The sequence below is a fragment of the Ambystoma mexicanum genome, chromosome 8 (assembly GCF_040938575.1).
Source record: "Ambystoma mexicanum isolate Mex_15411 chromosome 8, UKY_AmexF1_1, whole genome shotgun sequence".
In the NCBI taxonomy this organism is placed as follows: Eukaryota; Metazoa; Chordata; class Amphibia; order Caudata; family Ambystomatidae; genus Ambystoma; species Ambystoma mexicanum.
Genome location: NC_090929.1, coordinates 636974271 through 638014040, shown reverse-complemented (window position 1 = coordinate 638014040; position 1039770 = coordinate 636974271). Strand labels below are relative to the sequence as shown.

The 1039770-nt window shown below is 46.5% G+C and overlaps 1 protein-coding gene across 1 annotated transcript; it reads left to right on the top strand.

The window, feature by feature from the left end:
• Positions 1-270147: 270147 nt before the first annotated feature.
• On the top strand, positions 270148-988079 carry NOL9 (nucleolar protein 9). Its single transcript, XM_069610369.1, has 12 exons — positions 270148-270505; positions 392641-392860; positions 451614-451744; positions 473685-473823; positions 587564-587657; positions 591531-591628; positions 651613-651774; positions 664409-664703; positions 776100-776211; positions 831931-832108; positions 872830-872963; positions 987721-988079. The coding sequence occupies exons 1-12, from the start codon at positions 270206-270208 to the stop codon at positions 987844-987846; spliced, it is 1989 nt and encodes a 662-aa protein (XP_069466470.1). The 5' UTR covers positions 270148-270205; the 3' UTR covers positions 987847-988079.
• Positions 988080-1039770: the final 51691 nt, after the last annotated feature.

The window sequence follows — 1039770 nt, the reverse complement described above, 5'->3', positions numbered from 1 at the left end:
CCCTACCCGCAGAGAGCCATCTGGTCATGCAATGCTTTCTAATAGGCCGCGAAGGGCCTTTGGCCCACACTGGCAAGTGCCCACAGCAAGGGGTGGCAGCACCCTACCCAGCCGTCCTCTGGCCTGGGCTGCCCTGAAGCTCTAGGGGAAGGGGCCTTTAGAGCTTTTCCCTATGGGCAGGGACGGGAACCCTTCTGGGGCTCTGTGGGACCGCCGCTGGGCTTGGAGATGGACAACCCACATGCCAAGCAGATGCAGGGGGCATCACCCGCAGCTGCCCAGAAGCTCTGGCTGGGCAGACTTGGAGCTTTCCCCTCCACCTTAGAGCTTTTCCCTCTGGGCAGGGACTGGGGCTCCCCAGGACCGCCGCTGGGACAGATGACCCACGTGGGAGACGGGCACCCAAGGCCGGGCCCACTGGAGCGCTAGAGGGTGCCCCCTTAGAGCTTTTCCCTTTGGGAAGGGATGAGGACCCCACCGGGGCTCCCTGCAACCATAGCAAGACTTTGGGACGGTGGACACACGTGGGAGACTGGCTCCCACAGCCCCACAAACAAAGAATTTACCTAACTGAAAGGAGGTGGGACTTTTATCCGTCCAGCATGAGACAGTCTGCCAAAACAGGACCATCCCGCAGAATGTGGAACAGTTGGCCACCCTATCTGCAAGTCCTGCCATCTGGTAGTTGGCCATAGGAATGAATGCAAGGACCAGGTGGCCAGGCTGCTCTGGAAGTCTGGATGGGTGTCAATTAGAAATGTTTCTCCAGTTGGGTCTATAAGGAGCCTGGGCTCTTTTGCCAACAGGTCCCCCTCTGTCACTCTTGGTACACAGATTACAAGAAAGTGTAGTCTCCTTCCTCCAGATTACTATAGACTGGGTGTGACGGACCTTTCTCTGCTCGGTTCTCGCTGCCTAACCCGGGCTCAATGGCGAAACCACAACCCTGGTTGGTGGCTGTGCCTCACACAATGCCCCAGCAGAGACTGGCCTGCTGGAGGCAGACTATCTTGAAGGACTCTGTCTCCTGGTTGGTTCTCTGGTCACACATGCTGTTAATACTTTCTCACAGGTCAGATCCCAGCTTCTCTCAGACGCGCATTGGTTGTTTCACTTTTGAAAAAGCCTTCTTTAGACCTGCTTGTCCTGGCTAATTATCGTCCTGTTTTGCTTCTTCAATTTCTTATGAAGCTCTTTGAAGCTTAGTCTGCCCTCTCCTGAATTCCTTTCTTGAGTAATCAGTCTTCTTCTTCCACGCTTCGCAATCCGGTTTTCAGCCAGAACGTGGCACAACGGGGGTGCTGGTCTCCAATGTGGACAATGTCGCTCGGCTGCACGACTCGGGCAGCGTTGGTGCTTTATTGTTACTTGATTTATCTGCCTCCTTTTATGCCATTGACCATGCTGTCTTGCTCGTCTGGGCTGGCCTTTCTGTTGCCGTTCTTTCCTGGTTTTCTTTGTTTCTCTCTTACCTAACAGTCAATTTCTCTTCCCACTTTTCACTCTGTGCCCACTGCTTTAACGTGGAGTCCCTCAGGGTTCCTCCAGCTTCCAGGTTTTGTTTGACATGTACATGTAACCTCTTACCAAGCTTATCTGCTCTCACAGCTTCCAATGTTACTCTTAACAGATGACACCACAGATTCTGGTCTATTTAGATCTCTCGCTCTCGTCTAGACAGCGACCAGAGTTAGGGCCTGGCTCAAAGCTGTGGATGCATGGATGTGTGGCTTGCTCAAGTTGAATGGGGGAAAAAATGGAGGTGTTGGTGGTGGGCCCTCCTTCCTCTACTGCCTTCTTCCTTGGGCCCTTTTCCTTCTCCTGTTCTGCTAGAGAAGGATTTGGGGGAAAGATATCACTGTCTGTGGAATCTGAGATAAGTGCTAAGGGGCTATCCTCAACTGAAAACCCTTAGTAAGGTTGTTTTCTCCTTTTTCAGTTACATGCCCCTGTGGTGTCCTCGGTTGTTATGTCCTCCATGGACCACTGCAACGCCCTATTTCTGGCACAACCTGTCTCCCTCTTATGGCACCTTCAAGTCCTGCAGAACTCTGCAGCCAGAGTAGCTGCTTCCACACCTAGCTGTGCTCACATTACTCCAATTTTATTAGTTTCTTCAAACAATACAAACCAAACATGCAGTCTTTATGTCAACAGTCTAATTATACATTGTTAAATTCTGATCACTGCTCCCCCTATCCCACCCCCCATTCCGAGCCTATTACTTCCCACATCCTATTCCTGCATCTTGTGGTAGGGTCGCCCCTTCCATGGGTTCTGCCGGGTCCTTTATTGATCCAAACAACTCTGTTATTAATAATTTCCAGGCCATCAGGGTGTCTGTCTCCCCCCCCCCCCCCCCAGCGCTGTTCGCTTCTTGCCCAACCATGGTTTCTGCATCCGTTCATTTCTGCAAGTCCTTCCACCACACTTCTACTCGCGGTCTGTGGCATGTCTTCCACCCCATAGCAATTCTCGTCTTTGCAAGCACATATGCCAGATCTTTCAGTTTACTCACATGCCTACGTTTCTGCGATCTAGGGAACCCCCACAACAAACAGGCTCACACTGTGTCCACCATAATCTTGACCCCTTTCTCCGCTAGCTTTTGTGCCACTTTGCTCCAGAAGCGTTCAATAACTGGGCATGACCAGAACATATGCACCATACCTGCCTTCTCATCACATTTAGGGCATGCTTGTTGTCCTGCATTTTCAAACCTAGATATCCTCTGGGGTGTCATAAACGCCCTCTGCGTAATATACAGTTGTGTCTGCTTAAATCCCGCATTCCTCGACACTTTCTTATGGTACCCCTGAACTCGTTCCCACATCCCGTCCTCCATTGGGGCTCCTACTTCTCCTTCCCAGTCTTGTCTCAATTGTGTTACCTCCTTCCCAACCATAGACATCATCATCATCTCATATATTCTAGATCTCATGTCCCCCCTCCGTTATATCGTATATCATATCTATAGTAGCATCTGGTTCTTCCCCCAGTACAGCTTCGGGCCATGTTTTCTTAATTCTCTGCACCATTCTGTGATACGTAATATACTGGCCTGTGTGTAACACAGTTTCCTCACCCAGCACCTGAAAATCTATGATCGATCCCTCTCGCCAGATATCTCCCATTGTTGATAGCCCAACCGGTTCCCAGTGATTCCTGATTATCATCCTCAGCTGGTTGTCTCCCCCTGTCAGTGAAACTAGTGGAACCTGCAGGGAACATGGGGATGGATTCTCCATCATCTGGCACACCCTGCGCCACATCTTCCATCCAAGTACCATCATCTTGGGACGCCCTTCCATTTCTGTCTTGGGCAACCACATAATCTCTTTCAAGTAGAATGGGGCACAATCTTGTCCAAACAACCTAGATTCGGAGGTCAGTTCATCTGAGAGACATTTGGCAACATACTGCAGTTGGCTCGCTACATAGTAGACCTCATAATTAGGCAGTTTTATCCCCCCTTTCTCATAAAAGTTCTGTAACTTCCATAGTGCCACTCTGTTGCGCGTGCCGTGTCACAGGAAATCCCTGCACATACTGTTCAGTTTAATAAAGAACTTCTTGGGTATCAGGTGTGGTATATTTCCAAAATAGTGCAGGAGCCTAGGTAGGACCAGCATCTTTAGCATTGCCCCACGTCCCATCATTGCTAAGGGCAACTTCACCCAAAATCTCATGCAATTTTCGATTTGTTTTAATGGCTACTACTGTGTTGTGCCTATGTTCCTCTTCCACTGTGTGATATACATCTATCCCTAAATAACGAAATGTACTAACCGCCCATGGTATTTGTAACACCGGTAACTGTTCCATTGGAATCCCCTTATATCCTCCTAACGGCAACATGCTAGATTTCTGAGGGTCAACCGCTATACCAGACAACCCCGCATATCTCTCCATCACTTTTAAAATCTATTGGAGATTTTCATCCGGGTGCCGCAAGTACAGCAGCATGTCATCCGCATATCGTTCCCCTCCCACAGCAATGCCTATGATGTCATATTGCTGTCTCAAGTAGATTGCTAGGGGTTCCAGGGCCAATATATAAAGCATCAGAGACCACGGGCATCCTTGTCTGGTGTCTCTGCATAGCTGCCATCTTTCCGATATCACTGCTCCACACTGGCTAGCGGTTCACTATATAGCATTTTCGCCCACTGTATATATCCAGGCCTCATCCCGTAACTCGCCAGGGCCTCCAGCAGCCATGGCCACTTGACCGAGTCGAAGGCCTTTATTGCATCCAACGACACGATTGCCATTTCACCCTTGGTCTCTCTCCCAAACTCAATAACTCGTTGGAGTCGTCTGTGGTTATTGGATATATTCCTATTCGGTACATAGCCCGTCTGATCAGGGTGTATCAATTTCCCAATAACCCTCTTCGTTCTATTCGCCAAAACAGCCCTAAGTATCTTGCTGTCTTGATTCAACATCGACAAGGGTCTATAGGAACCGCAGCTATGCCCAGGATTGTTAGGTTTGGGAAGCGGTATTATAATCGCTTCTCTGAGTGACTCTGGCAATCTTCCCAACTCAAATGCTTCATTCAGCATTTCTAACAGTGGGAGAAGCACCTTTTCTTTATACACTTTATAAAATTTACTCGGGAGTCCATCAGTTCCCAGGGTCTTACTAGTGGGCAACTGTCTCACCACCTCTTCTAGCTCCTCCAAAGTGATCAGTGCATCCAACTCCTCTCTTTCCTCCGCACTTATCTTGGGCAGTCCTATATCCTCCAGTGTTAATATTATCGTTGTGCGACTATTCTCCCCCTCATCTCCTTATAGTAGCCTATAATAGTTTGCAAACTCCTGATTAACTCCCTCTTGGATGTCAGCTACACTACCATCTTCCCTTGTTATTGTCCTGATCGTGGGCCTGAGGGTTTCGCTCTTATATAGCCACGCCAAGAGCCTTCCTGGTTTTATCCCCTCCCACATGCTGTCTCTCTGTATATTTTTTATAGTTGAGGTTACACAGTCTTTCCCAGTGACCCGTGCATTTCTGCTGCAGCCTGAGTATCAATTCCATTCCTTCCTTAGTATTACTTCCATCCCTCAGTGCCTTTTCCAGTTCCCCTTCTGTCTCCCGTAGGTCAGCCAGGATTCCCCTTTGCAGACCTTTAGATTTAGCTATGGCTACCCCTCTCATGACAACCTTAAAAGCTTCCCATACTATACCTGGGGTCTCTCAGTGCCTCCGCTCGGAGGCGCCATGTCGGAATCCTTGCTCTCGGGGGGCGGTATTGCCATCCGAGGATCAGAGGTGAGTGGTCCGAAAGGACCCTTGCTTTATATTCTGCTTGTGTAATCTCTATTATTGCCTCGTATGTAACTGCTGCGGGGCGGAATAATGCTAGTATTGTCTTTCCTGGCGGTGTCTCATCCTCCACACATCTCCCAAGCCAAAGTCATCCAGCAATGTCTGCAGCGCTGTAGCAGCTGGGGCGGGTCTGTCCACCTTCCCGTCTGATCTATCCACCCTAGAGTTTAATACACAGTTAAAATCCCCTCCCCAAATCACTGCGCTCCCCATACACATGCTTAAATTGGTACACAATGTTCTGAAGTATGCCGCGCTCCCTGTTTTCCACCAATCCCCTCAGTATGACCATCCTCCCATCCATCTCGACTATCTCCTGCAACCGCTGAAACAGAACATACGGCGCCACCCAGATAAGCACTCCCCTGGCATAGGCAGAGTATGACGAGCCCACCACTACTCCTTTCCATTTCTTAGCAATCGGCTCCGTCTTATCCCGTGTCAGGTGGGTCTCCTGCAACAGTGCAATGTCTATCTTTTGCCTGTGCAGGTACAACATGACCTTGTTCCTCTTTAAATAGCTGTTAAGCCCTCTGACATTCCAGGTAATTATTTTAAGGTCCCCCATGATCTATTAGAGTTCCATCCGGCCCCCGACCAGTGCAATCTAGATCCAGGTTCCATCTCAATCTATATAGGCTCGTTTCCCAATTTAAACTCCCCTTAACTAAAAACACACCAAAACCCCCAATCTCCTTCCCTCTCACCTCCCTTCCCATCCCCAACTTCCCCCCTCCCAACTGTTGCCCAGCTCCATCCCTGGATCTCAGGCACCCCCGCATATAGCACTTTCTGGCAATAGCCTGTACTCGCAGCTCGGTAGGGTGAGGTCGCCCCAGTGGCTATCCTACTACTACTACTCGGGGGGCAGGGTGCCTTCGTCCTGCCACTCCTATCCACTTCAATTCAACCGCGCATTACTACTCAATTTACTTATGTACTCAACATTCTATATTCCAGTCCAGTAAGTTCAACAAAATCAAGGATACCATAGCCTAGTTCCAGCATTATCCGTCCGTACCCCTCTATCATTAACTTTATCATAGTCTCCACTGGGATATCTGTGTCATTGCAATATGCTTATAATATCCCAATCACTTATCGTGCTCCTCATGAGCCTGCTCCGCATCTCGCTCCTGGCAGCCCTGTAGGTCCAGCCATGTTGCTGCTTCTTTTGGGGTGTCAAAGAAGAACATCATGCTTTTGTGTAACACTTTCAATTTCACGGGGTACAGGAGCATATATTTGATTCCGGCCATGCGTAGCCTCCTCTTGACTGCCACATAGCTGTACCGTTGCCTCTGGACTAACATTGTGTAGTCAGGATACACCGTGATGGTGGTTGAAGCGCTCTCAATTGTTCCCCCTTTACGAAAGTACTCCAAAATCTTCTTGCGATCCTTGTAGTTCAGTATCTTCGCAATTATTGCGCGGGGAAGGGCCCCAGGCTTCGGTTTCCTCATGAGGGCTCTATGTGCTTGCTCCACTGTAAATCCTTGCGAAAGTTTGTCGGCCCCTATTTCTTGCAGGATCATGTTCTCCACATAGTCTGTAGGGTCCTGGCCTTCTTCCCCCTCCGGCAGGCCGACCACGCGGATGTTATTCCTTCTCGCTCTCCCTTCGGCTTCCTCCGCACGGTTCTCCAAATTAGCCACCTGCTGCTTTATTATGTGAACCTCCTTTGCATTATTGGTGCTGGTGTCTGTGTTGGTTTTCACTGCACTCTCCAGACTGCTCGTTCTATCTGCCAGCGCGCTGACATCTTGTCGCAATAGGGTGACTTCTATGCCCACTGTATCTATTTTACCCTCCAAGGAAGTTCGCAGGTCTGCCATTGCTATCCCCCATGAGTCTCTCAGCTCCGCTATAGCCGATAGTATCGAGTGGTTTTCAGTCGCCAAGGTACTCTCCGCGGATGCAGTCGCACCACTATGTGTCTGCGCCGCAGGAGATTGCTGTGTACAAAATAATGCCTTAAGGGCAGCCTTAAACATCCCGAGACGCTCTCATATCTCCTCCGTCAGATCGGACTTAGGCTGGCTCCCGGTAAAACAGAGAATTGCCCTGAAAACCCTAGCTTTGGCTCACAAATGTCTGAGCAACAACGCCCCACCTTACCTGTCCGCTCGCTTCTCACGCCACACCTCCACTCGACCTACCAGAGCAGCCCAAACTCACAGCCTCATCGTGCCTAGATGCAAACTCCAAAAAGCTGGTGGGGTGAGCTTCCCCGTCCTGGCCTCCAAACTCTGGAACACCTTGCCCACACCTATCGGAATTGAACCATCATTCCACTCCTTCAAGAACAATGCTAAAACATGGCTGCTCTCCCAAGACTCATGAGACCTTGACACAGTCCAGACTCCATGTAGGGTACAGGACTGAATATACATTTTCTCTCTGCTCTGTCCCTGTATTATACGCTGTTAATGGTACCCTACGGTACATGTATATATGCTGTATATTTTTGTAACTTCTGTAACTACTGCTTTTTGTAACATGTTTAAGAGTATGCGCCCGGTTGCCCCTGGGCCTGGTTTTTTGCGCTTTATATATAAAATAAAATCAAATCAAATCTTGCAAATGTTTCCATTGTGGATTGCTTGCTTTTGCCCTTGGCTCCTCTCGCCGCCATCTTGCGATCTTAGTTATGTGTCTTAGGTTATTTCGTCCGTGGTATGGTTATTCTGCTTCTCTGTCTTGCTGCGACACCCGTGAGTCACTTCAGGTCTGAGGCCGTTGTCTTTGAAAAGTCCCTATATATGTGCGTGTGCGTTAAGCTATTTCTTCGGATGGATTATGTCCTCCCACGTTTCCAATTGTCCTTACTGCCTCTTGCAGACTTCCTCTGACCTCCAGCAGGACCATCTGTCTCTTGGGCTCATTACACTCTGCGCGCTACTGCCTGCATTCGCTGAGGTCACTCCAGTGTCATCACTGACTTGGCACAGCCCTGTGTACCACACTTTCCAGTAGCAATGCCCAACATCTAGCTCATCCACTTCTTCAGGGCCATTTGCTTATCCTTAGCGCCTTAGGGGTCATGCGGCGCCTAACTCTGTGTGCCCCTATAGTCAATGAAGCGTCAGCACCAGCCCAGTAACTTAATCCTATATCCTCCTGTGGGCATTGCTACACGGTGCCCACTCTCGCAATTATTTACTGCCAGCTTCCATGGCAAACAGCTGTAAACCAGCCCCAGCTTTCATTTGTGCTTGGATCGTGTCAGCTCCCACTCTCTGCTCGACTCCTGCACCATCGCAGGCCCCCATCTGCCCTGAGGCTGTCCCGAACACACAGTTCTATTATACAGATCTGCTACATATGTAGCCACAAGTTCCCGCTGCGCGGTTGCAGACTCCGCTACAATGTTTAGCCCGGTGGTTATATTTGTGTTATTGGACTCCGGCTCATCTGGTGTCCCGACTCCACCTCCGCTCATGCATTCCCAGCGGGGATGCGTCCAGCCAGCCGCTCCATATAATTTCTGCCTCACGGCACACAGCTTTGTCAATGCCGCACAGCAGATCCTTTCCGTTGATGCGCTCGGAAAGCCGGCTATTGTATCCAGTTCGCCTCTCACTCCTCCTCTCTCGGGCTTCCAGTGACCTGCAGCGTTACACAGCAATGTGCTTGGTGAAGAAACGCTGCCTCGCACATATGCTCCAGCAGCCGCACTGCCAGAAGCCAGTCCTTCGCTTAGTCACCACGGCCCAGCTCGGTCGTTTCGATGATCGGGGTTACGACCCCTTTGTTGTCCGCCATTTTGTGTACGTTCGTGCCCACGGAGCCATGAACTCGGAGTACTATATCTACGGCGCACTTCACCCGATAAGCTTGATTCTTGCAGTTGTAGGGTTTATCTTCCAACGCATATACTGGCATTTATAGAGCGTTTAGGCTATTTTGTACGCAGTTCTTCGGATCATCATCGGATCGGCAGGAGCAGCTTCACCAGGGCACGTCCTACTCCATGGCTAGTTAGCCACGCCCCACTCACATTACTCCAGTTGTGCACCATCTTCATTGGATACCCATGACCAAGCGCATTCAGGTCAAGGCCTAATGTCTACTTCATCATGCCTTTTATGGAACTGGGGCAAAATATCTACAGGACAAATTCTGTCTGTACATTCCTGCTCGGACACTCTGCTTAGCGATTTAATGTCTTGTTTCTGTCCCCCGATTCAAGGCTACTCGTATTGGGCACTGATCCTTTCCAGTTGCCACGTCCCACCTTTGGAATTCTATTCCCTGTGCTTGACATGCCATTTAGAACAATCTCTGATACTAAAAATGTATCTTTTCTAGCTCTTTCCATCCTCATTCCGATAGTTAGCGCTAAAATGCCTTTGGGTATACGCTGCAGTTTACAAGTATTGGCAACATAACCAAACGCATGAAAGATATACAATTAAACCTTGTGAGCCTCTGTTCACAGGCTCAGACAGAGGGAATAGGTTGTCAGGAATTGCTGGGTTGAATAGAGGGAAGCAACCAGACTTTGCAAATGCCTTTTACCCATACCTGAGCAAGACCCTTGTGACAGACTCTAGTCTTTCAGGTTGAGGAGCCTAATGGAGAAATGGGAGGTCTATGACCTTTATAGCTTGGAGGAACAGGCAAACCATATAAATTGACGAGCAATCTGACATTGAAGGCGTTCTGCACCATCTGGCAGGTCAGCACTGCGTGTTGATCTGCACTGACAATACAACAACTGTTTTATGTCAGCATGAGGTCTGCAACTCTCTGCCATGTTCTCCCAATAGCATCCCACATGGCGAAAGAGGAGAATGTATGGGCGGATGTTATGAGTTGAAAGTCATACGTCCCCCATTGACGGGAACATCATGTGAAAACATTACAGCCAATCTTGTGAGTTTGGGGTATGCTGACTCGGAAGAAAAAAGTGTACTCTATGCATCTTGGAAGGGGGAGAGGGGAACTCTCACGGGGATGCCTTTCTCCTCACTTGAGATGGCCGGACTCTTTCCACCAGTCTCTCTAGTGTCCTGCACAAATTGAAGCATGCAAGCAACTACCATCTAATTCTGATTTCATCGAACTGGCTCAAGAGATTGCGGTATTCCAACCAGAAAGTGCTGAATTCGGAAGCCCTGTGGAGCTTACTATTGAGATTGGATCTTCTCAAACAGTAAAGGGGGGGTCTTGTACCCAAGCACAAATCTTTCCTTGATGGCCTGGTCCCGGAGGACTATGGTAACGTGGAATGAGCATTCTGACCAAAAGCAGGCATGGTTTTGGTTATAAACATTAGTATTGGATAAAAGTATGCACAATCTATCTTGCCCCTAACTAGAGGTGGTTCCCTACCTCAACAAAACTAAAACCTGTGCCTGAAAATCTGTTGTGTCAAAAAGAAAGTATTCCATCCTAGTCAAAACTCCTAAACTACCCCTGTCCCTACAAAACAAACAACTAAGCTAATCAAAGAGTTCTTATCACAACCCAGGAGAGTACAAGTCTCATAATGTGTATGTCTCATAGACCGGTGTATGCAAGATGTCAAAAAATGGATGGCTTGCAACCAGTTACAGCTCAATGCAGCCAAAACAGAGGTAATCCTGTTCAGATCAGAGAACAAAAACAGAGAGGAAGGAACCCACAGAACTCCACAGATCTTAGGTGAAAACATCCCGTTCTCTAGGAATGTAAAAAATCTTGGTTGCATCTGGCAAGAAAACTTGGCCAGTGAAGCACAAGTTGGGGCAAAAATAAAAGCAGTATATTACGCCCTGCGCTTGCTTAGGAACGTAATTCCTTTTTTAACACCCCAAGATCAGCCAGTGGTGGTGGGAGCCTTGGTAAATGCCAATCTTGACTATTGTAACAGTCTCATGACAGGGATCCCTATGAAACAAATGTCAAGACTACAAAAGGCCCATTCTGACTACAAAGGCCCAGTGAGGTTAACTGCCCACCTGGGCAAAAGAGATCACGTTTCTACATCTCGGAAAGCATTCCACTGGCTGATGGTGGAGGACCGTATTAAATTCAAGGTGGCGTGTCTGGTTTATAAATGTTACCACAAACTCGCACCCAGATACCTGAACACGAGAATTCACCAGTATTACCCTACCAGAGACCTCCGTTCAGGAGACAAACTCCTGCTATGTGTCCCTCGGACAAAATACACCTCTAAAGGAGACAGGAGGTTCTCCGTGTTTAGTCCCAAGCTGTGGTATCAGCTGCCTTTTGGCATTCGTTCATGCACTACACTGGCAACGTTCAGAAAGGAATTAAAAACATTCCTATTCAAATGAACTTAAGTAACCATGGTGACCCTAAGCCTCCACAGCTAAACATATAACATATAGTTAACATCTGCGCCCGAATGCAATTGCTTGCTTGGTGCGCGTAAGAAATGAATCAAAATCAATGTTCTGTGTTCACAAAATTCCACACTTGTAGCAAAACTTGGAGAATGGCTCCCTTCTATCTGTCCAGTTTACGCGGATTCCTCTGAAGTATACTTCAGCATTAAATCCTTCATCTACATGTTTAATTCCTTCCAATGCTTTGGTGTTCTCTTTACTCGAACACTGTCTTTCATGAGGCACAGGCTCCTCGAGTCTTTCTCAACCACTCAATACCACAGTCTTATGGAACTGACCAGGGAATTGCTTCACAAAATGGTTTACTACTTTTGTCTCTGTTTCCAGTTCATAAATTGCCCTGCGCCCCTCCTGGACATATACCTTCTCTCAGGGAATTCTTCACTGGTTTTGCCAGGGGTCGTGGGTTTGATCGTCTACTTTCTTCTTCCACTCCCCTTCGGCTGACTAAACTTTGCAGCCTGTCGCTCTCTTCCTCTGACCGCTCAACTTTGTGGTCTACCACTCACTTGTATTGCTCTTCTTCGCACGCTTGACTTTGTGGTCTGTTTTGACTAGTGATCAGGGCAGAGGTTTTCAGACCAACAGTCCACCCATTAAAGGTCTCGTAGCCACCACAGTTTCATGTACTTCCCACGTGACTCTGCCATAGGCTAGTTGTAATGTTCACAGTGTTGTTCTTGGATCATATGATCCACCCACTACAGGTAACGCCACCACTGCACTGACCTTCGACTTCAGGTTTGCTGGCTCTCCACTGATGGATGAGACGGTTCCCTTGCGTCCCTTGCTCAGCTATGTAACAAGCTGAAGGCCTTCAATGCGGGCACTGCGCTCCATGCTGTGCCCTTCCCACATGCAGTGTAGCGACGGAAAGAAACACACATAAAGAAGGGAGCATGCCGTAGCACAATTGGCTGTTACTCGGAGAGGATTGTTTTCATTGGACCGGAGATTACAGACATTTGTCCCTGTGAACAAGGTGACAAATACCAAGGGCAGGAAAATAGTGAAGCAAAAGAAACACAGCAGGCACTGGGTTATTCCTAGGTTATTAAATGGAAAGAAAGATTACAGAAGTATATGTTCGCAGTATATGGTCCTAATTATTCAAGAAAAAAGAAAGGGGCACTGTTTCATTGTTGAGGTTGGGCTGGACAACAATTTCTTAAAACTACCTGAATGCATCAAGATGGGCAAACGACTCAGTTTGATATATGCATAGCCAAGATGGACAAGCATTATGAAGTGAATGGGAATAACATTTTGGCTGGTTATCAATTTGCCATCAGACAACAGAAATACTGTGAGACCATTGAGGAGTTTGTTACAGCACTGAAAGGGTTGGCTATAAAGTGTTTTGAAATTATCAGAAGGAGTACATTCGGGACAAGTTGATGAGCAAGAGGTCACCGCGTCGAATGGGAACTAGCCTACTCACAATAAAGCATCTATTTCGCATGAGAGAAACGGCCCTCCAACCTGGACAAGCCAAAAGGTCCTCTCGTCTAATGGGAACTAGCCTACTCACACTGAAGCATCTATTTTCCATTAGAGAAACAACCCTCCAACCTGGACAAGCACAAAGGTCCTCCCGTCTAATAGGAGCTAGCCTATCCCAATGAAGCATCTATTTCCCATTAGAGAAACAGCCCTCCAACCTGGAGAAACAGAAAGGTCCTCTTGTCTAACGGGAACTAACCTACTCACAATCTATTTCCCATTAGAGAAACGGCCCTCCAACCTGGAGAAGCAGAAAGGTCCTCTTGTTTAGTTTAGTTTATTCATTTGTATTGCGCACCAGACTCGAGGGTAAGAGTGCGCAGGAGCAACAGGTTATTCACAGCTTAGTTACATGTTACAACAGTGCAATACAGTGATTACAATGGTTACAGCAGTTACGATAAGGCAAGCAAGCATTTGCAGATTTACAAGTATACATATTTACATTTACATGGTAACGGTGAAAGGTTGTGTGATCTTAACGGTCATTGTTCTTTATTCAGTGTATGTAGTTGCGTCTAAAGTGTGTGTAGGTTTGGGGTGAGCTTAGAGCAGGTGGTAGGGAGTTCCAGTGTAGGGCTGCTTTCACCCGGAAGCTGTTGCCACCCATTTTGGTTTGTTTGAACCTGGGAACTGTAAGTAGATTGGCGTTGGAGGTTCTGGTAGGTCTCGCGGAAGTGTGTTTATTTATTCTATCAATTAAGTAGAGGGGGCAGCGTTATTGAGGCATTTGTGTGTTAGTGAGGCTACTTTGAGCAAAACTTTGTCTGTAGTGTTGAGCCAGTTATGGGCTCTCCTAATGTTAGATATGTGATCTCTCTTGGAGATGTTAAGCGCTGCTCTGAGAGCGTTATTTTGTTGCGTCTGAATTTTGTTAGTAACCTGTTTGCTGGCTCCTACGTAGAGGGCGTTACAATAGTCCAGTTTAGATAATACAAGGGCTCTGGCTAATGTAATGCAGCTCTGGGTGGATAAGAAGGGTTTGGCTGCTCTTATAAGCTTACATGTGTAGGCCGTGGAGGATGCCATGGAGCTAACCTGTTTGTGGAAGGAGAGGGAAGAGTCAATATATATTTCTAAGGTTTTCACTTCCTTAGCTACTTTGATCGGGTTCCCGTCTATAATGAAGCTGGTGTAGTTGTGGTCCAATTTGGTTAGGTTTGTGGTGGACCCAAGTATCATGAGTTCAGTCGTGTCATCATTCAGGCATAGACAGTGGGATGCCATCCATGCCTGGATGATGATGTACACCTTGTTCACCAAGGCCAAATCATGGTTATAATCCCCCGTCAACGGGATGAGGATCTGGGTATCATCGGCATAATTAGTGTAGGTGATACCCAGACCATCTAGATCATCAAACAAGGGCTTTGTGAACACGTTGTACAATGTAGGGGAGACGCATGAACCCTGTGGGACTCCGCATGTAATGGGGATGGGGTCGGCGGCAGCTGTGGTGGAAAAGACATGCATGGATCTGTTGCTGAGGAATGACTCGATCCAGCTGATGGCTTCTTGGGAAAAATGGGCAGCTGAGTTAAGGTGATTGCATAAGATTTTATGATCAAATAGTTCAAAAGCCATGGGGAGGTCAAGGAGAAGCAATAAAGCAGTTTTCCCATTGTCTCTGAGGGTGTCAATTTGAGCCTTCAGGTCGATAGGGCTGTTTCAGTCCCGTGTTGGGGTCTGAAGCCTGATTGCCGAATACCGAGGAGATGGTTTATTTCAAGGAATTTTTGGATTTGTTGGTAGTCTTATCTAATATCTTGAGCAGGAAGGGGACGGTGGTAATGGGTCTGTAATTAGTGGGAATGGAGGGGTCAAGAGAGGGCTTTTTGAGAAGGGGGAGGACCCAGGACTCTTGAGGTTACCATTGTCTAATGGGAACTAGCCTATTCACAATAAAGCATCTATTTCCCATTAGAGAAAGGTCCACTCGTCTAAAGGAATTAGCCTACTCACACTGAAGCATCTATTTCCCATTAGAGAAACAGCCCTCCAACCTGGAGAGGCAGAAAGGTCCTCTCGTCTAATGGCAACTAGCCTACTCACAATGAAGCATCCATTTCCCATTAGAGAAACGGCCCGCAAACCTGAAGAAGCAGAAAGGTCCTCTCCTCTAATGGGAAGTAGCCTATTCACAATGAAGCATCTATTTCCCATTAGAGAAACGACCCTCCAACCTGGAGAAGCAGAAAGGTCCTCTTGTCTAATGGGAATTAGCCTTCTCAGTGAGAGTAATCTAAAACCCATTATTATGCAGGACCTGACCACTTGGGGAGCAAAAAGGGCCCTTTCTCTAATGGGAACTAGCCTTCTCAGTGAGAGTGATCTAAAACCCATTATTATGCAGGACTTGACCACTAGGGGCAAAAGGGCAATTTCTCTAATGGGAACTAGTGTTCGCAGTGAGAGTAATCAAAACCCATTATTATGCAGGACCTGACCACTAGGGCCCTTTCTCTAATGAGAACTAGCCTTTTCAGTGAGAATAATCTAAAACCCTTTGTTTTTCAGGTCCTTGACCAGTAGGGGAAAAAAGGGCAATTTCACTAATGGGAACTAGCCTACTCCCACTAAAGCAGCTATTTCCCATCTGAGAAATGGTTTCTCAGATGGGAACTAGTATCAACCATAAATAATGTAAGAGAGAAAGGCGTACAGAGGTCCGGCGGTGTCTCCAGTCCAAGGTATTACCCAGCCCCTCCCTTTTTGAGGTACACACAAGATCGCATACAGCTCCATTCCAAAGGCACACAGATCCTCGACGGAAACACAGACATGGTCCACTGAGACATAGCTCCCGCCAGAGAAGCCTGCAAAATAATACAGAAGAATAAACATTGCATAATACGTTTAAAAAAGAAAAGAAATATATCGGTTTTTCAAATGTGACATAACGTAACAGAAACTCAGCAAAAGAAACATCTTCCTGCTTATCCGACCCCTCCTTTGCCCCAGCCCTTCTATGCCCCCCCTCACAGTACACAGGTATATCCGAAATTCGATGAGTCAAAATATGGCCATTAGCTGTATTTTATGCAGACAATATTGCTCCTTATAGTCTCCATGTAGAAAGTCTAAAATCGACACCCACTCTGCCAAGAACTTTGTTTGCTCCCGTTGAATCGCATATATGACCCATTCCAAAAGTTCCAAAGTTTGTGGAACTATTCCTTGATGTGCAGGGGTTCTTTAGATTTCAATTTCTGAGCCACCACAAGCAATCCCGCCATCTGGATAATGTAATTTCTGATCCTTGTGAATCTGCTTAGAATCCCATGCTGTGCATCTAGTCCGACATCTAGTGGTAATCGCAGAATATTGCATCGAGAATCGAAAGGGGACGTAGACATGGGTGTGCTTGTAACACTATGCCTAACATAACATGTAGTGTACCCAAAATCCCTCACGTGTCAAAGTCCCTCAGATTGTTTTTTTCCGCCCAGCTAGCTGGTCACCTTATGCAGAGCTCATACATTCCAAAGTTATACCTTCATTATCCACGACTGTTGGTCGTTTCGTCTTCCCTTTCATCATCGACGACTACTTCTGGACCCTACACCGAAGACTCCTGTGGATTCCGGCGACTGGTACTCCGGTCGACGCTGTCGACCTCGGCCCTCCGGCCAGGCCTATACAGTAGGGAGAGTGAGGCCCAGGGGTTTGATTCTTTTTAGAATGCATTTCCTTTTCCCCCGTCTTTTCCTTTCTGATCTTGCTGTCGCCCTTCACCCCAACTATGGAGAGGACACCATTTAAGTTTTGCCCGTCCTCAATGGCAAATACCCGTGGAAGGACACTCACTGAAAGTGTAACAAGTGTCTGCCTCGTGATCACAACGAGCGATCCTGCAAGTCTTGTCAACTTTTTCGTCCGAAGATGCTAAAAGATTGGTGGAAAAAGCGGTGAGCGGCCTATGCCATGTAGGAGGAGCCCTATGATCAGGAAGCCAATCCTTTTGAGGAAACACCAGACCAGTGCCCAGACTGGGGTCAGGAACAGCCAGTAGAGGAGGCACCATGGCTTTTCCCCAATACATCTCCATATACAGATGCCCTTTGTCTAGACCCTCCCTCCTCGCCTCCTCAGAGCCAGCCTCACCCATTGACAATCAAATGGCCTTCAACCCAATCCTAAAGAAGGCTGCAGATCATTTTCAAATTGTCATACAATAGGCAGTGCAGGACACAGACTTCGTGGAAGACATCCTAAAGAAAGAAAAACACAAGTTAGGCGATCCCACTGCTTAACTCTATCAAGCGGTGCCTCGCACCCTCCTTGTTGCCCCCATATCTTACAATAGCGGTCAACCCTCGAGTAGAAAAGCTTTTCCGCCCCTCCCCGTCCAACCCGCTGTATTTCCGGGGCCATACAACTCCTGACTCCCTGGTAGGCACTACTACAAGGAAGAGAGCTGGAGTGCCGTTGTCTACCGCCGAGGCACCACCAGACAAGGACTCTAAAAAGCTGTACACGCTCGGAAAGTGCATCACTACGTCAGCGGCATATTCCACTAGAATTGCCAATAAAACTAGACTGCTGGCAGGTTATAGTGACGGTTAACTGTCTCAACAAGCACACAAACAAAAGCTTTTTTGGGAGCAAATCTGGGAGAGGACATAAGTATCAATGGACATACAAAAAAGCCCCAAATAGCTGCCTTTCGATGTTGCAACAACTGGGGTGACAGTGTGACAGAGTGAGGTGTCATCTTTATAAACATATATCAAAAGATGAGGAGGGTCGGGTGTATACAAAAATATGAAATTTATTCAGAAAACATAATAAAACTCAGACCACCTGGTCATGAGAAATAGCACAAAAGAACTAATAAAAGATCAAGAATACATTGAATGTGTGATCATGACTTCAGCCTACCATAGTAGTTTCAGAGAGGATGAATAGCTTCTCTATATATACTTGGCCATGACACGAAATAGAGGTGATGTTAGTAACCTGTGGGTGACTTATTTTCATGCATTTGTTTGAACTTCATATATGCATCAGCCCCCACAAAAACAAAAAGTGTCGACAGTCTAGATCTGTTTCCAGCCTTGTAGTTTAAACACAAACACTACCTTATTGTCACTAGTACAACAAATAAGCAGTGGTACAAGGCTTTCTTCAGACACACAGGGCCTCCTTAGAGTAGAGTGGTATTGTATCTTGATACACATTTACTGCATACACGATTCTAAAAAACAAATATACATAGTATATTATATACTATTATTCTAACCGACCAAGCAATATTATGCTACAAGTGACTTTTAAAACGCACTCTGTAGGTTCACAAGTTCATCCAGCATCACTATATTTAGATGCACATCGCTTCTATTTTTAGTTAGCATTTCTAGTAATTTGAGAACTCTATTTCTCTAATTCATCGTTTCTTTGTTTACTTCCTAAACCATAGTTTCAGCATTGCTTAATTTCACTTCTAGGTATAGAATCTAGTGTATTCTAGATTCCATTGATTGATTTCTTTACTTAATGAACACTCGTTTTCTTGGGGTAAAACATTTTATTTTGTTTTTCTGAAAGGCTTCTGTATTAAATGTAAAAATATGTTATGTTATGTTATTTTGCATTTGTATAGCGCCTTATGTATCATTGGTATGATCTCAAAGCGCTGGTAGGTTGAACGCCCTCTGGAACCGCAGTTCAAGTCAGTTGAGAGAGAGAGTCGTAAAGTGCGTGGGCGCACAAGGTATGTGTGCAGCTGGTGTGGTTGTTGCATGATAGCTGCTTCTTAGCGGTAGGTGTGGTGCTGAGGAGATCAGTTGAATGTGTTCAGTCTGGAGGGTGGACATCCAGACTGAGTTCTGGCTGCGTTAGGCCTGAGGAGACGCCTAAGCTAGCCGGTATGTGCTAGCTAGCTGTGTTTTATTAGGATGATGGGTAGTTTGATGGGTCATTATTAGGAAAGATTTCATAATTGTAGGTAATTTTCCTTCCATGTGGCAACCCCCAAACTTTTTGCTGTTGTTTTTCACTCTGATCTAGACTTTGCCAGAGAAGCGCAGCCTTCCTCCGCACTCCTCTGGGCTTTCGCTCCATTCGTCCGGGGAAACTGAAATGCCTTAAGACAGTCAGTACCGGGAGACTTCGTTTCCCTTAGTCCTTTCCTCATGTTGCAGCTTTTGAGCAACATGAAACAAGAGTGCACCGTAATTTACATTACCGTGCTCTTCGGTCTCTAGTCGTTCTAATGGCCCTAGAAACTCTCGCTGGACTTATCATGAAATGTGCAAGTGTGTCACGGACGGTACTGGTGGCAGCTATCGTTTCTTTGTGTTTTCAACCCCTTTTTGCCATGTTAACCGCGCTTCCCGCGTTTGGCCCAAATGGGTGGCCTGGCCTCCAAAATGGCCATGCCACGAGGTTCTTTGTCCTGTCCGGTGACCGTCTTGCCCCTTCACCTTCCCCAGGTCGAGCCGACCCAGGACAGTCCTTATTTGGTCATGCACTTTCCCGCGAAACACAGCACTTTCGCGGGCTTCTGCATGCCTTGTGTGTGCCTCCAGGATGTGGGCTGGGATGTCTGGTCCCAATACACATCATGGGTGCCAGAGAGTCTAGAGTGTCTTGAATGCCTGGGACCACCATGGTCCGTGATAGGTCCACGTATGGTGTGAGTGTTTTGTGAGCAGATCTCCCATTGGGTCCTCTCCATTTTGGCGCGAAGGGAACTCTGGATAAGAGGAGGCTGGAAACACCACTACCATGTCGATCTCCTGAGTTTTCACGAATGAAGGATAAGGAGCCAAGTATCCTGCAACTAAGAAGCTGAGTCGAGGAACCGCTGGTGACCCGCTGAAGGTTTGGCACCCTGCACTGCTGTTGTCCTGTGAGACCCCTCTGCCTCTGATCGAACGAGAAGGCCTGTACTCGCGCTTCGACCTTTTAGAATAGTGGGAACAACTTTTCTCGGCACCTTCACCAAATCCTGTACGTAAGCCTTTGGAAGCGTCCCTGGGCCATCCAGTGGACTGACCAGCCTACACAGGAACCTTGCTCTGTCACCGCCGTCTGGCTTACTGCTAACCCCGTGTCCTCGGCACTCTCACACGATTCGTACACTTGGCATTCCCAGGTCTGAAGTGAGACGTGTGCTTTGGGACCGGAATACATGCGGTTGCCGAGTTGCCCTGCTGTGGTAACAAACCTGTGCGTGTTCGCTGCATGTGGGACACCCTCGACCCTGACTCCTGCTGTCGCGGAATCTACACAGCATCGAGACATCCTGCTGATCGCATCTGAACCTGCCAGTACCGAAACGGAACCGGAGAAGCCTGGGTCTGCCTGCATCGGGGACCGGTGAGTAGTCAATACCCTAACCGGTCGCCCTCCTGCAGGAGCCTGTGGCTCTCCACCGCTGTCTTAAAACAGCAACCCTTTTCCGCACTCGTGCCCTGCTTCTGCCCACAAGTGGAGGCCGCGCTTGAGTAGTGGGGAACTGTTCATCATTGTTTTGTTCACCTCTCTGAACTGCCTGATCTCCCTGAAGAGACTCTCCTTTGCCGGTTGGCACCTGCGTGTGCAGGTACTTTTGAGCACAAGGCTCCACTCTTCGTAGGGCACGGACTTCCTTCTAGTTAGGTGGTCTCTGATGTCGAACTGGGTCTAACGATTACTTGCACTGCCTGTTTTCCTCCCCATCTAGGTGGTCTGCATATTTCGTGCTTCTAACTCTTTAGACCCCTTGGTCTTGTATATATATTGTATTGCTTGTGATGTGTTGGTTTACTTGAGTTTTATCGTGATTCTTTACTATGGTCGATGTTACAAAGGCCTTGTAACAAATGTGTCTATATTTTTAATATAACACCTGTCTGGAGTAATTTGTAAGCGTCCTTGCTTTGTGTGCTCATTGCGGGCTTTCAGTCACCCTCACCCCTCTTGAGACCTAGTCTTGACCGCCGCCATCGCTACCCTGATAGGTCTGGCTTGTCCAGAGGTTACCCTGTTCAAAGAAACGAGGCTGGCCTTCTGAACCTCTGCCCCTCCAGGACAGAGTTCAGAAATCCATCTTAACAGTCATGTTAGTATGAGAACAGCTTTACCGAATGTGTCATAGTACTGCTGTGTTCTAGTTGAATGGTGGTGTATAGGAGAGAGTAAGCGTAGTAGTGTGATATTGTGGTAATCAGTAAAGTGCATGCGACCAGGCACACTCAGTGATGTTGGGAATACCTTCTAAATTCAACTTTTAACACAGCGACGCTATTAGGGCACATTCAATGATGTTGGGAATACCATCTTAATTCAACTCTAATACAGTGACGCTATTAGGGCATACTTCTAAGTTCAACTTTAACACAGTGACGCTATTGGGGCACACTCATGATGTTGGGAATACCGTCTAGATTCAACATTAGCACAGTGATGCTATTAGGGCACGCTTTCTAAGTTCAGCTTTAACACAGTGACGCTATTAGGGCGCACTTTCTAAGTTCAACTTTAACCCAGTGACGCTAATGGGGCACACTTTGTAGATTCAACATTAACACAGTGACGCTATTAGGGCGCACTTTCAGGATTCAACATTAACACAGTGACGCTATTAGGCACACTTTCTAAGTTCAGCTTTAACACAGTGACGCTATTAGGGCACACTTAATGATGTTGGGAAAACCTTCTAGACTCAACTTTCACACAGTGACGCTATTGGGCATACTCAATGATGTTGGGAATACCGTCTAGATTCAATATTAGCACAATGACGCTATTAGGGCACGCTTTCTAAGTTCAGATTTAACACAGTGTCGCTATAAAGTGCACACTTTCTAAGTTCAACTTTATCACAGTGACGTTATTAGGGCACACTTTCTAAGTTCAACTTTAACACAGTGACGCTATTCGGGCACACTTTCTAAGTTCAACGTTATCACAGTGATGCTATTACGGCACACTCAACGATGTTGGGAATACCCCCTAAATTCAACATTAACACAGTGACGCTATTACGGCACACTTTCTAGATTCAATTTTAACACAGTGACGCTATTAGGGCATACTTACTAGATTGAACTTTAACACAGTGACGCTATTAGGGCACACTTTCTAGATTCAACTTTAACACTGACGCTATTAGGGCACACTTTCTAGATTCAACTTTAACACTGACGCTATTAGGGCACACTTAATGATGTTGGGAAAACCTTCTAGACTCAACTTTCACACAGTGACGCTATTGGGCATACTCAATGATGTTGGGAATACCGTCTAGATTCAATATTAGCACAATGACGCTATTAGGGCACGCTTTCTAAGTTCAGATTTAACACAGTGTCGCTATAAAGTGCACACTTTCTAAGTTCAACTTTATCACAGTGACGTTATTAGGGCACACTTTCTAAGTTCAACTTTAACGCAGTGACGCTATTAGGGCACACTTTCTAGATTCAACTTTAACACAGTGATGCTATTAAGGCACACTCAATGATGTTGGGAATACCCTCTAAATTCAACATTAACACAGTGACGCTATTAGGGCACACTTTCTAAGTTCAACTTTAACACAATGACGCTATTAGGGCACATGCTATTTATCACAATTGTGTCTAAAATGTGGGACATGCAATCATTCACAATTCCAACTAAGAGTGGGACATGCTATCATTCACAATGCACCTACGTGAGGGATATGCTACCAGTCATAATTCTATGTAGGAGAGGCACATGCTAACATTCTCAATTCCAACTGGGAGTGGGACATGCTATCATTCACAGTGCACCTACGTGAGGGATATGCTACCAGTCATAATTCTATCTAGGAGAGGCACATGCTATCATTCACAGTTCCACCTAGGTGTTGCACATGCTAACATTGTTACACCCGTCTCAATGTGAGGCTGGCTAATTTTCACTATTGTCTCTGGGAGTGGCACTAGTTAGTAATGCAAGTATGTTAGAATGTTATGCAGGACAACATTTACAGTCCAGCCTTGAATTAGGTTGGTGCTCGGATCTCTCTAGGTGTGCATGGTGTAATTCTTTGGCAGTTTACGTTGTGGGAAGGTAAGGTAGCGTGGCAGGGGCTTTCTGGAGTAGAGTAATTGCTCTACACCCCACCCAAGCCACACTTACAGTTTTGTTGGTGTCTGTTCGCTGCTGGCTTCACTGACTTCCCCTGCTGACACCTGGTGGAGCCGCTACTGTAGGAGCCGCCCTTTGCCTTAGGCCCTTAGCCGAAGGGGCTGCCAGGCAGAGGGCTGCCTTAGGTGGGTGGTTTTGACGCTTAGGCCCGCCAATCACGGCACGGTGGGTGGGGAGAGAGGCGGGAGGGACAGGGAACCAGGAAGGCAAGCAGTGGGGAGAGGAGGGCAACAGGGAGCTACACAGGGCCTGGGGGCATACATTTACTTTAAGGATGGGGTCTGGTGGGACGGAGTTACAGCACACTCACCTCGGATCTCCACAGAAATGCGGGGGCAGGGGCCTGCATGAGTCGCTAGACTCTAGTAACAATGGAAACAGGCCAATCACGGCACGGTGGGCATGGAGTAAGGTGGGAGGGACAGGGAACCAGGAAGGCAAGCAGTGGGGAGAGGAGGGCAACACGGAGCTACACAGGGCCTGGGGGAAATAAATTTACTTTAAGGATGGGTTCGGGTGGGACGGAGTTACTGCACACTCACCTTGGATCTCCACAGAAATGAGGGGGCGGGGCCTGCACGAGTCACTATAGTCTAGTAACAATGTAAACAGGCCAATCAAGGCACGGTGGGCGGGTAGGGAGGTGGGAGGGACAGGGAACCAGGAAGGCAAGCGGTGGGGAGAGGAGGGGTACAAGCGGTGGGGAGAGGAGGGGAACAGCGAGCTACACAGGGCCTGGGGGCATACATTTACTTTAAGGATGGGGTCGGGTGGGACGGAGTTACAGCACACTCACCTCGGATCTCCACAGAAATGAGGGGGCAGGGGCCTGCACGAGTCGCTAGACTCTAGTAACAATGGAAAGAGGCCAATCACGGCGCGGTGGGCATGGAGTGAGGCCGAAGGGACAGGGAACCAGGAAGGCAAACAGTGGGGAGAGGAGGACAACACAGAGCTACACAGGGCCTGGGGGCATACATTTACTTTAAGGATGGGTTCGGTTGGGGCAGAGTTACTACACACTCACCTCGGATCTCCACAGAAATGAGGGGGCGGGGGCCTGCGCGAGTCGCTAGAGTCTAGTAACAATGTAAACAGGCCAATCACGGCACGGTGGGCGGGGAGGGAGGTGGGAGGGACAGGGAACCAGGAAGGCAAGCGGTGGGGAGAGGAGGGGAACAGGGAGCTACACAGGGCCTGGGGGCATACATTTACTTTAAGGATGGGGTTGGGTGGGACAGATTTACTGCATACTCACCTTGGATCTCCACAGAAATGAGGGGGCAGGGACCTGCACAAGTCGCTAGACTCTAGTAACAATGGAAACAGGACAATCACGGCACGGTGGGCGGGGAGGGACAGGGAACCAGGAGGGCAAGCAGTGGGGAGAGGAGGGCAACAGGGAGCTACACAGGGCCTGGGGCATACATTTACTTTAAGGATGGGGTCGGGTGGGACGGAGTTACTGCACACTCACCTCGGATCTCCACAGAAAATGTCATAGTACCAAATGTATATGCAGTGTGGTTGCATCTTTTAGCTGACTGCGTTTCCAAGTGGTTCAACAAGGATACAGGGATCCAGCAGAGTACTTGAGGTATCATCTTACTATGTCAATGAAGTATAGTCAGGGGACCTATATAAACAAAGAACATAATGTGATTTCAGTCCTTGTTATTGATTCCTACAATTATTACGCTAAATCTGTGTTGGAAGGCAAGCCTGCCTGTCTATCGTGTCTCAGACACTATCAGATGTGTGGAACGGAGCGGACCATGTGTATGATCCTCAGAAATTCGTTTCCATATGTCGTGCTGTGTAAATGCACCAAAAACAAACAAAGAGAACCCTTAAATGACAATTATTATGCCATGTAATTAAATCGGGTGTGGCAAGGGGAAGTGGGATTGGGACATGAACCCAGCTTACTTTGTCTAACTTGTCTGCTGCTCGTTCGCCGGTCGCATCCGTAGTAATTCTACGCGGCTTGGATGATGTGATTATGTGATATCTCACAAAGAATGTGCGTGAGCACAAGAGCATCATATATTGAGCGCAATCCGCCATATTGGATCGGGATGTAGTGTATGAGGAGCCATACCGCGGCTATGTGCACAAAGTGTACAGCCCAAATTGAAGAAAGTGAAAGTCATTGGACACAAATACAATGCGGGGGGCAGATAGAACCCGCGATTTATTGCGTGCATGATAGGTTCTTGAGGCATACACAATTTTGTTTTAGCCAGCCATTACTGTTGTCAAAGTTATTTCCTTGAGATCAGTGTAGGGTCAGCACGGGGGTGAGAAACACAGTGCTGGTCCTGGAGGGAGATGTGACTGGCTGAGAATCTATTCTGTGTGTTTCTCAAAGGGGGGTTAGGGGTACCCCATGATTTGTCATCTGCGCAGAAAGAGATTCCACTCAAGCCATGGTTGACCGAGTCTAGATTATAGATCCATTTTTGCTCTAATTAACCTTCACCACCCCCGCAGTAGAACCCACTCTCACCACAGATGCATCTCTCACGGGGTGGGGAGCTCACCTCCTTCATCACACAGCGCACAGCATTTGGTCCCCAGCAGTACCATCCAACCACATAAACCGGTTGCAATTGTTAGCCGTGTTCAAAGCCCTGAAGGCTTTCCAGACACACCTACCGGGGAAGACCATACTAGTCCTCACGGACAGCACCACAACCATGTATTAACTGAACAATCAAGGGGGCACGCACTCTCCAGGGCTATCCAAACTATCTCAAAACATATGGAACTCAATCTTTTAGCGAACGTGCTCAGCAGAGACTTCCCACTACCCAGGGCTGTCAGAAGATGAGGTGAGGCCCGGAGCAAAACATTTGGTGAGGCGCCCTTACAATTTTTTTGCACTCAGCCAGCGGTGGCACCTCTGCAAACAGGAGACTTGAGAAATCAACCTTTGAGTTTGTGTGCAGGATCCCAAATATGGTTTATTAATACAATGCCAAATCAACTACAGCAAAGTTAGATTCCTCTACTGAAGAAAGGTTTATGCCGGATTAACTATTGTATCATATGCACCTCCAACTCTCTGAGAGTCAGTCACTTTTCCAAGCAAAGAGTTGAGGGCAGATCTCTTTCTTCGGCTGGGACCTCCCTCTGAAAACATCCTCCCTGCCTCCCTGAAACTTGAGCAGAACCATCTCCGGTTTTGGAAGCAACTCAAGACCTGTCTCTTTGCTTCTGCCTTCTCTCTTTCTCTCCCTTGCTGATCACCTTGCTGATCCATGCACTGGTCAACTGGTGAAGCTCTGAATTCGGGCCCAGGGCCCCGCCGGTCCTGTTGCAATCCTGTACTGCCTCTTGGCTCCCCTGCACTTGTGGTCTGTATCTGTAACCCTACAGTCCCTCTCTTGCACTTATTCTCCACCCATTGGCTGCACATATGAGTACCCACACTTGCCACCTGTTGGCTGCACTCTTGTTTCTCCTTTGTCCCTGCACTTCTGCATCCTACCCCACCCTCGGCACTTCTCCCCTCCTTCCTTCCCTGCTCTTGCACGATCTGAATGACACAATGCCTAGTAAGATCTGTGTTTTGTCTTTTCTTTCCCCCTCCTTGCCTTGTCGCGCCTAGAAACACTTGTGTACAGGCACGTTATAAATGCTATATCATATCATTAAGGAGCACACTGCCCCTATGTGTGCATTAAAACACACATCATACACAGTGACAAATGATGTACAGTGGAGGCTGGTACATTTCTGAACTCAAGAAGCTTAAACGGTTGTGCCAATTAGGCAGGATCAACAGAGCACAGTGAGGGAGCCCAAACCAAACAAGGGTTGCTTGAGGGGGGGTTCTCACTCCCAAGAAAATGTTTGAAACATTGGGTTAAATTATGCATCTTACAGCACTTTCTTTGCAAAATTGGGTAGAAATCCATACAGTTTGCAATTAGTTTTGTATAAAAGCACATGGAAAATCCCAATAGTTGCAAATCACAAACCGTGCACAGGAAAGAAAATTTCAATATATTTCATGCCGCCTTTCCACGCAAGATATGCTAGTATAAAAATATATTCATGCTGGTTGTTCTCATGTATGTCCATGCAGGCTGCATCAATATATGCCATTGTTACCACGTACGGACTCCCAGCCAGTAAAAATGCCATGCCACATGAAAGTATATCCAGGCTGACTGTGTACCATAAGTGTTATTACTGGCTAGATTGGCCTACATTCAATGCGGGCCAATTTAGCCAAGTAGTATGTTAACTTTAACCTTGATGCATAGTCCTGTGCATCAAGGGTAATGCAAAAAGAGCATTGGCAATACTAACAGTTTTGGCATTCGTGTAGGCATGGGAAAGGCCCTTCTGTATTGGTATTAGCTGGCCATTAATAGTGCCGGTGCAAAATGGTTTGAGTACCTGAGCAGCTAATAGCAGTGCCTGGCAAATGCCTAATACTTATACGCAAGCCAAAACGGCTGGCTTTGCCAATGCTTGTTTTTAACAGGACTTCAGCGAAAGACAGGCACGGTGTTTTTAAATCGAGCGGCCAAAGGCAGACCTTATTAATACATTTTTATTACATCAGTTCCTTGTTTACAACTCCAATGAAGTCATGAACTCTCAAAAGACTCCTTTGAGAAAACACTTGCAGGCACATTGAGGGCAAAGTTTGATGGCAAGGCGTATTTAAAGCTAGCTCAAAGAGTTCCAGTGAGGAGGTGTTTTGGGTGAGGAGGGCAGGAACTGGGTGAGAATTGCCATAGGGATTAGCATGGCCATGAGATGTCAATGGATGGGCAAATAACTAAACAACATCTACAAGTCCCTCCTCATATTGCATTTCTTCCTATCTGTACTCAATGCTATCATTGGGACGGATCTTTCCAAAGCCAGTATCTGGCAAATGATTACTCACCAGATTGGAAATACAGCTCCACAATCTGGGAAATCTGTGCACTATATGTTTATTTTAGAATGCTCTGGTGTCTTCGTGCTTTAAAGTATGTTGGGCAGGGATTTAAACCATGGCTGCTAGGTTCCAAAGTGAGACACTTCCCCACAAGACCACTTGAGGGTCTGAGCGAGAGCCCTGTGAAATCCCTTGTCAATGTTGCACTGTACTGAAAATATTGATGTGCATTTTTTAAGTTTAAAGGGGGTGCAGACTTTGAACTTTGCTGACGATAAATCCTCTGAGTGGAGGAGGCAAATGTTGATGGGGTGACTAAAATACCTGCCCTACACCCTCCTAATCCTCCCGTCGCTGGGTCCGGCCTCTTTCACGTCGGTAGGAGGGATGCCCCATAAAAAAAAGTCTATTTCCACCACTGTCTGTTTGCTAAAGCAATATTGGCACACCTAATAACCCAAACAAAAAGAATGCCATGCAGTAGCGCAACACCATTGAGCAGATCAGGCTCTAGCCCCTTCCTGAAATGTTGGGCTTTGTTGACTCGACCTGGCTCCATTGGCGGCGCCAGCCCCTGGCCACTTTGAGGCAGAAGGCCTTTTTCGATGTGTCGCCAGCCCGTAGCACTCATTACGGAGCAGCATCAGCATCAAACATGAAGAGCATAAAAACCTATCCATGCGATATCAACAGGCTCACTTTGATAAAGCCAGTCTTAACTTCTGGTCACAGCTTTTAGATGGCCCACCTCTCCAGAGATTTGCGTAGCACTATGAAAGTAAAAAGCCTCTGAATTGGGGTGAAAGGTATGACGAGTGGCCAAAGGGAAGGTGAAATAGCCTTTCAGCTTCCAAGCTGGGCTCAGGGGATTCAGAGGGAAATGGGAGCAGGGCTGGCTAAAGATATGTCAGGGCTGGTGGGGTCTCATTTCTTTTTGATGTTTGGGGCACCCATTACTGATTGGAACAATGGTCCAAGGCACCTGTGGAGTGCTTAAATCAATAATGAAGTCAAAATAATGCAGCAAGGAGGTTCAAAGCTGTAGATTATAAGTAGGTTTCTGTGTCATAAGACTGCCAACATGGGGGAAGCTACTTGGGGGCCCATTTCAACTGTGAAAGGTGAAAGGCCCAGATGCCATCCCTCAGGGGGAAGACCGAAAGTGCAATGGGTTTATTGGCCCCACTCACTATCCGCTTTCAAAATTGTCATCCAGCCCCTGCCGGGTTGACCGACAGAGCCGTGGCCAGACAGAACAGGACACAAATGTTAAACAGTGCCTGGGCTTCACTGTTAACAAAAGCCCTGCAATTACTAACATAAAACATTTTACTGTTAGCACCTGCATTCATATGCATACATTTTTAGGTAATTGAAATCGTGATGTGGGGTTAGCACTTGCATGCCAGGGGAGTGATTAGAAGGGAAGTGGTGATATGAGACATCTCATTCTCACAGCAGTCCTTAAGTGTGACGTTTCAGAAATTAAGGCAAGAGGTAGCTGCTTGTAACATTGAAGCTTCACCAGAAAAGTCTCATTCGAATATGAAAAGATCTTAGATGCCCCCACACAAGAAGGTTTTGCCCCTCGCTCACAGCCTCTGATGTTAGTGCCTCTCCCAACATTTGAAGTGTTAGTCAGCACCCCTCATCCCCCCACCTCACCCTGCCATTTTAGCCTAGGTGCACCTCTGATGCCATTAAACCACCCCCAGTGCTGGTCATTGGGCCAGCTCTCGCCGGATCCGAGATCCGGCACCAGATGTGTTGCCGGATCTCGGGATCCGGCCAGAGTCAGCCGCCCCAAATCCTTGCTCTGTGCTGGGGAGAAGGGGGGAAAAAAGTGCCCGCGAGCAAACTGTAACTTCCTCTGGTGACCCCATGTTAGAGGTCACAAGAGGAAGTTACAGTGCTCAGCCACAACCCGGTTTATGTATTTATTTATGCAATGTTTGTCGGATACATGGACCCGGATTATTTATTTATGCAAAGTTTGTCGGGTACCTGTATCCGACAAACATTGCATAAATAAATAAATATACAGGTATCCGACAAACATTACATACATAAATACCCCTATTAAAACAATCACACACGATGCAGCCACCCAACTGCTTTCAGAGGGGAGCTGCAGGAGTTGTGCTGGGTGGGGTTCAAGTAAAAGAAAACGTTGCTTATGGCGAACAGAAATCATCCTGTTTGAATAGTACCCAAGGGAGAGTTTTTTTTAATAAAATGGGAAGAAATTTGTGCATATTAAAGAATATTTACTCAGCAACACTGGTCAAAACTAATATCTGCATAGTGAAGTTACTCATCACCAGTGACATGGAAGTGGTTTAAAGTGGAATTGATATATAGTTTGGAAAAGAAGCAGCATGAAAGAAATTGGGCCGTTTTAAACTATTATTTTTGACATTTCCTCTGATCAGAGGTCAACTGCCACCTCTGCCCCCTTAACCTCGCCTCCTTGGGCACCGCCCCCCCAAACGCTGCTCCCACCCCGGCCCTTGTGGGATCCCCCAACAATTTTTTCCATTTCCACCACTGCCCACCCCTTAATGAAGTGGCTCCCAGGGCGGCTAAATTTAGGGGTGGGGCTGAACACACATTCACATAAAACACTTTAACCCATGCATTCATCCACCAGTTACACAACTCCATACATGCATGAATGCATACATAAAACCAAACACAGCATTGACCCAAACACCAACATGCACTCATACATACATATACATATTAATTTGATTTAAATACACATAGATACACATTTAATTTAAAATAAAAAACACTTACCTTACCTCCATGCACCCTTCAAATGCATCCACGCAGCCGACACGTAGACATGCTGCCTCACTGGAGAGATCTCCTCTCCTATCAGTCAGCGTGTTCACACTAAGCAACGTGAACACACTGACTGACAGGAGAGGAGTCCTCTCTTGTCATTCAGCATGTCTACGTTGTTAGCTGAATAACGGGAGGCAGCAGAGCTCACTTCTGAGCCCTGCTGTCTCCCATTATTTTGCTGTTTGTTGCAGAGCCAAACGGCTTTGTAACAAACAGCAAAATCATTGCAGTGGCACAGAGCAGACAGCACAGTCCCCCGTGTGAATAAAGTACACGGGAGACTGTGCTGCCTTCTCCTTAAGAGAGGGGTCTGCGAGGCCCCCTGCACGCGCGAGACCCAGGGCAGTTTGCCCCCCTGCACTCCCCTTGTGACGGCCCTGCCACTACCCACAGAGTACGAATGGTGATTACACAAAGACATTGGGGGTCATTACGAGGTTGGAGGTAATGGAAAAACCATGCTGGTAAAGGATTGCCGGCACTGCATACCGCTGCGGGCTATTCCGACCCAAGAACCCGGTATTAGAGGCGCTGCTAATAACGTTGCCGCTAATAGCAGTATGGGGGCGGGCACGCGGGCCTTCAGGCTGGCAATACCAGGAGGCCGCAAACAGGAGGACATCACAAGTCAGGCGTACATGCAAATACCAGCATCATGAAGGCGCTAATACGGGATACCGGCATCATGAACTACCCGTAAACTGCTGTGTGCGGTGTTCCCAACTGCCACAGGTGCACACAATCAGCACAGGTGGAGGCAATGGAGTCTGGGCCAGCACAAAAGGAGCACACCCACACACCACACCTCTTCCCACACCAAAATGATAACACTAGTACTAGCAATACTGGGGCTGGAGGTCATGCTTGCATTGCTACACCAGCAACAACAACAGGCACCACAGAGGAGACGCAGGAGGAGAAGGACGGTGAGACAGGCCCAGCAAGTCCCACCCGTGCAGGCAGAGGCACCACGTAGGCAGCCACCAATCCCTTGCATCAGAGCCAGTCCATACAACCTAACCCCTGAGCAGATCCACACCCTGTACCGGCTGGACCGGGACACCGTCACCACCATAGTGGACATGATAAACGTAGACAGCGTCAGTCTGATTGAAATCCGTACTGCCATCCCCCCTGTACTGAAGCTAGTGTCTGTGCACCACTTCCTGGCTACAGGTACCTACCAGCACACAGTGTGCCAGCTGCATGGCCAATCACAACCTCTCCTTCCATGCATGCTGACCCAAGTGCTGAATGCCCTCCTGAAGCACGCACACAACCACGTATCCCTACCACGGAGTGGCCAGGAGCTCGCTGACACTAAAGCTGGCTTACATACAGGCGGCAGGCATGGCCAATTGTATCGGTGCCCTCTACTGCCCCCATGCTGAATTGGTGGTCCCACATGCCATAGAGGTTGTGTACCGAAATCGTAAGCAATACCACTCCATCAATGTGCAGATGGTATGTGACTCCAGCAAGATCACCACACATTGTTGTGCCCGATATCCCGGATCCACACATGATGCCAGGGTGCTGCGGAACTCCTTTCTACCCCGCTACATGGAGCGACATGCTGGATGACGTGCCTGGCTGCTCGGTAAGTCGCCTGACAGGCCCATGGCAGTGCAGTTGGGGGGGATGAATACTCCACCTGGGTGTGATTGGGGGGTGAGTGGAGACAGAACATACAGCATAACACTGTGGCCCTACATTTACCTACCTGAACGAGACCCAACAATGCCTTCCATTACACCAATGTTTCACACCAATGACGATACGCCATACGTAGAAGCAGGCCACATCCCTCAACGCGTCCACTGCACATCAACTGAGTATACCCTCTGCAACACAATCCAGCAACATGCAGTGAGTATGCCTAACGCACATGAATGCAGCAAAGCACAATACAGGACATCTGCAAGAGCATGCAAGTGAACACCCGGCAACATCTGGACAACGCAATCCACACCTGCAGACCATTGTCTGGCACACATTGCGACAAATGTACCTGTGTGCATACATCCAGGGACATGTGCATGTGAACACCAAATAGCTGCAGCCATGACAGTGATTACTACAGGTGTAATGCCAGAAATTGAGTCAAACATACCTCATTGTGCTCCCATGCAGGTGATGGTGGCTATCCCTTGAATCCGTGGCTCCTCGCCCCTGTTCGGATCCCGCAGACCAGGCACGAAGAGAGTACAATCGGGTTCATATCCGTACCCGTGTTGTGATCAAGCAGACCTTTGGCCTGTTGAAGGCACGTTTCCGCTGCCTCAGCAGGTCTGGTGGAGCACTCCTTTACGGGCCTGAGAAGGTGGATAAGATCACCATGGTCTGTGCTATACTGCTCAACATGTGCATCCGGTGGAACTTACCCCTGCCACCTGACATTGACCAGCAACCACCGGGTGAAGATGGGGATAAGAGTAGTACTTCAGCCATGTGGCAATGCCCATGAGGGGCGTGCTGTGCGCCAATCAGTGATGGACATTCACGTTTGATGCACTGTGATGAAGAGGGTGCATCAATTCCCACTCGCTTTGTACTGGGATCGGGGGACTCTGGGCAGTGTACACTGTTTGGCATTACATTCTGACACACTCAATAAGCAATGTCCAGTCATGTTATTTGTTTCCAAATGAGATGTAATTATCAATGAAACTATTTACGTAGATGAACAGCCCACCCACGATGCAACTGAGTCTACCCACCCACCTCCGTCTCCTCTCAACACCCTCCACCACTCATCCCTCTAACCCCCTCCCCTCACACCCCTGAAACACCCCCATCCCTCAACTCCCCCACACACTCACGTCCCGGCACACATTATGAGTTCTAACAGCCTCCATCCCGCATGTCTGTCCGGCTACAGTCGGCCCCTTTTGCATGGAAGCTGTGGCTCCCCTGGCCGGCGCATGGTTCGTAGCGACCTACACACTGCGCTTGTCTGAGCTGAGCTTACAGGGGTACTGTTCGTGGATGGCGGGGGTGTGACTCGGCAGGTGCTGCAGGGCATTGTGCAATGGTGGCAGCCAAATGTGTGAGTGCCTGGGTGACTGATTCCATGCCCTGGCGCACCCACCTGGCAACGCGGTTCACAGCACGGGTGAGTGCCTGTGTGCTGTCACTGTGGGCCTGGCGTGTGGCGTCCCCTACTGTGATGAATTGTCGCAACATCTCGTCTATGGACTGCTGACGCTCCTCCATGCGGGTGATGCAGGCTTCCAGGTCACGTATGTCATTGACTGCTGGTGGTCGCATGGGAGCTGGGGTTGGACTGATTTGAGGGCTGAATACGGGTCCAGCCATCTCCTCACTGGAGCTACCACCACACGACCCATGACCTAGGGAGTGCTGTGGTGTGTGCCCCATGGATGGTGTTCCCTCAGTGTCCTTCGACATGCATAGCCCTGCCGTGTCAGCCTCATCCTGTTGGACATCATCCTCTGCACTATTTGTTGCGGATTGGGCCACCTCCCCTGGGTCACTAGTGCCGGTGACTGAGGAGCCTCACCATTGCTGGCCGTTGGTGTACCCTCCTCATCCACATGAGCTGGCTGCAGTGGGGCAGGGGTTGTTTGGTCTGTGGGCTTGGGGGCCGGTGTGCCTTGTGGCAGGTGTGCAGTGATGGCACCCAATTTCCCAGGCCGGTGCACATTCCGATGTGTCAGGGGTGGATGCTCATCAGGTCCTGTGGCCTGTGACCCCTGTTTACCGGACTGCTGTGGCATGGGGGTGCTGGTTTTCATCCGGCCGGCCCTTGACGTGGAGGGCCTGGTGCCATCATCTTCCCCTCTGATTCTGCCTGGTGCTGTTGGCTTTGTTTCTGTGGTAGGCCTGTCATCGCTGTCTGATACTGTGCCTGTGTGGGATGGAGAGGCAGGGCATGAGGCATGGGTGTAGGGACATCCAACATATATTAATGTAAGTAAATTGTAGGTCCTGTGCATTGCTGTCTGCATGTTGGAAGGGCAGACATGGTGCTTACAGGTGTTGTGTGTGTGGTGCAGTGTCTGTGCGTCCTTCTAGCACATCCATGTTGTGCATGCAGTTTGCTTGGTGGATTACGGGTGTGGCGTGGATTGCGTGCGGTGTACATGCATCAGTGTGTGGGTGCCATGTGATGTGTCTCTAGGGCTCTGAGATACACTAGGTGGTGGAGATGTCTGCACCATGCAGTGGGATGTGACACTGGTGCTGCATGTGTGTGGCTGCATGCTGATGTTACTTGAGTTTAGAATTGGACACTGGTGTTTTTTGTCAGTGGGGTTGGTTGCGTGTGTCTGTGACAAGGGTGTGGCATCTCTGTTGGGCAGTCATTAGGTGGGTGGTGATGGGCAAGGTACTTGCTGTCATCAACTTGCCATTTGGACTCAGCCATTGGATTTGGGTTGGTTGTGTGTGTTCACTTTTGTGTAGTGCCAACGCTCGCTCACCTTCATCAGCCGATGATGTTACTCCTGTCTCAGCACGCCTCACCCCTTCAATGGCCTCCATGTGTATCAGGGAGCAGCACGTTTCCTCCCACTGTGCTAGCTTGATGGGCGTGGATGGTTCACTTCCTGTTGCCTGGGCCTGCTGACGGTTGGTAGTCAGTATGTTGCGGACACGCAGCCGCAGGTCGTCCCACCTTTTCCGGCATTCCTTTGTATTGTATTGTATGTGGTTGTCCCCACTGCGGACACCTTCTGGGCCACCTCATCCCACATCTGTTTCTTGTTGATTTGTGTCGCACGGCGCTGGTCTGTGCTGAACACCACATCTGCATGCTGGGCCACGGTGTCAGCCAGCATGTTCAGCTCCTCGTTGCAGAAACGTTGTTTGCGCAGACGAGGTGTGCCTTTGAGGGTGGACAGTGTCATTTTCTGGCAGGTTGGGATCTCGGTTTTGGATAATAGTGGTGCCCGTTAATAGCGGTGTCCGCTAATGCCGTATCCATTGATGCCGCTAAGGGGCATTTTTGGGACTTTAGCGGCATGCCAGTACTGCCGTTACCGGCATGCCGCTAAGCTCGTGCACGCAAACTCGTAATAGTCCACTATTAGCGGGCTCTTTCCTACACGGACACGGTATTTGCTCCATGCCGGTAAGGACGGTTACTTACCTCCAACCTCGTAATGATCCCCATTGTCTCCAACATCTTTGCAGACTGGGACTTTCCAGAGATTGACCTGTTCGCAACTCTAGAGAAAGCTCAATGCCCAGATTACGCCTCCAGGTACCAGCAGAAACGCTCAAAGGGGAACTGACTCTGGATAACATGGTCAGGGAAATTTGTCTACGCTTTTCCCCCGACTCCCTTACTGAATAAGATGCACCAGGAACCAGTCACTATGATTCTGGTGGACTGATGTGGGCCCGTCAACCCTGGTTTTCCCCTCTGATGGCAATGTCAGTCTCCCCTGCGAGGGAGCTGCCATGTCCGTACAACATGCTGTCTCAAGACAACGAGGGGACTCTACATCCATGCCCGCAAACTCTCAACTTTGCAGCCTGGCTCCTGAAGTCGTAGAGTTGGGACACCTCCACCTTTCTCAAAGATGCATGGACATACTTAAAGAAGCACAGAAACACCAGACACTGCTACTCCAGCAAATGGAAACGCTTTGTGGTTTGGTACAGTGCTAAGAGCATCAACCCTATTGAGTGCTCACCAACACATATTGTCCTGTTTCTAACTCACTTGCTAGATTCAGGCTTGGTTTTCAATTCCTTAAAAGTCCACTTAGCTCCACTTTCTGCTTACACCACCTCTCATTAAAGGGTTTTGTGGTGGAAAATTCCAGTCGTCGAGGCTTTCATGGAGGGGGTTAAAAGTCTTCACCCCCCAATCCTAAACCCAGCTCCCGGATGGGACCTAAATGTGGTATTAACTAGACTAATGGGACCTCCGTTTGAACCTATGCATAAGGTGAGCCTTAAGGGCTCTGACTTACAAGACTGCCTTCCTGGTGGCAGTCACTTCAATAAGAAGAGTTAGCAAGCTGCAGGCTCTATCAGTCCTAGACCCATTTGTGACGATTCACAAAGATAAGGTGGTCCTGCGCACTCACCCACGATTTGCGCCAAAATGTATTTAAAGGTTCCATGTCAACCAATCAATAGAACTACCCACCTTTTTCTAGAACCCCACTAACGTGGCGGAAAGAGGTCTCTGCATGCTCGATTTGAGGAGAGCAGTCATCTACTATCTGGAAAAGACAAGACCACTCAGGAAAACAAACCCGTTTTCGTTTCATTGACATCTGGTAGAGAAGGGGATCCTGTCTCTAAATCGGCGATTTCAAAGTGGATTGTAAACTGCATCACACTGTTTTACACTCTTGCCAAGAGAGATCTGCCCTTCAAGCCTAGAGCACACTCTACTCAGGGCACTGGGGCTTCCATAGCATTCATTGCAAATGTTCCTCTTAAGTCCATTTGTAAAGCCCAAACCTGGAGTTCTGTACACACCTTTATAAAACACTACTGCCTGGATACTCACTCTAGGTCTGATTCTCAGGTGGGACACGCAGTACTAAGACATCTCTTTGCTACTGTTCCTTCACACATCCCACCACCATCTCTGGATACTGCTCGCTAGTCTATGCACAGCATGTGATTCTAAGCAGATTCGCAAGCATCAGAAGACATGCATTACTTACCGTAATAGCATTTCTGATGATTGTATCTGCTTAGATTCACATGCACCCACCCTTCCTTCCTTCCCTCTTGGAGTAGAAGGAACATAGACATCTTACTACTTTCTCTCTCTGAACTCACTCATGATAGTCATAGGCTCCCTCACGGCAGAAAAAAGACAACCAGAGGAACCTCGACGCGTGAGGGATTCTGGGTACACTATACGTCACGTTAGGGATAGTGTTACAAACATGCCCATGTCAACGTCCCCTTTCGATCCTCGAAAGACAAAATGCAATACTCTGCAATTACCACTAGATGCCGGACTATATGCACAGCATGTGAATCTAAGCAAGAAAGGCTGTTACAGTAAGTAATGCATGTCATGATTTCCTTCCGTGTTTCGGGCATTGTCTGTTGTCCTGACTAGCCATGGCCAGAATGCATTGGTGTCACACCGCGCGTTCGCTCGCGGGCGCCACTTACCTGTCCTAGGGTCCCGGGTCCACGGCCGCAGCGGTCTCCTCCTTCTTGGAGGCTGTACCCGCGGTGGCGTCTTTCCCCACGCCGACCCGCGGTCCGGATAGGCTCCGTGGACGCCGCCATCTTGCGAGGATCTGCGCATGCGCGGATCGTCAGTATCCGGCGTCCCGCGCATGCGCAGTGTCGGAACATGCGTTCCAAGCCTCGCTTTGATGCCGGGCTTTAAAAGAGCACCGCATGCACAGGGACAACGCGTCTCAACACGGTTGTTACTGTGTATGCGCTGCTGGAGCCCTGGCGTCCGTGCCTCAGCCTCCCCAGTTCCTTGCTCTGCCTTATCCTGCCTTGTCCAGCCTCTCCTCCTTGTCCTCTCCCTGCTCCATAGTCCTCCTACCCCTTGCTTCCCAGTTCGACTTGGTCCTTGCCTGCCTCCTGGTTAAGGGTAAGGGGAGGTCCTGTCTGGGTTCCTGGATTGCTTCCCTTCTGCTAGGATAGTAGGATTCCCCTGTCTGTTCTGCTTGTCCTTGCAGACCTTCCTCCTTTACCTGTCTTGTGCCCTGCCGGTACCTTTGCCTTGCTGCCTTCTTGGATGTTCCGGAGTTCAGCTTCCACTATTATCGGTGTCTTCATCAAGCCTTCTCTGCCAGTGGAAACACTGTCCCGACGTCACATAAATACTGAGAAGTGCCACCCGTGGCGTTGGGAGTTGGTTCAGTGCCATCCTGTCATATATCGTCAGGAGGGTATTGGGCTAATTTCTCGTGCTATCCATTCATCGGCAATAGATACTCCGACAGACTGGCAACCTCAACTCCACGGTCTCCAGGAAGAAAAGGTAACCAGCGATCTCGTGAAGACTCGTTTAACAATTCCCTGACAGGTTGCTTTGATTTTAAAATAAAGGTAGCGTGTATATTCACTTCTTTCTAGAACGGCTGTTATTTAGGGCACAACCACTAGTTGTGTAACCAGTCCCCTTTCCCCCCACAATCTCTCCAACAGGAGTGCGGAATGCTCTGAGTCATCTTACATAATAAGTTTGATGCATAGTACTAAAGTAAGTACAAGGGGTACATAGCGTGATGCATATGTGTGCTTTGCTTTTGCAGACTCTTTTCATACCTTCAACATTAAAACAAGCATTAGTGTCTGGAATGTTTTCTTTACAGCGAAAAGCATTTCTTTGTGGAATATGAAGCTGCATGGATGGTTATTTATAGTGCTTTAAATGGAAAAAAAAAGAAATGCAGGTACTCCCCAGTTTAGGTTTAAGTGGGCAAGGTCTCAGCCCAGGAATAGTCCAAAACATTTTCTCATCCTTGGGCCTTAACAGGCCTATGCCTACTCACATCACGTCTATTAATCTCTCTGTATATTGGTGTAGTTCTCCATTTGAGTCGCTTTCTACATGGCCTCACTCTTTTGGTCTCCTTCTTCATGTCTCTGTTTATTTGTCCCCTTTGTCGCCTTTCTAGTTGTCTGTATCAACTCTTTTCCCCTGCCCTGGCATATCACCAGTTTACACAACACCAGACCGCTGAAAAAACCTGACCCAGAAGGTGTTGGATGCAAATCATAGGCTCCAAAGGCAAACACTAGGAAAACAAGCAATTGCAGTTCCAACAATTCATACATTTGAACAGACACAAAGAAGGACATAACAGGCAGAATCTCGTCCCTGGAGATGGTCGCTTGGACCGAAATGCGCTGGGCTATTTGTAAAGAGCTTGAGTCTTTGAAATAAAACGTTCTTTTATGGATATCACACATTGATTACACAGTGTAGTTTTGCACAAATGAATACAGTAATGTTTGTTGATGTTTATGTATGAAATCTTGAAAAAAATATGTGAATAGAATTTTTGAAACATATGTGAGTTATTCACCATAGGTCCATACAAATTCCTGCGTCATTTTACCCTAGGAACCATTCTTATTGTATCTTTATACCTCACAATGCAAGCGAGGGGATTATGGCTAAAGGACCACATAACTTATTCATAACTTAATAATTAGAAACAAGCGGTGCCCACTCATCAAGCCTACTATGGTTTTTCTCACAAACACAACAGCAGGATGTTTTTCTTTTACCGTATACACTGGGAATCAGCTTGTTTGTACATTAAGCAAACTATTAGCACCTTCTCAAACACCAAAAATGGCCTACCGGGGTCAACCATACATGCTTAAACAGTCTTGCAACTTCTGTTTAGGAAGAGATGTGGGGCATTAACTCGCCCAAACGTGCATGGAATGTATGTGTTTAAAAATCTGCAAATCTTTTAATGATTCATTGCCAGAGGGAATATTAAGAACATGATGCATAGAAAGAATCAAAGGGAGGACAAACGTTTTATTGTGTGGCCTTTCCAAACGTCAGCTGTTCAAAATGAACCCAGAATTATACAGTAGAGAAAGCAAACCATAGATCTATTGGTACAATGTCCTTTCATCGACAGTTGTTATTTCGATGGGTTTTTTAACGAGTAGTTTTTAACGAAAATAAATGAAATATATAGGGGTTCGGGAAAGTGTATGTAAGGGATGGGGGGACCAGGAATAGTTAAACAATACGGTATGGGTCTTGGGGGGTAAGGGGGGTTGAGAGGGGGAGAACCCCCCAAAAAATAAAAATCAATTTCGATGACTTCTTTCGTAAAAAAAACCATTGAAACAATGACCGTCGATGAAATGACATAGAACCGATCTATTTGTTTTGTGTTTTTGTATAATGGCAGGAAAAGAATACACTGGGTCGTTTTTCCACAGGCTATATGTGGAGAATGTGTTAAACTGGGCTGCAGCTGTGCTATTTGCAGGTTTTGTGACACAGATTATCTGTTAAGCGCAACCGGAAGTACAGGAAAGTACTGTTTGCTGGGAGGAGACGCCGTTGGAGGCGTGCCCTGCATTTGCCTATAGTTGCCGCATGGGAACTTTGTTGAAAACTACGCCTGGAGGACGTCTTTACGTGGTACACACTGTGCCTGACTGAGAGGTGACTCTTTATGAATCTATGGTTGCGGGCGTAGCTAATTTTCGCCTAAGTTACATCGCTTTGAAAGGAGTGCGCTTCACGCACGTTAAAGCCCTTTTCTAGATGTCTTTACTTTGCTGACGCTGACGCTTTCTCTAGACGTCTTTATTTTGCTGACGCTTAAAACTCTGTCGTCATGCTTTTGCTAATTTCTGGTTGTGTAGATTAACTTAGCTAAAGGATTACTCAACTGCTGATTTGAACTATACTTACTAGTCCATCACTGATTTCTACCATTTCTTCTCTTTAGGGTGTGACCATAGTAAGCAGACCCTCCCCCTTTTGTGACGCGAGCCGCGCCTTTAAGATCCGGGGTCCCAGCGCACCCGCGTGCGCACCCGGAAGTACAGGAAAGTACTGTTTGCTGTTCGCGGTGCGTGCGTGGGTGTGTGGCGGTTCCCCCCGCTTCTTTTAGGGGGCTACTCGGCTCGTTAGTGCTTGCGCGCTTATACTTTACCTATTCATGAAAGTTGGGCGTAATACCTTCCATCTCACATGATTCACTGTAAAAAGCTTGGTGAGTTGTGTAGCAAAGGGTTTACACACTTAAATATTGTCTGCTTATTGGATTGCTCTATACATATCCAATGGATTCCACGCTTAGAAACGGGAAAAAGAGGAAGGAGTGTACCTCAAAAATGCCTGCCTCGTGTGAAACCCCAAAAAATGCAAATTAAAAAAAAAAACGATGAGATTATTCCCATTCCCTCGTTGAATGGAAAGACATCTTTTTTGTCAATGTCTAATCATTCGGACACAGTGAATGACAGTGGTGACACTAAACCAACACTTGAAATCCGGCAGGGAATTTTGGACATTAATGAAGTGTGCTCCTTAAAGGCAGCGAATGAAAACATCACTCTTGATCCATTTGCCGTAGATGAACACACAGAAGAAGTCCAAAAAATCATTGATGACATCCATGAGAATAAATACTTGCCTATTGCTGACATCTCTATGTTGGCACCCGTGATTATGCACGACCTAGATAAAAGAGTCAAGCTCTCGTTCGGCCCATCCACACCGGTATCCACTTATGGACCATGGAGAGAGCATGTACACTTTCACAAATCTTGTGAGTTCCCTGATAGATTAACGAGCCCGGAAAGGGGACATAATGCCAAATCTGGGACTCAAACTCCCGTAACTAGCTCTCCAGTAAAAGACACAGCTGTCACTAACAAGACAAAGAAAACAACATTGGAACAGAAACCTTTCAATACATCTGTACCAATACTTAACTTCTCGAATGTACCTGAGGTACCTTTATCCCAAGACATACCTATTGAGGAAGTATTCGAGCAAAAATTCAGTGACCTACCTATCTTTACGAGAGTTTTAAACTTGCTTGATCGTGGCTATGAATATTCACATCTCTTGCTTCAAGAGATGAAAAAAGAGCTTGCTTCTAATAAAGCTCAACTCTCAAAAATTGAAGGATATATATTATCACAAGAATCCTGTCATATATATCATTCAGAATGTCACATTAGAGCAGCCTCAATGGTTAAAAATGAGCTTTGTCACCCCACCCAAGTTGAGGAAAAAAAGAATGTTGCCTCACAAACTACAGAAGACCAGTTTCTGTCAAATGGTATTCCGGCAACTTTTGCTCAAATACTGCAGTGTAAGGATAAATGTCGAGATCAATCCCAAAAACCCAGTTGTGTATCTAATGATAACATCAACAATCTTGAAATTGCGAAACTTCAGCACGACAGACTCTGTCAAATTGAAGCAATGCTATTTCAAGGAAACACAACCGAGAACTTAGAGAAAACACCTTCGGAAAATGGAGAGGCTGTAGCGAATGTAAGCTCGCCCTACAGTATTTCAGACAGCCCCTCGACTCTGGTAAAACTACTTGAAAATGAAAAGCAAATTGAGACAACGCATGAACACATTAATGCTCAAGAAAAAATGTATTTTGTATCCCGCCGTGCAAAAAGAAATCACTTGAAAGCATTGAAGAGAAGACAAAAAAATCATGGGCATTCTGCGGGCTCCGAGAAAAAAATATGTGAGCTAGCTTTTGATCTTGCAAAAGATAAAGCCCCAAAACTGTCATCTTCCAAAATAATAACATCTGTAGAGTTGACTGAGCAGAATCTAAACTTTAATGAATTAAATGATGAAAGTAAGACTGCTCTCCAAATTAAACCTACTAAGGGGCGTGATTTGAGCTCACCAGTAATGTCTAACTCTGAGGGCACCACAACGATGGCTTTGAAACGGCCCATACAAATGAGTGGAATGGGGGACATTCTTTCGTTTAAGGAGGTGGGGTTGCAACCAATTATTGAAAACATGGTTCAATCTCAGGTAACAGCTTTCTTCAAGGACATGTCCTCGAAGAAATCCGATAGCTTGGTACGTAACATCATAAGTAAATGTAACAATGAAGGTTTAAAAAGATCTGACTCAATGGAGAATGCTGAAGACTCTAAGCGAACGTGCGCAATTGTATCTGACGTATTAGAAAACCTCAATCGAACAGCTGAAACAAATACTAAAAGTGGAGGAAACGCACAGGAACCAAACGCAATGCAGATGCACAACACGCAAGAGTCGCATGACAAACAAATCCAAAAGATTGCTCAAACACAACCAAAACCTGTTCCATGTGTGCCAACTCTTGAATATCTGAATCAGCCACGGCAGAAATCTAGTAATGAGAACATTGTCTTGGAACCAGGTTCCCCTTTGATAGGGCAGCAACAGGTGGTCTGTGGTATTTCTAATACTGGGGAGTGTGAAATCAAAGTGCAAGAGGAGTTAAATGAAGATCAAATCTCTCAGTTTATTTTGCAATTTCATAGTATCCCTGGTGAAATGCAAAATATTACTGGCTGGAGAAGCTATCCTAAGATCAATGGCATGGTACTGATCAATCGTTCTTTTCTCATGAACTTTCTATTTAAAATTCCAACTTTACGAAGCTTAGTAACAAATGATATAGAGTGGATTCGTTTACCTGCATTGAATAATAACAGAATGCTATCCAATATGATATCGCCTATTATTGCTAAACTAATCTGGGAGCATCGTAGTGATCTTTTGTTTCTTGGGTTAGAAATGGTAGGATTTGATAATATAAAAACTGCAATGGAATTTATGGAATTCCAACACTCACCATCGACAGTGATCTCTGATTTTAATGTTGCCAACCAAGGACTAACAAATTCTCAAAATGTCATGATGAATCACCTCGCTGCTCTCACAAATGCCCTTAATGGGCTCAAATGGTTAGAGCCTCTGGTCAAAACAGTGGTCAGTAAAACGCCTTTAATTAACACATCATAAAATGATGATTTAGTTATTCTGTCATGGAACTGTTGTGGCATGAATAACTTTTTAAAATGGAGGGTGAATCCTCACATTCTACAAATCCCGAATATATTGCTTATACAGGAAACTATGGCACTTAAAAAGATAGAAATTGAGGGTTTCTCTGTCTTCAGTCATCACGCAAAGAAAGGCGTGGAAGGAAGACCCTGCGGAGGCCTAATAATCTTGATTGACACTACCTTAAAATGTATCATCAAGAACGTATATAGCACTGATTTATTCATTATATGTGATGTTTGTTTTGATGTGAAGGCACATGGTCATCTGCTTCTGATTTCACTCTATTGGAATCCAATGCAATATAACATAGAAGAATCATGTGAACTTTTAGCAGAGACTCTCACTGAAGCTCTTTCCAAAGCGCCTCTTGCGGAAATATTTATTGGAGGCGACTTTAATGCAACATGTGCTTCTAACTATAATACTGGGAACATTGACTCCCCTTATTATCAGGCCTCACGCAGTAAAGGGGAGAAGTGGATAAACTTTTTTAAAGCATGGAACATATTCCTACTGTCAGTGTCCCCTGTCCATCAGAATTGCACATAGGAAAGAGGTAACAAGCAGTCATGGATAGATCATATGTTTGCATCCAACGAGTTGTCGGGCCGACTTCTCTCGGTTGACTCCTCTGGTATTGTGTTTGGTGATCATGCATCCATATCATCATCGATACCCCATTATTTTACACGCTCTCCATGGTCTCCTCAATTGGCGCTAATTCAATGCAATAGACTAATGCTCTCTATTAACTGGTCTGTTAAAACTTGTAGGAGGTTAACGGCCCTGGTAAACAGAGACCTATGGAAACCCAATAACAAGAATAGCATTGATAACGCAGCTATAATAAATTGGAACTGAAGGATGATTGCTGAACATGTAGCAATGTTGTCCAAATCTAGTGTCACGAAACACACGATGGAGGAAGAAGGTAGAACCTTTTGTGCTGTCATTGCCGCATTAAAAAAAACGAAAATCTTGGATCTACATAAGATTACGAAATCTAGGCTTAGCATGTCTCAAAGTGACTATCGTCTCCAAAAGCAAAAAATAGTTGTGCAGTATAAACACGCACTTAAAGAGGCACGCACATTAAAAAAGATTCAACAAAATCAAAGAATTGTGAATCTATTATGTAATAATAAAAATAAGGAAATCTGGAAAACGATAAGATCTCTCGATAAAGAGGATTCACGTGAATTTGAATCATGCATTGACAGCACAACATGGTTCTCATTCTTTTCTCAAAAATTTGCAATACCCGAAGAATTCAAGGCGTATGAACATCCTCCTGACTCTCAATCCATTCCTGATTCCTGCCCATGGGACAGAAACGATATATGCACGGCAATTCATAGACTAAAAAGTTCCAAATGCCCAGGGCCGGACGGCCTGCCACCCTGTTTAATCAAAGAGACCCCTTATTTTGGTCGGCCATGTTTCTCTCTATTTATCAGGAGATATTTCGCTCGAAGAAGATCCCAGACTCATGGCTTACATCTATTATAATACCTATTCACAAAAAAGGCAACATTTCGGACCCTAACAACTTTAGACCAATTGCAATTATTGATGTGGCAGCTAAAATCTTTGCCTCACTTATTCTTCGAGAGTTAGAAAGTTTTGCAACTAGAAACAACTCTCTGAGTGCATCTCAAGTGGGCTTCCGTAAAGGGATGGGTACTCCACTCAATGCAAGCCTTCTATCCCATATTATCGCACACGCGACATCCCCCGATAATACACCTATATTTGTAGCATCTTTAGATTTAAAAGCTGCATTTGATTCGGTAATTAGGGGGAAGCTATGGGACAAACTTCAAAGAGCGAAGATCCCTCACTATCTCATCATATTGACGCAAATGTTACATCATCAAACAAACTTTAAAGTGAGAATTAATAAGATGGGTACCCTTACGAAAGCAATAACTTCATGGATAGGGGTGAAACAAGGCTGCAACCTTGCAGCAATTTTGTTTAACTTTTATCTTGCAGAGATCAACGAGATTTGGGAGGAGGGAAAATCTTTTCCGAATCGCATTGGTTCACTCTCCCTATCGTGGATCGCATATGCAGATGATATCTTACTCTTTGACCGCACTCAGGCTGGGTTGCAACAAAAGCTCACAAGCTTTATGTGCTATTGTAAAAATAACAATCTATGCGTGAACCCACAAAAATCTAACATAATAATTCTTGCGAACAAAAAAAAGGTACGACAATTTACATGGAGAGTGGACGATACGCCAATTATGATAGCTATGGAATTGCCTTATCTGGGTCTTATCATAACAAAAAACATGTCGCTTAAAAGAATAAAAGAAATTCTTACCATTAAAGCAAACACCTTAAAATGTCAAATGAAAGTGTTGTACTATAAGATCTGCAAATTTTCGTTAATACCCCTTTTGGAGTTCTACACTAAAAAAGTTGAGGCTATATTGCTGTATGGGGTAGAGCTTTATCTTTGTGACTTGAGCCCCCTATTAGACCAATTACAAATGTGGAAATATACTCTTAGTCTACCGGCATCCATGCCTAATGCGATTCTCAGACACAAATTGGGTCTGAATGCTCTATCGGCCAAATACAATTGGAGATTACTGACAAACTTTGCTAAAATCTCATATCCTCCGAGAAACTCACTCTATGAAGAGTTACACACTATGATGATCAACAACAATCCACCCTCCATAGTACATTTGAAAAAACCTATGATGGGGATCATGGATGACATTGAGTGCCCATGCAAGGCTCTAGAGCTTTTTCAAGATAAAATCAAAAAGAAAGTTCTTGAATTGGACTGGGTCAATACCTGCACGAAGATTTCTGCCTACTCTTCTTTTCGAGAGTATTATAAATTTGTGCACAAACAAGAACCATGTATGGTATATCTAACCTTATGTCCCTGCCCTGGGATAAGTCAGACTTTCATGAGGTTTAGATTTGATTTGATAAACACAAAGGTTAGACAAAAGCACTGGTTTAATCAAAGCATGGATGATACATCGCTAACATGTCGCTTTTGTATGCAAACAGTAGAGTCGCTTAAACACTTGTTTTTGTACTGTATTTACTTTGAGATTACGCGTTGCAAAATGTTGTAAGCTTTTGTAGATGCAAATACGATTGAGGGCCGGGAGTGGATTTGGAAAAAATGCATGTGGGGTTCATCGAATACTCCCATAATCAAAACTACAAGACTCGTAAAGTTTATAGAGCATGAATTGATACATTTGGGCTAATCTTATACCTTCTAGATTGAAAGGTAAGGGTATTGAAATCTGTACATACATGAGTGTGAATAACTGTACCTTAGCTTCTAAGTGATCTATTTGAGGAACGCTCATTATTTGGCAGGACCTTTTGGTCATGTTGTACTGTTACTATTATCGTTCTCTTTTAAATCTGTTTGTTTTTATGCTAAAGTCGAAATTTGTAAAGGTCTTGATATACTTCTTTTGTTTAAACTGGGCTGCAGCTGTGCTATTTGCAGCTTTTGTGACACAGATTATCTGTTAAGTGGGGCCAGATTGCCATCAAGTAGGAGGAGGTGACAAAGGAGCATGGCAAGAAGTCTGAGCACGGGGCCCCCTATTCTTATAGAGGGAAGCAATCCTGTAATGCCCTGGGTTGTGTTGACTTAGTAACATACAACTTGCCATCCTAGTAATGTTTACAAGATGGGCATGAAGCCTTCGACTGTCTGCAGGGTGGGGCTGCAAGGAGGCAGGAGTTTGTATTTTGTATTTTATTGATTTATAAAGCACCTTACGTAATACAGACGGTCGGAGTGTGGGGATGGTGAGTTAGCCCAGATTCCCCCAGTGAAGGTGCACTAAATAGTGTATGAAATGCATTCATTATCCTTGTGACGTATGCTTGAGTTCCGGTACTCTCCTTTAGCTTGGAGAAGTCCCACTACTCAGTGTTGAGGTTGTCTGCCCTGAGAAGGGGATAAGACAGGCCCATTTAAAGCACTGGTTATTTAAGATTGTTTGGTATGAGGGCACACATGATGTTCGCTGAGAGGGAAAGGATTGAATGAGCATGGAAGCTTTACTGCCAGTCTTTCCCTAGTCTTTGCAATGTATAATGGGAATTGTGAGACGCTAACGGTGTCCAACACAGTTTCAGTATTGGGACAGTGACAATACTCATGAGCATTGGGTGGCTTTTACGTCATACAGTAATACGGAGTAGCGAGCGAGGGGCGGTCTGTGCACCAAACTCACTGTTTGGCTGCTTGGAAGTCTGTTTACTGTTTTTCTCACTTGGAGGAGGAGCTGATACACAAAAACCCCAGCTACCGCGGAGCGGCACGGAGTGGCGAGCGAGTGGCAGTCAGTGCTGGCTGTGTGGGCTTGGGCAGATTTGGCCCGTGTCTCCTCCTCCCCGCATGACCAACCTCTCTTGACCCGTGAGCAAGCCGTTGTTTTCATCAAGCAGACCGGGTGAGTGTTATTACAGTTCTTTACCACTTGTGATGAGCGTCTGACATTGATTATCAACAGCAGCGCTTTAAACTAGGTTGTGCTTAAAATAGAAGGAGCGTTCCCCCCCATGTATGGTCTGAGGAGTGGAAAATTGACTATGCCTCCGACCAAGAAATGTGCACATCTGTCGGAAGAGGAGATCTTGCTATGGCCAATGTACCGTTGCCTCCCTCCACCCAGGAGTGCGCATGTACAATGCCTACGGGTTTCTGGCGGCAGATTCAAGACATGTCTTGGTGTCAGAGGACGAGCGAGAACGGAGGGATACAAATTTGAATCCCCAAGGATTGATCACTGCATTTTTTTAAAAACCAAAGGCACTTTAAACAACCTTAGTATATCCTAAACTAAGCACGCCTGCACTAACACCAAAACTCTTACTCTAGAGTTAGATTTGCAGTGCCATCCATCTCAATTGGAAGTAATGAACGCTCTGCCCGATTTGGGTAAAAGGTATGTACCAGACTTTCACTCCTCTCTCTCTCTTCAATGAGCTCCCCATCACTGTGTGTGATCAGTGATAAGTCAAAATGAACAATTGCCCCCGTGGGCAGCCTCTTTGGTGGAAATTAACCAGGTGCTATGTGTCCTGCTCTCTCTCTTTGAGAGCCCAAAACTTGAAACGGAATTTAATGCAATTCTCTTGGAATCGCTCCTGTTTAAGAGTAAAAGCAGTGGCTGCGAACTCTCAAGTGGTTAATAACCACCGAACAGGTTATCATGTCTGTTCTTGCGAGAGAGGGGCGCCCGCTACCTTTGTAAAACTATTTGTTAAGGAACCAGGGATTGGTAACCCTAGGTCTCCTGGGGGCAACCAGACGTGGTCTCCCTCTCACTGTGCTTAGAGAGGCATCAGCTTCACCTCACTGATGATCCCCAACAAGGGTGAAACACGTGTATGGGGTTGCTGGTGGTACTCTCGTTCAGATTGGAATTGCCATTGTATTTCGGTGCTGGACTGCCCCTGGGCGGGACAAAGACTGATATGCAAATGGATATTTCCCATCTGTGAAAGGCACAGTGAGTAAAAGCAGTGGCTGCGAACTCTCAAGTGGTTAATAACCACCGAACAGGTTATCATGTCTGTTCTTGCGAGAGAGGGGCGCCCGCTACCTTTGTAAAACTATTTGTTAAGGAACCTGGGATTGGTAACCCTAGGTCTCCTGGGGGCAACCAGACGTGGTCTCCCTCTCACTGTGCTTAGAGAGGCATCAGCTTCACCTCACTGATGATCCCCAACAAGGGTGAAACACGTGTATGGGGTTGCTGGTGGTACTCTCGTTCAGATTGGAATTGCCATTGTATTTCGGTGCTGGACTGCCCCTGGGCGGGACAAAGACTGATATGCAAATGGATATTTCCCATCTGTGAAAGGCACAGTGAGTAAAAGCAGTGGCTGCGAACTCTCAAGTGGTTAATAACCACCGAACAGGTTATCATGTCTGTTCTTGCGAGAGAGGGGCGCCCGCTACCTTTGTAAAACTATTTGTTAAGGAACCTGGGATTGGTAACCCTAGGTCTCCTGGGGGCAACCAGACGTGGTCTCCCTCTCACTGTGCTTAGAGAGGCATCAGCTTCACCTCACTGATGATCCCCAACAAGGGTGAAACACGTGTATGGGGTTGCTGGTGGTACTCTCGTTCAGATTGGAATTGCCATTGTATTTCGGTGCTGGACTGCCCCTGGGCGGGACAAAGACTGATATGCAAATGGATATTTCCCATCTGTGAAAGGCACAGTGAGTAAAAGCAGTGGCTGCGAACTCTCAAGTGGTTAATAACCACCGAACAGGTTATCATGTCTGTTCTTGCGAGAGAGGGGCGCCCGCTACCTTTGTAAAACTATTTGTTAAGGAACCTGGGATTGGTAACCCTAGGTCTCCTGGGGGCAACCAGACGTGGTCTCCCTCTCACTGTGCTTAGAGAGGCATCAGCTTCACCTCACTGATGATCCCCAACAAGGGTGAAACACGTGTATGGGGTTGCTGGTGGTACTCTCGTTCAGATTGGAATTGCCATTGTATTTCGGTGCTGGACTGCCCCTGGGCAGGACAAAGACTGATATGCAAATGGATATTTCCCATCTGTGAAAGGCACAGTGAGTAAAAGCAGTGGCTGCGAACTCTCAAGTGGTTAATAACCACCGAACAGGTTATCATGTCTGTTCTTGCGAGAGAGGGGCGCCCGCTACCTTTGTAAAACTATTTGTTAAGGAACCTGGGATTGGTAACCCTAGGTCTCCTGGGGGCAACCAGACGTGGTCTCCCTCTCACTGTGCTTAGAGAGGCATCAGCTTCACCTCACTGATGATCCCCAACAAGGGTGAAACACGTGTATGGGGTTGCTGGTGGTACTCTCGTTCAGATTGGAATTGCCATTGTATTTCGGTGCTGGACTGCCCCTGGGCGGGACAAAGACTGATATGCAAATGGATATTTCCCATCTGTGAAAGGCACAGTGAGTAAAAGCAGTGGCTGCGAACTCTCAAGTGGTTAATAACCACCGAACAGGTTATCATGTCTGTTCTTGCGAGAGAGGGGCGCCCGCTACCTTTGTAAAACTATTTGTTAAGGAACCTGGGATTGGTAACCCTAGGTCTCCTGGGGGCAACCAGACGTGGTCTCCCTCTCACTGTGCTTAGAGAGGCATCAGCTTCACCTCACTGATGATCCCCAACAAGGGTGAAACACGTGTATGGGGTTGCTGGTGGTACTCTCGTTCAGATTGGAATTGCCATTGTATTTCGGTGCTGGACTGCCCCTGGGCGGGACAAAGACTGATATGCAAATGGATATTTCCCATCTGTGAAAGGCACAGTGAGTAAAAGCAGTGGCTGCGAACTCTCAAGTGGTTAATAACCACCGAACAGGTTATCATGTCTGTTCTTGCGAGAGAGGGGCGCCCGCTACCTTTGTAAAACTACTCGCTCCTGTTTAAATTTGACAACATAAAACTGCATGCTACAGCGAAGGAGATTTTGTTCCCTCGTGGCCTGAACGATACTAATAAACATCTTAAAGGACCAGAGGGTGCCGATGAGAACCATGAACCTATTGTGATAAATGGACCTGACTTCAGAGGAACTGAACTGATCTCTCAGGGGGGGAAGGCGATAAACCAGAACTCGGTCCAGTCGCATATTGAGGCCAGACTAGCAGTGTGATCCCGATAGTATTCCTATCAATAAGACTATGAAATCGTGAGAAGAAAAGAAGTTGTCTTGTTTGCCGGCACAATTGCTTGGCGACTGCCAGAAAGAAGTAGGCCATACAACAGGAGGAAGTGACTCTCAAGACCTCATTGTGCCCTCAGACTCACTTTTGGGACCTAGGCCTCAAAAATGAAATCTAAAAAGCGGGTGCCAGTAAATCTGAATTCTCAGGCCCCTCGATTTGTTTTGCAGTCCCTGTTCCCGCAGCTGAACATAGGCAAGGAACTGGAGCTGCCTAAACTTGGTGCCCAATCTCCTTCTGTCCCCCCAGCCTGACGGTGTAACTGCCTTTGTTCCACCAGTTCCCAGGGAACCCTCAACTAGAGTGGGGGAACCAGTCCAAGCTGCTACCCATTAGCGGGTCTTGTCAGCTAATCCTGTGATTTCCCAGGGTGCGCAGCCCCCCTAAGCCTTAAATCTGGGGAGGGCAAGGGAGGCACCTGCGGGGTGTCTCTGAGCTAGAAGTACTCAACAGCATGGGCATGTGAGTGAAAGTTGGGGAAGCAACGGGTGGAGGGGGGGGTGAGCGTGGCATGACTGGGGTGGGCTTACCTAGCCATTACAGAGACACTGGACTAAAAACAATGAGACCATTTACAGATGTGAATAAGGGCACAGGCATCCTATTTGAAAGTGTAATCCCTGAGAATATGGCTATCAGCTTAAATACCTCTAATGTCTTACGTTTGCTTTCTGAGTTTGCTAACTTGAAAGGGATTTCAACATCTGACATCAAGAGTTCACTTCCCAGTGAGACAGCGCATTGACCGCTCTGTGGTCTACTTCAACTAGAAGTCGATTGCAGAGCTGGTCTTGCACGAGAGATGAGCTATCAGAATTTTTGGCTTTGATGTGAATGAGCTTGCGGGTGATTGTTTAGCTGAGAGTACTTTCAAATCCATTGGGCCTGATGAGCAATTAAAAATGAATATCAATGTCCTGAGGCGCTACTGAGGTCCTTGCGGAATAAGAACTCACATGCATTTTGGCTACCTATGAACTCACTAGACTTCTGTCAGGCGGAAAAACAGATAAATGCAGTCTCGGAGAATGACTGGTTCCTTCACATCGCTGCACTGTATGCACCGCCCAATGGAGTTTCTCCTTGCTTCCCTCCTATCATTGGGGATAAATGAACCTTGCAGCCTTCGACCCCTACATCATTTTGGATATAATAAACAAGCATACTCAATCGAGGGCCCCCGGTCCTAACAAGCTATCAAAGTACCTCTTTAAAGCAGAACCAACTGTCTGCACAGAGGTATTGAGCACCCTGTTTAAAATGCTGGTGAGCCTAGATCAACTTCTTGGTCTAAGGCCCTTATAGTCCCTATATTTAAGAGGTGTGAGAACAAACCCACTGAATAATCAACCTATCGCTCTCCTAGATGCGGACAGCAAGGTGTTTGTGTCCATCTTGCCCTCCCATCTGGAGGAGTGGCCTGTGGCCGCTGGAAGATTGACAACGTGGCAGACTGGCTTTTGCAGAGGTCTTGGCACATCATAATCCAGCATCTTGCTTAGGATGGCAAATACAAGACAGTGTACAATGCATCCATAGATCTAACCGTGGCATTTGATGCAGTGGATCGCCAACTTTTGTGGAATAAGCTCAAGAGGTGGGGGATCCCAGGGGTTCTCTTAAGACTTTTGGTGGGCCTTCATGAGAACTCAGAGATCCAGGTACGGCTGAACGGGGGCTCTCTCGGAGCATTCCGACGGTAGGGGTTTTAGGCAGGGTTGCGTTCCGGCACCCTGCTTTTTTAACCTCTATCTGTCGGGTGTGGGTGACTATTTAGCCCAGCGGTATTGGTCAGCCCTGTGATAGACCAGCTTAGGCCATATTGGTTATCCCATGCTGATGACCTCTTCCTTTTTGATTGTACAAAGAATGGGAATGCAGCGCTTACTGTCAGAATTTGAGGTCTATATGGGGAAACACTCCCTCAGGATGAATACATCTAAAACAAATATATGCTGCTCTAAGAACAGAAGGAACACCAATCCCAAATGGCAAATTGGGAAGGAGCCTATAATGAATGTCAACTTGCTGGTCTATCTGGGGTTTCGCATTCAAGCAACATTGAGTCGAACTGAGCTGACAGATTGGGTGAAAGATCGCACCATGTTACTTACAAACCAACTTGTTAGAGCTGATGGGCATTACAGGAAATATACTTTGAAATCAGCACTCAAATATTATGAAGGGAAGCTGGTCCCCAAAATTCTGTACAGCATGGATATCTATCTGTTAGCCCTTATTGATCTCTTGCCCCATCTAGAAGCCCTGGTTTGGCGTCAGGTTTTGAGGGTGCACTGTGCAGTCCCAATGGATGCAATCGGCTACGACCTGGGTATAACATTTTAAGGCCCCTGCCAATTGGAAATGTTTGTTATTGGTTAATCCTATGCCCTATGGCGGGCTACCTGTTTCTGGATCTGAAAGCCATACTTGACGAAAAAAAAGAGTACGTGGGTGAATGACATCTACGAGCATGTTTGTATCATTCTAAAAAATTTGAACTGTTCCCTAATTGAACTGTTTGACAACCGTGATAGTGAAAAAATGCCTGTATCGGTTGGACTGGATCTCAACCATGGAAAAAATGCATTCATTCCCCACACTTGAACACTTGAGATTTGACCATAAGAAACTGGGATGCTTAGCTCCCTTTTTGGCTTTATATCCTGTCAAATGGGTGCAAAGGTCATTCCTAAGATTCCAGTGGAACTTGATCCCCACCAAGCAAATTATTGCCAGAAGGTTTCAGTTAGGGGATGTCTGATGGGTTGTCGTTTCTGTGAGAATGCGACTGTCTGTGAAACCCTGAAGCATATTTATTGTATGCCCAGGGGTCTCTGAGTTGAGATCAACTTATTTACGGAAATGTTTGCGAAATGGGGACGCTGTGATCACGGAGGCCTCCTGGGCTACCTGTTTATCTAGCCACTCGACTTCAATTGTAATTGCCGTTATTACATTTTTAAAAGCATTAAGGATAGAGGAGTGTTTCCCTAATTCTTGAGGCTACATGATGCCCCCCCTTATATGTTGTTATTTTTTCTTTGTTTTAATACGTTAATGCTGCCTGATGCGTAATGATGAATTGATGCTTCACTGCCATTTGTTCTTTTTAGCATATGTTGTTTATTATACATTTTTTGGATCAGATTTCGCTTGATTTCTGACAGGTTTTCTTTTAATTGTGTACAATATATTGTTTCTTTTTATTATGAAGTGTTTTATTTTCTCTTATTATATAGTTTTCTTGCTTTTGTTAAAGGTTGAATTTGTTTATCCGATAAACAATACAAAAAAAGTTATAACATCTGTAGGTGCATGAGGGGACAAGGCAGCTCAAATAAAATAATTCAGAGAGCTTGGATGGAAGGCTGTCACCTTGATCCCTCATTACAAAGAGAACAAGGCACAGTGCTTGTAGGGCAACGTGGTCTTGTATTGCACCCTTCTGCAAATAATATTAACCTGGCTCTTTTTGTAGCTCGGTAACAAAGCGGCTGGGGTCTGTGTTGTAATGGGGAAAAGCTCCTTGTGGTGTCTTAGCAGCAAGAGCAGACCCAGAGTTTGGAGGATAGTTGTGGATGCTTTGGGGTGGAGTGGGGTGTTGATAGGGAAAACGTAGGGTAGGAATATGCTTAAAGTGTGTTAGACCTTGTGGACCGTCTGTGGTGTAAAAACTGGAATATATAGCAGTGAGGAGTTAGTGAGGAAGGAGTAGTAGTTGGGAGAAGGAATGGGTCAGTGAGTTCTTCAGGTGGGTTAGTGGCACGTTTGCTTTGTTTCAGCAGAGTAGACTCATTCTTTGAAGTGTTCAGTTAAATTCGCAGTGTTAGTGCTTATAAACTTTGTGAAATGAGATGCATCAAAGACAGTCATTCCCATTGGATGAATTCATCTACCTTGGTTGTGTATCCTGTTTGCCTAACTGAACCATGTTTTGAGTTGTTTCCTGAATGTCTGGTGGTTAGCTTCTGCATGAAGATGTTTGTGTAGAGAATTCCACAGATTGGTGGCCAGCATGGAGAAAGAGGATCCTTGTTTTTTTCTTTTGAAGTCGCGAACAAGGCATAGGGCTGCGATACTCAATCTGAGAGACCTGGGGGGTCATTACGACCTCGGCGTTAAGGGGTTAACGGCGCCGTAAAAAGGCTGCGGCACCGTTAACCCCTTAACGCCTTACTACGAGGTCCCTTTGCGGCTCCCGACCTGAACGGCTGGTCTGGACCAGCCGTTAAAGTAGGGACCCACAAAGGGACCTTGATGGCAATTACGGTACCGCAATTTGCGGTACCGTAATTGCCGCCTTCTCCATTCCCATTGAGCCCTATGGGGCAAAAATGGGAATGGGGAAGGGCCATGGAGAAAGGGGGAATTACCGCCCCGCCAACCTTGGAATGGGGTGGTAATTCCCCCTTTCTCCATGGCGGACTCCGGCATGGACCATGGTGCTAATAGCACCATGGTTTAGCGCCGGAGTCCTAATGAGGGCCTTGGTGTGTAATGTTGAAAAGCCATCGTGAAACAAGCTGGGCCTGTTCCATGGTAAGTGTGGTGTGCATTACCAAGGGTTTTGAAATGTATCATATTTTTGACAGGGAGGCAATGCAGCATGAGACATGCAGGGGTGATGTATTTTAACCTTTTCATTATACGGTCGCTCAGGTGTGGTTAGAATAGTTTGTGCCAGGTTTTTGCCAGTAGCAGAACAATTATGTAAGCAATGTGTAGCATGCCAGCACCATAATGTTAGCAGGTGCGCAGATGTCAGCCAACGAGCATATAATGTGCCAACGAGCATATAATGTACCTTGGGCACTGCTTTGCTCGAGTGCAGTCTGATTTCATATAGATACCGAAGGTGCCAGAATGGGAGTACGCCTGTGTAATGTTCTCAAATTGGGTGGAAGCATACCCCACCTGCCCTGCAGACATCTGAAGAGGTTAAAGTTGTGATCAAAGCTTTTATTCCATGTCTCGAAGTGTCAGTCAGCAATGGTATTGATTGTGGAATGCACTTCATTAAGAAAGTAATTAAAGAACTCTGCAAACTGCTGAATATTCAACAAAAGCTCAATTTTTCCTATCGTCCAGTCAGTTAGATAGTGGAAATGCAAAACGGGGTCTTGAAAAATAAAATCTCACAATCTGTTCTAGAACTGGTTTGAAGTGGCAAGGTTCCCTGCCGCTCACTTTAAGGGGCACAGCGAGCGAGCAAGAAAACTATCTGGAGCACATATGAGATTCTCACTGGCAGATCGATGTGTTTACCAGAGTCACCCATGTCCCCACTTAGTAGGGGACATGTTAGATGATGCAGTATTGCCAGAACCCTGTCAGAGTGTTTGGGCGTATTTCTTCGCAGATTTAACAGGCACTACCAAAAGAACCTGAAACTCTATGGCAGCCATTCAAACTAGGAAGCTGCGCCATTGACAGAGCCATTATCTGACGATCCTGGTGAATGGAATGATTCTTTTGTTTGTTTATAACCGCTGTGAGAAACCAAAGGGTGTCTCGCCTGCTAGTCCCAGGGCATCTCTCTTTCAGGTGGCCAGGGCACGGCCATCACCTTTGCATCCAGACCCTGCGGGTGGAGCAGTGCGGGAGGATCACCTGGGTGAGGAGTCTTCAGGGAGTGGGGATGAAGCACATGATGGCGAGACACAGTATTCATCCCTTTCCCATACCCATGATACCTCCTATTTCATAGGATTCTCCATTTTCCCAACTCCCCCCCCCTTTCTACACAAACACTGGGCCGAGTGAGAGGGTAACTGAGAGTAACAATACTAACTCTTATGCAGCGCATTGGCCATGTCTCGCAAAGTCAGGCACTTGACTCTAAGTGCATACACCTGATACTAATTAGCTCTCCTCACACGGATAAAAGGCAGAACATAGAGACATACTTTGAGCAAGGTGGAACACGAATAAGAGCAGAACTTCCGGGGAGAAGGCGAACCTACTGGAGCAGAGCAACAGACCGAGGGATGAGATCCACGGGTGGAGAAACCCAGGAGTTCCCTGCAGGAGGTTGTTGCCTCCAAAAAGCTGTGAAAGACACGTGGAGAAGGCCCAATCCCAAACCATAAGGCTGCATTGTGTCTCAAGGATGCCAGCTATCCTCCCAGGTGAACTGCAGAGTTGGGGAGGCGAGGCCAAGCCTGTGATACTAACCTTGATTCATAAACTGGAAGACAAGAAAGAAACTCGCACAGCTGGTGAGTTTCCAACCGACATGATGGACCAATGTGTGCTTAAGAAAGACTCAAGTGGCAATTTGATATTGCACAATTGAAGGCTGCACGCATGTGGATGAGATGCGAAGAAAGGCAGACCTGCGAATAAACCTTGCAGTAACGATAGCTGTAAAGTTAGCGATAAAGGGAATAAACTGTAAAAGCGATGTGATTGAAATTAACCCAGAGAAAAGGGGAAAGTAAAAAGCTGAACGTTGAACTTTGGTGCATAATACAGTGAACTACCCAGACCAGGAAGAACTAGGGCAAATAACAGGATTGTGAGTTGAAAGTTGGAAAGTCAGAGTGGTCCTGCGGAGGTCTGTAGAAAAAAGTTACGCACATTTGAAAGTCTTGGACATCAGGAACCGGTTCGAGCCTGACTGAGGGAGACCGAAGGTGTAATAAGGGAAGGGAACCCCCTAACGGAGTAAAGGAGGTGAATTAAGCTTGGGGAAGGGAGCCCCTGCAAGAGTTTTATTGTCAAATGTCCGAGCCAGACCGAGGGAGACCAACGTCAAATTTTTGGTGAACCTTTGCTTTAAGTGTTCTAAGCCCGTCTGTGGGGGACCAACGTGTACTTTTGCTTTAAGAGGTCTGAGTCAGACAGAAGTGGACCAATGTGAACGTTTTGTCGAACTGTGTTTTAGAACCAGGAATGAGAGACTTTAACATGGAAGGCCAGGCGGGACTAGATCCACATTTTGAACTGCTTATTGTGTTAAGAGCCTGAGCCAGAGTGTGTCATCTTGCCTACAGGGACCGCCTTACTCCTCCAATGTGGGGAGGAGAGCTGACTCAGCCACATTTATTCTTTATATTTGAACACTGACTTTCCTTTGCATACCTATTCTCCTTTTCACATTTCTTGTACAAGATATAGGGCATGCATTAGGTTTTTGTTAGTATAGGCAATTTTGATTTGACGCACTCAACTAGGACGGTTTTATTTATTATTTGATGGTTAAGACTACTCCCTATCTATAGGGCAAATTAGGAGTTGTCCAACCCCATTGAAATGTTAATAAAGGTTTTACAAATTGTACCTTTTGTGTCAGTGTCATACTTGTGATACCATTCCACCCTTACACCGGTCAGATAAACAATAATGGGAACCTTGGTGACTATGAATGAAGAGCAAACAGTAGGGAAGATAGAGATCCTTGCAGGCTAATCACAGAGCAAGTTAGAAAGTGGAGTTTGGAATTACTGCATATGGCAGAATCTATCCTGGTGCTAGTGCATGTAGGTTTGGTCCGCTAACAACAAGTTGCTGAACTCTTCCGAATTGGGAAATATAGAAGCTTTAGTTAAGGCAATGCCAGGATTGGATTGGGGCAAGACAAATGTGGCTCCAAAAGTTGAAAAGGTTTCTCCTAAAATTAGTGTTTCAAATATTAAACAAATGTGGTGACTGAAGCCAATGCAGAAAACTCATTTGAATTCATATTGTTGAAATAATTTCTATTTTCAGGAACAAGGAAAGTTTAGCAAAAGGGTGATCAAGTAGATGATCAATGGCATAGCGAAATCACGATGCAGAAGCAGATGGGGAGGCTTTCTTGCAGGATGGGTTGTTTTATTACTTACAGGTAATCACAGGCCTCAAAATTCGCACTCGCTACTAGCCATTGGCGAGTGATAATTGACTTTAGATCAGTACGAATTGGTGTGCTGTGTGAATATATCAAACTGAGGGGGCAAGTGACTTTGTATGGTTGGCTAGTAGCTTGCAACTTGAAATTTCCACCCATGAAATAATGGATCAGGCAGAAACTGTAGTAGCCCCTGGTGTATGTGTACAGGAGGGCGGAGCGACCTCTGACGGGCCCATGGGATCAGAGCTCACCCTCAAGTACTTTTAAGACGAGATAGCTGCACCTTAAGGAGGATGGGGTGCAGGATTCTCTTACTCCAACACCAATCAATAAGCACAACTCAGTAGTTTGGCAAAGGGAAGTCTGTTTAATGACAAGTACAAAAAACGGGGAAACAAATGGAAATAAACAGTGATGCGATCGCCTGTCTCGCTTCAACTTCCAATTTCTTCATTCAGACAGCAATAGTTATAGTCAGGCCTAGTATGATAGTCGCTTGTTTTGTTCCTTGCCTCCCTTTCTGCACCCCTCTCCCTCACCTTTTGTTTTTCTCCGGCTCTACCAGAAATGTCGTCAGGCCTAGTACGGTAGTCGCCTGTCTGTTTCCATTTCCTTCCCACTCTCCCCCTCCCTTCCTTATCTATGTCTTAGCTCTTGCACTATCTGAAATGTCGTCAGGCCGAGTACGATAGTTAATTTCACATCCGTACTGTTCATGGCCTGTAAGAATGTCATTGTATTTTCCCTTGTTCCCTCCCTTGCCTTGAAGCACATTGTGTATAGGCGCTATATAAATAAACTATCATATCATATCATACATCACATACCTTGGCGAGTATGTTCCTGGTACCTCAAAATGGGGGGCTGGGGTGCAGGCCGTATCTGGGACCTCTTCTACACTCCTCCCTCTGGTCGGTTCATCGACCACTTCTACTTCCTCCTTTGGATTCGTCTTGCTTGGTTCTTCTGTATCTTGTTCATCATCTTCTGGGTTTGTACATGATAGTGTGAACGTGTGTTTCTTTGGAGTCCATATTTTTATCACTTCTTTCAGACTTCCTGCTGTTTTTACATGTTCGTCTTTGTTCCAGGTCATTAACTGGCATTGTCCATTTGGGCTGCAATAGATCCATTTTCCTTCATACTTTCTTCGCTTCCCGGGATAAACAAACTTTGTTCCTTCTGGCGCAAATTCGCTGGCCTTCACAAATTCTCTTATTTCTTCATCAGTCAGGTGTTTCGGCTTCCATCCTGGTTTGACATTGATCATGATCTTCATCCCTATGGCTTTCTTTTCAGTTTTCTGGCATTGTGTGATGATTATCTTGATAACACAAAATCCTAGTAGTATCATTAATAGCAGGGCTCCCAGAAACTTGAATATGTCCGCCAACCATTGTGGGACCCATGAGAATAGAGTTCCGAACCAGCTGTCATCGTCAACTTCGTCAGTTTCATCGATCATCTGGTTCTGTAGGTTTGTCAGCATACTTATGGCTTCTGTTAAGGTTCCATTTTCTTCATCATGCGAAGGTATGAATGTGCAACATGATTCTCTGATTTTTGCGCAAACACCTCCATCCATCGCAGTGATCATGTCAAGTACATATCTGTTCTGGAAGGTCATCAATCGGATTGCTCTTAGTTCTTCCTTAATCGCATTGAATCCTTTTATGGTTGTGTTGATGGTCTGCAATAACTCCCATCTGGTTGTCAACAACCATTTCGTATTTACTCCAACTTGGATTCTTGTCGTTAAGATTGTTGTGAATACTGATGAGGTGAGGCTGTACAGCCTGTGTTCATATGGGATTGCATGGAATGCTTCTTCTGATTTTGCAGAAAAGTAATTTTCTCTCTTCATTCGGGATACCAGCTTCACTGATCTCCTTTTCATCAGGTGAGCATCTGCTTTCGGAAAACTGTCAATATTCAGGTCACTTTTAGGGATCACTAGTGCAGGAACGTGGACGTTCACTATTGTGCATATGCCTCCCCAGTCTCTTGGCAGTCTGATGTATGCTTTGGATCCACACGCCCAATAATGATCCATAATTACTGCGGTTCCGTGCGTCATTCCTGGGGCCTCGAAGATTTGTCCGCAGTTCTGATTCTCTCCCATCTTCCTTGTGCATTATTCCTGAAGCACAATTTTGGGCTTTCCAGTGGCACTATCTGCAAGGGTCCTCCTCTGTCTTCGACCAAGGTTAGTAACTTTACCAACTTCGGCCATAGAGGTTTGCACAGTCTTTGTGAGTTTTCTATTGCTTCTTTGCAGGCTCCAAGGACCATCCAAGCTCGGCAGATCACCACTCCTTCTTCCCATTCATTTGGGGAAACCACTGTCCCCCAAATCTGCATTTGGCCTCTGTTCTTCCAAATTTGAGCCTCTTCTGGAGTCTTTCCTTGGACGTTCAGCCTCAGGTTTATCTTCCACCTTGTTCCTGATCCTTTAACTTCAGGCTTTTCATACCTGATCACGTGATTCTTGGTATGCGCTCTGTTTCTTGTTTTGATGTCCTGGACTTAGCCGTCTTCATCTGGGTAATTCGTTTCAGTTGCCCATATCAATGAGGCGTCCCTCCCCATAAACTGTCCTCTGGTGTTGCAGATTGCCACGTGTGACATACAGTGTGCTGTTGGAACATCAATTTCTACAGCCACAAAGATCTTGGATTTTCCCATGCTGTACGGTAGAAGTGCACAGACGAAGCAATCTCCTTCTGATTTTCTTCTTCCGACCTCTTTCATGTGTTGGTACCAAATGTTGTTTCCTAGATGTGCTGTGCTGTCCAGGTAATTGTTTAGTTCATTGTTATCTTCATGTGGGCTTCTCTTTATTCTTAGTGTCTTTCTGTAGTTAGCTATAACTACATCCTCAAATGCGTCTGTGTGACTTTTCCTTGCTGGAGGACTCTCAGGCATTCTGGTTGGTGAAGCGGTTTTCATTATCTGCATCGATGTGATAGGAGGAGGTTTTGCAAATCTCTTCCCCTCCTCTTGTGCTGTTGTCCTGCTCCCCATAAGTGCCTTTAGCCACCACCTGTCTGCCATCAGCCCAACGTAAGGCTGCATCGTGGGCCTGGTACTTGTTCCTTGTGTTGGAACTGGTGTGCTTGTCACTACAGTCTCTGCGGTTCTATTTTTCAGTTCCTCATGTAGTTTCTTTGCTCTAGCTATGAACAGGAATAAATGATCTATCAACATTTGTGTCCTTGCAGTGAATTCTCCCGTAGCCGCTTCTGTCTTCTTGAGGGCTTTTGCTATATCTTCTTCAGTAAGCCTTTCACTTGGTGCTTTTCGGTCACCTTTACTATTTTCTGGGGCGGGTTGTTCGGTAGGCAGTCTCGTGCCTTTTGTTGTATTTGTTCGAGGTTCTGTAGCCATTGACACTTGCCCTGGTTCGTGTGCATTCTGTGTGTGTGTGCGTGTAGTGGTCAGTGCTACGTTTTCATTCATTCCGCGCTGACCCTGTCTCCAGCTTTTCTCTTCATTCGTTACCTCAAGTGTGTATGAATCACTACTAATTGCATTCAATTTTAGTTCATTTACTTTACCATCACATTTTCTTGGAACTGTAATAACTATATAGGGTATGGGTGCTTTCGTGGGACTCATGTGTACATTATCTGGTGGGTGCACTGAAATTGGAAAGCTTCGTGCACCAATGAAGAATGCAGTTCTGATTGTTAATGACAGAAAGACAATGATAATCACTATACATATACACATAATCGTGCGGTATGACAATTGGCAGCATTTCCTTCCAGGGAAGCGGGGGCGCCCCTCTGGTTGTGGGAGGACCAGGTTACTGTTTTGGGCCCCCATTCCAATCATGGCAAATGTTACAGTTCTATTCTTTTCACTTACTCCATTATTGTTTCTCAGAAAGTTTGTATCATAAAGTGTCTTGTGCTTCGCAAGTGTCCCCCCCTCTCTTGCGGGTGACGATTGTCTCTGGTTATGGGATAGAGTTCCCTTGCTAGACTATGGAAAAAGATTAAATAAACTTTTGGTGAGGCACATTCATTATGCATATTCAAAATAGGTAAGTTCCCAGTCCACCCCCCGAATTTGCTTCAGTCCTGAGGACATGCTGGAACCTGTTCAATGCGAAGAAATGGAAAAATAGCAATCAATCAAAATCAAAAAATAAAATGGTGAAGTTCTTGTCTCTGTTCCCATGACCTGTCCCTCGGCAGAAATATGAAGAGCTTTGACTGTCTCCTGGATCTGTCCCTCGGCGGAAAGATGAAGAGCTGCCTTGGCTTCCTTGATCTGTCCCTCTGCGGAAGGTTTCACTGTAATCTCCTCAGATACTCTCTTTGAAAGTTGGACAGTTCCACTTGGAGCATGATTCCATGTAGGAGCGTTCCCATATGCGCGACATTAGCTGGATCTCTGATGAAGGTGATGACGTCAACCTCGGCAGGTCTCCCCACCTTTTCTGGAAAGTCAGTGACTAGACGAAACAGGACGTTGTGCGCCAGTCGGCTGTCCTCGGGAGACAGGAACATTTGTCCTGCTTTGCTGGGTTCTGGATCACAGGCCTTTCTTTTGACGTGAACAGTCTCTACACTTTCCTGCTGCGTGGATTGCGACCAGGTAGCTGAGTTTAGCCCACAGCTGGTGCAAATGTTCAGTGTTTCTTGGATCTCTAATGAAAGTAAGGATGACGGTGGTTCTCCCGATGACTGCTGGGCACTCCTCTATGATGCGAAAGAAAAGCGTGTTTGTGAGTTCATTTACTATCGCCTGTGGTGGAAGCATTTGTGTCCTTACCACTGTATTCTGGTAACACATCGAAGGCTTCCGCGATGACAGTAAGCAGTTGCCAGATTACTTTCTTGTTGGCAGAATCTTGAATAAAGTCTGTGACACTGGTGACTCTCCCTACAAGTGACGGATATGTCTCCAGTACTAATTGGAAACAGGACAGCACATCCCTTGTGATATTTCTGCTGGGGGAGACCATACGTTCTGCGAAACAAGGTCTTAGTGTTGGCTGCTTCAGGATACTGTGTTAGCTCCTTAGGGCAAAAGTCCTCGATCTCAGTCTATTAGAGTCTTGTGTCTCAAAATACTTAAGTGTGGCTTGGTTCAAAAGTTCGTATCACCAACGTTGTTGTGGCCTTGGATGTACAATTCTCTTCACCCTGCAACTAGGCTGCACAGAGTGTCCGTTTTATGCCCTTACCCCCTTTTTGTTCTTCTTCACCCTGCAACTGGGATGCACAGAGTGTCTGTTATTGTCCTTATCCCCTTTTTTGCTCCGAGGAAATGTCCGGTTTAAGCCACAATTTTCAAAAAGAGTTCTTTTGTCTTGGCTTTGCTGCTCATGCGTCCTTCTTCCTCGTCATGGATCTTGTCTGCACGTGCTGAGGTTCTTCCCCGTTGTCTGTGGTCTCTTCGCGGTGGGGTGCAGCTAGAGGGCTTTCTCCGATATAGGGCTTAATGTCATTGAGAAAGATCCATGCTCTTCTGCCTTGCAGTTTGACAGCTGAAGGAGTGCAGTCTTCTACGATAAAAGGACCGTTGAATCTTGGCTCGTCCCACCTTTTCCTCGTGTGGTTTTTCACCAGCACGGCGTCTCCAGGAAAGATGAGTGGCATACGTAGACCTTGAACTGCGTCTGTTTCAGCATCTCTTGCTGTGTTTTGTGCTGCGCTGCACCCTTTTCGTCGTCGCTGCAGTTGGCCTGAAATTACAGTAAGGCTTGATGTCATGCAATTCAGGTATTCCTGCAGCTCGGTTCCCAAGACCTCTCGGGTTGACTGGGCATCACATCTAGCCCTGTCTCGGAGGGTGAGGGGGGTGTTCATTCTCCTTCCCGTGGCTATCTCGTGCGACGTAAGATGATGGTCGGAGCCTGGTTGTTCCGAAGAGCATACAATGCCAGTGGAAGACAGTGCAACCATCCCTTCTTTAGAGTAAGCTTCAACGTGGCTATCCTTTCCTTTAACAAGCCGTTGAGCCTCTCACAGATACCATTACCTTCCGGATGATACGCCGACGAGAACTTGTGCTTTATACCAAGCAGCAAGCTGACCTGCTGAAAGACTGCGCTAACAAAATGAGCCCCGTTGTCTGATCTCATCACCTCACACCCCCTGAATCTAGGGAACACTTCCCTCACCAGGAATTTGGCAGCACAGGTTAAGTCTGGGTGTGTACAGGGACCTGCGTCTATCCATCTAGAGAATGGACACACCACTACAATTAAGTACCTGTACCCGTTACACAGTTGATTCATGTCGACATAGTCGATATGTAAGTGCGAAAGGGCCCATTTGGCTGAGGGATGATTCCTCTCACTACTTTTAATGTGTGCCCAGCGGTGAATTGCTGGCAGATTATGCAGTTCACCATAAAGAATGCAACATGCTCAGCTAAATTCGGTATGAAACAGTCTTCTGCGAGTGTTGCTGCTAGATTCTCTTTTGACATGTGAAATGGGTAATGCAACTGTTCCAAAGCTATTTTTAGTAGGGCTACAGGCATTACTGGTTTACCAGTGCTGTCTTGCCGCCACAACCCGTCTGAGGGGTTTAAAGAACACCCTCGATGCCTCCATAGTCTTTTCATCCGGATGGGCCTCCCCTTGGATCTCCATCAGTTGGGTCTGCCCCATATTTCTATAGGCTTCTGGTGTGGCCCATGCTATCATCATTCGTTTATGGGTGCACACCACTTCTACTTCCATGATCGTTTCACTCTTGGATGCCATACGCTTGGCTTTCGTGTCTGCTGCATGGTTTCCACGTGACACGAAATCTGTCCCTTTGGTGTGGGCGGTGCATTTCAAGACTGCTATGCCCACTGGGAGCTGTAGTGCCTTAATCAGCCTGTCCAATAAGGCTGCGTGCTGCACTGGCGTGCCGTCCGCTCGGAGGTAGCCCCTCCTTTTCCATCGTGCTAGGCCTGCGTGCACTGTAGACGTCACATAGGCGGAGTCACTGTACACCGTTACTTCCTGGTCTGCATGATTCTCAATGGCGAGTATCAATGCCAATAATTCTGCAGCCTGTGCTGAATAATGAGATGGTATTCGTGCACTGATGAGTACTCGAAATTCTCCATTCACTATGGGTTTTACTACGGCCACGCCTGTGTATTTTTGTCCGTCTTCTTGGTCGATTCTCGAAGAACCGTCAATGAAAACAATCTCACCACCCGCCAGGGCATTTTCTTTTACCCTGGGGATTTCATCATAGAATTCTTCATAGTTTGCATAGTCATGTATCGGCTCTCCTTCAGTGACTGGCTCAGCTATGAACGTAGCTGGGTTTACTGTTAAACATAGAACTTTTTTGATCGATGGATTAGATATGATCACTGCATAGGCAGACGCTCTCTGAGATGTCAATGTGCCTTTTGGTTTTTCTAAGATGGCAAATAATGTGTGCTCAGCGTATAACGTCATGGAGCATCCCATTACAATGGTTGTCACCTTCTCTATGGCGAACGCTGCGGCAGCTAAGCTCTGTTCGCATGGGAAGTGGCCTCTCATGACTGGGTCCAGGCTCCCACTGTAGTACGCCAGGGGCTTGTATCCCAACGAGGTTCTCTGAGTGAGTACTGCCGTCATAACACTACCATCTGTGTGTGAGAATAGGTAGAATTCCTCTGCATAATTGGGAATCCCGAGAACTGGGGCCGTACAAATCGCTCTCTTGAGTTCTGTAAACCCCTTTTCCATTGCCTCAGTCCATTCATTTTTTTCCTTTGTCACCTGGGCCTTCTTTAGAGCCTGCAGCAAGGGCTTGGTATAAGTGCTGTAATCGAAAACCCATGCTCTAGCATAGTTGCACAGGCCTAAGAAGCTCTGCATTTGCTTTATCGTGAGCGGCTTAGTCGTGTTCATGATAGCGTCAGCCCTTTCTGGGGTTACCTTTTTCCCTTCATGTGAGATTAGCTGGCCTATGTACAGCACCTCTTGTTGACAGTATTGTAACTTTTCCTTGTCAACCTTATATCCTTTCTCAGCCAGTATAGTCAGTAGCTGGACAAAATCGCGTCTGCATTGCTCTTCAGTGGTGCTGCAGATTAGAATGTCATCCACATACTGCAAGACAACACTGTCTAATGCAATATTGCTTAGGTCCATCTGTAGGACTCTATTAAAGATGGACGGGGTCTCACAGGACCCCTGTGGCAACCTCGTGCTTTTCAGACGCATTTGTCTGAATGTGAATGGCGTCAGATCTTTTGAATCATGGTGCAACGGGATTGAGAAAAAAGCATTTTTCAAGTCAATCACCGTAAAATATTTCGCGACGATCGGTATGTTACACAGGATCGTAGATGGGTTAGGGACTAGAGGGAACTCGGCTTCAACAATATTGTTTAAAGCTCTTAAATCTTGGATTAAACGCCAAGACCCTCCTTTTGATTTCTTGACAGGGTAAATCACCGTATTACAGGGTGATTCTGACATCACCAGGATGCCCTGATCCATCATGGCAGAAATTGTCTTTGCGATCCCTTCCTCCGCTTCTCTGGACATGGGATATTGTCGTGCTCTTGGTAAAATTGCTCCTGGTTTCAGTTTAATTTTCACTTCTCCCACCCCCTTCAGGAGGCCTACGTCATAAGGTCCTGTAGTCCATACTGAGACAGGCACTTTGGCCATGTCGTCATCAAAGTATTCCAGACGTATCAGTGCCAACATCATTCTTTGAGGCACTTCTCTCTTCATCATTTTCACCCAAAATATGAGACTCACTTCCACCTTTGTCTCTTCTAAGTCAGGTTGTTCTTGAAATAGATCATGATCGGTGACGTCTGTCACTCGATATCCTTCTTCAATGGCGATAATCGCACAATATTGTCTGCCTTCATCATTGTACCCTTCGACCAATGCTACTTTCCCTCACACTGCTGCAGTTTGTATTGTCAAGGAAAATACTTGTCCCTCTTCTTCATGCATAGGTATTCTTGGTCTGAATAGAAACTCGTCAGGGGTTCTCATGGTCCTATCTGTAAGGCCTGGCAGTCCCGCCATAAGCACACGCATGCCATATGTGAAGACTTCTGGTTCGAAGGGTATAGCTCTCCCGGCTATGTGTCCTGAGTATGCTCTGATCATTTTGCATAACGTTGAATAATGCATTCCTGGAGTGGAGCATACTATGCCCTCCTCCGTGAACGAGATTGTCATGTTCAATTTTGTCATGAAGTCTCGACCCAAAATGTTTACTGGGGTCTGACGTGAATATAATTAGGGTACATTCATTTTGCACTCTCCTACGGAGACTGGGAGTGCGTCGGTAAAGGGAACTCGACTGTGAGCTCCTGTAAAACTCTGAGCATCTATGTCCCTGCCGGACAAGGAAAACTTGCCCTCCCGTATGTACGAGCGTGTTGCACCCGTGTCAACTAGGAAGGAATATTCTTTACACCCTATGACGACATTCACCCTTGGTTCCCTGTTAGGGTCTGGTGTCACTGATAGGATAGAGCACATCAGGGTTCCCAGTGAGCTGTCCTAGTTCATCCACTGTACACTTGTGGATTTTCTACATTCCCAGGGTTGCCTCCCCTTCTGGAGTGTGTGCCCTGAGACATTTCTGGTGGTGCCTGTTGGAATTGCCCTTGTGGCAAGTTCCCCATGCTCGGGGGTTGAACCCCCTGCTGTGCACCCTGCTGCATGCCTGGTGCTTGCTGCTGCACTGTGATTCTGTGCACCGCCCTGTTGGGAGATTGCAGGCGGATTCACCGTGCCTCCTCCCATTCCTTGGCCATTTTGCCACCCGCCTTGGCTTCTGCACGAGCGCGTCATATGCCCTGTCATACCACACAGCCAACATACTGGCGGTGGTCGGGCTATCTGTCCATTTGACATATCTGGACTGCCCATCTGCATGTTTTGAAAGCCTCCTTGATTACTCTGGAAACCTCCCTGTTTACTTTGCCATCCTCTTCCTCTAAATCCCCTTCCCCTCGGGTAAAATCCCACGTTACCGTGGTCGTTCTGCGGCGGGTTAGTCACGCGTTGCACTTTCTGTTCCGCTGGGCTGGTCAGCATGGCTCCTTCGTGAGCATACTTTGATAGTTTCTTTTGCACCAGCTTCGCTTCCTCACCCTTACGAGTTGCCTCCTTTTTTCGATTCTTTTCTTGCAACAATCTACAGTAATGCGCAATAGTCAACTGTATTTCGGCCCAAGGTTTAGCTTCTACCCCTACCAGTTTCTTGAGTTGTTTCTGCACTGGTTCTGGCAAGCCTTGGCACAATATATGGTAGAATACAGGGATAGATTTCGTCCAAGATTCATGCGTTTCGAGCACCCACGCGTCTTGGAAATTCTGGATATAAATCAACGGATCTTCTGATTCCTTCATTTTTCGAGTCATTATCGCTCCCATATCGGAAGTGTCTGGGTACAGCACTCATAGCGCTTTCCACACTGCTGCACTACAATTATTAAATGGTGCTCTGTCATGGGTAGTGTTAATTATGGTTACACCAGGGTACCCTGCCCATTCCACACATCGTCTGCTCTCTCACCAAGTATGGCGATTAGGAGGCCCTTAATTTCCCCTATAGCTAACGTGACGCCCCCTGTCATTTTTTCTAACTCGTGTATCCACTTCCCGGCTCCAGATGTCAGCATTGGAAGCTTGTTTTTCAGGTTCTCTCGATCCATGTGTGGGCATGGCATATATTGTGGTCTTACTCCCCCCTTTTCTAGCAGCGGGAATTGGAATGCGCAGTCTTCCTTCTCTTTCCCCATGGCTCTCCTGTCTATCGCCGGGGTAACATTCCCACATCGCCATCTACCTGGCAATGTCCTCAATCTGTCTACATAGGCGGGTGCTGACACCCCCCTCTGACACTGGGATGTTCCTTCGTCTCGGTCAGACTGTGCGGTAGACTCTGATGTCCTTGGTGCGGACTCGCTAGCATCTGACCATCGTACCCCTTAATCCCTTGGGAGATGCTTTTCGCGCTGTCTCCCTTCTTCATTTGCCTCGCACTCCGTCTCCTCTCTGGAGTCGGACATTGATTGTTCCCAATTTGCGCAACTCCTTGTGTCTTCGTCGTTCTTACTAATTTCTAGCCTGTCCAGGGACAGTCTCCTGCTCCCACTACTTCGAGTGACATCCTCTGTGTCATATAGCTGAGTGCTTTCCAAGTGCTCATCTTCCCTTCCCCCGTGGGCATTTGGTTCCAGCCCCATTTCATTGTATATTTTATCGATCGTTTCCCTGATGCTTCTGGTGTCGAAGTCATCTTCCACATTTGTCCCACTCGTGCCTGGTACTGAGTCATACGCAGGAAAGAATTCTTCAATGTCTTCCCATTCCACAGCAGGATTGGGTTTTTTAACTTCCTGCTTCAAATATTCGAGATCCCGTGCCCTCTGTCTACGCTTACGTTCAATATCATCATCGGCTTCCTTGCGCTTCCTCGCTTCTTCTCTAGTCTTATCTTCTTCCCTTCTCCTTTCATTTCTACGTTCATTTGCCCTTCTAACTTCCTCATCTTCTCGTCTCTTTATTCTTTTCTCACGTACTCTTTGCTCTTCTTTCAACCTTTGCAGGTTCTGTCTGTACTGGTCATAGGCTGCTATCTGCTTGCAACTGAGCTGTTTTCCTTGCTCTTCACGATATAGCTGTTCTCGCCTCAGCCTATCTTTCTTTTTTTATTCTCTTGTCCCTTATTTCCTTATCCTTTTCTTTCTCCCTTCTTTGTGTCTCATCAGACCTCTCTCTCGGTCTCACGTCATCACTTCCTTTTCCATCGAGTTTCAACAATATCGGTCCTCCCATCCATTCGTCTTTTGCGAATGCTATCTCATCAGTTCTGTCTTCACTTCCTTTCCATTCCTTTCCCTCTCTCTCTCTCTTTATCGAGAGGTGCACTAATCTGTGCCTGATCCTTCCTTTCATCATCGCGTCTCTCCTTGTCCCTCGGGACTGCGGAGGTGAGATTCTTCTCCCTATCCTTCCCTGTGTTGTCGTCACTATTGTACGTAGGCGACTCATATGCGGGTTGCTGTACCCTGTGGCTGCTTTAGGCTCTCTTAATGGGTACAGTCCCTCTGACTTACGATTTCTGGCTCAGGCGGGGCTGGTGGCACGGTAGGCGTCTCACCGCCCTCCGTGCATAATTTTAATATCCAGTCAGCAGGTGGTCCCTCCTCTTTCGGCTGTTCAAACATTTTCCAAAGTTCTAAAATAGCGAGGCGTTTCTCTAGTTTTTTATCTGTATATGTGGCATGTAGATAAATCGTCATATGTTGTAAGACGGCTTTAGATAAGGACCCATTCTGTGGCCACGGCATACACATCTTGTGGGCGGTACCCTTAACCCACTTGGTACTGCATTTCTTAAGCTTTGGTGCATGTTTAGGCAACTGCTTACATAAGTGAGCCAGTGGAGTTATATCTTCCATGCTTAAGTTATGTTTCTAACAATATTTTCATGCAATTTCAACACTCCCAACAATATGAGCGAGCACCAAATACTGCAAGCTCCAATCCAATCTTTCCCGCCAAAATTTTATAGCATCAATTTACTCAAGAACATCAATCCATGTGCAATTCCCTCTCAACTACAGAATCATCGCGTAAAACCCAAACTTTGTTTCAAACAATCAATGATACAAAGTTCTTTACATGTGACATATAACAGAACACATACGACAGACACTTGACAGACTAGACAGACACCAGCTGGACACAAATATCTCTGCCTTCTAATCAATACCCCAACATGGAGTTTAAACAAACTCCTTTTACAACGTCTTTAATCGTCGTAGTAGCCTATTTTTTCCCTATTATGTGGGACTATGAGTTCACGTTTCTTCTGACCGCTATATTAAAGCACAGGAACAAGGCGAATCCTCTCACTTTTATCTCAGGTGTCCTCCCTGGTATCCTCTCTCTTCTCTCGGGTGTCTATCCCGGTAACCTGTTTTCTCTCGGGTGTCTATCCCGGTACCTTCGATTTTCCCTCGGGTGTCTATCCTGGTACCCTCTGTTTTCTCTCAGGTTTCTATCCCGGTAACCTCTGATTTACCAATTATACCCAGGTCATTATCCCCTTATATACATACCGTCTTCTCTACTTCTGACTATTTTTTATTTTCTGCCTCCCTCCGCTACCTTTTCCCTTACTTGTTCTAATGCCTATAATACTTTTGCCAAACGATTGAATTATTTGTTTCACTCACCGATCGCATGATTCCTCTCTGGATCCTCAGGATCACCGCCTCCTTTACCGCCTTTTTTGGTCTTTCATCTGATCACTGCCCGTAGGAATGGAAGAGTTTCTGTTTTTAAAACTGGTGCCTTCAAACCCACTGCAGTTTTTTAGGACAAGTTTATACTATCATTGTCCACGGGAAGTTTCACAGTCTACTCGGCCAAAATGGCGATGGACTTGTGATATTGACGAAGACCTAGAGTTACTTTGTGTCGATGGTCAATAGGTGTCTTATCAATAATCAATGTTCAATGGTTGATGGTCAAAACCATCCTCCCCGGTACCAAGTGTACAGGAGGGCGGAGCGACCTCTGATGGGCCTATGGGATCAGAGCTCACCCTCAAGTACTTTTAAGACGAGATAGCTGCACCTTGAGGAGGATGGGGTGCAGGATTATCTTACTCCAACACCAATCAATAAGGACAACTCAGTAGGTTGGCAAAGGGAAGTCAGTTTAATGAAAAGCACAAAAAACGGGGAAACAAATGGAAATCAACAGTGATGCGATCGCGTGTCTCGCTTCAACTTCCAAATTCTTCATTCAGACAGAAATAGTTATAGTACATTCTCTTCATCACTGACGTGTTACACTCCAAAATTGTCATGCAATTCTATTGGTTGGGAAAGGTAACTTAAGTATAGGTGCTAAATCTGTATATGGTAACAGAGCATGAGGATTGGATAACTCTTATCGGGTGGGCGTCTACGCCCATCCCTCGTGATAGACGTAACTACAAGTACGACATCTCATTGGTTCTACTAGCTATAGGACCCTAGATTATTTGGTCCATTATGATTGGGTGGGTTACACCCCTAGACATAAATCTCCACTTTAATTAGCAGCATGCAGAATGGACACCCAGATGCGGTGTGCCCCAAGATTCACCCTGCCTCCCTTCAATCAGTACTTTAGGGCTATGTGTCAACTAGTTGGCTGAGGATGGCCTCAAAACTGTAGCTTCTTATCAGGAAAAGTTATGGCATCCTCAGGTTCTGGGTGACATCAGACGTTGGTACCTCTTCGCGCTTGGCTGGTCATGTGTCTGTTCACCGTGAATCTGCTTCATTTTCCTTCTTTTCGTGTATTTGATTCTTCCTTGGCCTTGCCACCTGCCTGGGGCCTCCTTATCTCGACCTTCACTGGCTGGCTGCTATGCTCTGAAGTTTCGATTCTTCGAAGTTGCCGCTCTCCTCCCTTCTTGGAGTTGACCTTGAATTCCCAGGCATGAGCTGCTTCGTGCTCAGTTTCGATTCCGCTCCTTCCTTCTGGCTTCAGCTGGAATATGAATCTCGGTCTTGTTGGCCCCTTGCAGCCTGGGCTTACTTCTGCTTTTAAAAAATGGAGTCATACTTTTATAATGTGCTTCATTGAGGTAGATACATAATTGGTGCTTGCTGTTCTATTCTTCTACTAAGCATTGCAATCAGTATCGTTTCCTTAGCTTATTGCGTTCCAAGCCTATTTACAGGCATTTGGCCAGTTGCATAATTCAATCCTGGTTACGTCTCTTTTTGATTTCAATGTCGTCTCTTTTTCAATGTTCATTACATCATTATTCGTAACATATTATCTTTGTGTGACTTCTTTTGATCCGCGTTTTGTTTGTCTGTGTGTCTGTCTGGGCCCTTGTGTTGTTCAATATTTGATTAAGGCTCCTTGGGTCTCTTCGGGACAGTTTGCAAGTAGTCTTCATTTCGTGTTAACTGCTGGTATGGCTGTCTAAGCGGGTACCATGCTGCCCAAGGTTGTCTGGTTATAGGCACTTCAACAGGTATTGCTCTTCTGATGGGCACTGGGCAGAGTCCTAGTGCAGCTCTCTGTTGGTTCATTTGTTTCTCATACGTCACATACCTTGGCGAGTATGTTCCTGGTACCTCAAAATGGGGGGCTGGGGTGCAGGCTGTATCTGGGACCTCTTCTACATATGCATACCAGTTAAGGAACTCATTGAGCAAAAGGGTATATGTTACTTGTACACACACACACACACACACACACACACACACACACACACACACACACACACACACACACACACACACACACACACACACACACACACACACACACACACACACACACACACACACACACACACACACACACACACACACACACACACACACACACACACACACACACACACACACACACACACACACACACACACACACACACACACACACACACACACACACACACACACACACACACACACACACACACACACACACACACACACACACACACACACACACACACACACACACACACACACACACACACACACACACACACACACACACACACACACACACTGGTGGACCCACAGCAAATAGTGTGGGATATATTGACCCGCTCAACGGCATTGCCCCACATCACTAAGCTGCATTTGCGCAGAAACAACCACAAAAGGGTTACGCTGGCTCCTGTGAGTGCCATGGCTCAAAACTGCGTTTTGCAGCAACTACAAAAATGGTTGCACCGTCCTGCCAAGCACACATCGGGCAGGATGGAACCAGGGGCCAGAGTAAAGGAGATTGCCAGTGGGTTCCCACATAAAAAAGGAAGAAAGTGGAAAAAGCAATGTGCTTTGCTTCAGAAGCCAAAATATCCATTGAAAAGAAACCCTTTTTCACCTTTAAAAATGCAGCTCTGACACTATTTCCATCGGTTCTTCCTCCAACCACTGTGATTAATAAGGCCCTGCCATGCATATCCCCACTGTCACTCAGCAAAACCAAGCCTTATTTCAGAATGACAGGGTATGCCATCCAAAACCTGAAAACCACCAAAAGCTGTACTGCATCAAGCACAGAAAAGCACTTAACTTTGGCTAAAAAGCATCAAAATCACTGTTTGCAAAGGAATCAGAGCTGTAAAGTACACATGTCAATTCTATGGAGACCTTTGCCTTGTCCAGACTGCCATGTAAACTGTCGTGTAAACCATATTGGAAAGATAGATGCCAAACCAAATTTAAAGGAAGAAATGCTAGCAGCTGCACCACGTGTAAAAAAATGGGCTTAAAATAAAGAAAAACAAATGCCTGTGTGTTGGAACAGTACACTGGTGAATGAAAGCCTGCCAGTCCTTGGCAATATGAAGAGTTTTTGTTGCTGGTGAGATTCTATAACCTGGGTTATGCAACAGGCTTGCTTTAATTCTGGATCTAAGATCATATGGTGACTGGAGCTGCAAGCTGAAAAACAGGTTCTGCTTGGGGGGGAAAGAGGGAGCACCTAAAGGAAGGCTCTCTCGCTCAGCCGATACTGACAACCCCCTGATTATTACAGGGTTGAACAGGCTTTTGTCTCTGCTGGCACCCAAACAATGAAGCTCCCAGGGAAGGAAGCCGGAGGTGTGAAGGGGGCAATATAACTTCTGTAACAATATAACCCTGCTCTAAAGGAAATGACAGTTGTCAGCAATGGAAGGACAGAAAAAAAAATTGACCCAGGAACAAAGAGACTGCCTTTTGTTCCCCAAGACTATTTCAGGAATAAACTTTAAAGACTTCTATCTTTGCAGCAAGACTTTGAAAAACTGAAAAAATGTTGCAGTTTAAAGGTGATTTTTCGTGCTTGCTTTAGAGACGTGGTAGAACTCACTGACACATTGGGGACAGAAAGGGCAAAGTATTGAGGATAAATCGAAAAGTATCAATGTTGCAAACATACATTTTTCATGTTTAAAATTACCAAAATGTATCAGAAGGGCGAAACAAGGCTCCACAGACTTGAGGATCGGACTGGTATGTTCTGCACATAATATGTAACCTGTGTGTATAATTTACCAAGAGATTGCAATTGTGTAAAGTAAATGTGGGAGTTTTTGGACATTGTAAAACTCAGCTCATAAAGCTGACATCACTTGGAAATACAACCATTTGAGAGCAAGGCGGAGACTAGCACCCCTGCCCAATCCAAGTAGTTTAGGGGTGTGCTTAGTTAACCCTTACCAGCCTATACTTTGATGATGTCATTTTGCACTATAAATAAGGGTCCCTGACAAGACTCTAGACACACTCTCTTCCTGATTTCCTGCGCAGCGTCTTGTTCCTGTTTCCTTCATCTTGCACTGATCCAACTACCGGGCCAAGCATTACTGACCATTCCAGTAAGGCCTCCATTTTAAAATCCCAATACTTAAAGGGGAGAAGCAGTGGTATTTTTGTGGGAAGCCTCCTGACACCAGCCTGGCTTGCGGCCTACAATTGCTGCCCAATAACTGCATCCAGAGGTACCTGTGCCATCCGGTTACCAGAACTATCCTTTGGTATCCAGTTCTTGCCCAGCTGATCCTGTCTCGCTGATTTTGTCTGGCTGTCCTTTGTTAGACCAGATCCGTGTGATGACCAGAACGCTGACTGTCCCAAAATCTTAAATTAAAGTGGACTGTGAGTATCAATAGGAACCATAGAAAACCATAGTATACCTTCCCTTGCCTTGTCCTGAGTTCCCCTCTCTAAGTCATCCTATCCTTACCCTGATAACTTGTAATACCGTCAGAATCATTCTTGCAACCCTGCCTTTGATTTCTAGTGCTCGCGCCATCTCTTTAGTAATTCTGCCTTGTGTAAATCCTAAGCTGTTAGTCCTATTTTGAGTGATCGGACTGGTTCAGCCAGAGTTCGGTGATGAGGTGCTAGGGTTGCACTCGCGAATCAACCCTGGAGCTTACTGTGTCCCTCTATGGTAGCCTAGCCTGAATGCTCTAGTGTAGAGTAAAACTGTTCTTGTCAAAACTGATTTCTTTTCCTTTTTCACCGCTCGATTTTACTCAAAACGCACCTTTCTAGATCTTGCATAACTCATTCAATTTACCAGCTAGAGACTTAATTTCACTTCCATATTGTACCTATGATCTATAGCTATCCCACAACATAAAAAACACAAATCAGTGTATTTCACCCATTTTTATTAAAACCTGTTTGAGTACATATCCGGCGGGAATTGCAATCTTTGCAAAGTTTCCAACGTGTCATTTTGATTGCAATCTGTTATAAATCTTCCACTCATTTTTCGAACTGTATGTCCATTGCTTGTGATTGTTTGTAGTTTACATTGTTGCTTTACTGAAGAATTATATTTGCTTCAAGGTTTTTCACACACATTCATTATTTAATTTTCCATTTCCGAATGCCATTTTACAACATTGTCAAGGGGTTTGAAATCTGGTTTTCCCTCTTATTTGGGCAAGGAAGGTCAGATTTCAATTCTGTTTCCTATTTGTCATTCCTGATTACCAGCTGCTTCTGTTTATCCACTCATAATTGATTATTTGTGGGTTGAGGGGAACCTTGCAGGGGGAAATTCTAACTTGAGTGCTATCTTTCCTAAAATTAAAAAGTGCTCCTATTTCCTGGTGTTTTGTAGATGTGTCAATAGAAGGTTAAACTAAGTGCATTGCTTACATTCCTATTGTTATTATCACCCCATTGGTGATTGCTGCCACATATTAAACATTGTATGATTTCTGTTAATTTTCAAATAAATAAATAAATATTACATTTTATCAACCAGCCAGGTTCATGCTACATTGTGACCCGGGGTATTTGAAAAGGGGGTGTGATATGAGTGGTGTACCATCTCAATATTGAATCTAACATAAAAAGATAAGCATTTCAGTCGTGTGCTGCATACTAGGCCGAGACCAAGGTGTGTGTCGCCTGATTGAAATCCTTAACAATAGACATTGTCAGATGGGGAAATTGCCTGCCTAGATAAACTGGACATGTCATGAGTCCTTAGAACCCTGTTCAAATGTGTACATTGACACTCCCCCAGAAAGATCTTGACTCTATTGTTCTGACCAAAAACCATGGTACAAAACGCAGAGTAGGAGTTGGGGGATTCACGTCTCCCCCTATCTGGATGATTGGCTGATCAGGGCACGTTATCCTGAACAAGCCGTGGATCATCTCAACGTTACTTGCTACACCCTTCACAGACTGGGCTTCTCCCTCAATTTCAACAAGTCCCATATGACACCTTCCCAACAGCTCAAGTACATTGGGGCTGTATTAGGCACATCCTTGGGAAAGTGCTCGCCACCCAGGGTGAGGCCTCAAGACATTCTTCAGATGGTAACCAAATTCCAGACTGCCCAGAGTTTTCTGGCCTTCTAATTTCTGAGGTTGCTCGGCCTCATGGCATGCTGCATTTTTCTGGTGCCAGAGGCATGCCTGCAAATTAGATCCCTTCAATGGGCTCTCAGAACCCAATGGTCCCAACTCTCTGGGAGGATGTCGGATCACCTTCGGATTCCGGTCAGAGTCTCACAGGATCTTCTGTGGTGGGCCTGAGAGGACAATCTTATGAAGGGAGAACACTTGGCAACCATAGCCAGAGATAACTGTAGTGAGTGATGCCTCACTTACATGGTGGGGAGCTCACACCAACGATCTGACTGTCAGCGGTCATTGGTCTCCATCGGAGTCCAAACTGCACATCAATCTTTTGGAGCTGAAAGCAATCATGCTAGCACTGAGGGCTTTTCTGCCATCTGTACGGAGAAAACATGTTCAGGACCCACATGATCCTCATTGCACTGGATTGAGCTAGGAGACTGTGGTACCCGGACCTTCTGGATATGTCCATCTGTCCTCCGATACGTCTTCCACAAAGAGAGGATCTTCTCTCGCGAGAGGAAGGTCGGGTTCTCCATTCAGAGGTCAAAACTCTCAAGCTTCACGCATGATTTCTGAAAAGTTGAGATATAAGGATTGGGACCTCCAAGATAACGTCATGGAGGTGTTGCTTTAGGCCAGGCGGCCAGTAACAAAGTCTCTGTACCGTTGCCGTTGGAATGCGTTTTGCGACTGGTGCAGAGAAAAGAATGTTAATCCTTTTCAGCGTTCGACTCCTGATGTTCTATCCTTTTTTCTTTCATTAACACATAAGGATATTCTGGTTGGAACCATTAAAGGTCACCTTCCAGCGCTCTCTATTTTTAAGTGCTCCTCGGAGGAATGCTCATATTTCAAGATACCACTGGTTACTCTGTTTCTAAAAGGGCTCACAAATGTGTTCCCGTCTTCGCTTTTTCAGGTTCTGGTTTGGGAGCTTAACTTGGTCTTGAAGTTTCTAATGTGTGCTCCATTTGAACCCTTCCACACATGTCCGCTGATGTTGTTGACCTTTAAGACTATACTATTGGGTGCTATAACTTCTGCACGTAGAGTGAGCGAGTTGCAGGCACTTTCTTCCAAGCCACCCTTCACTATATTCCACAAGGACAGGGTTGTGTTGAGGGTAAGACCCTCCTTCCTACCTAAGGAAGTTTAGGACTTTCACTTAAGTCAGAAAATTGTGCTACCAGCCTTCTATCCTCTTCCACATCCTAGTAAGGAAGAGGAAAGGCTCCATAGGTTGGACCCTAAGAGAGCATTAAGCTTTTATATTTCCAGAATGTCCAAAGTGAGAGTGGATGACCAGCTCTTTGTGGGGTATACAGGACCAAAGCTAGGCCAGGCTGTTTCTAAACAGACCTTGTCTAGGTGGGTCATCCTCACTATTTCTGAATGCTATAGATTGGCCGGCAAGGACCCTCCTGAGGGCTTGCGTGCTCATTCCACCAGAGGCAGGGCCACTTCGACAGCCTGGCAAAGGGGGTCCCGATTAAAAACCTCTGTGATGCTGCAACATGGTCATATACACATGTTTACTAAGCATTATTCCCTGGGTACTTCCCATGCTCAGGATGTTGGTTTTGGTAATGCAGTACTTTACTCTGCCCTTTAAATACAAATGTCTAAATTCTGCACCATTCTCCAATCATGAACACTGCTTTGGGAGTCTGTCAAAGATGAGGAATACGTTGGAGGACACAATCCATTCGAAGAACAAGTTACTTGCCCCTGGTAATGTTCTTTTGACTGGATGTTCCTCCAATGTATTCTTCATCGCCCTCCCAACCTACCCCTCTGTAGAATTTCCCATGCTATTACAGCTTTCGTTCCAACAAGACTGAGTACGGTCAGGCCTGCTTTATTGGCCTATCTAATACACAAGGCTGAGTACGGTCAGGCCTGCTTTATGGGCCTAGCTGATACACGAGGAGGGAAAAGCAGAACTGAGGCAACGGGCGTTGTGCATGCTACTTATAACATCCAATGACGGAGGCCTTCGAGGGACATCGACTCGACGCCATGGACACAGGGCGCCCTCTGCCAGAAGATTTCTGAAGCAGCCACCGAAGCTGGACACTACATGTCAAAGATGAGGACTACGTTGGAGGAACATCCAGTCGAAAGAACGTTACCTGGGGTAAGTAACTTGTTTGTCTTATCCAAGAAGTAAGAGAAAATGCTGAAGGAGCCTTTTATGAGCTATTACTCAAAGCACAAGCAACGCGGGAGAACATCCGGGTATGAAAAATGGGTCCTGTAAACTACTATAGTCTCTGTTGATTTACCCTTCCTGTTAACACAGGCCAAGGATTGTTGCCACATGGTAATGGCCCGATGTGGGCATCTCCACAGCGTTCAATGTCAACACTGTCATTTTCAAGTTGTTAGATCAACCTATGTTAAATTAGATTGTACGGTCCCGGAAGATTGTATGGGACCTAACTGCCTCTTTGTTTTGAACAATACACATTGTCAATATTGTTTGTTTTTATGTTCCTTGTGTGCATTTGCACTGCTATGTACAGTTTTCGTCCTGTGTAATTTGAATTGTCATCAATTTATGTATTAGACCGATTTGTGTATGATCACTAATATTCTTTTGCGTAACTTTATCAGAGTGGTATTCATTGCAAGCAGGGCTCCAGATAAGGCGAGTACTAGGCCTTTTTATGCATGGAAATCTTGTAAATACGTCAGCATTATTATTTTCCTGGGTACATTTACACACAGGTTTAGAGCAGAGGGCAGTGCAAAGGTCAGGTTACTTGACAGAAACCAGAAGGCTTCTTGTGATTTTTATCTACATGGATGTAATTGCAAGCCACCTCTGAAACAGAATGTATTTCTCTGAAGCCTTTCAAAAAAATAAACTGCACACTGATAAAGGGAATGGTTTCTTTCCATTCAGCTTCAGAAGCATTGTGTATGTTTTCCTAGAATTTTAGGATTGTATAATTAATAAGATGGAAAACTAAGTTGCAATTGAGAATTTTTCTTTTTTTTTAACAAATTATGCTTTTTTTCCAGTGAAAGCAAACCGGTATTGCACAATTGTATTTTTCAGAGTTCCGGTGCTGTGTGCATAATCATGCAGAGGCAGATCATTTTTACACTTCTAATTTAATTTACAGTCTAATTATAAAAACAGTGTGTAAAATGATGACTATGCACAGTCTAGTTTACATCCATTCAACCTTGCAGTCAATGGGGTACATTACTATAAATGGTCAGTGGCAGCAGAGTCTTTGCTCAAGGGTGAGTAATTGTCATTACACTGATCACAGGTGTTCTAGCCACTCAAATCTTCAAGACTCAAATAAAACATCCAAAACCTGATTCTCAAGCAAGTGCAAGCGCTGTTCAAAAACAAAGAAATGAAAGTTACATTGGTAATTGAAATAGAAACTCAGCAAAACCTGTCCCTGTGATAATCCAGATAGGTATTTAACTTGATGTAGTGCTTCATAAATGGTTTGTCATACATCTAGGTACTGTGATCATTATACCTCAGTCGATACTCAGTTAACCAACCTCTGAAGGATGTTAGCCAATAAGATAGCGCAGCCGGTTGAACACTCGTTGCTGCAATCTCTGTGTGATCTGTGGGTTGCGGGTTCGAATCCCGGCAAGTCCAACTCAGCCTTTCATCCTTTCTAGGTTGATCAAGGAGTACCGACTTTGGTTTGGTGGTAATTGTGATAAATATGTTCTATGTACAGTGCTTTGCCAAAAGAGCTATATAAATAACCATTTGACCACTAGATTAGATATAGAATTTAGCATGGAGTCCTTGCCTCTCTGCACTGTTGTATCATAACATTGGCATACCATTAGGTAGTAATAGCTCCAGGAAATTACGACTTTCATTAAACATCAAAAGACAATTCTGCTATCGAATCTCAAAACACACAATACAAATTCATGTATGCTTTACTATATAATTGCCTAGGTTTTTGTGATTTCAACATTTAAATATATACAGGAGAGATCAAATGGCCAGAAATAATGAAAGGTGTATTCTGTCACAATGCAGAAAGCTGCCACATAGTAATGATTTCCATACAGTTTCTTCACACATCGGCAGGATGTCGCATACATTTTACTCTCTTGCGAAGGAGAAAAGTAATCTTTACTCTCTTAAAATCACATTTACTCTCAAAGTTTAAAAATAGAGAGTAAAATACTCCCACCTCAAAATCTTATCTGGAGCACTGATTACAAGAGTCCCTGAGTCATTAGGGATTGCCAGTCCGTTTGGACGCCCTGATCAATCGTGCATATTATTACTTACTATTAGAACATTCCATTCAATGAGGTAGAATGTTCTGTTTAAAACCAAGAAAGACAAATGAGAAATGTTGAAATGTTAGGACAGAAGATTTCTGTAGCGCTCTGCCACTGCATTATCTGCAATAGAGCTGCCAGCATTCCGATGCTCAGATTGAATGTGCGACCAAACTGGCATAGAGATTCATCCAACATGCGAGCAAGGCCTGCACAATGCAATGCCTGGCATCAAGATTTGTCATTCAGGAGTCTGTGAGGAATGTATGAGGGTGATTTTGTGGTACGTGTGAAGCTGTTGAAAATGAATATGACACATGGGTAATGACATGGCTGAAGGTGCCCACTGATGTATTATTAGAAGCAGAATCTGAACGAGTATGGAGATTATCAGAAGCACAGCGCAGAGTAGGGGCGAGTCTGTGTGTTCTCAATAGGCGAGTTTTGAGTGGGTTTGGGTATCATCAAAAGGAAGCCTTAAATGAATCCGGTATTATCAAGGACGATTTTTTTTAATGAAGAGCACATGTGTGAGCGACTGCCTTGTTTAGTTCTGAATGAGTCAGTGCATTATTATAGCAAGGCTCTCAACCTATGTGTATTATTAAGACGAAAGCTTGCTTTTCAATAGAGTATGTTGAATTTTCTATAGCATATGGCAGTCCTTTTTTCATTGTTCTAAATGCTTTCAGGTAACTGAGATTCCTTGTTGTGATTTATTTTAACCCTTTATTTAAACCGCTAACCATGATGATTACTTTATAATGCTGTGAAGTTTCTCCTCAATACTCAAACTCTCTCCAAAAGGTCACACCAGAGCTCTTCTTATGATAACACCCAGATTGTTCCACTGTGATGATACTTGGATTGACACACATCTATGCTCATATTAATACACACCCTGACTCAGAGTGCTGTTGCCAATCACACCTAAAACCTCCTGGAACTCTTCCTCTGATGGTAAAAAGAAGCTGATCATTCTGGTTGAAGAGAGCTTCAGCTCAGCTGTCTGACATCAAGCTAATTATTATTTATTTAATGTGTTTTAGTATACAAAACGTTACACATTTTCATAAAACAGTTATAGAAAAAGTTACATTTACATAATTATGTACCTTAAATCAATCCTACAATCAAACCTAAAATCAAATCTAAAATCAATCCTAAAATCTATTCAATATCATCAAAATTCATCAAAATTGATACCATTGTAGCTCATTTCATTATGTTATGTTTCAATTCATTGCATGTAATTTCATTGCTCTTTATTACAAAACACAACCAAAATTACAATATCACAACCAAAATTGGGATCCATCAGGCTCTGCAAGGTTTGTAATTAAGACAACCTTAAACTGTCCCATCTAATAATCCAATTTTAACAGCGCCAGCAGCCTTTTGCCAATTTAAAAAACATGGCAGATATGGTCCCCTCTTATATATTACTGACAGAGCTAACCATCTGCAAATTCAGTTTCTCTCGCACTATTAACCAAATTCTATATAGGTCTAAATGCATGAATTTATTTTGGGGGTTACAACAACATCGCCAAAAGGAGTTTCTCTTAATTGTGTCCAAACTATGTATGTATTCTCCCAAATATCACATATATATGGGACTTAAAGAATGACACCCAGTTAAAACATGTTGGGTCTCCAGCACAATAGTATTTCTGCAAATTCTGCAGTATTGTCAAGACTTGATGGTCGTGTAGACGATGATACCTACGTCCCCAAGTACCACTCGAGCAAACAAGAAATTACTGCCCGAGCGGTCCTTGAAGCCACAGGTGGTGAACGTCGTCAGCCGGAAACCAGGAATGCCGGAAGATGCCCCCCACGACCACTGTAAGGCAAACACGGGGGTTAGATAATAAACACAAAACCCTAGACTTGAATACGTAAGAAATCTACAATGGGGCTTACCCTTAGGAGTTGGTCGGAACCCAATGTTGGTGTAGGAATGTTATCTGAGGCAGCCGGCAAGGTTGACGACAGGATGGTAGCCTGGCAATGCACTTGGGAGGATGTAATCACCACCTGACGTAGAAACCAGAACCTGTGAGCCAATCAGGTATGGGAGTCCTGAAAGGTACGTGATCCAAGAACAGAGTCTGTAACAAAAGGGCAATCCAATAGCAGTCCGGGGACAAAACCGTGGTCGAGTCCAGGAGAAAACAGTTCCAGCAAGGTACAGCAAAGGGAAATCCAAATATCAATCCGAGGGAGGAGCCGAGGTCGTAACCAGAAGGGTGTAAGTTCCAGGCAAAGGTACCGTGAGGGGAAGAACCAGATCAGAGTCCAAGATCAATCCGAGGTCAAAATAGCCAAGTAAGTAGTCTATAATCCGTAATCCGTAATGCGCCCAACAGGATCAGCTGTGAAGCGCTGGATGGCAGTCAGCGCGTCGCTTTTGAACGCTGACTAGCGATCACGTGACTGTCGTCATCCGTCACTTGATCGAACGTGCTGAGGAGGAGCTCCCAGGCGTCGGTAACGGAGACGTTGCAGAATGCCCGTGGCGCGTCTCCACGGCAACTGCCAACGCCAGAATGGGAGCCAACGCCGGGATGGGAAATGAGGCAGACACCGGCGTCGCTGACCTTGGTCAACCCCTTGCCGGCAGGCCTGCAGGTGAGAGTATGTCCTGGCACGTGTAGGGACCTGGTGTGCCATATGTGCCTGCCGTGTTTTGGTGGTGGTAGTGGGGGCTGGATTATGGGGTGTGTCCACGGGACGCGTGGATGATGGGGGCGTGACAAGTATCTCACAGCTTTCGGAACCTTAGTTGAGCTGCCCGTCACCATGAGCACTGGAAGGCGATTTAAATGAAGCAGAAGTATAAAACGTGAAAAGTTCTTAGATAGACAGATGGTCCAATACAGCTGGGGTTTCTTTTAAAGATAGAGTACCTTGGATGCAAAACCGTAGCTCCTTAATAAAGACAAATGGCAAAACAAAATTCCCCAATTCCATAGGTCACTTTTTTGACACAATGAAACCTCTACAGCCAATTTGGAGACCAGCCGAACAATTCAAAGAGTTTAACAATGCTAGACTCATCTTAAATGTCCTTCTTTATTAAAAGAGTCGAGCCCCACGTTATGCAGGAAATGTGATTCCAAACGGGTCTTTGTCTGGATGTATATTATGGCCCGTTTTTTAGAACAATAGATTCTAAGGAAAGCAGCCGAAGTTCCAGTCTGAAGAAGGTAAACACAGCAACTTTCTCCAAAATTTCCACTCGATACGATGTAACCACTTAAGGTCAATTATAGTCAGACTTTCCAGACCGTAAGTAGTGGCTGGGATGAAACTCCGTAAATATAATCGCCTGGCTCCTTCAATGGTAAATCCTACGAACTGATGAACAAAGGAGGTCAATTGGGCTGCCTTCTTTACACGGGCAAATTTACGGCACGATACCCGCCAGTGGCTCTAATTCGACTCCAAGATATTTATATTCTGCAACATACCCGATTGTTTCTCTCCTAACTGTCAGTCGTGGCTGGGCAGCTTTTTTTGCCTTAAAAAGCATCACTTTTGTTTTACTTCCGTTTATACTCAAGGAATTTACCACGGCATAGTTCCATAATACCTCACCTGCTCCACTTAGCCCAGTGAATGTAAGATCTAGTAATACTAGATGATCAGCATTGGCTAAAGCTTGACAGTGAACAGTATCAATCTTGGGGGGGGGCAGCATCCTGCTTTGGCTAGGTTATCAGGCAAATCAGCCAAGTAGAAGTTGAAGAGCAGGGGAGCCAAGACACACCCTTGTTTCAACCAACTACCAATGGGGATGGGTGCTGTCAAGGTTCCCTCACCATCCAACTTCACCCTGACTTTGTTAGTAACATGAAGGAGCTTCACGAAATGTAAGATCCTAGGTGGACAACCAAGTGTTCCAGTTCCCTCCATAATCTGGATCTGTCAACAGAATCAAACGCAGATCTAAAATCCATAAAGAGAGTTTATATCCCAGGTGAGTCCTTTTTCCATGCTCTCTCTGTGATATAGTCAATCAGACTGAGATTATGTGATGTTGTGTACCCGGGACCAAAACCACATTGGAATCTATCAAGGAAACCTGTGTTGTCCACCCATCTCTGTAATCTCTGTAGCAGGAATGTTGAAAATAGCATTCCTCTGCAATCAAGTATCGATAGTAGGCGATAACTGGCGGCTATAGCGGAGACCCCCTTTTCAGCAATGGAATCATAATGGATGTGCTCCAATATAGGGGAATCCTGCCTTCGATAGACATTTTATCAAACATCTTCAGGAATGCTGTCCAGATGTCAGACTCCTGCTTGAGGATGATATTGGCTAGACCATTGGGTCCAGCTGCCCTCGAAGATTTTTATCTGCCAATTCTATATTTTATGTCGTTTTTATCAATATCGAGGGGTGGGCAGCCTATACTGGCATGAGTTATACCAACCTGTAGAGGCCCTTCAACAGAGATTCGCTCACGTAAATGCTGTTTCCATGTTTCCTCATTAATGAGGTTTAGCACCCTCCATATTCTACTTCCCTTAGCTTTACCAAGTAGTGATCATATATTTCTAGAATTACCAGAGGATAGGGCCTTGATCATTCTTTGGCATTAGGTGCACGACCGAGACATACTCCACCCTTGCCTCCAATTCCAATAGGCGTTATTAACAACCTTCCTCATGCGCTGTCTCTCATATAACTAGATTTAAGTCTGCGCAGTTCCCATCTGCGTAGGAGCTTTCTGCCCCGGATTGCCCTATCATAGCAAACGTGATTATCTTCCGTTTGAACATTAATAATTCGGCCAGATGTGGCATATCTCCTTCGGTGTGAGCAGGACTAAGAAAACACAGACACTGATTGCTTCCAGTTGCTCCAGCCAAGGACGCCAACCTCTGCCTCCATTGCTCATGGGTAGAATGATAAAATATCTAGGGCAGAATTGGAACTTCATCTGGACGAGGTTCTCTATGGGGCAACACAGAGGCTCTGCCCACCTAGAGACCCAAGCTGCTCCTCACCGATACCGCCCAATGAGGCCGAAATATGTCTGGGGATGCTTGTGGTCTCGTGCAGAAGGGATGTGCCCTAGCAGTTTGGGCTGGACTGTCTCTTTTGGGGTGGGACCAAGCCTGATTTGCATATGGTCTGTGTGACTTGTCCCCTTCTGTAATGGCTTGGCAGGCTGAAGAACAATGGTCTGGTGGGTTAACCAGAGCAATCCCAGAGGTTAGGGCTAATTCCAAACCTTCCAGCTATCACCTATTTTGTTTTGCACGAGTCACCCGTAGTGGGGCGGGTATGCCCAGACGTGGGTACTGAGCCTGCTGGACCTGTCCAATTACTTAATTGAGGCAGCAGCTGCAGTGTGCCCCCCCTGCCCCTGCCAAAAGATGGGGGGGGGCATTTTGGCAGGCCACAAAAGTTGGGGGGGACCTGTCCTCCCTATAATTACGCCCATGTCTCAGAGCTAAATTTCTGTTGGGCAACAAGACTTTCTACTACAGTGATCTTTGCCACACCTTTCTCTGTCTTTGGATATCGAGAGCGAGGCCTTTCTCCCTTCTCCAGATATCTAGCTCCCTGTATTTCCTTGCTGTTGAGTTTAAATAGCGGGGATGGCCCCAGCGTAATTCAGTCCAATTGGCAGCAGCTGATTGAGTCTTTGTCCCGCTTAATTGTAGCGTTCTCAAGTTCTTCTTCGTCCCTGTACCTATGGCATCGGGGTGGTTTGATATTTTACAATAACACATAGTTTCGGACGTGAGCTTATGTGTATAAGGCTCAGGCACATCAACCTGTGGGTTTGGGGCTTAAAGGGGCTGTGTCTCCCAATCGGGTCATTATCCACAGGAGAAGAGTCTCCATGAGATCCTCCCAATTGTTACCACCCATAGGGGGGTTATTAGTTAGCAGCCTCACCTCCCTAGTCTAATGGAAAGGGACTCACTCCTGGGGAGAAGTGACGCCATCTGAAGATCTTAAGGATCGTCACATTTGATATAAGTGAAAGGTTCTTTCATTCTATAGTAATGTGCTAGCTCACTCGACCGGTCGCCTGTTTGTGAATTTAAAACAGACTATGGATGCTAGTAACCCTGGACCGCTGGTTAAATTTAAGATTTTTTCTGCGTCCATTTTAAAGTATAGTAAAAAATACCAGAGGTGCTTGTTATTTTCTGTCTATAAAACACACAGGGAATTTCTTTTATACACGTTACCTCCAAAAGCTGGTATTGTATCCTTTCTGTTATCCCAATATATCTATTACACACAAAAAAACACCAAAAAAGATCTATAAAAAATCTACCGACCGTAATGCACTACTAAACTATGGTAGCTACCACCCACGTGCCCTACGTGACAATTTGCCATTTGGGCAATTCTTACACTATAGGCGCACCTGCACCAAGGCCGCAGATTGCCAGCGACAATCGGGAGAGCTCAAATGTCAATTACTACGGAGAGGATATCCAAGAAAAATTGTGGAAGACACCCAAAAACGGGCAAGGAATATACCGCTTTCAACAACATGCCAAAACGATCCAGGGAGACATCATTACAGCAGTATTGAGTTATTCCCCAATCTTTAACACCCTAAAAAGAGAGATTAAGAAATTGTGGCCAATTTTGAATCCTGGCAACATGGAATTGGCTCAGCCAATATCTGCCATCAAACGGAGAAGGAACATCCGGGACAGCCTGGTTCTTGGCACTTGTAGAACCGAAGAACAACGCCAATCAAAATACCCTTTGGGACTCAACCAGCGCAGTTGGACACACTGCGTGTGGGGCATGTGTGATGTGTAAACAAACCACAAGAAGTAAATCCATCGATATAGGGTGGAAGACACCGTGGATACAGAGGCATTTGACGAACTGTAACAGTAAAGGGGTCATATATTTAATTACCTGCCCGTGCAACCTGAGGTATATTGGGATGACAACATGCCCAAGAAAAACATGATTGATCGAACACAAATCCTGCTTAAGGACAAGAAAAATGACAGCACCACTTGTTGGCCATTTTGAGTCACAACGTCACACGGGGGAGGACTTTAAATGGACTATACTTGAGAAGGTGTGTCCACCCCAGAGGGGAGGTAACTTTCATGATATTCTCCTTAAAAAAGAACAACAATGGATTTTCCGGTTGAATACAGTCAGACATGGCTTAAACGAAGAAATCCAATGGAATTCATTGGCACTAATTAAATAACTCTGAGATAGGGTTGAGTTCACAACATAAACCCTTCTCTATATGACAAAACCATCAGTGCCTGGCTCACAGTTAGTCTCCTAGTCCACTTAGGATATAATAGAGGTACAGGAGGTGGGGGGGTGTTTTGCATACCAAACACCTGGCACGGGGGTATTTGCACCATCTATATATAATCCTTATAGTAAAGAAATTTGCACGCATGAATCTGCATTTGGGCCCCTGTAGGCTCCGGGGTTAAAATGAACAATGAATGGGCTGAATAACCTGTGGCCATAAGAAGGAATGCAGGGAGGTCCAAAGACTGTAACAATAATAAAAGCATGCGGCTATCTACCTTCCCTGCCGATAGCAATATGGGGACGGATAGAGGATAAGTGCGCCCATTCCAAGATAGCACTGAACCCTAATTGGCCGTCGGGACGTCTCACGTAGCATACATTGACATACGCACAGCTCGCGCGTTTTCGATTGGAATTCGAACGCCGCGAGGACAGCGTACATCCTGTGCGAGACGCCAAGTCAATATACTGGAAAAGAGAAAAGAATCAAGTAAGCAACCAAAGATTGAGCGGAACATGGGGCCCGGATACGCTGAAACTATCCCCATTATATAGGGGTTACATTTAGAACTTATGATGGACACCCTCTCTCGACGATGCTTGATAGCTCGAACCAATGGGAGTATGTCTGATCCGGGTTGTCATTGTAGATACCGCGGGATGGAGATTTTGCATTACGAACGTGCAAAATGTGCTCATATGGGTGTGGAACACAATGAAAGCTGTAGATCAAACACCCTACATATTTGGGTAGTTGATACGTATTGGGTTCTCCTTGTATTGCAGGATCATCCCAGGTTGAACAACAACAAGAACTCTACATCAGAGATGCTTTAAATTGAGACAACCATACCATAGCCAGGTAACTAGAGGGCGCTCTAAAGGGTGGGGGCAGCCAGCTACAGTATGAATAGTCATAGACGCATTATACCAATTGGGAATAAAATGTACGATCACCTTGTGTTACAGATCAAGCATCGACACAGGTGCCCTGATCTGACCAGCAAGAACTGCCCTAAAATCTTCATGTTAGGTGTGCTTCACCATTGCACATGCAAACAGATGAACAGGTATGACCACCAGCACCTGCAATTACTGGAAATAATGTTGCATCATGAATGGTGGTGGGGTGAGGGGAAATAGCCTATTTTTTAATGTCACCTAAAGGACTTGTAGTTATAAAATATTCTTGCTAAAGATTAATCATTTTATACATGAAAAAATATTATGAGTGCCATACACTCTAGCCTACACATGAGAGAAGTCACTCTGACTTTCTCTCTGTTTGCCCCACAGAATATGCTGAATCTACGGCTCTGAGGGGCGGACAGATTGGGTCTAAGTAAGAAGTAATTGGTCCTGAGGAAGATGATACACGAAAGAAAATCATTGAAACCGGTCGACCAGAACTGTAGATGTCACCTGACCAAGAGTGACACATAGTGGACTTGTGCAAATTGGAAATTTGAACTAATGATGTGGACATTGTAATTATTTTTATGTGTAAACTATGTGCTCTCGCAAAACTTGACCTCGTGTGTACTCCAAAGAAAGAGACAACTAGTGGGAGTATAACAACATGCTGAGAGTGTTATATTTATATTCTTAAATGTTTTAGCACATCACACTTGGGCCAACCAGACACACCACACGGAGGGCAAATAAATTGTCCGAATCTGCGACGTCTAGTCCCACGTGAACTGTCTGTTTGACAAAAGTGTGCAGTCGGGGGGTACGGATTCCCGAAACTGCACATTTTTAATTGTTTTGTGTCAAAACCAAGACTGTGTTAAATGCAATCATTGCTAATATTTTGCCTGAAAATTACCTCATCGTATGTAGGAACAAGGTGAGTGCTGCCCTCATGCATCTCCTGCAATTAGTCGGTGCAACAGCGCTTTCTAGGGTGAGGAGCATCATGAAGGGTTAGGATAGCGTGTCCTGATTAAGGAGAATGTTAAGGCTTGCATTGATGGCGCAATAAAGTAATTGGCTCGAGAGAAGCTTCCTTTCCGTATTTTCTGTCTATCCCAGTGGTGCTGGAACAATTTTCTGAGTGGGGGTGCTGGCCATTTACATTGCATCTGTCACAAGTCTAGGCGGAGAGTACAGGGCAGAGGCTATCTCCCACTGTATGCAAGTAGATTAAGGGAGATTCCGGAGACAATGCTAGAATATAACAGATTAAAAGGTACATACCAAGCTGTTAGTTGAAACAGGTATTCACAGGAACTGGAGGAGCAGGCTGTAAACAAAGAGACAGAGGAAAGGCAAAGACAAGCAAGTACACTGGGCAACTTGGATTGATCAGAAATAAGGGTGTACTGGAATATGATAAGGGGTCTCCAGGGATTAAGGAAAGCCCTTGGGATAGGTACCAGCAGATTACTCTTAACAACAGTCATACAGCAACGTCATGCCTTAGGCGTGCTGAGGAAACTGTTGTACTCAGTGCAAGGGCAAAACTGAAAGACCATATACTGAGGCAGGTACGACTTCAACGGACTAGGTGAAGGCAACAGAAGTCTTCCCTTATCTGATCTGAACGGAGACCAACCCAGGGTCACACTGTAAAACCGATTCAAGTGGAGACACCACAGTGGACCAAGATGTATACAAGTAGAAAGCAGCGTTGAAAGAAATAACCAGGTACAGGACAGGATAGGATATCAGAAGTTAGAACAGGCAGGTTGCAAGGCAAGGAGCCCAGAGGAACAGGGCAGAAGGCAAAGGAGTGTGGCAAGGCTGCCAGACAGGGAAGCCCAGAGGAGAAGGGCAGAAGGCAGCGGAGTGCGGCAAAGCCGTCAGGCGGGAGCCCAGAGGAACAGGGTGGAAGGTAATGGAGTGCAGCAGAGCCGACAGGCGGGAGCCCAGAGGAGCACGGCAGAAGGCAATGGAGTGCGGCAGCGCCATCAGGTGAGAGCCCACAGGAGTAGGGCAGAAGGTACAGGTGGGAGCCCAGAGGAGCAGGGCGGAAAGCAGCGGAGTGTGGCAGAGCCGCCAGGTGGGAGCCCAGAGGAGCAGGGCGAAAGGCAGCGGAGTGTGGCAGAGCCGCAGGTGGGAGCCTAGAGGAGCAGGGCGGAAGGCAGCAGAGTGTGTCAGAGCCGCCAGGTGGGAGCCCAGAGGAGCAGGGCGGAAGGCAGCGGAGTGTGGCAGAGCCGCCAGGTGGGATCCCAGAGGAGCAGGACGGAAGGCAGCGGAGTGTGGCAGAGCCGCCAGGTGGAAGCCCAGAGGAGCAGGGCAGAAGGGAGCAGAGTGCGGCACAGCCGCCAGGTGGAAGCCCAGAGGAGCAGGGCAAAAGGCAGCAGAGTGCGGCAGAGCCGCCAGGTGGGAGCCCAGAGGAGCAGGGCAGAAGGCTGCAGCAGACTGGAGAGGGAGCTGCAAGCATCAACAGCAACAGGAATCAAAAGGCTAAAAGAGGATTTCCACGAAAGGTCAAAAACTGGTAACAGGAGCACCAGCACGAACTCCCAGTGGAAGCAGTTGACTGCCCACTGCTCTTTTCTTTTCTTTCTTTAAATTAGAGTAGGCGTGGACGGACCCACGCAGGCGCTTCCCCATCCAATTGGATGATGTGCACCTATCCACCATTCAGCATTCAACCCACATAAAACTCACAATTCCTCCCACCGCCCTGTCTGCCTCACAAAATCCAACAACACACTACTCCTCCTCCTGCCACTCACCCCGTCACCTCCCAACAAAGCCTTCCCACTCAATTCAGCCACACCCTGCGCAGACAATCGAACCCTCATCAATTCTCTCTCTACAGCATGTCTCTCACACCTAAACAAAAAATGTTCCAGTCTCAGGCACTCCACACACCGCACAATCCCTCGACTCTCGCTTCCCCACTCTAAACAGACATTCATTCAGCCCCACATGCCCTATTCTCAATCGATTCAGCATCACCTCCTCCCCCCTCCTCCATTCTAGGCTTCCCAAATCCACCTTTACTGACACTTTCTCATGAATACCAAACATCCACCTACCTTTCACCCCACTCACCCACTTCTCCTGCCACTCATCCATGACCCGCCTCACCATCACTGCCTTCGTCTCATCCACACTCAAAGGCAACCTTACATCAACTGCTTCCCTTCTCATACCCTCACCCGCCGCCAGATCCACTAACTCATTTCCCAGAATGCCGCTATGACTGGGGACCCACGCCAACTCCAGATCCATCCCCCCACGCACACACCGATCAATCTTTCTCCTGATATCCAAAATCACATCCTTCCTATCACCATCCCCTGCCACAATCGCCTGCAACCCACTCAATGAATCTGAAAATACCACTACTTTCTCAAACCTCAACTCGCATACCCTTTCAATCGCCATTGCAATCGCCACCAACTCAGCCGTACAAATTGATACATCATCCGTCAGACGCCCCACTTTATACTCCCCAGTGCTTTCTAAATAATACGCCATTCCCACTCTTTCAGACACCGGATCCTTCGAACCATCCGTGAACACCTTGCACCCTTCTTTCTCTGCCACATATGCCTGACCCAAATCTTTGATCACACCCCGCAATCCCCGCTTTTTTGACACCACACTTGTCAACTTCAAGCACACCTTAGGAATGCCCACTGCTCTGTTCAAAGTGAGCTTATAAAGGCCCTCCCAGCCAGCAGGCCTGCAGGGTGGAGCTGATTGCAGACTCTGGCAGCTGTGTTCAATTAAGCCCAGCCCTGGCTTCAGTAGTCTGCAGCAGTAGCAGCAGTGGTTTCTAATCAAGTACTCTCCAGCTCTCTGCAGCCTAGCCTGCAGTAGCTTGGAACAGGTGAATGCAATCAGGCCCTCTGCAGATCTTAGTAGCTTGCTGCAAACAAATGTATTTAGTATGCCTCCTCCAGCCCTCTGCCTTTTGGACAGCATACATGTCCCAGAATGCATCTGCTGGTTTAACCAAAAAGCCGGAATGGAACATGCAATTAGATTAGTCCAAAACTGCAGCGGTAAAACAAGGAAATAAAGGCAGAGGTGCATGTAGCAGTGCTGGGTGGCAGGTGAGCTGGATCGTGACAGCATCACACAAATAATTTGTGTGTGAACAGTCCTGGTACCTATCAAAGGAACTTGTGTCTTGGGTGGGGACTTGACCTCAATTTATTTTTGAAACTATTTGTACAAGTTATGAATTTGAAGCACATTTCTAGTGTATAGACAAAATATGGTATGTTAAGGGCTGGTCCTTTTTTTAGAACAGTTCATTGCTGAAATGGCCTCTTTAAGAGCTCCTTGTGGTTTCAGAATGTCTCATGGAAGAGTCCACCCCCATAGAGTATGCATTATGATCCATATCCATGCATGACAGTGACAGAATTGTGATTCACAGTGAATCCAGTGTGATCTTCACTATGCACACAAGAACATGGCAAACATCTGCAACCCTCCGTTATGCCTCCTAGTGTAATTGCATTGGTTGCACGCAGTATTTTCTTGTGCAGAAAATCTGGGCATAGTCCATGGCTACCTTCTATCGGCCTCCTGGACAACTCACTCGGAATCAGCCTACCTAGCCTCTTCTCTACTCTCCTCCTCTCAACTCCTCCTGTTGGGTGACCTCAACATCCACCTTGACTCTCCTGACTTGTCATAACCTATGTGACTCTCTCTCCCTTTCTATTCTACCCTCTGGCTCCACTCATACCGCGGGTCACACGTTGGATGCTCTCATCTCCACTGACATCCCACTCTCTATCCCTCTCCCTACCTCTCTCTTGGACTGACCACTCTCTTCTATCAACTCACCTGAAGCTCTTCTCTCCTCTGACAGGAACTCACCCATCACAGCCACTCGGCTTCAAGATCACCAGACCCATGAAAAAATTGACAGTGGCTGCCATTGCCTCCACCTACTCTCCTCTTCCCATTCCTGCAGCTGACTCCAACCCTGACACAGCCCTCACTGCCCTTAAAGGATAGTTCCGGGACTTTTTTTTTATTGTCCCTACAGTTCGGCCATGCGTTTTTAAGCATAAATCGGTAGATCGTAGAAAACTTTCCTATGGACCTTACCCGACTTTTCGTCCATTAACGCACTCGAAATCAGCCGCCATTTTGTGATAATCCTATCATTTCCCCCCATCGACCTGGCTCATCTGCGCTTGCGGCACTAAATCAAATCCCCGCCCCTGAAACAGACTTTATCAAAACATTCATATTCCCCGCCTCTATCCGTGACGTGACTGTGCTGCGTAGGCAAACGCGCCCAGGCGTCTTCTACGCGACTCCACACAGAACCCGGAAACCGACACAGATCAGCTCACAACACAGCGCGCCACAATTCGGAATATGAAACTGTACTTTTAAATCAAACCGCAAGATTGTACATTTGGCAAAGTACATTTATTGGACATCAAATGTTTAGAGAATATTCAGCGATTTGCATTTTTCTTTGCTCTCGATCCAAAATAGTTAGTCTTGCGGCAAGCGATGTTCGTGTGCAGTACACAGGGTGTTGGTTTACGATAAAATAAGCTCTTCGGTCGCACTGATAATCGCATGGCTGTTCCAACAACGAGGCACTAGGCCACCACAACGGTATGTATGTTGCATCTAGCCATTAGTACCGCGCAAGGGCATACTTGTACTTGGCGATCGTCCCATAAAATGGTCAGGGTGGTAACGTTGTTCACGCGGAGAAGCAACTGGCGGTTGTAAAAGCCATCCGCCGGTGTCTGGTACTCGTGACACAGACAATAATGAAGGATGTACCTGTTTTAAAAAAATAAAAAATGAAATTAGTCTCACCATCAGATCTTTATTAGAATTATTCATTTTATATATTAGGTCGGGAAATTATTTCATAGCTAGGGCAGTGCAACTGGGTATTATACGTCATTTCCAGTAACCCACCCCCTCTCCTCCGCCTTTTTCAGAGCCGCCTGAGCGCCAGTGGACCACTTCGTCACTGATATGATATAATATGGCATTTGCAACGCGCCTATACACAAGTGTTTCAAGGCGTGGCGAGGCAGGGAGGGGGGGGGAACAAGGAGAAGACAGACAACGATCCTACTAGGCCAAGTGTCATTCAGATCGCGCAAGTGCAGGGGTAGGGGGAAGGTAAAAGTGTAAGGGGAAGGGGAGGGGGGAAGTGGAGTACAAGGTAAGTAGCATGAAATAATAAATACATAGGGCCAGCTGGTGGCGAGTGCAAGGTAAGTGCAGAACAAGTGCTGGGAAGGGGGGGCTGTAGGATACTGAGACAGTCCCCCAGTGCAGGGGTTGAGAGGGAGGCAGTGCAGGTGGAGAGTGGAAGGGCCCAGGACCGAGGTCGCAGACAGTGGACCAGTTGTAGCAGGGGAGAGGGAGAGAGAAAGCAGAAGCAAAGAGGAAGGTTTTGAGGTGCTTCCGTAAAAGGAGATGGTTCTCCTCAAGATAGTGCGCGGTACAAAACAATATGCCACATAGAACGAACAAGTACAACTTAACCCGTCTTTAAAGCTACTGTATAGTAATTAAATTGCGGTATAAACTCATCTAAAGAGTTACTTACATTATATTTGCATTTTCCATTGTGTCTGTGCGTAGGGCAGCCCCGAAATACCACTCCTATGCCGACGTTATTTCTTCTAATGAACGAACATTAAATGGCTATCGTTTCTGAAATTTTATTCATTATCGTTTCTTACGTTATTGCACCACACCCCCAAAAAGAAGTCTTTCGGGATGGTCCCGGCCTGTCAAGGTCAAATAACAATAGAACCTTATACTGAGTCGTGGGCCATTCCGGCACCCGAGCAAAAAATCAAAGCAGCTGACCTTCACTTTGAATGAGCACACATTCCTAGTTAGCTACATTCAGTGTAAGGCCATCTCACAGGACTTGAAATTTACACTCCATCTTTGCATTTTGTCTGCGTGCTTTGCAGCCCCAGAGAACCATAAATACGGAGACATTCTATATTTTTTGAAAAATTATTTATATTACTGTTTGGTTTAATTTAATGCGCAAATGAACAAGGTTGGATAGACACATTGCATGTACACTGAGCAATCACTTTTATTTACACAATACATAGCTACACATATTCAATGGGCCTGCGACATGAGGAGACTCGAGAGCAAAGTCACAGGTGACACCCGGGTGGTTCGCACTACTGCACGGTGAAGGGAGGGGCAAGGGTGGAGAGACACATTGCATGTACACTGAGCAATCACTTTTATTTACACATTACATAGATACACATATTCAATGGGCCTGCAACATGAGGAGACTCGAGAGAACAGACAATCAAATTACAATCATTTAAACCGTGATGTGTATTTCTCAATGAGCTCTGCTTTAGGTGGACATGGAACAGAGGCAATGTTGGGTGGCAATGCAGTTGTCCCCTGCACAGGTTCGTTCACAACTCCATGTATGTGCCTATCTAGGACATCAACAATAAGTCTCTCAATAAACTCATATTGCATATCCTCAAACACTGGTTTGATCACCCATTGTTTACTTCTTTTAGTGAAGGCCTTATTGTAGCGAAGCGTCCCTAAAGTTCCGGTCGTCCTACTTTGTTGACGGCCAACATTATGGTTATGTGCCAAGACCGCTAGAAGAGTCCGATTTATCATGCCCTCCATGCCAAAAGGCAATCGTTTTGGCCTGTACTTTAGGCACATATTGTGGAACACCTCCAAATCTCCTGTGTGGCAGAATTCCGTGAGTCCCCTCAAATCTCTTGTTATAGTTTTATCAAATACAATCTTTTCAATGGCTTTGTGAGTGGATGATGAAGGAATCAACCACTTCTTCTTCCGTGCCTCCTCTGTGGACAAATGGCCATGTTCACAATTGTGGAAATGTTGGTTTGTGGTCCAGCGGTGAACGTTGCTACAGTGTAGCATTACTGACCGCCATTTTTCCAGTAGAATTTCCAACGACCCTTCACATGTTTTTGAGCTCCACCAAAGATGGTTGCTGATTGACTTGCACCACTGTGAAATACCTTGCATATCTTTTTTTTTACCTGCAGCCGACATTTTTTTATTGATTGTTTTTGCAAGATGCCATACGTCAAATTGGTGATTTATATTTTTGTACTCTTCTCTCATTGTCTTGGCAATTGAAACGTGTCTGTCCGTGGCTATCAGGTCGATCACCATTCCCCGCGATTGTAGTTCTTGCAATGATGCTACAAAGCCAACTTTCTCCATGGCCACTGAGGATGTACTTTGTGACACCTGCACGACCACCGAACTCACAATTTTCTTACTTTCCATGTCCTGAAAGTGGTAGGTGCAGTACTTGGCTGAAAATCCTGGGCTGTCGCACTGTCCATCACCGGCTAGCCTGAACCGTTTGCCCGCGAATGTACTTTCAATAGACATTTTTTCCATTCTCCAAGCTTCGCTAATGGCTGTAAATAGATAATCGGTTTGGTATTTGTAGAACTGAGTTTTCGCAATGAAATGGATTCCCACAAACTGAAAGAAATACTCTAACTTTTTAAAACTTGAACCACTAAAAAGTGCGGCCGCTGCACAAAGTAGATTGCCTGCTGGCAGTTGCCCCAGCATGGGTTGTGCAGACCATGAGAACGGATGATATTGTGTACAGGTGGCATGTATTTTAAGGTTAGTGCCTCGAATTGCACGAGTCACATTAATCAATGGCTCCCCACGTACTTCCCCACCAACCGAATGCCCACATTTCAACATAATAATAATATCAATCAAACAACTATCGAATACAATGAATTTGGCCTCTTTCCTTATACTGTCACTCTGCATCCCAGCTGGTTCGGCCTGTAACGTTGAGGACATGTCACTCACATTAAAGGTACAATCTCTGATATCCTCTTCCGCTATGTTCAGTGATATTGATGGTGTTTCATTGTCGTCCATTTCATTCTCTTCCATTGCAACATCTGTTCCTTCTCCGGCGATGGGAGAATAAAACAATTTCTTCAACTTTCTCGCGGTCTTAGTTTTTGCGGGTGTGGATTCTGTGAATTGATCTCCGTCTGCATCCGAACTACCAGGAGGACATTCACTATCAATGGCTGGTGGTGGTATAGCTCCGTTGTCAATCACTTCATATTCTTCCCATTGGCACGATGCATCTCCAGTCCCAAGTCCCTGCCAAAAGGTTTGACAAGCAACATCTCTCGTTCGCTTCACTGTCTGTGTAGATGTAGTTCGTACACCCACTCGCAACTAGAGGACAGATTGGAAAAGGGATGTTCAGTTTAAACACAACTTACAGTATTGAACTATTAACAGTGAAAAACAACATAATATAGTGACCAGGACACTAACCTTCTTTTGCTTTCTTTTCTTTGAAACTTTCTTGCCTCGAACTTCAACATCTGGACGCTGTTGCTGTTGCTCCGACTCGTGTGTGCATGTCTCCACTTCCTCTTGCGCTGCAACGACTATATTTTCATGATAAGCACATCCATCACGCACAGACGCTCCATCGACTCCCTGAAACATAGAACTTTCATTAGTATGTATAATAATATTGAAAACACAAAATGTACTTGGGGACCAATACCCACGTACATATCAATAGCAAAACACGAATGAACGCATTGTGTAGAACATTCAAACGACAATTATTCACGCATTGTTGATCTAGTTAGATGGAACTGTCAAGATCCATACCTCAGGCTCCGCATAGACTTCCATTGATGATATTATTGAAGATGACGCTTCAGCAACTCCCTGAAACACAGTAATTGCATTAGTATGGTTTTCTATTTTGTTAAAAAGAACATAAACTTTGTGCAGGCATCAACGGCTCATCTAAATAGACCTGCACAAATTATCAGTTGTCTAAAATAAATAATGGATATCTAAATATGATTCGATTTGCTCGATCGTAGGTAGTGTCACCACCCAGAGATCTGCATCCACTACTAGGGGTGATGTTCTTGTAGAAGAAGCTCCGTCATCTCCCTGAAACATAGTACTTGCGTTAATAAAGAAGGAAGTATAGCGGATGTAATCACGTCATATGATCTCGCTTGATCGAACTGTCAGTATCCATACCTCGAAATGCATAAGAACATCAAGGGACGCTGTAACTGCGGTGCACACTTCTGCAAGCTGTTGCGCCGACCCGTAACTGCATGCTCCCCCTTCTTCTTGGACTAATGCTCCATCGACTCCCTGAAACATAGGACTTTCATTAGTAATGAACACAATATTGAAAAAAGAAGACACATAGGAGGGCGACGACAGAAGGACATATCAATGGCTAAAAACGAAAGAAACATTGTGTGTAACAATCATGCTACAAGAATGCAAGATCTGATGATCTCCATCGATGGAACTGTCCGGAAACGTACCTCGAGCATCTGAGTGACATCAACGGTTGTCGTCAATGCGTTGGACTCCTCAGCATCTCCCTGAAAGACAGTACTTGCATTATTTTGGATAACAATAATTATAACTGAAAACAAAGACTAGAGGACGAGTACTAGGGTGTACCATTAGGTAAAATAATTACACGATAAATTAAAACTATTGATTTACATGCCTAAAACAAGTCAGTGGCAGAATAGCTAAGTAAGATTACCCGATAGGCGCTTGAAGTGGCTGATGACTGCAATAACGACACGAATGGAGAATCTTCCGCCTTCATATTGAGTGGATACATAAATGGGGAAATTATTGTTAGCTAATGCTACACACTACCGCAAGGCCGAGAGCTAAATCTGTAAACTTGACTCACCAGTGGAGGGATGTGGACGAATAGAGTGGGAATAGCGGTTGAGAGCAATTTTCGCGTCACTCGCGGTGTTTTCTTCTTTATTAGCAATGATGTGGAGTACATGTCTGAGCTAATGTGCCTGCTGCAGATGCGGTATCGATCACCCCTCTTGTCCGCAAAGACTTCTAGGACTCTACTTTCAAGCTCAGACGGTGGATATCCGCAATATCGGACCCATTCTCTTATCTGATCTATTGTCTTAGGGAAAACATGCATTATAGTACCTTCAGATTTATTATGGGTCTTCGAAGGGCAACCGCCAATGGAACAGGCAGGCATTGTGGAAAGTTCTGAAAAGATCAACAATTCTCAATGAATACCAATGTGTTAAAAAATTAAATGACACATAAAAGGTCCAATGCAAGGTTCGTTTTGGTTCTTGGAACTATACATGTTATTCACATGCGGATAAGTATTTGAATAACTTTAAAAAAATAGAAAAATAATTTGACTAAACTCAGAACATGTGACTAGTTCCTTGCATGTACTGTCTTGAACGAAAAGAAAACATGGATGCAATTTGATGACTACTAGCAAATAGATATAAATTAAAAAATTGGACGCAAAATGATTATGGTACATGGCCTTACCTTGACGAACAAACAGTTAGATGCAGGGATCAGAGTAGTTTCTTGTCGTAGAACAGGGAGCAGTTCACAGGTTGCAAACTGACGAGTTTGCTCGGAGTGGTCACGGAAGTTCACAGAGACGAAGAGCAGATAACCAGCACCTTCACGGGTTGACTAGCAAAGCGCAAAGAAGTTCTCTTTAGAAATATGAAGTGGGTTATAAAGAATTCGAAACAGGGGTGTGTTTGTGAATGAATGACATGTATATGTCGTGGCATTATGCGGTTTTCAGGGGGGCGTCCAGCGTGAGGGAGGAGGCTTGGCAGGAGACACAGGGTCTGGAGGTAGACATGGGAACAACAACCCATACTCTATAGACCACTTTGAAGTGTACATGGTCTTTGGCACCTCTTGGCCTTTATCGCTCCCTGACAGCTCCACTTGCCAGCGCAAGTACCCCGGTGCGAACTGCCTTTGATAGGGCGAGGGGTGGATTGGGGCGGTGGTCGTGCAGACAAGACACAGGAAGACTCGTGAATAGAGACACACTTATGTGGATTGAAGGTGGGCGGCCAGCGTGAGGGAGGATGCTTGGCAGGAGACACGGGGTCTGAAGGTAGACATGGGAACAACAACCCATGCTCTATAGACCACTTTGAAGTGTACATGGTCTTTGGCACCTCTTGGCCTTTATCGCTCCCTGACAGCTCCACTTGCCAGCGCAAGTACCCCGGTGCGAACTGCCTTTGATAGGGCGGGGGGTGGATTGGGGCGGTGGTCGTGCAGACAAGACACAGGAAGACTCGTGAATGGAGACACACTTATGTGGATTGAAGGTGGGCGGCCAGCGTGAGGGAGGATGCTGGCCGGAGACATGTGGTGTGACAAGACAAGGCACAGGAAGACTATTCAATGGAGACACACTAGATTCATTTAAAAAATCAAAACAACCATTGTTAAAATATATGTTGGGTTTTATTTTAGATCTTAATTTCAATTGAACATAAATAATAAACATTACACATTGTAAAGTTCCGGTTGCAGCACATCCAGGGAAAATCCGCGATATTGTCCACTGTCGCTGGGGAAATGTTGTCTAATGGCAAGTACCGCACAGGCAGGTATTACTCTCCGAACGCGGTGTCCGAGCCTCCCGTGAAGCCACCAAGTGAAGCAACGATAGGCCACCAGCCTGTACCACCTGTGAAAAAGTAAGATGCAAACTGTATTAAAATGACAAAACTTTCTTATCAATGTCGATTCAGGTAAAAAATGTCATTCTGCTTTGAAAAAAATTCTATCTAGAAAATGCACAATATGGAACCAATTTACATGCGTTCGAATGATATGTAGATGTAATTTTAAATGTGGGAGACGACCATGAAATAGTAGTGGCATCACTGACATCACAACCAGAGTATACTTACTCGTTACTCGGATTACGCGGACGAACAGTGCCGCGAAGTTCGTGCATAAGCACCATCATCATCCTCAACACGGTCCGTGAGAGGCAGGTTTCCCTGAACTCTGGCAGCTCGGTGATGCATTGCGGACTTGGCTCGCCTTCCGAAATGTAGGCCAAGCACCCGGAATTTTCACGGCAGCAGCAGTTCTCCTCCTCAGTTGGCATTAGCTCGCACCGATTGCACGTGCACCAGGTGGAGACGCCGTCCATGCGACATGGTCCAGGCTCTTCATCCGTTGACTGGTCCTCCCAACTGCCGTCCGAATCCCCATCGTTTTCGCGTGCTTGCCTTTCCAGTAGTTCCTCCTCGGTGTACTCGGGCTCGTACATATACGGCATTATTGTAGCCATTGTGTGGTAAAGAAAGTAAAATAATTTACAGAGATGGTACAGGTGTTCACAAGGCCTAGAAGCGGCGAAGGTAGCTGACCAGAGCACAGAAACGAGTCACAGAATACTCAAAGTAACACAGAGAGAGGAATGGAATCGAAAATCTGCTGCTGTGTGTTGTGAAACGGTGTGTTTATACTTATTGAGGAAAGAGGCGTCCTGCCATTTCCATGGCGACACTTCATTAGCTGAGGCGCAGCGATTGTTGACACGAAACGTGCTTTGGCGTTGGGAAATGGGCGGTACACGTCTGCTGATGTCAGGCTCAGGGACGGGGGATTTGATTTAGTGCCGCAAACGCAGGTGAGCCAGGTCGATGGGGGGAAATGATAGGATTATCACAAAATGGCGGCTGATTTCGAGTGCGTTAATGGACGAAAAGTCGGGTAAGGTCCATAGGAAAGTTTTCTACGATCTACCGATTTATGCTTAAAAACACATGGCCGAACCGTAGGGACAATAAAAAAAAAGTCCCGGAACTATCCTTTAATCTCTCTATCTCCAACACTCTTGATATTCTTGCCCCTGTCATGAGGGTCCGACTGAAGCCTCCCAAAAAGTGTAACTCTTGGTACGACTCCGACCTGGCTACCCTTAAACACAAGTGCAGGGCCGCTGAGCGAAAATGGAATTTGTCTGGGGGACCATCTGACAAACTGGCCTGCAGCCTTCTTCAAAGGCAATATCGACTCTGCATCCCTCTAAGAAAAGAGTCTTTATTCAAGCCCGCATCTCCGCGGCATCAAACAACACAGCCAAACTTTTCAAATTCTGAAAAGAACTGGCCAATCCTGCAGCGGCCTCCTCCTCTGTCACTCCTACCCAGGACATCGGCTCGTCCTGGCAGCACACTTCCCCACAAAAACCCAAGACATGCTCTCCTCCCTTCCTAACACACCACAGCACACACCAACACCTGAGCCTTCCTTGGCCCCACCTCCACTTCCACTTTCCTCTCTCTCCTGTCACACCTGATGAGGTCACCAGACAAGTCCGGTCTATGAAGGCCTCATCCAAGCAAGTTGACCCCTGCCCCTCCAAAACTATCAAGAAAAACAATGCTGTTCATATTATTAAAAGGATAAAAAATAGAGACCCCATAACGGTAGGAAGGAAATCACTACACTGGCTAAGAATAGAGGAGAGAATTACTTTCATATCTATGGCAATAGTCCACAGATGTCTATATGGCACGGCCCCCATGTATTTGAAGAAACATTTCTCTAGATACACTCCGTCGAGGTCTCTAAGATCAGAAGACCAGGGTTGGTTGAATGTGCCACGTTTTAGTTGAGTAACATGCATGGGGAAATCCTTCCAGGTACAGGCAGTGCAACGTTGAAACAAGCTGCCTCTGACCCTTCAGCTGGAAAATAAATACCAGACTTTTAAGAGTCAACTTAAAACCCATCTGTTTAAGTAGGTATTTGTCTTTCTGGAATTATGGTTAAGACTTATTATCATCAAAAATCTTCTGAATGTCTGTCTCATAGGCCGTCTTTGTTGCGTGCTTCACGCGCCCTGATGCCTGCAGGCTTTCGGCGCGATATAAGCACATAAACAAACATAAACTAGTAAAGGCAGAGACATGGTATTTGATGTCAAAAAAGAAAAGCAACCCAGAAAATGTATCCATCATTGTTTTTTTAATTTTGTATTTGTGATTTGATTTACAAAACCATTACACATGAAGTACAAAGTTAAAACATTAATTCATTATAAAAGTGTTCATCTCATGATAAAATAAACATTACAATATCATAATGACAATTAAGCTATAATGGAACCTGGGGCATATAGCCATACTTGTAGCCTTCTGGGTATCTCTCTCCTAGAATGCTGTACTTTTATAAAGTTCACAAGTGCAATCATAATGGAACTATGCCTACCCACTAATAGGCAACACCACATTATTTCCTCCTTGTTGATTTTAATACCAGATACATATTTGTCTAACCATTAATTTCTTACTGAGGTAGTCTCTAGACAGTCTAGAAAAGGATGTTTCCAAGTTTCTGTTTCTTGTTTTCAAAGCTTACAAAGTCTATCACAAGGTTGAATACCTCTGCATGGACCCATTATATCCAAAGTACATAGAATATTAAATCGGAATCTAAGACAGGCCCTCCATATCCTAAGTTGAGGCAACATGGACAAATAATGAGGTAGGGTATCTATTCTTCCGATTGTGCTTTTATAATAATCATATACCTTGCACTCCTGCAGTTTATCATCATGAGTTGCCCAATCCCATTATCTTAGTTTGTTTCATCTAGTTTACGTTGAAGATCAGCTATTCGAGGTTTTAAAATATTGAGCCCAGCACTGTCAGGCAGTCCCTTGTACATCTGTTTAGAATAGGTGCAGCAGTGTTTGCCCGGCAAACTGCATGAAAATCTCTCCTTCCTTCCACACAGATTATTGACTGGCAGCCTGGTGTATCTCAGAGTCTTACAGGTCCCAGGCACCACTGCCAGTCCTTCTGCACATGCACAGGTCCCCTACCCCTCCCTTGCCCTCGCACACTTGCACTATCTGTCTACAGCTCGCCTGATGATCGTTATGTCTGTTCTTCCTTGTCTTCACTCCTTAATGTGCACTTGAAAAAACTGCAGAATTGCCGGCAGGCCTATTTGCTGTATCTAAACTGTTATTTGCATCATATTCACTTTTTCTGCCTGTGCAGACCGTTATCGTCTCAGAAATTCAAGGGCTCTGAGCGACTGTTGTTTTTCCCCGTATTTCTTCCCTCCTTGACCACTTTGAAACACTTGCATGTGTATAGGTGCTATATAAATAAATATTACCATACCATACATTCACAAAGATGCAGCACATAATAGGTTCAAAAAGCCACTAGGACATTGACTCTTTATATTAAAGGAAAGCTATCAAGGTTTTAAGCTCTTGCTAAAAATAGCATTAACTCTCTGAGGTGAAAGATGATAGAACAACGGAGCAGTGTTAAGGAGTCAACTTTGCACGTCCATGACAGTTACTAAATGCCATAAATCATGTTAATTATGTTGGATCATTAACCAGTACATGAAATTGTACTGTGGCTTAACCTGTATACGTCCCTCTAATAGTGCTGGTCAATGCTAAATGTTGTGTTTGTGATGGGTATGTCTAGTCCCAGAGCATTTGAAACCTTGTCTGAAAAGGATCCAAGACAGTATCCAAGACAATGACTCATTCGAAAATATACTTAAACAGTTCACCTCTCACATTTGTGAAATGGTGGAACAGTTTGCCCCGCTAAAACACAAATTAGTTAGGAAAATGAATAACAATAATAAATGGTTTCATGGAGAACTGAATAAACTTAAACTAGAAAAATGTAACATGGAAAGGAAATGGATACAAAATCCCACATTAGATAATAAAGAGAGATGGAAACAAATAAACTCAGAATATAGAAAAGAGATTAGGGAAGCAAAGAGGAACTAAGAAAATCTTTGAAATCCTCAAGAGTATGGATAAACCTAAGGTTATCACTTCTCCATTTAGTCCAACGGAAGAGGACTGCCAAATAGTGCAGAAAGCCTTTCTGGCTAAAATACAGAAGGCCAGAGACAACATCATCTTATCTAGAGAGGAATCTGGAGCTGCAGTACCTCAATCCTCACTAAAATCTAGACAGTGTGAATTGCCGAACTTTAGCTTCCTACCAGTCTCGGAGGAAGAGCTGTCTTTAGTATTGGCCAAGATGAGACCCACGTCATGTGCGGAAAATATTTTGCCGGCTAAAATCATCCTGGACAATAAAGATTTATTTACGCCAAGTCTCACCAGAATTGTGAATGCATCCTTCCAGGAAGGTATTGTACCACAGTGTATTAAAGATGTAACCATCACGCCTTTAATCAAAAAGGCAGACTTAGACCCTAAAGATCCTACACATTTACGCCCCATTACAAATTCAAAATTTTATCTTAAAAATCTAGGACAAGGTAGCAACAAACCAATTCCAAAAACATGTAGAAACCCACGGGATTCTACACGAGCAACAATCTGGTTTCCGAGAGGCTCACAGCACCTAAACTGCAATGTTAGACCTGCAGACACGTATGCTGGCTATCTTGGACAAGGGAAAGGCAGGGATATTGATGTTGTTGGACCTTAGTGCAGCATTTGATTTGGTGGATCACCAACTGCTCCGAAAGGCATTGGAAAAAATAGCGGGATGCTTTCCGGCTGCCTTAGCGTGGCTGACATCCTTCCTAGCCAGAGTGCACTGGGGGAAACGTTCTCTGACGCCACCCATATCGAATTCGGGGTACCACAGGGGGTAAGTCTATCTCCCTTGCTATTCAAACTGTACATGAGATGCCTTTGCAATCTTTTGGAAAGCGTTGGCATGTTCTTTACGAACTACACTAACGATACACAGTTGGTCTTGGAACTGGAAGGCGAATATATGAGTGACAGTGCCAAAATAACTGAAATCTACGAAATCATAGGTAAGTGGATGAAACATAAGTGGATGTGCCTAAACAATACCAAGACAGAATTACTGATCTTTGGAACACATCAGGCCAGAGTTAAATTAGGTGCTGAATATAAAGCCTTTGTGATTAAGGAGGCAATCATCCCAGTTAGGACCCAGGTCAAAACGCTGGGGATGATGGTGGAAGCAATGGTGGGATCGGAGGTGCAGGTTAAGTACCTGCATAAAACTAATGCCTATTACCTGCGCCTTCTGAGAGCCATTCGGCCCTTCCCTAACGAGGAAAATACGGCAACGATTGCCAGAGACATTATTCTATAGCGACTGGACTATGGCAATGCACTGCTGTTAAGAGCCCCAAAGAAAGAAGTTGAGAAATGCCAAGTGATGAAAAACAATGCTGTTCATATTATTAAAAGGATAAAAAATAGAGACCCCATAACGGTAGGAAGGAAATCACTACACCCGCTAAGAATAGAGGAGAGAATTACTTTCATATCTATGGCAATAGTCCACAGATGTCTATATGGCACGGCCCCCATGTATTTGAAGAAACATTTCTCTAGATACACTCCGCCGAGGTCTCTAAGATCAGAAGACCAGGGTTGGTTGAATGTGCCACGTTTTAGTTGAGTAACATGCATGGGGAAATCCTTCCCGGTACAGGCAGTGCAACGTTGAAACAAGCTGCCTCTGACCCTTCAGCTGGAAAATAAATACCAGACTTTTAAGAGTCAACTTAAAACCCATCTGTTTAAGTAGGTATTTGTCTTTCTGGAATTATGGTTAAGACTTATTATCATCAAAAATCTTCTGAATGTCTGTCTCATAGGCCGTCTTTGTTGCGTGCTTCACGCGCCCTGATGCCTGCAGGCTTTCGGCGCGATATAAGCACATAAACAAACATAAACTAGTAAAGGCAGAGACATGGTATTTGATGTCAAAAAAGAAAAGCAACCCAGAAAATGTATCCATCATTGTTTTTTTAATTTTGTATTTGTGATTTGATTTACAAAACCATTACACATGAAGTACAAAGTTAAAACATTAATTCATTATAAAAGTGTTAATCTCATGATAAAATAAACATTACAATATCATAATGACAATTAAGATATAATGGAACCTGGGGCATATAGCCATACTTGTAGCCTTCTGGGTATCTCTCTCCTAGAATGCTGTACTTTTATAAAGTTCACAAGTGCAATCATAATGGAACTATGCCTACCCACTAATAGGCAACACCACATTATTTCCTCCTTGTTGATTTTAATACCAGATACATATTTGTCTAACCATTAATTTCTTACTGAGGTAGTCTCTAGACAGTCTAGAAAAGGATGTTTCCAAGTTTCTGTTTCTTGTTTTCAAAGCTTACAAAGTCTATCACAAGGTTGAATACCTCTGAATGGACCCATTATATCCAAAGTACATAGAATATTAAATCGGAATCTAAGAGAGGCCCTCCATATCCCCTAAGTTGAGGCAACATGGACAAATAATGAGGTAGGGTATCTATTCTTCCGATTGTGCTTTTATAATAATCATATACCCTGCACTCCTGCAGTTTATCATCATGAGTTGCCCAATCCCATTATCTTAGTTTGTTTCATCTAGTTTACGTTGAAGATCAGCTATTCAAGGTTTTAAAATATTGAGCCCAGCACTGTCAGGCAGTCCCTTGTACATCTGTTTAGAATAGGTGCAGCAGTGTTTGCCCGGCAAACTGCATGAAAATCTTCATGTACTGATTTTTTTGTGAGGGAGTCAGGATCTTATGAAATATCATCAGCCTCTTAAAACGGATGATGGAATCAAGTGATTGCGGACCGAACTCAATGCAAATTAGTTATCAGAAGGCATTGGGGGAGGCATAGAGTTCTCCTCCATAAATAACCCTCTTATATATCAAGAGAGGTCTCAGTCATGAATATTAAGGATTGCAAATCCATACAAGAGGGTTGGGATGATCTTCCCCTTGTAACATTTTATTGATTGTGAAGACACAATAATTATTTTAAATCCTTCGCATTTGGGCCACCAAATGTACTAGCTTAGCTTTCAACCTTTCCATAAATAAGCTTAGACTTACTTTTTGAGTATAGTAGGCAACCTCAGATAGACAATATGATTTATCTATAATATCTTGGAAGCTGCTGTTTCGGTACCATTTGCACTTAGTAATTATCCTATCAGTTTTACAGATTATCACAGATGATCTTTGGCATTAATCTTCAAACCATTGTTCTTTATATAATTCTCTAATGCTATCTAACAATCTCGAAAAAAACAACCAGAATATATGCTAAAAAAAGATTAATGAAACAGGGCACCAACATACATTGCTGTCTCTACCCTAGAGAAGTATAGATTTTCTTTGTAACATTTCTGGACATACCTGGACATATTTAGGCAAATCTGAATGGTAGTATCTGTATGAAGTAGGATCAGGATGATTAGAAGCCCTTCAGGAACACCCCAGTTGTACAAGTTGTTTCAAACTGGGTTCTATCAACCAAATCGGTCCAGCATTCTTGAGAAAAACGTACATCACTCTTAGTAAAGACACAGTATACCAAAAAGAAACAACTGCAGTATGCTGGAACGTAGCCTTTTCGACCGAGGGAGTGGTCATTTTCAGTGGACACTGACCCCGCACCTTGCCTTGGGCTATAAGTTGGGGACGAATCATTATCCCAAGTGATAATGACCCCTCCCTCTTTCTATAAGGCTAACAGCACATGATGATACTGGCAGTACATTTGTTGGAGTTTTGGTGGTGAATGGTGAAGTAAAAAACATTAGCTTAATACTAAGTAAAGTAAATAGACTAACTGTGCTACAAAATTATATTTGGTTTTATTTTGCAGTATCTGAATAACAAGCTTGTCTCCATACGTTAAGCATTTTATTTGCAAACTTGGTCAAACTCGAGTGGTTTTAACATGAGCATGCATTAAGGGCCATGTACAAGTATACGGTTTCTCTATAAGAAAGTGAAAGCATTTCCAATGTTTTAGCTTACTCTTTGGTGTCTTAAATGGGATGTTGAAGCAAAAAAGCTCCTCCCAGAGAGTATGTGTCGTGTTGAAAGATAGCGTGTCTAGAAATTATATTGTTTCCCTGACTGCTTTCAAAGTTAGAATGTTCAGAATGCTGTTAATTCCAGTTGACTGCATCCTGCCTGAACCTTCTGATTTGCTAAGAAGAGGTTAACAATGATCTATGTGTGCTAATAGAAGTAACATTTCTTAAACATTCGTACGGATGAGCCAGCGTCATGCAAATGCAGGCATGGCAGATGTTGTGAAATGTGTTTTGTGTACACCTTACAATGTTTACCCTACATGCTCAGGTGGGCTAGAGCAAGTTCATACTCCATACTTATTAACTCCTTGGTCTTTACGCTAAGACTTGCAAAAAGTGTCACTGGTGTGCTCTTAAATGTAAAACAGCTCTCCTAAAAAGGTACGGTATCTTAAATATATAGCAGCAACGCTAAGTAGTACATGTACAGCCCAGTGGAACTATAGCAGTCGTGCTGAAAAGTGCTGATTCTGTTCATTATGGAGAAAAAACAGCCACCTTGAAAAGCAGAGTATATTCTTAAGAAAAAGATCATGTCTTGCTAAAAATGATGTACTGTCTAAAATGTGTAATGGTGACTTTCTTGGTGATTCCAACTTGAGGTAGAATCCCACAAACCAAAAATGCACATAAAAGCCCATATGTTTATGTGAAGGGATGTACTCCAAATAAATCTGTTTGGAAGCCATTTATTGATTTTGCAGAGACTTATCCTGCGATAGTTGTTAGGCCTCCTCGGATGCGGCACTTTTCATTATTGTAAAGTTATTTGATTTTTGGGGTATTGAATGGATCGATTCAGATTATGGGGTAGGGGTCGGGGGTAGTTGGGACCCATTTTGTACCTTATTTGTATTACATGGAAATTTGTCACCTGGAGTCTTTGAACTGAGCCTGTTAATCATGTGTTTCTTTTGCTGTACCCACAGTATGTTAAATAACCGTTTTCTGAAGAAAAGAAAACTCATATGTTTCAGCCAACTTGGTTGAAACTTTCCAAATCTGCTTGTCGAAAAATCAGCCTTTTCCAGGTGAAAGCAAAAGCAGAATGTGATGCATTGGTTTCTGGTAGGGAGAAGAAAAACGAAGTAAGGGATATAGGGCCTCATTACGAGGTGGGCGGAATGGGTTTAACGGCGCCGGTAATGGTGCCGGTAAACCCATTCCACCCTATTACGAGGTTCCCTTGCGGGACCCGCTCTGAACGTCTGGTCAGTCCAGACGTCCTTTGCGGGTCCCGCAAGGGGACCAGGGAGCTAACAAAGGGCCCGTTATTAACGGGCCCGTTATTAGCTCCCTCCCCATTCCCATTGAGCCCTCTGGGGGCTCAAATGGGAATGGGGATGGGTTTTTTGAATGAGGAATTACCGGGTCCTCCAAGGTTGGAATGGCCCAGTAATTCCTCATTCAAGGAACCCGGACCTGGAACCCTGCATGGAGGCAGCCATGCCCTTTGTAAGGGCATGGCTGCCTCCATACTCGTAATGAGGCCCATAGAGTGGCATATCCTGCCAGCATGTGCTGTACAAGCCAACTGGTGTATTTACCACACAGCAGGGTCAGGACTGTCCATTTAAGAGAATAACTAAATTGAGTAGAAATATCCAACAATCCCTTTACAGTTATAGAAGTCCTGCAAAAAAAGTACCATACTGTTTCACATTAATATAGCAGCCCCACTGAGAGGTGTGGGCTCTAGGACATTAGATGTATACTAGTTCTGTTGAAAAGGCAAAGGTTTACATAACTCAGCCGGGATACAAACACATGACCTCCATTTCAATACATATTTCTACAGCAGCCACATTAACCCACCAAGATAGGAACCTGAATGTTAAACCTACATCGGTGCAGCAGCTGCATTAACTGACAGAGGCACATTTCACACATCGCTGGCACCACTGGCAGGCCCATAGATGTATCACTTGCCTAACTTGAAACTGGCTCTTTCCCAGCACAATTTGCAGATTAAATGCCTGTTCTTAATGCAAATTGAGAGATTTCAAAATGGGCTGGTGCTTTCCAAAACCTGATATGTTTTGGGACATATCAGTCACTTGTCTGTTACGTGGGATGGAAGGTACCAGAATAAGACTGCTATGCCAGGATGTAGAGTACAACAACACAAGTATATCACTCTGTCCACCAGTGTCCATTATACTTGCCCATGAAGAGGGAGGAGTTCAAATAGTGTTCCCATTCCATCCTTTGGAACTCTGGTGAAACTGGCAACACATGTGTGTTGGTTGTCAATACAAGTATCACCAAACCACTGGGCAGTGTAGGAAATGTCTTGATAAAGAAATAAATGTCGTCTCTACTGAGAAATGCTGACACTAGGTATGGCATTCTCTCTGATGCAAGTGCTGATAGATCCTCACAAGGCTTACCAATGATCAATACATTGCATGCCCAGACAATCTTTGCCCTCTCTGCTGAGAATACTAGGATATTTTCACACAATCAACGTTTCACTATTAAGAAAGACATAGCAGGCCCTCCTCAAACTTCCATAAATCCAAAACCTGAAGTTACTAAATGCGTTTCTGGAAAAAGTGAAAGTACAGTATGATGGTATTGCTGTGCAAAGTCGTTACTCTACTTAGTGCTCTAAATATGTATACAGGTTCAGATGGCCTATATGACAATATAGTGTGACTGCAAGACCAGCTTGTGTGACTTTTGGGAGCCATTGTGGGCCAGTTTGGTGACTTAGTTCACAGCCCAAATAGTCGTTTGGAACAATGCAATTGGCCCGATGTGCTTTAAAAGGATCCATTTGTCACATTTTCCAAAAATGCGTATACATGGACCATGTTATTTTCGTGCGCAGGACTATTTTTCTTACCGATCCAACCCTGATTCCAAATAATGTAGGTTGACTACCTTTGTTAATGGAAACGAGAACGAAATAAATTGGGAACCAAAATGTAACCCCAGTCATTTTTTACAAAACACTACTGAAGTCCCACACATTTGAATCGATAAGAACAAAAATACTATTAAATGCTCTTTGAAGTGTTAGCAACAAGTGCTGTTCTAGGAATAATCAGAAAGCTAGCAATTAGCGGGAGAATCAAGACAGTATTTGGCTACCAGTGGTTTCTGGTGGATGCAGTATTTGATGTATTTTGAACCAGTGCGTGTTCCTTATTACTAGCACTCCTAATGAGTGAATTAAATGGTAAAGTGGTTACAAATTATGTTAATCACGGTGCATGATCATTTAGAATGTATTTAGTTGTCCCTCAGTTTCAACAGGACTTTGGTGATGAGGGAATGGGAGGAAGGAATAGAGGAGTGCTGTAGGCAATATGATTGTTAGGGACTCTGGCCACCATCTTCTCTAGTTCTAGAAGGTTGTTCCCCGAAGAAGCAAATAGGTTGATCAGGGGACGGCTGTAAATGGAGATCAGGAGTCTGAGCATAAGGTCAGATTGTGGGACAATAATCTTCCCAGGGTGTGTGCCATGGGATTGTCCACCCCGCTAATGTGAGAGGCTTTCAAGGAGATTAGTTTCTTCTCTGTCTAGAGGCCTTCGGATGAAGGATAGTTTTTTCCAATGGCTGTGGGTTGGTGCCCCCACTATGCATGCTCACAAAAGCCATGGCTGATGTATTGTGTGTTCGGATAAGGACTGCTTTACCTGCAATCCGAGGGCAAATGATTTCAACCATTTCCAGTTCTCATCAGTGTGATGAAATGCAGGATTCCTTGTTTGACCGTCAACACTGGGTTCACTGGTTCCCCCACAGAGATTTACAACCCAGTGAGCCTGAATCCATGGTAATGATCATGGGATCTGAGTGGTTGAGTTTGAAACCACTTTCAAGACATCATTCTTCGAGGGATGCCGCCGATATAGATTTGCACCAAAGGTCCTTGTAATTCACTGAGCTATGTTTCCAAAATCCTTAGAGATTTGGGAGAAGGAGTGACGCTTCTGCCTGACATAGGGTGTTATAAATAAGCATGAAGTCTTATGTCCCTGCTTCCTCAGCCATTGGCAAACCATTGTTTTTGCTGTTGAATCGGCTGGAATAGTTCATGTTGTAGTAGAACCTGTCATATCTCCAGGTGTTTGGCTCACCACACAAGGTGCAGAAGGGTAGCCCCAGGAACTGGATCTTCTGAGGTGGAAAGAGATTGGATTTCTTGCAGTCCAGAAGGAGCCCACAGCTCATTAACAATATGCATGTTCTTGACACACTGTTTCCTGTGCATTTTCACATTGTTCCCTGGATCAACCAGTCATTCAGGTTTGGGTAGAGTGATATGCTCCCTGTGTAGCAAATCCCTCCTTCCTATCCCTTGCTCCCTTCCGTCTCCTTAAAATCCTCTCAACCTTCATTCCTGCTTTCTCCCCGAGGCCACGCCCCTCCTTCTTCAATACATGTTCCCTCTCTTTGTACCCCCTGGGTAGCCCGTTCGTGCAAGCAGCACCACCCCCTTCCTTTACCACGCTAGTACACCATTGTGCTTCCCCAACCCCCCACCAAAGAGCCATGTCCCCGGCATCAGAAAAACCTTCCCCTGAGGTGTTCTTTCTGCCCCACCTAACCTAACCTTTCATCTATTTCCAATTTCTATTATTTCCTGCCCTTCCAACGTCGCATCCACAAATTCACACTTATTCCATCTACCGATAGATGCACTACATCCTCTCAAAAACGAAAATCCTCCAAAGTTATTACCCTGTGCACCAGCACTTGCACCCCCGCCGCCCTAAAAACTTCCCCAACTATCTGTTAAACTTCCTCCTAGTCCTTCCCAATGCCCCTTCATTCCCGCCCCCCTCTAAAACCCTCCTCAGTGACAACCTTGTCCAAACCCCTTACCTTGCCATATCTCCTGAAACCAGCTAGGTCCCCTACTATCCTCCTCAACAATGCTACTCCTGTTACATTTACTAAGCCATTCTCCCCTGCGTGTACTATTAGTCCCGCCGGAAACCCCATGACGCTCCCCTCCTTCCGCTAACATGGGCAGCAATTAGTTCCACCTGAGCCCACTATCTCCCCCAAGAATTGGCGTAACTGCATCCCAGTTTGTGTCCCCCACAATCCTATTTCTCCCCACATTCCCTGCCCATTAACAATTTGATGGCCACAATTCCATATACGCTGCAACTCACCACTCCTCCATGCCCCCATCTGAAACAGAAAAATTGTTTTGAGTCTCTCTTCGTCACTTCCAACCCCCTCCCACCCCCTGCTCTTGCCCTAGTCACTAATCATCCCCAAATCCCAGAACTCTGCTTTTTCCCCTTGAACATTCGTTAACCCAGCGCCCCCCACCCCTTTTCCCCTTCTCATCTTTGCCCCTCCTGCTACCTTCCGATGCCGCCCGCCAACCTCCTGAAAGCATTAGTTCCCAAAACTCTGCTCTCTCGCCCAAGGCCACCAACGCCCTCATCCTAACCCCCAACACGTGTGCTGCCGACATGCCCTTGTGCTGCCAGACCACCCGTCTTTTCCCCCATACGTCTCCCCCAAGACAAACTCATCACCGGGCACAACTCCTTACTCCCCTTACAGAAGCACCCAACAGCCTTATCTTTCCTGAAACGCCGTCCCTTCGTGCATCTTTTCCCCAAATTCTAAATAAATGCACCTTCCCCAACTTAGACCTCCTTCCTCTGTTATCCTGTTCCCGCCTTCCTATTCTCACTTGACCAACCCTATAGCACCTTACATCCAATTCACCATGTTTCCCACACTGCACCAGGGGCCCTCTTGCCCCCGTCCATGAAGGCCAATCGACTTAACCTGCCCCTCTGGCCCCTTCCGTCCATTTTACCATGTTTCCCCACCTGCTCCGGGGGCCCTCATGCACCCCCATCTATGCAGCCCCATCTTCTTTCTTTCCCCCCACTGCACCAGGAGCCAACCTGCGTCCCCGTCCATGCAGTCCAATCCACATAACCTGCCCCCCAGCACCTTATGTCCATTTTACCATGTTCCCCAAATTGCGCCAGGGGCCCTCGTGCACCACCGTCCATGCAGTCAAATCTCATTGCTTCCTCACTTTACCAGGGGCCAAAGGAGCACCCCCGTCCATGCAGTCCAAACCACATAACCTGCCCCTTCACATAGCCTCTCGACACACTTATCCCCTTAATTTCCTCTCATTTTCCGCTTCTACCACATGCACCAAATCTGATATAACCCCTTTTTTGCCCCCAGTAAATACTTCAAATAACTCCAGCCAAACTTGCAATCCCTTTGACCATGCCTGCCCAGCTCATCTTGTGATGTGTGAACCGAGTTCCCGCCATAGGGCACGCCCTATCTTCTCCCCACATGCGAACCGGGGCCACTACAATACCCACAAAATTGCAATAACCACTTAACTTCTGTCATTCTCTCAGTATCATTTTGCGCCACTATCAACATGCTGCCGAGGGCTGACCTCTGCCTCCTCCCCCCACCCACCAAGAAAGGGCTGGTAAGGGACAGGTAAGCCACTCGCTGTGTGTAAAGTTAGAGCTGGCGTCGTCGGCGCCATCCATTGCAACCAGAGATCCATGTCGATCTCCCCAGACCGCCTGATCGTCCTCTGCCATCCTCGCCCTGAACTCCTCATGAAACCCCCAAAACTCGTGAATGCCTTCCTTATCACATCCATATACTTCAACAGTGCAACACACCTCTCTGGAAATTTCTCACAGTAGACGCTCGCGTAAATAATAAAAGCGGACGTCCAATTCTCAATCGTCACCGGCACCTTTGGACACAAGCCCAACTCCCTCTCCTCCCCCTTAGACCTCTCCTTCGCTCTCACTTCCCTATGTAGTAGCTTGAACACTTCCACAAATTCCCCTGCCCATATGTTATCCTTTGTTGACCCCATCAAATGCACGCCCAATGGCTTCATAACGCCCATATATGGCAACTTTTTATCCTTTCCAGTACCCTCAGCAGCCTTCTCTTTCGGGGCCTGTACCTCGGGTGCCACGGGCTAAACTTTCTTGTCCGTCTGCACCTTCGCCGAGGATACCCTCCTCTCCATCTCAACAGCTCCCGTGGCCCATAAGCCCTTCCCCCATCACCTGTACCCCACCCCTTCCCTTCTTGCCCCCACCGTGTGTCCCCCCTGCACCTGTTTCTGCCCTGCCGTTGCCCATCCACAGCCTGGCCTCCACTCCAACACTCCTCATCTCCTTCCTCAGCGGGCTCTTGCTGTGGGGACAAAACATGTCAGCAGTCTCACCCCACCAGTCTCCCCACCGACCCCTTGTACCCGAGCCCTCCCACTCTTGGCTTTCCCCTTCCCACCGTAAACCCCTTCTCCCCCTTTCCCTCCTCCTTACACCACTGTACTTCTCCCACTGTCCCACATACTCCTCTTCCCTTTCATCAACCCCCATGTAATGCCATGGCTGTTGAGAGAGAATGCTTGTGCAGGGCAGCGCCTCCTGCCTCGCCATTCCGTCAGCGTCTTCTCGGCAGTGCCGTAGGAACCCCTGCCTGGTTCACCCTTCTCGGGCGAGGGGACCTCACCTCCACCCTTTGGTCCTCCGTGCTAGGGGCTGTGCTGCACCCTCTAGTCTGTCCTCGTAAGTCTGCAGAGGGGCTGTACTTAAATCCTCTCCTGTCTCATCCTCTGGGACCGCGGGAGCCGTACTATGCCCTCCGCCCAAAATCCTACCAGGCGGGGAGGCCATTCCGCACCTCTGTCTTTCCTCACTACTCGAAGGGGCCCGCTCTCTCCTCCTCCCACCTGCACTCTTTTGCAGGTATTTTCTTCCCTTACTCATTTGTCCCACAACCCCGTCCCCGACCCTTCGTCTACCTCTCTGTCCTCCCTGAGCGCACTCCTGGGAATCTCCTTCCTGCTCCTTCTGCCCCCTTTCTCCCAAACCTCTCCTCTACCTGCTGCCGGGCTACATGCCACCATTGCAGCAAGCGCCCCACCTGCCGCCGCTCTGTGCTGCGGCCTACCCCTACCACCCCCCTTCTCCCCTGTAACCTCCCCCAACGGCCCATCAAGCTGGGCTTTGGTTGCCCTGCTAATAAGCTGCAGGGCCTCCCTCAGCTCCTGAGCATCCACCAGGCCCTTCTTCTTGGACCCGTGCCCTACCATCCTGCTAATAACACTGTCGGCCATGCGTAACCGCCCCTAGTTGTTCTTCACAATATATATGCTGGCCCCCTAGCCAAGTGCCTCACACGTGTACCGCTCTACTGTGGGGTAAGCACCAAGCTTAGTAACTAAAACCTTCTTAAATGCCCTCCCTGCCCGAAATTCCCCAACCTAGGAAATTCAATGACCCATATAACTGCGTATTCCCTATCTACCGGATTTTTTTTTAATGTATTTATTTTAATATTTTTTTCATTTATATTTGACCCTCCTCGCCGCGATGTACATTTTTTTTTTAAAAGTTTGCCCCGTGTAATTACTTAGCCCCTGCCCAAGGCGCGCAGCTGTAGCTGCTACCTGGGCACTCACTGCTCCCGGCGTGAGCTGTGCAGCAAGGGCACTGCACTGCTCTCTAGCAACGCTCAGGCGTCACCGCAGCGCTGCCCCTACCTCCACCTAGCCGCCACGTACCCTACGCGGCCACTGGCAGATCTGCAAAACCTGCTCCGAGGCCACCGCGACCCAACACGGCACCGAAAGCCAGAGGGGCTTTTACCGACATCCTACCAGACACTCTGGCCTTTTAAGGCTACAACAACTTCACACAGCGCCGGGAAGACCACGCTCTGGCCCCTGTGTTGCCCAGCAACCACCGACCGCGCGCCCCCACCACGCACAAGACGGGATCGGCAAATATGCCCCCGCCCAGGTAAGAGCTGGTACTAGACCCCTCACAGCAGCCCACCGCCACCCCGCGGTCTCGCAGGAAATCTAGCCTGTTACCCCACCAGACCTAGAGACCAAGCTCCGTGAACGCCTAAGCTCCCGCCCCGAATACGTGGCCTATGCCGCTGACACTACGCCCCGGAAGGATGGTACTTTATGTACAGGAACACTCGAACTGCTAGCTAGCTATCCAGACATCACAACCCTATGGCTCACTATACTGCACTCCCTACCTACACTGCTGTTACTGCACCAGCCCTCCCCCCCCACACACAAGGAAAGCTCAGGAGCAGGCGACCAGGACAGCTGACAAACGCTCGTCCCAACCATTGCCTGCACCCGAACCTTCCCTGCCCCCTATATAACCCCCAGGGCACTCTGCACTCAGGCCAGATCGCTGGCCTGTGCAGCGCCCAAAATAACCCGGGGGGGAAGCGCTTCGCCTTCCCCCAGGGGCCCCCCTTTACCCCAGCGCAGTTATTACACTTGTACCTCTGCTTTCATTTCGCTAGCAGTCGTTGGGGATCAGCCCTCTCACATGCAGACCGAAGGCTGGCAAAGCTTGGCTCATTGGCAGTGAAGGGCAGTGGAGTAACTGCTGAAAACGTTGGGTTGGGGCTTGAGATCTAAATAAAGGGGCCCCCGCCAAATGAGTGGGACAAGATGCTGTACCACAAAAGTTGTGGGAAGGCTGGGGCAAACACCCTTGTCTCCACGCCTAACCCCCCTCCCCCCACCCAAATTACACCCATGGTGAAGGGAGAGAAATGGCCCGCTGCAACAAAGCTAGGCCATTAATATAGTGTTTCTTGTATGAGAACGCCAGCCTGGGCGAGGAATGGAATCGAGGGGGCACAGGAGGGGAAGGTTGACCAACAAACGTATTTTCCAACCTGCTGTCACTAAAACAGTGACGACGGCAGTGCCAGGATGGCGGTCTGGTTGACTGTTCTTGACAATGGGCATTTTGTTGTGCGCATGAGCTGTTACTCTTTCTCCTATCAGTGCAAACAAGTCTTCCTGGAAAAGAACACTCGCCGTCGCTGTCCTGATACTGTGGGGAGGATGAAAGCAGCAGCCGTATTGTTTCGTCCTCGGTACACAGTAAAGAGGACGCACCCCGAATGTCACCCACTGCCCATATGTTCCCGCTCCATTTTTCTTGTTTGCTCTGGAGGGCTTTGATGTGGGACCAGATGCCGCCACGGACTGTATTTAAGCCCAGGACGCCCCGGATGAGTAAAGCCTGGCTGTCCCCACAGGTGACCAGAGGAAAAAGCCTGCTGCTGAGCTGAGATCCAATCCCATCATCCCCGAAGCAGTCATCAAGATGAAGACGGCCTTCCTATTGGTCCTGTTCTCGGGCTCCTGTAAGTACCACGCTCAAACACAGGATCAGCTCGGCAGGAAAAGTCTCTGCTCTGAGCGTGAGCGAATAGGGTGGCCAGCATTACAGCATGGTTTCCAGTACACTTTAGGCGTGGTAGCGCACCAGAAGCGCGCTGCAGTGCACACGGTCCCATATGGTGTCATTCGCCTCCTGCAATGTTAGACCTGCAGACACGTATGCTGGCTATCTTGGACAAGGGAAAGGCAGGGATATTGATGTTGTTGGACCTTAGTGCAGCATTTGATTTGGTGGATCACCAACTGCTCCGAAAGGCATTGGAAAAAATAGCGGGATGCTTTCCGGCTGCCTTAGCGTGGCTGACATCCTTCCTAGCCAGAGTGCACTGGGGGAAACGTTCTCTGACGCCACCCATATCGAATTCGGGGTACCACAGGGGGTAAGTCTATCTCCCTTGCTATTCAAACTGTACATGAGATGCCTTTGCAATCTTTTGGAAAGCGTTGGCATGTTCTTTACGAACTACACTAACGATACACAGTTGGTCTTGGAACTGGAAGGCGAATATATGAGTGACAGTGCCAAAATAACTGAAATCTACGAAATCATAGGTAAGTGGATGAAACATAAGTGGATGTGCCTAAATAATACCAAGACAGAATTACTGATCTTTGGAACACATCAGGCCAGAGTTAAATTAGGTGCTGAATATAAAGCCTTTGTGATTAAGGAGGCAATCATCCCAGTTAGGACCCAGGTCAAAACGCTGGGGATGATGGTGGAAGCAATGGTGGGATCGGAGGTGCAGGTTAAGTACCTGCATAAAACTAATGCCTACTACCTGCGCCTTCTGAGAGCCATTCGGCCCTTCCCTAACGAGGAAAATACGGCAACGATTGCCAGAGACATTATTCTATCGCGACTGGACTATGGATATGCACTGCTGTTAAGAGCCCCAAAGAAAGAAGTTGAGAAATGCCAAGTGATGAAAAACAATGCTGTTCATATTATTAAAAGGATAAAAAATAGAGACCCCATAACGGTAGGAAGGAAATCACTACACCGGCTAAGAATAGAGGAGAGAATTACTTTCATATCTATGGCAATAGTCCACAGATGTCTATATGGCACGGCCCCCATGTATTTGAAGAAACATTTCTCTAGATACACTCCGCCGAGGTCTCTAAGATCAGAAGACCAGGGTTGGTTGAATGTGCCACGTTTTAGTTGAGTAACATGCATGGGGAAATCCTTCCAGGTACAGGCAGTGCAACGTTGAAACAAGCTGCCTCTGACCCTTCAGCTGGAAAATAAATACCAGACTTTTAAGAGTCAACTTACAACCCATCTGTTTAAGTAGGTATTTGTCTTTCTGGAATTATGGTTAAGACTTATTATCATCAAAAATCTTCTGAATGTCTGTCTCATAGGCCGTCTTTGTTGCGTGCTTCACGCGCCCTGATGCCTGCAGGCTTTCGGCGCAATATAAGCACATAAACAAACATAAACTAGTAAAGGCAGAGACATGGTATTTGATGTCAAAAAAGAAAAGCAACCCAGAAAATGTATCCATCATTGTTTTTTTAATTTTGTATTTGTGATTTGATTTACAAAACCATTACACATGAAGTACAAAGTTAAAACATTAATTCATTATAAAAGTGTTCATCTCATGATAAAATAAACATTACAATATCATAATGACAATTAAGATATAATGGAACCTGGGGCATATAGCCATACTTGTAGCCTTCTGGGTATCTCTCTCCTAGAATGCTGTACTTTTATAAAGTTCACAAGTGCAATCATAATGGAACTATGCCTACCCACTAATAGGCAACACCACATTATTTCCTCCTTGTTGATTTTAATACCAGATACATATTTGTCTAACCATTAATTTCTTACTGAGGTAGTCTCTAGACAGTCTAGAAAAGGATGTTTCCAAGTTTCTGTTTCTTGTTTTCAAAGCTTACAAAGTCTATCACAAGGTTGAATACCTCTGCATGGACCCATTATATCCAAAGTACATAGAATATTAAATCGGAATCTTAGATAGGCCCTCCATATCCTAAGTTGAGGCAACATGGACAAATAATGAGGTAGGGTATCTATTCTTCCGATTGTGCTTTTATAATAATCATATACCTTGCACTCCTGCAGTTTATCATCATGAGTTGCCCAATCCCATTATCTTAGTTTGTTTCATCTAGTTTACGTTGAAGATCAGCTATTCGAGGTTTTAAAATATTGAGCCCAGCACTGTCAGGCAGTCCCTTGTACATCTGTGTTAGAATAGGTGCAGCAGTGTTTGCCCGGCAAACTGCATGAAAATCTTCATGTACTGATTTTTTTGTGAGGGAGTCAGGATCTTATGAAATATCATCAGCCTCTTAAAACGGATGATGGAATCAAGTGATTGCGGACCGAACTCAATGCAAATTAGTTATCAGAAGGCATTGGGGGAGCCATAGAGTTCTCCTCCATAAATAACCCTCTAATATATCAAGAGAGGTCTCAGTCATGAATATTAAGGATTGCAAATCCATACAAGAGGGTTGGGATGATCTTCCCCTTATAACATTTTATTGATTGTGAAGACACAATAATTATTTTAAATCCTTCGCATTTGGGCCACCAAATGTACTAGCTTAGCTTTCAACCTTTCCATAAATAAGCTTAGACTTACTTTTTGAGTATAGTAGGCAACCTCAGATAGACAATATGATTTATCTATAATATCTTGGAAGCTGCTGTTTCGGTACCATTTGCACTTAGTAATTATCCTATCAGTTTTACAGATTATCACAGATGATCTTTGGCATTAATCTTCAAACCATTGTTCTTTATATAATTCTCTAATGCTATCTAACAATCTCGAAAAAAACAACCAGAATATATGCTAAAAAAAGATTAATGAAACAGGGCACCAACATACATTGCTGTCTCTACCCTAGAGAAGTATAGATTTTCTTTGTAACATTTCTGGACATACCTGGACATATTTAGGCAAATCTGAATGGTAGTATCTGTATGAAGTAGGATCAGGATGATTAGAAGCCCGTCAGGAACACCCCAGTTGTACAAGTTTTTTCAAACTGGGTTCTATCAACCAAATCGGTCCAGCATTCTTGAGAAAAACGTACATCACTCTTAGTAAAGACACAGTATACCAAAAAGAAACAACTGCAGTATGCTGGAACGTAGCCTTTTCGACCGAGGGAGTGGTCATTTTCAGTGGAAACTGACCCCGCACCTTGCCTTGGGCTATAAGTTGGGGACGAATCATTATCCCAAGTGATAATGACCCCTCCCTCTTTCTATAAGGCTAACAGCACATGATGATACTGGCAGTACATTCGTTGGAGTTTTGGTGGTGAATGGTGAAGTAAAAAACATTAGCTTAATACTAAGTAAAGTAAATAGACTAACTGTGCTACAAAATTATATTTGGTTTTATTTTGCAGTATCTGAATAACAAGCTTGTCTCCATACGTTAAGCATTTTATTTGCAAACTTGGTCAAACTCGAGTGGTTTTAACATGAGCATGCATTAAGGGCCATGTACAAGTATACGGTTTCTCTATAAGAAAGTGAAAGCATTTCCAATGTTTTAGCTTACTCTTTGGTGTGTTAAATGGGATGTTGAAGCAAAAAAGCTCCTCCCAGAGAGTATGTGTCGTGTTGAAAGATAGCGTGTCTAGAAATTATATTGTTTCCCTGACTGCTTTCAAAGTTAGAATGTTCAGAATGCTGTCAATGCCAGTTGACTGCATCCTGCCTGAACCTTCTGATTTGCTAAGAAGAGGTTAACAATGATCTATGTGTGCTAATAGAAGTAACATTTCTTAAACATTCGTACGGATGAGCCAGCGTCATGCAAATGCAGGCATGGCAGATGTTGTGAAATGTGTGTTGTGTACACCTTACAATGTTCACCCTACATGCTCAGGTGGGCTAGAGCAAGTTCATACTCCATCCTTATTAACTCCTTGGTCTTTACGCTAAGACTTGCAAAAAGTGTCACTGGTGTGCTCTTAAATGTAAAACAGCTCTCCTAAAAAGGTATGGTATCTTAAATATATAGCAGCAACGCTAAGTAGTACATGTACAGCCTAATGGAACTATAGCAGTCGTGCTGAAAAGTGCTGATTCTGTTCATTATGGAGAAAAAACAGCCACCTTGAAAAGCAGAGTATATTCTTAAGAAAAGGATCATGTCTTGCTAAAAATGATGTACTGTCTAAAATGTGTAATGGTGACTTTCTTGGTGATTCCAACTTGAGGTAGAATCCCACAAACCAAAAATGCACATAAAAGCCCATATGTTTATGTGAAGGGATGTACTCCAAATAAATCTGTTTGGAAGCCATTTATTGATTTTGCAGAGACTTATCCTGCGATAGTTGTTAGGCCTCCTCGGATGCGGCACTTTTTTTATTATTGTAAAGTTATTTGATTTTTGGGGTATTGAATGGATCGATTCAGATTATGGGGGAGGGGTCGGGGGTAGTTGGGACCCATTTTAGCTATGCACCTTATTTGTATTACATGGAAATTTGTCACCTGGAGTCTTTGAACTGAGCCTGTCAATCATGTGTTTCTTTTGCTGTACCCACAGTATGTTAAATAACCGTTTTCTGAAGAAAAGAAAACTCATATGTTTCAGCCAACTTGGTTGAAACTTTCCAAATCTGCTTGTCGAAAAATCAGCCTTTTCCAGGTGAAAGCAAAAGCAGAATGTGATGCATTGGTTTCTGGTAGGGAGAAGAAAAAGGAAGTAAGGGATATAGGGCCTCATTACGAGGTGGGCGGAATGGGTTTAACGGCGCCGGTAATGGTGCCGGTGCCGGTAAACCCATTCCGCCCTATTACGAGGTTCCCTTGCGGGACCCGCTCTGAACGTCTGGTCAGTCCAGACGTCCTTTGCAGGTCCCGCAAGGGGACCAGGGAGCTAACAAAGGGCCTGTTATTAACGGGCCCGTTATTAGCTCCCTCCCCATTCCCATTGAGCCCTCTGGGGGCTCAAATGGGAATGGGGATGGGTTTTTTGAATGCGGAATTACCGGGTCCTCCAAGGTTGGAATGGCCCAGTAATTCCTCATTCAAGGAACCCGGACCTGGAACCCTGCATGGAGGCAGCCATGCCCTTTGTAAGGGCATGGCTGCCTCCATACTCGTAATGAGGCCCATAGAGTGGCATATCCTGCCAGCATGTACTGTACAAGCCAACTGGTGTATTTACCACACAGCAGGGTCAGGACTGTCCATTTAAGAGAATAACTAAATTGAGTAGAAATATCCAACAATCCCTTTACAGTTATAGAAGTCCTGCAAAAAAAGTACCATACTGTTTCACATTAATATAGCAGCCCAACTGAGAGGTGTGGGCTCTAGGACATTAGATGTATACTAGTTCTGTTGAAAAGGCAAAGGTTTACATAACTCAGCCGGGATACAAACACATGACCTCCATTTCAATACATATTTCTACAGCAGCCACATTAGCCCACCAAGATAGGAACCTGAATGTTAAACCTACATCGGTGCAGCAGCTGCATTAACTGACAGAGGCACATTTCACACATCGCTGGCACCACTGGCAGGCCCATAGATGTATCACTTGCCTAACTTGAAACTGGCTCTTTCCCAGCACAATTTGCAGATTAAATGCCTGTTCTTAATGCAAATTGAGAGATTTCAAAATGGGCTGGTGCTTTCCAAAACCTGATATGTTTTGGGACATATCAGTCACTTGTCTGTTACGTGGGATGGAAGGTACCAGAATAAGACTGCTATGCCAGGATGTAGAGTACAACAACACAAGTATATCACTCTGTCCACCAGTGTCCATTATACTTGCCCATGAAGAGGGAGGAGTTCAAATAGTGTTCCCATTCCATCCTTTGGAACTCTGGTGAAACTGGCAACACATGTGTGTTGGTTGTCAATACAAGTATCACCAAACCACTGGGCAGTGTAGGAAATGTCTTGATAAAGAAATAAATGTCGGCTCTACTGAGAAATGCTGACACTAGGTATGGCATTCTCTCTGATGCAAGTGCTGATAGATCCTCACAAGGCTTACCAATGATCAATACATTGCATGCCCAGCCAATCTTTGCCCTCTCTGCTGAGAATACTAGGATATTTTCACACAATCAACGTTTCACTATTAAGAAAGACATAGCAGGCCCTCCTCAAACTTCCATAAATCCAAAACCTGAAGTTACTAAATGCGTTTCTGGAAAAAGTGAAAGTACAGTATGATGGTATTGCTGTGCAAAGTCGTTACTCTACTTAGTGCTCTAAATATGTATACAGGTTCAGATGGCCTATATGACAATATAGTGCGACTGCAAGACCAGCTTGTGTGACTTTTGGGAGCCATTGTGGGCCAGTTTGGTGACTTAGTTCACAGCCCAAATAGTCGTTTGGAACAATGCAATTGGCCCGATGTGCTTTAAAAGGATCCATTTGTCACATTTTCCAAAAATGCGTATACATGGACCATGTTATTTTCGTGCGCAGGACTATTTTTCTTACCGATCCAACCCTGATTCCAAATAATGTAGGTTGACTACCTTTGTTAATGGAAACGAGAACGAAATAAATTGGGAACCAAAATGTAACCCCAGTCATTTTTTACAAAACACTACTGAAGTCCCACACATTTGAATCGATAAGAACAAAAATACTATTAAATGCTCTTTGAAGTGTTAGCAACAAGTGCTGTTCTAGGAATAATCAGAAAGCTAGCAATTAGCGGGAGAATCAAGACAGTATTTGGCTACCAGTGGTTTCTGGTGGATGCAGTATTTGATGTATTTTGAACCAGTGCGTGTTCCTTATTACTAGCACTCCTAATGAGTGAATTAAATGGTAAAGTGGTTACAAATTATGTTAATCACGGTGCATGATCATTTAGAATGTATTTAGTTGTCCCTCAGTTTCAACAGGACTTTGGTGATGAGGGAATGGGAGGAAGGAATAGAGGAGTGCTGTAGGCAATATGATTGTTAGGGACTCTGGCCACCATCTTCTCTAGTTCTAGAAGGTTGTTCCCCGAAGAAGCAAATAGGTTGATCAGGGGACGGCTGTAAATGGAGATCAGGAGTCTGAGCATAAGGTCAGATTGTGGGACAATAATCTTCCCAGGGTGTGTGCCATGGGATTGTCCACCCCGCTAATGTGAGAGGCTTTCAAGGAGATTAGTTTCTTCTCTGTCTAGAGGCCTTCGGATGAAGGATAGTTTTTTCCAATGGCTGTGGGTTGGTGCCCCCACTATGCATGCTCACAAAAGCCATGGCTGATGTATTGTGTGTTCGGATAAGGACTGCTTTACCTGCAATCCGAGGGCAAATGATTTCAACCATTTCCAGTTCTCATCAGTGTGATGAAATGCAGGATTCCTTGTTTGACCGTCAACACTGGGTTCACTGGTTCCCCCACAGAGATTTACAACCCAGTGAGCCTGAATCCATGGTAATGATCATGGGATCTGAGTGGTTGAGTTTGAAACCACTTTCAAGACATCATTCTTCGAGGGATGCCGCCGATATAGATTTGCACCAAAGGTCCTTGTAATTCACTGAGCTATGTTTCCAAAATCCTTAGAGATTTGGGAGAAGGAGTGACGCTTCTGCCTGACATAGGGTGTTATAAATAAGCATGAAGTCTTATGTCCCTGCTTCCTCAGCCATTGGCAAACCATTGTTTTTGCTGTTGAATCGGCTGGAATAGTTCATGTTGTAGTAGAACCTGTCATATCTCCAGGTGTTTGGCTCACCACACAAGGTGCAGAAGGGTAGCCCCAGGAACTGGATCTTCTGAGGTGGAAAGAGATTGGATTTCTTGCAGTCCAGAAGGAGCCCACAGCTCATTAACAATATGCATGTTCTTGACACACTGTTTCCTGTGCATTTTCACATTGTTCCCTGGATCAACCAGTCATTCAGGTTTGGGTAGAGTGATATGCTCCCTGTGTAGCAAATCCCTCCTTCCTATCCCTTGCTCCCTTCCGTCTCCTTAAAATCCTCTCAACCTTCATTCCTGCTTTCTCCCCAAGGCCACGCCCCTCCTTCTTCAATACCTGTTCCCTCTCTTTGTACCCCCTGGGTAGCCCGTTCGTGCAAGCAGCACCACCCCCTTCCTTTACCACGCTAGTACACCATTGTGCTTCCCCAACCCCCCACCAAAGAGCCATGTCCCCGGCATCAGAAAAACCTTCCCCTGAGGTGTTCTTTCTGCCCCACCTAACCTAACCTTTCATCTATTTCCAATTTCTATTATGTCCTGCCCTTCCAACGTCGCATCCACAAATTCACACTTATTCCATCTACCGATAGATGCACTACATCCTCTCAAAAACGAAAATCCTCCAAAGTTATTACCCTGTGCACCAGCACTTGCACCCCCGCCGCCCTAAAAACTTCCCCAACTATCTGTTAAACTTCCTCCTAGTCCTTCCCAATGCCCCTTCATTCCCGCCCCCCTCTAAAACCCTCCTCAGTGACAACCTTGTCCAAACCCCTTACCTTGCCATATCTCCTGAAACCAGCTAGGTCCCCTACTATCCTCCTCAACAATGCTACTCCTGTTACATTTACTAAGCCATTCTCCCCTGCGTGTACTATTAGTCCCGCCGGAAACCCCATGACGCTCCCCTCCTTCCGCTAACATGGGCAGCAATTAGTTCCACCTGAGCCCACTATCTCCCCCAAGAATTGGCGTAACTGCATCCCAGTTTGTGTCCCCCACAATCCTATTTCTCCCCACATTCCCTGCCCATTAACAATTTGATGGCCACAATTCCATATACGCTGCAACTCACCACTCCTCCATGCCCCCATCTGAAACAGAAAAATTGTTTTGAGTCTCTCTTCGTCACTTCCAACCCCCTCCCACCCCCTGCTCTTGCCCTAGTCACTAATCATCCCCAAATCCCAGAACTCTGCTTTTTCCCCTTGAACATTCGTTAACCCAGCGCCCCCCACCCCTTTTCCCCTTCTCATCTTTGCCCCTCCTGCTACCTTCCGATGCCGCCCGCCAACCTCCTGAAAGCATTAGTTCCCAAAACTCTGCTCTCTCGCCCAAGGCCACCAACGCCCTCATCCTAACCCCCAACACGTGTGCTGCCGACATGCCCTTGTGCTGCCAGACCACCCGTCTTTTCCCCCATACGTCTCCCCCAAGACAAACTCATCACCGGGCACAACTCCTTACTCCCCTTACAGAAGCACCCAACAGCCTTATCTTTCCTGAAACGCCGTCCCTTCGTGCATCTTTTCCCCAAATTCTAAATAAATGCACCTTCCCCAACTTAGACCTCCTTCCTCTGTTATCCTGTTCCCGCCTTCCTATTCTCACTTGACCAACCCTATAGCACCTTACATCCAATTCACCATGTTTCCCACACTGCACCAGGGGCCCTCTTGCCCCCGTCCATGAAGGCCAATCGACTTAACCTGCCCCTCTGGCCCCTTCCGTCCATTTTACCATGTTTCCCCACCTGCTCCAGGAGCCAACCTGCGTCCCCGTCCATGCAGTCCAATCCACATAACCTGCCCCCCAGCACCTTATGTCCATTTTACCATGTTCCCCAAATTGCGCCAGGGGCCCTCGTGCACCACCGTCCATGCAGTCAAATCTCATTGCTTCCTCACTTTACCAGGGGCCAAAGGAGCACCCCCGTCCATGCAGTCCAAACCACATAACCTGCCCCTTCACATAGCCTCTCGACACACTTATCCCCTTAATTTCCTCTCATTTTCCGCTTCTACCACATGCACCAAATCTGATATAACCCCTTTTTTGCCCCCAGTAAATACTTCAAATAACTCCAGCCAAACTTGCAATCCCTTTGACCATGCCTGCCCAGCTCATCTTGTGATGTGTGAACCGAGTTCCCGCCATAGGGCACGCCCTATCTTCTCCCCACATGCGAACCGGGGCCACTACAATACCCACAAAATTGCAATAACCACTTAACTTCTGTCATTCTCTCAGTATCATTTTGCGCCACTATCAACATGCTGCCGAGGGCTGACCTCTGCCTCCTCCCCCCACCCACCAAGAAAGGGCTGGTAAGGGACAGGTAAGCCACTCGCTGTGTGTAAAGTTAGAGCTGGCGTCGTCGGCGCCATCCATTGCAACCAGAGATCCATGTCGATCTCCCCAGACCGCCTGATCGTCCTCTGCCATCCTCGCCCTGAACTCCTCATGAAACCCCCAAAACTCGTGAATGCCTTCCTTATCACATCCATATACTTCAACAGTGCAACACACCTCTCTGGAAATTTCTCACAGTAGACGCTCGCGTAAATAATAAAAGCGGACGTCCAATTCTCAATCGTCACCGGCACCTTTGGACACAAGCCCAACTCCCTCTCCTCCCCCTTAGACCTCTCCTTCGCTCTCACTTCCCTATGTAGTAGCTTGAACACTTCCACAAATTCCCCTGCCCATATGTTATCCTTTGTTGACCCCATCAAATGCACGCCCAATGGCTTCATAACGCCCATATATGGCAACTTTTTATCCTTTCCAGTACCCTCAGCAGCCTTCTCTTTCGGGGCCTGTACCTCGGGTGCCACGGGCTAAACTTTCTTGTCCGTCTGCACCTTCGCCGAGGATACCCTCCTCTCCATCTCAACAGCTCCCGTGGCCCATAAGCCCTTCCCCCATCACCTGTACCCCACCCCTTCCCTTCTTGCCCCCACCGTGTGTCCCCCCTGCACCTGTTTCTGCCCTGCCGTTGCCCATCCGCAGCCTGGCCTCCACTCCAACACTCCTCATCTCCTTCCTCAGCGGGCTCTTGCTGCGGGGACAAAACATGTCAGCAGTCTCACCCCACCAGTCTCCCCACCGACCCCTTGTACCCGAGCCCTCCCACTCTTGGCTTTCCCCTTCCCACCGTAAACCCCTTCTCCCCCTTTCCCTCCTCCTTACACCACTGTACTTCTCCCACTGTCCCACATACTCCTCTTCCCTTTCATCAACCCCCATGTAATGCCATGGCTGTTGAGAGAGAATGCTTGTGCAGGGCAGCGCCTCCTGCCTCGCCATTCCGTCAGCGTCTTCTCGGCAGTGCCGTAGGAACCCCTGCCTGGTTCACCCTTCTCGGGCGAGGGGACCTCACCTCCACCCTTCGGTCCTCCGTGCTAGGGGCTGTGCTGCACCCTCTAGTCTGTCCTCGTAAGTCTGCAGAGGGGCTGTACTTAAATCCTCTCCTGTCTCATCCTCTGGGACCGCGGGAGCCGTACTATGCCCTCCGCCCAAAATCCTACCAGGCGGGGAGGCCATTCCACACCTCTGTCTTTCCTCACTACTCGAAGGGGCCCGCTCTCTCCTCCTCCCACCTGCACTCTTTTGCAGGTATTTTCTTCCCTTACTCATTTGTCCCACAACCCCGTCCCCGACCCTTCGTCTACCTCTCTGTCCTCCCTGAGCGCACTCCTGGGAATCTCCTTCCTGCTCCTTCTGCCCCTTCTCCCAAACCTCTCCTCTACCTGCTGCCGGGCTACATGCCACCATTGCAGCAAGCGCCCCACCTGCCGCCGCTCTGTGCTGCGGCCTACCCCTACCATCCCCCTTCTCCCCTGTAACCTCCCCCAACGGCCCATCAAGCTGGGCTTTGGTTGCCCTGCTAATAAGCTGCAGGGCCTCCCTCAGCTCCTGAGCATCCACCAGGCCCTTCTTCTTGGACCCGTGCCCTACCATCCTGCTAATAACACTGTCGGCCATGCGTAACCGCCCCTAGTTGTTCTTCACAATATATATGCTGGCCCCCTAGCCAAGTGCCTCACACGTGTACCGCTCTACTGTGGGGTAAGCACCAAGCTTAGTAACTAAAACCTTCTTAAATGCCCTCCCTGCCCGAAATTCCCCAACCTAGGAAATTCAATGACCCATATAACTGCGTATTCCCTATCTACCGGATTTTTTTTTAATGTATTTATTTTAATATTTTTTTCATTTATATTTGACCCTCCTCGCCGCGATGTACATTTTTTTTTTTAAAGTTTGCCCCGTGTAATTACTTAGCCCCTGCCCAAGGCGCGCAGCTGTAGCTGCTACCTGGGCACTCACTGCTCCCGGCGTGAGCTGTGCAGCAAGGGCACTGCACTGCTCTCTAGCAACGCTCAGGCGTCACCGCAGCGCTGCCCCTACCTCCACCTAGCCGCCACGTACCCTACGCGGCCACTGGCAGATCTGCAAAACCTGCTCCGAGGCCACCGCGACCCAACACGGCACCGAAAGCCAGAGGGGCTTTTACCGACACCCTACCAGACACTCTGGCCTTTTAAGGCTACAACAACTTCACACAGCGCCGGGAAGACCACGCTCTGGCCCCTGTGTTGCCCAGCAACCACCGACCGCGCGCCCCCACCACGCACAAGACGGGATCGGCAAATATGCCCCCGCCCAGGTAAGAGCTGGTACTAGACCCCTCACAGCAGCCCACCGCCACCCCGCGGTCTCGCAGGAAATCTAGCCTGTTACCCCACCAGACCTAGAGACCAAGCTCCGTGAACGCCTAAGCTCCCGCCCCGAATACGTGGCCTATGCCGCTGACACTACGCCCCGGAAGGATGGTACTTTATGTACAGGAACACTCGAACTGCTAGCTAGCTATCCAGACATCACAACCCTATGGCTCACTATACTGCACTCCCTACCTACACTGCTGTTACTGCACCAGCCCTCCCCCCCCCCACACACAAGGAAAGCTCAGGAGCAGGCGACCAGGACAGCTGACAAACGCTCGTCCCAACCATTGCCTGCACCCGAACCTTCCCTGCCCCCTATATAACCCCCAGGGCACTCTGCACTCAGGCCAGATCGCTGGCCTGTGCAGCGCCCAAAATAACCCGGGGGGGAAGCGCTTCGCCTTCCCCCAGGGGCCCCCCTTTACCCCAGCGCAGTTATTACACTTGTACCTCTGCTTTCATTTCGCTAGCAGTCGTTGGGGATCAGCCCTCTCACATGCAGACCGAAGGCTGGCAAAGCTTGGCTCATTGGCAGTGAAGGGCAGTGGAGTAACTGCTGAAAACGTTGGGTTGGGGCTTGAGATCTAAATAAAGGGGCCCCCGCCAAATGAGTGGGACAAGATGCTGTACCACAAAAGTTGTGGGAAGGCTGGGGCAAACACCCTTGTCTCCACGCCTAACCCCCCTCCCCCCACCCAAATTACACCCATGGTGAAGGGAGAGAAATGGCCCGCTGCAACAAAGCTAGGCCATTAATATAGTGTTTCTTGTATGAGAACGCCAGCCTGGGCGAGGAATGGAATCGAGGGGGCACAGGAGGGGAAGGTTGACCAACAAACGTATTTTCCAACCTGCTGTCACTAAAACAGTGACGACGGCAGTGCCAGGATGGCGGTCTGGTTGACTGTTCTTGACAATGGGCATTTTGTTGTGCGCATGAGCTGTTACTCTTTCCCCTATCAGTGCAAACAAGTCTTCCTGGAAAAGAACACTCGCCGTCGCTGTCCTGATACTGTGGGGAGGATGAAAGCAGCAGCCGTATTGTTTCGTCCTCGGTACACAGTAAAGAGGACGCACCCCGAATGTCACCCACTGCCCATATGTTCCCGCTCCATTTTTCTTGTTTGCTCTGGAGGGCTTTGATGTGGGACCAGATGCCGCCACGGACTGTATTTAAGCCCAGGACGCCCCGGATGAGTAAAGCCTGGCTGTCCCCACAGGTGACCAGAGGAAAAAGCCTGCTGCTGAGCTGAGATCCAATCCCATCATCCCCGAAGCAGTCATCAAGATGAAGACGGCCTTCCTATTGGTCCTGTTCTCGGGCTCCTGTAAGTACCACGCTCAAACACAGGATCAGCTCGGCGGGAAAAGTCTCTGCTCTGAGCGTGAGCGAATAGGGTGGCCAGCATTACAGCATGGTTTCCAGTACACTTTAGGCGTGGTAGCGCACCAGAAGCGCGCTGCAGTGCACACGGTCCCATATGGTGTCATTCGCTTCCTCCCATCCACTTTTTGGGTAACATTAGTCGGAGTTGCCATTTTAACACATGATACACAACACACACACAAAATCACAAAACTCTTTGTCCATTATACATGCAGGACACTATCTGTTATAGCTCTGTCCAGACACTCTGGGGCAAATTAAGCACCCTTTTACCCCTGGGTCTGGAGCGCTATATAAATAAAATAAACTAACAAACATTTGCAAACATCCTAATTTGCTTATGTGTTGACACCAACAGAGGTGACTTGCCAGAAAGGGCACTGCAAGAAGCATCATCAGTCTTTGATACTTGGAGGCTCCGTGTGAAGTGAGATTACAAGAAGTTGCCGTGAGTATCTTGAGTAGTCATTAAACCCTGGGTCATAGGATATAATGACATAATGATATACTACTATAAGCTATGAACTAAATTACTTACCTGGACTCCAGATAAGACAAACAGAGATTAAATGATTTGCCCAGGATCACACACTTTGGTTAGGGGGTGAAAACGGGATGTGGGCAATTTAAGCAGTTGAGTGCATCTCTTCCCAGGTTTGGTTGAGCTGCCTTAAGCTCCAACTATCACACAGAATTGTGATCTCTGAGCTGAAAAGGCTTTGCTCGCAGCAATTTGGTAAAGTCCTGCAAAATACAGGACAGTTGGCCAACCTATCAGCAAACTGCTAGAGGGAAGTGTCAGGTTTTAGGGCATTGCAGAAACTATTTTAAGGCTTGCATTGTTTTTGAAAAGGACGGCTTTAAGCTTTAATTGAAAAGTAGAAAATACAAAGGGCGTTGTTTAGATGAACTTCACAAGGATACGTCTTGCAGCCCTATTCTGGATTAGTTAAAGGGGGTGAAGGGAGGAAAGAGGCAGATTGAGGAAGAGGCTGTTGCTGTAGTACAGCCTAGAGAGGACCAGAGCTCTAGAGACATTGAGTTTCTTTGGGAAGGTGAGGAAGGGGAGAATGCCTCTGACGAGGTGAAGCTGAAAGTGTGCCTTCTTGGCAAGGTCCGTGATGTGAGTGGAGAAGCAGTGAGAGGAGTCAAAGATGACACCAAGGTTTTTGGCCTCACAGGATGGTGAGGGGAGAGGGCCCAAGGAGGGCAGCCAGAGTGTGGGAGGGAAACAGGGAGCAGGAGTTCCAATGAGAAAGATCTCGGTCACAACTAGCATTAAAACAGAGATCGATGGCCATGCACCACGCGTGAATAACAGTCAGCTAGTCAGGAATGAGAGAGGAAGAAGAGGCGGCTTGAAGGAGATTTGTGTGTCATCAGTATAACACTGGAAGTCAGGAAAGAAGGAGGAAATCAAGAGGGCCAGAGGGGCAAGGTAGATATTGAAGAGCCCATGTGATAGGATAGGATAGTCCTGAGGAATGCCTCAGGTAGAGAGTGAGGTGGAGGAGAGGAAAGGGCCCCGTTGCACTTGGGAATGTCGATTCGATAGGAAGGAAGTCAGCCAATAGAGTGCCAGTTCCTTTATGCTAAGGGTATCACAGAGCTGTTTAATGAGGATGGAATGATTGACTGTGTCAAAGGCAGAGGAAAGATTGAAGAGAATGAGAACGGAAGGAGAGTTGGAATCCATATGTTGGAGCAGGTCAACACAGGTGTTCAGGAGAGCAGTTTCTGTGCCGCTGGATGCTCGGAAGCCAGACTGGTGGCCATGGAGAGAGCCAACAGATTCAGTGTGGAGGATCAATTGGGCAATGACCAACGTCTTCAAGAGTTTACCAAGGAAGGGGGTTTTAGAGATGGGGCGATAGTTAGCCGGGCAGGTAGGGTCGGCAGATGACTTTTTTTTGGAGAGGGTGCACAAGGGAGTGCTTGAGGGGTAGTGGGAAGGAGCCAATGGCAAAGGAATGGTTATAGAAGTCAGCCAAGGCAGGAGCGAGAGAGGAGATATTGTCCTTGATCATTCTGGAGGAGCTGAGGAGCACCTATTTAGAGGAGACTACAGCAGACAACTTTAGAGACCTCATCCGGTGATATGGACAAGGAGATAGTGTGGGGGAGATGGAGGGGGAGAGTGGGCCCAAGGGGGGGGACTGAGAGCAGGTGGGGAAGTAGAGGGGGGTAGAGGAATGTGAGGACAGGATGTCCACAGTTTTGGTTATGAAGTGGGAGGCCTGTGCAGAACAAAGGGCCTGGGAAGGAAGAGGAGAAGTGGAGACGGCAGTAGGATTGGCGAGTTACTTACAGATTTTGAACAATTCAGCCATGTTGAGGGTGGCCCCAGAGATGCGGGCTTGGATATGGGCCCGCTTCTTGGAGCAGATGGAGAGACAGTATTGTCTTTGAGAAGGCGAAAGGCCAGTCCTCCGTAGTCCTCCGTAGTTCGCTTTTCTCTTGGGAGGGAGTTCCAGAGTTTTTACGGCTATGCAAGAGAAGGCTGATCCACCAAGTTTCTTTCTCGAGTAGACATCAAGGACATTACTTGTCCTTGATGCTTTTGGGTCAAAGGTCATCTGTGGGGGTGTGATGTAATTTCTGTTTCACTTTCCCCAGGCACAATGGTGAATTGACATCCCAGCATACTAAAGAACACTGTAAAGGGATGTGTTCATCCACTGTGCTTTGCTTATGCATAGTGAGTGCATCTGATAGAAAGGCTTACCATTCTTTCCACATTCCTAAATAAATGAAGAACACATGAAAAGGAATCAAGGAATACATATTAGCTAAGAAGTTGGCAAACTCTAGCTAAGGCGGGAATTCAACTTTTGACAAGGGAAACATAGACTGAAACAGAAGCGGGGTCCAATATGCACAGGCTGCCACTGTGTCATTCAGATTCCTGCCCATAAACCTGACACAGGAGTTCGATTGATTCATGACACTGCCAACTTCTGCCTGCAGGGCACCAGCGATGTACTATGTGAGATGGGTCATCATCCTCCATGGGGCCTTGAAGGTACCTCGTTGTGCAGGCACAAGGTGGCGACATTGATACCTGGCCATAGTAGGCCATGTTCGCATCAGGTCTGGAACCCCAGCATGTGCAGAGATCACATACAGTGTCTTCAAATTATGGGACCGCTAGAGGATGGACTGAGTGAAAATCAACTTCCATCCCTGCTTCCTGCTGTTTCTGCCTGGAGCAGAGCTGCAGGAGGCAGAGAAGGGGATGAGCCACGCCAAAGGACAGAGCAAGGGCGTGTTGTAACAAAAAAAGTTTATGTGTATCAGTGTGCCGATTCATATGTATGCGCAATCACGCAAAGCAATTGTTTTTTCTGTGTTGCTTGTGCATGTGTGCTTATATGGGGAGTTGCAGTGGGGTGTCTGGTACAAAAATTGGCGGTAAGGTCAATGGCAAATTGAGAGTTACACTGGGGTGGAATTGTGCATTAATGGGCACATGATTGCAAAACTCAGCAGTGTGGAATATGGTGGCAGAACCGGCACTGAAGACCACAAGGAGCATAAGTGGGCACAGAAAGGCACTTGGTGGCAGTGGAAAAAAGGAACTTGTGGTACTGAGGGAGTGGGATGGTGGGACAGATGGTAGGGGTTAATTGGGGGAGGGACAGGGCGGCGCTTGGGTATCTGGTCATTGCATCGAATCTATAGCATCGACAGACCAATGCATCTAAAAAATAGCATAAAAAATGCATCTAATGCATGTTTTTGGAAGGTAAAGGGTTTATTTTTATTTTAATGGGGTTTAAAGGGTAAAAAAAGAGGGGTTAGGGAGGGACATTAAAAAAGTACATTAAAAATGCATTCAATGCACTTTTTTCGATGCACTTTTTTCGATGGATTGGTTTGTCGATGCTATGGATGTCGGTGGAATGACTAGGAACTGGCGCTTGACCTTTGGTTTGCAACGTTCAATAGATCTTTTTGCATTGTGGCCAGACTAGACATTGCCCGAAATAATAGAAATAATAAACTAATGGCACCAGATTTTCCCCCACTGAAATATCGAAACAATATGTGAATAGAAATCTTTGACCCAACTGTGCATGCAAATTAAACAAGGTACTATTTGACCCACATCTTTTAGAACATGTGTATTAGTGTTATCTGCGAATGAACCTTTACACTTAAACACACAACTACAAATATAGATCAAACCTATTTTGATTGGCAATACAATGAGAACCACGGAGGGCTCTATACATCAGTGGTACAAATGTAATTTTCTTACATGAATAGTACAATACGTTAATCCATCTATGACAGGTGACAGTTTAATTGCCATTTTTAATGATTGTATTTTTTCTCTTACTGAATACCTTTATTTGTAAGTAACAGTAAATGAAAAAAAAAGGAATTCAGTACTTTGAGCAAGCCCATATCTTAAACTTAATACACTTTGTAGTTGCCATTAATCATCTGCCTGCAGTCACTACAATTGAATCCAAACATTGGCAAAGGAAACAGATAAGCATTTTCCAGGCACCGTCATAATGGTACGACCTGACAGCTGGAACATCATGGTGTGATTCTCTAGGCATATGAGTGCCTGCCACATGCCCATTTTATACCTATTGACAGGCCAGAATTGTTGACTTTGTCAAGGTTTCTTTAGACAGGTCCTTAGTGCAAGGAACATATATAAATCAAGTGGTTGAAAGCACACTTGTTTAAGACACTTGGCATTAAAGCCATAGCATTTTTGTATCTACAATTAAGCCATTATCTCTTAACTCTCAGTAGACTACTTAGAAATAACACTGACAGGCCAAAGTTTGATGCCACTCCTCTCAAAAACATCCTAGGAGGATGTGTTTTGGGCAGGGAGAGTGAAGCCGATAGTAAGAGAGAATGGCCAAGGCAGTCAATGGGTTGGTAAATAACTACCACCACACCCTCAAATTGTGTGTCCCTCCTCACATGTCCTCTCCTTCCTAATGTTACTTGAGTGAAATACTTGGCTTACGAGCACCACCTAGTAGCCAAAACTAAAAGTGTACTAAAGTAATATGACTACAAGCAAAGCTCTGTGGTTAGGTGTCCCTCTAGGCATCACTCCTCTATGCCTTGGCTGTTGCCCCTCTGTTCCCTGGCTGTTCTGATGAGTTTCTGTCCTGTGGTCCTTGGTTGCCTTGGGAGTTGCTCCTCTGATCCATCCCTTGTTTGGTCCTTGAATTCCTGGTGAGTTGCTGTCAAAAACTAACTGAAGCAAAAGGCGTCCATTTTGTGTGTGCTGTTTCTGTTTAAAGTGCACTTTGAAAGCCTCAAATTCCACCTCTTGCATGGTGTGGCAATGCAATCAAGTTTGCTATTAATTTGAGAAAGTTAGTGTGATTAAGTTTACACTGTTTGAACTAAGGACTCCAGCCTTTGCAGATAAGTCAGAGTGTGATTAAATAAGTGTACAGGATTAAAAGCATTGGCTAAACAGTGAAGTGAGGATTTGAACCCACTCTGCAAATTTGACCCCCTCCCTGCCGAGCTTTACTTGATACACATATGTACGTTTTGGATTTCAGGGTTTACAATAATAATGTCTTATGGAGTTTACTGAAAATACATTGGTGAGAACCCGACTACCCATCCCTTTTCCACCACATTACCCCCTGTCGGCACACCAAGTAATGATGTGCTTTAGGTTGTAAGAATGGAGATTTCCACCAGTTTTTGACAGAATTGCATTGAAATAAGAAGAAAAATGTGTTGGTAAAATGTTTTTTTGATCTTGTATTAAGTTCTGCCTCTGTTTTTTCATGTTTGCAAATAATTTGGTGCAAAAGGGAGGGGTAGTCGGTTCTCACCAATGTGTTTTCAGATAAGCTCTCCCTGTCTCTGTGAAAACGGCCCCCGTAAGCAAAAAAGAGGGGAGGATCTGTTCTGTATTATACTATTATAGAGTTTACTTACAAAAACCACAAATTGCATAGTAAAGCCACATGAGAAGATGTAAATCTGCATAGCAACATGTTCAGCCAAAAGAATATCATTGTGGCTTTAATTTTCACATCCTGAATGGCAACTTATGAGTCCCAGCAAGCAAGATAATGCCAACCTGAATAATCTAGTTAACCCCACTGTACTTTAAGTGATTTCAGATACTCAATAAAAGAAGTTGTGCAATTAACTCAGATAAATATCTTTGTCACAAACCTCCGGGTCGTGTTATTCATGATGTTGAAAACATTTGATTATTGACGTAAAGAAACTTTATTTTTTTGCATGTTAAGTTACTAGACATCATGGATATAAACAAATCTTTAAAAGGGTGCTTTGGTTCGCTCACTTTAACTATCATAGATTTACAAGGTAACTGATGCTTTGCAAGGTCTTTCAGCTGGAAATGTTCCCTCATACATATGAAAGGCTCTGCCCTAGTGCTCTGCTGCTGATCAAGGAAATGTGTTTAATGGTCGTTAAGGTGCTCAGGCCGCAAAGCCACTGACAGGCCCTGTATGTGTGTCTATGCCTGCTGGAAATTGGCAGTGCTTGAATGTACAGTCCGAGCCCGAGCTGATTCTATATTTGGCTCGGGAGAAAGAAAAAGCATCCAGGACGGTTTTCTTGAGCCTTTGAACTAAAGGTACGCTCTGTAAAAAGCTAACAAACTAGCGGCACAGCATACCAAAGATTTATATTTATATTATATATAGTTAGGGAGAAGAGCTTGCCTCTTCGTTGAAGTTCTCTGTATTCACCTTTTCCGCAGAGGACTTTGAAGCAGACTGTACTCCAACAGAATTCTCCAGGATGAATCAACTAAGGGGAGGGTCTCCCCCACCCTTATATAGGCAAGATGCCACTGCGGAATGGTCTATTCCAAGCCTGTTAAAGATCCAACTCCTGATGCTGTAGAAAGTGTCCTTTGCCTTGTGATGCCCTACCCAGAATGCTTTTTCTGCAGGAACTGCAGAGAGGTGCAGGATGCTTGGGTGTGCTAGCAAGATCCAAGATGGTTGGACCCTTCTGTGGACTGAAGCTCTCTCCTGGGATAATCTAACTCCATCCCCTTCCTATGTCTGCCTACATCCAATCAAATCCAGTAATTAGCACTGTGGTGAGAGGGGGCATTGTAATGACAGGACTGCCTTCAAAGCACTTATTCCTAGTTAAGCCCCTAAGGAGTGTTTCTGTTCTCTGGAGAATGTGTAAAGCCATCTCAGGGGGATAAAGGAAGGGGCTTCCTTCCACGTGTTTGTTTTGGGTGCACCCAGGCAAGACAGCTGGTAAACATCAGGGCCTGTCCTGAATGAATCATCCACCAAGTTGATGATAAAATGACATCAGTTACTTATGGTTGTATAATTGTGCAATCCCAGTAGCGACCATGTCAAATCCAGATATGTCTTATGTTCAGAGGCATTGCTAGGGGGGCTATGGTCTTTTGGTTGTAGCCCAGGATAGAAGCTCAGGGACTACAACCAAAAGGCTATAGCTAGCCCAGAATCCCACCAGTCCTGACATTAGCTTAGCCCCTGACCTTTTTCAGACCTAGCAACATCCCTGCTTATGTTTCGTTTTTATTAACTGACACCAGGTTTCATTATATTTTGAACCAAAGGTGCTTATAATTAAAAAGCCACCTCACCTCTGTCTTTTGGAACTTTGGGTTCCAGGAGCTATGTTCAGGGATCTACATGCCACATTTGAACCTGCCATATTGTCACTGCAAGACAGATTCTGGGGGATATCGTTAGACAGTCACAGCAAGGTACATCTATGCCCTATATGTTTTGTCGTGAAGCATGAAGCATTAAGAAAGTGAGGTCTGATTAGCACATCTGAAATTGAGGAAATATTACCGGCATGATTTCATTGCTGAAATCTGAAAAAAGAAACTCATGCTATGTCAACCTCGCAGATGGCATTCCAACACAGTAATTCATCCCATTAATATTTCACCTAAGGATTTTGTTTAGCGCACTACAGGCATACATTGTTGAGCACGACCTCATCATTTATTACGGGCGCGTTCAGCATTAAAATGTGCCTTAAATTGTTCTTGTTGGTTGCCTGAAATCTTTTGGAGCATGTTTTGCCAACAGAACCAGTTGTACATTATATGGCGTTTTATCCACATTTTGTACTATAAAAGGCACTGTTTCCCCTTATTATTTAAATCCATTTTGTAGGTGGAAATCACCCACAATAATCTAGAAGGTGGTTTGGGCAAACCTGCTTAGCTCTACTTGGGGGAAATGTTTGTTTACATCCCACCAGTGAAACAGATGGGAGGACTCACTGGAGATGAAGCAGGACTCGAGAGGAAAGCACAGCTAGAGGGAAATAAGCAGGTGCTGGATGGGAATGCTGCAGCTCAGAAAGAGAACCCAGAAGCGTTGCAGTGTGTATTGGAGTGATTTTGGCACTTTTTAAATGGCTTGGAGACGGCATGCAAAAAAGTCCTCCCTGGAAGTAGATGGAGTCCAGGATAGATGTGGGTCATCCATTTTCTGCGTATTTTTCTGATGTTCCAGCTCTGCTGCAACCTCCTGTATCAAAATAGTACAAGCAGGATTGAATACAATACCAACCTTCAGTATATACAGGATGCTGCTGCAGCTGCATCGCCACCAAATCCCTCTATGATCCGTGGTTGTGCGCAGGGACGGCGTCAGGGCCTTTCAACTTTCTTTTGTTTAAATGGGCCCCTGAGCTATGTGGGGCCCTCGAGCCCCACGTTGGCAGTCTTATGACACAGAAACATTATTTTAGTTCTGATATTAAACCTGTGCAGGGCACCCATTACAGACTGCCTTTGCTGGTGCCCAAAGGCATCTTACTTTTCTCTTGCACTATTCAGCAACGTTCTTATCACCTTGCCTATTTACTTCGGTATTCCTGACTTTAGCAGCCTACTGTCAAAGAGCATTTTATGAGCTCATGTTGAGCTGGGCGTAAAATAAGCAAAATGTATAAAAGCCTTGTATAAGGCTTTTATGCATTTTGTTTACGTTATGCCCCATTTTGCCAAATGTATATGGTGTAGAGGAGGAGCACATTCTAACATACTACTCTGCTGCCCCGCCCCTCTTCGCCACATAAATACTCCAGCATTCGTGCCTGCATGCATTTTCGTGTTCATGCTGGTGCACATGCTGTGGGACGGACCAACTCCATAGGAATCCATTGTAGAGGCCGCCTGCCATTCCGACATGGTAGATGGCCATTACTTCATTTGTGCGGTGGTGTGCAGAAGGGCTGTGTACAAGCATGTACGCACTCCCCATTTGAACTTCACTGTGCAAACCACGTACATTTTGCAAAGGGACCTGTTTACACAAATGAGTAAATCTAACAGGTTCCAGCCACCGAATTAAGGGGACTTTGTATATAAGGCTGTCAGTGTTTCAGCTCCGCACATTCATGTACCCATGCATACAAGCAGTCACGCACCCATCCAGGCTCTCTCAATAATTCACACAATACCCACCAGAACTCTTCACTCACGCAGATATATGCATGAGTGTATCTGCACGAGTGGATTGTTCTGGTGGATGTCCTGTGAATGATTGAGAAAGCTAAAAGGGTGTGTGACTACTTGTGTGCATGTGTATATGAATGTTTGTGTGTGGCTCGGAGGTGGCATTGGTGCAGGGCAATACGAAGGCAAGAAACATTTTCTTGCTGGCTGCATGCATTGCATGCAGTCAGTAAGCACATGATTTCTCACCTTGGTATTGCCCTGCACTAATGCCCCCCAACCCCAGCATGCACTCATATACACATGCACACAAGCAGTCTTGCACCCATACAGCCTCTATTAATCATTCACATGACACCCACCAGAACACTTCACTCCCGAAGAGATATATATATATATATATTCTCTCTCTCTCTCTCTCTCTCTCTCTCTCTCTCTCTCTCTCTCTCTCTCTCTCTCTCTCTCTCTCTCTCTCTCTCTCTCTCTCTCTCTCTCTCTCTCTCTCTCTCTCTCTCTCTCTCTCTCTCTCTCTCTCTCTCTCTCTCTCTCTCTCTCTCTCTCTCTCTCTCTCTCTCTCTCTCTCTCTCTCTCTCTCTCTCTCTCTCTCTCTCTCTCTCTCTCCCTCTCACCCCCCTGTATACCTTCTCTGATTCACTGAAATATTGAGAGAAGCTGTATGGTGGTGTAACTGCTTGTGTGCATGTATAAATGAATATGTGCATCTACTTGAATAAATGTTCTGCTGGGCTTTGTGGGAATGATTCATTCCCTCTGCGCCCAGCAGAACACTTCCCTCATGCATATACACACATTCATATAGACACATACACACAAGCCAGTCATGCACCTATATAGCCTCTCTCTCATTCATACAGAGCACACCCACCAGAAAACCTACTCACACAAATTAAGACCTGATTGCAAGCTGCATGTAAAATAAGAAAAGGGTCTCTCTCTCACGGTTTGCCATTTTTCTTATTTTACACAGAGCTCTTACATATACATACACAGCATTGACACATGTAGTCACACGCGCATGCAGCGTCTTTCAATCATTCACTCCGCACGCACCAGAACACTTACTCACAAATATGCACACATTCACAAAACCACTCACAGCATTCACACAAGCAGTCACGTACCCATACAGCCTCTCTCTCAATCATACACTACACCGAGAAGAACACTTAGACAGACTGACACATTCAGTGCCTGATTACAAGCTCCATGTAAAATAAGATGTGTCTTTCCATCACAGAATTGCACTTTTCTTATTTCAGCGCAATCAGACATGCACTCATACAGCTTCTTTCAATCAATCACTTGGCACGCATTCATAAAAACATGCACAGCATTCACACAAGCAGTCACGGCCGCTCTCTCATTTATACACGACACCCACCAGAACACTTACACAGATGCACACATTCATAAACGCATTCACAGTATTCACACAAGAAGCCACACACCCATACATCCCGACTCAATCATACACACAGCACTCACTAGAACACTTCATTCACACAAATACACTCTGTCGCTAACATATGCACACTTTAAGAATACAATATCTCTCTCACTCACAAATGTCTGGTTTCTGTGTGTGTGACACAATGAATGAGACAGCCCTGCCTGTAACTGACATGAATACAGTGCAGTGTGCTGAAAGGCTGGGCACTTGCCCAATCTACATCTTATGGGTGTCTGGGTGGAGTGAATGGCCTGAATGCTTGTGAGCCTGATTGGCTGCCTGTCTGCATGAGTGCCCCACTGTGTGATTGGCTGACGGAGCCTGGCTCAGGCAGAGTGAATGAGGGACAGATGTGTATATTTGGGGACTTCTCACTTACCAATTTGTTCAGTAGCTGAAGTAGAAGTTTAGCAAGAAGGAGCTGCCCCTTGAAGTCCAGCTGGAAGAGAAGTCTGCTGCTGCATTTCTTCAACAATCCGAAAGCTGTTGTGTCTCCCAAGGACTGATCCAGGGAGGAACTGCAGAGGAGACCTCCCCTGAGCTAAGAGGGACCATCGTGCAAAGCTACTACTCTTCATAGATGTATCCTGGAAGCCAGTCCTGTGTGCCTGCCATCAGTAGAAGAGGTCTTCGAAGTCCAGAAAAGGAATGGCAGAAATCTTAAGACACAGAAGTCCATTGGTGTCGCCCAGGGTCCGGAGGTGTGTTTTGTGACAGCTGGAAGCCGTTGCTGTCTACCGCCCAGAAGGGGGTACCCTGGCATAGTACTGCTGGACACTGTGAAAGTTCCAAACTGCCTAAGAACATTTGAAATGACATCCATGCAGTCATCACGGACCACTTTTGCCTGCCGTAGAGAGCCCAGCGTCATGGGGTGTTGGGAAGTTCTGCTGTTGTGTTTCCCACCACCAGAAGCTATTGCAGTTGTCCTGAGGGTCCACACTCAGTGAGGGTCCGAGGTCCACTCCAGTGGTTGAGTCCAGCTCGCCCGAAGCCGTCCAGACATCTGTGATGTGGCTGCAGCACAGAAGAACCGAAAGTCGTAAAACCACGATATTCCAAAACCCGACACCAAAAGTGACCTATGCACCCGCTGCAGTGTCATCAATGACATTTGTGATGTCATCTTTGGTATCCTGGGTGTTAGTCTTAGCAGTACACGGTGGTGGCGCGAGTTATGGTTGCTTAGCTTACCATAATTGGCGAATTTCTGGGGTTTTTCGGTTTTACTTGTAAACATAACGTCCCTTTAACAACATTTTTTCATTGATATATATGTATATAACAGTTTGGTGGCCGCCGCACTGTAGGTACGGTTAGGATCCAGTCCCACACGAAACCCGAAAAATGAATTGCTAATATCTTTGGACTCGAGCGGCTGATTTGGCTGACATTTTGCTAACAGATTGTTAGGATAGGACTGTGAAGGTCAGCAGGTGCCTCACTGTTATGGAATTGTAAAATGTTAGCCTGCCTCCCGCCTGGATGGGATTGCGGGTGTTGGCTGGTGCCACACTTGGTTTAGTGTCGTGAGGGTGGCGGGCAACACACTTGGAACCGTGAGTGTGGGCATGTGCCACATTTGGATGGGGTTGTGGGTACTGGCCTGCGTCGCACCTCGATTGGATGGTGGGTGTTGGCAAAGTGCCACACTTGGATGGAGCAGTGAGGGTTGGCAGGCGACACACTTGGAGTTGTGAGTGTTGGCATGTGCATTATTGGCTGGGGTTGTGGGTATTATCAGGCACCACGCTGGGAGGGAGTTGTGGTTGCTGGCCTGCATCACATGTGGACAGACTTGTGAATATCAGCAAATGCATTAAATGTATTGAGACGCCTGGTCCTCTCCCCGACTCAGCAGGACTCTCAAGTCTGGATGTGGCCTCTGTCTCTGTCCGTTATATGCTGAGGCCCACCTACTGTGGAGCCTGGACCTTTCTCCCACTATGCAGGACTCTTGTGTCTGGGAGTTGCCTCTGTCTTTGCATGCCGTAAATTGAGACATGGTTTATTGTGAAACCCAAATCTCCTAACGACTTTGAGGGGCATACAATTTAGGTGTGGCTTATGCATCTATCCATTGTATCCTGAAACAGAGCTTACTGTGGGACCAGAGCCACTCCTCAGCATGCAAGATTCCCATAATCTAGCCATTTAGCCATACTGTGAAGATTAGCTGTAATCATATAACCCACTAACCAAAAAGCTCAAACTTTCGGCATACTTAAATCACTCAAAAAACTCACACAACCACCTGTCGCACCTCAAGCCGCATGCACTTCACCACACCGCAACAACACATAAGCCGCATCAACAGCATACGAGGACTGACATCGCTCTGATACTCGCACAAAAGCTCAGCGCATGGTCTGTACTGAGATGAAGCTGCCAACAGAACAACACTCTTCTCACCCTACTAACCCACCCTGCCTTTTCATTTGCAGAGCCGCCAGAGCACCTGGGGACCAACTGTGTTGGTGACGGTGCACGGTACAAATACATTTAACATCCAATACATGCTTCTCTGAGCAAAACTACAAATCAAATGCAGACAGGAACAGATAACGGGGTATGTGCAGGAGGGGCTATGTAAGCTGTAATGATGTGATGTTTTTCAAATGTTTCATTCCATCTTTGCCTGAGGAAGAGGAGACATTCCACTAATGCTTGCAAATATGCCAAATAAATGACGTTGTTAGCCTAATTAAGTTATCAACTCGCTGTTCTCTTGTGGATCAACATTCTATTCCGCCCTTGGCTAACATGGTACAAGAGAACTCAACTCCCTCTCTCTCTACATGAATAGACACACAAAATAAAATAGGCAACTTGGTAGAGTATATATATATATATATATATATGTTCAGCTCTGTGGCACCACATAGAGGTGTGCCTATCACCAGAGTCCATTCACTCCTCCATATCAACTCAAATGGGGATGGGGATTTTCTCTTCGGCGGAAATGGTGTTACGGGGTCAGCGGAAGCCCACCAGCTACCAGCAGGTTTTACCCATTGGGCATGAGTTTTTTGAGAAAAAGGTCATGCAAAGAGAGATTGCATGATATATACAGTGCTCTGGACCCAGCCATGTTGGTTTATTAAGCACCATGTTGCACAAAACACGCTCACACCTCACAATTTACATACAAAACAAGTGCAATACCAAACTTTTAACATTAAAATAAAATAGCCAACTTGGTACAGCATATATATCTCTGTGGATCGACTGTGCTGGATGGGAATACCCCTGCATGGTGCCACGAAGATGAATATATATATATATATATATATCTTGTAGGTGGGCCGTGTACCAGGCGTCCTGCCTCGGTTTGTCTTGCTGTTTCCCCAGCCTTTTTTGCTCTGTAGAATTGTGCAGTTTTCTACTATTAAAAACTTCCTATTCTTACCGTGTGAGCACTATATATTTTAGGGTTCTCTTACCATCTGGGATTGTAGGCCCTCTTTGGGTCCACGGAGAGTGCGGTCCGTCCCTTCTCCTCTGGTTTTTTCATATATATATATATACACAACAACCAGGAAAACATTCATGGATTCCTGCAAGAGGATTTGCACTCTGCCACTCTGCACGAGATGAATGCCAGCTCATTACTCTGCCAAAATTTTAGAAAATCAGCCCAAAAGCCAGTTTAAAAAGAAAAACATAACACAGAGCGATGTGTTTCACGGCGTCCTTGCCGCTTGTTCACACAAGAAGTAAAACACACCCAGTGACACTTTAAACATCCAACAGTGAACTCTATGGTCGCAGTCTGGCATAACTCGAACATGCTAATGGTTTCTGGCGGCGGCCATTTTACAAGAGGTCATTAATACTTATACATATATCTCTAATCAGTGCCTCACCTTCTACACATTTTTATGTATATGCAATTTGTTAGTCATTTTTTAGTATACAATTTTTTCTTTGTAATCAAAGTGCGAGTACCAGTAACCACCCGATCATTTTCAAAGAAACATAATTTCATTAGCTTGTAAGTTTTATGAAATGCTACGTGCCTGTATTTCTTAGTATCTCGCCTTTTACCTCTGGACACACATGAATGAGGTGTCAATGGGAAATGCGAATGCTCGAGTTCATTATTCGACTACACTCTTCATAAATTTGAGCCGAATGCAGTAATAATATGCCCACATTTTAGGATGTTTAAAGTGCATAGTGCATAGCTTACATGGCTGCCGTTTAATTCATTCGCATTTGCCTGGATAATAGTGAAGACACAACATTTTGTTAACTAATAGGTTTTACAAAGTGCTTTGTGCATATATTTCTTAGCTGCCATAATGTGTGCCTCTACCCACACCCAGAGCAGAATCGATAAAAAACATGAAAATGCACATGTTCGTTATTGTTGTCACACGCTTCTTCAAATGCAACCAAGTACAAAAATCATATGCGCAAGTTTTAGAATATTTCAATATTTAAAGTCTATAGTGCATAGCTTGTACGGTTGCCATGTAATTATTACACATTAGCCTATATATTTACAAATGCCAACCCTCTATTTTGCATATTGTAGATCACGTGCTGATGAAATAAAAAAATCATCATGTTCAATGAAGATATTTTGTTCTACAGATTTAAAACTCTCTAAAACCAAGCCATATTCAATTTGGCTGAGAAAGAATGGGCTCACCATTATATCATCTGTCAGTCTCTATGGGACTATTAGGAAAAAAGGAGACTAAAACCACAAAATGACACCCTATACTTTCTATCATTATCGTAATTATCATAAAAACATATTCAATTGAAATTGAAAGAAGGCTTTAGAAAAAAGGGAGTGTAAAAAGTGAAAAAATCCATATAAAAGAAATAAAAAGAAAATTCTCATTGTGAGACACCATAACCTTAGGAAGACGTGCTCGTTAGTTGAAATTCATGTATAAGGTCAGAAAAGAGGAATAAAGAATGCTAGCTAACATAACAAAAATAGAGGTAAAGCAGCCAATTCAACTAAGTATTCCCCTCAATCACATTAGATTTTTACATATACTTAAATGCCTGAGAATGTGTAAAGTTCCTCATCGAGGTTGTGTCCTTCGGTTTTTTGTTTCAAAGTCTAAAACAAACCGGGTTTCCATTTGGCACAGCTCTAATTCTCTGTTGTCCCCATGAGGATGTTCCTTGATATGATACAGACCAAAGAACCTCAGACTTTCCATTTTTCCGCCGTGGACATCTCGTAAATGTACTGCATTGAGTATGAAGCGTCAACGTTTTTTATAGCCCTCATTATGTGTTGCAGGAGATCCTTGTTTTTAACTCAACTTTGTGGCCCAACACTGGATGTACATACTCAGTTGTATTCCAGACACATGTGCATGCCTTGTACTTCGTACACTTAAAAAAAGCTGTTAATGCTTTTATTCAGCCAAGTGATGTTCTTCGTGTTCTTGGTCTGGGGGGCCAAATAACTGCTAACCAATAGATCCTTTAAGAAAGCGGACTTTCTGAAAGTCAAATTCACTCTGCCTTCAAGATGGGATGCAAGGGTTTCGTCTGATAATAGAACATGCCAATGTTTATGTAGAATTTGTCGAATCAAATTACAGTGTGCACCGTATGTGAGAATTAGGCGAATTGCATTGTTGTTATCTGTTGTTTCTGCTTCACGATTGGTATTTAATAGACTTGCCCGACTCAGGCCACGTGCCTTCACATATGCTCGTTCAAGTACGGCCTTAGGGTACCTTGGTCTCACAAAGTTTTTGGCCGTATACTTGCATTCTTCGTCAAAGCAATCTAATCTTGAGCAGTTACATCGAATTCTTAAAAATTCTCCATACGGTATACTCCACTTCAATGTAATAGGGTGATTGCTACTTGCTAAAAAGGGCATGTTTGAGCTGGTAGATTTATGGTACAGCTGTGTTACAATTCCATCTTTTTCAGACCTCACCACAACATCCAAGAAGATGATTGACTTTCTACTATGTGTTTCTGTGAATTTGAGTTTCAGGGCGTTGGTATTTAAAATATATACAAAGCTCAACCAATCTTTTTAATCTCTGTTCCAAAGGATAAATAAATCATCTACAAAAAGCAGCCATAGGACCACCTGATTTGTATATTTGCTGTTACTCTCTGTCCACACTATGGTTTTTTCCCACAACCCCATGGTTAAGTTAAGTATATATATAATGTACCTATTTGGTTTGAATGTTAAAGGTTTGGTATTGTATGTGTTTGGTGTATATATCTCTATATTTTATACAAGTAAAAATGTGTGGGCTTGTTTCTGGCAGGCAAAGAAATGTTGTTCCTTATAAAATTTCACACTGTTTGACCAATCTGTACCAAATTTAGCAGAGTTGCCGGTTAGGACCCTTCGGACATTACTGGCTACATGACATGTGTACACCCCACCCTTGTCCCCGGATTTCAGCACAAGTCCAAATTTGTTTGTGGCTTGGTGAAGCATTGTTCCAAAATTGCATAGTGAACTGTTAGTTAATTGTTAGGACCCTGCGGACATTACTAGCTACATTACATTTGGACACCCCAGCCCTTTCTCGGGATTCCAGCAATACTCTAAATTTGCTTGTGGGTTTTTGGCTTTGCAAAGCATTGTTCCTTATACAATTCCACACTGTTTCAACAATCTGCACCAAAGTTTGCATAGTTACCTGTTAGAACCCTCCAAACATGACTGGCTACATTACATCTGGACACCCCACCTCTTTCCCTGGATTTCAGCACCTTCACAATTGAGATGGTTGCCTGAAATCAGTGAAACATCAATGTGGTCATCGAAGGACCGGCCCTCAACCCTAAAAAGCACGATTTCTGGGACATTTACACCCCAATGTGCCACAACTAACCGCACCAGATGCAACAGATGAGGAGAGAGCACAGTAGGTCCCATTGTGCAGCAAGACACCAACTTTCGCCTCCCCCATGTCAATTCCGGGGTATGTCAGCCAGCCACACACGCCCGTTCTCAGTGTAGTTTACTTCAGAGTGCAAGGCACATCAAGTGATAAGTGATCTGGAACAGCGATCTACACGATCATTGATTTTCAACAATTGATGAGAGTGCTGTCATCCCTGTCCACGGAACCCATTCGGAGACAGGTACTTTTTGCTAGTATATATATATATATATATATATATATATATATATATATATATATATATATATATATATATATACATATATATATATATATATACATATATATAAATTGGAGTCCAGCAACTGTGCACAGAATATTGTGTTTCTGCATGACTTTGGCAAGAGCAGTGCCCTCAATTATTCGGTCACACCGAATTGACTGGACTTTACCCCCAAGTTACTCTCTACCCTCGGCCACCAAAATTGAATAACAAGCTACTTGCACCCAGGAGAGAGGGAGGAGCAGAGCAGACACAAAACCCTCCCCGGGTAGAGAAAGATGCCTTGTGGTGCACGCAGGTTTAAACAATTTCTGGCAATGCAGGTTCTGAATCAGGGATTTTTTCCCTGCAGACCCAACGCCCCACCCAGGCCTGGGTTCTCCATGACAGACCTGTCTTCATCCAGGCTTGAACTCTTCGCTTGCAGTTCCCTTATGTCTATGCTTGTGTTTGCCTTCCTGCAGACCTATCTTTTTCTTTTTCTTCTTTTTCTTTTCTCTCCCTCTCACCCATCTCCATCAGATTCATCTCGCTCCATCTGGGTCTAAGCTCTCCCTTTGCAGACACCTATCAATAATAGCCATTTCTCCACAGATCTCTCTGTTTCTATCCATACCTTGGGCATCCTTCTTCAGACCCCTCCCAATTCACTTATGCCTGATCTCTAAATGTTAAGACTCCTCTAGTGTAACCTATCCCTGCTTAAACATCACCTCTTCCTGCCCCTCCCTCTAATCCAGTCCTAACCTCTCCAGTACCATTTTCTTTATCCAGGCGCCTATCCCACAGCAGACCTACAGTATTGAGGACGTCTACGTCTTCCTTTAGACACCCTCATCATTGATTTTGTCCTGTGTTTTTTTCTCTGAAATTCTTCCTAATACATTCATGCCAGAGTGCCCCATTGGCTGACCATTCTACACGCAGGCCTCATATCCCTATTTTGAAGCATGTATTAGCCCACACCTGTGAGGGACACTTTCTGGTTTTGGCGCACACGGTTGAGCTTTAGGACTACCGTTTGGCCAAAGAGTGGAGAAAAAGGGGAGGGTTTTTGACATGGAAACCGGCAATGCTGGTGGCATTAGCAACTGCACTGATTTTTTTTAATGAGGTGTTGTTTTTCAAAATACGTTCCAGTTAGGAGTTAAAATCTACGGAAGTTCTGTTCTCCTATGCAGTGCCCACTAAGCTTAGGCTCATGTGACCCAACGCCTCGAGGACTGTGTGCACCAAACTACAGGGAGCGCCATTTTGGGTTACTGAACAAGCCTGCTGCTTCCATTCCCTCTTGATAAGTCTGCATATTGATGAAGGCTGTGAGTCATCTACTTCAAATCTGAGATCAAGAGGTGTGCCCTGGATCCATCCCAAATTAAGAACAGGTTCATTTCAGTACGTACTGCCAGCATGAACATGTTTCACAGTGGCAATAGTGGCATACATTGGGAACACCCGGCATTAAAGTGTATTCATAAAGTGGCGATACTGGCCACAGCAAGCATGAAAATGTTCTTATAGCTGCATGTTAAAAATATTGCAGGCTTTACACAATAATGTCGGCATATGTGGGGGAGACAGGCCTCACTTTTTCTTTGGACATCGCCAGTCTGGAATGTGTTGCGAAATGGTCCTGTGTACTGTTAGTGATTTTGCGTCCACTGGCGTTCCCTTTTTTTGTATCATTCTCTTTTCTCGCATCTCCCCCCCCCCCCTCTCCTTGTACCCTTACTCTGTCTCCTCAAACCCTCCCTTTCTCCTTTGGCTTAACACTCAGCCTCGCTCCCTGACTTTCTCTGACCGGCGCTCTTTCATGCATCCCCTCTTGTACCCTCATTACAGCTTCACATGCTCTCGCTTTTATTCTCTCTCATTCTTCTTCGCTCACCTCCTACCCCCACTCTGACCCTTCCACCCTCAATCTCTCTCATTTGCAGTTCCTCTTGCTCACCCTTGGTGGCCACCTCTTAATGGCCTCCTCGCTTGCTCGCACTGCCACTCTCTCTCTCTTCTCATGTTCTCACTCACATACCTTCACACATCCTCCCTCGCAGCTTCGCAGTCTCTTCCTTTTTTAAATACTTTATTTATATTTAAAAAACTGCAAATACATATCAAGAAAACAGTAAAACTTATATACACAAACTAACCATAAACATTACATTAATATAATGAAATACATCAAATACAAGTAAACATAATTAAACCAGCCTCCCCCCCTCCCTATCCCCTAAAAAATTAAACATCTTCATGGAACTAATATTTATCTAAGAATTTACCCCAAATCTTATCATAAATCTTCACTTTCTTTGGTCTTCTGTATATTACATTTTCCATGTCTGCAAGTTTGTACATTTCTTCAAACCAGTCATCCAATTGCATTCTCTTCCTTGACACTGGAAGCCTGTAAATGTGAATTGCAATGAACAGCAGCACACTCCAAAACGGTTGACTTTGCCAATGCTTGATTCTTTTCTTTTCAGTTTGCCTTCTGGTCCACGGTCACCTTATCAACTTTTCAAAAATGATTAAAGAGGTTACCGGGAAGAACGCATTCCCTGATTACACTACCTATGGATGCTACTGTGGTATATCTGGAAGAGGACGTCCCGTGGATTCCACGGACTGGTGAGTGACCATAGAAGGGTTAGATGAGTATGCGAACAGAGCCTCTGTTACACTGATAGGGTGATTATTTTGGGCTTTAGGCCTTTTTATTTAATTTGCATATTGTCAAGATCCCTGCCGATAGGTGGCCTTTCAAATAGAAGGGTCCTCAATTGCACTGAGCAAACAAGCCTTACCTGCCACATATGCGGGCTGAGAGGGAGTTCGCCACTCAGAGCATTCTGGGAGAAATAGGGCTGAATCTTGTATTTTACAGACACAATATTCTCTTAAGACATTTGATAAAAAAATACGTGGGCCAGATTCTCAAAAAGTTCTGCAAATGAAAGGAGTAGAGAGCACGTGCTCGTTTCATTTGCGCTACTTTCAGAAATGCTCCGGCCCCCTTATTCTCAAACGTCACCTGTGCATTTCAGGAGGGGCTGGACAGTGGCGCAAAGATGCACTGTCCATTCCGCTTGCACACCAATGTATGACGGGTTTCCAGCAACCACGTGCATGCTGCAATTGCATTTCAATGAGAAAGGGCCTGTAGTAGTGACCTGCTCGAAAAAAAAAAAAAAACATGTCCATCCCTGTTTTGTGGGGGTGGGGTGGGGTCTGTAAAGGCAAGTGTGACCGCCACAGCCACACTTGAAAAAATCATGACAGGGTCAGGGATGTGCCTCATTTCTGCGCATTTAAAAGGGCAATCCTTTTGTGAATTTGGAATGCGTTTTTAAATAAATGTGCAGAAATGCTTACCTGCTATGCGAAAATATGGAAAGGAATAAAAAAACCGCATCTGAATGAGTGCCATTTAGATGGCCTTTATTTTATTTATTTTACATTTATAAAGCGCACAAAGCAGCCCTTGGGCTTCGTGGTGCTGTTCCAAGCAAAACTTACTTAGTTACGCAATACATGCTTTACTTACTTTTTTTTGTACTTTCATATGCTTTTTTTCGGCTCAAGCCATAAAAACACGAATAAAAAACACAATACAAGAAGGTAACAATTTAAAATAAGTCATCGTGTTACAGCAAGACATTTAAAAAAAACCATTACTACACAACATCCATTTCCGCCATTACACAATCCGCACATGAAGGCCATCTGATCCAAATCATTTCACGAGTTCAATTGCAATTGGCTTCGTGAAAATGATAATGGTGCAGTGCCACCCTTTAAGAATTGGGCGGCTCCTTTTTTTGGTGCAAGTAATGCATCGCTCCCCCAAATTTGTGGGCGATCCTGAGGGGGAGCTTGCAAGTTATTCCAGTGCCTCAAAGGCCATGTCTGCTACAGCACCTTAAGGCATTACTACACATGTGTGTACCTGATAGAAGCATTGGATGCACCCCAGCCAGACGTGTGCCACAAAACTGAATCTGCAACCGACACAAAAGGCCACTACAGCACCTAAGAAAATGGCAATAACAAAGTGTGTATATTGAGAAGAGTCTTCAAGCGTGAGGTAATCTTCAAGTCCTTATACTTATTTGTAATCATATGGTTACAGCAGCTCAGGCCTCTGGCCTTCTACCCCCTCCCTTCCACTTTCACCTCCTTTTCTTTGACACCCAAACACTCCAGATCTTTCCCACAGGATTCCAAGCTAGGGACAGGGTTCCACATTTTCTCCACAGACACATCAACTCTTATACACTTTAACTATTTACAGATGTAACACTTCTCCTCTCCTTCAGAAGAAGTTCGCATTTCTTACTTTGTTAACTTGGCTACTCATCTGGTCATCCTTGCCACCCATTCTTTACTCCTCTCCGTTCTCCAGTCTCACAGTATTCCCCAGATCCTCTTTGCCCATCATGGCCTTTCAGTACATAGGCATTCCCTTTCGCAAATTCCTTCCTAACTTCACTTTGATCACAGTCCCTGCCCTCATTGGCACATCCTTCACCCAGTGCAACCTGTCATATCTCTCTTTCTCCTTTCCACCCTTCTCCCTTCTCTTCATTCCCCATCATCAACATGCACACGCTTTGCCCTATTCAACCATCCAGGACATAGGGCCTCATTACGACCCAGGCAGAAAACCATGGTGCTAATAGCACCATGGTCCATGCAGGTAACTTACCGACTCCGCCATGGAGAAAGGGGGAATGACCACCCCATTACAAGGTTGGCGGGGCGGTAATTCCCCCTTCCTCCATGGCCCTTCCCCATTCCTATTTTTGCCCCATAGGGCATAATGGGAATGGGGAAGGCGGTAATTACGGTACCGCAAATTGCGGTACCATAATTAGCACCAAGGTCCCTTTGCGGGTCCGTTCCTTAACGGCTGGTAAAACCAGCCGTTAAGGTGGGAACCTGCAAAGGGACCTCGTAATCAGGCACTAAGGGATTACCGGTACGGGTACCCTTACCGGTACCGGTAATCCCTTAGCGTTAGGGTCGTAATGAGGCCCATAATCTCATAATCTCGTATTTGGCTTTCTCCTTCTCAAACACTTAAATGCAGACACTACCATGACATCGTGAGGCGCCAACGTATATTGAAATGCCCTTTCCATTAAAGCATGTATCCACTCAGCTCCCGTCACCGAAGCCAACCTCACTGCATCCATTATCGTCCTATTAAACCTTTCAGCAACAACATTCCCCTCGGGATGAAACAGTGGCGTCGTCAAATGTCAAATGCCATTTTCTTCCAAAAACTGCCCAAACTCCCTACCCACAAATTGTGGACCATTATCTGAAAGGATCTTCCTGGGAATCCCTCTTGCCAAAAAACTGCAAGAACTGGATGATCTTCCTAGCACTTATTTCCTTCAAAACACATACTTCTCACCAGTTACACAATACACCTATTAGCACCACCACATAGCTGCCTCGAGCCCCCTCGACGCCAATGGCCCTAAAATGTGCACTGCCACCACGTCCCACCCAACATCAGGAGCTTGTGGCACTTTTTCATTGGAGGAGTCCTAGTGATCAACACTTTATCACTCTAACTACAATCCTGACACTCCTACGGCATCCTCTCCTTACTTCATCCATCCCATGCATCAGTAATCCTGCCTTATCAAAGCTTTGGTTTTACCCAACCCCACATGCCCCTCATGGGCAATTTCAGATCTATGTGATTACTGCGAAATTAAAATCTAGGAACCGAAAAATGTTGAATTTGTTTTAACGCATTTTGCTGTATATGTATGTGGGAGCAGACCCCCCAATCTCCTCTTAATCCCACCATATTTCTTATTACCCAACCCCCACCCCTCACATATATATACAGCGAAAAGCGGCATTTAAAATTCAGAATTTTGGTCCTCTCAATTTTCTTGGCCAGATACAATAATGCAATTTCCACTATTTATTCCTTTACGCGTTCCAGAACAACCACTCGATGGCCTCACACCAGAAGTATTCCATCCATTCCCATTTTATTCCTCACTCTGCGATATTCCTTAAGTTCCTCAGCAATCTCACCACTCAGCCATCTCCCACACACACATTCAACAACTTTCCCATAAAATGAATCAGCACTACATCTTTCTTGCCATCCCTCCTCCTGTATCACTGCTGAATTGACAAATTGCCACTATTAAGAAGGGCCTTCACACGTGAAGAAATCTTCAAGTCTTCATTCTTATTTGTAGATTTAAGGTTACAACAGCCCAGGCCTCTGGCCTCCTCCTCCTTTTCCTTCTCCCTTTTAACTTATTTCCTTTGAAACCCAAAAACTCCAGATCTTCCCCACAGTATTCAGACTAGGAACCTTCGCACAGGGTTCCATATTCTCTCCACAGACACATCAACTATTAGCAGTCGGGCGGGGATGGCCAGCCAATCAGGCATCTAGGAACGCGGGCTTGAACCGCCAATGAAAGCCTGCATTCCATCCCTCCTGACGACCGGCTCCCCCGGCGCCATCTTCCCCCCACCACCCGTCCTGTTTTTGTTTTATTTTTTTGCCCCTTCTCAGCCCCCACTTATCTTATTTCTGCAGCGGCGGCACTTCCCTCCACCACTGCTCCTTCGTCTCCACTCCTGCAGGTCGCCATGGAAAGGGAAGAGGGGCTCTGTGCCGAGCCCCTCTTCCCTTTCCATGGAGGCTATCTTGGAAAAGTATATGCATGCGTCGCGTTGAATGAAGGAAAATATTTTTGTTTTAGCACCACGAGTTATCGCTTTGGCAACCTGGGGTGCTAATAGCCTTAATCCCTGTTCCAAGGGCTTTGCTCGTGCCGATAACTTGGCCTGCTGGGCTGTTACCCCATTCCAGCCATTCCAGATGTAATAGTATGCCCATAAAAATTGCCCCAGTTTGGTATAATATGTATAATAAAGCTCTCTTCATACTCATTAAGGAGGCAAGGCACTCTACCCCAAAGGCAATAATATGGATTAATAAAATAATAAATACAGAATTAATTAAAATGGGTTACAGGTTGGCCTGATCTGAAAAATAACAGAAAGAAGGAAAAGAGCAATAAAAATATAACAATACAAAATACAAATATGAAAATTGTGCAGAGAGTAAGGTGAACTAGTACATCCCTGTATCTCGATGGATACAGAGCCTGCAGGGAACTGAGCACTAGGTAAAGGGAAAGGCAAGATAAAATAAATATTTTAAAAGATGTTCTGAGGGTGGTCAGGGATTGCCTGATGTTGGTGGGAATGGAATTCCACAGATGAGTGGCAGCTGCAGAAAATGTTTGATAAGTGAATTCTGTTGCTTAAATATTCCAAGATGAGGCTAATGATATTATGGTGGTGATCAGATATTCAAAGGTAGTGCACATAGTATGACACTTAGTGCGTCAGTCTGCCAGATGATGTACTGCTTTAATGTGGGCCAGGAGGATAGCACAGGGGCAATGCGATTGTCTTGGAAGCAAGACAACGCAGAGCAACACAAGTTCAAATCCATGCTTAGACTGTGGTCTCTGGTATTAAAGATTCATTATTATTCCTTGGCCCTCTCCCACATACCAGCTCTCAATTCAGTATGCTAGCCTATCCCTTTCCTAATGCCATGCGTGTATTAACATTGCCCATTGGAAGCATATTTCCAGCCTCCGATTTCCATAGGGAATATTTGCCAGCAAACTTATTTTGAGCGAACCAGTGGTAGGAAAAAAAATAGAACAATGTCACTGGAAACTGAAGGCATGCACAGCTCCCTATGCATGGGACAAGGCCATATTGTTGCAATCCCTTCCATGAACACCCATGTGGGCCCCTGAAGGAATTAGTTTAAGTGCATTACTGCTTCTTTTGATGACCACTGGTCAGGCCATCTATACCTCTTCTTACTTTGATGATGCTGTTTTAGCCGGTGCATCCAGTCTGGTTAATAGTCTGTGTAATACACAAAATGCATTTTTGCAAAGGGCATAGATCCTTAGTTAAGAAAATAGTGAAGGGAACAGCTGCTTAATCAACAGTTCCTTGCCCACATGTGTCATTTCTGTGGTGGTGGCCTTTAGGTAAGGATACCAAAAACAAAAGGTGGGGAACCCCTACTTCATGGGCATCTGGGGTCAAAGTCAATATATGCAAAACAGGTATGATGCCCTATGGGAAAGAAACATCAACATATATGTTTCAAAAATAACATGATGAGGAATAGAGACTGTGTCCTTTAAAAAATCATGTTTTTCTCAGCAATACCAATTTTTGAAAGTTTTTTATGCAGGATGCATTTTTGTGCAAACAACTCTAACATAAGGTGAGACAACAATTCTTTTTCTCAGCAATATTGATTTTTAGGAAAAAGTTTGTGCAAATTGCATTTATAATTGCCTAAATTTAAAATCATACTGCAAGTCCACCATTGTGCATCTTTTTCAAAAATTGGTATTGCTGAGAAAATGAATTGTTGTCTAACCTATTGTATGTTTAGAGATATTATAGGATTAGAGATGTTTTATGAAATTATAATAGATTAAAAATGTTTTTTTTAAAGGACACAGTCTCTATTCCTCATCATGTTAGTTTTGAAACATATATTTTGATGTTTCATTCCCATAGGGCATCATACCTGTTTTGCACACTTTAGGTAAGGATAACCTCTAGTGACCAGCGGTCGTGAGCAGACATTTAGTTCCCTCTACAGACATTAGTATGGCCGATTATGCCATATGACGGACATGTTATGCTGAAATGACCATTCTGATCAAGGGATGTTTCTGTGGATTTTTCTCTTTCTTCCTGAAGGTGCTGCCGAGCTCACGACTGTTGCTATATAAAGTTAGAGTCAAGAGGATGCCGGCCGAAGACGGATGGCTATAACCACAAAGTCAACAATGGGAATGTTGTGTGTGGTAAGACTTGCTTCATTTTATTGTATCACAATGACCATAAAGGAATTGATAGTTAAAGAAGACGCATAGACAAAGACTTTAAGGGGCACAAAATGCCTTCTCATGTCAAGGAAGGATTGACTGGCCCAAGAAGTCGATACGGCAATATAGGGCAATGGGGCAAACTTCACATTATTTAAACCCACGGCCTGGTTTCCGAGACACAGGAGGCTTATGTTGCCTAATGTAAGGTACAGCAATTAGTACAGCAAAATGATGGCTGGAAGATTTTGAATGAAACATTTATTTATGTATATAGGTTGTAAAAAGCGCGGACTAGACAAACATGCGTATCTGAGTGCTGTACAAACTATCACAACAGTACAAAGTATACAATTCCATAAAATACAATTCATCAAACATTTTAAAAATAATTCTTAAAAAATTCACACATTTACAATTTTTCGTAAAAAGAGTCATGACAAAGCTAAAAAGAAGAAAGTTCCCATTAAGAACATGGCATTACAATTTAGAATATAAATTAGAATAACAAATTTCCTCTGGAAGCTACTTAGTTGAAAACGAAATTCCAAAAACGTGTTTGAACATTTTTTGGGAATTTGAAATAGTCTGCAACCAGTCTTATCTGTGGAGGAAGCAAACTCCATCTGTTCACGGTTGCGCCAGTAAAGGACCGGTTCACTGTTACAGTCCGTTTGAATCTAGGAGACTCCAACCGTACAATTTCTCTACTCCGCGGACCTCTAATCCCACCAGAGATTTCCTGCAAAATATAACAGAGTTTTGTTATAAAGTCCGTTGTGCGTAATGCATAGTAACTTGAACATAACCACTGTAATCACTTTGGGCAACCACCCAAACCATCATGCTGTGCTATTACAGAAGTGGGAAAAACACGTGAAAATCAGGATTGGTTGTGCCCAAAAGGGACAGTCCAACTCGACCTACTTCATTACATCCCTTTTCCACGATACCACTAGCAGCCCCAATTAATTAGAATATGCAAAATGAGTGGCTTCTGAAACTTCCTCGATATTGATCTGAAAATGGGGGTCTTCTGCATTGCTAGAGACAGGGGAAATGTTCCAAACGTTGATCTGCTAGCTTTGGGGTAGTTCCTACAGTTTTGCAACTTTTCACCCCAACTGGCGTGTCACACGTAACATGCAATGTTAAGGCAAGCGGCAGCTTGCAGGTACCCTGCCCTGCCAGCAGCTTACATTGTTCAAATATATGCTACGATAAATAGTGATTTGAGCATACATATTGCCTGTATCGGAGCTGCATATTTGAGTGTAATTATATAATCACTTCAGAAGACATGGTCCACTGTTGTGTATTCTTACAACAATTAAGTACACAACCTCAAGTTATATATTAGATGAAATCTTGAGTTTAATGGAAGAAGCCCCTGGGAGGCCAACCTCTTTCAGCAACATCTTCGTGTATGATTCCATCAACATTCTGGAACCATACACGAAGATGCTGTTATGGTTACAGAACCTTGTATACGTATATTTACTGTAAAACTATCCTTACATCTCCCCTCCTAAATAAATAAAACTAATTAAAAAAAAAAACTCAGAAAACTACTATCATAACATTTCTGCTATGTTGCATACATATCTCTATGAATCTTAACTTTAAAACTTTGCAGACTTATAAAGGATACGGTATCTTCATGTTACCAGAGGTGTAACATGTTAGCTGGATCCAAATACTCAGTTTTCAAATTCTCAATAATACACATAGTCTTGTTTACGGTTCCACAATCTTATCCTGTGTCTTGGTATTGTCTGAGAATTGTCATTCCTTCCTTCATGTGGTTTTCCTTGTGCTTTCTCTTCTTGTGTATTACCTTTACACGTTATACTTGTTTCATCAACATTATCCTTGGATGTCTTGTCTTGAAATGTTTCTCCATACCAGCCTTGTTCCCTTTCATTTCTCATTATCTCCCCTTCCTTTGCCAAAACTACATCATCACATGACCATTTCCTGCCATCCTCTAAAATCACAGATTTCTTTGAACATTCTTTCACTCTTTGGGGAGGACGAAATCTCGATTCTCCTTTCATTACACGTTTTGGTTCTCTCACTCTTACCCAATCACCTGTTTTAATTTGACTTTCTTGAACATGTTTTTGCTTGTCATAGTATCTTTTATACTCTTCTTGTTTTCTTTTCACTTTGTTGACAATGTCTTCCAAATTTATCTCTTTGTTTGAACTTCCGCGTCCATTTATACTTCAATGACACTAAAAGTGAACAAATGTTACATGCAGCTTCGTTTTTCGTATTATTCACCGTTATTTTTGTCCCAAAATGGCGGCACGTACAGCACGTACTAAGGTCCTTTCCTCTAGTGCATTTGACGGTTGGCCCGCTCGCGCACGTCCTTCGTATGCTTCCGCTCCCTGTGAGTCTTAAGTAAGGACTTTTCTTCTCCCTTAATCGCGCCGCTCACCTGTTTCATGAAATAGTATTTCCATTCCTTCTATTGCTACGATCGCCGCTCCTCGTAACCAGCGGCATCAATCATCAGAGCGTTTATATTCACAGCTCACATTGTGCCCAGGGCTCTCTCCATGCAGTAACTCCTCGTCGCCAATTGTTGTGTATTCTTACAACAATTAAGTACACAACCTCAAGTTATATATTAGATGAAATCTTGAGTTTAATGGAAGAAGCCCCGGGGAGGTCAACCTCTTTCAGCAACATCTTCGTGTATGATTCCATCAACATTCTGGAACCATACACGAAGATGCTGTTATGGTTACAGAACCTTGTATACGTATATTTACTGTAAAACTATCCTTACATCCACCAACATTACTGATGAAGGGGAGACCTTTTGTATTACAGCGGCAAGATTTCCCAGATCTTGTTTAAAATGGCATCGGTCTATGACAGCAGACTGGGTCACTGTGCACCTCATACCACTGCAATCACCTATGTTAGATCAAAGCAACCAGTTTAGGAAGAACTCAAGGAGAATAGGCAGAACTACTGCAGGGTCGTTCATATATGGTCTGCCAACTCTGTATGCTGATTCAGCGTTATTGGGCTGGCAGACCCACCTTAAGGTCACCTATGAACATTTGCTTGTTTAGGGTCAGGCTTTCATGCGTCTCACTGAGACATGGGGCATGGGATACGCCAGGAGGACCCTTCCTCCACCTGAGAAAGGACTATAGGGTCTACCTCTTTGGGGACGAAGGGGTGGGGACTGATGGATCAACTCTACACATTCCCATTTGCCCATTTTAGAACTAACTGTTGGATAGAAATGGCAAAGCAGATAGGAGTACTCCGCCCCTTGACCTTCTTTGCATACCTCCCAAGAGAAGTAGTGGAATTACTGTTTGCAATCCCATTAATTTTTGTGTCTTCCCTCCCAAAAGGCAGCAGATGTTTCATATTATGGCCCTTGGAGTGCAATGGATTCCAGCAAATTCTAGTCATAACAAAAAGCAAGAGTGGAGAGAGCCTGTGTAGAGAGAGGACTGTGTCACCATCCGATTCAACATTGATTGATTCCAAGTTTGGACAGGACTAAACTTATCCTTCTCAAAAAAAGGGAAGGTGAATATTTATGTCTGAATATGTTCTTGGAACCTGACAGGAGAAACATCTGGAAGTTGGGTAGGCAGTAACAAAAGAGATTTTGAGAATTTCAGTTCGAGAAGTTGAAGAAAGGAACAGGGTGTTCATCAACTCAGGCTGCTCTGTGGATGCCAGGCACTGCGTTGCATTACGAATAATGGGCCAGTCTGCTGCTCTGTCTCTGGATGTCTAATTTCCTTTCCTCTCAGAAGTTGTCAACTGTAGACACAAAACACAAAAAGTCCAGCTGCAAGGAAGAATTGCACAATGTGCCTCTTGTGAAGAATCTGAGGATATCATCACTCCTCCCCCCACCAAGTGGCCAGGGGATGGCAGCCGCTACCTGATCCTGACCCTGGGGGTGGCTATGTGAGGGAGGACCACCCTGGGGGAGGTGACTCTCAGGGAGACGCAATGACGTCCATCGAGGAATGCCCTCCTTTCATTTTCAGGGAGATTTCCTCAGTCCCTTATGCCTTAATGGTATACGGTCATACTTATACCCCACCTCTGTATAAAGCTAGGGCATTTGAACCCCAAACTCTCATAAGGGAAAACATTCTGCTGGCTGGGACGAGGAAGAGGCAGGGAGTAGTGAAGCTCACTCCCTGGGAAGTCCAGTATCCACTTCCCCCAAGTCATTCAGAAACCAATTACAAAACAATTGGTACGAAGAAGAGTGACCAAGTAATGATGATTACAAGGACGGGGCAGCGAATGTCGCAGTCTAGTGGTTGGGAATTGAGTAAGCAGACTGGGACGTTTAGATAAGGGCTGGTCGCAGCTGACAGCAGGCAGGAGAGAGGAAAGCTGCGGACACCGAATCACCTTGGACCGAAAGCCGTGGAAACCGCACCTCATGAAAACCGACACCACGGGACTGCAGCGCTGGAGGAGGTGCGCATGAGAGCCTTCCTTTGTGTCCAAGAGGTATTCTTTATTCCTCCTTGAGGCCAACTCTTCCCAGTACTAGGTATATTCACGGTGGGAGTAGTTATTGTTCCTTCACTTGTGACAAGGCGGTGGAAAGGAAGGAAGATCAGAGCCAGGACAAGGCCTCTAGCAAGAAGCCAATCAGACCTTGAGGGATGAGGTCATAATGGAGGGAGGTTACAACCTGGGAGAGACAGACAATTGGACCAAGGATAATGCTCTAGAACAAGAAAGGTTCCAAGAGTGTCATGCTGACACAGGTTTCTGGTTTCTGTCTTTTGATTTAGAGAGAAGAGTTGGAGGAGGGCCTGGGGCCTGAGGAGGAGGTGGCCTATGAGTGGGCCTATTGACGTCCGACCATAAGGAAGCAGTAGTCCAAGTTGCATCCGTTGTGCCCTATCCTGTTATAACCCGTTTGTAGAGACTTGCTAAGACATTTATCCCAAAAGAAGAAGTTAGCCCTGAAAGAGTTGTTGCTGACGACCCTAACGGCACTTGAGACCCAGCTGGAGACGTCTCTCATCCGTCTCTCTCATCAAAGGAGCTGTCGGATCCGCTCGCAGTGCTCGCATCTGTTGTAAGTCACCGAGGAGGGAGCCGGAAGCAAGGGTGAGCGTCAAGTGAATGAGAGGAAGAGTGAATGAACAGAGAGGCAAAGGACCGTGTTAAAGGTTGTCCAGGAAGCCTTCCCCATAAGGGGAGGGGCTGGGCCAAAGAGGCTGGAGTACAAGCAACACCAGTGAGGGTGTGAACTGGAGACGTCCCCTCTGGAGAATAATAGAGAAATGAACAGGGAAGCTTATAAAACAATATGAGACTTTAAGGAATCGATGGTGAATGATCCCAAGGAAAACGGTTTCCACAGAATAAAAGACAATAGAGCCCCATCTCCTGGAGAAAACTCCCGAACACTGCTAGCCTCAGCAGAATGGTTCCTGAACAGTATCTTCATCTTTTTGAGAACGAAAAGCGGATGGCATGTTTTCCCCAGAATTAAAGAAGCTGTTGTTTCTGCAAATAAAAGTCAGTAGGTCTAAGTGTTGAAGGCTGGTCTTCTCATTTGCAAGTGCCTACATTTGTTGGCAGCGGTGGAATCAAGAAACACGATGGAAGAGTTGATAAAGTCACTAACGGAGGGACAACAACTGCTGCAACAAGCCCTTCAGATACAGAGCCAGCAAGCCGAGGGTGACCGGCAAGCTTTCCAGCAAGCTATTCAAATGCAACAGGCTCAGCTGCTAGAAGCTATCGCAGTTAGAGCCCAGCCGCAAGTACCTGCGTCAGTGTTGCAGAAATACTCCCCAGGGGAAGAACCTGCCCATTTTTTTGTTAACTTTGAAAGGGTAGCCCGAAACGCTCAATGGCCAGTCGAGAGGTGGACACACTATATTGCTCCCCTTATGACGGGGGAAATGCAGAGCGCATACCATGCCACTAACCCCATAGGAGACACTACATACCCTGAGATGAAACGGGCCGTCCTAGAGAGGATGGGCCACAATGAAGAAGCCTACAGGATCAAGTTCAGAGATACCAAGCTGTTACCTGAAGAAACCCCCCGACAGTTGTTCTACAGAATCAAGGAACTTGGGGACAAGTGGTTGCAAACCACTTCTGCTACTGTGCATGAGATGGTAGAGAAGGTGGTCCTCGAGCAATTCGTGGAGGCCCTTCCTCCTCCAATGCAGAGATGGGTGCGACAACAACATAAACCCACCCTACTCGAAGCAGTGGACATTGCTTCTGCCTACCAGAAAGCGGGACAGGGGAGATTGGCCTCCTATTCTCCTCAAGTTAGGGCTGTCGGAGTCCCTAATAACATAGGCTCTAGACAGGCCAACAATCCACGCTGGCCAAACTCGATGTTCCGCAGAACAGACTGGGACCCGTCAAGAACCCGACCTAACCATGAAACTCCTGGATCAACTTTTACTTCCCGAACCCCAAGCGCCCCGCTGCAGGGCCCCCAGTGTTTTGAATGTGGAGAATGGGGGCACTTGGCGAGGTTATGTCCAAAGAAAATCAAGTCAGAGCCAATGGACATCGGAAGTTTTGAAAGAGCTGGGGGAAAGGAGGTAGATCCATGCAGTTCAACCCCAAGTCACAAGATCACCTATCCATTTATTTGTGAGGCTGAAGTGGAAGGTCGGCCAACCAGAGCCTTGTTGGACACTGGAAGTCTACAGACAGCAGTCCAACCGGAACTGGTAAGAGAGGTGAGAAGTTCAAATGAAAGTATACCCATTCGATGTGTTCACGGGGATGTTAAAATATACCCACTTAAGAAAATCAAGATAAAGTTAGCAGGTGAGCAAATGGCTGTAAAGGCCGCTGTGATGCCAACGTTGCCTGAATCGCTTTTGATTGACTCTGATGTCCCAGATCTTCCCCGCCTTATCCACAAATTAGAAAACCACTAGCTGAAAGAAGCCCTCTTTTATGACCAAGACCTAAACGCCAGAAAGCCTAAGTTGAAGAAGAGTAAGTCTACCAAGAGGCTAGAAAAAAGGGGCTGGATAGAGAAAAATATGTGTCCGGTGGCAATAGATTGCACGATTGATGAACAGGGGGACAGCTTTCGCATGGCACAAGAGCTAGACCCAATCCTGAAACATGCAAGAGCCTCAGTGGTCGACAATCCGGATGGAAGAATGCCATGCTTTGTGAAAGAGAACGGCTTATATTATCTCCTTACAGAATCTACAGAAAAAGCAACCACACGACAACTTCTGGTCCCTAGCAAATACTATCAGACTGTATTAGAAGTGGCTCATCTTCAAGTGAGAGAGGGACACCTCGGGGCGGAGAAGACCACTCAGAAGATCTTGGCGAGATTCTACTGGCCAGGGATTTATGGCCAGGTGGTCCCTTTTGCCAGCATTGTCCTGAGTGCCAAAAGAAGAACAATCCCAAAATTTTAAAGGCACCCCTCCAAACTATGCCGTTGATATTGGAACCCTTTCAACGTATAGGGATGGACATAGTCGGACCTCTGGACCCTTCAAGTCGGGGCCACAAATACTTATTAGTAATAGTAGATTATGCCACCAGGTACCCAGAGGCCTTTCCCTTGCGTTCTGCGAATACTCAACAAATATACAACGTCTTGGTTCCTTTCATGGCCAGAGTGGGGATCCCCAAAGAAATAATCACAGATCGAGGCACTAATTTTATGTCCAGTATATTAAAGCAAGTATGCAACACCCTATGTATCAAGCAAATCAGGACGGCAGTATATCATCCCGAGACGGATGGACTCGTCGAAAGATACAACCAGACAATACAGCAAATGCTGCAGAAAACCATCCTGCGGGGAGAGAGGAATTGGGACCGACTAATACCATGGATCTTGATGACGCTGAGAAATACCCCCCAATCATCTACGGGCTTCGCTCCTTTCGAGTTGCTATTTGGCAGACCAGTAAGGACTCTCCTGGATATCCTAAAGGAGAGTTAGGAGGAGCAGCCAAGTACAGAAATGTCGTTGACCGAATATGTGGCTCAGCTGAAGTCAAGAGTCGAGAAATTGCAGCAGGTGGCACAGTCACATCTACAACAGGCTCAAGTCAAACAAGAGCATTATTACAACCAAAGAACGAAGTTACGTACCTTCCAGGTGGGGGACCAAGTCCTCGTGCTACTGCCTACTACAGAAAATAAGATGCTAGCATCTTGGAAGGGTCCATACCAGATAAAAGAAGTTTTGGGCCCTGTTACTTACCGAGTCCATCAACCTGGGAATAGAATTCCCTTTCAAACATACCACATTCATCTTTTAAAGGAATGGAAGGAGCCGGTGGCCACAATAGGGGCGTTCAAGACCGAAGAGATCCCATCAAAGCAGCTACTAAGGCTAGGGGGTAACGCCGTTAAGGAAACTTCGGATATTAATACTGAGCATGACTAAATAGCTCCAGAATATCTACCCTCAGCAGAAGACCACATAGGAAAAGAAGCCCTGAATGTCAACCCAGACCTTGGCCCACCTCAAAAGAAAGAACTGTGTGACCTAATCAGTCGTTACACAGGGATTTTTTCTTCAATCCCAGGTAGAACATCATTGACATGTCACCACATACAAACATCCCCAGGTACAAAGGTGAGGCTGAGACCATATAGGATCCCGGGAAAGCCCGGCTACAAGCGGTTAATAAAGAAATAGAAGAGATGCTACGCCTGAAGGTAATAGAACCATCTCACAGTGAGTGGTGTTCACCATTAGTAATGGTCCCTAAACCAGATGGGAGCACTCGCTTCTGTATGGATTTTAGAAGGTTAAATGAAGTTTCAAAATTCGATGCATACCCTATGCCCAGAGCTGACGATCTGTTAGAGAAGCTGGGCAAAGTGGAGTACCTGTCGACAATTGACCTGACAAAGGGGTATTGGCAGATACCACTGTTCCATGCTGACAGCGAGAAAACGGCTTTTGCATCCCCGGCCGGGTTGTTCCAGTTTACTGTGTTACCCTTTGGGCTACATGGTGCCCCAGCCACATTCCAGAGGCTAATGAACTATTTGATAAAGGGCCATGAAGAATACATCGGAGCATATCTAGACGACATAGTGGTATACAGTCAAAGTTGGCCGGATCACTTAAAACATTTACAGGCGATATTCCAAACCCTAAAGGAAGCCGGCTTACATGTCAATCCCAAAAAGACCCATTTGGCCAATATATATACCAAATAACTTGGTTACTATGTCGATTGAGGAGAAATCCGTCCTCAACAAGAGAAGGTAGAGGCCATCAGTAAGATACAGTTCCCTGTAACGACTAGACAGGTCAGAGCCTTTATGGGCTTCGTAGGGTACTACAGGTGATTCATCCCACACTTCTCGACAATCGCTGCCCCCCTGACGAACCTTCTGAAAGCCAATGCACCACGTAAGAGAGAATGGAGGAACACAGAAACCAAAGAGGCGTTTGTGGCCCTTAAGAGTGCCCTATCGAATAAGGCCATTCTAAGGTGTCCGGATTTCGAGAAACCTTTTTACCTACATACAGATGCCTCTGGTTCAGGATTAGGCGCTGTACTCTTCCAGAGTAAGGGAGAAGAAGAAAGGCCTGTCTTGTTCATCAGCAGAAAGCTCTTACCTCATTAAATGAATTACGCAACCATCGAAAAAGAGTGCCTGGCAGTGAAATGGGCCGTAGAAACTCTAAAGTACTATCTATTGGGAAGAACATTTACTCTGGTTACGGACCACGCTCCCTTGGTCTGGCTGTCCAGAAATAAGGACATAAATCCCTGCGTCTTAAGATGGTTTCTCTCGCTCCAACCATACTCTTTCCACACCATTCATCGGCCGGGCTGGAAAATGGCTCAAGCTGATTATTTATCCAGATTGCGTGCCCTTCCCGATCGTAAGTGCTTAAGGGGGAGGATTTTTGACGAGGCTGTGGAAAGGAAGGAAGAGCCAGGACAAGGCCTCTAGCAAGAAGCCAATCAGACCTTGGTGGATGAGGTCATAATGGAGGGAGGTTACAACCTGGGAGAGACAGACCATTGGACCAATGATAATGCTCTAGAACAAGAAAGGTTCCAAGAGGGTCATACTGACACAGGTTTCTGGTTTCTCTCTTTTGATTTAGAGAGAAGAGTTGATTTAGAGAGAAGAGTTGGAGGAGAGCCCGGGGCCTGAGGAGGCGGTGGCCTATGAGTGGGCCTATTGACGTACGACCATAAGGAAGCAGTAGTCCAAGTTGCACCCGTTGTGCCCTATCCTGTTATAACCCATTTATAGAGACCTGCTAAGACATTTATCCCAAAAGTAGAAGTTAGCCCTGAAAGAGTTGTTGCTGACGACCCTAACGGCACTTGAGACCCAGCTGGAGACGTCTCTCATCTGTCTCTCTCATCAAAGGAGCTGTCGGATCCGCTCGCAGTGCTCGCATCTGTTGTAAGTCACCGAGGAGGGAGCCGGAAGCAAGGGTGAGCGTCAAGTGAATGAGAGGAAGAGTGAATGAACAGAGAGGCAAAGGACCGTGTTAACAGTTGCCCAGGAAGGCTTCCCCATAAGGGGAGGGGCTGGGCCAAAGAGGCTGGAGTACAAGCAACACCAGTGAGGGTGTGAACTGGAGACTTCCCCTCTGGAGAATAATATAGAAATGAACAGGGAGGCTTATAAGACAATATGAGACTTTAAGGAATCCATGGTGAATGATCCCTAGGAAAACAGTTTCCACAGAACAAAACACAATAGAGCCCCATCTCCTGGAGAAAACTCCCGAACACTGTTAGCCTCAGCAGAATGATTCCTGAACAATATCTTCATCTTTTTGAGAAAGAAAAGCGGATGGCATGTTTTCCCCCATTTTCCCCAGAATTAAAGAAGCTGTTGTTTCTGCAAATAAAAGTCAGTAGGTCTAAGTGTTGAAGGCTGGTCTTCTCATTTCCAAGTGCCTACACTGCGGACACCGAATCACCTTGGACCAAAAGCCGTGGAAACCGCACCTCACGAAAACCGACACCACGGGACTGCAGCGCTGGAGGAGGTGCACATGAGAGCCTTCCTTTGTGTCTTCACTCTTCCTCTTCTCAGTACTATTAGGTTCCAACCTATTGCCGTTCTTTATGCCTCCTTTAATCTTTCTCTTCTTAGTGGTTTCAGGTCTTGGTTGAGTAAAAGAAGAGCTCTTAAATAGCAAACAGTAGTTTCTTCAGGTTGGATTTCTTGTGACACTGGGAAAGAGGATTAGGGAGTTCCTTCACGGAACAGAAGTCCTTATCCCCAAGAGGGCTGTTTCTCCCTGTGAGGTCCCGCTTACCGCCACAACTAGGGGGAATGTTTCGAAGTGGGCTCCCCTACCTAGCCTCATAGGAAAGAGCTCCCCTCTGAAGAGAAGTGACGATATCCCGTGATTCGTCACAGGACGTCGATTTACCAAAATGCCAGGAGGTAGCGGAAGTGACATCACACACCTGATGACATCACACAGAGTGATGTCATATGACCTTTGACCTGGAACACACCGGTTTCTATTTAACACTGGTGACATCAACAGAAGTGACGTGCGGGTGTGAAAAAAAGTACATAAATGAACAATTCTTAAAATACCAAATAGGTACTAAAGCAGATACAAATATTGTAGATACAAACCATGTATGTGTGAAAAGATAAACTGAAATATACGTTTTTGTAAACAAAACCTTTGGTCCATCTTGTGGTATATGTTTCACATAAGATGAATTCTTGCAGTCACCTAGAGTTAGTTTGAATTCCCCACCCTAATGCGATATCAATAGGTAGCCCATTGGGGACTCTTGTTCTCTTATTTTTCTGTAGTCCTCTCCCAATGAGCCCCTAATAAAAATGAGGACACACCTTGCTCTGATAGTATTTTCCAAGTTGATTTCTGGGACATATCTTTGGGGCTTATTTAATCCAATCCGTAGTGTACCAAAGACTTCATCTTAAATTAATTTGTTCTGTCTCACACATCTATATATCCTTGATGTCTTGACCTAGGCCTGAAAAATGTTCCCTAACACAGAGTTTTTGTATTCCTGTTGGTAATGCTGTTTTGATGTATATTGGTTCCTTGTCTCGTGTCTGCCTGGTTTCGCAAGCAAAGAAAATACCAGGTGTGCATTTTGTGCATGCAATCAGAAACACCACACTAGTGGATACATTGGGGGAAAAGGTTTGTATTTTAAAGACAATGGTTGCTTTGTGGTATGTTGATTTTTTCAGTTGCTAGGATGTGCAGCGCATGCTTTTCATCGTTGTTTTGGCAGGACTCCCTCCCCAGTTCTGTCGTTTGATTTGTGGGTCATTTTTGACAATCATTTGTTTTAAATTGTTAGTTTGTCTGAAGGATAGTTAGGTTTCTGGGTAGACTTCTTTTCAACCTGTCATCTGCTTGGAGAATTGGTTGAAGGATGCTGAAAATCTTGCACAGGGCTTTCAGTTGTGGATGGTAGACATCAACCGGTATTAGTATATTTGTTCATTTTTATTTGGCCGATTGGTACATTTGACCGAATTTGGCCTGTACCATTCGACCTAATAAAAATGTACGAATTGGCTAATACATACCAAACGTGTGGAGCGGGGGTTGCAGGAGTTTCCCCCGCTCCCTATGATTGGTATGTATTAGCCTTGGGGGATTGCGGGGGTGTCCCCCGCTTCCTCAATACTGGAGGCGGGGGACCGAAAAAAGAAAAGAAAAAAGAAAAAGGGACCCTGCGGCGTCGGATCCGACCCACGTTAGAGGGACAGATCTGATGCCGCAGGGCTAAAGTGGACCAGGCGGCGAGCGAACCGGTAAGTAGGGAAGGTGGTTTGGGGGTGGGGAGTGTGGGTGGTGATGTTTGATCATCTGAGAATTAATCGCATGAAGGCTGTTTTTTTTCAAACAGTTTGCCGCTATCAATTCTCACATGGTCAAACACCACCAAACCCATCAAGCCCGGGGACACAGTCGCTATGTTCTTTATTTTTGTATTCCTTAAAAGGGTATTATATTGTTGATCCCTATGAGCTTTTTCAGAGCATATCTGGTTGTAGCTAATTACTTGACTAAATACAATATTTTGCTATATATGTTTCAGGTGGAAACATTCACTCGGCCTTTCCCTTCTACACACCAAACAAATGCCAACATGTTTGTTCCTTTCCTGTGCTCACATGTCCTCAGTGCTCTTCCCTATAAATAAAGCTTCCGTTTCATTCGGGCCGTTAATGCCAGAGGAAGGGAGTATTATGGTCTTGAAAACTAGCAGACAATACTGTGGAGGTAGCCTACTTAAGGTATCATTGCTGCAAGAGTCTCTTATTTTTTACTTCTTTAAAAAATAAAAACACACCTGCACTGTGAGGTTGACTAACATGGTATTCCCACCACTTCCTCTGTTGGGAGTGTATCCATTGGTTCAGTGACTCCTAGCTATGGTGACCTGGGGTGGTCTTCACAACACCTGTGGCTCTGGTCAATCTTTAGGTAAAGAAAATGGACCCCTAGATTCCTTATCATCCAAGCAACATGTAGTGCATACCGAGCACAACTCTGTCTCTCACACAGAATCTTTTATTTACCACTCTGTAGTCTAAAAGGTGAAATGGGTCCACAGCCAGGATGGAATACAAGGCCTATCCAGCATAAAAAGAAAACGCAGCTTGTGGATTTATGGACCAGGCCAATCCATACCATCAGCAATTGCTCACAGCACCTACAGTTTTTTCCCAACTGTTGCAATCAAAAACGCTGTTGCAACCTGCGCAGTACATCTCAGGGTTCAGTGCAATGCTTACTGGGGACAAACACTGCTTGGTGCCATCCGAGAGCTAGGGAAAAGGGGGATCCTGGTACAGCTCTGTTTGATGCTTCTGCCCAAAGGTTCCTCTGTCCTGTCGCACACACATACATGCACACACACACGTTCTGTCACGCAAGCACCCACACACTTAGGTTGTTACACACACACACACACACCCCCCCTGTGGTTTTGTCTTTTTATCTATCATGAGCGGTATCTAGTCAATTCATCTAAAACCATTCCATCTAATACCATTCCATCAAAATGTTTCCATCTAAAAAATGTCCATCTAATGCAGTGGTCTTCAAACTTTTTTGGCCAGGGCCCCCCTGAGCAAAATTTGGGCAGGTCGGGACCCCCCAGAAATGCCAAATGGACAGTATATATTGCGCGCCGTCACCTGCTCCCATCAAAGTCGCTGGGCTCCCTCATCCCACTCCTACCCAGTCGCTGGTCTCTCCCCACCCCATCACACACCCAGGGCTCTCCCCACTCTGCTCCCATCACTATCCCATGGTTCCCGCCCATTGTGCTCCCACCATAGTCCCTCGGTTCCCCCATCCCGTTCCCAACACAGTCTGAGGGCCAGTGGCGGCTGGTGAATCTTTTTTAAGTGGAGGGGCATTAAGGGGAGGTTTGGGGGGGTTTCCCCCTGTGAATTTTTTTTTAAATAATAGGTTAAAATGTTGCATTGTAGAGCATACTTTTAACAAAAAATGGGTAAATAGCCAAACAGTTTGCAATTGTTGCTGGGAGTCCAGGGGGCAGGCATTGATATTTTATTTCTATCGCGCTCGTACACAAGTGTTTCAGAGCGTGACAAGGCAAGGGAGGGGAACAGAGGAGAATAAAACAGCGATCTTACTAGGCCCAGTGACATTGAGAACGCGCAAGTGTGAGGGGAAAAGTGCATGGAAGGGGGGAGAAGTGGAAAGTGCGAAGCAGAGGAGAAACAGATAAATAACATTAAATAAATAATAAAGGCAACAAACAGTGGTAGTGCAGCCAGCAATTTGCAAGTGCTACGTTTAAGGCAGCAGACAGGGTAGGTCTGATAAGTGCAGGAAGAAAGATGGTTCTCCTCAAGTTTTAGAGTGGCAGGGCGCTGTTCCAGAGGGAGGCCCCAGCCGAAGACGGAGATCTACCCCCAGCTCGTTTCTTTGATAAACGACTGACCCTGAGGGAGTTGGAGGTAGAGGAGTGAAGAGCTCGAGAGGGGAGGTATTTGCGGAGGAATAGCTGAAGGTATTTTGGACCGAGGCCCCAGAAAGCCTTGTGGACAAGGCAGAGGGTTTTGAATGATAGATGTCCGGTAAAAAGATACCATCCCTGTCCCCTGGGCCCCACTGGTCCTAACACAATGAACATGATTATGTGTATATGCAAGGCGCTGCACATTCATACAGCAATCACTCTATCATTCACATGAGCATCCATCACCATACACTCACTCATAACGCATCCATACACATGTTTAAATAAAAACAATGAACATAAACGTACCTTCTGCATTGGCCTAGTGTGTGGGTGCTGCTCCAGCTGCTCTGTCCGTATGTGCGAGGAGGCGCAGGAGCTCCCCCTCGGACATACAGACATGCAGTGCCCCAGCCAGCATTTCCAATGAGCTATGCAATGCTGGCGAAGCAAAACGCCCCAGCACTTGCATGGCTCAGTGAGCATGTGCGGCTGGGGAACTAAACTGAACTGTCAAAGGGAAACAGTGTTTCCCTTTGACAGTTCAGCCAGCCCAGGAGCACTCCATTAGCTGGATAAAGCAGCTGAGGGAGTGCTCACTGTTTCACTGGGCTGGCTCCTTAGCTCCTCCATAATGGGTGAGGGGCCACTATGCAGTTAGTAATGTTGACCATTGTTGCTGAATATATCACAATTTACTTACATTTTAACACAAAGCACCCCTTTGGGTACTATTGAAACAGTGGGCTTCATAACTACTCTGGCGGTAGCTGTGCCGGTAAAACCGGCACGGCTGCCACTGGAGTTGCATCCGGGTCTGGCACCCGCGAATGGGCAATTACTAGGTCATGCCGAGTTAGGCGGACATGATAATTGCCCTTTCGAAGGTGCCGGTAGATCCCCATTCCCATTTGAGCCCCATATGGCTCAAATGGGAAGGGGGAGCTCGGATGCACCGGCACCGTTAATAACGGTGCCGGTGCATCCGACGAGCTGAGGTCAGACCTGGCGGGGGCTGTCAAGCACCCACGAGCACAACTCTTACTATGGCGGAACGGTAGCAACGGTGCCGGTAGCTTACCAGCACCGTTGTTACTGGTCCGCCATAGTAGTAATGAGGCCCAGTCTGTGACTAAAGGAATGAATATCCATTTACAACTGTGGGCCACTTTTTCATTGTTGCCTGAGACAGTTTCATGCTTCAGCCCGCCCATGTGGGCCACCCCTGCCCATTTCTTCCAATCTAAAAAAAAAAAAAAAAAAAAGAAAAAAAAATCTTTTTTCATGCTGAGCTCTCAGGGCCCCCCTGGGATGCACCCGCAGACCCCTAGGGGGTCGCGACCCACAGTTTGAATACCACTGATCTAATGCATGTTTTTGGGGGGTAAAGGGTTAATTTTTGTTCAGGTGTATTTTAAAGGGTAAAACACAGGGATTTGGGGGGGACAACCCCCGCACACAAAAAAGAAGAAAAAAGAAATGCATTCGATGGACATTTTTTAGATGGAAACATTTCGATGGAATGGCATTAGATGCAATGGTTTTAGATGAAATGACCATAAACCATCATGAGCTGCTAAATATTCCTGTATGCTATGACTCAATTTACAATGTATATCTTTTGTCAACCTACCTGCTTAGGCTACTCTCGCCTTCAACTTCGGCTCATATCCGTATCAGGAAAAATCCCAACTAGATCCTTTGCTTTTCCCTCCACGCTTTCGTTATATTGTATGACTGATCTAACCTGTAACTTGCTGCTAGGCACACCTGCATATGTATGTACCTGTACTTGTAAATTCACGTGTACTCAGATTATGCATCCTCTTTTGAGGAATTTTACTACCATCTCCCCATAAAAATTCATGTGGATGTTTGTGCTTTGCTGCAGAGGGCTCTCCAAACGAATGTGGAAGAATGGCCTGTGAATGTGACCGGTCTGCGTCGCTCTGCTTCAAGAGACACCTAAGCACCTATAACAACAAGTACAAATTCAAGTTCAACTTTACTTGCAAGGGGAGCCGGCCCGCATGCTGAATTCTCAGATGCAGCAGCAAGAGCAGCGGAACCAGCTCATCAGAATCTGATATTCTAAATGAAACATGTCGGCATGGGGTGTGGGCAGTCTCTGTCTTTATCAAGCTATTTCTTCTTTTGTAGGTCCTGCGAAAACGAGGGTGGTTCCTAGAACTCTATATCAGATTGACAATCTCTAAATAATCTCTTGTGCTATCACTCGCAAACCCAGTTCTTGCCTGGGCCCATACATTTCAAACTCACAAGCCAATTAATTTCTACTGTAGCCAGGTAATGGATCACTTCCTTATGCACATCTCCTTAGCTATCCCTTGCTCCACTGCACAGTGCACTTCTCCCTACCCATGTCATTAGCACACTCTGGCATGCACATCTCCACCTCTCTTCTCCTACCCTAAACCAGCCTACCACCCCCTTCAGAGATTCCCTCAGCCTACAAATCCAAACACCTTGCGGCCAGCTATTTCTCTGGTCTTAAACCTCATCCTCGCTTGCATATCCTCCTGCCATCACTTCTCACAGGTATAGCCTCAGCGCAATATACCTATACCGATGTTCTCCTTGTTTCCATTATTCTGCATTGTGATTTCATCTTCCAACCAAATAATCCAGGCCTTGCTGTTCTCCTTAAGCTTCATTTCAATTGATAATAAACAATTGTTTGCAATGTTGTTCCTCGTCTCTTGTTCCTGATATTGTGGGGGTGTACCACTGGCATACAGCTACTATTTAATGCAAGCAGAGGGTGTGTGTTCACATTATTTTGTAGGTGTCTCTGTATATCAGTGCATGGGACGTCTTGATAAATTATTGTTTGAGCACAAACACTCAAACCAAAGAACCAACCACTCGACAGAGCATAAGATATCATGGAAAATAGCCACTAAAGGAAGGCTCCAGAGACTGATCACATACTTAGACCCAGACGAAAGCCCTCAAGTGACTCACCCACTCGTACGTACCGGAAGGACCATACCCAGACCGGCAGACGCATTTAGATAGAATTGTGAAATTGGTATGGCCTCACTTAGATGGAGTTGTGGATATTGGCCTGCGTTGCATCTGGATGGGACTTTGAATGTTGACATGCCCGCACTTGGACAGAATTGTGATTACTGGCCTACGTCGCATCTAGATAGGACCTCGAATGCTAGCATGCCCGCACTTAAGTAAAACCTGAATGTCAACATGCCCACACTTAGATGGATTTGTGAATATTAGCCTGCGTCGCATCTAGATAGGACTCTGAATATTAGCATGCCCGCACCTATGCTAAACGTGAAGACTAGCACAGGCCACACTTAGAACTGTGGACAATTGGCCTGCGTCGCATCTAGATAGGATTAATTGAAGGATAACATGCCTGCGCCAAGATGAAACTTGAATGTTAGCAGGTGCCACACTTAGAATTGTGAACACCAGCCCGAGTAACATCAAGATTAAGTTATGAATGTTAAGCATGCCCACACCTAGACAAATTTCTAAACACTAGCCTGCGCCGCACCTAGAAAAGACTGTGAATGTTTGCATGCCCGCATGTGAACGCCAACCAGTGCCACACTTAGACAAAACTGTGAATGTTAGCATGCTAAAGGTCATGTAACCCACTAACCAATATAAGCTCAAACTCTGCATACCTATCTCACTCAAAAAACTCACACAACCATCTCTCGCACAACAAGCCGCACGCACTTCACAACACTGCAACAACACATAAGCCGAGGCAACAGCACACGCGGACTGACACCGATCCAATACCCGCACCAAAGCTCAGCACCCGTTGTACACCGAGTTGAAGCTGCCAACAGACCACACCTCTCACTATCCTACTCCCTCTTCACCCGAATAACCAATCCCCCCTTATCAATTAGAGATCCGCCAGAGCGCCTGGGGACCAATTCCGTTGGTGACGGTGCGCGGTACAAATACCTTTAACATTAGCCTTTATTTTCCAAGAATTAAGTGGGAAACTGATTGGGTGCTATGCTTGACTTCAACAGCAGTGGGGTTTCATTATTAGAGCAGAGATGCATGGATGATATTATATTGCATGGCACACAGAGTGGGCTATACAGATTGAGGAATTAAGGGCAATATCCCCCCTCCTTGCCCCAGAGCCCAATCTGCCATTCTGGTGAACCGTTCGTGACAGCTGATGAGAATACATATTTACTTGTTAAATGTGCCAAAAAAGTGAAATACCTTTTTGTGGCACTGCAAATGTATGCACATTGTGCATAATAAGAAGCTACATCCATCTGTCAAAAATGACTACAAGCATGTGACTTAAATACACATGCACGTCTGGGTCGAGTCTAGGATCTCATTATGCATGTGAAAATGTGGGAAATAGCGGTGGTAGAATGGTGGCAATTCCATTACCACCCTTCGGCAGCAGCTGACCCTATACCTATTACTTGTGGAGTCCCTCAGGGATCCTGCGTCTCTCCGACCCTCTACAATATATTCACCAAACCTCTGTTCGACGATCTGGACAATCTCGGTATCACCTACACTAACTATGCAGATGATACACAGATTCTCTTCCCACTTTCTGGGGATCACAGCAGGGATGGGGAGTTGGTGAATAGAGTGTATCTCATCATTCAGGCATGGATGGCCACTCACGGTCTTTGCCTGAATGATGATAAGACAGAGTTGATCATTCTGGGCACACAAGCTAATATTAACAAATTGGGCCCGGATTACTCAGCCTTCAGCATAGACGGAAATGCCATTAAAGTCTCGAGGGAAGTAAAAACACTTGGTTTCTATCTCGACTCTACCCTGTCCTTCACTAAACAGGTAAACTCCCTAGCCTCCACTACTGCCTACACTTGTAAATTGATCAGAGCAGGCAAGCCCTTCCTGTCCAATACTAGCTGCCTAATCCTGGCTAGAGCCTTAATTCTTTCCCGACTAGACTACTGTAATGCCCTATACAGTAGCGCCAATAAAGCCACTACCCTAAGACTTCAAATTCTACAAAATAATGCTCTCAGAGCTGCATTAGGAATAAAAAAGAGGGAGCATATCTCCTCGACTAGGCGGCAACATAAATGGCTCTCTACGGAGAATAAAATCCAGCTAAAAATGATCGCATTAACCCATAAGGCCTTAAATAATGCAGCTCCCAGCTACTTAATGGACAAAATAAAAAGAAAAACTTCTAATAGACCCATGAGAATCGCCAATTCCAATTGTTTGGCAGTACCTAGATTCAGACTCGCCAAAATTGGTGGCGCCTGCTTCCCTGTGAAAGCTGCTAACCTGTGGAACGCCCTGCCACCTAACCTAAGAGCTGACCAACCCTTCCCCCATTTCAGAAGGAACCTTATCAAACACATTATCGCCAACAACGACTTAACACCCGAACACTCACAAGTGTAGTCCGACCCAATGCACCCTGACGTGACATCAACCTTTATGCTTATTACCGCAAATCCTGTATGTTGCTAACTGTACATTCATGTAAATACGGCAAATCTTTATCTGTACATTCTTGTAATTTGTGCAATATGGTGTAATATTGTAAATTCATTTATATAACATTGTAACATTGTAAGCTTCGCATATACTTGTTGCTGCGCCCGGTAACCTAAGGGTCTGGTGCGCAATATAAATAAACAAACAAACAAACAAACAAACACTACTTTAATACCATTTTCCTGCAAAGCCAAATTACACGTAGGGAAGTAAAGTGCAAGAGATACCACCAGCACTTGGCCGGAGGTATCAACTCCGCTGTACCTCGAAATTAGCACATGTAGCCATTTCTCCAAATCCCCGATGAAGTCCTATGACCACCATGAATGAGGATTAACACTGCCATTCTGCCACTCATAACCAGGTGAATTTAGTCTGAATAAAAGTGGTGATAATGGTATCCGACCATACTCATTATGAGGCTCCAAGTTTTGCAAGTGGTACAACTCATTGGGTAGGAGCTCACGTTGTCCCATGCCAGGTGTGAAATAATCAACCAGTCTTGGCTTGTAGCATCATATACTATAGGAGTATGATACTTGTAGCCCTGCATCTATAAAATGCACAGACATGCAACATGGCACGTGCAAGTAATGGCAGGACTTGCAGGACAATATTTCAGAGCTCTGTTTAAGCTTTCATTTTTTTACTGAAATAAGAAAATGAATAAAAGTTGGGTGAAAAAAGTGGGCAGTGGTTTGTCTGCATTACTTGCTTCAGAACCTTTACACGTAGTTGTTATTTTGCGTGTAGGTTACTGTTGTATGGCTGAAGAGAAAACAATGGCCTAAGTGTGCATGCATGTATAGGATTTACAAAGCGCAAACCTAGCTGCCGTGCAGTACAATAACATACTTGCCAACATGACCCATTCCAATCTGTAGGTGCTAATCCAGTCCTGTGTTTTTCTTTGCATTCTGGGTCTTGTAGTCCGAGTTTTATAATGGGAAAAGTGGAGCTAAAAGTCCCAGAATGCAAATAAAAATCCAGGACTACATAAGCACCTATAGATTGTATGGGTCATGTTGGCAAGTATGCAATAAGTGGGGAGAATACAGAGACACATCACCAGGGACAGCTGGTGGAAGGGAGGACAAGTGATAGGGTTCAGCCTTTGGGGCCAGATTCACATAAATGTAGACTTCAGGATATAATTGTGTCAGCTGAATGCATTTGCTCAGATTCCGGCAGGGTCCTTTCTGCTTTTCTTTCTTGCACTTGTGATGACTTGAGTCAGCCTGGGCGAACCTCCATACAGCCTTGCTCGTCCCCCGAACCACAATCCTCAATATGTGTTGTTCCTGTTGGATCATGCGAAATTCGTTAGCAATTGATAATGGTGCACAACCCCATCTAAGGGTTCGGGTAGACAAGGTTTTCAGTCAGTGAAAATACTTTGTTTCGGCTTTGCACCCTTAAAGTTTGCACATAAAACAAGTTCCACCTAATGCACGTTGATCAAAAATATGTGGCTTTGTACAATGACGAAATAATCTTAGTAGTATAAAGGGCGAGTGCAGAATCCATGATATCTGGCAATAAACCAAATCATTAAAAGTACAAATTAGCAATACATTATGTGCAATGAGATTATAATACATCCAGCTAAAATCCCAAGTGCAGGCAATAACAAAAGGCTCCATGCATTAATTGTCAGGAGCCAATGAACAAATGAAAGCATGCGTCCAATCAGTCTTATTGAGGTACAGTAGAGAAGGCGAGATACATTACGCCCCTTCTGATTTCAATAGTGTTGCTCTTTTTAACCATGATCTAAACAAGGATTTGCATCCAGCAAAAACATGTACTGTGTAATGGAACCTCTGAAAGGAGAAGGTTCCATTGAGCTATAAGCCCATAGTTACAGGCCTGAGTGAAGCAAGGGCCTTAACAAAGTCCCTGCGGCATTACCTGAAGTGATAATGCCCACCCTGTTCGGGGCTTATTGCTATTAGTACCCCAGCCCGTAAGACCGGGGTACTAAGAGCAGTTTTTTTCTGTTCCGAAACGCTCCAGTGTTTTGGAACAGAAAAAAAATGTCCAAAAAATGCCTGCCGGGGAAGGGAAAACAGAGGGAAAAATGTAAACAAACAAAATGGCTGCAATGAAAAGGGATCGGGAGCGGACGCGCTGGGGACAGAAGTGTTCTCAGCAAGTCCACTCCCGAAATGGACCAAAAAGAAGGTAAGTGGGGTTGGGAGGGAGGGGATTGTTTGGATTGGGAGGTGGCAGGGGGAGGAAAACCCTTAACTCGATCCCAGGCGGGGGAAGATGGCAGCCTCCAGCCGTGTGTTGGCTCGGAGCGGGGATTACCTCATTCCAAGCCTCCTCATTTGCTGATTGGCTGCCATGCCCACCCCCCCCCCCCTTGCTTGTTGCTTGTTACAATCTCATTGTCCCTCGCCGGGTGCTAATTGTATTTATGATACCACCAGATAAAAAGATTGGCCTCGTGTACATTCGCCTATTCTGCTTGTATATCGGGCAGAAAATAAGACAAACTGCTCGTCATTTTCGATCTTATTGGTGCAGTGAAAACCCATGTTTTTTTAATTGGGCTCCCACTTATTCACCCTACGGGCAAATGGTAACATATTAAGCCTAAACTTAGTATGGTTAGTATGTAAGGTACTCAGGTCTTCTGGGTTTCATATTATCAAGCTATAATTCGTACCCTATATCGATTTTATTCTCTTAATATATGCCCAATGAAGTAATCAGGGCATTAAGGCTGCACTGTAGACTGCAATCAGTCATAACTATCTCTGTTGCATTGCTGCTGATGTTCAATTCATTTGTCCATACTTCTCGTGCCCTATTCCATAAAGGATATTACCTGTGCGCACCAAGGAAGAGAACACTCTGCCCTCTTGGCCGATAACTTCTTTGATTGCTTCTCTGTACTTTCGCAGTTCTGGGGTGAACCACAACCTGATCCAATAAAGTACGGATCTGAAGGCAATGATGTTCATCAAATAAGGTCAATGGGTTTCCTCGTTGATCAGTACTGTAGATGTGCTGTTTGGAAGACATTGGGCCTGATTCACAGAGCGTTTTCCAATGGGATTGTGGCATTATAAAATGCTTCTGTGAATCAGGCCGCTAGTCTTTATTTGAAGAAACCATTTTCAATTATGCCAAAGTTCCCACATCATTCCTGGTCCCATACTTCAGCCCCGTAGATGCCGGTCTTGCTTGCACTTAATATGCCTCTAGAGTGGGTCCCATGGCGCCATCCCCATACTCATATGCAAACTTAGTGATCACACTAGAAGACCTGGCGAGTGAGGCTACCCCTCTAATGGCATGATGGTTCCATTTGCAAGGGCTCGAGAACCTCACTCCCAGATAACCATATGAGGATGTTTGCTCTTGGGGCTCATTATCGACAAGTAGTGCACATGTTACTTTGTCCCCTCTATTTAGACATGGCCATTGCTTTAGCTTTATCTACATTAATAGCAGAGGCGTTGCTAGGGCGGGTCAGGGGGCTATAGCTCCAGGTCTTTTGGTTGTAGCCCCAGATAGAAGCTCAGGAGCTACAACCAAAAGGTAAGCTAGCCCCGAGTCTCGACAGTCCCAACATTAGTGTAGCTCCAGATCTTTTCCAGACCTAGCAACACCCCTGATTAATAGTAAGTCCCCTTTCGAGCAGAATTCTTGAAACAGTTCTACCTGTTTTTTTTAGGCAAGATGGCATCAGGGAAAGAAAAATCGCATCATCTGCAAATAATAATGTCGGGAATCTTTCCCCTGCAAGAGAAGAGGCATTTATTGATAATGCAAGCATTTCATCTATTAGCCCATTAAAGTATAATAAAAGCTTGGTGGGGGCTTGAATGCATCCTTGTCTCACTCCTTTTGCGACCCTGATAGGTGCAGTAATTTCCGCTCCCAGGCACCACCCCACAAAATACATTGTTGTCATTGAGGGGAGAGTGTGGGATCCTACGACTCCTAGGTACTTCCCACAGTGTTTTACAGGGTACAAAAAGGTTCCCTTTCCTTAGCGTGATATATTTGTCAGTTAATAAAGATGACCGAAAACACCGATCTACAGTGCTGACCCCATCTCTCTGGGATAAATGCTAGAAAACAAGAGAGGTGAAAGAACATCTGTGGGATTCATAGGCCGCAGGATAAGGTCCAGAACAGGAAGAAGGAAGTTTAACTGTTTGGCACAGAAAAGGAAAGCAAACCAGTTAGGCTAAGAGAGTGAGGTATGAGGCTGTTCCCTCCCACCTATATTCAATCTGTATCAGATGCGTGCGCAAGGCCTGCCTTACCATCTGCCGACCTCCGCTTCTGATGAGATACCATGAACACATCTTGGGACATAATTGATTTCCATCCACTCAAAATTGAGGAATTACGAATATTTACAACCAATATTCTGTTCCCTGTGTGTAGGAACGCCTCATGCTTGCATCTCACAGTGGCTAGAGAATTGCTTAAATGCCCAGGATGTGGCCATTTAAGTTCTCGGCTGGCTCAGAGTCCAAGAACATGGATGGCCACATCCTTGCGGCATTTACTATGAAACCAGCCGCCGCACTCCAACCAGAATTTCTGGTAAACTGAAGCAGATAGACCTCTGGCTTGCAGCTTCCCATAGGCTTTTGGATAAATATTTCTTCATTTCCAACCCTTGTGCTATATCTGCTGTATCCGCTTACAGTAATCTTGTTTTTGTCTTTTACATCCTCCAAGGTAAGATCTGGCATTTTTGTTCTATTTACTTACTTTGTACTTTAGATTCTGTTTTCCACATTTGCCATAAAAGAATGGTGTATCGTGGTTAGAGGATCAGTGGACTGCCTCTGTTAGTCTTTGGTCTACATAGCATGAACCTCCTACATAGAGGGTGCTCACTTGCCACCAGCTTCATTTGGGAAATGATAGAGAATCCAGGTATATTTTACATTCAACAATGGATGGACAGCAACCAGAGAAAATGCCCACAAAACAACCAGCCAAGATGGAGGCTCACCAGCAGCAAGGTGCATGTGGGATAGCAGAGAAAACACACACTTAGAAAGCACAGATACCAACCAAGACGGTCACTCGAGGCCCTCTGGAAATTACGGCCCTTACATACTTGAAGATGGCTGACTGGAAAAGTGAATATTTTACATACAGACCAGACCGAAAAAACTGTTAAACAGCAGACAAAGTACCACAAACCCTTCTTAAGAGAGTGGCTCGCTCTAACAGCAAGTCCCATGTGAGAAATTAGAGAAAAGTCAGATTATTCTTTTAAGAAGTAAAATTTGATGGAAAGTAGGTAAATAGCAGAGAAAATGGGCACAACCCGTCTACAGAGTGGGAACCTCTGTTGGCAGGAAGATGCTTGTGGGAAAACTCCTGTGCATCTTAAATTATTTTCCGGGCAGGTCCACGACACAATAATTCAAAAGAATCTTCAGTTTTTGAAATGATAAAACTATTCAACAAAATTGGACTGGCAATTATTCAAGTGACAAGCAGTGTTATCTTTCTGAAGAGTGACGGTAAAAGGTATAATGTTCAAAGAACAATAATATTAGGGTTGCAGATAGATCTCATATACTATGAGAACCCCTATGTTTTTCCAAAATAGAAGAGCTGCAATTAAAAGAATCGAAGTAGCAAGCAAATGGAGAGACATTTGTTAACAATATCAGTATTAAGGCGCGATAAAAAACAACTTTAATAAAATTGAATGACAAGGTAAAAAGTAAGTCTAATACAATCACAGCATTGCATTTGGGAATAATAGAGCCCATGAATAGTTTGGAGTTATAACGCTTTTTTTAGTTTGGGTTAATTCAATAGGTCCTGAAGAAGCACGCATTATGTACACAAGCATGGTTAATAGTCATTACGTTGTATATTGCATGACATTTAAAATTACAACTTTCAAGAAGGACATTGTGTTTTTTTTTAATGTAATTTAGGGATCAGGTCGATCTCGGATTTGAAGCTTAGTGATGGAATAATTTAATGTAACCTATTACTAACAAGATGATTAATTTGGGAATAAATTGTTCATCTCGGCATTTTGATTTTTTCTGAATCTACTGGCAAGGTTTTGTTTTGCATTTGGCAGCAGAGATACTTGTTTTTCAATTAATTAAAAGTGTGGATAGTCTGACACACCTGCTTTTCGTTAATTTTCACTTTACATCACTTTGCCTTAGTTTCTTTATCTGACAAAAGTTGTATTGCCTTAAAGTGATGCTTGTAGGTATGCATTATACCGAGACTTGCCCAAGCATGGCTTAACAGACTGAGATGTGGCACTATATATAATAATATTGACAATATATATGGTCCAGTGCATAGGCTAAAGTGCATCGTATGTCACTCATAACTACATTAATTTTAAACCATGGTTCTCTTCTCATAGAATCAGTGAACACAATGATACTACAATGCCAGAAATGCGGGTGTAGAATGGTTGGGGTGCTGGTGTGAGAGCACAAATGATCATTTTCTGTAGAATACATGAAAGGATGTGATTAAGACAGATAGATCCGGCAAATATAAGACATTACAAATAAGATTAGAATACACAGCAGTCGAACATAGTAAAGTGCCCATAACCAACTCTCCAAGCTCTCCTTTGTAATTGGGTATACTGCACAGCTTGTTGGGAATAACTCAGAACAACCCCTTCACCCAATATTATAATAGTATTGACTAAGCAATGCCCCCCACCCATGCACAGCACTGAATCATTAGAGCCCATACACGTGTTCTGTCTACCTGAGGAATCATAGTTTGTAACTTCTATCAGCACCAGGAGCACTCCATCAAATGGCAAAATGTTGTATTTTAAAGAGACACTCCTATTAACAACCAGCTATTGAAGGGCTTAAAGGGATACTCCTATTAACAACCAGCTATTGAAGGACTTAAAGGGATACGCCTATTAACAACCAGCTATTGAAGGACTTAAAGGGATACTCCTATTAACAACCAGCTATTGAAGTACTTCTAATTTTTGAAGGTGGAACTCAACCTCATCCCTTGCAGGTGGAACTCAACATTCACCTCCCTAGCCAATCAGACCAGTTCCAAACCATCTCAACTAGTGAACCTGTCAACACTCATCAGAGACCACTGTGCTAGCATCTCTCCTCCAATCTCTAGACACAACAATGCTTCCGTATCAGATGTTAACGGGTTTGCGGTTTTCCCAGACAATAGCATCCAGCATAGTCCAAAACCCACAGCAGTGGAGGTTCAATATCTAATCTCTCATGATGCAGTGCTGGGCACTGGAGCAAACAGAGTAATACTGTAGTGGAACAGCACTTTATGTGGGCTGTGTCAGAAGCAATTCACTGCTGATTCAGTAACGTTTGATATTTCGACGTGTACTAGTGTAAAGTGATGCATTTTTCCTAATTTGAAATAAAAAATGTCATACTTTGTTCCCCCAGGATGTTTTGGTCTCCTTATATTATAAGGCCAAGAACCACCTCACCTTCCCTGGTCAATGCTTTGGTGGGGTTCTAGGTTTAGTAAGGTAGAGCTTCATAATTGTGTCTCCAATACCATCACAATACAATACAATCACCCACATTACGATGCACAAAAATATCACATACCATCAGTAAATCTATCTGCATTTGGAAAATGCACAGGTATGCAGAAAATCCAATCCTACCCTATTCATGAGCACAGTTCAAAAGACTAAGCCCCTGATTCATGGAATTATTTGCGCGTAAAACACAGGTTTGCACGCCATTCTGCCCGAAAATCCCTGTTTGAGGTATGGGGATTTTCAGGCAGAATGGCGCGCAAATCTGCGTTTTACACGCATATAATTCCATGAATCAGGCTGAAAAATAGGGGGAAAGTTCTTTGGAAAATTATAACAAAAATAGCAGCTAAAAAAGGCAGGAATGGTTCAACTCACCACATATCAAACCATGCAATTGGTAGAAGTATGTTACCATCAAGAAAGAAATCCCATTTTGCTGACAACAGCACTAATGGAGATTGAGGAAGAAGTAGCTCAGAGGCAGGCCCAATAAAGAAGGGGGAACGGTCGAGTTTGAACTTGACTTACCAGTTTGGTGGTTTATCCATCATGTATAGGTTTGGCATAGCTAATCCACAACATTATGAGGACCATACATGATGACCTTGACCTCAATATCAATGTAAACAATTCCATCTCGTGGATCTGTGACATCACTTCATGCAGCCATCTTGGACCAACCCCATCTCCAGCCAAAAGCAACAAGAGGGCTCCTCTGGCAACACCAATCAGGATGAAATTGCCTCATCCCAGCAACAACAGGGACAATATCAAAGAGACCAACCACTGATGGACTAGGCGAACAGGTGACAAGAGCATGTGTCATACCTTCTGAACTTCCTTGGGGCATCCAGCAAGGGGCATCCTAGTTAAGGGCTGAACAGTGAAGGGTGATGACCAGCCCTTGACCAGCTTCTCTGCCTCTGATCCTTTGCTTTTGCCTTTCTCCCTGTTGCACCTGTGAGTATCCAATGCTTCCTAATTACTGTACTGTCTCTCCACACTGTGGTACTAACCTATAATGCATTCACTCCTGCTCCTCCTACTCACCTCTCCCTACGCTTTCTCCAATCAAGCTACAACTTCCATCTTTCCTATCCCTATTATAAAACTCACAACTCGAAACTCCCACTAGCCAATTTCTCTTCCACCTCCTCCAACAAACAAAGCTGATGCGCTAACCATACTTCCCCTACCACCTATCCACCTCGACTCTCTTCCTCTGATACTCAACTTCTCTACTCTTCCTTACCTCATCAACTGAACAGTGCACTCTGGAATGCTCAGTCTGTTTGCAACAAAACGTCCCTTATCACTGACTACTTTCACTCCAGCTCTCCTCCCCTAGACCTTCTTGCTATCACTGAAACCTGGATTCCTCCATCTGCCTGCCACTGCCACTCTTGCAACTCTACACGACTCTAAACTATCCTTTGTCCACTCTCCTTGACTGACTGGCAGAGGTGGAGGCATCGGACACCTACTCTCTTCCCACCTCAATGCCTCACAAATCTCCAATGACACGTCCTTTCCAACCTCTTTTGAAATCACTTGGTTCACATAATCTCCATATATATCCCCTATGGTCACACTGGACATTCTTTGCTGATCTTGGGCAACTCCTTGATTCTCTTTCCACTAAACATCAACTCATTCTCTTAGGTTTCTTTAACCTTCCCTCTCCAACCACTTCTCAGAAATGTGAACTTCAGTCTTTTCTTTGTGACCACACTATCTACTCTATCCATTACATACCTACCCACACAGGGGCTAACTGTTTGCATCTCTTATTCATCTCCACCTTTCTCTCAAGCACCAATACTACTGTTACACCATCCATATTTGATCACTCTTCTACCACCTTCTCCTTTCCACCCTTTGACCTTTCCTCACCACTTGCTTCACCTATTACTAAATGGAAATATAAACCTTCTGAAATTCCTCATCGCTCTCAGACCTACAGTTCTCACTCTCCTCCTTCACACCCGATTCCTCTTTCACCAACACTGCCTTCTCCAACTTCCAATCCCTACTATATGACTCATTCTCCTCACTGCTTACTTTCACCTCTAAGTCTCAGCATCCTCAACCATGGGTCACCCCATTCATATGTTCTCTCTGCCCAGACATGCGTCGGCTGCTGCTCAACTGGAGACGTACCCACTTGCATGAGGACCTGCAACTCTACCTCTCTGCCCTAAACTCTCTCAAGTCCACTATTGATAGAGCTAAACGGGCATTCTACCGAACCCTCATTGACTCACAGTCCAACCATCCTTGCCAGCTACAGGGCACCCCAAACTCACTCCTCACTCCTCCTAAGTTTATGACTATCAACTCCATTCTCACAGCTATGACCTAGCTGAATACTTTGCTGCAAACATTTCCAAAATTAGAGACTCTCTCCTTACCTTCCTCATGCTCCCTCCTATTACATTTTACACTCTGCCTACTCTACCATCATCCTCTGCCTTCACCTCCCACTTTAGTCACACTAAAACTGACAAAGTGCTATCTCTATTGATGAAGGCTAACCCCTCTTGTGCCCCATCATACCCTCTTGGTCCTCAGCTAGTTAAGCCTATTGCCCCTATAGTGGCCTCTCACCTCGCTGAACTCTTCAACCTGCCCTTCGACTCTGCTTGCTTTCCCTCTGTTTTCAAAACAGCCATGGTCATCCATCTCCTAAAAAAGAAAGGGGCTGACCTGAACCTACCAGCTAACCTTTGCCCTGTGTCTCTCCTTCCGCACTACTCTAAAGTGCTCGAAAGGATTGTGTTTAAACGTCTTACTAATTTCTTAGACATCCATAACCTTTGAGACCCACTACGGGCAGGTTTCCACTCCTGTGAATCCACAGAAACTGCTCTCATGAATGTGTCCAACTTCATCACCTCTGCTAAGCACTCAAACCTAGCCTCTATCCTAATTCTCCTTGAACTGTCTGCTGCCTTTGACACTGTCAATCACTCTGATCTCCTTAATACTCTTTCTCTTCTTGGGATTCGCGATCAAGCCCTTTCATGGATTGAATCCTGCCTGGTACCTCGCCAATTCTCTGTTTACTGGAGCAACAACACATCTGAACTCACTCATCTAATTGTTGGTGGTCCACACGGCCGTGTCTTGGGTCCGCTCCTCTTTACAATCTACACTTCTGCTCTTGGGGAACTAATCTCCTCCTTTGGGTTCTTGTACCAACTCTTTGTGGACTACACCCAAATCATGTTCTCTTTTCCTGGATTCTTCTCTGATCTCTCTATTAAAATGTCCAATTGTCTCTCTGCCATTAAATATTGGATGGCTTTGCACTTGCTGAACTCTACCAAAACAATGGTGCTCTTCTACCCTTCCAAAATCTCTCTCTCATCTCTTCCTCTGCCTGTCCAGTTACCACCTGACACTCTCCCCTACTCTTCTTCAGCTAGAAACCTCAGCGTCAACTATGACCCTTCTCACACCTTCTCTATTTTCATCTCCAAAACTGGAACAGCAACTCACCTCAACCTCCTACATATTCGGAAAATCAGGCACCTGCTTCCTTTCAACACTGTCAATCGTTTCTTAACCACTCTTGTCTTCTCTAAACTGGACTACTCTGCAGCATCTTCTTTGGTCTCTCCAACTATGCTTTCTGTCCTCTCGACGGTTCCATGTAATAATGTCCCTGCAAAAATGTCTCCTGACAAAAATGTTGCCGTTTTTTTGCAGAGACATTATTACATTGAACATGCAGGGGACACACCCGCAACACCCACATTTTTTGGCTTTTCCCGGCAACATTATGCATGGGGACATTATTACCTGATACCCTCTCGACAAGATCATTAACTTTGCTACCAGGACTCACTTCACACCCACTTCCTCATACCACCACCAAGCTGGATGGCTGATGATGCAAAATAGGGCCAGATTTAAATTTCTTCTCCTGGTTCACAAATCTATCCATGGTAAGGCACCACCTATATCCAACTCTATAAGCCTTCTTGTAATCTCTGCTCTGCCTCCTTAGCTACCCCTTGTGGCTCCTCATTCTCTCTGTGCTAGCTCTCGCTTCCGCTCTTTCTCTCTTCTTGCTCCACTTGCATGGAATTCTCTTCCCCCAGGCATACTAGAAACAGTCCGCAAGGATTTGTTCCAAACCAAATTAAAAGCCTACCCCCTCGCCTCTGAGTTACCCGCTTACCCTACTATGCCTGCTAGCTAACATTTTCCGCTCACGTCTAACCTGCCTCTGTCTGTCACCTCCTCTGCCTCCATTCTAGCACTTCACCCATCATGGTCACATCCTGAGCACAGTTGGCCATAGTGCCTACCTGCACTTAAAAATGTCCAATGATGGTTGTCCTTAATCTATGTATGTCCACGTATTTATTGGCCCCAGTGACTGTTCCATTTACTCCGCTCCACAACCTAGTAAAAATGTCCCTCAAACTCACCCCATTTTAAGAAGCTCACTACTTCCCATCAAATTTGATTTCTAATCTATTGTGCGTTCTTTTTTTATCATACGAGCATTGTTCCTCCTGTATATATAAAATAAATACCCTTTCTGGCAGGGCCCTATTTCTGTGGCACTAGCTACATCCAGATGGTTGTCTCCCTAGCCTATGGAATCACCCAGCCTGATCCTGAAGCAGCTCAATGTGGCAATCAGGTGGGGACCACATAGGCTTTCTATAGAGCAGCACACCACCAATGACAAGGGGACATTCTATGTCATATTAGGTTTCACCAATGTCATGGGGACACACAAACACACACAAGTGGGCCTCGCCACAACTAAGTCCATCGATCATATCTAACGGAAATGAAGGATACAATACACTACACACATTCAGATGGTGTGCAGCACAGACCTCTGCTTCACACATGTCTGTTCCCAGTTCTCAGACACCAAACGTGACTCCACACTAGTATGTAACAGTAGCCAGCTACAGATCATGGAGAATCAAGTCATCAGCAGTTTTTCCCATGCACTATAGCAGAGGCTGGAAATGATTCCTGAAATAGGAACACAGAGCCTCCATCACTTCCCTTTGCTCACCTTTTGGTAGACGTGGTCAAGTAATCTAGGCCAAACTCTGAGAAAGGGAGTGGGGCAGATTCATTTGAAGGATAAAGTGTTAACACATTGAGTAAAAATCTTTCCTGGCAAAATTATACATTAAATATCTTTGATCTCCCTATTCACACAGATTTGAAATGCACATGAAAAAGCAAGGCCCTTTAGTGAAAATGTCAATTTTCTTGAACCAAGCATTAAAAAGCGCCTAATGGTAGCATAGCAGTCACCAACATCACTGCGATCTTGGAGATCACCAGGGAGGAAAAATGCATATATGTGATTGGAGGTTTAGTTTTCAGAATCACAAAACACACGCTGCATAACCACGTGTGTGTGCTAGCTTAGCTTGGAAGTTAAGTCAACCGCAGGCTAATGAAAGGTTGATAAAGCTGGCCTGGGTCTTGAGCTGCTTTAACATGGGCGTCAAAAGCAGTATGCAGTCATGTTTTCCGAATGCAATGATCTTCTGTGAGGTTTTGCCTCTCATGTTCCAGTTATGTAGGACCCCTGTGAAGAATTGGAGGGAGAAGTTGCAACTATGGAGAAAGGAGCAGAGATGAGTGGAAAGTGAAAAACGGCGGGGTAGTATGTTGTGGTTGGGATCCTTCAGTTGCCAATATTTCAGTTTCCTACTCTCCATTGGTGTCTGGTTTCATCTCAGGCCTGGTCCTTGTCTGTTCGTACCAGCAGGGAGTCAGGTGAAGTGTCAGAACCACTGACATGATTTTGGCTAATGCTGACGTGTGGTGAAGAAGTTCCGGTCGCACGGGGACATGGCTTGCATGGTGATGGTCCTGGATGAGGTAAAGGTGGTTCCCAGATATTGTAGCACCCTTGGAAAGTGCAAACACCAGAGCGGTGTGGAACAGGGTAACAGAGTAGACATGAGTTGCAGAAGAGGTGATGGCACTGAACCTTGATCATTTGCTATGAAGCTATTTCTGTAAAATAAGAATTAGGGTAAGGGGGTTCAGCTCCAACAACAGGGTTGTATCCATTCTGGAATTCCTGTCGCCAACCACAAACAGTGATAATTATAATGATAATAGTTGCTACATTCAAATGTTGTGAACCTCTGGATAGGTAGGTCAGGATTATGCACTCCCTTCGGCTTCAAGACACAGGGCTTGTTGTCCTTCATTGGCCAATGTTCACCCTGGGGGCCACCTGCCAACTGAGGGAGAAGTTGGGTGCAGAAATGTGCCAACGTCCTCACTCTTATTTCCATAAGGACCACACTGGGTGAGGATGAGGCTGTGAGCATGCTTCCACATCCTGGCTGTTTTTTTTAGCTTGCTCAAGGGCAATGGCTGACAGTCTAGGTATTAGATTCATCTTTCACAGCCTGGGCGTGTGCAGGCATGCCTCATCCAGCCACTACATCTGCCCCAGCCGCTGCCCCCTCCTTCCTCACCTTAGCTGACTTCATACTTGCCTCCTAGGCCTCAACTGTGGCCTTCCTGGTTGTTAGATGCCTATAGGCTTTGTTGCTCTCAGTCCAATGTGCCTCCCAACTCTACAGGGCTCCTCCCATTCTGTGCTTTTTCGGGAAAACATCACCCAGAGGTGGGGCATTTTTCCTTGATGGTTTCCTGGTTTCTCTGGGAAAGTGTGGTAGGAACTCTAACCCCACTGATCGTTCTGAGCTGAACTTCAGCAGAGTAATCTCCTCCTCAGTGGTGACGACCTTCAGTTCATTTCCCCTTCTAAGAAGTGGCACGACTTGGGTGCTCTAAGGCACTGAGGAGAATGTGGTTGGGTGGTAAAATGGATGGAATGATGGTAATCAGCTGACTCTGTTACTCATCAGCAGGCGTGGCAGGAGAGCCAGTTCGGCACCAGGGTCAGGCTGGGGCATAAAATCGGCTCGGGCACCAATGAAAAAATGGCCCAGAATCGAAATGGCAATTCATTCCTTTTCCCACAGGCTACTTGAGTAATACCCAAGAGTGAGTTTTTTGGGCAAAGTAGGTTGCCAATAGTTTATTTTAAAGAATATTTGTTCAGTAACACTGGCCAAATATACTCGCTACCAAGTGAAGCAACTCATCAAACTGGCCCATTTTGGCCACAAAGTGGCCCATTTGGACCCAAAAGACTGTCCCACACTAGCAGGTTTGGCCGACAATTCATTTGCCCTATTGCCCTATAGGCCATCCCAAGCCTGTTTGGTTCCTTTCTCTGTGGTGCCCTCTGCTGCTCTGACCTATCTTGCTACCTACAATAGCGAACCCAGTGTCAAAGTGCCTCTGATTGCATGTTTGTATATGACAGTTACATACAATGGATTAGTGACATGTAATTTGCATATGTGATTTAGCACTCACCTTCTCCATCTAAGATTTCAGCTCACTTGATGCCTTCTCCTCCCACGGCCGCAGCTTCAGATATGATGGTAAGCGACCAGAAGTGGCAAGAGACTTCTGGCAATGTCCTGCGACCACGCTGCTGATATGTCCTTTCAGATCCTTCCACTATTCTTCATGTCAACCAGCTTGTGGGAGCCCAAAGAGATGTGCCTCCGCCAATATCCTACCGTCAACCAGGACGAGGACAACATCCTTGGAAAACGCAGTCTAGGTGTAGAGAGGTGGTCAAGGATGGTAGCTAGGCAGGAGTCGGTCACAGGCATACAGATACAGGAGCGGAGAACTGTTTGGGCCTGATTCATGGAATATTTAGCTGTGCAAGTTGACCAACAAACACTGATTCACAGAACGTTGCAAAGTGCATTCTTGCAGTGCAAAGGGATTTTGCACTGACTGTGCACTGCAAAAATACACTTTTTGTGAAACAGGGCAGAAATTGCATGAATCAGGCCCTTTGTCACAGTGAGTCCAGGCTGGAGCTGCAGTATGTGGCAGGGCAGCCAGCCCCAGTGGGGGTATCTAACCAGGACAGAATGAGTTGCAAGTAGTAAAACAGATGACACTCATGGGCAGGTGTAAAGGGAGGGAGCAGTGGGATGGCCAGCACTGCAGCACTGCTTCTACAGCACAGATGCGTCTTCCATTCAGGTGAGCAGCACTCTTGCAGTGCCGTGGCGTGTTTTCTTCTGATGTTTTAATCCACTCCAGTGCATGTGCCGGAGGCTCGCAAGAGATCCCGCTGCCGTGTTTTGTATGCACACTGAATATTTCCACAGATGCTGTGTATGCCTGTGGAGGGTATTGGGAGATGTCAGAAAAGCACAAGGGCATACCGCAGGACTGCGCTTTTCTACCGCAAGACTGCGTGTTTCTTTAGCCGCCGGCAGATCTTGCCCAGAATTGCCCAGAATGTGACTACCACCCATGTGGCGTCTTTGACATGCTCTTTACTGCGAAAAAAAAACTTTTGGTGGGATCCCCTACTTCACTGGCACTCAGGGCTAGAACAAGTTACATTAAACAGCAAGTGTGCCAAATGGAACTGGGGAAAACCGGAATAGAGACAGAAACTGCGTCGAGTGAAACATTATTTTATTTTCATTCTTATTTAATATGAAAAAATACAAAATTGATTCAATAAAACATTATTTCTCCTACATTCATTCATACATATGCCATACATACAATTCATCTTCAGTGTTCTAAAACAATTCATTTGTGAAAGCTAGAATTTTACATATAAGCCTTCTGTTCCAATTTGTTTAATTTCAAATTCCTTTTACTAATAATAATTGTCCACATTGTAAACATTATCTAGATGTGGAATCAATGTTGTATTTTTTCATATTAAATGAGAATGAAAATAAAATAATGTTTAACTAGACGCAGCTTCTGTCTCTATTACGGTTTTTCCCCCAGTTCCAGTTGGCACATTTGCGGTTTAATGTATAAATGCTCTCTACTGCGGCCATCCTGGCAAGACTAAAGTGAGAGTGAAGTATTCACAAATGTGAGCAAGGCCTCGGTCCTACAGGCATTGCCATTCGTACAACAGCCCCACTACGTCAGCCATCACGCTCACACATTGACTGATGGACGAACCCCTCTCATGCCCACCACATTCCCAAGACAATCACTGAGGGTCAAGCCTTCTATCCACTCAGACTAGTGGGCACACGCTGGGAATGGACGAAAATGAAAGGAAGGAGGAGACGAATACCAGTAGCTTCTGTATTAATGACAACAATATACACTAAGGAAAATGGAACTGCCCACGCGGGTCCCACTGCAAGGGAGCAGACGCTAACGTTAGCCTGAGTGATGGAGCACAAAAAGTGATGACAACTTGAATCAAACGGGCCAGGCCAATGTTCCGGGCAGGTAGATGGCTCTACAGAATTACCATTTGTCTACCATGTGCAGGAGGCGTTATTTTTTCTTTTTCGAGGCCTTCCTGCAAGAATCCTTCAGCATGATGGCCTAAGGCGGATAAAATCAGCAGCCAGCTGATCTCTTTGTGTGTGTGTAATGATCCGGTAGGACCCAGAAAGTCACAGCGCCTCTATCGCTGCTTTTTGTTGTCTCAGGATCCCTTTGTTGTGGGATCAGATTATGTCACTGCTTTTATTTAACCTGGCTGCCAGGGGTGTTGCTAGGTCTGGAAAAGATTGGGTCTATGCTAATGCCGGGACCGTCAGGACTAGGGGCTAGATAGCTTTTTGATTGTAACCCCCGAGTTTCTATTCAGGGCTACAACCAAAAGACCAGGGGCTATAGGCCCGTTAGTCCCCCCCTAGCAATGCCTCTGCTGGCTGAATCTATTGCTGCAGACACACACAGTCCTGCCACAGCACTCCTTAGGCGTGCATCAAGATGAACACTGCCTTTTTCCTGGCTGTGTCCTCAGGCTGCTATAAGTACCACAATCAAGTAGGTCAGCCGTGGTTGCAGGAGACAAAGAGAGGGAGGTTTCCAGTTTTGGGGCATTTCAGGCACCGTTATTACGATAACAGCGTGTGTTCCCTTGAAACTCTTATGGGATTTCCCCCTTAGAAAGGGTTACCGGCGAGTGCTTAAAACTGCCATAGGGAAGGGGCAAGGATCTTCAGCAGAAGCAGATGATTGGATCAATAAATTACAGAAATGGACCTTTCAGGAAGGGACTGGGACTTAGATTAGGTAGGGAAAGGGAAGTAACTACCCACGATTGACACAGGATTGCTGACCCTTTTTTGCCGTTTCATGGAGCTGCTCTGCCATTCTCTTGTTTGGAGCCTGCTGAATTTCTCTCCTTTTGTCTCCTACTTGTTACACTTGACTCCCCCCTGCCTCTATTCTACCGTGTTCTCTTGTCCCACATTCTTCCGACTTTGTAGCCTCCCGCATGGCTAGGGTTCACTGTTCTACAGCAAGCCCGACTCTGCATCTCCCTTGACGCACTCCTGATCAGCGGCGCTCCCACTTTGCTTCAGTGCACCACCTGGCCGTATGTGCGAGCTACGTCTACGTGCCCGCTTCTTCCCCACACCATCTACACATCTCACCTGAAGAGTCATTCACAACTTTACCTCTGGTTTAGTTTATACATTTGTACCATGCACCAGTGGCACGAGAGCATAAGGGCCACAAAAAACAAACGTATCGGCAAGACATAACTGAGGCGACCACCCAACAGTAACAACAATGCTGTCTGCTGCTACACATTTCCCACTAGATCACAGGGTTTCCTAATGGTCCTGATGGGTTGTGGAGTAGAAGAATGGGATCTAACAATTTTCCTCGTAACCAGCTTTCTGAAGACACTCTGCATCTGTTAATTCCAACAATCCAACATCTAATGGAGCACTTTTCAAAGTGTCCCGAATCTCTTCATGTAAAGATGAGAGATTTAAAGGAAGTGGATCTAAAGCCAACAGTCCAACATATAATGGAGCACTTGCCAAAGTGTCTTCAGACCCTTCATGTAAAGATGAGAGATTTAAAGGAAGTGCACCCAAAGCCAGGTCATTCTGCACTGGATTGATTAAAGCAGTTATTAGGGTTACAGTCTCACCAGCTGACCCCTTCATAGCAAAATCAGGGCACAATACACTATTGGTCGCCACAGATAAATGAACAGGCAGGGACTTCAGTGTTAGGTCAACATTGGAGAGTGGTATAGCCCCCAAATTATGAGCTTGTTCAGGTTCCATATCACAGCTACTGGCCCCAAAGCCACTTCTCAGAGTAACCATGGTACACAGATCAAGATGTTTGTTTAGTTATTTTTTTTAATACAAAGAGCGGTTCAAAAAACAGTATCAGCAGTCACCGCAGAATGCTTTAGGCAAATAGCATGGCTCAAAGGCAAAAGCCTGCAGTCATCGGGCCACCCCGAAGTCAGCCTCCAATAAAAGAGGGTTCAAAGAGTAGATCGAGAACTATGAACTCTTGGGTCAAAGGGAATTGCCACAAAGAAAGGCCAGTTAGAGCTGTACGAATTGTTACCAGTACTGCGATAAGAAAGAGCTAATAGCTGAGAATAGTAGGGCATAATACATCAATGCCGTAAGAAGAAACTTCCCTCCTACTGCACGTCCCACACCAAACAGCACAAACTCCTCCACTGCCCTTGTCTCCACCGAACTTAACGCTGCAAGGGCTGCGAGGTGGGGTTGAAGTAAACTACTTCCTGGAAGGGCGTGTCTTTCCTCCCTCAGTTCTCAATCCAGTAATCACAGTCAACACAAAAGAACAATACTGCTCGGATATGCGTGCGAGCAAAGTTCCAGTCTAGTTCCAAACTAGTGCAAAGGCGCCTGTGGAACAGCACAGAACAGCACGAACTACACATTATCTGAACATGAAAGTCTTCAAGCACCGTTTGAACAGTTCTTTGGATTCGATCTTCCTGAGATCTGGTGGGATCGAGTTCCAAGCTGTAGGAGCTGCTGCAAAAAATGTGCCTTTACTAACCATGGTCAGTTTAGTCCTGGGCACCACAAGGAGATTGTCCTTGTTAGATCTCAAGGACCTAATCTTAGTTTTTTTTCTTAGACTTTCTGAAAGGTAAAAGGGGCTCTTGCCGGAGAGGCAGTTTTAAGTGATAGACAGTCAGCAAAAAGAAATTATTGCCTCTTTCGGCAGCCAATTCATCTTTTTTCTGGCTTCGGACACATGTGCCCTTCTGTTAAGACTTACCACAGCTCTGACCACACTGTTCTGTATAATTTGCAGGCTGACATAGTCCACTGTTCTAATGCTAACCAATAGACTTCCACAGTAGTCGATTTTGGTGCCTACGATGGCTCTGGTGACCGTCGCGTAGCTCTTTTCCATCAAGAAACGGCATAACTGTGACAGACGTTTGATATAGTATGCCGAGGTAGAGATAAGGTTATTCACCTGAGCCTGCATTTTTAAAGTGTGATCTAAAATAACTCCCATGGTCTTAACTTTCTTTTGGGTCGAGATTCTGCAGCTAGCCAGCTTTATGTGTTGATATGCTGGGTCTAGCTTCCGAATTCTGCTCGAGGAACCCACTACCATTAATTCAGTCTTTCCATCATTTAGTGCCAATCCATTCTGTATCATACATGTCTGAACCACCTTTCATTAATCTTGACAACATCGTCAGTGTATGCTCCAGAGAGGGGAATTACGCATTGGGTGTCATCTGCCTCGTTAGTAAAACAAATTCCCCTCGCCTCAAGCAGATTGAATAGAGGGACAGTAAAGATGTTATACAAGGATGGCCACAATCACTGTGTTCCTCTTGCTAAGAAATCTGCATATCAGTGGCAGTTTTTCTCTGAAGCTCAGGGTCAGTGGGGCAAATAATTGGCATGGGCACCAAGGAAAAAGTGGCCCACAGGCACAAATGTTAATTTGTTCTTTTTGTGGCAAACCGTTTGAGTAGTGCCCACTAGTGAACGTTTTGGTAAAATGTGTTGCACATTTTGCATAATTAATATTTGTTGAGTAACACTGGTAAAAACAATAAAAGCTGTACAGTGAAATAACTCATCAAACTGTCCCACTTTGACCAAAAACTGACCCACACTAATAATTTGGTTCTGCATTACGGGCATTGCCTTGTTGCCCGATAGGCAGCACGCGCCTGATGAAGCTTTAGGGTTTTTCTCTACCTATACCCCTGGACTAAAGGGAACAGGGAGGGGCAGGTAGGTTTTGGTGGGGCACCACACCCGAATGATCCAACACCAGGTGAGTCCACTAAATTACTTCCCTTGATGCTGGCAGCTAATGTATATTCTTTCATTTGTCTCAACTCTTCACCTGAGCAGTGAAACTCCAAGAGGTGGCATTCACCCAGATCACGACCTGGCATGGCTGACCACCTTCCTCCTATACCTATACTCTCAACCTGGCTCTTCAATGTTTAACTGACCCTTTTGGCCCACCTGATCTCCACCTTCTCTTCTAACTTTTAGTGTTATGCAGATGACAGTCAGCTCTCTTTCAGTCTTCCCTCAGCCTCCTCTCCTGCCTCGCTCATTTCTGACTGCCTATCGGCGATTCAGGATTGGTGTGCCTCCAAGGATATCTGCCTTAATGCAGTAAGACAGAGATCCTTCACATTGGGATCCCTGCTCACGCTGCTTTCCCTCTCACACTCTGGCCACCCTCCTTGGGCCCTCTACTCATGCACTCCTTCTCTCCTCACATCAGGGACTTTGCTAAGAAGGCCCACTTCCAGCTTCTCCTCCTCAGAGGTATTCTACCTTTTCTCACTTTCCCCCAGAAGCTCACTGTCTCCAGAGCCGTAGACTACTTCAACAGCCTCTTTCTCAATCTGCTTAACTCTACTCTTCATCCCCTGCAACGGATCCAGAACAGGACTGCGAGACTTATCCTTGGCCTCAAGCCCAGGGACTTTATCTTTCCAGCCCTGAAATCTCTCCACTGGCTCTCGGTGGCTGCAAGGATCAAGTTCAAGACCCTCTGCATCATCCACAAGGCTTTCTGGGGTCAGGGCCCACACTACATCCAAATCTCTCTGCCGAAATACCTTCCATCTAGAGCCTTTCACTCTGCTACCTCCAGCTCTCTGAGGGTCAGAAGCTTCTCCAAGCAGACAGACCTCTCTCCTTTGCAAGCACCTCCCTCTGGAATGGCCTTCCTGCCCGTGTCAGACTCGAGCCAGACCACCTGCAGTTCCGGAAGCGGCTCAAGACCTTCCTTTTCTCTTCTGCCTTCTCTCTCTCTCTCTCTCTTCCTTGCTAACTTACCTGTCCGTTGCTCAGACTGGTTGCTTGGTACCCTCTGACTCTCACTGGGTTACCAGGCTCCTCCATGACCAGTCCTCCTTGCACTGCCTCCTGGTTTACCGTGCACTTAGGGGCTGTAACATTAACCCCTACATCCCTCCTGCCTCCTTGCACTTACCCAGTGCCATGCTGCACTAGTTGCACTGGCTCCACTTACTCTTAGCCAGCTGCCATGATCGAACTTTCCACCTACCCTCTCCTTTGCATGTCCCCCTGAACTTCTTGTGTTGCACTTGCACGACCTGAATGGCACATGGCCTACTAAGATCGCTTGTCTTATCCTCCCTTTGTCTTCCCTCTCTTGTCTTGTGGTGCCTCGAAACACTTGTGTACAGGCGTGTTATAAATGCCATATCATATGATATAAGAGCTTGCCGCTCCTGAAATGCATCTGTTCTGTGCCGCAGCCCCTGTGGGTCCCATTCTGGCTCGAAGACCCGCTGGGCTGTTTAGAACAAAAACAGAAGGGACAGCCATTTTAAGTCCCGGGCTGCTCTCATGCTCTGTGGCCTGAGTAAAGAGAAGGGAAACAAGCAAGCGATAGCAGCTAACCGATGTGCTACATGGGTCCCCGCTCATGCTCTAAAGTAAAATAATCACCTGCTTTGCCTGAACCGCCACAGTCTTACCTGTGCCAACATAAATAAAGAACAGGCCCTCTGGGTCACTGGTCAAGGTGGCATGCTGCCTCCGCCCTTGACCCCAGAGTCCAAGAGTACTCTGTATGATGAAGAAACTAAGTATATTAAGGGCATGTCGCTGTGAAATATGCTCCCAGGATCCACTTGGGTGAGGGATTCCTGTTATACGTGTCGGGAGAGCACGCCCACATTAATCCAGCCCATAAGAAATGTATTTATATACCAAATGAACAATGCTCTTTTTATCACAAAAGAATGTACAACAGATAAGAAAACAGATTTGATGGGAAGCAGGGAGCTTCTTACAATGGGATGAGTGTGAGGGATATTCTGATCTGGTTGTGGAGGGGAGTAAATGGAACACTCACCGAGGACAATACATAAGTGGACACACATAGATTAAGGACAACCAACAATGGACATTTTTAAGTGCAGGTAGGCGATTCAGAATGTGGCCATGATGGATAAAGTGCTAGAGTGGGTGCAGTGGAAGTGAGGGACAGAGGCACGTTGGAGGGGAGGATAAAATGGTAGCAAGCAGGCAGATAAGAGGTAGGTTAAGAGGATAACTCAGAAGTGATGAGCTAGGCTTTTAATTTGGTTTTGAACAAATCCATGTGGACTGATTCTCGGATGTCCAGGGAAGAGAATTCCATGCAAGTGGGGAAAGAAGAAAGAAAGAGCGGAAGCGAAAGTAAGCACAGGGAACGCAAGGAGCCACAAGTGTAGTCAAGAAGGCAGATCAGAGATTATTATAAGGCTTGTAGAGTTGGATATAGGAGGATAGATACAGTGGTATCTTACCATAAATAGATTTGTGAACCAGGAGAAGACATTTAAATCTGGCACTGTTTTGCATCATCAGCCATCCAGCCTGGTGACGGTACAAGGAAGTAGGTGTTAAGTAAGGGAGTTCAAAGACAGTCATGGTAGCGAAGTTAATGATCTTGTCGAGAGGAAAGAAAGCATAGCTGCGGAGACCAAAGAGGATGCTGGTACAGTAGTCCAGTTTAGAGAAGACAAGAGTGGTTAAGAGATGATTGACTTTGTTGAAAGTTTGGTGGTGCCAGATATTCCTAATATTCAGGAGGATGTGGAGAGCTGCTTACCCTGTTTTGTATATGAAAGTAGAGAAGGTGTGAGAAGGGTTATAGATGATGCTGATGTTTCTAGCTGAAGAAGAGTTGGGGAGAGTGTCAGGTGAGAACTGGATAGGAGGAGGAAGAGATGAGAGAGATCTTTTTTCAGGGAAGAAGAGCACCTGTGTTTTGGGAGAGTTTTACATCAGAGAGTGCAAAGCCATCTAATTGTCAATGGTAGAGAGACAGTTGGAAATTTTGATCGAGAGATCAGAGGAGAGTTAAGGAAAAGAAAAAGATATGGGCGTCCTCTGCGAAGAGTTGGTATGAGAACCCAAAGGAGGAGATTAGTGACCCAAGAGCAGAAGTGTGGAGTGTAAAGAGAAGCGGACCCAAGGCAGAGTCTTGTTGAACACCAACAGTTAGAGCAGAGAGTGTAGAGGTGTTGTTTTTCCAGGAGAGAAAATAATTGGTGAGGTGCAAGGAAGGATTCAATCCAGGCAAGGGCTCGATCTTGAATCCCAACAATAAAGAGAGCATTAAGGAGGTCAGAGTGTTCAACAGTGTCAAAGGCAGCAGACATGTCAAGGAGAGTTAGGATAGAGGATAGGTTGTAATGCTTAGCAGAGAAGCGATGAAGTTGGACACATTCATGAAAACAGTTTCCATGGAATGACAGGAGCAGAAACCTGCTTGTAGGGGTCTTGAAGGTTGTGGATGTCTAAGAAATGGGCAAGAAGATTGAGCACAACCCTTTTGAGCACTTTAGAGTAGTTCGGAAGGAGAGACGAGGCAAAAATTAGCTGGTAAATTCAGGTCAGATGAAATGCACAGATTACCTTTGAGAATAAGGTGACCCACACAAGCAGCACAAAGGAAATTAGTGCATTCTCTGTGCTCGTTTGATTTGTCCTACTTTTTGAGAATCTAAACCACCCTTGAAAATGTACACAAAAAAAGATACATTCATCAAAGACTCACATCCTGCAGCACGTTTAGAAGGAGCAGTGCACGCAAGCCCCTATAGCCCCCACATAGCCTTCTGTTGGGCAAACTACAGCACCATATTAAAGAAAGCAACACAGGCAGCCTCTGTACTTGAGGCTCTGCTGAAGGAGCTGTTCATACCCTTGAAGGGGCCCCTAGGGGACAATCGCATATGGAAACAAGGCACAATCACCACACACGAACTGATACGCCAGACACGAGGTTGTATTCCCAAAAGCTAGGGTTTATTGCAAAGCAAATAGTCTCAGTTGGCCAACTGGGTCCCACGCTTCGCGACGTGTGTTTCCAGACTCCGGGGGATGCAAGAGAGTGAGAATTGTACAACAGTTACATATATACAAAGCAAGCATCTTACAATCAGTGGTGACACATTCAATACCGCCCATAATGTATTTCCTTTGAATTGGGCACGATGATTGACAATTGTGACGAGTATGCACCTTGAGACATTTATTTAGCAACAGTTTGCAATTTCATGAGCCTGCAGACACAATTCTTTGTTATAAGAACACACTGCTTCTTTTCTCTGCAAGCAAGCTGCGTGCAGGGGAGAGACACATTCCAGGCCTCGCTATCTCCTAGTTTCTATTCGTGTACTGGTGGACAACTTGCTCTCCGGGGCTCTACAGGGCTTAGGAAAGTGGGGCCGCAAAGAAGAGCATAATTCAAGCCATTTAATGTTCACTTCTAACATTTCTACTGTATTAACGAGACTAGCTGCCACATTTGTACTGATTAGAATGCCTAAATGCTTACTTCCAAGGACTTGTGAGGGAGGAGAACAGGCATTTCTGTCTGGGTTGCTGCGTTATGTTTCAACAAGTCTCTCGCGGCCTTGCACTTTACATGAACAATAATGTACTAGTGGAGCAGAATAAGTTTTCAGCAAAGCAGTTTTAACAGAAAGCAAAAGGCAAACGTTAGAAAACAAAATGGCGTTTTCAGTCACTTCAAAATGGCTGCACTTCAGTGAAGCTTATGGCTATATATTTCTAATACTAAACACATGAGGCGGCTGGTCTTCGGCCAACAAAGTACATTGCCTCATGATTGAGGGGCGCCTACTTTTTCTGGACTGACACAGTTTTTGTCCCCCAGAATTGTGAGAGAAGGCAGCAGCCCTATTGCATCTGTCCTCTGTGAAGCCCTGCAGCACCAGCTGGAACTTGTTCTGCCTCAGCAAGAAGATTCACCAGTGGAAGAAAGTCTCTATGAGCAAACAACAACATCAGAGCAGCATCACACCACCAAGAAATGAGAATCATCTGAAAATTCTGCTGCAGCCTTCATTGCCAGCCTACGCCAGCATCCAGCAGGCACTTGCATTCAGAATTCAGATTCCAGGAGCAGGTGTTGCAGTCCAGATGGTATCTCCCCACCTGGCCGCAGTTGACACGCAGCATTTGCAGTGGGACATTTTACCCCATGTTAGTGTCGTGTGATTGGGACTGCTTGCGGGATGGCGGTAGTAATATAGGAGTTGGGGAACGGGGAACAGTAAAATGGTGAAGAGAGGGTATGGGAGGCTGATCCACCATAAAATAATGTAACAGTAAAATGGGACAAAACATCTTATGCAGTCAAATGTCGTGGATCCGTCCATACACGTAAGCGTGCAAATGTATTTTTTCCCCCCATTTTCTTAAAATTTTGGAGCAGCCTAAGGTTTCTTTTTTTGTTCCAATTTTACATGTTTTCAATATTATGTTTTTTTGGTAGTGTGCAGTTGCCTTATAACTACAATTGACTCTTAAGGGAGGGTTCTTTAACACATTGCAAAGTGAGTTTTACATCAAACACCAGTGGCTAGTATTGTAAAAGTGGTCCTAGTGCTGGAACTGATTCACATAGGATAGTAAGCAAGTCAACCAGCAAAGTGCTCTAAGTGCAGAGAAATATAATTCGAGTCTGATGTTGTGGGCTATATATTGAGGGCACACGGTTCTTGCATCCACTCGCATTTAAATATTTGTATTTAGAGTTGCAACTGAACGTTACTAAATATTCAAGAACTGCTTTTTTGTTTATATTCCGTCGAGGTATTTATTGCGCATTTGGTGCTAGGTGGCTGTTTAAGAACTTCATCCTATTTAAAATGTGCGTGTTTGTCAGTAATGTCGGTTATATCTTCTTCTTCTGATGAAATGGCGGATTCTGCCACTTCCCCCAACTCCTCATCTTCCTCTTTCTGCTTGATCTTTCCGTCCTTATGTCGTGGAGGCTTCTCTTTTTTTCTTGTGAAGATAAGGACGCCCTCGATAGGATGCCACCGTGCCACTAAGATAGGGGCAACGGGGGTTATCCTGCCGAGAGCGCCTCACAGGGGGAAAAAAGCCGGAAGGCACAAAAAACCCCTAGAAGTAGTATTTCAGGTGGATGATCGAAGAAGGTAAGTTCGCTGATGGAAGAGCAATTCGATAAGCAGGCACAGGTCGGGCAAGCAGAGGTTCCAAAATAGGTACAAGGGATTGAACACAGGCAGTCCGGTAAACAGGCACGGGTCTGGTAGACGGAAGTTCCAAATAGGTACAAGGGATTAAACACAGGCAGTCCGGTAAGCAGGCACGGGTCTGGTAGACGGGAGTTCCAAATAGGTACAAGGGATAGAACACACGCAGTCCGGTAGGCAGGCACAGGTCTGGCAGGAGGACCCAAATAGGGTAAAAGGGATAGGAAAGAAGGACAAACTGGAAAGGAAGGGGAAAAAGAAAAAGGGGTAAAGGAAGAGGTAAGAAGAGGCAAAAAAGAAAGGGGAAAAAGGAGAAAGGAAGGCTAGACAAGGACGAGGCAAAGCGCAAGGCAGAGAAACAAGGGTGGAACACAGCTGCGTGGAACAGCGAAACGAAAGGCAGAAAGGCAGGAATATCACCAGTAACGGGAGCGGCAGCAACACAGGAGGGAACTCGGAAACGTTGCAACGCGTATGCAACCCGGAAGTGAAGTGATTTATACCTCCGGGTCACGATCGCGTACAACGACTAGAGCGGTACGCGGAAGACGAGTGAAATGCTACGGCGGACAGAACCGCCAGCGATTCCACATCCGCCATCCCCGCCGCGGTATGACAGTATGCCCCCTCCTAGGGAGGCCTCCCCCCGGTTTACTCGGATGAGAGCGATAAAACCTGCGGACCAAAAGTGGGGCATGTACATGAGAGGCCGGTTCCCAAGAGTTTTCTGACCAGTGATACCCCTTCCACCGTATCAGGAATTCCAGCCGTCCCCGGCGGTATCGGGAGTCACAGATTTGGGCTACTTCAAATTCCTCCTGGGTCGAAGTGGCAGGCAAGGGGGTTTTCTTCTTTTTACGGGACCAAATGTCTGCATGGAATGGTTTAAGTTGTGAGGCATGAAACACCGGGTGAACCCTCTGAAGGCTCTTGGGTAGTTTTAGACGAAAAGCTACCGGATTGATGGCTTGGGTGATTTCGTATGGACCCAGAAATTTAGGGGAGAGTTTGGAAGGGTGTGCCCATCGTGGTAGGTATCTTGTGGACAACATGACCTGAGAACCCACCCCCCAATCAGGTACTGTTTTACGAAGTTTGTCGGCCTGGCCCTTGTATCTCATTTGTGCTTCGCTAAGGTTGTGTTTAGCCTGCAGGTGAACGTCTCTCAACAAGGCGAGAGTGGAATCAACTGTGGGTAAAGTGGTGGAGACATTAGAGACCGGCAGTATAGACCGGGGATGGTAGCCATAGCTGCAGAAAAAAGGGGTGAAACCGAGAGTAGTATGAAAGGAGTTATTGTAGGAGAACTCAGCCAGGGGTAGTAGAGAAACCCAGTTATCCTGTTGAAGGTTCACGTAACATCGTAGGTACTGCTCTAAGGTGGCCTTCAGACGTTCCGTCTGTCCGTTGGACTGAGGGTGGAACACGGATGTTAGAGCTCTCTCTATACCCAAACGGCTGCAGAGATTCTTCCAGAAACGAGAGGTGTATTGGCTACCTCGATCTGAGATGATCTTCTTTGGCATCCCGTGGAGACAAAAGACATCCTTGATGAATGTTTCGGCCATAGCTACTGCTGTCGGTACACCTGGTAACGGGGAGAAGTGAGCCATTTTAGTGAAGAAATCGATCACCACCATAATGCATGTGAACCCTTGAGAAGGAGGCAAGTCCACGATGAAATCGGTAGAAACAACTTCCCAAGGACCGTCGGGAACAGGATTAGGTTCCAAAAGCCCCAAAGGTCTAAGACGGGAACTCTTGCTGCGAAGGCAGGTCACGCAGGATTGTACATAACAGGCCACGTCTCATCGCATCTCCGGCCAATAAAAGTGCCTCTGCAGATAATCCAACGTGCCCTTGGTACCTCGATGACCTGCCAACTTGGAGTCGAGCCACCATTTTAACGCCAATCTCCGAAATTCTGGAGTGGGTAGATATAATTTGCCTTCCACAAAGTAGAGTCCTTCCTTGACGTCGTAGACGATGTCTTGTGGGTGTCTCTCAGATTCAAAACCCCCTTTTGAAGCTTCTTTCACTTGCCTCAAGAAAGTGGACAGTACTCCTATTCGCCTTGGCAAAGGGAACATCAGATAATGTGTCCTGTCGGATTCTGTCACATAGTCTCCTCTGCAAGACAGAGCGTCTGCGACCAAATTCTGTTGCCCTGGGATGTAGGTAATGTCGAAATCGAACTGGGCAAAGAAGTGAGCCCAACGTGCTTGCCGTGTGTTGTAGCACTCGAACTGTCGCAGGACTTGTAGATTCTTGTGATCGGTTCTGATGGAGAATGGATGTTTACCTCCTTGTAGGAGGTGACGCCACTCCAAACAGGCTGACTTCATGGCCAATAATTCGCGCTCTATGACTGAGTAGTTCCTTTGGCTGTCGTTGAGAGTCTTGGAAAAATAGGAGACTGGATGTTCCACTCCTTGATGTTCCTGCAAAAGAACTGCCCCCATAGCTGATGAAGAAGCATCTGTCTCGACAATGAAAGGCCGGTCTTGATCTGGCTGCTGAAGGATGGGGGCGGTACAGAAGGCTTCCTTGAGATTGTGGAAACTATCCTCAGCTTCGCTGGACCAGGAAAATGGATTGGAGCTTTTCTTGAGTAAAGTGGTAATAGGTACAATCCAGTGGGAAAAGTTGGATATGAATTTCCGGTAAAAGTTTGCCAGACCTCGGAATCTTTGTACATCCTTGATGGATTTAGGTGAAGGCCATTCCAAAATGGCAGATACTTTGCGGGGATCCATGGCGACACCCCGACTGGATAATATGAAACCCAGATAGGGGATGGAGGTTGCAGAAAAGACACACTTGTCTAATTTGACTGAGAGGTGGTTTTCTCTTAGTCTCTGGAAGACCTCTTTGACATGGACTACATGTTCCTCCGGAGTTCTTGAATACACCAGTATGTCATCGAGATAGACAATCGTAGTCTGACACAGCAGGTCTGAGAAAAGCCGGTCCATAAAACGTTGGAACACTGAAGGGGCATTGACGAGCCCAAAGGGCATCACTTGGTATTCGTACAACCCATAGGGGGTCCTGAAAGCTGTCTTCCATTCATCCCCTTTTTGGATCCGGAGAAGATGATAGGCATTCCTGAGATCCAATTTTGTGAAGATTGTGGCGCCATGAACAGCTTGGATGATTTCGGTGATAAGAGGCATGGGATACCTGTCCTTAATGGTCACCTTGTTTAGACCCCTGTAGTCAATACAGGGTCTCAGCTCTTGTGTGTCCTTCTTTGGGATGAACAACAGTGAAGCTCCAGCGGTGACTTTGAAGGTCTTATAAGCCCGTTGGCCAGATTGTTATCCAGATATTCCCGGAGGAAGTGTCTTTCTCTGAAAGATAAAGGGAACATCCTACAGAAAGGTACTAGTGCACCAGGAACAAGATCCAGACAGCAGTCTTCCGGTCGGTGGGGAGGAAGGTCGCTAGGCGTCTTTTCTGTCACTACCTCTGCGTATTCTTGTAGATGATGCGGAAGACAATGTATGAGTCTGGAGTCGTAAACACTGATAGTCTGTACAGTCTCAAACTTTGGTTCAGGTAGACATTCTGATCTACAAAAGGTGGACTGAAAACGGAGTACGTTCTTTGCCCAGTCAATGTGAGGATTGTGCTTTCGGAGCCAGTTTATCCCTAGTATGATAGGGAAATGGGCTGCTCAGATGATGTCAAACGAGATCTTTTCGGTATGATGCTGGATACTTAGGTGTAATTCTTCAGTGGTGTGTGTGATCATGCCGGAAATCAAAGGCTCACCATCCACTCCTTCGACCTTCTGATCCTCCTGTTTGGCCAGACGATTTATGCCCTTTTGTTTAGCCCACAAGGTATCTATGAAGTTGCCGGCTGCACCACAGTCGAGTAAAGCCTGAGTTGGGACCACGGTCCTGCCCACAGTAAGAGTGACTGACAGAACCATCAACCTAGAATCCTCTGGTATACCAGAAGATGCTATCGACAGAGTTGTGTAAGGACTAGGAATGGCCCCTCGGGAGTGCGTCCCAACACTCACCGAGGGCGCTCGTTTCCCGAACGCCTCGGAGGGACGTGAGGACAGTTCCGTAACAGATGGCTAGAGGCTCCACAAAACATACACATGTTGCCATCCCTTCGTCTCTTCTGTTCTTCCGGGGTGAGTGGTGCACGAGCAGTACCGATCTGCATCGGTTCCTCTTTGCCTTGATGTGAAGGTGGTAGAGAAGAAGGCAACTGGGCTTCTAGGGGAGGGAGACTGTAGAGTTTGTTCTTTTTTCTTTCTGACCGTCGTTCCGAGAGCCGGAAATCAATCCGAAGAGCGGCCGTGATGAGATCCGAAAAGGAGGGTGGACGGTCGATACGTGCCAGTTCGTCCTTGAGATCCTCTCTCAACCCTCGACGGAAAATGGCATATTGGGCCTGTTCCTGCCAGCCAGCTTCGGCGGCTATCTGCTCGAATGTAGTGATGTAGGAGAGAAGATCTGTGTTTCCCTGACGGATGTCTAAGAGGTCCTCAGAGGCCAGAAAGGTGCTTTCTGTGCGTAGAAACGTTTGCTGCAGCAGGGTTTTGAAATCATTATAGTTCTGTAGCACAGGATCTGGTTGGTTAACCAAAGGGGTGGCCCACGCCAGGGCATTACCCGTCATGTGGGTAATCATTAATCCTACCTTGGCATGATCTGATGTGAAGGTCTGCGGACGGAAGGAAAAATGGAGATTACAGGCATCTAAGAACTCCTTGACTCGTTTCGGCGATCCATCAAATTTGCCTGAAACCAAAGGGAGCGAAGGTAGGTCTGCAGAGGGTCGCTCCCGTTCATTCATTCTTAACTGCAATGCTGCGTTGGTTGTCTTTAAGGTTTTGGACGGCAGCTATAAGTTCCTGTACTTGCTGGGGGGTTGCCATCTCAGTTTCTTGTTGGCGTTGCAAACTGTCAGTAATGTCGGTTATATCTTCTTCTTCTGATGAAATGGCGGATTCTCCCCCTTCCCCCAACTCCTCACCTTCCTCTTTCTGCTTGATCTTTCCGTCCTTATGTCGTGGAGGCTTCTCTTTTTTCTTGTGAAGATAAGGACGCCCTCGATAGGATGCCACCGTGCCACTAAGATAGGGGCAACGGGGGTTATCCTGCCCAGAGCGCCTCACAGGGGGGAAAAAAGCCAGAAGGCACAAAAAACCCCTAGAAGTAGTATTTCAGGTGGATGATCGAAGAAGGTAAGTTCGCTGATGGAAGAGCAATCCTGTCCGGTAAACAGGCACGGGTCTGGTAGACGGAAGTTCCAAATAGGTACAAGGGATTAAACACAGGCAGTCCGGTAAGCAGGCTCGGGTCTGGTAGACGGGAGTTCCAAATAGGTACAAGGGATAGAACACAGGCAGTCCGGTAGGCAGGCACAGGTCTGGCAGGAGGATCCAAATAGGGTAAAAGGGATAGGAAAGAAGGACAAACTGGAAAGGAAGGGGAAAAAGAAAAAGGGGTAAAGGAAGATGTAAGAAGAGGCAAAAAAGAAAGGGGAAAAGGAGAAAGGAAGGCTAGACAAGGACGAGGCAAAGCGCAAGGCAGAGAAACAAGGGTGGAACACAGCTGCGTGGAACAGCGAAACGAAAGGCAGAAAGGCAGGAATATCGCCAGTAACGGGAGCGCCAGCAACACAGGAGGGAACCTGGAAACGTTGCAACGCGTATGCGACCCGGAAGTGAAGTGATTTATACCTCCGGGTCACGATCGCGTACAACGACTAGAGCGGTACGCGGAAGACGAGGAGTGAAATGCTACGGCGGACAGAACCGCCAGCGATTCCACATCCGCCATCCCCGCCACGGTATGAAAGTGTTATTCATTACATAGCTATTACCGCACAATGCGGCATTATAGATGTATTCATCATTATAAAGGTTTGCTTTGAGAGTGATTGACTGCTCAATGTAATCATGTGTATGTGTACTTGGATGGTTTTTTAATCTTTCCATTACAGCAGGAAAATTGGGGAGTACACTCCTTATTCTCATTCCCTGAGGAGGTACTACAATCCCACAGGTATGACTAGGTGGGGTCTGTTCTTCGTCGCCCAGACAATGATCCAAAAAAAGAACTCAGGCACTCATATAGAGTGCATAACGCAGCCGTCTCCTGTTAGCCCATTCACAGCCTGCTTTAGTTTAGTTTAAGGTTCATAGAAGTATGGTTATGATGGGGATAAGGGAGATTGCAAAGGCCATCACATAAATGGATGTATGTACCACTGCTGTTGAACAGGTGAGTGCCAGAACCATCACAATGTAGTCTTTACAGGAAGCCTGATGCTGCGTCTGGGCACACAGAGTTCAACCGATCTGACTGCCATCACGCTTCTCCTTTTGGAATCCATGAATAGGCGATTAATTCCTGATGTTGCAGAGCCTGATACGCCTGGTAAGGATAGCCAAGACAAAACAGCATTGTGCCTTGTGGGGCAGTGGGCAGAATGTTCTGTGCAAAATGAATGCTGGGAAAACCAGCAGCACTTCACTGTAATCACAGAGACAGAAATGGAATCCAGCCCGTGTTCAAACTCAATGGGCCTCATTACAAGGTTGGCGCTCCAGTAATAACGGTACCGGTCAGGCAATACCGGCATCCATTACCAGACCGTCGTATTAGGACCCTAGATGCCGGTACTACCGGCATCGACAGGGACCCGCTGTGGCCATGCACAACCATGCCGGCATGCGCGCGAGAGCGCGGGCGCCATGCCAGTAACACCGGCATGCCGCAAGGAAGAGGACATTACGAGTCGCATGGTCATGCCCATACCAGCATCCAGATGCCGGTAAGAAGGGCCACCATAATGCCGGCAATACTGGCATTGCGGATCACCCGTAAACAGCAAACTGCTGTGTTCCCAACTGCCACAGGTGCACACAATCAACACAGGTGGGGGCAATGGAGCCTGGCCCTGCACAAAAGGAGCACACCAACACACCACGCCCCTTCCAAGACCAAAATGATTCCACTTGCAATTGCGATACTGGAGCTGGAGGACATGCCTGCACTGCTACTCCTTGAGCAGGCAGTACAGCAGGTATTACAGAGGAGACGCAGGAGGAGAAGGAGGGTGAGACCGCCCCAGCAAATCCCACCAGTGCAGGCAGTGGTTCCCCGCAGGCAGCCACCAATCCCTCACATAAGGGCCAGTCCATTTAACTTAACCCCAGCACAGATCCACACCCTGTACCGCCTGGACAGGGACACCATCACCACCATGGATCTAATACATGAAGACTTGGTCAGCCTGATCAACATCCGCACCGCCATCCCCCCTTTGCTGAAGGTGGTGTCTGTGCTCCACTTCCTGGCCACAGGCACCTACCAGCACACAGTGGGGCAGCTGCATGGCATCTCGCAACCATGTTTCTATGGTGTCCTAAACCAAGTGCTGGATGCACTCCTAAAGCCCGCAAGGGCCCACATATCCCTTCCAGGGAGAGAACAGGAGGTGAATGACACTAAAATAGCATTTCATGCACGGGCAGGCATGCCCAATGTCATTGGTGCCCTCGACTGCACCCACGTGGAGTTGGTAGTCCTGCATGCCGTGGAGGTGGTGTACCGCAATCGGAAGCTATATCACTTCATCGATGTGCAGATGGTGTGTGACGCCAGCAAGATGATAACACATTGCTGTGCCAGATACCCAGGATCCACGCATGATGCAACGGTGCTGCGGAACTCCTCTCTACCCGGCTCTATGGAACGAGATGCTGCACGACGTGCCTGGCTGCTGGGTGAATCATCCCTCTGGGCCATGGGAGTGTATCGTGGGGTGGGGGGGACATCCATATGCAACCTGTCTGCCCACTGGGCCATGGGAGTGTATTGTGGGGGGACAGACATGCATATGCAACCTGTCTGCCCACTGGGCCATGGGAATGTCTCCAATGGGGTGTCTGGACACAGTCCATGCTGGCAAACAATGTGCCCATAATGATACAAATATGATGCATGACACAAAAAATGGAGGCCGACATATTTGGTCCGCACACCAATGTGGTAAAGTCAGACTCACAATCAGCGCACACCCCTGAATCTGTCCACTGGACATCACCTGCCCGTACCCACAGCACCACAAAGCACCATCATGCAGTAACAGAGCTGAATACACATGACTGCATCGAAGCCCCTCGCAGGTCATGCATCATGAGTGCGCAGTATGATATCCCCTCAGGGAAATCCCCTGTCACTGCCCCTACCCAACAGCAACACTGCATAACACCATGGCAACATGTGCAGATGAATACAAATGGAAAACACACGTGACAAGGATGCCACAAATTGGAACCATTAAGTACTGAGCATCACCTACATGGGTGCGAATGGTGGGGGAATAACCCACAGCACATGAGTACCAGCATGCAAGTCGATACCCTGCAACATCCTAAGAACACATCCCTACATTGGGGGAACCTATCAACATTCATATTATGCCATTGTGACTGGGGTGAAGACGTCGAGGGATACGTGCATGGCGTCAACAATTATCCATAAGCATGATAGACTATACAAGCTGCGTCACGTAGTGCATTAGTCAAATGCATCAAACATTGCCTAACATGCATTTAGTCTCATCCCCTGCCACACAACCCTCACATGTGACCTTGTCACTCCATCTGGGTAGTTGGTGATTTCAATGTAAAGCCTCCTAAATCGTGTTACATCACCCAAGACCAGAAACATGGAGTGCCAAGTTGTGTACAGGGCAGATAGTAGCGCAGATGTCAAGTCAATAGCTGCCATTCACAATATACTGCATAAGAGCATGAACGATGTACAGGCTGAGCACAAATGGAACAGAAGGAATACCCTTACACATATCTTATTGTGCTCCCATGCAGGTGATGCTGGCTATCCCCTGAAGCCTTGGCTCCTCATCCCTGTCAGGAATCCGCAGAACAGGCAGAGGACTACAATCATGCCCATACCCACACTTGTGTGGTCATAGAGCAGACATTTGGCCTGCTGAAGGCACAGTTTCGCTGCCTCAGCAGATTGGGTGGCACACTCATTTACGGTCCTGAGAAGGTGGGCAAGATCATCATGGTATGTGCCATGCTGCACAACATGTGCATCTGGCGGAACGCTCCTCTGCCACCTGACATGGAGCAGCCACCACCAGGTGAAGATGAAGATGAGGAAGGAGAAGAAGATGTTGCACATCGGCCACGCAGCGATGCACATGAGGGACGTGCTGTGCGCCAATCATTGATAAACCATACATTCTAAAGCAATGTTATGCAGAGGGTGACATGGATGTGGGACCCTGGGCACTGTGACAGGGTGAATATTGGCACTGGGTTTAGGGATGAATTTGCACTGTACACTGTCATTCAATAAATTGACACACGCTGAATAAGCAATGTCCAGTCATGGGATTTTTCTAACACAACAGGTGTATTGTGCAGATTGAATTCACAACATGTATATACCCTCCACCTTCCATGCATCGTCTCCCCCCTCCCCCAACATCCACCACACACCCCCTCCCCCCAACACCCCCACACACCCTTTCACCCCAAACCCCCGCACATCAAGTGCACAACATGTGTCCAGATGCACTGCCAGTGAATGCGTGCATGGTTCCCCTGCTACTGGCGGCCCCTCTTTGGAGGTGTGGGTTTTATATCACTGCGCTGCATGCTGCGCAGGGACCTGCGCACAGGGCTGGTCTGCGTGGCGCTGGCAGGCGTGGCAGATGACGAAGTAGATGGCTGTGGCGCGGATGCCGCTGCTCCATGGTGTTTGCCATTCTCGATAGGATCTGGGCCACGGTGGCAAAGCCCTCATGGACCCGCCTGGAATTCCTGTTAACGGACCTTATGATGGCCACAGTGTTGTCCCTCATTGCACGGCATGTTGCCTCACCATCGGCAACATATTGCTTGACGAGTCCGTGTATCTCCTGTTGCCGGCCCTCCATCCTTGACAGACGTTCATTTGCTGCTGTTGATGTGGCCAATGCAGGGCTGTCCTTTGATGTAGGCCACTCAGGATATCTGCCCTCGCCTTTAGGCTCGTGCTAAGGGGTGCCCTGTGGGGTGACCTGTGGGGTGTCCTGCGGGCTGGGCATACGTAGAACGTCCCCAGACAAGAAGCTCCCTTCATGGATGGCCTCTTCATGGCTCTCGTCCTCATCCCCACTATGTGGTGCACATGCAGCTGCCTCCCCAACAGAGCTATTGGCTGCCGACTGTGAGCCGTCAAGCTCGTTCTCCAGAGTTGTGGCCTCGTCCTGTGAGACGTGTGTCTCCTGGGCTGCAGGGGCAGGTGTTTGCTTGTCATGTGTTGGGGCGGTGCAGCTGGTTGAACACTGGTGTGTGCCTTGTGTGGCACTTGAATCAGCCTTGTGCCCCTGGATGTGGATGGACTGGTGCCATCGTCCCGACCACTGGGCGTTTTGGCTGGTGTCCTGGGCTGTGCACCAGCATGATGCCCGTCGCAATCTGCATCTGCGCCTCTGGGGGACAGAGAGAGGCAGGCCATCAGTGATGGGAATACTTGCATCATGCTTGCATTGGTGTTTGTGCAGTTTGTGCCATGTGGTTTGTTGCATGCTTGTTGTTGTGGCGGACAGGGTGCATGCAAGATTTGGGGGGGTGGTATTGGCATCCCTCAGCCGTTGACATGTTGGGCATGGTGTCTGCTGTATGGCCTACAGGTGTGTTGTGGCTTGCGTGCTGAGTGACATGTGCTGTTATTCTGTGTATCGGGTGAGTATTAGGCATAGTAGCGGCATGCAGCATGCAATTTGATGTGACAGTGGTGGGGGCCAGCATCTAGACAGGGATGTGTGAATGTGTGTATGATAAGCCATCTACTAGCTCTCATCAGATTCACATTTGTAGGACTACATTGTCATGTGGATGTCAGGTGTTTGTGGGGACTTGTGTTGCATGCAAAGGGTCATTCACCTTCATCAGCCAATGATGGGACTCCATGCTCCGTTCCGCCTACTCCTTCGATGCCCTCCATATCAATAGTGGAGCTGCACGTCTCTTCCAACCATGCCAACTTAATGGGGGAGTGTGCCCCGCCGTCTGTTGCCAGCCCCTGGCTGTGATTGGCCGACAGAATGTTCTGTACTCGCTGGCCGTCCCACTGCTTTTTTCAGTCCCTGACGGTGCGTGCACTGTCGCCAACCGCACTGATCTTTTGTGTTACCTCCTCCCATATCTGTTTCTTCCTTAGCTGTGCTGGACACCTCAGGTCAGCAAAGAAGACGACGTCGGCCTGCTCCACTAGGGTATCGCTTAACATGTTTAGCTCCTGGTCTCTGAATCTCGGTTTGCGCAGGCGAGCTGTGGCTTTCTTGGTTGCCTTCGACATCTTCTTCAAGATTTGTTTGGAATATAGGCTGTACAGGTCCTGTCTGCAGGGGATTGCAATGGATTGTGTGTTTGAAGATGGCCGCCGGAGCATTTCCCGTTCCTGCGCAATGACGTTACTTCCGGTTCCGGTAATTACAGACCCGGTATTAACGCTTATGTTATAAGCGGTACCGTTATTTAGGGGATGACGATGGAGGAGGAGGTATCAGCGCATTTCATAATGCTACTATCAGGGGGTTTGTGGGTCCTTACTGGCATGCCGGTACACCTGTTACCTGCATGCCGGTAAGCGCGTGCACGAGGACTAATAATCAGCCATAGTTTGCGGCATCAAGGCTACCCGGACACCTTCATACCGGCATGCCGGTAATGCCTGATTTGTAGCTCCAAACTCGTAATGAGGCCCAATGACTTTTAAGCATGGCATTGGCATATCCAGCCCTCTAGCCTTCCAATAACTAGGTCACAGTGAATTCACCATGTTCATGCCTTGATCGATCTTCCACCTCATACTCTCAAAATGGAGTGAAGAGCTACTTGCGTTCAGAAGCTGCAATCTCTAACATGGGTCACCACTGCTGTACTCAATGATACTATTCACATAGGTTCTCACTTTGTGTCTGTTTCATTATTAGGATAAACAAAACAGGCCTCAAAATATTTTAACAGCCCACAAGGCCTGCAGGGAAAGTTCCTTTGGTTACATCCTCAAGGTAAGAGAAATGCACTCGCCCCATGGTGGCAGGTGACAACATATTTACCAGTTCTTTCTGTAAAATGGTGAAAATCACCATAAACACACTCCATATTTTGTGCAATGCTGCCACACAAAGCTCAGCCATGCATTTTAATTATGTTTGCAGCACATTTTAAATGTTTCAACCATCCCCATACTCATCAGCAAGGACGAGTACCATACAAATAATTCTTGCCCTTCCAAAATTGTCCTTGCCACTGGAGGCGGGATGGTAGATTTGAAGTCCTGCAGTAGCTCCAGGTGCTCCTCTATCGCCTTTCAACCTGCAGGCTTTCAAATGACCAACAGTTGCAATAAGGAGAGAACAGAGCCAGAAAGCACTATCTTTTATTTATTTATTTGCATTAAAATTGAAACACCAATTTTTTTTAGCAACAACCTAAAACTATGTACAGTACAATTCTCATTACCAACTTGCTTCTTAACAGATAAACTGACTTAAGTAAGATAAGAAATGGAAAACAGAAGAAAACAAAAAGAGAAAAAAGAAGCTAAACACAAGAAAGAGCTATCTAGATTTAGAAAGGGGCCTACTGGTGCAAAGAAAGGTTTAGCACAGTTCCCAGTTGCAGGTATGCCATGTCACACTCTTTCAGCACAAAGAATGATAACATTTGCTTAGACGAAGCCATATCATGCAGACTATAGCTATGCCCCTGAAGATCTTCGCCATCCAGGTCAGGTCTAAGGGCTCCCTCTGCAAATGCCCCACCATCCATGCTTGAGAGTTCCTTCTTGCAGAACGGTCTCCATCTGAACCTGAACTGTCTCTTGCTGTAGAGCTCTCTTTCTTCATACAGACCTGAGCTCTAAATTAACAAACCCTCTGTCACTTAATCAGGCCTGAATGGTTGCTCTATAGGTTAATCTCCCTCCAAACATACCTGAACTGCACCTCTGCAGACCCAATGTCCACCCAGCCATGTGCCATTCCTGTATAGAGCACTCTCCATTCAATTCAGGCCTGAGCTCTCCCTCAGCAAACACTTCACATCTATACAGGCCTCAGTGCTCTCAGAGAAGATCCCTTATTAGCTCTAATCCAGAGCGGAGATCATCATCTGTTTTAACCCCTCACAATGAACACCTAATCTCCCCTTCTAGAGCCTTTCTTAAAGCCAGCCAGAGCTCTCCTTGCAATCCAGTTCGGAACACTGCCTTTGTATATCCCTCTACCGCCTTTGAGGCCTGGGCTTCCCTTGTGCAGACCTTTCTTTTCTGCATCCATAGGGCGGGAGCATAGCTCAGGGGCAACTTGTTTGTCTTGGAAGCAAGACAACGCATATTTTTATTTTTTTGAGCATTTGTAAGGCGCTTTATACAACAGAATTGTATTTCAAAGTGCCACCGGGCTAAATGGTAAAGGAACTTGGGAAATAATAACAGTGGCAACACAGTACTAACAGTTGTGGTCTTACTAGGCCTTGTGGCATTCGGCTGTGCAACACAGGTTCGAATCCCAGTCTTGCACTTAAACGCGTTATACGAGAACAATTATAATTATGTTATGTTACCAAATTTGTAATGCGCACGTTTGCCCTGAGGCATCTTGCCGCGAAGGAAAGGACACAGTTAGACGAACAGCTCAGGACAAAAAGACTAATGTTTTAAGGAGACATACCATTCTCCCTCTTCAGACCATTCTCCATGCAACCATGAACTCTCCTGCAGCATTCCTTTGCCCATGGACAGATTCCTGCTCTTCATCCCTTCAGGTATGACCCCATTGTATGCCTACCCATTTACACCCTGGCCTTGGTTCTTGTCCCTTTTTCCACTTTGCCGAGGACAGATATGCTCATCCTATTTGCATAGACATGCATAGTAGCCCAGCCATTAAGGGGTTAAGTCAATGTGCAAGCTCTCCAACACCCATGCCCGAGTGCTCCCTCTCTAGACCACTCGCCGCCCATTCAGGGCTGTGCTTCCCTCTGGGGTATCCTTCTCGTCTATGTTGACCATTCTCTTCTATGCAGACTAGACTCAATCCACCCAGGCCTCAGTTCGCCCTTTGTAGATTTCTCGCTGCATTATGGTATGAGTGCTACCCCTGGCGTGCGGCCCATCTGTTTCCCTCGATCCAGGGCAGAAATGTCTTTTTACAGAAATCCGCCAATACACGCATAAACTTTCTTTTTACTTAAACCTTTCTATCCAGCCAATCCTGAAATCTCCATCTACAGTCACTCTCTCCATTTAGGCATTAGCTCCCCACTGCTCTCCCTTTGTAGAACCATCTCTCTGAGCCTAGACCTGAACTAAGTCTCTGCAGAATCCTATCTCTTTCCCCATGCAGACCCGAATGTTCTCTCTGCAGAGACCTCTTTCTTTGAGTGCTGAGCTCGTCCTGTGCATGCACCTATCTCTCTATGTTGATCTGAGATTCCCATTTTACAGAGCTCTCATAAGTCAGGTATGCGTTCTCGCTTCACCAGCCCCATTTACATTCACCAGGCCTGAGCTCTTCCTGTGCATACCCCCACCTCTACACCCTGACGAGAACTTTCCATTTACAGGGCCCTCCTATACCAGTCATGAGCTCCCCTTTGACCAGCCAAAGCTCTACATTTGTATATGCCTCTCCTCTATTCAGGCTTCGGTATTCCCTCTCTTTAGACCCCTCTTTTTCCCTTTGGTTCTTCACTCTTGCCCAGCAGTCCCCTATTTGTTCAGGCCAGGTGTGTCACATTCCCAGTCCCCTTATAAACATAGCACCCTGATCTCTCTTTCTCTCAAAACCCTTCTTTCTCCATCAAGTGTTAGTTCCTCATTCTACATGCAGGCATAAATTCCCTATATTTACTCATGCATTTCCAGCCCAGTCTCCTGTTGCTTCCGTTTTCTTTTCTATTCTTGTCTTTTCTCCTTATGGCCTACAGTGATCTTTTAAACTTTGGTGTCATGATTGAAAAGGTTACTGAGAAGTTCGCTGTCCCTCATAACCTTGGCATTTGTCCATATTTGTACCAATATGCTTGCTCATTCCATGCACCCCCTTTGATACCCCACATCGGAAACACGTACAGAATGAGACATTCTTTCTTTGTTGGCATAAAAGGTTGCAGATTTATTTTCACAACATTGTTTATAACTACCAAATTCAAAACACTGCAAACCCAACTTTGTGAAAATAGTTCTGAAGGTGCGGTGACCAGCTGACTGATCCGTGTCCAAACCTTGTTTCCCCCTTTCCCAACCAAGTCCACTGTAGGCCAAAGCTCCCCCAACCATTCTTGTCTGAGCCGCGCCTGCCATTGCAGTTGTTCCTGTGCTGTGGAAGTGACGTTTTGTCAGCAGAAGCCAAGCCCTCATCGATACCTCCAGCGCCCTTGCCGCTTAGGCCACCAAGGGGCGCTGGTCGCGAGAAGAGCGAAAACCTTTCCCGCTTTTCCAAAGCTCGTTAGTAGCCTGTATCTTGCCACTGGTCGCAAAAACATCGCCTCGCCGTTCTGTGACAGCAACGGCCAGGCCTTGCAATTCCGTTGTCCTATAAGCAGGGTGGGTGGGAGGAAAAGAAAACGAACCTGGTCCTCCTTTCACAAGTGGTGTCCTTCTGCTGCGATGTCCCTGGAGGCCAAAACAAGGCAGTTTATAACCCTCCTGGGCCGTCCCTTTCTTTTGTCCGCTTTCGCAGGCATTTTTGCCAGTTTGGTGGGCTTCCCGAACTTGCCTGCACACCTCCCCCTTACTGGTCCATATTTGTACCAACACGCTGGCTCATTCCATTCGCCCCCTTTGATACCCCACCAAGAAAACAGGTGCAGAATGAAACATTCCTTCTTTGTTGGCATAAAAGGTTGCAGATTTATTTTCACAACATTGTTTATAACTACCAAATTCAAAACACTGCAATCCAAACTTTGAGGTGCGGCGACCAGCCGACTGATCCATGTCCAACCCTTGTTTCCCCCTTTCCTGACCAAGTCCACTGTAGGCCAAAGCTCCCCCAACCATTCTTGTCTGAGCCCTGCCTGCCATTGCAGGTGTTCCTGGGTTGGAGGAGTTCCGTTTTGTCAGGGGAAGCCAAGCCCTCATCAATACCTATAGCACCCTTGCCGCTTAGGCCACCAAAGGGTGCTGGTCTCGAGAAGAGCAAAAACCCTTCCCACTTTTCCACGGCTCGTTAGTCAGTATCTTGCCACTGGTCGCAAAAACACTGCCACACCAAAGGTGGGTCCACGGCCACCTTGGCTCCCCCCTTTGTTTCTCTTATAATTCCAGCAGTTTCATGCATAAATTCCTAAAGAACAGATCCATGCCTGCTGATGACAAATGCACTCCGTCCTTCACATAGTATTCCAGGGATTTTAAATTGATCAGACCGTGCCTGACCTGCGGGAAACCTCTGCCCCTGCAGAACGTAGCCATTGCCACGTTTAATTTTTTCCTTGATTTCTCCACTGCAGAATGGCTTTCTGCTCTCCTCCATTCCTGTCTCAGAATGATATCGGACCAGATGATCCACTACCCAAGCTAGTCAGGTCATTGCCGCCTAGATGGACAATCAATACGTCGGGCCTGTACTGCTTGCCCAATAATTTTTCAATGTACCCCTGCAACTGTGCCCATCTCATCCCGGGCACCCCATGCCACCAGATTCCGTACTCGCTTGTGGTCATCCTCTCTCTTTCCACCGTCCAGCTGGCCCCCGGCCCTAGTCGCAAAAGAATGCCCCACTACCCAAACGGATGGTCTCCTCCTTCGAGCTGCTGTTAATTGGAGGGAGATGAGAAGGTGGTAATTAATACTACATTTTGGCCGGCCTTATGTATCTCCTGAAACAACCCGACTTCCAACCCTCATTTCTCATGATTGCCTCAGGCCCCATGCCCAGTTCGGCCACTGAGGTAGCCGCCCCTATTCTAAAGGAGTGTGTACCAAACACTACTCCTCTAGCTGCCATCCCTTTCAAAGCCATATCCATCATGCTCCTGAACTGGAACCTGCTCAGGGCAGACCCATCCCTGTGCAAGAATAGGGGGACCCCGCCCCGCCTGTTGCCTCTCCTGTAGGTAATTCATCAGCCCTGCTAGTGGACACACTATGCCCCCCTCGGTGCTATAAAGGGCGACTGTCCTCCCCTTTCCCTTCTGATTGGTCTTGGATTTTCTTAAATACATGTACACCAGCTCCTTTGCTAATTGCACATCCTCCAACCTTAATAACCCATAGTCCTGTCCCTCTTTATTCTCAGGAACCAGCTCGTTTACTCTGAAGGCTCCAAAGAAGGCCAATGAAAAGGCTGCCATGAACAAAACCCTCTCCCCTCACTACGGCAAACAGTACGCAGGATTTCAATTAAACCGTGTAATTTCACAATATCAATGGGCCGCCTTGCGTCAGGCTTTCTCTCTGTTTACTTTGCCCAACCCTTCATTGCCATTGCGATGTAATGCTCCTTGGTAGGATCGGGTTTCCCCCCACCCCCCCAAGTTTGTAGTAATGAGCTATTGCGGCCAAATTATAAGACATCCAGGATCCGGTTTTCCCAGACTGCCATCCCCAACCGAAAAAGGCACGTACTGGTGCTTCCCTTTGCCCTTCCGTCAAAATTTCTTCTTGAAAGGACAGGAATTGCTTCCAGCACCCCCTGTACCTCCTCGCTGTTCGGGGGCCAGGGCAGTGTGGATTAGGGAGCTCAGATTACCCCAATCATACCCGACCACTGCACCTTGAATGGGGTCATCCTCTTGCTTGCCTCTGGGCAGTTCCCCTGAAATGTCTCCCGCTGCAATTGAGAGAGAGAGAGTCAGCTGCCACATACTCCTGGAATATGTCGTGCTCTTACCTCAGCGTTTAATTTGAGCAAGCTTGTGGTCAGCTCTCTCAGTACCCTCACATTGCTGGATGTCCCTTGATTAATAATTTGGACCACTGCCAGGTTATGACCACAGAACCACCCTCCTATTCGCTAATGACTTTCCCCAAAGCTTGAAAGCAGACATTATAGGAAACAGCTTCAGCAGGGTAATTCCCTCCTGATGCGGTGCTTCCGGCCAGGTCTGCCCGCACCAGTCGCTACCCAGAATGGCCCCAAATCTGTGGAAAACCTTGAGTTTCTCGCTAGTGGCTCACTGCTCCTGCCACAGTAGTACCCTATTGAAATCATCCAGGAAACCATCCCACATTTTAAGATCCTCTTTCACCTCCTCCCCCAGCCACTCGTGCTGGGAAGCGTTTTGCAGCCCTACGGTCTTGAGTGCAATGCTCCTGGTGAACACTTTCCCTGCCATGATCACCTTACCCACAAAGTTCAAATTTCCCGCCAATGATTGCAGCTTCCTCAAGGTTGCCTCAAATCTCTGATTGTTTCTTTAAGCTTCACCACTTTGTCCTTTGGCAGTCTTGGCTTCCCTTCCACTGAGTCTATCTCTATTCCCAGGAATGTAAGTCTCGTGAGTGGACCCACTGTCTTCCCATTCGCCAAAGGGACCCCCATCTCCTCCATCAATGCCCGGAACCTGTTCATGAGCACCCCACATTCATCTGTCCCTTCTTTCCCAATGAACAAGAAATCGTCGAGGAAATGCATTACCAACCCGCCCTGGGACCACTGCTTCAATGCATACTCCAGAAAGGTACTAAACTTTTCAAAATAAGCGCACGAAATAGCGCAACCCATCGGTAAGCACCTGTCCTAGAAGTAAGAGTCTTTTACTTTCAAACCCAGCAAATGGTATCTTTCCTCGTGAATTGGCAGTATCCTGAAGGCAGACTCAATGTCGGTCTTCCCCCATCAAAGTGCCTCTCCCAAGGTCCTCACTAGCTCTATAGCATCATCAAATAAGGAAAAGTTAACCCTGCAACTCTCTTCGGCTACGCCATTGTTAACAGACACACATTTGGGGAAGGAAAGGTGCTGTATGATCCAAAACTGCCCCTCCTCCCTCTTTGGTACCAAGCCCAGGGGTGACACTACAAAATTCTCCAATGGCGGGCAAGTGAATGGGCCCGCCACCCTACCAGCTTGATCTCTTTCGCAATTTTCTGCGCCACAACCTCTGGCATTCTCACTGCCGATTTTAAATTGTCAGCTTCCCTGCTCCCCACAGCCCCATTGTAATCGATCCTAAACCCCCACCTGAAACCTTCCAAAAGCAATTTAGCATCTGCGCAAAATGCATTCAAGAATGGAATCAATTTATGCAGGAGTACGGGCATGGGCATGTGAGTTTCAATTAAGCATAGCCTTCTCTTTGGGTTTATCGCCACCCCTCTGCTTCCCCTCCCCGGAACACGTGCTGTGGTTCCCTGCACCTTTGCCACCTGTGTGTTTAAATCTGCAGATTTTGCCAAAGGGGCAATACCCCTTCCTCAAGCTTCCAGCAAACTGCCTGCTCCCCCTGCTGATAACTGCCTGCTCCCCCTGCTGATATGATCTATGTGATATGACTGTGGCTGCATTTCCCGTGACGGAAATGTTTGCATCGGAAATGCACAAACAAGATGTTTGCACATTTCCCATGCAAACATGCAGGGGTTTCCCCCGCAATCTCCACTCACTATACTGTGCAATATAGTGAGCGGGGTGTTGCGGGGGACACCCCCGCAGCCCCTGTTTTTTTTTAATGTTCTTTTGGGAATGCTCAGGGGTGTCACCCGCATCCCCTGGTCACTGTAGTGAGTGGGGTGTTGCAGGGGACACACCACCCACCCCCTGCAGCCTTTTAAAAAAAATAATGTTCATACCAACCCCACCAAAACACCTAAACACATACCATGAAAAGTTCAAACTTTTGGTAGTTAGAACTTTTCGTGGTGTGTGTTTTAGGTCTTTTGGTGGGATTGGTAATTTTTATACAGACATTTCGTCCTATTACTGCTGATAACTGGGTTGACTATTCCAGGAGGAGCGCCCGAGAAAGGACCCCCTCCTCCTGTCCCCATAAGACCATCTCTCCCTTTTATAATGTGGCTTCTCACCCTGCGCCTTGTCCCCCGTCTCCCTTGCTGGCACCATTTTCTCAAACCCCAGACATCCACCTCATCCCAAGACATTGCAGGCTAAATCTGGATTTTTTGTCTAAAACCCGTCATACTTTAACCAAGCATCGCCGCCATAGGTCAGGTATGCGGTATGGATGTACTCCTCATATGCAAATAATGCCCCCCGCATGCTGTGGGAACTTTTCTCTCATGATGGATGCCAGCATCCTCAAAGCTGCCAACAATTGTGGATGTTCTCCTCTACCTTGGCCTTCTCGCTGTCCTTCTCCCTCTCCTTTTCTGACAATTTGCGTAAGACCAACACCACAGGCTCCATATCTAGCAGGGAAAAGATCTAAAAAAACTCCTTCTGCCAAATCCTCTCCTTGTCAGCCAAAGGAATGTGCCATACTAAAGAATTCTCAGCTGCCCGTACTGGAGCAAAGCCCGGCATCGCCCTTCTGTACTGTGTGGCATTACCACACACAATACCCTGCCCTTGGCTGCCTGCCGGTGCTGCTATCGCCTGCTGCAGCTGACTGCCCTCCCCAAGAGGGGCTTCCCTGGACATTGAGGTGGCTTGACTCATGATCGTGGGGTTCACAGCCTCCCCAAGCCAGCCATCCTCTGAACCTCACATTTGCTGATGCACAGCCTCAGCATTCCTCCCCACTTGGTTAAATGCATTTACATTTCGGCAAAAACATTTGACCATTTCCCCCATTTCTCCATGCATGAGAGCACTGCATAAACATAACTTTAACCTATTCCAAGGATGCAGGTCCTTCTGCTGCCACCTGCCGCCGAGCTGGCCGCATACATGGTGGGTGCACTGCTGCTACAGCTTGGAACCTCTGCAGGCAAGGCCGCCGGATGTTAACACGCCCCTGCTCTCTCCCCCTGCCTTTTGCCCCAGCTGCCTTTCCCTTTTTGGCAACCTCCGTCTGGTGCCTTATGAAACTGGCCCTCCTTCCACGAGCAACAAGGCGGTTTATAAGCCTCCTGGCCCGCCCCTTTCTTTTGTCCCCTTTCGCAAGCATTCTTGCCCAATTGGCGGGCTTCCCGCCCCTCGACCTTCCCGGGCTAGCCTGCACACCTCCCTCTTACCCAGGGGGGAGGGAGGAGAGGACGCTGCCCTGATATTTGGATACCTCCTCCATTTCCTTGTGTCAACACCTCCATTACAGTTCCTACGGATGCCATTGTGGTATTTGGGGAACCACGGAACCAGTGGATTCCATAGACTGGTGAGTGACCATAGAGAGCGGACTAGCATCTTATATTGCCAGTGTTAACAATAACTGGTTGTTCGTTTTGGTTCTCATACTTTTAATTTTTATATGGTTAAGCCAAGTGACGGCTCGTGACCTTTCTGTATGTGGGGTGCAAATACTCGCCGCCAAGTGAACACTTTTTCCCTCCTCACCAGACACGCCTCACACCAGAAACCTTTTAAATGAATGTGGCCAAATAGTGCATATCCTAGCACAATTGACATAAGAAATTGGATAAAGCGTTCTCCTATTTCTACGGAACGAAGACTCCATGAAATAGGCCAACACGTTAGACAAAGAGCTGATTTTAGTAATGGGAGGGGCACATTATTGCTTTTAAAACATTCCACCCAACGAGGGTAGAATGTTCTGTTTAGAACTAGGAGATACAAAGGAGAAATGTTAGAATGTTGAAACAACGGACTCAGCACAGTCATTATTGGCTGCAATGGAACTGCCAACTTTCCATGTTTTAATTAAGCAATAAGTCCTGAGCTGAGGGGGAGAAGGGTATTGCTGCTTAAGGTAATGCCCCAATGCCCATAGTTACAGGTCCAAGTGTCAGCTTTTTACAACTGGACAGAACAATAAATAAACAAGACAGCCGCCATGGAAAGTGAGAAGGACTACATGTAGTCCCTTCTCCCTTTCCATGGCAGCCATTTGCACAGCTGGGGGACACACTGGGAACACTGCTGTTCCCGGTGCCAGCAAGGGACAAGTAAGCACAAGGTAAATGGGGCAGAGTGGTGGTAGGGGGGAAATTTATGTAAAAGAGGGTTGGGGACGCAGGGCGCAGGGAACCACTTAGCTGAGCACCCTGCGGGGGAAGATGGCAGCCTCCATTACCGTATGGTAATGCCCTTGCTCCGAGCCTCCTCATTGACTGCCAGGACTAGGCCATATCCCGCAGGTACCAATATAGCATCAATCAATGCTATTGGGACTGGCTTTGTAGGTAATGACGTACTAGCCTAAGACATGGTAGACCTCTGGTGTGCTAAGCAATTTTTTTAAGGGATTCAGGCCCGCACATACAGCGCTAACCTGAATTCCTTTTTTTTATAAAGGAAAGCAATATGGCCAACACGCAACGTAGAAAAGGACATACGTCCCTTTTCCATGTTAATGATGGCAGTAGCATATGGCGAGGGACCAAAGCTGCATGCAGGGGATAAGGAACAAGTTACTTACCTGTAACTATTGTTCACCAGCATGGGTCCGGCATGGATGCACATGCTCATGAATATTCCCCGTCGTCAGGCTGGGAATTGTCGGTAAATGAAAAACAGTTTCACTAACTGTATTTCTCCTTTAAACCAATCACTGTCCTCTGGGTCACACTGCCCCATCCAATGACAGTCCTCTCGCTAAGCCCCTCCTCTGGCAGCCATCTTTATATTTGGTAAGCACGTAAAGTGGCAGTATGACCAAGAAGAGCCGCAGAGGGTTCGCATGTGAATCCATGCCAGACTGATGCTGGAGAGCAATAGTTACAGGTAAGTAACATGTTCCTTCTCCAGCATGGGGTCTGGCATGGATTCACATGGTCAGGAATAATGAATACATAGCAGAACAACATTACACAACCACAAGAGGTGGCAAGGCTCAACAGAAGTAAATAACTATTACCTCTGCAACAGACTCACCTCACGCAAACAGGCTGCATAGCACTGCTTGGCTGACTCTGGACTCCTCCCTGGAATCCCTGTCGACCCAGTAGAACCTCGTGAAGGCGTGTGTGGACCTCCATGAAGCAGCCCTGCAGTTGTCCAGCAGGGGCCTAATAGACAGGAATGCCGTGGTCGCAGCAATGGCTCTGGTGGAGTGAGCTCTCGGATGGCCGGGCAGTGGTCGGTTCGCCAACCAATGACTATGCATGATCAGCCTAAGAGCCACCTTGAAATGGAAGCCTTGGACAAGGCCTTCCCATGGTTCACAGGACCATAGCTCATGAACAGTTGTGATGTCGCCCGAAAATATTTTGTGCGCGTCACGTAGAACTGCAAGGCACGAGCCACGTCCAGTGAGTGCAAGGCCCTTTCAGCCAATGACAAAGGTTTCGGGACAAAAACAGGTAACACCAAAGGCTCGTTGAGGTGGAATTCTGACTGAACCCGGCATGAAATAGGGGTGCGTTCGCAGCACCATCCTCGATTTCTGGAAAGTCAGGTATGGTTGCTTGCAGGATAGGGCCTGGATCTCACCCACCCTCCTTGCAGAGGTGATGGCCACAAGGAAATCAGTTTTCCAGGAGAGGAACTTGAGGAGGGCCTAATGCAACAGCTTGAAGGGGGGCCCCATGATCCTTGTCAGGGCCACATTGAGTTCCCACACCAGGGCAGGAGCCTTCACCGGCGGGAAAGATCGAAAAAGTCCTTTGAGGAACTCCTTGATGAGTCGGTGAGACCAGAGTGAAGTTCTTCCCGAAGACCTGGTGTAGCGGGAGATAGCCACCAGATGCACCTTGATAGAAGCGCGTGGCAGACCAGCCTTGGTCAAGGAGAGCAAGTATGGGAGAACCTGTGGGGCCGTGACTCTCAGCGTGGTAATCTTTTGTGACCGGCACCACGTAGCAAAACGCTTCCATTTGTGACCGTAGCACTTCAATGTCGACGACACCCTGGCCTTGGCGAGGATCTATCTGTAGTCCGCAGGCAACGGATCTCTCTGTAGTCCGCAGGCAACTTGTATCCACCAAACTTTAGGGCTGCAAGAGCCAAGCCTTCAGGTTCAGCGGCCCTGGGTCATGATGCAAAATTGCACCTTCTTCTCTGGTGAGAAGATCCGGAACCACCGGCAGCTTGATTGGGGGCGTCGACAGAGTGAGAAGGTCCGGATACTGCCTCTGCCAGACCAGGCAGATGAGTATTATCCTGCTTTGGCAATGTCCGAGTGTGTTGATGACTCCTTGGTTGGTGTAATCTTCTGGCAAACATCTGCCATTTGGAGTTTGCCGCCATCCCAAACAGATCGATCTGGGACCTGCCCCACTTGACGAAGATGCAGGCCCCCTGGTCCTGCCGGAGTTCCCACTCGTGGCAGGAGTGCAGCTCCCGCTAGGTGAAGAGGAATGAGGAACATCTCTTGGCCGACGGCAAGTCCTGTGCTTACTTGGGAAATGCTGGGAACCAAGTGCCCCCTTGATTCCTGATGTAGAACATTGTAGTGGTGTTGGCAGTGAAGATCCTCACCACCTTGCCCTTCAATGACGGAAGGAATGACTTCAGGGCTCAGAACCCTGTTCGTAGCTCCAGGATGTTGCTATGGAGGTCCTTTTCCTCCAGCAGCCACAGCCCTCTGGCGTGTAGACATCCAATGTGGACTCCCCAGCCTTCCAGGGAAGCGTCTGTGGTGAAAATCTCCTGCTATGGGGGTTTTTGGAAACCCGTGCCCCGGGAAGTGTTGGAGTGGATGCCCCACCACCTTACCACCCGATGGAACACCTCGTCAAGCGGGATCTTGTCAGTGAAGCTTCCAGACACTTGTATCCAGCGAGCGTACAGGAACTCCTAAAGAGTTCTCATCTGTAACCTGCAGAGCCGAATGAGATAGACGCATGACAACATCATGCCGAGCAACGACTTGATGGTTTTCACTGTGGCGGCCTTCATCGACAACAGCCACTGCACCTTCCCTTGAATGGCTGCTACCCTCTACTCCGAGGGTGACCCCACACAGGACACCATATGGAGTCTGGCTCCTAGGAACAGCGCGTTCTGTGATGGTTCCAAGCAGGACTTTGGATAGTTGATGGAGAATACTAGATCCGTCAGCAGCTGGACAGTCACCTCTGTGTGTTTGACTGCCAACTCTCGCATGCAGGCCCGGATGAGCCAGTCATCGAGGTACGGGTATACATGTATACCCCGTAGACGCAGATGGGCATCACCGCTGCCAGACACTCCGTGAACACTCTGGGGGGTGACTTCAAGCCGAAAGTTAGGGCCTTGAACTGGTAGTGTTGTCCCTGCACTACGAAGCGTAGAAACTTTCGGTGTTTCCTGTCAATGGGGACATGGAAGTAGGCGTCCTGCAGGTCCAGCAGCGTCATGAAATCCCCTTTTTCCAGTTGGCCGAGCACGTGTTGAAACGTGACCATCCAGAATTTTTGGGACTTGAGGTATTTGTTCAGCCGTTGTAGGTTTAGACTGGGCCTCCAGCCCCCTGTCTTCCTGACCAAAAAGTATCTCGAATAGACTCGGGAGCCCCAGAGTCACTGGGGAACCAGCTCTATTGCCCCTTTTCACAGCATGGCCCAAAGCGCCTCCAAGAGCCGAGGGATGACCTGCTCCTGACGGGCCCCCGGAGGGAATCCATGGACACCTGTGCTGAAACTCCAGGGTATGTCCTTGAGCGAGAGCGTCCAGCACCCATCTGTCGGTGGTGCTTTTTCCACTCGCTGACAAACCTCGTCAGCCGGCTTCCCACTAGGGCGCATGGGTGGAGCCTGACATCCTGGTCGGTTCAGGCTTGCTTCGGCACCTGTGTCCTGCCCTGTGCACGACGGCGGCGCTGTCCCCCACCTACGTAGGCTTGGGAACGCCCTCTGTAGGCTTCCTGAGTCGTGGATCTGGAAGGCTGACCGTATGATGAGGAGAAACCTTTGGAAGACCTGCTGGACTTTCCTCTAGAGGAGCGAAAAGAAGAGCGGTGCTGCTGGAGGGTGCACAGGGAACGGACTGTCTCTGTATCCGCCATCCCCCTTGATGGCCTGGAGGGACTCGTCGACGACCGTCCCAAAAAAGGTTATCTCCATCAAAAGGCATGTCCAGTACCTTCGCTTGGACCTCCTCGCGGAAATGTGTGGCCTTCATCCAGCCCTGGCGACAAAGGCAGACACCATGCCCCATCTGCCGGAACCCTGTATCAGCAAAGTCCCGCGCCACTGTGATGGCATGATCCGACGCCATCTCCCCTTCCTGGAAGAGAGTGATTGCCTCCATCCTTTTGTCATCAGAGAGGAACTCCAAAATCAGACCCAGCTTGTACCACAGCTCCCTCTCATACCTGCGTAGGATTGCCAGTTTGTTGGCCGCCTTGATGGTGGTCGCTGGAGTGTAAATCACCTTCCTTCCCATGGCGTCCATCTTCTTCCCCCCGCTGTCCGGAGGGACTGAAGATGATGAGGACGGGTTAGCCAATCGTTTCCTTGCGCCCACCAAAACAAGTTAATCTGGCCATGGTTGCGACCTCAGGCACTTAGGTGCGGATTCTGGCACCCGGTACTTCTTCTCCAGCCTGTCCGGTTTGGCAGGAACTGTGCAAGGTTCTTCAAGAGGGCCAGGCACTCCTCCCACACATCGTCCAGAAGTGGCACCGCCATGATTGTCTCTCTCTTGGCCTTACTCCTCCGGTACAAGAAACCCTCCTTCCTGGTTTCTTCGGGTGCAAGCTGGAACAGCTCGGAAGCTCTGTCGATCATTGAATGAATTACCCCACCTCATCCGGTGGCGATGCCTAAGGCTGCAGATACCCACTGCCCATTACGATGATATCCTCATCACCGTCCGTCGTTTTCGTGGCCCTGTCCATCCCCGTACCTGTATCTGGGGGATAGGGAGACCGACACAGATTCGGGGATCATCGGATGATGCTTCCTCTTCTTCGCAGGCAGTTGATCAGGAGCCTGGGGGACCATTGGAAACGGGCCCTGTGGCATCCTCTTCTGGATCTCTGACACCAAGGTAGGGTGGGTCAACAGGATGTCCAGAGACACATCCCTCGGCTGAGCTGGCGTGATGGGAACCCCGCATCGCCATCCTCCTCCTCTTCCACGTCCTCGTGGACCGTGTGTAAGAACTCCAGGTCCTCATTGTCAGTGGATGAGATTTCCATGGCGTGGGCCCATGGCCTGGGAATGATCTGGTGCCTCCTTGCCACCCCCCTTTTTTCCACCTTGAGGGGCTGGAACCTGGTTCTAAGACGGTGTCCCCTTCCCCTGCGTGCCAGCAGACTTTGCCAAACTCACTGCTGCAGTTTCACACCTCGGGGGCAGGGATACCTTCTGCGCTGTGGGGGCTATCTTCCCATCCCTTTAGCCTTCTTGAGAGCAGCCACCACTAGCTCCATCTTCGATGAAGACTTATCCTGTGCTGCTTGGGCCTACTTGAGCTGCTTGGGCCTACTTGAGCAGTTTGGCCTTCTCCTCTGTCTGTGGTTTCTCAGGCTTCTCTTGCAGTTTAGCTGGGTTGGACGATTTCCTTTTGAGGAGGAGCTTGATTGCCGGCTGGCAATTGAGGAGGAGGGTGATGTTGATCGCGCCCTGTCCACCGCGGGACCCACTTCCTCGGCAACCCCGGTGGACCCAGACTTACGGTTCTTGGCCTTGTTTTGGGCTCCCACAGATGAGGCGCCCTCAAAGGACTTAGAAGACCGCTCCTCGGACCAGCCGGTCCTGGGTGAGGAATGACACTGCCCGAAGCACGGGCAGAGACCTTGGCATTCAGCCACGCCGCCAGTCTACTGTGCCTATCCTTCGTCATCTTCTTGGAGAAACCGAGGCATATCTCTCATTCTCCTTCCTTGTGGTCTGGATGCAGGCAGTAGAGGCATTGCAGGTGTTTGTCCTCAACAAACATTCCAGAGCAGGATCTTCCTTCCTTCTTCATCTCTGTCATGGTCGGAGGGCGCGAAGTAGACCCTGATGGCCTTCTGGAACCTTTGACGATCTTCACCCCCTTGCGGGGTGCTGAAATTCCCTGACAACGGATTACCGTTGTCAGCAGATGGAGAAAAGAGCACATTGGCTCTTTCAGAACAAAAATAGAATCTTTTTCTGTTGAAAACATGAAAAAACAGAGAAGCAGCTCCCAGAGCAACCTCAAGGACTCCCAACACTGAAGCGTGTGATAAAAAAATCTGAAGATGGCTGCCAGAGGAGGGGCTTAGGGAGAGCACTGTCATTGGATGGGGGCAGTGTGACCCAGAGAACAGTGATTGGTTTAAAGGAGAAATACAGTTTATAAGTGAAACTTTTTCTTTTACCGAGGATTCCCAGCTTGACGAAAGGGAATATTCATGAGCATGTGAATCCATGCTGGACCCCATGCTGGAGAAGTATGGGAATGGGGGCATGCAGGGTGAGGCCTGGGGAGAGGTAATGGAGGTGGGAAAGGGCAAAGACAAGGGGGTATGGGATGGGCCTCGGTGTTGTGGCAGAGGAAGCTAGAAAGGAACACAGGCTTATACTGGTAGCGCAAGCCCACATTCCTAGCCTCCTGATTGGCTGCCACCACTCCCTCTCGGGTGCCAATAGTAATCAAAGACATTAAAAAAAATCAAATTGCTCTTGGAACTTCCGGGAGGAAGATGTGTCCTGCAGGATGAACACAGTTTTTGGAGGCGAGAGATTTTTTACTGAGCTAATTTACTGTAAAAGCAAACACAAAGTTAGGATGAAATACACTCGAGATATTCCCTTATAGGTCAGTATTGCCAGTAAAATACAATAACACTTCAATGAAAGAAACAAAAAACGACAGAGGAGATCGGAAAATATTTGCAGTGCAATTTTTTCACTTCAGGCACACAAAAGCCCAACACCTCCGGCTGTATTGTACAAACCCCCCATCCAGCTATTGTTTTTCACAGCCCCCATAGAAAACACAGGTGTTGGAAAAAAATGGTACAGATCCAAGGGGCTGGTGGTCCTCATGAGAAGCCTTGGTCCTTGGCTCAGAAAAACAGAGGCACAACTCAATAGACATTTTTTTCACTGAGTTTCTTGCATGAATATTTCAAAGGCACTTCTGTGAGTTATCAAAATTAATCACTATTAAAGTGTCCTTAAAAGGGTGTCTTTTAGAGTTTGACAGTGTGGCTAACGGGATTACCACACCTGAATTTGTGTGGAGGAAAGTTCCTCCACACAAAACGATCACGGTATGCAGTAAGTACCGCATGCAGGTAGATGCCCTCACCATGTAGTCCTATGGGACTCCAAAATGGGCAATAACTGAATGGACACCCATAACTGTACATCTTGCCGATCCTTTATGCGATTATAGCAATATTTCGCTAAATCGAGTTCTAAACAAGCAAATACCACCAAGTTGTAAACAAGGCCCGAGTCTCAGAAAGAGAGGTCAAGGGTCATTCAAGTTGGCTGTGCTCATTTCATCAGGGCAGCAAATCATAGATTGGCTATTAGTAAACAGTCTGCCTTATGGTAACACTACAACCCGATTCTGTTTGAGTCATACCATATTCTAGGACCTATGTCTACTAAGCAGTTTCAGCACGTAAGCAGGAGCTAACAACAACCTTTTCTATATAGTGTGTACGGCTCATTGAAAGGCAGATAATGAAATAGGGCATTACCTCTACCCCAGACATAGCAGTGTTATTCCAATATAGGTACATTTGTGAACGCTGCTATCGTTAATGCCTCATTATGCGGCAATACCGCCAAACTATATTACCATTACTGCCACGCCATCTGGCAGTAAATCTATGAGATTATGAGTGCTTGACGTGTTAGTCCCCTTTAATTGAGTCCGTAGCACTCCTCTGGGGATTTGGAAGTTTTCCCGCCTGTGGTAATTCTGTCGGCAGAAAATGCTCTTTTTTGGAGGTAATGTGGAGGGAAAGTCTCCAGTACTTGGCTGGAAGATTTTCCTTTGCATTACCTCCAAAGTTGGATTTTGGTGGTGCGATAAAGTAATGTCGAAGATGGATTAATTCCGTTGCTGACACTTTACCACCTCGTTTTACTGCACCATAAAACTCATTCACACAACAACGTGCTCCAAGGTATTTTAAATACTGTTCTTGTGTTCAAAGTTTATGTTGTAGAGGCATGATGCAGTATTCATTTTCACATGTGTGAAGGCTCAATGACTGCATTAGGGTCCCATGTTCAGAAGTTCTGTTTCTGAAGCCTTCTCACAGCACATGGACCGGTCACAAGTTCTGTTGCTGAGCTCTACTGACTGCAGTATTTTCATGTATTCAGAAATGGATTTAACAAAAAAAAAAAGTAAAGTGCCCTTTTCTGAAACTGAATTGGTGATACCGGTATACGAGATAATTGGGAATGTGCAGTTGCAGAGCTGGGGGAATGGTCCCTTCCCTACGTCCAGAGTACTCCCCTAACTCCCTCTGGGCTGGAGCTGCTGGGTCAAACAAAGTGCAGCCATTTAGGGCCCGGTATATGGCATTTTTTTGCACGGTACAAAGTGTCTTTACACTGCTGGAAAATGACTTTGCACTGCCTACACAAACTATGCAAAGTGTATTTATGCTGTGAAAAGTCCGTGCATAGTCAGTACAAAGTCATTTTTGCAGTACAAAATTATTTTGCACTGACTTTGCACTGCAAAAATGTACTTTGTACAGTTCAATGCAGTACAAAGTCACTTTGAACCATGCAAAAATGTCCATGAATCGGGCCCTTACTGATAGTTAATGCAAGAGTGAGCAGAGCAACAACTGTTCCTTTAAGGGGCCACATACTGCTGTATAGAGTGTGGTGTTGCTAACATGGACCCTATCACGTGGGGAGGGCAAACCCGAACCACGTGATGAGGGCGGCAATAAACGTCAAGACCGGAAAAGACGATGTTGCAGTGATCTCCCAGTCATTCAGCGAAAAAGGAAGTGGCGAAGAACCTACAAGCTTCATTGGATACCATCGCGAAGTGGTACAGCGACTGGAGGATAGAACTCAACACCAGCAAGACAACCGCAAGACTGTTCACCAGAAAGAAGATCAAGGAGCACCCACACATCAGCCTCAACGGAGAGACCATCAAATGGCAGAGCAGCAGCCGCTACCTCGGTGTGACACTGGACAGCAAACTCAACTGGGAAAGCCACATCAAGAATACTCAGCAGAAGGCAACAGGAAAGATGGCAGCACTGTACCCACTCCTGAAGACCAAGTCCATGCCCGTCCAGACAAAGATCAATTTCTACAAGGCGATCATCAGACCAACCCTGACGTATGCCTCCACAGCATGGGTGACCTGCCATGAGCGACACCGGAAGAGTCTTCAGATAGTCCAGAACAAGGCCCTGTAGATATCGTCTGGAGCTCCAATCTTCACCAGGATAGCAGACCTTGACAGAGACCTGGACATCGAGATGTTGGACGAACATCTAGCAAAGCTGAGTAAAAACTTCTGCCAAGGACTGGATCAGATCCCGAACCCTCTAATCAGAAGACTCACTGCCACCAATGCAAACCCCTTCGACCGCTACCCGCGGCCCATCACTGCAAAGACCCTGTGAAACCAGCCCTACTGTGACAAGACCACACAGACAAAGAAGAATACAAACCCACGACTACATACTCAACCCGAGAAGATGGAGTAATGAGGCTCAAGCCTCGGTATCCAAAAATCACCACTGATGGATAAAAAATCTATCAGCAAGAAGAAGGACAAGCGCAAGTCATTCCGGCGCTGAGGACCGAAGCAGGGTGTCCGGCATAATTATTCAGCGCTGAATGTGAGAGTCCCGCAGAGGCTTTCCTATAATCCCAAACTCCCTCTCATCATCGGAGGTCGACCTGGGTACGTACACAACACTGGTGACGAGGAGCGCATTACCAAGCGTGTGCTTATTTCTTCAGTTGTCACCTCGTGAAGCGGAACAGAAAGAAGAAGGTAACGATCTATGCACACGGAGGAGGTGGCATATTACTGTAACGAGGGCAGCAGACACCCCCAACGTTCCACACAAACGTTTCCACTCGCTGGAGAGCCAGATGAAGAGGATTAAGGAACGGTAACACCAGCGAAGTAATTTTACAAACTTCCCTGCCTCGTGCCCAACACCCGACCCCAGACTGCCAGAGAGGCCCAGTTCTGCCGGCACCAACTGCTGTGGAGGGCCCATCGCGCGCTAGCCTTTTTTGATGTACAGAGAAGGATACTGCTCAGCATACCAGCCCTAGGGGTGACAGAGGTGAGGCACAACAACTTTTTCCATTTGGCATAAAAAGGGGCCCCTGTGGATAGGAAGGTGCACAAGTGTTGCTACGGGGAAAAGGGCACAGAAGGCTTGTATAACAGGGTAACAAGGACCCAGGAGCTCGACGAACATGTCAAGCCCACGTGCCAGCCTGTCAGGAGAGCGAGGCAGCAGTGCTGCGAGACAGGACAGCATATTCAGGCCCGACAGCCAGGAGACCTCGCAGACTATGCTTATGAAACCCTTTCACCCCCACACTACAGGGGTAGCACTCCGGTGGGGCACATGGATCTAGCAGTTCAAACTCCATTTAGAAGCAAGAGACATCACTGAGGGGAAAAGGCAGCGCACATTACTGTTACTGAACATCGGCACCGCTGCACTACGCCTTTTTAACACGCTCCCCCACGACGGAACTGCAAATGATTACAACGCAGCCAAAATGGCACTCACCAACAAATTCAAGCCCAAACTCAACCCTGACTACGAAAGATTTCATTTCTGCATTACCCGCCAGAGGGAGAAAGAGACACTTGATTTTCACGCCAGGTTGAGGGAGTTGGCAGTTGGATGTGAATTCCCCAACGAAGAGTTTGTGATCCGTCTACAAATCATTAATGGGATGTCACCAGAGAAGCTGCGTCGAGCAATATTGTCAGAAAAGAACGTTCCACTAGGTCGCATACTGGAAATGGGAAGACTCGGAGAACGTACAGATGACCAAGTGGCATTGATAGAAGCCTCTATGCAGCACCTACCGGCAGATGGTCCCCAGAAGGAAGAAGAGGTGCCAGCGGTATGGAGACAAGATGCATGGCAACAAGAGGAAAGACGCCCAAACAACATGAGAACTGGACGACCACAAGGGCGGAATGACGCCTGCAAATTGTGTGGTGGCCCATGGCACCGGGGCGAACCGTGTCCCGCATGGGGCGTAACATGCCTGAAGTGCAAACGGTTGAACCATTTTGCAGCCTTGTGCCGGAACCCTACAACCCCGAGAGAGCCAATCCAACAGACCTAAAGAGACTCGAACCAACACGTTTCTTCCCGCCAACAGAGAGGAAGAGGAAAAGTAAGAGCAGTTGACAGCACACAGAGGCCACCCATTAGCAGTGGAACAGAAGAATCCACCGACAAAAGTGAGTCCCCAGACAGGCGAGAAAAAGATACACGGAAGAAGGTCTACAAGAAAGAACATTCCGTACACATGATCTCCGACATAAAGCCGTACAAGACGAAGCCTGGAAAGAGAAGAAAACAAAACAAGAGGCCGTCTTGCACGATCCTATCGGACGGAAACCCCACCAAAGTGGTCAGACACGGGAGTAAAGTTAAATGTCATGACCGTCCACACATAACAAATTGGACCCGAAACCGATGCTCCAGGACAGACGAGTAAAGCTGCTCGCATATGGCAGCAGGAAGCAGTTACCACTGAGTATTTCAGTGGATTGGGTGTCTCAGCGGGAGAATGATCGAGTAACACATCGACCCGACGATAGAATCAAAAGCTGTGCGTTACCGCCGAGTCCCTTTTCATATGAGAGAAGCAGTGGAGAAAGAACTTGGAGACCTGGAAAAACTAGGGATAATCGAAAAGACGTACGGGCCCACTCCATGGGTATCACTTATGGTCGTTGCACAAAAACCAAGACAATCCAATGCCATAAGAATACACATTGATATGAGGCTACCTAATGTGGCCATTGGACGTGAGCGCCATGTCACCCCGACCATTGATGAGTTGATTGGCTCCTTACAAGAGCCAGAGTATTCAACAAGCTGGACTTGTGTTCAGGGTATCACCAGCTATGGCTTGCAAAGGAATCGAGATAAATAGCTTTTTTGTCTCACTTAGGCCTTCGTAGATATAAAAGACTAGTTTTCAGAATTTCTTTGGCCGCAGAAGTCTTCCAGAACAAAATCAGGAGAGTGCTTCACGGCCTGGCTGGAACCACCAATATAAGCAATGACATCCTCGTTTATGACACCACTACCAGCGAGCACCACGTGCGACTTGCAGCCGTTCTTCAGCGACTAGAGGAGGCCGGTCTCACCCTGAATGCAGAAAAATGCAAATTTAACAAAAGTGAGCTTAATTTCTTTGGTTGTGTATTCAACGCTGACGCGGCATAGCCAGACCCCGCCAAAGTGAGCGACATAAAAAGCACGAAGGCTCCCACATCAGCGTCCAAGGTGAGGAGTTTCATGGGCATGGCGACATACTGTGCGAGATTCATACCCAATCTGGCTATCATTGCAGCGCCATTGAGAGAGTTGACAAAGAAGGACAAACAATGGGAATGGACTGAACAGCATCAGCAGGCGTTCCAACACATAAAGGACTCGCTGACCAGCACCATTCAAATGGCGTCCTTTAACACAGAGTGAGACACAGAACTCCTAGTAGATGCCAGCCCAGTAGGGTTAGGAGCAGTTCTCACCCAGGTGGACAAAACAGCAGCATACATCCCATTGCGTTCGCCAGCCGGGCACTGCCTAAGACGGAACACAACTATGCGCACATTGAGAAGGAGGCGCTGGCGATTCTATGGACTGCCGCCACTTCCGAGTATACCTGGCGTCAGCCAGTTAGAGCGTTTACAGATCACAAGCCGCTTATTCCAATTTTCAGATGGTCGGCACCACACCCTCCAGCAAGACTTGAAAAGTGGATGCTTCAGCTACAGCTGTTCAGCATTAATGTGGAATACAGACCCGGAATAGACAGTCCAGCAGATTATCTGTCTCGATAACCACCCCCAGCCACAAGGCTCAAGGAAGTGCATGCTGCAGAGACAGAAGAGTATGTATGCCACGTGGTTGCCTGCGCTCTCCCACGAGTACTCATGCTTCACGAGATAGCGAATGAGACAAGGACGGATGCCTGTCTGCAACAGACTATTCAAGCGGTCCAATCAGGGGACTGGAAGAACTACCGGACGGCCGTAGCACAGCGCACACCGGCTGCCCAAGAAAAACTGCAAGCATTATTTGGTATCCGCCATGAGCTCACACTGTCCGAAGAAAATATCTCGCTGAAGGGGTACAGAATCATCCTACCAGAGACGCTGGAAGAAAGGGCCCTGAAGCTAGCGCACGGAGGCCACCAGGACATACTAAAGCCCCAATCGTACCTGAAAGCGAGAATGTGGATGCCGCAGATGCACCATTGAGTGATAGAACTTGTGGAATCCTGTGCTGCATGCCAATCGTCAAGAAGACTGGCGTCGCCTGAACCAATCATCAGTGCACCCAGGAGCCGAGGTGGGGGTCTGTTAGCATGGACTTTTTTACCATTGCCGGGGAGGGGTATCTCCTAGTCCTAGTCGAGGCGTTCACCCAATACCCGGAAGTTGAGCATGTCAAATCTACAAACGCAGTCAGTTATCACAGCACTTGAGAAGATATTTGCAGTACACGGTATCCCCACAAAGCTGAAAAGCGACAATGGCTCGCTATTTACCAGCCAAGAACTTAAACAGTTCCTAGACAGCCTGAGCATCAGACACCGGAGAATGAACCCGTGCTGACTCCAAGCAAATGGTGACGCAGAGCGATTTCTTGGGTCCCTGAACAAATCATTTGAATCGCACAAGAACACAACTAACCGTGGCTAGCGGCAGTATTCAGATTCTTGTGGGCACATCGGCAGACTCCGCACACATCAACCGGATTGAGTCCAGCAGCCCTAATGTTCAGATTGCCGATACAAGCAGAGCTCCCCCTACACCCAAGCTGGGTAAGTCCTGACCTGGACATACCCATCGTCGAAGAAAGGCAAGCCAGAAGAAATTAAAAGGAAAGCCACACACACCATGCTCAGCACAGGGAGGTACTGCCACGGGACACAGTGCTCCCCAAAAGAAGATGGCAATGACCTATGAGGCCCAACCCTGGACCGTACGAGACACCAACCATATCATGGTGACAGCGGGCCGAGACAGTGACCCGAAATGTGTCCCATTTTTGGAAGGTGCCGACGACGATGTGGAGAGAGACCAGAAGCAGAGGCAAGTGGCGGGACCCCTGTAACAAGTTCCGAAGCGCCAGTGAGAGCCAACAGTGACACCCCACCACTGGCAGGTCCGGTACCAACCCTGGCTCCCCATGTGGATACCGCCGGCGTAAGGTCCCCCAGAGTAGAAGGACCAGAGAGGACCCATCCGTGGTACCAGCTGAGAGAAATGCCAAAGCCGTCATCCCGACTACAGGGGTACGTGGTCCAAGGCATTTACAGCCGGAGAAGCAAGTAGTAAGAGACAATCATGATAGAGTTATGTTTGTTCATCATTCTAAGTTTGGGAGGAATGTGGTGTTGCTAACATGGGCCCTATCACGTGGCAAGGGGAAACCTGAACCACGTGATGAGGGCAGCAAAAAACGCAGAGCCGAAAAAGAGTCATTCCGGCACCGAGGCCCGAAACAGGAAGTCCTGCGTATTTATTCAGCGCTGAAAGTGTGAGGCCCACGCGGGCCTGCGTATAATCCCGACCTCATGTGTACATACAACATAGAGGTTGCATAGCAACCACGCTTTGATCCCTGCCCCTGCGCAACAATAGTTTCCTTTACTTCTGGCACTGCGTTCTGCTGCCCTACCCAGAAAGAAGACTACAACAGCAGGTGTGTTGGTAAGTTAATGAAGGGTTTGTATATGTATGTGCTTGACTGTAACGTGTATGCACAAGAGTTTGAATGCATGTAATCCAATGTGTGTTTGTGCATGTGCAAATGAGTTTGAACGCATGTTCATACATATGTGTCTATGTGAGTGTTTGTATGAGTAGGTTTGTGTGAGTGTGTGCACTTGTGACAGGCTATGTGTGTGTGTTTGCGTGTGTTCAGTTGTATGTGTGTATTTGACAGGGAGCTATCATTAAGGTTATTTACATGGACATTGCTGGCATATGCTGAGTATGTGACATAAAAGTATCTTACATCAGCAATGTGACACATTGTTGCCGCAACATATCAATAGGGATATGAAAATGGTAATGCTGCCTATTTGTGGGTGCAGCATCATAAGGACAATGATTTACAGTGGCAATGCGGGGGGGGATTTGGGGGGAGTTGGGAAGTAGTAGTAGTGTGGAGGAAGGAGTAGTAATGTGGATGTGGGAGTAGCAGCATGGAAGAGGAAGCAGCAGTGTGGGGGAGGAAGTAGTGTGGCGAGGGAGTAGTAGTGTGGAGGAGGAAGCAGTAACATCGAAGGGTGGAGGCCATAGTAGAAGAAGTGAGAGACAGAAGGAGCAGAGGAGGAAGACACAGGGATTAGGAGGAGGGGAGGTGGGTGGAGTAGGAGAGAACACAGAAGAAATAGGGTACAGAGCCAGGGAAAGGAACATCAGGGCGTGAGAGGAAGAAGACTAAATTGGGCAGAGTGTCTGAAAGGTAATTCACCGCATCATCCGGTAGCTACTAACAAAGTGGTAGTGTAGAGCTACATTAGAAAGTCCCTGAGGGAGTCTAGATGCATAAGGTGATTGCCTTTAGGTTCTCCAGATCAGTACTCGCCTAGGGATTAGACAAGAGGGGTCAATATTGGCTAGATACTAATCCGGGTTTAAGGATGCCTGGGTTAGGGTAGAAAGGCTACTTCTAGATGAGGAAGAGAAGGATGCTCCCAGGGCCATGCTGAATCAACAACTAAAAACCTTTGAACCATCTCTAGGAGTTAAGAGTATTCTTGGCTTGGAGCCATCTGTGATGGCTCTCTGTAGGAAAGGTTTTTAACTTGTACCCGCTAAAACAGCTAACCCTTTCCATTATGGCATTGGCTAATATTAAATGCTATTATCTCTATCTGTTCTTTTAAGGATTGTATTTGATTGCACCAGTTAGTTGATGATTGAAAATTGGTGCGTGTGATGCCTGTTTTTTTTTTTTAACTTACTCATGATTTTAATTAATTCCCTGATGAAATGAGTTGCTTTATCAATTATTTTGGCAAATAATGCTCTCTTTGCTTCCAGAATAGATACAGGCATGCATTGCCCAGATGTCTAGTATTAACTAGTTTCGTTTTAAGAGGAGGCACTATTTCAATATTGTCAGTTTTAGTAGAATTATCGATATTCGCCATGGCTTCTGTAGACTTGCAATTACTGCCATTATTAATACAGGTAATAAACCGTGGGTTGACAAAAGGAGCTGTTAATTTCTGTTTGTTGCTCTAGCATCAGGTAGCACTTTGCAACAGACACCAAACTGTGTGTTTGTTTTGGTGTAATCCCTGGGCCCCTTCCCCTGCCCAATCTCTCCCCTCTATCTGCAAAGCAAATATGTGTGTACAGTGAGAGGAGGGGCTGCATCTAGGCTTGAAGGGCTCATGGCACGGTCCCTCCCAACAAGGGGTTAACTATCTATACCAAAAGTAAATGTAAAATATGTGTTGTGGCCATTGTCACCGAGAGGTGCAAACAATGGCCACGAGTGTTTGGAGTCTGCTGGAGTTCTCTGCTTTGTTTTGTGGCAGATGCGTTCATAGAAGTCTGTCTTCATTCTCTATTGGACTGCAAAATCTTATAAAAACTCCACTCCTGACACGTAGCGTCGCAGAGTGTTGATGCATGGAGCCAGAGCAGGATCTGAGAGGTTCACAGCGTACCCGGCGGCAGGTATGTTTAAAAAATAAATCTTTCCTCTCTGAGTCCGCTGCCACCCCCGAGGGCCCCCCAGGAGCATCCCACGACACACTCGCCCCCTACACCCATCTCACCTTTGCTCGATCCAAGTGGCACAGATATAAATACCAGCTCTCAAGGCGACCTCATTGAAGCTTGTAAACCACCCCTCCTTCTTTGCGGAATGAAACCCCCGGCTGTCCGGCTCCCATAAACAGATTAGAGAAAGGAGGAGTTTTCCCTTCGAAGTTACCGGTCCTGCCGCTAAATAATCGTCCCCAAGCACCAAAGGTCACACCGCTAGTGAACACAGGATCGCCTTGCCAGGAAGTGTTGAGCAACAATGCCCCTATTAGGACGCTTCCTGCAAACATTCGAATGATCAAGGAACCATTAGTGGCTCCACTATTCAAAAAGAGATGCCATTCGATCTCCGATATAGGGAAACTCAAGTGGCATTTTCAAACGAAAACTGGGCATGGCGCAGAACCCCAGCCAACCCTCTCCACTGGAAAGAATTCCTCAGGAATGCTAGATTTCTCTAGTCCCGTCCTGCCCAGTCAGGAGGGTGGTAAGACCCCGGGTAAATCTTGGGGAGACCCTTCTCATGAAGATCTTTTGAGTAGTGCAATGGTTTTAAGTGCAGTTAAAATGGTACATGTTCTCTCTCTGCCAGATTCGATGAAACAAAACACGGGTAATGATGTTTCAGAGCAGTTCCAAGTTGTGGCCTCCAAACTGGATACAGAAGTAAAAACCAATAACAATCATGTATCATCAATTGAGTGGCTAGTTGAAGAGGAATTGCAGACCCTGCAGACAGTGAATTTACCAAATTGTAAAACAGATTCTAGAACAGATGCTCTCCTTCCTAAGAGTAACCCATTAAAGAACTTGAAGTTTGCACTTGGAGTCTGCATAAGCCCGGATCCGCAGGCACTGAACTGTTCAGATGATCAGGATCATGATCTTGAAGTTCGGTCCCATAAACAAAGCTTGCCAGAGGGGCCTTTTCCAGGACTATTCAGGAGCAAAGACCCTGCTATGTTAGACCAGGAGGCTATAAATGATGACGCGGTGGTCCCATGTGTTGAAGTGAGAGCCAGTCCCAAGATGAGACCCCCAGCCTAGGAGACCGAAGACTCTACTGTGCTTCACAAAAGAAATTGCAAAATTGGCATTAAGATTATCTCGGTATGTCGTCCCTAGGAAGGGGAAATGCCTAAAGGGAAACCTTCGAGAAGAACTTGAAGAGTCACTCCATATACCAGCAAATAAATCACGATTGTGGGGTCGCCAGAATTTAGACTCACTGTCCAGCCTCGTAAAAGAAAGGCTGGACTGCGATAAACCTTCCTGCCCCAGGAATACTCAAGCGCAGGAGGCCAGGTGTAGGACGGACTCCATTAATGAAGTTGAATCCTCTGCATCTGAGTCCATAGAATCCTTTGACTGGGAGCAGGAAGCCCAGATGACAAACAAAGACTCAGCCCCAGAAATTTTAAAATACAAAGCAAGTGAAAGAGGATCAAGAATCCCAACCAATCTGGGCAACTAATCTCCAAGCATTGATTCTCTCAGCAGTTACCATAACATTAGCGCCCTATCTGAAGTTATATGAGAATTTGAGCGCAAATTACAAGGATCAAACAATACTAATAGCATTGATGAACTCTAAAATGATCTTCGTGGAATCCTGCGTAGAAGCCATTCGAGAGAAGAAAGGGAGAGAAAAAGAGATGGAGGGTGTCATCTTAAAATCTTTGACTTACTGCAAGACGGGAAAACAGACAAGAGTATCTTCTTGGAGGGCGTTAAAGAAATTGCCTCTTGGTCCAAATCACAAACGCCATCACAAGAAGAGTCAAAGAAAAATTCAACAGAGGAGGCAGAGAACGACGATGAAGAAGGCATTATCACTACTGGACCCTCAGACATGGCAAGGGAAAGGGTGGGGAGGCAGGTAACTGCCGGCAATGAGCCTGCTGTTCAAGAAGCGGACCAGGACAAATACATGCCTGAAAGCCTTCACCCAAAGGCCTCCATGGTATCTGCAGTTTAAGTAGTTCAGGTCCAAGTTCACAAAAACTGTGATCATTCCAAAATATCAGCGAACTCTGAAAACGTGAAGTCTGGCGCATTATGTGAGCTGAAAACCAGCAGCCGAAATACATTTTCCATCTTTGACCAGGTCAGAAGTAATGGAACCCGGGGCCAATACCAGTATCGCAGGTAAATAACCAAACAAACCCGAAAACGTGAAAATAAATCACCACAGACACAGTCCTGCGGTTCACAAAGTTTTTTGAGTCATTTGAAGGTCCAAACTACAGAAAAACCATCCTGAGATGAGCAAGGATGTGAAAAGGCAGGCAAGCAGGGGCTGATGTGCCAAATCATGCAGGTAGAAACTCCATCTAAGGTCCAAGTAATGAATATCCAACAAGCTGATGTGGAAACTAGTGTGACGGACTTGATGAACCTATCGGTCTATAAAAACGACAAAATATCAACTCAGGAGGCATACTCGAGAATAGTTGAGGTCATATCCCGCCCAAGAGACTGAGGAACATAGCCCTTCTACACCGATGGAACAGATAATCATAATGAATCAAGTACTTTCCAAGTCAAACTATGACCACCTTATGACACTACCAAAGAAGACGGAATGGGTCCGATCAAGCGACAATCAAAGGGACCCAAGGAGAACTGACTCCAAGACTGTCAATAGAGGGGATCATAAATGGGAATGGAGATGAACACTCACATTGGAAAGAATTTTGAGAGCACCCAATGGTCTGATTCTAAATAGATCGAATATAATATCTACATCATGTACCAAAATTAAGAGTAGTCAACTCAGAGGACATCAAGATCGTCGACTTTCCGGATGAAAGAGTAAATTATAAAGTAAACTTATTCATGAGCTCTGTGGCTCTGACTGCGTTATTGCTTGATGTAAATAATGAACTGCAAGCTTTGGGATTTGACTTGAGTAGAAGCGAAAACGAAAGGACGTGTACGCCAGAGAAGACAGTCTCGACAAATATAAATTCAGAAGAACAATGGACAACCTTTTCAATGGAGAGTCATCAGATACCTGAAAAGAATCAGATCAAAATCACTGTTCGAGGAAGGGACAAGGAGACCAGTCCAACGAGCAGAACAACCCATGATCACATGAAAATCTTGCTATTGCAAGATCAGCAATCATGGAGTTGGCTTGGCAGGAGCTCTAGCTGCAAGATCTTCTGATTAGAGCCAGAAGCTCAGAAAGTTGAGAAGCCTGGAAATTGGGAGTTGAAACACTCAAGGTTACTTGCATTTGTTTAATGATTTGGCCCCGGAGATATCTAAACCTGACATAATATGCATCCAGGAATGTTGGTTAAAAGAAGCACTGATCCTTGAAGGTTATTCAGTGTATATAAATCCAACTAAAGGAGGCAAATCCGGTAGACCATCCTCCGGTCTATTAGTACTGTTAAGTAATGGATGTAATTTAACTGTTATTCGGAATGTCAATCCAAATCCGTATATACAGATTTTTCTCATGTGCATGAAGGAAAAGGCATGTAAAGAAGGTGATTGCCTGTTTCTTTTTAACCTATATCGGAATCCGGATGTCTGGGCGGGAGTAGCCTTCACAGACCTAGTGACAGACTGGATTGATCAAATATATTTGGACCATCCCAATATACGATTAGTGATTTGTGGTGACCTTAACTCAAACTGTCTTCTAGATGGACAGGGGATAGTTGGAGCAAAAACTGAAGTTAAGGGGCCAAAGAATCGTTGTGGTCGTGAATGGTTGGACGAGATGGAGTTGAGAGGTATCCATTTACTTGTGGCTTCCACCTGGACAAATGGAATGAGTAAAGCAACTTTAATTACTTCTTTGCATCAGAAAACCTTCTACCCGACATCAGCTCTCTAACCATAAAGGCGGTACCTTATAATGACCACAACCCTTTAATGTTGATGATTTCAGGTATGATCCAAAGAATCCCCCAATGATGAAATGAGTGTGTGGAATTGGAAGAAGGCCTGAATAGACTGTGCCCGCTCCCTAAAGATATTCCCACAATAACCAAAAATCTACTCACATGGCAAAACTGTGAACCAGAAGGGGTAGAATATGATCAAATCCTGTCATCATTCAGAGAATTCAAAACCATTTCATAAAACGAAGCATGTCTATGACAAGGAGGTTGCCTCGCAAAAGAAGCTCCTCAGAAAATACCTCAGACGGCTTCAGACTCTGGTGTCAGCCAATAAAAAGGAATTGGTACGGAAAAGGAGGCAAAATATAAGAATTGGTTAAAACAACAAAGCCAAGATCCTCCAAAGAGATGCAGAAACCATGTTAAAACCTCTTAATAACAACAGTAAGTCTCAATGGCAACTTTTGAATGATAGAGGAAAAACAGTTTGCTCACATTTATCAAATCCCATACCAGAAGAAGTATGGGCACAGCATTTTGGGAATCTGTTTAAAGTAAAAAAACATATTTGCCTGCCGAGATGAGCCACCAGCCCAAAAATGGATTATTGAATTTGAAAGGGAAGAAATCCTAACATTAATAAAGAAAACAAGTCAATCGTGAACACCTGTTCCGGACCGCATCTCCAACGCCACCCCGAATGCAGCCCTGGAACAATGGGCGGATTTCTGTCAAATTCTTTTCAGAAGAATAATGCAAAAAGGAAAAATCCCAAAATCGTAGAAAGCATCAATAGTGGTGCCAATATTTAAAAAAGGGGGGAGCTTGTTACCAACGAACTATAGACCGATTGCCCTACTCAATGTTTTAGAGAAAATCTTTGCAATGATTCTTCTAAAGCGTTTGAATGAATGGATTCGGGCAGCAAGGAGCTTTGATAATAGACATACATGCTGGCTTTGTAAAAGAGGTAGGTTGAAACCTAAGTCTGCTGTTAATTAGTCTCCTTAAATTGAGAGCTGTCAATAACAAAGGGAAAATCTATATGGCGTGTATAGATCTACTACAAGCTTTTGATAGCATTGATCGTAATCTACTTTGGCACAAATTAAAATTATGCACAAATGATTTATTGACAGCTATCAAAGATTTATATTCAGGGACTAATATGCAGATCAAGCTAGACCAGCAGGGGAATCTAACAAGAAAAATAGATATATCAAGTCTTAAAACAATGATATCCCCTCGCTCCTACCCTTTTCAACTTCTTTAATAAAGATCTGAAAAAGGCCCTGGAAGAAAAAACATTGCTACCTAAAATGAATGGATTTGCTGTCGACTGGTTACTATATGGGTATGACTTGGTCATTTTGGATTCAACTATGACTGGACTGCAGAGAAAACTAACCATGTTAGAGAAATATGTGGACAAAAACGGCCTGAAAATCAACGCATCTAAATCGGAAATAATGGTGTTTGGTGCAGGTTAAGGAAACAAGAAAAAAAAAGAATCCTGGTCAATAAGTTGGAAATGCTTTTGGTCATCTAATGAGGTAAAATATCTAAGAACCATGTTAAGTGCACAAAATTGAGAAAATGCCTGTATTGACTGCCTAAAGAGGAACGTTAAATACCTATCTGCCCAGGGTATGGCACTTAATCAAAGGTACGGGAAATGTTCCCTTCAATTAATTATAGCCTTCTACATCCAAAAGGTGTCTCCGCTGCTTACATATCGTGCAGAAGTCTGTCTTGGTCTCTGTTGGGAAATGTGGGATTATTTGGAAGGTTTCTTTTGGAAATGCATATTACATCTCCCAAAAGCAATCCCAGTTGTAGTCTTCTGACATGAATTGGGGCTATCGTCACTATATGTAAAAGTAGCATGGAATCCGTTATCTTTATTCAGAAAAGCGAATCTGTTAAAGTGTACGCTACAATTTGAACTGTTTAAGATCCAAAGCTCAGGCACAAATGACTGGGCATTAAATCAGTGGAGGATCCAATGTACATTAACGCTTCAGAACCTAGGGATAACAATTGAAGCCTTTTGCAAAAATCCAACACAAGTAAAAAGAATCTTATGGGCAGATGATTGGCGTGAAACGGAAGAGAAGAGAGCCATGTCCGCCACGTGTACCCTTTCTAAAATAAACTATGGTCAACTAAATGTCACTCAAGGCTATTTAACCAAATTCCTTAACAACAAACAGCAAGATTTGTTTTTAAGATTCAGACTGAACGTCCTCTACAATGGAACCTCTCTAGCGAGGAATGGAAGGGAACAAGTAAATGATAAATGCTGCCTTTGTGGTTCTGAAAAGGAAACTCTGAAGCATCTAACTCTGTTCTGCCCAAATTTGAAGGATGCAAGATCAATCTACCTCTATGACCAAATGTCTGAAAGAGTCGGTCTAGACGCTGAGAAATGGTGGGAGCTCCTGTATGGGGGGCAACAGCAAAGAATCACTTTTGCTCTGGTAAAATTCCTTGAAGTGACTTTTAAAATACTAAGGGAGAGTGGTAACCATCAGTTTTAGTTAATTGTGAGAAAAGACAGTGCATGTAATGTGGAAAGTCTTTTTCATTTCTTTTGTCCTAGATGGAAATATATGATGTTTGGAATAAAAGTGAAAAGTTTGTAATAAACTAAACATTTAAACAAATAAAAATGATGGCTGATTAGCAAGGGAAGGGGCGCATAAATATGCATGCCACATGAAACATAGCTGGGGCTGCGATTGTTTCATTCTCACTGTGTTTCTTTAGATTTATTTCGGTTAGCATTACTTTGCATGCTAGTAATTGTAGGCTTTCAATCAGAATGGGGAAAATATAGCCACAGCTGTGAAAAGGTGCCTCTAGCGTTATTGGTTGCTGTTTATGGTAAAACAGTGATTTTCTTTATTTATTTGAAGAAACAGAGTTCTCTGTTTTAAGGCAGCAGAACCCCAACTGTATTAAAGGTTTAGATGGAATTTGCCGAGATATGGAGGAGCCCACCTCTAGCGTATCGCAATACAGGAATTCAAACACTAATGGTAATTTCACATTTATGTAAACGTGGAAAACTACTAGCTGCATTGCATTCTGGTCCTTCTCCAGTTAGGATTTATAAAACTAAACCGGAATTTAAAATGAAATGTGCCATCTATGCCAGGACCTAAAAAAACATGATTTGAGAGTTCTTTTTCAGCCTATGGTTTATGAAACAGGAGCACGAATAAAGTAATTAGGTGGGAAAAGTATGCAGTAGTTTGTATGTATATATTTTGATATGTATAGGATTAATATACCTTAAACCTAGTTTCTAAGTAACAGAGCACTGTACAAAACTGGTGAATATGAATCTAAGTGATGCACCTTTCTCATGCGAACACACATACATACTCACACATAACATCCCCCACCCACACTCTCAGCACACCCCCACCCACACCCCCAACATAAACAAACCCCACTTACCTTCATCTTCACGCTGGGTTCCTGCAGAGCCAGTTCCCTTTCACTTCCGTGATCGGGAACCGGCACCACAGGGTCCTTTAATTATTTTTTTTTTTTAATGGAAGGCTGCGGGGGTGTCCCTTTGTTTTTTTTTTTCAATGCTACCACCAAAGGTTCGAACTTTTGGTGTTCGAACCTTTGCTGGTAGCATTTTTAGAACTTTTGGTCACTGTGACCAATTTATTTTTATTTTTTTTGGGTAAAATCGTCCTATACCAGTGAATACAGGGAGAGAACATGGAGGACAACAAACAAATAATAGGGTTGATCTCCTTCATCTATGTACACAATACAGGAGTTTTACAGATTTTGTGGTGAACCTGCATGCATATCTTCAAATTCTGGCAGGAGATTTTCAGCCTTTCAATACTGGGGTGATAAGGTGCAATCTATCACTAGGGTTTTTGCTAATAAATTGGGCAAAGCACCATACAATTTAATGTAATTCTCTAAGACATGGAAAATTCCAATATGTCAGAGAGCTGTACGTGCAAGCCAGGCTTGGCCCAACGGTCATGGCACAGAATAACCTGCGTGATTCCTGCAGGGAGAGACAGCGATCCTGTGAGCTGTCCTCTGTGATACTGCCTCCATCATAAATGGCAGACAGGTCACACCCATTATGAATAAGTCGCCCCTCGCTACAACCATACTCACTGCTCAAAATGTTAATATAACGATTCACAAATTGTCTGTTTGGGTTGCTATAGGATTCGTGCATGTTTCAAATCATTGCTATAACACTGAATGTTATTTTAGCCCTGTTATTCACACTTTTTTGCTTATAACTTGATCACATGGTTTCCACATGTTAATTTCTTCAATATTGCCAATTATTTTGACCGCAAAACTTTTAAGGCAAGCCAACAAAATAAGCTTTGGCTTACTGTTCCTTGGCTGAATTATGTATGCTAAACTGGCAGAGGATTTCATTTTTTCACCAAGCAGAATATGGTATATGCTGATATCTTTCTTTAAACGTAAAAAAACATTGATTTAAATACTCCTCGGATTGATTTCGCACATGCAACCCTAAAAGACACAATTAAACTATCCTTGTTGAAATCCTGGAGGCAGATACCGAAGCACCAGCCAACAAAAGGCAAAAGATGTACCATTTCATCCAGAGTGGGGAAACAATTTTTGTTCTTCCAGCGTAAAAAGAAAATGGGCATCTTTATAATATGGTGTCCAAGGTACAGTGGGAAAAAACGTTCATAGGCATTTTGCAGTAGTACTCACAAATTACAAAAATAATGTTCCCAAAGGAAATAGCCTGCGATCCTAAAATGTAGGTAAACTAAACCTGCAATGCAAATGCTGCAACAGAGGTATCCTACAAAGATGCTATTTGATGAAAAACAAATGTACTTTTACAAATGGTGCAATTGTGAAGGGCACAGTGACTCCTGTGGCTGAGTCTGCTGTAAGAGAATTTATGTCTGCTGTGTCAGGTGTGCAGTTAGGTGCAAACCCTATGACACAGAATATCTGCACTACGATTGCCTATCTCTGCAAATCTGGCTTTTTCCGACGAACATCGGGAAAACAAAAATGTGATCCCGTCCAACAGCATCTGCGTGTTATGATATGATAGTTTATTTATATAGCGCCTATACACAATGGCCCTCATTACGACCCTGGCGGATTTTTTCCGCCATCGACGGACTTTTCCGCCATGGCGTAAAGTCCGTTTACGCCATGGCGGATGGCGGACTTACCGCCCCATTCCGAGGTTGGCGGGGCGGTAAGTCCCCATTGACCCATTTACCCTTCCCCATTCCCATTTCGGCCCCATAGGGCTCAATGGGAGTGGGGAAGGCGTTAATTACGCCACCGTACATTACGGTGGCGTAATTAACACCAAGGTCCCATAGCGCCATGGATTTTTACGCCCGCAAAAAGCGGGCGTAAAAGTGACCATGGCGCTTTGGGAACTCGTAGTTGGCGGTAAGGGGTCGGCGCAGCTAACGCTGGCGTAAACCCCTTACCGCCAGGGTCGTAATGAGGGCCAATGTGTTTCAAAGCGCTTCAAGGCAAGGAAGGGAACAAGGGAAAATACAATGACATTCTTACAGGCCATGAACAGTAAGGATGTGAAATTAACTATCGTACTCGGCCTGGCAACATTTCAGATAGTGCAAGTGCTAAGGAAGGGAGGGGGAAGAGTGGGAAGGAAATGGAAACTGACAGGCGACTACCGTACTAGGCCTGACAACATTTCTGGTAGAGACTGAGAAAACAGAAGGTGAGGGAGAGAGTTGCAGAAAGGGAGGGGAGGAACAAAACAAGCGACTATCATATTAGGCCTGACAACATTTCAGATAGTGCTGTAGGTGGGGGCACAATTAAGGGGACGAGGAAGAGACAGACGAGGTTGCTATCATACTAGATCCGGGGACAATTCTGATAGAGTAAGTGCATAGTAAGTGCATAGAAGAAAGTAAGGGGAGGAAGGAGAAGATAGGAGGAGGAGAAAACAGAGTAAGCAGTGAAAAAGAGTGGAGAAGCAAGAGGGGAGAGCGAATACAATGTAAAGATGATGCCTATTGAGTTTGTCAGACTCCATGTTATTACTGCTTCAAGCTGCACACTAGAATAATGAACACGGGGTGATAGGCTTTAGATTGAAGGTCCCAATTAGTTTCCTACCTTGAGATATGTTTGACATTTTTTAGGAGACAGCTAATAATCAAAGCATAATTAAATAAATATATTTTTGAAGTTATTAATATCATGGTAAATGCATTTGTTATTCCATTTTTATATACAGAGCAAAAAAAAGCCCCCAAACAAATCTTATTACAAATTCTTATACTCGTGGACATCACCACCCCAGTAGCTCTGGCCAGTAGCTTCCAACAATTGGCAATTAACTGCAAGTAGCTCTTGACAATGTGAAGGTTGGAGACCCCTGCTCTAGAAGATGGGTTCCTTCTGAGATAGATTTAACACAAGAGAGATGCTGGTGGGAACGTTGAAAGGAATAGATGTGTGTTCTGACCAGTCCAAAGGGATGTCCATTTAACAACCTATGTCAATATTTAGAGATATTGAGTACATTGTATTACGTTTAATATGTGTAGGTTCAAGATTTAGAAACTGAAACTCAAGACCTTGTAGGGTGCTGCCTATTACAGCAGCTTGCAAATCATTTGGATCTCTAAAATCCTAATTCAAATCACAAATCACTAAAAGTGTAATATATTTAATCGGATGTAATATAGAGTCTAATACATTCTGTATGAAAGAAGAATCACAACTCAGAGGTAGATCAATAATACATATTTGCATAGCCTCTTTGCTATGTACAAGTAGTTTAGCACTTAACATTTCACAGGATGTCATTTCGATTTATGTGGTTACAAGAATCTTTAAATCATTCTTAAACATCAAAGTTGAAGCCCTCCCCCCCAGCCGTATGATCCGTTTGCTTTCAACATATTAAATACGTTGGCCATTGCTACTGAGATTGAAGCATAGGCATAATCTTTCAGCCAAGTTCCAGTGACTGCCAAAAGATCATTTATATTCTCCGAAATGAACAAAAAATGAACAAAAGTATTGTGTTGGCATGACAAGAAATGTATAGTGTGTGTAATTGTAATTGGCTATTTATAAAGCAGCGCGGACCCGGGGATCAAGCCTGTGTTGCTCTGCGTCGTCTTTCAACCCAATATTTTAAAAACTTGCTTAATGATAGAACCTTCATGAACCTCCATACAATACGTGGGACTGCCTCACTACAATTGCTTGCTCACGATTATTATGGCATTTATTGAGAACCGACCTAGCTTCGAGAAGCAATGGAGCCTTTTACAGAAGTATACAACAATACAGATACACAACAGACCAATTTACAGAGGTCTACAACAGTACAGATGTATAACGGAGCACTTTCCAGAAGTAACAACTGAACAGATATACAGCGGGGCTAGGATACATAGGGGCACAGAGGAGGGGTACAGCTGTACAAGGTGGCTGGGAGGAGAGGGGCGGACGGTGTCTAGCGAGTCAGGTGGCGCGGGTGGCGACATAATAGCATAGATGTTGAGGAAGAGAGACTCCTTGAATACGTTGGTCTTGAGTTCTTTTCTGAATTGTAGGAGCGTGGGGATGAGTCTATTGTTGACAGGGAGGCGGTTCCATAATCTTAGGGCGTAGGCAGAGACAGCTTGTTTTCTGGTCCTTTTATTTTTGTAATAGCGGATTTCAAGTCTGCATGCATCCTGGCTTCTGGTGGTGCGCGGTCTGCCGAAGATGCAGAGTTGCTCTGCAAGGTAACTTGGTGACTTGAAGGCGACTGCCTCATAGATGATGCAACAAGACTTGAAGGTAATTTGTGCATGTAGCGAGAGCCAGTGACGGTCCATGAAGGCTGGCGTAATGTGGTCGTATCTGCGTAGAACCTTAATAAGGCGAGTGCCCATGTGTAGGACGCATCTCAGGGGTACAAGGGAGGACAATGGGAGGCCTTTCGAGGACGGCGTTGCCCCCATCCAGGTGGGATAGGACCAGTGCTTGAACAGCGGATCTAAAGCTGTCTGGAGGAAGGAAAGGCTTGACTTTCTGCAAGAGGTAAAGCTGATACCAAGCTGCCTGAGGTTTCTTAGCTACATGTGTCTTGAATGAGAGGTATTTGTTGATGTGTAACCCGAGGGACTTGGTGCAGGAGGTGAGCTCAGTATGAGGCTCTCAGGGTTCATGGCTGATAGCCAAGTCTGTATGTCTGGGTGTTGTTGGTGCATCAAGTATGCACTGGATATCCAAGACTAGATCAGCGAGATGCAGGTTTTGAGCCTGTGGATGTCCTTGATGGAGTCATGTTGCGATAATTAGATGAAGATGTTAATGCCCCTCTACTCACTCATCACTGGCCTAAAGGCAGCATTGATGTGCCCTCAGAGTATTGAAAAACTGAAGAAGTGGCACATGTGTCCATAAGTGCGGGAGAATGTTTCAGAAGCAATAGAACATGCTAGAGGAATTGGCGGTGGATCCCCACACCTACACCGAATTTGACAAAGCTACTGTACAAGAATGGGTGCTGAATATTATGAGTCTGAATGTTTAGAGATTCACTACAAAAAAGTAAGTAATGTATTTCTTCATTTTCTGCTTGTGAATGTTTGATCAGTTTGCGTGTGTGTGACTTTGAAATATGTGCCATGGCCCTTTTGTGTAGAGTAAGGGGCAATCTGTGGTTGCATCAACGTTGACTTTTGGTTCAACTATATGTAGTATGTGTATGTTTAGGCGAGTATTGTATGGGAGGAGATATAGAGGAGACGGTATATCGGGGGACCCCCATTAAATCTATAACCAACATGAGTCAAACTAAAGGTTAACGAGGTAAGTGTGGTTGATGAAAAGGAGCTCATTTTTGGCAAATGTCCAATAGCTGCTTGAGATCATACCAGCTTGCAACACATTTTATTAATGAAACTAATTTTTACAGTGTTTCTGTCTGTTATAGCGTTAGTTGGTCTAAAATAAAATATTTTCAGAAGCAGATTTGTTAGTAAAGTTCACTGCAAATACAACGTTGATAAACACAGCAAATCCACTTCCATATCTGGAGCTGACATATGAGATACAGAAATGATTTGTCCTTATTTATTCATTGTTAATGTATAAGTCGCTCGCTACCAGATGTCTCACTTTTTGGCATCCCACGGGAAAAGGAGCAGACTGTTTGCAGCCCTTGGGGCATACACATCTGGTAAGTGTGAATGGATAGGGAAGGGAGAATAGCAAATACATAAGCAGATCAGTGTCCAGGGTTCATAGTCCTCTTGCTTCAGTAATGATACGAGTGCTGGGAGGAGAGCAGAGAAAAAGAGCATAGAAACAGTCATATTCGCTTTCTGGGTTCATAATATGTGCCTTCTTTGGAGATCTTAGGATGCTGTTTGCTTGAAGGCCTGAAAGTGCATGAAAGGGAGAGATAGGTGCATGTGGGTGGATGGTCATTGAGCTGGATGGATATTAGGGATTTTCAGAGGTAAGTAGCTAGCGGGATGGCTCTTCTAGTTCGAGGAGTCTTTTTTAAAAAGCCAGGTTTTGAATTGCTTCCTGAAAATGAGGTGACTGTCATTTACTACCGGCTTTTTTTTTTTTTTTACAGTAGGTGACTTTCCCAACTCTAGAAATAGATGTGGTGTGCCAGAGTTCAGCCACCTACTCTCTTCTACTTGTAGGTGGTAGGAGTGACTTTGATAATGCTAGCTGATATGAGGTTCCCGTCTGGACAGAAGTACTTACGTTTGTCATAGGAGGCACAACGGATGATGCACATGGTTTCGAAAAAGATGTGTTGCTTGACAATGAGCCAATAAAGCAGTTTAAGGGCTACTGTCAAGCATATCAATATCCTTCTGGGTGCTTTTTCTGGATGAGCTGGACGAGATGGATCCTTGTTTTGGGGCGATCCAAGTAGTAAATCTGACACTCCACAAGAGGTTTATGGGGAACGGACAACCAATGTGAGAAAAGAAGATGCAGGTAAAGGGGTTGTTGTGGGGGTAGTGGGTCTACTGCTTGACCAAAAACTGCTCACATTTATTTTGTTCGTTTTTTTACACGAATTTTAACACCAAAATGTAGATGGTTGTTTGGGGTCAGGCAATATTGGTGAGGTTGTGAAGGGACTGCATATGGTCTATTACCAATACCCCCCCCCCGTTCTGTGTCAAGCATGTTTATTCGAGGAATAGACATTTATATTGTTGTGATGGAATTGGGACAAATGAACACATTTCAAGCAAGTCTTCTTACAGAGATCCCAAGTTTGACTGGTGCAATACGGAACAGTAGGTAAAAGCAAGCAAGAGCATGCATGCGGTCCAACAACACTTAAAGGATCCAGCAACGGCTCTTACAAAGGTAATATCCATCGGTATTACGACTCGCGCTTCTTTAGACAAAGAGGAGTGTCCTGCCCAACACATACCTCACCTGCCACAAAGTCAGTTTATGCGTCCAAAGCTTGATAAATGTATTCAAAGTGGTAGATTTTGTAAATGCATAAACATAGTCGATACATTGTCGAGCATGTGGTGGTAAACTACCTAGCTATAACGGATCGGAGAAAAGTTTATTATGGTCATTTTCTGATGCATTATAAATACATAATGCCCGATAAATGATGGGCTAAACTGTCTAATGGATCCCAAATAAGTTTGGCATTGGCTACGATCATCAGATTTTTAAATTATGTGTTTTATAAGGAAAACAAATATGCTTGTCTGATCATATTAATTGTGTTTTTATACATTTTGTATAATGTTCTCTATTGGGTTTTTATTCTACGGTTGTATAAATTGTGATAGGATTATTGTGAAAGGTTTGGATTGCAAACCAAACACAAATAAAAAAATAGAAGAAATTAAATATTTGTCGTTGTAAGTAAGGTACTTTTCAAGATGGTTAGTGGCCTAATCCTGTTCTTGCAACTCCATTTATCCCAGAAAAGTGTAGAAGGCAATCACTTCAGGACTCGAATTCGGCTAAGCAGGTAACCGTCAATTTTTGGCAAAGCATGAAACAAATCCCACAGAGTTATAACGTCTGAAATAAAAAAAGAAATGCAAATAAGATCTTAAACACCTTTTTATTTTTTCCACCTGTCAATACAGTTAGATACATTTCGGAGTGTCACCTATTACATCACATTCTTGTACAGTTCTCACAGCATTTTGTACTTGAAGTTGCTGTCGCTGGACCGTCCTGTCTCTCGCGCCTAGATTTCTATCTAGCCTAGTCACAGGACTTGTTTTCCATAACCTTGCATGCCTGCATCTCACCATCATAGGTTTACGTGGTTCATACTGAAAGCATTCACCAGACTTTCACACTGTTACTTCACATCCTATATCTTCCTCACACTGTCTAAAGCACAGCCTTGCTCTGGAGGCCTGGCACTTTCTGATCAACTAGCTTTAGGGGCTTTACCACTTTTGAAAGCCAACCAACAATCGGGGTCTGCAGCCTTTTCGCTGAAGACGTTGCCTTCAACCATGGCTACCATTGTTCACTGTTCGTACTTAAGGACAATCTTAGGATCTCCTATAAACAATATGGGTGCATGTGGAAAACTGTATCCACATAACGTGTCTACCTTTACTGAGAAGATCCGGGATGCTTGAATACCTGGTGTATCTAATGTCCTACAAGGTGATAGTGCGAATGGCAAGATGGTTGTTGACACACCTCAGAAGTCAACGAAGAATAACAATAATATAGATGAAAAGACGATGAGCAGAGCAGGAAAGGAGAGCATTGGCAGCAAACCGATGACTCACTTACAGCAGCTGAGAGTACCGAAACACCTAGCATCAGCGATTTACGACTTCTTACCAAGGGCAGGAAAAGAGATGCAAAAAAATTGCTTTCAGATACTGAGATTTGAGCTACATGACACAAGATAGCACCACATTTCTAGCAACAGAAAGGTGACTTCTATGAACTGGAGCTAGAGATCCTGGCAGATAAAGATACTGAATAGGGTGTTCTGGACAATCGAAATAATGCATAAAGAAAGAATGGGGGAAAGGGATGCCTGTCGAGGATGGAATCCATGCAAAAAACCGAAAAACAATAACTGAACGGGTGAATTGAACGAATTTCGGTCGTACGAAACGGAACATTTTGAACAAGTCCCCCATTCAGTGGCATTACAATGAACAAGGGCACCGGGGGCGTGTCCCCCCACCCTTGTTCACTGTCATGTCAGCAGGGATTGCGGGGTTGTCCCCTGCACCCGTGGAAATGAAGTTTAGAAAAACAAAAGAGGACACTGCTGCGCTGGTTCCCATCCACATAGGTGAAGGGAACCACCTTCGCAATGGGATGCAGGAGATGGCAGCACACAAGGAGGTGTGCCGCCCGAGAAGGAGGTTGTCTGAAATGTCCGGGGGAGTGAAAAACGAAAGTTATTTTAGGTAAAATCATGTTCATTTTTTTCTCCTTTGGACATTTCGGATTCGAGGAATTCACTGTAATCTGCTGAGGGTTGGGTCTTTTCAACACATGATAAGGGAGTTAAGCAAGATTAGTGGTTTCGCAAGGGGGTGGCTGATTATCTGAATGAGATGCAGGGATTACACCCTGACTTTGTTAAACTCATTCTAGGAAATGACACTCTTCTGGGTGACCTGTCGAATCTGCAAAAATGCTGGCTCTTCAGGGTTGCAATAGTGGCCAATGAATTTATATTGAGGGCATGGAAAGCACCCAGGTCACCCACAAAAGGTGCAATGGGTCCAAAACCTGATCTCGGCATCGTTGATTGACAGGATAATAATCAAAAGACAAGGGAAGGGCATGCTTCCTGACTATGGTTACACGGAACAAGTAGTTCACCATATGGGCACAGATGTCTTTAAGGGAGGGCAGAAAGGGCTTATGCCAACACCCCCACATTGGATGTGCCCACATTGCTGCCTGATTCAAACGATGTCAGTGCCCATTATTTGCAAAACATGCCCGTTTTATCGGACGCTCTTAAAGCTCTGAACCTACTGCATGGATGTTGTTCACAGCTATATTCTGATCAATAAATCCTGAAATGTTTTCTGCATTCACAGTAGAGGACACAGTGGGCCTGAACTTCAAACCTTTTTTTGGTGCAACTGATGAAATGCTCTTATGGCTCTCATCAATTGAGCCAAACAAAAAGTGCACCAAAATCCACAGAGGGCTGCTGAATGTGTACATCTTTGACGCACAGGTTCAAACGCTTTTTTTCCACTCACCTTGGTCATTTGCGCATATAAAGGGACATTTTTGCACTTGTCTATGTGCCTCCTGAATCCACAAATGAGATGTGCTTTCAAAGGCGAAAACATTTAAGATTTTGCGTTGAGCCAATGCACAATAGGTTCATTTCTGAACCTTTTGTGCATTTTCTTTGAAGTGGGAGAGCAGTGGTTTTAACTGCTGCCCTCCCACTTGCATTTCTATTGAGAAATGTATTTTTATTATTTCCGCACTTAACATCGTCAATACCTTAAAGGGCGTGTCACTCTAAAATATGTTCCGAACACCCACGTGGTTAGTGGGAGCCTGTAATACATTACTGTCAGGAGCACGGTCTGACACTAACGTATTTAAGGGGGCTGGTCAGCGCATCTTTCCACTACTATTCAGCCACCTTTGAAATGTGCAAGTCAACTTCGAAAATATGTTGACCTGTGCATTTCTGAAATAAGGGCAAATGGAGAGATTTTATTTGCACTACATTTAGAGAACTTGCACCAGGTTATCCATTCACTATAGCATGCTCACCCTTCCATGGGGAATATATTGATCATGTACAATCCTGAAAGTTCAAATACATATCGATACATTTTAGTGCTATGATTTTTCAGCAGGTAGCTCAGTTTGGTAAACACCCATTACAGAAGTTTGCGTTCATATGACATCAAGTACCAAATTCCAGCAAGGTAGACTCAGCCTTTCCTGTGTTCGAGATTGATAAACTTGCATGTATATATACTTTTGTGATAATAACACCTACTGTGCTACAAAACAATGCACCTCATCACAGCGCCAACTATGAAAAGTAACATAGTATCAGTATGATGCAGTCTAGAGCTTGATTCCCCCCAGGAAGAAAGGCCCCCTCGTCTAATGGGAACTTGCCCACTCACACTGAAGCAACTATTTCCCATGAGAGTAATTGCCCTCCGACCTGGAGAGGCAAAAGGGTCCTTTTGTCTAATGGGAACTAGCCCACTCACACTGAAGCAGCTATTTCCCATTAGAGAAACGGCCCTTCGACCTGGAGAGGCAGACAGGTCCTTTCCTCTAATGGGAACTAGCCCACTCACACTGAAGCAGCTATTTCCCATTAGAGAAACGGCCCTCTGACCTGGAGAGGCAGGAAGGTCCTTTAGTCTAATGGGAAGTAGCCCACTCACACTGAAGCAGCTATTTCCTGTTAGAGAAACTGCCCTCGCAGAAAGGTCCTCTCGTCTAATAGGAACAAGCCCACTCTCACTGAAGCAGCTATTTCCCATTAGAGAAACAGCCCTTCGGCCTGGAGAAGCAGAAAGGTCCCATCGTTTAATGGGAACTAGCCCACTAACACTGAAGCAGCTATTTCCCATTAGAGAAACAGCCCTCCGTCCTGGAAAGACAGAAAGGTCCTCTCGTCTAATAGGAACAGGCCCACTCACACTGAAGCAGCTATTTCCCATTAGAGAAACAGCCCTTCGACCTGGAGAGGCAGAAAGGTCCCCTCGTCTAATGGGAACTAGCCCAATAACACTGAAGCAGCTATTTCCCATTAGAGAAACGGCCCTCCAACCTGGAAAGACAGAAAGGTCCTTTCGTCTAATGGGAACTAGCCCACTCACACTGAAGCAGCTATTTCCCATTAAAGAAACGGCCCTCCGACCTGGAGAGGCAGAACGGTCCCCTCGTCTAATGGGAACTAACCCACTCACACTGAAACAGCTATTTCCCATTAGAGAAACGGATCTCCGACCTGAGAGGAAGGGAGGTCCTCTCGTCTAATGGGAACTAGCCCACTCACACTGCAGCAGCTATTTTCCGTTACAGAAACGGCCCTCCGACCTGAGAGGAAGGAAGGTCCTCTCGTCTAATGGGAACTAGCCCACTCACACTGAAGCAGCTATTTCCCCGTTAGAGAAACGGCCCTCCGACCTGGTGAGGCGGAAAGGGCCTGTCGTCTAATGGGACCTAGCCTGCTCACACTGAAGCAGCTATTTCCCAATAGAGAAACGGCCCTCCGACCTGGAGAGGCAGAAAGCTTCTCTTGTCTAATGGGAACTAGTTCACTCACACTAAAGCAGCTATTTCCCATTAGAGAAATAGCCCTGCGACCTGGAGAGGAAGAAAGGCCCCCTCGTCTAATGGGAACTAGCCCACTTACACTGAAGCAGCTATTTCCCATTAGAGAAGTGGCCCTCCGACCTGGAGAGGCAGACCGGTCCTTTCCTCTAATGGAAACTAGCTCACTCACACTTAAGCAGCTATTTCCCATTAGAGAAACGGCCCTCCGACCTGGAGAGGCATAAAGGTCCTCTTGTCTATTGGGAACTTGCCCACTCAAACTGAAGCACCTATTTCCCATTAGGGAAACGGCCCACCGACCAGGAGAGGCAGAAAGGTCCTCTCGTCTAATGGGAACTAGCCGACTCATGTCTACTGTGAACTAGCCTTCTCAGTGTGAGTAATCTAAAACCCATTATTATGCAGGACCTGACCACTAGGAGAGCAAAAAGGGCCATTTCTCTAATGGGAAATAGCCTTCTCAGTGTGAGTAGGCTAGTTCCCATTATTATGCAGGACTTGGCCACTAGGGGAGCAAAATGGGCCAATTCTCGAATAGGAACTATACCACTCCCACTGAAGCAGCTATTACCCATCCGAGAAATGGCCCTAGCAAACAATGGTCCGTTTCTCCGATGTGAACTATTATCAACCGAAAATCACGCTGACCCAAGATGACTGCAAGGTAGTGAACGAAACGTGCTCAAAGTCCCGTGAAGAAGAAGAAGGGGGGCATTGCTACGGACCGTTTCTCGAATGGGAGCTAGACACAATCCGGCCATGCTTTGCAAAGACAACACGACACGTTGATGAAGTGCACAACCTGAGGCACGTGACTTCCCATACACGCGTGAACGTGCAACCCACGTGATGAAGAGGGGACGAAACGTTGCTAAGGGTCCGTTTCTCGGATAGGAACTAGACACTACCAGGCGCTATGTTGTACCGTAAATTCGGTGCCCGGTCCGCACAGCGCAGCCTTCCCGCCAAGGTCCGAAACCGCCAAAGGGCGGCAGTATTAAAGCGCCAGCAACAGCGAGTTACCCTTCAGTCAGCCACGGATCTGGATGAGGACCACTGGCGGGCTTTTGCAGAGGAGGATGCGGTTCGAGAGGAAGGCTGCTGTGTGGCTCACGAAGAAGAGGATTGCTCGGGAATCACAGAACCAGAGCTTCCAGGGCTGGTAGCTGTGAAGGCCGCCCCCGGAGCCTGCGTTCTTCTTATTCCACCCACACAGGTGAGTAGTCTGCGAACTTGAAGGAGGACTCCACAGCAACGGCGTGTAAGGATTAACATGCTGGCAGTAGTAGACACAAAGAAAGGACTTCGTCCATGATAACACTGGAGTGCTAATTTGACAGAGCAGAGTAAGACGTAATGGGTGCCATGTCCCAGGTGCAGGGACAGAGTGATTGCAGCATTTTATATATGTAAGATTTCAGGAAATGGGTTAAAATCATGTCTACCCATACACCTCTTTGGTGCACCATATTCATATAATTTGTTAATTTAAAATGTTGCATTTGATTATTTTTTAAGCCTCTTAAAAGCCTCGATAAGTCATTTTTTGTTACAAATTATTATCTCACAATTTTGTCAACACCTGTGTTAAATCAAAGCGTGCCAGGCTTGAAGTAATGAAAGTATCTTTATTTAAGATAAGCAGTACATGGCAGCAGGCCTCACCTTGAGAGGCAAAGCTCAACTGACTATAAAAGAATTAACCCATACAATAACACTCTAACTTACAATAACACTCTAACTTAGAATACTGTGACATCATAGTTGGAAAGAACAGGATAGGAAGCTGGTAAGTATATATCAATACAAATGGATGTGTGAAGCATCCAAGCTACATCTTAACACATCTCTTCCCTTTCGAGAACAACAAATTTAGCGTTATTCAACATAGTAATCCCTCAGCCACAGAGGTTTGCTCCTTAAATGTCCTGCATTGTTTCTATTAAACACATCACTGTATTCAGATAGAGTTCCACTCTTCCTTGAGTCATAACCCATGTCACTATCACTGCCTTCATCCTCACATTCTTCAGCCTCTCCATTGTTGTCGCATCTCACAAGTCTGGACATAGACCAGCACTCCCCTCCTTCCAGAATCACATTTCCTCTTACAGCAGTAATTCTTTTAGGTCCAAGGAACTTGCTTTCAATACACTTGGGTGACCTTCTAGGATTCTTCACATATACCATATCACCTTCCTTCCAATCAACACTCTTACACTTCTTTTCTAGGTCAAATTTGGCCTTATACTCGTCTTGGGCCTCTCTAATAAGTGTGACAATTTTGCTCCTATCAACATTAACACTCCTGTCTAGATTTAACCAACCAGGGCAGAGTTGGGTGCCTGGCTGTCTCCCTTCCAGAGACATAAATGGGGAGATCCTAGTAACGGTATGGGGTGTAGTACAGTAACCCCATATCATTTCCCTCAAAATTCTTTTCCAACTCAATCCTGCCGCCATAGCTAGTTGTAATCCTGGCTTGACAGTCCCTTCCTTTGTAAGATATTTTCACTGGGACTTCACCCATGATATCAATGGCAGATTCTGAATACCCACAAGCTTTGACGTCAGTGGGTTTGATTTTGTCTTCATTCTTCTTTAAAACATTTACCAGAGTATCCCTACTCTGGTCCACGGAGAGCATGTGTCAACTTTCATTACAATATTGTGCCTATCCACACAGAAGGTATACGTCGGTCCTTTCTCATCACCATGTATGGACAACACTTCAAAAATAAACCTTGCATTTGGTTCTTGATTGTTTGATACTTCTTGGATGTTATAGTTCCTCCTAATTTCTTCTTCATGAGTGGATTTCACTTCCATCCTGGGTTCTACAAGGTTCACTGAACTTGCTCTACAAACATTGGCAAAGTGTCCCTTTCCCTTGCATTTGAAGCAATCAGCGAATTTTGCAGGGCAAGACGGAAAGTTCATGCCATGTCTGAAACTTCCACACTTGGGGCATGAGCCCCTCGAACCCCAGTTCCCTTTTTTCACTGATGAGAAGCTTTCCTTCTTCTTTTGATCGATAGCACAGACTGACATGGCTGGAGTGATTTGTTTGTCAACTTTGAGCTCCTTCACATATTGAGATGTCTGCTCAATACTCCTTGCCAGATCAATTGCTTCCTCCAACTTCATGTCCCTCGCAAGTAGTTTTTCCTGGATTCTGGGATTATTCGTGCATCTAAGTAGCTGATCCCTAATCAGTGAGTCTGTCAGTTGTTCGAACTCGCACGTGTAACTTAAGGACCTCAAGCAGGCAATGTATGACTCAACCGACTCATTTTGTTCCTGCATCCTCTGAAAGAATTTATGTCTCTCAAAGCTGACATTCTTGCGTGGTTCAAAATGATCTTGCAATTTCTTGATGGTCAGAGCATACACATCTGTCACCAGCCTCAGGTACTTGATCGCCAGTCAAACCATCAAATATTCTGCGTCCTTCAACTCCCAAATTTTGAATCAAAAGGGCTTTTTTTCTGACGGGGGAGAATCTGTCCCCCCCCCATTGCTATTAAGTAATTTTCAAAAGTATCCTTCCACTTATCCCATCTAAGTGAAGGGCGACCAGGTTCATTTAGGAATGATTGTGGTGGAGGAATACAGGTAGCCATGGTAGGTGGGAACTAAAAGAATTTTCCAATGATGTAGAACACCAGTAGATTGTCTGGGGCGGAATTATACTGGGTAGCAGTGCTTGAGGTGAATTGTCTGCTGTTCACAATTGTTGCAACAATGTATCCTTTATTCCGCTAGATTCGACGTTCTTTTGAGCTTCCCGGACAGAAATCTGGTTGCCAGGCAACCGACGTCACAATGAAGGTTTTTTTCTTTCTGAGCCGTAGCGCGTAATTTGACGTGTCCCCAGGGAGCCAGCCTCAGCACACAGATATGAGAAGGTTATGTGACGCGAGCATGCGCGCGCGCATGCGGCCAGTAGAAGCGTTTATGGCGCACGCGGGACCACACAGTTTCTTGCTTCCCCCTTCTCTTCGCACAAAATACACAAATCACTCACTTGCCTTGTGTGGGGATCCTTTGTAAGGTGTTCTCCGCCACCTTCCGCGATTCGCCTGCTGCCGCTGCTGGGGAAGGAGACCGGACGAACACAACGCTGATTAGATCAGCTGGAGTTGCCTTCAGACGCGCACACGGGGCCCGCTTCAGTTATCCTCGTCGCCAATGTTAAATCAAAGCGTGCCAGGCTTGAAGTAATGAAAGTATCTTTATTTAAGATAAGCAGTACACGGCAGCAGGCCTCACCTTGAGAGGCAAAGCTCAACTGACTATAAATGAATTAAATACATACAATAACACTCTAACTTGGAATACTGTGACATCATAGTTGGAAAGAACAGGATAGGAAACTGGTAAGTATATATCAATACAAATGGATGTGTGAAGCATCCAAGCTACATCTTAACAACCTGTACCTAAGGTGAGCTTAGTGATTGTGATTTCCAATCAAAATTGGTACATTTAACATCCAATTTTCCCCATAAGGGCTTATTGAATCGAGTATTTCAATGATATTTATTTTGTGTTTAATTTGTACAAATGTTATTTCGACACATGTACTTTGCGCATTCTCAAGGTATTGGATATTTTCCTACTTTAGAATCTCAAAACATGAACAACAAACAGATAAACCAAGAGATCTGTTCTCGGAAACTCTAAATAAAAAACAATTCTGTCTGCGCCAAATTCGTATTCTCTGCCCCCCTTATTTTTTGTTTGTTCAGAATTCGAATTTTTCTTCTATTCAGCTATAGTTCACTACATTAATTTCACTTTCATTTCTTGTTGGGTACATTTCATACCTTCAAGTTACATTATCAAAAAGGAACAAACATTTATACAGTCACTAATTACATTTAATTCCTCATAGCACCTTCAGTTTGGTTAAACATTACAACCTTTCAAAAATGTTTAGTTACAAAAATATTAATAAAATTTCAGATCACATGCAAACTTTTACATTTATTTCATATGTTTGTCTAGTTTACACTTCACTGATTTCATTCACATAATACAATTTACAATATGAGATCTATTGTCTCACTCAGAGTTGGCAGTATACATCCGATAAAAGACAATAGGAACACTTTTTAGACCATATGTTTATCAACATTTAAAGAGGGGAATGCAAGATCTAGAATATTAATTGTCGCAATTCTGATTGATATCTTTCGGTTAGCAAATATCTCAAACCAAAGTTCTTCCTTAGATTTCATAATGGACATTTTTGGCATACGAGAAATAAGAAACAAGCGTTGAGTCATAAAGACTTTACATTCGATGATGTGTTTGAGCGTCTCCCTGTTCGTTTTTACTTTACAGCAGCGAATATATCCTAATTCATTTCTGATAATGCCTCTTCTAGCCAGAATATCACTTACAGGCCATAAATGAAGACTAAATCTTAGTATTTTTGTTCTTAGTTGCAAAGAAAGGCATTTAATGAGCTAGTCTGCCATGGTGCGTAAATTCTTATGACCAAATAGATTTCGATTAAAATCAACCAGTAATAAGCATTGTTCCTGTTGTGCCGCCAATCAGCTTGTTATAGTTTGGTGTTAGCTCTATCAGGGTTTGTTATTAAGAGATCAGTTGTAACATTTGCATCTTCCAATGCGTTTAATATATGTGATCTCCATTTCAAAGGAAAAATCTGCTTAGCGGTCAACAGATGGTTTGGCAGGATGGCTAAACTATTTAGATTAGTAAGCCCAAGTAGACATTCACACAATAGCGAGCACATTTTCCACAGAACTTGGACGTGCATCGAGAGCAACCCAAGCTCAAAACGTTATGACAAAGAAGGCGTGCTTTTGCGTACGTTTAGGACATGTTGCCAGAATTTTGATTCTAGTCTGTTCCAAAATTGTTGCGGCTTTGGGAGAGTGGATTCTGCTCCATAAGTAACAATATGAGCAACTTTTTGTTGGTAGAATTACATTAGATGTGAGCAAGTGAATTTACCATATTTCAATGAAAGAATTTTTCCTTGTGATCTCAGAGTGGTAATATTTGAGCTCATAGAGGCTTCTTGTGCTTTATCTGAAGCAGAATTACCAACCATCACTCCTAGGTATCTGTAGTCTGAAACAACCAGCTTTTGCTTTTCTATGGTCCAGTTGAATTTGTTTGAAAATTTTGATTGTGATTTCCCAAATTAAACAATTTGTGTTTTTTCCAAATTGATTTTTAGTTTATTCTTGGATACATATTGGGCCAATAGATCTAGTAATTTCTGCAGTCCACTTGGAGTCTTTGACAAGAGCACCAAATCATTGGCGTATAGTAACCAGGCTAATGCCTGATTGTCCAATTTTGGGGCATCAGCCATCACTGTCACAAAATTTCCACCAATATCAAGAATAAACAAATTAAAGAGCGTAGAGGTCAATATGCAGCCTTGCTTAAGGCAACACTTGTCTTAATTGCAGTTGAGAGATGGCCTTCCACATTCAATTTGATCTGTACTGAGGTGTTTGAATGTAAAAGAGTCTCTATTGTCACTAGAGAAGCTGGACAACCAAAATCGACTAGTTTGGATTGCAGTAGATCCCTGTCAATCTAATCAATCGCCATGCGGAAGTCAACCAATGCCGCCATATATAAAGGTTGCTTCCGCGTGGTGTAGGTCGATTTTAGGGTGTTCAGTATAGAAATGTTAATGGATGTTCCCAATCCTGCCGAAAAACCAGTTTGAAATGGGTCCCTCATATTGGCGGCTAGTGATCAGGCATTCAAATCTTGCAACGCCAAACGACTATAGATTTTTCCCGGTGCATCCAGTAATGCAATTGGCCTATAACTGGAAGGTTCTGCCAATCACCCTTCTTATAAATTGGGACAATAATCGAATGCCGCCATGATTGTGGTAGGTCTTGACTTTGCTGTATGGTCAGAAATAGAGTATAAAGGATTAAGGGCCAGATTTCCGGCTGCTTTTTAAAAAAAATGAAATTAGAGAGACCATCTGGACCTGGTGCTCTGGATGAACTCGCCTTATTAATGAGAGCGAGAACATCATCTCTATCAAAGTCGATGGCAAACCTAGAGGAAGGCATTATCGCCCTCGGAGCGACATTTATTACTTGGGTTGCATACAGAGTAGTAAAATGTTTCACCCAATTCTGTCAGTTACACCATTAACTTGGGTAGCCAATTGGGAAGGATTGGTAGTAGAGTTTATTATTTTCCGTATTTGGCTCGTGTTTTGTTCTGAATTTCTATTAGCATGGTTTCACCCGCTTTCTGAAAAACTAATGCTCTACGCCCTCCTGTCCAATTCCTATAGCTTGTCTTGAGCGCCCGAAGAGCAATTGTTCTTTGAGCTTTTGGTAACAGCTTAGTCTGTCTTTTTTGCTTTCTAAGAAGCGTTTTCCTGTTTCTAACCTCGTAGTCATAAACGTAGGTCAATTGGCGTGTGGAGCCTGTTTTTGAGTGAGCGGCATAGAGTTGCATTAGATCATAATACTTATTGTTACCAACATGATGTTGCTTGATTAGGGTTCTAAGATTTGTTTCTAGGTGATCGTGCTATTGCAACAAGGATTTCTCAGACCACCTGAGTCTGTTTAACCGATTATTCGCCTCAAACCCCCCATATACATATCCCCTTGGGGCATCCACACACACTGTGCCTATGCTCAGGTTAAATGTCAACAGGGAGTGAGCACCCAATTTTGTTGGAACTATCAGGAAATCAGTAACACGATTGAGCAAATTTAGACTCGCATAAATATAGTCTATTGTTGCGCTGTGCACTCCTCTATGTCAGGTTGGTTGCAGGGGGTAGTCAAGTGCATTAGAGCCATTCAAAATCATGAAATTCCAGGTGTTAGTAAAATCGTTCCACAATTGAACTCGTTCGTTCTTTTTCTGTTTTTTTTTTGTCATTTTTTCTGTTATTTTATTTTTTTTAATTTTTTGTGTGAAACAAATGTAAGTTAAGATCATCTGCAACAATAATGTGTACACTGCCTAACTTCATAACAATCTTTTCCATTAAACTAGTCAGCTCTCTAAAAAAGGTTGCGTTCGAAATACTCACAGGATTCCAATAAAGGTTAACACATGCCACTTACAAATGAGCCGATAGTAAGTTGTGTCAATTGCATGAAGACATTGGGGGCAATTCGTGAATTTGCTTGGATGTTAGCTGGGCTATATGTAGCCTTCAGTAGGCCAGACATTGGTCTGCCTTTAGTACCTCAAATAGCGGATTGCAAATTCAGGTCATAGTTATTCCAGGAAGGCACAGTCGTTAGCCAAGTTTCCTGAAATAAAATTACATCATAATTGCCCAATAAGCTTTTTGAGTTGTTAAGCAAGTGTTTGAACCCACGAGTATTCCATCTGAACCCACGAGTATTCCATCTGATCAGTGAGATTGTTTGTTGTCATAGTGGATCTTCTAGTTATACCTTTGGGGCACAGCAGCATTTGGCTGTCCGGGACCCCACGGAGTATCACCTTCACTTGATAGAGGAAACCTGTGTGGAGTAAGTGAACTAGCCTGGGAGTCCCTGAGAGAATGTATCGGCTTAGAGTTTGTCTCAGTGTTTGTTGTGATCAGGAAGCCAAGATCATATAGTGCCTTCTTAGCAAGCCAGATTGTATTTCGTATATTTTGGTGATTTCATCCATATGCAAGCTCTTCCTAAATTAGACTTATCGGGGAATTCAATTTGATCCAAATCACTAAAAACAATGTCTTCTAGAGCTGCTATATCTGCGAAGAGCATTAGGATGCTTTTTCTATTCATGTCATAAATTGGAAACGCATCTGCCCGGCAGGAAATTAGCAGGGAGTGTCTTGCGTCTGGTTTTTGCTTGGAATTAGAGATGGCAGAGGTCTCTGCGCATTTGCCCTCGTGCTTGTCGAGGACGGCTGTGCATTAGACACTTGGGATACGCTGTCAGCATTGGTGGTTCCCCTTCGTGGAATCTTTAGGTTCCTGCCTTCTGAATAAACAGCCCATAGTTGAGCAAGAGAATTCTTGATCTCAGATAGGTCTTCAGCTACCAATCTGAGGTTTAAAGGATGGAATGCGGGTTTGCTGCTCTGGTTCCACAAAAGTTACTTTATTAGTCGTATGACCAGAACTAGTGTTATCAAGGATTTGTGATGCGGTTAGCCTATCAGGAAGGGCTGTGCATTTAGCTTGACCATTTACTATAATAGGTAGGCGAGGAGGCTCAAACCTAATTTGTTGCATGTAAATGTCAGTTTCTTTTCTTTGTGCTAATCTATTTGCAGCCACTTCCTTTGAGACCAGCCACTCATCCCCTCCAAGTTAGCTAGGGACTTCATTGGAGGTTGTGGTAGTTGCTCATGGATCATATTTGGAGAATTGTCCTGGCTCTCTTCCACCAATCTAACCAGATCATCCAATGGAGAGTGGGTAGGTATAAAACATGGGAGGAGCCTGGAGATTAGGCCCTTTAGCTTTTTTCAGCTGGGCCAAGGTAGTATATTTTTTCATTACGGCAGTGGAGGCCAGTGTTCATCTCTTATTTGGTTTTGCCAGATTTTTAAGGAAACATTTAGTTGTAGCGTTTGTGTCATTTTTGGGTAATTTCATGTTTTTTGTTTTTTTTTAGATAGATTTTATTATCCTTTTAGCCCAAGGGCTTGTGGGCACACCAGTGCTTTTTTATTCAAGAGCGAATAGGCCACCTTAGATGTTTGATCTGCATCTTGTATCACACTCGAGTTCACCCCAATAGTTGCATCCAGTATGGGCATGCATGAATTTGCACTCTTAGTTTTGTCAGTTATTATCCCACTAACGAAAGGTAGAGCAGAGGGTGGGTTGGGAACAACTGTTTGTGGTAATATAGGCATCAGAGTTGCAGCTGCATTCTTATCAAAGGGCGTGGGTGAGATTTCGGGTGCCATAATTTGAGTTGCAGTAGCAGAAGGACCTGTAGCCTCGGAACACATAGGCATTCAATTTATTGTCCAGTGTTTCAAATAATTTAGCGAGGGACAGCAGTGCTGTGTTCCTTACTCTAGCGTGACTTGAGTTGTCCTAGTCAGCGCGGGGTTAATGGGAGAGATGGAAAGATTCATAGTGGGCCTGCGGGGCGTTGGGGCAATGTAGGAGATGGCAAGGGCAGAGATGTTGCAGCTAGAATGCTGGAACAATCCGGTGAGCCCGACAAATCTTGCACTTCTTCTCTGGCCGAGCAGCAGGAATTTGTTGAGTTTAGGTCAATAACCACCTCCTCCTGTATCGTTAGATTTTCAGTTTCAGGCACCACAACAGCAGGTGTGCCTGATTGTGCATTTGCATTTTGCAACACCATGCTGTCTGTAATTGAGATGTTACAATTTGTGCTCCGAGACCCTTCTGAGCCAGGGGTGGACTTACGATGTCATGATCCATCATATTTAGGAGTGCTTTATTTAACGGTCGATTAGTTAGTAGTAGTTGTTCTGTTGCCAAGGGAGCAGCAAGAGATGGCAGTTTCCCAAAACCATAAGTACGAATGTCCGTTTTAGTTGTTGGTATGGATTTTTGTTTTGTCGATTTCTGTCTTTCATAGGCATTCCGAGCAGCAGGCGTTGAGCAGGCGTTGAGCAGGCATTAGAAGCCGTGCCCCCTCTGACGAGATCATTCGGCAGAGGTTGCAATTCCGACATCATTTGCAGTCTTGTGAGTTACGGCAGATCTATACGCAATGTGTACAGCCCCCACTGTACATAAGCCATAAGTCAAACTGCTAGACAACGTACTAAGCTGAAAATGCAAGCAGCCTACAAAGACAGCGCACTTCAAGGAAAGCACCCTGCCCCAAGCACCGGACGTCATGGCGAAGCGGCAAAGCGGTGCTTCACTGGTGCTTCCTCAGTGCGCGCGGGAGCCCAATTATGTAGGCCAACGCTTGTAGGCATGACTTACTTCACAAAAAGGGTGTAAAAAGTTCAGTGAAGATCTGACACAACGTAGCTGCTTGCAGAGATTCAGAGTGAGCGGGCAAAGCAGTGCTTCACGGGTGCTTCCTCGGTGCGCTTCAATTTTTAATACTTATCTATAAATTCCAAACCCCCCCCCAATGTATAGTTGCAATAATAACTGGCACATAATTCCCTTCCCATATTCGATTCCACAAGGGCTCCATGAAAAAAAAACAGTTTGTATTATTACAAATGCCCCATTATTCCTGTAATTACATCACAGGTGTTAAGTTAGCCTCTGGGATGCAGGTATTTATTGCACACAATTTATATTGATACTAAATGTAACTTATATAGCAACAGTGTTGTTGTTAATGTGCAAAATGATTTTGAAATAACGCAAACTAGCATTTCCAATTTTCTTTTTTAATTTTGAGTTGTATACCTGTTATGGTGAAGTTGCACCTGTATGAGAAGTTCTCAGGTTGCAAGTGCAGGTCGTTCTAAATACATTTGCTAAAATAAAATGATGCCAGCTCACAAATGTTATGAAAAATGCGATTAGATGAGATTTTCCTCTCATAAATTACAAATTGTACAAAGTTGTCACATCCTGTGTGTCCACTAGATGTGATTGAAAATACCTGTAGAAATATTAAATGAAATGTTAATTATTGTTCTATGAGTATAATGTTGCATTGTGTCATAAAATTGTTTCCTATAAAGACAACACAGGAACTGAACAAATATTCTCTTACAACGTGTGATGGTTGGAGTGGCTAGGAGGGAACAGTAAGGCAGAGTCCATGTGCGGTTTCTGACTGAAGGCTGAAACCGCGTAGTATATTACAGGCAGAAGGAACAAGATGAGTTCACCGATATTGAAGGGTCCGACCTTCTAGTAATGTTTTGTGCACGTTGCCTCCTAATCTCTTTTCCTTGACCCAATAAGACCTGTGTGTTATCGTCTAAACATTTTGTAGCTTTACCCCTGTGTGAAGTGAAGGTATAGCACCAATCCTTTCCCGTCATCGCCTTAGATAAAAACGTTCCTGCTCTTTGGACACGGACCAGCAGTTGCAGAAGCCTCCATATCTTCTTTAAAAAGTCAAAAGAATTGTACACACATTAGAAGGCAAGGTCAGCAAAACTTTTGGGGCTGACCATCATACTGACAGTGTGAGAGGGAAGAGCAGTGCACAATCGCAGCTGGCCGGTGGGTGGCAGGTGCAGGCAATTGTTTCAGAACTTAGGACAGTCTTCTTCAGGTGCCTGGACAAGCAGGACAATACTTTCGATGTATCGGAGAGTTTAAGACACCCCAGGCACTTGCCACTTCAGTGGTTATTGTGACTCCCCTCCCGGGGACAAGTCCAAGGAGAACATGAGAAAAGGAATACATTGGGCGCCATTCTTAAGGCCTCCACTCTCCAAAGAGGGGAAAGGAGTTTATTCCAGTATCTTTGTACCCAAACCAAAGAGGCAATTTCAGACTGGTGTTGGACCTGAAGGCATTACATTGCACGCTGGTTCAGGCATTATTGCAGATTGACACTTCAGAGGATACTGCCCTTTTACCCAAAAAGGGAACTGGCTGGCAGTGATATATTTGCAGGCCACTTATTACTATATACCAATTAGACTAAGTCACTTATTTTTATTTTATTTGTATTTGGTTTGTTCAAAACCTTTACAAAAACACATCTCACATTTACATTAAAATCACATGAGTTACATACAAGATTCATAAGTACAAATCTGTTGATTTTGGTTTTTGCATTTACATGATCCATAATTCAATTCTTAAAATTCAATTTCATCAACACTCTTATTGCAGTTGTACATTCATTATGGCTAAAAAAACGAGTAAGAGCAATGATTAGTGCTTCATTTTGCTGGACTGCCCTTGGGCAGGACAAAGATTGATATGTAGTGGACATTTCTCTTCTGTGACAGGATGGTGGGCTAAAGACTCTAGTTGAGACTCTAACCCAGGATTTAGGCCGGCAGAGAGACACTCCCTGGACCCCCCTTGTTTCTGCATATTAAGTAGCTTTGGGTTTTCACCCTAACTTACTAGGGTAATCCAGACGTGGAAATCTTGCTCACTGGTCTTGGAGAGGCACAGCTCCACCTCACTGATGAGGCCCAACCAGGCCGAAACACATGTCTGGGGTTACTGTTGGTACTCTTGTTGAGAAGAGAATTGCCTGGCATTTCGGTGCTGGACTGCCCTTGGGCAGGACAAAGACTGATATGTAGTAGAGATTTTTTTCTTTCTTTTCTGTGAAAGGATGGTGAGCTAAAGACTCTGGTTGAGACTCTAACTCGGGATATAGGCCGGCGGCAGAGAGACACTCCCAGGCCCCCCCTTGTTTCTGCTTCATTTTCACCCCACATCAGACGTAACCAAAAGAATTGTCTAGAAAATTCAGATACACCTAAATTATCTATCCCAAAGATCCCAAGCCTGGTTCGAGGTAGGGACAGCTAGTTACAAGGTGTTTCAATGTTTCCAAAGAATCCGAACCATCGCACATTCAACAGCACAAATTGTCCTCTTGAATCTTTTGGTGTGGTCCAGTATTGTGTGTGCTCTCTAGTTGCAAAATGATTACATTTAAGGCTTATGTACAATGCTTGTGCGTGATTGCAGGGAAACGTGAGAGATATGGACTCAATGTTCTCTTTTGTGGGTAACGTTTGCATACTCCTTTATGAAGCTTATAGCCGCTTAACAATTTGATGGTTATAGACCAGTCATGGTTAAAAAGTTTTCTTTTCACACTACCTGGACAGTTATTAAGTTCTTCTTCCGTTGCATCTATATCGTACAATAGGGATTGCATTCTTAGCCTAAACTTCAAAATTGACTTCGGTGTGTTTTTCCTCTAACATTTTATTTAAATCCTATAAGGATTGGCTGGAGGATTTAAAATCTTATAGTAGTTGAATCGGAGTCTCCATAGCAGTCGAGATGATAGGTATACTAATTCCAACTCGTGCCTGATGATGGCATTTGGGTATGCACATGAAAACCCAAGCACTTAAAAGCCGAGGTCATCATTTTTACCCTTTTTAGATCTTGAAAATACCACGATTTTAGATTTTTTTTAGCATTGACCTGTAAGTTATTAACTTGGGCTTATTGCGTAAATAGATTTAAAAAAAGATCAGGTCGTCAACCAGTGGAGTCGCAAGGAACCCAGTTTCACAGGTGTTGTTTTTCTCCTTTTTCAGATTTGATCAAAATTGGACAAATGGAGATTAAATAATGTTGCCGCCATATTGCGCCCCTGCTTCACTCCCGTATTTGTTCTGATTGGACAAGTTAGCTCCTTCTTGATTAATACAAATTCAATACATGGCATCCAGGTGTAAAATGGAAACCAACTGTACCAAATCTGTAGGAATTCTGTATCTTAATAATTTTTGCCACAAGATTGCCCTTATGACCCGATCTAATGCAAATGTCATATCAAGAGAAGCCATAAAAATCGGTCCTTTTGAGCTGTTCTTAACCGTATCTAGCAGATGAGCCAAGATAGTCACGTTGGGTGGGGTCCCCATCCTCTTATGAAAGCCACTTGAAAACTTGATACTATACTTGATTGTTGCATAATACTCTCAAGATCTTTCAAGATAAAAATAGAAAAGATCTTTGATGTATCTGTGAGTGCTATCGGCCTGTAATTGGAAGCGTCACAAGGGTCACCTTTTTTTGAAAATTGGCACTATCAGTGCTTGTGACCAAGTGCAAGGAATATTATTACACATTTTTTGTAGTATCAAATTTAATTTTGAGAATTGAGGCCCCTAATATGGGATCTCTTTTGATGACATATGCCGGGATGCCATCTGGGCCGGCCACTCTTAATTTTATTAATTTCCCAAACGATATCCTCCTTGCTCCTAGGGCATGAGCCCTTTAAGGATTGTCCCTCGTCATTCGTTGCATTGAATGATAATGGCAATTCATGTCTGGCAGTAAAATATTACTGTCACTTACAATCTCTCATATTTGCAGTGGAGACGATTATCAGTTCAGGATTTTTCTCCTTTGGACCGTGGATGGCACCAAGGGTATTTATGAACTTGTTAGTACTCCTGGTTTCCATTCTTCACCTCGAAGGGTTCCACATTTTTACACACCAATAGAATTGGTTTGCCTGGGAAGCACTGGAGACACAAGCAACCCTTTCACAGAGAACCTGTCAGTACCTACGGGATTGGGAGTTTCTCGTAAATTGCGAGACGTCCCACTTGGATTCCCTACCAAGAACTGGCCTTTATCGGGGAAGAGTTCTGCACACCCAAGGGGAGTTTGGTTGGTACCTTCTGTTATATAGAGCTCCACGACTTCATTATTGAGCAAACCACTAGGCAGGAGATGTTGGCACCCAGGGAGTTGGGAATACAGCAGCATATGGTGGCGTGTATATTTATAGTGCTAAGAGCCAGACTTCATCTGAGGGCTCTTGGAGCTCATGTTAACGATCATAGGGCTCTATAGTCCCAGGATGTCAGGGCTCTGATTCCTGTCACTCTGAATCTGCAGGTTAATTTCCAGTGGTGGTCCAGACTGTACAATCTCAGGAAATGGGTAGGGTTGGATCAGCCATCAAACAATGACCCTTATCACAGACTCAAGATGGATTGGCGGTTGGCTCTAGCGGCGTGGGCACAATAGGAGTGGTGGGCTCTGAGCGAACCAAGGTAATAGTCTAATCTGTGAGAGTTAGCTGCAATAAGCAGAGCTGTGTGAGCATTATGTGGGGGTGTAAGAGAACCAGGCCATACAGGTGCAAACCGGCAACTCGATTGCCTTGGCCTTGGCCTTGGCCTTGGCCTATGTAAACTATTGGGACACGGGGCAGGGGACACGATCCATACTGCTCGGCTGTCGGATCAGAGAATGTGAATGTGACAGCAGATCAATTGAGTTAAGTATTTCAATGTTGCTAGGAGATTTCTCTTATCCGAGCACCTCCAGGGAGATGCCATAGGTAAGCTCCCCTAACACAGCACCAACAACCAAATTCTGCTCAAGAGTCCAGACTCCGAGCATCAGTTTGGTGGACGAAATGTCTGTAAGATGGCCTCCAGGATTATTGTACATATTCACTATCAACCCATTGATATCCTGGGTGGTCAAGAAGTTACAAGGTCAACCAGGCACAGGTCATTCTGGTGGTGCTTTTATTGGCCGAGACGCGGATGGTTCTCGGTGTCAGTTGAACCTCAGACAGAGCAGTCTGCAAGATTCTGGAGTTCGGATTCCTGCCTCCTTCTATCTGGCAGGGGAAGATTGGGGGAGGTCGGGATAATATGAAATCTGATGTCAGTTAATCGTCATGGTGGAAATTAAAGAGGGTGGGGGCTGAATACGTTTGGCCTGTCTGATCAAGTAGCAAAGATAGATCATAAACACTCTTGGCCTTTGCTAGACACTGGTAAGATTTCGAGGCATGGTATGGTAGAAATAATCCTGCAACTGTAGAGTGGTCTTCAGTCCGTTCTACACTTCATACAGAATGGTTACTTCTACCAAGGTCTGGTGGTGTCATCACTAAGCGCACCATGGAGAGGGGTGAAAGCTTTTTAAGGTGCACTGGATCGAGCATTCGAAAGGGGAGGGCTGGTAGGAGTGCTGTTCAAGAGTGTCACTGTCTACTCTGCCGGTCCACTCGGGGGGGCTCCTCCTTGGGATTTAACCATGGCCCTTCAGTCTCTGCAAGTAGCTCCCTTGGACATTTTACTAGATGACACAAATACAAAAGGAGACGAGGGGGGCAATTAAAGACACCTGGATCCAGCCCTGCGAAAAGCTACGGACAATCAAGTACTAAAGAATCCAAGGGTCACTCGCCTCTCCCTCCCTATATCCGGACGACTCAGTCCGCAGTCATATAGGTACCGAGTCAAAATAATTTCATAATCAACATATAAATATATTAGAAAAAAAGCAGATTCAATCAATACATTTTAAAACCACATAATCAATTCTAAAACACATAGTACATTATACATCTCTAAAACCTCACAAAGCTAATGCATAAAATGCAAAACTCTAAAACACCCTTCCTACGCAAATCTAAAAATCCAGTGTGCAAAAAACAAACAGTACAGTAGTTGAGAGCAAACAAAGCGGTGGTGGGCAGAATCAAGGAGTCCTTCTAATCAACGTTACCTCACTGGACCTCTAAGTTCGATTTATTGTGGAAACAAATTACACTTCACTGCCACAAGGGCTAACATTGGCAACTTAATATGTTGTTACCAGCACTGTTCTGTTTTCCAGTGCAACAAAACCCAACATGTTTCGTTCATTAATTAAGAACGAGTTAAACCATGACCACCTTCGGGGGAACCAACTGCACTTCATCACAACACACATTACACAGCATGCTGTATGAGCGCGATAGAAATAAAATATCAATCAATCATTGGTGTCGTACCTACACCTTACAGGGAATAGTAGACACTAAATACAAAAAAACGGTCTGGAGAAAAGAGTCCGAACCTATGGCAGCGAATAGAGAGAAAGCAGCAGTAAGAATCTGCAATCAAAGGGGTGCTACAATCCACCCACACCAGGCTTACTGTGTCGTCAATGTATGTCAACAGTCCTTCAACACAGTGGGGTTTGAGCGTAGACAAAGAATTTGAGGGATAATGTGAAACAAAAGTGAGAGTCGGATTGGATTGCAAGTATGCACCTTATGATCAAGGCCATCATGCTTTCCATGCATTAAACTGTGCAGGGAATAATCACAAACAATGTCCATCATCAAATATTTGTCTGTTGCTTAACCTCTGTGAACTGGAGTACAATATTGGTAGGACATCAACCGGCCCTCTCCACGTGTATAGAGCTGTTCTAGTCCGGACCCTGTTCTACCAGATCGGGCTGAAGTACAGCTGTGTGCAACATTTTCTAAATCGGTTTATAGTGTCTGTTAGAACACGAAGCGCGCATCCGATAAACTTCCTAATTCTGGAGGTGCGCAATTACCTTTTAGAGTTATGTTCTACTCATACGGGGTGCGGTGGACCAATCTCCTGTTCCTACTTGGAGCATACTTCTCAAAACAGCGGTATTCCTTTATGGTGCTAAGCCACCCGTCATGAAGTGTTTGGGTAACTGAGGCACGTGTTCTTAAACCTACAAGAACCGAGAATCGGCCATTAAAAATTGTAAAGTGACAGCCTGCCGTCCTATGCCTCATGCCAAGTATCCCGTACCTGTAACGGCACTCTTCCGGCTCTCTGTAGCCCGGCCGAGGTGTCTCGCGCTCTCGTTCTGCCGTTCTCCTGCGTCTCCAGTTCAACGCTGGTTACGATTCAAGTTCGCTGTCACGTCCGGGATATAGTGGCCATTTTACTAGATGGACATAAAGTTTCATATTTGGTAAACAACCTTTTTATTGGCCATCACAGGGTTCGAAATTGGCAGGAGCTGGGGAGCCTGGTTGGCTTGAAATCAACAGCTCCAAGGCGGTACTTTTGACTCCTGTGGCAAGTGGTGCTATATAAACTTCAAGGCATACATTCGTTTTCAAAAATTGATTAGCAGAGTTTGGTCATTTAAAAAAAATATGCATGATTAGCAAACAAACTTATTTGATTACCAATTTTGTACTGATATTTGTAATGTCACCAGGCGTTATTTGTACCAAAGATATAAAATGAGCAATAAGACAGCATTTTTGTGTACCGTTAATATAAGACATTAGTGAGGTGAGTATCTATAAAATGTAAAGGTTGGCTGCATGAATGGACACAAATAAATGGGTAGGATAAAAAGGCTGTGAAAACAGTTTCAGTTTCAGTGCAAGACTTTGTGAAACTGAGTGCAGTCAGTGTTGCACAGGTCACTGTCCCGTATATTGTATGTTTGGCTCATCATTTGCTGTTTGACCCATCAGTTTCTGTGTAAGAAGTACAGAAGTTTTGTGAATCCAAAAGTCCTTTGACATAAGTACGAGGTATGGAGTTGCGACAGGTAGAATAATTGTTAACTTCAGGTGGGCAAGATAGCCCTTGCTTGTCACTCGTTTGCAATATACTGTTAAATTGCACTTTCGGGGGCGGTCAGGGCCTCTAAAAGGTCCCCAAGCCCAAGCGCACAATTCTAGCCCTGCACCTCCCATTAAACCAGTATTAGCACTTTCAGCAGTTTTTAATGGAACAAGGATTTGCGCAATTGTTCTTCCCTTACAAAGAAATTACACTTCCCTTATAAAGAAATTACACTTAGGTACATACATTGAATCTAGGTGTTGCCCCACTGCATTTTAGCCACTGTATTATTTTAAAATGCTGATTGAATTTGATTGTGTGCACCCTGGCCACTGTTAAAGCTGCTCTCTGTGTACTCCCCAGCCTAAGCCTATCTCGCTTATCCGGTGCACCTGCAGTCCTACCGCACCTGGTCACTACTTGCTTTACCTATTGATTGCTAGCTAATTGCTACTTGACTATAATATCTTATACATAACTGATTTCTGTGTACAACCTAGCTACCTATGCAGTATCTAGTACCCTCCTGCCCTCTGATTGCCACACACCCAACCACCAACTAGGTTGGCCTCCTCACGTGACTTCCATACCCCACCTATTGCGAACAAAATGTTCCTACCAGGTATCTTCTCAATATTGCTGAGAGTTATTCTCCACCTTATTAATCTTTCATACTTCCCTAGGCCTACATAGGCACCCCCCCCCCCCCCCCACTGGGCCCTACGTCACAACCATGCTGCTCCACTCCTCCCTACCATGTAGTCTCCCTGCGAGAAATGCCAGATTATGGGCCAGACTACCCAAACGTTACGAGCCTCGAGCCAGGGATACCACCCAATCCAAACTGACTACCGCTCCCCTATCATTAGCACTTGCGCCAACCTCACCTTGGAAAGACCTAATTCTAGCCCACTCAATACTATGACCAAATACAAAATTCATAACACAGCCACCATCCCTATCTCCATTAAAACCACCGCCCCACTCATAAAAGGCGCCCTCATTAATGCACGCTCTATAGTAGCCCATGCTGCAGATATAGCGGACCTCATTCTAGCAGAAGACCTAGATTTCTTAGCCATAACCGAGTCCTGGCTCCATGCAGCCGCAGGTCCAGCCCTCTCGTTAGCCATCCCCGTCGACTACATCATCCTCCGAGCGGACAGAACAGAATCTAGAGGTGGTGGCCTGGCCTTAATTGCCAAAACACATCTCAACATTAGACTCAACTGCTCCAACCACCTCGCATCATGCAAAACTCACAGTTAAGCTTCCTACGGCCAACTCCCAAACAATATCCATTCACCTACTTTACAGACCTCCAGGACCCTTGGGATCCTTCGAGGAAGACCTCAGCACCATCCTCGCTAATAACCTAAAAAATACCTCCCAGAGCCTCCTCCTAGGGGACTTCAACCTATGCCTTAAAGACCCCAAAGATCACCAGGCTACCCTCATTAACAATACTCTGTCTGAATTAGGCTTTACCCAAAGAGTATCTGGCCCCACCCACAATAAAGGGAGAACCCTTGACTGGGTAGCAGATTATAACTGCGCAGCCTCCATCACCGATAACGCCCCTCAACCATGGTCTGACCACCATCTCCTCTCCTTTACCCTCGCAGCTTCGAGCCCCATCACCAACAATGTGTTAGCCTCAGGCATCCCTACGAGAAGTAAGAAAAATAACACAGTAGAGAAATTGATCTCCCTCATCCTCCCGACGCTAAACCAACTCCCGGCTACCTCCAACCCATATGACCTTATAGAAGGCTATAACAAAATTTTGCGCACAGCCTTAGACTCTATTGCACCGTTAAAACTAAGAAAATGTAAACCAAACAAACACCTCAACCATTGGTTTTTTAGTGACCTTAAAGTTCTTAGATTAGAAAAACGCACAAAGGAACAAGCCTGGAGACAATCTCCCACAGACTATAACAAGATGATGCTCAATAAAACAACATCCAATTACAAAAAAAAAATCATAGCTGCCAAACAAGAGTCCTACAACCAGAGAATAGCGCAGTCCAACTCCAGCACCAAAGAACTATTTACGATCATTAAAGAGCTAGAAACACCTGTGCTAACTCCAGACACCTGTGTGAAGGACAAACAATGGTGCACTAGTGTCCAAAATGCCCTAACCAATAAAATCACTGGCCTACAAACTAAAATTAAAAACAAGAAAGAATCCATAACTAAACCAACCAACCTCATTAATTCCCCCCGCTCACCACACCCCAACACCCTCAACCCAATGCCACTCGCTTCAGCTTCTCCAAAGTCTCCACTCTCGAAGTGGAAAAAATCATTCTCAGCCTAAAACCATCTGTCAGGGCGACCTTTGCCCCTCACAAATCATTAAAAATGCGGCAAGAGACCTCTCACCATTCATTATCAGACTCATTAACGCCTCCTTCTCCTCGGGTACAGTCCCTAGTAACCTCAAAGAGTCATGGGTCCCCCCCCTTTCTCAAAAAACCCTCTCTTGACCCCTCCATTCCCACCAACCACAGACCCATTACCACCGTCCCATTCCTGCTCAAGATACTAGATAAGACAGCTTACCAACAAATACAAAAATATCTTGAAATAAACCATCTCCTGGGTATTCGGCAATCGGGCTTCAGACAGCAACACGGAACAGAAACGGCCCTTATCGACCTGAAGGCTCAAATTGCCACCTTGAGAGACGATGGGAAAACTGCTTTACTGCTTCTCCTAGACCTTTCTGCGGCATTCGATTTAGTTGATCACAAAATCTTATGCAACCACTTGGACTCAGCTGCCCACTTCTCCCAAGAAGCTATTGGCTGGATCGAGTCATTCCTCAGCAACGGATCCATGCGCGTCTTCTCCACCACAGCTGCTGCCGACCCTATCCCTATCCCCATCACATGTGGAGTCCCTCAGGGCTCATGCGTCTCCCCTAAACTGTACAACGTATTCACAAAGCCCGTGTTTGATGACCTCGATGGTTTGGGTATCACCTACACTAATTACGCTGATGATACCCAGATCCTCATCCCGTTGAGGGGAGATTACAACCATGATTTGGCCTTGGTGAACAAGGTGTACCTAATCATCCAGGCATGGATGGCTTCTCAGTCTATGGCTGACAAGACTGAACTCGTCATCCTGGACGCTACCTCTAACCTCACCAAATTGGACTTCAGCTACACCAACCCATTTAAGGTAACCAAGGAAGTGAAAACCTTAGGAATTTACATTGACTCCTCCCTCTCCTTCCACAAACAGGTTAGCTCCATGGCATCCTCCACGGCCTACACATGTAAGCTTATTAGAGCAGCCAAACCTTTTTCTATCCACCCAGAGTTGCATCACATAAGCCAGAGCCCTTGTATTATCAAAACTGGATTACTGAAATGCCCTCTACGTAGGAGCCAGCAAATGGGTTACTAACAAAATACAGGCGCTACAAAACAACGCTCTCAGAGCAGCGCTTAGCATCCTCAAGAGAGAACACATTTCTAACATTAGGAGATCCCACAATTGGCTCAACACTACAGATAAAATCCTGCTCAAAGTGGCCTCGCTAACGCACACATGCCTCAACGACGCTGCCCCCGCTACTTAGTCGACAGAATAAGTAAAGACACCTCTAACAGACCTACTAGAACTTCCAATGCAAATCTGCTCACAGTTCCTAGGTTCAAACGTACAAAAATGGGCAACAACAGCTTCCAGGTGAAAGCAGCCCAACATTGGAACTCCTTGCCACCCTCTCTAAGTACACCCCAAACCTACACACACTTTAGACGCAACTATATCCATTGGTTAAAGACCAATGACCGCTAAAGTGACTATTCAACCCACCTCACTGCTGCAAATTATGTAAATATGTATATTTGCAAACTACTGCCTTTATCGTGACTGTTTCAACCATTGTACCTACTGTAATTATTGTACTGCACTGTAACCTGTAACCAAGCTGTGAATAACCTTGTTGCTCCTGCAACGTCATACCCTCAGGTCTGGTGTGCATTACAAATGAATAAACGAAACTAAACTAAACATTTAAGTCTGCAATTGGAAAGATTTATTTCCAGGACTGGGATGTGAGCCAGGAGGCGTGTAGCTGAGTGATCGGGAGGTGGAGAGGGGGAGGTGTGGTACTCCAGTGGAGGCTTGTCCAGAGGCACAATGGGCGGCGGGCATGAAATACCGGCCGCCACTTGCTGATTCTGCTTGCTTTCCCAGCTTCTCCCGCAGGTGGTGACATATAATGCAATCATAATAGTAGAGCAAAGTGAGCTCTGCAAGCTAATTACAGTGCCTGGTATTGCAGTAGATCTGGTGCTGTACAGACTGTTCACTACTCTGCATAAGCATCTAGTTGGCTTTGTATATTTATTAGGTAAGACTAAGCAGGGTGGATGGCGTAGCAGGCACAGAACTGGGCAAACTAGGTGGAATATTGTAGTTTGCGACTATCGCACTTTCAGGGTAGCTGGTATAAAGCAACAGGGTGATAAGATGGAATGTTAAGGAGTTTGGGATCCATGGGTGGAGTAACCGTTGCAGAAATGTATGCACTCAGCAGGTTACGGAACTAGGTTTTCCATAAAAAGCATTTGGCCCTGTGATCATGTAGATTTTCAAAAGTGTTCACTCATCAATATGATGCACCTTACCCAACAAAATGAAATATAATTGACAGTATGAGATTTACATACACAAACCTAAACTTTACCAAAAAAACAGAGCCGATGCAATCTTTAACAGTAGGAATACTGTAATTAGGCATTATGTATCGGCTTACATTTTTAGCAATGGAATTATAATTTTTTTAGAATGCGCGGACCCGGGATTCAAACACGTGCTGCTCTGCGTAGTCTTGTTTCCAAGACGAGCGCATTGCCTCTGAGCTATACTACCTATTTGCAGGACTGTCTTTTTTTTATTTTTTTAAGTTAAGTTCGATACATGCATGCCAAACAGGATTAGCTTAATAAACGTATCATCCCGATTGCTTCTGGTTTGCAATTAGAAAAAAGAGCTTTTCGGTCCTAGCACTCCCATGCATGCCTTTGGCACTTAGAGTGGATGTGATTTGTGATTATAGTGCTGTACTATCTCTCTGTTAGCCCCTTTGAACTTGCACTGAGCAGAAAAAAGAGGGTGGAGAGAGCCCTGAGAGGACTTCAGGGTGAGCTTATATAGCTATCTGTGCTACACAAGGGTCCATTTTATTTAGCAAACAAGAATTGTGTAGCAAATTGCTATGTGACACTGCTTATTTTTTGCCTTGAAACCTAGCTACACAATATGAACTGTGTAGATTTGGGAATGTGTATAAAGGAGAATACAGAGTGCACCTAATTGACATTTAAAGCATAATGGATAATAGACAAAAAGTTAGTTTGCTTCTTAGTACACAGCAAATCTAACTTTGCCTATGTACGCGCTCCTGGATCGCCAGAGGTAGATCTTGCGTAACCTTTTTATCCAGGAGCTACTTTTTGCACTTGCCCCAGAAACCTAATTTCGACCCTTGCATTGCATCATCTATGCTCCTGGGGGAAAGATGGGTGTTGTTATGTAGACCATCATATCAACAAGTTAATTTGAATGCCTTTTTGAGGTGTGACCCGGGGTCCTCGCTCCTCTTCCTGCTTTTCAAGGTAGTTTCAAAATTCCATAAATCACAAGACCTTGTTCTTCAATCTTTATGCAGGCGCCATCATCCATGGAGGAGGAAGTGGACTGGCATTGTCTGTTCTTCTTGTGATGGAATATTTGACAAGAACAGAGGATGTTAGAATGACGGTTGACATATTGGTGATGTTTGGGGGTTGTAGGAGCAGACGAGAAGGCATAGTGCTTTCTGGTGGATCCAATTTGTCTGTGATGCAATAGGTTTCCCGCTTCCTTAAACGATCCAGGACCGATCGACCAGGAGTATGGCTATGTCTTGTTAGGCAAACGAGCAGGGATGTTTTTGTAGGATATATGAAGTGAGCCACCATGGCATATCCAAATACTTTAATTAGACACTACAAACTGAATGTGGATGGTCCGGCAGTCTATTTGTTTGGCACAAGTGTTCTGTTGTCTGCGATTGTTGTGAAGGGATGTACAGAAGCATGCATTGGTTTGTGTGGTTTCTCATAGGCCTCTTTCAGTCCTGAAAGAGTGAAGGGTGTTGCATTGCTCCTCATCCCAGAGCTGGACAGCAGTTTGTTATGCCATTAGTGCCCTAAAAAAAAAACTCTGTCTCCCTCAGGAGGGTTTTAGCACATAGCCCTTGTGATGAATCAACAGTATTCGCCCCCCTCCAGCCTCCCCCACCCAAAGTGGAGCCTCCCCCTTTGAGGCTAGGGAGGTGAGCCCGCTCCGCAAGACCCTCCCTAGGGTCTGGTTAAGTGGAACTTCACTGGGAGAGGCTCTCCCTTGGGGGACAAGGACTCCCGTTGCCGCGAGGAATGGCATATATGGCATTGTCAGATGTAAAGAACATTGCAAGCTGCAGGGACTTGGCTGAAGGCAAAACTAAAATATCTCAGTGTTTACAAAAAGGAGGATTTGTCTCTTTAAAGGGAGATATACATTTACCTGAGATGAGGAGGCTGGTGAGAGAGAGTATGCGAAGTAGAGGCGAAGCACGAACAGAGAGAGAAGAGCATAAGCGGGGGAAGTCCCCTGAAGAGGTGACGTCAGGAGGAGTCGGAGACCAGGAGAGCCATGGATCCCGTGACTTTTGTGGTAGTCCTGGGCTGCAGAGGGAAATTCAAGAAGCTCAGTGTTTCCGAGGAGAGAGCAATGAACAAGATGGTAAGCCTGATCCCCATCGTGGCTTAACTATGAGGACTTTGTGGTGGGCAGTCCGCCTGTCGAACAGCACCAAAACCACCAAGTGACCCGTAGTCCGACAGAGGAAGAGAACCGAGTGACCCGTAGGTCGACGCAGTCGCATAGAGGAAAAGAACTGAGTGAGAGATACCGATGCCAGAGAAGAATACGAGCAGTGGAGTAGAGGCAAAGAACCCGAGCGAGCAGTGAGCCCGAAAACGTTCCCCTGCAAACCCAGAGATAACTGAGAGAACGGGAGGCCGCCGGGGCATCTCTATGTAAGAGGAGAAACTTGTTTGAAAATAACGTTGGTAAAGTGGAACTGTGTGACCATAACCACGAGAATAACGAATAAGCCCAAGAGGAGGGTATCCAGGAAAGAATACCAAGAGAATCTCGTCACTGTGAAAGTGACGAGTTCCTAAATATAAAGCCTGTCAAGTTGAACTGTATTAAGGTGATCCAGAGAACTGCAAATACCCTGAAAGTTAAGGTGTTCAGAACTGGCGACAAACACCCTGGAAAGAAGGGTGGGAATCTAAATAGTAACTTCTGAAGTAGGACAGAGAAGAAGTGAGCAAACTGAGCCACAGCAGGAAAGGGGAAGGCTCGCTTTGTTACAAAGGATAGCCAACCTAAAGAGGCCAGAGCTACAGAGATCAGAAAGGCATATACACTTGGCAGAGGATTACAAAGCCTTGTAGAATAACTATCCCAAGAGGGGAGAGCAAACCCAAGTACTTTTTTTGGACCTTGTCCAGAAGGTGACAGACTATCTGAAGATCTCTTACTAACGATAACTATGAAACTGATAGACATTGCCATAAGAGAACAATCGGAAGGAAGAGACATTATCCTAGCATAATTTAAGTTAGTCAAGTAGTGGTAGGGTCAGTTAGAATGAGTTTTCGACGCAGGACATCTTAATTTCGGAATTCTGACCAGCACCTTAAGTTATTTATATACACTGTGTTAGTGAAACATTGACCTTATTGTTTGAATAAACCGCACTCAAAATGTCCTTCAAGTGTCTGCCTGTGTCAGATCTTCCAGAATTGCATGAAGGTTTTCTCAGAAGTCAATATGCTATGCTACCTCCTTCCCCAATCAACAAGCCCAACAGATTAGTATACAATCTGTGTGACCCATGGACTGGAGCAGGAGTACTACGTGACCCAACCTCCAGCCCCCCTTCGGATCTGAAGAGGATCAGGAGCTGCAGTGGAGACACAAGGAAATAATTGGAGAAGGTACAGATGGTAAGAGGATGCATGTAAACATTCTAGCAGACTTAAGTCTCCCAGCTTAGAACTCCAGTGAATGATGTAGGTCCTAGCTATATAACTAAACCTAAATACCTGACATTCTGTAGCACTTCTGGATGCACTGGTTTCTGGCCGTAATGGTATGCGACTGTCATGCGCCGGCCATGGAAGCGCTGGAGTAAGTGGAAGATGTGGCAGTAAGGCTGACTAGGAACTGAGTTGTGAGGTCTAGTCTTCCCCTAAGTTGGCTGCCGTCTCTATATTACTGATCATTTCCTGTCCCTCGGTGCGTTATATCCGTCTTTTGGGTCTTATTGCTCGCTAGTACTTCGCTCTTGTCGTAACAGCTTTCATATCTTGATTCCGCCTTTTCCTTTATTATTTTGCTCCAGTAAGTTTTTCCTTCTCCGTCACACTTGGATGGTAAGAAGACTTTTCGTATTCATTTTCTCTTTCGGTTTTACTCTGAATTATTATCCGCCACTTGGCGATTCTGTTCTATCTTTCTTCCGCCCTCAGCCGAGCGCACTTGCCTTCCCTGCCTCCTTACTTAACTGTCTAATTTTGTTTTGCTCGTAACTTGTCTACTAAGTTTTTTTACTTTACTCCGCCCTGTCTTCTCCCGGTGGCGTTCTGTTTCCGGATTACTCCTTGTGGTTCCCGGTTCCTGTTTACTTACCCATCGGTCTCTTACCCTTTGGTATTGCTCAGTCCAGTCTGGAACACTGTACTATCTCTCTGCTTGCTTACTCGGAACGGTGTTTCATTCTGTTTCCCTTTCCGCCACTCTTGTCGGCCCCCCACCTATCCCTTACCTGCATCCAGCCTTCCAGACCAGCACAAGCTTCATCTTGCTGTTACTGTACCGCTTTGGTGCACTGTTACTAAGACTTGTACTCACCAAATGCTCCTACGGTGCCGGAATTCCACGTGGCATCGCCTAATTGAGTGCTACGGGGTTCAAGAAGATTTGCCTACAGTTGCATCTACAGAAACATTTGTCATCAACCAAGACAGGGTTTTTTCTGCCATCAAGGCTTTTTCCCTGGACGCTATTGGGGCTAGCTCCAAGGGGTTCCCCGAGACCTGAGTACCCAGACAGGTCAAGGTGGCCTCCGAAGGAGCTGTACCCTACTTACATCACAAGAAAGACAAGAAGACCAAGGGATCTAAGAAAACTAGGAGAAAGAAGGATTCAGAAGTCTACAAAGGAACATTGGAAAACTCCGGTGAGGAGGGAATTGCCCAGCCCTTACAGCGACTGTTGCGGGAACAAAGCTTTCAGATAATCCTTTAAGCTTTAAACTTTAAACTTGATGTGGATTAGAGGAAAGGACCCGGCACAACTGACTTGTGATGTTGCATGTCGCTGTGAACATGGAAGAATGGAGGACCGTTACAGAGGACGCCTCCTGGCGTCCCCGAGCCCCCATGTGAAACTGTAGCATGCAGTCCGGTCTCCCACAGATGAGGCGTGCGTGCGGCATACCTGCATCAGCGCGTAGACCCTGGTTCCGCTCTGAGGAGCGGGTAAGTACTGGTCCACCGTCTGGGATCCTAAAAGCCTGCTTCCGACCCGCCACACAACCCTTCATCCTTGACTGCCTGCTGTATGAGCGCGATAGAAATAAAATATCAATCAATCATTGGTGTCGTACCTACACCTTACAGGGAATAGTAGACACTAAATACAAAAAAACGGTCTGGAGAAAAGAGTCCGAACCTATGGCAGCGAATAGAGAGAAAGCAGCAGTAAGAATCTGCAATCAAAGGGGTGCTACAATCCACCCACACCAGGCTTACTGTGTCGTCAATGTATGTCAACAGTCCTTCAACACAGTGGGGTTTGAGCGTAGACAAAGAATTTGAGGGATAATGTGAAACAAAAGTGAGAGTCGGATTGGATTGCAAGTATGCACCTTATGATCAAGGCCATCATGCTTTCCATGCATTAAACTGTGCAGGGAATAATCACAAACAATGTCCATCATCAAATATTTGTCTGTTGCTTAACCTCTGTGAACTGGAGTACAATATTGGTAGGACATCAACCGGCCCTCTCCACGTGTATAGAGCTGTTCTAGTCCGGACCCTGTTCTACCAGATCGGGCTGAAGTACAGCTGTGTGCAACATTTTCTAAATCGGTTTATAGTGTCTGTTAGAACACGAAGCGCGCATCCGATAAACTTCCTAATTCTGGAGGTGCGCAATTACCTTTTAGAGTTATGTTCTACTCATACGGGGTGCGGTGGACCAATCTCCTGTTCCTACTTGGAGCATACTTCTCAAAACAGCGGTATTCCTTTATGGTGCTAAGCCACCCGTCATGAAGTGTTTGGGTAACTGAGGCACGTGTTCTTAAACCTACAAGAACCGAGAATCGGCCATTAAAAATTGTAAAGTGACAGCCTGCCGTCCTATGCCTCATGCCAAGTATCCCCGTACCTGTAACGGCACTCTTCCGGCTCTCTGTAGCCCGGCCGAGGTGTCTCGCGCTCTCGTTCTGCCGTTCTCCTGCGTCTCCAGTTCAACGCTGGTTACGATTCAAGTTCGCTGTCACGTCCGGGATATAGTGGCCATTTTACTAGATGGACATTAAGTTTCATATTTGGTAAACAACCTTTTTATTGGCCATCACAGGGTTCGAAATTGGCAGGAGCTGGGGAGCCTGGTTGGCTTGAAATCAACAGCTCCAAGGCGGTACTTTTGACTCCTGTGGCAAGTGGTGCTATATAAACTTCAAGGCATACATTCGTTTTCAAAAATTGATTAGCAGAGTTTGGTCATTTAAAAAAAATATGCATGATTAGCAAACAAACTTATTTGATTACCAATTTTGTACTGATATTTGTAATGTCACCAGGCGTTATTTGTACCAAAGATATAAAATGAGCAATAAGACAGCATTTTTGTGTACCGTTAATATAAGACATTAGTGAGGTGAGTATCTATAAAATGTAAAGGTTGGCTGCATGAATGGACACAAATAAATGGGTAGGATAAAAAGGCTGTGAAAACAGTTTCAGTTTCAGTGCAAGACTTTGTGAAACTGAGTGCAGTCAGTGTTGCACAGGTCACTGTCCCGTATATTGTATGTTTGGCTCATCATTTGCTGTTTGACCCATCAGTTTCTGTGTAAGAAGTACAGAAGTTTTGTGAATCCAAAAGTCCTTTGACATAAGTACGAGGTATGGAGTTGCGACAGGTAGAATAATTGTTAACTTCAGGTGGGCAAGATAGCCCTTGCTTGTCACTCGTTTGCAATATACTGTTAAATTGCACTTTCGGGGGCGGTCAGGGCCTCTAAAAGGTCCCCAAGCCCAAGCGCACAATTCTAGCCCTGCACCTCCCATTAAACCAGTATTAGCACTTTCAGCAGTTTTTAATGGAACAAGGATTTGCGCAATTGTTCTTCCCTTACAAAGAAATTACACTTCCCTTATAAAGAAATTACACTTAGGTACATACATTGAATCTAGGTGTTGCCCCACTGCATTTTAGCCACTGTATTATTTTGAAATGCTGATTGAATTTGATTGTGTGCACCCTGGCCACTGTTAAAGCTGCTCTCTGTGTACTCCCTAGCCTAAGCCTATCTCGCTTATCCGGTGCACCTGCAGTCCTACCGCACCTGGTCACTACTTGCTTTACCTATTGATTGCTAGCTAATTGCTACTTGACTATAATATCTTATACATAACTGATTTCTGTGTACAACCTAGCTACCTATGCAGTATCTAGTACCCTCCTGCCCTCTGATTGCCACACACCCAACCACCAACTAGGTTGGCCTCCTCACGTGACTTCCATACCCCACCTATTGCGAACAAAATGTTCCTACCAGGTATCTTCTCAATATTGCTGAGAGTTATTCTCCACCTTATTAATCTTTCATACTTCCCTAGCTCTACCCTTAGCTAGGCCTACATAGGCACCCCCCCCCCCACTGGGCCCTACGTCACAACCATGCTGCTCCACTCCTCCCTACCATGTAGTCTCCCTGCGAGAAATGCCAGATTATGGGCCAGACTACCCAAACGTTACGAGCCTCGAGCCAGGGATACCACCCAATCCAAACTGACTACCGCTCCCCTATCATTAGCACTTGCGCCAACCTCACCTTGGAAAGACCTAATTCTAGCCCACTCAATACTATGACCAAATACAAAATTCATAACACAGCCACCATCCCTATCTCCATTAAAACCACCGCCCCACTCATAAAAGGCGCCCTCATTAATGCACGCTCTATAGTAGCCCATGCTGCAGATATAGCGGACCTCATTCTAGCAGAAGACCTAGATTTCTTAGCCATAACCGAGTCCTGGCTCCATGCAGCCGCAGGTCCAGCCCTCTCGTTAGCCATCCCCGTCGACTACATCATCCTCCGAGCGGACAGAACAGAATCTAGAGGTGGTGGCCTGGCCTTAATTGCCAAAACACATCTCAACATTAGACTCAACTGCTCCAACCACCTCGCATCATGCAACACTCACAGTTAAGCTTCCTACGGCCAACTCCCAAACAATATCCATTCACCTACTTTACAGACCTCCAGGACCCTTGGGATCCTTCGAGGAAGACCTCAGCACCATCCTCGCTAATAACCTAAAAAATACCTCCCAGAGCCTCCTCCTAGGGGACTTCAACCTATGCCTTAAAGACCCCAAAGATCACCAGGCTACCCTCATTAACAATACTCTGTCTGAATTAGGCTTTACCCAAAGAGTATCTGGCCCCACCCACAATAAAGGGAGAACCCTTGACTGGGTAGCAGATTATAACTGCGCAGCCTCCATCACCGATAACGCCCCTCAACCATGGTCTGACCACCATCTCCTCTCCTTTACCCTCGCAGCTTCGAGCCCCATCACCAACAATGTGTTAGCCTCAGGCATCCCTACGAGAAGTAAGAAAAATAACACAGTAGAAAAATTGATCTCCCTCATCCTCCCGACGCTAAACCAACTCCCGGCTACCTCCAACCCATATGACCTTATAGAAGGCTATAACAAAATTTTGCGCACAGCCTTAGACTCTATTGCACCGTTAAAACTAAGAAAATGTAAACCAAACAAACACCTCAACCATTGGTTTTTTAGTGACCTTAAAGTTCTTAGATTAGAAAAACGCACAAAGAAACAAGCCTGGAGACAATCTCCCACAGACTATAACAAGATGATGCTCAATAAAACAACATCCAATTACAAAAAAAAAATCATAGCTGCCAAACAAGAGTCCTACAACCAGAGAATAGCGCAGTCCAACTCCAGCACCAAAGAACTATTTACGATCATTAAAGAGCTAGAAACACCTGTGCTAACTCCAGACACCTGTGTGAAGGACAAACAATGGTGCACTAGTGTCCAAAATGCCCTAACCAATAAAATCACTGGCCTACAAACTAAAATTAAAAACAAGAAAGAATCCATAACTAAACCAACCAACCTCATTAATTCCCCCCGCTCACCACACCCCAACACCCTCAACCCAATGCCACTCGCTTCAGCTTCTCCAAAGTCTCCACTCTCGAAGTGGAAAAAATCATTCTCAGCCTAAAACCATCTGTCAGGGCGACCTTTGCCCCTCACAAATCATTAAAAATGCGGCAAGAGACCTCTCACCATTCATTATCAGACTCATTAACGCCTCCTTCTCCTCGGGTACAGTCCCTAGTAACCTCAAAGAGTCATGGGTCCCCCCCCTTTCTCAAAAAACCCTCTCTTGACCCCTCCATTCCCACCAACCACAGACCCATTACCACCGTCCCATTCCTGCTCAAGATACTAGATAAGACAGCTTACCAACAAATACAAAAATATCTTGAAATAAACCATCTCCTGGGTATTCGGCAATCGGGCTTCAGACAGCAACACGGAACAGAAACGGCCCTTATCGACCTGAAGGCTCAAATTGCCACCTTGAGAGACGATGGGAAAACTGCTTTACTGCTTCTCCTAGACCTTTCTGCGGCATTCGATTTAGTTGATCACAAAATCTTATGCAACCACTTGGACTCAGCTGCCCACTTCTCCCAAGAAGCTATTGGCTGGATCGAGTCATTCCTCAGCAACGGATCCATGCGCGTCTTCTCCACCACAGCTGCTGCCGACCCTATCCCTATCCCCATCACATGTGGAGTCCCCCAGGGCTCATGCGTCTCCCCTAAACTGTACAACGTATTCACAAAGCCCTTGTTTGATGACCTCGATGGTTTGGGTATCACCTACACTAATTACGCTGATGATACCCAGATCCTCATCCCGTTGAGGGGAGATTACAACCATGATTTGGCCTTGGTGAACAAGGTGTACCTAATCATCCAGGCATGGATGGCTTCTCAGTCTATGGCTGACAAGACTGAACTCGTCACCCTGGACGCTACCTCTAACCTCACCAAATTGGACTTCAACTACACCAACCCATTTAAGGTAACCAAGGAAGTGAAAACCTTAGGAATTTACATTGACTCCTCCCTCTCCTTCCACAAACAGGTTAGCTCCATGGCATCCTCCACGGCCTACACATGTAAGCTTATTAGAGCAGCCAAACCTTTTTCTATCCACCCAGAGTTGCATCACATAAGCCAGAGCCCTTGTATTATCAAAACTGGATTACTGAAATGCCCTCTACGTAGGAGCCAGCAAATGGGTTACTAACAAAATACAGGCGCTACAAAACAACGCTCTCAGAGCAGCGCTTAGCATCCTCAAGAGAGAACACATTTCTAACATTAGGAGATCCCACAATTGGCTCAACACTACAGATAAAATCCTGCTCAAAGTGGCCTCGCTAACGCACACATGCCTCAACGACGCTGCCCCCGCTACTTAGTCGACAGAATAAGTAAAGACACCTCTAACAGACCTACTAGAACTTCCAATGCAAATCTGCTCACAGTTCCTAGGTTCAAACGTACAAAAATGGGCAACAACAGCTTCCAGGTGAAAGCAGCCCAACATTGGAACTCCTTGCCACCCTCTCTAAGTACACCCCAAACCTACACACACTTTAGACGCAACTATATCCATTGGTTAAAGACCAATGACCGCTAAAGTGACTATTCAACCCACCTCACTGCTGCAAATTATGTAAATATGTATATTTGCAAACTACTGCCTTTATCGTGACTGTTTCAACCATTGTACCTACTGTAATTATTGTACTGCACTGTAACCTGTAACCAAGCTGTGAATAACCTTGTTGCTCCTGCAACGTCATACCCTCAGGTCTGGTGTGCATTACAAATGAATAAACGAAACTAAACTAAACATTTAAGTCTGCAATTGGAAAGATTTATTTCCAGGACTGGGATGTGAGCCAGGAGGCGTGTAGCTGAGTGATCGGGAGGTGGAGAGGGGGAGGTGTGGTACTCCAGTGGAGGCTTGTCCAGAGGCACAATGGGCGGCGGGCATGAAATACCGGCCGCCACTTGCTGATTCTGCTTGCTTTCCCAGCTTCTCCCGCAGGTGGTGACATATAATGCAATCATAATAGTAGAGCAAAGTGAGCTCTGCAAGCTAATTACAGTGCCTGGTATTGCAGTAGATCTGGTGCTGTACAGACTGTTCACTACTCTGCATAAGCATCTAGTTGGCTTTGTATATTTATTAGGTAAGACTAAGCAGGGTGGATGGCGTAGCAGGCACAGAACTGGGCAAACTAGGTGGAATATTGTAGTTTGCGACTATCGCACTTTCAGGGTAGCTGGTATAAAGCAACAGGGTGATAAGATGGAATGTTAAGGAGTTTGGGATCCATGGGTGGAGTAACCGTTGCAGAAATGTATGCACTCAGCAGGTTACGGAACTAGGTTTTCCATAAAAAGCATTTGGCCCTGTGATCATGTAGATTTTCAAAAGTGTTCACTCATCAATATGATGCACCTTACCCAACAAAATGAAATATAATTGACAGTATGAGATTTACATACACAAACCTAAACTTTACCAAAAAAACAGAGCCGATGCAATCTTTAACAGTAGGAATACTGTAATTAGGCATTATGTATCGGCTTACATTTTTAGCAATGGAATTATAATTTTTTTAGAATGCGCGGACCAGGGATTCAAACACGTGCTGCTCTGCGTAGTCTTGTTTCCAAGACGAGCGCATTGCCTCTGAGCTATACTACCTATTTGCAGGACTGTCTTTTTTTTATTTTTTTAAGTTAAGTTCGATACATGCATGCCAAACAGGATTAGCTTAATAAACGTATCATCCCGATTGCTTCTGGTTTGCAATTAGAAAAAAGAGCTTTTCGGTCCTAGCACTCCCATGCATGCCTTTGGCACTTAGAGTGGATGTGATTTGTGATTATAGTGCTGTACTATCTCTCTGTTAGCCCCTTTGAACTTGCACTGAGCAGAAAAAAGAGGGTGGAGAGAGCCCTGAGAGGACTTCAGGGTGAGCTTATATAGCTATCTGTGCTACACAAGGGTCCATTTTATTTAGCAAACAAGAATTGTGTAGCAAATTGCTATGTGACACTGCTTATTTTTTGCCTTGAAACCTAGCTACACAATATGAACTGTGTAGATTTGGGAATGTGTATAAAGGAGAATAAAGAGTGCACCTAATTGACATTTAAAGCATAATGGATAATAGACAAAAAGTTAGTTTGCTTCTTAGTACACAGCAAATCTAACTTTGCCTATGTACGCGCTCCTGGATCGCCAGAGGTAGATCTTGCGTAACCTTTTTATCCAGGAGCTACTTTTTGCACTTGCCCCAGAAACCTAATTTCGACCCTTGCATTGCATCATCTATGCTCCTGGGGGAAAGATGGGTGTTGTTATGAAGACCATCATATCAACAAGTTAATTTGAATGCCTTTTTGAGGTGTGACCCGGGGTCCTCGCTCCTCTTCCTGCTTTTCAAGGTAGTTTCAAAATTCCATAAATCACAAGACCTTGTTCTTCAATCTTTATGCAGGCGCCATCATCCATGGAGGAGGAAGCGGACTGGCATTGTCTGTTCTTCTTGTGATGGAATATTTGACAAGAACAGAGGATGTTAGAATGACGGTTGACATATTGGTGATGTTTGGGGGTTGTAGGAGCAGACGAGAAGGCATAGTGCTTTCTGGTGGATCCAATTTGTCTGTGATGCAATAGGTTTCCCGCTTCCTTAAACGATCCAGGACCGATCGACCAGGAGTATGGCTATGTCTTGTTAGGCAAACGAGCAGGGATGTTTTTGTAGGATATATGAAGTGAGCCACCATGGCATATCCAAATACTTTAATTAGACACTACAAACTGAATGTGGATGGTCCGGCAGTCTATTTGTTTGGCACAAGTGTTCTGTTGTCTGCGATTGTTGTGAAGGGATGTACAGAAGCATGCATTGGTTTGTGTGGTTTCTCATAGGCCTCTTTCAGTCCTGAAAGAGTGAAGGGTGTTGCATTGCTCCTCATCCCAGAGCTGGACAGCAGTTTGTTATGCCATTAGTGCCCTAAAAAAAAAACTCTGTCTCCCTCAGGAGGGTTTTAGCACATAGCCCTTGTGATGAATCAACAGTATTCGCCCCCCTCCAGCCTCCCCCACCCAAAGTGGAGCCTCCCCCTTTGAGGCTAGGGAGGTGAGCCCGCTCCGCAAGACCCTCCCTAGGGTCTGGTTAAGTGGAACTTCACTGGGAGAGGCTCTCCCTTGGGGGACAAGGACTCCCGTTGCCGCGAGGAATGGCATATATGGCATTGTCAGATGTAAAGAACATTGCAAGCTGCAGGGACTTGGCTGAAGGCAAAACTAAAATATCTCAGTGTTTACAAAAAGGAGGATTTGTCTCTTTAAAGGGAGATATACATTTACCTGAGATGAGGAGGCTGGTGAGAGAGAGTATGCGAAGTAGAGGCGAAGCACGAACAGAGAGAGAAGAGCGTAAGCGGGGGAAGTCCCCTGAAGAGGTGACGTCAGGAGGAGTCGGAGACCAGGAGAGCCATGGATCCCGTGACTTTTGTGGTAGTCCTGGGCTGCAGAGGTAAATTCAAGAAGCTCAGTGTTTCCGAGGAGAGAGCAATGAACAAGATGGTAAGCCTGATCCCCATCGTGGCTTAACTATGAGGACTTTGTGGTGGGCAGTCCGCCTGTCGAACAGCACCAAAACCACCAAGTGACCCGTAGTCCGACAGAGGAAGAGAACCGAGTGACCCGTAGGTCGACGCAGTCGCATAGAGGAAAAGAACTGAGTGAGAGATACCGATGCCAGAGAAGAATACGAGCAGTGGAGTAGAGGCAAAGAACCCGAGCGAGCAGTGAGCCCGAAAACGTTCCCCTGCAAACCCAGAGATAACTGAGAGAACGGGAGGCCGCCGGGGCATCTCTATGTAAGAGGAGAAACTTGTTTGAAAATAACGTTGGTAAAGTGGAACTGTGTGACCATAACCACGAGAATAACGAATAAGCCCAAGAGGAGGGTATCCAGGAAAGAATACCAAGAGAATCTCGTCACTGTGAAAGTGACGAGTTCCTAAATATAAAGCCTGTCAAGTTGAACTGTATTAAGGTGATCCAGAGAACTGCAAATACCCTGAAAGTTAAGGTGTTCAGAACTGGCGACAAACACCCTGGGAAGAAGGGTGGGAATCTAAATAGTAACTTCTAAAGTAGGACAGAGAAGAAGTGAGCAAACTGAGCCACAGCAGGAAAGGGGAAGGCTCACTTTGTTACAAAGGATAGCCAACCTAAAGAGGCCAGAGCTACAGAGATCAGAAAGGCATATACACTTGGCAGAGGATTACAAAGCCTTGTAGAATAACTATCCCAAGAGGGGAGAGCAAACCCAAGTACTTTTTTTGGACCTTGTCCAGAAGGTGACAGACTATCTGAAGATCTCTTACTAACGATAACTATGAAACTGATAGACATTGCCATAAGAGAACAATCGGAAGGAAGAGACATTATCCTAGCATAATTTAAGTTAGTCAAGTAGTGGTAGGGTCAGTTAGAATGAGTTTTCGACGCAGGACATCTTAATTTCGGAATTCTGACCAGCACCTTAAGTTATTTATATACACTGTGTTAGTGAAACATTGACCTTATTGTTTGAATAAACCGCACTCAAAATGTCCTTCAAGTGTCTGCCTGTGTCAGATCTTCCAGAATTGCATGAAGGTTTTCTCAGAAGTCAATATGCTATGCTACCTCCTTCCCCAATCAACAAGCCCAACAGATTAGTATACAATCTGTGTGACCCATGGACTGGAGCAGGAGTACTACGTGACCCAACCTCCAGCCCCCCTTCGGATCTGAAGAGGATCAGGAGCTGCAGTGGAGACACAAGGAAATAATTGGAGAAGGTACAGATGGTAAGAGGATGCATGTAAACATTCTAGCAGACTTAAGTCTCCCAGCTTAGAACTCCAGTGAATGATGTAGGTCCTAGCTATATAACTAAACCTAAATACCTGACATTCTGTAGCACTTCTGGATGCACTGGTTTCTGGCCGTAATGGTATGCGACTGTCATGCGCCGGCCATGGAAGCGCTGGAGTAAGTGGAAGATGTGGCAGTAAGGCTGACTAGGAACTGAGTTGTGAGGTCTAGTCTTCCCCTAAGTTGGCTGCCGTCTCTATATTACTGATCATTTCCTGTCCCTCGGTGCGTTATATCCGTCTTTTGGGTCTTATTGCTCGCTAGTACTTCGCTCTTGTCGTAACAGCTTTCATATCTTGATTCCGCCTTTTCCTTTATTATTTTGCTCCAGTAAGTTTTTCCTTCTCCGTCACACTTGGTTGGTAAGAAGACTTTTCGTATTCATTTTCTCTTTCGGTTTTACTCTGAATTATTATCCGCCACTTGGCGATTCTGTTCTATCTTTCTTCCGCCCTCAGCCGAGCGCACTTGCCTTCCCTGCCTCCTTACTTAACTGTCTAATTTTGTTTTGCTCGTAACTTGTCTACTAAGTTTTTTTACTTTACTCCGCCCTGTCTTCTCCCGGTGGCGTTCTGTTTCCGGATTACTCCTTGTGGTTCCCGGTTCCTGTTTACTTACCCATCGGTCTCTTACCCTTTGGTATTGCTCAGTCCAGTCTGGAACACTGTACTATCTCTCTGCTTGCTTACTCGGAACGGTGTTTCATTCTGTTTCCCTTTCCGCCACTCTTGTCGGCCCCCCACCTATCCCTTACCTGCATCCAGCCTTCCAGACCAGCACAAGCTTCATCTTGCTGTTACTGTACCGCTTTGGTGCACTGTTACTAAGACTTGTACTCACCAAATGCTCCTACGGTGCCGGAATTCCACGTGGCATCGCCTAATTGAGTGCTACGGGGTTCAAGAAGATTTGCCTACAGTTGCATCTACAGAAACATTTGTCATCAACCAAGACAGGGTTTTTTTCTGCCATCAAGGCTTTTTCCCTGGACGCTATTGGGGCTAGCTCCAAGGGGTTCCCCGAGACCTGAGTACCCAGACAGGTCAAGGTGGCCTCCGAAGGAGCTGTACCCTACTTACATCACAAGAAAGACAAGAAGACCAAGGGATCTAAGAAAACTAGGAGAAAGAAGGATTCAGAAGTCTACAAAGGAACATTGGAAAACTCCGGTGAGGAGGGAATTGCCCAGCCCTTACAGCGACTGTTGCGGGAACAAAGCTTTCAGATAATCCTTTAAGCTTTAAACTTTAAACTTGATGTGGATTAGAGGAAAGGACCCGGCACAACTGACTTGTGATGTTGCATGTCGCTGTGAACATGGAAGAATGGAGGACCGTTACAGAGGACGCCTCCTGGCGTCCCCGAGCCCCCATGTGAAACTGTAGCATGCAGTCCGGTCTCCCACAGATGAGGCGTGCGTGCGGCATACCTGCATCAGCGCGTAGACCCTGGTTCCGCTCTGAGGAGCGGGTAAGTACTGGTCCACCGTCTGGGATCCTAAAAGCCTGCTTCCGACCCGCCACACAACCCTTCATCCTTGACTGCCTGTTTGAGGCCTAGAAATATTTATGCTGAATCGCTGATGTTCCTTCAGAGGTAACTAAGTGACATGGAGGTAATGATTACATTACTTGCCAGTGATATATATTTTTTTTTTCTTCATTACTCCTAGTCCTACTATTCCTCTTCACAGTACTGTTGTCCCTCCGCACTCTCCTGGGGGCATTGAAGGGCCCATGATCCTAATAAAGAGATTTTTTTATTTACCACCTACGAGTCGGGCATTAAATAGTATTATCAAAGTTAGTATGGTAGTTGTATAAAATTGTTGTTTCAAATATACAGTAACCGCATGATGTAGCATATATGATAGACCTAGATTAGGCACACAAGTTTCCCATTAATAATAGATCTGACTTTAATGAAGTATAATATTGTTATGTATAGCATATCATTTGACAGTGGTAAGTCATCTACATCTGGGATGGTAACGATGTGAGCGTGCGTACTGTGAATGTGTGTTGTAGCTTAAACTATAAACCACAAAATTGGAGGGCAGAAGTCTGCCATTGATAAACTATATTGAATTGAGTGTTGTTTGATTATTCATGCACCTTGGGAGGAATTCGACCATCCGCATGGTGGGCGTGCGCTTGCTGGGCTTTTTAACATTTTTAATTAAATGGAATGATGGTAAAACAACCTAAGGAAAAAGAGTGGGGCTAATCCACACCCATTTTCTTATGCTCCCACAAACGCATAGACCCTTGTACTCTGGCGGGGACACAGCCTACAGGTGCAGTCCGCATCTGTCATATTTAGTTGGAATGTGACGGCCAGGAGTGCATACCTAACCCCCCCCCCCCCCCCCCCCCCCCCTCTGCCAGGGTCAGCCAGATTAAAGGTTCCATGCAACTGACCTGCTCTTTTGTTAGGCCTTGCAATTGACGGCAGTGATTTAACATACCAATAGGGGGTACTTCAAACAGGCCCACATCGGGCCTGGCTGCACAGGTTAACAAAGGAGACCGGAAACCCAACAACATTTCATATGTAACTGTGTCAAACTGAAGCCAGCTGCAGCCCTCTGTATACATGACAGTTAATGTCTGAGCCTGTTGTTTACAGTGGGCCAACCCGCTAGGGGGAAACCATTTATATGTACGAGAATGTGGTTTGCAGGAGCCAGAGAGGCTGGTCTCACTGCAGCTTCAAGGGAGACCTGTTGCTTTAACATGAACCACATGGAGAGGACCATTAACCAGAGAGACTCTTTAAACACAACAGACAGGAAGATTGGTGGGACTTAGGGAGCCCAGAGCTCTTTCTGTTGAAAGAAGAGTTTTGCCATTTTAGTTCTGGGACACACTGTGTTCCTGTTTTCACCCCTTTATCCTTCCTGTTGCAAAGCACTCTGGTTATGACTTCACGCATACAGGAGATTGTTGGTAGGGACCCTAGGATTGGTTTATTAAGGTAGGATCACTGTGGCCCACTAGGCTTTAAAAGAGGGCCAAGCCCCTCTTTTGGTTGATCATGTGAACACGTTGCAAGAAGTAGCAAGACCAACTCAACCTTGGACCGTGGCTGAAGATACAGCCTGCCTTACATCTTCCGCTAGTGAAGGAAGGCCAGGATATCCAAGGAGGAAGCAAGATCCCTCCCTTAAACGTCTCCCAACAGAGAGAGATAAATAACTGGGAGGACCCTCCAGCTGCTCCAGAATCGGTACCCAGCCAGCACACAGCATGCCCTGCTAGGCTCTGCAGCAAGCTTCCTGTATAGGAAGGGCCAGAAGGTCTCTGAACCTACAACCAAGGACAAGGCAGCTGCCTGCAGACCATTGCTCAGCTTTGGGCCGTCTGCCTGAAAGGACGAAACAAACCCATGGAAGAACTGAGAGAAGTGCCTCAGCGAGCATCAACTTCTGTCCGCCTTAAAGGACATTTTAGAGCCAGTCGAGTTCCTTGATCTGCAGCCGACTGCAACGCTGACTGTTGTCAAGCCGCAGTCGCTGGAAGAAACGAAGACTCCTCGTCCAGTGCTTCAGAACCGCCCATCAGCACTGAGGCAACTATTCCTGAGCCGCCATGTAGGCCAGCCTGCAGCCGTTCATCCAGCTTCGATCGCCGAACCATCTTGCCACCTGATACCCACAGCTGACTCCCGTCTTGATCTATGTCACGAGCCTGCAAAGCGCTCTGAAGCCAACTCGACCCTGTCAGACACCAGGAACATCTACAGCTAAAGTTACATTGTGGTTCTGACCCCCTGGTCCTTCCCGAGAAGGCTCCAGAGACATTTTGGGACCCATTGCTCCCTTGGTTTTAAAGTCAAGAAACCGTAACAAACTGTTGTTAATAAAGTAGATATTTTTAACACAAACTTGACTGGACACTCCTTTTATCATTGGGTAATAATGAAGATAGCCCAGCCCTATAGTCTTGATTCTATTAAAGACAAGGAGGCGAGCATTATGCGTTACCTTCTTTATTACTGCTCTTGCAGCATTTCAACTTTATACATTTTAAACTTTCAACACGTTTTGTGTTTTAGCCTCCAAAGGAGCTCGGAGAAAACAAAAAAGGAGTAGTAGAGTTTTAATGCCAAGGTAAAATGACTTCCAGGAACTAACATTCCCCATAATCCTCGGGCCTTTAGTAGTTCTGGGCTGTCCCCTCTGCCCAATCAGGCTCTGTCCTTGCCTATAAGTATGTTGCCTTGCAAGCTCAACTGCTCTTTCTTTGGCAGCAAACTCCACTTTAACTGAATGCCAACAGTCAAGTTGAACATTCCACAGTGCAGATACTCTGACACTCTGACAACGAAGAGTTATCCTCTCAGATCTTAATAGCAATCTTCCTCCCTGGTCTCACTCAGGTCGCCTTCTGCTCATCTCCTGAAACAAACAGAGATGCTATCATAAGGGCGGGTCATGCGTATACATAACTTCAACAATACAGTTTTGCAATACGACCCCTTGCGTAATCTGGTGGGGATATAATGCTCGCCTCCTTGTCTTTAATAGAATCAAGACTACCCTGCGCTATAAGCCTGGGCAATCTTCATTCTATGTCGAGATAGGAGGCGGGCATTATGCTTGTTCAAAGCTGTCAATCTATTTGCTTTCTGAGAGACCGGCTTGAAATAAAAGGTCTTAAACATTGATTCATTCGACCAATCGGCAGACTTCATGATATCTTGCAAAGGTACCCCTTCAGGAAAAGCTCTAGATGCCTCGCTGAATGCGCGCCAAACTGAGATAAGTCAATACCTGCCCATTGCATCACTTCTCTAACCCATCTCGCAATTGTGGCTGTTTCTACTGCGTGAAAAGGCTTCCTGCGCGCAATTAAAAGCTGGGTGAACCCTTTTGTCCTCACATCTGCTGTGGCTACCTCAGAGTCCTTAATACGTTGCGCACCGCACAGCTTTCTATTTCAGGAAGTAAGGGTAGGAAATAATCATTAAATCCAACTTAGTTCTGTTAGCCACGTTAAAGGCTACTCCCTCCTGAGAGCATTTTTCTGTCTATCTCTAGCGCTTTCACGTCGGAAACTCTTCTGCATGATATTAGACAAAGAAGCATGGCTAATTTCCCAGATAACTGGGATAACGAAAGATCCCTGTTTTCCGGCCAGGCTATAAATAGCTGAAACTCTACTTGCACATCCCAGAGTACTGAGTATTTGGACTCTGGAGGCTTCCGTGTTTTTACTCCCTTTAGCAGGAGTAGAACTGCCGGTTGCTCCCCTATCGGCCTCCCCTCTATTTTGTTGTGTCCCGCTGAGATTCGGATCTGTACACACCTATTGACCTGTAGGCGCACCATCTCCAAACCTCTCTGCCAAGAAGTTCAGTACGTGTACTAAAGGGGCTGAAACTAGATTAGTACTGAAACTTGTGCAGTAGATGGACCAACGCTTCCACGCAGCAGCATAGCTCCTGATGGTGGAAGGCGCCCAGGAGTCCCTAATGCAGTATGCAGCAAGTTGCGAAATGCCTGGCATCTGCCATTGTTGCCTGAAACCCTGCATGCCATCAGGGGTAGGTGCCCTCTACTAGTAGAGGGTAAAGCTGGCCGCTCGGGCCCTGAAGAATGTCGCTCCTGTGGGGAAGTACTCCTGGGAAATCCATGGAAAGTTCCATCACTACTGGAAACCACGTCTGGGACTTCCCTATCGGAACTACTAGCACCAACTCTGCCTACTCTCTGCGGATTTTCACTAGTACCCTCGTCAGCATGACAAACGGAGGGAACGCATAGTGGACTGCTCGCGTCCACTGTTGCTGGAATGCATCCGTCCCTGCTGCTGCTGGATCTATCCTCCAACTGAAGAACTTGGGAGTCTGAGTGAGCCTGGATGCGAACAGATCGGTGTCTGAGTCCCCAGGTTTCCTGAATCTGCGCGAAGACGTCTGGGAGTAGCTTCCAGTCGCTGGAGTCTACCAGATATCGAGAATTCCAATCTGCTACTATATTCTGTGCACCTGTTCAGTATTCCGCTGATACTGATATCTGCTGCTGTAGACAGTGGTGCCAAAAGTCCTTCGCTAATTTGGCTAGCATCTTGGAGGAGGTTCCTACCAGCTTCTTTATATAACGGACAGCCGAAATATTGTCCATCTTGAGGAGAACGCAGCAATTAGCTTGGTCTCTGGTAAAAGCCTGCACTGCGGAAGAACCCACCAGGAGTTCTAGACCGTTTATGTGGAGGCAAAGCTCCCCCTCAGACCATTTTCCTCCTGTTTCTAAACTTCTGCACTGCGCTCCCCAGCTGGCTCTGCTTGCGTCTAACTCTTAATCACTAGATCTGGGGTGTCCTCAAAAATTGCCCTGCCGTTCCAGGCTTCCTTGTTCTGCAACCACCATTCTAGTTCTGTGATGGCTTCCTGATCTAGGGTGACAACTGATGGTAACACAAGCTACCTCTGAGATGCCTGATCTTCAATCTCTGAAGAGCTCTGTAGTGAAGTGGTCCCAGGAATATTGCTTGGCTTGAGGCCGCGAGAAGGCCCACTATCCGAGCTAGATTGCAAAACGAAATAACTCTTTACCACTGGCACTCTCAGTTCCTTCTTTATGGCCTTAATTTTCTTTGTTGGAAATTCGAGTGAGGCCTTTCTGGTATCTATAACGAACCCTAGAAATTCTATCCTGAGAGCGGGTCGAAGGTCTGACTTCTCTGTGTTTGCGACATAACAGAGAGAGGATACTAGTTTGCATACCCATGCGGCTTGCTCTCGCAAGTCGGTGACGCTCTGCCCTAAGATGAGGATATCGCCTAGGTAAACAATGATCCTGATCCCCCTCTCTCGAATGGCTGCTGCCACTGGCCGCATTATCTTGGTTAAGGCCCATGGTGCGGACGCTAGACCGAAGGGAAGGCACGCAAACCTCTATCTCTGGGGCCCACCGGAAGCAAAGATACCTTTGATGTTCCAGTGCTATTGGGATGGTAAGGTAAGCAGCATTGAGGTCAACCGGACAAGCTAGTCTCCCGTCCTGAGTAGGTCTCGAAGAAGGTGTAGTCCCTCCATCCTGAAGTGCCGGTACGTAACCCATTTGTTCAGTCTCTTCTGATTTATTCCTGGTCTGACTTTCTCCCCCCCTGTGCACTAGGAACATGTTGCTCAGGAAACCCTGGTCCTCCTGCACTTCTCTCTATCGCTCCCTTGTCTGCCAGACTGCGTAATTCACTGAAGAGTAGTTCCAGCTCCTCCAGGGGCATAAACATCAGAGATGGTTCTTGCGCTTGCGAGGGGTTGCCTACAAATTCTAGTCGCATCCCTGAAACCGCTTTCAGCACCCATTCGTTGCTGGATAACTCTCACAATGCATGCAAAAACGAGAGCATCCTGCCACCCACTATTGGGTTAACCGCTTTTAGGTTACTCTTCGGCTGGTGTATTTTGCTTCCTGTAGACACCTCTCCCCCTACGATTCCTGGGGAAATTGGCTCTGGCCGGGAAGAAGGTATCTTGCTGACGGCTTTCCCAGTACTGCGCCCAGGGACCTTGGGGTCTTCTGTGTGCTCCAAAGCGACCAGACGCCTGACCCCTCAGCCCAGTCCCTGCGAATTCCTGCCCAGGGAATATTCTTCGGATGGAGGTCTGCGCCTTCTCTAGAGTGGAATATGTTCCGACCAATTGCATAATTTCTTTGTCGAAAGCATCTCCAAACAATCAGCCCTTTGCGCCCTCTCCCGCCTCGTACGAGGCTAGGTCACTGAGTTTGCTGTCTATCTTCAACAGCACTCCTCTTCTCCTCTGTGTTGCAAGGGCGCAATGTGCATTGCCTAACAGACAGACAGACCGCCCGCTGGGCCCAGCTGCCAAGGGCTCTAGCATCTACTGGGGTGCCTGTATCTGTGGCTCTTTTGGCCAGATCCATTATTTTTGCAAGAGCACCCGTCCGATCCAAAAGTTTATCCTGACATCCTCTGCGCGCTCGGCCACTCCTTTTCTGATGTCTTTCGATGCTTTGTTGACAAAGGTCACCATCTTTGGCTCTAGCTCCGGGGTGTCAGTTCGTTTGCCTGGCAGTTCTGGCCTAGGGCATTTCACCCTCATCTTGGACCAGACTTTTCTGTCCAATGGTGGTCTTATGTGTTGTGCCATGTACTGCGCCACTCTGGGCGATGGCATCCATTCAGTGGATCTAGGATGCCTTATTGCCTCTGGGTCAAACATGTCGACTAGACCCTCCTCATCTTCTTCCTTAGGCTGTTCGGGGACGACAGGTTTTTGGGGAGTTTCCCCTTCTTCCTCACCTTTGTCGTCCGGTGAGTAACCGGCATCCTCATCTTCCCCCCTTCATTGTTCATCCCTGGGGCAGGGGGTCGAGAGCCTGGCACTGGCACCCTCATTAGAAAGGCTTTCTTCAGCCTACTCACCGGGTCGACTGGCTCTTGGGGTCCCAGGTCTACCCAATCTGTGTGGCTAGGGGGCGTCAAAGAGGGGGTCCTCTTCCGAGCCTTTTTACAGCCCTGTTGGTCAACCCCTGACTCGGGGTGTCATGCTGAGGTTCTGTCTCCTGTGCCGAGCGCCTTTCTTTTCCTGGACTTCTCCTGCTCTGCTTTCTGCTACTAAGCTTGGCTTCTAGCTGGTCCAGCCTCTGCGTTAGGGGCAGTACTCCTTCTGAGACTGCTTGTGACAATGAGTCACCTAATACTCTTTTAAAACTGAGACAGTGAGAGGTCCTCCTCCTCCTCCTCCTCTCCTGCGGGCTCCTCCACCCATTCCTGTGAGCTCCACGCAGGGGAGGTGCTCTGAGACACTCTGGGCTCTTGATAATGTGCCATTGCTTTGCTGCTCGATCACGCCAGCTTCTGAGAGGTCTCGGCTGTTAAAAATCCCACAGAGTGTCGGGCACGCGTTCTACGCACTTATGTTCTATCCGCGCTGTCAGGATAACGTGCACTCAACTGAGGCGCGGAGCTTGCCGGGTAGTAACTCCCTTGATATGCATCCCCGCAGGGTCCTAACGTCCCGCCGGGTGACTGCATCCCCGCAGGGTCCTAACGTCCCGCCGGGTGACTGCGAGCCGTTGTGGAGCTAAGGGGTGGGTGTTGGCTGCCCAGTGGAGTAACAGATTAGATCCCCCTGTTCCGGTAGAATATGAAACGTGATCAGGGCTCTGAGAACCCTTCTCCACCTAAGATGCATCGCCAGAGGTCAATAATACACCACACACAGTGATTGCGAGAAATAAGAATGTATTCAGTGTGCCCTTTATGAGACGCGTGTTTCGGCGACAAACTCGCCTTTTTCAATCGGGGCTGAAGGAGGTGACCATAATTATGAATCAAAATTCAACTTTGACCCACATATGCAGTTGTTGGCAACTCTTGATATTGAGTCACTATACTCGAACATTCCACAGATGGAGACTTTAATGATTGTTGATAAAGTACTACAAGAATTGGAAATTCAATGCCTGTTTATTCTGCAGCTTGCAGAGCTTGCTCTGACCCGGAACCTTTTTATGCGTAAGGATGGGTTCTTTCAACAATGCTCTGGCACTGCAGTGGGGGCTACTTTTGCGCCCTCCTTGGCCTGTTACGCTCACCTGGTATCCACGGGGACGCCACCCAGCTGTGGGGACTCTGGTACCCTTCTCAGCCGCTCCCAGGTATAATCAGCGGAGAAGTTCTGCCTGGAAAACAGGTGCACAATATTCAAGACTGGGCAACTGGGGTAAGAGCCTCCCAATACCCCGTATGCCTGCAGCCCCTCCCCGGACCTTTCTTCACCTTGTTATGGGTTTTGGCCTGCTCTCCGTCCTGCCTTCTTGGCAGGGGTGCGTTGTCCTTTGTGGGCGAGTGAGATCTAGTTACTTCACTGATGCAGGCCCTTTAGAGTCTTTCAGGTAGGTCTTATTACTGTTATACTGTATGCCTTTCTTGGACTTAAATAATGTCTTTTCTCTCTCCTTAGGTGCGCAGAAGTTTGCTTTGGAACGTTGGCTGAATTGGGACTCGCCGGCAGGTGATGGTGCTTCGAGAGCACCTTGATGCGGTAAGTAGGCGCTATGCGCAGCGCTATGATGCCTTACCTTTGCTAACCTGTTGTCTTTTGTTCCCGTAGGTTGCGGTGCTCACCCGGAGCAAGAAGTGCCAAGGCGATGCTGGTCGACTCGTTAGGTAAGCTGCCGGCACAATTGTAAAATGTCTAATGTCCTGTTTCTCTCCTTTTTGCAGATCCGACAGTCCGGAAGGCTCGCTGTTCCTTGGATGCTGTTTGCAGGAGCGGAGGGCAGCTACCGGTGGAATCACAGGTAAGCTGCTGCTATTAACAATGTTCTTTTGTTTTTCAGATGCTGTTCTTCCGAGGTTCGCAGATGCAGCTGAACATGATGAGCGTCAAGTTGCAGGATTGCAAAGTAACGCGAAGCGTGCTATCCAAGTCAGGTGTGGTTTAAATAGTATCAAGAAAGTAGTCCAGGTAAAATAGTCCCTAGGCTACCACACCAAAACACTATACCGCAGAGTTTGGTTCCAAGGAGCCAAGCTATGTGGATGCCTCCATGTTGACTGGCACTGAAATAAAGTAGTTCCCAAGCACAAGTCTTCATTAAGTATGAGCCTGGCGGACTGGCCCCAAGAGGGGCTAGGCAAAGGATGCCTAAGCTTGTTGGGGGCCCGAGCCGAGACCCCTCCTGGCCCATGGACCTGCCGGGGGGGGGGGGTTTCAGGAAGTGGATCGTGACATGGCCAACTTCTATGTAGCAGATGTCGAGAGCAAGTACATTTATAGACGGGAGCATCCCTTCAGAGACCAGATCACTTTGTGGACCAGATACATAGACCATATACTGATTGTATTTACTGGTGACCACACAACCTTTTTGGAATTTATTGGATGGCTCAATTCCAGAAATAGATATCTGAAGTTTTCTCACACGCTGAGCAAGGAGGTAATTCACTTCCTCGATGTGGAAATTCGCGCTGAGAATATGAGCCTCTCTAGCACCATTTGGCGAAAACATACAGATCAGAACTTACTGCTGGAATATGAGTTTTCATCCAAAGAACCTGAAAGACAACCTGCCGTTTGGGCAATTCCGAGATACAGGAGGAACTGCTCCACACTCATGGAATATGACACACAAGCAGCAGTACTAACAAGCCATTTGAAAGAAAGGGTATAACCTAAAAAGATGATCAAACATGCCAGGGAAAGAGCACGTAATATCCATAGGGATATTAAGATACAACAGAATAAGAGATCTGAGGGACAACAACTGATAACAGCGTTCTTGAGCTATTCGGATAAGGCCAATAAAATCAAAAGAGAGATTATCAAATTATGGCCAATACTGAATGTGGGTTCTTCTAATATGCCAACACCCAGATTTTCTACCAAAAAGAAACAAAACTCGCGTGATACGTTAGTACAGTCTTAGCAACCACAGAATCTCATCGAGCGTCGGGGTATGCTGTGGGGTATGGATCCACCATCGGGACACTCGCCCTGTGGACAATGTAACATATGCCCATTTACAGCACGTACAAAAACCATAGACCTAGACCTCAGAATACCATGGAAACAGTATTCCTTCACAAATTTCAACACTACCAATGTAGTATATCTGATTAAATGTCCTTGTCAGTTTAGGTATGTTGGGATGACGAGTAGACCTATTAAGAAACTAATCCAAGAACATATGTCATGCATCAGACTTGGACGGGAGAATGCACAGATGGTAGCTCGTTTTCAACAACAGTATCATGAGCCCACTGACATACGATGGACAATAATCGAGAACGTTATTTGTCCATGGAAGGGAGGTGATATTCAATCCGTTATTCAGAAGGGAACAAAAGTGGATATTTCTTATAAATTAGGCCATACCTTGGCAAACCCTGGCGGTGCTCCAAAAAAACTACCTTTAAGCACTATGCCAGTGGTGGACATAATGAGCCCATTAGTGGGTTTGCCACTTGAGTCAACTGTGTGAGTTGGGAGCGTCTCACTGGTGAAAACATCTGACTCAATTGCCTGCGGGTCGGTCTCTCTCTCTCTCTCTCTCTCTCTCTCTCTCTCTCTCTCTCTCTCTCTCTCTCTCTCTCTCTCGAAAAGAACTCTCTCTCTCGAAAAGAACTCTCTCTCTCTCTCTCTCGAAAAGAACTCTCTCTCTCTCTCGAAAAGAACTCTCTCTCTCTCTCGAAAAGAACTCTCTCTCTCTCTCGAAAAGAACTCTCTTTATTAGAGAGTTGGGAGCAGCCCACTATTTACAGATCTTCAGAGATGCAGGTCACCCGGTTAACTGTGAGTATGTCCCCCCACCTCGCTGCATGCCTGACTTGCTTGACCTCCAGGCAGAACATTGTGGCATGCGTCGCACACGCACGTCTAACAGACTGACATGACCGGGACAGGGCAGACATAACCGTTTGGTTACAATCCTATTGCTAGATTACAGTCGGCAGGACTTGAACTAAGGCAGAGAAGACCAAGTTGAGAGTTGTAGGGCGTCACACCGCAATGTACTGAATTTATCCCCTCCTTAAGAGAAAGTCATAGGCTGAGGAGCCCGTTCAATGTTCATGGGGCTGTGCCTGTGTTGTAAAAAAAAACGACCTTCTTTGCATAGCCTGTTCGTGAGCTTTTTGCATTCTTAAAAACAACAAATATAGTTGGACAGAGCCACTTACTGTTTCCCTTCTGGTTTGTTTTGTTTTACTTTCTCTGACAACTGGCCACATGGTGAAATATGTCTCAGCAATTTTAGCTTGAGCGCAAGGGATTCATCGTGAGAAAATGCTCCGGTTAGTGATTGTTTTAATCATGCACAAATGAGGTGATTTGCCTGCAACACGAGATCTATGCAGTTTTACTAACCCGTGGTTTTCCAAGGGCAATCTGTCCAAAATATGGAACTTGTGTGTTTTTGTAACAAGTTATGATATGGCATTGATAACGCGCCTATATACAAATGTTTCAAGGCGCGACGAGGAACAAGGGAAGACAGACAACGGTCTTACTAGGCCAGGTGTCATTCAGATCATGCAAGTGCATGTGGAGGGGGTAAGGGAGAGGGGAAAGTGCAGTACTTGGGATAGTAGACTAAATAAGATAAATAAAACGGCCAGCTGGTGGCAAGTGCAAAGTGCAAGGGTAAGTGCAGACATAAGTGCTGGTAGAGGGACTGGGGGATGCAGAAAACAGTCACGAGGTTCAGGGGTTGCCAGGGAGGCAGTGCAGGTGTGCACTGGCGGGGCCTGGGCCCGAGATCAGAAAAACAAGTTGTGCGTACAGATATCGCGATTGTTCGCCTTATGACCTGTGGAATTAATTTCATTCTGCAATAGTGCCGTGAGCCTGTATTTCTGCAGGCCATGACTGTAGTCTCAACGTACACCATACAATGACGGTGCGGTAAGAAATTTTGCACACGTACATTGATACAAGGGACTAGTGAGCATATTACTCTATTTTATAAATTGATGACTGTCCTGAAGAAAGTGGCTGTAAGAAATATGTATCACTGAAACTGGTAGACAGCAAAACTGTAGTAGAGGTAGCAGAGAACCTACCGATTTACACAATTTTGATCTGATCAAATCCTGGACCAGTAGGTCAAGAAGGGTCCGGAAGTCGATCAGATAGTGTCTTTGCACCTATATTTATCTTTTAACTTTGATACTTTGGGAACAAGGCCCTCCTGTCTATCGGTTAATAAATTGAGTTGCACCATAAATACAGGCAGACTTTTCATATTTTTTAAGGATGAATGACGGACAGAAGTTGTAGAGGAGCAGAGAATGGAAAAAAAAACAAAGACTAGCAGATCTTGAGGATTGCCCATCTGTGGCTTGTAAGAAACGACTAAAAATTGTAAAAAAATATATTCTTTCTATTTCTTATTCTGTCCACTTTTAGATAGGCGGTACACCAGCACATCCTAGGATTAGCTCACTGACGGGTAGGATTATTGGGGCAATCATCCTACAAGTAGAAATTTATGTTACCTCCTCTACAAATTTGTATAAATGTGGAGCATGTTGCATTGCACTTCTATCAGGTGTGCTAGCCCTCTTTTGTGATGACACTTTACCGTCAGGGCAGGGGTACCCTGCTTACTTGCATAAAAGGCTCCCTATTGTATAAATATAACCTAACTTGCTACAATATTGATGAAGTCAACAATGAAGGATGGTTTTGTGAAAATAACGTTATTTGGCAAACACCTTTAACCCCATAACTGCTGATGGTTTTCCCTCCCAGTGCTGAGCCCTTTTTTTTTTAGAAATTTTGGTATGTCGCATTCAATCCCTTGTAACATTTTTGTTACATGATATCTCGGCCATATGTGGCTTCTTCTCTTCCCACATGTAGGCAGTCATAACACCACCAAGGAATACTAGTTTGCTGTAGGGGGTGAGAGAAAATCACAAAAAAGAGCAAATTGTGTGTGTTTTCAGAAAATGCCAATAAAATGATGTACAATGAAGCCTGTGTTTTATTTTTATTTTTTTTCCTTGTAGGAGCTAGGAACTGTTCTGAGTTCACAATTTTTCCAAGCTTTCAAGAACAGGTTGAGTGGAAACAAAAAAATATTTTCTAAGGTTACCAACCGTTTTGTTTAGAGGGACATGCGTGGACGGAATAGAAGGCGAGGATAGGAATGCTCGATGAGAACCCAGAAAGGCATACATTTCTGAAAAGTAGATACATTTCTAAGTTCAGGAAGGGGTGATTTGCGCCAGTCTGGCAACAACTATGTACCTAAAATTTCTATAATTTGGGGAAAAAATTGGAAAAGTGAGTGGAAAATGTGCTGGACATGTTTGGGCTGGTAAGTTAATGGCTTCTGTCAATATTGAGAAAAGAAATACTAAACCACTGGTACGTCAAACGCCTTGGGGAAGACTGGATTTTGCCGTCTGGACAACCCACAGATTTGGGCCTGGAGTGTTGCAGCCACCAAGGAAAACCGGGAACCCCATGCATTTCTGACACCCGTGGGCATCCAAAGAGGTCTGACATGCGCGAATCACCCTAGAATGTATTACCGACAAGGCCTGGCAAAGTCCAAAATGTAGGGCGGAAAGAACATTTTCAGACATTTTCCACCAGGAAACGGGAAACTGCCGAAATATACCGGCAACAACACATGTTCTCCCTTCCCGCAGGTGTCCTGACAAACGGTACCTCACATGTGTGGGTGCATTTACCTGGGTGCAAAAGGAAAAGGCTAAACTACTGGTACACCACAGGGCCTACGAAGAGGAAATTCTGATGGTATTTGGCGTTATGGAGCATCCAGATTTGGGCCTGGGGTGTCGCAGCCATCCAGGAAAATGGGGAACAGCATACAATTCTGAAAAGAAGACACCCGTGGGAATCCAAAGAGGTCTGACATTCGCCAATCTCCCTAGAATGTATTACCCACAAGACCTGGCAAACTCCGAAAAGTGGCAAAAAAAAAAAAACACCCACATATTTGCCACCAGGAAACAACGGAAACCCGCCGGGAACAGCACATGTCCTACCTTCCCACAGGTGTCCCGACGAAAAACGCTACCTCACGTGTCTGTGCACTGACCTGGGCAGAAACAAGTAAGTCATCCATCTGTCAAGTGATCTGGGAATATACTTATCACTGTGTATTTTGCCGGTACCTTTGCTCACTCTCCTCATATATGCAGTGCATAGTGCAACAGGACAAGATTGGTTGGATTTTGCACAAGTAAAAGGGAACTTGTGAGCAGTAAAGCCACGTCAAGGCACCAACCCTTTTACTGGCCATTTATATCCCTTTTGTGTCTGCAGTCAATAGCCAACCATTTCAGCAGTCTCACCACTATGAAATCACCAGCTCCACAACCACCACATCTGTACACTCATAGCAAGTGGACATCCGCTCACATGGCAATCTCGTTTACAGGTGATGTCTTTCACACCAAATTGATGTACTTGCATATGAACTGTGCCTGCATTCAACAGTCATGTTGCACCAACCGTAGCTGCACACGCATAGCAAGTGGAGATCTGCTCGCACGGCAATCTCGTTTCGAGGCGATGTCTTTCCCACCAGCGTCAAGTACTGGTATACCACCAACCATATCTGCAAACATACACACACTAATTTCACATCCACGAACATGCAAACCATTTCACCAGTGATGGAAAAGTGCAGTCACAGCAATCGTATCTGCATGGACAGCTCGGCCTCGCCTCACTCGCATACCAATCACATCTCAATCATTCTAAATTTCCAGTTATACAAAACATGAACTTTACTAAAAAAATAAATCATGGCAGGTTGGTAGGATTTATACAAGACATCACTACCATATAGATGGAGTCCAGTTCCCATTTTTATTTCACTTACTCCTCAAGGGGAGGGAGCCAAACTGCCCTCAAGTGGAAGGAGCCGACCAAGGCTGGGCTCACGTGGAAGCAGCTGGACTACCCTTACTTGCCAAGGCACACCTTGTGAAATAAACCAGAATGGCATTGCTTTCTAAGGCATGGCTGTAGTGGAGGGAGCTGGAGTGACTTTTCTTTGTAAAGCACACTTCAAGTGGAAGGAGCGGAATGGCATTCCTTGCCAAGGCACACCACAAGGCAGCTGAAGTAGCCTCAACAAGGTGGAGGCAGCTGCGTAGCCTTGCTTGCCAAGGCTCGCCAAAGTGAAGTGAGCCGGTATGGTGTTTCCTTCTTGTCAAAGGGACGCCTCCAGTGGAGGGAGCTGGCGTGGTGTTCCTTTCTAAGGCATGCACGAATTGAGAGCCTATAGGTGCCTTTGTAGGAATGATGGGCATTTCAGAAAATCACTTGATCTCCCAATACAGTTTCTTTGTATGATACAAACAAAAACGCAGCTGTATGCAGAGGGCTGGCATGGAAGGGCATTGGGGACAGTAAATCTGAATATCCCTTCTTCCTTGTTTTGTACACACCTTACATGTTCAGTATGGTTGTGTCGTCATGGGTGTGGCAGGAAAATAATCAGCAAAGTGTTGTCCTTCCAATCTGGATACATCCTACTTCCGGAAAGTAGGAAATTGCTACATGGAAAATGGTCAGGGAATTTGCAACGGCTTTTGTTTTCTGGAGCAGTTGCACCACATACACCATAATCATTGTACGTAGCTACATTGATAAGGTGTACTGCCAATATCTTGTACCATATGCAAGACTTCTGTGTTGCATGGTGTGGCTCAAGTAATTGGTCAGTTTTATCTACTCCTCCCATGTACCTGTTGTAGTCCAGGACATACTTGCGCTTCCTGAGCCTGCCCCCGCACAGTGCCAAGTGAAGTACTTTCATCATGAATACTACCTTAGCATGTGCACATCCCTTCTGTCACAGAATTTACTGCCAACAGCTCACCATGTCGCAATGACATACATGCTCCCTTGTCCAGCTTCTTACAAAGTTGTCTGGGATAGCCTTTGCTGTTACTGCGGATTGTACCGCATGCTACTGTGCCCACATTGTACAATTCCTTGAACAGTGGTATTCCTGCGTAGAAATGGTCCACATACAAAATGGTGACCCTTGTGGAACAATGGTGTGGCAAGATCCCACACAATCTTCTCACTTGTCCCTATATGGGCTGGGCAGCCTGGAGGGTTTATGCTTGAGCCTTTTCCAGTGTAGACTCTCATGTTATAGACAAACCCAGTGTTACTTTCACACAACATGTACACCTTGATCACATATGATGCGCTTTTTTTTTTTTTTTTTTTCTTTCCTCTCTGAATAAACAACTTGAACACTAGCCGACCTTTGAACAATATCAAAGAATCGTCAATGGATATTCTCTGGCTTGGAACATACACCTCCGGAAATCGCAGTGCAAAGCGCTTGAGTAATGGCTGAATTTTGAATAGCCTATCACAATTTGGGTCAGTTCTTGGTAATGCTGCAGAGTTGTCATTGAAATGCAGCATATGTTGCAGTGCCATAAAACCATCTCTACTTATTATTGCTGGAAAGAAAGGGCTTACTAATAAAGCTTCAGTTGACCAGTACATTGATATCGACGGCTTCCGCACTATTCCCATGAGCAGAGTGAGACCCCAACATTTTCTCAACTCCACACCCGTAGTTGGAACCCAATCGTGCGCTCTGGAATGGGGTCTGTGCCAAATCAGTGAACTTTGATAGGGTAAAGTGCCTGGTGATCAAAGACGAGCTGTTGAACCCGTAGTGCAGTAGTTTGTTTCTTCCCACCAATGTAACACTCAGGTGTGCATAAAAACAGTCTGAGCATTCAATTGGTTGAAAGATGTTTGAAGAAGGAACAGGACACGCTGGAACCCCAATGACTGTAACTTCCTTCAAGGTGCTTGAAGACTGCACAGGACAAGCTAGAACCCCACTGGCTGTCAGTAGGGTAATGTGCATAACATGCCGGACATGAAAAACGACAGTAGATTGGAACTAATCAGCCTCTGGAATGATACAAGAGCTTACGTAAGACAAGGATAAACAAAAGAACGAACTGGAAAAAGAACAAGAGGTGAGATTTCCTACTTGTATATCCGTAAGAAGAGATTAAAACGAAGAAAGCGTGATGTTGTTGATATAGATGGATCCAAAGGGAAAGTCCAAGAAGAACGCAGTCTCACACGTGCTGTGGGATTTCTTGGGTCCAACACAAAATCCTATCCCCGCTGGCACGCGTACGCCTAGGGTGAAAAAATCCTTCTTCGAGAGTAGACAATCCAAACAACAAGTCTGTGAGCGGTCCGGGTCAAAATCCAAGTAAGCAGGCAAGGTGAAACAGGAGACGTGAATCTGAGCCAAAAAGGAAGTCCGGGTCGTAGCAACAGGTCGAGGCAGAAGTACCGTGGGCAAGACGAGAGCAAATCCAATAAACGGGCAAAAGGTCCAGAAGGAGCAAGATCCAGGATAACGAAAACGCCACTGTTGTGTTCCGAGGAAAACTATCAGAAGCACCGAAACAACAAACGGGGCGGCCCTAAATTCGTGTGGCCACAACGTGAGAGTCACGTGGACGGGAAAAAGCAGAAACACGTGACTGCAGACGTACTAGCGGCCAGCGTTGCCATGGCAACCCCCAATGCCTTCGAAACAAGCCTTTAAAGGAACGGAAGCGTAAAGTGTTGTTCCTAGCTATTTTGACCCCCGAAAGTCTGTCGGGTAAGCGCGAAAGCCCACTAGGATTCCGTGTTCTGACAGTGTGCCCCCCAAGAGCTGTTCAGCATACAGATTGGTTTGCTCAAGCATATCCGAAATGAACCCGTCGTCCACAAAAAGGTTGGAAAAGTCAATAGGCTGAAAACCATCTTTATTCTATGTTCACCCCGACACTCCAGTGAAAGGTGGCACAACAGGCTGAGCCGTTGCTGAAGGAACCCAGTCTGACTCATCAGCCATGTCATGAACTGGCATGTTCCTCGCACATTCTGCATGTTCCCTTAACCTTGCAGTTAAAGTTTGTGTGGGAAGTGTCAGACGAGGTGTATGTACCCGTTGGTTCTCTTCCTCATCAGATGAGGAGCTGGAACTAGCCTCAACCGAAAACTCACTTCCCAAATCTACTCCTTGCAGAAGCAGACTCTATTTCAGATTCTGCATCTGGTTCTATGCCTTGCTCCGAGTCAGACTGCATCAGTAAGGTGAAAGCGTCCTCGTCCCACATCTTACGTGAAGCCATGATAAATGTGCCGATCTCAACATTAACTGCGCAATGAACAGAGAAAAACTAAAACGCCAAGTTAAGTTTCTTTTCAAAGTAAGGAAACTAGTCTAGTAATTGCTCTTGAATAAAATAGACCAAGGCCACACAATTACATCACATTGTCCAAAATCTGCTCACAGCATGTAGCAGCCCTCCAATTGAAAAGGAATTACTTATTTGCTAGCGCACGCGTGCAATAAAGTATAGCACACTGCTTACTTACAAGGGGTTGGACTGCAATAACGCACCTGCACCTACAACATAAGTAAGATGTCATTTTTACCTACACGTTAGACAAATACAAGTGTGGGGAACATGATGGGACCCATACTAACAAATTAAATACACCCATTGTGCAGGGAACCTTCCACTCCCCCAAGGGGTGCTGGTGGGTGGCAAATGCAGGTGAGAAACAACAGTGCAAAGTATTTCTAATTGGGTGAGGTGAATTACTACTGGACGCAGAAAGTGAAGAATGGAAAGTACATGGCTGGCCCATTCATAAACATTGCTGCCACCCTTTCCACTAAACCCGCTGCTCATTGGCATAGGGTAGAGGGGGGAAGGTCACACGCACCGACCGACTACAACAGCCAGCAAGTAGAAATAAGCTACAAAAAGTGGTGACGCTTTGGAAAGAAATAGGCAGCATTAACATATTGCATAGTGTGAGAAACCTGAAGGTGTCTCACCCGCCAGTCCTCGAGGATCTGTCATTGAGGTGGCCAGGACATGGCCATCGCTTTTGAATCCAGTTCCTGGGGGTGGACCAGTGCGGGAGGATCACCTGGATGAGGGGTCCTCGGGGGAGTGGACGCCGGATGGTGAGATGCAGTATTTCCTTACCTGTAACACCTTTTCCCCCATTCAACCAGGATACTTAGGAATCCCCTCTTTCTCAACAAGAACACTTTCTCGCGGACAGCCCACTGTGAGAGAAAACGGACTAACACCCGTGCCGTATACCTGACATGTCCCAACACAATGGTCAGGCATAGTCAGGCAATTACTGATCATTATACAAACCTGACTCCATCACACTTCCCCACACAGATAAAAGGTGGAGCTCCAAAGAACACTCTGAGCAAGGCAAAGCACACGAGGAAGCAGCAGTTCCAAGATGGCAGTTTAATACGAGGAGAAAGACGGCAAGACCAGAGAGGGTTGCAAGGAGGGAAGTGCCCTTGACCTTTTCAGAAGAAAACCATTACTTTCACGAGCCTTCGAGAATAAGAAATATAAGACCTGGAATTAAAGCTGAAGGAACCTGCGTTGTGTCGGATGTACCCGGGGCTTTCCCGCATCGATGGCCAAGGCGGGGAGGAGCATTTGCCGCTTTGGTACTGTCCTTGCCTTCTACAACAAAGCCGCGCCAGTAAAGTCTGCGCAGCCAGTGAGTCGGGGAGACTGATAGCAAACCGGTCTGTGTTAGAACCAAGGCTGTAAGCTGCAACATTGTATGGAGAAATCAAGTGTATGTGACGAGCGGCGCAAACATAATTGAACATCAAAGAAGTGACTGAACCTTTGAAGCCAAGATAGATACTGTATACAGAGTGGTCCGGCGCCACGTGGGTGCTCATTCAAAGGTCTCTGTTAGGTATCAAACTGAGAGGTGGCAAATGTAAAGAGGAATTGTGAAATCGAAGTGGTCCTGCAACGGGTCAAGCTAAACCCTCTGCACATTCAAAAGTCTTGGAGGATTCAGCTGAAATGACCGAATCCAATTTACCTACCCCACCAAAAGACCTAAAATACATACCACTAAAAGTTTTAACCTTTTGTGTGATGTATGTTTTGGTGGGGTAGGAAAGAAAAACAAAGGCTGCTTTTGTGTCCCGCCGTAATACCCCGCTCACCATACTTTATAGTATAGTGAGCAGTGGTTGTGGGGGACACCCCTGCAGCTGACACGAGGAGAAAAAAAGAAAAGAAAAGGACCATGCGGCTGTCAAGGATATCCGGGTTGGTCGAACTATCCCCTCCTTCCTCCTCACCTGAATCATCTGTAGACCTGTCCTGTAGTTCCGGCCTTCTTCCAGGACGTCTTCGGGTCTGTGCTTTATCAGTCTTCTTTGCTTCCTTCTTTTGACGTAAGTAGGGGCGAGCTCCCTGGGATGCCACACTGTCGGGTAACTAGGGAACACGGACAGCGGGGACTCCCGGGAGCCGGCCCCTGAGCAGGGAAAAAGCCCAAAAGGGCATAAAAAAACCCTGCAGCAGTTGTTCTGGTGAAAGTGTCAGTGGCAATGAGAAGTCCAGGAGAACAATCCTTCAGTGTAGAGCAGCTCAATAGGATCCAGAGGAGGGATCAGAGGAGACTCACAAGTGGGCAGAAGGATCACCAGAGAAACAGCCGTGGTAAGTGCACCTGAAATAGCCAGTAAGGCTCGCAAATAGCTCCAGGAAGTATGGAACAACTAGCGCCCAGGCGATAAGGGTGGAGAAGCATGGGCGAGGGCAGTCAGGCTGAAGGGCTGAGAGGAGAGGGAACGGAGTTAGAGAGAGACCGGTACGGAGCAGCACCGGAGAAAACGGCAAACAGCCAAAGGGAAACCAAGGGGAGACAGGCCAAGGGAAGAATCAAAGGAGAGAACACACGTAGGGGGGAAAAAACCAAGCGTTACCTTCAAGTCGGAAGAACACAGTGAAGGTGCAACGCGAGGAACGCCACAGTGAGCCGGCTGTAGTAAACGCCGGTGGCCATCTTGGATAAACGCTAGAGCGGTGCTCCAAGACGGCCGTCAGACGTGGTGGAACTGTTAATGGCGTCTCCATAAAGAAAAGAAACGCCGCCCGACTGAAGTCATGACAGCGGCGCTGGTTCGCCATCATGGAAGTCAAAGGGAACCAGCGTCGCAGGGACACCGCGCTTCTACGTGAAAGGTAAGTAGGCTGCAAGAGGTTTGTTGGGGTGTGTTTTGGGCGGGGGTGCGGTTGTGGGCAGGTTTAAAATTTGATATATTATGATGATGTGCACATAACATAAAATGTAATTGCCCCTATAGTATTAGACTAAATAGCTGGAGAATTGTCAAATAGTCCTTCTATGAAGGACGTCGGCAAGGCTAGATCATGCAGTGTATTAACGGTGTGGTTGGAATAATGAACGCTGCTTTGGCTTGGTGATTACACAGGTTGACAAAGCCCGTTTATTGGGTGGAACGCATGGCGCTTTCTAAACGGTGAGAGCCTGCTCTGGCTCTGATAAATTTATTTATGTATTAAAGATGTTTATTTTTACACCGTCCTGGTTAGTGAGCCTTCCTTACAACTTATGTGAGTCCTTTGTTTATCTACATGGTGCTCCTTGCGTGTATATTTGGTGTTATATATTGCATTAAAACCTATTTAAGCTCATTAAACTTACTAGTATTTGCTTCTCTCTGCTCTGTAACCCGCCACACTGGTGTTTTATGGCGCAACATGGAGGACGAAACAGCCACAAGGCAAGATGGTAATGAGGTGCTAGTTTGTTTGAAGAGAAACCATGGGCCAATCATTTGGAGATTGTTCTGGTTTAAGAGGTCGGATGAGCAACAGCGCAATGTGATATGTAGAGAGTGCAATAAACATGTCACAACAAGTGCTGGAAGCACTATAAATCTTTCACCATTTACAACAGTGACATAAACTACAGTACGAAGAATTTGTTAAACTTTGTGGAGGTCTTGCTGTTGCAAGCCAGACTGGAAAGCCTTCTGCCCCAAAACAAACCTCTTTACAAGCTTCATTTGCTCGGGATGTGCCCTATGAAAATAAAAGTGGCAAGATGGACCATATCTTTGCCAGCGTTCTTTGTTGCAACAATTGAACAAGCTAGCTTTGCTGAAAACAGTGGATCAAAGAAATAATTTACACAACTGTCACTACTTTACAAGCGAAGCCCTACCACAAATCTATGATGAAGTCCGACAAAAACTGTCCGATCGGCTCTCAAAAGTGACACGCCACGCACTGACAAAAGACATATGGGCGAGCAGAACGTGCGAGCCATATATGAGCTTGACTGTTCATTTTATTGAAGATTGGGAGATGAAAAGTGCATGTCTCCAAACAAGCCACTTTCCCCAAGAACACACAGGAGACCATATGGCTGAATTCCTGCAGGATGCCCTTACAAGCTAGAAACTTGAAGAAAGGGGACTGGTTGCAATAACAACCGACAACGGGGCCAACGTTGTCAAAACGGTGCAGCTGAAGTGGCAGAGGATGCAGTGCTTTGGTCACCGGCTTCATCTTGTAATTGGTGAGTATGCTGAAGGAGTCGATGGCGTAAATGTTTTAACATAAAATATATATACATCTATCTCAAACTTTTAAAATTTGAAGAGAGGGACTTGTTCCATGTTAATTTTGTCAACAATGAACTACAGCATTACATTCGTAACTAGCAGTTTTGTTTAGCAAACTATTTATTCTATGTGTTTAACATTTAACATTTTATTTTGGTCAAAATGATTTAGACTAGATTAAATAAAAAAGTGATTGCCAAATTAACACTGGACTCGTTTAAGTGATGTCAGCACGTAACAAAAACTTTAATATCTGTTAAATAAAAATGTAATCAAGTTAGATAAATACAATTTAAAAAGAAAAACATATTCTAAAGATTTCATTACATTTTGTATCACAGGACATGGCATGGATGATGACTGCATCTCCCCGGCTATTTGCCTGTGCAAGAAAATAGTGAGCAGCTTTTTGTATAGCCGGAATAAAAGGAGAGAATTGGCTGAAGCTCTGATTTCAGCTGGGTCTGCCCAATAAGTCCTGGCATGCTAGTACACCAGGCAGCTGAAATTGAGTCAAGATTCCTGCCAGTGTAGTATACCAGGTGATCTGCAAAGTTGAAAGAGATTCTACAGAGAGAATATTACAGAACCTTTTGGCTTTAACAAGAACTGTGAGTCCAGTGAAGATGCAAATAATTATTAGATAAAGGGACATCTTTGCTATTATGTTAAAGAATCCAGCGGAAGGGGACCGTCCTCTGGATTCAAGGGTCTACACCTTGGAGAAGTTCCTCTTTCGAATAGGGCTAGAAAGTGTGCTGTAGAGCAGGAAGAGCAGCGAGGGAAGATGTCGTCCTGCAGGACCCAGGATATTCAAACCTGTGCTGCCTGAAGCATTGAGAGACAGTCTGTCTCTGAGGATAAAGCTGAAAGGAACCATGTGAGCCGGAGCAAACCCAACCCGCTGCAGAAGCAGGATGAATCCAGCAGTGGCATGGTCTCTCTGGGGTGGACCGTGTGGTCCAAAAAAACCGCGCTGAGCCTGCCGCCGCAACTGCTTTGTGGAGCCACACTCACCGAAGAGGAGGAAAGCGGGAATACGTGGTGAAATCGTACAGAACCAACAGCGACCTGAGACCCCAGGAACAACCGGTAGTGCTCCACAGTGAAGATACAGGTAACAAGAGTTGCAGGAAAGCCGGGTGGGGTCCATGGAGCCTTCCTCATCCCAGTGGTGAAATTCAAGGATGCAAGAGTCAAAGTCAAAGGGGTAGTCTTCGGGATTACAGAAGTAGCCTGCAAGTAAAGCGTGCATCAGGAGTGAACTCCCTCGTCACATTGGGAAACCCAACACTTGTGAAAGATATCAAAAGGACGAAGAACTGTCTGGGAGTAATCTCCCCAATAATCAAGATATAAAAAGTCCTGACAAAGTGCCAAGAATAAGAAGTGTTGATAAAGTCTTAACTCTGTTGTACGAAAATCCGATCGCGGAACCGTCTCAAACTCTCCCACATAGACCCAGAGAAGGGAGTCATTCACCTGGTCTAGGTATATTTGGTAAATCAGATCTTAGTGCAAGAGACTGGATGGTTTCATCAGGAGAAGGGAGCCATTCTCCTGGTGGCTTTGATAAGCAGTTCATTAAATACTTTTACGTTTATTTCTTGGTGGTAGGGATAGAGTAGTTGGTTTGGACAGAGGACGGTATGTTTTTTATTTTTTACTTTCATCCTGACAAGCACCCGAGTTATTCTATGTTGAGGTATGGAAAACACCTCAAGAAATATGGAGAGTGGAGGTTTTATTCTTTATTTGAATAAGTCTATAGCCAAAATGTAAACTCCTTGTCTGCCTCTTTACTCCATCTCGCCACAATCCCACGCATTTCTACTCCATTGCGAGAAAAGATGTTTCTGAAAATCTAAGAGCCCATTCCACCAGGGGAGTGGGAACAACTTCGGGTCTCCAAAGAGGTGTTCCAGTGCAGGACATTTGCAATGCCACAACTTCACTCCACACTGTCTCAAAGCATTATTGCTTGGGCACTCTGTCGGGCCAGGACGCTTGATTTGGAAGAGCGGTTCTGCACAATATGAATCTATAATCGGAACATGATAATAAAATCCACTTCTCCCATCTCCATCTACAAAACTGCTATTGGATTCATTGTAAGATGAAGAATCTGTGGGAGGGCACACTCCATTAGAAGAACAACTTACTTAACTCTGGTAATGTTTTTTCTACTGGATGTTTCTCCCCTGATTCTTCATTGCCCTCCCAGGCTATCCCTCGTCTATGGGTGAATTCTTTTAATATTCTCGTTCAAAACCCATGCAGGTTATATAATGCTGAAGTGCTCTGTGCAGAAATAGGGGAGGGGGAACAAAGAGCTGAGGCAACGAATGCAGTGCCTGCTATTTATACTATCATCAACGTCACATCAACGTCCTGTCCAGAGACGGGAACGGTAACCATTGAGGTACATCGACTTGATGCAGCACAGCGCCCTCTGCTGTTGAACTTTTTCCCAAACTGCAAAGCAGGATATGGATATATCGAAGACAAGGAATCTGTGGGAATAACATCCAGTAGAAGGAACATTACCAGGGGTAAGTAATTTGTTCTTGACTCAATGCTTCCCTCCTTCTTCACTTTCTTCTGCTTAATTCTTCATCTGTAGACCATTTACTCTTTTTACTGTAGCATCTGTACAACACTCAACACTGTAAACCTCAATAAAATACAAATTAAATACCTACTTGGATTACCACTACAGGGTTATGTTTTGCTTATGTTCTACTTCAGGTTGTGACAAATCTAGGGTGTTCGCTCCTTCTCCCCATGGGGGAGCCACCCCTTTGAGGCTAGAGCGGTGAGCCTGCTCTGCAAGAGCCTCCCTAGTGGTATGAGCAAGTGTGGCCTTACTGGGAATGGCTCCCCCTTAGGGGACAACGGGCCTCATTACAAGTTTGCCGGTCTGGTAACAATGGAACCAGTAAGCTTGCCAGTACCGTTGTTACCGGACCGGCAAACTACGAGTTCGCGGTATAACCTGGTGGGCAGAACGGCACCCGCGAGCAGACCATGTCGGATGCAGCGGCACCATTCACGAATGATCCGGCCTCCCCATTCCCATTGAGCCCCATGCGGCACAAATGGGAATGGGGAGCAATTATTACCGGCACCCGGCAATGGACAATTACCGGGTCCGGGGGGGCTGGAATGCCCCGGTAATTGTCCATTGCCTTGTGCCGGTAAATTCATGACTCCGGCGGCAGCCATGCTGGTATTTACCGGCATGGCTACCGCCAGAGTCAGAATGAGGCCCAATGACTCATTCCCACAAGGAACTCTCTAGACCATCCACCCACTGTATCTGCATACATGGGACTGACTTCCATAAAGAATATCTCTTTAAGAAGATATCTGTATAGAACTGAGTGGATCACAAGAGGAGAGAGAGTACTTGTGCAGGGGAAGCCCCCTGACTTAATCACGCCTTGGAGAGGCAGACAAACGGTATGCCGCAGAATCCACCACCGTTCTAAAAGCGAAGAACGCCAGCTCAAGACACCGGAGGTCTGGCGAAGCAGACAAGCCGCTGTGCGGACAGGGAGAGAAAACCTGTCCAACGTGGTGGCGTGACCACGACCATCACGTGGTGGGCCAGATGCCCGTCTAACAACACAAAGACCATTGCAGTAGGGAGCGCTGACCGCTGCCGACAGACGCGTGGAACGGAATGGAGAAACCAGACTGGGAAGCGAGAACACGAAGTAAGTTACCTGAGCAGGTGCAGAGCCCTGTGATATCATCCGGGACAAACTAAGGTACAGAGATTTATGGGATAAATGGGAGGCCGCCGGGGCAATCTATTGTAATGAGAGAAACGCATGAAAGGCCGGAGGCCAACATTCAAACAATAAACATGAAGATGATATGTGAGGAACAACTAAATCGCTTGACAAACAAGGCTGAGTGGGAAACAGAGGAATGTTGGAAAATAATACCCTGAGGTAGAGGGAAAAGAGCCACAGGAGGTTGGTTTTGAAGAGTGGGGAAGACGCTCCATATACATGTATAATAAGAATTATGATTTGAAGCTGCCAAGTGATTTAAATAACAAGAGAAATAAACCAGTAGCGAAAACCCAGGGAGTGGGGGGTGGATTCTAAACACCTAAGAAAGGTTGGAACTTGAGAAACCTGAAAGCAAAGTAAAGACTCTGGGACAGTATCTTCAGGAGAATTGTTAGAAGCATAACACTAACAAGAGTAAAAGACTGATGAACAGTTGAGCTACAAGAGCTCATAAAGGAAACTCCAAGTGTCAGAGAAGATGAGCATAAGCAGCATACTTCTAAAACAGACATTTTGTTTATTGACAATATAAGGAGCCAAGATAAAAACCCTGAGAGGAAGCCAAATCCAGCAAGGCATAAAGGGAAACGACCAGGAGATGAGCGACATTCTTGGCCGACAGTTGTTTGTGTTGGTGGCAGGGTCAGATACAGTGAGGTTAGGACTGAGGACATTTACTTTGGACTTCCTGATGAGACAAGCAACTTTTAGTTACTTTATTAAGGCAGCAAAACCCCTCTCTCAATCGGGTGTGATGGTCCTTTTGCTTTATAATTTAATTAAAAGGAAGTCCACATGTCCAGAGTGGGTCAGACTCATTCTTCCGACCCGTCACAATATGTAAATGTGACCATTACTTTTTTATTTTATTTTGCAAGAGCCCTTGCACTGGGTGGAGAGTCCGGTTTTAGTTGTAGTCTTGAAGATGTGAACGAGGTTGTGATCCCTGTGAGCCTCACTAAGGACCTTGCTTCCGCTGACCGTTTATATTACCTATAAAAAAAAAAAAGTATTTAACTTTTGCCCAGAATTACCATATTACATTTCTTAAATTGTGTTGGATTGCTCCAGGTTACAGTAGCGTATATGTTCAGGCGTTGTCTATACATACATTATAGCACTTCGTCATCACTGTGTTCCCTTTCACTCTTATTGAGCAGGTATTGCCTGAATCCTCCCCAGATGTCTTTTGGGCGATTTGTTAGGGGTAATAAGCTAGAATAGACTTCTTCATTATCATTCGCCCAAGTCATATCACTCACCCACTCTTCAATTGAGGTGGGTTTCCTGCTCTTCCAGCTTAACAGTATAGCACGCTTAGCCAGTAACAGGCCTAAATTGAGGAGTCTGCGCCGAACAGGGTTAATTTTACATACAAAGCCCAACAAGCATGACCCCTGCTCCCACTCTATAGGTTGGTCTACCATCTCCTCCAGTGCTTCACACACATTGGCCCAGTAATCGGTGAGCGCCCCACAGGACCACAACAGATGTAGTATGCCTGCCTCATCGTTCCCACATCTAGGGCACTTCCTGTCTGCTGTGACATCCATTTTCTTAAGGCAGGCAGGGGTGAGGTGTACTCTGTTCACTATCTGCAAGTGGATTAGGCGGTACTTGGAGGTGCAGGAGATGTGCTTTGTTAGTCTGCATAATAGTATCCAGTGCGTGTCCGTGAGAGTAATCCCAAGGTCCCTTTCCCACTCCCCTTTAATATCTGGCGCTTGTACCTTTCTAGCTGACAATGCAAGTTTGTACAGTAACAAGGCTGTCTTCTTTGTTGTGCTGGGAGAGTGTGTGTACCTCAGACTCTGGTGTGAGGGTGGCTCACAGGGAAACCCAGCCCACGTTGTCGCTAATGCAGAACGCAGTCTAAGATACTGTAATTTCTGTAATGGAGTGTCGCCGATAGATACCTTTTTTATATCCTCACAGTTAATAAATTGGCTATCGCGGAATAGGTCTCTGAAGTGATGTATGCCCATGTCCTGCCAGTGTATGGCTAGATCTGAATCCTGTGACGGGGGCAGGTATGGCACACCCCAAACAGGCAAATCCAGATTATACATTGTGGTATCTCTAGGGTGACAAACTAGTCTGATCCATGCCCGCTGTGTGACCAGGACAGGGTCCATTTGGTTATTGCTCCGTGACTTCCGCCCAGCTAGCTCGTGTAGGAGGTATGCCGAATCTCTCCCCTGTGTCTCCAGTGCCATATGGGACGCGCCAGTTCCACCCTTTTCCCAGTACACCGCATAAAAAGCCTGCACAGCCAGGAAGTACAGTTCGAAGTCAGGAGCCGCCAGCCCCCCCTGCTCATATGGCATTGTTAGACGCCTACAACTTGCTCGCGCCTGTCCTTTCCATACAAACGTGGAGCATGCCCCTTCTTTTCTCGAGCGGAAGGCTCTTCCCGGCCACAATGGTACTGTGCTGAACAGATTAAACAGTGTAGAGAGTATAATCATTTTAACTAACGCTAGGCGGCCCATGAGAGAGATAGGGAGATGGTTTCAGCGGTCGATCTTGCTGCAAAGTGCATCCGCCAGGTCGTCCTAATTGAGGGAGCGCACCAGTTGAGCTGTGCGCGCTATTTCAACACCTAGGTATTTTACCTGTTGAGGTGCCCATTTAAGTCTGCACAAATCGTTAGGTTCATCGGTCCTGTCCGTCAGCGGGAATATCTCAGATTTGTTAATGTTCAATCTGAGACACGAATATTCCCCGAATTCTCGTACCACTGCCAGTACTCTCTGCAGGTATATCTCCGGCGCCCTCACATACAGCATGATATCGTCTGCGTAGAGAGTTATCAACTCTTCCACTCTCCTAGTTATAGTTATCGCTGCCCGGGCGTTCTGCGCTCTTAGGAGGTCAGCCAGTGTTCCATCACCAATACGAATAGCAATGGGGATAGTGGGCATCCCTGCATTGTACCCCTCCGCTACTTCTAGGACTGAAGATAGCATCCCATTAATACTCACCCTCGCATACAGCTGTGTAAAGAATGCAAACCCATTTCATGAAGTTTGGGCCGAATCCATAGTTGTGCAGCACTCTAAATATGAAGGGCGAGTACACGGTGTCAAATGCTTTTTGCATATCTAAGGCAATTGCAGCTCCTATAGTGTCTTTCGGGATTTTTGCTAATATATTGTAGCACCTCTGTATGTTAGATGCCGTAGATCTGCCCTGCACAAATCCCGCCTGGTCCTCATGCACCATATACAGCATTAGTGGGTTCAGCCGGGTTGCCAGTATCTTTGCGAATATCTTGCATCGGTATTGATGAGGGACAAAAGGCGATATGATCCATAATCCTCCGGCGGCTTCCCGGGCTTCAGTAGTAAGGTAATGACCACTGCACACGTTGTGTCCGGCAGCTTTCCGGTTTCCAGCGCTTTGGTCCACATTAAGAGGAGATGGGGGGGATGGGGGGCGCGCAATACATCCATAAACTCCCTATAAAACTCTGCACCCAGCCGTCCAAGCCTGGAGCTTTCCGCCTCGGAAGATTCTTTATAGATTCTTTTATCTCGTGCAGTGTTATTGGTGTATTTAGGACGTCTCGAGCTTCCCCGGACAGGAGCATTGTGGGTATTTTATCCAGGTAACCACCAATTTCATTGTCTGTGGCCACGCTTTGAGGGAGTATAATTTTGCGTAAGTCATAAAACACCCTGCTGATCTCCTCTTGCTTCGTGACCACCACCCCATCACTCTTGGCAACGCACAGTATGTTCGTGTTTCTCCTCTCGCTATGTACCATATGTGCCAAGAGCTTACCCGGCCTTTCCTGTTCCCTGTACCTACATGCAGCTGATGGCCTGTAAAAATAGCGCAGCTCCCTGTCAGCCGCCTTTCGGAATTTTGTATAGATGTTTTAATGTCAGCGCTAATCTGTGCTGTCGGGTTTGTGGCATATTCCGACTGCAGACTGGCCAGTGATTCTTCCCTCCTCCTGAGTTGACTGCGTATGTCTCGGAGTACTCCTAGTTCTGTGGACATGGCGATACCCCGAATGTAGACCTTGAACACTTGCCATAGGACCGTCTGTTGGGTTACCGATCCCTCGTTGTTCTCGAAGAACTCAGTGACACGTTGTGACAGGCTGGTTCTAAATACAGGGTCAAGCAGTGCTGCTGCTTTGAACCACCAAGGCGCTTACTGTGGGGCGCCCTCTGGGATATCTATCAGCATGGACACAGGTGAGTGATGAGATAGTGTTCTGGGCAGTATCTTGGTTTCCGTCACCCAACCCAAAACCCTTTGAGACACCAGCCAGATATCTATCCTGGAGTGCATCAAGGCATAAATTAGTTTTAAAAAATTGATTAGCAGATTTTGCTAATACATTTTTTTTTTTTTTTTTATTTATTAGCAAATGAACTAATTTGATTAGCAATTTTGTACTAATACTGAATGTCAACAGAATTAGATGTACCCCAAGTAGAATTAGCAAGAATGCAGAAATGATTTCTATGTACCTCTGAAGTATAAGTGTGAGAGTAGTGAGTGTGCATGTTGAGAGGGCTAAGTGTGAGAGCTAGGATTTAAGAGTGAGAACTATCGTGTGAGAACGAGAGCTTTGGTGCAAGAGTCAAGTATGGTGCAAGAGACGAGTTTGGGCAAGGCTTCAAAAGAGCCAGGGTTAAAGAGTGTGAGAAATGGTGTTGGAGAGAGCCAGGGTGCAAGAGAAGGGGTGTGTGGGAAGGTGGTAGAGACAGAGTACATGTGTTTGTTGACTGAGTGCATGTGAGAAAGCAGGGTGCTAGAAAGGGTGCCTGCATGTGGAGTGCTGGGAGGGTGAAAATGAGCCCAGGGAAGGTGAAATGTTGAAAATAAGGGTCAGTTAAAAGATGCGAAATGTGCAGGGCAGGAGAAAGAGGATGTGAAAGATGGGTGCCTGCATGAGTTACCAGCGCGAGGGTGGGAGGCCAAAAGAGAGAGAGGGCATGTGTTGGAGTTAATGTGTGTTTACATGCCATTTGGGGAAGGGGGGGGACAAACAAAAGAAATGAAGAACAGGGGTCTGGTGAGGTTATGGGAGAGTTTGCAGGGAGACTTGAGGGGAGAGGGAGGAAAGACCCTGGAATCTCAGGAATTTTGATGGGGAAAGCTTTCACTGATTGTGTGTTTTTTTTTTTTTTATGCTTGCAGTACTGCGCTGCCACGGACTCCCTGCCCGAGTGTGGTTTTATCTCTGCAGCAATGACTGTAACGCTTCTAGCAGATTGGCACAAAGAATGCAGGTGAAGCAAAATAACGCGCGTTAATTGTGCTTCACCTTTCATTCCTTTTTGCTGACTTTCAATGCTAACGTGCGTTTCTTTTGCTTTCGTTCTTATTTGACCAGGTTAGGGTGGACTCAGCCCCATTGAACCACAGCCATCAGGTTTGCAGGCTGGACAACTTTCGACTGCACTACATAACCTGATGAAAAACAACTAAGGTGAAATGTCCACGTTCGGTACTGCAAATTTCAGGGAAAACCTTTGTATTGGTTCTTGGAGTTTACATGTGCACATTTTTAACGTGTTGATTTTATGGAAGGCAAATGCCTTTTGTCCTATGCAATTTGGGTGGTTGTGAAAATGCAATTTAATGAAATATGCATATTTCAATTTGAACTGAGTGTTAGAGAGCAGCCGCTCTCTAACACACAGCACCCACCGTAATAATTCAGCCTGCTTCTCGTAGAAGAGGCCTTCTAAGAGCAGCAGGCGGCGTTATTACGGCGGGTGCTGGGTGTTAGAAAGCATCTGCTCTCTAACACCCAGCACCTGCAGTAATAACGCAGCCTGCTCGTAGAAGGCAGCAGGCTGCGTTATTACGGCGGCGGATGCTGGTGTTGTGTCCGACAATAATATTTCTCCCGCCCGTTCGGGTGGGAGAAATATTATTCTCAGTCACTTGCTAACACCAGCACCTGCAGTAATAACGCAGTCTGCTGATCACAGAAGGTCTAATGCCTTTTGCGATCAGCAGACTGCGTTATTACTGCAGGTGCTGGTAGCAAGTGACTGAGAAATATTATCGTCAGACACTAACACCAGCACGGCATCCAACACATTTGCATGAAAAGTGCCCGGTTCCCCAACCCAAACCTCCCCTGGCACTGACTCCCTCGACCTCCTTAACTCCAGAAAGTTGAGCCAGAGTGTGAGAGGGGGGCTGAGATCCTCCTCTCACGAGAGACGTCACGTAATGGCGCCGCATCCGTGCTGGGCTAACATACCATTGATACAATGTTGTTAGCCCAGCCCAGGTGCTTCTGCCTTGCCTGCAGTGCACGCTGTGCACAGAGGCAGGACAACTTTGAAGGCACAATCTTTTTTTTTTTTTTTTTTTTTGCTGTGGAAATCGTATCGCGTTTGTGCAACATGATCATTAAAATACACAGCAAAACATCATTATTATATCGCAAATTGCGATGCGATACCGCTTATTTTATGCCTTGTGCATGTCATGGACCAATGAGTAATAGGTGTTAGTCCCTTTGAGTCCCGTGTAATGAGCGCCAGGCATCTTTCAACCCCAGGTCCGCACTATGTGTATGAATTGTGCCTGCAGCTCCAGTCAGGGATTTGAGCATGATCGATGTTTTGTGGAGGTCTACGTCTAATATGGTGTTAAAGTCCCCTCCACATATGACTTGAGCTGTTGGGTACTTGGCACATTTCCGAAAGACCTCTGCATAATACTCGGGGTCATCTATGTTGGGACCGTATACATTAATCAATAGTACTTCAATGCTGCCTAGTTTCCCATGCACAACCACGTATCTACCGCAGGGGTCACTCTGTCGTGTATTGGGTAAACGGTAATGATCTATGGATCATGATCATGACTCCCCAGTCCTTTGTAGAGTAGGAGGTGTAGAAACGGTGCTCTCCCTACCCAGGGGCGAACTTGTGTGCCTGGTGGTCTAGTATGTGTTTCTTGCAGAATTAATATCTTGGCGCTTTATCTGTTTACATATGCCCTTACTTTCCTCATTTTCACAGGCATACCAAGGCTCCTCACGTTCCAACTAAGTAACTTTATCCCCGCCTACCCCGTGTCAGCCATCATCTCTCATACGTGCTTGTATCACCTTCACACTCCTGTGTATTCTACCAGCATTGTAGTAACCTGTTGCAGTCAATCTGTGCATTTTTGTAACTTTTTCTCCCCAACGTCCCTCATCTGCCCCCTCCCCAACCCTCATAGTTTCCCAAAACTTCAACTATGGATGACCATGTGCCCCTTCCCCCTCCTATTTTTAACATGTGCACTCGCATTGGCATAGCTCTCAACCATTTGTGTTGCAAAGGCGGGTGAAACCACCCGATTTTGTTTTTGGCGGGTGAGACGCCCATTGGAATGCATGGGCGTGCAGGAGGCTTGGCGGGTGAGTCAGCCCTTTAAAAGGCGGGTGACACCCGCCAAAAGTGTGTGAGTTGAGAGCTATGCATTGGGGGCAACCACTGCAGTGGCGGCCAGGGTCCCGATGCATTGCATTAATGCCTTGTCTGGTCTGAGCTTCCTTACATCAAACAGTAACGTTGCCAACACACATAATGAATTACTGCGGTCATTTGGGGGCTTGCAGCCTGTCCCAGGCCCCCATATCTGCTGGCGGCACTGCTTGCTAATCGCTTTGTGTATCTGTAGGCCTAGGCCAAGTCTCTAGTTCAACATAGAGCAGGCAATGCCGCATTCTTCAATAGGAACTCTCAAAGTGTTCTGGGGGGGTCACAAGGTCATAGCTGACCCTTGCCCGATGCGTTCTGCCACCAATTGGGCACATTTGCAGGAGCAACACTTCCCACATGCCGTACAGTGACCCAGGGCTGCGTCCCTCCCCCTGTTATTGTTGTGTGCTGCGGGGCAGCTTCTGGGATCGGCGCCGCCTTCTCACGCTCACATTTGCTGACCTCATTATAGTGGTGGTGGCCTGTTTACGCAGCGGGTGTTGCATCCTCTCCCACGTCGTGGCTTACCCCACAGTTAGTCTTCTTCTACTTCAGGTGGCTGCTTGTCGGGTAGGGGGATGTTAGCTTCAACAAAGGTAACGGCTTCTTCTGGAAACGTGAAGAAGTATGTTTTATTTTTGTATTGCATGCGTAGCCTGGCCGGATATAGCATCGTGTAGGGTATCTTGCGTTCTCTCAGCAGTTTCTTCACTCCTGTGAACGTTCACCTTTCCTGCTGAACTGCCAGGGTGTAGTCGGGGGGGGGGGGGGGGGAAATACGGATCACGCTGGACCCCATCTTTAGTTCTTGCTTATCTCCACACACACGGGCCGGCGAGCCCTGGGCTGCAGACAGTCAATGCAGTCCTTCACGGGGTGTTGTAATCCATGATTGGGAGATGATCACGGCAAGGATTACTGCATCTGTTCCAAGGAGTTTCGTGCCATAAAGCGGAGCTTCCAGGCTAAGCAGCCATCTTGCTTGGCTGCGCCACAGTGCCCCCCCAATAAATTACTAGCAGCATCAAATTAATAACATTTTTAAAAATATCTAGTGGGGAGAGTGTACTCCCAGACCCACAGGCTATCATTACCCATAGTGCAGATTGCCTGGCAGCCCCCCCCCCCCTTAATCAGTTTAGCTAAGCTCGATAATGGCCAGTACAGGTCACTATGATTGGGCTTATGCTACCTTTACAAAATTCCAGAGCATCAGCAGTTGTGCCAATCCCCGGGCCCCTCAAAGTATCAGACTCTCAACGGTCTCAATCACAAATGAACATAAAATGAATGACTGTCTCTTCACCCAACCCACATAAAGAGCAGACGGGGAGGGTGGGGGACCCACTTTGCCCCCACAATTGTGTAAAAGTGGCTATATGTGATGTCCGAACCTAAAATTGACATAAAGCGATCTTGACTAGGGTGGTATTAAATAATTAAGGTAACTTTCCGGACCAAACTCTAGTTTGCACCCAGGATGGTCAGCCCCAACTTCAACTTGTTGACCTCTCCAATCATTTTCGTTCTGGTCAGAAAGATGACTGCCTTCTTAATTTTATTTAAGACTTTATCACCACTGTGTGGTTCTTCCCACAAGCTAGATTCATTCAAAATGTACAGTTTTGTAAAGAAATGTTCCACCAAAGGAATGCTTTTCACCCCCCCCCCCCCCCCCCCCCCTCTAGGTCCAAAAGATGCTTCAATGCATTTCTCCAGCCTCTTTGTACTCTAAAGCCTAACCCAGTATAATATCGTGATGAGGGAAGCTTACTCACCTACTGGAGGTACATCAAGTTCTAAGTGTAATTTGGCATTGGGTGTGCCTCGGGGAAGCTGTAAAAGTTCATTCAAACATTTTGTTCTTCCCTACTTAAACTTGTTTTCTTGTCATAACCACAAAGCTCTGCTCCATGAAGGGAAGAGGAATAGCTTGTTTGCAAAAGAGTTCAATAGCTGAGAGCATGTCTCCCATGCCTATTGAAAAAAGATCTTGCGGCCCCACCCTACTTTCCCAAGTGGCGCAGACCTTTTGAACTTGTGCAGTCAGTGTCCGTTTTCACTGAATCTCGTTTCTAAATAATCCCAAAATGGGACTTGTTCCAAAATACGCCCTGCCACTGTGATATTCAATGTGCAATATTTTGCAAATTGGGGTTTGAAGACTATGACCTTCTTCTTGTCAATATTCAGACTTAGGTCAAGGTGTCCCCATTCCATTTCTTCAAGAAAACAGCCAGTGAGGTGTTTAGTCGCTGGGGAGGGGGAAGGGGAGAGGATTATGGACAAGTCATCTGCATAGAAGAGTGCTGGATATCTGTCAAGGCCCATCCTTGGACAATCCATACAGTCTTGCATTAAAGAGATTTCCCCTTTCTCATATATATATATATATATATATATATATATATATATATATATATATACACAAGGCTGCAGCCTTATCTCACCCCCCTAACTACATCAAAAGGGGCAGATCGCTCCCCAGCCAACCTATAGCATACCACAACTTTATTATTGTGGTAGATCTCCTGCATAGTTGACATTAAATGGTGGGGGGATTAATGTTAGACTGCATAGATGCATCTTCATGATAAATGCACACAGTACAGGACATGCATGTCGGGTTCCTTTGGATAAATACTTGATCTAAAAGAAATGTACTCGCCCCAAGGTGATGGATGACAAAGTTACCAATGCTTTCTGTAAAATGATGCATGTTGCCCTAAGCTCATTTCATATTTGGCACAATGCTGCTACCCAGTGGCCAGCCATGCACAGTGAAACCTTTATTTGCCATTTACTGCAAAAAAAGTTTGTTTGCATTAAATGTAAAAAGAAATCCCCATATTCGACAGCAAGGGTGAGTAGAATGCAAATCGTACTAGGCCTTCTTAAAATCTCCTCGACTATGCTGGTGGGCAAGTAGATTCAGAGAGCCCTGCAATGCAAGCTTGCATTCACTGAAATACACATAATGTGTTACAAATAATACTTCGAAATTGTAAATGCATTTTCATTCTTATTAATGATAAGATCCTAAAATGCATAAGATCCTAAAATGCTAGGAAAATAAATATGCATGCATAATGCTCCTCTCCATGATCATCTACAGACGCACAATTCTGTAGAGTTTGAACAGAAGGAAACCAATCCTTACCTTAATGTGTGCTGTTTCTTTCTGACGGGCTCTGTACACACAGTTTGGAGAGCAAATTTCTGTTTCTAGACCACTCCTCCATGGCCTCCAATTTCATCCATGCAGATCAAAATCAAGATTGTTTTTTGTTTCTGTCAAGTTACCTGCCTTTTGCACTCCCCTCTCAAATGTTGCGTATATGAGACACATGGAAAGCTAAAAGGTGTTGTATTTACGTGTAAAAATAACTGGTACGACATGTATCTGGATGCCTCGTTCTAGCCCATTCTGGACTGGCTTGCATATTGGATTTCAAGTTGCCCCTTGCCGCAGTGCACAAGTGGTGGTCTGATGAAGCAACGCATAGTTTCTCTGCAGATCTACGCTAAGCAACCATTGGTGTCACCACTTGGACTCCAGAGTGGGATGGGGTGTGCTATTGGAAACGGGGGTGGGAGGGGGAAGAATCCTCGGCGTGTACCTTTTTTATGTACTCTCCTCGCGTCTGTCTGATTCTTGGTTCCTCTACAAAATGTGGCCCTGTACTCAAGTCAGTAGGGAGTATGATCATAAAGTGTTTTTCATTGTCACTATGTTTATCAAGTTTTATATGTTGACTGTCTTACTCCCCTATTGGTAGGCTGCTGACAGTTTAACTTTAATGGCTTTATAATTAGTATCTCATCTATTTCACTGGGACGAGTTTCTCCTGCTCCATAATGATGCCCCGGCGGTCTCCCGTTCTCCCCGCTGCCTCCTTTATCTGCAGGTGAACGCTATTGGGCTCGGTGCTCGCTCAGGTTCTTTTCCTCTGCTTTGGATCTCGTACTTCTCCTTGTTGTCAGTGTTCCGCACTGGGTCCTCTCTTTTGTTGCGACTGAGTCTGGATGCTGGTCGCAGGGCGTCTCATGGACTCCCCCACTGGGTGGTTTCGGTGCTGTTCGGACGCACGGGCCACCACAAAGTCATTGTGGTCATCCCACCACCGGGTATAAGGATTCCTTTCTTTGTTCGAAAACGCCAGGCCTCCACTGTTTCCCTCTGATGCTCAGCACTGCTCTGAAAGTCGCAACTCTGCAGCTCTCCTCTGCGCCGCTTACTCCAGGCGTCGGCTCGTCAAGGGGCTTCCCCTGCTTATGCTCTTATCTCTGTTTCGCTTCTCCTGGGCGTGCTCTCCCTTTCCAGCATCCTTGTCTCAGCTAAACTTGCATCTCTCCTTAAAGAGACAGACCCTCCTCCTGTGCATAATGGGATATTTTAGTTTTGTCTTCTGCCAAGTCCCTGGGTCTTATCATGTTCTTCATATCTGATAGTACCGTATATGCCACTATAGTGGATGGTCTAGGTAGTCCCTCACAGGAACGGGGGTCCTTGTCACCTAAGGGGGGGAGGGGGAGAGAGTATCTCTCAGTGAGGACCCACTTACCCAGATGCCTAGTGAGGGTCTTACTGAGCTGGCTCACCTCCATAGCCTCAAAGGGGGAGCTCCTCCTTGGGGAGAAGGGGTGAATGCCCTTGATTGTCACACTATCCAATGCAATACCTCCAGCAAGCACTTGAGTCTTGTGTGGATATGTATGATAATTTCAATGGGGCCATGTGGGTTCTGTGTAAGATGTTATAGCTAGTCTCCCTATATTGCAGGCATGTTGAGACCTTTACCACCTTTTCCAGGTCACTTCCCACTATTCTACCTGTACCCTTCTGTGTAAGACAGACTCCCATGTAATCTTGTATTTCCAATGTGAGGTGCCTGCTGCATCTTCTCAGATCTTATAAACAGTAGTGATTAATGCATGGAAGGGTTCCAGCATTCGTGTCGCTGCCTGTCTTAATGAAAGTATTGAAGTCTCTCCTAACATAATCCAAAACATATTTTTTACAATCTTGGAATGATTTTATTTTATCGCCTCTAAATAGGTCACTAATACAACAGCCTCTATTGTATCTATTTTTATTTGCATACATACATACAGAGAAACAAGCTCTTTTGGTCACAAAGGTGCATAGAGGAGGCAGTGAGCCTCTTATAATGGGGAGAGTTCAAGTGGCATGATGACTGGTTTTGAGAAGGGGTATATTGGACAGATACCGGGAACAATAGTGTGCACAACTTGGGACAATTACGTGTCAGCGGTTAGGCAGTCTAGCCAGCTAAGCATGATCTGTAACGTCCAAGTGCTTGTGAGGGCAGGTGGAAGTAGTAAGGCTGGAGAGGTGAGTCAAGAGGATAGCTCAGAAGCGAGGAGGTGGGCTTTCAATTGACTTTTGACCTTAATCTCTGAAATGTGTCGGGCTCACTTGTCAGGGTCAATTCGGAATTGTTGTCCATAGGTGTGAGGGTGACTGGAATGTTGTTAAATTCCGCTTTAGAGTGACTTTTGTACCAGGTCTGTAGGATTGATTTAGTAACTGTTAATGTGCTGTGCCACTCTCCAAAGTGTATCCCCTGCTACTTCAGTGCCCACAGCCCACCATTGTTTCCCTGAATCTATTTTGCGCCATTCCCTGAGAATTCTAAACCATGCAGCTTTGAACTGTTTTAGAAGATTGTGGAGCCAATCACCGTCTTGCTTAGTCGGGGCCAGCATTGCCTTTTTTGCAATTCTTGTCCTTTTGCCCTGCCAAAGAAAGGATAGCAGATCCCTCTGTAAGGTCTTCAGGTCTTGTGTAGGCGTGTGCATGGTTATTGCCTGAGATGGGTGTTTAAGGCATGATAATGTTGTCATTTTGATAGTGTTAATCCTAACCATCCATGATGTGGACAATTTATTCCATGTGGTGATCTCCTCTTTTATCGAGGTAAAAACTCTGGTAATTGGCTGTCATGATTCCTGCCCCTCATGTCCCCAGCCCTCCAAGATGTCAGGCTGGAGCTAGGCCACAATCGCCTACATGGCCCTCAAGGGCCTCTCTTCCCTCCAAAGACCCACTTGGAGTCAGACTTGGCGGTTGTGGCACCAGACTCACTCACTCACTCCCATAGGATAACTTTGGGGATTGGATTTGTAGTGCATTGATGGGGACAAGATGGATGCCCCCACATATTTCGGTTCCCAGAACTGCATGTGCAGTCTAGTCTTTTGGGTGTGGTTCAGCCCAGAGACACCTGAGATACCCAGAGACTATTTAAGCCACGCCCAGGCTGAGAAACATGCTTTGCGTTTTCTGCACCTGCAGTGTGACACTCGCCATGTTCGGATCGGTCTCCAGTAGGCCTGCATCTTTCTTCTGCGCTCAGCTCCTGCAAGAACAAGAACACCGTTGGGGACCTTACCTTGCAGCACTTCTGCCCATCATTCATCGCTCCTTCTGTTCTGCGGGCATCTTCGGCGGTGTCATTCCCATCCCGGCACGCCGCTTCCTGAGGAAAAGGGAAAAGAACAGAAAAGGCATTAGTAAGCATTCAGCAAATCTTCGCTTATTTTTAAAGACTGTACGAGCTTCAAACGCTTACCTGAATCCCAGCCGCTCTGGGGGAACCCTGTCTCCAGAACTTCTCATCCATCTGCAAGAGGGAAAAGACCCTCCAGGTTAGCGTGGAAACATCTAGAGGCGCCGCATACCGCTCTTACTCGCCACATTTCTTCTTCATAACCGGCATCCACGCTGAAAATATCGTGGCACCTAAAAGACACAGAAAAAGAACTCAGTTCAATACAAATACGTAAGGGTCACACCGTGCATTCCGCTCTCGCTCACCTTCAGCGCTACTCATCTCAGCAGCACGTCGCCATCCCTGGAAGCCGGCCATCATCTAAGGAAGGAAAGGAACGAAGTTAGAGAACTGTTCAAAAGACTCATTATACTTACATGTCGGACTCTTGCCCGTGAAGTAACTAGGCAGCAACGAGCCCGCATCATTCAGCGCGCCGCTGCGCTGAAAGCAGGACGGAGAGCACACTTTCCAAGAAAACAAGGTGAGCTGTGGATCAAAGGGAAGGGTTGGACCCCGGGGAAGAAGAGGTTCAAGCACACAGGGACAATAGGGAGTTAAACTCTACCAATCCTGTGTTTCAGGCCCAGTCTCCAGGTGAGTAGACTCCAGGGAAGGGTTCAAGGTCGTAAGAGGTCAGGACAGGCTGAGTGACATCCCTGTGGATACCAGGTGAGAGTTACATTGGCTCGGTATGCCTCCGAGGTTTTTGGGGTGATGTTTATCCCTAGCGATCTAATTAGTTTCACAGCCCAGTGAAAGCGTGCAACCATCTTCGCAGCTCATTCTCCCTAGGTTTTGGGGGGAAATGGGAGGATCTCTGGTTTCACTGTGTTCATTTTAAATCCTTCCAATGTTTCATACTTTCGCAGGTTAGCCAATTGGGGACCGAAAGAGATTTGAGAGAGTGAGTAAAACATAATCTGCAAACCTTGCAATTGTATGCTTCTCTTTGCCAAACTGTATCCCTTGAATGGATCTTTCAGCTCTAATCTGCTCGCAAACTGCTCCATTGGGATAGTAGAAACCAGGGTCGATATTGTGCAGTCCTCTCTGGTCACTCTTTGCATCATCAACTCGTTTTTCAGGAACCAGTTTATCCTTCGAGGAGCAGTGAGCATGCACAGCCTCTATCCACTTCCTGAAGATTTCACTCATCCCCATGGCCCTTCACCTCTCGTCGAGCAAACCTCAGTCTATCATATCAAACACTTTCTCTGCCTCCAGAAAAAGGATGGATGGGGGTACCTGCTGAATATGTGCACCTTAATCCATAGATGCTATATGTCAGGGGTCAGCAATGCGAGGCGGGCAACTGTTTGAAGATTGTTCAAAACATGCCATTTTATCGAAGAATAAATGAAGTAAAATACCTCGCTGTCCCTACTCTTCTGCAGATTTTCCTGCCTAACCAAAGCTAAAGGGAAATGCTCTAACACAGGATGTCTGGCCCTCGCGCTAAACAACAAATAGGCAAAGAAAATATATGGCAATTCAAATAACATCAACAACATTCAGTTTCTTGATAACCTCTCAATACCCTGTGTGGATTCCCTTCCCCAGGTTTCAACGTGAATTCTGCTCCAATGTTCAATCAAGGAAAGAAATAAGGAAATCCGTGTATGTAAGATAGTCTCAAATCAGCTCTTGATGCTTCAATGTCAAAATAAAGTTTTGTTAACCAAAGTTCCAACAATAGCAAATCTTTTCTCCTTGGTGAAATATGGACTTTCCACTTCCTTAGAACAGCACCAATGGTAATCCCAGTCACAATGCGTTGTCACCATCTCTAGTAATCCAAGAAATGCAACGTCTACCACTGTCATTTAAGCATAGTTCTTGGTTAACAGTGTGTCATTAGTTACAGGATTAGGATTCACAATAGGTATATTTGTCAGGATGGCTTCACCGTGCTGCTGCTTCTACTTCAATAACTTCACTTTTACTCAGGTTTCCTTTGCCTTATGGTACGCCACTTCGTTTAGGCTACTGAAATGTTGCATCTACTGACAGATATACCACCACAGCATCAGTAATTTGGACTACTGCCACAGCTTCAGTAATTTGGACTACGACCACAGCTTCAGTAATTTGTGATTCAAGACCCGTATTGACAAGATTCACTTTAAAGTAACACCTTCAAGTAGGCAAGGCACTCTTCCTCTGAATATCTTCCTTCAAAAGGGACAGCCTCTTTGCCTTTTCTTGTCTGTTTGCCAGAATAACATCTTAGGTTTGCCTTTTTATAACCCACTTCTCTCTTTATTTCACAGCCTTTGGCAATATAGGTTGTGTCAACTTCAAATAATCTTTACAAGTGGCACGTTTCCCTTCCCCAACTTTGCCTTCACCTCTCTGCCAACTATTCGCATACGTAATTACCCAGGCGCCTTGGTGGCACTCAGTAATGCTTGCACACTTGTATGTAAGGCAAGGTTGAACTGTTATTGGGTTCACAGTATGTTTGCTTTTTGGCTCTGAGAAAGACTCCTTCCAATCTTAGTATGGGGAGACTCTTGGCTTGGGCAATGCTTGCTCTTATCTTCACTTGTAGATACAATGTTTAACTGCTTAACCTCTTTTATAAGAAATAAATACCTGCATGAAATATAGGATAGAGTACAGTCTTCCTTTGGAAATCACAATTAGGCACACACAACCACTTTATGTAGTTTTCGTTTTGAAAGATTAAAGGTTTAACAATGGCCTTTACGTTTACCCTTCATAAAGGGAGACCCGCAACTACTACTTTATAAGATTTACATTCTTTTAAGGGGTCAACTATGGTCTTTCGCAGCGTTTGCTCTTCACCTGAGTAAATGGGAATAATCCGATGCACGCGAGTGCTACTTTTCCATTGTTTCCTTTATTAAAGCTTCAACAAACAACTTCCGCTTGCTTCTGACTATACGCGAGTGAATAGGAAACTGGATACTGTTGCAGGTAGTGCTCTTGCAAGGAATCAGAACTCCAGGTTTCACTCAATGGCTTCTGTGAACCTTGTTCTGCGGGTTGCACAAGTTACACAAATTTTTCCACAACTTATACTGTGCCTGGCTTCACAGGGACCCCCACCCTTCAGCGCTGAAGGTGTCTCCGGTCCTGCCACTTGTTTAAGGAGCCCCTCTCGCTCCTGCAGCCCACGGCTTGACAACTTCTCTGCGCCTCGGTCTTCGACACGTTCCCTGCACCGCAACCACGGCAATCGGGGTCATATGGGGAAAGACAGCCTTCCTGCACATATTCCACTGCACAACCTCTGCACTTCCAAGTCTGGGGGAAACGGGGGTCCTTCTCACAACAAGCATGTGTAATCTGCCGTACCCATCTTCCTGCGTCCCTCTGGTTCTCCCAATTCTGCTTGGCTTGCCAGCTCCATGCCTTCTTCTTTCTACTTCTGCTACTACAGCATGCACTCCAGTCTCAGTTCCAGCTCCTCCTCCTTGCCTGCACCTGAGTAGCCTTTTTATGCCTCAAAGGTTCCTTCAGGTGTGGGCTGTTAGGTTTAATTGCCTAACTACTGCTAGAACATACCTCTTCAGCCCTCTTCCTCGTCCCAGTACTTATGTAATTATGGGACTTGCAGTCCACAACAACAAAGTTAGTTCTTTTAAATAGCTTTTGATTTTTAAGGGTAGATTTAGTGCCCTTAAAGTTATTCAAAGATAAATCATTTGAATTTGTAGTTACAGAGGAAGACAGTCTATTTAAGGCAATACTTCTAGATTCCTTTCCATTATACCTTTGGGAGTAAGGAGGGTGTTTATCGTGAAATACTTTGAAGGGTTTGTGGGTAAGGCTTGTTCAGGTTTTAGAGTACTTGCGCCCAGAGCCACAGACTTTGTGTGGTTCAGATAGATTATAATGTCAATAAGCCATTACCTGCTTTGGAAATTTAGAAAGATTTTCTCTTTTTAAAAGGACACATATCGTCTCTCATCACACGGGATCTCCTCACCGCCCTGGGCCTTGTCTCCTCCCATAGTCCTGCAGTATACCACCCTCAAGCTACACATCAGGAAGTGTCTGCCTTTCCCTGTCCACTTGGGAGGTGACTTTAGGCAGGGGATCAGTGAGGGATCCGTAGGATTCATCACATATGCCCTTCTTACATTGTCAAAGGTCTGCCTTTGTTGGATAAATCTCTCCTGGTCTGGATAGATATGGGATCGTAGGAGGTTCTCCAATTTCAATGCCAGTACCTTGGCTAATATTTTGTAATCCAGATTAAGCAGGGCAATGCATCTGTCTGAGCTGCACTTTGCCAGATCAGGGCGGAAAAATCCCAGAGAAACTCCTTAGATGTAGGAAGCTTGGGTGCACAGGCGATGAGTGTCGATGCATTCAGGAATGGCATGACAGGCAGCCCAGTAAATATGTTCCGGACAAAGGGGGACGGCTTCCTATGAGAAGCAAATGGCTGCGAGTGGAAAATGGGGTAATATGCGCGGCAGGAGGAAGCCCCAGTGGTAGTTGCGCTGACACAGCACAAGATGAATGAAGCAGATCAGCAGGCAATCGGCACAAATGGGGAGCAGTAAGGCAGTCCAGCAAGCAGAGCGAAAATGAGCAGCAGGTGAAAAGCAGCAGGCTAGGTCTGAAGATGACCAGAGGCTGCAGGGATGTCCAGCAAGCAGAACGGCAAACACAAGAAAGGAGGCAAGAGCAGAAAAGCAGCAGCGTAACTAGGGAAGAAGGCAAAGCAGCAAGGTAGAATGCGAGCACAGGAGAGGAAGAATACAGAGGTGCTTCTTGCCCAGAGGGAAAGCAAGTGGGTTGCAACGCACCGCCCTAGCATTCCGGAGCCAAATTGACTAGGTGGCGGCCATCTTGCAAAAGACTAGCGTGGAACACACTTTCACGGGAAGAACGTGGCGGCGCATCAATGGCGTCTTGTTCTACTCCTCCAAACAAGCCAGAACGACGTAGCAGTGACACTTTCCCTAGAAACACAAGCCATGTGTTATTTATGTAGCGCTTTCACCAAAGCACTTTACATGGAACATATTTACATACAATATCACCCAACTGTTGGTACTCCTTTATTGATCTCGGAAGGATGAAAGGCAAAGTTGACCTTGCAGGGATTTGAAACTGCGACCTGCAGATCACACACAGATTACGGTTGAGTGCTTGCTGCTGTATCTCACCGGCTGGATGGGTACTCAACAGTTTGCCAGGTATTGCATCATATGATGCGTCACACATGGTCTAAAAAATACACCAACTCTCAAAAAAATTACAAAGTTCTTTTGATCAACTTGGGCATCTACCTAAGGGCTGTGCGTCTCTTTCGTCTTCGCGTGGGTGTTCCCTACCCTAGCCCAGACTTCCCAAATTCTCAAGCTGGTCATTGGAGTTCGGTAACACCTACTATATAGGGTCTGTCTGGCTAATGTTGAGGCCCTTAAGGGAATAGCCTTATGTATTGGACTCCCTTCTTGTTCTTCTAGATGGATCCTAGACTAGGCTCCCACAATAACTGTCTTTCAACATGGAATTTGCACCTTCCAAGCATCCAGGTCTCACTTGTTCTTATCCTTTTTAAGGCTCTTGTATTCCTGCCTTCCTTTCCTTTTCTTCTACTCTCATTCTCTATACTACACCCCTCCTTCTCTCAAACTCGCCCTATCAATCTGTCACCTTCCTCGCTCACTCAATCCCCTACTCTCCCGCCAAGTCTGACTCACTCAACTTACCCACCACACACACATCCAATTGCCACTTTCTCTTACTAACAAATACCTCGCCTTCAACTTTTTCTCTGCTAGTTGCTTCCACGCTCCGCTTCACTGTCCTTCGACCTCCTGGTCTCTTGGTTTCCTCCTACCTGCCCCTTGATCTCACCTGAACAACCCATACCCTCCCGTCCTGTGTATTCCCTCTTGTCCCATTTTATCCACCCTCCACTTCCATTGGTCCTAGGACCTACCTCATTTCCTGAGCCAATCTCTATGTTGCTCTGCCCTGGGGCCCTGGTTACACAGGTTTGAAGCCATAAAGCACCCCAAGGCCCTGTCCCCCTTTCTGAAGGCTGGTCTGTCGGTGTTGGGCAATGAATGTCATTGTCAGTTTCTAGTTTGCCGTGAGGGAGCATCTTGATAGCCGGTCCGAAGCTAAGAATATTCCGCCAACTCTATGCTCGCTGCTGCATCTCTCGCCTGTGCACAGCATGTTCCATCATCCACTGCAAGGACGTCTGGGCTTGGAAGTTGTGCGATATGAGCGAACATTGGCCAGCATACTCTACGGTAGGTATGGAATGATTAAAAAGTTCTACTTCATTTTCAATAACACATTTGGGGGGAATTAAGATTGGGGGCCCTTGCAACTTCCTCACTAGCCAGTGGGAAAGGATTGCATCTGGCAAACGCCATAGTAGACCTCCTGCTCCAGGTTGAGTGGCTTCTCCATTTCCCCCTTTGACAATGTCTGGTCCCTGACCATGTCACATATGGTACTAAGATCTTACTCAATATTTCACCCAAGGGCACCCATTCCCCATTACTGCCTGAAGACAAAGCATCATTGCGTCAAGCATTGAAAACCACCTGTGTCTTAATGCAGAGAAAACGGAGGTCCTGTGTTTTTGGTGCAGCAGGCCCCATTTCCTTAGCTTTCAAGTGGTCAGCCCATTGGTGTAACTGTATTTAGCCCCCACACCTCTCCCCGGACCTAGAAGCTAAGAATTTGGGTATACTCTTTGACAGTCCACTCTCGTAAACCCCCCAAAATCAGTATGGTAGCACAGAAACCCATGTCTTCTTTTTCTTTTCTTTTTGAATTTCTTTATTCATTTTCAGTTCACGTTTGTGGGTAACCTCCCGAATGTATACACATATCACACAAAGTACACATGTACACATGAGTAGCTATCAAGAGGATTGCCTACCTCAACTGCGTTATCCGTTTCTGTTGTACGTATCATGCACTGCAATAAGCAGCATCATATCCATAAATCATGACAACAAATAAGGTGGATGGGGGAAATGGTAACAAAGGGAAGCAACCCCCCCCCCCCCACAAAAGAGAGAGAACCATAATGTTTATGCCCAGCCCTACTCTAATCAACCCATTAGCAAGGTTACACTGTGTGGGGGAAGCAGGAGGTCCCAGAGCCAGTTTTCCTGGTAGTCTGGGTGTTGGGATGGAAGTCTGGGGAGGGGGGCAGTCAATGTCCATCAACGCAGTCTGTAACATAACTGATATATGGGCTTTGTGGTGCTACATTTACGGTTATCCCTCATGGTGGTTTCTCATTGTTTGCTTTCATCAGTTTTACCAACACACCTTCCCATTGGAGAAGCATGTCTTGTGTAGCGTGCGCGTGCTTATGTGTATCTTACTTAAGTACGCTCAGTTACGCTCTGACCCATCGTTGCCGGTCTTACACCCGTAATCTAGTAACTGGCGGTATTTTGGACTTCCATGCCATGGCTATTTTCCTAATTGCTAGGATGTTCGCTAGGTTTATGAGTTTATGCTTCCAAGGAGTCTAACCAGACTGTCTCCCGCCGCCAGACGTGCTGGTGTCACACCCGCCCTTCTTGGTATGAACTGTGTGCTTTCCCAAAAAGGTCTGATTATCAGACATTCCCAAAACATGTGCAGTAGGTCTGCATTTTGCAACCCACATTTGGGGCAGTAATGCAACGAGGCAGGATACATCTGTGACCATCAACTGGGCAGTTTGGTATGTTCTGTGTAGTAAGCTATATAGGATCTTTCTAAATCCCTAATTGCGGGACACCATGCAAGTGGGCCATGCAGCTGCACGTCGTACCATTGTGTGTCATCCATTTCTATCCCCAAGTCTCTTTCACACACATGCCTGATCTTTAGTGGTTCTTGTGTGTGTCTGTAATGTGGCATCATAAATACATGTTATCACATAACGGGTCCCCCTTGACCCTCTTCTTCTAGAGAATCGTTCGTATCGAGTCCTAGGCTAGCTCCTGTGGGATATCATTCCATGTACACATAGCAGCGCCTCTCAAAGTCACATATGTCAAAAACAAACCCAACGGCATGTCCTAACTCTCTTGTAGGTCTGTGAAGGATCGGATATGTCTGTCCAGGAACATGTCGCCCCACAAAGTTAACCCCTGTGCCTCCCAAATCGCAAAAAAAAACGTTTCTAATTACATCCCACTAAGAAAATATTACCTTACCTAGTGATGCTACAAAAATGGTGAACATCCAAGCCTTGTTACTGATTAGTCTGGATTATCGCTACTACTTAAATGGCCCTTCGTAAACATTGTAACAACTGCAGGTTGTAATGAATAAGCAGCTAGAATGGTCTTTGTATTGAAACTTTGGGACTCGATAACACCAGGCTAAAGGGCACTATGCCGGGTACCCATGGAACAGAGAATCTACCTCAAGACGCATTTTATTTTCCATAAAGCCCTTTTAAACATCTAACCAGCATACTTGAAACCCGATGAAGAGTTACCAACGTAAAAGAAAGTGAAGAACTGCCAGTCTTATCCCCACCCCAAACTTCAGAATTGACAATCACCTGCTGTGCAACATTGCAGTATTGTGGGAACAGTTTATCGGTGACATTGGGGCAGAACCTAGACACAATGTTCAAGACTTACCAAGGAGTCTATATTCAAATAGTCTTTTGAGACTTTGTTGTAACCACTGTCATAACATGGACATATACCAACAATTAGACCAAGCCAAGTATGGTTCTAAGATTCTTTATTTCTTCTCTTTCTGAGATTTTTACAGTGAATCCACTTTCAACACACTCTAACCTAATCCCATTTCCCTGTAGTTGACTTAAGTTGGCTTGCCTGCTTTCCACACAAGCTCTTCAAATAGTAACAATTGTTTGTCGAACTGTTAATTATCTTCAGTGTCCTTCTTAAAATTGACAGGATAGCTTGTCCTTCTATGCTCTATTAGAAACTAACAGAAATCAGGGCTTTTTAGTATGCACCTAGAATCACAATGTTAATGTTCAGTAAAAAACAAAATTCATATTGCAGAGCTCTTATGACGTTCCTAAGATTTGGGTCGTGCCCATCACTCATTATCTTCAAGGATCCCTCCCGGACAGTCCTCCATTTGCTCTGCTAGTGTTGGAGGAATACAACCACCCCTCATCCCCTTAAATATTTTGCCATGAGTTGCAGGTAAAAGTGGAGCTTCCCTTCCAGTTTACGGCTGAACCACATCGGGTTGCCCTTTCCAGTTTCCAGAGACTGCTTAAAAGGTCTTTATCGTCCCCTCTTCCTTGGGTCCTGCTCTTTTTCCTCTTCACCTCCTCTTTCCATCCCCACTGTTCCTGTTCCCCAATTGATGGCGCACCACTTGCTTACTCCATCTCCTGCCTTAGGCGTAAATTTGTCTCATTGCGGTCTCTCCCCTACCCCATTCTTTGTACGGGGCGTGCCCTCTATGGTACTTCCTGCTCTGGCTAGTTGGCATATTCTGGTGCTCCGTTTTCACTAACTTCTGTAGTCGTCCTATCCACTCCTGATGGTGTCTCTTCTCTCCATCTTGAACCCAGCCTCCCCTGCTCCCTCCTATGCCCCCAAACTCCTTGCAGACCCTCCTAAAGAGCCTGCTTGCACCAAATTCTTGCTGCAAACACCTCCTAATGCCCCCACCTCCCCTTCTTGTGACTCTTTACCTGGGACTGATTTGGGTAGAAGAGTCTGCACCTGTGTATCCACATGGTTGCTGTCGGGTAACTGGTTATGGTGCAATTGCTTTTTCCTCTCAGTTGTTGTAAATGTCCCTCTGAGATTTGAGGAAGACTGGACCGCAGCTATGAAAAGCTGGTCCGCATGTTTGGATTCTTTGTGTGAGTTATTGCATGCATGCTAGCCACAGCGGACTTCAGTGTACGTGCCTCAGTGTTATAACTTTGAGGATTTGGATCTGTAAAATGCTGGGCCTGCCTTAGGGAGGGTGTGTGCTGTTCTGATCCCTTCCTTTATTTGCGTCGTGTTTATGAGGCTCTAGTTGGCGTTTCAGAAATCTCAGTCTGTGTGTGTGTGTGTGTGTGTGTGTGTGTGTGTGTGTGTGTGTGTGTGTGTGTGTGTGTGTGTGTGTGTGTGTGTGTGTGTGTGTGTGTGTGTGTGTGTGTGTGTGTGTGTGTGTGTGTGTGTGTGTGTGTGTGTGTGTGTGTGTGTGTGTGTGTGTGTGTGTGTGTGTGTGTGTGTGTGTGTGTGTGTGTGTGTGTGTGTGTGTGTGTGTGTGTGTGTGTGTGTGTGTGTGTGTGTGTGTGTGTGTGTGTGTGTGTGTCTTCATTTGGAGTATTAAATGAATAGTGCTCTCAAAAATGTTGTTGTCCCAACCATTCAGGCAAGTGGTTTTAAGCATACGTTGATCGATTGTAAAAACATTTCCTATGCACCATACCTTAGTTTTCCTCACTTTTACACATGCAAAATCAAGCAGCAGGGCGCGGCCATCTTGTGCTAATCTTATCCGTTGCCGCATCGCCCTAAGGTGAACTGTCCTCGCGGCACTGAATCGTATCCTCCGCCCCTGAAGCTGACATCACTATTGCTAGCGATATTCCCCACCTATTTTCATGACATTAGTGTGTAGCATAGCCAAACGCGCCCAGTCATCACCTACGTCTTAACGTTAGTTAATGCAGAACCCGGAATATCCACACATCTCCTCTCGCAGCACAGCGCGTCCAAAATTGGAATAGAAAACACTATTTTTAAAGGAAACACAAATACTCTGCAATTTATAATGTGCTTTTATTTCACAACAAACGCTCAGAACATCCACCAATTTCCATTTTTAACCACATTTTTAATTTCATTATGTTACGACATCAAATCTTTCTCATGAGTCACACAATGTTCCTTTCAGTTGAAGAAGCGCATTGGACGCACCTTGAATCGCAAGGCTTCGGCATCGGCTTCTTGCTAGACCACTGTAAACGATGTCAGGTTTCTCCTTGTCTCTGGTACTGCCAAAGGGCATATAGGTCCCGGGCGATCGTCCCACAAAAGTGTAATTGTGATCCAGCCATTTAGGTTTATCTGCCCATGCCTTTTGAAGAAGCCATCACTTGGTATCTGGAAACAATGACATTCGCTGAAAGGGAGGATGTAGCTGTGTAGCAAACAGAGCAGAAATATATTTCAGTAGGTGTTCTTTATTCAAATGTATCCATTTACCCTTTAATTCTGCACTGGGTGAAACCTAATAATGAACACAAACCAGAAACAATGGAAACGCAGAGAAAACATTGTGGAAAGTTGGATTCTAAGATGTGCTGTGGAGTATGTTTAGCTCGCCATCGGATGGTGAACCGGAAGCTAACAGAAGAATTCCAACAACACATGGACGGCATTATAACGGAATATTAGCAACGAAATTGGCGTTGGTAGAACCTGGGGGAACCCATACGTGGACTCCATGCATTTCGATACTGGACTGCCCTTTTGCCCGGGACAAAGACAAATGCATATATGTTTTTGTGTGTCATCACAATATGCCCCAACTTCAGTAAAACTTAAATTATATTTGTTTTTTTCATTCTCTTGGCGTAACGCAGAGTGGCCGCTCAGATCAAGGTTTTTCATGAAATGAAAATAAATGTTACTTTGTCCGGTTTTAAAATGGTGAACCTTACCGGTTTTGTGGGTATTACACACTTCCCATCCTTCCATCCATAGCGAATCCTCCCTTTCTTCCAAGGACGAACAACAATTGAGCCTTCTTAGGAGTGCCTATGCTAAGTTTCCTTTTGGTGAAGGAAAGCCACAAATCAAAAATGTACTGTACAGGATGCCTCGGTGTCAACAGCCCACAAGCAACATCAAAAGCAGTGACTGACCTTCACTCTATGGGAGCGATTAGCCCTGCCATTGTGGCATTCAAAATATGTTCGAAAAATAAACAAATTGTTTGCTGGCATCCACCAATGCCACGCTATCGTGAATTATTTGTTTGCTCATCTATATTGATAGTGATATAGTTATTTTAGGGCAACAGTTCCTGTTTTTGCAGAGGAATGGGCTCTAAATGTTGGAGGAGAGGCGGTATATCCGCCCCCCCCTGCACCATTCCGGTACAGGGTAAATGACGTATAAGCTAAGCTAAGGTAGGAGACATCTCCACCACTCCTGTACCTATTTGCATCACCCATATTTCATGTAAGTGTATTATCGCTGTGCTAATGTGTATACTTTGACCTCCATTTTGAGTCCTTCTAAACTTCATCTTTTTTAAGGCCCTCTGCCCCTCTGGTGAAATGTTCTCTCCTTCTACCAGCACCGCGCACAGCCAGCCCCCACCACCTCTGTCAACTCAGCGCTTCTCCTGTTCTCACTGAAATGCAGCTATCTATTTTTTGCAAGCTGCGAGTATCGAGCACTGACAAAATATAGGTCAGAATGCACCTATTTCACACCAACTGCCCCTTTCATGCAGTGTTTTGCTTACAGTCATTAGTTCTTGCATGCCAAGTTTGTTATTTAGCTTGGGTCTCATTCTCTAGTGAGACATGTATTTATTCTGTCTATTTGGACACGTGCATGCTAAGGCAACTGAAGACCCAGCAGTTGCTTTCATGCTGATATCCATCTGACCCTCCCATGCTCTGATAAGTGAAGGGCCCACAAGAGCTTGCCGAAAGCGGGAAAGGGGGAAAACGGAGTTACACTGTATGGCATTCTCCAACTGGCACTTCTTGCAAAAAAAATGGACAAAGAGGATACATTTGAAAAGACAATTTTGACACTTGGTACTTCTTAAAACTTTAATTAGCTTTGAAATTCAAGTCAAATGGATTTCCATTGGTCATGTACAATGTACAAACATTGTGGAACATACACACCACTGCTAATCATTTAAACCGGGAAGTCAACTGTTCAGCGAGTTCCGCTTTTGGTGGACAGGGCTCGTTTGCAATGTTTTGTGGCAATGTATGTGTCCTAGGAGCAAAATCGGGATCGATTCCGTGAGTATGCATGGCCAACACTGTCAAAGTGTGATCTTTCACAAAATCGAATTCCATTTCCTGGTATATCGGCTTGACAATCCATGTTATCCATTTTTTGCTTCATTTTTAAAAGGCCATTCTGTAACGAAGCATTCCAAAGTTTCCTGCAGTTCTCTATTGTTCTCTGCCTAGATTCTCGTTCTGCGCTAATACGTCTAGTAATGTTCGATATTGAATATCATCTATGCCGAAATGCAACCTCTTGGGCCTGTACTTTAGGCACATATTGTGAAACCCTGCCAAATCTCCAGTGTGACACAACTCTGTGAGTCCTTTCAGGTCTCTTGAAAGAGTTTTATCAAACGCTATCTTCTCAAGAGCTTTGTGTGGAGGTGAAGATGGAACCAACCACTTCTTCTTGCGTTCCTGTTCCTCCGATAAAGGACCATCTGCACATTGGTGAAATAGTTGGTTTTCTGTCCATGAGTGGACGTTGGAACAGTGGTGCATCAATGAGTGCCATTTTTCAAGTAGAATTTCCACAGACCCATCACACGTTTTAGAGCACCACCAAAGATGGTTGCTGAAAGACTGGGACCACTGTAAATCTGTTCAGAACCCCCTTTTTTTTTTTTGCCTGCTGCTGTGATTTCTTTTATTGATTGAATTGGCAACGTGCCATAAATCAAATTGATGGCGAAGGTTTGGAAACTGCTCTCGCATGGTCTTGGCTATTGAAACATGTCGGTCAGTGGCTATGTCGATTTGCATTCCCCTCGATTGAAGATCTTCGAGGGATTTTATGAAACCAAGTTTCTCTATGGCCACTGAGGATTTACATTGGGTCACCTGCACGACCTCTGAACTCACCATTTTTTTAGTTTCCATGTCCTGAAAGTGGTATGTGCAGTATTTTGCTGAAAATCCGGGGCTGTCACACTGTCCATCGCCAGCTAGCGTGAGTTGCCAGAGAATGTCCTTTCAATTGACATTTGTTACATTTTCCAGGCTTGACTAACAGCGGGTAATAAACATTCTCCTGATATTTGTAGTACTGCGTTTTAGAAAGGAACTGAAGTCCCACAAATTGACAAAAACTAGACAACTTACTAAAAGTCGAACCACTGAAAAGTAGAGCTGCTGAACACAGTAGATTTCCAGCTGGCACTTTGCCCAGCATAAGTTGAGCGGACCATGAAAATGTATCATGGAGATGGGCACATGTGGATTGGATTTTCAGGTTATTGCCTTGTAATAAACTTGACTTGTAATTGTCACATTCTGCAATGGCTCCCTGCATATTTTCCCCCTCACTGGATGGACACATTTCAGCATCAGTATAATCTCCACCAGGCAGCTGTTTGTGGTGCTTGGCCGAGAGTCATGACACTGACGACTGTTCCAAATGCCAGTCGCTGACTTCTAAGGCCTTGTGGGAGGGTAAGGGGAAGCTACAGGCAAATAGAGGTTCTAAACCCAGTAAGTCTCGTAAACCTTCGAAGTGGATGTCCATCTACGATTCGAGGGGCGACTCTCCGCGTCAGAAGGAGTCCCGGGGATATCGGTCCCGGAGTGGTTCCCGCCATTCATCCTCGTCTCGGCATTTCAGGAAGCGCTGTCACCGGTCGCCTACCCCGTCCTCCTCTTAGGATGGCACCACAAGGAAAGTGGCTTGTCCTCCGAAGTCCTTCAGGGAGCAGATTCTGGTGATTTTCGAATCCCAGGGCACAGTTCCGTCCTCGTCTTCGCAAGAAGCCGGCAAGGAACGGTCTCGATCCATGGCTCGTGCGCCTTCAGGCTCGGGTCCTCGCGCGATTCTCATCTGGAACCTTCGAGGTCCCGTTCAGACAAGGCTCAGGGTGATCGCCAGAGACGTGCTTCTAGATCCCGTTCCTCGTCGCCGGCGAGACCGCAGAAGTCTGGTAAGGGCTCAAGGTCGGCGTCTACTGCGTCAGCGCTGTGTCCATCAGATATGGATGTCGAAGCTTTGCCTTCACACTAGCGCTCTGAGCCGTTGTCGATGCCAAAGCAGTCGGCACCCTCGACGCCTTCGGGGTCTTTTGGCTGGAGTTTGCTGATGGAGGTCCCTGGTACGGTGGATCCTCTGAGGAAGGCTACTTCCAAGTCTGTGAGGCCTATTAAGGACTCCATACCCTCTTCTGTCCCGACGCAGGAGTTTTTCCTCCCTCTGGATGACATCTATGAGGAAGATTTAGAATTTGAGCCTGATGTGGCTCCTATCTTTTCCGGGGACTGTCAGTTAGGAGAGTTACTGCAATCTCTTCATGATGCCACTGGCTTGGACACTTCTCCTGAGGTGGAGTTTGGCAGGCCTGAGCCTGGGGCTCATGCTGAGTCATCCTACAGGAGGCTGATGGCTAAGGTCACTGAGTATCTTGATTGGTCCAGTCCTCCAGAAGCTTTTGTTCAGGATGACTTAACAGATATTTTGGATCATGGATCGTCCTCTGACCCAGTGTTACCTTTTCATTTGACCTTGCAGAAAAGGGTGGTGGCTGCTTGCAGACACCGGAAACTCTTCCGGCAGTAAACAAATTGTTAACTAAAAACTACCGCCCTTCTGGTAGCGACCCCAGCTACCTTTCATCTCCCCCCCCCACTCCCGAGAGTTTGGTGGTTCAGGCGGCTACGGCCACCTCGAGGCAGGCGGTGTACCCTACCATCCCACCTGATAGGCACGACAAACGCTTCGATGGTTGGGCACGCAAGGGTTTTCTGCGGGGAGTATGGCGCTGAAGTCAGCCAACTCCACTTGTGCCTTAGCAAGATTTTCACACACTTTGTGGAATTGTTTCTCTAGCGGCTGAGCATATTCCCGAATGGATGGGTTCCTTGCTCTCGTGCAGGATGGCAAGGATGCCATGTGTGAATCCCTTCAGTCGGTTTTTTGGACACGGCTGACAGTGTTAGCTGGTCCATGGCTGCGAGCACCGTTCTATGCAGTTTTGCGTGGTTGCGGAAGTCTGGTTTTGCTCCGGATGTGCAAGCCCGTCTTTTGAACATGCCCTTTGATGGAGCGCATTTGTTTGGCAGCAAGGCTGACGAGAGCATTAAGAGATTGCAGACTTCAAAAGCTGCGGCGAAATCTTTGAGCACAGCTGTGCGTCAACCTCTGCCTTTTCGTCCTAGGGGACCGTAGTGGAGGGGAGTTTCTTTTCGTTACTACTACTCCTTTGGTGGAACGAGAGGAGCCGCCAGTCAAAGGGGTCAGCGTAAAAGTACCTGTGGTAGTTGGGGAAATAGGGGTGCCAAAGCCGCTCAGGCAGCTGCCTCTTTGCCTTCAGACGCTGCCGCAGCCGCTCCAAAACAGTCATGAGGCCATGTTCCATTGTTCGCCGGTTGGGGGCAGACTGTCACCGCATCTCAAAGAATGGCGAGCTATTACTAGCCCACCGCTACTGCCTTCCCTTCCTAAAGCAGCCTCACGACAATCCACCAGGGAATCGCTTTGAAGCTTCCAGATCCGCACTTGTGCAGGAAATCTTGACCCTGCTGGAGAAAGGCGCTATAGAACTGGTGCCTGTAGCGGAGAGGAACAAGGGATGGTATTCCCCATATTTTTTCATTCGATAGAAAGACAGGGGATTGAGACCCATCTTGGACTTGCGTTGGTTGAACAAACTTCTCCGGAAGGACAAGGTCAAGATGGTCACTCTTTCTCAGGTCCTTCAGGCCCTTCGACTTCAGGATTGGTTGGTGTCTCTGGACCTACAGTATGCTTACTTTCATGTGCTGATTCATCCTGGGCACAGAAATTACCTGAGGTTTACGGCTGGCGACTCGCACTTTCAGTTTCGGGTCCTGCCATTCGGATTGACCTCCGCCCGAGGGTCTTCACCAAGCTGATGGTGGTGGTGGCAGCGTATCTCAGACGAGGCAGGGATTCACGTCTACCCCTACCTGGGCGACTGGCTGATCCGTGCGCGTTCTCCCGAGCAAGCGATGGATAATCTCGGTCTCACCTGCTGCTCCCTCCACAAGCTGGGCTTCTTCCTCAATTTCAAGAAGTCGCATCTGACACCTTCCCAACAACTCTAGTACATCAGTGCTGTGTTGGCCACATCCTTGGGGAAGTGCTCGCCTCCCAAGGTGAGGGCTCATCACATTGTGCAGATGGTGGACAAGTTTCAAGATGCCCAGAGTCTCCCGGCTTTCGATTTCTTAAGGTTGCTCGGCCTCATGGCATCCTGCATTTTTCTGGTGCCAGACTGAGGATGAGATCCCTGCAATGGGTTTTGCGACTGGTGCAGAGGACAAAATGTTGATCCTTTTCAGTGTTCCATTCCCATGGTTCTATCTTTCTTGCTTTCCTTGGCCCACAGGGGCCTTCAATTAGGTACCATTAAAGGTTACCTGGCGGCGCTATCTATCTTCAAGCGCTCGTCTCAAGAATGTTCTTATTTTAAGATTCCTTTTGATTTTCCAATTTCTTAAAGGGCTCACTAATGTGTTCCCGCCGTCCCTGTTCCAGGTGCCGGCTTGGGATCTGAATTTGGTCTTGAAATTCCTGATTGGTGCTCCATTTGAACCTTTGCGCTCTTGGCCTTTGAGACTGTTGTCTTTCAAGACGGTGTTCTTGGTTGCGGTTACATATGCTTGCAGAGTGAGTGAATTGCAGGCACTTTCATCTAAGTCGCCCTTTACTGTGTTCCACAATGATAGGGTTGTACTGAAGGTACGTCCTTCCTTTCTACCTAAGGTAGTATCTGAATTTCATTTAAGCCAGAAGGTGGTTCTTCCGTCTTTCTATCCTCCTCCTCATACTGGTAAGGAAGAGGATTGGCTCCATAGGTTGGACACTAAGAGAGCTCTGAGCTTTTATATTTCTAGGATGTCCAGGGTCGGAGTGGACGATCAACACTTTTGGGGTATGCTGGACACCGATTGGATTATCCCCACCATCACTGAATGTTACCGATTTGGCAGGCAAAGACCCTCCTGAAGGGTTGCAAGCTCATTCCACTAGGGGCGTGGCTACTTCCACAACCCTGCAGTGGGGAGTTCCTATTAGGAATATTTGTGACTCAGTCACATGGGCTTCTATCCACACCTTTGTCAAACATTACTCCCTGGATACGCTCCATGGTCAAGATAGGGCCTTTGGTAAGGCGGTTCTTTATTCTGCCTTCTGATTGGGTATTCTAAATACTTTTACCTCCTCCATTTTCTGGTACTGCTTTGGGAGTCTGTCAAAGATGTGGAATATGTTGGCAGACACAATCCAATCGAAGAACAAGTTACACAACTGTTAACGTTCTTTCGACTAGATTTTCCTCCAACATATTCCACATCGCCCTCCCAGCCTGCCCCTATGGAGAATTTCCTATGCTATTGCAGCTTACGTTCCCTCAAGGCTATGCGCAGTCAAGCAGGCATTGGATATGTGCAGGTCACAAGTTATGGAGGAAAAAACATAAACTGAGGCTACGGGCGCCGTGCGTTCTATTTATAACATCCGGTGACGTTGCCCTCGACGGAGGCATTCGAGGGACATCGACCCAATGCCATTGATGCAGGACGCCCTCGGCCGAAAAGGTTTCTGAAGTACACAGCTGTGGACATTACACGTCAAAGACGTGGAATACGTTGGAGGAACATCCTGTCGAAAGAACGTTACCAGTTAAGTAACTTGTTCTTCTGGGCCTCTAGGAAATGGGTTGTAAAAAATGTTTCAATGTATAGCACACATACAGCAGATGGCACTTAAAATACAGAAACATTTCATGAACAAAACACTAGGGGTGTCATGGTATTAGTTTTATGACGGTACGATAACCTTCCTGCCAAATGACGGTATATCATGGTTATCACGGTATAGCAGGTGGAGTTAATCAATCTTAATTTTTTCTAAAAGGTCGCAAATTGTCAGATTTATCATCACAAACAAAACCAGGCACCCAGGGCCAGAATTTGGCTTTTCAAGATACTTTGTACTGAAATGCCACCCCTTGCTTCCACCAAACACACATGTGGAGAGGAGGAGGTGTGGGGGGAGCCCTGCTGCGACTGGCAAAGCAAACTGAATAGCTTTTCTTAAGTGGTCATTTTTGGCTTTTAGCTCCCCTACGGGCTACTGGTGAAGATGAACATGTTGCCATCTTTATAACCTGCATGCCACAGATCAACGGAGACTGATGGTAGTATAAGCTTGTGCGCATACACACACACACACACGCACGCTCTCTTTACGTTACAGCCTTTAGTTTACTTGCGGGCCAAAAGGTGTTCATGTAATCACGGACATGTTACCCTTTGGTATGGCAGCAGGGAATACCCACAGAGATGAGTGAATTTCGCAGTGTGACTTATTATATGTAAATTCAATTATAGAACCAGGGAAATCCCCCATTGTCATATGTTTAGCAAACATTAGCCATTATAAATCTATAAACCCCAAAGCCACCAACCCAAAGTAAACCCTTTCCCTTCTTGGCACTGTATTTATTCTTCTTATTGCTAACATATTGATTTTGTGTCAGGCACGTGTGGTTTATGGAATGACATTAAAAACTGCTCCAACTAAAACTACTTGGCAGATGGCACATCCAACAGTGCAAGACCAAGACTGTGCAGCACTTGCTTACTGCAGCCTTTCCAAATCAGATTGTAAAGCACACTTAACGGTATAAACGGTATACCGGTATAAACAATGTGACGGTTATTATTGTTCAATTGAGTGGTTCACGGTATCTTTAACGGTATACCGTTATACCGTTACATCCCTACAGAACACCAGACCAAAACACTTATAGACAACAACATGGTTTGTAACTTAGCCTTGTTTTCTTGATTTTCTGTGAAACCGTGGTCGTCTCTGTAACGATCGCACCAGCAAACTTGTCCACAACCTCTGATCCATGTGCCTCGTCTTCTAATTCCATACCTTGTATACATTCCTTGAATAGGATATTCATTAAAAAAAAAGAAATGGCAAACGTATTAGAAATCAAAATCTTTCATGGCCCACAACGCTTACATACATACCCTCGTCAACGGTGCACGTTGTTTAGCCAAAATATACATTTCGAATTTCACCTGATTGACGGCAAGTGTACTCGATTAGAGTTCACCGTGCAAAACATACTGATTGTAATGCTGCCCTCAAACATTTTGCAATTTATTCTGCATTAGGGTAGAAATTGTAATGTTAGAACTGATATGATAAAAGTTTGAAACACTGCACGTTTATATGAAGGGAACGGTCAGTACGCATACCTCATACTCTGGACCAGCTCCAAAGGATGATGTAATTTTAGTCGAAGTACTAGCATCCCCCTGTAACACAGTACTTGTTTTAGTATGAATGAAAACAGCAAAATGGAACAGACAATAGAATGCAGAAAATGGTACATATAAAGAGAATCCAAAAGAATAACATAGTGTAAACAACCAACAGGATACATAAACTATTTCATAATAGTTTTTTAAATTCCAAGCATAATAAATTCTGGTAATTGAAAAGTGAAATCAAATTACCTGATCGGCACTCGAAATTGTTGTTGACTCCGGAAAAGAAATGGAAGCAGAATCTTGCTCCTTCATTATCAGTGCATTGTCACGGAGTGGTAAAAGGGAAAATTAGATTTGCATTAGATATGTGGGAAGATGCAACTCTCGATAATATGAACTTCTGCAAGTCTGTATGGCTCACATTGGTATACTGGACGTGTCGGTGGTGTCGTCACTTGCGAGGGTCTGTGCTTCCATCAGTATGCTCTCCTAAAACAATGGACATGTCAAGCAACCGATTACGAAAAGATTATGCTTCAATTGAAGGGCACTATGGCATTGTTTTCTATGGTCATATTTCCTTTCTATGATGCTCCATAAATCAGGGACAGATGTGTAGTAAAATGTGGTATAGTTAAAAAGTAATACAATCTGGTAAATATGCAAACTTCAGTAAGACACATTTACACCAAAAGCACCAATCTGTTCATGTAGTTGCCTGTTCAGTACCGCATCGCCTACAGCTAATTCATCATCCGGGACTCACCTGAGGCAGAGTGTGCATCAATAGAGTTGGAATTGCATTTGGAAGCAATTTACGATATGTTCTGAGTCAATGCTTTTTTTTGTGTACTGCGATTGGTTGTAGATATCCGGGGCAAAGTGCAGGCTGCAGATGCGGAATCGATTGGCCCTGAAGTCTCCCAAGACATCCTGGGCTCTACTTTCAAGCTCTCCAGTGGAAATCCACAATATCAAACCCATTCCCTTATTGAATCTTCCTCAGGAATGTATTCATTATTATGCCCTAGCTTTGTCATGGCTTTTAGAATGGTAACCAAAAACCATACAAGCAGGCATTCTTGAAAAATCTGTGTAAAAAAAGTACACATAGTTAGAATTTTCTTTTTACATGAATGCGTGACAAAGATGGAATTATATCAAAGTTTTCTATGCAATTTTTGTTTTGGTCACAGAAGCAAAACCTGTGTAGCGTAGTTGAATATACACTGGGATAACTCTCATACAGAATTGATTGATGCGACGTAAATTGTAACGTGTTACACGTCCGTTGAATTTACTTTCATGCATCAGAAGGAAACATGCTTATAGACATGGTCCGAGAAGGATGCAATTCTATCACAATTGACACTAATGAAATTTGCTATATATCAAGATCAGAAAATGTTAAACAGTAGGCAATGGTAAAGTCAATGAGATGAATGAAAATTACACTACTGGGTACATTCGTTCGAAATAGATAGACATTTTGAAATCAGAGAGAGATGATTAGGTGACCTGCCCTTACCTTGACTAACAAACAATTAGATTCAGCAAGAAGGGTAGTTAGTAGCAGGAGAACAGGTTGCGCGATCAAGAGTTGACTTCGAGTGCTCAGAGATGTTCACAGGTAGCACAATTACGAGTTGACTTGCAGTGCTCACAGATGTTCTCGGGATAAATATCAAGGGGTTTATAAAGAATTAGAAAAGTGGGTGCGAAGGTGATTGAGTGACATGTTTCTGGCGTGGTCTGCTTCAGGGGAGCCTGCCTGGAGACACTGGGTCTGGCTAGGCCATGTGACCAATGGCCCCTGTGCGGAAGATACCTTTGAAGTGTGCAGTGTTTGAAACCTTGGCCATTCCCATCCTGACAGCCCCCTTGTGAGGGCACGGCCAAAGGGATGCGAACTGCCATTGATACTGCAGCGGGGATGGAGGTGGAAAAGGCGTGCAGAAAAGGGCCCTGAAAACTGCTGAATGGAGACACAACTATGTGGATTGCAGGGGGGCGGTCTGAATCAAGGGAGCCAGGAGACACTGGGTCTAGCTAGGCCATGTGACCAATGGCCCCTGTGTGGAAGATACCGAAGTGTACACAGTATTTGGCACCTTAGCCAGTCCCACCCTGCCAGGACAAGTGAGCGTGTCCTTGATTCACTGAAAAATACAACTATTCATAAAAATTGATTTGTTTTTTATTTTGTTGCTGATGTTGATGGCACAAATGTACTACTTATTGTATACTTTGGGTTGCAGTACAGTGTGGGAAAATCCCCTGTACTTACCATTGTTACTGGGGAATTTGGCTCAAATGGCACCAACAACGCAGGCGGGTATTAATCGTCGAACGTGGTATCCAAGCCTCCCATGAAGCCGCTGTCATGATGCCTACTCCCGGGAAGCCAGTTCAGGGCCAGCGTCCCCGAAAGCAGACATCATGTCCCCAGGGAGGGAGCCAGCAACCCCTTATAGGGGCTCTTTGGACTTTGTCCTGGCGCCTTTGGCGCCAGGCTCATAGAAGGCATCAGTCCTGGCACCATAGGCGCCAGGCTCATTATGGGAGTGCTTGGATGGACTTACCTGATGCAGACCATGCTGCCGGATCCAGACCTCCTTGAGGTCTGAAAGGGACTATTTTACCTATGGGACTATTTTACTACTCGGGCGTGGCTGAGGAAGAATACTTACCTGGAACTACTTTGGGGGCTATTTAAACAACGCCCAGACAGCAGTAAGCGCTTCGCGTTGTTCTGCATCTAGCAGCTGGACGCTCACCGTGTCTGCTCCTGCATCCTGGCTCCAGCCACGCCCGCCTGCAACCTGGAACACCTGAAAAGGAAGGAAAGGAGAGAAAGGTGAATAATTGAACTTTACCTACATACATCCGGAGTCTGGAACCATCACTCCGATGATCCTGAGAAAAGACATTATTTTTAGAAGCGCATCGCATCGCTCGCTGCAGCGCCGCGTTCCACTCACCTTCACGAGGCGCCCTCGGGCTCTTCAGCCACCATTGGCACCATCCATCGCCTTTCAGCGCCTAAGGATAAAAAGAGACAAGGAACAGATTGAGGAAGGCCTGATTCTTCCACCTTAAGACTTACCTGATTTTTGTTGGGACAATCTTTCCACACCTCGGGTCGGCGCCGCTTCTTTGGCACTGCCGTACCCCGGCCCCTAAGGGGAAAAAGAGACAAAACAAAGGTGAGCGAAGGAACAGATCAAGGAAGGCCTGATTCTTCCACCTTAAGACTTACCTGATTATTGTTGGGACAATCTTTCCTCACCTCGGGTCGGCGCCGCTTCTTTGGCACTTCCGTACCCCGGCCCCTAAGGGGAAAAAGACAAACGCATTAGTGGGTGAAAGCAAGATCACTAAGGGAATCGTCCATCAAAAAGACTCACCAGAGTTACCTTCGGCGAATCCATTCCTCTACGTGGATTCTTCATCCTACATCTGAAATAGAGAAAAGGACAACGGACAATTAAGGCTTGAACTTTTGCAACTGAATACTTACGGCCTCATATCGGAAAAGTCAAGCGGAGTTGAATACTCACCAAACCCGAGATCCAGTGAAGTAACTGGAAATCAACGCGCCCCTGCATCGGAAGCAGGATGGAGAGCTCGTCCTTTCAGACTCTAAGGTGAGACTCTACGGGGAATCGCGGAGGGGGTTCGAGGAGTGTGAGGGGGGAAGGGGGGAATCCGACACATTATCCAGCAGACAGTTAATCCCCTTTTCCATCTACAGAAGGATTCTTCTATGGGCCAGACAGGCGAGGTTTGGGGGTCCGGTCCAGTCCGTCTTCCGAGTCCTGCGCATCACCTTAGAAGAGGTCATAGCAGTCCAGAACAGATCGGCGCCTCCGTGGGAATCGGGTGAGCGTTACAGCCACCATGTGAACTAACGATAGGCCGCCAGCCGTTACCACCTGTGGAAGAGAAACATACAACTGTATTTACATGAAACTGATAAGTTTACAGACTTTAGTTGAAAATGCAATCTTGTATCCTATGGCATAGTTGCCAGTACAAATGGTACTTCATGGATCAATCAATTTGGGCTTTAAAGTGTAGACACATTACAAAAGTGAAAACCCATGCATTCAATAACGTTTGGGGCACAGAGAAATATTGTTTCTTGGTTGTACGTGAAAGACACATAAAATGACCCCTATGATTTCCCCAAATCGCGATAGCTGTATTGAATTGCCAGACTAGATTCATTTGGCAGTGATAGATCAAAGTTATGACAATATAGGAGACAAACATGAAATGTTAGTGGCCTAAGTGACATCCCATCTAGAGTACACTTACTCATTACTTAGATTGCGAGAGCGAACTGTTGCACGAAGTTCGTGCATAAGCACCATCATAATCCTGAACACAGACTTTGTGAGGCAGGCTGCACTGAAGTCATGCAGATCGGTAACGCATAGCGGCGGTGGCTCTTCTTCCGATATGTCGGACATGCATCCAGAGTTTTCTCTGCAGCAGTAGTTCTCCTCGGTTGGCATGACCTCACACCGATTGCAGGTACACCAGGTGGAAATGTCTTCCATGCGACTAGGCTCAGGCTCATGATCCGGTGATTTGTCCTCCCAACTGTCGTCCGCTGCCCCATCGTTTCTGCATCTTTCTCTTTCAACTAATTCCTCCTCGGAATACTCCGGCTCTTACTGGTAGGGCTGTATTGTTGCCATTATATGTCCAAATTAAAATCAATAGTAATGCTAGTACTAGTATCTGTTTGCATGGGCTACGAGCAACTAAGATAGCTGAACAGAGCAGAAACGAGTCACAGGATACACAAAAAAAGAAAGTGAAACGATTGAAAAAGCAACTCTGATGTCTGATGAGAAGCGGTCTGGTTATCCTTTGAGGAAAAGGGCGTCCTTCCATTTCCATGGAGACATGTCATTAGCTGGCGCACCGAGAACGTTGACACGAGACGTGTGTTCGCTTTGTGAAATACGCCGTACACGTCTAGTGAGGTCAGCTGCAGGGGTAGGGGATATGATTTAGTGCCGCAAGGGCAGTTCACCTTAGGGCGATGCAGCAACAGATAAGATTAGCACAAGATGGCCGCGCCCTGCTGCTTGATTTTGCATGTGTAAAAGTGAGGAAAACTAGGGTAAGGTGCATAGGAAATGTTTTTACAATCGATCAACGTATGCTTAAAACCACATACCCGAACGCTTGGGACAATAACATTTTAAGCACACTATTCCTTTAAGGGCTCTCCAAGTAACCATTCGGCAAGACCGTCACCAGAGTGACTCCTCAACGCTTCCACACAGAATGGTGGTGTAAATCCTTTTTGTATTTCCGTGATCACAACAATGAACAATTAAACCGAATGGAGCATAACTTTACACTTTCTACATGGGCCCATTAAGATAGCAGAGATTCTTGATAACTTGCACCCTCTTTATAGTGAAACGTGGATTCCCTTTCTGCAGCTCTGTCCCAGAAATGCAAATCCCATTGCTCATTATGGGCATTGGATGTCACTTTTATGCCACGGGGCGACCCTGTATGATCGGATCGGTAACAGGAACCCACTGGTGAGAAAGTAAAGGAAGGAATAATTGAGTTTTATGGCCAACAATAAAGCCGGCACGCAGCTGCTGCTTTCGCAGATTACAGTTGGCAGGAAAAACCGTGGTACGCACTTAATTACTTCCGGATATGTTTAAATAGGACATAAGTGGCGATTCGGACTGCAGTCTCCTGTAACCCTCTGGTGCCCCCAGTCCGGTGTCTCTGAATTTACCACTCCAGACTAGATAGCAGCATGAGCCTGCCGCTCTTGTGTCTTCTCACCTCTCTTAGTTTGTTGCTGCCTTCTCTCGCCACACCTCTCGCATGAAGAATGGTTCCGGCATCCCAGTACTGTTACTAGGCAAGCAGCTGGAGGGACTACGTTGAGGGGGCAGTTTTTTGACGACTGGGACCTCCGTTTGGAGTGCAAGGAGAAGAATCTAGGCAACGGAGGGTTTTCCAAGGCCACACTGTTTGTAAGCCCATTTGCTCAGCCACCAACTGTCCACTCCCTTTTTCCTCAAACTCTTCCCGTCATGCAGCTTGTAATGTCACATTAGCAACAGTGTCGGGACACTGGTTTGAGCCCTTTTCCCCCACAACATTGAAATGAACAATTTTCAAACTGTCCAAACTTTGAAATTTTTCCCATTTAAATTCAGTAATCTGATCTCGTAATTCTAGAAGAATACATGCACTAAGCTAATCGGCCTCCTTTCTCCTAATCCTTTTAGCACTTTTGTATAACCTGGTGCAGTGTGTATTTAACCAGAAGAAAATAAGTGGGCACCACTGGGTAAATTTGTGTCTAGAATAGGCATCAATGTGAATCTTCAAGCTTAGACAAAAATAGTAAATGGTCAATAAAAATGCTCAGGAGCTGGCTGTCATGAGTCTGGAGACACCCTGACTCGAAAACAAGTAAAGAAGTAGACTAGATAAAAACCCAGTCACACAGCCGCTCTCTGTTTACACCCAACAAGGGTCATAAGTTTCAAAATGGGTTGGTTCAGTCAGTTCCAGTACACTTCTTCAATTCTATCATTTGTATGCAAGTTGAAATAAATGCAGAGTCTTGATTAGGATAATGTTTTTATCAAAGGAATGTCCCAAAAAATCTGAAAAAGATCACCAATACATTCTTAGTGAGGACGTAGCTGACGCATCTCAAAATATGAATAGACTTATAATGCCAATGCATTTCGGAGTAAATAACTCCTTCGGGGCAAGTTTTTGCTAATGTGGGTAAATAATAACACAAAACATAAGTTATGGCATCATAGTAGATTAACATCCGGTAAGTAACATGAAATAATCAACAAAAGCGTAGTCATTAAATAAATCCATACATGGAAATGCATACAAAAGTGAAGAAATAGTAATAATTACATACCAAAAAAGGGAAGGATGCCGATCAAGGTGAAATATGAATAGGTGGAGAAAAAGAAATAAATGATCAGTGAAAGTGTGATATCGCATGTTACGTTCACTACAAGTACTAACAGTTGTAAAAGATTACCTTGCAGTGTGTATTTAAACCATAGCTGTGACAGACAGTCTGCACATAGGCGCAATACAACAAAAATGTCCTGACAGGAAAACCAGAAAGGATTGGTGTAGCGAGATAAATCACTAGAGTTCATTAACCTGTATCTCGCCTAAATTTTTCAGGGAGCATATTTGTCTATTCTGTATATATTAAGACGGAACAAGTCATACTTTATCCTTAGATTTTTCACTTTCAATACTTTTATTCAAATTTATATACAAGTGAAAACGTTTTCACATGTTTTTTAGACACAAAGAACAAAAGTATATATTGAAAGTTGATTCCAGGCTAAACCTGGAAGGAGTACTGTTGGTACTTCAAACAAACACAAAACAAACCTGTGAGTAAATGCAATTCCAAAAAACAGTTGGAGCAATTAAAGCTTAGAGATTATAGACATTGCAATTTGTTTTGTCTCTATCTAACTAGACAACTTAAGTGTCTTGCTTTTCCTGTTGTCACGTGAATTCAATTAAACAGTTCAGAGGTCTACATTAGCGCAGCCCCTATGATGTGTGAATTAATCAAACGCGTGGAGCTGTACATTTCGGCGCTCTGGTGTGGATATCGGGACCAAAACTGAACATGATTGGTGACCCCCGAGGAGAAGGGGAAAACAAAAGGGAAAATCAGGCCGCAATCAAACCTGCATCTTTTGTATTGCCCCACTGGGGAGGGCTAAAGTCCCATGCATTTAAAGTAATGGTTCGGTCAGAAATATTGTTGTCCCTATGGTTCGGCCATGTGCTTTTAATCTTAATTCGATCAATCGTATAAACATTTCATATGCACCTTACCTGAGTTTTCGTCTCATGAACACAAGCAATATCGGGCAGCAGGGCGCGGCCATCTTGTGATAATCTTATCACTTGCCGCATCGCCCTGGGTGACCTGCGTTTGCGGCACTGAATCATATCCCCCGCCCCTGAGCCTGACATCACCAAATCATTTATATTCTGCGCCTCTCTCTGTGACGTTGCTGGGCAGCGTGGCCAAACACGCCCAGTCATCACCTATGCGACTAGACACGGGACACGGAAAACAACACACATCATCTCACAGCGCGGCCCGTCACAATTAGGAATATGAAACTGTACTTCTAAGTGGAAACAACAAGACTGTACAATTGGTAAAGTACATTTATTTCACATTAAATGTTTCAATAACAATCGGCGTGTGACCGAATCAATTAAAATAGAACTTTTTTTCTTTGCCGGTATCGCATACGGACAGATTGGACCTTGTCTGTCGTCCCAAAATACGGTCAAGTAGATCCAGCGATTGACATGTAGCTGCAGCTGGGGGTTGAAGAAGCCATCGGTCGGGGTCTGGAATAGATGACAATCGCAGAACGGCACGATGTAACTGTTTGCAAAAGATAAAAATCAAAGTGTCTCAGTAGCCGATCGTTATTACAATTATTCATTTCCTTTATAAGCGCAGAGGTGACACCATGTGAACCGAGAGAATACAACGTGGAATATCGAAGTACTCTATTTGCTTCCGCGGATAGTGCGAATGAGAATGTTGAGCTCTAAACGTAATGCGTAAACTGGGGCAATAATTCGAGGTGCAAAAACAATGTAATGATTTATTAGAGTTGAGCCAGGGAGAAACGAGTGGTGGTCTACATGCGTCTTGATGCTGGCCTGCCCCTGTTGCCTGGTAGATAGAAGTACTAGCACTTCATTGCAATATGCCAAACAGAACGAACAAGTACATTGTCACCCATCAGTAACGGTCAGCTATTCTTATTTCGATTAGATCTGGTATGAAATCGTCTAAAGAGAAACTTACATTATATTCGCAATTTCCATTCTCTAGGCATAATGCAGACCGTGATGCAGAATCCTCCGTTCGTGTTAATGTTTTCTCATAAACTGAACTTGCATGTAACTAGGTGCAGTCAAAAAACAATAGAACCTTATACTGTGCGAGGGACGCATGGGGCCCTCACTGCTCCCAAGCCGAAATTCAAAGCTGGTGACCTTCACTCAAAATGAACGCACATTCTTACTTTGCAACATCCCGTGTCAACGCATCCATGACCAAATGAATTTTGAAACACGGGCTCAGGAAATATGGGGCCGCTCGTTGTTTGTGGCGCTGCTCAGCTGTAGGTGAAATTTGCCAATGGGGCACCACTGCTTAGTTCATGGCCTCCTACCCCATGGCATGTTTTCGCAGTCGGTACTTCTTGCGTGCCTAGAATGTTTTGTGGCCTATGTCTAATCCCTTTTGTAGGTCCAGCAGTTATTCAGCTTTTTGAGAAACTTTATTGCAAGTCAACTGCCAAAACCCAAATATTCTCACACACTGTTACCCATTGTTCATTAACACGAAAAATGAAGGTCCCACAGTATCTCAACTAAACTGTGAAATGTGAAAGCAATTGTATTAATTGTAATATATTTTCAAGATAAAGGACTGAGAGGATAGATTTCAAAAGACAAAATGCATACTTTATTTATACAGATTATAGAAACATTTTTTTGCAAAAATAAACAGACGGTAATCATTTCTACCGGGATTTGAACGATTTAACAAGCTCTGCTTTGGGTGGACATGGTATGCTGGCAATGTTTTGTGGCAATGTATGTGTGCTCTGAACAGATTTGTGCGCGATTCCATGACTATGCATCTCGATGACATTAACATTGAGATCTTTCACAAAATCGAATTCCATTTGATCATATACTGGCTTGACCACCCATTTTTTGCTTCTTTTTGTAAAGGCCATATTGTAGCGAAGCATCCCTGTTTCCTGCAGTCCTAGATTGTTCCCGGCCCACATACTCGTTATTGGCTAATACCGCTAGTAAAGTCCTACATTTCATCCCCTGGATGCCAAAATGCAATCTCTTTGGCCTGTACTTTAGGCACATATTGTGGAACACCTCCAAATCTCCTGTGTGTCAGAATTCTGTGTGTCCCTTGATAGAGTTTTATCAAACACAATCTTCTCAAGGGCTTTGTTTGTAAGTGAAGATGGTATCAACCACTTCTTCTTCCGTGCCTGCTCTGGGGACAAAGGGCCATGTTCAAATTGGTGGAAATGTTGGTTTTCTGTCCAGTGGTGAACGTTGGAACAGTGGTGCATCAGTGAGCGCCATTTTTCCAGTAGAATATCCACAGACCCATCACATGTTTTGGAGCTCCACCAAAGGTGGTTGCTGAAAGACTGGGACCATTGCGAAATACTTTCAAAAACTTTTTTTTTCCCCTGCAGCCGAGATTTTTTAATTAATTGATTTGGCAACATGCCATACATCAAATTGATGTAATATTTGGATACTGCGCTCTCATTGTCTTGGCTATTGAAACGTGTCTGTCTGTGGCTATGAGGTTGATTTGCATTCCCCTCGATTGTAGATCTTCTATTGATTTTATAAAACAAAGTTTCTCCATGGCCACCGAGGTTTTACAACGGGACACTACCGAACTCACAATTTTCTTACTTTCCATGTCCTGAAGATGGTAGGTGCAGTACTTAGCAGAAAATCCGGGGCTGTCGCACTGTCCATCGCCGGCTAGCCTGAACCGTTTGTCGGGGAATGCACTTTGAATAGCCAATTGTTCAATTTTCCAAGCTTCACTAATGGCAGGGAATAGATAATCACGTTGGTATTTGTAGTATTGCGTTTTAGAAATGAAATGTAGTCCCACAAACTGAAAGAAACTCGATAACTTTGTGAAACTAGAGCCACTGGAAAAGTAAAGCTGCTGCACTTAGTAGATTGCAAGCTGGCAGTTTCCCCAGCATCGGTTGAGCGGACCATGAAAATGCTTTGTGACTTTTCACAGGTGGCATGTATTTTCAGGTTACTGCCTTGTTAGAAGAGTCACGCTCACCAATGGCTTTCCACATACTTCCCCTCCCACTGAATGCACACAGTTCAGCATCTTTATAATCTCCATCAAGCTGCTGTCAAATACTATGTATTTGGCCTCTTTATTATACTGTCATCTGGCAACACTGTTTCGGACTGAACCGTTGTGTACCTATCAACCAAACCGGACATACTATAGTCGATATCTTTGTCTGTTTCAGCGGTCAATAGTGTTGATGCTTCAGTTTGTTATTTCAACATCTGTTACTTGACAATGGATAGGAGAACATCAATGTGGACTGTTTTTTGGGGGGCATTTTTTTGGCAGGTGTCGATTGTGTCAAGTGGTCATCGAGTAATGTAAAACTATCTTCTATAAATTCAATTGCGTCTTCCTCTGGCGGAGCGGGCGCAATTTAGCAATGGTCCAAGAACACTTTGCTGGAATCGCCGGTCTTATTAAATTTCATTTTTTGGCCATTGGACATATGCATCTCGAGTGTGAACACGACGCGCCTCAATGAATAGTTCCTCCATGGTGAAAAGTTTGGCAAGCAGCATCTGTAATTTGTATCACTGCCTGTGTCTGCATAGTCCGTACTCGATTGGGCAACTACAGGACAGATAGGAAAAGGGATGTTCAGTCTAAATCCAACATACAGTGTTGTACAATTGACATAAAAAGAGCATATAATGAAGGCCTTAGCACAAAACTTTTGCCAACAATAGAAAGTGTTTATAACTAACCTTATTTTTATTTCTTTTCTTTGAAACCTTCTTTACTCTAACATCAAAACTGGCGGACCGACTCTGATACACGTTCCTCCGGTTCAATATACGGATCTTGTATACAACCCTACAAAAAATAGTATCCATTTAAAATAAGTCATTGGCATTACACATCTAATTAAACCGACTTTCTTTTATTCGATGGTACTGTCAATGCGCATACCTCTGGATCCGGAGCAACTTTATGGTCTGTTTCCAGAACAACCACAACGGATAATGTAATTGTATCGGACGTTGCAGCATCCCCCTGAAACACGGTACTTGCATTAGTAAGGTCGAAAAGATTGGAAATGGGAAAAAGACGACAAAGGTACATATCAACAGTAAAGTGATAAAACATTGTGCAATGCAATGATACGTTGCGAAAATATGATCAGATTATCTCGTCCTATTGAGCTATGAAGACCCATAGCTCTGACACCGGATCTACTACGAGGGGTGTTCGGATTGTAGTGGACGCTTCAGCATCTCCCTGAAACACAGTACTTTCATTAGTGAGGTCGAAAAGATTGGAAACGGGACACACAATTTGGAAAGACAACAAAGGTACTTAACAGTAAAGTGGTAAAGAAACATTGTGTAATGCAATGATACGTTGCAAAACTATGATCACATTATCTAGAATTCCGTACATAAAACCAGTTTGGAACAGAATAGCTAGGTAAGATAACCTGATACATGCTCGAAGTGGTTGATGACTCCAGGCAACACGTGGATGTTGAATCTTGTTCCTTCGTATTCGGTGGATAGTAATGGAGTGGTAAAGGGAAAGTATTATTCGATTTAGAAATTCAAACATTACAAAATGGCATGTAAGGAGACTGAATACTAGAAAATGACACCTATTGAAACGCATAATATAGCATAGTTATCCGTCCCCATAAATCATTTTTCTATGTGGGTTCTACAAAATGTGGACTGATGTTTAGCAAAAAGTCATTATTTCAGCAGCTATTCAGTCACATAAATATGGAAAGTACTATCTAAATCCTGCAGCGTGACTCACCTGTGGTGGCATTTTCACGAGTTATGTCGGAATAGCGTTTGGGAGCAATTTCCGAGTTGCTCTCAGTTGATTCCTCTTTGTGTACAAGGATGTGTCGTACATATCCGGTGAGAAGTGCAGGCTGCAGATGCGGTATTGATGACCCCTCTTGTCCTCCAAGACTTGGTTGACTCTACTTTCAAGGTCTTCCAGTGAATATCCGCAACGTCTGACCCATTGTCTTATTCGATCAACACTCTTGGGGAATACATGCATTGTAATGCCTTTGGATTTGTCATGGGTCTTCGAAAAGGGCAACCGAAAATAGAACATGCAGGCATTGTTGTAAATTCTGCAAAATAAAGGTCAACATTATTAGAAAATTATTTTGCATAAGCATGTGAGAAAGAATTAATTGGACCATACATTGTTCGATGCACGCTTTCTTTTGGGCACCACAGCAAAACCAGCGCAGCGTGTGCGCCTGTATAATAGGATAAATTTCACAAACGATTCATTGATGTGTTGAAAATCAGAACATGTTACTCGTCCCTTGAATGTTTTATAATGCACGAAAATGAAACCTGCTTATACTATAGGCACGGTCCGCGAAGGATGCAATGCGATTCCAATTGACAATGATAAAAATTGATATACCGATAACATAACAAAAGACACTCCAGTCAATAGCAATGATACAAATTAACATAGCACTACGGAGTTAGATAGTTCGGAATAGATACATTTTCAAATGAAGGAGATATGATTAGAATACATGTCCTTACCTTGACCAACAAACAGTTGGATTCAGCAAGCAGAGTAATTAGAGGCAGGAGAACAGGGAGATGTTCACAGGTAGCACAATGACGAGTTCATTCGATGCTGTCACAGAGTAGCACGTTCACGAGTTGACTTGCAGTGCTCAAGGATGTTCTCATGGTAAATATCTAGTGGCTTATAAAGAATAACAAAAAGGGGTGTGTTTGTGAATGAATGACGTGTATATGTCGTGGCATTATGTACATTGCAGGGGCGTGGCCTGCTTCAGGGGAGGCCTGCCTGGAGACACTGGGTCTGAGGAGGCCATGTGAGCAATGGACCCTGGGCGTGGGATACCTTTTGAAGTGTACATGCTGTTTGGTACCTTGGCCGTTTGCGCCCCTGAGAGCCCCCCATGGCAGCGGACATCCACTGGCGCGAACCGCCTTTGATAGTGGGGGTTGGGATGGATGGGCCGGGAGGCGTGCAGACAAGGCACCGGAACACTGCTGAATTGAGACACACTTGATTCACTTAAAAACTGAAAGAACCATAGATAAAAAATATGTTGTTTTATTTGGTTTCTTATTTTGATGGCACACAAATACTACATATTGTAAAGGTCTGGTTGCAACTCGGCGAGGGGAAAATACCCTGAACTGACCACTGTCACTGCGGAATGTTTGTCTAATGGCGCCAACGACACAGGTGGGTATTACTCGTCGAACGCGGTGTCCAAGCCTCCCATGAAGACACCATGTGTACAAACGATGGGCCACCAGCCGGTACCACCTATGAAAGAAAAAGATACAATCTGTTTTTAAATGACTTGGATAAGTGTATTAAACCTTAGTTGTCAATGACAATTCTTGTATACATTGGCATTTTTGCCAGGACAAATGCTAACTAGACACTGCACAATATTGAACGACTTTTATGAGACTATTACTAGAGAATTGCAAGATTAAACTGATATGACAATGATATCTTGAAGTTACGAGAATATAGGGGACAACCGTGAAATAGTAGTGACCTAACTGACATCACAACCACACTACACTTACTCGTTGCTTGGATTACGAGGGCAAACTGTTGCGTGAAGTTCGCGCATAAGCACCATCAAAATCCTCAACACGGACCGTGTGAGACAGACTGCCGTGAAGTCTGGCAGCTCGGTAATGCATTGCGGCTGTGGATCGCATTGCGATATGTAGGACAAGCATCCAGAGTTTTCTCAGCAGCAGCAGCAGTTCTCCACCTCGGTTGGCATTAGCGCACACCGATTGCAGGTACACCAGGTGGAAACACTGTCCATGCGACTAGGCCCTGGCTCTTCATCTGTTGAAACGTCCGCCCAACTGTTGTCCAAATCCCCATAGTCTATAGTCCTTGCTCTTTCCAGTAATTCCTCTTCGGAATACTCGGGCTCGTACAGGTAGGGCATTATTGTTGCCATTGTGTGGTAAAGAAACGAAAATAAATTATAGCGATGGTACTGGTATCTGTTCACACGGGCTACAAGCAACGAAGGTAGCTGACCGGAGCACAGAAACGAGTCACAGAATACTCCAAGAAATACAGCGAGAGGAATGGAAAAGAAAATCTGCTGTTGTGTGTTGTGAAACGCTATAGTCGAGGAAAGAGGCTTCCTGCCGTTTCCATGGCGACACGTCAGTAGCTGAGGCGCAGAGATTGTTGACACGAGACGTGCTTTGGCGTTGTGAAATGGACGGTACGCGTCTAGTGATGTCAGGATCGGGGGCGAGGGATATGATTTAGTGCCGCAAACGCAGGTCACTCAGGGCGATGCGGAAAGTGATAAGATTATCACAAAATGGCCGCGTCCTGCTGCCTGATTTTGCTTGTGTTCAAGAGACGAAAAATAGGGCAAGGTGCATAGGAAATGTTTGTACGATCGATCGAATTATGGTTAAAACCACATGGCCGACCCATAGGGACAATAATATTTTCTGACCAAACCATTCCTTTAAGTGTGTTCACAAGAGTGCAAATCGGAGATAGTGACCTCATGTTCCCATCACCCATTATTTAAAAGTAGTGAGTTTAAAAGCAAACATAAGCATTCTCTGGGGGTACAGAAAGAGGCCAATACAGGTATTGTGCTTACCCAGGAGGGAAGCAGTCCTCATTTGGGTATCTCAGACTCTGGGAGAGTCTCTAACGTGGAGGCATACTGTAGCATCAAGTCATCCTTTCATCACGAGACTCTGCGCGAGCCTCTCGTGATGAAAGGGTGAATGGAATGCAATGACGGCATGCGGAACGGAGCTTCAAACAGAAGCGTCCGTTACTGCCTCAGCTGGTGGGGCCTGTCCGCATACACTAACCTGCCGACAATAAATATATCATTAATCATACCCAGCTGTCTCCTTGCTTACCTCGACCACTTCACATACTTGGGGGCTGGTTGTGGCAGCAGGGCGGCTTCTACAAGCTGGATAATCATGAAAAATGGGAAGAACTAATAAAAGTAAGCTCAATGGCGCATTGATAGTAAAAGTATGGGACTATACCAGCTAGGTCCCTCTTACCTACCTTTGTGCAGTATGTAGCGGTTGAAGGTGGGGAGGGTGGTTTGTACCCTTGTACCAGATGGTTATTTGTGTCTGGTAGCTGTCACTAACGGGATGGCTGTAGTCGCATGGAAGCCTGCCCCCTACGTGGGTCAAAGATCTGCAAAGACAGGTAGATAAAGCTAAGAGTGGTTCTGGGGGTAGCTGAGCATGGAATGGATGCATTTCCAAATTGGTGCAGCTGCGTGTATCCGCTCTGTTACTAACCCAAGTGGATGTATACGATGCGTTCTTCCTCGCCGGTCTGCGTCCTGTGAGGTGGTGTTTGTAGCTCTGGCTGGGTCGCTATTGCAACCACACAGTGAATCTCGAGGGAGAAATCTTGCTGTATCTAAGGCGAACCTGCCCTTGATGGTGGCGGTTGGCTGTGCTATGAGAGGAGTGCTGTCAGTGACCGGTACTGCACTTGGTGGAAAAGCACTTAAATATCTGAATACTGTGCGTGCTGAGGAAGTTTAAAGGAGAAGAGCAGATTCTTTTCCTGCGGTACCTCTTCATGGAAAGTAATGTCAGGTGCTGATGCCGTGCATGATGCAGGCTAACATTTAAGGTGGTATAAGTTGAACCTGCGAATAAAGAATGTTAAATTATGGGAACTGGGTGGCTCACAGTGGTCAGGTGGCAATGAGCTAGAATGATACCGGACACTCTATGCTGAACCTGTCGGCACTGAATGAGTAGACAACAGGGTAATGAGCCGACTAGTTCATAAATAGCGGTACCTCTTCATTAAGACCCTTTTCCACTGTGTTGAGGCGATGTATCCAACATGCATCTTTATTAAGTAAACTCCTTTGTGCGTTAAGTGAATTGCGTACTGCATCTATGATCCACCATTTAAGGTCATCGGGCGAATGTTGATATTCCAAGAAATGAGACTAGTGGTGCCGTATGGTTTCTGCACCTGATTCTCGACCTGTGCTCATTAATCCTAACATGGGCTGCCCTTGTCGTCTGACAAAGATATTGCAGGCCGCACGGGCATTCCTTGCAATATATCACGTTGGACGTTTTACAGTTTCACATGAATCTTAATTCCCATGTTTTGATCTCAATCTGGAATGAAAGCATTTTGGTGGTATACACAGGCTTTGCATGTGGAAAATGCCCCTTGAGTGGGTGTGGATCCCAATTAAATGTGTTGGATCTAGTCTGTTTGGATCTAGAGTGGACAAGTTTGTCCTTTAAGTTTTTCGAGCGCTTTAAAGCAAACAATGGTAATGATATATTAGGATACATGTAGTAATCATTGGCCAATACTTGAACATTTTCTTGATCTGAAATGAATTGGGGTTGTAAATTGTAACGCAGATGAGTCTATCCTGTGTATTTCTCTCCTTGGGTTCTAGCAGAGCATCTCTAGGTGTAAACCTTGCTCTCTTGTGCATTGGAGACCAATTTTTTAGGTTAACCCCTCACTTTTAGATCGGTGCTCAAGGCATTGGCATTTTGATAATTGTCGAGGTACAATTTCGCCTCAAACCGTAGAAATTGACTATATGATAGATTTTCTTTAAAAGACCTAGGATGAAAGCTTGACTAGTGCAACGTGGTGTTTCGGTCGGTCTTTTTCTTGTATAATGTACAGGTCAAGTGGCCCAATTCTACTTTAATAGCCAGATCCAGGAAGTGTATACACTGTTTGTCAAATTCCATGGTAAATTGTATCGTAGGGTCAAATCCATTCATACATTCCAAGAAGTCTGAAAGGGATTCTTGGTTCCCTTTCCATATAAAGATAATATCGTCTATGTACCTGTACTAACTGGTAATCTGTAGTCTATATCGATTGTTATCTGTAAGGATGAACTCTTTTTCAAAGGCTGCCATGAATAGTGTAGCCATGCTTGGTCCGAAAGCCGCACACATCACTGTCCCGTGAATTTGAAGTTAATATTGGTTGGAAAGCTGGAGGAAGCTTTTTCTCAGGGCAATACTCGTAAGTTCAATAATGAATTCCGCCGGAACCCTTTGTTGTACCGCACTGTGGTTCAAAAACCCTTGTACATTCTCAATAGCTTCATCTTGCGGTATATTAGTATCTGCACATAGGTTGCTCTCCTGCTTGTAGGAGTTGCATGCAGGCACACTGAAGGTTGATGTTGACCACATGTTTGCATGGGGTTACCATCTCACGCAAGGTCCTGGCTCTTTTATGTAGGACCATTAAGGGCCAATAGCATTTTTGATCCTGCATGTTTATGTATGGGTTTTAGAAGGTGTAAATCTAGCTGGTAAGCATTGAAGCCGTGTACATGGGGTTGGGAGGAGCAGTGGGCGATGAGTATTATGTCTGAGTGGAGCACGACTGACTGTGGCCTGTGATGGGACCCAAGTGTGGGTGGCCGGGGGATCCCAACCATACCACCCCTTGTAGTGGTGTGCAATCTTTTCAAAAATGTACTTGTCCAAGGCACAAAATGCTCAAGAAATCTACTTGCCCTGTAAGTAAATCTCCTTGTTACACTTTGCTGTGTCACATTTTGTAAAGCTAAAAAACAAGCCCCATGATGTGGCTGCTTGTCGCCCAACCTTCTTTAGGGTTACACAGTCCCTGCTCTTCCGATGAAAAATGAACAAATATTCACACTAGTCATGAATTTCTAGTGGGAACTGGAGAGAGATCCTCATTTAAACGAGAGATAGTTCAGTGCGTGTATGTGAATGGGTCTTGAGTGATCAGGAACGGAAAATTCAGGGCATCCCAGTGTCACTTGGGGTAGTAAATGGTATGTACCAGCCTGTGATCGAAGTCAATCAAAAATGGCATCTAAAAGGTTCCCCAGAAAAAGCATTTAAGCAGTAGAGCAACCAAAACGTGGTTGCAAAATACTTGCTTCTAACAGTGGCAGTAGGAGGCATGCCGAAAAGCCCGCAACTTCAAGTGCAGGTGCTAACAATCCATGGCTCTGAGCTCCAAAGAAAGTGTGCCCAATGAGAACAGGCGATGTCCTCCCAATGCCACATTGCTCATTCACCAACTTAAGCCCAGTTAGGGTGTTATTTGGTCTAGTAAATGTAACACACGATATGTTACCCTATAATTATCACAAGTTGTCAGAAACGGAGTTACTAGGTGTGCACTCGTACCTTTCAACTGCACATGCATATGCTAAATGTGTGCACTTTCATACCACAACGCTACAAGACTTGAATCACAGTTACCCACCAACTTCCATTATACTACTATCCAGAACCATCCCATTATTGATTCATCTGTCTGCATGATGCTTCTTCCTTACAAACAGCAAGCACTGTAGCACTTTCATCATATATTTTTTTTCCCCAACATGGCGGGTTTTTAATAACTAAACACTTTGAGAGCTCACTTACATCACAATTGGTCACATCATGACTTCCTTACAGGTTCTATACTTACAAAGCCACACGAGAAAAAACTGCATGAACAGTTCACATTCAATCGTTTTAGGTACAAAATGCGTGCACACAGACCTTGACTCATAAGCAGAAATTAAACCTGGCTTAGTCCAAGCCTTAAACTGGCCTCCTGATTGAGCACGGATAGACAAACCAAGTGAAGGCTTCCAGCCACTTGCTAATGTGGCGCACTAATTTTGTTGCAATGTGCTTGGTTGCTCAAATGTGGCTGGAATGTCCTCGGTGGACAGAAGTAGGAAGCTGTACCCCCATTGGGATAATGGTGTGTGTGTATACGCACGCAGACATACACTGGCCACTGCCTCAGTAAAATCTAACAGTTGGGTTACCACAGGCAGTTTTGCTAAACCGTGACTGCAGGAAATACCTTGTTTTATGAGCAATGTTAAAATGAATGTAATGTTAAACAGACTGTCAGTGACCAGTGTAAACAATTGATCCTTTCTCACTTTTTGAACAACACTGCCGCTTAGTGGCTTACTGGCCAATAAACATGCACTGATTCAAGAGCCTACTTGTGGACAAAACACAAGTTGTTATTCCCTGACAACAAACCACTTGTCTCAGATGTCGGGTGGTGTGATAACCACACCCCTGTCTGGTCCCATCAACCACTGGTCGCTGCCCCGCCCCCTTTCCTTTGACCACCCTGCTAGATGTCTCAAGAAGAAACCCAAAGGACCATGTCACACCACCATCCATTGCATATACCTTTTGGGACCTTTTTTTCTTATTCAAGCCAGATCTGTCTCAAATTAATTATGACTATTCTGGTTCACTGTGCTCTTATACATAATCAGTCACAATGGAAGTGCTGAACTGAAACCGAGATAGCTTGTTGTAACCGCGTTCAGCTGACCTAAATGTGTGGGTTACGTATGTAATGAGGCTCTGACAGTCACTGAGTATTCAGCCGAACTGTTAAGTGGCAGACTTGGTGTATTTCCATACAGCTGTGCAGAAATAGGTTCGAGAAACTGGTATAGTATCCCCGTCCCAACATTGCGGCCCTATGAGCACAGAAACCTCAGGGCATTTACACAATGAGCCTTCTACAGAAGTCAGTATGAAACATTTAGTCAGGTACGTTACCAATGAGCCCTTGAACAGAATGTGCTCTGATCTTGGGTCTGGCTTTAAAGCACCATTCAAGACCTGTATAATTCCGGTAGGCCTACCCGCATGTCACAAATTACTGTCATTAGCAGACCTTTCCATTACATGCAATTAAGACCTGACCGTGCTGGTTCTCTGGCGTCTAAGCACACCTTCATGGCGCTCTGAGGGGCATGCAGTTCGACATAACTATGCCTCAGACAGCAGCTTGCATGACCTTATGGGCACTCGTGTGCATGACAACCAATAATCTCTTGTTCCACACCACCTCCTTAAACATGACTATGGTTACTGGATAACAGCCACAGTAATGGCTTAAGTTTTGCTCTGTCCGGGGTATGTCTGTGGTGCCCCAAAAAAAAACAGCTGGCTTCAACACCTTCAAGACTGGCCCATGTGATTTTGTTTTGTTAAAATCGTTTAAATTATTTTTTATTATTTATTTATTGGTTTTGTTGTCCGTTTTCCACTACCATGTGACTCGGTGGCAGCAAGGAAGGGTGGAGCCATCATATGCCCTCCACCTCCCATTGGGCTCACTGGCTCAGGGTTACACCCGCCCCCCCATGTGCCTCTTTGGGCACTCCATTGCATGGGACTTAATTACAGTACATAAATAAAATATATAGAATCCCAATATATGAACGGGGATTCATAGAATCTGAGATGCAGCATGTTGAATCAGTGTCGCATGTGATCCATCAGGGAATACAATTCTTGTTGTGCATTACCATTGGTCTTCAGTGTATTCACGTTAAATAGCCTTGTGTTGCATGCTACCACTGCCACTTTTTTTTTATCTACTGGCTTTAACTACACAAAATGTAAAGACCAATAGGGCTGAGGCACCCTTAGACCCTGGCAAATCGCACACTTGGGGAGTTATTCTGCCACAGTCTTACCAGGCCTTCAGAGATCTACTTCTTTGTCCAAGGGTCATCTTCTTGGTAAGAGTTTGGTAATGTGGTTACACTAGTTAAAACAAGGAAAGGGGTCCGCGTTTACTGCTGGCTTTCTCACTTGACCGGAGTGGCTGAAGTTGGGAAAATAACTTGATTTCCTCTCAATAATCGCTTTTCAAATCTGAGCATTTACATGGATATGGCACTTGAACGTTCGGTGTTTGTGAGTTGACTAGACGATTGATTATCGTAAAATAAACCTTCAAGTAAAATGGTATACTTCCAGTGATTAGTGCCCCACGCCCTCCTACCCCCCTCGATTCTCCTCCCCGCACCAAATTCCCTCAGTGGTAAACGTAAATAAACAATTTTTCCCACAACCATCTGCAGTTGCCTCCCAAACGTCCTTACTTTGCTGATCAGTTTACCGCCATGTAAATGGAAAAGGGGCTCTGCTTGGAACCAGATTGTTGTCCATTGTGTCCATCTTATTTGTAGCTTATGGTAAAAGTTCCGCAACTACCCTCCAATAACGTGGCCCTTGCCACCATGTGCTAGTGGCGGTTACATCCTCAGGTGGCGGGCTGTAGCAGTGCTCACAGCCTTTAGCCCTCCGTAATGGCCCTTGTTACTCTCTGCCTATTAGTAGGGCTGTTGGGCAGTTACTGGCCGCTGGAACAGCCGCCACCCCGATTGAACACAATTTTAATGGAGACAGATCTGCATCATATGCTCCATATTATTCATTTGGTTAGTATAGACTACTTTAATTTGTCGCATTCAAGCGTCAAAATGTCTACTTGCCAGTAACCATTGGCGATTGTGACTGACTATTTGGTGAGGAAGACATGGTGTGCTTTCTGCAGGTGCCTACCAAAGGGATCCAGTGACTTCCAACTTTAAATGTTTACACCTGCATGATTCATAATGTTTTATTTTAAATGAACTAGGTGACTGTATTCTGATGGTTCTGAATTTTCCATTTCACAATGGCTGTGATGTGCTCACTCGTTTTTGTAGCTTTTTATATCATTTTCCAAAGCCAGTGGTTTATTGAAAACACTGCTGTGTGTTCGTGTTTCACAGGTAGCTAGCCACACAAAACCCAAACAAGTCCCCTCCTTTTTGTGCTTAGTGAACCTATTGCCCCTAAGCCCACGTAATATATTTCAGCAGCCTGGCCTGTAGTGGTGTAAAAGGCACACCTGGCAGCTACAAAAAACTACAAACCTGCATCGTGCTACCTGCTCTGAAAAATTGGCCTTTTAGTGTGTGTGTGTGTGTGTGTGTATATTTTTTTTTCTTGAAGTTTCAGTTTTTTTATTTTTAATCTTTACGTGTTTTTAAAAAACCGATAGATAACATTTTTCTTTAGAAAAAGAGTAATATAAACACTCCTCGAACAACGAGATGCATACGATCTGTAAATGTACATTGTTACCTTCAGTCCAATGTGAATTGAAAGACTGTAAACCACATACATTTTACATTTCTTTTAGAAATTGACCTTCACAGGAAAGTGTCACATGACCTGTTTGTATGGCAGCGTGCAGGTGTTTGGATTTGCAGTCCACGATGGCCAGCCGTCCTACCGTCTGTACTCTGCTCACACCCACAATGCCTTGACAATCGAAGCACAACCGCACAGAAAGTCTGAAAAATCCAAAAAGGAGACCAGAAAAGAGGCGAGAGCAATGCTCCGGGAATATCTTCCACTTGGTAAGCACACATATGTATGTTATTTACCAGCATTTTGGACTCTTGGTAGAATTTGCATATACATGATGTTGGTATAGCAAGGATTTCATATGATGTTTTGCATATTTGGTTTAACCCTGACCTCCTATCATAATGCTCTTGGGAGTTACCACAGAATAATCTTCAACCTGCCGAGGTGTCTGCAGTCCTTGGCAGTCTCAACGAGAATTTGCCTTAGTTTCCAGGAAGTCTTTCATCGCTGTCTTTTGCTGTGGCAGGATCCACTTAATCCTCACTTGGATCGCAGAGCGGTCCGCCGAGCTGTCTGCAGTCCCTGGCAGCCGATGGAGTCTGGCTAACTGACCGGCGCTGCCGTCGTCGTGGAACCAGAGACTGATATGAATTCTAGAAAGAACTATGCCCCGGGCGCCGAAAAAGATCTGCGTCGCCTGAGAAGCCACAGCACGTTACTAGAGAAGAAATCACCCATTCGGTGAGGTAAGACTCAGGCCGTCTCTGGCCGCAACATGGGCAACACAGGACATTTTCCCTTGTTTACGGCTGCCAACGTGTGAGACTATGGAGAGCTATTCTGAATCTGACTCTGAGTCGGGTGACGTATTCCAGGAGTCGGATTCAACCCCTGAAAAAGAAGGCCGCGAAAGTGGACTAGCCCAAGGGCGAACTGGAATTTTCAGGGAGCAGCATGGACATGGCTACCCCTCGGTCCCCTTATGGGGCCCTGTCGGCGGTGGTAGTTGCGCCCAAACTGCTCATCCAGGTGACTCTCGCCCCAGCCCCCCCCTCATTCCCACCGCAGTAGCCAAACCGCCGCACTGGCGATTGGTGCTCTGGCCGAGACCAGCGTAGGATGCTCGCGGCCAGTGCCTGCTTCGATGGCGGGGGAGGACATGGGTCGCAGGGGTTTGAGCGGCTCGTTGAAAGCTCCCGTCATTGGACAGAAAGTCCTTGTACACGGCGCTCAGGAGTATCAAGACCGGAATCCTGTGGAGGGCCCCAGATGTGAACAGACTCCCCAGCCCTGTCAATCCCCGAGCCAAGCTCAGCGGGATCCAACAGCTATACCAGGCAGTGCTGCTGTGAGCGCCTTGGGGCCCTCCCGATCCACGCAGAGTATAGAGGCCCTTGTCGACGCAGGAATCAGTAGGAAACAACCAAAACTACCAAAAGGAATTTGGTAAGTTGCCCAAATCATCCATCCCAGCCTTCGAAATCGGGCCGGGATTTGGGCACACACAGCGATAGTCCATCAAGGAACGCCTCAGGCAAGGGCATTTCGAACTCAACTACCCCAGGGAAAGCCCCAGACTTGTCTATTTCAAATGGCAGGAAAACGACTGCTCCTGTGGAAAAAAAACAAAAAACACCTATACAAAAAGAGGGAAAGGGGGCGGTCGCCCTGTGACATCCACTGAAAAGGGAGAAGTTCCAGTAAATGTTCTCAACGCACCAAAAGCCCTGAGCAAAAGTCAGGCTAAGCCTAATAAACGAAACGTGGAAGAAATCGCTCCCTAAACCACTGATTTCTAACGCCCTAAAAGCCTTCTTCAGGAAGCAGTATAAGCCTAAACTAGATGCATCTCTGGAATTGACTGACGCTGAAATACTGGAGGCAATACAAGAAACGCCCCCAGTAAATAAATCGCGGAAGATGTGGTGGGCATGTGGTGGATACAGCGGCCAATTGGATCGATGCGGCCACCCTGGATGTCCGCTGGAAGTTAGTTATTGAGAATTCTATACTTTCATGGTTACGACTAACCTTGCTATCGTGGTTGACACTATTGTATTATAAGAGTTTTTCCTTGATATGATCAAGACTCATTCAGAGATTGAAAAGAGGCTGACCATTCTACATAGGTTAAGGCTGGTCCTTCTAAAAAATTAGTGTCTGGACTCCAGGTGATCTCGTGGTGACGTGGTGTTCCCATTGGTGCGATGTTGTGAACCACCCTTGTTGGGTACTCCCATTACAAAACCACAGAATACGAAATGTGGACTCTGTTGGTGTATTCTACAAAAATCCTTCTTTTCTATGTACAATCCATCTGACTCCGCTGGACCATAGTGCCCCTGAAGAATTTCTGTCTACTGGATGATATACAGAAAGAAATATGTCGGGTTGGGGATGTTTTGTTATTTGTTAGCAAAATTAAAAATCAAATCCACCCGAGCCAAGAAAGTCCATAATAACATGGAATAGGCTCTTCGGTGTCATATTAATGGTTCGTACTACAAAGTGATTAGATGCGGTATAATGGTGTTTTATATTTGAGATTTTACTGAGGATAATTTGTTTTACCATAGTACGGATTGCGGTTGATTTTTTGAATGATGAGTGTATGTATGTGGTATGGTTGTAGTGTGGTTGGATGTGATTTATGGATGAGAGTAGTGTATCAGATCAGTCCATTGATGAATTGGAGGGACTGTTCCACATGAAATATTGTTGATACTAATGTTGATGTATGTTCTTATTAAAATATGACTTTTTCTAGTGATTTATTTAATAAATGTTAATAAACTACAAATATTTAATTGATTGAGCGTCTTTTGGGTTGAATTTAATTGTTTCACCTCATAAGAATTGTTATACAACAGACGCATGTACCTTTTGGTTGCTGTATGTACTCAGAATTTAGTATGAGTTTGTAGGTTTTGTAACTACACCAACAGTGGCCACCGGAACACTTTATTACTCTGACCTTTTTATGTCAATTTTGCGCTCGTTTTCCCCTGGCCAGGTCACAGTAATTGGATATTCCTGGTATCCCCTGTTACTCTAGTTTTTAGCCGACCAGACCTCGCCAACTCCCTCCCAAAATGTAACACTAAAAAGTACGCTACCCAACCATCAAACCTTGAAACATACAGCTGTGCCAAGTACTGCAATAAGAAACATACAACCACCGAAAGAGCCTACATCTCCACACACTCCAAGCACAGCCTTCCCACAGAACTACCGGAAGCCTGCCCTCCCTCTTACAAAAAATGTAGAAATGCTGGACCTGTCACCAACCCGCCCGGTTCTGTCAACTGACGGCCATCTCATCATCTTTAATCTGCATCCCGCTGGCCCCAACTTGCAGGAACATGGAGCGGAAGCATGGCCGGTTCCAATCGGTAATACTGGCGAAAGTCAGGGGACTGCCACGGTTATGCCATGTTTGGACGAAAACTCTCTTCCATGAACGTTGGGTAGAGAAGCCAGTCATCAGGAGGAAACTCCAATGTGCTAGTCATTACCAACTCACCACTGTACTGCAGCGAGATGCACACCGCCGAGAAACAGAAGGCTGAGTGAAATACCAGCGACAACCCAAAAGGACTCGCCCACAAAAAAACCTGACCTTCTGACTATTATGTCAGCAGTGACAATTGCCTTGGCCCCATTTGGAAAGCTATATGAGGCATTAAATGACTCTTTGAAAGATAACACCACGCTCATAGCTATGATGCACTCAAAGGTAATCTGCGTGGAAGGATACATAACGGCTTTGGAGCAAAAAAGCTCAGAACAACAAATTCTTTGGGAATCAAGATTCGTGGCACTTAAGGAACAACTAAATTCTCAAAAAGGTGTTAATTCATCTGACACAAACAAAATAGAGAGAAACACAAACATCCTCAGACAACTTCCATTTGGAGATGGCTCTTTCTGTGATAGTCAAATATCAAAGTGGCACAAACCACAAGCTCGCAACCTACAGTGCATACCCCACAAACAAAAACAAACCGTGAAGTGGTGGCAAACAACAAACGCAAAGTGACATTACACCTAGCAGCAAATGGCCTCGCGATTCAATCGAAAGTAGGGCAGCCGATTTGCCCTGCTGTTTGACAAAGTCTCGATCTAAGGTCCCCAGTAACTCTACTATCCATCGGGACACCCACCAGTTGCCCTGTGTGGTGGTGGACCATTCTAAATCTCCAATAACAGTTGAAGATTTTATGGCGGACAATTCGTTGATGGATACCACCCAATATCTGGACCCTGTAGAGGGGCCTTTGGGCCCTTCAGAGGCTGTCTCGTCAGCAGACCAAATACCAGAAAGTATCGAGATCTCTGCATCAACTCCGGACTCAGTGCTGACCTCTTTAGATGGGCAGCCCTCCACAGATAAGAAACTCATGAATCCGCAAGTAAGGGTTCCAATAGACAAGGAAACCGACCCGTTGCCTCCATGCCAAGCAAGCAAAAGTCGTGAACTTCGCCCAAGAACGAACACGTCACCAGATTCTCCTGATGGGACGAAAGAAAGATATGATGCCCAGGTTGATAGCCATCAATTGCATGCCTGCAAGCAAACTGGGGCTACACAAACTTTCAAACTGGAACAACTATCGAGTAAAGACAGATACATGGTTCTAAACAGGAAAATGGTACTCAAACTGCTTGGCAAAGTTTCGATCACTGAACGCAGAAGACTTTACTCTGATCGAGCCTTACCATAGAGATCAGAAAGCCAAAGCGTACCTACACATAAAGGCCTCTTCAGTGCGAGATGTGACTCAGGAAGTCTACACCGAACTTGAACATATGGGCCTGCGGAATTATCGGCTATAAACATAGAGAATCGAGGACCCGCAAGAGGTAATGAAACAGCAGCTATAAAGCACTGATATACATCAAGAACAGAAGAGCTGTACAAACATAAGAGATGGAACACTAAGCCGAGATCTCCGGAAGATCCACGACATCGAACAAACAGGTTGCAATCCGACAGATCGGAAACCTACCGTGATTACCGGCACCACCGGAACGATAAACGAGGAAGGGAAAGACAGAAATCTGAAAGGGACAACGAACATCCGAAAATTGTAAGTGGCCAACCTAACAGGCCAATGTCAACTCACGCTGTGGCGAACAAAATAAAATGCAATGCATCATGTACCCAGGACGTATTTCCAAACGATCCACCGAAAAAAATCTAACGACGAAAGGCCACACAGCGGTCTTTGGAAGTGGCTTCAATCACTCGTTAACAACCAAGCCAAGAGATTGCAACGACATCCTATAGACAGACCTCCGCACGACCAACGACAACAAGAATACGTCCCATTACCAGCCAAAACTCTGAACATGGGGTCGTGGAACACTAGAGGCCACTCGCACCTGACAAAACCAGAGAGCCAAGACCTGGGGGTTTTCGGCATCTTGTGCCTCCAAGAGACCTGGCTGGTTGAGAAGCCGATTCCCGACGGTTTCTCCATTGAGACCTCCCCTGCTGTTCAAGGTGCGCTAGGCCGCCCGTCTTCTGGTCTTTTCTATTGGCGTTCCGTTTTGGCACTGGGATTACCATCACAAAAAAACGTGTGGAATCCTATGGTCTATTGGCGGTCCTATCATGGCAACACCTTGAAATGGGCTCAAAATCTTGGACTACAACGCAGCTGGCTATCATCAACCTCTATTGGAACCCGTAAAGAACCACATATGAAAACTTTTGCGCTTCTGTGGTGGACGTTATTGACAAAATCTACGTGGAGTATGAGACAACTCGTATAATCATTTGCAGCGATTTAAACGCCAAATGTACCAACTCGAGTGAAAACGCAAATAAACAAATGAACAGCACCTTACAGGGTGAGGCTTGGTTGAATTTAATGAATTCACAGAACTTTCATAATGTGGCATGGATACAAGACGATCAGTCCTATTTTCCTACTTGGAAAAGTGCCAATTCAAAGGCAACCTTGGATTATATATTCGTCGCCCACACCCTGCTCCCCCCCCCCCCCCTCATCTCGACCTTTGAAGTAATAAGGACCAAGGAAAGCGACCACAGCTTGCTGTCCTTGCTCTGGGCCTCCAGTTATCCCCAACAACAAAAAAAACTCTATAAGAAGAACCTTGATGTGAATAAACAGCAGACACGTCTCCGTCTGACGGCATCAGAAATAACAGACCTAACAGAGAAATACAAAACCCACGTGGCTGGAAAAATGATCTCGGAAGTGACAGCCATATTAAATTACGTGCCCCTTCTACTGACTTAGAAGGGAGGACTGGTTTAAAAAAAAAACACAACAAACACAAATATAATAAGACCTTGGTTGACAAACGGAGGAATCTGAGGAAAATTAAAAGACTGGTCAAAGTTAATAACATCGAGGAAAATCGGACCGCTCTCTATGTAGAGGCGAAGAAGTACAAATTGTGGCTGAAAAACCATAAGTTAATACTTTACCAGAATGACGCTGAGGAAATGCTAAAGACCTTAGCAAGAAATCACGAGATTTCTGAGCACTAATAAAAAAAAAAAAAACAGATCTTCAAACCAACGCCTACTTATCAAACTCATTGTCCGAAGCGACTTGGGTGAGTCATTTTACAAACCTGTTTGAACGCCCCTCAACTCGGTCCCAGACATCAGAGTCACCATCGGAGGCCCTGTGGGTCGACTTAACAGATGAGGATATTAAAAGATCATTACTGAAATCATCAAGAGCTCCAGGCACTGATGGCCTGACCAATATCGACTTAAAACACCCTGAGGAGTGGACGGTCCTCATTAGCGAGATTTTCGGCCAGTGTGCGAAAGCAAAGGAAATACTGAGATCTTGGTCCCATGCGGTGGTGGTCCCGATCTTTAAAAAGGGCAACAGAGAAGATCCTGCAAGCTATCGCCCAATTGCTCTTTTAGACATCATTGGAAAGATCTTTGCGACCCTACGGCTTACCAAATTTCAGAAATGGGCTAGAGCTTCGCCCAGTAACGACCCATTACAAACGGGCTTCCAGAAAAGCGTCGGGACATAGGTGAATATTCTCCTATTAAACATTATCAAAAGTATCATCAGAACTGGTGCCCCAAAAGTGTTCTTAGCGTTCGTCGACTTGACACAGACTAAAACTCTGGTCAAAGCTGAAAGAGTGGAACTGTCCTCCTTCGATCTTGGAACCCGTAATTGCTTTACACACGAACACCAAATTACGAGTGTGTTTGAGCCAGCAAGGCCTCTTGTCTGAAGAAATTCCATCAGAACGTGGAGTAAAACAGGGATGTCCTTTAGCTCCTGCCCTGCTTATTGCCTTTTTGGGAGACTATAAAGAGACAGAAAGCAAGATCCGATCATTTCCACCATAAATAGGCAAATGTGCTGTCTCCCACATCGTCTACGCCGGCGACTTGATACCGCTGGATCAAACCCAGATTGGCCTCCAGCGACATCTGAACAACCTCGCACAATATATAGAGGAAAACAATCTACAAATAAACAAGTCGAAAACAAAAATCCTTATTCTGGAAAGACACCCGAAGAAGAAAAACGAAAACCCTTACTGGTCCTTAGATAACATTAAAATCGAAATAGTTACCGACTTTAAATACCTGAGGGTCGTAATTGATAGCTCCACAAAAGAAGCTAAAATGCAGCAGGCCCTGTGGGACAAAACCAGAAACCCAACAGCACAAACCAGAATCATTGACAAAAAAATATGGAAAGTTCTCATTACTGCCAGCAATTTAATTTTACAAGTCGAAAGTGGTCCCATCCTTAGTGTACGGGATGGATGCGACCCTTAACATACCTGTTTCGCTATGGCCAAAACTGGAAGGTCACCTGTGGAAAGCGGTTCTTGGTTTACCGAAATCTACCTAGATTACAGCAATCGGGCGTGAACTTGGTCTACTTTCTCTGGCGGCTACAGTCGAACCAAGTAGCATTCAGCTCTTCAGGAAAACTCTCCTGCCTGAGAGCCTCCCAGTATACCAGATGATCGCAGAGGAAATCAAAAGCACCCACTGTGCCTCGCTAAACTCATGGGTGGCAGCCCTAAAAAGTAAGCTGAATGGCATAGCCTGCACCGAAGAAGATTCCAAAACCCGCAAAGAGTGAGAGTCAAAATGGAAAATCTAGACTGGATCAAAACAAACGAAGGTGCAACTTCCAAAAAACTGTTAAAACACTAACCGATGACATCTAACAAACAAAGTCCCCCTGGCATATTGCGCCAAATTTCCAGATAAATCTTTGAGAAAGACATTTATGAGAGCTTGTTTAAACCTTCTGCCAACACACAATTTTGGCTATTAGATCAACCTCCAGCTCAAACAATTGCAGACTATGCGAAGACCAAAACCAACTTAAAACTACCTGCTGATGACCTGTCTGGAAATGAGACAGAGAACAGTCTGACATCGCTCCTCGAGGATTCAAAACTCCTCGAAGAAGTCTGGTGGACCCGCCTGATTTCTGGGGAAAAAACTAGATGGACTATAGCCATGGTAAAGATCTTGGAAGGCGCCATGGAAAAGATTAAAGACCGCAGTAAAAGGGTGGAAGACGCCCCCTGACCTGAACCTTTCAGGTACTCCTTGCCTTCTCTAGGAAATAAAATAATGCTATTCATAACTTTAAGGACGTTTTTTGTTTTAATTTAATTGTCAAGCTACTTCAGGAAGAGCTACATTAATACTTCTATGTGTGCCCCTGCCTCCCCTCAAACTTGCAGGATGTTGGCCAAAACAAGGATGGAATCAGAGTTTTTTCCAATGCAAAAATCCCTTTCTGTCAAAAGCAAATTAAGGGCGCATGTGTGGAACGCAGAGCCTGGTCCTGCACCACAAGACCCCTCCCGTCAGTAATTTTCTCCTCATGAACTAGATAATGTATTTGCATCGCCGCTTCTTGCTCGGATCGTTGCATTGTTTTGTTTTTGCTTTGCAGCTTCACATTTTGGATTTGGTTTTGCATACCACAATTTATGCCTTGTCTCCAAGTCCTGCACATGGCAGGATCCCACCGGCGAACCATGTCCATTCTGCTTAGGCTGTACACAGATCCCACATGGGGTCTGGCCAAGCACTGGGACGACTTACCATACTATCATTGCAAAGCGGCCCCCACATTGGAAAGCACACTGCTAGAGATCCTGTCTGCAGTCTTTCAGTGACTTTATTAAGTTGAAGAAAACCTCCTTTTTCAGCAGTACCATGACCTTTGGCATTTTCCCGTTCCTCACCGCCCCGAGGCAGGATCCGTTGGGTCCATTGATGACTGACAAACACCATATCTGGGGCAACCCTGTGAATCTCCCTTTCGAATGGATTGTGTCCTCCCACGTATTCCTTATCTTTAATAAATTCCCTTCCAGCTTGCTGGCCTCGGAAAATGTTTTTGGGGTAGAGGGTGCTGCGCGTCGACGTCCCTCGAGTTGGTGTCCCTCGAAGGCCTCTGTATCGGTGCCGACGTCACCATAGGTATAAATAGTCTGTTGTTCAGTTCTGTTTTTCCGCACTTCATGAGCCTCGGAGACCCAACACTCTGTTCTACACTATTCTTCGAAAAGTTAGAAAGAGGTAAGGCTGTTAAAACTTCTACCCCTTCAAAATTATCCTCGGCTGAGTCGAGACATTCGTCTCCTCACCGTCAAAAGATACATTCCCGAGCAAGATCTTGAAGCGGTTCCCATCACTCTTTGAGATTGAGACACTCTAAGAAGAGGCGTCATAGATCTCCCTCTTCCTCAAATTCCCCTGAAAGGGTTACCTGCCCCACAAAACGCAGCTCTCTGGCTAAGTGGGAAGAATTACGTAAAAAGATGCTTGGGGTCTTGGAGAAAGTGGCCATGACCCCTTCGGAGATGCCTAGAGGTGATACCCTCGGTGAAAGACACAAAAACGCCACGAGTCGTTGAACCCGGCGAGTAAAAATCCTCGAGAGCTTCATGAACCGTCAAGTAAAGGCAAAACATCATCGGATAAAACTGCGTAATCGACGCCATCGTCGAAGGTACCTTTGACGCACAAAAATGTTTCATCGATACCGTCGACCCCAATGAAGGATACGTCCTTGAGGCCTCAAACCTAAACTATGTCACGGGCGCCAGAGGTGTCGAAGGTTCCGACCAAGGCGTCGAGAGTGGCGTCGACAACTTCAATGACACCGAGTAGGATTCCGGTCCTCTCGAGTGCATCAAGGCCCTTTTTGACCTTTTCGACACCTTTTACGGGTTTGTCGAGACCTACGTCTACAACCACAACGTTTTCACAAGCAGTAACCCCAATTTGGGTCCTTCCCTGGAAATGCGTTTTACCCCTTATCCAAGATCAGAGCTTTATCCTCTTATACATGAGGAAGGGGAGGACTCTGACAATGAGAGACCTTTTGGGTTACAAAGAACAGTACCCATTCCAGAGGAACTCGTTTCAGAAGAAAATAGATTGAAAGATCTACAAGAGTTTTTACAAGATGCCAGTGGCATAGATACCTCTCCAGAGGCAGAATTTTCTAGACCAGAACCTGGAGAACATGCAGAAATACCTTACAGGGCCCTTATGGCTAGAATTATGCAATTTATGGGGTGGACTACACCTGCACCCTCTTTCCAGCAAGATGATCTTACTGATATCTTAGACAAAGGGCCTCGAGAGGACCCTATCGTCCCTTTTCATGCTGCATTGCAGAGGAAAATATCCGCAAATTGGGAGACACCTGAAGTTATGCCTGTAGTAAATAAAAAAACTCTGCTAAATACAGAGTGTCCGCTTCAGACCCTGAATATCTTAGCAAGCGCCCAACTCCAGAGAGTTTAGTAGTGCAGGCAGCGACATCGTCAAGCAGTAAGTCGGCATACTCCACTGTATCACAAGGCAAAGATGACAAAAAATTTGATGCTATGTCAAAAAAAGTCTTTTCGGCATGCAGTATGGCGAATAAATGCCTCAACGCCACTTGCACGCTAGAGAGATTCAGCCACACCCTTTGGGAGTGTGCTTCATCAGTGGCTGACTGTCTCCCAGAAGGGGAGGAACGAGAAGCATTCTTGAACATCAAGGATGGGAAGGATGCGATGTGCGAGTCCCTCCAAACAGGCATCAACTCTGCTGACAGCATCAGCAGAGTCATGTCGGCGAGTACCACAATCCGCAGATTTGCGTGGTTTCGGAAGTCTGGTTTTGCTCCTGATGTGCAAGCCAGACTTCTGAATATGCCCTTTGACGGCTCTTCTCTATTTGGCAAAAAGGATGATGACAGCCTGGAGAAATTGCAGACATCAAAAGTAGCAGTGAAATCACTTGGGGGTGCAATCCGGCAAACTCCAAATCGCCCCACAGGTACATCCTGGAGAGGAGGAGGGGGGGGGGGAGTCCTTTCGTTTTTACTCTGCCTTCGGAAATGGCAGAGGACAGCCAGCTCAAAGGGGCCAGAGACGATTCACCTGTGGTGGACGGGTCAAAGGTACCAAACCCCCATCAGCAGGTGCTACTTTACCCTCGGCATCTGCGTCAGCCGTTTCTAAACCCCTCTGAGGTCTCCCCTCACAAAACACCAGTAGGAGGCAGGTTAACTCAACGTCTGACAGAATGGCAGGCTATTACATCCGATGCTTGGGCATTGGAGACAATTGCCCAAGGTTACTACCTGCCTTTCCTACAAACTCCTCAGAACCATCCACCAGGGAACAACTCTTTGAAGTTTCCAGACCCGCTCCTTATGCAGGAGATTTTAGACCTGCTAGAGAAAGGTGCCATAGAACCGGTACCTGTAGCGGAGAGGAACAAGGGTTGGTATTCCCTCTACTTTCTAATACCAAAGAAGGACGGAGGATTGAGACCAATCTTGGACATGCGAGAATTGAACAAATTCCTCAGGAAAGACATGTTCAAGATGGTAACCCTTTCTCAGATCCTTCAGGCCCTCCAGCTTCAGGACTGGTTGGTATCTCTAGACCTTCAGGATGCTTACTTCCATGTGCCAATTCATCTCAAGCATAGGAAGTACCTGAGGTTCGCAATTGGCAACTCTCATTATCAATTTCGAGTTCTGCCATTTGGGCTGACCTCCGCCCAAGGGTCTTTACCAAGCTAATGGCGGTTGTGGCTGCAACTCTAAGGAGGGAAGGGATTCAAGTCTACCCCTACCTGGACAACTGGTTGATCACAGCAGTGTCTCCAGGACAAGCTCAGTTTCATCTATATTATGTTTGCCATTTCCTCCACAAGCTGGGTTTCTCCCTCAACTTAAAGAAGTCACAGATGATACCGTCACAGAGACTCCAGTTCATTGGAGCAGTCCTGGACACATCCCTGGGAAAAGCCTCATCACCAGAGGGAGGGCTCAAGATATTCTACAGATGGTCACCAAGTTTCAAAATGCTCAACGTCTACCAGCCTTCGACTTTTTGAGGTTGCTCGGCCTCATGGCATCCTGAATTTTCCTAGTGCCAGAGGCTCGCCTGAGGATGAGATCTCTCCAGTGGGCGTTAAGGACCCAGTGGTCACAATTCTCAGGAAAGATGTCGGATCTCCTACTAATCCCAGACAGAGTAGCTCGAGACCTTCAGTGGTGGGCCTGTCGGGAGAACATCTTGAAAGGAGAACAGTTTTGGCAACCATGGCCGGAAATAACCGTAGTCACGGATGCCTCGCTCACGGGGTGGGGAGCCCATGCCAACGACTTGACCATCAGCGTTCGTTGGTCTCCATCGGAGTCCAGACTACACATCAACCTATTAGAGCTGAGAGCGATCAGACTAGCGTTGAAGGCTTTCCTGCCATCAGTGCAGGGAAAGAATGTCCTGATAATGACGGACAACACAGTGGCCATGCACTACCTCAACAAGGGGGCATAGGGTTACTGCTACTGTGCAGAAAGGCAATGCAGCTCTGGTTTTGGGCAATTCAAGAAGGAATCTCTCTATCGGCAGTTCGTCTAGCCGGAGAGAATAACCTGACAGCGGACACTCTGAGCAGGCAGAACACAGTATCCCACGAGTGGGAACTAGCTCAGGAAGTCCTACAAGAGATCTTCGCCATTTGGGGAACCCCTCAAGTGGATCTGTTCGCCACAAATATCAACCGGAAGTGCGATCAGTATTGGTCAAGGGAATTTCCCCCGATAGCTCTATGGGACGCGTCCGTAGTGGATTGGGAGTTTCCACTTCTGTACGCGTTTCCTCCAGTCCCCGTCAATCCTCAAATGATCAGGAGGTTGAAAAGATTCCGGAAACCCATGATCCTAATTGCCCCGGATTGGCCCAGGAGAAGGTGGTACCCGGATCTGCTAGACATGTCCATCTGTCCTCCGATTCGTCTTCTGCAAAGAGAGGATCCTCTCTTTCAGAAGGGAGGTCGGGTTCTCCCTCCGGATATCGGGACCCTCAACCTTCACGCCTGGTTTCTGAAAGGCTGCGATACAAGGATTGGATGATGTAATGGAGGTGTTGCTTTCAGCCAGAAGGCCAGCAACAAAATCTTTTATACCGCTGTCGTTCGAACAAATTTTGCAACTGGTGTAGAGAAAAGAATATAGAACCCTTTTCATGTAGTACACTGATGGTGTTATCTTTTTTGCTATATTTGGCAAATTCAGGTCTTCAAGTTGGCACAATCAAGGGCTACCTCGCAGCGCTGTCAATCTTCAAGCGCACTGCAGAGGAGCCTTCATACTTCAAATTGCCCTTAGTGATTCAATTGCTGAAAGGTTTAACTAATGTTCCCCCCTCCCCACCCCCAACTCCTTTTCAAGTTCCAATGTGGGACCTAGACCTAGTTTTGAAATTTCTAATGGGTACTCCAATCGAACCCCTTCATTCCTGTTCATTAAAGTTTCTCACTCTTAAAACATTTTTCTAGTGGCTTTAACTTCGGTCAGAAGAGTGAGCGAATTACAAGCTTTATCTTGCAAACCTCCACATAATATCTTTCACAAAGAAAAGGTTGTTCTACAAGTGAAGCCGAATTTTCTCCCAAAGGTGGTCTCAGAATTCTGTATCACACAAAAGATAACCTTACCCTCGTTCTATCCTCCTCCCCATCTGGGCAAAGAGGAAGGAAGAGAGATTGCACAGGCTGGATCCAAGGCGTGCCTTGAGTTTTTATATTAGCAGACTTGCGAGGATTAGGCAAGCAGACTAATTGTTTGTGGGGTATGCAGGGCACAAATTAGGTTTCCCTATTAAAAAACAAACCATTTCAAGATAGATTATATTAACCATTATAGAGTGCTATAAATTAGTAGGAAAAGAGCCCCCTCAACATCTCGGGGCTCATTCAACCAGGGGTATCGCAACATCTCAGGGCTCATTCAACCAGGGGTATCGCAGCCTCTTCAGCTCTCCAAAGAGGAGTTCCAATTAAGGACATATGTGCGGCTGCCACATGGTTGTCCGCACACACTTTCACTAAATTCTACAGCCTTGATTCCTCCTCTAGCCAGGGGACGGAATTTGGAAAAGCTGTGTTGCACTCTGTGCATCTTTGAAGGGAAACATTTAATTTTACTCCCGCCTCCTCTATATGCTACTGCTATGGGAGTCTATCAAAGATGAGGAATACGTTGGAGGACACAATCCATTCGAAGAACAAGTTACTTACCAACTGTAATGTTCTTTCGACTGGATGTTCCTCACACGTATTCCTCATCACTCCTCCCATCCTTCCCCGCAGTAAAACTTCCCTTGTAGTTGCAGCCTATGCTCCTTCAAGATTATTAACCATTTCATGCAAAGCAAAAAGCACTTCAAAATGGAACTGAGCAACGAACGCTGCGTGAGACTATTTATACCTATGGTGACGTCAGCTCTGATACGGAGGCCTTCGAGGACGTCGACACGCAGCGCCGTCTACTGTGAAAAATGTTTCCAAGGCCAGCAAGCTGGAAGTGGATTTATCAAAGATGAGGAATATGTGGGAGGAACTTCCAGTCGAAAGGACGTTACAGTTGGTAAGTAACTTGTTCATCTGGCTAATACCATTAACCACACAAAGGGCCTCACTTGACATATACTAAGGTGGCACTGTTGTAATGGGCCTGTAGTTAGTAGGTACATTTTGGTCTAAAGTGGGTTTTTGTAGAAGGGAAGGACCCACGCGTCTTTCAAATTGTTGGGGACTATGCTTGATTCGAATGAGGCGTTAATTAGAGTTGTGATAAAGGGGGCAAGGTGCTTTGCTGCGTCCTTGGTGATGGGTGCCAGGCAAATGTCTCCCTGGCATCTTGACGGTTTCAACTTTGAGATTATGTCCTCAACCTCTTTGATGGAGAGGGGTGTGAAGTTGAATGTGTCATGAATGTTCGGCTGTTTACTTGGTGGCGGGGGTTGGGCTGTGTCTGGGAGGAGACTGCGTTTTTTAGACTCTATTTTAGTTTGCAACATCGATATTTTGACGAGTAAGACCTTCTGAATGGTAGTGCACCATGTGGTGTCTTTAATACAGGTGTCAGGTAAAGGAGAGGGGGATTCTAGCACTCTTAGAATGATCAAAGCTAAATCTAGTACGAAAGAGCTCTTCAACATTCTATCATTGAAGGTGTTTTTTTGTTGTTTGGAGAATAGCTTCTTTATAGTTATTGGATGCTATAGTGAATTTGTTCTTGTTAGTGGCTGAAGGAGAGATTCTGCATGTCTCTTGATCTTGCGTAAGGTTTTTAATTTGGGGGTAAACCACGAGTTTAGATGCGCACAGGGTTTAGCTTTGCGCGTTTTGAGTGGTGCTATGGTGTTGATAGCATTGAGCAGGGTACGGTTATATAGGTCTACTAGGGCAGTAGAGTCCGAGTTTGTAGGCATGAAGTCAATGATCGGCTGTAGTAGAGGAAGTCATTTCTCCACAGTTCTGTTTCGATTTGTTTCTCTTACATGTTGGTGGAGCAATGGGTGTTTGTTGGTCCATCGGGTTGGCTTTTTTGATAGTGAATGTGATAAGGTCGTGGTCTGTCCATGCGCAAGGTGTGTTGGAAAGGATTTTAGTATCACAGTTTAGGTAGGCCAGCCAATCTAAGGTTCTTGCAATGATGTGAAGCCTAATTTTGAGATTGCGTTGGCAAGGGTCCTGAAAGCCTAGATTAAAGTCACCTAGTAATAGGATCTGAGAGCTAGTTCTGGTGTTTTTGGAGAGGAGGAGAGTAATGTTGTCTTCAAAGTTGGAGATAGGGCCAGGAGGTCTATATATGAGGTGAATGGTGAGCGTTTGAGAAGCTGAGATGGCCAGCTTGATCGATGATAGTTCCCCTGAAGGGAGTGTTATGTTAGGTAAAGGCCTTATGTTTAGAGTGGTTTTGGTGATAACTGCTACACTCCCACCTTTTGCTAATCCTCTGTCCTATCGGTTTATGGAATATCCATTTGGGGTGCAAGAGCAAGGGAGGGCCCTGATGCCACATGGAGCCAGGTCTCTGTTAAGGCCAGAAAGTCCAAGTCGTTAGATGTTATGCCATCCGCTACATCTAGAGCGTGGGCCGATATGGATCTAGCATTTATGAGAGCACCCTTAATCACAGAGTCAGGGTTCTGTGACTTCATTTCCATGTGGGACGCCAGCAGGGGTGTGGAGTCACTGGGCATAGGTACATTGTTGTTAGAACTGCTAGGGACATTGAATGCTTTGGTAGTAGTAGAGTGGCGTTTAGCCGTAATGTTATGCTTGTGGTTGAATGATATATGTCCAAGCTGTAGTCTTGAGCCTAGTCTTAAGTTCCTAGTCTTAGTTGGGCAAGGTTGATTAGGTGTAGGTCTTGTAGCAAAGCGATTGATCCATTCTGCGGGTGTGCGAGGATAAGGGTTGCAGAATGTTGGTGAGATGGGCCTGCTAGGTGTTACTAGGTGACAGGCTGGTAAGAATAGTGATGGGGGAATGTTGTCAGATATTGGTAATGTAAGGGACATGCTGTGTGTGCAGGACGAAAGATGGGAGGTCAGTGCAGATTGGTAGGGAGTCCTTACTTGTATCATGGATGAGGACAATAAACGCAGGTAGAATTATGAGGCACAAGAGGATTACAGGAGGCATAAACATGGCTCAGTAGTATGCAATAATTGACTAAGGCGAGTCCTATAAGTGCCTATGTATATCACAGCGTGGATTGAGCATGATGGGGTCACATAAGCTGGGAATAACAGGGTGAGATCATATGGGCACTTGTATTGAGTGTAGGCTAGCCCGTAGTCAGTGTGACTCAATATTCGTACAGATTGGGCAGGATGCAACATTTAGAGGTGGTAAAGAAATGGGCAAAAGTAAATCACTCATAATTGGTACCAAGAATGGGCAGATGCAAAATTCGATGATAGCACACAAGTGGGTAGGAGGCAGTGAGCAACATTGTCAAATGATAGGTGGACTACCACTTGCAATGTTATTGGTAGTTGGTTCAACAATAAGGTATGCAATGAGATGCTGGGGTTGCTCAACAGTCTAGGTGCAAGACAATGGAGTATGCAGTGAAAGACCCGTTTTAGTACAATAGGCAGGAAGCAACACAATAAAGGTGTACCTATATGCTAAGTGGAGCACCATATGCCCGATGCAGCACAGTTGGGTGCAAAATACCAGGGGGGGGGGGGTTGACATGAGATGCTAGGTGCAGCAGCGTTGATAGAATGCAATACAATAGTATATACAGTGAGGTGCATGGCATAACACTGTTGGCTGGATGCTATACGTTGATATTGAGACGTGATAGTTCAGAAACTATGACAGGTAGATATGGTTGCTACAACAATACAATTCAGGCAGAGCACACAATGGACAGGGCGAGTAGTCAAAGTGGATAAGTATAGCTATGGTGGGTAAAAACGAATACTGCAGTAATACAGCACATTCAGGTGTGGGTGCGTTGGTGCTGAGAAGAGTTTAGGCGGTTAAGATCGTTGTTTGACAGTAAAGCAGTGCGAAGAGACATATCCGCATATGAATATACATGGTCTTACCTCAAACAGTGTAATGTAACAGAATGGCTGTGTGTCTGCGGAAAACGGCTGATTGCATGTTAGGGCAGACAATCCACTTTGTTAGACGGCATTGCAGCAAGCATCGCTTTAGACCCAAATAATCCTACTAACTACTGGCCCATTACAACAGTGTCATTTCTCTTAAAAATCTTGGACAGAGTAGCCCATATGCAGATCCAGAACCTTTTAGAAAATCATAAACTCCTGGGCCTTAGGCAATCAGGTTTCCGACCAAAACACTGCACGAAAACGACCCTGATTGACTTCAAGACTCAAATGCACAACCTAAAAGACAATGGAAAACTTGCCCTCTTAATCCTATTAGACCTCTCGGCTGCATTTGACTTGGTTAACCACAAAGTCTTATGTAACCTTAAAAGCAAATGCCTGGATTCAATCCTTTCTAAACAATAGATGCATGAGGGTCTTTGCACCTTCGGCCTCCGCCGATCCAGCTCCATCACATGCGGAGTCCATCAGTGGTCCTGTGTATCACCAACACCATATAACGTGTTTACAAAACCTCTCTTTGATGACCTTGACCATTTGGGTATCCTCTACATGAATTATGCAGATGACACCCAAATACTCATCCCTATTACTGGGGATTACATTAAAGACACCAAAGTCCTAAACGATATCTACCTCATCATACAAGCGTGGATGGCTAAACGTGGACTTTGCTTCAATGACAACAAGACAAAGCTACTCCTTTTAGGCGCCCAATCCAGACTTAACAAACTCGACGAACAATACTTATCTTTCAACATTGACGGCAATAACATAATGGTATCTGAGGATGTCAAAACGCTAGATATTTAGCTAGACTCTTCACTTACCATGACCAGACAAATCAACGCAATGGCCTCCTCTACTACCTACACCTGTAAGTTAATCAATGCATCCAAACCATTTCTATCTACCTCTAACTGCACTTCCATAGCCAGAGCCTTAGTTCTCTCCAAAATTGACTACTGTAATGCACTGTACCTAGGTACAAGCCAACGCAACCTTAACAAGTTGCAAGTAATCCAAAACAATGCCCTTAGATCAGCTTTGAACCTCCCTAGGTCTCAACAACTCTAGGACATAAAACGTAACACCCAGTCGCTCTGTCAACCAAAGGATAGAGTACAAAACTCGATCACTTACACATAAGTGGCTTGCCAACCTTGCCCCTGGCTATCTGGCTGACAACTTCACCCAAAACACTTAAACACGTCCCATCAGATCTGCCCAAGCTCACTGCTTAAAGATCCCCAGGTTTAAGCTCCAGAAAGCGGGGGGCAGCAGCTTCCCCGTACTGGCCACCAAATTGTGGAACACCCTACCACTTACATTAAAAACAGAACCTTCCTTCTCCAGCATGGGGTCTGGCATGGATTCACATGCTCATGGACATTCTCAGTCGTCAGGCAAGGAATCCTCGATAAAGAAAAAATCAGTTTCAGTTTTGTTTCTGAACTGTCTTTCTCCTAATAACCAATCACTGATTTTTGGGTGATACTGCCCCCAGCCAATGACTGCCCTCTACCTAAGCCCCCCCTCAGGCAGCCATCTTCAGATTTTTACTGCACGTTCAAGTGTTGGGAGTCCTTATGCTTAGGTCTCGAGCTTTTACTGCGTATTGCATTTTTTTCTAAGAGTTTACTCTTATTTTTTCAGTCAAATCGAGCCTCAAGCTCCACCGATTCATCTTCCGATTAACGGGGACCCGTTTCGGAAATCTCTATGCCCCTCAAGGGTGAACTTTCGTTGAATTTCACTTCTTGGAGGATTCTGGAAGATCTGTGAGGCCCACCCCGCATCGACATGGCCGAAGACAAAGGAGACTTGACGCCTGTTGTGTCCAAGCTATTTAGGATCTGGCCAGGATGTGGACTACAGAACGTCTTCAAGGAGGATGAGCACTCCCGGTGCCTCTACTGCCTGCACTCCGACAAGTCGCACGTGGAGGAGGCCTGTGCGTTCTGCAAGGACATGTCCGTTTGTACCATGAAGGACCGTTGCAAGCGACTTGCTGACTGGCTGAAGACGAAGAGCGCGGTGGCAGGTGAGCCCCAGCAACTTACTTTGCCCAAGAAGAATTCTGACTGGCCTTCGAGGGTGCTCCAGTGACAGGGGCCCAACATAAGGCAAAGCACTGCGAGTCCGCGGGCACCGGGAGCGTAGTTGGTACGGGCTCCACGGCTGCCAGGCTGGGCGCAGCTTTGCCGACAGCCAACCACGGGCCAACGCTCCGGCTCGATGATGAGGAAGTCGGAAAACCTGGGTAAGCTTCGGGAGAAGCCCCGGTCGACCTGACGGAGAAAGCCAAGGGGGAGCGAGGCAGTGACCCTCCCCCCCAAGGTGAAGGCCTGAGACGCGCCCAAGGTCGTCGAGGCCCAGATTCACCTGGCTAAGACTTCGATTGAGGGAGTGGCAGCGTCCCTGGCGAAGCCCGCTGATGCGGCCCCAGTGGAGACTACCTCCAAGTCAAGAGTTTCCCTGCCATCCTGGAGGGAATCGTTTTTTTCCAGCCCATCGAAAAGACCCCCGTGAATCCCCTAGCCGAGAAGAAGGGGGGGGGGCATGATAGTCTTACTGGACTTGGATATCTCCTCCGAGGACGAGCTGTCTGGTCTCAAGTCAGTCCTCGAGGTTCGTTGAGGTCCGGTCCTACGGGAAGGACCCCGACGAGGCGGATGTGGAGAGCGACGGGGGAGCCGACGAGGAGCGGCAGATCGACTAGGAACCGGAGGACACCACGCGTATGCCGACGCTCCCATCACAGCCGCTGCTGTCACCGACGAACAGGTCGGAGGACATCTTACTTGCCCTGTACATCCTGTGCTCGGAAATAAGAAATAGGATGCTTTTTCCTCCTGTGGACGATCCAGCGGCACCTGGACCGTCAGGAAGCCCTCCATCTAAGCGGAGGCGGGTCCATCTGCCCTCACCCTTTCATCCTTCACCTCCATCCCCTCCGCCGAGGGACGAGACGGAGACGGCGGGGACGAACAATGACGGCGACGACGGAACAGATCTCCTGTCGCCCCCAGTGGAAGACCATCTCCACTGACCGTTGGGTGCTGGATGCCCTGGCCCACGGGCACACCCTGGAGTTCCAAAGGAAGTGTCCCTGTTTTCCACCTGTGGCCAGGAAAGAAAATCACATTGCACAACTACTTCTAGAGGTACGAGCAATGCTGAGAAAGGGTGCTATAGAGCTCATCCCCAAGAGGCTCCGGGTTCCGAGTATACTCGCGGCACTTCCTCATTCGATGGAAGACCGGCGGTTGGCAGCCCATTTTAGATCGCTGCCGCCTCACCAAATCCATAAGTTCCAGATGGTGACCCTTCACCACGTACTGGGACAGCTGGAGGAGGGAGACTTCCTGCTGTCGTTGGACTTGGAGGATGCCTACTTCACATCCCCATACACAAGGGGCACCGAAAGTTCCTGTGCTTTGTGATCCACGGGAGGCACTACCAATTCAAGGCCCTCCCCTTTGGGCTGAAGCCGGCCCCAAGGGTCTTCACCAAGTGCCTGGCACTGTTGGCGGTGCGGCTGCGCCTGCAGGGGATCCACGTCTGCCTCTACCTGGATGATTGGCTCATCCGAGCGAAGTCAAGGGAACTCGCCGTCGATCACACAGCAAGGACCGTTCCGCCTGCTCACGGAACTGGGGTTCTCGATAAACTATGGGAAGTCCTGCTTGGAGCCATCGCAGGACACTCCGTTTCTAGGAGCCAGACTCAACACAGTGGCGTGCCTAGCTGCACCGTCGGAGAAAGGGATAAAAGCCATCCTGGGCAAGGTACAACGGCTGTTGACCATGGAAGTGGCCCGGGTGAGGTCCATCAAGTCCCTGCTCGGCATGATGTCGTCGTGCATCTACCTCGTTCAGCTGTGGATGCGGCCGCTGCAGGAGTTCCTCGATGCCCGTTGGATGCAAGTGGTGGGAAGTTTCGAGGACACGATCGTCCTCAACGAGACATTCCGTTGAGCGATCCGGTGGTGGGGTGTCCGCGCGCATCATGCGGCGGGCACAGACTTCCAAACCCCAGCGCACTAGGAGACGGTGATGACGGACGCCTCCCTGGAGGCATGGGGCGCACATACAGGGCATCTCCACGCAAGAGGCCTCTGTCTCCCAGAGGAGAGGTCTTTACACATCAACGTCCTGGAGCTCCGAACCGTGTTTTGGGCCCTTAAGTCATTCCTCCCGTCCTTCAAGGGCAAGGTGGTGCGGGTCTCCACCGACAACACCACCACAATGTTTTACATTCGGAAGCAGGGGGGCACCAGATCCCCAGCTCTCTCAAAGGAAGCGCAGAATCTGTGGTACTGGGCTGTCATCCAGAGGATGTTTCTGGTGCCTTTCCATCTGGTAGGAGTAAAGTACACCATCGTTGACTCACTCAGCAGGGAGCTGCGCTCTTGCCACGAATGGGAACTTCGGCACGATCAGGTGGATGTACTGTTTTGACGATGGGGCAATCCCCAGATCGATCTGTTTGCGACGGCGACGAACACCAAGTGCCGGCGGTTCGCCAGCAGGTTTCCCCAGCTGGTCACTCCTTTCTCAGATCCTCCAGGCCCTTCAGTTCCAGGACTGGTTGGTATCTCTGGACCTTCAGGACGCTTATTTACATGTGCCTATCCATCTCAAACACAGGAAATACCTGAGGTTCGCAATTGGCAACTCTCACTAACAATTTCGAGTGCTGCCATTTGGGCTGACCTCCGCCCAGAGGGTCTTCACCAAGTTAATGTCGGTAGTGGCTGCAAGTCTAAGGAGGGAAGGCATTCACGTCTACCCCTACCTGGACGATTGGTTGATCAGGGCTGTTTCTTCGGAACAAGCTCAGATCCAGCTAAATCACGTGTGCCACTCCCTTCACAGACTGGGCTTCTCCCTCAATTTAAAGAAGTCACAAATGATACCATCGGAGAGACTCCAGTTCATAGGAGCGATCCTGGACACTTCCCTGGGAAAAGCCTCGCCACCAGAGGTGAGGGCTCAAGATATTCTACAGATGGTTACCAAGTTCCAACATGCCCAACGTCTCCCAGCCTTCGACTTTTTGAGGTTGCTAGGCCTCATGGCATCCTGCATTTTCCTAGTGCCAGAGGCTCGCCTGAGAATGAGATCCCTCCAGTGGGCACTGAGGACTCAGTGGTCACAATTCTCAGGGAGAATGACAGATCTTCTTCAGGTTCCCGGCAGGGTGGCTCGAGACCTTCAGTGGTGGGCCTGTCAGGAGAACATTCTGAAAGGAGAACAGTTTTGGCAACACTGGCCGGAGATAACAGTAGTCACGGATGCCTCACTCACTGGGTGGGGAGCCCACGCCAACGACTTGACCATCAGCGGTTGTTGGTCTCCATCGGAGTCCAGACTACATATCAACCTGTTAGAGCTGAGAGCCATCAGACTTGCGCTGAAGGCGTTCCTGCCAGCTGTACAAGGGAAGAACGTCCTGATAATGACAGACAACACGGTGGCCATGCATTACCTCAACAAAAGAGGAGGCGTAGGATCACTACCCCTGTGCAGAGAGGCGATGCAGCTCTGGTTTTGGGCAATCCAAGAAGGAATCTCTCTATCGGCAGTTCACCTTGCCGGAGAGAAGAACTTGACAGCGGACGCTCTGAGCAGGCAGCACAGTCTCCCACGAGTGGGAGCTAGCTCAGGAAGTCCTTCAAGAGATCTTCGCCCTTTGGGGAACCCCTCAGGTAGATCTGTTCGCCACCAGCATAAACAGGAAATGCGACCTGTTCTGCTCAAGGGAATTTCCCCCGAGAGGAGCTCTGGGAGACGCGTTCATAGTGGACTGGGAGTTTCCGCTTCTGTACGCGTTCCCACCGGTCCCTGTCATTCCTCAAATGATCAGGAGGTTGAGAAGATTCCGGAGAACCATGATCCTAATTGCCCCGGATTGGGCCAGGAGAACGTGGTACCCGGACCTTCTAGACTTGTCCATGTGCCCTCCAATTCGACTTCCACTCAGAGAACCTACTCTCACAGAAGGGAGGTCAGGTTCTCCATCCAGACATCAAAACCCTCAACCTTCACGCTTGGCTTCTGAAAGGCTGAGGTACAAGGATTGGGACCTCCCTGATGATGTTATGGAGGTGTTGCTTTCGGCAAGGAGGCCAGCAACAAAGTCTTTATACCGCTGCCGTTGGAACAGATTCTGCAGCTGGTGTAGAGAACAGAATATCGACCCTTTTTCATGTGGTACACCAATAGTTTTGTCCTTCCTACTATATTTGGCAAATTCAGGCCTTCAAGTTGGCACCATTAAGGGCCATCTCGCAGCGCTATCCATCTTTAAGCGTACCGCGGAAGAACCATCCTTTTTCAAATTACCCTTGGTAATACAGTTTCTAAAGGGGTTAACCAATGTTTATCCCCCAAGACCATTCCAAGTTCCCCTATGGGATTTAAACTTAGTACTAACTTTCCTGATGGGCACACCTTTCGAACCTCTCCATTCTTGTTCGTTAAGATTCCTTACCCTTAAAACTATTTTATTAATAGCACTTACATCTGCTAGAAGGGTGAGCGAATTACAAGCTCTTTCTTGTAAACCCCCTCACACAATATTTCACAAAGACAAAGTTGTCCTGCAAGTGAAGCCTAATTTCCTCCCAAAGGTGGTTTCTGAATTCCATATCACTCAGAAGATTACTCTACCATCTTTCTATCCTCCTCCTCACCCGGGGAAAGAGGAAGAGAGGTTACACAGGCTAGACCCTAGGAGGGCTTTAAGTTTTTACATCAGTAGACTAGCCAGGATAAGACAGGCAGACCAGCTGTTTGTAGGTTACGCAGGTCACAAGCTGGGGTTACCAATAACTAAGCAGACCATTTCCAGATGGATCATTCTAGCCATTCTGGAATGTTATAAACTGGCAGGGAAAGAGCCCCCTCAAAACCTTAGGGCTCATTCGACCAGAGGTATTGCAGCTTCATCGGCCCTCAAAAGAGGCGTGCCGGTTAAAGACATCTGTGCGGCCGCTACATGGTCGTCTGTCCATACCTTTACACGTTTTTACAATTTGGATTCCTCCTCCAGTCAAGAGACTAGGTTTGGAAGGGCTGTACTGCATTCTATTCATCAATAGAAGACAGCGTGAAGTCAGTACTCCCTCCTCCGATAATAGAATACTGCTATGGGAGCCTATCTAAGATGAGGAATACGTCGGAGGACACAATCCCTTCGAAGAACAAGTTACTTCTTACCTTGTAACGTTCTTTCGACGGGATGTTCCTCCGACGTATTCTTCATCGACCCTCCCATCCATCCCCGCAGTTCTACTTCCCTTGTTGTTGCAGCTTACGCTCCTTCAGGGTGATTAGTTTAGTCCAGAAAGTATTATTGTGGGCTACAAAACGGAACTGAGCAACGGACGCTGCGCGCGGCCTTTATAGGCAGGATGACGTCGATACGGCGGCTGTCGAGGGACATCGACTCGGAGGACGTCGACGCGCAGCGCCCTCTAGAGAGAAAACATTTTCCGAGGCCAGCAGAGCTGGAAGGAGATATCTAAGATGAGGAATACGTCGGAGGAACATCCCGTCGAAAGAACGTTACAAGGTAAGAAGTAACTTGTTCTTCTGCTTGTTCCCGCCGGTGAAGGCCCCGGCCCTGGCGTGGGAGCTCAACGTGGTGCTGACTAGGCTCATGGGTCCTCCGATTGAGCCTCTGCATTCAGCACCTCTGAAATTCCTGTTGTGGAATGACAGCGTTTCTGGTGGCCATCACGTCCGCACGAGGAGTGGGAGAGATCCAGGCCCTCTCCTGTAAGCCCCTGTACTTGACTTTCACGCAACGAGGGTCATGCTGAGGACACATCCCTACTTCATGCCCAAGGTGCCGTCGGATTTCCATCTCAACAAGCCCTTGGTGTTACCTGTTTTCTTCCCGTCGCCTTTGTCGCCGGCTGAGAGAACTTTGCACTCGCTGGATGTGGCTAGAGCGCTAAAGTTCTTCATGGATCGCACAAAGAGTTTTCGGAGGACGTCCCAGCTGTTTGTGAATTTTGGACCTGTGAACCAAGGGAAGGCCCTCTCCAAGGTTTCCGTCTCCAGGTGGCTCTCTGGCTGCATCACGCACTCATTGGTTGGCAAACTGACCATTGCCTGGCTGTCCGAGAGCCCATTCGACCAGGGGGATCGCTGCTACTACGGCGTTCCTGTCTGGTGTGCCCCTGCTGGACACCTGCAGGGCGGCTACGTGAAGGTTGACGCACACCTTCACGAAATTCTACTGCGTCAACCGGGATTCCAGGGAGGAGTCCAGAGTCGGCCAAGCAGTGCTGCACAACCTGTTCGCTTGAAGTTGAGCCTGGTGAGGAGGTAAGAGAAGCTTAATGTTGAGTTGTTGAAATGCTTAATGTTGAGCCTTGCCACCTCCCGTGGTTGTGCATGTTGTACTGCTATGTATTCTTTTATTCATGAGCATGTGAACCCATGCCAGACCCATGCTGGAGAACAGTTAGAGTTAAGTAACTTGTTCCTTCCACCTATTCAGAAAAAACTCTAAAACATGGCTTCTCTCGCCTGAAGTTTAATTTTCCTGTGACTACACTCGTACGTCATCCGTTACCTCTGCACTTGTCTCTACCCGTAATAATCTGTCTTGAACAAATGCACCATCTGCACCTTTAAGTATTGCAACTTTTGTCATATGTACCTATAAAATGTGCTTGCGCAATAACCTGAATGCAACTAATGTACCGTATGTAACTGTAATTATTGCAGTGTCTTTCATATGTACCTGTAAAAATGTACCCATGTAACTGCAAATATTGCGTCTTGTATCATATCTACCTCTAAGAAACGCGGCCAGATGCCCCAGGGCTCGGTGCGCTATATAAATAAATAAATACACAGTGGGGGACTTGGTCTCGCTGTGATCTCCTTTACGACGCGGTAATACCAGAAAGGCTTTCTGGGGCTTTGTGCCTAGGAGCGGGATTTGCCCAAACGTTCCCTGTGAAGTACAGTCTTCCTTAAGTAACAGTTCTAGTCTTTGAACAATACTATTTTTCACCAACCTCAAGGGTTTCGTGCAGCCAGAGTGCAACATGGCATCCAAATCTGGTGCAACACTGAAGAGTTGCAAGTAGAAGGATTTGAATCCTTCACAATCACTCGCTTTTCTCAGATGCTTAGTACATGTATGTCGGGGTCCCAGATCCTTCGCTGATGGTCAGTGGGTATTGTTGCAACTGCAACAAGAAGTTCTTCTCTGATGCTTAGTTCACTTGTGTCATGGTCCTAGACCATTCTCTGCTGGTCCGTGGCCTTATTGCTGCCACAAGGAAGTGCTCCTTGGATGCCTGATCACTTTCCCCAATAGTTTGACTGTTTACTGGGCAGGTGGAAAGCCGCTCAAGCCTCACTCCTCCACCCCCTTGTCCCCTCCTGTTACCTTCTTTGGTAGTTAGGTACGCCACCGGGACTTCCTTGGACGGGGATGCGTCTCTCAGGCTCTTCAGGCTTCTCTACTCTGCTTCTGCAGCACTGCAGTGGTTCCATGCTCTACTGGTTCTACTGGTTCCTGCTTCATGTTTGGGTCCACTCCTGCTCTACCCATGGACAACTCCCTTAGCGATTAGCTGGCGTCCTCCGCTCTTCAGCATACCCGGTCCGCCGACAGGATTTGAAACTGACGCTCTGGATGGTTTACACACTTGCCTCTCCCAGCTCGGCTTGACTAAGTCTTCAGTTCTTCTCTTCTTATAGTATGTTGCCAGTCGTGCCATGGCAGATTGTCAAAGTCCTTTGTTGTGCTAGATGGATTGATCTTCATGCATCCTCTGGGACACCACGTACCAGTACTAGCACACAGCTTCATGTATCCGGTGCACTTCTTTGTCCAGGTACTTTGTTGTGGCTGTTTTCCCCTTCACTACAGAAATACATGGGTCTACTCTCAAGGAAGCTGTTTGGCTTGCCTGGGGGGAGGGTTAGGGGAGGTTGGGGTTTTATGTTGGCCAACAGCCTGTACCTTAGGTGATTGTCCTTATCCCCAGAGGGGGAGTTCCTCCCCATGAGATCTTCCTTCCTTAAACCACCCCCAGGGGGACTCTAGGGTAGCGGCCACACCTCCCTAGTCTCAAGAGAAAAGGCTCTCCCTTGGGGAGAATTGACGATACCTGGCGAATCGTTACATAGTGCAATCAAAGATAAGGGACTCCAGGGGTTTAACACTTTGCATGATTATCTATGAATGGAATGAATTTGGTTAATATCTGTTTTTGCTAACCTATAATTTATGATCAGACTCACTACTGATGCTTATCGCATGATATCGCAATAGACAATAGTGTGTCCTGACTACACTATGGCCTGTGTGATTCTATGTCTGTATGAGCCAAGGATTCTGTTTCAAATAGTGCTTAATTCTACAAAAGCAATATGTATTTAAATTTGACCAAAATGCATTCTGTTTGCAGTTGCGCCTCTCAATAAAATGGCCTTTTCGGAAATCTAACTTCACACTCCATATAAATGGGAGATACTGGGCATTTTATCAAACACTACACCTGGGTCTTTTATGAAATTAACATTCCCCTTGATTGCCAGCCCCTCTTATTCCCATAATTTTACCATGGATAATATAGACACAACCTGTAGTTATTTCAGGGCTTTACTTACTTTTGAAAAGGGGTTTTTAATTTCTAGAGATTCAGAAGGGACCCAGTCAGTCCGGAATTACTCTATCAGCAAGATCTCTTCAGCCGGCTGTATGGAAACCAATTTCCAACCAGGGCTGTTATTCCCTTTTTTAATTGCTTCAGTCACCAGTTTTCATGGTGATCAGTCATCCAGCTGGGTTTAGTTCTCTTCCCCTTGGCAACCTCTCTCCAGTTGTATCCAGAAAATCTTCAGTGATCATCACCTCATGTTAATTAATCCCTTAATTCTGTTTGCATGCTAATATATATCTTTGACTCCTCCCTAGCCTTGTGACTGGGTGTGGCTTTCACCAGTCTCATGACTGCAAAGGGAGGAGTAAATTCACTCCTAATGTAAAATGGCAATTTTGTATATGCTGCTTAACTCTGGATGTGAACATGTGCGATTTAATACAATCAATAGCATCAGAGTCTGTAGATCATTGTGCACAATTACATACACAAAAGGTTTGCAACTGGTCACATGTTGATAGGACTATGCTTCCAAAAGATATTTTTTCTAAGGATTGCATTTTTTGGATTTAAAATGATGCAACACTTTTTCTCCAGTTTCGAAAGTGAAGAAATGCTGACTTTCGGCCTGCAAAGGACACTGTTGATAGATATACAATACATGTCGAAACACGTTTTCTTTAATTTGTTCATCAATAAGCTGTTTTTTGGGACTTCAGCTAATGGATTTTATGAGAGGCCTAGGGTTTGATATATGACAAGTCTCTTTGAAGTTTATCCATAAACCAGCCATATGGCAAGGTTTCTCGAGCCTGCTTTCAGAACCAGTTTGGACATGAGAGATCCCAATATTCTTCGTGGCCTCTGACTTGTGATGTATATTCTTAAGCTTGAGTTAGGCCTTGGAAAGGTTAATTTTCTGACCGTTTCCTGTTACCCCAAGCTACATATGTTCGGGCGTGTTTATTTCGAGTTTTAAATCCATCACAGCATTATTCAAAGTGAAGTGAATAACCTGGCCAAAGGCACTACTACTTTAAATGAGACTTCGGTTCTACCCTATATTTCACATTATTTTGGTTGAAATTAAACTTCATGCAAAATACAATCATTTAAAACAAATGACAGGTTTTGAAATACACAAGTGGATTTTCCTTTTATACTGGCGATCAAGGAACATAGCACTTGTGATGAAATCCTCAATTGTTCCTTGAGGTTTTAAAGCTCTGAATATGTGGCCTTAGGCTTGCTAGATTCTCTGGCATGTGGCAAGCACGCTTACGTTTTTGCCTGCATTTTTTGTGCATGCCCCTCCACCCCGAAGCAGTAGTTGAAGAAACTTGCAATTTACATTTGTGTCTTTAATGTGTAAATTTGGGCTTTTCTGCACTTTAATGTAGAGAATTACCATGTAATCAGTTAACAGCAGGTCTTCAGCACTGATAAGCCAGTCTCTTTATTCAATTAAAAAGTCCTTGGAAATGGTTGCAGTCTGAAATTCACCTTTACACTGCTAAGAAATGTTTTTAAGTGCGCGCACATTTATTTACACCTCGCTTTTTCCTGAGGCATCCTTAGCGATGTGCAATCCACAGGAGGTATAATTTGTGATTGGTGCCTCTCTTTCAGATAGACTTTTCCCCAGTTCACTTTTAGGAAACTATCTGTGCTGCCTTTTTCCGACTGGTCCAAGTTCCTTAAAGAAATAATAATTTGCTTATTCACGTGAGACAGTTGCTGAGGGTGGTGCTGTAGTTTCAGTTGTTCATTTTGCCTATGATTCGTGTGTTTATCTGCTTGGTTCAAACATTTGAGTCCATATGATTTTATGTTCTTCATCAAAGGAGTTCCATAAATGTTTACAAGGAGAAGAGGCTTGATTTTCTGTGGCACTCCACTGGTAATTGTTTGTGGGTTTGAATTGCAGGTGGGGGAGCCAGGTGATTTCTGTTCTGTTAGGAACAATCTCATTCATTGCAGAGTTGTGTTATGGAGTCTGATTGTCTTCAAACATTTTAATTAGTCTACTGTGATTATCCATGACAAAGGCCACTAAGATGTTTGAGTATGTGTACTGTGGTGATGCAGGTAATGCCAAATGGAAACTAGGACAGATTTGTGCTTGTCATAGCAATAAAACTTACTTGTGAGCAATCTAGTAAGTTATTCGACTCCAATAATTGGCTGTATAGTCTGATGATTCTTCCCCAGAATACCTGTTCTGGGACCCTTCTCATGTGGCCAGGGAAAGGCAGACCCTTCCTGATCAGGACCCTGGGGGTGGTGTACTGCGAGAGGATCACATGGGGGCAGGAGGGTAACAGACTAGGATGACTAGGAAAACCCCCTGTTTAACTTTCTCTGTAATCATACACTTTTGATGGCTGTTTGCCAAACAACAGAAGTTAAAAGAACTAACTTTGTTGTTGGGGGACTATGAATCCCATGAACCCACGAGTACAGGGACGAAGAAGAAGACTGAAGAGGCATGCAGTAGCAGTAGTCGGGCAATTAAGCCTAACAGCCCACACCTGAAGGAATCTGGGAGGCATAAAAGGGCCCCTGGTGCAGGCAATTAGGAGGAGAAGGTCTGCTCCCCCAGACTTCTGAAGAGCAGAGGCTGCACAGCAGAAGACGTACAGGAAAGCTGTTTATCCTCTTGTGAGCCTGATTGCTGTGGTTGCCATGCAGAGAACGTGTCTGAGACCGAGGCGAGGAGCTGTTGTCAAGCCGTGGGTCTCTGGAACGAGAGGGGCTCCTTAAATGTGTGGCTGGACCGGAGACTCCTTCAGAGAAGAAGGGTGTGGGTCTCTGTGAAGCCAGAAGCAGTAGAAGTTGTGGCAGATGTTGTAGAAGTTGTGCATCCCACAGAACAAGGATTGCAGAAGCCGGTGAGTGAAACCTGGCATTCAGATTCCTTGCGTGAGCACCAACGGCAACAGTATCCAGTTTCCTATTCACTCGCGTATATTTAGAAGCGAGCTGAAGTTGTTTGTCAAAGCTTTAATAAGCAAACAATTGAAAATTAGCACAAAGTGTATTGGGTAATTCCTTTACACTTGAGTGAAGAACAAACGCTGCTAAAACCCATTGTTACACCCTTAAAGACGGAAACTATAACAAGAAGTGGTTGTGTGCCCCTCATTAAGAAGAGTAAACGTTGCATAGGCCATTGCTGAATACCTGATGTTAAGACCATTGTTAAAACCTTTAGCCCTTGAAAACTACATCAAAAAATGGTCATGTATGCCTAATTGTGATTTCTAAAGGAAGTCTGAACACTAGCCTTTACTTTCACGTGGGCATACTTTTGTATAAAAGTCATTAAGCAGTTAAAGAGTGTTCCTACAATTGAAGAGAAGAGCAAGCATTGCCTAACTGAACAGTCTTCGCCAAACTAAGAGTGAAACAACCTTTCTTAGAACCCAAAAGCAATCTAAGTATTATTGTGAACCCAAAGCTCAACCTGAAGCCAAGAGTGGCACCAAGGCTTTTGGGTGATTGTTTTGGCTAACAGTTGGCAGAAAGCTGAAGGCAAATTTGGGGTAGGGAAAACTGGCTGCTTGTAAAGATTATTTTGAAGTTGATACAACCTATATTGCCAAAGACTGTGAAAAGAAGAGGGGGAAGTGGTTCATAAAGGCACATCTAGGTTGTTACTGTGGCAGACAGACTATTGGGCTAAAGAGGCTGCCCCTTTTGAAGAGAGATATTCAGAGTAAGATTTCCTTGCCTACTCCAAGGTATTGAAGTACTTGAAAGTGAATCTTGTCAGAATTGTCTTGAAGTCTCAATTTACTGAAGCTGTGGTAGTAGTCCAAAGTACTGACGTGCTGGTGGTATATCTGGTAGTCGGTAGATGCAACATTGCAGTAGCCTAACAGAAGTGGAGTACTGTGAGGCAAAGGAGACTGTTCTCATGGTAAACCTATGTAGAAGTATAGTTGTGGAAGTAGCAGCACAGTGAAATCAACCTGACCAATATACCTATTGTGAAGCTTAATTCTGTTACTAAAGACATTCTAACTGTAAACCAAGAACTGTGTTTCACTGACTGATGGAAATTAGATTTCTTGTGAACTGTGGCAAGTCTTTGTAGATTGCTGGAAGTGGTAACAAAGCATTGTGGCTGGGATTACCATTGATGCTATTCGGAGGAAGTGAAAGTCCATCTTTCACCAAGGAGAAAAGATTTGTTATTGTTGGAACTTTGGTTAACAAAACTTAACTTGGACATTGAAACATCGAGGACTGATTTGAGACAGTTTAACTGACAAGGATTTCTTTATTTCTCTTTTTGGTCGAACATTGAATTCCCTTTGAATCCTGGGGAAGGGGATCCATCCAGGTTACTGAGAGATTATCAAGAATTTGTGAATGTTGTTCATGATATTTGAATTGCCATATATTTTCTTTCTGTATTGTTTACTGTGAGGGCCAGACATCCTGTGTTAGTGTTTCCCCCTTAACTTGGATTAGGCAGGGACATTCTCAGCAGAGTAGGGATAGTGAGGCATTTATTTGTTCTATAATAAAGATTGCTTGTTTTGAACAATCCTCAAACAGTTGTTTGCCTCGTATTGCTGACCCCTCACAATAGTTACTTCTCTGGACATTTTGGCTATAAAGTTATGTTTGAGATGGGACGAAAGTTGAACGAGGTTCTTCTGGGTATCCATCAGTGTCTTTTAGAAGTGTTTGATTTACGCAGTCTTGAAAGCTGTTGAGCAATCCCATATCGAGTAAGCGGTTCATTCAATGCGGAAGTTGAAAGATGGTGTTTCCTTATTAACGATCTCTGCTGTCTGGTTCGTATATTGGTTTAAAACTGTTAATTGCGTATGCTGAATGTCATTGCCTGGTGCCTGATGGTTTCTGGCAAATCTGTTCCTTATTGCAGCGTTGATAGCTTGCCATAGGTTTAGTACTTTGCTTCTAAAGTGGTTGGTTTATCATCCTAGTTTTTGGGTAGTGGAAGGTACTTTGCTGCAGGAATCCGGGTTTCTTGTCTTATTAATGATTTGGTAAACTTCATTCTTTGGATGAGGTGCCTTTTTATGTTTGAAATTGTAGCGTTTCTTTGCTTTAAGGATTGCTGCATTTTAATAGCGTATCGGTCTTTGGTAGGCAGTCTTGTGGGTTGTAGTGTTTTCCTCCATGCTTTTTCAATTGCTGGGGTGGGGTGTAAAAGGTCGAAGTTCTGGTTCCTTGGTGTAGGCTTGGTTTCTCTGTTTACAGTTTTCCAAGCTTCTCCTGATGGTGGTCGTTTCTCCTTTTGAGTCGTGAGTTGATGCATTGGCGTGCTGATTTGATCGTTCCATATTACCCAAATAGGTGGAGGTTGTTCATGAGCCTTCCACACAGAAGATTGCATCAAGTGTGACCTTGTGTGTCGCACATTAGACCGTTTGTTTGAGATGAAAGCTGGCCATGTAGGAGCTCAAGAGTTTGGGTGCTGATTCTCTTTGGCCCTCAAACCACATGTGGAAGTCTCCAGGGACTGGGTAGAGTTTGTTTCCTTGTTAAACAGCTTCAGTAGTTTGTTTGGGTTGTTATGTTTGATTCTAGCAAGAATGTAGTGGTTGGGTTGTGTTTATGAAAGTAGTGTATAGGTTGAGAGGTCTTCTTAAAGTCAAATGGTGTTTGACATCTGTGTTGATAAGTGTGCCAGGGTTCTGACGTTGGTGTTCTAAAATATTTTTCTTGAGTTGGTTGTGGGATTAGGCAGGGTGGGGAGGGCGGTGTCCCCACGGTTCGGACTCTAGTGTTCATCTCTCCGTTTTACTGAATTGTTTTCATCTCTGTTTTACTGAATTGTTTCTTGTGGTGTAATTTGTGAAGGGAAAGGGGCATATCAGTAGGCGGAGAGGTAATGTGAAACAAAGTGGGTTTTCGATCTGGCTTGTAGACCTACTCCCCATGGGCGTGTGGGTCATTGTTGATCGGTGTGTATATTCAAGCCAGTGGGTGGACAGTTGGCTGGTCTTTGTAGTATTGGTGGTGCGCCTGTAGGTTAGTTCCCTTCTGCCGCTGCTGTATTGCCTTGCGTGTCCCATCGTCCATGTGCAGGGTCTTATGCTTAGGACTGAGCAATTTGAAGCTGCTGACAATAGTTTACTATTACAATTATGACCCAATTCTGGCATGCCTGGCTAAACAGCATGCCTCTATTCTGAGAGACTTTGTTAATGCCTTCGTCAATGCTTCCATGACCAAAATAAGTGTACTGTTGCAACTTAAATTCTACTTAACTACCCTACTCAAAAAACATCACTGGACCACACCGTGCTTTCTAACTTCCGTCCGATTTCGGGTCTGGTATGGTGTTCTAGGATTCTTGAGAGAATGGTGACGATGCAACTTCAGAATTTCTTAGATCATACAATTCTAGACACCTACCCATCTGGGCTCAGGCTAGGTCGTGGCACTGAAACTTCCCTTGTGACTGTCTAGGATGATATTTTAAGGCTGCTGACGAAGGGGATATAAGCATGCTAGTCCTGCTTGATCTATCAGCAGAGTTGGACATAGTCGACTTAGACATGCTTACTTCCAGACTGTCTAAGGTGGCTTGGGTATCCGAGGAATCCTTGATGCGGTGTTCCTTTTTATCAGACAGGACCCAACAAGTTAAAATGGGAACCTATTACTCCAACTCCCGACCTGTGCTCTGCAGCGTTCCACAGGAGGTCTTCCCTCTCCCCATTATTGTTTAACATTTATATCCGACCACTGTTTTTAACCTTTTTTCTGAGTTCAGTTTTAGTTATCACTCTTACGCCGACGACACGCAAATTTGATATGCTTAAGAATTCACTGATCGCGTGTAAGTTTGCGCTCAAAAAATAAAAAGCTAGATGCTTGAGAACAGGCTGCAATTTAAGAACCCATGCCTGACTACTCTGGGGAAAATATAAAAAAAAATCGGTCCAAGAATATAAGTATGCTATAATTGAGTCCAAAAAAGAATGTTTATAATGCTCATATTGATAACGCCAAATCTAGTTCCAAAGAACTATTTAAAATTCTTAAAGATTTCGAAAATCACACCTCTTCATTTGCGCCCATCTCCAAGGATTCCATTTGGTGCCAACTAATTCACGAATAAAATGGCAGGACATTGTCAAGCCATTGCAAATGAACTGGCCAACCTTGACAAAAAAGATGGCACTAATACAAATTACCAGAACAACGTTCTTCCCCGTTAATTCGCCGAAATTCGAATTTCATGCATGCACCGAACAAGAGGTGAAGGAGATTATCATCAATATGAAATCAACCTCCTGTCTCGGGGACGTCTGCCCACCAGATTTGTTAAGACTTCATGAACATTCTGTTACCATGGATCACGAAAATGATCAACCTCTCCTTCTCGTCCGGCTTAGTCCCTACTGTTTTAAAGGAAGCATGGATTACGCCACTCTTGGAAAAAGGATACCCTTGACCCTTCCATTCTCAAAAAATACAGACCCATTATTATTGGACTTCTCAGCGGCATTCGATATTATTGTTAGACGATCCTCTGCACACCAGTTCGCTACACATCAGAACACTGCTCACATATCTCCACCATCCCCTCCCACGGTTCCAGGCTCAGGTGATTCGGTTAACCCAAAGAACCGGAAACCCCGTACCAGCTTTGGTGTACGGGCTCGATTGCAGCCCTTTCTGCATTGGCAATTGCCTTGGAGAGCGTATGGCAGAAGGGGCGGTGTTACGTCACCACATCGGTCACGTGATCCAGAGTCACGTGTCCTTGTTGGACGTCACATGATCCAGAGACGTCACATGACTCCCAGACACACAGTATAAAGGTCTGAGAGACAGAACACTCATTGCTTCTCAGCTGGCTTCAGACCCTGTTTGGCGTTACTACTTGCTCCTTGCTATCTTGATCACGGAACTCTACCTCGGACTCCCTCGGACACCCCTTTTGTACCTTTGCTTGGAACTGTTGACCTGTTGCCGGATTTTGGACTTCACCTCGACTTGCCTTTGGATCATCCCTGGTTACCTTGCTGAACTTCTACGCCCTTTCCCTTCTTGGGATTCAAGTCAAGCCCTCTCTCCGACAGGTGGCTAGCCCTTCATCCACGCTAACCTGCGGTTCTACCATTCCAGGGACCGCCGCATCAACTGAGTCTCGAACCTCTCTACTAGGTTACCTGGGTTACCCTTACACCAGATAGGTAAGACATTTTAGGTCCTTTTGTTTATCTGACTGTGTTGTGATTGCCTGGTACTTAACCCCGTTCCTTCTCGACAGCAGCATCGGTGTTCCAGAGGCTCCGTGGATCTGGGAAGACATCTCCCACCTGTGGCCTCAAAGGTCGCACAGCGGGTTTCTATTAAGTTCCCCTGTGCGTCACTTGGGGACAGAGGACTCATCGGTCTACACGACACTCAAGTCAGAACAATTATAGACCATAATCTTCTAAACAGTAGATTACTTACTGTCGCAAATTGCTCCAAAGATGCAGTAAAGTGGATTGCATCATTTTTGGGTCCCAGAACTTCTAAAGTGGCAGTCGAGGGAGCCCACGCTAGACCCCCTTCAAGCACATGTGGCATTCCGCAGGGTTCTTGCCTATCCCCTCTGCTCTTTAATATTTATATTTGACCTTCTCGAGGATCTAGGCATTCAATTTGCAAATTATGCTGACGATACACAGATCCTCTTTGAACTCTCTGGTAACTACCAGGAGGACGTGGAAGCCATGAATAACATCTATACTAAAATGCAAGCCTGGATGGCACTTAACTCACTGGCTCTTAACAACTCCAAAACAGAGCTGCTCATTTTTGTCTCCAGCCCCCGATTGAAGAATCTTCCCCAACAGTTTGAATCCTTTTGAGGTCGCAGGCAATATCATTCCTGTGAGCAAATCAGTAAAAACATTGGGAGTGATGTTGGATGCTGACCTCTCCATGAAAAAACAGGGTTCTCAGATCTGTGCGTCATGTGGACAGGTAATTAAACTTTTACATCAGATTAGGCCATATCTTTCACTGACGAATAGATCTCTAGTTGCATCCTCATTAATAACCACAATTGGATTATTGTAATAGTTCATTGATGGGGATATCCCAAGGGAACTTGAAGCGACTACAAATGCAGAATGAAGCCGTCGGGGTGGTGTTCGTCCTGGGCAGACGGGACTACATCACAGCTTGCAGGAAGAAACTTCACTGGCTTCAAGTGAAACAAAGGATCAGGCATAAAACACTTTCTCTCGCCTATAAATGTCAAAATGCTATTGCGCCTTATTATTTTATCAATAGATTGAAGAGGAAGTACTTCTGTAGAGTGTTACGTTCCTCTGACACTCTTTTGCTTAACCAGCCGAGATCCCGTTTAAAAAAGCTTTGGCAACTGCAGTTTTGAATTCAATATACCATTGAATGTAATGCCTTGCTGCTGAATATCAAAACATCTCAAACGCTTTCTCTCCTCAAACATGTGAAGACCTTACTCTTTAATCTTCCCGGATAGTACTTTAATTCAAATTCACTGCCGTGTTCCTCTTCCCTTGCATGCTGTGCACTGAGGGGTATCGGGTAATAATTTCGGCAGCAAAAATATCGTCGTACATATGGTCGTCGGGAACGGCCATAGGCGATATTTTTGGTGGCGAAAATTTTAGGTGCGGGATTGCGGGGGTGTCCCCCGCACATAAAAAAATGATGCAGGGGTGTCCCCCGCAGGGTCCATGTGTTATTTTCGCCGCAAAAATATGGCAATATTTTTGCATCGCAATATTTTTGCGGCGAAAATATCACATGGAACCCTCTGAGGCCTACGGGCGTGTAGTGTTTTACAAGAAAGAAAATAAATATAACCCCCACCCCCAAGACAGAGGTTATTGTGTTTGGCCCCAAAAAATAAGTTGACTGACTTTCTGTCCGGCACTTGTTCCAACTACCTTCTCTGCCAAAGTAAAACATTTAGACTGTATCTGGCATGCAAACCTAAGCTGTAAACCTACATGTCAGTGAAGTAGTTAAATCAATGTACTACCAACTCAAACTTTCAAATCTGTTCTGCCCTTATTGCAGTTATACCATCCAACTGTTGTCGGAACATTGGTAAACTCTAGATTGGACTATTGTAATGCCCTTTTGGTGGTGTGATGAATCCTGTGTAGTCATCACTAATGCCCCAGCAATGATATCCTCCCATGTGGACAGGGGATGGCAGCCACTACCTGAGCTTGACTTTGAGGTTTGTAGTATGAGGGAGGGTCACATGGGAGGAAACAGCTGTCGAAAAGAGGTGATAACTCATCAGATGAGACGCTGGATCTTCCTACTGAAGATCTTATAATATCCAAGCTCTTTTTTTTTTTATTTTTTTTTTTTACTTTGTTTATTAACGCTTGGCAACAACACAGCACTTTGCAACCATGCAATCAGCACATAGCTACACGTGTGGTACAATTCAATTAGAGTTAGACCATATCATCTGTCGAAACATTCTCTTGATGGCTTGTCACCCCATAAATCCTCCTTATTGTAGAGCCCAGAAAACCCTTTCTGTAAATCGCTCTAGACGAAATCCCCTTCATAACTCCAACAAAGGCAACACTCATTTAAGATCTCCTGTTTCTGATGTTTTTCTAAGTAAGACTCCTAAACAACATTATTTGTTGAAATCCCATAAACTCCATGGACTTCAACTCCCATAAAGCCTCAACTACTGAGACGAGGAAGTGGAGGAAGGAGTTGAGGCAGATTGAAAGAAACCCAAAACTGAATGTGCAGACTAGTTGTTTGGTTGAATCACTAACATGCTGGAGATTTAAAAATGGCATCCATAGTCGAAATTAAGACAGAATGGGAGAGGACTGTGCCGGAAGAAGTCATGAGAAAGGCCTGTCCTTGCGGCAGCTTGCAAACACGAGTCACATGCCGGCGTGGTGACAAGGAAGGAGAGGCGCAACAGGCACCTTTGGAGGACCGTTGAGTACCAAGAGCAGCAGGGGAGCTCCTGGAGGTATGGCCATGCCGGAAAGCAACTTTCTCCAGTCCAGGCCAACGCAAGAAGCTGGCGTGAGAGCGCAGAACTGAAAGGAACGCTGGAAAAATGTCTGCAGTGTGCAGGAGGCCTTCCCAGAGAGGAACCTTCATCGCAGAGACACGCCACTGGTCTGGAATGTTGCAAAGTACAGGAGGGCCTACCTAGATTCATTGGGGACCCCGGGGCGCACTGTCAGGCGTGTAGACAAGTGATGAATTAAGAACATTTGAATACCGACCAGATAAAGTGCAAAGTCAAAACTTGAACAAGTCCCTATGTCTGAGATGTCAATGTGGGGAAAGTTGGAACAAGTATTACCTTAAGCAAGCAAATAGAAACATGGCAAAATAATACAAGTGCTGTATACTTGAAGGGCAGGGAAATTGAAGTCATGGTGAAAGAAGTACATAAAGCAGTTGCCATTTGTGGGGGAAGATACCTTGCAGAGAAGTACACATGAAGATCTACAGGACCCCAGAGAAGGATACCTAGTAGGGGAATATACCAGGCAATCCACCAGAATCATAGAAGGAAATAAGAAATTGGCGCAAGATACCTGGCAGGGGAGTATACCCGGAGATCTAAGCAATCCATCAAGAAAGCCCTGGCAACCAAATATACCAGGCATTTTTTAAATCGAATACAACCTTTAAAACTGTGGGAAGATACCTGGCAGGAGAGTATAATGGGGGATCTGAAGAACCCACCAAAGGATTCCTGGCCGTGGGGTATACCAGGAGATCCACTCAAGTTGTAAAAGGTAATGTACCCATTGTGAAAAATACCTGGCATAGCAGTATACCAGGGAGTCTAATAAAAACACATCAAGGAGGTCTTGGTGGGTAGATGCACTAGGCATTTGAAATTGTGAAGTTGAAAATATTTTTTTGTGATAAAATACCTGACTGGGGAGTATACCAGGAAATTTGAAGAGTTCACAAGGAGATTTCTGATGAAGAAACGCATCAGATAATCCGCCAAGTACAAGTGAAGTTAAATAATACCTTGTATGGAATTTCTCATCTGAATAAGAATTCTTATAACACCAGTACAAAGAAACTAAAGAAGAGCTGCATGCTGTAAGACCCTTTTGTGAACCCAGTACAGAGAAACCAAGAAAGATTTGAATGTTATAGAGTACATCGGTTGCACAAGAACTTCCTGAAGCGACTGTAATGATCCACAGAGAGAGTTGTTTGAAAGAGACACCTTTGCCATCCTACCTAAAAATCCAGGGGAAGGGAACCGCCCTCTTGATCCATTGAAAAAAGATTTTTCTGTTGAATTTACTTTTTTTGGCAACCATAAATAAGAGTAATTTCCTTGCACACTAGTGTGAGGGCCAGATTAGCATGTCTTGGACACAAGGACAGTTTATAAATGTAGTTTATAAATGTAATGACTCGGCACAGATTGATTTTTAGTTTCCTAGGCAGGAAAGCTCGCCTTAGGATGGGGATAGAGAAGCATTCATCCAACCCATTTCTATTTAATAAACATGTCTGATAATGAGAAAATTAAAACTTAGTGTCTGCCTCTCATTTTTGACCCCTCACAAAGTCCTGGCAGGAGAGTATACCAGGCAAAGTCAAGAGTGTATAATACGTTACAGAAGCAGAGTATCTGGTGGAAGACCCATGCCCTTCAGATTGTGAAGTGCTACAAGAATGAAGAAAGTAAAAGGAGAATTCCTAGGAAGTCGCTTGCCCTTAGGATTATACATTATTTGAAACGTGAAGAGAAGCCTGGTGAAAGGAGGTCTTTCCCAGAGACCTGGCAATGTGCCAAGAGGAGGGAGCTAACCTCTTGGTGTTCCTAAGAACTTGGTTATTCTTTTTTTTAACTTTTCAGATTGATAAAGGAAACCAGGGGAAGGGAGCGATTCCCTGGAACTGTGAATATTAACCACTTGGAAGGTTTTCATTGGATTTACATCTCTTTGTTGTCGTATCAAGAGACAATACCCTTTGCAAGTTAGAGTTCGTTTTTAGACTGTGAGGGCCAGACTAGGATTTTGGACACGGACACATTTTTACTTTGGACATCTTGACAAAGGACAGACCCCTTTAGTTTTTGATTGAGGTAGGGAATACCTCCTAGATTGGGGCTAGTGAGGCATTTTCCAACCCCTTATTTTGAAAAGTATATGGCCAAAATGTTGAGTCTTCGGTGTCCGCTTCTCAATCCTGGGTCCAGTTAGCGATGGTTCCTTGCGCGCGCTTAAGCAACGGTCTTCTGCTGGAGCAGTGCTCCTTTTTTGATAATGCCGCACTGGCTCACGGAATTCATGGGTGGGGCTGTTATGCTTTGGCCTCCCTCAACCCCACTTGATCTCTTCTCTCTGGCTGGGCTTGCCGGGTTGGCACACCTGACATCCTTTTTCTCGTCTGGGCCCGTCAACAGTGTCAGGCCGACATCTCACTACGGCACCGCAGACCACAACAAATGGAGGTAAGAAGGGGCTGGGTGGGGGTCCGCCTGCACATATTATGGCACATGCAGGGGTGTTGGGCTCCCTCCTTCCCCGCTCCCCTGACGAGACCTTGCCCCCGCTCCCCTGACAAGGCCGGATAAGAGACCCTGTCACAGAGCCCAATCATAATGGTGACAAAGGCACAGATAAGAGACGCCTCCTTTGCCTTTTGTAGTAACGTGGGCTGATGGCAGGTTATATACCTAAGAGGGGTATGAATGTCCAATCATGGTTCTATACAAATATATATACTTCAATTAAACAGACCAATATGTAATCGAAACTGTATTGGACCACACTCACAAATACCAGAAATTCGGTATGTAATGATGCAAGCCCTCTGGATACTCGGCATGGAGGAAAAGGCAATGAGGCCACCAGGACCAGTTCTGCATTCGATCAGGGGTCAGCAGGGAAGATGCTGGTGGTTTCAAGGTGTGATTTGGGATGTGGCGGTTTGACGGATTCCTCAGCAGCGACCTTGTTAGAGCTGTGGCAATCTATACACTTAGCAGGTGCGATACATCAGTGAACTGGTTCGAGGAGCAGAAACAGTAGTACAGAGAGGTTGTGAGGTGCCAAAGGCAGTACCGTAGGTTCTGTTGGTTCTAATGTGATAGATTATGGTTTAACATGGTACAATGCAGGAAACCAGCCTATTCTGTCACATTTATTGGGTCGCTTGCTTTTCGTTCTGCCTCTCCCAACCCGGGGGAGTCTGGCTAACACCCGCAGGAGTCCTTCAACTCCAATGAGGTCCTGGTTACCAGTGTAGGTTGCAGAGAAGCAGGTCCAGAAGCAGTTCATCCACAATGTGCCCTTGGCCTGGGTAGTGCGCAGAGCTTGCCTCTGCCTTGGAACACTCCTTCACCTCACAGGCTGCGACTTTGCAAGGCATAACATAAGCATTGTTGCACAGCAATTTCCTATGCAATTCTCTAGGTTTGCTAATCAAATACACACTTGTGTAGCAAAGCTATCTATTTAAGTTACCCTGTTCAATGAAAGCACAGCCCGCTCTGCAATCATCTCTTGCACCCGAGGCTCTCTTCACCCTCTTCTCTGTTCACTGCAAGTGTAAAGGGGTTAATGGAGAGAGAGAGTGCAGCAGTAATAATAATATCCACTTTTAAGTACCAAAGGCCTGTGTGGTAGTGCTAGACAAGAATTTCTTTTTAAAGTAATTGCAAACCAGAAGTAATTGGGATGATACTTGTATGAACCTATATCCTGTCTGGCAAAGACCAGTATGTATTATCTTCTTTTAAAAAAAAAAAACAATTAAAGTCAGTAATGCAATTCCATTCCTAATAAATTAAGTAATTGATACTGTGAAACACGCATCATCTCCATGCTTTACAGTAAAGTTAGGTTAGTGTATCTAAATCTCAGTGTCATTTTGTTGGGGAAGATGAATCATGTTAACGAGTGAACACTTTTGAAAATGTACATGATCACAAATGCCTTTGATGGCTCACCTAGTTCTATAACTTGCTGGGTGCATACATCTGTGCAACTGGTGTTCAGCCCATGAGCTGAACCCCTGCTGTTTCTTTATACAAGCTACCCTGAAAGCGAGATGGCTGCAGACTACAATATTCCTCCTAGTTGGCTCAGTTCTCTGCCTGCTACGCCACCCACTCTGCTTAGTCTTGTACTTTCTTTCCTCTTAGATAATGAATACAGAAAGCTAACGAGATGTTTATGCAAAGTAATGATCAATAGTTTCACCCAGTCTGTACATCAACAGCTCTACTGCACTACCATACACTGTTGTTAGCCTCCCAAGCTCGCTTTGCTCTATAATTATGATTACATTATATACTAGCACATTCAGGAGAGAGCTGGATGAACTGTTTTCAGGAGCCTTTTTATCATATCTATTTATTTGTGTCCATTCATGCAGCTAACCTTTTACATTTTACAGATACTCATTCAGGGCTCGCAAAGTCTTTTCGCCCACTTGAATAGTCAAGTCGATTTTATGATGGGTGAGTTCCATTTGCAGGGGATGTTTGAAACCTTTATTTGACATTTACTGCACCTTATTTAACATTTACTTTGTTTGCAGTAAATGTCAAACGTTTCACCGTGTACGGCTGGCCTCTGTGTGGCAGCAGTGTGCCAAACATAAAGTGGGTTTGTGGTAACATGCACCATTTTACAGGAGCGTGTTTACATTTGTTGTCGTCCGTTGCCATGGGTCATTGAGTGCATGTCTCTTAGGTCGAGTAGGTGAACTAAATTACTTGACCTGCAGGTCTAGCGGAATGTTAAAGAATTTGCAAGGCCTGACTCCTCTCACTGTCTTACTTCAGCAGCACACATGAATGCTGTATTGCTGCTTATTTTATGTCTTGGGTATAAATAATTTCTGGTGACACTAAAAATATTAGTACAACATTTCTAATCAAATGTGTTTTTTTTGCTAATCAAGAACGTTTTAATTAGCAAACTCTGCTGATCAATTTTTGAAAATTAATTTATGCCTTGCTTTAGAAAGATCAACTCTCCCAAACTATACCCAAATTAATTCTTCTTGCAGTCCAGAACTGAATCAAAAAATAGTGGGGAGGCCACATGGAATTGGTTACATTGTAAGCCTGCTTCAAGGGGTCCATTATTAAGATAAAATTGAATGGTGCTAATAACGCGGTATAGCTGTGACAAGAATTAAATGACCAGACAAACCCAACCTCATTGGTTCACAAATATTTATTGTTGGAGGGGAAGTGTCCATCAGGAAGGTACTTGTTCAAACGTTTTCTGCTAAATCAGTGCTGTGTCCCTCTCTTTGTTTCCAGGGGAAAACAAACCCTGGAGTTGTGGTGTTCAGGGATCTCCAAACCCATCTACCTATAGTCACCTGCCCAATCTGTCCCCCTGCCTATAGTTTTCGATGTGCCCCCTCGATGCGGTAGAGCGGAGTTTCTCATTCTCGATGAAAGTCTAGCTCTACCCGCGTATCACGGCTTCTGTGGTACGCTGGTTCCTTAGCATTGGCCAGAGCTGTGTGTATGGTTTAACTGCCTTCCTAGTAGTTGGGTCTCCGGGATCTAGGTCTCTGTCCCCCTTGTTCGTGTCGAAGCCTCTACACGCCTTGGCATATAAACCGGTCCCCCCCAGAACCTTCCTACTCCATTTCTCTCAGCTCGTTGTACTGTTATTTAAGTTCCTACTTATTCTCATCACCCCTTCTCATTCTCTTCACCACTCTTTACTTAATCCAGCCACTTCGGGGTATCCCCCTGCCTCCTTCTCTGCAACCACTTTACTAATCTCCATCCTCCTTTCCAAACTCTTAGCTAATATTTGTAGGCTTCTCCACCACTGACCTAACGCCTCTTGATATCTCCAGGTTCCTCATGCACACAAACCTCCTACACACTAGCGCCAATATCCTCCCAACCTCCTGATCACTGCCAGCTGTGAAGGCATCATGAAGTAAGACACAGACCACTGGCTTAAAGTTCAAACAAAAGATGTTTATTAACTTAAATGTCAGGATGGTAGAAGACCTAACTTGCCCTATACTAAGGTGTAATTTCCCTACCTCAACGAAACTAAGGACTGTCTGAGTCAAAGAGTTTAACTTAAAGTCTGTGTCCAAAGCCTGTTTTTGCCCTCGCATCGAAAGCTAACCAATGTGTAGCGATGTTACTTTCAAAATAAAGTGTTCAACATAAAGTTCTGAGCTTCTTCTATCTTTCGTTCAAGAAAGTTCCACACAATGTATCAAGATGACCTTTCTCACGTTCAAGGTAAAACAGTTCCAAATATTTCTTGGGGTTCCCTTCCCCAAGCTCCAAGCAACACAGTTAACAAAGCAAAGGGGTCTTGAGGCTCTGTACTCAAGACACTGCACTTAAGTCTCAGGGTTCCCTTCCTCAAGACTTTAACTCCACCAAATTTGTTTCAGTCTTTTCAAAAGTGTAACTGTACTTGAGGTCAACCTGACACTCCTTCTGGTTGGCTTCACCAGTTCACTCACGGCTTATTCTCGATTTGTTTCACAAAGTCTTTGAGTTGTCCTTATTCAGGGCTCACTGGTCTAGGTGCAGTTATCAGACCACATAGTCCACTGTTCCACCCATCACTGGTTGCGCAATCAGGATCCTTTCATTCTTAATTCTTAGGTCACACAGGTTCTTCAGGTCCTCCCCGTGTACCAAGTCAATTAATTTCACTTTGTTGGCCTCTTGGCTTTATGTGCAAGTGTACACTTGGCTTATCCTCATCAACCCCTTGATTCTGCCATCATGTGTGTCACGGTATCACTACATAATATCCACAACAAAAATATTGCTGTAGATGTGGCCGTTTGGTTCGCCATAGGTGATATTTTTGTTGGGGATATTATGTGGGAGTGGGGGTTGCGGGGGTGGCCCCCGCACATAATAAAATGATGCAGAGGTTGTGGGGTGTCCCCCGCAGGGTCCATGTGTGAATTTTGCCGCAAAAATATGGCGATAGCTTTGTGGCGGAATTAACACATGGAACAGTGTGTCACACCTCTTGCTAGTCTGTGACCTTGCCGCATTGTATTCACTCATAAAAGTTCACCTTTGTGGTGTTTTACTCACATCCCACCTTCTGTTGCACTTATGCCCTTTTCCGTAGTTTTTTTTCACATGGGCACTTTGTCCTTCAGGATTTGCTTTGCCATTAAAGTTTAGTGCATTCAATATATTTAACTTTAAGGTTTCGTTCAGTTCAGTATTCAATATATTATATGTTTAATTTGACCTTTTCGTTCAGTTCAGTGTTTAAAATTTAGTCATTAGGCTTCATTCTATGTTTTCATACAGTTCAATAATTACAATACACTTGTTAAGCATAACAAGTGTATTGCTTAACTAAGTTTTCATGTAGCTCGATATTTGTGATGCATTTGTTATATGTAGTTTCAAGTTTCTATTTGTTTCCTTATTCAAAAGGCATTTGTTGAACTTGATTTCACAGACCGTTACTCATTCCTGGTCTATTAGGAGCGCCCCAGTGTCCAAGGGTTCTTCCCGATACTCACCAGCTGATTGCAGCTCCCTCCGACGGCCCCCGCAGCTTCTTCTCTGCTTGTGAGGCCAGTAGCCTTCTGATGTGAGCCCCGATTGCCTGACGGCCATTCTTCTCTGCACGCCGGCAATTGGAGTGGCTTCTCTCCAAATGCGGACGGCGTCCTCTCTCTCCTGGAATCGTCTGCTGCTCAAGCTCCATGCTGGAGGCTCCCACACCTATGACCACAATACAGCCCACTTGTCTTGGGCCCCACAAGTTCCGTGGGTCTCTGCCAGTGACCTGGCTCCTACTCCAGTGCCACCACAGCTGCCTCCACACAAAAAGAGGTGCTCTGCTGGTCTCCTTCACGCAGCCTCCCTGCTGCTCTTCTATCTGGTTCTCTGACCCTCATTTTATACACCTGAAATCAGTTAACAGGTTGCAAGTGTATGTCTTTACTTAGGTTTGCCTGACCATGCCTGACTCTCTGCAGGCATCTTCTTTGTCCCAGTACCAAAGTGGTAAAAGGAAGTTGTAGTGTGTATTACTGTCTACTCTTCCTTGTCACAGTGCTTTTAAATGTCAAATGTGGGGAAACGAGAGGACAGGTCTTGAAGTAACTTATAAAGGTTGGGGAAGGGTTAGGATGGTCACTAATAGGGAAAGGGAGATACCATGGTTCACATTTGGGTACCCCACTCCCAATCTCTGAGGACCCTCCACCCAGGTGATCCTAACTCGCTTCTCCACCCCCAGGGTTGGGATCCAAGAGAGATGCCCTTTCCCTGGCCACCTGAGAAGAGGATCAAGGGGGTTTAGGAGTGAGAATACCCTCAGGTTTCTCGCACCCTAAATTGTGGGCTTTTATCGGATGTTGCGCCGCCATCTATCGTGAAAGGGGATTCTGGTATGCTACCTGGGATGGGCTTTTGGTCTCTCCCCATGGGCAGGACTTGCAGCCCAGATTGGGAACTTGGATTGGCTTGCCCCTCCCCATAAGCTGTGCTCTTTGCATTTCACAGGCTGACACTGCCTTCCAGCCTCTTTGTGCGGTAAGGGAACTTGGTTGGGTGTCTCTCTACAGGCAGCTGGTGGTAAGGAATGGTTGGTGGGCCTCACCACTAAGGATGGCTTCCAGTTCTGATGAGGCAACTTGGGTCTGGCTAGTCCATCCTCTTCAGTGGTCCTCTCCGGTTGTTATTCTCTGTCCCTGCCAGATAGGTGCACTCCCTTAGCAGGAGTACGAATTTGAAATTGCAATCTACTAGCCAGGCATAAAGTCACTTGCTACCGCAGTTCGCCACATGCACACAACTCGCCATCTTGTACTTGCAAGTACTAGCCAAAGGCTATTGGAAAATACAGATTTCTGATGCTTGCCTTTAGCCTATCTGTTCCAAACTGAGAGTGGAAGGCTTGTGTGATCAATGGATTAATTCAGTCCATCTCTCTATTACCCCCCCACCCCCCTCTTTGAATCTATATTGGATTCATGCTTCAGACGCTGCTGGTTCTGAGGGACTGCCATTACTCCATAGCCTGTGATGGCTCTGTGACTGTCCCCTGCACTAAGACTAGGTTTACTTGGGGCTGACCGATTGATCCTCCCTATACCAACCCTGGCCCACCATCTGCTTGCTTGTGGAGGCACTCTGCTGTTTGTGCCCCCCACTGGAGGACCTCAGCGCGAGGCAGGGGACTTCATCACACTCCCTTTCTCATCGTGCCAAACTGTCTTCAGCACATTGTCACACTTGCCTTTGCCCCTGTCTTGCTTCAGGCTCTATTGTTAAAAGTTTGGGAGAGAAGCGTAATGCCCCATGTTAATGGAGTTCTTCAGAACCTACTTTGGTTTACACTAAAGTCTAAGCAAAATCTCAATGATAGAGTGGGAAAGTATAAGGCTTAAACTCTGAGGAGGTGGGCTTGGTGCAAAGTTCAGTTGACACTCAGACTGGTAAGTAACAGAGGTTCACTAAGGTGTGCAAAAAATACTCTATCAACATGTTTTGTTGAAAGAGTAAACAAAGTCAAGTAAAACACACTTCTAAAGGTAAGTAAACAATTAACATATAAACACTCACAATAGGGCGATTATTAGGATCCACCCTCCTAATTTTAGGTTAGCAAAGTAAAATGGCCATTCCATGCGAAGTAATGCTGTTAGGAGTTAAAGTTGGGGGGCGAAGAGAGTATATTGGGGGGAGAAAAGTTTTAGGTTTAGAATACAATATACCATTTCATATAAGGCAACTCCATCCTCAATGGCTAGGTTAAGTCTTAGCACTAGGGTGGGACTTTAAGCGCCATTAATCTCGAATCGTTTCCAGTCACTCGCTCCCTTCATGGTTCGATTGACCCACATGGCTAGATTGAACTGACAAAGATGGATGACCCCTTTTTGTCTATCATGAAGTTGGAAGACCCGCTCAGAGGCGACTGACGGGGGGAAAAAGCTGGAGACACCTATTTTATTTTTTTTATTATCGGCAAGCACCAGAACAAAGACTGTTGAACACATGCTCTGAGCAGTCCCCTCCTCAGAGTGGCGAGCAGGACAGTGACCAGGTTAGAGTCCCACAACAAAAGTGCTGGTGGAGTTTCCAGCCCTAAAGCCAGAGGGTGATCCGGCAGCAACAGTGTTTCTTCGCTGGATGCTGAAGATCCTGCTGTTACCCAGCAATGCTCCAAAGTCTGGGAGAAGGATGGAAGTGCAGGACCCAAGACTGGTTTAGCCTTTAAGTCTACTGCACAGAGGCACACGTGTGCGTTTCTTAATTTAGTAGAAGAAAGGTTCAAATGTTGCTGGTGATTGGCTTAGTTAATACAGGTTGCAACTGCAGTCCTCCAGTGTCCTATCCCCATTCAGGCTGGTAAGGGAAGCCTAGCCCTGCTGAAAGGGCCTCCAACATTCAAACCGGTAGAGGCTGTACAATCATGGACATCCAGCTCTTCCACATCTGTTCAGCAACAAGACCCTTGCCAGGATGTGTAGCCAGTTCAGGCACACAAAGCACTGACTGGGAGTCCTGTACAGGACTTCCACGAAAGGGCATGATCATGTATGGCCATTTCCTATCCCCTTATCCCAGCAAGATTAATTCCAGGGATACCACTCGCTGCAGAAAAGGTATTCCTCCAATAGGTCAATAAACTAGATTGGCACAGTAAACGCTATGTTTATTGAAGGGAAGTTCATGACTCACCAACAAATGCAAGACCGTTGTGCAAACTCGGCCTTAGATTTATTTATAAACCTTACGACTCAGACATACACTCCAGTCACTACTCCATACATTCCCGACACAACCACCCACATGGAGTGATCCAATCACAGGGAGAAGGTAAGCTAGTATCCACTATTTATAGAAGCCTCTTGTCGGACATAGCTGGCCAGCCAACAACCCCAAAGACGAGATGGGAAAAATCATTGGGGGTCGGGATGCCAGATGAGGAATGGTCTTACATCCTGAAGCAAACACAGAAAGTATCCCTAAACTCTTGATATAAGCTGATACACTTTAACTTCATACATCAGGTATACCACACACCGGCGAGACTGCACAAACAACATTCAACCATAAAAGCAGCAAGTGAACGGTGCGGCACAACCCCAGCAGACTTCCTACACTTTGCATGGGATTGCCCGACAATCACTTTTTGAAAGAAGAAATGGAAAGGACCTCTTCAATAATCAAGCACCTCGATCGAGACCCTAAAGTGGCGATGCTAGGATACACTAAGAACGTACATATATCAGTGAGGAGATTGACCGGCCTGCTGCTGGTATTGGCACGACAGAGAGTGGCCGTGACCTGGGGGAGGGGCCGCCCTCCCACCCTGCAAACCTGGCTACAAGACGTGACATACTGCTAGGACATGGAATCAAACTTCATCAAGACCTTGCCTTTACACGCGAGACCCCTGGATATATGGGCCCCCTATATCAACCACTTATTAACCACATCTATACCTGCTAAAATGTTAGCAAAAATCTTACTACTTTGGTGACTGCATTGTTCAGTCTTGTTATACCAACACCTGAATGCTGTAAATCCTTGTACTTAACTGGTGGGGTGAGGGAGAGGCGTGCACCACATGGCGCATTGTTGAAGCATGTAATGTTTTGATTAAAACCACTAAAATTAAGATTTTTTAAAAACAATGTATGGGCATTTCCAACCCGAGAGGGCAGTAACACTACAAAGGGGATGGCACAAAAAGGGCTAAATTATGATAAGCTGCCTTTTTTGAGACTATGGTACTCAAAAAGGCACAATGGGTGGTGCACTGGAAAAAGAGTAAACATCGGTTCACTGACCACATCCTGATCAGTGCAGATCACCAAAATAACTATAATGTTACTGTTAGGAAACCACGGACCCCACATGTTGTGACTTCTTTAGAAGCTTTATTTTCAAGCTATATACAAAAGGACCCTCAGCACAGCCCCAACCAGAGCTGCTGCTCTCCAACTGCGGCCCTGTGGAACCTCCAACCAAAGTAAACCGTAATAAACATTCTTAACACACATTCCCAATGGAGTGTCACCCACCCAACACTCCATTCTCCATCATCGCACTCCATCCAGCAAGCAACACCATAACACATCTCCCTCTGTTTACAGTCTCCTTACTGACGCATCACCTCTCTTCACAACCGCAATCCTATTTTTATTCCATACCTGACTTCCACTTACACAAACTGCACCCTTCAGCACAGCCACCACCTTGACGGGATCAGAATACAATGGTTCTCCCATGCTCCGAATCACACCCTTCTTTATTCTAACGAGATCTCCACACTGCATCCTCAATTCCTTTTTACATCTTCTCATGTTCTCTCTCTCATGACCCACTCCTTCCTTTTTCTTCGATCTCTCATCACATCATACACAAGGTAATCTCTGTACCGGTGTCGTTGAAACAAGTTCAGTAACTGGTGCAGAGATAAGAATGTGGACCCTTTTCAGTGTAATATTCCCAAAATATTGTCTTTTCTGCTACACATAGCCAACCTGGGGCTCCAGGTTGGCACGATGGCGCTCCTCAGAGGAAGAATCTTATTTAAAAATACCCTTGATTATACAATTCTTAAAAGGTCTTAATAATGTGTTTCCTCCAATACCTTTTCAAGTACCTGTGTGGGACTTAAACTTAGTATTAAAGTTCCTCACATGCATCCCGTTTGGGCCTTTACATTCTTGTCTGTTAAGGCTCCTTACTTTAAAAACCATTCTTCTCGTGGCAATTACATCAGCCCGCAGGATGAGGTAGTTGCAGACACTTTCTAGCAGACCTCCTCACACCGTCTTTTACAAAGATACGGTTGTTCTTAGGGTAAAACCCTATTTTTTTTGCCAAAAATTGTCTCAGATTTTCACCGGTCACAAAAAATAACACTCCCTGTTTTTACCCTCTCCCTCACACAAGTGAGGAGGAGGAAGGGCTACACAGATTAGACGCTAGGAGGGCTCTTAGTTTCTATATTTCAAGACTGGCAAAATTACGTCAGTGTGATCAACTCTTTGTGGGATAAACTGGCCTTAAATTGGGGCTGGCAGTGACTAAGCAAACATTGTCCAGATGGATAATTTTGGCTATAACTCAATGTTATAGATTGGCTGGGAAAGATCCTCCAGATGGGCTGAGAGCACATTCAACCAGAGGCATGGCGACTTCAACAGCACTTCAAAGTATGTTCCAGTGCAAGATATTTGCCCAGCAGCTACCTGGTCATCCATGCACACATTTATAAAACACTATGCCCTAGATTTGACTTCTTCACAGGGAGGTCTCTTTGCTAAATCAGTACTTCATTCTGTACATGATTGAGATCTCTGTACTCCCTCCTCCAATATAAAACTGCTTTGGGAGTCTATCTAAGGTGAGGAATACGTGGGAGGACACAATCCATTTGAAGAACAAGTTACTTGCCAACTGTAACATTGTTTTGATTGTATGTTACTTCCACGTATTCCTCATCGACCCTCCCAGCATACCCCACAGTACAGTTTACGTGGTTTACACTCAAAGTTCCTTTAAAGCTTGGGTCAAAAGAGGCATGCCATTATCTACAATCCAATGGCTACGTACAATATACGAAAAAACAGAACTGAGGCAAACGGGCACGGCTCGAGGCATTTATATAGCGGATGACGTCGGCACTCGACGAATGCCGCCGAGGGACATTGACGCCGCAGCCTCGAGCAGAGTGTTACGCTCACCTGGTATCCACAGGGACGCCACCAAGCCAGTTGGTCGTTGGTGCCCTTCCCAATGATTCCCTGGTGTGGTCTCGGTGTCGATTGGATTCCGCCTGGAAATTAAGGCTATATTAAGACTGGACGACCAAGGTAAGTTTTCCCCCCACCTCCCTTGTGTTTCCAGCCACTCCATGTTCTCTTCTCACCTGGTTGTCGGAATCGGTGGGCTCTCCGTCCTGCTCTCTGGGCAGGGGCACGTTGTCTTTTGTGAGCGCGGGCGGTCCAGTTAATTCACTGACTGCTACCCTTGTAGTGTCTTTCAGGTAGGTCTTATTGCGATTGATGGCGTGGTAATTCTGGCATGCCTTTTCTCTGTTTTAAATGTCTTTTTTTATCTCCCTAGGAGCGCGGAGTGTCCGCTTGGCGAACTGGATATGCTGGTTCTCACCGGGAGATGATGCTGCGCTATAGCGCTATGATGCAGTAAGGAGACGCTTTGCGTAGCGCAGCGATGTCTTGTCCTCACTGACCTGTGCTTTTCTCTTTTCGTAGGTCGCAGTGGGTTCCCAGCACAGATGGAGTTCTGGAGCTATGCCGGCCGAAAAGCAACCAACCAGGTAAGTCTTTAAGCACTTTGTGGTTGTAATTTCTCCACTACCTCCTTTTAATGATGTCTTTCTCCTTTTCTCAGGTCCTTCGATCCTTCGATCCGGGCGGTGAACTCCACCAACAGAGCTGCTCAGGAGCTGTGAGCAGTGAAGGATGATGAATGCAGGTAAGATTCTGCTGCTAACGATATTCTTGGTTTTTCTGCAGGTCCGGAATTCACCAGGCTCGTGAGAAAGCTGAACACGGTAGAAGCAAAGTAACGCGAAGCGTGTTGTCTTGTTCGGGTGTGGTTTAAATAGCCACTGTAAAGTAGTCCCTAGCCTACCACACCAAAAAAACTAGACCGCAAAGCTATGTGGATGCCTCCATGTTGGCTGAAAGCCTAAATAAAGTAGTTCCTCAAGCAGATGTCTTTCCTTACTGATGAGCCTGGCGCCAAGAGGGCCTGAGAAGTGATGCCAGGCCTTATTAGTGATCCGAGCCCTGATTCCACCTGGCCAATGGGCTTGCCAGTGGGGGGGATCAGGGCTGAGGGTTGCGACACATAGCGTCCTCTGGTGGAGAGAAAATTCTTTCTGAAGCAGCAAAGCCGAAGTTAAGGATATATCTAAGATGAGGAATACGTGGGAGGAACATCCAATCGAAAGAACGTTAGTTGGAAGTAACTTGTTCTTTATTGAACCCTTATCCAACACTCTTTGTGTAATTAGTTGTAAGGAATTGGCAATAGGTTTTTCTTTGTATAGGCCCTTTTATTTTGACACAACGCCACAAGGACTGCCTTATTTTCTTTTGATGGTCGACTCTTGCTCCCATCTTATATTTAGGTTTAGGTTGGGCGTTTTTCCACCCTGCATTTACAGTTTAATAAACGCCCTTGAAGTGTGATCACTTGTGTCTGTCTTTACTGTTGCCACCATGAGTTCCACAGTTCTCAAATTCATATTGTGCTTCTGATATGGATCTTTTTGCAGACACGTACAATAGCATACACTACACACTTAGTTTTGAAATTCTTGAGTAGTTTAGTGTCCACATTATACTCATTTGTTGCAAGAAATATTTTTGCCATTGTTCGTTGCATAGTGCACAAACTGCATTTTCCAAAGCTTGTAAAACCTTTTGTTTGTTGTTTTTGATCTAACCACATTTTCACTCTCCTAGCTTTATTCTGCATTGAGCTGGAACCGAATCACGTAGTGTGGGTGCTTTTCTATGGGGAATGGTAGGTCGCCTATCTATGTAATCCTTCAAATCATCACCTATCATATCAAGCAACAGAATATGCAAATGTTTCCATAATATTTCATGTAGTACTAGTGTTACAGCCTGTGTACACTGGCCAAAGTAAGTGAGTTAATCGGGATGAATGGTCCGGCTTATTCCTACTTTGGGCATCATTTCTTCCCATTTCCTTTGAAAAGATGAACTTGTTTTTCTAAGCAGCTTGGACTTGGCTCGAGTCCATATTTCAGAAATTTCACATTGAAAAGGATTTGTCTGCTGTGCCAGGCCTGCTCCTACAGTGTGATCAGGGTGGGAGCACCAGAAGACTGAAATGCTGTACATGCCCAGTGTTCATGCCAACCTCAATCAATTACAGATTTCAAAATGGTTAATAATAAATAATTTAGCATTTATTTAGCGCTACGAACCCTCAGGTATCTAAGCGCTGCTTATTACCCACGGTGTGTGGTGCTCGTTTATCGACATCGGAAGGATGAAAGGCTGAGTTTGGCCCTGCCGGGATTCGAACCTGCGTTAGCAGGCTCTTCACAGATGCAAAGTGAGCGCTCTACTTGCTGTGCTACCGGACCGGCTAAAATATCATTGCAATTATTTCATAGCTTTTGATTCGGGACACTATCTTTAAACTTTAAAACAAATGTCCTGTCTTGAGCATCAAACTAGGTGTGCCCAATACTTTACTTAGTCCCTTTATTCTACCTCAAGTATTTACTTTTGGAAACCTATTTACTACATTCCTGAGGCAACCGCTCCCTCTAGTGGTGACAACAGGCGAAGACTGCATTAGACAAACATACAGGACAAACCTATTTCTGGCTTTTTATTCTATTGTTTGATGGTACTTTCACTTGTCTAAAGTTATGAACTTTAACCGGGCCAACATTTGATTTTTATTATCTTTTGTATTCTCATTATTTTTTTGAACCAGTAGTTGTTTTATATTAAGCTTCCTGGCTGTATTCCATGCTTTTGTGGTTGCAATGTTCTAATCGCCTCTATTAACAATCGGTTTTTAATGAATTGGCATTCCACTTCAAGGTTATTTGTGTCACTACAAGATCTGCGAAATTCCCCTTTCGGAATACTATTTTCATTTGTAATGCTTTCTATGACAACTGTGATGAATCTGATGATGTCATCACCCCTTACCTGAGATAGCCTCTCCTAATGTGGCCAGCCGGTACCTGAGCCTCACCTTGGGGGCAGCTATTCGAGGGAGGACCACATGGGGAGAGGACCCTCGGGGAGCGGGGCAGGGGATGACATGACATCAGGTGAGACATGGATTCCCCCTTTTCCTTTTAGGGATGCCCCATCTATTTGCTGTGCCCTAATGGCATACTGCCATCACCCCCCTTGACAACTCTACTGTCAGTACTTCTCAATAGCAGATGGTGACTAAAGTAACAAAAACTGAGAGGAGGAAGAGGCAAGGAGCAAGGATGATTATTCCTAATGAGAACCAAAGCCGAGCAGTCTAGTAGCTTGAGGAATCCGATTGGCTCAACACAGTTTAAAACCATGCCGGGAAGAGAAGTATGGGGTTCCTCATCTTCTTACCCAGCTGTGGTGAGAAAGGCCAAACAGAGAGACCATGAGTACGGCACCAGCGCAGGAGACACAGCGGCAAGGTGGAACAAGAAGGCAGTCCGATGAGCGACATGCCCAGTGAAGCTCCGTGGGGGCTGCAGCGAGGTGAAAGGAAGCAAGCAGTGCTTCCTAGCAGCCAAGGGAGCCGAAACGCCGACCGAGGACCGGATGCCTTCTGGAGGTGCCTGCAGCATCAGCGGAAAACATGGGGGATGGAGTAGCACCTGATGCAGAGGCAGGGATGCCCAGAGAGCATGAGAAAACAGCCGGTGAGCCAAGGGAAAGGGTTGGATCACCAAAGCACTGTCGGACATGGCATCAGAAGCCCTAGACAGTGGGGCTGAGGTCAGGGACCCACAGTACGAATTTGGGGAAGACAGAGAAGGGAAGCCAAAGAGGCATTGTATGCTAAACCAATGGCAGGTGAGTATACCAGAAAAGGCCAAGTCTGTAAAGCCAGCTGCATAAACCAAGTCCTGGCAGGAGAGTATACCTAGTGTTCTGTAAATCTGGGACCCACACTCAAATTGCATCAAGGAACTATATGTAAAAACCTGGCAGGGGAGTATACAAGGTGTTTTGTGAATCGGAGAATCCCAACGAAGATTCATGTCGTTAGGATTGTCGGATTATAGCACGTCTTTTCCCCTGGAATAAAAGTGCAATACCAAGAGGAGGGGAGTTATACTCTTGAGCTACAAAGAGCTTGATTATTCTTTTGCACTTTTTGTTTTGGTGGAGAGAAATCTGGGGAGAGTCGTTCCCTGGAACTTTGAACATTATTTGTTTGAAACGTTTGTTGGATTCATACCTTTTTGTTGAACTTGAACATTTGCACACTTTTCAAGCTAGAAACATTACCCTTAGCACCTAGAGTGAGTTTTAGAGTGTGAGGGATAGGATAAGATTTTGGACACATGACATTCTTGTTTTGGACATCTTGACACAGGACAGACCCTTTGTTTCTGATTGAGGTAAGGAAACACCTTCTAGATTAGGGACAGTGGGGCATTTTCCAAACCCTTTATTATTTAATAAGTCTATAACCAAATAAATGAGTCATCTGTGTCTGCGTCTTATTACTGGCTTCTCACACAACATCTAGCTTGTATTATTGCTTTAGTGGGTTTTGCTTTCCTAAAAGATTTAGTTTCCAGGTTTGATTTTTCACACCTATATTTAATTCCAAGAAATCAAGTCTAAACATCACGTTATACATACTTATTTATTCTTTGTTTTCTAATGAAGGCTAAGTGGACAGGATTTGCAAAATGGGTGAGCCACTATAAAAACATTTTGTTACTAAAGAATAAATAACATTACTTAATGTCTTCATTCTTATTATTGATTTTTACCAAAGCTGCAGGAATTTGCATTTAACATGGTTGGCATTTTTTTTTTTAAATGTGAATCACTGCACAATGTATAGATGATCATCATATTATGTTGGTGAGCTAATGCACAGACCAAGGAACCCAACTTCGGAGGTCTGCTCATAAAAGCCTTTTTGTTGAACCATGATAAAATAAGATTTTTGTTCTTTGAAATAATATATTTCAGTGGTAGGTTGCAAACATTCAAGGTGCAAGCTACTAGCCAGCCATAGAAAAGTAACTTGCCACCTCAATTCTATACATACACACAGCACACAATGTCTTACTTGCCAAAAGGCTTAATTTGGCACCCTGAGGTCGATTGACTTTTAAGTAAAGGTGTAAATGAACGTGTTGCACTAACGAGAATATTGATGAGCCTTGATAAAGTTCTGAGTGCCGAAGCATGTTTTGGTAACAAGCAAATACAGACTGGAAAATACTGTCCTACTAGTCTTTAAAATTGCATTGGCATGTCTTATGTAACCGTTCTTTTGACTAAATATATATGTATATTTGAAATAACATTTCCCAAAAGATTTTTGTTCGATGTGGGCAGAGTTTATTGATTGAAATGTACAGATCTGAGATATTGGCACAAATCTACTTTCAGCAACAATCATTGAATGTTGTAATGCTATCATCATAATGTGATTATGCTAATATGTCCCCTGTCTCACTAATAACGCAAAAGTGCTAGTTAGAAATGGCCTTGAATAGGGGTGGGTTTACAAATTATTTGCTAACGATAGCAGCATAAGTAATTTGCAATCCTGTTTGTAAACCTACATTCTTGCATTGCTCAAAAGTTTTACCTTGTTTTGGCAACTTTGGTACTTTGATTAAGAGTTAAAGCATTGACTGAGTAGAATACTGGTATTTTATTTTAATTGTTACTCTGTTACCTTTCAGCTGGCAGGCGCACCCTGATGGAACACTTTACTCCGTTATGTTCTGTTGTGCTTCTGGAAAGTCTCGAAGACAACCTCACAAATTTCATCCTTGGTCATCCAGAATACGCCAAAATCTTCACACCAAAACTGGTACTGTCATATCTGTTACATAAATATATTTTTTGACTGGTAGATCTGCATGTGCACATTTTACATCTCTGTGGTGAGGGGCAAAAAGCAATACAAATAAAACCTTTGCTCTTCTGGCCACATTTGGGGAGCGTCTCGACATTAGTTGGTTGAGTTTGTGCAATATCCCTTTTATACAGAAATGATTATGGAATCATTTGATATTTAGACAATGCAGTGGAATATATGAGTATGAAATTGTAATGTCATTTAATTCAGCATCTACCAATGGAATTGCTAGGTGCCTGTTGGGCTACTTGCGATACAAAGCAAGAATCTCAGTCTGTAAATAAGTATGTTGGCACTCCAGGACTATTGCTTATTTCAAACACTGATGCACAACATCAACCCTTTCTATAGATTAAGGGAAGGCGCTTCTCGTTTTCAGGTATACACCGGAATCGGCTGTTCAGGTGCCCTCCTAGTAGTACAACAACCCCTTGCGCTGGATATCGTAAAGGTCCTAAAGTATTTGATGCAGCGAAAATTTAAAATAAATATGCTGGCAGGCCCTCTGCTTGTGTGGGGATAGAACACCCTAATTACTTAATAACCCAAGTGAACTTTACTTGCAGTGGACTGGTCTTTGCAGCACTGATGGACTTTAAATCCCAAGCAGAGGATAACTCAAGAGGAATACTGGGCTTTTCCTGACTTTATTTGTACACCACACAGTGGCTGAAATTGGACCACCATAAGTGGTTAGAAAAGACACTCCCTGACCTCTCTTCCAGCCACTCAGCCTGCAAGAGCAGGTATACCTGAAGACTGTGCAGAAAAGCAAAGCCAGAGAAGGTTTAGACATACAAAGGACCCACTATCCTATTAAGGTGAGGAAGGTATATTTCAAATATTCCTGGAATTTCCAACTCTGACCTGCCTTCTGGAAGGCTTCAATTACCATGTGCAGGAAAATAGGTAACAAAACATACTCATGTATGTACCCCACTCTCATAATGTCACTGTGTACCATTATGTTTGCCACATGCCATGTTTAAACCTCTGACTCTAACATGTATGAGGTGACATGGTAGACTGTATTGCGCTTGTCACAGTTGGATATGCTCCTTGTCTATCCCTAAAGAATGCTCTCCTTTACCAGTTCTCGCTTCTGACATATATTCTGTTTTGGCAAAGGCAAACATGTTCTATTCTCTCGCTTTCCTCCTGAAAGGCAGCTTTAGCTGACAGAAGTGCTCTTATTACAAGGAGCATGGTGCGAAGCTTTAGGGAGTATATTCACCTTGGTAACATGCATTATGTTATGCTGCCCTCGCTGATGACATTAACGAGCATAGCAGAGTGCAGCTGGCATTAAAGGCATGTATAATGAGGGTTTGTTCTGTCAGCAATAATGTTGCATGGTGTGACCTTGCCCAGTTAGGACCACCCCCTGCCATTGAAACTCATGTATTCATGTGGGTATAAGAAAACGGCCCAGAGGAGGGAGGGGTTCACTTGCGCCAAAGTCTTGTGTTGTATGTGTCTGCTATTGCTTCACTAATAAACTGTTCATCAGTCCACCAGAATCGCAAGTGGTTATTTCTGCCCCAACAATCTGGTGCCTTAAGACATTGGATACCCGCTGCTCTGCGGCCAGACCTGGGGTCACTAGAAGTGGGCGAACCGAGCAGACACGGAAGCAAGAGCTGATCAAAATATCATGGGTTGGTGAACAGATATTTGCGTCAATGTAGTTTGATGTCATGTATTGTGTGATCTGAAACTGGTCAACCTTTCTGTACCTGGATCTGAAGTAGGGAATCTGTTTGAAGTAATTTAGGAGGGAAAGTACCATGCCTAACAGTATTGATTATTCGAAGGGATTGTGTCCTTCGACGTATTCCTTATCTTTGATAATACGTTTCCAGCTTGCTGGCCTCGGAAATTTTTTCTGTAGAGGGCGCTGCGTGTCGACGTCCGCCGATGTCCCTCGACGGCCACCGTATCGGCGCCGACGTCATCATGCCCATCATTAGCCAAGCGCTGCGTCCGTTGCTCAGTTCCGAGGCCCCACGAAGCGCGGAAAAACGGAACGTCGTTGCTCAGTTCAGTCAGGATAACTACTACATCTACTCGAATATTACCTTCTCGTTCTCGATGGCATCTTCATCGGAACCGACGACGCCGCAATCCGGCTTCAAGAAATGTCGAGACTGCGGTAAAAAAATGTCGATAACGGATCCACACAGGATCTGCTTGTGGTGCTTGGGAACCGAGCACCATTGTTCGGAGTGTGAGGACTGCATGTCCATGACGGCGAAAGCCTTGGAGGAGCGTAAGGAGGAGGCTCGAAAAAGGTAAGTCAGTCAAAACCTCCTCGAAGGTTTCTTCGGCTGAGTCGAGGCATTCGTCTCCTCGCCGTCAAACATTCCCATTCTAGATCTCGAAGTAGCTCCCACCATTCGTCGAGATCAAGACACTCAAAAAAGAGACGTCGAAGATCCCCTTCCTCGTCGTCTTCTGTGTCCCCAGAAAGGGTCTCCTGTCCCACTAAACACAGCTCTCAAGCTGAGTGGGAGGAATTCAGAAAGGCAATGTTAAGCGTCTTCGAGAACGCGGCCTCGAGCCCCTCGAAGACAGCTGAGGGTGATAGCCCGGGTGAAAAACCCAAAAAATCAAAACGCCGTGAGTCGCAGCACCCGGCGAAACATTCCACCCGAGAGCGCCACGAGCCATCGGTTAAGAAGGCACCGTCTTCGTCGTCGAATATTCGTTCGATGCACGGATCGGCGCCATCGACGCAGTTGTCGAGGGGTTCCTCGACGCATCGGTCGATCGACTCGACTCGACGCCGACATCGACGCCGATGAAAGAGAAGACTAAGGCCACTCCACAGCCAACGGTGATTCCAAGGGCCTCCAGCACGACGCCGAGACCGTCGTCGATGTCCTCGAGTAGGATCCTGATCCTCTCGAGTTCTTCGAGACCCCTCCCAGTTTTTTCAGCGCCTTCGAAGCCTGTTACATCGGCGTCGATGACATCGACGTTTTCTCGCCCAATAATGACGAGTTTCGCTCCTTCTGCCTTAGAGATGGGTTTTACACCATTTCAGAGGTCAGAGTACCCTGGACTATCTTCAATCTATGAAGAGGGGGAAGATTCTGACCAGGAAACATTTGGTTTGCAGAGGACCACACTGCCTATTTCAGAGGATTTCACCTCTGAGGAAAGAAGGCTGAAGGACCTACAGGAGTCACTACATGAGGCAAGTGGGCTGGACACTTCCCCAGAAGTGGAATTTGTTAAACCAGACCGAGGAGAACATGCCGAAACACCCTATAGAACCCTTATAGCAAGAATTATTGAATTTATGGGTTGGTCTGCGCCTTCACCTGTTTTTCAACAGGATGACCTAACAGACATATTAGACAAAGGTCCACAGGAGGACCCTGTGGTCCCCTTCCGTGCAGCCTTACAAAGGAAAATAACATCAAATTGGGAAACTCCTGAAGTTATCCCTGCAGTCAATAAAAGATTGTCAGCCAAGTATAGGGTAGCGGCTGCTGACCCTGAATACTTATCAAAACACCCGAATCCAGAGAGCCTGGTGGTTCAAGCGGCAACTTCATCTAGCAGTAGGACTGCTTACCCTACTGTCCCACAGGATAGAGATGACGAGAGGTACGATTCTATGGCGAAGAAAGTCTTCTCTGCTTGTAGTATGGCGTTGAAGTTCATCAACGCCACCTGTACGCTCGCCAGGTTCAGTCACACACTATGGGAGTGTGCTTCATCAGCAGCTGACTGCATACCCGAAGGAGAGGAAAAGGAAGCCTCCCTTAACATTATTAAAGATGGCATAGATGCCATGTACGAATCACTTCAAACTGGCATTGATTCCGCTGACAGTATCAGCAGGGCCATGGGGCAAGTACAACAATCTGCAGGCATGCGTGGTTGCGAAGTCTGGCTTTGCTCCAGATGTACAGGCCAGACTTTTGAATATGCCCTTTGACGGCTCTTCACTATTCGGGAAAAAGGCTGATGACAGTCTGGAAAAGTTGCAGACTTCTAAAGCAGCAGCAAAATCTTTAGGAGCTGCGATCCACCAAACTCCTTTTCGCCCCTCAGGAACCTCTGGGAGAGGAAAGACCTTTCGCTATTATTCTGCATTCGGGAAAGGGAGAGGACAGCCGGCTCAAAGAGGCCAAAGGAGATCCACCCGAGGTGGACGGGTCAAAAGTACTAAGGCCGCAGAAGCAGCAGTTGCCTCTTTACCCTCGGCATCAGCCGCCCCCAAACCACTCTAAGGCCTTCACACACACCTGTAGGGGGCAGGTTAACTCACCATTTGACGGAATGGCAGGCTATAACGTCAGATGCTTGGGCATTGGAGACAGTTGCCCAGGGTTACTGCCTACCCTTTCTACACATAGTCATCCACCGGGGAACAGCTCTCTAAAAGTTCCAGATCCGCTCCTCTTGCAGGAAATTATAGACCTGCTAGAGAAAGGTGCCCTAGAACCGGTACCTGTAGCGGACAGGAACAAGGGCTGGTACTCCCCCCCCCCCCCCCCCCTACTTTCTCATACCAAAGAAGGACGGAGGACTGAGACCCATCCTGGACTTAGGAGAATTGAACAAGTTCCTCAGGACAATTTCAAGATGGTAACTCTCTCAGATCCTTCAGGCCCTCCAGCTCCAGGACTGGCTGGTATCTCTGGACCTTCAGGATGCTTATTTCCATGTGCCAATCCATCTCAAACACAGGAAATACCTGAGGTTCGCAATTGGCGACTCTCTATCAATTTCGAGTTCTGCCATTTGGGCTGACCTCCGCCCCGAGGGTCTTCACCAAGCTGATGTCGGTAGTGGCGGCGAGTCTAAGGCGGGAAGGGATCCACGTCTACCCCTACCTGGACGATTGGCTGATCAGGGCTGTATCTTTGAAACAGGCCCAGGCCCAGCTAGATTATGTCTGCCACTTCCTTCACAAACTGGGCTTCTCCCTCAATTTAAAGAAGTCACAGATGATACCATCACAGAGACTCCAATTCATTGGAGCGGTCCTGGACACTTCCCTGGGAAAAGCCTCGCCACCAGAGGTGAGGGCTCAAGATATTCTACAGATGGTCACCAAATTTCAAACTGCCCAACATCTCCCAGCCTTCGACTTTTTGAGGTTGCTAGGCCTCATGGCATCCTGCATCTTCCTTGTGCCAGAGGCTCGCCTGAGAATGAGATCTCTTCAGTGGGCACTGAAGTCAGTGGTCGCAATTCTCGGGGAGAATGACAGATCTCCTCCGGATTCCGGACAAGGTAGCCCGCGACCTTCAATGGTGGGCCTATCCAGAGAACATCTTGAAAGGAGAACTGTTTTGGCAACCATGGCCGGAGGTAACAGTAGTCACAGATGCCTCACTCACAGGGGGGGGGGATGCCAACGATTTGACCATCAGCGGTCGTTAGTCTCCATCGGAGTCCAGACTACACATCAACCTTTTGGAGCTGAGAGCGATCAGACTAGCGCTAAAAGCTTTCCTGCCATCAGTACAGGGGAGAAATGTCCTGTTAATGACGGACAACATGATGGCCATGCCCTACCTCAACAAAAGAGGAGGCGTAGGATCACTGCCACTGTGCGGAGAGGCGAAGCAGCTCTGGTTTTGGGCAATCCAAGAAGGAATCTCTCTATCAGCAGTCCACCTAGCCGGAGAGAAGAACTTGACAGCGGACGCTCTGAGCAGGCAGAGCAGTCTCCCACGAGTGGGAGCTAGCCCAGGAAGTCCTTCAAGAGATCTTCGCCCTTTGGGGAACCCCTCAGGTGGATCTGTTCGCCACAAGCACCAACAGGAAGTGCGATCTGTTCTGTTCAAGGGAATTTCCCCCGAGAGGAGCTCTAGGAGACGCGTTCGCAGTGAACTGGGAGTTTACACTCCTTTACGTGTTCCCACCAGTCCGTTATTCCTCAAATGATCAGGAGGTTAAGAAGATTCCGGAAAACCATGATCCTAATTGCCCCGGATTGAGCCAGGAGAACGTGGTACCCGGACCTTCTAGATATGTCCATCTGTCCTCCAATCCGTCTTCCACTCAAGGAGAATCTTCTCTCGCAGAAGGGAGGTCAGGTTCTCCATCCAGACACCAGAACCCTCAACCTTCACGCTTGGCTTATTGAAAGGGTGAGGTACAAGGATTGGGATCTCCGATGACGTCGTGGAGGTGTTGCTTTATGCCAGAAGGCCAGCAACAAAGTCTTTATACTGCTGCCGTTGGAACAAATTTTGCAGCTGGTGTAGGGAAGAGAATATCGACCCTTTTTCATGTGGTACACCAACGGTGTTATCGTTTCTACTCTACTTGGCAAACTCGGGCCTTCAAGTTGGCACTGTAAAAGGCTATCTCACAGCGCTTTCCATCTTCAAGCGCACTGCGGAGGAACCATCGTATTTCAAACTTCCTCTAGTGGTACAATTTCTCGAGGGATTAACTAATGTTTATCCTCCAAAACCATTCCAGGTTCCCTTATGGGACTTAAATTTAGTCTTAAACTTCCTAATGGGCACCCCATTCGAACCACTTCACTCTTGTGCGCTGAGATTTCTCACGCTTAAAACTGTCCTATTGGTAGCACTAACATCTGCTAGGAGAGTGAGCGAGCTACAAGCTCTCTCCTGTAAACCCCCACATACAATCTTCCACAAGGACAAAGTTGTCCTACAGGTGAAGCCTAATTTCCTCCCAAAGGTGGTTTCTGAATTTCATATTACTCAGAAAATTACCTTACCTTCGTTATACCCTCCTCCCCATCCGGGGAAAGAGGAGGAAAGGCTGCATAGGCTGGACCCAAGGCGAGCTCTCAGCTTTTACATCAACAGAATGGCTAGGATCAGGTAAGCAGACCAACTGTTTGTAGGATACTCAGGTCACAAGTTGGGACTACCCATAACAAAACAAACCATCTCCAGGTGGATTATTTTTGCCATTCTGGAATGTTACAAACTGGCAGGGAAAGAGCCACCCCAAAATCTCAGGGCTCATTCAACCAGGGGTATCGCAGCCTCTTCGGCTCTCCAAAGAGGGGTACCGGTCCGAGAGATGTGCGGCTGCCACATGGTCGTCCGCACATACATTCACAACATTTTACAACCTGGATTCCTCCACTAGTCAAGAGACCAGATTTGGCAAGGCCGTATTACATTCGGTCCATCCCTAAAGGGATACATAACATTCTCCAGCATGGGGTCTGGCATGGATTCACATGCTCATGAATATTCCCCGTCAGGCTGGGAATCCTCGGTAAAGCAAAATCAGTATCACTTTTGTTTCTGATCTGTCTTTCGTAGTAGTAACCAATCACTGATCTCTGCATCATAGTGACCACAGCCAATGACTGCCCTCTCCCTAAGCTCCGCCTCTGGCAGCCATCTTCAGATTTTTACCGCACGTTCAAGTGTTGGGATCCTCGTGCTATTGCTCTCGAGCTTTAGTGCGTTTTTTCACGCTTTTTCATAGGACAATTTCCTCTCTTTTCGGTCAAAAGAGCCTCAAGCTCCACCGTTTCCTTATCCGATCAACAGGGACCCGTGTCGGATTCCTCTACGCCCCTCAAGGGTGAAGATTTCGTCGAGCCACGCTTTTGGAGGACTCCAGAAGTTTCTCAGGCCCATCTCGGACATGGCCCAGGAGAAGGGAAGCTCGATGCCCGGAAAGCTGTTCAGGGTCTGCCCTGGATGCCAGCTTCAGAATGTCTTTAAGGAGGACGAACACTCCCTTTGCCTCTACTGCCTGCATGAGGACGAGACGCACGTGGAGGACTACTGTGCGTTTTGCGGCAATATGTCGGAGCGGACCATGAAGGACCGCCATCTGCGTCTCGCCAACTGGCTGGAAGGGAAGAGCCCGTCAGGCGAGAAGAAGAAGAAGAAGTCCGAGCGGTCTTCTAAGACCTTTGAGGGCGCCCCGGTGACGGGGGCCCAACAGAAGGCCAAGCACCGCGAGTCCGCTGGCACCGGGAGCGCCGAACGGTCGGGCTCTACGGTTGCCAGGCAGGGCGCATCCTCCCCGGCGCCATCAACCACGAGCCAACGCTCTGGCTCCGGTAAGAGGAAGGCCGAGCACCCGGCGAAGCTCCTGGAGTGACCCTGGTCGAGCTCGAAGGCCCCATCGGAGGGGAAGCGAGGCGGTGACCCTCCCCCCAAGGAGAAGGCGGTGAGCGCACCTAAGGTGGTGAAAACCTTGATCCACCCTGCCAAGGCCTCTATCGAAACAGTCGCGGCGGCCCTGGCTCAGCCTGTGGAGGCTACACCAGTGGTGGCGACCTTGGGGCCCAGAGTCTCCCTGCCACCACGGAGGGGGGAGTCCTCTTTCATGCCCATCGACAGGACCCCCGTGAAACCTCCGACGGAGAAGAAAAGGGGGGGGGCAGGAGGTCGTTTTGGATTCGGCCTCAACCTCTGAAGAGGAGCTGATCAAAGTCTTAAGCCACAGCGTTGGCGTGGAAGAAGACCAGCCCGTCGGGAGGGATCCCGACGTCGGAGGCGACGATAACGTCGAGGGTGCCGGCGAGGCTCCTGACCGCCCGTCGGAATGCCCTCAACCAGTGCCGCAAGACAACTCGGCGGCCATTTTGTTGGCTATAAAGTCCTTATGCTCGGAGATAAGGATGAGATTGCCGTTAACACCAACGGAGGAACCGCTCCCGACGGGGGATCTGGAACCAGGCCCTTTTGGGAGCCCTCCTCCTAAGAGAAGAAGGATTCATCCTCCACCTCCTTTTCAACCATCGCGCTCTGCTCAGCCCTCCTCCCCGTCCACGACCCGTGGGGATGATACAGGGACGGCCGCGACGGGTACAGACGACGACGACCTCCCGTCGTCACCTCCTCCCCGGGCGTCCCCACCCGACGAGATTGGATCGTTTCATGCCATGATCGCCAGGGCATCCGAGCTTTTCAAGCTCTGCCCGGAAGAGAAGAAGGAAGGCTTCCTTTATCAACGGCTCGAGACCAAGAGGAAGACGGTCCTCGCTGTACCTCTACTGGACGATATCTGGGATGAGGGTCTCGCCCTCCTCAAGAACCCGTCCACAACACCTGCGAGAAGGGATCGGTACGAGAAGAAGTACCGGGTCCCAGACGCGGCCCCCTTGTGCCTTCGGGCACAGCCGACCCCGGACTCGGTCGTCTCCGCGGCGGCCAGGAAGAAAGCGGGGGGGCCTCGGCCTCTACGTCAACCTCCCCGCTGGACGGCGAGGGAAAGAAATTGGACATGATGGGACGCAGAGTTATCTCATCGGCAGCGACGACGATTAAGGCTGCCAACGCCTTGGCTATCATAGCACGCTACGACAGGGAGTTGTGGTACAAAATCGCCCCCCTGCTGGACTTCCTACCAGACGACAAGAGGGCGGAGGCCCTAGAGATCTTGCAGGAAGGAGAAGTGGCGTCGGACCAGGCCATTACGATAGCGACGGACATCGCTGACACTGGATTTCGCCAGTTAGGCAACGGCGTGTGCCTTAGACGGCGTGGATGGCTCAAGGCGACGGACTTCCGGCAGGACGTGCAGACCAGAGTCTTGGACATGCCGTTCGACGGGAACAACTTGTTAGGGAACAGCAGTGGACGATTCCCTAAAAGCCATCAAGACGGACACGGAGACGGCCTGGGCTCTTGGTGTTCTCCAGCAACGATGGCCGCCCTTTCGGAGCACCGGAGGCAAGCAGGGTGCCTCCAAAGGTTCCGGCAGCGGATATTCCACCTACCGTCAAGCGGCCCATTCGTGGTCACAGGAAGCCTACAGGGGAGGAGGCAAGGCAGGCGGACCCCGCCTTCGTCGCCAGGGAGGCGGCAAAGCCTCGTCGAAGCAGGACTGAACCGGCCGTGGGGTCGGGCCCCCACCGTAGCATCCCGGTGGGAGGCCGGCTGGCGAACTTCGTCAGCGTGTGGGAGTCCATCTCCACCGACCGTTGGGTGCTGGACGCCCTGGCCCAGGGTCACACGCTAGAGTTTCTAAAGAAGTGCCCGCGCGTCCCCCCCGTGGCCAGGAAGGAACATCACGTCCCTCAACTTCTCTTGGAGGTAAAGGCGATGCTCAAGAAAGGCGCCATCGAGCTCGTCCCAAAGAGGCTTTGGGGCTCCGGAGTTTACTCAAGATACTTCCTCGTGAAGAAGAAGACAGGAGGATGGCGTCCCATCCTGGACCTACGACGACTGAACAAATTCATCAAGTCACAGAAGTTCCGGATGGTCACCCTCCAGCATGTCCTGGGTCAGCTGGAGGAGGGGGATTTCCTGTCGTCGTTGGATTTGGAGGATCGTCACTACCAGTTCAGAGCCCTTCCCTTCGGATTGAGGTCGGCACCCAGGGTGTTCACCAAGTGCCTCGCACCGGTGGCGGCGCGGCTGCGCCTGGAGGGATCCACATCTACCCCTACCTGGACGACTGGCTCATCCGAGCAAAGACAAGGGAGCTCGCCGCGGAGCACATGGCGAGGACCGTCCAACTACTCACGGACCTGGGATTCTCCATAAACTACGCCAAGTCCCACCTGGTGCCCGCACAAGACGCACTGTTTCTGGGAGCGAAACTCGACACAGTGGCGCTTCTGGCCTCTCCTTCAGAGGAGGAGGGCCATCTTGGGCAAGGTCCATCAAATCCCTCCTCGGAATGATGTCTTTTTGCATTTATCTCATCTGCCTGTGCAGGCTTCGGATGCGCCCGTTGCAGGAGTTCCTGGATGCTCGCTGGATCCAGACGACTGGCAGCTTCGAGGACAGGATCACACTCGACGAGAGCTTCCGACGAGCGATCCGGTGGTGGGGCACCCGCGCGCATCTGACGGCGGGCATGGATTTCCAGACCCCGGGCCACCAGAAGACCGTGACCACGGATGCCTCCCTGGAAGGGTGGGGAGCGCACACCGAAAATCTGCACGCGAGAGGCCTTTGGCTTCCGACGGAGAAGTCCCTCCATATCAACGTCCTAGAGCTCCGTGCAGTGTTTTGGGCCCTCAGGTCTTTTCTTCCGTCCCTCAAGGGCAAGGTGGTGAGGATCTTCACCAACACCACCACCACCATGTTCTACATCAGGAAGCAGGGCAGTACCAGATCCCGAGCCTTGTCCAAGGAGGCGCAGGACTTGTGGCATTGGGCTGTCGCCCAAGGGATGTTTCTGGTGCCGTTTCATCTGGCAGGAATAAAAAACACCATCGCCGACTCGCTCAGCAGAGAGCTGCGCTCGTGCCACGAGTGGGAACTACGACAGGATCTAGTGGACCGCCTCTTCCGACAGTGGGACACACCCCAGATCGATCTGTTCGCGACGAACTCCAAGTGCCGGAGGTTCGCCAGCAGGTTTCCCCAGCCGAAGAGCATGGGCGATGCTTTCTCGTTCCCCTGGGAGGGCCTGTTTCTATACGCGTTCCCTCCACTGCCGTTGCTGATCCGGCTCATCAACCAGCTCAAGAGGTCATGGTGCAGGATGATCCTCGTCGCACCTGCGTGGCCGAGGCAGATATGGTTCCCGGACCTTCTGGACTTGTCAGCGTCCCCGTCAATCAAGCTGCCAGTGGACGCGGATCTTCTCTCCAGGGAAGGAGGCGCCATCCTCCATCACGACCCGAAGTCGCTGAACTTGCAGGCCTGGCTCCTGCAGCGTTAGAGTTTGGAGGTTACGACATACCGGCCGACTGCAGAGAGGTTCTTGCAAAGGCCAGGGCGTCCTCAACTCTTAAATGCCACGGACACAAATGGAAGAGGTTCTCTGTCTGGTGCCACGCACAGAAGATTAACCCTCTACGGATTACGGCTCCTCGAGTACTGCCGTACCTACTGACGCTGGCCAAGGCTGGACTGGCGCACGCTTCCATCAAGATTCATCTGGCTGCGATCTCCCGATACACCAGAACCACGGGACGGACGTCTTTATGGTCTCATCGTCTGGTGAAAGAATTCATGAAGGGACTGTTCAGATCGTTCCCGCCGGTGAAGGCTCCGGCCCCGGCGTGGGAGCTCAACGTGGTGCTGACCAAGCTCATGGGACCTCCGTTCGAGCCTCTGCACTTAGCTCCGTTGAAGTTCTTGTCGTGGAAAACAGCGTTTCTTGTGGCCATTACCTCCGCACGACGGGTGGGAGAGATCCAGGCCCTTTCCTGCAAGCCCCTGTACTTGATTTTTTACGACACGAGGGTAGTGCTCAGGACGCACCCCTCCTTCATGCCCAAGGTGCCGTCGGATTTCCACCTCAACGAACCCTTGGTGTTGCCTGTTTTCTTCCCGTCGCCTTCGTCGCCGGCTGAAAGGACTTTGCACTCGCTGGATGTGGCTAGAGCGCTGAAGTTCTACGTGGACCGCACGAAGAGTTTTCGGAAGACGTCACAACTTTTTGTGAACTTTGGACCTGTCAATCAGGGGAAGGCTCTCTCAAAGGCTTCCGTTTCCAGATGGCTCTCCGGCTGTATCATGTACTGTCATCGGTTTGCAAACCGACCGCTGCCCGGCCGCCTGAGAGCCCATTCCACCAGAGCGATCGCAGCTACCACAGCATTCCTATCTGGTGTGCCCCTGCTGGACATCTGCAGGGCTGCTACGTGGGGGTTGACGCACACCTTCACGAAATTCTACTGCGTCGACCGGGATTCCAGGGAGGAGTCCAGGGTCGGCCAAGCATTGCTGCGCAACCTATTTGCCTAAAGTGAGCCTGGTGAGGAGGTAAGAGATGTTGAGTTGTTGTATTGCTTAATGTTGAGCCTGTTGCCGCCTCCCGTGGTTGTGCATGTGTGTACTGCTATGTATTCTTTATTCATGAGCATGTGAATCCATGCCAGACCCCATGCTGGAGAAGGAACAAGTTACTTACCTGTAACTGTTGTTCTCCAGCATGGGTCTGGCATGGATTCACATGCGAACCCTCCCGCCTACCCCTCTGCGGCTCTTCACTTGGTCATACTGCCACTTCACGTGCTACCAAATCTGAAGATGGCTGCCAGAGGCGGGGCTTAGGGAGAGGGCAGTCATTGGCTGTGGTCAGTATGACGCAGAGATCAGTGATTGGTTACTACTACGAAAGACAGATCAGAAACGAAACTGATACTGATTTTTCTTTACCGAGGATTCCCAGCCTGACGGGGAATATTCATGAGCATGTGAATCCATGCCAGACCCATGCTGGAGAACAACAGTTACAGGTAAGTAACTTGTTCCTTCTCACTCCCACCTCCAATTACATGCCACTGCTATGGGAGTCTATCAAAGATAAGGAATACGTCGGAGGACACAATCCCTTCGAAGAACAAGTTACTTCTTACCTTGTAACGTTCTTTCGACAGGATGTTCCTCCGACATATTCCTTATCGCCCCTCCCATCCATACCCGCAGTGATACTTCCCTTGTGGTTGCAGCTTGCGCTCCTTCAAGGTCAATAACCAATTCAGGCATGACTTTTCTTATGCTACAAAACGGAACTGAGCCACGGACGCAGCGCGTGGCTATTGATGGGCATGATGACGTCGGCACCGATACGGTGGCCGTCGAGGGAACTCTACTCGGCGGACGTCGACGCGCAGCGCCCTCTACAGAAAAAATCTCCGAGGCCAGCAAGCTGGAAAAGTATTATCAAAGATAAGGAATACGTCGGAGGAACATCCCATCGAAAGAACGTTACAAGGTAAGAAGTAACTTGTTCTTTGGAGTAAGAAAAAGTAAGAGGTTGGCCACCGCAGTTTAAAAGCAGTGCATCCATGCTCCCTATTGACTTATGAAAACATGAAACCGCAGTGTAGGTCAGAGTAGCGTAGAACCGAGTAGGGACGAAGGTTGAATGTTTTCTGTATGAGCGTGAAGAAAACAGTTGGATGAGAAACCCGTAATTGTCTTGTCATAACCGATACCTCATTATTTAAAACCCTTAATGTGCAAAGCAAGTTGCAACTCTGCTTTATATTTCACACTTATCCTAGTACGGGCGCTATAGTGGGCTGTAATTCCACTGATTATGTATTTTATGTTTGACCCTTACTTACCCACGGCTTTGAAGAACTAAGTACTGCACTGCATTGTATGTAGAATAATCAGGGATAAAGTCTGTGAACCAGCAGATCTATGAATCTGACCCAACGCCTGCTGGTGTCTCTGAAAATTCTGTATGAGGTAGAAGATTGGGACTAAGGGGGCGATACCTGAGCCTCTGGTTAGATGCAGCAGAGTGTTAAGTTAATGAGCCGTATCCACAACACCAGCCACCGGACTCAATAGCGTAGAGATGCAGACAGGGTTAGGAACCGACCTGGATCCGAAAATAAGCCATCCCTTGTCTTGTCCCATGAGAATGGGTTCAGGTCAAGCTAGACAAGTGCACTGCTTCCTAAAGGGAGTCTAACACACTTCATGTTCACTCACTATTCTCCAAGCATGCAAGTGCCTGGAACAATGGCACGAATCAACACAGAGCGAATCACCTAAACATTTTCCCCAGAAAAGCACATTCGATCTAGACAGAATAATGAATGTATGAAAGGCATCAGAAGGGCGCATGTGTACAACAACACCAATGGGACAGCTACCTGTACCAAAGCCACTAAGAGACCGAGGAAATCTAAAACCCGGGCACTAAAAGACTCACAAAGAGCTCCAGGAGCAAGTAAAATCAATTAAAAACTGGGTACTCGAACCTGCAGGTCCCCACCCACAAAACTGGGTACAAATTATATCACATCACGTTCTCCAAGGAGAGCCCCCGTTGAAAGAAAGCCCTGAAGAAATTTTGGACACTTATAATCTGGCTATCGTGAATAGCATGCCAACCAGCATCCCAATAGCCCCGATTTCACTCTACCACAATCCACGCACATGCAGCAGATGAATGTCCTGTTCACCCCCAAAATGCATGCTAAGATTTCTATACTGTTTTTATTGACCTCGGGCACTTTCGAAGGTTTCCCGAACTCGACAATAAATACCAGCATGAGCGTATTCCCACTGAGATGACTCCCAGGAGGGGGTGACAACCTAGTCACAGTACATGCCCCACTGACTTATTTAACATGGTCCAGAGATTCCCAAAGATACGAGAAGACCCTGTCAAATTCCAGGAGGAGCTCGAAGTTACAATAGACTCCTATCACCCCACTTGTGCTGATTTAAATCAGTTGTTACCAGCAGTGCTGCCCCAGACACCTTTTGCTTTGCTTAAGGTGCATGCAAATTGGCCAATGAAAAAGCCAGCTACGTCTAGAGGTTTAAAAACATTAGCTGGCATATTGGTACAAACTATTCTAGAAATGTGCCCCCAAAAGACTGATTGGGTAAAAAAAAAAATGTTTAGCACGTTGGCAATATCTCGAATGTCTAAAACAATGTTTCGAACAACATTTTGGTATCGTGGGGAAGGATGAGGTTGGGACATCATATTGATTGAAAAACCTTTGCTATGCTAGTCTGGACACACTTGAGGAGCAGCTCGACATTAGTTACTTGATTCTCTATGCAATATCCCTTGTAAACGGAAATGATTAAGGGACCACTGCAAACATGTGGTATTTCGGCACAGCAGCAAAATCTATGACTTGAGTCTGAACTTGTAGTGTCTACAAGCTTGTTGCACCACTTAGGCTTCACAAGACTGGCTGCTCGCAATTCTTGCCATCTTGCATCCTGGCCTGGTGAGTAAGGTGGCCCCCCCTTCTCCCTCTGTCCTCTCCTCCATTCTGCTACCTTTCTGCTTCATTTCATTTCTTTTTTTATCCTTTCTCTCTCCTTTTCCAGCCGTTTGCTTGTTGTGTGACCCCCCCCACCCATGATTGACTGCTCTATCGTGTGAAACCGAAACCTCCTTTAGAGACCAGGATGCTTTTTCCATCTTGCGTCCTGACCTGGTGAGGTAGGTGACTACCCTTCTTGCTCTCTCTGCCCCTCCTCCATTCTCCTATCTTTCTGCTTCATTTCTTTCTTTTCTCTCTTCTTTTCCGGCCTCTGCCGTCCCTGTGCTTGATGTGCGACCCCCGCCGGCCCTCCATGGAAGCTGTCTCTTAACAGTGCACCCCAGGGCAGCCTTGCCCGGGCAGCCGGCTAAGGGTCGGAGGCAAAGGGCAGCTCCCCACTGAGCAGCTCCACTCAGTGTTTGCCCGTGTTTGCATGGGAAGCCTGAAGTAGACAACCTACAGCGACTGATAAGGGGGAGTGTGGTGTGGGCGAGCAGTACAGCCATTACTTTACTCCAATAAAACCCCATCACTCTTACTACCTAATATCGCATACCTACATGCACCTAGCCGAATTGGGTAACTGGTATTCATTGTACTGCCAAGGTTGAATCGCAGGGTTTTTAAAATGCACACCTAAAGTTGAATCTACGTGGTTTTTCGCAGTACTGCCAAAGTTCAATCCAAGTATTTTTCCATGTAAGGTTGTTATGGGCGATGAGCACAGTCATTGCTGTGTTCATTTAAAACCCTGCCTCTCCTTCCTAATTTGCCACCTTCATGTTACAGCAGTGTGTAGATTGACCCTGCATCCCCTGGATAGTAATGCTAGATGTATTGTGAGTTATCTGTGTATTGCTCATGTGGGACTGGGGAGTAGGATAATGCTTATTTTGGGGTTAGGAAATGTGAGAAGGAAATGTGCTGCATTTTGATGGATTGGGGGGGGGTAGGAACTGTTCTGCTTTTAGATGGATTTTGGGGGGGGGTAGGACGTGCCACATTTAGTGTTTGAGGGTAGGAAATGTCTTCCACTCGGATGGATTGCCGGGGCAGGAAATGGGTTACACCTGGATGGATTGTTGGAGGACTGTGTCCTGCTTAGATTGCTTGTGAGGGTTTGTAATTGTCACACTTGGATAGTTTGCTGGGGTAGGAAATGTGTTATACTTGCCTGTCGGAGACAAACAATTTGTTACACTTCTATGGATTGTTAGAGGAAATGTGTTACTCTTGAAGAATTGTGAAGTTTAACACATGGCTGCATTATAAGAAACCATGTCGTCTCTCCTGAAGAAACTTGGGCTCGCACCTTAATTGCTCTTAGAAGAACAGTAATGAATGTTCTGAAGGGTGTCCCGTGCACGCATTAAGTTTATCTGGGAATGACCATTTGTGCTGCACCTATAAAGTTCGCCCGCCTTTTACCCCAGATCTACGCTGGTAATCCTTCCATTACACTAAAGAGCCTAACTCAGCCTTGGTGTCCGGATATCGCAGTTAGTAGACAGCTGTTAGCAGTGTACATAGAACCAGGAAGAAATCTAGTAAGATTATAAAGGTAGCTAGCTGGTCCATGGCATCTAGAGAATCCTACTATTGTAAATCCTATGGTATCCGCCTGGTACTATGTCGTTACCATTCATCGTTCCCTCAGTGGTTTATATTTGGATATCCCAGCCCATAGAGAGCACAAGTGCTGCAGGAAGTCGCCCACTTGAGACCTTAAGACTGGATCGACACCCCCTGTCTGCAGCAGGGGCTGTTGGACCAGATTCCTGTCTATTTATGGTCAACCCATGCAAATAATACAGGGTATATGGTGAATGCTGAACCCGTTAAAATTGCACTGAATCCTGCCAAACCCTTGCCATGTGTACCTCCATATATATCCAGACAAGCTGAAGAAGGCATCCGCCCAGTGATGGAATCGATTCTCCAACAGGGCATCTTTGTGCCAACCCGCAGCTCCTGCAATTCTCTGATACTGCCTACAAAGGACTCGAAAAAGGGACACAAGCAGCAGCTTGGGTCAGAGTGGACACCCTAGACACCTCTATGTGCACTCCAACGCTTTGGAGCGACTTCTTGGATCAAGGCAAGCAATACGTTTTCTCCACACAGTACTGTTGGTTTGAAGAAATGTTAGTGGCTGGATTCAATCTTCTTCGATTCCTGAAGTGCTGCACTCTGCTGAGGGGACTTGGATGAGTCGGATTGTATCTCTGGTGGTTCACCTGGCGCTCAGCAAAAACTTGGACTGATTCGGCCTTAGCAAGATGATGCACTTTGATTGGGTCGAAGGTCTCCTGGTATTTGCCGTCTGCAGCTCTGGAACGCCTCAGCACCTCGGGAGATGGCTCAGATTGTAGTTAATCTCAGGGCTGGTTGGTCCCACCAGCCAAAGGGAAGGAGTTGTCCTCTTCAGAGTTCCTCTGATGCATAGACTACAGGGTCAGGACATCGGTGGTCACTTCACGGTGTTGCAAAGGGCCTGCAGGCGTCTCTGGTCGTCTTCTTCGGTTACTTCAGCTTCACGTGGTCGACTTGCCTTTCACCTCAGGAACCTCAGCTTTTATTCAGTTTCAGCACACACTCCTCTGCAATCTCTCTCAGCAGCTTACAGAAAGGGGCAGGTGGCTGTTTAATCGGAACAGCCAGACCCCCAGTGGGAGCTAGTTTCATTCAGGCACTCGGGAAGACAAAGAACCGGCGAGTGAAAAAACTCCTCTCCCCACTTCCTGCCTGCCCAGACATATTGGAGCCTAGGCAGGGACACCCAAGGCAACGCACACATACAGACTTGTGGCCACCAAGTTAGTACTTAGGTGACCCTATTGTGCACAACAGGGACTGTGAATACAGTCTGCGGTAACAAATAACACACTAGTTGGTAGAACGCGTTCACTGCCAGCAGGCATAACTAGAAGGTTGTCAATATGACTAAAAACTCACAGGAGCAGAGAGAAGGGGGATACTAACTATCCCCTTGGCCCTCCACATAAGGTGGTGTGTGCCATCTCTCAGTATATAACGTTTTAGGAGAGATACAATAAGAATAGTAGAACAGTATAAAGTAAGGATAAAGTAAGAATCTCATAGCAGAACCCAAAGGGTTCCCAACAACACTGCCCACAAGGAGCTGTGTGCTGCAAAAGTTATATACAGATGCCTTAAAAGCGATATGGAGGAAAGTAGACTTCATAGAAAAAGTAAGAGTTCCAAAAGGTAGAGCCCGTAAGAATGAATGGGTGGAAAAGGGCTCCACTCATTCAGGAGATAAAGAAAAAGAAAAGGGTCCAGAAGTCCAGCAAAAAGTGCTGGGGGTCTCAATAGGCGAGGGAATGAAGCATACAAATTATCCCAAAAATAAGCAAGAATCCAGCCAAAAAGTAGTTTTGCTGATGGACTGAATTCAAGTTAATGGAAGACAATTGTAAGAAGAAAAACGTCCTACCATCCAGATTCCCTAGTACACCCTCGCCACCCTGTGCCTCCACCAAATCGCTAAAGAACTGAAGCTGCCTCCTTGACCCTGGGATATCTTGCTACCTGCAAGTCATTGACATTTCTCCAAGGCCCATTTCAAGCTTCAAATGCTGTGGAAAATCATCCTGTACTTGGAGATGGCACTAGATAGTGTTGACCTATGCACTTGTGCTGTCCACTCGTAACTCCTGTACTTCTGTGTACCTAGACCTGAACAGAAACCAGACACACCAACTCCGGCTTACGCAAAGTCTCCCTGCTAGACCTATCTTGGACCTCCCTATAAAAGCTCCCACTGCACCAGTTTATAAAGCAAAAATCTGTCAAAGTACTCTGACACCCTGTTGCGTTTTTAAAGAGACTTTCAGCATCTCAAAGCCCTTGGACCCAGTACACCCAGCTAGAAACTATACGTCGTGGGACTAGCACTGCTAGACACTTCCCAAATGTAAAAGGAAGACACATGGGGGTTGGGGCGAAATAAACTCTTTTCGGTTTTCACAACAAAATACGTGGAATGACCGATCCACATACTTGATACTGTAGCCCATTTACAACAGTTTCAAGAGATTGCAAACATCCATAATTTGCCGTATTCGCAGCAAATTGGAGAACACCACTGGGCATCTCCATAGAGTATAGCGGTGAGCCATCTAGACCCCAATTCAAATCCCCTTTAGTGACACTTTTGCTCTTGTAATATCCTAGCTTAACGTGCATGGCAAAATTGTACTGCTTTCTGTACCTAGTGGGGCTCACTCATTTTTATTTCTTTTTGTTTTTGGATGCTTTGCTGTCATATGCTTTGTCTTAAATATACTTTGGTCACAAATAGGAATGTACTCTGTACTGTATCTCAATAAACTGCACTTTCCACTACTCTTTGTTCACCCATACCCCAGCCCCATTATTGTTTCCCTACACCTGATGCTTTGAAACATAGGTTGGTGGGTTATAACCTCAGTCCTAAACTGAGCAGGCTCTGTCGGAGTGCACCCTAAGGCCACAAGGAGTCCCCCAGCAGCATTTGGAGGATCCATTCTGGCACACAGTCCGACTACACACCAGTCCAAATAATGTTGTTTGGACTTGTCAAAGGAAGCACCAAAGCGCTAACTGAATTTCCAGTCTGACCAGTAGTTGGAGCCAGCTGCCAAGGGTTCTCCGTGGAGCTATCTCATCTCTCAATCAAGTCATCCATCATATGAGCACTCGATCCTCGATCGGGAAAAGAGTGGGAGATTGCATATGTCAGCCCGCTTTTTAAAATGCCAGCAAATTAATCCTCAGTATAGCAGATACTCCGGGCAAACAGTCATCCCCCATGGTTTGGGATGTGCACAGGGTTCCTGACACTGGTCCTGGCAAATTCACCTGGACTCTTTCTGTCATTGTCATATAGAGCAGAGCAGTGCTGTGCAGCATGGATCAGACAGGGAGCACCCATGACTTTGGTCCTCCTACCTTAGGATATTGAAGCCTCACGTGTCAGATTTTCATTTTGAAGAATACATAAGCCCCAGCAGGTCCCCCAGGTTCTCCTCTGTTTTCACCTGTTAAGAATAATGGGTCTTCATCATGGAAAATAAATAATTGTTTTCACTCAGTTAACCTGTTAGTATTTTACCTCGCTGTAATCAAACCACTTTTATAATATTGGGCTAGGTTATGGACTATGCCTAATTTGTTAAAATAGAGAGATGCTGTGAAAGATGTCCTTTAACAAGAGGGTGGGACAAGTACTCCCTGATTTCAAAAAACTATCGAAGAGCTTGCGCCATGCTGAGTACTGGCAAAATTAAGTCAATTGATTCAAACACTAAACCCACAATCAAGAGCATATACCAAGCGCAAGAGGAAGAGTCGTTACCATCTAAATTACAAAGTATGGCATCCATCAATCTCTACTGGAACAAATAAAGGTATGAGAAATACTTGGGTTTGTTGTATAAAAAGAAGCCTCATGTATTTTGGATTCAATTTCGGGTTGGTATCTTGCCTCTGACTGCACGTCCATCTAATTGGGACAATAGCCACAAATGCTGCTATTGTAAGTCAGTAAGAGAAAGTGAAAAACATTTTGTTTTAATCTGCCCACTTACCTTGATTTTACAAAGTTCTACTTGAAACCCTGATTTGTAGCACATTGGATTAGAAGGGTAGCACATGTACCTGAGAGCCCTGCCCTAGCAATCCATCAGATCTAACTTCTACTTGTAAATGATGTATATTGATGTATGTCCTGAATTTTTGCACTGTATCTACTGTTGACTATATGTATGCCTTATGTAACCATGTATAAATTGCTCCCTGATGCCTCCGGGCTGGACGGTGCGTGTTACAAATAAAACTAATACAAATACAAAACAAGATTGGCTCTTTTGTAGCAGAACTGATGACCGTACACTCGCCTATGTATTAGCAAAGTATTTCTAGATGTTGTCTGAGAAGGTCAATGTTTGTATGTATATCATTATGATGTCGTTCGATAGTGTTGCATGTTTGATTACAGAAGATTTTAACAGGATTGTATTTATTTAACATGAAATGATGCATAGCTTGACTAAATGTAATGTTATGTGTTGCATGAATTATGTGCAAATGTATTTATTTTTGTTTGTTGCCTTTTGTATCCATGACATACTATCGATTTGATAAATAAAAGAAGTATTATTTAATGGATGGATGGCTCTTTGCACATATTACATATGTATGTTTATTTTGCATTGCTTTGACTAAGATTTTCTTCTATATTGTGTGTTCTAACAGAATGAGAAGTCATGTTGCTTTTCCCCAGAAGAATCTGCTCTGACTTGTGCAGGAATCGGAAAACTTAATGCAGAATGTGCTTGTGTGATGTCTGAGAGCTTCACAGTGGCAACAGAAGAATTAATAAAAGCCTGTATCGGTAAGCATTAAAATGTAAATATTTGCCATTTATATTTTTCTTCTTTCTTCTGTTCACTCTAAAATCTGCCTATTCATTCAATTGCTTTGATGTAAAATGTGAAGGTTAAAATGTATTTTCCATCTCCTTGCTTTTAGATTTTAGAAACGTGTGGGGTATACGATTGCGACTTGGCAAATGTTTTAATTTAAATTGTGCTTTGCATGATATTTCAATCTCCAAACAATGCTAACGTATTCATTCTTAAGAAATCTGGATATTTTCAATAAGTGTAGGGATGCAAATCTTTCAACTGTAGTTAGGGAGATTTCACGCAAGTTCTCTGGTGAGAGCGTAAGAAGACCAACCTAAGTGCATGTGTGTGGTTTCCCTTATGCTTTTTCTGACTTGGTGGTTTCCGGCAAGCGTCGTGCTTGTGTAGTTGGAGAGGGGGTTGTTATTAAAATATAGCTGTGTATAAATAGATTTTAGATAAAGCAATGTGGATACAGAACACTTATTGGAAAATATACTTTATAAGTTGTGCACTATAATAAATATTGTCATTACAAGTAAGTATTCCGAAATAGAAAGGAGGCATTAAAAACCATAAAGTGAACTCAGAAAAGTACACAGAAGTATGCAAACATTAATTCATTATAGTTCAGTAATGTACTGTAAAGAATTCAATACGCCGTGAAAATATAAAGTTGTTAGAAAGTTTGTCCATAGACTTTAGTGGGAGGAAGTTGCTAGCCAGCTCTCGGTTATATTGAAGAAATTAAAGTCTTACCAGAGTGCTTGGGAATCTGCACAGGTGCTAATATTCTGGCTGACGATTGAGGGATGCAACCAAATTAGGTGTAGACCAGAGGTCGACAAGAAAGAGCCCTACAGGTGATTACAGGAGTCTGGTGCAGACAGTTGCTGTTGTGGTACACAGGAGAAATGTCTGGAGGAAAGGCCCTTCGGTCCTCAACGACAGCTCAAGAGTCCGAGTTGGAGCCAGTGGACCAGGCTTTTTAAAGTTGGGACTAAAAGGTCCAGGTAAAAAGATTGGATACAAAGCCTATGGCACGTAAATGACAGAGCCAGCAATGTAGGTGAGGTCACAAGACCCACAGGAGACAAACCTCATGTTGGTGGACTGAAGAACAGCAGCAGGATAGCCCAGTACCGAGCCTTCGAACAGGTAATTGGATGCTCTGTTCAGAATCATAAACTGGAGGCAGGACTAATGGAGGAGGGGTTACCTCGTAGAAGTATCTCTGCAGAAATATTTCCTGAAGAGTCTTGGAATGCTTTACCAGGAGGATAATCACAACAATGCTGAACAGTGACCAGCAGTGCAACAGTGGCTCCAACTTCTCTGTTGGTTATGTGAGGGGTCAGAAATGAAAGACAGACGCAAAGTTTTCAAAATCGGACATCTTTATTAAAAGAAAGGGGTTGGATAAAGGCCTTTCTGCCCCTATCTTAATGAGTTTCCCTTCCTAGGAAACTAAAGATCAGTTTGTCTCGTCGTCAAAATTATGCGTACTGTCTTAGTTTCCAAAACGTATCTGACCCTCACACTAGAAATTAACAATTAAAGGTGTATGGTAAATGCCTCTGATTTTTGATTTAGCAAAAAGTGTGTACAAAATAAATATGGAAATTCAACAAACAATCCTTGAACTAAGGCGGTGGTTCCCTTCCCATGGATTATTTCAGGTAGGATAGCAAAGGTGTCCTTTTTAAACGATTCCTTAGGAGCAACAGAAATCTCTTTGCCATCCCCAAGGAAGTGTTGTGTGAAAAAATGTCTTTTGAAGAATAGCAAATGTGTTACTTTTATACAGCAACTTTTTAAGGATGGCAAGTGTTTCTTCTACACAACAACTTCTTAGAATGATCTCCTGGTATACGCCTCTGCCAAGAATCCCCTTTTGGGTTTTGTAGATCCCCTGCTATACTCTCCTGCCAGTTATCTTTCTCCCAAAGGCTCACTACTTGATGTTGTGCTTCTTTCACCAAGACTACAATGTTCTCTTTCTATTTAAGTATAACCGAGTTGTACTCCTTTACTGTTTATACTTCACTGGCTGCTTGTTCCAACTTCCCCCATATTGACCTCGCATATATGGAGACTTGTACAGATTTTGCCTTTCAGCTTCTTCATTAATGTTCATCCGCTGGTCATATTTATTCCAACTTTCCCCATATTGACTTCTCTTATAGGAGGACTTCTGTAAATTCTGTCTTTCTAATTTACTTAGTCGGTATTCAAAATATGTTTTTAATTGATCATATGCCTGTCGGCATGCCCGGGGTCCCCAACACCTATGGGCACACTCGCCAGTATCTGATGGCGTTTCCGACCTGTGACACGTTGCTGCAGCAAAGTTTTTACTGTGGGAAAGTTTATCCCGCTTGGCAGACCGTCATCTTTGTCGGTAGAACTGCTGCTATTTGACAAGACAGTGTCCCCAGCAGCTTTGCTGCCGGCTCTTCAGTGGTCCCCCCACAGCATCCGCTGTGCTTCCCCTGGTCTCGCGCCTCTCCAGTAAGTAACGCTCACAAGCGGTTGCTTGGAAGCCCCTGTCTTTCTCAGCACGTTACGTTTCCATTGACTGCTTCTGCCTTCAGTTCTGCTTCCCGCTTCGCCTGCTCTGCATCTCTTTTCTACTTCTCAATTGAAGGTGTTCACCATATTTAAATGTCCTGCACAGCTGTTTCCATTGTGACAGCTAGTCCGCACTTTTAGCTTGGGGGTTCCTTCGATCCACATTAACTTGTTCTTCCTCTTCCTAGTCTCCGTAGTACTTGTGGCTTTGGTGGAGTTGGAGTCCATAGGAATTTTAGATTTTTTAAAGTTATATAGTTTTAGATCTGTGTTTAAATCAAAGATATCAGAGACCAGAGATGTTAAGGGAGTATTGTGTATCTGAGGTATAAATAGTATTCTGCTCAGATTGTTTTGTAGGAGGAGGGGTTGGATCTTAGAATGAAGGGGATTTGTAAAATGACAACAAGCCGGGGATGTGGCCGGGAGCCGACCGTGTGCCATGGCTCCTTAAGTGCTCCTGGACGGCCCCGTCGTCGGAGTAAATTCCCCTCGGACTGAGGCTCCCGCCGCGCCGATCTTAGATCCTATAGCACTATGAAATCCTGCTGCATCAATCGAGCGGGGTCGGCGGCGTTTATGAACAGCCTTCAAGCCTTGTGAGCCGTGTTTGCTCCCGCCGGACCCGTGTTAGAAATCCAAGATGGTGAGCGGGCGCCCGTAACACCTGAGGCCTCGGTGGGGAGGGGCGTTCCTCCGCTCTCATCGCCAGCACCCCGTGGGCCTGGGGGAACCCTCGCTCCCAGCCCCCGCCGGGCAACGCTGACATCTGTTCCCCATGCGGGGCACCGGGTGAAGCTCTGCAGGACCCATCAGCCGAAACTTCCACCACAGTGTTACACTTCAGGCTTCCCCGCGGGCCTCCTTGCAGAGTACGACTTCTTTACAAGCTCCTCTATGGACCAGATACAGGCTACCATGGCGTCTGTACAAACTTCGACGGACTCCGGGTCAGCTGACACATCTTGTACGTGGAAGACGTACGACAAGACATGCCCCTCTTACGACTATAAAACCACCGTCTTCCAAGGGGCTTGTTGCTGCTAATTAGCGTTACAAGCTACACGCGGTTTCGTCCGTTACTTCTTTGTGTCTTCCTACACGATTCCTCATCTGAACTCCTTGTTTTGACCTTTGCCTGACTACTGCATTGCCTCGTCTCCTCCTTTATTCCTGTCGTGCTCGTCTGGTTGCTTGACTCGGAACGTTACTGGATCCGGCTCCCTTCTGTCTCTTGCGGTACTTCATTCCAGGTTGCCGCTTCTGCACTCGGAACCAAATTGCTGTCGACTATCTGGAACTTTTCTACAGCTACTCGGGATACATGTGTGCTCAGGTACATGCTTAATTGGCTATCCCCATCTCTGCTACTATTCATCTCCACGACCTGTTTGGATATTTGTCTTCTGCTGGATTCTGGGACATTGAGTGACTTTCCTGTGAGACTGTCCTTAAGTGCATATAAACGCTTTCCTGAAACTGCACCAACCCGGCACTAGTGCGACCCTCGTGCCGTCTGGGGCTACTTCCCTATACTAACATCCCTGTTTGTTATTTTCTCCTGTCGTTGTCTTCTGTTTCCTGGATTCCTTTGCTCAATATATCCTTATTCAGGTTAGTTGTTATCAATTCTATATATAGTTGGGACTGATATTGAATTAGACCATTTCCACTCATTTTGTGTTATTCCGTGTAGATCCATCCCAGGGAAGCTCCACTCCAATACCTATCTAGGTAGTTGCCCATTTAATTCAACTGTTCTAATCACTTGCATTAACCTCAACACTGTCTAATATCTTTGTATTCCTTTGCAGCATTGGTATTGGCGGTGTGTGTTCTCCCTGCTCTTTTATTCAATTGACACCTCTGTCTGTCCCAACTGAAACAGCAGAGAGTTACATTGTGGAAAAGAGCCCCTCTTTGAGGAAGCCGGAGTCTTGTACTCAGGGGAGCTGGGATGGAAGGCTAAATATCGATTCTTGTACCACCATCATCTCCAAGGTCACGTCTCTGCATCTTCGGCCTATTTCGGAGTGGTAAGTAACAGAATTAGCAGCCAACGAAAATGTCCACGGAGGCCAGTGATGCTTTGAATCAAATCGTGCAAATGGTCACGGATCTACGTACCGACTTGACCAATGCACAAGAGGCACTGCGCCAACGTATGGACGCCATTCAGGCTTTGGTTACCACACCAGCGCCACAGATGGCCGGTTCTGGTGCTACAGCATCAGGTTCAGGGTTTCCACCTCCACAGCAGGAATCAAACCCGATCATGCTTACAACCCAGTTCCCTCTAGCTCCTCCTGAACGCTTCCTAGGCGACCCTAAACAATACCGAACATTCATTAACCAATGCAAACTGCATTTTTTGGGTCGCCCCGCTTCATTTCCAACCTATACAACTAAAGCGGCTTTTGTCTTGTCTCATTTAGGAGGCACGGCAGCCGCATGGGCTAATCCATTGTTGGAATCCAATAGTCATGTTCTCTACAATTGTGATGCCCTTCTTGCTATGATGAGTAAAGTATTTGATACTCGTTATACTACTCAAGCTACTGACCTGGAACTCTTAAAGCATCGACAAGGGAACAATTCTTTATTGGTCTATTTGGCCCGATTCAATCAGTTGGCAGCAGAAACTGACTGTCCTGAGGAAAAGAAGACAGCCGTCTTCTATCAAGGTCTCTCGGTTGAATTAAAGGACATCCTCTCCACTGTTCCTGTAGTCCCCACGGCATTCGGGGAACTGCTAGATTTAGTCCTTCAGATTGATGCCTGTAAATCCGAAAGACGTGGTGAAAAGAAACCAGCACGGTTTGAAGCCTCGTCTTCCTCACTTCCTGTGCCAGAACCTATGCAGATTGGTGTGGTTAGGGGACCACTTACCCCTGCTCAACGAGAATATCGTAGATCACACAATCTCTGCATGTACTGTGGGGCCTCTGATCACTTATTGCCTGAATGTCCCAAAAAGCCCAAAAGAAAGGCGGGAAACGCCAGATCCCGACAGTAGACAGTGTCCCTATGTCGGGAAACTCACCTTTGGACTCTACATTACAGAATCCGAGTCATTTAGTCCGCCTACCTGTTACATTTTCCTTAGATCACAGTGTTTCATTCCAGGCAACAGCCGTGATTGATTCAGGTGCAACAGGTAATTATGTTGATCAATGCTTTGCCTCTATGTCAAGAATACCACTGGTTCGCAAAACTATACCTGAAACAGTGAATGCAGTGGATGGTTCAATTCTTGTCTCAGGAATGGTAACTCACGAAAAGGTTCCACTACATATGACTACCGATGAAGGCCATACTGAAGACATATCATTCAATATCATCAAAGCACCAGCCTACAAAGTCATTCTGGGCATTCCATGGTTGAAGCTTCATAATCCTGTCATCGACTGGTCGACATCTCAGATTCAGTTCCCTTCCAATATATACAATACTCGATGTACTACATTACTCGGTATTACCAAGGATAGTCCGGTCAGGGCACTGGTTTCTCCGACTATGCATATTGGAGCTGTCTCTAAAAATGTTGTCTCTGTGATACCTTCTCAATATGCAGATTACACAGATGTTTTTGACAAAGGGATGGCGGAGACTCTACCCCCACATAGAGCCTATGATTGCCCAATAGACATAATACTGGGAGTAAAGATACCATCCGGCAGAGTATACTCCCTCACTGTCAAAGAAGATGAAGTCCTTAAAGATTACATAGACAAGGCCTTGGCCATGGGATTCATTCGTCCTTCCAAATCACCAATTTCATCACCACTTTTCTTTGTTCCTAAGAAGGAAGGGGATTTACGTCCCTGTATTGATTATCATGCTTTGAATGCAGCAACCATAAAAAACCAGTACCCTTTTTCTCTGATTTCTGTCCTCCTTGATCAATTGGGATCTTCCAAAATATTTACTAAGCTTGATCTCAGAGGAGCTTACAATCTCATCCGTATGAGAGTGGGGGAAGAATGAAAGACCGCATTCAAAACACATTACGGTCTATTTGAGTATCTTGTCATGCCCTTTGGGTAATGTAATGCCCCGGCCACCTTTCAGGCATTCAGGAACGTTTTGTTTTATGACCTTCTTGATTAATTTGTTGTTGTCTACCTGGATGACATTTTGATTTATTCACAAAACCAGGAAGACCACGAAAAACATGTCAAAACAGTACTCCAACGCCTGAGAGAACATAGATTGTTTGTAAAAGTCGAAAAGTGCATATTTCATGCCTCAGAGGTGGAATTTTTAGGATATGATCTTACTAACAATGGAGTGCGCATGAGTCAGTCCAAAATTAGTGCAATCCTGGAATCGCCTGTGCCCAATTCAGTCAAGTCTTTTCAATCATTCCTGGGATTTGCAAACTTTTATAGACGCTGCATCAATGGATTTTCTGAAATCTCTGCACCTCTTACCTCTCTGACAAGTGCCAAGGTGCCATTTGTATGGTCTTCAGAAGCTCAGAAAGCTTTTGATCAATTAAAATCAGCCTTCACTTCCGCCCCTGTCCTCAAACATCCTGATCCCGAGCTTCCTTTTTTTGTTGAAGCTGACGCTTCAGGTTATGCTCTTGGGGCGGTGTTGTCTCAAACCTGTCCTCATTCGGGAGAGATTCATCCTGTTGCCTACTTCTCTCGTAAATTGACAGCTTACGAAAGAAATTATTCCATCACAGAACGGGAACCTATAGCCATCAGAGGCGCATTCTTGGAATGGAGACATCACCTTCTGGGGGCCAAACACCTTGTAACAGCATACTCGGATCACCGCAGTCTGTTAGCCTTCAAATCTATGAAATGTCTTACAGCTAGACAGGCGTGGTGGCATTTATTCTTTTCACAATATCAATTTGTTATCACTTACCGTCCTGCTAAAGCTCAAGTTTTCGGCTGATACTCACTCTCGCTTACATGCGGATGGCCAGTCTCAACAGATCGAAGCACTTCCTCTTCTACCGAACAAAGTTGTTTGTGGTTGTTCGGTTCAGCCCTCTTTGCGTTCAGTCATCCTTGATTGGGTCTCAACCCATCCAAAAGAGATCACTGACTTCAACCTGGAAATAATTCAGGGTATGCCATTCATTCAAGGGCGCGTCTATATACCCTCAGGTCAAGCTAGAGATTTAGCGCTTCAGTGGTTTCACGATTCTTTGATTGCTGCACATCCAGGAAGTCAAAAAACTCTTGAAGCCTTACGGCGTTGGGCTTGGTGGCCTTCCATGGTTCGTGATGTAAAGGACTACATTCAGGGCCGGTCTTTGCGTCGGCATCCCAGGCGGCTGCCTGACGTCAGTCAGCCTCTAGGGGGCGCTGCACCAGCAGTCCACAGTGCTAGAATACACGTGTAACACGTTAGTTTCCTAACATTATAAAAGTTAATGTGCCTGTTCATTTTTATAATGTTAGGAAATGAACGTGTTACACGTGTATTCTACCACTGGCACTGCTGCAGGCTGTGACCTCAGCAGTTTCTAGTCCATTTGGTGCCCAGGGCGAAACAGTAGGAATGCGCCCCCCCGCACTCCATCCCATGCTCCACTCCCACCGCACCCTGCACTCCACTCCCGCCGCGCACCACTCCACCCTGCGCGACATTCCCAAACTACACTGTTAAGGAACTCCTACATTTGCAACAGTAGGCCACTTTTACACTGGTGCCCAAGACAATTTTATGCCCCAGTCCCACTTAGGCTGCAGATAATGATGACTGGGCACACCAACCAAGAGACCATGAATATGGCACAGGATGCAGTATATACAACCAACAAAGAACACAAGATGCTGAAGGGGGTTTGGAGGCAACCTAAGCCAAAAGGGCAATGGCAAGGAGACACCTGAACCCAATAAACAATCACTTTAACATTCTTTGAATGGGAATCAAGGGTTATGCTTTGATACAGTAAAGTCTTGACTGTGTAAGGATACATGGACCAGGATTATTTATTTATTCATGCAATGTTTGTCGGGTACCTGCATATTTATTTATTTATGCAATGTGTGTCGGATACAGGTATCCAACACACATTGCATAAATAAATAAATTATCCGTCTCCATGTACCCGACAAACATTGCATAAATAAATAAACCGATTCGTAGCTTAAAGAATATTTACTCAGCAACATTGGTCAAAACTATTGTCCGCATAGTGAAGTAACTCATCACCAGTGCCATGGAAGTGGTTTAAAGTGTAATTGATATATAGTTCAGAAAAGAAGCGGCATGAAAGAAATAACGCTGCTTTAAATTATTATTTTGGCCATTTTCTGGGCTTGAAGGGACGCACCATGGGCCCAAACGGTTCTCCGTTTGTACCGTGTCGGGGCCCACGGTGCGTCCCTGCAAGATACGCACACTCCCCACAGCCCACTGCACCTCCCCTCCCATCCCATCCCAATGCCAGCACAAAACCATTTAGTGACTAATGGGCCACCATTATCAGTTTCCTGCCAGCACTGTGATGGAAGGGGCTGGTCTTAGCTGCAGTGGGACCTAAAGTGTTTTTATTGGTGTGCTTATGCCCCCACCCCAAGTGGCGCAAAAGTGGTCAGAGGGAGCCTCTGACTTCTGTAATGTCACGTAGTACTTTTGTACGACGTGACATTACAGTCGGAAGGGGCAGCGCCAGCACCTGACCTGCGGAACTTTCCCCACGTCAATATGCCGCCCCACAAACTAGGGAATTCCATCCCCTCCAGAGGCTCCAGTGACCGGGGCAATTGCGTCCCCCAGGGCTATTGCCAAGAAGCAGGCCTGGCCTCGTCCCTCAGGCAGGGCAGTGCAATTGGCAAATAAATTAGCAACATTTGTTGCTTTATTACCTTCCCCCGGCCCCGGGTGGCGCCAGCGCGGCCCATGGGCACACGTGCGGTGTGCCCTCCACCAGGCTATGGGCGCGCACTGACACTGAAGTGTGGCTCGATTGGGGCTGGCTGGTGTTGTCTGCCCCGGCCATTACAGAAAAGGGGAGCGAGTGGGTCACTAAATCCTGAAGTTGTTCCCATCACAAGCACACACTACCAAGCAGCAGCAGAATCAGCAAATACAAACAGTTGCTGCATCCTGCCCTCGCTGATTGGCCTTGTTTCAGGAAATCCAGCAGTAACTACAGCCTGCCGAGGCAAGCACACTTCTTTCCTCCTGCTCCCGTTCTCGCAGGTGAGGCCTATTGCTGCATAGGTGTTTTATCTCTGGAGGCCACAAAGCTAGACACTTTTGTCAAGGCTCAAGTAGTCATGAAAAAGGAAGCGAGCACTGGTGGTGGACTCTCCTCAGGAGATCAAAAGGCCGGTTCTCAGAAGCCCTGGGCATAGTGTCACCATCAGCAGATCTTAGACAGTTGCACGTTCCAACGGGGTTGGATTGGTCGGTCCGTTGGACGGGCCAAAATCACTTCAAGGGTGAGGCCCTGGGGGCCGGTACCACGCTTGGGCCGGTTTGGGGGTTACTACGCCCCCCAAGTTCCCGCTCCCGAGCATATTGTTCGTCGTTCCCTCTTTCCTGGGCATGCACTGCTGACTTTATTTTAGTGCAAGAGTTTCATACATTTCACTGTTAGCTCAGACTTGTCTTATACTCTTCTTTATCATTGTGCTTCTTTTGTTTGGAATAGCAATCATGAGATAAACACCTACATGAATGCGCCTTGTGAATGATGGTGTGAAGGATGGATGCAGGCGCTGGACCAAAAGCTGAGCGAAGTCTGCACAGCAGCTACCTTGGGAAAGCGACTCAGCAACTACAGTAGAAACAGTCTCCTTGGACGGTTGGCCCGTCTTCCGTATAATGCAAATACCCAGACTTGTAGGATGCATGCTTCACTTTCTTTGTTCCATTGGGGACGACATGCTGTAACATCAATTCATCGCCTTTAAAATACCCTGCACAGTGCAACTTCCGATCTCCTTTAACACAAACGCTGGGAAATGGCCATGACTAGCTAACGCCACATTAATCAAAGCCAGGTCTCTAAAGAATGGTTCAAGTGTTGGGGAATCACCTGTTCACACTTTGTCGTGTGACCAACCAGTGCGCAAAAGATGTTTCAGAGCGTGGGGCACTTGATGCCACCCATTTCTGCATTTGACACACTAGCAGCTAAACACACCCTGGGGCGTCAGTTCCTTCTGCATAGTCCATTTCCCTCCCAATCTCGGGACAATGTTCTTTACCATAATGGAGAATGTGAAAAAGCGCAGGGCTGCAAGGCTGAGGGCTGGGGGGTGAGGGTGGAGGGCAAAGCGCATTACGCTTGGGGTACACTGGAGATGCTTCCCCTGATACCCGCAGTACTCCAAGTCCTTCGAAATGAAATTCGTCTATACACTGCATAATGTGCAAGGCCCGCTGTTATTCAAGCAGCACGCGACTAGTAATTTGCAAAAAGTAAACTTAACGAGTCCCAAGAAAAGGTCATCTTCCACCTTTTAAGAATTTGATTGTTTTTGTTTTTATGTTGGGATGGTAGACATCGTTTTTCTTTGCGATCTTACAGTTTCATGGTGCTGTCGGGAGCTAAAATGTGTGATCACGAAGGAAACATTTAAGAATTTTGAGAGTTCACAAGCCTGAGCGAAACAAACCCCAATACTCGAACTGCCATTTCTCTGCCGCGGTAATGCACTGCAGTGTGTTTCAATGTAAAGTCCACATTGTAATGTCATAATTTTAGAACACCACCACTCCAACATTAACATTGGGAGCTATGTTGAATTGTAAATGCATGTTAACTCTGCATATGTTTAAAGTAGACTTTACCACTCACATGGAGTAGTGATATTGTTTACGTGTGTCCCTCCTAAATATATTTAACTTCCCGTGAAATATTTGATGCAATACATATTGCATAAATGCATGTATTTTAATGCTGAGATAGACGGGCTTGTACAGCTATCGGTGGGTATGATGCTGGTTGCTTGTTCTTGGATGTTTGAGTAACACTGTTCAAGACCAGCTCATCACCTTTTAAGAGTGGCTAAATGTTTGAGGTCATACGAATGACATTAGTGTAGATCTGAAATTGTCGATTCTCTGACCTGAGTCACAGCAGCAAACTGGTCATTGTTACTAAAAATGAAGAGCAAAAGCAGACTAACATAACCAGGCCTGTTTGGGTTTGACCCTCTTATTGCTGTTTTCTGAGGTTCATGAAATTCAGCAGATGCCAGCATTGACAATTTTGTTAACTCATAGTCCCCACTCCCGCTGCTCAGCCCATGACACATGCATGAGATCACAGGTCGGGGTAGTGGAGGCGCCAACGATGCTTCCCGCCTGGGGTGCAATCTGTTGTAAGACCGGCCCTGACTACATTTTGACTTGTTCCATATGCACTCAGTGTAAAACATCTAGAGCCAAACCAGTCGGTTTGTTACAACCTCTTCCTGTCCCGTACAAACCTTGGCAGATGCTGTCAATGGATTTCATTGTGGAACTTCCTGACGTTCAGGGCCATGACACTATTTGGGTAATCGTTGATTATTTCACAAAATATGCATTGTTCATACCTTGCTCTGGTTTGCCTGCGGCTCCAGGATTGGCGAGACTGTTCTTGACTAATGTGCTTTGTTTCTTTGGATTACCCTCGGTTATTGTTTCCGATCGTGGCACACAATTTACGTCACGATTCTGGAAGGCTCTTACAGCTTCTCTGGGTATTGAGGACAGGTACTCCTCGGCTTACCATCCTCAAACGGATGGGCAGACTGAGAGAACTAACGCTACTATCGAACAGTACCTACGCTGTTTATGCCTTCAGTACCAACAGTCTTGGTTTACTTCTCTGCCTTATGCAGAATTTGCATATAACAACTCTATGCATACATCAACTGGAGTTACTCCCTTTTTTGCCCTGTATGGTGGTCATCCTAGGGCACTCCCAATTGATCCGGTATTACCGGCCATTAATCCTGCAGCAAGAGATTGTATGAGAGATCTCGATAAGATTCATCGGGATGTACGCTGTAATTTACTCCGAGCTCAAGATCGTGCCAAGAAGTATGCTGATGTGCATCGATCACCTGCTCCAGTCTATCACAGTGGCATGAAGGTGTGGTTGTCCCGTAATTTTCGAATTGCGGGCAAACGCTCGCTTCTGCCCAAATATGTGGGACCCTATGTCATTACTGATGTTATCAATCCTGTGGCGGTTAAGCTTTCTCTGCCGCGATCATGGCGCATACATCCAGTCTTTCACGTCTCCCTGATCAAGCCTTTCATACAGGGGACCCGTCTGCCTACTCGTCCTTCGCCGATCTTGGTGGATGGTGAGGAGGAATATGAGGTCTCGCGTATCCTGGACTGCAGGGTGTCTAGGGGTACGTTGTTCTACCTCGTGGATTGGAAGGGGTATGGGCCTGAGGACCGTACTTAGGAGCCGCTCTCCAATTTGCATTGTCCGGATCTTCTGAGGAGTTTCCATTCCGCCAAGGGGTTTCCGCAGTCTTTGGGGGAGGATGCTGTTACACTTCAGGCTTCCCCGCGGGCCTCCTTGCAGAGTACAACTTCTTTACAAGCTCCTCTATGGACCAGATACAGGCTACCATGGCGTCTGTACAAAATTCGACGGACTCCGGGTCAGCTGACACGTCTTGTACGTGGAAGAGGTACGACAAGGCACGCCCCTCTTACGACTATAAAACCACCGTCTTCCAAGGGCCTCGTTGCTGCTAATTAACGTTACAAGCTACACGCGGTTTCGTCCGTTACTTCTTCGTGTCTTCCTACACGATTCCTCATCTGAACTCCTGGTTTTGACCTTTGCCTGACTACTGGATTGCCTCGTCTCCTCCTTTATTCCTGTCGTGCTTGTCTGGTTGTTTGACTCGGAACGTTACTGGATCCGGGTCCCTTCTGTCTCTTGCGGCACTTCATTCCAGGTTGCCGCTTCTGCCCTCGGAACCAAATTGCTGTCGACTATCTGGAACTTTTCTACAGCTACTCGGGATACATGTGTGCTCAGGTAAATACTTAATTGGCTATCCCCATCTCTGCTACTATTTATCTCCACAACCTGTTTGGATATTTGTCTTCTGTTGGATTCTGGGACATTGAGTGACTTTCCTGTGAGACTGTCCTTAAGTGCATATAAACGCTTTCCTGAAACTGCACCAACCCGGCACTAGTGCGACCCTCGTGCCGTCCGGGGGTACTTCCCTATACTAACATCCCTGTTTGTTATTGTCTCCTGTCGTGGTCTTCTGTTTCCTGGATTCCTTTGCTCAATATATCCTTATTCAGGTTAGTTGTTATCAATTCTATATATAGTTGTGACCGATATTGAATTAGACCATTTCCACTCATTTTGTGTTATTCCTTGTAGATCCACCCCGGGGAAGCTCCACTCCAATACCTATCTAGGTAGTTGCCCATTTAATTCAACTGCTCTAATCACTTGCATTAACCTCAACACTGTCTAATATCTTTGTATTCCTTTGCAGCATTGGTATTGGCGGTGTGTGTTCTCCCCGCTCTTTTATTCAATTGACACCTCTGTCTGTCCCAACTGAAACAGCAGAGAGGTACATTGTGGAAAAGAGCCCCTCTTTGAGGAAGCCTGAGTCTTGTACTCAGGGGAGCTGGTATGGAAGGCTGAATATCGATTCTTGTACCACCATCATCTCCAAGGTCACTTCTCTGCATCTCCGGCCTATTTCGGAGTGGTGAGTAACACACAGCCCGGACGCATCGCCGACCTGCGGCGGACTCCCAGCGACAGCCAACGGGACCCGGGGTGCAGCTGTGTAGCGGGACCTGGCCCGCAGCCTTGAGCTCTCTGGGGGCGCTGGCCCTTCCCCCCCGGCTGGGAGGCAACCGCCTGACCATGGAGCGGGGGCCCCCCCGTGTGAGCTTCATCTCCGGGTAGGTGTGCCCGGTGCTGCGCCTCCCGCCTCCGCACGCAGTCGAGTCCGAGCCGGGTCTGGTTCGGGGGGCGCCCTCTCCGGGCCGGCGTGGCTCCCGCTATGGGAGGTGCCTGCCCACGAACAGCTACCATCTTTCCTTTGCCAGCCAGACTTGGAAGCAGCATCTCCACATATGCCCAATCCCTGCTCCGGAAGACTGGGATCCAGAGGCTCGGGTGGTTACCTGCAAGAGATCTTCCCGGCACTTGAGGCGCCCCTGTTACTCCTACCTCTCACCTTGACTCCAGAACTCCTGTCTGGAGCCCTCTGCGCATCTCCCCAGTGGACCCCATGGACACTGCAGGAGCCGGGGCCCATGTCGAGGGCCCCTAAACCTAAATCTATTCCAGGGAGAGTATCATTGCCTAAAGCAGCACCCTCGTGTACAAGCGCACAGCCTAACGACAGCAGCCCCCTGAAACTAGGGGCAGCAGCACCTACGCACCCTGCCCTAATCTGGAGATCCATTGGGATGCGCCTGGCATAGCTATCTTCACCTCCGGCAGGCAAATCAAAGCTCACCTAAACAATCTCCACTCGCTGCTTTGCAGCTTGGCTCTGGACCTGCTAATCCCCGTCGCCTACACCTCCAGCTGGACAGCCGGGGGGGGTCTCGACCCCCCCTTTACTCCACTTCTCCACCTCACTTGCTGAGCCTAGCCTCCCGGGTCCTCCCATCAGCGCCGCAAAGAACAGGTCGCCGGGCGGCCCACAAAACCATTATGCGCTCATTCCTATCGCCCGCACCGGTTTGAACTGACCATCAGTGAAGTGGGGCTCGTCATTCTTTCCCGGCACTGGATCTGTTCAGCAGGGCTGGGCCTGGCATCTCCGTGTGGCTTATTAGACAATACTGCAGCAGTTGCCACTCATCCGCAGAACCATGTCGAAGAGTGGAAAATCGGCAAAACAAGCAGATATAGCAGCTATGATGTCCAACTCTGGCCAGAATAAGGCGGGCAAAGCTGACCCCACCACCACAGTGATCCCCAGCACCCTCCCTTTACCGGAGCAACCGCAGGTCGAGCATTTCGCCACCAAAACAGACTTAAAAGACCTTCTAGTAGCCCTTACCAAAGAGATCTAAAAAGGCACAGAGGAGGTCACCAAAAAGATCGCATCTCTAGACAGAAGATTGGAGGAAGTGGAAAAGCGCACTGAGGAGGTGGAGAATGGCCTATGTGACAACACTTTCGAACTGGAGTGTGGCTTAAATAGAATAGCAACCCTGGAAGCCAGATGCGACACACTAGAGTCTAAGCAGGAGGACAGCGAGAACCGCTCCCGGCGCAATAATATCCGCATCCGCGGAATCCCCACTTCAATCGCCAATACAGATCTCGAGTGCTTCGTTAAAGACCTACTTGGGTTCATTATAACTCTCCCTGACAGCGCCCCGCTGGAAATCGACAGAGTCCATCGCACGGCGCCCAGGCAAGCCTCATCCTCCCCGCCAGATGTTCTCGCCCGGATTCAGTTTTTCAGGGTTAAAGAGGAAATAATGAGAGAGGCCAGGTCTTCGAAACAAATCACTTTCAGAGGCGCAAACCTTGCACTGTTCCAAGACCTTGCGAGCATAACCCTCCAGAAAAGGAGAACCTTTGTAACCTCACAGAATGGCTTCAAGAAAGGAAAATACAATAGAGATGGGGCCACCCCACATCTTTGTCCTTCGAATGGGAGGGTGTGCGCAAGCAAATCCGGAACCCCAAGGAGGCGGGCCAATTCCTGGGAATAAGATCAGCAGACGAGGACTCGGACCATGCCACCTGCTCCCAATCCCAACCCGGCTCGCCTATATCCAATCGCTGGTCCCGTGCTAGTGGGCGGCACAGGTCGCGGGGCCCCCGGAAGCAGCGTAACACGGACTGATTAGAGGCTCTCACATGTCCCCATGTTGCCTGCTAGCCAGATCGATGTCATTCTCCACTTGGCGATCCCCTTCCGATTTCCATCAGCTCCCTATCCTCCCTTCATCTTACACGGAAGGTACTGGGTTAACACCTAGCACCTAGGGGGACACCAATAGACACGCATTCTGGCGCACAGCCTCAGGTCCATGTTCTCTACACAGCCCCTGGGTTTATCACTCCACGTCCTGGGCGGTTTTTCTGTTCATTTAGTGGGATGCAACGCCAGACGACGGGGTCCACCATTAACCCCACGAATGAACTTTATGGTCTCATTCTCAGTTTTGGGGCGGGGGGCAGTTTTGAGTCAGAGAAACTGTTTATAACCGTTAACTGGGGCTTCTGGGGAGTTAGTTTTATTCATGGACATCGGTAATTGTAGCACATCATCGCGCTCACTCAGGAAGATTCCAAAGTCTTGCAGCCCTTACATAGTTCACCCGCACAACACATGCTTCGCACCCAGAATTAATAGGCCCGAGTAACGCTAGGGAGGTCCGCATCCTGACCTGGAATGTCCAAGGTCTTCACTCCCCCAGGAAGCGCAAATCGGTGGAGCACAGGCTGGCGGCTCTAAATGGGGATATAGTAATTCTCCAGGAGACTCATCTCTTGCCAGCTGACGAACACCGAATCAAATTCAAGCGCTTTAAACAGGGCTTCTTTGCCTCCAGTGGTGAGAAAAAGCGGGGGGGTGGCGGTCCTATTAAGCGACAAATTCTCTCTATCCAACCCCCAAGGTCACATTGCAGAACAACCAATCACAATTGCTGGGATCTACGGCCGAATGCAAATCAGGACAAATTCATAGCTGAGCTACTCCCCCCACTATTACCCTGTGGTAAAGGTTATCTCCTAGTCGGGGAGGGACTTTAATTTAGTCCCTGGCCCCATAAAGGACAAGTCCCTTCCCCCATCCCACCCAGACTTCTCCCGAGCCCTTGCATTTGCCAGAATACTTAGAGTCGGGCACGGTCGACATATGGAGGGTAGCCAATCCCGACACTCACGATTACACGTTCTTCTCAAACGCACACGGAGGTAATTCCCGAATTGATGTACTACTGGCCACCAGCACCTTATTCCCATGTTTTAGCAATATCGAAATCCACACAAGAATGGTGTCTGATCATGCACCCGTCTCGGCAGACCTCTCTATCTTAGATTCTGGAAACTTAATGACACCCTGCTGTTAGATCAGGCGATCAGGGGCGAGGCAGAAGACACATTGGTCAACTACTTCAAGGAAAATCAGAACCCCGAAACCCCAATTGGGCTGTTATGGGAGGCCATGAAACCAGTCATAAGAGGGGTATTTATTAGTGCAGCCTCCGAACAATTTCGAGTCTCCAAAATCCTCACGCAAGCTCTAAAGTCTAAACTATCCTCCCTAGAAAAAGACCTTAAGACCCAATACTCTAGAAAGGGGGACAGGGAGCTAAAAAAGGCAAGAAGGGTCCTGGAGATGCACTGGGCCGACCGCACGGAAGGCTCTGGCATATACAAAACAATTCCATTATCACAAAAGTAATAAGGCGAACCGGTTGCTGCTTACAAATTGCGAAAAACCCACACCAGAAACATTACTAGCCTTAAGGGGTCAGATGGGATAAGCAAATTTACCACCGCAGACATAATCGAAACCCTGTTTGACCACCATAAAGCGATCATGCAGGGACCACCCACATCCCAGGAGCTTAGAGCCCAACAGCAGCGCTATGTGGAATCTTTTCACACCCCCACGATTTCTTCCCCCCCCCCCCCCCCCCAAGAGTCCCTGGAAGCCCCAATTTCCACAGAGGAAATTCTAGAAGCAATCAAATCGCTTAAGAACACCGCCCCAGGCCCGGATGGGCTCACGCCTAAGTTTTATAAATCATTCGCCCACATCCTGACCCCACAATTAGCATTGCTATTCAACTAATTTCTATCTACTAAAAAGGTAACACATTCTATGGCCGAATCAACTACCATCTTACTGCAGAAACCGGAAAAGGATCCTGAGCAAGTGGCCTCATATAGGCCAATTGCCCTAATGAACACTGATGGGAAAATCTATTCTAAGGTTATAGTGGCTAGGCTAGCTAGGATTCTCCCCGAGCTAATCCACAAAGATCAAACGGGCTTTATCCCGGGCAGAGGGGCTCATGATAATATCAGGCGTACACTCAACATCAAGTCCGCGAACAGTATGAAAATTCCGCTCCTAGTAATCTCCCTTGACGCACGTAAGGCATTTGATCTAGTGAACTGGGACTTCATCAGGAACACTTTCACATATGGGCCTTGGTCACAACTTTATAACTTGGTTAATGGCAAGCTACGTACACCCATCAACGCAACTCCGAGTCAATGGGAGGAAATCGACGAGCATCCTTATATCCAGAGGGACCCGCCAGGGGTGCCCGGCATCTCCCTTGGTGTTTGCCCTATCGATGGAGCCGTTTGCCGCGAGAATCCGCCTCAATCCTGCCGTGAGAATCCGCCTCAATCCTAACATCAAGGGGGTCCTGGTAGGCGGGACTGAACACAAAGTGGCACTCTACGCCGATGATGTACTTCTCACCATCACCGATCCAGCCAGCTCGCTGCAACCTGGTAACTGGTTAGCACAAGCTAGGGAGCCATTTTGCTCTATTTCAGGAAGCAAACCGCTTTCATTGCAGCCACAAAGGGGTGCAACCAAATGGATAGTATATAGCTGCCACAGTCTGTCACGTTAGCTGTTTGCCGAATCTGGCCCCAACACAAAATCAGTCCTTTTCACTACCTCTTATTGGCTACCAAGGCAGTACATTTAGCAGTAAGTTAGTCTTCAGTGGGGCTTTGGGCCTCACTGTTGACAGAAATAGGTCAGTGTGACGTAATTACCACTACTCTGCAGGATGTGACCGAGTCAGCACATAGCTCCTTATGGAGAGTGGTGCTGGGAACCCTTTTGGGTTCTTCTTTGAGATTATTTTCTTTATCCTAGAGTAACTACAGTTCTGAAGGATAGAGAGATACTTTGCATCTTTCCGAAAACTTTATTTTCTAAGAGATTGGTACACCCTACCTTATGAGGAGTGCCAAGGGGATACCTAGTATCCCCCTTCTTTCTGCTTCTGTGACTTTTTATTCACATAACCTTCTATTTATGGCTGTGGCAGTGGACATGTTCTACAATTATTTGTAAGCCCTTCTGCCATTATGGGAGGGAGAGGGCGGAGTGTGTGTTTTTTGCTTTTGGCTGGAACCCTTGGGTTGTCCCCACCTAGGCTCCAGTGTATCTGGGCAGACAGGAAGTGGGGGAGGAGTTTTTCACTCCCCGGTTCTTTGTCTGCCTGAGTGCCTGAATGAAACTAGCTCCCACTGTGGGTCTGGCTGTCCTGATTAAACAGCCACCTACCCCTTTCTGTAAACTGCTGAGAGAGATTGCAGGGGAGTGTGTGCTGCAACTGAATAAAAGGTGAGGTTCCTGAGGTGAAGGGCAAGACGACCACTGGAAGCTAAAGTAACCAAAGAAGAAGGCGACCAGAGACACCTGCAGACCCTTTGCAACACTGTGAAGCGATCACTGCTGTCCTCGCCCGTTTTCTGTGCGACAGGAACTCCGAAGAGGACGACTCCTTCCCTTCGACTGTTGGGAACAACCACTCCCAAGACTAACTTTAATCTGAGCCATCTCCCGAGGTCCTGTGACTGTCCAGAGCTGCAGAACCCTAATACCAGGAGACCTCTGTCCCAATGAAGTGCATCTTCATGGCCAGGCCAAATCTGGCAAATTCTTTGCTGAGCTCCAGGTAAATCTCCAGAGAAACAATCTGACCCATTCAAGTCCCCTCAGCAGAGTCCAGGACTTCAGGAACCGAAGAAGATTGGCCAGGCAAATCATGTCCTTTTTTGGTGCTGCATATAAGGTGCCAACACCTCGGAGTGACCAGAGGTTGCTGAAATCTGTGCCAGAGGTCCTCCGTCAATGCTGCTGCTGAAAGATCCTGTCTATTGTCCTACCTTTCGTCACCAGACCAAGAAATCCAGAGGTCTGGTCGAGCGCTGATGCATCGAGGCGAGTCCAGCCATGCCATGAACATTTCTATAAACCAAAGGAAATGTAGGGAAAAAGGTATTCCTTCCCTTAATCAGAAAAGTCTCTCCAGTGCGTTGGGGTGGACATAGTTGTCCAGGGCACCCCTCTTACCTCTGACGGCAATACCGACTCTCTGTCCTCACCAAGAAGAGAGTCCACATTCAAGCTTGTGTCTCTGCGGCATCTAACAACTCGGCCAAACTCATTAAAATCTGCAAGGAGCTGGCCAACCCTGCTGCAGTCTCTACCCCTCCTGTTGCCTCCCAGGCTCTTTGCAATGCCCTTGCCTCTTACTTTATCTCAAAAACCCCGGACATCCTGTCCACCCTCTCCGTCTGTGCTTGCTGACCCTCCTTCAGCCACCCCTGCACCCTCTTTCTCGTCCTTTCCTCTTTTCTCCCCAGATGAGGTCGCTAGACAAGTCCGATCTATGAAAGCCTCGTCAAAACAGGTTCATCCCTGTTCCTCTAAAACCATCAAGGACCACATTGACACCATCAAGGACCACATTGACACCCTCGCTCTGACCCTTGCTGATTTTTGCAACCACTCCTTTCCCTCATGATCCTTCCCCTCACCTCTGAAGCACTCTCTGGTGCATCCTCTTAAGAAACCCACAGCTGATCCTTCTTGTCCGGCTAACTATCGCCCAATTTCCATTACTCCCTTTCTGGGCAAACTCCTGGAAAAGTTGGCCATCTCTCAGCTTAACCTTCATTCCAATTCTGTTGGCTGGATCCATGACCACCAGTCTGGCTTAAGAGCTGCCAGAAGCACGGAAACTGCTTTCCTGAACATCCATGAAGATCTGCTCTCCAACCTTGACTCTAACATTCCCTCTGTCCTCATCCTCCGCAATCTCTCTTCTGCCTTCGACACGGTCAACCATAGCATCCTGCTCAACTGTCTCTGTGATAACCTGGGTATCACTGATCCAGCTCTGGCCTGGCTGACCTCTTTCCTCTCTGATCGACCCTCCCAGGTCACACTTGGGTCCTTCCTATCATCTATCTTCCTCTCTACCTGTGGTGTTCCCCAGGGGTCTAACCTCTCACCCTGGCTTTTCAACCAATACCTGGCAACTCTCGCCCACCGCATTGCAATTTTCTGCTCAAATTTCCAGTGCTACGCTGACGACACTCAACTCATTTTCAGGATGCCTTCGGCTACCTCCTCTCCCTCTCTCATCTCTGATTGCCTAACTGTCATTCAAGATTTGTTTGCCGCCAATGATCTTTGTCTGAATGCCAGCAAGACTGAGATCCTCCTCATCGGCACACCTTCACCATCCTTTCCCCTCACTCTCTGGCCCGGCCTCCCTTGGCACTCCTCCTACCCCCACCTGCGAGGCTAAGAACCTCGGGCCATCTTACACTCAACAATTTCCCCGCCCATATCTCTGATGTCTCTAAAAAGTCAAACTTCCTACTGCACCGACTCAGACATACTCTGCCTTTCCTCTCCTTCCCCCAGAAGCTCATGGTCTCCCAAGCTCTAGTTCTCTCTAGGTTAGACTATTGTAACAGCCTCTTTCTAAATCTACTTGCCTCTACTCTCCGCCCTCTGCAACTAATCCAGAACATGACTGCAAGACTTGTCCTTGGCCTCAAGCCTGGGGATCGTATCTCTCCAGCTCTGAAATCCCTCCATTGGCTCCCAGTGAATGCAAGGATTAAATTCAAAACCCTCTGCGCTGTCCACAAGGCTTTCTGGGGCCTGGGTCCAAAATACCTTCAGCTATCCCTCCTGAATTACCTCCCCTCTCGAGCTCTCCGCTCCTCTAACTCCCTCAGGGTCAGTCGTTTTTCAAGGAAACAGCCTCCCTCCCACTCTAAAACTTGAGGAGGACCATCTCTGGTTCCGGAAGCACCTCAAGACCTTCCTCTTTTCTTCTGCCTTCGCTCCCCCTCTCCCCTGCTGATCTGTTCTCTCTTGGCACCGTGCACCGGGCCACTCTGTCCTTTGGGCCCAGGTACCTGCTCACCCTGCCACCCTCCTGCACTGCCTCTGGGCCACCCCTTGCACTGGGGTTTGTATCTGTACCCATACAGCCCCCCCTTTTTTCTTCCTGCACTTATCAGACCTTCCCTGTCAGCTGCCTTAAACCCAGCACTTGCCAGTTACTGGTTGCACTACCACGGTTTGTTGTCTTTATTATTTATTTATTATTTATCTGTTTCTCCTTTGCCCCGCACTCCCTACTTCTCCCCCCCTCCCATGAACTTTTCCCCCCTCCCCCCCTCCCATGCACTTGCACGTTCTCAATGTCACTGGGCCTAGTAACATCATTGTTTTGTTCTTCCCTGTTCCCCTCCCTTGCCTTGTCGCGCTCTGAAACACTTGTGTACAAGTGCGATAGTATTAAAATATCAATATCTGACCCAAGCCGCTGCTTGTGTCCCTTTTTAGCAAGTCCTTTAATAACAGGGTCTCCAACGTTGGTTGTATCCTCTTGCATCTTAGAGAGCAGAAAATATCGACAGAAGTTTTTGTTGTTCTGCTGCTTGTCAAGACTTTGAGCCCTCTCTGAATTGTCTTTAGCTAGGGTTGCGTTTTGGACTTTAAAAACCTTGCTGTGCGAAGAGACAGCCTCTATAACCTCAAGCCCTGCTAGTGTTACACTAACCAACTATTTCCTTCCTAAAAGTCATTATATCTTATGTGCTTTTGCAGAGTAAATGTACTTACTGTATTTCTCCTAAGTTTCGCGAGTGTGCGTTAGTACCAATAATATGTTAGAACTGTCAAAATCTGTAACATTTGTAAGCGCAAGCAACTACAAACTAAGCAGTAGCCTTTGAAAAGTATTCCAAAGTAATCCTAAGTGTTTTGTTTAATTATACTAGGTATCTTAAAGCATATCATGTGTAAATATAATGAATCTATATTTTAGTATACATTTATGTGTAAGTAATTCTTTGATGTGCATTACTAACTAGGTTCAGTGTACTTACGTACAGCTCACATCTTCCTCTTATGATAAGCCTGACTGCTCTGCCACTCTACCAAGGTTCCATGAGTAGTACAGACTGATAGAGTTGGTGGTCTACAAACCATGGGATCATTTTGTAAAGTCTACTTCACCGTGGACTTTGGGAAAACTCCCCTAACACAAGGCAGCTACTTGAAGTTCAATTCCCACCTTCAGACAGGAGTACTGCTTAGATGCACATACAAGAAGTGATTCACAGGTGTGCCAGGCAGTGGTAAGACAACTTTTTGCTGCTGTACCTTCTAACAACCCACCACCTACTCCAGGTACCACTCGCTAGTCTATGCAAAGCATGTTATTCTAAGCAGATCCACAAGCCTTAGAAGACAAATATCACGTACCTCTAATCGTCTTTCTGATGCTTGAATCTGCTTAGATTCACTTGTGCCCACCTTTCCTCCCCTCTTGGAGTGAAGGGACTGTGAAAAACCTGAAGGTGCTTCGCGGCTCGGTCCCCGGGGATCCCTTATTCAGGTGGCCAGGGAAGACCCATCGCTATTGGATCCCGACCCTCGGGGTGGACAAGTGAGGGAGGATCATCTGGGTAGGGGTCCTCTGGCAGTGGAGTGGGGACAACGAAAGGTGAGACATTGTATTCCCCATTTCCTGACAGTTATTCACCCCATATTCCCTCTACCTTTATGCGATACAACTCCCCTACTTTCCTAATTGGCCCAACTTCTGAGACGAGGAAGAGGAAAACAACTGACACTATGAAGATTACCACTAGTAACATGTACTGGCCTTGTCCCACTAATAAGGTCAGGCAGGGTCAGGTACTCGGTCACAATCACACACTCTTGAAACTCATGGACCGTTTTCCAAACTACAAAAAGGTGGAGCACAGAAAGACACAGAGCGCGAGGCAGGGGCCAATAAGATAGGTGAGCTGGATGGCCAGACGGAGGAGCAGCTGAGAGAGAGAGCTGCCAAGAACCATGCCAGGGACAAGGGGGCGCCGAGACGCTGACAGGCTGCGAGTTGAAGCAGGAGAAAAAGTGGCGAGGGAGCTGTGTCTTTAAGAAGGCGGGAGAGTTCAGAGAAGGGAGCCGAGGTGGCGGCTAGTTCCTTTCCTCCATGCACCAGCAAACTACTAGTTTACTCCCCTGGGCAGTGAGGTCACCCGGAGTGTCTGAGGGGCATGTCGGCAAGACCCTGACCTCGACGAGTTGAAAGCAGGACATGCGAAAGCAATGACAGCCGGTGAGGAAGGGCGAGCCCGGTTTGTGATACGCGCAATTGTGGAAAGCTACAGTGTTACACACAAGGCTGCGAGTTGAATGATAAAGACATTAAACTGAAAGCTTGAATGTATTTGGGCAGCGAGGGAGTCGATGAGAAACAAAGTAACGGAGTGGTGCCGTGTGAGAAGACGCATTGTTGAACGCTTCTTGAAAGATAACAGAATAGTGAATAATGAAAGCAGAATGTGTTGAAATCCATTGACGGGAAGGGCGCAAGGGAAAGAGGGCGTGCAGAGATTATGAAATGCTAATGTGAAAGTGAATGGATATTTATGTGAAAGGAGGAACGAAGTGGCCAGGGGCCTGTTCTGCGAAACCAAGTGTAAGAAGCACAGACATTGAGTAGTATTGTCAGAGTGGTCACGCATAGGGGCGAGAATACTGTGTGGTTGCGAAGGTCTCCGACAGGTGAACATTGTGAAAGAGAAGTACAAAGGTTGGGGAAGGGAGTTCTCCCCGAGCTTTATGAAGCGGAGCTGTTTAGCTGGAAAGGGTTTCAAGACCGGCAAGGGCAGCCTGTGAAAGTAATTCAGACAGAACTTTGTGAATATTTGTTTGACCATTGTGAAGCCGGGTGATGGAAGCCTGAAAGAATCAATTGTAGAGAACTGTGACGCATAGCATATTGAACTGACATTGAAATAGGTGAGGGAAGCCTAACAGATTTATGGGAAATCTTTGAACTGCATACTACTCGACTTGAAGGAACTTTGTAAGAACCCTGTTGAAGTGAACTTGGGGTGAAGGGAGTGGTGAGCCACTTTCATTGCCATTCTGACCTTCTTTTCATACCCTTTTTATTTTATTCATTTTCCCACACTTAGTTATTGTGAAACGTGAGGGCAAGTATAGGTTTCTGACACAGACTTTTTCCTTTGACTGTCTGACTTGGACCCTTTAGTTTTACTTTGATGGTCGAGACTACTCCCATTATAGACATGGGACGAGTTAGGAAGTCTCCAACCCCAGTCAAACTTAATAAAGGTGTTGAAACGTGTACCTTTTTGTGTTCTTACTTGTGATACAATGCCTGCCTCACAGCACATAGACAAAGTATACTTTTTTTTTACCTTCCTTTGCTCATGCATATACTTCATACTACCTCATGTCACAAACAAAACAATCTAAAGACTTCAACGCATGAAGGATCATGGGTACAGTACACGTCACACTAGGGATAGTATTACAAACACGCCCTGACGATGTTCCCTATCAATCTTTGATAACAAGTCATGCAATACTCTGCACCTACCACTACATGTCCTAGCGTGGAGGGACTCATGAAACGTTGAGGCATAGACCAGGGACCCCTTTGTTTGGCCTTCCTGCAGTTCATCATTGGCCATATTGTGAAACGTAAATTCAACAAATGGGCTCCTGTTTGGAGCCTATTCTAGCAACAGTTTTTTAACCACCATGCACACCTGGTTCACAATAAGTTAACAAAACTCAAAGTTATTAGTTTAAGGATAAATATAATTTGAGATGCGGGGGAGAAGTGCTCAGCCTTGGTATCTATGCTGGTCAAATATACATAGAACGAATGGTTTCCTAATTATACATTTTCCTCTAAATTGATAAAACTGAACCTTAGGAGGAAAAACCTGCGTGAATAATCGCATGCGGAGAGCAAACGCTTTGCTGCCAGGCCCTCCACACATCAAAGTGACTCAGAAATTCAGGATACAGCAGATCGCACGATCGGCTCTTCGCGTGTGATTATTCACGCAGGTTTTTCCTTGCGGGGCAAGAAATTGAACATCAATGGGCAGACTGATATTACAGAGACAAAATCCTCTATTAAGAGGACCTCACCGAGATCCCTACTACGTCTAGCAGTTTTCAAAAAAATAGTGCCTGTGGAAGTAATTACCCATAGCACAAATTTCACACCGTACAGCATCCCGTCCTGATGAAGGCAGTGCACAAGATGATGCATAACAGGCCCACCTAAACGGCTGAAACACCCAGGTGTAGACGCACTACCCACAACTGCAGTGTAGTGTATTGTCACTGTTGACCACCAATAGAACTATTGTCATCCACAACCCTTTTTGTTGTTGTCACTATGTCAAATTACGTTGTTGCATATTGTATTATGTGACTTATCGTGACAAACAACGAATGTGATTGAGTTTGTCTTACATACAGAAATTGATTGTTGTGCCAAAAAAGTTTGACCCTGTGTATTGTAACTATATATCCTTTAGTCTGTACGTCCGGTTTAGTCACTGGGTGATATATATTTTTGAAAAAATGTTGATTCATACTACCTTATGCATATAAAGAAACAATATTTTTTCACACATAGAAAAAGTACATTTTGGTCTTTTGATGCAGAGGGTGATAAGGTACATGAGTATTTTTGAGCAAAATTCTCTCTAGACCTATTCAATTGTGTTTCATATTGTGAACGTAAATATAGAATTTCAAATGAATTGTGTCCCCCCACGTATTCCTTATCCTAGATAATCGTATCCCAGCTGCAGTTGCTTCTGAAATAAATTTCGCCAGAGGGCGCTGTGCTCGACGCCACATAGTTTAGTTCCTCGAGGGCCGCCGTTGAGTGTCGATGTCATCCGTCGTGTAAAGGGCTCGAGCCGCGCCCGTTGGTCTCAGTTCCGTTTTTCCAAGCTTCTGCTTCGTGTTTCGAAACGGCACGTCAGTTCTTTCTTTGAAAATGTCTTCATCTTCAACTCCTACCACACCAAGACAGGTTTTAAAAAGTGTCTTAAATGCGGAAGGAAGATGTCCATTACAGATGCTCAATGCAATTGCCTTTGGTCTTAAGGAACGGCAAGGTAAACTAGCGGTGGGAAAGGCGTCTTTTAAGTCTGCAAAAAGAAGAGTCGCTCAAGGAAATCTTCCTCCTCTTCATCTAAAAAAATCAAAGAAGCGACATTACAAATCTTCTTCCTCTTCGCCTGACAGAAGGTTCATTTCATGTGCTTCTAAGCATGATTCCCCCAAAAAATGGGAGGCCTTTAGGGCTTCAATGCTAAACATTTTTTAGAAGGCGGCCCGACCCCCTCCAAGTCGCGTGAAGAGCATGCCCCTGTCCACTCCAAGAGTGACAGAGAGAAATCTAAAACTGTACACGTAAAATCCGACAGTCGAGGGCATCCTCTGAGGATGATTCTCCAGCGCCTCATGAAAAAAAGAGAAAAACCTTTGGTGCACAAATCGAGGTTAACCGAGGACAAAATGGCGTCGTCTAAGTCGGGCATTGACTCGACACATCCTTCGACGACTACGTCGAAGCCAAAGATTGCGTCGATACCTTTGACAACGGTGTCAAAGCCTCTCTCGACGACATCGAAGCCTCCCTCGATGACATCGAGGATTCCTTTGAAAATAACGAAGCCGGCGTCTATTCCATCGACGCCTTTGACGCCTTTGTCAGGCAAATCTTTAATACCGATTCCTAAAACGACATTTATGGCTAAACCTAGGTCACTGCCGCCACCTTTACCAGAAGAAATCTTCCACCCTCAGCCCAGGCAGGAATTTTTTAAATCTGTGTCTTCTATTTTTGAAGAACAATCCTCTGATGAAGAAATTACATCAGCTGGTGTTAGATTTGGGACAAGAGAAGTTCCTGAAGAATTAATAGACCCAAGTACCAAAATGGCCGACCTTTATGACTGCTTACAATCGGCCAGTGGTCTAGATACCTCACCTGAGGTCGAATTTGAAAGACAGACCCTACTGACCACGCAGACCCTGGGTATAGGAATGTCGTGGGAAGAGTTATAGACTTCATGGGGTGGAAGACAGTGTATCCGAGTTATGACCAGGATGACATGACAGATATTATTGATGAAGGACCTCAGAAGGATCCTATACTTCCTTTCCACAAAGCTCTACAAAAGAGTTATAGCAAATTGGGAAGCCACAGAATATTTACCAGCTGTAAATAAAAAATGTGTGGGGAAAATACAGACCTTCTCCTTCAGATCCAGAGTATCTGTCTAAACATCCTTCACCTGAGAGCTGCGTGATTCAAGCTGCGACTGCAAATAAGCAGTCAGCTTATCCCTCCATGCCCCCTGACAGGGACAATAATAAGATTGATGCTTGGGCGAGGAAAGTGTTCACTTCGGGCAGTATGGCCCTTAAATCTACTAATGTAACTTGTACATTAGCTAGATTTACTTACACCCCGTGGGACTGCTTGAACGCAGCGGCTGAACACATCCCGGAGGGTGAGGAACGGGATGGTTTCCTGGCGATAGTAAGAGATGGAAAGGAGGCTATGGAGGAGTGCCTCAAGTTAGGACTGGACACTGCTGATAGTGTGAGCAGGTCCATGGCGGCTAGCACGGTTTTACGCAGATTTGCTTGGCTGAGAAAATCTGGGTTTGCATCTGATGTACAGTCCAGGTTACTCAATATGCCCTTTGACGGCTTGAGGCTGTTCGGCAGCAAGGCAGACGAGAGTTTGGAGAAGCTACAAACATCAAAAGCGGCAGCAAAATCACTTAGCGCCGCTATAAAACAGCCTCCACAACACTCTTACGCAGGCTCATCTTCCTGGAAGAGTCACCCTTTTCGCTTCTATTCCTCTTTTGGAAAAGGGAGGGTTGCAGGCCAGTCAGAGAGGCCATCAAAGAAAACCCTTTTGTGGTGGGAAAGGGAAAGGTGCTAGATCAGCCACAGCAGCGGCTACTACCTCCTCAGCCACTGCAGCAGCCTCTGCAAAGCCACTTTGAGGTCTTCACCCACAAAACCTCGGTGGGAGGCAGAGTCACTCGGTATCTAGACGAATTTTGGGGCATTACGTCAGATACCTGTGCACTAGAGATAGTGACCCATGGTTACTGCCTTCCTTTTCATCAAAGACCTCAAGATCATCCACCGGGAGCCAATTCTGTAAAAATTCCAGACCCTCTCATTCTGCAGGAGATTTTAACCCTGCTAGAGAAAGGTGCAAAGGAACACGTACCTGTAGCGGAGAAGAACAAGGGTTGGTACTCCCCCTATTTTCTCTTCCCCAAAAAGGACGAAGGATTGAGACCCATCTTGGACTTAAGAAACTTGAACAAGTTCCTCAGGAAGGACAAGTTCAAGATGGTGACCCTTTCTTAAATCCTTCAGGCTCTTCAGCTTCAGGACTGGCTAGTTTCATTGGACCTTCAGGATGCTTACTTTCATGGGCCAATCCATCTCGAGCACAGAAAGTACCTGAGGTTTGCAATTGGCGGATCTCACTATCAGTTTCGAGTTCTGCCATTTGGGCCGACCTCCACCCCGAGGGTTTTCACCAAGCTGTTGGCTGTAGTGGCAGCGAATCTCAGGAGAGGAGGGATTCATGTCTACCCTTACCTGGACGATTGGCTAATCAGGGCGAGTTCACCAGAACGAGCCCAGAAACACTGGACCATGACCTGCCACTTTTTACACAGACTGGGCTTCTCCCTCAATTACAAGAAGTCACAAATGATTCCAAGCCAAAGACTCCAATTCATCGGAGCAGTCCTGGATACTACCTCAGGGAAAGCCTCGCCTCCTGAGGAGAGGGCGCACCACATTCTGCAGATGGTAACACAGTTTCAAAATGCCCAACATCTTCCGGTCTTCGATTTTCTAAGATTGCTAGGCCTCATGGCATCCTGCATTTTCTGGTGCCAGAGGCCCGACTAAGGATGAGACCCCTTTAATGGGCCCTCAGGACTCAATGGTCCCAGTTTTCTAGGGAGATGTCAGATCTTCTGCAAGTCTCGGCCAAAGTAGCTCAAAATCTTCTATGGTGGGCTTGCAAGGAAAATATCCTCAAGGGGGAACAGTTTTGGCAACCATGGCCGGAGATAACGGTAGTGACGGATGCCTCACTCACGGGTTGGGGAGCCCACACCAACGATCTGACAATCCGCGGTCGTTGGTCTCCATCAGAGTCCAAACTACACATCAACCTTTTGGAGCTGAGGGCAATCAGACTAGCACTGAAGGCCTTGCTGCCCTCTTTACAGGGAAAGAATGTCCTAATAATGATGGACAACACAGTGGCCATGTATTACCTCAACAAAAGAGGAGCCGTAGGATCACCCCCACTGTGCAGAGAAGCAATGCAGCTCTGGTTCTGGGCAATGCAAGAAGGAATCTCTCTATCAGCGATTCATCTAGCCAGAGAGAAAAATATGGCGGCTGATGCTCTGAGCAGGCAGCGCACCGTCTCCCATGAATCAGAACTAGCTCAGAAAGTCCTTCAAGAGATCTTCGCCCTTTGGGGAACCCCTCAAGTGGATCTGTTCGCGACCGGTACCAACCGAAAGTGCGAACTATACTGCTCAAGGGAATTTCCCCCGAGAGGAGCTTTAGGGGATGTGTTCGTGGTAGACTGGATATTTCCACTCCTATACGCGTTCCCTCCAGTCCCTGTGATTCCTTAAGTAATCAGGAGGTTGAGAAAGTTCAGGAAAACCATGATCCTAATTGCCCCGGATTGGGCCAGGAGAACGTGGTACCCGGACCTTCTGGACGTGTCCATCTGCCCTCCAATACGTCTTCCACAAAGAGAGGATCTCCTTTTGCAAAGGGAAGGTCACGGTCTCCATCCAGAGGTCAAAGCTCTCAGCCTTCACGCTTGGCTTCTGAGAGGCTGAGATATAAGGATTGGGATCTTCCGGACGACGTTATGGAAATTTTGCTTTAGGCTAGAAGGCCAGCAACAAAATCCTTGTATTGGTGTTGTTGGAAGAAATTCAGTATCTGGTGCAGGGATAAGAATGTGGATCCTTTTCAATGTAGCACTCCCATGGTGCTTTCCTTTCTTTTACATTTGGCCAACTCGGGGCTCCAAGTTGGTACTATTAAAGGATAATTAGCAGCGCTCTCTATCTTCAAGCGCTCCTCAGAAGTTTCATATTTTAAGATGCCTTTAGTTGTCCTATTTCTTAAAGGGTTAACAAATGCGTTCCCTCCTACACCTTTTCAGGTTCCCATTTGGGACTTAAATTTAGTTTTAAAATTTCTTATGTGTGCCCCTTTTCAGCCTTTACATTCTTGCCCTTTAAGGCTCCTAACTTTTAAAACTGTTTTACTAGTGGCTTTAACTTCAGCCCGCAGGGTGAGTGAGTTGCAGGTACTCTTGTAAGCCTCCTCGCACTATTTTCCACAAGGCTAAAGTTATTTTGAAGGTCAAACCTTTTTTCTTACCTAAAATAGTTTCATATTTCCATCTGTCACAAAAGATTACTTAACCTTCCTTCTACCCTCCTCCGCACGCTAGTAAAGAGGAGGAAAGGTTCCACAGGCTAGACCCTGAAAGGGCTCTCAGCTTCTATAGCTCTAGACTTGAAAGATTTAGACAAACTGGTCAGTTATTTGTCGGTTACACTGGACACAAATTGGGCCTAGGTGTGTCCAAACAAACCTTATCCAGATGGATAATCCTAGCAATATCTGAATGTTACAGGTTGGCTGGGAAAGGGCCTCCAGATGGATTAAGGGCTCATTCAACCAGGGGCATAGCAACTTCCACCGCTCTTCAGAGAGGGGTTCCTGTACAGGACATTTGTTCAGCGGCCACTTGGTCATCCATGCACACCTTTGTAAAACATTATTCTTTAGACTCCACTTCTCACCAAGGAGGCCTTTTTGCAAAAGCCGTCCTTCATTCAGTACATAATTTTAAAAACTTTGATACTCCCTCCTCCAAATTATTACTGCTGTGGGAGTCTATCTAAGATGAGGAATATGTGGGAGGACACAATCCAATCAAAGAACAAGTTACTTACCAACTGTAACGTTCTTTCTACTGGATGTTCCTCCCACGTATTCCTCATCGACCCTCCCAGCATACCCCTCCGTACAGTTTTTACGCTTTTTGCACTTGTACTTCCTTAAGAGCCTGACATCCTTCGATGCCTTATACAACTGATGCAACCATTAACACCGGAAAAACAGAACTGAGACCAACGGGCGCGGCTTGAGCCCTTTATACGACGGATGACGTTGACACTCGACGGCGGCCCTCGAGAGACTAAACTACGCGGCCTCGAGCACAGCGCCCTCTGGCGAACATTATTTCAGAAGCAGTTGAAGCTGGGATACGATTCTCTAAGGACAGGGATACGTGGGAGGAACATCCAGTCGAAAGAACATTACAGTTGGTAAGTAACTTGTTCATCTAAACTGCATAGCGGAATCCTAGAATCTTTGATGCCATACCTGACCCGGAGTACAGAGATGAGTCGTGGCTAAACAGCCTGCTCGGTCCAACTCTACTACCAAACCAGCAGTAATCTCAACCATAAAGGTGAAACGGGCAGATCCCGAAAGGTGTACCTTTTTCACCTCAGGTGATAGTGCAGGTCATGGTCATGTTAAATCTTCAGGAAGCAACCCTGACTAAAGTACAATGGGCCAAAATAAAAAGAAATCCAATCAAGGTACTATAAAAATAGATTAAAAGTCTAACAGTAAAATGTAGACCAACTCATTAGAAACCACTAGAAAATCACACCACTGTAAATTGAAACTGAGAATGGTGAGTTTTGTGGTAGGGTACTCTGGATAGATGAGTAGTGATATTCTGGCAATCATTTGGCAAAGAATATCACTGCTGAAGGTTATAGCTTGAAAGAAACAGATAGAAAAGGGTGGGTTAGGACACTATGGTCCCAAAAGTAAACCAGAGAGACAGAGCTCTTCATAGTACACTGTATTCTTGTCGTTGGTGCTCAATATGGGTGAGCCTGGCTATTTGGTGTCAAACAGAGTCTGGGTGCTTTCGTCACTGGGCTGGTGTCGAGTCTGCCTTCTGGTGCCCCCTGATGCTCCTTGGTGTACGATCTTATCTTTTGTGGTGACCCCCCTGCTGTACCTATAACTCCAGTTAGATTGCATGCTGCATACCCTAAGCCTCAGACTCCATCATGCAAAGTTCCGACTTGCACTCTTGCAGCTGCTCCTCATCATGTACCAGAGTCAGCTGTGACTGGCCTTAAAGGCTCACCGCAGGGCTGCATGCCCTTCTTTGTGGGTAGCTTGAAGACATCCCACTTTGTGGATCGTATTGTTCTGACCCTCCCCCTTCCTTTTGATGAACAGTTGGTAATGTGATTGGGTTGGATTTTGTGGGACATTTAAGCAAATTTTAAATACTTAACTTGTATTATTAAAGCCATTGTGTTTCTCAAGCATATTTCCACTTCAACACGTTTAACTTGTAGCTAACTTAATATAATTTGCGACTGTTACCTTTTTGTTTTAAGTGACTTGCTGTTTTTGATATACATTGCTAAAACGTCTTACCACCTTTTTTATAGATAATTCTTTCATGAGCAACATTTATATAATGAGTATATATTTTCAGTAATAATAATGGAGGGAGGGAGGGGGGTGGAGGAGAGGGAAGGGAGAGAGAGACTTAATCACTAAAGCCAGATTGCTCTATCGCATTGCCATTTAGATGGTTTGGAATTACATGGTGGAAACTTTGCACACCTCCTACATATTGGTTTTCCTGAAACATGACGCGACTTCACAAAATCTTCTTAAAAGGGAGTCTTTATAACTCTCGGTACCGGTTGCCCTTTTATAACTCACTGTTGTATTGCAGATTTTGGTCTTATTTGTAGAAGTCTACAAACTTCTACAGTTGTTTTACCTTCTTGGTGGAACAAAGGCTTGTTCCCTGCAGGTCCTCTTAAATGGCGCCCTGATTATGGTGGCAAAGTGAGATTTCACAGCAAGGCTGTTAACCCTCTAAGCGTGGAAACAAATGCATGGTCACATTTGGTCAAGACCTTTCTGGGACCCAGGTTGTTTGGAAGCTAAGAGGAGCTGTGACTAGGGCTGTTCGACTGTATGAATGGGGTGTCTCAGGAGTCACTGCAGAATTCATATCCTGTGTGTTTGCCACAAATGGTTTGAATGTGAGGACCATACCATACCAGACTAGGTGACTGCCAAATACTTGATTGGTGGTGCAGTGTACCATATTGGAAGCGCAGTACAGATCCAGACCAACAAGAGTGCTGCGATGCCAGGGGGATCTGCACCATGCTGTGTTCAATTGCTCTGAATTGTCCGGAAGTAGCTGAAGCCTAACTTACCCAAGGAAGACTAAGGCTCTTCTGAGTCATCTGCCCTGGATCTGCAACCGAAGGTGAAGTACTTCTTGATCGCAATCCAGATGTCTTTCACACTACCAAAGTGAGCCATACTGCCATGTACTTCCTTTGATCCACCAGGACCAACTTGCTTGCTTACCTTCACGACTCCTTGTTCCCCTGAAAAAGTATCTATTGGATCCTGCACATCTCCCCTTGTGCCTCCAGCACTAAATCTCTTAAATGGATGCAGTGGAAACTAACTTTGGCCTACAACTGCTCAAGACACTTGGCATCATCTTCTGGGACTCTGTGGATTCCTGTACACTTGCCTGCTGGTGAACCACTGGGCCCAGTCTACTCCAAGTGGCTACAAAGACTGCTCTCGCAGACACTGAGTTACCAGCATCGTACCTCACCATCAGTTTTATCCCTCTGCACACAGATGCCCAGTATCCTTGAGTCACCCCCTTGGTCAGACCCTGCACCTTTTCTGGTGAACCATGAATTTGACAGTGTCCTTATCCTATAACAGCAATACATTGTGCTTGCCTTTGATCCATAGGATAACATTGGGTGCAAGCTGTCTAAAACTGCAGCTTGTGCAGTCACTAGAAAATTTGACAAATTAGCATTACCATAACCACAGATATTTTCACCTGAATGTATTCTGTTGGAGAACGTCAGGTTTTTAGGTCTCTTAAAAAACAATGAATAACATTTATTTTAGACTTAAACTGGTTCCTGAACACTTGCGACTTATACGGAAGTCACTAACATAGACTTTATACCTACATTTTCAAACCTGTATTACACTGCATATTCCTTCTTCATAAAGCCTACAAAAGTAACATTTTTGCAGATATTTTTTGTGACATTCTCTCATTGTCTGTTACAGTTTACCTTTTCATGACTGCTGTGCCATGTGTGCCCTGCCCATCGCATATAAAGCGAAGCCCTACAGACATAGTTGTGGGCCAGTCTTTCTTGGCTATACATGTCATAAGCTGGAGCTAAAATCATCTTGTGTGTATCCGGCATCACCAGTAAACTGGAGCTACCTCTGCGGAATGGGTAGCTAGTGCAGGCTAAAACCTGCATCTCTAGATGCTTTTGGACTAGATTTCCCATGATCTGGGGAGCTAATGGTTGCAGAGCAATATAACATTAAATTGCACTTCCACATGACATTTATAACTGACATTGTTTACATTATGTATAGCCCATTATGCTTTAAAAGTAGTGCAGCAAAGTGCTATATAAATAACACATTATCATTAAAAGTAAAGACATGCAATATTTTTAATACCTTCGGTTTTTGCCACGCCACCCATTTATGAATTGCAATCATATGAAACATTTCCAAGACAAGGCATATAGAAAATAGTGTATTGCAAAAAAAGCTTTCCCATAATGTATGCCATTATGTAAATCTCCCTTGCAGTTGTAACTTGTAATTATAGTATTACTTTTTTAAACAAGACGTCTTTGAAACACCACCTGTTTTTACATTAATATACAATTTAGGTCTAGGAGGTAGTGTTACATAGTTAGCTTTGCATGGCATATCTTTGCCAGAGGAGTTAAAGGTAGCTCCTGAAATCTGATTGTCTAACTACCAGGCAACTAAGCTACACAAAGGAGCTAAATAACTTTCAGCCATTTTGTTCCTTGTGGAAAATCCTCCTACATCCCCCACCTGGAAGAATGGTGGTCCTATCTGTAGAATAAACTGTTTTTAGGGATAAAGGTGAAATTGTACTGAGTTGTCTCTGGCAAAGGCCCTGTGCTTCCTGCTTTTAGTTGACTGGTTTATCAACCTTTTCCCCCAAAATTAATCTTTAACTTGAGGCCTTGTCAGTGACACGATTCTAATGTGGCTCCTGAGACACCCATGGCATGTCAGGGTTGAGGTGTCAAAAAGACACCCTACCTCTGTATGGGTCTCCTTACACAGTTAGCACACACCAGATATTGAGTCATAGGCTTCCAGCATCAACCTTCGTTTTGTCTGATTGGTGTTAAATGTATCTACATTTGCAATAGTGGAGTTTAGCATGCTAAATAGGGCTTTCCTGTGTTAAAATGCAGTGTTAGTTCTCTAGCTAAACTTTGTTCCCTTTTATGTGAAAGGGAATTGATGATGCTGTGTATCGTCATGACTTCTGCCTGCCTTGAATGCCAGATGTATAAGGGTACCAAAACTAGATCTGGCCAGATACTTAACTGATGTCAGGGTTTCCTTAGCACGATTCACATCTTCAGTGTGTTAGACCTGCAGATATATCCACACTTGGTTAAAGGCAGCAACAATTAGCAGACCGATTTATTTCTTTACAGCTGTAGAGAAACAGACAGGGAAACTGCCAGAGTATCATAGTCCTGAGAATGGGGCCAGAGCTGGGATTTTTCAGTTTGTATAGGGCTTTACATGTTGAGTGCATACATTAGACAGTATGCTACATTTAGTCTTCCATTTAAACAGACCTCTCTTGACCTTGAGTACTTGGCTCAACACCACCACATTTCCATTTGCTTTGCTTTACCTTGTCACTTAGTCCCCAGCCATGGGGGATCTCTCCACTATACGTAATCGGTCACTGTCTGGTACCTAATGCCTCATGTGACATACCTTCTGGTTATTAGATGTAACAAACCTCGCCTTCATATATGGTGTATCACTTCTCTGTGTCACTGGGCATGGCTATGTTCCCATAAGGGGCTTGTGTTGCAGCCACACAGCCTTCTGGCCTTGTAAAAGTTGGACCAACCAAACTTGGGGTCCCACGTCCCGGCCATCTCCTATCTCTGATCATGGCTCTGGTGCTGTCCTATTCGGGGTGAGCTGCATGCTGATAGGAAAACATAAACTATTAACTTGTTATCCAAAGTTGCCTCCTTTTTTATGCTGGCAAACAATTTATAATTTTGTTTTTATTCTTAGTACCGTGGGTACATGTGTTAAGAAATCCTGTCCCCATCAGGACTCTTAACCAGGCTTTGCAAATTCTTTAACATCCTACTACACCTGCAGGGCAAATTCCTTAGTTTACATACTTAACCTTGGAGAAATGCACAACCCCATGGTGACGGGTGAAAAAAGATTTACCAGTGCTTTCTGTAAAATGGTGCGTGTCCCCATAAGCACACTTAATATTTGGTGCAATGCTGCAACCCGAAGGCCCAGCCATGCACAGTGAAAAAAAACGTATTTGCCATTTATTGCAAAGTTTGTTTGTAGTAAATGACAAATAAGTTTGAAACTTGCCAGCAATGTAGAGTACAATCCCAACGGTACTCTTCCTTCATAAAATCTCCTCACCAATGCGAGTTGACTAGTAGATTTTGCAATGCCTACCATAACTGAGCCTTTGTTTCTTGTTTCTACCTACAAAGAGTAATTCTAAATCTGAAAATGTAATACATTTTAATCCTGGTTAGCAAATGGTCATTATTGTAGCAATTTCCCCATTGGTATTATCATTTTGTTTATCTATTGGCGTCTATATTATCTAGAAAAATAGGCAACATTCACTTTGTGTGTACATATAGCTCTTTTTCATGACTTTTAGCAGCAGCACTAGCAAACCAAAAATGTAAAAACTGTGACGATTATGGCGACTATATATCACACACACATATTGGTTGGATTGAATAAATGCTTGAATGGCTTGGCGCAATATATTTCTTGGGGTACAGAGTTTGGACACACTATGTTTAACTTACAGGCATTCTTCTCAGCGCTGTATATCACTTGCAATTTAGCTCTTCTGCACCTGGGTTAGAAAAACTTACATTATCATATTGTTGTGGCACGAAATCCCACCAATCAAATTGGATTGTGTATCAAAGGTGTATTTGGATTTTTCAGTTCAGCAGGAAAAATAATCTATCCGTCTCAGTGTCTAGCACAAAGTTCACATCTTGCGCTAGTCCTTCAATGGGTGGATGCAGCTTTAATTCACAGTAAACCTTCTTGTCCCATTGAGCATCAGTCCTTCTTCACATTCCTAATAGATTCTTCCTCCGACAGTTATTACCTGACCATGCCTGAGCTTGATCATGTGCTGAAGCTGTGGCAGTTCTACTAGCCACTGTCTGTTCAGTTCCAGGTCCAATCCACATATCCTGCCTTGCCGTGGGGGCACTTGTGGTGTTGCTATTGGGCTTCCTGGGAATCTGATCTCCCAGATGTCTGTGGGTTATCCAGTCCCATTTGCAGCCAACCCAGAAAACAAGTAGGATTGACAAGGTAAGGGTCCATACCCCTCTGACAGCTCGTAAGCAGAAAGGGGGCCATTTTCCTATTGCACTACCAGTTTGAAAGCTTCCGCAGACTGAGCCACAGCCAAAGAGTAGACTGCACTGCAGAAGTTTCATTCAGCACGTAAGGCCAGGATTGGTGAATCTCAGATGGCTCTTGTTTGCACATTCGGGTAGTCGTGGGCCTCGGCATATGTAGTACTCCACTCGACCGGTCAACTTGCGGAGGTGACTTTAAATATGAAACTTGTTAGCACACCCCGCGTTACCCCAGGTAAGTCTACATTTACATACAGCTCTCCTATTCTCTCATCTATAGTTGTGAGCTGAGCACCCTTTTATTAATTCTTAGCCCTTTCTCTGTGACTCGGCCTATCTTCATCTTGCTCGTTCTTGTGTGCTGTCCAAGCTGTTGCCCTAATATTGATACCATCCCAGATACAACCTTCCAGATCTCCTCATTTTGCCACCAAACATGTCCTTTTACTGGGCTAAAGGAATGGACAATTTTAAAAATGGGATTCTACTTGAAAGTTCAATAACTTCAAACAGAACTGCATTGGGCCTAATGTTGCATTCACTATTGTTCACCTGTCTGAATGTGCCCCCTCTTTCAGGGATGGGGACATAACCTTTTGTTAATTTTTAACCGTATAGTATTTTATCTGTTTATCCAGCAGAACGAACTAGCATTGTCTAACCTCAGTGAAGACTGTCTCCAGGGAAAGAAAGAGAGGAAGGAAGAATCGCAGAGACACCAGAGCACTGAGAGCAGAATGGAAACTTGCTGAGAATGTAGGATCTGTCATAAAGAGGACCTCATGGTGATGCTAGAACAAACCGGCGAGCCCGCAAAACACACAAACCCTCAGACAACCAGGGAAGGAAATGGGATGAGGACCCCTTAATCTTCAAGAGACTTACTGGGAAACCGAATGAACAAGTGTCTCGGAATACGAACATGGACACGGTCCATCCATGGCTGCCATCTCCAGAAGGGGACAAGCCCGGATGGAGAAAGTGAGCAGGGTTTAGCCCCGTTTTAAAAATATTCCCTTGCATATACTCCACCAGGTGGGTAAGAGAAGATCAGGTTGGCCAGGGATAGTTTTCTAATTCCCACCGGGGGAGAAGGCAGGAAGTGTGGGATTTCCGGGTGATGTCGGAGGTGGACGACGAAGAGACCAGAAGGAAGGAGTGCCGGCTTGTGGAGGAAATTCGTTGAGCAGGTGAGATATTGGCTTAGGCATGACCGTGCTTCTGCAGTGTGAGTGTGCGTGTTTATGAGAAGAGTGAGTAGAGAAGGATAGAATATGGTGTGTATGTGAAGTAAATGATACAGGGTGAAAGGAAAGTGTCTGAGTAACAGTTGGAGGAGAAGAGTAGTGTAGTTTTGCAGAGGAGAAGTGAAGTAACATCAAAGGGTGGATGCGAGACTTGGCAGTAAAACATCTGAGGGTCGGAGGACTGGTGAGCGTAGTAAGCTTGAGGGGTGTGGTAGTAGGAGAGAAGAGGTAAGTGGTTGTGACTGAACTAGCCTGTATCCAACATATTAAGTGCAAGGTACTATCCAAACTCCCATTGGAACACTAACCCTTGGGGAGAGTATGGATTGTTAGAAAGTCCCTAAGGGAGTTGGATAACCAACACTTAGAGCCACCATTAGAAGATTAGATGGTGGGCATTGTCAACATTCGGGAGTACTAACCAGGGGTTATGGATACCTGAGTTAGGGAGGTTGGTTGTGGCAAGACAAGAGAGAGGATGACAGCCCCAAGCCCAACAAAATAAATAAAAAACCCAAAGATTTAGCGTTTTCTTTGCCATCTGTCACACTGGCTTCTTTACTGGTAGGATTAGTGTAATTAATAACTTGCTTTCGCAAAGACTCAAATACCATGACAAGACCTCTTTTCTGCTGCAGGTTTTGAAGGATGGTGAGGCTTCTTGGAAGGGGGTTTAAAGGATTTGCATGTATGTGCACTCCATTTGCATTTCAAATCTTTGCTTTGCATGCTGTAACCACAAACTCTCAAGCATGCTGAATAGTAGCACACAATGGTGTGCACTAAACTCCCTCCCTCTGGTGGGGGCCTGTTGAGTGTAGCTAATACACTATCTGCATTTTCCTGGTTAATATCCATGAACACATCCTCTGATGCACAGTAAATCGTGTATCTCAATTTACCCTATAGGTCGCTCCATAGCAAATTCACTGACGATGGGGAGCTTAATAAGAATGCATGTTGATCTGAGATTCGGCTGTCGGGTGTATGTAGTTATCGGTGATTGCCTGACTCCGTTTACCTGACATGTTCCTTGTGCTGGAACATGTCAAGTAAACTGCTCTGGTGTTAGTCAGTTGTCTTTCACAGTGTCAAAGTGTTCGTGTAGGAAAAGGAGGAGGGGTAGAGTTTCTAAATATCCTACGAGGTATGATGGGGGGAAAAGGTGTCATAAGCAAGGGGGTACCACGTCTCTCCTTTTGGCGTCCCACTTCCACGCCCTGAAGACCCCCCCACCCAGGTGATCCTCCCGCACTGGACCACCCCCAGGAACTGGATCCAATAGCGATGGCTGTGTCCTGGCCACCTGGATGACAGATCCCCGGGGACTAGCGGGTGAGACACCTTCATGTTTCTCTTAAATGTTTCTCTTGAATTTTTCTCTTTTCATTTTTCTTTAATTGCACGCCACCTTGATGTGATCTAGTTCACTCAAATTATTTCTTGCTTATTGAAAATATTGAAAAATTTGCCACTTTGATTTTAGAACAATTAGCGTTTTTTAAGAAAATTGCAGCTGTTTCAATATTGAAATGTATTTTATTTAAATTGATATTAGTGTGTTATTTCCACGAATATTGTTGGGAATTTGCTAAAACCACTGTTAAGCATTACATGAGTCAGACTGCGTGTGAAGTCAAGTTGTTACTCTGAACTACATTTCCCAGGACTGATTGTAGTCCTTCAGGCTATTTCTAATTTAACAGGCGCGACAGCGCCGGCACGACAAAGTCATGCCGGTCTGTGACGTACGTGTGTACGTGGAACGCTGGTCTGGATACCAGCAACAAAAGGTGGGCTAGCAGTTACCAGCTTGTTGATATTTGATTTAATTTATAGCATGTACTATTCTTATTCGCGAGAAGCTTTACTCTCAGTTAAGGACACTAACCGTGGTTTTATCTGCCTTTGCACCCTGAATAAAACCAGAGAGAGGAGGATTGTACGGGCAGCGTCAGCTGATGCCTTATTTACTGTGACAGCAGCCGGTAAATGCTTTAAATTGGCACATATCAATGCCCGGTCAGCTATAAAAAATGCTGTCTATGTATGATTCTATTCGAGCACACGATACTGACATTATGATGATCACCGAAACTTGGTTTACGAATACATGTCAGCCGCATTTCCATATGTTGACACCCTCTAACTATCTTATCAAATGGCTCAATAGAGAGGGAAAAAGGGGAGGTGGGGTGGCCAAAGTACCTGTACCCTGAAATGGGATATTTCACAGGTACTAGCCTGCTCTTTTCAATTCTTTTCAATTCTCACCTAATGAGTCTTATAGACTCATCCTATTTTGCAGACCGCCGGGTCCAGCCACCACGTTTTTAAATGCTTTGGACACTTATCTGGGGTGGAAGCAAGTAATCAGCCAAACATCGCTATTGTGGGAGATCTTAACATCTGGTGTAATGAGCCAGATAATGTGGACTTTTTACATCTCACCAGTCTCCTGGATTCACACAACCTTAGTCTCCTATCGAACCTATCCTCTCGTGGACAATGCTTGAATCTTATAAAATCTAGAGGATTCAATCTAAATAGCGTGGCTATTGAACAAGTTAGCTAGTCCGATCACTCTATGATCCATTTTAATTGGATGACGGTGCCTAATGTATATAGAAGCAAGACACCACCTACAATAGACATCGACGATAAAAAAAGATCTGGACTTAATTTCAGATGCTAATCAGATGTTACATATTTCAGAACAGTATGATACGTCAGAAGGCGAAGTAGATCATACGTGCCTGATGCAACAGCTACAAGCAAATTGTGATCTTTTTGCTCCAATTAAAAAAATGTTTAAAAAACTACCAGGAGAGGGGACCAATGGTTTAGTGAGACTTTAAAAAAACATCAAAGAGACTATTGGAACGCGGAAAAGAAATGGTGTCTGACCCATTCCAGTGAGGACCTTACAATAGGCAAATTAGCCCTAAAATGCTATAAAGAGATTAGACAGGCAAAGGCACAAAGTTTACAAAAACAGATTAACTTAGCGCAAAACAGACCGAAATAATTATTTAGGGTAATTGGAAATCTAGTGAATCATGATTGTATTAATATATGCTTGCATCCGAGTCTGAAAATGGCTAACAACTTTAATAATTTTTTCTTTGATAAGGTCGAACAGATTAGATTAAATATTGACAGTCAACTCACCTGTGATACCGGCCCTATTGTCCCTGCACATGAGGTCGAGATAACCCCAAATATGGAGTTACATTTTGTCCCAGTGGAAAAGGAGACTATCAAAAACTGAATTGGTGCTTTAAAACCTACCAATCTTAGTTACGATCACATATCGGCATACTTAGCAAAACAACACGCAGATGCCCTAAGCGGTCCGACCCAAAGCTTTGTAAATGCATTGTTAGCTCAGGGCTGTGTGCCACAGGATCTAAAGAAATAGTATCTTGCGCTGGATCCTCACATATTGGTTAATTATCGTCCTATTGCTGGACTAGTGTGGCCCACTAAGATTTTAGAAAAGGTTGTGACTATGCAACTCCAAAAGTATCTGGAACGAACAATATTGACACATTCCAGTTCGGCTTTAGGCCGGGACATGGGACGGAGACGGCACTGCTCAAGGTATGGGACGACATACTTGCAGATGGTAGTGACGTTTAGTATGCTTATGTTGGACCTGTCAGCAGCGTTCGACGCAATCGATTTTAATATCCTCAATTCTAGATAAGTGAAGTGGCACATGTCTTTAAAGCAGCACGGAGATGGTTTGATTCTTTCCTGAATGCCCGAAAGCAACAGGTCAAAATGGGCCCTTTTCTATCAGAAATGTTGACCATTACCTGTGGAGGTTCTCAGGGCTCCTCTTTGTCACTGGTACTTTTCAATCTTTATATGCGTTCTTTTAAAAATCTTTGCACAATTCAATCTGCAGTATCCCTCATACGCGGATGATACGCAGATCTATGTCAGCCTAAAACAACCAGCCGAGAACATCCTGAAATGTGCAGAGGCAATTTGAGTATGGATGATGGATAATAAGCTCCAACGCCACCCTAACAAGACTGAGATAATTATCTTTGGCTCTAAGAAGAATTTAGGAACCACCTTTCAGATGGTCCCATGCCCCTCGATATTTGGAAATATATCAAACTATACAGAGTCTGTCAAGAATCTAGGGTTCATTTGGCAGTCAGACTTGGGGTACAATTGGCATGTTAACCAAAATCAGTATATTTCCATCTGACAATGTTGAAACCACTTCTCCCTCTCATCCCAGAAGGGGATCGAGCAACGGTGGAGGGTTCACTTTTTAATGCGAGGCTGAGCTACTGCAATGGCCGCCTGGTAGGATGCCCTAAACACCAGTTGCAGCGCCTTGCAGTGGCACAAAATGCAGCAGTACGTGCAGTTTTTTCCCTATCATGGAAAAAGTCAGTTTCAGAATTTAGGAAGATACTTAATTGGCTTCCGGTCCATCGACAAATCCAGTTCAAGCTTTTGTGCCTGGTCTTCAAATGTGTACATGGCCTTGCACCCTCATATCTAACCGCAAAGATTCAAACCTACACCCCCAATAGACCCTTGCGGTCTATGACCCAAAATCAACTGGTGGTCCCCACCTCTAGATCTGTCCACTGGAGGATAGAAGGTTCTCTGTGGCCTGCCCTCGTGCATGGAACTGCCTACCGCCTTATCTAAGAATCCTCCTTGGCATTTAGAAAACAGCTCAAAACCTTCTTGTTGGAGTGAGATCATGCGAGGGGCTATTAGATGGTTCGTTGTACTACATGTAAGATTTGCACCTAAATGTGGCTTGCTGCTTGGTTCCCTCATGGGATTTGCGCTATATAAATTCCAAATCAAATTCTCACAGGAGAGACACAGACTCAAAAGCAACACTTTTCGAAAACCCTTATTGAAGAACTTTGTTGGGTTGGTGTAATGCCTAATTGGCCCTAACTCTTAAGAGGGTTGTTCCCCCAACTGATGTTTCTAAGGGCCGTCGATGTCGAAGTCCAAAACCAAAATCCATCTGAGTCACAACCTATGCTTGCCCTCACTCTTAGACAAAATGTGTTCTGCAGTCTTCTTAAAGAAAAATGGTGACTCAAAAATAAATGGAAATCACTATTGGTTTCAGGTGGCCTTACCATCCGGTGTATTTCTGGCTGTTTCAAAAAAAGATATTTCAACAAAAACAGGGTTGACCTTGGTACCTTCCACGTAGGGCTCTTGCAGCAAATAAAGTTCACAAAGTCTTTAGGTTGTCTGGGGTTCCCTTTCCCAAGCTTTACTCCTTCCAGAGTTCCAAACAAAAAAAGCACAGTTCTGGAAATGGGGGTTCCCTCTCCCAAGTCTAGGTCTCTCCTATAAAAGTTCAAAAATGTCTCTGCCGGCCTCTCAGGGTTCCCTTCCCCAAGCTTAGGCCCATCTGGTCTCAAACAAAAGTTCACACAGCTCCTTCAATGGGGCAGTGTCAGACTTTCGAAAACGCTGGGTTTTGCTCTAAACCTGCGCGACCACTCTGACTTCTAACCCCTCATTTCTCACTTGGTATCTTTTTCTTCTGTCTTGTTTCACTTTTCTTTTCTTTCCACTGTGCAGTGGACTCCTGCACCTTCTTTCCATTTACTGTGCTGCTTGCACACTCCCCTCGCTTTATCGTGCCCCGGCACACACTTTCCACTTTGCCATGCAGTCTTCCACCACTCTTTCCACTTAGCTGGCAGCCTTGAACCTTCTTTTCTCTCTTCTTTCTGCTTTTGGGTCGCTTGCCAGGGGAACAACCAATGGCATGGATACGCCCAGTAATTTGAAACTCGCCTCACACTGGCTCCAGGGAGACACGGCTCCCTCGCCACGCTGCAACCCTCCAGCCACAAAGGGTCAGCCCCTCAGCATCCCGTTATCCTCCGGATGTCCCAGGCTTCTTGTGCTGCAGCCTCCACGTTCCAACTAGCAACCCTAGCTTGCTCATCTTTCCTGGCAGAACCACACCTTTTATACCGTGACTGAGTGCCAACTGGATCAGGTGAATGGTTAAGGTAAATAGCCTGACCTTGCCTGACTCTATTAGTGGGACAATCCTAGTGGTGTACTGTGGTAGGCTTCTGTTTCTCACTGTCAGGTCTATGGGTAATCTTCACTGCTCTTGATAGCCTCTTCTTCATCCCAGTACATGTTGGAAATGGGGAGGGGGAGATGGAATGGGATTAGAAATATCCCATTAAAGCTGAGGGAGAGGGGTTTAATGTATAATGGGGAAAAAGGGGGAATGCCATGTCATCGCCTTTAAGCATTCTATTCCCAATCCCCCCTGACCCTCCACTCAGGTGATCCTCCCTCACTTGTCCACCCCCAGGGTCAGGATCCAAAAGCGATGGCCCTTCCCTGGCCGCAGGAGGATTCACGAGGTGTGCCTCTTGCGACTGCTCGTTCCCGGCCTCGGACACCCATGCACTCTATCTTAGTGTTAGGGGCCTGACCACCGCTGGGACTCGTGTGCGGCCTGCATTGCTCTCGGTCACAGGGCATTGAAGAATAGGTTGTGGCGGTGGAGGGAAATCTTCCACACTTCTCCCCCTCTCCACCTTAAGGACTTTGTCTCCAGGACCTCTTGTCAAGACAAGGGTAGGACCTTTGTTCAGCATGGCTCCACAGCACAGAGACTCCTTCCCTAGGGGGTCCCATGGATCGAGGTTCCTCACATTCAGGTTGTGGCAGGCCCGAGGCTTCTAAGGCTACTGGCTCCCAAGCCGAGGGGCCCAGGGTCTCTTCCGGGCAGTCCGCGGACAGACCTGAGGCCTTCCAGGCTACCAGCTCCCAAGCTGAGGGGTTCAGGGGCCCTACCAGGTTGTCCTCGGACAGATGATCAGGCTCGTCCTCTTCTACCCCAGGGGGTAAGGAATCGTTGAGTGCCACCTCCAAGAGTCGTTCCTTGGCTAGATCCAGCATGGCTAACGGCACAGGTGCAGAGGGCTCCCATCCTACCAGAGCTTGCTCCGAGGCAATCATCCAGGGCGTTTCGGCTACCGACCATCCGGCTGAGGGCTCAGCGCCTACCATAGGGCTCTCCGAAGTGGACATCTCTGCTTCGGGTGCAAGACCCAAGCTGTGTCCTCTCGTGTCTGAGGCCTCTCTTGGCTCAGGGCCTAAACGCCCTCCCGCTCAGGGATTGGCACAAAGCTTCAAAATGGCAGAGCTGCATGTGGCAGAGCCTGGCAGGCAGGTGTCCATCTTGGATCCGTCTCGGGGCCTGCCAGTGCTTTCTCCCATCAAGTGGGCTTTGCAGGACGATTCCAGCCAGCTTCCTCCTGGAAGTGGCAGTGGATCCTACAGTGCAGGGCTTTGGTCCCTGCAGGGGTACATTTACCCATCACAACCCTACAGCTACACGCATGAGGTGCATCAGAGCTTTGACCAGGAGCGGAAGCCCAGCGCCTCAGAGGGCAGGGCTCCTAGGGACCCGGCGGCTAGTGAGGACTGCTTCTTCGAATGCTTCCTTTGCCTCATCCATTGCCCCTCAGATGAAGGGGCTCCTGAAGGGCATTGTGAATGAGGTTATCACCCAGGTGGTGCCGCTTCTGCCCCCTCCCCTTGGGACTCCTCCCGTTCTTCTGGCTCTCCCGGTCCCTCCTCAGGTTCAGGCCCCACCGGTCGTGCTTACCTCTCCACCTACTCCTGTACCACCAACGCCTCCCCCTCAACAGCTGTTGGACTTCGCTGCAGCTCTGGACCTGGGGGGACCCCACTGGCATCTGTGTCCCAGGTCCCGGATTCCCCCTCGTCCTGTGAAAAAGGAGGGGGGAGGGACGACTATGAGGATGACGAGGCCCAGCCAGGACGATGAGACCTCGTCATCCGTTAAGACCTTTCATGACCGCCTCCATGGCCTGGCAGAGTTCTTGGGAGGGCGGGGGGGGGGGTCCCTGTTCCTGAGTCGGGTGTGCTCACAGGTCTTGGGAGGGAGGGGGGGAAATGCACCATGACCCAGTCTGGCTTTCTACTCTAGAAGGATGTACTGCAGGTTGCACGGAAGGTCTGGGAGAAGCCCAGGGCCAACGCCCAGATGAATAAAAAGGTTGGACAGCAGGTTTAGGCTGACAGGCGGGGAGACAATCCTCCTTGCCTCCCACCCGTAGCCCCATTCCTCTGTGGTGGCCGCAGTCTCCTTATATCCTAAACCATTGTTTTCGTCTTCCTCCATGGGAGCCACCTCAAGGTGCCTCTCCACAGAGGACAAAGTCCTTGAGTTCTTGGGAAAGCACTGTTCTATCAGGACTGCATCGGCGGCAGGCCAACGCGGATGCCCTCTTGGCTACAGCTAACCAGAAGCTGTGGCGGGAGTTCAGGGATTTTCATCCCAATCTCCCTTCAGACAAACAAGCCTCCTTCAAGGCTGGTCCAGCAGATGCCCGGGCCATTGCGCAGGACCTCATGTTGTCTTCGGTGTCCCACATCGACATAGACAGCAGAGGGCTCTGTCTTGGGGTCGAGATGAGGGGCACGGCCTGGATGCACACCCTCAACGTGACGTGCAGGAGGAGATTCTAGATTGCTCTTTGAGGGCATGGACCATTTTCATTTGTCCACCGATGACGAATTGATGAAGAAAACCTCCACTCAAACCACCAACTTACGGGGGGGGGGGGTGCGTGGCCTGAGCCCATGGAGTAGGTTGTGGCTAGTTAAAGCACCCCTCGTGATCCTGGTATTCAGTGGTGGACGCTGAATCTCGAGACACCAAAAGTACCCACACTTGTATGAAGCGATTCCCCAGCCTCGCCAAGCAACACCAGTGAAAATCTGAGCAGTTTCGCTGAGAAACCAGCCTACAAATGGAGGCCATGGGGCAGGCAAGATGGCGGCGCTGCCGCAGCTCCGCTCTGGGGAGGAGGAGGGGCTGCGGCCAATGTGGAAGCAAGCCAGACTGGTGACTGCAGAGGTGAGGCGAGCCGTCCCCGAGCTGGTGCAGGAAGACTACGCAACGAAGCGTGAAATCACTGAGTGCCGTCTCGAAGTTTTCCCGAGACGAACAGCGAAGCCCTGCCGTCCGAGACACTGAGTGAAAGACCTGCGGTGAGGCAGACATAGCAGCGGGACCGGCGTGGTTTGGGCAGAGTTCTGACGGCGCCCAACAGTACTAGATTTGGCCATGCCGTTTGTGTCCAGGCAAAAGAGGAATAAAACATCCTGCTGGGTCGCGCCTGCAAACAACTGCAGTCGAACGCAGGATTACGGTGCAAGGCACTGCAAGGAGCGGAGGCGGTGTCGCCAGCTGGGAACACGCAGAGAAAGCCCCTGCAACGTGAACATATGCCACTAACGAGAAGCCCGGAGGAGTCTAATCCGAAAGTACAGCACGAATGGCTGTAGGTCCAGACGGCGTTGTCCTTAGAGATTTGTAGATGTGGAAGGAGTGCGAGGAACAGGGTAAATTGCCTTTGGAATACTGCCTAGAACAACGGATCATGCACCGCTAAAGAACACGGTGCCCCTCCGTGGACACTGGAGACTGGACGTACCACGCCACAGCACAGCACGTAAGGAAAGGTTCCTGGAGATTGACATCTCAGCCTCCCACAACTGAGGACAAAGGTAAGCGCTACACGCTGAGGTTGGTGACACTGCTGGGTGAAGTAGACTTCACAGGCGGGGAATCTTCCCCTTGCAGACTAGCTGCATAGACACAGACCCATATGCGCCACGAGCCCGGAAGGCGCATAATTGAAGAAAGCCCACAGTTTAGCAATTAAGATACGGGGGCGTGCAGCAAAAGGGGCAGTGGTCGGCAACAGAAACATTGCAACTATAAATGCTAAAACCCATCTGCCTCTAAAACATCATGCCACTACAAAGCTGACTCAAGGGTGCATAGCAACGAGTGCACTGAAAGGGAAGTGGGGGGGAAGAGGCACAAGGGGTCACAGCAGGGAGGCAGAAGGTTGGAAGGCGCTGTGAGTAGATAGCCCTAGTAAGCAGAGGACATTGTGTGGCACAGATGGTCTGAAGGTGCAGAACCATCCAGGCATGGGAATCTAACAAGCCGGCATACAACGCTGATGGTTACACGCGGACTGGAGGAGCAGCGCCAGGGTCACTGAGCAACCGCAGCCCTGAAACTACAAGGGCTACCCTACAGGTGGTGGTAGCAGATACATTAGGGATCCAGCAGTATCCACGAACACCATGCTTCACCACAGTCTAACAAATGAGCAACGTCAGAAGGAGCAAGCCTGACACTGAGTGGTGAAGGGGTACGCCAGCAAACACAAGGGTATGTCCCCATCCAAAGGGAAGAGAAAAGGTACAATCATGGACTCCTTTAACAACGCAACCAAAGCTTGTGAATCATCACAGGGAGGTGCCGAAGCTGAGTGCAACGCAGGCATCGGAAGCTGGTGGCAAAGATGAGCAAGTGCTAGCGGCGATTGTGGCACTGCAGACATTTATCGACACAAAAATTGATGGTCAAAGTTCATATGCAACTGATGCAGCAGGATCTGTGCATATCTAGCGGAGAGATAACGATGGCGGAGACTGGCCTAAAGGAGACCAGTGCGACCACGAAAATGCTGGAGACAAGACTGAAGCAGTTAGAGAGGAGACACGCTGTCCTGGAATTGCGCTTAGAAGACACAGAGGGGCGGGCCCGGCAAAATAATGTTCGACTACTGGGAATTCCTGAGGGGCTGGTGGGCCCGAACCCTACAGAATTTGTGGAAACCTTGTTACTGCAAGAAGTGGGCGCTGCCAAACTTGGGCAAGGATTTGCTGTGTAGAGGGCCCACAAGTCCTTACAGAAACTAACTCTGCCGGGATTGCACCCTCGCCCAATAATTGCAAAGATCCTAAATTTTCGGGACAGGGAAGTCGTACTAAAATATTCACGAGAAGTAGGAGAGATACAGCGGGACAATGCTACAATAGCTATGTATCTGGACTACACGCCAGCAGTCCAAAGGGCCAGAAACTCGTTTTGCGCCAATCAAAGCCAGGCTCCGACAATTCAACATCAAATATATGAATGGTGGTCGGTCAAAAGGCTGAAAAAAAATCTAAAAAAAAAGGGCGAAAAAAAATATCGAATTTTTCAATTTTTTTTTATATATGTATTTTTTGGGTCAGGTAAGTAAAAAAAAAAAGGGTTAAAATAGAAAAAAAGGGGGACTTGGGGGGGAACCCCCCATTTAGAAAAAAAAAAACGTCATAAAAAATGCGATATTTTTTTTTCTGCCTTTTTTTCGAGATTTTTTTTTTTCGAGATTTATAAGTTCGGTATTATGACTATAAACCTATATGAATATGTACCTCTCTCAGCATAAAGTGATCTATAAGGGACGCCCTGTCTTCATTGAGACTCCAGCGGCCGCAACCATGTGGCTGGAACACAACAACCTGGACAAGGGAGAAGAAGCTCACGTGAGCGATAACCTAAATGGAGAGGATGGGGGAGGTGGGGAGGCTGGGACATTTACTGCACTGCACTGCAATTTAGACTGGGCGGTGTCTGCCTGCCTGCCTTGAGCTCATATGTCTTACCCACGCAAAAGCAAGTGAAGTGTCGGCCAATTGCAGACACAGTTCAACCCACACACAACGACCTGGATAGGTTGTGGTGGTGCGGGGGTGCCTGAGCGTTGCGCGTATGAGGCAGCTGCTGGGCTCAAGTGTTTGGTTTTGGTTGTTGTTTGGTCAGTTATATATTCTTCACGTAGCAAGGTAACTGAGTGGGAATGGTCAGCCTGGATGTCAGTTGGACGGGGGTGGTTGGGTGTGTACTGGCAGGTAAAAGGGATAGATGTGGAGAGGTAATCTGGAAAGGGGGGGGTGCAACTTTGGAACGAAGGGAAACTGCCTCAAATGACCATAGCGGCTAACATCAAGGTACTAACATGGAATATACGTGGGATGGGCACATATTTGCGCAGGAACCGAGTTAAATCCTATTTTAGCAGGAAAAAGGTGTCCATTGCACTGTTGCAGGAGACCCACCTCTAGGAGGGAGAAATGGCAAAGGTGAAGGAGTGCTGGGGGTCCAGGGGTATGGAGTGGCATACTTCAAATATTCTCGTGGGGTTTTCACGTGGATAAATCCTGCTATGCCCTTCGGGTTGCTAGGGATGGAGGCTGGATCAGACCGGAGAGATCTAATATTATGAGATCACATAGAACAAGTAGAAGTATGCATAATCAACTCCTACTTCCCCAATCATGGTATCCTGTCACACCTTAATATGCTATGCGCTAAAATAACCCCATACCAGGACTGTATTTATCTGGGGGGGAGGGGACTTCAATTGTGTTAAGGATCTTGACTTGGACAGATCTCTCCCGCCTGTAAGCAGTTCTGGATCAGCCTCCGTGGTGCTGAATGCACTGCTGCGGAACTTAGATCTAGTAGATGTGTGGAGGGAGTTGTATCCTAGTGAAAGGTGCTATTCCTATTTCTCTTCGCCCCATTCACTATACACTAGGATAGACTACATATTTGTGGGTAGGGCCAATCTGGTGGAAATGGAATCAGCACAATACTTGGGCAGATCAATCTCAGACCACTCATCGCTCCTGATGGAATGGAAGATGCTAGGCCCGAGGCCCCCTATACCAATGTGGCATATGCCCACAGACGCTTTGACTGACCAGATCTTCAGGGACGGGCTCAAAGTAAGGCTGGAAGAATATTTGGAGCGAAACATGGGTAGTGTGGAAAACTGGAGCACATGCCATGGAAAACATGGCAAAAATAGACTATTGTTACGCCCTTTATCTAGGGACTAGCCAAAAAAACATTGACAAGTTACATAAAACAATGCGATCGGGGCCGCCCTCAACATCCCTAAAAGATCTCACATTTCTGACATCAGACGCAACCTTCATTGGCTCCCTGTCGGGCAGCGTATATCGCTGAAAACCTTAGCCTTAATTTACAAGCCTCAGAATAACCTGGCACCAGCCTATCTGACCAGCCGGTTCTCACAGCATGTTGCGCACAGACTGCTGAGATCAGCCTATGTCAACACACTCTCTATACCCAGATTTAAGCTACAGTCTGCTGGGAGATCTAGCTTCCCAGTCCTTGCAGCTAAACTTTGGAACACCACCCCCTTTACACTCGGATCAGAACCCACGTTCCACTCCTTCAAAACCAAAATCTGGCTTCACAAGCTTGATGAGCCTACTTCACTCCCATTATAGGCGCTCTCCGTAGTTCACCAGCACTTCTTTCCCTGGTCTAATTCTCATGCTCCCTATTCTCTCTCTCTTTTGCAGGCTTACTTTAGCTTCTAGCACCTGTTATACATTTCTGGAGTATTTATGCGTAACCTGCTCCGCTATGTCACTAGTTATATCATTGTAAATGTTATTGTTTCTTCTTTGTAAGACTGTTCCCCTATGGGAACAGGGTATGCTTGCTTGTAACCACCTTCTTGTAACTATGTGCCCAGATGCCTCAGGGCAAGGCTGCGCGCTACAAATAAAATAAAAACAAAATACAAATACCGTGTGGGAGGTAATGATGTAGTGGTGAGAGGGGAGGTTATTGCTAGCGCAGGAGGTATCCAGAAGACACTAAGGGTGGAACTGGAAAAGGAGGAGGAAGAGATTGGGAAGATGGAAGCTAGAACACTGGGTAACTGGGAGGAGGAGTTAAACCTGGCTGAAACTAGGACTAACTGCCAGGAGGCCTGGGAGAGGTTGTCGAAATTTGATTACACAGTTAAAACTGCTAGATCGCACGTGGAGGGAGATGAGACAAGTAGGATGCTGTCGTGGCTGTGCAAAAGTGAACACCCGAGACATTTAACCACCGAATTTACAGATGATGGGGGCAGGGTACACAACACTCAGCAGAGAATTAACAATACTTTCACAGAATTCTACTCCAATCTATATAAACATGACGGATTGGTACCCCAAGAGGATATACTAGGCACTCTGGAGGAGATAGGATTGCCCAGATTAGATGATTCACAACGAGATGCGATGGAACAGACCATATCGGCTGAGGAGATAGGTGAGGCAATTAAATCGCTAGCCACCAGCAAGACTCCCGGGAGTGACAGACTCCATCCAGAGTTCTATTAGGTGTATGCATCGTTCCTGACCCCAGTACTACACAAAGTGTTTAAGGAAGACTATGACAAAGAGCTAATCCTGGTAAGCATGAGGGAAACTCTAGTGTTCCTGATCCCCCAAACCAGATTTGGAGAAATATTACCTGGCAGCTCAACTTAGTTTTGTAACTAGATGGCTCTCAGACGAGGCCAATTCGGAAACAGTGCTACTACGACAGTTAGTGGCGCCGGCACACATAAAGGAAGCACTATGGCTGCCACTGAAGTGCTTGGGTGGCACGTCTATGATTGTGACACTGCGGTGGAAAGTCTGGCACAGGGCCTTGACACTGTTGGGACTTCAACGTCCCTACTCACCTGAGATTCCAATTGCGTCAGATGTTTGTAGGGACAGACTAAACCTAGCAGTGGTGAGACACTGGGAAAGATGGGGTATCTACACGTGGAGCAATCTGTACGAGGGTGGTGTTTTCAGAGACTTTGGTACATTACATGAGAAAGAAGGGCTGCCTAAGGGGCAATTTATGTGGTACCAAAGGGTTAGGAGGACGGCGAGGGAGAGGTGGACAGAGTGGCCTGAGGAACCCGCAAAAAACCCCTTCATGACCCTAATGTATAGCCTATGTGATGGTTGGAAATCGGTGTCTACACTATACGGCCTACTGATAGACCGGCCTAGCCCCAGGAGCGCAGCACTGAAAGAATGCTGGGAGGCGGACTTGGGAGTAGCCAGAACAGAAAGTGAGGGAACAAGTGTTGCTGTATCCCGGTGTGGTGTCTCGGAACTCTCGCTTTAGACTAATTCAGCTTAATATACTATATCGCACCTACAGGATAGCCAGATTCAGCCCCACTGTACAATCATTGTGCCCCTGGTGTGGTGCAGAGGGAGGAGGGCTGATGCACATGTTCTGGGGGTGCGTGCATGTTTAAAAAAGGTTTTGGGCACGAATAGAGCAGATCTGTAGAAGGGCTGGGATTCAACGATACCAATGGACCCAAAAAAAGGCCTGCTGGGTGCGTATCCCAGAGACAGCAAGTTCAAGCACTTGGTAAAATTCATGGACATGGCATGCATATTCGCCAAAAGAGCCATGGCCTGGAAATCAACCAGGGGCCCGCAATACATGAGATGGCTAAAGGAATTTGAACGCTGGGCAGAAACAGAGTGTGGGGCGCGGTGGTAACTAGATATGAAACGAATGCGAATGAAACTTATGAAGCTTGGAAATCACTGGTTTGGGACATGTTCCACCCCTCGGATGATGAAAGCTCACATGTTATCATGACGTTATTAACATTTGATGTAAACAAAAATAGAATGTCAGCTGTACTAATTTAAAGGGAAACCCAAAGGCTGTCAACAAATGGGGCACATGACACCCATGCCACTTGCACAGACTAATGCAACGTAAGATACCAAGCGTTGCCTGATATGTGAAGAAAGTTTAAGTTTGTTGTTATGTTAATTATTTTTTAAAATCACTTAAAAGCCTGGACATGTGAAATTGGCAACAAATATTGAAACGTTTGATACATGTGTAAATGTTTATTAACAAATGCCAATAAAAGCATTTTTTTTTTCATTTGTTTTGGTTACAGAGTAACCTTTACAAAAAAGAATATTACAACCAAAGACCAGATACACGAGTCGCATAGATTCATATACAATTAAACATGCAATGATACAAGAAACAAATATACACCACTTAAAATATTAAAACAAAAACACAGAACATAAAAAAGACCATACATACATATTTATAAACCGCTAATACTCGATCCTTTGGTCCCAACATTATGGCCCGTTCATTTCCCTGAGTGAATCTAGACTATAGTCCCATCACAATCCACACTTTAGTTTAAGGTAGCAGAGAACTGCTATTTGTAGCTTAATTCTCTTTACATGTAGCATCTCCTGCCATAATGCTTTAAGATCAACACATTCGGTATTTGGAACAAACTCTGAGAAGCATTTAATGCGTTCTTGTCTTAGACTGTTACATTCAGTTAGGATATTTTCCAAAGTCTCCTCCTGATCCTCATTTCTACAGCATCTGCATCGATGTAAAGTGTCTTGATCACCTGACCTAATGTCCAATATCATTCCTATTTCTAATACATTAAACCTGAACCTCATAAATGCTTGCCTCCACTCTTTGCTCGGGAACTTCAGTAAGTATTGTTCCATGACACCCAATTTTTTGTTGGATACTAGTTGGTAATAGTTTCTTGTCCAGAACTTCAGCAACCGTAGTATTCCAGTCGCAATGCTGTAGGATGCTTTTAACCTTCATTGGATTCAGAATCGTGAGTTCCCATGAAACCCCCACTTTGCCCAGAGAATCCAAAGCCTCCTTTTCCAGTTCCTGGAGAACAATAGATACTGGATTACCCTTAACAAGCCCTATACTAATGATTCCATACAAATTGGTATCAGAGCCTACCAACAGTTTCCTATATAGTGAGATGCGTCGCCACTCGATTATACATAAGGAAAAAAAGCCCCAATTCATAACCAATGGCGGCGACTGGGACACATTTTGGTAGGCACCAAACCAAAGATCTCAGAAATCGGGCCTCATATTTGCCTATTCCCTTCCTGCACCAAAGCGCTGCAAATTCAAGCCCATAACAGAACTGAGCAGCCGTTTTATGTTTATACATGTGAAGGCATGGTAAGAGGGAACATTTCCCATATTGTCTATTTTTCGTAATTGAGCAATCAGTGGACTGACTTTCTTATCTAGGTAGTTACGGAAGTTGATCTTTTTTATTTCATCAAAAATAGGAGAACCAAGGTATCTAAAGGAGTGGCACACTGTTAATTTCACATGATCTAAAAACCACGAATACCTAATGACTTTTTCTATGACTTAAACGTAGTATGAAGGTTTTGGCTTGATTGTTTACTAATGAGTTATCCTGAGTATAGTTTCTAAGGTAAACCAATAAGCGCTGCAAACCAATAGGGGTACAATCATACAGCATAATGTCGTATGCGTAGGCAGACCAGACAACCTTAGCTCCTTCTACTTTTGGTGCTGCAAAGGATGCTCCTTCCAGGTTAGGACCAACATCAGAGATATAAAGATTAAAAACAGTAGCAGCGAAGATGCAGCCCTGTCTCAGGCCATTACCAGCCTCGATTTCCTCGGACAGGGATCCATCGATGTTCAATCGCACCCTTATTTTTGAATCTGCATGGAGATGGTAGAGAATCGAGAGCAATGGAGCGGGCGTACCCAATGCATATAATTTACCCCAAAGCGTGGTTCTATTCACTAAGTCGAACGCTGACGTAAGGTCCATTGAGGCCAACTAGATTGGTGTACTACCAACGACCTGGGCCTGTCGCTGCATGATATTTATCAAGAGCCCGCCTGGATGCCGAGCAGCGGGTAATCAATCTCTGTATGTCCGTCAGAGCAAATGGAATATTCCATTGACTCGACCCAATGTCCAGTGGCATCGTCCACTTGGCATAAGGGGGGGCAGTACAGAGTAGAAAAATTACCTGCCCATACTTCAGAAGGAATGCACACTGTTTGTCCTCTAACCTGGATTTCGTCTCCCTTGTTTATAAGTGTCCAGAAGTTTGGGGTGTTAACATAAGCAACAGCCTGCAACATATTTTCTGCATCCCTCTGATGGAGTGAGGCCCTTAAAATTCTAGCTCTAGTTTTCCATTTATTTTTAGCCTTACTTAACATACCATTAAGTAAAAGGATACCAGGCATTTTCAGTAAGAGGCAAATCTCCCTATTCCTGTCTGTCTTAAGTTGGTGCATGGCTGGGTTAAATACATGCGAGTAAGACATGCTACCTTGGATTTCTTAATCCCTGCGGGTCAGAATAACACCTTTAACATAACTCTCAAATTCAACGTGGGTATAAATCAAGTTTGTTGTCAAAACCATTGTTTTCAAAATCTTGAAAAAAAACCTTATTGACCTTTTCAATATTGTCACTATGCCTATTAATTATATTGCAGGCTTTATTTTGCTCCAGCAATAGCCTGAAAGTCCCCATAGAGAGGAATCGGGGGCTTGTATAGTGACTTTAAGCAGGCTATGATCACTGTCACCGGTAGGTATTATTCCAAATGTTAAGATTATCTTATAAAGAGACAAGCTGGCAAAAACATAATCAAATGGTAGAGCAATCGGTCCCATTTGTCCATGTTTTACAATCCTTATCGATCCCCAATGGATCATTTACGCAATACAGACCCCAATCAGAGAGGGCGTAAAACCATGTAACACCCTGCAATTTTTTACGAGAAGAACTGCACACTACAGGGTTAATGTGTGGGCCCTCATATGGCACAAGTTTCCCGGGACCCACTGTAGCATTGAAATCACCTAGGACAATACTACTAAATGTTTTACATAACTCTTGACAGTCACGAATGATAACATCTATCATTTCAATGAATACATTCAGCATAAGATCTGGACACCAATACAGATTAATAATCAGTAATTGACCCAGATAATCCGGGTGTAGAAATTGCAATAGCATAGCAATACATCCCCTATGGATTGTGAAAAGTTTAATACATTTCAATGAGAGGGAGGTTCTTATAGCAATAAGCAGGCCACCAAACGGTCTACCTTTTGGCTTTTTTCCCAGCAAGTACTTGATGTACAAAAAAGCCGTCCAACACCAACGGGGACAAGGCCCAAGTTTCGTGGAGGCAGAATATACTAGCATCACATAAAAGCTCCGCACTAGGGCAGGATAGCTGGAGTGCACGATTGCCTCTAGAATTCCATGATATTAGGCAATAAGGCAAGGCAATCTATGGTTTTTCATGAAGTGCTTGAATTTTTACCAGGGATTCTCTAAGTGACTGAGCCACCTCAAATCAGATTCTGAAGTGGAAATCTGAGAGGGCTCCCTCTCTTTACTCTTATTTTGCTGTGGGGCCATTTAAACTCATACCCTGAACAGCCGCCCCAAACCTTAAAAGGCGGTCATTACAAAGCTCTAAATCGAAACCATAGCAATGTAAAGCATCAATTTCCAACAGAACGAGTTCTAGAATAGTTTGTGAATAGAAAACCAACTTTATGCAATCAAACCTAACGGGATGAATATAATCGACCAATTTAATGTCTCCCGAGGAAATCAACGATAATCTCAGCACCTCTCTAAAGAGGGACAGAATTCGCTCACGATTTAAAGCCTCCGGGTCACCATGGGAGAACATAGAACTCATCATGACACTGGGAAATTCAGGAAATTGAAGTGGCCTCCATTCCATTCCATTACTAAATATTTTTATTTTCAGTGTCATTTGCTCGTTCCCCTTGTGGGCCCTCCTCCCACTCCTTATATTGGGCATAATTTTGACCCCTAACGAGAGAGCTTCTCACATCTTGGTACTGCACGCTGGTGGAGCGTGTTTCACCACCGTGTTTATACAGTGATGTACTCTGTTGATTTGACACTACATTTGGTCCGGTCGAGGGTCGCATAATTTCCAAGTTATGGTCAAGCCGGTCATTACTCACTCCCCCATGTTTTAATGGAATAGTGAATCCGGAAACCAGAGGGATCGTTTTATTTTCTGTCTCAGTCGTAGACAGGGGAACAATAAGGCCTCTTTCTGTCACATCAATACTGCCTGAGGGCATGATCTTTTCTGAAGCCCAGTTTGGGTGTAGCGGAAGATGTGAACCTTGTTTTCTAGAATCTTCCAAGAGATTTGTGGGGGCCTGTTGGACTAATATTTGAATGTCTTCACTTGGTATTAAAGTTACCAGTCTTATCAAGCCAGTCATTTCTCACTCCCCCATGTTTTGATGAAATGGTAAACCTGGGAACCAGAGGACTCGCTTTAGTTTCTGTCTCAATCGTAAACGGGGGAGCAATAAGGCCTCTTTCTGTCACATCAGTACTGCCAGAGGGCATGATCTTTTCTGATGCCCGGTTAAGAAATGGCAGAAAATGTGAGTCCTGCATTCTTAAATCTTCCAAGAGATTTGTTAGGGCCTGGTGGGCTATTATTTTAATGTCCTCACTTGATATTAGAGTTGCATTGGTGGATCCTCCCGTTCCCCCCCCCCCCCTCTTATTAAGGAGACGTTGGATATTCCCCCCTGAGTTGTATTAGTGGGGCAATTTGAGGATATATGAGTGGGGGAAGTTGAGTGTTTTTAATTAATCCGGTCTTCTCTTCTGTCAAGATATTGTTTGACAGAACATTGGTAACATTGGGTTTAGGTGTGAAACATTGCTTAATATTATGGTTGTCAATAGTACATTTGATTTTCATACCCCCCTTTTTTTTTGTAGAGGAATTTCTTTGGGTCTTCTGTATGTCAGCACATGTAGATATGCCCTGGTGAGGTGTTGGTGCCGTAAGGAGACCTTCCTTTATTTGTGATTCCTTTTTTTGATTTTTTTGTTTTTGTTTCTCTTCCTTGGTACCCTTATGCCTCGTGGCCTGTGTCAATGTTTTAGTGCCTTCACCATACTCGTTTTCCACATCACAAACGGGGAACACTTGAGGCAGAACGCCCAAGCCATTAAATCCTTCTTTGTTTTGTAATACTGGACCCAATTCCTTTAACTCTAGCGCCTTTTGACTTTCTTTGTCTAACTGGGAAAAGTCAAGGCCGCCTTCAGCGGATAGGCCACAGATGTCTCTTATATTAGTATTTGTGTGGGGGCCCTTGAGAGAGGATAAATTCTTACTTTTTTTGCTGGGATTATTACTTGTTTCAACACTACTGGCCGCCCTGCGTTTAAGGGCTCTGGCCCTCATCTTCTTCTCTCTTCCTGAGATGTGCGGCACAAAGACTACAGCAGATTCCAAAGAGGAGTCCTTGTCCCCATAACCTCCCTCCTCTGGAGGTAAAACACCCCCATCATCCACCCCCACAATCCATTAGCATTAGAAGATAGTTGCACCAGAGCCATTTTAGACTCCAAAAATGTTATATGATCAAAATTCTTAGAAACCATTATCTTTAGTTCATCCATACTACTGAGCAGGGCAGAAAATATACCTTCTTACCGTAGGCAAGGGCCTCAGCATAGGAATATGCACTAACCCGAATCTTCAACTCTGTTTGCGAACTTTGATCATTGGGGCAATACTGGGCCTTGTGGGAATGCTACATCTTTCGATGGGGAAGCTAAAACCCTCCAATTTGCTGATTTTCTCAGAGCTGTCCAGGACAAGAAACCTAAGTTCTTGAATGTCCATATGTGTTCTCTCATGGCCCCTATCCAATAAATTCAATATTCTAGTTAATACAGGGAATGTTGCATATGCAGTGGCAAAATCCCCTGTATTAAGACCCTCAAATGACGTGCCCATTTGTGCTGCTTCCTATTCATGAGGAGAGGAATGAAGCTGGGAAGTCGGGCCAGAGCCTTTTCTGGGAGGTATGTGCAGAACTACTCTGCCCCACCCCGACCGTATTCTCCACCCCTGCCTCTCTAACCCCAGAACACTCACTCATAGGGAGCCCTGTGCGAATTTCTTCAGGAGTGGGCATTGCACTGTTCTGAATAGTTGCTTCAAACAAATGAACATTATCATAGCCACCCCGTCTCGCCCTAGCTGGGGTGGAAGGACCCAATGACCGATGGACCCTCCTGTCCAGCTCTGCCAGAACTACTGGGGACAGTAAGGAGGTGTCCACCCCTAATTTAGGTTTAAATTCCTCTTCCATATTCTCAACCGGAAAATTACTCTGATTATCGTGTATGCTTAAAAAGTTTTTTTGAAGCGGAGTGGTAGTACCATCTGATTTTTTTTTTTGGTGAATCCCCAGACACCTCATGAAGCCAGGGGATCAATGTGAGATCTAGACTTTTATTTAAGCGTGTCGCATCCCTGTCACTAGACATCATTGGAGGGTACATGCTTTTGGTGCACAATGAGGACTTGGACAGAGAATAGATTTTTTTTTTTTCCACCGCTGGTGAGCGTGTCAATTTACCGCTACGCAGCACGCCGACCATAATCTATTGTCGATGGTCTTCATTAAACTTTCAGTACCCTGGCAGCGTTACCTAAACAGAGAACAAAAGTGGCAATGCATGATCTACTTATCGCAAATCCATAGTAAACACAAATGTCTCCTGAGCCCCACCCACCAGACCAACTCCAGGCTTTCAGCACAAAGTCCAAAATATAACCTATATAATCCACCTACAGAGATATAAGAAATTGACTCACAGCAGCCACGCAACCATACCGCCAAACAGCCCAACAGCAGTACACTTACGACTGCACTTCCGATGTGCGTAAAACCGGGTTCTTAAAGCAGAATGTTCAGTGCTGCGTGGGCGGTCACGGCAGGGAGGCGTTTCAGTAGATGTGATTTCAGCCAAATCTGTACAGAGTGAAACCAACATGAAAGAATGTTCAGGGACAAGCCGTGAATAGTCTGCCGCCACCTTCTCAAGTAAACACAAACACTGTTTGCCTAGTCCAACACAAGTTAATGAGTCCAACAGCAAAGTTACTTGTGTTTTGGAGTCCAAGTCCGTATTTCCAGCTTTCGCCCTTCGTCTTGGCGACTGGTGCCGGAATTTAGAACAAAAACCAGCTTTTTGGGAAAGCAACGTTCAAATCCAGGGAAAGGAAGGCAACAAGACAGCGAGGCAGCCCAACAGCAGTACACTTACGACTGCACTTCCGATGTGCGCATTTAAACATTTTAAAATAAAGGGAGCAGCAGAGGACGTTGCGTGTATTTTTTCTCTCCCACTCCTCTTCCCCCGCCTCTGACTCCAAGAAGCAGTGACGTTCGTTTAGGGGAACACCGCTCACCTGTGGGGGGGGGGGTCGTTTGGCTCAGTTCCAGGACACGTGGAAGTGTCTTTTCTTCAACCCATGGATCCTATCCTAGTCTCCATGGGCTTCAACCTTCCTCTTCCTCTACTATCCTCTCCTCCTCTTTTGTCAGATCGGGTCCCCGGCTCTTTTACGAGAGGTTGTTTCGCTCTTGGAGATGCAGGCGATAGAACCGGTTGCTCTTGTAGATGGGAGGGACTTCGGTTACTATTCCAAGATTTTTGCGGTACCCAAGAACAACCAGGCTGGCCTGAGGGTAGTCCTGGCCCTGTCCTTTCTAAATCTGTCTTTACTGCTGGACCGCTTCAAGATGATTACTCCCACGCACATAGCAGTCTCTGTGTGCAGGGGTCTGGATGTGTTCCCTGGAGCTCAAGGATGCATGTACCCATGTATCAACTGCATCGGAAGATTCTGCGGTTCACGATTAGTGCTGCCCTTTGGCCTAAACTCTGCCCCTTGTGTCTTCACGAAGTTGATGAATGCAGTGGCGGCCCTTTTTTGCTTGGAGGGCCATCATCTATACCTTTACCTGGATGCCTGGTTGGTGAGGGCAGGGTCTCCCAAAGGGGTGGTGCGCTCATGACAGAGATTGGCAGATATCCTTCATCAGCTGGGGTTTTCCCCTCAACGAGAGGAAGTCTGCTATGCCTGTCTGAGGAACTGGTCTTCCTAGGAGGGCGTTGGAACACTACTGTTCAGCAGTGGCACTTTCTGGCCAACTCGACCACCTCGGCATGGTGGTTCCAGCACATTCTGGGCCTTATGGCCATCCGCGTGCTGACTCTGCAGTACACCCGTTTGAAGACTGAAACACAAGTGTATAAGCGCATAAATAAATAATCAATCGAGAGGAGTGAGGTGCCTCCAGCACTACCTGGTGGACAACTGGGATCAGGCTTCTGGCCTGTTGACAGGATCCCATTGCCACTGCTCCTTTTGCCCAACTTTCGCTGGTGGCTGATGGACAGCAATGTTTCTGTGAGAGTCTCTTTTACCCACCGAAGCTTACCCTGGTGGTGACAACCGACTCCTCTTTCGGGCGGGAGGGCTATACGATTCATGTCGATGGTCCTGGACGGAAGCCCTCCTACATATCAGTCTGCTCAAGCTCATGGCACTGGGTCTGGCCCTCAAGGTGTTTTTGCCCCTAATCCGGCATAAGTCGGTTCTGGTCAGGACAGACCATTGTACTACAATGTTTTACCTGAACAAACAGGGTGGCACCCGTTCCCCCCCCCCCCCCCCCCTCCTCCTCTGCATGGAGTCTGTTTTGATCTGGGAATTGGCCCTCACAGAGGATTTATATTTCTGCAGTCCACCTGCTGGGAAACAGCAATGCAGAAGCGGATCGGCTGGGTCGCTTGGGGTTCAACACCTACGAGTGGGAGTTGCACAACGACTCCTTGTTGCCCCTGGTCCAGTGTTGGGGGTTTGCGTACCTGGGCTACTTCTCTGATCACCAGGTCAGGGGTCACTGGGGGACGCCTTCCAGATCTGCTGGCACAGCCGCAGGTGTTGTGCGTTTCAACCCACTCCTTTGCTCCAGCGGACCCTCTGCAAGTTCCGGGCTCCGTGGGCTGAACCTTCATCCTGGCTGTCCCCCACAGGCCTTCGAGACCCTGGTTTTCGGATCTGCTGCAGTTGTGCTCCAGGTTCCCGTCCATCTTCCAATCCCCAGCATGGGCTTCCTCGCGCAGCAGGGCGGAGCAGTGGAGCATCCGGGCACAGCCAAACTGGTCCTGGTGGCCTGGCTCCTGATCAGCTGAGGCTTCAGCATGCTCAATATTCAGATGATTGATTGATATTATGCGCTTATACACAAGTGTTTCAAAGCGCAGCCATGCAATGGATGGGAAGACATAGGGAAAGACAGGACAAACAATCTTACTAGACATGGTACATTCAGATTAAGAAGGCGAACAGAAAGGAAGTGCATGGGCGAAGGGGGGGCGAGTTGGGACCAAGTGCACCCTGTCCCGTCAGAACATAGGTTAAAGGCATGGTCTAGTAACAAAATGTTATTGTCCCTACAGGTCGGCCATGTTTTTTTAAGCCTAAGTGGCTCGATTTTAGAAAACTTTCCTATGGACCTTACCCGAGTTTTCGTCCATTAAACACACGCGAAAACGAGCACCAGGGAGCCGCCATTTTCTAATAATCCTATCTTTTCCCCCATCGCCCTGGCTGACCTGCTTTTGCGGCACTAAATCAATTCCCCTGCCCCTGAGCCTGTCATCAGCAGACTCGTACCGCCCATTTCCCAAAGCCAAAGCACGTCTCGTGTCAACATTCGCTGCGCTTCAGCTAATGACGTGTCGCCATGGAAATGGCAGGACGCCTCTTTCCTCAATAAGTATAAACAGACCGTTTCACAACACACAGCAGCAGATTTTCTATTCCATTCCTCTCTCTGTGTTAATTTAAGTATTCTGTGACTCGTTTCAGTGCTCTGGTCAGCTACCTTCGCCGCTTGTAGCCCATGTGAACAGATGCCAGTACCACCGCTATAAATTATTTTAGTTTGTTTAACACACAATGGCTACAATAATGCCCTACATGTACGAGCCCGAGTATACCGAGGAGGAACTACTGGAAAGGGAAGCACGCGAAAACGATGGGGATTCGGGCGGCAGTTGGCAGGACGAATCGACAGATGAAGAGCCTGGGCCTAGTCGAATGGACGGCGTCTCCACCTGGTGCACATGCAATCGGTGCAAGCTAATGCCAACTGAGGACGAGAACTGCTGCTGCCGAGAAAACTCGGGATGCCTGGCCTACATTTCGGAAGGCGAGCCACGACCGCAATGCATCACCGAGCTGCCAGACTTCAGGGCAGCCTGCCTCACACGGGCCGTGTTGAGAATAATGATGGTGCTTATGCACGAACTTCGCGCAACTGTAATCCGAGTAGCGAGTAAGTATACTCTGCTTGTCATGCCACTCCTATTTCATGTTCTTCTACTATATCCAAAATTACATCTACATATCATTGTAACGCCTGTAAGTCGTTCAATAGTGTGCATTGTCTAGATAGCATTTGTCCGTGCAGAATGCCATTAGTTACAAGAATTGTCATTGACAACAAACATTTATTAAACTTATATTGGTCATTTAAAAACAGTTTGTTTCATTCCTTTTCACAGGTGGTACAGGCTGGTGGCCTATCGTTCCTTTACATGGTGGCTCCACGGGAGGCTTGGGCACCGCGTTCGAAGAGTGATACCAGCCTGTGCCGTTCGTGCCATTAGAGAAACGTTCCCGAGTGACAGCGGTCAGTACAGGGGATTTTCTCTCGCTGTGCTGCAACCTGAACTGTACAATGTTTAAAGTCTTGTATTTTTGTGTCATCAAAATAAGATACAAAATAAAACACCACATATATTTTAACAACGGTTGTTTAGATTTTTTTTAAATGAATCAAGTGTATCTCCATTCAACGATGGACTTCAGACATCTGTGCTCCGAATGGGTGAAGGTCTGGTCGCTGTGAAGCAGGGTGGTCACTATCTATCTATCTATCTAAGCTAACATAACATATTCTCGATAATGCATGCACTAAATAACACTTGTTCAAAGTCTTTCAGTGGGTTATGTCTCTATAAAAGTCACACATATGTCTATACTAACAATTACCATTGGATTATACAGGCCTTGGGTCTTGACCACTATAATACACCGGTTGAAGTGTGGGTCTGTGCTCACAAGAATCTCTGGTATGTGGCATTTGTTATTGATAAGCAACGATATACTATCATTGATTTAAAGACGATATACTATATATTGATATAAAGGCGGTTCGCGCCGGTGGATGCGCGCTGGCATGGGGGGCTGCCAGGGGCACGAAAGGCCAAGGTGCCAAACTACATGTACACTTCAAAAGGTGTCCCACGCCAAGGGGCCATCGGTCACATGGCTTCCGCAGACCCCGTGTTTCCAGCCAGGCCTCCCCTTGAAGCAGGCCGCCCCCCCTAAGACCACGACATACATATGTCATTCATTCACAAACACACCCCTGTTTCTAATACTTTATAAACCACTTGATATGTCTTATGAGAACATCTTTGTGCTTTGCAAGTCAACTCCTGAACGTGTTACCTGACAACATACTGCTCTGCTTGCTGAATCCAACTGTTTGTTGGTCAAGGTAAGGCCATGTATCCTAGTCATATTTCGCAGATTTTTAAATTTCTATCTATTTGCGAGTTGAGTACACAATAGTGCTAGGTTCATTGGTCTCATTGCTATTGACTTGAGTTTCCATTGCTATGCTATCAGTAGATCTATTTATTTTCATCTGTGTCTATTGTCATCGAATTGCACCCTTCGGGGGTCCAGTCTATAATGTAAGCATGTTTCCTTCTCGTGCAATACAGAACATCCAAGGGATGAGTCACATGTTCAGTTTTTAGTCGCATCATTTATACATTTCTGCAACTTATGCAAATACTAAGCCGCACATAATGAACTGGTATAGTTCCTGCGACCAAAACAAACCTTGCATTGATCATTGTATGATTCATTTACTTTTGTATCAAATCTTTATTCTTGAAGATTGTATAATAATGCCGATATTTACTTTTCAGATTTATCAACAATGCCTGCCTGTTCGATTAGCAGTTGCCCTTCGAAGACCCATGCTAAATCTGAAGGCACTACAATGCATGTATTCCCGAAAACTGTTGATCGTTTAAGAGAATGGGTCAGACATTGCGGATATCCACTGGATGAGCTGGAAAGTAGAGTCCAACAAGTCTTACAGGACAAGAGGGGTGATCGATACCACATCTGCAGCCGGCACTTTTCCTTGGACATGTACACAACATCTTGGGTAACAAAGAAGAATAAACGGCGAACGACACGGAAATTGCTCAAACGCTATTCCCACTCTATTCGTCCACATTCCGCCACCGGTGAGTCAAGTGTCGGGATTTAGCTTTAGGCCTTGCGGTAGTGTGTAGGTATCCGAACTGATTAATTGATATTGTAGGTGTTCTATCCCTTGTAATAATTTTGATATTGATATGAGTGTATAGTTTTTTGAATAATGACATTTACCAATATATTCTTTTTCGATTTCATAACCCACAAACGTAATGTGTATATATATGGGAACAGGGAACTGTGCTGTATTGAGCATTTTACAAGTATTCTGTCGCCTTACATGGCTATTTTTAATATTGGCATTTCATTATCAATCATTAATTTACCTTTACAACTTCTTGACTATCCCTTGAATCTGAAGCAAGAACATTCTACATCCTTGACGTGGTCGCAGTTATCAACCACTTCTAGCGAGTATCAGGTAATCTTACTAGGCTAATCCGCTACAGACTTGTTTTATGCATGTCAAGTAATATTTTAATTTTATTGTGTAATCAGTTTACCAAATGTTTGGTTAGTGCTTTCCAATTGATATACACCTTAGTTATCGTCCACTGGTGTTTGTTTTCAGTTATAATTAGTGTTATCCATACCAATGCAAGTACTCTCTTTCAGGGAGATGCTGAAGCGTCCGCCACATCTGCAACATTTCTAGATGTTCTTCAACAGCAGGAGGTATGGATACTGACAGCTCCATCGAGCGTCATCATCAGAGCTGAAATTCTTGTTGTTTGATTGTTCTACACAATGTTTCATTTGTGGTTAGCCATTGATATGTACCTGTGCTGTCGACCCCAGGTGTGTGTTATGTTTTCACTATTGTAATCCTCACTAATGCAAGTACTATGTTTCAGGCAGTTGATGGAGCGTCAACCCCTGCACTTGATGCAGAGCCTGACATTCAACTAAATCCAGGGGAAGTGGAAGCGGGACCATGCGTATACGAATCGGCGCAACAGCTTTCGGAAGTGCGCACTACATTTGCAACATCCATAGATATTCTTCAGCAGCACGAGGTATGGATAATGACAGCTCCATCATGCGTGATCATATAACGTGATTCCATTTGCTATACTTTCTTCCCTATTAACGCAAGTGCTGTGTTTCAGGGAGACGACGAAGCTTCCACTACAATCACAACATCCAATTTAGATGATGCAGATGTAAAGGAATCTTTGAAATAAGTCGATGAAATGTGATAATATTTGGATTTTCCTTGATTCTTTTGGACAATGCATCATTTGCGGTTATCTCTTTATATGTACCTGTGCAGTCGATCCCAAGTGTGTGTTGTGTTTCCAATATTGAAAAGCATACTAATGCAAGTACTGTGTTTCAGGGAGATGCGGATGCCTCCTCTCCAATACAACCATTCATGGCAGTCCATGCAGAGCCAGAGGTATGGATACTGACAGTTCCATCGAAATAGATCATCACTGGTCGAATACTTGTCGTTTGATTGTTGCACACAATGTTTAAATCGTGTTTGGCTATTGAGATGTACCTGTGTGTTCGTCCTCACGTGTGTTTTATGCTAACAATATTTTGATACATAGTAATGAAAGTACTATGTTTCAGGGAGACGATGGAGCCTCATTCCCTGCTGTCTATGCGGATACAGAAAATATAGTCGTTGCAGCGCAAGAGGAAGGGAGGACATGCGGAAACGAATCGGAGCTACAGCGTGCAGATGTTGAAGGTCGAGTCAAAAACAGTTGCAAAGAAAAAAAAACAAAAAAAGGTTACAGTTCATAACTTTAAAAAAATGTTTGTGCTGGGGACTATTTTATGTTTTTTTCCAGTCAATTCTACTACACTCAATCTTGTGTTTAAACTGAACATCCCTTTTCCAATCTCTCCTCCAGTTACCCGTGGGTGTCAGAACTATACACACAGACAGTGAAGCGAATGAGAGATGTGGCTTGCCAGACCGTGTACACTATGGAGGAACTATTAATTGAGGCGAGGCGTGTTCAGGCTCGAGATGCTCATGTCCAATGGCCAGAACATGAATTAACTGTGTTTGGAGACTACAGCAAAGTTGCATTGGACCATAGCTACAGTGCGACCGCACCACCACAAAAAGATGTTATTGAATGTATTGAAGATAGCTCTGAAGTAGTTGCAGATCAATTTACACAATCTACACCCGCTAAAAATTTGCCACCAAAAAACCTGTCAACAATGTTGTGTTCTCCCATCAATGTTGAAGTAATAGATGTCGAAATGACAGAGAATGAACCAGCCGCAGCATCCATAGACGCATCAGAACTTGATATCAGCGATATTACTTTCCAATGTGTTGAAATCTCCACAACGTCACAGGCCGAAACAACGTTGACGCAGGATGACAGTCTAATGAAAGAGAGCAAATACATTGTATTCGACAGTTGTTTGATGGAAATTATAAGTATGCTGAAATGTGTGCATTCCATTAGAGGGAAAGTATGTGGGAAGCCATTGATTAATGTGACTCGTCAAATAAAAGGCAGTAACGTCAAAATAAATGCCGCCTGTAGATTAAATCCTAGGTTCTCATGGTCTGCACAACCGATGCTGGGGAAACTGCCAGCAGGCAATCTACTGTGTGCAGCTGCATCACTTTTTAGTGGCTCCAGTTTTAGAAAGTTAGAGGCTTTCTTTCAGTTTGTGGGACTCCATTTCATTTCTAAAGCACTGTACTACATATACCAACATGATTATCTGTTTCCGGCCATTAGTGATGCTTGGAAAATTGAACAATTGTCTCTAGCAAGTACATTCGAAGGCAAACGATTCAGGCTAACCGGCGATGGACAGTGCGACAGCCCTGGATTTTCTGCCAAGTACTGCACCTACCACTTTCAGGACATGGATAGTAAGAAAATTGTGAGTTTGGTGGTCGTGCAGGTAACACGATGTACATCCTCAGTGGCCATGGAGAAACTAGGATTTATAAAATCAGTGGAATATCTACAATCAAGGGGAATGCACATCGACCTCATAGCCACGGATAGACACGTTTCAATTGCCAAGACAATGAGAGAGCAGTTCCCACATATTAAACATCAATTTGACGTATGGCATCTTGCTAAATCAATCAATAAGAAAATCTCGGCTGCAGGGAAAATAAAAGGTTTTGAAAGTATTTTGCAGTGGTCACATTCTATCACCAACCATCTTTGGTGGAGCTCAAAAACTTGAGGGGTCAGTGGAAATACTACTTGAAAAATGGCGGTCACTGATGCACAACTGTACCAACGTTCACCGCTGGACAGCAAATGAACATTTCCACCAATGTGAACATGGCCCTTTGTCCCCAGAGGAGGCACGGAAGAAGAAGTGGTTGATTCCATCTTAACCGACACACAAAGCCATTGAGAACATTGTTTTCGACAAAACTCTATCAAGAGATTTGAGAGGACTGACAGAATTCTGTCACACAGGAGATTTGGAGGTGTTCCACAATATGTGCCTAAAGTACAGGCCAAAGCGCTTGCATTTTAGCTTTCGAGGCGTGAAACATCGCACTCTACTAGCGGTCTTGGCCCATAACAGCAATGTCGGACGTGAACAATCTAGCAGTAGGTGTAAAGTAAGGATGCCTCGCTACACTACAGTGTTTTCAAAACGAAGTAAGCAATGGGTGGTCAAACCAGTCTATGATGAAATGCAGTTCGACTTTGTGAAAGGCCTTATTGGTGCTGTTAGAGAAGCATAGATATGGAATTTTGGACGTTTCTGTGCAGAGCAGTGATCCATTGCCACCGAACATTGCGACTGTGCCTTGCCCACCCGAAGCACAGCTGATTGTGAAGTACAAATCCCGGTTTAAATAATTGCAATACGATTGTCTTTTTGTAAATAAATGTTATTGTACAGTGTACCTGTAAACCTAACCCCTACCTTCACCATCATGGGTGGCGGACAAGCTGGGTATCATCTTTGAATTCTCTCTATTCACCTCACATATGTGTATGTATATATTTTTCTCATGTCTCATCTCATGTAAATGTAAATGCTGCGCACTGTTAACGGAGGGGAGGCTTGCGTATTGCAAATAATAAAACAAACAATAAATCTCACTTTTAACTCCACTCCTGTGGTATTTTATACTTTCCCTGACCTTCCGCAAAAAATTAAATGTCTCAATTTGGGCTGCAAAGCTCGCAGATAACGGGGACAAAATTGGGGCACTTAGAACGCGCCAGCCAAGCGGGCCGTGGCATTTGGGAGAGAAGCCAGTTCACATTTGCACATTGAGGCGCACTACATAGACGGATTCTAAACTTCAAGTTCTCACAGATGCCTATACTACGTGATGTTGCAAATAAAGAATGCGAAGGACAGCGCCCAGATGAGGCCCACAAGTCGCACTGGAAGTATAAGGGTCTATTGTTTTTTGAACTTGAGACAGGGACCATGCCGAAAGAACTACATTTGAAGGGAGTGCGCAATAACGTAAGAGACGATAAGGCAGAAAATTCAGAAACTAGACCGAGTTTCATTTTAGTTCAGTATACGAAAAATTGTTGTCAAGAGCACGGTCCGTTTTACAGACTGCATTACGAAGAGACACAATGGAAATTTCAAATATAATGTAAGTAAATCTTTACACGCTTTTATACCGGAATGAAGATTTAATGAATGGATGCATGAATAAATGAATGAATGAAGAGCTTGGAAAAGCAAGTAAAACGTGTTCGTAGTGGGCACATGGGCATGCAGGTCCACTGGTCTCACCGATCTCGGTCCTTGGCCCAGCCACTTTTCCCTGCACTGCCTACCTGCACTACGGGACTGTCTCTGTACCCTTCAGCCCCTTCTCCCGGTATTTACCTTGCACTTGCCACCAGCTGGCCCTATTATTTAATTTATATTCAACTAACCATGTACAGCCCTTCCCCATGCGCGATCAGAAAGACACCTGGCCTAGTAGGATCGTTGTCTGTCTGCACTTGTTCCCCACCTGCCTCATCACGCCTAGAAACACTTGAGTATAGGCGCGTTACAAATGCCATATCATATATCTTATCATTCCTCACGCATGTAGACTAACTGTCGTTTATCATTGTGTGTTGGCCTCGATTTATTTCGTTAATTTTCGCATTGATTTTAGAGCCGAACATACGCCATTGAACTATCCTTGCAAGCAAATAGTTTCTGATCGGCTGTAATAAATAAAATAAGTAATATTAATGAAGATCGGCTGGCGAGTCTAATTATAATTTTTTGGTTTTCATAACAGATATTTGCTCCCCTTCTGCTACTGCCATCGGTTTGAGACACCAGCAGATGGCTTTTACAGTAGACACCTGCAGCTTCGTGTGAACAACTGGAGCACACTGACAATTTTATGGGACGATCGCCAGGGGCCCACATGCCCTTACGCTGTACTAGTGGCTAGAAGCAACATATCAACCTTTACGATGGACTAGTGCCTAGTTGATGGAACAGCCTTGCGGTTCACCGTGCTTCCAAAGTGCTTCTTTTAATGAAAAGCAACACCCTGTGTAACATGGCGGATACATAATAAATGGCGTTCGGAGTTCATATGGCAATTGCTGAATATTCTCTAAACATTTAATGTAAAATAAATGTACTTCACCAAATGTACCGTGTTGCTGTTTGATTTTAAAGTAAAGTTTCATATTCCGAATTGTGGCGCGCTGTGTTGTGAGATGGTCTGTGTTGGTTTCCGGGTTCTGTGTGGAGTCGCGTAGAAGACGACTGGGCGTGTTTGCCTACGCAGCACAGTAACGTCACGGAGAGAGGCGGGGAATATGAATGTTTTGATAATGTCAGGCTCATGGGCGGGGGAATTGATTTAGTGCCGCAAAAGCAGGTCAGCCAGGGCGATGGGGGAAAAGATAGGATTACCAGAAAATGGCAGCTCCCTGGTGCTTGTTTTCGCGTGCGTTTAATGGACGAAAACTCGGGTAAGGTTCATAGGAAAGTTTTCTAAAATCGAGCCACTTAGGCTTAAAAAAACATGGCCGACCCGTAGGGACAATAACATTTTTTACTAGACCATGCCTTTAAGTACAGAGAAATACCACTCTCGTGGGTTGTAACCGAAGCGCAGTAGTGCTGCAACAAGTTCAAGGCCCCGGGACAAGTGCTTGAGACTGGCAAGGAGAGCTTGAGACCTGTGAGGCTCTGAAGGTTTACCATGCTGCCAGTCAGCTAACTTAGCAGAAGTAGAGGGGAGAGAGCAGTAAAGGTGGTTAGCAGGGAAGAGGCAGAGAGAAGGAGGCGAAGAGGAAGGTCTTTAGGGATTTCAGGAACTTAAGGAGATCTGGTTCAAGACAGAGGGAGGCAGGGAGGCTGTTCCAGAGGCAGGCAACTGCAGTTGTTAGGGATCTCCCCCCAAGTCTCTGCTTGGAGAAGCGGCGCACCCGCAGAGAGTTGGAGGAAGACCAGCGGAAGGCTCAGGAAGGTTGTTATTTAGGAAGAGAACGTTGCAGAGAGAGAGTGGGGCCCAGGCCCCAGAAAGCGTTGTGGACAATACAAAGGGTCTTGAACTTAATCCTTGCAAGTCACAGGGAGCCAGTGAAGGGATTTCAGTGCCAGAGATATGTGGTCCCTGGGCTTGAGGCCGAGTCTTGCGGTTCTGTTTTGGACGAGTTGAAGAGGACGGAGGGTAGAAGAGGGAAGGTTGAGAAAGAGGCTGTTGCAGTAGTCCAGCCTAGAGAGGACCAGGGCTCTGGAGACGGTGAGCCTCTAGGGGAAGGTGAGAAAAGGTAGAATACCTCTGAAAAGGTGAAGTTGGTAGTGGGACATGACATCAGATGAGATGGAGAGTGGAGTCGAAGATGACCCCACAGATTTTTTGCCTCGTTGGTAGGCGAAGGCGCAAGGCCATGGGAGGCTGGGAAGGCAGGAGCAGGGGTCCCAATGAGGACAATCTGTCTTGTTGGCATTGAGGCAGAGGTCGTTTGCAGTGCACCATGACTGAATTGCAGACAGACAGTTGGGTATGAGTGAGGAAGAGGGTTGCCTGAAGGAGAGCTGGGCGTCGTCCGCATAACACTGAATGTTGGAGGTGAAGGTGGATATCATATGGGCCAGGGGGGCCATGTAGCCATTGAAAAAGCAGGGGGATAGGTTAGATCCCTGGGGGACACCACACGTAGAGAGAGAGTGATAGGGGAGAGCAAAGACCCTAATTCCACCTGGGATGGGCGGTCGGAGAGAAAGGAGGTTATCCATGCCATGGCCTTATCAGTGTATCACAGAAACGTGTGATCAGGGTGTTGTAGTTCACCGTATCGAAGGCAGAGGAGAGGTCTAACAGTATTTGGAAATCAACAATATTTCAGGCTTTGGGCTTTTGAGGATGTCCTGGTACTTAAACCGTGCTCATTGACCTCAAATTCAATATCGGGAGCATTCTTGATAAGCGACCTACTGCCCTCCTCATGTTGCTTGATTTATCTGCAGAATTCGACCTGGAGGATCATACCATTCTGGTGGAAAGACTTTCTAATGTCGCCAATTTTTCTTGTCCCAGGGCCAAATGGGTTGACTCCTTTCTCTGTTAAAGGACTGTCAAACCTTTCATGGATGGTTCTGTAGCCTCTCCCACTGCACCCCTTTGTGGGGTACCACAGGGTTCGTGCCTTGCACCTACCCTCTACAACATATATACCTGACCACTATTCTCCTCGGTGTCTGCTATACAAATTAAGTAGACGATACCCTAGTTCTCTTCCTACTTACTGGGGGCTACAACATAGACACCATAAAAGTCAACCAGATTTATTCCGCCATCCAGGCATGGATGGCAGCCAACTCGCTAGTCCTCAATGATATAAACGCTGAACTGCTCATTTTCTGTACTTAATAAACTCGGCTTTTGTTTTGTCGCTTTCTCAATCTCGGATTGTACCATTCCAGTGGTCTAGAAAGTTAAAACACTGTGGTTTTGCTTGGATTCTGATTTATCCATGAATACCTACACTTATTACCTTTAAATCCTCTTGCTCATACTATCTCAAGCTTCTCAGATAAATTAGGCCTTATTTGTCTGAGCAAAGCTGTGCCACTTTGGCATGTGCGATCATCTGTTCCAAGCTTGACTATTGTAATGGACTTTTTCTTGTGACCTCTCAAGCAAACACCAACAAGCTACAGGTCATTCAAAATCGAGCTTTTTGTGTTATTTGCAATCTTCCTTGACAGGAGCATGTCACCTCCTCCAGCCGTTCGCTGCACTGGCTCCCTGTTCAAGACCGTATTAAACACAAGCTTCTTTCACTTACCCATAGATCCTTACATGATTCAGCATCTGCCTACGTCACCGCTAGGGTCAAGTTTCAAGAATCCGGAATAGTCCTTTACTCTCTGGACCCCTTCCGCCTAGAGGTGGGTCATTCAAAACTCCAGCTAACAAGGCGCACATTGTTTGACATTGCAGCACCGTTTCTGTGGAAGAGCCTGTCTCACTCTATTCAGTTTGCCATCTACCCTTTCTTTTTAAAAGAATCTTAAGACGCATCTGTTTTGGTTCTCGTCTGCCTGGTTCTTTCTTGCTTGCTCGTCTGTCTGCTCTCTGATCTGTCTGCTTTTTTCCTGTTTTGTTTGTTTTTGTAGGCGCTCTTAGGCCCATGGGCTTGTAGCGCTTATTAAAAATAAGGGATTCAAATGTGTTGTGTTCTCCCATGTATTCCTCCTCTTTGAAGCATTCCGTCCATCATCGGCTGCTTCGGAAATTGTTTTTTCAGCAGAGGGCACTGTGCATCGTTGAATCTGTCCGCTCTTGAGCATGACGTCACCTACTGTATATATAGCATGCACTGCTCCTGTTGGCTCAGTTTTTTCGCTGCACAGTACGCTTCGGAAAGGCTCTTTGACTTTGTGTCAATGGTTACTTAAGATTTTAACTCCTAAAACTGGTTTCAAGAGGTGTCTGACTTATTTCCTCTCCGACCGACCCTCCCTGGTTCAACTCTGGTCCTTCCTCTCTGCTATCTTTGTCTCTACCTGTGATGTCCTCCAGGGGGTCTAACCTCTTTCCGTGGCTGTTCAACCAATACCTGGCACTCTTGGCCCACTGCATAGCTTCTCTCTGCCCCAACTTCCAGTGTACGCGGATGACACACAGCTCATCTTCAGGCTACCCTCGTCCTCCTCTACTTCCCTCATCTCAGACTGTCTGTCTGCTATCCAGGAGTGGTGTGCCGCCAATGACCTCTGCCTTAATGCCAGTAAGACTGAGATTCTCCTCATCGGCACACCCTCTCCCTCCTTTCCTGTAGCTCTCTGGCCCGGCCTCTCTTGGCCCCCTTCCTGCTCCCACCTGCAAGGCAAAAAATCTCGGGGTCATCTTCGACTCTACACTCTCCTTCTCTCCTCACATCTCTGACGTCTCTAAGAAGTCACACTACCAGCTACACCTCCTAAGAGGTATTCTTCCCTTTCTCCTCTTTCCCCCAGAAGCTCACTGTCTCTAGAGCTCTGGTTCTCTCCACGCTGGACTCTTGCAACAGCCCCTTTCTAAATCTGCCTGCTTCTACTCTCTGCCTTCTACAACTTATCCAGAACAGGACTGCGAGACTTGTCCTTAGCCTCAAGCCCAGGGATTGTATCTCTCCTGGACTGAAATCTCTGCACTGGCTCCCAGTGGCTGCGAGGATTAAGTTCAAAACCCTCTGCATCGTCCAGAAGGCCTTCTGGGGCCTGGGGCCTCAACACCTTCAACTCTTTCTCTTCCTAAATCCCTTCCCTCTCGGGCTCTTCGCTCATCTGCCTCCAACTCCCTTGGTTCCTAGTGATTGTTTCAAATGGCAAAGTTTTGAATGGCAAAGTTTCGAAACAAAATGCATCGGAACAATGCATTTTTTACATTTTTTTTAATGGTGTGGTCACCTCTCCCAGCCCCTTTTTTTTTTTTTTACCACTTAACAGACATTTAAAAAAAAAAAAAAAAAACATAAATGATTTTTTTCAATGCATTTTTTTCGAAGCTTTGGCATTCGAAACTTTATATTCAAAACAATGCCTAGATACCACTCCCTCAGGGTCAGTCGCTTCTCCAAGCAACGAGTTGGTGGTAGATCTTTCTTCGGCTGGGGCCTCCCTCTGCAACAGTCTCCCTGAAACTTGAGGAGAATCATCATAACCTTTCTCTTTGCGTGTTCTCCTTTGCTGATTCCCTGGCTGACACTGAAACTGCACTTGTTACCTGGCCACCCTCTGATCTCGGGCTCAGGTCCACTCCCCCGCCAGTCGCACTCCTGCACTGCCTTCCTTTGCAACCCCTGCACTGGTTGACTGTTTTCTGTATCCCTACGGTCCCACTTCCAGCACTTGACACGGACGTCTGCACTTACCCTTTCACTTGCCACCTGCTGGCCGTACTTTAAAAAAAAATGTTTTTAATTTTTTTTGTTTGTCTTATCCCATGTACTGCACTGTCCTCTCCCCCTTCACACCCCCACACTTCTCCTCCTTCCCCTGCCCATGCACTTGTGCGATCTGAATGACACCTGGCCTAGTAGGATTGTCTGTCTTCCCTCTGTTCACCTCCCCTTGCCTCATCGCGCCTCGAAACATGTGTATAGGCGCGTTAAAAAGGCCAGATCATATATCATATCTGCAGATTGTGTGTCGAAGATGTCCGTCACAGACCCACACCATATCTGCCTCTGGTGCCTTGAATCGAGCACAAGATTGACGACTGCGGTTCTTGTCAGTCCATGACGGGAAAGGCCTTGAAGGAGAAGAGGAAACCCACTTTGGCTAGGCCCATGTCAAAATCCCCAGGAGATCTTCAGATGAGAAAAGTTCAAGGGGTGAGTCGCCACCTCAGATGTGCGCTAAAAAAAAGCTTTCTCGATCCAGGAGTCGGTCGCACCACTCTTGATCGTCCTCTGCCTCTCGGAAGAAGGACAAGGAAAGGCGTCATCGATCAAGTTCTTCATCCGCAGACTCCTCGCTCGATCAGTCTCTTGCCCTAGTAAGTCTGCTTCCAAACCCAAATGGGAGGATTTTCGCTTCCAGATTTTAGTTATTCGAGAAGGCGGCTCCCGCCCCTTTGACCGAGCCAAAGAAAGCTGTGACCCTGTCAAGCCTTGTAAAGCCGAGAAGGTGTTGGTAAAAGTTGCTACTCGCGCACCTTTGAGCTTGGGTTCCAAACCTTCAATCGCTTGAAGGCTCAAAGCCTAAAGGTAAGTTTCCTTTGATGGGACCTGACTCAGAGGAGTCTAGGATGCAACGTCTAGTGGACTTAGAGGGATGCAAGTTGCCTTGATGCCTCTCCAATGTATTTATCTCATGCAGATGCTTCTTACAGAGCACTTAAGGGTAACTGAATAGTTGGGCTGGGGAGGCCGTCTGAAGTTTTTGAGCAGAATGACCTCACCGATATTCTGGACAAGGGCCCTCCTAAAGGCCCTATCCTTCCTTTTCACACTGATCTAAAGAGAAGGGTGATGGCTAACTGGGTGGCTCTGGATACTAAGCCTGCCCATAGTAAGGATCTCACGAGGAAATATAAAACTTTGTATTTGTCCAAACATCTGACTCCTGAAATCCTTTTAGTTCAGACTGCCACGTCCTCTATTAATGCTGCTCGTGCTTTGGCCACATTTTCATTTACACCATGGAATGTCATAGCTATGGCTAAATACCATATTCCAGAGGGGGAAGAAAGGGATGACTTTATGGACATCATTATGGATGGCAAGGAGGCAATGTGCCAGTCACTTCAGGCGGGACTGGACGCAGCTGAGTGTCAGCCGGGTGATCGCAGCCAGCACTTTCTCGCGCAGATTTGCATGGTTGCGAATGTCATGTGGCTTTTAATGTATTCCGGGGTTATCATTTTGGGATACAAATTGAATGAAAGGTTCCCATTCTGCAAGGAATTTGGACATTCCGCCCTATAAGGTGGCCGCAATCTTGCACATAGCCACCACAAACCACAATTTCATCCACCATTCTCTTATATCGGGTGCGGTCAGAGATTTCCAATTACATGCGACCACTACTCTGGCAGCTACCAAAAAATGAGTAAGCAATCTAGCTGATTTTGCTAACAGCTTGTAGTGGCCTTCTAGGTCTTCATCGCCCAATAATACACTAAAGGTTCCATCGGAGTGATCAATCCCACTGATCCTCTAAATTTGAGCCAGGATTTCCTTCCAATAAGATTGGATCAGTGTACATGACCACCATATATGAAAGTGTACCCGGGGCATGTGCGCACCTCCAGCAACGATCAGAAAGAGCAGGATCCATTTTATGGTCTCTTTCAGGGGTGAAATACCACCGGAAACAACAGTTTATAGCTACTATTTCAACTGCACACACCTGGGTGATTTACCAGCTCTAGTCAACACATTGTACCATGTGAGATCTCCAATCGGGATTTTCAAATCCTCCTCCCATTTAGCCAGGTAATCATGGGGGGGGCCCTAACAAGGCAAGCATTGAGAACCTGATACAGGGAAGAAGCCTTACGAGAGGGGGATCCCCAACAAATGGGGTTGTCACGTTTAGCCTGTTGGGACACCTTAGCACAAGATGCCCAGTGTTCACGTTGTATATAAGTGTATTTGTCAATATCCCGTTCCATGAAGACGTGTTTACATTTATCAAAATTCAGGGGTTGCTCGGATTTAAATAATTAACCCAATCGTTCCAAACCTCCCTCAATCCACCTAACAAACCTACTTGGTTGACAATCTGGGGAAAATTCGGGCATATTACATATCTGTGTGAGAAGAGAGGGGAACGTAGTTCCCGAATATTTACACGCTGCTTTATCCCAATATTCCAACAGGACCCGGGTCACAGGGAGGAGACGAGACTCTGTCTTCCGTATCCCAGGTGGCCTGCAGCACCAATTATGCTGGGGGTTCTGGATTAATGATTGTTCTGATTGTTCAATGTTTACCCAATTCTTAGGGTTCTGGATTGCACACATACTGTGCTTCGTAGAGATAACTTTCCATGTCCGGAACTCCCAGGCCACCCTTATCCTAAGCTGCCATTAATGTATGTTGAGAAACCTGCATGGATTTTTTAGCCCAAATAAAACCAAAGATGCAGGTTTGCAGGTCCTTAAGCATCTGTTTGGGAGTACAAACCAGAAGGGCTTGGAAAGTGTATAACAATCATAGTAATAGTGTAATTTTAAGGGCTGTCACCCTTCCAAGCCAGGAAATGTCGGATTGTGACCATTGAAGCAGGTCAGTTCTGACGGAAGAAAAGAGGGCAGGGATATTTTTAGTATATAATCGAGAGTGAGTAGGTGTGATCTGAACCCCTAAGTATTTTAACAAGACAGCAGTCCATTCAAATGCAATTGCCCCTTGAAGTAATTGCACTGTTGGGTTTCTCAGAGATCAAGAATTATGGATTTAGTATAGTTAAGCCAGAGACCAGATGGAATGATTCCAGTAGAGAAGCTATCTGAGGTAGGGTCATCTGCGAGCAATGCATGAAAAAGAGATGGTCATCGGCATAGAGTGTGACTTTATGCTGGTACCCCGCTAGGTCAACCCCATGTATATTATCAGCTAGCTGAACCTTGCTTGCCAGGGGCTCCAATGACAGCAAGTACAAGAGAGGACAGCGGCACACCCCTGACGGGTCTCCTAGATGGGGCTAGTGGTTCAGACAAGGTTCCATTCAATTTTATGCAAGTAGACGGGTGGACAAAATTGGCCTCTATTCTTTTAATAAGTTCAACCAAACCCCAAACTACCAAGCACTTCAAAAAGATATGCCCAATCCATACGTTCAGATGCTTTCTCTGCATCGACAGACAGTACAGCTAATTCTTGGTTATGCTGCCTTGCATACTCAATCACATTTAAAGTTCTGCGTACATTGTCAAATGCCTTATGCCCTTGTATAAAACCTGCCTGGTCCATTTGGACAATGCTCGGGAGAATGTCCGCTGAACGGGCTGGCAGAACCTTTAAGTAAATTCTAGAATTGTAGTCCCCACCCCGCCCATTCCCCTCCAAGGCCCCCGAATATGTAGTGTCGACCCCAATATGAGTTTCCCTACCTGGAAATAGGCAATATGTGGGAGAGTTTGAGCATAAAATCCATTTTGGGATTGGTTTGAGCCATTGATGGAAAACGAAGTAAGATCAGCATTCCCAAGTCGAATGTGGAGACCCAAGTACTGCCCGTGGGGGTCTTTAGTCGTCTTTATCACAGCAACATTGAGAGAATAGCAAACCAAATAGCAAGTTATGGGTGATGCAAAATATTGACGGTAAACCATTTGGAGCGAAGGCGGGGCCAATCGGCTTGCAGTAAATGTGTCTCCTACAATAGAACAATGTCTGCTTTATTTTTTTAAACAAGATTTAATTGGGTTTTAGGATCAAAACAGACCCTGGCCTGAACCAGTATTGAACATGTAAAGCTCATAACATTTTGAAAAATACGCCCCCCTCGCCCCCGCTGAACCCCTCAGGAGTATACCAAGTGAAGGGCACGTTGGGCATTTCAAACATTACAGCAGATGAGATGTATAGCATAAAACACTAAACCTAAAACATGGGGTTTCACCATCAGAATAGGTCAACCAAGTTCAGCGCCCGTAGTCTAACCGGGCATTCGTCTTTTTGCATATGTGTCAAGAAAGGAGCGCGGGTAGCCATGAATGCCGATGGGGAGTCTTTTATGTTAGCCTATAGTTTATCCATTGCCATTATATTCCAGACTTTATCAAGCCATACACTAACCGTTGATGCTTCTTGCTTCCTCCAGAAGTGGAAGACCGAGAGTGCAGCCGCCAGCAGAAGGTGGGTTGAAAGTCTGTGATCTGCCGTGGTCCAACTCTGCGGCAAGGTTTCAGAACACATAACAGAGGGCTATCTGGAAAGTCTGTGTAGAATCTCTTTGAGCCTGGAGCGCACCTCAAGCCAAAAACCCCCACAGGATATGCAAAAGTGTGCCCTTGAGACCACATCCCCTGCAACATAACCTGTAATTGTTCAGGTTAATACGATTTAGGCGGGCCTGGGTTTTCTACCACTGTCAGTATTTTATACTTAGTTTCTCGCAGGTGTGAACATAGCGAAATTCCTTTACCCCCGTAAATCCTTTCCCAATCCTCTAGGGGAAAGCCTGACCCCAGGTCTCGCTCCCATTCATTACAGTATGAGCGACTCCAAGACCCCTTGGGAGACTGGATTGACTTATAGAGTTTAGAGATTTGCTCCTTGGCGTCTGCAGGCTCCTGTAACACCTGCTTGAGTTGCCAGGTCCCTTGTTGCTAATGACCCATTGACTGGGTGGAGAGCCCAATGCCTTGCCTGCATGTATCAATCTGTTTCCTCAAGTCCTCCCTCCTCCTTGAAGTCCAAGAATGTGCAGATTTTCCCCTTGGAGAATAGATTTCCCAACTTACTCAGCCCTCTGTCCGCCCACAGTAAGAATCCCTTGTCAGCCTTCCCAGGTGTGAAGTCTTCATTATGGAGAAATGGGGTGAATGGGAAGGGGACAGTGGTAGTGCCCTCCTCCTTTCTGACACTGTCCCAGGCCTCGAGAGAAGCCTTCATACGAGGGGTCAAGTAAAGACTTTGCGTCCGTGCTCGACGAGGCAGCCAAGGTTGTGTCCACAGATGACACCCCGCTATGGTCTGTTTCATATGAACCCAGAGCTGCTTTGAATCCCTCTGCACCCAGTCGATGAGCAGGCAGATATGTGAGGCTCTATGGTAGGCCCAGAGATTGGGAAATTAGAGTGCCCCCCCGTCTCTTGCAGGATATAGCGTAGTTTTGTTAATTCTAGGATAGCCCCCACTCCATATAAAGCTTAGCAACATAGCGTCCTAGGTCCCTACCATCCCTCTAGCACTGAGAAGAGGAATTGACTGACATATGTATAGAAAGGGCGGGAAGATGTTCATCTTAATTCTCCAGCATGGGGTCTGGCATGGATTCACATGCTCATGAATATTCCCCGTCGTCAGGCCAGGAATCCTCGGTATAGAAAAAATCAGTATCAGTTTCGTTTCTGGTCTGTCTTTCTCAGTAGTAGCCAATCACTGGTCTCTGGATCATAATGCCCCCAGCCAATGACTGCCCTCTCCGTAAGCCCCACACCTGGCAGCCATCCTCAGATTTTTACCGCACGTTCAAGTGTTGGGAGTCCTCGTGCTTTTGCTGCGTTTTCGCGCTTTTTTCAGGAGATTTTCTCTTTTTTCGGTTAAAAGAGCCTCAAGCTCCACCGTTTCTACTTCTGATCAACGGGGATCCGTTTCGGAGTTTTCTACGCCCCTCAAGGGTGAAGATTTCGTCGAGTTGCGCTTTTGGAGGATTCCAGAAGTTCCGGGGCCTACCCCGGACATGGCCCAGGAGAAAGGGAGCTCGACGCCCGGGAAGCCATTCAGGACCTGCCCTGGATGCCAGCTTCAGAACGTTTTCAAGGAAGACGAGCATTCGTTATGCCTCTACTGTCTCCATGAGGACAAGATGCACAAGGAGAAGGACTGCGCGTTTTGTGGAAACATGTCGGAGCGGACCATGAAGGATCGCCACCTCCGTCTCGCCAACTGGCTGGAAGGTAAGAGCACGCCAGGCGAGAAGAAGAAGAAGTCAGAGCGGTCGTCTAAGTCCTGTAAGGGTGCTCCGGCGACGGGGGCCCAACAAAAAGCTAAGCACCGCGAGTCCGCGGGCACCGGGAGCGCCGAACGGTCGGGCTCCTTGGCTGCCAGGCAGGGCGCACCCTCCCCGGCGCCATCGACCACGAGCCAACGCTCTGGCTCGGGTAAGAGGAAGGCCGAGAACCCGGCGAAGCTTCTGGAGAGGCCCCGGTCGATCTCGAAGACTCCGGCAGAGGGGGGAGCGAGGCTCGGACCCTCCCCCGAAGGTGAAGGGCCCCAGGCGCACAGAAGGTGAAGTTGGCCGTGATTCACCCTGCTAGGACCTCGATTGAGGATGTCGCCGCGGCCCTGGCTCAGCCTGTGGAGGCTACACCAGTGGAGGCGCCCTCCGGTACCAGAGTCTCCCTGCCACCGCGGAGGGAGTCGTCTTTCAGGCCCATCGAGAAGACCCCCACAAAGTCCTCGTTGGAAAAGGTGGGGAGGGGGTGGTGGCCGTCGTGGATACGGACACAACCTCTGAAGAGGAGCTCATCCAAGTCGTGGAGGAGACCCAGCCCATCGGGAGGGATCCCGACAAGGGTGACGACGAGGGCGACGGTGACGCAGACGAGGCTCCTCAAGAGCCCTCGCTCCTGTCGTTTCTGGCGCCGCAGGACACCTCGGCGGCCATTTTGTCAACCATCCAGTCCTTATGCTCGGAGATGAGGACTAGGTTGCCCCTTCCCTCGACGGAGGAGCCTGAGCCAGACCCGACGGAGGATCAGCAGCCAGGACCTTCGGGGAGCCCACAGCTTAAGAGGAGGACGACGCACCCTAGGCCTCCTCTCCCGCCTCCGCGGCCTTCTCTGCCTTTCCCCCGGTCCACTACCCACGGGGATGATACAGGCATGGACAGGACTACGACTGGTACGGATGACGACAGAGACGACGACGGGACGTGTCCACCGTCGCCCCCTGCCCAGGCGTCCCCGCCCGACGAGATTGGGTCCTTACATGCAATGATCTCCAGGGCATCCGAGCTCTTCCAGCTCTGCCCCGAGGAAAAGGAGGGGTTCCTTTACCAGCGGCGCGAGGCTAAAAGGAAGACGGTCCTCGCCGTACCGCTTCTTGATGACATCTGGGATGAGGGGCTCGCCCTCCTCAAGAACCCTGCCACGGCTCCTGCGAAGAGGGACCGGTACGAGAAGTAGTACCGGGTCCCCGACGCTGCCCCCTTGTGCCTTAGGGCGCAACCTACCCCGGACTCGGTCGTTTCAGCGGCGGCCAAGAAGAAAGTGGGGGGGGGGCATCGGCCTCAACCTCCCCTCCGGACGGCGAGGGTAGGAAACTGGATGCGATGGGACGACGGGTCATCTCATCTGCAGCGACGACCAAGGCGGCCAACGCCCTGGCCATCGTAGCCCGCTACGACAGGGAGTTGTGGTTCAAGATCGCCCCTCTGTTGGACTTCCTTCCGGATGCCAAGAGGGCTGAGGCCCTGGAAATCTTGCAGGAAGGTGAGATTGCCTCGGACCACACCATTACGGTGGCTACGGACATCGCCGACACCGGTTTCCGTCAGTTGGGCAACGGCGTTTCCCTGAGACGACGAGGATGGGTCAGGGCGACGGATTTCCGCCAGGACGTTCAGACCAAGGTTTTGGACATGCCCTTCGATGGGAACAACCTTTTTGGCAAGGCGGTTGATGAATCCCTTCAGGCGATCAAGACAGACACGGAGACGGCCCGTGCACTGGGTGTGCTCCAACAGCAACGGCCTTCCTTTTGGAGCTCCGGAGGCAGACAGGGTGCCTCCCAGGGAGCCGGCAGCAGCTCCTCTACTTACCGTCAAGCGACAAGGTCTTCGTCGCAGGAGGCCTACAGGGGACGCGGCAAGTCAGGTGGATCCCGCCGTCATCGCCAAGGTGGTCAAGGAGGCAAAGCGGCCTCCAAGCAAGATTGAACCGTCTGTCGGGTCGGGCCCCCGCCGAAGCACCCCGGTGGGAGGCCGGCTGACGAAGTTCGTCGGCGTGTGGGAGTCCCTCTCCACTGACCGTTGGGTGCTGGACGCCCTGGCCCTGGGGCACGCCCTCGAGTTCCAGAAGAAGTGCCCCGCATTCCTCCTGTGGCCAGGAAGGAAAATCACATCCCTCAACTGCTGTTGGAAGTAAGGGCGATGCTCAGAAAAGGTGCCATCGAGCTCGTCCCGAAGAGGCTTCGGGGCTCCGGAGTTTACTCAAGATACTTCCTCGTGAGGAAGAACACAGGAGGATGGCGTCCCATCCTGGACCTGCGACGACTAAACAAATACATCAAGGCACAGAAGTTCCGGATGGTCACCCTCCAGCACGTGCTGGGACAGCTGGAGGAGGGCGATTTCCTGTCGTCGTTGGACTTGGAGGATGCTTACTTCCACATCCCTATTCTAAAGAGGCACCGAAAGTTCCTCAGGTTCGTGGTCCAAGGGCGGCACTACCAGTTCAAGGCCCTCCCGTTCGGATTAAAATCGGCGCCCAGGGTGTTCACCAAGTGCCTAGCACCGGTGGTGGCGCGGCTGCCCCTGCAGGGGATCCACGTCTACCCCTACCTGGACGACTGGCTCATACGGGCAAGGACAAGGGAGCTCGCCGTGGAACACACTGCGGAGTCCGTCCAGCTGCTCACGGACCTGGGGTTCTCCATCACCTTTCCAAAATCCCACCTGGTCCCGTCGCAAGTCGCCCTGTTTCTGGGAGCACAGCTCGACACAGTGGCGCGGCGGGCCTCACCGTCGGAGGAAAGGATAAGGACCATCCTAGGAAAGGTGCAACGTCTACTGGCCGCGGACGTTGCCAGAGTGAGGTCTATCAAGTCCCTCCTCGGAATGATGTCCTCCTGCATTTATCTGGTGCCCCATTGCAGACTTCGGATGCGGCCCTTGCAAGAATTCCTCGACGCCCACTGGATCCAGACGGGCAGCTTCGAGGACAGGATCTCGCTCGACGAAACGTTCCGTCAGGCGATACGATGGTGGGGTGTCCGCGCTCATCTGACAGCGGGAACAGGCTTCCTAGCCCCGGCCCACCAGGTGACAGTGACGACGGATGCCTCCCTGGAAGGTTGGGGAGCGCACACCGGGGGCCTCCACGCGAGAGGCCTTTGGTGCTCGGAGAAGACTCTCCACATCCACATCTTGGAGCTCCACGCGGTGTTCTGGGCCCTCAGGTCCTTCCTTCCGTCCCTCAAGGGCAAGGTGGTGAGGATCTTCCCAGTCATTACCACCACGATGTTTTACATTCGGAAGCAGGGCGGAACCAAATCCCCTGTCCAAGGAAGCCCAGGATCTGTGGCATTGGGCCATCGCACAAGGGATGTTTCTGGTACCCTTTCATCTGGCAGTGATAAAAAACACCATCGCCGACTCACTCAGCAGGGAGCTGCGCTCATGCCACAAGTGGGAACTGCGCCAGGATCAAGTGGACCGACTCTTCCGACGATGGGGCGAACCCCAGATCGATCTCTTCGTGACGGCAGCGAACTCCAAGTGCCGGAGGTTCGCCAGCAGGTTTCCCCAACCGAGGAGCATGGGCGATGCTTTCTCGTTCCCCTAGGACGGCCTGTTCCTTTATGCATTCCCGCCATTGCCGTTGCTACTCCGGCTCGTCAGCCAGCTCAAGAGGTCCCGGTGCAGGATGATCCTCGTTGCACCGGCATATCCGAGGTAGATCTGGTTCCTGGACCTTCTGGACTTGTCAGCGTCCACACCAATCAAGCTACCGACGGACGCATATTTTCTCTCCAGAGAAGGAGGCGCCATTCTTCATCACGAACCACAGAGTCGCTGAACTTGCAGGCCTAGCTCCTGCAGCACTAGAGTTTGGAGGATACGACATCCCGGCCGACTGCAGAGAGGTTCTTGCAAAGGCCAGGGCATCCTCCACTCAAGTGCTACGGACACAAATGGAAGAGGTTCTCTGTCTGGTGCCGGGCACAGAAGATTAACCCTCTGCGGATTATGGCCCCTCAAGTATTGCCGTACCTACTGTCTTTGGCCAAGGCTGGCCTATCTCACGCTTCCATCAAGGTACATCTGGCTGCCGTCTCAAGTTACACCAGAACAACAGGACGGGCGTCCTTGTGGTCTCATCGTCTGGTGAAGGAATTTATGAAAGGACTGTTCCGATCATTCCCGCCGGTGAAGGCCCCTGCCCCGGCGTGGGAGCTCAACGTGGTACTAACTAGGCTCATGGGGGCCCCATTCGAGCCTATGCATTCAGTGCCGTTGAAGTTTCTGTCGTGGAAGACAGCATTCCTCGTGGCCATCACCTCTGCACAACGAGTGGGAGAGATCCAGGCCCTGTCTTGCAAGCCTCCATACTTGACTTTTCACGACACGAGGGTGGTGCTGAGGGCGCACCCCTCCTTCATGCCTAAGGTGCAGTCGGACTTCCACCTCAACGAGCCCGGCTGAGAGGACTCTGCACTCGCTAGATGTAGCTAGAGCGCTGAAGTTCTACGTGGACCGCACAAAGAGTTTCTGGAAGATATCACAGCCGTTTGTGAACTTTGGACCTGTGAATCAAGGGAAGGCTCTCTCAAAGACTCTCCGGCTGCATCATGCACTGTCACCGGTTGGCAAACCGACCGCTGCCCGGCCGCCCGAGAGCCCATTCGACCAGAGCGATCGCTGCTACTACGGCGTTCCTGTCTGGTGTGCCCCTGCTCGACATCTGCAGGGCTGCTACGTGGAGGTCGACGTACACCTTCACGAGATTCTACTGCGTCGACCGGGATTCCAGGGAGGAGTCCAGAGTCGGCCAGGCAGTGCTGCGCAACCTGTTTGCCTAAGGTTAGCCTTGTGAGGAGGTAAGAGTTGCTTAATGTTGAGTTGTTGTATTGCTTGATATTGAGCCTTGTGCCACCTCCCGTGGTTGTGCATGTGTATACTGCTATGTATTCTTATGTTCATGAGCTTGTGAATCCATGCCAGACCCCATGCTGGAGAAGGAACAAGTTACTTACCTGTAACTGTTGTTCTCCAGCATGGATCTGGCATGGATTCACATGCGAACCCTCCCGCCTACCCCTCTGCGGCTCTTCACTTGGACATAGTGCCACTTCACGTCCTACCAAATCTGAGGATGGCTGCCAGGGGTGGGGCTTAGGGAGAGGGCAGTCATTGGCTGGGGGTATTATGACCCACAGACCAGTGATTGGTTACTACTGAGAAAGACGGATCAGAAACAAAACTGATACTGATTTTTTTCTATACCGAGGATCCCCGGCCTGACGACGGGGAATATTCATGAGCATGTGAATCCATGCCAGACCCATGCTGGAGAACAACAGTTACAGGTAAGTAACTTGTTCCTTATTATTAATTATTATTGCCATTTTCCCCAACCATGATTGACGCAGGGCACCCCAGCGATCTAGGTCTTTCCGGATCGTTTTCACCAAGGTCCGATAGTTGACACCAAATAAGTCATTAGTTTTTCTAGTTATGTTCACCACAAGGTATTAGTTTTAGCAGCCCATGTGAAGGGGAACGTCGCTGCAGGTCCTCTTTCAGCCGATGGGGAATATTTAGACCCAGGAGCTCTGACTTGGCCTTGTTTATCTTGAACGCGGACACTCCCCCATTCTAAGGGGTCTGAGAGAGTCAAGATGAATTTGTCTGCAAAGCGATTAAGCTTATGTTGTGTGCCACCAAACTTTGTTGGTTTGCACCGGCAATGCCAGCGGCTCCATAATGAGCGCGAATAAGAACGGTGGTAGGGGACCCCTTTGTCGGGTGCCTCTAGTGAGCAGGATCGGCTCAGTGGTTGCACCGTTGATCAGGAGCCTCGTAGAGGGGGACTTGTAGTTGGAGTGAATCATTTGGATCATTTTGGGTCCCAGGTTACATTTTCACTGCACTTCTCTCAAGAATCTCCACTCAACCCGGACAAACTCTTTTTCAGCATTGAGCACCAACAAAAGCGTGCAGCTTGGGTTTCTCCCTGATTTATCTATTAAGTGTATGAGTCTCCTAATATTGTCCACCATGCTTCGTCCTCTGCTAAATCCTGACTGATCTGGGCTAACAAGGTTCAGCATAAACCGCTCTAACCTGGTGGTGAGGATTTTCGTGAATATCTTGGAATCTAAATTTAGTCGGGCTGTGGGCCTATAAAATGAACAATGTTTGGGATCTTTGCCTGGCTTGGCTATTACGGCCACCTGGGCCAATAAACACAGCGGCCACAGGTTTGGCCAATATCCGACTCAAAGATCTGTAGAGTTTAGCTGTGAGGCCATCGGGGCCTGGGGCCTTATTCGGTTTCAGGGTTTTGATGGTTTGGACAGCCTCTTGCGGGTCATTGGAGCTACCCAAAGTTCCCTAGCCCCTGCCGCCAGTCTAGGCAGACCCACCCCTTCTAAGTAGGCATGCATATCCCCCTGGCTCGGGTTGATGGAGGTGTATAGTTCTGTATAGAGGGAGTGGAACAACTCTCTTTTTACTCTCGTCTCCCCACTCCTTTCCCTGGTTATCAACAATGGAATGTATAATTGCCCTGCTTGTCTGTTGCTTGAGGAGATGAGCTAACAGTGTTCCTGGGATATTCCCCTGCTGGTAGAATTTGTCGAACACGAAGAATAGTTCTTTCAGATCCTCAGGAGTCTCAAATGACTCTTGTCCACGGTCAGATTCGCAGCTGCCCCCTTGGCTCCACTTCAAAGTTGCTGCGCTCCACGGCAGCAACCATGATGGCATGGCGAGCACTCTCCCGGCTCCTCCGAGCTGCCTCCACCTAATACTTGAGCAGTCACCGGGCTCTACAAAGTGGTCGCCGCGTCCCCCGCTTCGGGGAAATTTGCGGGAGTCGCGTTTGGGAATCTTCAAGTCGCCGTTAACATTGCGGTCGGGCTGATGGTCGGAGGATGTAAGAGTAAGGCGTCCTACCTCTCTGCCTCTCTGCCATCTTGGCCACACCTCAACGATATCCGCTTTTAACTCAATCAATTTAGACAATACACTCTATTTTCTGGGGGAATTAAGCCCTTGCACATTCAACAAAATCACCTTAAGGGCCCCCATTCAAACATATGTACCACAACTCATTAACGCCACAGCCCTGACCACCCACTAAGACGAAGGCCGAACAATGCACACAAAATTAGACAATTCTGTCACATTTCAACCCCCACCGAACTAACAGGACCAACAAGCCATACGCCAACCGTAAAGAAAGAACTCCAGTGCCATACACCATCTGAAGAAAAAAGGAAACCACAAAAAAGATCATCCCATAGGGGACAAGCCACGGGTCACGAAAAAGGACTCAATCAGGGCAGGTACTCCTACTGCCCTGTTCATTTAATTTAACACCTAAATCTTAGAGCAACTATATGGACGCTGAAGAATTAAATCCACATGACGGCGATAAAATCAGTACTGAGCCAGAAGTACACTTCAGACCAGTGGAAATACGAACTTTCAAAACCCCCACTGCATTCAAGCAGGTCCTTCTGAATCTCCACTCCTCCCCAGCCTGTTCATAGAAGGCCTCCTTCGATCCAAGCGCCTGCTTCTCCTAGAGCGCACTTTCGACCAGTCCTTTTGTGTGGCATTCTGCTCAAAGCTTTCCGGAAGTTAGAGATCAGTACGAGGTATCTTTGACACCTCCCAGTGCTGCAGCACGGACACAAATTGGTGCTGGACACCTTCATAATTACCCCTAATGTGAAATGGGTACCCCCATCTATACTGCATGTCCCTCTTCAGCAGCCATTGAGTAAGCCGTCTCATATGACGGCGCTTCTGGATTGTCACCTGTGCCAGGTCCTGGAATATCTTCAATTCAACCCCTCTGAACGATATGCCGTGCTGTACCCTGGTTGTCCGAAAGATGCGTTCCTTAGTCTGGAAGAAGTGAACCCTGGGCAGCACATTTGGGAGGAGATGTTGCTGGAAGTTGGAATAGACCCTATGCGTATGGTCCAATGTTAGATCTGCTTGCACGTATTCCCCCAGTATGTTGCAAAAAAGATCCTGTACATATGCCTCCAAGACTTGATCCAAAACCTCACGGGGAATACCACGGATCCGGACTTTATTTCTCCTCTAGCAGTTCTCGCCATCCTCCAAGCGCTCATCCGTTACTGTTTTATGCATTTCCAACGCTGCCACTCTGTTCAAGCTGATCATAGGAATTGGCCTGATCACAGAAGGGCGGTCTCCAGGACTCCCAGACGGTGTTCAACCTGTTGGACATTGAGTTAGTTCCTGTAAAGAGCCTTTCAGGTCCTGAAGGGTGGACACCATTTCCTTTTGGATTGACTGAAGTAGTAGCTGGTTGGGAATTATGATCCAGCGCAGGAGTCTGCTCCATGCCTGCTGACCCAGAAGAGGCTGACTTGGAGGGTTGTAACAAGTCCTTAATAGAGGTCAATGATTTATCTTTAGATTTAGCGGTCTTCATAATCAAGTATTTTGTTCTACCGCAATCTGGACCAAAAGTAACCCAGCAGCAGCTCAGGACAGGGACTCTGAGATGTGACCGCAAGTGCAATAGTAGGACCAGCTGGGAAGCTGCGCTGCAATGTGGGAACCACTTGAAAAAAGGGTAACCACACACCACTAAGAGGGCAACCAGCCAGCTGCAGACAGTCTAACAAGCCGGGGAGGAGCAGAGTTCAATGACAGCCAGCTTCAAGAGAGAGTGGGCAAGTGGGTGCCTCAAGCCAGGGCACAATTTCAGTGCAGCCCCAGGCAGAGGGAAACGGGTCGCACAGGCTGTAACTTCCAACTAAACGTACCAACTGATCCGGTGTAGCCAGAGAGCAGTGACAGGGCAGTACAAGCCCCAACCATTGTATCAGCCTGCTAAGATGGATTATAGTTCCAGAGAAGACACGACAGAGCCCAAGAGCCCCTCCTTGTACAAATCATCAGAGCAAATGCAAAGGAGCGGTTCAGCCGCTCTACCACGCCGTACAATTACCAGAATCGCGGGAGCATGACAAATGCACGTGAGGTAGATCAACGTTGTACAGCACTCAGCTGTATGCCTGGAGCCACCCAGCCCCACCACTAATGGGTAAACCCCAGCTTCAGGAGAGGATTGATGGAGTTGCCACAGTCCATAGAGCTCCCACGAAGCCCCACGCCTCTCCCAACTCTTAATGGCGCTCCTCTACGGCGGGAAGCTGCAGTGCCTGTAAATGCTGGTCACAGGAGAGGGGTAGGGCACCCTCCGAAACCTGGAGTTGCACAGAGGTATTCCGCAGGGTAGATAATGCGGCTGAAATCCAGGTGGACCGATGTAACCGGTGCTTCACAGGCCCTCATTGAAGCATGGCCGCTATACCAGGCAGGCCCCGACCAGCGTTTGGGCCGAGCCTCTGCAGGACACAACTGAACTTGAATTCTGCCGAAAACCGGGCAAACAATCCAGGAGCGCATCCAGCAGCAGAGCCCGATGCTGTAAAGGCCAAGAACACTTCACAGCATCCACACAGTCGCTTGATTACGGCAGAGCTACAGAGCTCGTGGAATCTACAACACCATCAGCCACCAACCAGGCCACGTCCGCCTTTCTCCCTTTCTTAAGAAGACCTCCTGATTGTCCACCAGGGAGCCACTGCCTCAAGGTGCCGGATCCGCTCCTTCAGCAGGAAATCTCGATCCTGTTGGAGAGAGGCGCTATAGAGCCAGTACCTGCGGCAAAGAGGAACCAGGGTTGGTACTCCCCTTATTTTTTTTATCCCCAAGAAGGACGGAGGATTGAGAGCCATCTTGCACTTGAGACGCTTGAACAAGTACCTCAGGAAGGACAAGTTCAAGATGGTCGCTCAAGTCCAGGATTGGATAGTATCATTGGACCTTCAGGATACTTACTTTCATGTGTCTATCCATCACAAGCACAGGAAGTACCTGAGGTTCATCATTGGCAGTTTTCATTTGCAGGTTCGTGTTCTGCCATTCGGACTCCCCTCCACCCCAAGGGTTTTCACCAAGTTAATGGCGGTAGTGGCGGCAAGTGTCTGAGGGGGGATTTACATCTACCCCTACCTGGAGGATTGGCTGATCAGGGCCCGTTCCCCCCAAACAGGTCCTGGAGCATCTCCGCATCACCTGCCACTCTCTCCAGAAACTGTGCTTCCCCCTCAATTTCAAGAAGTTCCACATGGTACCTTCTCAGTAGCTTTAGTTCATTGGAGCTGTCCTGGATGCTGCCTTGGGAAAAGCCTTGTCACCCAAGGTGAGGGCTCAACACATTCGGCAGATGGTCATGAGGTTTTGAAATGCCCAATGTCTACCGGCCTTGGATTTTCTGAGGTTGCTTGGTCACATGGCATCCTGCATTTGTCTGGTGCCAGAGCCGGGTTCAGAATTGGGTCTCTTCAATGGGCCCTCGGGTACCAGTGGTCTCAGTTCTCCGGCAGAATGACAGACCTTCTTCAGGTCCCAAACAGGGATGGGCCTGTGATGGGCCTGCAAGGAGAATGTATCGAAGGGAGAACCATGGTTCGGCTACCATGGCCGGAGACAACAGTAGTTAAGGACGCTTCCCTCACAGGGGAGGGAACCCATACCAATGATCTGACAATCAGCGGTTTTTGGTATCCATTGGAGTCCAAATTACACATCAACCTTTTCGAGCTGAGGGCCATCACACGAGCACTGGTGGTCTTTCTGCTCTCTGTACGGGGAAATAATGTCCTGATAATGATGGACAGCACTGTGACCATGCATTACCTCAACAAAGGAGGAGGTGTAGGGTCACTACCACTGTGCAGAGAGACAATGCAGCTCTGTTTTTGGGAACTGCAGGAAGAAATCTATCGGCTCTTCACCTTGCCAGAGAACACAGCTGCAGATGCTCTGAGCATTCAGAGTACAGTCTCGCACGAGTGGGGGCTATCTCAGGAAGTCTTTCAAGAGAACTTCACCCATTGGCAAACCCCTCAAGTGGATCGGTTTGGAGAGGCTGCCTAGTCTTGATCCTAAGAGGACCTTGACCTTCTGCATGAACAGAATGGTGAAACTTAGACAAAATTACCAAGTGTTTGTGCAATATGCTGGTCACAAGTTGAATTTACCAAGCCAACCTTATCCTGCTGAATTATCCTTTGCATTCTGAATGCTACAATTTAGCGGGTAAGGACATTCCTGTGGGTTTTACGAGTGCACTTAGTCCTCTCTTCATACCTTCACTGAACACAACGGGCTGAATTTTGCATCAGATCAGGAGGCTAGGTTTGGCAAGGCAGTTTTGCACAGCATCAATGATGAATACATTTTCTGTTCCCACCGCCTACATCACACTGCTATGGGAGTTTATCCAAGATGAGGATTATGTGGGAGGCCACCATCCATTTGAAGAACAATTTACTTACCCCTGGTAGGGTATTTTCGATTGGATGTTCCTCCCACATATTCCTCACCGCCCATCCCATCCTGAACCAACGGGCGCAGAGTGTGATATATATATATAGCGTCTGTGATGTCATGCTCGAGTGCAGACCCTGGCTGTCGAGAGGCATCGAGTCGACAATGCACGGCGCCCTATGCTGAGAAAAATGTTTACTTAGCAGGTGACGCTGGATGGAATATATCAAAGATGAGGAATACTTGGGAGGAACATCCTATCGAAAGAACATTACCACGGGTAAGTAATTTGTTCTTCTCAACTGCCACGAATTCTGTTAGGGGATTGGTTTGCCATCCAACACACAGTTTGTCAACTGTTTCTGATGCTCGTCAGAAGTCCTTTAACAAACACGGTAGCCACAGCCTAATGGGCAGTTTCTGCCTGTTTGTTCATTGCTGAATGCTGTGTGAAAACCATCTTCATTCAAGGTAGTCTACTGAAGATTCATTCTTATTTTGATTATAATTGACCAGTCTCCTTTTCTAGGTCATATGACGGGCATTTTAATCCATCATTTCCTTCACTTGCACTAGCTCTCCCTATATTCTTGGTTTTTGTGTGGGTCACCTGGTATCGTGTTAATAGCTGACTCAGCTATGTGGGCATAATTGCCCTCCTTAACAGATTCATGTCCGCCTAAGACAGGTTATAACACTATACCACAGTTCTCGACTCATTTGTAAAATGTTCCTGTCCAAGCCCAAATGTTTGGAAAATTAAGACAAATTTCTAAGATCCTGTGGTGTCCAGGGAACATGTACTGTTACCATATTTCCTGCTGTGTGGCAACTAAAGGTGCCTGAAAATGAGAACCAGGTGAACCATACACAGCACCTACGTGGGTATGGGAAGGGCTAATAGACTAAGTATGAGCAATGGGTTTATTGCTAGGATTTCACGCTGTATGGGGCTGCTGCAACTGTATGCCTGATTCTGTTGCAATCTGAGGGTCGGCTTGCTTGGGAGCGTGTCGCTTCTGCTGAAGCTTGCCCAGCTAGCATGGCTAGAACTTGTGGCTAAAGAAGTCTGATTTCTTCTCCTTCCTCCTCCATGTCCCCCTTTCTTGCACTTAGTTCTGTAGCCTGCTCTGATACTGTGAGGACTTTGAGGGCATCTTCACTCCTTTCCCCAAAATATTTTCCCCCCAGGTGGCCAGGGAAAGGCTGTCTCTTTCGGATCTTGACCCTGGGAGGTGGATATGCGAGGGAGGATCACCTGGGAGGAGGAGACTTGGGGATTGGGGATGAGGCACTCTTGGGTGAGACACGGTATACCCCATTTCTGATGCTTGTTAATCTGCTTTGAATCACATGCTGTGCATATGGTCCGACATCCAGTGGTAACCGCAGAGTATTGCATCTTGTCTTTCGAAAGGGCACGTCGGCAAGGTGTGTCTGTAACACTATCCCTATCGTGAGGTGTAGTGTACCCAAAATCCCTCACGCGCCGAGGTCCCTCAGATTGTTTTTTTCCGTCCAGATAACTGGTCGCCCTATAGCGGAGAGTCATTGTTTTATCTTTATACCAACTTTGTCGGTTATTTCCTCTTAAGTCACTTCGACAGCGATTCAAGCAACTTTGGCGAAGACTGCGGGAAGTTTTGACGGTGGTGGATTTCAGCGCCTAAGATCCGGTGGTTGAGCCATCCACGTGGCTGGGCCCTCTGGCCGGCCTACACAGTAGGGAGAGTGGGGTCGGGGTGGCCATATCTTTCGTTCTGTCTCTCCTCTTTCCCTCTCTTTGCCCTCTAGGTCTGGTCATCTTTGTTTATACCTTTCGCCACGGAAAGGACACCATTTAGGTTCTGCCCCAAGTGTAGGGTAAGGTACCCGTGGAAAGACGAGCACAGAACGTGTAATTCTTGTCTACCCCTAGATCACGATGAGAAGCAGTGTGCGGCTTGTAAGCTTCTTCGGCCTAAGACCCTGAAGGAGCACCGTGTAAAGCTGTTGGCCGCGTATGGTATGTCGCGGGCTGAACCCTCTTCCCCCCACCGCCACACCCGCCGAAAGTGACGGGGGCACTGATGATGACCAGACATCCGTGTCAGATGTTATCGACCTTGACCCTCTGATGCTGCGTTAGGCGGTAAATCTACCGCTGACCCATTGACTCACGCCGATTCGGTGGAGATTGAGGATAGTATCGTGAGGATTACTTTGGCAGTTGGGCTGACACCTAAGACACCGTCGAAATGCATGGAGCGTGCCGCTTACAGGTCTAAAGACATGCCATGGCGCCCCAGTACTCGCGAAACCTACAAGGACAGTTGGGAGCCTCTGTCCAACACCCTTGGGGACACAGTTCGACGCCAAAGAGAGGAAGACAACGTTTTTCCATCTTTGGGCACTTCTGGTTCATCTAAGTGGACCAGGGAAAAGTTCAAAGGATGCATGGACCGTCTCGAAAGGATTGTCTCATGTTCTGAGCATCCTTCCCCTAAGAGATCTCGTGAAGACCCTCTTTTGGGGTCAGCTTCGCGTTTCTAGGAAAATCTGGACTCTCAGCCTTCGGCTTCTGTCCACCATGAAGATGTGGTCCAGATGGACACTTACCAAGACACATACGACAAGGAAGAAGACCCTTCCTTCCTTCAAGACTATCCCAGGCGGATGCCGTGGACAACTGGGAGGAAACCCAGCAATTGGAGGCGGAGCCATGGACGCCCTCCACGCGATATCAGGACATTGATGTCCTATGCCTGGATTCTCCTCCCACCACTCCGGCCCGCCAGGCCTCGCCTGTAGACTATCAAATGGCCTTCAATGCCATCTTCAGGAAAGCAGCAGAGCACTTTCAGATCACCACCCAGGAGGCGGTACCCGAACAAGATTTTGTGGAGAACCTTCTCAAAGAGAAACCACCCTCAAGCCAAGCCATTTCCCTCCTGGACTCTGTTAAAATAAGGTTGCCCCCCCCCCCCTGGTCACACCAGCTCAGACCCGGGCAGTAAATCCAAGAGTGGAAAAACAATTTCGGCCAGCTCCTACGGACCCTCAATATATTAAAGGCCACTCCACCCCGACTCCTTGATGGTCACTACCACCCCGAAACAGGCAGGGGTACCCCTTGCTACGGGGGAGGCACCTCCGGATAAGGAATCTAAAAGGTTGTATGCCTTAGGTAAGTGGGTTACCTCTGCAGCTGTATGCACCACACGCATAGCGAATAACACTAAGCTGCTTGCCAGTTATGCAGACGCACAATGGAACCTTGTACAAGAAGTCTCCAGGAGGTTCCTGAACCTGCTAGGTCCAGACTTCTCACCATCGTGGCCGAGGGCAGGCAGGTAAATCAGAATGTAATCAAAAACACTCTGGACACTGCTTAAACGGCAGGCCCTTTCCCTGTCCCTGGCCCAGGGCACACTACTCAAGCGGCACGCTTGGCTCCGCAACTCGGGGTCAAGCCTGAAACACAGGCCGCTCTTATTAACAAACCCATAAAAGAGAACAATCTCTTCGGGAAAGCGGTTCACGATGCTCTGTAGACGGCCAAGAAAGATCATGAGACTCTTAAATCCTTACAACAAATAACTCAGAAGCCTTCCCCCCCAAAGGGGATGCGGTTCTCGTTGGTCCTTTCGAGGGCAATCCCGTGCAGGCCAAAACAACTACAATACAGGAAACTGGAACTCTGGACAAACATCCGGAAGCCCCGCCAACTACCCAAATAGGGGTCAACGACGTGGCAAAGGCAGAGGCCCCAACCCTAGAGGAGCCGCAGCCTCTGGTCAGAAATGACCAACAGATCCAGGTCCCCTCCCATGTCACCGCAGTCGGGGGGCGTTTAACATCTTTCCTCGCGGCATGGGAGGGGATAACTTCAGACCAGTGGGTCATAAAGATGGTCGCCTGCGGGTACTGCGTGGAATTCGCCTGACCACTACAGTTCAGACCGCTATGTTCACGACGCCTCTCGCCGGACCATCTGCCGGTCCTGAATCAAGAGGTGGAAGCGCTTCTGGGAAAGGACGCTGTAGAAGCCGTCCCTATTCTTCAGGTAAACGAGGGTATTTATTCAGTGTACTTCCTTGTACCCAAAAAGGACCTCACCATGCGCCCTGTTCTAGACCTGCACCCAGCGAACAAATTTATAAAACCTCAAAAGTTTCGTATGGTAACGCTACAGGAAGTGATCCCACTGTTGAAACCGGGGGACCACATGGCAACATTGGACATGAAAGATGCATACTTTCATATTTCAACGTTGTCCGCGCACAGGAAATGTCTAAGGTTCATGATAGAGGACAGGCATTACCAATTCAAGGTACTCCCCTTCGGCATGGCTTCAGCGCCAATGGTGTTTACAAAGGTCCTGGCAGTAGTGGCAGCACACCTGTGCAGACTATCTGTCCCGGTTTACCCTTTCCTCGACGACTGGCCCATAACAGGGGACTCTTACGACACATGCTTTTTGAACACCCAGCAGACCGTAGACCTTCTGTTCAGTCTGGGATTTTCTATCAACGAAAAGAAATCCTGTCTAGTCCCCAGTCAAGTAAAACAATTCCTGGGGGCTCTAATCCAGACGAAGGACGGCCTTGTCTTCCCCTCCAACGAGAGGGTTCAGAAATATGCTATTTCAGATCCCTCAATATGTAGCCAGTCGGGAGGTGACGGTACGCAAGGCCATGCGGCTGCTAGGTATGATGGCGTCATGCATATACTTGGTTCCCCACGCGCACCTGCGCATGTCTCCAATGCAAGAGTGACAACAGCCAGTGGTGTCAGGCCAGCGGACAGTGGGAAGATCTGGTAGTTGTCTCGCCAGCCCTCGTTTTCTCTCTGCCATGGTGGTCGAGGGAAAACCTCTTGAAGGGGAAGTCCTTCACCACCCCGCAGTGGAAGCCACTCTCACGACAGACTCATCTCTCACAGGGTGGATGGCTCACCTGCTTCAGCAGACAGCGCATGGAGTGTGGTCCCCACATGTAGCTTCCAACCATATAAATCTGCTAGAGCTATTAGCAGTGTTCAAGGCACTGAAAGCCTTTCAGACTCAACTACAAGGGAAGACAGTTCTGGTTCTGACAGACAGCACCACAGCCATGTATTACCTAAACAAACAAGGGGGTACACACTCTCCAGGGCTATCCAAGCTGTCCCAAAACATTTGGATGTGGGCTATCAAACACAAGATGTTTCTGTTGTCCCAATATGTTCCAGGGGAACTCAGTCTTCTGGCAGACGTGCTCAGCAGAGATTTCCCACTGCCAGTAGAATATGAATGGCGTCGGCACGAAGACATGGTCTCCAACTTCTTCGCAGAATGGGACTTCCCAGAGATCGACCTGTTTGCAACTCAGGAGAACGCCCAATGCCAAGACTACGCCTGCAGGTACCCCCAGAACCGCTCCAAGGGGAACGGACTCTGGATAACATGGTCAGGGAAATTTGTTCACGCTTTTCCCCCAACTCCCCTACTCAACAAGATGGTGCACAAGATGCACCAGGAACCAGTCACCATGATATTGGTAGCCCCCATGTGGGCCCGCCAACCCTGGTACGCTCATCTAATGGAAAGTTCCCTCTCCCCACCAGTAAAGCTACCCTGCCCATACAACTTGTTGTCACAGGACATGGGGGAGACCCTACACCCATTCCCACAAACTCTGAATTTAGCAGCCTGGCTCTTGAGGTTATAGTTTGGACACCTTCAGCTCCCTCAGATATGCATGGATATTCTCAGGGAAGCTAGGAAACCTAACAGCCGCTATTGCTATTCCAGTAGATGGAAACGCTTTGTCATCTGGTGTAATACCAAGGGCGTCAATCCCATCAATTGCTCACCCACGCACATTGTGCTGTACCTAACCCATTTGTTAGACACAGGACTGGTCTTTAATTCCCTAAAGGTTCATCTTGCTGCTCTCTCAGCCTACACAACAGAAAGTGTCATGGTGGAGAATACTGGTTATTAAGGCCTTTATGGAAGGGGTTAAGAGAATCCTCCCCCCCCCCCATTTCTCACCCAGCTCCTGGATGGGATCTAAATGTGGTTTTAACCAGACTCATGGGATCTCCGTTTGAGCCAATGCATAAAGCAAGTCTGAAAGACCTTACTTGCAAGACAGCCTTCTTAGTGACTATCACTTCTATTAGAAGGGTTTGCGAATTACAGGCCCTTTCTGTTCTAGACCCTTTTGTTACAGTCCACAGGGATAAGGTAGTTCTGCACACTCATCCCAGATTTGCGCCTAAATTCATCTCGAAGTTCCATGTGAACCAATCGATCGAACTACCCCCTTTCTTACATAATCCCACTACCATGGCCGAAAGACGCCTACACACACTAGATGTGCGCAGGGCAGTCATGTTCTACCTGGAAAGAACGAAACCTCTGAGGAAAAACAAACCAATTTTTTGTTTCAGTGGCAGCTGGCAGAGAAGGTGATACTGTCTCTAAACCGGCTATCAAGGTGGGTTGCCAAATGCATCACACTGTGTTACATTCTTGCTAAGAGAGAACTGCCCTTCAAGCCTAGAGCACACTCTACTCGGGGCACTGTGGCTTCCATAGCATTCATTGCCAATGTTCCCCTAGAGTCCATTTGCAAAGCGGCAACCTGGAGTTCTGCACACACCTTTACAAAACACTATTTCCTAGACACTCATTCTAGATCTCACTCTCAGGTGGGACAAGCAGTATTAAGACATCTTTTCTCTACTGTTCCTTCTCATAACCCACCTCCAACTCCGGGTACTGCTCGCTAGTCTATGCATCTATGCACAGCAGTAACAAGCACCAGAAGACATGCATTACTCACCGTAATAGCATTTCTGATGATTGTATCCGCTTAGATTCACATGCGCCTTTCCTGCCTCCCCGCTCGGGGTGGAAGGAACATAGACGTCTTACTACTTTCTCTCTTCATGTATTCACTCACAGTAGCCTTGGGCTCCCTCATGGCAGAAAAAATACAATCGAAGGGACCTCGTTGCGTGAGGGATTTTGGGTACACTACACGTCACGATAGGGATAGTGTTACAAACACGCCTTTGCCGGCGTCCCCTTTCGGTCCCCAAAAGACCAGATGCAATACTCAGCGGTTACCACTGGATGTCGGACCACATGCACAGCATGTGAATCTAAGCAGATACAATCATCAGAAATGCTATTACGGTGAGTAATGCATGTCTTCCCTTTTTTCAGGAATCAAATGTCCCCCATGCTTTTATGGGATATTTCCAATCCCTTCCTTATTGTGTTAGAAAACCATCTGCCAATATATACCTGTATGGTACTGAAACAAGGAAGAGACCACATAGGAACTCTCATTCATCCTTTATTAACTCAGACATACACAACCACCACTCTGGTACTGAGACGAGGAAGAGGGATATGGAGTAACAAGACTGTTGTGAAATCAATGTGAATGGCCTGCACCTGAAGCCAAAGGTGCGGTATAAATGGCCCGCTCAGGTGAGGCTAATGAGATAGAGATAGTCTGTCGAAGGCTTGCAGGCGGAGAAGCTGAAGGTGAAGGCAGGGAGACGTGTGTCTGAAGTGCTGAGGTGCTGCAGAGTGGTTGCAGCGGAAGCAGATTGTGGCTGGCATTTTCGGACAGTCTCCGGTGGCAGAATCAGGCTGCTGATCTCCTGGAGTCAAGAGGACTCCCTCTCAGGTAGCCTGAGGTGTCGGAGATCCAGGAAGAGGGGCTTGCTGTCCCGGGAACAGCAGCAGCCACGAAGAACGGACCGAAGGGAAGAAGGGCACACAAAGACAGCGCACACAGTGAGTCAAGTGAGGCTGAATGACTCCGGGACACTGTGGTGCGAGCCACGTGGTGGAGGAAGGTTGGTGCGCTCGCGACAGAGCGAGCGACAGCAGAGGCAATGTGATTGCCGGTCGAGAAATATAAAACATAGATGTTTCATGACTACGATGATGTTAAGGTTGATGAACAGAGCAGATTGTGAATACCAAACTGTAGTGAAATTGGGAAGGCTGCAGAAAGGCCAGAAAAGCAGTAAACTTGAAATTGAATGAGAAGCCTGTGATCAGGGTGTAAATTCCCAGCAGGAGAGTGAACTGGAAATTTGCAGTTACAATGTTTTGATATGAATGAACTGCAATTTTTGAATATCGAACCAAAGGAAAGTAATAAGTGAATGCCACATGAGTGGAAAGCAGAGAAAAGCGTTCCCTGATACAAAGGAACTATGAATCATGGAAACTAAAGAAAGCAAGCATTTGTAATGAATATGAAGAACTTTGAATTGTACAAGTTGAGAAACAGCAAGCATTGGCAAGAGCCATAAGAAAGAGGAACTGTACAAATTGAAAGTTGAAAACCGTGGCAACGCAATGGGAAAGTTTGATAATCCAACATGTGAATGGTAGCAAAACAAGTGTTGAAAAGGACTGCAAGAATAGAAGTCCAATATCACTTTTGAGCTGAAGTAGTAAGGGTGTAACTTTGAAAGGAAGCCAATCCGGTGTGTCCGTTGCGTGACCTGTAATGGGTGGACAGTGCGGTCCGACAACTTCCCCTAGACTGAATACACCCCACTAACGAGGAGACACTTGACTCATCTATACGGTTTATAGTTGAATATCCAGAGAAGCTTGTGCATTGTGAACTTAAAGAGTTGAACTTGATGAAAAAGCAAAACACCTGAATGCTGGGAAGAATCCTAAGGAATTGTGCTGTTGTGAAAACAGTGAAAGACTTGAAAGCTTGGGCCAGGGAACCCCTTGCGATTAAAATTTAACTATTTAGAATCCTAGGGAAGGGTGAACCCCTTTCCGACCAAGAGCTGGAAGAAGCTCTGAACGTTTGTTTGAACACTTTCATTTGATGCGGACAACCCTACACAGTTTGAACAAATAGATGTGAGGGTAAGTATAGGTTTTGGACACAGAAGGACATTTACTTTGGACTTCCAGACACAGACTATTATTAGTTTTAGTTAACTATGGAAATCCCACCTTAGCATAGGGCAAGATAGGCCTTATCCCAACCTCTTTGAGATTTTAAATAAATGTTTGTAACCCAAAATTTCCTCAGTTGTCTGTCTACTTCCTGATGCCTGATGCCTTCACAATACAGAGAAGTAATTGGCATTATTGAGGTAGGAGGACCAGATCCCTTCCTTTGTTCATTCTTTAATTTCTGCACGTCACTCCCAGTTTTATCCTTTGAGCCCCTAAGACTTATCCATGACTCAACCAACCCGCTTAGAAACCTCCCCAAACCAATCTAGGAATGTTTCCCCTTGCTCTGAAGCTATTTTCCTTTTTTAATGCACCATGCTAGTCTTCAAAAATGTGGAAGGTTACTCAAATCAACGGTACCTTTCACAGGGATCTGGTTATGGCCATATCCCCCCGGCATTGAGCTCCAATTCCCTAAATACTTTTGAGTGTCCTGCCAACTATGTGTACAATATGCCAGCATGACCTTTTCTGGGAAACCACATTCCTGAATTTGTCCCTTTTCTATTCCTATGCTTTGAACATTCTGCTTTACATACATGACTAATGGGAGGTATAATGGGTACTTGAACTCACATCAAAGGAAGACTTTGGTTTAACGCGGCCCTAGATAGGAAGACTATACACCATACAAGGTAGGCACTCTATATTTGTACTCATTCCATTACCCTTGGAGCCGTCTCTCTGTTTCGATAGGCTTCCAGTAAATTCCAAAATTTGGAGCACTGCTTCTGATTCTGTCACAACCCCAACCCATGTCTGTCCCCGATGTCTTGCTCCAATCCAGTGCACCTGGTGGCTTCTGTGGCACCTGGAGACATGCCCACCCTCTTTGCGTCTCTGTGCCATCAGCCGCGAATTTGGAGATATAAGGGATTGCCTATAGAGAAACATCGCTCTACAATGTTCCAATGGGTTTCCAAGTTTGTTTTTTCTCTATACTCTTCAGTCTTTTGGGTGTGTACCGGACCCAGATTCTATGTGTTTGGGCTGTTTCAGGATTCTGATTGTTTTTTACTACCTTTAGGTGCATTTGACGTCTGCTGTGTATCCGATTTGGATTGGACTGTGTGAACTGTTTTTGGTTTCATACTTCTGTGGTTTCCACAGCTTGTATTTGGTACTGCATCTGGAACTTGTGTTCAGGACATTTGTCTTAGAACTTTTTAGGATTAAACTACTGCCCATCTCCTCCTGGATTTTGCCCACCTGCTCTTTGGGTGGACTGTGATTCGGCAGTCTCTTGAGGACTGTCTATCCCTTCCAGCCTTGAGAAGTACTACAAGTCCCCTTGTCCCTTTTGTGTTTTTGCCCTCTTGTTGTGCAGGAGGCCTAGTGCTATTATTTTCCTTTTTACCCGCGTGCCACTGGGGCGCAGTTCCTTGACCTTGTATACTCCATTTTCAGTGCCTTCCATTCTACCAGATTTCCTTTGCAGGAGGGTTGTGTGGGTGTGGGGGGCTATTCCACTGGTCATTCTAATAACATTTCCTTGCCAAACAGCCTTGTGCAACCCAGCCTATCACTCTACCAGCCAACCACTCCCTCCGGTGGCCCACATCCAGAACTACTTCTCGCTATAGTCCTACCCACGGACCCTTGTGGACCATCAATTGCCTTGGTGGTCTACAAGGGGAGAAGTACGCAGTCTGCAGGACTCGCTCTGCGGGCAGACCCATTTGGCCAGCGTAAATCGGTTCCCTCATTAGCTCCGGCTTCCACCCCTGTCCACAACTTAACTACCTTGTGACTTTAAATCCCATTTACCCATTCCATTTTTCTCCACTTCCCTCTGCCTCACGGACGTAAAGTTCTAATAACATAGCTTCATGCAGTACAAGGAGAGACACCAACTGCATGGGCGGCCCTCCCTCAAAACACTTCAGTTAGGCATCTTACCTGTCTTTTCTGCGCACAGAAGCTTTTTTTGCGAGAGGAAGCTTTCTGTAGCTATCATTACAGTCTGTGCTGGGAGTGTCAAACCAAGGACTGACTGCACCAAACTGTGAACAAATCCAAACTCTGTTCAAGGCAGCAGCAGTTAGCAGAGATGGATTAATTTTTTTACAGCTATAGAGAAACGGATTGGGAAGCCAGCAGAGAACTGAGATTATAGTCAGGGCTTTTATAGAGTTTTACACAATGAGAATCCTACATCAGACAGTAGGATAAGTTTAGTTGGTTACATTTAAACAGCAGACTTCCTAGAGGAACATCCCTTGACCATGGGTATTTTGTTAATATCCCCACAACTTCTCCTTTGTGCAACCTCTGAATGTGCCCAACCCCAACGTTACTGCGCTACATTGTGAAGTCCAGGATACTATTGATTTGATCCGCACTCATAAATCTAGTCTATCACAAGTGGGCCTAGGGGTTGATGTAAATAAAGAAGATGAGGATCCATTGATCTCAAATGTAGATGAGCCTAGGAAGTTCAGCCAGATTTCGATACCTAATCTTCCTATCGGTAACAAAGTACAACTAAGCGATATTCAGAACACCTTGAAATGGCTGGCAGACTCACTTCCCATGGTCCTACAGAAGCAATGAAACTGCTCCCTCTTGTCTTGGAACACAGAGGTTTTACTCACCTTCTTTCCCCCCAGGGCTCTCTTTCGCTCGTCGATGCACAAGATTTCTTCTTACTCCAGGAGACATGGCTTATGACACCAATACTTATAGATGGCTATACTATATCCATAGTCTAGCTAAGAAAGGTCCTAGGGGGCGCCCCTATGGCGGATTATTAACTGGAGTGCAGAACACCATTTCCAGTCTAAGGACAAGTACCAACTATGAGGATTACATCTGTGCAATCGAAGCGGTAGTAGGGATGGATGCCTCATCGGTAAAAGTACTCATTATCAATCTTTGTAACCCCCCTGGTGCTAAACATCGAGAATCGATCCAAGAAGCACTGCATGATTTAATCAGTAAATGGAGAAGGGCCACGGGCTCTAATTTTGTTATTTGTGCCGGTGATTTCAATTGTCATATTACTGGGGATGGGGGATCTGTAAATAATAATCGCTTATACCAATGCAGCAGAATGGAGGCTGTCAAAGAGAACGCTGAGGGCGAATACTGGCGATTATTTTTCAAATGCTGGGACTTAGAAATTATGAACTGTCGAACGCATAGTGATAGACCAGGAAAGAGTACCTGGCACCAGGGACTGCATCAGAGCACAATTGATTATATTTTCACCAGTGCCGAAGTTGCTTCTATGATCATTGATATGGCCATTACTCGGAGCCCCTGGAGTGATGATAACCCACTTATTTTGACTTTCGATGCTTTATCCTCTATCCCTGTGAATGTCTACACTGGTGATCTAACTGTAAATTATCCTGCTAACCGAATAATTTGGTCTGACAATAATATACTTATGATAAGATAATTTGCGATGCAAAACGAAAACTTAGGGGAGATATACAGAAACTTAGGACTACTAATTATTCACTGAATACTATTGCTCTAAATATTAGAAAATTGAAAAATAAATACCACACTTGGTTGAAACACTATAAAAAAAATCTTAAATTGGGCAATTGGTGTAAAACAGTGAGTGTACTTTGTTCACGTAACTCACGTAACATTTGGGCTATCCTAGGTGGAGCAAAGAGTAAAGGTAGATCCCCTATGCTGACCTCAATAGGTGGGCATGAATGGGTTACTTTCCTGGAAAATCGCAACAATAGCGATGTTGGATTTGTAGAGCCACCTGGCCATATCTCCCTTATACTCCCGTCTCCCCCCCCCGCACCTTCACAGTTACCACTGATGATCTACTAAGCAATATTAAGAATTTAAAAGCGTCCCGAACACCGGGCCCGAAAGGGCTTTCTAATGCAGTCATAAAGAGTAATCCTTCATTTTGGGCGAACCTAATGAAGATTCTGTTTGAAAAAGTGCCATTCTGATACCAGTTTTTAAAAAGGGTAACAGACTGGACCCTTCTAATTACCGTCTCCTATCAATGCTCGACAGCACTGGAAAATTGTTCGCCTCTTTTTTACTAAAAAATCTGCAGGCATGGGTAGAAAAAATTGTTATTTTAGACCACTTTCAGAGTGGCTTTAGACCAGGCTACTCAACGGATCATAACTTGCTAGTTATGGATTCTCTTCGGTATCAAGCACTGCTCCCCAATAATTCTCCTCTTAATGCCCTTTATGTCGATTTTAGGGCAGCTTTCGACACTGTTAATAGAGCCTTACTGTGGCACAACCTCAAAAGTTGGTCCTGCCCCCCTTCTCTTATCTATTATCTAGAACTACTCCATACAAATACCACCGTACAGTTACGCCTTGACACCATGGGTAATTTAACACCTCCAGTGATACAGCGTAGGGGTGTTAAACAGGGCTGCGTCACTGCACCCCTGCTGTACAATCTCTTCATCTCAGACAAATCTGAATATTTCCAGGGTGTATGAAATTGCCCCCCGAAAGTTGGTAAGACCCGGTGTATGATCTTGGCATACGCCGATGATGTCGTGATATTTGATCACACATTTAGTGGCCTTCAGAGGTCAGCTGTCAGGTTATGATATGATATGGCATTTGTAACGCGCCTATACACAAGTGTTTCAAGGCGCGACGAGGCAAGGGGGGGGAAACAAAGGGAGACAGAAAACGATCCTACTAGGCCAGGAGTCATTCAGATTGCGCAAGTGCAAGGGTAGAAGGGAAAGGGAGAAGGGGAAAGGGAGAGGGGAAAGTGCATTACAGGGTCAATAGCATACAGGAAATAACAAGGGCCAACTAGTGGCAGTGCGAGTAAGTGCAGATAAGTGCTGGGAAGGGGGGGCTGTCGGATACAGACAGTCCCGTAGTGCAGGGGGTGCCAGGGAGGCAGTGCAGGGGAGAGTGGCTGGGCCAAGGACCGAGAACGGCGAGTGGCCCAGTTGCAGATTCAGTGCAGTTTCAGTAACTTTAGAGGGGGAGAGAAAGCAGAGGCGAAGAGGAAGGTTTTGAGGTGCTTCCGGAACCAGAGATGGTTCTCAAGTTTCAGGGAGGCAGGAAGGCTGTTCCAGAGGGAGGCCCCTGCAGCAGAGAGAGATCTGCCACCAACTCGTTGTTTGGAGAAGCGGCTGCCACCAACTCGTTGTTTGGAGAAGCGGCTGACCCTGAGGGAGTTGGAGGCGGATGAGCGAAGAGCTTGAGAAGGAAGATATTTAGGAAGAGAGAGTTGAAAGTATTTTGACCCAAGTCCCCTGAAGGCCTTGTGGACAATGCAGAGGGTCCAGTATGGCAGTATGCGGAGGCCAATGAACTGGCCATTAACCAGAATAAAACTGAAGTACTCTTGTTTACAGCTGGTAGAGTAGCACGTCCCTCTATGTGTGTAGGTATTCTTGAAATTAAATAACACACTCATAAATACCTAGGAGTAGAGTTTGATAGTAGGGGGAATTATACACTCTGCATCCAGGCACGAAAGGTTAAAGCTGCCCAGCTTACAGCTTTGATATGTAGATTTACCCAGGAGCAGAGTGGTTATTCTATTTGGGGTGCAAGACAACTCTATGTGCAGTGCTTTATACCTATGGAAATATATGGTCTCGAATCATTGACCAACATGAAATCAGACTGGCTTCAACTACTGGAGGGGAAATTTTGGAGACGTATACTAGGCCTCCCTCAATGTTTTCCGATGACAATATTGCGACTCGAGCTGGGACTGCTATCCCTCAAATCGATAGTGCTGCGCAAGAGAACCGAGTTATACATAAAGATCAAGAATAATCCTACTAATCCCCTCTTGAAATGTGTAAATGAGGCCATGAGTAGTGGTAAGCAATCCAAAATGGAGAAATATATGTTAATGCTTAGTGAGGTAAGCGGTTGGTCCCCTAACTGGGACCAAGATAACCAGACGATGTCCCATCATCTCCAGAAGTCTGTCTCGCTTTGGGACTGGCAGGAGAATTACTGACATTTGGCTACATTAAGTAGCTATAGTTTCGTGATTTATGTCCTTTACACCTTTAAGAAGAGCCAACTGTATCTTAACCTCTGTCCTTCCCCCTGCGTTGAGACGTTTTATTCTGTTGATGCGTATTAATTGCTTGCCCACTTTAGTAAATCGACCTTGGGATAATGTGTCTCGAGACTCTTTAAGAAACTGTAGAATATGTGGAATTGTATCAAATCTTGAAACCGCTAGACATGTGTTAACTCAGTGCCCATTAATGACCCATTATTATTCTAAGCATCCCAGAATCTATGTACATAATATGGATTATATGAGATCTAACAAGTTATGGTTATATTGCATTAACACTCTTAACCCAAAGCTCCATATTGCACTTTTTAACATTTGGAACATTGCAAGAAAACAAATTAGCAGCAGTGTTTAGTAGGAGGTATAATGTCTCTTTCTGAACCGACTGACCGGTTTTAGGTCTGGCTGGCTAAACTGTGGTATTTTCTCTTATTTTATGTATTTCTATACAGGGCAATTAGCTGATTAATCTATTTTCTCTTTTTTACTCACTATTGTATTCCTGAAGTATTATATTATTGCACTAGAAAGTTTGATGACCTGATTATTTGACATCTAATTAATTGATGTGTTAAATATTAAGAAGTGTAATTAATATCTTGTATCAAGATTTGTTAAATGTGTAAAGTTTAAAAAAAATATTTTTAAACTATATCACATTACAATAAATAAATATCCCCACAACCCATAGTTGTATAGTTTCTTTTTTACCAACCATGCGACAGACCAGCCCGCAGTGGATTGTTCCAACATACATAATCAGTCTCTGCCTTCTAACTGAGGTCTTGTGCGACATTGCCTCGGGTTCTCAGGGGAACTCAAACCTTGCCGTCATATTACGTGACCCTCATCTTAGTTCCTGGGCAGATGTGTTTTTAACGGATTCAAGCCACTGCCGCACAGCCTTTGGTCTTATTCAGTTTGTTCCTGCATTATATCAGTAATCATGGCTCGGGTGCTGTCCTGTTCAGGATGAGCTGCACACGTGCTACTCGTAGGAAAACATGACATATATATCGGCACACATGTAACTGGTACTTCCGGGCTGCATCCATCGGCATCAAAAGGTTTCTGCATCTGCCGTCCTATCTGATTAACGTGCCGTGCCCTCCTTTTTTTACAGTGCTATACGTAGCAAGGCCAACAGTATTGGCAGAAACTGGCTAGGTAAGACTATTTTACATTGCATTACTTAGTATCCACAAATGTTTGCCTTGGAAATATCCTTGAGAGGTTTGAATGCTGAGACCATTGTTGATTGGGTGGCCGCCCAAAAATGTGGATGCATTTATTGGCAGTTAACGCTCTGCTTTCTATAGTCCTATTTAACCTGGGATTCTGCTACCAAACCCAGGGCGAATCCTGAAGCACGAGACGAATGCCAAGCCAAAGACGATAAGGAATCCTTGGATCTGTAACTTGCAAACAGCTGTCTTTCTGTGAAGCTCTGCCAGTGTCTGTGGATATTGGACTTCTCCAGGGTCCAGACAGAATTGATAGGTTGGTGCTCCATTCACCTTGGTTGAAAGCCTCAAAGACCCCTGTACTCGAAGTCTTGCTGCACATCGGAGCATGAAGGGTTTTGAGCACTGGTAACTTGAGGCTTCTCCTTACATAACTAAAGAACTCAACAGGATTTTTTTGGGATTCAGGCGTCGACTTATTGACTGAACTGTGACTGTGTGACACCAACTTCATCTCCCCGATACTGGAACCATACAGATAGTGAAAATCACTCTGGCACCTTACTCTTTCTACATTTCACATTCCTTTAAGTTCAGCACCTTCTCTAGTCGGCCACCTGTTTTACTGCTAATCTGCATCACCTAGTTGCTAGAGAACGGCTTGGCTACTGGTGAATGTGGATTTATGAAGTTTGCCAGCTAGCGCTGGCCTGCTCTGAACATTGGCGTAAAAAATGAAGCCCTATCTGAAAATGGTATCTATGTTTAAGATTTGTGAAACCGCAGCATCACGGCCATATCCCGTTCAGTCAATCTGAAACCGCCAGTGAGTCATCCCCATTTAATCCTATGTGAGACTGACCTCTGTTGAATGAATTTGGATTAATGGTCCCCTCATTTGCATTTGCTATTCAGTTTAGCTTCATGAGTCCATAACACTACCAGTTAGGTTACGACCTTTCCTTATTAATGTTTATTTAACTTTATCTCACATACTTGCCTTGAGAGAAAGTCGTCCTATTTTCATAAACTCTTTGTGTGGACAATCTCTTATTGAATGTTGAATGCATTTTATACAGTAGCTTCAGCACCTCCTTGCTATCCTAAGAATTGCCAGTGATTACTCTTTAAATCATGATGAGGTAAGGGTAGGGCGATTGGCATTTGAGGATATTCTCTGCCTGCATATGATGAAGCTGGGCACGTTTTGGATGGGGCATGTGATGATCAAGGTATGAGGATGGTTGTGACAAAATTACATTTTGACATACAACTGCAGAAATCCTGCACCAGCCCTCTGTTTTACAATTGTAAAGTAATTGATCGACTGTTTTACGCTTGTTTACCAGGCCAAACGACTATTACTTTGTCATTGCATTCCTGCAAATTTTATACTAAAATACTTGAAATTCCTACATACATGTTTCAAGACATTATCATCATAAGACTGTAACAATTTTGTTTAACAATATACATTTTTAATTGTAAAAGTGATGCCTAATTTTGAATAACGTTTGTGATTTTTTTTTAAAATATATTTTCTAAATGTGAAAATAATGGATCACTTTTTTTTTTTCTTCTTTCCAGAAGATGACAGTTGTCCAATAATATTAGTTAGCGGACCAAGGAATGTCGGGAAGTCGACATTTAACCGACATCTCATTAACCAGTTATTGAATCGGTGAGTGATGACTTGTATATGCATGATGCTCAACATACATGAACATGTTATCTTTGGTAATTGTAGTACCCACAACAGTGGTACGATAGTTTCCATAACATGGCAAAAAAGCAGGGCTCTTTAGGGGGCGAGCGGGAATGCTAAAAGGATTTAATTTGGTTTGAAATATTTGGGACTTTAAAACTGAATCCAGTGAATATAGTGTTTAGTCGTTTTCTTTGCATTTGGAGAAATTACTATTTTTTTAATTTTATTTTTTTACAGATGCCGTATTGACTAACACACCCTTTTTAGTGTTTTGTAAATGAAAATGTCTGAAATACAGTGGCTGCATCTTTGGTTCACTTTGGGTTTTAGTCACTCTTGGATTCTTTATTTCAAAGACACTTGGGTTCAATGACAAATAGATACGTTAAGTGCAATCCTAGTAAATTTACAGATCTGGCCTCCAGAAGGGCATAGTTCTAAGGCTTGCGGTAGCTGCATTTTTAGAACGCTGATGTTTTGATAGCTGGTCCATATAGACCTATCTGGTTCTCCGTTTGGTTTCCCTGTGATGCTTTGCCAACGTTTGATGGCAATAAAGTAGCCTGGTTGGAGTTGGAACCATAATACTCCAACTGGTTCAAGTCCCTTTTGCAGTACCTATTGTGACAGGGCTGCTTATGTCAGAGGAGAGGGGTAACCTGACCCTAACATCACATGGTGCCAGAGTCGGTGTGGGTATGGCTCCCCACCCCCACCTGCCAAGATGCCACCGCGGGACACCGGAGAGACGAGGCACAAGAATAACAACCCTGGGGAGCATCCAGCAGAAGTGGGATTGGCAGCGTTCCTGAACTGTGGTGAGAAGAGCAGCTAGGCAGTAAGCAAGGTAGGACATCAGAGACCCGCAGTGGCCCGCTGCGACGCAGAAAGAGGAAGAGAAGCGGTGCCAGCACTGACCAAGAGGTCGCTGCAAGGCACTGCAGCCTTCCCAAGAGGGACACTGCTCCAGCTTGTAGTGTCAGCTGGGGTCCACACCAAGAGAAGAGAGCCCAGCTCCAGCAGATAGTATCTGCTGAATCCTATGCATAATGGAAACCTCTACTAGCCCACCACGCATTTATAAAATAAACAAAGCCCTCCAGAAAGACCAAAATAAGAGTCCACACTAAACCACCAGGGATTCTTTTATTAAGAGGCCCTTCAGGAAGGCCAAAGCAATGGGGAACAGCAGTTTGCTATGCGCCTTTACATTGCCCATGTTAGAAATGTGGAGAAGGTAGGGAATTGGTTAAGACAGATGACCAATCCTGGGAGGTGGGGGGGTGTGCTACTTAAACAGAAGCCAGAGAGTAATCTGAGTGGGTTGTATTTGGGTGAGGACAAGAAGTGGAGGAGTATGGTCGAGAGACCAGAGGAGTCTGGAAGGCGTGTGGAGGTTGTTTAGAGAGGGGTCTATGGAGTCGTTGTGGATGAGTGTAATAACAGTAGAGTAGGAGTAGAGAGAAGGTGGTAGTAGATGTAATTAGAGGTAGTAGTAGCAGCAGTAAGTGGTGGTATTGGTAGATGGAGTAAAAGAGTAGTAGAGAGTAAGTAGCAGTAGTGGTGAATAGGAGTGGTAGTGAGAGGCGGTAGTAGAGCTGGTGTAGTGGTGAGAGAGAAGTGGTGGTAGTAATAGTAGTAGCAGCAGTGAAGTAGGAGTGATGAGGGGGAGTAGTAGGAGGGTGGGAAGAAAGGTATATCAGAGGGAGTGGTAAGGTGGTAGTTGAAGATACCAGTAGTGAGAGGAGCAGTAGGGACAGGAAGAAGTGAAAAGAATAAGGTAACATCAAAGGGTGGAAGTAGGAAGGCAGATTATCTCATTTGAGGGATAGTAGTATGGTGCAGAGGAGAACATCTTGGGACACTAGCGTAGAGAAGATGTCCAGGTGAATTTGTGTGTGTATGCTGAGTAGTTGACCGGTTAGAAGGTGGCATCATCCTTTTACTCCCTAGAAAACTAAGTGGGGAAGGTAGAGGGACAGCTAGTAGGCAGCTAGCGAGTCTGGTAGCCATTGATATAGGGAAACCATTGTTAGCACTAGTCAGCGACAGACACTGGGGGGGATAACCTGACCATAGAACCAACATGCATTACAGACGGCTGGGTTAGGGATGTGGAGGAAGACTGGAGCGAGAGGGATTACCCTAACGCCAAATTCCCCATTGGCCCTGCAAGTCCGAGATTCCATCAGTACTGAAATCTTTGTGCTTGGGGATAATGTGACGTCATCACAGTTCATTACATCAATCTTTTAATCCTATGTATTTGGTAGTAATGAGGGAAGTGGGGGTGTCATTTAATTTAGTCTCTGGGAAGTCTGTGTATGCAATGGGAGTAGTGTTTGCAAATGAATAAGTATTGAGAGAAGACCATACACTATTTTCCATATTTCACTTAGCATACAGAGAGGGCAATATGTTCTTTAATGTGTAACATGGGAGGTTAAAACATGTTGTCGATAACTACAGCACTCCGAATGTGAACAATAATGGAAAGCTCTGGTCTATGTCTTACATTAGCTACGTATTTGCCAGAGGAGGGTTGTCGACATCGAGATTTCATCAGAATAAGTGTCTTTATTTTGAAATTCAAAATATTATATCTTGAGAGCTGGCAACACCATTACTAAATATGGACAGGTCGACAAACTTCAAAGAAAATGCATATTGCTGTGATTCCTTTGATTAATAATGTCCTGGCCGTTGTATAAATCTAGCTTAGAAAACTATTAACTAGGTTTCAAGTCTTATGGAGAAAAAGGGATAATGATCCTTCAGCATTGGAACTATGGTTGTCTCTAATCCTCACACTTTTCTGAGTTGAAAATGATTATGGGCATGCAGTATGTTAAAAGTTGAAAAACAAACAATAGACTATTCCTGGTGGGTGATAGTACTCGCATTTGCAGAACATTGTTACAAAAAAAGTATTTTGAAGATCTATCAGGCGGGGGTGTATTGGCCTACTGCATTTTAAAATCCAGTCCAGTTTTCAGCATAGCTAAAAGTAATACCCAGGAATAATATTTACATACAGTGAGTTTCAGTGGTAATCTACATAGGTTGTAATGCTGCATTAATGAAGTAAATGATCTGCCATTTACGTCCCTCTTGTTGGTGGGCTTCCCTAAAGCTATTTTACATCTGTTGGAAACCGTGCATCATGCAGTGGCTAAATTAATAGAGGCTTTAATATATTAAGGGATTCTATCATCTGTATTGACAGCCCTTTACGGGTTCCTTTTGAAAGCATATTTATTCTTTTTGAAGTAGGATGCCTTATTCATATGGTGTTGGGGCAGGGAAAGCATAGTTGTCTTGCTACAAAGTTACAGATCTCGGGCAGTATGCAGACTAACTGTAGTTGTAAAATTCGAGAATGACCTCTGGCAAATACAGGAAAAATACATAAGCAAAGATTTCCCAATATTATTGAATAATTGTCCCCCTTTTCTGCGTTGGAGCCCCACAACGTTCCTGAATCACTGAATACATTGTTCAGAGAATCCTCTGGGATGTAATGCCCTCACTCGCAGCAGAACTAAGATAATGAATGTTGTTCATAGGGTGACTGTATATTATTGTTCGTCATGAATTGTCTCTGTTTTTAACTTTTTCTTTCTTTTATATTTTTAACTATTGAATTGTATGAGTAATTGATGGATTGTTTAGCTCATGTTTGGTGCCTCTGTGTTCCTTGGCAAGCCAAGTTTGCACCATACAAATCTGTTAAATGTTGTTCAGTAGCTTGACAGGCCCAGCTCAGCATTGTGTGAAGTAGATTACATGTTTCTAAGTATTTCAGACATAAAGTACAAGTTATAAAACAAAGTCTCATTTTTATAGGATTCCTTGTGTTGAATATTTGGAATGCGATGTTGGACAGACAGAGTTCACACCTCCTGGATGTGTATCATTGCTAAATATAACTGAGCCTCTTCTTGGTATGTATGTCGGAAAGAACAGTAATGAGTGTTATAAGTTTGACTATGCCCAGCTAATCTTTTCTTCCATCAATTCATAATTTTGTACTTGACAATGCAAGATTTTCTTTTGGGCAACATGTTATTTTAGAGTCATTATAATTATACACCATCAGACAACACTCTATGCAGTAGATCAGCAGTTAAGTTTAAATAAGCAATATATGTATTTCTGCATAAAAGGCAATTGGCAGCTAAAAGCAACAACCCGCAACATGAAATTAAAGTTTAAATTAACAAATGACGAAATGGCAAATCTGGTGGCAAAAAAGGACACGTGAAGTGAGAGAGTGTGGCACAGGGGAAAGATGAGGAAATACAACATGGAACAGCATTGCTAACACAATCTGTAACAATACCAGCATTATAATGTGTAATCCGCCACCAGTGCATTCACCACAAGGTACCATACATTCTGAGCGTGATATGCAGGTCTTAGGTTAGAATCCCGGCAATGCCAACTCAGCCTTTCATCCTTCCGAGGTCAATAAATGATTACCAATTTTGGTTGGGTGATATTGTATGTAAATTGCTTTGTAAAGCGCTTTGGATAAAGGCGCTATATAAATAACACACCATTATCATTATTACATGTACAGTCCATTGAAACCATGCCAGGTGGACTTGTATGCATCTAGGAGGTCTCTTTGCTGGTACAACCATGTCGCTCAGAGGGCAGCCATGTGCTAAAGCTACTTCTCCATCGGGATCCTCATAGAGCACTTTCAATGACCTAGTTACTGTTTCTTTTGCAACCGAGAGCTTTGTTGAGACACTTACCATGGACTAGGGTGGAGAGAAGCTGCATGGGGGAGACCAAGTTAGGGGTTAGAGCCTCCCTTCATGTTCACCCCGTTCAGCACTTAAATCCAAAAGGAGTGTGAATAAGGCATGGTATCAAAAGCAGACACTGACACAATGGATGCAATATTCAAAAACCCTTATTTAATTTAAGGGTCTGGAAACTGCCTCTCTTGCCCTATCTCTATAATGGGAGTAATCTCGACCAATAAAACCAACAAAATAGTCCACGTCCGTCTAGTCTAAATAAAAATGCCTATAAACAAAACCTAATCTTGCATCCTTCTTAGAATAACAAATGTGTTCAGGGAATACAAAATGAAAATAGTGTCTCAATGTGATGCTGGAAATGCATCGGAGGGACAGGGCCTCCGTATCCTTGTCCTTTACTGCTTTTTATTGTGTGTTCTGTCGTGTTTTCCGTGCAGGAGTTCATGTGGGACTCCTGGCGGTGCAGCTCTTTCTTTTGGTTTGGTGAACGGACCCGTGGGATACCCTTATGGCACCTATGGGTGGGGGGTACAACCCTGTGCCCCCAGTGTATGTTTTTGGGCACCTGTGGGTGGCCCGCAGAGCAGGGTATGGGCTGGTGGCAGCTCCATGCTGAATTTGACAGGTGCGCAGAGTATCCTCCATTTTGGGATACCCCGGCCCTGCCATTATAATCAGTTGATTCCTGATGGAAAACAAAATGGCCCCTGCGGCCTCTTGCTTTCTATTACCTATTACCTTGTTTTCCCAAAGTCCTGGGAAGCCCTGACTCTGTCCCTTCCCCCTGACTGGCTGTTGGGTGGAAGTGCCATATATGGTGTTGTTGTGAAGGCCCGGCCAGACTAGCTGGAGCCTTCCCGGTGATGTATGTTGTGGGTTCCTCCTGTGGGTGGGACCTGGGTGAATGGAGTGTGTGACCAATATGCACTTCTTGTTGTGGTTGTCTGGTTTCTGGCATGAGAGACAAAGACTGAGACAGCCCTGCCCGAAACTGGCCTGAATGCAGTGTGTAGTGTTGAATGGCTGGGTACTTGTCCCAATCCACATTCTGTGTTGTGAGAAGGATGGCCTGAATGCACTGCGTGCCTGATTGGCTGACTGACTGCATGAATGCCCTTCTGGATGATTGGCTGTTGAGTGTGACCTAGCAGTGTGGATGAGAGACCGAATACTCTATCTGGGGACCTCTCACGACTGGAAATTGGTCAGAAGCTGAAGTCCACTACGACGAGTAACTGGGGTAACTGAAGCTTGACCTTGAAGCCCTGCTGGACGAGAAGAATTGCTGTTGCTCTCCTTCACAATCTGAAAGCTGCTGTGTCTCCAAGGACTGACTCGGAGAGGACCTGGTAAGGCGCCCTCTTCCCGAGCTACGAGGGACCATCGTGCACCAGCTGATCTTTGCCAAAGCTCCCTGGTAGACAGACCTTCGACAGGCTGCCGACCCAAGACGGGGACTGCTGCGGAATCTCAAAGAGAAGCACCCGGACTGTTGTCTGCCACTGTCGACGACCGCCGTTGCCGACCAGAGTCGCCGTGCTCCCACTTGCCTAAGAACTTCATTTCACTCATGTCCTTCCTAGTCTTGGATAATCTGAAAGTTCATACACTTACATAATGTCCAATATTCTCAAATTATCTGGACACCACTGACGCACATAATCCCCTTTGAGGTAGTCCAAAACCATTTCCCAATCTTGATGAAATCGTCCAGCGTTCCCTTGTATGTTATATCATCCATTCCATTGCCATAAACCCCCACAATTTATACAACCAATCCCTTGTCATTGTCGGCTGCCTTTGCTTCCAGCATTTTGCGATTCCCAGCCATGCCATAATTATCATTAGCATGAAGGCCTTACCATGAGCTCTAGTGGGCAGACAGAACCCCGGATCAAAAAGACAACAAATCCATTCCCTTGTTGTCAACACTACATAGAGGGCATCCATTGTCCTTATCTGGGCCGCGACTTCCTCCCAGAATGGTCCTAGCCTCGGACACTCCCACCAGGTATGCCTCCAATCCCCCTTCATGCCACAGCCCCTCCAGCACTCCTCCGAAGTCGCTGGAAACATTTTGTGCAGCCTCTCTGCCATATAATGCCACTGTACCATTATCTTATAACAGGCTTCCCTAATCTGAATAGACCTCGTCAGCTTGGGGATATTCCCCCAAGTGTTCCCAATGTTCCTGAGGGATATCTATCCCCATCGTCTTTTCCCATCTGTGCATATACCCCCAAGCCGGGGCCGAATCCCCTTCCATCAGAATAGAGTATAGCTTTGACACCATCTGCCTGTTTCCTGTATGTGTGGTGATTAACTTTTTTTTGAAGGCAGTGAATTCTCTCCCTGCAGCTGATTTCACCCCTGAGCTTAATATCCAGTGCCTCAATTGGTAGTATTCCATTCTATCCTTTTCAGAGAGTCCCTTATACTGTTTTAATTCTATGAATGTGCGAATGTCCACTCCCTGCATCATGTCCCTCAACTTTGTGCACCCCACTTAACACCATTGCCTGAACGCTCCCTATGCCATCCCCGGTTGGAATTGTGAGTTCACAAAGAGTAGTGTAAAAGGGGACCGGACGCGTGGAAAGAAATCCCTTTTCAATCAGGCATCCAAGTGTTTTAGGGCCTATCTCGTCTATGTAACCATAGAACCCCCTCCAAAGAGCACCCCGCCACTGCCCTATCAACCCTTGCCCAGGGTTTCAACAGATCTCCAGTGAACCATTCTCACACTACTTTGTTGTGCGGCCTCGTAATACCTTGTAAAGTTTGGGAGTCCCACTCCTCCCTGCTTTATCTCTAGGTGCCATCAAAGTGCGCAGCGCTACTCTCTGGGGCTTATTTTGCCAAAGAAATCTTGATGCCATTTTATTCACTGCCACAAACAATAGATGCGGAACTGGAATAGGGAGAGCCTGGAAATAGTAGAGTACCCTCGGGAGTGTTACCCTCTTTACTGTGGCCACCCTACCTAGTGGGGTCCATTTCCCTAGGACAGCCTTCACCTGCTGGAGCAGCCCAGGGTAGTTTTTATCATACATCTGCAATACCGCGTTAGCCATCTTAAGTACCTGATGATAATAAAGCTTGCCACTACGAACAGTGAGTACGAGGGCAGATCCACCATCTTTGCACGCGATAGCCCCAGGTGCAGCAGTTCTGACTTCACCATATTAACCTTGAGACCCGCCACCTGCTCTATTACTGTCAATTCAGCTACCAATGCTGGTATCGATAGCTCCGGGTTTGTCAGTGTCATCAGCATGTTGTCCGCAAAGGCGGCTATCTTGTGCTCCTCTCCTCCAAAAGGGATGCCCTGTATTACTTGTTTCTGTCGGAGATTAATAAGGAATGGCTACAGGCATATGGTGTACAGGAGCGGGGACAAGGGGCATCCCTTGAGCGGTGACATGAGCACCACACACCATGAGTAATAAGCAGCGCTCAGATGCCTGAGGGTTCGTAGCGCTATATGTGTTTTATTATTATTATGATTATTCTCCCTATCCCTGCCTTGTGCCCCGGCCTATTTTTTAATACTGCGGACAGTTGTGCATTAATAGGCATGCGCATTGTGGGGCCCGTATATTTTGCTTTTACCATCTGTATAGACCTGGTTCCCATCCCCATCAGCTCCATAGCGGTAAACAAGAAGGGCCACTCCACCCTGTCGAACGCCTTTTCAGCATCCACCGAGACCGCAGTCTGTTTTGTGTTAACCTTCCCTATGAAATGTTCGACCCTCCTAATGTCCCAGGTCTGTCTCCCTATAATGAAGCCCGGCTGGCCTGTGTCAATTTCGGAAGCAGGGATGCTAGTCTTGCCGCCAAGATACCCATGTACACCTTTGCATCTGTGTTCATCAACGCGGTGGGTCGGCGAGACCCACATTTCATCAAGTCATTGCCCGGTTTCCCAAATACCACAACCTTTTGACTCTGCCATAGTCGATGATACCCCCCTTTATGTGCGATCGAGTTAAATAACGTTGCAAGCCTAGGGGTCAGTCTCGGATATACTTTTTATAAAATATCACTGGAAATCCATCCGGTCCTGCCGCTTTAGTCACTGGTAGTGCCGTAATCGCTGCCTCCACCTCCTCCGCCCCCTTATGTCCCCTTCTTACCCTTCCCGCTCCATAGGCGTCATCTTTGACATTGGTAAATCTGAGAAATACTGCCCAACCCCCAGGTGATCCGGGTGCTCCGAGGCATATAGTGTTTCATAGAATTTAGCGAAGGCCTCAGTTATGGCATTCCGATTCAGGAGCGATCGACCCATCGGGCTGCACAATTTGCAAAACCATTTTAGCCACCTCTGATACCTTCAGCTGCCGAGCCAATAACCTGTCCGCTTTTATTAGCCTGCACATAATACCTCTGTGTGATATTATAACCACCCTGTTACCAACTGGAAGATGTAAAGACAGAAAAAGCACCAACCTGGAGTAGGTACAGCAGACTTGAAGATTAGAGAATTGACCTAGTCACCCTACCCAGCCCCAATACTGGATAGCCCGTCTGGATAGGGTTTCCAGGGTAATCCTCTAGGGGAAGAAAACCCTGTTTTGCTGGTCCGGCAGATGTGAGCAGGAAGACGAGAAGAACTTCAGATTTGGGCGGTCTTGGGAGTCCTTAGGAAGGCACTGGAATGAAAATGTAAGAGTTAGCAGTGATAAGCTGGGAGCAGAATGTTCCTAAGTGCACTGCTGAGAATTTCCCTCTGAATGATGTCAGTGCTTTAGGAATGAAACTGCTTGCATGGATCTCCAGAGGGAAATGCGAGTTGACCCCAGGTTAGCAGCTAGAAGGAGAAATAGTGATAAGGATTTGAGAATACAGTAGAGGAGTGCGAGGAACCATAGAGAAATATGCGTTAAGTAAACAAGCCTACCGTGTCAGCTCAGAGCTAAGTGAAGAGTTACTGCTGCAGAAAAAAGAGAGAGAGGCAGCGAGCTCCGGAATATGCAAGATTTGCTCCTGGGTGCCGTAGAAGCGCCGGAATGTGTTCTTGTGTCTGGGGTGAAAAAGAACCGTTGGTACAGGATGTTTCTTGTGATCTACTGCTAATACGAAGGGGAAGGAGACGTACCAAGGGAGGCGTGGTCACTGTGCTGAAAACAGCCTGCCGGGACCGGGGGCTGAGAGCAGGAGTCTACTAGTGACTGTAGATAGGGGTTCACTGTGTGTCAGAAAGAAATAAAGGTGAGGAAAGGAAGACAGAATCAGGAATATCCAAATACTCATTAGAATGGGCACGAACTTACAAAGCGTAGCCACAGGAGGAAGCGGAATAGCAACGCACTGTTGCTCTGGACGTGACACCAGATAAACGCACACAGAAGCCGGGGACGGAGTCAGGACCATGGGTCCTTTGATAATGCCTACAATGCTGCCTGTTGCTTGCAGCGACATCTTGGGAGTACGGTAGTGTAGCAGTGAGATGCGGCGCCATCTGTGCCAGACCATCTGCGCCGATAGGTCATGACACTCTGCTTGGTCACCAACAGGGACCTCTCAGCCCTGTGGGTGCGCAGTAGTTTCAGTTGACTATGGACTTCCTTCAGCTTTTTGTGCAGTACCCTCATCCTATGCTTGGCTGTGGTGTGCTGATATTCCCCCAATTGGGCCTCCAATTCCTTCTCCATTGCCCCTCTGTTTCTCCCTCTGGGTCTGCAGAGCAATAAGTTCCCCCCTCATCACTACCTTAAAGGCATCCCAAAGTCCCTCCTGGTTGTCGTTGGTAGAGAAGTACCCTTCTATCTCATCTCCAATCACCACTGCCGCCACCACGTCATTCAACAGTTACCCTCGGAACGCCCAAGACCATAACCATCTAGTTGTCCCCTTATCCAGGAGCGTCAACAGCATTGGGGCGTGATCCGACTACAAGATGGACCCTAATTCTACTTTCTTTACCTCTCCCATCAACCTAGCCGTCGCTCACACGTATAGTATTCTGGACAGGGATTGATAAATATGCAAATAGCACGTATAGCCCCTTTTGTCCCACCTCCTGGTCCGCCAGACATCACATTTTCTAAACCCTCCATCAGTGCCTCCAAAGGGGTCCTAGATCACCCCCCTTCCCCCCCCCCCCGACGCTCCTATCCCTGGCAGGTTTCCACGCCAAGTTAAAATCCACCGTGAGAAGGATCTCCCCTACTGCAAAGTACTCCAGCTTTGACACCACCTCCCGCAGGAAACCATCCTGCCCCGAATTAGGTGCATACACCGTCGCCATGGTTACCTGTCTATTTTCCAGTTGCACCTGTAAGAACAAGTACCTCCCCTCGACGTCCACCTGAGTGCGTAGAATCCGGCCCTTAGGTAATCTTTGAACCCTATCGGAACCCCTGCCATCTTCCCAATCGCGTTGACCTGATAGATCTGGAAAAACGGACTCGATCGCATGACGGTTTTATCTGCCTTCTTTATATGCGTCTCCTGCAGCAAAATAACATTGGTATGCCTCCACCTTTCTACGCTTCACTGGGGAATTCTGACTCCTCACATTATGTGACAAAACTTTGAAAATGAAAAATCACTGTGGTAATTATTACCACCCTTCTAATACTCCCATGACACCATCCTAGTTTCCTTCCCACCTGCTTCCACCCCCTTAGACCCCCCCCCCCCCCCCCCCGGCCACCAACATTCCCAACAAGACGCTCCCCAATAAACCAATCCCCGGCTCAGGCCGAAGATCCTAAGATGGACTTTGGGGAACGTCTCCAAGGCTTTGGCCCAAGAAAGTACCTGAGGTCACCCTTATCGGGAAGTATCCAAACACCTCTCACTGATTCAAAAACTACCCGCCATCCTTCCGCTCTAGGCCATGGTGAACCGTATCAAATCCCTTCTTACTCGCCACCATGCCTGTCCATCACTTTTCACTATCTTTGTCCTTCTGAGAGGACCACCACCCCCCCCCCCTGCTCCTCACGCCTTCCCTCTCTCCGGCAGACCTTTTAGTCTTCCCCCTCTGCCTCTCGTCCTCCACTGCTCCTTAGTCCACTCCCACTGTCTCTGTTCTTGGTGGGACGAGGGCCTGGGTCGTCCCTCTGCGGGACCGTATTCCTCCTCCAAGTTCAGTAGTGTCCGGCCCTCTGCACTTGTGATACAATGCTACTCTCCATCCAGGCTAAAGAGTAGGCCAAACGGCAAGGTCGAGTTATATGGGATGTTTTGCAATTAGGGCCCGAGTCACCTGGCCCAAATCCCTTTGCTTTTGCAGAGTTAACCAAAGCCAGGTCCTGAACCAGCTGCACTTGTGCCCCATTCACTGTAATGTTCCATTGGCTTCTCTCGGCTCGCAAGATGTTCCCTTTCAAACCATAAGAGGTGAGAGCCACCGCACCAAGAAGTCTCTCGGCCTCGCTCCCTTCTCCTGGGCCCCACCCTGTGCAGGCAATCAATCCCAACCTCTTCAGGCTGGATATCCATCAGTAGATTCCCAAAACATTGCTGGATCGTGATCGTTAGCTCAGCATCCTGGATTGTCTCAGTCCTTTCACCGGGATGTTTGACCGGCGCAAACGGTTCTCCAGGTCCTCTGCCTGTAATTCCAGGTTATGGGAGACCCTGGCCAACTGGTCCAGCAGTTCACCATTCTTTTGTACCTCCTCCGATATTTCCGTCAATCCCTGGTCTGTCACATCCACACTCTCTTCCAATGTCTTCACTTCACCTTCGTTGATCAGGGAGCTTCTCAATTCCTCTTGTAAAGAAGTAAATTGCTCTTGGAATAGTATTAGTTATTCTCCCCTCCAAGTCATTGAGGCATTCCCACAGGTCTTCCTTACTGAGAGCCATATCTGCACTCTCTTGGGCTTCACCTTTCTCCTCGCCGTCATTTTTCTCGGACCCTGATGCATCCTCCCTCGCTGCCTCCAACAGCACTCCAGCTGTCCTCCTTGGGCCAGTGAGGGTGACTCCTTCAGGCTGGTGTGCTCTTCCCCTTAGGTCCTGGCATCTGGGTAGCACCTCTACTCCTTGCGGGCACTCCTCAACCAACGGTGCGGTGGGTTGGCAGCCCGTTCTTTACGTGGGCCACCCCACCACCTCCCGGCTTCCAAAGTTTGTCACGATCCCCGGTCACCTACTTTCCGCGGGGCTCACCGCTCCACTCCTTCCAGGGGCGCACACCGCTCCCAGGCCCTGTCGGGCCCGCTTTCCTCACAGCGGCTTCACTGGGGGCATAGCCGCTCTCCCACGCCTCTGTGTACTCCCCGAGGAGACGTCACGGGCCTCAGCTCACTTCTTTCCTCTTCTCCTCAGCTGTCCACCCACCCCAGGGTCTCCGGGCTCTACAGCTGCCCGTACTCTGTTTCCCCGCAACACCTTGGTCTCTGCATTTTCTCCTCGGCCTCTGCTCGTCCCGCTGCCGATTGCTCACGGGGAGCTCTCTCCGATCTATCCTTCACATGAATCCTGCCCCCTGCTGGTGGCCTACCTTCACCGGGGTCTTACTCCCAAGACCGCCCAGCGCCACCAAGGTCTCCACTTCGCCACCTCCAACCGGGTCCGATGTTGCCGTTGCACTCGCCTCCCCTTTGCCGGCGCCACACTCTTCTGCGCATGTGCGTGTCACATGTGTCCCATCTGGTGGGGAGGGGGCTACTCCTGGTCTCCTGAAGTGGCTCTGCAGCGCCATTCCCTTATCACCACGGTGCTATATTGCCCAGCTCTGCCTCCGTCTCATGGACCGGCACAGCCTGCTTTCTCGACCCAGAGCGGAACGCAGGACAGCACGTCTTCACTCACCAGCGGCCATCTTGGAATCCAGCTTACATTTCCCCATGTTTTTATCTCGCATATCTTTCTCACTGTCAAAGACTTTCGAGACTGCAAGGAATTTATGTAGATTTGTGCATGACCACTTCGACTTCTCTTTCAACCATCATTCAATTTTTGATTTTCTCTGGTAGCACCAATGCCTCATGGTACTTGGAGCTCTATTCTCTCTCACTTGCCTTCTTGGTCTTTCTCCACAGTTCTTATAGTTCACTTTTGCCCTCTTGGCATAATTCACAGTTCACTTTCCTTTTGCCCTCTTGGCATATTTTACAGTTCACAAATATCACTTTCCTCTTATTCAATCTTCTTTCCTTATTGCGGTTTCCTTTTCCCTCTGCTTGCAATATCTATCAAATTCCATAAATATTTCACAGAGACTTCCGAATGTGTGACTTTCTCTCGCAGGACTACTCTGCTACTTTGTATTTTTGTCTTAACAATTGTCCTCATTCGTGTTTTATGGGCATACGCGTAACCTTCAACTTAACAAATTACTTATGTCACTTTTCCTTTAACATCAACCAGACTTTTGTTTCCCTCTAACTCACCGGCTATGTTAATTGGATTTCTTTCATCTCATTTCTGCAGCTCAAGGCCATTACCAACTTCTTCTCCTCCCCATGTCCGCCGTTCACCCAGGAGGGTCGTGTGTCGCTTTCAGACAACTTGAAGGTTTCTTTCTTCTGCTTGCCCGGCTTTGCTTTTCAAACGCTCGCGGCCTCCCGAAAGCATGGAAATCTTGCCTGGCTTTCTCTTGATCTGTTCCACTGCCGATCAGCCCGTTGGCCTTTCACAGCCTGGCTCGCAACAGCCTCTGAAGAGCGCTAGCTTATTGTCCCCAGACTTTCTAGCTTCTAAAAAAAAAAGTCTAATTTTTATATTTTGAACTCAAAGTCCCACAGTGCATTACTTGTTTTGCTCCCTTTTCGCAAGCTCCCCTTGGTAGCATTCAGGCGATCTTGGGAGCAGAAGAGTTCTTTTGATGGGATGAAACTCAGGTCAGGGTCTCACCACCTGCCCCTCAGTTGCCTGGGTTTCAGTACTTCACCCAGGGGACGAGCCCTGGCTCGGACCCTGCCAGCAAATTCCAGCTATCCCTGGTTTGGCTCCCTGGAGACATGGCTCCCTCGCCACACTGGAGCCTCCCCTCTACTCACAGACTCAATATCTTGGCAGTCCGTCTTCCAGGCTTTTCAGGGTTCCCCCAGCTGCTGTTCTCTCTCCCTGGCCTCCATGCACCGTCCAGCATCCCCAGCTCGCTCAGAGTGTGCCTGTGTACTCCACCTTTTATACTTGCTGGGAAAGTTAATTGGAGTCAGGTGTGATTAGTTGCCCTTCCTGACTCTGCCTGACCCTAGTAACAGAACAACAAAGGGTTAGGTGTAAATAGACTTTCCGTTGTCTCTCAAGGTGTTCTCCAAAGGTAATCTTCATGGCTCTGTCCCCTCTTCGTCTCAGTCCTTTGGCATCTCAGTGGGGAAATAGAATTATGGGAGTTGTAGTGTTCCCTAGTGATTGTGGGTAAATTAGGTAAAATACTTTCAGGAAAAGGGGAATAATCGTGTGGCTGTAAGACACAGGGTAATGTGTTTGATTCCCTTTTCCTGATTCTACTATGCCTCCCTTTTATTGTGATAACTGTTGGAATTGGGGAGAGGGGGTAACAGGACAGGATTCATAACAGCTATGAAAGTGGAGGAAATGTCGGGTAGGGGGTGTTGGAAAAGGGGGGGATACCACGTCTCACCTTCAGGCTCCTCATTTCCAATCCCTGAGCACTCTCCACCCAGGTGACTCTCCCTCGTTTGTCAAATCCCAGGGTCTGGATCCAACAGCGATGGTCGTCCCCTGGCCACCTGACAAGAGGATCCCCAGGGAGTAAGTAGGGGAAAAGCCCTTAGGTTTTTCAGATGAGGAGAGTGTAGCACAGCAGCAGTGTGCGCGACCTCGACCCCACCCTGACCATGATTATCACATCAAGTGGGAGATTCTATTCTACCTTTAAATGTCCTGGCAGTTGATCAGTATTTAATGCAAAGTAATTCTCTGCTGAGGGAAATGCAGAGGCCAGTATAGTTTTTTTTTTTCTTTGACGTCTCGGGGATTGAGCCACCCAGATAAGTTTCCCACTTCACCTTCGAGAGCAAGTCAGGTGCATCAACTGGAGTAGTTATTAATCCTGTAGATTGCATTTTTCAATGTGCAAGGCGTGTTGGCAAAAGCCAAAAACGTTTGACAATATGTTGAAGATAGTCTGGAGAACTATCCAGGTTGTCAGACTTGTATTTATTTATTTTTTAACTTTAATTTTAGCTGACGATTACAAAACAGCAAAAACAGTATACAGAGTTCATTCACGTACATTTGGATATGTTACATTGGTAATGCATTAACATTTCTGGATACACGGATCATCGTCCGACTCCTCCTGAGTGGCATTCAGGTAACTCCTGAGGGGGCCCAAATGTCTTTCGATCTGCAGGTGGCAGATATACCCTTTACATAGTTCTCCTCACGCTCATGTACATACATTAGGTCTCTTAGCCATGCAGGCTTGTACTTATTTCAAGATCTCAAAGGGGGCAAGTCCACCTCCATTTCAGATGCATACTGAAATCTTCCTGTTCCGCTGTAGAGTTTTTGTTTTCACCTTTTTTTTTTTGTTGATGGATTCTTCTAGATGCTGGCATCCCTGTGAAGCTAATGACTATAATTCATAGAGGGCAATACAGTTTGCCTAATGTCAGAAGGCTTGGAATAGTAATGGAGAGTTTAACATTTCATAACATAGAATCAGCTAATACGAGAGATTCAAGGGGAAGGGTGTGCACAAAAGATGTCTCAAAGTCGCACCTTTAGCAGACCAGAAGGCTGCCGTTGGTACAAGAGGCGAAGACCTCCTCCCTCCCCCAAGACACATGTTCTGTAATAATTCTCTAAATCCAGAAAGTCAAATCCCACTAGATCAGTTTCCTCCTTTGAAAGACACAAGGGAATTTTGGGGGACCTCATCGGAAAGCAATGATGTGTAGGTCTTCTATATAGAGCACATTTTGAGCAGGTATAGAAGTTTAGGGAGAAGAACCATTCTAGTAGTCCCTACCTTCCCCCATAGTATTGGGTTCAACTTTGCACATCTTCATATGCGAGTTATCTTATCCACTTGTTTCCTGACATTATTTGAATCCTCAGGAATCCTTGATGGATAATCGGGAGAAGTGGGCTACAAGAGTTGTCCTATATATCTAAGATTTCTTTTGATCCTTGTGGGAGAGTGAGGAGAACTATACAGATGCTCAGCTTAACACAATGTGCTCTTCATTGGAGATGCAGTTGGCGTGATTGGTTTGTCCTTTTCAAGGGTATCAGTTTTAGAGTTTATTTGCATGATTTAAAATCTTATCGGTCGCTTAAATGTTAAGGAACAAATTGTAGAACCTCTTTAACTTGCTTCAAGGACAGATTGGAATATGCAAAAAATGTAACGATTTTAGAAATGGAATGTGAAGTACACACTGAATTAGATTGAAAGCATTTGTTCAATTATTTTTAGCTCCTGTCCCACTGAAGATAATGCACGGATAGATGTATATTGGAGAAAGTGTGCAGTTTCGGTAGTGTGAAGGCATCATGAAGCAAGACAAAGACCACAGATTCAAAGTTCAAATAGTAATAATTTATTAACTCAAATGTCAGGATGCTTGAAGGCCTAACTTGCCTTATACTAAGGTGGTAATTCCCTACCTCAAAAAACTAAGGAACGTCAGAAAGTTCTACTTAAGTCTGTCTGTGTCCAAAACCTATACTTACCCTCACAACTAATGCTAAACAATGTGTAGGGATGTCCGCAATAAAAGAAATGGTGTTCCAAATGAAGTTCTGAGCCTCTTGCAGCTCCTGGCTTGCTTTTCAGCTCCCTTTCCCCAAGTTCAAGACAGTCAACTTATACTTATTCTCAATCTTTCAATATGCAACAAAAGCAGCACCAGATAAACTTTATATCCTTCTGGTTACTTAACAGTTAAATCGAATTGCTTTCTCCTGTTTCGCTTCAGCAACCTCTTTGGCTTTCACAAATAGGGTTTCCCCGGTATACACGCAATTGTCGGACCACACAGTCCACCCATTATAGGGCACGCAACCAGGAACCCTAGGCTCTTTAGCCCACACAGGTTCTTCTGTATCTGTACTTGTGTGATGGTTCACACTCACTTGGCTTTGCCACAATGTGTGTTCACATAAAGTTCACTTTGTGGTGTTCTGGTTCCTTCACCACCTTGCTTTCATACTTGATTTCCACTCTATTTCATACAGTTCGTGCTTTGCTTTCAATATGGTGTATATGTATTTCACACAAACTTTTCATCTGGTCATAGCTTTGCCAAAATCCTTAATTTAGTTTAGTATTCAGTAACTTTGTTCTTTTACTTTGTTGCTCACGCTTTTTATTGTCCTTAATATTCCTCTTAACCTGTTTCCTTGGGTTAATTTCATCTTGTGCATACATTTTTATTCATTTGGCATCTAATTTGGTTTCCCCACAGCCCCAAGGAGTCCCTGGTTCGAGTGCTCTTCCCTTTTCACTCACCGGTCCCTGCAGTCTACTCTGGGCTGCTGTTCTCTCGGCTTCTGCTCCGCCGACACACTTTCCTCCGACTTAGAGCGCTGCTCGCTCGGCACGTTCTCTCTGTTGCCGCCAGCTCCACTTTCTCCCCGCGGACACTGCCTGTGACTTAGTTTCCCTTTTCTTTGTCCAATGAGGTTCTCACTCCTGTGGCCTTCTAGCGGACCTCTGGCCCTTGGCTCCACAGCTTCTTGGGGTCGTCCCTTCTCTCCTGCTGGACCCACCTCGGTTGCCTCCTGGGATGCATGGTTCTCACTCCAGGCCGACAACCATTGGCCTGGGCTCTTTCCTGCTGGTCATTCCTTCGTACTTGTCAGCTCCACCCTGTATACATTTGCAGCCACTTGACAGGTTGCAGGTGTGATTCCATAATGTCAATTGCCTGATCATAATTAGTGGCACGTTTGAGACATGCTTGACCTTTACAGCAGTCTGTAGGCCGCTTTCTCGTCTCAGTACTAGAGTGGTGAAATCACTTATTAGTGTTCACTAATCCTAGTCGCCTCTTCCTCGTCCCAGTACTGTAGTGGTTTGAATGATGGAAAATGAGGGGAGATGGTTGCAACAGCCCATAAAGGTAGGGGAGGGTGAAGTTGGTTCTCAAGGAAAAGGGGATACCATGTCTCCTGTGGATATCCTCTCCCCAAGGATCCTCTCACATCTCCACTCCCAGGGTCAGGATTCAAAAGTGATGGCCATTCCCTGGTCACCTGAGGAGAGGATCTAAGGGAATAGGTGTGAGGATACCCTGAGGTTTCTCACAGTAGCAAGAATATGCAGACGGTGATCCAAAAAGTGTGCAAGATTGAAAGGGAGGTCTGTCAGATGGGTTATGTTATCATGAAAGGATGTATTGTAAATCAAAACCTGTCAGGGGACACAGAGAAAATGTATTCAATGTATGTTCAGGGTTTTATGTCCATGGTCTATGCTGTATGATAATATACGAGCAGAGTGGTCAAAGCAGAGACAACCACCTTGTGGTGCAGCTTGCCTGTGCCACAACACCACACTTGGAGGTAGAGGGTGGCTATATGGAATCTCAAGCATACCCTCATCAAAAAGGGGTTAACCCTCTAACTTTTCAACAACAGAGCCTGTGACTCCAAAGCTATTTTTTTTGTGTGTGTGGGGTGGGGGGGAAGACACTTCATGCCGTCATCATATTTCAAGACTTGGTTGAACAAAACATTACTTCAGTAAGTAGAAAAATAAATATTTTAATCTTCATTTCACAAGTTGTACAAAAAATTCAATGGTAACTGTAAAATAGTAGGCTGTAGTCGGATGTAGGTTTAACAATTTTAATGTTTATTGCGGTGTTAACCTAAACAACAACTCTCCTTGTGCACATCAAACAGTATTAGTTTTCAGGAGGTTTGGTTTCCGTGAAAGGGTTAATGAAGTCCAGAGTTCAAAAGAAGCTCCACTTGGCTTCTCGCATCTTTAAAAGGGAAAATAAAGTCAACTTAATTCTTTTTTCTCCACGGACCTTAGCCTTCAGTCTGACTCACCCTCTGTTCACTGGGTTAAGAAAACAAAAAGACAAAAATCCACATGGAAGGCACAGTCCTTGATTAATGGTTGACGGCTGGCGCTTCTCCTCAGCGAGTCTGCCTCTGATAGGGATCTCCCCTGTGCCTCTCAGTGAGCCTTCTAGTACGCCCAGTCGCAATCACCTTTCCATTCCTCTCTGGTCTCCGGCTCGACTTGCAGCTGTAATCAGAAACACCTGGTGAGCTCTCTGTTGCTGCTTTTAAGCCCCTCTCTGCTCCTCCCCTCCCTTCAGTCTAGAGCCAGTTTTCCCTCCCATTCCCCACACCTGCAGGGCGTTTTCTTTCCTCATTCCACCCAGTTTCATGCACTGTTTGACCCCACCCTGTATGTCTCTGGGGCCACCCATCTACATGCGGGCTGACTGCATTGTGCCAGTGCCAGTCTCTGTTACACCTATTCCCATGTTGTATGATTGGGTTGTACCTATGCCGTTTTCCCTTTTTAATTCTGTCTCTGCCCCCTCCTTGATTTCGTTTCTCGTGGTGGTTTCTGGGACATGTAGTTTTCTTTTGATTTGCTGTGTTAACCTTTTGTTGGCTGGGTCTCATTACTAGAATAGGGTCCTCCATTGGTTCTGTTGCCTCTTTGACCACCTCACATACTCCCCCCCCCCCCCCCCCCCCAGGAACTAGGCCGTTCGGGCATGTTCAAGGCCCTGGACAAGTAATCAGCGACTAGCTGATATTTTCCGGGTTTATGTACTGTAACAAAATGATAGGGTTGAAGGGTTAAGAACCACCTAAGGACCCTATGGTTTGAGTCTTTCTGGTTGGCTAGCCATCGAAGAGGGACATGATCTGTAAAGATGGTAAACTTTCGACCTAGTAAATAATAACGAAGAGATTCAACGGCCCACTTTATTGCCAAACATTCTTTTTCTAAGGTGGAGTATGGTATCTCATGTGGGAGGAGTTTTCTACTGATGAAGGCTATTGTGCAGAGGTCTTGTTCTGATCCTTGGGATAGCACGGCACCTAGACCACATCCTGATGCATCAGCCTGTAAATAGAAGGCTTTTGAGAAATCTGGGCAGTGTAGAACCGGTTGGGTTGATATTAGTTGTATTAATTGGTGAAAAGCTTGCACAGCTTCTGGCTTGATTTGAAGTGGCCGGTTGGTTTTTAAGGCGTCTGTCAGTGGTGCCGCTATGGTAGAAAAATGCGGTATGAATCTTCTATAATATCCTACGAACCCTAGAAAGGCTCGGATCTCTTTCCGGGTTTCCGGTATTCGTAATTTTTTCAAAGCCTGTATTTTGTCAACCAATGGTGTGATTACTCCACCTCCTACAGAATATCCCAGATACTTGGTAGTTTTGGCTGCCAGCTTGGTTTTCCTGGGGTTGATATGCAGTCCTGCCTCTTGGAAGGACGTAATTACTTTGATTAGATGTTCTAAATATTCCTTCCAGGTTTTACTAAAAATCACTCTGTCATCCAAATAGGCAGCAGCGTATAGTTCATGAGGTTTCAGTACCTTATCCATTAAGGCCTGAAAAGTGGCAGGAGCCCTGTGCAACCCAAATGGTAACACCGTAAACTGAAATAGACCTTGAGGTGTTGCGAAGGCTGTTTTCTCCTGATCCGCTGGGTTGAGCGGTATCTGCCAATATCCTTTGGTTAAGTCCAAGGTACTCCAAAAGAATGCAGCTCCCAGTTTCTCTATTAGTTCATCTATCCTGGGCATAGGGTAGGCTTCATATCTGGAAATGGCATTTAGTTGCCTAAAGTCCATACAGAACCGGGTGGTACCATCTGGCTTGGGTACTAGTACCACCGGTGAACACCATGCGCTCTTGGAGGGAATGATGGTACCTAGTTTCAGCATGCTCTCTTTCTTGTGCTATCTCCCCTCTTTTTGCTTCAGGGATTCTATAGGGTCGGAGGCATATAATCTTGCCTGCCTCGGTTGGGATTGAGTGAGTAGCCATATGAGTCCTTCCAGGTAGACTCGAGAAAGTCTCTGCTACAGGGCCCAAGGTGTCAATTAACTCAATTCTTTGGGTGTCGCTTAATTGTTCCCCCAAGCCCACATCTTGTAGGTTACCAGCCGAGTGTGTGACCATTTGTTCCGGGACCGACATCTCTACTAGAGACGTACACAATATTGCTGAGTCTCCTTCTTTCCACAACTTGAGTAAATTAATGTGATAGTTCTGATGTTTGTTTTGTCGATCTGGTTGCTCTACCTCATAATTAACTGGACCCAACACCTTTGTTATACTATATGGGCCTTTCCATTGGGCGAGCATTTTGTTTGTGTGAGTGGGTAATAACACCAGCACTTTGTCTCCTATTTTAAGCGTCCTAGGTCTGCTTCCTTTATCATAATACTTCTCTTGCGTTTCTTGAGCCCGCCCCAGGTTTTCCTGAGCATAGTCTGAGTTTTCCCAGGTGATCTCTTAGTTCATTCACATATTCCGTTAGGGTGGTTTCTTCCTGTTGTTCCCAAGTGTCCTTTAGTAATCCCAAGATAGATTTTGGCTGTCTCCCAAATAATAGTTCAAATGGGGAATACCCTGTTGAGGATTGAGGTGTATCACGTAAAACCATCAATACCCATGGCAGTACTTTCTCCCACCCCAGACCAGTGCAGTGGGGCTGGTTGCTCTTTTTATCATTTGTTTGATGGTTTTGTTATCTTTCCACCAGCCCATCAGTCTGTGGATGGTACACAGAGGTCCTTAAATGGTTGATGCCAAGGGTCTTGCATACTTCTTTCATGACGCTCGACATAAAATTACGTCCTTGGTCTGTTACAATCTCCAGGGGAAGTCTCACTCTAGCGAAATAGGGTAAAAGTACATCACATACTTGTTTGGCAGACATTACTTTTAATGGAAATGCTTCTGGATATCTAGTGGCATAGTCCACTACCACTAGTATGAACAGGTATCCTCGGCTGGTAGGTTCCATTGGACCCACAATGTCTAGCCCTATTCTCTGAAATGGCTCTTTGATCAATGGCATTCTTTGTAAAGGGGCTCGTGCTGGAATATGGGGGCTTGTTTTCTGACATATTGCACACTCTTGGCAATATTTGGTTATCTCAGCGTAAACACCGGGCCAATAGAAATTTTGCAACACCCTTTTTATGGTCTTGTTCTCAGACAGATGTCCCCCTGTGGTGTGATCATGTGCCAGCTGAATCAGCCCTTTCCTGTAGGACTGGGGAACCAAAAATTGCTCCTTCTTTATGTTATCAGATCCTTGGGTTACTCGATAGATTAACCCCTGTTTCTCTTTAAAGTAGGGAGTAGTAGGTTGGACCCCGCCAGTGTCTAGAGCTTGTTCCCTGGCCCTTTTTAACGTTTCATCCAGCCCTGTTTCTGTTCGAAATGAAGGCATATGGTCCCCCACCTTCCAGTCTATGATGGAAATGTCTTTATACGCTTCCTGATTCACTCGGTTTCTCCTTTTCTGGGCCTTAGATAATTTTTCCCGACTACATGCCCTCAATAATTCAGTTTTTGAAAACGGGGATTCTCTCAACCATCTATCGAATTCAGGTAGATCTGTTCCTATTAGCACCGGAGCGGGCAAGGTAGGAATAATGGCGGCTTTGATTGGCATCTCCTGCCCCTGTATTCCCAACACAATGTCTTTAGATGGATACCCTTTTACATCCCCATGCACGCACTTTATGTCAATGGTTCTCACCTGTTCGCTATCTTGCTCGCTCACATGGGGCTGTATGGCCGTCTGTCGGCTTCCGCTGTCCATCATTGCTTGACGGGGATGTCCATCCACTGTGACCTCTATCACATAAGGCAGTCGTTTCCTTCTGTATTCCTGCGCTTGCATGGACCCGGTTTCCATTGGTTCAGTTTTTGGTTTTTTGGAACAGAAACGCGCAATATGCCCCCACTCTCCACACTCAAAACATTGGGGTGCCGGTCCTTTGTTTAAGCCAGCCCCATTAGTGGGTCGGGGTTCGGCCTTTTTCCTGGGTTCGGTTCCTGGTCCTTTATAGGTTCCGATACGTACTTGGGAAGCTTCCACACTTGGTCTCAATTGGGTGGCAGGGAAAGGTCGGGTGCTCCCTGCCTTCTGATATGCTGTTGCCACGTCTATTGCCTCGGCCAGTGATAGATGGTGATGTTGCCTCACCCACCTCTGAATTGGTCCTGGTAAGGCATCAATGAATTGTTCCATCATTACTTTATCCTTAATCTGTCCTATTGTGGCTGTGCCTGTTTGCAGCCATTTTTCCGCCAAATCTTGCACTCTGTAGAACAATTCTCTTAGACTTTCACCTGGTTTCAATCGGGTTTCTTGAAACTTGAGCCTGTAAGGTTTTCATCCATGCCGAGTCTTTCCAAAACAGTTTTTTTAATCTCGGTATATGGAGTGTCTCCGGTGGGGTTAGCCGCTTGGTATGCCCCCTGCATTACCCCTGTGAGCAAGGGAGCCAGATAGAAAGCCCATCTGTCCTGTGGCCATTGGGCTGCTCTAGCTATTCTCTCAAAATTTACGAAGAAAAAACTGGGGTCTTCTCCTACTTGGTATTTTTGTAATACCGTAGGCGGTATTACTGGATGCGTCCGGGTCGTGGCCACTGCTTCTCCCAGTATTCTTAAGGCTTCCCGTCCTTGCTCTTGGGCAGCACTTTGCACTTGTATGGCCTGTTGGAGTGCTTGTCTGTCCGCCTGCGCCTGGTGACTTTGCACTTGTAAAAGTTGCTGCAGCTGCTGTTGCCCTTCTGCGAGTGCCTTTACCACAGCTTCCATGTCTTCTGCTTGGGCGTTCTCTTGAATCCCACCGCTGCCACCACTGTAAAATAGTAGGCTGTAGTCGGATGTAGGTTTAACAATTTTAATGTTTATTGCAGCGTTAACCTAAACAACAACTCTCCTTGTGCACATCAAACAGTATTAGTTTTCAGGAGGTTTGGTTTCCGTGAAATGGTTAATGAAGTCCAGAGTTCAAAAGAAGCTCCACTTGGCTTCTCGCATCTTTAAAAGGGAAAATAAAGTCAACTTAATTATTTTTTCTCCACGGACCTTAGCCTTCAGTCTGACTCACCCTCTGTTCACTGGGTTAAGAAAACAAAAAAGACAAAAATCCACACGGAAGGCACAATCCTTGATTAATGGTTGACTGCTGGCGCTTCTCCTCAGCGAGTCCGCCTCTGATAGGGATCTCCCCTGTGCCTCTCAGTGAGCCTTCTAGTACGCCCAGTCGCAATCACCTTTCCATTCCTCTCTGGTCTCCGGCTCGACTTGCAGCTGTAATCAGAAACACCTGGTGAGCTCTCTGTTGCTGCTTTTAAGCCCCTCTCTGCTCCTCCCCTCCCTTCAGTCTAGAGCCAGTTTTCCCTCCCATTCCCCACACCTGCAGGGCGTTTTCTTTCCTCATTCCACCCAGTTTCATGCACTGTTTGACCCCACCCTGTATGTCTCTGGGGCCACCCATCTACATGCGGGCTGACTGCATTGTGCCAGTGCCAGTCTCTGTTACACCTATTCCCATGTTGTATGATTGGGTTGTACCTATGCCGTTTTCCCTTTTTAATTCTGTCTCTGCCCCCTCCTTGATTTCGTTTCTCGTGGTGGTTTCTGGGACATGTAGTTTTCTTTTGATTTGCTGTGTTAACCTTTTGTTGGCTGGATCTCATTACTAGAATAGGGTCCTCCCTTGGTTCTGTTGCCTCTTTGACCACCTCACAGTAACCATTCAAAAGTGCTTAAAAAACGAATCTGCTACTCGTTGTCTCAGTAAGCATACCGCATTCTGAGTAGTAATGTATAAAACACCTTCAATTGAGAGCGAGTTTCTTCTGTAGCTCAATCATTAAAGTGGCCTGTGCCGTGCAAATTCACAAAGGACATCCCATGTTCTTCACTCATCCACTTCTATCACATTCATACCATTCCCATTCTCAATTATTCGTGTTCATTCACAGAACAACATACATAAAACCAAAAAGGGTTAAAAAGGCCAACCTGTTTCTTTCCTAATCTTTTCTGGGTTCAATTCCATGGAAATTCATCAGGGGCAGGAAAAAGTGTGATGTTTATACAAGAAGCAGGTTTAATACCGCATTAGCTAGCCTAACCATACCATAACATTAATGGTATATTGAGGTTTTAAGGCATTCAAATCTTCCGATCCTGAAGAGATGTGGCGAAGGCTACATAAGGTGTCTTCCCCTATAAAAAAAGCAAACAAATGGACAATAAATATCCATTAGATCCAGATTAGCGATTACCGATCAGTAGTATTGAACAGTTTCAGACTACCATCGACATGACACACTCGTCATGTCACAGATTACAAGATGAATTAGATGTTTCCCATATCCCAACTATAGTTATTCGGGAGCTTGACTGTGCTGCTCCAGATTCTCTGATGCACCAACTAAGAGGTGGGGTTCTTCTAGCACCTGACCTTCAGAAATCTATTCACAAATCGCCAGGACTTAAGTCCACATGGCAAAGGCCGCCCTAGATGATTCCACATATTTTGCCACTTATAGTGCATATGTTGTGTAAGGAAGGCATGAAATCAAGAATAGACCGACACAGGTGATCACAGTTCAAGGGTGTTTATAAAACTGTATAGGTAGGGTGGACAAAACGCCTAATCTAAACCTAAATCTAAGATTGGAGCAAGCTACGATCATCAAATCAAAATAAGGCAGTCCTAGTGGGGACTTGTCAAATAAAACGGCCTATAATAAGAAAAACCTATTGCCAGTCCTTGCCCTAAAATACAAATGAGTGTGGGATAGGGCCCATAAGAAATAAAGAAGTGTTCACAAACAATATGTCAGGATGCAGTAGTTGTAGTCTCCCTTCCCCACATTTTGAGCACGGGACAAGGCAGGACTCTGGAGCACAGCACACGCTCGAGCTTTCCCAGCACGCGATGACTGTTAAATTTTCAGCTATCCGGATCATCGATACCAAGTTTCTTGCTCTGTAAATGTCTCTTGCCTTTGAGGGCTTGATGCCTTCAAAATAACACCAAAGGTTCCTTTCTGCTTGTACGTTGGGTGATGCATTTAACCCAGGGTCCCCCTATTCTGGGCACAGACACCTCAAACAGTTCCTGTCAATATCACAAATCTTAAAGTCTTTTCAAACAATTCAACAATTCAATGTGGACCACCCTCTACCGGGTTCACTCTAGTCAACACACTATTCCTTTGGGACCTTAGACTTTTCCCCTTTTCATCAGCATCCCTCCTTCGGGTTCACTCTTGCCAATTTCACATTTCCTTTAACTTTCTTATGATGAGGGATTCACTTCCCTTATTCACGATCATCTGCCGGTCAAAGACTTTCGACTGTACAGAGGATTTTACTAGACCCCTGTATTACCACTTTGACCGTCTTCTCGCCTTTCCTAAGACCTTCTGGTAATAGCTTCAACAATGGGGTAATCTCCCAGAGTTTCTCGAGTGAGCACCCACGTGGTGCCTGGCTCATCTGCATCTGGCTTTCCCCTTTTAGATCAACAGTTCTTTGCACATTCTGCAATCAGCTGTTTGCTACATTCGTTCAACACCGTTTGGTTTCTTTATCGGCCCTCCCTCGATTCACTGGCTGTGATGAACCGCTTGGCTTTCTTTGTGTCGGGAGTCAAGGTAGGTACCACGGTAGCAGGCGTCGTCCTCTGTCCTGCTTATCATCATAGGCACGCTGCGGGGTACCATTTGACATCTGCTGCAACACACTTGGGCTATTGTTCGCGGTCTTAAAAATCGTTCCACGGAGGTCTCACTGGCCTTGGTCGGCAAGGTCTCTTTTCTCCTCATCACCCTCTCGGTTCATGCCGTCTTTCTCCTCCTCTTGAACCACCTTGCGTGGATAGCTGTCTCGTTGTGCGGTTTGCCTTGATCTTCTGGTGCTCTCATGCTCCACCTTTATCCCTGTGGGGAAGGGAAGGGAAAGGCCTGTCAAGTGTGTGTGATTTAGGTCAATTGCCTGACTTTGCCTGACCCTTGTATTGGGGCAAATCAGGTAAATGGCTCTGGTGTTTGACGTCTTTTATGATGTACGAGAGTGTTGGTCGGAAAAGGGGGTAGAGTTTCAATATCCTATGGGTTAGGATGGGGAAAAGGTATTAAAAGAAGGGGATACTGCATCTCACCCATCGGTGTCCCACTTAACTCCCTGAGGACCCCCCATCCAGGTGATCCTCCCTCACTGGTCCACCCCCAGGAACTGGATCCAACAGCGATGGCAGTGTCCTGGCCACCTGGGTGAAAGATCCCCGGGGACTAGTCGGGGAGACACCGTCGGGTTTCTCACAGTTGTATAAGGTGGTTGTTTCACTCCTTGGCGCAATGTTCCTGGGAGATATTAATGGGTTGGAACGTTTGCAAAGTTATGCTGAGGTGATTTAAGTGAGGGTGGTCATGGTTGAAGAAAAAGAATTGCACTATTTAGCCTGTCTTCAGTGGAAGTAGAAGGGTTAGTGGAGAAAGGGGGGAAGTAAAAGGAGTTTCTAGTCATGCTATGGAGGACCTCCCACCTTGTAAGCGTACAATGAAAGTGGAAGCATCCCACAAACCAGCTTGTTCGTTTACTGGCAGAAAGGTGATCTGCTGTGCAAGTGGTGTAATATTTGGCCACTGTGGGAGTTTCTACAGTACCATTGGTATTTTTCAGTAAGTGTATACATCAAATAGACAATTTGAGAGGTAAGATTTGTGTGAGGGTTTTATTCAGCCCTTTGCTCCGGTTGTGAGAGAGACTCCTCTACAATTAGGAAACAGTGTTTCCCTGAAGTCCACCTGGTTCTCAGTGATGAAGTTGGGTAAGGAGTCGAGAATAACATCTTATGAGAGAGGAGGGGTGGTTAAAGGTACATTGGAACAGAGGTATGCAACCTTTGGCTCTCAATACGTTTTCGACTGGAACTCCACCATCCCCATCTAGAATAGTCAATGGTGCGGGATCATGGGAGTTTTATTCCAAAACTTACAGAGCCAAATTTTGCAGACCCCTTACTCTAATAATAATAATAATTTGGCACTTATATAGCGCTACGAACCCTTAGGTATCTGAGTGCTGCTTATTATTACCCACGGTGTGTCGTGCTCATTTATCGACCTCGGAAGGATGAAAGGCTGAGTTTGGCCCTGCCGGGATTCGAACCTGCGTCAGCAGGCTCTGCACGGATGTCAAAGCGAGCGCTCTACTCGCTGTGCCACTTGACCGGCTCTGTTATATTACGCTCATGTTTTCTTTTTCTTTTAGGCTCCGGTCTTCTGCCCGGGCTGCAACACGGGACTGAGCGCCTCTTACTCCCTCTCACTATAATTTTAATTGTGTGTTTTTTTTAATTTTATTTATTAATTTACTATTTTAGTTTACTAATTTCCTTGAAGTGCCAGACCCCTCCCCCGTGGCTCAGGGTGCCTGGCCTCAAGGCATCACGTGGCATGGTGCCAGTGGATTGCCAGACTATTTTTTTCTCACTCTTCTGAGTCAAGGGCGAGTCTGTCATTGATGCCTCCTTTGACTGCCAGCTGATTGACTAAGGTAATATCATGTGCATTTGTCATAGGCAAGGCAGCCGAAAGCGCAAGCCTGTCCTTGTCCGTCCGGGCGGGCTTACAAGGTACACTATTTTACAGTTGGCACCTCCAGAAACCAGGTTCTCTAATACCTTCACTACAGTTGACTCTGGCAGATATTGGTAACAAGCTGAACACTGTGGCGCTGAATCTTCTACTGCTCAATACTCTTTCTCTCACAGCACACTCTGCATCCATTTATGATTTGCTGGAAGACCGTTCCCCTGATCTGCTCTGTCTTAGACACTTGGCTATCGGAAGCCTCGGCTCCCACACTTATTGCCGCATTTCCCCTGGGTTATAACCTCATTCATTTAGATTGGAGGCTTCTCATCCTGGGGGACAGATCACAATTATTTTTAAATCCTTGCTAGTGTTGGTGCATATCCCCCTCTCTCACACTTTAAAAATTGATGCTCTTAGTGCGCTTTAAGTTTTCGCCTTCTTACACCATTGTAGAGGAGCAGTTGCATGCCTCTGTAGGAAATCCTGCCCCCCTACCGGCTATATGTTGGAAACTTGAGATTGTGCCATGCTTGACACCATCAGTTGTGACTATACTGCAGCAAGTGTTTGAGAGAAGATATCCTCTGAGAAAACCCGATCAAATGTATCCGTGAAGAGACGACAATCTGAGGGTGGAACTCCCTGAGGGAATATAAAAAGGAGCAGAATGAGGAGCTGGTGACATCACGAAAGACGAGCGTGACACCCTGAGAATACTGGCTGAAGAAAATGCATGGATCTTACAGAAACTGATGACGAAGTTAAGAATCGAGTAAACTTTCATATGCAAAAAGAAGTTTGCACTTGTGCAAAGCACTGCAGAAAATGCAACCGTTCAATGATTGTACAGACGCTGAAATGCAAGTAGACTAAGTGATCATAGAAGTTGGCTATATGTAGTGAATAGACCCATGAAGAGGAAAGGCAGAGAACTGTGTTGCAGCAAGAATAAGCGGATATCGTGGAAACTAATAGCAAGGCTGTTTGGCCTGGTGTCAAAGCTGAAGCAAGCCAAGGTCGGTTATCTGTTCTTGAAGGCAGTGAACGTGTGAAGCGGAGTCATCCCTTGTTAAAGTGCAAAGAAATAACACCAAGTGTGCCATGTTTTATTCATTTAAAACATTTAAATGCTGCAAAGTGGATCAAATTGTGGTCTCCTGTCACATGAACCAAGAATGGAAATAGAGTTGAGTGTGGAGTCCTAGAACAACGATAGTGAAAGCCTGTACTCCCATATATTCCCACAGACAAGGCTACTTTGCAAGGCCAAGTTCAAACATGGCAGAAGGCTTGGGTGATGAGAGATGTTGGGCTAATTGGGTGGGGAGGAAAATTCAAGTCCACCTCCTGGCACCTAGGTATGAGCTTACGTGCTGCTAAGTGAACCGAATGTTCCAGACGTGGCACGAGCATGCCAACCTATTGTAGAGGGCTGTATAATGAAGGGCCTTATAGTTTGAGAGCCAATAATTATACCATGTACTTAATAGTGTTGAAGATGCCATGTTTTTAGAGGTAGGCATAAGTTGCCCACCTGATAGTGGGCAGCCAATCACAATCCTAGTTCCTATACAATGTATACTTAGATGTTCCCCTTAAGCCTATTGCAGCCTTTGATTGGTTTTCTATCATTTACCATGCAGTATGATGTCACGTCTGACATATTTTTTGCATATAAGGATGTTTTTATGAGAGGTGAGCCGAGAGCTCGAGCAAACGTCTGTTGCAACTCCCTGTTTTAGATAATTGTTAATAAAACAGCACCTTTGCCATCTTCCTGAGTTGGTTCAATTTATTTGGTGTCAGTTATTCTGCATCCCCATCCAATGCATGCACGATACCCAAAGGGCCATATGCTCACCATGCACTATTTGTTTATCGTCCTCCCAGCCTGTGTCATGATTTTTAGGGATCCTTTTGTTGACCTAATTGCAGGCCTTTTGTGATAGTGTATTCCTGTTCTGTCCTGCTGGCCATGGATGCATGCTGGTAGAATGTTGGTGAATGTTATGATAGACTGCTCAGGAGAACGTTTGGGGAGTGTTGTGTTTGTGTGTGCTCCATGAATGCCATTTGGGGGCCTGAGCGAGCTGGCAATGTGAGGATGGCCCAATGGGTGTACTGTGTGATCTGTGTCCTGTACAATAATACAAGTAACTGGAACTTTAGATCTGTATATATGTAAATATAGCTACCCTGGAAACTACTACAGAGGCTCCCCGGCTGGTCACGAGTGAAACACTGGTGACGAGTTTAAAAGAAAAAGAAAGCCAAAGGATTACAAGTGTGGGCTGCAAGATCAGCAAATCAAGTAAGGAGAGCTGTGGGGGGGAGGGGTCAAAAGCAGCAAAGTCAGTCACCCACTGTTCCCCAAATGTTTTTGTACACCCATCCTCACGCAGCCTAGCTGTCGTGGGCTTTCTGGGTGATAGGCCCCAACAGCCATCTCTCACCCAGTATTCTTAACAAAGGATCTGGGCCCTGGAGAGGCCACCAGGGGTTGCACAGGCGATGGAAGCCTGAGTGCTGAGCTCTCGCCTAGACAGGCTGTTTAGGGACTTGAGCTCCCCCTAACTGACTACCACCCCCCCCATGAAAAAGAATCACAGGACTAGATTGCTGATGCCCCTCTGGAACAATTGGGTGAAAACCCAGAGCCCAGGCGCCTTGGCAAAGCAGAGAAACGGGCCATCAAAGGACGGGCGCAGCGACGAGGAAAAACTTCTGAGGCGACTTTGAGCCCGGCACCGCCACAAGTGTAAGTCGCGGGGGACGGCGGCCGCTGCTGAGGAGACATTGAGCCCTGCTGAATCCCCACCGAGGCAATGAGCGCCTACCCCCACCCCAACAAAGCAGAACGGTAAAACCACAGTGCAGCGTCACTGCCAGAAGTGGCGCGGGTGATGGGACGGAGGGAGCTGTAGCTGGTGACGGGCTTGGCGGCAGTGCGCCGCCCCACCCATCCCCCCCAGAGACAGTGAGGACGGTGGAGCGCCGGAGCGCATGAAGGCCCAGTGGACCCTCCCACCGATAGTAGTTTTAGGAAGCCCGGCCATGGAATAGATACACAGCCAAACTCTGTTGGCGGCAAATATATGGCGGAGTGGGGGATCCTCAAGAAGAATGGAGGGGGGCACAGAGCGGGACCGGTACACTGGGCTGGAGAGTCCCCGAACCGGAGGACAAAAGGAGACAGAGGAGCGGTATGGATGCGAGGATCAGGCCCACAGGACACCGGAGGACCTCCCCACAAGAGAGGACACACATCTGCTGCGGGACCTGGGAACAGGACCCTGCACTGCCCCGAGATAACAGAGCGGGGTGAGGAGGGCCAGAGCGCGGAGGATCTCCTCCTCCTAGAGCAGCAGATAGAGGGTCACAGCAACCAGCTCCTCCTCACGGCCCACCATAAACGGGCAGAGCGCCCAAGGGAGGGGGAGGATCCCCCTGTGGCTGAGAGGTAAGGCCCCTCGGGAGTGCAGCCATTTGAGCAAACGCACTTACAGGGGAGCCCCGGGGGAGGAGAAGTTGGGCCTGCCCCTGCCCCGCCAGAGCTATATTCTGCAGCACCCCGACTTCCCCAACAACTGGAAGGGGCCCCATCGTTCAATCCCTCTTATCAAGGGGGACACCAGTGACATTATACCAGCCCCTCCTGGATTGCACACGTGGAGACAAATGACATGCAGAAAGGTGCAGGGGCCGAAGAGGAGGCTAAGGGGAGCACCCCAGTGAAGGGTGCAGCCAGAAGCACTGGGGCTAGTGACCCTGCCCCAGGGGAGTGCGTACCCTGCGCACAGCCACAAAACAGAGTGGGTAAAACAGCCAACTTCTCCCACGGATATCACTGTGGACAGATCTTCCCCCTGGAGCACAAATAAGGAAACAAGAGTTACAGAAGGATAGATCAAGGTGAGAGGCCCCCACCCATCACCAGTGGTGTTTGTGCCTGCCGTGAACAGAGCCAGACAACGAAGCACAGCGAACAAAACGGAGTGTGAGTCGACAGCTGAATCCCAACACACCCAATGCCTGGGGGGGACTGGTATCAAAAGCAGCAACGCCAGCTACGACAAGCCAAAGCCCTGTGGACTGGCCCTGCTGGGTCCTCGAATGCAGAGCCAACCTGCGGTCGAAGGGAAGGTGAGAGGGGAGAAGACACCCAGAGAACCCCCAGAAGGATGCACATGGGCGAACTGTAAGAGCGTAAAGAACCCCTCGAGAGGGCCGCCAGACTCCCAACAACCTTACCCCCACTAGCAATTGTAAAACCCGTGGAGACGTGAAAAGGCCCAGACCCTTGAGAGAGAGCCACCCTAACGAACCCACAGGAACTTAAAGTGGAACTAACGGAGACATACCCGAGATGCAGACAGGACCCGAGACAAAGTCCGGGGCACGTGTCTACCCGAGGAGGTATCAGCAGGAAAACCCAAAGTGCCAGAACGCAGACTGGGTGAGGGCCTCCAAGGACTGACGCTGGGGCGTGTGCCCACCCTGAAGGAGCCCCCAACAAGAACCACCCATTCAGGACAGTAACAGAGGGGCAAAACACCAACTCTAACCCCCTCTCCCCCGTGGTCACACAACAGAAGCCTCCTACTGAATCCAGCAGACTGGGCCTAGGAGGGGCACGTCAGATCCACCCAGACTGAGGCCATCCCACTTACAAAGCATACACGGAGGCCCTATGAGCTTGAAGGAAGCCCTTCAAGAGTATCATTTTCACAAGGCAAGAAGCAATCAAAACAGCCCGGACCAAGAGGGAGGGATGGCCCAGTCAGAGGCCACGCTGAAGGACGCCTCAGAAATGGAAAGGGGCTTTGCCTCTGTCCTGCAAGAAATAAGGGTATGCAGTGAAAAAATTGCGGCAAAAATGTCTCCTGTACAAAAATGTGTGGCAAAAATGCTGTGGTTTGACCGGTAAAGGTGTACCCCATTATACTATTTAAGGGGAGCGGTGGTTGCGGGGGTGTCCCCCGCTCCCCTTAAATGGTATAATGGGTCCGGGGGTTGCGTGGGTGTCCCCCCGCATCCTTTACATGGATTGTGGTAGCAAAACCACAACCTTTTTGCAGCAATATTTTGTGTCCGCGGCCATTTTTGCCACAATTTTACCACATGGAACTGAAATAAGAGACATGAGGTCAGATATAGCTCAAAAACTGGAAAATAGACCAAAGGGTGGACAAAGTTGAGGACAGGTTGCTGCGGCTATAGACTAATCAATCGTCGCCCACAGCCTAGGAAGCACAAATAGACATGAGACTGAAGGCACTGGAGAAAAGAGATGAGGAGAGGGACAGGCAAATGGATGATTTTGAGAACAGAGAGGAGGAACAACCTCGGATTTTTATTTTTTGGGGGGTTCCGGAGGCGGAAGGAGAGACGGAAAGAGACAAACATAGATTGGTGGGAGAAGTGATCTGCCTCCTCTTTGCGAAAGAATCAACCACAGAACCCACAATAGACAGGGCACAGGACGGGGAGGAGGGGGGAATGCCCCCGGTCCATCTTGGTCCGCTTTCACTATTACACGGAAAAAACAAAGGTGTTAGAGGAGGCCAGGAAGGCTCGGATTATTATGTACAATAACACAAAAATATCAATCTTCCAGGACCTCTCTGCATACATGCTGGCCAAACGGAGACTGTGCCGCCCCCTGACCCAGTGCCCGATGGAAAAGGGTTTATGCTACAGGTGGGGCTATCCCTTCTCCTTGACATTTGAATACATGGGGCAGAGAACAACCCTGGTTACAGAAGAGGACATTAGAAGAGCAATCCAAGACTACGTGGACGACCTGGTTACCCAGAGAAGGCCCACAGGGATAGCGGTGGCGGGAGCGAGTGGAACAGAGAGACCGAGAGACCGGAGGAGGATCGCAGGTTCCAGGAAAATTAAGCAACTGTACACACCTCCCCTGACAAAGGATAGAGGACTGGGTAGCCCTGAAGGATGAGGGAAATTGCAGCCCGGGCCGAAGCAGGGTTCGGGATATGGAAATAACTCATGGCTACGATCCCAAAGAACAGCAATTATGAGGGGTGCATTTATGGTACAGCTCATCATGGGAGGGGGCTCGACGGGATGAGTAAACTCATTAGCAGCCCGGGTTGGCGGGCACGTTGGTGGTCCGGCCAAGTACCAGGAATGGTTGAACTAACTGGCTGGGTGCCAGGGAATGAGGGACAGTGGGAGTTAGGGTTGATAGAGTTGAGGGTAAGAAGGGGGGGCCGTTGGGGTCAAGAATAAGCTCCACCCAGGGGGGAGGGTGGGAAGGGGGACGGAGGAAGGGGGGTTAACGGTTTGTTGACTGTATCGGACAACCAGAGGTTTACTAAAGTGATACGACAGCGCTGGGATATTGAACAGAGTGGTGCTCTGAGGATGCCGAATAATGGAAAGGTAGATCACCAAAATGACTGTTTACCCTTGCTGGAGGTGGGCACCCTGAACGTCAGGGGTCTGAACACTCCCACTAAAAAGTTTTCGCAGGGTCAATCAGGACCTAAGCCTGGAAGACTCACTCCCAAGTTCGAAAGCAGGTGACCCGCCGTGCACATAGTATTCTAGGATACACAAGTCCTTTTCAAGGATCGATTATATCCTCATTGACAAATCCCTGCTCCCATATGCAACTGGTCATAGGGTGGACCAGTACCTTGGTCCGATGACGATCTGGTTAGGATCACCTTGATGGGAGGGTGGGGCCGTAATCGGAAGGGGTGTTGGAAGTGCAACGACGCCTTGCTAAAGGATGAGGTGATTGCAAAAACTGTGCTAGATAGCATTGTGGAATATTTTGATCTGAATGATAATGGGGAGGTTAGCCCACACACGCTATGGGACACATTCAAGGCGACCATACGGGGAGTCCTAAATAAATAGGAGCCCAAAGAGAAGGGGAAGCCCAGGAGAAAACCCTCCTCGAAAAAATAGCTAAACTTCAACCGGGTGGATCCCCGGATAGGCCCATTAACTCGGACTGGGTAACAGCCCTGGAGGAACATAGGCTCCAGCTGAAGGAACTCCTGTTATACAAAACGGAGAGAAGTCTCCAACTGCTTAAACAAAAATATTACGAAAAGGGGGACAGGGCAGATAGAATACTGGCATGGAAACTGAGGGAGGTCCAGAAAAATAGGATGGTGAAAGCGATAAAAACGGAGTCAGGGACACTGGGAAATGACACCGTGCATGGGGGCGGGGGGCTTTCACCAGTACTATGAAAAGCTATACACATCCAAGTATGGGGGGGGGGGGAGGACGAGCTCAAATCGAAGACTTTATAAAATCCATCCCGGTTCCGGCCCTGGCGAAGGAAGTGGCTGATGAAATGGAGGCCCCTATATCGGAAGAAGAAATAGTGAGAGTAATCAGGGGGATGAAGGGAGGAACATCACCAGGGGAGGATGGGTTTTCGTGACATTTTACAAGATGTTCCGCTCCACTTTAGCCCCTCACTTGGCGAAGGTGTTTAATGCGGTTCTCGAGGGGGAAATCCTGTCCGAAACAATTGTTGCAATTATAGTAGTTTTACCCAAAGAACGAAAAGACCCAACAAAATGCTCCTCCTATAGACCAATATCGTTGCTTAATATGGATGTCAAGATCCTGGCAAAGGTAATCGGCAATAGGATTGAGGGGTATTATGCCAACGCTGGTTCATGGGGACCAGGCGACTTTTATAGGGGGACGTCAGGGCTCGGATAACATCCAGAAAACAATAGACCTGATCCATTATGTGCAAGAATTGAACCTTGACGCGAGCTTGCTTTCGATAGATTCGGAAAAAGCTTTTGATAGGGTTGAATGGAGGTACATGACACGACTCCTCCAAAGAATGGTGTTCGGGGAACAAATTAGAAAATGGGTAGCCGCGTTGTATAGGGCCCCAACAGCAAGGGTTCAGGTGAACGGAGAGCTTTCGGCCTCATTCTCCCTCTCGCGTGGTACGAGACAGGGGTGTCCTCTCTCTCCCGCTCCCCCCCAATATATGCCCTTACAATGGAACCCCTCGCCACAGAGGTGAGGACACACCCGGGTATCAAGGGAATTATACGATGTGAAGTGGAATTCAAACGGTCACTGTTTGCAGATGATATTTTGGCATATTTGGTGGAACCCCACAACTCGCTCCCTCTGCCCCTCCTGCCCTCCTGTCCTTAATAGGTTCCTTCGGGCAATTCTCAGGGCTGCAGATCAATACATCGAAATCTATGTTACTCCCTATCCAGACATAGGACCCACTGCTGGACCCTTCAGATAGGTTCATGGGGATTAGTGGTGAGAGACTCCATTCGGTATCTGGGGATCCTCCTTACCAGGGACCTTTGGGGACTGGCCACAGCCAACTACGACCCTATAATGACTGAGATCAAGACGGACATGGGACGGTGGGGTAATATGATCCTGTCATGGTACGGACGTATGACAGCAGTCAAAATAATGAACATTTTACCAAGACTACTTTATCTCTGCACGCCCCTTCCCACGTGTGTCCCCGACCAGACCTTTAAAGATCTCCAGAAATCGTTTCAAGCATTCATCTGGCAGGGTAAGACCCTGAGGACTAGGACTATTCTCACCCTTCCAGGGAAGAAGGGGCTTTTGTCTGCTGGACTTCCGCCTTTACTTTTGCGCAGCCCAATTAAGGGTACTCTTAAAACACATGAAAGAGAGCAAGGGTACTTATTGGACCTACCTGGAGGACATGGATGCTCATCCACTTAAGGTCCGGGACCTCCTTTGGGCTCTGCAAAAGTCAATTCCAAACAGGTTATAGAATCACCCGACATTAGGGGTTCTCTGGTCGATCTGGAAGGAGGGGGCACAAACCAACCACCTGACAACATAGCCCTCCCCTTTAACCTCGCTGTGGGGTCCCACACTTAGGTTGTGAAGCAGGGGATTCAAGAATGTGCAGGCCTGGTCTGACAATGGTATGGAAAGGGCGGGTCAATTGTTCAGAGAGGGAGACTTTTTGTCATATGAGGAAATGGAAGAGGCGCTAGGCCAGGGGACGATCTCTATTTTCGAATATCTCAGGCTGAAGGGCATCCTAGATGAACAGACCTGGGGGCAGAAACTCGGGTGATCTGACGCCCTTTGAGAAAATGTTACTCTGCTAACTCAAGGAGGGGGATGGTGTCTAAAATGTACAAGATAATGAATGCCAACAATCTCAGGGAGAGGAGGGGGTTCCGTAGTTACTGGAATGGCTTGGCAGGGGAGGTCCTCTCAGATGAGGCATGGGAAAGATCTCATTTAAATCTCTCCTCGGTAGCTCTGGTTTTAGCGCCCATAGGCACCCTTCTGCGCTGTGGTTCTGTGCGGAATTGAAAGTTGCACGCCTGTAGGTTAGGCAAGCAGAGCATAAGTGGTGTCATTCGTATGCCCTGTCTGAAAAGAAAAAAGTAAGTAGCTTACCAATACTTAACATACTGCAATTCAAATGGCCAAGCAGGCGTTTTTTACAGGTAGAGTACTGTCGGCTCTAAATCGGTCTAACGAGCAGTTTGCCGTGATTACATCAATTTCATCTGCAGCTCAAATAGTGCCCAGGATGGCACCCTCTCAAATCTTGTATGCCTCGCTGGCTAATTTTGTTGACCAAAGTCACAGGTATTCGAGATCATATACAATTAAATGCCTTGACTGCAGAACTACTGGCTCTGATGAAGCTAGCAAACGGGCTCTGTGCTCCTGGTCTTGCTTCCCGGAATGCTCTACTGAAGAGATGGCTAGTGCGATTGGCCAGTTGAAATCTGGCATCCCTTCAGATTCTATTCCAGTAGTGGTGCTTCAGGAGATTCTTCTTCTTCTTCTTCTTCGTGCAGTGATCCCCTGGGTTAGAACTGCAGTAAATAGTTTGTGTGAACAAGGCAGAATCCCCCGAGAGCTTAAACAGGCTTTTGTTCTTACTCTTCAAAAAAACCTTCACTTGATCCCCTAGTTCTCGCCAGTTACAGGCCTTGCTCCTTGCTTCCTTCCTTTCTTCATGAAATGATTGGAATCTTCTGGCCTCGATCCTTTTCAGCTAGGTTTTCGTCCAGGGCAAGGTACCGAGAGGGTCCTGGTGTCGGTACTTGATGACGTTACCATGCTGGTTGATCAAGGTGGTGTAGGAGCCCTGATATTGCTTGATCTATATAAGCAGCATTCGACACGGTCGACCATGCCATCGTTCTTGCTCGTCTAGCAGCAGCTGGCATCTCGGGAACCGTCCTTGATTGGCCTCAATCAGATAGAAAGGAGGAAAACAAGTCACTCTTTTTCTCTAATTCTCACTCATTGTCTTGTGGTGTTCCCCAAGGCCCTGCCTTGTCCCCAATTATTTTCAAAATTTATGTTCAGCAGCTGGTCGCTCTCGTCCGCTCTCGCAGCTGCAGGTGCTACGCCTATGCTGACAACACCCTGATTCTGGTCACGTTTGACCAGACTGTGGTGTCTGTAAGGCTGGGCGAGTGTCTGGTGGCTATGAAGAGTTGGATGAATAGCAACTGGCTAAAGCTGAATGGGGACAAGACGGAGGGTACTCAGGAAGATGCTACCTCTCCTACCGGCTGCCCTCTCCCCTCATGTAGTGCCGTCTCTGATTACTAGCCGCATTGACTACCTTAATGCTCTCTATCTGGCCCAGCCGAAAGGCCTGGTCCAGAGGTTACAGCGTCTGCAAAATATGGCAGCAAGGATTGCCACGGGATCTCCTTATGGAGCACATATCAACCCGTTTCTCTGTTCCCATCATTTGCTGCCAGTGGCCAAAAAGATTACATTTGCATTCAAAGCCCTCTGCCTGGTACACCGGGCCTTCTATGTTCAAGGGGCAGAGTATTTGCAGGATACATTTCTGCCATAGATTCCAGGCCGTTTGTTGCAATCTAGGACAGCCAATTTTGTGGTCATCCCCAAATTTCACTGAACACGGGTTGTGGGCCGGGCTTTCTCCGTGGTGGCAGGAACTCTTTGGAATAACCTGCCAATAGCTCTTCGGAGAACCACCAATTTTGCCAGCTCCTAAATATGATCATCTTCTAAGCTGGCTCTATGGTGATGTCTTATTATCCTTCCGCCAAGATAACTTCGGGTGAACGTGCTCTATAAGAATTACTAACGTAACCTTGAATCACAGACATCCAGTGAGCGTCTGGCCATATCAGCGCTTGGCCTTGCCCCTGCCCCGTGCTTCCTGAGTAGACCATGGCCATGACCTCTGTGATTTGTGACACAAGTGTCATTTAGGACTCTTTCTGTGTTTCCAAACCATACAAAGTTACACACCAATCGTATCAAGGTAACACTGCCACCAATCCATGGAGTGAACATTGCTTACTGGCCAATGCTGCCACCCAAAGGAACAGGAGCAGGAGAACTTTATTATAGATGTTTTGAGGAACTCAAACTATGCATAAGTTCTAGCAAGAATTTGCGGCAACGTTTTGTAATGCTTTGGATTCATATTCACATGCTATTGAATATTCCCCTTTGTCAGGCTGGGAACTCTCGGTAACAGTGACGCAGTGTCCTAAATATACAAGACACTGCATCAACTTGAGTTTTCTGTTAGACTCATTTTGGGTAATTTACCCTATAGCCAATAGTCAGTACCTCATTTAGCCCCACTCCTGAAGACCACCTTCAGATTCTTTACTGCATGCTTAGATTTGGGAGTCCTACCCAAAGGTTCTCACTTTATTCAATGTTTTCTTCAAAAATCTTCTTCAAAATACAGCTTCCATTTTTACATCTTTTGAAAGCTACAGATAAGTTCTTTCCTGTGGTGAGGTTTGTAGGCATCTGCACTTAGTCGGTACTTGTCTAAAGGGAACTCCCAGGGTAAAGTCCATGCTTTCCACCCCCTCACCATGACTGATACAATTCCTAGAGAGAGAGTGCCTTTTTAAAACCTGCTATTGTTGCAGATTAAAGAACATCTATGTGGAAGACCGGCATGAGGTTTTTTATTTTTATTTTTTATATTTTTACTGCCTTTACTTGGACCACAACTTAGAGATAGATTCTTACTCCATTTGTTAGTCTAACAAAACTTTGAAGGAATAGCCATAGGAGAATGGTTGCCTGACTTGGTGGAGTCACTGTGCCCTCAGAATCTGCTACAGTGAGAAGTTGTGCTTCACTGCATCCTAGCAGGCCCCCAGAAAGTCTCCTCTTCTAAAAGAGCAAGGCCCCATGAGGAAGCTTCTTGAGGAAAAAGGGTGAGGGATGATTCCAACCAGACTCGTAAGGGTTTTGAGAAATCCCCCATAACTAATATGTATGCCCCTTCCTCCTTGCACAGACCAGCTACTTCTTTGATGAAGATCTCATCCAAGAAATCTTCGACAGTGAAGCTGTCCACGAAATCCTCAACAGTGGCTTTGTTCTGGAGCCACACAATGCTCACACCTCGATGAGCAAGTCATTAACGCCATCATCCATGAAGCCCAAACTGCTGATCGCCTCTTCGGCTGCTGCAGGATCAATGCCTCTGTGGTCCTCCCGGATGACAACCTCATCCAAGTCTTTCACTGTCCTGTTGATGACACTGTCATCGGCCATCCCATATTGCATTAACTCCTCAGGTCGTCTGGAAGACTCAAACAGCTTTGTTCGGCCTCCTCTATTAGAGCCTTCCATATTCCTCTCAGATGACACCCTGGAGCTAGACTTTGAAGGACCAGTAGTGTTTTTTTTTAAAGAGTAGTAGTAATCCGGTTTCCTTGTTGTCAGGAAGGAAGTCCAGGATGGGCCAGATCTTGAACCAGAGCTCCCAATCATATCTTGCAAAGTTAGCAACAGAGTTGAGCACCTTTTAGTGGTGGTTGCTGCTGTGGAGACCACTCGCTTACCGAATGAGTCAAACTGCCTGCCTTCCTTGTCTAGATAAATGTTCTAGGGCAATGAAGGATTAGCAGACCTTTTCTTAGCTACCACCAAGGCGACCGAGTCCAGGATAGGATCTGCCGGCAGGTCATGGCATTATTTATTGCTCTGTATTATTTTATTAAATCTATCCTTCGCTGGTGTGATAAAGGGATTCTTCATGGATATAAGCCCATCCTTCCCAAATATAGTATAACATTTGAATGGATACAATGGTTTTAAAAGACTGCTCTTTGGTAAAGCCCTCAACTGTTTTCCATAGGCGGGAGGTTAACATTTTTGCTGCCTTCGCGATAGTGGTATGGAAAGCCCCAATTTCATCCCTTGGTAGGAGTTCTTCCAGCTCACCATCGGCTGGCACCAAGTCATCGAATTCATTGGTGGATGAGGAGTGAGCAGAGGCTGTATCAGGTTGCATTTCATCCTGAGAAAGAATGATTAGTGCAGATGTGGTGGTTCCCCTGGTAGAGGCAGCACAGGGCTGTGGCATGGTTCACATATTATGTGTAGGGTCTGGTCTTGGAGGAACAATTGGAGCTCCCATCTGAAGCTCAGACACCAGAGGTTTGCAAGGAGCTTAAAATGTCCATGGACAGATAATGCGCTTCAGGGCTTATTGGAGGCTTAGAGGGACCAGGCTCTACCATTGAATGTTGTGTGGTCTTAGAGAGTATTGTAGGAGGGGGAGGGGTTGTGATGGAAGTAACAGTAAGCCTTTGTACTGCTTTGAGAAGGGTAATCCACCTCGGACCACATTGTCTCAGTAGCTGTCGATCTTAGCAACACAGGATTCCACCATAATGGCAAGGGAGCAGTCTTGCAGTGCCAAGTAGGGCTCGCAGCCGCACATTTTTGACCGGATGTACAGATGAAGGCGGTCGACGTGTTTGATGGGGAAGACCTCTTTGGAGAAAGGTTGATGACACTTTGCTAGCAATCAATGCTGACATAGAAACGGGCAGGTCTCTTGGTACTCTGAAGCAAAGGCTTCATGAGATCTGGCAGAGACTAAAACCAGTCTAACCTCTCCAGACCAACAGGGGAGCTTTGCATGCTTCAGTCGAGTTATACAAGGCCTGATCCCAATCCTGCCTAGGTGCCCACCTACTACGTGGCTCTTCCCAACCCAAAAGCGAGTCCAACAAAAAAGCTTCACTCCTGTCCAAAACCGCCTTCTTGTTATGACAAACCTACTGGGAGGGCACCTGTCCATGTTCCTACGTCAATGGAGATAAGTAACATTGGACAAAAAGGGGTGCTCCTAGTAATAGCTCACGGCCGCACCCTGGAATTGCTGCCAGTAACTTCTCCTGCTGGCAGACCAGAGAAACCTCTACATGCTCTTTAAATAGAGGTGTGCAGTCACTGATGGACGAAAACACCATAGATCGAGTTCCTCGTTCTCAGAGGAATCCAGGTGTATAAACTCGCTATTTCCTGGTCTGACCTGAGATATCTCCATGGATTCCTCTGCTCCCAATTATTCCAGATGGTTACAATACAGAAAATCCTCAGCCAGCTTTGCCTGGGATACTTCCCTAGACATGGAATATGCCTATTCTAATGTCCCCATTCACTGCCGTCATCACAACTTTCTCTGTTTCATGGTGACAGTCTGCTACTTTTAATTCAGGGTCCTTCTTTTCGGCCTCAAGCTATCCCCAAGTCTGTTTACAAATGCCTTGCTTCGGACACCCTAACACATCTCAGGAAATTGGTTATCCACATCTATACTGGTTGACTTGTTGGTCCGAGTGCCCACCATCGACCAGGGCCGGCAATGCAGGAGTCCCGGAATACTGTTGGCGCAGAAGCCCAGTTATACGTCCAGAAAAGACTCTGCAATCAAACACATGCCAACACAAAGTATTTTTTACGTAGAGTAGTTGACTATACCAGTAAGGGGATGCCTTTTTGCAAAGGGTAGAATTTTGTACACCAAGACTCTGAATTCCTATTGATGCAATGAAATGAAACTGTGGAAGAACAAAACCAAAAGCTGCTACCGAAACAGCATGAATGTCGAAATAGAAACCTCCATTTTATGTGAACATGTTAAACCAAAAAGCTCAATACTTGATGGAGCATAGGGACGCCAAAACCTGAAAATGTTCTATAACATTGCTGGTGTAGCAATAACAAATTATTCAGTTCCTAAACAAAATCTGTATTCTGCTGCCAGAAATTGTATCCTCCTTTCTCCATGAAAATGTTGTCTGCACTTACCTAGCCTACATTCATTTTGCCAGACGTTTGCGTGGTCATGCATTTTCTTCTTCTTCTTCCCTTTATTTCATATGCATCTTCACATTGTGATGTTTGCAATGGATGTGGTTAAGGTTAGCTTAAGGTTAGGGTTGGGATCAAGGGATGGCAGGGGGGGGGGAGAATATGGGGTACAAAAGAAGAGGGTACACGAGTCCTCCCCTTTTAATGACCATGTGAATTCTAGAATTGATAGACAGGAGAAGTAAAGGTATGTAGAAGTGTCAAAGTGAATGCAGGTCGAAGTAAATGCATATATCCCCAGAAACATGATGGCCTACATGACAGTGACTTATTGATCTATGAACTTTTTTAGCCATGGCAGTGAACCCCACAGACTGCAATTTGTACCATGGAGGATAATTTCAAAGCCTAGTACCTTATGCCAAATGTACAGTCCGTACAGACAATCTAAAATCCCAGGCAGTCAGGAAGATCATTAATGTTTATCCAAATGGACTACAACAATGTTTCCACTGATTGGAGTAAACCATTTTTTTAAATTTAGGACATAATTAAATCATTTGAAAAACTGCACTGAATGTAAGGACAAGACTACTTAGAAGGGTGTAATTACCATTTCTAGGCCAACCTCTGAATTTGCTACAAGTAGGACAATAAAGCAAATGTAAAGGATAGATGAGGAGACCCAGGATTCTCTTTAACCTGTCTAAAAATCTGGCAGAGCACCCCCTGAAATGGATATCTCGACTTGCTGTACCACAACACACTCCCATGGTGGCTCGAAAAGCAGTGCGTATGAAACCATGGTTCTGTGTTATATACCTGAATATTGAAGGGCGCACACAAGAGACCTATTTAATTTTTCAGCCGATTTGGTTTAGCCTTCAAATTTGAAAATATCACCATTTCGCGGGGGTTCCACTCCCTCAAGCCCTCTCAAGGCAGATTCCCCTCCCCCTCTGCCACGCTGGTTGGGATTTCTGTTTAATTGGGAGGTTGCACCCCCTGAACGCTCCATCCCTCTCCTCCATTTCCCAGCATATAAAGTCTTTCACCTTCCAAAAATACACACAATCTCAAGCACACATAATCTCAAGCACACACACATAATCGCTCCCATGCCCCCTTTAACCACACCTAGACACAAACACGTTGACGCCCATCTTCCCCCGACCCATCTCCTCAAACATTCTCACACAACAGACACGCACACACTTACTTTCCATACCCACGACTTCTGTTTTCTTGCCCGGCCGAGTCTGTAAGCCCCTGCGGACACTCGTGTAAGGTGAGGTGCGTCACAGGTCGTTTTAGAAAGATCGCTCTGAGCAGTCTGAAAGAAGTCTTTCTAAAGAAACCTTTTTTGATTTAGAAAGTTTATTTTCACCTAATACCGAGACCATGTGGATGTTTGCTTGAAAAAAACGTTTGAGAAATGGTGATTCACCATGCACATGGAGCATTTCTTTTAATATCTTCAGTCAGTGGTGTAAGGACGAAATTCTTCTTTTCCTCATTTTTGTGAGTTTGTTCCCCCTTTTGCTTGTTTTTTGTAATGTCTTAGCCATTTTCCGCAGTAATTTCCACATTTCCACACAGATCTTGCAGGGACTGCAACTCTTACCTTTGTGACCCTTTGGGGAAGCCTATGGCCTGCAAAGGTGGGCGCTACTGCCAAGGTGTCCTTGGTTTCCCTGAGTCAGTATTGTGACCAGGGCAGTTGTAAATGCATGTTATTATAGTGGCTGAATGAGTAGTAGTCATTTTGGCTAATTGTAAGCCTTTTCCTCAAAATAGATTACTCTAGTGTCCTAAAATCCAGCAGATAACTGTACTTAGTAGTCTTGGAGTCTGATTAGGTGGATACCCACCCAGCGCCGAGAGCTTAACAGTCAGAAACTCACTACCTATTTTCCGGAAAATTCCATCTCTTTCTAAAGTAGATGAACTTAACGCTGCTAATGAATTAAGAGCTGACCTAAATGTCTCCCTAAACTCTCTTGGCACCAAACTAGTCAAAACTCTTACTATACTACCTATACCCCCAGTGGATTTGTCCCTGCCCAAGTGTTTTAGCATTCTCAATCCCGACTGTTTCCTTCTCCCCAGCGTGTAGTTCCATGATTTCCGACTTCCAACTGTAGTTCCATCCCCCTTGCCCCCCATGCCGGTTGCCTTGTCACCCGGACCTTACCCTGGCAGTAGTAACTGCTCAAATTCATTGTGCTGAAATCTAGTCCTCTTCCCCCTTTTGTCCCCCCCGCCCCCACCATTCTCCTTGCATACAACATTTGTTGAATCATGACTCCTGACTAGGATCACTATTGCTGAATCTTCACTCTGAAGTCACTGAGCCTCTGTTCCTTTGTCTGCACAATTTCAGTGAGTCCTTATGACCCCAACTAGGCTCCCTGTTCCCTTACTCTGCTCCTCAGGCTGACCATTGTGACCATACCTGCTGCTTGGAAGGCCCTGTTCTGAAGACTTTTTTTTTGGAACAATTCTGTCTTAATTTATTTTACTCCTACATCCCGTCCCCTTTCCTCCATACTTATGGGACATCTCTCCGTCCTGTGGGACAGGACCAGAGCACTTTGTAAAAAGCATCCACATTTTTTTTTTCTAAATGTTGTCCTTCCTCTTTCTTGCGCGGGGCCTGGCACACGGCCGTAACCCCGCCCATCTCGGCTCCGCCCTGTGCATCGCCCATCAGTCCTTTTATCCGCTCGTTCGGGACTGGATGCACTTGCATCCGCAGAAGATTTTCTTCCCTTTTTTCCTTTATGGCTCTCGCTAGCGATCATGTACTAGTCTGTCATTCAAACTAGACTCTCCAGATTGTTCGTGGTGTCACTGACGCTTCGCGAGGGCGGATCCCCATCCTCTTTGTTTAGAGTGTTTGGGTCCGGATCACCGTTGGGACTCTTGTTTTTACTGTGATTCCCTTTCGGTCCGGGCACTTCAGCGTCGGTTGGAGCGGTGGGAGGTGGTGTTCCGACAAACTCCTCCTTCGCATTTTCAAGCGTTCATCGATGAAAAGAAGAGACGCTCAGTAAGTTCTTTACTTTTCAGAGCACCCCGGCCGGGAGCTACCTTTCTGGGTTCTTCCCAGGCTGGGAGGGGCGTTGATCGCTCTGTCACCGGGGTTTGCCCTGAGGTGCCCGTTGGGCCTAATAATTGTACCAGAGTTTTCTCTGAGGGTCTCTGTAAGGGGCCTGTGGATACCAGAGTATACTCCGAGGCCCCTCCTGTGGGGGCTGTTTGTAGACCCAGTTCTACTGAGTTGTGTGGTACCGGAGCTTGATTTATTTATTTATAGAGCGCTTTATGCCAAAGCGCTGTACATTGTAACAACAAATACAGAGAAATAACAACAATTAACATCGTGAGCAAGAATTACAGCATGAATCATTCTATAAAAACAGTGCAAAGAGCAATTAACTGAGGGCGGGGGGAGTGAAGTGAGAATTAGTGAGTTGAGGGGAACCAGGAGAAGGATAGAATACAAGTGGAGGAAAGGGTAGAGAGTGAAGGGAGAGGGGAGAGAGGAATTAAAGGGAGCGGAAAATCAGGGGGGGGAGTTGAGAAGGCAGGGAGAGCTTCATGGAGGGGAATGAAGGAGAAGGGATTTAAGGGAAGTGCGAAATGAGGTGAGGGTAGTGGAGGAGCGGATTGAGAGGGGGAGAGAGTTCCAGTGTAGAGGAGCAAGAAGATGAAAAGAGCAGAAGCGGGAGGAAGGACACGGGGAAGGGGTACAGTGAGAAGGAAGTGGTCAGCGGAGCAGAGAGCGAGAGGGGGAGTAGAAGGAGAGGAGGGAGGAGAGATGAGGAGCAAGACCATGGAGGGATTTGAAAACGAGGCAGAGAAAGTGGAATTTTAGGTGTAGGTGGAAGGGTAGCCAGCCGAGATGAGGAGATAGAATCACCAGGGTTAAGGAGACAAAGGGTACTAATAGCAGAGTGGTAAATGGATTTGAGAGGGGTAAGCTGAGAGGAGGGAAGTTCGAAGAGTAGAAAGGAGCAGTAGAAAAGACGGGAAAAGATGAGTGAGGAGATTAGGAGTTTAGTAGCGTGGAAAGTTAGGGAGGGACGGATTTTGCGAGTTGTAGAGGTGGAATCGGCAGGAGCGGGAGGTGAGTGAAATGTGTTGCGAGAAGTTGAGAGAGGAGTCAAATAGAGCGCCTAGGTTGCGAGCATGGGTGGAGATAGGAAGATCAGTGGGAGGAAAATGGATAAAAGGGGGGGGGGAGGGAGAGGGAAGAGTATTAGAGGGGAAGAAAAGGACTTCGGTTTTACCGGTGTTGAGAGAGAGAGAAAGCAGGAAGACATCCAGTTCTTAATGACTGTGAGGCAGGAGGAGAGTTTAAGATGGATGTCAGGTGTGAAGGAGGAGAATGAGAGAAAGAGTTCAGTATCATCCTCATAGAAATGATGGGAGATACCAAAGGAGGAGATAACAGGGGCAATGAGGGAGGTGTAGAGAGAGAAGAGGAAAGGGCCACGTACAGAGCCTTGAGGAACACCATAAGATAACGGGAAGGAAGAAGAGGTCTGGCCACCCCATGAAACGGCAAAGGAACGGTTGGAAAGATAAGAGGATAGCCATTTTAGAACAGGGCCTCTGAACCCGAAGGAGGAGAGGGTATGGAGCAAGAGTGGGTGATCAACAGTGTTGAAAGCAGCAGAGAGATCAAGGAGTATGAGAATGGAGGATTGCTTAGCATGACGAGCAGAGAGGAGTGAATTGAGAATAGAGATGAGAGCAGTTTCAGTGGAGTGTTTGGGACGGAAGCCAGATTGAAAAGGAGGAAGGAGAGAGGAAATAGAGACAAAGGAAGAGAGTTGGGAGTAGGCAAGGCGTTCAAGGAGTTTGGAAAGGAAAGGTAGGAGAGAGATAGGTCTGTAGTTAGCAGTGAGCAGTGGATCAGCGGAGGGTTTCTTGAGAATAGGAATTATCGTTGCATTATCGGAGCTTGCTCTGAGGCCTCTCTATCGGCTTCCCTCAAAAATAAGACCGGGGTTCGCCCTGAGGCCTCGGTGGGACTTGGTGTTACCGAACGGATGTTCAAGGCCTGCGCTTGTAAGGCTGTTACTGGACCTGGGTCCGAGGTCCCTCATACAGAGGCTAAAGTTACCAACATTTCTGAGAGGCCTGCGAAGGCCTTATCGGTGAAGGTTGTTTCTCACCGTTCCCGCTCTTGTGGCTACGCCAGATCTGTTGAGGGGGCAAAGAAGGAAAGTTCTTTTACTGGCAGTGCCGAGGTCCTTCCTGGGAAGGCTAATTTGTCGCAGAAACATTCCAGGCCACATAGTCCCGGCTCAGCCGAGGTTCCTTATGTTAAGGCTGAAGTTAGGACTCCTGATCCATCGATGGGGACCCCTGCCTCACTTCCTCACGTGCCGCAGTTCCCCTCAGGTGATGACAAAATGGCGGCCGTTCCCGCCACGACCACGGTGGCCATTTTGGGCGCTACCCCTACAACTACGCCATCGGCCTCAGGTGTAGGGTTCGGTTCTGTGGGTGAACATAGAGTTCCTTGTGCGCATCCCTTTCGGCCAGTTTATGACTGGAACACGCGGATACCCCACTTTGCACAATGTTTTGTTGCCTGTGTGGTCGGCGCCTTTGATTTTTGTGGACACATCGGGAGATGGGCCGGTTTGGCAACCTTCCCCGTTACGTCCCTGGAATTATCCTCCTCATGAGAGGCCTCCTCTGGTGCCAAAACAGTCCGCAGTGGACGCTTTTTTCGGCAAATTTCAGACGCTCATGCGTACCGACCCCATGAGGGAATATTTCAAAGGGCTTTTTAGTGAGATATGTCCATCCGTGTCTCCGGCTCCACCTGCTCCTCTTGTGGTTCCGCCGGCGCCTCTCTTGCCTACGGTGTCTTCCCCAACTCTTCCGCCTTTGCCTCCTTTGTCCCCTGTGGACAAGGCAGTGCCCGACACGGCCCAGCAGGATCCTGACCTGTTGGATGACGCGCAGGGCGATCAGGACAACGAGGACATGCCCCGCTCTATTAGATCTTTTCATGCCCGGGTACTGGACATGTGTTTTTTGGATGTTCGGGTGCCCGAGGCACCGGCTCCGCAGGAGGGCGTTCTTTCTGGGGCGTTCACCCTGTCTCCTTTGGAGCGTACCAGCCTTTTCTTGCAGAAGGACTTTGTGGCCGAGGTCCTCAGGGTCTGGGAAAAACCACAATCTGGACTTTTCGTCAATAAAATTGACGCGCGATACAGGCTGCATTCTTCGGAAGAGGTGGCCCTGTCGTCTTGTCCGCCCCCCTCCTCCACAGTGTTGGCTGCGGCTACTTTACAGTCCAGGCCTGCCATGCCAGTCCATGCCAGTCCAGGCATCCTCTTCTACGACGGCTACTCAGGTTCTGGCAAAGGAGGATAAGCTCCTTGACTCCCTTGGGAGGAAGATTTTCGCCAACTCGGTCTTGCAGCTCCGGCAGGCCAATGGCGAACTGGTGTTAGCGGGGTCTAATATGCGGATGTGGAAAGGTCTGTCGGAGTTTGAGGAGTTCATCCCGGTCGAGAAGCTGGAAGATTTCAAAGCGGGATTATCCGACGCTAGGGTCTTGGCCATCTCCTGGAGGCTGCGGCTCAGCACGTAGACACCTCGGCTCGGGGCCTTATGTTTGGGGTTCATACCTCACGACGGGCGTGGCTGCATGCCATCAAATTTTCAAAGGAAGTACAGGACAAGGTGTTGGACCTTCCGTTTGACGGTAAGGAGCTCTTCCATTCTACAAATCCTTGTTAAAACGACTTTTAAAGCCCAGAGGCCGTTATCGCAAAATTCGCCCTCCTCTGGTTTCAGGGACTTCCTAGACCGGAAATCTCGCAGAGTGGATACCCCTTCGGGGAATAACTGCCAGTAGCAACATGAGGGCATATGCCTTCCCGCCTCTGCCTCTGGTTAAACCGGACGATTTGCAAATTGAATAACTCGGTGAACTGTTCTCTTCTGCTCATAGCCCTGTGGTGGCCGGCCAGGTTTTGGTTTTCAGAACTCCAATACCCGTCGGTGTATCCGCCGATCAGGTTACCGGTGACCCCCCGATCTCCTTCACCAGGGGAACAGCAGCTGTGGCACCCCTCCCCACAATCGCTCAGCTTGGCGGCATGGTGCCTGAGTTCAAGTCTTTAGAACATCTTAACCTGTCTGCGGATAACATGTGTATTATCCAGGCAGCCAGGAAACCCTCGACTAGGTCCCAGTACAGAAGCAAATGGCTCAGGTTCTGTCATTTGTGTTTAAGCAAGCGTTTGGACCCAAGGGGGGGGCTACAATTGACACGGTACTGTTCTTTGTATCGTTCTTAGCAGAGTCGGGGGGTCCACGTTCTGTCATGCAGAACCTCTCTTTCAGCTGTTTCCGCTTACCTTTCTACGGACCAATGCTCTTACTCTCTGTGTAACCCAGTGGTTAAGAGGCTTTTTGCAGGCTTGACGCGCCTTTATCTTCCGATTCGTAGTCCGCACCCGATGTGGGATCTAAATGTAGTCCTTACGGCGTTGTGCCATAAACCTTTCGAACCAATGGCCACGGTGGACCTCAGGCACCTGTCGTGGCAGGGGTTTTTTTTTGGTCGCTGTTACTTCAGCAAGGTGTCTGAGCGAGCTCCAGGCTTTGTCGGTGGAGCATCCCTTCTTGGTCTTTCACAAGGATAAGGTGGTCCTATTGACAAATCTGGCTTTCCTGCCGAAGGTGGTATCTGAGTTCCATCTGAATCAGTCGATCTCCCTGCCGGTCTTTTTTCCGAACCCTGCTTCAGAGGCAGAAAGGGTTCTGCATTTTCTCGATGTCAGAAGGGCTCTTAAGTTCTATCTGGACAGAACATCCGAGTTTAGGAGTTCTCAACTGTTTGTGACCTTTGGTAACCCACAAGGTAAGCAGGCTTCCAAGGCGACTATTTCTCGGTGGATCGCTGCCTGCATTACAGAGTCTTTCACCGTCCAAGGGCTGAAGCCTCCTAAAGGTTGCTTTTCAGAAATATGTTCCATGGGAGACCATTGCGAGAGCGGCTACTTGGGCCTCCCCTTCTGCTTTTTGTAAGCATTATTGTCTAGACATGAGCTCAAGAGCTGATGCTCAGTTTGGTCAGGCTGTGCTGAAGAACTTGTTTCAGTAGGGGAAAATAAATGTGGATGCTTTTTACTAAGTGCTCCGGTCCCGTCCCGCAGGACGGAGAGATGTCCCATAAGTATGGAGGAAAGGGGACTATAGACTAGGAGTAAGGTGGTCACTACGGTGAGTAACCTGGTTAATTTGGTTTGCTTGTTTGGTCAACCAATACTCCCCTCTGCACGTTTGCTCCATTCCTCCATGTCTGTAGTCCCCCTTTACTGAGGTAGCCCTCCAGAACTGAATTGTGACCATACCTTCTGGTGCTGTTACTACTCACTTCTGCATTCTCAAATTCAGAAGTGTAGCGAAACTCATTTACTGGACTTTGTCTAGTGGGTCTTCTCAGCCTTCTAAACTTATTCTTTAGAGCCAAACTGCTTGCAGGGCCCCATGTGCCGACGACCTTCCGACTATAGATTAACATTAGTCAATTCATTCCTATAGTCGTAATTTTAACACTGGGACTTTGTGGTAATTTTGGTTTCTGAAGCCTGGAAGCCTCATCAAAAATCCAGGTGGACTTTTCAACATGTATCACTCTCTTTTTCAGGGTTACCTTTACTGTTCTGTAGTCAGGAACTCAAAGAAAACACACTTTAAGCCTAGTGTTGTTAATAAACCATATCCCTGTGGTGAGGGGGTTCCAGAACCTACTCTGGTGAGGGGTTCTGAGAAGCAAACTTAAAGGTGCAACAAATGTTTACTTAATTCTTCGATCAAGCTCTCAGTGGTAGGTAGCTGATCAGTGAGGCTTGGTGTGAAGTATAGTTAACAAAGCAAAGTGTTACTTTTAGATAAACACAAGAAATTATTAGACTCCACAAACTAATGGTATTTAAAATCACAAACATATTGTGACAATTCATTACATGCTGTCCCTTCTCCCCGAGGAGGGACCCCTTCCCATGAGGCCAGGGAGGTGAGGTTGCTACCCGATAGTCCCCCAGGGGGTGTGATAATGAGGAAGGATCTCATGGGGAGGGCATCAATCCCCCCCACCTCTTCCTAAGGAGAAGGACAACCATCTAAGGTGTAGCCCTTATAGGAAAACCACACCCCCACACTAGTTTTTTTGTTCCACTGCTAATCTCTTTGTAGAGACCAGGCCTATGTGTTGTTGTAAGGTAGACTACCTCAAGGTCCTGGAAAGTACTGAGACGAAGGAGATCAGGGACATGGCTAACTCAAGTACTGGGACTAGGTGGGACACAGGAGCATTGAAGAACAATGCTAAGGAGGAACTGCAGCAGAATAGACTTCCTTGGAGGCGTGGCCCCACTTACGCGATAAAGACCAAAGAAGGACTGCCTGTAGGAGAGATACAGCCAACCAGGAAGAGGGACCAGGAAGCACAACGGAGACGCGAAGAAGGGCAGGAAAGAGCCGAGAGCAGACTGCTTCTGGAGTCCAGAGGAAATGGGACCACTTTACCCGACGGCATCCAGACTGTACCAGAAGCTGGCAGACCATGACGCAAATGTAAGAAGCAGCATCCATACAGTCACTCCAAGGGCCAGGCAGAAGATCCGCAAGGCAAAGGACCCGCACTGTGGAGAAGCCAGTTCAACACTCCCAGCAGGAGAAGGACCCCAGAAGAACCAGCCACGCGTCCCAGTTGCAGACATTGTAATGGAAGTGGCATGGGGACCGGTAGGGGCTGTAGGGTGCGGGAAGCACAAACATTGTGCCGAGATTCCGAGCAAGACTGTCTTTCTCATGTCAGTACCTGGCAAGCAAGGCAGGCAAGCAAGGGGACTCTGAGAAAGGGGGAGAGAAACCGGGGTCGAGGACCCAAACACTAGAGAGCGATACGAGTCATCTACTTTGTCGCAGTACTTGGAAGGGAAGTGAGCCAAGTGGGCCAAGCCAAAGAAGAAGATAAACAAGGGTCGAGCACCCAACCCAAGAGAGTGATGCAAGTCATCTTCAGTACTTGGCAGGGAAGTGAGCCAAACCAAAGAAGGAAGAAATAAACCATGGTTGCAGACCCTCACAACACTCAGAGTTGGGTGTTGTAAGTGTGACAACTAATGAGAAGACCAGGTGAAGGTATTAATTCCCCCTGGTTGTAGGAGACTGTCATAACTACCCAGAAAAGAGAGTAATTCTCCTGGTAACATGTACCGGGAGGAAGTTCCAACAAGCCGGGGAAGGAAGTCATTCCCCCTGGGCTAATTTTAGACTGAGACCAAACGCCACGGGGAGAGAGGCATTCTCCTGGCTTATCAAGTGACGGTTATTTGGGATTTTGTTTCCTGTCGAAGGGAAAACATCCCGCCAGGCCTATTTGGAACTTTATTTGGAACTTTGTGACCTGGCGGAGGGAGTCCTTGCGCCAGGTAATTTGAGACTGAATGCCAGGAGAAGGGAGGCATTCTCCTGGCCCAACAAGGAGACATTGTGGGGAACTTTGAAAATAATCCAGCAGAAGGGAGGCATTCTCCTGGGATCAGCACACTACTTCATTTTGTATTAGTTTATAGTTTATGGGCCAGAAGTAGGGTTTTCTTGACACAGGCCTGTGGACACTGTTACTTTAACAGACATCCTGACAGTCACCTTAGATCAGGGGTCCCCAACCTTTTGTGCACAATGAGCAAAATGTGCATATCAATTGAAACGTTGAGCAACAGTCATTCTTCGGCAACAGATATTGGCGCACAGTTGGTAGAAAAATGATTGCAACACACATTGGAAATGTAATAAACTTTAGGACTGCTAATAGAACATTTTAATTTGCAGTATTTAAAAGTTATCTAGACAATGTGCAATTCTAGTAAAGAAAATATAAGGCCTTTAACTTCATTTGATATTAAGTGGCTGTCTACAGGAAATGTTGAGGACATTTTTAGACAGATGGGACCAGTCAAGTTGTTAAAAAATATAGTCAGACTAAATAAACATTCCCAGAGGCTTCAGATTCTCGGGCAAAATATCTTTACCAATGGCCAGGGGTAGGCACCACAAAAATGATGTTCGACAGCCAGAGGGGCTGTTGGCGATGCTTAAATTTGACAGAGGCATTGGAAAGAATTACTAATTCACAATAAATTGATATATTCTCTTAGAACTGTTGAACCGTTCAGAGGCCACACAGGAAAGTGTCCGTTTGTTTGAGTCTTTGGTTGAAACTATCCAGGACAGAGTTATTGGCAAATGGCGTCCCCCCAGTTCAAAAGGTCAAGGTTATCCAAAGGCATGCCTCATGGTTCGATGCAGAATGTCAAACCTAAAAATAAAATTTAACCAAGATTCAGTCGTGTGTGCATGGCTTGCCTCATTTACAGTTTCAAAAGGGCATATACAAATTTATAAACCACCAAAAAAAAGGTATTGAGAAACAAGGGGAGCTTTTTTGAATGACACCAAATTGTTTTATGTTTAATGCAATTGTCGATATAAGCATTATGCCATCTCCTTGGACAAGTAGTCCTTGGACCAACAGTCTCCCATGGTTATAGGCCAATTGTCTTACTGGACATTGTCAGTAAGATATTCTCCAAATGTTTGTTGCTCAGACTGGAGGAGTGGGCTCAGAGTAAAATCTTAGTCCTCCCAAGGAGCTTTAATAAGGGGAGGGGGTAGCACAGTAAACCACTGCTTCACTCTGAGCACCATCATGGAGAAATATGCTAAGGTTAAGGGGGGGAGATTATTTGTGGCTTTTTTCAGATTTTAAGAAAGCATTTGATTTGATAGAAACTTTTTGTGGTGTAATTTAGATTTTATTGGGGTCCCTAATGGTTTATTAAATCTTATCCAACTGTGATACCCAGACATCACAGCATCTGTCCGATATACCAGATCGAGAAATTATACATTGTTTTTCCCCACAACTAAATGTGAAGCAGGGATGTCAGTTGGCCCCAATGTATTCTTTTCAGACTTTGAATCTAGTACTTCTCTTAGAAAAGTTAATCCACCTTCTCTGAAGGGTACATTTTATTGCATGCTCCTTTATGCCAATGGCACAGCTTTTTTAGACTTAACCTGGCAGGTCTCCAACAGGGCATGTCAAACATAAATTACTATTTTGGAAACTATAGTTTGAAATTAAAATTATATTGTTCAGGGTAAAGGGTGAAACCTTGTAGCTGATTTGTAAATGAATGAAGAGATGAAGATGTCATCTGATTTTTATTTGAGCCTACTCTTCTAAAAAAGAAAACAGTGCTTGGGTCAATCATTTTAAGAAGACAGCTGAAATGGTATCATTAAGGATTAAAGGGCTTGTTAACATGTTATTTCAAGTTGGGGGTCATTCAGATTGGACAAGTGCCTTGAGGTTTATAAGGCAAAGCTCGGTTCCACTATTTATTATGGCAGCGAAATCTGTTGCGGTCTGAACTGTCATGTCCTGGAGCAGTTGCTAAATAAATTCCTGTGCCAAATAGCATGTCTCCCTCCAGGTACACATGCTAGCTCTTTATGAGCTGAATTGTGGTTGTTCAGTTTGAAGGTCTTGGCCCAGTTAAGATTTGTAACTAATTTTCTAAAAGCACATCTGGTATTTTCAGCTCATCACGTGAATTTCAACATAAGTGCGATTGCAGCCTCCCCAGGCAAAGAAAAATACTTGTGGCGTGGGGTGGTGGGTTGTAAGGCACTGTCCATTTGGGATAGGGGTAGGATATAACTAAATCTGGCACATGAAACCAACTCAAAATAGCTATTAAAGGAAGAGCTTGTCCGATGGGGAGAGAGGCCGATCTACAAAATACACATGACCTGCCCTCTTTAGCTTTATATGTACACTTTCATACACATATAAGACAGGAAAGAGAAATCTGTGAAATAAGATCCCCAGAATGCAGGAGGCTGACGTTAATGGTGTGTTTAAATATACCCACCCCTCAATAAATGAAGGCATGAAGGAGGAAGCACAAAGTGTGCCTGCAAAATGGGTGTCCTTGAAGATTTGGTTCATTTTCTGTTAATTTGTCATTGTTTCTCTGTTTTGCGTAACCATGGACATGCATGGAAGCTATGTTTTATATAAATTATATTAATGATCAGGTTTTTATATAGAGCTTGTTTGAATATGTTAAAGCTGCTTTATTATTTTGGGCTTGTTCTTAGTGAATTTGATGAAATATGATGCATGTTTTTAAAAGTTGCTAACGTAATGGAGAAAGAAGTATGATCAAATAAATATCGATTGAGTAATACTGCTCAGTGCATGGTAGGCTTTACAGATCACTTCACTGGGGCTTTGGAGGTCAATTCCTAAGAATTCATTCGGCATGTAATATGGCCATAATGATGAGCAACCCAGGCTGTTCTGGGTGGCAAGACATCACCACCTAGTACAGCCCCCAGGGGTTCCTTGTCAATATGGCCATTAGCACCCGTGTAGTTTCCTATGCCGGTGGTAATGGTGTTTAATTTTTTAAAAAAAGAAAATTTCACAGTCTGTTTTATGTTGATGACCGTCACGCCATCAACAAGGATACAGAGTAAGGAGATTATGTTGCTGCGCCGCAAGGGTACATTTCATTTTTTGTTTTTTGTTCTTTAAACACTTTTAGGGAAGGGAAGGAGGAGGGGGAAAGGGAAGGGACGCTGGCCAGCAACAATCGGGCTGCTCGGAACACAGCCTTATACTGGATAATCCAGCCCACGTTCTGAGCATCCTGATTGGCCAGTGCCCCCTTCCAGGCTACTAATGGAAAATAGTGCATTTTAAAGCACCTGGGGCCTTGCTACATTCATGAAAAAGTGGTTAGGAATAAAGGTCATATTTTTCTGAAGGATTTAGAGCCTCTTTTTCTCTGCCCAAAAGGGATTTTACAGATAAATTAGTGGCAAACATGGGTTAAAACCTTGAGCATTTGACGACCACTTCATAGAGGAATGCAGTGGTGTTAGATATGCATTTGAATTGATTATTGGCTTGTTAATTTAAACCTATTAACACTAACTTAATTGGATTTGAATATAGGGCAAAGTAATTCTGAAAAATGTGGCATGCATTTGCCTTATCTGCCCATTATACAAGTGCCCGATGGGCAGAGTATTAAATTGTAATTGTAAATGATAATCTGTCCATTGGGACACTATGGGCCTCATTACATGTTTGATGGTATCCCGCTGGTAAATCTAGCGAGATACCACTAAAGCAGAGGTCGCCAAATGGTCGATCGTGAGCTACTGGTAGCTCACCTGAGCCTCTTCAGTCGCCCGCGCTGGAGAGTCTGAAATATGAACACTATCTGAATCACAATTGTTTTCTGGTGTGATTTGCTGTGTTCAGGATCTGAACACTAGTCGTCCCGCTTGCAGGCGAGGAGCTTGCCTGCTGTGCCAAGTGGAGCTGCTTTTGAATGTGATGACAGATGCCAGTATCACATTCTGTTTCTGCGGCCGTCTGTAGTTCCACAGATGGCCTTGTGCGCCCCCACAACACGGAGATGTCCGAGGGGCTGGGGCAGGTTCAGTGTTAGTCAGCTATCCCTACTTCGATTCCATTTGTGACAATTGTTAATCAGTGTTTCTAAAGTGGAGTGACATTTTCCTCCGAAGTTTAATATTTTATTTTTAAACACAAGGTATATTTCGACGAATTGGGTCTTTGCTGAATCTGGCAAAAGTGTGCCCTTCACTCTAAACGTGTATATTCTAATTTGCAGTTAACTGCAGTAACACGTTCCTATGTTTTTCTCTCATGTATTACAATTGCGGGCCTCTAACAACCTGAACTAGCGCATGACCTGCCTAAAAAGTGTCCTACGTGCCGCAGATATTCACCTCCCAAAAATGATCATGGCGTCAGGCGGGGACACTTAAGCAACTGCTTCAGCTAATGTCGAGGGGCACTCCTTTAGCGAACGAAGCATGTTTTCAGAACGCACCCAGTCAAAGACTGCTTAGCCCTAATACTTACCACAGCCAGTATTCCCTTCAGTGCTCTTTTTGCTGATCCAATTTTCACACGTTTGAAAATACGCATTAATATTAGGGGTTCTGGGATGGCGGCTGCCTCTGCACGAATTTGGAATTGGAATACATAAGACTGGCACCATTTTTGGTGGGACTCAGATGCATCCGTGGAGAGAAAGCAAGCCACAGGGGGCGAGCTGCAGAGCAAAGAAAGAGGACTTGCCATTTGCTGCTCAGCCCTGTTTAATTAGCATTCCTTACTATTTGGCAGCTTATTTCTTTAATCAAACAAGAGTAGGCATTTTAACACTGCCCAAAACAAGTATTGCCAAATCCAGTGGTTTTCTATAAGGAACTGGTATGAATTTTGGGGCGGGGGATCCCCCATAGGATACAAAGGCTTCCTCTCTACATATGACCATTTGCAAAGCGTTTTTTGTTCTGCCATTGCCCAGCGGTCCCAATACCTCTACCTCATGATGGGGGCTGCCTTATTGATAGCCTTAATTGCACTGGAGGCCACAGCGCCCCTTTCAACATAAGAGCAAAATGTCCCCTCTGCGCCATTTTGATCATTTCTGAACTGAGTGAAAATGGTAAGAATAAAACCCCGGCAAATCCACTAACGTTTCACGTTTTCACTATGTTTTGCAAAAAGTGTTTTGAGCACCAGTAAATGTCACATTGCAGGCAGCATTACCATGGATTCCTGCTGCGTAGCGAAAATCAAAAGTTGTCACCCATGAACCCACAGTTTAATTCCCTAAAAACTGCTGTCAGCACAACAGAAGCATTTATTTGTGATTAACCAGTTTGACAAGTTTATAACATCTTTATAACCTGTGCGAAAACACAGGGGTCCACAAATAACAGAGTATGTGTGGTGTCTGACAGAAAAAACATTTCAAAGAAAACTAGTGCACGCAAGTAGCATTTTTCAGTTTGGAAATGACTTGTTTTGTTTTTTTATGGAAGTGTGAAATGCACATTTGGAAAAAATAGTGTGCCCAGCATGTAGAAAGCCTGCATAAAACGCAAAGGGGCACAACAATGACAGGATATTTGTGTGGTAGTCCAACAAATATCTGTCTTTTTATGAGACAGCTACTAATAAATATTAATGCAACAAAGAGGTTTTTGAAGTTCTTAATATAATCATGAATGCATATGTTATTCCATCTATTTATAGAGGGAAAATATCGGGCCAAAAAAATATTGGTAAAAATTCCGTAGTTTATAAACATCCCCACCCCGATATCGCCCGCTAGTAGCTCTCCACTGTTCGCCTCCACTACAAGTAGCTCTAGCTAACGGAAAGGTTGGAGACCCCTGCACTAAAGGGTAATAGTTACCGCCACTGGTAGATTACAAGTGGCGGCAAGAGTAGGTTAATCCCCCTTCTATGCAGCCCCATAGGATTCCATTGGGGGGATTGCCGGCAGTAATTTTGGTGGCAGTAATACCGGCTGTTTTTTGCCAATGGGGTGCCTGACTTACATCTAGCTCTTGACTGGAAGTAGATCAGGCCAACTAACAGTCCGGAAACGTGCCGGTAAACGTTATTATTGGCACGTTAATTCCAGACCGGCAAACTTGGAATGATCCCAATGTAATAATAATTATAGGTGACACTAAACATAATATTTCTGACAAATATAATGCATTGTGGAATCAAACACAAACCTCACTTGTACAGAAAGCAGTGCATGCAAATTATTTAATAAAGAAAAGTTGGGTATGCATGCTGCTTATTTGTCCATTATGTTTCTGCTAACTGTACAAAGCAACAGAACATCACCATTTTCTTCAGGACACAAACATGGGAACATGGTTCAATTATTTAGTTTATTAATACATTTGTCAGCTGGGCAACGTATCTGAAGATGACAGGGTTTTAACAATGACACTGCTATAATAGGTAAGGACATTTGACAGAAAAATTATTTGCATGTTGTCAAAAAAAACTTAATCTTGGATCTACAAAAATTAGCCAACTGGAACCACAGTAGGCTCGTTGGCCAACATTCTCGCACAATCCAGGACTCTGTCCTAGCTATACTGCTACTGAGGTCTCATCATTTCAGCAGCTCCTTCTAGGCCCAGCACACCATGTCCCAGAGCAACTGGCGAGCAACAATTTAGGGTGTTGTGAGAAACATATTGCTCCTGAGCTACACGTTGGGGATCACTGTCTTAGATCTTTAGTTGAGGCAGGGAAACCCCTCTTAGAAATGTGGAAAGAAAGGTTTTCTCTTGCTTTACTTGTACTAATTAAAGTCTATAGCCCCAAATATGCCACCTTTGTGTCAGTCCTTCCTGTGAACCCTTTCAATATGCACATCCAGTTTTGTAACATCAAATTGGCTTACCATTCACTTGTCTGCAAGTCTTACCGGCGCTTGGCTGCCTCTAGCCGGAACACTTAGTCTAACAAGTGGCATTGCTTCTGTATATGAGCCCCGGAGAACACACTGGATCCACCAAGTGTGGAGCCGCACCAAGAATTCCTTTATGCCCTATACTTAGCATATTCTGGCATACGACAATCTCTAAAAGTGCCTCTGTACCATCAGCATAGCGAAGACATTCATTTGCTGTTGGCTCCCATTGTCCAACAATTCCTCAAGGGCTTATTGCGTATTCATCACCCGTTGACTATGCTGGCGCCTGCTTGGGAATTGCACATGGTCATCTCAAGGCTCTTGAAAGCACATTTTGGGCCGATGCACAATGCCAACATAAAGTCTGACACATTCAAGCCTTTACAAAGGAGCTTTTTATAAAGTTTCATGCCTTAAAATCTAAGTTATGCGCCTGCGAGTCCAGAACTGGAGATTACTTGTTCTAGCAGTTGTGTAAACATTTCTCTGCATCTACCAAAGTAGCATTCAAATAAGCCCTCGCTATGAAGCAGGGAAAAGTCAGCTTGCGTGCTCACCAGTATAATGATAGTGAAATCCAAAATGGGGAAACTATCTTATATACATTTGGTCCAGCACCACAACTTCCCAGTGAGCCCAGGTGAGCCTGTTGAGTTCAAACAATCCCAGTCCCTCAGCAGCTTGACAACCTAGTTGCAGAACGGTACATGGAGTCCAACCCAGGATTCTATTGATGTGCAAGTTTAGTAGGTTTTGAAACTGGCAAAAGTGCAGGTTAGGAGCTGTTTGTTGGTGAGTAGAGCTTAGAATGGGTTGGAAACAGAATGTGCTTGGAGATGGAAAAGAAATTTCAACAGCGTGTTTCGGAGGCGTCTACGAGGTGGGAGGAACATGAGCAGGAGGTTAGAGGGGATTGAGAGGTGAGAAGGTGATTGATAGGTTAGGAAAAACAAGATGAGGAAATTAGTCAATTTCATGAAGAGACAGTGACGATATTAGCCAGTAAGAAATGGAAAGTTTGTGTGGGCAGGCTTGGCCCTAGGCAGTGGGTAGGGACAGAGACCTGGTCCGAAGAGGCTAAATCCCATAGCCTGCATTTGAGAATTACTGAGTAAAGGGACACTTGGAGAATTGTCACAGGGTGCTGGAAACCCTTAAGCCCACATTTGAAGAATCTAGGACTGAAAGATACCAAAGCTATGTATATAGGATATGGCAAACTCGTTACAACCAAGACTGGGATCCTAATAGAGGCCCCCTGAGCAGAAGTGCCCAGAATGGGTGGGTAACCCCTGTAGCTCTCCGGATGTTTTTGGACTATGACTCCTTTAATTTCTTACCATTGACTAAGCTGGCCAAGACTGATGGTTTAGTGGTTCTGAACCACAAGTCTTCAGAGGGTGATGGTCACCCGACATACAGAGAGCCCAATGGTAAGGGCTCTAACACTGTTCAAGCTTGTGCCAGGAAAAAAGTGAAGCCCCACGTTAGGCTTCTGGTGACAGACCTATTTTGTGTTTCCCTGTCCCGTGTGCACATTTAACAAAGGGAGGTTTGGAATGCAACTTTTACAGGTGGTTGGAGCCTCCGTTCCAAACTTGCCGACTGGCTAGCGATCTAGAAGCAGTGAGAAGAACAATGGGGAATGCATGGAATTCAAGCTACTTTTTACTCATGGCTAGAGCATGGAATCCACAGTTTCTGATTATCTAACGAGAATAAAATATGCTCTAATTTTAAAGGAAGAATTGTTCTGTTTAAAGATACTGCTGCCTTGGCCTGTGTTTTGATCCCTGTCACCCTTTTGACAATGTGCACACTGGTTCTAGGATGCTCACCTAAGAACCTTTCCATTCATCCGATCTCTCGCGCACCATTCTGGATCTCCCCAGGTTTACTGTTCATAGCTACTCCGTACTCTGCTTTAAAAGTAAACTCTGCCTTGATGCACTTTCCCCAAACCTGGCAATAAGCATGCAAAGGTTTCTCCCTTTACTAATTACTTAAACCATTTTTAGTGATTTTTTTTTTGTATTTAATTTTTTTGTTGTTTTTTTTTATTTTTAATGCTAGTTTATTTCCTTAAATGTGATTTTTTAAATTTCTTTTTAGGTTCTCCATTCACTCATCAGAGGGAACCACGAAGAATGGTGTATTACGGGGAAGCTTCTTGCGAGAATGATTTAGAACGATATATTGAAGCTGTGAAACATGTGTCTACTTCATATAAGAGAGAGGCACCGCTTATCATCAATACCATGGGATGGGTCAGAGGTAAGCGATGATACTTCATTTAAAGAAGATCCTCAAAGAGGGCATGGGGAAGATCTACGATTTTTGTTCTGTAGTCCATAATAGTTGCTGCTTAATATTGCAGACATGCCTTTACAAGAAACGAATTTATTTTTTCCTAACTGCAGCTTCATTGGCTGATAACACAAACATATTTTCAATAGTTTTCCTGAGTTTGTAAATTACCAACATGTAGGGATAGCTAAAAGATGTGTGTTTTTGAGGTGTACTGCTCTCTGATTGGGGTTTAGACTCGCTTGCATTACTTAATCAGCATCTTCATTTCGTAACAGATTTGTCCTTGCATTGATAGCTGTTCCTTTGGGCATACATTTGTCCTTCTGTCAAGACTTTCATGCTTGTGTTACAGTACTCTACTTGCTAGTCTTCTACATACATTGCTTGCTGAATCCTTCTGTGCTCGCCTTCATATCTGGGTTACGGTTTCCTCGTGCGTGTGTGCGTGTATGTACTAAAAGTTGGATTACTATTGATTTTTTGGCTTCTGTGCCATCAAGATTGCGCTGCGTTCTGTTTCCCACTCTGCACAATTGCAGACTTTTTCTGCTGTGTACTGTGACTGACTTTTTCTGGGAAGCATTATTTCCTCCATGATAAGCCTTTATGTTGATCACCATGCTATCCTTCCTACTGAACTGTGGGACTTTGAAAAGATGGAGACGAAGGAGGAACAAGAAGTGTTGAATGGTGAATGCAGTCATGCTACAAGAACTGGAAGCGCAGATAGTACTCCCATTAAGCACTGCAGCAGATTCAAAGTATTCCAGCTGGGGGATGCTGAATCAGCATTGGAATAACGAAAAGACACTTGTGCTGAAAGGCAGAAAGCTGACTGAAGCAGCAATACTGCAGCTTCAAAACAGCTGCCAATACAAGTAAGGGAAGAGGAATTATCCAACTTGCCAAGATCATGAGTTATGGACCAGACTGAATACCAGATTCTACTGGAGGCTAAGCGGAGATCAACGCTTGTTAAAGGCAAGACTGCTGCAGGCCTAGGTGTGAGGAACTAGGGTCATGTTATATGGAGGAGTGCAGAGGAGGAAACAAAGGGACAGATAAGGCTAACATGAAGCAGTGTAGCACTATGCTGAAAGGAGGCTATACAAAGCTCTGGGGATCTGGTATCGCAGTCCATGCTTAAAAGGGAAGGGTTTGAAGTACAGAAAACGCTAAGGGAGAGATTGAATGCATGCCGAGACAAGTATTCCTGTGAGATGAAAACAAAAGACCAGGAGCCTATACCAGGCTAAGTCTGACAAATGCTAAGTATTAGAGAGCTAATGCATGTTGAGGATCCAATTTCAGGCCAAGTCTGAATATTAAGAGTGAGCAAACCAATGTATAGGGAGAGCCAGCCCATTCTAAATCTAACATTAATGCTTTACTAAGAGATGCTTGTTGTCTATCCTATTGTCTGTTTAGGGAATTCGAAGCAGCTCCTTTATTGTGAAACAGTCCACCCTAAGACAGCAATTATTAGAAGAAAACAAAATCGGTGTTGGTTCATAATTAAAGTATAATCATGCCTAGGGGTCTTTGGAAGAGCCCGAAATGATGATTGTTTGATGTCTTATCTGACCTAAAATAGCCAGAGTCTGTCTAGTATTTTTTCTTTTTTTTGTTAGTTTTCTGTAGGTCAGCAACAGGAGACGGACAAGTAGGCATTGTAAGCAACTTCTTTTTATTATTCCAACAGAAAAGCTGAGCTGTTGTAGGTCTAAGATTCAACTCTATAAAGAAAATATCCAATAGGGGCCTTGTCAGGATGTCCACTGTCCATAAACCTGTACTACCTTAAGCTCTGTTCCTACCAGTATTAACAAAACGCAAAAATCCATCAAAAGATACTTGGGGCCTTGCAATGGAATGGTGGCTGGTTTCTGAACCCCACCCTGGTAGTATTTCTCAAAAGGGCTCCTTGCCCCCGTCGCATAATCTAAGGCTGAATGTCTTTTCAGTTGATCTTTCTATTACGGGGGGCGTGGCGATCTGGCCATGGAATAGGACGTGCTTCGTGAGGAGCTCTTGATGATCCGACTTTATTTTTGCTAAAGTTACCCGCTGAAACTGTACGAGCGCCTAGAACTTTGGGGAATCAGGCGTCGGAAGCTGCACGCTAAGTGGAGTTCGTGGGAGAAGTTCATGGTCCCAGGGAATCGTGAGATATATATGTTTTTGTTGGTACGGCTGTGTGGCCACTTCGGTGCCAAGATGGCGGCTAACAAAGGAGAGGCCTCCGAGGAGAAACGAAACTGATTCCCCGGAACTGCGGGACATGGCTGCGGACGATTGCCTGGAGGACGAGTACAACAGGGCAATATGGAAAAGTGTTCGAGATAACTCAGAGTGTGCCCGGCCCGGCGTACGCTAATGGAGCCTTGGCGATCTGACTGCAGGAGGAGATAGCATTGGATACTTGGGCGACAAGGCCTATGGAAGTTGAATGAGGAGTGTGAGGCCATAGCCCACCCGAAAGACAATTCGAAGTGCCATCTTGAATGTGAGTTAGGAGACCTGGGAGCCAGACTATTGTCGGACCAAGGACAGTGCAGCAGCTGCACCAAGACTGAGCCGTACAGGAGTGGAGGGCAGCGCCATGTCAGCGAAAGGGTTGAGAGTCAAGTCCAAGCAATCCACGATGGAGGTCTTTACGAAAACGCAGCGGACCCCCTCAACATCGGTGCAGAGCATGGTCGTGACTCCCGCGGAAGACGCCCCCGAAGGGGATAAGCACCAGATCCAGGAGGCTGTAACGGGTCTGAGTGCTAAATGGGACTTGGCAATGGCGGACTTACGCACAGCTCTGGAGAACAAGATTGATGAAGTGGGTACGAAACTCACCCTGTTACGTCAAGATGTCAGGGCTCTTGCAGAAAGAACTAGTGGTCTGGAAAGTGAGGTGAAGGTTAACACCGACGTTAGCACGAACAATGCGAAGGAGATTCATGTCTTAAAACAACAGGTTGCCAACCTGGAAAATCGTGTGGAAGAGGCGGAAGGAAGGGCGAGGAGGAACAACATACGTGTGGTCGGTCTGCCGGAGGGGGAGGAAGGCCAAGACCCCACAAACTATGTGGAAAACATGATCCTACAAGGGATTGGAGCAGGGAATCTTTCGCAAGGATTCACGGTGGAGCGGGCGCATCGCGCCCTAATGAGGAAACCCCGGCCGGGGGCCCCGCCAGACTGATCATCGCGAGGATCCTGAATTACAGGGACCGAGAAAAGATCCTCGAATATTTTCGTAAGGGAGGTACGATAGAGAGAGCATCCACCAACATCACAGCATACCCGGACTATATGATGCTGGTGCAAAGGCAGAGGTATAGTTACGTCGCCGTCAAAAGAAGGCTGAGGGCGGCGGGAGTCAAATATATGCTGCTGTATCTGGCACGATTGAAGGTGCTACATAGGAACAAAGCGCTATTTTTTGATACCCCGGAGGATGTTGTGACATGGCTGGACTTGCAGGGATGCCCGGAACAAGAAGCGGATTGTGATCGGCAGGAGCATAGCGAATGAAGATTTTGTAATACGGACATTATGAGGGTGAGTGGGAGGAGGATCCTGATTGTACAGGGAAATTGTAACTGGATGAACTTTGAGCAAAATCCGAGCCTGGTGCTCGACATGGACTGGAATATAGGGAGTGTAACTGCAATTGGTAACTGTCTAGCATCTGTATGCGTAATATTTCTTAAAACGAGCAACAGAACGTGGACGACCTACCCCGATAGATTATTAGTTTTAGCGGCCATTAGGGCGGCTTTACCCTACTGAGCCCTGAGTAGAAGCTTGTGCTAGGCATGGCTAGATGTGGGGGTGCCTGAGATCCAGGAATGGAGCTGGGCAACAGTTGGGGAGGGTGTTGTTGGGGAAGGGATGGGTGGGGAGAAGGTTGGGGGGATAGGAAGTTGTGTGTGTATGTGGTTATGGGAAGTTTAAGTTTTGTTTCGAGCCTATTTGGAGGAATCAGCGTGTTGCACTCGCGTTGCATGAATGGGCGGAATCGGCGGAAAATCGGGGGGGTGCTTATGAACGACCTATGGGAGACCTCAGGATAATAACGTGGAATGTCAGGGGCCTTAACAGTTATTTGAAAAGAAATAAAGTCATGATGTATCTGAAAAAGCAGAAAATAGATATTGCACTACTACAGGAGACGTACTTGACGCGAGAGAAGTTGGACCTGGTTAAGAGAAAGTGGAGAGGGACTGTGGTGGGCTCGCCATACTCTGCATACGCTCGGGGTGTGTTGATCTGGGTAGCACCGCATGTCCCGTTCCAATCGATACAAGAGGATGTTGAAACTGATGGAAGGATGGCTATATTGCGAGGGCTGGTGGAGAGCAGGGAGGTATGCATAGTAAACACGTATGCCCCCAACCAAAACACAGCAGCATATTTCAGAGCTCTGTGTACCAACCTTAGTATGTGTATAGGGAGCGCGGTGATCTGGGGTGGGGACTTTAATTGTGTGTTGAATCCTGTGGTGGACAGATCTGATGGTGGGGTGGGTAAACCTAGCCTGGCGGTGAGAGCGTTGCAGACACTGCTAGTTGATTTTGGCTTTACAGATGTGTGGAGGATGAAACATCCCACTGAGAGGCAATACTCGCACTATTCAGCCTCGCATTAACTGCACACTAGGCTCGATTATGTCTTTGCTACAGCAGATGTGATGTCTGAGATTACTCAAATCGAATATAAGGCTAGGGTCCTCTCAGATCACTCGCCCCTGATCCTCAGATGGCAATATTGCCCCCCACGGGCGAGGATCCCTACATGGCGCCTCCGAGCAGAGGCGCTTAAAGATCCCGTCTTTAGGGAAGATATAAGGGAAGAGATTACTAACTTCTTTGAGGAGAATACTGGGAGTGTTGATTCCGCGGGCACATTATGGGAAGCTTTTAAGGTGGTGATGCGGGGGGCGGCCATTACTAAGTCAAAGGGGTTATAGGGTGGGGTCTTGGCTGACCTACAGAGGACGGAATCTGAGCTAGAAACAGCATTGAAGAAAGGTGACGTGGACACGGAGCTGGTACAATGTGCAGGGCATTTGGAAAGACTCTGCAATCTCAATTATAGGAAATATGTTGAGAGGCAGCACGCGGGGGGAGATGAGACAGGCCGCCTTTTGGCCTGTCTATACAAAAGCGAGACCCCTAGGCCTCCGATTAGGACCATTATTAGGGAGGACGGGGATGAAGTGGCCACACAAGAGGGGGTTAACAAAGAGTTTGCAGATTATTACAGAGTGCTGTACGGGGATGATGAGACGGGTGACCAACGCAAGATAATTGAAACGTTAGAAGACATAGAGCTGCCCAAGATCAGTGAAGAGGAGAGAGGGAGGCGCTAGATGAGCCAATTACGTTAGAGGAGTTAGAGGCGGTTGTGAAGCAGTTGCCTACCAGTAAGACCCCGGGAGCAGATGGGTTCCCCAGCGAATTCTATAAAGTATTCCTATAAAGAGAGGAAGTTCTCCCCCCAATGCTGGACATGCTTAACGAAGCGTTTGAGATTGGACGGTTGCCTGAGTCGCTCAAAGAGGCGATCATAATACCGCTGCCCAAGCCCAACAAACCGGAGCATAGATGTGGCTCCTACAGACCTTTGTCGATGCTAAATCAGGACAGCAAGATTTTAACAGCTGTCCTGGCAAATCGATTGCAGAAAGTGATTGGTAGACTGATACATCCTGATCAAACGGGTTATGTCCCGAATAGGAATATAGCACACAACCATAGGCGACTTCACCGGGTGGTCGAATGGGGCAGCAGGAATGAAGGTGAGATGGCGATAGTGTCTCTAGATGCAGTTAAAGCTTTTGATTCGGTCAAGTGGTCATGGCTGTTGGCTGCCTTGGAAGGGAATGGAATGGGGCCGGGCTATATCAGGTGGGCGAAGATGTTGTATAGTGAGCCGCTTGCCAGGGTCCGAACTGGAGCGGTGATATCCGAGAGATGGCAACTTGGTAGAGGCACCAGACAAGGGTGCCCCTGGTCCCCGATGATTTACATTTTAGCCCTGGAGCCTCTGGCAATATGCCTTAGGGCACAGTATGATGCGATAGGCATTGAGGTAGGAGGGGAACGACACTTGATATCCTTGTACGCAGATGATTTGTTACTGTACTTGCAATACTCAGAAGAAAATCTCCTATACATACTTGAAGTGATGGAAAGGTATGCAGAGTTGTCGGGCATAGCTGTGAACCCCCAAAAGTCTGTCATATTCCCGCTAGGTAACTATAAGGGGACCCCTGTAGATAGACTACCGGCGCTACAAGTACCATGGGCAACTAGCTCTTTTCGTTACCTGGGCGTAGATGTATACCACACGGTGGAGGAAGAACATAGACATAATACAGAAGTAGCCGTTGAGAAAATTAGGAACAGCATGCAGTTCTAGGCAAAGCTGCCCTTGGCGATGATGGGGCGGGGGGCTATGCTCAAGATGGTAGTTCTACCCAGGATCCTGCATTACTTTAGTAATATCCCATACATGATACCCAAGACGTTTTTCAGTAAATTGAACAGCATGTGTAGGGACTTCCTGTGGCATGGTACCCAAAATAGAGTGGCGTTTTGGAAATTGCAGAACTTTTATGAAAACAGAGGTATCAGACTGCCTCATTTTGAGGTTTACTATTTGGCGGGACAGCTACAGTATGTGGCTAAGTGGCTCTCTGATGAAGTGACCCCTGAGCACAGGGTGCTTGGACAGGACTGCGCCCCGTTTTATTTGAAAGAAATGATCTGGCTGCCTGAAACCGAAATGAGGGGGCGTCCTGCGATGATGAGGTTTGGGTGGAAAATCTGGCGTAGGGCATGTCGTTTTTTGGAAGTCCCATGCCTGTGCCTCCCGCAGATACCGCTGGTTGCTTTGACAGGAGGGGATAATCAGTTGAGGGTGATTATTAGGACCTACTGGGAATCGGTGGGGCTGGTAACGCTAGGCGATGTTTGGCAAGAGGGGTCAATTAAGGAGTTTATAGAACTCAACGAAGAAGCGAGGCTACCTACGGGCCAATATGTCACGTACATTAGGTTGGTGCGGATGATTAGGAACACCTGGCCAGAGACAGTTTTGATAGAAGAACCAGATGCAGTTTTGGGAGCAATATATGATATATCCGAAGGAGGGCATGAGATCTCGAGACTGTATGAGATGGTGATGGCTAAGGTGGGGAAGGAATTGACAGATCTGAGACTGGACTGGGAGGCGGAAGTGGGGGCCCCAATGGAGGTTGGGGTGTGGGAGCGTGCCCTGGCTATCACAAAAAAGTGTCTAGAAATGCCAGATTAAAACAAATACAGCTGTATGTCACGCATAGGGCATACATGACCCCCTTGAGGATATCTAAGTTTCGAAACACTGGAAGACAAGTGTGTCCTAAATGTAACCTAGAAAACGCTGACATGGTACATATGTTCTGGTCATGCCCGATCATTGGGTGTTTTTGGGGAGAAGTAGCGCAGAAACTGGCTGATAAGGGGGTTACTCTTGTTATAGATACGGCCTGGGCCTGCTTACTGGGCGGGTTCCCTAGGAAACTCAAGCATATTGAGAAACTGAGAGATCTAGCGTATGTGCTTGCAAAACGTAGGATTGCCATGGGGTGGAAGAAATGCCACAAGCCTAAGGTGGATGTATGGTGGAAGGACTTGCAGAAATGGTCGGAAGCTGAAACGGTGGCATGGCAAGAAGCGAGTGGCCTGGCTGGAGAAGGGGAGGCGGGCACCTTGTTGGCTTGGAAATCGCTAATAGCAGAATTGTTTGGAGTAATATCAGATCCAACAGACTCCGAAGAGAACGAAACCCAGCCGCATGTACCAGACATTGAATGAGATTGACAAATAGGCTCATGGGGGGAGGGAGGGGTCGTGGGAGCAGTGATTAAGATAAAATGATGTGTAATGGAACTATTATGACTATGCTGCTTGTTTGGTTTGTATTGTTTTGTTTGCTTAAAATCAATAAAAGAAATTAAAAAAAAAATATCTTTCTATTACACAGTACTGGGCACTGTCTGGTATGTGCCTGTTCCCCCTGTGAGGGTCACTGGTACAGTGCTTTCTTGTCCTTGAGGCAGCTTTTGGGTTCCACGCCACCTTGGGTTTTGCTTCATCTTACCCCGCCTTGGGGATCTGGTTTATCGTAACCACCCCACCCCCACAATCCCCCCTCACCCTTACGGGGGCTATGCTTCTCTTACCCCGCTTTGCGGTATGGTTGCTCTCACCCCACCCTGGGGGAGGTATGGCTTCTCATACCCCGCCCTGGGGTCTGACTTCTCTTGTCCCGTCTTGGGTATGGTTTCTCTCAGCCAACCCTGGTGTATGTTTTCTCACACCCCGCCTTGCTTCCCTGGTTCACTGAGACCGTAGCGTATGTTCCGTTGTGATGCTCCTTGCGAGGACGAGAGAGTTTGACGCAAGCATCGTCTGTTCCTCAGCGTCTTCTGGATTCTCCGCTTCGGGCAGAGCTTGCGCCTTTCTCCCATGGCCTTCCTCTGGCTCTTTTGCAGCCCTCCCTCAGCCACCTGTCATCACGCGTCTTGGCATTTGCACTGGTTCTCTTGGGCCGGGGCGTTCCCAGTTCCTCCTCAAGCAGGACTTTCAGCATTCTGCCGGTTCCAACATGCTTGCGTAAGCTCTCCTTTTCCTGCCATTCCTCCCAGGAGGGAGTGCTCCATGTGTCTTTAGATTTACGGATGTCGCTCTTCGTTCTAACGCTGATTGGCTCTTCGTTCTAACGTTGATTGGCTCTTTATCCCTCTGTTAGGCTGTGGGACTTCCCACGCTCGCTCAATCCCAGCTGGTCGTGTGCACACAGACTGTCAGAAACCACACCAACCATCCTTATTGGAGGTTTCCAATTAAGACATTTGAACTCCTAGTTAGTCAACAAGGGTAATATTGGAATCTTGGGGATAGTGAGGATAACTAAAATCCCTCTCTAAGGGGGTTGGGGGCGATCTGCAGTGGGACCCTGCTTGCCCTGTCCTGTAGGAGTAGTTAAACTGAGCAAACTCACCTTGCTAGTCCCAAAGGAGGTGGCTCTACTTTGTGGGGAAGGGGGTGAATTCCCTGGATTCGTCATAAGCAACATAATCTCTTCAGAAATATTACATTCCCGTCAGTGCAAATGCATGGAACATTCATATAACCTTGATATTTACAGTACTCTAAGAAATAAAACAATGGAAATTTCCCTGATCACTTTTGGTGTGTTTTTTCACAATAGATGAGTCAGAAGGTCAGCTTTAAGTATTTTGAAAGAGAAAAACAAGCACAATCAAGATGGTTAGCAGTAGATAAAGCGACTCAACTTAATTCTACAGTTTTTAAAAGAATTAACCCTTAAAGTGTGCCACAAATCACTTTCTGTCTAAAATGAGTTCAAATAATCATCCTTCTAACCTTAAGGTTCAAACAAGTGTTTCATCTTCACTTAACCAACTGTGACTTATTTCTCTCCCTAGTATGTCTGATCAACAAATAATTAAAAGTACAATGGCCGGTTGTCGTTTTTATTATAGTGTCTCTTTGCCCAATCATGATACGTAGATCCTAGAATCTCTATCCTTAACTATCCTCAACTATTAAATCCGGATCGTAAAAATTCCTTAGATCATGATAGTCTAAAAAGGTTTTAATGAAAAGAGATTTACAGAGACCTCAGCACAATTTAGAAGTTCCCATTGAACCTCATTATGCAGGGCCAAATCCATGCTTCTGTTATGCACAACCATAAGAAGAGTGGTTTTAAACAAGTCTCATAATTAACCTGACATACTCCTGTCTCCAGACACAGAGGAGTACTTGAAGCATTTTCTGGGAGAAGCAATTCTTTTTAGAAAACGCTTTTGCCAAATTCCAATTTGAAAACTGATGTCTGACTAAAGAGCACCACGGAATGAACCTGTGCACTATAGACCTCAGTGGCCAAAACGACCTCTTTCCTTTCCCATTTTTTGACAAATGAGTATGTCCCCTGCCCTCTGAGCCAGAATATGACTACAGTGCACAACTGTTCAACCCATCTGATATTTGCTGACAGCCAATCCTCCAGATAGTCAGTAGTCCACTTGTTAGATTGGACTCCCCTTAAGGGACTTACTCCCATGACATACACTAAGAATAGCTTTTGATATTTGACACAAAGGCTTCAGTGAGGCAAACGGCGTGTATAACCTCCATCTGCTTTGTAATCCTGCACAAAGATTTTGAAATCGGGACCATGTCTGCATAAAGAATCGCTCCTATTTTGAAACCTTAATCCAATAGCTATCAAGATTTCCACCCTGTTATATTGCTGACAAACTGTTATTGCAGAGAGTCTGTGAAATTAAGCAAGGAACTGTCTAGGGTAGAATTGTAGTTTTCTTTTTGTAACAATGTATTGGAACATAATGGTGGGATACGTTCTATAATCAATTGGTCTTTGAGGCCCTGATCATTAACAACTACTCTAATCATGTCAACCCTTTGGACTATTGAGCCAACATCCTACAAGTTGAAACTACATCCTCTTTTATCATGGAGCAGTACACCATGATGTGACAAATCCAATCATTGACTCGATTTACCTGAAGAACTGGCCATTCCTTAGCTCTACACTTAAGGTTGAGCATATCCATTTAGAAAACATTAGGTGAGTGATGTCTGGCTTCACTGGCATCTTTAGAATCATAAAGTCACTGTGGCCGCCGCCCAGAGGAAGTACTAAGCTCTTTGGTGACAGAATTTGACAAATGTTGCTCCCAATATTGTCGGCTTTCTTGGAGAAGTCACCATGCCAGCACCTTTCTTTCCCCCCTCCGCTGGAACACTTCAAGCACTGCCCTGTGTTTAGCTTACTGCTGGTTTATTAACCATATGCATGTTCAGGTTTTCCACAATAGGACAACACCAGTTCACCCAGGTTTGCACCATCCATCAGCCTGGATATCTTCTGCTAGTTGGCTACACACAACTTGCAAGGAAGGGCCACTTCCTGAGGGTGTGTTTTTAAGGGCATGGTGAGAGCCACACATTTTAATATAGCTGGAGTGGGCATTTTATTTCACAATCTATTATCCTGAAGGCTCTCTCGAACATAATTATCTTGTAAAAGAAGCGCATATTTGTGACACCTTGTCACCCTCATCTACACATGTCTCCTGGGGTACAAGCTTTTGGAGCAATTGTGATAACATTAGCCACCTCTTTAAACCCTATGATGTGGTGAACTTCTACAAGGAAATACAAATGTTTGACCATTTTCCCATGTTTCAAGTGAGGATACTGCAAATGCCGCCAGATGTTCCAGTGAGCCTGTGGGTCGTTTCCCCACCAAATCTTTGCTGTGCAATTCCTTGCTCTTCAAATTGGGAGTCTCATTAAAAATCTCACCTTCGCCTATTTAGACTTGCTGCAGTCTGAAAATCATCAAGCAGGACCTTCAGCTCTGAAATGAAGGTTGGCCCTTTGTAATTGATGCCCCTGTTACGACTGACTTTTTCAGATGGGGAGAAGGGCACAATTTGATAAGGGCGTTTTACCCATATTGTATGGACGTATCTTGAATTCCTAATATCAGAAAAACTTGGTACGCACATCTGTATCTGGGTTTTCTGATGATCGGCATGTGTGCAGCACACCACCCCTTCCAAACTAACAAATGACCCCTACCAGTGACAAGTTGACAACATGCTATAAATTAAATGTGTCCGGTCCACTCCCACATGTGCATAAAGATGGCGTATGTTTAAGATGTAATATGTAATTTCTTATACGATATAGTGTTACACCGTTGTGGGATCTCGGGCATAACTGCAGAACGCAGCATAAAGTAACCATTGAGACAAACTGACAAACAGTGAAACACTAAATTCGTGCAGTGCTGGCATGCTTTGGAGGACGTTATGAGGTGAAGTGTCATGGCCAGTTCTGAGGTCCCTGGCGGTTCAACTCCATTCCTGGTAAGCAGTAAAACAGTACGTCTTTGCACTTGGCGTGATTTGGAGAGTTCCTTAGGAGACAAAGGTGCATGATAAGCCTAGTAATGTCGGAGTAAGGTTTGGCACAGGTCTACTTTTATCTAAGACTCCATGTAGCCACTATTGGAATAGTCAAATATTCAACTCCCTTCTGAATTTGCAGACTGATCAGGATTAAACAGAAGATTAAGTGACTCAGTGAGAAACACCATTTCGAAGAGATAGAGCAAGTATTTACCAAATGTGGTGGGATATCTGGTGAGGCATGGAAGCCTTTTCAGCCCTATAGGAAAAGAAACATTCTCTGGTACAGACTTCACCCTGTGTTTTAGATTACATGTGAAACTAAAATAAAATGGAAAATCATCAGAGTGTTCATCCTAGGTACTGTCCACTTACTGTTGTATGAGACTTGTGTCAGTCGCATGCTTGTTAAAGTCACATTTGGGTTATTGCTCATTGCCTTCTTGCTGCACTTGCTTTATTGTTGATTTGCTACTGTTCACAATACTTTACCATGCCCCTCCTATAAAATGTTCCCCTGTGCTCCTTTTATTCTTTGTATTTTCTAATGTTTGGATTTCTCTTTGTGGTTTATCACAGGGTTTGGATTGATGCTTTTGATTGACATCATTCGGTTGCTCTCACCAAGTCACATCATCCAAATCAGTGTGAAAGATAATGAGGACATGCCACAGCTCACACCACAGTATGTTCTCGGGTCCTGTGGGCTGCATACAAAAGGCAAAGCCCCAATAAAACATAAAGGCTTGCGCATAGGTTCCGAGGAAGAAGAGGCGATGGAGGAAGAGGTCATCGTTCATTCCATGCTGCCTACAGAGCATAAACTTCTCTGTGTTTCATCTGAGTTTAGTGCTGCAGGGGATTCAAATAATATGTAAGCCATTACACTTAATAGCCAACAGTTTTGTGAATCTGTTAATGCCGGTGCTCCACCCTTTGTACTCACAAGTTTAAGATATTAAATTACTGTATAGATATTACTTTCTAGAGTTCACAGATGGTTCACAATAAGTTGTATGAGCTTTGTTAAATGTGAACATTAATGGGATATGGTTGCTCAGAGAGGGCAATGAGATAGACCTAGATATTCTATTCATTTTGTAAACAGTGATAATAATGAAATGACAAACACCCACCTTCACAATGCTCTGCTTGAAACAGTTTGGCCCATACAATTCCGATTGTCAAATAACTACGACAATGAGGCAACATAAAGTGGTCTTGTGTAGTTCCATCCTGCCAATAACGTTGTTGGTGTGCGCGGCTCTGTAAAAAGAGGGGTTGGGTAGGGATGTTAATGGATTAGTGGTAATGAGGAACAGGAATGTGGTTGTGTTGATGAGAGCAGGTTGGAAGAACCTGTCACCTGAGTGCTGCCTATGGATTCTGCTTTTAGTGTGGGTACTCTGCAAGGTGCTGGTCACCTGGGCAGACCCAGTATAAGGTGATAGTAGATGCATCAGATTGAGATTGGGAAAAGGTGTTGATAGGGACAGCGTAGGGCATACAACTGCTTTTAGTGTGCTGGGTGATGGCTGTGGTGTAAAATTGGTTAATTTAGCAACGAGCTTTTATTGAGAGATGCGTAGGTTGAAAGGAGGAATGCGCTCCATGTTTGGCAATGTCTTAGGGGTGTTTGCAGCATTTTAGGCTTTTTTAAGCAGACACAATAACTTTGTCATGGGTTCTGTTGATTAAGCATTTGAATGTGTTTAAGCTTTTAGATTTCAGTGTATTGAAGCTGACAAGAACTGTTTGATTAGTCTTGGCCTGTTTCTTGCTGTATATCCAGTTCGTAGAGCCATGTTTTGAGTTGCTTCCTGAATGTTTGCTGGGTTGCGTCAAGGAAGAGGGGCTTGGGTAGGGAATTCCATGTTTGGCAGCTAAAAATGAGGACGGTCCTGAGTGTCGTTTCCTCTGACAAGGAGTACAACAGTTACTTGATCTGAGAGTCCTGGTAGGTGCTTAGTGCGGAAACATCCTTATTTATTATTATAATTATGCTATTTATTGAGCGCTTTACAGAGGTGTACAAAATTACAAATGCATAACAGAGTGTTTTTCAGAGGTAACAGAACAGATGTACAGCGTGGTTAGGATACAGAGGGGCACAGAGGAGAGGGGCAGGCAGCGTCTAGCGAGTCAGGTTGCACGAGGGGTGACGTGATGGCCTAGGTGTTGAGAGATTCCGGAGTCTTGTGTTCATTGGATTGAGGGGGCACTCTGGAATGTAGCCCATCTCCTGTTTAATTGTCCAACATCTGTCATAGTGCAGGAATGCCTGACTAACCTTTCTCCTGCAGCTAGTCTTGCAGAGGAGATGAGGTCATAGTTGGTCCCTCCCTGACATGGGGCCAAGTGTGCAAATGCTACCAGACCAGGACTACACCAGCACCATAAGAGCAGCCAGTCAGGCGACTTCCAAGTGGTCTGGAAAATATCCATAACCTCTACAGTCCCTCCAAGATGTTTTAGGTTTGGATTGACTCGTACAGCCTGGTACCGCCTCTCTCCACTTATAACAATGGAGAACAATTACTGTAGTCAAGACCCATCGGCTCTATTGTACCCTGTGCTTGTAGATCTAGTTCTGATTCGCCTCTAGCCCCTTAAGAGGAGACAATAGTTCAGCAATGAGTTCTAATGCATATTTGTCTAGCAAATTTGGACTGTTGCTTTTAAGGATGCACATCTGATGAGTCTTCAGCTGCAGAGTGAACTGAATCCTAAACAAATTGCTAAGCCTTTCTGAGTTATAAAGCGAGTTTGTAAGACTATTTGTCCACCCCAGCACCTGGAAATTGTTCAAAGAGTATGTAACTTGATAGAATGTTCATACCAGTGACAGTTGCTGTTATGAATAGGCTCTGTTTTTATCAACTGTGAAGGAGCTTAGACTATAACTCGGAATAACAAAACATTGTAGTCCTGTTTTTGTTTTAGCAATTAGTGAGGGTAACAATTTGCAGGAAGTGTTTCTTTGACTGACCCATTAATTGTTTAGTTAATCCACATTTCATCAAGCTACCCAAAGCCTTTATGGTTTTCATAGCACTGACCTGGGTGAATGATTTCCAAATTGGAACTTCACTTCCTATTCAGCTTGCATAAAAATTCTGAGCAAGCAGGAGTAAACCTGTTGTATGGCGATTCTCTATCCACAAGTGTCACATCTATAACGTATTGGCAAAGTATTCTAATCATGCATGGAAATGATTTGAAAAGTTAAAAAGAAAGTACCCCAGAGTGTTTATATTTGAAATAGAAAATATTCATCTAGTCCAATGTTACTGAGGGGTTGAACCTTTATACCTTCTACCAAAAATCTCCATTGGAGTTCAGTGGAAAAAATAATTTCAACTCAGAATACCTTTCCAATGACATCTCTCTTCCAACCGCTGTTACAAAATCACTCTAGTCTCCAACTCCAGGGCTCGAGGGCTGGAAACATGTTGGATTTTCCGTTTACACCTCATTAATGTCCATGATATAACTTTGCATACAATGCATCTAAATTTAAGCACATTTTTCACAGGAATATTGAAGGATATCCAGCCTCCAGTTCTGGAGTTGGACACTGAAAAACCTGAAGGTGTTTCACGACTCATTTCCCGGGGATCCCGTATACAGGTGGCCAGGGAAGGGCCATCGTTATTGGATCCCGACCCTGGGGGTGGACAAGCAAGGGAGAAAACGCTTGTGTACAGGCACGTTATAAATGCCATATATCATATCACCTGGGTAGGGGGTCCTCTGGAAGTGGGGAGAAGACACCGGAAGGTGAGACATTGTGTCCCCCATTTCCTGACAGTTATTCCCTCTACCTTCATGGGATACTACAACTCCCATAACTCCCCTCCTTTCCTTATTAGCCCAACTACTGGGATGAGGAAGAGGAAGACTGAGACTAAGAAGGTTACTTCTAGTAACATGCAGTGGCCTTGTCCCACTAATAAGATCAGGCACTCGGTCACAATCACACACACCTGAAACTCGTGGACCGCTATCCAAACTATAAAAGGTGGAGAACAGAAAGACACGAAGAGCGAGACCAGGGCCAAAAAGGAAGGCAAGCTGGATGGCGATACGGAGGAGCAGCTGAGAGAGAGCTGCCGAGAACGAGGCCAGGGAGAACGAGCTGCTGACAGGCTGCAAGTTGAGGCAGGAGAAAGCATGGCGAGGGAGCAGTGTCTCCAAGAAGCCGGAAGAGTTCAGACAAGGGAGTTGAGGGGCCGGCTAATCCATTTCCCTCATGCACCAGCAAACTGCTTGTTACCCCCCCACCCCCGTCCCCTGCCCCGGGATTGTCTGAAGGGCAGGTGGGCAAGACCCTGAGACAGGATGCACAAAAGCAATTGCATGAGTTCAAAGAAACGGGGCACCCGGTTTGTGATACGTGCAATTGTGAAAAGCTAGTGTTGCATGCAAGGCTACTCATTGAAGGATAAAGACATTGAACTGAGAGTTTGAATGTATTTAGCCAGTGAGGGAGCCGATGAGAATCAAAGTAAGGGAGCAGTGTTGTGTGAGAAGGCAGGATGTTGAACGCTTCTTGAAAGATAACAGAACAGTGAATAATGAAAGCAACATGTGTTGAAAGCCATTGAAGCTAAGGGCACGAGGGAAAGAGAGCATGCAGAGATCCCGAACAGCTAATGTGAAAGTGAACTGATATTTTTGTGAAATAAGGAACAGAGTGGCCGTGGGCCCGTTCTGAGAAACCAAGTGCAAGTGGCACAGACATTGAGAAGTCAACCCTATTGTCAAGGTGGTCACGCATATGGGTGAGAATACTGTGCGGTTGCAAATGTCTCTGTACTTCTCTTTCACAATGTTCACCTATCAGAGGATGGGGAAGGGAGTTCTCCCCGAGCTCTGTGAAGCAGAGCTGTTTAGCTGGAAAGTGTTTCAGACATGTTTTTTTCTTCCCCCAAACTTATTTTTATTGGTTTTGTGCATACAAGCTTTCAGATAGAACGTAGACAATACATTGCTTAGAGCTTGCATATAGCCGTAATGGGGAACAAAACAAGTACATGATAACACAAATAACAAAGACTTTGGGAGAGGGGAGCGGGTGGGCCGAGGAGAGGCGCAGGGAGACGGAGTCTTTCACAGTTCGCTTAGTTCGAGGGGATGAATCGATTTGGTGTGTTTGGAAGCAGTATTGATCCAGGTTGGATTCTGCTGGGGTCTGAGGCCTGGAATGTGGGGTGTTCTGTGGCTTAACATTTCAGCTCTGACGGTGTTGACACTCTACTTCACGCTCTCTGGCCGGTCTTTTCAGTCTTGGTTCCCCATCCAGCGAAGGGTTGGAGGCTGTCTCGCCACTCCTGGGAATTGTTGTGTGTAATCCAGGAAAGGAGCCCAGGTCTGGTCAAAATTGGGCTTGTTGCCAAATCTGACTGCTGTGTTTTTTTTTCCGGCGCAATTATTTCCCAGCACTTACACGACCACATTTGAGTGGCTGCGCCTTCTGGGTTTTTCCAAAGTCTGGCAATTCATATCTTTGCAGCTGTTAGAAAGTGCGAACATTGGTTCACCATACGGCCTGTTAGTGGGAATTGGCCTTCCCCCGTCGCTCCAAGTAGGACAATTCCCGGGTCCCATGGGATCGAGTCCTGTTATCAATTTGATTTGTTCTAGGACATTTTTTCAGAATTGGGTGGCTTTCGGGCATGCCCAGAAGAGGTGGAACAGCAAGGCCACGTCAGGGCATCCTCTCCAGCATTGTGGGGGGGATGGCCGGGTTACATTTGTTCAGGATCTGTGTTTGCTACCATCTGTAGCACACTTTAAATGCCCCTTCTGTATTTGTTATACACTTTGAGCTTTTGTGCGCTCGGGGCAAAATGCGGCTCCATTCATCCGGTTCGATGACTCTGCCTATATCTTTTTCTCCATATTTAGTATATAGGGCTTTTTTGGTTAGATCCGTTATGTCCAATAGCTTGTATAGAGTGGATATTTTCCCTCTCGGGGGGTTTGCAATAAGTGTTCGTTCTGGGGCTGTTAGTTCTCTGCTACCGTGCTTCCTAGCAGACTCGCTTGATAGCCAGTGTCTGAGCTGTGTGTACTGGAACCTCTCCATCTCTGGGACTTGGAATTTGGTTTTGCAAGCCTCGAAGTTCAGCGGATTTCCATTCTCAAAAAAGTCTGCCATGATCCTCAGTCCGCTGTCCCTCCATTTGGCGAAGTTGTTTGGTGTGATGCCTGGGGAGAAATCTGGGTTGTCGTCAGTGTTTCTCGTTGCTGGCAGTAGGCCTGTATCCTGGGTGCTGCAGAGATCTTTTGTGTTTGGTAGCGCTTCTATCGGGGTCTTGCACCATTCTTGTTCCAGTTTTAACCATCGGGACGGTTGCTGGTTAGCTTCCATGCGAAGGCTTGGGAGAGCTGAGCTGCAAGGCTGTACCTGGCCACGTCTGGGACCCCTAAGCTGCCCGTCGCTGAGCCCTGGAGCATAATGCACTAAGGAATTTGTGATTTCGTTCCTTCCCAGATGTATTTCAGGATGTCTCCCTGCAGTTTTTGGAGAGCTTTCTTCCGGATGGTTACTGGGAGGGCAAGGCTGAAATATAGCAGTCTTGGGGGTAAGTTCATCTTCAGAGCTGTGATTCATCCGAACCATGAGATTTCTTGCTTCTGCCAGCGTGCCAGGTCATTTCTTAACTCTGAGCAGCGGGGGGGGGAGTTTGTTTTGTATATTCTTTCTGTTTTGTTTAGTATCTGAACCCCCTGGTATCTAATCTGCGACTTTGCCGATGGAATCAGATATTTGGCTTTCAGCGCTTCCTTAAGTTTTTTTTCGGCACATTAAGGCCCATTGCTGTTGACTTTGTGATATTTACTGTGAATCCTGAGGCTTCTCTGAACTCTTCTAGTTGTTGCCATAGGACCTTCATGGATTATTTCATCTGGGATATCGTTAGTAGCATGTCGTCGGCATATAAGGCTGCTTTGTAGGATTCTCCCTTGACTTCAAGGCCGCGTATTGTCGGGTTGTGGCGAATCCTGCTGGCGAATGTCTCTATGGAGAGCGCAAATATGAGTGGGGAAAGAGGGCATCCTTGTCTAGTGCCTCTAGTTATGTTGATTTGATGTGATCTGGCCCTGTTTAGTCTGTTTCGTGGAGGGGCATTGGTAGTTTGCTAGCACCCATTTTCTACGAAATTTGGGCCGAATCCATAGTGGAGTAGAGTTTCTCTTATGTAGCCCCAGTCCAAAATGTCGAAAGCTTTGTGCGCATCCAGAGGACCAGAAGTTCCAAACCCATCCTCTTTGCCGGCTCGATTATATTTATGGTTCTTTGGATGTTGTCCTGGGTACTTTGGCCCGGGATGAAACCCGCTTGGTCCGAGTGGATTATGTCCGGGAGGAATGGGGCTAGTCTGTTCGCCAGGATTCCCCTTGCACTTTTCCCCCTCCCCCACCCCTGCACTTGCGCGATCTGAATGACACCTGGCCTAGTAGGATCGTTGTCTGTCTCCCCTTGTTCCTCCCCTCCCTGCCTCGTCGCGCCTTGAAACACCTGTGTATAGGCGCGTTACAAATACCATATCATATCATATCATATGCGAATATTTTGGCGTCATTATTTAGCAGTGCTATGGGTCTGTATGATGCGCATTGCACACAGTCTTTCCCTGGCTTCGGGATGAGGACAGTTAGCGACTCCTCCATAGAGGTGGTGGTAGAGCCCGTTGACAGGAATGAATTGAATAGGCTTGCCAGCTGGGGCGCCAGGATATAGGCGAATTTCTTATAAAATTGTGTTGTGAGCCCGTCTGGTCCCGGGGTCGTATTTTTCAGGGAACGGATTGTGTCTTCCACTGTGATTGGGCATTCTAGGACTTCCAGTAGCGGGTGCGGTGGCGCTTTTGGGACAGAAGCCAGGAATTGCGATAGGACCGGCTTAGCTGTTGGTAGCCCAGTCATGATCTCCTCGTTGTGTTGCGTCATTAGATCGAGTTTCTCTGCCTCTGTGTGGTGAAGGTTACCGTCTCTGTCAGCCAGACAATGGGTAATGTTCCTCGATTGCAGCTTCTTCATTTTGTGTACCAGGAGGCGATTTGCTTTGTTACTATTGAGGTAGTAGAATTGTTTGGTGTAAGTCAAAGCTCTGGCTGCCCAGTCCGCCATGTAGGGTATTTTGTGTAGATTTGGGGCCTAGCGGTATTTTCTTACAGCCAAAAATAAAGTAATTCAGCAATAATCACTCCTTGCATTCAGATTGGTTTTGGTATTATAATAATATAGTGGATATGCATTATTTCAGTACACAGATATATTTAGTTGGTATACATTTTGTTGGTGGTATTTTTGGTGAGCATAATTCCTTTGTTTTATTTGTGGCCCCAATATCCAGAACCCCCTTTCTCCTTACTTAGTCAGTTTGTGTGATCAATAGAGAGACCTGAGGCCTACATCTTATGGATACCACAATTTTCACATACAGTATTCACAACCCCTGTGGTATTATCACTAATTTATTTACATCACTGAAACTATTTCCAGAGGCCTCTCTTTCTGCTGACTCATATACGTCCAGCAAACTATTTAATTATGTTCCACTCAGAAATCACACACACATATATACACTGGGTGGAACCACGCACACAGCTATTTATAATTGCTCATAACATTACTTTATCTGCATAGAAACTTGGCGCTTTAAGCATCATTCCCTCTATGGCATAATATTTTTTTAGACACCAAATGAAACAGAAACAAGAATACTCTTAGGCAGACTGTGTGTTATCACAATTTCATTTTAAAATGATACATTACCATTCGTGAGACAATCCTCTCTGAAATAAAAACATGAGAAAGGCAAAATGCAAGAACACTACGAATTTCATTTCATATTTGCACAAGGGAGAGAAAAATTACATCGTTTGTTTTGCCTTCAGCTGGCAACATTAAAATGTGTCATTTAAACACAGTGAAAAGCTATCGCTACGCTGCCTGTCTAAAACAGGTCTCATGAACATGCCGCACCCTCACTTTTATACAAGATAATTACCAGCAAATTGTAGCTGTTCAGCACGCGAACTCCCCGGACTGGTTGCTTTCTTTAAATGGCTCAAGGCTTTCTTTCAAAGCACCCCAGCGAGGACATGCCGTTCTGATCTACAGTCTCTCAAGCCGGTGCTTATTGACTGGAATCTCCAGCCTAGGAAAGTCAGCAATGGACTGGGACGACACCTCTCAATCGGGAAACCCCATAGAAACTCCAACCAAGTCTTCCCCGGAGCTGTGCAAAATGTCCTCTGCCTTTCTTCCTCCCCGAGATGCACCAAGAGACCTCTGTTACAGCCCTTCATGTGACGTGCATCCAATAAAAATCTATCATGTCATACCCTCCTTCAAACAATGGCTCACTTTTCAGTAAGAAACTGTATCCACTAATTTCCTGCTTATTCGAGTTTTGTTTCTTTAGCAGGGACAGTGAAAAGCACAGAGAAAGAGAAAGGAAAAAAAAATTCTGAATGTCCGTTTAAAATGACTTTCAGCCTGCCTCATTTTGCACTTGGAGAACACATTATGATATTAAGAAGTTAGGATCATGTTAGTACTGTTAATTATATTAGTTCATTAATCCTCAAATGTGTCTCCTGCAACAGAGGCATTTCAGGTGAAAAAAAAAATTGTGGGCATTTGCATTTTGAATGTGAAAAAAAAATGGATGTGTTTTTGACTGAGTAGCCTGTCTTCATTGACATGTCCATGTTGCACTGGCAACACATAACTTGCTGTACCGCATTATAGCAATATATTAAACCCATGCAGTGGCGCTGCATTTAAAAAACACGCTAAATAATCCTACATACCCCTCCTTTTTCTGAGAATTTTGGCCATGGTCCAAGCCACAATTGGAAGAAATCCAACTTGCTCCCTTTCTTCTTTTTTAAAATGTATGCGTGTTGGGATATCTTTCACACCCCGTTGTAGCCACTAACATGAGCAACATCTTCATTTTTACTGATAAAACGATCAACCATCCTCCCATTATTAGCACCAGGACAGCTAAGCCCAATATAGAGCGTTCCCCCCCAGGTTCCCCAATTAAATCTTTCCACTTCTATTATACCCAGGTTACTAACTGTAATGTTGTTCTTTCTTAGATTCATTTTCACTACGTGTTTCTCTTTGATTCAATAAGAATTCTAGGTCTGGGTCTATTGGAAATGCATCCCTTTGAAAAAATTCAATATTTTCTACTTGGCTTTCCCAAATGTCATTCGTAACATGAAATAATGTTTCTCCAGCATGGGGTCTGGCATGGATTCACATGCTCATGAATATTCCCCGTCGTCAGGCTGGGAATCCTCGGTAAAGAAAAAATCAGTATCAGTTTCGTTTCTGATCTGTCTTTCGTAGTAATAACCAATCACTGGTCTCTGCGTCATACTGACCACAGCCAATGACTGCCCTCTACCTAAGCACCGCCTCTGGCAGCCATCTTCTGATTTTTACCGCACGTTCATGTGTTGGGATCCTCGTGCTATTGCTCTCGAGCGTTAGTGCTTTTTTTTCACGTTTTTTCTCAAAAACTTCGTTTTTTCGGTCAAAAGAGCCTCAAGCTCCACCGACTCTCCATCCGATCAACGGGGACCCGTGTCGGATTCGTCTGCGCCCCTCAAGGGTGAAGATTTCGTCGAGCTACGCTTTTGGAGGACTCCAGAAGCTTCTCAGGCCCGGACATGGCCCAGGAGAAGGGAAGCTCGACGCCCGGAAAGCTGTTCAGGATCTGCCCTGGATGCCAGCTGCAGAACGTCTTTAAGGAGGACGAACACTCCTTTTGTCTCTACTGCTTACATGAGGACAAGACGCACGTGGAGAAGGACTGTGCGTTTTGCGGCAATATGTCGGAGCGGACCATGAAGCACCGCCATCAACGTCTCGCCAACTGGCTGGAAGGGAAGAGCCCGTCAGGCGAGAAGAAGAGGAAGAAATCCGAGCGGTCTTCTAAGACCTTTGAGGACGCCCCGGCGACGGGGGTCCAACACAAGGCCAAGCACCGCGAGTCCGCTGGCACCGGGAGCGCCGAACGGTCGGGCTCTACGCGCGCCAGGCAGGGCGCACCCTCCCTGGCACCATCAACCACGAGCCAACGCTCTGGGTCGGGTAAAAGGAAAGGCGAGCACCCGGCGAAGCTCCTGGAGAGGCCCCGGTCGAGCTCGAAGGCCCCATCGGAGGGGGAGCGAGGCAGTGTCCCCCCCCTCAAGGATAAGGCGGTGAGCGCACCTAAGGTGGTGAAGGCCTTAATCCATCCGGCCAAGCCCTCTATCGATACTGTCGCGGCGGCCCTGGCTCAGCCTGTGGAGGCTACACCAGTGGTGGCGACCTCGGGGCTCAGAGTCTCCCTGCCACCTCGGAGGGAGTCCTCTTTTGTGCCCATCGATAGGACCCCCGTGAAATCCCCGGCGGGGAAGAGAAAGGGGGGGCAGGGCGTCGTCGTAGATTCGGCCTCAACCTCGGAGGAAGAGCTGATCGAGGTCTTAAGCCACGGCCTTGGCGTGGAAGAAGACCGGCCCGTCGGGATGGGTCCCGACGCAGGTGACGACGACATCGTCGAGGGTGCCGACGGGGCCCCTGATCGCCCGTCGGATTCCCCTCTGCCAGCGCCGCAAGACAACTCGGCGGCCATTTTGTTGGCTATACAGTCCTTATGCTCAGAGATAAGGACGAGACTACCGTTGCCGACGGAGGAACCTCTCCCGTCGGGGGATCCTGAACCGGGACCTTCTGGTGTTCCCCCGCCCAAGAAAAGAAGGATTCACCCTCCACCTCCTTTTCAGCCGTCGCGCCCCGTCCAGCCCTCCTCCCCGTCCACCCGAGGGGATGATACAGGGACTGACACGGCAGCGACGGGTACGGACGACGAGGTATACGACGAGGATCTACCGTCGTCACCTCCCACCAGGGCTTCTTCGCCCGACGAGATTGGATCGTTCCACTCCATGATCGCCAGGGCATCCGAGCTTTTCCAACTCTGCCCTGAGGAGAAGAAAAAGGAAGGATTCCTTTATCAACGGCGCGAGGCCAAGAGGAAGACGGTCCTCGCGGTGCCTCTACTGGACGACATTTGGGATGAGGGCCTCGCCCTCCTCAAGAACCCTTCCACGACGCCAGCTAGAAGAGACCGGTACGAGAAGAAGTACCGGGTCCCGGACGCGGCCCCCCTGTGCCTCCGGGCGCAGCCTACCCCGGACTCCGTCGTCTCCGCGGCGGCCAGGAAGAAAGCGGGGGGGGGTGCGGCCTCCACATCGACTTCCCCACCGGACGGCGAGGGAAAGAAATTGGACGCTATGGGACGCAGGGTCATCTCGTCTGCAGCGACGACGATTAAAGCGGCCAACGCCTTGGCTATCGTGGCCCGCTACGACAGGGAGCTATGGTACAAACTGGCTCCCCTGCTGGACTTCCTACCGGACGACAAGAGGGCGGATGCCCTGGAGATCCTACAGGAAGGTGAGGTGGCGTCGGACCACGCCATCACTATTGCGACAGACATCTCCGACACTGAGTTCCGCCAGTTGGGCAACGGCGTGTGCCTTAGGCGGCGTGGATGGCTCAAGGCTACGGACTTCCGTCAAGACGTACAGACCAGAGTCCTGGACATGCCGTTCGATGGGAACAACCTGTTTGGGAAAACAGTGGACGATTCCCTTCAGGCCATTAAAGCGGACACTGAGACGGCCCGGGCCCTTGGGGTTCTGCAGCAACGACGGACGCCCTTTCGGAGCAGCGGAGGCAAGGGCGCCTCCAAAGGTTCCGGCGGCGGTTTCTCCACCTACCGTCAAGCGGCCCGCTCGTCGTCTCAGGAGGCCCACAGAGGACGAGGCAAGTCTGGCGGACCCCGCCGTCGTCGCCAAGGAGGTCAAGGCGGCAAAGCCTCGTCGAAACAGGATTGAACCGGCCGTGGGGTCGGGCCCCCACCGAAGCACCCCGGTGGGAGGCCGGCTGGCGAGCTTCGTCAGCGTGTGGGAGTCCATCTCCACCGACCGTTGGGTGCTGGACGCCTTAGCCCGGGGCCACGCGCTCGAGTTTCAAAGAAGGTGCCCGCGCGTCCCCCCCCCCGTGGCCAGAAAAGAGCTTCACGTCCCTCAGCTTCTCCTGGAGGTAAAGGCGATGCTCAGGAAGGGCGCCATCGAACTCGTCCCAAAGAGGCTTCGGGGCTCCGGAGTTTACTCGAGATACTTCCTCGTGAAGAAGAAGACGGGAGGATGGCGCCCCATCCTAGACCTGCGACGTCTGAACAAGTTCATCAAGGCGCAGAAGTTCCGGATGGTCACCCTCCAGCACGTCCTGGGGCAGCTGGAGGAAGGAGACTTCCTGTCGTCGTTGGATTTGGAGGATGCCTACTTCCATATTCCCATCCTAAAGGGGCACCGAAAATTCCTCAGGTTTGTGGTCCAAGGGCGTCACTACCAGTTCAAAGCCCTCCCCTTCGGACTACGGTCGGCACCCAGGGTATTCACCAAGTGCCTTGCACCGGTGGCGGCGCAGCTGCGCCGCGAGGGGATCCACGTCTACCCCTACCTGGACGACTGGCTCATCCGAGCCAAGACGAGGGAGCTCGCCGTGGAGCACACGGCAAGGACCGTCCAACTTCTCACGGACCTGGGATTCTCCGTGAACTACGCCAAGTCCCACCTGGTACCCGCGCAAAACGCACTGTTTCTGGGAGCGAAGCTCGACAGTGTCCCTTCTGGCCTCCCCGTCGGAGGAAAGGACCAGGTCCATCCTGGGCAAGGTACAGCGGATGTTGGTTTCCGACGCGGCCAAGGTGAGGTCCATCAAGTCCCTCCTCGGAATGATGTCTTCTTGCATCTACCTCATTCCCATGTGCAGGTTCCGGATGCGCCCGTTGCAGGAGTTCCTGGACGCGCGCTGGATCCAAACGACGGGCGGCTTCGAGGAGAGGATCACACTCGAGAGTTTCCGCCGAGCGGTCCGGTGGTGGGGCATCTGACGGCGGGCATGGACTTCCAGACCCCAGACCACCAGGAGACAGTGACCACGGATGCCTCCCTGGAAGGGTGGGGAGCGCACACCGAAAACCTGCACGCGAGAGGCCTTTGGATCCCGACGGAGAAGTCCCTCCATATCAACGTCCTGGAGCTCCGTGCAGTGTTCTGGGCCCTCAGGTCCTTCCTTCCGTCCCTCAAGGGCAAGGTGGTGAGGATCTTTACCGACAACACCACCACCATGTTTTACATCAGGAAACAGGGCGGAACCAGGTCCCCAGCGCTGTCCAAGGAGGCGCAGGACCTGTGGCATTGGGCCGTCGCCCAAAGGATGTTTCTGGTGCCGTTTCATCTGGCAGGGATAAAAAACACCATCGCCGACTCACTCAGCAGGGAGCTGCGCTCGTGCCACGAGTGGGAACTACGGCAGGATCTAGTGGATCGCCTCTTCCGACGGTGGGGCACACCCCAGATCGACCTGTTCGCGACGGCGACGAACTCCAAGTGCCGGAGGTTCGCCAGCAGGTTTCCCCAGGCGAGGAGTATGGGCGATGCTTTCTCGTTCCCCTGGGAGGGCCTGTTCCTCTACGCGTTCCCTCCTTTGCCACTCCTAATCCGGCTCGTCAACCAGCTCAAGAGGTCACGGTGCAGGATGATCCTCGTCGCACCTGCGTGGCCGAGGCAGATATGGTTCCCGGACCTTCTGGACTTGTCAGCGTCCCCGCCAATCAAGCTGCCGGTGGACGCGGATCTACTCTCCAGGGAAGGAGGCGCCATCCTCCACCACGACCCGAAATCGCTGAACTTGCAGGCCTGGCTCCTGCAGCGCTAGAGTTTGGAGGATACGACATACCGGCCGACTGCAGAGAGGTTCTTGCAAAGGCCAGGGCGTCCTCGACTCTTAAATGCTACGGACACAAATGGAAGAGGTTCTCTGTCTGGTGCCACGCACAGAAGATTAACCCTCTACGGATTACGGCTCCCCAGGTACTGCCGTACCTGCTGACGCTGGCCAAAGCTGGACTGGCACACGCGTCCATCAAGATTCATCTTGCTGCGATCTCCCGATACACCAGAACCACGGGCCGGACGTCCTTGTGGTCTCATCGTCTGGTGAAAGAGTTCATGAAGGGACTGTTCAGATCGTTCCCGCCGGTGAAGGCTCCGGCCCCGGCGTGGGAGCTCAACGTGGTGCTGACCAAGCTCATGGGACCTCCGTTCGAGCCTCTGCACTCGGCCCCGTTGAAGTTTCTGTCGTGGAAAACAGCGTTTCTTGTGGCCATCACCTCCGCACGACGGGTGGGAGAGATCCAGGCCCTTTCCTGCAAGGCCCCGTACTTGACTTTTCACGACACGAGGGTAGTGCTCAGGACGCACCCCTCCTTCATGCCCAAGGTACCGTCGGACTTCCATCTGTTGCCTGTGTTCTTCCCGTCGCCTTCGTCTCCGGGTGAGAGGACTTTGCACTCGCTGGATGTGGCTAGAGCGCTGAAGTTCTACGTGGACCGCACGAAGTGTTTTCGGAAGACGTCACAACTCTTTGTGAACTTTGGACCTGTCAATCAGGGGAAGGCTCTCTCGAAGGCTTCCATTTCCAGATGGCTCTCCGGCTGTATCATGTACTGTCATCGGTTGGCAAACCGACCGCTGCCTGGCCGTCCGAGAGCCCATTCCACCAGAGCGATCGCAGCTACCACAGCGTTCCTTTCTGGTGTGCCCCTGCTGGACATATGCAGGGCTGCTACGTGGAGGTCGACGCACACCTTCACGAAATTCTACTGCGTCGACCGGGATTCCAGGGAGGAGTCCAGGGTCGGCCAAGCAGTGCTGCGCAACCTGTTCGCCTGAGGTGAGCCTGGTGAGGAGGTAAGATGCTTAATGTTGAGTTTGATGTACTGCTTAATGATGAGCCTTTGCCACCTCCCGTGGTTGTGCATGTGTGTACTGCTATGTATTCTTTATTCATGAGCATGTGAATCCATGCCAGACCCCATGCTGGAGAAGGAACAAGTTACTTACCTGTAACTGTTGTTCTCCAGCATGGGTCTGGCATGGATTCACATGCGAACCCTCCCGCCTACCCCTCTGCGGCTCTTCACTTGGTCATACTGCCACTTCTCGTGCTTCCAAATCTGAAGATGGCTGCCAGAGGCGGTGCTTAGGTAGAGGGCAGTCATTGGCTGTGGTCAGTATGACGCAGAGACCAGTGATTGGTTATTACTACGAAAGACAGATCAGAAACGAAACTGATACTGATTTTTTCTTTACCGAGGATTCCCAGCCTGACGACGGGGAATATTCATGAGCATGTGAATCCATGCCAGACCCATGCTGGAGAACAACAGTTACAGGTAAGTAACTTGTTCCTAACCCTCCAATCGACACAATTGTATCCTTTGGAACCTGTAAGTGAAAGACATTATATTTCACCTGTTTAACCACATATGTTCCATGATTTAATTGTACTACTGTCAGGTTTTTTAAACAGGTGCTGATCGACCATTTACCTTTGACCATTTTAGCCTGTGCTAATTCTTCACTCCCCATATTGCTAATGATCACTTCACATCCTTCTGATATACTTGGGTCAGATTTCAAACCACAAATAGCATCTGTAGCATCAGGAACAAATGTTTACCTGGGCACATATAATTTTGTTCTTTAAATTTGACACACGTTTCCAAGTTTGGTATCGAGTAAACTTCAGGCTCCCATGACTGAAATGCCACCACTTCTGGAGTCTTAATCTTAATAAATTTGTCCTCTTGCCAAAATCCCACATTGCGTACCCACTTGGTTTGAGAAATAAGTTCAGGAGCCACATATGGGATGCATAGTAAGAACCCAATTTCCAGCCTTTCCAAGTCCACATATAATGGCATTGCATTACCCATTTCAAATGCAGTTTTTACCTGTATCACATCAATCTTCCTCCTAGTCAACCTTTCTATCATTTGATGAATAATATCCTGTGAAACAAAGTACAATGGTATATGTACTTGATTCAATTGTGAAATTGCAGTTTGAACCTCTCTCATATAATTTGTAAATAGTCTATCAACAGGACTCATTATATTCAAAATCTCACTGTGTTCTGTCATGCTTAGTTGCCCATTGCATCACATCCGCCTGTTCATTCAATATGATCGCAGTTTCATTTATGAACCTTACTTGTTCATCCAATCCCCCTCTAATCCCATCTAATGTTTTTTGTATTATTTCTAGGTCAACACTCAGTTGTTGTGCTTTAGTACTCAGCGTCCCTACTGAAATGGCATTGGCTGTTGATATCGTGGTACCTATTATGGCTCCAACTATAGACATTACCAATGAGATCGCAAGCATCACTGCACCTCTTTTTCCTCTCCTTCTTAATGTCTGCTGAATTCACAAATGTTTTCTCCAATTGCATCAATATATCTCTTATTGACTGCTTAGCATCCTCTTTTCTTATTTCCAGCCACTCTTTAGTCTGCTCAGCTTTAATTCCAGTGTTAAAATGTTTTTCTATCAAAATATCAGGATTCAATGTTATATAAATGTTCTGGAAAATCATCCTTCTATCACTCATGATGAATCCTGGTGCTGCTTCTACCGCAATACCAGATGCTGGTCCAGGTTCAATGACAACCTGTGCTTCTGAATTTTTGAAGTTCCCTCCGATCATTGCTATGGCCATCTGCCCCCTCCTTTGACTGTTTTTGTGTTGTGCAGAGCTTTCCTATTTGCTCAGCCAACATTTTCACTTGGGCCTCGAGGCACTGGAATCTTTCCATCTCTCTAGAATCCTCTCTCTGTGGCCTAGATCGATATTGGCTGTTTTCCCCCTGATTGGATCTATTCTGATACCTCTCAGGAGAATGATTTCTATTGGGATGGTTCCTGAACTCTTGATTCATTTGCGGAGGGGAGCGGGGTGCACCCATCCTTTGGTTGTAGTCCCCTGGTGGGGAATCATTGTACTGACGTGAAGTGTAGTTCATATTCTGTCTCATGTCTTGTCTCTCAGGTTGTGGGTACTGGCCCCTATGTTGATTCCTATTATCAGCAAATCGATCCACATATCTGGGTCTATCCTGATTACCATATATCATGGTATTGGGATCAAATCTGCTTTGTGTCCCCAATGTCTGATGAGGACCATAATTTCTTTGATCCCGATTTTGTCTCTGGTTATTGTTCATACCTGACATATCGGGTCGATAGCCTGCCCAGGGCCTATCTCCTAAGTACCTGGGGCTGATGTAACTCACCCTATTACTAGGATCATGTGATTGGAACATTGGTGCAGTGTGTGATGACCTTTGTTGATTACCCCTCTGTTCAGGTGCCAAATTATTTTTACTTGGACTTTGAGCAGACTCCAGGGACATTTTGGCTGACCTGATTTCCATCACTGTTGCTGAGGGTTCTTTAGATTTAGGTCTAGTATCTCATTTTATCACTTTCTCTACACTGACAATAGAGTACCTCATATAGTTTTGTGCTTTGGTGTACAATCCATTTCAGGGACTTGTCACAGTCAAATTCACGGACCAATTGGTATATGATGTCTTTCTGCAGCCCATAGAAGTAGGCAGTTTTAAACTCATTGGAATTGGGGTCAAAAGATACATCAAAGCGAGAAAATGCTCTTTTTAAGTCTTGTAAAAACTGGCGAGGGGGATGTATTAGGCCCAGCAGTGATTGTGTAAGCGACTTTCGTTGCCTCCTGCAATGACTGAAAAGGAGAGAAATGACGCCTGATCCCTTTTTCGAACTCCGCCCATGTCATATTCTGCTGTTCATTCAATCCTCTTATAATACTGGCCGTTGGGCATCTAAAGTTAAATGAAAATATTGCCTGTACTGTTCCTTACGTATCTGGAGTGCTTTAAAAATTTCATGAACCGCTTCTAAGTGATCCTCAATGCAGCATTCCCCTCCTTTTTTAAATGGTTTGATCAGGGCTTTAATGGATTTCATTATCTTTATGGGGCTACTTGTTGCTATGCATGGAATTGCACTACTTGGTGACTCAACCCTGGTTCCAGGTGTATGGGATTTGTGGCGGCCCCCAATGGGAGTATCAAATCCCCCAAGGGCGCTGCAACCAAGTTCAGTCACTGGGGCACTAGCCCTTTGGGTAGAAATAGAATTCACCTCAACTCCATTGAATGTGGTACCCTGCCGCCCCTCCTGGGACATGGGAATGCACATTTGCTGTTCTAAGTCCTTACACTTTTTAAGGAGCCTGTTTGCTTCGTTTTGCAAATAGTTGTTTTCATCACTCATTTTATTAATTACCTCCTGCATGTCGCACATTTGCATTTGGCACTCATTAAATTCTTTATTCCTCTTGTCTCTTTCTTGGAGCATTTTAACCATTTCTTGTTCCGCATTTTGGAGGTCACTTTCTTTCTCATAATGTTCTTTTTGTAAAATCTGCACCTCTGACACAACCTCATCTTTATCTTCTCTAATGTGGTCCACCAATGCTTTTAAGTGTACCAATTCTTGTCCACTGTCCTCAAATTGTTTCTTGCTTTTGGACAATTGAACATCAAAATCTCTGCATTTTAACTGCATGTCTTTTTGGCATACATCCAATTCTGCTTAACATTTCCTGATTTTTACTTGCCCCATCTAAGTCAGCCTTTAACCTGTTAATAAGATGGGTGTCATTTTCTTGCATTCGCAGGGACCTATTCAAAATAAACCAGATTTTGGCGCATAGCCGTATCAAACAGTCTTTCTCTGCATTTTTATCGGCTGCATTTAATAACCTTAGAAGGCAGACCTGAATTATACTGCCTTCTGCAAAAATACTGTCTAGTTTTTCTTTTTGCACCTCACCCTGAATGCGGTCATGCCATTCTGAGATACAGTTTGATGACTACGTCCCATGTGCAAATAACTTTGCCTCTAAATATTGCACTAGGTATGAGAATGTGGTATCCCTTTGAGACATTCTGAAATTTGTTTTTAGTGACACACTGCTATTATGAAATGGGTTCCCTTTAATGTACAGATGGCGGTGTGAGACACACTTGCCACGCCCAGCAGGTGCTCTATGATCACTTTCCCGGCCTGCAACGCACCATAAATATGTAGGGTATTTCGTGTAGATTTGGGGCCTAGCGGTATTTTCTTACCGCCAAAAATAAAGTAATTCAGCAATAATCACTCCTTGCATTCAGATTGGGTTTGGTATTATAGTAATATAGTGGATATGCATTATTTCAGTACACAGATATATTTAGTTGGTATACATTTTGTTGGTGGTATTTTTGGTGAGCATAATTCCTTTGTTTTATTTGTGGCCCCAATATCCAGAACCCCGTTTCTCCTTACTTAGTCAGTTTTTGTGATCAATAGAGAGACCTCAGGCCTACATCTTATGGATACCACAATTTTCACATACAGTATTCACAACCCCTGTGGTATTATCACTAATTTATTTACATCACTGAAACTATTTCCAGAGGCCTCTTTCTGCTTGCTCCTATACGTCCAGCAAACTATTTCATTATGTTCCACTCAGAAATCACACACACATATATACACTGAGTGGAACCAGGCACACAGCTATTTATAATTGCTCATAACATTACTTTATCTGCATAGAAACTTGGAGCTTTAAGCATCATTCCCTCTATGGCATAATATTTTTTTAGACACCAAATTATACAGAAACAAGAATACTTTTAGGCAGACTGCGTGTTATCACAATTTCATTTTAAAATGATACATTACCATTCGTGAGACAATCCTCTCTGAAATAAAAACATGAGAAAGACAAAATGTAAGAACACTATGAATTTCATTTCATATTTGCACAAGAGAGTGAAAAATTACCTCATTTGTTTTGCCTTCAGCTGGCAACATTAAAATGTGTCATTTAAACACAGTAAAAAGCTGTTGCTACGCTGCCTGTCTAAAATAGGTCTCATGCACATACCGCACCCTCACTTTTATACAAGATAATTACCAGCAAATTGTAGCTGTTCAGCACGCGAACTCCCCGGACTGGTTGCTTTCTTTAAATGGCTCAAGGCTTTCTTTCAAAGCACCCCAGCGAGGACATGCCGTTCTGATCTACAGTCTCTCAAGCCGGTGCTTATTGACTGGAATCTCCAGCCTAGGAAAGTCAGCAATGGACTGGGACGACACCTCTCAATCGGGAAACCCCATAGAAACTCCAACCAAGTCTTCCCCGGAGCTGTGCAAAATGTCCTCTGCCTTTCTTCCTCCCCGAGATGCACCAAGAGACCTCTGTTACAGCCCTTCATGTGACGTGCATCCAATAAAAATCTATCATGTCATACCCTCCTTCAAACAATAGCTCACTTTTCAGTAAGAAACTGTATCCACTAATTTCCTGCTTATTCGAGTTTTGTTTCTTTAGCAAGGACCGTGAAAAGCACAGAGAAAGGAAAAAATAAATTCTGAATGTCCATTTAAAAAGACTTTCAGCCTGCCTCATTTTGCACTTGGAGAACACATTGTGATATTAAGAAGTTGGGATCATGTTAGTACTGTTAATTATATTAGTTCATTAATCCTCAAATGTATCTCCTGCAACAGAGGCATATCAGCTGAAAAAAAAAAAATGGTGTGCATTTGCATTTTGAATGTGAAAAATAAATTTGTGTTTTTGACTGAGTAGCCTGTCTTTATTGACATGTCCATGTTGCACTGGCAACACATAACTTGCTGTACCGCATTATAGCAATATATTAAACCCATGCAATGGTGCTGCATTAAAAAAACACACTAAATAATCCTACACCGCCAAGTGCATCTCCACTGCGGCTTTCGCTCTTTTGAGTTCCCGACCTGTTTTAGTTGGGCGCTTTTTGAAGCTGCTCTCCATTTCCACCACATTCTCCAGCCTGACTTGTTGCAACTGGTTTTGCGGTCTGAGCCTTGCTGTGGCATCCATTGCAACCCCCCCGATGACTGGTTTAATTGCTTCCCAGATGATTGCATTTGAGGTGTCTTGGGTCGTGTTCTCCTAAAAGTAATTTTTGAGCGTTTCGGCTAGTTCTGAGCTGATGGCTATGTCCGACAGGATCTGGTCTTGTATTTTCCATTGTCTTTGGAGGGGCTTCGGGAAGTCCTGCGCCCGGAGACTCATGGTGACTGGTGCATGGTCTGAAATAGCGATGTGCCCAATTTGTATGTCCTCCACACAGGGAGGTTGAAGTCGCCCCCAATTATTAGGTGTCCTTTGGAGAATGTTGCTATGACTGGTAGGAAATTGCAGAGGTAGTGGCCTTGCTCCTAATTTGGACTGTAGATTGCCATTATGGTGATGGGAAGTTCAACCATGAGGCCTTTTAGTAGCAGATATCGCCCCTGCGGGTCCCTTTTGACTGTGATCTGAGTTAGTGGTAAGTCACGGCTAAGTAGTATGGCAACCCCTCTTTTTTTTTTTTTTTGGCTTGCTGAGGTGAAGTAGAATTTCAGTTAACGTCGGAAGTTTATCCACTTTTCGTCGGCCACCCTAAGGTGTGTTTCTTGAAGGCAGACTATGCCAGTTGAGCGAGTCTGTTCTCTACTGATCTTCGCTTCCTTCGAGGCGTTTAGGCTTTGCACGTTCCAGGTCGTTATGGTGAGTACTTTATCATGGGAGCCCATCTGGCGAGAGTATAGTTGTTTGATCTGTTGTCTCTCCTGGTGATAGCTTGGCCTCGCATTGCATACTCCCTTTCCGTTGTCCCCCCCCCCTGCTCGGGTCTTCCCCCCCCCTCCTTGGGAAATCTCCCCCCCCCCCCCCCAACAAACCACGGGTTTCCCGGACCAGCCTTCAACCAACGGGGCAGTAGGCCAGACAAGATGGCTGGTGGCAACAGTGGCTCTTGTTCATCCTGTGAAACAGGAACGTTTTATGGCTCACATTTCCTAAGTTTTATAGCTGTAAGCGTTTGTATGGGAGCTCTGGCCCCCTGGCCCTTCAGGTGCTGAGTTGTGGTGTGCCATTAATGTGGCTGGAGGATTAGGGAGACTGAGGAGTCTGCAAATTTTGCCAGGTGCAGTTCACTTGTGGCGCACTCCATTCCAGGTGGATTTTAGGAGTGATGCGAGTTGGGGGCCCCTTTAGGCCTTAGATCATAGGGGGGGAGGTCTCTCTTCTCAGCGGTTATTGCTCTTCTTATTTTTGGCTGGGGGTCTGCCTAGTCTGCGACGGCCCTCTACGCGGGTCCAGGATTTTAAGGGTTCCCGTTGTGTCCCCTCCATGTTGTGTGTGGGTTTGTCGGGTTCATCTGTCTCGCCTTCCTGATTCATAAAGCACTCTGCTTCTCTGGGGCAGGGAATCTGCTGGGGCTTGCCTTCCCATATGAAGGAGAGAGCTGTGGGGGATGCTCCAAAGATATGTGATCTTCCTTTCGTGGAGCCAGTCAGTCATTGGTTTCAGGGCCTTCCTCTTTGCTAGGGTGGCTGCTGCCAGGTCTTGGTACAGGGATATTGCGGCGTCTCTGAAGTGTATGCAAGCAGAGCTCCTGGCATTGCGCGTGATCTCTTCTTTCATTTTATAGAAGTGCATCCTTACCAGGACATCCGGGGGGATACTGTGTTTTGCTTTGCTCTAGTCCGGTGCGCTCTATCGAGTTCTAACGGGGCTTAGTCTGGTAGAGTTAAAATTGAGCGGAACAGGTCGTTAACTTAGGCCCCTAGTTCCTCGTCTGGTAATGGCTGTGGGGATTCCCCACAGGTGGATGTTTTTATGCCTGGATCTATTTTCTGCGTCTTCCCGTTTGTTCTCGAGGGCGTCACACCTGGCTTCAAGCGCTGCGAGCCTGTCCACCATTTCCCCAATTTCGAAGTTTTGTTCATAAAGTGTGGTTTCTATTTCCTCCGTTCTAGTTTCGATTTCCCCCACTCTCTTGTCTAGGGTTGAGATTTTGCTTTTCAATTCTTCGGTTCCCTTTTGGTATTCCTTAGTGAAAGCAGATAGGAATTCTTGTAGATCGCCTTTGGTAATTGCCTGTGCTGTCTGTTCGGGGCTGGTTTCGAAGTATGAACCTGGGCATGCATTTTCACTATGCTCTCCTTTCTTTGATTTCTCCGCCATGGTCGTCGAGAGCAGGGTGGCAATACCCGCCTGTTTGGTTGGCTTAAGGTTTCTGGACATTATGGTGTGTCTTGGGTCTGCGGGGGGTGTGCCCCGAATTGCCAATGTCCTGTCCTTTATTTATGTGGTGCAGGACTCGGACCTTCTCGCAGTTGTTGTTCCTTCGCCTTAGGGCTCAGATTGTCTGGTGGCTGGCTGCACTCTCACTGCCTTAATATCTGATCTTGATGAGGGCACTGGGTTTCAGTGTGCCCCTGGGGGCTTTGGGCAGCTTTGGGGTGCTAGTGCACCGGGAGAGTTGTTCGTTCTGCCAGCTCCAGGGTCTCTCCCTGAGGAGCTGAGGCCTAATATTGCGGTTGGGGCCGCTTTGTTGCCTAAATACCAGGCTGGTGGCTTAGAAAGGAGGGGTTTGTGCGTAGGGGGGCCCTGTGGTCAATCAGTGCCGAGGGTGGTTGCGGGGGGCACCAGGATCCCTCCTCGGAACCCCTTCTGGTGTTGCTTGGATGGTGGCAGTCCTATGGAGACTTCCCAGGGGGGGAAGAATATCCTCGTTCCACTAGGATTGCAATGTTTGCACTGCCCACTAACTTTGAGACTCACTGGGCTGGGATGACGGGGTGCTCGTTTACAGGGGCCCAAGTTCGCTGGGCCTTTAGGTTTATCCGCTATGGCGGGGGTGAGTGTATGCACCCTGGTTGCTGTCAGTCGTGGTGTGCGCCGCTGTGAGCTAACTGGGTTGCGAGGGCCAGGGGAAGATGATCTGTCCCGACCCCCAGTGCCTGGTAGCGTGCGCTCAGCGGTGCGGCAGGTGCCGCCCTACCTTTTTGTTGCAGCTCTGGGTCCATGCTGGGGCTCGACCGGCTCCCTCTTTTCGTAGTTAGCCGAGGGCCAGGTCGTCTGCACCGCTTCCCCAGGGGGTGCCAGTTCTGGTTATGCTCTCCGTCGGTCGGGCTGTGGGTCGATTCCGGATCTCGCGGGTGCGGCAGCAGAGCCTCTCCCGGACCTTTGTGGGCAGCAGGCGTGATATAAGGAAGACAGGCTCCTGGGTTGTTGGATGGGCCTCCGGCGCACCACAGTTGAGGTTGCTTGGAGCAGTGTGCAAGCGGGACTGAGTGCTCTCTGGGGGTCACTCTTCTCGCCTTCTGCTTAGGACTGCCGCGTTCGGAATGGGGACCCTGTCGGCCATGTGTGATGGTGAGGTTCACTGCTGGTGCTGGTTCGTCTCGGAAGGGGCGGCATGGCTTTAGTAATAGTGGCCGGGGTCTCCGAGAGCACAGGCGCCAGAGTTCGATGCTGTGGGAGGCTGACCGCGTGGATGCCTCAGTTGAGGAACTACCTGCAGCTTGGTTTCAGTGTTTATCCAGCATGGGGTCTGGCATGGATTCACATGCTCATGAATATTCCCCGTCGTCAGGCTGGGAATCCTCCGTAAAGAAAAATCAGTATCAGTATCAGTTTCGTTTCTGATCTGTCTTTCGTAGTAGTGACCAATCACTGATCTCTGCGTCATACTGACCACAGCCAATGACTGCCCTCTCCCTAAGTCCCGCCTCTGGCAGCCATCTTCAGATTTTTACCGCACGTTCAAGTGTTGGGATCCTCGTGCTATTGCTCTCGAGCTTTAGTGCGTTTTTTCGCACTTTGTCATAGGAAAATTTCCTCTTTTCGGTCAAAAGAGCCTCAAGCTCCACCGTTTCCTTATCCGATCAACGGGGACCCGTGTCGGATTCCTCTACGCCCCTCAAGGGTGAAGATTTCGTCGAGCCACGCTTTTGGAGGACTCCAGAATTTTCTCAGGCCCATCTCGGACATGGCTCAGGAGAAGGGAAGCTCGACGCCCGGAAAGCTGTTCAGGGTCTGCCCTGGATGCCAGCTTCAGAATGTCTTTAAGGAGGACGAACACTCCCTTTGCCTCTACTGCCTGCAGGAGGACGAGACGCACTTGGAGGAGGACTGTGCGTTTTGCGGCAATATGTCGGAGCGGACCATGAAGGACTGCCATATGCGTCTCGCCAACTGGCTGGAAGGGAAGAGCCCGTCAGGCGAGAAGAAGAAGACCGAGCGGTCTTCTAAGACCTTTGAGGGCGCTCCGGTGACAGGGGCCCAACAGAAGGCCAAGCACCGCGAGTCCGCTGGCACCGGGAGCGCCGAACGGTCGGGCTCTACGGTTGCCAGGCAGGGCGCATCCTCCCCGGCGCCATCAACCACGAGCCAACGCTCTGGCTCGGGTAAGAGGAAGGCCGAGCACCCGGCGAAGCTCCTGGAGCGACCCCGGTCGAGCTCGAAGGCCCCATCGGAGGGGAAGCGAGGCGGTGACCCTCCCCCCAAGGAGAAGGCGGTGAGCGCACCCAAGGTGGTGAAAGCCTTGATCCACCCTGCCAAGGCCTCTTTCGAGACAGTCGCGGCGGCCCTGGCTCAGCCTGTGGAGGCTACACCAGTGGTGGCGACCTCGGGGCGCAGAGTCTCCCTGCCACCACGGAGGGAGTCCTCTTTCATGGCCATCGACAGGACCCCCGTGAAACCTCCGATGGAGAAGAAAAGGGGGGGGCAGGAGGTCGTCGTGGATTCGGCCTCAACCTCTGAAGAGGAGCTGATCGAAGTCTTAAGCCACGGCATTGGCGTGGAAGAAGACCAGCCCGTCGGGAGGGACCCCGACGTCGGAGGCGACGATAACGTCGAGGGTGCCGACGAGGCTCCTGACTGCCCGTCGGAATCCCCTCAACCAGTGTCGCAAGACAACTCGGCGGCCATTTTGTTGGCTATACAGTCCTTATGCTCGGAGATGAGGACGAGATTGCCGTTACCACCAACGGAGGAACCGATCCCGACGGGGGATCCGGAACCAGGCCCTTCTGGGAGCCCTCCTCCTAAGAGAAGGATTCATCCTCCACCTCCTTTTCAACCATCGTGCCCTGCTCAGCCCTCCTCCCCGTCCACGACCCGTGGGGATGATACGGGGACAGACACGGCCGCGACGGGTGCAGACGACGAGGACCTCCCGTCGTCACCTCCTCCCCGGGCGTCCCCGCCTGACGAGATTGGATCATTTCATGCCATGATCGCCAGGGCATCCGAGCTTTTCCAGCTCTGCCCGGAAGAGAAGAAGGAAGGAAGGCTTCCTTTATCAACGGCGCGAGACCAAGAGGAAGACGGTCCTCGCTGTACCTCTACTGGACGATATCTGGGATGAGGGTCTCGCCCTCCTCAAGAACCCGTCCACAACACCTGCGAGAAGGGATCGGTACGAGAAGTGCCGGGTCCCGGACGCGGCCCCCTTGTGCCTTCGGGCACAGCCGACCCCGGACTCGGTCGTCTCCGCGGCGGCCAGGAAGAAAGCGGGGGGGGCCTCACGTCCCTCAACTTCTCTTGGAGGTAAAGGCGATGCTCAAGAAAGGCACCATCGAGCTTGTCCCAAAGAGGCTTCGGGGCTCCGGAGTTTACTCAAGATACTTCCTCGTGAAGAAGACAGGAGGATGGCGTCCCATCCTGGACCTACGACGACTGAACAAATTCATCAAGGCACAGAAGTTCCGGATGGTCACCCTCCAGCACGTCCTGGGTCAGCTGAAGGAGGGCGATTTCCTCAGATTCGTGGTCCAATGGCGTCACTACCAGTTCAGAGCCCTTCCCTTCAGATTGAGGTCGGCACCCAGGGTGTTCACCAAGTGCCTGGACGACTGACTCATCCGAGCAAAGACAAGGGAGCTTGCTGCGGAGCACATGGCGAGGACCGTCCAATTACTCACGGACCTGGGATTCTCCATAAACTACGCCAAGTCCCACCTGGTGCCCGCACAAGACGCACTGTTTCTGGGAGCAAAACTCGACACAGTGGCGCTTCTGGCCTCTCCGTCGGAGGAGAGGATGAGGGCCATCTTGGGCAAGGTGCAGCGGTTGCTGGCTGCGGACGCGGCCAGGGTGAGGTCCATCAAATCCCTCCTCGGAATGATGTCTTCTTGCATTTATCTCATCCGCCTGTGCAGGCTTCGGATGCGCCCGTTGCAGGAGTCCCTGGACGCTCGCTGGATCCAGACGACGGGCAGCTTCGAGGACAGGATCACACTCAACGAGAGCTTCCGACGAGCGATCCGGTGGGGGGGGGCACCCATGCGCATCTGACGGCAGGCATGGATTTCCAGACCCCGGGCCACCAGAAGACAGTGACCACGGATGCCTCCCTGGAAGGGTGGGGAGCGCACACCGCAAATCTGCACGCTAGAGGCCTTTGGCTTCCGACGGAGAAGTCTCTCCATATCAACGTCCTGGAGCTCCGTGCAGTGTTTTGGGCCCTCGGGTCTTTTCTTCCGTCCCTCAAGGGCAAGGTGGTGAGGATCTTCACCGACAACACCACCACCATGTTCTACATCAGGAAGCGGGGCGGTACCAGATCCCCAGCCCTGTCCAAGGAGGCGCAGGACCTGTGGCATTGGGCCGTCGCCCAAGGGATATTTCTGGTGCCGTTTCATCTGGCAGGAATAAAAAACACCATCGCCGACTCGCTCAGCAGAGAGCTGCGCTCGTGCCACGAGTGGGAACTACGACAGGATCTAGTGGACCGCCTCTTCCTACGGTGGGGCACACCCCAGATCGATCTGTTCGCGACGTCGACGAACTCCAAGTGCCGGAGGTTCGCCAGCAGGTTTCCCCATCCGAGGAGCATGGGCGATGCTTTCTCGTTCCCCTGGGAGGGCATGTTTCTATACGCGTTCCCTCCACTGCCGTTGCTGATCCAGCTCAAGAGGTCACGGTGCAGGATGATCCTCGTCGCACCTGCGTGGCCGAGGCAGATATGGTTCCCGGACTTCTGGACTTGTCAGCGTCCCCGTCAATCAAGCTGCCAGTGGACGCGGATCTTCTCTCCAGGGAAGGAGGCGCCATCCTCTATCACGACCCAAAGTCGCTGAACTTGCAGGCCTGGCTCCTGCAGCGTTAGAGTTTGGAGGTTACGACATACCGGCCGACTGCAGAGAGGTTCTTGCAAAGGTCAGGGCGTCCTCAACTCTTAAATGCTACGGACACAAATGGAAGAGGTTCTCTGTCTGGTGCCACGCACAGAAGATTAACCCTCTACGGATTATGGCTCCTCAAGTACTGCCGTACCTACTGACGCTGGCCAAGGCTGGACTGGTGCACGCTTCCATCAAGATTCATCTTGCTGCGATCTCCCGATACACCAGAACCACGGGACGGACCTCTTTGTGGTCTCATCGTCTGGTGAAAGAATTCATGAAGGGACTGTTCAGATCGTTCCCGCCGGTGAAGGCTCCGGCCCCGGTGTGGGAGCTCAACGTGGTGCTGACCAAGCTCATGGGACCTCGGTTCCAGCCTCTGCACGCAGCTCCATTGAAGTTCTTGTCGTGGAAAACGGCGTTTCTTGTGGCCATTACCTCCGCACGACGGGTGGGAGAGATCCAGGCCCTTTCCTGCAAGCCCCCGTACTTGACTTTTCACGACACAAGGGTAGTGCTCAGGACGCACCCCTCCTTCATGCCCAAGGTGCCGTCGGATTTCCACCTCAACGAACCCTTGGTGTTGCCTGTTTTCTTCCCGTCGCCGGCTGAAAGGACTTTGCACTCGCTGGATGTGGCTAGAGCGCTGAAGTTCTACGTGGACCGCACAAAGTGTTTTCGGAAGACGTCACAACTTTTTGTGAACTTTGGACCTGTCAATCAGGGGAAGGCTCTCTCAAAGGCTTCCGTTTCCAGATGGCTTTCCGGCTGTATCATGTACTGTCATCGGTTGGCAAACCGACCGCTGCCCGGCCGTCCAAGAGCCCATTCCACCAGAGCGATTGTAGCTACCACAGCGTTCCTATCTGGTGTGCCCCTGCTGGACATCTGCAGGGCTGCTACGTGGAAGTCGACGCACACCTTCACGAAATTCTACTGCGTCGACCGGGATTCCAGGGAGGAGTCCAGGGTCGGCCAAGCAGTGCTGCGCAACCTGTTCGCCTAAGGTGAGCCTGGTGAGGAGGTAAGAGATGCTTAATGTTGAGTTGTTGTATTGCTTAATGTTGAGCCTGTTGCCACCTCCCGTGGTTGTGCATGTGTGTACTGCTATGTATTCTTTATTCATGAGCATGTGAATCCATGCCAGACCCCATGCTGGAGAAGGAACAAGTTACTTACCTGTAACTGTTGTTCTCCAGCATGGGTCTGGCATGGATTCACATGCGAACCCTCCCGCCTTCCCCTCTGCGGCTCTTCACTTGGTCATACTGCCACTTCACGTGCTACCAAATGTGAAGATGGCTGCCAGAGGCGGGGCTTAGGGAGAGGGCAGTCATTGGCTGTGGTCAGTATGACGCAGAGATCAGTGATTGGTTACTACTACGAAAGACGGATCAGAAACGAAACTGATACCGATTTTTCTTTACCGAGGATTCCCAGCCTGACGACGGGGAATATTCATGAGCATGTGAATCCATGCCAGACCCATGGTGGAGAACAACAGTTACAGGTAAGTAACTTGTTCCTTCTGACCTCTTCCCTCTCGCCATCAGAGATTCTCCAGGTGACTGTCTTTGCTGGCCGCTCCTGCCGTTGCGGTGCCTGCCATTTTGTGGGTACTTCATTTGCACCAGCCCACTCCAAGAGAAACTCGGTGCAAACCTTGGGTTCCGAGCAGCCAGGGCGGCTGAAAGTTGGTAGTTGGGTGCAGCAGGTCTTCAGCATCTCGAATCGTCGTAGATGTATGCGGGGATGCGCTTTCACTGGGGTATTTTAGTTGGACGCATGGCATCGGCCGAGAGCTGTCACAGAGCCAGACCGACCGTCATGGTGCCAAGCTACTCCCCCTTCAGCCATGTTTAAGTGTTAGAAGACAGGCAAGGGCAGCCTCTGAAAGTAACTAAGAAGGAACTTTGTGAACATTTGTTTGTTTGAATAGTAAAGCCCGGTGAGGGAAGCCTGAAATAATCCATTGAAGAGAACTGTGATGCACGTTGAACTGGTATTGAAATAGGTGAGGGAAGCCTAACAGATTTGGGGGAAATCTTTGAACTGTGCATACTATCCAATTTGAAGGAACTTTGTAAGAACACCAGTGAGCTGAACTTGGGCAAGTTGTGGTGAGCCACTTCCATTTCCATTCTGACATTCTTTTGGCACTCTTTATTTTTATACATTTTCCTACACTTAGTTATTGTGAAACGTGAGGGCAGGTATAGGTTTCTGACAGACATTTCCTATGTTTGACTGACTTGGACCATTTTATTTTACTTTTGATGGTCGAGACTACTCCCATTATAGAATTAGGGCCAGCTAGGAAGTCTCCAACCCCAGTCAAACTTAATGAAAGTGATGTACCTTTTGTCTCTGTGCCCTTACTTGTGATACCATGCCTGCTTCACAACACCCATGCTAGATATTCCTACGTCCTGACCCCTTTCCTCCATACAGATGGACTTGCAGCCCTCTGGGTGATGAGACAGTAACTTTACCTAGAAATAATAAGCCTGTCCTGGTCGGTGAGATTCTCTCCAGCATGTGCTGGTAATATTTTTTGTTTTCCTTGGAGCACTTAGCATGCAGCTTGTCCGAACTGCAGGCATGATTACTGGCAATGCGGCTTAGCCGTGATAAACCATGAATGGTTGTCATGGGTTGTATAATGCTGTGCACTCTTGACAGTATCACTCCCTTCCTCTCTCCTCTCTCACACGCACATTGCTATGCCGAGGCAGTCGGGGAGCATTTTTCTTGAAGGGCTGGAGTGTGGCTCTACCACCCCCTGTAAGCAACACTCCAGGAGCTTGCTCCCACCTACCTGCACCCCTTTACAGTCCTCCAGTTTCTCCTGCAAGAGTTCTTTCAGGTGTGGCAGATCTGCCGAGGTTCATGCACACACTCCCTTTGCTTTGCATGACCAGCGCACGACTCCTCCCGGAGTACCCACAGTTCTTTAAAGTCCCATGTAGGTGGACAATGTAGTCCGTTCAGGGAAGTCCTCATTGGACTGGGAGTCCTTGTCCCACGAGAGGGGTGTCACTCCCAGTGAGGTCCCACTTTCCCAGTCTCCTAGGAAGGGTCTTACAGAGCGGGCTCACATCCCTAGCCTCACAGGGAGTCACTCCCCACTGGGGAGAAGGGACCAATTGTCCAGATTCTCCACAGTCCCTGCCTCACTTTGATGGATTTAATGCCTGGGGTGGCCAGTTCAGGTATGGGCACTTTGGCAGAAGTCAAAATGGCCCATGACTAGATGCCAACCCAGAATGTTTGGCCCTGCAATAAAGGTTTGAGAGTAGTGACCACTGTAACCTGTGTCAGGCTTGTTGATTTCAGGCAGAGACAAACTCTGGAGGGTGTTGGGAAGCAGGCCCATCCCTGCCAATGTTTCTCCCTGCGTGTCCAAAAACGCTCTGATTTCTGCCCTTCCTGACCCACAAAGACGTTCCCCTTTGGGTGATATGCCCTCCTGTGTGCCTGAGCTTGCTACTCCGAAACATGCCCCTTCATGGCGAGGCCAGTGTCTGTGTGAAAAGGACATGGACTGGGATGAGAGGGCAGAAGTCCTGATGTGTAGAATGCAAATCCATTCTCGTTTCACCGGCTGGCTGGCAGCAATGGCCCAGCAATTGAACCCTGGGAGCAAGAATAACCCCATGAAATCAATCTCTCTCTCTCTCTCTCTCTCTTACTCACACACGCACTCTATCTATGCCTCCCTCCCACCGCAAAGCCTCCACCCCAACATCCTCCCACCACCTACCCAGAGCCCCTCCCCTCTCCTCACCCCCCATCTTGTCAAAAGTGCAGGGATCGAGCTCCATTCGGGGCATATGTCCATTTGAAGGGGTGTTTCTAGGCTTGGCTAACACATCTCCTTCCACTTCAGTGCGCTTTTTCTTTGGTCCACAGAAGGTGAGAAGAGAAGACTTTATCGGGCAAGGCAGGGAAAGTAGTGAAAAGGGATATGCTTGCGCTGTTATGTATGGAAGATGAGGAAGAGATGTGGAATATGAAGTGGAAAACAAAATTGGCTTTACAAGACACTTATAAGGGAGTTGAGGCCCTGCAAGGGAAGATACGTTTGGATAAGAGCTGGGTGGTCCTGTTGACATGTGTAAAACATAATAAATGCATGTGGTTAACTTTTACTGCTGGCATTCAGTGTTTCAGCTCCCTGCTGAGTAGCCTTGTAGCTTTCTTTGTAAGCAAGTGGCTGACAGCTGACTCCCCGTCTCGTGATAATTTTCTGGTATTGTCATTATATTTATCTCCATTATAATGTATGCCACCCCAGGGGTGGATCAGACTGCTTTCCACTGCAAGCAAAGGAGGGGGGGGCATACATTATAATGGAGATAAAGATAATGTTAATAGCCGCTCTAATAGAGATGCAGACTGGTCATGAATGCCTGACTCCAGTAATGGTCCCAGGCAAACTGTTTACTTATGTAATGCAATGCGGCCAACTGCTTGAAGTGGGCCGTATCGCCTTACAAAAGTAAACTGTCTTGGCGGGCCACATTTTGTGGGATGGAGGGACGCATTTGGCCCGCGGCCCATATGTTAGGCACCCCTGGCCTAGAGTGTCAAGCTGTCTTCCCCAGGCCGGTTGTATCAGTGGTAGTCGCCCATACAGGATGGAGGAAAGGGAACGGGACGTAGGAGTAATTAAGTGTTAGTCAACTAAGTGAATAACATACTTCTAGTCCATAGTCCCCTTTTCTCCATACGCCCCACTATCCTTCCCCTTAATAAAGAGCAGAGAGGTTGAGCAGTTTAATACAGCCGACGCGTCAAAGGGGACTGAGGTGTGGCGCCGGTGGGTTGGGTTAAGGGAGCGCATGCTTCCAAGGTCGCACCCCAGCGCTGTATAAATTCAAAGGAAAGTGTGATTTCTCTGGTGAAAAAGGTTCTGTTCCCTTCCCTAGCGAGGGGCACCCATACAGGATGGAGGAAAAGGGGACTATGGACTAAGTTAGTCACTCCAGTGAATAACACTTAATTTTCGAACCAAGAGCTGGATGAAGCTCTAAACATTTATTTGAACACTTCTCGTTTTGAGGCTGACTTCCCTATACATTGTATACAATTAGATGTGAGGGCAAGTATAGGTTTTGGACACAGACAGACATTTGCTTTGGACTTCCTGACACAGACACTCATTAGGTTTATGTAGATAGGGAAATCCCACCCTAGCATAGGGCAAGTTAGGCCTTTTTCCAACCCTCTTTTTGAGTTGCTAAGTTTATAGCCCAAACTTTATTCAGTTGTCTGTGTCTACTTCATGATACCTTCACACCAGATATACTTTCACTTCAGCTAGTTTCCCTTTAAATTCAATATCCTATCATTTTAATTATTGATTTGTCAAAGGCTCCAGGATCTCTTATGTTCGATTTCTTTAATTTCGGGTTAGAACCCTTTCTACATAGCTTTTCCCATTTGTTCTTCATAATAAATGGTGTACAGTGATCCTGATCCAACATTAATTCACAATTCACGCCATTAATTTTAAATATACTTTTTGGATCCCCTTTTTTATTGCCCCGTACTATCGTGACTACTTCTTGCTCTTCTTCCTCACCTTCCTGCACCTATTTTATTTGTATTTGTACACACAATTCCAAAATGATCTTTCATTCCACCATGGGAAGATTTTTTGTTCAAAGCAGGACAATTTTTTGAATTTGCATAATGTCCCTTTTTCCCACAGCAATGACATTTTTTAACCAAGGGTTTAATTGTCTCCCATCCAGCACATGTTCGGACTGTATTTTTCCAAGCTTCCTTTCTTTTTTCCCCTTATCCTTTCCAAATGATGTCTTTCCGCCCCTTAGGCTCAACTACCGTAACCTTTACAGGTTTCTGCAAGTCCTTATCTTTGTATTTTATTACCTTAGCAAAAATGTGAGTATTCTCCACTTTCTTGGCAATCGCAATTGTCTCCTCCAAAGGATCACCGCACATCCATACCCTCTCTTGTATGATGATGCTATTCGTATGGATTATAATCTGTTTTTCTTTTTTTTTATGGGGTCATCCTGCATTAATCCCCTGCCAAATTGCATGTCAAGGCCAACTTCATGAGGGCACTCAGTCATCCACGACTCAACCATTTCCTGCTTCCTTGAATAGAAATATCTGTTCACAGCCACATTTGTCTTTGGATAGTAGTATAAATTCAGGCGTCTCACTGCCAGTTCGTACTCATTGCACCCATCACCTTCCCCTGATCGTAAGTCATAATCCTAAATCATAAGGAAGCAAAAGTCACTTGCATCAGTCATATGATGTGTGTCTCTGTGTCAAAACTCCCCAGTACCGGTATTCCCTGAAATTCTTGATCACAGTACTTCAACCTCTCAAACCTGACATCTTTCTTGCACAATGACCTGATGTCCACAGAGCAATCTGAAAAGTTCCTGATCAACTTGGCGTAGTATTCAACTAGTCCTAAAAACAACATAACTTACTTCCTATTTTTTGGAGGTTGCAAGCAAACATTAACTTCAACCAGAATACTCTTGGGTAGTATGCCATCACCACAAAGTCTGTGTCCTAGATTGTCTATTTCATTCAGCCTAAACCTGCCCTTGCTCTTTTGCAAAGTCAGCTCTGCTCTGCACAGCTCACCCAAGACCAGAGATGGCTTCCTATCATGGTCTTCAGGTGTTTTTCCCATAACCAAAATATCATCCTGGTAAAAGTAAACTCCTTTTATCTTTCCTAATATAGCGACAGGGCGTCGCGGTACCTAAAAGAAGAGGAAAGCACCCACTGCATCGGTGTACATCTGCGCGAGGCTCACTGTGCAGACACACAGCACGTCACATTGCATTTGGTAACGCACAAGTTATGTCAATAGGCTCATGCAAGAAAGAGGAAATGGAGAAATGTAAGAAAAGGGAAGCTCACAAAGTACATCGAAAACCTCCCTTGAGACACGCAGGGTCGCGGTAGTCGCCCATGGGCCCATTCCAATGAGTATCACCCTTAGTACTATACTGTAGATAGAGCTCATAAGCTCTGAATCGCCCACTGATAACCTGTGCACATACAGAGCATTTCTCAAAATGGTGGCAGCCTGTTTCAACCTTAATATTGAGCAAGATCTGGAGGAGAGGGATTTTAAAGAGGATATGCTTGAGGAAGCAAAACCCATTGCACAATATATGCCACTCATGGAACCAGCAAAATATATTTTGAAGGCCTCCATGGAGGCAACGGCAACCACTAATCTGATCAATAGGTGCACTAAGAAATAATACAAGCCATGAACTAGCAATCCACTTCTTTGTGACCAGCTGTTACCATACTCGTTATTACCACTGCTTGCAAGCTATGTGGAACCCCAAGATCAACTGCAGAGGCACCTACCGACAAGGAAACGAGAGACAACTATATTGTTAAGAAGATGGCGACTACCACCACATTCAGTGTCATGTCGCTAACACTACTGCTTTAATGAGCAGATAAAATTGCTTCCAATGTGATGCTCTGCAGGACTTATTACAGGACATGCTAAAGGGGATTAAAGCCAAAAAGCAAACCATCATTCAAGAGGGCCGGCTTGCCTCAAATTCAAAGTGCACTAGACTGTCCAGAGATTACTGGATGCCAGAAGGTGCATAGTGCAGGGCTCAAGCGCTGTACGTGGCTTCCCGCACCAGGTTTCTGGACGGAAATACATGCCATATTAACAAGACTCTTGCTTGGGGGAACACCTGTTTGGAAAATATATGGAGGAACCCTTGGAAAAGGGCAAAAAAGAACATGACATTGAAAGCTTCAGGCAGGCTCTTTTGCTTTGCCAACATGCATGGAGGAACTGTTATTTCCAGGAGGGTGTACATGGTGCAACAGTTTTGGGTTTTACAACACCCACATCAGGATGTTCGCCTCGCCCCAAGGATTGTCGGGAGAGAAGAGGATGTGCTAGAGACTCCACAAAAGATGGAGTTGCTCCCTAAACATGATTTTTGTATCTGAGGTTTCTGCCCATGTTTCCTGGTATGGGGGAGCATAACAAACATTGCTCATGCATGGGAGGCCATAAACCTGGATCAGTATTTATACAGAAGTAAATGTGTAATGTGCGGATTTTTACAGTACCACACAACAGGCCACCAAGCAAAACAGGCAACATTTCATTACCGCCTGCTCCTCGAGTCGGAGTTGGCAACCGTAATACAACAGGGGCCCATGGAGCGAGGAAGAACCTCTGCATGAAAAGCACACCAGCATTTACTCTACTTTCTCCTAAGAAGGACTTGGCTTGCATCCAGTCTTCAATCTGCAAAATATCACCAAGTTTGTCAACGTCGAGAAATCCAGGATGACTTTTCAATCAGTAATTCCATTACTCATCAAGGGATAGTGCATGGCTGCTCTGGACAAGAGATATACATGTTCCAAAAACACTGCAAATATTTTTAGTTCAAGGTGTGGCTGTGAATTTGCACCAAAAGGGCATACCTGTCCCTACCTGGACAACTAGCTTCTATACAATGCATAGCAGTATTGGCTATACACAAGAGACCATAGCATTGCTCCATCAATTTGGCTTCTCAGTAAATGTTGCCAAATCGCGCTCTGGGGCTTTGCCAGTAAAAAAAAGTTTCTAGGTGTGGATATAAACAGGTTTAGAGGGTGTTGAGTGACTACGTCGCCCAAATAGCCACCAAATGTAGCTTAGGATCACGCAGTGAAACCTCCGAGCTGGAATATATAAGGGCTCAATGGGCATCTTCTAGATTGCGACTGCTCCAGATACCGGGGGGGGAGCATAGTGTTGTGTGCTTCCAGGAAACATGGTCCCTAGCAGAGATCGGATACAGGGATACCAGTCCTTTTTTATTGCGGCTCAGCAAGGCATAAGCGGGAGATCATTTGGGGCCCTTTTGGTTTGAGGTAGATACGAATTGGGTGGTTGAGCAGCTGCATACTAAATCTCTGGATTTGCAGCAACTAAGTATAAAAACCTCTGATAGCTCTAGAATGCTGTTATTTAATCTTTACAACAGACCCACTTTAGCTAAAGCTTTGGCCACTATTATTCTATTGCGGGAGTGTGCACTCAACTGGGAGGCTAACAATCCAGGGCCTTATCAGCTTGTTGTTATGAGGGACTTTAATGTACAGCTGGAACCCCTCTGGTCTGACCAGGAGGAAGCTTGGGGTATTCTCAGTTTAGACCCAATCTTCTTGCTAGAACACATTCCTCTACATTTGAAACTGCCTGTGTTATCAACAGTCTTGATCGGAGAGCCTGCAATGGTCGTTACAGAAAGGATCAGCCAGCTAATTTCACATATTAAGGCTCAAATGGCAGGTCAAGGATCGACTATGCGTTGATCCACGTCTGTGAATGGCCTTGTGCTAAGGAGTTCCAGGTCCTTGAAAGAGAAGATAGCAATCGGACCAGTTGTATTATCGCTAAAAATTGCTACAGACCCAAGGATATTGAAACACACTATGAAAAGTGGTATACGATCAGAGGTCATGCCCATAGTTCAGTTAAATGGAGGACTTTAGAATCAAAACGCTGTATACCCAGTATCTGAGTGATCATTGCACACATAGACCTACTAGCTACCAGGGATTGCTCAGATAGAGAAGTGATTGAGATTTTGATAAGCTAGTCCAAAGTATCCAACCGTGTGGTTAGTCCTAAACACATTGTTAAGGAGGGTGCCCTGAAGAGGGTGAAATGTTTCAATCGTGCTTCCCGTGAAGCAAAGCAAGCCCTGTCAACATACATTAAGTCGAACCAGGAGTTATATAGGGTCCATCTAAAAGAACTAAGACACAACTATACATCTATTGTGAAGAATAAGAAAAAAAGAGTTCCTAGCGTATAAATGGGGGTTGAATGCTTAATGCTATTAAGCAGGGGATTCAGCAGGCTTTTGGAAAGCAATCATAGATAAAGATCTAAATGGTGATACTGCAATATACAGCTGCTTGCCTCATGGCAGGGTCATTTTGAGGCACTCTATAGAGAATATGAAGGCAGGAAGATGTATTGTCCTACTAATGTGAAACTGTAGTTTGGGGCCCGACCCAATATCTCCAGCTTTCCTTAAAGGATGTAGAGGATGCCATTCGGTCTCAGACCGGTGGGAAAGAGGCAGGCCCGGACAGAATACCTGTGGATCTATTCAAAAGGGAACCAAGAAGATGGGGACCACTCTTACTGAGGATTTTCAATCTTCTGCTCAAAATAGATGAAGTTCCCAGGTCCTGGCAGATCACAGAAATAGTGCCTATATCTAAAAGGGGAAGGGGAAAAAAGCCTGAAAACTATCGCCCGATATCTTTGTTGGCCAGCTCTGGGAAGATCTATGCGAAAAAACACCTTTGCAACACATACAGGCCTGGATTGACTCTGGAGGTTTGAGTCATATGCAGGCGGGTTTCCAATCTGGGTTGTGCACGCACGTTGGACCAGGGATTTTGCGTGCACCTGATTGTGGAGAAATGTACAGTACTGATGAAGTCAAGGCTATACCTTTGACAGTGTCCCCAGGAGATTACTATGGCAGGTGTTGACATCCAAGAACATCCCACGTGAAGGCATCATGAAGTAGACACGGACAACTGAACTCAAAGTGTGCTCTTAATACTTTTATTAAATCAAATGGAGGGTTGGAAAAAGGCCTAACTTGCCCTATGCTTAAATCCCTACCTAAACGAAACTAAGGATAGTCTATGTCAGGATGTCCAAAGTAAATGTCTGTCAATGTCCAAAACCTATACTTGCTCTTGCATCTATTTGTATACAATGTGTAGGGATGTCAGCTTCAAAATCACAAGTGTTCAAATAACAGTTCCAAGCTTCGTCCTGCTCTTGGTTGGGAAGGATCTCCCTTCCACACAATTCAAGATATTTCACAAAGCCCCAAAGGGTGGGGGGGTTCCAGTCAAGGTTTCAAGATAGCTCACAGAGCACAGTGGGGATATCCTTCTCCAAGGCTTCAGGATCGTTCACAAAGAACAGAGGGTGTCCCTTCAACAATGCTTCAGTATAGTTCACAAAGCCCCAAGGGGCTTCCCTTCCACAAGGCTTCAGGTCTTTCAATAATTTCACAAGTTCAATTCCAGTTCACACTAGGTTTCCTTAAGATTCTTCCACAAGCTCTGTTGCTGGTATTTCAAGTGGCTTTTCCATATGTGGGTGTCCTCGTTCTAGGCGCAGTTGTTGGACCACACGGTCTACCCATTACAGGTCACACAACCGACACCTAACTTGCTTCTCCTTCACATGCACGTTGCCACTGTTTCAGCTTTACGGTGGCATTCAGTTCAGGCTCATTTCACATCCTCTTGATATTTTACCTTTACTTATTTGCCACTATTCATATGTTGCACTTTCACATACTCTTGTGGCTCTTGCCAATACTTGTTTCTCTCAAAACACACAGTTCCTTGATATTGTTCATATGGCTCTGGTCAATGCTTATTCTTTCAAAACACACAGTTCCTTGATATTCATGTGGCTCTAGCCAATGCTTGTTCTCTCAAAGTACACAGTTCCTTTACATTAATGTTTCCACCAAACTTCTTCCATTCAGATCAGTATTCAAAATGCTTACTTTCATTTGGATCGGTATTCAAAAAGTGCTTGTTTCTACTTGAAAGGTTATTTGCATTTAACTTTGCTTCAGCTTATTTTGAAATGGCTCTCGCAAGTTAACCTTGTTTCTTTCCCTGCCAGGTTGAGGCTTTTCCACTTTCTGCTATTTCTTCATGCAGGCCGCCTCCAGTATGCCCTGGCGTCCCTTTCTCACTTCACAGAACTCACCGGTCTCTTCTGGTGCCTTTGGTTTCTCTTGTGGTGGACCGTAGCAATGGCTACGCTGAAGTCTGCTTTGCTTTTGCTTCCTCTGGCTTCTGCGGTCTCCACTTCTCCTAGCATTTCGGGTAAGAGCTCCGTCAAGCCTCATTTGGCGTGCCCACAGCTGCGAACACCCCAGAGCTACTCGTCTGCTTTCAGCGTCCCTGCAGCCTGCTGCTTTCTTGCCGCGGCTCTCGGCGAGCCTCCTCGCTCCACCACACTGGCACTCGCTTTTCCCTCTGCATGGCTTCCCAGGGAGGTTTGGTCCTTTCCTGTCCACAGCCATAGCCGACGCTGTCCTCCTTCCTGCATCGTGGGTATTTAAACATCCCACCAAGCTGATTGTCTCTCTGACTACTAGACTGCACGTTGTTGGTTCTGCAGTCTTTGGTCTCTTTTTTTCTTCCTCTTCCTCTTCCTCATCCCAGTACCAAAGTGATGTGTTTATGGGTAAGTGTCAATGTGCAATTAGGGATCTGACCTACCATAGCCCACAAAGGTCTGGGGGATTGAAGTGACATTTTCAGAGGGAAAAGGGGCTCCCATGTCTCATCTAAGGGTACCTCATCTCCTCTCCCCTAGTCTCCTCCACCCCGGTAGTCCTCCCTCACACACCCCCAGGGTCAGTATCCAATAGCAACGTCCTTTCCTTGGCAACCTGGGGGGAGGATATCTTGGGGAAAGAAGTGCGGACGCGCCGATTCCTTATGACCCCTAAAATTCCTGGAACCACTCCCAATGCTTATACTGTAACAACAAAGCTGTGGTACGTTGGAGTCTAGCATGGGATGTGTCTGAGCCATTGGATGTTGCCAGAGGGGTCAGACAAGGTTGTGTTCTGGCCTCATACTTTTTTTTGTATTATATTAACTGTATTATTGAGGAACTTGTTGTCTCTCCCGAAGATGCACCTCGCCTTGGGGACGATTGGATCCCAGCGCTGTTTTATGCAGATGCCATACTCCTGTCGACAACTCCAGCAGGATTAAATGCATCTCTTCAGTGTTTTGAAAATAAATGTGAAAGTTGGGTATGGAAATGAACACTACCAACACTAAGTTATGGTATTCTGCCAGCCACAGGGGGAAAAAACTTCTCTCTGTGTCAGTATTGGAGATGGGAAATTGGTGCACAGGTCCCTTGGTAGGATTACCTCGGGATCCGGTTCTCGGGTAACATCAGCTGGAGTCCACAATTGCTCAAGGCTGTCGTTTTTCTGGAGAAATACAGTGGCTCCCTTTAAAAAAAAAAAAGAATCTTTTAGCATCGGAGTGGCCCAGTTAGACCACCATTTAAAGTCTATAGGGCACAGGCCAATGCATTGGCCTTTTTTACGGATCCTAGATCTGGGTGCTTTACCAGTAGGAACTCTTTACTGTACTACTGAAAATACAGTTTTTAAGTCTTTCCTGATGCTTCTGCAAAGCACCCACGACGTTCTTGTACTCTCTGAATGTGACATGGTCCCAATTGATGAGGAGGCAGAGTTTATATCTGTCTTCCATTGGTTGCGTATTTGGGGTTTTCCAAAGCTCTCTAAATACTGTGAAGCCATGTAATGGCATTAGATGGCGACCATCGAATTCCCTGGCAGACTCACATTTAATGGTGTTTGATTACTTTGGGCATGAGACAATATTGGGATGACCTGCAGGCAATCTTGGTAAAATTGTCCGTCAACTACTGTAACAGTGTCAATTTGCAAAATTCATGCCAGTCTCCATCTTTCGGCCCCAACTACCTGACACATAAGGGTAACTGCGGTTATGAGGGCTACCTTGACATCTTACTCCCACCCGTAAGCGCAGCTCTGTTCTTACAGTTCCGTTTAGGCTGTCTAAAAGTTCCGTAAATGTACACAGCACTGGGCGAATATGCCTGGCAGTAAATGTCCTGTGGGACTGAGGAAGAGTCTGTGATGCACTTTGTTTCTGTGTGATAGTCTGAGATGCCTGAGGATCCGGTATTTCCGGCCATTGTATACTTTGCAGGATCCGTACACTGAATGAGGCAAGTCAGCACGCTATTGTGATGCTGTTTATTTTCTTTCAAAATATATCTATCGGGCCTGGCTACGGAGGCTTTAACTGGCCAAGCCATAAGCAGCTGCTACCTTATATCGTTATTATTTTTTTACTACTGTATGACAAGTATTTTAATAGGACATTTGGCTTTGGGAATTGTCATCTTAATTAGAAATTGCAATGTATGGAATGTGCATAATAGATATGATTGTCAATATCTGCTAATTTGTGCGAAATTTGGGTGTGATATCTGTTTTAATGTATATTTAACGGGTATTCAGAAGGATGCATCCCTAGGCACACATTGTGTATGTTTATTTTAAGATATGGCAATTTAACTGCGTCCTGGACTTTTTAGGAGGAGATTGTTTATATTGTACTGTATTTTGTAAATATTTTATGTTGCCTAAAGACTCTAAGTCGAATAAAGGATTGTACAAAAAATAAACCGTGAGATTCCTATGGCCTACCCATCAAAAAAAAGGGCTCAACCAAATCAGTCAATTGTTCAATTTTCTGTTGGCAGTAAAACCTGCAGGGATAAAAGTGATGAAATTGACAGGAATTATGGTATTGCCCATTTACCTCATCCAAGACCACACATAAGACCACTCTAAGAGTAGCTCAGAACACTGAGATCACAGGCAACCAGTTGCTAGTAAGTTCTAGTTGTGTATTAAAAGGTGTTGTACACGTTCTGCAGTGGTTCAATGCAGAAAAAAAAATTGATAAGGATACGTATTCTCATGCCCCCTCAGTGTGAGTAACCATTCTGACAGATTCCTCTGTGTTGAAGTGGGGAGTATTCCCCCATTAAGTATGCCCCCACTCAAAGCACAAGGGAAATGGTTGCTTCAGGAAACTCCCTGCAGTGAGTAACTCCTGTGGTTCTCTTTTACGGCTCTAACATCAGAGGACCTTTTACAGGACAACAGATCCAAGAGTGTCGTTCACTTAGCTGTCAGTGCCTAACGGGACATTTTGCCGTTATCTGGTCATCTCCTGTCAGTGCCTTACTGGACAGTTTGCCATTATCTGGCCATCTCTGAAATATAAGGACTAAATAAACGTCCAATAGGTGTATGTACTTGGCAGTTGGAGGTTTCAGAAACTTCACCCTGTTTAGTAACCTGCCCGCCAAAACATGTTCACCTGCTGGGTATCCTCCCATATACTCGTGACCTGCTGACAGCTGATGTAAAGATAGTTTTGTCTCTATACGCCTTGCCTTGTGCGGCTATAGACTTATAAGGCAAGACCTCCAGACAATAAAAAAATTCTAAGGAAATAAGCTTGGCGCACCTCTTTGCAAGGAAAACACGATTTATTTTCTAGCCAAAAAGGAAAAAGGGTGGCAGAAGGTCCCATAGAACTAGTACAGAGTTCTGTTAGTTCAAAGCAAGTACAAGTTTTTAAGGTCAGAAATCGTCACTCATGATGTGAACAATATACAGTGTTGATCACCCACCCTCATTGGCTACAACCTATATAGTGTTAGGGAGAATTCTCTGTTATGGCTAATTTCCCAAACCTAGTGAGTCCCCCAGCAGCTTTGCTGGATTTTTGGGGTTTATTTTTTTCTCCTGCTAAGAGTAAGACTCTTTTTCTCCCACTCTTAGACATGATTTGAGATATCCTTTGACTTTGAAATGTGTTTTATGGGCTATGGGGTCTTTTACTCCATAGGGTTTCATGTGTTTTGGTAAGTGTGTTACACAGCACCCTCAGTGCAGTAACACAGGGGTGTCATAGTGACCCCCAAACATAGACTCCATACCCTGGGACTGACTACTGTCTCCCATGGCATGGAAAGTCACCATTGACTTTACGAGTCTTAAATTGTGAACAGAACCAGTACAAACCATCATATTGAGGAAGTACTGGTAGGGGTAATTAGATCACCCCTGGGTCTGTTTTTCGAGGGGGCACTGTATAGTCCCCCCTCGTCGAGTTTCTGGCTGTTGGCAGTGATTACCACGCAAAATATTCCCCCGGAATATTTCCTATGGGATTTTCCCATTCATTTTAAACGCACCACTTTTTTGGTGCAATGTTAAAGATACCGCCGGGTTATTTATTTAATATTTATTCCTCAGTTGGGTCTTTTTGCCAGGACTCGGTTTTAAAATGGCGTTGTGTTCGCCTCTGTAACTCAAACCCAAGTCGAGCCCTTTGTTCCACTTTTTGGCAGGCTTCTGCACAGAAGCCTCCAAAAGTGGTGCCACTCTGTCTGGGTCTACAGGATGTGTGGGAGGGGGGGTTTAGGCACCCTGGACTGAGTTGCCTCGGCAACTCAAGTCACACTCTTGTGTGATTGTCCCAGTGGTGAGCCGCCCGGCTCACCACTTAGTATGTTTGAGTGACAGCTAGGACTGATGAATGGGGGTTTTCTGCATAAAAGCAGGGCTTTGGGGACTGGAACTTCAGAAGTCGCCACAGGACCAAAGAATCCGAAGAGGGAGAAGCTGAGCCAACCCACAAAGACACCACCGGTGGAGCCCTGCTGAACTGTCTCACCACTTCCCAACGACAGAGAAGATCTTCATCCTGGAGAGTCTTCTTCCTCTGAACTGGTGGGGATAACCAGTTCGCCCTCTTTTCGCCTTCTTGGATCGTCCCGTGGTCGAATCGCCCGTGCCAAGCACCCCGGCGGCCGGATAGCCACGCTTCACCACTACCGCGAATAAAAGTGTAGTACCTTTTAACCGGGAAACTCAGCGGCTGGTTTCTTCCCTGGCAGTGCAATGACCTCCAGCTTTCCTCCACGTCGAGATGTTCTCTTCCCCTGGACGAAGCACCGACTCGCATCCGCTGCCAGGAACAACAGCCCCCGCTGGCGCTTTCTCACCATTTCAGGTACTATGTCCCGCCTGGTCTCCCTTGCAACAGACTGTTCAAGGTGTCCCGTAAATCCTTGACTCTCTATCCTGGGGTGACTTGGGACCTGCTAACTAATTTTTTCTGAACTGATCCAACCCTTTTTGAACTATCTGCAAAGACGTTTTAAAGTATCATTCAACTGTGTGATCTTGGACACATTCCGCCTTGCTCTCTCCAAGAGTGGGCCTGACCTATGAACTTTCTTGCTCTCACAGTAGACTCTGCCTTTCTGACTTGCTGTGGTTCTTTTTAAAGTGTTGGTATTGTGTACTTTCCTAATTCTGCATTTTTCCCTCCCTTTTTAACCAATTTATTGGAGTGCCATCTTAGGTTAAGCGCTCACCTCTGTCTGAAAATAAGTGGTGTTTTAACTAAGACTTGTTCAATAAGTAATCGGGGATGTATATATATTGATAGTGACTGTGTTTGAACTTGCTTGCCATATTAGTGTTAGTGTATTTTACAAGTGTGTTTTTAAATAAATAATTCTATACTTTTATACCCAAGCTCTGGTCAGTGTTTGCTTGTGCTACTGTATCTCTGTACCTATTTTGTATACTCTATATACTGTCTAACTCTTCTTGAGAGAAATCTGGCTGCTCAGCCACAGCTACCAGGTAAATCTGGGTGGTACAGACTGCTACCAATTGGGTTTACTGCCAACACCTGTAGTCCTAAGCCTTTTGCAGTGGTCCCTAAGGTAACTGCACAGGTTTCTGCCTAACATATGCATACTACCAGTCCCCTTTAGTCCGTTGACCGATTAGGATGTGGCCAATCTACCACTGCCCTTTAACACGTGGTTCCCCTGTTCCGTCTCCTTGGTGCCTGCTACTGGATTGGCGGGTAAGGCCTCTGACTCAGCGTCCGGACATGGTCCTGCTTCCCCCAGGGCCAGCCGGACCCACGATCCAACTACCTCAGATAAGAGGTCGAGGTCCTTTGAAGATGCCCCAACCACAGGGGTCCATAAGTAGGCAAGGTTGTTCGCCACGGATCCCACTGGGTTTGCCGCTGCAGCAGGTCCCGGCTTGGGAAGGTCAAGGTTGCCATCACCGACCACATCCACGGTGAGCCTGCTGGCGAGAGTCGCACACACAAAGAGATTCCTTCACCCCTTCGAAACTCTGCTTGCCATCGGCAGACAAGGCAACAAAGGAGAAATCCAAAGTGGGCTCTTTCTCTGCTTCCATCGGCGTCACAACCAGCCAAGACAACACCATCAACTGCGTCATCAAAGGCCACATCGGCAGCTGCTGTTGCCACCCCGTGGACGACCACTATTTCTTCAAAAGGAGGGCAGACCACGAAGGTGGTGCTCAGTCACAACGACGGCTACTTCGCGAGTGTCCTTACCGGCATGGTGTGCGGTAACTGCAACGACTTTGGCAAAGAACCCCAGGAAGGGGACATCAGCCTCCGCCTCCCTCCCCCCAGACGTTTCAGAAGAGGGGAGGGAGTAGGGATTCAATTATCCCTAGGAAGAGTACTGAACAAGCAGCTGAACCGAGTGCGCTAGGGCACGTCTATACTAGCTCCGATGAGGGTGATGACCTGCCTGAGGGCTACTATTCAGACCACAAAGGGGACCAGGGACCCCTGTTGGAAGATAGTCGCCGCTGGGTGAACCCTATCGCCTACCTCGCCAGAAGGGGTGTACCAGCCCGGAGCCTCCCCTCTCACTCCTTCCAGGAACAATTAGTTGGACATTCTGACCACGCTGCACACGCTGGTATCAGAAATTCAGCAAAGACTGCTGCCCACACCGGGCCCTGCTCCATCTGGAAGTCCTCCAAGGCAACTTCCCGCAAGTCCTTCTAGGCGCAAACACAAGTCAAAGGGCCCTGCTAGTCCAAGGCGCCAACCGACACCACCGCCTCCTCATGGATACAGCGGCTATGGTGACGGACACCGACGAGGCAAAATACTTTGTGCCAGCGGACGGTGGGCCAGCAGGGGCAGATGATCTGCACAGGACCTATCCACCGGATGAGATTGGCTCCTTCCATTCTCTGATCTCCAGGTCTTCCGAACCTTTGCCACTGGTGCCTGATGAAAAAGGAAGGATTAATTTGTCAATGTTGCGAGTCCAGGCGGAGGACCATCATGTCAGTTCCTTTGTTGGACGATATCTGGGATGAAGGCCTAGCGCTTTTGAAGAATCCGAGCACCGTCCCACCCGAGAAGGACAGGCCTGAGAAGAAATAAGAGTCCCGGATTCGGCACCCAGGTGCCCGAGGTCCCAGCCTTCACCCGACTCTCTGGTCTCAGCCGCGGACCAGGAGGGGGAAGAAGCTGAACGCAATGGGGAAGAGGACTATACGGCTGCCAGCACCATTAAGGGCGCTAATGCACTGGCCATTTTGTCACGCTACGACCGGGAGCTCTGGTATAAGCTGGGCCCTATTCTTGACTTCCTATCTGACGACAAGAAGGCAGAAGCTCTTGAGCTGTTACAGGGGGGGGGGGGGGAGGTTGCCTCGGATCACACCATCACAGTGGCGGTGGGTATCGTGGCCACTGGATTCCGTCAGATGGGAAACTGAGTGTCTCTTAGTTGGCAGGGATGGCTGGAAGCCACCAACTTCAGGCCGGATGTTCAGTCTAAGAAGTTTGACATGCCATTCGACAGAGAAAACCTGTTTGGCAAGGCGGTCGATGAGTTTTCAAATCAAGACTGACAGACTGCACTTTCGCTGGGCACCTTGCAGCAACGTTGGTTGTCCTTTAGTTCCTGAAGGGGAAAACCTGGCAGATCCTCCAAGGGCTACACTACCCCTTATCGGCAGCCTTCCGGCTCCACGGTGCAGGAGGCATACAGAGGCCGCTCGCAGGCATACAGCAGCAGAGCACCATGCCGGTGCCCCCCACCGGACAGGACCCCGGCACCTAAACCGGTCTGAACCTGCAGGGGACTTTAGCCCCAACCCGTGAATCCGGTGGGAGGCCAGCTGGCAAGGTTCGTCAGCATGTGGAATACCATCACCGCCGACAGACGTAGCAGGTCTGGATACCAGATCTGTTGCGTCCACGCCGGAGCGACGAGGGTCATCATACAGTGATACTGTCTGAGTGTGTTGATCACTCATAGCAGGATTGGGAACAGAGGAAAAGCGTATAGGAATGCATCCCCCATGCTCCTCGGCTGTGGGAACCTACTGGCAAACTTATGACACTTGGAATTCATTGCTGTCGCGAAATGTTCGATCTGGGGTTGACCCTATTCGTGGAATAGAAGATCCACCAGGTCCTGGCGAAGCTCCCACTCGTGGCAAGGCCTGGCTCCTGCAGCTCTAGAATGTGGACATTGTTTTACCTGTGGATTGTAAGGAAATCCTGGCCAAGGCCAGGGCCTCTTCAACATTGATGTGCATTAGTGGAAACGTTTCCCTGCGTGGTGCCGGGCTTGGAAGATTACCCCTCTACATGTCACAGCCCTGCAGCTCTTACAATACCTTCTTTCCTTGGCCAAGGCTGGACTGGCTCAGGCCCCTAACAAGTTGCACCTAGCTGCCATATTCCGTTATGCCAGGGCGCCGGGCAGGCCTTCACTGTGGTCGCACAGACTAATCCAGGAGTTCCTCAAAGGACTGTGCAGAACATTTCCACCGGTGAAGGCTCCTGCCCCAGTTTAGGAGTTCAATGTGGTTTTGACTAAGCTCATATGGTCTCCTTTTGAGGCGATGCATCAGGCCCCACTCATGATTCTATCATGGAAGGCGTCTTTCCTAATGGTGGTCACCTTGGCCAGGCGGGTCGGTGAGATCCAGGCCCTATCATGCAAGGAGCCATACTTATCCTTGTAATCTTCAAAGGCGGTACTGCGTACACACCCCACCTTTATGCCAAAGGTGCCATTGGCGATCCACCTCAACAAGCATTTGGTGTTGCCCATCGTCTTCCCGAATCCATTATTACCAGTGGAACGGACCTAGCATTCGCTGGATGTTGCTTGTGCCTTTTTTTACGTGGAGCTTTCGGAAGACATCTCAGCTGTTTGTCAATTCTGGACCTGTGAATCAGGGATGGACCTTGTTGAAGGCTTCTATCTCCAGGTGGCTCTCTGGCTGCATCATGCACTGTCATCGACTGGCGGAAAGGCCTCTGCCGGGCCGGCCGAGAGCCCACTCTACCAGAGCCATCGCAGCACTGACAGCGTTTCTCTCTGGTGTGCTTTTGCTCAACATCTGCAGGGCTGCTACGTGGAGGTCTACACACACCATCACAAGGTACTTATGCGTCAACAAGGATTCCAGGGAGGAGTCCCGAGTCGGCCAAGCAGTGCTACGTAACCTGTTCACTTGAGGTGAGTCTGTTCCAGGGATCAGTTTCAAACGCAACCTGAAAACCCTCCTTTTTGAATGAAGAATGACCCCTGCTTTGCCTTACGTCCCACTGGTTCTCCCTCCTGATTTACTGCTTTACACGTTTTGTATAGTATGTTAGTCTCAGGGCTCCCATGCCTCCGGGCTTTTGTTCCAGCGCTTTAGAAATAAAATAAATAAATAAATGTATTCTGTTTCTGTTGATCCTTGCCACCTCCAGTGGTTGTGTATATGTACTGCTGTGTAATTGTTATTCATGAGCATGTGAATCCATGCCAGACCCCATGCTGGAGAAGGTTTAAGTTACTTACCTGTAACTATTGTTCTTCAGCATGATTCTGGCATGGATTCATATGCGAACCCTCCTGCGTTCCCCTCTGTGGCTCTTCTTGGTTCATACTGCCACTTTATGTGCTTACCAAATCTGAAGATGGCCAAAAGGGGTGGAGCTTAGGGAGAGGACTGTAATTGGATGGGGGCACATTTCCTTTGTAGACCTTCAGCATTCCCTGATGCACCTGCCAAGGCTGCGTTTTTGCTTTCCTATTTGTCTGGCGTCGCCGCCACATGGGCCAAGCCGTTACTTGAAAATGATCATCCAGCCCTTTAGGACTTTGACCTGCTAGTGACTGAAATGTCTAAGGTTTTTGACACCAGACACAAAGCTCAATCCAGAGATTTAGAATTACTTGATCTCTCTCAGGGGAAAAGCACCCTTCTAGAATACATAACACGATTCAACCAGTTAGCGGCAGAAACATCCTGGCCCGAAAACAAAAAGGTTGTAGTATTTTACAGAGGTCTAAGCGGCTCCATTAAGGACGCTTTGGCAGTGGTGCTGTCGCTTCCGACTCGGTACTCTGATCTCGTTGACCTAACACTCCAGTTAGACGCTCGACGCACCGAGCGCAAGGCAGAAGTCAGATTCTCAGGTACACAGTTATCGGTTCCTCCTGATGTAGCCAGTGAGCCCATGCAAGCGGGTGGAATACGTAGCCCTATAACTATGACGGAACGGGAAAGGCGGAGAACCGACAACGCTTGCTTTTATTGTGGACTTAATGGACATTACATCAACAATTGTCCACGCCGCCCAAAGCAAAAGAATCCGGGTTTTCCGACTGCTCGTCCCCGAATATGGGGACCAGGACGAGTTCTCCACAGTCCCCCTCTTTTTCTCCTCCGGCATTTGGGCCTATTAGACCAGTCACAGTCCACGCCTTATTAAAGCCTACTCCTGACACAATGCACCCCGTTCAGATTATCATCGATTCCGGGGCCACTGGCTGCTTTATCGACATACAAATGGCTTATACCTTGAACCTTCCACTAGTCACCAGTCACCAAGGAGTTTCCCGAGCCTGTACAGGCTGTGGATGGGACTTCCCTTGCTTCTGGACCTATTCGACAACCGACTGCTCCCATAGAAGTAGTCATCCAGGAAACACATAGGGAAATACTTGCCTTTGACCTCATAACCACGCCTCAGTTTGGTATCATTCTTGTCATCCCTTGGTTAAAAAAAACATAACCCGCTAATCAATTGGGGTACTGGCCAGGTCTGTTTTGAATCTGAAGTATGCCAACATTTTTGTCTTATCGAGAGAGAGGAGGTAATCGATACACCTGCTGCAGCGTTGGGTGCAGTAGCACATCTGACCCTATCCGGGACTGAGGAACACCGCTCTTCCACTTCGTACATGGTTGGTGCTGTCTTTTCCAACATACCTCCAGTTGATCACGAGTTTTTGTCAGTCTTCGACAAGGGCACCGCAGAGAGTTTACCTCCACACAGACCCTACGATTGCCCCATAGATCTGGTCCCTAACGCTCAGATCCCCAAGGGCCGAATCTATTCTTTATCACCAGTAGAGGATAAAGCCTTGAAAGAATACTTGCAGGAGGCATTACGTTTGGGCCACATTCGGTCCTCCTCCTCACCTGCTGCATGCCCTATTTTCTTCGTTCCAAAAAAAGAGGGGGATCTTCGCCCTTGTGTAGACTACAGACGTTTAAACGCCATCACTATCAAGGATAGATACTCCATGCCTCTCATCTCTCCACTCTTAGATAAATTAACACACGCATCCATCTACACCAAATTAGATCTCCGGGGAGCATACAACTTGATACGTGTCCGCAAAGGAGATGAGTGGAAGACAGCGTTTTTGCACCCGACAGGGTTTATTTGAATGCCTGGTGATGCCCTTCGGTTTGTGCAATGCCCCTGCCACCTTCCAGCGATTTATGAATGAGGTTTTTGGGGACATTCTGGACAATTATGTGGCGGTCTATTTGGACGACATTCTGATCTTTTCCTCCTCTTTAGACGAACACATCCTTCACGTTCGAGAAGTCCTATCCCGTTTGCGCAAGAATGCGATATTTGCCAAGCCTGAGAAGTGCCAGTTTCATACCAAAGAAGTAGAATTTCTGGGTTTCCACATTTCACCGGGTGGATTAACTATGAATCAGTCTAAAGTACGAGCCGTTTTGGAATGGCCGGTCCCGGTAAACTTGAAGTCTTTACAGTCTTTCCTGGGCTTTACCAATTTTTATCAGCGATTTATCCCTGGTTTTTCTACTATAGTGGCACCATTAACTAAATTGACCAGTCCACGTGCTCCGTTTATTTGGACCCCCGAACATCAGACCGCTTTTGAGTCCTTGAAATCTGCGTTTACCTCAGCTCCGGTCCTACAACACCCGGATCCGGAGTTGCCATTCGTTGTCGAGGCAGACGCATCATCCTTTGCTTTGGGAGCGGTATTGTCACAACCCTGACCAACCTCTGGTCATTTACACCCTGTAGCATACCATTCACGCAAGTTTACATCTACTGAGACCCATTATACAGTTACCGAAACGGAGCTCCTGGCAATTAAAGACGCATTTCAGGTATGGAGGCACCATTTGATGGGGGCCAAACACCAAGTTACGGTTTTCACTAATCATAGGAATTTGCAAGATCTCGCATCCCTCAAATGCGTCAACAGTCGTCAGGTGCGCTGGCATTTATTCTTCACAGCCTATGACTTTGTTGTGAAACACCATTCTGGTCTGTCTCATGGTAAAGCAGACGCTCTATCCCGCTCTCCTGGAGGGGTGTCGCTTCCGGTCTTCCCAGAAACTGTGCTTGACCACGGGCATGTAGTATGCTTATGCACTCCTTCGCGTCCTCTGTTGTCAGCCATACGCACATGGGTTTCCCAACATCCACAACAGTTAGCAGAATGGGATCTCGTTTATCACGATGGTCTGCCTTTTGTTCTTACCCAATAGTGACACTCGAAATCTAGCTATGGAATGGTCTCGTGATGCTGCCATCCATGGCCAACCAGGACAACAGCGTACTCCGGATCTACTTAAACGCTGGTGCTGGTGGCCTTCGATGCGGCGCGACGTTGAGAACTACGTCAACACATGCTCAGTTTGTGCCCAGTGTAAGTCTCGTAGGGGTCGCCCCTTGGGTCTTTTACAGCCTTTGCCGATTCCCTCTAGACCCTGGCATACCCGTACAATGGATTTTGTGACTGATCTCCCTCATTCACAGGGTTATGATGCTGTGTGGGTTGTAGTAGACGCCTATACTAAGATGGCTCGCTTTATTCCTTGATCTGGTATACCCTCTGCACCTACATTGGCAACCCTGTTTTTCAAGTCCATTTTTTGTTTGTTTGGGCTCCCTACGGTCCTGGTTTCTGACAGAGGTTCACAATTCACGTTCCGTTTCTGGCGTGCGCTCACTATATTATTGATGCACGGTTTTCCTCTGCTTACCATCCGGAAACCGACGGCCAGACGGAAAGGGTAAATCGGGCCATGGAACAATACTTGCGCTGTCTTTCACTACAACATCAGAAATCATGGGTACACCTGATACTCCTCGCTGAATTCGCCCATAACTCCTTGCACTCCTCTACTGGCTTTTCCCCGTTCTACTCCCTCTATAGCCAACACCCCCGTACATTGCCCATTCCCGATTATGCATCCTCTTGTGCTCCTGCTGCCTGATCTTGTGTTCGCGACTTGGTCACGGTTCATGCCCAGACTCTTGCCCATCTGCAGGAGGCTCAGTTGTCCGTGAAAGCTTCAGCCGATAGGAAACGGGTGCTGCTCCTGTTTACCGTGTGGGGGACCGAGTTTGGCTGTCGTCCCGCTATCTACACTTGCCTGGCTGTCGCAAATTGCTTCCCAAGTTTTTTGGTCCTTTTTGGGTGTCTGGTGTCCTGAGTCCGGTGGCTTACCGCCCATCTCTTCCTTTAGCCTGGAAGGTCCATCCAGTTTTTCATACTTCCCTCCTGAAACCATGCCCTGGTCCTACGCGTCTGGTCTCTCGCCCTGCCCCTGTGTCACTGGATGACCCTGATGTTTGAGGTTGGGGGCATTCTGGGCTCTCGTCTCTTCAGGGGTCAGCTCCAGTACCTTGTGGATTGGTTGGGTTACGGTCCTGAGGAGCGCTCTTGGGTTCCTGCCCAGGATGTGCATGCCCCTCGTTTGGTGGCCAGGTTTCATCAAGATTTTCCTGCTTGCCCACGGGGTCGTGGGCCTTTGGGGGCTGAGGGGGCTCTGTTACACCATCCACTGGTCACCTTACGCACACGAATACCCGTGCAGCCACTAAGCCCTCCATCCCCTTCTAACCTCATGTCCTCACTCCCTCAAGTAGCACGGCAGCGGCTATACAACAAGAACACACGAGGGTATCCAACGCGCTATGGTCATACTCGCCTTTTGCAACGTTGGCAGCTGCATTGGCGTCTTGGAGACAGTCGACGGAGACGCCGGCCTTTTTCGTTGCTTCATCATACCCCCAGGAAGACCCGGCAGCGTTTTTGAAAACTTGGGTCATGTGACACAGAAACGTGCTACCTCATCAGTCACGTGATGGGGTCATGTGACACTCCTAGGCCCCTTCAAAACCGGAGAGGGAACGCTCATTCAGTGCTTCACAGCTGACCCAGTCAGGCACTGTTCAGCGTCTTCTTGTCTCCACATCTCGATTCTGGACTACGGACTGTTCTTCTTGGATTCCTCTGTCAAGCTCTCGGATACTGTTTTGCTCTGCTGTTTCAGGACCTTTTGAACTGTGTTTTGGATTCCTTTGTTTTACCCCTGGTTTCGATGAATTTGGCTTGTTTTTTTGACCTTGGAACTCTTAACGGACTGTTTTCGGATTACCCTCACCATACAGGTTTTGCAGTACCAAATTCTACAGCAATCTTCCAGTACTACGCCTCCCCGCTGCCGCTTGCTACATTCTGCAGCCACACGGAACACCTCCATTTTCATCTGTGCTCTTCCCGTCCCCAGACCCCACCTTGGTAAGCCCCTTGATATTTGTTACCTCGCTATTCAGTGTATTGTTTGACATTGTACTGACCCATTGCTTGCTTTACAGCGGTCGAGCGGTCACCAGTGTTCCTGGTTCCTGGCGTTCTTCTGCACTCAAAAAACCTGTGGCCTCAAGGATCGCTCAGGAAGTTATTTGTATCTTTCTGAGTGGAACTTGTGGACAGAGGCCCCATAATCTTCACGACCATCAAGTCATAACAATTGATTTGGTAAGGAGTCCACAATACGTCCAACACAGTGAGCAATCAAGGATTACACTTAGACAGGCAAATACAAAAATACTCTATTTATGGCCAAATAACACACTATGAAAAATGACTAATAACCAGTAGTGTTATCACACAATACTAAATAATAAAATACAAATATACAATCACAGGGAGCTAGTGTAAAACATTCAGTTCACCCCCACCCCCAATAACTGAAAGGGAAGCTAAGTAAATCATTATTACATCAACAATCCTGAGAAGTATCGGCCCTAACTTGCAAAGTCCTTCCCCAAGGTGTATGGGGCCTTGTGCCCAAAAGTTCAGAGTCCAATCTTGTGAAAAAGACTGTTCCCAGCTTTCAAAGGGCTTTCAGCAACATGTTTCGCCAATGCCAAACAGTCGTAACAGTTTCAAAAGTTATTCAAACTTTTCCAGGGTCGAGATGGGGGCAGGTAAGTATTGCCACAACTTACCACCCGTATTCTGGCTTTTCTCCAGACTTGGCGGGTCGTTGGAGGGTCACCTGTGGTCAGTTTCCCCATCGTTGGTTCCGCTCATAGAAGCCCAGGAGCTGTGGGTGCAAGTAGAGTTCCAGTCGGGTACGGGAGCTTGGTGCAGCCTCTTTTCGATGAATAGTGCACCAGTGCAGGACTCTTCAGGACGGTCGACCAGATGCGAGAGCGCCGGATTCAGGCACTGTCACTGCTGCATGGCGACAGCAGGGGACAACTATGCCATGGTGGAAGTCAGTCCTCTATCTCGGGTCCCGTCGATGCTAGGACGCCGATATTTACCGGGAGGGACTCTTGCAGGACAAGCTGACGACCCCTCGAGTTGTGAGCCAAAACACGGAACAACGATTTTTCTACTGCGGTAGCCCAAATTGTAGCTGTCAGTCCACTGGGATGGTCCAGGAACACTACCAGAAGAAGTTGAGAATGCTCATTCCCACCATTGAGACTGGTCAAAGCACCGATGAAGGTCTTCTAAGATCACTAGCCAGACAGGGCTCCACCGGGATGCAGCAAAATCTGGTCTCCAGGCCTTCTCCGGATCGGTCCACAGGTCTTCCGAAGTTTTCACAGCTATGCAACTACTTGGCTCCTCGCAGGATTTCTAGGGAACTGCTGTAAAACTCTACTTATGAAAAAACTTGGGTACGCACAGAAACTCAGCCCAACCATTGAAGATCTGCCCCTCACACACGCCCCATCAGCGGTCCAGTCAGGGACCACTGTTGGTAAAACTCATGCATACACTCCAGACATACAGTAACCAGTTTGTGTATTGGAACCAGCCACTCCCAACCCACTTTCTGGCTTGCAACACATGTTCTGCACTAGCCCGCAAAACGTCGAGGCTTTCCGAGGTAAGTGAATGACCTAAAAAGGAATTTCCTCACCTGGCAAGGCAGACAGAAGACCAACAAACAAAATGGCCAAAAGAACATCTTGTGGCACTGCCATGCTAGGACACAAGCAACAGTTAGTAGCCAATAGCGGTAAAGCTAAAATAAAATACAGTAAAAATTGTGAAAAAGTAACTGCTGCTACCAGCTTGTCTTTAGGCACATTTGAAAGTAACCAAATCCCCTTTGAGTGTAGTCTAGGGTCGTACAAAATAACCATTGCAGTGCTTTGGAATATGCATTGTGCAATGTTAAAAGATTACCCAAACAGGCAACAAAGTCACTCAGCACTAGTTTCCCAGTACTGACAGTGTGAAGGACTAGTCTGTTTTCCCATAACATGTCAGCAAAAAGGCCAGTGAAGTGAAGCTGAAGGCATCACTTTACTGCAAAAAGTCAGGACAAAGTGCCAAAACAAAAGCAAAAGGTATGGGGGTGGATAAAATATGGAGGAAAATGTGCTCCAAGAGAAAACTTTCCGAACATCCCCCACCTCCCCCAACCCCTCCCAACACCCTAGACTAGGTACAGGGGGACCATATCCACTCCTGGATGGGGTATCCTGTTCCAGTCTGGTATCCCAGTTGGACAGCCAATCAGCATTGCCCAGCTGCATCAAACAAAGGGTGGCTGTTGGGTGCTTTGGGCTTTATGCTGAAAGTGCCCCTCTCGAGTTCCCCCGACTGAGTAATTTAGAAGCTGTGTAACAACCAATCTTGGATCAGCTGGATGGGAGGTTTGGTTGGCGGACAATTGAGGACAGGACATACAGGTAGACCTGACATTTGTCACACCAGCCGCATCTTTATTTTTTAATATCATTTTATTTAGTTTTTAGACTTTCGCCATTAGTCCTACTGTGTCGTGTGCCTGACATTGTTTTCGGATTGGATTTTGAGTGTACTCGCCCAACTTAATTAGGGCTGTTTGCGATTGATTTAAGACAAGCTGGTCCCATGAGCAAGGGGGGGAGACGGACTAAGGTAGCCCCTTAAGCGGTCGAGCGTTCCTTGCTCAGGGACAATGAACTCATGTTAATATATTACTTTCACTGAAGATCTGAAGCTCCTAGAGTTATATTTAGAAGATTGTTGTGGTTGATGCAGCTAGCTTTAGTATCAGTATAAAATATTAGCTAATTGAATTGAGTATCTCCTGTTTAAACATTTCTTTACATATTTCTTGCTGATCCCTGTTTAGTATTGTTTTGTCATGTATTGCACCACCTAGTGATATATATTTTTAAACTAGAGCTGCTATAGTATTGCATACCTTCCACACTGTGCTCTTGCACTTGATAAATATTGTACTGTACTAAAACCATGTGGGGATGTCTAAACGGAAAGCTAATTTGCCAATTTCCCCCAGGGAAGGTCGAAAGAATTGTTTGGGCCAATTAAGGAAGTCAATGTATTGATTACTGAGATACATCTACTGCAGGACATAGACAGTGACGTCAAGAGCAAAGGGGCAAGTCTCAAAAGCACCAAGTAGAACTGTGTGGTACACTGTTGATTTGGAGTTGTTCGATATTACAATGGTGGATGGGAAAGATAGCGAATTAGAGGGTAGGCAACATGGAAGTAGCCCCCCCCATGGGGCTTGGGGTGAGGTCAAAAGTCCAAGCAAAGGACCCACTGTTGGTTTTTGAGGTGGGGAAAAAGGAAGGGGGGGGGATTATTCAATCCTGGCTAATAGGATTGGATGTAATGGGCGGTCAACGAGTGGGATGGTAGAGTTGTGCTGCAATCATGGGTGAGGGATGGAGATGGTCGAAGAGAGGGGGGCCTTTAGTTGCTAATGGGGGGCGTTGGCGAATCAGAAGAATTAGAAGGTGGAATCCCAGTGCCTAAAGAGAAGGACCTTGCAATTAATGCAAGCTTCGAAGTTTTCCCCTGATTTTACTGTGACCAATAGGTATATATCATAGGGAACCCAAGGCAAAGGCCCCTGTTTGCAAGATAAGAAGGAAGGTGGCGAAGGTCCGCAAAACAAGGGACAATAATCAAAAGGGCCAGGTGCAGGAGTGACCCATTGTATTACTTGGTGGCCCAAAGAGATTGAGTTAAGAGTCAAAAGGGCCCCAGACTGAAGGTTGTGTATGTAAACCAAAGTGGTATCATGCAAGAATGAAAAAGGTTAAGAGACTTAATAGGGAGTATGACCACTAAGATAGCCTATATGTCAGTGTAGTATCACAGAGAGGAGATTGTGGATCCCTGACTGGTTCTGGTCAGTATTCGTTTATGGAGATGGCCAGCACCAGTTCAGGGTGTCCAGCAGCCAGTTTTCCAACACTTGCTACCCCCATAGCGGACTTGGTAAGGGAACCTTGCAGGGTGGGTAACGATGTAGTGTATAGTGTTGGGGGTCCTACAGAGGGCTCAAAGCAGATCAGATACCATTGACGCGTATGCCAATGCTAGCCTCCCTTAGCCCCCCCCAACTCCCAAGGAGAATGTAAATCATCCGAACGCACCCTGTTAATCAAGCGAAATTAGGGACGATTTGGCTGCATGTATGATTGACGACCCAAGATTGGCACTAGGCAAATTTGAAAATCGGCAATCCCTAATGAGTAAATGTCATGATCCCAGCAAATTAATACAGATCCCAGTTAGAAACGCTAGGGAGGCAAGGAACTTCTTGTCAATCAGTGGGTCAGCAGTGGCTTCAAGCCTGGCGCAAAAGGCATTTGCCTCTCTCTTAGCATAGCACCCATAGGCTCATTGCACTTACATTGCCTTGCCTACACTCAATATGGCCGCCGCTAAGTCCATAGTTAAATCGCAGTGCATGCCACACCTGTTGCAGAGGGAGCTACTTAACCCCCGCCTCCGCTGAAGCGCTCGGTTTGCGTCTTCTCCGCTGATAGCGGGTAACGCTTCCAGCGATCTCCTGACAGAACCTGTCAATAGAAGAAAACGAGTTCAAAGATATTAATTTCCACAACAAATCAACAGAATACCAATAGAATTGTAAAGACTTACCGAACCAAAGTTTCTTCCATGTTTTCCTCAGTCAGCTCTTATATTCATAGTCTCCGCATCTTCTGTCAGAAGTTCTGTCGCAGCCGCAGCATTTCTTCTCTCAGCAGCCTGCGTTCGCGGTCGCAGTGCCTTCTTCCAAAAGTTTTCTTCAGCAGCCTCCGCTTCGTCCGAAGGTATTTTCATCCACATTTTCTCTGAAGACCTGCAAAAAAAAAGGTATTTAGCGAATGATGAACTTGTAAAAGGAAAGAAAGAAGTAGTAACATATGTGCTTATCTGAAGTCTCAGCAAGGCTTTTCTTCGCCTTATTCCTAACGCACTTATCTCTGAAGGCAGCTATTACTCCGTTTTCGGCAAACTGACTTAATTAAATGTTTCCTCAAAACGAGTATAGTTGCAGCCATACCGCAGCATCTACCCCTTTTTAGGAACCAAGAACCTGCAAATATTAAAGAGAATTTTAGTAAGAGATCCCTCCAACGTAGGGACAAATCAGACCCTGATGAACTGTTTATAATTACATTTTCACCCAAAGACTTACCCAAGATACCTCTAGAAGAGGTTTGGACATCATTCAGTTGAGAATCTGCTGACACCACTGCCCCCTCAGATTAAAAGTTACCTACCCAACGCGCCCCTGTAGAATACCGGATGGAGTGCTACACAAAACGTAAGCACAGGCGAGAAGGGAGGTTTTAGTCAAAGGTAGACTACATCACAGTTTCTGTTTGCGAATGGGGATTACAGTAGTTATGGTGTTATAATTGTTTCCAGAGTATGAGAGCCCATATAGCGGGTCCTGTTACTGAAAAGGCATTATGCTCCCGCAGAGACCCAAGGTAAGCATTACAGAACGCAAAGCCATACTTAAACTACTCCACCTGAGGGTAATGGAGGACACAGGAATAGATAATTTATCGAAGCTTCTGGGAGAGCTAAGGGCAGATGTTCATGCAGCTAGGTCTGAAACCAACTCTCTTAGGAGAGAGTTGGTGGTTAACAGAGAGCGCACTGAGGAATTGGTTTGCCAGGTGCTACATTCCTAAGCAGGGCAGGCACCACTTCCTGGTGGAGTTTCACAGGGTCAAATTCCTGCTTCCATCCCTCCTCTACAAGTAGTCTTACCTGGAAATATTCCTCTAGCAGCCCCAGAGAGATTTACAGGGGACCCACAGCGTTTTGCAGTATTTATTAACCAAAGTAATTTACACTTTCTATGTAGACCTGGGGTCTTTCCTTCAGATTAGGCCAAGGTGGCATTTGTGTCATCTTATTTGGGAGGACATGCTGCAGATTGGTCCATACTCTTAGTGAATAGAGATGATGCATTACTGAGGAATTATCCTGGTTTTCGGCAGGAATTAGAAAACTTTTTGCTCATCCTGCTCTCGGTCAGGCCTTGGACAACGAGTTGCTTTATTTACGCCAAGGTAACCAGGAATTGTTGACTTATATAGCCACTTTCAATCGATTAGTAGCCGTAACGAATTGGCCTGAGAAAAGAACCACATTCTTTCATCCAGGACTGAGAGGAGAACTTAAGGATATTTTAGCGCAAGTTGTGAATCCTCCTACGGGTTGTGCAGAATTCATAGACCTAACCATCCATTTGGAACATCACTTACAGAACCGGCGCTCTGATCAGGCTAAATCAGAGGTTAAATCATTTTGTTTGTTCAAGAGACTCTGGAACTCGTTCAATGACTGAAAGTCAACCTGAGCAAATGCAGTTTGCAGTTAGGGGAGTTTGAGGTCCCATCTCTAAAGAAGAAAAGACAACAGAATTTATGTCTCTCTTGTGACTCAGCGGATCATCAATTATGAAACTGTCCAGTGAAACCACCATGGAAGCCAGTGGGAGCAGTAGACAAGGGGGGGGATAGAAAGATGACAGAAAATGAACAGCAGGAAAGCTCCAACGCCCGACAAGTATAGAGGTCAACTTGTCAAGCCAAAAGGAGAAAATTCAGATCTCTCATTTTGTTGTTACGGTTATCCTAAATAGCGACCTTCAATCGTCCAAGGTGTATGCTCTGGAAGCATATGTGGACAGTTGTGCGATTGGAAACTATATGGATTACGAACTAGCAGGCAAGATGGGTATTCGTATACATCAAAGGCTGGAGTACAAAATGTCACCACGGTAGATGGAACACAATTAATGTCAGGACCAGTGACCAAGTGTACTGAAGTTTGCACCTTGCTTTGCCAGGAAGGACATCGGGAAAAGATATCTTTTGACCTAATTTGCTCTCCACAGTTTGTGATTTTAGGAATTCCATGGCTAGAGAAACACAACCCACGGATTGATTGACGAGCCAAGACCATTGTTTTCACCGAGGAATGCAGGACTTCCTGCTATGTTCAAGGCGGGACACTGAAGAGTTACCAGAGATTTCAGGCAACACACCCATTTTATGGCTGATCGGAACCCTTCCCCTGGAATATCGAGACTTTAAAGAGGTAGTCGAAGAAGAACAGGCTAACGTGCTGCCACCTCATCGACCATATGATTGCCAAATCGATTTGATCCCAGGCTCAAAAACCCCATGCAGCAGAATCTACGCCCTAACTGAGCAAGAAAATATTCATTTGAAGACCTATTTAGATAATTACCTGGCCATTGGGTTCATTCGGCCCTCTAAGTCCCCCATTGCATCGCTCTATTTTTTGTGCCCAAGAAGGAACCGGACCTTGGTACCTTCCTAGACTACTGTGCCCTCAACTGGATGACCGTCAAGACCGGTACCCCCTTCCACTCATCCCAGTACTGATGGATCAAGTTAAGGATGCCAAGATTTTTACTAAATTAGACCTTAGAGAAGCCTACCACTTAGTGAGAATCAAAGAAGGAGATGAATGGAAGACTGCCTTCCGCACACAGTATGGATTATACAAATATCAAGTCATGCCCTTTGGCTTATGTAACGCCCCAGCAGTCTTCCAGAATTTTATGAATGATTTATGTGAATTACTGAACGTCTGCACCGTAGTGTAACTGGACGAAATTGTTATATACTCAAACTCGGTCCACGAACACATAAGCCATGTTACAGAAGTCCTCCAGAAACTACAAGAACACAAGCTCTTTGTTAAGTTAGAAACATTTTCCTTTCATACGACCTCCGTGGAGTTTCTGGGATTCATATTGTCGCCTAAAGGAATCCACATGGATAACAGAAAAGTCTAAGCAGTTCTCAATTGGCCTTCTCCTACCTCAGTGGAAGGAGTCCAAAGTTTTTTAGTATTTGCAAATTTTTACAGACGTTTTATTGCAGGATTTTCACAACTGGTCCACCCGATAACTTAATTGCTATGAAAACACAAGACCTTCTCCTGGACCAAAGAAGCCGAAGAGGCCTTTGAGACATTGAAGAAACAATTTGCCACAGCTCCTGTGTTGAGACACCCACAACCTGAGTTACCGTTTCTAGTCCAAACCGATGTATCCAGTGCTGCAATGGGAGCAGTACTATCCCTGAAAGACCCTGAAACCGGACAACTGCATCAAGTGGCCTTCTGGTCCAAGAAGTTCTCAACTGCCGAATTGAACTATAGCATCACAGACAAGGAATTGCTAGAAATAAAACACACATTCAAAAAATGGAGGCACCACTTGTTAGGGGCCCAACATACAGTTACTGTTTTAACAGATCATCGAAACCTGCAATATTTGCATAGTGCCAAAGCTCAGTCATCACGACAACTCAGTTGGGCGTTATTTTTCGTAGAATACTATTTTGTCATCACTTATCGCCCAGGGGTACGTAATGGCAAGGCAGATGGCCCTGTCAAGAATTGGAGAAAGAGAAGAGATTCAAGGCACCACAAAACCTGTAAACATAATCCCCGAAAAGAAGATGCTGGGAGTCACTGGATCCCCCGAAGAAGACTTGAAGGCACAAATTCTACTTAACATAACCAATTCGGAATTAGAGGCTTGGGAATCAAGAGGACCTGAGTTTAGTTTTCAAGGTGGTCTACCTTATTTCCAGGGTCGACTTTACCTACCCCATCTGGAGTTACAAATGAATGTTATGGCAGATTACCATGGAGCCCTCTTGGAGGGTCACCCTGGGATCGCTAAAACCACGGCCAAGATCAAGAGACATTTCTGGTGGCCCACATGGCGCAGGGACATCAAAGATTATATTCAAACTCGTGGAATTTGTGCTCAGAATAAAAGTTCAAAGCAGAAACCAGCAGAATTGCTGCAACCGTTACCCATCCCACCAGCTACATGGCATACCATTTCTATGGACTTTATTACAGAGCTACCTCCTTGTCAGGGATATAACGTTATTCTAGTCGTGGTGGACTTATTTTCTAATATCGCGCATTTCATTGCCCCTAAGGGACTTCCAACTTCCTCAGTCTTAGCAAAGGTCTTCCTGGAACAAATTGTACATCTTCATGGATTTCCATCTACTGTGATCTCAGGGGGAGCCAATTTGTATCCCAATTCTGCAGAAAATGTTGTGAATTTGCCAAGATTGAAGTGCGTCTATCTACCAGTCACCGCCCACAGACGGAGGTCAAAGAGAGAGAATCAATCGGACCCTTGAACAATATCTTCGATGTCTCCTTCACCAGATAGATTGTTCTTGGGTGGATGTCTTTGGATCGCAGAGTATGCTTATAATAACTCAGAACATAGTTCCACAGGCTATATTCCCTTCTAAACTCTGAACGGTTTTCATCCTCGGACCTCCACTTTCAATCCCACAGAGTCTTTAGAGATGCCAGCAGTACAGAGTCTCCATGATAACATTACCAGAGTACAGGAAGAAGGTCTACGACATTTGTCTACAGCAAAGGAGGACCAAAAGAAATTCACAGATAGACTTCGACGAGAGTCACCAGAGTATAAACTGGGAGGCCAGGTTTGGTTGTCTTCCAAGTATATTGTCCATGTAAATTCCAACCTAGATTCCTAGGCCCATTTCCGGTGGAGACTATTGTTAATCCTGCAGCAGTAAGACTGAAGTTACCTCCTCGCATGCAAATCCACCCAGTTTTTCATGTCTCTTTAATCAAACTACTGAATCCAGGGACCAGATTACAGCCACCACCAAAACCCCAAATCATCAAAGGTGAACTAGAATTCATTGTAAAGGAAATTTTGAATGCTAAGATTGCATAGCGTTGTTTTACCTGATAGATTGGAAAGGGTTTGGTTCACAGGATAGGACTTGGGAACCTAGCTCAAACATTCATGCCCCAGTCTACTCCAAAGGTTTCATCAAAACCACCCAACTATGCCAGGACCCGGAGGGTTTATCCTTGTGAGGGGTCTTGGAGGAGGAAAAGGAAAGAAAGAAGTTACAGATGTGCTTATCTGAAGTCTCAGCAAGGCTTTTCTTCACCTTATTCTTACCACACTTATCTCTGAAGGCAGCTATTACTCCGTTTTCGGCGAACGGACGTAATTTCATCAAAACGAGTATATTTGAAGCCATACCGCAGCATCTGCCCCTTTTTAGGAACCAAGAACCTGCAAATATTAAAGAGAATTTTAGTAAGAGAGATTTCTTCAACGTAGAGACAACTCTGAACCTGATGAACTGTATATAATTATATTTTCACCCAAAGACTTACCAAAGATACCTCTAGAAGAGGTTTGGACATCATTCAGTTGCGAATCTGCTGACACCATGGCCCCCTCAGATTATAAGTTACCTACCCAATGGGCCCCTGTAGAATACAGGATGGAGAGCTCCACAAAACAGAAGCACAGGTGAGAAGGGAGGTTTTATTCAAAGGTACACTACATCACAGTTTCTGTTTGCGAATGGGGATTACAATAGTTGTGGTGTTGTAGTTGAAAAGAGAAGGGGCGTGGGTTCTAGAGTTTGAACAACTCCTGTGCTGGGCTCTATGTATAGTTTTGATGAGTTCCAATTTTTTTCCTTGCAGGGTCACAGGTTGGAAGAGTTAAACCCAATGCCTCTTATGGAAAGGTTGCAGAGAAGTCTTGGTTACCTTGCAATTAAAGTAGACTTATTTGACCCTCTTAAAAGGGTCAAATAAGTCTACTTTAATTGCAAAGTAACCAGGACTTTTCTGCAACCTTGTTATAATTGTTGTTTCCACAGAATCAGAGCCCAGATAACGGGTCCTCTTACCGAAAAGGCATTATGCTCCCGCAGAGACCTAAGGTAAGCGTTACAGTAAATCCATTTATTGGATTCGATATGCTGGGGGTTGTCTCTGTAATTAGAGATGACATTACTCGGTGCGCGCAGGGTCATATGCCCTCGGGAAAGGATGATTACATTAGAATATCCGTGAAGAAATACACCCTTGGTTGATGGCCTTTTATCTGTAGAATATAGAACTCACCCTCCTCCTGGGACCAGGATAACTCTAAGGCCAACTTGATTAATCAGGCGGTTTATGGAAATGGGTGTAATAATAGCCAGTTTGTTGGCCCTAAATTACCCAGATTAGAGGAGGATGGGTTGAAAGGCGTGGATTGACTGACCGCTGATGCTGGCCTTGCTTTCCCCCATAGTAATGCAATATGCTGACATGGAATATAGCATGTGTAGGGAAGCTCCTGGACGACACTCCTTGGAGTGATTTCATGAGGCGATTTGATTTGATATGTTTACAGGAGACCTGGGCCCTTGAAGAAATAGGAATCCAGGATTATTCACCGTTCACTATACCAGCGAAAAAGGGAGGCTTAGCGGTAGATTATTGATCTGGGTACAAACAAGCCTAAAATGAGAAATCAAGGATTTTGAGAATGGATCCTTGGCTCTTCAGTTTATAACCCGGAAGATAGCAGAAAAATACCATCCACTGATATTTAACATCTATACTAGGCCATATGGGTGCTCACCTCTTGCGACCCTGCTCTTAATGCAGGAACTAATTTGCAGGTGGGAACTGCACAACCAATCTGGTACCCATATTTTGGTAGCATGCAACTTCAACCTCCAGTTCAAACCCTTGAGGAATTGGAGGATATGTGGGAAGAGCAGGGCCAGGCGTGGGGAGATACCAGCACTGATGGCGAATTACCCCATGGCAACCTATAATCGGGCCTTTGAAACTGCCCGGATATTATACAGGCTACATTTAAGAGCTGTTAATGGCAGTGTCAGCCAAGATCAACCTGCTAAGGCTACCGTTGTTGGCCACAAGGGTTCATCCAGGATCAATTATCTTTTCATCTGAGCGGGAGACTAGGATAAATTAGTAGATTCAAAGCATTGAAAGTCCACAACCATGACCATAAACCTCTGCCTGGAGCTGTCTGGTATTAAGGCACCTGAAGCAACTAGGGTTACTCCTATTAGTGGAGATGCCGGCTGTTCGGTGAAATGGGCCAAGGTATTGGCCAACGATCTTAAACCTAGTATAATACCTCGCTATACCCTCCCACATAGGCAACCGGCAAAGTACAGATCAGACAATTTTGTATTACATTTATTGCACTAGCAAATGGTTTATATCTGGTACTAAGGCGCCCAATTGCAGAGAATAGGAAAATTGTATTGAAGAAAAATAGTTGGTACGATGAGGAATGCAGGGCCGCTAAAAATTAAATGGACCTCTGCTTGGTACGTGACATGCCGATCGACAAGCCACAGCTGCGAGTCACCAGGGCTAACTATAATCGTGTATCCAAAAACGGTTCCATGTAATTTCATCACGGGATATTTTTTCGTGGGTTTTTTTACCACAGATTTGTTTTCGAAAAAACTCTATTTTTATTTTTGGGGGTTTACACCCCAAACCCCTCAACCCCTTTAATTTCTTTTATATTCCTGTACACCCATACCCAACCTCCCAAAATTTTGATGAGTTTCCCCCCAAAAAACGCAGCGAAAAAACTTCCCACGATGAAAGGACGTCATACCCCAAAAACAAGGAAAAGTCATATTTTGACCAAAAGTGGGACAATTTGCTAGCTGCACTCAACAGAAGGGGGTTCAGCCTCTTTCTGGAAGATAGTAATTGGCGTCTAATCCCGCCAAGATAATAGATTACATGCAACATTACCCTAGAAATGTGTAGGAACCACTTTCAAAGATTGCATAGAGATCCCGTGGCACTCCCCCGCCCCCCCAAACTCCCTGTGATTAGAAAGATCACCAGCTGTAGACAACCTTGCTGCAGAAAGTGGGGGAATTTGGCCTAACGATAAATGAAGTTGGGGAAGCAATAGATGCTTTGCAAGGTAGGAAGTCCCCTAGCCCTGACAAAATCCCCATAGATCTCTATAAAGATGAAATGTGGGTTTGGGCACTGTTGCTATGTCGCCTATATAATACAGAAATGAATCTGAAGACTGTTCCAGCATCCTGGCTGGGGTCAGAAATAGTCCATATATAAAAGGGTGGTAGGGAATCCCTGAGAACTAACACCCAATCTCTTTTGGATGCGTCTGGAAAAATATTCTCCAAGGTAATTTTTAAAACATCTTCAGAGTTGGGTGGACACTGACAGCGTTATTAATCGGCTCCAAGGTGGGATCCAGCCAAGGAGACGCACTGTTAATCCGAGTTTCCACCTAAATCTAATTTGACCAAATATTTCTCAGGAAGAGTAAGATCTATGCAATATTTTTAGATTTAAAGACCACCTTTGATGATGTACCCAGGGAATTGTTATGTATTCTTCTTGGGTGGAGAAGAATTCCCAGCCATCTTTTGGAAATTATACAAAAACTCTATGCTTACAACAAGGCGGTTGTGCGCTGGGGAGCTAGAGGCGAAACAACCAGCACAATAGATGTAGAAAAGGGTGTAAGGCAGGGGTGTGTCCTGGCTCTGCTCCTTTTCTGCATCTATATAAATGAAGTCATTGAAGAGCTGGTTGATTATTGTCAGGATCCCCCAAAACTGGAAGTAGAAAAAATACCAGCCCTGTTCTTTGCTGACGATGCGGTCTTGTTAGACACCTCGCCTACGACGTTAAGGCGCACTCTAGACTGTTTTACTTATACATGTAAACAACATAGATTAGAGATTAACAAGGGAAAGACCAAGGCTATGGCCTTTAGGCTTAGAGCCTCCACAGACATGCTAGTCTAAATATAGTGATTGATGGCTGCACATTGGTGCAGGTTGCCTTTTATGATTATTTATGCACTAGATTTTCTGAAAACAGCCTATGGACAGCCCAGGTGACCAAAGCCTGTGTAGGCTTAGATAAGAATAGTGGTGCATCAGAAAGTTTGCTTCCATGGGCCGGGCTATTACCACAGGCCTTGATTTACAAAATGCCAGCCACAGCCTCTGCCCTTTATGGGGCTGAGATATGGGGCTAATGCAGGCATTGGGAGTGATTGAAAGTACATTTCTTAAGTCACATCTCTTGCTACCTATGAGCATGCCAAATGTCACATTACTTATGGAGTTTGATCTGAGATCTATGGTGGATTTAGCGAGCATTAAACCATTTTTGTTATTGGGCCAGGATTTGGGGGAACATCGGGATTAGAGAAGTATAAGGAAGCCTTCTTGCATATTATGTCATTGGACAGAGGTCGAGCATTAGCCTGGTTAAAGCATGTGAAGCAGGGGCTAGTTCAACTAAATCTCGCAACCTTGTGGGACGGACCAAAAGAGGTCACTAGCAAGAGTAAAGGGAAAATCAAAACTGCTGCAATTATGTTATCAAGGAAGAAAATGGAGAATGCTTGCTATTACCCGAGTACGAGTGTATCGTACTTGCTCAGTAAACAAGATTTTGGTTTTGAAGTTTATCTTGACAGAATTGACTCATCGTTTGAAGGAGCACTTTATATATAATTCAGATTTAATACCTTAAGGGTGGCAAAATTTACCAAGAGCTGGAATGGTTCTAGCACAGCCTTATTCCAAGATTGTGGCAAGGGTGATGAATCTATTGCACATTTTGTTTCTCTGAGAAGGGTATGCAATGTTGAGGGGCACATATCTGCTACCATTATTCAGAACGCTGCATGTCTGGCACTTTGAAGAAGCCATAGCCTATTGTAAATGACTTAAACGTTTTTCACTTTGTAGCCAAGTATATTCCCTGGGCCTGGCTGAGGAGAACTAAGGTGACTAAATCTAGCCCACGTCAAGCCAGGTGGACAAGGTGTCATTGTAGAGTCAAAGGTTTCTTTTATGGCTAATTAGCAGGTCCTTCTATTATGGATGATGTACACCCATTTTCTATCTTGTGATTCCTGTGATTTTAATGTTATCAACTGGATGTTTTATTATGCATATTTTATGATGAATGTACTTTTTATTGCTTTTATGGTTTTTACCGAATCAAGCGGAAAGTTAAGCAATATTGAGTACTTAGCCTATACTTAATGGTGAAGTCCATGCCCTGAAGACTTTGGGACCACCGGAGCCACTTTGGATTCTCTCCCTTAATGCCCATCAACCACTTTAAAGGTATAGGATCAGTATACACAGTGAAGCGAGTCCCATGGAGGTAAGACTTCAACTTCCTAAGGCTCCACACAATGGTCCTAAACTGGTAGCTGATGAAACATATAGGTAGTTCCTCACCTTGTCATTAAGCTGTGATAGTTTGGCTCCTACCCCAGTGTCATGGGTATCTGTCTACACCAGGAAGTGTCTCTCTTGAAAACAGGTGCCCTGAGAACAGGGGCTTGACTAAGGGAATCCTTCAAGCCTTGAAAGGCCTTCTCACACTCCATGTGCCATGAGACAAGCGCAGGGCTTCTGGAGGAAGTGAGGGCAGTCGGAGGGACAGCTATGTTGCCATAGTCTGTCAGAAGTCTCCTCTATTTCCAGTGAGGTTCAGGAAAGTCCTCACCTGGGCTCTGGGTTTGTGGGGGTTGCCCAGTTATGTACAAGCTGTACTTCACTGACAAGAGCTTGAGTCTTGCCTCCACATATACCAAATTCCATGCTCAAGGAAGCCAACTGGATTCTGGACATTCTGGCACTTGGTTGCCTTTATGAACAGGTGGTCCCGATGAAGGTCTAACAACACAATCTTCAAGTGTCTAACATGCTCCTCCCAAGTAGGACTGAAAACTGCTATACCATCCAGGTATGTAATGCGGGAATCGTACATCCCATTCAAAACATGGTTGAATGACCTGTTGAATGTGGCAGGTACAGTCTCCACTCCAGAAGGCATTACCCTGTGGTAAAGGTCTGTGAGTGTAGAAACTGCTGTCTCCACCTTGACATTGACTGACGGGGATATTTTTCAATACCCCACAGACAGATCAATAGTGCTAATGTACTGGTTAGTACTTAGCTTGTCTACCAATTAGTTTCCTCTTGTTAGAGGGTGAACATCTGTCATGGTGGCAGTCTCCAGCGCTCCACAGAACTCTATCATCTTTGGATCCAACGTTGTTGTGACCTCAGACCCAATGACAGTTGCAATTTGTTCTGAACCATCACAACTCCCAAACTTGGTGGGTCCACCAACTCCAGTGACTGTGTCATGCTCGCACAAAACTGAGGAGCCTGGAATCGGGGGAAACGAGGGCAAGAATTGTCTCAGCAAAGCACTCGCCTCTTGTTGTTGTGAAGTCAGTTGAGGGGACACTAGGCCACCCTCAGTGAAGCCATGAGAGGGCTACTCTGGCACAGGGCAGGGAGAGCTACAGATTGCTCCCCTTTTGTAATTGAGAGCAAGGGTTCAATTTCTTCCTTCAGGACTAAATCCTTCCTTTGTGCAGGGGAATCTCTATGGAAGCCCTTCTGGATCTACAAGGCCCACTGAACAGTTTAACTCACTAAGTTACACAATCTGGCAAGGCCCAGACCATGAACTCATTGTGAGGGATTTTGGGAATACGTTTGTTATAAGAAGGTCCGACTACCTTCTCTGGGGCTCCCTATAGGCTCCAAGAGTTCTCAAAGGACTCTCATTTCGACTACTGGGATGCAGGGGACAGTTGAGTGACCTATCACAGGTTACCTCATCTTCCTTCCACTGGGTCTGGCTATTACTGAATCATTCAGAGGAGCTACCTCTGGTGAGGATGTACAATAAAGCACCAATGACTGACTAGGCAGTCATTAATTGTGGGTTGGCATCAGGACAGATGGTTTTGTGATCAGCAGCCACCAGTTCCATCATATTGCCTGAGGATGTACAACAAGTCAAGGGACTAACCAGGTTAGACCTAGTCTCTTGTACAAATGAGTCCAATGCTGGAGTTGATGTATTTCTGTCCCGCTATTATCAGAATGCTGACGAGCAGTGAGACCCTTACTGGTGATTGCTTCTGGGACCCCCATCATGGGCCAGCAAGATTGCATGGGAGACCACACTTCAGCTATCCTGAAGTCAGGATTAACTACAATGGGAATGCCATACACCAACTGTAGGAGGAAAGGCCGCACATCGTGAGGAACCACCAACATCTGGTTTCCTCTGATGGACTCTGTGGGCTTACACACTTGTAACCTACGTTTATATTCAATTCTTTGATTCACTGGAGGTGCACCCTCCAGGCAGGCATTTCTCCACATTCCTATCAAGGATGTTTTTCTTCTTTGGCCCATACTTCTCTTTACCCAAGGTATCTCTTCCACTACAAGCAAGTTTGGTAGCTCGGGAGTCCCATGCGAGCCAGGATTCTTTGGCAGTCTCTTCTCCATTTCTGGTTCAGGGACTTGGGCAATTACCTCAACGTCATTTGCAGGTAGGACAGGGGGAATATTTTCTTTCCCTCTGCCACTTTGCTTTCTGTCTTCTCTGGCCTTATGTTTCCCTTTCAGCCTAAGCTTCCCCTTAGAAATGGCTAAGGCAGCCCGAGTCTGAGACCTAGTGATTGAAGGGCCTGGAGAGTGTCTTTTAGTACCTTAATATTGAAGACTAATCTCACCCTGGACTCTCCTAGGAATAAGTCTCTTAACATTGACAGATACCCTGACCATCCCACTACTCACAGCTGCAATGACCGCTAATTCTAGGAAGTTGAAAGAGGACCGCAGAGGATTTCTGGCATATACCTCTGAGTTTACCACAGTGGAATCTACATCAGTGTGACTGGGCCCAGTGCTCCTAACAGTAGAGGCACTTATACCTGCTACTTGGACACTATACTCAGGAAAATAATATTGGACAGATACAGGTATGGGAGCAGAAGCTCCAGAATTACTAGGTTCTACAGATTCTAGCTCTACTTCAGATCCTTCACCAGTGGGTAAGGAATCTAAAGAAAAGGACACCCCTGTAACAATCTCTTCTTCGTGAGAAAGGCCAGACTTGCAGCGTGGACCCCCAAGGTCTTACCCTTACATCTGGGATCTCCATTCTGGTGGTCACTGGCACCACAGGCTACACAAGATCCACTGGACCTTTGTATATAGGGAGGTTTAGAGTAGTCACCATCATGCTTGGGTTAGTTAGTCCCACTACACTTTCCAGAATCTTGTGAACTCCCCTTACCACACGTTTTGTGGGCCTTCTCCAGCATTGGATCTTTGATGGATTCACATGCTGTGAATATTCCCTGTCGTCAGGCTGGGAAAGCCCGGTAAGTTTAACTATGGAAAAACCTTGACTGTCCCATCAACGCCGCTGTGGGTGCTTTTGGCAGCACCAATCGGACGTCGAGTGTATGGCTCCGCCTCAGCAGCTTCCCCTTCGATTTCAACCGTCTTCCAAACAGTTGGAATTCCTCACGTTTCTCTCCTGAGAGAAAATGTATATTTCTTGAAGAAAATCTTTTTCTTCATATTTCGTCTTTCTGGTTCTTCCAACAGTAAAATACTTCATTCCCAGCTCGACCATAGAAACTTGAGGACCGAAAAAGTCTTTGTTCAGACCTGCGGCCTGAATAATGTGTATGAGGGAGACAGTCACTCAGAGTGCCTTTACTGTCTGTACCCAAACCATTCGACTGACGGATGCAACATTTGCCAAGCGTTCTCTCAGAAGACCCCGAGGGACAGAAATAGACGCCTTATCTGTTGGCTCAATGAGGGGGCCTACCCAGCGTCCGAGGTCGGCTCGTCACGGAGTGGAAGAGAAACCACTCCCTCTGACAAGAGGTCTCCGTCAAGTCAGAGATCGAAGTCCGAGGAGCCGGCGAAAAAGCAGAGGACAGGTGAGGCTAAGTTGTCTTTGGGCCATCTGTTAATGACTTCAATTCAGCACTCCCACTAAGTCAATGCCTTTGTCTGGGATGCCCAAGGGAAGCCCTTATTTATATATTTTTATGACAAGTTATAATCTGGATGATAAACCCTTTTCTCCAGCATTGGATCTTTCATGGATTCACATGCTTAGAATATTCCCCGTCGTCAGACTGGGACCCCTCGGTACACATATTTAGCCTTTTCCTATAGGAAACTTTCGACACTTTTGTGTCCTATCTTCGTCCTTTTAGGACCCGCCTACGCATGCTCCGTAGGCCGTCCCAGTATAAGAGGCCCGCCCCCGCGGTTCCCCTTCAGATTTCAACCGTCTCCAAAGTAGTGGGATCTCCTCGCGTTGTCTTACTATTTTTACAAGGTTGCGTTACTGGAATTTGAGTACAGAAAATGTCCTCCGTGTCAGGAAAAGCGCTGTTCCGCCCATGCGCGACGTGCGGCTTGAAAAAAGTTTACGAGGGGGACGGACATATGGATTGTATATATTGCCTCTACCCTCATCATTCGGCGGATAACTGCGACATATGCAAAGGGTTTTCTCAAAAAACCCTCAAGGACCGCAGTCGACGAATGGTGGCATGGCTGAATGTGGGAGCGGGGGCATACCCCCCTTCGGAGGTAGGCTCCACACAATCGGCGAAAACATCACGCCGCGCTACCTCGTCGGAACCACCGGCGAAGAAATCTCGACCGACGGAAAAAGAGTCGTCTGGAAGCCACTCAACTAGAGACTCCTCGTCAAAGAAATCATCTTCATCAAAGGAAAGGAAATCCTCCTCGGCGATCATCATAGATCGACCACGAGTCGAGAGTCGAGCAAGAGCAAGGCAAGGGTGGAAAAGGCGGGACCGCCAAAACCACCGGCTAAGTCACCGTCGTCGACGGCGGCCCAGTCATCGGCCGCCACCCTGCCACTTACGCAGGTGGCATCCACCGCCCCACCGACGACGACGTCGACGATGGCCTCGTCGACGGGGTTCTACAGGAGGCCTGGAGGCCTGAAGTTTTTGATCCAACCCCCCCCGGATACTTTCCTACAAGAACAGGCTGTGTTGCTGTCCTCGGAGGACGAGAACGAGAGAATAGCTGGCCCGGCAGACCTAGGGCTACGAGTGGCTGACAAGTCGTCAACGAGGGGATCCGTTATACCGGTATCCACCCCTCTTCTCAACCCTCAATCTGTTTTGTCGTTGGAAATTCTGTCCACGCTTCAATCGTTGTTACAGTCGTTGGACCAGAGACTACCTCAGGCAAACCTGCCGCAGTCACCCGTCGATGAACCGGGCCCGTCCCGTCAACCTACGCACGCCAATCTCAGCACTGGCACAAGAGGAAGGTGAGCTGCCAGACTCGGAGTCTGACAGGGGAGCCATGTCGGATATCTCATCATCCCCCTCCAGGGATCCGACCTGGGAGTCAGAGGTGGAGTTGGAAACCCCTAGAAGCCCAGCTCACCCGTCCCCTACGGACGACATTGCGTCATTCCATTCTATGATGGAGAAGGCTTGCAAAGAATTTGGTTTGTCCCAGGAAGAACAGAAAAAGGACTGTTTTTTGTTCGACCACATGGGTAAGAGAAGGAGGTCTGTGTTCTCGATACCAATACTAGACCATGTATGGAAGGAGGGGTTGCAGACAATGCGTCACCCGTTTTCAGAGCCGGCAGTGAAAGGACGCCTGGAAAAAAAATTTAAGGCTCCAGAGTCTACCCCCAAGTGTTTATCCTCCCAACCAACGCCAGACTTGGTGGTGTCGGCGGCAGCAGCGAGGAAGGCGAAGGCCCAGCACAAGTGCATGACTCCTCCGGAGAACGAAGCGAGACGCCAAGATGCCTTTGGCAAAAAAGTGCTATCCGTGGGGGCGACCACAGTAAAGGCCGCAAACTCTCTGGCAATTGTTGCCAGATACGATAGGGAGATGTGGCACAGGCTAGCTCTGTTGCTTGATCATCTTCCAGAGGAGCATAGGAAGGCAGCGATGTTACTCGTCCGAGAAGGTGAGGAAGCCTCAAATCACGCAATAAACATCGCGGTGGACCTCGCTGAGTCGGGCTTCAAGCAAGTCAATAATGGGGTCGTATTACGTCGACAGTCATGGCTTAAGTGTACCTACTTCAGGCCAGAAGTACAATACAAAGTTTTAGATATGCCCTTTGAGGGAGACCTTCTTTTCGGTGAGAAGGTGGACGAAGCCCTAAAGGGAATGAAAGAGGACTCGGACACGGCACGTTCATTGGGTGCCCTCCAGAGTGGCAGAAACTACAAGTCTTTTCGTCCCTTTAGAGGGGCTTCAGGTAATTCAAGATTCTCTGCATCTGGTGACAGATCCTTTGGCAGATCAGCTTACCCCTCCCAGGGATACAGACGTGCCTCCCAAACGGCAAACCGTCGCCGGAACTTCCAGACTTCCAGAAAAAGACCATCATATCCGTCGTCGTCGAGAGACCAGCAAAATAAAGATCAGCAGTGACATACAACACACCGTTCTGGGGGGGAAGAGTTTCAGCATATGTCGACGAATGGGAACGAATAACGACGGATCAATGGGTGCTGGATACTATAAGAAACGGACACTCTCTACAATTCAAACACAGCCCTCCGCAAATTCCACCTGCGTTCACCGCTCATTCCCATCTGAAGATACTGCAACAAGAGGTAACACTCATGTTAGCAAAGGGCGTGATAGAATTAGTTCCAACATCGCAGAGAGGTCAAGGAGTATACTCAAGATATTTCGTCGTAAAAAAGCCGAACGGCAAATGGCGTCCCATTTTAGACTTACGCGATCTCAACAAATCTCTGAAGAGCCTAAAATTCAAGATGCTCACTCTGCAGGAAGTGATCCGCGCAGTGCAAGAGGGGGATTTTCTAGCGTCCCTGGATTTACAGGACGCGTATTTCCATATTCCAATGTGTCGGAAACACAGGAAGTTCCTAAGATTTGTAATAGGGCGGACTCACTACCAATTCACGGTTCTTCCTTTTGGGCTCAAGACCTCCCCCAGAACGTTCACGAAATGCCTGGCTCCAGTAGCGGCCTGGCTAAGGAAGCAAGGCCACCACGTATACCCATACCTTGACGACTGGCTGGTAAGGGGATCCTCCCCCAGCGTCGACCAACACAAGTTTACAAGCCACCATGCAGCTTCTACAACAGCTGGGATTCGCCATAAACTTCGGAAAATCCTCTCTGCAGCCATCGAGATCGCTGGTATTCCTGGGGGCACAGTTCGAGACCCAGTTAAGGCTAGTGAAACCTTCCCTCGACAGAACCTCAAGACTCAGTCAACAAGCATGCCGACTACGGCGAAACGCCAAGATCTCAGTGAGAAACTATGTTTCGGTCCTGGGGGCCATGGCATCCTGCATCCATCTGTTGGAAAACTGTCGCCTATTCATGAGGCCAGTCCAGGAATTCCTTGCGGACCGATGGACACAGGCTCAAGGATCAAGACAAGATAACCATCGACGACGACAAGCTGCTTCGGACCCTTCAGTGGTGGCAGAGTTTCCACAATCTGAACAACGGCGTACCCCTACAGGAGCCGGAGTTTCAGCGAACCAAAGTCAACAGACGCGTCCCTAACCGGATGGGGAGCTCACATGGGTGCTCTCCAAACGCAGGGTCGCTGGTCTCCAACGGAGTCGCTCCTACACATAAACGTGTTAGAACTCAGAGCAGTACGATGGGCCTTGAAGGCATTCCGACCACACATCAAGGGCTCGCGAGTACGAATACTGACCGACAATACAACGGCAATGTTTTATCTGAGGAAACAAGGAGGGACGCGATCAAGAACTCTTTCCATAGAAGCCCAGAAAACATGGCATTGGGCATTAAAGCACAAGATTTCCATCGTCGCTCATCACCTTCCAGGAGTGAGGAACTCCCAAGCAGACTCCCTCAGCAGAAGCATGGCCCAAATATACGAGTGCGAAATGGACACAGTTCACCTGATGAAAGTGTTCCAAAAATGGGGTCACCCCCCTCTGGACGCCTTCGTGACCAAAGACAACAAGAAGTGCGAGCAATTCGCAAGCAGATGGCCTCAGGAGGGTTCCATGGGGGAGGCATTCTCCTTCCCATGGACGGACATGTTCCTTTATGCTTTTCCCCCGTTCCCCCTCATACGGAGGACAGTTCAGTGGATACGCAGATACAATTGCCGGGTAATCCTAGTGGTACCACACTGGCCGAGGCAACCGTGGTTCTCCGACCTGCTTCACCTATCGCTGGAACATCCCATAGCGTTTCTGAGAGTCCCGAACCTACTATCCCGGGACAAAGGCACGGTGTGGCATCACGACCCGGACAGTCTCAACCTTACAGCCTGGCTCCTGACTTTTCGGAGGTCGGTGCTTTAAACGTTGCGGAGGATTGACAAAAAATTCTGCAGGCGGCCCGAGCCCCTTCTACAAATAAATCTTACTCCTATAAGTGGCAGAGGTTCTGTGAATGGTGTCGAGGACAACAAGGCCTACAACCGTTGTTGGTGACGCCTGAACAAGTTCTACCTTACCTGCTCCTCTTGGCGGAGAGGGGGTTATCCTTCACATCGATAAAGGTGCACCTGTCGGCCATCTCAAGGTTCACGAGGAAGAGGTAGTCGTGTCCTCTATTTAGCGACAGACTTGTGAAACACTTCATGAAGGGTTTATTTCGAACTTTTCCCCCGGTAAAACGTTTCCCCCCAACTTGAAGTCTCAACACAGTGTTGGCAGGCTTAATGAAACCGCCTTTTGAGTCTATGGCCACGTCCGACAAAATTCATATAGTGGAAGTTGGCATTCTTGATTGCTATCACATCAGCTAGGAGAATCTCGGAACTGCAAGCGCTGGTCGTAGACCCGCCATACCTAAGATTCTTTAAGGACAAAGTGGTCCTGGCAACTAATCCTACGTTCGTCCCAAAAGTTCCGACAGTGTATCACAAACACTCGTCCATTGTTCTCCCTACTTTCTTCGCGACACCATCATCGACAGCAGAAAAAGATCTTCATACCCTGGACGTTAAGAGGGCTCTGAAATTTTACCTACATCGTACACAGGAACTCAGGTCTACTCGACAACTGTTCATCGCATATGGTCCGTCGACGAGAGGAAAAGCAATCTCTAAACAGGGATTGGCTCGATGGGTCTCATCGACTATTGCGTTTTGTCACTCCAAGGCCGGAAGGCCACTGCAAGGACATCCTAGAGCCCATTCTACAAGATCAATGTCCTCCTCAGCAGCTTTATGGGCAGGAATTCCGCTGACGGACATATGCCAGGCTGCGGCATGGTCAGTGCCCCACACGTTTACCTGCCACTACTGCCTTGCCAGGCAGCATGCGGACGAGGTGCAGATGGGAAGAGCTGTCCTGCGCCATCTGTTTCAGTAAGGTAAGCTCCACGCTGTGGAGAATCTGTTTCTACCTTTTGATGACAGTATACTTTATGTGGGTAAGGTTATATGAGTTAACTTATTCCTACTGTACATATGCATTGTGTAGTATGGTGAGGGTATATTACATTACATTCTCACCGCCGTCTCAAGTGTTACTGCTATACAATCTATTCTAAGCATGTGAATCCATGAAAGATCCAATGCTGGAGAAGGGAATAGTTTCTTACCTGTAACTCCATTTCTCCAGCATTGGTATCTTTCATGGATTCACATGCGCCCACCAAACCTCCCCGGAATGCAATGTATTTGATTGATAAGTTTAACCCTTCCTACTTTGGAGGGGCCGAAATCTGAAGGGGAACCGCGGGGGCGGGCCTCTTATACTGGGACGGCCTACGGAGCATGCGTAGTCGGGTCCTAAAAGGACGAAGATAGGACACAAAAGTGTCGAAAGTTTCCTATAGGAAAAGGCTATATATGTGTACCGAGGGGTCCCAGTCTGACGACGGGGAATATTCTAAGCATGTGAATCCATGAAAGATACCAATGCTGGAGAAATGGAGTTACAGGTAAGAAACTATTCCCGTATAATGCCCCTCTCTTTGAATCCCCCTGACCTCACTGAGCCAAGAAGTAGGTTTGTTTTGCAATTTAAAAGATTTATTGAAAATTAAACTATATAGGGATCTTGGGTACAGTGGACGTCACACTAGGGATAGTATTACTGGCACGCCTGTGTCGACGCCCATTTTCGAGTTTCGAAAAACAAACTGTAATACTCCGCAGCTTCCACTAGATGTCGGCCTATGCACAGCATGTGAATCTAAGCAGATACAAGCATCAGAAATACGATTACGGTGAGTAATGTATCCCATATCACTTTTATGAATAAATTAATATTTGATAGCACACTTAGGCATATGACAGTGATCAACAATGGATAATATTACAATAGTACACTTATTTAATTACTTAGGAGTTAGTATAGAAAGGGTAAGGTGGCTGAGAATACTTTTATGATTTCAAGGAAATGCAATGATGAATAAAAATGCAGCACAGAAATAAACTGATATGGTTTCAACAAGAGAGAGTCTAATCACTTTTCCCCTTGTGGCAATTCACTCCCCCCACCCCCCATGCAATATAAGGAGATGGAAGTAAAGCACACAGTTTTCAGGAATACAATCACAATACAATACGAATTTCAGTTCTCCCCCCCCTAGCAAGTTTAGAGCAACAGGGATGGGTTTAAAACACAGGCAAAAATACTTTAATGTGATTTGCAAGGGAGTGAAATATTCTAAAAATTATTTTAATTCCCTATAGGAGATTCAGGGTAGGTGATTGCTACTTATGATTGGTTCAAGTCCACACTACCAATTATTCATGAGGGATTGTTACGTTGCAAACGAATTTTAGCAGTGCAAAGCAAAAGATAGGTATTTTTGACAGGTGAATAAGTTTGAACTAGTTTCCAATTCGCGGCACTTTTTCCGAGTGCATCGAGCGCGATGACGGAAAAACTATAAGGAGTAGAAAGTCGGTTTAGGGCTTGTTGGAAAGATTCTTAGCTTTAAAATGAAAGTTAAATCTCGTTCCTAGCACACGCGGTTCCAAAGATACGGACGATTTTGTGAAGGTAGTTTTTCAGAAATGAAATAATGATTCAAAATGGCAAAATTACACTTTTACAGGTTTAAAATCGGAGAAGGGACACACGATTCTATGATGCAGTTCTGGACAGGTTAAAATGGTTTGAATCAGATTATTTTAGACTAAGATTGGTTCTGGCACAGTTCTAGCTTAGTACTCACACTATAAATTTGAAATAGGCCGTCAGGGTCTGGTCAGGTCTGCTCTCTCTGGTACTGGTTCTGCTCACAGTGATCTGGTCTGGGTCTGCTAGCAGCACTTCACAGCGGTCTAGTCTCTGGTTCTGGATACAGCTCTGCTTTCTGGGTGTTTCTGGCACAGGGTTCTAGGCCAGAATCAAACAGCTTGCCCGGCTGTTGAATGGTTTGGTTAGGTTTGCTGGATGCTGAGGCCTCTGAAAAGGATTCAGCTTTTGGACTAGGCCTCTCTGCTGCAAGTTCTGAAATCTGGAGTCTTGTTTTCTAAGTTCTGGAGATGGTCCTTCTGGATATTGTCTGGTCCGGCAAAATGCTTCGCAAGAAAATGGAAAGTGAGTGTCCTGCCTGTCCAAAGCAGTCTCTTTTTATGTGTTTTGAAAATGGGTGTGTGCGTGGGCATAACTAAACCTGCCCCTCACAACTCATCATTGGCCAAGTCCTCCTCTCTCCATTGATTGGGAGAAGGAATGGACTGTCATCAGGCATCAATTTTATGGCATAAAGAAAGAACACTCCCCTTGTCAATTTGCGCACAAATCTATTTTTGATCCAAATACATATTTATCTATGTAAAATTGTTATAACATTATATGTCCAGTTAACATATTTTCTGTAGCACCAAACCATCCGATCCCTGTCTTTGTAAGATGTCGTGTCCACTTATGACAGAATTCTGCCCTTTTCATCAAGAACACAACCTCTAAACTTTTCCAGAATTTACACAAACATGCACAAGGAATATGGGCATCAGATGATAGTGTCAGATTTTTAACATACAGACATTCGGAGTAATACCTTATTTTCCGCTACTACCCTCCAGAACATACCACAGAGTCCTAACACCTCTTAAAATGTGCACAGAAAAATCGCAAGAATAATGATATTAATTATATAATTTTGACAAGTCCGTACTATGAATTATCCATCTTTTTAAAATTATGCTCTGGCCCAGAGGGGTGTGGTTTCCCAAAGCACATGGTGGAATTTCTGGTTTGTCCACTTCCTCCAACTCAGGTTGCTCACAGAGGCACTGCTTCTCTCAGTTTCTTCCAAGAGGAAGCCATTTACGACCCCCCCTAATTTAACATTTGCCTGAGCCAGGGAAAGCTCATTGTTTCCCTGCTCCCAGGGGCTCCTCCCCTGATTCAATCAGAGAGGTGTAATCTCCTTTTGGTGGGAACAGCAGAAGGCAGCCAGGCCTGCTAATGCAGTTGCTGGGCAAGTTTCAACTCCTGTCGGGGGTAGTTGCCGGGCAGAATTCAATCTCTTCAAGCCAGGCTTCAGCCAAATGTCAATTTTGTTCCCAGTTTTTCTTCATTCAAATCAAATTTACAATTTTTACACATGCAGCTAGAACGCTGATTCTAAGTTCAAAACTATGACATTTAGCAGTTGCAACCTATGTGACACTCAAAGTAGGTCACTCATTTATTTTAAACATTTCGATTTTAGTGGCTTTAAATCCAATTTCAGTTAAGCTGCTGACATCCACAACTCAGCCAGTTTTGTTATAAACATTGTTTTGGGCTCTTCATCTTTCCAGATTTTGCATGCACACAAGACTACATTCTGCCAAATGTCTGCTGGTGTTCAGTGAGATTTTTGAATATCTTGCAATGTTTAAAATGGGCATTTTTAGCTTGCATTTCAGAGAAACAAAGGTGATTTCAAAGCGCTTTTTGAGCTAACAGGCACTGCTGTTTTTCTTTTGCCATCACGTTTCACTCATGGCGCTTCTGGCCCACCACGCTCGCACTGGTGGGTGGCAGGTTAGGCGGCCATTTTGGTGTGCGCAAAACTGCGCAGTTTTCCTGGATTCTGGCGCAAATGTGGGCTTTTCCGCCATCTTGGATTTTCTAAGCCCACAGCACCAAATGTTGTAGCCTAATAATTCACACGTGGGTCAAGACACCCGACAAGCCCCCCCCGCCCGACTGCACTTTGATATCGAGTCGAGGGGGAGTCGGGTGCAAAGAATGTTTTGATCCACGCGCTGTATGTCCGCATCATCTTCTTCCGATTCCGCAGATGGCACAGTTCGGCATCTTTTCCGATTCCGCAGATGGCACAGTTCAGCATTTTTCCTTCATCAGGGTCGATCGATCAGTTGTCCTGATGGGAGTATTGGGCGGTACCCCGGGCCCCTCAGATCTTTGCTCTCGGTCCCCGGGTCGTCGTCCTTGGTCAGTCTCCATGGTTTCATCTCTCCTAGGATGGCAAAGCAAAGCAGCAGAAACATATTCGTAGACATTTCTCCCCCACTATTGATATCGTGGGGCGGCATATACATTTTATGAATCAAGAGTCATTTGCATTCTTGTTACTATATTTTTGATATGTGGAATATTTTAGGGTTGGAACTGAATTACTCTGGAGCGGCCCCCTTTGGTATTGCAGAGGACTCCTCCAGTTGCTGCAGAGTGTGCCTGGGATGGCAACACTTTGACTGATTTATATGGACCCACTTGTCTTCCCCTTCCGCCAAACTACCTTTGGGGATGGGGATCTTGTAAGCGACTGGGGAGATCTTGTCTACAATTTCAAAAGGTCCCTTCCATGTAGGCAAACATTTTCGCTGTTTGGCCTGGTTCCTTTGGAAATTGTATAGATAGACCCGGTCTCCCACATTGTATTCTTTCCTGGTAGTTTTCAAATCGTAATGGGTCTTCATGCTATCAGCTGATCTTTCTAGATTCCGCTGAGCATAGGCAAAAGCATGTTGAAGGTGTTTCCTTAAATTCTCAACGTATTTGTGAGTTGTGGAGGCATTTATTAATGTCTGCTCTTGGGTCCTGTAGAGCAAATGCTGGGGAAGCACCATCTTGCATCCAGTCATCAGCTCAAATGGTGACATTTTAGTTGCAGATGAAGGGGTAGATCTGATGGCCATTAGGACCAGAGGTAATCTGATATCCCAACTTGCTCCAGAATCTGCCACAAACTTTTTTAAGATGCTCACAATGGTTCTGTTGTATCTCTCCACTGCACCAGAAGAGGCTGGCCGGTAAGCAGTATGTAGCTCCCTTTTAACCCCCAGTATCTTCCACATCTTTGTAATTACTTTGCTGGTAAAATAGCTACCTCTGTCTGACTCAATCCTTTGGGGTAGTCCAAAACGCGAAAAGATGTGGTTGATCATCAGTGCAGCTGCTGTTTCTGCCTTGCAGTTTGGGGCCGGGAGACATTCCACCAATTTAGTAAATAAGCATGTCACTGTCAACATGTACTTATTTCCCCTAGACGAGCAAATCACGGGGTCTATGTAGGCGACTTGCAAATCTGACCATGGCAGTGTCATCCCCCTCTTTTGGAGAGGCGCACGGTGTGTGAGGGATGTTGGCTGAAATTGTGCACACACAAGACACCCCTTCAAGTATTGGTCGAGGTCCTGCCCCATGTGTGGCCAGTATGCAACCTCTCTTAAGATCTCAAGTGTTGTGTGAAACCCCCTATGACCAGCGGTGGCCGCATCATGGGCATGACTTAACATCAGGCTTCGGAATGAGGTAGGGACCACCCACTGAACATGGCCAGCTTGGGATTTCCTTACCAACAAACCGTCTTGGATTCAGAACATTTTTGGACATTTCATCAACACTCTTAGGTCCTCTTTCCCAATGTAATCGGTATCCGTCAGGGGAAAGTTCTCAGGGTCCTCAATGTGTTGGTAAAACTTACCAATTATCGGATCCCCCTTCTGAGCCGTGATCAAATCAGCATCTGGGGTCTCCTTACTCCATTGTGCAGTTGAGAGATCATTGTGAGCATTTGTCTGGGACCTAGTGATAGCAGTGACCTGGATTTCCCCCAACAGGGACTCTGTTTCTATTAGATCCCCTTGGATGGCCCCGGTTTTGGCCAGCTGATCAGCTAAGTCATTGCCAGTTTTGTCTGGTCCCTCTACTTTGGAATTACCCTTGATCTTTTTCCAGTAGATGGTCATCCCATTCACGGTGACCAGATAATCAATGTTTTGAATTAACTTCCCATGTTTCAAGGGTTTGTTATTAGCACATAACATGCCTCTGGTTTTCCAATTAACCAGGTGCTCCACAAACCCGTTCTGTACATAATCTGTGATTATGACCAGTTCGTGGAGTTGATGTTGGACAGCAGTGAGGATGGCTTGATACACGGCCATCAATTAAGCCACCTGACTACTTCAGGGACCAATTTTGTATCCAGCAGAGGGTTCTGGGGACTCATTCACCCATGCATTCCCTACGCCGGCCACAAGTTTTTTCCCCGTTGTTGTCAACATGGTAAGAGCATTCATCCACATAGACAGTGGGCATTCCCTCACACTTGTCTTCTTCAAAGACTTTGTGTGGGGAATTAAGGTATGCCTCCATGTTGTTCTTGATTTTTAGACTTTCGTCCTCGAGACAGTTTTCTCTGGCACAATCATGCAAGTTTGCCAGATCTTGCGCAAGGGGACTCTTCTTGTTTTGGCCATATCTGACCTCCACAGGAAAGCCTTGCATTGACAGAATCCAGGAAGTAATTCGGGAATTACTCACATTTCCGGCCCTGATTCGGTCACTTTGGAGATATTGCAGAGGCTGGTGTGGAGTCTCCACTATGATGTGTTCCCCCTGGATAAACGGGCGGTAATTCTTCAATGCCCACACCGTTGCCAGGAGTGCCTTCTTATAGTCGTTGAATTTTTCCTCCACAGAGGATAAAGTTTTGCTCGCATAGGATATTACTTTATTGACCTTGTCATGCTTTTGATATAATACTGCAGTCAAACATGTATTAAAGAACCCTGTCTCCAAGAAAAACTCCTTGTTTCTGACAGGGTAAGCTAGGCAGGGTGCTTGTGAGAGGCTTCTTTTGAGCTGTCTTACTGCCTCGGATTGTTCTGGACCCCGTTCCCACTTGACCCCCCCCCCCCCCCCCCCCTTCAAGAGATGAATCAGGGGTCTGGTGATCTCTGCGTAGCCCTCAATGAACTTTCTGCTGTAATTAGTCAGTCCAAGGAGGCGCCTTAGTTCCCGCAGAGTTGTGGGGTCTTTCAGTTTCTGAAGTGCTTCCACTTTCTTTTCCTGGGGACAGAGACCCTGAGGAGTAATCTCATGCCCCAAGAAATTAACACGGGTTCTACACCACTGTGCTTTCTGAAAGGAAAGTTTTGCTCCGGCGGCCCTCAACTGTGTCAGAACATAACAGATCTCCGCTATGTGTTCCTCCACAGATGAACTTTTGATGAGGACATCATCTACATAAGCCAGATTACCCCTTGCACCCAGGTCGGGCATGGCCTTATGTAGGAAAATGTTGAATTCATTGCCGGAGTTGAGGTTTCCGAAGGGAGTCCGGGTCCATGTGTACTGCTGGCCCCCAAAAGTAAAAGCCAGTTTGTATTGGTCCTCCCTACTGACAGGCACGGTCCAGTATCCATTGGTCAGGTCTATTGCAGTGAATACCTGTGACCTCTGGATCTGGGCCAGCCCTTGGCCAATGTAGGGAAGAGGCCATCGGGAAGTATGGACCCGTTTGTTGAGCTCCCTAAGGTCGGCGCAGAGTCTCCACTGGCCGTTTGGCTTCAATATTCCCAGCACCGGATTATTGAAGGTGCTGTGTACTGGACGGATTATTCCCCGGGACTCAAAGTTCTTAATTATTTCAGTAAGGGACTCCATGGATGCGAGAGGCAAGCGATATTGCTTCACAAACACTGGAGTCATGCCAGGGTCCGTGGGAATTGTTGTGTGGATGTCGTTGCGACCACAGTCATATGAGTGTACCGCAAAGAGATCTTGGAAATCCAAGAAAACTTGTTTCAACTTTTGCTTCTGTTCCAGAGTCACACAGGCGTCAGCTAGGTTGACTCTCTCTTCCACCATCTGCCTGATGCCTGGAAATACTTCTGGTTTTGCTATCTCAGCGGCCTCCTCCAGCTGGGTGGAGAAGTCCCTGGTCAGAGTTCTGATTTGGACTGGAGGCTTCAGGTGGGAAAGGCAGCCCTCATGGACCTGGAAAATCACCTCATCCCTTCTGAAGTCACAAGTCACATCTTCCTTACCATAAGGGCAGGAAGTGTACACCAGGAAGTTCTCCCCCATGCTGGGTAAAGATCCTGTCTGGTGTTGTATTGCCATCACTGTCACTGTCAAAACAGTCCTTGGGGATTGGTCCTAACAGTTCATTTCCTAAGAGAAATGTCAGTCATCAACCGCCATTCCAGTAATGGTGCCTGCGGCTAGAGTAATACTCGTTAAGTCGCTGTTATCCACCTCTATTGGAATGGTGTCATGGTCTATGTTGACTAATGGTGTCGGGTTTGCCCCAACCCTTGCTGTTGGAGAGAAGCATTTAGATGAATATAAGCATCAGGGTTTTTCAATTTTTGTCCTCTTAACTTTCACTTCCAGGGAGAATTGTCGGGTCCTTTCTGGGATGGTGACTTCCTCTTTAACCTGAATTTCAACTGCATAAGGTAGTAATTGAGCTGACCTAAATGCTTTTTCTGGATCATCAAAGCCCATGGGATTATCCGCTAATCGGGACCAAGCTTTGAAGTTTATTAGGTCCAAACTAATGGCAAAGCTATTGAGAATGTCACTGCCTAAGTAAAAGGCGGCAGTGACATCTCGCACGACCCAACAATTATGGACTATGCTCTTGTTGCCAATGGAGATTTTGAGCATACACCTGCTTGGCAGGAGATGTTTGTAATTGTGTGTTTCCAGAACCATTTCCCATTTGTCTATCAGTTTGGATGTGGGAATGGCTGGATCTTTTGGGAGTTGGTGGAACATGACTTCGCTGATGAAGCTCTTACCATTGTTCACACACACTCGGGCGAGAACAGAGTCCTTCCCTTCATTTAACTGAACGGGGATGAACAACTGCTCTCCAATTTGCTGAATATCAGCCAGGCTCTGAGCTGATTTCACATCTTTCTGGACTATCGGAGTGGGAGTGTCTGATTGTGGATTAGTAAAGAATTTCAGAGTGTTTCCTTCCTGTGTGGAATACCACCTTAAACTGGAAGGAAGGTTGATTTTCAGAAATAGAGAGGACCCCCATCACCAGTCTGTTGTCCTACTGCTATTACTGTCAGGTCTGGAATTTGGTTGTTCTGGAAGTAAAATTCTACTTGGTCAGACTTTTGTTCAACCATGTGGCAGGTGCCGTTTAAACTAACATGGTTGACACTCTGCTTTAATTTTATTGGTCGGCTAGTCTGGGTCCAGAGGACCTTGTTTACGCAATCTATTAGGGGTGACAACCTTCTCAGGAGGTCATTCCCTAGTAAACAAGGGGTGCCCTCTGGAGTCACTACTATGACCGGGTGTTTCACCTTGTGTCGCCCAATTTTGATGTCCAAATCTGCAGTCCCCTCGACAGGAATTTACTCCCCGTCAAAGTTCTGAAGTTGTCCAGGAAGAGAGGTGAGAGGAATTCGGTAATTCTCCCCCCTTCCTGCATTTAGTTCATCAAAGGCCCTTTTGGACAGAAGGGTAGCTTGGAATCCCGTGTCCACCAGTGCCAAAATTGTACCCTGCCCCTGTACTTGTACCGGGGCATAGTGTCTTCCCTCCTTCTCCTCAAGGGCACAGATAATGCACATTTTTGGACAACTGGTGGGCTAATTTTCTGGTTTTGGACGTTGAGAGAGAAGAGATTTGGGCAGCGTTTGGCAGGGAGTTTTGGGAATCTGAAAGAAAAAGTTGGCAATTGAATATTGATGCAGTTTTGGGTTCCTCTGGTTCTGGGCCGTTCCCCCCCCTTTTTGGAGGCAGTCACCAGGATCGGTTTGAACCAGGGGTTTTCGGTATTGTTGGTTCTGGGATAGAATGATGGGCGGCGACAGCTCAATCCCCACATCTACCCAGTCTATGGATGCAGTTTTGGGTTCCCCTGGTTCTGGGCAGCCCCCCCCCCCCCCCATTTTTGGAGGCAGTCACCAGGATGGGTTTGAACCAGGGGTTTTCAGTATTGTTGGTTCTGGTATAGAATGTTGGGCGGCGACAGATCAATCCCCACCTCTACCCAGTCTGGGTTGGAATGTCGTGGGACCCATTTTTCCTTGGGAGGAGTTCCCCCATCTCTGAAGGAGAAGATCCTTTTCCTAGGATCCTCCGAGGATCCCTCTCCCTCAAATTGGAAGACCTGTACCTCCTCCACAAAATGGCTCTGTTTGGGTCCTTTGTTTCTCCTACCTCCTCTCTGCTCCTTGGGGGGCAGACTTTCAGGGGTAGGAGATTTTGTTTCCGGTTCCTGGGTTTCCAGGGGCTGTTTACAAGTGGGGAAGGAAGCTTCCTCCCAGGCTTTACACCCCCCTTCCCCTTATACCTCCTCCCTGGGAACCGGTGGGATATCCGGGTGCTGCCCCCGTCATTGTTCTGGAGCACCAGGCCCAGAGTTTGGGGCATTCTGCGCCGGCATGCTCATCTGAGGGTTCTGTTGAGCCCTCAGCATGTGACCCAGATCCCGTGCCATATTTTGGACCTGGCGCTCTAACTGCGAAACCCGCTCAGGCTGATACGGGGTTCTATTTTCTCCCCTGGGCTGATCCCGGAAGGGTAGCTATCCCTTCTCTGGTAGTACCCTGGGTTGGGAAGATTTGGGTACCCCTCCACCCTTGGCCTCCCCTCTCCCGGATTAGGTGGTCTGGGCTCAGGGAATTGGTGAAAGAAGGATGGATGATTTTGGGGCTGGAAGTTGGGTGGATACCTGGGGAGAAAGTTCTGCCCAGGGTTTGGTGAATTTCTGCCCTCCTGTGGGAAGTTCGGAGGGAAGTTCCCTGGGTTGGGTGCCTGGTTGGATCCCCCCACTTGTGCTGGAGGGGTCCACACATACCCCAGGATGGGTCGGTTTCCCTTGTAGCGGGGACTTACATAGTCAGGGGAGCGAGGGACCCCATTTGTGGGACTACCTCCTTGACTCCCTGTCTGTGACTGGCCCGAGGGCCTTCTGGGCTGAGAATTATTCGGTGCAGGCAGGTTTTTAGGCCCCCCATCTCAAAATCTAAAATGGGGGCAACCTTTACCTCTGCCACCTTGGCAGCAGCAGGGGTGCTGGTCGATTTGGGGCTTTTCTGAGCGTTATTTTTATTTTCTATGGGCTTCTGCACCTCATAGATCCGGGTTGCCTGTTCAATGACCTAGTCTAGTGACATTTTCTCATGAAAATCTCACTAGCTGGGTCATGATGTATTTGGGCAAGGCATGGAAAAATGTATTTACAAACTCTTTACTGTCCGTGCGCACCCTTCTGGTAGTCTGCGCAAAGGCACGCTTCAATTCCTGCACAAATTCTTGTGGGGCCTGATCCTCCCCACATTGCAAATTGTAGGCTGCCTTGCGGGCCTCTTGGGGATTTCTGTGAACAGAAAAATGTTTCAAGATGGCAACCCTATATGTGGACCATCTTGAATGGTTTTGGTCCTCCAGCCCCGCAAAGAAACTGGAGTATTCTGGGGAGAATGTCCATTTGACATACTGAATGCAGCTACTGCTGTCCTTCAAATGGAAAGTCTCCATCATTTGCTCATAAAGCTCCAAGTGTTCCCAAACAGAATACTTGGCGTTCTTGTGATAAGGGCTGATGACACTCCTTATTGCCTTAATCTGTTTTAAGGGGTCCTTAAGCAAGGCCCTTTTTGCCTTATTGGCCTTTTTGGTTCAGGTAACCCTGGTCCATTCATCCTCTAACTCAGAAGCACTGCTCCCAGAGGTGCCCGTCTGATCTTCCAGGTTTTCCCAGATTCTGCGAGCCTGGGAATGGCTGGCAGAATGTGGGGACCTGGTCTCCTGTGTCCTGTGATGCTCAGAGGAGTCTTCAGATCCCTCCTTGCTGCCAGGATTTGATGGGTACCCCCCCCCACTGACCTAACTGGGCAGAGGTTTTTAGGATGCCCTTAGTGGGCCTACTCTCCTGGGGTTCCCCACTAAATTGCAATGTACTTAGGTGCCCATACCCGGATGCCCGCCCATCCATTCCTGGGTGGTACTGGCCTATGAGCCCCATACTTTTGGCTGGATGGTAATTTGCCATCCCCATGGCCTTGGCCTCCTGTGCGCCATGGGGCATGGGGGTGGCAGAGTCCAAGGACTGGGAGAGATGAAGGCCTCTAGTACTAGGGCTCCTGAGGTTATGCTCAGGTGTTTCCCTTTCCCAGCGAACCTCATCTCTATCAGCCCCTGCTCTCTATTACCATGCAAGAGCCTGTGCTTTCAGTTCCTCAGTTAAGGCCTTACTAGACTAGACCAGTCTCTCCTGCATGGCTACCTGTTGCTGGAGCCTATCATTGTCTTGGCAGAGAGCCTCATTCTCTCTCTGTGCCTCCTGGTTGGTCCTGGAGTACTGGGCCAGTCTGTGCTGCAGGAGGGTTACCTCCTGAGTCCCATCCCTACTGGCCTGTTCCTTTCTTGCCAGAGCATCTTCCACCCTCCTGGTGTGCTCTAACAAGTTCTGATGCTCTTTTTGGAGGTCACCCAGTCCCTGGAGGGCCAGGTGATTTTCTTCAATTTTTCCTTTTAATTGGCAGACTTTCTGGCCTAAGGTGTCCCTTTCCTGACTAAGAGCCTGCATCTGTGCCTCCAGGTCGTCCCTCTGCCTTTGAAAGGCACCAGCTCTCTGGTGCTCCTGATCAAACTCTGCCTGGGTATCCAGGTCTTTCAGAATCAGTTTGTTGCTCTCTGCCTTCTCCCTATCTAGATGGCTTTGCAGGGTAACGACCTGCTCTGCGCATGTCCTATTCAAGTCCAGTTGTTTCTCCAGCTTTTTCTGGCTCTGCAGTAGGGCATCCAAACCTTCTTGGTACTCCTTCTGCAAGGCCAGAAATCTGGTATCCTGGTAAGACTTTTCCTTTTGCAGGATACCCATATCCTCTTTTATTTTAATGATATGCTGCCTACTATCATTTATGACTCCTGGCTCCTCTGCAGCCTCTGCTCGGAAGAGACCAGGTCAGATTGGGCCTTCTCTAATGCCATCAGTTGCCTATCTGCCAGATCTTGGCCTTCAGCACATTTGTCCTGTATGGCTCCCATATATAAATATGCCGTTACCCTGGCAATCTTGTTGTGCTCATCCTTGGCCTTAGGGGCCATATATAGTTCACTCAGGGCCACATGTAAGGGACCCTGATCTCTCCATATATCTGACCCTGTTTCAGTGATCTGGGGTGCGATTACCTGCAACCACACCGCCTGATCAAGGTAAGCCTACTCACCTCTCACAAATAACTTATGTAAGAGGTGTTCTCTCGCTATTTTGATGTCTACCAGTGTCGTCATTCTGGAAATTGATTTCCTTCCTGACTTACAGAAGTTAGTATTTTATTTTGCAAAACAGACCGTTTCCTTAGAGCGTTCCTTTAAGGGGTGTTTTTACAGCATAACAGTGTGGTGATCCAACAGGATTTATGTATCCTATCAGTTAGCACACTGTATCAAGCTGCACAAGTGATAGATCTAATCCAGAATCCCCGGCTTGAGCCCCCAATCTGTTAATGACTTCAATTCAGCACTCCCACTAAGTCAAGGCCTTTGTCTGGGATGCCCAAGGGAAGCCCTTATTTATATATTTTTATGGCAAGTTATAATCTGGATGATAAACCCTTGTATAATGCCCCTCTCTTTGAATCCCCCTGACCTCACTGAGCCAAGAAGTAGGCTTGTTTTGCAATTTAAAAGATTTATTGAAAATGAAACAATATATATATATATCACACTTTTATGAATAAATTAATATTTGATAGCACACTTTCAAGGAAATGCAATGATGAATAAAAATGCAGCACAGAAATAAACTGATATGGTTTCAACAAGAGAGAGTCTAATCACTTTTCCCCTTGTGGCAATTCACCCCCCCCCCCATGCAATATAAGGAGATGGAAGTAAAGCACACAGTTTTCAGGAATACAATCACAATACAATACGAATTTCAGTTCCCCCCCCCCCTAGCAAGTTTAGAGCAACAGGGATGGTTTTAAAATGCAGGCAAAAATACTTTAATGTGATTTGCAAGGGAGTGAAATATTCTAAAAATTATTTTAATTCCCTATAGGAGATTCAGGGTAGGTGATTGCTACTTATGATTGGTTCAAGTCCACACTACCAATTATTCATGAGGGATTGTTAGGTTGAAAACAAATTTTAGCAGTGCAAAGCAAAAGATAGGTATTTTTGACAGGTGAAGAAGTTTGAGCTAGTTTCCAATTCGCTGCACTTTTTCCGAATGCGTTGAGCGTGATTACGGAAAAACTATAAGGAGTAGAAAGTAGGTTTAGGGCTTGTTGGAAAGATTCTTAGCTTTAAAATGAAAGTTAAATCTCGTTCCTAGCACACGCAGTTCCAAAGATACGGACGCTTTTGTGAAGTTAGTTTTTCAGAAATGAAATAATGATTCAAAATGGCAAAATTACACTTTTACATGTTTAAAATCGGAGAAGGGACACACGATTCTATGATGCAGTTCTGGACAGGTTAAAATGGTTTGAATCAGATTATTTTAGACTAACATTGGTTCTGGCACAGTTCTAGTTTAGTACTCGCACTATAAATTTGAAATAGGCCGTCAGGGTCTGGTCAGGTCTGCTCTCTCTGGTACTGGTTCTGCTCACAGCGATCTGGTCTGGGTCTGCTAGCAGCACTTCACAGCGATCTAATCTCTGGTTCTGGATACAGCTCTGCTTTCTGGGTGTTTCTGGCACAGGGTTCTAGGCCAGAATCAAACAGCTTGCCCGGCTGTTGAATAGTTTGGTTAGGTTTGCTGGATGCTGAGGCCTCTGAAAAGGATTCAGCTTTTGGACTAGGCCTCTCTGCTGCAAGTTCTGAAATCTGGAATCTGATTTTCTAAGTTCTGGAGATGGTCCTTCTGGATATTGTCTGGTCTGGCAAAATGCTTCGCAAGAAAATGGAAAGTGAGTGTCCTGCCTGTCCAAAGCAGTCTCTTTTTATGTGTTTTGAAAATGAGTGTGTGCGTGGGCATAACTAAACCTGCCCCTCACAACTCATCATTGGCCAAGTCCTCCTCTCTCCCTTGATTGGGAGAAGGAATGGAGTGTCATCAGGCATCAATTTTATGGCATACAGAAAGAACACTCCCCTTGTTAATTTGCGCACAAATCTATTTTTGATCCAAATACATAAATATCTATGTACCATTTTTATAACATTATATGTCCAGTTAACATATTTTCTGTAGCACCAAACCATCCGATCCCTGTCTTTGTAAGATGTCGTGTCCACTTATGACAGAATTCTGCCCTTTTCATCAAGAACACAACCTCTAAACTTTTCCAGAATTTACACAAACATGCACAAAGAATATGGGCATCAGATGATAAAGTGTCAGATTTTTAACATACAGACATTCGGAGTAATACCTTATTTTCCGCTACTACCCTCCAGAACATACCACAGAGTCCTAACACCTCTTAAAATGTGCACAGAAAAATCGCAAGAATAATGATATTAATTATATAATTTTGACAAGTCCGTACTATGAATTATCCATCTTTTTAAAATTATGCTCTGGCCCAGAGGGGTGTGGTTTCCCAAAGCACATGGTGGAATTTCTGGTTTGTCCACTTCCTCCAACTCGGGTTGCTCACAGAGGCACTGCTTCTCCCAGTTTCTTCCAAGAGGAAGCCATTTACGACCCCCCCCTAATTTAACATTTGTGTCATGATCCCTGCTTCCAAGGGGTCAGGACTTGCCCCACGACCTTGGAAGCAGGCCCATGACTCTGATTCCAGGAACCAGCCAGTCCCTATAGGGACCCTCTGGACCTTGTCCTGGCGCCAGTGGCGCCAGGCTCATGATGGTGACTGGTCCCGGCACAGGAAGCGCCGGGCTCATATTAGATAAGAGTGCTTGGTGGACCTACCTGTAGCAGACCATGCTGCTTACTTACCAGCTAACTGGTCTCCTGATCCTTCTCTGCCTGGAACTACTTTTTCTGTCTGGGTGGAGCAGGAGCCACTCCCTGGAAGCAGAACACAGGAACACTTCTAGAAATCTGGAACTCTTTTCTTACCTGGGTGGGGCCGTGGAAGGAGACGCCTAAGCACTACAGAAGGCTATTTAAACCACACCCGATTGGTTTCACGTGCTTCGCGTTATTCTGCATCTGCAGCAGGACGCTCACCGTGTCAGCTCCAGGAAACCTCCAGCTCCAGATCCTGTGAACACGAAATAACCTGCTGGAATCCAATCTTCAGTCTTCTTCAGTCTTCTGCAGCTCCTGCAAAACAAAGGCACAGGTTAGGCTAAAGTAAAGGCAGTTAATCTACTTACCTAATCCAACGGCAGCATCCAAGGCGCCTTTCTCTGCCTTTCTCTTCCGGCATCCGACATCTGCAAAGAGAGAGAACATTGGTCAGTAATATTCAACTACAAGTTCTGCTTACCTGTGTTACGCCCGTTCCAACTCAGCTCGCGCTGCATTCCGGCACCTGCAAGGCAAGATACATCGGTTAGTAACGCTTAGTTACAAGACTGCTTACCTGTGTTATGTTCGCTTTCAATCTGTTCGCGCTGCACCTCAGCACCTGCAAAGACAAAAGAGACATTACGGAGCATTCTCCAGCGCTAGTGCAGTCTTTCTACTTACGTGCCATTAGAAGGATAATCTTCATCGTCACAGCATCTGAAAAGGGAAAGACATAGACTTTACAGACTTAAGACTTTTGAAAGAGAAGAGAACAATGCAAAAGGAACTTTAATACTTACAAGGCACGCTCGTGCATTAACGGCGTCTTCGCTCTCAGCAAATCCTCTGCTATCAAGAGGCAGAGCTCGCATCCAGTGAAGCAACTGGATCCAGCGCCCCTGCACAAGACGCAGGATGGAGAGCCCGGCATTTACCTATATAAGACATCTCACTCTTCAGCTTAAACTGTCGGTGGGAAGGGGGCCCAGTCCGGGAGCAAAACGAACCCTGCGCCTAACACTGAAGACAGTATCGTCGCCAGATCAAGACCTGCGCCTCCGGGGGAACCAGGTGAGCGTTACAATTTGCCTGAGCCAAGGAAAGCTCATTGTTCTGTTTCCCTGCTCCCAGGTGCTCCTCCCCTGATTCAATCAGAGAGGTGTAATCTCCTTTTGGTGGGAACAGCAGAAGGCAGCCAGGCCTGCTAATGCAGTTGCTGGGCAAGTTTCAACTCCTGTCGGGGGTAGTTGTCGGGCAGAATTCAATCTCTTCAAGCCAGGCTTCAGCCAAATGTCACTTTTGTTCCCAGTTTTTCTTCATTCAAATCAAACTTACAATTTTTACACATGCAGCTAGAACGCTGATTCTAAGTTCAAAACTATGACATTTAAACAGTTGCAACCTATGTGACACTCAAGTAGGTCACTCATTTATTTTAAACATTTCGATTTTAGTGGCTTTAAATCCAATTTCAGTTGAGCTGCTGACATCCACAGCTCAGCCAGTTTTGTTATAAACATTGTTTTGGGCTCTTCATCTTTCCAGATTTTGTATGCAGACAAGACTACATTCTGCCAAATGTCTGCTGGTGTTCAGTGAGATTTTTGAATATCTTGCAATGTTTAAAATAGGCATTTTTAGCTTGCATTTCAGAAAAACAAAGGTGATTTCAAAGCGCTTTTTGAGCTAACAGGCACTGCTGTTTTTCCTTTGGCACCACGTTTCACTCATGGCGTTTCTGGCCCACCACGCTCGCACTGGTGGGTGGCAGGTTAGGCGACCATTTTGGTGTGCGCAAAACTGCGCGGTTTTCCAGGATTCCGGCACAAATGGGGGCTTTTCCGCCATCTTGGATTTTCTAAGCCCACAGCACCAAATGTTGTAGCCTAATAATTCAAACGTGGGTCAAGCCACCCGACACATGATGACAAGGCCAAACACTTGTTGCCTCTTAAGAAACCACTATCTGGTGGTGAGAAATCCGACGTAGCCAAACACTCTTTTAAGAGTATGGCGTGAAAGTCACTGTCAGACAAGTCAAAAGAGAAGGGCTCGCACCTATCTTCAAAATCCACATACTTACATCGTCGACGGACATGCATAAATCAAGGCTGACTACAACATCCTCCTCAACCTCGTCGGCGAGAAAATCCTCTTCGAGCACAAAAAAAAATCACTCTTCATTGGGGTCACACACATCTTCCTCCAGACACGAGTCCTCCTCAAAACATCACTCGACGACCAAATCGTCGTCTAGACCGTCGTCAACTCCATCTACGACAGCATCGACCACATTTTTTTCACTGTCTACGGCTCCTCTGCCGTGGATGACTTCCTTGACGTCGACCACCATCTCGACGACGACCATCCAGTCGTCGGCCACCCCGTCGACAATGAAAAAATCGCTGGCTGAGAAGCCAACGTGTACATCATCTACCAGCCCGGAGATTTCAGCAATGGAAACCGATGTATTGTCTCTGAGAGGTATATTATTCTGGGCCCACGGCACAAGACCAGCCTCTCTTGGAAATGTCCCCAATTGTCTTGCCAGAAGAAATTCTGCAATACAAAATCACGTCAGATTTCGAGGACCCTTCATATGAATGCCAAACCGTGTTTGAGTCAGATCCTGAAGGAGGGTCACAGGTTCCTATTCGAGATCAAACTTCGGGGTTGGGCCTACCGCAAAGATGTCAATTACCTTCTCTGCCATCTACATCAGCAGACATAGGAGGTATGCCAACGCAATACTCGTTCATATAAACCCTCAGTCTTTTCTATCCATGCAGGTCCTGTCCACACTTCAATCTCTGCTGGGTCAGCTGGACGCCAGACTTCCTCTCCCTCAGGCTCCAACAACACAACCTTATGGAGACCCACCGGTTATACCTCGACAAAGGGTGGCATATTGCTCCTTTCAAGACCAGGGCGCATGCCCTAGAAGGCAATCTCCTCCTACACCTCCTCTGAGATTTAGTCCATGACGGAGAGAACAAGGAGAAGGTGCATTGGTTGACACTGACCTGGACACTGATCCACAAGACACGATTTCCACTGCATCCTCATCTCCAAGGAGGGCTGACACATGGGACACAGATCCAAACCAGGACACACCAGGTAGTCCGGCTCAGCCCCCCCCCCCCTCTCCCATCCCCGGGACGACATAGGAGCATTTCACTCCATGATGGCTAAAGCCTGCCAAGGGTTTGGCCTAATTCTAGAGGAAGAGAAAAATTATTGTTTTCTCTTTGATCATATGGGGAAAAGAAGGAAAGCAGTTGTTTCTATTCCTATTCTTGATCATGTGTGGCAGGAAGGCCTCCGTAACATGAAGTAATCTGGAGGGTAGGAGCTTAAAGGAACTGTGGATCGCTGCACTGATCTGTTTTCTCTCCGTCAATCAGGTTCATTTCCTGCAGCCTGTAATTGGGGTTCCTATGGGACAGAGCTCCTGAAGTCCCAGGGGTTTAGGATGTGGAAGGTTGGTTTTGGAACCCCGGTTACCGTGGCACTGGATATGGCGGTTGCCAGATGGTATGTTGATACCCTGTATTATGTCTCCATTAATTCAGGACACCGTTGCAGGCTTGAGGTTTGTCGATTTTAATGGTTTGTTGGTTTAGTTACGATATTTGCCATGGTTTGGCAGACATGATTGTGTACAGTTGCATATACACATGCTGTTTGCATGTCTAGAGTGGCAACACATGTTTCAACGCAGACAATAGCTATCCAGACGATTACTGTGAGCTCTGCAGACCGCTACACACAGCCCCACTGGGCTTCTGAAGCTAACCATCTTTATATATCCAGGACCCACCAGGCCCCTTGCTTCACGCATTGAGAAAGACCCTAGGTCGAAACACCTGTTCGCACTCTAGACATGCAAACAGCGTACACAAAGTTTTACCTACGGAAGCAGGTTGGAACGTGTTCAGACGACCTTATCCCAGGAAACACAAACCATCCGGCACAACATTCAGATCCAGTCCTTCCACCTACCAGGGATGCAGAACAAACAGGCAGATAACCTAAGCAGGGACTACTCATAGACGCATGAGTGGCAACTGCACAACATCCAGATAGCCAGAATCGTCTCAAAGTGGGGCCATCCCCCTCTGGACCTCTTTGCCATTCCCAACAACCAGCAATGCCAACAGTTCGCCAGCAGGATCCTGCATACGGACTCCTGAGGGGATGCATTGTCCTTTCCTACATGTCCCCCTCCCTTTGCTCTCATAAGGAAGACCATACAAATGATTTGCAAGGCTCATTGCTGGATCATCCTGTTAGCCCCGCTCTGGCCCAGGCAGACCTGGTTCTCCGACCTGCTTCAGTTGGCAGTGGACGATCCAATCCATCTAGGATCCCAGGCCAATCTTCTGTCCCAGAACAACGGGATGATATTTCATCACAATCAAGGCTCCCTCAAATTGGCAGAATTGTTCCTGACCACTATGAATTCGGAAATCTGAATATCCCTCAGGACTGCCGTCGCATCCTGGCAGCAGCAAGAGCCTCATTCACCAACATCTCATATGTCCGAAAGTGGAAAAGATTTTGTGCATGTTGTGCACAAAACCTAATCTGCAGCCGCTAGCGATTACACCTCATAAACTCCTTCCATATCTATTACCTTTAGCTACAGAAGGTCTGGCGGTCTCTTCCATCAAGGTGCACTTGTCGGCAATCTCCAGATTTACACGTAAAAACATCTTCTCCGCTCTACAGTGACAGGCTGATTAAGCATTTCCTGAAGGGCCTCCTTCGAACCTTTCGTCCAAAGAAAAGGGTTCCACCTGTATGGACCCTCAACCTGGTTGTGGCAGGCCTTATGAAGCCTCCATTCGAACCCATGTCAACAACCCACATCAAGTTTTTCCCTTGGAAGGTGGCTTTTTTGCTGGCCATTACATCTTCTAGATGGGTTTCAGAACTCCAAGCCTTAGGTCCTCCCTACCTTAGGTTCATGAGGGACAAGGTGGTTCTCTCCACGAACCCTCATTTCATTCTAAGGTACCATCCGAATTTCATAAAAATGCCACGATCACTCTGCCAACATTTTTTCCAAATGCCTCGTCTCCAGCAGAGAAGACACTGCACTCACTAGACGTTAAGAGGGCACTGAAATATTACAGATTGCCCAAAATAGTTTAGATCCTCTAAACAACTCTTTGTAGCCTTTGGTCCATCCAACAAAGGGAGATCCATTTAAAAACAGGGCATCTCAAGATGGGTGGCGTCTACAATATCTTTCTGCGATGCGAAGGCCAACAGGCCATTACAATCAAACCGCAGAGTGCACTCCATGAGAGCCACGGCTGCCTCAGCGACTCTCTGGCCGGGGATTCCCATCAGAGACCTTTGTCAAGCAGCAATATGGGCAGTGCCCCACACTTTCACTGGGCACTACTGCCTACACGAGCAGCATGCTGAAGATGTGCAAATGGTACGGGCAGTCCTCCAGCGACTGTTCCAGTAAGGTAAGGCCTGCAGCTTCCGGGATTGTTCCTGTTTTCTACCTTATAGATGTATGCTTTTGCTTTAATGTACATCTCTGCTTAAGGTCTTGTGTTTGCCTCGTTTACACCTCCAAGCATGTATATTGCTACAAAATCTATTCACAACATGTGAATCCATCAAAGAACCAATGCTGGAGAAGGGAGTAGTTTCTTACCTGTAACTCCATTTCTCCAGCGTTGGTATCTTTCATGGATTCACATGCACCCTCCCCCCTCAAGCAAACATCCTGTATAGGACATCCTCCATTTGGAGAGGTTAAAATCTGAGGGGAAGTTGCTGGAGCGGAGCTCTACACTAGACATCCAATTGGTGCTGCCAAAAGCACCCACAACGATGTCGATGGGACACTCAACGTGTCAACGTTTTTCCATAGAAAAATTAATAAGTTCAAGTTACCAGGGTTTCCCAGCCTGACAGCGAATATTCACAGCATGTGAATCCATGAAAGATACCAACGCTGGAGAAAGGGAGTTACAGGAACTCCCCTTCTGGGAGGTGGTTACATCAGATCCCCCACCCTCTTTCTCTTTTTGCTTCTTCCCCTCCTGCTTACCAGAATCAGGTTTGTCCTCATTGGACACTCAATGAGCCACCCATGGGTCGACAGCAATGGCTAACTTCCTAGGAGTCAGCCAAATGTTGTTTAAGCTCAGGGGAACATGAGGCAAAAATGTGCTCTAGCATGACCAAATGGACCATGCCCTCAAATGTGCTTACCTTGTTGCCCCCAACCCAGTCACTTACGTTTTTCAGGGATTCTGCCACGTAAGACACCCAAGTCATATTTTCTGTCTTATTGTTCTCCCTAAATCTCTTCAAGTATTGGGCAGGAGTCTTTCCAAACTTTAAGACGAGTGTTTGCTTCAATTTTGCGAAGTCTTTTCTTTCAGCCTTTGACATCTCCGTAACGGCACTGCAGCCAGAATGGGCTAGCCTGCTGATCAACCAAGTAATCTTATCAACATCACCCACCTCTTGTTCCTTACAAGCATACTCAAAAGTTATCCACCAATCCATCATATCATTATTCTCCTCATACCTACTGTGCAGATCTTTTGGGAGCCTAGGATGTGAAGAGGACCCAGAACCATTCCCAGATCCCCTGGAGTTATCTTGTGATGCCTCCAGCCTGGCACGCTCCAGCTGGTGATCCCTCTCCTTTTGCCTTTCAACCCCATCAAACTCCAGCCTGGCCAAGTTGTACTCAAGCTCCTTCTGCCTGAGTTTTACCATCTCCTTTTTCAGCTCCCACATCACCTCAGCCTCCGAATTGGTTAGTGACAAATTAGTGGCACCATCCTCCTCCTCGCCTCTTTCTACAGTGGGAGTGGTAGTAAGTACATTACTCCTACTGGGACTTGCCCCAGCATCATCATCACCACCACCACCACCACCACCATTCACTGGACGAGAGACAATCTTATTCCTTTCTGATGACAAATCGCAAGCTTCCGCCGACAAACGAGTCGCCGACAAACGAGTCGCCGAAAGCTTGGCGAGGATCGCTGTAGCCGACGCCCAGAAGCGTACGCCGAAGAACACGTCGAGCGCTACGCATAAGTCGAAAGACACGCCGAAAAAGCCCGAAGAAAGGCAGGGACTACCCCCTTCAGTCGGGGGGTCACCCAGCACACCTGAAGGTTTTTCGGAGGGCGACGGGACACTTTCCTCGACGCTTTGGGAGAGGTCGAGCCGTTTCCAGCTAGATGACTCTATTTTTCCTCCGCCAGACCGCTCTGGGGTACCCCATGAAACCATGGAAAGACTCCACCTCTGTATGGAGAGGATGGAAAGGTTTATGAATACCCAGACCTCTCAAACTCCCAAGAGGACTAGAGAAGGGCCTCAGGAGGACCCCAGGGCCAAAAATCCGAGGCTAGTCGATCCCCAGGTGGACACAGCCTCAGACTTCCATAACGTATACGACCTCACTGGGGAGGAAGAATACTTGGAGGAGGAGGATGATTTCATGGACGATGAAGAAGGACAGAACCAGGAGGAATGTCTGGAAGACAGGCCAGACATTATAGAAGAAGGCTTCCGAGAAGACACTGAAGAAGGACCTTCGCACCCCTGGCAATCCCCATCAGTATATTCCGACACTGATGTCCTAAACCTAAATCCTCCTGACAATTCACCGGTTAGGAACACGTCTCCAATTCACGATCAGCACACTTTCAATGCACTGTTGCGCAGAGCAGCAGCACATTTCGAACTGGACACTGGGGAGCTCTCTCCAGAATTAGACTTTGTGGAAAAAGTAATTAAAGAGAAACCCCCGGTCAGCCAAACCATTCCCCTCCTAGCTTCAGTGAAGAGAAGAATCATCCCTTCGCTGGCCACTCCCGCATTGATCAGAGGGGTCAATCCGAGAATTGAAAAACTTTTCACTCCTTCTCCCTCAGACCCGCTCTACATTAGGGGACATTCATTCCGGATTCCCTAGTAGTATCTAATACTAGAAAGAGGGCAGGGGTACCACTTTCCACCAGTGAGGCACCCCCTGACAAGGAGGGCAAAAGGCTATATGCCCTTGCAAAAAGAGTAACTTCCTCGGCTGCCTTCTCAGCAAGAATTGCGAACAACAATTCTTTGCTTGCTAGCTATGCAGACGCGCAGTGGGCCAAACTGCGCAAGGACGCCGAGGAAGCACCGGAGCCTTTACGTACACGCCTACTTTCAACTATTGGCGAAGGAACCCAGGTGAACCAGAGCATTGTAAAAAACTCTCTGGACGCGGCAGAAACAGCGGGACGTTCCCTGGTGCAGGGAATACTCCTAAAACGCCATGTATGGCTGCGCAACTCAGGGTTTAAACCGGAGACACAGGCGTCTTTAATAAATAAACCTGTGGAAGACTCTAATCTCTTCGGAAAAGCGGTGGATGAAGCTCTAGAGATGGCTAAAAAAGAGTTCGATACTATCAAGACTCTTGACCAAATCTCTAAGCCCACTACAGACGCGGCAATGGCAACAAACGCTTTTTTCGTGGCCAACGCCAACAACAACAACAAAGTCAGCATCAACAATACCCTGCCACCAATTACCAGACCAATAGTGGGCAGTACAGCCAAAGAGGCCAACGCCGGGGTAAAGGGAGAGGTCGGGGATCCACCCCCAGAGGCTCCCAAGCCCCCAACAACTCCAAGTGACGCGAAGATTCGCGTCCCCTCCCATGCAACACCGGTCGGGGGCCGGATAACATCCTTTCTTCCTGCATGGGAGGAGATAACGTCAGACCGTTGGGTACTTTCCACCGTAGCCCACGGATACTGTATCGAATTCAACAGTTACGCATCCTACAAACCCCCGAGGGGACGTCGCATGACACCGGAACATCTTGCCATCCTTCTCCAAGAAGTACAACAACTGGTGGAAAAAGGAGCCATAGAGGTCGTGCCTCTATCTCAGGTAACGGAAGGTATTTATTCAGTGTACTTCCTTGTACCCAAAAAGGATCTAACCGTGCGCCCTGTATTAGATCTGCGCCCAGCGAACAAGTTTATCAAACCCCAAAAGTTTCGTATGGTAACCTTACAGGAAGTGATCCCACTGCTTTCTCAGGGAGATTACATGACAACATTGGACATGAAAGATGCATACTTTCATATTTTAATGTTGCCAGCGCACAGAAAATACCTCAGGTTCATGATAGAGGGCAAACACTACCAGTTCAAAGTGCTACCCTTCGGCATAGCATCAGCACCAAGGGTATTCACGAAGGTGCTGGCAGTGGCAGCGGCCCACCTGCGCAGGTTGTCCATCCCAGTTTACCCTTACCTCGACGACTGGCTCATAACAGGGGATTCTTACGAAACATGCTTCTCCAATACCCAAAAGACAGTAGACCTTTTGTTCCAGTTGGGCTTCTCCATCAACGAAAAGAAGTCCAGTTTAGACCCCAGTCAAATCAAGCAATTCCTAGGGGCTCTAATTCAAACAAAGGACGGCCTCGTCTTCCCCTCCAAAGAGAGGGTCCAAAACATGCTGTTTCAAATCCCTCAATATGTGACCGGTCGAGAGGTGACGGTACGCAAAGCAATGCGCTTGCTAGGAATGATGGCGTCGTGTATTTATTTGGTACCTCACGCGCGCCTGCGCATGCGCCCAATGCAAGAGTGGCTCAACAGCCAGTGGTGTCAGGCCAGCGGACTATGGGAGGATCTAGTTGTGGTCTCGCAAGCCTTGGTTCTCTCGCTACGGTGGTGGACAAAGGAAAACATGGAAAAAGGGAAACCCTTTGCCACACCCGCGGCGGAAGCCACTCTAACCACAGACGCATCCCTCACAGGATGGGGTGCGCACCTATCCCATCAGACTGCTCACGGAGTGTGGACTCCGAACATAGCATCCAAACACATAAATCTACTGGAGCTACTAGCTGTGTTCAAGGCGCTAAGAGCCTTCCAGGAACACCTACAAGGCAAAACAGTAATGGTTCTTACAGACAGCACCACAGCCATGTACTACATCAACAAGCAAGGGGGCACCCACTCTCCAGGCCTGTCCAAGCTGGCCCAGAATATAGGGAAGTGGGCTCTCAAACAGGACATGTTCCTACTATCACTACATGTACCCGGGGAACTCAATCTGCTGGCAGACAGTCTCAGCAGAGATTTCCCCCTGCCCGAAGAGTACGAATGGCGCCTGCACGAAGACATCGTCTTCGACGTCTTCACACAATGGGGATTCCCAGAAATAGACCTGTTCGCAACCCTGGAAAACTCACAATGCCCAAGTTACGCCTCCAGGTACCCCCAGAACCAATCCAAGGGGAACGGTCTGTCGATGCAATGGTCAGGGAAATTTGTTTACGCTTTTCCCCCCGACTCCCCTTCTCAACAGAGTGGTGCACAAGATGCACCAGGAACAAGTGACCATGATACTAGTGGCCCCAATGTGGGCACGACAACCATGGTTCGCTCACTTGATGGAGATGTCTCTATCCCCCCCAGTAAAACTCCCCTGCCCGTACAACATGCTGTCTCAGGACAAGGGCAGGACTCTGCATCCATGCCCCCAGAACATGAACTTAGCAGCTTGGCTCCTGAGATCATAGAGTTCGGACATCTACAACTCCCGCAAAGATGCATGGACATCCTCAGGGAAGCCAGAAAACCGAACACTCGCCACTGCTATTCTAGCAAGTGGAAAAGATTTGTCATCTGGTGCAGGAGTAAAAGCATCAACCCTATTGACTGCTCTCCCACACATGTGGTCCTATACCTGACCCACCTATTGGATTCAGGTCTAGTGTTTAACTCCATTAAAGTCCACCTAGCTGCACTTTCTGCATACACCACTTCCCAACTCAAAGTGTCGTGGTGGAGGATCCCTGTTATAAAGGCCTTCATGGAGGGAGTAAAGAGAATACACCCCCCGATAGCTGACCCAGCTCCCGGATGGGACCTTAATGTGGTACTTACCAGACTCATGGGCTCTCCATTCGAACCCATGCACAAAGCATCTCTTAAACACCTCACGCTTAAGACTGCTTTTTTAATAGCTATCACCTCCATCAGGAGAGTAAGTGAACTTCAGGCTCTTTCTATTCTAGACCCCTTCGTTACAGTTCACAAAGATAAAGTGGTTCTACGCACTCACCCTAGGTTTGCTCCGAAATTTATTTCTAAATTCCACGTAAACCAATCTATAGAACTACCAACGTTCTTTCAAAATCCTTCCAATTTGGGAGAAAGGACTCTGCACACACTAGATGTACGCAGAGCGGTCATGTTCTACATGGAAAGAACCAGACCACTGAGGAAGACTAATCAGTTCTTCGTCTCGGTGGCAGCAGGAAGAGAAGGAGATGCGGTTTCAAAAATCCACTATTTCTACATGGATTGTTCAATGCATCACTCTCTGCTATACTCTTGCTAAGAGAGAACTGCCCTTTAGGCCAAGAGCACACTCTACTCGAGGCACGGGGGCATCCATAGCATTCATTGCAAATGTTCCCCTTGAGTCCATCTGCAAAGCGGCTACCTGGAGTTCTGTGCACACCTTTACAAAACACTACTGTCTAGATACACACTCTAGATCTGACTCCCAGGTGGGACAGGCAGTATTACGACACCTTTTCTCTACTGTTCCTTCTCATAACCCACCGCCAACTCCGGGTACTGCTCGCTAGTCTATGCACAGCATGTGATTCTAAGCAGATTAACAAACATCAGAAGAGAATGCATTACTTACCGTAAAAGCATTTCTGATGGTTGTATCTGCTTAGATTCACATGCGCCCACCCTTCCTCCCCGCTCGGATGGAAGGAACATAGACTTCCTTTATATATCTCTCTCTTTTCTGTACTCACTCACGTCTAGAAGGCTCCCTCAGGGCAGAAAAATACAAACAGAGGGACCTCGACGCGTGAGGGATTGTGGGTACAACGCACGTCACTATAGGGATAGTGTTTCAGACACGCCTTGTCGACGTCCCCTTTTCGACTACGAAAAACAAAATGCAATACTCCGCAGTGACCACTGGATGTCGGACCTATGCACAGCATGTGAATCTAAGCAGATACAACCATCAGAAATGCTTTTACGGTAAGTAATGCATTCTCATCGTGGTCAGTCGTCTATATCTGGCTCTGTTTATGCTAGGACGCCGACATTTCACAGAAGGGACTCTTGCAGGACAAGCTGACGACCCCCGAGTCAGAGCCGAAACACAGGATGACTCTTCTACTGCGTTAGCCCAAACTGGAGCTGGTCAGTCCACTGGATGGTTCAGTTTAGTTGCCAGTAGAAGTCGAGAATAGTTGTTCCCACCACTGCTACGGGTCGAAGCACGGATGAAGGTCTGATAAGGTCACTAGCCAGATAGGACTCCACCGGGACTGCAGCAAACGTTGGTCACCAGGCTTTGTTAGCACCAGTCCAAGGCTCTTCTGAAGCCTTCACGGCTATCAGGATCCTTGGCTTTTCTCAGGATCTCTGGGGAATGGCTGCAGGACTCCTTTTCTTATGGACAAACTCAGGTGAGTACAGCAACTGAGCCCAACAAATGAACTCACAAACCAGCAATGAGCCAATCAGGGACCATTGTTGGTGAAACTCATGCATACACTCAAGAGATACAGAAACCAGTTTGTGTATTGGTACCGGCGAGTTCTGGCTTGCAACACATGCCCTGCACTAGCCTGCGAAAACCAAGGATTTCCCAGGGAAGTGCATGACAAAAAACGACCTGGCAAGGCAAGAAGGTCAACAAACAAAACGACCAAAAGAACAAGCGAAAACCTCATGGCACATCCATGTTGGGACACTAGCCACAGTTAGTAGGTAAGCGCAGTAAAGCTAAAATAAAATACAGTAAAACTAGTGAAAAAGTAACTGCTGCTACCAGCTTGTCCTTAGTCACATTTAAAAGTAACCATAAGTGCAGTCTACGGTCCTACAAAAGAAATCCCATTGCACTGCATTGAAGATGCATTGTGCAATGTTGAAAAGTTACCCAAATCGGCAACAGTCACAAGACTAAGGGAAACATAGTTTCCCAGTACTGACAGTCTGAAGGACTGGTTGGTTTTCCCATAACATGTTAGCGAAACGCCAGTGAAGTGAAGTTGAAGGCTTCACTTTCCAGCAAAACGTCAGGACAAAATGCAGAAACAAAAGCAAAAAGTTTGGCGGTCCATAAAATATGGAGGAAACGTTGCTCCAAGAGGAAACTGTCCTAACACCCACCCTGTAGTTGAGGTGAAATCTATGATCTATTAGCACCCGGCTGGGGGGGGCATGGAGGGGTAGCGGGTGGCAGCCTCTCAGCCAACGAGGAGGCTTGGAATGGGGGCATTACCAGCAGTAATCCCCCCCACTCTGAGCCGCTCACAGCTGGAGGTCATCTTCCCCCGCCAGGGAACGAGGTAAGTGTGGTTCCCGCCCTCCTCCATCGCCCCCCCATCCACATAATTACCTCCCTCCCCCCTCCACTCCCACTTACCTTCTTTTCTGTCCATTTTGGGAGCTGACGCGCTGGGAACACTTCTATCCCCAGCACGTCTGCTCCCGATCTCCGACAGCCCGTCATGGAAAAAAAGAGACTAGACGTAGTCCCTTCTCCAGTTTCCATGCCGGCCATTTCTTTTGTTTACTTTTTTCAATGGCCACAACAGAAAGCGAAAACGGGCTTCGTTTTTCCTTCCCCAGCAGCCATTTCTTTTCATTTATTTTTTTTTTCTGTTCCGAAATGCTGGATCATTTCAAACAGAAAAAAATGCTTTTAGTACCCCGGTCTTATGGGCCAGGGTACTAATATCAATGAGCCCCGATCAGGGGGTGCATTTCCCCTTCAGGTAATGTCCCAGGGCCTTCGCTTGTGCCTGTATCTATGGACCCCGTGGCATTACCTGAAGTGGTAATGCCCCCCTGCTCGGGGCTTATTGCTTAATTGTCTTGCTCAACCTTCTCTGGCTAACAAGTTTTAACCAATTTGACAAATCGGTATTATTTTTTGAAGATATTTCTTTGACCCTGAGGTAAACAAAGCAAATCCAAGAAACCCTTAAAGTTATAACGCTTTGCATTTGTTTTTGACAAGGAAAAATGCACAATGTTTTTAAACCAGCACGGCCTAAGGAACTCGAGGAATGTTTATCATAAATATTTTATTTCGACATGTCCTACCACTTTACAAAATACATAATCATCCCAATTTATAATAATAAATGTATTTCTTGTATAGCAGTACACCCCCATAGTGCTCAGAGCGCTGAAATAACAGAAGACATTATTATCCCACATGGATGGATGGATGGATGGATGGATGGATGGATGGCTGAGTTGACCCTGGCGGCATTCGAATCTGCCACAGCAGGCTGCACACAGATATCCGGGGCGAGCACATAGCTCACTGTGCTATCTGATCGGCTAAAACAATTACTATTTCACACGACTTCAAATTACCATAGTTACAGTACCATAACGAGGCAATCTATGGAAGCTGTATAGGACAAACTAGAATGTACAAAATGTGAAAATAAATAACATATATCGACAACAATGAGCTTAAGGCTGTAAAGTGCATGACTACTAATAACTTTGCATTCAAGTGTAGATACATTATGGCCTCACAAGCCACGCCCTATACAAAATGTTGGCGACTGCAAAAACTACGTACTTGTTAGCCATTTTGCATAAAATTAATGCACCGTAAGCCTGTCTCGCAGAATGCTCTCCGTAGTGGTTTTAAATAGGCAGAAGGCAATTTTAATATATTTTGGGCAAAAAAAGAGTAAGTGCTCAACTGACTCTCTGTCCAAAGAACATGCAGGGCAGAGATCAAAGTTTTATCTTGACCACAAATGTTAGTTGTATGCTAGCGGTAAGGTACCATTGTATAATGTCAAGTATGATGTGTGCATGAGTGTAGGAGCGATCTCGTCTAGATCATCTTCAAAGCCAAAATTAATTTTGCAGCACAGATGAGAAACTAGCACAGTCTAAATTTTTGCAATGTGAGATAGCACATTTCAGTTCTTTGCAAGAAAAAGCTGTTGTAAGAACCTAACCTTCCTGTAAGCTGCCATATCATAAGGATTATACTGGAGGTGTGGGAGGCCAATGGCTCTTGAGTACATTGCAGCATGTGTACATCAAGGCAAATCACGACCTCTATCCTGCGACTGGTCATAGTGTAAAGCATCCCTATAATTTCCCAAGGCAGGTGAGGACGACAATCTTACCCAGTACAAAACCGTATTAAAGGAAATTACATCACTTCTTGATCTTTGGTCTAGTTCCAGTCCTAGAAGAACATTAACCATCCTTGATGGGAGATGTAACAAGTTAAAAAAATATATATTTTCTGGAGCGATTTTCGCCAAATTTCTTTTGGCTTTGGCAGAAAGCCAAGGAATAGTGCCCTTTTTTGGTTTGGTACTGTCAACTATTTTTTATAAAACTAGGCAGAGTGCTGACAGCACCAACATCTTTTATAGATCGCCCTTGGTGCATTGCAGCAGACGAGGATTTTTAGACCTGAAAATCCATCATATGTTTGCGAAAATTGATTTTGTGAGGGACAGGCCAGCCCAGAAAAAGGGGAATATATAATATACATTTATATATTTTGTGAAAAACACTAACTGGAACAGAGAGAGTGGCGTAAGGCAGCTTAAATACTGCTTTAATAACAAAACTTTTATTCTTGTGTGCCAAGTGTACCCGGTCAACTCATGGAGCCAAATGTCTTAGTAAACAGTGTTTAAGTGCTTTCACATCAACACTACGCCGATCTCTGAGTGTTCTTATGAACCTTTAAGCCAGTCTGTATTGTGTGGAGATTGTTAAACTACCATTTGAAAAATCTGATCTTCCACTCTGATTGAGGGGTGTTGCTTGGATGCTTTTCCCTAATATGGTTTTTCTTGCAACTCTGTTTCATTAGTGTCCCAAATTGTCATGGGCATGTCCTTCATGCTCTTTTTTTGTCGCGGTCACCCAGGTTCTTGCTTGTCGCCATCCCCACACTCTTCCTTGCCCATGTTCCATTCACTCCTGAAATATTCATGTATATCTTGTTTTATTATTAGTGCCCTCCTCCCCTGTTCCTTCTCTGTTCATGTAAAGGCCTGATCTCTAGTAGGAAAGGCTGCAACTGCAGCATGTTTGAGTGATATTCCACTACCAAGCCAAAAATAAGGTACCTGGAAATAAGTCTGGCTTTCTTGAAATATTATCCTGGTTTTGTTTCTAGAGTGAATATGGGTGATTTGCATTAGTTGAAGAGATGTTCACACCTTATTTGTTTCCTCAATAGGTACTCCACTTGCTAGTCTTCTTTTTTTAACATTTCTTATTAGTGGAAGGAGAAAAATGGGTGACCTGTAACAGTTGTTGCAACCTCTTGGAAATCTTCAGTATGCAGGCTACAACGTTTGCACTCTCCAAAAGCTTGTAGCGAATGTTGATTCACTCTTGGCGAGTAAGAAATGGTGTGCTGTGTACATGTGGAGAACTAGCATTCATGGCACGTGGCTACTGACTTAAATGCCTACCTAGTAGAATTGTTTACCTCTGCATACATTTGTGCCCTTTCCTGGTTCCCTAGTTCATTATGAACCCGTTTATCACCATGCCTTTCCACTTCAGAAACGGAGTCTGAATGTTGACACAAATGTGAGTTGAATGGATGTCTATTTTGCATCCATTTTTTGATTTCCTGAAGGGTGCTGGGGAATTCAGTTCTTTGACTTCGAAGCAGTGCTTCAGTCATTAATGTATGTGTTGCACGATCCTCGCTCTGTTGGTAAGCCTTGTTACAGGTCAGTATTTTATTTAGCTACCGCTTTCATGCCTCTTCTTTTTTTCAAGGTTGACTGATGACTATTGCCTGACCTTACCAAAATAAAAACTGAATATGGGTGGCATAAGATGTTGATTTAAGAGACACTATAGCTCAGTCGGTTGTCTTTCAATTCCAAAATAGTGGGATGTTAATGCTATTTTAAACTCAATATTGAATGTATCTTCGGATGCTCAATTGACATTTTTATTTCGAAATAATTCTTTCAGGCGGTGCCATAGCAATATATTACGCGATCTGTCAGTGCTGGGTTACCTTGGCAAACTACAACCTCAGGAACTTGAAAGGCCACTTCCTTTAAATGCATTGGTCCCATATCAGGTGAGAATTATCAATGAAAGATGATTGTTCACCTGCCACTCTCGTGGAAGAAATGCCTTATGTGTTTTCTCTTGTTTTATTCAGGGATTTATTTATAATTGTTTATCATTTGTCTTGTCATTATAATCTGGCTATGCGATTCAAAGCGATCCAGTGTGTTCCTCCCTGGGGGTAGGAAAGAAATTGTCTCTCATTTTAAGTGCAGTAAGTATTTGATGCTTTTTTGTGGGTTAAATTAAATTTGACTTGTGGGTGCGTTGGTGCAGTTCCACATACTTTTCCCTCTTTCAGGGTAGTTTCAGACTTACATAGACTTTCTTATTGATGCTAATTTTGTTTCGAGCCCTAGTTGGCTTTTAGTATGAACAATTTTGCATGGATTTTTGTACATTGCTATGGTTTCTTTTTTTATGCATTACGTATTTCAGTTTCAATCTTTGTTTTTATATAAGAGCATGTTTTTTGGACTAGGGTGACGTAATGCCAAGAATATGCTGCAAATTCTAGTGAAACTGCTTAAGGGGGCTCTCTCGAACTCGTTCCCATTAGCCATGTGGTGTTCTTTCAGCATTCTACCCTTCCGCTCCAGTGATTTTTTTTTTTTTTTTTTTTTTTTTTTTTTTTTTAACTGGGTTCCAAGTTAGTTTGCCTGGCTTCTTCCCAGATGGAGCCTGATTTGAGACAGCATTTTCCCAAGATGCTCAATAACAGGTGCTGCCATGTTAGATTGAGTATGGCGTCAAATAGCTAGACTTTTTACTACAAAACTCTTCACCATGCCAGGGAGAGCTTTATATTCATGGCATATAATGTGGTTTTTGTGTTTACTTGGTTTTGGAAATGCATCAGTAAGATTATGTACAATATCTTAATTAGAAATGCTTATGATCAAATACAACATGTATTGATTCTGGCATTGTATAAATATTCAGAGAAAAAGGAAACCTTACAGAAATCCTTTAGAATTCATGTTGTTCAATTTAAAATTATTAAATTCTCTATTTATTGTTGGATAATTATCACAAGTGAATGTTTCTTGGTATACGTTCTCCATAAACAAGGTTGTCGTAAGTCTTCTGAGCCTAAAAAACAAATATAGTGTGATGTTTCTGTGTCTGAATAACATGGTTGACCTATTGTAGTTTTGAGGCTGCACTTGGGTTCATATTTAGCTCAGATTGTTTCATTCAAACCACTTTTTTAAAAATGGGTTTTTACACATTCAAGACTACATTCATTCTTTTGCGATTGCTGACAAATTGGCCTGTCACTTTTTAGACATCACACATACAAGCACGGTTCAATTTCTTACATGTCCAAAAGAATTGCGCTAAATATTCAATTTCTGCTTTTGCTTAATCAAAATGTCAGTATCTGAAAACAAGATTTTAGAGATGATTCTAGGTATTTCGCTCATTGTGCATACATGGCTTTGTAGTAAATGGCTTATGGATATCGTGTTTTCAGGCACCAATTATATTTAGATGTTCCCATCTGTAAGGAAGAAAATCCTCTTTTAGCAAATGTTTTTAGTCCCTTCCATTTTTTTCTTTGCGGTATCCTGATGTTTGCCACAAGTGGAAACTTCTCCCGGTCTCTTGTGACATAACTCCTATATTTCTGGAGACCTTTGTAGACTGCTAAATTGTGGGCTATGACCAAGGTGCACATTAATATCTTGTGGACAGTGCCCCGACCAAGATAATTGTACTGTTTCTGGTTGGTTGCACTGTTCTTTACTGCACAAGTTGTAGTCACTGTGACTCTCTGGTCGGCTTCCAGAATGGATCGTCTAGTGCTGTTAAATCGGATCTATGTGATCACTGTGCTGCCGAAAATCTCAACTACATAGATGGATCACTTGTTCCCGGCACCCCCTACTCACTTTCCCCCTAACCTATTTCCCTTTCCGGCGGCACCCTTCTGTGTATGCCGCCGACTCCCCTCTATCCCTGCTGCGTCAGTTCGCACCCATTTACATGGGTTGGAGCTGGCGCCGCAGGGTCCTTTTTTTTCTACTTTGGTTTAACTTTGTTTTTTTAACTTTATTGTCCTCCACTATCCATCTAATGGAAGCGGGGAACACCCCTGCAACCTCTGACGTCCATTACATGAACAAGGGGAGCAGGGGACACCCCGCAACCCCTGCTCCCCCTATTCTGTGTAATAGGATTTGTTTTTTGTACAATGCCGTTAAATCCAGTGACCAGGCAACTGTGCTTCCGAGAAGTAGGGCTGATTGCGTAGAGACCAGGGGTAAGCATGCGTGGTCATCTTTTTAGCATGAGCTTCAGCCAGAAGCTCACAAAGGAATGTGTGCCATTACCTGGTAGCAATTAAGATTTCTCTCAAATCAGCATCACCTGTGTTTGTCTGTTAAAATGCCTGTGAAATTGTGTGTGGTGTGGCTAGGACTGGTGGGCCTCCAATTGTTTAATAGCACCAATGTTTATGATTGGTAATTAAGGTATCCGATTCTCCCTGGTTTGGCATAAACCTGACACTCTGCACTAGGAACTTAAGCATCAACAAGAGATTGACCAGAGAAGGACCACAGAAGCTCTGCATCAGCATCTTTTGCTACTCTGAAAATCTAACCGCAAAGCTCTGAACCGCTTCTGATTACAGCGAGCAATGTTCACTGCACCTTTGCTCTGAGTGGGGACCACTGGATCTGTTCAGAGACATTTCTGTGGCTCTTCATCTCCCAAGAATAGTCAGTGCAGTACATCCTCGAGTCATCTCAGCATGGTTGTTGCTTCTGCTAGAACTTTTGATCATTTACTAACCTCTGTAGCGGGAACATGCTACCAGGCTCTTGGCATTGATACCTGCAGTACTTCCTTTGAGCTTGACCCCCGACTAGGGTCACCAGTGCTCGATTTTAATTCTTCAGTCTGAGTCACTGTTCCCCTGTCTACACTGCTTCAGGGGTCCCTGTGACCTCTACTTTGAAATCGGGTCCATTCCTCCTTCTGCAGATATTGCCCATCCCCTGTCAACTGTGACCATCCTTTCTTCTGCTCCAAAGGCTCCACTCTGCAGAGTCTGTCTGAAACAACTCCAGCTGCAGTTCTTCATCTGGATCTCCCATTGGGGTCCTTTGACTCACCTGTGTTGATTAGTTCCATTTGTCTGTGGCTGTACGCCTCACATGCTGAGCTAGCCCAATCCAAATAAAACCAAGTCCTTCCCTGCTGGTGATGCCTTCCTTTACATCTGTAAGCTTGTAAGGGTGCAGAAGTAATGTTGCAAAAGTAAGAGTCTGACACAGTGGTGGCATACTTGTTGGCAAATACTTTTATTATAAAAGTAAAGAAAAGGAAAATCCTATCTTGCCCTCTTTCTATGAGGGGGTTGCCCTGCCTCAACAAAACTCTAAGGACTCAGCCAGGATGTTGTGTAAAGTAAAATGTCCACTGTCCTGTGTCCAAACCTATTTCCGTCCATTACGTTAAACTAAGGAAAACTGTGTGGCTTCTTGATCAGAGGGATACTACTCACGTTCTGGATATAGACTTATGATGCTCCATTCTTAATAAGAAAACCCAATGACTGACTCTTTAAACACAGTTTGCAGGTATCAAGGGGGCAGTCTCTTCCCTGTGTTCTTTGCTTTAATTCACAAAATGTAGGGTTAAGTCTGGTTCACTATCCTGCCTGACTTAACTGTAGACCTCCTTCTCAACAAATGTATTTGCCAATTATCAAGGGGATAAGCCCCTTCCCCTTCTTTCTCCAGCTTAAAGATTGCAGCGTCAAGTCTGGTGCTCTATCCTGACGGACTTAACTACACATCTTGGAGTTCCAAAAATGTATTTTTTCTTGTAGTGGGTACTCGACCCCTTTGTTCAGCTTCTTGCACCTCTCCTTCTCTCTACCTCCCAGATCCCCTTGGGTTGTCTCTGGGTCTCCCCGACTGGTCCTATATTTTCTTTCTCTATTGTGTGGGTCCCTGACCCCTTTATCTTCCCTCAGGCTCTCCCCAACTTGCTCTGGGAGCCAGCCCCTTTACTGTGGATTCCTTCGATCCTATGTGGGTCCTCGATACATGTGTTTTGCCTCTGTGGAGGTCGCACAACCTCATATGGGTCCCAGACCCCTTTACTGTGCTGTTTGTGGGTTCTCTCCCCTTGCTTCATTCAATGTCCAACTGAACAGACCTGTTGTACTCGCCTGCCAGGTACTGTTCAACATTGGATAATTTGTAACATTCGTTCAGCTTCTATAGTTTGTATGCTATCCCTTTCTGCTCCACAGGATATTGGTATGTGTCTTTCAATCTTATTCAGTGCCCTCTGGGTCCCACCAACCGGTCTCAGGGCTTCCCTGGGAGTGGTGCAGGACTTCTGCACTGCTTCCGCATCCTTCTCTCTGCAGCTACGCATAAACATGCTCTCTCTCGCGTCCTCGGCTGTGCGTCTCTTTGGCTTCGCTGGTCGGGTTTCCTCTCTGCCTGTCATCGGACTGGTTCCTTCTCCACGGAACCTCTGGAGACGCTAGTCCCTTCTCGGCAGCGTCTCGTTATCTTTTCCTCGGGTCTTTTGTCATGGAACCAGCATCTGGTCCCTCACTCCTCCACGGTTGACTTGACAATCTACACAGTCCTTCCTTGCTTTTTATGACCGGAGTGGATTTTGACAGACTGTACCATGTATGGTGGTTTCGCGGTGGGCTTTTGTCTCCTTGTCTGATCTTCCTGTGAGTGATGGTATGCACTCCATGTGGGTAAGCCTCTCTCTGCCTCATCACAGTGTTATCTGTGTGAATGGCATCCTCTACTCTACAGAGACACATAGAGGTGTAGGGGACCACAGGGAATTGAGTGGGATTAAAGGATAGAGGGGCCTATGGTGAAGGTGGTGAATACCGCGTTCTCCCAAGGCTATCGTCACTGGTCCCATGGAGGGTTCCCTCCCCATGAGATCCACCCGCTTAGTACCACCCCCAGAGGGACTATCGGGTAGCAGCCTCACCTCCCTAGCCTCGTGGGATGGGGCTTCCCCCATGGAAGCAGTGATAATACCCTGGGATTTGTCACCGCTCCTGCTCTGGGCTTTGGGGGGGTCAAGCTCTTGAACTGAACTGTCTCTGAACCCCTTTCTGGGATGGTGTTTGGTTGTGAACTCATTTAGCGAAGTTCAAGTTGATTGAGAAAAGGCCGGTCACTCCACGATGCCAGGCTGCCGTGTGTATGGACATCAATACTCAAAACAGCTTGGGCTCATGGAAAAGCACGAGTACTGGAGGATAAAGGTTGACACCAGGAAAAAACTCTGAAGATGACTTGCTGGTACTGCAGGTGAGAAAAACTGCTCCTGCATCTTCCGAGAAGATTATTTCTTTAGCAGCCAATGCCCATTCTCGAGGGTTGGGGTTCATGACCACTTCCAACAGACCGGGGCGGAATCGCAGCTAGGGAAACGGTCTAGGAAGGAAGAACGAAAACGGGCAGGACTTTAAGGACAAGGAAGACTAGAAGGGACGGAACGAGAACATACTAGGTTTAGGAAACCGAGAACAAAGTAGTTACTGAGGGGAAAAGCGGCAGAGAAAGCATTGCTCTGCAGGTAACTTGGAGCGTTGAGATGCTCACACTGGACAGAAACAAACTCCAGATATCTTCCTAGATTGCATGTCCTGACCACGCAATGCATGCGTACACGTAAGCCACCCTGGCGTGGGACGCTTACGCTACCTTTGAGCGTATACCTTCCAGACTCCAGGGGCAACCGTAACAGCCTGTCATGTAGCACAACTGGGATAAGAAGCTGCCAAGGCAAGGAATTCCAGATATTTATTTAGGGATCTTGTACCATTTGGGGAAAAGTAATCAAGATAGGAGATGCAAGCCAACTTAACTCTCAGGGTATCCTACTCACTGGATTCTCTTTCGGGTAAGGCTCTCTGAGTCAGTCTCACTTCTTTCTCCATACCACTCATGAGGAGGGGTGGGAGGTGCAGACTCTCACATGTTGTAGGCTTTCCAGGTTTTCCTGTACTGTGTAGAAAGAGCACCACATGAAAAAGTACAAATACCAAACCAAATGTCTTAGTCCTGGGTGTTAGTATTTCCCACATCCTTTTACTATCTCCAGCCCAGCAGAGCCTACTGGCCATTCCAGGCCATTAGGAAAAGGAAAATAGTATGTCTCTTTAAGAAGACATGTGTATCTAACCGAGACAAGTGGAAGAAGAGAGAGTATGGTTTGCAGTGGAAGCCCCCAGGCGTGATCGCAAACTTGGAGGTGCTGAGCAGAGACAACCTTCAAAGCCCACAATTTTCAAATCGGCGAGGAACAGCACAGTCAGATGCTGGGAGGCCACGAGAACTGCAACGGGGAAACCGCTGCCCAAGAAGAGTATCCAGGAGCTGGTGGTGGCATGAACTCCTCCCAGTCCTAAAGATGCAATACGAGGTACAAAGTTGTTTGATTGCCAATGTGAAAGGTTCATAAAGCAAGTAAAAAATAACCATGTAAGGAGAATAAAGAAGTACTCTAGATAATTACCTAGGGAAGAAGGGAAAGGGTCTTATGAACAAAGAGTGGATAAAACAAAGCCCAAGCACGGCTTCTGAGGAATATGATCTAAGACAGGGGTGCACATCTGGTTTTTGCAGAGGGATGAATGTACCTTTTGAAGCTGGTTACAGTGGGCCTGACTACTGTGTGGCGTGGAGCGGCGGAAGGGGAATCACACGGCATGAGCAAGGGGGCGAAGCAAGAAAAATGAAAATTAAATGGAAAAAGCATCCTGGTCATGAAGACGGGTGCCTCATAGAGTAAGTACTGTGACAAGGAAGAAACAGCCAGGCCTGTCTCTCTCCCTGTCCCTCTCTCTTACTGTCTATATTGCCCCTCTTACTCTCTTTTGCTCTGTTACTAGTTCTGTCTCTTTTTTCTGTCTTTCTATCTTCCCTTCTTCCTCTCTCTCTATATCTCTCCCTGTTACTATTTGTCGCTCTATCTTTTTCTTTCTTTCTCTACCCTCTTTCTCTCTCTCCCAGTGTTACTGTTTCCGACACGCTCTCTCTCCCCCTCTTTCTCTTTCTTTCCCTCCCATATTCGTCTCTCTCCCTATGTTGCTATCTATTTGTCTTTATTTCTCTCTCCCCTTCTCTTCTTTCTTTCTCTCCCTCTCTCCCATGTTACTATTACTGTCTCCATTTCTATCTTTCTATTTCTTCCCTTCCTCGGTCTCTCTCTCCCTCAGTTACTATTTGTCGCGCTCGCTTTCTTTATTTCTCTCCCCTCTTCCTTTCTACCAATGTTAATATTTCTGTCACTGTCTTTCTCTCTCCCCTTTCTTTTTCTACCTCCCTATGCTACCATTTGTCTTTCTTTCTCTCGCCTCTTCCGCTCTCTGTTACTATTTGTCTTTCTTCATCTCTCGCTTCCCTCTCACTCGCTTCTCCTTAACTCTCCCCATCTCTTTGTTGTCCATTTCTGTATCTTACTCCTACACTCTCTCCACTCTCACACACATTGCTATGCCGAGGGGGCCAGGGAGCATTTTGCTTTAAAGACTTAGGTGCGGCACTGCCAACCCCTGTAAGCAATAATCCAGGAGCTTGCTCCCACCTACCTCTCGGTTCCAGCCGTATTCTCTTGCAGTTGGTCTCCCATAGTTTATGCACACCCTCCCGGATTGCGCTTCTTTGCTCTGCAGGAGCAGCCCGGTTGGCTTTCCTCCAGTATCCTGCGTGGCTGGTGTGCTTTGCACGACCACCGCACGACTGCTCCTCCCGGAGTGCCCACAGTTCTTTCAAGTCCCATGTAGGTGGACAATGTAGTCATTCATTTCATAACGCTTTATTTCCACCAAAGAGTCATAAAAGCATACATACATTATAACAATTCATTTAAACAAGAAGATAACTTAACATTAGCTAGATATAAAATTCCTTAAAACATCATCAATAAAAAGTAATATCCTGGCACATTAAAAATTCATCGATACATTCTTCTGTCTTACTCTCCATGCCCACACCACATATTTACTAGTAGCATAAACTTCAAACATGTCGTTAGACTTGAGACAGATTGCCATGGCCTCATTTGTCGTCCGCCAGCCTTGAGCCAGGAACAATGGCTTTAAGTATAGTTTCCTCAGCGGCACTGTAACTGAGCTAGATGTTGGTAAGATCCCTAGACGCAACTTAATAAATAGGCATTGTTCAAATTTCGGGTTAACATAGTCATGATAACCCTCATAACCCTCTTTCACCTTTATACTACAATAACGTGACCGGACTGATGAACCCGCAACCTTAGTTATCGCGCTGGGCCTTTCCCAGAGCTGCGGTCTTTATAACAGCTTTCGAGGAGTTGGATATAACGCTTGGATTGGACCAATACTTTCCAAGACCCAGGTCACCCAGCAGTTCCTTGACATGGACATCCCACATTAAGGATGAACCCGCTGCTTGAGTAACTGTATGCTTCTCTATACTTAAGCAGGGAGCCATTCAACCACATCCGAACCCAGTAGTACACGGGATGAAGTTGGCAAATGTGCTCAGTTCTTTGCATACCTGTTTCTAGGAATAATGGTAAATTGGGCGTGAAAGGTGGAAGCACCAACATTTTCTTGAGGTACAATGTAGTCCGTTCAGGGAGGTCCTCATTGTCCCCCGAGAAAGGTGTCACTCCCAGTGAGGTCCCTCTTGCCCAGACCCCTAGGGAGGGTTTTGCAGCGCATGCTCACCTTCCTAGCCTCACAGGGAGTGACTCCCCTCCAGGAAGAAGGGACGAATTGTTCGGATTTGTCCCACCTCACTTAGAAGGGTTTAATACCGGCGGTGGCCAGTTCAGGTGTGGGCACTTTTGCAGAAGTCAAAATGGGCCGTGACCAGATGCCAATCCAGAGTTTTTGGTCCTGCAGGAAAGGTTTGAGACCAGTGACCACCATAGCGTTCATGAACCTTGTTGATTCCAGGCAGAGACAAGCCCCGTGGAGTTGGGGGGCTGGAGGGGATGTACAGGGGTGACAGGACCATCCCTGCCAACGATTCACCCTGCGGGTCCCACACGCACACATTTATTTTATTTGTTTGCTTGTTAGGCGCTTATACGGGAAATAAATTCTGTTTCAAAGCGCCCACAGGGCAGCAGGGAGGGAACATGGGATAGCAGTACAATAAGAAAAATTAAAAAGAGGGGAAGGGGCGGCCGTACCTACTATGCCTTGTCAGTATTCAGAGTATTCAGAATGTGCAAGTGCAGGAAGGAAGATGGCAGTGGGGTAGGTGCTGTGGTGTTTGTGCTCGTGGGTGAGCCACAGATGAAGTGCAAGGAATGGTAAGTGCTATGCGGCCCAGTGTTGTGTTGGGTGGAAAGTGCCAATCACCAGTGCGGAGTGTGTACTGAGGCAAGTGCTGACGGAAGACCAAGTCTCTGGGGAGATTGGGTGTGAATGATCAGAAGCCCAGAGGATGCATAAAGATCCAAGACGCCAATCACAGCAACTGTGGGATTAGCAGAGGAAGGAAGAAGGGAAGGAGGAGGAAAAGAGGAGAGGTCTTGAGGTGTTTTCGGAACTTCAGGAGGTGCTGCTCAAGACGAGGGGGAGGCTGTTCCAGAGGAAGGATCCAGCTGAGGAAAGCAAGCAGCCTCCTGCTCTCTGTTTAGCGAAACGCTTTACACACAGAGTTGGTGCCAGAGGAGCGTAGAGGTCTAGAAGGAGAGTATTTGGTAATAGAGAGTTGCAGATAGTGTGGTCCCTGGCCCCAGACAGCCTTGTGGATGATGCAGAGGGATTTGAATTTGATCCGTGCAGCAACCGGGTGCCAGTGGAGGCTTTTTAGGGCAGGAGAGATGTGGTCCCTGGGTTTAAGGCCAAGGTTAAGTCTTGCTGCTCTATTCTGGATTAGCTGAAGGGGTCGCAGAGTGGAATAAGATATATTGAGGAGGAGGCTGTTGCAATAGTCAACCCTAGAGAGAACCAGGGCTTGAGCAACATTGAGCTTCTGGGGGAAAGTGATAAATGGGAGAAGGACGAGTTTGAAGTGGGATTTCTTGGCAATGCCCTGCATGTGAGAGAGGAAAGATAAAGAGGAGTCAAAGATGACTCCAAGGTGTCTGGCTTCAGAAGGAGCAGTGGGAGAGCCCAAGGTGGGAGGCCAGAGAGAAGCGAAGGAGGGAGCAGGGGTCCCAATTGGAAGGATCTCAGTTTTGCTCGCATTGAGGCAGAGATCATTGGGAGAGCAACAAGCCTGGATGGCAGACGGGCAGTCTTGGATGAAGGAAGGTGAGAGTGAAAAACTAGAGTGACAGGGGTTACCAGGTCTATCTCTGTTCTATGGTCTAACCTGTAGAGCACCGTTATTTTTATATAAACAAAAAAGACCCTACAACGGGTCTCTGTGTGGTGAGCTCTCAAGAAGTACACAGTGTCCACATATAACAAGGAGTCAAGTAAAACAATTCAATTTACTTCACTGGACACATTAAAATATTCACTTTTTATTAAATTGTAGAAAGACATATCACAATGAATTAATCACATACATCTAAAAATCATCCATGGTGCCGACATAGAAGCACCTCTAAAACATCCAAGACACAATAAATCTGTCTTGTTCATCACACTATTCACATCCTCTCCCAGAAAACATACTTCAGATAAACCTCAATCATACATAAACAAATTCACACCACTGTTATTTCATCCAGTTATAGCAATTAACACTCAATTCTAAAACAGTATTCTAAAATACAATCTCCGTTGACTATAAGGAAAACAGGAGATCCTCACAGTAAGGCGACAAATCAATATTCAATGTATTCAAAACAATACACAACACTGTGATATAGACTGCTGCCTACTACAGCATCAAATTCCCCAACCCAACATGTTTCTTTCTATGCTTATTCTACTCTGTAGAAATTCTTCAGGGGTAAGTAGGTCCGGTGTTTTCAGGGGAGTAGACCTAGAGGTACAAATATGTGGACAGCACAAAAAGCTCACCTAAAAATAAAAACAGAAAAACTCAATTGGACTCAATGTATAATTATACCGATTGATATATGCAAACCCCGCCAAATTAATAAGCGAAGTGCAAAAAATGGGGCTATAACCACCCCACAACATCCTCTTCCACCGAGGTAATCACATGTACACGAAAGGTACAGTGAAAGGGAGACCATCTTAATTGGATCAATCCCGACAAACACCACCACCAGTGACACCATGAAACACACCTGAACACCCCCGGTTACACATGAGACTCCTGGATGCAAAGTGACTGCATGCCAGACAATCAATACGGCAGAGTAAACTGCACTCTGCACCATCAAATGTTAATTCGCACTGTCTCCAAACAAGAGGTGAGAATGAATTATGCTTCATGGTCTATGGGGGGGGGATTTATAAGTGTCGGTAAAATCGTATGGTCACCGAAAATTAGGTGAAACCAGGAGTGAGACAGGAAGTGAATGACACTGAGCACTAACAAAATCACCAAGCAACCCCAGTAATACCGTGTGAGCAAACCAATAAATCATAAACTCGCAGCCCTTTGGTGCACCAGGCTTGTAATGACAATTCGCTTCAGGCTGCAGATACTGGTATGAGACCCACTCAATCGGTCAGTCAATATGGTCAAGAAACTGATTCTTGATCACGCACTATTACCATGCCCACTCAGTCAGTATGTGATTAACAGGTAGACCAGCAGTAGAATAGAACACGCACAAAAGGGGAAAAAAAGGAAAAAGAGAAAAGACTATATCAAAGTCATCAACTCAATCATCAAACAACCATTATTGCATTCAATTAATAACCGTTCAATAACCCGCCAAACGGGGAAACGAAAAACACATTGTGGGCCATGGTCTTACTGACCTGATATACAGCACGCACCGCATCTAGCGCCCGGTGTAAATGTAGCTTCCCACCATTCAGCCATCATATGGTGAACGGCCCGAGGGTAGCGGCAGTAGCTGGTCCGTTATTCCGGTATGTAGCCAGGAAGGTGCGAGTTAGCCAGCAGGAAGACTGAAAAAGAGTTGTCATCTGCATAACTCTGGCAGTTGAGGGAGAAGGAGGCGATGAGGCGTGCTAGCTGTGCAAGGTAGATGTTACAGAGCAAGGGGGAAAGGATAGATCCCTGGGGCACACCACAGGTGGCGAAGGATGTAGGAGAGGAGAAGGTGCCCAGGATGACATGGGAAGAGTGGTCAGTTAGGGAAGAAGTCAGCCATTCCAGTGCCCGTTCCAAGATACCAAAGGTATGGTGGAGCCTTTGTATGATGATGGAATGGTTGACCGTGACAAAGGCAGAAGAGGGATCAAGTAGAATGAGGACAGCTGGATTGGAGTCCAGGGATGCAAGTAGTTCTTCACGAGTGCTCAGAAGAGCAGTTTCCATGCCTCTGGATGCTCGGAATCCAGAATGATGATCGTGGAGACCACCGACGAGTTCAATGCGCGGTTTGAGTTGGTGCAAAGGCAGCTTCTTTTGCAGTTTCCCAAGAAGGGGGTGATTGAAATAGGGCGGTAGTTGGATGGACAGGTAGGGTCTGCTGAAGGCTTTTTCAATAGTGAGCGCACAATGGAGTGCTTGAGGGAGATAGGGAAAGAGCCAGTGGCAAAATAGTGGTTGCAGAAATCAGCGAGTGTAGGGGCAATAGAGCCAATGTTGTCCTTGAAAGTTCTGGACGAGCAGAGGGGAACCTGTTTGGAAGAAGCCTTCCTAGAGCGGACAACTCTGATAACTTCTTCAGTTGTGATAGGGGTAAAGGAGGAGAATGCGGAAGGAGGTGGGGGAGTGGCCAAGGGAGGCAAGGGGGTGAGGGACAAGGCTGTTCAATATGTCCTGAGATTTGGTGGCAAAGTGTGTGGCCAGTGCATTGCAGAGGGCCTGAGAAGGAAGAGGGGAGGATGAGACTGCAGAAGGTTTGGGTCTAGGGTTGGCTAACGCACACAGTGGTGTTTTATCTCATTCCTTTTCTGTGCACTTTTTCTTTGGTCCACAGAAGGTGAGAAGAGAAGACTATCGGGCACTGTAGGGAAAGAAGTGAAAAGGGATATGCTTGCGCTGTTGTGTTATGCACGGGAGGTGAGGAAGAGAGGTGGAATATTAAGTGGAAAACAAAGTTTACTCATGTTCATGTCTGAGCTGAAGGCAGAATGCCGGCTTTTCAAGACGCTTATAAGGGAGTCAATGCCCAGCCAAGGGGCAGATGCGTTTGGATAAGAGCTGGGAGATGTTGCTGTCCTGTTGACGAATGTAAAATGAAATGAATGTATTCAGGTAACTTTTACTGTGGGCATTCAGTGTTTCAGCTACTTGCTGAGTAGCAATGAATACTTCTTTGTAAGCAAGTGGCTGGTAGCTGACTCGCCGTCTCGTGATAATTGGCGGCTATTAACCTTATCTTTATTTCCATTATAATGTATGCCCCCCAGGGGTGCCTCATGCGGCTTTCCGCTCTAAGCAGACGAGGGAATACATTATAATGGAGATAAAGGTAAGTTGAATAGACGCTCTAATAGAGGTGCAGACTTTTGTCACATATGCTTGACCCCAGCAATAGTCCCAGGCAAAATGTATACTTGAAATGCAGCCGACCGCTTGAAGTGGGCTGGGTCTCATTACTTTTTATTTTTTTATTTGTATTTGGTTCATGAAAACCTTTTGCAAAAACTTCAATTTCAGTTTAACAATCGAATAATAAAACTTTAGAAGGAGAAAAAAGCTTTTTCCGACTTACAGGCTTCTTTTTCTAGCCACTAGGCATAGCTATCCAGCGCTATGCCTAAGAAGCCAAATACAATGGTGAGCACTTTCTGGCTTATATTTTATGCAGAGATCACTTAACGTTAAAATTATATTAAAAGAACAAGTTGTGAAGGATCTATTAATGGTACAAATACAATGTAATAGTCCTTCAGACTACTGTTCCACAGTCCATAGTTTGTCTCGGGGTGCAGATTTTCCTAAGACTCATTTAACGCCTTCTTGGGCATCACAATGTCAAGTTTCTCAAGAACTTTCACCACTGCTGTTCAGGAACTTGAATGACCGGAAATTAGTCTGTTCCAGAAAAAGTCTGGGATGTGGGTATCCCCACCGGCTCCAAATCTTGAAAAGAATAAGAGTCTCACCGGCCAAGTCCCTTCACAGTCCATCAATGGGCGTTTCAACAACTGATTAGAGGGTATTTTACAGATGTCGCACAAGGCAGTTGCCTCTTCCCCTTTTCCCCTGACTGAAAGAATCTCTCCTGTATGAGCTATATTAAGCCTTATTCTGAGGACGTTCATTCTGATCCTCCAGTCTGGAAATTTCAGATGGTATTGGGCCAGAAATCCCTGTTTTTTTCTGCTTTTAAAAAACAGTTTTCTGGAGTATGAGATCGCATCTTGTCGATTGTCATTATCCAATCTGTTTCTTCCAAATGTTTTTGTGCTTATAAAGGATTGGATATGAGCGTGTCTAAATCAATTCTTGCTTTTTCCAAGTTTTTCAGAGATCTTTCTTCCAAGTTTGAAATTTTTGATTTTTTTCGCTTCCAAGTGGGCTTTGAGATCGAAGTACAGGGTATCCTTCTGAGCTGTAATTATGAGTCAAAAGAGGGAGATTCATTTCCATTCAGCTTGCACTTTGAGTGACCTTAGGCCCAGTTTGAATCTAAGGGTGAACATTGAGAGGCTCGATGGGAGGTACAATACTCTCTTCCAGACTAGCCCCTCTAGCCTTTGCCAATCTGCGTTCCAAAGACATGTTTTTGTTTCTAGCCCATACAAGTTCACTGGAACCACTTTAGCCATGTAGAATTTAATTAGTGGCATGACTGAAAATGTACAGAATTTTGATGAAATCTTTTTCATTTGGGGAACAAGATGGGAGATTTTTGATTGTACATCCTGTTCGACCTTCCCCTGCGATGGAGCCGCATAGACCTTGTAACCCAGATAGGTTAGATCTTCTATTCTTAGGATGCTCTGTCCCCCTAGCTTCCAGTCTGGGTAATTTATTTTCTTGAGTGGATGTTTGAAAACTACAATCCTTGATTTCTTTGGGTTGATAGCTAGGTCAATTTCCTTTGCGTAAGTATCCAATCTATCAAGAAGTTGCTGCAGCCCTATCGGGGTCTTATCTAGCAGGACCACGTCATCAACGTAGGCAAGCCAGTGGATCTTGCACCCATTAATTATGGGACTGGCAAGTGCTGGTGCTTCCAATTCCTCTCCCATATCAGCCAGGTAGAAGTTGAAGAATAAGGGGGCACCCAGACAGCCCTGACATATTCCTCTCAACCTTTATTAGATCTGACAGGTGTCCATCATCTAACTGGACTCTAATAGTCGTATCCTTGTGCAGTTCGACCAACATAGACAAAAGTTCTTCCGGGATACTCCATTTCTTCAGTTTTACCCATAAGCGTGTTCTGTTCACATGGTTGAATGCCTTCGAAAGGTCTACCCAGGCACCATACAACTGTTGTTCCCCTTTGACCATTGTTTTTTTGCTTAAGATGTTTAATATTAGGCCATTTACTGCTGTTTAGTGTCCACCTCGGAAACCTGTTTGATGTTTTGAGAGGATTTTTTTTTCTTTTGCCCACTTCTGTAGCTCCTCCAGTAAGATCTTCATTAAGAGTTTAGTCTCAATATCTAATAAGGCGATAGGCCGATAGTTTGTGGGTTGCAGTCGATCTCCCCCCTTAAAGAGTGGAATAATAATCGCTGACTTCCATGATGCAGGAAATTGTTGACTTTCCAAAATCTTTCCAAGCAGCCAGGATAGTATTTTGGCCCAAAGTAAAGGCTGTTTTTTTATTACTTTGTAAGTTAGGCCATTTGGCCCTGCTGCTTTAGAGTTGGAGGATTTGGTAATCAGATCTACTATAGACGGCACCCCTAACGGAAGACACAAGCGGACAGATGTATCTGCAGTATTTTCGGTTTCCCCCGGCTTCTTGAAGCTCGCTGATAAATACTCTATCCAGCTCTTTTCTGGGTGAAAATCACATAATGTCGTGTCTGGGTTCCCTTCTAGGCGGCGCATCACTGACCAGAATTCACCAGTATCATTGTTTCCCGCTAGTTTCAACATGTGCTCTCCATCTTGCTGGAGTCGCCACATCCTCCTGGCCACCGACCACTGCTTATACTTTTGTGAGAGTCTTTTGGACTCCTTTCCGTAGGCTTCTCTGCTGAGGCCTGCTCTTTTCAACTGCCTCAGTTTCTGATTGAGTGATTTTTTATTTTTTTTCTCTTGTCTGGTTGCATCATAAGTATGTCGGTGCACTTGTTTGCTTCCACTGCTACCCCCATTACTTGGTGGGCATATCTGCCAAATGTATGTCAAGAATTGGTCAGGTTTGCAAGAGCCCCGTTGAAAGTTATCTGGGATCTCTAACAGTCTTTTATTTAGAACATCCCCTTCTTTTTCATATTTACACAGGCGCAACCTGCCATTCCTCAACGAGTAGGATTCGGCCTGTTTGGCTCGTTGATCCGAGGTGATGTCTGAGAAGAGTAGTTCCAATCTAGCGTGATCACTTCCACCCTCTTGCTTTATCTTCAATGTAATATCTAATGTGAAGAGATCCGCTGTCATGAATATATAGTCTATTATCGAGGCAGAGCTCCCTCGATACCAAGTTGGGGCTGTTGGGTTGTCTCCTGGAAGACTGCCATTCACCATTTTCAGACTCCATCCTGCTAAGAATTCCACCCATATTTTTCCAGTGCCCGAGGTATTTCGAGACCCATATTTGCCTGTTTTTTTTCTCCAATGCCACACATTGAGCATTGAAGTGCCCCGCTAATATTACTCGGGCACTCCCATTACTAGTTTTGATTTTTTTCTATCAGTAAGGACAGACTGTCATGGAAGATCTGAAGGCTGCAACAGTCTGGGTTCCAGTAGATATTTACCAGGAACACCTCTAAGCAAGGTTTTGCGTTGTTTATAATTACCTTGATTGCTTGTATGCCAATCTTATTTTCAAAGATCACTGTCAAGTCTTTTATTTTGTCATTTCTGAATGCCTTCAACAGGCTGATGGTATGCCTTTAGCTTTTTGGAGAGCAGGTAAACAATAAAATGTATATCCTTAGATTGTAATTGGGTTTACCAGCCATTTGCCTTGAAAAAGGAGAATGTCTGTATTCCGAAAAAGCTGGGTTTTCATTTCCATGGGGGAGAATGTATTCAGACCTTGCGTGTTCCAGCTTACCATAGACCACCCTTTTTGCCTAAAGAGACTGACTTCCCACTCCCATTTCAGCAGCACCTGTGTCAGGATCTCTGGAAGCATTGCAAAAGCTTTGTCCTGAGAGTTACCCCCATTATTTCTCTCTTCCACTTGATTGCCCTCCAATTTACTGCTTTCCCCAGAATGACTCTTAACTTTTGAGAGCCATTTTCGTGCCTCTGGCGCTTTAGAGATTGATGGTAGTGGCTTTATGCATGACACTGTGAGTCCCTTTGTCGCCAATTCTGTTGAAGCTCCCACTATTGCTTCCCAAGCCTCTCTCGAAGTCAACCCTACTTCAGCTGTGAATGGATTATTTGGAAATCGTACAGATTCAATGTTCAGGGTGCTCAGGAGATAGAGATTTGGTATTTCCTTGAAATATGAGAGAATTACACTTCTGCATAGTGATTTGTGCTTCCTGTTTTTGTCCGAGATGCTAAGCATTATTTTGGCATCGCAAATACCTCTGTGGCCTCTTTACTCTTATTTCCCCCACACTGGTTGTTCTAGTTGGTGATTGGCCGGTATGTGTTTCATTCTCCTCCAAATTCGTTTGTTTTCGCCCTTCATTAGACTTTATATCGAGTGAGGTACATTTACCTTGGCCCAGTTTGATTTCCTCAATCACTGATGTTTTCCCCTGTAATGAGGTCAATGGTTTCAGGAAGATTGGTGCAATTTTCAGAGTCTAATTCTGAGTCTCGGACTCCTTAGCACTTTCAGAAACTTTAGTGACCGTGGCAGTACGTTTTTTCATTAGAAAAATTGGAGCAACCGGGTGGTTGAATTGCGGTGATATCACTGGGCGGCAGAGGCTACTCTTCTTGTTCTTCTCTGGAGCGATCGCATTGACCTCATCTTTCACACTGAGCTGCGTGTTCTTGGTTGCCCTTTCCCACTCTTTGCACTCTGTTTGGAGGCCGACACTTTTACTTTTGATCTCAATGTCATTCAAAGGATCTTCTTTGTGACATTTATTTTTGTTTTTCAGGGTGTTTCTTATTTTTTTTGTTGCTTTCCCCTTCTCCTTTGTACTCTTTTCTTTATGTTCCTCCTCTATCAAGGGTGAGTCTTTACTGGGCTCTTCTTCCTCTCTTGTACTTTTTATTGGTGATTTTAGTACAGCTTTCAGAAAGATGTTAGTTTCTGATTTTTTTATATTTTCCATTTTTTTGTTTCTTAGTTTTCTTTTCTTCCGACACTTGAAGGAGTGCAGCCCTGTTTCTTCTTTCTCCTTGTTTCCCTCTTCCTTTCTTTCCTTCTTCCCTTTACATGGTGAAGGTAGTTTGTTGTGCTTGATCCATATATTTTGGCTACTGATGTTGCTCCTCCAGAACGGGTTCCTCATCCAGTGCTCCATCCACGGTGTTAGCCAATTGTCTGAATTCCTCAAGGGTCGATTCTGATAACAGGGTATCATCGAAGGGATGATTTAGCTCCTCAAATGTATCTTCCCCCTCTTTTCCCCTTTGAGCTTGCCATCCATTTTTCATTTCGATTAACAGCTCGTTTAGGAGTATTTTATTTTCTTCCTCCTTTTTTTTCTTGTAATCGATGCTGTTTGGATGGCTGAAATATCTAATCTTTGTTTGGCTAATTCCAAGCGTATATCCTTCATCCACGGTACTAGACTAGCATTGATAATGCAGTTGCAGCCAACCAATGGTCAGTCCAAGCTAGCTGTTTCCTTGGTCAGTTCTAAAAGAATCCCCGCTTGTGCCTGCACTTCAGTTTTGAGTAATTCAAAATCGGAGACCAGGGAGTTTAGGACAACATTAAATGCCCGATTTTTTGGCTTAATTTGAGCATGGCATACCTTGTTTGGAAGAGCTGGTCTGCGCTTGCATTGGATCTGATGAAGAGCCCAATTCTCTGTCTTCTTCCTTAATGTCATCTTCATCAGTCTCCTTATTCATTGCCTGACACACTGAGGTGCCTTTTGGCGTTGATCGTTGATGGACTCTCTTGTGAATTTATGACTCATTGATGATCGACTGGTTCTCCATACTGGCCTCGTCCTGTTCAGACAGGATAAACGCCATATGTTAATGTTAAAGGATATTTGTACCGCGCACTATCACTACCGCAGTGGTCCCCTGGCGCTCTGGAGGCTCTGAGAATAAAAGGAAGGCGGGGTGAGTTAGTGGGGATAAGCTGGAGAAGTTCAAGAGAGCAGTGATGTGCTGTTGGCAGCCTCAACCCGGTGGTTCAGTTGGCTGGGCTTGGGGTGTTTTTCCGGTCGGTAGTCGTTGTGTGCTGTTGTGCGATTGTGTGTGTAGTTTGTTTTGTTGTTGCAGTGTATTGACGTTTGTGCGGATTATTGTGTTATATGCTTGTGGTTGTGTTTGGTTAGAGTTTGAGAGGTGTATGCAGAAGGGTGAAATTGTTAATGGATTGGTTAATTGTGCAAATGCTAACAATCACAATTCTGAGTGTGGTGTATGCTGACCTTCACGATCCCATCTAGTTCCAACGTCGGCTAATGTTCAAGATTACGTCTAGATGCTACGCTGGCTAATGTTCATGATTACGTCTAGGTGTGGCTCATGCCAACATTCACAATTCCATCTTAAGTGTGGCACGTGTCACAATTCTTTTCAGTGTGGTACATGTTAATATTCACGGTCCTATCTAGATGCGACGTCGGCAAGAGATCCTGATCGTCCACACCTTTTGGATTTTGTTTTGTGAAAGTGATCATCAATTTTCTTTCGTATTTTTTTAATGGTGACTGTGTACTCTAGTCCTTGCTTCCAGGATTGAATTATTGGATGATTCTCCGTAGCTCCTGCCCTGGCAAATGGAGTCTGTGGGGGGCTCATGTTGGTATGGATTTGCACCTGGATTTGGAATGCCTGGCCCTCTTCCACCCCTTCAATAGGATCAGCTGCACCATCTTCCTGTCTTGCCCGAGTGTCTTGCGGCTCTTTATCCTCTGGAGTCTCCTGTTGCTCAGAGTAGGACCTATCCTACTCTGGGCACCTAAGATCATCTTTTGTCAGTGTGCTTTGAAGTTTCATTTTTATTTTATCTTTCGCTTTCCCTTTTTTAAAATAATTTTTTCTTTTTAATTAATTTTCCGATTCTTATTTTGTAATATGGGTTTTACCTTTTTCTTCCTTTTTACTTCCCAGACAAGGATAACTTTGGTGTTTGCTCCTGTTTAGACACCGTCCTTGAGGCTTTTGCCTTAGGTTTTTCAACTTCGGGGGGGGGGAGGGGTTTGAGGTGGGATGTTAAAGGGGGTGTGTGTGTGTGTTTGTGTGTGTTTGTTTGTGTGTGTGTATATATGTATATGTGTATATATATATACTTCCAAAAGAACATGAGTAATTTGTTCGCATATATATGTGTGTTCACAGCGCCAGTTCACTTCAGTTTGCAGTTTTCAATCCTCAAATCTTCCAGCATGGCGCACAATATAAACAGTTAGGTGATGAATTGAAGAGTAAAGCAGAAGGCTAATGTCAGCTGCTGCACGACACAGCACACAGCCAAAAACAGCCTCAGTCCTCGCCCTTTTCTCTGTGACAGGCTTCTCCATAGATCTCATTACAAAAGTAAACAGTCTTGACAGGCCACATGTCGCGGGATGGAGGGACGCATTTGGCCCACGGTCTGTATGTTGGGCACCCCTGATCTAAGAATATCAATAGAACCAGATAATAGAAATAAGAGTGAACCTAGGGGTGGGGGAATATAAAAGGGATCCAGGCCCATGCAAAGTAGCAAAGGATGCATTGAGAGAGTGTGAAAGAATCATAAGTAAAGACAAAAGTGGTAGAGACTATCGCAAAACAAGCTGTAAGCAGCATAACCTTAAGAGAGTGTTAAGCCCAGAAGTGTTTTGCAAGAGATCATCGAGGAGGTATCCAGAGGTTACTCTGAGGGGTCAGAAATGTGAGACTGAGGCATAGATATAGTTTTCTCACAGGTCACCATTTTATTAAATGACGAGGGGTGAGACAAACGCCTATCTTTCCCTACCTACCAAACTAAGGCTAATGGAAAATGACCTAATGTCTTTTCACTAGCCAAGTTCCACTCCAGGTAGAATATACAGTTCTCTTCATTCAGTATGTCCTTCACTTGGCAAAGTAGCTATCTTAGTTCCAAAAGGGTTTCTGACTCTTAAAGACAATTGTTAGTTTCCACAATCTTCCACTTGGCAAACCAAAAAGACTCTCTCTTCGCACATCAAGTCAGAAGTCAATGTAAATGTTCTTTTCTCTGAAGACCAATCACCTTTTATAACATTGCATTTCTCCTTCATATGCAACACCTTAGTCGGGGTGGTTCATTCAAAAGAATATTCCTTAGTGAGGATGGTTATACAACTGTTCATTAAAACTAGAAGTGGAATTGCCACTTCTTTTCCACCACAACTTTTTACCACATTCAAAGTACTTCAAATTATCTTCTTCCTGGTCCACTCGCCTGCCAGGACTAACTCCAATTTTTGTTCCTTTCCTGGTTTACATGCTTCCCGGGATACAACTCCTACTACTACAACTCGTACTCTCTGTTAAGGCTTGTTCCAAACTTTCCACACTTAAATTCTCAACAGGGAAAGTTGAACCAAGAACTACTTCTTTGGTTAGTCTTTTGACTTTCAACATGACCATTAGTCATTAGTCTGGCTTTAGAGCATCCAGAGGCACAGAAACGGCTCTTCTGAACACCTGTGAAGACCTGCTCTCAAATCTTGACACTAAGACTCCCTCTGTCCTCCTTCTCCTTGATCTCTCCTCTGCCTTTGGCACGGTTAACCACAACATCCTGATCGCACGTCTTTGTGACACCCTGGGAATCACAGGTCAGGCTCTTGCGTGGTTAACCTCTTTTCTCTCCGACCGCTCATCCCAGGTGGAACTTGGATCCTGTCTCTCGACTATCACTCTCAACCTGCGGCGTTCCCCAGGGATCAGAGCTATCCCCCTGGTTCTTCAACGTCTGTATCGCTACCTTGGCACGTGTGATCGCCACTTTCACCTCTAATTTCCAGTGTTATGCGGATGACACGCAACTATCTTTCAAGCTACCCTCAGCCGTTTCCTCCTCCTCACTCATATCCATCTGTCCGCTAACCAGTCATGGTGTGCTACAAACGACCCCTGCTTCAACACCAGTAAAACTGAGATTGTTGGCATTGGGACCCCTGCTCCCGCTTTTAACTCTTTCACTCTGGCCGGCCTCCCTTGGCCCCGCACCCACCTGCGAGGTCAAAAACCTTGGTCATCTTCAACGCCACTCTCTCCTTACCCTCTCAAATTTCTGACATCTCAAAAAAGTCTGTCAGTTACACCTCCTCAGAGGCACTCTACCTTTTCTCACATTCCCCCAATGTCTCACTGTCTCCAGAGCCCTGGTTCTCTCTCGGCTGGACTACTGCAACAACTTCTTCCAGAACCTCCCTGCGCCCTCTGCAACTCATCCAGAACAGAGCCGCAAGAGTTATCCTTGGCCTCAAGCCAAGGGACTGCATCTCTCTGGCGCTGAAATCCCTTCACTGGCTCCCTGTGACTGCAAGGATCAAATTCAAGAACCTCTTCATTGTCCAAAAGGCTTTTTGGGGCCTGGGACCTACTTACCTGCAACGTTACCTACCTAAATACTGTCCCTCTCGAGCCCTCCATTCATCTACCTCCAACCTTCTGCGAGTGAGCAGGTTCTCCAAGCACAGATTTGGAGGGAAATCTTTAACCTCAGCAAGCGCCTCCCTCTGGAATTGCCTGCCAACCTCTTGAGCCTGATCTTCGTAAGTTCCGGAAACTCCTCAAGACCTTCCTCTTCTTCTCTTCCTCCTTCTCTCTCCCCCTACCCTGCTAACCTAGCTCTCTGCTCTTTCCATCTCTCCCTCCTCTTTTGTACAGCTTTTCTGACTGGCCGCCTGGTGTACCTCAGAGTCTCACAGACCCCTGCCCCCCCCCCCCATGTCCCTTGCCAGTCTTCTTTGCACTTGCCTCAGGGCCCTGCACCCCATCCCCCTCGCTGCACTTCTGAATAAATCCAAGAGAGCTTCTCTCTCTGCACTTATCCCAGCATCTACCAACTGGGTGCACTTGGACCCCCCCCCACCGCTCTCCTCCCTAGACCGTCTTGCATTTGCACAATCTGAATGCATCTCTGCCTGAAGATCGTCTGTTCTCTCTTGTCTTCACCGATTTTTGTGCACTTGAAATAACTGCAGAATCGCCGTCAGGCCTATTTGCTGTATCACAACTGTTAAATGTATCTTTTTAACTTATTCTGCCAGTGCAGCCCCTTCTCTCAGAATTTCAAGGGCTCTGAGCGACTGTTGTTTTTTCCCCCATGTTCCCACCCTCCTTGAGCGCTTTGAAACACTGCCTGTTTATAGGCGCTTTATAAATAAACATTCCCATTACCAACACAATTGGCTTACTTCTTCCATAAGTAAACTGTACAAAAAGACAATGATTCTCACTTTGGGTTGTTTGCCATAGGCAATGCAGGTTACAGTTCTCTCCCTCTAGATCCTTTCTGCAAGGAGGACTTTTCTCCTGCAGTCTTTGACTTCTTTCTCCACAACCCATTGGCTGCTGGCAATATAATTCACAACTTTCTCCCACGGGATGTCTTGTTTTCAGACTGTTGTACTCAAATTGCCTTGATGTCACTCTCGGCTTTCTTTGGCTTTGGCAATGCAGGTTGGAATGTCCCCTTTTTAGATATCCCTCTTTAGGAAAATGGTATCCCCTTTGTTTTACTATTGCCCCTCTTTGGCTTTGGCAATACAGGTTACAATATTCCCTTATTGGATATCTCCCTTTAGGCAAGTTGCATTCACTTTGTGTGATTATCACCCCTTTTTGGCTTTGGAAATTCGGGTTACAATATTATCCTATTTGACATTTCTTAATGTTGCACCCAGTTTGCTTTAATTCAAAATTTCGGTATTCAAAATGCTCACTCTTAGACAATGGTCTACGTCGGAGCGCACTGGGGTCACCTTTATCAGGCCAACTCACCGGTATATCCTGGTGTCTACTTCTGACTCGCCGGCTCTGTTTCTTCGTTCGTCAGGACTCCCTCTGCGTTTAACAGCTCCGGACACTTTCCTGCAGCTCGCGCTGCCTGTCAATGGCGCTTTCACAGCTCCCTACGCTCCCCGTTGACAACCTTACACTGGAGCGGGATACAGGACACAGATAGCTTCTCTCTCCCTCTTGTTAGACCACTTCAATACTGCTTCCCGCTGTGCATCCTCTACATCAAATAGGGATCCTGACCTCTGCCACGTTCTCTGCAGTGTTCTGCTGTTAGCACAACAGCGACTCCAACCTCTGCTTCTTCCTGCTGTTCTCTCTTAGCCCGCACCTGAAAGGCCTTTAAAAGTGTAAAGGTCCCGCTCAGGTGTGGGTCATTACAACTACTAGACCGCCAATTAGTTTGGTAACTCTGGACCCCTTTTCCTCGTCTCAGTATTAGAGCATTATGAGAGTGGAAGTCTATAATGTTATTTGTTTTAAGATCAGAATCATCAATTTTACAATAAGCCATCAAGACACTAGGATAATTGGGGCAATTGTTCAGAGGGTTCTCCCATTCCTCCTGACCCGAGTTCACTCTCATGTGATCCTGCCGCATAATACCACCCCCAGGGTCAGGATCAGGCAGCGGCTGCCTTTCCCTCGTCACAGGAGTGGGGTCCAGGTCATGGGTTTTGGGATGATCACCTCCGAATAATCACATTTCCAAAGAAGGTTGTATAAAATTCAAGTGTAAGAGAGAGGCATGTCCATACAGATTATCAGAAAAAGAAAAGCCCAGGAGAAGAAGGACTTGCTCTTGGTTGAATTTAAGGTGGTTAAACTAGTGGTATGGTTTGGTGAGTTTGGTTTGGACCAAGGACATTTTCCTTTGGAATTTTCTGATGACAGACCAGCACCCTTAGTTTCCTTAACGAGCACCCTTAGTTTCTTTAGATAGGCAGGGTGATCCCTTAAGCAATAGGGAAAGTTAGGCCTTTTCACATAATTTCATTCGAGTTCAGAATCTCCTTAATGTGTCTGACTCCTTCTGACCCTTCATATATGGTGTAAGAAGTGGGATGTCAACCGACTGATGCAAGTTGGGGACCACTGCTCTTTACCAAACTAAGCCCAAAAGCTAAAGCCCCTACTGTAGCCACTGAACAATCCATAGAAGACCTTGTAATTCCACCAAATGAAAGACGCTTTATACCCACAGGACTTGGTCTTACTTCACCCCCGGGTACATATATTAGGCTAGCCTCGAAGTCCGGATTAGCATGGAGGTATGAATTGGATGTTATGGCAGGGTTCATAGAACCTGACTTTAGGGGAGACATCCAAGTTCTACCTCACAATCAAGGGAATAATCCCTATAGAGTTAAAGAGGAGGAGAAAATAGCACAATGGATCTTGGAAAATACCTCCTTTCCTGTGCCGCAAGAGCCAGAGTTAGTAGAAACTGAGAGGGGTTTGTAGAGGTTTTGGAGAAGCAGGTAATTCCCCTACCCGACATAGCCTTTGCACAAAGGACTGACCCAGTCCTTACAGAGGCCTTTGGCAGGGTAACCACGAAGAAACTGGGCGTAATGAAGCAGCACCCTTCTTCTTTAGAAAGAAGGGAGTATTATATTGGCATGATTGACAAAAGGTGGCTTGCTGAGCACACAATCATTGTAGAATTGTCTTTGAGCTAGCACATTCCTATTTGACGGTAGCTCATCAAGGAGTGGGTAAAACCCAGAGTCGGGTAATACCCATGTTCTACTGGCCCAGAGTTTTCACTGATGTCAAGAACAACTTGTTGCCAAGTGACATTTTCCAAAATACAGCAGCCATCCCAGTCCTGAGAGTTCCCTTACAACTCTTAGCCATTATCGAGGTGCCTTGATCTAGAAAAGCAATGGACATAGTTGGTCCACTTGAAGCATGGTGGACTATGCGACCCGATATCCTGAAGCCTTGCCCCTTTGCAATAACACTAGCCAACATATATCACAACATCTTTTACATTTTTGTCTAGAGTAGGGTTTCCGAAAGAGATCTTTACGGACCAAGGCACATTCACGTACTGCCTAATTCAAGAGGGTAGAGAAACGATCACATCAAAACCCTATGAACTTCAGTCTACCATTCCCGCACAAATGGTTCGGTGGAAAGATTCAATCAGACATTAAAAAGAAGCTTATGGAAGTTGGTTGAAACGGATGGGAAAAATTGTGATGTCATGCTACTCAGGGCTTTAGTTGCAGTCCGGAAAACCCCTCAGTCATCCCATGTATAATCTTTCAAATTACTCTGTGGGAGAGAACCTCAGGATGTTTTGGACATGCTAAAAGAAACATGGGTGGAGAGAGAAGGGGCCATCTTGCCAATTTTCCCAACTACCCAGAAATTGCGAACCTATTTAGCGGCAGGGAAAGTTAGTCTTCGTTCTTATTCGAACGTCAGAAAATAAGATGGTTTCCAAGTGGTATGGACTTATGAAGTCCTCAAAATAAGGTCCCTTCGATGATCTAATATGCCAGCCTGATAGACTTGTTTTTGTCCCCCTGGTGGCATTGGGCCTTGGAGTCTCATTGCTTTTTAAGAGTGTCTTGGCCGTGCTCCGCTATAATGTTGCTGGCATAGGGGTTTTTATCATCATTTATGCAGTTATTATTCATTTTCATCTGTCAGGAGGCGATGAGTGGGAGAAATGTGTCAGGCGGTATCTCTGGTATGTGGGTCATTTTGTGCATATCCCCATCCTTCAATGGGGCATCATTTTGAGTAGTTGAAGAGTAGTCTCGTGAGGTTAGCTCCGGGGCAACATATTAGCCTTGGAAGCAAGACATAGCGCAGCAATACAGGTTTGATCCCCGGGTCCACGCTTAGAAACCTCTGGGTATTAATCACATTATAAATAACCAATTATAATTTTATAAGGGGGTCATTGTTCTGGGCTGGTATAACCATGCGTTGGCTGGGGAGAGCATCCACAACGGTCTCGCATAGGCCCTCACACATGGGTTCTAGCTGTGTTTTAGGTGTAACAGAGCCGTCTATAAAAATTAGATCCTTAGAGGGGGTCATAGACGAGTCGTCATGGCACGGTTCTAGTGCCATAACTGGATACAGTTTCAAAATCTCGGCTGACCTCTTTGCTATGGCAGGTCCCATTTCCTGCTTGTCCTGCAAGTATGGCATCATACAATAAGCCCCAAGAGTGATTGGGAAGACGGTTGCTTTAAACCGTCAGGAGAGCAGCAGTGCAATTGCTCTGATCCCAAATTGAACCAGGTAATTTCGTGGGATAGAAGATTCCCAGCCATAGGTAATATGGTTTGAGTCAACGTGTGGGTGTTGCACTAAATAAGGTGTCAATCACGATAGACTCGGCAGGCACAGAGAGCCGCGAGCCTGTAAAAATAGCGTACAAAAAGTTGCTAGATACTCACACAAACAAGTTTTATATTTAGGCATGACTGAAACCAGCTTTGCTGAGGAACTGCTAAGACCGATTAGACCATGATGCGCCGGTGCTGATGCGCCTGATCAGTAAATCAGTATTACTGTGAGGAACTCATGGTGGCAACAAGTAAGACAGAAACAAGTGATCACAGTTCAAGGGTGTTTATTAATACTGTATGTAGGTTGGAAAAACGCCTAATCTAAACCTAAATCTAAGATGGGAGCAAGCGTCGACCATCAAATGAAAATAAGGCAGTCCTAGTGGCGTTGTGTCAAATAAAAAGGGCCTTTACTAAGAAACCTATTGCCAAACATTACAACTAATACAAAAAAAGGGCGTGGGATAGTTTTCAAGAAAAGAAAGAAGTGTACTCAAATAATATGTCAGGATGCGGTAGCCTGGGTGTCCTTCCCCACGTTTTGAGCATCGGGTAAGGCAGGATCTCGGAGCACAGCACAGTCTTGGGCTTCTCCAGCATGAGACGACAGTTGCAGTGGCAGCTCTCAGGACAGTCGATGGCCAGTCTTTTGCCTTCGAGGGCATGATGTGTTCAATATAACTAAAACAAAAGTCTCTTTAACAAATTAAAGTTCTTTAGGGTAATAATGGTTCACCCCTGGATCCCCCTCTGGGCACTGACCCTTTGTGATTCTTAGCCACAGTTCCACAAAACAATTAACAAACACAAAGTTCTGTTCCCTATGTCTCTTGGGTGATGGCTTCACCCCTGGTTACCCTCTTCTGGGCGCCGACCCCTCTTTGCTTTTAGCCTCCCACCGCTGTGTTCACTCAGGCTTTTCTCGGGTGATCCTTGATCTCCCTCGTTTGGGCTTGGATCCTTCTCGACTGTTGGTCTTTTTTACCATGAACTTTGGGTGATTGCTTCACCCCCCTGGATCTCCCTCAGTTGGGCTCAGACCCTTCTCAAGTGTCAATATCTTTTAAATAGTTCATAGTGGACATCCCCCGGCCGGGTTCATGTCCGTCAACACACTGTTCCTTGGGACTTTAGACCTTCCCCCTTCTCGTCAGCATCCCTCGGGCGGGTTCACTCTTGCCTCGTGTACCGTTGCCATCTGCTGTAAGACACTTAAGCTATTGTTTGCGGTCTTGTGCTCTCTTCCACGAAGGGTCAGTGGGTCTGGCATTAAAAGGGCAAGGTTGTTTCTCTCCTCACCACCCTCTCGATTCCTGCCGTCTTGCTCCATCTCTTGAACTTCCGGACCTGGTTAGCCGTCTCATCTTGCTGACTGCTGTGCTCATCCTGTGCTCTTTTACTCCACCTTTTATCCCACTGGGGAATGGAAAGGGCCGTCGGGTGTGTGTGATTCCGGTTATTTACCTGACTTTGCCTGACGCTGGGGTTGGGACATGTCAAGTAAACTGTTTTATTACAAGTCCATTATCTTGTGTCTCAGGAAAAAGTGTTTGTGTCGGAAAAGGAAGGGGTTGGAGTGTAGGATAAAGCGGGTGGTAGAGTTTCCAGGATCCTACAGGGTCGGAAGGGAAAGAGGTGATACATGGAATTCTAACCCTAGGATTAGGGTTCGTGGTGACCTCGACAGGTAAGGTTTTTGTGAAATAAGCAGGAGGGTTTTTGAGAATTTGGAAAATGGGTTTGCGGGGTAAACGCGAATAGCTGGGATCGAGAGATGAACAAAGGTGATTGTGGGAATCGTAGTGTTTTGTTTGGGAGTGCGGAAAATAATAATCAGAGGGATGGGAAGAAGGATGGGGAGTATTCAAATGGAGACTGGTGAAACAAGGATTCTAAGAGTTATGCTTTTTGAGTGCAACTGGGTTTGGGACCTTAGAGGATTGATTACGTACGAAGGGGGTATTGTATCTGGGCAGGAGAGATATAATGGGAGGAAGGGAGGCAGATGCAATACAGCCCATGAAAGTCTCAGATATCTCGCCCGCCTCTCCTTCTCTGGCACTATACTGCATCTCACCTTGGGCATTTTCTCAAGCACATACCCGGGCTCAGGAGACAGTTCCTATCAAACGTACCTTTTTCTGTTCCTTGGTGGTTCGACTGGCTTGCGGGTTGAACCAGGTTCTGGTGTGGCTGAGCAGGTGCTGAGCTGGGTCTAGATGGTTCCAAGTAAGAGATCAGTGTGGTTAGAGTGCCGCGTTTGGCCCGTGCATTTCGTACGTCTGTCCAGTGTCAGTCCAAGGGTTGGGTCGAGACGTTGCCAACCGGTTCGGCGTGTCATGCAATGCTCCAGTGGTTGAAGACGAGGTACCCTGGTTTGAAGTGGTGACTCATTTGATCAGATACAAAGTTCGAACAGATGATTGTTTGAGTTTGTTGGCAGTGACAAGCTGGTTGTTTAAGCCAAACAGATGATGGGCTCCACTTGGTATTATGCAGCAGCGAGTTGGTTTGATGGATGCCAAACAGCAGTGTTTGAAATTCAGTGGAGTGCCAAAAGCAGGAGTTTTGGAAGTTAAGTGGCAGGTCCTGGTCCTCAGCAAAAATCAACCCCAAAGTGTCTTGTGGGTGGTTAGGGAGCAGAGCTTGCCTCTGCCTTGGAGTACTCCTTCACCTTAATGGCTGAGGGCTTTGGAAAGTTCAAACTCTCCCAAAAGAAGTTCAATTGAATTCATGTGTCCTGGATGGTCCAAAAGTGAATCAAAGGAGTAATGGGAGACTCCCTCCTTTAGCCTGCTTTAAAGGGTCCAATCACTATTCTTGTGACAATTGCCCCTTTCCTTCTGAAGTCATACCCAGAATGCCTTGTACTGCAGAAATTAGAGGGGGCAGGAAGAAGAGAAAATGGCACAGAATGTAAGTTGGAGGGACCCCTTCTCCCAACTGACCTGCGTTCCCTGGCTGTCCTAACTCCACCCCCTTGCAACTTCAGTGTCAGGAAGCCTTTTGTCATGTACCTAGTGTCCCTTCTGGACTTCCTGGTCCCTGACCCATAAGGGATTGACTACAGTGATCCTTCCAACATGGCCGCTTGAAACAATGCTGCTGGTCAGTCTCTACGCTCCACAATGTACACTCTACAAAACAGACACGCCCCGTGGCTCTGCGCGTCTCAACGCTACCGCTTGCTGTAGTTGGACGTGTGTTGCCTGAGTTCGCTCAGGTCTTTCTTCTGTTTCCTGGTTCCCGGTTCCTTGAGTTCCCTTTCATTCCTCCCATTCCTCTACCTTTCCTCCAAACTTCCTGGATTTTCTTCTGCGCTCGAGTCACGGCGTTCCGTGCCTCCGAGTGCGAGCAGCATTCCTTCCTGGTATCCGTCCTGGACTTCTGAACGTTCCCGCAAGTTGAATTGCAAACCTCACGCTGGAATCCGAGGACCAGCGCTCTGGTTTGTACAAATTCCGGACCGTGAGAAAGAAGACATCACAGAAGGTTGCAGGCAAACAACAAAAGCAGGTGAGAAAGGGAGAAACTTGTGACACCTAGCTCTTTGGTGCCAGACTCGCCTTTGTCTCTAGCTGGGAGATCCCAGGCCTGGCAAGAGGGTTTTACCTTCCATTCTAGAGAGTCAATAAAGGCAGGTATCCTGTCCAATTGTCTTTCAATGGAATGCAGATATGCACAAGCCTGGAATCCACACAGCCTGTCTGAGCTCACATGATTGACACTAGTGGGTTATGAATCAAATGTGGTTTTAGTAATTGTGACACTTCAGCCACCATAACTCAACTCCAGTTTGGCTTATGTTTATAGATGCAACTTCTACCATGATGAGCGTTCATCATAATTATGTATTTTTAGAACAGAGATGCATGTATTAAATACAGCCCCTGTGCTATGGTTACTTCACCGTCACCACAGCTGTCAGACCGGGCACCTGTGTTCTTTGAAGTGTGCTTGTGTGTGTGTCTGTGCGTGCGTGCGTGTGTTTGTGTGTGTCTGTGCGTGTGTGTCCGTCCGGCTAACAATCAATTTGGGGTAGTGTCTCTGCTGCTTGCATGTGCGGCAATGGGATGCAAATAATAAGAGCACTGATATGAATTTGCAACTCTAGGTAGTGTCTACAGCCATTTGTGCCACACCACAACTCCTGAGTTTGTACCACAGTGTTTAAATGTGGTGATATCTCTTATGGTGTTCTGAACTAATTACAGAGCCTATAAATAAAGAAGGCTTTACAAACTTGGTTTAATTTTCTCAGGAAGGCATTTAGAATAATTATGAACATTCCAAACCATAAGACCTTTTCCCTTCTTACATCACAAGCTGCACAACCTTTTCCATCTTGGAATGGGAAAGCAAATTGGGGAATCACGGAGGAAGTCTTTGTCAAATAAACATTAAGTACCTTTTCACAATAATCATATTTGGCAGATTACTTCATCCTGCTACTCAGACTGACACCTAGTTTGTGACAAATGACACTTACAGGTTTTGCTCAAGGCTCTTCTGTAAACTGCTTAGTGTATAAGCCAGATTAATCTGCCCCTGTGTACCTGACCATAGTTTACTCTTGCCCACTCACCAATAGAAGGAATTCCCACGCAAATCTGAGGGAAAGCATTGCTTTACAAACACCCCATCGCAGGAGAGATCTAAGCAAATTATTCTCTGCCACTACCATTTGTTACAGGGAAGGGTTCCCCATACCTCTGCCCCATAGAGTGTGTGGCAGAAACCACCTTTGCCTGACACTCTGGAACTGGGGCTTCGACAGATTTAGCGGCATCAACATGCCACCCTCCTGTGGAAATTGTTACAAGAGCTTTCATGTGTTTGTTCATTCCATCTGCCCCAGGCTTAAAACATAACCCCAGATAATCGAAATGCGTAACCATTTCGATGCTTCAACGCCACTTGGATGCGATTGCTTGCTCATAGTCTGGTTTCTTCCCGATACCATACATCTTGTTTTGGCAACATTGATTTAGGAGAAACATTTTTCCACTACAATACTTCCTAAATACAGCCAGCCCCCTGACAAACTCTTTGTTTCGTAACGTAGGATGGCGTCATTGATCTTTGCAGATTAATAAGGGGACGAGCGCCCCAGCCATATGAGAAACATCGGCACCAGCCTCTTTCAGATGGCCTTTGAGGTCATGTATAGACCAGGGGAAAAGTGTTGCTGCAAAGACACAACCTTGCATGCCTCTGACCTCGGAAAAGTACATTGTAAGGGAAAAATAATGTACTGCAGGATGGAATACTTCTCCAAATCTGCAAGCTCGAGCACTTCCTCCCTTTCAGGATAGTCATTAAAATCTGGCTTTTTACCTACTACCCGTGGATAGCCTTATTTTACCTACCGCCTGGGCACCTTTTGCCCATTGTTGTATCTAACAGTCCGAGCACCAAAGGTCTGCTCGCCCCTTTAATAAGGTTCACTCCATTCTATTGTCAAAAGAGAAATTATATCGTGCCTCCTAATGTAATAAATATATGTATATTGGCCTACGCCAAGCTGCTCGTAAGTCGCTTGCGAAGGAATCCGTGTTGCAAGGTCCTGACCTTAAAATCAATGTAAGCCGCCATTTTAGGTCAATCCGCCATTCTAGGTTCGCTTTGTAAAAGTCACTCTGTGAGTTAAAATGGTGGACGATGTCATTCCAAAATACAACATGGCCGTCTTGACCTCTGTATGTAGCGAATATGTAACTTGCCTGCAGGCCACTTGTTGAGGTCGTGAACTGAGACCTTGTCCTTCGTTGACCTGTGTGTAAGGGATTACTCGTGCAATGAAACTAATCCACGAGTGTACGAAGACAATGTATTCAAATACTGAACGTAGAACACTTGTTTACCTACATTGTATCAATGTTTAAGAAGACCGACATGGAAAATCCCAGAATACACAGTTGGCGTATAGGCTTGTTGATATGTGTATTAAAAGCAAACCAGTTGTATGCGGATGTGCAAGACTTGGCATGAACCCTAGATCGGTGATGTATTAGTGGAATATTACTCACAAAAAGTATAAAAAGCCAATGCATTCTAATGTACAGCGTCTCTCATTGAACACATTGAACCACGCTGGAGTTCGTTGTGTTGTACTGAGGGCCGATAGCTATCTGATCTTTGCTCTGTTTTTAGTGACTGGATTCAGTATAAAATAAAGTACTTTGTATGTTCTTTTGTAACCTGTGTTCGGTGTATTTCCTTTTGGGGTACTCGGCATCGATATTTTGATTTTGTTTTCACACTATGATCACTATCCTCTGACAGCTATTCAAAAGTACAGGCATCTGCTGCAAATTCCATGAAAACATTTACAGGTAAGAATGAAAAACCTCTGTTTCCAAGAGTCGCAACTGGACTCTACCCTGCAGGTCTTGTATGTAAAATTCCAGGTCTTGCATCCTAGCAATTGGAGCTCATCAATGGTCATCAAGGAAAACGCACACTAACCAGTCCAAATAGGTCACAACCCTACCTCTCCCCAAGGATACATATGGCTGGATTCGTCTAATCCCTTTCGCACAAACCCAAGCACACATAGCAGAACGACAAAAACATGATTGGAACATTTCTATGGCCATCTCACACAACACTGATCAGAAGTCACATGGGTTTTATTTCTGCCAATCCATTCGCCAAGCCTACAGCCGCTGGACAAGCCAACAATACCACTAGGCCATACAAGTCTGCGCTATACAAACACCTATTCACATAACTGTGGTGAAGTTTCCTGTTCATCTCCTGGAGAACAAGAGCAGAACAGTCTTTTTTGTCCATGGCAGTAAATACCTGAGACCTCAACCGGCTGCAGTTTAATGAAAAAGGACGGGTCATAGACGTAAGGGAAGTTGTAGAGTGAAGAGGCTGAAAGCATGTCAAACTGGAGACAGAGTTTCAGGAGGTAGCTCCAGAATCCATTAATTGGGGAACGGTAGACCAGGTGGTTGGTGATGGTTGTTGGAAAGACAAGAGTCTGTGTGGAGATGTGGACGGCGTTGAGCTTTTGATGCCGAATAGTTCAATGAAGCATGAAATGTCTGGAGCAGTCAAAGCTGTGCACGGGCTTGCGAACGTTCTTGAGGCGGGAACAAGCTCGGAGCGTGGGGAAGATCTGGTATAACTGACTGTGGTAGCTGTTTCACCACATTTATTCTGTAGCAATTTAAAAGGGGGCAAGCCCCCTCGTCCCTCTTTTGTTCTCCCTATCCCAACCCTCACTACCCTAAAATGTATACAAAACTATAGCATTATCACCCCTAAATGCAGCAAACGCATTCATTGAAACGGATGCCTTGAGTTGGGCAGTTACAGCGTGGGGAAACCGTGAGGGAATTCAGTTTCTGAATAGCTCTGGTACCATGGAGTGAGCAGCATAGAAGACCTTGAACATTCCCACATTGTGAGATGTCAAGAGAAGGTAGAGGACCAAAGGGAGCTTGAGGAAGTGGGACTGCTAACTAGAAGCTGGTCAGGATCGTAAAAGTGAATTAAGGGAATCCGTTAATGGAGATGCTGAAGACTTAGGAATGTTTATGGAATTTTTGGGTAAACTATTCCAAGGAGTACATTGACACTGACCAACCCATGAAGAATCAGGATATGTCCAAAAGCAACTAATAAACCATTTATTCAGTTGCACATGTCTCTTTATTAGTGTTGTAGTTCAGTCACTACAGTTGGTGCAAAGCTACTATTGAAGTCACGCTAACCAAGTTTACACCCATTAAGAATGTCAAGTGAAACAAGTGCAGGTGTGCTCACCCATTGAAGTGAGATGTGACCAGAAATCCAATCAAGTCCGGTATAAAAGCACTAGCCCAGTCAAGTGTAGTCCGAGAGGCCTATTTAAGCCAAGCCAATCCAATAGTAAAATGATAACCGCTAGGACTCTGGATAAAGAAAGGATGAATGTCAAGTGAAGCATTGTCAGAGTTGACAAGAATACGCTGTTGTCCTTTGTAGTTCAGACAACAATCCTTGTTAGATCGGGTCATGTTTCTATGAATATGAATCTCAAGGGGAACTGTTGCATTCTTTCTCTCAAGTTCAACGTTGTGCGGTGGTGCGGATAGAATGGAAAGAAGTAACACAGAGAAGCTTTTGCAATCCTTTACGAACTCTGCAGGAGACACATTAAAGACTTTGAAGTTGAAGCAGAGCATTGTTTTGGTAGTCAACGTCTGGGCATTCCAAGAGTGTAAGACAGTTAATGGAAGAGACCTAAGCCAAACTAATGTCTTTTACATTGGCTGACCTGCAACTGTCTCTCGTAATTTTGATGGCAAGACTTTGGAAAGACAGAGACTTCATTGTAAGACACCTTGCACTTAGGCATATTAATGAGACTTGTCCTGACAGAGCTTGAAGAGCAAGACAGAGTTAAAAGAACATTTGAATGCAGTACAAATCTGAGAAATCAAACATAATTTCATATTTTTCTACCATTGTAGTTTGATTATTCTTTGAAAATGTCACAAAACATAAACCCGCTAACAAATCCCCCCCGATGAAATTGCCAATATTCATTGCAGATCTCTTTGACGTCTGCTAAACTTTGTTTTCACTGTGACCTAATGATGGCACTGGCAAAAACTGTCCTTAACACAATGCACTAAACTATGAAGAGAACATTAAAGCCCACATCAGCACTAAAGCTTTGGTTGCTTGATTTGAAAAAAAAAATGCAAAGCATCAGGCACCATTGCTGGGTTTGGGGATTCAGACCAAGATCAGTGCCAGCAGCAAGAAAAAACCTGCAGAGCCCTGACTCTATTTTCCACCTAGCAAAGAAGGAAGACAACTAGAGTTTCACCCACTTCAAGACTTTTTCCACGACATACACTTGCAAGCTGAGTTGGAACTGTGCCACAATGGATCATTTTAGTCAGACTGCAGTGAGAAATAGGGTAGTTAAGGCAGAATTGCATGTTTGCAGGTTCTGCTGTCCCATTTTGAGAAACCCCTAAAGATTTCGCTTTTTTCCTCTGTTGCTTCCTAGGATTTCCGACTTCAGTAGATGTACCCCTGTCACTGCAACCCTTTCTTAGTAAATAGTCCGACCGTAGTCCATTTGGCTCCATAGACAGGGGTGCTATGTAATCAACCAATTTTGGCCCTAAGATGATTTTCACCCTGCATTGGATTTAGGGAGTAGGCTGGTGGCAGCTGCAGTTTTTTGGCTTCATCGGGGGTACTCACTGATTCACAGAATTAATAACCCTTTGTATATTATTATTGGCCGATGGGCTAGTTATGCATTTGCTCTCAGCCATTTTGTTTTGGGTCATTCTTTTGTTTGGAGAAACTATGATGAAAAGCCAAAAATGGCAGTTGTACAAACATGGGCTCACTCTGAGGCCAGCTCTTCACCCTTATAGTGTGTTGGACTAGTTTTGAACAGAGACCTAACCTAGAAGGGCCAATGCATAATATGTGGGTGGGCCTTGGTATTTGTCCGTTTTTGGACCTAACCTGTTTGGCTGGGCACCAAAACCTTTGTTTGATTGCCCTTGTATGTGATGGATGGCTTTCTTAGGCCAGCCCATGAATGTATTAGTGTATCTAGGGGGAGACCCTAACCATAGCTCAGTTCTGATGGATTTTAGGCAGGTTTACTTCCCAGACGGAGGATTTTGGCACAAAGATTCTGCTGCAATTGGGGCATGGCTTGAGAGCCATGGAGTAGGGCGTGCTTTGTGCTCGGCTCCGGCTGATCCGACATTGAATTGCAGAATTACGCTTAGAAAATGACACTTGTGCCGGGAAATTGAAAGTTTGAGCGTCAGAATGCATGGATTGTGCGTATCCTGAAGAGTGAGTCATTTGGGCTCGTGTATCAATAGATACATTGACTTTAGTTGGAGCGGCCGAGAGGATACTTTTTTGCCAAGGTGGCGGCGATCAATGGAAAAGCTGTCGCATCTTGGTAATGAGATTTATCCTTCTGGACTGAACGGAGCGTTAATAGAGGGCTGCACAGGAGAAACACTGCACGCCTGAAGAGGACCGCGTTTATGAAGTAACGCGCCCGGGCCCGAGGTACCGGAGCGGTTGGATATTGTGGCGGGGTAAACGCGATTAGCCCTGTGGGGCGGCCTGCAATCGTTAGCAGCTGTGGCTGGATCCCGAGGCTCTAGCGAAGCGGGAAGACGGGGACCGCCAGCGCCCAGCGGAAACAATGTTTCTTTTAGTCCCGAACTGACTGGGCAGTGTTTTCATAACTTTGCACTGGGAGCGTTCCTGCAGGGATACTTTGAAGATAGAGGGGCTTTATGAGCAGGCGCAGCTCCCAGCGGCTCTTGGAAGTAACCGGGCCTGTACACACATAAAATAGAAACGAAACGGCTGCAGCACGAAATAATCGGCGGACGGCCCTCAGCAGAGCTGATTGCAGCGGATCTCACCGAAGTTTGCTCTGTGATCGGCCGGGTGGCGCTGAAAACACTACGAGCAGTTGGGCTTGAAAGTTTGCATTTCATCCAGTACGAACGTGCGGTGACCTGAGGAGCGGGTCGGCAGTGACTGGGGCCGGGGCCGCAGGCCACAGATGCAGCAGTGCCCAGCTCCATAATATTGTAATATACACGTGCACGTGGTTATATAAGTGTGCCGGTAAATGCAAATGACAAGGACCGGTGTAGTGTAAATTAACGCACCCCTCAAAATGGCACATAGTAGCCACTAAGGAGAATCCAAGCACAATAAGTACACGTGATTGACATTACCGCACGGGGGCACCCAAATACATGTGCCTAAGCAACCTGGACTCAGGAGGAGGCGGCAGTGGAAGTGTGAGCTAATAAGAATCATAAGTGTAAAATAATACGTGAGAGGCTACAATCCATCCGAATGACGATTTGGTGCACCATAGCAAATGCGAGCCGGAAGACAGCTATCATAACGACCGAAGGAACAAAAGTGTCGCAACAGCTCTGAGCAGAAACTGATCGCGTGTGTGGGGTGGCGCTATGTCAGTGAAAGGATTAAGAGCCAAGACCAAACAACCCACAATGGAAGTCTTTGCAAAAACGCAGAGGACCCCCATGACATCGGCTCGGTGCACGGTCGCGACTTCTGCAGAAGAAGCCCCAGAAGGAGACAAGCATCAGATCCTGGAGGCCATAACGGAGTTGAACACGAAATGGGGCTCGGCAATGGCGGACCTACGAACCGCCCTAGAGAACAAGATTGACGCGGTAGGAACTAAGCTTTCCTTGCTACAAGACAAGACGTCAGGGCGCTGGCTGAGAGAACGAGTGGTCTGGAAAGCGCAGTGAAGACCAATACAGATGTCAGCACTAGCAATGCAAAAGAAGTCCATGTGCTAAAACAGCAGGTTGCTAATCTTGAGAATCGGGTGGAAGAAGCGGCAGGAAGGGTGCGAAGAAATAACATACGGGTGGTCGGCCTGCCGGAGGGGGAAGAAGGCCAAGACCCCACAAACTATGTGGAGAATCTGATCCTCCAGGAGATAGGAGCAGACAAGCTCTCACAGGGGTTCACGGTGGAGCGGGCGCATCGCACCTTAATGAGGAAACCACGACTTGGTGCTCCGCCGAGACCGAGGATCTTGAACTATATAAAGATAGAGAGAAGATCCTAGAATATTTTCGTAAAGGCGGAACAATAGAAAGGCCATCAACCACTATAACGGCATACCCGGACTACACGATGTTGGTGTAGAGGTACAGTTACGTGGCCGTCAAAAGAAGGCTGCATGCAGCGGGTATCAAATACATGCTCCTGTACCCGGCGAGGTTATAGGGGCTACATAAGAGCAGAGCGCTTTTCTTTGACACTCCGGAGGAGGTGGTGTCATGGTTGGACTTGCAGGGTTGCCCGGAACAAGAGGTGGCCAGTGACCGGCAGGAGCAGGACAATTGAAGAGTTGGTGTTCGGGACATAGAGGGGGTAAGTGGGAGGGTGACCCTGGTTACACTGGGGAAGCGAGACCGGATGAACATTGTGTAGCTTTTGGACCTTTGGCTCAGCATGGACTGGAATATAGTGGGTAAAATGTAAAAGGGTCCAGGAATGGAGCTGGGCAAAAGTTGGGGAGGGTGTTGTTGGGGGAGGGAGGAGGGAAGGGAGGTGGGGAGTTTGGTGTGCATATAGTTGCGGGGAATTTAAGTATAGATATGAGCCTACATAGAAGAGTCGGAAGGTTGTATTTGTTTTGCGCGGGCGGGAGGTGTTAGGAAAGATTTCGTAATTGTAGGTCATTTTCCTTCCATGTGGCAACCCCTAAACTTTTTGCTGTTATTTTTCACCTTGTTCTTGACTTTGCCAGAGAAGTGCAGCCTTCTGCCGCACTCCTCTGGGCTTTCACTCCTTTCTTACGGGGAAACTGACATGCCCTTAAGACAGTCAGTACCGGGGAACGCTGTTTCCCGTAGTTTCTTTTATCATGTTGCGGCTTTCGTGCAACATGACACAAGAGGGCACTGTAAGCTAAGTTACAGCTCTCTTGGGTCTCTAGCCTTCTACAGGCCCTAGATACTCGTTTAGGATTGTATCTGATCGGTGCAAGTGATTCAGGGACGGGAATGGTGGCAGCGATCGTTTCTTGTGTTTTGAGCTCCTTTTGGCGTTCTAAGCGCGTTTCTCGCACTTAACCCAAAATGGTGGCCTTGCTCCCAAAATGGCCAAACCACGAGGCTCCTTTGTCCTGTCCGCTGACTGTCTTGCTCCCTTCACCTTCCCCAGGTCGAGCCGACCCGGGGCCTTCCTTATTTGGGCATGTACTTTCCCGCGAAACACGGATGCTTTCGCGGGCTTCTACATGTCATGTGTGTGCCTCCAGGATGTGGGCTGGGATGTCTGGTCCCAATACACATCCTGGGTGCCAGAGAGTCTAGAGTGGTGTGAATGCCTGGGACCACCGTGGTCCGTGATTGGTCCACGAATGGTGTGAGTGTTGATGAGCGGATCTCCCATTGGGTCCCCTCCGTTTTGGCGCGAAGGGAACCGTGGATAAGAGGGGGCTGGAAACACCACTACCATGTCGATCTCCTGAGTTCTCACGAACGAAGGAATACAGGAGCCAAGTATCCTGCAACCAAGAGGCTGGACCGAGGAATCGCTGGTGACCCGCTGAAGGACTTCTCCTCTGCACTGCTGTCGCCTTGTGAAACCCTTTTCACCTTTGATCGAACCAGAAGGCCTGTACTGGTACTTCGACCCTTGGAATAGCGGGAACAGTTATTCTCGGCATCTTCACCATCTCCTGCCAGTAAGCCTTCGGAAGCGTCTCTGGGCCATCCAGTAGACTGACCATCTTACACGGGAGTCTTGCTCTGTAACCGCCGCCAGGTTGTGTAGTATTTCGAGTCCTTGTCACTCTCACACGCTTCGTACACTTGGCGTTCCCAGATCTGAAGTGAGTAGTGTACATTTGGCTCAGATACACACGGCCGCTCCGTTGCCCTGCTGTGGTAACAAACTGTGCGGGTTTCTTCGATTGGGACGTCTTTTTACTCCACACGACGACGAGGCGTTCCCTGCTCTTCTGAACCTGCCAGCTGCTGAAACTGACGCGGAGAAGCCTGGGTCTGCTTGCATCGGGGACCGGTGAGTAGCATAGCTAGGATCTGGTCGCCCTCCTGCAGGAGCCCATTGCTTTTCCCCGCTGTGTCAAACAGCACCCTTTTCCGTACTCGCGCTCTGCTTCTGCCCACTGTGGAGGCTGCGCTTGAGTCGCGGAACTTCTTCTTCTTCTTTTGTGCACTAAACTGAACTGCCTGATTTCCCTCGAAGAGCTTCTCCTTTTGCCCGTTGGCACCAGCGCGTGCAGGTACTTTTGAGCACAAGGCTCCACTCTTCGCAGGGCTCGGACTTCCATCTAGTTAGGTGCCTCTGAAGGCGAACTGGGTCTAAGCATTATTGCGCACTGCCTGTTTTCCCTCCCTTTTAGGTGGACTACACATTTCGTGCATATAACGCTTGAGACTTGTTGTATTTGTATATATATTGTGTTCATATGGTATGTGTTGGTTTACTATCATTATATTGTGATTTTCTCGCTACGGTCATTGTTTTAAAGGCCTTGAAATAAATGTGTATATATTTTTAATATAACAACTGTTTGGAGTAGTTTGTAAGTGATCTTGCTTTGTGTGCTCATTGCGGACTTTCAGTCACCCTCACCCCTCTTGAGACCTAGTCTTGACCGCCGCGATCGCTACCTTGATTGGTCTGGCTCGTCCAGAGGTTACCCTGTTCCAAGTAATTAGGTTGGCCTTCTGAACTTCTGCGCCACCAGGACAGAGTTCAGAAATCCGTCTTAACAGGAGGGACCTGTTGGAAGTAAGAAAGAGGGGCATTGACGAGTCATGGGTGATCTTAAAATAATCACGTGGCATGTGAGGGGACTAAATAGCTATTTGAAAAGGAATAAGTTCGATCAGCGAGGAACTCAAATTCTTTAACGAACAGGCTACAAGGGAAGTTCACTACTTTAGTCGCCCGCAGGCTGCCCGTAAATATGGGGAGGGAGACAGGCCCGGCAGGACACTGGCGGCATTGGCTAGGGGTGAGTGGGGCCAAGCTCAGATCTCTTGTATCAAGGACCCCCTGGGGTCGGAACGGTGGTCTGACCAACCTATTCTGGAGGTCTTCACGGACTTCTACTCAGAACTGTACACCCAACCCCCCGAGCACAGTGAGGTCCAAATGCGCAACCTCCTCGAGCAGATCCCTACGACTATTGTCTCTCCCGCAACCAGAGACCAATTGGATTCCCCCATCCGTTTGGAAGAAATAGTTGAGGCTATATCTAAATTCCCTAAAGGAAAAGCACCTGGTCCGGACGGGCTGACAGCCGAGTTTTATCAAGAGCACATGGCCATTCTGGCCCCCAAACTGCTGGAGGTTTGGAACGAGTCACTCCGGCTGGGTACCCTTCCCCCGTCGTTGCGTGAGGCTGTCATCACTGTCCTGCTTAAACCTGGTAAACCCACTAACGAGTGCGGATCATACAGGCCCCTCTCCCTAATGAACTTGGACACCAAAATCTTTGCCAAGGTGATTGCTAATCGCTTCCTCCCGGTCATGTCGTACATGGTCCATGATGATCAGTCAGGATTCGTCCCTGGGAGGTCAACATCACACAACATAAGAACGCTGCTTAATGTAATGTCACGCATTGACCAGGGGGTGAGTGCGGTTGCGGTCACACTGGATGCTCAGAAGGCGTTCGACATGGTGTCATGGACATATATTTGGTTGGTGTTGGAGAATATCGGTATAGGGCCCAACATGATAGCATACATTTGGTTACTATACACTTCCCCGGTGGCCAGAGTGCAAGTTAACTCCCAGACGTCCGGTCTGTTCCCTCTCTTCAGAGGTACTCGACAGGGTTGCCCGTTCTCCCCGATCCTATTCGCCTTGGCCATAGAGCCGATGGCCGATTATGTCAGGGAAAGACATGCGCGCAAAGGGGTGCGGCTGAAAGACTCCCCTGAAATTATCTCGCTTTATGCGGACGATGTATTGCTCTTTGTAAGAGACCCAACGGCCCATCTAGACCCAATTCTGCGTGACATCACCCGCATTGGCACGTACTCTGGGTTTACTATAAATTATACTAAGTCTGAGATTTTCCCCCTCACTAGCTCCACGATACAGCCCACCACCGAGTACCCGCTCCGCTGGTCCCCGGATGGGATCAAGTACTTGGGGGTCCAGGTGTCCCTCTCCAAAGACTCGCTACTGGCAGACAATTACCGGACTGTTGCAGAGCAGGCCGAGACCAAGGTTGCACGCTGGCGTGCTCTTCCACTGTCATTGGCCGGAAGACTTTCGCTGGTAAAAATGATTTTGCTCCCCAAGTTGCTTTATGTATTTAGTAATGTCCCCGTCTGGCCAGGAAGGAAATACTTCGTGAACCTGCACAAACTGCTCGCTCAATTCCTATGGCACTCTGGTGCTGTGCGTAAAAAGTGGTCAGATATGTCATTACCCTATGACAAAGGGGGATTCACAGCCCCGGACCTGTTGCGGTATTGGACTGCTTCACAGGCGCAGTTCGCATCCTACTGGTATCCGGGGCCTCCACCCCGTCCCCACGTTAAACTCGAGGTTCGGGCAGCAGCAAGCACCGATGTAATGTCCCTGATTCTAGACCGGCAGTATGTGCCAGACTCGCCCATTGACCCGGTCCGGACTACGGTGCAGGCTTGGGGCCAGATTTTTAAAACCTGCGACGAGCAACATCCGTACTACAAATGGCTCCCCGCCTGGAGCTTCCCCGGGCTGGAACCCACACGCGATACCACCCTGGCGCGACACTGGGAGGCCCTGGGCTACCGTGCCCTCACTGATTTCTATCCGGAGGGACAGTTCATAACACCGCAAACGTGGAGGCCGGGACACTCGGGCTCGGTTCTGGAGCTTCTGCAGTTCTACAGACTTCGTGCTGCCTTTCGAAATGCCTGGCCTGTCTTCCCCATTGAGCCCCAGGATTCCCCTGGAATTGCTTATATTGCTAACTCGGGCGGTGCCCATGGGGTAGTCTCTTCACTGTACAAGCTCCTCCTGTCCGCTTCTTCTCCCCCTCCATCCAGGGCTCATGCTGACTGGGCCTCCGAGCTGGAGCTGGATCTCACAGACCAACAGTGGGAGAAGATGTGTTCTCATACTAGCAGGGTGTCCCTAAACTTCCGCTACCGCACCATACAATATAAATTACTCAACCGGTTGTATTACACTCCAGGTAGAATCTCGAAGTTTGCTCGTTCTGATCCTCGATTGTGCCCCCGCTGCGGTGCGGAGGGTGCTGACCACCTGCACATGTTCTGGGACTGCCCGGAGCTGGTGACATTTTGGAGTAAAGTCATAGAGACACTGTCCGCAATCACTGATACTGTTGTTGATCCCGATCCAATGGGGGTTCTGTTTGGGGTGTGGCAGACTGGAGGGGCTAAGGACATTGTTGGGTTCTTGAATGTTAGCTGTGTCATTGCCAAGAAATGTGTTTTACAAAACTGGAAAAGCCCTGCTTCCCCTACATTCCAGAAATGGTTAAATCTGCTTACGTGGTCCCGAAACTGCGAGGAGGAGTTTCTGGGCATGCTCCCAGTGCGTTCTCGACCTCGAAACATATGGTCGGCTTTCAACAGTTACTTGATCAACTCAAATGACTCTTCTTCAACGGATGAATCCTCCTAGCCCCTCAGTCAGTGACTCTGTGTTTTGGCCACCTGTAATATGCTGCTCCCTTTCTGCTGTCGCCGCATCTTTGCCAATATGTTCTGTATGTGCATGTATATGTTACAAATTTGTCCATATGCCTCTGATGTGTCTGTATGTTGTTTGCCTCTGCCAGCAAAAATAAAAGTTTAAAAAAAAGAAAAGGAATAAGTTCATGCTGTACCTAAAAAGGCACAAAATAGACGTTGCGCTGTTGCAGGAGACACATCTGACAGGGGGAAAAATGGAGCTGGTAAGGAAGAAATGGAGAGGGATTGTGGTGGGTTCATCGTACTCTGCCTATGCTAGAGGAGTGCTTATCTGGGTAGCGCCGCATGTCCCGTTCCAAATGTTGCAAGAAACGGTGGAGGAAGATGGGAGGATGGTCATACTGAGGGGGCTGGTGGAGAATAGAGAGGTGAGCATTGTAAATACATATGCCCCCAATCATAACACGGCAGCATATTTCAGAACTCTGTGCACCAACCTCAGTGTGTGTAGGTAGTGCGGTGATCTGGGGCGGGGACTTTAATTGTGTGATGAACCCCAAGGTAGACAGATCGGATGGCAAGATAGATAGGCCCACCCCAGCGGCTAAAGCATTAAAGACGTTGCTAGATGATTTTGGTTTGGCAGATGTGTGGAGAACGAAATATCCCCATGGGGAGCAATACTCGCACTACTCCGCCCGGCAGCAGTTACATACAAGGCTTGATTACATCTTTGCCACACCGGATGTAACGACAGAGATCACTCAGATAGAATACAAGGCGAGGGTCCTCTCGGATCACTAGCCCTTGGTGCTCGGATGGCAATACTGCCCCCCGAGGGCGCAGCTTCTAACTTGGCGCCTCCGAGCAGAGTCGCTCAAAGACTCTGTCTTTAGGGAAGATATAAGAGAAGAGATTACTAATTACTTTGAGGTGAACACTGGTAGTGTTGACTCGGCGGGTACATTGTGGGAGGCCTTTAAGGTAGTGATACGGGGAGTTGCCATAGCTAAGTCAAAGGGCCTGCTGGGCGGGGTCTTGGCAGACCTGCAAAAAAGCAGAAGAGTAACTAGATGGTGCATTAAAAAGCTGAAGCGTAGACATGGAGTTAGTATTTAAGCAACAGCAGAAATGTGCAGAGCACTGGGAAAGGCTTTGCAACTTCAATTACAAAAAGTATATAGAGAGGCAGCATGCGGAGGGGACAAAACAGGACAGCTCTTAGCGTGGCTATATAAGAGCAATACTCCTAGACCCCCGATCAGAAAGATAACGAGGGAAGATGGTGGGGTAGTGGACACTCAAGAAGGAGTCAACAAGGAGTTTGTGGATTATTATAGGGTGCTATATGGAGATAAGGAGGGAGGAAGCCATGAAGATATAACTGCAACACTAGAAGATCTAGGACTGCCCAGGATAAGTGAAGAGGAAAAAGAAGAACTTGATGCACCAATTACTTTGGAGGAGTTAAAAGAAGTGGTGAGGCAGCTGCCCACTAGTAAAACCCCAGGGGCGGATGGGTTCCCTAGTGAATTCTATAAAGAGTATAGCGAGGAAGTGCTCCCCCCCCCAATGTTGAGATGCTTAATGAAGCGTCTGAGGTGGGGCGGTTGCCGGAGTCGCTCAGAGAAGCGATTATAATACTGCTACCCAAGCCTAACAAACCGGGACACAGCTGTGGCTCTTACAGACCTTTGTCGATGCTGAACCAGGACAGCAAGATATTGACGGCTGTCCTGGCAAACAGATTGTGAAGAGTAATTAGCAAACTAATACACCCAGACCAAACTGGCTACGTCCCAAATGGGAACATAACCCAAAACCACAGGCGACTCCACCGGGTGGTTGAATGGGGTGGTGGGATTGAAGGCGAAATGGCGGTCGTGTCTCGAGACGCGGTAAAAGCTTTCGACTCGTTCAAGTGGCCATGGCTGCTGGCGGCCCTGGGTGGGTACGGAGTGGGGCCTGGTGATGTCAGGTGGGCGAAGATGCTATACAGTGAGCCGCTAGCCAAAGTTCGAACAGGTTCTGTGATATCAGAGTGGTGGCAACTTAGTAGAGGCACCAGACAGGGGTGCCCCTGGTCCCCGATGCTTTACATTCTAGCCCTAGAGCCCCTAGCAATATACCTTAGGCAACAATATGATACAATAGGTATTGAGGTGGGGGGGGGGAACGACATTTGATATCCCTATATGCGGATGATTTGTTATTATACTTGATGTACCTGGAAGAAAATCTCCAGTATATCCTGGAAGTGATAGAGCGGTATGCGGGGCTGTCCGGAATAGCAGTGAATCCTCAGAAATCTAGCATTTTCCCACTGGGTAGCTATAAGGGAATCCCTGTGGAAAGGTTACCGGTGTTGCAGATACCATGGGCGGTTAGAAGAAGAACACAAACACACCACCGAGATGGCCATTGAGAAAATCGGGAAATGCATGAGGTTCTGGGAGAAGTTGCCCCTAGCAATGATGGGAAGAGGGGCAATGCTTAAGATGGTGGTCCTGCCTAGGCTTTTACATTATTTTAGTAATATCTCATACATGATACCTAAGAAGGTTTTTGTTCAACTGAATAGTATGTGTAGGGACTTCCTGTGGCATGGCACCCGGAACAGAGTGGCGCTATGGAAGTTACAGAACTTCTACGAAAAAGGGGGGGATTATACTGCCTAATTTTGAGGTTTATTATGTAGCGAGCCAGCTACAATATGTAGCCAAATGGCTCTCCGATGAAGCGACCCCATAATTAAGGTTGTTGGGGCATGATTGTGGCCGTTTTACTTAAAGGAAATTATCTGGCTGCCCGATTCAGAAATGATTGAACGTCCTGGGATGTTGAGGCTTGGGTGGAAAATGTGGCGTTGAGCATGCCGGATGATGGGGGACCCTTTCCCGTGCTCCCCGCAGGTACCCCTGGTTGCTTTGGCGGGGGGAGATAGGCAGCTGAGGGTGATAATCGGGACCTACTGGGAACCGGTGGGGTTGGTTACGTTAGGAGATATTTGGCAAGAGGGGACCATTAGGGATTTCAAAGGACTTGAAGCGGTGGGATTACATACGGGCCAATATGTAACATATCATAGAATGGTACAGAACATTTGGAAAACGTGGCCTGAAACAGTGCTAGCAGAAGAACCAGATGCTATTATAGGGTCTATTTATGACATATCGGAAGGTGGGCACAAGATCTCTAGATTGTATGAGATGATGATGACTAAGGTCGGAAAGGAGCTGACGCAACTGAGAGTAGATTGGGAAGCGGAAGTAGGGGCCCCGGTTGAGGATGGGATGTGGGAACGCGCACTGGGATACCACAAAAAGGTGTCGAGGAATGCTAGACTAAAGCAAATACAGTTGTATGTAACGCATAGAGCATACATGACTCCTCTGAGAATTTCGAAGTTTGAAAATGCTGAGCAACAGGCGTGTCCCAAATGGGATGAGGAAAACGCTGACATGACGCACACGTTTTGGTCATGCTCAGTAATTGAGCGTTTCTGGGGTGAAGTAGCACTAAAACTAGCAGACAAGGGGGTCACATTAATTTATAAACACAGCGTGGGCCTGCTTGCTGGGTGGGTTCCCCAGATCACGGAAACTGAAACATGTTGGGAAACTTAGCATATGTGCTTGCGAAACGAAGGATCGCTATGGGATGGAAGTCATGTCACAAGCCACGGGTGGAGGTGTGGTGGAAGGAGCTGCAGAAATGGGCGGAGGCTGAAACGATGGTATGGCAAGAGGCGAGCAGCATAAGGGGGGAGGAAGAGGCAGGTTCCCTGACGGCATGGAAATTGTTGATAGCAGAACTGTTTGGAACAATATCGGATCCAACAGACTCAGAGGGAAACAAGACCCTGCTACGTGCAGTAAATACTGCACACGAAGAACAAATGGGCTCATAAGGGGGATGGGAAGGGGGTAGCAGTGATCTTGATTAATGTGTGAATAATGGAACTGTTGTGAATTGCACTGCGTGTTTGGTTTGTTTTGTTGTTTGGTTTGAATAAAATCAATAAAAATTAAAAAAAAAAAAGATTCTGCTGCAATTTTTGGACTGTTTGGCCATACTGGCTTCTTGTGTCCTTTCCCTGTGCTATGAGTTTCATTTTTGGCTCCACTCATCCTCCACATGAGATGAGCAGTGATCCCCATAATGGTACGGTTTCTGTGCTGTTTTACCGCTGCCTTCCCGAAATCCTCCCTTAGTCATGCACCTTGTCTTTGGAAGCTTTCATCATTAAGAATGGTTGTGGGACACCACTACCCCACCTCTGTTGTTCATCTGGGCTGTCTTAGGTTGCCTCCACATTTGTTTCTTTTGTGGAAGAATGTTCGTTTGGTTAGCTGCTCCTTTTTAACTACTAAGCCATTGGAAATTGGTTGTCCAGATTCCTAAGTCTTCCTGAAACCATCTTTACTGTTTTCACTCCTGGCTGGTATGTCCCACTCCTATGAAGACAGATTGTTCTTTTTTTGGGTCGTCTCTGTCATTGACTCAGGGTTCAAGTCCTTGGGTGGCCGAGATGGGTGAGAAGATCTTTTACTCACAGGGTTGTTTCGCATTCCCGAGCTGTGTTTTTGGGAACCATCACCATAAGGCTATGGGTTGGTGGTTTATTCAAGATAATTATCCTCATGTTTTCCTATAGTCGAGGGTTTCTGCAGGCCCCCTTGAACCGTGTTTTGTCAATAACTAGCATTGGCACGAGACCTGCTGTGCTTTCGTTCTTGCTGGGGTCACTGGCTTTTGAACCTGGCACTGGAGCGCATCAAAGGGTCATGTCTGGCGGGATAGATTGCCATCTTATCTCCATTATATTGGCATTTTCGGTCCTGACCATGAGTATGAATGTATGCTTTCTTGTCTAGGGTTCCCTTTTATGTGCCTTCTCCTTGTAGTGCTTATTTTCTACTCAACAGCATCTTATTCAAAAGCTGAACTTTGCTTCTTATTCACCATCTACTTATTCACACACTTAGAATTTGGGTTTCTTATTCAACCAGCTTCTTTTTTAATTGCTAAATCACTTTAGGTCGCCTGAGTTTACAATGTTGGCTTCTTGGTCAACAGCCGTATTAACCAATTATGGGGAGAAACTGTCCTGCTTCATGCTGCTTATATTTTAGAGTTTATTTTCAAAGTATATCAATCACTCATTTTAGGACTTTTGCTTCTCATTCACCAGCAGTTTTAATCCATTGTGGGGAGAAATGGTCCTGCTTCATATATTGCATAGTTTTGTTTTCAAATACATTAATGAAATTCAATGTATACATTTTAGGCTTTTGGTGTCAAATTCAGCAGCACTTTTAACCCATTGTCGGGAGATGCAGTCCTGCTTCATGATACATACACCGGATATAGTGTTTTTTCAAATTAACGCATGAAAATCAATTAGCAGTTTTAGGGTGTTGACTTGTCATTCACCAGCAGTTTTGGCCCATCATGGGATGACGGGGTCCTACTTCTTGCTACTGGTATTGCATTTTATTTTTCTTAAAATAGCTGTCGAAAATTAAATTTGTGCCATTTGGTGCACTTCTTTTTAAAAACTACAGTTCTTTCATGGCCAGAAACCTGTTTTTCGAATAAAATGGCAGTGAAACCTACTACCAGAATTCCGATTCCAGAATTCCAATGGAGAAATATTTGATTAGGTAACTGACATTGTCTGAAAACATTTGTCTGGCTATGGAAAGAATAGTTAAATAGTTCTATGCAGAAACACACATGCCAGTGTGGCTGTCCAAACGATTTTCTTTTTTGTTTTGCATAAGTCACCCCGAGTGGGACGGGTATGCCCAGACGTGGGTCCCGAGCCTGCTGGGCCTAGAGACCCAAGCTACTGCTCAATGATGACGCCCAATGAGTCTGAAACATGTCTGGGCATGCTTGTGGTCTCGTGCATAAGGGATGTGACCTAGCAGTTTGGGCTAGACTGCCCCTTTTGGGTTGCGACGAAGCCTGATTTGCATATGGTCTTTCCCCTTCTATTGTGGCTTGGCAGGCTGAAGAACGATGGTCTAGAGGGTTGTCCAGAACAATGCCAGAGGTTGGGATTAATTCCAAAACTTCCAGCCATCACCTCTTTTTGTTTTGCAAACTATTTTCTTGTGCAGGACAATCGCTAGAAACAATGCTAAATACTTTATTTTTTCGCCAAGTAAAACAAAATATTAGAGGATGGAGACAGGGCCGGTCTTACAACAGATTGCGCCCCAGGCGGGAAGCATCGTTGGCGCCCCCACTCCCCCGACCTGTGATCTCATGCATGTGTCATGGGCTGAGCAGCGGGAGTGGGGACTATGAGTTAACAAAATTGTCAATGCTGGCATCTGCTGAATTTCATGAACCTCAGAAAACAGCAATAAGAGGGTCAAACCCGAACAGGCCTGGTTATGTTAGTCTGCTTTTGCTCTTCATTTTTAGTAACAATGACCAGTTTGCTGCTGTGACTCAGGTCAGGGAATCGACAATTTCAGATCTACACTAATGTCATTCGTATGACCTCAAACATTTAGCCACTCTTAAAAGGTGATGAGCTGGTCTTGAACAGTGTTACTCAAACATCCAAGAACAAGCAACCACCATCATACCCACCGATAGCTGTACAAGCCCGTCTATCTCAGCATTAAAATACATGCATTTATGCAATATGTATTGCATCAAATATTTCACGGGAAGTTAAATATATTTAGGAGGGACACACGTAAACAATATCACTACTCCATGTGAGTGGTAAAGTCTACTTAAAACATATGCAGAGAGTTAACATGCATGTACAATTCAACATAGCTCCCAATGTTAATGTTGGAGAGGTGGTGTTCTAAAATTATGACATTACAATGTGGACTTTACATTGAAACACACTGCAGTGCATTACCGCGGCAGAGAAATCGAGTATTGGGGTTTGTTTCGCTCATGCTTGTGAACTCTCAAAATTCTTAAATGTTTCCTTCGTGATCACTCATTTTTTAGCTCCCGACAGCACCATGAAACTGTAAGACCGCAAAGAAAAATGATGTCTACCATCCCAACATAAAAACAAAAACAATCAAATTCTTAAAAGGTGGAAGATGACCTTTTCTTGGAGACTCGTTAAGTTTACTTTTTGCAAATTACTAGTCGCGTGCTGCTTGAATAACAGCGGCCCTTGCACATTGTGCAGTATATAGACGAATTTCATTTCAAAGGACTTGGAGTACTGCGGGTATCAGGGGAAGCATCTCCAGTGTACCCCAAGCGTAATGCGCTTTGCCCTCCACCCTCACCCCCCAGCCTTGCAGCCCTGCGCTTTTTCACATTCTCCATTATGGTAAAGAACATTGTCCCGAGATTGGGAGAGAAATGGACTATGCAGAAGGAACTGCCACCCCAGGGTGTGTTTAGCTGCTGGTATATCAAATGCAGAAATGGGTGGCATCAAGTGCCCCACGCTCTGAAACGTCTTTTGCGCACTGGTTGGTCACACGACAAAGTGTGAACAGGTGATTCCCCAAAACTTGAACCATTCTTTAGAGACCTGGCTTTGATTAATGTGGCGTTAGCTAGTCATGGCCATTTCCCAGCGTTTGTGTTAAAGGAGATCGGAAGTTGCACCGTGCAGGGTATTTTAAAGGCCATGAATTGATGCTACAGCATGTCGCCCCCAATGGAACAAAGAAAGTGAAGCATGCATCCTACAAGTCTGGGTATTTGCATGCACGGAGACTGTTTCTACTGTAGTTGCTGAGTTGTTTTCCCAAGCCAGCTGCTGTGCAGACTTCGCTCAGCTTTTGGTCCAGCGCCTGCATCCATCCTTCACACCATCATTCACAAGGCGCATTCATGTAGGTGTTTATCTCATGATTGCTATTCCAAACAAAAGAAGCACAACGACAAAGAAGAGTATAAGACAAGTCTGAGCGAACAGTGAAATGTATGAAACTCTTGCACTAAAATAAAGTCAGCAGTGCATGCCCAGGAAAGAGGGAACAACGAACAATATGCTCGGGAGCGGGAACTTGGGGGGTGGGGGGGGCGTAGTAACCCCCAAACCGGCCCAACCGTGATACCGGCCCCCAGGGCCTCACCCTTGAAGTGATTTTGGCCCGACAATCCAACCCCGTTGGAACGTGCAACTGTCTAAGATCTGCTGACGGTGACACTATGCCCAGGGCTTCTGAGAACCGGCCTTTTGATCTCCTGAGGAGAGTCCACCACCAGTGCTCGCTTCTTTTTTTCATGACTACTTGAGCCTTGACAAAAGTGTCTAGCTTTGTGGCCTCCAGAGGCTGTTCTTGGATGGCCCAGTCATCTCCGCAATACCATTTTAAAATAAAACACCTATGCAGCAATAGGCCTCACCTGCGAGGACGGGAGCAGGAGGAAAGAAGTGTGCTTGCCTCGGCAGGCTGTAGTTACGCCGGATTTCCTGAAACAAGGCCAATCAGCGAGGGCAGGATGGCGCAACAGTTTGTATTTGCTGATTCTGCTGCTGCTTGGCAGTGTGTGCTTGTGATGGGAACAACTTCAGGATTTAGTGACCCACTCGCTCCTCTTTTCTGTAATGGCCGGGGCAGACAACACCAGCCAGCCCCAATCGATCCACACTTCAGTGTCGGTGCGCGCCCATATCCTGGAGAAGGGCACACCGTACGTGTGCCCATGGGCCTGGCTGGCGCTAGCAGCCAGCAGCTGTATCAAAGCATAACCCTTGATTCCCATTCAAAGAATGTTAAAGTGATTGTTTATTGGGTTCAGGTGTCTCCTTGCCATTGCCCTTTTGGCTTAGGTTGCCTCCGAACCACCTTCAGCATCTTGTGTTCTTTGTTGGTTGTATATACTGCATCCTGTGCCATATTCATGGTCTCTTCGTTGGTGTGCCCAGTCCTCATTATCTGCAGCTTAAGTGGGACTTGGGCCTAAAATTGTCTTGGGCACCAGTGTAAAAGTGGCCCACTGTTGCAAATGTAGGAGTTCCTTAACGGTGTAGTTTGGGAATGTCGCGCAGTGGGAGTGGTGCGCGGGGTACGGTGGGAGTGGAGCGCAGGGTGCGGTGGGAGTGGCGCATGGGATGGTGTGCGGGGGGGTCGCATTCCTAATGTTTCGCCCTGGGCACCAAATGGACTAGAAACTGCTGAGGTCACAGCCTGCAGCAGTGCCAGTGGTAGAATACACGTGTAACACGTTCATTTCCTAACATTATAAAAATGAACAGGCACATTCATTTTTATAATGTTAGGAAACTAACGTGTTACACGTGTATTCTAGCACTGTCCTGCCTGAGGGCCGAGGCTGCAGCAGTGCCAGTAGTAGAATACACATGTAACACGTTTGTTTCCTAACATTATAAAAATGAACAGGCACATTCATTTTTATAATGTTAGGAAACTAACGTGTTACACGTGTTTTCAGCACTGTGGACTGCTGGTGCAGCGCCCCCTAGAGGCTGACTGACGTCAGGCAGCCGCCTGGGCTGCCTGACGCAAAGTCTGGCCCTGGATGGAGACATGACCTATGCAAATATAAAAATATCCCCAAAAATGACCTTGCTTTAAAAAGTCAGGTAGCTGTTCAAATCCTTATCCATGGGAATGCAAGGTAGTAAGATTTGTTGTCATTTCATTGAAAACATTTACTCAATTCCAGCAAGTCATTCCAATGGAAAGATGAAGCAAGAGTTTGTTCACACAGAAAGAGGCCATCATTTGTGGTCTGTCTGGATTTCATGATCTCAAATGGTCAGTTACTTATTCAAATGTTTCTCCATAGGAATTCATTGATAGACCACATTATTCTAATGTTCATGCTGAAAGAAAATTCAAACCAGGAAAAATATACTTGGATAAGAGGAATTAGTTGTCTATATACAAACAATATGCTGACATCTCTGGCCCAACATGGATTTCTTATGTTAAATGTTGGTTACCTATTCAAATGTTTCACCATAAGAATGCATTGGTAGACGGTTACATCGCCATTTGAGTAGAAAGAGTTCTGGCCATAAAAGAATACTGGAATAAGAGTCTGTTTTGTAAACAGAAATTCGCCAAATGACAAAACCTGAATTTTCTTGAGCAATTTTTAAAAACAAATGTGTCATATGTGATATAAGTAGCATAAATTGTGTCCGTTTCTCCTCATGTTGGGTTACAACTGCTAGTCAGTGAGAATCCCACATCCTAAAGTGGCATACAATGAATTTTCCTAAACTATTTTGAAAAAAGCCCTATGCTATATAAGGAACATACAGAAGGCACATTTCTAACCACAAGTGGTTAGAACTGCTGTTGAATGAGAAGCCAACACCCTACACGATATGAATAGCATTAAGCAGGGCCACTTTTCCCCACAATGGGTTAAAACTACTGGTGAATGAGAAGCCAAAACCTTAAAATGACAATTCAATTTACTTGAGACATTTTGAAAATAAACTCTATGCGATATAAATAGCATGAAGCAGGACTGTGTCTCCCTACAATGGGTTAATACTGCTGTTGAACAAGAAACCAATACCCTAAACTTAGGTGACCTAAAGTGCTTTAGCCATTGAAAAAGAAGTTGGGTAAATAATAAACCAGCTCCTAAGTTTGCAAATAAGTAGCTGGTGAATGAGAAGCAAACTTCAGCTGGTGATAAATGCAGCTATGTACCATCTCCTCTGGCATTTTGTCCCCTTAGGAATCTCTACTAAATTCTATTTATTTTCATCCTATTTCTTCTAAAATATACACTAAAAATCAATCAATTACTTTGACTCATTATTTGAAAAATGTGCTTGAGGTAGAGGCACCTCCATCCTCCACCCAATGGAATGTGAGCAGGATGGCCAGGATTATTGCTCACTCCCATTGCTTGTTTACTTGCTCCTATGCACGTGAAATGTACAGTCAAACTATTTGGAAGTTAACTAGCTACAACTGATGGTTAAACTGATTGTGTATTAGTTTTAGAACTCAAGTCCTTCTGTGGTTGTGTTTTTATTTTTCAGGTGACTTTTAACGCAGTTGCCGTCAGGATCATTAACTCCGATGTTGCAGCCAGTCATACTCTGTATTCTGTTAATGCCAGTTGGGTTGGGCTTTGCAGCTTACCCGATGATGTCCGCTTCCAGAGCGACGTTCCTGTTTTTCTGTCACAGACTCCAGTATGTGATTGTTTCGGTTTTGGTGAGTGGGAGCTAATTTTCTAAACTGTCACACAAGCATTATTCAGCTGTTATTGGTGTTCAAAATAAGCAAGACTTCTTGACATATTTTGTGATGGCTAGATTTTCTTTTCCCCCATTGTGGAGGTTGGGCCGATGGGGAGTTTTTCTTTTCTTTGGTAAAATGCACCAGCCCACAGCCACTATCTTAGGATCAGCGACTGTCCAAGCCCTTAAAAGAGCATTCCTCAAGCAATAACACTGGAACAGGCAGGCAATCCCTGGTGGTAATTGCCTGGATGGGCCTTCAAATAGGTCTCTGGTGCAGTTATCGAACAGGAATGCTGCTTGTAAGGATTGTGTATAGCGGTATACAGTCTTTGGCCCGAGTTTTTCAAGAGACTGTCCAGGAAATGCCACCCAAAGGCGGGCGGGCAGCAGGGTATGCAGCAGGACTAGTTCAAGGGGCGCGAACAGACATGTGGATTGTTGGGGCAGGAGTGGCTCATAGGGACATTGAGGAGTGGGCCTGAGACCACAGGTTTGGGCTGGGGTGTGCAGGTAGGGGAGACTGGATGTGGTGTAGACAAGGGTATACCATGGGGATTCGGGATGCCGCAGATCCTGCCCGTTGAAGGATGGGACTGGATGTGGCTAGCGAGGCCAGGAGCAGGCGGGGTGGAGGTGAAGGGGCAGTCCATGGATGAGGGTTCAGGGGATGGAACACACTGATGGCAGAAAATCCCACCGTTGGAACTGCTCCAAGGCTCTTTGGAGCAGCCTCCCAACGGGCAGGCTCATCACCTATGACGGTTATTTTTATTTTATTTATTTGTGTGATTCAGTTAAAACAAACTTTACACACAGTTACACAGTCAATCAACATAGAGAATAAAGAAAAACAATATCTAACACAGATTAATTTCATAAAGTGTTAAAAGCAGTTTAAAAAAATTCATTACTGTAATTAGCAGCGTATCGTTAGGATTTGTTTAACAGAGATCACCACAAATCCTCCCAAGTTAAAAATGGACCAATAGTAAAATAAAATATAAAAATTGCTGCCCGGGGGTCTGCTAAAATTGGTCAGTCTATAATAAGGTGATTAAAAGTTTCAACCTGTAAATTACAAGTGACAATGACGTTCACTTACTGGCACTCCAGCTCGACCACCTATGACATCACTACTAAGGAGGAGATTTTAAGTTTAATGCGTAGCTAGAGGGTTCTAAGAGAAAGAGAAGCATGGCAACATAGATATTTCTGCTGAACATTCAGAGGCTTAATGTCCAGAGAGAAATGGTCGAAAACTTTGTAAGACCGAAGAATCTATTCTTAATCCAATCAGCCTCATAAAGTAGCCTTTTCACCCTAGCTGGATTACGCTCAAGCTCCTCCAAAGAAATAAGTTTGTCAGCCATGGATGACAACACTGAGTTACCCCAATTAGCAAGACTTGCACAATTACCTTGCTTAAGCAAAATATTGAGTTGAACAAACAGGGTAAACTTGGGAGGAAACGAAATGGAGCGAAGGATAAGCACTCTTCTCCATCAACCCTTGTGCACAGTGAGGTAAGACCCAAAATGTGCTTGACAGGAGCGAATGGAGTACCATGAGGAAGCTTCAAGAATCTTTTCCACAGAAAAGCCTCTTTCCTAGCCCAATCAAGGTTGAACTCCTTTACCTCAGCCCCATGAGATAATTTTGGCACAATCACCTGATTATAGAGTTTTAGGGCTGGTAACCGTGAAAAGCGACCATATTTTTTATCTATTACACTAAGTTGGGCAGCAGCTGAAATTGCGCCAAGTCTTAGTTCATCAGTTACAGGTGACAATGCTTGTTTAGACCTAATAGTGACACCCAAATATTTAAATTCGGTCACTACTTGTAATCGCGTGCCATCAAATTGGCAGCCAAAATTACGTCTCCCAGAACAGATCTTTCTGTGATTAAAAATTAGAATTTTAGATTTTGAGACATTTAGCGCAAGGCCCAAATCTAAAAAAAATGTTTGGGCCCTCAAGGGGGACTTCTGCAAACCAACTACCATGCAGTCAAACAAGACAAGGTCATCTGCATAGAGAAGATATTGGATGACCACCTGACCCAACCTTGGAGGATTGTCTCCTAGGCCCTCCAATGCAGCCTTAATGCCTAAGATATACAGATTAAAAAGGAACAGGGCCAAAACACAACCTTGACGCAGACCATGGTCAGCAGAAATCCACCTTGAATAGTCAGACCGCTTATCCAGCTTGATCTTAATCTTCAAATCCCTGTGCAAGAATTCCAACATAGAAACCAAGGCATCAGGGCAGCCCCATGACCTCAACATCCCCCATAGCTTATTGCATCCACGCAATCGAAAGCCTTGGATGTATCAAAGGAAAGGTTGATGGTCCTTTTGGTTTGAAAGGCCTGTTTTTTTAAGAGCTGAAGAATTTGTCCCTTTACAAAAGCCGGACTGATTACAGTCCAACTTGTTATCCGAGGTCGCCAATCTTTCCAGAGCATGTAGTAAAAAGCCTGAGAAAATGTTATAAGAGGCATCCAGGAGGGAAATAGCGCTATAGTTCACTGGATCAGCCCTGTCCTCCTTCTTGTATATTAAAATTACAATAGCCTCGCTATATGTATCCGGGCACAGGGACCGACCCACCACATTGTGGAAGAGCTGTAGTAAAAACGCTGCCCATAAGGGTGGTCGGACTTGAGCGTCAGATTTGGCAAGCCATCTGGCCCAGGGCATTGGAAGACTTGACCCTATTGATCGCCAACAAAATCCCCTCTAGATCAACGTCCAAGAGGGCCCAGACAACATCAGCAGAAGGAGCATTAGTCTGGATGGGTAAGCACCCTATTGTGGAGGCATCAAAGGTGTACAGACTAGTAAAGTAAGCCTCCCACTTGGGATAGAGAGGTGCTGAAGTGATGACTGCACCCTGCCCCCTTGAATAAGTCTCCAAAAATTGGTTGTTTGACAGGGAGCCAGGGCCCTGAGCATCGTTTTCGCATCTGCTTGCAAGAGCAAGGCTCGCTGCCCTTTGGCCCATTTCCTATACGAGAGCTTGAGCCTGGCTATAGTGTGTACCACATTTGTGCCTGATTTTAAGGTTTCCCTTATCACCCTTCTCAACATCCCTTCCTCTCACAAACTTCATTATTATACACATGTCTGGGAGTCACATAAACACGTTCACTTATGAGATTCAAAGCTGGAATGAGCACAGACGGTGTACTGTGAAGATAATAGGAGATAAGGCAAAGGCACAGCTCTGCAAATAACCCCCCCCCACAAAAACCTTGTTATCATTCACATTAAATCTGTATGCATATTTGGGAGTCTATACAAGTGCATGATTGTGAAGATTAATTACCAGTGCATCAGAAAGCAGGTCTGGAGAAGAGACCTTGCAGATAACACCAATGCCAGCAATGAGACGCCATTGTTCACTATCTTTGTCGGATACAACAGTAAAATAGTCTATGGCACCCCAGCATATTGTCCAGTGTGTTCTGTTTTTTAAGTTTGAAAACTGCCCAGCAGCAGTTTGTAAGGTTAAAAAAAAAAAGAAAATACAAAAGAAAAAGAACATATACCAGGGAAATGTTTAATGGACTAGTCCCTCCAGTATTTTCCATGGGCTACTATCGGCAGAGCACAGTGAGGTGGGATGGCAACTGGTGACGATTGGATGATGTTTGTTGTGGGTGGAGTGAGGTGGCGCAGAGAAGAGGTCCTGGGTAGAAACTTGGCAGGTTCCAATGAAGCAGCAGGAAATGGGAGAGTAAGAAAATGGCACAGTGGTTTTGGAGGGTAATAAAGAGCATGCAGGGGTTCAGATCGCAGTGCTGTACCATGAGGCAAGTCCTGCATTTGGATCCTTTTGGCTGAGAGGCACTGGTATGTTAAACACAGATGTTCAGTGTAAAATGGAAGGTAATAACAATACTCCTCCCGCTTTCCAGTGAGTGTGCTTGTTCCAGATTGTCCTTAAAACCTCTTAGGTTTACATTTACATAAATCTATTACAGAACATACAGAAAATCCTTTAAATAACTTTCATGCCATATTCTTTTTACCTACATTGTTGTTGATATAAATATTTACCTGGGATGTCCTGGCTGTGGGACAGCATACCATATAATTCTTTGCACACTGTAAACCAGAATCTTCTGTATGAAGTATTTAATAGAATCTCATACTTCACAGGCTGGTAACCGCCTGATTTATTTTCTTTTACCATCAACATAGAGAAAAAATGTTGCCCCATAAATCAGGCCCCTCTTTGACTGGTGTTGCTTTAACTGGAAAGTTGATACCAGAAAATATGGCTAGTGCTTCTGGAAGGACTAGGTCTATGGATGTCCCTATCCCCTTGCAGATGTAGATGATGATGCTGGGTGACTGTAAGGCAACACAAAGCTGCTTGTGCGATGTCCATGACGGCATCAACAGACTTTTTTCCAAACAGTTGTATGACATTGAAAGGCAAATACAAAATGTTTGCCTGATTTGCTGGCCCAAAGCCTGTGGGCTTGAGCCAAGATCCGCACCTCAGGATCATGCCTCTATTTATACCCCGAAATCTTGCATCTGCAAAATCAAATGCTGCCCTCATCACATTATCTGACAGCAGAATACCTTTTTGAAACTCATAATCTGCATCTGGATCTTTCTACTTTGAGAGGAAATTTAATAGGGAGTGATCCTTAACCCAAAAGTCCCCCTCGAAGCATGCTGGATTGGCTAAAATATTGGAGGCCCTTAACACCAATAAAGCTGGCTATCACTTTGCTCTCAGTGACATTGAGCTTATGAGACTCCATTTCTGGAGACACGGAGGATAAACACCCTCAACTCTCCGATTTCTGCCTCGCAGCAAGCACCATGATGGAGTCTGAGAATGTTTCCTGAAACAAACCGCTAAAGGATCTGGAGCCGTATCCTTCTTGTCTGCCCTTCTGGCGAATTGAATTAAAAACCTGCTGTCTCACCTTTCAAACTTTGGGCTTGATCTGGGCCAACACAGCAGACTTGCAAACCCTGTGTCAGTTTGCAGTGAGGATAAAATCCTCATCTTGAGGGCCTTGGACATCTAAATAAAGGTGGACAGCCTCTGTTCACAACAAGCCCTGTGTTATTGTTTGGAGACATGACCAGCGTGACAAAAATGTCTCATTTGCGGGTGGAGGGGTTCACCTTCTCCTCAGAAGACACTTCCTTGTCATCCTCCTGAATCTCCTACTCCATCTTATCCTCAGTACACTGGCAAATGTGCACATTGACCTTCTCTAAACTGGCAATGTTTCTCTTGTATGATACTGCTACACAACCAAGAAATGTAATCCATAAATACGGGGAGAGATCACATACTCCAGCATGGGGTCTGGCATGGATTCACATGCTCATGAATATTCCCCTTCATCGGGCCAGGAATCCTCTGTAAAAAGAAAAAAACAGTTTCACTTTCACTTACCAACTATCTTTCTCCTATAAACCAATCACTGAGCTCTGGGTCATACTGCCCCCAGCCAATGACTGCCCTCTCCCTAAGCCCCTCCTCTGGCAGCCATCTTCAGATTCTTACTGCACGTCCTAGTGTTGAGAGTCCGCGTGTTTCACTCTAAGCTTTTCTGCGTTTCGAGTTTTTTTGCTAGAAAAATCATATTTTTGCTCCATCGTCTCTTCATCCAACTAACTCGGATCCGTTTGTCAGCATCTTTCATCGCCCCTCAAGGGCAGAAGTGTTTTTTCTTTGAAGATTTTAGAAGGCCATCAGGCCTACACCGCACGCCAGACCATGTCAGAGGAGAAGGACAGGGGTTCCCTCTTCAGACTGTGCACCAGCTGCGGTTTGGGAATGTTTTCATGGAGGACAAGCATTCCCAGTGCCTTTATTGTCTTCAGACGACGCACAAGGAGGAGGATTGCGAGATCTGTCGTGGCTTTACCAAGCGCACCATCAAGGATCAGCACAGCAGATTGGCGGCGTGGCACAACACCAAGGCCTCTACCCCGGGTGGTTCACATGGGCATGCATCACCGAGATCCAGCCAGTCTGAGCGGGCTTCTAAGTCCTTTGAGGTTGCTCCATCTATGGGGGTCCAACACCAGGCCATGCACTGAAAGTATGTTTCCATCGGGGACACCGCGCAAGCAGGTCCTGTGACGGGCAGGGTGCGCTCTTCTTCTCCATTGGCCTCCATCTCCAGCCATCGCTCTAGTTCTTAGTTGACGAGAAAGTCAGCTACACCGGGGAAGCTGTGGGAGAAACCAGAGAAGGCCAAGCCGCAGGGTAAGGCTCCCAACCTACCCGTGAAGGCTCAGGTGATCCAAGCTAAATCATCCTCAACTATCGAGTTGGTGGTGGCCGCCCTTTCCCAGGCGAAAGGGTCTGACCTGGCCCAGGGTGGCCCGGTGTCCGCCAGAGTTGCTCTTCCTCCCAGGCAGGAGGCTTCGGCCAAGCCAGTGGAAAAAGACCCCTGAGAAGAGTATACCTTTCCCTGAGCCAGAGGCAGTCCTCACAGGATGGGCAAAGGGGGTGGGGGGCAGGGGAGGTACTCAAGGGCGCGGATATGTCGTCTTCTTCCGATGATGAGGACATGGTTTCCATCCACACGGCCAAGGAGGACGTTTGGGACGACGACGGTAATGTCGAGGAGGAAATCGGAGAAGGGGCGACAACGGCGAGGATGCCAACGATGCAGGTGCTGGGCCAAGCAAGCCTTCTCCCCCAACACATCCCAGGGATTTGTCTCCGGACATTCTTTCGACACTCCACAAGCTCGTGTCAGAGATACAGAAGAGGATGCCGATGGCAACACCGGCCCCGTTGACACCGGGCCCACCACCGCTGAAGAAAAGGAAGCGGCACCCTACGCTGCCACACCAACCGCCACATGTGCCTTCCCCCTAGGGATACGGGGACGTACACAGTGACGACCAACACTGATGACAACGGCAGCATCTCTCTCCCTCCAAGGGCTGCACACCCCTCCCACCACCCCCAGACGAGGAGGGCTTCCTTTAACAATGCTGCGAGGTGAAACGGAAGACCATCCTGCCGTGCCTCTCTTGGATGACATCTGGGATGAGGGTCTGGCACTGCTGAAAAACCTCACCTCAGCCCCAGCGAAAGGAGACCGGGTGGAGAAGAAATACCAGGTTCTCGGAGTCTGCACCCAAGTGTCTATGGTCCCAGCCATCAACGGACTAAGTGGTCTCGGCGGCTGCTCAGAAGAAGTCATCCAACCCGTCCTCCTCAGCCTCTGTTCCCCCAGACAGCGAGGGGAGAAAGTTGGACGCCGTTGGTGGAAAGGTCATCTACTCAGCGGCTACAACGGTCAAGCAGGAGTTCTGGTACAAGATGGCCCCGCTACTGGAATTCCTCCCCGAGGACAAACGGGTCGAGGCGTTGGAGATCCTACAGGAGGATGAGGTGGCATCGGACCACACCATTACCGTGGACCTGGATATTGCAGACACATCTGGGATGAGGGTCTGGCACTGCTGAAAAACCCCACCTCAGCCCCAGCGAAAGGAGACCGGGTGGAGAAGAAATACCAGGTTCTCGGAGTCTGCACCCAAGTGTCTATGGTCCCAGCCATCAACGGACTAAGTGGTCTTGGCGGCTGCTCGGAAGAAGTCATCCAACCCGTCCTCCTCAGCCTCTGTTCCCCCAGACAGCGAGGGGAGAAAGTTGGACGCCGTTGGTGGAAAGGTCATCTACTCAGCGGCTACAACGGTCAAGCAGGAGTTATGGTACAAGATGGCCCCGCTACTGGAATTCCTCCCCGAGGACAAACGGGTCGAGGCGTTGGAGATCCTACAGGAGGATGAGGTGGCATCGGACCACACCATTACCGTGGACCTGGATATTGCAGACACAGGGGTTCCACCAAATGGGGAACGGGGTTTGCCTCCGTCGTTGTGGCTGGCTGAAGGCCACCAACTTAAGCAGGACGCAGGATGTTCAGACGAGGGTCCTGGACATGCCGTTTGACTGGGACAATCTCTCAGGAAAGGCCGTTGATGATTCACTACAGGCCATCAAGACTGACACAGACGGCCCGTACCCTGGGCGCACTCCAGCAGCACCGTCCGTCCTTTTGGTTCCTCTGGATGGATGTCTGACAGATCATCAAAAGGTTTCGGCAGAGGAATGTCCTCGTACTGTCAACCCTCCCGTTCTCTCAACCCAGGAGGGCCTACAGGGGACGTTCCAAGGCTTTCAGGGGTGGCCGCCTTTGTCGCCCAGGTCCCCAAGGTGGCACGCCAGCCTCCGAGCAGGATTTAACCAGCCGAGACGTCTGGGACCCCACCCCTGTACCACGGTGGGAGGCTGGCTGGTGAACTTCGTCAGCACGTGGGAAAACAATCTCCACCCATCGATGGGTGCTGGACGCTCTCGTCCACAGGCACACTTTGGAGTTTCAGCGAAGTGTCTGCAGATACCACCGGTAGCTCGACAGGAATAACCACATCCCCCAGCTGCGGCTGGAGGTTCGGTCAATGTTAAAAAAGGAGACGATGGAGCTGGTTCCAAAGCGACTCCGGGGCTCCTGAGTTTACTCCAGATACTTCTTAGTAAGAAAGAAAACAGGGGGGAGGGGAGAGGGCTGGAGGCCCATTCTCGATCTTCGGCGACTCAACAAGTACATCAAGTCCCAAAAATTCAGGATGGTCATGTTGCAGCATGTGCTCGGCCAACTGGAGGAGGGAGACTTCCTGTCGTCGCTGGACCTGGAGGACGTGTACTTCCACATCCCACTCACAAAAAACATTGCAAGTTACTGCGCTTCGTCTTGCATAGGAATCGCTACCAGTTCAAGGCCCTCCCCTTCGGACTTAAGTCAGCGCCCAGAGTCTTTACGAAGAGTCTGGCACCATTGACGGCCCATCTGCGACTACAAGAGATACATGTGTACCCATACCTCAATGACTGGCTCATCCGTGCCAAGGGAGATCGCTGTTGATTACACGGAGGTCCTGCTTGATTCCATTGCAAGACGCTCTGTTCCTGGGGTCCAGGTTCAACACGGTCTTCTGTCTGGCGGCTCCCTCGTAGGACAGGATAGCATCCATCCTGGGCAAGGTGAGACAGCTGTTGGCACTGAAGATCGCCACGGTGAGGACCATCAAGTCGCTGCTCGGAAAGTCATTGTGCATCTACCTGATCAGAGACTGCAGGTTGCGGATGCAACCTCTTAAGGAGTTCCTGGACGCTCGCTGGGTCTAAGTGTCCGTAAACTTCACCGACAAGATTGTCCTCGACGAGCGATAAGGTGGTGGGGCGTGTGCTCCAACGTTGCTGGTGGCAAGGATTTCCAGAGCCCCCCTTACCAGGAGACGGTCACCACGGACGCTTCCATGGAGGGCTGGAGAGCTCACACCAGACATCTCCACGGCAGAGGCCTGTGGCTACCGGAGGAGAAGGATCTACACAGCAACTGTAAGAACCCGTCTACTCCTCTGTATTTGAGCACGTAGAGTAGCCGACACATTCTTCTAACCAATGTACCCCTCTGAGTGATTCTAACACACACAGGGATCTATTAATGAGAAGATGGGACACCAGACGAACACCGTAGGCTGTGAAGCAAAAAGAACACAGTCCGTATTGGAGGATAACACAAGACTGATGCAGTGTATCTCGTAGTCAAAGAGAACTGACCTGTATGATATGTTCTCAGAAGATCTAGGGATTGGTGGTGAACCTTCCGATCTCAGGCTTTCTCAAGCGTATGGTGACTCTGTAACAGAGGTACAAGTAGGCTTAGGCTAAGTACAAGATAGAATAAACATGTGGCACTGAATAATAGGCAACCAGACTTACTGTGTGTCCGTTATGGAAAAAAAACTTCTGGTCCAGATACTCTTCCAACATTGTTGCAGAATTCAGGGAAATTAACAAACTGACCCGAAGGCACGAGGACGCCTAGATCGAAGGTGGCACTCCGTCTCTGGTCCCAAATGGGCCACCGGAACCTGACGGCACGAGGACGCCTAATGTTCATAAGGCGCACTGCAGTGAGTCTCTAGTCCGTGCGCAGGGTAGCAAGGGTACATTTTGTAAGGGTTCTTGACGCGAAGCAGCAATCCAGAAGGGAAAACCAGTTCGGTAACAATCGGGCAAGTGTTCTTAACAAGAAGTGTGGCAAAGGCAATCCAAAACAGCGGTCCGGGTCATGAAGGTATCGTGAGGGTACAGACAGTGAGCCGTAGAGCAGAAGCAGTCGTAATTCAAAGCAAAAGTCGTCAAGGTAGAATCAAGTGAATGTACAAAGGGACAAGGCACGAACAATCCAGGGACAGAGCAAGGGTTTGGCAATGAAAGGCACAATGATCCAGAAAGCAAGACAACAAAGCTACTGCATTCAATCAGAAACACTGACGTAGCAAACGGGTGAAGGTTAAATGTTTGTAGTTACGTGACCCCGCCCTAGATGCACCGTGTGATGTGATGGGTGCAGTGGACGCCAGCGTTTCCCAGGCAACCTTCAACGCTCCAGTAGCCTTGATCTGCCAGTAACAATTTTCCGGTGCTGACCACATGAAAACTGTGGTAAGGAGCGCATCAGGGCGCCATGGTGAACATTTATGGAACAAAGGTAGATGCTTCTGTTCTCTGCAGTGTTTCTTGATGTGCATACACCGCGATTCTTGACAGCAACGTCCTGGAACTGCGGGCAGTATTCTGGGCCCTCAAATCTTTTCTTCTGTCCCTCAAGGGCAAAGTGGTGAGGGTCTTCACGGACAATACCACCACAATGTCCTACATCAAGAAGCAGGGGGGGCACCGGATCCCCAGTGCTCTCCAGAGAGGCGGAGGACTTGTGGCACTGGGCAGTCGCCCAGGGGATGTTTCTCATTCCGTTTCACCTGGCGGGAGTCAAAAACACTGTCGCCGACTCTCTCAGCACAGGTGGGAGCTTTGGCAGGATCAAGTGCACAACCTCTTCCTTAGGTAGGGCTGACCCCAGATCGATCCATTTGCGACAGCAGTGAACACCAAGTGCTAGAGGTTCGCCAGCAGGTTCCACTAGTCGAGGAGCAAGGGGCACGTGTTCTCCTTCCTTTGGGAACGCTGTTCCCTGTACGTGTTTTCCCGCCATTTGCCTCTGCTATAAAGAGTAATCAGTCAACTCTAACGGTGCCGGTGCAGGATGATCCTCCTCGCCCCGGTGTGGTCGAGGCAGATTTGGTACCCGGACCTACTCAGCCTGTCGACGTCCCCTCCAGTCAATCTACGAGTGGTCACGGATCTGCTCGCCAGAAAAGGAGGCGCAATCATGCACCACAACCCAGGATTGCTGAACCTGAAGGACTGGCTCCTGCAGCCTTAGAGTTCAGTGGGTATGAGCTACCGGCAGATTGCAGGGAGGTCCTTGCCAGGGCCAGAGCGTTGTTGACTCTTAAGTGCTACGTGCACAAGTGGAAGCGGTTCGGGACTTGGTGCCGGTCCCAGAGGATAACCCGTTGAAGGCCACAGTCCCTCAGATCCTTCCGTATTTGTTGTCTTTGTCTAAGGCGGGGCTAGCGCACGCCTCGATCGAAGTTCATCTGGCAGCGATCTCCCTCTACACCAGCTCTCCGGGACGGTCTTTGCTTTGGTCACACCGTCTAGTCAAGGAGTTCCTCAAAGGACTATTGATCATTCCCGCCGGTGAAGGTGCATGCCCCGGCATAGGAAATCAATGTGGTACTGACAAGGCTCATGGGGGGGCCCCTTTTGAGCCTATGTATAAAACCTCTCAAGTTCCTTTCGTGGAAGGCAGCGTTTCTCGTGGCCATCACCTCTGCCAGGGGGGTGGGAGAGATCCAGGCCCTGTCCTGCAAATGGCCTTATTTGACTTTCCACGAGACAAGGGTGGGGCTGCGACCCTGCACCCCTCCTTCATGCCTAAGGTTCCGTCGGAATTCCATCTCAACAAACCTTTAGTGTTGACTGTGTTTTTTTCCGACGCTTTTATCGCCGGCTGAAAGGACTTTGCGCTCCCTGGATGTGGCTCGAGCACTGAAGTTCTATGTGGCACGCACAAAAAGTTTCCGGAAGACGTCACAACTTTTCGTGAACTTTGGTCCTGTGAAAGCTTTGTCCAAGGCTTCCATTTCCAGGTGGCTCTCCAGCTGTATCTCTCACTGTCACCAGTTGGCAAACCTTCCGCTGCCTAGCCACCCGAGAGCCCACTCCACTAGAGCGATCGCTGCGACGGCGGCGTTCCTCTCTGGTGTGCCCCTGCTGGACATCTGCAGGGCTGCTACGTGAAGGTCTACGCACACCTTCACAAGATTCTACTGCGTTGACCGGGATTCCAGAGAGGAGTCAAGGGTCGCAACCTGCTCGCTTGAAGGTGAGCCCGGTGAGGAGATGTAATTGCTTCTGTTGAGCCTGCCACCTCATCTGGTTGTGTATGTATGTACTACAAAGTATTCTTTATTCCTGAGTATGTGAATCCATGCCAGACCCATGCCGGAGAAGGAACTGGTTGCTTACCTGTAAATGCTGTTCTCCAGCATGGGACTGGCATGGATTCACATGCAAACCCTCTCGCCTGCGCATCTGCGGCTCTTCTTGGTCATACTGCCACTGTACGTGCTACCAAATCTGAAGATGGCTGCCAGAAGAGGGGCTTAGGGAGAGGGCAGTCATTGGCTGGGGGCAATATGACCCAGAGCTCACTGATTGGTTTATAGGAGAAAGAAAGTTTGTAAGTGAAACAGTTTTTTCTTTTACCAAGGATTCCTGACCTGATGACAAGGAATATTAATGAGCATGTGAATCCATGTCAGACCCATGCTGGAGAACAAAACAACAGTTACAGGTAAGTAACTTGTTCCCTCCTCAAACGCGGTACTTGTCACTTGTCTCCCAGGTCTGGGTCTCACTGTATTTCCGGGAGGACTTCTGTGGTGTGAAATTCCTATTGCCCCACTCCCAGGACAAGTTCCTTGTTGCCAGGGGCAGCAGGATTTCATAAACCTATTGTCCCCTAGGCAAGCAGATAGTAGGTTAACTCTATACATGTTTTTTTGAACTACCAAAATGCAAGCTTTGAACTATTGTAAATCTTCAAGCATCATGTCTACGTTGTGTGTGCTGGTGACTCTGCTGCAGCACTCCAGTCATTGTGTGTTGGTTAAATTGTGGTAGGAGAATCCTAGTGCCAGAGTTGGTGGAATTACCAAAGCTTTCCACCATTCACAATTGAAATAAATCTCTATTAACTTTGAAATGCTAGTCCAACTGCATGAAAATGCTTGTTTTTTGATTCCGGAGTGTAAAGTTCTGGTCCATATATATTGTTAATATATCAGTGGAAGCAGTTTTAATACTGGGAGGAGTGGCCATAGCACTGATGAAGGGTAAACGTTGATTTGGTCTGGAGTGATAAAACCCTAGAGAAGGGGTCTAGATTTGTCACAGGTTTATGGCATTCAAATTATATAGGTGGCGACAATTACATCATTATATTTTTGTGCATGTAAATATGTTTCTGTTTAGTTAGAAAACTCATGCACCACCTCAGTTTTTCAATTATTTGCACATCTTAAGTAGTGGTAATGCTAAGACGTTGATAGATTAAAGCTAAAAATATCAAACTTAATTTCATTTTTGTGCTGACAGGCTCATTCCCTTTATAAATGTAAGTGCAGAGTACCAAATTCTCGGTTTTTGCTCCAAGGATCAAACTTTCCAATTTGAAATTAACACATTGCACCTCTTCCTCACTCATCCCAAGTGAGAATGAAACCTCCTAATATCCTCAATTGCAGACGATTGTGTAGATGTGCTAGAAATTGTGACCTGGAAATTTAAATGTTATTTTGTTAAAGAAATGTTTTTTATATTTTCCTCAGCATAGCTTAAGTACTGAATCGTGCTGCACATATATATATATATATATCCTGTGGTAGGCCTCCTTTCTTATTTTTAAGAATAACGTTATACATTTCAATAGACCAAGTTTTAGTTGCAGCTGTACCTGCTGGGTTCTATTATTTTCAAAGCATGTGCCTGTCTGGTATATTTGACAGTTATAAAATTTCAAATAAATAGCATGTTGTCTGTGTGTGTCCATGTTGGATTCCACTGCCCGCTTGGAAGCCAAGTTGGGGGTCTGTCAACCCTCCAGGTGTACAAGTCTTTCCTCCCAAGAACACTGCACCAGTGAAGCAAGAACCACACAAATGCAGAGTGATTTGATGAAAAGGCAGAAGGAATGCGACCCTATCTCTCTGAAGCTGCCACAAAGAAAGACAAAATAGGTTAAACCGTGGAAGGGCAGCAAAATAACACAATTTTCTATGTTCACTGACTTTTAGAGAAGGAGCTAAGTACTCCCACCTCAACCATGTTGCCCATATTGCCTATATGTTGGGAACCAGAGTGTGAGACACGAGAAAAACCAGTGAAAATACTGATACCAAGGAGAAACCTGGAAGCAAGGTTCCCATTGAGAAAGCCATACATCCATACAAGACTGTATGATGGCCATTTGAATGAAATCCCAGAAGAGACAGGACAGCAGAATGGAAGAGAAGAATGGTGACATCACACAAAGTCGAAACTGACGTACATAAGAGATGCAGAGACAAGAGAATGAAGATATTGTATAAGGCATCAAGAAAGTATCAAAGATAAGTGACATCTTGGGATCAAGATGAAGAAACTTATGTTACAGAACTGATGAAGATATCAAGTCATTTTACATGTGCCAACGTATACATATATATGAGTGAGTTAAAGAATGGATGTTTCCACGTGTTCTAGCAGAGTTGGGCTGATGAAGAAAGGCCTCTTTTTCCATTATGTCGCACTTAAAAAAAAAAAAATGTAATTTGACAAGAGTGAAACTCAGAAAGGCGAGGCTGAATGAACCCAGGAAACCAAGGCCGTATCAGGCTGGGATGAGCAGACATTGGATACAAATCGTGTGTAAGAACGAAGCTCCTGTTCAGAAGACCTGGACAAAAACAAGGAAGACGTCTGAGGTCTATTAGAAAATAGTATTTTAAATACACCAGAAGCTCGATTTTGTGGTCTTCAGTCACATGGAAGGATAAAGTTGGACAAACATGATGACCACCCCTACGCATGAAGGCAGAGTGTGCCTTCACTCCCCTGAATTCTTCAGAGCAAAGAACACTCCCAAGGACAAGTTCAAAGTCCTTATTGACAGCAGACCACTGAGGTGATGATAGATGATATGCTAATTAGTGGGAAGCTATGGTTAAGACTAGCTCACCAGCACCTGGATGCCCAGTCTGCGTGCTGCTAACGTAGGTGGAAAAATACTGACAGAGGTTAGAAGCCAAGGTTAGAAGCCAACTAATTGTAGGGAACCGCGCGATTAAGGGTCCTATAGTTTGTGTAACCAATGGGACGTCATGTATTTAGTGATGCTCATAGTGACCTGTTTATGGGGAGGGCTTATTTGCCCCATCTGATGTTAAGGAGCCTATCACTTTCTCTCACTTTCTCAGACTAGTATGGAACGTATACTTAGATGTTCCCTTAAACCCAATCACAATAGCCACTACGATTTTGTAGTTTGCCATGTAAGATGACATTAGTAAATACATAAGTTGACGTCATCAATAAGAAAGCTTTTTTTTAAGATGCATTGAGAGAACTTGCGCTGAGACGTCTGAAGTCCATTGTACTCCCTGTTTTAGATAATTGATATTAAAACAGTTATCCTTTTGCCAACTACCCGAGTCATTTCGATTTTTGATGTTTGAGTAATTTCTGCATCCCCATTCATCTCGAGGGTATTGCTACCTCGTCTTAAAGGGCTGGACTCCTCTGGTTCAGACTCCTTCCACAACACCCAGCTGGATAAAGGCAAGACAGTCAGAACAATGTACCCAGAGAAAGATACCTCTTACCTACTACCTCCTACAAAGTCCAGAGAAACCCACCCGACGTAGTATTGCCCTAACAAACACAATTTTGTTTGCAGGGTGCCTAACCTGCACAGCACAGGAACACTACTAAGGCATGAGGTTTTCCTGGGACTTTCTTCACTCCATTGTTCCCAAAACACAGTGGGGTTCTGTTGGCAGAAACTAGCATGTTCTCCTTTGTAGAGCTGAGCAGAAGTAAAGGTCCAAGGGTATAACGGAGGTGCTGCAACGGATGCCACAAAGTAACTCCAGATAAGTCTGCTGGGTTCAACTTGAGGTATACAAACCACAGCGAAAGAGAACAAACATGGTCCCAGATGCTGGCCAGGTAATACAAGGGTAATCCACATGCAGAGGTACAAAGAGACTAACAGGGGCAGTCTAACGGCAAGTCAAAGTCCAAAATGGCAGAAAAACAATTCACAAATGCTTCTCAGAGTTCTGTCACAGGAAACGGCGCATTAAGAAACATTTGCAGTATAAACGGGGCTAAATGCTGCAGCATTCAGGCATCATAGCTGCCATGATGGCGGCTTCATCGTTGGGACCTGAAATTACTGTGGGGCTTTTGCCTCTTCTTTTTTTTTTTTTTTTAATTTAAACCCTATGAGGTTTCTGAGGTTTGCATTGGGGCACTCAGCCTCTATCCTGACAGAACACTTTCAGGTCCAGTTCTATGCTTACCAGCCTGCTTTGTCTTATCTCTTATATCACTAAAATACTTTTTAGGCTCAACTGTTTTATCCCCTTTTGGTTTTTGTTGCCAACCTAGGAGCCTCCTCTCCCTGTTCTGTTGGCCTGGTGCCCAGGCCCTGGCACTGATCCCAGCCCTCCTCCCCTTCATGAGGATGCAGTTATTACATGCAAAATCCATGAGTTTCTTCATAGCCAATGTTTTTTCTGAAGCATTCTGGACAGTGCTTGAACAGACCTATGTAGAAGAAACTGCAGTGCAGATAGTTTCTCAAAGTGAATTGACCACAAACTCTTTCTGAAAGAACGAGAGAGGCGCTGTTGACAAAATGATTCCTCCCGTTGGATTATGCATCTTGCTTGCTGCCATGATGAAAAAGGGTGTACCTATAAAATGTGAGGCGCAAATTACTGTGTGTGCACCGGGGAGACAAAGTGCAACTATTTCCAAGGACTTTAAGTGAATCCAGAGACTAGCTTGTTAGTACTAAGGACATAGCAAGAACTGTACTGATTTTAAATGGAAACTTTCTACATGTTAAAGTGCAGAAAGACACAAATGCAAATTGTGTATTGGACTATTGCCTGTTCTGTATGTGAATACATGTAGAAAAATGCACAAGGAAGTGGAAATTGCACATGTGAAGTGTTTCCCACATTCAAAAGAATACAAAACACCTCGGAATATTTGTTGGAGCATTACAAAAATAAAGGACTAATCCTGGGATTTCGCCACAGTGCCATAGTTTGTTGCCAGAAGATGCACTTGTGGATCATAAACCAGTATAATTCGAAGTTTATTGTATTTTACCATGCAGCTTGCTTCACATTTAATAACACTATTTTGTTTAACTTGAAATGAGACGTGCAAAGTATTGAATTAGTTCACACTCTTTTAAGATGGAAAGCTGTATGTTGATCTATCTTCTCCATGGTACATGTAGCTGGAGTTGGCCTAGAGTTTACCACACTCCAGCAGCCACAGCCACATCACAAGTTACAAGGCCACTGTAAGGCCCAGAATTCTCGTGATCAAACTAGTACAAGCCCAGGCCTCATAAAACTTTGCCAGACAGTGGCTAATGGACACAGTACAAAGAGACTGATTACTAAAGTCCTGGGATCTCCTTGAAAAAGAAAACACCTCGACATGTAGTAGCATCATGAAGGAGAATGTTCTACGGATTTATGTACAGTGACCTTTATTGGTCCAAGTCCACATTTATTCGCTTATAAACTGAAAAGGAAAGTTACATGTGCTACATTTTAACCCCAAAATGTAACAATTTGAAAATGCATGTCTCCATAATGGAAATTGTATTTTGTCGGTAAAAAATATATTGTGTGACCTATATAAAACTCACCTGGTGCATAATAGAAAAAATTGTAAAAAGTTGGAAAAATAATGTGAATACACATCGCACAGGAACATTCAGTGTCTTCAATTGTGCGTTCTGATTTACAGCATATCAACTTGTTCATTGAAAGTTACACTATCAAAAAGAGATGCTTCTCCATAAGTTTAGGAATGGCATTCCCTCCCACCTTTGCAATCAAGGGAAGAGCTACATCTAGTTGCAAGATGAGGGGAAGAGCAGCAGTTTATAAAAATAAGGCGGAGTGCGTAGAGTGTGTTGGTGGTGTTGGTTACCCTGAGGAGCTGCAGCTACGAGAGTCTTTCCACCACCTTTACTGGATCGGAGGCGGAGTTCTCTACATAACATTGCACCTGACGCGGAGCTTCGCAGAGTGCGTAGTGTGTGTTGGTGGTGTTCGTGGAGTGAGGCAGGGTGAGGCGGTAGGAAGGTAAGATTACCATCGTGATCCAGAACTCTGTGTCTGCCCGCTTTAGCTGTGCCGGTCACCCCCACCCCACCCACACCTAAGGCCCTCCCTTTACCAGCGAACAATGTTTGTTAATAACACTGTGCCACAACCTTCCTTATGTGGGATCCCGCGGACGGCTGCTGCCGCCTCTTACCCGCAGACGCGTCTCCAGCACAGACACTGTAACTCTACAATCGAGCAACGGGCCGTCCAGGGCGAGCCCAGCAATCTGTCTAACGAAGGATTGCCCCCCCCCTTTCTGTCTGTCCCAACGCAACGCTCATATAATTCAAGCGGTCATTGTCAACAAGGACCAAGTGAGTCTACAATTGCAAATCCCCAAAGAACTGTGAACCTCATCTCCATAGATCACTCACACCCACCTGAGGTTGTGGCAGCTGAAGCCGTTGGAACTGGCATGATGACCCTGAGTGTGACCTCGGGATGTGGGGCGGAGTGTGGTGTTGACCAGCAGGCTGTGTGCCGGCGGGTGGAGGCTCCAGAGGACCGTGTTGGTGGTGAGTCGGTGGATTCTTGCGGGGTGGCTCAACTGGATATTGTTTGGGACTCGGCATGCTCTTCCAGTGCTCCAACTGGGGAGACTTGCAGCCAAGTGGACGTGGCCTTGACGGGGCTGCGGTGTATGCGCTCCCGATGGAGAGCACAGGTGAGTGTTAGTCTGTGTTTCCTCCCAGAGGGAGCACATTATGGGAAACCCCGGAGAGCCATTTGAAAAGACCACAAAGGAAAGGGTGGGAGGTTGTTGGGCTGGAGAGTCCCTCAATGTTGAGGTGGAACAACTGTCACGGTCCGTAAGTCCTCTGCCTGCGGACGTCAGGCAGTCTCCCAACCACGAGCTGGCTGTGCACGGCGGCACTGTGTGTGTGGTGGCTCTGTGGGTACTTCTATGAAGAAAATTAATGGAGTTAACCAGAACTGGGGGAAAAGTGACGTTTTTGAGCCAGCAGATGAATCGGCAGCTCTCAATGAGATTTCTACTGGCCTAAATCCCGCAGACAGAAAACCCGCTCTAAATGAGTGCTGTTCGCTGGACCACATTGATCAATTTTGCCCACTGAAGTAAGCAGCATCGAGTGGGATTTTTGATGAAGTGATGATCTTTGACAACAAGCGGTCCTCATTGGCAGTAGCGGACCAATTGTTGCATGACATGACTTTACTTAATGGGAAAATTCAGAACAGTCGAATGGCCAGAACTCCAAATCTCAAAAGTGACAACAATATTGAGTCTAATTTAATAAAACATGGAGAGAATATTCAAGAGATAACGTGTTCAACTCAACCCAGAGGCAGTGTGAGCTGCTTAACTGGGGCATTAAAGAGGAGACTTGTAGAAGTGAGCCCCCAAACGCATATTCTGAGTTTGCAGAAAAGACTGCTTAAAGATTGCTGGGATGCACAAAAAGGGGTGAGAGAGAGAACCTTGCTCGTTCAAACACAAAACCCCAAACTGGTGAAGTGGAAGACGAGTCATCCTCTGAAGAGAACTCGTCCGACTCCTCCTTTGTCGAAAGAGCCTTCCCAAAAATAAGGAGAGTGCTACATGACACAACGAAAACAAATCAATTCAACAATCCAACAAATGTGACAATAGAGAAACTTTGCAGAGTTGGTGCCCAAAATATTGTTAGCAATAACAGTAGCAACAGCACTATTCTCTAAAATGTATGAACAATTTAATGAGAGTTAGAGACCAAAACATGCTGTTAGCAATGTTAACCCTTTAAGTGCCATAGGTTTTTTCCCCCCAGTGCCAAGGCCTTTTTGGGTGGTTTTGGTGTGTCGCCATTCAATGCCTTGTAACCTTGTTGTTACATGAGATACCTTGGCCAAATTTGTCCCTTTTTTTTCCCCACATGTAGGCGGTCGTAACGCCACCCAGGAATCCTTGGTTGCTGTAGGGGGGTGAGAGAAAATAACGAAAAATGGCGAAAATGTTGTCTTTTCAAAAAATGCCTATAAAATGATGTACAAAGAAGCCTGTGTTTTTTTTCCTTGTAAGAGCTAGGAACAAATGGTTTGCTGTGCTCAATTCCCCAATTTCCTGTTTTTCAAGAACAGGTTGAGTGGAAACACATTTTTTTTTATGTGGTTATCAACCGTTTTGTGAGAGGTAGGTGATTTTTGCCAATTGGACATGCATGGACGGAATGGAAGAAAAGGGTAGGAAAGCCGAATTGGAGGACAGAAAGGCACACATTTCTGAAAAGTAGACAAAATTCCAAGTTTAGGAAGGGGTGATGTGCGCAGGTCGGGCAACAACTAGGTAGGGGAAAATGCCATAGTTTGGGGAAAAAACGTGAAAAAGACCGGAAAAAAAAGGTATGTGGTGGACATGGTTGCCTTGGTACGGCAATGGCTTCTATGAATTTTGAGAAAAACAATGCTCCGCTACATTCCCCCGACTCTTGTAGTTAGGAAAGAACACATTTTTTGTAGTGTTTCACAAAACAAGCAATACCACAAGTCAAACATGAGCCATGGCACACAGGAGTTTATGCTTATGGCCTCAACAGACATAATTAGCATGGGTAAATCAGGAAAACCAATGTGGTGAGGAACGGCAAGCATACTTTTTTTTGAAAGAGCACAGGCAGTCCTTTTCAAGGGTAGGTGACTTGTGCAGGTTACAAAAGTGTATGGTGCCTAAAGCAGTGACTAAATGTAGGGCACATTTGAGAAATTAAAGGGTTGTGGGACAAAGGTCACCAGCAAATGGGTCAAAACGTTATGAAAACCACACGAACACCACAAATGTCATACCTTCCCGCGTTCCCACACATGTGCCAATGCAAACAGTACCTCACATGTGTGGGTGCACCTACCTGGGCGCCAAGGGGAAAGCCTAAAACACGGGTAACCCCAAGTCTTTCAGCATAGCATCATTTCAGGAGTTCTGCTCATGCGCACACCCTACAGATTTGGGCCTAGGTTGTCCAAGCCACGAAGGAACACCGGGAACCCCATGCATTTCTGAAAAGAGGACACTCTTGGGAATGAGGTCTGACTTGCGCGAAGCGGCCCAGAATTTATTACCCACAATCCCTGACAAAGTGTGATATTTGGTGGGGAAAAACACAATTTTCACTTTGTCGGGATTCTGGGTGATAAATTCTGTCCGGCTTCGCGCAAGTCAGACCCCTGTGTATTCCCATTGGTGTCGTCCTTGTGAGCAGTGATGCCATGACAAGGCACCCACCGGATCACTGGCCATTCGTATCCCTTTCGTGTCTGCAGTCAGTTGGCATCCATTTCAGCAGTCGCACTTCTACCAAATCACTTGCATCAGAGCAAGCGTATCTACACATGAGCATATCTACACACTTATACCACGTTGACATGTGCTCACAATGCAACCGTGTCTCTAGCAATATCTTAACCATCATTTGGCAGCAATTGTATAGCAACTGTGTCTGCATTCAAACTTTATGTGCCTGCAATCATATGTGGACACTGATAGCAAGTGCATACTGGCTCACTTGGCTACCTTGCCCTACAGGTGTTATCTTCCACACCAACTTAGAGTATGCCCATAGCAAATCTGGGCAAACATTCATATGTTCAACTGTACCCACACAAAACACACACCCTGCAACATGGCAATAATTTCTGCAGTGCTGGGAAAGTGCATTCACAGAAATTACATCTGAATGTTCTTCATATCTTTACCTCACTCACACACCAATCATATCCAATTCATTCCTACAGAAGACATGTCACTTACACCACACATAACATTACTTGCAGTAAAACAATAAACAAGGCAGGATGTTTCGAAGTACGCAAGACACCGCCGTCATACAGTTGGTGTCCAAGTACCACTTTCATGACACTAAGACCTCAAGGGAGGGAGCCAAAGTGGCGTGTATCATTTTCAAAAGACAACCCTTGCGTGGAGGGAACCTGAATGGTGTTCCGGTCTTCCCCAATCTACCCCTCGAGTAGAGGGAGCGGGACTGGTGTTTCTTTGCATGCCAAACTTTAGGTGGAAGGAGCCGGATTCGGGTTCCTTTGCAATGTACACCGGAAGTGGATGGGGCTTCCCTGACGTTTTTTCTACGGTAATCCCGAACAGGAGCAAGCTGCACTAGCGTGCCTTGCCAAGACACCCCAAAGGGGAGTGACCCAGAGTGCTCTACCCTTCTTCTCCATGGCCCGCCTCAAGTAGAGTGGGTGGAGTGGCATTCCTTTACAAGGTGCGCCTGAAGTGGACGGAGCCCAAATTGCGTTACTTTGCAAGGCACACCTCGCGCAAAGGGAGCTAGACTGCCTTTTCCTTATGAGGCAGACCTGAAGTGAAAGGTACCGGGGTGATGTCTCTTTCCTAGGCAGGCCTCAAGTGGAGGGAGCAGGACTAGCATTGCTTGCCAAAGCATGCCAAAGTGGTGTCCCCATCTTCTCCAAGGCACACCTCAACTGGAGGGAGCTGGAGTGGCACTCTTTTCCAAGATGTGCCTGCTTTGGAAGGAACATGCATTGTGTTACTTTGCAAAGCACACCTCGCGCAGAGGGAGCTAGACTGCCATTTCCTTATGTGGCAGCCCTGAAGTGAAAGGTACCAGGGTGATGTCTCTTTCCCAGGCAGGCCTCAAGTAGAGGGAGCATGACTAGCATTGGCTGCCAAAGCACACCAAAGGGGAATGACCCACAATGGAGTTCCTTTCTTGTGCATGGCACGACTCGAGTGAAGGGATCTGTAATGATTACTATTTCGCAGGCACGCCTCCAATGGAAGGCGCCTGATTCGTGTTCCTATGCAAGTCACGCCTTGAGTGGAGGGATCTAGACTGATGTTTATTTTGTAGGCAGGCCTCAAGGGAAAGCTAAGGCTGTGGTGTGCCTTTGCAAGGCAGGCCTCAAGTGGAGGAAGCAGGACTAGCAATGCTCGTGAAGGCACACTAAATCAAGTCAAGTGAGTTGACCTCCTGTTGCATTTTCATTGAAGGTACACCTCCAGTGCAGGGAGCAGAAGTGCCATTCCTTTATGAGATATGCACAAATTCAGCGGCTAAGGGTCCCTTTCAAGGAATGATGGAAATTTTCGGAAATCAGTCGATCTCCCACTATTTTTCCTTTGTATGATATAAAAGGAAACAAGGCTGAAGGCAGAGGTCAGGCTGCGAAGGGCATTGGGGACAGTACACCAGAGTATCCTTCCTCTTTCCTTGTTTTATACACACCTTACATTTTCAGTAAGGTTGTGCCTTCGTGGCAGTGGAAGGAACATAATCAGCAAAGTGGCGCTCTTGCAATCTGGCCACATCTTCTACCTCTGGAAAGGAGGGAATGTGTACATGTGTACATGAACCATAGCCACAATTGCTGATTCAAAGTAAAAAAAGGAGAGGTTGTTTTGTGGAGTAGCTGCACGGTACACCACATAAGCATTGTACGTTGCCATATGCACAATGTGTGTGGCTAACTTTGTACCAGAAACGCGACTTGCGTTCAGCACGGTATGACTCAAGCACTTGGTCGTTTTTGTCTACTCCACCCATGTACTTGTTGTACTCCAGAATGCAGTTGGGCTTCCACACTTGCCGAGTCTGCCCGCGCAGAGTGCTTGCTGAAGTACTTTCATGAATAGTACTTAGCATGTACACATCCCTTTTGTCACCGAATTTCACTGCCAACAGTTCATCCCGCCGCAATGCCATACATACTCCCTTGGCCAACTTCTTACACACAAGTTGTCTGGGGAAGCCTTTGCGGTTACTGCGGATTGTACCGCATGCCAGTGTGCCCACATTCCACAATTCCTTGAACAGTGGAATTGCTGTGTAGAAATTGCCCACATACAAATGGTGACCCTTGTGGAGCCATGGCGAGAGAAGATCCCAAACTATCTTCTCACTTGTCCCTAAATGGCTGGGCAGCCCGGAGGGTTTAGGGTAGAGTCTTTACCAGTGTAGACTCTCATGCTGCAGACATATCCAGTGGTACTTTAACACAAAATGTACATTTTGATCCCATATCGTGCTCTCTTGCTTGGAATGTATTGCCTGAACAGTAGCCGACCTTTATAGAACACCAATGATTCATCGATGGATATGTTCTGGCTAGGAACATACACCTCTGCAAATCGGTGAGTGAAGTGGTCCAGAAATGGCTGGAGTTTGAAGAGCCTATCAAAGTTTGGGTCAGTTCTGGGTAATTTTGCCGAGTTGCCATTGAAGTGCAACATACGGCGCAGTGCTTGAAAGCGATTTCTGCTCAATGTAGCTGCAAAAAACGGGCAATAAAGTGGAGCTACAGTAGACCAGTATATCGAGACAGACGGCTTGTGGGAAATTCCCATGAGTAGAATGAGATCCCAAAATGTTCTCATTTCAACATTGGCTGTGGGAACCCATGCTTGTGCTCTGGACTGGGGTTTCAGAGTGGGACCCCTTGACCTCAAGAACTGTACAGTGTATAAATTGGTTTGCTGAACCACATCTGCAATGAACCCATCAACAAAAAGGTTGAAGAAATCTATAGGCTGAAACCCATCTGTATTCACTGTGCACCCTGATATACCAGTGAAAGGGGGCACAACAGGCTGAGCCATTGCTCGAGTCACCCACTGCGACTCTTCAGCCATGTCAGGAACTGCCACATTGCGTGGCCATCCTGCACGTCCCCTCCCCCTTACAGGTCCCCTGCGTGTGGGAAGTGTGCAAAAAGGTCGATGCACTCTTTCTTCGTCATCAGATGACGACGATGATGAGCTGGAGGAGGGACTTTCATCAATGGACAACTCACCTCCCAAATCACTTCCCTCCTGACCCTCAGAAGCACTATCTGTTTCAGATTGCATGTCCACCTCTGTGCCTTGCTCTGAGCCAGACTCCATCACTGCAGCTAAAGCCTCTGCACCAGAGATTGATCGACGAGAAGCCATGAGTACTGTCGCTATGGAACCCTTCACTGCCCAAAGACCAGATGAAGACTGAAACAATAAGTATGTGTGCTTCTCAAAGTATGGAACGTAGCAGAGTAAGTGGTATTCAGTGACACAAACCTACTCCACACAAGTACACCAAAAGGTCCAGACTTTGCTCACAAACTGTAGCAGCCCTCTGCAATATGACATACTCCCTGCACGCTACAATAAACAGAGTACTACTTTGCAAACATTCAAGTGAAATGCTAAGGACCAGCTGACTGCTTTCCTACAAGTGGGTAGACGGCTACAACACACCTGCACCTAAAAGAAAGAACAAAAAAGCTAAGGACGATGTCCTCTTCTGCTATACTTTACACAAATACAAGTGTGGGGACGAGGATTGCAGTCACACTACCTATTCAGAAACAGCCAACGCGCTTTGCACCATGCCCTCCTCCGTGGGATGCTGGTGGATGGGAAATGGAGGTGAGAAGCAACCATGCAACGTATTAGTGATTGGATGAGTTGAGAAGGCAGAGCCAATCAAGACGCAGACAGGGAAGATGAGAAAAGTACACGGCAGGCCCTTCCAGACAATTGCTCGCACACTTTTGACAAAAACACCTGCTCATTCACATAGGGGTGTGTGTTGAAGGGGAAAGGTCACAAGGACAAAATTAATGCAAGGGCAAGCAAATTGATTTTGGCTGATGCAAGTGGTGATTGGTAGCTAAGAAATAAGCATCACAGACATACGGAATGCATTAACATGCCATGAACACAAACAATTGCTAGGAAATGGGAGTCTCACTGCCAACATACTTACTACCATTTTTATTCACATTTCACATAATCCAGTATGTCCATCAGTTACTGCGCACCCCCACCCCCCCTTAAAATAGCGTCTGGGCAAATTCCATAATGTCTTCTATGAAGCGCTCCATGCCTGTTTTCAAAAGGTGCACCTCATCTCTGTGAAACATCACTTCACCTTTGATAAAGCCATGGTGAATGGTCCGTATTCTGTCGTTGCCTTTGTCAGTCTAGCGAACTCGCCATTCAGATTCCACACCGAGCGGTTGATGGCCCTTGCATTCCCTGGAGTTCTCCAATCCATCCTGGGAATCATCTGGGACCAGGCCACCATAGTGTTTGGAAACCTCTGTCCAATCCATTCCAGGTCCGCCATGAGCTGCCCCCTTCCCGTACCCACTTCCGTCCCACAGACGCAAAATAATTTCCTCCTAGGTGCACCACTATAAGGTCGGGGGGTGCCTCTCCTTTTGCCTAGGCATCGATGATGGCTCCTCTGAGCTGGTGAAGGCGCAGAACTAATGCACCGCAAGACCATCGCTTCCAGACACAGATGTGGGTGGTCCTCGGAAAAGTCGTGCAGCCCTTTGGACGAAAGAGTGGCCGAAAATCCACACAACCCTCATCCTCACTAGGAGATGGAAACAGGAAAACCCCCATAATTATGGCTAGACATATGGTTAACCAAATAGCATAACCATTGTGTCAACACATGACTTTTATAACAATCCCAGACACAACCTTCACCCAATCGGACATGCACCTCTCAGTAGGTCGATACGTAATTGGCACATTATTTTCAGGGGAAAGAGGTGAAGAAGGTAGTATGTCACCTTGTGCCAATAACACAGTTGTGCTGGCGCAATTGTAATCGGTGAAGGTTTCTACTCCTGTAGGCCACCAACTGCACTGAACTGTGGTAAGGTGACTTGCGCATGCTACACCACTATACTTTGGCTGGGTGACTAGTGTGCCAGAAGATATGAAGTCCACAGCAAGTGTGCTTTGTACGCTCTCTGAATATAGGTACCCAGACAGAATGTACCCCATTTACCACAAATGGATGCAACTTTAGACACTTTGATTGTGAGTGCTTCGGCCACAGCTCCAGGACCACTGGTGAACTTGGGGGCACTCGACTACCAAGGCAGAGAGGTGGCCAAGGTCATTCACATCAACCACCACCACCCTACATCTCTGCCTGCCCAGCACTATAGCTTTCCCCTCCAGGAAGGGATGGGGACCCTGCCGGGGCACCCTGCACCCACTGCTGAATTAGGGGGACAAAATATCCACCTGGGAGACGGACGCCCAAGGCCAATGACATCACCCCCCCTTCAATGTCCTGCCCCTCTCGCTACCCTGCCTTACAGCTTTTCCCCCTGCAAAAGGATGGGAACCCTGGCGGGGCTCACTGGGACCACTGCTGGAATTGGACCACAGAAATGGTGACCGTTGCAGTAAAAGGAATGCGCTATGTACCATGTGTGCATAGCATGCTCAGACAAAATGACCATCTGCATAACTACCGGAAACATTTTTGAAAGTTTGCTGCTACTTATGTCAGCCAAATTGTTCCTTCTGCAAATCGGCTACCTTCCTCAATGCAAGGCACACCCATCACTGGAACCCGAACCTCCCCACTACCCTTTCCCACCCATACCACTGACACTGCAGCCACAGTTCCTCCCACCATAGTAACCCTCCACCCCCACATTACCAAGTAATATATGTAGTAGTTACATAAGTCAGCAAAAGCTTTTCAGTAGCCGCAACTACAAAGGAAACATAAAAGAATTACATTCAGTGCTTTGCCTACCAATAACGCATCCAAACTGTCTGGCAGCTATCTGTAAATTTTTCAGTTCCTTCCACCAGACACATGACACTTCTCAGTCATCTACCACCATGGAAGGCTGGACCGCACAATGATAGGAAATTGGAATAAGACCAATGGGCGTATGGCAACCCCCCGCACAAAAAAAAACCTTGTACAGATGGCTAAGTGGCAAACTGCCCTCCCAGGGGAACAGCACTGTTCAGCTGGACTGGGGGGCATTTTATGATCTACACTGGCAAGTGTGTTCCTGGCCACCCCAATACCTCCCCAGAGCACCCACTCCCCTTCACAACACCAACACTATAGGCCCAGTTCCCACCCACCCCAATAGCAATGTGCCCTCCACGTACTGTACAATGGGGAAATAACCAAAATTCCATACGTACATAACAAGGGAGAAGCTTGAACTGCTCAAGACCTGTAAAGGGAAAAACAAAACATAAATTGTCTATCGGCCCACCCAAATACCACACCACCCATACTGCCCCCTCACACCCCCATTGCATTGGCCAGTACGTGGAGGGCACCCTGCGCCAAGATTGGCACACTAATGTGTCCCTCTGCGCCAAGGCAAGTTTGGTTAACAAAGAAAAAATTGAAAATGGCAGGCTGCACTTTAGGGGTGGGCTGAGGGGCACCCTACACCGCTGGGGAATTTTGTAATGTAAAGGGGGGTGCACCTCTCCACCCCCACCCCAATTGGAGGGGCGGCACATCTCATGTAGCCCTCCGTGGGGGCAGATAGGGGGGGGGGCTGTCCTGCACTCCTCCCTGGGCTCAGGTGTCCCTTCCTAGGAGCAGATATCTGGGCCCAGAGAGGGCTGCATGACATGGCCCCCACTCCATTGGATCACCGCCCCATCCCATTAGAAAATTCCCCGTTGCTTTGGGGTGCCTCACAGTCCCCCCTAAAATGCGTTCCACCATTTTCACTTTTTTCCTTTGGTAACCCAATTTCCCTTGGCGCAGAGGGGCACTTTGGTGTGCCAATCTGGCCCCAGGGTGCCCATACCTTACTGCCCCACCCACTGGGGGTAGGGCTGTCCCCCAATTTTTGGTGGGCCGCTCCCCCCTCACCCTAAATTGGTGGCAGGGGCACCTCATGCAGGCCTCCCTGGGCCTCCTACAAATGGCTGTGTGAGGTACACCCCCCCCAATTGGAGGTGCGGCGCATCTCATGTAGCCCTCCCTGGGGGCAGATAAGGGGGGGCTGTCCTGCACTCCTCCCTGGGCTCAGGTGTCCCTTCCTAGGAGCAGATATCTGGGCGCAGGGAGGGCTGCATGTAAAGACTGTAGGGGGGCGTCTGTACTCCTGCTCTCTATATGGTAGAGGAGAGGCACAGAGGACCCAAGCCAAGATTCTCTATTATTGGTAACGTAGTCGAGCAATCAAGGCCTAGCTTCTCAGGAGGTGATGCAGGCTCGTTCTTAAGTACAGTGAAGTCCCCAAGCCCCCACAAAGGAATGTCCACACACGGAATTACTGAAAACAGTCTTTATATAATGAATATTCAAAGTTATGTACTCTATCACAATAACTCACTTTGTACTCAGAAAATCAACAATGGTAAATATATACAGTTCTAAAGTAGTACCACAATTATCAGATATCATTAAAGTGCATCAACTATACTTTTGGTCAAATGTCACACAGATCACTTAATAAAGGCAACCAACAATAGACATAGGAGGAAAGCAGGTGGTTAGAACAATTGGCAGAATACTGTCCCCTACCACTGGACACAGTTCTGTGTGGAGATCCCCCTCCCCCAACCTGGGCAACCTGTACAATAAAGAGATATAACAAGCCCAGTCCATATATTGTTCTACAAGTCTTATTTCCTTCTATAATGTTTCTACCCCCACCCCCACAATGTACCTGGTGGAGCAGAGTTATTCGAAGAGGCGTTGATGGATCCTTCTTGAGTGACTCCCTTTAAAGCCGGAGCCACGGATCGTCGAGGGGCGTCGAAGACGGTGAACTTGGCGTCGATGAAAAGTTCGAGGGTGCCGAGACCATGGCGTCGGTCCAGGCGGTGCTCGTTGGCGACGTCCTGCGAGGATGAGGTATGTGGGTCACCTCGGCGTTGAATAGTTCAGGACCGCAAAGAGTTTCTGAAGAACTGTAGCCGAACAAGGGCGTTGAGTCGTCGAAGTCTTTGTGGTGATTCTCCTCGGCGCGTCAGCGTCCTCGACTTACTCTGGCGGGATAAAGCGGTCGACGGTGCGGACAAGGGAGTCCTTCGATTCAACAGTCTTTGGCAAAGGAGCGGGCGGCTCCGGTCGTCGGCGGCACAGCGTCGAGCGGTCCCCTCTTCTGGGCAACATGGCTTCGACGGGCCTCCAGCAGTTACAGTGATATTCCGAACCCTGGTCGACGGCAAAGGACTTCAATGGCGCTTATGTCTGGGTGCTTCACTTCGTTCTCCTCGGCGGTCCCCATCTCCAGTCGGCAGCCTTGCATGGGTCTGACTTCCGGGAAGCTTCGGAGAAGGTTGGCGGTGCTCGATGTTCCCTCGGGGCACGGGAAGAAAGCGCCTAGCCAGGGCCTCTCTCGGATCAGTCCTCGACGAACTCGACAGCTTTCGGATCGGGCCGAAATATATGCAGCAGCGGTCCTTCTTCTTACAGCTGGGCATCGAGGATAAGCAGTTCCAGTTACTCTTCAAGTGTTGACTCAGCTTCTGAACAATTTTCAGTGGTAAGAGGTCCCCAGATATACTATTCTGCCCCTCATCCACACTGCTGGGTCACACTCAGCAGCCAATCATACAGAAGGGCATTCATGCAGTCAGTCAGGCATACAGTGCATTCCGGCCATACTCCTCCCTCTCAGACACTCACAACAAGGAATGTGTATTGGGACAAGTACCCAGCCATTCAACACTACACACTGCATTCATACCAGTTTTGGGCAGGGCTGTCTCAGTCTTTGTCTCTCATACCAGAAACCAGACACCCACAACAAGAAGTGCATATTGGTCACACACTCCATTCACCCAGGTCCCACCCACAGGGTGTACCCACAACATACAGTCACTGGGAAGGCTCCAGCCAGTCTGGCCTGGAGTTCCCAACAACACCATATATGGAACTTCCACTCAACAGCCAGTCAGGGGGAAGGGACAGAGCCAGGGCTTCCCAGGACTTTGGGGAAACAAGGTAACAGGCAATAGAAAGCAAGAGGCCATCTTGTTTCGTATCAGGAATCAACTGATTCCAATGGCAGGGCCTGGGTATCCCAAAATGGAAGATACTCAGAGCACCTGTCAAATTAGGCATGGAGCTGCCACCAGCCCATACCCTGCTCTGTGGGCCACACACAGGTGCCCAAGAACATACACTAGGGGCACAGGGTTGCACCCCCACCCATGGGTGCCATAAGGGTATCCCATGGGTCTGTACACCAAACCAAAAACAGGAAGAGCTGCACTGCTAGGAGTTCCACTTGGCGCAGAGGGGCACATTGGTGTGCCAATCCGGCCCCCGGGTGCCAAAATCTTACTGTCCCACCTACAGAGAGGCCTGTCCCCCAATTTTTGGTGGCCCTCTCTCCCCTCACCCCAAATTGGTGGCGGGGGCACCTCATGCAGGTCTCCCTGAGGCTCTTGCTAACGGCTGCGTGAGGTACACCCCCCTCCATTTGGGGTGCGGGGGAGAGGGCCACCAAAAATTGTGGGACAGGCCTCCCAGTGGGTGGGGCAGTAAGGTTAGGGCACCCTGGGGCCAGATTGGCACATCAATGTGCCCCTCTGTGCCAAGGCAAGTTTGGTAAACAAAGAAAAACATTCAAAATGGCAGGCTGCCCTATAGGGGGGGCTGAGGGGCACACTAAACTGCCAGGTAATTTTCTAATGTATTGGGGGGGGTGACCCTATTCCCCCTCCCCCCCACACCAAATGCAGGATGGGGCATTTCATTGAGCCCTCCCTGGGGTTACATGCCCCTTGCTAAGAGCAGATAACTGCCCCCAGGGAGGGCTGCATGACATGACCCCAAGTCAATTTTGGGTGGGGGGGACAACGCCTTTCCATAAAAAAAACTCCCTGGTGGTCCAGTGGGAGGGGGGGCTCCTCCCAACACCAGCCATGACATTTTTTCTTTTCTTTTCTTTGCCCCATTCCCTAGGGGCAGATGTGCTCCCATCTGCCCCAGGGGAGCCCCTGAGGTGACAAATCTGCCTCCCAGGGAGGGAAACAAGGGGTCCCCCCTTTCCACTTGGGGTGGGAGGGAGATGGCCACCACCCTTTCATGGCCTAAAGAAATTCAGTGGTGGCTTATGTTCCCCAACCCACTCCCCCCTTCCCATTGCTTTTATCTTTTTTTTTTATTTTTTCTTTTGCCCCCACCCCTGGGGGCAGATGGTCACCCATCTTCCCCCAGGGGTCTCCAAACATGTGACCCCATGCTTTGGGGCCTGGTGGGGGGAGACCGCTAACCTAGTAAGCAGCCACCTCTACCCCGCTTCTAAATGGAATCCTGGTGGTCTAGTGGCCATTGCTAGCCACGGATTGAGCGCACTCAGCAGGGGGGGATCCCGCTCTCACCACAGTAAGAGCGATGCCTTTTGGTACTCATGAACCCAAACCCTCATTCTTACTTGCAAATGTCAAACCATGCTGCCAAAGATCACTCATTGGCACATCACGGCTTTTGCCGTCATCTTGCGTACTGCAAAGATCTAAGAAGACCGGAGAAAAAAATCTCAGGTAACCTTTAAGCTTGGTCTAGAACGCATTTTGAGCAGTGGTAGCCTCATTTTAAACCGTCACAATGTCCTAAGCTTACTCTGTCATGTCCCAAGTCTTAGAACCATCGTATCGGATGACTTGAAAATTGTGGAATTCATTGGAGAATCACAAAACGACAGTCATACTACACCTAAATTCAAAAATTGTATTCAACATTATGCTGGAGGCAACCTCGGCGCTTATATTGCTAGGATTTGATATATTTGAGATCGGGGAAGTCATACCAGGCTTGCCTGAGAAGAAGCCTCACAGTCTGAACTTAAGAAAGAACCAAAGTTAAAGCCCTAAAACCGGCTCAGTGCATAGTCATGACGTCACTACAATCTCCACATCGAACAAGCCTAAAACGCCAATCGAAACCATTGACTGACCGGAAAGCGAACGTATTAGCATTCCAAACGATTGGACTAACATACAGCAAATTAAAATTACGTTTGGATGTGCCACAAGCACAGGAACCGCTGATTAGGCTCCAGACAACACCGCGAGCACAGAACAAAAATGGAAGATTGTCACTGGCTGGCTGACGCACTGATGACCAAAACTCTGGAAACTACAGCATAATGCGAAGACTCTACGAGGGAGCCCACGATAAAGATTGGTTCCTGGAACACAAGAGGCTTTAAGCATCTGTTTCAAAACAGTTGGCTAGGGGACATTGACATAATGTGCCTACAGGAAACTTGGCTCATGGAGACCCCATTGTCTGACGAATTTGAGATTGCATTCAACCCAGCAATAGGGAGCTCCAAAGGCAGACCAATGGCGGGTCTTCTTACACTTGTCCGGAAATCAGCAGGCCTTTGCATCATTAAATCCACAAACACTTCTCCATACTGAGTGACTGAGATCCTTAACCAAAGCCAAGGCTCCATGTACGTCATAAATCTATACTGGCATCATGCGGCAGCTGGTCCGATATCCTTTATTGATCAGGTTTCCGCGCTAATTGATGAAATCTATGTAGAAGCAAGCAAAATCGGACTCATTATTTGCGGCGATCCAAATATCAACTGCTTCAATCCTAAGAAAACAAAACTTGATAAGCTTGCTGACGCATGGTGTTTCGAAATGGACATAAGAAACATCCACTTGTTAAATGGTAACACTAAAGGTGATATACCAGCACAGCACACTTGTAGTCGTATGGGTCAACACTCAGTTTTGGACTACTTCTTTGTATCCGGAAACATGCACACTCAAGTTGCTCAAATGCAAGTTATTGATGGATGCACAGTGACCATAACATGATAAAGAGGACTCAACATTGATGCAAAACAAAAGAACTCCTCATGGCATTGGAATGTCAGTGTGGCATCCCATTAGGTGAGGCTCCACCTTAATGACACGGAAACTTTTTCCTAAAGAAATTCTGTGATCAACGATCTGAGGTCGAATACGGATCTTTGCTAACTCAATTTACTGAGAAGAACCAAGGGCTAAAACATCGCAAATTCACATATAAACACGCTTTTGACCTTGAAATTTGTAAGCGGAAGAGAATGATGCGACAAGAGCTAAGGAAATTGCGGGCTGATGATGGTGTTGAGCATGCAAATAAAAAGAGGAACGTGAAACAAAGAGAAAAAAACTGGATCAAATCACATAAGGTGATCATGCTACAAATCGATTCAGAACTCATGATGAAAAAACTGAGCAACAAGAACTCCTGTGACTTCTGGAAAATAATCAACAACGAAAGCGCAACACAAGCGGCGCTCCACAATAACTCAGTATCTGAGGCAGACTGGATAAAACATTACAGCAAGCTTTATAGTAAAAAAGGCCATTTTGAAGAGCCTGACCTACCAACTCTGCCATGCTGGAATCTAGAATTCAAGAAATGTGACATTCTAGACATCCTAAATAAGATGAGCTCCTATAAGGCACCGGGGCCTGACGGGCTCACAGACTACACCATTAAACAAAACCCGGAAGAATGGTCTGAAATATGTTTTACACTTTTTCACAGAATCAACACAAAGTGCGAATCGCCTATGTCATGGAAAAGTGTGGCGATAGTGCCAATATTCAAAAAAGGGAATAGGGCAAACCCTCATGACTACAGGCCAATAGCACTTTTGGATGTACTTGGAAAGGTGTATGCCACAATGTTACAACAAAAACTATCAAAATGGATTTCTGAGTCCATGCACACAGATTTGCGACAGTCAGGCTTTGTGAAGGGCGTCCGGTGTGGGCTAAACTTGCCGATTCTAAATCTTATGAAAATGGAGGCCATAAGAACAGAGGGCAAAGTGTACTTGGCACTGATCGACTTCTCTCATGCTTTTGATAGCATTGATAAGGAAATCCTTTGGTCCAAAATGAAGAACTGGAACTCCCCCCGGACCTCCTGGCTGCCATAAACAAGCTACACACTTGCACCAACGTCAAGATTCGCCTAGATCAAACTGGTACCCTCTCGGCCGCAATTCTTACATTCTGCAAGGTCAAGCAGGGCTGTCCATTGGCATCCACTATCTTCAACATGTTCATATCCGACTGAAAACGTGTGCTCATTTCCACCGAAAATACATGGAAGCAACGTGAGTTGGCTGCTATATGCTGATGACCTTATTCTTTTGGTTGCCCCTCCGATCGGACTTCAACGAAAGTTGGAACCCGTAGAAACATACGTAAAAGTCAATGGTCTATATTTCAACAAAAACAAATGTGAAATTCTGGTTCTACAGAACATGAGATCTAAATCCAGAACCAAACGGGAAACAGTTTAAATGGCGACTAGGAACTGAAACTCTCAACGTTGTTACCAACACTAGATATTTGGGGATGCAGATCAGTGCTCATATTAATGACGGTCCTTGGGCTGAAAAAGCAAAAATTAAGTGCCGACAGCTAGCTTGCCAGGCCTCCATCAAAAAATATGGCAAATTTTCACTGGAACCAGTACTGAACTTTTATAATCAAAAAGCAGTTCCGGCGCTAATATTTGGAGCCCAGTGTGCTTTGGGCTGTGCACACAAACTCTGGGCAACGCTGGAAAACGTATTCTGGACAAAGGGTTCTGCAAATTCCAAAGGGCACAGCAACTGTGTGCATTCGATACGAATTAGGGCTCTTTATCTCTCAATGTACGAATTTGCTAGGACACATTAGCCCTATATCGTAAGATCATAATGCTGCACACTGCTCCTCAATTTGCAATCATGCATCAACCAAAAAACGGCAGCACAGAAGTTTTGCTATCTTTGGTCAAAACGCTGTAAAAGCATACTAAATTATCTGGAGATTGACTGTCTAACCTTACAAAACAACCCTGATGCAGTCAAAAACAAACTTTGGAGGCTTGACTGGATCACAACTGTAGAGCTAAGAGCCAGCCAAAGACTAATGAAGGATGTCCCATGTGAAGCAAGAAAGTACAATATATGTGGAAGCATTGTGGAATACTCTCCAACTCCTCATTACAGAACCACATTTCTGCGATTTCGACTAAACGCTTTCAAAACCAAGGAAAGACTGAGCACTTGGTCTAAAAATCGTAACCAGGATCTGAAATGTAGGTTCTGTAGCAAACATGAGGAAACCTCAAAACATTTGGTTTTATTTTGCACTGCCATTCGATCACAAAGGACAAAACGACCTGGTCTCTGTCATTGAAAGCCAACAAACTCTTAGTAGTGATGAATGGTGGCAACTGATGTTTAGTGGGCAAAACAAAAACTTAATTATGCCTTAATGATCTTTTTAGAGGACCTAAGAGACTTACTGTCCACAACACCTAGCGGACTTGACTGAAGATCTTACTTGGTCTAACTTTTCTTTTGGAACAAAAACTTGAATAAGGTCTCGGAATATGTTACCATTTTTTCTTTTCTTTTTCCTTTGTTTCCCTTTTCTTTTTTCTTGGAATTTGGTGAACTTCGAACTTGTGAAGTGATGGAGGAAGATTGCAATCAAAATGTCACATGAGGTTTTTTCCATTTATGTTTCGTTTTCCTTGTGTATCTTGTAGTTTCTTTTTTTAATGGTTTGTATAAACTGAACAAAAATAAAAGATAAAAATAAAGAAAATAAAAAATCACAATTCCTATTGAAGAAATGGAACAAGTAGAACGAAGCCCTTCAGAATATAAGGACATAAACCAAAAACCGGATAATTGGAGCTGGTTGGCAAGTGCTCTGATCACGAATAAATCGAGTTAATGCTCAAAGTAGCCAAGAAACGATGAGCTAAAAATTGGCTCCTGGAACACAAGAGGCTTTCTCCATCTCTTTTAAGACCAACTTATGGAAATTTTGGATTTGGATATACTCTGCCTACAAGAAAAGTGGGGTTTCTGAGCAACCAATTGTTGTGGATTATGAAATATCCATAAACCCAGCGATTAGATATCAGAAGGGCAGACCAATGTCTTGCATGCTAACTTTAGTACATAAAATGAGCGGATATCGGATCATAGACTCATGCAACAAATCAGCATACATTCAGGTATTAACAATAGACCCGGTGGAGATGGAGAAAGGTCTTGATCAGAGACCAATGTAGTTCAGTATTGGCTTCCTGGTCTAGGGTAACTAGTTGGTGAGAACCCAGTCCACCTCTGAGGTGTCTGATCTTCAGTCTTAGAAGGGCCCTGTAGTGTAATGGGCCCGAGAAGATCGCCTGAATGGAAGCTGCAAGGAGACCCACTATGCGAGCTAGATTGCAAAGCGAAATAACTTTCTTCGCTATTACTGCCGTTCTTTCCGTATTGCTCGCACTTTCTGAGCTGGTAATTCCAGCGAAGCTTTCTTGGTATCTATCACAAAGCCTAGAAACTCTATTCTCTGTGAGGGTCGAAGGTCTGACTTCTCTGAGTTTACAACAAAACCGAGGGAGGACACTAAGCCGAATACCTATGCCGCTTACTTTTGCAGTTGAGCTGCACTCTGCCCCAGAATCAGTATATCGTCTAGGTAGATTATTCTTATCCCTCTCTCGCGAATGGCCACTGCTACTGGGCGCGTAAGCTTGGTGAAGGCCCATGGGGCGGATGCTAGGCCAAAGTGAAGATATGTGAACCGCCATACCTCCGCGCCCCATCTGAAGCAGAGATATGTTCTGCTGCTATGGGAATGGTCAGATAGGTGTCTTTGAGATCCAGGCGGGCGAGCCAATCCCCTGTTCTGAGTAGACCTTGCAGAAGGTGGATACCTTCCATCTTGAAGTGTCTGTAAACGACCCATTTGTTAAAACTCTTAAGATTTATCACTGGTCTGACCCCCTCTGTGAACCAGAAACATGTTGCTGATAAAGCCTGGCCCTTCTTGGAATTGCTGCTCTATGGCACCCTGGTTTGCCAGATTGCGTAACTCGGTGGCGAGCAGTGCTTGTTCGCTCTACGCAATGTATAACGGGCAGGCTCTTGTATCTGAGAGGGGGAGCCTACAAACTGTAGGCGCATATCTGATACTGCTAGCAATACCCATGCGTTGCTGGACAAATCGCGCCATGCATGAAAAAACCAGATCGTTCTGCCCCCTACTTTGGAGACTGCTGCTATTGTACTCAGCGCCTGGTGTACTTTGCTGCTTGTATGCTCCTCTCCCCCCTCCTGTTCCTGGGGTAATGGCTTCTAGTTGGGAAGAAGTTGTCCTGCTGGCGATCCTCGCAGTATTGGGCTCTTGGTCCATGGGGTCTCCTGTGCGTGGTGAAGCGACCGGATGCTCAACCCCTTTGTTGTCCAGTCCCGGCAAAAACCAGACTGGGGAATATTCTCCTTAATGAGCTTTGCGCTTTCTCAAGGGCGGAGTATGTTCCGACAAACTGATTCATCTCCTTTGCGTAACCGTCTCCGAATAGTATGCCTTTCGCCTCTTCACCTGCTTCGTATGAGGCGAGGTCACTAAGTTTACTGTTGCTTTTCAACAGAACTCCCCTTCCTCTCTCTGAAGAGAGAGCACAGTTTGCGTTCCCTAGCAAGCATACTGCGCGCTGGGGCCAGTTCGCTAGCGCTAGAGGGTCTACGGGCATGCCCGTGTCTATTGCTCTCTCCGCTAAATCCATGATTTTTGCGAGCGGGCCAGAGAGGTCCAAGAGTTTATCCTGGCAGCCTTGCCACTCTATATCCACTCCTTTCCTGACGTCTTTGGATGATTTAGTAACAAAAGTCACCATCTTTGGGTCGAGATCCGGGTTGTCGGTTACTTTGCCCAGCAGCTCTGGTCTAGGGCACTCTGCCCTCATTTGGATCGTATTTCTCTATCCAGAGGTTTTCTTATGTGCTGGGTGATATACAGAGCAACTCTGGGTGAGGGCTCCCAGTCTGTAGTTTTTGGATGCCTTATCGCTTCCGGATCAAAGATATCTCCAAGGCCTTCCTCCACAGGAGGCTGCTCTGAAAGGTCGGGTTGTTGAGGTGTTTCCTCCTCCTCCCCGCTCTCGTCGTCCACAATGTATCGGGCATCTTCATCCCCTTGATTGTACACCCCTGTCGCCTTTTTCAAAAAAGCTTCTTTCAGCCTGCTCACTGGGACGACTGGCTCTTGGGGTCTCAAGACTACCCCTTCTGGCTGGCTCGGGGGCTTCCTAGAGTGTTTACTCTGCCAAGCTTTCTTATTGCCCTGTTGTTCATCCCCTACTTCCGGGTGTCGAGCTGAGGTCCCCTCGCCGGGACTTTTCTTGCTCAGCCTTCTGTTTGTTTAGCAAGGCTTCGAAATGATCTAACCCCTGTTTCAGAGGTAGTACCCCCTCCGATACAGCTTGTGATAAAGAGTCTCCCAGAACTCTTTTAAAGATGAGAGTGAGGTCTTGGTCATCTCCCATGGGCTCCTCCACCCATTCCTCCAAGCTCCACTCTGGGGATGTGGATCTTGACCCTCTGGGCTCATTAAAGTGTGCCATGTTATTAGTCTATTTAAGGACCTCAGCTTAGGTATTGGCCCACGAGGTGTCTTTACTACCAGGTAATATTAATAATAATACTCTCCAGCTTATTTTGACTATTATGTCTTTTCGTATTTTTTTTAACAATCCAAATGCAGAAAAAAAGCAGTTTGTTCGCGCTGCGCTGTTCGTTTACTGAAATTTGCAGAGTAAATGGACGAGCGCGCGCAGTGGCTGCTGGGGCGTGACTGCAGGCGATGTATCTCCCGCCGGGTCCTAAAGCCCGCCGGGGAAAATGCTTGTAGAGCGTCGTACGCATGTGGGACTAGGGTGGCGGGGCCGGCTGCCTGACGAGAGCGCGGTCGCTCACGGCTCCGGACCCAGCTCCTGAAGGGAAAACCCTTCACTAAGTGAATTTCGCAGGAAGATGCGGAACGCAACAACAAAGCTAAACGTTTCCAAAAATGGTAGCAAGGCCGTTGCTTCATGTAAGAATGCTGCGCTTATATAAACATGCTCTATATATTTACAAGCAGTCACTTAATGCATAGATATGTGTGCGGCTGCGCTTTTAAGCTAAATCCCTTAATAAGCTAAATCACTTCACATCGTATACATAATAACCGTGAAAGGTACTTAACTTTGGGAGCAGCAACAAAGAAAGGAGTTGGGGCCAGCAAGGGTCTCTGTTATAGGCATGGGTTAAGCCTGATTGGACAAAATGAGTCAATTTTGTCCAATCAGGCTTAACCCATGCCTATAACAGAGCTAGGACTACCTGATCCCAGAGAGTTATGGGGATTTGAAGTCCCAAAGACACTTTACCTCAAGTTTAAAAACTATATTACCCCGGTTTGTGTTTTGAGCCTCCAGGAATGCTGAGAGGAAACAAAATGTGTTACCTAGTTTTTAAAAGTAAAGTAAAATATATAGAAGTTGAATTGCTGTAAGGAGCAGTAATAAAGGGATATAGCATAATGCTCGCCTCCGTCTTGCCATGGAATGTCATATCAATCCCTGGTGGTGATCAAAATATTACTATGGGGGAAGATAAAAATGTTTGCCCATTTTTTTATAGGATAAGATCAAGGAATGTTAAACATCTTTTTTTTTTGTCTGTGCATCATTACATCAATATTTTAAAAAAATTAATGCAACCTGCTTAATCTTGTTTTAAAGGAATAGTTCGAGGGATTGACCTGGAAAAGAAGGTCTACTATATACTGACTCCAGTGCCCCCTCAAAGGTTGAGACTGGTAAACTGCCTCCTCATTGGTAGTATCACTGTTCCACACAGTATCTTCAAGAACCAGGTACAATCTTTTTACTGCGTGTGCATGGCCTTTAGGTCATTCAAGAAAATATTATAAGGTTGTGAGTGGGTTAGCAGGAGTAGAGTGACCAGATCAAAGGTTGCTGTTTGACCTTCTGCGGAAGGCAGGCCATACGTTACTGTGTTCTGTGTGTGTTTGTATGTTTTCACGTTTTTGTTACTTTTTGGGATTCATAGATGGGAGCCTGTTTGGGGTGTTATGTCACCATTGAGCGTAGGTCTTTGGCAGGCTGAGGCATGCCAACTACATGAACTTATTATAGGCGCCATGATGAGATGGTAGTAGTCATTGGAATATGTGCTGAGGTGAGAGAGTGCTTGATTTGTGTGTTGTGAAGTTGAACAATCAGGTGAGTGGATGGTAGTTTAGTTCTGTGCATGTCCATAAAGGTATATGGTTGAGACTAATGTAAGCCACAAACTAAAAATTTAAATGTCAGTAAAAAGCATTGATTGCTAACATCACAAACAGCTGCATTCTTGGGCAAGTGATTGCATCCAGGCAACACAGCAATGCATATCACACCATGATAGCACATAACCAGACACAATACATGCAGCATTAACCAAGAGTATTGTCTGTAATTGACCAGGACAGCACCCAAGATTATCTGTTATGATATGCAGAATGACTGTGTTTTCGCGTTTTCATGGCATCCTGGTCCTAATTACTGTCTCAGTGCCCAAAGCAGGTTACAGTTGTACCAGATAGAATGTTGGTTGTTGATAGAACACTAGCCAATATTCCTGCACAGAATGTTTAGGTTTGAATGTTGATGTTAGTTGGTGAAATGTTGGCTGAGATGCACGCTGGTGGGGCCTGATATGGGATTTGCTAATGACTATCAGGACTAGCCAATCACCACTGATTCACATGTTATCAGATTCCACTGGTGCATTGCACGCACACACATTGTACCAGAATAAAAGAACTAGTTCTTCTCCAAAGTTTAAACTTCAGAATACATAAAGCTGGCCTACTTTGTATCTTGGAAGAGGTTCCACAGACATTTGAGGAGGCACTAAGCGCCTCCATTCAATAAAACTCCAGTACCTCTGCCACACTTTCTATAGGCAATTCAAATTAATCCTGATAGTGATTGATAGCCATCTTTAACTCCTTCGTGATCTCAGGAATGGTATTTTTCTCCATGGCAGAGTCCCGATAATGAAGCCACATTAAGACCGGTCTGAGTGTCACACATTTGGCCCTAGATCTCTCCTGTACATTGATGAGAAAATGTATTGTGAATTCTGATCAGACTGGAATAATCCCTGACTGGAGGACACATGGCCGTGTTTGAAGGGTGTGAAATGTGACAGAATTGGGGAAGTAAAAGTCAGTCCGCATGATACTCCTTGGACTTGACACACATAAAGCATTTGACTGAGTCAATTGAAAATACCTCCTCATGGCGTGCAGTTTTGGACTGATTTTTTTAAAACCAATAATGGCTAACTTTCATTTGGTCAGAATAAAGTGAATGCGAATGGTCGCATCCCGTTTATCTTTATAGTGGTAACAGACAGGAATGTCCTCTTCCCCATTTTCTGCATCATTGGCTCAGTGGATGAGATTTGATGGGAGTATTACTGGATTTGGAAGAAGGTGGGTTTTCCCCATCACCATTTAAGAGGAATGCAAATGGTATTGGAGGGTCTGAGGGCTCGGGATGTTTTAGTTCCATTGTCGACACTTGGGAAGTGGGTTATGGAATCATAGACTGGGGTGAGCTGTGAGGCAGGTTTGAGGGTCAGGATGACATGATTATGACCCTCGTAAGCAGTCTGTGCTGTTTGGTTTTTGTCAGGAGTTCTACGCTAATAACGGTGCTAGTGAGTACTGCGAAGATGGATTTCTGAAATCAACCCTGGAGGCAATATTTTAGGAGGCCACAACCCAATCAAGGTACTGTGGAAAATTGTCAAGGCTTTGTCTCAGGAGAGTGTAAGAGTGGTCCAGGGCCTCAGTGAGTCCACACAGAATAACACACAGTAATTTAGCTTAGACAGACAATGTATAAAAATACACCTATTTATTAGGCCTTTTAGAACACACTAAGAAATGAAACTCGCAGGTAGGATTATCACTCAAAACCATATGACAAATATATACATTCACCAGTGGGTTCGCTTACAATGCATCACAGTACTAAACCAGGTAAGTAAGCAGATGCAGATAAAATAATAGAAACAATACAATCCCAATTCCCTTTTACTTAAGAAGTCCGGACCTAAGGTATATGGGACCTAGTGCCCAAGGTCACAGGTTCCAGTACAGTTTGCTCCAGGGATGATATTCTCAAAAAAGATGCAATGGGGTTGGGGTCTCATGCGGCATCCAGTCACCAACTGATGAGGAGTTAAATGGTGATCTGAGCAAGGCTGGTTTCTTAGGGCATATAAGGCAAGGGGTAGGCATGTTATTTTTGCAATCCTTTCCTTCAATAATCCTTTTACTCTCTCACAAACGCCATTCGCCTGTGCGTGATAATGCAGAAGAAAACATATGCTTACTACCTAATAGAAGAACTATTTGTTCGAATAGCTCATTTGCAAAATGCGGCCCATTGTCAGACCGCAAAACCTCACACAAATGCACCATTTTGGGAATACTTCACGCACAAGGAACTTGACATGGCGTCAGGGTGTGTGCATGGAACTGCCTCGATCCATCTAGAAAAGGACATACCACAACCAGCATATATGTGTAACCATTGCTTGTCTGCAGCATATATACATAGTCTTTTTGTTGGTGCTGAAATGGGCCTTTGGGTCGGTCTAGGAGTTGTTCTTCTCACTGTTTGTAAAGTGTGCTCTGCAGTAACTTTCTGGCAAACAATGCAATTTACAATAAACTGCCACATGCTCTAACAGATTTGGCGAAAACCACTCTTCTGGTATTGTAGCAGCTAGACTCTCTCGAGTGACATCTGCGGGGTAGTGGAGCTTCTCCAACGCTACCTTCAGTAATGCTAGAGGCTTTCCAGTGCTATCCTGTCTCCAAATTTCCTCAGTGGGGGATAAAGAACACCCCTGTCTCTTCCATAAATTCTTCTCCTCTTGTGGTGCTTGCCCTTGTATCTCAATTAACTGGTCAATAGACATGTTAAAGCCCTTCTTTACCAACATGCATCGTCCTGTCATTTGTTTAACACTTTCTATTTCAAAATTAGAATTGGTTGGGAAATAGGCAGCCTTTTTGGCTTCTAAATCTGCAGCTTCATTTTTGGAGAAAATAAATCTGTCCTTTTAGAATGCACTGCGCATTTTACGACTGCTAGAGTCAATGGGAGTGTTAGTACTTCAATAGATTTATTCAATAGGGACGCATGTTGCACTGGAGTGCCATCTGGACGGAGGAAGCACCTCTTTTTACAGCGTGACAGACCTGCATATATGGTTGAAGTCACACAGGCGGAGTCAGAGTACACGTCACTTCCTCATCTTCGCATCTCGGAAGCGCAGCGATAAACGCTTCTTATTCTGCAGCCTGTGCTGAGCAATGCAAAGCCAATCTCGCCATTGTCACTACTTAAAATTCACCCTCTCAGTTCAGCTTTACTACCGCTGATCCAGTATGCCTTTCGCGAGTGGTTTGGTCAATTTTTTAAGAATCATCAATAAAAACAACTCCCCCGCCCACCCCCCACACACTTCCTCCCGAGGGCATTTTTTCTAGCTTGGGGAATTTCATTATAGTTTTCAGTGTACGTTGTGCAATCATGTACATAATCGTCCTCCTCTACTGGTTCAGCTATGAATGTTGCTGGGTTCACTTTCTTACATCTGACAATTTTAATTGCAGGATTTGAGATTATTACCTCGTATCCTGATACTCTTTGCGTGGTCAATGCACTTTTGGGTTTCCCTAAAATCACAAATAATGCATGCTCAACAAATAATGTTACTGTACACCCCATTGTTATACTTGAAGCTTTTTCATTTGCGAATGCAGCAGCAGCTAAAGACTGCTCACAAGGATAATGCCCTTTCATAACTGGATCTAAACCATAATAAGCTAATGATTTATGTCCATGTCCTAATGTTTTCTGTGTACGAATTGCTGTCATGACTTCTCTGTTTGAATGGGAAAATAAGTAAAATTCTTTATTATAATCTGGAATTCCCAACACAGGGGCTGTACTGATCGTCTTTTTTTTAATTCTTCAAATCCTTCAGTCATTTCATCTGTCCATATTATTTTACTCTTGCCCACCTGTGCTGCTTTAAGCCCTTTTAAAAGTGGTTGAATATATGTACTGTAATTGAAAACCAAGGCCCTGCAATAATTACCTAGGCCTAATTGTTGCATTTCTCTCACTGTTTTAGATTCAGAGGTCTTCAGAATTGCTTCTGCTATTTCAGGCGTCACTTTCCTTCCCTCATGAGAAATCAACTGTCCTATATACAAGACCTCCTCCTGACAGTATTGCAGCTTCTCTTTATCCACTTTATATCCTTTATCTGAGAGGATAGTCATAAGTTAATTTAATCTTCTCTGCATCTTTCTTCTGTCTCACTGCACCAATATGTCATCCATATATTGAACTATTGCACTTTTGAGCTGAACATTGCCTAAGTCCATCTGGAGGACTCTATTAAAGATTGAAGGGGACTTGCAGTAACCCTGGGGCAAACCAATATGTTTCAGGTGGATTTTCTAAACAAAAAGGAAGTCAAATCATGTGAGTCTTCATGGAGGGGAATTGGAAAAGAACGCATACTTTAAATCTAACTGTAAGCCATTTGGCCTTACATGAGGTGTTTATTGTCGCGAGATTAAGAACTAAAGGAAACTCGGCTTCAACTATGTTGTTTAGAGGGCGAAGGTCCTGTATAAATCTCCATTACCCCTCCCACACCTGTCGATTTTCTCACCGAGTACACAGCCGTGTGACATGGAGAATCGGATGGTACCAATATTCCTTGCTTCATTAAAGTGCAAATGGTCTCGAACATACCTTCATCCGCCTCTCTGGACATGGGGTATTGCTTTGCATGTGGCAAAAGTGCTCCTGGTTTAAGCTTGATTTTAGCTGCTCCTGCTCCTTTTAATAGACCCACGTCATATGGACTTGTGGTCCTTAAAATCATTGACGCTTTCTCTAAATCTTCCTGGAAAAATAATGGTTTCTTTTTTATCAACGCCATTCTCTGGGGTATTTCTCTATTCTTTACTTTTAACAAATAAGTGAGACTTATGAAAAATACTAATTCATCATCTGAGTACTCATCCCTTCACTGAGGGCATCACTGTTCTCCATCCTCTTCCCTCATAATCTGTCCCATGAAGAACCACCCTTTCCTCTCTGACCACTGCCGCTTCTAACTCCAAGGGGATAATCTGCCCTTCATCATCCATAGAGATTTCTGGTCTGAACAAAAACTCATCGGGTATTCTTTATAGTTTACCTATCAATCTGGGTAACCACAATAACAAAACAGTCCCACCATACAAAAATAACTCTGGGTCCAAAGGGAGCCCTCGTAATTCTTTCTGGCCTGTAAAGGCTAAGATAAACTCTCACATTCATATAATGTATCCCTGGAGTGGAACACACTATTCCTTCGACAGTAAAAGATATTGTCATGTTAACTTTCATCAAGTCACGCCCTAATATGTCAACTGGTGTTTGCCTAGACTATAATAATGTGGAAGACATGTCATGTTCGCCTATAGAGATTGGTAATTCATCTGTAAAAGGAACTAAACTCATCGCCCCAGAGAATCCCTGCACATTCATTGCAATACCTGACATTGTAAATTTCCCCTCATGGACACAGGAACTAGTTGCTCCAGTGTCCACAAGAAATGAAAATAGCTTGCCTCCTATCGTCCCCTTGACTCCTCTTGGGGGTCTGGTGTCACTGATGGTGCTGAACACATCAGGTTGCTATGTGGGATGTCCTATTTTGGATATAAATTCAGCCCTGTACCTGTGAAAGAATTTCCTCCTACCACAGTCACACTCCCTAATTTGGGTGCAGGTGCTTGCTGGACTCCTATAGTCATATTCCATTGTGGCACCATAGCCTGCTGTGTCTGTGCTTGCTGAGTTTGTACCTGTTCAGCTTGCATGGGCACTTGCTGTGATTGCCCTTGTGGCGATTGCATTTGTAATGGCACTTGCTGCATTTGTGTCATTGCAGCGCATATGTCTGAACCTGCGCGTGATCTTGGGCATAGCATTCCTGTGTATCTGTATTATATTGCAGAGCATAGCCCATCCCCTACTTTAAGCTTGCCAATTTTGCTGCATGCCTCCTCTGTTTCTACATGTTCTGCCTACATGTCCTATTTGTCCGCAATTCCAGCATTGTTGCGGCTGTCCGCCATTAAATCCTCCTCTTCCCGGAGGGTTTTGAAATGCACCTCATCGTCCTCCTCTAGGCCCATTTCCTCTTCCCCGTGGCCAAATACTTTACCCACTCTGGGATACACTACGTTGTTTTGCTGCACTGATTGCATCTTCTGTGTCACCCCATCTTCATTGCTTGTCAATACCGCTCCCTCTATGGCTATTTTTGATAACATTTTCGGATTAACTTTGCCACTTCCTGCTTTCTGCTCTCTGCTTTCATCATCTTCTTTTCCTGCATCTATTGTCAATGATGCACGATTGTCAATTGTATTTCTGCCCATGGCTTTGCTTCCCTTCCCACCTGTTTCTTCATTTGCTCTTGCACTGGCTCAGGCTGTCCCTGACACAAAATGTGGTAAAATAATGCTACAATTTTATCCCACATTTCACGCATCTCAAGGCGCCATCTCTCTTGAGTATCTTGAATATAAGCAACAGGGTCTTCATCCTTCCCTATTTTCTTAGTCATAATCGCACCCATATCTGGTGTCTGGTTATTATACTCTGAGCGCCGGCCATACATCTACTCAGCAATTATTAAATGGTGCTCGTGTTTTGTGCAGTCACACCTGCATGTCCTCCTCGCTTCCGAATGTCGTCCGCTCTCTCCCCTACAATGGCTGCTAGCAAGCCTTTTATGTCACCTATAGCTAACGTCATTCCTGATGTCCTTCTCTCTAACTCATAGATCCATTTTCCGCCACTGGAAGTTCAACTTGGTAATTTACATCTTAAATTGTCTTAATCCATTTGTGGCCACGGTATATATTGTGGTCGTCCTCCCCCTTTCTCTAATAATGGGAATTGTGAAAATCCTGGCCCATAATCATACCTGCCTACACTTCTCATCTTCCTGGTGGGGCTACTCTCTCCTGTTTGTCTTTGTCCTGATAGTTCCCTCAATCTGCTTATATAAGGTAGGGATACATCGCCTGCACTGCGCAAATGTGCTTGTGGTCGATCAGTATATAGTGTCGGTTCCCTGACCATTTTACCGCTTTTTCTACACTAATTATTTTGAAAATCCACATACGCCCTCCCTTCACGTTCTTTAGTTTTCTTCCCTTTCTTAGTCTGACATTATTATGCCCTAGCTTACATGACTATTATCTTTTTCCGCATCATCAAGATCTAGTCTACTTAAAGACAGCGTTCTATGCTCATCTGTTATGAAGTCATCTGACCTACCTCCAGTTTCCCTTAAATAAGATCCTTCTACATTCTTTTGGGTTTTATGCTCTGTATTCCTCAGTTGTCTATATAAATCCCCAATACTTTTTCCTATGTCTTCTGTATCTCGCTCATCAGCCCATGTTTGCATTATTGGTATTCCTTGCAGCACCCTGCGGGGCTGTTGTAACCCTCCCTCTTCCTCAAGTTGTTCGTGTGCTTCGATCGGCACTATGCTTCTATGACACAGATACTCTATCACATCATCTTTTAGTCCTCTACTTCTGTTAATTTCTTCTTCATCTCTCCTTATCCCTCTTAATTCATCTTCCTCTCGCCTTCTTTGCAATCTTTGTTCTGTCATTCTTTGTGCTACTATCTCCTCTCTTCTCTTCTAGTGTCATTTTCTTTCCTTGCCTCATACCTTCTTTGTTCTTCGCTTGCATTCTTTTGTTCTGTTCTTTATATGCTCCCTTCTTTCTTTTCCGGCTCTTCTCTCTTCACTTTCTGGAACCCCATCAATGCTCTTATCCAACTTGAGTAATAACTGTCTTCCCATCCATTAGTTCTGTGCTATTGTTATTCCCTTAGCTTTGTCCTTTTTATACTGCTTCCTTGCTTCTTCCTCCATCTGCCTATCTTGTCTGTCGCTTCTCTCATCACGCTGTTTACTTTCATCGCGTGTTGAGATATATTTTCATTCTTTGTTTTTACTCTCTTCCACATTGTCCTCACTGGTATAAGCGGGGCGCTTGTATGTCGGATTATTCCTTTAAAGGATAACATCCATTCGAGGGGATTGGGTCCTTCGACGTATTCCATATCTATGACAGGTAATAACCACAGCTGTGCTGATTGCCTGTCATAGATATGGAATACGTCGTCGGACCCTCCCATCGAAAGAACGTTACCAGGTAAGAAAGTAACTTGTTCTTCACCTCTGTCTACACTCTTGTTTTCAGTAGGGGAAAAGGGAGCCAAAGGCCTTTTATCCTCCCCTTTATGCAGATTAAGCATCCACTCCTTGTTCGCTGGATCTTCTTTCTCGCTCTGATACATCTTCCATAGCTCTAAAACAGCCAACCTTTTCTGTAACTTCTATCCCATATATGTAGCATGCACATACGTTGTCATATGTCAAAACACTGTTTTCGACAACAAACCTTCCTGAGGACAAGGCATGAGTGTCTTATTAGTCGTGCCTCGGACCTGTTCTAAATGATATTTCCTTGTCTTGGCTGTATATTTTGGCAATGTCCTGCATAAGTGTAGAATAGGAGTGGCCCTATTGTGACAAGTCAATTTTGACTGTTTATACATGCCCGATTGTATTCTTCTCTTTATATTATCAAATATACCACACTGATCAATTTGAGCAGGCACCCTCAATTACTGCTTAATTATCTGAAAATCAAAATATTTTATCCGCAATTTTTAAAACTACACAACAATGTTCTTTTTGTTTCTTCGTTTACAATTTCTATCAATTCTTAACAACCTTGTTTTATCGTTGATATTTTAGGAATCTTATTTATTCAATTATTTATCTTTCTTTGGTTTTTACCCTCCTGATTGACATCAATCTCTTGAATAATAAATCTTAATAATCACCTTGATTTTTTACTATCGTTTTATATCTACTAGTTTGAAAACAACAAAAGCTTTATACTGACATTTATAACCGCACACGTGCACTTTTTAAATTGTTTTGCTTACGCCTTCCTTTACTCTCTGGAGTAAATGTATCTCCTCTAATTTTTACTCTATTTTGCAGCTGGGTACACACTCTTCTTGTTGGCCTTGCCTCTGGAATCCTAGCACCCCTATTTGGAGTCTTTATAGTGCGTACCCTTCCGTCCCTTTGGAGCTGGGAATAGAGGTATCTACTTCTCTTCTCGATAATCCCCAAAAATCTCATGTATGTAGGTATGTATGTATGTATGTATGTATATATCGAGGGTATTGGGTTCTCCGACGTATTCCATATCTATGACAGTAATCACCACAAATGTGCTGCTTCGGAAAATCTTCAGCGTCTGCGTCCTGCGTCGATAACATAGATACGCCGCCCTCGAGGACCTCCTCTGACGGCTGATGTCACTGGATGTTATAAGTAGGACGCACGACGCCCGTAGCCTCAGTTCTGTTTTTTCCACAAACGTGTTCGCTTCGGGAATCTCGGTGCGCCTCGACTCTTTGGAGTTTCTGTTGTTTCTCGGTTCTTCGAACCTGTTTGGTGTTTGTGAGGTATTTCTTCGGGAAGAGGTCTACCTCGTCTTCCACACCGCGTCAGGGATGTAAGAAGTGCGGGCACTGTGGGTCCAAGATGTCGGTTACAGACTTGCACAACGCCTGCCTCTGGTTACTCGGGGAGGCCCATGACACGGATGACTGTGTCGACTGCCAGTCGCTCACGTCGAAAGTCTTGCGGGAGCGCAAGAAGAAGTTACCGGTAGGTAAGGTGTCCAAGCCCCGGAAGTCGAGGTCTGCGGGGCTTTCGACGGACGACTCGAGGGGCGACTCTCTGCGTCGTCGTCGGAAGTCCAGTGGGTCTCGGTCCCAGAGTCGGTCTCGCCACTCCTCTGCCTCTTCGAGGCACTCCCGGAAGCGCTGTCATCGGTTGCCTTCCCCGTCCTCATCCGAGAACTCCGCCCGTCGGCGGGTCGCTTACCCCACCAAGCATGCGACACCGGAGGAATGGGCTTCCTTCGGGAAGAAAATGTTGGCGATTCTCGAATCGCAGGGCACTGGTCCGTCCGCACCTCCGAGTGGGGTCGGTCGTGATCAGCCGAGAGACACTGCTCGCATGCCTTCGGGCTCGGGTGGTCGTCACGATTCGCGGGAAAGGTCCCGCTCGGACAAGGGGAATCGTTCTCGGCATTCCCGGTCCAGGTCCCGGTCCTCGACGCGCTCGAGACGGTGTGAACCTGTGGTGTCTTCACGGAAGATGTCGACGCCGGTGGCGCAGAGGTCGTCGACTGACTCTTTCGGGGGCTTGCCTTCGAAGAAGCCGTCGACGCCATCTGCGTCCCGGCCGTCGAGGGACACGCTCGGGGCCCGGCCTTGAGGAATGTGTCAGCGCCGTCGATGCTGTCGACGCCGCGCTCGGCATCGACGCCGATTCACTCGACGCCTTTCGAGGTTGTGTCGACGGGGGTAGCCCGTGGCTCGGGGGAACCACCTAGAAAGGCTCTTACCAAGGTCAAGCATGGCTTTGGTTCAAGTCCTGTGCCTTCTTACCACCATCTGGAGTTCATTTCAGAGGTGGATGAGGGCTCTGATGATGGCATGGTGCCTGACACAGTGCCAGACAACATTCTCTCGGGCCATAGCCAGTTTGAGGACTTGAGGCAGTCTCTGCATGATGCTAGTGGGCTGGACACCTCTCCGGAGGTGGAGTTTTGTAGGCCTGAGCCTGACACTCATGCCGATTCTTCGTACCGGCGCCTTATGTCAAGGGTCACCGAGTACTTAGGATGGTCTGCTCCCCCGGGGGAGTTTGTTCAGGATGATCTTACGGATATCCTCGACATTGGTCCACCAACTGACCCGGTACTGCCATTTCATATGTTTCTACAGTGGAGGGTGGCGGCGGCTTGGACTGCTCCGGAGAGTCTCCCGGCAGTGGGCAAGTATTTGCCGCGAAAATACCGCCCAGCCAGTAGTGACCCCTGCTACTTGTCCAAGCACCCTGCTCCGGAGAGTTTGGTGGTGCAGGCGGCTACGGCCCCGGCAAAGCTGGCGTCGTACCCTACCATCCCTCCTGATAGGGACGACAAGCGTTTTGATGGCTGGGCGAAGAAAGTGTTTTCTGCAGGGGGGTATGGCGCTTCAGGCGGCCAACTCCATATGTGCCTGGTCACGTTTCATGCACACTCTGTGGAACTGTTTCCTTGGCGGCTGAACATATTCCCGAAGGGGACGAACGGGATGGTTTCCTTGCCATGGTTCAGGATGACAAGGATGCCATGTGTGAGGCCGTTCAGTCGGGTTTGGACATGGCAGATTGCGTCAGCGGGTCCATGGTGGCGAGCACCGTGATAAGCAGGTTTGCGTGGTTGCGGAAGTCGGGGTTTGCTCCTGATGTGCAGGCCCAGCTCCTCAACATGCCCTTTGACGGGGAACATCTTTTTGGCAGCAAGGCTGACGAGAGCCTTGAGAGGTTGCAGACCTCAAAGGCTGCAGCGAAGTCGTTGGGCGCTGCAGTTCGACAACCTCCGCCTTTTCGTCCTAGGGGACAGCAATGGAGGGGAGGTTCCTTTCGTTATTACTCATCCTTTGGTAAAGCGAGAGGAGCTGCCAGTCAAAGGGGCCACTGTAGGAGTGCCAGAGGTGGAAAACAAGGTACGCGAGGTGCCAAGGCCGCTCGGGCTGTTGCTTCTTTGCCATCAGGCAACACCGCAGCCGCTTCAGCTCAGTCATGAGGCCATGTCCCATGGGTCGCCGGTTGGGGGAAGGCTGACGCAGCATCTTGCAGAGTGGCGCGCCATTACTTCAGATGTGTGGGTTCTGGGGATCATAACACACGGCTACTGTCTTCCTTTCCGGCAGAGGCCTCAAGACAATCCACCGGGGAATCTCTCTTTGAAGAGTCCGGATCCGCTCCTTGCGCAGGAAATTCAATCCCTGCTGGAGAAAGGCGCTATAGAACTGGTGCCTGTAACGGAGAGGAACAAGGGATGGCATTCCCCTTATTTTTTGATTTCCAAGAAAGACTGGGGATTGAGACCCATCATGGACTTGCGCGGTTTGAACAAACTCCTCAGGAAGGACAAGTTCAAGATGGTTACTCTCAAGTCCTCCAGGCCCTTCAACTTCAGGACTGGTTGGTGTCTCTCGACCTCAAGGACGCTTATTTTCATGTGCCGATCCATCCAAAGCACAAGAAGTACCTGAGGTTCGCGGTTGGCGACACGCACTTTCAGTTTCGGGTCCTGCCGTTCGGATTGACCTCCGCCTCGAGGGTCTTCACCAAGCTCATGGTAGTGGTGGCAGCGCACCTCAGGAAAGGGGGGGATTCACGTCTACCCCTACCTGGACGATTGGTTGATCAGGGCGCGCTCTCCCGAGCAAGTCCTGGATCATCTGTCTGTCACCTGCCACTCCCTCTACAAGCTGGGCTTCTCCCTCAACTTAAAGAAGTCCCATTTGACACCAACTCAGAGGCTCCAGTACATCGGAGCAGTGCTCGACACGTCCCTGGGGCAGTGTTTTCCTCCCCAGGTGAGGGCTCATCACATTCAGCAGATGGTGCACAAGTTTCAACTTGCCCAGACTCGCCCAGCGTTCAAGTTCTTGAGACTGCTCAGCCTCATGGCATCCTGAATTCTTCTGGTGCCAGAGGCCAGGTTGTGGATGAGATCTTTGCAATGGGCACTCAAGCTCCAGTGGTCTGTCCTCCGGCAGGATGTTGGACCCTGTTCAGGTGTCGTCTTCGGTCGCCCAGGACCTTCTGTGGTGGGCCGACAAAGGCAATCTGATGAGGGGGGCTCCATTTTGGCTGCCCTGGCCGGAGATGACGATCATGACGGACGCATCCCTCACGGGATGGGGAGCTCATGCCAACGAGTTGACAGTCAGCGGTCGTTGGTCTCCGTCGGAGTCCAGACTCCATATCAATCTGTTGGAGCTGAGGGCCATCAGGCTAGCCCTGAAGGCTGTTCTGCCGACTGTGCGAGGAAAGAATTTCCTGATCCTAACGGACAACACAGTGGCCATGCACTACCTCAACAAAAAGTGGGGGGGGCAAGGTCACTTCCTCTGTGCAGGGAGGCGATGCAGCTCTGCTTCTGGGCAATCCAGCAGGAAGTTTCGTTCTCGGCAGTTCATCTGGCAGGAGACGAAAACGAGACGGCGGACGCTCTGAGCAGGCAGAGCGCGATCTCTCACGAGTGGGAGTTGGCTCAGGAGATTCTCCTGGAGATCTTCACCCTTTGGGGGACCCCTCAAGTGGATCTCTTCACCTCCAGTGTCAACCGGAAGTGTGAGAGGTTCTGCTCGCAGGAATTTCCTCCAAACGGAGCCTTAGGAGACGGGTTTGTGGTGGAGTGGTCATTCCCACTGCTGTACGCGTTTCCTCCAGTCCCCGTCATCCCGCAAGTACTGCGGAGGTTACGGAGGTTCGGTTCCCGGATGATCCTCATTGCTCCGGCGTGGGCCCGGAGGACGTGGTACCCGGACCTTCTCGACTTGTCCATCTGCCCTCCACGTCGTCTTCCCTACCGAGACGATCTGCTCTCACGGGAGGGGGGTCAGGTTCTCCATCCAGAGGTCAGATCCCTCAACCTTCACGCTTGGTTTCTGAAAGGTTGAGGTATAAGGATTGGGACCTCCCGGAAGACGTGATGGAGGTGTTGCTTTTGGACAGAAGGCCCGCATAAAGTCCCTGTACCGTTACCGTTGGAGAAAGTTCTGCGACTGGTGCAAGGTTAAGAATGTGGATCCTTTTGCATGTGAAATTCCCATGGTTCTGTCTTTTTTGCTTTCTTTGGCCCACAGGGGCCTTCAAGTGGGTACCATTAAAGGTTACCTGGCGGCACTGTCCATATTTAAGCGCTCGTCTGAAGAGTGTTCCTATTTTAAAATTCCTTTAATTTCTCAGTTTCTGAAAGGGCTCACTAATGTGTTCCCTCCGTCGCCTTTCCTGGTGCCCGGTTTGGATTTGAACCATTGTTCTCAAGTTTCTGATGGGTGCTCTGTTTGAGCCTTTGCATTTATGCCTTTTGAGACTGTTAACTCTTAAAACTGTATTTTTAGTTGCGGTCACTTCCGCTCGCAGAGTGAGTGAGTTACAGGCACTTTCAGTTAAGCCACCCTTCACTGTGTTTCATAAGGACAGGGTTGTCCTTAGAGTTCGTCCTTTTTTTCTTCCGAAGGTGGTGTCGGAATTTAATTTAGGCCAGAAGGTTGTTCTTCCGGCATTTTATCCTCCTCCACATCCTGGTAAGGAAGAGGAGAGGCTCCAGAGGCTTGATCCTAGATGAGCGTTAAGCTTTTATATTTCACGCATGTCCCGGGTCAGAGTGGACGATCAGCTCTTCATTGGTTACGCTGGAAAGCGTTTGGGACAGGCTGTGACGAAACAGACTTTGTCTCGCTGGATTATTTTGGCTATCTGAGTGTTACCGCTTGGCGGGTAAGGACCCACCGGTCGGCTTACGGGCCCATTCTACCAGGGGTATGGCTGCCTCTACTGCCCTGCAGAGGGGTGTTCCTATTCGTACCATCTGTGATGCAGCCACCTGGGCTTTGGTACATACTTTTGTACGTCACTATTCCCTCGATTCCATCCGGGGGCAGGATCTGGCCTTTGGCAAGGTGGTCCTTTAATCCGCAATTTGATTGGGCATGCTAAATATCTGTTTTCTAAATTCTTTTCACACCTCCTTGCATTGGTACTGCTTTGGGAGTCAGTCATAGATATGGAATACGTCGGAGGACCCAATCCCCTCGAAGAACAAGTTACTCTCTTACCTGGTAAAGTTCTTTCGATGGGATGGTCCGACGACGTATTCCATATCGCTCCCTCCCTACCTTCCCCACAACAGAATTTCCTATGCGATTGCAGCTTACGTTTCCGCAAGGCTTTGTGTGTCAGACTGGCAGAAGACTGGTGGCACACGTTCCGGGGGAAAAAAACTACAACTGAGGCTACGGGCATCGTGCGTTCTACTTATAACATCCAGTAACGTCGGAGGAGGTCCTCGAGGGCGGCGTATCGACATCGACGCAGGACGCAGACGCCGAAGATTTTTCCGAAGCAGCACAGCTGTGGTGATTACTTTCATAGATATGGAATACGTCGTCAGACCATCCCATCGAAAGAACGTTACCAGGTAAGAGCTAACTTGTTCTTCTGAGGCTTGTGGAATCTGCTTAGATCACATGCTGTGCATAGGCCGACATCTAGTGGAAGCTGCAGAGTATTAGTTTGTTTTTCGAAACTCAAATGGGCGTCAACACAGGGCGTGCCTGTAATACTATCCCTAGTTTGATATCCACTGTACCCATGATCCCTCACACGTGTAGGACCCTCAGATTGTTTTTTTCCGCCATACTTGTCGGAAGCATTGCGCAGAGTTCCCTGGCTTTAAGACTTTTTGCAAAAAAATCTATATTAATTTCCCCGTTCTTTCACTCCCATGTCGAGACATCGAAGATCGACGCCGGTCCGAAGAACAAAACTGTCGAGAGCTGCACGACGGACTTTGGGCCTCGGAAGGCCTCTGGCCTCGGCCCAGGCCTCGGAAGGCCTCTGGCCTCGGCCCTGCAAGTAGGGAGAGTGGGGGGGTAGAAACATACTCTACACTCTTTATTTTTCTACACACACTAGCCCGCTGCCATAAGGTGACATATGGAGAGTACTCCATTTAAATTTTGCCCCAAGTGCAACCGCAAGTACCCTTGGGTTGACAAACACGCCACCTGTAATCTCTGCTTGCCAAGGGACCACCCCAAAGCTAACTGCCGAGCGTGTAGGCTTTTCAAAGCAAAAACACTCAAGAACCGATCCACTAAACGTTGGGTCCACCACGCCAGGCGGCTCGAGGCCATGGAAGCGGTGGGTGCCTTCAGTGATTGCAGCGACGCCGCCCTTTCGGACGGCGATGGCACAGGGGTGTCCAAAGACACCAAAGCGCTAGTCCCTGACCTCGGAGGATTGTCCGGCAGGGCAGTTATGGGGAACACACCGGCGACACGAGCACTACCCTATCTTCTTCTACACCTAAGAACACTAAGGCCAACCGAGACTCGACATGCGTGTCGAGTTCACGGAAGAAAGAGGCACAAAGAGAGCGTTCCACTGAATCGGTGTCCTCTGGGCGTTCCAGTTCGAGATCGCCGGACGACACCCGGCAACCGTCCACAGTTGCCAAGAGTGCCTCGCTCCCTAAAGTAACGGAGGTACGTTCGTCAGAAGACGAATCCGACCTCTATCCCCAAGCCGCAGACCCAAAGTCGGCTCCGGCAGCCCGTTCGACGTCTGCCTCCGAGTCCTGACGTGCGCACTCAAAAGAGAAAGAGAGTACCCCCGAATCTCGACGCCAGGCGTCAAAAGATTCCGGAAAGGCCAAACCATCAGGGAAACGCTCTTCCACTCACGGGAAAGGGGACAAACGGCAGAAAAAGTCTACACATTCAACTTCTGCACCCCAGGTACACAAGGACAGGTCGTCAGATAAGGACACATCTAAGACCCCTGTCCGTGTCACTACACCCAGGCTCATCCCTCCCACTTCTTACGATATGGGATTAGAAGATGAACCTCAACAGGAGGTTGTCATCCCCAGACCAGAGAATGGAGGACTGAGGACATAGGGTGATGAGGAGAATGTCTTCCTTAGCTAATTTTTATGAAAAAAATCCACAGCATTTTCTTAGCTATACCCCTGACAATGCTAATCCTTCAGGATCCAAGGACCCTCAGCCTCCTAATAAGAGATCTCGGCTTGATACTCCAGCTCAGGGACTGTCTTCAGACCCTTACTATATTCAGCCTTACCAACAGTATGAGGATGACCCAGACGTACTGGTGCTGGACAACCAAACTGGGGTCGAGTTTTATGGAGATGACGAGGGCCAGGATGAGGAGTAGGAAGACGATGCAGAAGTCTACAATATGGACTCCCCGTTTAGCAAGGAACCACAGGTTACGGACTCGCCTATAGATAACCAGCCCCTTTTAAATCAGGTCTTGGCTAAAGCTGCAGAGCACTTCCAAATAGATACTCAGGAGGCACAGGAAGAGAGCGACTTTGCAGAGGAGCGAGTGGGGGACAAAAGACCCATTGCTCAAGCCATTCCTATTCTCAAATCAATCCAACGTAGAATTGATCCTTCCCTTCTCACTCCTACTCTCACCAAAGCTGTGAACCCCAGAATTGAGATGATGTTCAGGGCCACCCAGTTAGACCCTCTTTACATAAGGGGTCAACTGAAGCCCGACTCCTTGGTAATCACAAACACCAGAAAAAGAGCGGACACCTTTATCATCATCTGAGGCTCCCCCAGACAAGGAGAGCAAAAGAATTCATGGGTTAGGAAGGAAAGTAGCCTCCACTTCCGCTTACCAGGCAAGGATCGCCAACACCACCACTCTGCTGGCAGGCTATAATTGCCACCAGTGGGAGCAGGTAGCTACTCTCATTGACTCCGCACCGGAACCACTAAAGGGTCAGTTGGCCCAGATCGCGTCGGAGGGTAGAGCCGTGTCCTGTTGCATTCTGAAGACAACCTTTGACGCTGCAGATAATGCAGGCCGGCTCATAGCAGAGAGCACTGTCATTAAAAGGCACGCTTGGCTAAGACAGTCAGGGTTTAAACCCGAGACCCAGGCAACCCTTATTGATATGCCGGTGGAACCGAATGCCTTGTTAGGCAAAGCGGTAGAAGACGCGCTGAAAACTGCCAAAGACGAGTATGATACTCTAAAGTCCCTGGGACAATTGACGAATAAGCCCACTAATCAAAGGGGGAATAGTAGTTTTCGTTGCTCATGCGGCCAAAAATTCCCAGAGGGGCTCCAATTATGCACCGGGACAGGGTACATCATGGGGTGGCAACCAGCAGACTACCCAAAGTTACGCCAGAGGTAACAGGAGGGGCCGTGGTGGAGGTAGAGGCAGCCCCGGCAGAGGCGGTACGCCTCCCACAAAGCAGTTACGTTCCGCTCAGGGTCCCTTCCTACGCATCCCCAGTAGGGGAGGGCATTTCCAACTTCACCCAAGCATGGGAAGGGATCACATCGGACAGATGGGTGCTGTCCACAGTGTCCGCAGGATACTGCATCGAACTGCTAGAGCGCCCCCGCAACCACCCTCCCCGACAAAAGATAAATTCACTGGACCACCAGAAGATCCTCCTCGAACTCGTCCCGGGCAACCAGGTAAACAAGGGTATCTATTCAACTTACTTCCTTGTGCCAAAAAAAATTTGACAATGCGCCGAGTATTAGATTTACGCCCTGCAAACAAGTATATCAAGCCCCAAATATTTTGCTTGACTACTCTCCAAGAAGTAACCCCCCCCTCCTAAAAAGGGGGATTACATGGCAACATTGGACATGAAAGATGCCTATTTTCATATTTCCATGGTCCCAGCGCACAGAAGATTCTTGCGCTTCAAGGTAGACAGTCAGCACTACCATTTCAAGGTGCTGCCCTTCGGTAAAGCCTCAGCTCCAAGGGTATTCACCAAGGTACTGGCGGTAGCAGCGGCACACCTACACAGGGAGGCAATCCCAGTGTACCCTTACCTGGATGACTGGCTCATCACGGGGGAGACCCCAGTAATTTGCAGATCAAACTTCCAAAGAACGATCGACCTCCTCTTCGAATTGGGTTAATCTATCAACGAGAAAAAATCAAGCCTGGTGCCAAGCACCTCCAAGCAGTTCCTAGGAGCTGTACTAAACACTCAAGAGGGGTTGGCCTTTCCATCAGTGGAAAGGTTTCGGAATCTACTACTGCAAATTCCTCTAGATCAGCCCGGTCGCCAGATAAGGGTGCGCAAAGCGATGCGTTTGCTAGGCATGATGGCGTCATGTATTTACCTGGTCCCCCATGCGCGCCTGCGACCCATGCAAGAATGGTTGGCGAAACAGTGGTCTCAGGCAAGTGGGCAGTGGGACAATCTAGTGGTAGTTTCGCCAACACTTGTACAAAGTCTTCACTGGTGGACAAGAGAGAACCTGTCAAAGGGGAAACCCTTTTACGATCCGGAGGTACAAGTTGTAGTCACTACAGACGCGTCCCTGTCAGGGTGAGGAGCACACCACCTCCACCACACAGCTCAGGGTCTCTGGTCTCACATAGTGGCCAAGAATCATATCAATCTGCTAGAACTCCTGGCACTCTTCAGAGCGCTTTGGGTGTTCGAACCCCACCTGCTGAGCCTGTCAGTACAGATCCTAACTGACAGTACGACAGCAATGTTTTACATAAACAAACAGGGAGGGACTCCTTCGCCAAATCTGTCCAGGCTTACCCAGAAAACTTAGACATGGGCATTCAAACGGAACATTTACGTGTCATCTCAACATGTTCCAGGGGATCTCAATTCACTAGCAGCCGCTTTAAGCAGAGGTACCCTCCCAGAAGAACCCAAATGGGGTCTACTAGGAGAAGTCGTAGAAGACATCTTCTCACAGTGGGGTTTCCCCACTATAGACCTATTTGCCACAAGCGGAAACAGGCAATGCCCAGGATTCACATCCAGGTTCCCTCATCCAGACTCCAAGGGGAATGCCCTGTGGATGAACTGGTCAGGGAAGTTTGCCTACGCTTTTCCACCAACCCCTCTCATGAGGAAGGTGGTCAAGAAGATGCACAGGGAATCGATGACGCTCATCCTAGTTGCTCCCATGTGGGCGAGGCAACTGTGGTTCCCACACCGACGCAGACTAGCAGTGTGCGAACCCATCCGACTCCCGTGCTGGCACAACCTACTATTCCCAGCACCAAGGTCAAACAGTTGTTAGGCAGAAACCTGTGCAGTTCCCTTAGGGACCACTGCAAAAGATTTAGGACTACAGGTGGTTGGCAGTAAACCCAGTTGGTAGCAGTCTGTACCACCCAGATTTACCTGGTAGCTGTGGCTGAGCAGTCAGACTTCCCTCAAGAGGAGTTAGGCAGTATGCAGAGTATACACAATAGGTACAGAGGCACAGTAGTACATGCAAACACTGACCAGAGCTTTGGTGTAAAAGTATATAATTATTTATTTAAAGACACACTTGTAAATTACACTAGCACAAAAAGAGGTAAGTAAATTCAACACACAGTCACTATTATTAGATGTACATCCCTTATTCCTTATTAGACAAGTCTTAGTTAACACCACTTATTTCCAGTCAGAGGTGAACGCTTAATTAAAGATGGCACTCCAATAAGTTAAGGAAAAGGGAGGGAAAAGGCAGAAATTAGGAAAAGCATACAACACAATACTTTAGAAGCACCCAGCAAGGCAGGAAAGTCATGTCTACTTGTGAGCAAAAAGTTCAGAGGCCAGGCTCCCTCTTAGAGAGAACAGAGCACCAATGCGCCCAAGATCACACAGTTTAAAAGTCTTAAAGTCTTGCAGGGGGTTCAGAAAAGAATTAAGTCAGCTCAGAAAAGTTCAGTTAGGCAGCCTAGGGCCAACCCAAGTGGTAAGTGGAGGCTTTAAGAGTCACCCCACACAGACCGTTGCGAGGGAGGCAAGGCGGACACAGTACCTTCAAAGTGGAGAGGATCCTACAGCGGGGGCAGTTCCTGGCAGCAGGTGCAAGTCACGGCGTCGTCCAGAGGAAGAGAAGGCCTCGACGTGGAGGAAAGCTGAAGGTCGCTGCACTGCCAGGGAAGAAACCAGCCGCAGAGTTCTCCGATTAAAAGGTATGACCCTTTTATTTGCGGTGGTGGAAAAACCGTGGTATCCCGGTTGCCGGGGTGCTTGGCACAGGCAAGGCGGCCACAAGATGATCCGGGAAGGCGAAAAGACGGGCAAACTGGTTATCCCCACCAGTCAAAGGAAGAAGACTCTCCGGGCTGGAGATTTCCTCTGTCGTCGGGAAAAGTGGTGAGACGGTTCAGCAGGGCTCCACCGGTGGTGTCGTCGTTGCAGGTCGGCTCAGCTTCTCCCTCTTCGGATTCTTTAGGTCCTGTGGCGACTTCTGAAGTTCCATTCCCCAAAGCCCTGCTTTTATGCAGCAAACCCCCATTCATTCAGCCTAGCTGTCAATCAAACATGCTAAGTGGTGAGCCGGGCGGCTCACCACTTGGGCCAATCACACAAGAGTGCGACTTGAGTTGCCAAGGCAACTCAGTCCAGGGTGCCTAAACCCCCTCCCACACTCCCTGTGGTACCCAGACAGTGGCACCACTTTCGGAGGCTTCTATGGAGAAGCCCGCCAAAAAGTGGAACAAAGGGCCCGACTTGGGTTGGAGTCACAGAAGCGAACACAAACGCCATTTTGGAACTGAGTTTCGGCAAAAAATACCAACCAGTGATTTTATATTAAATTAATAAACCGGCGGTATGTTCGAGGCTATATTAAAAAGTAGTAGCCTCGAACAATGGGAAAATCCCATAGGAAAATATTCGCGGTCAAATATAAAAAGTAGTATCCACTGCCACCAGCCAAAACTCGATCAGGGGGGACGGAGACTTGCCCCCTCGAACAACAGACCCCGGGGCAATCGAATTGCCCCGACCAGTACGTCCACAATATGATGGTTTGTACTGGTTTCTGTTCATAATTTGGGACTAGTAAAGCCAATGGTGACTTTACATGCCCTGGGAGACAGTAGTCAGTCCCAGGGTATGAAGTCTGTTTGGGGGTCACTATGACACCCCTGGGTTACTGCACTGAGGGTGCTGTGTAACCCACATACCAAAAACACATGAAGCCCTATGGGGTAAAGGACCCCATAGTCCATAAAACACATTCAAAGTCAAAGGAACACCTCAAATCATGTCTAAGAGTGGGAGTAAAAGAGTCTCACTCTTAGTAGGAGAAAAAAATAAACCCCAAAAATCCAGCAAAGCTGCTGGGGGACTCACTAGGTTTGGGAAATTAGCCTTTACAGAGAATTCTCCCTAACAGTGCATCCTCAACCCAGCTCAATGAACTTAGCAGCATGGCTCCTGAAGTCAGAGTTTGGGCATCTCAACTTACCACAGAGGTGCATGGACATCCTAAAGGAATCTATGAAACCAAACACGAGGCACTGTTGTTTTGATAAATGGAAGAGATTCGTTATCTGGTGCCAGAGTAAGCAAATCAACCTGGTTGATTGCACTCCTTCCAATATTGTCACCTACATGCTCCACCTGCTGGATGCAGGGTTGGTATTTAACTCACTCAAGGTACACCTGGCAGCGCTGTCAGCCTACACCACCTCCCATAACAAGGTTTTGTGGTGGAAAGTACCAGTGGTTAAAGCTTTCATGGAAGGGGTAAAGAGACTCCACCCTCCAATTTCTAACCCACCACCAGGATGGGACCTTAATGTGGTGCTTGCTAAACTCTTGGGCTCACCGTTTGAACCCATGCATAAAGCCAGTCTCAAACACCTGACCTATAAAACTGCCTTCTTAGTAGCCATTACATCCATAAGAAGGTCAGTGAAATTCATGCTCTCTCAGTGCAGGATCCTTTCTCTACTGTTCATAAGGATAAACTTGTTCTACGAACACACCCTAGGTTCTCACCTAAATTCATTTCAAAATTCTGCGTTAACCAGTCCATTGAGCTTCCGGCCTTCTTCCAAGAACCCAAAAGCTCTGCTGAGGTGAAACTACACACTCTAGATGTGCGAAGAGCGGTCCTCTACTATGTAGACAACACCAGGCCGCTAAGGAAAACAGACCAACTGTCTCCGTAGCTACAGGCAGAGAGGGAGATTGCGTCTCTAAAGGTGCCATCTTGAAGTGGATAGTCAATTGTATCCAGCTATGTTACTCCCTTTCTGAAAGAATTCTGCCTTTTACGCCAAGAGCCCACTCTACAAGAGGCACTGGGGCCACTCTGGCTTTCATTGCTAATGTACCCCTTAACACCATTTGCAAAGCAGCTACTTAGAGCTCTATTCACACTTTTACTCAAACACTACTGCATTGACACTCATTCCAAGACAAATACTCAAGTGGGACAAGCGGTTCTAAGACACTGGTTTGCTCATGACCCTTCTCACATCCCACCTCCTTCTAACACTGCTCGCTAATCAATGCACAGCATGTGATCTAAGCAGATTCCACAAGCCTCAGAAGGGATACATTACTCACCGTAATCATGTTTCTGATGCTTGTATTTGCTTAGATTCACATGCGCCCGCCCTTCCTCACCTCTGAGAGAAGGCGCATGGATGCTTGTAGTCTTATCTATCTATCTGCTTGGTAATCTGTACTCGCGCTACTCCTCATGCTACCTCATGTCAGAGAAAATACAATCTGAGGGTCCTACACGCTTGAAGGATCATGGGTACAGTGGATGTCACACTAGGGATAGTATTACTGGCACGCCCTGTGTCGACACCCATTTTCGAGTTTCGAAAAACAAACTAATACTCCGCAGCTTCCACTAGATGTCGGCCTATGCACAGCATGTGAATCTAAGCAGATACAAGCATCAGAAATACGATTACGGTGAGTAATGTATGTATGTGTGTGTGTATGCTAGATGTCGGCCTATGCTGTGCATAGGCCGACATCTAGTGGAAGCTGCAGAGTATTACAGTTTGTTTTTCGAAACTCGAAAATGGGCGTCGACACAGGGCGTGCCAGTAATACTATCCCTAGTGTGATGACCACTGTACCCATGATCCCTCACGCGTCTAGGACCCTCAGATTGTTTTTTTCCGCCATACTGGTCGGAAGCATCCCGCGGAGTTCCTTAGCCACAATTTTGCTAAAATATCTTAATATTTCTCCACCCCATGGTCGAGCCACCGAAGTTTGACACTCGACGTCGGCCCGGAGAAGGAATCAACCGTCGACAGCTGCACGACGGACTTGGGCCTCGGAAGGCCTCTGGCCTCGGCCCGGGCCTTGGAAGGCCTCTGGCCTCGGCCCTGCAAGTAGGGAGAGTGGGGGGTGGCACATACTCTACACTCTTTAATATATAGGTACATCTTCTATATATTCCTAAAATCATTAGCCCACTGCCACAAGGTGCGTATGGAGGGTACCCCTTTCCAATTTTGCCCCAAGTGCAACCGCAAGTACCCTTGGGTTGACAGACGCCACGTGCAACCTCTGCTTGCCGAGGGACCACCCCGAGGCGAGCTGCAGAGTGTGTAGTAGGTTTAAACCAAAAACACTAAAGGACCTTTCGATTAAGCGTTGGGCTCACCACGCCAGGCGTCAAGAGGCCATGGCAGCAGAGGGCGCCATCAGCGATGGCAGCGATGCCGTGCTTTCGGACTGCGAGGGCAACTTGGCGTCGAGAGACAGCCAAGCGCAAGTCCCTGACCTCTGAAGGTCGTCCGGCAGGGCGGCTATGGGGAAAACACCCGCCGACATAAGCGCTACCCACACCACTTCCACCAAACATAAGTCCCACAGAGACTTGACGCGCACGTCGAGTTCTCGGAAAGAGGCACACAGGGAACGGTCCACCGAATCGGTGTCCTCTGGGCATTCTCGATCTAGATCGCCACATGACTCCAGGCAGCCATCCACTGTTGCCAAGAGTGCCTCGCTCCATAAGGTAACGGAGGTTCGATCGTCGGAAGACGAAGCCAACCTCTATCCCCAGGCCGCACTCCAGGAGTCGCCGTCAGCAGACCGCTTAACGGCTGTTCCCGAGTCCCAACCTCCACACTCTAGAGATAGGGACACTACCGCCGAACCTCAACGCCAGACGTCGAAAGGCTCCGAAGGGGCGAATAAACAGGGAAAACACTTTTCCACCCACCGGGAGGGGGGAAAACAACAAAAGAAGCATTCTCTACCTTCTTCCACACCTCAGAAGCAATCAGACAGGCAAAAACAGACCGACAAGTCTCAGTCTTCTGTCATTTTAAAGACCCCTGCACAAACACATAGGTCCAGTCAGGACAAGACAGGGAAACTCTCCCAGGAAAGAGTCATTCCCAGCTCAAAGGAATGGTCTAGTGACGACATAGACAGAGTTATGTCTAGGATGTAATCTTTGGCAGACTTCTATGCCAAGAATCCTGAACACTTCCTCTCGTATACCCCTGACGGGGCTTCACCCTCAGGTTCCAGGGACCCGATACCCCCAAGTAAGAAGTCCTGGGTTGAAGCACCAACACGGTCTTCGGACCCTTTCTGTGTACAGCCCTACTCAATATAATGAGGATCCACCCCTTATTGAGGATCCTGATTTGGGCATGTTGGGAGACCAATCTGGGACAGGCTACTCTGGGGATGATGAGGACCAAGAGGAGGAAGAGGACGACCCAGAAACCTACAGGGTAGATTCCCCAGTAGACAAAGATCCCCCGGTTACCGACTCCCCGGTCGACAACCATCCTCTCCTGAATGAAGTTCTGTCCAGAGAGGCAGAACACTTCCACATTGACACCCAGGGAGCACAGGAAGAGAGTGACTTTGCCGAAGAATTAGTGAGAGAAAGGAGACCTGTTGCCCAGGCCATCCCCATCCTTAAATCGATACAAAGGAGGATAGACCCTTCCCTTGTAAATCCCAACCTCACCAGGGCGGTAAACCCCAGGATAGAGAAACGTTTCAGGGCAGCCCAATCAGACCCGCTGTACATAAGGGGGCAACTGAAACCAGAGTCCCTGGTAGTTACGAACACACGAAAGAGGGCGGGAACACCCCTGTCATCATCCGAAGCTCCTCCCGACAAGGAGAGCAAAAAGATTTATGGCTTGGGTAGGAAAGTAGCCTTCACTTCCGCCTGCCATGCTAGGATCGCCAACTCCACCACCCTACTGGCGAGTTACAACTGCCACCAGTGGGAGGAAGTCGCGGCACTCATAAACTTCGCCCCAGAACCCTTAAAAGGCAAATTGGCACAGGTTGCGTCAGAGGAAAGAGCCGTGTCCGGTTACATCTTAAATGCAACCTTTGAAGCCGCGTATAACGCCGGCAGATTGATAGCCGAAAGCACTGTTATCAAAAGACATGCTTCGTTACGCCAGTCTGGGTTAAAACCCGAAACACAAGCATCATTAATAGACAAACCAGTGGAGACAGATCTACTGTTTGGAAAGGCGGTAGAGGACGCCCTGAAAAATGCCAAGGATGAGTACGAGACTCTCAAATCCCTAGGCCAATTAACCAACAAACCCCCAAATCAAACAGGGAATGGCAATTTTCGTCACCCACGCGGACAAAATTCCCAGAGAGGAACAAACTATTCCCAGGGGCAGGGTACACCATGGAACAACAACCAGCAGTCTACCCAGACTTATGGCAGGGTTAATAAGAGAGGACGTGCTAAGGGTAGAGGCCGCCCCAGTAGAGGCGGCGGCACGTCTCCATCAAAACAGTGACGTTCCGTTCAGGGTCCCTTCTCACGCATCCCCAGTAGGGGGACGCATTACCAACTTCACCCAAACTTGGGAAGGGATCACATCAGACAGATGGGTGCTGTCCACAGTGTCCGCAGGATACTGCATAGAACTGTTAGAGCGTCCCCGAAACCACCCGCCACGTCAAAAAGTACACTCATTAGACCACCAGAAGATCCTCCTCGAAGAGATGGCCAATCTTCTAGCAAAGGACGCAATAGAACTTGTCCCGGGACACCAGGTAAACAAGGGTATTTATTCAACTTACTTCCTTGTGCCAAAAAAAGATTTGACAATGCGCCCAGTATTGGACTTGAGGCCTGCAAACAAGTATGTCAAGCCCCAAAAATTTCGCATGACATCACTGCCACCCACCTTCGCGGTCATCCGACCCATAAAGCGCGTGTCAGTTGAGGCTTTCACTACCACCTTCTCGCCCCCACCTCCCTCTTCGGCTGACTCCCAACCTGACGCAGCCCTCTCCACTCTGCTATATCTGATACCCTTGATATCCTTGCCCCTGTCATGAGAATCCGCCTGAAGCCCAAAGCCAAATGTAACTCCTGGTATGACTCGGATCTCGTCACCCTTAAACGCAAGTGCAGGGTGGCAGAGAGGAAATGGCGTGCTTCATGTTCATCCTCTGACAAACTGGCCTGCCGCCTGCTCCAAAGGCAATACCGGCTCTCTGTTCTCACTAAGAGAGCCCTATCCAAGCCCGCATCTCTGCGGCATCTAACAATTCGGCCAAACTCTTTAAAATCTGCAAGTAGCTGGCCAACCCTGCTGCAGTCTCCACCTCTCCTGTCCCCTCCCAGGCCCTCTGCACGTCACTGGCCTCTCACTTCATTTCAAAAACTCAAGACATCCTGTCCTCACTCTCCTCCTATCACCTCCCCTCCCCTATTCCCTGCTCTCCCTCTGGCCTTTCTGCAGCCACCCCTCCTCCCTCCTTCTCTGCCTTTCCCCTTTTTTCTGCTTACGAAGTTTCGAGACAAGTCCGATCTATGAAAGTCTTGTCAAAACAGGTCCACCCCTGTTCCTCCAAAACTATCAAGGACCACATCGACTCCCTGGCCACCTGCCCTGGCTGACTTCTGCAATCACTCCTTCGCCTTTGGAGTCTTCCCATCCCCCCTCAAGCACTCCCTTGTGCACCCCCTTCTTAAGAAACCCTCCTCCGACCCCTCCTGCCCAGCTTACTATTGCCCAATCTCTATCACTCTCTTCCTGGGCAAGCTCCTGGAGAAACTGGCCATCTCCCAGCTTAATCTCCATGCTGAATCTGTTGGTAGTCTTCATGACCATCAGTCTGGCTTCAGAGCTGCCAGAAGCACGGAAACTGCTCTCCTGAACATCCGTGAGGACCTGCTCTCAAACCTTGACTCTAACACCCCTTGTGTCTCATCTTGCTCGACCTCTCTTCTGCCTTTGACACTGTTAACCACACCATCCTGCTCAACCATCTCCGTGATAACCTGGGTATCACTGCTCAAGCTCTGGCGTGGCTGTCCTCCTTCCTCTCCAATCGACCCTCCCAGGTCCGACTGGGTTCCTTCCTCTGACATCTTTTTCTCTACCTGTGGTGTCCCCCAGGGATCTAACCTCTTCCCCTGGTTGTTCAACCAGTATCTGGCACTTCTTGCTCACCGCATCGCCGCTCTCTGTCCCAACTTTCAGTGCTACGCGGATGATACCCAGCTCATTTTCAGGCTACCCTCGGCCTCCTCTTCCACTTCCCTCATCTCGGACTGTCTTTCTGCTATCCAGGAATGGTGTGCAGCCAACAACCTCTGCCTTAATGCCAGTAAGACTGAGATTCTACTTATCGGCACATCCACTCCCTCCTTCCCTGCAGCTCTCTGGCCGGCCTCCCTTGGCCCTCTTCCTGCTCCTACCTGCACGGCAAAAAACCTCGGGGTCATCTTCGACTCCACACTCTCCTTCTCTCCTCACATCTCTGACGTCTCTAAGAAGTCACACTACCAGCTACAGCTCCTCAGAGGTATCCTTCCTTCCCTCTCCTTCCCCCAGAAGCTCACTGTCTCCAGAGCTCTGGTTCTCTCTAGGCTGGACTACTGTAACAGCCTCTATCTAAATCTTCCTGCCTCTACTCTCCGCCCTTTGCAACTCATCCAGAACAGGACTGCGAGACTTGTCCTTGGCCTCAAGCCCAGGGACCGTATCTCTACAGGACTGAAATCACTACACTGGCTCCCAGTGGCTGCAAGGATTAAGTTCAAAACCCTCTGCATTGTCCACAAGGCCTTCTGGGGCCCTGGGCCAAAATACCTGCAACTCTCTCTTCCTACTCGAGCCCTTCGCTCATCCACCTCAGGATCAGCCGCTTCTCCAAGCAGCAAGCTGGGGGTAGATCTCTCGCCGCAGCAGGGGCCTCCCTCTGGAACAGCCTTCCTGCCTCCCTGAAACTTGAGGAGAACCATCTCCGGTTCTGGAAGCACCTCAAAACCTTCCTCTTTGCCTCCGCTTTCTCTCCCTCTCTCCCCTGCTAAAATCACTGAACCTGCACTCAATCTGCAACTGGGCCACTCACAGATCTCGTGTCCTGGCCCAGCCACTCTTTCCTGCACTGCCTACCTGCATTACGGGACTGTCTCTGTATCCTCCAGCCCCTTCTCCCGGCACTTACCTTGCACTTGCCACCAGTTTTCCCTTTTATTTATCTTGTATTCTACTAACCATGTACTGCACTTCCTCTCTCTCCCTCTCCCCTTCCCCTGCACTTTTCCCAGTCCCCCTACCCTTGCACTTGTGCGATCTGAATGACACCTGACCTAGTAGGATCGTTGTCTGTCTCCCTTGTTTCCCCCCCCCCGCCTCATCGCGCCTTGAAACACTTGTGTATAGGCGCGTTACAAATACCATATCATATCATACTCTCCAAGAGGTAATCACCCTCCTAAAAAAGGGGGATTACATGGCAACACTGGACATGAAAGATGCTTATTTTTATATTTCCATGTTCCCAGCGCACAAAAGATACTTGCGCTTCAAGGTGGACAGTCACCACTACCAGTTCAAAGTACTGCCCTTTGGGATAGCCTCGGCTCCAAGGGTATTCACCAAGGTACTGGCGGTGGCAGCGGCATACCTACACAGGGAGGCAATCCCAGTGTACCCTTATCTGGACGACTGGCTCATCACGGGGGAGACCCCAGTAATTTGCAGAACAAACATTCAAAGAACGATCAACCTCCTCTTCGAATTAGGTTTCTCCATAAACTAGAAAAAGTCAAGTCTGGTGCCAAGCACCTCCAAACAGTTCCTAGGAGCTGTCCTAAACACACAAGAGGGGTTGGCCTTTCCATCAGAGGAAAGAATTTGGAATATACTGCTGTAAATTCCGCAATATCGGGCCGGTCGCCATATAACGGTACGCAAAGCAATGCGTTTCCTGGGCATGATGGCGTCATGCATTTACCGGGTCCCCCACACGCGCCTGCGCATGCGTCCCATGCAAGAATGGTTGGCGAAACAGTGGTCTCAGGCAAATGGGCAGTGGGACGATCTAGTGGTCGTTTTGCCAACACTTGTACAAAGTCTTCACTGGTGGATAAGAGAACCTGTCAAATGGGAAACCCTTTTGCGATCCAGAGGTACAAGCTGTAGTCACTACAGGCCCGTCCCTGTCAGGGTGGGGAGCACACCTCCTTCACCACACAACTCAGGGTCTCTGGTCTCACACAGTGGCCAAGAATCATATCAACATGCTAGAGCTTCTGGCAGACTTCAGAGCCCTTCGAGCGTTCGAACCCCACCTGTTGGACCTGTCAGTACAGATCTTAACAGACAGTACGACAGCAATGTTTTACATAAACAAACCGGGAGGAACTCGTTCGCCAAATCTGTCCAGGCTTGCCCAGAAAATGTGGACATGGGCACTCAGACGGAACATTTACCTGTCATCTCAACATGTTCCAGGGGATCTCAATTCACTAGCAGGTGCTTTAAGCAGAGATCCCCTCCCAGGAGAACACAATTGGTGTCTACACAGAGAAGTCGTAGAAGACATCTTCTCACAGTGGGGTATCCCCACTATAGACCTATTTGCCAAAAGCGAAAAACAGGCAATGCCCAGTTTTCGCATCCAGGTTCCCTCAGCCAGACTCCAAGGGGAACGCCCTGCGGATGAACTGGTCAGAGATGTTTGCCTACGCTTTTCCACCAACCCCTCTCATGAGGAAGGTGGTCAACAAGATGCACAGGGAATCGATGACGCTCATCCTAGTTTCTCCCATGTGGGCGAGGCAACCGTGGTTCCCACACCTACTCAGACTAGCAGTGTGCAAACCCATCAGACTCCCGGGCTGGTACAACCTGCTGTCCCAGCACCAAGGTCAGACAGTGCATCCTCAACCCAGCTCAATTAACTTGGCAGCATGGCTCCTGAAGTCATAGAATTTGGACATCTCAACTTAACACAGAGATGCATGGACATCCTAAAAGAATCTAGGAAACCAAACACGAGGCACTGTTACTTTGATAAATGGAAAATATTCGTTATCTGGTGCCAGAATAAGAAAATCAACCCGGTTGATTGCACTCCTTCCAATATTGTCACATACATGCTCCACCTGCTGGATGCAGGGTTGGTATTTAACTCACTCAAGGTACACCTGGTGGCGCTGTCAGCTTACACCACCTCCCATAGCAAGGTGTCATGGTGGAAAGTACCAGTGGTTAAAGCCTTCATGGAAGGGGTAAAGAGACTCCACCCTCCAATTTCAAACCCACCACCTGGTTGGGACCTTAATGTGGTGCTTGCTAAACTCATGGGCCCACCCTTGGAACCCATGCACAAAGCCAGTCTCAAACACCTGACCTATAAGACTGCCTTCTTAGTAGCCATTACATCCATAAGAAGGGTCAGTGAAATTGAGGCTCTGTCAGTGCAGGATCCTTTCTTTACTATTCATAAGGATAAACTGGTTCTACGAACACACCCTAGGTTCTCACCTAAGTTCATTTCTAAATTCCACGTTAACCAGTCCATTGAGCCTCCGACTTTCTTCCAAGAACCCAAAAGCTCTGCTGAGGTGAAACTACACACTCTAGGTGTGCGAAGAGCGGTCCTCTACTATGTAGACAAGACCAGGCCGCTAAGAAAAACAGACCAACTGTCTCCGTAGCTACAGGCAGAGAAGGAGATTGCGTCTCTAAAGGTGCCATCTCTAAGTGGATAGTCAACTGTATCCAGCTGCGTTACTCCCTTTCTGGAAAGACTCTGCCTTTTACGCCAAGAGCCCACTCTACTAGAGGCATTGGGGCCACTCTGGCTTTCATTGCAAATGTACCCCTCAACACCATTTGCAAAGCAGCTACTTGGAGCTCTATTCACACTTTTACTCAGCACTACTGCATTGACACTCATTGCAAGACCGATACTCAAGTGGGACAAGCGGTTCTAAGACATTTATTTGCTCATGACCCTTCTCACATCCCACCTCCTTCTAACACTGCTCGCTAATCTATGCACAGCATGTGATCTAAGCAGATTCCACAAGCCTCAGAAGGGATACATTACTCACCGTAATCGTATTTCTGATGCTTGTATCTGCTTAGATTCACATGCGCCCGCCCTTCCTCCACTCTGAGAGAAGACGCATGGATGCTTGTAGTCTTATTCTATCAATCTATCTGCTTGGATAATCTGTACTCGCGCTACTCCTCATGTCAGAAAAAATGCAATCTGAGGGTCCTACACGCGTGAGGTATCATGGGTACAGTGGACGTCACACTAGGGATAGTATTACTCGCACGCCCTGTATCGACGCCCATTTTTGAGTTTCGAAAAACAAACTGTAATACTCTGCAGCTTCCACTAGATGTCGGCCTATGCACAGCATGTGAATCTAAGCAGATACAAGCATCAGAAATACGATTACGGTGAGTAATGTATCCTATATATATATATATATATATATATATATATTAATTTTGAATGGATTGTGTCCTCCCACGTATTCCTCATCTTAGATATATTCGGCAGCTTGCTGCTTCTTTAGGAATTTTTTTTGCCAGAGGGCGCTGTGCTCGAGGCCGCGTAGCTTGATCCCTCGAAGGCCGCCGTCGAGCATCAACGTCATCCGTCGTATAAAGGGCTCGAGCCGCGCCCATTGGTTCAGTTCTGTTTTTCGGAGCTTCTGCTTAGTGTATCGAAACGGTGCATCAGTTTTTCTCATCGACAAATGTCTTCTTCCTCAACCCCGACAACACCCAAGGCGGGTTTTAAAAAGTGTCTCCAATGTGGAAGAAAGATATCCAGTACGGATCCTCACCGCAACTGTCTTTGGTGCTTTAGTCCTGATCACCGAGTCGATGAGTTCGGGTCGTGTCAGGCGATGTCGAGCAAGGCTCTTAAGGAACGCCAAGGTAAGCTAGCGGTGGGGAAGAGTCTTTCAAGTGTGCAAAGATTAAAAGACTCAAGAGAATTGAGAAAAAAATCTCGTCATGAGTCGAAGCAATCGAGGTCGAAAAGTCGCTCGAGGAAGCCCTCTTCCTAGTCAACGAAAAAATCAAAAAAGCAACGTCCTAGTTCTTCGTCCTCTTATTCTTCGTCGCCTGACAGAAGGTTATTTTCTTGTCCTACAAAACATGATTCCCCAAGAAATGGGAGGCCTTTAGGGCTTAAATGCTAAAAAAAAAATTCGAGATGGCGACCCTGACCCCCCTCAAAAAAGTTGTGTGAAGATCATGGCCCTGTTCACTCTAAAGGTGACAGAGGGAAATCCAAAACATCTCACGCTAAATCTGACAAAACGTCGAGGGCGTCCTCGGACGATGATTCTCCAGCGCCTCATGAGACTATACAGAAACCTTTGGTGCATAAATCGAGGTTGCCTGAGGACAAAATGGTGTCCTCATCGTCGAAGTCAGCTATCGACTCGACGCGTCCTTTGACAACGCCGTTGAAGCCAAAAATGGCTTCGATACCTTCGGCCTCGACATCGAAGCCCTCCTCGATAACCTTGGGGATTCCTTTGAGCGTATTGAAGCCGGTGTCGATTCAGTCGATGCCCTTGTCTGGGAAATGTTTCATACCGGTTCCCACGACGACAACTATGGCTAAGGCTAGGTCTGTTCCACCTTTACCAGAAAAAAATGTCCACCCTCAGCTTAGGCAGGAATTTTTTCAATCTATGTCTGCTATTTTTGAGAAACAAACCTCTGATGAGGAAATTACATCAGCTGGTGTTCGATTTGGGACAAGAGAAGTCCCTGAGGAACTGGTAGATCCTAATTAAAAAATGTCAGACCTTTATGACTGCCTACAATCGGCCAGTAGCCTAGATACCTCACCTGAGGTAGATTTTGAAAGGCGTGACCCCACAGACCATGCTGAACCGGGGTATAGGAACCTCATGGGAAGAGTGATAGATTTTATGGGGTGGAAGTCGGTGTCCCCAAGATATGACCAGGACGACTTAACAGATATTATTGATGAAGGACCTCAGAAAGACTCAGTCCTTCCCTTCCACAAAGCTCTTCAAAAGAGTTATGACAAATTGGGAGACACCTGAATCTCTACCAGCTGTAAATAAGAAATTTGTAGGAAAGTATAGACCTGCTCCCTCGGATCCAGAATATTTATCTAAGCACCCTTCGCCTGAAAGCTTGGTGATTCAAGCTGCGACTGTGAACAGACAGTCGGCTTATCCCTCTATGCCCCGTGACAGGGACGACAAAAAGATTGATGCCTGGGTGAGGAAAGCTTTTACTTCTGTTAGTATGGCCCTTAAATCTACAAATGTGACTTGTACATTAGCTAGGTTCACTTACACCCTGTGGAGCTGTTTAGATGCAGCGGCTGATCACATCCCAGAGGGTGAGGCGCGGGATGGTTTCCTGGCGATAGTAAAGGATGGGAAGGAGGCAATGGAGGAGTGCCTCAAGTCAGGACTGGATACTGCAGAGAGAATAAGCAGATCCATGGCATCTAGCGCAGTCTTGCATAGATTCGCATGGCTAAGGAAATCTGGTTTTGCATCTGATGGACAATCCAGATTACTCAATATGCCCTTTGATGGCTGGAGGCTGTTTGGCGGCAAGGCGGACGAGAGCTTGGAGAAGCTGCAGACCTCGAAAGTGGCAGAAAAATCTCTCAGCGCCACTATAAGGCAACCTCAGCAACACTCTTACGCAGGGTCATCTTCCTGGATGAGTCGCCCTTTTTGTTTCTATTTCTCTTTTGGAAAAGGGAGTGGGCAGGGCAGTCGGAGGGGACAACAAAGAAAACCCTTTCGTGGTGGAAAAGGGAGAGGAGCTAGATCAGCCACAGCAGCGGCTACTACCTCCTCAGCCACTGCTGCAGCTGCTGCAAAGCCACTTTGAGGCCTTAACCCACAAGACCCCGGTGGAAGGCAGAATCACTCAGTCTCTGGACGAATGGCGGGGCATTACGTTGGATGCCTGGGCACTAGAGATAGTGACCCATCGTTACTGTCTTCCTTGTCGTCAAAGGCCTCAAGATCATCCACTGGGAGCCAACTCCTGACCCGCTCCTTGTGCAGGAGATTTTAACCCTCCTAGAGAAAGGTGCAATAGAACAGCAGAGAGGAGCAAGGGTTGGTACTCCCCCTTATTTTCTCATTCCCAAAAAGGACAGAGGATTGAGACCCATCTTGGATTTGAGAAATTTGAACAAATTCCTCAGGAAGGACAAGTTCAAGATGGTGACCCTTTCTCAGATCCTTCAGGCTTTTCAGCTTCAGGACTGGCTGGTTTGATTGGACCTTCAGGATGCTTACTTTCATGTGCCAATCCATCTCAAACACAGAAAGTACCTGAGGTTCGCAAATGGCAGATCTCACTATCCGTTTCGAGTTCTGCCATTTGGGCTGACCTCCACCCCAAGGGTCTTTACCAAACTAATGGCGGTAGTGGCAGCAAGTCTCAGGAGGGAGGGGATTCACATCTACCCATATCTGGATGATTGGCTAATCAGGGCAAGTTCACCCGAACTGGCCCAGGGACATCTGGCCATGACCTGTCGCTTCCTACACAAATTGGGATTCTCCCTCAATTACAAGAAGTCACAAATGATTCCGAGCCAAAGACTCAATTCATCGGAGCAGTCCTAGACACCACCTCAGGGAAAGCCTCGCCTCACGAGGAAAGAGCTCACCACATTCTGCAGATGGTAACAAAATTTCATTTTTCTGGTGCCAGAGGCTCGACTGAGGATGAGATCCCTTAAATGGGCCCTCAGGATTCAATGGTCCCAGTTTTCAGGGGAGTTGTCAGATCTTCTACAAGTCCTGTCCAAGGTGGCTCAAGATCTCCTATGGTGGGCTCACAAGGAAAATATCCTCAGAGGGGAACCTTTTTGGCAACCATGGCCGGAGATAACTAGTGACAGGCTCATCACTCACAGGGTGGGGAGCCCACACCCACGAGCTGACAATCAGCAGTCGTTGGTCTCCATCGGAGTCCAAACTACACATCATCCTGTTGGAGCTGGGGGCAATCAGACTAGCGCTGAAGGCCTTTCTGCCCTCTGTACAGGGAAAGAATGTCCTGATAATGACAGACAACACAGTGGCCATGTACTACCTCAACAAACGAGGAGGCGTAGGATCACTCCCACTGCGCAGAAAGGCAATGCAGTTCTGGTTCTAGGCAATGCAAGAAGGAATCTGTCATGATGCCTACCCCCGGGGACCCAGACCAAGTCCAGCAACCCCGGAAGCAGGCATCAAGTTATCTTAAGCAAGCCCAACAACCCCTGCTAGGGGCTATTTGTGTCCAGTCCTGGCCCCTACGGCGCCAGGCTCATATGGAGAGTCAGTCCTGGTGCCATAGGCGCGAGGCTCATAGATTAAAACTTACCTGATGCAGACCATGCTGCAAACTTACCTGATGCAGACCATGCTGCAAGAGCTCCAAGCCAAAAGAGGCTTGGAAGGGACTACTTTACTTAGGAACTATTTTTTTACTCGGGCGGGGCTGGAGAGGAATACTTACCTGGGACTACTTTGGAGGCTATTTAAACCACGCCCGAAGAGCAGCACACGGTTCGCGTTATTCTGCATCCAGCAGCGTAACGCTCACCGTGCCTGCAATTCTGCATCCAGCCTTCTGCCACGCCCGCCTCGAGTTTGGAGCTCCTAGGAAAAGGGAGAAAGAAGGAGAAAAGGTTAGAACAAGAGCAATGCCTTTGATCCTTACCTGAATTCCCGATCCATCGCGCCTTCGAGCTGGAAGAAAGAAGTTATTTTATGCGCGTCGCCTCACCTGCTGCAGCGCCGCGCTGAACTCACCGGCCTTCGCAGCATCTTCACATTCCACCCCATCCTCCTGCATGTTGCCGCCGCACTCCGGCACCTAAGGAGAAGACGAGAACAGCAAGGTGAGCCAAGGGAATACACAGAGGAATATTAGTTTACCCCCCCATTGACTTATCTGATTTTACCACTGGGGGTACTATTACTCTTCACGGGTCGGCGCAGCTTCCACTGCATCTTCGCCGAACCCCGGTCCCTAAGGGGAAACAAAAGGACAGCAAGGTGAAACAAAGGGACTAACGAGGGGAAACCTCCTCTCCACAATAGACTTAACTGATTTTACCGCCGGAGGTATTATTCCCCGAGACTTCATACTTTCTCTCAGCGCCTGAATAAGGGAGAAAGCAACAGGTTACATATTGACATTATTTTATCGAACTGTGTTGGAAAACACAAATCCTTACTAGAATACTACCGGTTGCCACGAGGAACTCTTCATTAGGGTCAAGCTGCAACCTGCAAGGAATCGGACAAGAGTGAAAGTCAGGCATTTGAACTCTTACAAACTTTATACTTACGTCGTCTTGCCGGGAATCTCGGAGTCAATATTGTTCTGGAACTCACCAATTCCTTCGATCCAGTGAAGCAACTGGTTATCAACGAGCCCCTGTGCTCAAAGCAGGATGGAGAGCTCATCTTTTCAAACCATCAGTTGAGACTATAAGAGGGGACATCAAAGGTGATCTGTGGGGAGAACAGCGGGGGTGGGGGGATTTACGCTCAACTCCACGGGTGGTTAATTCCCTTTCTCCATTTCCAGAAGAATATTCCTACGGGCCAAGCAAACGAAGTTAGATGGGCCAGTCCAGTCTGTCATCTCGGCCCTACGCGTCACATTGGTGGAGACCGCAGCTGTCCAGTTCCGATCGACGCCTCTGTGGTAGCCAGGTGAGCGTAACAATCTCTCTGTCGGCAGTTCACCTAGCCGGAGAGCTGAACACGGCGGCGGACGCTCTGAGCAGGCAGGCACAGTCTCCCACGAGTGGGAGTTAGCTCAAGAAGTCCTTCAAAAGATCTTCGCCCTTTGGGGAACCCCTCAAGTGGACCTGTTCGCGACCGGGGCCAACCGGAAGTGCGAACTGTATTGCTCAAGGGGATTTCCCGCGAGAGGAGCTCTAGGGGACGCATTCGTAGTGGACTGGGTATATCCACTCCTTTACGCGTTTCCTCCAATCCCCGTGATTCCTCATGTAATCAGGAGGTTGATAAAGTTCAGGAGAACCATGATCCTAATTGCCCCAGACTGGGCCAGGAGGACGTGCTACCCGGACCTTCTGGAGATGTCCATCTGCCCTCCAATACGTCTTCCACAAATAGAGGATCTTCTCTCGCAAGAGGAAGGTCGGGTTCTCCATCCAGAGGTCAAGACACTCAACCTTCACGCCTGGCTTTCGAGAGGTTGAGATAAAAGGATTGGGACCTCCCGGATGACGTTATGGAGATTTTGCTTTCGGCCAGAAGGCCAGCAACAAAATCCTTATACCGGTGTTGTTGGAAGAAATTCAGTAACTGGTGCAGGGATAAAAATGTGGATCCTTTTCAATGTACCACTCCCATGGTGCTTTCCTTTCTATTACATTTAGCCAACTCGGGGCTTCAAGTTGGAACTATTAAAGGATATTTGGCTGCGATATCTATCTTCAAGCGCTCCTCAGAAGTTTCATATTTCAAAATGCCTTTTTTAGTTATCCAATTTCTTAAAGGGTTACCAAATACGTTCCCTCCTACACCATTCCAAGTTCCCATTTGGGATTTAAATTGGCCCACCAGCTAAGGCACACCTCCAAGACTTACGACCCTGTCGTGAGCCTGTCAGGAGGCGAAAGGACCGTTGGCCGTGGCTCGCTCATCCAACTTCAGGATGCCACCCAATCCGGCAATGCTGTTTACCGGGTAATCTAGTCTGCTACTTCCCCTCCCAGTGTCCCCACCCAGCTATTCATACCCGCTCCCAAATGATCTGCAGCACACGCTTCTTACCGTGCTCATGGCTACACCAGCAATCTATCAGGAACCAGGCATACGAGTGCACACGCCCCCGCCCCTTCCTTGATCACTCTTCACATCTGACTATACTTCGCAGGTACCACATATAAGTTTACTGTCTCCATACCAGACACTGAGTCTCCATCTCTCCCGCCCTCGCACCTACGCACTGTCCCCTTTGCATCTCCTGATTACTCTACAAACCAGGCTGCCCACGCGCTTAGACTGATATGTCTAACCGTTATATTCACCGCCATCGGAACGCGCCGAACAACTAAGCCTAACTACTAAATCGTCTGACTGCACCGTCATCAACCGTAACTGCCTCCATTTGAGTACGTCCTATATGCTTCGTCTGCCCATGCCTGGTTGCGCCCGCTACCATTACTGATGCCCACATATGAACGATGCCTGCAAGTAGCGGGCTCGCTCAGTTGACTGTGTCTATATTGTTCTCTTGATTGCCCATGACTGCTTTGCTATTATCTTGTTGCCCATACCTGATCCATGCCTGTTAGCACTACTGTTGCCTATACCTGAATTGTGCATTTGTGCCTCTAAGCTGCTGATTCACCGGAGTGCACCTATACTGCCTTCTTGGTTACCTATGCCCAACTGCCTGCCATTATCCTGTTGCCCATACCTGATCTATGCCTGTTAGCAATACTGTTGCCTATACCTGAACTGTGCCTCTAAGCTGCTGCTTCACCGGAGTGCGCCTATACTGCCTTCCTGGTTGCCTATGCCTGACTGCCTGCCATTATCCTGTTGCCCATACCTGATCTATTCCTGTTAGCAACACTGTCGCCTCATCGGAGTGCGCCTATACTGCTCTCCTGGTTGCTTATGTCTTACTGCTTTCCATTATCGTGTTGCCTACACCTGATCTGTGCCTGCCAACACTACTGTGGCCTACACCTGAATTGGACCTCCAAGTAGCTGCCTCGTCTGATTGTGCCTAACTATGTCCTAGCTGCCCATGCCTATTGTGACACTAGTAACTCTAGATGTATAACATTATGCACCTAACTGTAACACCTAACTATCTTATGTCTGGCTGCACGTGCAGCAGCTAGAGTTGCCCTATATGACTGTGCCCAGCTGTTAGGGTAATCTACACCTGACGGCTCCCACAGCCACCTTAGAACGTACGACTGGAACTGATACTGAATCCGCCCTATCTGTCCTAGCTGACCACATGATCGCATCAACAGTTAGCCTAGCCACCCCCCTATGAATGTATCCTACTATATTCACCTGCCCACTCAGGTTTAACCTTGGGCACCACAGTACCGGGTAGCCTTCACCATTCACTCAGTACTCACCTCTGGTCTTGCCCTCTTCCTTGACACTATAACTTCCTAGTCCTACAGAACTATGCACACCTCCAAGACTCAACTACCTATTGCCCAATTGACACTCCTCTGTGCCCTCACTACCATGGCCCTTATCAACATCCTACCCTGCACCTTGCAGGAGAGAAACATCAGACTCCGAGCAAGACTACCTCGGATATATGAACCTAAAACGACTAGTATCGGAGTCCTAGATGCTCACCCTAGACCCATTACCTTCAATAACAACCTTACTCTCGCCATGCCCACCCCCTGGACCTCCACCAAAAACGCAGACTCACCACTCTGACTCCCTTCCTCGCAAGTACGCCAGAATTTACCTCCCTAAATCTAAACACCATCCTCTTCAAGGACAGAACAAAACTACTATTTCAGGAGCCCTAATCAACGCTAGATCCCTTGTGGCACACACTACTGATATTGCTGATATACTTGCTAATGATGACTTAGACATTCTGGCTGTCACCGAATCCTGGTTACATGAAGCTGCTGGTCCAGCACTCATGCTAGCGATACCAGACAACCATCACGTACTTAGGGTCGGTAGGTCTAACTCCAAAGGCGGTGGGCTCGCTATCATAGCCAAAACTAATCTGGCTTTAAGACTTACCACCCCTCCTGAAATTAAATTGTGTGAACTGCTCACAGCCAAACTCCCTATTTCTAATAATAGCACATTGACTATTATCCCATTATATAGACCCCCAGGCCCAATAGGAACCTTTGAGGAAGACCTTTCCAGCCTCCTCTCCAACAATGTCAAAAGTAACTCACAGCTCCCAGTGCTTGGAGACTTCAACCTGGGCTTCAATGACCACGAGGACAAACGGGCCCAATCCATTGATACCATCCTGAAAGAACATGGCTTGACGCAACAAGTCCTTGCTCCCACTCACATAAAAGGGCGGACGCTAGACTAGGTGGCCAACTTGAACTGCTCCACCACATCACTAAAATAACCCCTCAACATTGGACCGATCACTACCTTATTGGTTTCTCCTCCTCCTTAGAGCCACAAAAATCAAAATAAATAGACATTGCTCCCCTTCTACCTACTAGAAGTAAAAAAGACATCACAGCGGAAACATTATTCCCTCTCCTCCTACCTACCCTCTCCTCTACCACCAGTAGTCCAGACCCTCTCACACTAGTAGAGACATTCAATAACACTATGACCAAGGCCCTCAAATCTATTGCGCCAGCCAAACTCGGCAAAAGCAAACAAAAGTCTCACCTTAAAACCTGGTTCACGCCCCAACTAAAAGAGTTAAGACTTCAAAAGAGGAAACTCCAAGCCATCTGGCGACATTCGCCCACGGCCGAGAACAAAACCCTACTCTCCAAATTCGTAAACCAGTACAAAAAAGAAATGATCCTCACTAAGCGAAACACTTTCAACTAAAGGATCACGAGGGATAACTCCAATACCAAGGAGCTTTTCTCCATTTTGCTGGAAATGGAAAATCCAATTCCCCCCTCAGACAACATCCCTAAAGACAAACAATGGTGCACCGCATCCAAAATGCTCTCTCCAATAAAATAGCCACCCTGCAGACCAAAATAGCAAAAAAAAAAGCATTACTGCGCTCCTCTGAGACGCCCTCTACCCTACCCATTGCTACTCCTAATAGCGTTACACCTTTCAAATTCAATAATATCTCCATACTTGATATGGAAAAGGTCATACTATCACTAAAGCCTTCCAACTGCCAGGGAGACAGCTGCCCAGCACAAATAATGATGCAGCCAGAGATCTTGCTCCATTTATCTCCAAGCTCATCAACGCTTCCTTCAATTCATTCTCTGTCTCTATCAACCTCAAGGAATCCTGAATGTTACCTCTCCTCAAGAAACAGACCCTTGATCCAGCCATCCCGACTAACTACAGACCCATTACAACGGTACCATTCCTCCTTAAAATTGATAGAGTAGCCTACCTCCAAAGCTACCTTGAGGCCAATCTCCTACGAGGTTCATGCCATTCAGGCTTCAGACCACAACATGGAACTGAAACGGCCCTGATCGACCTAAAGACACAAATCGACGAGTTGAAGGACAATGGTAAAACAGCTATGCTACTCCTCCTCGATCTATCTGCAGCATTCGACCTGGTGGATCATCCAGTGTTATGCGAACACCTAGCGTCAGCTGCACATTTCTCGAGTGATGCCATAGCCTGGGTACAATCCTTCCTAGCCAACCGTACGATGCAATTATTCTCCCCTTAAGCCTCAGCAGACCCAATCCAAATCACCTGTGGTGTTCCACAAGGTTCATGCATCTCACCGACAATGTATAATATTTTCACCAAGCCACTCTTCGACAAACTTCACAGACTGGGCATCACATACACCAACTATGCGTATGACACCCAGATCCTCCTACCCCTTTCAGGCAACTTTGTCAAAGACACAGCTCTGGTGAATAGCATCTACCTCATCATTCAGGCATGGATGGCCTCTCACAGCCTCTGCCTGAATGACGATAAAATTGAGATTCTGATCCTGGGTTCTGATTCCAACCTAAAGCAACTTAGCCCCAACTACTGAGCCTTCGATATTGACGGCAATGATATCAAAGTAGCAACTGAGGTAAAAACTTTAGGTTTCTACCTTGATTCCACACTTTCACTAAATAAACAAGTCAGTTCCATGGCCTCAGCTACAGACTACACCTGCAAACTGAACCCTTCCTATCCAAAGCAAGCTGCATAACGCTAGCCAACCCTTTAGTAATGTCTACACTTAGCTCGTCAGAGACATTGCCTATTGTCCCTTCGACCTTTGGTCGAATAGTTTATATAAATACTTAAGGATCTGTCCCTTATTTCGACGGCTGTTCCAGATCTCCACCGAAAACCTGAACTTTGACGTACAGTGATCCAGTCGTCGCTGCCGACCACGTGGCCGGGCCTTCCGCCTGCCTACACAGTACAAAGAGTGGGGTCAGGGTGGACATTTCTGTACAATCTTAGAATGCCTTTCACTTTGCTTCCTCTATCCCTTTTGTTCTTCGTCACTCTACCCATCCTCAGCTATGGAGAGGACTCCATTTAGGTTTTGCCCCATTTGCAAAGGCAAATTTCCTTGGAGAGATGAGCATAAACGGTGTAACCGTTGCTTGCCCCTCGATCACAACTAAGTAGATTTCACAGCTTGTAAGCTCCTCCATCCTAAAACATTAAAGGAGCGCAAAATCAAGCGGTGGGCGGCCTACGGGATGTCGAAGGCTGAGTTTTCTCCCACTGCCGCAGCCACCGAATGTGACGACGGGAATAGTGACGAACAGACCTCCGACCCGGAGGTCGTTGACCTTTTCGATTGAGCGCTCCCGCTCTGCATAGTCTGTCGCCGGCCCTGCCAGGTGAAAAGATTAACCCTTGGGTCACAGACTGCACAGAGACACTTGGAGTTAACACACAGGTTTACTGGATACGGAGGTTCACATGGACAGTGGGTAGGTAAACAGGCATCGGGTAAATTACACGTGGGTCAAGATCTTATGTAGGTTAAGATATTATTCAGGGAGACATCCACCGGTCCCTCATTGCTTCAGCTCCAGATCCAACTGACACTTGATAGAATCTTAAAGATTCCTACAACTAAACATTCCATATTCAAATTAACTTTTATACATACACATTCACAGATAAGGGAGAGCCAAGGAGAGACAGGTGTGGAACACAGCACATCTCCCCCCTTATATAACGAGGAACAAAACCTAGAAAAGCACAAAGAAGCTACGAACACCATAATAATCCTTCCAAAGCCCTACTGCCAAGCGACAATGCTCCAAGAAATAATCTTTCTTCCCTCTGTACCTTCCACAGCTAATGTATAACCCACCACACCTAAACAACACAACAGTCCATAGGTGGCCTACCACAGAACTCAATTCAGGGAACCAGCCCACCTTCAAGCGCAAACCCAAAACAAGCCAAACACAATCTTAAATCCATCCTGCTCCGTCCACAATCAACTAATAGTGCCACAACACCAAAACAGGGTTCCAAACCCCACTAACAGCCTGAAGCAACTAACAACTCCACTACACCAATTGGCAGCAACCAAAAATAACGGGCATCTGCATCCCGCTAAACCAATTGGCAACAAAACCGGGCATCCACATCCCGCTAAGCAATTTGCACAAAACCGGGCATCCACATCCCGATAAGCAATTGGCACAAAACTGTGGGCATCCACATCCCGCTAAACAATTGACAACAGATTCTGTGCAACAATTTGCACCATTCATGCACAATCACATGCTACAAACCACTTTCACTCACACCCACATTCTCCCACACATCAGTTAGGAAATTTGGGCAATAAAATATAATAGCAAGTGTTAAACACGACATTTGAGTTCAATTATTAAAGCTAGAAAAGTCATTCATGTATTTTACCTGTGGAAAAATGTAAGGTTAAATGAAAACAGTGCAAAGAAGACATATTCAACTGCAGTTTTGAAATACAACAAGTCATATGGTCACCAGAACTCTCCATAAACACACATTTTGGCTACTCTCTAACACAAGATATGTCACTAACACATCGCCATCAAGTTTGGCCAAAACACACAATTACTAATTTAAGCACTGTACATGCAACCTATTTTTCACAGTTTTGGAACCAACCACCGTTAAAACCTACATCCGATGCTGCCAAATAACTTCAAACATATCCTTTCAAAATGCAACATCAAATTTATAAAAACTTCTGCCACAACTCACACGTTTAAGATCTTATACTCTGGGCACAAAATTCAATAAATAATCTTGCCACACATCACACGTTCAAGCTTTCATCATCTAGGCATATAAGCAGTTAATACTCTCTCTGATAGCAAGAAAGTTCCATGAAAAAACTCAGAAAATCAGGGTCAAGCTCTTCTAATACGATGATAGCATTGTCCACTTTCCAGTCAATGTGAACTTCCTCCTGCGACTCCGCCTCCGCACAGGTTCTGATACTGAAATGACCAGATTGTTCCATACAGCCTTCACCACCCAAACTGTTAGTAACTGGTTGTTCAGAACAGAAATTGTCTCCAGACTCTTCCAAAGTCAGTTTTACCCTTTTTGAAGAAGGCATGCTGATAACTTTTACTTCGCTTTGTACTGGATTCTCTTCTGGGAAAGTCTCTTCCTGCTCCGATCTCCCTTCAGCAGATCTCCTCTTTCCATATTGCACAGAAATGGAACATTTCGAGCAAGGAACCTTCACCGCCTCATGTGACACGCTCGCCGCGGCCGTTTGACTCTTCTCTGACATATCACTCCACACAAGACAGACAACGAGTAACACCTTGCTCTGCGCTCCCCCCACTGCTTGAGCGGGGAATGCCCACGATTACAGTCAGGGCTCGATCATTAAACACTCTGCTTTAATTCATTAACTTTAAAATGAAGCTCTTGTTCCAATACGCGCTGTATACTGCTCAGCCAAAATATGACATAACTTTGAATATGGAGCTTTTATCTCAATTACACAGTGCCACCTCACGACACAGCGCCAGTTCACAAAACTTTGTTTCATTAAGTGAATGACCCTTCAATCTTGGAGCCGCCCTCCGGGACCCGGTGGATGTCTCCCTGCTTGCCGCCGACCTTACTGGGACCGGCGCTCTCCTTACTGCAGTCGTCAGCGCTGCTTCGCCCAATGCCAATAATACTGTGTCCGCAGTCCACCCTGTACCTCTCCTCACCCAGCTGACACGGCCGCCTCACGCCTCACCACCTGCGCACTGATGCCCTCTTTAAACAGTGCAGCTCCACCTGCACTTGTGGCTGTACAGCTACGAAGCAGCAAAACTCCACACTTGAGGCCCGGGGCACTTTAGATCCTCGTTGACATTGTAAAGATTAACCCTTGGGTCACAGACTACACCGAGACACTTGGAGTTAACACACAGGTTTACTGGATAGGCAGGTTCACATGGAAAGTGGGTAGGTAAACAGGCATCAGGTGAGTTACATGTGGGTCAAGATCTTATGTAGGTTAAGATATTATTCAGGGAGACATCCACCGGTCCCTCATTGCTTCAGCTCCAGATCCAACTGACACTTGTTAGAATCTTAAAGATTCTTACAACTAAACATTCCATATTCAAATTAACTTGCATACATAAACACTCACAGAAAAGGGAGAGCCAAGGAGAGACAGGTGTGGAACACCCACCAGGCACGGCTCAAGCACTGCTATGGGGAAGGTACGCCTCGGCGACAAAGACAAACATTTACAGAGCACTAAGCACACAATCTCAAGTCAATCTTTGACCAAGTCGAAGAAGACTTCAGCACCAACGGCCGCACCCGCCAACCGTCAGGATCGGCAGCCCTCCCCGTAGCCGTATACACGCCTAGCGAATGGGCCATCAAAAACAAAGGGCGCTATCTCTAATATCCCAAGTTCCGTTGAGACGCATCGCAAGAAGGCGTCCGGTGACGACAGGATTCCGGCACCGCCGAAAGATGTTCGCCGAAGACAAGGCCCCGGCTCTGCCGAAAAAGGCTCCTTTACAATTGCAGGCCGAGCCTACGCGCCTCCCGTCTGCGGAGGATGTCGCCGACGGCATAGCGAGAATTATTTCTGCCGATTCTCATAAACGGCAGTCAAGAGATTCCTCGAGGCCTACGGAAAAGGCCAAGGATCTGTCGAGATCCGAGGATAGCCTAAGGGGAGTACCGGAACCCTCCCCTAAGTCGAAAGAAAGGCAGAGGGACGCCCCACCTCTCTCGGTCCCCCAGGAGGAGTTTTCTGAGTGCGAGGAAGGGATGTCTTCGACATTAAGACAAAAATCTAGACGTTTTACGACAGAAGAGCGTTTTCAAGATCCTTTCCCACCTCTAGGCCATTCTAGGTCTTCTGTTTGGACTAGAGAGAAGTTTGAACATTGTTTGGAAAGGCAGGCCAGGTTTGTTACTTGTTCAGAGCAACCCATGCCTAGAAGGACAAGGGATGAGAGCCCTTTGGACCCTGTAGCAATATTCCCAAGACTCTTTGACCTCTCTCAGGACGAGGATATATACACCTATGACCTTACTGAGGAGGAGATTCCTGCAGACACTCAGGATGAGGATCAATTCACCAATCCTGAGGACATGCACAATTCCATAGAAGGGTGCAGGGGGATCCCGGATATGGGTGACCCTCAGCCATGGCAGTCTCCAGTTCCATCACCAGATCCTGATGCCCTGTCTTTGGATTCCCCCCCAAGACCACTCCCACTAGACAACCTTCGCCAGTGGATGATCAATTGACGTTTAACGTCATGTTGCACACAGCAGCTGAACACTTCAAAATCGCCACAGATGAAGCTGTCCCTGAAGCTGACTCTGTGGAGGACATCCTCAAAGAGAAGCCACCGGCCAGCCAGGCTATTCCTCTCCTCAATTCAATTAATAAAGGTCTGGCTCCCTCCTTATCAACACCTGCTTTTACAAGAGGTGTCAATCCAAGGATAGAAAAACTATTTCGTCCTTCTCCCTCAGACCCCCTTTATATCAGAGGCTACTCCACCCCAGACTCTCTGGTGGTGACCACTACAAGAAAAAGGGCACGGGTCCCTCTTAACCGGCGAGGCACCCCCTGATAAAGAAGGTAAGACTTTACGCCCTTGGAAAGAGGGTCACAGCTGCAGCAGCTTTTTCAACATGTATTGCCAACAATACCACCTTATTGGCCAGCTACGCGGACTCTGAGTGGGCCTTGCTACAAGAAGGCCTACAGGAGGTTCCCGAACCACTAGGAACTCGTCTCCTGGCCACAGCGACTGAGAGCAGACAAGTGAACGAAGGCATACTTAAAAACACTCTGGATTCTGGCGAAACAGCTGGTCGATCTCTGGCTCAGGGCACACTCCTGAAGAGACACGCGTGGCTAGGGAACTCTGGGTTCAAGCCAGAGACGCAAGCACCACTTATGAATAAACCCTTGGAAGAATCCAACCTGTTTGGGAAAGCGGTCGACAAGGCCCTCGAGTCCGCAAAAAAGGAGCATGACACCCTGAAAACGCTAGACCAAATTACACAAAGACCCTCTACAAGACGAGGATCTGGTTCCAGACAGCTTTTTCGTGGCCAACGCTTCCCTCAACAACAGTACACCTCAGGAAACAATTGGTCCTCTCCACAGGGAACCAGCGGGTACACTGCCCCGTATCCCCAGAGGGGTCAGTGTCGTGGGAAAGGAAGGGGCCGGAACTCTACTCCCAGAGGCTCACTGGCTCAAAATGACCTGAAGATTTGGGTCCCCTCCCATACCTCCCCGCTCGGGGGCCAGCTAACATCATTCCTTCAGGCAGGGAAGGGGATAACTACAGACCAGTGGGTGCTAAAGACTGTGGCCCGTGGGTACTGTATAGAGTTCAACCGGTCCCCAACATTCAGACCTCCACGAGCAAGACGACTGACACCAGACCATCTTCGTATCCTTCTTCAGGAAGTCGAGACACTACAAGAAAAGGGAGCCATCGAAGTTGTACCTCTGTCACAGGTAAAAGAAGGTATTTATTCAGTGTACTTCCTTGTACCCAAAAAGGATCTAACCATGCGCCCTGTATTAGATCTGCGCCCAGCGAACAAATTTGTAAAGCCACAAAGGTTCTGCATGGTCACTCTGCAGGAAGTAATTCCCCTGCTATCACAGGGGGATTACATGGCAACACTGAACATGAAAGATGCAAACTTTAATATTTCAATTTGCCAGCACATAGAAAATACCTCAGATTTATGATACAAAACAAGCATCATCAGTTCAAGGTACTACCCTTCGGCATAGCATCTGCACCAAGGGTATTTACAAAGGTACTAGCAGTGGCAGCAGCACATCTGCGCAGGCAATCCATCCCGATCTATCCTTACCTCGATGATTGACTCATAACAGGGGACTCTTAAGAAACCTGTCTGTCAAATACCCAAAAGACGATAGATCTTTTATTCAGTCTGAGATTCTCCATCAACGAGAAAAAATCCAGCCTAGACCCCAGTCAGGTCAAACAGTTCATAGGAGCTCTAATTTGAACAAAGGACGGCCTCGTCTTCCCCTCCAACGAGAGGGTTCAAAACATGCTGTTTCAAATCCCTCAGTATGTAGCCAGTCGAGAGGTGACGGTATGCAAGGCTATATGACTGTTAGGAATGATGGCGTCATGTATTTACTTGGTTCCTCACGTGCGCTTCCGCCCAATGCAGGAGTGGCTCTACAGCCAGTGGTGTCAGGCCAGCGGATAATGGGACGATGTAGTGGCTGTCTCGCCAGCCCTTGTTCTCTCGCTGCGGTGGTGGAGGGACAACCTCTTGAATGGGAAATCCTTCACCACCCCCGCAGTGGAAGCCACTCTAACTACAGACACATCTCTCACAGGGTGGGGAGCTCACCTGCTTCAACAAACAGTGCACAGAGTTTGGTCGTCAGACATAACATCCAACCACATAAACCTGTTGGAACTGTTGGCAGTGTTCAAAGCACTAAAAGCTTTCCAGACACAACTGCAAGGAAAGACGGTCCCGATCCTCACAGATAGCACCACGGCCATGTACTATCTGAACAAACAGGGGGGCACTCACTCCCCAGGTGTGTCCAAACTGTCACAGAACATTTGGAAGTGGGCTCTCAAACGCAACATGTTCCTGTTATCACAACATGTTCCAGGGGAACTCAATCTTCTAGCAGACGTACTCAGCAGAGATTTCCTGTTGGCCATGGAGTACGAATGGCGATTACATGAAGACATCATCTCCGTTTTCACAGAATGGGGCTTCCCAGAGATCGATTTGTTCGCAACTCTGGAGAACGCTCAATGCCAAGATTACGCCCCCATGTATCCCCAGAACCGTTCCAAGGGGAACGGACTCTGGCTAACCTGGTCAGGGAAATTTGTTTAAACGTATCCCAGACTTCTCTTTTCAACAAAATAGTGCACAAGATGCACCAGGAACCAGTTACGATGATACTGGTGGCCTGAATGTGGGCGTGCAAACCCTGGTTCGCTCAGCTGATGGAGATGTCCCCATCTACTCCAGCCAAACTGCCTTGCGCGCAAGACAAAGGGAGACGCTTAACCCATGCCCGAAAACATTGAATTTAGCAGCCTGGCTCCTGAAGTCATAGAGTTTGGGCACCTGCAGCTCCCTCAGAGATGTATGGACCTTCTCAGGGAGGCAAGAAAACCGAACACTAGATATTGCTATTCCAGTAAGTGGAAACGGTGTGTCATCTGGTTCAACTCAAAGAGCATTAACCCGACTAACTGCTCTCCCACACACATTGTTTTGTACCCAACTCATTTACTTGACTCAGGCCTGGTCTTTAACTCTTTCTAAAGGTTCACTTAGCTGCGCTTTCAGCCTACACTAAATCACAACAGAAAGTGTTCTGGTAGAAGATACCAGTTATTAAGGCTTTCATGGTAGGAGTGAAAAGAATTCACCCTCCCATTTCTAACCCGGCTCCCGGATGGGACCTTAACGTGGTGTTGACTAGACTTATGGGGCCTCCCTTCGAGCCCATGCACAGAGCGAGTCTTAAAGATCTCACCTATTAGACTGCTTTTTTAATAGCTGTTACCTGCATTAGGCGAGTAAGTGAACTACAAGCGCTCTCAGTCCTAGATCCCTTGGTAACAGTTCAGAGATAAGGTGGTTCTATGCACTCACCCTAGGTTTGCGCCTAAATTAATTTCCAAGTTCCATGTGAACCAATCAATAGAACTACCAACGCTCTTTCAAAACCCTTCAAGCATGGGAGAAAGAAGCCTGCACATACTTGATGTACGCAGAACAGTTATGTTCTACATGGAAAGAACTCGACCACTAAGAAAGACTAATCAGTTTTTTGTTTCAGTGGCGGCAGGAAGAGAAAGAGATGTGGTCTCCAAATCCACTATCTCTAGGTGGATTGTCAAATGCATCACACTCTGCTACACTCTTGCTAAGAGAGAACTGCCCTTCAAGCCTAGAGCACATTCTACTTGAGGCACTGGGGCTTCCATAGCATTCATTGCAAATGTTCCCCTTGAGTCCATTTGCAAAGTGGCAACCTGGAGTTCTGTACACACCTTTACAAAACACTATTGCCTAGACACTTACTCTAGGTCCGATTCTCCGGTGGGACAGGCAATACTAAGACATCTTTTCACTACTGTTCCGTCTCACAACCCACCTCCAACTCCGGATACTGCTCGCTAGTCTATGCACAGCATCCGATTCTAAGCAGATTAACAAACATCAGAAGACATGCATTACTTACCGTAAAAGCATTTCTGATGGTTGAATCTGCTTAGATTCACATGCGCCCACCCTTCCTGCCCGCTCGGATGGAAGGAACATAGACGTCTTACTACTTTTGCTCTTTTTTGTAATCACTCACGATAGTCATAAGGCTCCCTCACGGCAGAAAAAATACAATCGGAGGGATCTCGACGCGTGAGGGATCTTGGGAACACTACACGTCATGTAGGGATAGTGTTACAGGCACACCCATGTCGACGTCCCCTTTCGATTCTCGAAAGACAAGATGCAGTACTTTGCGGTTACCACTGGATGTCAGACTATATGCACAGCATGTGAATCTAAGCAGATACAACCATCAGAAATGCTTTTACGGTAAGTAATGCATGATATATATATAAATAATATAGATCAGGGAGCGCGGGCGTGTTATGGTTCAGTTGCTAAACCCATAGGAAAAGCACTTTTTGGGCGGCTTATAACTTTGCTCCCCGTGGAGGAATTTGGATAAAAGTTTGCCAAAAAAGTATATGGGGCCCGCCGAATTTTTGGGGGGAAAGTTGGGTGAGGTTTCGTGGAGGTGGGGGGGGGGGGCAAAGTTATAGGGGGGGTCCCAAAACATTTTTTTTCTCCATAGACTGAATGGGCAAATGGTTGGACGGATTTTAACCAAATTTGCGGCAGGAGCGGGGGCTTGGTTCCGAAAGCGTGCTTTTGTGTGTTTGGTGGAAATCCGACCAGTACGTTTGTTGCAAAGAACTCAACTGTACCTCTAAAAAAATGTGTGATATCTGCCTCTGCTCCGCGGACTCATTTCCCTGTTCGCGCCGCAGACAAAAGTCTCATTGGCTCGCAGTACGCCATGACACGGCCGCTGGTTGGCTGGAGGGAAGCTTGCTGTGCCTCAACATTTTCGGGAAACACTGCCATGGTTTATCGGAGGACAGTGGAGCGCCAGAAGGGCCTGGCAAACCTACTTTACGCCATGTGGTGGTGGGAAGAAGGCATGGAAAGGGTGGGGGAGTGAGAAGTGCTTCATCTAGGATATGGCATTAGGTGGAAGAAGACGGTGGTGTGCCCACAGTATCCGTGCGTACTGCGCCAATTCGAGGTTACCTCCACAGGCGACTACCATGTGTGGTGAATGCAAGCAGCCTTCGTTACGGTACCATAGTTCGTGCAGCGACCTCTTACCGTGGTGGCTGGTAGCAGCTCAATGACAGAAGCGGAGTGCATTGCACATGACATGAAAATTGTAACATAGCGAGTACTACGGTGTGTAGCGTGTGGTAAGCCCGTAGCCCATTCGATACATGGGTGGAGGCCTTGCACCGACAACTATGTGCCATGGTTGCAAGTAGTTTGACATTGTTGCCTTCTGTGTGTGGTTTGTCAGCATTGCATACAATGTTGGTTCCATGGGTGTGGTGATTGTTGGCGCATCCTACAGTGGTTACTCCATGGCTGCAGCTTATGGAGTGAGCATTCCTGCAGTGTGTGCACTGAGTGCAGTGTTGGAATACTGTCATTATAGAAGAGGGAAGGGTTGAAGTGGATCTTCTATGTGCTTGAATACCGCAGTGTGTGAACTGGGTGCAATGTTCAAATAGTGTGTGCATGCAAGTGGATAGGGTTGAACTGCATATTTCATAGGCTTGGGTAGTGTCCATTGCGTGGGGTGCTGACTACTGTACTGCACTATGAAGTATTGGTTTTACGGTGAAGAGGTTGGGTAGGATTGCCGGTGGCTGTTGTACGTGGATTGTGGTGCTTGGTCACATGTTGACATGTTCAGAGGGAGGCCCCAGCCGAAGAAAGATTTACCACCAACTGGTTGCTTGGAGAAGCGACTAACCCTGAGGGAGTTGGAGGTGGATGAGCTCGAGCAGGGAGATATTTAGGAAGTGAAAATTAAAGCTAATGAGTCTCCAGGGCCAAGAAGGCCTTGTGGACAATGCAGAGAGTTTTGAACGTAATACTTACAGCCACTGGGAGCCAGTGCAGACATTTCAGTCCCAGAGAGATATGCTCCCTGGGCTTGAGGCCAAGGACAAGTGTCACAATCCTGTTCTGGATGAGTTGCAGATGGCGGAGATTAGAAGCAGGCAGATTTAGAAAGAGGCTGTTGCAATAGTCCACCCTACAGAGACCCACCGCTGTGGAGACAGTGAGCTTCTGGAAACTTGGTTTAGGTTGGTAAGATACAATCAGTGCTGGCTTTGCTACAATATTTTTACGATTTATGTAGCAGATTTATGTAGCAGATGGATTAGTGCGGAAAATAATTTGTAGCATTGTCAGAAGGAAAGAAGAGAGTTCCTGTTTGGATATTACAATGGGTGATGGGGGTAAATGAAAACATTGAAAGCATATACCATTGAAGTGCCACTTGATGGTAGGTGATGGGAGAAAAAATAGTATGTTTATTAAGTACGTAATGGACGTTCAGTGGCAAATACTGTGCTGAAAGACACTTCTAACAGAGTTGTAAACATACTGCAGAAAAAGTATTCATACCTCTGCTTTGTGGTGATGGGTGCTCATGTGGATGAATGTGAATGCAGAAATCTTGCATAGTTTTACTGAACGTTCTACTAGACTTGCTTTAGAACGGCACTTGCAGTCTAAGTGTGTAACGGTACATATGAAGTGTTGTACAGAACTGACAGTGTTAGACGCTGACGTCTTGGATGGGATTGGTGGATGCGTGAGTCAGTATTTAACAGTACCCAATGTGGTAGTGCTGGACAAGAAATAGTAGAACGGGAATAGGGACTGCTCCTGCTTTAGTGGGGCACGGCCCGCGGTACTTGAGGAAGCGCACATGCCACATTCTGCGCTTCTAACCACGCTGGCCAATGGAAATGGGATTGTGGGGATTATCCAATCAAGTACGGAGGCTGTGGTTCACAGGAAGGGGTGTTAATGCTTTTATCCATTACTGTGCCTGGTGAGCCGGGCTGCCATGGTTGCCATTACTTGGAAAAGTAATGTAGCATTGGAGAAATTCTTCCAAATTCAAATACACCTCAAAGCTATGTGGGCCACTACTCTGTTCTGAAATGTGCAGAGCAGTTCTGGGGTGTGACCTTTTGTAGGGCTGCTTTGGAGATCTTGCAACCGGCAAAGAGGCCTACATCGTTGCACCAAACGCACACATGTGCAATGGCACATTGTGGGGTGTTTTTAAGCCTGTACTTTCCCGATAACATTCCGTACAATGCAGAACATTGCACTTTTCCACTGTCCGAGGGTCCGGATCGTGTCCACGATTTAAGGGCCCACGCGCAGCTTTGGTGCGGTGGCATGGTGATGGGCGGAATAATTTGTCCGCATGTGCATAGCTGCCCTATGCACACCGTTGGGGATCTCTGAACTGATTGATTTGTGATGTCATCTTTCATGTCATGGGTGTTGGTCTTAGCAGTGCACAGTGGTGGCGCGAGTTATGGTTGCTTACCTTACCATAACTGCCGAATTTCTGGGGGTTTTCAGTTTTACTTGTAACCATAATATGGATAGGTTATTAGTGCAAAGTAAGTATAATGTTCCTTTCAAGTACTTGTTGCACTGAATTTGATAGGTTTTTCTTGGGGCAACTGAACCATAACGTCCCTTTACCATCGTTTTTTCAGTAAAGGTGATAGGTGTTTTAGTAGCGCTACTTATCCATAACGTCCCTTTAACAATGTTTTTTGTCAGTCTATATATATATATATTTCTGAGGCTTGTGGAATCTGCTTAGATCACATGCTGTGCATAGGCCGACATCTAGTGGAAGCTGCGGAGTATTACAGTTTGTTTTTCGAAACTCGAAAATGGGCGTCGACACAGGCGTGCCAGTAATACTATCCCTAGTGTGACGTCCACTGTACCCAAGATCCCTCACGCGTCTGGGATCCTCAGATTGTTTTTTTCCGCCATACTGGTCGGAAGCATCTTGCGGAGTCCCCTGGCCTTAGCCATACTTTTGCTAATTATAGAAGTTTAAAATTATTTACTGACATCCTTCCCCACCCCAACGTCGACCCTCGACACTCGACGACGGCTGGAGAAGACATCCGTCGGCTGCTGCACGACGGATCTGGGCCTCGGAAGGCCGCTGGCCTCGGCCCGGGCTTATTAGGCCGCTGGCCTCGGCCCTGCAAGTAGGGAGAGTGGGGGGTGGTACATACTCTCACTCTTGGTATATAGGTACACCTTATATATTTCCTACACTTACCAGCCCGCTGCCTCAAGGTGCGTATGGAGGGTACCCCTTTCCAATTCTGCCCCAAGTGCAACCGCAAATACCCTTGGGTCGACAGGCACGCCACGTGCAATCTCTGCTTGCCGAGGGACCACCCCGAAGCGAACTGCAGAGCGTGTAGTAGGTTTAAGCCTAAGACACTTAAGGACCGTTCGACAAAGCGTTGGGCCCACCACGCCAGGCAGGCGGCCATGGCAGCGGAGGGCGCCTTCAGCGATGGCAGCGACGCCGTACTTTCGGACGGCGAGGGCATTACGGCGTCGAAAGACTGCCGAGCGCAGGTCCCCGACCTCGGAAGGTTGTCCGGCAGGGCGGCTATGGGGAAGACCCCCGGCGACGCAAGCGCTACACACCCTACACACACTAAGCACACTAAGTCCAACCGAACCTCGACGACGTCGACTTCTCGGAAAGAGGCACAAATAGAACGGTCCGACTCGGTGTCCTCTGGGCGCTCTCGATCGAGATCGCCTCATGACGCAAGGCAATCATCCACTCTTGCCAAGAGTGCCTCGCTCCCTAGATTAACGGAAGTTCGATCGTCGGAAGACGAAGACGACTTCCACCCCCAGGCCGCGCTCCAGGAGACCGAGGCCGCAGTTAACACCAGCGAGGCCCCACGCTCGAAACAAGATACCTCTCCAGACCCTCAACGCCAGGCGTCGAAAGTCTCTGGGGCCTCCAAGGGGCAGGGAAAACATTTTTCCACGCACGGGGAGGGGGGGAAACAGCGGAAAGCACAGCCTTCCACTCCTGTAAGACCATCCTTCCACCCTAAGCAGACAGACAAACCTAAATCTACTGGGACATCAACATCCAGCAAAGGTACCCTTGATAAGTCCTCTAAGTTGCCTACTAAAATCATACCCTGTTCCAAAGAATGGTCCAGTGAAGACATAGACAGGGTCATGTCAAGGATGTCTTCCTTAGCTGATTTTTATGACAAATACCCAGAACATTTCCTTTCGTATGACCCTCAAGGGGCCACACCCTCAGGCTCCTCTGATCCTATCCCCCTAAATAAAAAGGCCCGGTTCGAAAATCCTGAACCCTTCGAGGTGCAGCCTTTCTCTACTCCATACTCTACTCCACACCCCAGATACCAAGGACAGCCTTTCCCTGAAGGGGACCAGGAGTTTACAATTATGGAGGAACAAACCGGGACTGAATACTATGCGGATGATGAAGACCTGGAGGAGGTAGAAGATGAACAGGAAATTTACAGAGTAGATTCCCCGGTAGAGAGCGAAGCCCCAGTTACCGACTCGCCAGTTGATAACCAGCCCCTCCTTAATGAAGTTCTCTCTCGCGCAGCAGAACATTTTCACATCGACACCCACGGTGTACAAGAGGAAAGGGACTTCGCAGAAGAGTTGGTGGGAGAGAGGAGGCTGGTCGCTCAGACCATCCCTATCCTTAAATCCATCCAACGTAGAATAGATCCATCCCTGGTGAATCCTAACCTCACCAGAGCCGTCAACCCCAGAGTCGAAAAACTTTTTCGGGCAGCCCAGTCTGACCCTCTTTATATAAGAGGACATCTTAAACCAGACTCCCTAGTGGTTACCAACACTCGGAAGAGGGCTGGGACACCCTTATCGTCGTCAGAAGCTCCTCCCGACAAGGAGAGCAAAAGACTGTACGGGTTTGGCAGGAAGGTAGCCTCAACGTCCGCCTACCAAGCAAGGATTGCAAACTCCACCACCCTGTTGGCTAGTTACAACTGCCATCAATGGGAAGAGGTCGCGGCGCTCATAGCCTCTGCTCCTGAACCGTTAAAGGGCCAGTTGGCTCGGATCTCGGCAGAAGGGAGAGCCGTGTCTGGTTGCATATTAAAAGCAACTTTCGACGCCGCGGACAACGCAGGAAGATTGATAGCAGAAGGTACTGTTATCAAAAGACATGCGTGGTTACGGCAGTCGGGGTTCAAAACAGAAACCCAGGCTTCATTAATAGACAAGCCGGTGGAACCCGATCTATTGTTTGGGAAAGCGGTCGAAGACGCACTAAAAAATGCCAAGGACGAGTACGAGACTCTCAAATCCCTTGGCCAGCTTACCAACAAACCCCCTAACCAGAGGGGGAACAGTAATTTTCGTCTTCACAAAGAGGCAACTATGCCCAAGGACAGGGTACACAATGGAACAACAACCAGCAGTCTACCCAAAGTTACGGCAGGGGTAACAAGAGAGGTCGTGGAAGAGGCAGAGGCAGCCCCAACAAGGGAGGTGGCACGCCTCCACCAAAGCAGTGACGCTCAGTTCAGGGTCCCTTCTCACGCAACCCCAGTAGGGGGACGCATTTCCAACTCCACCCAGGCTTGGGAAGGGATCACCTCAGACAGATGGGTGCTGTCAACAGTGTCCACAGGATATTGTATAGAATTACTGCAGCGTCCCCGGAACCACCCCCCACGACAAAGAATACACTCCTTAGAACATCAGAAGATCCTTCTCGAGGAGATCGCCATTCTGCTAGAAAAGGACGCGATAGAACTCGTCCCAGGACACCAGGTAAACAAGGGTATCTATTCAACTTACTTCCTTGTGCCAAAGAAAGATTTGACAATGCGCCCAGTATTGGACTTACGGCCTGCCAACAAGTATGTCAAGCCCCAAAAATTCCGTATGACCACGCTACAAGAGGTAATCCCCCTCCTAAAAAGGGGGGATTACATGGCAACCTTGGATATGAAAGATGCTTATTTTCATATTTCCATGCTCCCAGCGCACAGAAAATACTTGCGCTTCAAAGTGGACAGTCGCCACTACCAATTCAAGGTACTGCCCTTCGGGATAGCTTCAGCACCAAGGGTATTCACCAAGGTACTGGCGGTGGCAGCTGCACACCTACGCAGGGAGGCAATCCCAGTGTACCCTTATCTGGACGACTGGCTCATAACGGGGGAAACCCCAGGAATTTGCAGGTCAAACATTCAGAGGACTATCGACCTCCTCCACGAATTAGGCTTCTCTATCAACGAGAAGAAGTCAAGTCTGGTGCCAAGCACCTCAAAACAGTTCCTAGGAGCAATCCTAGATACTCAAAAAGGGTTGACCTTCCCCTCGGAAGAGAGAATTCGGAATATACTACTGCAAATTCCACATTATCAGTCAGGTCAACAAATAACGGTACGCAAAGCAATGCGGTTACTGGGCATGATGGCGTCATGCATTTACCTGGTCCCCCACGCGCGTCTGCGCATGCGTCCCATGCAGGAATGGTTGGCGAAACAGTGGTCTCAGGCAAGTGGTCAGTGGGACGATCTAGTGGTCGTTTCGCCAACACTCGTACAGAGCTTACACTGGTGGACAAGAGAGAATCTCGCAAGGGGAAAACCCTTTTACGATTCCGAAGTACAGGCAGTGGTGACTACAGATGCATGCCTGACTGGGTGGGGAGCTCACCATCTCCACCACACAGCTCAGGGTCTCTGGTCTCACTCAGTAGCCAAGAACCACATCAACCTGCTAGAGCTTCTGGCAGTATTCCGAGCGCTTCGGGCGTTCGAGCCCCATCTGCTAAACTTGTCAGTGCAGATCCGGACGGACAGCACGACAGCCATGTTCTATCTGAACAAACAAGGAGGGACTCGTTCGCCAAATCTGTCCAAGCTTGCCCAGAAAATCTGGATATGGGCACTCAGACGGAACATCTTCCTGTCATCACAACATGTTCCAGGGGAGCTCAATTCCCTAGCGGATGCCCTAAGCAGAGACTCCCTCCCTGAAGAACACGAATGGGTCCTTCACAGAGATATCGTAGAAGATCTCTTCTCTCAGTGGGGTGTCCCCACTATAGACCTATTCGCCACAAGCGAAAACAAACAATGCCCAGGATTTGCATCCAGGTTCCCCCAGCCAGACTCCCAAGGGAACGCCCTGTGGATGAACTGGTCAGGGATGTTTGCGTACGCTTTTCCACCAACTCCTCTCATCAGGAAGGTGGTGTACAAGATGAACAAGGAATCGATGACGCTCATCCTAGTTGCTCCCATGTGGGCGAGACAACCATGGTTTCCACACCTACGCAGGATGGCGGTGTGCGAGCCCATCAAACTCCCAGCCTGGTACAACCTACTGTCCCAGCAACAAGGTCAAACAGTGCACCAGGAACCCAACTCAATGAACCTGGCAGCATGGCTCCTGAGGTCATAGAGTTTGGGCATCTCAATTTACCACAGAGGTGTATGGACATCCTAAAAGAATCCAGGAAACCAAACACAAGGCACTGTTACTTTGACAAGTGGAAGAGATTCGTTATTTGGTGCCAGAATAAACAAATCAACCCAGTTGATTGCACTCCTTCCAACGTTGTAACATACATGCTCCACCTGCTGGACGCAGGTTTGGTTTTTAACTCTCTGAAAGTACACCTGGCAGCCCTCTCGGCTTACACCACATCCCATAACAAAGTATTGTGGTGGAAAGTACCAGTAGTTAAAGCCTTCATGGAAGGAGTAAAGAGACTTCACCCTCCTATTTCGAACCCACCGCCAGGATGGGACCTCAATGTGGTGCTAGCTAAGCTCATGGGCCCCCCTTTCGAACCCATGCATAAAAGTAGTCTCAAACACCTGACTTATAAAACGGCCTTCTTAGTAGCCATTACCTCTATAAGAAGGGTCAGTGAAATTCAGGCTCTGTCAGTGCAGGATCCTTTCTTTACTATCCACAAAGACAAACTGGTTTTACGCACACACCCTAGGTTCTCACCTAAATTTATATCTAAATTCCATGTAAACCAGTCCATCGAGCTTCCGGCTTTCTTCCAGAACCCGCAAAGCTCAGCTGAGGTGAAACTACACACCCTTGATGTGCGTAGGGCGGTCCTCTACTATGTGAATAAAACCAGACCGCTAAGGAAAACAGATCAACTGTTTGTCTCCGTAGCTACAGGCAGAGAGGGGGATCGCGTCTCTAAAGGCGCGATCTCGAAGTGGATTATCAACTGTATACAGCTGTGTTACTCTCTTTCTGAAAAAACTCTGCCTTTTACGCCAAGGGCCCATTCTACTAGAGGCATTGGGGCCACTCTGGCTTTCATTGCAAATGTTCCCCTCAACACCATTTGCAAAGCAGCTACTTGGAGCTCTATTCACACTTTTACTCAGCATTACTGCATTGACACTCATTCCAAGACAGATACACAAGTGGGACAAGCGGTTCTAAGACACCTGTTTGCTCATGACCCTTCTCACATCCCACCTCCTTCTTCGGGTACTGCTCGCTAATCTATGCACAGCATGTGATCTAAGCAGATTCCACAAGCCTCAGAAGGGATACATTACTCACCGTAATCGTATTTCTGATGCTTGTATCTGCTTAGATTCACATGCGACCCACCCTTCCTCCCCTCCGAGAGAAGGCGCATGATTGCTTGTAGTCTTACCTTTCTGTCTATCTGCTTGGATTATCTGTACTCACGCTACTCCTCATGCTTCCTCGTGTCAGAAAAAATACAATCTGAGGATCCCAGACGCGTGAGGGATCTTGGGTACAGTGGACGTCACACTAGGGATAGTATTACTGGCACGCCTGTGTCGACGCCCATTTTCGAGTTTCGAAAAACAAACTGTAATACTCTGCAGCTTCCACTAGATGTCGGCCTATGCACAGCATGTGAATCTAAGCAGATACAAGCATCAGAAATACGATTACGGTGAGTAATGTATCCCATATATATCTATCTCACAGTCCCTCCCCCTATTTTTGCCACTTTCAATGTTGTACTTACGTCCGTAGCTCAGCTTGAGTCCCTGGCATCGACTCTCCCTCAACCAACCAGCTCGCCTTCCATCCACGGTGCACCTGCTGGGACCGGTCAGGAATTTCGTCAAAGGGGACCTGCCAACTGTATCTTTTTACACGCGTTTAGTTGCGCACCATTCTCCAGAGGAAGCTCTACAATCTTCTGGTTTATGGTGGTAGCAGACAAAAGCCTGAAGATCTGGATCTGGGTCTAGGTCGATTAGACCTGAACCATCCTCTGCTACCAACCTGTGCTCTAGCACCTTGCAGTGTCTCTTGTGCTAGATTGAATTACCAATAAAGATCTCTGACCGAATAACTGGACAGACTCAAAGAATATGGCAAAGTACTACTTTATTTTCTATTTAATAAAGGAGGGTCAACTGGCAGACATCACACTAATGCTTGCACACTCGCACACAGACTTGATTACACAGAGGTCTTGTTCCCCAATATCCATCATCTATGACATCATACTACGTGGCAAACTGTAAAACCTATTAGCTGGAGGGAGTGGTTATGGCAACGTATCTACTTATAGAATACATAGGGGTTAGTAAACCATTGGCTGTCTCTTCTCTATGAGGCAAGCCTCGAACTACCTCAAAATAAGTATAATGCTGATTATAGCTACCAAAATGACAGCGGATTGGTCTATGCAGCATGTATAGCAGGTTCCTCCATAGACCCACTGATTGGTTGGCATTCCCTCCCAACCTTGGACTTTCGACTCGGCTAGCAGCACTGAAGCTAAACGAAACCTAGGTGCTTGAATTGTGTCAGATTACTCCCCACTTTCCCAATTGGTCCATCTCTCATCAGTCCGGCCATGAGCCAAAGTTTCCCGCCTCTAGTTGACCTTGCAGCCTGCTCTCTGTTCTGGGACATTCAATGGAGTGTAAGCACATAACTATCTTCATCCGAAGCTTAATGAATAGCCTTGTTTTCGACTTCTATATCATATGTGAAGAGACCACCAATTTGGCAATTTTTACCTCTTATTTACTACTATTTGATTTAATTATACTGAGTGGCATTGCTCGTCTTGGCCTCTAAAGACTTGCTCACTCTACCTTGTATAGACTTTATATATGTGTAATTATCCTATACTTGGCTCCTGCATAAGTTTTCTTCTATAATCTAAGAGAAATATGTCTCGTCCATGACATATTCGTCTGCTTCCCTTTTTGCTTTGCAGCTATTCCTTCTTAATCCCAAGCAAACATAGACTCCTCTTTGTTTTGCACACAAAGCTATTCTTCAAGCATCTCCTAACTCTTCAACCCTGATTTGTTTCTAAGGTAGCCAAATTGAATCTTGACGCACGCCGGCGTCCATTTTCCAATTATGGCCGTCCTAGCCACGTTATATATTCCTCTATAGCAATCTTCTGTATGTCTTTTCTACCTTGCCTTACTGCATATTTACACTTATTGGTCAGCGAGTTACTTTGTCGTCTTTTGCATTCATGATTACTTCATAATTTCGTACATGTTTCTCTTGTAACTTTAGTTACATCGTCTCTCAAGTATTTTCATATTGTTTCAGTATGGCTTTGTATATTTGCTTTGACATCACTCTGCCCTCATCAGGTTTCACTCAGCGCTCCATGATGTCCAACGGTGCCTGCTGACATCCTTCCAAATGGCATCCCTGCACACTTTCAGTGTGAGAGTACATTCAGTACAGCTGTCTGAGTGCATATCGTCTCTCGTACACTCTATGCAGTATAGGAACACCACATGGGGTCCCATTCAGAGTTCCTCTCCTACTGTTCCAATATGAAGGCGGTGAGGGGGCAGGAGTTGGAGATAATGTGTTCAATTGCTCCTCTACAAAGGTCTTCGGAGATCGGGCAGAGGAGCAGAAGATATGAAGAATAGCTGCAGAAGTCCTCCTCTTAACCAAATTTGGGTCTGGAAGCAAGTCCAAATAGTTGTCGAATTAATGACAACTACTGGTTTCACATATGCCCAACAGCAGATTCTCTGGCACGAAGGGATGTGGACTGGGACCAGACAGTCACAGCCCTCTCCCTTTGGCTCACACATACATACAAATGCTCACTAGCCCCCAAACTGAGCAGCTTTCCCGACCAAGTACAAGACCTTCTATGGGATTTCCTGACTTGCAGGAGGAAGCCCAAACTACAATATGGCCAATGAACAAGCGAAAAGATCTTGTGGCACTGCATTCTTTGGGTGTTAAGCCACCTTTAGTAGCCATTCTCGATAAACGTGAAAGTGCACAAGTAAAATAAACCAAAAACAGTACAAATGTTACCTCTGCCACCAGCTTTTCTTAAGCACGTATAAAAAGTAAAGAAAAAACCTATAAGAAAAAAATGATGGGGATACAAAATATTCCTATTGCACTGCATGTTAAGGTGCTATGTGCAATTGACAAAATACAGTTATTCCAGAAGAGAAACAAAGTTTCTTAGTACTGACAGTCTTGGGGACCATTCAGTCTCCCCATGACAATGAGCAAAAGGCAGTGGAATTGAAGCTATAGACTTTACTTCCCTTAAAAAAACAATTACAAAGAAGAGTGTCCCATTGAAGTCAAAGGAGGGAAAGTTACAAAAGCGAAAATCTTTCTTAACAAGTACCTTTCCACCTCATTCTTTCTCTGTGGCCATTCGGCCTCGAAGATTGCCCAAAAGGCATTTGCATTTTTGGAAATGTTTTTAACTTTAGCTTAATCTACCCCTAATTTTATGTGTTCAGCCAGGACGACTTTTGTTCCCTTCGTAGTCCGAACGGAAAGAGCTACAGTTGATTATTTCGTTTGAAGTTATTTTGGCTAGTGCTCCTGCTGGGTCTAATTCACAGTGGAAGACTGGCTGCTGCCATGTCAATGTGTTATTCTGTTGGCGTGCAGACAAAAAACTAAATATGTGCAAATGATTATATTTGCCGAATTCTCGTGGGACCAGGTCTTGGTGGAATTTATGGCTGTGAGTGGATAGTTGGAGGTTGTGCAAGTGCTTCTCGTGGTTAATTGGCGGAAGGGACAGAGGTGGCAGAAGCTGCCAAGGAGATTTGGGCCTGTCCATGAGGCAGATTGCTGAGGAAAATAGCAGAGGGACTTGGCTTTCTGGTTCATTATATTCTTTTTTAAAAAACGGACAGGTTGTGTTAATGGTCATTCTTTCACAATATTGCAGTTCTCAATTTACTTGCGGGCATATCTTACATTTATAATTTCAGTTATACAATTGCGTTGTATCACATTTTACTGCTGTGTCTTGTTAGGGAGAATTCTCCAGAATTGCTAATTTCCCTTACCTACTCAGTCCCTCAGCAGCTTTGCTGGATTTCTAGGATTAATTGTTTTCACCTGGTAAGAGTGTGAGCCTTTTTTTCCCACTCTTACATGCGTTTTTGGCTATGTGTTCATGGACTGTGGAGCTTCACCTACTCCATAGGCATCATCTTTTTACTGTGCGTCACACAGCACCTTTAGTGCAGTGACACAGTGTTGTCTTTTTTGACTTCCACTCTAAACTCAATTTATTTTCTGGGACTGACTACTGTCTCCCAGAACATGTAAAGTTGCCATTGACTTTATTAGTCTTTTTAAATTCACAGACCCAGTACAAACTATCTTACATAGCGTACTGGAAAGGGTTAATAGTTATCCCTTTTTGTCTGTCTCTAATGGAACATTATTTTGTTCCTCTTTCTTTAAGATTTGGCTTGTGGCAGTGATATCTATCATTTTTTTCCCTGCCGCGGTCTATAAAAATAGCCTTGGTACTGTTTTAGGCTAAGTTAATAGCCTCCAACTTAAACCGGCTGGACCCCTTGTATTTTATTTCGGTTCCGGTTGGGTTTATTCGCCATTTCTTTTTGTAAAGGTCTTTCTCGTGTTTTACTCTGCGCGCCAAACCAGGTTTGGTTCCTTTGTTCGCCGTCCTTTGGCGGGCTTCTGCACAGAAGCCCTCCTTAGGCGCCTGAATGTCTAAGGGGGACAGGATGTGAGGGAGGGGTTTGAGACTCCCTGCACAGGGTCTCCTTGGTGACCCATGTCACACTCTGTATGATTGTCCTGGCGGGACAGTTACCACAACCAGCCAACCTGCTGTGTGTTTGACAGCCAGGTTGTGTGAATGGGGGAAAACTGCATAAAAAGCAGGTCTTTGGGACTAGGAAGGCAGAGTCGCCACTGGATCGAGAGAACCAAAGAGAAGCTGACAGAAGAGGACCTCTACCATGACTGAACCTCCCGGTGAAGCCCTGCTGTGGGTCCGAATCTTCAAACTTCGATGACAGGGAAGATCTGCAAGGAATCTTCTCCCCTTGAGCTGGTGGAACCAACCAGTTTGCCGAACTGCAAGCCAAGCCTCCCTCCTCTGGTCGAATTTGCTGTGCACAGCTACAGTGAACCGAATAGCCAGGAGGATTGGACCCTGTTGAGTTTTAAGGAGCGGACTTTTTTATTCGTCGCTTTGCTCCGCTGCTGGTTTCTTCCCTGGGCAGTGCATGACCCTCCAGTCTTCCTCCTTCTTGTCAGTCTGACAGTCGCTTCAGGAACCGTGACCCTGCAGGATCTGCCAGGAACATCTGCCTCAGCTACAACATTCTTCTGCTCTAAAGGTACTGTGCTAAACCGGTTGTTCGTTCTGTCCGACCGCGGTGAAAGTGTTTGAAATCTTTCGCCAATCCGAGGGCTTGTCCTTCTCTATTCTTTAAAGTAACTTTTCTTCCGACCAACTTCGTTTTGAACTCTTGGCAAAGACTTAACCGCGAACTACTCTGAACTGTGTGATCCTCTGCAAAGACTGTGGTCCATTGACTTTGGTTCAGGCCCCTTGATTTGATTTCCTCACCGTAGTTGCCTTTTCTAGATTGCCCTGCTTGCTTACTTGTTGGTGCTCCTTAATTTTTGTCCAACCTTGTCTTTCCCTCCCTTTTAAATTACTGAAGTGCCAATTTGCTCACACTTCATTTTGAGCTTAACTTGTCCAGAATCTATTGGGTGGTGTGTAGTATATTAAAAGTGTGATTTTCTGATGCTTTACTTTAGTGAATTGTTTTATAAATGATGTGTAAATAAATGTATATTCTTTTACTCAGAAACCATGAGTCAGTGTTTGCTTGAGCCATAGTAAATTGCTGTCCTTTGTGTAACTATTGATACTGCTCACTTTACTCTTGAGATAAGTCTGGCTGCTCAGCCATCGCTACCACTTTACTGTGTAGTACAGGTTTGTAACAAAGATGAATTTGTACTGTCACTTGTAGTTTTAATTGTGTGTAGTGTTCCCAAAGGGTACTGCATATAATTCTGCCTAACATGTCTCTTACTTAATCCCGGAACGATACACATGATATCCTTGCGTCTACTCGTTGCTGCCACTGTTCCAATATATCCCTCGTCTCTTTCATGTACATAAGTCAATTCTCTTAGCCAATCCCTTATTATTGTGGCTGATCTTGATTTCCATTGTAACAACATACATTTCTTCGCTATCACACATCCCATATTAAACATTCTGCGGATTTTGCGATTGACCTTTCCGATATCTCCCAACAGGTATTTAAGGGGAAGCAGGGTAGGACGGATCTCTGTCATTGTATGGAGTACCCCAGCTACTTCACTCCAAAATAATATCACTTTGGGGCAACTCCAAAACATGTGGATTGTGTCTGCCCACTCTGCCCCACATTTCATGCATTTGTCTGCTGTATCTCTGGAAAATCGTGCCGCCTTTGCAGGATTGTAATGCAGCCTATTCAATACTTTGAATTGTATGAGTGGCATGTGGGCATTGAGGGAGATACCCTTGGCTAGGCATCAGAATCTTCACCATTTAGTTTGGCCTATGCTTGTTGTGCTGTCCCTGTCCCATTTTCCCTTCACTATATCGCGCTGTACCATGTTCTTTTATACCAGCACATATAGTCTTGAAATCAGCCCCTTACGGTCCTCTCCTAGCACTATAGTCTCTATGCAATCAGAGGGCCCCGGGTTCCTTGGGAAACGAAAGGCGACCTTTTCTGCACCGCCGCCCGCATTCTAAAGTCCTCCAGCTTCTATATAACACTCTGCCTCCCTTTGTCCCAGTGGCCCATTCCCAAATGCCCGATCGGGGTTCCACCCCCTCCCGGATCCCCAACCTTGTGAACTCCCCCCACCCCTCCTTCCTCACCATCTACCCCAACTTGATGATGCGCCCTTTGTGTAACCATGGAACTTCACTGGGGCGGGTTGCTAGCAGCTACCATCACTTGGCCCATCTGCCGAGCACCTCTGCACAGGCTTCAATTGAACTATCTTTTGGTGCCTGTACATTTGTTATAAACATAAACCATTGCATTAACGATACAGTAGAGCATCCCTTTCAGTCCTCCATGTCTTCCAGTCTTTCTTCGAGTCTGGGGCTTTGGTTCTGATCTTCGCCGCGGTCTGGCCGCGGAGGGGGAATGGACACCTCCACGTAGGTCATGGCGGTCTGTAGGATTTTTAAAAAAAGTGTGCTCTCCCTCCGTGCTGTATTCGCAGTTTTGCCTGAAACATTAAAGCGTATGGAACCTGTTGTGCTTTCAGCAGTCGCTTTACCTGGTCGTATGTTCTCCTCTGGGCTTGTATCCCAACTGAGAAGTCTGGGTAAATGTGTATGTTGCTTGCCTCATAACGAAGTGTCCCTAGCTCTCTTGATATTTTCAGGAGGAGGTCTACGTCTCTATAATTGAGTATTTTGGTGATGATTGTGCGAGGTGGGGTGCCTGGTCTAGGTGCAGGGGCGAGGGTGCAGTGCGCACGCTCAACCAAGAAGTGTGTTGAAAAGGTGTTCGATACAAATTGGGTTTTCAGTATTGTTTAAATGAATTGTTCCATTGCTCCCTTACATGCTGCCTCTGGGGCCCCGACAATGCGCACATTGTTTCTCCTTGATCGTGACTCCAAATCTCACATGTGCCTCTAACTTAGTTAAGTTCCATCTTCAAGCTGGCAATGTCGCAGTCGTGCTGACACACCTTGTCCTCCACTTTGCTAATTCTTGTCTCTGCCTTATTGATACGGTCGCTTTCCTTTTCTAGCTTAGATTTAAGCGATCCTATGGTTGCAACAGTGTCATCCAGTTGGCCGATAGCAGATGGTCTTCACTGGCATTTTCGGTTGTTGATTCTGGTCTGCTTCCTCGGGGTGCATCTGATGTCACCTGTGCAGGAGTCCATTGGGCCTTTTTTCTTCCCTGAGCCTTTCGTCATGCTGCGCTGTTGCTTATAAAGGGGGGTGTTTCAGCAGGTGTCCAAGGTGGTGTTGACCCTTTTCCCAGAGTTTGGCAGTGCAATCAGTCTGTGTCGCGCCCCTGTGCGTAGCTACTGCGTCTGATGTTAATTGGATAGTGGTGCCTTATTTTTGCAGTTGCTTATGCTCAAGCTGTGATCCTCCCAATGATCAGTGCAGTTTCATGCATCCAGTGTTTCCTGAGTTCTGGCCTGCGGCAGCGGGTAACGTGCCGGCCGCGTGCTCTCGACCCATCCTCCGGCACCTTGTATTTGTCTTCTGTTTATGGATGCTTGCACTGTAGCATTGAAGGAGCTCATACTTGGCAACTGGCAGTACCCGGCTGATCTGGGGGCCCCACAATCATTCACTGCTTACTGAGCAGCCAAGGCATGAGGTATGAGGCCGTCCGTTCTGTTGGGGCTGCCTCTTTCGCTCTGACTTATCGCCAGACTGCCAGCTGCACTTGTTGTGCAGTGTCACCCAGGTTCTGTCCTTTATAACTTCTTCCCCATGTGATGGCCTCTGTTGGATTGTCCACTCGTTTTGTGTTGCGGCGCTCTGTGATCCCTAGCGTGCAGCTTGTCCTCTGGAGTGCACGTGTTTGATTGCCATCTGATTCCTTGCTGGGCCCGGCCGCCTCTAGTGTGGTGCTTTGTGTGGCTAGGGGGTGTCCTGAACCCCAGTGGGTATGGTCGTCGGAAGTGTACGTGTCTGTTGGGGTGTTTGTTGGATGGGTCTGTGCACAACGGGCCGCAGAGGGCTCCTGGTCCAGTGCTGTTACATTACCTGGAGGCGCTGGTCCGGTACGTATCTTTCCTTTCCTCCTTGATATGATATGGCATTCCTTACTGTCTCAGCTATGATGCTGGGCAGGAGACGTGTTTTCTCCTCCACCCACAAGCCGCAGCAGCGCCGGTCACCAGCAGGAGCCCTCCTCTCACCGATAGAGGTCTGGGTCGGCCTCAGCTTGCGTCTCACACTGCTGGAGTTATCATCCGCTCCCTTCCCAGCATTGGATCGTCTCGAGTCGCCAGTTTTCACCCTCGACCGCCGCAGAGCATTAGCTTTCCATCGCACTGTATAAAAAAAGTGTTAGCAGGCACTTCCGAGGATATTTGGATGTTTAGGATGTTGCCTGCTGTGAGGGGTCTTTATTTAGGCAGCCATTTCCTCCGCTGCTCGACGGCACCCCCGGTTCAACGAACTGTAAGCAGGTCAGTTGTTTAGGCATTTAATGATATTGTATAGTTCACCACTGGGCCCACGAGCTTGCAGCTTACCTTGTTCCACAACTAAATGAATTCCTGCAATTTCACGCTGTATTTTCTGTAGCACATACAACCTGGGTGTTTATTATAACTTGTGTGTTTAGTCCTTTAGTAGAGAATAGGCTAATGACTTTCAGAAACTGAATTTTAAAGTGCATATTAAGTTTGACTAACAAAAGGGTTGGGAAGATGACTCAGTGGTTTGGGCACTGGTTGCAGAGATTTGGGTTCCACATACAAGATGATGGTACCTGACCTGACCTGTTGTGACTGAGTTGGCATTCCTAATCTCGGTTTTGATGAATTTTGGTATTTTGACTTCATTTATTATACCTATTGGCAACAAAAGTGTACCTGCATATAGTACTAGTGATTATTTTTCAGGTTTTTATTTCCACAAAGCCTGATCTCCTTTTGCTTAAAATTTCAAAGGGTATTCTTCACCCCACTTCTCTAACACCATTCTGCCCAATAGAGGCATAGTTTGCTATTTTAAGCAGGAGCTTGAATCATAGGAATTGGCCAGGTTTCATAGGCTCATTATGGGATTCAGTCAGCAGCGCCACCTGTATGGGTGTTAAGATTCCTTTTAAGCAGTCTTTCCCAGTGCTGTAGTTTACCCTGCCAAGGACCCATCCGTCACAGCATATCCGTGCCTTCCCCCCCCGGAGCCAAGTACTGTTATTTGCTACGCTGACTGTGCTGTCTCATTACTTCTTATTCTGGTCACGGAATAACTACAGTATTTACCCACAACCATCTAGCCACTTCACTGTCCATGCCTTAAATGCCCTGCTGGGTTGCATAGTCCTAGAAACCATACCGGAGAGGTGAGCACCACAATGTTTACTCGCTTCTATTCAATGTGTACTTCTCTCAGTTAGTTTCCAATAATTTTCATCCTGGAGCTGCCAGTTTAAACTGGTCCTATAGCACAAGGACCTCCATAAACCACAAACAAAAGAAAACAAGGCAACTTTGCCTTATTATAACTGGCGCTTCTCACTTGGCCCCCAGAGAGGGCTGCAAGTTCCCAAAATATTTAAATCCAACGTTCTCATAGAGTCAAACCATCAGTTAGATCCGTGCAGTTTTGGCCAGGAATGTTTTATTCACATCCCTGTTTTTCTAATTAAATTTATTCTGAATGTGATCTGTTGGGCGATCATATTTTGCCATCAATATACATTTAGCCAATGCATTTCGGTGTAAACCTTCATCAGGGCTGTATATAGGCTCTTGATTACATCATCAAGCTATGCATAGTCATACATTTGTCAATACAAGTTCATTGAATGATTTGTATACAATACATAAACAAATTCACACATACCATTTTGTTTGTCCCACGAATATTCAATTGGTGTGCCAGAAAAAATAAATGAAAACAGAAATTTTCATTTAGTATTAGCGTTACAAAATTCTATGTACACAGTTTAAGGACAGAAGAGTGTCCTACCTGATCGCTTTCAATGCGCTCTGTCAAATTTGGTAAGCCCCAAAGGCTTTTCTTTTTGCAACCCTCACGGCTCCAGCCACTTGTGTTGCAGATGCGTGGTGAAACGCATATGTTAATCGTGTCTCTGTGAAAGAAACAGGCTATTTAGACAGCCGTTCTAGCATGTCTTTAATGATTGTATGAATCAAAGCAGCGGATGTTCTCCACATTTACCTTCAGTTCCTGCGTTCTGCATTCTGCAGAGAGACATGCACGCGCATGTCTCTTAGTTCTATTTAAACGTTGCCTTGGAGACAGAGTCGAGGCGCCGAGGTCCGACAGGAATGCCAGAGCACGTACGCCTCACGCCCCACCCCCGGGTGATTACCCTGGGGCGGGGATGTCTCCATGACAACTCCTGAAACGCTATGTGTTACCAAGCTGTCGGCGCCGTTCTCGTGTGCTTGACATTAGTTTCCGACTGTTACTGTGAATGCGTGTACATTGTAGTGTAAATGCATGTTGTAAGTGTAATAGGTGTTGTATAATTTGTGCTGTTCTAAATTTCTCATTATTGCAGATAACCATGTATCGCTACCTCTACTGGCTAATGCTTACAGGTTATGTACAAAGCTAACTATCATTAGCTTACTATGTGTAGTATTTTTGTTCTTCATTTGCGGGTTTCAAACGATGGCTCTTAATTAAAGCAGGCACAAGTGTAACTGTACAAAAATAGAACTGTAGTGTTTACAATAAAACGTCACGTAGGATTTTTCGTCTGAAAGGACAAGCAGAAAACCTTCACCCAAACAATATTTTAGACAATCTAGTACATGATATTAGTGAAATTAAAAATAAATGTCATTCCAAATGTCAAATTACGTCAGTTTCATATGTCGATGACTGGGCTCCAGACCTGGTTGGCCATTACGATGGCTGCTGTGGGAGTTCATACGCAATCATGAATGTTTAATTACAAAAAACACATGAAGTTAATCTCCTCGTTCATTCCTTTAGGAATCAGCGAACTCAAACGATCTATCCAGAAAGTTCCTCGTTGATCCATTGTTTTCTAAAGGTTTTCATGTGGATCTCTCTTTTCAACTATTTCTAGGATAGCAAATTGAATCTGTGCCAAGTTGTTTTTTGTCATGCCAATGTCTTGCCACAGCCGAAGTTTTGTTGTTGTTACGTATACAAGATCTGTGTTCGTTCCATCTTGTCTTGGCCATTCTTAGCGTTTGTCCGACATAATGCAAGGCACAGGGACATTTTATGGTATATATCTTGTTTTGGGAGTCACATGTTCCAAAGCTTTTTAGTTTTATATTCTCTCCTGTATACGGATGTTTCAAAGACTCACCTATCATGATGTAGCCGCAATTGCTACAATTTAGGCAAGGAAAAGTAGCTATTCTCTTGGTGGCTTTCTTCTTTTGTGCTGGTCTGGTCTTTACAAGTTTATCTTTCAAATTATGACTTCGTTGATAAGCGAATGTTGGGACCTCTTTGAATAGAGGTTCTACACGTTGGTCGCAGGTGACTGTGTTCCAGTGTTTTTTAATGTTAGTCTTGATGCGGTTACTCTGTCTTGAGTACTTGGATACGAATACTAGGGGAGGTTCATCTTCCTTCTTGGTTTTAGTTCTCAATAGATCTTCCCTTTTCTGAGTTGCTATGCATATTTCTGATGTTGTCACTTCTTCTTTCATGTATCCACGGTCCAGAAATTTCTTACCCATTTCTTTGACTTCTTTTTCGTACTCTACAGGGTCACTCACTAGTCTTTTTACGCGAAGCGTCTGGCTGTATGGTAAATTTTTGATAAGGCTTGGTTGGTGAAAGCTTAGTCATTGGAGTAGATTATTCCTATCTGTAGGCTTTCGAAAGATGGTGGTCTGGTATCCTGTGTCGGTTATTTTTGATTTGTACATCCAGAAAGTGTATACTTTCACGAGAGTATTCATGTGTAAACTGTATGCTCATGTCCTTACTGTTTAGGTAATTAAAGAATTCAAGTAGTTCTTGTTCACTGCCTTTCCATACCCCAATGATATCATCAATGTATCTTATCCAGATACCCAGATGTTGTTGCCACCGTTGGTTAAGTAAAACATTTTCAGTTTCAGAATAACCGACACAGGATACCAGACCACCATCTTTCGAAAGCCTACAGATAGGAATAATCTACTCCAACGACTAAGCTTTCACCAACCAAGCCTTATCAAAAATGTACCATACAGCTAGATGCTTCGCGTAAAAAGACTAGTGAGTGACCCTGTAGAGTACGAAAAAGAAGTCAAAGAAATGGGTAAGAAATTTCTGGACCGTGGATACATGAAAGAAGTAGTGACAGCAGCAGAAATGCACATAGCAACTCAGAAAAGGGAAGATCTATTGAGAACTAAAACCAAGAAAGAAGATGAACCTCCCCTAGTATTCGTATCCAAGTACTCAAGACAGAGTAACCGCATCAAGACTATCATTAAAAAACACTGGAACACAGTCACCTGCGACCAACGTGTAGAACATCTATTCAAAGAGGTCCCAACATTCGCTTATCAACGAAGTCATAATTTGAAAGATAAACTTGTAAAGACCAGACCAGCACAAAAGACGAAAGCCACCAAGAGAATAGGTACTTTTCCTTGCCTAAATTGTAGCAATTGCGGCTACATCATGAAAGGTGATTCTTTGAAACATCTGTATACAGGAGAGAATATAAAACTAAAAAGCTTTGGAACATGTGACTCCCAAAACGTGATATATACCATAAAATGTCCCTGTGGCTTGCATTATGTCGGACAAACGGTAAGAATGGCCAAGACAAGATGGAACGAACACAGATCTTGTATACGTAACAACAACAAAACTTTGGCTGTGGCAAGACATTGGCATGACAAAAAATATAACTTGGCACAGATTTGATTTGCTATCCTAGAAATAGTTGAAAAGAGATATCCACATGAAAACTTTCAGAAAACAATGGATCAACGAGAAACTTTCTGGATAGATCATTTGAGTTCGCTGATTCCTAAAGGAATGAACGAGGAGATTAACTTCATGTGTTTTTTGTAATTAAACATTCATGATTGCGTATGAACTCCCACAGCAGCCATCGTAATGGCCAACCAGGTCTGGAGCCCAGTCATCGACATATGAAACGGACGTAATTTGACATTGGAATGACATTTATTTTTAATTTCACTAATATCATGTGCTAGATTGTCTAAAACATTGTTTGGGTGAAGGTTTTCTGCTTGTCCTTTCAGACGAAAAATCCTACGTGACGTTTTATTGTAAACGCTACAGTTCTATTTTCGTACAGTTACACTTGTGCCTGCTTTAATTAAGAGCCATTGTTTGAAACCCGCAAATGAAGAACAAAAATACTACACATAGTAAGCTAGTGATAGTTAGCTTTGTACATAACCTGTAAGCATTAGCCAGTAGAGGTAGCGATACATGGTTATCTGCAATAATGAGAAATTTAGAACAGCACACATTATACAACACCTATTACACTTATAACATGCATTTACACTACAATGTACACGCATTCACAGTAACAGTCCGAAACTAATGTCAAGCACACGAGAACGGCGCTGACAGCTTGGTAACACACAGCGTTTCAGGAGTTGTCATGGAGACATTCCCGCCCCAGGGTAATCACCCGGGGGTGGGGCACGAGGCGTACGTGCTCCGGCATTCCTGTCGGACCTCGACTCCGTCTCCAAGGCAACGTTTAAATAGAACTAAGAGACATTGCGCGTGCATGTCTCTCTGCAGAAGGCAGAACAACGCAGGAACTGAAGGTAAATGTCGGAGAACATCCGCCGCTTTGATTCATACAATCGTTAAAGACATGCTAGAACGGCTGTCTAAATAGCCTGTTTCTTTCACAGACACACGATTAACATATGCGTTTCACCACGCATCTGCAACACACGTGGCTGGAGCCGTGAGGGTTGCAAAAAGAAAAGCCTTTGGGGCTTACCAAATTTGACAGAGAGAGCGCATTGAAAGTGATCAGGTAGGACACTCTTCTGTCCTTAAACTGTGTACATAGAATTTTGTAACGCTGATACTAAATGAAAATTTCTGTTTTTCATTTGTTTTTTCTGGCATACCAATTGAATATTCGTGGGACAAACAGAATGGTATGTGTGAATTTGTTTATGTATTGTATACAAATCATTCAATGAACTTGTATTGACAAATGTATGACTATGCGTAGCTTGATGATGTCATCAAGAGTCTATATACAGCCCTGATGAAGGTTTACACCGAAATGCAGTGGCTAAATGTATATTGATGGCAAAATATGATCGCCCAACAGATCACATTCAGAATAGATTTAATTGGAAAAACAGGGATGTGAATAAAACATTCCTGGCCAAAACTGCACGGATCTAACTGATGCTTTGACCCATATGAGAACGTTGGATATAAATATTTTGGGAACTTGCAGCCCTCTCTAGGGGCCAAGTGAGAAGCGCCAGTTATAATAAGGCAAAGTTGCCTTGTTTTCTTTTGTTTGGGGTTGCATAGTCCTACCAGGGATAACTGTGGGCATGGTGTCCGGTTCTGGGAGTACTTCTCAGCCATTTTGGCATCAGACCATTCACACTACCATGCATGACTGACAAAGTAAAAATGGCCAGTAAGATAAAGCAGTAGGTCAAAAATCTTTCACTCAATGGCAGACCTATTATCAAGTGAGCAAGCGCCCTTTCGAGCCCCCAGTCCCTTAGTTAGGTAACTCGACATTTATTACCACTCGGCTTTTTTGTCTTGCAGTGTTCAGCTGTGGTTCATTGCTAACTTGACCAAACCATAATATGTTCTGTAGTTTGATTTTATTGTCTTTTAATTTAATTCCTATGAATTCATTTTGTTACAACTACAGTCAGTGTTGTTCCAACCACACCCTATTCTCCAGCTTTGGATCTTTCATGGATTCACATGCTGTTCGAATATTTGCCATCATGCTGGGAATCCTCTGTAACATTAAATCAGTTTACATTTAAATTTAAAAAAAAACTACAGTTACTTTAGTGCTCGATTAGTCATATTGCCCCGCAGCCAATAGACCAGTCTCCATTAGCTCTACCCCTGAGAACATCTTCACATTTCTTTACCTCATGTTCAGTGTGGGAGTCCTCAAAAATCTCTTCATTCATCAACCATTTGGGTGATAGTTCTTTGTGTTTTCTACTATTTGCTCTTACTTTTAAGCAGACAGGAGCTTCCCCGACCAGTCGCTGGGTCCTTTCTTGCTTCTCGATGCCTCCAGAGGTGCTGTTTCAGCTCCCGTTCATTGAGGCACTATGGCTGACACCTGAAACAAGGATTTTTTTACTTGCCATCTGAAGAACGTATATGTTGAAGATCTTTACGACGACTGCTCTATTGTCTCCTGATCATGAGGTCCACTGCTCCATTTGCTAGCCATTTTTCAACAAGACGCTCCGAGACTATCACAAAAGGTTGGTGGCTTGGTTAAACGATGGTGCTAGAGCCTCAGACTCTACCCGCAGTCTTGCTTCGCTCAGGCAGAGAAGGCCCCTGGAGCAAACTCCCTCTTCCAAGAGGTCGAGATCACACAATGATTATTCTCGTGGGAAAAGGGCAAGGATGGGACATACCACCCAACCCCGGGCTGCCACATAGTCGACGGAGTCTACAGTCCCATTGGCGAGTCTGCTGCTGGTCCACAGTCTTTGGCAAAGAAGCACCCAACAACACGTCTGCTGCCCCATCAACAACGACTTTGACGACGGCCCTGTTGACTTTTCATAAACTGGGTCAAGTCTTCTGTTCCGTTGGCCTTATGATGAGGTGACTGTGTGCATGCAGGCATGGCTGGTTTTAGGCCAGATTGCACCACAGGCGGAAAGCATCTTCGATATCCTGCTCCTCTAGAAAATGTCCAAAAACAAATATTCTAAATAGATTGATCAACAAATATGTATTTGTAAACACAATACAAAATACACAAAGTAGACAATTATGTGTTCAAAAGGTAGATTTTCTTGACTTTGCCCTTGTAAATTGAAGAACAGCATCAGATGGATCCAGAGACTGGCCAATGACATTTTCTGTTGATAAAATTGCAAGTGATGTCAGTCTTTCATTGGCCATTGTTGATCAGAGACACATTTCAGTTTAGAGAAGCTGTTCTGACCACTTGTAACTGTGACTGGCAGAGGGAGCAGTGTCCACAGTGATATCCAGAAATTTTGAAACATTTTCTTCAGGTCAGCATTGTGAATAAACTGTAGAATCTGTAGTAGTGCAAGGGTCTGTCTTGGTATCACGTGTGTTATATTGTCCAATTCAACATGCAGGTTATTACCATTGATATCATAGAATTCCATATGTTTTAGTGTCTAGCAGAAGTTTTTACAATAGTTCAGTGGTGCCTTTTTGTCCACAGTCAGCTTGCTAAGGCCATACAGCAAAAAAACAGTTCCTATTGTGGTCCTTCATTTTGCCAAACCTTTCTTCAGTTGAACCATGAGCTTGTCAACAAGCACCCAAAAAAAGTCCCACTTGAGCTTTTCATCTGGACTTTGCTTACCCATTAAATCAATGCAATAATGGCATTTCAAATCCATTGTCCCTGTAGGTTACCAAGAAATGAAGGTAGTCTTTCAACGAAGTAGCAGTCACAATGCCCATTAACATATTTTTAGTGCGTTACAATGACTTGCCAGTGGTAACCTGAAATAAGATATTGTGCCAAACTACAAGTGAGATCTACAATGTGAGGGCAGTTATCTGATTAGCCAGGCTTTGCTCCTTGTGTCGTACTGCAGCATTGACCTTGCTTAACAATGCTAATTCCATAATGGCACCCTAAATGCCAGTCACTTGGAACCTTACTGCCTTCACCCGGTCAATGTGGCTCTCCCAACATGCGTGGCTTAGTGGTTTTCCAGTGAGATTTTAAACATTCTCTGCAAGGATTTTTCACCTGATAAGATGCTGAAAGCAGGGTGTGTATTTGTTGTAGTAAACCAAAGAGATAATGAATCCAAACACCATGATACTGCATCTGACACAACCAGATTGAAGGAATGGCAGCTAAATGCCACAAAATATGCTCTTGGATTAAAAGCAAGAATCCAGGCTTTTAAACCACTGGTTTACTCTGTTTGTGCTATTGTCATATCCTTGACCTTGGTGTTCTTCAAGGATTATTTTTTGTATTCCTTCAGGACATCACTCAACAAATCTTTTGCACACATTTAAAGTAGACTGTTGATCTGTTAATCGCTCTTCTCAACAAATCTCAGTCAGTAACATCTGTTCAATGTGAATAATACTGGAAGTGCAATCCATGATGGCTGAGTAGAATTTTGCTTTTTGGTAATGTATGAAAATGTCCCCAAGCACCTTCCTTGCCATAACATCAAGGAGATTTTTTTTTATTCTTTTGCTGTATTATTGGTTATTGCCTTGTTGACAAACTAATTGATTTATATGCTCACTCTTGTCATCCTATTTTCCATGGAGCTCTACCAAACTGAGCAAATTGCTATTATGATCACTGAACTACTAACCTGACTAGTCCTGTAAAGTCAAATTATTCTTTGTAACGAAGCTGGTAATTCAGTTAAATGTTAAAGCAAATTCATCTAATACATTTTGGAATTGATGATGCTCTGGTTTTCTGAATTCATCCTTTTATTCTGTTCGAGTGTGAACTGTTTTTGTCCATTTTGAGTACCCTACAAAATGAACTTGTGATTGTAATGTCATAATTCTTTAGAGCATTACCAATATATGCCAGCAAATGTAACCAGAATGTGAAAGCATTGATTTTGTATTCTTACCAAATATTTCATACCTAAAGCAGAATACTTTACAAATCTATTTTGAGTAAACTTACATATTCTATAAATGTTCATGTAGACCATTTGCTCTCTGTGCCTAGAAAACCACTGCATCAACTCACTGATGATACCAAACTAGGCAGAAATGTGTGTCTTGAGTTGCTGTTGGTACTATTGTTTAGGATAGAATTGCCTAGCATTTGACTATCATTGCAGGTGGAATCAGACTGATGGCCAAATGGATATTTCTTTGCTGTGAAAGGTGTTTTGAACTAAAATGTGGTTGTAGATGCTCCTGGGTGGGGACCATCCAGGAAAACATATTATTTGGGTGTGCTTGCTCTCAGTAGAGGGGATCACACAATTTGCAAATTTGTTACTTTTGTATGTGAACAACTGTTCATACATGCAAGCCACACTTGTTACCAAAGCTCCATTTCCCAGTACAGTATAGATCACAATGCTTACCAGTAGCGGAAACAGCGAGAAACAGCCAAGTCACTGGCCAAACTCACCCCCAGTTAGTGGAGCCAATTGAACTTCTGCTGGTACTGTGCTGCTGCACAGAGATTGAGCAGTCAATTGTCCTCTGCCTCAGCTAGACCACTGATACAATGATCTTGCCCCCCTCGGCTCCAGACTCTGGTCAGTTATGCTTCCATCCATGTACATTTGGAGCTGGCTGTAGTCTTCCCATCCGGATTGCGACGATGCTCATATACCCCATCTAGTGACAATTGCACAGGGGATGCTCTTACGGTTGAGGCATGGGCAGCAGAGCGAGGGCACTAGCATTGGGTGCATGTGCGCAGCAAGCAACAATGTTGCTTCTAAAACCAACTGTAGCCGAGATCCTGGTCTGTCGAGATCCCAGAGTCATTCATTCAAAGCATCAATTTAAGGTAAGTAGCATTTTTTTTCTGGGCACCAAAAGCCGGTGATCTCTTTCCAGGGCTTCCGGTCTCAGGTAAGGGCGGCGGCTGTCATGTGTTCGTTCTACTGAAGGACTTTGTACAGGTTCAGGAAACATGTCGGGTAACGGTCTAGTGTTTTGACTGCTACTTCATGTTGCACGCTCCACCCAACACTTGAGAGCCTCCTCGCCCTTGCTGTGACTGGGCCGTTCGCGTCTCAACGCTTCTTGCTTGCAGGTACACGATTGTCCCATTTCCTTCCATTCTCTTCTTGTTTCCCGCTCTCATCTGCCTTCCTTGTTCTGACTCTGTTGGTTCCGTCCTGGTGGGACTTCCTTGCCACACAATATTTCCTCTGCCCAACTCAAACCTTCTTACCACTCCATACCCTTCTGCCCAGCTCCTATAACCTTCTTGCCGCACCACATCTCTTCTGCGCAACTCCTGGACACAACAGCTTGTCTGGGGTTCTCTTCCCCAGAGGGTTTCCCCAGTCCTTACTAGGCTGTCTCCTGGGGTGGGTCCACTCGTTGCCTGATATATTTCAGTTTCCAGGCTGGCCTCTGATCGGGACAAACCCTATATCTTCCAGACCAGGGACCAAAAAGCCAGCCAGAACCAAAGGATGCCAGAGAGGAGCAGTTTGAAAGTTGAGCCAAGAACAGCGGTTAGCAAACAAGGTACTGCTGCTAACCATTTGTGATGTTGAGCACATTCAGTACCTACCATGGACCAGATGCAACCTTTGATGGAGAATACTTTTGCGTCAAGCCATGGCCATTCGTGAATACATACAAGAGGACCTTCCTGGTAATCATCCTTTTGGTTACAAATGTTATGTTATGATATATGAAATGGCATTTATAAAGTGACTGTACACAAGTGTTTCTAGGCGTGACAAGACAAGGAGGGGGAAACAAAGGGAGTACAAAATAACGATCTAACTAGGCATTATCATTCGGATTGCGCAAGGCGGGGGGAGGGGAGAAGTGCACATGGGAGGGGAGAGGGGGAAGTGCAGGTAACAGAGTGCAGCCAACAGGTGGCTAAGTGCCTGTAATCAGTGGGTGCAGCTGGCGAGTGGCTAATAAGTGCAGAGAGTGGGTGGAATGTAGAGTTACAGATAGATACCATAAGTGCGCAGGGTGCCAAGAGGCAGTGCAAGGTGCAACTGGACAGGCAGGGACCTGGTCCCAGGTTCAGAGGTTGGCCAGGTAACCATGTGCGTGGAACAGACTGGTCATCAGCAGGGGAGAGGAAGAGCGAAAGGAAGCGAAGAGGAAGGTCTTGAGTTGCTTCCGGAACCGAAGATAGTTCTGCGCAAACTTAAGCGAGGCAGGGAGGCTGTTCCAGAGGGAGGCCCCAGACGAAGAAAGAGATCTGCCCCCAACTCTCTGCTTGGAAAAGCAGCTGACCCTCAGAGTTGGAGGTGGATGAGCGGAGAGCTTGAGAAGGGAGCTACTTAGGTAGAGATAGTTGGAGGTAGTGTGGACCCTGGCCCCAGAAAGCCTTGTGGACAATGCAGAGGGTCGTGAACTTGATCCTTGCTGCCACTGGGAGCCAATGAAGACATTTCAGAGCTGGAGAGATATGATCCCTGGGCTTGAGGCCAAGGACAAGTCTTGCAGGTCCTGTTCTGATTGAGTTGTAGAGGACGGAGAGTACAGGCAGGAAGATTTAGGAAAAGGCTGTTGCAGTAGTCCAGCCTTGAAAGGACTAGAGCTCTGGAAACAGTGAGCTTCTGGGGGAAAGTGAGGAATGGAAGAATACCTCTGAGGAGGTGCAGCTGATAGTTTGACGTCTCTAGTTTGACTTCTTAGAGACGTCAGAAATGTGAGGAGAGAAGGAGAGGGTGGAGTCGAAGATGACCCAGAGGTTCTTAGCCTATCAGGTAGCAGAAGGAAGAGGACCCAGAGTGGGCGGCCAGAGAGAGAGGGAGGAAAGGAGGAAGCTGGTGTTTCGATGAGGAGGATCTCCATCTTACTTGCATTGAGGCAGAGATCATTAGCGGCACACCACTCCTGAATTGCAGACAGTCAGGAATGAGAGACGCAGTAGAGCCGCCCAAGGGGAGCCTGAAAGAGAGCGGAGTGTCATCCGCATAACACTGAAAGTTGGAGCAGAGGGCAGCTATGCGGTGGGCGACAGGAGCCAGGTATTGATTGAACAGCCAGGGAGAGAGGTTAGACCCTTGGGGGACACCAGAGGTACAGAGAGAGATAGAAAAGAGTAAGGACACCAGTTGGACCTGAGCAGGTCGGTCAGTGAGAAAGGTGATCAGCCAGGCCAGGGCCTGATCAGTGATACCCAGGTTATCACGGAGGCGGTTGAGCAGGATGGCATGGTTGACCATGTCGAAAGCAGAAGAAAGATGAAGGAGAATGAGGACAGAAGGAAAATTAGACACAAGGTTGGAGAGCAGGTCTTCACGGATGTTCAGAAGTGCAGTTTTCCGTGCTTCTGGCCGCTCTGAAGCCAGACTGATGGTCATGGAGACAGCCAACAGATTCAGTGTGAAGGTTGAGCTGGGAGATGGCAAGCTTTTGGCAAGAGTTTGCCCGAGAAAGGAGTGATGGAGATCAGGCTATAGCTGGAGAGTAAGGATCAGCCGAGGGCTTCTTGAGGAGGGGATGCACAAGGGAGTGTGTCAGAGGGGAGGGGAAAGTTCCAGTGGCAAAAGAGTGATTGCAGAAATTAGCCAGGGCCGGAGCGAGAGTGTCAATGTGGTGCTTGATTGCTTTGGAAGAACAGGGAAGAACCTGTTTTGACAAGACTGATCCTGATTTAGCTACTCTACGAACAGCTGAAACTAAAGCTTTGAACTTGGAACAGAGTAATCTGTTACACAAACATACAACCTCTGACCAAAGAGAGTCTGTTTACGCACACTCTAGAAAAAGTGATCTCAAAACACTGGCAAATTTTACAGCACGACAGTGTAACATCTGAACTTTTTTCAGCACCACCAGTCTTTGCCTATAAAAAATAAAACTTCCTTAAGACAAACTCTCTTCCATGCAGAATGTGAGGCTGTTGTCCAGTCGAAATGTACCATATTGGGAGCATTACCATGTCACACGTGTCAACACTGTCATTATGTGATATAGGGATCAACGATATTCAGGCAAGAAAATCAAAACCAAATCAGCTTGCACCTGTGATTCAATGAATGTGATTTATGCATTGAAATGTTCTTGTGGGGCTTACCACACATAAGGCAAAACAAAGGTGGACTGCACACAAGTCTCAGATCCGAACACAAAACCAACGGTCCCCAGTGGCTGTACATTTTCTGCACAACCACAATTTGTCATCTTGGAACCAGTAAAATGCTCAAGATACTGTTAAGTGCCTACGTCAGCACGTTTGGTGGATTGAGACTCTTCCCTGCGTCCGAGAGGCATGAATATGGAGTTTGATCTTAATTGCTATATTTGAAATCACTGTCCGTAGGAGGCCAATGACACCAACACCTCTAGATATATTTTTGTGGAGGTTTAATTTGATATGGTTTTGGCTGTCTGTCTTCTAGACTTTTGCTATGTAATATTATAATGGTATCGGGTCTTGAAGGTTATTAATCAGCTCTTGATAGTACTTGGGTGAAAGATAGGGATGTTGGAACCTTACTTTATCTTATTTTGAGGTGGTGGTTTACATTGCACATGTAATCATCATTTTATTCTTTAGAGGGTTCAATGGTGAGGCGGCATAGATACTTTAAGGCTGTTTTGATTATGTGCCTTCATGGCTTCTATTTTAATCCATAATTGGCGAAGGTTGGTAGCTGCTCAGATGGGGTGCAGTGGTTGCCTGGCATCCGTTTGGGGGGCCCGGGCATTCCTGCTGTGGGCAACCCATTGTGGGGACAGATGGAGGTTTGAATGGAATTGGATCGGCATGCATATGCTGTATCTAGTAATTTCAAGATGGTGACTTTGCTGTCAGTCTTTCTATTTCCGAACTGGTACCAGGATCCACCTTTCACACAAAATGCTGAGGTTAGATCACTTTTCTTCGGATGGGACTTGACAGATGTGTATTCACTGTGGGACAAATTTCACGCAAGTACTTAATGGCGAAATTCTTTTGAGAGCAATTTGGACTAGTTTGTTTTTGCTTTTTTAAGGTGCGTCATCTATGTGAAAGTGAACGCTGCAAGGCAGTATTTCTTTGTTGTGCGATCCAGCACGGTGGGGTTTGAGCAGGTGTTTATGGCGACAAGAGCGCTTCACTGAAGTATTACTTTTCTTGTATGTTTGACTTTGAACACTGCAAACTTTGGATCTTAGTTTTGCCGATTTAACAGGTATACATGTCACTGAGCACTACATGGGTGGCACGGGTTGAGAGGTTGACTTTTGGGTGTTTTATTTACACTTTCTCCTTTTCTTCTTTATTGGTTTCTATTCTACAGGTGTTGTAATTACAATCTAAATGATCTGTGGTAGCCATCTATTCACTGGGTACCCTTGTATGAGGTTTACTTCAGCTGCAATTTGATGAGAGGTTTGAGGAACTGCTTTATTTTCATGCTGTTGGGAACAATAATGTATTTATATGATTGTCTTTTAGGAAGAGTGAGGGGTTTTCCCTGAGGAATGGAACAAGTAGTCCTGAAACACGTAGGATAATTGCAACAAACCCTCATATGATTTAGAATTTAGCATTTATATGATGTATATACTATTGTCACTTTGGCTACTTTCATTTTGTGCATTTAGTTACATGAGTCAGCAGATGTTTTGATTGTACTGCTGTAACAAATCTTGGCATAAATTGTTTGCATTTCGTGATATTTTTCTTTAATGATTTGCTTTGCCAAAAAAACCTTAATTTTAAGTATTTATATATTAAATTTCATTTGCTGTGTCTATACAGATCTGTGCAAGTTGTTAGCATAATTTAGAACCTGTGGTTCACCAATTGTGAGTGTGCTGGCTAGGTTCTCGGCAGACATTTAGCACATTGTAGTAGTTGGGTTACAGGAGCAAACCCCTGTTACCAACCAGCACCTCTGTTAAAATTAAAAAATATTTTTGATTTCTACTACTTAGTTGTACATTCTGATACTAGGAGTGCAGTCTCCATTTGGTATATTGATGAGTTAGACTGGATGGCCAGAAGAGACTAGGTTCACACTCTTACAGGCTTCTCAGATGAGATAAAGGACGAACTTGCTTGTCTGACACATTCAGCATCGTTTCTAGATCAGGTTACCATGGTCCTACAAATGGATTACCGACGCCAAGAGAGGATGTCCGAACGCAAGAAACAGCGTGCCTCTAGATTTAGCCTTGAAATGCCTCATCCAACCACTAAGCCAGAACAGGATTCTGCAGAACCTATGCAGGTCAGAATGGCCAAAGGTCCACTTACCGAAGAAGAGAGAAGACTGAGGCGGTTATTGGGCTTTTGTATATACTGTGGTGGGCGTGGTCATTTGGTGAACCAATGTTCCGTACTCATTGGTCGCAGACTGGGAAACGCTCTCTCCCATTCCTAACTGGGACCTTGTCACAGGAGACTAATTGGAGTCCTGCATCCTTACCAGTAGAAAAGGACAAAGAAACGTCATTGCTGGGACAGAAGATTCAAGTGACCATTTCTGGGAATACTGTGTATGAGATACCTGCATTGATTGATTATGGAACGGCTGGTGTGTTCATGAACATTCAATGGGCCATTCAACATTTCATAACTGTTTTTCCCAAACAAGTTATCCAGTATGTGGAAGGGGTCGATGGACAACTGGTAAAAGTCTGGTCCTCTTATCGAACAAACCTCTGACATGACCGTAGCCATAGAACCACATATTGAAACCTTACTTTTTGACCTTATCAAAACAGTTCATTTTCCACCCATGTTAGGTATGCTATGGCTAAAAAGGCATAACCCATACATAAATTGGGTGGCAGGTACCTTGTCCTTGGGTTCTGAGCATGTCAGAAACTGTCTAGTTCCTAACCCCAGCCCAAAAGCTAGCAGTTGCTATGGCCCATCCTGCTCCTCAGGAATATTCAGAGTTTACCAAAGTATTTAGAGAATCATTGCAAGCTGAATTACCAACCCATAGAGAAGATTGCGCCATCGACCTTGTGACTCGAGCAACCTTACCGCATGAATATCTAGTCTGCACCAGAGAAAGAGGACTTGAGGGCTTATTTGGACACACATCTAAGCAATTGCCTTATTGTATATTCTAAGGCCCTATGTGGAGCACCATTTGTTTTTTGTCCCTAAAAATTATACCAGCGAGCTGAGGCCCCGTTTGGCTTATAGGGGACTTGGCAAGATCAATCTAAAGGATAACTACCCCCTGCCCTCGATCTCCGATATCCTCGAGGCTGTCCGTGGAGCTACCATCTTTTCTGAATTAGACCTTCCAGTGGCATATCATCTGGTGAGGATCAGGGCAGGGAATGAATGGAAGAAACCTCATTCGGCTTGTACAAGTCCTGGGTGGTGCCCTTCGGGTTGGCCAACGCCCGCCGTCTTTCAACACTTTGTAGACAAGTTGTTCTCTGACCTGCTCTTCATCTCAGTAATAGTATATATCTATATGATATTCTTGTTTTTCCAAGTCCACATCTGATCACATTCCTCATGTCCGAGAAGTATTGAAATGTTTACGTGAAAACTATCTAAAGGCTAAGCCAGAAAGGTGTCAGTTGAACATTACCTGGGATTCATCCCTTCTGCCAACGGAATTGAAATGGACCCATGACATACCAAGGCAATGGTGGATTCCTTCTTCTGTAAGACAGGTACAACAGTTTTTGGGACTGGGGAATTTCTACAGGAAATTCACACAGAATTTCTCAGCTCAAGTAGAACCCATAATTCGCCTAATTCAAAAGGAAAACCAGGGTAAGTGGTTCCTCTGGGCAACCGAGGCCAATACAGCTTTCTGTCAACTGAAGATAGTCTTCACTCAGGTACCTATATTGTGTCAACCCAACACAACTAAACCTTTTATGTAGGAAGAACACTCCTCAAACGGCGACAAGAGCAATGTTACTACAACCAGAAAACAATATTTTGGCAAATCCTGTAGCCTAATATTCAAGATCCCTGACCCCTAGCGAGAGAAGATAACCCATTTTGGAGAAAGAACTATTGGCGATGAAGGCAGCTTGCTAGGAATGGAGACATCTACTGACCGGAGCCAGGTACCCTGTAGAATTTTCATACAGACCACAAGAATCTTGTGACCGTGCAAAAACTGAATGTAGATATAGGCAGGCCAGATGGGCATACTTCTTTACTCCACACAATTTCTTTGTAACATAAATTCCAGGCTCTAAGAATCTCATTGCTGATGCCCTGACAAGACATGTTGATTTATACCGCACACTGCTACCACCCTGTGGTAGTCTCCAGGCTCTCACGTGGCTCTGCAAGAGAAGAGGGCGGGGTGCATTAGTGGGGAATGGATGATGGGAATAGGTTCAGAACCAGGAGGAACTGGCGTCTGTGCGTTGTCTTGTTTGTGTGAGTTGGTTGAGAGGCCCAGTTTGTTCTAGCTGTTTGGGTAGGACTCAATGCCTCTGGTGTGTGCTAATGTTTATGTTGGGTGTGTGAGTCGTATGCAGTTAGGGTACAGATGCGGTAGTGGTAGTGCGCACTGATTAGTTGTATCCATAAGAGGGTTCAGTGTCAGGGATTTATGTTGAGTGTTAGATTGAGTTGTGTCGGTGTGTTTGTGTGTAGTGTGCAAGGATTTATGATTTTGTGCATTGGTATGTTCCGTCTATGGTTATGTCCAGAGTCTCAGGGCCTCATCACGAGTTGGGCGGTATCCAGATTGGGATACCGCCCAACTGTATTTGCATTACTTCCCAACCCTCTGGTGATATTACCGCCGGATCACGGTTTGGGCAATAACTGTAATTCCCCATTGGGTCCATTGGACGCAATGTGCAATTTTCGGCGCAATTACAGCCAGCGCTATTACTGTGCGGTAATTGTGCCGAAAATCGAAAATCGCATTTTTGCAGCGCATTTACCCCCAGCTTAGAGGTGGAGGTAAATGCTGCCAGCCCGAGATTGAGCAGATCCTTAAATGTGGCAGTAATAGTGTTACCGCTGCATTTAGAGTGGAAGGGTTAGTTTAATGCTAGGTGTGTCTGTATAGTGTGTACGTGACTGAGCTATCCTAATTATCCAGGTGCGACCGGGTTAGTCTAATGCTTCAATTTAATGTGTTGAAGGGTAGGGCTTTCCTGAATGCATACATTTGCACGTGGGGTGACTTTCCCCGAGTCTCTCTTCTGTTGGTGCTGGCTACTCTTCACTGATCTCTCTAGCTGTGGTGTATAACTAGGGGGTGGGGGTTAGTGTATTTTGAGTCCTTCTTGATTTTGCTGCTGTTAATCTGTGTCCATGTCCCTTAGTATGTTTCTTTCGGTTAACTAAGTTTGCTGCCATTGTCTCTTTGCATTTGATGTCATTAGACATTGACTAACCATGTTTATCGTAGTTTCCTGAACCTAACAAAGTATTGGAACAATATTTACAATGTTTTGCCACTGCGGCTGCTGATAATTGGGCCCAGCTTTTACCCATTATGGATTCCATCCTCACCTATTTCCAGATTTCTCCAGCATGGGGTCTGGCATGGATTCACATGCTCATGAATATTCCCCGTCATCAGGCTGGGAATCCTCGGTAAAGAAAAAACCAGTATCAGTTTCGTTTCTGATCTGTCTTTCGTAGTAATAACCAATCACTGGTCTCTGCGTCATACTGACCACAGCCAATGACTGCCCTCTACCTAAGCACCGCCTCTGGCAGCCATCTTCAGATTTTTACCGCACGTTCATGTGTTGGGATCCTCGTGCTATTGCTCTCGAGCGTTAGTGCTATTTTTCGCGCTTTTTTCACAAAAAAACTTCGATTCTTTCGGTCAAAGAGCCTCAAGCTCCACCGATCCTACATCCGATCAACGGGGACCCGTGTCGGATTCATCTGTGCCCCTCAAGGGTGAAGATTTCGTCGAGCTACACTTCGGAGGAATCCAGAAGCTTATCAGGCCCGGTCTCGGAGATGGCCCAGGAGAAGGGAAGCTCGACGCCCGGAAAGCTGTTCAGGGTCTGCCCTGGATGCCAGCTGCAGAACGTCTTCAAGGAGGACGAACACTCTTTCTGCCTTTACTGCCTTCATGAGGACAAGACGCACGTGGAGAAGGACTGTGCGTTTTGCGGCAACATGTCGGAACGGACCATGAAGGACCGCCATCAACGTCTCGCCAACTGGCTGGAGGGTAAGAGCCCGTCTGGCGAGAAGAAGAAGAAATCCGAGCGGTCTTCTAAGACCTTTGAGGGCGCCCCGGCGACGGGGGCCCAACATAAGGCCAAGCACCGCGAGTCCGCTGGCACCGGGAGCGCCGAACGTTCGGGCTCTACGGGCGCCAGGCAGGGCGCACCCTCCCCGGCACCATCAACCACGAGCCAACGCTCTGGGTCGGGTAAGAGGAAGGCCGAGCACCCGGCGAAGCTCCTGGAGAGGCCCCGGTCGAGCTCTAAGGCAGAGGAGGAGCGTGGCAGTGCCCCCTCCCTCAAGGATAAGGCGGTGAGCGCACCTAAGGTGGTGAAGGCCTTGATCCATCCGACCAAGCCCTCTATCGAAACGGTCGCGGCGGCCCTGGCTCAGCCTGTGGTGGCTGCACCAGTGGTGGCGACCTCAGGGCCCAGAATCTCCCTGCCTCCTCGGAGGGAGTCTTCCTTTGTGCCCATCGATAGGACCCCCGTGAAACCCTCCGTGGGGAAGAAGAAGGGGGGGCAGGGCGTCGTCGGAGATTCGGCCTCAACCTCAGAAGAGGAGCTGATCGAGGTCTTAAGCCACGGCCTAGGCGTGGAAGAAGGCCAGCCCGTCGGAATGGACCCCGACGCAGGTGACGACGACGACATCGTCGAGGATACCGACGGGGCCCCTGCCCGCCCGTCGGATTCCCCTCTGCCAGCAACGCAAGACAACTCGGCGGCCATTTTGTTGGCCATACAGTCCTTATGCTCCGAGATAAGGACGAGGCTACCGTTACCGACGGAGGAACCTCTCCCGTCGGGGGATCCAGAACCGGGACCTTCTGGTGTTCCCCCTACCAAGAAAAGAAGGATCCATCCACCACCTCCTTTTCAACCGTCGCGCCCCGTCCAGCCCTCCTCCCCGTCCACCCGAGGGGATGATACGGGGACTGACACGGCAGCGACGGGTACGGACGACGAGGCATACGACGAGGATTTTCCGTCGTCGCCTCCCACCAGGGCTTCTCCGCCCGACGAGATCGGATCTTTCCACTCCATGATCTCCAGGGCTTCCGAGCTTTTCCAACTCTGCCCTGAGGAGAAGAAAAAGGAAGGCTTCCTTTATCAGCGGCGCGAGGCCAAGAGGAAGACGGTCCTCTCAGTGCCTCTGTTGGACGACATTTGGGATGAGGGCCTTTCCCTCCTCAAGAACGCTTCCACGACGCCAGCTAGAAGAGACCGGTACGAGAAAAAGTACCGGGTCCCGGACACGGCCCCCCTGTGCCTCCGGGCGCAGCCTACCCCGGACTCCGTCGTCTCCGCGGCAGCCAGGAAGAAAGCGGGGGGGGGGTGCGGCCTCCACATAGACTTCCCCGCCGGACGGCGAGGGAAAGAAATTGGATGCTATGGGACGTAGAGTCATCTCGTCGGCAGCGACGACGATTAAAGCGGCCAACGCCTTGGCTATCGTGGCCCGCTATGACAGGGAGCTCTGGTACAAGATAGCTCCCCTGCTGGATTTTCTGCCGGACGACAAGAGGGCGGAGGCCCTTGAGATCCTGCAGGAAGGTGAGGTGGCCTCGGACCACGCCATCACCGTGGCGACGGACATCGCCGACACCGGGTTCCGCCAGCTGGGCAACGGCGTTTGCCTTCGACGTCGTGGATGGCTCAAAGCTACGGATTTCCGGCAGGACGTCCAGACCAGAGTCCTGGACATGCCTTTCGACGGGAACAACCTGTTTGGGAAGACAGTGGACGATTCCCTTCAGGCCATCAAGGCGGATACTGAGACGGCCCGGGCCCTTGGAGTCCTGCAACGACGGACGCCCTTTCGGAGCGGCGGAGGCAAGGGCGCCTCCAAAGTTTCCGGCGGCGGTTTCGCTTCCTACCGTCAAGCGGCCCGCTCGTCGTCGCAAGAGGCCTACAGAGGACGAGGCAAGTCTAGCGGACCCCGCCGTCGTCGCCAAGGAGGTCAAGGCGGCAAGGCCGCGCCCAAGCAGGATTGAACCGGCCGTGGGGTCGGGCCCCCACCGAAGCACCCCGGTGGGAGGCCGGCTGGCGGGCTTCGTCAGCGTGTGGGAGTCCATCTCCACCGACCGTTGGGTGCTGGACGCCCTGGCCCGGGGCCACGCGCTCGAGTTTCAAAGAAGGTGCCCGCGCGTCCCCCCCGTGGCCAGGAAAGAACTTCACGTCCCTCAACTTCTCCTGGAGGTAAAGGCGATGCTCAGAAAAGGCGCCATCGAACTCGTCCCAAAGAGGCTTCGGGGCTCCGGAGTCTACTCGAGATACTTCCTCGTGAAGAAGAAGACGGGAGGATGGCGCCCCATCCTGGACCTGCGACGTCTGAACAAGTTCATCAAGGCGCAGAAGTTCCGGATGGTCACCCTCCAGCACGTCCTGGGTCAGCTGGAGGAAGGAGACTTCCTATCGTCGTTGGATTTGGAGGATGCCTACTTCCACATTCCCATCCTAAAGGGGCACCGCAAATTCCTCAGATTCGTGGTCCAAGGGCGTCATTACCAGTTCAAAGCCCTTCCCTTCGGACTACGGTCGGCACCCAGGGTATTCACCAAGTGCCTCGCACCGGTGGCGGCGCAGCTGCGCCGCGAGGGGATTCACGTCTACCCCTACCTGGACGACTGGCTCATCCGCGCCAAGACGAGGGAGCTCGCCGTGGTCCACACGGCAAGGACCGTCCAACTCCTCACGGACCTGGGATTCTCCGTGAACTACGCCAAATCCCACCTGGTGCCCGCGCAAGTCGCACTGTTTCTGGGAGCCAGGCTCGACACAGTGTCCCTTCTGGCCTCCCCGTCGGAGGAGAGGACCAGGACCATCTTGGGCAAGGTGCAACGGATGTTGGTGGCCGACGCGGCCAAAGTGAGGTCCATCAAGTCCCTCCTCGGGATGATGTCTTCCTGCATCTACCTCATTCCCATGTGCAGGCTCCGGATGCGCCCGTTGCAAGAATTCCTGGATGCGCGCTGGATCCAGACGACGGGCAGCTTCGAGGAAAGGATCAAGCTCGACGAGAGTTTCCGACGAGCGATACGGTGGTGGGGCACCCGCGCGCATTTGACGGCGGGCATGGACTTCCAGACCCCAGCCCACCAGGAGACCGTGACCACGGATGACTCCCTGGAAGGGTGGGGAGCGCACACCGAAAATCTGCACGCAAGGGGACTCTGGCTCCCGACGGAGAAGTCCCTGCATATCAACGTCCTGGAGCTCCGTGCAGTGTTTTGGGCCCTCAGGTCCTTCCTTCCGTCCCTCAAGGGCAAGGTGGTGAGGATCTTCACCGACAACACCACCACCATGTTTTACATCAGGAAACAGGGCGGAACCAGGTCCCCAGCGCTGTCCAAGGAGGCGCAGGACCTGTGGCATTGGGCCGTTGCCCAAGGGATTTTTCTGGTGCCGTTTCATCTGGCAGGGATAAAAAACACCATCGCCGACTCACTCAGCAGGGAGCTGCGCTCGTGCCACGAGTGGGAACTACGGCAGGATCTAGTGGATCGCCTCTTCCGACGGTGGGGCACACCCCAGATCGACCTGTTCGCGACGGCGACGAACACCAAGTGCCGGAGGTTCGCCAGCAGGTTTCCCCAGACGAGGAGCATGGGCGATGCTTTCTCGTTCCCCTGGGAGGGCCTGTTCCTCTACGCGTTCCCTCCCTTGCCTCTGCTAATCCGGCTCGTCAACCAGCTCAAGAGGTCACGGTGCAGGATGATCCTCGTCGCACCTGCGTGGCCGAGGCAGATATGGTTCCCGGACCTTCTGGACTTGTCAGCGTCCCCGCCGATCAAGCTGCCGGCGGACGCGGATCTACTCTCCAGGGAAGGAGGCGCCATCCTCCACCACGACCCGAAGTCGCTGAACTTGCAGGCCTGGCTCCTGCAGCGCTAGAGTTTGGAGGACACGACATACCGGCCGATTGCAGAGAGGTTCTTGCAAAGGCCAGGGCGTCCTCGACTCTTAAATGCTACGGACACAAATGGAAGAGGTTCTCTGTCTGGTGCCACGCACAGAAGATTAACCCTCTACGGATTACGGCCCCCCAAGTACTGCCGTACCTGCTGACGCTGGCCAAAGCTGGTCTGGCACACGCGTCCATCAAGATTCATCTTGCTGCGATCTCCCGATACACCAGAACCACGGGGCGGACGTCCTTGTGGTCTCATCGTCTGGTGAAAGAGTTCATGAAGGGACTGTTCAGATCGTTCCCGCCGGTGAAGGCTCCGGCCCCGGCGTGGGAGCTCAACGTGGTGCTGACCAAGCTCATGGGACCTCCGTTCGAGCCTCTGCACTCGGCCCCGTTGAAGTTTCTATCGTGGAAAACAGCTTTTCTTGTGGCCATCACCTCCGCACGACGAGTGGGAGAGATCCAGGCCCTTTCCTGCAAGGTCCCGTACTTGACTTTCCACGACACGAGGGTAGTGCTCAGGACGCACCCCTCCTTCATGCCCAAGGTACCGTCGGACTTCCATCTCAACGAACCCTTGGTGTTACCTGTGTTCTTCCCGTCGCCTTCGTCGCCGGCTGAGAGGACTTTGCACTCGCTGGATGTAGCTAGAGCGCTGAAGTTCTACGTGGACCGCACGAAGGGTTTTCGGAAGACGTCACAACTCTTTGTGAACTTTGGACCTGTCAATCAGGGGAAGGCTCTCTCGAAGGCTTCCATTTCCAGATGGCTCTCCGGCTGTATCATGTACTGTCATCGGTTGGCAAACCGACCGCTGCCTGGCCGTCCGAGAGCCCATTCCACCAGAGCGATCGCAGCTACCACAGCGTTCCTTTCTGGTGTGCCCCTGCTGGACATATGCAGGGCTGCTACGTGGAGGTCGACGCACACCTTCACAAAGTTCTACTGCGTCGATCGGGATTCCAGGGAGGAGTCCAGGGTCGGCCAAGCAGTGCTGCGCAACCTGTTCGCCTGAGGTGAGCCTGGTGAGGAGGTAAGATGCTTAATGTTGAGTTTGATGTAATGCTTAATGTTGAGCCTTTGCCACCTCCCGTGGTTGTGCATGTGTGTACTGCTATGTATTCTTTATTCATGAGCATGTGAATCCATGCCAGACCCCATGCTGGAGAAGGAACAAGTTACTTACCTGTAACTGTTGTTCTCCAGCATGGGTCTGGCATGGATTCACATGCGAACCCTCCCGCCTACCCCTCTGCGGCTCTTCACTTGGTCATACTGCCACTTCACGTGCTTCCAAATCTGAAGATGGCTGCCAGAGGCGGTGCTTAGGTAGAGGGCAGTCATTGGCTGTGGTCAGTATGACGCAGAGACCAGTGATTGGTTATTACTACGAAAGACAGATCAGAAACGAAACTGATACTGGTTTTTTCTTTACCGAGGATTCCCAGCCTGACGACGGGGAATATTCATGAGCATGTGAATCCATGCCAGACCCATGCTGGAGAACAACAGTTACAGGTAAGTAACTTGTTCCTTCCCTGTTCCCTCCACACCGATACCCAGCGTGAACATCATGGTCACAGAGATATAGGAACAGGGCATAAGAAATTCTCCAAACATCTACGTGTTGCCCAAGACACCAGGAAGAAGTATGCAGATTGGCGTAGGGCGTTGGACCCCACATTTCAGGAAGGGGATAAGGTGTAGCTGGAATCTAAACACCTCAGGTGCCTTTTGGCGCCTTCTAATCTAGTATCCAGTTTCTTTGGACCTTTTAAGATCCTTCGTAAGGTCAGCCCAGTGGGCTTCCATCTCCAACTACCTGTCTCCTGTCATTGAATTCACCTGGTCTTCCACTCTTGGCTTCTTCCTGGGTACCTACCAGATAATTCTTGCTGCAACAGACTTGGATGACCTCCTCTTGCCCTGAAAGGAGAAGAACCAGAGTTAAAGTACCTGGTAGTTTGGAAATGGTACTCACCATGTGACTGGACCTAGGAACCTGCCTGCCATGTCCATGTCCCAGTATTGCTTTGCAAGTTCCATCATCTTCATCCTGGAACACCCAGTTCCTCATGCCTAGGGACAGGGCATGCAATCGTGTTTCTGCACTACTGAGGGACTCTACGGACTCACCATGCGTTCAGGTAAAATATCGTCTGGTAGTGGTCTAGTGTTTTGACCGCGCCATCGTCACACGCTCCACCCAACACCTGGAAGCCTCATCATCTTTGCTGGGACTGGGCCAGTTGCTTCCCAACGCTTCTTGCTTGTGGGTACGCTGTTGTCCCTTTTCCTTCCGTTCTCTTGTCCCTGTTTGCCACTCTTTGCCTCCTTTCCCTCTCTCGTCTGCCTTCCTTGTTCCGACTCCATTTGTTCCCTCCTGGAAACTCCTTGCCACACCATATCCCTTCTGTCCAGCTTCTGGAACGTTCTTGCTGCACCACATCTCTTCTGCCCAGCTTCTGGGCTCAACGGCTCGTCTGGGGATTTCTTCCCCACAGGGTTTCACCCTCCTTACTGAGCTGTCTCCTGGGGTGGGTCCGGCCAGTACCTGATATATTTCACTCTCCAATCTGGCCTCCCATATGGACACTCTATTTCTTCAAGGACTCTAGAGAGTAGCAGTTTGAAAGGTGAGCCAAGAACAGAGACTGAACAAGGGACCACCGCTGACACAGGCCTTTGTGAGGCTCTCAATACCTGGGGCTAAAACAGGAGATTCCTGAGATTACCCAATCTGTGGCTAACCAGGATGACCCCGAGTTTCCCTGCATAAATGCTCACAGTGGTCTCATCACTGAGGGTCCTGTCATTGGAGCTAATACAGAGTAAATCCCAAAGTCTCCTCCTCTAAAGGTTAACACTGGAGTTTTTCTCCCCGTCAAGGGTAAATCCTGCACGGAATCCATATAAATGAATGGAAAAACAAAACCGAATGGGATATTTATTCGAATTTCGGCTGTACAAAAATTACGAACCGTCAAAAATTTCGAATAGATATCCCATTCGGTGCTATTGTAGTGAACAAGGGAAGAGGGGGTTGCGCATTAGATCAAATTAGAAATGTCAGGGGGAGAAAAAAAAGTCATTTAAACGAAAATTACTTTTGTTGTTTTCTCCCACAGACATTTCTGGTTACCCGCACCTTTGTTCACTATAATAGCATTGAGGGTTGTGGATGTGTCCACCGCAACCTAAACAATAAAATGTGCCACCGTAAGGTAAGTAAGAAGGTCAGGGGTGCGGATAACCAGAAATGTCTATGGGAGAAAAAAATGAAGGACATTTTCATTTAATTGACTTTCGTTTTTTTTCTCCCCCTGACATTTCTAATTCGATCTAATCCTGGACAACGACCCTGCATGGCACTTCTGGTGACGTTACAGGCAATTGGGCAGTTTATGGCATCTGTCACAGCATATATCTGCCGGCCCAGTTTAAGAAATGAACAGGGTCTCAGGCCTGCAAGACTTGAAAAGGTCCAGCAAAGCATCCTTTGGGGACACACTGTGCCTCGGTTGTGTTGGCACTGTTCGCCTAATAATATGCTAGTTAGTGCTTTGAGTAAGTGGTAGCCTCATGGCCCTTCAGATGAAGGTGACCATCCTAGATACACTACTCCAGTGCTTCATTAGATAGACCCTTTTTACCCCTGACTTGGGTGGTCTTCTCCTAGACAGATGCCATTGTCACCCACATGCTCTTGTACACCCGACATAATCATCCCTTTACTTTGTGGACCTCCGGTTTGGTCACCCGTCATGGTAACCAGTGTCTATGGACTTGTGGTGAGACACCCTGATGCCCTGTTTCTCCATAACATTCTTCAGGGGACAGGTTCTTAATGTAAATCCATGCATTAAGCTTTTATTGGTTGCAAATGCATTATTTCTGCAATCTCATTTAGGAATTTGTACCTCCGCATGTTCCAGTGGTTTCTCCCCTTGTGTTGCCTGGGTCAGCACAACCAACTTCCACTTAAATACCTATGATCTTGGGCCAGCCTCTGGCTACAACTGCCATGCAACCCACTGTAGTTTTTAATGCGTTTGTGCTTCTCCTACTGCCCAGTTGCTCTGTAGTCTTTAAAGATCTGCTGGGACCCCCAGGTCCAGCAATTTCAGCTGCACCAGCAGGTCCATTGCTTCACCCTCTTCCTCCATCAGCCAATGCCTCCGTCACAGGTCAGGGTCTGGATCCCAAGCTCTGTACCATTAAGGTATGAGTTGGTTGGAGTTTCTAGACCTCCTCCTACCTCATGCCATGCACTCAGAAAAGGGGCTTTTGGTGGTCACGATATCCACTAAAGAAGCAAAACGTTCTGGCATTCCTTTGCATTGTGACTGGCTAGCAAACGCACAGAAGGTGTAGCCGAAGCTACATTCAGTGTCTCCGGTCAATAACAAATGAAGGAGATAATGCTGGGCTCTTCAGGAAAATGTTTGACCCCAAACCACTTTATTCAGTTGTGGCAATAACTTCAATAAAACCAAAGCCTCCCTGTCCGTCCCAGGTTTCTCTTTCCTTACCAAGGAGGACATGGTCTTGGAAGTCTGATGTAGTCCATTTCTGGCCTTGCTGGTGGATGGTAGGGGTCAGCAGGGGAACCTGGTTCTGCCACAAGCCATGTTGAAGCTTGGCATGGGGCAGTTTATGAAGCATCCCATGGCTACCCTCATTGTGCCACATGTGTGAAGGTGTTTGTCCCTTTGTCCCTTTAGACTTCTCTGTCCCTTCAAGGGAATCGAGGATCAGCGATTACCACAGAGCTCCTCTCACCCGGATGCTGAAATCCAATGTTAAAGTACTGTGATGGGTCAGAAATGAGAGATGGACACCAGGGTTTTAAGCTCTTAAGTAAAGACATTTTAATTAAATAAAAAAGGTTTGTTAAAAATGCCTCTCGAGCCTTATGTCTAAAGAGCAACTACCCAACCGAAGGACTAAAACGAAAAGCCGTCCTTGTGTGCAAAACAATTTATCCTGATCCTCAGACTTATAAACAAACAACAAAAGGTCCAAGGTAATGTCTTCAACTTGATGTTTGAAAAAAAAGTGTTAAAAAACAAAAGTATCGGAATTGCACAAAAGAAAAATGTTCTCCAAGGTAAAGGATCTATGGACCCAGAAGGGGGTATCCTTTCCCTGGATGTTTGAACAGGATGGCAAAATGTCTCTTTAGCTAACTGTTCCTTGGAGTCTTTTAACAGACTCTCAAAGTTCTTGTTTGACTAAAAAGTTCTGTTCAAGTAAAAAGTTCTGTAATAGACTTTTTTTGTAAAAGATCTTGTTAGATTACCTGGTATACTTCCCTGCCAGGAATCTTTGTGCAGGCTTCAGCTGCCTGGTAAACTCGCCTGCCAGGACTTCTGATATGCCTCACAGTTCCTCGATATACCACAATAGCATATTCCATGTAGTACTTGGTATATCTACTTCTGATGATTCTTTATTCAAATATGCTCAATCTTCTTCACTTTTGCATTTCATGCATCTGTACTTGATTAAAATTCACTTTTAATCTTTGTCTTGTCAGAAAAAAGTCTACACTGGCTCCCGGTTGCTTCACGGATTACATTGAGATCCATCTGTATCATCCACAAGGCTGTCTGGGGCCGGGGACCACACTATCTGCAACTCTGTCTTATTCTATTCCTCCTCTAGACCTATGCGCTTCTCTGCCACCAACTCCTAGTGTGTAAAGCGTTTAGCTAAACAGAGGTCAGGAGGTCGACCGCTTTTCTCAGCTGGCTCCCTTCTTTGGAACAGCCTCCCTCTTCGTCTTTAGCAGGACTTTCTTAAATTCCAGAAGATCCACAAGACCTTCTGCTTAATCCCTCTCCTTCTGCATCCACGGCGCCCTGACCTCCCACACTGAATCGCCCCAGCTTCTGCCTATCCTCAGCACTTGCCTCGGCACACCATCCACCCTTGGAGGCTCACACTTACCTTACATTGCACTTCACCTGTTGCTCACCCATGAGCACCCAGCACCTATCCCATTCCCTCTCCCTTTTGCACTGGCATGTTCCGAACACTCACAAGGCATAGTAGGTTTGTCCCTCCTGGCCCCCCAACTGTATTTAATATTTTGTATGTATTGTTTGTTTTCTGTTTGAAACAGTATTTACTTCCCGTATAAGCGCCTAACAAGCTAACAATAAATAAATAAATTCAAACATTCTTTTTAATGAATCTTGCCTTGGCTGTATTCAAACAAACTTTATCTTTGCATATTTTCTGCATCAAACATTTTTCTTATTGGCTGTTGAATTTGTACTTTACTCTTAAATGCATTTAAACAAACTTTGCCGTTGTATACTTTCTGCATTAGCACTCTTGTACCATTCAATCACTCTTTGGCTCTTTTGTTGGCACGCCCCGGGGTCTTGCATGGCTCTCGGTGCACTCACAGGCCTTTGCCAGAGTCTTCAACGGTGCTCGTGGTTTTTCGTAGTAGCCTCTTCCTCTGCTTTGCAGTTTGGGGTATGCAGACGCCTCACCTGTATCCAGTGCCGCTCTTTGATCACCTGCCAGCTTTCCCTCACGGCCTGGAATGAAGAAGTGACCCGGCCTCCAAGAGCGTCTGCACTGCTCTCGGCTTCTCCATGGGCTTCCTCGCTCACATCCAGCATCGCCCTCTCTTTTCTGGTAGCCTTCTCTGCTTCGCCAGCCTTCTCAGTGAGTCCTGCCTTCAAAAGCCTTCACAGATATCTGAGCTCCTCTCAGCACAGCTTGCTGCGCTTCCCCTTCTCTGAATTTCAACGCAGTTGCCATTTTTAAATGTCCCACTCATGACGGGTGTGGGAAAACAACTAGTATGCATGTTGCAGTTCAAGCTCTGCAAATTAACAAGGGGGGTCCTGGGAGTCCCTCTGCCAGACATTAGTACTGGTTACGAGAGCCTTACCCAGATTCTTTAGCTCACTAACTTTCACAGAGGAGAAATATCCAAAACATCAGTCTTTGTCCTGCCGTAGGGCAGTCCAGCACGAAATGCTAGGCAATTTCCCTCAGAACAAGAGTACCAACAGCAACCCCAGACACGTGTTTCTCGATGGACCTCATTAGTAGGGTGGAGCTGTGCCTCTTTAAGAATAGTGAGCAAAGGGTCCACGTCTGGATTCCCCTAGTAACTTAGGGTGAGAGCCAAATGTGGACCCCTTGCTCACTATTCTTAGAGGCACAGCTCCACCCAACTGATCAGGTCCAACCAGACCGAAACATGTGTCTGAGGTTGCTCTTGGTACTCTTGTTCAGAGGAGAATTGCCTAGCATTTTGGTGCTGGACTGCCCCAGGGCAGGACAAAGACTGATATGTTTGGGATATTTCTTCTCTGTGAAAGATAGTGAGCTAAAGACTCTGGGCAAGTCTCTCGTAACCAGGACTAATGTCTGGCAGAGGGACTCCCAGGGCCCCCTTTGTTAATTTGCATTAGTGATTCATACCACTAATGTAATTTTTTTAATACACAAAAGAGTCCATTCAGACATTTTTATGCTTTTACATGGGGAAGGTGGTGAGAAGCGTGTCATCCCAGATGCCCACTTACTTATACGTCCCGTCCTTTCCTCCATACTGTAGGGGTGTTCATCGCAAGGGACAGAAATGGAACCCTTCACATAAAAAAGCCTTTCCCCTTTACATTTAGATGAGAGTGGAGGTATGGTACTAGGAGCATTCACTGCGCTGACTCCACCCTCCGGCGCCTCAACCAGTCCTCTTTCCTGCAGTAACTGGAGCAGTCCTACTTCACTGCACTAGGGGTTGAGGCCTTCTCCCTCGTAACCGCACATGCCTGCTTTTCCCCCTTCCAAATTTTTTAAATGTATTTCTTTTCTACAATTTCACTGGCCTCCGGTGCCTCGCCTCAACGGCGCATGTCGGTGCAGGCAGGCTTCAGTCGGTGCCCTTCTTGTGACAGGTCGTTCCCGACATCAGATTCACACGTACTCTACCTCCGGTGCCTCTGTGAAGACCCCGGTTGGGAAGGTTGTTCCGGATGCAACGCTCTCATCCCGCGGTTATTAAAAAATTATCTCACCAGGTGGAGGGAGCTTTTCTCCAGATCACAGCCGGAGAAGCTAAAAGAATATGTATGCATGAAATCTAGGCCTCAGGGAAGTACTTTATTCGACAAAGCACCCCGCAAGTTGATTACTTTCCAGGGAAGACCCCAAGTGGGAGGGATCATACAGATACTAGCACCAGACACGGGCCTGAGGCTCCACGAGCTACCGGTCTTCGGATTGAGGGTCTAAGGATCCTGCTGGGTCCCGAGCTGAGACACTGCAAGGTTCTGGTGCCGGGAACACTCCAGAGGGGAATTGCTCTAAGACCGGGTCTAGGCCTGAGGGGGCACCTATATGCAAAAGCTCTATCGGGCGCAAGCCCTCCAGGTCCACAGCTGAGGTCCAGACGAGTACTGAGCCTCTGCTCGAGGGCAAACAGGTGCCTGTTCAAGCAGGTACGTCATCGGACATAAATCCCATGCTTTCCTGCTCAGCCAAACAAAATGGGGGCTCCATGGAACATAATGGCACCGCATACGAGGCGCAACCGCTCCAACCTGAGACCATGCAGGGCAGTGCACCATTCATGCCAAGGCAAGAATTCACACCTATGGTCGAGTGGACACGCATGCACACCCCTCAGATGACGTGGTGCATGGCTTGCTCTGTACCTTCAATATCGTTGCCCTACACAGAGCCAAGCTACATTCAGGCCAGACAAGGGTCCAGCAGGGCTCAGCTCAGGCTGCCAGCAGCACCAGATCACGCTACCACGCGCTCCCACGGCATGTGAGGAGCAGTACTTGAGAAATTCATGAGCTTCATAAAGTCCCAGCAGATGTCTGGAATTTTAAAGGGCCTCATTAAGGAGATGCCTCTTCCGCTACCGATCCGGTACTATCACAGGCCCCGGTGCAAGCTCAGACTCCCCAGGTCCCGATTCCAGTGCCGCCTCCAGCTCCGGTGCAGGAGCCTCAACCGCCTCCCCCGAGTGCAGACCCGGTCCCACAAGTGAGGCCCCTCCCTCGGCCCCACAGATCATACCGTGGATTCCAAGGCAGAGACTGACCCCAGGGTAGTGATCAGGGGAGAGCGAATCCAGTGGATACATATGAGGATGACCACGCAGAGTGGTCCACATCTGCATGGGCTTTCCATGACAGGCTGGCAGGGTTAGCTGAATACCTGGATATCCCACAGCCGCAGCAGGAGCCACCTTAGGTGGGTGTACTGGCTGAGGTCTTGACACTCTGAGCTTCCACCAGGTCAGGTATACCTCTACAGAAGGACGTTAATGCTTTTGCCAAAAAAGGGCTAGACCAAGTCTCATACTACGGAACCTACAAACAAAAGGCTCAATGCCAAGTATAGGCAAGCGCAGGGTGACAACTTACTTTTGTCCGCTCACCCTCCGCCCGCTACTCAGTAATAGCAGTGGCATCAATGTATTTGAGGTCACAAGCGTCTCTTCCTTTAGCACTACCACATCTTTGTTGGCAAAGGAGGACAGGACGCTCGAAGCCTTCGGCAAAACGATCTACCTAAATACTGGTCTATACATTAGCCATGCTAATGTGGATGCCATGCTCGCAGCTGCCAATCGCTGCTTATCGAGAGAATTCGCTGAATTCCTCCCAGAGCTGCCTTTGCGCAAACAGGCAGCGCTAAAATCGGGCTTGGCTTAAGCCAAAATGGTCGCTCAGGATATCATGGAGGCAGCAGTGGCCCACATAGATACCTCTGGTAGGGCTATCTGCATCGCCACTGATATGCGCCGCTCAGCCTGGATGAAGGCCACAAAGTTCAACCCTGACGTTCAGGAATGAATTATGGACCTTCCTTTCGAGGGTGTGTACTTCTTGCACTCCTCCATGGATGAGGAGCTTAACATGGTGTTAGCACAAGTGGAAACATGGGGTGCTTAAAAAATAAAAAGGACAGTCATTCATTGAACGGGACACAGCGCACGACCCGTTCAATGAATGAGATTCCTATGCAGAGATAGCCGCCATGGTTGTAGAAGGCAGGCCTCCATATGTAGGACCCTTCCATTACCATGGCAGCCTGGAACAGCGAGCGGCAGGGAAGCTGCTGCAGCGGCGCTACCGGCAAGTGGAGCAGCAGAGGGTGAATAGATGAAAAAAAAAAATGAAAACTGGAGGGTGTGGGGGGAGGAGATGGCTTCCTGCGGCGGGGGAGGCAGCCTGCAGGATCTGTGGAATGCAGGCTGGGATCCGAGGTTTGAGCCTGCGATCCGTGTAACCTGATTGGGAATTGGCTTTCAATTAGCACCAGGGGCGGGGCCGCATCCAGACAGCTAAATCCTTAGCGATTCTGGCTGGGCAGGTGCTAACTAGGTCAGACAGAGGGCTAACTTTTGGAGGGTTCAGGTGTTTTCAAGAGCACAGACCGCATCAGCCCGACAGGTCACCCAGCCTGCATAGGTGCAAGCAGCAACGAACCTCAAACAAGGGTTTTTCCCAGTCCCCCTGCCAAAGACTAGCCTCGTAGGGGAGAAAAAATAATGAGGAGGGCTTCCAGTCCACAGCTCTCTAGTGAGGGGCAGGCTTGCCATTCAGACATGGCGTGCACTCTTTGCAGACCCATGGATCATCTCAGTGGTCTACAGTGGGTTCCTGCTCCCTCTACCCTCAGTCCCTCCATTCTCTCCCCTCCTTTTACAGATTGGGACTCGCACTCTTTTATCAGGAATCTCCACTCTCATCAGCATCAGAGCAGTCGGCGAGGTGCCCCCCTATCAGAGAGGGTTGTGCTTCTATTCAAGCATTTTCGCGATTCAAAAAAAAGAAACGGGAAGGCCTGAGAGTGGTTCTCAATCTATCTTTTCTCAACCTATATTCTTCAAACCTATACCTATACCTCTTCAAATATTCAAGATGGTCACACCAACACTGATTGCAGAGTCTCTGTGTGGGGGGGGGGGAGTTGGATGTCCTCCCTGGATCTCAAGGATGCTTATCTCCACGTCCCGATTTGGCAGTGTCACCATTCTTATCTCAGATTCACGGTTATGGGGAGCCATTTCCAGTGCAAGGTACTTCCATTCGGTTTGAATTCAGCTCCTTGGGTCTTTATCAGACTGATGAATGCAATAGCTTCCATTCTCAGGACAGAATGGCCGTACCTGGACGACTGGTTTATCAGAGCCACGTCTCCAGGGGTGGTTCAACTTACACAACGTCTCATGGACATTCTGTAAGAGCTGCGGTTTTCGATCAACCAGCGCAAATCTCGGCTGAAGCCCACACAGTCCCTGGTCTTCCTGGGCCTGCTGTGAGACACGCAGCAACAAAGGATTTTCCCTATACCAGAGAGGATCAATTCTTTGAAGACGGCCATGGGGCACTTCCTCAGCAGAGCGACTGCCTGGTGGTTCCAGCACTTGTTAGGGATCATGGTGACTTGCCTACTAGCGGCCCATTTATCAGACTCAAAATGGGGAGAATTCAGTTGCACCTGGTAGCCTCGTTGAGCAAAGTGACAGACTCTCAGTCCACCACAATCACCATACCAGTGGATCTCCGCCAGGATCTGTTGTCTTGGAAGCAGGAGTGCAACCTTAACGTAGGTATGCCATTTCTACAACCGACTGTGCCATTGACGAACACAACCACATTAATCTCTGGAGGACTGGGGGCCACCCTGGGCAGCCACTCAGTACACGGTGCGTGGATATGCAGGACCAAGACAGCCACATAACCTTGCTGGAACTGAAGGCAGGGCATTCCTACCACTGGTCACGAACACAGCAGTCTATATTCAGACAGAAAGTTCCACATATATGTATTTCATCAACAAGCAGGGGGGAACCAGATCCCTACCCCTCTGCAGGTTGAAAATCCAGATTTGGGAGTGGACTATCTCGCACAGTATCCATCTGACAGCGGTCCATCTTCCAGGGGACAGCAATGTGGAAGGAGACGGACCCAGCAGACTGGGAGAGGACAATTACGAGTGGCAGTTATGTTCCCACGGTCTGAGTGCCATATTTTGGGGCCATCCGGAGGTGGACCTATTGGCCATTGAGCACAACATAACATGCCATCAATTTGCATCCTGGATGGTCAGCGGCGGCAGCTCTCTGGGGGACGCCCTTCATCTGCTGTGGAGCCACCTTTGGGCATATGCGTTCCCGCCAACTCCAGTAATCCAAAGAGTCATGCGCAAGATATGAGAGGCGCAGGGCCTTCACTTCATCCTGGTGGTGCCTCAATGGCCAGCTAGTGTCTAGTATTCAGATCTTATGAGGCTGGCGTCTCAAGGGCTGATTCCTCTTCCGATCTCAGGAGCACCCCTCCTCACACAGCAAGAAGTGGTGGCTCACCCGTCTCCAGAAAAGCTAGCCCTAGCGGCCTGGTTCCTGAGAATGTAACTTTGCAGCTGTCATAGGAGACTTTGCAGATCATCCAAAAGCCAAGAGCGACTCAACCAGGAGTCAGTATAAAAGCAAGTGGATAAGGTTTTGTTACTGGGCAAAAAATGGGGGATAGACCCCTTGGCTTATTCCCTTGACCATGTTCTGTCTTTCTCGGCTCCCCTCACTAATTCAGGTGTGCAGGAGAACATGTTCTGCACTGATCTGGCAGCTATAGGGGTGTACAAAAATTCAGACTGCATGTCATACTCCACTTCCAACCCGATGGTTAAGAGGCATCTTGCGGGCCTAACAAGGTTATACCCTCCGGTCAAGCGCTCAAACCCGGCCTGGGATCTCAATGTGGTGTTAAACCCTTTTGTGCATAAGCCTTTCGAACCCATGGCTACGACTGATATCAAGCTAGTCACCATAAAAATGGCGCTGCTGGATGGGCTTGCGTCAGCACACGGAGTCTGTGAAATTCAAGCACTGGTGGCTTTGGAACCATACACCATGTTTCACAGGGACGAAGTGGTCCTCCTCACCCATCCGTCTTTTCTTCCAAAAGTCTTTTTGTCTTTCCACCTGAACATGGAGATTGTCCTTGCAAAATGTTTTCCCAATCTGCAATCAGACGCGGAGAGGGTCCTGCACTGTCTAGATGTGAGGAGAACGCTGAAGTTCTACCTGGACAGAACAAAGGAGTTTTGTATATCCAACACCCTTTTTGTCACCTTTGGGAATCAAAGCCTTCATGTCAGGCCTCAAAAGCCTCCATAGCAAGATGGATGGTTACTGCTATCCAGTAGGCTTACAAGGAGCAGGACGACGAGTGTCCAGCAAACCTACATGCCCATGCCATAAGGGCTAAGGCTACCGCTGTGGCCTTCCAAAAGCATGTAACTTGGCAGGCCATCAGCAAGGAAGCGACTTTGGCATCACTGTCTGCTTTTTGCAAGCATTATTGTCTCCACAGCAGTGCAGGGTTGGATGCTGAATTTGGACAAGCAGTGCTAAAGAATCTATTTGTGTAAGGTTATAGTCATCTCTCCTCCCAAAGGGCTAAACATCAGTGGTAATTGCCCATGCAGTATGGAGGAAAGGGGACGTCATGTAGGAGTAATTAGAAGTTAGTCACTGCAGTGACTAATGTACTCCTAGTCCATAGTCCCCTTTCCTCTATACGACCCTCCACCCCTCTGGCCACCAAAAGTAGTAAGTCAGTAGCTTAATCTGGCCGACGTGTAAAAGGGGATTGGGGTGAGGCGCCGGAGGTTGGAGTTGGCAGAGCACATGCTCCTGGTAACACGCCTCCATGTGCATTTCAATTTAAAGGAGAAGAGCTTTTTTATGTGAAAATGGGTTACTTTCCCGTCCCTAGCAGTATAGAGGAAAGGGGACTATGAACTGGGAGTATGTTAGTCACTACGGTGAGTAACTTAATTTCTCACCCCTTTGCCAATGGCCTGTGACGAAGGGGCTACCACAAGCGGTATTATGCTGGCCCGCAAGTGATTTGGGAGAGTATCCTCTGGTTATCCCGCCATGTCGTAGCAGCGACTCGTCACAGTGTAACTGTGTATGCTCTTGCCCCTTCAAGAGCAGCAGGAATCAGCGGTCCTGCAGAGCTGGGAGTGTATGCTCACTCTGCTCCCCTTGCACGGTGCAGTAATTACTCCTAAATCTGCCCAGTGAAAAGGGGGGCGATCTACTAGGTCAAGGATTCTCCGAGGCAGTCACCCAGCCCTCTCACTTCTGAATTGGGCTGTGCAAGTCAACTCTGGGCAAGGCCCATTAGAGAGAGGACTGCCCGGGGAGAGTAACTAGCCAGCTCCAAGTCCCGCCTCCGATAGGAAACAGTCTTGAGGGGTGAAACAGACCAGCCAGTCCCTATGCCAGCCACTTCAAAGAAGACAGAATTTAAAGATGGCCGACATGGTTCTTGAAGCTGCAGTCCTGCAGACCTTGCAGACCCACCCAGGTCAAGACAATTATCACTGTCAAGTTCCCTATGCCAAATCAGCACACCTGAGTTCCCTTAACACAGAGAGGCAGGATGCTACTATATAGCATACTATATAGCATACCGCCGGCTAGTGTATACACAATTGGGGTGATATCTGTGCCTTTCCCCCTTTTGAGGGGAACCAGACGTGGGTGCCCCCTGTCACCACTGCTTTTCGCAATAGCAGTGGAGCCCCTGGCTGCAGTCTTCTGAGAATACCACACTCATAGAAGGCGGAAACTACATAATCATTGGGTGCTGCTGTCACTGTATGCTGACGACCTGTTTGTTGTATGCTAAAATTCCTGCACAGAACTTTTCCACGCTGATGCAAGAGGTGCGGCACACATTCTGGTCTCCAGAACAGCTACGATAAGACCAAACTCTTCCTCCTTCTTGGACAGTGCCATGTATGTGGGAAGTGTTGAATACCTATGTATAATGGTGGCGAAGTCGCCACAAGTACTCCACAAACTTAATTCAAACGCCTCTTGAAGGTAATCTGGACCAAGGCTCGTAAATGGGTGAAATTGACACTGACCATGATGGCACACATAGCCCTTATTAAAACAGTAATCCTTCCGAAATGTCTGTACCTCTTCACCAATGTCCCCATACAGTTACCACTGATGTTTCACACTGAAATTAAGGCAGTCTTGTCCTATTTAATATGGGGAGGAAAGCAAGTCAGATTAGCTTGGTACATCCTTATGCTACCTTATAAATACGGGGGCCCGAATGTCCCTGATGTGGAGGACTATACTCTGGTCGCTATAGCACTGCATGTTAATCCATGGTATAACTCCCCCCCTACCCCTCCTTTAAGCATCTGCAATGGCTCTTCATGCTCTTCCACTCATTGGAATCGACATTACTGACAGAGCCAAAGAGACCAACCGAGGAAACTGTCGTGGTGGGGGTGACGGTGCATCACAGACACAACCAACCGTCACTATACACATCAAGTATATTCCTGGGAGAGCACTACTTAGAGAGGGATTGGTGACCATAGACAACCTATCTACTGGGGGGCTCTTCGTCCCAGCCCCGAGAATACGATTAGTGGCCGCTAGCCCCACTCACACAGGAACTCCATAGGAGAATCAGAGGAGAAATGGCAGAGGCATTCCCGACATTCCCCCCCACCCGAGCTGCCAGCATCCTGATGACACTAGCCAAGTGATCTGTACTCCCACAGCTATACCATCTCTTTGCATCGCAATCTCGAGGTTCCTGCTTCGGTTGTTCTATTTTCCACCTCAGCACGGGTTTGTTCCCTTCCTTCAATGCTCTTTCTACTTTTTCTAATGCATTCACGCTATCAGTGCGATGTTCCGCGTTATTCCAAGATTCTTGACCAAGTTCCCACTCTTGTGAAATGTCCCTCCACATAGCCTCTCATACCTTATGATTGCTACAATTAGTCATCAACTTGTCCTTCGGCTGTTCCTCTTTACAGTGCTCAAAACCACACTTGATAGCCAACCTTCCAGGATCATCATAAGTTTTACCATGGTTTCACTATTTTTCTGTTCCCGGGTGGCCAAATGGTGTCTAGAAGATATTCTGTTCTCCTTCACTATAAAATGCTTGTCCAGCTTTAGCGTACGTACATCAAACGCATTTAAATAATGGCTTTCCGCTTCTGTTGGTTCAGGAAGCTTTTTGAATATAATTTGCCATTAATGATCTAGGCAATGATATAATAAGTTATTCCTGTCTGATGCGAATGTGGAACAGTACACCCCAAGAATCTATCTTAAAAAACCTTCTTTCCATTCAAGCCACTTTATCACAGGGTCCCCTAGAGATTGGAGAAAGAGTGAGGGTCCTGGGATGTTGGCCATTTTTCAATAGTTCTACAGTCAGTGCACGTGATGCTGGACGATACTACACTGTTGTCTCTCTGTTGACCATGAAATACTTGTGTATTTACAGAAACAGTGACTGTTAGGGTGCCTTCCTTGTACCGGATCTCATGTAGATTTATAGGATATACTATGGCTCTTTTTCAGGCCACATCCATACTCCCTTTTACAGCTCCCTGCTCCTCAATGCACCTCCTGGAGCCTCCATCCTGGCTGCTATTGTCACGAACCCTGATACGGATACTCAAGCCATTGTAGTCGCTGGTCCACTCCCTGACAGTGTTGTGGGAACAGACTCGATGTTGGCCAGCATCTTGGTTGCTGGACAATGTCACTGCTACATGGACAAGTCTAGTGGTGCCAGCGTGTCACGTCGCCACATCTCTGATCCTTTCTTTGAAATAAGGGCTAATTTCAGTGTCACTAATCGCCACAGATTATCATGCCTTCATTTGGCCGTAGTCGATGGATGTTTCAGGTGGCTGCGCTTCATATCCAGTCTTCCAGAGATCCAGCGTGCACGTTGTAGGTCCTTTCGGGCTGGGACTGCTGCTCCTCGCCACATCTACACCAGTGTTGTAAAGATGGGTTGTGACACAACCGGTATTATGAACACCTTTATTCAAGTTTTACGTTACAGCAGCCAAAACTTCAATGTCTGCCGTCCTTCTCAGCTTTCCCTTCTCCAACCGCTTCCCATTCAGATCCTTGTTCCTTCTCTCTCTGAACCTTCCATTCGCATAACATTCTGCATTTTTCCTGTGCTGTCAATGTTCATGTTTATTTACAAGATCAAGAGATAACGTGCATAGCAGGGCGCAAACCCTACATGAGGAAGGTCTCTGTTACGTACAACATAGTTGCAGAATGGAGATAAGATGGAAATGTGAGAGCTTAGAACAAATGGGAGGTCGATCTGGGGAACGGAGAGAGAACAAGGAGTGGGGAAGGCATGCAACTAGACGAGGCGTAGATCACTGAACACTAAATACAGGCTCATTCACTTCAAATATCACCATCAGTTGTATTACACCTCTGTGAAAATTAGGATGTTTGATCTCACTGCATCTGGGGCCTGTCCAAAATGCAAGATGGATGACGCTGATTTCTGGCACCTGGCCTTTGTGGGGGGGTGCCCCTCAGGCAGATCCTGGCGTGATGTCATAACCGAACTGACTGACATTGTCCCCGCTGACGTTCCTCTTGACCCAGTCACATGCCTGCTGGGTCTACCCCTTCCCATTGGTAAATCCCTTAGTATAATAACAAATCTGGCACTTCTACTGGCCCTAAAACAAATATCCCTGTCATGGACGCCGTCCCTACCTCTCAACCCCCCCCCCCTTCTCCCCCTTTGCTGAAAGCCTGGTTTGGCGAATGACTATGTGCGTACAATAGTGAAACCTATGGCACACTGATGCCTGCGAGATCGTGTCCTAATAATATTTGATCGGCATTTGCAGTAAAACCGTTGATGAGACCTGTGGTGCCTCGCCTCCACCCCTGTGAAATGAAAGACTGACACAGCATGAGAGAGCGACTGCCGTGCCCGGCAAACTCTCTGTGCACTTCAACTTATTGTTAGGGTGGGGAGGGGGCAGGAGGGGTATCTATGTCTAGTGCTGTAGCATTTGATGGTCAGTTTGGTACTATTATGCTTTTGATTTCAAGTTGCTGTGTATGGTCCTTGCTTTGTCAATACAATTAAAGGAAATTAAAAAAAGTGCACTTCCCAGCGGAACATCCCTTGATCATGGGTATTTGGTCAACCGCATCAGATTTCTTGCATGTACAATGCCATTCGTTTCTACCATGTGGCACCCCCGTTCATGGTGGATCACTCCACCATAAGTAATCAGTCACTGCCTGGTAACTAATGTCTCACAGGGCATTCCCTCCAGCATTTAGGCAAAACCAAGCCTTCTGGTCTTGTACAATTCCATTTGTACCAACCAACAATGACTTCTTGCTCCTCAGCTGCTTTATATCAGTAATCATGGCTGTGGTGCTGCCCTGTTTTTGATGAGCCTCATGCTCATAAGAAAGAAAAATATTCTCTGGATTTACACTGGATTAGATATAAGGCCTGCGTACGCAAATGACATTTTCTACAACATTATATATACCCTTTGTGTGTTACTAACCCTGTTTAACCTGTAATGAACAAAAGGCTGCTCCTACTTATCATTTTAAGATATACAGTGGATAAGCCTGCTTTCTGTAATATCTTTTTCTGTACTTGTTTATGATGATAAAGTATTATTTTTAGCTCAGTGTGGACATTTATTTAATCAAGGTACGAGTTCTGAGTCGTGCCTTAGCTGAGAAAAACAGCTGCTCTAGCTAAACAGAGAACAAAAAGAGAAATCAAAACCTGCTTGTGGTTCCATGTCAATATCTCGCCTGCAAAATGTCAACATGGAGGTGATTTTGTTTTCATGACCCCCTACAATACTTTCCACAAATATTCTAGGAGGAGTGTCATTTACGATTCTAAGTTCCAATCTTGAAATATTTGGGGAAAGTGTTTGATTTTAGTCAAAGTGCAAATTTGGGGAAAAGTTGCCCCATGTGACATGTTCCTTAACGCGATTTTCACTGAATACCCTGCTTGTGTATGACATCTTCGGGCACTGAATTCCCCACACCAGGAGATCACTACAGTGGTAAATGGTGCAATATAAATGATTGTTACATTTATATTACAATGCCAACCTTCTGGAACTGTGGGCAGTTCTTCAGACCTTTCTGTCTTTGATTCAAGACAGACCAATTCTAATACAAATACAAATGGGAACTCTTTTGAGAATTCTCTCGAGGGAGGCTCACAGATCTGGCACTGGGCCCTGCTAAGAGACATTCTGCTGAGGGACGCCAGATCGTTTCGCCGACTCTCTCACCTCGCTAGGGCTGATTTGTGTTGTAGGGCAAAACATCTGGGGGGGTGGGGAGGATAGGTCCCCCAGATTTTTTTTTAACATTTCTTTTTTTGTTGATCATTTGGGTGCTCAAACTGGAAGAGCAGACACTATAAGCAGTTGTCTCAGAATAGTACTAGAGCTGCTCTTGTGAAGTACTGCAAAGCATTTGTGTAGAACATTGTAATTCAAGTGCAGTTCTCTTTGTCATGGCAAACAATAGCCACATTTTCCTTCCAGGGGATTCCCTTTTGAGGCCCTCATAAAAATCTTCAGAATTGTATCCCGCCAATTTCGATGGTTTCGTGGAGAATCATGCAACTGAAGAATTCAAACACCAGCATTATACTTGTAGCCCTGACTTGGCAGCACGAGAGGTTGCACACAAACCACCTTATCCCTATCAGTGGCATCAAACACTGCACTACTGTACAGACAGGATCTCCTGTTGAAAATGGGTGGCAGCTAGTTCCATCCAAGCCTTCAAATGATTAACTCAACCGCTTGATTGTTCTTATTGATTGTTCTTATTCTGCTGCAAGATGGTATAACATTCTTGAGCAAGAAAACATTCCTCTACAATGACTTAGTAGAAATGTTGTCCATGTCTAGTGTTCAAAGATGTACATCGATCCTTGTAGTTGAAATAAATGCAATACTACAATACCTTCTATAGTCGGGTAAGTCAGTCCTTCAGTGATCTTCTGTAAGAGTTCCCCAGTGAGTTAAACCACCATACCCATAAAGTCCTTTAAACACGTTTGTTGGCCTGATTCTAGTAGCTAAAGTTTTCCTATATGGCATGAACAGTCCCCGCCCCCACCCCCACGTTCTCCCTCCCTCCCTGTTGGAATACCTTCTGCTTGAGAGGATAATGTGATACTTTCAGCTCTGGACCTCCTATTAGCCTATGCTCATAATGGATTTGCAGCAACCATTCTGAAAGGTGGCTTTTCTGGTTGTGATAACTTTGTTGAGGTGACTGGCTTAACTCCAAATGTTATCTCAAGTCTGATTTGGCATTTCTCAGAAACCAGCAGCTCTCACAGTGCAGCCTCCTTTCACCCCAAAGTGATTTACTGTTTCCTTGTAAACCAAGCCATTGATGATGAAAATCCCTTGATTAATGAAATATTAGTTTCTAGAACTCTTACTTCTACATCATGGTTATCTTCATTATAATCATAACCATTCCCACCTCTTCCCCCTTACTCACAAATTATAGTTGTTTAACTATTGGGAAACGTACCCTATGCAATATCACTGCAAAAGTATGGAAGGCTAACCGGCACTGCGGTGCATGCTGGCAGTTATCATAAGTGTGCTCCCAGGAAGTTAGCTGGATTTCTTTTTTCTTCTATCATATATTCTAGTGATTACATGCCAGTCAAAGGATGCTCTGCTCATTGTTTTCCTTTCTCTTGGTAAACTGTGTTCCAGGATCCCAGCATATATGATTATAATGTAGATACCCATGATGGATGGAGAACGCAAATTAACAGCAATTTCCCCTTCTGAATAGCCTGTAGAAGGATGAGCACTTGCTTTGTGGTAATCCTGAAAAAATGAATTCCCCCAAACCTCTTACCGCTCCCTGAAGTCCACCACTTTGTGAATTTTACCTATTGGAGTTTGCTGCTGTCTTACTCCATTCCCAGCAAGAATTGGTCACTAGGATAGTTTGTGTCTAAAGGTATGTGTAAGCCTAGCTTGATACCGTTTCCTAACAATTTGCTCAGAGATTTGTACCACAAGTTGTTGTTGGCAACATGGTGACCATAAACCTTTGAAACAAAGGTCCCATTGATGTATCAATGATTGTTTTTGGGTCGAGGGAGGGCAGGGAAGGAAGCATTTGTATTTTCAATAGAAATTTGTCTTAAAGCGCAACTACCTGGTACAGGGGAGCCAGGTCAGTCATTTTTGAAATGTTTCTAAAGAAATATAAATTTGCATTTGTTCGGTTTGGTTCTCGGCACTTTAAAGTATGTTGTATTTTAACAGTAGTCATTAATATTTCAAAGTAGTTTTCCATTGGTTTCTGTTATTTTAGCTTGATTTTAAAATTACTTTTATACCAGTATAAGATTAATCTGCATCCGACCAGAATAAATTATGAAGAATGATCCAACACATTTTTTAGCAGTACTTTGACATTTGCCACCTTGCAGACCTCAGGTAATGCTAGCGTGCTCTGTTTTTTGTCCTCCTTGCAGTATTAACATGAAATGCAAAATATACATATATACACACGCATTAAAGTCCTTTTCATATTTATCTTTTATAGCCTGGAGTTAAAGACGATGTGCCATATGTAACGACTGAATACAATTTTGAAATTCTTGGTGCTGGGAAGATCAAGCTAAATAAACAGCTCAAGAGGAGAGAACACCAACGATCGTCAGCCCGATGAAGACTAATCATATGACTCCTGCTATTTTTTTTTTTATATAACATGGAGTGGATGGAGGAGTTTCTCCACACTCACTGCTTATGTTATAATCATGGAAACTGGACTAAAACCTCATTGAACAGAATGGGATGCAGCATACAGATAAATCTGCCATATTTGATATCTTTTTGTTAACTATTAAATTTGCATTATGTTGGTGTGAATTTATGAAAATTAAACTTTTTGTAAATGTGTGAGCATTTGTATGGGAGTTGTAAAACCCAACTGCCTCTGCCGAGGGTTGTAATTTTGTGTAATATTGACTTTAGACAGGAAATGCCTTTTCCTTTAGAAGCATGTTTACCACTGTTAAAGTTATAGTCAACATCTCACACGCCCCCAAGCCTATATGCTTCCATTCATGGAAGAATCGAGACAATCTAAATTCAATTAAGTAATGTGTTTAGAACTGGAGTTAATACACACCAGGGAACATCAAACTGAAACAAGCTTTACCACACCAATGGAAGAGATCAGCATACCAGGTATTCGATTTATTTGGTTGAAGAATGTTTTTCCATCAGGAGTTTTCAATTATTTTCATCACAATCGAATGTGTCAAGATGTTATTCACTATACAGTGAATTGGTCAACACTAAGCAGAAGGTGAAAATATTGGCAGCCACCATTGAAGGTTTGGAGAACTGCCATAGCAGTTAAAATGTAAGGGTATGGGGCATAAGAGGGTTTCTGTAGGAACAAACCTTAAATATGGGATAATTAATATTTGATGACCTCTTCCCTGAGATTGTCCAAAAAGTAATAGATTTGAAAGAGTACATCGGGTGAGCTCTATATGACATGGTCCAGTAACTCAATCTAGAGATGTTATTATGAAGTTCCATTCATTTAACACAAAAGATGAAATTCTCCATGCATGGAGGGAAATGGGCTCCATCGCGTATATGGGCCACCCGATAATCTTCTTTCAGGAGCATGCCACTTTGACACTCCAAAAAAGAGAAACTGTCTGAGTGATTCCAGAGAAGCTCAGGCAAACAAAATATAAATTGACTTTTCCTTTTTTCATTGTCTTTTCGTGGGATGAAAAGCAGGTCAGGTGCACAACACTCGAATAGGCGTCCGCTATATTGGATCTGATGTTGGAGACTGAAGAGAATATGGCACATTCGGAAGGGTAATCTCGCCATGAATTACGGCAGGCTGAAAGCTCGAGTGAAGAGAGTTCAAAATGATCAGGCAAATGGAACTCCAATAACTGAGATGTATAATTCCTCCAAACTAAAGTTCTGAACGTGTAGTTGATAGTGACATCCGTGCATACCATCATGATGCACTGCCAAAAGGAGGGCACTCTTTCACCAAAATGCGTGCCACTTTGCTATATTCGCTTTCGTGAAGGATCTGGTGGCCATCTGTTGTACAGAAAAGAAAAATGAGCAACCTCTGTGATGTAACGTGGGAGGAAGGGGTGCTCAAGGCCTAGCTAATTGGGTATGTGGGGCACATGTACTCTGGTATGCAGCAACATAAATGTAAAGCAGGAACAATTTCTTCTTACTGCAATTTTGTTTTCGTAGGTATGGGGGGGTAGGTCTATGATTTATCTTAGTTTGGTGGTGCTCATTTTTTTGTGTGAACATGTGGGGAAGGGAGGAGAGATTGAGGTGCATAAATTAAGAGTTCAGGAAGTTCTACGAGGACTTGTATTACATTAAAGGATCCAACAGAGGAAATTGTTAAACTCCCTCGTGTGAACAATGACCAAAGAGAACCGCCCAACAAGAAGATTCTAACCAAAGAAGTAATATTGGCAATTAAATCCCTGACGAAGAGAAAAGCCTCTGGATTTCAAGGCTTCCCGACCTACTTCTAAACTCTTTGACAGCGCTTCACCAACCCATGTTGGAAGTCTTCAACTCTGTGAGGGAAGGTGGGGTGCATGACTGGACTACTATGAGAGAAGCTAAAGTTGAGGGAATACATAGGGAAGGACGCAATCCTTAAAAGTGGGCCTCCTAACAACATATTTCCGTACTAGACATTGAGGCTAAAATATTATCAACGAGATTAGAGAGGGTGCTGCCAGATAATATAGGTATAGGGCAGTGTGGCTTTAAAGCTAAAAGGCAAGTCGCAGATTGTTAGGATTATAACCCTGGCTGACATCGCCCATAGATGGAAGTTACCTGCGTTCTTATTAGCCTTGGTTGCTGAAAAGCCATTCAACTGTGTTCAGTTGCTTTTCCTATGGGGAACCATGAACTGATTTTGGATAAGCGACACATTTATTAGAGGAGTATTTGCACTGTACTGTAACCCCTTAGGAATAATAATTAATGTTCACTTTCCAGGAGATTTGGGCTAACGAGGGGTACAAGACAGGGTGCACACTCTCCCCTCTATTTGCGCTCGCAGTGGAACCACTGGCTTGGGAAATCAAACCAGATACGTTGCAAAAGGATATCTTTTACCCAGCAAATTCCCATAAAAGAACATGTTTCGTGACGACATCCTACTCTCACTGAGTTTGCGCGGTTCTTCCCGCCCATCACTTAATAGACTACTACAGACTTGCAGATCGATCTCTGGCTTTAAAGTAAACTGACAAAAGGGATATACTCATCCTTACATTCAGTACATCGCAACTAGAAGAGCTCATACAAGCAACTAGCTTTCATGGGGTGGAGGATATCCTTAAATACTTGTGATATGTCTTGGAGCTATCAACTCATCACTCTATAATCAGAACTGACGTAAACTATGGGGAGAGCTTAAGGCCGATCTTGGAAGCTGGCAAAATTAAGCACTCATGGTTCAGAAGGATGGACTCTATAAAAATTAATATATCTCAATAACCACCACTGCCCTAAAAAAAATGCAAAAAACAGAATGCTTACTTGGGGGTCTAAAAGCCATAGGATTTTAGCAAGGACGCTCTATATGTCTAGGGAAGGAGAACGACTGGGTTCATGAATATAGTAAAATACTACCAACCAGTCCAATTGAGATCCCCTCGAGAATGGGTAGACTCATCTAGTTAGAAAAGCTGGAAATCGTTTGTGGGAGAAATTGTAGGCATGACTTTGCTTGATATATGACTGCCTAAGAGGGAAAGACCCCTAGCTATATAGGAGATTTTCACCATAAAAGCTAGTATCCAGATCTGGAACGAGGTGGTTACAAAATTACAATTTACCACATTCCCAGGCCGAGATACCCCAATAGTTTATAAGCCTGAATGTATTCCTGTATATAAAGAAAGGGTGTTTGGTAATTGGGAGGTGGGAGACTGCACATTTGTTGGTTGCTCTTTCAAAGAGGATGTTGAGTGATCAAAGAATGTAAGGAAATCTTCAGAATTCCAGTTGTGTTCATTAGGTATTGACAGCTAAGACGTTGGGCAATGCAGAAAAGGAACCCAGACGCTGCTACTAGGCTGCTGACCAAATGAGAAAAAAACGTATTTCAATCCAAAGCAGAGCAGGGTCTTATCACCACAATCTCTACATACCTGAATGGTGAGCTGGGAATTGGTGCACCAACATATGTATCCACATAGAAAAAGAAACTACAAGACATGGCCTGTGATATCTTGCAGGGCCTATGAAGAAGATTTGGCTAGACCCAACATAAATTGCTATCAGTTCCCAACATTTAGAGCTTGGAAATACATTTGTAGCAAATCGGCATCTAATACTTGAGATAATGTAACATTAGTAGAGGAACAACAAGACTGTGTTGGCTTGGATGTGGAGGGGTAGGCACCTATCTACCTGTGTTGTGGCATTGGACCAAACTGGAAAAATATTGGAAGAAGCTTACAGAAGTATGAAGTAAGATGTTCAATGCAGTGTCCCATGCACCCTAGAGTTATGTTTGTTTTGGATAATGGATAGTCAGATAGCGTATCTAAGAAAAAGAACTGTGCAACACATAGTTAATAGACCGAATCGTCCTAGCATCGCACTGGAAGACCTCAAATATGCCATTGGTGGAAGATGGGATGTTAAAAATGTGGAACTGTCCCTCAGGATGGATGAGGCAACATCCACTTTCTTTGGGAGGTGGAACTGTTTTCTCACTTGTACAAAGCGCACTCATTTCGGTTATACATGTCCAAATAGATTGAGGGTTCTAAGCCTGTTGAAGTGCCCTAGCAGTTCTGTATGAAAGACTAATTTCTATCCGAATAGTTTACAAGATATACCTCTTTATTGGTCAGGTGACTAGTTTATCACTCAATTTCGACTCCTCTTGAACTGGGAATATGTGTTACATTCTATGAGCATGCAACAGGGCGTGGGAGGTTGTGGGGGTGTTCTAAGTTTTTCTTATACTCAACAATATTTATATTATTCATATGTGGTGGACATATGATGGGTATTGTGACTTGGATTATCTTTAGTAAAATGTTTTTAGAAACACATGAATACCTGGGTGATTGCTATCCCTCTTGTGTCTGAGTGACAGCATCTGCCCCTTCCCCTCTGTGGGTTCCTCAGTACTAGATGGCCATCGCAAGTATTGCTGAAAACAGTGTGGCCTTCAGCGTCAATCTTCACTGCCAACCTGCTTTCCATTAAGACTTTTTGACATATCCTTCTCAAGTCTAGACTTTCATCACCTGCATACTGATTGTCAAGTATCTCTACATCAATTATTTCAGCATCAGAGACGCAAGCCAAGTATACAAACTGCACTGAGGGCTCTATTAGCTGTGGAAAACCCACTTAAAAGTGCCTCAGAAGCCAAGAGTGATCTCATGGATCTGCTTTCTGGTTCTGGGGTCACCTAAAGTGCACATACCTTGTCCTAGGCCCTCCCCCATCCCTTTGATGAGCCATTGTTACTAGCTCTCCTATATGGAGGAAGAAGTGTACTTCTGGGAGAGCTGTAGAGTCTGGCTCTGATAGGTCGCATTCACCCAGATCCCCAGACACTTTGCAGTTGATATGTTCCCAATTGGATTGTCATTTCACATAAATAGATGTGACAAAACGAGCAGCCACAAACCTTTACATCACCATGACTTTCTTTTGTCATAAAGCTTGGATTATTTGTTTTAGATTTTATCTGCAAAAGTGACTCTTCCACAGAGTCCTTTGCTCCTTGGTTAGAGTGTATCATAGACACTTTCATGACTCCAGCTTCACCTTCATATAAGCAGGGTGGGACAAAAAAAGTCATGCTCAGGAGACATATCCACTTTTATGAAACCTGCCAGTAGATGTTTTGCTAGTCGAAGATGTGAAAAGGAGAAATTCTGCATCATAGCCTCCACCTGTCCAGCTAAAGGGAGCATGAGACTGCACTCAACTCAAGATAACCTGTAGCACTTCTGCTTTCACTTTTATGCTGCTCGTTCTTTTGTGTTACTGAAGAGACGACAGATCTTTATGGGACTTGTTGGAATAGCTTTTGGATTTCCTTCCTGCAGATAAACTGAGGACATGCTACATATTGTGATGGAAAGGTGCCTTGTGTCAGATCATCTTATTTGGGTGTCCAAGAAGGAAACTAATCTCTGTAAGAGATTGCCACGTTTTGTGCAATAGGATGCATTCTGGCCACCTTTCACCTGACTGAAGCCAGATGCCCAGTATAATCTACAAAATACTTTTTCTTTTCTTTTTTTTCAGGGAACTCCTCTTTTAGCTGTCATGCAGACAATGAGGTAAATCGGCTAAATGTTGAGTTATATGCATTTAAAACTGGGTGTGGAAGAAGAGTCCATTTCTGCCTTTTGGTCTTCTTCCAACAGATAATTCTGGCAAAAGCGCCGAAGTTATGGGCAGCTGTTCCAACATCAGCCCCATTAGTTCGAGCACAGACCTCAATTCCAGCATACACTTGCTGGGGGAAGTAAACGGCCGCCAGTAACCTAACAAACGCGTTCCGCAGCCTAAATTGGTGAATCTGCTGTTTCTAGCCCATCTACAGATCAATAAAGTGTGATGTACACTATGAGACCATTTACCATCTTTACGGAAGATGACTAAGGAGAGTTGGAATCTGTATAGTAAAAATTAAAAAAAATGTCTGCCCACATATAGTCTTGCCCCCAACTCATGTGTTACTAAGAATAAGGGAGATCCCTCCTCATCAGGACTGGCGTATCCAGGATATTATTATTTTTCAAAATGGAAAGTTTTTGAACTTTAGCAGCTGCACAAATTCACCTGCAAGATCACAAACTTCACATAAGGCTGTGGATGTGCTCCTGGTGAAGTACATACTGCTTTCCTGATGTAGTTTTGCTGACTGGCTCAAAAGTCTGGAGCACACCAGTCGTGATTTAGGGTGCTTATCTTGTACCCTTTCCTACATGAGTGTCCATATTATAAGTTACTAATTAGGCAAAAAGTACTTTCAGGCGAAAAACAGGCACCATGCTGCTGAATCTGTTCAAGCAGCAGCCAATATCCTAGATCATGTCTTGTTCTGGTGCTGCTTCCTGAGTCTGTGCCGGTTCTTCTAGCGTTTCTAAATTAGGGCCTTCCGTTGCACCTCTGGATCATAATATATATTGAGCTGGAGAGCCAGAAGTGCCTCCTGTTTAGCACCTAAGTCTGTTAGAGCATTTCCACGAGAAATCTCATAATTTAAGACGTGATGTATTGCACACATTATATCGGTTCAGTTCATTAATTTTTATTTCGGCCTATGTCTATAGAACATTCAATACAATCACAATTTTATAAAAAATACATATAAGATCACAACATTAAAACATATTACGATAACAGTCCATAAGTGCTTGGTGTCCTGTAAATAACAATACATGATTAAGGATGACTGTGCTATATCAGCCTGATATATAATTCACAGAAGCCATCAGTGTTATAAGCATTCCTAACAAAGAAGAAGTTGTGTTCAGTGTATTATAGAAATGTTTAAACATGATTCAAGACATACTGCCTACGTACTCAGACTTTGTGGACACATGACTAAAGCAAAAACCGGCATTTCCACATCAGATCTATAGCAGTGCAAAGTGGCTTCCGTAATATTCCTTAGGCCTTGCTCCAGGAAACTGATTTTGAGATAACGTTTCCTAAGAATCGCATTGGAGGGGCAAATAAATGTACATCACTCTCTTAAGGATTTACAGTAGTCACGTTTATCATAGAGATTTTTGTCCCATTTGTGCAAGTGTTCAGCCAACGGGAGCATTCCTATTCTGTATTTCGACCTAGAAATGGACGGAAATTAGAAAAATCTTTGCCGCGCCCCCCCTTCTTATTTAATGGAATAATCTCTGCGTTGACTTTTTTTTTTTATTTGTATTTGGTTAACTTAACCTTTTACAAAATTTCCAACAACAATCGGTCAAAAGAAAAGAAAAAAAAGACAAAAAAAAAAAGGAAAACCAAACATAAGACAAACCACTTAATAATTATAACCTAATAAACATACCCTAGTTCATTAATACAATACTCATATCAAAATAAAACCAACATCTCCTGATTATTAAAAAAAAGGATAAGGATTAAAAAAAGAAGAAATAAAATAAAAATGTCTTTTTGTGACATATCAGCAGATTTCATAAAACCCCTTACTAAAAACACTAAAAAGGAATTTGGGTGAGATACCCACTTCGACCACTTAATTTCTTTCTAACCCAAGACATACCAGTTCTTTGTCTGAAAATCACAAGGCTATCTCGCATCTGGATTACTGCTATTGTTTTCTGTTGCGAGAAGCCTTCAATTAGACTTTCCCAAAATGATTCCTGCAGATGTTGTATAAGGTCAGGGATGAATCTGCTGAAGAAGAGTAATCTGGCCTCCCTTGTGCCCTCACAAGATGTTGGTAATGTTCAGTGGTTTGTGCTTCAGGAATTATGCAGGTTTGACATAGTTTTAGGGCCAATGCCCCTTCTCCCCTTCTTGCAAGCACTTCACCTGTGTGGATGACATTTAGTCTTAGTCTTAGGAATTTATTTCTAATTTTCCGGTCAGGGAATTTTATCAGATATTTGCTCAGAAAACCCCATTTCCTTTCAGCTAATTGTAATTGATTCGGATGGGCCCCCGAGCGAACACCCGTAATTGTATGGATCCAGTCCCTTTCATCCCATTTCTTTTTTGCTTTAACAGGATTTTCTGCTAAAAATGTATTTTCTGTCTGCATCAGAAAGTAGTTTTACCACTTGGACTTTAAGGTTTGAAAATATTTTCGATTTTTGTGTCTCCAGGTGTGCTCTTATGTCAGAATAGAGAGAGCCATCCTGCGAACTACCTACCCTCTGACACAATAATATCAGTTTCCAACCTACGTGGGAATCCAGGGATCTTAGACCCAATTCGTACCTGATATTTGCCATCGAGAGACTCATTGGTAACCCCAAAGCATTTTTCCACAGAAGGCCCTCCCACTTTTGCCATGAGATGTTCCAAAGTTGGGGTTTGGCTTCCAGGCCATACAATAACACTGGGATCACCTTAGCCTGGTAGAATTTCAGGACCGGAATAAAAGAAAATCTGCCATATTTCATCAGGATTTTCTTCATCTGGGCCGATAAGGACTTAACTTTCAGTACCATGTCTTGTTCGACTTTGCATAGTGCTGGAAGGGCATAGATTTTGTAACCCAAATAAACGAGCTCTTCTACCTTTGGTATAGTTTTACCTCCCATTTCCCATTGTCGAAATACTACATTTTTGTTTTTCTGGCTAAAGACCGGAATTTTTGATTTGATTTATGGCGAGAGCATTTTCAGTTGCATAGCTGTGGCGAGCATTCAATAGATGTTGTAGTCCAATAGCCGTTTTATCCAAGACCACAACGTCATCTGTGTACGTGAGCCAGAGGAGTTTTACTCCATTCAATTCGGGGCTCGCCAACGCATATGGGGCTAGATATTCACCCATATCTGCTATGAAAAGATTGAAAAACATTGGTGCCCCTAGGCACCCCTGTCGCACCCCTCAATTTACTTTGACTGGCTCGGACAGATGGCCTTCCTCGTCCAATCGCACTCTGATGTAATTATCCTTGTGAAATTCGACAAGCATCTCCAATAGACCCTCTAGAATTCCTTTTGCCCTCAATTTCTGCCAGAGCCTTTCCCTGTCCACCATGTCGAAGGCCTTGGAGAAGTCCACCCAAGCTCCATACAACTGCTGGCCCCCACTTTTACTTGTGTTCTCGCTTAGTAAATTTAGTACTATGCCATTTACGGCTGTGGACAGACCCCTCCGGAAGCCAGTCTGACACTCGGAAAGGAAATTCACCTTTCTGACCCAATTTTCCACTTCCCCCAGCAGTATCTTCATGAATATCTTGCCATCTACATCCAGGAGGGCAATAGGAGGGTAATTTGCTGCCACCGCCCTCTGGCCCCCCCTTGAAAAGGTGAATAATAGTGGCCGAGCTCGACGAGGGGGGTAGTTCTCCTTTCCTCAAGATCTCTTTGAATAACCAATATAACAGTTTAGCCCATAGGGCCGGACTGCTTTTCAATACTTGGTAAATTAGCCCATTTGGGCCTGCCGCCTTTGAGACCAAGCTCTTCATGACTAGGTCTTCAATAAAGGTCTCGTCAAATTCTAGACTCCAGTTGACATGATTATTTTTGTGAAAAAATGTTTTACGTGGTTTCTCAAAAATCGATTGAAGATGGAAAGACCAATCTTTTTCTGACACTAGATTGCAGAGATGGTTACCTGATTTCCCTTCTAATTGGTGGAGGACTGACCAAAACTCTTGAGTCCCTTTTCTCAATTAGCTCCAGCATATATTTCCCATCCTTCTGCAATCTTTCTATTTTCCTATAGACCGACCAAGTTTTAGAAGCCCTATTCAGTGACGTTTCTTCCTTCTTCCTTATCTCCCTGTTAACATAGTTTTTTCTGATGGCTCTTAAATTCTTATTTAGCTCTCTTTTCCAAATCAGAGTTTCTTCATTGAAAGCATGTCGATGTGTTTGTCTGGCTCCCACTCGGAGAGTGGGTGGACCAGACAAACTTTGTAAACCCTCCTGGGGAGCAGTTTATGCGCTATGTATGTTCAGGCAGAGCTGCTAACTTCTCATTCACTTTTTTCCCTTTAAAATTTATATTTTAAAAGCCGAACTCTGCCTTTTCTGCAGCCAATCACTTGACTATCATTATCCTGTTGGTCCAATAGTATGTCGGGAAAACGAAGTTCCAACCTTAAATGGTCGCTCCCTCGCAGATATTTAGCTTGCATTTTGTTCAAATAGAGCATTAGAGAGGAATAGAAAGTCCAAACTTGAGACTGAATTACCTTGGATTCTTGTTGGTCTTGATGGAATATCCCCCGGGAGTGTTCCATTTGCCATTTTTAGTCCCAGCTCATTTACAAGGTCTACCCAGGATCTTCCATTTTCCATTATTCTACGCCCAGTTTTATTAGTCTGCTCTTTTGTGAAATGTATGCTGTCATGGGCGCTACTCCTGAGGGGCCAGGACTGGCCCAGCGCCCTCGGAAGCAGACCCGTCTTCCACTACTCCGGACCCAGCAGACCCCTACAGGGGCCCTTTGGACCGTGTCCTGGCGCCTTTGGCGCCAGGCTCATGAAGGGTTTCAGTCCCGGCGCCATAGGCGCCGGGCTCATATTGATAAACAGTGTAATAATGCTTGGGTGGACTTACCTGAGGCAGACCATGCTGCATATTTACCCAGAACAAACCAGTCTGGTTGAAGTCCCCAGCCATCAGGGCTGAGAGGAACTATTCCCTCCATTCAGGAACTCTTTTCTTACCTGGGTGGAACCGGTGGAAGAACACACACTGGAAGCACTTCTCTGCTATTTAAACCACGCCCGATGGGAAACACGTGCTTCGCGTTATTCTGCAGCAGGACGCTCACCGAGTCGGCTCCTGCATTCCAGGTCCAGAGTCATCTTCAGCTTCCGTGCAGCAACCTGTGGATGAACAAAGACACAGAACAATACTTAGCAGATCCCGGAATCCAGTCACCGGCAAAACCTGCAAAGAATAAACATAAGGTTAGAAAAGTGCAACTCGCTCGCAGCCGCGCCCGCTTACCTGATCCATCCGTGATTGCAACGGAGCTAAAAGCGGCCAACGATCATTATACTTACGTGCATCGGCACGTGCAGTGGCAACGGATATAAAGCCCGTAGCATCCCGGCACCTGAAAACTAGAAAAAGGACATTATTAGAGGTGCCATTAAAAGCGGGCAACGAACATTATACTTGCGTGCATCGGCACGTGCAGCGGTAACGATAAACTACGCCCACAGCATCCTGAGGCCTGAAACAAAGGAAAAGGGACATTATTGAGGTGCCCATCTTTTAAAGCCTAAAAACTACAGTATACTTACAGGCATCCGCTCGTGCAGTAACAGCGGCATCGCTCTTCGGCATCCCAGCACCAGTGCCACAACTAAGGCCGCAAAAGACTTGAGCCTCAACACTGAACTCATCCAGTGACGTAACTGGAATCCACGCACCCCTGCACCAGACGCAGGATGGAGAGCTCAGCATTTATACGCCTAAGGTGAGAGCTCGCCGAGACAAGTAGAAAGCTAGGCTGTGGGACAAACTGGCGATTGGTGGTAGAAGGAATCCCATCAAACGGTGATTAACCCTTTTTCTTCCACCTGCAGAAAACTTACCCTGCAAGTCAGACATTCGATAAGAGGAAGCCCAGTCCTGAGAGTCGTCCGAGCTCTACGCTTCTCAATTGAAGAAACGATAGCAGCCCAGCCGGGATCAGCGCCTCCGTGGGAATCAGGTGAGCGTTATAGAACGCGAAGCCCACCAATAACCTCCTACCCAGGCGCTATGGAAACTTCCGACACAGACCAACTGGCCCAGTTATTAGGGGAATTAAGAGCTGAAGTTCATGCTGCCCGCCAGGAAACGAATGCCCTTAGGAGGGAATTGATAATATCAAAAGAACGAACTGATGATCTCGCCAGACAGTTATTACAGACACAAGCGGGGCAAACCCCGCTACCTAATTCAGGAGGGAGCTATATCCCAGCGGCTTCAGCCAATCCTGTTCAAATCAACCTACCCGGAAATGTGCCATTGGCACCGCCTGAATGCTTCTCTGGTGACCCTAAAAGGTTTGCAGTGTTTATAAATCAATGCCGATTGCACTTTCTTTGTAGACCCGCAGCCTTTCAGACTGACCAGACTAAGGTAGCCTTTGTGCTTTCGTATCTTAGCGGCAGTGCCGCTGATTGGTCGATCCCTCTGGTTACACAGGATGACCTGATCCTTCGTGATTTCCCGACCTTCCAGGCAAATATGGAAAGACTTTTTGCAAGGCATTCCCAGGGACAGGCCCTGGACAACGAACTCCTTTCCCTACGACAGGGCAATCAAGATCTTTTGGCCTACATTGCATCATTCAATAGGCTAATCGTGGAAACCAGATGGCCTGAGGACAAAAGAATCACGCTTTTTCACCGGGGTTTGCGTGGCGAACTCAAAGACGTCCTTGCCCAGGTAGTGAATCCTCCTCAGGATTGTTCAGAGTACATTGATTTGGTGGTCCAATTGGATCACAGACTACAAAACAGAAAGGCGGATCGATCCAGGTTTGAAACACGAGTGTTCCCTAAGCCTCAAAGTCACACCAAAGGAGTTGAAGCCGTCGAACCTATGCAAATTGGGGTTGTAAAGGGTCCCCTAACCCAGAAAGAACGTGACAGGAGACGACAAATGCTACTATGTCTCTATTGTGGAAATTCAGGACATTTTCTTCGAGATTGCCCGGTGAAACCACCTAAGAAGACAGTGGGAGCTTCTGATAAGAGTTCTGAAAAGCCTGAGCCGGGAAACGACCTCGCCCGACAAGTGTAGAGGTCCGCTAGCTGAGCGTAAAAACCAGTTCTTTGACCTCGCACTTCATAATGCCAATGGTCCTCGTAAACCCAGAGCAACCGGATCGTTTGCATGCAATTAAGGCATACATTGATAGCGGAGCAGTTGGAAATTATGTGGACCGCGAATTGGCTTCCAGGATGAACATACCTCTTTGTCCAAAGGTGGTTAAAGACGTCATTACCACGATGGATGGGACGGAAATCGCCTCCGGACCAGTGACCCATACCACTACTGAAGTGACGATACTAGGCCAAGATGGGCATCAGGAGGTAATTGTGTTCGACGTGATCAAGGCTCCTCAATTCCAAGTAATTCTAGGGATTCCTTGGTTGGAGAAACACAATCCTCAGATTGATTGGCGAGCAAAGACGATAAAGTTCCCAGAGTGCACACCAACTTGTTATCCACGACCCAACATTGGCCTAGTGTCAGTAACGGCTGACGGTCCACAATTACCTCTAGAGTATCGAGAGTTCCAAGATGTTTTTCAAAAGGAACAGGCTAACACCTTGCCACCCCACAGATCACACGATTGTCAGATAGATTTGCTACCCGGTGCAACTCCCCCTTGCAGTAGGATTTACGCCCTTACCGAGCCTAAGAACCTTCATCTGCGACAGTATTTAGACCAGTACCTGGCCAATGGCTTTATCTGTCCGTCGAAGTCCCCTGCAACCCCGGCTCTGTTCTTCGTACCAAAAAAAGAAGGTGACCTCAGAACCTGTATAGATTATCGTGCTCTGAACCAGATAACAGTAAAAAACCGGTACCCCTTACCTCTGATCCCGGAACTCCTTGACCAGGTAAAAAACACCTGTATTTATAGTAAGCTTGATCTCCGGGGAGCTTATCACTTGGTACGGGTCAAGGAAGGAGATGAATGGAAGACGGCCTTTCGCACTAAGTATGGGCTATTTGAATACCAAGTGATGCCCTTTGGACTATGCAATGCACCGGCCGCCTTCCAATATTTTATGAATGATGTCCTCAGAGAGCTCATTGATGTCTGCGTTGTCGTCTACATAGATGACATTCTTGTGTACTCATCTTCAGAAGCTGACCATCGAAATCATGTTAGGGCGGTCCTTGAAAAACTTCGCCAACATAAACTTTTTGCCAAGCTCGAAAAATGTGTTTTTCATGTCACTGAGGTCGAATTTTTGGGATTTATTCTGACACCCAAAGGAGTCCACATGGACTCAAGAAAAGTAGACGCTATCCTCAAATGGCCGTCTCCTACTTCCGTGAAAGGCGTTCAAAGCATGCTAGGCTTTGCCAATTTTTACCGTAGATTTATTCCAGAGTTTTCACGAGTGGTACAACCCATCACCGCCCTCTTAAGAAAAAATAAACGCTTTGAATGGTCCGCAGAAGCAGAACAAGCCTTCCAAGAGCTAAAGGCTAAATTCGCCTCGGCGCCAATACTGAAACACCCACGCCCGGACCTCCCTTACATCGTTGAAACCGATGCCTCCAGCTTAGCAATGGGAGCAGTCCTATCACAAAGAGATCCAGAGACTAACCAACTGCATCCTGTGGCATTCTGGTCTCGGAAGTTCTCGGCGCCTGAGATCAACTACACCATCACAGACAAAGAGCTTCTAGCGATTTAAATCCGCCTTTAAGGCATGGCGGCATTATCTCCTCGGGGCCAGACACACCGTCACAGTGATCACCGATCATCGAAATCTGCAGTATCTGAAAACCGCCAAGGCTCAATCCTCCAGACAGCTTTGCTGGGCTCTATTCTTTGCTGAATTTGACTTTGTGATCACTTATCGCCCCGGCAACAAGAACGGCAAAGCGGATGCTCTTTCCCGAATTGGAATGGGAGATAACGTTGCCAATCCAGAACCTGTACCAATAATTCCTGAACAAAGGATTGTGGGTCTGATTTCTTCACAATCCATTGAGGATATTGAAGAAAAAACTAAACAACTTGTAACCTCACCAGACTTACTGAACTGGTTACAAAAAGGAAAAGATTTCACCGTAAGCAATGACTTGCCTTATTTCCAAGGACGATTGTTCCTACCACACGCCGATTTACAAAGACAGGTAATCTCCTGCTATCATGATTCATTAATTGAGGGTCACCCTGGCATTGCCAAAACCACAGAAAAGGTGAAGAGACACTTCTGGTGGCCTTCGTGGAGAAAAGACATAAAGGAATTTGTGATGTCCTGCGGTGCGTGCGCTCAAAACAAGTGTCAGAAGAAGAGGCCGACTGGTCTTCTGCAACCATTAGACATCCCACCGTGTCCCTGGCATACCCTTTCCATGGACTTCATCACAGATTTACCCTCCAGTTCCGGGTACAACACCATTCTTGTTATTGTGGACCTGTTTTCTAAAATGGCCCACTTCATTCCGCTAAAAGGCTTACCTTCAGCATCAGTCCTAGCCAAAGTATTTCTTGAAAACATCGTCCGGCTACACGGCTTCCCGTCAGTACTAATCTCAGATAGGGGGAGCCAGTTTATTTCTGTAACGCTCACCTGATTCCCGTAGAGGCGCTGGTCTTGACTCGGCGTATACCGTATCTTCAAAGGTGATGTGTAACACACGGCTGGCTCTTTGGGCTGGACCTCTGTGCACTGTATGTCTGACTCGAAGGGTAAGATGTCTGCAGATAGAAAATATGGGATTAATGAACCCCAAAGGTTAATGCTCTCACCTTAGGTAAGTGAACGCCGTGCTCTCCATCTGCCTCGGGGCAGGGTGCTGTAACCAGTTTCTTCACTGGATAAGGGGAGCAGGCCTCTTGACTTCAGAGGACTGCTGTCCGTCGTTTACTGCACGAACGGTAAGTTTCGGTCTTTAAAAGTCTTTAGTAATGATGTCTCTTGTTTTGTAGGGTTCCGGCGATGGCAGATGACGGGCTGAAGTGAGTTGAAGATGGAGCCTGTGTGATGAATAGAAGCGCCTGGAAGCACGTAAGTAAGCGCTTGTTGCCTGCTTCACGATGCGCTCCAACTGTCTTTTTATTTTGCAGGTACAAGTTCGGAGTTGCTGCGGGGTGCCGGAATACCCACTGGGTTAGATGTGGAAAGGAGTAATGGCACGTGAGTATTAAAGTTCCCCAATGTCTTTAAACGCACCTTGTTTTGTCTTTCAGATGTGGGATGCAGCGCCGAAGGCCTCCGGAGCGTGCAAAGAGTTGGTAAGCTTTTGTCTTTCAGATGCCGGAATGCAGTGCGAAGACCTCCGGAGCGCACGAAGAGTAGGTAAGCCTTTGTCTTTCAGATGCCGGAATGCAGCGCGAGGAGTTGGTGACAGCCGATGGACCAGGTAAGTGAAGCGCTGTCACTGAAGACCATAATGCTAACCTGTTCTTTCTTGTCTTTCTAGGTGTTGCTGAAGACTGGATTCAGGATGGTAAGCCTTTTTCCTTAGGCCCAGGATCAGATGCAGAAGACACGATGAGCGTTCTGCTGCAGAGGATGCAGAATAAGGCAAAGCAAGATTCATCCATCGGGTGTGGTTTAAATAGCCTCCTGTAGTGCTTAGGTGTCTCCTTCCACAGCAACGCCTAGGTAAGAAAAGAGTTCCTGCTTTCCAGAAGAGTTCCAGTGTTCTGAACCTAGGGAGTGGCTCCTGCCCCACCCAACAGGAAAAGTAGTTCCAAACAGGATCAGAGGCTCAACTGGCAGGCAAGTAAGCAGCATGGTCTGCTGCAGGTAAGTCCACCCAAGCATTATGAGCCCGGCGCTTCCAGCGCTGGGACTGGGCATATTTATGAGCCTGGTGCCACTGGCGCCAGGACTGGGTCCAAAAGGTCCCAATTGAGACTGGTTGGCACTCGGAACCTGGGTTATGGATCTGCTTCCAAGGGAGTTGGGAAAACCCTGACCTTTTGGAAGCAGAGATCATGACAGTACCCCCCCCCCCCCCCCCAAGGCCCCTCCCAAACCGGGCTTCTCCGGGGGTTTTGGCTTGGCAGGAAGTGTTCGGTGAAATCTTTTGATTAGGCGAGGAGCGTGGACATATTCAGCAGGTTCCCAGGATCTCTCTTGGGGGCCGTAGCCTTTCCAGTCAATTAGGTAAAATAGTTTAGATTTGGAGATCTTGGAGTCCAGAATGCTTTTGACTTCAAACTCGAGTTCTCCATCAACTAGGATCGGTTTTGGAGATTTAGTTAGTCGGGTTTGAGGTTGCACGGGTTTTAATAGAGAGACGTGGAAGACCGGATGTATCTTCATGTGCGGGGGCAAGTCCAACTTGACCGCTACTGGGTTTACTATGGTAGTGATGGAATAGGGACCAAGGTATCTTGGGTTGAATGTGCGTGGCCCTTTTAGAGGTAGATATTTGGTGGATAACCAGACTTGATCCCCTACTTGATATTGAGGGGCTTCCTTCCGATGTTGATCTGCTCCTTTCTTGTATTGTTCTTTAGCCCTTTGAAGGTGAGAAACAGCTTCCTTAAAGGCTTGGGTGATTGTAGAATGCAGGTAGTCTACTGCTGGTGTTTCAAGATCTTGGAGGGGATCCAACTCCGAGGTTCGAGGGTGACTGCTGTATAAAAGAAAAAACGGGGTTTTCCCAGTTCCCGAATGGACAGAGTTATTGTAGGCATATTCGGCTATCCAAAGGATGTCTTTCCAAGTTTTTTCAGTTTGTTGCAGCATGCAGCGTAAATACTGTTCCAGAGTTTGATTGGTCCTCTCGGTTTGTCCGTCGGTCTGAGGGTGGTGACTGGTCGATAGTCTCACATCAATTTGAGCCGACCGACAGCAACTTCGCCAAAAATGAGAAATAAATTGACTACCTCGATCCGAAATTAGAACCGAAGGAAAACCGTGCAGTCGGACGATGTTTTCGAGAAATTCTCGGGCCAGAGTTGCTGCTGTTGGCAAGCCTTTGAGCGGAATGAAATGCGCCATCTTGGAGAATAAGTCCACGATTACTAGAATCGTATTGTATCCGGAGCATGGAGGTAGTTCGGTGATGAAGTCCATAGAAAGCGTATGCCAAGGGCGAGGTGGGATGTCAATAGGGCGTAAGAGGCCTGCTGGTCTTTCCTTTTGACTCTTGTTTTGGGCGCATACTCCACAGGACATTATAAAGTCTCTGATATCTTTTTTCCAAGACGGCCACCAGAAGTAGCGCTTGATCTTTTCTGAGGTCTTGGCCATACCGGGATGTCCTTCCATTAAAGAATCGTGATAACAAGAGATTACTTTTTTCTGTAAATCTGTGCTGGGCAGGTATAATCGTTCTTGGAAATACAATAAGTTGTCCTTTACTGCAAAGTCCTTTCCCTGCAGATGCCAATTCTGTATGTCTGCTGGAGTTACAAGTTGCCTGGCTTTATCCTTAACTTCCTCTATGGATTGTGTGGCGATTACACCCAGAATTCTTTGTTCGGGAATGATTGGTACAGGTTTAGGGTTGATCAAGTGTTCTTCCACTCCCATCCGAGAAAGGGCATCAGCTTTACCGTTTTTTGTACCAGGTCGATAGGTAATTATGAAGTCAAACTCGGCAAAGAATAATGCCCAACGGAGTTGTCTAGAGGATTGGGCTTTTGCGGTTTTCAAATATTGCAGGTTTCGGTGATCCGTAATCACAGTAACGGTGTGTCGGGCCCCCAGCAGATAATGCCGCCAAGCCTTAAAGGCAGACTTGATAGCCAGAAGTTCCTTGTCAGTAATCGTGTAATTGATTTCAGGAGGCGAGAATTTGCGGGACCAAAATGCCACGGGATGCAACTGATTGGTTACCGGGTCCTTTTGTGATAGAACTGCCACCATGGCAAGGCTTGAAGCATCAGTTTCCATGATGTAGGGGAGTTCGGGGCGAGGGTGTTTTAAGATTGGTGCAGAGATAAATTTAGTCTTCAAATCCTGGAAAGCTTGTTCCGCCTCGGTAGACCATTCAAAACGTTTGTTATTTCTTTAACAAGGCAGTGATGGGCTGGACTATTCGAGAAAATTCGGGGATAAACCTGCGGTAAAAGTTAGCGAAGCCTAACATGCTTTGCACACCTTTTACGGAGGATGGTGATGGCCATTTGAGAACTGCATCGACCTTCTTTGAATCCATACGCACTCCGCTAGGTGATAATATGAATCCCAAGAATTCAACTTCAGTCACGTTGAAAACACATTTTTCCAACTTAGCGAAAAGTTTGTGTTGACGCAATCTTTCGAGGACCATTTTCACGTGTTTCCGATGTTCAGATTCCGATGAAGAATAAACGAGGATGTCGTCAATGTAAACAACAACACACACATCTATGAGCTCTCTGAGGACATCGTTCATAAAATATTGAAAGGCGGCCCGGGGCATTGCAAAGTCCGAAAGGCATGACCTGATATTCAAATAGCCCATATTTGGTGCGGAAGGCCGTCTTCCATTCATCGCCCTCTTTTACTCGTACCAAGTGGTAGGCTCCTCTAAGATCCAGCTTTGTATATATGCATGCTTTTCTGACTTGGTCCAGGAGTTCAGGGATCAAAGGTAACGGATATCTATTCTTGACGGTGATCTGGTTCAGGGAGCGATAATCTATACAAGTTCTAAGGTCTCCTTCCTATTTTGGAACGAAGAACAAAGCTGAAGAAGCAGGGGACTTGGAAGGACGAATAAACCCATTTGCCAGGTATTGATCCAGGTATTGTCGAAGGTGAAGGTTCTCAGGCTCGGTGAGGGCATAAATTCTACTACAAGGAGGAGTAGATCCAGGTATCAGGTCTATCTGGCAGTCATAAGACCTATGAGGAGGTAGAGAGTTAGCCTGATCCTTCCGGAAAACATCTTGGTATTCTAGGTATTCGGGAGGTAACTGGGGAGTCTCTGAAGAAATTGCTGCCAGTGCAACACCAGGTGGAGGGTGACAAGTAGAGACACATTCTGGAAACTGGACCGTTCTTGCTCGCCAATCGATCAGAGGATTGTGTTTCTCTAACCAAGGTATTCCTAGAATAATCTGAAACTGAGGAGCCTTGATCACATCGAACACGATCTTCTCATTGTGTCCATCTTGACTTACTAGCGTCACTTCTTGAGTGGTATGCGTTACTGGTCCGGAGGCTATCTCCGTTCCATCCACCGTAGTAATGACGTCCTTTACAGCCTTGGGACAAAGAGTTAGATTCATCCTCAAAACCATTTCATGATCCACATAATTGCCGATGGCACCGCTGTCGACGTAAGCTTCAATTGCATGTAATCGATCCGGATTATCAGGGCTAATGAGGACCATAGGTATCACGAAATGCGAGGTCACGGAACAGGTTTTCACGCTCGGCAAGAGGACCTCTATTCTTGTCGGGCGAGGTCGTTTCCCTGCTCAGAGTTTGTAACTTTGGTAACTGCAGCTCCTACTGCCTTCTTGGCAGGTTTCACCGGACAGTCTCGAAGAAAGTGCCCTGAGTTTCCGCAATAGAGGCATAATTGCAACTGTTTTCTCCTTTCCCGCTCCTTTTGTGTTAGAGGACCTTTCAGGCCCCCTATTTGCATGGGTTCCCCGGAGTCTACTCCTTTAGAAGGAGTTGGCGGTTTGGAAAATACTCGAGCATCAAACTTGGAACGATCGGCCTTCCTGTTCTGCAGTCTGTGATCTATTTGAACGACTAAGTCTATATAGTCCGAACAATCTTGTGGGGGATTCACTACTTGGGCTAACACATCTTTGAGCTCTCCACGTAGACCTCTATAAAACAGCGTAATCCTTTTGTCCTCAGGCCATTGAATTTCCACTATCAGTCTGTTCAAAGACGCAATATAAGCCAAAAGGTCTTGATTACCTTGTCGCAACGAAAGAAGCTCATTGTCCAAGGCCTGCCCCTGTGAATGTCTTGCGAACAGTTTTTCCATACTGAGCTGAAAAGCTTGAAAATCATGGAGGACCGGATCATCTTGATTTACTAGAGGGATCGACCAGTCTGCCGCATTGCCACTAAGGTACGAAAGCACGAAAGCTACTTTAGCTTGATCAGTTGGAAAGGCTCCTGGCCGGCATAAGAAATGCAACCGGCACTGATTGATAAATACTGCAAACCTCTTTGGGTCACCAGAAAATCGTTCGGGCGGAGCCAGAGGTACATTCCCAGGTAGGTTGATCTGCACTGGATTCATAGAGGATGTAGAAGGAAGATTTCCCCCAGATGCGGGTAACGGGGTCTGTCCGGTTTGTGACTGTAGCAATTGTCTAGCGAGATCATCTGTTCGCTCCTTGGAAATAATCAGTTCCCTTCTTAGAGCGTTTGTTTCCTGACGGGCTGCATGCACTTCTGCCCTTAGTTCCCCAAGTAACTGTGCTAGCTGGTCGGTATCCGAGGTTTCCATAGCGCCTGGACGGGAGTTTTGCGGTAGGCTTTGCGTTCTGTAACGCTCACCTGATTCCCGTAGAGGCGCCGGTCTTGACTGGGCGTATACCGTATCTTCAAAGGTGATGTGTAACACACGGCTGGCTCTTTGGGCTGGACCTCTGTGCACTGTATGTCTGACTCGAAGGGTAAGATGTCTGCAGATAGAAAATATGGGATTAATGAACTGGGTTATTGAATGTCTCTCTCTTCTTCCCTTTCTCTTCTCCTGTAGAACCCCAAAGGTTAACGCTCTCACCTTAGGTAAGTGAACGCCGTGCTCTCCATCTGCCTCGGGGCAGGGTGCTGTAACCAGTTTCTTCACTGGATAAGGGGAGCAGGCCTCTTGACTTCAGAGGACTGCTGTCCGTCGTTTACTGCACGAACGGTAAGTTTCGGTCTTTAAAAGTCTTTAGTAATGATGTCTCTTGTTTTGCAGGGTTCCGGCGATGGCGGATGACGGGCTGAAGTGAGTTGAAGATGGAGCCCGTGTGATGAATAGAAGCGCCTGGAAGCACGTAAGTAAGCGCTTGTTGCCTGCTTCACGATGCGCTCCAACTGTCTTTTTATTTTGCAGGTACAAGTTCGGAGTTGCTGCAGGGTGCCGGAATACCCACTGGGTTAGATGTGGAAAGGAGTAATGGCACGTGAGTATTAAAGTTCCCCAATGTCTTTAAACGCACCTTGTTTTGTCTTTCAGATGCGGGATGCAGCGCCGAAGGCCTCCGGAGCGTGCGAAGAGTTGGTAAGCTTTTGTCTTTCAGATGCCGGAATGCAGTGCGAAGACCTCCGGAGCGCACAAAGAGTAGGTAAGCCTTTGTCTTTCAGATGCCGGAATGCAGCGCGAGGAGTTGGTGACAGCCGATGGACCAGGTAAGTGAAGCGCTGTCACTGAAGACCGTAATGCTAACCTGTTCTTTCTTGTCTTTCTAGGTGTTGCTGAAGACTGGATTCAGGATGGTAAGCCTTTTTCCTTAGGCCCAGGATCAGATGCAGAAGACACGATGAGCGTTCTGCTGCAGAGGATGCAGAATAAGGCAAAGCAAGATTCATCCATCGGGTGTGGTTTAAATAGCCTCCTGTAGTGCTTAGGTGTCTCCTTCCACAGCCACGCCTAGGTAAGAAAAGAGTTCCTGCTTTCCAGAAGAGTTCCAGTGTTCTGAACCTAGGGAGTGGCTCCTGCCCCACCCAACAGGAAAAGTAGTTCCAAACAGAAGAGGATCAGAGGCTCAACTGGCAGGCAAGTAAGCAGCATGGTCTGCTGCAGGTAAGTCCACCCAAGCATTATGAGCCCGGCGCTTCCAGCGCTGGGACTGGGCATATTTATGAGCCTGGTGCCACTGGCGCCAGGACTGGGTCCAAAAGGTCCCAATTGGGACTGGTTGGCACTCGGAACCTGGGTTATGGATCTGCTTCCAAGGGAGTTGGGAAAACCCTGACCTTTTGGAAGCAGAGATCATGACAATTTCCCACTTTTGGCGTAGCTGTTGTCGATTAGCTCAAATCGATGTAAGACATTCGACCAGCCATCATCCCCAGACCGACGGGCAAACCGAGAGAACAAACCAGACTCTCGAGCAATATTTACGATGCATGCTACAACAGTCGGAGAGTAACTGGAAGGACATCCTTTGGATAGCTGAATATGCTTACAACAATTCAGTTCATTCGGGTACCGGGAAGAGTCCCTTCTACATCTTGTATGGGATTCATCCTCGAACCTCCAACCTTGATCCACCTTAAGATCTTGGAACACCCGCCGTGGATCAATTGCACACCGTTATTACCCAAGCTTTTAAGGAAGCGACTGCACATGTACAACAAGCTAAAGAGAGGTACAAAAAAGGAGCAGATCAACACCGAAGCAATGCCCCTCAATACCAGGTTGGGGATCAAGTCTGGCTGTCCACCAAACATTTATCGCTTAAAGGGCCTCGCACCTTCAACCCCAAATACCTGGGACCATATCCAATTACGGCCATAATTAATCCAGTGGCCGTTAAATTAGAATTGCCAACCCATATGAGAATACATCCTGTATTTCACGTATCTCTTTTGAAACCCATGCAACCTGGAACCAGATTGGCCAATCCTCCAGAGCCCATTCAAGTGAATGGGGAGCCCGAATTTGAAGTAAAAGACATTTTGGACTCTAAAATCATCAGATCAAAGCTATTCTACCTAATCGACTGGAAAGGCTACGGACCTCAGGAAAGGTCATGGGAACCCTATGACCACGTCCATGCTCCTCGTCTAGTCCAGAAATTTCACCGAACCTTTCCCGATAAACCAAAACCCCCGGGGAGGACAAGTTTGGGAGGGGCCTTGAGGGGGGGTGCTGTCATGGGCGCTACTCCCGAGGGGCCAGGACTGGCCCAGCGCCCTCGGAAGCAGACCCGTCTTCCACTACTCCGGACCCAGCAGACCCCTACAGGGGCCCTTTGGACCGTGTCCTGGCACCTTTGGCTCCAGGCTCATGAAGGGTTTCAGTCCCGGCGCCATAGGCGCTGGGCTAATATTGATAAGCAGTGTAATAATGCTTGGGTGGACTTACCTGAGGTAGACCATGCTGCATATTTACCCAGAACAAACCAGTCTGGTTGAAGTCCCCAGCCATCAGGGCTGGGAGGAACTAGTCCCTCCATTCAGGAACTCTTTTCTTACCTGGGTGGAACCGGTGGAAGAACACACACTGGAAGCACTTCTCTGCTATTTAAACCACGCCGATGGAAAACACGTGCTTCGCGTTATTCTGCAGCAGCAGCAGGACGCTCACCGAGTTGGCTCCTGCATTCCAGGTCCAGAGTCATCTTCAGCTTCCGCGCAGCAACCTGTGGATGAAGAAAGACACAGAACAACACTTACAGATCCCGGAATCCAGTAACCTGCAAAGAATAAACATAAGGTTAGAAAAGTGCAACTCGCTCGCAGCCGCGCCCGCTTACCTGATCCATCCGTGATTGCAACGGAGCTAAAAGCGGCCAACGATCATTATACTTACGTGCATCGGCACGTGCAGTGGCAACGGATATAAAGCCCGCAGCATCCCGGCACCTGAAAACTAGAAAAAGGACATTATTAGAGGTGGCATTAAAAGCGGCCAACGAACATTATACTTACGTGCATCGGCACGTGCAGCGGCAACGGAAAACTACGCCCACAGCATCCCGAGGCCTGAAACAAAGGAAAAGGGACATTATTGAGGTGCCCATCTTTTAAAGCCTAAAGACTACAGTATACTTATAGGCATCCGCTCGTGCAGTAACGGCGGCATCGCTCTTCGGCATTCCAGCACCAGTGCCACAACTAAGGCCGCAAAAGACTTGAGCCTCAACACTGAACTCATCCAGTGACGTAACTGGATTCCACGCACCCCTGCACCAGACGCAGGATGGAGAGCTCAGCATTTGTACGCCTAATGTGAGAGCTCACCGAGACAAGTAGAAAGCTAGGCTGTGGGAGAAACTGGCGATTGGTGGGAGAAGGAATCCCATCAAACGGTGATTAACCCTTTTTCTTCCACCTGCAGAAAACTTACCCTGCAAGTCAGACATTCGATAAGAGGAAGCCCAGTCCTGAGAGTCGTCCGAGCTCTACGCTTCTCAATTGAAGAAACGATAGCAGCCCAGCCGGGATCAGCGCCTCCGTGGGAATCAGGTGAGCGTTACATATGCATTGGGAATTTAAGTCACCTCCCAGTATTGTTGCTGCTCCTGAGTACAAAGATCTCATTTATCCCCAAGGAGGGAGCCAGAGCATCCAAAAAGATCCTCAGATCCGAACACACTTTGTGAAACGGTAAATATAAAGTGCCTCTTTTGTGATTAATGTTGGCCTAAACCTAGTGCTCTACGAGGAAAACCGCGTTGCAAAGTTCTGATTTTTGGATCGACTTTGCCGCCATTTTAAGATTCATCCGCCATTTTGATTTGTGTTCATACGATTCTCTGTTCTAAAATGGTGGACTATGTTTTCAACTTGCAACCAAGCCTCCCGACCTTTGAGTTCTGTTAATGTTTAGGTTGTCCAAGAGCCGACTGTTTAGACTAGGTAAAGAGACCTTGCACTCCATATGAACTGCCATCTGAGTATTGTCTGCGCACATAAGACTCCTCCCTGTGTAAATGTTGGAACAATGTAAAGTAAACATCAAGCGTAGACACAGGCCGAACTACATTGTGTAGGAATATAGACTAAGGCTTACTGCGAGATCCGAGAACATACACCACCATTGTATCTTCATGGAAATGCAAACTTATGTAATCCTTTTGCATATTATTTTATAAGCTGTATGTGAACTAGGCACAAACTCTAGACCACAGATTATTAACATGAAGAGGGGCTGGACAATATTATTCAAAATTGTATAAAAGTACGAATGTTTAGACGTCCAGCACTCTCTCACCTCTCATTGGCAGGCTGGTATACGTTGCGGGGTGTTGGAAGCCAGATAGCTATCTGTGTTTCTTTGTAAACTCCGCAGAACAAAAGATCTGTGAATCTTTTCAGCCCGTGATTGGTGTATTCCATTTGTGGTACTCAGCCTCGATATTTCTTTGCTCTTACAGATGGCGCCCGAATAGGGACCCTCAAGATTGATGCCACCTTGTTGAAGAGTTGAAGCGGCTATCGGACCGGGATCGGACGGTGAGAAAGGGGGCCCCTTCTTGGATGAGACGCGACACCTCAACAGTACTGCACGACCCGATCCCCGGACGGTGAGCACGCGGTCAGACGGCATCTTGACGAGGGTCCATCTATCGAGGCGGGCAGTTTTGCCCAAATCACCAAACACAAGGGTCCTTTGTTGTCCTTAGTAATCCGATCAGACCTCCCTTAGTCCTTTGCATCAGGTGAGTCGTGCCCCGATTTTTAAGTATCCTGATATTTGATTTGGAGCATTGTTCTCGCGAGTACAATTATTGACCAGATGACACAAATAATCTGACATGCCTGAGAAATTGTCTGCTTGTTTCAGGGCGTTATTCTGCAGAGACAGACAATCTTTGGAATTTGGCCGTCCAGCACCACAGGAGGGGTCACCGGCATGTACTATATACTGTAAGCACGACATTGTTAGTATAGTGTTCAACGATATGTGGCACAGACAAGCTAGACATGCTTCTGAACTTCAGTGGCCAATCAATGGTAGCCTTGAGATCTCTCGTATAGAATATCTATATTGTTAAAGAAGAAAGCTAGACCTGCAGCATTTGATATATTACAAAATTGGAAAAAAGAAGCTATGCAGCAGCTTAAAAGTAGAGAAAAACATGCACGTAGACCTATGTCAAACACAGAGAAAGCATTATTGTATCACCAGCAAAAAACAGTCAGAGTCAGCTAGAAACATGGATAGGGCTTTTCAACTTGGTATACCGAAAATATATCCGTCTAAAGATTTTCATGCATCAGATGAATTGATTGATGAGCTTTTAAATGAAAAGAGGCCTGATGCTACTGCACCTCCACCTTATGTGCCTATTCCTGTTGCCTTACCTCTTTCTGCTGTCGTTCCTCCTCCCATAGTAATTCCTTCTGCTCCTGATATTTCTCCTACTGTTCCTCTGCTGCCAGCTATTGCTCCGGTTCCTATTATCGTTCCTCCACCTATACCTCCATCTTTTCCCGTTGTTGTGCTTCCGGTAGATTTGTCTTCGATGCCAGTAATGGCATCTTCAATATCTATTGTACAAGATTTGCCTACATTTTCTCTTCCGAGTGGTTCTGTTCCGCCTGTAGCCGATAAAGGTGCTGAATCAAAAATTGTAACTCGTAATACAGTTTCTAAAGAAAGAAAGCGAGACTTAACTGCATGGGCTAGACAGTGCTTATAGAAAGGTGAGCAATCAGATGTTTTCGCTACGCTCTATAATCTAGATAGTGTTCCTGAGAAAAATGTTTTTATTGAAGGGATGGGGAATCCATTTATCTGTAATGTGGAACAGATTGAATGATGTAGATATCCCACAAGGGTTAAGGGATCTGAACATTTTAGCATATTCAAGAGATACTGCGGAGAAAGTATATGAGCATGTCGAGAGGGTATTTGAGTTTAGAAGGGAGTTAGAAAGGTTACGGAATGATGAAATAGATGGTGATAGTTCGAATGCTATTTTTGTACAGAAACGGTTCCTTCCTCCTTGTAAATTGATGAGTGAAGAAACGCGAATTTGCACTAGAGATGCACTTAGATGGATTTCAGACATGTCGATAACTCCTGTAGAAGTATATGACACGTATAGTCAGTATACGCCAGAAATGCAGAGGAAAGTGATACAGGTAATGGTAGAATACCTTCAGGATGAATGATACTGAGAAAGATGTGTTGTCCCGCAGAATTATTGAATATCTATAAGAGAGCTTTTTCATCTGACACTACTTCCGCTGCTTTAGCGCTTGATTTAGCTCTGTTGCTCGGTAAACGATCGGAGTTACCTGTTACTCAGTTACCTATGAGAGAGGTTCCTCCGACATTTGTCCCTAAAGTTGAGGTTCCGACTAATGCCGCAACAGGGGTTGCCGCCTACGATATTGATGCACATTATGCATCGCAGTTCGTTCATGTCCCGTTCCCAAGACAGGAAGTGAATACTATTAGACAATCCATTCCAGATATTAGAAAGAATCCGACAGGGTTTTATAAAGAGATAGAATCTGTCTTGCAGTCGTCAGTATTCACTCTGGGTGATATAGACCTGTTATTTCCTGTGCTCCTACCTGCTGACTTGTGGAAACAGATTAGGACTGTAGACGATGCAGCAGGATTGGGTGACACATGGGATAATTTGGTCAGACAAGATAGCGATAGGCCAGCTGGTGAAAGACCACCACAGGTAATACTGACTTTGCCTGATAGAATAGTGGCAAAATTAAAGACTTTAATTCCGGAAAGAAGGATAGTTTGGGACAAACTCACTGTTTGTATTCAAGGAAAATCTGAAGGTGCTGCTGAATTCTTTAATCAGTTCGAGCAAGTATTTTCACATTTTAGTGGACAGGATTGAAGTACAGAGTCTGGAAAAAGGTTATTTGTGGGCAAATTTGTGCGTGGATTGTTACCTGACATCCAGTCGCAAATCATGACTTCCGAGAGTGCTTGGCAAGCAAAATCACAGTCTGAAGTATTGCATATGGCTCAGTATTATGAGAACAGAGTCAATAATGAGAAAGAAAGGATTGAAAAGAAAAAAGGAGATCTGAAAACTAAGGTTTTGTTGCAACAGATAGAGGATCTAGAGGGGGTAGTACACAGTTTTGGGGTCAGTATGTTCCACAAGGTAATGCACCGTTGGGTCCTGTACATGCGAACCAATGTGCCTATTGCAGACAAGAGGGTCATTGGCAAGCACAATGCCCGATCCTCCAGCAGAGGTCGAATAACACATATGGTGTCATGAGTAGACGACCCAGAGGCAGCCCTGGGGTAGGGTGTCTTGGTAGAAGCCAGTTTACTCAGAATTCCCAGTCTTTTTCGCAAGATAACCAGCAATCTAATGTAGATAGCATAAATATTTTCGATAACCCTTCTACTGCCTATCTTTTTGAGGATCTTCCCTTTAATGATATATTATTCCGTTAGGACAGCCCGAAGCAGGGTCTGGAACCAATGCCTATTCCCGTTAACCAGAAAGGTCCCTGCGTTGAGATGATAGTGGGAAATAGGAAACATCTATTTTTGATAGATACAGGAGCACAGAAGTGTTCCATTGATCATTCGCGGGTTCCAGACATTCTACTGTCAGGGCAAACTAACGTTTCTGTAAGGTTTTCTGGTACGCCAGTGGTTAGTCCAGTTTCTTTGCTGGTACCAATTTCACTGGGTCCATTCGCGGATCACTGTCCGTTTCTTTTGACAACAAACTGTGGAGAGAATTTGTTGGGCTTGAATCTGTTGAAGGAATTAAATGCAGTAATTCATTGCTCTTCGGATGGAGTGCATTTGACGATTTCACCACAGCAATTTTCTACCTCGCAGTTTCTGACTAGACCTTTGCTGCCGGAATTTAGTGAAGTTCCGGAGTGTCTATGGGCAATTGATGACAATGATGTTGGAATTTTACAAATTGAGCCTGTTAAAATCGTTTTGAAACCTGGAGTTAAGTTGCCATGAATTCCACAATATAAGATTTCGGTTGATGGTGAGCAAGCTTTGAAGAGTATAGTTTCTGATTTTGTACACCGTGGGGTAATTGAAGAAATTGCAGGAAGTTTGCAATAGTCCGATTTTTACCAGTGTACAAGAAAGGGGATAATGCAATTCCTTTTCGTTTTATTATCTATTTACGTGCTATCAATAAGATTGTCGCTCCACAGCTGTCATGAGCGCTACTCCCGAGGAGCCAAGACTGTCCCAGCGTCCCCGGAAGCAGGCTCATCATCCACACCCCCGGTTCCAGCAGACCCCTGCAGGGGCCCTTTGGACCATGTCCTGGCGCCTATGGCGCCAGGCTCATAAGGAACCACAGTCCCGGCGCCATGGGCGCCGGGCTCATATTCTTAAAGTGTGCAGTAGTGATTGGGTGGACTTACCTGTGGCAGACCATGCTGCATACTCACCTAGAACAATCCAAGCTGGGTGAAGTCCCAGCCACTGGCTGGGAGGGACCAATCCTCTGTTACAGGAACTCTTTTCTTACCTGGGTGTGGCTGGAGGAAGAATATGCACCAAAGCACTTCTCCACTATTTAAACCACGCCCGATAGAATTCACGTGCTTCGCGTTATTCTGCAACAGCAGCAGGACGCTCACCGAGTCGGCTCCTGCATTCAAGGTCCAGACACACCCTCAGCTTCTCGAGCAGCAACCTGTGGATGAAGAAAAGGCACAGGAACATCTACTCACCAGAATTCAGCCACAAGAGTCTAGTCTCCGACAACCTGCAAATAAAGACATAAGGTTAGAAAACGGGCAACACGCTCGCAGCTGCGCTCGCTTACCTTATCCATCCGTGATCACACCGGAGTTCACCGCGGCCTTCGCTTCGGCAGCATCCCAGCACCTGGAAGACAAAAGACATTGTTAGTGGTGTCCGAGCCGAAGGGTTCGCAACTCAGTTATACTTACGCGCTTCTTCACGCGCAGCAGTGGCAGCATCGCCCTCAGCATTTCGGCACCTGAAAGACAGAAAAGGACATTATAAAAGGGTGCTCCTTCAGAAGCGGCCTCAGATCTTCTATACTCACGTGCCTCTTCTTGCACAGCAGTGGTGGTGTCGCCAACAGCTCCTCGGCACCTGAAGGACTATTACAAGCCACAAAAGGACACTGAGCCTAAACACTGAAATCATCCAGTGACGTAACTGGATTCCACGCGCCCCTGCACCAGAAGCAGGATGGAGAGCTTGGCTTTACAAAACCAAAGGTGAGAGTTTGTGGAGACCAGTCGAGAACCAAGAAGTGGGAAAAGCAGAAGATTGGTGGGAGAACTTATCCAACCAGTTTGTAATTACCCCTTTTTCTTCCACCTGCAGAAAACTCACCTTACAAGCCAGACAGTCAATATTCGGAGGTCCTGCCCAGAGTGTCTTCCGAGTTCTATGCCTCATCATAGTCATAGAAGCAACTGTAGCAGTCCAGTTTGGGTCAGCGCCTCCGTGGGAATCAGATGAGCGTTACAACAATTTCCAATTGTGCCTGATGTAACGACGATATTGACGATTCCAGCTTCTGCGACACATTTTAGCATTGTGGATCTTAAGAATGCCTTCTTTAGCATTCCTATACATGAGGATAGCAGATACTTGTTCGTGTTCACCCTAGGGGGACGCTCGTTTACATTCACCCGTGCGCCACAAGGGTACACGGAAAGTCTGAGCATTTACAGTAGGGCCTTGAAAGAGCAGCTCGACACACTTGAGTTGCCTACTACTTGTATATTGCTTCAATATGTCGACGATCTTTTTTTGGCTGCAGATTCAGAAAGTGCTTGCAAGGAAGGCACTGTGTTATTGCTTATTCATCTAGCAATACATGGACATAAAGCTTAATTGAAAAAGTTTCAATATTGTCTACAGGAGGTCGCCTATTTAGGCTATCTCCTGTCAAAGGAGGGAAGAAGGAACAAATTAAATCATTTCTAGCATGTCTGTCCCAAATACACAGAAGGAAGTCAGAGCCTTGATAGGAATGGGTTCTTACTGTAGACAGTGGATCCCAAACTTCTCACTAGTGATCAAACCAATGTTGGCTTTGACAAAGAAGGGCATTTCGAGTGGATTGTGTCCTCCAACGTATTCCTCATCTTAGAAGTATTCCATCTAGCTTTGCTGCTCTTCGGAAATTTTTTCGGCAGAGGGCGCCGTGCGTCGATGTTGTCGAGTCGATGGTCCCTCGAAGGCCTCCGTCGAGGGTGATGTCATTGGGTGTATAAGTAGCACGCGTTAGCCTCAGTTCTGTTTTTCCGCAGTTACGTTGCTTCGGACATTCAGCGCGCCTCGAGTTCTGTGAAGAATATATATATATATATATATATATATATATATATATATATATATATATATATATACAAGAAGAAATATGTCCTCGTCATCGACACCGACCCCGAGATCGGGTTTCAAGAAATGCAAGTCGTGCGGCTCAAAAATGTCGATCACGGACCCGCACTGCGAGTGTTTGTGGTGCCTCGGAGAAGGCAACAACATGGAGACCTGTTCGAAGTGTCAGGTGATGACGGGGAAGGCCTTGCGAGAAAGGAGAGGAAAGCTACAGCTAGTCCGGAAGGATCGAAAAGCCTCTAGCGTCGAGTTGAGACCCCATGAGGAGAAATCTCCTAGACGCGAAAGGCATCGATCTAGATCCCGAAGCGATTCTCATCGCTCGTCGTCTTCGTCAAAAAAATCGAAGAAACGACGCCACAGGTCTCCCCCACCTCGTTGTCAGACGAGTCTCCGAAAAAAAATGAAATGCCCCACGAAACATTCGTCTTCCGAAGAGTGGGAAGCATTCAGGGTCAAAATGATGGAGGTGTTTGAGAAGGCGAAGCCTCGGTCAGCTCCTTCTTCGGAAGCCGGCCGGGAGTGTCATCGCTCCGACACTCGCGCGCCCTCGAGTCCGAGTGATCATAAAAGCAAGGATAGGGAACCTTCCAGGATGCCGAGCGATAAACACTCGAGTCGACCGCTCGAGGTCACTGATGCCGTCTGAGACCTGTCACACTTCGAAGGGAAAATCGTCGAAGACTGCCTCGACGCCCTCAAAGCAGACCCTGTCGATGACCACTATGTCGTCTATGCCTTTATCGACGTCGACGCCGAAACCCTCGGCGCCAAAGGCTCCAACCAAGCCAGGGCAGCCAGAAAAAGAGAAGGAGAAAGTTACAAAACATGTAATTTCTTCAGAGCCTGGTACTACACCCCTCCCAGAGAAGGTTTTCAAGCCTCTCCCTAGGAAGGAGTTTTTCAAATCCTTGAACTCAATTTTTGAGGAACAGGAGAGATCCAAAGAGGAAAATGTACCTTTTGCATTGGAATATGGCACCCCAAATGTCCCAGAATGCTTGATCTCAGAGGAAAGCAGAATGAGGGATTTGGTGGAGTCTTTACATAATGCAAGTGGCATTGGCACATCTCCTGAGAATGACTTTGGTAGACCAGATCCAGGAGAGCATGCAGTCCATCTTACCGTCAGTTAATGACCAAGATGGTAGATTACTTGGGATGGGCTAGACCACCAGCCCAATTCGTCCAAGACGATTTAACAGACATATTGCACCATGGTCCCACTGAAGACCCAGTACTACCTTTTTATGTAGCCTTACAAAACAGGGTGGCCAAGAATTGGGAAACTCCAGATTCTATTCCTCCGGTAAATAAGTCCCTCGCATCAAAATACCGCCCAGCCAGTAGCGACCCCGGCTATCTGTCAAAACATCCAACTCCCGGGAGTCTGGTCATACAGGCAGCCACAGCTTCCAACAAACTTGCGTACCCGTCTAGCCCTCCAGACAGGGACGATAAGCGTGTGGATGGTTGGGCACGGAAGGTATTTTCAGCCGGGAGCATGGCATTAAAATCTGCCAACTCCACATGCGCCTTGACAAAATTTCGTACACTCTGTGGGAGTGCATCGCAATGGCCGCGGAGCACATACCAGAAGGGGAAGAAAGGGAAGGTTTCCTAGCCATCATTAGAGATGGAAAGGAGGCCATGCAGGAATCCCTTCAATCTGGATTGGACACTGCGGATAGTGTAAGCAGGTCCATGGGCACTAGCACGGTAATGTGCAGGTTTGCGTGGTTACAGAAGTCGGGTTTTGCACCGGACGTACAGAACCGCCTTCTGAACATGCCTTTTGACAGGTCTCACCTTTTTGGCAACAAGGCTGACGAGAGCCTTGAGAGGTTGCAGACCTCAAAAGCAGCAGCCAAATCTTTAGGAGCTGCAATTAGGCAACCTCAGCCTTTTTGTGCGCAAGGGCAATCATGGAGGGGACGATCCTATCGTTATTACACCTCATATGGAAAGACGAGAGGAATGGCCAGTCAAGGGGGCCAAAGAAAGGCCACTCATGGTGGACGAGGAAAACGTGCTAAGCCAGCTCCAGCTGCAGCCTCTTTGTCATCAGCGGCTGCAACATCCGCCACAAAACCACTTTGAGGACTTGCACCACAAAACACCTGTAGGAGGCAGGCTGTCGCAGCATCTGCAAGAATGGCAAGCCATTACTTCAGATGTTTGGGCTCTAGAAATAATAGCCCAAGGTTATTGCCTTCCTTTTGTAAAGCAACCTCAAAGCAATCCACCAGGGAGACACCCGTTGAAGTTTTCAAACCCGCTCATACAGCAGGAAGTTCTAACCCTGCTGGAGAAAGGTGCTATAGAACCAGTACCTGCAGCGTAGAGGAACAAGGGATGCTACACCCCGTATTTTTTGATCCCCAAAAAGGACGGAGGACTGAGACCCATCTTGGACTTAAGACACTTGAACAAGTTCCTCAGGAAAGTCAAATTCAAGATGGTTACCCTTTCTCAGATCCCTCAGGCCCTTCAACTCCAGGACTGGTTGGTGTCATTAGACCTCCAGGATGCTTATTTTCATGTGCCGATTAATCTCAAACACAGAAAATACCTGAGGTTCGTAGTTGGCGACTCACACTATCAGTTTCGAGTCCTGCCATTCGGGTTGACCTCTGCCCCGAGGGTCTTCACCAAGTCAATGATAGTGGTGGCAGCGCACCTCAGGAGAGGGGGGATTCATGTCTATGCCTATCTGGACGATTGGTTGATCAGAGCGCGCTCTGCCAAGCAAGCCCTGGATTATCTGAAAGTCACCTGCCACTTCTTCCACAAACTGGGCTTCTCCCTCAATTTCAAGAAGTCTCAAATGACACCTCCCCAACAGCTTCAGTACATAGGAGCTGTACTAGACACACCCTTGGGAAAGAGCTCCCCTCACAAGACGAGGGCTCAAGACATTCTTCAGATGGTTTCCAAATTCCAAAATGCCCAAAATCTCTAGGCTTACGACTTTTTAAGGTTGCTCGGCCTCATGGCATCCTGCATCTTTCTGGTGCCAGAGGCACGCTTGAGGATGAGATCCCTTCAATGGACCCTAAAGACTCAGTGGTCCCGGTTCTCGAGTCAAATGACGGATCTTCTTCAGATTTCGAACAAGGTCAGACAAGACCTTCTATGGTGGACCTGTACAGAGAACATCCTAAAAGGAAAGCCTTTTTGGCAACCACGGCCGGAGATCACAGTAGTGACGGACTCCTCACTCCTGGGGTGGGGAGCTCATGCCAACGATTTGACAATCAACAGTCGTTGGTCTCCATCGGAGTCCAAACTACATATCAACCTTAGATCTGAGGGCAATCAGACTAGCGCTGAAGGCCTTCCTGCCATCTGTCGGGGGAAAGAATGTCCTGATAATGACGGACAACACAGTGGCCATGCACTACCTAAACAAAAGAGGTGTGGGGTCACTGTGCAGAGAGGCAATGCAGCTCTGGTATTGGGCGATTCAGGAGGGAATCTCTTTAACAGCAATTCATCTAGCCGGGGAAGAGAATATGACGGCAGATGCTCTGAGCAGGCAGAGCACGGTGTCCCACGAATGGGAACTGGCTCAGGAAGTCATTCAAGAGATCTTCGCCCTTTGGGGAACCCCTCAGGTAGACCTATTCGCAACCAGTACCAACCGAAAATGTGAAAGGTATTGCTCAAGGAAATTTCCCCCGAGAGGAGCCCTGGGAGACGCGTTCATGGTGGATTGGAATTTCCCACTATTGTACGCGTTCCCTCCGATTCCCGTCATTCCTCAGGTCATCAGGCTTCGGGAACCGCATGATCCTAATTGCCCCGAGAGAGAACCTTCTTTCTCAAATGGAAGGTCAGGTTCTCCACCCAGAGGTCAGAACACTCAACCTTCATGCTTGGTATCTGAAAGGCTGAGATACAGGGATTGGCACCTTCCAGAGGATGTTATGGAGGTGTTGCTTTTGGCAAAAAGACCAGCAACAAAGTCTCTATACCGTTGCCGTTGGAAAAAGTTTTGCAACTGGTGCAGGGAAAAGAATGTCTATCCTTTTCTATGTTCTATTCCGGAAGTACTATCTTTCCTTCTGACCCTAGCACATAGAGGTCTGAATATCGGAACAATAAAAGGTTACCTTGCAGCGCTTCCCATTTTCAAGCGCTCATCGGAAGAATGCTCCTACTTCAAAATTCCTTTGATAACACAATTCTTAAAAGGTCTCACTAATGTGTTTCCTCCTCACCCATTTCAAGTACCGATTTGGGATCTAAATTTAGTCCTAAAATACTTACTGTGTGCCCCTTTTGAGCCTATGCACACGTGTCCATTAAGATTACTAACATGGAAAACGGCCTTTTTAGTTGCTCTAACATCGGCAAGAAGAGTGAGCGAATTGCAGGCACTGTCTTCTGGGCCACCCTATACTGTGTTCCATAAGGACAGTGTTGTATTGAGGGTTAAACCATAATTTCTACCAAAAGTAATATCTGATTTTCATTTAAGTCAGAAAATTGTTTTACCCTCATTCTATCCTCCACCTCATCCTTCTAAGGAGGAAGAGCGATTACACAGACTGGATCCAAAAAGAGCTTTAAGCTTTTACATCTCTAGACTTTCTAGGCTTTGAGTGGACAACCAGTTGTTTATAGGCTACACAGGAAGGAAACTGGGTCAATCGGTAACAAAACAGACAATTTCACGCTGGATTGTACTTTGCATTTCAGAATCCTACAGACTAGCACAAAAAGACCCACCAAAAGGGTTGAGGGCTCATTCCACCAGAGGCATCGCCTCTTCCACGGCCCTTCAAAGAGGTGTCCCAATAAGGTCCATTTGCGAAGCAGCAACTTGGTCTTCACTTCACACCTTCTCAAAATTCTATAGCCTGGATGCTTCCCAGATAGGGAGCTGACTTTTGGAAAAGCAGTGCTTTATTCCACCATCGAAAGGCATTGATTAAAAAAAAAACTAAAAAAAATCTCACCCCTCCTCCAGAGAAAGTAACAAAATACTGCTTTGGGAGTCTATCTAAGATGAGGAATACGTTGGAGGACACAATCCACTCGAAGAACTTACCAACTGGTAACGTTCTTTTGATTGGATGTTCCTCCAACGTATTCCTCATCGCCCTCCCAACCTACCCCTCTGTAGATTTTTCCGGGTTATTGCCATCTCAAATCTCGCAAGGCACCTGTCTGCCGGCACAATCTACACAGTACAAGATCACAGGCAAAAAAAGGGGGAAAAACAGAACTGAGGCCAACGGGCACCGCACGTGCTACTTATACACCCGATGACGTCACCCTTGACGGAGGCCTTCGAGGGACCATCGACTCGACGGCATCGACGCACGGCGCCCTCTCCCGAAAAAATTTCCCAAGAGCAGCAAAGCTGGATGGAATACATCTAAGATGAGGAATACGTTGGAGGAACATCCAATCGAAAGAATGTTACCAGTTAGTAAGTAACTTGTTCTTCTTTGCCATTGCCGTGGAACTTGGAACACCAGAAAGCTTTCGATTTGCTCAAGAACCGCACTGTGTTCAGCAACGGTTTTGGGCACACCAAATTATGAAAAGGCCTTTGAGTTGTATGTGCATGAACGTGAAGGATGTGCTTTAGCGGTGTTAATGCAGGAACATGGGGGGGAAGAATAGGCCATGCAGTTACTTTTCCTCCACCCTTGATCCTGTTCCATGTGCTTTGCCAAGATGTCTGAGAGCTGTCGCTGCTGCTGCTGTCTGTAAAACAGAGCGCGGGTATGGTCCTAGGCCATTCTTTAACCTTGTTGGTACCTCACTGTGTAGACGTTTTATTAAACGGAACGCAAACACAACATCTTACTTCCGCACAATTAACGAGATATGAATTGATCTTCTTTGCACCGCATATCGCATATCCAAATTAAAAGATGTGTATTAAATCTGGCTGAATTGTTACCTCTTCCGCAAGATATTGCTTGCAGTGACGAAACGTCACATGACTGCCTTTATACCACAGAACAACAAACTAAAGGCAGGATTGATTTGAAAGATACACCTCTGAACGATCCAAAAGGTGAGCTGTTTTGCGATGGCTCTTGTTTCAAACTTCTGGATCGTACATCCACTGCTGCTTATGCCATCACTACACTAAGCACGATTGTGGAAACCAAGAGAATTTTGCATATCTCTGCGCAGGCCGCAGAGATTATTGCATTGACTAGAGCTTGTGAACTCTCCGAATGGCTAAGAGTGAATATATATACTGATAGTCAGTATGCCTTTGGGGTGGTTCACAACTTCAGTAGATTTTTGGGAAGACTGAGGTTTCTTGACCTCACATGGAACGAAGATTCAATATGGTACCTTGATAGTTCAGCTACTCTCAGCGCTTGCACTTCCCACTCAGTTAGCGATTATGAAATACGCAGCACATCAGAAAATCATAGACAATGTAGGAAAAGGAAACGCTTTCGCTGACCAGATAGCCAAACAGACTGCTGCTGATCTCTATTCAGAAATGTATAGCACAAGGGAAGCCACAAATGTCTGTACTATAGATGAAGGAATTGATTCCATGAAAAATAACAAAGCCGATGCCACTCTAGAAGAAACCAAACAATGGGCTGAGGGCTTGGCGAGGTTGAATGATGATGGGTGTTGGGTGAATAACTCAGAGGGAAAATGGATGTTGCCAGACGCGTACGTCATTATGATGGTTTCAATGGCTCATGGACCCACTCACATATGCGGTAGGAACATTTGTAAAATGTTAGAAACTATCTGGTTAAATGTTAACATCCCGGAAACTGTTGAGCGTTTTGTCCAGAGTTGTATGATATGTTTACAGCACAATGTGGGGAAGGGTACATCGACACCAAGGGATAGTTTTGCTCACCTTCTGTCTCTTTTAAGGTAATTCACTTTGACTTTATTGAAATGGAGCGCTGTAACAATTTTAAAAACGTTTTGGTAGTTATTTGTGCTTTTAGTAAATGGGTTGAAGCCTTCCCTGTGAAAGATGCCACAGCAATGACAACGGCAAAAACCATGCTTAAGGAATATTTTCCTAGGTTTGGTTTGCAGAGGGTCATCTGGTCGGATAATGGTCCACATTTTATCGCTGCTGTTATTCTGCAAGTATGCGCGGGATTACAGACCGATAAAAGATTGCATTCGGCTAGAAACGCTCAAAGTGCTGGATTTGTAGAACGCCACAATGGTATTTTAAAGAATAAAATCGCCAAGGTTTGCGCCGGCACCAACTTGAAATGGCCTTACGCCTTACCTATAGCTCTTCTTTCAATGCGCACGACCCCACAGACTAGGACTGGGCTCTCTCCTTACGAAATAATTATGAGGAGGCCAGCTAACATTTGGAATATGCCTCAACCTGGATATTTAAGAGATGTGGAGCACTTACTTCTTTCTGAGTATTGTGAACGGTTAACTCAAAATGTGTATTTGATTTATCAACAGGTGCGAGAAGCCCTCCTTTCAGGTCCTATTGGCCACACAGACTGCCGTACGAGTAGCTGGAAAGAGACACTGGATACACGCGACGCATGTCAAGAGGATACCTTTCCCTTTGCCACACGACGGAGAAGACAAGGAGAAACTTACTTGCTCTGTTCCCAATGATCGATCAGCATTGAACTGCACCGAGGGTGTTTCGGAGACACTCCATGAGCCTGCGGGGCCTGGGGAAATTGCTGCTTTGTCTCCAAACTCTTCTACACATCCTTTTGCACCTTTGTCTGTTGCCAATTCATCACTTCCATTAGGAAGCAACAACGCACTATTTGCAGATCACACGGTACCAGGAGTCACAAGGTAGAATCTGCGTCCACGAAGCTAGACTTACTGCACAGCTCGGCTGTTCCCACAGGGGAACAACAGTCGTAGAGAGGGGTCACCACTTATCCTAATGTACAGTCTTTTTACAAATATCGACTAAACATTCAATTAATTCAATCAATTTCCCACAGAAATGGCACAACCTGAATATGGACAATACTATAATTATTGACTATTCAGCAAGTGCTCACACTTTCCAGAAGGTTTGTATGATCTAGTGGTTGTATCGAGATTTCTGATAAAGATGGTTTGCTGAATAGTCAATAATTATAGTATTGTCCATATTCAGGTTGTGCCATTTCTGTGGGAAATAACAGACCCATTCAGCAATATGGACTGAGGCCAATATCTGAGTCACCTGTGCCGATTTACAAGTGCTGGTGAGTTAGATTATGACTAATGAGAAGTCAGTGCGGATATTAATTATGTGATGCAATAATGAAAGGGGTACCAAAAAACAGAGTGTTGTTTAATTGTTTTATAGGGACCCAGGCTCACCCTACCTTAAAAGACAGCACATAAAAGGTCTGCTGTCGGTTCGTCCTGAAGAAGGTTGTTATACGAAGAGGACCCGAGTGGGGGTCGAGGGAACAACCGAAACACGTGTATCAGTTGTGAGGGGCCACAGTGAAAGAACCAGGGAAATTTAAAGACTCTGGAGAAAAGGATAGCCCACATCGTAGTGGCTATATAAAGAGCATGCACTTTCCAGAAGGTTGTGCAATTTCTGTGGGAAATAACTGACCCATTCAGCAATATGGACTGAGGCCAATATCTGAGTCACCTGCGCCGATTTACAAGTGCTAGGACTCGGGCTCACCCTACCTAAAAAGACAGCACATAAAAGGTCTGCTGTCGGTTCGTCCTGAAGAAGGTGGCTATACGAAGAGGACCCGAGTTGGGGTCCAGGGAACACCTGAAACACGTGTAGACAATGGAGTTCTGTGAGATTTACATCTACACAGATGGGTTGATTGAGCAACAGACCTAAACCCAAAAATTATAACAGATAAACTGTTGTATCAAACCAAAGAGGGTTAGAGAAAAAAGATGGATAGTATGAATGGACTGGAGAATGAGTATGAATGAGTGGTAGTAGAATGTGTTGGGTGAGCCTTGGTTTTCTTTTAGAATTAATTGTGCTTTTTGAAAATTGTTTAATCATATTTTGTTTGGAAGAAATGTATTTTTGAGATTGTGTTTATTTTACTAAATGTGTGACACAATAAAATTGATTTTATTGATTGAATTAATTGAATGTTTAGTCGATATTTGTAAAAAGACTGTACATTAGGATAAGAGGTCACCCCTCTCTAAGACTGGTTCTATATAGATTGTTTCACTGTTTAAAGCCTGAAAGACCAGTTGTGATATCAGGCATCCCCATTGTTTTTTGATCACAGGGGAACAACTACAGAGCTTGTCCTTCACCACACCGTTTGCATTAGAAGAAAATTAGGTGGCTGGGGATAGGGAAAGACTAAGAAAACACGTGATCAGGAGATCACCAGCAAACAGACTATGGAGTTTTTCGCAGGAATCTTTTTCGAGGAAAAAAGCTTCAAGGAACAATGCCTGTTATTGTCTCTACTCGTGCGGAGCAAACAAGTGACTGTGTAACCAACAAAGACATTGGACGATCAAATACATGGTCCGTGAAGATGTATTGTTTTCTCATAATTGCATTAACCAGTTTCACTGTATTGATTGCCTACGGATTTTGGTATATGGAAGAAGTGTGCCCACTTGAAACATTCTGGCCTACTGAGAATGTTCCTACTATGTCTACACCTTTTGTGCACCTGCACACTTTATCTCCTAGGGACTCCCGCCATAGACAGAGCTATCATAACAATACATTACTGTTAATAATGAATGCAACAAATGCGATTTTGAATAGGACGAATTGCTGGGTATGCTCTCGCTTACCGCAACACGGAGAAAATGGGTTGGGCTGGTACATTCATCCTTTGCCTTTAACTACTATGCCTCTTTAAGGGCACTGTTCTTTGGCCGGTGGAACGATAGCATCTCAGGGAATTTTGACAGGATGAATTTGAATGAGTTTGAAAGGCGAGTCCTAAGGCCTCTGGGATGCTCACTCTTTGCAAATAGGAGCAAGCTTAATGTTGCTTCTATTAGGCCTTCTGATAGACTGTCCCGACATTTTCAAACACTCATTTCTTTCAAGATGGCTCCTGTAGGCAACAGGGATGCCATGCCACCCTTTTATACTGTTAATCATAGCCCCAATTCTGTTTTTCTTCATACAAAGGAATGGTACTCATCCAATGGGCGATTTCGAGGGTTGTACCAAAGTTGCAAACTTGGCCAGTGAGAACAGACCTTTGTATGTCGGCGAACCTGTCTACTTTGTTTGTGGTATTGTTTGTGGTAATGAGGCTTTTCCATGGTTACCTAGGGATTGGCAAGGAACTTGTTATTTAGGAATTCTGCTACCAGGGGTATATGTAGCCAGTACCACTGAAATCTTTAGGGCTCGTCCAAGGCGGGATGAGAATGGTGATACTCCTTCACAAGTTCTGGGCGATGTAGCAAAATCTTTTGTACCATTTTGGAGACAGATTATGAATTCCGAGGATATTAGGAGACTAGCAAGAGTACTGGAGAGAACCATCAACCGGACCACTATAACATGACTTCAGAACAAAAGACAATTAGATTAGTGGCACTGCAAAACCGGATGCTATTAGACGTCATCTTGGCTGAGCGTGGTGGAGTATGCAAATTAGTGGGGTCCGCTTGTTGCGTTTTCGTACCAGATTCCTCCCCGACCATATTTAAGGCAATACAGAATCTGCATGTCCTAAATTCAGAAGTGCACGTTCCCGAGGGAAACTGGGTTCTTAGTACTTGGTTCTGGGACCCTCTAGGGTCTTGGGGGTGGAAGCTTTTTTTGGTACTTTTGGTAATTCTTGGTATTTTGCTGTTTTGTTGCTGTTGCATACAATGTCTTCCTGCCATATGTTAAATGCTAGGGGGATGTTGCACACAAACAATAGTTGCATTAGGACCAAAAGTACATACGCCTGAGAAAACAACTAATGTATTTGTGATGAAAGATATTACCGAGAAAGACTTAATGGCGATTGATATATCTGATGAATGTGATTCAGGATGTATGGACATTGAAGTGTGAGGTTACGAGTAAAGCTCTTGGCTTGTCCCAAAAAGAGGGTTTGTGAAACGGTAAATATAAAGTGCCTCCTTTGTGATTAATGTTGGCCTAAGCCTAGTGCTCTATGAGGAATACCGCCTTGCAAAGTTCTGATTTTTGGATCGACTTCGCCGCCATTTTAAGATTCATCCGCCATTTTGATTTGTGTTCATACGATTCTCTGTTCTAAAATGGTGCACTATGTTTTCAACTTTCAACCAAGCCTCCCGACCTTTGAGTTCTGTTAATGTTTAGGTTGTCCGAGAGCCGACTGTTTAGACTAGGTAAAGAGACCTTGCGCTCCATATGAACTGCCATCTGAGTATTGTCTGCGCACATAAGACCCATCCCGGTGTAAACGTTGGAACAATGTAAAGTAAACCTAAAGCGTAGACACATGCCGGATTGCATTGTGTAGGAATATAGACTAAGGCTTACCACGGGATCCGAGAACATACACCACCATTGTTTCTTCATGGAAATGCAAACTTCTGTAATCCTTTTGCATATTATTGTATACGTTGTATGTGAACTAGGCACTAACTCTAGACCACAGATTATTAACATGAAGAGGGGCTGGACAATATTATTCGAAATTGTATAAAAGTATGAAGTTTTAGACATCCAGCACTCTCTCCCCTCTCATTGTCAGGCTGGTATACGTTGCGGGGTGTTGAGAGCCAGATAGCTATCTGCGTTTCTTTGTAAACTGTGCAGAATTAAAGATGTGTGAATCTTTTCAGCCCGTGATTGGTGTATTTCATTTGTGGTACTCAGCCTCAATATTTCTTTGCTCTTACAATGGGGTTCCAGTAGATGTTAAAGAAAATCATGTCCAAGACCCCTGTTTTTTGTCTCATGGAGACTTTACAAATTTGCAATCCCTTAATATTTCTAGGGATTTGTGTAATGTCGTTAAATTTTGAACATATAACTGCCAAGATCATACCTCCACTTGGTCTGCCCTTAGCTTTTTGAGTGGCCAATTGTGACATTATCTGAAACCCCTCTACTGAGGTTTAATTTGTCATCCATGGTTCTTGAAGCATGACGACGTCTCCCTCCCTGAAGAGATAATTTTTCAAGGTCTTGGATGTGAAATTATTGGGCCTCCATGTGTTCCAACAGAGGACATTCAACCGCCCACTTTTAAAGAGGATTTTGTCCCAGCCCCAGTTTCTGTAAAACTTCAGTTAAGATACTCGGGAGCAGAGATAGAGTATTTTCTGCTGTAGTGTCTTTGGGCACTTCCTCTTCATTCGTTTGGCTGGTCTGATGGGATTGATTGGCATTACCACCTCCTTGTTTTGGAGACCACTTTGAGTCCCCTCTCTGAGAATTTTTCCTGATCTCCGGCTGTGAACTGGAGACCAAGAGATCGAGTTTCCTAAATTCTACTGTTGCTCCTTTAATGGCTGCATAGGCCTCTCTTGACGATAGCCCCACCTCTGCCACGAGGGGGTAATCATGGTCAGGAAATCTCACAAACTCTATGTCCAGACTATTAAGTAGGTATAGACTTGGGACTTTCTTCAATGATGTCAAGATAACTCCTCTGCTTAGAGATTTTAGCTTGTTTTTGTTTGTAATAAGGGAGAGCCGTATGATAGTCATTGCAAAGTGTGACAAATCATTTTCACCTTTTTCTCCTCACTTTCCCGTGCCTCCTTGAGATTTGACCTCCCCTTCATTTTCCACTGGCAGCACAACTATTTTGGAGGTCTTCCAGGCGCCGTGGCTGGATGCCCAATCATTCTATGTTTACCATCACCTGTTCTGATTTCCTTTATACTCTCTGGAATTTTATGTGTTCCTTGTGCTTTTTTCAAGAAAATTGGGGAAATCTTCTTATTTGGTCTTAGTTCACTGGGTGCTTCACCCCTGAGCATTGTATTTGTCACTCCTTTATTTTGATTGATCCTTAAAAATATTGGGGCTATCGGCAAGAGCTCACTTGTCTTTGCTAAAACCTTAGCTGGCCTCAGTAGGACGATGGGGGTACCTGCGCTAGCGTCTATTTGCCGCGCTGTGGACCCCATGGCTTCTATTTTTTCTCCTTCTGTTTGTGACCCTGTTGATGACAATATTGGCCTATTGTCCTTATTCAGGCTTCTGGCCTTCTCTGTACCCTTCTGGCAAGATTTGAGGTCACCCCCCTGCCCTTTGCCTTTCCTGCTCTGATCTTCTTTGGCTGGGTTTTTGGCAGGAGAGTCTCTCTATCACATCCTGTGCATCCACCCCCGAAGACATGGAAGAGGCACTAGAGATTTTCTTCAAAAAAGTGTATGTCTCAGAAGAGTTGCGTTTACGATTTTTCCGATTCTTTGATTTTTTTTTCTCCCTTTTTTTTTGAGCTGCGGATTCTTTCAATCTTCTTTGTCTCCTTGATTCACATCTTCTGTCTTTTCTCCCTCCCTTTCCATGCATAGGAATCTGTGTTTCAGTCGGTGTGGCTCCTTCTTGGATTGACTGATTATTCTCTCCAGTTATTACTGATGCTGCTTCCTCCAAGAGGCCATAACCAACATTTGCCAGCCGTCTGAATTCTTCTAACACTGATTCCGAGAGTGGGGTGTCGTCCATCTGAGAGTTAATTTCTTCCACTTGATTCAGACCATTTGATTCCAGAAACCTTTGATTAAGTATTTGGAGTTGTGCTAATATATCTTGCTTAACTTTTGGGTCCAACTCAGCCTCCTTTTTCCGTGCTGCCATAGATTATTGGATGGCTGATACGTCTAGGCCTTGTTTGGTGATTTACACCTTTAGCTCTAGTAGTCTCTGCAATACAGTAGTATTTATTACATTGCAGCACCCCACCACTGCACCATCTAGTGTGGCCGTTTCGTTTGTCATTTCTAGCAATGTGCCTGTTTGGGACTGGTCTTCACCCCTCAATAATTCAAAGACTGAGACTAGGGAATTGAGAATGTAGTTAAGGGCAGGGAGTGTGTTTTCATTTACGTGGCTAGCCGAAGAGATAGATAGGGATGGTGACTGGCACCCATGGTCCAGGTCTTCCTTCCGGTATTCCAATGTCCCTTCTGTTTCATCTTCGTGGATATTTAGATCTTTGTCTAGTTCCATTGGGGTCAGGTTTCCAGTTGGCTCAAGACTTTCATTGGGGTCCAGAGTCCCTTGGGATGACGCCCTCTCTTTTCTTGTCCTTTTACGAGACTGGGGCCCCCTACAGGTTTTTCTCTGGGATTCCTCCTCATTGGCACTTTTGCTTCTCTTCCCAAAATGATCTTAGTTTATTTTTTCTTTATTTTTGATGATGTAACTGTAAATTCCAGTCCTTTTTTCCAGATCTCTGTAGTTATAGTTGTAGCTTCCTGCGGAGCATTCTGCCTCGTTGGCGTGTGGAGTGTGTCCTCCGAGTGAATTTGGGCTTGGACATTAGCAGTCTTGTCGATTGTGGCAGCTCTGACGTGTCCATATGGCTATTCAACCCGGGACTACTTAATGATGGTTCGTCCCATTCCCCTCTCTTATCCTCCTGGAGTGGGTTACTTCATAGTTTTATATTTCCTGTGCCTTCTAACAGTACTTTGCCCAGACCTGACGTTCAATGACGCCCTTCTTTGATTCGATGAGTTCTGAATCTGGGAAAAATACATTTCGATTTGTGCGCCAAGGTCCACGACTTTTATACTTTGCTCTCCTTTCCCTTTCTCTAATGGCCTCTTCCAAAGCACAGCGTCTGACTGAGAAATGTATCACCTTTTCCTTGGAGTGTAGATTTGAGTCAGACTTGAGAAGAACGGGCCTACTTGATAGCCGCTCAAAATCTTTTAAAACAATTCAATCAATCGGTTTTGCTGGGAAGGCAGATGGGATCAAAGGAATTTGAATTCCCGCAGTCTCCCGCCTGATAATACTGTTTGCCGAGTCCCCAGATTAGTTAGTATTCCTGCAGGCGGGCCCACTATCTGCTGCTGTATCTTGCCTTTAGCCTGGAGAAGCATGTGTGCTAACAATCAGTGCTCAGGTTCCACCCTCTTCCGTGTATCCCTTCTAATAATCACCAAGAGGGGGCGTGTACTCGAGGAAGTGGCACTTTGGGAAATATGGGTTCACTATGGAAAATAATGCGCCGGCAAATAGAAACAGTTCAAAATATTAGCAGAGTTCAGACTGGCGCGCTTTCAATACACGTAGCTTTTTGCTACCGAAAGATTTTTACTTTCCTTATTGCTATTATAGACTGCGCGTCCTTGCCGCGTGTCTGAATTTGTTGAGATCCACTTACCCACAGTGGATATGATTTTTAAGGGGCACGAGTCATGTTGGCAGCCTGTGCGGATTCTGTTTCACCGACCCCACCGGACCACAACAGACCACTTTCTTCACCACTTCCTCACCATGCGCGCTCCACGCTGCGAGTGGTGTTTTATGCTTGTTGCAGGCACAGGCTCCTGTGTTACTCCTCCTACAACAATGGCTGCTGAAGAAATACCAAATGTCCAGAATGCAGCCCACAACAGACCACTTTCTTCAACACTTCCTACACCATCTCTGTGTTTACCCAGGATGCCAGGACATGATTTGATGCCATGACGGCATTTAACAACCAGGTCGGGTTCTGAGCCCAGCTCAAGGGTTCAGATAGGAATAAATAAATTGGGGGTCTTGTCTGGCCGTGGGGCCTTATTGTGGTTCTATGCTTCAATTGCAGCACAAACGTCATCAATACTGAATACCAGGAGCGGAAGAGCCGGTTCATTGGAGGCGCCATATAAAGCATGATGCTGCAGGTGAGTTCTGGATTCACAGTATAAATCTTTAAAGAATTTGTACTACACACCGTCGGGTATACCATGCTGCATTTTCCTTTCCTCAGCTAAACCAGAGCCAATCTTGCACCAGCGTCTCACGTTATCCTTCGTATTGATAGCTATTAGTAGGGTCTCCCAAGAAGAGGCTGCATAATTTTACTTTTTCAACAGATCTTTGTATTGTGACCTCCCAATACACAGGTTTACCTTTATTGCCTACACTCATTACACATTGAATAAGGTATTGTTTTGCAGCCCAGCATTCTGCATCGTACCAAGGGGATTTATTAAGTGTCTTTTTAGTTAACTCCCTAGGCCTTTTAGTAAAAATGGGTGGATGTTATCTATAGTCATATTATAAGATTTCACAATTACTTCGTTGAAGGTATTTGAGTTCCTAAACTTGCCCTCGAGAGATGCAGCAAAACTGTTTATCAACAGTCTCATTTTATTGAGTGCCTTGCCTGGCCAAGCACCGCTATAGGAGTATTTTCAAAATGTACCCCAGCTAGAGAGGTATCGGAATTCTTAGTGGGTAGGCAAAGGGTAAGATGAAGAATGAGGGGACGATGGTGCCTTTCATCTCATATTAGCAACCGAAATACTTATGCCCATATTTTTAAACTGAATAGCATGTAGTCTATATGACATGAGCGTAATCCACTGGCAAAGGTAACCTTGGCCGGGTATCTACGGGTGCCCTTCCATTACATTCTCTTAAACGAAGTGCAAGACATATGCCAGAAATCTCGTGGGCATGTTTGTTGTCTTCTGGGTTTTAACCGTTTTTAAATCTGGTATTTGCCAGACCATGGGCCTCATGAGTTTGCCGTTCCGGAAATAAGGGTGCCGATAGCAACATACCGCACCCTTTCCGGACCGGCAAAATCCCGACTCTGCTGGTAGGGGCCACGGAACTCTACGGGAATGGGGAGTAACCGCTCTGCCACAACTTATGATATCCCAATGGCACTGGGGTGCTGTCAGGGTATCAGGTGGCGGAATCGGGGTTACAGGGTCGGTGGCAACCCGCCAGTCGCACAGGCGAGTTGCCGCCGAACTCGTAATGAAGCCCCATGTCTTCTTTATCAAGTATGCCTGCCATCATGTCTAGGGGTTCAAACTGCATGTTGATATCCTCTGCTACAATAATATTCCTCCCCTCACCCCCTTTGTTTCTTTACTTCTCCATGCTTCAACCCTTCCTTAACAGATGGAAAACATGGGGCCTACTGCCTGAGTACTCCCTATTATAGATATTTATTAGTAGTAAAACTGTGCCATCAGTGAACCTTAGGTGTAGTTCCCGAATGTCTCCTCCATCACAGTTTATTTAGTCTACTATGGCATTAATAGATGTATTATCCCATGTTATTAGGCCACGCCTAGGGTTTTTCTCAGCCAGGATGGTATAGGTGGCATAACCCTGTATATGAACTGGGGACCGGGCCTAGGTCTCATGGCAACATATTACCTGAGAAGATCTTGTCAAACTGCACCATTCCTCATCAGGTATATTCTTGGCCAATTCAGGAATGTTCCATTATACCTGCACCTTGTAGTACTAAGCATTGCACCACCCTATCACTCCTGATAAAGATGCTGGCCAAGTTGTCTCTTTCTTCTGCAAAACGAATGCAGCATCAACATGGAGAGATCACCAGAGCGAATTAATCTCGTCCACGCGTCATGCTATCTGCCTGCTATCTTATGAGGCCCCAATCCAGAAGGCAGTTGGGGAGCCAACATAGGAAGAAAAGGTGAGCCTACACGGGTGCCTGAAACACTGCTACCCAGAAGTGGCATGACTTGAGACAGAGCTGTATTCGCACAGCAAACCTCCACTGACCTTGGAGATTGGTGCTCCGTGGCCCCCTAACACGAACTGGGACACACACCACCACAAGTGGCCATTGTTGAAACGCGGTGGCCCTGCACTGTAAATTGGGGGTGTCCTATTCTAAATTTCCAATATTTGTAACACCTCCCGGTGGGGAAGACAAGACCAGATTGGTCCAAAGGGAGAAGTAGGGGGAGGATTTGAGGGGCCACAGAAGAGGGTGCGTTTTGGCGTGAGGTCACAGGATGAGAAGGTGGCAGACAAAGAGACCTGCAGGAGGAAGAACTGTCTAGTGAGGGAGACTATTTGAAGCATGTAAAGGGTGAGTGGGAAGTGAATGTGAGTGACAGGATCAGTCTAAGTAGAAGGTGGGGTAGAATAGTACTACTTCATTTGTCTTTTTTTCTTTGATACTTTAGTTGATGACTTTGTAATCAAGCATTTTGTTTCTGACAATGAGTATGAGCGAGCATGGAGTTTTATTTTCCTCCAATTGTTTTCCATAGGGGTCGCAGAGGGCATGCCAGGGGCAGCATGGGAGATGGGTTACAGCTGCGACCCCAAACGACGTCCCTGTTTGCACAACCCCAAATGACGTCCTTTTTTGAATGCGCTGTCAATTACTGCTCCGAAGATGAGTTTTCTTTGGTAATTCACGTGGGGAACGTGATTTTTCAGATTTTTGTCAAATTACTGAGGACTCAATGATGCAGCCGTTTTTGCAAAATAGATTTTTGCGATTTTTTTTTTTTTGATTTTTTTTTAACTACATTATTTTATTTATAAAGCGCTAGTAGGCAAAGGAGCTCTAACAAGACAAAAAACGAACAAAGACATACAACACATCTCAAAAGATTGAGAAAGCAGCCTTGGGGAAATGTGGTCAAAAAGGGGCACAACAAAAGTCACAAAGGTCTTCAATCTGTGCAGTCAAATGAGGAACAGACCCTGAGGTCTGGTGGTAAGGCATTCCAATATCTGGGGGCAATGTGATGGAATGCCCACTGGCTAACCTAGGTCTGCTTAGATCTGGGCACTTGCAATAGGTGAGTGTTATTAGACCTATAGAAGTGCTATGGTCAGGGAACCATGTAAGCTTATCAGAAAGATACCTTGGTCTATGACCAAACGGGCACTTAAGTGTCCAAGGGAGCATACATAACTTGATCCTGATGGCAACTGGCAGCCAGTGTAAAGCTCTCTTAGCAGTAGATATGTGGTCTCTCCTGGTAAGACCTTAAACTGCCCGGACCTACAGATTAGAAATGTCCTCTTTCCCAGCACCCTGCAGTAAACCAGAGCAATCTATTTTATCTCAATAATTTCTTGTGCAATGGTGGTGCAGTTGTCATGTGTCAATAAAGGTCTCAGTTGACTAAGCAGCTTAATGTAGTATACAGAGGTAGGACCTTGCCTGTTAACGTGGGCCTTCATGTTCAATTCTTGATTGAGTTTGATGCCCAATGTTTCGACTCTGCAATTAGAAATTATGTATATTTGGGGTCAGGTCTCTTCAATAGAGTACCAGCGATCATCAGCTCTGTTTTAGAATCATTAAGTGCAAGGCCATTATCGGCCATCCATAGCTGGATCACAGAGTAAATGGCATTAATAGTGCTAGTATTTTGGGCATAATTCACAGTGAGTAGTATTATACACCAAATATCGTCAGCATGGTTGTTATATGTGATATCTCTTGAGTCCAACATTTCGAATAATGGCTTAGTAAAATTGTGGGACTCCACACATAACTTCACAATCAGTTATGGCGTCACCAGAAAAGACTCTAGCAAGAGGACCAGCCAGAAAGGACTTAACCTATCTGTGGTAGATGAAGCCGAGTGAGTCAATCTGTTTACTAATAGATTATGATCCACGAGATCAAACGCTGCGGACAAGTCCATCAACATGAGCAAACCTGTACCACCATTTTCAAAAGTCTGCAGGATGTTCATAGATAAATCAAGAAGTGCAGATTCAGTGCTATGGGCAGCACCAAAACCAGCTTGTCGAAAAGCGAAGATGTTATTGTGGAACAGATAGTCCTGGACTTGAATGTTTGCAGCCCGGTCTAAGATTTTAAGTAGAAATGGGACAATCGTGATTGGCCCATAGTTAGTAGGTGCATTAGAATCCAGAGTTGGTTTCTTTAATAGAGGGGGGACCCAAGCCTTCTTAATGCAGGATGGTACCAAACACTCTAGAAAAGATGTATTAATGAACTTGGTAATTATGTGTCAACAGAGATGCACATTTTTTTCATCACATTAGCGGGACAAATGTCTCCTTTACATGAGGCGGGTTTAAGAGGAGCAATAATAATATTCACTTTCTAATTCTGTAACGGATCTGAACTAGGTGTGTTTCAGGACTTGTGTTGATTACCTTCAGACTAACTTCATCGATATTCACTCGTTTGCTGATGATGTTCTCTTGTATGGTCTTCACTTTATTAATAAAAGTATCTCGCATGATGGTGCACCAAGCCTTGTCCTTGGCAATTTTAGAAATTGGTGAAACTCAAGCTCTTTCAGGATTTTAAAAAGCTCCTTCGTATTGGAACTGGCATTTCTAATTCTGACATCATAGGCTGATACTTTAGCCTAAAGAATGGTAGTTTTATAGAGTTTAGAGGCATGCATATAAGCTCCCATATCATAGGATTTG

Coding starts and splice junctions, on each gene's coding strand:
- NOL9 (XM_069610369.1), top strand. CDS start 270,206: ATGTTGTACCGTAAATTCGGTGCCCGGTCCGCACAGCGCAGCCTTCCC. Junction 473,824..587,563: donor ATTAATAAAAGCCTGTATCG/GTAAGCATTAAA, acceptor TCTTCTTTCCAG/AAGATGACAGTTGTCCAATA. Junction 872,964..987,720: donor ACAGTATCTTCAAGAACCAG/GTACAATCTTTT, acceptor TATCTTTTATAG/CCTGGAGTTAAAGACGATGT.